General features: G+C 36.4%; 1 protein-coding gene and 1 pseudogene across 3 annotated transcripts; both read right to left on the bottom strand.

Annotated features, from left to right (window-relative positions):
• Positions 1–318144: 318144 nt before the first annotated feature.
• Positions 318145–921388, bottom strand: EDIL3 (EGF like repeats and discoidin domains 3). Of its 3 annotated transcripts, XM_072606206.1 has the most exons (11): positions 920632–921388; positions 770635–770763; positions 735749–735778; positions 645273–645401; positions 595705–595818; positions 528870–529051; positions 459525–459680; positions 451038–451182; positions 446099–446283; positions 363929–364084; positions 318145–318376 (listed from the first exon to the last, which is right to left on the bottom strand). In XM_072606206.1, exons 1-11 carry the CDS (start codon positions 920696–920698, stop codon positions 318227–318229), a joined length of 1443 nt encoding a protein of 480 aa, XP_072462307.1. In that variant the 5' UTR covers positions 920699–921388; the 3' UTR covers positions 318145–318226. The 3 variants fall into 3 exon arrangements, with proteins under 3 accessions (XP_072462307.1, XP_072462309.1, XP_072462308.1); XM_072606208.1 differs by lacking the exon at positions 595705–595818 and having other exon boundaries at positions 920632–921321; XM_072606207.1 differs by lacking the exon at positions 735749–735778 and having other exon boundaries at positions 920632–921010.
• LOC140498783 (52 kDa repressor of the inhibitor of the protein kinase pseudogene) lies at positions 339521–344900 on the bottom strand (annotated as a pseudogene).
• Positions 921389–1138410: the final 217022 nt, after the last annotated feature.

Below are 1138410 nucleotides of genomic sequence, written 5' to 3'. Positions count from 1 at the left end.
GCTCTTCTGGACTGGAGACCTATTCCTCCACTCTTTGTTTTCATCTACTCCCTGCCTGTGCCTATCTATACATATACATGTATAAATATAGATACTATATATGTTTATATCATACTATATACACACATATGCATGCCCCATCTATATATAAACATGTATAAACATGGACACTACATATGTTTATATCATACTACAAACACACACATATACACATGCCCCTATCTATACATATACACATACAAGCATGGATACTATATGTTTATATATCACATTTTATATATATATATGTATATATATATACCCATATTTATAACCTGTCATGAAGAATTATAGGGAAGGAATGATAATGAGGATGCAAGTATGGTTCATAGGTACATATATGCACAGATTATTTGTAATCATAATAAATAGGCCAGCACCGAATATAAAAGCTTCTTTTAGATCTCGACTCTGTAATCCATCATATTTATTCTTTGACGCTCGTACTAACTGCAGTTTGATAAGGATAATATACTAAAATCTAGGCACACTATGTCTACAGTATTCCCCTGATCTAATAATCTTGTCAAAAAAGACTTTGACTACTTTTTTGGGTCTATATGTTAAAAACAATTTTTAAAATGTATTCTAAAATTTTGTCACCTGTCAATATCAAGCTTAGTGGCCTAGAGTTTGCAGATTCCCTTCTTGATTTTTCTGAAATTGGAAAGGCCATTTGTCCTTCTCCAGCCTTATTGAACTTCTACTACTCTCCATGATCTTTCTAAAGAGCACTCAAAATGGCCCCGAAGTCATATCTGCCAGCTTTTTCAGTACCCTATCATGTAATGCATCTGAGTCGGGAGATTTGAGTTCCTAACACACATCTAGAGGTTCACTTTTATTCTCCTATTTATTTTGGGTTTCAGTTCTTTATTGATAACCATTTTGTCCTTTCTGGTCCAAAGATTATTCTCCATGGCAACATTAAGTGACAAATAGTTCTGCCTTTTTCCTATTGTTTGTCATCATAATCCCAAAAACTTCCAGTAGTAATATTTTCCCCAATAGAGTTTAAAAAGGAATTTTTTGTTATTCTTAATTTTCCTCACCAGCTTCACCTTAAACTGAGATTTAATGTTCTTGAAATTATTCTTACAGAGTCATATATAGAAGGTATACCTTGTAGTGGTATAATGTCTAGAACTGAGTTCAAATCCTGCCTCAAAACCCTTCATAGCTATATCACCCTGCATTTAACTATTCTATCCATCATATTCCAGTCTGTAAAATGAGAGGGTTGGAAGTGATGACACTAAGGTCTCTTCTTGCTCATAAATCTATAATTTTACGATCATCTTCTATCAGACCTTGCTTCCCCCTGTTTATAGGTCTTAGAAAAAAAATCTAAGTTCTCTGTGTCTTTTTCCTTTTTCCTTCTCATTTGAATTGCTTTTCATAATGGTAGACTTTCATTCTTCAGAGTTTTCCATTACTCCATGTCTCACTTTTCCAATAGAATTGTAGTATATGGAATCTTTTTTATCTCTTTGCTATAGATGTGAGAGTAGGAATATAATTTAGTAGTTTTTTATGTTTTCTTAATAATTTATTTTTGGGAAAATTAAATACAGATCTTTTCCATGCCTTTGGTACCTCATAATCCTTTAGATATGTTGTAAATTAATCCCTCAAATTAATGCCACGTTTCCTTTATCTCTACCATCACAGTTGCATTGCTTTGGGGGCACATCTATTCTATTTTTACTGGATCCAATCCACTGCTTTTCCTTCCTTGTCTATCATATATTTAGAGCAGACATTTTGAATATTCTCACACATTCTTATAGTGGATTGATCAAGACTTCAAACTGACTTGTTGAGGTAATAAGGAGATGAGACTTTACTTGGTACTTTGACTTTCTCTATCTATGGAGATATTCACATGCCCATTAACATGACATTGAGAGGACTGAGGACATCTCCTGGGCCTGTGCTCTCCTTGACCCATTTTATATATCACATCTTGCTGTGAAAATTGTCATGTTTTAAACCTAGTGGGTCATGTGATAGTGCCCAAAGTTCACTTGGTTCCCTCTTTTCCACTTTAGGAAGTTTATTTTAGATGCAGGAGTTGAGTTCAGTCATAATTGCTCTGATTTCCAGTTAGAAAAATTCCTAGCACCTGGACAGAGATTAGGCTCTCTAACATTACATTTATATCTGTCCCTAGGTAATACCCTTCATTGTTGAGGCAAAATTTAGCTTACAACAAAGATTTAGGTAATGAAATGGTAAAATACATTACAGTGTCTATGTATAGAAAGGCATTGAAAAGGGAAGATGGGGAAGGACTGGCCTTTTCTTGGGACTTCCCTCATTCTGGGTCTTCTATTCTGAGATGTCTGTAGAGTTAATGACTTTCCTTGATAATTCCTTTCCCTGATCCAACTCAGTCTGTCTTTTGTTACTCAAAGTTATGCTCAGAATCTCTTTCCCAGTTTGGAGAGAGTTTTTCTTTCTTAAACTATAACTGCTATTGATTTGAGGAGGACTAGAGGCTTTGTTCACAGTCAGTTCTGATTTTTTGATTGAATCAGGAAGTCTCGGCTAGTCAATGCACTAGAGCTAAAATAAGGTGGTTTTAACCCACTCTTACATATAATTCAGTAAGGATGAATGATTGACAATGTGGAGTTTTTTTTTAGTTCTCTCTATTAGGAATCACAGTCAGCCCTATGTGCTAGTCAAATATGAAGGTTGTCTTTCACAGATATTGAGCAAGAGTTTAATTCTGGAGAGAGAGAGAGAGAAAGAGAGAGAGAGAGAGAGAGAGAGAGAGAGAGAGAGAGAGAGAGAGAGAGAGAGAGAGAGAGAGAGAGAGAGAGAAGGAAGAGAGAGAGAGAAAGACAGAGACAGAGAGACAGAGACAGAGACAGAGAGAGTGACAGAGACAGAGACAGAGAGACAGAGACAGAGAGAGACAGAAAGACAGAGATGTGTTATGGGGGAAATAAACCTGTGTATATGAAAAGCTTCCCACCCTCCTTTCTGACCAAACCTCAAAGGAGTCCACCAATGTCAGTTTTGGAGAGGTAGAGTTAGCACACATGCTAATTGCATAAGCTTCCAATATTAAAGTATTCCTTTAGAGGTTTATATTTCTGCTTGGAAAACAGTTGTGTTGCTAGAGAGATACCCCTCACATTCCAGTGAGTCTATCTTTTAGTCTGTGGACCTTTAATATATAGGCTTTGAGACTTACTGTACTATCCTATGGGTTTGTTTTCCTTCTGGAATAAAAATGAATTTAGGGATTTTAGAGCGGCAACACTATTCCTATTGGATTTTCCCTGCTTGAATAACTCATAGTAGTAACAGAGAGGAAAGATCAGATTTTATCCCTCAAAATTGTGGATCCACCCTTTGCTACTTTTCTTGCTATAGGACCACAAGTTACTTTGAAGAGATTTGGTTTCTCCAGGTGTTCCCTGTTTACTTTCTAGAAGAAAGGATCCTGGAAGCCTCCAGGAACTTAGTATTGCCAAGAAAATCTGTCTTCTGGTCATGTCTCCATCCCTCCATTATTGGCTTTCTCTGTTGCTTCTTACCACATGGTTGAGAGCATTTGAAAGATTTGAAACTCCAATGTGCCTCGACTTCTTTCCAGGCCATCATTATCAGCTCCTGGGTTTCAGGAAGGAGGTCTGGAGGTTACTCTCTACTCCTCCTTTAGCTCTGTTGTGATAATTTCTCCATCTTTTGAAACAATTAGGCCATACAGTGTCTAGACCAGAGATGGGGAACCTGAAGTCTTGAAGTCACATGTGGCCCTCGAGGTCTTCAAGTGTGGCCGTTCATCTTGAATAGTCTGGAATGAACAGGTTGGAGTCAGGAAGACTCAAGTTCAGTCCTGCCTCAGACATCAATAAGTATCTATATGTAATAGTCATGTGACTAATGGAAATTACTAAACTTCTCTGGGCCTTGGTTTCCTCTTCTGTAAAGTAAGAGGTTGGGCTCAATAGTTTCTAGGTTCCTTTCCAGTTCTCAATATATTAAGGTAGTCATCTCTTCTCTCTGAAGTATCCTTAGTAAAGGCTTGGTTCCCTCTCTCAGCAGTAGGGGTCAATCAAATCAGATATGGGTGTTGAGGCTTAATCATTGGTCCTTAGTGAGTTGTGAATAGATAGACAGACACGTAGGCCCAGTACATAGTCACAAGCCTGTCAACAGTTATGTTGGGCAGTTATGTACTTCCCAAGAAGTTGAAATCAAGTTCCCAAATGAAGACTCACTTCTCTAAAACGTATTGAAATTCGTCTACCCTTTACATAACCAAAAAGCAATAAGGCACAGTGGAAACTAAAGCATTGAATCTGGATCTACAAGATCTGGATTTAAGTTCCAGTACCTTTATAAGATAACTGTTACCCTTTGACTGAAGTCACTTAATCTTTTCAAGCCCAGTTTCCTGGTATGCAAGATGAGAATAACACATGCTCTACCTACTTAACAGGGTTATTAAGAGGATCAAGTGAGATAATGTGACTAATGCTTTGTACCTATCAAGTGCTAAGCAAATATAGGTTATTATCTAGTGTCTTGTATGGAAAACTTGAATGAATGCAAAAATCCAGTATGCTTAAGTTCTGCCTCATTTCCTTCGGCTTTGACTCTTCCTGAAGTCCTTTTTAAACGAGTATTTCCTCTGGACTCTGCTAAAATCAATAGAACTATGGAACAAGCTAAAGCAAACTCTCTAGTTTTATGTATTAATACAGGCAAGTCACCTTTACATTTTTCATTGCCTAGAGGTCATCTGAAAGGCAGTTGATGACTTATTTAAGGTATGTGGAAGTTAAAAAGATTTCAGCAAGAGCCCTTGAAAAGGAGCATCTGGAAACAGCTAAATGCAAATTTGAATTTGCCTTTTATACTTTCTGCCAGTGATCAGCCCAGCTGTTGGGTACTGTTGCAAATAAGAAACTCAAGGGCAGCAGGCCTTCCCTACCTCCAATCTAGGTGTCAAAAAATGTGGCTAAATTGAGTCAGGAGAGGCGGTACTGGGAGGAGGAGGATGTCAAAGGACTCAGACTAAGAGTAAAGATTTCTGGATGAATAGCGTCTAATTGGCATTGGCCTAATTGCTGTATCTACACTTTGAAATGGGAGTAAAAGAAGCACTTGGGTAGCACCACTTTTGGTGGAAGGCTGGAGAATTTTTCTACTACAAGTGCTTATTATCAAACTACTTTTGGACCTTGAGGTAGGTCACTTGAGAGCATGAAAAGTTTTGGAATATTATAAAGTTGGTACATTTATCTGTCATCTCAAGGAAGGAATTATCAGTGTTTTAAATGAGATTTAAGAAATCTCTCTAGAGATTTGGCTGTATACTCAGGTCTGACTCCCCTCCCCACCATTATTCACCTTTTTTCTTTCATCAAATCTCAGGTAAAATTAAAATGAACTGTTAGAACCCCCCAAAAAACATTATAAAATATTCAATCAAACCCATCATTCTATGGTGCTCAACACTTTGAATCCTGGCTAGAAATCATCAGAAAATTAACTAGAAGTTAACGAAGCAGTCAAAAAGCATTAAAGCATTCACTGTGGGCTTGGGATAAAAATATCAGCAAAAATAAAAATAAAACATCTCCTCAAGGGGTTTATATTAGCGTGGGAGAAGAGAAAAAGGGATCTGAAAAGCAGGGGTGAAGCAAAGGTGGTGTAATTCTGGGAAAGTGAAGGAATGCTCTAGGGAAAGATGCCTCCTGGATCTCAGGGATGTCCCAGTGTGAGAGGGCAGATGAATTATGGTGGTAAAATCTGGAAGAATCGGAAACACAGCCATGAGGGGAGTGAAGCATGGGTCTATACTGAAAATGGAGTAACCCTGAAGGAATTCACTCATGGGAGAAGGGAGCCAATATGGTGGATGGATGTTCTAGGTGAGAAGGCCCCAGGTGCTGAGAGAAATTCTAGGGAAGGCTTTTGAGTCATGCGAGCAAGGTCTGGGACAGTCCAAAGTACAGCCAGGAGGGAAACAAGACATGGCAGGCTTGAGCCCAACACCAAAATGAAGCAACTCTACTCCCCAACCCACCCAATGGGAGAACAGGATCAGCATGGTAGAAAGATGTCTTGAATGATAAGATCCCAGCCAGCAAAGAAAATTCTAAGAAGTTCCTAGGGGAGAAGGAATTTGAGTCATGGTAAGAAAGTTCAGGAAAGTCAGAAAACAATTGGGAAGAGAATAAGTCACATAATATAAACTACAGAATCCTGGCCCTAGAAGAAGACCTGGGTTCAGATCTCACCTTTGTCATGTCAGTAGCTCTGATCATAGGCCAGTCACTTAACTTCCCTGAGCCTCTGTTTCCTCATCTATAAAACAAAGCTGTTAGACTGGATGATTTCTTATGTCCCTTCCTTGTAAAGTTTCTTCCTTGGGTCAGTCGCTTACTTTGTTTGGGTCCCACTTTTCTCATTTATATTATGCCTGTCCTACCTGATAAAGTTGTGAGCAGGGCCACAGTGAATAATATTTTCAGCTTCAACAAGTGAGGTTTCTATACTGCTGAAGACTATTGGACTAATCGTGTGTTGGCTAGAGGAGAATCACACCATGAGACTGGGAAGGTTTTGTGTTGCTGACAATGTGTCTTCTGTAGGGAAGAAATACATTGTTATTATCGTTATTATCATATGAGGTAATATTGCTAAATCTCTTTGCAAACCTGAAAATGCTATATAAATGCTAGCTCTTAAAATTATCATTATTTCTCCCATTCTTGCTAGGGTCACAGATGACCAGGAAAGGAAGGATACCTATGGAAGAGACCAGAAGTAGCTGTAGAGTAACACCAGCAGTAGAGTAATGTGGGGGTGGGAAAGGTACCTCAGGGAAGATGCTATACCTGCTTTCCAAATTCTCTGCCCTAGTGTAAAGCATTAACTGTGCCACCCTAGTTTTGCCTTGAGTTCCAAGACTCAAATGAGATACTGTATGAAAGTACTTGTTAACTTTAAAACACTGAATAAGTGAAAGCTATTATATATTCAAAGCTGAATGCTTTGCACAAAGTAGGTTCTTAATGACTGTTGGATTAATTAATATGATTATTACTCTTACGTGACATAGTGAAGTCAGAGTCCCAATTAAAACACTTCAATAATTGAAGCTAGCTATTAGCTCCCCCTCACTATCTCTGCCACCTGCAAAATCTTTATATGTTTATTTTGAGACTGTCTCCCTATACAACCCAGGCTGGAAGTTCAGTGGCCACTCATGGTCTGGATCCTACTGCTGACCAAAATGGAATATTTGACCTGCTGTGTTTTTGACGTGGGCTGGTTCATACCTCCTTAGGCAGCCTGGTAGCCTCCAAACCCTAGGGGCTGACCATACTGATGCTAAACTTAGTGCAGATACACAACCAGATTTCCCCTACTTCACCTCAAAACTCCCAACCTCAAGGGATCCAGCAGCCTTGGCCTCCCCCTGTAGGAACTATTACAGCCATTTACCACCATGGCCAGCACCAAATCATTTATGTCTTGTCTAAACATCCTACTTTCTCATATGACATGATTTAAGCACCCCCACTGTTAGGATTAACTTGTTCTCAATATATTCCAGTGATTCCTTTCCTCTCATCATTACATGATCATTGATTTCTTTAAAGGTCATGTAGTTCCAGGACATATCTTAGATTAAGCAACCACCTATATGGTGCTTAATTCAGGAAACAACCCAGATAAAAGCACTGGAATTTTAAACAGAAGATCAAGACCATAGTTCCACAATCACCTCTTTCTATTTTCTTTCTATGTGGCCTACTCCAGTACCTTATGTTGGTATGAAAATGATCCTAGATTTTTATTTTTTTATTTTTTTAAAATTTTTTAAAATTAATTAATTAATTAATTAATTAATTTAACTTTTAACTTTCATTTTCACAAAATTTTGGGTTCCAAATTTTCTCCCCTTTTGTCTCCTCCCCCCACCCCAAAACACCAAGCATTCTAATTGCCCCATATCACCAATCTGCTCTCTCTTCTATCATCCCTCTCTGCCCTTGTCTCCATCTTCTCTTTTGTCCTGTAGGGCCAAATAACTTTCTATACCCCTTTACCTGTATTATTTCCTAGTGGCAAGAACAGTAGTTGACAGTTGTTCCTAAAACTTTGAGTTCCAACTTCTTTTCCTCCCTCCCTCCCCACCCCTTCCCTTTGGAAGGCAAGCAATTCAGTATAGGCCAAATCTGTATAGTTTTGCAAATGACTTCCATAATAGTCATGTTGTATAAGACTGACTATATTTTCCTCCATCCTATCCTGGCCCCATTACTTCTATTCTCTCTTTTGATCCTGTCCCTCCCCATGAGTGTTGACCTCAAATTGCTCCCTCCTCCCTATGCCCTCCCTTCCATCATCTCCCCCACCCTGCTTATCCCCTTCTCCCCCACTTTCCTGTATCGTAAGATAGGTTTTCATACCAAAATGAGTGTGCATTTTATTCCTTCCTTTAGTGGAATGTGATGAGAGTAAACTTCATGTTTTTCTCTCACCTCCCCTCTTTATCCCTCCACTAATAAGTCTTTTGCTTCCCTCTTTTATGAGAGATAATTTGCCCCATTCCATTTCTCCCTTTCTCTTCCCAATATATTTCTCTCTCACTGCTTAATTTCATTTTTTTAAGATATGATATCATCCTCTTCAATTCACTCTGTGCACTCTGTCTCTATGTGTGTGTGTGTGCATGTGCATGTGTGTGTGTGTAATCCTACCCAGTACCCAGATACTGAATATTTTCAAGAGTTACAAATATTGTCTTTCCATGTAGGAATGTAAACAGTTCAACTTTTATAAGTCCCTTATGACTTCTCTTTGCTGTTTACATTTTCATGGTTCTCTTCATTCTTGTGTTTGAAAGTCAAATTTTCTTTTCAGCTCTGGTCTTTTCATCAAGAGTGCTTGAAAGTCCTCTATTTCATTGAAAGACTAATTTTTCCTCTGAAGTATTATACTCAGTTTTGCTGGGCAGGTGATTCTTGGTTTTAGTCCTAGTTCCTTTGAATTCTGGAATATCCTTTTCCATGCCCTTCCATCCCTTAATGTAGAAGCTGCTAGATCTTGTGTTATCCTGATTGTATTTCCACAATATTTGAATTGTTTCTTTCTAGCTGCTTGCAATATTTTCTCCTTGACCTGGGAACTCTGGAATTTGGCCACAGTGTTACTAGGAGTTTCTCTTTTTGGATCTCTTTCAGGCAGTGTTCTGTGGATTCCTTGAATACTTATTTTGCCCTCTGGTTCTAGAATCTCAGGGCAGTTTTCCTTGATAATTTCATGCAAGATGATGTCTAGGCTCTTTTTTTGATCATGGCTTTCAGGTAGTCCCATAATTTTAAAATTGTCTCTCCTGGATCTATTTTCCAGGTCAGTTGTTTTTCCAATGAGATATTTCACGTTATCTTCCATTTTTTCATTCTTTTGGTTGTGTTTTGTGATTTCTTGGTTTCTCATAAAGTCATTAGCCTGCATCTGTTCCATTCTAATTTTGAAAGAACTATTTTCTTCAGTGAGCTTTTGAACCTCCTTTTCCATTTGGCTAATTCTGCTTTTGAAAGCATTCTTCTCCTCATTGGCTTTTTGAACCTCTTTTGCCAATTGAGTTAGCCTATTTTTCAAGGTGTTATTTTCTTCAGCATTTTTTGGGGGTCTCCTTTTGCAGGGTGTTTACTTGTTTTTCATGCTTTGCTTGCATCTCCCTCATTTCTCTTCCCAGTTTTTCCTCCACCTCTCTAACTTGATTTTCAAAATCCTTTTTGAGCTCTTCCATGGCCTGAGCCCATTGAGTGGGCTGGGATACAGAAGCCTTGACTTCTGTGTATTTCCCTGATGGTAAGCATTGTTCTTCCTCATCAGAAAGGAAGGGAGGAAATACCTGTTCACCAAGAAAGTAACCTTTTATAGTCTTATTTTTTTTTCCTTTTTCTGGCCATTTTCCCAGCCAGTGCCTTGACTTCTGAATATTCTCTTCACACTCACTTGGCCTCCAGATCCTTCCAGCCTTTGCTTGGGGTCTGAGATTCAAATGCTGCTTCCCAGGCTCAGGGCTTTGGGTGGGGGCAGGGCTGCTATTCAGTGTGAGATTAAGTTCAGGTGCTCAGGTTGAGGCAGGGCCACCAGGAGGGGCTCAGTTCCCTCAGGGGGTTTATGCAGAGACCTTCTACAATAGATCTGGGCTCCTGCCTGCTTGGGGAGCCCCAGTCTGCTCCTGCCTCCACTGCTGCCTCCCGAGGGGGCTTGAGTTATGGGGGCACCCCACTCCCCTCTCAACCTGCCAAAGAGACCCTCTCACTGGCCCTTGTCACCTGTGGGTGGAGGGACCCACATGGCCGCTGGAGATTCTGTCCCTGAAGCCTGCTCTGATCCGCTCCTCTTGGTGCTGCGTGGCTAAGGCAGGGCTGGGTTCAGCTTCGTGTCCGCAGTGTGAAGGACCTTTTGCGAGAGGTTTCAGGGCTCTCTGGAACAGAAATCTCATCCACTCCGTTGTTGTGTGGCTTTTGCTGCTCCACAATTTGTTGAGAGTTCGTTTTTACAGATATTTTATGGGCTGTGGGTTGACAGCTAGTGTATGTGTGTCTTTCTACTCCTCCATCTTGGCTCCGCCTCCCAATCCTAGATTTTTAGAAGGTATCTAAGAAATGAACAAGCCCTTGCAGGTTCTACTGGAATCTGCTGGCAAATCCCTGAATATGGTCCTATAAGTAAACTGTATCTGCCATCCTAAGGATCATCCTAGCTCATTCCAGAGAGGTTCATCATCTTTAGGCTGTTGACTAAGGAATTGATTCTTTGATCACAGCATGAAATGAAAAATGCAAAATATTCCTCTGTCCTGCCCGGACTTTTCTGTTTCTGTGAAGTGGCTGATAAAAGAAACAAAGGGCATTAAGAATCACGTTGTTTAAAGATCATTGTATTAATATCAATTTAATTATTGACACTCTAAATGGGAGATCTTTGTCCAACAACCAGTGAATTGATAAACTACTGGGGGAAATGAGCCACATAAGTTATTGACATTCTCAAGATAAATGAAACTAGAAAACATCAAGAAGTTGCAGATGAATGGAAAAGGTAGCCTACAAATTCTCCTTGGAGAGGTAAATAAAGTGGAGCTCATTTCATTGTGAACAGAAAATAAAGTAGAGAAATTCAGTGAAAACTTGATAAGCTCCTGAAAAGCTAATTGCCACATACCCTGATACTTGGGGAATTTAATGTAAAAAGTGAACATAGAAGAAAATGGTCAAAAAGTATAGTGGGAAGTGAGATTTTGTATCAGGAAACGAGAGTGGCCAAAAGCTTGTGTGTATGTACACATATGCATACGTATTACATATATATATATATATATATATAATTATATATATATATGCATATATATTTACATATATACCCACATATATGCTTTTATAGCCTACAGGTCTTTGGCCACTCTCATTTATTGCACCCATACATGTGTTTATGTATACAATATAATGTGTGTGTGTGTGAAGAAATGGGAAATGGAGGGGATTAGGTTAATTGTGGGAATTGATTGAACCACTCTCTATTTCATGATGACATTCTGGAGTTAGTTTAGTTCCCTTTCTGTTCAATTATGGGTTTTGTCCAAATTCTATCTTTTTAGAAAGCTTTATTCAGTTGCTGCAATTGGGAGAAAATTTTATTGGATTGTTTGAACCTAGTCCTGGGAAGCTGGATCACTTTTATCTATTTCTTAAAGACTCTTAACTAAAGACCTAGATTATACTAGCCAGAAACTCAGTCAGATCCAAAGGTTGATATAAGGAGTTTTCTGACAATTGTACACCTCAAAAACCCTATACATCTTATCAGAAAACTTGCCGCATACTGATCCATCAGTTATTGTTTTCATGTTATTTTGACTGTTTGCAAACCCTTGGGGGAAGTGGGATTCCTCCTCTTTTTCTGATCTCAGGGGATTGCACCTGTTCACTCTCCCCCTACCAGTTTGCAAGGTCCCTAACTTTTTTCCACTTTGAAATCAGATCACCTAATATTGTATCCTGGTTAATTATTTCCTTTTAATTAATTGGCCTTGGTTAATTGTTTTTAATATATGAAAGTCTGTCTCTTCCTGCATTTGGCGTCCGAGCCTAAGCTGAGGAGGTCTGGCCCTGGTTTGTTAGGCATTGGTCTATATTACTTAATAAATCAAAATTCTCAGAAGCTCAAATCTTTGTTTTCTCAGTCATTTCATCTTTCATCCACCACAAAAGTGTATACATACATATATGTGTATAAATATTTTCTTCAAAAAGAGAATTGGAAGTTTCCAATCATAATGCACATTAAAACTCACTAGCCAGGAAAAATGTTATAGATAGTACAGATCGAAGGTTGATTTTCAGTGCCTAACACATAGTAAACATCTAATAAATTCTCACTTATTGACTGATCAGTTGTTTCCTTAATGACATTGAGATCTTTAATATACTCCTGTTTGTAGATAGTATTGTGCTCTTTCTATCAAGCTCCAGTCTTCATCACTGAAAACCACAGGCACTTGTAAGAAATCACCCTAAAAATCCATATGAGAGAACAACAACTGGATGCGGAATGTCCATTGCCAGGAGATTGAGAAGGACGCCAATTGAGTTAGCATGGGGAACTTGGACAGATACTACAGACAATTATTGAGGTAGGTCCAGAATTAAACGGGATGAAGAAAATGGTCTGGATTACGTTTTGCAAATTTTGCAGCACTTTTAACAATTCCAACCTGCTTTCTGCTACACACAAAATTTAACATTATTATCCTCCTAGTGATGCTATTTGGCTATGAATCATGGAAAACTATAATCTCCATAGAATGAAAACTGTGGATGGTCAAACAAAAGGTGAACATAACAGGCTATGTCATATTACTAACAATGATTTGCATTCAAAGAATGGCATAAATGAGGTCATCCAGGACCTGTGGGACTAAAAAAGTAGGTGTCTGTAATGGATAACCAATGGACTTCACCGGTATCCATAAAGAAGTTCTCCAGCATGGTGAGCAGATTGGGTGGAGGTTGGGATTTGGAGGACATAGATTAAGACCTGCATAACATAAGACAGTGTGAATGTCTTATGATTTGTACCACTGAAGGAGATACTCATGTGGATAAGATCACCAATCCATTGAAGGAACTCTAGAGTTTGGACAAATCTCTAAACATTCTTGAGCTTTAGTTATACGCACACACACACATACGTACACATATATACACATATACGTGTGTACGTATATATGTATTGTGTGTTATATGTATACGCATATATGAATATATGTGTATGTATATGTGTGTGTATGTATATGTAATGAGAATAATAACATATCCCCTTTCTATCGTGTAGGTTTATTGTGACACTTGAATGACAATCATATATGTAAACCAATTTTTCAGTTGTTAAATGCTATGTAAATGAAGGGAATTATAGTTCTGTATGTGAAATTTTGCCATGGCCATGATAACTTCTCTTTCAATCTTGATGTGGTCAGTTCAAGGTGTCCTCAATGACAGGATTACTATCTACCAGTATTCATCTTCTTAAGCATGAGTTAAGCTGGTTCATGCTCTCCCACCCCACCCCATCCCCTTATAATGAGTGTGTGTTACTCATATAGGTTATGTGTGTCCCCATGGGTCCATCTAGATGTGGCTTCCAGGGAGGCATAAATAAATATCTTTAGGGTCTCCTTTACCCACCTTTCTCCAAGGGAGACTGATGCCTGCCAGTAGGAGAGCAGGAGATTGAAGTTATGAACCCTAACCCCCTGCTTTCCTCAGTGAGGGAATACTGCACTAGATATCTATTCACCCCCATACACATTGTTAGTACAAGTGAAATAATGTTTAATTTCAAGCTGTGCTCCTAATCACTATCCCTTAATAGGGATGGAGGGTCCTAAATTATACATCTAAGGCTTGACTCTCTCCCGACCAAATGCCAATTATGAAAAGACTACATGCAGTGAATAGCAAAGCCCTTTATTCAAGCTGTTAGCAAGATAAGTTATACCGATGAGACTATACTAGACAATATATAGTGTGAATTATCTCTTCTACTGGGAGGAAGATATTTCAACTCAACTGAGAGAGACAATTCCAGATCTCACCCAAAGGGAAGTTCTCCAAACTCTCTGTTGTGTTAAGGTGGGAATAGGGACATGAACAACATGACATCTCCTGTACATTTTGCCTGCTTACCAGAGTCTTTCTCTAGAATCTAGAACCATGTCTTCTCCCTCAAACCTGAAAGCCAGAAGAAAAAGATCTTCCCTCTCCCAACTCTTGACAACTCTATCCCCATGGAGGAATTGTACATTGATTAGTTTTCCCCCCTAATAAGGAGAGACTTATGCAAAAACACTTCAGCCCTGTTTATATTTGGAAGGCAATAAAGCTGTCTCTAGGACTTCATTGGCCCAAGTGGTTAAAGTTCAAGTGGAACCTCCTATAAGGGTCAAACTCCTCAAAAAGGAGTTCATGGTTTCATGTATAGTTCTTTTTAACCCTCTTTGTTTCTTTGAATCATACTTGATGGTTTGCAAAATGCTTTGTACATATTAGATAATAAATATTCATTGAACCAAATTGTTGAATTATCATAAAAACAGAAGTTATAATAACCAAAATATGTCAACAGAAGATCATGGAACAAATGGTTGAGTCATGTGAATTTCTTTGCAGAACTAAAGAGGTTTACAATAATGTTAAAGGACCAGGTCACTGCCATCAGTGATTATAGAAAGTTAAGTCTTAAAAAAACAATAAAACAAACCATGAGGGAACAGAATGAAATACATATCATCCCTATCTGCTACTGTAGATAGATATTTTCAATATGCCTGCAGAAGATTTTATAATTTATATAAAATGTTATAATATAGTTTATAATTTAAAAAAAAGCAAGCACATTCACCACCCATGCAGTAGTCCACCAACCATTAAACAAAAGAGAACAAAAACAGGTCAGTTTGCCTTTGACTACTTGTATCTGAAGGTCACCTCATATAGGATGATCAGAATGAAAATAATGACAAAATGAGAATAAGAATTCCAGCAATAGTTATAATGAAAATTGGAAAAAGATGAATTGTACGTAAAATAAAAGCAGATGAAATCTGTGTGAATGCATGGGATGCTTTTATTGGAGTGAAATGCATTTGCTTTACTGAATGGACTTTGTGAAATCTATTTTGGGGTTCCTTTGTTTTTTTTGCTGGCTTTCTGTTTTGGGGCTATATTCCAGATGGATGAGGTAGTATAGTATAGAGGGAAGGCCACTGTACTTTGAGTCATGGGGTCTGAGTTCAAAACTTGACTTTACCAGGTTTTTTTGATCTTGAGAAAGTCACTTAATATCTCTGGACCTCAGTTTCCTTATCTGCAAAATAAGATGGTTGGGTTATATGACATCTAAAGTTCCTTTCAGTTCTAAATCTATGATCCTACAAATTGACAAATAGGTAAATAGGTTACATAAATATATTACTGTGTATGATTTTGTGGTTAAGATGTTTTATAGGGATTGCTTTCCTATATTTGGCTTTGTGTTGGCCATTTAAAAAAAAATTCTGATAATAAAATGGGATGGAGGCAGTTAAAATTACACCTGAAACTTAGGGAGTCATCAGCATGAATGCTGTTCGTCAGGACTTCCTCACCACTGACACAGACAGACATATCTATAGCTATCTATCTATGTATCTACCCCACCCCTCAGTCCCATCCTTCTGGAAACTAGAATTGCCATCCCTGAAATTCCTTCATTCCCTCAAGCAAATGAGTTTTTGCTCAATAGATTACTGCATTCTAATTTTATGTCCAACCATGATATTCCATTCCTGTATATCAGGTATCTTGAAATAATGAACAAATATTTAAAACGAAAAAAATGTGAAGATTTTAGACTGGTGTGGTCACTTTGTAGAGTTCACTTACAACTGTCAGACTATAATATTTTGGAGAATAACCTTTGGCAAAAAGCCTCTGCTAGAGAAATCTCCAGGCAGCCTTAGAATAGTCCTTCTCACCCGAAATACACTTGTGGTAAACCAAAGATACCTATAACCTTCTGCTGAATCAGCTAATGTGACTTCTTGTGTAGAAGGTTCAAAAAGACATTTGTGGGATCCCAGTCCTGTCTGTAATTAGCACTGTAGGTCCTTAGACTGTAGCACTAAGAAAAAATAGGCCTTTGGGAGATAGTTTTTACAAAATTATAAGGATACAACTTTTTTTTTTTAGTCCCTTAGAATATCCTTTTTTTCGATATCTAAAAATATCCTACACTGATGCAGATCTGGAGTACTCCACGTACTTGTCAACAGTCTCTTTGAGCTACTTATTGGTGAGAGTCAGTCTTCATTTGTTGAACAAACAATATGGCGATTAGCCTTTTGCAACTCACCTGGGTTGGTTTTCAGAAGACAGACGTACAGATTGTTGCAACTTTTAACCTGGCTTGGTAGCATCTGACAGAGTTTATCCTCTGCTGGAATGCCTTCAAGAACCCCAGGATCTCTTCCATACTGTGATGATGCACAGGGCAAGGGTTTTACTTTTCTGCAATTCATGTGTTTCCCCTTATTTTATCCCGTAATAGAATATCAGCTTCTTTAGGCCAGGCATTTTTTCCTTTTGGTCTTCATATCCTGAACTCTTAGTCCAGTGCCTGTTACATAGTAGAAGCTTAATAAATGTTTCTTGGTTGATTGATGGATTTTAGTGGACACTGACTCCAGGCAAGTCACTTAAATGCCTCAGTTTCCTCATTTGTAAAATGAGCTGGAGAAGGAAGTGGCAAACTCCTCCAGTATCTCTACCAAGAAAACCTCAAATGGGGTTATGAAGAGTAGGAAATGACTGAGAAACAACTGAGCAAACCATGTTATTTGGTATAAAACACTTCTTAGTCTCTGCAGCCAGGAATTATTGCAATTCTCCCGTGAATAGATTTGCTTATTTACATATAGCTAAGCAAAAACAGCAGAAGCTAAAAAATCTGGAGGGTCAAATAATTCCCTGTGTCTTGAACACAGTAGGGGCTTTATAAACATTTAGTGAGTCAAATCGAATTATTGGCAAAACTCTTATAGGCAAAGATATACACTAAGGGAAAAGCTTTAAAAAAATATTCTATGAGACACATTTGAATTGAATGCACTGAGGCGTCTCATTCCACTTGACATTTTGCTTTTCTGTTTCTTATGAAATCTTCTATTTTGGCAGTTTTGCTATTTTAAATAACTAACGCCCTTTTCTGTCTTTAAGTCAACCTTATACTTTGGGGGTACTTAACAAAATATGTAAATTATGGTCCTTTGAAGCAATGTAAGAGAAACATGTATACTTAATTGCGATCATCTTTTTAAAAATTCAGCTGTGATCATTGGTCACTGCTGCACTGTTTCTTGATTCTAATACAATGTAATACAATGCACTACAGAAAAATGTTATAAATGAATTTGAAGTTCATTTTGTCATACCTACTCTTCAAAGACCATGTTATACAAAGTTTTATCTTTTTTTTCTTCTGTAGAGTTTAAGGAAAAAAGACAACTCTTAAATAATAAAAATACTTGGTTTTCATGCGTCTGTAGTCATTTTGTATGCTAGCTTACTGAAAGGATGAGGCTCATTAGGTAGGAGAAAAAAGCTGACTATGTATGTGTTCCTTCTTCACTTTCCTTGTCTCACTGTGAGATGCGAAGTCAATCAGTTCATCAACAAATGTTTATTAAGTGCCTATTACATTCCAGGAAAGAGGTGATATTGTATAGCCAAGAGAGCTGGCCTTGGAGTAGAAAAAGACCTGAGTTTGAGTCCTGCCTCTAAAATAGCTTAACTCTATGATCACACAGATGTACCCTGTGCATGCTCTGGCACAATAGAAGGTGAAGGAGAGGAAAGAGCAGGGAGCTAGAACTGTGGACCTGGTTAAGCAACCAAAGTATAGACTATTGCCCCAAACTTGATTTGAAACCAGGGGTCATTGTGGAGGTGTTGTCCTTCCATCATGTGCAATTCCTCATGACCCCACTTGGGGTTTCTTCCATTTTTTTCTCTAGCTTATTTTCACAGATCAGGAACTGAGGCAAATAAAGTTAAGTGATTTGCCCAGGATAACACAGCTAGTAAGTGTCTGAGGCTAGATTTGAACTCAGGAAGATGAGCCTTCCTGACTCCAGGTCTGGCACTCTATCCACGGTGCCACCTAGCCTCCTCCCAGTTATCATAGAGCATTCCAAGCTGGGAGAGGAAGAATAATCAGAGATGTTAGGAAGCCCAGACCTAGAGGAAAAGGAATGATTAGGCATGCAGAAGGAATGAGACCCAGATAATATGATGAGCCAAGTGACCCTTGAGATAAAAATGCCAAAAGAATAATTTAGATGCAAAAGTTCTAGATAGAAAGAGTAGATATCTAGGTGGTACAGTGGGTAAGAGCTCTGGACTTGGAGTCAGGAAGACCTAACTCCAAAGAAGATACCAATTCAACTCCTACCTCAGATACTAGCTGTTTGAACTGTGAGTGAATTACTTAACCTTTCTCTACTCCAGTTTCCTCATCTGTAAAATGAATCTATCTCACAAAGTTAACAATCAAATGAGATAAGATAGGAATGGTGCTTTGTAAACCTTAAAGTGCTCTGTTAGTGCTAGTTATGCTTAAAATTGAATAGAATGTTAATCAGCAATGCATGTCATTGTAGGGTTTCCTATGAAATGAAAGTTTGGAGGAAGCAGCTTCAATTATTTGTTCATTCTGTCCTAGACCGAGTCACACTGATGCTCTACATCTGCCTTTAATTCTATCCCTTATCCCTTCCTATGTGGAGACTAGTGAGGATTCAGACTTACACTGTTCATAGATGGCTTTGAAAACTTAACAACCTCAAGCTACTGTCCTTTCCCAGAGAGAGGACAAGGATCAGGGTGTGCTCCATTCCACTGCCACCGTGCCTGGGCTAAGGGCTAAGACAATTACACGTTGTCTTAGTATTTACTTCCTCCATGCTCCTATTTCTCTAAGCTCAGTAGAGGTAGGAGGAGGGGAAAGGAGTGCTCCATAGTCCAAGGATCCCATTCAAAGTCCTTCACAAACTTCTGGAGACCTATACCTATCATTTCCTCTAGCTGTATGAAGAATTCACATCGCCAAACACACTCAGAAAATGATGTATTCTAGGGCATTTTCTGACTCACACCACTACTGGGAACCACTTCAATAACTCTGATCACAGAACTAATTTTGAACCACACTCCATTTTTTGCACAACATTTTCTATACCCCTAACCAGTTTATTATTTTTCAATGTACTTTTTTTTCATTTCCTTGGTATATTGGATTCCTGATTAGGAAACTGCTTCTACCAAAGTAGTCCAGCATTTGCACTGACAATATACTGTCTTAGTGACTTGTCTGGGACACTGAAGGGTTAAATGAGTGCCAAGTATTAAACAGCTTAGTTATGTATTAGAGGTAGGATTTGAACCTGGACCTTTCTGAGTCTAAGGAAAACTCTCTGTTTACTATGCCATACTACTTCTCAGTAAGTTTGTTAATATCATGGAAAAATCCGGAATGATTTTCTATAGCCTGGGGGAATGTGTGTGTGTGTGTGTGTTTGTGTGTGTGTGTGTTCACCTGTGTTACTAACAACAATTACTCAATTAAGCCCTCTTTGACAACAATAAGCCCTCTTTGACTGACTGAGACTCTTTTTACACTCAATAATTTCATTAATTAATTCAATGAACATTTTCTCAAATATTTGTTGTATATAGAGCAAGGAAATGAAGATGATATAAGTATTAGTGTTTGGCACATAGTAGATGGTCAGTAAATGTTTATTGAACGATTTATTGAAGTTATGAATAGGACTGAAAGTCCAGAGTCACACAGGAAGCACTGATGAGAAGTGGGACTTGAACGTTGGTCTTCCTGGTCTCTAAGGCTTGGCACGTCAAGGCAAAAAGTGTTAAATGCTTATTTTATGTCAAGCAAATAGAAACGGCACAAAACCAGATCATTACCATATGCTAAGGGTTGGAGATACAAATAAAAGCAAAAAAAAAAGACAATTCCTGCCCCAAAGGTGCTTCTGTTCTAAGAAGGGAAGACAGTATACAAAAGAGAGCTGAAAACTGGGGTAGTAGTGGTGATAAGGGAGGAAAGTTTCTGTGTGGGGGCCATGGTACCAAAGGCTAGAGAGTCAGAAGTGGAATTGGGTAGGAAAAGAAAGATGGTCATCCTGGGCCTCACTTTCAAATGGAGACCCCTCCCTCTCCCCCAGGAATTCACCAAAGGGAGAAGGTGGCTAGCATTGTGGTGGAATGTTCCAAGGTGAGAAGGCTGGTGAAACATGGTGATGAAGTCCTGAGAGTCTCTCTATGCATCTTACAACATTTTTAAATCCAAACAATATTTAAATAAGACACAGTCTTTGCCCTTAAGGAGTTTTCAGTCTGGTTGATAAAACACTAAAAACAAATAACTACAATTATTTCATGATAAGAGAATTAAGAAACTTGCAAAAGAAAGTGATATGTGAGGTCTCAGGTAAGTTTCCATTCAAGAAAAATCAGCGAGAACTTCCTGGGAGGAGTGCCATTTCAGAAGAGATTTAAAAGATATCAAGAGGCAACATTTTAATAAGATATGAGGGAACGGAAGGACATTCCCAACATAGGAATTAGCATGAGCAAAGATATTCTCTTTCATCTGTTACAGAGATCTGCTGGTCAGAGGGCAGGAGCCAGATGGTCTGTCTCTATTGAGCATTTCCTAAGATATATTATTTACTTCTCCATCCTGTTGGCTGTTTTTATTTTCCTCTAAAATGAAGGTATTGTTCGCCTTAAACTATTTCTTTGGGTGCTTATGATGGATGGATCCCTCAAAGGAAGATCATAACATTTCATCTGTTCTAATAAGTCATGTGGTTTATGTTTCTGTAGTCAAAATGTACAGGGTAATATAGCAATGACTAGGTGAGCTTTTCGCCTAATTAAATATCACTTGCCATGCTTTGAGGTCTGTGAAAATGATTGGTGCACTCTTGAAAGCAAATGGATTCTTTCATTTCCCCCAAAGAAGAGGAAGAAAATGGATTACAACACAGCCACATAATAAGACAGTTTTCTACTTTATCTACCCATTAAATCATTCTTTATGGGGATCTTTTGCCCCTGCTGCTCAATAGTAGAAAATTGTGCTTAGTGCATGAAAAGGCTTTTACCTGTGAATTTTTAATTGCTGGGAAAGTTACAATTAGGCATATAATCATTTCATTACTCTCAGAATCCTATTCATTTTACTGGAGAGTAATTTTTTTTGTTTTTTTCTTCAGTCACATAATAGGATTCTGTCAGTCTAGAAATGTTTGCCAGAACAGTGGTGAAAGGTGGCTGTAATCACCCACATATCTAGTTTTATTTGTCCTTTGGGAAATTGCTTTGGGGGAAAAAAACAATGCCTTGCCTTACTCTTCAACATTTTGAAGACTATTGCCTATGGTGTCATTTTGTTTAAATCTCTCTAATAAGCAGATCTCAATTTCTAACCTGCCACAAAATATAATATTGATATTGGCCACCTAATTTTCCCCAACATCATTGTGCAACAGCAGGGTTATGCCATATCTGTAGCACCTGCCTCTACCATGAACCTTAAGAAAAACTACTTTAGACTGAATGTACTCTGTAGATGAGCCCCACTCAAAACCATAGCTCATAAATCTTCACTAGTATGTTTCATTTTACCATCCAGAAAACAAATTAATTCAAAATTACAACAGCAAAAAATATTAAATCAGTTAGCAGAGTAAAGAAAATGATGAGATTTCCTCCTCTTCCCTCCCCCCTAACATGGGATATCCTCTTGCATAGGTTACCATACCACCAATGGGGGAGATGGAGAGCTATAGCTCTTCAGTGTAGGACTGAGAGCAAGAAGGCATCACACTCACGCAAACAATCAACAAAAGCCAAAATAATGCTGTAGACTAAAATTGTCTATTTTCTCCTTTCCCTCCCTTCCTTCTTTCCTTACCTTCCTCTCTTTTCTCCTTTCCTTCCTCCCTCTCCTCATCCCTCCTTTCCTTTTCCTTCCTTCCTTCCTTCCTTCCTTCCTTCCTTCCTTCCTTCCTTCCTTCCTTCCTTCCTTCCTTCCTTCCTTCCTTCCTTCCTTCTTTCCTCTGTTTACATGTTAAACCTTCACACTTGGCCTCCAGCTTACCTTGCCAGGCTCAATACACATTACTCTCTTTCTTCTATGTTATATTATAGCCATACTGGTCAACTGCAACTTCTCATGCACCAGGCTCCATCTTCCACGTCTGTACCTTTGCACAGGCTGTGCCCCCTACCCAGGATGCACTCCTTCCTCCAAGCTATGTTTTAGAATCCCTTGCTTCCATTAAAGTTCAGCTCAAGAGTCACCTTTGGTAAGAGACCATTTTTGATTCCCTCTAGCTAAATTCATATATTTATATATATATCATACACACACACACCACACATATATACACACATACAAACATTCATACATGCATTTATATATACATACATAATTATATGTATACATATATATATTTATACCTTTCATTTGCATTTACACAAATATTATACATATACATGTTATTACCCCATGAGCTCCTGAAGGGCAGGGACTCTTTTTATCCCCACTGCCAATCCTGATACTTTCCTCATGTTAGGCATTTTATAAGTAGTCATTGAATGATTAGGCAAATGATGGTAATTAGATAGTGTTGAGTTCTGAACTTGGTGTCAGGAAGATTTCTGAGTTCAAACATTGCCTTATGAACTTACTAGCATGTGACTGACCCTTTTAACATTCCTTACCCTCTCTGTGACTTAGTTTTCTCATCTATAACAAGAAGGGTTGGACCTGATATCCTCTAAGGTCTCTTCCAACTCCAGATCTATAATCCTATGAATGAAAATTTTAGTTGCTCTTTTTTTTTTGAAGTACAAATACATATTATTTTCAAGAATAGTTGGAACAGAGTCCACCAATACATTAGGATCAGAGACAGGATCTAAAGCTAGCTGCAAGAGACCTCAGAGGTCATTAGGTTCAACTCCCTTGCTTTATAGATGAGGAAACTGAGGTCTCAGGAGATTCAGTGACTGGTCCAAGGTCAGTCACACAGGTGGTAAATATCAGGGTTCTGTTTTTTTTTTCTGAAGGTCCTTTAGACTTGAGTGATTTTATCTTTTATAGTTTTTGCAGTCGTTGTTGTTGCCAGGATTGGAACCTACATTGGAGTGTGAGGTGAAACCTCAGAGATCATTTGCATTTCTCTTATTATTATGACTTTGAACAACCTCCCAAGTGAGTTTTGGTAGTTTGTAATTTTTCTTTTGAGAACTGTTTGTTCCTACCCTTTGAACATTTATACGTTGGGGAATGACTTAGAGATTCCCTCTTAACTCCTGTTAATTAAAGATTGTGAGGTTTTTTTCCCTCCTCCCCAAATCCTCCTTGATTGCCATGTAAATAGAGTTAGAGCAAGAGCAAAAGGACAAGTCCATCTTCCTTCCTTTCTTATGTCTGTCTGCCAAGCATGAGATCACTGGTCTTCTCAGCTGCATTCCAGTCAGCAGGGACATCCTTAGTCTTCCTACGCATAAATCTTGCTGTAACGTAGGAGACCTACCCAGCATAGCTTTCGTTCCCCTCCATCGTTTTCCCACTACTCTTCTATGTCTAATCCTCCCTTGAAGCTTTGTGGCTCTGATTCTACAACATCTTATAGCTCATCATGGAACTGACTCCTCCTTTCTTACTGAGAACCCTCTGACGTGACTGTTCCCTAGGATCACCTCAGCATATCTGTCCTAAGCAGCTCTGCGTCTTCCCTTTCTCACAACTGGTTTCCCATTGGAATGAACTATGCCCAATTATGCTTTTATAGAGTTAATGGACAGTTATTAGGTAATACATACCCATGTGCAAAGACCCAGCCATTTTTAATATTCAAAAGGATATTATTCATAACTAGAACAAGTACATAGCCTCAGTACATCCTCCCCCTCTCCTCCAAATCAGGTTGCCCATAGCATTTTTCATATGCAGAATAACTCATCAGGGAAACCTTAATCAAATTGGTGTGAAATTATGACTTAAGTTTACCTTTTAAGAAGAAATATTTTCAAGTGGAATATCAGGTTATTAACAAATTGTTGATTCAGCTTTTTAAAGGTAATCTACTATAACCTATAATTTGGGCAGCTTCAGTCAAAATAGGATTCTATTTCCAACAGATCCATATCCTTTGAAAAAAGAAATGGGTGAAAAGAAACAAGAAAACAAGCATTTTTTAATTTTGTCTTTTTTTAACATTCTAAGAATGTTTTTGTTTAATTTTTCTCAATTACATGTAAAAGCTTTTTGTAACATGTTTTTATAATTTTTGAGTTCCAAAGTCCCTTCTTGCATCCCCTTGTATCCCTCACCTGGCAAAAGCCCCCCAAAAATAGTTTAAAAAAGTGTGGTTCAGTCTGCATTTTGGCTGCATCATTTCCTTCTCTGGAGATGGATAGCATCTTTCATCATAAGTCCTTCAAAATTATCTTTGTGTCATTGTTTTGCTGAGAATAGTTAAGTTATTCATGATGGATCATTCGTTTTACAGTATTATTGTTACTGTGCTCAATGATCTTGCCCTGCTCAGCTCACTTTTTGTCAGTTTATATAAGTCTTTCCAGGTTTTTCCAGTTCATCATTTCCTATAGCACAGTAGTATTCCATCACAATAGTACACCACAACTAGTCCAGCTGTTTCTCAATTGATGGACATCCCTTTAATTTCCAGTTCTTTGCCACCACAAAAATTGCTGCTATAAATATTTTTGTACGTATAAGTCTTTTTTTTTCTTTTTTCTTTGATATCTTTGGGATAGAGACCTAGTAGTACTATTGCTGTGTCAAAGGGTGTGGGCAGTTTTAAAGCCCTTTGGGCATAGTTCCAAATTGTTCTTCAAAATGGTTGGATCAGTTCACAACTCCAGCAACAGGGCATTGGTGTCCCAATTTTTCCACATCCCCTCTAACATTTGTTGTTTGTTTTTTTCAGTTGTATTAAACAATCTGATAAGTGGGAGGTGATATCTCCAAGTTGTTTTAATATGTATTTCTTAACTAGTACCAGATTGTTTTGTTGATTACTGCTCTGAATTACAGTTTGAGATCTGGTACTGTTAGGCCACCTTCCTTCACATTTGTTTTTCATTAATTCCCTTGATATCCTAGACCTTTTGTCTTCCAGATGAATTTTGTTATTTTTTTCTGTGTCCATAAAATTATTTTTGGTAGTTTGATTTGTATGACACTAAATGAGTAAATTAATTTAGATATAATTTTCATTTTTATTATACTGGTTAAGTCTACCCATGAGCACTTAATATTTCTCCATTTGATTAGATCTACTTTATTTGAGTGAAAAGTGTTTTTTGATTGTGTTCATATAGGTCCTGAGTTTGTCTTGGCAGGTAAACTCCCAAGTATTTTCCATTATCTGCAGTTATTTGCAAAGGAATTCCTCTTTAAACCTTTTGCTATTGGACTTAATTTCTAATATATTGAAATGTTGATGATTTATGTGGGTTTATTTTATAACCTGCAACTTTGCTGAAGTTATTAATTATTTTCACTAGTTTCTTAGTTGATTCCCCAGGATTCTCTAAGTATACCACCTTATTGTTTGCAAAGAGTGATAGCTATTTTTTCTCATTGCCTGTTCTAATTTCTTCAATTTCTTATGCTATAGCTAGCATTCCTAGTACAATACTGAATAATGGTGGTGATAATGGGCATCCTTACTTCATGCCTGATATTATATGGAAGGCTTCTAACTTATTCCCATTGCGAATAATACTTGTTGATGGTTTTAGATAGACACTACTTATTGTTTTAAGGAAAGCTCCATTTATTTCTATGCTTTCTAGAGTTTTTAATAGGAATGAGTATTTTATTTTATCAAAACATTTTTCTCCCTCTGTGGAGGTAATCATATGATTTTTATTGTTTTTGTCATTGACATCAATTATGCTGATAGTTTGTTTTTTAATATTGAACCAGTCCTGCATTTTTGGTACAAATCCGACCTGCTCACAGTACATATTTTTTCGCGTGATACATTACTGTAATTTCTTTGTTAGTATTTTATTTAAAATTTTTGCATCAATGAAAATAAATATCAATAAATAATGTTGCAAAAATTTTAAATAAAATACTAGCAAGCATTTATCAAATACTTGCTATATGTCAGCCATTGCATTGGGCATACAAAATTACAAGCCAAAAGGACAATTTTGGTCTTCAAAGGAGCTTATATTCTAGTGTGAGAAAATAACACCCAAAAGGAAACTTTAAAAGAGTGCGCAGGAAATGAGCAGTTTGGGGACATGGGGACATGGTTTTAAAATCCAGAAGAATTCAAAACAGAGTCAGGAAGGTGAATGACAGGCTAGCCTCAGCCATTCCACAAAATCAAGGCTCTAAAAGAAACTCATCAATGGGACCCCTTCCCACCTCCACTCCCCAACACCCGACTTGCAGAAAGAGATTCCATGGTGAGCTGCCTCAGTGGTGGTAGGCTGTTCCAAGGTGAGAATGACCCAGTAACTAAGAAGTTCCAGCATGAGCCTATATTAGAGGGTGTATAATTGTGAACCCCAAGGAATTGAGTAATAGGACCAGGAGGTGATTGAGAGCTGGCCAGTTGCAACAAGTTTTATTATGTAAAAGAAAAAAATTCTAAGAATACAAAATATTTTTCACCCTGTTATACTTTCTGGACCCTCTATTTAATCATCTGAAAAATAATTAAATTAGCTAACAGTTATATAGTGCTTTATGTTTTGCAACACATTTTCCTTAGTTGATCCAATTTAATCCTCACCACAACTGTATGCTAAATAAGAAGCTATGCAGCCAATAAATCTACTTCTCGTTCTAACTTTTTATTGTTTATGTTAGTCTGAAAGCTTAAACTTTTCTTCGCTCTTCTTACTTCTTAGGTTCTGAGAAATTTTTGTCTTAAAATGAATATTTCTAAGACGACAACTTTATTAGAGAGTTATCTCTGGGTGATTGTGTGACATACCACCTGATTTACATATGTTAAATACTTTAAGTACTTTATCAATTTATTTAGAAAATTTAGAATAACGTGTTTCTTTAGTAAAGTTTGTTTTGTTCCATCAGTGCAGATCTCAACCCTTCCATGCATCTCACCTCCATATAATTCTTACCTCTATCTTACCATGCATCTTCCATGAAGAATCCTCTGAACATGTTGGAAGGCTTCCTCTTGGTCTTTCCAGGTCTTGAAAGCAATGCTACACTAACAGATTGTCCACCTACTTGTCCTCTCTCATTCCCACTACCTATACCACACCTCCTTTTCTAGTCCCATATGCCCACAATGATATCCAAGTTAGCACTGACAACTTGCTTATACCTCAATATGTCTCTCCATAGTCCTTTGAGCTATTTGTAATTTTAATTTTTTCAAGCTGTTACATTTTTGTGATTCACAGCCAGATCTTATTACCTGGAGAATATTATTGTTATAAGAGCTGGCTTTATAATTACAGATAGTTTCGAAGATTCAAGATACCACCACCATCAATGCAATACATGATTCTGTCTGTCATCCTTCTCCTCAGTCTTGGACCTACTTCATCCTCCATTTCTGGCACACCTCATGTAAATGTGAAATTTAAATATAAATAGATACATATATATACAAATACATATATATGTGTGTATACATGTACAAATATATATATATATGTATCTTTATAGCTCTGTCATTTATGCTGATGGACTGGTTTGATAAACTAGCCAATCAATTCACAGAATCATAGGATCATAGGTTTAGAGCTCAAAGGGTCCTTCGAAAACCTTCTAATTAACCTCCTCTTTTTACATATGAGGAAACTGAGGCTCACAGAGGTGAAATGACTTGCACATCTAGTATGTCACACATCTAGTAAATGGTAGATCTAGGATGCATCTCACTCTGGGTTCAAACTTCTTAATTTGACATTCTAAAGCCACAACCTCCCCACCCTCCTCTCCAGTTTGGTGCGGCGGTAACTTTCCAGACGTTTAAAATGATTTCTCTACATGTATTCTTGCCAAACTCTAGACTTTCCATCTCCACACAGGGATCTCATACTTGCCCATTTCTGTATCTTGGCTATCTCCATTCCCATACGCTCTCTTTACATGTTCTTTAAAACCCAGGTTATACACGACCAATTCCATTAAAACTTTTCTCATCCCCCTTAGCTCTTTGCCAAGAAAAACCCAAATGAGGTCACAAAGACATGACTGAAACAACTAAATAACAGCAAACAAACTGAGGTGTTGGCAAAGGGGTGATGGCAAAGGCATTTGTAAAACTATGCAGTGTTTTCAATCAATAAGCATTTATTAAGTGCCTTTTATGTGCCAGGTGCTGGGTTTAGTGCTGGGATACAAACAAGGGCAAAGACAGTCCCTCATCTCAGTATGCTCCTTATGCAAAAACCCAACATCTTTCTAGTGATGCTCTATGGCTTTAGTTTTGGAAAATTACCGTAGTGTGGGAGAGTTTGGATGAAGAACATCAGAGCCCCAGAGGGATGTCAGCAAACAAAGTTTTATTACTGCTCACAAGAGAAGGAGGAGGAGGAAGAAGAGGAAAAGGAGGAGAACAGATACCAACAGTGAACAGTCTCCCTGTGTCCCTGGTCCCTGGCTGAGGGTAGCACACAATCGGCTGGCTCCAAATGTGGAGCTCCACCATGGCTTTTGTACTCAGACACACACTTACATAGACTTTTAGAGGGAGAACCCCATCAGCTGACACCAAAGGAAGAATAATCTATCATCCCCATGGGAGTATAGTCACAACAACGGTTTTCCAAATGACTTAATAAACTGTGGAGAGTAAGGGGCAGGGACATAGGGGAGTTAACTCTAACTCTACTATCCATCAAGACACCAGGAAAGGATGTAGTGCCCAGTCTCTGGGTTAATTAGTTGTGGCATATATGTATCTTAGGGGTGGCCATACTAATAAAACTGATTTTTACCAGTTCATAGTCACACTTTGTGGATGATCAAAACTGAGTGTAACCCAAAAGGCGACAGAACAATGTATGATGGGCATTAATTAGTAGGTTATTACCAGCTATGACCTATAGGAAAGAAGTGGCTTAAATAGATGGTATACAGAAAATGTACAATTTGAAAAGGTGGGAGGTAGATCATGTAGTGAAAATGAGGGATAAGAAACAACTTGACAGCTTGAGTGCTGCACTGGTACCCATGAGTGGTTATTAAAAGACACAGAGGAAGGACTGGCTGGACAAGAATTAAAATGAATAAAAACCATGGCTGGACTGATATACTTCCTTGGGAGGAGTACTCACCATGAGAACATTCTTTGTGAGTAATAGTAGGAGCTGCCCCACTGGGGACCAAGTGGAACTATGATAATTAGGCAATACAGCTCTTCCTTCCTTCCTTCTTTCCTCCAATTCTCTCTGTCTCTTTCTGTCTCTCTCTCATTCCCTTCCTCTCTCTTTTCCTTTCTTTCTTACCTTCCCTCTGTCCACACAGGATATCATACCCTTACCTGTGGGTGTTCTACCCAAAAGAATGTAAATTTTGATCTGAAACCTTGCAAGATATCTTGGGGTTCATGGGCTAGTTTTATTTTTCTCTTAAAGACCATTCTGTGAACTAGGAGTGGGGAACCTGGGACCTCAAGGCCACATGTGGCCTTCTAGTTCCTTGAGTGTGGCCTTTTGACTGAATTCCAGTTTTACAGAACAAATTCTTTTATCAAGGGAATTTATTCTGTGAAATTTGGATTCAGTCAAAGGGTCACACTTGAGGGCCTAGAGGGCCACATGTGACCTTGAGGCCCCAGATTCCCCACCCCTGAGGAGACCTACCCAAATCACTCTGGATCTCATTGACTAACTAACAATAGGTCCCACACTAAGCCCAATTTGGTCATTGTTTGGACTCTAGTTCTGAGTGAATGTAAATAGCAGTTGTTTTTGTTGGTGGCCAAACCCCCTCCTAGGTCTTCCCTTCCCAGCTTGATTTTGTTTTAACTAGGTAAAAGAGGCCATTCTCTGTCTCATTTCTTAGTGAGAATAATCCTTAGTCACTGGATGGGTATTATTGCCTCAGTCAAACGGAGACCTGTTAAAGACCTTAGTTTAGAAAGGCCAAGTTCTTCCAAGGCATCCAAGGCCATCTCCAGTCCTCCTGATCTATTTCTTGCCATGGAACCCAGGTGACTCCAGAGGAGAAAGTGAGCCTGGTGACTTTGCATAACCCTCCCTCACTTAACTCCAATTCATTTGCATGTCCTGGCATCACTTCCCTGATGCCACGGTGGTCCTCTTCCAGAAAGACAAACCACAAGAGTGACAATCCCTTTAGCTAGCTATAGAAATTCCTCTTTAGATTTCTTTTTTTAAAATTTTATTTAGCAATAAAACAATCATTTCCATAACACAGTAGAATGGAAAAAAGTGATTGTACATCAAACTGCAAATCTATTATGTATAACTTGCTATTCCTTTAATACCGTTATCATGAAACATTCTTTTCTTTTTTTTCTTCTCTCTCCCCCTGCCCCCAACATGGCTACAATCAGACACAAATATATATATATATATAATGTATATGCGTGTGTATGTGTGTATATGTGTATATACACAAAATCATTCTATACATACTTTTATTTCTCAGTTCTTTTTCTGGATGCAGATAGCATCTTCCTTCATATGTCCTTTGTAGTTAATTTGGCTACTTATCATAGTCAAAATGACTTAGTCACTCAAAGGAACTGTGAAACAATCCTTGTATTTCTATGAGCAGTTTCTTTGAGCCTCTCTTATCATAGGGTCATAGATTTAGAGACAAGGCTTTTAAAGTTCAAAAAAACCTTCATTTTTACAGAGGATGAAACTGAGGTATGGGGAGTTTAAACAATTTGCCCAGGGTTACATAGTGTTTGAGGCTAGATTCAAACCCAGGACTTTCTAAGTTCAGTGCCTCATTATATTGTATACTCTTATATTATATATATACCACAATAGAACATTTTTTTTTTGTATTACATTCTTTACATATACACCATATCCCTCTACGATACAACTCTATAAGGACAGAGATCATACCTTTATTTCAATTTCATACCTTCCCCACTGAAATAAATTGAACAAAATGTGTTTTTATCTATATTGCTTTTTCCAATAGAGATAGTTGCTCGATTTCTCTAAAGATTTGGGGCTCGAAGCAATTAGTATAATATAATCTGAAAACCAAAGCATTTGGAGAGCCATATTTTCAGTAAGAAAACTGCTTTTATTTGCAACTTACTCAGAACGCCTACCAAGACACTGGCAAACACCTCTGACAAACATATGTCTCTGTTCGACTCTTCAGCTGATATCAATAGCTGAACAAAATAATTTCTAGGGTTGTGTGTGTCATGAAGTCCTGTAGAATTTTGATGTATTCCTGTAAGATATCTTGTCTGAGGAGAGACTTTAATTTTGACTTTTCCTCTATGGAATCACATGCTTTCTTAAAATCAATAAATGGTAAGCACAGGGGTATCATATTTTCTCTGAACCTCTCAATCATCAGACTATTCTCATAAAGATTTTATAGAAAACAGAAAGTAGGAATATGGATTACTTGTTGCTAATATCTTCCTGCTTGACTTTTAAAAAAATTTTTGTAAAGCACAGTTTGTGATCTTTTCCTTTTGGGTAAATGTTCTCCTCTGAGATATGTTAAAAAATCAATCTCTAAATGCTTTTAAAAATGAGATGTCTTTTGTGTGAATTTATTCTGTATGCATTTGATCAGGCCTAGACACTCTTTGCAACTTTGTCATACAAGTTCATGCTTCATTGAATACCTTTAATCTCATTATTCTTCATTTTCCGTAGACTTCCATCTTAATTTCTAAACAACCATATGCCAAACAAGGCCATATTTGCTATCTCATAATACTGTTCCAACTCTAAGATTTTGAATTTTTGGGGGGCTATCTCTCATCCTCTGCCATATGCAGAATACTAATTCTCTATGCTTACTAAAATCTCTAATGACTGAAACTCTCCTGATGTATTTAGCTCATAGTGCTCATCTTTGATTTCTTGTCCACACTAGTTATCATGGTCTACCTCACTAATCTCTTAAACTTACTGGGAATCCACCAGTCAGTAAGCATTTATTAACCACTTACTATGTGCTAGGCACTGTCCTAAGCCCTGAACATACAAAGAAAGAGAAAAGCAGAGTTCTCCATCCTCAAGGAACTCACATTTTACTGGGAGAGACAGCATACACTAGCTGTACAAAGAAGATGTCTGTCTGTCATCTACTATCTCTCTCTCTCTCTCTCTCTCTCTCTCTCTCTCTCTCTCTCTCTCTCTCTCTCCTTATAGACTTTACCTTTCTATCTATCATCTATCTGATTATCTTTCTATTGAGAGAGAGTAAATGTAAAAGGAGTTGGAAAGACCTGAGATAAGATAAGAACTCAGATAACTTACTGGATGTGTGACCCAGGTCAAATTATTTAACCTGTATCTGCCTCAGTTTCCTCAAGTAAAAAGTGCTTAGAATAATAGCCCCTACCTCCCAGGGTTATGAGTGTCAAATGATAATATTTGTAAAGCATTTAGCCTGGTGCCTGTCACAGAATGGTGCTTAATAATACTTATTTTTTCACCTCCCAACCGAGAGTACTTTTTGAGCTGAATCTTGAAGAGCCCCAGGGAAGCCAAGAGGTGGAGATGGGAAGGAAGATTATTCCAAGCCTGGGGCACAGTCAGTGAAAAAGCTAGGATATGGAAGTGGAATGACATGTTGAAAAATAGTAAGAAGACTTGTTGCTGGTTTGTAGAGTGAATGGAGAAGGGGAAAATGGAAGAACGCTGAAAAGATAGCAAGGATTCAGGTTTTGAAGGTTGTAGGAAGCCAATGGAGTTGATTGAGTTGCGGGTAGAGGAAGATAAGTGTGACATACTCAGATCTACACTTTGAGTGCTGAAGAGAGAATTTACAGGAATAGAGGAAGATGTGAGTCAGGGAGACCAAGCAGAAGAATATTGCCATAGTTGAGGCATAAACAAAGAAAAAAATTTCAAACAAGAAAAGGGGACATATACAAGAGAGTCCATGAAGGAAAAAAAATGACAGGATGACAATAGAGTGCCAAAAAAACCATTTGATGATGTTTGACTATAACTCAGGAGAGAGATGAGGGATGGGTACACAGAGAAGTCATCTGCAACCCATGAGAGTCAATGAGATCATGAAATGAGATGGTGGATGGGAAAAAGAGAAGTGAGTCCATGAGAGAGCCTTAGAAGACATCCACAATTAAAGGATGATATGTGAATAACTAACAAAGGGGATTGATAAGGGAAGGTCAGCTGGTAGGAGGAGAAACGAGGGGTAGCAGTGTCATGAAAACTTAGAGAGAACCCAGGAAGAAAAAACAAGAAAGATGAATGGGTAGATGTGTGAAAGCCCCTAGGAGAAAGAATAAAAGGGTGATAAAAAGTAACAAGAGGGGGGTATCTAGAGGAGGTGAGGCTAGGCATCTGAGGGCAGAGAAATGTTTACTGGAAAGAGAACCAGATCTGGATTCAGAAGAACAAATTTGGAACCTCAGCTTTGCTATTTGTGATCTGTGTGACTTTGAACAAGTGCCTTAATTTATCTGGGCCACCTCAAAATAAACTGAATGGTTAGATTATCCCAAAGGTCTTTTCTAGTTCTTGTTCCTATGATCCTATGAGGGACAATGCACAATGATATAATTACAGATGTTTTGAAGTGCTGTCACAAGTAAGGATGCCTCCTACTCTGTCTATATATAGGACCAGCCCAGCACCAAGAAATCATTCTTATTCCTTTTTAGAAGCAGATTGCTTGTGGGGTGTTAAACACTAGAGGACAGATTCTGTTTTCTAAGAAAAGCCATCTATACATGCCTACACATCTATACACAAATGTATGCACACCCAAAGAGCAGTCAAGTGAACAGAATTGAATTTAGTTAGCTGTGTGAATCATGGGACTACGTTTTGTTAGCAAGCCACATACAGGTAAATTAAGTTGATTTTAAAATAGGAATTAGAAAATATTAGAATTAGAATAGAGAGAATTCAAAGATATATGTCATGGTCCCTAATCTCTAAAAAGTTTAAAACAGTGGGAGAGAGAAAGTAAGTGTACACATCACTTAATGATGGGTGATGTATTGACTTGCACATTCTCTTCCCCAGAGTCATTGAAGTCCAGTGGCAGGAAAAAACTCAGAATGACTGGTGATGACCTGGTTTGCAGTGGATGACCTTGGCGTCTTCAATGTTTGATCAAGCTCCAAGTGCTCTACAATACCTGCTTCAGCCTTAATGGCTGTTGGAACAAGCTGTTCTCATCTACCCATTCCACCAGGGGAAGTCTTCACATGCTTGGGGTGGAGGCCTGTTGGGTTTGAGGCCTGTTGGTTACACTCAATTTAATTTGGGCTGTGTGCCTAGACAGTTTACTGGGGTATGGCTGCTACACATGCTAATCTCTCTCCATTGGGCCACAGGTAAGAGTTTGGTGACAGGTGGACATCAAAAGTGGATGAACAACCCTGGGCAAACCCTCACACTAGAAGTGCTAGTCCTCCCTGAGCACCCATATGCTCCGCAGGGAGAGGGATTCTTGGAGGATGTGGTTCCCTGTGGGGGTAGCTGTGCTTTAGGGGTAAGTGGTAGAAGGGCAGGAGCCTTAGGGTGGTGTCATCCAGTCCCAAGCCTGAGTTGGCCCATGTGTTTGCAGATCTCTCCTGGACAATATCTAATCAGTTGCCAGTCCTGTCATTTCCACCTTTGCAACATCTCTTGAATTCTCCCTCTTCTCACCTCTAACATTGCCACCACCCCGGTACAAGTCCTCATCACCTCTCACCTGGACTATTGCAATAGTTTGCTGATTGGTCTCCTTGCTTCAAATTTCTCTCCATTCCAATCCATCCTCCATTTTATTACCAAATTCATCTTCCTTAAGCACAAGTCTAAGTACCCCTTCCTTCTTTGATAACCTCCATTGGTACTCTATTACCTCCATTATCAAATAGAAAACCCTTGGTTGGGTTTTTGAAAACCCTTCATAAATTGACTCCTTCCTGACTTTCCAGTCTCTTTACATCTTATATCCCTGTACTCTGGGGTCCAAATAGCCTTTCTGTTCCTTGAAAAAGATCTGTCTTCTTGACTTTGCCCTTCCTATTTCACATGCTTGGAATAATGTCCTTCTTCATCTCCACCCACTGGATGCCCTGGCTTCCTTCAAGTTCCATCTAAAGTTTTGCCTTCTGCGTGATGCCCTTCTCAGTCCTCCTTAATCTCGTTGCCTTCCTTCTATTGACTCTATTTTATCATATCTATCTATCTATCAATCATCTGCATATGTATTTAATCTTGTTTGAACGTGTAGTTATTTTCCTGATGACTACTCCATTAAGTTGTGAGTTCCCTGTGCTAAGGCTTGTTTTTGTTTTTTGTATGCCCAGTGTTTAGCACAGTGCCTGGTACATAGTAAGTATTTAATAAATGCTTATTGACTGACTGCCACTAAAGATACAGGAGAGAGAAAGAGAACACAACTAAGGAAATAAGGTCACAGGGAAAATGGGAAAAAATGACTCATAACTGGGTTGTTTAGTCTTGTAGATAAGAAAAGATATTTTTTCCTCTAAAATACAAGAAAAGGATGAAAGGACCATTGGAGAGATAAGGAAATGCTAACAATGAAAGGAAAAAAATATGGAACTCACATCTGATGACCTCAATATTCTTGATAAATTAATAGATGAGGTCATTTGTTTAGAAAAGAATGTGAGAAAAGGGTTTGAGGCAGAGAAAATTTGAAATGCTCGTTGTGGGGGAAGTATTATTGGTCCAACAAGAGATGATTGATTCAATTTTTGAATAATCCAGTTGCTTAATGACCAGCTAGAGTTAAATAGATTGGATTAGAATTGCTCCATAATTTTTTCCCAAAAGGCTCTACAACCAGATAGCAGGAGTGGAGAGAGTGTAGCATAATAGAGGGCAGGACCTGGGGTTCCAATCTTACCTCTGATATTTACTAGCTATGTGAGTCACTTACCTCCTCAGTCTCTCTGGACCTCAGTTTCCTCATCTGTAAAATGAAGGGATTGGACTGTGTCAACTAAAAACTCTTCCCTGTTTTAAATCTGTGATCCTTTAATTGTCAAAAACTGGCCATAGATATAACAACGATAGCTCTTATCTCTAAAGCACTTTCAGATTGATACAGCTTTTTTTCTGCAAACAACCTTGTGAAAGTTCTATAAATATTATTAACATTCTTTTATATAAAAAGGGAAAATCAAGTCTTCTGGTTGGTCTCCATGCTTCAAGTCTTTCCCTCCCCTAACGTACCCTTTATTTAGTTTCTAGAGGGATTTTCCAATATCATAGGTGTCATGTCACCTCCTACTTGATGACGCTGCTTCCACAATCCAGTATGAAGTTCTTTTTTTGGGACATTTAAAACCCTTCACATCGTGGTACCTTCTTGCCTTCCCAGTCTTATACTTGACTCTCTTTCACACACTCTAGGATCCAGGTACTAACCTGTTTGTTATTCCTTGTGTACAACACTTCATCTCCCATCTCCTTGTCTTTTCAGTGGCCCCATGCTTAGAATCCTCTGACCCTTCACCCCTGCCTCTTAATTTTCTTGGAGTCCTTGGAGGCTCAGCTTACATTGTATAAGAAACATTTCCTGATCCCCCAGCTACTGCTGTTAGTTCCTCTGAGGCCATGATGGGGAACCTGAAGCCTCAAGACCATATGGAGCCCTCTAGGCCTTCAAGGGTGGTTGTTTGACTGAATCCAAACCTCATAAAACAAATTTCCTTAATAAAAGGATTTGTTGTGTAAAACTTGGACTCAGTCAAAAGGCTACACCCAAGGACCAAGAAGGCCACATGTGTCCTTGAGGCTATGGGTTCCCCACCCCTGTGAAGGTTACCATTCACCTTCTCTGTATATTTCCTGTATATACCAAGTTATTTACAAGTTATATCCTTCATTAGAATGTGACTTCCTTGAGGTCAGAGACTGGTTTTCTATTTCTCTTCATTCTCAGCACTTAGCGCAGTGCTTGGTACATCTTAGGTGTTTAATAGATGCTTGACTGACCTACTATCCTACCCTTAGTGCCCCTCATTTTGGAGGGCCAATTCTCCTGGTTCATTCCCTTGCACGGTCCTTTGTGTTTCATCCTCCTTTCCTCTCATTTTATCCTTTCCCTCAGAGACTCCTCGTCACACCCACCTCCTCTCCATCCCTCCTTCTGGCTGTCATGCCTTCCAGCCACCTGCTTTTCAACTTCCTTATAGGATTTAGAGCTGAAAAGGACACCTAGTATAATTCCCTACCACACAGATAAGGTAACTGAGGCTTGGGAGTGATTGAGGGGATAAACCATGAAAGCACCCTGGTTGAATAGATAGTTTAATGAATCATCAGCCTTTCATTTATGACCTACAGTAACTTAACTAGGTCAACTGGCCTACAGTCTGTCACTAGGCACACAGAATATGCTCGGTAATTTATTATAACAAACAAACCATGCTGTGCAGACTGATTAAATGATCAATGCACATATCACCTCTTGAACTTCTTTTTGACATGTTAAAGCAAAACAAGCCTCTGAATTTTATATTTGTCTCAACTATCCACTCAGATTGTTTAAAGTTTTACAAACAGTTTTACTTTGACGTTGATATAATGTTAAATGTTAAGTGATATAATGTTAAGTCATTGCAGGAAAAACTCACAGTGTTTTGAATGAGTTTTTTTACAGGGGATCAATGGAAGGACATGGAAAAGAGTTACACAATGAGCTGAGATCTTGGATGGCAGAGGAAGTGCCAGCTTGATTAGCCCATCAAGCCCTTGAAGTATAAAGCCCACATATATATTTTGTTTCTTTAAGTTATTATACAATTATCCAACTAAATAGAATTTTGAGATGCAATGTAATGTATAATGCTGCTTTCAATCATTACTTCAAACCACGAGAATCTATGCTTCATTCTTGATAAAATCACACGTGCTATAGAATGTCAATATTTTCATAACAAAAATTCATTAAAAATTTCATTATAAAACTGAGACAATAATATACATTAAGTGGTTTAATCAGTTGTAAATATAATTTAACTATGTTGACATGCAATTTATCTATAGGTTCTTCAAGGGAACATGAAATATGAAATAACACTAGAAGGTTAAGTGGGAACCAGATTATGGAACACCTCAATGCCTTGCTGGGAATTTTTCATTCTATCCCAGAGGCAATAAGGAATCATTAAATATTTTTGAGGAAGGAGAAGGCAAAACGTCAGATATAAGCCTTATGAAAGTTATTTGTCAGCAGGGTGGAGAATGGATAGGACAGAAGAATGGTGGGAAGAGGGGAACTCATTAGTGAATAAATATTTATGGCCCGGCATTGTGCTATGTACTAGAGATACAAAGTAAGGCAAAAGACAATCTGGGCTCTCAAGGAGCTCACATTCTAATGGACAAGATGATATGTAAACATCTATGAATAAAAAAGCCCTCCTCCCTCTTCCCTCTCTTTCCCTCTCTCTCAGTCTCTGTCTCTCTCTTCCCCTCCCCTCCCCTCCCTTCCCTCTCTCTATCTCTCATATATTCAAAATATTGAATGGAAAGGAAGCACTAAAATTAAGGGAAAATCAGCAAAAGCCTCCAGTGGAAGGTGGGGCTAATTAGGAAGTTTCTATAATAGTTAGCATAAGAGGTTATGAGGACCTGAATGGTGAAAGTTATGTGAACGGATAGTAAAGGACAGATACTTAAATGTGTTCCATTCAGTTCAGTTCAGGGAGCATGAAGAGAACAGCAGGGGGGAGATAAGAGTAACTGGCAACTAACTGGATATATGTGAGGGTGAAAGGGGAAAAATTCAGGATGACTGAGTGCTTAAGCTTGTGTGCCTGGAAGGCGAAACATCCACTGGAACTCTTTGAGCAGGAAATCGAATGGTCAGATGTATGCTTTAAGGGTATTAATTTGGCAGCTGTGCAGAAAGTAGATTAAAGAGAGGAGAAAGACAGGGAGGCCAATTAGGAGACTATTGGAATAACACAGAGGCAAAAGATGATGAGTCTTAATTAGAGTAGTGGTCATATGGACATAAGGGAAATGGTATGAAAGTTGTTAAGATGGTAGAATGAATTAGACTTGGAAATTGATTGAATATGAAGGTAGACAGGAGGATAGACAGAGTGAAGGGTACTCCAAGGTTTTGAACTTGAGTGACTACAAAAATGGTGGTGTTCTTGATGTAAATATGGAAAGGAAACAAGTTTTGAATAATAAAAAAAGATTCTGAATTCTATTTGGAATAGGAGGGTTTTATGACTATAGAAAATCTAATTAATTTCTAATTGGTAGATGACTAGAGCTCAGAAAGAGAATGGAGCTGGCTATATAGATCTGAAAGGCATCTTCACAGAGATGATAATTCAACTCCTGGAAGTGGACGAGGTCATTGAAACAGAGGATGAGGAGAGAGAAAAGGAGAGGGCTTGAGACAGAGCCGTAGAATACACTCACAGTTAGTGGCTGTGGCACAGATAACGATCTAACAAAGGAGATGTGTGACAGGTAGGAGGAGAACTGAGAGAGAGAGATATTACAAAAACCTAGGCTACAGAATATCCATGAGTGGTTGTGGCTGTTATTCAGTTGTGATGGACTCTATGTAACCCCATGGACTTTTTCTGTGGGATTTTCATGGCAAAATTACTAAAGGGGTTTGCTGTTTCCTTCTCTAGTGTGTCCCTATTTTACAGTTGAGGAGCTGAGACAAATAGGGATTAAGCGATTTCCCCAGTCACATAGTCAATTAGTGTCTAAGGTCAGATTTGAACTCAGATCTTCCTGACTCCAGCCTGGTACTCTATCCACTGAATAGAGACTGATAAATAGCAACAAATATTGCAGAGAAATGAAGAATTATGGTGTCTGAGAAAAGATGATCAACTTCAGCAAATAAAACGCCACTGGTAATTTTGGAAAGAGCGGTTTCATTTGAGTGATGTGTTTTGGAAGCTAAGTTGCAGAGGGTTGTCAGGGAAATGATTATTTTTCTCTTATATTAATAACCAATTATTAAATTAAGTTTTTCCCTTCTGATTTCCTCAGTCAGAAAACCAGCTCTGATAGGTTATTCTGCCAGCTTCTGAAGAACGTTGCTGCTAGATGAGATTGTTCAAATCCTCAGAGAACATGCTTTTCAATCTTATTGGGGGGGACCCCAGCCAACTAGAAAACTTTCCAAACAGAATCTAGTCTAGGTGAGAGCTTGCTTTCAGGAAATAAGCCCCTGTCCTTTGGACCTTCCATTAGAATTTACTGTGACCCAGTTTATGAAGGGGAAAATCAGCCAGAGTAGTCTGGATAGAGATGGAATCTTTTGTCTAGCTTGCTGGAGGCAGTTGAATATCACGATTGGGTTGTGCTTTCAGCAGGAGGAACAGAAGATTTTTTGCCCACCTCCTCATTAGTCCACCCCCTCATTGATTTTTAACCAACCAGAGTTGATTTCCACTGTCACAGATACCCCCTTTTCCAATGGCTATTTAAGCATTCAGTGTTCTCCAGGGCGTATCTTTGGTTTTTGAGAGTGCCACTGACTTCATTTTATTAATTATTTGTTAGCCATAATTAACATACTGATTATTAACCGCCCCAAAACTATGTTTCTCAGATGTTTTACTTGTCAAAGTTGAAAAATAAGAGACAGAGGAGTTTAATCAAGATGTCCCTCTCAACTGAGCTGCTTAGGAAGGCTTGGAAGCTGTTGTGACTCTTCTTGGAGCTCTGGGATCATTTCTGTGAACTAGTCAGAATTATTGTGTTAAAGCAAATATGTATGAGGCATTTTTAATCAATCTATCAAGTAAATAATTTTTGGATCAAATTATCAGAATATTGCCTCTTTTATTCACAGTCTTGATTTTGAACTCAAATTCGTGATGTCTGAAACTGAGCTTTCCCCCCTGTTCCCCAAAGGAGATCTCCCTCTCCTAATTTTTTTTTAAATTTCTTTCAATGGTACTACCACTATGCTTCTAGGCTTTCAGGATCAAAACTTCCAAGTCACCCTCAACTTCTCTTTGGAGAACTCATCTGTCACTAATTCCTACAGATTTTTTTTTTTTACAGTAGCACTCATTCTTTCTCTTTATTCTAAGTTCACTATCACCCTCTTTAGTCAGTTCCTTATAATCTCATGCCTGATCTTCTGCAAATAGTCTCCTAATTGCTCTTATTTCTTGCTTCTCTAATTAATCTATTATTACTCTAACCTAAACAGTCTTTTCCAAGTATCACTTTCATTATGTCATTCTTCATAAATCTTTCTGTTGCTTATATGGTTGTAACCCCAGTTCCAAAGCCCGTTGATATGAACCTATCTCTTTATTGGTGGAGATCAATGCCCTGTGCAATGCCTCAGGGGGCAGGGCAGAGTTGGTGAGAGGGAAAGAATGCCAGCTTCTATCATATTGGCTTCTCAGTCTTATTTTCTTAAATAAACTTGAAGCAACTTAAGTAAAATTGATGTCTTCCATTTTGTCTCTTGAATTTCGATGGCAAAAACTCCTGAAACAACAAGATTCCAAAGCAATTTGAAAAAAGACTGGAAGAAGACTAAAGAGACTGAGTTCTTCCACTGTGGCCAACTCTGCCCCAACTCTGACACAGGCATGGACTATTGATCTTTACCAAATAAGGAGAGAATCTCTACCAATGGCCACTGGGACTGGAGTTACAGGATAAACCTTAGCTTGTCTTTCAGATCCATCCCAATGTGGCTCCAGTCTCCAAACTACATCCTGACATGAACTTTACTCTCCCTCTACATTGGTTTATTCACTGTCCTACAAATGCATATTGCATTCTCCTATTTCTCTTCCTTTATCTATCTACCTAAAATGTCCTCCTGCCTCTACTATATGTGCCCTGAGCCTTCCCATCCTTCAAAATTCCCTTTAGAGTGCAGGAGTAGTACCAGATTCAGTCAAAGGGCTGCACTTGAGAACCCAGAGGCTGCACAGAGGACCCACATGTAACCTCAAGGCCACAGGTGAATAAGGTAAGTTTTAGAGTCAGGAAGACCTATGTTCAAATCCTGTCTCAGATATTTACTAGCTGTTTGTCCCTGGCAAGTCAGTTATTCTCCTGTGTCTTGGTTATTTCATCTGTAATTAAGTCATTGCACTTGATGTCCCCTTATATCTCTATATGTATAACCCCTTGATACAACAATAAGACAGCTTCAACTCAAGGTGTCCCACAAAGCCTTCTCCCAGTCTGAAATGGCTGAACTCTATGAACTCTAATTCTGTACCATTTATTTGCCCACTAACTACATACTCCCTTGTGACATTTCTTCTAATGTTGATTTGACTCGTATTTCCATTTTTAACTTTTGATAGGTTTCTGGCACCTCCCCTAAACCCCCATCTTTCCTAGTATTTCCAACAGTACCTCAGGTAAGGCTGCTCACAAAGTCAGTAACAACCCGTTAGTTTATAGATTTCTTCGCATACTATTCAGGTGTGTCAACATAGTTGTTTATGACGGGAATGAATGGTGTGCCATCTGTTATAAACAAAAATATCAATTGAGTGCTGAGCCTCCTTCGAGCTCATAAAAATTGGTTGGGCTGCCTACAAATTTCTGGGCTCATGAATGAGATGGTACAAAGTGTCTGTATTCACTTGCTGTCAACTCTCTATGGCTAAATCCTGTGCACGTAAAATAACTACATGATACAGAAAGTACAAATACAGAGTAATTGAGAAGACATAAATTGGAAGAATACGTGAAAGCCTTGAGCAAGGTGGTACTTGAGTTGACCCTCAAAAGAGGTCACAGGTTTCAAGAGGGAGAAATGACATAAAGGTTAGCCACCAGTGAAAAACTGGAATGGAGCAAATTCTAAGAATTGTATATATGCTGTATGAAATTACCAGAAAGCAAAGCAAAGCAGGGAATGTTTGAACTTTGTTCCTCCGGTGATTAGCATAATGCCTGGCACATAACAGGGATTTATTAAATGCTTAGTTGATTAATAGTTAGGCTACAGCCCACATTGGTTAGGTTGGCCTTTCTTTCAGGTGTTCCCCTGGCAGGGAAGAACTAGTCTAAATAATATGACTTGAATTATCTTTTAAACATCAAGGTTATGAACTAGATAAGTCATACATAATAACTGGCCATCCTGTTGAATTAACCCAAGTCTCACACAATTAATACATATTGAACTTACTGGGGTTCACCTATAAAATTAGAATGATCCATAATGTACTGTTTCCTTCTCTGGGGGAATTGGAGGTAGCATTTAGAGAACATTTCTTAAAGACATGATCTCAAACAGTGCAGTATATTACTAATTTTATCATGGTGGTGGCTTTATGAAACCACTGCCACTATAGCATAGCTTTTGTGCTTTATTATCTTGTGATGTAAATGACTACTTGCAAGAAAGAAAACTCAATGAAAATGTCAGAATAGTCTTAAGTTCTATGCATGCCTGACTTTATAGAGTGTTAGCAGATCTGATGGTATCTCAAAGTGTTATTATTAGGAATTCTTAATACACATGTTATTGGCACAATAAATGATAATGACTCTTTCAGAGATATTATCATCCTCTAACTTCTGTGTTTATAAATAGTACATTTGGAAATTTAACATGCAGATCATTGGTAGTGTATTCTCTAATGGTTCCCACCTATTGTGTCAATGACATTTTGTGTATTTAAGAAAAATATTAGTCATATAATCGGTGTGCTCATCGTAAATAGGCATGGTAAGATACTTATGAATAAATAATCTCCTTTAGCTATTTAGCTAGGCATTTTTCAAAGTGTTTCCAAAGAAACAATTGAAATGTCTGGCTTCACAATATGGATTAAACACTTGAAGGGTTTATTGAAATCTACCTGAGTATGTGCTAGAGGTAAAACAGATATAGTGGGCATTATGAATCTAAAATGGTGCCATTTATGCTTGCCTAATTAATTAAGGTGTTCCGCCCAATCTAGTAGGTGGAAAGGAGTGTCTCTGAGCTAATTTTTTTGCCCCATTAGCTTTTTCTTTCTTTTCAAAAGGGTTTAAAAAAACAGCGAATATATTTGTAAATGACTCACAATTCAGCTACCCCTTTAAATTTGGAAGTACTTTTGTACACTGCAGTTTTTAAAAAATCATTTATTATGAGGAATACCAAACACAAATCAATAAATTAAACTTGATATGAAATGTTTTATATTTCAAGGATGAAAATCAACCTAGGAAATGTCATAACTTAAATTACTCCCTTTGTCTCCATCAGAATTATTTATCCATTCATTCCCATTTAATTTTCTTCTCATATAGCTAGTTTACACTCAATTCTCCTTTTGCTCTTCTATCCCTGCATTCTTTCATAAAGATCTTTTTAGAATTAATTATAGAAAGTGCTATTTTAAAGGCTTGTTGCTGAGTTAAGCCTGCTCAGAATTCTAAGAGAACCTGGAACGTTGAGGGCTGAATTATTTAAGCAATTACTCTATGACTCAGAGTTCTGTGACAAATAGTTGTTCAGTTTTGAAGCTGATAAAAGGTTATATTCTGGAGAGATAGGGATACTATAATTGTTTTATGATTTTGGAACCAATGTAATTTCTGATTACAGAACTTATCTGATTATAATCATAAACTGAGATGCTTTGTAGGGAGTATACAAAGGCTGAAACCTGAAATATTAGAGATAAGAGATGATGAAAGGATTGATGTCAAAACTGCATCAACTAAGTTTGAAGTTTAAAGTGATAGGTACAATAGTTGCGATTGATGAGTAAGGCTAGCTGAGATAGACTGGAAGCAGAGAATGAGTTAAGTCACTCAGCAAATCAACTAATTTGACAGAAATGTCATTCCTAATTGCTGGGGATGGAAGCTCAATTCCATGTGGACAGTCTTGGGCGGGTAAAGGTGGGAACTTCTAAATCTTAGAGTTCTCACGAGACCCCCTAGGAAACGACTGGGAATGGAGGTGAACCGAGCTATCTCGTGTATTTCCGCCTCTTCCCGTGAGAAACGTGATGGGAGAGAGCTCTCCCTGCCCTCGAGATTGTCCTGGATCTGGGCACACTATTGTTATCTAACAGCACGGTATTCAGATGCAAACTATGTGGCTGGAGAGCTTAAGTAGGATCAGGAAAGCCTGAAAGCTCTCTTGGGTGGAGGGGCCACGTGCGAGGACAACAAGGCTCCGCTTTTCCTCTCTCCTCTCTCCCCTCCCCCTCTCTCCCCACTTATACTTCTACTTCCAATCTCTTATTGTAAGATCTTTGCCTCCTTGGGAGATTCTTCGCTCTCTCCTAAGGAAGAATTCCCCTGCACTTGTAACTAGACCCTGAAATAAAGCTCAACCCTTGTTCGACTCTGGAACGTCCTTTCTCTCATACGAGCATCTGGTTTGGCCAGCCGAAGACCTCCGATAGAGGTAAGGGAAGACTCGGGTAGCCCACAGGCCTCTAGGCCTGGCACCTAATGATATGTCAGTCATAGTTTGGGCAAATCTAGCTTAGCAGTAAAAGCAGCTATTTAGTATAGAAGGTGTATCATTAGAGAATTTTTATGGGTAGTTTCTGCAAAAGGAAGAAGACACTGAAGTTTGCATTTCCAAAGTTATAAGTTACCCTGAGTACATAGGTTTTCCTCATTCATGTATCTGTAAATGAGTGATTACTTTTCCTCACAGACTCATGGTACTGGTGGGAGAGTGTGACTCAGGGTAACGTGTGGATAGTGTTATAGTTATTATCTATACATTTACTTCAATATATTAATACTAGAATATTATTATTTATTTTGCCTTATTGCTAATTAATATCCCAGCCATATGGAGTCTAGGTCCCTTAGACCTGTTGGATTCTGAAGACCATGCAAGTTAACACATCTTTCATTACATATTCTTGTGTTGACCGATGTATTTTGATGCTTCCAGAGAATTTAAGAGCCTTCCTTTTTCCTTTTTTTTAGAGTAAAGTAAATCTCCTTTTTTAAAAACTATTCAAACACTTCAGAGTACCTCATTTTAGACCACTGGTGTTAGAACCACACTTCATACAAAGGTTCTCATCAATCTGGTTTCTTTTTTAATTCAATTTTAAAAAATCTTCTGACTTTTTTTCCCATCTCTTCCTCTCCCCCTTTTTTTGATCACAGAGAAAGAAAATTCAAAATTCATTACAAACTTATATAGTCAAGCAAAACAAATTCCACATTAGCTCTCTCTCTCTGTCTCTCTCTGTCTCTTTCTCACTCTCTCTCTGTCTGTCTCTCTCTTTCTCTCTCTGTCTCTCTCTTTCTCTCTCTCTGTCTCTCTTTCTCTCTCTCTTTCTCTCTCTGTCTCTCTTTCTCACTCTCTCTCTCTGTCTCTCTCTTTCTCTCTCTCTGTCTCTCTCTTTCTCCTTCCTCTCCTCTTCTTCCCTTTCCTCCCTATTCCTACTCTCTCTTCTCCCCTGAGGGTGCTCTTCCAAAGGAAGGGAGTTCCCCATATTGCCTTTTGATGGTTGACAGCTACCTAGCTCTTTTAGGGTTTACTAACTATATTTCTTTCTGAAAGATCAAGTCTCAAACACAGCTCAATCTATAATTTAGGTATTGAGGAACAATAGGTCCCTGCCCAAATACCTTTTAATGGTGAATTTTTGGGCCCTCCTGGCTCAGAGTGAATGTAAATACTGTTTCTCTTTTGGCCAGTAACCTTGAGGGTCTTCCCCCCTCAGTTTGATTTTTTTTTTTTTTTTTATCAAAGAGGCCATCCCTTGATTCACTTCCTAAAGAAGCCTATTTACTGAATGGGCATTGCCTCATTCAAGTTGAGCACTTGAAAAGACCTTAGCTTAAAAGGGCCAAGGTCTCTCACTGCATCTGCAGCCATCTCCAGTCATCCTGATGAGCATCTGGCCACCGAACCCAGATGTCTCTGGATAAGAAAGTGAGGACTTTGCCTTGCCCTCCCTCACTCAAATCAAAGTCAATTGCATATCATGTCATTACCTCCGCGATGTCATGGTTCTCTTAGAGAATGAAGGACAAACCACAGTCTCACAGCCGTCACTTCATACAAATCTTCCAGGTTTCTCTGAAACTATCTTCTTAATAATTTCTTATAGTAAAATAGTATTCATATATTGCAACTTATTCCAATTGATGTGTACTCCCCTAAGTTTTTTATTTTTTTCCACTACAAAAAGAGCTTTGATAAATGTTTTTGTTGTTCAGTCGTATCCAAGGGATTTTCTTGGCAAAGATATTGGGGTGACTTACATTTCCTTTTCCACTGCATCTCCATTTTACAGATGAGAAACTGAGGCAAATAGGGGTTAAGTGACATGCCCAGGATCATAATGTCTGAGGTTCGATTTGAAAGCAGATCTTCCTGACTCCAGGCATGGTGCTTTATCCACTGTACCACCTAGTTGCCTTAAAATGTTACTGTACGTGAATCCTATTTGGGGAGGAGGGAGAGGAATTTGATCTCTTTGGGGTATAGACCTAGTAAGAGTAAGGCTGAGTCAAAAGGTTTGTACATTTTCTGCAATTTTTAGTCATCATTACCAATTGCTTTCTAGAATAACTTCATGATTTGGCATCCTCTGTAAGCTCCATATGCCTTTAAACTTCTTCCTTCATCTGCATTATGTTTTAGTATAACATCAGTTTTGTTACCCTGGTAGTCTCAGAGATCAACCAGTTTAATGTCTGATATATTTATCTAAATCTTTTTTTCCTTAATTTCCCTCTGATTAAAACACACTGCTTCACTTCACAGTTTCACCAGTGGTGCATTACATCTTTTTCTTCAGTCTATCTAAGAGTTTTCCTTTGTTTTATTTTTCTTGGCAACTTTGTCAATCTGATAGATGTGAGGTGGAATGACAAAAATGTTTTAATTTGAATTTCCTTAATTATGATTGATTTAGAAAATTTTGTTTTCATATGGCCATTGATGGTTTGAATTTCTTCTTTTGAAAACTGCCTATTTATATTCTTTGACCATTTATCCATTTGTGAATTTATTCTTATAAATTTCAATCATTTCCCTATATCTTAGAAGTAAATTTTATTAGAGAAATTTGCTGCAAAGACTCTCCTCCAATTTCCTGCTTCTCTTTTAATTTTAACCGACTTGATTGTGCTTATACACAAACTATTAATTTTATGCAATCAAAATTGTCCATTTGACCCTCTGGGAAGATCTCTAACTCTTGATTGGTCGTGAACTCTTCCTATCCACAGATTACACAAGGTAATTTTACTCTATGCTCCTCGAATTTGTTTACAATGTCACTCTTTATCTAAATCCCATAATTCATTCGCAACCTTCTTGATTCACTGTATGAAATGGGGATCTATGCTAGTTTCTGCCACACTGGTGTTCCTGGTGTTCCAAGCAGTTTATCAAATGTCAATTTCATTCTCCAATAGCTGGGATTTCTGGGTTTGTCAATCACTAGACTTCTGTGCTTATTTGTTCTATATGTTATGTATATAATTTTTTCCACTGATCATTTTCCCTTTTCTTATCCAGTTCCAAATTATTTCAGTAATTATGGCTTTGTAAAATAGTATGAGATATGGCAGTATTCACCCATTCCTTCCTGCTTTTTTATTCCCTTTCTTGATCTTTTGCTTCAAGATGAATTTTGTTTTTGTTTCCTACCTGTTAAAAAATTCTTTGGTAATTTGATTGGTATGACACTGAATAAGTAAATTAATCTATGTAGGCTTGCCATTTTTGTTATGTTGACTCAGCATACACTTGGACAATTACTGTTTTTCCCATTATTTAGATCTGTGTTTATTTACATAAGGAATGTCTCATAATTGTATTCACATACTTCCTTTTTATGTCTTGGCAGGTAGACTCCCAAGTATTTTATGCCTCCTGGAGTTATTTTAAATAGATTTCTCTCTCTCATCCAGTTAGATTTTGTTGGTGATGTACAGAAATGTTGAACTATCTGGTGTGGATTCAATTCAACAAGCATTTAGTAAGCACCTACTGTTTGCCAGGCATTATAATATGCTCTAAGAATTTAAAGAGAAAAATGAAAATAGCTCTTGTGTTTAAGGAACTTACTTTCTTCTTGGAAAGAACATTGTCTAGTGGGGTTCTCTATCTCTTGATTGGTCATGAACTCTTCCTCCATCCACAGGTTAGGCAGGTAATTTTATTCCATGCTACTCTAATTTGTTTGCAGTCGCATGTATTTCCTAAATTTCTGCCCCACTATTAATGTAATCTTTGGCTATGCCCATTCTTCCCACTGCGTTTTTGTGGTATAGCGCACACCAGATTTATGAAAGAAATATTTTGTAGTTCTTAGGATGATATGTCAGTGAATGTTTTTGCTTGCCTACCTAATTGAGGTGACTGATTGGCTCGGTGGAGAGCACACTAGGCATGCAGTTGGGAAGATCTGAGTTTTAATACAGCTTCAGACACTTATTAAGTGAGTGACTCTAGGCAAATTATTTAACTTTTATTTGCCTTAATTTCTGTGACTGTATGATAGAGATAATAACACTTGTCTTCTAGGGTTGTTGTGAGGGTGAAATGAGATACCATTTGTTAAGTACTTAGCACGATGTCTGGTGATAGTAGGTGCTTAATAAATTCTTCCTTCTCTCCCTCTCTCCCTCCTTCCTGACTTCCTTTCCTCCTCTCTGCCTCCTTCCCTTCCTCCCTTCTTTCCTTCCTGTCTTCCTTCCTTGTGAAAGGGTCTTAAGTGAGGAACAGAGCTATTTGCATTTTATCCCAGAAGTAATAGGATTCCACGAAAGCTTTTTGAACAGTGGAATGATATACTTGGGCTGCAGTTGGGCTTTCTTGTTCAGTTGTTTTCAGTGACCCTGCTTTGTGACCCTATGATGGTTTTCTTGGCAGAGATACTGGAGTGGTTTGCCATTTCCATCTTCAGCTCTTTTTATAGATGAAGAAATTGAGGCAAACTGGGTTAAGTGACTTGCCCAGGGTCACACAGCTAGGAATTATCTGAGGCCAGATTTGAACTCATGAAGATAAGTCTTCCTGACTCTGTGCTTGGAATGCTCTCCCTCCTCTACTCTAGCTACTCATTTCCTTTCCTTCTTTTAAATGCCAACTAATATTTTACCTTCTACAGGAAGCCTTTCCCAATCCCACTTAATTCCAGTGTTTTTCCTCTGTTACTTATTTCCTATTTATCCTATATATAGCTTGTTTTGTATATATCTGTCTGTATGCCGTTTCCCCTGTTAGAACCTTAAGGGCAGGGATTTTCTTTCCCCTCTTTTTGTATCATAAGTACTTAACAAAATGCCCGGCATATAGTAGGTACTTAATAAATGCTTGCTGATTGAATTTATAATCTGAAAGAGTTAGCTCAAAGGTTAAGTCTACCATATCTAGAATGATATTGCCAATATTTGTCAGAGGTAGGATTGAGAACTGCAGGCATTTTGACATTGTTTTCCTCTTCTAAGTTAGTGTCTGGCTCTTCCCTGTCACCTTAGTAGTTTTCTGTGGTCAGGGTTCTCTTTTATTTCTTACTAATTTTTCAGCCTATTTTGTGACTTTTGAAGTTGAACTGTGTAACTGGGGTATTGGGGCCACACTATTTGAGGCTTTTTATGCTCTGGGCCACAGGCCTGGTCACTGGCTTTCCACACTGGGGCCTCAGGTGCTTGTGGCTTTCCCACTGTCCTGGGTGTGGCTTGGCTTAGTTGGGCCTGTTGGGCCTGGGTTCTGGGGCTAGTACTTTGCCTTCTGTACTGAGGCTGGAGGCCTCGAAGTTGGCCTGCTGTGTCAGGATCGAGGGGCCTCTGTTGCTAATCTGTGCTGTGGCTAAGAGCCTCCCGCTGGCTTGCCGGGACACTGCCCAGGATAAGTGTACTATGCTCTCCTTTTGCCCAAGTGAGACAGATCTTTCCTGAAGTCCTTTTAAATTATCTTAAGCTGGAAAATTGTTTCACTCCATTTTGTTTTTGTGGGTTCTGTCGCTCCAGATTCCATTTAGAGGTTTAATTTAACATGGTTTCCAAGGGAAATTGGGGAGAGCTCAGGCAATTTCTGCCTCCTCTCTGCCATTTTGGCTCTGGCCCTGGCAGGACTGAGAACTAGGGTCCTTCTGACTCAAGACCAGACCTCTAACTTCTATGCTACACCACCTCTCATTGCAACTTTGATTTATAATATATTTAAAAGAAACAGCAAGCTGTTTATAATAGATTTGCAGTTTCATGTGGAATCATCTTTTTATTGTGCTGTTATAAAAATGCTTGTTTTATTCCATAAATTAAAAAGAAAATGAATAAAAATCTTTTTAAAAAAACATAGAAAAAGAATATGATTCTCAAATTAATATACTTTCCATTAAACTAATTCCCATTCCTTTCATCAGAGAGAGATGTATTGAAGAGCCTAGAGGGAGGGAGAGGAGTTTGAGAGAAAAATACTGGTGTTCACGTAGAGGCATTGGTAATTAATATGATAAGTGTGCAGATGTAAATTACACTGTATATATACCTTGTATATATATGTATTCCTATTATCTCAGAATTAACTTTATAACTAACATACTATATTGGGTGGGACGGAGGCCCCCTCCATGCCCCACATCTTAATGTTCAGCTTTCCATGCATTTCCTTGCTGTGTTCTCTAGTATTCCTCTGTGGACCATTATAATTCTGAAATAGCAACATGGCCAGCACACTTTTCATCTGAATTGTCTCCCAGAATTATAAAACCTAAACAGTTCCTTCACAAATAGTTCACTAATGAGCTCCTTTGCTCTAATGTTTTCATGTTATATTTTATGATTTTCTTATTCTACAAACTGCAAAAACTCATAATTTATAGTAATTTTTAATGATGATTTTCCAAGTCATAAGGTATCAATATGTGACAGAAATCAATGATCTTACATCTCTTTCATTTCCCTAGGAGGAAAAACGAGATTGGGTGAGGATACTTACTCATAGAGTATCTGACATGTAGATGCTGGATGGAGTAGCCTCGCCTTCTAGAACGTACCCCTTTAGGGCCGTGCTGGAGTCGGTTCTAACCAGCTCTCCAGTCTGATGATTACATTTTCATTGTGACTATTGACATCTGAGAAATTGGCAAACTAGAAATCAGGGCTTGCTTGATTGGTTAATTTTGTTGATTTTCTAGACTAAAGAAATGGATGGAGAAAATATTACCAATTAAGAGTAATTTTAAAAGTGTGCCATGCCTACCTTTTTCTTAGGAGAGCTGGTTGTTCAACATTATTATCACACTCCAGCCCCATGTTGCTGCAGTAATACATGGAAATAGAAACACTTTGAGTACGTAGCAGGAGGATAAGTGTAGACGCAGTCTAATGTCAGGAAAATTAACCCTGGATACAATGCAAAGAATCAGAGTATGTTTACAAGAGGAATGAGCTAATAAAATAAGCAGTAAAGGTAGTGAGTCTGTTAGTAGGAGAGGCAGTGTGTGTTAAAGAATCTGGGAGTATCAAGAGTGGAGTTTTGGTCTCAGTTGCTGCTTTGGGATCTAGTGAAAGGTACTATCAGATTTTAAGTTCCTGGAGGGCAGGGACTGTCCTTTGCCTCTCTCTGTTTCTATCCTGAGCACTCAGTACAACATACATACAGTAGGTGCTTCATAAATGTTTATTGATTGGTGGAAGTATGTTTGTGATGAAGTGTAGATGGTGTTCTGGGTTTGGGAACACCACTAATGGGAACCCATGATAAGTAGGTCTGAAAGATCTTATATTACAAATAATTTTTTTTAAAATAGACCTACAGTTGTAGGGAGCTTCTGGTGGAAAACTTCTTCTACTAAAATAGATTAGCATCTGCTCTGCAATTGAATCATATGAGAATTGCTGGCAGCACCAAAGATTCAAGGGGCAGGCACATTGATGGCATGTGTCAAAGATGGGACCTGAACTCAGGACTTCTAGATTATGATACCAGTTCTCTTTGTATATCCTCTCATTGCATATCCTAATAAATTTAATTAGACAAGTATTTCTTAAGCACCTCCAGTATACCAGGCATGAGCTAGGTACTGGGGACACAAAGACAAAGCTAAATTTTTTTCTGCCTTCAAAGATCATACGTTCTATTTAGGGGAAACAACAAACACACACATGAGCAAATGTATATATACATCTGTATATCTATATAGACATATGTATATAATGTGTATCTAGAGCTATACTTGTATATGTAATATAAAATTTCCTGGAGAAGGGAATGAATCTGATGTCATAGGTGGCATGGTGGATAGAATACTGCATTTGAAGGATGGAAGACCTGAGTTTGATTCTCGTCTCTGATACTTATTAGCTGTGTGACCCTGGGCAAGTCACTTAACCTTGTTCCTCACTTTTCTCTTCTGTAAGATGAGGCCTTGAAGGTCCTTTCTAGGTTTTTATATATAATTCCATGTTCTTAGGAAAAATAGAACAAGGGTTCCAAAGGATGAAGTGGAAGGATGAGGAAATGTAGAATGGAGACACTGGAGGATTGGGACTGACTCGGATTAGTATGAGGCATCAGGGAGTGGTGGTCAGGGAAGGGAGCTTTGGCCTAGGGAGTTAACAACTTAGAACCACTGGTTTCCTGGACAGTATACTGATTGTCACTCACTTCAGAGTATTGAAATTAAAGTTGATTTGGTTGCCCATCCTTAAAAAAGATCCATGAAGGGGAAAGAATGTGAGTCAGCAGCAGGGAACATGACCAATCCCTGTTCAAAGTAGGGATCAGGGCAATTCTGGTGCCAAGCTGGATAAAGAAGGTTGAGGAACATTTGAATATTCACCCTGAGCCTCTATCATCTCTATCTCAGGACTCACTTTACTGTTGAGTAGATTGTCTCCCAGAGTGGGTAGGTAAGGGACCCTCAGAAAAGTTTTTGCTCCTGGAATGGGAGGCATCAGATTACACTGAAATATCTGACTAAAAATAAATTTGAATTCTCTATTGTGCTATCATGGGAAGAGAATGGGGCCCTAGGAATGAGGTGTATGCTACTGGGAGACATAGATTTGTAACAGTATGAGATTAATAAGTTCAACTGGTAGCAAGCTCTCTTTTAATGGCTGCCTTGGACTCTCATAGAGGAATGCACGTGGCCAGTCTAAAGGTCTTTGGGGGAATTCAACTAGCCAAAATAGCCCAAATCAAAAGATTTTGAGTTTGAGTCTCTGTTGTATGGCCAAGAGAATGCCATACAGAGAAACAGCACATTTAAGAAGAAAGAACGCTCAATTTGCCACCAGGAGACCTGAGTCAAATCCTGGCTGTACTATTGAATACCAGGGTGATATAGGAGAATTCATTTTACCTCGGAAGACTTCCATATCCTCATATGTTACCTGAAAATAATGAGCAAGATCAATCAATCAGTATGACCTCTAAAATCCCTTCCAGTGCCATATATATAGCCTACGACTCAATAAAATTAAATCTCATAATGGTAGAGGAAGAGATGGCATGGTGGGCTGTCAGACTGGTCACAACGTATACCATGACATGACATAACATAATATGCCAAGTCTAGATGAAGCAAGACAAGATAGGATGACATAAGATAAGATAAATGGGTATTTAATTGTTCCAAATGTATGTAAAGGGTATTACCACTTTCTAGTGAGTTTTCTTAGAAGAAATTGTTTTAATGAAGATATATTAAAATGGAAATTAGCCTGTGAGCTCTTTGTGGATGTCCAACCTCTCATTGATTTCCTCCCAAAAGTTCCCCACAGGAAATTCACTCAACATGCTGGGGGCTTTCCTAGCTTTCTCCAGACATCATAAGGATGATAGAGGAGTATATAGGGTATCCAACAATTATCCCTTGCTCTTATTATCTGACTAGCCCACTTCCTTTTCCCATGACTTTTCTTTGAAGGCATCTTCATAATGCCTTACTTGTTATGTGTTGTAGTCTGCTCACATCTGCTCTGCGTCTCCATTGCCCCTTGAGTGACACCGATTTTTTCTTTCTTTACATTCATTTTAGTGACATCTTTTGCTCTTTTTTATCACCTACATGTTCTTCTTCTTGACCTCTCAGCAGCATTCGATATTACTTTTAAGTACATTTGACTGCTGTTTTTTTACCATCTGCATTTCTCAATATATTTCTTTTATATTCCCTCCCAGAGAGATATACCTTATACTAAAGAATTTTGAAAGAAACAAAAATATATGTAGTTCAGAAAAGTTAAACAACATCTTGAAAAAGTCTGACTTATGTAATGTTCCATGCCCATTCTCACCCTTTTCTGCAAAGAAGATGGCCAGGCATTTTCTCACCTCTCTTCTTTGGAATCGTTTGGTCAATTAATTTGACAAGTCAGTTTGGATTGTTCATTGGTTGGACTATCTCCCATTTAACATTGCTATAATTATTGTGTACATTGTTTCTTCTAGTTCTGCTTATTTCATTTTATATCAACTTATGTTTGCTTCTCTGTCGTCATCTCCTCTTAGAGAGTATTTCAATTGTATTCATGCACCACCACTTGTTCACCAGTTCCCCAATGGAGGGTTGTCTATTTTCTTTCCAATTCCTTGTTACCACAAAAGTGCCGTAAATATGGTAGTGTATACGAGACCATTCGTTTTATCATTAACCCTCTTGGTGAATATGTCTGTCAATGGGATCTTTTAGTCAAAGGGCATGAACACTTTAGTCGCACTCAGCATACTTCCAAATTGTTTATCAGAATGACTGGACTAATTCTGAACTTTGAGTTAGGACTTGGTCTGGAATAAAGGTATCAAAGCTGAACCAAGTATAAGGAAGAAGAATGAGGTGTGTGTTGGGGGTGGGGAAATTGGGGAGAAGTGATGTTTGATGAAAGGGTTAACAGTTTGTCACAGTATTGCAGTTAAGAGCACTTACAATTGGTAGAAAACAGGGAGGCAGCTTGCCACTATGCTTAGGTAACTGGCCTCAGAGTTAGAATGATGTTTCATCCTGGCCATGTGACCCTAGACAAGTTGTTGAGATCTAGTGAGGTGGAAAGTGGATCTACAAAAGAACAGAACAATCTGACCTGGCCTGGGGAGGCAAAAGAGAAACCAGACCCTGATCCGGGAAACTTGTCTTTTCAGTGCAAGAAACAGGGAGCTTTTGGAGCATAATCTACCACATTGCCATGGTCTGGTAAAAGTGGTGGGCCCTTCAGATCAGGGAAGGAAAAGAAGGCTAAATCTTCCCAGAGCTGGGATGCCTGGAAGTAGGCAGGAAATCCAGGTTGAAAGGGTAGTGAGCTGCTCTGTGAGTTGAGAGGGGACATCGCTTGGCTCTGTAGTGTATGTCGGTAGAGATTCCTAAGGAAAGGGGAACTGCTTTCTCAGGCCCAGGAGGTCAAAGAATGGTCTTTCCTGGGGAGTAAGGGAGGAAATAAGCATTTTCATAGTGCCTTTGATGTTCCAGGAACAGTATGCTAAGTGATTTACAATGTCCAAGTCATTGAATCCTTGCAACAACCCTGGGAGGTGAGTGCTGTTATTATTCCTATTTTACAGTGGAGGAAACTGAGGCAAATAGAGATTTAGATGGCTTGCCCATTTAATCTTACTAGCAATTATCTGAGATTGCTTATAAACTCAGGAGTTTATGACTCCAGTGTTAGAACTTTATCCACTTTACCACCTAACTGCCCAGCGAGGTTTTTGTTTTATTATGTATTGTTTTGGGGTAAGGATTTGGAGAAGCAAACTTCAGATAAGATAGGCTAGCAGTGGGGAACCTGCAGCCTCGAGACCACATGTGGCATCCTAGGTCATCAAGTGCAGCCCTTTGACAGAATCCAAACTCTGGTCAAAGGGCTGCACTTGAGGACCTAGGATGCCACATGTGGTCTAAAGGCTGCAGGTTCCACACCCCTGGGAGAGGTCATAGAAGGGATCTGGAGACTCAGTCTCTCTTGGAGGGTCCTGCCTTTCTGTAGACACTTCTGATCTGGCCATTTCTCAGATGCTTACTTTCCTTCTGAATTTTGTCTTTTTAAACTCTTTAAGTTTCTTGTGGACCAGAAATGGAGGAGGTGAGGTGAGCTTGGGTCCAAAGTACAGCTAGAAGGAGTAAGGGCGCTCCTTCCTTGCTTCTAGGTTTGTCCTGAGCCATGTTGACAGGAACCATAGTGACTCTAGAAAGGCTGGCATAGAGAATCACAATTCAACACATTTACTAAAAAGTATTCTGGGCTTGGATTTGGAAAACCTGGGTTCCATTCTCTGCTATGATGCTAGATGAGAGACTATGTAGTGTGATCTTTAGTTGGGTTTGCCTGTTGCTTGCATTACAGCTGGTCCATTCCCCCAACAACCCAAAGAAGACTCTGGGTTCATATAGACCTAGGTTTTATTCTGGGAACTGATCCCTCAAGAGGGCAACATTCTGTCTTTGGCTTATAGCTCTCAACTCAGAAAATATGGGGAAGACTCATAAAGAAAGCTATAAGGGGGCGGAGCCAAGATGGCGGAGTGAAAGCAATGACTCACCTAAGCTCCTGGACAAACTCCTCTGGATATCTCTGAAAGGAGAATCTGACCAAACTTTGGAGGTGCGGAATCCAGTGGGTGACAGACTTTGACAGATTCGGAGCCCAGGTTAGACTGGAAGGTCCACGGGAAGGATCTGTTCCGCGGGGGTGAGCCCCCAGCACACAGCGCAGTGCGGTCAGCACAGCAGGGCGGAAGGGACCTGAGAAGCCTGAGAGTGGCAGGCGAAACCAGCGGAGCAGGAGACAAGCCAAACCGAGCCAGTGAGAGCTGCTGAGTGCCAGATATCAGCGCAGCAGCCCTTGAAACCTTCAGCCTGAAGACCAAACCGGTAAGTCACCTATTTGAACTTCCAGGAGCCAGGATGGCAGAGTGATCAGTAAATGCTCTCTCCTCCCCACTGATGACCGTGAAAGAACCATGAAATATTTCCCCAGAAAAATCCTGGATCAGCGGGAACAGCAAAAGGGGGCAAATAGTCTCATAACACCAGAGGCTAGGAAAATAGCAAAGGGGGATTCTTCCTACTGTGGTGGAGGCGACCCGGAAGGACAGAGGACCCAGGGCAGAGAAAATTCACACTGAGACCCAGGCAAGCCTCAGCGCCAGGAGACAAGCCCCAGGAGGGGCGGGAACACACATTAGTATCTAGGCGTGCCCCAGCCCTCCAGGGGAAAAGGGAAGACAATAGGGAAGCTGGGATCACCATCCCCTGACCTTGCCTTTGCCTCAGGTCAGCTGAGGAGATCTCCTGTGACCAGACCACCCCTCCCACACACCTAACAAGCTAACCCCAGGGTTGATCTGGGAAACAAAAAACAAAAACCTGCTTTTAGCTTCTACACACATCAGCTCAATACAAAGTTCTGTACCTTCTGACTGAAAGAACCAGAAGCTACAACACTCAGCCAACATCATGAATCGGAAAAAGCAGATGAAAAGTGAAAAAACCATAGAATCTTTCTATGGGGATAAGGACCAAAACACAAACACCAAAGAGGTCAGAGCTGAGACTGTACTTCCATCTGAAACTTCAGAAGGGACTATGAATTTCTCGCAAGCACAACTAGATTACCAGGAACAGCTGAAGAAGGAAATAGAAAAAAAACTGGCCAATGATTTTAAAATTATAAAAAAAAGAATTCACGGATGAGAACATCACTTTGAAAAGGAAAATTGAACAAATGGAAAAGGAAGTTCAAAAATTAACTGGAGAAAATAATTCCCTAAAAGGAAGAGTTAATCAAACGGAAAAGGAAACCCAAAACCTAATTGGGAAAATTGATGAAATGGAAAAGGAAACACAAAACCTAACTGGGAAAATTGGTTGAATGGAAAAAGAAGTACAAAAATTAAATGGAGAAAATAGCTCCTTAAAAGGAAAAATTGGTCAGATGGAAAAGAAGATGCAAAAGTTAACTGAAGAAAACAATACGATGAAGATTAGAATTGGGCAAGTAGAAACTAATGACTCAATGAGGCAACAAGAATCAGTCAAACAAAATCTAAAGAATGAAAAGATAGAAGAAAATGTAAAATATTTAATTGGAAAAACAACTGACCTGGAAAATAGGTCCAGGAGAGAAAATTTAAGAATTATTGGCCTGCCAGAAACCCATGATGAAGAAAAGAGTCTGGACAATATCTTCCAGGAAATCATCAAGGAAAACTGGCTAGAAGTACTAGACTCAGAGGGCAAAATAGTCATCGAAAGAATCCACCGTTCCCCTCCCAAAAGGGATCCCAAACTCAAAACCCCAAGAAATATCGTTGCCAAATTCCAGAGCTATCAAGTGAAGGAGAAAATACTACAAGCAGCCAGAAAGAAACAATTCAAATATCAAGGACATACAGTCAGGATCACACAGGACCTTGCAGCTTCTACATTAAAAGATCGAAAGAATTAGAACCCAATATTCCATAAGGCAAAGGAGTTGGGACTTCAACCAAGGATCAACTACCCAGCAAAGTTCAGCATAACATTTCAGGCAAGGAGAAAGTCATTCAACGAAATAAGGCATTTCCAGAGCTTCCTGACCAAAACACCAGAACTCAATAGACAATTTGATCTTCAAATGCAGGTCTTCAGAGAATCATAAAAAGGTAAACAGGGGGGAAAAAACAAAAACAAAAACTTGCTACTCAATTAGGGCAAACTGTTTACCTCCCTATAAGGGAAGATGATACCTGTTAATCTTGAGAACTGTGCAGTTATTATGATAAAAAGGATATATGTAGAGGGAACGGGTATAAAGTAAATGATGTCATGTCAAAAATATGATTTAAGTATGGGAAGGGAGTGTAATAGGAGGTGTGAAAAGGAGGAAGCAGAAAATGGCAAATTACATCACAGGAAGAAGTACAAAACTATAGTAGAGGGAAGGAGGGGAGGGAGATGAGCATTGTTTGAGAGGTACTCTCATCTGATTTGTTTAAAGGAGGGAACAATAATCTTAAGTAGATAATCCTAACTAGCTCTATAGGTAGTAGGAGGGGAAGGGGGAAGAAAGGGGAGGGTGGCTAAAAGGGAGGAAAGAAGCAAGAAGAGTAAAGGGGAGTAAAAGGGAGGGGGACTAAAAGAAGGAGGGGAAGGCTGCAGGAGTAGGGGGAGAAAAGTGAATACTATTGAGGAGGGGAAGGGAGATGGGAGAGCTAAAAGCACAAATGGTGGGAAAGAGGATAGAGGGAAATGCACAGATTGTAATCATAACTGTGAATGTGAATGGAATGAACTCTCCCATAAAATGGAGACGGATAGCAGAATGGATTAAAAGCCATAATCCAACAATATGCTGCTTACAAGAAACACATTTGAAACGGGGGGATACACATAGGATAAAGGTCAAAGGATGGAGCAGAATACATTGTGCTTCAGCTCATGTAAGAAAGGCAGGAGTAGCAATCCTAATCTCAGACAAAGCAAAAGCAGAAATAGATCTAATCAAAAGGGATAAGGATGGAAACTATATCCTGCTAAAAGGCACCATAGACAATGAAGCAATATCATTACTAAACATGTATGCTCCAAGTGGTATAGCATCCAGATTCTTAGAGGAGAGGTTAGGGGAGTTGAAGGAAGAAATTGATAGCAAAACTATACTAGTGGGGGACCTCAACCTGCCCCTCTCTGAACTCGATAAATCTAACCTCAAAATAAACAAGAAAGAGGTTAAGGAGGTAAATAAAACTCTGGATAAGGTAGATATGATAGATCTTTGGAGAAAATTAAATGGGAATAGAAAGGAATATATCTTTTTCTCAGCGGTACATGGAACATTTACAAAAATTGACCATGTACTAGGACATAAAAATCTCACAATCCAGTGCAGAAAGGTAGAGATAATCAATGCATCCTTTTCAGATCATAATGCATTAAAAATTACATGTAATAAAAGGCCATGGAAAGAGAAACCAAAAATCAATTGGAAACTAAATAATCTAATTCTAAAGAAGGGTTGGGTTAAAGAAGAAATCATAGGAACAATCAACAATTTCATTCAAGAGAATGACAATAGTGAGACAACATACCAAATCTTATGGGATACTGCAAAAGCAGTTATTAGGGGAAGTTTTATATCTTTGAATGCTTACATAAAGAAAATAGAGAAAGAGGAGATCAATGACTTAGGCTTGCAGTTGAAAAAGCTAGAAAAAGAACAAATTGAAAATCCCCAAGTAAATACCAAATTAGAAATACTGAAAACCAAAGGAGAGATTAATAAAATTGAAATTAAGAAAACTATTTAATTAATAAATAAAACCAATAGTTGGTTTTATGAAAAAACTAATAAAATTGATAAACCTTTGGTCAATCTGATTAAAAAAAAGAAAGAAGAAAATCAAATTACCAATATTAAAAATGAAAGGGGTAAACTCACCTCCAATGAGGAGGAAATTAAAACAATAATTAGAAACTACTTTGCCCAACTTTATGCCCACAAATTCGATAATCTAAATGAGATGGATGTATATTTTAAAAAATACAAATTGCCCAGATTAACAGAAGAGGAAGTTGAATACTTAAAAAACCCCATCTCAGAAAAAGAAATTGTACAAGCCATCAATGAACTCCTTAGGAAAAAATCTCCAGGGCCAGATGGATTCACAAGTGAATTCTATCAAACATTTAAAGAACAGTTAATTCCAATTCTACATACGCTATTTTTGAAAATTGGGGAAGAAGGAGTCCTCCCAAATTCTTTCTATGATACAAATATGGTTTTGATACCCAAACCAGGAAGAGACAAAACAGAGAAAGAAAATTATAGACCAATTTCCCTAATGAATATAGATGCAAAAATTTTAAATAAGATTTTAGCAAAACGAATACAGCATCTTATCACAAGATTAATACATTATGATCAGGTAGGATTCATACCAGGATTACAGGGCTGGTTCAATATTAGGAAAACTATTAACATTATCGATCACATCAACAACAAAGCTAACAAAAACCACATGATTATCTCAGTAGATGCAGAAAAAACTTTTGACAAAATACAACACCCATTCCTACTAAAAACACTGGAGAACGTAGGAATAAAGGGAACTTTCCATAAAATAATAAGCAGTACCTATCTAAAACCTTCAGCAAGCATTATATGCAATGGGGATAAGCTAGATGCATTCCCAATAAGATCAGGGGTGAAACAAGGATGTCCATTATCACCACTATTATTCAATATGGTACTAGAAATGTTAGCTGTAGCAATGAGACAAGATAAAGAAATTGAAGGTATAAGAATAGCCAAAGAAGAAACTAAGTTATCACTCTTTGCAGATGATATGATGATTTACCTAGAGAATCCCAGAGATTCACGGAAAAAATTACTTGAAATAATAAACAACTTTGGCAAAGTTGCAGGTTACAAAATAAACCCACACAAATCTGCGTTCCTATATATTAGCAACAAAGTCCAACAGCAAGAGGTAGAAAGAGAAATCCCATTTAAAGCTAGGGTAGACAGTATAAAATACTTAGGAGTTTACCTGCCAAAACAAACCCAGGGATTATATGAACACAATTACAAGACACTTTTTGCACAAAGTCAGATTTAAGTAAGTGGAAAAACATTAGTTGCTCATGGATAGGCCGTGCTAATATAATAAAAATGACAATTCTACCTAAATTAATATACTTATTTAGTGCCATACCAATTAAACTATCAGACAATTATTTTCTAGATCTGGATAAAATAATATCAAAATTCATTTGGAAAAACAAAAGGTCCAGAATATCAAAGGGACTAATGAAAAGAAATGCTTGGGAAGGTGGCCTAGCGCTACCAGACCTCAAATTGTACTATAAAGCAGCAATTATCAAAACCACTTGGTATTGGCTAAGAAACAGAGAGGTAGACAAGTGGAATAGACTTGGCACTCAAGATGCAGTAGGCAAGGAATATAGCAACCTTCTGTTTGATAAACCCAAGGACCCCAGCTTCTGAGATAAGAACTCATTGTTTGATAAAAATTGCTGGGAAAACTGGATAACAGTGTGGCAGAAATTAGGCATAGACCCATACCTGACACCGTATACAAGAATAAAGTCCAAATGGGTACATGATTTAGGTATAAAGATTGATACCATGAATAAACTGGAGAAGCAAGGAATAGTGTATTTATCAGATCTATGGAGAAGGGAAGAATTTTTTACTAAAGGAGAGATAGAATGCATTATGAAATGCAAAATGGATAACTTTGATTACCTTAAACTAAGTTTTTGCACAATCAAACCCAATGCAACCAAAATCCGGAGGGATGTAGTTAATTGGGAAAGAATTTTTACAGCTAAGCTCGGGGATAAAGGTCTCATTTCTAGAATATATAGAGAACTGACCCAAATGTATAATCATACAAGTCATTCCCCAATTGATAAATGGTCAAAGGATATGAACAGGCAATTTTCAGAGGAAGAAATTAAAGCTATCTATAATCATATGAAAAAATGCTCTAAATCACTATTGATTAGAGAGATGCAAATCAAAACAACTCTGAGGTACCACATCACACCTATAAGATTGGCAAACATGACAGAACAAGAAAATGATAAATGCTGGAGAGGATGTGGGAAAGTTGGAACACTAATTCATTGTTGGTGGAGCTGCGAGCGCATCCAACCATTCTGGAGAGCAATTTAGAACTACGCCCAAAGGGCTACAAAAATGTGCATACCCTTTGACCCAGCAATATCGCTACTAGGACTATATCCCCAAGAGATCATAAAAATGGGAAAGGGTCCCACATGTACAAAAATATTTATAGCAGCACTCTATGTAGTTGCCAAAAACTGGAAGTCAAGGGGATATCCATCAATTGGGGAATGGCTGAATAAATTATGGTATATGAATGTAATGGAGTACTATTGTGCCATAAGAAATGATGAAGAAGAAGACTTCAGAGAGGCCTGGAAGGACTTATATGACCTGATGCTGAGTGAAAGGAGCAGAACCAGGAGAACTTTGTGCACAGGAACGACCACAGTGTGCGAGAGTTTTTTCTGGTAGACTTGGAATTTTGTAATAATGCAAGAACTTCTTATAAAAAAAAAAAATCCCAATGGTGGTTCTCAAGGCAAAATGCCTTCCACACTCAGAGAAAGAAATATGGAAGTCATTCGCAAAATGTAGCAGATCATGTTTGTGTATGTGTATGTGTTTGTGTATCATGTTTTGATTTGTTATATGATTTCTTTCATTTATTTTAGTCTGACTACATAGCATGACTATAGTGAAAATATACTCAATAGGAAAGTATATGTAGAACTTACACAGAATTGTATGCAGTCATGGGGAGGGAGGGGGGTAGTGGGGGGTAGGTGGGGGGGATAAAATCTCAATTGTATGGCAGTGATTGTTAAACATTAAAAAATAATAAAAAAAAAAGAAAAAGAAAGCTATAGATTTCAGCTAGGTTATCACTAAAGTGGTTTGAGTCCCCAGTTTCTACAGAGGAATTCAGTGTATAATATAAGCATCAGCCATGGGATGCCCGTCCTTTCACTCTCCACAGAAATGCATAAGATGCAAAGGACTCACAGGAGTCCTCAAACAAATATATATATACATATATGTATGTATATAAAACACTCGTATAATCTCTCAGTCTCTCTACCTTGGGTGTGGACAATCTAAGCAATTAACCTTGAGAGCAATGATCAGATTTCTTGTTCCCCTACTCTCCTCAGTATGGCCTCAGTCCTTCAGCTATGGGGTGAATTCTTTGTTCAAGACCCTCTTTCGTCTTCACGCACATTGATGATGAAACAATATTATTTACACTAATGATTGGCTTAGCAAACTTCATCTTCGGAAGTGGTACAAATACAAGCTTCAGCCTGATCACTCACAGATTTTTAATTATTGAATTCCTCACGGGCAAGATTTTACTACAATCTTGTCTCATATATTTAGATCTGTTCTTTAGATCAGGAGCACCAGTCTACCATAATAATTTCAAAAAGACCTCTCTGATTACGGAACCCATCAATCAAACACTCATTTAATGTTCAGCATTGTCCTAGGTGCTATGAGATACAGAAATATGTCATGGTCCCTGCCCTCAAGCAGTTTACATTATAATTAGGAACACAGTAAATAATGTGAAAGCTTAATTAAGTGCAAGATTGATGAAGAGAATTTGAGATTGCATCTCTGCAGGTTGGGGCATTCAGGGCCAATAGACAGCAGCTCATTGATGGCTCTTAGTGGATGCCACCCACTCAAACACTGATTAGCATTCTGCTGTGCTTGGATCATGGATAAATGAATAGACAGAATCTCCAGCCTTAACTGGCATCAGATTCTGTCTTTCAGTAGCTGCCCCTGTCTGGTTAGGGCCACTTTAGTAAGCCTTTAGTAAGGTCCATTTATATCTGTAGTTCTTAGGTCAGTGTTATTCTTCGATTGTTTGCATACAAATGAGTAGTGAGGTGGTACAGAAGATAGAGCAGGGTCTGGAATCAGGAATATTCATTTTCCTGAGTTCAAATCTAGCTTCAGACACTTATTATGTATGGGACCCTGGGCAAATCACTTAACCCTGTTTGTCTCAGTTTCCTCATCTGTAAAATGAGCAGGAGAAGGAAATGGCAAATCTCAGTATCTTTGCCAAGAAAACCTCAGATGAAGTCACATAAGAGACAGTCATCACTGAAAATAATTGAACACCACCACCATCAATAGTATAAAAAGCCTCTTGACTGAGGCAAAAGAATTCTATCTAGTAAGTTATAAATGACAGTTTGATACATAACACTTACATACAACAAAGAAAAAGTTATTGATTGATTCGGTTGTACAGCCCTTTTGTTATAGGAACTTTTCTTCTGCTCACATATTTGCCTTTCTCTGTCCCTGAGCTAGCAGTGATTTCACTGCATGTAGGTACTCTAACGGATAGTGTTGGACTTGGAATCAGGAAGACGAGTTCAAATCTAGTCGTGTACATTTACTAGCTCTGTGACTGTGGATAAATCACTTAAAAACTGTGTCAGCTTCTTCATCTGTAAAATAGAAATAATAGCACCAACCTCCTAGGGTTGTTGTGAGGATCAAATGAGACGAAGCACCTTGCAAACCTCAAAGCAATATATAAGTGCTAATTATTATGCTAGCTACATCCTTTTTTCTCGCTTGGCTTCCTCAGTTTCCTGTTAGATTCAGGTATAGTACCACATCTACATGATCCCCTCCCCACTTGCTCCATGTTCAGTGTCATGGTCCTCCACCACAAAATCATCTTATCCCTGTTTTGTCTCTATTTTGCGTTTATTTCTGGTTGTGAATGTTTTCCCCCTCCTTCCCCCACCTCCCCAGAATGTATGGTCCTTAAGGGCAGAGGCATTTTTCATGTCCTCAGCAGCTAACGCATAGTAGGCGCTTAACAAATGCTCATTGATTAGTTGACTCTGTACTTCTAGGATTACTCTGATTTCCGGTATTTCAGCTTCTTGATTCTTGTCCACCTCGCTGGTGCTGGACTCAGTGTCTGTCTGATTCTAGATCTTGTGTTTCCTAATTCCAGACTACCTACTGGGTTCTCACTACCTCCTTAGTTTAGTTCCTAACACCTTTAAATTTGGCTTCAGTTTTTCTGGTCCTGGCTATGCCTTCAAATCCAAAGTCTGTTTCCTGTCCTCTGGTACAATATGGTAATACCCATGTGGTAGTAACACCATATATGGTAGTAATACAATATATTGTAATATCTTATAACTAAAGCCTTGTGTGTAGGCAAACAGATTTCCTTACAGGATGTTTATATAATGTGTTTACTGACTGGGAAATTAATGGTGGCAGGGTGGTGAGGACTTCTGTAATGCCTTTACTAATTGTGAAAATTATTACTTCAATACGTCCATGCTTCCTAGAAAATGTGACTTTAGAATGCTAAAAATGAGAAATGCTTCAGTATCCCAGACACATTTTAAAGAAGTTAAAGACACAGCTTAAACAGGTCAAGTGAAAATAGGAAAAATTTTGTAGTGAATTTAGACCCATTTCTCACAAGACTTTTCCCCATTGACCCATTATCTCCCTTTGCTTATGCTTTCCTTGTATAGAGACAATTTCATTTAAAAACAGAATCCATAGTTGTTTTGGAACCTATCAATAACCTAAAATGTTTGTGCCCCCACTTTGCACAGAATAGGCAAAGGGGGCTGCTAGCAAAACTGTTCTGGCATTCAGAAAGGAGCTGGTTTTTAATTCCGCCGCCCGAGGGAAGCCTCAGTTTGGCAGCTGTGCAGGGTTGGTCAGTTTGCCGTCTCCAGAGCAGATGCCATGTTTTGTCTGATGCCAAGTAATCTGGATTCCTGACAAGCAGCAGCACGGGGCCCTCTCAGGCTCCGACAAATATTAGATGAACCGATAGCATATTGGAACATTCACGCCAATTTGAATAATGACTCACATTGTTAGGACAGAAATACGGGACTTGATCTGAGAACTGTTTCATGTTTCAAGCTTCCTTACTAGAGTTGAAATGAGAAATGATCACCTACTGAGGTTCCAAAAAAGAGAGGGGGGCATAGGATGGTTTTAGTTAAAGAACTGAATTTTAAAAGTGTTTGGGGAGAATGAGAGAGAGAAAAGGAGAGAGAGACAGAGACAGATACAGAGAGACAAAGACAGAGACAGACACGGAGACAGAGAGAGAGACAGAGAGACACACAGAGACAGAGAGAGAAACAGAGAGACACACACAGAGACAGAGAGAAACAGAGACAGAGATAGGCAGAGAAAGAGAGATAGAAATGAAAATGGAGACAGAAGAAGACAGAGAATGACAGGGACAGGGAGACACACAGAGAGATAAATGTAGACTGGGAGACAGACAGAAAGATGAGAAGGAAAGGAGAGGTGATGGGAAAGTCATCATCAATCACACACAAGATTTCTTCTGGATGAATCGGCCACATTCAGAGTTAATTTTCTGATAAGCATTTTATTTAAATCACTCAGGTGATTATGTTAACCAAGATTGCAGTGGAATTGTTATCGAGAAAAGGAACACAGAGAAAAGAAAAGATCTGCCATGTGAAGCACCATATTGAGGTAGGGAAAAATCCCCACCAGTTGCTGAGAAGCTACAGACCCCAAAGACAGGCATATTGTAACTGGAAGTTCTAGGCAGGGCTAGATATTAACTGAAGGTCCCTTGGTGTTAGAAGGACTGCATTTCAGCCATAGAAGTTCAAAAGGGTAGGAGTAAAATCAACAACAGGGCCTTCAGATGAGAGTGATATCATGCCAAGTCACAGTTAAAATTCTGTGGCTTTGCATCCCAAGGCAAGTTTCAAATCATTTCTGAACTGAACCCAAAAGAGGCTGTTTATTTTTCATGAGGAAAAATGTTTTTTAAAGGTCACTTATCGATCAGCGATGGAAATGTTCTTGCATACATTTTCACATTTCCTGTGGGTTATAGAGGATCGTAATGTTTCATTCTTTCCAGCTGCCTTTGGGCACATTTCTTCACTGTAACCATAGTATAGCATATTCCATAATTCCGTAACTTCAAGGTCATTTGAAAAATAAGCTGGCTTTCTGGGATAGGAAAACCTTTCTTACCATAGTTAAGGGTTAAATCTGGGCTTTTTTTCAGAAAAGAAATGATTACTATCAACATCGTTACTATAGTATTTTAGTTTATAAATAATTTCATAGATTTTTAGAGCCAGAAAGGACTTAGAGGCCTTTAGTTTAGTTTTTTCATTTTACAGATAGGAAAACTGAGGTTCTGAAAAGCTTAAGTGACTTTCTCAGGGTCATAGAGTAAGCAAGTATCTGAGGTGGGATTTGGACTGAGGTCTTCTTGACTCTATGTCCAGAGCTCTAACCATTACATGTAAGATGAAGAGCTTGTGTTGGATAGCTTCTAACTTCCCTTCCAGATCTAAATCTATGCTGCAGTGCAAGCTGTGACTAGGGAGGGACCTGGTGATGGACTAATGTCTATTGACTAAGGGACAGTTTAGCTAATTCAGAAACGCTCATCCCTAGACTGGATGTGAGGGCACATAGCCCATTCTGAAGCCCCTCTACTGAAGTAGAGCTGGATTGCAAAATGAATTGGCAAAGAGAGGGAGTACCCACACTGGTCAAATCATAGGTCTTTGATGTATTGGAATGCTGTTGAATCACTGCTGAAAACTTAATTTTCTCTTTTCATTTTCTATGAAGTATAATCGATGTAGAGATTGTTTAGTAAACATCTTTTTCCCTCCTCTGATTTCAATTGTATTAAAAAAATCTCACAAATTGAAAAAAAAATCTGGCAGCCAACTGTGACAAATTAAGTAACAGAAAATGAACAAGCCAGGCATGAAAGTGATAATAGCATAGGTTCATTAACACAAATCCTATCTTATAAAACTACATACAATTGAAATAAATATACCTTATATTATTTTGAACTACCTCTAAAGAGAAACACTGAAAATATTAAAATGCTTAAATAAAGAAATGTTTAAATTGGCAGCCAGGTGGTACAGTGGATAGAACACTGGGCCTGGAGTTGGGAAAATTTGAGTTCAAATCTGACCTAGACAATTACTAGCTGCGTGACCTTGGGTGTGTCACTTAACTTTTCTGTGCCTCAGTTTTCTCATCTGTAAAATGGTGAAAAAAATAGCACCTACCTCCCAGGAGTGTTGTGAGGATTAAATAAGACTTCAAAGTACAGTGCCTGGTACACAATAGGCACTATATAAATGATAACTATTTTTATTTAAAAAGAAGTACATATTAACATTATGCCTTACACAGCTGGTGAATCTCAATGACCAGGACATTTGTTATTGTAGCCTACAGGAAAATAAACAAAAATAGACATAAAACTTATTAAGCAAATACCTACTATCGGTATTTTCACTAATGGAAATTGAAGTCCTAGAAGTGAAAGAATTTATCTATCAAATTGTGAATTCTGAGCCACCTTGAGCTGGAAGGGCCCTAAGAGGTCATGGATTTAATTCACTCCCTGCCCATGCTATAAATTTGCTGATATACAAAAAAGTTTATTAAAATAATAACTAAATTGAAACCTAGTACAACTCTCCCTCCAACATGCTATATGAGCCCACACTCCCTCTCCCAATAAAGTGATTTTCCTAAAGCATAGGTCCAACCATGTCACCTCTTAACCCACTCAATAAACTCCAGTGGCTCCCTATTGCCTTGAGGACCTAATACAAAATCACCTGTTTGTCATTTGAAGTTCTTCATAACATAGGTAAGATACCTTTCTAGTCTTTTTATACCTTACTTTCCACCACAGTCTAGTGTCACTGACCTCCTGGCTGTCCCATGAACAAGACACTCCACCTCTCGGTTCTGGGCATTTTCTCTGACTGTCTCCCATGACTGGAATATTCTCCCTGCTTATCTCTGCCTTCTGGTTTCCTTAGTTTCTTTAAATCCCCACTAAAATTCCTTCCTCTACTAGAAGCCTTACCAAACCCCACTTAATTTTAGTGCCTTTCCTTCACTAATTACTTCCTGTTTATTCTATATATAACTTGCTTTGTTATATGCATGTGTGTATGCATATATATACACACATACATTATATACATACACATATATACTTGTGTATATACATATGTATCCAATTTGTTTGCATGCATGTTATCTCTCTCATTAAATTTTAAGCTCCTTGAGGTCAGGGACTGTCTTCTACCTGGTTTTCTATTCTCGATACTTAGTATAGTGTCTGGCACATGGGTGCTTAATAAACCTTTCATTCATTAATTGATTGATAATGGGGGTTTCATATGTTAGTTATGGGTTGGATTGATTCCAACATGACAAAAGTAGGCACAAGGGTACAATAAGTGTTATGTTAAAAACAAACTAAACTGTGATGTCTCGGGTCTCCTCTCTACTTTCTCCCAAGTTCCTGCTTCCTGCTCCTCCTTCTCAGATATAGTCTGTATTTCTGTGGTTTTCTATATCAACAAGCTTCACATAAAGAAAACCTGCTTCTTCAAGGACTTATCTCAATGAGTCTCAAAGCCGGTGGCCTTTTTTTTGAGTTTCCATTCTTCCTTTCTACTCTTCGGGACTCAGTTATGTTGGATTTTTGCTCTTTAAAACAAAACAAAACAAAATCCAGCATTTATGCTTCCTTGGTTTCTATGACATTACAATAATGTTTCTTCTATCTCATTGACTTTTTCCTCTCTGTCTTCTTTCTGGCCTTATCTTCTCTCTTCCCCTTAATGACTCTCACTATCTTTGCTACCAGAAGTGAATAAAATGTAGGCATTTCCTTGAAATCAGCATTCTGACCCCTTTTAAATTCTCCCTCTAGATTTGCTCCCAAAGCATATCTATTCTGACATTTCCAATCTACTTCGATACAGATGATGGATAGATGAGAGGCAGTGTGGTATAATGGTTAGAGCCCTGAATTGAGAATGAGGAAAACCTGAGTAAAGATCCAAACTCTACATTACCAGCTACGTGGCATCGGGTGAATCACTTACCCTTTTAAAGCCTGTTTCTTCTCGATAAAATACAGATAAGTGTACCTATGGTACTCATCTCCCTTTTTTTATCAGGAGTTCCATATGATATGATATGTTATGATACATGTTATATCATGTTGTATCATATCATATATCACAGTATGTTATGTTAAAGTGTTTACAAAGTTTAAAGCAAATATATGCCAGCTATTATTGTTATGGTTATGAAAGCCATGTCTTTAACTGGGACTTGTTTTCTGAAGATTGAGATTTTCATTTATAACTGCTCTCTGGAGTTTCTACTTGGATATTCTACTTTCATCTTAAATTATGCATATACACATATAAGTATATATATATATAATGTGTGTATGTATATATACATATATATGTGTCTGCCTATATCTATATCTATATCTGTCTATCTATCTATCTATCTATCTATCTATCTATCTATCTATCTATCTATCTATCTATCTATCTATCTATCTACCTATCTATCTACCTGTCTATCTATGTGAAACTCATCCTCTTTTCCCACAAAACCAGCTTCCCTTTCTGATCTATTTCTGTTTAATTGTGCTACCATCTTCCTAGTTACTGAAGCTGTCATAAGATTCTAGGATATTAGATTTACATTTTCAAGGAATCTCAGAGACCATTTCATTCAAGCTCCTCATGTTATAGATGAGGACACTGAGATCCAATAAAGTTAAGTGAATTGCCCAAGATTATACAAATAATAGTCCCTGTTCCCCATCTGTTCAATAATTGACCAAGTTCTGGTGTTTCTTCCTCAGTAAAGTTTTTTGTAGTGTTCCCTTCCTTTCAGTTTCTATGGATCCTTGGTCCCCAAAAGAATGGTGATGCCCTTGACAGAAATAGGAAAGTTAGAAGAAGGGGTAGCTTTACAGATAAAGCTGAGCTCTTCTTTGCAAATTTTTTTTCTTTCTTTTTTTGAGGCATTTGGGGTTAAATGATTTGCACAGGGTCTCATAGCTATCTCATAGTACCTCAGGTCAGGTTTGATCTCAGGTCTTCCTGAGATAGGCTGGTGCTCTAGCCACTGAACCATCTAACTGCTCCCTTTCTTTGCAAATCTTAAGATTGAGATGAGTATGGAACATTCCAGGTACAGATATGCACCACACTGTTGGAGATATAGGACTGGAGCTCAAGACAGAGATAGGGGCTGGTTCTGGAGATTTGGGAGTCCTCTGCAAACGATAAGAATTGCTGACAATCACCGGATCACCATGAGATCATCAAAAGGGTGTTTAGTGCATACACACACACATACACACATACACACACACACACACACACACACACACACACACTAGATGTAGGACATGGATTATGAACTCTCATAAAAAAGGATCTATACAATGATCTGAAGTCATTTCAAGTTCTCTGGTATAGGAGAGGTCTTCATTTTTCCTTAGATTGCTACAGTTCATCTCTCTGCTCCTACTATCTAACCTTTTCAATACATTTTGAAGGACTGATTTTCCCCAAAACAAAATTTCCATTATGTTTTCAATCCCATTCTTAAAAAAACAAAAATAAACAAACAAAAAACACTTCTATGTCCCCATTCCTTTCAGGACAAAAGTCAATTCCTTATCTTGACATTCAGTGCTATTTACAATCCCTCCTTAGATTGCCTTTCCATCCATATTTCCTATTATTCCTCTGTATCTTGTCTGAGCTCTCTATACTAACAGGACTAGCTAAATCCTTGTCCCTCAAAGACCCTGGTCATTTCCAGTCTCCATGTTTTTTTTTTTTACTTCACCTAAACTATATTACTTTCCTCCATGTGCTAAACTACTGTGTCTTTCAAGGTCAAGCTCAAATGATATTCCTTACAGGAAGCCTTTGAACTCTAACATTCCTCTATGTCTGTATCACTCATTTGGCACTCATCAGCTACTTTGATGCAGGATTAGTTAATCTTTTCTGTGAATATGCCTTATCTCTTCAATGAGATTATCAACTCCTTCAGGCAGAGGGACTAATGCTTCTTTGTATCCCCTAGAGCACCTAGAGGACTGCCTACAGCAAGGGCTCAGTCAGAATCATACGCAGGAAATAAATATAAACAGAGTCCAAGAAGTTAGAGGACATGGAAAAAATGTGTAGTGGGAGGATACCATTCCATTTCCCTTTCCACCAATTTCACTGGTTGGCTGGAGGAGCTGTCAGTCAGAAAGCATATAATGAAAGATGGTTTGAATTGATTTTGTTACATTGTTGGAAGTCAGCCTGGGCAGAGTACACAGAATCCATGGAGAACATAGAAAGCATTGTATCTTATACTTCAGCACTTGAAGGTCTCAGACAGCGTGCTTGAGAAACGTTGGGACAACAGCAAAGTACCAAATCTTTATACTGATGCTTAAGGTCTCTCTCTCCTCTGTAAATAGCAGGAGGTGTGGGTAGATTGGGGTTGTATAAGTGGCAGAGGTGGCAATGAGTGGGGAAAATATATTTCTGAAACTGGAGATTTCACAAATGAGATGATGTCCCAATTTGGATTGTGACCTTGTACTACATAAATGTGTTTGATGGCTATACATTTGCATATATGATACACAATATTATATAGTTCCCAAATAGCACTTTATCTCATAAATATTGCCTTTCCTTGTCTTCCCATTGGGTGTGAAAGAGCAGTTCTAAAAGTTTGTTCTTCAAAAGAGCTGCCTAAATAATAGGTATTTAATTTTCCTTTCTCTTATTGGTACTTGTTTTTCCCATTGGGATGTTGGTATAAAATGAATTCTATTAATAGCTTTTTTTTCCTTGTAATGATATGGGGGTGAGAGGTGGGAGTGGGAATTATTTGAGCTCCAATACACTTTTCATCTTTAGTACAGGATAATATTATCAAATACAATAAGGAAGACTCAGAAACTCAGCAGAGCAAATTTTATCTTCAGCTAGCCAAAGGCAATGCTGCCAGACTTCAAGGTATGTCTGCGGACAGCGTCTGGCCCCAAGTGAGGGTTATTCTGAGTCTATAATCTATAAAGCCCTAGAAAAGCTTCAAATTCTAAGAGCACTATATAGTCACACCAGAGTTCAGAGGAAAGAGGGAAAGACATTTTATTCCTGATTGTTTCTTCCTAGAAAGATACTGAGGTCACCTTTGGCCTCACAAGCGATTCTTCTTTCTCCAAAATGATTCGTGTTGACATCTCAGCTTACAGCAGTTTCCTTTACAGTTTTTCAAGGCAAAGATAGGGAAAAAGGCAAAGAGAATCATGAGACCAAAAAAAAAAAAGACACTATTCACAGAAATTTCAGGGCTAAAATACATCCATGGGCATTCTCACTCCCACCCCTCTACCTCCCCATAAGTCCATGGAATCCATTTGGTTTTTTTAAAAAAAGTAGTGTCCATGATTTGCAGGCACTCGTGTTTTGGGTTTGTGTTTCTTCAAGGGTGCCAAAGAGTTCAACTAGGAAATGATGCCACTACTGACCAAGAAAGAACGTTTCTCTTGACTGCAAAGTAGTCTTGTCCAGCTTCCATGATTTGAGAGCAGTTTTGAGTTATGGACACTTGAGAGCTATCATAATCTAGGCAATCTTCCCTTTTTAAATTTTAATTTTTATTGATTTTTCTATAACCTGAAATGGTGTAATCAGATTTTCTACAGCTGCTTTTCATCATATGTTTATGAAAATATTCCCAGAACAGTGTTTGAATACTACCAAGATAACACTATTGGATAGAAATATCATGATGCTTGGATATTTTCAAGTAAATTAATATTTTTATAAGTATCACATTTTTTAACAGCATTCCAGCCTCTGTGCCACCCAGGGATTCCAAAACCAGCCTGGTATTCTCAGCATATGATATGAAGTTGTGTCACGATCTGTTATTGCTCAGTGTCATAAGTGGTGGTCAGCAGGCCAAGTAGTAATTCACATTTTTATGGCACTTTAAGACTCACAAAGAATTTTCCTCGTAACAACTGAGAGGCAGCATGGTATAGTGGGTGAAGGGATGGCCTTCAAGTCAGGAATATCTAGATTAAAATGCTTACATTGGATTTTGTGTTACTCTGAACAAGTCACTCAATTCCTCTAGACTTTAGTTTCCTCATCTGTAAAGTGACATAAAATAAGTGAGAGTGGGAAGAGCAGAGAGGGAGTTACCAGTGTCTATGATCTAGGACCAATATCAATTAAAATGCATTTGATAAATGCCTACATGTATATATATAGCTTAAAATCTAGTCTTAAAATAGTCTGTGCAAAAGCCATCAGTTCACAAGATGAAATCTCAAGTCATCATCATGTTTGTCCTTAAAGTATGAAGTCTAGCAAATAAGCCAGTTTGACCAGTCCAGGAAGTGCATGAAACTGATGCAGAATAAGGTTGAAAACCTATGTAGCTTGGAACAACGTTGTGAAAGGCTTCAAATGCCACATGGCAAAGTTTGCATTACCTGTGAGAAACAATTGCTTTTCTATTGTACTAATAACCAATTATTAAATTAGGAGTGAGATTTTTCCTTTCTATTTCCTCACTCAGGCACTAACTTTTGTAGATCATTCAATCAGTTTTTGAGGATATTGCTGATAGATGAGATTGCCCAAATCCTTGGGTTACATGCTCCTCAATTTTGGGCAAGATTCCACACAACTGGAAGACCTTAATTCTGTTTAAAGTGTAAATAGATTCCAATCAAGGTGAGTTTTTGCCCCAAGGAAATGAACCACTATCTTTCGAACCCACCATTAGAATTTAGGGTGACTCAACTTATGAAGGGAAAAGCCAACCAGAGAGGTCTGGGTAGAGATGGATTTCTTTGTCCAGACTGCTGGAAGCAGCTGAGTTTTATGATCAAATCATGTCCTCAGCAGGAGAAACTGAAGATTTTTAGTGCACCTCCTCATTAATACGTCCAACAATCTGGGTTGATTTTTATCTGTCAGGGGCACCTCCCTTTCCAAAGATATTTAAGTATTCAGGTGTCTCCATGGTTTTGTCTTTGGTGACTGAGAGAGACCAATGGCCATCAATTTCTTGTTTATTAGCTAGCCTAATCAATAAATTCTTTATTAATTACCTAGAAACTCTGTCTCTTGGGCTTTATGTTTAAAAGATTTTCCCCCATCATGTCTTCCCCCATTTTTAATGTTTATTTTTATTTTTTCTCAACCACATGTAAAAAATGTTTTTAACTTTTGTTTTTTAAAATTTTAGGTTCCAAATTCTCTTCTTCTCTCCCTTCCCTCTCCTTAAAGAAAGCAATTTGATATAGATTATACACATGCAGGCACACAAAACATATTTCTACATTAGCATATTGTGAAAGAAAACAGACCAAAAATAATAAACCCAAGTATAATAATGAAAGTAAAAGAGAAACAAAACATGCTTCAATCTACATTCAGTTCTTTCTCTGGAGGTAGATAGCATTTCCCTCATAAGTCCTTTGGAATTGTCTCAGATCACTGTATTTCTCAGAATAGGTAAGCAATTCACAGTTGATTACTGTATATTATTGATGTTAATTTTCTCCTAATTCTGCTCATTTCACTTCGCATCAGTTCATATAAGTTTTCCATGTTTTTTTTTTTCTGAAATATCCTTCTTGTCAATTCTTATAGCACAATAGTATTCCATCACAATTATATGCTACAACTTATTCAGCCATTTCCCAATTGTTGGGCATACTCTCAATTTCTAATTCTTTGCTACCACAAAAAAGCTACTGTAAATATTATATGACTTTTTCCTTTTTCTTTGATCTCTTTGAAATGTGAGCCTAGTAGTAAGTACTGGGTCAGAGGGTATACACAGTTTTATAGCCCTTTGCTCTCCAGAATGGTAGGATCAATTCACAACTCTATCAACAGTGTGTTATTGTCCTTATTTTTCTGCAACCCCTCCAACATATGTCCTGGTTTTTTTTTTTTTTTTGGTCATATTAGTCAATATGATAGGCATTAGGTAGTACCTCAGTTTTATTTCTCTCATCAGTAATGATTTGGAGCATTTTTTCACATGACTATAGATAGCTTTGATTTCTTCTTCTGAAAACTGCCTGTTCATATTCTTTGACAACTTATCAGTGGGGAATTGACATATTCTTATAAGTTTGACTCAGGTCTTTTTATATTTGAGAAACGTAGCCTTTAAAACAGAAACTTACTGTAAAAATTTTCTCTCCTTTCCTACTAATCTTGGCTATATTGATTTTGTTTCTGCAAAACCTTTTTAATTTGATGCAATCAAAATTATTCATTTCGCATCCCTTAATGCTCTCTGTCTCTTGTTTGGTCATAAATTCTTCCATTTTTCCCCTAAATCTGATAGGTGAAATATTCCATGCTCTTCTAATTTGCTCATATTATGTTTTATATTTAAACAATGCACTTATTTTGACCTTATCTTGGTATGGAGTATGAGATGATGATCTATACCTAGTTTCTGTCAAACTACTTTCCAATTTTCTTTTTTTTTTTTGTTAGAAACATATGCACTTTATTTTTTTTAATTTCTTTTATTATTAATTAATTTATTTAACTTTTAACTTTCATTTTCACAAAATTTTGGGTTCCAAATTTTCTCCCCTTTTGTCCCCTCCCCCCCCAAACACCAAGCATTCTAATTGCCCCTATGACCAATCTGCTCTCTCTTCTATCATCCCTCTCTGCCCTTGTCTCCATCTTCTCTTTTGTCCTGTAGGGCCAGATAACTTTCTGTACCCTTTTACCTGTATTTCTTATTTCCTAGTGGCAAGACCATTTCTAGACAGTTGTTCCTAACACTTTGAGTTCCAACTTCTTTACCTCCCTCCCTCCCCACCCCTTCCCTTTGGAAGGCAAGCAATTCAATATAGGCCAAATCTGTGTAGTTTTGCAAATGACTTCCATAATACTCGTGTTGTATAGGACTAACTATATTTCCCTCCATCCTATCCTGTCCCCCATTACTTCTGTTCTCTTTTGATCCTGTCCCTCCCCATGAGTGTTGACCTCAAATTGCTCCCTCCTCCCCATGTCCCCCCATCCATCATCCCCCCCACCCTGCTTATCTCCTTATCCCCCACTTTCCTGTATTGTAAGATAGGTTTTCATACCAAAATGAGTGTGCATTTTATTCCTTCCTTTAGTGGAATGTGATGAGAGTAAGCTTCATGTTTTTCTCTCACCTCCCCTCTTTATCTCTCCACTAATAAGTCTTTTGCTTGCCTCTTTTATGAGAGATAATTTGCCCCATTCCATTTCTCCCTTTTTCCTCCCAATATATTTCTCTTTCACTGCTTGATTTCATTTTTTTTTAAGATATGAGCCCATCCTCTTCAGTTCCCTCTGTGCACTCTGTCTCTATGTGTGTGTGCATGTGTGCATGTGTGTGTGTGTAATCTCACCCAGTACCTAGATACTGAAAAGTTTCAAGAGTTACAAATATTGTCTTTCCATGTAGGAATGTAAACAGTTCAACTTTAGTAAGTCCCTTATGACTTCTCTTTGCTATTCACTTTTTCATGCTTCTCTTCATTCTTGTGTTTGAAAGTCAAATTTTCTTTTCAGCTTTGGTCTTTTCATAAAGAATGCTTGAAAGTCCTCTATTTCATTGAAAGACCATTTTTTCCCCTGAAGTATTATACTCAGTTTTGCTGGGTAGGTGATTCTTGGTTTTAGTCCTAGTTCCTTTGACTTCTGGAATATCCTATTCCATGCCCTTCGATCCCTTAATGTAGAAGCTGCTAGATCTTGTGTTATCCTGATTGTATTTCGACAATACTTGAATTGTTTCTTTCTAGATGCTTGCAATATTTTCTCCTTGACCTGGGAACTCTGGAATTTGGCCACAATGTTCCTAGGAGTTTCTCTTTTTGGATCTCTTTCGGGCGGTGTTCTGTGGATTCCTTGAATATTTATTTTGCCCTCTGGTTCTAGAATCTCAGGGCAGTTTTCCTTGATAATTTCATGCAAGATGATGTCTAGGCTCTTTTTTTGATCATGGCTTTCAGGTAGTCCCATAATTTTAAAATTGTCTCTCCTGGATCTATTTTCCAGGTCAGTTGTTTTTCCAATGAGATATTTCACATTATCTTCCATTTTTTCATTCTTTTGGTCATGTTTTGTGATTTCTTGGTTTCTCATAAAGTCATTAGCCTGCATCTGTTCCATTCTAATTTTGAAAGAACTATTTTCTTCAGTGAGCTTTTGAATCTCCTTTTCCATGTGGCTAATTCTGCTTTTGAAAGCATTCTTCTCCTCATTGGTTTTTTGAACCTCTTTTGCCAATTGAGTTAGCCTATTTTTCAAGGTGTTATTTTCTTCAGCATTTTTTGGGGTCTCCTTTAGCAGGGTGCTGACCTACTGTTCATGCTTTGACTGCATATCTCTCATTTCTCTTCCCAGTTTTTCCTCCACCTCTCTAACTTGATTTTCAAAATCCTTTTTGAGCTCTTCCATGGCCTGAGCCCATTGAGTGGGCTGGGATATAGAAGCCTTGACTTGTGTGTCATTCCCTGATGGTAAGCATTGTTCTTCCTCATCAGAAAGGAAGGGAGGAAATGCCTGTTCACCAAGAAAGTAACCTTCTATAGTCTTATTTCTTTTCCCTTTTCTGGGCATTTTCCCAGCCAGTGACTTGACCTCTGAATATTCTCCTCACACCCACCTCGCCTCCTAATCTTCCCAGCCAGCCAGCACTTGGGGTCTGACATTCAAATGCTCTTTCCCAGCCTCAGTGCTTTTGGTGGGAGCAGGGCTGCTATTCAGTGTGAGATTAAGTTCAGGTGCTCAGGTCAGGGCAGGGCCTCCTCACAGGCTCCGTTCCCTCAGGGGGTTTATGCAGAGACCTTCAACAATGGATCCAGGCTCCTGCCTGCTTTGGGAGCCCCTGTCTGCTCCCACCTCCGCTTCTGCCTCCCGAGGGGGCCTGAGTTATGGGGGCACCCCACTCCCCTCTTGACCCGCCAAAGAGACCCTCTCACCGACCCCCATCACCTGTGGGTGGAGGGACCCGCGCGGCTGCTGGAGACTCCGTCCCTGTCCCTGAAGCCTGCTCGGATCCGCTCCTCTTGGTGCCGCGGCCGCGGCAGGGCTGTACTTGGCTCCCAGTTCGCGGTACAAAGGATCTTTTGCGAGAGGTTTGCAGGTCCCACTGGAACAGAAATCTCCTTTGCTCCAATGTTCTGTGGCCGCTGGTCCTGCAGAATTCGCAGTGAGTTGCTATTTACAGATGTTCTATGGGTTGTGGGTTTGGAGCTATGTGTATGTGCGTCTTTCTACTCCGCCATCTTCGCTCCACCTATCTACTTTCCAATTTTTTCAGAAATTTTGGTCAAATATATTTCCTATCCTGAAATCTTGATTCTTCGGATTTGTCAAATACTAGATTACTATGCTAAACTATTAATGTGTACTGGGTACCTGATTAATTCCACTGATCCGGTACTATACTTCTTGGTTAGTAACAGATTATTTTCTGTACTCAAAACTTAATATGCCCAAAGTGCTAATAATAGCTGTTGACTCAGCTTTCCAGTTGACTAGGGCATAATTAACAATAATTATTATTATCATTATCATTTATACAATGTTTTAAGGTTTGCAAAGTGCTTTCACATACATTTTCACATTTTATTCTCAAAACAACCTTGAGATAGGTTTTGTTATTATCCTTAATTTACAGATGAGTTAAGGATAAAATGACCTACCCATGGTAAAAAAGCTGATAAGTGTCTGAGTTTGTATTTGAACTCAGGTCTTTCTGACTTCAGGTCTAACGCTGTATCCATTTTGCCATTTAGCTGCATAAAACATTAATCTACAAAGTTTCACTGTCTTTCACACTTGGTAAGTATTCTGCTGACCTTTGAATCACCAGTCCCAACACACCCTGTGGACCAGATATGTTTTCATAAAAAGATGAGTGAGTTGGATAGGAAAACATCCATCTGAATCAGTGCTATATCCTTGCTCAATATCTTTTCCACACTGTGGATAAATAAAGCTCCTTCGTTTAACTGTTAGATGACCTATGGCTGTCTCATTCCCTTCCAAACCTGAACTTTAAGCAGTAGATCAGCCTGAATCAGGTCCAACCCACAACATCACTGGAATTAATTGCACAGAAGAGAGATTTGGTCAGATCTATGATTTAGGAGTATAATTGTGGCAGTTATGTGAGGCATTGATTGGACAGCAAGAGACTTGAGGGAGACTATTGCTTGTCTAGTAAAGATCTTGATGAGAGTTTAAACTAAGGTTGTGTGAATAAAGAGGAAATAGGTATAAGAGATACAGTAGTGGTAAAATGGACAAAACTTCATGCATATAGATGAATGTATGTTTATATGTAAATAAATATATTAGATACATAGATAAATAGAAAGATGGACAGACAGATAGACATTGAGAGTCCAGACAGACATGGAAGGTGGACAGAGAAAGTATTTATCCTCATAATCCTTGTGAGATATGAAGTATATAGGCAATATGATTGAGAAACTGAGGCATTGAAGGGTTTAGTAGAGGGATCTCCAGAAACTAAAGATCAATAAATGAGTTCTGATCTGAACTAGCATAGTGCTCCTAAATTATAGTCCGAGCTCTGATTAAACTCTTCAAAAATTTCATTTAACATTACAAAAATTATTTTGACTATTCTATTTATATTTGCTTTAGATTTAATCAAATGTAAACATGGCAATTAATGCAATAACTTTATGATGTAGTAATTGGTCTAATAACAGAATACACTGAGTATTAAAACCTTTAGCTGAATCTTACTTTCAAAGTCCTTATTTTCCGTAATTATGGTGGAAATTTCAATTGAAGGTCAGGGTGAATCATTTTGGAAAAATTGGATTAAACCAGTATCTGTTTATGATGGAAGAGGATATGACTAGAAAAAAACAGAAAACATTTCAGGGGAAATGTACTGTTTACCAGCTTAATGTAGCAATAAAGTTGGCCAGTGTCACTCACTGGTTTAGACCTAGTCACTGCACATGGTGAAGTCTGGCAAGCATTCTACGGCATTCTAAATAGACAAGTGACATTTTGTGAGGGAGGGTGCTCACCTCTCTTGTATAAGGGATTTACGGGCAGAATCAGTATTCAGATTTGTTGGTATTTGACTCCTCCCATTTTAGACTGTAAGAATATGGCCTTGTCTTTGTTTAGGCATATGCCTGCTTAATAGTGACAATTTAACTGTGAACAGGTAAAGAGTGTGGACAATAGCATAAGAAAAATAATTCCATTTTTGTCTGAAGGAATTGTCATTCATAATGAGCTATATTTCTGTGTTCAAATCCATTGCAATTAATTAATTAATCAATCCAGAAGCCACCATTTCCAGCATGTAAATGGTTATTCTGTTGCTTATGTATTCAGAGCAGTTATTTCTCATTTCAAGTACAGAACTGAGTCATGCCTTGGGAGCCTTTGCTCTCACATTTAACCATTCATCACTTGCCTGTAAAATTGCTGCAGGCAAGCAGAAAAGAATCTTTTTTTTCTTTTACATTTTCTTAGTGTATTTTCATAGAAAAGAAAATTAATAGCTGCATAAAAGAGTCTCTGGGAACTTCTGCAGCTACTACAATTTAGCAGCTTTATTGGATAGGGAGAAATTGAAAAAAAAAGAACTGAAAAGTCCCGAGGATTAGGTAAAAGAAGGCTAAATAAGGTTAGAGTTTTATTTTGAAGAAGGAAATTCTATTGTGACAAAAAGTAAAACCAAGAAAGTTTTTTTTTTGATGATCCTTCACTCCATCACTCAGGTAAGACCAGCCACTCTTTCAGGTCTGGCTACCAACCTGAAAGCTTTATAAAGACCTCCCCTCATGTCTCATTCAGCAATCAGAATACAGTAAATATTTAATAAGTGTTGAAATTAATTTAATTGAATCTCTGGAGTCCATGGATCTGTTATAGCAGAATGCTAAGGTGGGCTCCCCAAGTTGCTGTAGAGTGAACATACATAAGATCAAATCTGTAGTCATCAGCAAGTAGAAGCTCAACTTATCTTCCTTCATCTTACAATGAAGAAAGGGAGAAAACAGAGAAAAAAAGATGCAAGTGCAGAACCCTATTCAGGGGCTCAACGAATGTTCATCATGGATTAGGAGGAAAATCATAGGAAGAGGAAACAACAGTGATAGGGATGTTCCAACATTTTATCTGTCCCCAAGCTCACTACAGCAAGCCCATTTCCCCTCTCAACTGAGGACCTCAACCCTTCCTGGTGGTAGTGAGGCGGTGAAGTAGATGGAGTACTGCACTTAGAGTCATGAAGACTTGAGTTCAAATCCATCCTCAGACACTTATAATTGTGTGACCCTGGGGCAGGTTGCTTCACCTGTCTGCCTCAGTTTCCTCAAATGTAAAATAAATATAATAATAGCACTTACCTTCCAGGGTTGTTGTGAGGATCAAATGAGATACTTGTGCCTGGCACACAGTAAGTGCTATATAAGTACCTTTAGTAGCTTATGATACTTATATGCTGTATTATATATGTATCTATATATACTTATATATATATATCTGTGTGTATGTACATACTTGCATATACACAACATATATATACATAAACATATATATATGTGCATATTCACACACATACTTATATTTCACTGAAAATAATCAGGCCATTTGTTGAGAGCTTCCACTTCTCCCTTCTTTATCATCTCATATCTCACTTAGACATCTCCCCCCACTATCTCATCCTTCAGTCTACTCTCCACTGAAGAATGAAGACTTTCTCCTTGCTTAGGTAAATATCCCTCAACATGTTCCCTTGATTTCATTTCTTTCCTTCTTCAGCATATTGCTCCATTATCCTCACCCTCTGAAGTCTCATCTATCTACTTATTGATTTCTTATTGCTTATGAACACAACCATGACTTACCCAGTATTTTTTTAAACCCTTCATTTAGGCTAACCTACCCCTGTTAGCACTTGTCCTATATCCTCCCTCTCTGTGTGTGTTAAGAGAGGCCTAGAAAAAGGTCCACCGAGGCTTGAGAAAGGTCTAGTGCTTCCACATTCACTCCTCTCCCTTGCTTATACATCCTCTGTCATCTGCCTTCTGTCTTCATCATTTAATTGAGATAGTTCTCTCCAAAGTTACTAATGATGTTTTCATTGCCAAATCCATGGCCTTATATCAGTTCTTATGCTTCACTGCTGTATTTTCAGGATTTGAAACTATTACTTACTCTCCCTTTCTGAATATTCTTTCCCTTCTCGGTTTTCCTGACACTGCTTTCTCCTGGCTGTACTTATTAAAGCTATTTTTCTTTCTTAGCTTCCTTTGCTGGATCTTTATTCAGGTCACATGCACTAAATATGAGCATCTTCCCCACCCCCTCTCTGTCTTGAGCTTCTTTTCTCCCTCTTTATTATCTGGCTTGGTGATTTCATCAGTTCCCATGGTTTCAGCTATCAATTCTAATCAGATGATTCTCAGATATATGTATTCAGCCTGAACGCTTCTCCTGAGGCACAGTCCTGCATTGTCAGTTGCCTTTTGGACATTTCATAGTGACTGTCCCGTAGGAATATGTCTTAATAGAATCTGAGTGAGATTATAGATTACAGGGAATTGTATGAAGAAGGGCAGGGCACCCAAAGACAGAACATGGCACCCAATCAGAGTGTAGTCAGAGAAAGTAAAACAAACCTTTATGGAAAGGAAATATTCACAACCAGAGGGGTGGTCAGGGAGCATGGAACTAGATCTAGTCCACTGAGGCATCGAAACTTGTAAAATTTAGTGGGATTTTATGAGGTCCTTATCTTCGTCAAACAGGACTCAGCACTGGGAAAGAGAGCAGGGAGTCTAGATCTGGTCTACAGGCTCAAGGACTAGTGGGTATTCATGCAGAGGAATTGGCAGCTAGTTGATGATTCAAACTTCCCACCAACAGAAAAGGAACTCTGTGGGTTTACCACAAGCCTGACTCTGACTGTGGAAATTTGAGCCTCCTCAGTGTCCTGTCATTTAAACAGGAAGGGAGGCTGCATTTCAAACTCTGCATGTCCAAAACAAAACTCATTATCTCTCTCTACAAAACTCTTCCGTCCTCCCAACTTTCCTATCATTTTTGAAGGCACCGTCATTTCTCTCAATCACCTAGATTCCCAAGCTCTGAGTCACACTCATCCCATGCCTCCATTTTGATATGGAAGCAGAGGACATAGGTTTAAATCTCAGTTGTGATCATTGACTAGGGATCTTTGAATAAGTCATTTCATAGCTCTGGGCTTCAGTTTACTCATGTATAAAATGAAGGAGTTGGACTATGTCTTTAAAGCCCTTTGGCCTCTAGATCTCTAACCCATGATCCACAAGCTTTTTAAGCTTTAAAGTGCCATACAAATTATAGTGTTGGCAACTGATTTCTTTCTTAGGTCATTCCTTATCCATTCATAGGTCTCAATGTGTGCTCTGTTCATCTCTCTCTCTCTGTCTCTCTGTCTCTGTTTCTCTTTCACACATACATCCACATACCCCCACCCCATATTCCTCTCCCCCCGCTCCTGCCCCATCCCATAAAGAATAAAGTCAGGGGAAAGAAAAAAACCCCAGCAGCAGCAGTAGTGTTAATAAAAGTGATAGTGCCATCCCAGCTCTCCTTCTTGTACCTGGGTTATACCTCATTGTCTACCTTTCTGCTAAATCACAGAAGGTTTTTTCAGCCTCTATATTATTCCTTTTCCTCCCTTGGTGAAGAGGTACTTCCAGACTTAGACCATAGGGAGTTTGACTAGATCTGCACACAATGATTTAGTTTTACTTATCAACAGCTTCTGCTAGGTTGCCCTGGCAACTGACTCTGAAAACTTGATTTAACTACTGATTTTACAATGGAGTATCCCTTAAAAAAAGAAGAGAAAAATGAACAGAAATTTAATGCTTTTCACAAACTGCTCCTTCCTACCTTTGCAGTTTCCATACACTTTACTCCCTCGCTCTGTAGTCCAGTTACATCTGCCTCCCTGTTATCTCTTGAACATGACACTTGATGTTCCATCTCCTTCCTCAGGTCATTCTCTGGCTGTCCAGGCCTGGAATGCTCTCCCTGCTCCTGATTGTCCAGGCTCCTTAAAAGCTGCTGGTAAAATCCAGGAGGAGGTCTTTCCTGATTCTTTCCTATCCTCAAACTTTCCACATCACTACACTTTCCATCTGAGATAACCTTGTAGATAGCTTGTATGTACAGAGTTGTTTAGATGTTGTCTTCTCCATTAGAATGTAAGTTTTCAGAGGGTAGAGACTGGGTTTTCACGTTTTTTATGTTTTTTGTATCACCAGTCCTTACCACAACACCTGGCACAGAGCAAACATTTAATAAATGCTTGTTGATAAATGTAATGATCATTCTTAATTCCCAGGGGACCAAAGATAAATAATGCTAGTCATCACCTGACAGACAGGGTGATGGATCAATTTACAAAAGACACATTTTTCTTTTGAACATTGCAAATATGGGAGTTTATTGACCTTGACTTTGTATATTTATTACAAGGGTTTAATTTTTCTATTTTTTCCACTGTGGAAAAGTAGTTAGGAGAGAGGGAAAAAAGGCTTGATAACAAATATTCACTAATTTAAAATTAATAAATAGGAAAGATTAATAAGATCAGTATAAATTTTTTTTTTGATTGAGACGGTGGCAACATTCTGAATGCTAGAGAATATTAACATTTTATTTATTTAATAAAATTTTTAAGGGAAAAAACGCAAAAGAATTCTGAATTTGGTCAAGTCACGTTTGCTGTAGTTCTTTTCATTGAATGAACTTCTGGAACTCGATCTGAAGCTTCCTTTCTTCCACTGATTTGACTAGAAAGCTCAGGAAAGTTTCTCAGCCTCTTCAGGTAGCATTTTCCTCATCTATAACCTAGTTAATAAATCGTGGAGAACTAAAGGCAAATAACTCAGAAGAGGTGACACAGACCAGGAAAATCTACCAGTCAAAGAAGAAGGAATAGACATGATTAATAAAGAGCTTGCCTTGTTGGGTTCCTGTAGGTTTTTTTTCTTCCTCCTCTTCTTCTTCCTCTTCCTCCTCCATCACCATCACGCTACCACCTCCTATTTTAATTGGATAGTGGCTACATTTTCCCAATTAGCCGCACATTTGAGAGAAATTTTCTGGTCACTTAAATACTTGTTAGCTTTGATTTTATATGTATTTTCCATGCCATTCTAATTTAACAGAAAGATATAGCAGGAATCTTGTTTATTTCATTGAATTTTAAGACTGGAAGAAACATTATAGGATTAGAGCTGGAAAGAATCTTAGAGGTCATTTATTTCAATCTTTTAATTTGACAAAAGAGAAAATTGAGGTTTATAGAATGTAAATGGCTTGTCTATGGGTCTATAAATTGTAGAAGAGCTAAAATTTGAATTCAGATCTTCTGACTATAATTCTAGCAGCCCCAATCTGAGGAGAAATCATCTCTATAATACTCCAAGTGAAGTTTATCTAACATCTTGCTTGAAGACCTTCTGTAATGGAGAAGCCATTGCATCTCAATGAAGTTCAATGCACTTGAAAACAACTCTATTATCTAAGACGTCTCTTTTTTGTATATAGTAGAATCCAGTCTCTGAAATTTCCACCTGAGTTCTCCCCCTGGCACCCAGCAGAACAAATTAAAGCTGTCTTTTGAATGTCAGGTCTTTAAATTTTTGAAGGCAGTAATCATGCTCCTGACTCACTTCCCCTTCTCCCCTAATTCTTTGGCCCTTCTCAAACAATAGACTGGACATTATCAGTTCCTACAATTAATTCTTGAAGGACATAACTTGGAGTGTCTTCATAAGCCAGTAGCTCTCCTTCAGGCACATGTCATGGCCCTTGATGGCCCAAGAGGTTTTTGAAAAGTTCATGAACTCAGCCACGGAGGAGCAATATCTTAAACTTTCAGGCCAAAGGTTGGAAAATATGGAAACTCTGTGACTTGAAAGGTCGCAGTTTCTGAATCTAGATCTTGAGGTAATGGCAAGGGACTAAAGTCATGGTATGAACGACACAAGGGATCTAGACTTGAACTTCCTTATTAATATGAGTTTTTTAGGTGATGTGGCTACAACGGGAAGAAGGTTACCTGTCTAACAGCCCCAAATTTTCAACCCAAATCCAAATTACAGGTGATTGTTGTTTCGTTTCTTTCCCAGTTGTGTCCAACTCTCCATGGCCCCACTTTTTCTAGGGTTTTCTAGGCAAAAGATATTGAAGTGATTCTCCATTTCCTTTTCCAGATAGTTTTACAGATGATTAAACTGAGTCAAACATGGTTAAGTTACTTTCCCAGGGTCACATAGCTAGTAAGTGTCTGAGGCCAGATTTGAAATCAAGATGAGTCTTCTTGACTCCAGGCCCAGAACTCTATCCACACAGAGTTTTTATATAAATTTGAGGAATTACATGAATCGCTGTGGAAAATAGGACTCATCAGAATGTTGTGATGTTGCCTAGTTACCAATCCCAAGTTCAGTTCTAAGGGGAGTCTAATCCTCAGAGTAGTGCTATATATCTGAAGGATTTTAGGATGACAGAGTAAATGGAATTCATTAGAAAGGAAGAAGAAATATATTGATTGTGTTTGGGGAACTGTAAGTTCTTTGTCTATTTTGCTCATATGTTTATGGGCTCCTGTGAGAAAACTCCTTGAGTATTCTGTATTATCCCATCCCATATACTCTGTATGCATTTATTACCTTGAGTGCTTGCACAGAGTTTGTGACCTTGTTGCTTACCTCCATGGAAACTTCACCATGATACATATATTTCTAAGATATATACTTCCATTTTAATTCATAATTTTATTTTGTTATATTTTATAATTCTACCTAAAGGTACCCTGGGCTGAAGCTGGTAGTGAAAGTAGGAACTATTAATAAGCCCAAGAGTTTATGATTAGAGGGTGGTTGGAAGGAGTGTTGGTCCCAGGATCAAAGCTAAGCTAAGTGTGGTCCAAGACTTATGTTTTGGTGAATTTCTAGCCCAGGAGTGGGAAACCTGTGGCCTCAAGGCCACACATGGTCTTCTAGGTCCTTGAGTGTGACCTTTCGACTGAGTCCAAGTTTTACAGAAAAAATCATTTTATTAAAGGGATTTGTTCTGTGAAGTTTGGATTCAGTTAAAGGGCTGAGCTTGAGGACATAGAAGGTCACTTGCTACCTAGAAGCTGCAGGTTCCCCATGTCTGCTCTAACCAAATTCAGAGCTTAGAGGTATAGAGATGTAGGTTATATAAAGGGATGAGCTAGAACCAGCTCAACAGCTCCTGGGAGATTAGATTGTTAGATTTTCTTTTTTTAAAAAATTCTTTTATTTGTTCTCAGTGTTCTAAAATCACTTCCATATATCTTAGATTTTTTTCCTTTCCCTCCTCCTCTTTTCCCCCTCCCTCTCCACTCCCTCCCTGAGATGGCATACTACCTTATATAGATTCTACACATACATTCCTATTAAATACATTTTCACCTTAGTCGTGTGTTGGGGGTGTAAGCTCAGTTCCATGTTGACAGTCTCGGGAGGGTAAAAGTGAGGACTTCTAAACCTTAGAGTTCTCATGAGGCCCCCCAGGAAACAGTAGGGAATTGAGGAGTGTGATCTCGTGTATTTTCGCCTCTTCCCATGAGAACGTGATGGGAGAGAGCATCCCCGCCCTCGAGACTGGCCCGGATCTGGGCACACCTATTGTAATCTAACAGGCACGATATTCAGGTGCAAGCTATGCGGCAGGAGAGCTTAAGTAGGGTCAGGAAAGCCCGAAGGCGCTCTTAGCGCTGAGGGGTCCTTACAAGACAGAAGGACCCTTTTCCTCTCTTCTCTCTTCCCTCCCCCCTCTCTCCCCACTTCCACTTCCATTTCCAATCTCTTACTGTAAGATCTTTGCCTCCTTGGGAGATTTCTCTCTCTCTTCTAAGGAAGAATTCCCCCTGCACATGTAACCGAGACCCTGAATAAAGCCTAACCCTTGTTCGACTCCGGAAAGTCTCTTCTCTCATACGTTTATCCGGTTTGGCCAGCCAAAGACCTGCGATAGAGGTAAGGTAAGACTCGGGTAGCCCTCAGGCCTCTAGGCCTGGCAGTCGTGTTGCATAGAAGAATTAAAATGAGTGGGAGAAACCATAAAACAAAACAAAACATAATACAGGAGAAAATGGTCTGCTTCATTCTGCAATCCAATTCCATAGTTCTTTCTCTGGATATGGAAGGTATTTTGCCTCAAGGGTTCATTGAGAATTTTTAGGGTCCTTGCATTGCTATGAAACAGACAAAGTCTACTGGAAAAATTTCTCGCACACTGTGGTTGTTGCTGTGTACAAAGTTCTCCTGGTTCTGCTCCTTTCACTTAGCATCAGTTCATATAAGTTCTTCCAGGCATCTCTGAAGTCTTCCTGGTCATCATTTCTTATAGCACAGTAGTATTCCATTATATTCATATATCACAACTTGTTCAGCCATTCCCCAATTGATGGGTATCCCTTGATTTCCAGTTTGTGGCCACCACAAAGAGAGCTGCTATGAATATTTTTGTACATGTGGGACCTTTTCCCATTTTTATGATTTCTTTGAGAAACAGTCCAAAAGTGATATTGCTGGGGCAAAAGTTATGCACATTTTTAAAGCCCTTTGGGCATAGTTCCAAATTGCTCTCCAGAATGGTTGAATCAGCTCAGAGCTTTACCAACAAGGAATTAGTGTTCCAACTCTCCCACATCTTCTCCAACATTTATCATCTTCCTGTTTTGTCATGTTAGCCAGTCTGATAAGTGTGATGTGATGACTCAGAGTTGTTTTGATTTGTATCTCTCTAATCAATAGTGAATTAGAGCATTTTCTCATGTGACTATAGATAACTTTAATTTCTTCCTCTCAAAACTGCCTATTTATCTCCTTTGACCATTTATCAATTGGGGAATGACTTATATTCTTGTAAATTTGACTCAATTCTCTATATATTTTAGAAATGAAGCCTTTATCACAGACACTAGTTGCAAAAATTCCCAATTTTCTGCTTCCTTCATAATCTTGGTTGCATTGGGTTTGTTTGTGCAAAACCTTTTCAATTTAATGGAATCAAAATTATCCATTTTGCGCTTCACAATGCTCTCTATCTCTTGTTTGGTCAAAAATTTCTCCATTCTCCATAAATCTGACAAATACATTATTCTTTCCTCCTCTACTTTGTTTATAGTTTCAATCTTTATGCCTAGATCATGTATACATTTGGACTTTATTCTTGTGTGTGGTATCAGGCATTGGTCTATGCCCAGTTTCTGCCACACTGTTATCCAGTTTTCCCAGCAATTTTTGTCAAACAGTGAGTTCTTATCCCAGAAGCTGGGGTCCTTTCTTTTGTCAAACAGTGGGTTTCTATATTCATTGACTACTGTGTCTTGAGTACCTAACCTATTCCACTGGTCTACCTCTCTATTTCTTAGCCAGTACCAAGTAGTTTTGATGATTGCTGCTTTATAATACAATTTGAGATCTGGTCAAGCTAGGCCACCTTCCCTAGCATTTCTTTCCATTAGTTCCTTTGATATTCTGGACATTTTGTTCTTCCAGATGAATTTTGACATTCTTTTTTGTAGCTCTACAAAATAATTTTCTGGTAGTTTGATTGGTATGGCATTGAATAAGTAAATTAACTTAGACTGAATTGTCATTTTTATTATATTGGCTCAGCCCACCCACGAGTAACTGCTGTTTTTTCACTTACTTAGATCTGACATTATTTGTGGGAAAAGTGTTTTGTAATTGTGTTCATTATTCCATGGGTTTGTTTTGGCAGGTAAACTCCCAGATATTTTATGGTGTCTACTGTAGCTTTAAATGGGATTTCTCTTTCTATCTCTTGCTGTTGGGCTTTGCTAGTAATATATAGAAATGTAGATGATTTATGTGGGTTTATTTTGTAACCTACAACTTGGATTGTTAGATTTTCAGTGTGAGTTTTTACACATTGGAGACCTGCAATCTACCAATTAGGGACTGATTTGTTGTTTTGTTGATTGTCTAGGCTTAAGAATATGATGGAGTAAATATTAGTAATACAGAGTAAAAAATTAAGAGTGTTGTAAGTACTCTGAGATGTCAATTACTAAACATTTAGCAGCACATACATGACAACATTTAGATCATTGCATCAAAGGGTTTGAGAGCTGGAAATGATCTTAGAGACCATCTAGATCAATTTTTTTTCATTTTATTAATGAGACCCCAAAGGGGAATTAACTAGCCCAGGATTATATAGTTAATGAATGGTAGGATTAGAACTAGAACTCAGGTTTCCTCAGTCCCAGGCCAATGTATTGTCTACTATAACAAGCAGCTGCCTTCACTCTTGACCTTATTTAACTTTACATACAGGCCATAGATGTATGTGCTATCTGCTCAGTAGTTTTATTTCAAGTAATCTGCAAAAATGACACTACAAAATAGAGAGTGCAATGACATAGTGTTTTCTTTAAAGAAGACCATCTTCATTCATACTGTCATGTTAATGTAAATCTCCCATTACCTGGCAAGTTACACAACTTCTGGTAGAGGTTTCTTGCAAAATAAATCAGGTGAGGCTGTCAGCTGTCAGCTATATGTTTATTTTGCATCAAGCATACCATAGAAGGTAAAAAATGACACCATATACCACAATGTTTTATGCAGATAGTGCTTAAATTAACACATCAACAATTTTGTTCCATTTCTGAATCTTGACATCATGAGGAATTGTTTAGGCTAAACACTTTGGTAAAAACTCTTTCAGAGGGCAAGGAACCATATTTTATCTTAACTTCCTTTTTTCTACCCCAGTGCATAAAAGCACCTGGAATGTTTTCTTGTTATTCAGTTGCGTCTGACCTTCAGTGACACCATTAGGGATTTTCTTAGCAAAGATACTTGGAGTGGTTTGCTGTTTCCAAATGAGAAAAATGAAGTAAACAAGGTTAAATGACTTGTCTAGGGTCACACAGCTAACGAGTGTCTGAAGCCAAACTCAAACTCAGGGACAAGAGTCTTCCTGACTCTAAGGACAGCAGTCTATCCACTGTGTCACCTACTTCCCTGACCCTGAATCTATTAGGTGCTTAAAGAATAATTGCATTAACTTGCTCTTTTCTATCCCACTTAATCTTGTTTTTCAATTTTCCCCTTAGCTTTACAGTTTTACTTTACTTATTGATTCCTTTTTCTTTCTTTTATTTTCTTCTTTAATCTCTGCCCCTCTTCCTCTGTTTTGTTTACCTCTTAGTTAAGTGATTTGTCAAAGATCTTCCATCTCCTCTCTCCCAATTTCTCTTATTATCGGTTTTTTTCTGTGAACTTTTAGTATTTGATTCCTGGTTTATATCCTTTTTATCACTTCTTTTATCTCTTTATGTTTTTCATGGAATGAAAGCTCAAGTAGTGAGTTTAAGTTCCCTCTTCTAACCATTTTCTATATCATTACCTTGGTAGAACTTGCTCCCTCTTCCATTTTTAGTTATATTTTACTCTTAGTAGTAGCAATTCAGGAAAGAATGAGAATAAATATATTTCCCCATTGTCAAAATTTCCTTGTGTAGCAAATTGTTGAGTCCAATTTTATTCACTGTTTTTATCATGGTCGTTCTTTTACTCATTTCCTTCTTTTTGGGTGCATATCCTCCCACTCTTCTGGTGACCAGCGGCTGCTAATAACTCTGATTTCCTTCATTCTGAAGTAAGATGTTGTGGATCGAGCCACAATACTGTCTCCAAGAAACAGATTTCTCTGTGAATCAGCTCCCAACAGATGAGACCCATTGTTAGCTCCTTATCTCCCATTAGAAACATACAACTCTTCTGCCAAAGAAGTGTACTGCAATGGCACCTCCTTTCCCCATTGGGATGAGGTTTCAGTTGTTCATTCCCCTATTTCAATCCCTCTCTTTTTCCCTCTCCCAATCTCCTGTAGTCTCTCTTTTTGTTAAGAGATTCTAAGAGTTACCTGGCCTTCTCTGTTCACCTTTTGTTAAAGTTGTGTTCATCTTTCATTTTCAAGGAGGACCATGACGTCTGAGAAATGATGACATAACTGAAAAGGTTTGTTCACCTGAGGACTTGATTAGAGTATGGCACATATTCCTATTATCTGTTATCTACCTTCTCTTTCGCCATTTATGCATGCTCTCATTCTATATTTTAAAATATACTAATTCATCTCCAGAGGGATTATGAGGTTTCATCATGGTGTTTTAGGATTGGTCCTCTGCTATCACTTTTCCTATTTCATGAAATTCTGTTTTCATCTTTAGCCCTTTGTGTACTAAAAACAAAACAAAACAAAACAAAAACCTTTAATGATACAACTTTTAAAAGTAAAACCAGTAGGCTAGTTTTTTTTTTCTTTCTTTTCTCTTCCTTCCAATTTCTAGGTATAGGGGCAATTTATTTCATTACTCATCTTTTTTTTCCCCTTGTATATTTTTATGTATATTTTATTTCTATTGTTTTGGGAACATAAGTCAAACAATATCCTCATTTTTCTTTTCTTTTTTTCTTTTTCTTTCAAGAATGTTTCAAGTGTTTCTCCATTATTGAATGTTGAATTTTTCATCAACTATTAGAGTTGCAGGGGATGACATTTTGATTGCAACTTGAGCTCCTTTGCATTAAAAAAATATATTAGTCCACTCCCTTTTATGATTTTCAGTGGGTGAAGTATAGTCTTGTGTTTATTTGAATTTATTTTACTTTATAATTCCTTTCTCTTCATCTGTTACAAAGTTCATTGTTTCTCATTGAAATGGATGCATTTAATTACTCTTTGTCTTAAAGTTTCAGGAATTTTTTCCTTTTCTAGAGGAGATTTCTGGATTTTCTTTTGATTACTTTTTTATACTAAAAATTCTGAGAAGTTTTATTATATTTTCTGCATTATGATGTTTAGGTTTTTTTGATTTATCATGTTTTTTGAGGAAATTTATAATCTTTAGATTGAGCTGGATGGCTTTTGTTTATACGTGGATCACATCTTCTTTTAGGATTATTGCTTTTTGCTTCTCTTCCTCTAATTCAGTTTATTTATATTTCCAATCTGTTTCCCTCTCTTACTTCTTTGGAGAGGCTGTCGATTCAAGGTTTTCTACTCTTAATTATTTCTGTTGTGCAGGCCATAAATGCTGTATTTGTTCTCCTCTGCTTTTTATTTCTCTTTTCAACCATTCTTCAGCATTCTGTTCTGGATTCCAAGGGTTCTGTGATTATCAAGAATTGCTTCAGTTTTTTTTTTTTTGTCTTGCAAATGTTTTTTAAGGAAACGTGTCTGTTTTTCATGCTTCTCTTTCCTTTTAATTTAAATGTTTTCTCTATTGATTTTTCTGCTTGTGTTCTAGGGTTCAGTTTGAATTTTCTTCTTCTTTGGTGAGTTAAGCCTGTTTTAAATATATTATCTTGTTCCTCCTTTTTTGATTCCTCCCTCTTTGATAGTGGATATATCCTCAGTTCTGGACTATGAAGATACCTCAGTCTTCTTCAATATTTGGAAATATATTTTTCAAAGACCTAATCTCTTCCATCAGTAGCTTCCAAGGAGACAGGACTGGGCCCAGTGGGATTGGGTTACTTTCCTTCAGGGTTAGTGTAGCAGCTTCATGTCCTATGCTCAGGTTTTGACCCTACTTACCTTCATTCCCTTCTCTACTTGGGTTGAGTCAGTTTGTGCTGCTTGTTGAAGGGTTGGGGAAGGATGGGGTGAGTGTTCTTGGAATAGGTTCTGAAGCCTTAGAATTGCCTAATCTAATGGTTGCCCCAGGAAGAAAGAATCCTGATCCCTTCTACTCCAAATATTAGGTAACTGCTTGTTTCAGTTGTGTGGGGGCCTGGAAGAAGCACCTGTGGTGCTCCCAAGGAGTCTCTGTAACTTGAGGGGAATCTTCTGTTGTGTCTCAAACACATGTTTAGAGGTTGTTCCCTCCCACCTCTCCCCTCACTTTCCAGAACATTGAATCTGGTAGAAAAGAAATAAGGAGTGAAGACCTTAAAGACAAGCCTTCTCCCTTGTTGGTTCATAAGCCTATTATTTTGTAGGACTTCTTACTTTCTTGTCCTGTGGATTTAACTATAAATGCTCTCCCTCTAGTGTTAAATCCTCTGTCCCCCTCCATCCTCCTTACCCTGCAATCCTCCACAAGTGGTGACTGAGGAAAACATATAGTTATCTGTCTTGGTCATAGGGTAGAGAAGTCTACAAATAAGTGTTGAATGCATAATGCCACTTTTAAAAATTTATTTTCTTTTTTCTTATATTTAAGTGTTTTATTGACATTTTTACACCATATCTGCACTGTCCCTTCCTTCCCTCTCCCCCATTGAAATATTTTTTTGTAACAAGGAAACTCAGATAAGCAGACACTACTGATTTCAGTGATCATATCTGCCATCTAAAGCATCCCATCCTGCCCTGTGTAGATTCTTTCTTGTCTGTTAAAAGGTTGCTCTATTCTCTAAGACAATTAGAGGCAATTACAATGACTTCCTTTTAAGTGATCTTTTTGTTTGTACTTAGTAATTGTGTCTATATTGTTCTTCAGATTCTCCTTATTTCACTCTGAATTAGTTCATATGAATCTTCTCATGTTTCTTTGAAATCCTCATATTTATTATGCTATAATAATATTATATTATCTTCATATACCCCAATTTTTTGGCCATTATCCAACGGATGCATATCCAGTTTGTTTTCAGTTTTTTTGGTATCACAAAAAGTGTATGTATTGGATCTTCCTTTCTTTTTTTTTTTTTTTAAATCTTTTTTGCTCCAGAAGCAAGATTGCTGGGTCAGTGAAACAGCTAAGAAGTATTTATTAAGGGTCGACTCTATGTCAGATATTGTGCTAGGCTCTGGGGATACAACATTAAAGATGACTTTTGTTCTCAAAGATTATACATTCTATAATGAGGAGAACATGTATGTACACAAATGTAAAAATATTACTATATATGTAACTCATGCCTCAAAGGCCATTTACTTTAGACATTTTTGCATTAGGTCATGATTAATCACTGAATTACTCTATGTTCCATGCCTGTGGGAGAGGTAGAGTTGGTGATAGCTGAGGAGGAGAGATGCTGGTCTTCAGGGTTCTAGCTTTTAGACAGAAGATACCTCTCTTCATGTCCCAGAAGGGAAATAAAGACTTGGGGAAGAAACTGACATGTAGAGGAGCTAGGAATTTATATCATGTCCCTATCTCCAGCTTGTTCCATTAGAGACTAAGGAACTTTCTCTTTGGTGAGCTTCCTTATTTCTCTCTTAGTTGAGCTTAGCTATTTCACTCTCAGTGGCAGAGCTCATTTGCTCTGTATATACTCTCCTACGTATACCTTCTCTGATTTCTATTTTGCTATTGATTTGGAAAAATAAATTGTTTTTTGGGGCTATTTTTTACATGTATTTTTGATACGAACATGTGTTCACTGTGGAACTGGCATCTAGCCTTGGATATATAGCTTGGAGCATACCTTCATTAATGGACAGTTATTAGCAGTGAAGTTTGAACCTGAAAATTATTTCTACTAGACTAACAATATTTAGAGGAGCTGATTTCTAGCCTAATGCCCTATGTCTATGAAGAGAACAGAGTGGCCAGCATTGGACTCTAACCTCCTCTTTCCCTTCTTGACTGGAATTAGTCTTCCTTGGAGAAGGGTGTGGGGGTCCAAGGGGAGGGAATGAGACTCTAGAGATAGCTCTTCAAGCTACCTTTAGACAGATACAAAATCCTTTTCCTACATATAAAAAAATATAAAAGAAGAAAAAAAGTTGTTTAGGGAAACAGAATACTGGCAACATGGCAGGGGCAGGTCAGGAATGGTTTCATGTAGAAGAAGATATTTGAACATAGTATCAAAGGGAATAAAAGGTTATTCAAGGTGGATTCAAGGAGGAAGGAAGGAAGGAAAGAAAGAAGGAAAAAACAGGAAGGAAGGAAGGAAGGAAAACAAAGTAATTATTAAGTGCTTACTATGTGTCAGGTTATGAGCTAAGGGCTAAGGATACAAATACAAGCAAAAAAGAAAGATAGCCTTTGCCTTCAAGGAGCTTAAATTCTAATGGGAGAAGACATAAACACATAAAGAGAAGTGAAAAGGGGAGGATGGTGGGGGCAGGAGGAAAGTACCCAGTGCAAGAGTACAGGTTTGAAGTTCAGAGATCAGGAACAAGGCTGGGAGGAGATTGAAGGCAGACAGACCTGAGTGTCTCCATAAAGAATGGAGGCTTCAGGAGGATATCACCAACTGGAGAAGAGGGATACTCCATATGAGTAGACCATTCCAGAGGAAGGCCCAGGTGCTGAGGGAAGTTTAAGGATGATCCAGCAAGAACCAGGGCCTGGTTTTGAAGCCCAGAGAAAATCCAGAACAGGACTGAATGGGAAATAAATCCAAGTTGACCTATGCCCATCCATAAGTCTTTTCAGATTCATAACTATTGTAGGGCCACAGAGACAAAAGATAGGTTAGAATATTCAAGAAACAGAGAAAGAGAAAGCCAGTTTGACCAGACTGTAGACTGTAGGATGATAATTAATGTCTATATATAATGAAACTAGAGGAGTAGATGTGGGGCCAAGTTGTGAAGGACTTAAGCCAAACAGAGGAGACAACTGCCCAGAGGCAATCAGGAGCCATTGGACTTTATTGATTAGGGAAATGATTTAGTCAGATTTGTGCTTTGGGAATATTTCTTTGACAACTGTATAGAGGATAGATAGAAGGGGAGAGACTTGAGGCAAGAGGTTCAAGAAGGAGTTTCACTGAAGTCATTTGAGTGGTGATAAGGGACTAAACTAAGCTGGTGGCTATGTTAGCAGAGAGAAGAGGATGTACAGGGTGTTTCTAAAGCTCTAATAACTTCAGACTGCATTAAGACTTTTGGAGCACCCTGTATATCAGAGATGCTGTAGAGGTTGGAAATGTAAGATCTGGCAACTGACTCAATACGAGAGGTGAAAAGAGAGTGAGAAGGCAAAGAAAAGCAGTGAGCCCGGGATAGCACAGAGGTTGTAAGCCTGGGTGACTGGAAGCACAGTGGTAATCTTGATAGAAACGGAAGTTCAGGAGAGCATTGGGATTGGGGAAGGGATAGAAAATGTAGGGAGATTTGCACATTCTGAGTTTGAGAAGCCACAATGTTTGAGATGTTCAGTAGGCAATTGGTGATTTGGGAGAAGAGCTGAGAAGAAAGACTAAGGCTAGATATATAGAGCAGAGAGTAAACTACACAGAGATAATAAACTCACTGTAGTTGATGTGGTCACCACCCATAAGAGAATTTAGAAAGAGAAAGGCAGTGTCTTGTGGTAGACCCACAGTTAGGAAGCATGATATGAATAAAAATAAAACCCAGCAAAGGAGACAGAGAAGTGGCCAGAAATGTGGGAGGAAGATCTATCAGTCAATAAACACTAGTAAGTGTCTGCCATAGGCCAGACATTGTGCTAAGTGCTATGGAAACAGAGCGGCAATAGAAATTCTTTGCTCTCAAGGCGTTCAACATGAAAATAACTATAGGCAAACAAGATACAACAGTGATAATGATAGCTAGGATTTATACAGTACCTACTGTGTGCTAGGTACTATGTTAAGCACTTTATAAATATCATCTCATTTTATTCTCACAACAACCCTGGGAGGTAGGTGATGTTGCTATCCCCGTATTATAACTGAAGAAACTGAAGTAAACAGAGGTTAAGTGATTGCCTTGGGTAATACAGTCAGTAAGTGTCTAAAGCTGGATTGGAACTCAAGTCTTCCTCCTTCCAGCTGGTACTCCATCCATTGCACCATCTAGCTACTGGAAAAATCAGAGATAATCCATTAGATGGAAGGCATTAGTACAAGGAGAATCAAGAAAGGCTTCTTGCGGAAGATGGGAGACACTACTTTCATAAAAACCCTGTTCAATCGGGTAAAACCATTTTTTCTCACCAGATTCAACCATTTTTCTTCTTCCTGAAGTAGACAAAGTGATAATTGCTTTTAGCTGTAGAATATATAAAACACATATTTTTCTGCTTCAAACTGTAATTCATCCTGAGTGAGAAAGAAACGCTTTTTTTCACCTACTTCTTTAGGTAGAGAAACCTTCCCAGGAAAGGGCAAACATATAATGTGGTCTAACTCTTTCTTACAAGATCACAGGAAGAGAGCTGGAAGCAATCTTAGGGTCTAATACCCTCATTTTACAGAAAAGGGAAACTGAGGTAGATCTTCTGAGGCAAGCTTTGTACTGTTTTCTTCCTTACTTCAACTCCACAGCGCTATCCCCCGAGCTGATGAGTTGTCTTTTCTTGAAGACAGAGGCTGATAAAGACAAAGGAAGTTCTTGAGAACATACCTAGTAAGTAGCATGACCAGATTTAAACCCCATTCCTCTGACTGCAAAGTTACTGCTCTTTCTCTGATAACACACTGTCTCTTCAGATAACAGAATAAGCCTCTGGAGAAGAAGAGAATGAGTGGAGCTTTAGGGTTTTTTGCTTTTTCCTCTTTTTTCTTCCTCTTCCTATTTTTCAGGCAGACCAGCATAAATATGATTTATTTAAGACTTTTTTCCCCTTCTTCAGGGGATAGAGTCAAATCCAACATTATTAATCTTAGAGCATAATTAATTTTGTAGGTTGTAAGCTGCTCTGGGGCAGGGACTAACACCTTTTTCTTGGTATCCTTAGAATCAGTTACAGTGTTTTTCACATAGACAGTATTTAGTAAATGTTTACTGATCATGGTATGGTGGGAAAAGCACTGATCTTGGAATCAGAGGACCTGGGTTCCTACTTCTGGGACCTGATACCCTCTGTCATTTGTGGCAAGTTACCTAACCTCGCTGGACCTTGTTTTCCTCATTTATAAAATGAAAGGGCTGGGTGAGCAACCTCTGTGGTCTTATCCAGGTCTGATTTGGTGAATAATTTTTGACTTTAGCAGTGGTTTATAAAATAAATGAGCCCTGCATCTGAGGACATCACTAGGAAGACTGGTGGAAGCAGCTGCAGCAGGGCCTTCTGGCATGAACATAAACAAACAGCCGATTCACCAACCCCAGGAGCAGTCGGGAGCCCTGGACCGCTGAAACTGAAAGGATGTCTTCTTTGTTTCTAGCGGGCTCTGATGGATGCTGTCCTGGGTGAGGCAGCATTGTGACCAACCGCAGCGAGCACAGCAGTCTCCCTACACAATGAAAGAAATGCAAACCTTGATATTTTTCTTGATTTACATGACTTTTTTTCTCCCCCTGCTTTGTAATTCTCTTTATTATTTCTCTCCCAGCTCTACCTAACTTTCCAGATCCTACAGGCTCCTGATGTGAAAAGAGACCTTGCAAACACACATAGACACACATACATGCATGCACACACACATGCACGCGTGCACACACACACACATACACACACACACATGCACGCACACACACCCCTTCCTGAGTCCTAAGAAAATTAATTATTGTTAGGGCATTCTCTTTAAAATTAGGCCACAAAGTGGGGAATTTGGAGGGGAAAGGAGGAGCGGAGCAGAGCCCAAGGTTCAGAGGAGATCTGGGGGCAGATGCATTGCAGTCCTTCTTCCCTCCAGGCCTTTGTTGAAAGTTACTATCTGTATTTGATATGTGGCAGCTACACGTTCAAAAGTTACCAATGTTTGGCAATGACTTTTCGAAAACCAGGTAAGCCTGGACAAGTTCTCTGAATTTCTCCTTGTCTCCCCCAAGGGAGGTGGAACAGTGAGAGAACGGTCATTCAGCCCTCATTCCTGCACGTATGTATTTGCTCTCAGGAAGAGCAAAAAATAAAAAAAATAAAAAGCTGGGTGGTAGGAGGAATTCAAAATCGAGCTAGGTGAAAATGACCCCACCTCAAAATACAGGGGACTCATTCTGGTGCTTGACTCTGGGGACTGGATTTCAGCCACAGTTTGACTCATTGTCAGATCAGAGTGAGTCCTTTTATCCCATTTCTTCCAGGCAGGGCCATGCTAATGGTGCAGGAGCAGCAGAAGCAGCTTCATTAGGGCTGCTTAGATGTTGAAAATACTTCTAAACTGGCAGCACTCAAACGGGGAGGGGGCGAAGAGGAGAAAGGGGGTAGGGATGACATTGTCAACAAACACAACGAAACACCTCATGGACCACCCCCCCCCCCCAAAAAAAAAAAGAAAAAAAATTCTGCAAAAACACTTGTGACATTGGATTAATGCTTTGCATTACAAGGCAACCTCAGAGACACTAATTTTCTTATAAAATTACTGACAGGGAGGGAACGGTAAAGAAGACAGAGCTCTGAAACATGCACTGCTTTCCACAGCATTCTTTTGGCTTGCATGGCTAGCTGGGGAAGGTGCTAACATTCTTCAGCTTGGACTGAATGTGAACTCTTTGCCCAGTGGTTGGAGCAGTGACTGAAGGTACTGTTCCAGCCTGCCAGGCTATCCTGTCTCACAAAGGGGCCATTTTGGTGGCCCACGTCCGCTGCCGGGAGGGGGTGGGGGAACAGGCTGTAATCACAAACCTGGGCCTAGGAACGTCTGTGTGCGTGAATGATTCTTTCTGTGGGTTGATTTGCACCCAAGAACAAAGTCAGTCCTAAGCCTCAGAATACAGCCTCTGTGCTCTCCCTTAAAGGGCTTTATTCATCTGTAGGTGTGGGGAACTGAAAGTGGGGGAAGCTAGAATTTGCAGGCAAAAATCTCTGGGGTACGTGGTAGAGTTTCTATGTCATGACAAAATGTACAAAGGTGAAGCTTGTATCAGGCATGTTGTGCCTTGCATAGACAACATTTGGGAACCATATGCTTTTCCAAAAAATATTTTTAGTTTTTCCAGCTATAAACTATTCCACCCATAACCCCCCATGAATGTCACATATCTGAAAGTATTAATGTGTAAATTCACATCTAACATAGCTAACTTGGTAAAAAGACCAACAGAATTCCACCCTTTCCTCTATGTTCAAATCTCAGTGTGAACTGACATTTTAGAAGTAGATGTGACAAAAATGCCATTTCTTTACAGGGCCCTGCAGTTTCTATTTTACAGGGAAAGCTGGTATTAATGAATATCTCTGTCTTTTGATTCATGATGCAGTATCCACATTAGACTGTTGTATTCATTTTTTTTTGACCTATTCAATCTACATGTAGGTTGAAAAAACATAGCTATAGAAAGTCAGATCCACTACAAGACGCGGTCCATCAGGGTCACAATATTTGATTCTACTTGGGCAGGGAAAGGGTGACAAGGGAAGAAGGGGTCTAGCATAGTATTCTAAAAATCATTACCAAATATTAAATGCTTGGCATAGTTCAGTGGTTATTTTCCTGTTTCATCCTTTGTCATTCTGCTTCTCTTTCTTCACCTTGTCAGATTCTGTCCACCTATCCATCTGTGTCGTTCAAGTCCAGTCTTCTCCATGAAGCTTTTCCACTCCAAACAACTATAGTTACCACACGTTTCTCCCCTTTTCTCAGTTTCCATGGCTCTCCTATTCTGTGCTATTTCATTTGGAATTGATCATCTCTTTATTGGTAATAGTTTCACATGTGTTATTTATTATTCATTCAATAAATATTAGTGCTATGACTGTTGTAGATTCTATTGTGGGTAAAGTGCTATGTAGATAAGGCCAACTGCCCATCTTGTCTTTTGAACTGCATTATAAATGCCTTGAGAACTCAGCATGTGTCTTGTTTGTTATATCTCCCTCAGTGTCTTAGACGCTGTTTTACACAGCTAGCCCTACTTAGCCAGTGGGGGTGAGACAGTGGGACTTGTTGATTGGGTCCTGTGAGAACGGGGTCTTGTAGATTGTTTGTACCAGGGGTTCTTTAATGCGGGGAAAGGTTAGTATGAACAGTAAGCTTGGCTGCTCCTGTGCCAAAGGGGCCCTACAGTGAAAATTGCAGTGATCCAACACCTCTGGCTATCAGTTCTTTCCCTTATAAAATCCTTTTCTCTCCTTGCCTGAATTCAAAAGGAAATAAATCTAGAAGATGATCTATCAGTCTATCTCTCTATCTACCTACATACGCATATACATAAATACATAAATATGGATCATATAAAGATCAGTCCCCCATTTCATATAAATATATTTGTATGTTTGTAGATATGTTTATATCATGTTCAATATAAGCATATGAAATGGGGAACTTATCTGAATATGATCCATATACATGTGTATATTCCATATATGTGTATGTGTGTGTGTGTGTCTAGTGGGGCACATTCATTTGTTTATATATGAAATATGTGTGTATATGTGTATGTGTGTATATATACACGCATTTTAATACATATATACAGACACAATGAAATGAGGGACTGATCTAAATGTTAAGTATGTGTATGTAAAATGGAGAAGGATTGGCTAATAGGGGCCTGGAGTAAGTGGTGCAGGGAATTCTGCCTACTGCCAACCTGTAGGAGACATTTGTTGGACCCACTTCTGAAAGCATGTGATATCATAGAATGGAAGAGTTGCCCTGACTCACAACATTCACTGTCTGTTTACTTTGTGGTAAAGAGAAGCCTTTCAATGGGCTGTTGAGCTAGCACTGAGCATGCATATAAATACATAAACAGGTCAAAATGGCAAACAAGGTAAGACCTTCTGAAGCCTCTAGGTGAGGAGAGAAATACTTATGACCCATTCTCCCCAGTCAGACCATGTTCCTTTGGTTGCTCAGTAGTCCTCTGGTTTCTTGTGTTTATTCTCTCCCGAGCTTAGGCAAAGGAATATTAGAGATTGAATCACCTTCTGCAGTTTTGAAAACCACCAGAGGTCCAATGGTTGAAAACAGAAGGAGCCAGCCCTGGGAATCCACTCGATTGACCCATCCCAGAAAGGGATCAACCTGGTTTTTAAGATCTGGTGTTCTTCAGACAAAGGAGAATGTCATCCAGTGCTGTATCAAACACAAAAGTGGATCATGTGTTTAGTAGCAGCCACTTTATTTTTGAGTCCATTCTTTTGGAGAATCAAAGTATAGAGGGGAGGGAGCTCCTCTGGTTTTAAGGTGGTGTATCATGAAGGCAATATTCACAGCATTGATGGTGATTATGAACATGCCGGCGTAGTTCTGAATCACAAAGTATAACAGACTTTCCCTACAGAAGACAGAAGAAAAACATTTATTAGACACCAGAAAGCCAAATCCAGCATAGAAAGAAAAATCTATACACAATAACAATGCAGGGAACAACACCATCCCCAAGTCTTCCCCCTGCTAGGCTTCCCACCAACCAGGTCCTTTAAACAAAATCTCCCATCATGCAGGCTAGTTGCTGCCTTTCCCAGCTCTGATTGTTCTCTAACTTCCTCTCAGCTCTGCTCTAGCTTCACCTGCTCCACCCCTTCCTATTCCATGTGACTTGACTCATGAGTCAGGCTTCCATGAGACTTAAGCATATTACATGGGATTGTTAATGGATGGGAAAGATCTTCCCATTAAGAAGCAAAATTACATTAACAATAATAAAAAATGCATTCTCAATCCAGGTGGTTATATTTTGGTTGTTGTTATATATTTCAGTGAATATCCATTTGTAAAAACTAATTGATTTAAATTTGTTATTGATGTTATTGATTAAATATTAATGGATTTAGTATTGCTTATCACTGTTGAATGATACTGGGGAGAATATACCATATAGGAACTTGATCTGATAGTATTAAGAAAAACCCTACTGTCCTTGGAATCCTAAGTTACAAAGGTAGTCAAATGTTTGCTAGGGAACAAACTTGCTTAGTGTTTTTGCATGAATGAATAAGTTCAGCTGTACATAGAAGAAGGTAGGTATGGGGAGGCAACAAGATTTAGTAGACAGAAAGATAGGCTCAAAGTCATTTAACTTTACGTTACTCTTGGACAGTGTCAACCTGCACCTTTTCTGTTTTATTATCCTGTCAATGTTGTCCCCTCCTTTGTTTACTCTTCCCAACTGAAAAACAAAAACTTTAAAAATCGTCACATTCATGGATAGTCAAATAAAGCAAAGTCCCATGATGACTGTTCTCCATCACCTCTGTGTCAAGAGGTGGGTACCATGCTTTGTCATTAGTTCACTGCAGTTATGGTTGATTATTGAATTAGTTAGAACTGTTACGTCTTTCAAAAAAATTTTTTTAACCTAGTCGTTATTGTACAAAGTGCTCTATTGATTTTACTCACTTCACTTATCACAATTTCATACAAGTCTTACCTTTTGCAAAACTATTCTTTTCCAACTTTTTATGGTACAACAGTATTCCATTATATTTGTATTCTATAAACTGTTTAGCCATAATAACTCTTCACTCTAAATATTTTTGGTACATATTTTTCCGTATTCCTGTGATCTTTTGGGGGTATAGGACTAGCAATGCTTTTGTAGGGTCGTAGTTTAAGAACTTTTGAGGCGTAATTCCAAATCGCTTTTCAGAATGGCTGGGCCAATTAATTCGCAGCTCCATTAAACAGTGTGCTTGTTTTCCCATAGCCCTTCCAACAATTGCCATTTTTATTATCTTTGCCAATTTGTCTTAAATGAGGTGTATAGTACAATTCCTTTAATCTGTGTTTCTCTAATTATTAGTTATTTGTAGTATCTTTTTTCTTTTTCATTCATTCATTCATTTATTTTTGGAATATCTCTTTTATATGCTTTTTGATAGTTCAAAAATCTTCCTTTTAAAACTACTTGTCCATGTCCTTTAAACATTTATCTATTGAGGAATGAATTTTTAGCCATGTAAATTTTAATTTGTTCTTTATATGTCTTGGGTAGGAGACTTTTACCAGAGGAACTTTCTACAAAAATGTCCCTCCCTGTCCAAGGTAGTTCTTTCATTATTAAGTATAACTGGATTGGTTTTGTGTAAAAGGTTTTATTTTTTTCCAATTTATGTAATCAAAATTTTCCATTTTATTTTTTCTAACTCACAACTCCTTTCTGGGTAAAATTTTTCTATTTTCATTTCCTCAAAACTCTGGTTCTAATAGCTTTGGGCAGTTTTTGTTTTTTCTTTTTATTTGTGATTTCTTAAAATACGCTATCTAGACTTTTTTGAGGGAGGTCGTGAGTTTCAAGAAATCTGATGAGTCTGAGATTCTCTCCCCTTGATCTGTTTTCCAGGCGTATTGTTTTTGATGGTGATATACCTTGTATTTTCTTTTTTTAAGATTTTTTATTTTATTTAATATTTCTTATTGTCTCATGGAATTGTTGCTTTCTTTTTGTTTAGTCTATATTAATTTTCAAATTTCAGATAAAATTTACCACTTTCTATTTTACACCATGAAATCTCCATGCCCTTCTTTCTTCGCTATCTTTCTGTAGATCATGTTTCATTTCCTCCAGGTATTCTTGCAGTCTTTGTGACCAGGACATTCTTTTCCCCTGAGGCTCTATCAGGACTTGCAGAGTTACTCTCTTGGTGTTTATCTCCTTCGCTTTTCTCAGTATTTTCTAATTTTGTTCAGCATTTTTCTTCTGCTTTCATGAGTAAGCTTGCTTCAGTTTCTGGACTGAGGTTTTGTATTTGGGTTAGACTCTTCTCACTCTTGTACTTAAGGATAGTGTTGGCTGGTCCTACATTGTTCCAAATGAGGTGGCTAAGACTGAACCCATCTTCTGTAGGAATTCTTGGGTTTTCTGCTTTCCTCACTGTTCTGCTTTGGTTTGTGTCTTAGGATTTTTGTGTTGTTTTTTTTTTTTTTTTTCCATTTCTTTCCCCTTACATTATTCTGATCCAGAATTCACTCTCTTCCTTTCTGTGAACCTGACAGTCATCAAAAAGATGTGCTGGTAGCAGGCTACTTGCAAAGCAGCCGGTTCTTTGCTTCCTAGGTCCATCTTTGGTCCTTTCTTTTGCTAGGGCTTCTGTTAGATCTCAGTGGGTCTATCTGAGGCCTAAGTTGCCTGAGGGTTGTACTGTGTGAGCCCTGCTCTGATTCTATCTCCTATTTTGCTTGGGGCAGGATTGCTGCACCTCAGAACTGCCATGCTTCATGGGGTTTGGTATCCTTGGTTTCACTGTACTGCTTTTGGGGTCATATAATTTTAATAACAGCTTTATATAACTTTATAACCTGAGTAAATAATTAAAGTAATAATGTCTCTAAATAAATGGCAGCTGCTTTGGTCAAGAGGGGACAATTATCTTTTCTTTTCCTAGCCAGATGTCTTTTCTCTTCCTTAATTGATCAGAAAGGTAAGTAGAAGGTGGGCTCCTTGCTCCAGGGATAAAGTGGGGAAGAAAGATGCTTTGGATTGGTTTGGGGCATCTTGCCAGCCATAAAATCACATGCCTGTTCTTCTGGTCCAATTTATTTTCAGTTCCTTGGCTCTGGTCCCAATCTGTCCATGTCAGGTTCACTCTGATGACCATTTCCACTTCAGTATTCATCTCAATCTCAAACAACTTCCACTTGTGACAGGCTAGTGATGGCAGAAAGTCATTTCTCTGTTCCACATTTCACTGATCCAGAATGGAGTTCTGGAGGGGGCTCCATATTGACTCTCCATGCCATCAGTTCTGTGTGTCCAAATAGTTTCTATGTTATTGTCTTACAGAATTTGCCCCTCAGTTCTCTTTTTTTCTATTATGCTTCACTCTTAAAAATACCACATCCTTCAAGGTGCTGGTAGGATGGTAGGAATGTTCCTTTATCCTTTATTGTGTAGTTTGTTATTGACTTTTTCCCTCCTCATGGTCATTTTCCTCCCATTTGCCTTGAAGTACCCTCTCTGGGTCCATGGGTCTATGCCCACTTCCTCTTTTGAGTTTCATTTGCTTTGTTTCTCTTTCTTTTGAGGCAAGATGAATGGTCTCTCTTAACACTAACATTCTTACAGAGTATATCCATTATGAAGTTCTGATCTCCCAGTACAGAACACTTTCCTTCCTCTTGGTCTAGTTGTCAGTTGGACCCTCTCCCACTGCTGAAATATGATCTCCCCACTTCTTCATCTCTTACCCCTTTTTATTCTCTCTCCCTTTTCCTACTCATCCATTCTTTTGTAGGCTTTTGTCTTCCTGAGAGTCTACAGGAAATATTTTCCCTACATTTTTTTTGCCTTTAATTTGACAAGGGCACATCACATATTCTCCTCTAATTTCTTCCTCTTTCTGGTATGTCCTCTTGTTTTCTAATTTAGAGGCACAAAAAGCATTGATTCACCCTCAGTCATCTATAAGTAGTATAAGAGGTTTTATCCATGATGTTTCAGCTTGTTTCTGCACCATTACTTCTCTTTTACTTCTGCTTTTAACCTTGTCTCCTTGTGTACGTTTTGAAAGAAATCTCTTAATGATCTGTTGCTATTTTGTTGTCCTTGGTTGCTGTATTTGTATAATTTTTTTGTATTGTTTTCATGTCTGGTCTTTGAGAAGTAAATAATTTCTTCAGTTCTGGTTTTCTTTCTAGGAATGTTTTAAATACCTCTTTTTATTGAACATCCATCTTTTAAAATTGATAATTAGGCTTAGATTTATAAGGTAAGTGACCTTGGGTTTCATATTGAGCTCCTTTGGCCTTCAGAATACATTATTACTATTTCCTGGTAAAGTGTCTACTGCATATAGAATAATTTTGTGTTATTTGAATTTCTTTTGCTTTCTCCCGGATGCTTGTAGCAATTGTTTGTCATCAGAATTGTTAAATTTAACTACTATGTATCATGGATTTTGCAGTATAGGGTTTTTATTATTTTTTTCCCCTGGAAAATATGTGTGGATTATTTCCACTGGCACTTTGTTATCTAGGTTCAGAAGTTCTCTGCAGTTGTCTTGTAACATATTCTTTATTGGACTGGGATGTATTTCTTTTTACTTTGTCATAAAAATGATGCTAAATACTTCCCTTCTAGGAGAACTATAGTCTTTATCTATATGAACCAAAATATTTTGCTTATATGGAAATTAAGCTTTCTTTTATTAATTTTTTTCTTTTCTTCCATATTATCCTTCACCTCCAAGTATTTGCATTCCCAATCAATTTTTCACTTTTCTGTTTCTTTGATGAAACTTGACACTGTGGCTTCATGTTTTTCTATTCTGCCCAATATTTCTGCCATGTAACCCATAAATTCTGTTTTCACAATCCTCTCTTTTTTTAAACCATTCAGGAATGTCCTGCTGAGGTCCCAGGCTCTCTTGGAAATCCACAGAGTTTTCTGCCTCATCAGGTGTTGATTCATTTTCTTTTGTCTTGCAGTATTTATTCATAGATGTCTGGACTCTTTGATTTGGAGACCATATTCCCTTCTGTTAACAATATCTTCTCTTTTGCCTCATTTGTTTATGCTTCAGGTCTAAAAATGAATTTTCAATCTACTAAAATCTTTGGTCATTTCAGTCTTTCCCCTTATTTTACCCGACTGCTCACTTTCTGACTTTCTTTTGATGACCGTTTCCTTAGGGGTTGAATTTCAAAGCTATCTCAGCTTCCTTTCATGCTGAGTAGTTCATGGTTCATCAGCTTTGGTTTCCACTCTAAATGACTTCTGGGGGGACAAAACTGGCAGCAGCTGAATTCTCATTTTTTTTTTTTTGTCTCAGGCTTAGTAGATTGCCATACAACCACACACATGTTCTATCCCAGTTCCCTTTGATCCCCAGTTCTCTGACTGAGCTTAGTGGTGGCATAGGGTGCCAGTAGACTGTGCTACAGCCTGAAAAAGCTTCTGCCCTTTGGATTTCTAGGGCATTGGGAGAGGTGGGGGTAAAGCCGAGTCCTGTTACAAAATTGTAAGTCAGCTCCTGAAGTTCCCCAACAGAAGCATGGTGGTTCTGAGTGGAAGGGCTAGAGATTAGTGATTATTAGCCTTCTTTGTAGTTCACTCCTCAGATTGCTCTGTTTGCATTCTTGGTGTCCTATACCATAAGAATACCTGAAATTGCTTTATCTCTTACACGTAATTTCTACTTTGGAGAGAGGTCTGAGTGGTTATGAGTAGCAGAGAAAATATTTAGTCTTCCATCGAGGTCGTCATGTGCCCTGGAAGTCTAAGAAATCTTTCAGGAATTCATGCCCCTCATTGGTCAAATGTTTCAGCTCTACCAATAACTATATTGGAAGAGAGATTTGTTCTGCATCCTGAGCTAGACATATAGTAGACACTTCAATAATGTTCATTTAATCAAAGTCTTCCAGTGTTTAAATTTTAGCAAGTGTTCAATAATTGATGGCTGATTGATTGAAAGTGTTTTAAGAAAATAAAGAATATTGGACTAACTCTCTTCCCCCCAATCTAACAAGAAAGATGCCTAAATTTTGGTTGTTTTAAAGTTGATAATATTTTAGGTCCTTTTCTAAAACCCTTCCCTGATGCCTCATTGTGGTATGGTACTGAATCCAGGTACATGAAGATTATCACAGGAGAGCGTACAAATGCTGGGAGGTTGCACCGAGTTGGAACATCATTAAGAAAGGCCCAGCCATGGACTGAGGCCCAATCTAGCTGAATTTAGAGAGACTAATCATCACCTTGACCACAAGGTGAGGTGATGAATTTTGTGGCCAGAGTAACCAGTAAAAACTGTCTACTAATTTATACAAAGGGTGTGATCTACATCATTGGAGGGAGTGCCCACATCAAAGAAATCCCTGAAGAATTAAAGGAATATTTATTATATATTTCTTATGAATATTTTTAGTAAAAACTCTATATTTAGTCTCCTCCCAGAATAAAATATAGAACTGAATATAAAGTGAAAAATCACTGCAGTCAGTGATGTATTAGCAAAATGAAATGAAGGTTTAAGACAGTTTTCTTCAGATCAATCAATCAACCCACAAAAATGTCTTGAGGGTTGACTTTGTACAAAAGTACAGTGGAAGACACAAAGAAATTTAAAAGGTGACTCCTACCCTAAAGGATCCTATAATTAAGTTGATACTTCAGTTTTTCCAGTATTTCCTCAATTCATTCCTGAGAGTGTTTGCTGTAGTGATGCAGAGCACCAGAGCTTTACACCAGAGGGATCAAACACAAAGCCAGGTCCCCAAACCAGATAAAAATTAATTGGAGAATATTTAGCAAAATTAATAAAAATGCAATAGAACATAGATAACATTAATATGTGGTTTTCTAAGTCAATGTGTAGCCCATAGGAATCTCTATTTTGATTTGTATTTGATATCACTGTTGTATACTCTTATAGAATGAGATGCTATGTTCTGTATAGCTACAAGTGCCTGTGATTGGGAAAAATAATTAGAATTGGTGTGTGGGGGGGGGGTAAGAAAATCTCAACTTGAGGGAAAAGGGACAGGACATAAATAGGAATCCAAGCCCTAACAGAGCACATTTAGAATATTGTGCTCAATTCTGGCTACCACAGCTTAAGAAGGATATCAACAAACTAGAGATTATACAAGGATGGATAACTGTGATTAAGAAGGGTCATATGAGTTTTCAGCCTATTTATCCAAGGAAAAAAGAAGCTTCAGCAGGGACATGACATTTTTCTTCAAGATTTTGAAGGGTTGTCATGTAGAAGAGGTATTAGATTTCTTCTATTTAATCTCAAAAGGGCCAGAAGCAATAGGTAAGAGATGTTTAAAAAAAAACATAAAAAACTGTTAGGAAAATTATTAACAAAATCCCTCTAAACATTAGAACTAGACAAAATTGGAATGGGTCATATTGAGAAGTGATGGGTTCACCTTTGGAGGTTATAAGCAGAAGTCTAATACCATGATGAGGATTTCTTTTATGTATGGGTTGGATTAGACATCTGCTGAGTTCCTCTACAATGTCCTCCTCTTTTGAGTGCCTAGCCTCCTAATCATATTGTCCCATCACTCCTTGCCTTTACACACCTACACATTACACATGTGCTGCTGAATGAAAGTGAAGTAAATAAAGCCACTATCCTAATGGGGTCAACTACAAAATTATATCATTTTCAACTGGACCCTCACTGTTGTTGGGCAATCTTATTATACCTCCTTTATCAACTCACTATCCCACGCTCCACAGTGCCTATAATTTGTGAGTCATCTGCATCAAGTTGTCCTTTAGACATCTCAGACAATTCATTATCTTGCTAACGAACCTTGCCCCTCCTCTAAAATTTCCATTCCTATGGAGAGTACTATCATTTTTCTGGTCACCCAAATTTACAAACTCTGTCACCTTTGATTTTTCCCTCCTCCTCACCTCCAGTATCCAAACAATTGCCATATTTGTTGATTTTATTCTATAACGTCACATTCTCCCAGCTCTCTGCACACATGGTACTATCGCCTCTTCAGACCTTTCTTAGCTCTTGGCAGGGCTACTGCAAAGGTCTTTCTGTGGGTCTCCCTGCTTCCAGGCTCTTTTCTTTTGAAAGCACATTTCGCATGGCTCCCCAAATACTCTTCCCAAAGTACCGATCTGGACATGCAGCAATCTTCCTCAAAAAATCTTCTGTGATTCTCTGTTACCTCTAAGATGGACTATAACCCTATGAGTCTGTCACTTTAGGCCTCTCACTGTCTGTCTCCAGTTTGCCTAGTCAGATGTACTTGACATCACTCCTCTTCTTAATCCACTCTATATTCCGACCAACCTAGTCCACCAGCTAGTGCCCAAGCCCATCACCCTCTTCTGTTTACGTGTCTCTTCATCCAAAATGGCTCCTCATGCCTGAAAATGCCTCTGCCTTTGAGAAGCCTTAGTTTCTTTCAATGCTCAGCTCGGACAACACATGGTCTTGGAAGCACTTCCTCATCCCCCTGTTTATTGTTCTCTCCCTGCTTAATTATTGTTAAGTTAATTCATCTGTGAACTTGTGTTTCCCTATGAAAAATGTAAGCTTCTTAATGGAAAAAATGTTTTCTGTATTCATGTCACCACCACCTGGCACGGTGCCTTAAATATAGTAGGTACTCAATTAATGTCTGTTTGCACTGAATACATTGAGGGGAGAAAAATGCGAGAAAGAGAGAGGCAGGAAAGCAAAATGGGAAGGACAGTTGTGTTGAATTCAGAAGAGCTCAGTTTAGGTCCTGCTTCAAAAACTTACTTGTTTGGTTACTCTGGATAAGTCACTTGACATCTCTGAACCTCATTTTCCTGATCGATAAAACAGGAATAGAATTATTTTGCCTACCAGGCTCTCAGGGATGTTGTGAGAAAAAGGCTTTGTACATTGTTGAGCATTACATAAAGGTAAACGATTGTTCTTTTTCTTGGGTGCTATTTCTAGTCAGAGTGGGTGGAAAGTAGGTTAATTCTCCTTGCAGGAACACTCCTATCAATGTTAATGTTCACAAGCTTATGCTAGAAAACTGCTGACCTAGTATAGATGCTGGTGCCTTGGGCACTGCCATTGGGCACATACCCAGCTCAGCAGACTTGTGCCTATGCTCCTGGCACTGTTGGAGCTAGCTGTAGGGGATCTCATACAATAGGAAGATCAGTCAGTGAGTTTTACTTCTAGATGGTGAATGAGAAGGGATATTGGCTGGAAGACAAACCATAAGAAAAGGTAAAAGAAGTACCTAATTTTCTCTCCAAACTGGCATATAGTTCAGTCACCAGCAACCAGAGAAGCCTCAGCCCTCATTCCCATCCAGAGGCACTTGGGGAGCCCTGGAGGGAGGTAACCCACCAGTCATAGATAATGCTAACTGGTTCAGAAAGACTTGATTTTAAATCTGATCTCAGACATTTTCTAGCTGTGTGACCTGGACAAGTCACTTAACCCGGTTTGCCTCAGTTTTCTCAACTATAAAATGGGGATAATAATAACTTCTATCTCGCACATTGTTGTAAGCATCAAATAACGTAATATTAGTAAAGCACTCAGCACAATACCTGCCATATGGTAGGCCATCCACAAATGCTTGTTTTCTTCCTTTCCTATCCTTTCTCCTCTTCAGTTTCATGTGCTCCTGAAGAGGGGGAAAAATTCTCATTTTTTTCTTGTAACACCAAGTTAACACAGTGCTTGATGCATAGTAGCTGCTTGTGGTGGCATTGAAAAGCTGCACTGAGCTGAACTCCGTTGTAGGGTGTGTTTTGGTGCCATTTCAGTGCTCAATATAGCTCACTCGCCCATCCCTCCTGGGATGTTTGGCACATCTGACTCTCAATGGATAAGCCCATAGCTGTGGAGCTTTCAAAAGCAGCACAGACAAGAAGAAAAAAAAGCAAGGATAGAGGATGAACTGCCAATTAACTTGTGGAATTATTAATTGATCCATTGTGGCCTAGAGAAATGGGGAAAATCTCCTGGAAGGGAACATGAGTTTCACCTACTCACTCACAAGTTCCTTATGCCTCGCCTGTTCAGAAGTAGGGGCAATTATAAAAAAATCTAGTGCTGATGCTCCTAGTTTATAACCAAGGGAATGGAACCACCAGGTGGTCCCTCTAGATTGAGGGGGAGCCAAGCAAGCCCATTTTTTTGATACTTGGGAAATACCATGATGACAACAAGTGTGTACTAAAGCTTCAATCATGCTTTAATGAGTCACAGAGGCAAAGGGTGTGGAGGGGTGGGAGCTGTGTATGGGGGGAAGCAGTGGAGGAGGGTTAGAGGCCAGGGGATGGTGTGAAGAAGGCAACGGGGAGGAGTGGGGCACAGAGTTATTACAGAACTACAGATTGGAGTTGGCAGCACTAGGGCAGCAAGTGGAGGAGAGCCCTGGGCGGGGGCAGGAGTTTGAGGTTTTATTTTTATACATTGTTGGTGGTAGACTAACTCTTATACATGGTATCTTAGAGTTAGTTGGTTAACATATCCATATCCATGTCATCTCAAAGCTATCAGCAAAATCTTAGGGTTAGTTCATTAGCATAAAATTTTGCTGGTACTTTACTGGTCTCAGTGCATGTCTCCAGCTTATCAGAGCCTTACAGATAAAGAGGCAGTCAGCAGGACCTAGAGGCCATTATATTAAGGTTTAGCTGGTTTCTCCTTATTTAGCTGGTCTTAGGATATGACCTTAGCTGATTTATGAGACAGCTTGAAAGCAACTGTTATGTTCCTTTAATTTATTGGACAATCTGCAAGTGACTTCTAGGTTCCCTTTGTAATCTTATTTCCTATTGCTGTTACCTTATACTAGCACATTTTATATATGAATATATTATATGTTGATATAAATTTTATATAAACTTGCTTACTATACTAACTCTGAGGGTAGTGGTGGTGGTTAAGGGGACCAGAACAAGACACAGTTTTGACACAAAGGCATAACATGGATAAGAGTGCATGCACCTTATTCTGCTGGGGGTGGCGGTAGCAATGGAGACTTTGACATGTCTTCTGTCTAGTTAATTGTTGGGAGCAGGGGTGAGAAGGGAATAATCACTCAAAACAAACAAACGAACAAAAAAACCAAGTCTCATTCCTGGTGATGCCTGTCTTGAAGACCTGAAATCTAATTTTTTCCTTGTTTAATGCTGACTGCACCTTTCCTTGAAAATGGAATTCTGGGGTAGATCCAGCTTTCGGGGTTAAGTATTGACGGTCTCTCAGAACTGACAACAAAATGGTTCTGTAGCAATGGGCAGTTGCTTTTTTTCCCCAGCTTCTATTTAGGTTGATCTTGGAGGAAGGCCCAGGCTGTGGGGCTGAGTTGTGGCAAATAGGACTCATCATCTTCTGGCCTTGAGGAGCTGGGAAGGTAAGGTAGCTTGCTTAGGCCTTGGGTAATATACTTGCTACTGAGGTATTTTCTTAATCTGATAATATTTGTTATTTTAAGTAGATTTTTTTCTTTACTATGGATATAAACCTCCACCAAAGTGCTACTGCAAATATGTTGTGAAAAGCGATGCTGAGTTCTAGAAGTCTCTATCAGCAAACTCTGGCGGGTTCTTTGGTGTTGTAGAGGATTCAACAATGGCCCCAGGAGCAGACCACATCTGTTTACCAAAGACCGGCCTATCTAATAACACAGAAGTACGTCATCAGTAAACTGGAATGAAATAATTTTTAAGTATGCCATTGCAAGATATAGAGAAAAAAATCCCTCAGTCTCTAGAGTCTCACTTCTGAAATGATGACAGCAGCATAGTGGAAAAGGCAGAGGGGAAGCTAAGAATTATTAAGTAAAGTCAGCAAACATTCATTTAGCACCTACTATGTGCCAGGCGCTGTATTAATTGCAAAGTTTTTAGACCAGCAATGAAATTTTATTTAGGATTCTAAATGTGACATCCTAGTCCAAGGAGTAAGTGAATGTATTGCTGGAGCAGTTGAGTCATATTTAATTTTGACATTCTTGCTATAAACAAATCCAAAAGAAATAGTGAAGTTAAAGCTAAATAGAAGGATGGGTCACAGTTACTCTTTGGAGAAGTAAAGAAAACACATGGCAGAGTACATTTTGTCATATGTCAAAAAGCTTTATTCATTAGGCATTCTTATCAGATATTTCAGTACAATTTATAAGCATTTACAAAAAGACCACCATGAAAATAATTTCAGCTTACTCACCCACTTATTTCATCAGTTACTGATGATGAATAAGTGGAGAAGTTCTATGAAGAACACCATAAGACTCTTTGTTGTAGAAATGGTTCTAACGTCAGCACACCTTTAGTTCAGATTTCAGCGTTGGGACAAAATGAGGCAAATCACTCTACATTTAACAAAGGAGGCTTGCTTTGCCCTAACACAGTAAGAGTGTGCAACATGAATACAGTGACACTTAGCTTGTCTGGACAAGGCCCCCTTCAGCTTTATGTGGAAAGTCATGAAGGTACCTGGCAATTCCGGCAACCAATATGTCTAACAGGTCCAGACTACACATGGCTCTTGACCATGAAGTTGCAACAGGGATGCTGGGACCAATCAGGTAGCATGAGGGGAGGAAACTATATCAGGAAAGCAATGGTTTTCATACTCCTGTAAGCCAAATAAAAATATTTGATTTTGGACATGGACTTCAATGCAAGGTGGAAAACAGTGGTTTAACCCTAAAATATGTTGAAAATAAAAAAGAGTAAATGGGCATCAGAAATAACATCAAAATTGACTATTATTATTTCATCCTGAACTTAAACCAGAGTAAGTTAATTACTATAATAAGGTGATGAAAGAATAAAGTCAGTGAAAATAAGAATTCAGAAAACATTTTGGCTTACTTGTCAAATACAGAGATATGGCTGCTGAAGGCAGCACTGCATAGTATTAGCATACAAACTCATCTGTAAAATCTTATGAAGGAATGTGATAGAAGATTGCAGGCACTATCTTTTCATAAAGCAGAGAGAAGCATTAGAGGGTAAAGCCACAATTAAAAAAAGTTGGAAAAGATATATAACTGAGCAAAGTCATCCCAAGGGCATTCAAGGATGATCATGGAAAGGCAACTAAAAGCAGATTAAAAATAGAAAACCATTGTTAAAGATTATTACAGTAAACTTTTCTCTGTCCAGCACATTGGAACCACTTTATTTGGAGCCTAACATTATAGTCCCTGGGATATATCAAATAAGTAGAAGTGGCATTACAGAGACAAAGATAGAAAAAGCATCTATGATGGCTGAGGATCATATATGTATATGTGCATATATACACATACACATATAGATATACATATATGCATATATGTGATATAACTGTGAAATAACTCATTTACAAAGTTTCTAAAGGATGGGAAAATATAAAATGTATGGAGAAAACAATTGGACCTTTTTGACTAATGGAAACTGATGAAGAAAATGTCAATAATTATGAGTCCATATACCTATTCTTCCATCTATACAACATTTTAAAAGGATCATTGGTAAACATTGATAGGAAACATTAACGTCATCCTCAAAGAGCGTCTTAGTAGAGGACACTTAGATTCTCACTAAAAGATTCTTGACAATGGACTACATCTTCACATCTTTACATGTCTTTTCACAATTACATACAAGATGCCTAGAAAGGGATTTTTTGTACTTTTGTTTGTTGATTACAAAAAAATCAACTTCATGTAACACCATCTTACAGGTTTAATAGAACAATAAAATGTCTTCCATCACTCAAAAAAAAAGTCACGTGCAAGTCATGTCATTATTTCTCTGATGGCAACTAAGTACTGAGGACACAAAGGAAGGTAAAAATCCCTGATCTTGAAGAACTACACAAAAGGAGGAGACAATGTGCAAATAACTACTGGCTACAAGGAGGATCATTGCAAATAATCAATGAGGGAAGGACTAGAATGAAGAGGGATTAGGAAAGGCGTCTTATACAGGGTGGGATTTTAGCCAGGTCCTCAAGGAATCCAGGGAAGCCAAGAGGCAGAGGTGAAGATCATTGCATGCATGGGGGGGGGGGGGGCAGTCAGTAAAATGCCCAAGTAGAATGGTTTTGTGTGCAATTCCAAATATAGAACTATATATAGAACCAAATATAGAAAGAGTCAGAGCTAGAGATAAAATTTGGGAGCAATTTGAGGAGAGACAAAGAGAGAGGGAGAAAGAGAAAGAGAGTCAGAGAGAGAGAGAAGAGAGAGAGAGAGAGAGAGAGAGAGAGAGAGAGAGAGAGAGAGAGAGAGAGAGAGAGAGAGAGAGAGAGAGAGAGATGGACAGAGAGACAGAGGGACAGAGAGACACAGAGAAGGGAGAACACTGATGCTTGGAGAAGGGCAGGACAGAGCTGAGGATGGAGAGTTGGAGAATAACTACACTTGGAAATAAAATTGAAAAGGATTGAAGAAGGGAGAGAACAAAAAGGAGAAATAGCAGAGGAGACAGAGAAGGGACAATCATAGAGGTCGGAGAAGAAGTACAATAATATAGTGTCATGGAAACCAAAGAAAGCTTAAAATGCATGAAAAGGTGAAGTCAGGGAGAGGAGGAGCAGGCACAGGGAGAAAGGAATGGGGTTCAGTTTTGGACACCACCGGAGTTACCCAATTGTGTTAAAAAGTCAAATGAAGTCAGCTAGCTTGGACTTGGTCCCAAGAAGACCTGAGTTTAAGTCCTGTCATCATCGCTCATTCTCTGTATGACTGAGCAAGTCATTTCAGCTTCAGTTTCTTTATCTATAAAATGGGGATAAGAGTTTCTGTCTCACAGGGTTGTTGTGAGGTTGTGTTTTGCAAATCTTAAAGGGCTTTATAAATGCTAGCTATTATGAAAATGCAAATAATTTCACTGCACAGACTTCTTTCCAGTTAATAAGCAGAACTAATCTTATATAGATGAACTGAATCCTTGGAAGGCTGGACTCTGATGGACTGGGGCGCAGTCTAAGAAAGGCTAGAGGGGTTGAGAATGGGATAGGAAAGATTCTGAAACTTGAGGCACTGACTTTAGAGGACCAGCCCATGTTGGGAAGGGAATATGGGTTAGAGGAGGCTCCTTGGGCAGTTAGAAAGCAACCCCCAAACCTTGGACATCTAGGTGTGGGAGGAGCAAAAGAGATGGAGTGTACTGCTGAGGACGAACTTTGACAACTTAGAACTTTGCCTAGGATAGTATATATATAGAGCTAGACAAGACTTATCTAGTACAAATGTGTCTTAGCATGTCTCTTGCCTTTCTACATATTCTTTTCATGAATTTTATTTTTATTTCAACACTTGTCAAAGTGGATTATTCAAAATATTCCACATGCATAGAAATGAAGAGAGTAATTTTTTTCCCTATTGATCACTAGACACCCAGACATAGAAGAAAAGAAGAAAGGAAGGACAGAAAAGAAGAAAGAAAGGAAAAAAAGGAATAAGGGGAGGAAGGAAGTATGCATATATTAAGTGTATACTATGCATTATGTATGGTGCTAAGCACTTGACAAATATTATCTCATTTTCAACCCTATGAACAAGGGGTTATTGTTATCCCCACTTTATAGATGGAGAAATTGAGGCAAACAAAGAGAGGTGGAGTAACTTGTCCAAGACCACACAGCTAATGTCTGAGGCAGATTTGATTTCAGGTCTTCTAGGCTGCAGGTCCAAATTTTAGCAAACATTATGAAGAACTCAACACATATCAAGCATGTGCTTGCTTGGTGATACAATGACATAAAACTAAATATATTCTGCCTTCAGGGAGTTTCTGAGTACTGATTAAGAAAATATAAAATAAATACTAAGTAAATGATATAGACTTTTCCTTTTCTAGTTCTACTACTTTCATAAGACTCATCTATAAAATATATTGAAATTATTTTGAAGGAAGTTGCTGCATACTGTATATTCAACATTTGATTTAATTTTTGTTTAATACATAGAAATTATTTCAGGAAGATAAACCTACAGTATGACTCTGGCAAAATAGAGCCTTGATTCATATGAAAAATGTCTGTTTTTTTCTAGAGGCTTTCTAAAATCCTTGCTCCTTTTCAGGTTGTGACTTTATGGTTGTGATGAAGCCTGATATGTTGCACCTCATCAATTCTACCCATTTCCAGGTCCTTCCTAAAACAAAAGCATCACTTAGCTCAGATGAATTTTGGCATGCTGGCCTTTATTTTACTAAGATATCAGAAGGTCACTTAGTTGAAATGAACAAAAGGTGTTATTGATTTTCAAAATTCATTCCAAACTCCAGAAGGTTTCAGGGTATTTAAACCTCCAAGTAGTTCTTATGGTAACTTACTTGGTAGTTCTTGTGATAAGGTGAAATGACTGGATTTCTTGCAATGATATCTTAATGAATCGTTCATTTTTGGCTTACAAATGCCATTTTCAGAAATACCACATGAAGGCTAAGGGCTCACTAAATCTGAGAAACGTGGGGAAGATAGAAGGCTTGATTCTCTTTATCAAAACCACTTGAATCTCAAACTGAGTCATCAGATTGAGAATTCAAGTCACTGACATAGATTTGAAGTTTTAAAACCATTACAGTAATTTGGTTTTTTAGTATTGTGACTTTTAGCATTAGTCTTCAGCATTGCATTTACTTCTGAATTTTTAAATATGGACTTCATTAAATGGCTTTGCCTTTGATAATAATGTGTTGGGATTTAGGGAAGAGATATAACTCATATTCCTGGTGATGTTATATAGATATGTTACTGAGGATAAAACAACTTCTGCCAGGGCAGGAATATTACCCAAATAGGGATGGTATTGATGAGGAGACATTTCGTTGTAAATGTGGTAGGTTCATTTTATTTTGTTTTTACTTTGTGTGTATATGTGTGTGGAGGGCATAGCTATGTTTATGCCTATGTCTCTATCATTACAAAATCCCCCTGTTCCCTCCCCTCTCTTTTTTAATATACATGTAGATCTATCTATCTATCTGTCTATCTATCTATCCATCTATCTATCCATCCATCTATCTACCCACCCATCCATCCATCCATCCATCCATCCATCCATCCATCCATCCATCCATCCATCTATCCATCCATCTATCCTTCTATACATCTATCCATCTATCCATCTATCCATCTATCTATCTATCTATCTATCTATCTATCTATCTATCTATCTATCTATCTATCTATCTATCTATCTATCTATCTATCTATCTATCTATCTATCTAATCTATCTGTCTATCTATCTATCTATCTATCTATCTATCTATCTATCTATCTATCTATCTATCTATCTATCTATCTATCATCTATATCTATCATCTATTTATCTAGGCAGCTAAGTGATGCGGTGGATAGAGCACCAATGCAGGAGTCAGGAGGACGTAAGTTCAAATCTCACCTCAGACACTTGACACTCACTAGCTGTGTGACTTTGGGCAAGTCACAACCCCAGTTGCCTCATCCTGGGCCGTCTCCAGTCATCCTGATGAATATCAGATCACTGGGTTTAGATGGCTCTGGAGGAGAAGTGAGGCTGGTGACCTGCACAGCCCTCCCTCACTCAAAACAAAGTCAAGTGCAAATCATGTCATCATTTCTCTGATGGCATGGTCTTCTTGGAAAACTAAGGATGAACACACACACATCTATCTATCTTTTGTCTATCATCTATCTATCTATCCGTCTGTCTGTCTATCTATCTATCTATTTATCTACCTATCATCTATCTATCTATCCATGTGTCTCCAGATAGGAGCAGGGTCTGTTTTTATTTGTCTTTATATCTCCCTTACCTCACATAGTGCCTGACACATATCAGGCACTTAATAGATGCTTGTTTTGATGTTTGATAATAGTAGTGTCTGATAAACAATGAGAGAGTTGACTTTTTATATAATGAAGTGGGACTCCTCTTTTTCTAAATTCACTTCTTCGCTTTCAAAGCTTCTAATAGGAGGATCCATCATCTTTGGGAGGAGATACGTGGTCCAACACTGGGCTCTAGGAGAAATACTCTAGAAGTCAAATATCCTAGACTCTGGCTTACTTTTTTAGTCAAATCAGTCTTTTCTTCCTTCCTGAAGTTACCATTTTGCCTGGGGAAGGGAGAGCAACCTCTTGGTGCTGTTTTTACCTTTATCTCCCTTCTGCTTTTTTTTCTGGCAATAAAAACAATCTCCCTGAGGTTTTTGCAGTCTTTAGTATCTTCTAAAACTGGATTAATATTTCCCCTTGTAATCCATGAGCTTAGCAGCTCCCACTAAATTCCTCTCTTTCTGACAAAATTTTGTCTATGTTTTGTACAAGGCCTAAAGATATTCAGAACTGTTCCTTCTGACATATTTCAAGATGCAGCTGATCCAAAACCTTATGAGAGTTGAGATTACCTCTCTTCTAGGAGGTTGTTTAAAAATATTAACTCCATTGACTTATTAAGGTCAATCCTAGCTTTGTGTTCTGTGATTTTCCCTAGCTGAACATGTTCCAATAACTTAAAGCTTTATGAATGACAGGTAATGATAAATAATGGTATATAGGGATTTGCTTTGTAACATGCAGCTGGTCACAATCTTGGAGCTTTGTTTTTGCAGTTTAGTTGTTTCACTCATGTCTGATGCTTCATCACCCCACTTGGGGTTTTCTTGGCAAAGATACTAGAGTGGTTAGACATTTGCTTCTCCAGCTCATTTTGCAGATGAGGATCTGAGGCAAACAGGGGTAAGTGACTTGCCCAGGGTCAAACAGCCAGTAAGAATCTGAGGCTGGATTTGAACTCAGGAAGATGACTCTTAATCACTCCAGGCCCAGCATTCTAGCCACTGTGCCACCCTAATCTTGGGTATTGTATTATTAATTTAAAAATTTTCAAACCTATTAGTCACTTGGAAGGCAGAGTAAGGTGCGAGACTGAGAATTGTGTAAACATCAGGAAAAAAGAAAGAAATAATTGGCATCATTTCCCATGTACTCAATGTATTAATTGTCTCTTTGCCAAGAGAAGGTGAAGCACTTGCTAACTGATGCATCCCCTACATTCGTTAGTCTAGCAAGTATTTTCTTAATGAGCCAGATTCTCCCATTGTCTAAATTATCTTCTGAATTCTTTCAGACCACTAGAGTGCCATGCACTCAGTGTCACACCAGATGGTACTCTAGTGGACTAAATTTTGTATTTCTTATGGTGCCTAACAGCACAGAGTGCTGTTTAGACATCTAGAGGGTTTCGCTCAACATGTGGGTCATTTTTCCATTTCAGGGGATTTGCATAATGCTTTACTTCTCTCTGGTGAGTGGTATTAATTGTAATAGAAAGACTGTGTGGTCACCCTGTTGGCATTATTTATCTCCGCATTGAGTACACTAAGGACTTAGATAGCTGGTGGGAGCATTCTGACATATCATGTTTGATTCCAAAGAAATCAAGTCTCACACCTAACCTTTCACATTTCTTACCAAGCCACTGTGCAGTCTTAATGAGCTATTAACCTTCTCAAAGGAACACTCAGTATTAACAACAGAAATATTCATCTTGCCCAAAGGGACCCTTAGTTTGTTATTTTTTAGATTCGCTGACTATAGCAGAACAGTTGGCTACTGGTTCCTTTATTATCTGTTCCTGTTTTTTGTTGTTGTTTTCAGACACCAAGACAGTTCTTTCCATATAACCTTGACTTCAGTATTCTGCTGAGCCCTAGCTTTAGTATGTATTCCTGTGTTATGATAATCTTAGGTTTAAGGAAAATTATTTTATATATTTATGGAAGTACCATTGCAATATTATAAAAGGTTGCCTCTGCCCTGCTTTTATTTTCTCCTCTCTTTTAACATTGCTTTTATTTTGAACAAGGTGATGTTAGGTTATGCTACCAATGACCATACTTTCTGGTCCCTTGTAATTGCCTGAATTTTAAATATTATAGCTCTCTGATATCAGAAAAACAATCCATTAGATCATCATTTGCTATAAAGTAGGCAATAGGCTAGCATCGTTGGGAGGAGACAGCGGAATGCATTACAGAGCCTCAGGGATCTTGCAACCAACCAGTTTTTCTAATAGGCAGGCAGGCAGTGGGAATAACTATGCACATTACAGAAGAATAGTTCAGCCCTTATAAACAGGTCAGGAAAAAAAAGGAGAAAAAAATACTTGAAAGACAATGAAGGTTAATGAAGTAGCATTTCACTGACTTCAAAGGCAAGGAATGAAGGTTTGTATAACTAACCATGATGGACAAGTATTCATTTGAAATGGACAGAGATAATGGAAGTTATTGTGAAGTACATCTGCATACATGTGACTTTCAATAGATTTCATCACATACATGAAAAAAGGCACTGATCATGTGAATTATTCCGCTTATTTTACTGGTAGTTAGTCAAACAAAAGAAGTGTCATACTATGTTGGTACATGTTACATTCTCTACCTTTCTCTAGCAGGATGAATATGAAATATAGTAAGAATCGGTATACCCTAATTATATGGTAGTTGTAAGTAGACTGTAATAGGGCAGCTAGGTGGTACAGTGGATAGAGTGCCAAGCCTGAAAGTTAGGGAGAGTTAATTTGCTGAATCCAAATCCAGCCTCAGACACTCACTAACTGTGTGACCCTAGGCAGATCATTTAACTCTGTTTGCCTTAGTTCTTCATCTGTCAAATGTTCTGGAGAAGGAAATGGCAAATCATTCCAGTATCTTTGCCAAGAAAACACCAAATGGGAGACTTGGACATGACTGAAAAATGATTCAGCAACAACCACAAAGAAGTAGAATATAACATGCTGTGAGCATAGAGAAGCAGAAAGGGTTTTGCAAGGTTTAAATAAGGAAAACTCATTACTTCTTGAAGAACACGGGGAAGACTCAATGGAAGAGAAATACATGTACTTTATTTTTCTTTATCATTTTGAAGTGTGATTTTGCAAGGAAGGAACTGATGAAAACACAGAGGATGATTTCATATAATGTCCCAATTTCTGCCTGGGAGCATAGAATTGGGAAGATGCCTAAAGCATCCTGGATCTGTCAAGTCATGTGAAAGTTGCTGACACATGGCTTAAATGATTTTTAAATAATTTTTATTGATATTATTTTTCATATGACCTACACTTCCTCCTAGATGTTCTCCACTCCAAGAGAGTCCAACAAAGGAATTTTTAAAAGAAAAAAGATGAGAACAGGTAAAAAAAGTCAGCAAAACTGACACGAAAAACAAAAAGTCTTATAATAATACAGAATTCCAAAGCCTTGGACAGCTTTGCAAAGAAGGAGGTGGATGGGGTAAGGGAGAAAAGATTCTTATAACATCTACTTTCACTTGTTTTGAGGTTATTCTTTGCATGTACATTGTTGGAGTCATTGCATACATTGCGTTTTTAGCTCTGCATACTTTACATCAGTTCATGTGAGTCTTTCCATTGACTCTTGCAGCATAGTATTATTCCATTATATTCATGTCCCATAATTTATTTAGCTGTTCCCTAATTGATGGTTATCCATGTTCTTTCTAGTTCTTTGCTACCATGAAAAGTGATGCTATAAATATTTTGGTGTGTACGGAGTCTTTCTTTTCTTAATGTCCTCCTTGTGGTATGTACCTGGTGGTGGAGTCTCTAGACTCATGGGACATTTTAGTCAAATTACTGTAATAATTCCAAATTGCTTTCTAGACTGGTTGTATCAATTTACAACTCCATCAACAATGCATTAGTATGACTTTCAACACATTCCCTTCAACATCGATTATTCCCAACTTCTGGAAATTTTTGCCAATTTGCCAATTTGATGACGATCTTGTGGTTGATTTGCATTTCTCTTGAAGCTAATATTTCTTTAATGCCACATTTTGTGATTAAGTCATTCTTAGTAAGTTGCAGCAGGTAATGATGTCTGTTTCAATTGTCCTTTGGATTATTTATAATTTAGATTCTCTCAAGATTTCATTGTGCCACTCTTTTTAGTCATGTAGAAATGGCTTGGGAAAATCTTGTCAAAAGATGGACTTTTAAAGCACTGAACAATTTGAGAATTATTGAAAACTCTGTGTATTTTTCAAAATATAATATAGATTAGGGCTCACCAAACTGGCTAAATCCAGGAAACAGCTTGTTTTTATATTGACAATGAGATAAAAATATTTTTTACATTAAAAAAACAAAATAAAATATAAAACTTTTTTTAAAGGGGAAAAACATTCTTAACTGGGGAGCATACAAAAAAGAAATCCCACTTGGGATTTGACTGACTCTTGACCTAGAACAATTTTCTCTTGTCACTAAATTATGGTCCCAGATCACTGTACAGGCACATCACCTATTGTTGTGGTTCAGTCATTTTTCCGTCATGTCTAACTCTTTGTGAGCCCAGGTAATAGCAAGGACCCCAGCACACACAAGAGGGCCTGCTGCTAAGGTTCTTAGATCTACTTTTCTAGAAGAAAAGCAACTTTTGAGGGATCAACAATCACTTTAATCAAGTACATGTATCATTCACTTAGTTCAGGGGGAAAAGTCAGTACCCAGAACTTCAGAGAAAATACAAACAGAAATAAAGACCAACAGACAGATCCAACTGTCTGACCTTTATATACATACAAAGTTACCAAAGACAGAAGCACAACATGTGGGCTTTCAAAGCCTGGGGGCTTCTTAGCAGCTGCCCAGAGTCTCGTCTGGCCAAATAAAACACTTCCAATGAGAAAGCCCCAAACTAAAAACCTCACCTTTCAGTATACATATACTTTTCAGAGCTGACCCAGTGCCTCAATAGAAATTAACAAAAGGTATTGAGGCCTATTGTTGGCAGAGGAAGATCTTTAACCCTCCCCCCACTATTAACCTTAAATTACCATTACAAACCATTTGGGGTTTTCTTGACAGAGATACTATAGTGGTTTGTCATTTCCTTCCTCATCATGTTTTACAGATGAGGAAACTGAGGGAAACAGGGTGAAGTGAGTTGTCCAGGGTCACACAGCTAGGAGGTACCTGAATTCCGGAAGTGACTTTTAAGACTAGCATTCTATCTATTGTACTCCTAAGCTGCCCTCATGTCACCTATACCAGATATATTCATACACACATGTATATATGTGTGTGTATATATATATATATATATATATACACACACAGAGATATACATCTATATGCAAATATACATATAGATGTATATATCCTGTACAGGTGATAGGGATATAAAACTATATATATATATATATATATACATATATATATCCCATATATTTATACATATATAAATGTATTTATGAATTAACTCAGTAAGCTCCCTATCATAATCTAGAAAATATGTATTTTTTTGCCCATTTTTTCTAGAATAAATGCTTAGCACAGTCTCTTTTACTTTGCTGTGGAACAAACTGAAGAAATTTTATGGAACTTGAAGCAATGAATACTATGCCATCTCCAAATAGGGGCATTTCAAACCCCTCAAAGCTACAGGTATAGTTTATTTTCCTCGGAATCTGTGAAAGAAATATTCTATCATGCTGGTTAATGCCTTAGTTGAGCACAGCTCTTTCCTGCTTAACACTTCTTTAAAATTTCACAGTTTCCTATGTCCAAGAGTTTTGGATAATTTAGTATTTAGTCTAGGAGATAGTTTGTCTGAGGACAACATTTGAATGTTCATATCTTTTGTTATACTGAATCAGATTCTGTTTTAAAATGCACAAACAATAAAGAGTATAATTCTTTATTCTGTACAGTTTTTAGTTAATTGCATAACCACAGATTGGTAATATGCTATGGAAAATAACCCTAATTGCATGAGGAAAAAGAAATACTCACATCCTGTTTCTCTTTAATAACAGAATCTTGAAAGGTCTTTCTCAGTTCTTGAAGTCTCACATTTTGAGAGAAACAAACTTTCTATTTAATTTAATTTAAAGAAACATTCCTTGCCTTATTGAGTTATGATGAAATGAAGAGTTCAGGTTGGCCTAATCTAGTAAATCTACATGAAATAAATTCCTCTTGGCCTATCTTCCTTCTGAGCTGTAATATATTGGTTTAAGTATTTTGACCTGCTATCTCTCACTTTCAGTTCTGGATCTGAGTTATCTCCCCATTCACACATTTTCAAAATGTCACAGGCAAAATGGAAGATAATATTCTGTGGTGGTCTCACCAGGCAACTCAGTAACTTATTTAGACACTTTGAAATACTCCGATATAAAGGAGAACAGGAGGAGATCAATTGGAAGCCTGGAGCAGAACTGCCCAAGGGTAAGAAAAAGAAAGGGAAAACTGGGTATTTATTTGCAGAGTCTATGGAAAAACGATGAAAAGAAGGAATATTTATAAGTTCCTGCTTCAACATTCAATTAATGTAGTTCATTAATATTGTTTTTTTGTTGTTTAGCCATTTTTCAGTTCTGCCTCACTCTTTATGACCCCATTTGCAGTTGCTTGGCAAAGATACTGGAGTGGTTTACCATTTCCTCCTCCAGCTGATTTTTCAGATAAGAGAACTGGGGCAAACAAAGTTAAGTAACTTGCCTGGGATCACATATCTAGTAAGTATCTGAAGTCAGCCTTGAATTTAGGAAAAGGAGTATTCCTGACTCTAGGTCTGCCATTCCATCCATTGGGCTACCTTAATGTCTTAATTACTGCAGTGGATAAAGGGCTGGGTCTGAAATTAGGAAGACCTGAGTAAAAATCTGACCTCAGATACCTTCTAGCTGTGTGATCCTAGGCACACCCTTCAAGAAAAGCCACTGAACCCTGTTTGACTCAGTTACTACATCTGTAGAATGAACTGAAGAAGGAAATGCAAACCTCTCTAGTGTCTTTGCCAAGAAAATCCCAAATGGAGTCATGAAGAGTCAGACACTACTGAAACGACTCTACAATAACAAGGTGATTCTCTAGTTACTTAATTCATGTAAATCTTGTTTCTTGAACTAAATCCTAAACTTCTAAGGGAAAGGATGATCAGAGTGGTTGATTCTTACAGTCTGAAGGGATCACAGTGTTACCAGTATAACCCATAACTGACTAGAAATTTCCTATATCCATTAACAGCTTATATTTAACAATCTTTGGTGACAGTGAACCTCCTATTTCCCAGGTCACTTCATTCCACTTTAGACAGCTCTACTTGTTAAGAAGGTTTTTGTTTTTAATCAAGCCTGAATCTTTCTCCCTACAATTTCTACTCATTCCACATTGAAGGCCAAACAGATCAAGTCTAATCTCATTCCAATTGACAATCTTTTTAATATTTGAAGTCAATTTTTAAACTTTCCTTTCTCCAAACTAAGCATATCCATAATTCCTTCAAATGAGGCTCCTATGGCACATTCTCCAATCCTCTTACTATCCTACTTATCCCTATTTAAATGCAGAATCTTAAAACTCATGCCTTTTTTGGTATGTAGCATGCATTACGGTGCAGAACAGAATCTTGGCATACAAGAAATACTTAGCAAGTACTTCAATCTTGATTTGACTAGGCAGAGACAAAATTATAGCCACTGAAATAGAGATGTAAAATTTTCCTTATGTTTCTTAGGATTTTGAATTTAAAGAGGCTTTAGATATCATCTAGTTCAACTCCTTAGGTTTCAAATGAGGAAACTGAGGTCCAGAGAAATTAATAATAAGGTAAGAGAGAGGGAATGTTATTCACCCCACAACTCAGTTTATGTGCTCAAAGTTGATAATATAATCGCATTTGATAAGGTTTTGATATGTAAATAAATGAATCTATTCTCTGATTTTTTTATGAGATGAAAATGCTCTGATTAGGTCAAGAACAGAACAGGGTGATCAGCTGAGCAAAGAGGTTAGCTATTTCTAGGGTTATAAACAGAAGATAGGGTTGCTAGGGAAGGAGAAGTGACAGTCCCCTGAAGGGGGAAATCACCTTCAAGGAGTATTGTTTCTGGCAATCGATACCATGTGTGTTCATCCTTCGTTGTCAAAGAAGACCATGCCAGGAGAGAAATAATGACATGACTTGCACTTGACTTTTTTTTTGAGTGAGGGAGGGCTGTGCAAATCACCAGCCTCACTTCTCCTCCAGAGCCATCTGAATCCAGTGACCAGATATTCATCAGGATGACTGATAGAGATGACCCAGGATGAGGTAATTGGGGTTAGGTTACTTGCCCAAGGTCAGACATCTAGTGAATGTCAAGCGTCAAGCTATGGAGAAAAGCAGACCCTGGAAACCCAGGATGAGAACTCTAAACAAGAAAGGATTCCTAGGTTTTGCAATACCAATATTGGATTGTGAGTTGCCTTTGCTCCATGCAATTTTTACATGTGTGCCGCATTGCCAATTTACTCTAAGTTTGAACCTCTCTTCCGATGGACATTGTGTGTATTTGTGAGAGAGTGAGTTCCAGATTTATAGGAAAAATATTTTGTGCCTGGTATTTTTACTGTCTGATCTTACTAAATGCCTTTGCTAATTGAGCTTACTGCTTAATTGTTAATGGGAAGCACACCAGGAGGGGCTTGTAATCTAGGAAAATTATAATGTGATCTGGAAACTCTACTGTTAGGACTTGAGTACAAATCCTCCTTCTAACACATACTATTTCAAGACTTGGGTTCAGGTCTTTCCTCTAACATTAGTGATTGTGTGATCCTGGGGAAATTCCTTAACTTCTTTGTGATTTGGGTCACTCTCTAAGAAAACAAATTGCTGAGATGGTATCAAGATGTAGAAAAAGTTTCCTCAACTGGAAGTTCCCTGTTCTAATGAAATTCCAGGTTCTGTTCCTATCCCTAACAACCCTAAGAGGTAGGTAGCATTATTGTTTGCATTTTACATATATGGAAACTGGTTTCTCAAAGAGTTTGAGTCAGTTACTCATGATATAACCAGCATCTGAGGCAGGTAATATCTGAACTCGATGTCTTCTTGCTTCTTAAATCCAATAATTTATCCACTGTGCCATGTTGCCTAAAAGCAAAACAGGATGCCACCTACTCCAGGATCTCATAATTTTGAGAAGCAGCTAGGTGGTGTGGTGAATACTTTGCTAATCCTGGAGTCAGAAATACCTGAGCTCAACTCTGGCTCAGACACTTAAATAGCTGAACGGCCTTGGGCAAGTCATTTATTTACTTCAGTTTCCGCTGTAAGATTGGATTAATAACAGCAACTACCTTCCGAGGTTATTAAATGAGATAATATTTGTAAACTGCCTGGCACACTACCTTGCACATGGTTGGTGCCATATAAAAAATCAGTTTTCATTATTATTACGAATTTTCTGATTCCAGGTTCAATGTTCTTGCCACCATGCCAAAGCCTCCTTTTGGCAAAAACCGCGTATTAAAAAAGTGGCCTTTAATGAGTGTTGATTGATAAGTTATGCTACTAATAAAAGAGCTTAGATGTTCTTTTATTTATTACTTTAGCTTTCTAAAACTTTCTTTAAAGTGAATAGGGTTATTTTATGCAGGGTCATAATTGAAAGAGAAGGAAATGGTAAATGCCCAATTTTACCATAGATTTGTTCATTCAAATTCAGCTCAGACTTGCCTTTTTCCTTTTGCTTCATGACAATGAGCCACATGAAGGTAGCTTTTCTTTTTTTGCCTCAAAGTTCCTCATCTCTTTGTGTCCTTTTCTTCCATTCCTGCATAATTTAGGCCACCTAGATTTCTAGAATGGATAAAAAATAATTTTAAAAAGACAATTGACAAAAGAACAGTATTTACTTTAATCAAGTGTTGTAAGTCAACCAAGGCCTTGTTCCTGCATCAGAGAATATTTCCATAAAAGGAAAAGAAATGAAAAGATTCATTTTTGCTTGTCATTTACTTCTTTTGCTATGAGATGGTGGGTGGGAAGTAGGAACCATTACCTAGCATAGCATTTTGCAATTATTTGTAGAATTCATGTGTTCATGCAAGAATACATGGGCCTCTAAGAATACCCAGACCTCTGCGAGGGTTGCTTGGTCAGTATTTGAAAGAAAAATAAAGAAGCCTACTCATTTGTGCTCATTATGTTTTAGGTCACTAATTGCCCCCTGCTCTAGTTCTTCCCTCTTTACTTCTAGGAGTGACAGCTCTCTCTCCTCCCTCCTCTCCACTCCCGCCACGCATCATCTCCACTTGTTGAAATCTTTATTTTCCTTCAACATCTAGGCTGTTATTTCTTTCATGGTGCCTCTCCCTGATCTTCACTCATGTTCCACCTGTAGATTATCTTTCTCAGGGAAAAAGGAAAAGGACCCCTACACACCAAAATATTTATGGCAGCTCTTTTTGTGTTGGAAGAGAATTGGAAACGGAGGAGATGACCATCAGTTTGAGACTGTATGAAGAAGTTAAGGCACATGAATATGAAGAAATACTAATGTGCTTTAAGAAATGATGAAGGGAATGGTTTCATAAATACCTAGGAAGACTTAGATGAACTGATGCAAAGTGAAATGAGAACAAGGAGAACAGTCTACACAGTAACACCGATATTGTGATGATGATCAACTGTGAGAAACTTGGCACCTCTGATCAATATAGTAATTCATCACAACTCCAAAGGACTCATGATATAAAATACTATCTACCTTTGAACAGAGAACTGATAGTCTCAGAGTGCAGAAGCACATTTTTTTCCTTTATTTTCCTTGGGTTTTTTTTGGAACATATTTAAAGCAGAAATATGTTTTGTATTATTTCATATGTATGATAGCATCATATTTCTTGCCTTCTCAATGGGTAAGAGAGGAGTGGAGGAAGGAACAGAACTTGGAACTGAAAATTAAAATTAAGTAAAATTTAAGAAAAAGAAAATTATTTCTCCTTCCTCAAATTCTCCTAGAGTACCTTGTGCAGATTTCTCCTTTGCCCTTGTCATATCTTGTCTTTTATCACAATTATTTGCTTTCCTATCCTCTATCTGTTATTAGATGTTGAGTTCCTCAAGGGCTAAGACGGTGTCTTTGTATCTTTCCTTGGTTACCAAGGTGCTATCTACACAGTAGGCCCTTGATGCAAGTTTGCTGATTTAAATATGATCGTTTCTAGGCTGCTTTCTATTCATCTTTTCATGTCAATAATAAAGATCAGAGCTAAATCAAACTGTTAATTGCCCTCTAATTAATGGTTCCTTTTTGCCAACTTCAAAGATTTAGCTGAATATATGATGTATGATATAGAAAAGTAGTGTTATATTTAAACAAAAGACTGAATTGGTAGAATCTTTGGTGAAATAGTTGACATTAGGTATGTAAGTGTCATGACTCCATACCTATTATTGTGACATCAGGGTTGGTTATCCCTGAGACCTCCGAACTGATAATCTGCAGGATCTGGGGTGCTCCTACGTCTCTTTCCCGCTATCATGGATAATTTTCACTTCATTGTTTTGGTTATTAAGAACTCAAGGAAATCTGCTGCAAAGAAAACTATCACAAAAAGCTTCTTCCTCCATTATGGTGGCTGCTAACAAAATGCCTTGTACAAGTGATCTCCCAAGCACACTTAATTAGACCTGTTTGTCTTCATGGTAATCTTCACTGCTGACAGTGAATGCTGAGCTTGGATTGCAAAATCTAGTGCTAGTTTCCTCCCCAAATGACACACTTTCCTTCTTAAATTATATGACTATGGGTAGCACTCTTCTATTTATGAAATAATTTGCTTACCATTTACCAACAGCAATTCAAAACACTTTTCTTTCCATTTAGCTATTTTCTACCTTGTTGCATGAGAATACAAAAAGAATGGAAATTGATTAGACAGTGGGTGAAAAGTAGGTGAAAGCATTTCTTGGCATGCTATATGCCTCCTAATGAAATGATAACTTCTAGCACTCTGTTTCTTACCTTGGAGATGTTCCTTCCTTAGGTGGCCTGTTCCAGCTGAAAAGCCTATTTACCATATTCCTTTCAATTTCCAAAAAGGGAAAAAAACCAAAAAAAACCGAAATTAAAACCAAAAAACAACCCACATATCATCATATGCCTTGCTAAACTGAAGTGAGAGTACTCCTGGTCAAGGTTTCTTGGTTGCAAAGCACAACTTTGGAACTTATAAAAATCACAATTAATGACCTAATAATTATAGAGAGGCAGCATGACAAAGTATCTAGAGGGCTATCCTTTAGGTCAAGAAGACCTGGGTTTAAGTCCTACCTCTGACGCATACTAGCTGTGTGTCAGTGGTATGCTGGTCATTGTTTAACAACTGGCTTTCCCTCTATCCTACCTGCTCCCCAGGGTAGACATGACACATTTAAGTCTAATATGCATTATTAACATATTCTCCATCATATTCACAAGTCTAGACAATCAAAAAAACAGTAAATCAAGTCTTGATTTGTAGGGTTTGCTTCTCACACTGAAAATTTAACAATAGACTCTCTAATGTCAGTTAAAGCTGGCTTTAGCACATTCCTGTGTGTAACCATGGGCACAGCATGTAACTTTTCAGGAACTCAATTTCAGGAAAGTTGCTGATCTGCATCTGTGGAAGGAGTTTCTACACTCACCAGGTTCAGAGACTCCCTCACCCTGATGAAATTATACGTCCAAGTACTCTCATTACCCACCTTCACAAATAAACATCCTTATTAACCCTCTTTCTATGACAAAAATGGATACTCTAGTAACCTGACTGGGGGAAGACTTATTTCTGTTTGTCCATAACTCTATCATTCATGGTAAGATCCGTTTCACTCTCAGTGAGCAGCATGCCTTACAAATAGTAAATCCTCAACAAGTGCTCTTTGAGTCAGTTGATAGGTGGATGGAGTGAATGAACAAATGAATGGATAAGCAAATGAATGGTTTACTTGTTTTAACATATTTGTCCAGTTTTTTTTTTTTTGCTTTTCTTTTTATTAGGTAGGACACTTACTTGGAGATACAGTAAACAGAATTCCAAATAATGCATTTATCACCTTGATCTATGTCTAGGACAAGAGTAAGATTGATCAGTTTTAAGGCAGAATATGGGCAGAGGAGAATGAGCCAAGTATCTCTTCTCTACCTATTAGACACTTAGTCTCTTGGATAATTCTTCAAAGGTGCCAACTTTTAAGTACGTCAGAGTAGTCCATAAGTATTTTATATCTACACTGCATATATGCTGTGTTAGGTATCTGATGCCCATGATTTGAGCAGAAGGTTATTATTTCCCACAAGACCTTAGAAATTCAAAGCAAGTGGGCACTGATGGGCTAAAGGACAAAGTCTCAGATGTGTTATGAGTTATGTGAACAGATGTCTCCAATTCCCTAATAAGTGGACCAAAGTTACATATGTAGTTTATTCAGTAATTTCGCATTCTAATTGAAATTTATAGAACCTTATGCAATTTATCTTTCATATAGAAGAAAAGGATTTTATATGTATATATATTCATATATTTCTGTTATATATTCTGTATATGCTTATACACATATACATCTACCTATCTATCTATCTATCTATCTATCATCTATCTATCTATCTGTCTATCTGTATCTATAAAACTGTGTTCTAGATTCCTCATGTTCAACAGATGATCAGCCCATCTCTTCTTCCTATCCTATAGTTCCTTGATGACATCTTTTATTCTGGTTCTTCTAGGTTTCTCATTGTTTATATGTTGCATTACATGTTTATATGTTATTTATAGGGTGCACACTCCATGGGCTTCTCTATTGCTTCCAGGGTGATATTCATTTGAAATTCTTCAGAGACTGCTACATTTCATGTCTTAGTCTCATAACCATAAGCCCATACTCTAGTAGATACTCAGTGAATACATTCAGGATATGGGGAAGAAGTAAAGAAGGCCTCTAGAAAGTTGGGTAGACTTCCTGGGTCAAAAGTATGGGAGGATATGAATAGGACTTAGAGAAGACATGCAGATTTGGATAGATTGTTATTTGTATTATTGGAGGGAATTCCTAGATTAATTAGATCACAGACCCTTTTTTGTATTTTGCATGTATTTTTTTTAGGTATCTCTAAGTCTTATCATGATTTCCCTTTTTATATGATATGATGGCTAATCAGTGCCAGACGGTCAATTTAGATGACAGTTTGACTTATTTCTTATTGTAACTGAGTTATTGCATATTTCATGGAATTACTTTCCCTTACTTTGTCTTGTTATTTCTTCCCCCAAGACAGATTGCACTATTTGTACTATAAATCATAAGTTTGACAGTCTTAAAAATATAACGTTTCTTTTTGAGGTTGCAACTTTGTTCCATGAAAAGAAGTTGAATGTCCAGAAATGCTTTAGTACTATGGAAGATCTCTGACTTCATCTGTGTGGGTGCTCTCAGCACCCATGTAGAACACGAATATCCTCTTGTAAGTATTATTCTGCAGTAGGCTACATCTTTATCATCACCTAATTGACTAAGAGATGTGGGGAATACAAGATCCCACTGTGCATGTTTTTAGTTGTAGATCAAAATGCCACCTTCAAGGACTTCTTGTAAACAGAAGTCTTCCATACGTATATCACAATTAGGCAAGGATCCTTGAAAAACATGATGAGGGAGACTATCACTCAATGACGTTCTTATTATTGATATCAGGCAAGTCATAAAGCAAGGCGAAATATGCTCATTAGAGGTGAGTCATGGAAGAGAACCAATGACTATTAAAGGTTGAAGGAAGAGTCTTCACAGATGCTGATGTTCTGGTTTGCTGAGGACCGTGTGCTGGTTACATCAAGCCTGGGAATGTTGAAGAAAATCACATAAGAGCTAAATAACCAATCAAAAGATGTCGGTCTAATCATCCACACAGGGAAAGAAAGGGAAATAGAGAATGCCTGTTGTTCAGGCATGCAGGTAGCTGGGCAAGTTATAGAGCCTAACTAGCCATTACATGTACATTACATGTATATATATGTGTGTGTGTATGTGTATAAATGGATAAATGAATAGTTTACTTGCTTTTGTATACTCATCCAGATGTTCTTGCCTTTCCTTTGTTGGATGTTATATTTACCAGGGACTTTGAGAATTCAAATCTCAAATACTGTGCTTATGAGCTTAACCGATGGCTAAGACAAGAGTAAGATTGATTCTTTCAGGTGGAAGCTGGGCAGTGTAGACCAAGCCATATATCTGTGCAACATCCATTAGGTTTTTAGTCCCTTGAGTACTTCTTCATAGGGACCAACTAATAGATAGGTTGAACTAAAGCTATATCAAGAGTAGCCTATAAATATTTTATATCTACATTGCATATGTACTATGTCTGAACCCTGTGATTTTAACAGAATGTTATAAGCATATAGACATATGTCATATATTATGGACATGTGTATGTGAATTACATATATAACTATAAACAGAATATATGTGTTATAATTATACATATGTAGTTATAGCCATACGTATATGTACACATGTGTGTGTATATGTACTTACATATGTATAGGTATGTGTATATATACAGATATGTGTTTTTGTGTATACATGTATACACTTGTGTATATGTATGTATGTGTGTGTGTGTGTATGTGTGTGTATACACTGAGCAAACCCTGCAATTGACTAATGGGTTGGACTTGGTGTTAAGTAAGAAGAAAGTGTAGACTTGATTGCACATGGGAAATTGCAGATAATGATCTCAAACTTCTCATAAAATGAATGCCTGACCTTTTAATACTTTTAACAATCAGATCATGGTAGTAAGCAAGCAAATAAAACTGGACATAACTCCTCAGCCTATGATCCTATCTGAGTATTCCTAGGAAGTGCACCCTGCATCACTTAGGCAGATCTTCTCGAGTAACTCCTTCACCTTTTGGCGCTTTTTCTGGGAATTTTTCAGGAACCCTATTGAAACCCAAGTCTCTCACCAAAAACATCTGTTTACTTCCTATCTGTCAACTGCTTTTAGCTTCTTATCTTTGACCTTTTTCAAAGAAATAAAAAGTAAGGCTTCCAGGAATATATTGGAGTCACATATTTTGGATAGGTTTTGCTAGGCTTTGTGAAAGTTTAATATCGGTTACTCATTTTATGTATTAGGTCCAACCTCCATGTTCTCCTCTCTCCCATGTTTAAACCAAATGCTTTGAAAACTGAGGGTTTGAAGATGGTGTATTAGAGGCAACATAGCTGAACTCTTTCAACATTCCTCTCCAAAATAACTTTAAAGTGACACCTCAAATCAAATTCTGGAATGTCAGAGCCAATAAAAGGTCAGAGTGAGACATTTTTCTGACCTAAGAAATCTTAGGAGGTCAGCAGGATAAGTTTGTGACATCAAGGTGAAGTCTTACTTAAAATCTATGCATATGGTGGTAGCAACAGCTTTTGGATCACTTAGTCCAGGCATAATAAGGGAGTCAAACAATTGATCAGATGGAGATTCTAGTGAATCCTTTGCTGGCACTTGGTACAACTGGCACTGATTGGCAACTCTGTTGATCATACACAAACCTAGGTTGCAGTTTGAAGGTGGGGAAGAACACTGGAGATCACTCACAAAGAAGCTTGGTCATAGTTCCAAGGCAAAGAGAACACTTACATTTATAACTGCAGGGAACCAGCTTATACTTTCCTGGGTAAAGACCAGAGCACAGATCAGGAGATCAGTCAACATACCTCTACCACCTTGGAAGCACCAAAAACTTGTAGATCCCCAGAACTAGCTCTGAAAATAGTAGCAAGAAAAAGCCTGAAGCATGGGACAGTGCCTCCCCACCTCCAGATAAGCAGACCCCAACTTTAATATAAAGTTCAAAATCAGGAAATAGGACGGAAAAATGAGCAAACCACAACAAAGATTGTGATCATAAAAAGTTATTGCAATGGCAAAGAAGACCAAGACATATGAAAATAGCTGCTAAGAAACCTCAAGGAAAAATGTTAATTGGACCCAAGCCTAAAAGAATTCCTGGAGGAGTTGAGAGAGATAAAAGTGATAGAGGAAAAAGTTGGGAAATGAAATGAGAGTGATACAAGAAAATTATAAAAAAGAGAATTGGTAGTTTGGTAAAAGAGACACAAAATATATTCAGGAAAATAATACTTTAAAAACGCAATTGATCTAATGGTAAAAGAAGCATAGAAATTCACTGAAGAAAAGAAGTTAAAAAACAGAATTACCCAAATGGGAAAAAAGGTACAAAAACTCATTGAAGAAAATTGTTACTTTAAAATTAGAATTGGGCAATTAGAAGCTAAGAACTTTATGAGACATCAAGGAATAATAAAACAAAGTCAAAAGAATGAAAAAATAGAAGAAAATGTGAACTATCTCATCACAAAAACAACTGACCTGAAAAATAGATAGAGGAGAGATAATTGAAGAATTAATGGACTACCTGAAAGCCATAATCAAAGAAAGATAATATTTCAATAAATTATGAAGGAAAACTGTCCCAATATCTTAGATTCAGATGGTAAAATAGAAATTGAAAGAATCCACTGATCACCTTCTGAAAGAGATCCCGTAATCATAACTCCCAGAAATAATATATTCAAATTTCAGAGCTCCCAGGTCAAAGAGAAAATACTTCAAGAAGTCAAGAAAGAAACAATTCAAAAATTGAAGAACCACAGTCACATGGAAATTAGCAGTTTCCATGTTAAAGGAGTGGAGGTCTTGAAATACGATATTTCAGAAGGCAAAGGAGCTAAGATTACCACCAAGAATCACCTACTCAGCAAAAGTGAATATAATCTTCAGGGGAAAAATGGATGTTTAATGAAATAGAGGACTTTCAAGCATTCTTGATAGAAATGAATAGAAAAATTTGGCTTTCAAATACAAGACTCAAGAGAAGTATAAAAAGGTAAACATGAAAGAGAAATCATAACGGATTCAGTAGGGTTAAACCGTTGACATTTTTATATGGCAAGATGACACGTGTAAGTACTAAGAACTTTATCATTATTAGGGCAGTTAAAAGGAGTTTAATAGACAAAGGGGATGGAAGTGAGTACATCATGTTGCAATGAGCTCCAAAAAATGAAGGGGTAAGAAAGAGGAAAGAACTGAGAGAAAGAGGAAGGGAGAAGTAGAATGAAAAAAAAAATTCCCTCCCATGAAAGAGGTATGGAACAAAGAACTTTTACAGTTTAGGGAAAAATGGCAGGGAGTGGGGTGGAGGTGGGCAAAGCTCACCTCTCTCTCATAAGAATTGGTTAGAAGAGGGAAGAACACAGTTGTACATAAAAATGTAACTTACCCATTAGAGAAATAGGAGGGGAAGGAGATAAGGAAAAGGGTGGGGGGGGTGATAAAATGGAGGGCATATTAAAGGAGGCAGTGGTTAGAAGCAAAATAGACTTTGAGTAGGGACAGGATAAAAAGAGAGAGAAGAAGACGGAAATGGGATGGAGGGGAGAACATAGTAATCATAACTGTCAGTGTAAATGTGAATTTGATGAGCTCACCAATAAAACAGAAGCACATAACACAGTGGATGAGAAGCTAGAATCCAACAATATGTATGGCGATACACTTGAAACCAAAAGACATGCATGGAATTAAAGGGCTGGAACAGAATCTAATATGCTTCAGCAAAACTAAAAAAAAAATAAAGTCAGGAATAGCAATCTTATCTCAGACAAAGCAAAAACAAAATTAGACTTCATTAAAAGGGATAATCAGCTAAACTACATTTTGCTAAAAGGTACCACAGACAATGAAATATCAAAAAAATTTACAAGTTTCCCTGATAAAGGTCTGATTTCTCAAATGAATACTGAGTATGGAACTGAACTAAATTCATATAAATAAGAGTCATTACTTAATAAATGATCAAAGGATATAAACAGGTGATTTTTAGAAGAAGATATCAAAGCTACCTATAGTCATATGAAAAAATGCTCTAAAACATTATCGATTTTTACTGTGTACTACTACTGATATGAGTACCACTGTGATATGAGAAACAATGGCTTCCAAAAAACATGGCAAGACCTATGTGGACTGATGCAAAGGCAATGAAAAGGACAGGGAGATTATTGTGCGTAGTGACAGCAATGTTGTCATGATGATCAACTGTAACCATCTGGCTACCCTCAGCAACACAATGATCCAAGACAATTCCAAAGGATTAATGATGGAAAAATGCTATCCACCTCTGAAGAGAGGGGCTGATGAACTCTGAGTGCCAACTGAAGCATCATTTTCTCCTTTTCACCGTATCTCTTGCATTTTTTGGAATATGACTAATACACTTTGAATGATTTCACATGTATAAATGATGTTCTATTGCTTGTTTTCGCAGTGGGAGGGAGGAAGAGAATTTGGAAGTCAAAATTTTAAATCAAAAGAATCTTCAAAATAAATAAATAATAAATTCAAAAGAACAGAGGGTTCTTTCTGTCTCATATAGGAACATTTAAAGAAAAACACAATAGTTTGAGTTTATGTTCATCAACAGTTTTATCACATTTACTAGTATAGAGAAGAAATTGATCATTTGGGATAAAGACTAAAACTTCCTGAGACAGGTTTGAACTTAAAGGTCCCTTGAGATAAATCTTATCATTTCCTTTTGGTGGCTGATTTGGGCATAGGCCAACTCAGGTGTTTAGAGAAGTCTGTTTAGTCCAAAGCCAGATTAGAGTTCTGGCCCAGCCTCAGACAGTTCAAAAGACTCAGAGGAGATTCAAGGCAATTTAACTTGAAGGTGAACTTAAAAGTACCCTAGACCAAAGGGGATCCTCGACTTTCTTTAGAATAAACTTAAAGCTCCTAGTGCCAGAATTATCACAGACAGAGCCTTCTTGTGTGACCAGACCTCTTGGACACCTCTGGACAAGAGCAAATACCAAGTTTTATCTCTCCTCACCCTCAATCCCCCTCGAAAAGCTCCTTGGATTTGATTTAACCTGACTTGAGTAGGAAAACTGGGTGTGTGGCAAAATACTATTCATCTCAAAAAATTCTCTTTAACGTATAGCCTCAGAGCAAGGGTGGGGCTGGGGTTCGAGGGTGAGGCCAGAGGTTTTCCAGGAAAGTTTATTGCACAAAGAAGTCCCTTTTCTCAGATGGTCTACACTTTGGGACTATTGATTCACTTTTCCCTAAACGCCCAGTTACATTCCTCTATATTCTGGTCAAACAAGCTGAAAGTGATACTTATTTATTTTTTTTTAATGAGTTAATTTTATATTTGGTTGAGGATTAGAAACTGAGCTCTGCTTGTATACCAGATCTTAACTGTATGGCTTTACCTTGCTAATATATCTTGGTCATGCTTCACAAGCAAGGATTAAAGATGAGAGCAGAGGTCACTTTATAGGCTGAGCCCTCTCCATCTTCCTTCATTTCCTTAAATCTTATGATCTTGTGATAAATCAATGAATGGCCCTCCACCCCTACAGTCATTCTTTTCATTTGCTTTGGTGACATGGTCTTCAGGCGTCCATTAATTTACCTCATGGGCAGTATTTGAACCTATAAAATGACTGGGAAGGGTTTCACATTTCTTTGCAGTGTTTGGAGATACGCAGAAACTTCATGCTAAATTAGGTTAATTAGAGTGAAGCATTTAAGTTGAATATGGACTAGAAAACAGCTGCAATCAGAACATATAGAGGTTTTTTTTTTAATGAGTGACAATTTACTTATAAAATCTGAAGGTTCCCCCCCATATTTATTAAACTAGCATGAAGAGATCCTGATCAATTTTCTTAGTGACATTGTATTTTTTTAAATTATGCCTGGAGTAATTTTGCCTTGTGGCCAGACTGAAATGCAAATGAGTGAGGTTCCTTACTCCTTCCTTTTGTGTTTGATTATATTCAGCTTAACATATTATCATATCCTCTCTTGTGCTGTCCTCTAATTCATTCTTTACCTTATCTCCCCTCTGCACCACCCCCACCTCCTGTCAACACCTACATCTATCTACAGAATCACAGAAGCTCAGATTTGGGAGGGACCTCAGAGGTCCTCTGCTCCTACCCATAAAGAAACAAGAATTCCATCAATAACACATCAAACCAAACCAATCTTGGCTGAAGAACTCTAGTGACATGAAATCCCCTCACCCCTAAAGAGCCCTTCCCACTGTGGGTGAATCTTAATTGTTTGGAAGTTCTTCCTTAATCAAGACAAAATTTGATTGTCTCCATCTTCCCCCAATTGCTCCTACTTCTGCCCTCTTGAACATACCTGAAGTCATCCAGTCCTTCCTACTCTATCCAGACACTTGAAGACAATGAATCATGGCCTTATTTAATTTAACCTTCTTCAGAATAAATATACCCATTTACCTTAAAGGATTTTTATGTCATGATATTAAGGTACTTTGTCATCATGATCATTCTTCTCTTGATACAGACCCATACAATGTCAATGCAAGTTGGGCCATTGTGGCTAAATTTAGAAGGTAATGTATTGGCCTGGAAGACTTTGAGGAAGCAAGCTGTCTCTAGCAGGGAGAATGATGCAAGATAGGTAAGATTGTAAATACCTCATGCCCTGTTCCTTCACTAGGGTCTGAACAAGTCAGATCCAATATTTCTTCTTTTGAAAGCCAGAGCTACAAGATTTGGGACACTTCCCACTCAAAACCACAAGGGCAGGTTGGTGATAGGAATGGGAAATGGTATGGGGATAAAAGAGACCTCAGTCATTAAAATTCCCTAGTGGGAATAATCTGGATAAAGGAGAGGAAAATGTTGGATTTCCTCACCTCCAATCAGAGGCACTGGCTTTTTATCACTGTGTCCCATTCAGGCCCCCAACTTAACCTGGCCATCACCTCCTACTTCCCTGCCCCAAATCCCAAGTGGCTGGGAGACTCATTTAACTAGGCAAGAAAGTTCCAGGACCAGAGGGCCTAAGAAGCAGCAGTGGACCAGGGAAAGCATATCACAACTGTCCTGAGAACACTGCTGCCATAAATTCCTACCTCATCATAGAGTGGAGGGTACAAACTATTTCTCCCTGTTGCTAGACTTTTCTAAAACCAGAAGGAAGAAACAAGTACGCATCCTGGTATGAACACTGGGAGGATCCGGCAGGTGACCAGTTTTGAGGAGTTCCTTTTTGCCACTCCCTCTACACATGGAGCAGAGAATGAGAATTCTTGGGAATTTGTCTGATCAGCCAGGATTGGGTAAGAGGGTAAGCCCTCTGACCATCTTTGATCATTGGTGGATATCCTTCAGTGGAACACTGTGTTCCTAGGGTGGTAACTGAATTCAGAAAAGAATGGTGCTATTGCTACATTTAAGAGGAGATGGTTGGTGAAAGAAATTTGACCCTTCTTCTCTCATCCTCTCACAAATGTATCATCTTGTGTGCACTAGCACCTGGTTATTTGGAATAATCATTTAAAACAGGAAACTTTCTTTCCCCATAACCAAAATCCTAGAAATACCTTTGTTTCTATTTTTTCTCCTCCCAATCATTTCTCAGCTTCTTGCACTATGACTTCTAATCTTACCTCTCAAACTGTTGTCTCCAAAGTTATCATGGTTACCTTAAGTTTTAAATCAAAAACTATTTTTTACCCTCATTTTTTCTTCTCTCCAAGTTTTGTACTCTGACACAGTCAAATACCCACTCTGGCTGGATCTTCTCTGCTCCTTCACATTTCCTGATGTTATCCTTTCTTATTCTCCCCCTATCTGCCTGATTTTCTCCTCAATTTACTTTGCTGAATTATTATTCCACCTAAACTTGGGAGTTCCCCAACAAAGACTTTGTTCTGGGCTATCTTCTTGTTTTTCTCTATACCCCATTTTGGATAATCTCAACAGAACAAATTGCTTTCAATTAGATCTTTACAAATGACTTCAGGATGTATACATCTGTCCCTAATCTCTCCCCAAAATTTAATCTTGAATCACCAGCTGCTTGTGAAGTATTGCCCAATGGATGGCCTTTTTTTTTTTTTTCTGAATTGGTCATCCTTTGGGATTATCTTGGGTCATTGTATTTCTGAGAATAACTAAATCATTCACAGCTCTTCATCGAGCAATATTGCTATTACTGTGTACAAGGTTTTCGTGGCTCTGCTCGCTTCACTTTGCATCTGCTCGTATAAATCTTTCCAGGCTTTTCTGAAATCATCCTACTTGTCACTTCTTATAGCATAATAATATTTCATACAATTGTATTCTACAGCCTGTTTAACCATTCCGGCATTTCTATATTTTACCAGCCGAGTCCAGCAGCAATAGAGAAATTCCATGTAAAATAACCATAGAAAATATAAAATATTTGCTAGTTTACCTGCCAAGACAAACCCAGGAACTATATGAACATAACTGCAAAACATTTCACACAAAGTCACATCTAAACAATTGGGAAAATATTAATTGTTCATGGGTAGGCTGAGCTAATATACTAAAAATTCCTTGCCACTTTTACCCCAGCCCCAAGAAATAAGCCTGGCCATGTTTATTTATATTCTGTGTTGTTTTTCCTCAGTTCTGACCACCTGAGGTGATCCTCAGGGGATCAGGAGCTCAGGTCATGTGGTATTGGAGCCAGGCGTGAAGTCTGGCTCAGTCCTGAGAAAAGAAGGTGCCTGGGACTCCAGCCTGAGTTTGAGTTTGGACTTGGAACTGGGACTATGCTTTACAGTAACTGATCTAAGTTGTGAACCTAATCATATTCCCCTCCCCAGAGACTGAGGTGGTGGGGAGGTGGAGGAATAATGCCTCCCATGTGTTGGGGGAATGATTGTATCATTTTTAATTATCTTTGGAAGTAAGCATTTCTTTGTAAAATCTCCACTGTGCTACACTATCAACAAATACAAATATAAGTGAATAAATGAAAAAGCATCTGTTAAGCCTTTTCTATATGGCTGGCACTGTGCTAAGTACTGGGGATATAAATATAAACAGGGAAACCGTTATCTACCTGCACAGAGCTTAAACCCTAATGGGGAGAGGAAGCACTTAAAGGGAAGCAAGGAAGGGAGCTGTTGTAAGCTGTTGGGAAATGGTGTGGATGACTAGTTTTAGGTAAAATGAGGTGAAACTTCACTCTTCAGAGCTGTGTCCCAGGGACAGCGTCCAGGTTCTAGAGTGGGGGAAAGGAGAAGGATGGTCATGAGGTGGCATGGGTGGAAAAATGATCAGGTGGTGCTGGTGTGCAAGGCAGGAGCATCCCCTGAGCATGCTTATGCAACTTAGTCTTCTTCCCTTTCATATTATGGGGGCTTCTTTCAAGACTGCTCCCCTACAGAATTGTGCCCTTCCCTTTCAAGTACACAAGGGGCTTTCAGGGTTTAACCTGAGCCTCAAAACTCACTTGTATGGGACTCTCCTCATTGTTTACTCAATACATATATGATTGTACAAATGGGCTTTGAAGCTTGGGTTGCAGGGAAAAAAAACAACTACAGATTCCCTACTTACCCACTCTGGTGGCCACTCCCTCAGTGTCAAGCTCTGTGAACTCCCAGCCAAAAATGCTACTCTTACAACGTTAATTTGGATTAGATAGAAATAAATTCCAATACTTTAGATTGCCTTACTATCAAGTTTTCTCTCACAATATCCAATTTTCTTCACATATTTAGACAAATATAACTGATACACATAAGACAGCTATCTTTTTCTAAAATTCAATTCTCCAAAGAACAAGAAAACCCCAAAAGATAATAATAGTTCTAAGCTGTAGTTACCTGGGCTAGAGCCAGGAAGGAGGGGGAGGCAAAGAAGTGGCTGAGGCTGCCATCCATCATGCCCTCTCCATCTCACTTACTGAGGGCAGGGAAAGTCAGAAAGTAGTGGCTAAGTAACAGTAGGAATCCTCTGGTGTAGAAAGTGCAGAATAAAATCCCCAGTGTTTGTCTCACCAAAAGGCACCAGATGCTCTGAGGTCAGATAGTCCCGAGCAGCCTCTGAGATATCCTTCACCCTGTACTGCAGCTGTGTCTGCCACTCAACAGGGCTCTTAGGCCCAGCCAAGGAGACCTGAGACTCCTGGCATGAGATAAAACTCTGGCATGACCACTTATCTTTCAGCGGATGCCTGCCTCTCCAAGGTCCTGACTTCCTCTTCTCCTGATTCTTGTTCCCATATGACCTTTTAGGTCCAACAGGGTATAAATTCTGAGTCATCAAGGAGGAGCTTTCTGGGAACTCTCTGCCCAAACCTGTATCCTGATCTATTTTGTGACTCCTGAAGGTGATATAGTCCAAAAAAAAGCATTACACAAAAGAAGACCAAAAGGGAAAATAAAATAATTATCCTTTCATAATTTCTAAAGTCTAGCTGTACCAAACAGATAAAATAACTGGAAGTCTCACTCTAACTAACGTACATAGAATTATAGACAATGTTGGATGGGACCTCAGAAGTCATCTAGTCCAATTTCCTCATTTTAGAGAAATTTAGAAAAATTGAGGCACAGAAAAGTTAAATTCCTTGCTTAGGGTCACACATTTAGGAAGTGTCAGGGATTGGAATAGCACCCAGGTCTTTTGTTTCTGAATCAAGTATTCTTTCTATAACACCTCACTATTTTTTGTTACCTTATGATAGATAATAAAGTCTTTGGGACACTTAGGGATTAAACCCTCTGGGATGAGGTCTAAATGAACTTTAGCAAATGACAAATAGCAAGTTTTCAATGCATTTTATACTAACCCCAAGTGTACCAAGAAGATGGGGTATCTATTAATCAATCCAAGTATTTATTAAGTACCTACTAGGTACCAGATATGTGCTGGGTGTTGAGATCAAAATGCAAATGATGAAATAATACTTGTTTTCAAGGAATTTATATTTTTATGAGGGGAGATAACCCCACATATAAGTTTATGTAGAATATAGGGTTTAGAACTATGGTTTAAGGTATTGGTATAGGGAACTCCTAGATCAGGCAATTCCATCTACCTATGGAGGTAGCATTTTCTCAGAAACTTACACTCTTGATTGTGACCTAGAATTGGGAGAGGTCAAGTGCTGTGGCTGGGGTCACACAGACAGCATATATCAGAAATATGATTTGAATTTAGGGTTCTTGGCTCCAAGGCTGAATATCTAACCACTATGCTAGGTAGTTTGTTTACAGGAAAAAAAGATAAATTCAAATCAAAAGAAAGAAATCTCCTCTGAAGCAACTGAACATACATCTGAATCATACAGCTGGAAGCTGCCCAGAGAGGTTTTACATTTCTTTCTTTTTTTTGTTAAATTTATTTATTTAACTTTTAACATTCATTTTAACAAAATTTTGGGTTCCAAATTTTTTCCCATTTGTCCCCACCCCAAGCCCCAAAACACCGAGCACTCTAATTGCCCCTATCACCAATCTGCCCTTTCTTCTATCATCCCTCCCTTCCCTTGTCCCCATCTTCTCTTTTGTCCTGTAGGTCCAGATAACTTTCTATACCCCATTACCTGTATTTCTTATTTCCTAGTAGCAAGAACAATACTCGACAGTTGTTCCTAAAACTTTGAGTTCCAACTTCTCTTCATCCCTCCCTCCCCACCCATTCCCTTTGGGAAGCAAGCATTTTATTCCTTCCTTTAGTTGAATGTGATGAGAGTAAGCTTCATGTTTTTCTCTCACCTCCCCTCTTTTTCCCTCCACTGAAAAGTGTTTTGCTTGCCTCTTTTATGAGAGATAATTTGCCCCATTCCATTTCTCCCTTTCTCCTCCCAATATATTTCTCTCTCACCACCTAATTTCATTTTTTAAAGATATGATCCCATCCTATTCAAGTCATTCTGTGCTCTGTGTGTGTGTGTGTGTGTGTGTGTGTGTGTGTAATCCCACCAACTACCCAGACAGTGAATAGTTTCAAGAGTTACAAATATTGTCTTTCCATGTAGGAATGTAAACAGTTTAACTTTAGTAAGTCCCTTATGACTTCTCTTTGCTGTTTACCTTTTCATGCTTCACTTCATTCTTGTGTTTGAAAGTCAAATTTTCTTTTCAGCTCTGGTCTTTTCATCAAGAATGCTTGAAATTCCTCTCTTTCATTGAAAGACCATTTTTTCCCCTGAAGTTTTATACTCAGTTTTGCTGGGTAGGTGATTCTTGGTTTTAGTCCTAGTTCCTTTGACTTCTGGAATATCCTATTCCATGCCCTTCAATCCCTTAACATAGAAGCTGCTAGATCTTGTGTTATCCTGATTGTATTTCCACAATACTTGAATTGTTTCTTTCTAGCTGCTTGCAATATTTTCTCCTTGACCTGGGAACTCTGGAATTTGGCCACAGTATTCCTAGGAGTTTCTCTTTTTGGATCTCTTTTAGGCAGTGATTGGTGGAAGCCTTGAATACTTATTTTGCCCTCTGGTTCTAGAATCTCAGGGCAGTTTTCCTTGATAATTTCATGAAAGATGATGTCTAGGCTCTTTTTCTCATTATGGCTTTCAGGTAGTCCCATAATTTTTAAATTGTCTCTCCTGGATCTATTTTCCAGGTCAGTTGTTTTTCCAATGAGATATTTCACATTATCTTCCATTTTTTCATTCTTTTGGTTTTGTTTTGTGATTTCTTGGTTTCTCATAAAGTCATTAGTCTGCATCTGTTCCATTCTAATTTTGAAAGAACTATTTTCTTCAGTGAGCTTTTGAACCTCCTTTTCCATTTGGCTAATTCTGCTTTTGAAAGCATTTTTCTCCTCATTGGCTTTTTGACCCTCTTTTGCCAATTGAGTTAGCCTATTTTTCAAGGTGTTATTTTCTTCAGCATTTTTTTGGGTCTCCTTTAGCAGGGTGTTGACCTGCTTTTCATGCTTTACTTGCATCTCTCTCATTTCTCTTCCCAGTTTTTCCTTCACCTCTCTAACTTGATTTTCAAAATACTTTTTGAGCTCTTCCATGGTCTGAGCCCATTGAATATTTATTTTGGATGTTTGGGATGCAGAAGCCTTGACTTCTGTGTCTTTCCCTGATGGTAAGCCTTGTTCTTCCTCACACGAAAAGATGGGAGGAGGTATCTGTTCACCAAGAAAGTAACCTTTTATGGTCTTATTTTTTTTTCCCTTTTCTGGGCATTTTCCCAGCCAGTTCCTTGACTTTGGAGTTTCCTCTCCACACCCACTTTGCCTCCAGATCCACCCAGCTAGTGCTTGGGGTCTGAGATTCAAATTCTGCTTCCTAGTCTCAAGGCTTTCAGTGGGGGCGGGGCTGCTATTCAGCGTGAGATTAAGTTCAGGTGCTTGGGTGGGGGCAGGGCTGCCACACGGGGCTCAGTTCCCTCAGAGGGTTTATGTGGAGACCTTCAACAGTGGATCCCAGCTCCTGCCTGCTTTGGGAGCCCCTGCCTGCTGCTGCATCCCAAAGTGGCCTGAGTTATGGAGTCACCCTGCTCCCCTCTTGGCAAGCTGAAAAGACCCTCTCACTGACCTTTGGTGCCTGTGGGTGGAGGGAACTGCATGGCTGCTGGAGATTCTGCCCCTGAAGCCTGCTCAGATCTGCTCCCCTCGTTGCCATGTGGCCAAGGCAGGGCTGGGCTCTGCTCTGGGCCTGGTGCATGACAGACCTTTGGTCTTGGTTTTTCAGGTCTCTCTGGAACAGAAATCTCCTCCACTCTGTCCTTCTGTGGCTTCTGCTGCTCCAGAATTTGTTGGGAGTTCTTCTTTACAGGTATTTTATGGGCTGTGGGTTAGAAGCTAGCATATGCATATCTTTCTACCCCGCCATCTTGGCCCCTCCCCAGTTGTCCATTTCTTATGTCCACTTAATCAGGACTCAAAGACAGGGGAACACCTTATTGAAACAAAGTCTTCAGAAAAGTATACTTCACAAATTCCCTCTGGGATCACCCCCTCCCCACCCTCAGGATTTAGAACCCTTAGAAGCGGTTCTTAAAGTCAAACTCCATGACTTCCTTTGGGAATCATTTTTTTTTGATTTCATACATCACTCCCTTCATAGACTCAAATCTATTCAGCTCTGTGTCTTTCTTTTTCTTATGGGGTATTTTAGATAAAGATGTATGTATTGGTGTTTATATTGACTACCATATTACAATTGCTATGTGACAACACACTTGGATGTTTGAATAAGAGGCACAAAAGTGGTCTTTTGAAACCTATTTTTTTATGTGTTACATACCTGATGCTTGCTGGAGGCACAGAGCAAATTCATGTGGAAAATTTTGGGGTTTACAGCTTGTCTTAAGTCTTTGTTCCTCATTCAGTTTTCAAGATTACTTTGTGTCACAACATTGACTTCACTGTAGGGTGCCCTTATTAATAACCAACATGAAAAACATTCCTTATTTACAGTAAATGTGAATAACATATGGAGAAGGAAAGATAGAGACAAAAGATCTCATATATTTCTCCCTGTTTTATTTAAGGGTAATTTTCAAAAGGAAATACAATCTGTGTGACCCAAAGTCCCAGGCTGCCAAGACTTTGCTGAGTCTCATGTTATCTATGTTCCCACAGCCAAACTGGGGGCAATGAGAGCCACTAATCCCTGGCTTACTGCCTCTCTCTGGTTGGCAGTCCCTTCAACTAGCACATGTCAGAGTTCTTAGACAACACTGCCATCTTTCCCTGAACTCAGCCTAAGTGAGAAATCCAGGGGGATTTCCTGTGAGATTTTCTAGCACATCGTTGAGCATGCTCCCCAGACAGCTTGCTCCAAGTAATTGTGGATGCCACATTAATATGCTAACTCTTTTGATTGAATGTTCCAGTGGGACTCAAGAAACTGTTCCTTAATAGCCAGTTTCTTTAATAACAGGGCTATTTTTGTTTCATTTAGGTAGGGAAGGCATAACCCTCCACACTCTTCTCTCTTCTCTCACCCGCCTCTCCAAAACAGAGTCATTCAACTTCATTTCAATGGAATTCCTATTGGACTTTATTCACGTCTGTCTCGATGTTAGTATAATCCTACTGCAGATTCTTTGACCATCTATAAAATGATTCTTTAGCAATTAAATAGAGGGCTGTTGGAACCTTGTGTGGATGGTATAACCCTCATTTCGGTAATAGCTTTGACCTCAGAAGACTGATATCTAAGCCAGCAGTTGAGAGTTCTTGAATCATGAAGGAGAATAAATGCATGTTTGCTTATTATTGTACAAGGTGTAGTGGAGACTAGTTGAGAGTAGTTTGCTTTGATTTCTTTAATGGAAATTACCAAAAGAATAATGCAGATTGAAAAAAAGAATCTTGAGACCTGGAGAATGACTGATTGTATACGCCTACATTGATCAGATTGCTTCATTTTGTATTATATAAGCACACTCAGTATAAAAGAGGAGACTTCTGTATATGGTTGTGGCTATGACCAAATACTGACAGATTCTTAACAAAATGTAGCTATTATTCAACATGCTGTAGCAAATGTAAGCTTTCTGGTCTTGAATGGAATATTATGAGTGAACTCAAGTCTGTTATATTTGTAGTATAAGCACATCTAGCATTAAGAAATGACTTTCTGGGACCAAGAGGTTGGAGTACCTACCCACTCCCTCTTCTTAAGAGTCTCCTCTGTGCCAGATCCAGGCAATTGGACCTGATGGGAGTGTCCTCCAATGAGAAGAAGGTTAGGCCTCATGAGCCTCCTACCCTCCCTTAGGGAAGGTTTAGTAATGGCTTAGGAATCAAAGATTATGGGACAGATATTCATTTCCCAAGCACAAAAAAGACATTAAAACATGAAAAACACTCCCATGTGTTTATTAACAGTAAGACAAATTACTTTTGTACAGCAGTGCTAACTTCCATTACACCCATCTGGCAGATTGATACTTAAAACTCCTTAACTTGAAGCACTTTGTATGTCTATTGATAAAGCAGCTTACATTTCACCTCAGCTCTGCACTGTCTTCCTCAAAGTCCATGTTTTCTAGAAATCTAGGCCAGGCATGTATTCCTACTGGTGGTCGTCTCCCTTGAAGAAACTTTTCTTGCTGCCAGTCCAATTCACTGAATAAGCCCCAGGACCTTTTGATCTTCCTGACTACCAAACCTGTCTCTAAGCATAGACATGCCCTTCCTGAGGTTGGTGCTTGCTTAGCTACTCAAGAAAGAAAAAAATTTAAAAGCTGTTGTAGCATCCAGATACATACTCACCTACAGGAGGAAGTCCCCTTATTGTAGGGATGTCACTGTAGAGATACTGCCATGATTTCATGGTAGGAATGGGCCTGTCTGTTCTTTACCCCTTTTCCCCTTTAGATATCTCAGTTACATGATTCCACCTGGAGGGCTGAAGGAAAAAAGAGCCACCCAGAAGCACTCTCTCTCTCTTTCTCTCTCTCTTTAAACTGAGGAAGAGTCTTGCTTTTTTTTTCCTCTGCTGCTGTCACAAGGCATGAAAGAATCAAATTTTTCTGCATCATACAAAAGTGACAAACTTTTTCAGTTACAAGCCACCACAAGGAGGGAAGAGTCAAGACATTTATCGTCCCTAAAAGGTCCCACTGTTTAGTCACCATGTCCTTGGAATCCCCAGAAGTTTTTAGGAGAGTTTTGTATGAATGATTTCTGAGATATGCCTCATAGATCAATTAAGTACTGCCTCCCCATCCCAACCTCCATATGCCTCTATACTGCCAAAGTATCCACCGCATCATTGAGGAATTACTGAGAGAGACTCTTCTCTTTGCTAGAGATTTGTTCATTTATTAATATCACACATGTATGTATATACACATAAATACACACACACATATGCCTTTTCTAAAACCTTTCCAGGAAAGGGTGAGAATTAGTATGTGGACCTTTAGGAAGGTGATATTTTGTGGTACTATTCTGGACATCAAATTGAGGTCTAATTCTAGCTCTGCCACAAACTACCTATTTACCCTTGGACTATTTGCTTAACCAGGGGTGGGGAACCTATAGACTTGAGACCACATGTGGCCCTCAAGGTCCTCAAGTGCAGACATTTAACTGTTCTGTGAAGTTTGGATTCAGTCAAAAGAACACACTTGAGGATTTAGAAGGCCTCAGGTTCTCAACCCCTGGAAACTCTCAATTTATTCATCTGTAAAATAATCTGTTAGATTAGACAATTTCCAAAGTTTCTTTCAGCTATAAATTGCCATGATGTTTGCTGTATTTTTCTTTTTCTACAACAAGACAAGAGGAGAACATGGAACCTAAAATAGTTGGCCCTTTTACCTTCAGTCCTACTTAATGATAGGTATTTCCATTATCTACCCACCTAACTACTGTTTATGTTATGACCTCCAGAAGAGAGGCTTTAGCTGACAGAAAAACTGACCTAAAATCAATCTGCAATCTAGAAAGCAGAAAGTCCTTGATCACTTTGTGGTTGTTCAGTCGTTTCAAACTCTTCATGACCCCATTTGGGGTTTTGTTGGCAAAGATATTGGGCTGGTTTGCCATTTTCTTCTCCAGTTCATTTTACAGAAGAGGAACTAAGGCAACCAGGCTTAAATGACTTGCTCAGGGTCACACAGCTAGTAAGTGGCTGAGGCTGGATTTGAATTGAGGTCTCCTTGACTCCAGTCCTGGTGCTCTATCTACTGCACCACCTAGCTGCTCCTTGGCTACCCCTTCCCTCAAAACACTAAAATGGAAACTTGAAAACATATGCTGTATAGATTGTGTATTATATACACAGAAGCAGGATGGATAATTGAGATAATTTTCAGATATTTTAAGCCCCAAAACATACTACTGTTTATAGCAATCTGTTCCTAGAATTATAAAATCATAGATTTCAAACTGGAAAAGACCTTAGAGTTGTACCAATGGTCTCATTTTCCAGGTGAGGAAACTAAAGCCCAGAGAGCTCACTCAGGGCTACCCAGTTAGAAAATGTCAGAGGTAGAACTCAAACCCAAGGATTTGTGACTCCTTATCCACTTACCACATAGACCCAATTATTCTGCTTTTCAAGCTTTGGCTATGCTTTCCCAAAATGTGAGATTTGTAACTGTGGCATCTCCTGATAGAAGGGAAGAGCCAACTTGATTGTGATTGAGTCCTGGGTCCTGCATCCTATAGTCTAGGGCCTAGAACAGGTGTGGGGAACCTGCACCCTCGAGGTCACATGTGGCCTGCTAGGTCTTCAAGTGTGGCCCTGGGACAGAATCCAAATTTCACAGAACAAGTCCTCTTAAGAAAGGATTTATTCTGTAAAACTTAGACTCAGTTAAAAGGCTGCACCCAAGGACCTAGAAAGCCACATGTGGCCTCTGGGCTGCAGGTTCCTCATCCCTGGCCTAGACTCTAGGCCTTCAATTCCGCCCCACCCCCCCCCCCTTTACTTAGTAGGAGGCAACCAGTTATCTATAGGGGAAAATAGTCTGGGTTTCTCAGTTTACTGGCATATGCTATAAAAGGGAAATGTGCATTTATAGTACATTGTTAAAAAACAAACAAACAAAAACAAACTTGTCCAAGGACTGAGGGAAAAAGGTAGGGGTTGGGGAGAGACAATATCTTCAGCCTCAGGCACTCATGTATTACATCCATCCCCTTGCTCATCATTTTCTTTTTTTCAAACAAGGGGCAATTTCATAACTTCCTACTACAGCCCTTCATTACCATCCATATATGCTTTATGGATGCACATTAAAAAAAAAATCCCACTAAGGTTCCATACTGAACAAGGCCCACACTTAGAAAAAAATAAAAAAGTCGTTGTTGACATCTGCTTAAGTGTTGCTCTCTCTGCAAGCACACAACATATTAGCATAGACTTTGTCTTGCTGAGATGCTCAGATGGGAAAATTTGAAATGATGCCAGATTGTTGTCATATCCCTACAAAGGTCTAGCCATTATATTCCCATTTTTCAGATGGTCTTTCCTATATTTAAATTTGATTCTCTACCACTCATTTAAGAAGATTATTGATTTGAAGATGACTGGGTCTATCCCATCTCCTTGGTTACCCTCAAATATCATTCCCTTTCATTTCCAGAATGGTAAACTTTAGGGTTTGCAGGGAGGTATTAGAATCTGACTCACAAAACAAGTTAATGTGACTTAGTTGACAGAGAATTAACCCTGGAATCAAGAAGACTTGGGTTCAGTTCCTATCTTGAAAACATACAAGTTGTATGACCATGGGCTTAACCTTAACTTTTTCAGTGCTTGAAGGTAACTCTAGTACTGTTTTAACACTAAATATATGATGGAAAGAAGGAAGGAAGAAAAGAAGGAAGGAAGAAAAGAAGGAAGGGAGGAAGGAAGGAAGGAAGGAAGGGAGGAAGGAAGGAAGGAAGGAAGGAAGGAAGGAAGGAAGTAGGACTTATTAAGCATCTACTATGTACTAGGCACTGTGCTAAACTCTTTACAAATATCCCATCTGATTCTCACAATAACCCTGGGAGGAAGAAATGTTCAGAATCTTTTTTTTGTGTGTGTGAATTTAAGAAAGCCTTTTAGTCTCTGCCACATTCAGCTTCCTAACCTCTAAAATGGAAACAGTAGTAGCCTGTATATCCTAAGGTTGTAGGGAAGATGAAATGAGATAGCATTGCAAAGTATTTTGTAATCCTTAAAGTGCTATGTAAATATTGACTATCATTTTTCCCTCCATCCAACTCCTACTCTTCTTTCCAATGTCTTTAGTTGAAGAATCATGAGATTATTAAATATTCGATATTCAAGCAACTCCAGCATGTATAGTTGTCCATATGTTGACCATCTATCTACGGAGAGCCAGAGAGAATGAAGAAGAAAGACACGTTAGATGTCATATAACATTGGATCACTGAGGAGAAAAGAAGATGGAGAAAGAGGTGAGGAGTGGCTGGAACTTGGAATATGGATTTTTACACAAGACCTTGTAGACAACAGGGAAGGACAGCTACTATTTTGATTAGAATTTTGGAAAATTCTGCTAATAAATATTTAATAGTAACTTGAGTAAACAAGTAAGCTCATATGTTCAGGAAGCATAGAGAAAGACCCAGAAAATGCAGAAGATTCAATACGATCAAGGCCTGGCTCAGGAACATGCAGTATTACAACTCCCAGTACAGTAAACAGATATAGCAAAGAAGGCATTTGCTACGACAATTAGGCACAAGTCAGCTAGAGCTGTTGGAAGTTTAGGGACTGAAGAACACTGGATTCAGTCAAAGGTATAGTAAATCAAAGGAATTTCTCAATGACCTTCAGAGTGTGTACTATATCTACACTACTCCTAGCTCCAAACAAGAGCTACAGAGAAGGGTGTAACAGTCATGGTCAATAGGGAATTGAAATCCAAGTTGATTAATGGGATGATAAAGGGACATCTGGCATCCTCCTTAAATGAGTTTATCACTAGGTTCAGAGAAGCTACAATACTGGAATGATAGGAACAACATTTACTATCATTAAGAAAACTGAAAGGGCTCTGCCCCATGGACTAATTTTCCATTAATAAAGTGAAGTTTACTTGGAAACTTATTCCCCTTTAGAACAGGGGACTAAGGCTTAAGTGGTTCACAAAGATTCCTGGTCACCACCTTAGCAGTTAGTGTTCTTTAGGCTTGATGGATTTCACACTGATGCGTGATCAATATGCCCTTCTGATCAGGTCAATGCAAATGTGAGTCAAGGGGACCTAAGTTCAACTGAACTACTGCTTCATCTTCCATGAATGTACTTTGTACGTTTCTGTTGAGTAACTTCCTTTTGTTGTGTGTTACGTGGCTTACAATACAAATGTCACATTTCATTCTGGTGCCAAGCTTGAACCATCAGAATAACTTGACTTCACCCTGGCCTAGGATGTTAGTGTACTGAAAAAAATGTTGCATGTGATTGCATGGTCTCCTACTGGTCTTAAAAATATAAGAGGGGGAGGAACATGGAGATAGGCAAATGTTGCTCCAGTTTTCAAAAAAGAGCATAGATTCTCCAAACTATTGGATAGTGAACTTGATTTTTATTCCTGGCAAAATTACAGAATGCAATATTGAAGATATGGTCAAAATAAAACAATACTCAAGGTCATCACAGTTCTTAAAATGGAAATCTATTTCTAATAAAATTTCCTTCTTTTCTTGGAAAATCATGTTCAGTCGTCTGAGAATTGAGTTTATTCTAACTATTAACTCATTGTCCCAAACTTTCTGAGTACCATACACTCCTCTAATTTGGTGAAATCTCCCCTGTTAGAAATTATCTCAACTATTTTTCTGATTGAAACAGTAATCAACTAATTCAAGAAAGGTGGTTGGGAAGGTGAGGCTCTCAGATTGGGAACTCTTCAAGTTTCCATTGGGTAATAATATACTTACCATTTCTGCCCCACCTCTTCTCTTAGCTCCAATACTAGACAATTTAATGTTCAGAATATTGCACTAGGAGTCAATATACCAGAGTCACTTAAACCATGCTTTTGGAGAACTGAAGCATGCAAGACCCATCAGCATGGCTAACTATCTAATTCCGTTCCCTAGTCCTTACCAATGGACCCTTCTATGTTAATTACATACTGAATAGATGAGAACAATTAACCCTGGCATTTTTTGCAATGAAGTTAAACCTCTGGCATAGAAATAGATATGAAATCAGTGCAACCAATAAAATTACCCATCAGTAGAGACTGATATGTTTAACAGAGACATTCCTCTATAACTAAGACAATTTTGACTATTTAATTTTTTTGCTAAAAATTGTTCTGCAAAATAATGAATTTCCCAACCATATTTTTTATTAAGGATCAAGGACTGGCACAATGATTAATCAGTAAATTCTTCAGAAATGTAGATAGTTTCCTTGAATTAATATATTGTTGCAGAGATGGTACAAAGTAGATATTTCAGTATTGACAGTAGTATTTTACTAGAAATTAATTTGAGAAACTGTCATTTTAAAGAATATTTCCTTTAAATTTATAATGAATTTCCTGATAGGTAAGTGTTCAAAGGATACGAACAAATCATTTTCAAAAGAAGAGGTAGAAACTATAAATGACCATATGAAAACATGCTCTAAATCAAAAATGATTAGAGAAATGCAAATTTAAAATACTTTGATATATGATATATTCTACAAATTGACAAAGATGACAGACTTTCAATATTAAAGTGGTTGTGGGAAAACACACATACTAAGCCACTATTGATAGAGCTGTGAAGTTACACACAACAGGTTGAAATCATAAAAGAAAAATGGTCCATATGCTCCTATCCTTTGATTAAGCAACCCCATCACTGTAAATCTACTTCAGAAAAATCAGACAGAAAAAAAATCATTATCAATCAATCAATATTTACTAAGCACCTACCAAGTGCTGGAAACATAAAAAAGGCAATAGAAAGTCCCTGTCATCAAGAAAATTATAATCTAATGGGACAGACAACATGTAATAGGGAAAGCTTCCGGTGGAAAGTAGAATTTCAATTGGGACTTAAAGAAAACCAGGGAGGTCAGTAGTTGCAGTGAAGGAGAAAGCATTCCAGACACTGGGGACAGACAGAGAGAATGCCTGGAGCTGAGAAGTGGAGTATCTTGTTTAGCAGAATAGTCAGGAGACCAGAGGCACTGGAGTGAAGAGATTTTGGTGGGTAGTAAAGTGTGAGAAAACCAGAAAGGAAGGAGAGGGCTAGGATGCTTGGAATGCCAAGCAGAGCATTTTGTATTTGCTCCTAGAGGCAATAGGAGACCATCGAAATTTATTGAGTGAAGGGAGTGACATGGTCAGATCTACATTTTAGGCAAATCACTGTGTAGGCCTAATGGAGGGTGGATTAGAGTGGGGAGAGACTTGAGGCAAATAGTCATATCAGCAGCTGTTGTAATAGTCCAGGAGTGAGGTAATAAGGTCTTGCTCTGGAGGGCTGACAATGTGAGGGGACAAAAGGGGGATGTATTTGGAAAGATGTTAAAAGGGGAAATCAAAAAGGTGAAAGGCTTGGCAATAGCTTGGATATGGGAGGTGGATAACCCCAGGGTTATGAACCTGAGGGAGCTGAAGGATGGTTTTAAGGTAGGAGAGGAAAAGTTAAGGGAGAGAAAATCTATGCAGAAATGTTCTTATTTTTGTGGAGGCAAAGAACTGGAAACAAAGTGGTTTTCCTTCAAATGGAGAATGACTTGAAAAGCTATTATAGAGGAGAATAATGGATAGTATTAGCCAATAAGAAATAATAAATAAGAGAAAATCCTAGGATTGTAGGGTCAGTTCAGCTAGGTGAAGCAGTAGGTAAAGCCCTGGAGTGTTAGGCCTATAGTCAGGATAGACCTTAGTTCAAAGCCAGCCTCAGACATGTGCTAGCTGTGCGACCCTCATCAAGTCACTTAACCTTTATTTCCCTTAGTTTCTTCATCTGTAAAATGGGGATAATAATAGGTTCTATCTCCCATTGTTGGGATCAAAGGAGATAATAATTGTAAAGTACTTGGCAGAGTGCCTAGCACACAGTAAGTGCTATATAAATGTTAGCCATGTTATTATCACTTGTTATGTAAATTGTTGTATGTTATGTAAATAGTGGATGCAGAGGGATACATGCAGAGCCAGTAGAGCAATATTATCATGTAACAGAAAGATCAATAAAATGGAAATAAGCACTAAGTACTACAGGGGCAAAAATGGCCCCATAGAACAAATCTCAAAACATGCCTTCTACCTCTCAGCAGAGAGATGAGGAATTACTTCCGCAAAATGTCACATACATTTATGAATGTGGTCCCTGTATTGATTGCTTTTGTTTAATTATTTTTTCTCATAACAAGGGATGGGTTGAGTGGGACAGTATAATATCCAGGAATGGTTGTGGTTGAAAAACAAGCAGCATGAATAAAACTTATTTTGTAAAAATAAGTTTATACACACTCATTTTGTTCTAGCCAATGTTACTTTAGTAAACCATTAATACAAAATATTTACCAAATAATTTACATCTCAGAAATGGTAAAATTTCAATTAAATAAATTTTAACAGTGCTGAAGGTGATTTAATTGTAATCAAAGGGTAAAATGCTAATCATCTGATAAAGATAACAGTGGGACTCTTATCAGCTTGAACTTTAAATCTCTAAACATTTGTTTTTGTTTCATTTTTGTTTATTTTATATTATTTATTTATTTTTAGCTCTTTGCCAGGCTTGTGATAATATAATTCTTGGCTCCACCCCCACCCTGTGCCTGAGCAGCTACAAGTTCCCAGTCTAATTCAGCTAAGGAAGTTACCTCTCATTTATCAAGACACTGAGAATTCAATCTCTCCTCTTTCCACCCCCCACCTAACTCTCCCTTTCATTTTGGTGCTCAGGTACTAAGTGAAGTACCACAGTTCCGACAAATTGACTGTCATTTTTAATACAGTTTCTAGTAACATGTAGAGACTAAAGCAAACATTTCAGGGGAGATGGGGAGCAGACAAGAAGGAATTAACTAGTGTCGGGGAGATTTGCTTTCCCTATGGTGGATTAAAGGAAGGGAATAAAGGACCAGAGTTGACACCATCCTACTCCCTGCTTATTCTGGGGCAGCCATGCTTAGCTATTCTCAGCCGATGTCTCTGAATACAGTCTGCCCTGATTTCTTCTTCAGCATAGCATTTTCTTGACTTCCAAAAGTTTAAAGGATGGGGTGAATTTGTAAGTCTGAGCCCAGTCTGAGGAGTGGGTCATTTCCTTCCGTCTCCTTGTGGGTGTGATAGCTAAGCTGGTGCTACATGAAAATAAAGCGATGTGTTTTCAGCAACAAGTAGATGAGGAGGGGAAAAAAAAAACTTCTAGACAAAGGGTGAAGAGATAGTGTTTGCATAGTTTATTTCTATGTTTGTTTGTCTGTCTATCTAATCTATCTCTCTATATATCTGGGGTGTTGGGTGTGTTCAGGGAGGACCAGTACTAGTACCAGTACCTTTGGTGTGATGGCTGTCAAGTCCTTTTCAGGGCACTTTCCACCTTTAGAGTCCACCTTTTTCACCCAACTCTCACCTGTGGCTCCAAGAAGCTGCAGCATGTGCAGCAGCCACACCCCAGGAAACCACCAGACAGGGCAAACCAGGTTGAGGGTAACCAAGGGTTGTCAAACCCATCGGTGACTTAGGGGGTGTCTACCCCAAACATGTGTACACTTCCTCTGGTGGAATGGGCAGATGAGAACAATTTGTTCCAATGGCCATGAAAGCAGATAAAGCAGGTGATGTGGAGTGCTTAGAGCTTGGTTAGACACCGAAGACGCCAAAGTCATCCACTGCTTCCTGAGCTATCATCAGCCATCTTGACTCTGTCCTGCCACTGGACTGTAATGACTCTGGAGGAGAGAGTGAGGCTGATGACTTCATGCAACTCTGCCTCACTTAAATCCAATTCACACAGGAATAAAAAAAAATACCTGTCTAGAGTTGATCTTAGGAATTAGGAAGACTTGAGTTCTGGTTCTGCCTCATATGTTCTGCCAATGTTCTAGGAAATTCATCACAGTATAAGGTAAGGACAAGTTTACAAATCTTACCGTAAAGAGGGGGAATGGTACAGAAAAGAAAGGAAGAAAGAAAAAAAAATTAGGTGTTCACCATTTACCCCTATTAATTCTCAGCCCCTTCTATGGTATTTTAAGTGCCTGAAGCAAGAATAATAATTAATTCTATAGCATGTTTCTGAAACAGTTCTATAATGTCACAAAGATCACTAAATCAGGTTGATTCATCTTTTACCTTGCCTTTTATCCCTTATCACTTCCATCGTCCAATCCAAGTCTCCCCATTTCATGCCTGAATTACTGCCATAATGTTCTTAAAGGTCTATTTTCTTCCCACTTCTTCCTCAATTAGGTAGCACAGTGGATGGAGCATTGGACCCAGAGTCAGGAAGAACTAAGCTCAAGTCCAGCCTCATTTATTGGCTGTGCAACCCTAGACAAGTTACTTAAACTCTGTTTCAGTTTCCTCGGTTGTAGAATGGGGATCATAATAGCCCCCACCTTCCAGGACTATTGTGAGAATCGAATGAGACAATATCTGTTAAGCACCTAGCACAATATCTGGCGCATAGTAGGTGCTAAATAAATACTTGCCCTCACCCCCCCCCCCAACTTAACATACTTAAATTATTATTATGTGAAATGACCTGTCAAAGACCTTCATATTGTCCACTGGCTGAATTCCCAAAGCATGGGAGCATTCAAGGTCCTCAGATGGTCTTGCTATACCTATCCACCCTCTCATCATTTCCTCATATAGCACATTGTTTAGCTTAGGACAAGCTTTTTGCCCTTCATGTTTATGGTGCCTCCATGCCTTTTCTCTCTACGCTTCCTTTCAGGCAAAGTTCAAGTCCCAATTTCTTCATGAAAATTTCTATACCTGATTTCAGTCCACAATTTCCTTTCCCTACGTACTGCCTATAGAATTCATACTCTGCCATACATCATATAAATCTATTATATAAGAATCAATCAATTAATGAGCCCCTAATTTAAACTGTAGTTAAGCACTTATCATATACCAGGTGTTGAACTAGTTGCTAGTGATGCAAAGACATAGGTGATACGGTTCTTGCCCTCAAGTAGCTTACATTCTGTCTGGACAGATAAACATACAAATATAGGCATGTATAAGATCAATACAAAATAGACATAAGATTTTTTTTGGGGAGAGGGAAGGTAGGACTGGCAACAGGGGCTTCAAGAAAGGCCTCATGTGGAAGACAGTTGTCTATTTATTTTAAACAAAAATATCTTGTCTTCTCAACTATACAGTAGTACTTAATATAATTCTGGAAATTTAGCAGATGGTTAGTCACATTTTGATGACTTGATTCAATGATCATCAAAATCAATTTCTAATATTGCTATCATAATTCCATTTTTCTTGATTTTTTCCACTCATTGTTGAAAGGCACAGGAAAGGAAATGCCTTAATTGAATTTGTCTGGGTTTCTAGTTCTCTTAAGATCCCTTCCAGCTATGACCCTCTGAAAGGAATAATTTTTAAACCTTCTTCATGCCCAACTTTTTATTTCTGCCAGCCAGACGTTGAAAGTTCCCTCTAGAGAATGTTATGTCACTTCTAAAGCCCATCATCCATCATGCTCCATTTCTGCATTACCCAAAGCTAGATTGGTTTTGTTCTAATACTAGAGTGTCTACTCTTTGAAATTTATTGATATTATGAATAGTATGTTTGAAAAGAGATAGATTTCATTTGCAGCACTATTTAATTATAAAAGAAACTTTTTAAACAAAGTGCTTTCTTGTTAATTTCTGTCTTAAACTTAGTCTTTCTCTTTTGCTTAGCAGATGTGTTTTCATTACACACACATTTGGCAATTTTAAAACAAGTTCACAACAGAGCCCATTTTCTAAACAAATCTGCACAAATATGCAAACTGTGAACTTGACATTCAGCTTTACAGCTGCAGCAATTGAAGAATAAATGTTTTTTCAAGGATAGCCATTATGTGATTGAAGATTAAAATTCACTTCCAATATAGTCACATCAAAGACCATCAACTATCTTGACTTCTTGATAGACAATTGATATTATATTTATGCGTAGTATCAATGATTTCAGAGTACTTTACCTAGGAATCTACCTCTTCATCTCAGTGGTGATAAAAATATGTCAAGTTAAGTCAAAATGCATTTTAAAAATAGCTATCATGTAAAATACTTTCAAGTGTTAAGTGCGTCATTGCCAACCTATGCTGTAGAGTCCTTTTCCAATAAAATATGGTTTTCATTCCTTCTTCAGGTGAAATTGCCAATCTGAAGCTTGATAAATGATTGTTGATGGACTGACTGCTTAAGAATATTGTACATGAAAGCCTTATCCTCAGTCTGGGCTCCCAACTCTCTTTTACTGTATAACACGAAGAAGTAGTTTGCAGGGCTACTGATCTAAAACTGGAAGTGAACTAAGGGGCCATCTAATCCAATCTCCTCATTATACATAGAAGGAAAGGTGGCTGAGGGAGGTTATTATTTTTCTCAAGCTCACACAGGTAATAACTATCACAAACAGAATTCGAATCCTGGTCCTCTGATTCCAGAGTCTGGGGATAATTTCTTTGTTATCATGCTGATCGTGGTCCAATACTGCTTCCTCTTCTTGACCATCCACTCCACAAAACTTTGTAATCTTATATTCTTGTCCCACGCTCCTTTGAAGATATACAAAGTTAAGAATTGGTTTTGCTGAATTTATTTTTCTCTTCTTCCTTCGTATCTGTTTCTTTATAATAGAGGGTGAGTGGGAAGGAAGGAAGGAATTGAGCCCAAGTCAGAGATACGCCACTGGAGCAGGACACAGCTGAAAAAAGGAAGGAGGAAGGAGTCAAGAAGAAAGAAAACTTAGATGTACTCATAAGAGGGTATGAAAACAAACACAGAGGTAATAACTCTAAATGGATGGAATAGCCAAGGGAGAAACTAGGAACATATGATGATCCTGCAAATAGAGTTGGCAAAGGCATGGTGGCTATGAGTATTGACATTATTAAACAAAGAACCAAAACAAACCAAAAACCAGTGCTTTAAGAGCAGACAAATGATGTGCCAAACTTGGGGAGACTAGACTTAGGGAGGTGTTTTCATGTAATAGTACAAATGGTGTGTGAGCACGCATGAACATGCATGTGTAAGCATAAACATGTATGTGCACGAACAGGTGTGTATTTATTGTTGTTATTATTTAGTTGTTTCAGTCACATCTGACTCTTCATGACTCCATTTGAAGTTTTCTTGGCAAAAATGCTGGAGTGGTTTACCATTTCATTCTCCAGCTCTTTTTACAGATGAGGAAACTGAAATAAACAGGGTTATGAGACTTGCCCAAAGTTACACAACTAGTAAGTGTCTGAGGTCACATTTGAACTCAGGAAGATGAGTCTTCCTGGCACTATGTCCATTATGCCAATACATATGTGTACATGTACACATCTCTCTATATGTATACACATATCTGTGTATCTGTATATATAGTATATATAATGTATATAGCATACATCTGTCTCTCTCTCTCTCTTTCCTTTTACACCACATCTATATCTCCCCCTATATCCTTCCCTCTCACCCTCCATTACAAAGAAATAAAAAAAGAGACAAAAAAAAGTGAACCAATAAACACATGCAAAAAAAATTGTCATCCTATATAATGTTTCAGACTCATAGATGCCCACATCTGCAAGAGAGTAGTAGAAGATGTCTTCTCATAGTTTCTCTTTGGGGCCAAACTGAGTTGTTATAACTTTGCACCAGTCAGTTTTGATTTTCTTTTTTTGTGGCAGGTGTTCTTTCTGTAAGCTCTTTTATAGTAATTAGCTAATTTTAAAGACTAGGACAAAATTACGACCTTTATATCTATGTGATCCTCTCTGCTTTGGCCTTAGGGTGATTCTTTTATATGAATACTTATGATTTCAGTCATAATTACTTTAAGCTCCCAGCCAGAAAAAATTTCTAACAATTAGGCAAAGTTTAGATTCTTTGTTCAACTTTACACTTCTATCTCTCTGGTGTGTTTGTGGTTGGGGCAAAAGTCAGTTTATTAGAAATTTTTGGGTGATAAAACTGTCCGCTATTTCATACTGTCTTTGGATAGACAAGGAACAGGAAGGAAATTGGAGAAAGAACAGATTTTTTTTCCCATTATTTCCCTCAGCCTGAATTTTCTGATCTGAGATGCTTACCATTGCAGGTTTCATGACAGAATTTGGCTTAAAATTTTGAATTGGTATTTCTAAAGATATTTGCCTATGGTTCTGTTTTTTTTTTTAACTTCATTCTTGCCTGGTTTAGGAATTTGAAGTCTATCTCAAAAGCTTTTTAGCAGAGTTCTTTCTTAATTTTTGATAACCTGTGCAGTATTGGTTTTTATTAATTTTTCTTTGAAATTTCTTATAAATCTCTTTGGAATAGGACGTTTTATTTTATTTTATTTTATTTTATTCATTTTGTAATTCCTTTACAGATAATTCTATTTCTTTTTGGATGAATGAACTATTTACAATATCGATTGGATGTTGTTAAGCATTTGTTGTCATTAGTTTGGTTGTTATTGAGAGTGATGTTTTATTTCCTTCATAGTCTCCATTTTATTTATTCATAACTCTACATGTTAGTTTCTGATACTTATATTTGATTTCTTTTGGTTTTATTAAGATTTCATCTTGTTCTTTTTAAAAATGTTTTCTACCATTTTCTTCATAATCAAATTAAACATTTATCAATTTTGTTACTCTTCTTAAAATAGTTATCTTTTGGGGTTTTTAAAAAATTAACTCTATAGACTTTATGATCTCTGCACATTTTCAAGAACTATCACCAATGCTAGTTATCATAATTTCCCTGTTTTTATCTAATTTTTCAGGATTTCTTCATTTGTGCTTATTTTGAGTTTACTTGTTGGCTTTCTAATTTTCAAATGTATATTTTATTCAATAATTTTCTCTTATTTTATTTTGTTCCAGTGCTTTTAGGGATATAATTTTTCTTTTGCGTGCTTTCCTTGCCTCCCAGGAATTTTGGTATATTCCCTCAAAATTAACATCATTGTTACCTTATTATCAATTGTTTAAATTTATTCTTAATTTTAATTGTTTTAATTTATTCTTAAATTATATGTTATATAAATGATAAATATAAAACAAAACTAATTTAATTTATTCTTAAGTTTGTTACTTATGATTTTATTTATTTCATGATTTTATTCATTTATTTTATTATTTATTTATAATTTTATTTAAATTTCCACTTAGATGGATGTGTGTGTGTGTGTGTGTGTGTGTGTGTGTGTGTGAGTCCCTGGGTTGATTAGTATTTTATTTGAAAGAGGATGGAGACCTTTCATTGAACAACACAGGTAACATTGGAGTCACCAGGCAGGGGCTACCTCCTTGGCCCAGGGCTCTCCTCCTCTCCCTCTCTGTGGTCACCATCAGTCCCCAGGCCCAGGATGCACATTGGGCTCAGTCAGAGGTGCAGCAGGTCACCACAGTGCTTTTTCATTCTGTTTAGCTCTTCAACCTGTGTATCTGCAAGCATCACCTTCTGCTGAACATTGATAACTTTGGCTCCTAGTTCTGTGAAGGCCTTCTTCCAGTCCAGGCACATGGGGGCAGCCATCTTGGTTTGAGCTCTGACTAAACAGGATGTTTCTAGTGTATTTGCCTTTTTACATTTATCCACAATTTTTCTGTATATACATCCCTATTTTTTAAAAATCTTGTGCTACTGGATAATATTTATATTTTTTCATCATCCCTTCAGAAGGTGCTAAAAGTCTTTTAGCTTTAAATTCTCCATTTGTTCTATTCTATATTCCCCCCTTTTTCATTTTTTCCATTATATTGGTCCAATGATGAGAGGGTTATTAAAATTACCTACTAATAGTACGTTGCTTTCCCTTTCTTTGTCAATTCGGTTATTTGGTCCTTCATGAATTTAGATCCTCTATTTGGAGCATAACGTTTATTATTGGCATTGGTTTGTTTTCTGTGGATCGTTTAAATATAATATAAAAAATTTAAGTATAATATAATAATAAGTATAATATAAATATAATATAATAATATAATATAAGTTTATTTCCTCTTACGTTATGACTTTCTATTTTTTTTTTCATTTTTACTTTGTCAGATTGCAGTATTTCAACCCTTGATTTTTTGGATTCACCTGATGCTCAGTAAATTCCTCCCTCTGTGTCTCATTTTGATTTTATGTATGTCTATGCTTTTTATACATATTTATTCTAAGTAACAGATTGTAGGCTTTTGTTTCCTTATTCAATCTGTCTCTCTCTTGTTTTATGGGATTATTGAATACATTCACATCTGAAGTCATTAGAGTTAGATTTATCTTCCTTAATTTGTGTCTCTAATATCTTTTTTTTAAAATTAGTATTTTTTTAAATTGCCCTTTCTCTTTTAAGTTAATAACTTTGATCCTATTGACTGGTGAGTCCCTGACCAGAGTCACCATTTGCTGAGGAGCCGTGGCAAGGCTGCTTACTTGGTTCCCAGTTCAGCTCATTCTCTGGGCTGTACCACCTCCCCACCAGCTGCCTAGCCAACTAGGGATGACTCCATCCTTAGACCTGTTGGTTGAGTGGTGAGTCTCCAACTGAGATTACCATTTATTGAGGAAACTCAACTATGCTCACTCATTTCAATTCCAGATCAACTTATTCTCTAGACTTAATACCTTCTCTCTGACTGGCTTGCCCCATGCCTGTGCCCTTTCCCAATCCTCATACCCATTTTCCAGCTCTACTTTTTGCTTTGTCTTCCCTTATTAGAATGTAAGATCCTTGAGAGTAGGAAACATCTTATTTTCTTATATTTGTGTTCCCAGTGCTGGGCATATCGCAAATGCTTAATAAATTATTTATTTATCAGTCTACTATTAGTTTTGCTTCATCTACACTGATGCAGCTCTATTCCTAGAGACTTATTTCACCTGTCTAATTCCCTCCACCCCAATTTAGTATTCCTATCTTTCAGAGGTATCAATTCATGGTGGACATAAGGATAGATGTTACCCCCTGTCCCAAATCATATCTTCCCAATCTATTTCCTTCCCTCCTCATGCTCATGTTACTTCCCTTTACCATGTGATCTCATCTTTGGGTCATGTACTCCCATCCTTCTCTGTTCTGATTCTATTTAGGAGGTCTGATGTCCTTTCTCCTGAAGTTGGATATTGTCTAAGGAGGTTCAACACTGTCTCAGAGAAAATAGTTGGAAAGTTTATTTTTTGGTGGTGATTGAGCACATACCCACCATACCCACCCTTGACACTTTTGAAGAGTGACTTGTCAGGATTTGGGAACTAGATATCCATTTGCAATATGATTCTGGTAAGACTGCTCCTATAGATTCACCTAGTCTACTGTATTGCATAATCATTTAAGGCAGGAGACATTCTTCCTCTATCTTTTTGATCCACTTATATTTTTTAACAGTGTCTTTTATAAAACAGGCTTTTAATAAAGGCTTGCTGAATGCAATAATGAATATACTTATGGTAACTTTTGTCATTATGTATTTTGTCAATCAATGACTACTAATAGCATATTTAGTTTTATAAGAGGACCCATGAAATTTATTGTTGCTAAAAGGGGGATCATATTTGAAAAGCCTGGAAACCACTGATAATAGTGGAAAGTGTGGTGATCTTGGAGTCAGAGTAAATGAGTTCAAGTCCTGATTCCAACATATGCCTGTATACTTAGGAAAGTCTCTTTATTTCTCTGAGTCCATTTCTTCATCCATGAAATTCAGAGACCTCTACCAGATAACTTCTAAGGTCCTTTCCATCTCTGATATCCTTTGATCTCATGAACCCTTGGGCGCTATCTAATTGTAAATGATAGCTCTTCCTCTAGGAGTTATGTTGAGAAAATCAGTGTGGTTAGTCATTTGTAATTTGAAAAGGAAAACTGGGCTGCTTGGCATTCAACATGGGAAAACTATTATTCTTTGGTGCATGGGATACTTTTGCCCAAATGTGATGATTCTGTGTGCTGTCATTAAATACTAGAAGAACTGGGAATATGGTAGAAATTATTTGAGTAATTAATTACACTTTAACGTTTTAGGTCATTATACTTTTGGAAAACTCAGAGCAAGTAAAAATCAAGGATAAGGTCCCATTGTGGTCAGTGCTGCTCGCTGACTTAAAGGGACAGTAAGTTTAATTCTAGAACCTGTTTTATAAAGAATTCATCCTATGACTTTGGGACAGCTGTTTTACCTTCGTATCATTATTTTTTTTATTCTCATTTTGATCTGTCTCTTGAAGTTGTGAAATACAAGTAATTGATAACCCAGAAATGATTTGTAAAATCTAAAATTCCTACATTAGGTAGTTAGTATAAAATAATGGTGCTAATATCCCTTGTACATATTTTACTTTCTATTTAAAATCTCCATCAAAGTCATAAAGTGAGTTACTTAAGTACATACATAGACAAAAAAAGATGAGTATAAGTACATTTAAAAAAAAACCCCAAACAACCTTAAAATATTCCTGAGAATCAGGAAATTAGGAAATTCAGGGGAAAATGCATTTATTCCCCAGTTTAAAGGTGTCATCCATTATAATAAGATAATGTTATCATGTTATAGAGTTGGGGGGGAGAACATATTCCTGGTTGTCAGAAGATGTGGATTGTGGACCCAGTCCTACCACTCACTGGCTATGTAAATATAGACAAGTTACTTAATCTTTCTGGGTCTTGGTTCCCTTATCTACAAAATTAGGAAGTTGGATTCAGTCACCTTGAGAATTCTTTTAAGCTCCAAGATTCTCCAAATTATTTAAACAGAGAAAATATTAGGCTGCATCATCTTTTGTAATTCTTGTAGGACAAATTCCTACCCAAAGCCCAGAAGTGTCTTTTTGTCATTAGAAATCCAATTCAATTCAAACGTGTACTCTTCAAGGGACCCCCAAGTATAGGAAACTAGACAAGATCCTGCACATAATAGATCTCTAATCTGTATTTAGACTTGGTGTGCAGAGTTTTTGTGCACTGGAAGCTACAAGAAATCTTGTAGTCCAATTCCATATTTAAAAAAAAATGAAGACCATGGCTTGTAGGTTAGATTGAGTGATCACTAGGATTCTAAATCTTGTAAGTCTGTCTCTTTTCCATACTTTTATAAGATCTTGTGAGATTGATCTCCACTTTTTATACCCGCTGGATTGTTACCTGGCTACCTGGAAGGCTAGGTAAAAAGGTTTTACTTTTTCTCTTGTGCATTATTTCTGAATAGTGGAAGCAAAGAGAGTGGAGAGGGACTCTCTCCGACACATAGATTATAAGCAGAATCTGGAGTTGGATTTCATCAGTGCCTATCTCCTTTGAGATCTGACAAGCCCAGTATGCATCCCCAGTTTCATTCCTCTTCCCATTACAGACCAGAGGTTCTTCTCAGAGTGCTCTAGACAACTGCTATGCATAGACATGAGAAGCCTCAACCGGCCCCAGCCTGGCATAATGGAACACCGAGAAGACATACAAACTCACAAGCTGAGATAACAGTGGACAACATGATTTCAAGAGTTTTGCAGCCCTACTCAAGCTTTATGCCTGTAATTCACATATTTCACACTTTGGTCCCCACAAGAAATCCAAGACATGTGTCTAGGTCAACCACAGATCACCAGTGCCCCAGGCATCTCTGCTCTGGCCTTTTCAGTTGCTGTGCTAATTGCTCTCAGTGGAAGTATCGGTGAGTGAAAAGGGCCCTGGCTGCTGCTTGAGGGATCACTGCTGAGACTATTCTCTCCCTCTTCCACTCCAACCACCCCCATTACCTGGAATTGCATGATGGGAATATCTTTTGAATGCTGTTTGCTTCCTTTTTAGCTGCTGCCCATGTCTCCTTAACCCTATGGAACTGAAACCACTGACACTAGAGACTGTGTAGTGAAATCTACATCTTCAAATCATTTATAAAAATGTCAAGTAAAAAACCACTTTTGTATTTGGGCATAAAGATCATTTATTCTCACTCTACTTTTTGTTCTCTCTAAATGAATTTCTAATCTGTGACAAAACAGGGTCTCAATTCTGCGCTGTCTCAATTTAAGAACAAAGGAAAACAAAACACACTTTGTTGTAAAACCCTGACAAACTTAAAAAACAAACAAAACTACATTGGTCCTTCCTTATCTGCATGATTATTTTCTTACCCAAAGAAATGAGTAAAAATGCTAGTAGATGAGTCAGACATGATGTCCTTTTGTAGAAACTTATTTTATCTTTCAGATAGTAAACCTTTTGGGACAGGGGCTTGCTTTTATCACCATAGTCCCTCTTGAATGACATCATTGGTGCTACCATAGATAAATAAGATACAGCAAACAGAGGACTGCCTCATTTATTTTTACTCAGCCAAGAACTGATAACCTGAAGTCTCATTCTTTGGCCCTAGGAATTCATCCTTCCTCCTCAGATAATAAGGCCATTCACAGCTGGAAGTTAGACCTGACCATGTCTTGCTGTTCCTTGTGTTTGCTGATAAAGCGGCTCAGAGTGTTGTGAATCTGAGTGCCCAGGATACCAAAAGAGCAGTCGATGTCTGGAGGGGGGTGAGTTTCTCTCAGTTTCTCTCTCTCATCTGCCTGCTGAGTTCCTGCCCCAGGCATCACAGCTTTGTTTCCTTAAGCAACAGGCCAGAACGACTACATCATCAGAGTTCTAGTCCTAGAGATCAGCCCTGCCAGGTACCTCCATTACTTTTGTGCACAAAGAGGGGAGAGGAGCGTAGTATTTGCACCAAAGGGAAGGACCCATAAGCCAAACTTGTGTAGTGTTGTCAAGGTCAATTCTTGTCCTCCAAACCTCCCCCTCCCTTCTTAACTTTTTTAGCTCATAAATAAATAGTATTTGTGAAAAGGAGGCAGCATAGTACATACTTAGTAAGGACCCTGGTTCTGGAGGACCTGGGCACCTAGGTACCAATCCTACTTCTAGGAAATTTGGCAAGTCATTTGAACTCTCTGGGCCTCGATTTCTTCATCTGTAAAATCAAGGACATTAGAATAAATGGCTTCTGATCCTATAAGAACAGGCTCATCCTTTTGTGTGACTCCTTTTCCTTATCTCTCTTTGCCTTCCCATTTCTTTAGTCAATGAGTTAAAGGAATTTAATCAGTTTGGTAATTTTTAATAAAGAAGATTTGAGATGAAAAATTCATATTTCTTTTTTGTTAGTCTATGGGCTTTAAGTCTTCATAATAGAATTATTCACAAATACATTCCTTCTTTGTTTGATATTCTTTCCTGTAGCTTTGCTAAGAAATTAATAAGGGTATGAATAAAATTTCAGTTTATTGACACTTTATTTTGTCTATATCTGGAAGCCTGTCAGAAAGTAGAAATGCCCCCCTCCCTGCCTTGGAGAAATTCTTGTCCTCTCTTAATATGGCAAGAAGCATTTTTTCTTCAAGAGCTTCAGAGTTTTAGTGACTAGTTCTTACCATAAGAAGCAAATGTCTTATTTACACAGACCTAGAACTAACTAACCCAGAATATAACGTCTCATCAACAGCCAGCATCCACAGGGACTTTGATTTCTTGCCACTTTCTAGTGTTGCTATTTTCCAAATACATAATGAGTTTAGCCTTTACTGGCTACATCTCTGCCCACTTTCATATGCTCAATATTTTCTATATATGGTGGTGTGATGTAAAAAAATAAACAACGCTCCCTAATCATAATGTCAGCACTCCTTACCATTCATTTAAAACAAAAACAAAACAAAATTAAAAACAAAACCTGGGAAATTCATTCACTTTCTTTTTTGTATCAGTACAATTAAATATAATGAAAGACATTTATATTATCCTTTTTGTCCCATATTTGAGGTAAAAGAAATTAATCTAAAATTTTGTAAAAGGTGAACATGTATCATAATGCTTGAGGACAATAGAATATAATCTCCTAGAGGGCAGGAACTCTCTTCAGTTTTGTTTTTGTATTCCCCAGTCCCAAGAATGCAATAGTGCATGTATTAGGTATTGAAGAAGTGCTTGCGTTGCTTCATGATTTCCTGAGTCAATCTGTAAACGTTCATTAAGTGCCTGCTATGTTCCACATACTGTACCAAGCTATAGGAGTGCAGATAAGAAAATGGGAAACAAGTGACCTCAAGGGGACTTACAGAGAGAAGATAACACATACCCATAAGCTGAAAAGGGTGAGAGAAAAGATGCCCAGTGCTGGGCCATGGTGGAGTCCAATCCAAGGAGCGCAGCTGGTGGGAAATGAAAGGGGAAGAGTATAAGAGCTTTGAAGAAAAGGAGATGTCTTTCAATCTCCTTCGAGAGAAGATGTCTGAGGTTCCAAACTTCCCTTAAAATGGACTACATACACACACACCCACACACCTACAGAAAAGCACACCACACAGAGACATTGGACATTGTAGAAATGTAGAGGAAACTGGTTATTTAATCAATCCATGAGTTCCAGTTTGCCTCCCTAGAAACATCAGAAAATTTTCCTTTGGGTGAGACTGAAGCCTCTCTGTGAGTTGATCTGAGATCTCATCTTGCTCCTGTCAAATTAGCTCATGAACTCTTGCATATTTTCTGGTATGTTCTAATACTATCTAATAATATTCTAATCACATATGTACATATACATATGTGTGTGTATATATAAAGATCTATGCATACATATTTGTACACATATACATTATACATACACATATACATACAGATATACACATGTACACGCATACACATACATATATCATATATGCATGCACACATACATTTCCTTTTGATTTCTATTTGCTTGGATTTCCTCCCTGTTCATTATTTATAATTGTCTTCTGTGTAACTCGTCTTTGGTGGGAAGGAATCAACCTTTTAAGCATAAGCTTTGAGCAATCATCACTTTTTTAAAGATAAGGGCCAGGAAAGTAGCTTTATTCTGAACCTATGTACTCCTACACCAGCTGTATTTAAGCAAGGCAGATTCTAATGGAGTACCCCTCACTCAAAGACTGGAGAATATAGTGGTTAGCCTTGTGTGCCTCCTGCTCTCTTTGAGTCCAGAATTGAAATCTCTCTTGGAGAGGAAAGACCAACATTCAAGAGCTATGTATTGATGACTTCTGTGAGCTGCATTTAGACAGCCTAGTTGGGCATTTGTGTCTAACATTGGAAGCACAAACACATCATAGTCACAACATAACACTTTTATCAATGAGGTCGTCACATTCAATAACTATTAGACTAATACGAAATAATATCTTCTTAGATATTCACCTATTTTCACAAGAAATCAATTGAAATCATAGAGAAAACATAAGTAGAAAGAAATTCTAACTTTTGACTTATTTTTCCTAAGGGGCTTCAGTGGGGATTTCTGTTTCCACATGGGGTTTAACTTTTTTCTCAATTGGTATTATATCTTGGATCCAGCTGACATCATTGGACCCCACCAGTCTGTTTCTATTATCCCTCCATCCTGCCCTAGTCTCCCACCTACAGACTCACAAGAGTCTAAGGTCCAGGCACAGCAGCATAACTCTGTGCAGCTAGAAAATAGGAAATAGAATTTTCATGAAAAGAATAGCTATGATTGGAACCAAACGAACTGTATTGGGATCCCAAACCAACAATTAAGCTGTAAGACAATGAAGTGCCTGTCCTCTCCTGGGATTATCATCTGCAAAATAGAGGTAATGACACTTGCACCATGTACCTAAGTCAATCAGCCCATCAACGAGCATTTTTTAAACTCCTGCTGTGTGACAGGCTTTGCTCTAGGCACCGAGAATATGAAAAGACTGTAAAGGGGAAAACATGTGTTCATAGGTATGTATATAAAATTAAATATAAGTTTACTTGAGAAGATGAGCACTAGTAGGTGGGAGATAAGGGAAAGTCTTCATGTGGAAAGTGGAACTTGAGCTGAGCCTTGATGGAAACTATGGATTCTGAGAGACAGGGATAAGGAAGGAGAGTTTTTTATGCATAGAGGTAGAAGATGAAATGTTAGTTTTAAGGAACAGTGGGAAAGACATTTTGGCCAGACCATAGTGTTCATGAAGGGGTGAAAGGTGGAATATTGGTATGTTGTGTGGACAGCACATTGTAAACCTTTATGGACTACAGAAATGTGAGTTATTATTTTAGAGTTGTATGTCATTTTAGGATGGGTTTGCATTATTTGAAAAAAACACCCCAACCAAGTAGAAATGATTTTCTTTTGCTTTTTTTTATGTATTTTAAAGAATATGCAACCATAGGATTGCAGATTTAGAACTAGAAGGGACCTCCAAGGTCTCCTAGTCCAAACTTTTTTTGTTTAATGGATGAGGAAACAAGTTCAGAAAAGATGACTGACTTGCCCATGGTCATAAAGACAACAGTGGCAGAGCCAGAATTAAAACCGAAGTCATCTGATTTTAATTCCACTGTGCTTTCCTTTGTTCCAAACTGCCTTTAATACTTTCAGAGTAAACAGCAAGAATCTCTTGCCTGATAATAATCAACCAGTCTTTAAGCTGGGGAATGTTTATGAATCACAACATATGTTTGGGTAAAATAAATTTGTTTATATACTCAGGGATAGTGTCATAATGTGTCTTTGCTAAAGCTGTTTCACATGAAAATGTAACAGTGAATTACATGATTAAAAAAGTCAATTTTATATATTATATTTATATAATATATTTTATAAGTATTATTGTATTTATATAAGTATTATTCTATATTTTCATCTAAATTGAAGTTGTATATATAAACAAAAAAGGCAAGCAGAATTAAACATTTACCAGATGAATTTATTATGCTATCAAAAATATCTAAGTCCTTTCATTGAGGACATTAGATATCTTGAGTGTCCTGATAAAGTTTTGGTATCCAGTGCTCGTATTCTACATTTCACTTTGCATGCCTAAGCCCAGTTCTATGGACATATCCAAAAAAGCATCCTGATTCCATCATCTTGCTGTCAAGATGTGGATAGACATTGACCATGGCCAACATGGGACTTGATTTGCTTAACCATAAAGATTTATGAAGAAAGATTGATTTTTCTTCTTTGTTTGGCACAAAGCATGGAAGAAAAGGAAAATAAATTCTTACTGATTGATAAAATCACATCAAATCTTGAAGACTCAAAGAAAAGAAAAACACTTGGATTTTGAGTCATAGAACTTGATCCTGACTGAACTGTTACTCACCTTTTTTCTTATAGTAGCAACAATTTTATTCTCCCATAAATGTTTCTAATAAGAAAATAAAAATTATCTTTGCTATTCTTCTGCTTAATTCAACAAACACATAATTTATGGTTTTGGATTAAAAGGTGTATATAAAGCTGCCCTTTCTTCTTATCTTTGAGAGAATTCAAGCCCTTTGAGGGCAAAAGATATTTTATTTCTGTCTTTGTATTCCCAGAGCCCATCATAACTCTTTGTACATAGTAGACATCATATAAATATTTGTGGAAAGGAATGATCAGTGTGACATTGGAAAGTAAACACCTCTGTGCCTCAGTTTTCTCACTCTCATGGTAGAGAGGATGGGTCCTGGAACCAGGAAGATGTGTGTAAGACTTGCTTTGGACGCATTCTAAATTGTGACTTTGGGCTGGTAACTTAGCTTCTCAGTGCTCCAGACAACTAAGACGTAAAGCTTCAGACTAGTTGTTGATGTTTTGGGGTAAGGTTATTCCTACACTGAGTTCTCCACGTTTTAGAAGGAGGTAGAAGAAGGAACTTTGTCAATAAAGTGGAAGCCCTTTCAACATCAAAATCTATTATCCTATCAAAGCAGCAACTGTTTCTCTCCTAATACCTAAGATATTTATTTACTCAATGCTTGTGATTAATCATATCCCTATAGCTCAAAAGAACTCAGTAAGAGTTGTTTGGATGTCTATAGTAACAATTATTTTTGAAGAAGTTAATGACTAAAACATTATTGGCACTAATTTGATTACAGAAGGGAAAGTGCTCATAAAATTTTTTTTGTAAATGATACTGAACTGGAAGCTAAAGATACTTGCTCTAGTTAACTCCCTCAAATAAGCCAGTTTTCTGTATAATTTACTTCTTTTTCATCTATCAAATGAAGATATGAATACCTCTCTTATTCAGGGTTATCATAAATATAAGAGAACATAAAATATAAAAAACATAAAAGAGCTTTACCCAGGAATGAGGGACAAGGTCAATATGGTTACTGGAAGTTAAGAAGAGGAGCAAACAGGCCTAGGACATGGTATGGGCTCCAATCATGCAGCACGCAGCGGAGGAATGAAAACCAATAGAGCAGTGGTAGAAATAGAACTGAGATTATTCGGATATGTTGAAACTGTTTTCTTCTTTCTTTCTTTTCTGTGTGCGTGCGTGCATGCGTGCGTGCTGTGTGTGTGTGTGTGTGTGTGTGTGTGTGTGTGTGTGTCTGGGATGGATAGGTAATTCCTTGGTTCCAGCCAGTGGGCTGCTGTGTCAGCATTTATTTATAAAAGGAACATCTAAAAAAAGGAAGGAACACAGGGGGAAAAAACCCACTGAGGATTTAGGACAGGAAAGAAGGAACGCAAGAAAAACAAACCAGACAAAAGGAGGAAAGGGGAAAAAGAGGATATTGTTGAGTTTTCTTCTTTAAAGACTGGATGTGGGGGGTGCACAAAAGGAAAAATGAAAATAGATACCTTCTGATATGGGAGGAGGAAATCAGGAGATTTTCATTCTCCATTCAAGATACTATTTTGTTATGAGGATCTATTTCTATAACATTTCAAGGTTCACTGATTCACATTTCAGACAACAATCCTGCGATGTAGGTAGTATAAGTCTCTTATCCTCATTTTACAGATGAAGAGTTCCAGTGAGGTAATGTGATTTACCTATGGACACACAACTCACAGGTAACAGAGCTAGGACTTAAAATCCTGTTTTCTGGCTCCAAATCGAATTCTCTCTCTCTCTCACCATATCAAATCTGCCAAGGAAGAGATAGCTAATAATAATAGCTAGTATTTATAGAACAAGTTAGGGTAGCATTTTACATATTTCATTTCATTTGGTCTTCCAAACAATTCTGTGAAGTAAATGCTCTTATCATCCCCCTTTTATAGATGAGGAAATTGAGGATGAGAAAGGATAAGGGACTTGACCAGAGTCCCAAAGCTAGCATGTACCTGAGGCAAGATTTGAACTCAGGTCTTACTGTCCACTTTTCTATCTGTTGTGCCATTTAGTTTCCCTGTACCATTTAGTTGCCATTATTATTAATTCTATTACGATTAAGGCTAGATATATTCAAATAGTAGGGAAAAAGGAGTTTGATATGAATTTCATGTCATCATACCGGTTGGATTCAACAGGGACTTTGTATTAATTCCACCAATATTTACGTGCTCGCCCTGTCCAAGTACTAAGCTAAGTATTAGGAATACAAAGAGAAAAACTAGTCTAATATCTGTCTTCAAAAATTTATCCTGGTAAGAGGAGTATAGGGAGGGAAGGGAGATTCAATATACACACAAACAAGTTTAAGTCCAAGTAGACTCTGAAAAAGAGATTCAGATAAAGGGATTCAGGCCTTTTGAGGAAGGAAAGAACACTTCATGTGAGAAGATCAAAGGTCACCAGGGCAACAAGTGATGGGAGAACTTTATGTGTAACCCACAGGCAGGATCAAAGTCTTTGTTCATTCTCTTTAGGAATTAAATAGAAGACAAAGGAAATGCTGTATGTGACTTGGTGAAAAAGGTATTTTGATACAATTTGGGGTCTAGCCATAGGAATACAAGCAAGAAATAAAATTGTACTAAGGGAATGCTGGCTTAACTACATGCCAGATGTTTTTCATTTAAGCATGAAGAAAGGTTACAATGGGTATTGAGGCAGCATACAAGTCACAGAGGTGACTTGAAGAATCATCTGAACACAACGTGCAGTCATGAAAAGTGTTTGAGGAGTGGTGATCAAGGACACCGAAGTGTTTTCCATTAAAAATGAATTGTATGTGACCTCTGTGATGAGGGAGGGCATCCTGGATAAAATGTTCAAAAACCTAAAGAGAAAATAAATAGAGGTGGGTCAACTTGGGGGGCCTGGAATGAAAGTGGAAGACAAAATCTTGAGCTTGTAATGTGTGTCCAAATGAATGCAAGTGATTTACTTGGGGCTGCAAGGAAAGTAGGAATCAAGAGAGGTCTTTAGAAAGAGTTGGAGAAAATAAGGAGGATGAATTCATATTTTAGTGGGAGGAGGAAAAGAAAGAAAATACACGAAATAGCTAAGAATGAAGAAGAGGTACATCAGGAAAACAGCAGGGAGAAAAGAAAATGAGGAGCTCTTATTTAGGAGACAGTTTTGAGGTTCATGGGGGAGGGAAGAATGGAAAGAGGCAGCAAGAGCATTTGAGAAATTAATGATGCAAAAGACCAAAGAAAATAAGAACTGGCAGACTGTTGATGGAATGCAACTTCTCAAAGAAGGAAAAATCAAGGATAAAGACAAGAATTCAGAAACACAAAGGGGAAAAGAGAAGAGGGAGGTCAAAGGAAGCCTTGAGGGACTAAATAAAATCACACAACATGAATAAAGCATCACTTGAAGTGGGAAGATATAATAGAAGCAGCACATGAGTACAGAGGATAGAGGTCTAGTTTCTAGAGCTTCATATAATTTTATAACTATGAACAAGACGGAAGAGAGAAATGTGTGACAAATAAAGGGACTGAGCTGGAAGCTCTTTACCTCTGTCAGAACCTGAAGTGAGCTCTCTAGGGGTCAGCTATTTGTTTAATGAACTTTGCATTTGAAAGATATATTTGATCTGGGTTAGAAAATGCAGAATTGTAGAGGTGACTTTGAAAGGTGAAGAGATTTGTGAATATATGCCTATTTAAACAAATAAGAAAGGGAAAATCCTTTTGATACATGGCACTTCCCTTCATCCAGTAAGAAAGGTAATGAAAAAAGAATTTCAGTTGCAACTGGAACATATAGAACAGGCTTAGAGGTGACCCACAGTTATTTCAAACACGTAAGATCTGTTCTCCCTTTGATCTGGAAGTGCCTTCCAATGATGCAGATGATAATAGCCTATATACTTGCCTCTTCTGTGGGTGTCTTGTCCATGCCCTCCTTTAAATTTGTTATAAGTGGGGTGTATGGGGTTAGACCAATATCCTGCATCATATATTATGAAAAGTCCTAAATAGATACATGACCTGGATTTTAAAAAAATCATACCGTAAACAAATTAGAGGAGCATGGAAGGAGATAACTGCCACAGCTATGTACACTGAACACATTATTTAAACTAGCACCCTTTTCAGGCCTTCTTATCTACTTTTGGTGTTTACCTGTCACTCAACTCTCACCTATGGTTCCAAGAAGTTGTAGAACACGCAGTGGCCACACCCTGGTAAGCCATTTCAGCCAATGGGCTAAACCAGATTGAGGGTAACTGACAGGCCTCAAGCCCATTGTTGAGTTAAGGGGATGTTTACCCCAAACACATTAAAGCTTCTGGTAGCAACTTTTTTCCAGTTGCTGAGAAGGTGGCTGAAGCAGGTGCTGTGATACACTTAGGGCTTGGTCAGATATCAAAGGTACCAAAATCATCCACTGCATCCTGGGCTACTGCCAATCATCTTGACTTTTGCCTTACCACTGGACTTTGGATGACTCTGGAAGAGAGGTTGAGGCTGATGACTTTGTGCAACTTTGTGCAACTCTGCCTAACTTAAATCCAACTCACGCACAGTCACCTTGTGATATCATTGGTCCTCTTGGAAAACAGAAAACAAACAAACATCCTGTCCACTCGTTATTTTGGAGGTTTGCTTCCTTTTCTCCTGACATTGCTAAGGAAAAGTGAAACATTATGCCTATACAACTTGTTTCTCACAATTTCCCTTCAACCAACTCTTATTCTCTTCCCATCACATAGTTTCTCTATAGTAGCTTTTGTTCATTTTTTGGAGTTCCTCATTAACTATTGCAGCCTGCCTACACCTATCATGTTCTTCTTTGTTGCCCTTGGTGTAATGTTCCTTTTAAAAAAATTCTTCAGAGACTTTATATTCCATGCTTTGGTTCCATATAGTGATGCAAGTAGAATATTGTATTAATATTTAATTATGTTTTAAAACTACAGATCTTTGATTTCATGGGAAGCTTGGGATTATTAAAGGTGTACTGTCTATCCTAGATATACACATTGATGGGCAAACTTTATAAAGACTCCTATAAGTGATTTCTGAAGGAAAGGAAGACAGTAAAAGTGTAGAAAATAATCTTACAGCTTATTAATACACAAGAAAAGCAATAGTGTAGAGAGATGGGACCAAAATAGGGTCATGCTATTTGATCACAGTTTGTAGAATAATTTGGGTAAAAATACTCAAAAGGCCATTGAGAAGGAGCAGTTCAATGGGTGGGAGGAAACCCAAGAGAGCAGTAGTACAAAATCTTAGAGAGAAAAGAGTCTCCAGAAAGACGGGGTAGCCAACTGGGTCAGATACTGCAGAGAGGTCAAGAAGAATGAAGCTATGAAGTGCCAAATCTGATGGCCTTTTCTTAATTTTCATTCTTCTTAACCTCTCTGGCTCCGTTCTGGTCCTATCTCTCTCCAACTCCTGGCAGCCCCAACATCAATACACCTTACAAAATGCCCCAAACAAGTGCTCCTATTGTAGTCATTGCAGAAGTCAAGATAAATACAGCAGCTGGGCAATTCCGGCTTTGTCATAGGAGCTTTGTAACAGGCCTGAGACCTGCATAGTCTGTGACATCCAGTAAGGATCCATTAAGACCCGAGAATAAAATACTGATACTAGTTGGGGTCTGTGCAAGATGAAAGAGGTAGAGAAGAGACCCACAGTAAAGCAAAGTAATAAAGTATCATAGTATTTAATAAACCCATGGACATTAACTACAGAATTAAGAGCTTACTATCAGACCAAAATTGTTGGGAAAATTGGATAGCAGTGTGGTAGAAATTAGACTTAGACCAGTATCCCACATCATATATTATGAAAAGTCCTAAATAGATACATAACCTGGCTTTTAAAAACATCATACCATAAACAAATTAGAGGAGCATGGAAGGAGATAACTGTCACAGCTATGTACACTGAGCACATTATTTAAACTTTAAAACTTCGGATCCCACCAATGCGGATACTCCTTCCTGCAGTGCAGATAACAAGCCATTCAGGCCTTTCCCCCTGGGGTGAATCATGCCCATATTTTCCAATATTTTCTTCTCAGGTGTCCCCCCGAATACACTGGGTACCCTCTGTAAGGTCTCTTAATATTGCTTGCATACTGATCAAGTATGCAGACTGCCCATCCTTCCCTATATGTTTACCTCACTTCCTTACTTAGTTATATATTTCTTTGATGTATTTTTCACTGCTTCTTAAATGCAATTCATTATTGGTATTTTTCTGTGACTCTGTTATATTCATGCATATCTTTTCATTGTCCTTTGTATGACCTTCAATTAGAACTCTTTTTCACTGTGATATTTCATGGTTCGTAGCCACATGGGATCCCTAGAAAAAATGGCAGTATTAAAATGATGAATTCTTGACTCAGGGAGAAACTTGAACTTATTGAGAACATGGCACAATTTCCCTAATGCCATACATCTAGCTTTCTTCTTTGTATTCAGCTCAAGGCTGAGCTCGTGGTTCATCTGCAAGCATCTGTGCCACATACCATAGTCTGGACAGTAGGCATTATCTACTTGAGTTTTCCTGAGTGGATCCTCAGGTCAAACTTTTTGAGTGACTGTGGGATCACATTTGGGGGATTGTGCAGCGTTCTGGAGCTTGATACCTACCAACATCTGACATCCATCTTCAGTTTGGCCACTCTTAGACATCTTGCGTGATAGTACAGATGCCCATCTCTATCCCTAGTTTATATTTCACTTGATATTAACAATGAAGGGATTTCTACCCAAAGTTCTCTCTGTTATTTCATCTTTCACATGATCTTTAAACATGCATAGAAGTCATCTTTCTGGCAGGGTATCCTCAATACACCATTTTGTTCTACCAAGTAGCTATTTGTAATAATTCTATCAAATTATTATACACAGGCAAATATTCTACTAAATAATTTTTGTAATTAACAAACAATGGACACTTTGGTACTTAAATCAATTATGTGACCCTAAATATATCACCTACCTTAGGCATCATGTGTTAAAGCCCATTGGGCTCCATTTTCATCAAATGTGCATCAAATGTCACAGATATGTTTCTGTGTTACTCTCACAAGGAATTTGTAGAGATGAGAAAGCAGTATGGTAGGTAAACTCCTGAAATGTGAGATTATAGTAAATATGACTAACATTTATGTACTCACAGAGTAAATGAAGAGAGAAAATAAGGAGAAAAAATAGGTGAGAACAGGCTGCCCAAGTATTCCTTCATTGTATGTAGGGTTCATAGACCCTCTCATAAGCAGATAAAGACCTGATTTATGAGAAGCAACATGGTAAGGGCACTAACTCTGGAGACCCAGATACAAATTCTTCCTCCTAGGCTTACTAACTGTGTGATCTTGGACAAATAGCCCTAATTTCGGACCTCAGTTTTCTCATAAAATAAGAGGGTTGGACTTGATGATCTCTGAAATACCTTTCAGTTCTACAACCATGATCCTATGAAGACAGAAGCAAGTCTTAAAGATGAAAAAGAGTTAGCAATATACTTACTCACTAGTCTGAAAGAAATCCAGATGACAATCTGGCAATGATGGTATCGACACATAAACTGAAGATAAAAAAAAAAAAGAATATGCTAGAGAAACTGAAGCATAACTCAATAAATCCAAGTTTAATCCATATCAATGGAAGAAAAGAGGAAGGCAATGTGATAATATGATGATGTCAAAATAGAAGCTGAACCACTAGTCATTTTTGTTATTCAAATTGGAGGTGAAGATTTTTAGTTATTTAAATGGTGTCCAACTCTCCATGACCCTTTTTAGGGTTTTCTTGGTGAAGATACTGGAGTCATTTGTCGTTTCCTTCTCCAGTTAATTTTACAGATGAGGAAACTGAGGCAAACAGGGTTAAGTGACTTGCCCAGGGTCACACAGCCAGTACCAAGTGGTTTTGATGATTGCTGCTTTATAATACAATTTAACAACTTTTGGTATTTTTATGTGTAATCTAATCAGGTCCATACTTCTTACTGCAAGAATTGAAGTATTTCTGATTTTATTTCTACAGCTTCTCCACTCACTGATACATGCTGCAGTCCCTCCCCAAGGTTTATTGATGGTTTTTGACAGCAGCTGAGTTATTTTCTTATTTAATGGATCAGACATTGGACCTGGAGTCCCAAACATCTACATTCACATCCTTCTTAGAGCCATAGTAAACTTGGGGCCCTGGGGAATTCACTTAAATTTTCTATTCTTTGGTTTCTTCATCTGTAAAATGAGGGATTTGGATTCAGTGAACTCTAACATCCTTTCCAGTATGAACTCTACAATTCCCTGTACATTTCTGCCAAGAGGTAAGAAACACCTGAAGCCTTTCCCATTTCGTAGAAGGTTCTGGAGCATATGCTTCACTGCTGCAGCCTTTATGAGCTCAGGGTCACTTCCATGCTGTGATGAGGCATTGTAGGAGGATTTAGCTACCTCTCATCTTTATTTTAATGTCCACGTAGAACAGAGTAGTCCTTAATTTCAGTCAGAGATTTGGGTCATAAGACTGACTTTTATAACTCACTATCCAACTTATTTATTTATTGACAAGGCAATTGGGGTTAAGTGACTTGTGCAGGGTCACACAGCTAGTAAGTGTCAAGTGCCTGAGGCCTGATTTGAATTCAGATCCCCCTTACTCCAAGGCCAGTGCTCATTCATTGTGCTACCTAGGTGCCTCTACATAATTTAATTTTTACATCCTTAACAGTCCTTGGCTTGAGAACTTTTAACTCACAGGGTCATGACAAGTCCTCCATCACAAGGATGCATGCACACATAGACATCCACACAAATTTAATTATAAAATAAGTGTTCATTGATCATGGCTAGTCTTTGTTCTTCTTAAGCTTTCTTAGGAGTCATCTCTGTTGTTTGAGGCTCCCACTGGTAAGATCACATACCCATTTTAATGAGAAACATATATAATTAATGCAGAAAAAAACAGATTCCAGGAGTTGCTTGAATAGTTTTACGTTTTTTTAAATTACTCTCCATCCAATATGTTTATTTTCCCTCCCACATTCTTTATTTTAATTTCATGATTTCCTTGGGGCATGGAGGTATTATCTCTTTTTGCCTCCCAAATGAACACCAAGAATCCTCAATGGTCCAGACTTCATTTTGACATTTTGTTTTAATAATTTCTCCAGAACAGCTTCCATTTTATTCTTCCCTTCCAAGATATAGGGGGGATTCTCAGTCATGGATGCCATCTATGATCCTGTTCAAAAATTCCTGTGATTCTTTATTATATAGGAATAGCTACAGTTTGGAATTTTTAAAGCACATTATCCATTCAGACTGCATAATTGCCCCTGGGAATATTGAATATCTATTATATGGGAAGTAAGGGAAAGACTAGGTGAGAACTGCCCATATTGCTTTGTCACAAAAAGAGACAAATTAGTACATTAGCAAATATCTCACTTAATTTCTGCTGGTTAGTTTTTTTTTCACTTTAGCACTTAAAACAAAATTTTGTCAAATAGTACGTGATTTTTTTTCCTTTCGGTAGACACATTGTGATAAATACATCATCAGTCTGAATCTGTGAACTTCATTTTATTGTTCAGTAAAACTTGGGACCTTTGCTAAATGCAAAGGGATTATTTCTTTCCATTTTTCAACTTTATATATTTAGGAACATATTTATAATTCATAGGCTCCCAAAAGAACATGAATTGACTTGTTTGCTCAACTGGTTTCTTTCTTGTCACGTTCTTTCATCTCCCTCATAAATTTAATGACCTTAATAATTTATATTTTATTTAACAAAGGGACTTCTGTGGCATTTGATTTCTGACTGTAATTAATGGGCTGGGAACTTGGTCCAGGTTGAGTTTTAGTAGGTAGCCAAGGGCATAATAGCCATTTTGACTAATTAGGACGATTATTTTAACCAACTTGACACGCATACATATATATATATGTGCACATATGTATGTGCATGTGCACATGTACATGAGTTTGCACACATTCATAGAAACATGAATACATAGTTATATCCATAGATATATAGTCTCCCTTTTGAAAGGAAGTACAGTCTAAATAACAGTCACTCTCTGACAATACAGCATTTCAGATGTATTGGAAAGGGACATGCAAATATATACATACTTGTATTACATACATATGTATATATTTATATATAGACACATACATACAAGTATATATGTGTATGTGTGTATATCTATCTATCTATCATCTATCTATCTATCTATCTATCTATCTATCTATCTATCTATCTATCTATCTATCTACCCATATACACAACTGTAGTACATGTGTATGAGAAGCAGAGAGAGAGAGAGCGAGAGAGAGAGATACAATTTTGAGTTTATAAATTGTAGAGTAGGTAAAAACCTACATTGTCTGAAGGAGTTTCTTCTCTATGAAAATGATCAAACCAATGATCTAGAAATGTGTAGCAGTTGTCGATTTGCACTGAAGTAAGGTAACTGTTCTACAGCTTATAGTCTTGGTGCTCTCCCCCCTGCCCCATTCTCTCTTGTCTATCTTTCTCTCATCACACATATACTATAAGATGTAGAACAAGGATGTTTTTTGAAGAGAAAAAATAAAGCCTAAACTATTACAGGTGACTCAGTTTCAGCCCTGTAATGTTTTCTCGGATGCTACATTATATTTCTGGTTTCTATAGTTTACAAATTTTTGTCGTTGGGTGGCTTCTGTAGTTGCCCTTTCAGATTTCTCATATAAGACATTCATAATTGGAATGATTCATTCTTAAGCATTTCCCTATGAAGAGATTGAAGGAGTATTTATTCTGTTTACTTCTTTCTTTTGCAGAAACCTTTTACTTACAAGTTATTTTTTGACTGTGTCGTGATGTAGCATATAGGAGATACATGACATGAACTGTAATTATGTTTTCCAAAGCTACTTTATAGGCTATTTTGTTACAAAGGAATATTATTAAGAGTAAGGAGTCATCCATAATTCATAAGTGGCATTTAAACTTAACAATGGGTGGGAACATCTCATTTGAATGGGGTGATCTAGATATGTGTCACAGTGTTCTTTTGAAGAGGATTACAACAACCTTTGATTACAGGAATTCAATAGACATGATGCCTTTTGAAATGAGTAATCAATAGCTGACTACATAGTGCTGCCATCTGTGTTTCAAGGAAAAAGATCTATTCAGTGAAACCTAGCCAATATCTAGATTAGACCCTCATTAGCTTTTTTCTAGGTAGTTTACTAGTCTCTTAGTGACATCTTTTTGGAAAAAAAGGTGGGATTACGAACGTTGAGCAGGTGAAGCTTCACCTCTAATGATTTGTAGGTAGATCTGGAGTCAGAGGAACCAAACATAAAGTCTGCCCTGGCTCCTGCTGCCTGAATGACCTTGACTAAGTCTTTTCACTGTTCTGGGCCTCCGTTTCCTTATCTGGGAAAGGAGGATGTTGGTCTTGATAATCTTTACGGTCCCTTCTTTAGTCTTGCTGTGCTGTGTGTATGAACGTTACATGTGCATCATCTCATTCATCCCCTTGGGGAAGCACTCTTCTGTTTTGTTGTATACGTTTGAAAACCCTAATTTCAAAAATGGAGCAAATTATTTGATGTCTATCCTTTCCATTCTAACTCGAAGTTGGCATAATAAATAGAAGGAAGACTTCATCTTCCTGAGTTCAAATCTGGCTTCAGACCCTGGGCAAGTCTCTTAACCCTGTTTGCCTCCATTTCTTATCTGTAAAATTAAGCTGGAGAAGGAAATGGTAAACTACTTCAGTACTTTTTCCAAGAAAACCCCAAATGGTGTCAAGAAGAGTGGGACATAATTGAAATGACTGAACAATGGCAAAACTCAAAAGATATAGATCCTTTTACTTCATGAGTACTTCACTTGTCTTAGGGAAGGCATGTCTAAACTGAAGCATGGGAAAGAGGCTTTGGAAGGATATCCAAAAGAAATTCTCCTTTATTAAATAAATATGTAATTCAAGAAATGAGTTTTGCTTTTGAGAACTATACTTTTACAATGCTTCTGACTTGAACTTAGCTTTAAGAAGAACAGTTAAACTCATTTCTTTTTCCATCATTCCAAACCTTTTTGGAATGCAGGCCTTGTGCCACCATTTTCCGCCTGAGGTTGAGGAGCACCTGAGGGTGAATGATCTTATTCCAAGGCAAGATGCATCTGGGTGTTCTCTCCTAACAGCTGCATTCTGAAAAGGAACACACTCATTCATTCATTAATTTACCAATTGGGAGGACTCACTGGCCCTGTTAAGTTGCTCTCCTGCTATGGTCCCTAAACATAATCACTAATTTTCTGGAAGTGCGCCTGTAATACTTAGACTGAATTGGCCCAGGGCCTCTCTTGAAGTCAAGTCCAGCTAGGCAGCAAGAGCCAGTTCACAAATCCCCACCCACAGTTGTTCAGCTGTAGCCATAGATCCCAACACACTCAGCTGTTTCTCTTGAAACATGCTACAAAGAAAGAGGAAGCCAAAGTTTAGCTGGTGATAAAGACCTGTTGGCTCGGGAAGAAAAATATAAGAATGAGGAGTGGCTCCATTCCAACTCTTGGGAATTATACTGTTTTCCTCGATGTTCCATGATGAAAAACAAAATTCAGATTGTACTCCTCTGGGAAATTAAGCAAATTTTTGGGTATATCAAGCCCATTCAGAAAAGTGCTAATTATTTTCTTTGTGCTATCAAAGGCTTTCTCTCTCTCTCTCTCTCTTTCTCTTCTAATTTTGGAGGTGTACAATTTCTTTTGAAATTTTAACACTTAAACACTTTCTCTGGGAGAGCTTTGGGCTGTTTAGGCTGGTACATTCCATTATTCTTAGAAAAAATACTGCTTTCTTACAGGCCTAAAAGTAGCTGAAACATATAGAATGCCTTGTACATGATATCATTTGATCCACAGAGCAACCATATGGATGAGTAAACCTATGTGCCAAGAAATCAAATGACTTTCCCAAGGGCACATTTAATAATTCCCAGAATCAGTCCTTGCAAATCAATTAGACTTCCCACTATGCTATTTTGGATTTTTATAAATTTTGTAGAAAGAGTATCTATCTATCTATCTGCCTATCTATCTGCCTATCTATCTATCTATCTATCTATCTATCTATCTATCTATCTATCTATCTATCTATCTATCTATCTGTCCGTCCGTCTGTCTGTCTGTCTGTCACCTGTTCACATTCACAATTATGATTATTAACTGTATATTTCCCTTCATCCTACTTTCCCCTGTCCTTCTCTCTTTTTCATTTTATCACCCCTCCTCAAAAGTCTGGTTTTTTAATTTAATTTAATGTTTTCCCATTTATTTATGTAATTTTAGTTTTAAGCATTTATTTCCACAAAATTTTGAGTTCCAAATTTTCTCCCCATCTCTCCCCTCCTCCCACCCCAAAACACTGCGCATTCTGATTGCCCCTTCCCCCAATTTACCCTCCCTTCTGGCATCCCTCCATTCCATCATCCTCATCTTCTCTCTTTTCTTGTAGGGCAAGACAGATTTTTACACCCTATTACCTGTATTTCTTATTTCCCAGTTACATGCAAAAACAATTCTGAACATTTGTTCCTAAAATTTTGACTTCCAACTTCTTTCCCTTCCTCCTCTCCACCCATCCCCACTGAGAAGGCAAGCAATATAGGCTATATATGTGTAGTTTTGCTAGACTTCCATAATAGTCATGTTGTGAAAGATTACCTATATTTCTGTCCATCCTATCCTGCCACTCCATTTATTCTATTTTCTCTTTTCACCTTATCCCTCTCCTAAAGTGTTTACTTCTAATTACACCCCTCTTCTGATTTGCCCTCCTTTCTATCATCCCCCTATACCCGACTTATCCCCTTCTCCCCTACTTTCCTGTAGTGTAAGATAGATTTTCATACCAAATAGATTATGCATGTTATTCCCTCCCTAAACCAAATGTGATGAGATTAAGTTTCCCTTTTTCCCTCTCACCTTCCCCTTTTCTCCTCCATTGAAAAAAGCTTTCTCTTGCCTTTTTCATGAGAGGCAATTTAGCCTCTTCTATTTCTCCCTTTCTCTTCCCAATATATTCCTCTCTCACCGCTTAATTTTATTTATTTAGATATCATCCCTTCCTATTCAATTCAACCTGTGCCGTGTGTGTGTGTGTGTGTGTGTGTGTGTGTGTATAACTTCTCCAACTACCCAAATACTGAGTAAAAGTTTCAAGAGTTACAAATATTATCTTTCCATGTAGGAATGTAAACAGTTCAACTTTTGTAAGTCCCTTATAATTTCTCTTTCCTGTTTACCTTTTCATGCTTCTCTTAATTCTTGTGTTTGAAAGTCAGATTTTCTATTCAGCTCTGGTCTTTTCATCAAGAATACTTGAAAGTCCTCTATTTCATTGAATTACCATTTTTTCCCTTGAAGTATTATACTCAGTCTTGCTGGTTAGGAGATTCTTAGTTTTAATCCTAGTTCCTCTGACTTCTGGAATATCATATTCCAAGTCCTTTGATCCCTTAATGTAGAAGCTGCTGGATCCCATAATATCCTTACTGTATTTCCACAATAATTGAATTGTTTCTTTCTGACTACTCACAATATTTTCTCCTTGACCTGGGAACTCTGAAATTTGGCTACAATATTCCTAAGGAGTTTCTCTTTTTGGATCTCTTTCAGGAGGTGATTGGTGGATTCTTTCAATATTTATTTTACCCTCTGGTTCCAGAAAATCAGGGCAGTTTTTTTTTTTTGATAATTACATGAAAGATGATGTCTAGGTTCTTTTCTTGATCTCGGCTTTCAGATAGTCCCATAATTTTTGAATTGTCTCTCCTGGATCTATTTTCCAGGTCAGTTGTTTTTCCAATGAGATATTTCACATTATCCTCTATTTTTTCATTCTTTTGGTTTTGTTTTGTAATTTCTTGGTTTCTCACAAAGTCATTGGCTTCCATCTGCTCCATTCTAATTTTTAAAGAACTGTTTTCTTCAATGAGCTTTTGAACCTTCTTTTCCATTTGACTAATTCTGCTCTTTAAAGCATCCTTTTCCTCATTGTTTTTTTGGGCCTCTTTTGTCATTTGAGTTCGTATGTTTTTAAAGGTATTAATTCAGCATTTTTTGGGGTCTCTTTTAGCAAACTCTTGACTCACTTTTCATGATTTTCTTGCATCACTCTCATTTCTCTTCCCAGTTTTTCCTCCATCTCTCTTACTTGATTTTCAAAATCCTTTTTGAGCTCTTCCATGACTTGAGACCACTGTATATTTATTTTGGAGATTTTGCATGCAGAAGTCTTGACTTTTAGGTCTTCCTCAGAAGACCCAAATTGATCCTCCTCTTCTGAAAGGATGGAAGAAAATACCTCTCACCAAGAAAGTAACCTATTGTCTTACTCTTTTTTCTCTTTTTGGGGCATTTTCCCAGTCAGTTCCTTGACTTTTGAGTTTTTGTCAAAGGAAAGGCATTCTTTGGGGACCTGTAAATTCTCAGTTCCTCCAAGGTGGCACGATCAAGGGAGAGGATCTTATTTTATGGAATAAAATCCTCTCCTGGCCTGCACTCTGGTCTGTGAGCAGGATTCCCTCTCCAGAGCCTCCACTAGCTCTACCACAGCAGCCAGCACTCTTCCTTACCCCAGGGCCCCCACTCAGGGCTGAGATCCAGATCAGCTGCTCAATTCCCACAGGAGCTTTTGGCCAGGGCTCCATCAGTGGAAGTTGCTGCTGCTTGGGGCCCAGGCTAGACTGCTGCATTCCCTTCTCACCCAAGTGAAAGACTTTTCTCACTGACCTTTGAAGCTATCTTTGGCATTTGTGAGTTGACGAATATGGGACCCACACTTGTTGCCAGTGGCGTGGCACCTTGAAACCTGCTCCAGTCCTGTCCTTACCACAGCCTGGCCCATGTTGTGCTGTGCTTAGTTCTTCTCCTTTGTTTGCCTGCACTCCACTCCACATCTATGCTGGGCTGCGCTTCCAAAAATCTGTTTTGCTTCTGACTACTACTTCCCTCAATCTGCCCTCCATTCTATCACCCCTGTCCCTTTGCTTATCCTTCCTCTTGCTACTTCCCTGTAGGGTAAGATAGATTTCTCTACCCAGCTGAATGTGTATATTATTCCCTCCCTGAGCCAGTTGTGATAAGAGTAGGGTTCAAGTGTTGCCCACCATTCCTCATTGTTAAATCTTTTCCTTTCACACCTCTTTTATGTGAGGTAACCTTTTTCTGTTTTCCTGCTATTTATCCCCTTATCCCAGTGCATTCTTTTTTTCTTTATTTTTCTTTATTTGAAACCACCCCATCATAGTTAACTTACATTCACACCCTCTGTCTGTGTATACTCCTCCTAAGTGACCTAACTAAATGATAAAGTTCTTAGAAGTCACACTTGTCATCTTCCCTTATAGGACTGTAAACATTTGAGACTGGATAATTTACTATCATAGTGACTGGTCTCTGAATAACTTCACAATGACAGTAACCTGAATATGATTGAGGGAACTTTGCTGGTTATTTTTTCCTCTTTAAACTTTTCCTCTCTGAGGCAATCAAGAATCAGAATAAAAGACTGAGAAGGAAAATGTTTTGATCAATCCTGGTCCCAGATTAGGAATCGTATACACTTTAATAGCCAGAGTAAGACAGCTCTTGGAAAAAACTTTAGTAAATTCCAGAAATAGGGATTTTTATTCTTCCAACAAGAAACCTCCATAGCTTATGTGGGTGGCAAGACATATAAAGAGTGATTATTCTGAAACAGAAAGCTCAGAAGCAGTTTAGGGAGCTTTGATATGCTTGTCTTTTTTTAAGCTCTTTATTTCTAGTCTATGTGTTCTTGTGCTACTCTTTAAAAAAAAAAAAAGTTCTAATTTATTCATTGCAATGTACTTGTAGCCAGACAGAGCTTACCCAGCCTTCTAAATCTGCAGTCTTTGAAATAGAAAGAACTGTATCATAAGTAAGAGCTGGTCTGAGTAAGGCATGGAGAAGGGAGACTCCTTGAGCATCATGAAAGATCCAGCCTGGTTTTAGCAGTCAGGCTATAGACGCATCCAGTTTTTGAGAGGATTGCTAGAATTGAGCTAACATTCTAGAATGATAAGTTAGCAATTCATGCAGGAATTTCAAATTGAAAGCTTATTAGATTTAATTCTCTTTTGATAGAATTAAAAATGTTCTAGAACACACACATATGCATCCATACACATACGTGTATACAAATGTATGAATCACTCAGCAGTAGTATATGCCAATCACCTTGCTGACTGCTCCATTTACAAAGATACAGAAAGAACACAAGGAATTTATAGTTTAGTATGGGGGACATGTAGACACATAAATAACATACATATATATGTATACATATATAAATATACATATATGTAGGTATATAGGTATATATATATATCGATTGTGTATATATGTATACACAATTGATGCATGCCCATACATATATTTCTGTGTGTATATACAGAAGATATGTGTGCTTGCACAGACACACACACAGACACACACAGACACACACACACAGAAAGGCCACGGGCTGGGCAGAAGAATGAATGAAAGAGAGTCATGAATAATAATCCTGGAAAATGTGTTGGGACCAGATCAATAAATACTGAAATGGATTTAAACCCTAAGATCTTGTGATAATGTTTATATTGCACTTTAGCATTTGCAAAATGCTTCCACGTAAATTGTCTCGCTGGGTCCTCAACAACAGTCCCACCGGGTGACGCAGACCTATTTGACAGAATTTTTTTAAATGAGGCTCTGTGATGTTAAGTGATCTTCCCAAGGTCTGTAACTAGTATGCAGCAGAGGCAGCTCTGGGGACCAGGATTTTTTAGCATCTAGTCTTCTTTCCATTTTATCACTTAATCATTCTCTTGTTTACTTTTAAATGAACTCTTCAGGTCCATAGATAAATCCACTTGAAATGAGGATTTCACCTACAGTTTCTTGTTTACATGAATAAGCTGTGAGACTTCAGGGTAGTAGCCTGTTTTACCTCCTGGGTCTGTGTAAATGAGGACTTTGGAATGATGGTCTCTATTTTTTTTTTTTTAATCATTCCAACATTCTGTGATTCTTTGAGAATCCCATGTGGATGGATCCATATATCTGATTTGCCAAAGACTGGTTTCTGAATCAGATTGGGCGAGCTCATTTGGGCCCTAGGGGATCTGCTTTGCACTTAAACTCTCTGTGGTATCTCTTCTTGCTCTTTATTTATTATCTCTTATGTTGAAAGTTAGTAAATGTACACAAATTGCAAGATTTTGGATCTGATCTGTGCCCTGGGAGAATATATTTACAGTTACTGCTCACAGGGGGCTTTCTTGGGTTGTTATGGAAACCAATATGGCATATTGGTAGGGGGCAGACTATCCCCTCACTCCCTTGGTGAGGACAAAGTTCAATTAAGTGCTATGGAATTGATAGAGAAAAGGCCTTCTGGCTCCCAGTTTTGACGTGTGAATATTACTTTGAGCTCATCTCCACTGGGCCTCGGATAGGCTCAGTTGGCTTGAACTTCCTCAGGTACAATTAGTGGTTCTGAGGACTGCTCATGGATGCTAAAATGCACTTCAGAATTGCTTGTCCTTGATTGTTACAGTGCCCTAAAAGTACCTTATTTCTTAGGTGAAAAACAGTTCATTGGTTACCACGTTTGGTTGCCAAGTACAACTGGGAATTGAGAGATTGAACAAAAGATATCAGACCACCAAAAATGCTTTACCTAAGATCCCCATGAGGCAGAGAAGCATTGTTTCCTCAGCGTTACTTAGATAATTTCTTCCTGTTCTACATGAATTTGTTATTTTAGGTGGGGCCATTAAAAATTAGTTGTAAGAATGGTATCTAATGTACTGATTGGTTTTCCCACTTAAGCGATCAAGGGGATGCTCCAATTCCTTTGAAGTTCAAAGTAAAACCACCACGATGATAACAGCAACCAGGTTTTATTTTAGCTATTAGAAGGGAAAACATGCTAGGCATTGCATAGGAGACCCTACGGGAAGGCATACTGTTGCTAGACTGATGTGGGGAGAGTGTGAAGGCTACAGTGTGGCTGTAGGGCAGAGGTAACAAATTCACATGATCATCTATAAGGATCTTTTCTGTCTGCACAGACTCTTAGAGAAGAGCATATGAACATTATATTCATACATACAAATGTGTGTATATAAACATCTATGTTCTAATATATGCACACACAAATCTATTTATCTATATCTAATTTATTGTTGTTGAATATTTCCCAATTATATTTTAATCTGGCTTGCTGCACTTGGGAGGGATGCAGCTGTAAGCTGTTTGTTTCATACCTTTACTGTAGAGGAATGTCCCATGGAGTAGGAACCAGAAGACCTGGGGGGGAGGGAGTGTCATACTCTAACTCTGATATTTCTGAGAGCAGAGACTGGCTTATTTTTCTATTTGTATCCCTTCCACTTAGCACTTTGGAAAGGATATCGCAAGTATTTAAAAGCTTCATTTATCCATTCATTCATATAGCAATGGAGTCTTTGCTAAGATAATAGCCTCCTTGGTGTTCCTCACGCAAGACACTCCAATACCAGATTCCAGGCATTTTCACTGGCTGTCCCTCCCACAAGGAATGCTTTTCCTCCTCAGCTCCACCTGGTTTTCCTGACTTTCTTCAACTCTCACCTAAAATTCACCTGCTAAACAAAGTTTTTTCCTGCTCCATTGTGCCTTCCCTCCATTTTTATTTCCAGTTTATCCTGTGTGGCTTGTTTGCACATAGTTGTTTGCACGTTGAATCACCTTTAGACTAAGCTCTTCAAGGGCAGAGTACATACTCAACAAATGCTTGCTTTCTGATTGATAATCAGTGGCATTACCTTCAGTAGGAGAATTTACTGGAATAGAGGATTTCTAAAGTCATTTTCACATTCTGTGATTTAACAAATCTCTGAAATGGGTCATCCTACCCAGAAAGGGAGTTAGTGAGGTAGTAGATCAATGTAGAGTGACTTGGAAAACAGATAGCAGAGCTGCTGCATGTATCTAAATGTGCCACTGAGTTGCAAACTATGACCACTTCCAAACCAAAAAATCAGGTCTTCCAGGTCCTGGTGGTCACATATTTTTTGTCTCATGACCATTAATGTTGATCTGACTTGAGTGTTGACTTTGCACAGGCTAGGAGATGAAAGATGCAGTTACCAATTATTTGTGAACCAATGCATCCTACTACCCACAATTTATATTCCACATTATAAGTGCTGATAAAATGTGATTTCAGATTTAAAAAAAGCACACAATTGATTCTCTAAGTTGCAGATGATGGTTTTTTGCCTAGCTTTTAATTGATAGGGAAAGGGTATATAATAATATTTTAATTCAGTTTTGAATAATTGCATAAAAAGTTGACACATTCTGCAGAATTCCATAAATCATATTCTTTCCTATTTAGGGAATACTAGCAAAATTTCATGATGTAGTAGAAAAACAAAGGACTTAGAATCAAACAACCAGGTCGAAATTCCAGTTCTTACAGTTTCTGAATCCATGGTTATGGACAAATAACTTCTTTCTCTGCCTAAGTTTCTTCATCTGTAAAGTGTAGAGAAACAAGCATTCATAATGTGTCATGCACTGTGTTAAGTACTTTTACAAATATCTCATTTGATCCTCACAACAACCTTGGAAGGGATAAGCTATTATGATCCTTATTTTCTAGTTGAGGAAACTGAGGTAGACAGAAGCTAAGTAACTTGCCCAGGTCATATAGCTAATAAGCATCTGAGGTTGGATATAAATTCAGTTCTTTCTGACTCCAGGACAGCGTTCTATTCATTACAATACCTAGCTGTCCCTAATGGATGTGCCTACCTCTCAGTGTTTTCTGATTGAAGTGCTTTGTAAACTCTGCAGTGCTTTTATAAATGTGGGTTATTATGGTTAGGAACAGTAGTCAGTCAGTAAGCATTTATTAATCACCTCCCATGTAGCAGGCACGATTGTAAGTGCTGGGGATCCAGAAAGGCAAGAACCAGTCCCTTTTCTCAAGGAGCTCACAGTCTGAGACATTAAGCAAGTGAATAAGCAAGTGAAAATGCCTGGAATCTGGTATTGGAGTGTCTTGTGTGTGGAACAGCAAGGAGGCCATTATCTTAGCAAAGACTCCATTACTACATGAATGAATGGATAAATGAAGCTTTTAAATACTTGCGTTATCCTTTCCAAAGTTCTGAGTGGAAGGGATACATATATGCTATGTACAAACAAAATATATGCAGGAAAAATAGGAAATAATTGAAAGAAGAATGCACTAGAATTAAGAGAGTTAGGAAAAGGCTTGCTGTAAGAGATGGGACTTAAATTGGGAAACCAGTAGGTGGAGATGAGGAGAGAGAGCGTTGTAGGCATGGGGAACAAGAGGTAGAGGATGTCTTGTTCGTGGCAGCCAGGAGGCCAGTATCACAGGAGTGAAGAGTATGTGAGTGGTTGGGGGGGAGGAGGGGAGTGTGTAAGGTGTAAAAAGACTAGAAAAGTGTGGGGGGAGAGGCTAAGTGATGAAGAGTTTTTTATGCTAAAGAATTTTATGCTTGATACAATAATGCACTGAGGCTCATCTCAATTGGCAGACAGAGGTAACAAGTACTGAGAAATGACAGAAGTACAGGGGAGAAAGTGGTTCATTTTTTATTCCTCTGAAAAAACAGCAAAAACAACAGTTCTTTGTATTAGTTGTTGAATTTTCTCTTTTCTCCATTCATGCGTAATGAATATTGATTTAAGCAAAGGATTTTATAAACATGAACAATGTTCATAAAATTTGACTGTGCAGGTATAGCTTCAGAGACAATAGTTCTAACAGTGCTTGGTTTACATTAATTTTTGTTCGAGGAAAATATCTACAGAGCTAATTTAAAAAGAATTCACTTCATGTTTTGGCCTGTGTTGTTTTAGTGTGCTTTCAAAGGCCAAGTCAGAGAGAAAACCCTTTTTTCGCAAATGAGATAAACACTTCAGATCAGCCCAGTGCAGGGGGAAAAATTAAAATAAGTGCACTCTAAGAAATCTAGCATTAAATTATAAATAATTGGGCATTTTGCCCCTAAATTTAGACCATTTTAGAATAGATTGTGGAGAGCAGGTGATTATTCAACTCTTTCTGGGACAACACAGTTTACTCTTTCATTGCCAAATTAATTTTAAAGATGAATCTTTGCAGATATTTATAAAAATTCATGAAAGAAGCAACAAATAGAATGTTTGAAATTTTCCATCCATAACATAAATAGAAAATTATGTGCTTATGTGGGGGAGGAGGGGAAGAGGAGTCAATAGTTTTAGTAAATCTGCCTTAAGGTATCCTTCCTTCTGAACACAGATTCATTTTTCATCAAGGATTTAAATAGACTTTAAAATATATGTTCCTCAGTCATCATTTAAACATTTCTAGGAGGGCCCATTCTTCTTTGGGATTCCTGACATTGTTATTTTAGGGAGAATATGGTCACTGACATGAAGTTTATTCCTTCAAAAACTCATTTAATTCTCCTGAGAAGAAACCATATTTAGTGGATCCATTTCTTTCTGGAATCTCTGTTTCTTGATATATGTAGTTTTCCATGATGTAATTCAGGATTATTTGGGATGTTGTATGTTAATGAGGGAATGTAATATATTTGTGCCTTTAATTGAGCGTATTCCCTATGGAGAATATTAATTCACGCTGAGACATGACTTCTTTTCAGGTGTCCTTTCCTGAAAAGTATGCCCATTTGAGAGTCTTTTGGACAGTCTTGGCAATTAGATATATTATACAAATTGTTTCAGAATTGGAATCATATACTCCACTTTGGATTCACCTATCCCTTAGACTAGACATTTTAGGTGGAGAAGAATTCTGGTCTTGTTTTAGGCCAAACTTATCTGGAATACACCAGAACAGAACTCATATTAGATCCTTCTCTCAGCATGAGTCAACAACTCATACCATGAATGCCACGCTCCATTAAGAGCAGGGATCTTGTGTGTATCATGAAACTTTTGGTAGTCTGTGGAAGCCCATGGATCACTTCTCTGAATAATGTTCTTAAAGGCACAAAATAAAATACTGGGGATTACAAAGGAAACCAGATATGTTGAAATACAATCACCAAAAATATTAACCAAGTACGCAGACACCAGTTAAGAACCCTTGTTCTAGAATCTCTAACAATTGATTCCTACAGTGATTGTTCTTCATAAAATTCAAATAAAATCTCATGAATCCAGAATCAAGATTGAAGAACAGGGGAGAATCCTGCCCCACCAAGTGAAAAGTCTGAGTTGGAGACTATGTGCATGCTTATATTCAATTATCCTGTCATAAACTAAGATGTAAAAGCATACATAGTAGACAAATGAGTCTAGCTAATGAAAAATGTTAGTGTTCACGATAAGCCCACATTCATATCATCTCACACATTACATTGCATTATGTCACTTGCTTTGAACTTCTAAATATTATTAAACTACTAAATATGAACTACTAAATATTATTCATCATGAGTAAGCCCGAAAGGAACGGTACTTTGCTGTATGAGTTAGAGCCATAACCTCTAAAGATACCAATGAGGAGGCTGTTCTTTTGTACCTAGAAAGTGTAGGGTTGACAGAGAATTAGCTATTTGTTGTGCTTTGTTGTACTTATGAAAAGGTGAAGGCATGAACAGATGTCATCCTAGTTTAATTTCGTTTTGTTCCTTCCCTTCTCCACAGGCTTGAATTTAACCTTAAGCATGGCTATTCCTCTTCACTGTCAGATTACAGCACGGTAAATACTTTTGACAGATTAATAACTCTTTTATATTTAAGTGCTAATACAGCAAGTAGGATGAAATGCCCTTTTTATTTGGGATAGATGCTGAGTATTGAAATTACTTTTCCAATTCCACCAGGTTTCAACTGCTTAAGTCAAAATATGTCCTTTCATTCAGGTTCCTTGATCCCCTAACACATTGTTTTTTCCATAGTTTGGATTTTTTTTTTTTTTAGAAAATATGAATTATAGACACCATACACATTTTTCTCTATAAATTATGTTAAAGAATTTTTATGTTAGAATTGATTTTTTCCTCTCTCTTCTTATGTTTCTATAGTTGTCAAAGATACTTCCCAGAAAGAATTATCTTAGAAACGGGAGAGTTCATTTAAATGTTTCTAGGCTCAATTAGGATTGATCATATTGTACTTAAGAAGAAAGTATTGAATAGGGATCACTCACAGCAAAGTTGCCTTGAACTGCTATATCATTCTGCCATCTACTAAGCAGGTTGATGACCTCAAGGATTTTTAGGGTAGATGACATATAGTCTGCCCTAAGGAGGGAATTGAGCTTCTCTGTGAGAGAGACATGGTAAGTCTTTGCTCAGTGTTGTGTTCCTAGCAAGATTATAACTTTTGCTTCTCAAGGCACTGATGGCTGAGATAAAAGTTCAAAAGTATATTCATGCATATCCTATATTATTAATATATCTGTACCAGTTAATCAACAGAAGGTACCAATGTTTGAAAATTCAGTGTGCTAGCAAAATTGGGTATACGATCTCTTTAAATTACATTTCAATATCTTAAACCCTTTTGTGATATAATATTTTTGTTTGAAATTTGATTAAATATTGACATACTTTAAAATATCCTTTGTTAATAATTGGGGTAGGGAATTTGTGTGTCAGTGAACATCAATGATCAATTGGCATTATAACTTTGGTTTTTCATATGTTACTGGAAATATTTTAAGATCAATTTACCACCTAAATGAAAGGACATATTTTGACTTAAGTAATTGAAACCTGGTGGAATTGAAAAAGCAATTTCAATACTAAGCAACTATCCAAAATAAAAAAAAGGCATTTCATATATATCTATATGTGTGTGTGTGTGTGTGTGTGTGTGTGTGTATATTTAATCATGAACCTCAGGTCAAGAACCTCTGATTAAAAGGATCAATTAATTGAAATTCACTCACCCATTTTCTTTTGCTGGGAATATCTGGATAATTAGCTCCGTTTTCCATTTAACTGGGCTCATGTGAAGATGAAGTCAATTGGATTAGTAGAGTGCAGCTCCATCACAAGACACCTGCCTAGTATTTTCTTTTCCACCGTGCAGGGGTGTCAAAGTGTGACTGACTCATTGTGTCTGCTCTCAGCTCTCAAAGAGAAACCGTGAATGAATATTATGCTTCCCTAGAACCAGCAGTGTTGTAACAGGCGTCTAAACATTTCTTCTTACGACAAGCAACCTTTGACCCCGAGAAACTGTTTTTTAAATAATCGTCTGTATTCTAAGATGGGAATTATTTGTTCTACTCAGGAAAATAGAATCTTAATTTTCTCAATACACAGGAGCCTATATTTTTAGCTGCGTCACATCCCATCTCTTTTTCAGGAAATCCATGTCTTATGACATCAATCATCTATCTATCTATCTACCTATCTGTCTATCTATCTACCTGTCTACCTGTCTATCTATCTACCTGTCTATCTACCTGTGTATCTATCTATCTATCTATCTATCTATCTATCTATCTATCTATCTATCTATCTATCTATCTATCTATCTGTCTGTCTGTCTGTCTGTCTGTCTGTCTGTCTGTCTGTCTGTCTGTCTGTCTGTCTATCTATCTACCTATCTGTCTATCTGTCAATTCTGTCTATCTGTCTATCTGTCTGTCTGTCTGTCTGTCTGTTTAATCTGTCTGTCTGTCTGTCTGTCCGTCTGTCTGTCCTTTGGTCTGTCTGTAAAATCTCTAGATCAAAAGGACATTTCAGGTACTTTATTTGCAATATTACAAATTTTAGTTACTTTATTACAATAATTTCAAATATACACATGAAATGCGTATACACCTAAACACATATATGGGAAAATCAACAAAATCAATCTACACATTAAAAAAAAATTAAGGTTATGTGCAATGTTTCCCATTTGTAAACTACCTCCTATGCAAAGGAATAAAGGAAGATATCTTCTCATATCTCTTCTTTGGGTTCAAATTATGTCTTTATAATTTTGCAGCATTCATTTTCTATTGTTTTGTGGTTGTGCTTTCCTTTTAAATCATCCTAGTCACTGTGTGTGCTGTTTTTCTGGTTTTGCTAATTTTACTTTCCTTTAGGTCATAGAAGTCTTTTCTTCTCTGTGTTTATCTAGTTTGTTGTTTTTTAGAGGACAGTAATATTCTATTACATTCACAAACCTCAGTTTGTTTAAGAATTCTGTAAATGATGGGTGTCAACTTTGCTCTTGTTTCTTTACTATCACAAAAAAGGTATGTCGTATATATTTTGCTGTATAGAGAGACTTTTTTTTTGCTCTGACCTCCATGAACATATATACCTAACAGTGAAATCTAGGTTAAAGGGTTTAGACACTTTGGTCACTTTATTTGAATAATTCCAAATTGTTTTACAGAATGGTTATACTGATTCAAGTTCTATGCCTAATGCTTTAGTACACTTTTCTTTCCACAACCTTGCTAATATTGACTATTTCCATTTTTCATTTTTACCAATTTGCTGAGTGTGAGGGAAAGCCTCACATTTGTTTACAAACTACAAAATTCATTACCAGGAGCATTCTTTTATACAGTTATTAATAATATGCAATTCTTCTGAGAAACATTTGTATATTCATTGACTACCTATCAGGGAATGACTTTTGGTCTTAAATATTATTGTTAATTATTTGTATATTAAACCCTCACCAGAGGTATTTCATACGACAATTTTTCCCTAGTCAACCACTTCTCTTCTTATACTAAATGTGTTATTTATGTTTGTGTCTGCATCCACATGTATGCAAAAGTTTTCCAATTAAATGTAATCATAATCATCTATTTTGTCTTTTGTAATTCCCTATTTCTCTCTTTTGGCTAAGAATTCATCCTCTGTCTATAGCTGTGAAATGCATAGCATCTACCTCTCTCTAATTTTCCTATGGTATGATCTCAATTTAATTTACATATTCATTTTGAACTTATTGTTGAATATGAAATAAGAAATTTGAACAAGCCTAATTTGTGCCAGACTCCTTTGTAGTTTCCTCACTAACTCCTTTCAAGTAAGGCATTCTTTCGTAAGTCACTTAGGTTTTCAGGCTTATCAGACACTGAGTTCAATTGCTTCTGATTTTTGCCTTGTGTGTTCCATTGATCTACTTTTCAAAAATTTTTTAACCAGTATCAACTCATTTTCATGATTGCTTTAAAATACACTTTGACACCTAACAGTCCTCTCCTGCCCTTCATTCCTGCTTTTTCTCATTATTTTTTTTGATATTCTAGAATTTTTGTTCTACTGTATGATTTTTTATTATCTTCTATAGTTCTTTAAAGTGTCTTTTTGATAATTTAAGTTATTTAAGTTCGATATTAGGCAATCTATTAGTTTGAATATTCTACCTTTATAACAGATTCCTTAATTTCTCTTGTGATTTTGGTTTCATTGGCATATAATTATACACGCTAGGTTCTGGTAATTCTTCTGCTTTTGCTGTGATTTCACCTTGTTTCTTTGCTATTGGGTCGATTTATTTTCCTGCCCTCTTTTTAATCATATTAATTAAAGGTATATAAATTTGTTAGTCTTTTCAAAGAACTACATTTTAGTTTTACTTATCATTTCTGTATTTCTTTGGTTTCCAGTTTATTCCTCTAATTATTTTATATCTTCTCTGCTGTGTTATGTTGGGTCTATTTGTTGGCTTTCCAATTTTGTTGTTGTTGATGGGGTACAGCCTTGTGCACATTGTGGCACACAAGAATGAACCTAATTAGGTTAATTAAATTAGGTTAACAATGAGGTTCATAGTAAATCTAACCTGGGAACCCTCTTAAACTCTCCTTGAATCTTCCCGCTTGATCTGGTGTTCACCTGAGGCTATAATTCCCTCAACTAGCCTTTCATTATCACTTCCTCCAATTCTCTGTTACCTTTAACCTAGCCCAGGCCTTCACAGTCAGCTACCTCCGGACTACCTCCCACTACTTCCCACTCTTGATCCTATCAAAACCCTTTTCTCTTGGTTCCTGGCCTCAGACCTCTAGTCACCCCAGCCACTCCCATCAAGATCCTTGCTAGATCCCTTCTCCAATCACCTCAGACTACTTGGTCAACCCTAGATCCCTCCCACAGACTTTCTGTATATAAGGTTCATCTTGTTTCCAGGAAAGTGTTCAGATTTAACCTAGTCTGCTTATATTAGTGTTACAACTGCCCAGATTCCTTAAGAGTCTGGCCACTATGGCCAATTTTTTAATAAACTTTTTCTTTGGCTGAAAGAAGGCTTGAGTTGAATTCATTTGGGCAGGACCCACATGTTGTTGTTTTGGGGTCCCAGGACCCCTAACCCTCAACAGTTGTATAGTCAGTCCATTAATCCTCTCCTTTTCTATTTTGTTGACATAGTTTGTAGGGATATTGTTTTTCCCTGAAAACTATTTTTGTTACATCTCAGAAATTTTAGTATTTTGTTTTGCCTTTATCAATTTTTTAAAACAAAATTACGAATTATGTATATGATTTGTTCCTTGATCCACTCTTTATTTAAAATTTCATTAATTAGATTCCATTTGGGTCTGTGTCTTTTGCTTATACTCTCTTAGCTGATTATTATTTTTATTGTGTTGTAGTCTGTAAAGGATGTATTTACTATTTCTTCATTTTTATATTGATTTGAAATATCCCCGTGACATGGTCAATTTTTGTAAAAGTTTCATGTTCCATAGATAAATTTATGTATTTTTACCTGCCCAGTTTGGAAGGCATCTTAGGTCTTTTAGCTCTAGTTTCTCTAGAATTTTTCCTTAAAAAAATTTTTCTGTTTGATTTCTCCACTACTTAGAGGGAACCTTTGGTCATTTGAATGGCTTGGTACCAAATCTGTATATTAACTACAACAATATTTCCATTTTTGTTATATTGTCATAGTCCAGACACGAGCACTGGATATTCCTCCAACTCTTTAAATTATTCTTAATTAATTTAAAGATCATTCTCAATTTGAATATATACAGATACAGAGTATACTTTAGTAAAGTAATTTCCAAATATTTGATCTATGCTGTAGTTATTTTAAACGGTAATTTCATCCCTAGATTTTGTTGTTATCACATAGAAATGTTGATTTTTATGGATTTATTTTCTACCATGATGCTTTGCTTATGTGTTTAATTGTCTTAGTTTCCTTGCTTACCCCTAGGATTTTCAAACCATAGTGTCATCATCAAATAGTCTTATCTATCCCTTTCTTCTCTTTGTCTATCTTTATGTGTTTAGTTTCTTTTCCTTGTTGCTATTGCTAGCATTTCTAGAAATACATCTGATAGTAGTGAGGAAATGGGCATTATTATTTTACTCTAGCATTTATTAGAAAGGCTTTTAGTTTTTTCTCCATTTCATGTAATGCTTGTTTTTGGTTTTAGAGAGATGCTTTTTTTCATATTAATAAAAAGTTTCTGCAAGAGAAGAACCCTTTTTTGTACCAGTCACAGTCCTGTGAATGTCTTGCCTGAATGTGGGTCCTGGTTGAGCTAGTGTTATTTCGTAAGGCAATTGGGCTTCTCAGTTCCTTGTTCTGAGAATTCTGGTATAATTGATATATCTCAGATACAAAATATTTCTCTCTCTCTCTCTCTCTCTCTCTCTCTCTCTCTCTCTCTCTCTCTCTCTTTCCCTTCCCTCTTTCCCTCCCTCCCTCTCTATCTCTCTCTCCATCTCTCTCCCCCCCTCTCTTTCTGTCTTTTCCCTCTGAAATTAGTGGGGGGAATAGGAGAAAATTTCTACTTTGCCATATTGCTTTCTTTGCTCTTTGAAGTGATTTTTTTTCCTTGAGAAAAGGAGATTTTATATGAGGAAAGCATAGCACCAATTTTAAGATGTTTAAAGGGATATATCATTTACAGTGATTTGGAATGTGGTCTTCTTGGTGCTAGAAAACAAGGGATGGGAGTTGCACAGAGGCAGATGAAGACTTCCAGTGAGGATACAATTCCTTTGAGCTATCTAGTAATGACTGGATTCTTCAGAGGATGGAAGATCCTCCCTCACTTTTCATATTCAAGCAAAGGCTGGACATTCACTTGTCAAGTATGGTGAGGACGGAGTTCTTAGGTATAGGTTTAGTTAATTTCTAAGTTTATTTTTATCTCTTGATATACTAGACGTAAGGCAAAGATTCTAAAGGGCATCACTGTTGAAAACAATGTTGGAATTTCATTTAGGGGAAAAGAAAAGGATTTTTAAAAAAATTTATGCACAAATCTCCATAGTGAAAGTAGCAATGTGTTTTAATTATCAAAATATTCTAAGGCTCCAGTGAGAAAGGGCAAATTATTCATTGTTTTTGATTTTTAAATAATTCTTTAAATAAGTTTGGTTTTTAGAAGTTAAAAATAGCATTGCTTGAAGGGGAAATCTTTTCCTGAATAGTATGAGGAAGCTTCTATGAAGTAATGGCTTGAAAATGCAAGGTAGCTCTTTTAGTGGTAATTAGTACCACATGAGTGCAGAGCCATCTTTTAAGCTCATGGATGCTGAGCTTAGTGAATGGTACTCAACTTCATCAGTGTCTTCTGAGACTGTTATGAATAATAATGAAGGAAGAAGCATCTATTTACATATATAGCGAATGCTCTATGGTGTCATACTCTGCTGAATTCAACAAGGTATTGGGAGGCATCTCCATCATAGTTGGCATTACTTGATTGACATCCCAGTCTAACATCCCCAGGAAAGCAGAGTTGCAATCAGTGTGCTAGAGGAAGGACCATTACCTTTTTGACACCACTTTCATTTCTCCTTTCTTCTAATTTTCTCTTAGAGCAAGTTTTATTCATTCTTTAACTGTAATACATCTAGTTTTGACACTTGTTACCAATAATTACAAAAAAATCACTTGACTGGAATTGTGGGTAACATAGATATTGTTGAACTGAACTATGGCTCTTGACACATCTTCTTTCATCTTCCATGCCCAGTCTAAAAACTAATAGATAGCAATTATACTTTACAGTTTTGTTATAATATAATTCAGAGAAAAATATTTAAGGGCTCCTGTGGTAGTTTATAAGGCAAACTATTTCCAAGTAAAATGTGCTATTTTCTCTAAAATGCCCTTTCTCTCTCCATGTTGTTTATCTATCTTGGACCCAGTCACCTCACATTAAAGATTGTGGTGTCAAACATAACTCAGTCTCAACCTCTCTAGCTCTGAGTGTGTGGTCATGGGGCACATGTTTGGACTGACTCTCCATTTTCTCTTTAATATGTTACTCAAAATTATCTATGAAAATGTGAAGATATGAACTATTGCTACTTTATTCATAATTTACATATGACCCACTGAGCTAGTAAAACTTAGATAATTGACAATTAATTTCATGTCTATGACCTTCCTGACAGCTTCCTATCATCAAGGATTATTGCTCTAAACCTACCATTGATACTACAGGCCATTTATTTGACCTCTTTATTTTACAGAAGAGGCAACTGAATCCCACAGAGGCTGTGACTCACCTGTGAAGAGGTCAGTCACAAATGACAGCACTGAGACTTAATATCTGTGATTCCAAGTTCAGTTCACTTGCTACTGCAATCTCTCACAATGGTAGAATATATTTATTTGAAGTAAATCTTTGAACATAAAATAAAACAGATTTCTCAACATTTCTTTAGGCAGTGTTTTAAGAATCATGTAACCATCTTTCTACTCTTTACTAACAAGAAGAATTCCATGAGTATTATCGTATCCTTGCATTACCGGAGAGACTTGGAGCTACACTCTTAGGCAGGAACCCAGAATTTATCACATTGTGGTGGTCAGCATTCATTTCTGCTGATGTTGTCAGCACAGGACAGTTATCTAATTCCTTTCTTCTATTCATACAGTACATAGACCATAGGTGCCCCTTGGGTCCTAGGATCACAAAGACAGAACATAGGGGCAGAGCCAAGATGGTGGAGTAGAAAGACACACATACACTAGCTCCGAACCCACAGCCCATAAATTACCTGTAAAGAAGAACTCCCATCGAATTCTGGTGCAGCAGAAGTCACAGAACAATGGAGCAGAGGAGATTTCTGTTCCAGAGAGCCCTGAAAACCCAAAGCGAAAGGTCTGTCATGCACCGAACCCAGAGCAGAGCCCAGCCCTGCCTTGGCCGCACTGCACCAAGAGGAGCAGATCCCAGCAGGCTTCAGGGACAGAATCTCCAGCGGCCGTGAAGGTCCCTCCACCCATGGGCTCCAAAGGTTGGTGAGAGGGTCTTCTTGGCTTGCCGAGAGGGGAGTGGGGTCCCACCATAACTCAGGCCCCCTCGGGAGGCAGCAGCGGAGGTGGGAGCAGACAGGGGCTCCCCAAGCAGGCAGGAGCTGGGATGCATTGTTGAAGGTCTCTGCATAAACTCCCTGAGGGAACTGAGCCCATGAGGTGGCCCTGCCCCCACCTGAGCAGCTGAACTTAATCTCACACTGAACAGCAGCCCCACCCTCGCCAAAAGCCCTGAGGCTGGGAAGCAGCATTTGAATCTGAGACTCCAAGCACTGCCTGGGAGGATCTGGAGGCAAAGTGGGAGTGAAGAGAATACTCAGAAGGCAAGTCACTGGCTGAGAAAATGCCCAGAAAAGGGAAAAAAAATAAAGCTATAAAAGATTACTTTCTTGGTGAACATGTATTTCCTCCCTTCCTTTCTGATGAGGAAGAACAATGTTTACCATCAGGGAAAGACACAACAGTCAAGGCTTCTGTATCCCAGCCCACCCAATAGGCTCAGGCCATGGAAGAGCTCAAAAAGGATTTTGAAAATCAAGTTAGAGAGGTGCAGGAAAAACTGGGAAGAGAAATGAGAGAGATGCAAGTAAAGCATGAAAAGCAGGTCCACACCCTGCTAAAGGAGACCCAAAAAAATGTTGAAGAAAATAACACCTTGAAAAATAGGCTAACTCAACTGGCAAATGAGGTTCAAAAAGCCAATGAGGAGAAGAATGCTTTCAAAAGCAGAATTAGCCAAATGGAAAAAGAGTTTCAAAAGCTCACTGAAGAAAATAGTTCTTTCAAAATTAGAATGGAACAGATGGAGGCCAATGACTTTATGAGAAACCAAGAAATCCAAAACAAAATCAAAAGAATGAAAAAATGGAAGATAATGTGAAATATCTCATTGGAAAAGCAACTGACCTGGAAAATAGATCCAGGAGAGACAATTTAAAAATTATGGGACTACCTGAAAGCCATAATGAGAAAAAGAGCCTAGACATCATCTTTCATGAAATTATCAAGGAAAACTTCCCTGAGATTTTAGAACCAGAGGGCAAAATAAGTATTCAAGGAATCCACAGATCACCGCCTGAAAGAGACCCAAAAAGAGAAACTCCTAGGAACATTGTGACCAAATTCCAGAGTTCTCTGGTTAAGGAGAAAATATTGCAAGCATCTAGAAAGAAACAATTCAAGTATTGTGGAAATACAATCAGGATAACACAAGATCTAGCAGCTTCTACATTAAGGGATCGAAGGGTGTGGAATAGGATATTCCAGAAGTCAAAGGAACTAGGACTAAAACCAAGAATCACCTACCCAGCAAAACTGAGTATAATATTCCAGGGGAAAAATTGGTCTTTCAATGAAATTGGGGACTTTCAAGAATTCTTGATGAAAAGACCAGAGCTGAAAAGAAAATTTGACTTTCAAACACAAGAATGAAGAGAAGCATGAAAAGGTAAACAGCAAAGAGAAGTCATAAGGGACTTTACTAAAGTTGAACTGTTTACATTCCTACATGGAAAGACAATATTTGTAATTCTTGAAACTTTTCAGTATCTGGGTACTGTGTGGGATTACACACACACACACGCACACACATGCTGCAGATTCTGTCTCTGAAGCCTGCTGGGATCTGCTCCTCTTGGTGCAGCATGACCAAGGCAGGGCTGGGCTCTGCTCTGGGTCCAGTGTGCGATGGACCTTTCGCGTTGGGTTTTCAGGGCTCTCTGGAACAGAAATCTCTTCTGCTCCACTGTTCTGTGGCTTCTGCTGCTCCAGAATTTGTCGGGAGTTCTTCTTTACAGGTAATTTATGGGCTATGGGTTCGGAGGTAGTGTATGTGTATCTTTCTACTCTGCCATCTTGGCTCCTCCCCCTCAAGTGTTTCTTGTAAGCAACATATTGTTGGATTATGGTTTTTCATCCCCTCTGCTATTCACTTCTGTTTTATGGGAGAGTTCATCTCATTCATGTTCACAGTTATGATTGCTACTTGTGTATTTCCTCCATCCTCTTCTTCCTCTTGTTTGTCCTCTCTCCTTTCACTCTTTCTTTCCTCACCAATGTTTTACTTCTGTCTCCCACTTCCCTGATCTGCCCTTTCCTCATCCATCTCATGCTTTACTTAATCTCCTCTCCTCCTACTTCTCTGATAGATTTCTATTTTCAGCTAATTGTGTATATTATGCCCTCCTTGAGACAAAACTGACGAGAGTTAGGTTCACTTCATGTGAAATAATTTACCCCATTCCACTTCTCCCTTCCTTCCACACCCATTTTATGCTTCTCTCTCATACCCTAAATTATTTTGACTTTCCCTCATATTCACTTTATGCTCATAAACTCTATCCAGGTATATTCCCTCTAACTGTACTATTATTGATTTTCTTTCATTTTTTTCATTCTTTTGAATTTGTGTGCTTGATTTTTGATGTCTCATGGAGTCACTTACCCAGTTCTAACTTTTAAGGAGTTATTTTCCTCAATTAGCTTTTGCAACTTTCTTTTCCATTTGGCCAATTGAACTGTTTAAGGAATTGTTTTCTTCATTGGATTTTTGAATCCCCCAATTCTACTTTTTAAGTTTTTTTTCCAAGCTGTTGACTCTATTTTCATAATTCTCTGTGTCATTCTTATTTCTTTCCCCAATTTTTCTTCTACTTCTTTTACAAGATTTTCTTTTTGACATTTATTTTCACAAAATTTTGGGTTACAAATTTTCTCCCCTTTTATCCCCTCCCCCCCCCAAACCCAAGCATTCTAATTGCCCCTGTGACCAATCTACTTTCTCTTCTATCCTCCCTCTCTGCCCTTGTCTCCATCTTCTCTTTTGTTTTGTAGGGCCAGATAGCTTTCTTTACCCCTTAACCTGTATTTCTTATTTCCTAGTGGTAAGAACATTACAGTTGATCCTAACACTTTGACTTCCAACTTCTTTACCTCCCTCCCTCCCCACCCTTTCCCTTTGGAAGGCAAGCAATTCAATAAAGGCCAAATCTGTGTAGTTTTGCAAATGATTTCCGTAATAGTTGTCTTGTATAGAACTAACTATATGTCCCTCCATCCTATCCTGTCCCCCATTACCTCTATTCTCTTATGATCCTTTCCCTCCCCATGAGTGTCGACCTCGGATTGCATTCTCCTCCCCATGCCCTCCCCTCTATCCTCCCCCCCCCACCCTGCTTGTGCCCTTGACCCCCACTCTCCTGTATTGTGAGATAGGTTTTCCTATCAAAATGAGTGTGCATTTTATTCTTTCCTTTAGTGGAATGTGATGAGAGTAGACTTCATGTTTTTCTCTTGCCTCCCCTCTTTATCCCTCCACTAATAAGTCTTTTGCTTGCCTCTTTTATGAGAGATAATTTGCCCCATTCAATTTCTCCCTTTCTCCTCCCAATATTTCTCTCTCACTGCTTGATTTCATTTTTTTAAAGATATGATCCCATCCTCTTCAATTCACTCTGTGCACTCTGTCTCTATGTATGTGTGCGTGTGTGCATGTGTGTGTGTGTACTCCCACCCAGTGCCCAGATACTGAAATGTTTCAAGAGTTACAAATATTGTCTTTCCATGTAGGAATGTAAACAGTTCAACTTTAGTAGGTCCCTTATGACTTCTCTTTGCTGTTCACCTTTTCATGGTTCTCTTCATTCTTGTGTTTGAAAGTCAAATTTTCTTTTCAGCTCTGGTCTTTTCATCAAGAAAATTTGAAAATCCTCTATTTCATTGAAAGACCATTTTTTCTCCTGAAGTATTACACTCAGTTTTGCTGGGTAGGTGATTCTTGGTTTTACTCCTAGTTCCTTTGACTTCTGGAATATCCTATTCCATTCCCTTCGATCCCTTAATGTAGAGGGTGCTAGATCTTGTGTTATCCTGATTGTATGTCCACAATACTTGAATTGTTTCTTTCTAGCTGCTTGCAATATTTTCTCTTTCACCTGGGAATTCTGGAATTTGGTCACAATGTTCCTAGGAGTTTCTCTTTTTGGATCTCTTTCATGCGGTGTTCTGTGGATTCCTTGAATATTTATTTTGCCCTCTGGTTCTAGAATCTCAGGGCAGTTTTCCTTGATAATTTCATGGAAGATGATGTCTAGGCTCTTCTTTTGATCGTGGTTTTCAGGTAGTCCCAAAATTTTTACATTGTCTCTCCTGAATCTATTTTCCAGGTCAGTTGATTTTCCAGTAAGATATTTCACATTATCTTCCTTTTTTCCAATCTTCTTGCTATGTTCTGTGATATCTGTCTTTCTCACAAAGTCCTTAGCGTCCATCTGTACCATTCTAATTTTGAAAGAACTATTTTCTTCAGTGAGCTTTTGAATCTCCTTTTCCATTTGGCTAATTCTGCTTTTGAAAGCATTCTTCTCCTCATTGGCTTTTTGAACCTCTTTTGCCAATTGAGTTAGGCTAGTTTTCAAGGTGTTAATTTCTTCAACATTTTTTTGGTTCTCCTTTAGCAGGGAGCTGATCTGCTTTTCATGATTTTCTTTCATCTCTCTCATTTCTCTTCCCAGTTTTTCCTCCACCTCTCTAACTTGATTTTCAAAATTCTTTTTGAGCTCTTCCATGGCCTGAGCCCATTAGGTGGGCTGGGACACAGAATCCTTGATTTCTGTGTCTTTGCCTGATGGTAAGCATTGTTCTTCCTCATCAGAAAGGAAGGGAGGAAATGTCTGGTCTCCAAGGAAGTAGCCTTCAATAGTTTTATTTCTTTTCCCTTTTCTGGGCATTCTCCCCAGCCAGTGACTTGTCCTCTGAATATTCTCCTCACTCCTACCTCGCCTCCTGGTCCTCCCAGCCAGCGTTTGGGGACTGAGATTCAAATGCTGCTTCCCGCCTTAGGGCTTTTGGTGTGGGCAGGGCTGCTATTCAGTGTGAGAATTAAGTTCAGATGGTCAGGTCGGGGCAGGGCCGCCTCTCAGGCTCAGTTCCCTCAGGGGGTTTATGTACAGACCTTCCACGATGGATCCAGGCTCCCGCCCGCTTGGGGAGCCCCTGTCTGCAGCCGCCTCTCAGCTTCTACCTCCTGGGGGGGCCCGAGCCATGGGGGCACCCCACTCCCCTCTCGACCCGCCAAAGAGACTCTCTCACCGACCCCCATCACCTGTGGGTGGAGGGACTTGTGCGGCTGCTGGAGATCCCATCTCGAAGCCCGCTCGGATCTTTTCCTCTCGGTGTCGCGGCCGCTGCAGGGCTGCACTCAGCTCCCAGTCCCGGCGCCCAGTCCGCAGCGTGAAGGACCCCCCCGCGAGAGGTTTGCAGGTCTCTCCGGAACAGAAATCTCCCTCGCTCCAATATTCCGTGGCCTCTGGGTGCAGAATTCACCGTGAGTTGGTCCCCTCTTGCCGTTCTGTGGGTTGTGGGTTCGGAGCTATGTGTACGTGCGTCTTTCTACTCCGCCATCTTGGCTCCGCCCCCTCTTTTACAAGATTTTTAAGCTTTTTTAGAGTCCTTCCATGAGTTCTTTTTGGAATTGAGGCCTGTTTTCCTGTTTTTCTTTAGGCTTTGCCCATAGGTGTTTTGCGATTGTTGTCCTCTTCTGAGGTGTGTTTTGTGTCCTCTTCTGTCTTGTGTCCTCTTATTAGTGTTTTAATCTTCTCTGTCACCCTAATAATGTTCTGTGGTCAGATTCTTTTTTGTTGTTGTTTTTGCTTTTCTTTTTTGGCCTTTTCCCTTTCTTTTAAATTTTTGCTGTGCTCCCAGGGTGGAAGGGGCATTGTCTCAGGCTTGTTGTGCCAAAGGCTACAGGTGCTAGTTGTTTACCTGGTGCTGTTCTGATGCTGCCTTGAGGTCCATGGGGGACTCTTGTGTCTGATGAGGCACTGAGGGAATGACATGGGGGAGGGGTGGCTCGCATTGCTGGAGGTCACAGGGGTCTGGCAACTTACCTGGTACTGAGCTGGAGTCCTAGTGTTGGTGTCTGGCATGTGCTGAGGCCCAGCATTTCCCTGGGGCTACACTGAAACTCATGTTTGTCTGATAGCTGTATGGTGCTATGCTGAAACACATGCTAATTCTCAGAGATGGAGTATGCCCATTCCCCTGACAATGGTAAGGTACCTGGCGTAGGGTGTCCTGGTGTTGGCGTTTAGGTGTGAGTTGCACCTGGCTTTCTGGGATGCTTCCTATCCTGGACTTTGTTTCCCCTTTGCCTGAGACAGACCTTTCTTGCTGATCTTCCAGATTTCTTGGGCTCAAAGATTATTTTCACCCCATCTTTTTTTTTCTGGTTCTATTGTTCCAGGATTTGTTTTGAGGTGCCCTTTTATGGTTGTTTGGAGGTGAATATGGAAAGGTTATGGTAATTTACTGCTTTTTCCACCATCTTGGCTCCCAGAAGTCCATCTTTCCTATTTTAAAGAAGAAAAAACCGAGAAAGTGGAAGTGACTTGCTTAAGCTTTGGCATTAATAAGCAACAGAGGATGGAGGAATGTAAGGCCAGACCTTCTGATCCCTAATCTAGCATCTTGGCTTTCACTTTCATTTATCTGGTGGGTTCTAGGCTTTACTGTTTTGTAATTTCATTATGACCTAACTGAAACTTAAAGCATTACCCTTGTTCTCTTCCTTCCTTCTCCTCTCCTCTCCTGGCTCACCTTTGCATTTGAAGGCAAAACATCAGGCAAGAGAAAAATTCTCCTCAATTTCACATAGATGATGTCTTGTCTAATCTCAAGTCCAGATCCCTAATTACATTATGGATGATGGTACAGAGAAGTGGTCTTCCTGAGACTGGCCATGAGACCAGAACCATATGGATTACCACAGTGGATTCTGATCCAGTGCCTGAAAACTCAAGAAATACTTGTTTTTAGTTATATCACTACTTATTTAAGTTTTAAAAGATTGTTTCACTTGAACTTTTAGTGTTTCTAAATTAGTAAATTGAAAGTTATCTTTACAAGTTGATGCTAATCTTTATAAGGTTTTTTTTTTTTTTTGGTAATCTTAGTACTTTGACATTATTTTTTGAGTACAGCACCTGTATAGCAGAGGAATCAAACATGTTTGACATGAAAATGTCAAGTTGAAATTTTTTTTGCAAGGAAAGGAAGGTATTTTGGGGGATTAATTAGAGCAGCTTACATAGAAAAAAGGTAGATGCAAATGCCAAATGGAATGGTCAAATAGTGTAGTATAAGGAAATAAGGAAGGATGAAAAGAAAGAAGTAGTTATTAAGTAGTTACTTGTGAAGCATATGAATGAATACCAAACTGTGGCATAGGGAGCTGTCTTTACATCTCAGATGTATGTAGTTATGGTGAATGGAAAATACACAGATGCCCAGTAAAGAGCTAGATCACAAAAGGGCACTGGTTGCTTTAAGATTACTTGACTATGCATATTTGTTGGGAGGGTGTTGTTTTTACTTTCTCTTTTTTTCTGATGTGAGGAGTTTTTTAGAAAAGTATTTTATGAGTTAAAAAAAGATTGCACTAATAGCAAGAAGGAAAGAAAATACATGCTTGTTAATTGAAAAAAAATAAAGATCACAGAAGTTTGCAAAAAAGATATTCTATGAGTAGCAGAATTTGTGTCATGTTTTACTTATTCATAGGAGTCAGAAGATATCTTTAAAAATGATATTTAAAAGGTGAATAAGGCACCTGTGCCCTAAAATATCTCTCCCAATCATAAGAAATTACAACCATTAGAGTCAGATTGGGTTAAGAAAGTGATTTCTAAAATTTGTTTTATGACACAGTTTATTTTTAACAAAAAAATTACTACTCCCTCATTTTTCACAAAACAATCTACAGTAATTTTCTCAGCTTGAATTTTATTCAAATATAATTTTATTAACTCAAAATCTCAGCTTAAACATGAAAAGTAAAAGCATAGCATATCCAGAAATTTATTGAATTATTAACAATCTCAGGTGATTTATCTAGTCACTCAAGTTACTTTAATTATTAAAAGTTAGAATTTCTTAACCAGTTTATTTTTTACATTTTATCTAACAAAATGAAGAATGTTGCAAAATTTAACATGTGATACATTTAATTTCCACTCAAAAATTGTTGAAGTTCAAGTTTATGGACCTCATGCTCAAATGGAGTGGGCCACACAGTGGGCCAAATCATCCTTACTAACCTTAGACTAACTCATGGTTGTGGGAAGCAGTCTTATTTATGCATAGCCATTAAATAATCACCGTGATAACTGTAACAGTATAACAGTGTCTATTGGAACAAATCACTTCTGCTGACTTGGTTTTGAACTTTTTGTTTTCGTTGAATAAGTGGTTATATATATGTGGGAGATGTACTCAAAAATTTTTAAGCACTGTGGCCATTGCTTCATAAAATCCCTCCATATGCCAGAGTTTTCTCTTCATGTTTAAGTTGGGACTTTGAGTTAATAAAATTATATTTGAATAAAATTCAAGCTGAACCAATCCCTAAACCAATGAAACCCTGTCCATTCCCTATTACCATTGTGCTCTGACCGTCCCTTTCCTGAGAAAGGTTTGTCTTTGGATTTTTTCTCTTCTTATTTTATATTCTTTCCCTAGGCAATCTCGTTCACTCTCATCTGTAGAGGCTACTGCCTCTATGTAGATAAGTCAAGCTAAATCAACAAATGTTTACTAAGGTCACTGTGCTAAGTGCTGGAAATACAAACACAAGTAGGAAAAAATACAGTCATTGTCCTCAAAGAATTTACATTCTAGATGGGAGAAGACAATACATTAAAAAGGAACTGAAAAGTAGGGAATGGGGGGTGGGGTGAAGGTAGAATGAACCAGAGCACAGTAGAAAAAGTCCTGCAGAGATGAGTCAGCAGTACAGCCTAGAGAGACATGATGACATAGTTGGCCTGAGACCCTTTCTTAAAGTGCAGATTCTGGAGGAACTAGCCAATCAGAGGGAGAGGATGAAGGGGCAGAAGGCACTTCCAATACGGGGAGTAGTCCAGCAGTGAAGTGAGCTTCCAGTGTAAAGAGATTTCTGTGAAAATGTAGAAAAATTCTATAGAGATGAGTCAGCAGTGAAGCCAGGAAAGGAATGAAGATAACTCCCAAGTCCTTATCTCCAGCCTTGGCCTCTTTTCTGAGTGTGACGACCACGTTAGTTGTGCCCACAGGACATTTCCACTTGGCTATCTCATTTGCAATACCACAATGTGGCATGGAGGAGAAGATGCAGTCTCATAGTCTTTAAGGTCTGGGTTATAATCTCACTCATGTTTTTGGTTTTTTTTCCTAGCTGTGTGACCAAGGACAGATTGCTTGTTTCTTCTGATTTCAGTTTCATCATCCATAGAAAGCACCAACACTTACAGGAAGTGCCTCCTAGGATTGTTATGAGACTCAAACAAAATAATGAGTGTAAAACATTTCACAAACTTTAAAGATCTCAGTGCCATTCATTATTACAAAGATAGTAGTATGGTATGGTGCACAGAAAGCTGACTTTAAAGTCTTGCAGGCATTCAGTCTGGCCTCTGACAAACTGTTTGTGTGACCCTGGGCAAGTCACGTAACCTCAGCATCCCAAACATTTTCCAACACAAATTACAGATAATTTGCCATTATTACTTAAACTCGATGTCTTTAAAAAAATGAGTTTATTTCTATTCCCTCTAAATCTAATCTTCTACCTGACTTTCCCCTTCCTGCCAGTGTCTTATCACTTACCTATTCTCCTGTATTCATAACCTTTGTGATACTTTGCCTCTTCCTTCTTTATTACCTTGCTAATCTAAACTGTCACTTAGTCCTATGGATAACACTTCTGCAACATCTCTCAATATGTCCCCTTTTCGATTTTTTGCAACTAGTGTCTGTGACAAAGCCCCCATTTCTAAAACATTTAGAGAACTGAGTCAAATTTACAAGAATACAAGCAATTTCCCAATTGACAAATGGTCAAAGGATATGAACAGGGAGTTTTCAGAGGAAGAAACTGAAATTATCTATGGACATATAAAAATGTTCTAAGTCACTATTGATTAGAGAGATGCAAGTCAAAACAGCTCTGAGGTACCATATCACACCCATCAGATTGACTAAAATGACAAATGAGGAAGATGATAAATGTTGGAGAAGATGTAGGAGAGTTGAAACATCAATTCATTGTTGGTGGAGCTGTGAGCTGATCCAAAGATTCTGGAGAGCAATTTGGAACTATGCCCAAAGGGTTACAAAAATGTGCATACCCTTTGACCCAGACCCACATGTACAAAAATACATATAGCAGCTCTTTTTGTGGTGGCCAAGAACTAAAAATTGAGAGGATGTCCATCAGTTTGTAGTATATGAATGTGATGGAATATTGTACTATAAGAAATGATGAACAGGAGGACTTCAGAGAGGCCTGGATAGACTTATATAACTGATGCTGAGTGAAATCAGCAGAACCAGGAGAACATTATACACAGTAACAGCCACACCTTCATAGCAATGCAGGGATCTAAAATGTTTCCAAAGGACTCTAGATGCAAAATGCCATCCACATCCAGAGAAAGAACTATAAAATTGGAGTGCAGAATTAAGCAGAATATTTTTCCATTTTCTTTTGTGTTTTGTCATGATTTCTCCCATTCATTTTAATTCTTCTATGCAACATGACTAAAGTGAAAATGTGTTTAATAAGAATATGTGTGTAGAACCCTTATAAGATTGCATGACATCATGGAGAACGAGGTGGGAAAAAAGGGGAGAAAAATTTAAAACATATGGAAGTGATTGTGGAATACTGAAAACAAATAAGTTATTAAAAATATGTCCCCCTTTCTCTTCTCTGCATCCACTGTTACCACTATAGTGCAGGCACTCTCTACCACCCACTTGAACTGGAAAAATAGCTATCTATAGATTCTGACTGCTCCATCCTCTCCTTCCTTCTATGCATACCAATTCATACTACTGTCAAAATATCCTTCTTTATGTAGATATCTAGTGATTTCATTTTTCTATTAAAGTATATCCAGTGACTTCTTATTGCCTACAAAGTACAGTTTTCACTTCTTTGCCTGGCATTTAAAGAGCTTCACAATTTGGAGTTACCCTATTTTTATAGCCTTATCTCATATTATTCTCCTCAGTGGACAATGCCACAGCCAGATTATGTTCTCATCTCCCAATTGTGCCTATAAAATCCCTACTCAAGGTTTACAATTCAGCTCAAACATTACTGTCATGAAGTCTCTCTGGATGCCTTTCCTATGTTATTACTAATTTCCTCTATGGATGTCCACACAACATGGTTCTATATTTCTCTAGCTCACTTATTATTCAATATTGAATTACCTATTTACGTCTTTTCCTATCACTACGCCATGAGATTTGTGAAGGCAAAAGTAATTGTTTATTTAAATTCCTGCTCTCCCTTAGTGCTTAACACTCAGGAAATGCTAGCAGTGGAAAGCATGTCTTATTGTTGTCTTCAGAATTGTCTTAGATGACTGTATAACTGAAAATAGCTGAGTCGTTCACAATTTTTAATCATGCAATATTGATGTTACTGTGTACAGGGCTCTCCTGGTTATCTTCATTTCACTTTGCATCAGTCCATGTGTGTCTTTGGTTTTTTTTGAGAGCATCCTGCTTATCATTTCTGTAGCACAATAGTATTCCAAAACAGTCATATAACCATTCCCCAAATGACGGTGTGAAGTACCCCTTGATTTCCTATTCTTTGCCATCACAGAAAGCAATACTATAAATATTTTTGTACATATAGGTCCCTTTTAAAAAATATCTTTGGCATACAGATCTAGTAGTGGTATTGCTGGGTAAAAGGGTTTTATATCCCTTTGGGCATAGTTCCAAATACCTCTACCAACAGTACTTTAGTGTTTCAATTTTCCCACATCCCCTTAATCTCTTGTCATTTTCTTTTTCTATCATATTAGCCAATCTGATGGGTTTGGGGTGGTATCTCAGAATGATGTTAATTTTGTATTTCTTTAATCACTAGAGCATTTTTCCTTATGACTATAGGAAGCTTTGAATACTTCATCTAAAAACTGCCTGTTCAGATCTTTTGACCATTTATCAGTTGGGGACATGTCTGGTATTCTTATAAATTTACTCAGTCCTCTATGTACTTGAGAAATGAGGCTTTTATTAGAAAAACTTGCTGTATTCTTTTCACAATAATGATTACTGTATATTTCTCTCCATCCTATTCTACTAGTGTTTGTCCTTCCCTCTCTCTGTCTCTGTCTGTCTCTCTCTTTCTGTTTCTCTCTCTCTCTTTCTCTCCCCTATTTCTGTCCATCCTTCAAAATGTTTTGATTCTCTGTACCACTTCTCTCAATCTGTCCTCCTTCTCCTCTACTTTCCTATATGATAAGATAGATTTCTATACCCAAATGAGTATGGATATTGTTCCCTCTTTGAGCCAATTCTGATCAGATTATGGTTCAAGTACCTCTCTATACATCCCCCAAAGTCATTTGTTCATTTGCCCCTCTTTTACATGAGACAATCTATCCCTTTCCCCTCTCACAATTCATTTCTGATTTTCACTTCTTCATTTTAATTTTTTTAGATATCAAACCATCATAGTCAAATCACACCCCTGTCCTCTGTCTGTGTATACTCTAATTACCCTAAGAATGAGAAAGTTCTTATGACTTACAAGTATCACCTTGTGATGTAGGAATGTAAAAAGTTTAATCTTAGTGAATCCTTATGAATTCTCTTTCCTCTTTACCCTTTTAGGCTTCTGGTGAGTCTGATATTTGAAAGTTAATTTTTAATGGGTTTATGACTAAATGAGAAAAAGAAAGCAGAATGGGATATAAAATGGATAATTTTTATGGCATTAACATCAATGCAGCCAGGATTAGAAGGAAAGCAGGAAACTAGGAAACAATTTTTACAGTCAATATCTCTGGTCAAGACCTCATTTCTAAATTATATACAGAACTGAGTCAAATTTATAAGACTACAAGTCATTGAAAAGGGAATTAAAAGAGATGGGCCCTGAAAGAAGGGTGGGAAGACTGAAGGAGGCAGTAGTCAAAAATTAAAACTCGAGTGTGGAGGAGAAGGGAGAACTAAAAGCATAAATGGGGGAAAGGGGATGGAGGGAAAGACACAGAGAGTAATCATAACTGTAAATATGAATGGGATGAAATCTCCCCAAAAATGGAGGTGGATAGAAGAATGGATAAAAAACCATAGTCCAACAATGTGTTGTTTACTAGACATACATTTGAAATGGGGACATACACACAGGGTAAAGGTAAAAGTTTGGATAATATATTGTGCATCAGCTGATGTTAAAAAAGCAGGGGTAGCAATCCTAATTTCAGACAAAGCAAAAGCAGAAATAGATCTAAGGAAAAGAGATAAGGAAGGAAACTATATCCCGCTAAAAGGCACCATAGACAATGAAGCAATATCATTACTAAACATATACACTCCAAGTGGTATAGCATCCAAATTCTTAGAGAAGAAGTTAGGGGAGTTACAAGAAGAAGTAGATAGTAAAACTATACTAGTGGGAGACCTCAAACTTCCCCTCTCTGAGCTTGATAAATCTAACCTCAAAATAAACAAGAAAGAAGTTAAGGAGGTGAATAAAACTCTGGATAAGGTAGATATGACAGATCTCTGGAGAATATTGAATGGGAATAGAAAGGAATATACCTTTTTCTCAGTGGTAAATAGCACATATACAAAAATTGACCATGCACTAGGCCATAAAAACCTCATAATCCAGTGCAGAAATGCAGAGATAGTGAATGCATCCTTCTAACATCATAATGCAATAAAACTTAATCAAAGGCCATGGAAATATAAAGCAAAATTTAAGTAGAAACTAAACAATCTAATCCTAAGGAATGAGTGGGTTAAACAACAAATTATAGAAACATCAACAACTTCATTCGAGAGAATGATAATAATGAAACAACCTACCAAATCTTATGGGATACTGCAAAAGCAGTTCTTAAGGGAAGATCTTTGAATGCCTACATGAATAAAATAGAGAAAGAAGAGATCAATGAATTGGGCATACAGCTGAAAAAGCTCAAAAAAGAACAAATTGAAAATCTCCAAATAAATACCAAGTTAGAAATACTGAAAAACAAAGGAAAGATTAATAAAACTGAAATAAAGAAAACTATTGAACTAATAAATAAAAAAAGAGTTGATTTTATGAAAAAACCAATAAAATTGGTTTTAATTGGTCAATTTGATTAAAAAAAAGAAAGAAGAACACTGAATTACCAATGTCAAAAATGAAAAGGGTGAACTCACCTCCAGTGAAGAGGAAATTAAAACAATAATTAGAAATTACTTTGCCCAGCTGTATGCCCATAAATTCAACAATCTAAATGAGATGGATGATTATTTAAAAAAATAAATAAATCACCCAGATTAACAGAAGAGGATGTTAAATACTTAGTTAACCCCATCTCAGAAAAAGAAATTGAACAAACCATCAATGAACTCCCTAGGAAAAAAACCTCCAGCACCAGATGGATTTACAAGTGAATTCTATCAAACATTTAAAGAACAATTAATTCAGATTTCTGGGGAAATTGCAGAAGAAGGTGTCCTCCCAAATTCTTTTTATGATACAAATATTGTTCTGATATCTAAACTAGGAAAAGCCAAAACAGAGAAAGAAAATTATAGACCAATTTCTCTAATGAATATAGATGCAAAAATTTTTAAATAAGATATTAGCCAAAAGAATACTGCAATTTATCATGAGAATAATACATTATTATCAGATAGGATTTAAACCAGGAATGCAGGGCTGGTTCAATATTAGGAAAACCATTAGCATTATTGATCATATCAACCACAAAATTAACAGAAACAACATGATTATCTCAATAGATGCAGAAAAAGCTTTGGACAAAATACAACACCCATTCCTATTGAAAACACTGGAAAGCATAGGGATAACTAGAACTTTCCACAAAATAATAAGCAGTACCTACCTAAAATCATCAGCAAGCATTATAGCAATGGGAATAAGCTAAATGCATTTTCAATAAGATCAGGGGTGAAACAAGGATGTTCACTATCACCACGGTTATACAATATTGTATTAGAAATTCCAGCTGTAACAAGAAGAGAAAAAAATATGGAAGGAATTAGAATAGGCAAAGAAGAAAGTAAGTCATCACTCTTTGCAGATATGATGATATACTTAGAGAATCCTAGAGAGCGAAGTCACCAACTACTTGAAATAATACACAACTGTGACAAAGTTACAGGATACAAAATAAACCCAGATAAATCATCTGCATTTCTATATATTACTAACAAAGCCCAACAGCAAGAGATAGAAAGAGAAATACCCTTTAAAGCTATGGTAGACACTGTAAAATATCTGGGAGTCTACCGGCCAAAACAAATCCAGGGACTATATGAAAACAATTACGAAACACTTTTTGCACAAATAAAGTCAGATCTAAGTTAAGTGGAAAAACAGTTTCTCATGGGTAGGCTGAGCTAATTTAATAAAAATGACAATTCTAATTAAATTAATTTATTCAATGTCTTGCTAATCAAACTACCAGGTAATTATTTTCTAAAGCTAGAAAAAATAATATCAAAATTCATCTGGAAGAACAAAAGGTACAGAGTATCAAGGGAACTAATGAAAAGAAATGCTAGGGAAGGTAGTCTAGCTCTACCAGATCTCAAATTTTATTATAAAGCAGCAATCATCCAAACCACTTGGTATGGGCTAAGAAACAGAGGGGTAGACCAGTGAAATAGGTTATGTACTCAAGACACAGTAGTTAATGAATATAGCAAACCACTGTTTGAAAAACCAAAGGACCCCAGCTTCTGGGACAAGAACTCATTGTTTCCAAGCAATTTTTGCTTGGAAAACTTGATAACAGTGTGGCAGAAACTGGGCATAGACAATGCCTGACACCATACACAAGAATAAAGTTCAAATGGATACATGATCTAGGTATAAAGATTGATACTATAAACAAATTAGGGGAGCAAGGAATAGTGTATTTGTCAGATTTATGGAGAATGGATAAATTTATGACCAAACAAGAAATAGAGAACATTATGAAGTACAAAATGGATAATTTTGATTATATTAAATTGAAAAAGTTTTGCACAAACAAACCCATGCAACAAAGATTGGGAGGGAAGCAAAACTGGGAAAGATTTTTTGCAACTAGCGTCTGTGAAAAAGACCTCATTTCTGAAATATATAGAGAACTTAGTCAAGTGTACAAGAATACAAGTCATTCCCCAATTGATAAATGATCAAAGAATATGAACAGGGAGCTTTCAGAGGAAGAAATTAAAGCTATCTATAATCATATGAAAAAAATGCTCTAAATCACTATTGATTAGAGAGATGCAAATCAAAAGATCTCTGAGGTACCACATCACACCTATCAGATTGGCTAACATGACCAAATAGGAAGAAGATAAATGTTGAAGAAGATGTGGGAGAGTTGGAACACTAATTCCTTGTTGGTGGAGCTGTGAGCTGATTCAACCATTCTGGACATCAATTGGAACTATGCCCAAAGGGCTACCAAAATGTGCATACCCTTTGACTCAGCAATATCAGTTCTGGGATTCTATCCCAAAGAGATTACAGAAATGGACAAGGGTCCCATGTGTACAAAAATATTTATAGCAGCTCTCTTTGTGGTGGCCAAAAACTGGAAATCAAAGGGATGCCCAACAACTGGGGAGTGGCTAAACAAGTTATAGTATATGAATGTAATAGAATACCATTGTGCTATGAGAAATGTTGAACAGGAAGACTTCAGAGGTTCCTGGAAGTACTTACATGAACTGATGCTGAGTGAAAGGAGCAGAACCAGGAGAACTTTGTACTCAGCAGCAACCACAGTGTGCAAGGAATTTTTCTGGAAGACTTACTACTTTATTGAAATGCAAGAACTTAAACAATTTTCAATGGACTCTTGAGGCAAAAACACCTTCCACATCTGAGGAAAAAGCTGTGCAATTGAATCACAGATAGAAGCAAATCATTTTCTTTTTTAATATGTTTTGTTTTGTTTTATGGTTTCTCCCACTCATTTTAATTCTTTTATGCACCATGTATTTAATAGGAATGTACTGTACAATCTATATAAGTTTGTATACCATCTCAGGGATGAAGTGTGGAGGGAGGGAGGATTAAGGTGAGGGAGGGGAAAAAACCTAAGCTATATGGAAGTAATTGTCAAACCCTGAAAACAAATAAAATAATTTAATTAAAAAAAAGAATACAAGTCATTCCCCAAAAGTGATAAACAGTCAAAGGATATGAACAGGCAGTTTTCAGATAAAGAAATTAAACCTATTTAAAGTCATACGAAAAAATGCTCTAAATCACTATCAGAATGGCTAACATGCCAGAACAGGAAAATGATAAATGTTGGAGAAGATGTGGGAAAATTGGAAAACTAATATATTGTTGGTAGAGTTGTGAACTTATCCAATCATTCTGGAGAGTAATTTCGAATTATATCCAAAGGGCTATAAAACTGTGTATACTGGACATAGAGCCAAGATGACAGAGTAACAGCACAGACTTCATAGATCTTTCCTCTGAGGCCCACCCAAATACCTGTAAAAAATGACTCTAAACAAATTCTGGAGTTGCAGGATGCACAGAATGATGGAGTGAAGCAGATTTCCAGTCTAAGACAGGCTGGAAGGTCAACAGGAAGCATTTATTATGCAGGACTGGGAGCAGAGTGCAGTGCAATGTGGGCCACACTGACACAGACAAGGCCTGAATAGGTCTTGGGGGGACTGAATCCCTGGCATGTGTTGCAGTTTCCAGACTTCATGACCCCAAAACACCCAAGGGCAAATTGGAAGATCAGTGGAAAAAAATCTGTGGGACCTGTGTGACAGAGTAGAGTGGCCCAGCCCCAGACAACAGAGTGGGGAGAGGATGGGAGAACCCTCCGCAGTCACAGCAGCAGCAGAGGCAATGACAGTGACTGTTTCTGGAGCTGTAGACCCACAAATTGTGGGAGGATCAAGTGACTGATAGTACACTTTCCACCCCCACTGGAAACAGAGAACTACCTAGCCAGACAGCTCAAGAGTCAAGTAAATAGCTGGGGAAATGAGAAAAAATCAGAAAAAAATCTGACTATAGAATTTTTCTTTGGTGACAAGGAAGCCCAAAATATACAAATAGAAAAACAAAGTCAATGTTTCTACATCCAAAGCCTTCAAAAAATATGAATTGGTGTCAGGCCATGAGAGAACTCAAAAAGGATTTTGAAAATCAGGTAAGAGAAGGAGAGCAAAAATTGAGAAGAGAAATGGGAGAGATGCAAGAAAACCATGAAAAAGAGTCAACAGCTTACTAAAAGAAGCTAAAAAAAATGCTGAAGAAAATAACACCTTTAAAATTAGACTAACCCAAATGGCAAAAGAGGTCCAAAAAGCCAACGAGGACAAGAATGTCTTAACAAGCAGAATGAGTCAAAAGGAAAAAGAGGTCTAAAAACTCACAGAAGAAAATAATTCCTTCAAAATTAGAATGGAGCAGATGGAAGCAAATGGCTTTGTGAAAAATCAAGAAATTAAAACAAAACCAAAAGAATGAAAAAATAGAAGGCAATATGAAATATCTCACTGAAAAAACAACTAACCTGGAAAACAGATGCAGGAGAAACTATTTAAAATTAGTTGACTACCTGACAGCCATGATCAAAAAAAGACCCTAGACTTTGGCATCTTCTGCTTGTATATTTTGGTCTTCCTTATCACCAAAGTAAGATTCTATAGTCAGATTCAAGAAATTATCAAGGAAAACTGCCCCGATATTCTAGAACCAGAGGATACAATAGGGTAGGGGATAAGTGTGGGAGGGCTGAAGAGGGATGATAGAAGGTACAGCAAATAGGAGTAGGGAGTAATTAGAAGTAAACGCTTTTGAGTAGAGACAGGGTCAAAAGAGAGAATAGAATAAATGGGGGCAGAATAAGATGGAGGGAAATATAGTTAGTCTTTTACAATATGACTGTTATGGAAGTGTTTTGCATAACTACCCGTATATAACCTATATTGAACTTCTTGCCTTCCTATGGGGATGGGTGGGGAGGGAGAAAGGGAGAGAAGTCGGAACTCAATGTTTTAAAAATAAATGTTAAAAATTGTTTCTACATGCAACTGGGAAATAAGATATACAGGCAATAGGACATAGAAATCTATCTTTCTCTACAAGAAAATAGAGGGGATGGGGATAAGAGAAGGGAAGGGTGTGACAGAAGGGAGGGCATATTGGGGGAAGTGGTAATCAGAATGCATACTGTCTTCGGTTGGGCAGAGGAGAGAGATGGAGAGAAAATTTGAAACTTAAAATTTTGTGGAAGTGAATGTTAAAAACTAAAAATAAATAAATAAATTTTTAAAAAATGTCCAGAAAAGAACAGAAGGAAGACCAGAAGAACTATAACAGGGCATCATTTACTACACACTTAAAAAGAAAAGAAAGCTGTATGTAAAGTTTTGTAGTTTCATGTAAAATCCTCTTTTAAAAAATCTGCTCTGTGTATGGAAATGCTTGTTTTATTTGTTATTTAAGTTAACAATTTAAAAATAAAAGCAGTACTAAACCACTATTTAAAAGAGAACTGTGTATACCCTTTGATCCAGCAATACCACTTCTAGGTCTGCTGTATGTCAAAGAGATTATAAAAATGGGAAAAGGGCCCACATGTACAAAAATATTGATAGTAGCTCTTTTAGTGGTGGCCAAGAATTGGAAACTGAAGTGATGCCCATCACTTGGGGAATGACTGAAGAAATTATGTTATATGAATGCAATGGAATACTATTGTTCCAAAGGAAATGATGAGCAGGCAGATTTCAGAAAAATCTGAAAAGACTTACATGACCTGATGTTGAGTGAAGTGAGCAGAACCAGGAGAACATTGTACACAGTAACAGCAATATTATGCAGTGACCAAGTTTGATAAATGCTTTTCAGCAATGCAAAGTTGTAAGACAATTCCAAAAGACTCATGATGGAAAATGCTATCCATATCCAGAGAAAGATCTATGGAGTTGGAATGAAGATTGAAGCATACTATTTTCTGTTTCTCTTTTTTCTTCTGTTTTTCCTTTCTTGTGGTTTTTCTTTTTTTCTGATTCTTCTTCCACAGCATGATTAATATGGAAATATGTTTAATATGATTGCACACATATAGTCAATATCAAATTGCATGTCATCTTGGAAGGATGGGGAAGAATTTAGAACTCAAAATCTTATGGAAATGAAGGTTGAAAACTAAAAAGAAATTAATTAATTTTAAAAAATAAAGAAAAAACAGGAAAAAAAGGTGGTTTTGGGGAACCATATAGAAAAGTGAGTGTATGTCTAAGACAAACTTTAATTGTTTCATAATTCTGTTTTGAATTGACCCTTATTATTGCTTTTATGTTCCTGAAATCTAGCTTGGTCAGTCAGTCATCAGACAGATGTCTCTTTAGGGGGAGCTACATGGAATAGTAGACAGAATGCTGGCCCTGGAGTCACAAAGACCTGACTTCAAATCCATTTTCAAAAACTTACTAGCTGAATTATTTTGATCAATTCATTTATTTCACCTCTGTTTGTCTCAGTTTTCTCAACTATAAAATGGGGATAATACAAGCTACTTCTCAGGGTTTTTGTGAGGAGCAAATGAGATCTTTGTAGAATGCTTAGCACATACTAGATACTATATAAATCTTAACTATTATCACAATAATTATTATTATTTTGGTGAATTGGATCAGTGAAGTGCATCTGTGTAATGCAGTTTAGTTATGTCTATAAAATCTTGACCACACAATAATTAAAAAAACAACAACTTTTTTGCCACATTTTAATAATCAATGCAGAATTTTTAAGGAAAAGGAACAGAATAACTTGTCTTTGTTTGGTTCTTCAAGGTTTTCTCATTTCTCATTACTCTTTCTTTTTGCTTTTTTCAGTTTGCATACAACCATTTAGTCAGTGATTTCTAGGGCTGTACTTTACATTTTATTCTCAAAAGTTCTTCTGGGCATTTTGCCTCTTTTCTTTCTTCTGTGTGCCAAGGCTATTTCATATTCATCCTCTCAAATGAAGGAACGTGACCATGCTGTCTGTGACTTTTTTCATTTGCTCATGTTTCATTTTGAAAGATGCTCCTAAGAAGCTTCATTTCCGAAGGTTCAAATTTCACTTTGTGCCTTTAAATTAACATTCTACATTTCCTGAATGTAAATTAGAATAGGTATAAAAAAGATTTCCAGTCCATTTGTAATTTTTGACCTCCTGTTTGTGCATTAAAGAGTACCTGTGCATTGCTAAAAAACGGTTCTAAATAAGTGCACATTTCCTACTTTCCAAGTATATTCCCAGCCTCCTATTTACTCCTTCTCTAATCCATCCTCCATTCCGCTGTGTGAGAACTCCTTCAAATGAATCTTTACCATTAGGCCAGTCATCTGCTCAAAAATCTTCAGGGGTTTTCCATTTCCTACAATTAACATACACAACCTTGTGGTTTAAGGCCCTCTGCAATCTGCTTCCACATTATCTTTGGTTTTGCTTTAAATCATGTTATTCTCCTTGATTTATTCAATGTTTTAGCCAAACTGGACTACTCTCTCTTTGTTTCTATTCTTGTCTTGACTTGGCTTGTCCCCACGCCTCAATTCTCCATTGCCCCCCATCTCTCTTTTTTTTATTTTCTCCATCCTTTCAAGTCTAAATTCAGATATTCCCTCCTCCAGAAAGTCTTTTGTGCTTCTGTACTCCCCACAATTAAATTTATTTTTCCCTTGATTCATTTTTCATAATTCTTTGCTGGGGTCTTTCCTTTGTATTTACCTTACTGTCTCTAACATTTTATTTATGTACTCATCTTCTTTCTTCACATCTACTAATTCAAGAACTATTATGACTGTTCTTGGGCTCCCTCAGTTTTTTTTTCAATAGTGTAGAGGGCCTTAATATCTGTTTAGTGAAAGAATACTATCAACAGAGTAAAGAAAAGTACAATCAGAATCTATAGAACTGGTATAAGGTCTTGTTACTACAACTTACCCCCTATAAAGTTAGATGATTGGACCTAATAGACTCTAATGTCCTTTCTAGCTCAAAACCCATGTTCTATTATCCTGTGATAAATTGGCCATGAGTATTAAATACAGGGTGTTCAAAAAGTAGATTTGAAACTGCACTAAGTCTTTTTGGACACCCTGTCAGTGTAAACTTTTCCATTTTTTCTTGGATTCTTCTTTTAATTGTGTTTTATTGACATCGTTTTTGGACAAACTTTCAAAACATTTACATGTTAAGAAGATTCTGTCCACAGTGATTTAAACTAAGATTTTCTATTGGAAGTAACTACCTCCTAGAGAGTAGTATGGTATAGATTTTGGGGAATAGAGCCCTGGGTATGGAGCCAGGAAAACCTGGGATCAAATCTTACAAACTCTAGAAAATTGCAGGTCCTTGCCATGGCAAGTTCCTAGGGGATGGAATGCTTGGCCTGGAATCAGGAAGAGTTGAATTCAAATCTAACCTTAGACACTTTCTAGTTGTGTGAGCCTGAGCAAGTCACTCTAACTTCTGTTTATGTCAGCTTGCTGATCTGTAAAATGGAGATAATAATAGCACTTCCCAGAACTGTTGTAAAGATCAAAAGAGACGATAATTGTAAAGTGCTTAGCACAGTGTCTGGAATGTTTACTATGTGCTGTATAAATTTTGGCTATTATTTTGAAGGTGAGTTTCTTAAGGGTTTTATACATGGAAAAGAACACAGTGGATTCTGATTGATCAAATTGATATGGGTTGTAGACCTATACTTCAGAGAAGCTTTCTGTGAGCTTGGGAAAAACTGGTGCTGGGAAGCCTGTGCATGTTTGTCCCAACATAGATTCATTCGCTATTTGAGATATAATTGATCATCTAGCCCAGCGGTTCCCAAGTGGGTGATACTTCCCCCTTGGGGGTGCTGGAATTATTGGAAGGGGTGGTAGGAGCTTCACTTATAATTGGGGGCCATGGGATAAAAATAAGTGGGTGGTGGAAACATAAGGAAAGAAGAGAAGATGAAATTTTGAAAAACCATTCATACATGTTTCATCTGTTGTGTGGCAGATGAAATCCTAGTAATTATATTTTCCAAATAAACACACAAAATGCAAGTTATAACTGTTCAGTGGTTAAGTACACCAATAGATCTCAAGAAGCAAGTGTTGGCAGGCAAGCATGTTGCCCATTATCGGGAAGTTCAACATGCATCAGCAGGAATATATGCATGTAATGACTTGTTTGCAATAAGATACCATGAACACATGATGCAATATTACATCATCAAAATTTCAACGCAGGAAAAACCCCACAAATTTACGAAAAATTATTGAATTTAAGGTGCATCATTTAAAAAATACATTTTTAAATGACTCAAATTTCAAAAACAAATGTTAAAGGGTTAAAGAAAGCAGATTTCCAGGAGGATGCAGAGTAATTTTTTAAAAAGGGATAGTAAGTCAAATAAGTTTTGAATTCTTCTCTAGCCCAACTGATTCAATTTACAGAAGAGGAAACCATATCCCACAGAACTGAAATGACTTGGCTCAAGATCACACAGTAGAACCCTGGACTCCAGTCCTAGTCCAAATGTTCCTATTTCTAGACAAGGCTGCCTTTCCCTAGAGTCCTTTATCCACAATCTAAGTACATTTGGTATAGCTAATCCTTATCACCCACCCAATAAGCCATCCAAGAGGGAACCTAGCCAAATAGCTAATTTTGATAAATCTACATTTCAATTCTTACTCTTGTGCTGATGAATAAAGTTGGGGAAAAAAATCATAAAATCATGCTCACCGAGTCCACTACAAATTTATGTTACATAAACTCAACTACTGCCTTCATGGTGATGAGGTAATCCTTTTATGCCTCTTTACCTAATTCACTATCCCCCTTGCCACAGTAGTATTTCTAAATCTTTTCATTCCTCCCTAAGCCTCTCATGACTCCCCCTCCTCCACTCTCTCAGATAAGAACTTTGACTCATGTTTCACTGGAAAAATTAAGCCATTCTGTGAGTGCTCCCTCTTCTCCCCTCCTCTTCATGCATCACCCGTCTGCCTTCTGCCACCTTCTCTTCCATCACCTTCACCATTTCACATAAAATGCATGAAGACATAGCCCTTCTCCTTGCCAAGGCTAACTCTTCTACATGCAAAAGTGTCCCATCTTCTTCAACAGATTGTTCCCTCTGTCCTCCCCATTCTCACTTATTTTCAGTCTCTCCCTGCCTATTGCTTACTTTCCTCCTACTAACAAATACACTCATGTATCCCCAGCCTTAAAAAGGAAACTTCTCCCTTGATCTACTCATGCCTACTAGCTAAAGTAAGTTATCTACAGTGGATGCCTCCACTTCCTTTCTTCTCACTCCTTTCTTAAATCTCTACAAGTTGGCTTCTGACTTCATCATTCTACTGAAATTGTTCTCTCCAAGTAACAGTGATATGTGAAAAACCTAATGGCCTTTCTGTTTTCCTGTTCCTGATCCTTCTTGACCTCTCTGTAGCTTTTGACACCATCGATCAATCACATTTTTCTCCTTGATTCTCTCTTCTCTTTAGATTTCTCTGACTCTAGACTAACCTTGTAAGATGGTTGTCTTCTTTCTCAGTCTCTTTTGCTAGATCTTCATCCAGGTCACACAAACACACTCATGTTTTCCCCATCCTAAAACAGAAAAACAAAAACAATCCACTTACTTGAGTCCTACTGGCTATCATTTTTACAAGAGTGGGAAACTGTTGGCCTCAAGGTCATATGTGGCCCTCTAGGTCCTCAAGTATCATCTTTTGACTGAATCCAAACTCCTTGAGGTCACATGTGGCCTCAAGGTCACAAGTTCCCCAGTCCTGATAATGTCTCACCTCCCTTTGGTGGCTAAACTTGATAAGGCTATCTACAATCAGTGCTTTCAGTTTTTTCCTCACATTTTCTTCTTCTCTGTGATCTGGCTTCCAACTTCATAACTGCATTGAAACTACTCTTTCCAAAGTTAGCAATAATCTCTTAGTTGCCCAATCTAATGACCTTTTCTCAATCTGCATCTTTTTTGATCTTTCTGTAACCTTTGACGCTTTGCATACTTGTGTGATTAGTCCTTCTCAGTCTCATTTTCTGACTCTTCCTCTAGCTCACACATGGGTGTTCCCCTGGCTTCTGCCCTAGGATGACTGCTCTTTTCCATCTTTGCTCTCTTGTGACGTGATCTCTTCAGCTATGCAGATGATTCTAGGATCTATATATACAGTTTTAATTTCTCTCCTGAGCTGTAGTATAACATTATAACTGCTTATTTGTGATTTGACTGGATGTTCTTAAATTCAACATGTCTATAACTAAACTCATTATCTTTCCCCTGAGACTCTTCACTCCTCTCAATTCCTCTATTACTGTTTGCCATTTAAAGCCCTTCACAACCTGGTTCCGTCTAACCTTTTCAGTCTTCTTATACTTTACCCCAAAGAATCTTTGAACCAGGGACAATGGCCTACTTTTTGTTCCTTGTGCAAGGCACTCTATTTTCCCACTCTGAGCATTTTCACTGGCATTTCTCTTGCCCATTATACTCTCCTACAGCATCTTTGCCTCCTGGCTTTCTCCAAGTGCCAACTTCCTCCGAGTTTTCTACAAGAAAACTATGCTGCTCTGCCTTCCCTCTCTCAATTACCTTCAATTTGTCCTCTATATAGCTCATTTGTTTGTAGTGATTTGCATGTTGTTTCCCCCATCAGATTATAATCTCTATGAGAGCAAGGACTAATTTCCATTTTTCTTTGAATTCCTAGAGTTTAGCAGAATACTTTGCATATCATAGGCTCTTAATAAATGCCTTAATAAAGACTGAGAAAAATCTTATGTCCTCAACTACAACAGAATGCAACTTTTATTCCTTACTGAAGTTTCATATCATCACATATATCTCTCTGTGGGAAGCAAAGTGCATTCAAGTGGACTAGAACGTTCTCCAAGATATTTCCTTCCTCCATGATGATGGTTTATGATGCAGAGGAGTGACAGAGTGGAAAGCTTCGCAGTTGCTACAGGTGTACATCTTAGTGATCAAATGTCCTGGAGCAGGTGTTCCCCAGAAGCAAAATATTGAGGCTAATTGCTTTTCACAAAATGAATCATAAATAATAGACTAATTTTTATGTGTGAGAGAGAGAGAGAAGAATCAACAGGCTGTAAAGACAATGGAGTATGGCAGAAAGAACATTGACTGTGGCATTAGAGTTGTCACCACATTTGGGGGTCATGACACTGGAATGGTTTATCATTTTCTTCTCCAATTCATTTTATTGATGAGGAAACTGAGGCAAACAGGGTTAAGTGACTTGCCCAAGGTCACACAGCTAGTATCTGAGGCTCGATTTGAACGCAGGTCTTAGTAACTCCAAGTCCTGTGCTCTGCACCATCAATCTGCCCCCTAGTATTAAATACCTAAGTACAAATACTGTCTTCACTGTTGAAGGAACATTGGTGGGTGTAAGTGATTGAGTTGGTGCATACTTGCAGATTGGTTCAATTGAACCACTAAATCAGGCATACACTCATCAATGCATAAGGTCAATCTTTATTGTTCTTAAGAATGTAATTATCTTGCAATGATATAAATAGTAACTGCTCAAGGAACAAATTGCTGACTTTATTGCTAGAAGTCTTGACAAGCTTGTCTCATAGTAGTGCTCAGGACGCAGCTGTTGTTTGGCACAGCTGGAGGTTTGTGTTTTTCTTTGAGTTGGTGTTCATGCTGCCCTCAAGCAAACATGGGGGTGCTCATGTCTCAAAGTGGGGAAATACAGAGCATATTAGTGACTGAGATCTCTGGCTAGCTAAGGGTGTTAATTGCTACACTCAGATTCTAGTTAGTGGCCCATCACCTAATTTATATACCACAAAATTTGGTTGGTAGTTTATTACGTAGGCTAATGTGGTCTTCTTCAGCAACAAAGGATGAACACACATGTAGGCTAATGACAAAATTATTTGCAATAATTCTCATTGGTGGACTGTCATATGTAAGGGTATACATATGTTTGGCAGTTGTTTAGGAACATACAATATAAAGTGCTTATCTAATTATGTAAAAAACTCAAATAAATAACAACTTACAGAAAAACATCACACTAGGTATAACAGTTTGGTCACAACTCAGTCACAAAATAGAGGCTTAAGACAAAATGGTCACTTCCACTTAGGTAACAAATATTTCCTCTGTTGCTGGCTGATAGTAAATCTTTTTTTTCCTCTTGTAATGATCATTGGCATGGATGTCTCTGTGTAGGGTAATGTTGTTCAGCTGATTCTCTTTCCCTTCTGGGTGGGGACAGAATTAAATCTTTTCCAGGTCTTTCTTAACTCCTTCTTCTTTTTGTTTAGGGTGTGATCTTTTCTCTAAGGCATGGTCCTCTTCCTTCATCCCCTTTCTCTCTAGAAAATTAACTCCACCTGGTTACATTCTTTTATAACAATTAGTTTTTTTGTTTTTTTGGCCAAGGGCAATGAGGGTTCTAAGATCCCTATGATCTCCTAGTCTACTGTTTTATGGAGTTTATATTGGGAAAAAAAAATGGTAACATAACCAAAATGCTCATAGATCCCAATATATAGGCAAAGGTATGGCCCATTTCTTTAATTCAAGCTTATGTGTATCTCTAGCTAATCCCTGACCTCCACATTCAAGCACCAAATGAGAATACAGGAAACACAAAATCGAACAAGAGTGTAATATATTACAATGTTTGTTACTGGATGGTCACCAGCACCTTCAGTCTCAGTTCCCTGAGATAGCTCTCCCTGATCCCTACCTTGTTTGCCACAGGTAAGCCCCACTTTCAGTGACTGCTTTCAGGTTTCTTTGCTTAATGCCCCTCTGTCTCTAATTCTTTTGTGTTCAGGTTATTATATCCTGGAAAGGGCTAGGGATGCTATTTCCCCACACTAAAGTTCTGACTTCATAGCTGCTCCTTAGACCCTGAAGTCCTGTCTCTTTAAGAACTCTTGGGAGTGATTCAAGTTTGCCTTCTAGTCCCAGAAGTCTGCCTTCAGCTGGGAATGGGGAACAAGGGGCTCAGAGAGGAGTGATTACTATTTGGAATAATGAGTAGAACTGTGATTTGGAAGGGTGCTGAAAAAAGGACCAAAGCCAATCCCTTAAAACCTTTTCAAAGCATTATATGAGAATTAAAATATATATTAGGTATCATCTCAGGTGGTCCTTGATTTTACAAAGGAGAGAAGTGAGTCCCCATAGAACGGAAGTGATCTATTTAAAGTTACGAAGTAAGGTTCATTCAATTTTTGCTGAAATTATGGTTGACTGAAGCAAAATGGATTCCAAATATTGTGGAGTATTGTATTATAGAGTATTGTAAAGGCTTTTGACTTTACAGGTCACCTTGTCCAACTTCCCACTTTTAATGAGGAGTAACAAAAACCTCAATTTAATGTCAGATCAGAGACTGTATTCCAAGTCTAACTCCCGGGCCAGTCTTATTTCAGACAGATTGTTGAAATTTGACCTCCATTGGAGGTTTAGTTTTCTTATGGAAGCAGTAGTACTTGATCCTCTGACTTAGGAGAAGTGACTAAAAATGAAAGGGCATCTGTTGGCCCTTCTGTGCTTATTGTCTGGTCTTCCAGACTCGACCTTCCCTGTTTAACCTATGTAAGCACTTTTAAAGGTCAAATATTATTTTTATTTTTATTAATGGGGCATAACTGATATCTTTGGGTTTTCCCTTCCATTTTTCTTTTTCTTTCTTTTATTTTTTTTCCTTTGGTAAAGGTAAGGGAAAAGTCTAGTTAGCCAGAGATCAAATAGTATTACAGATGGAACACCAAAGCTTTGATAACAACTCCAAGACTTCCTAACTGTCTTATTGTGAGTCTCAATTTATAGATCAAAGAGGTTGATGAAGACCTTTCAGGCGTGAGAATCCCAAATTAACTTCAGCATATTGTGATATGAAAGATAACTCTTGTTAAGTCCAAGGGTCCAGAACAAGGGTTCTTATCCAAGAACAAGGGTCCACACAAGAGTATAGGCTTCAGGACTAAGGAAAATCAAAGAAGATCATGAAAACTTTAGTTAGACAATTTTAATAGTTTCCCTAGTGAGTTATTTCTCATCTATATGGCAGTGTTCAAATGGATCATCAAGCACTTTGGCTTAAAACTTCCCACACTGCCTATAAAAGGGGCTCAGCTGCAAAGAATGTTCTGATTTCACAAATGTGTATTAACCTCCTGCTTCCCAGTGGAGTGTTCTTCACTTTTAGAGAAAAGTTTCACATGCTTGGAAGCCAGTCTTCCCTTTACCCTTTATTCCCCCCCTTCTCCTCTTTCTTGCTCTTTCTCCTTTCTTTGCCTTCCCCCCTCAATTGCATTATATATTTGCTTCTTTGGGGACATGGTGCACTGGAAGCCGTATAAAATCTGGTGTCAAATCCTCATACTTTCATGTGCTGCCTCCGTGATCTTGAGCAAATTGTTTAATTTTTCTGGGCCTCAGCTTCTTTATCTGTTAAGGAAAGTTGGATTAGATAACCTTCAAAGTCCTTTCTGGATCTAAATATATGGTCCCATTCTAGACTTTTTCACTTTGGACGTTGGACATAAAGGCAGTGTGACCAGGTGAATGAAGAAGATGTATGTTGTATTTTACCAATTAGGGTAAGAAATTGCCCACCAAAATTGTTCTCCAACCTCCTCTTCTGGGCATCACATGTCTATGGCTCCATACAGCATAAGTCATTCTCTGTTAGTGTGGGTGGGATTGATGAAAACTGTGTGGGCAGGTGAACACTTGAGCAGAACTAGATTTGTTTTAGAACCTTCCTGCCAGGCTGTTTTAGTTCTAATTATCTTTAAGTAAGAGAAACTGAGGTGTTATTAGCAGAATTGAGCCAGCCACCATTTTATTCCTGCCAGGGCACAAAATTATTGTCAGCTACATATTTCAGCTCTTTGCAGCATTTGGAATTAAGAAGAAAAGCACACTAAAAGAGTTGCCTTGTTTCTTCTTAGTAGTTTATTTTAATGCTATGTTTTCCTTATTAAAAAGACACAGAAAACCTGTCCCTCATTTGTTCAGAAATTAAAAAGCTCCGACCGATTTTCTAAGATGCTGGTTCCTCTCAAAGGGTTACATAATAGGTTGTTTTTTTGGCCAACAAGCATGGCCTCTTGCTTTCATCAATTGACCCAAAGCACTCAGTGAAGTTGAATGGGTGAGCCAAGCCCATCAATGTTTCCTCTTCTCTGGAGCAACTAAATGGCCATTTGAGTGTAATAACAGGTGATGGTAATTGTCTGACAGGGCTGTTGTTAAATGCTGGCTATTGTGCCAGAGTGACTATTTTGAATGTCAATAAGGTACAGGGGCCCTTGGGAAAAGTGAAGGGGAAACTCTAGCAGTAAGAAATGGCTTCTCTTTCAAAAGGATAATCCTGAAGTTAATAAAAATTAAATTTCACATAAACATGTTTCCCCTTGGCTGTAATGCTGAAACTAATTGTCTAGCAGTTAGGTACCCTGCTACTATTAAGTCTAATGGCATTGGTATCAAATATGAGTTAATTAAAATGCTTTGCAACAATAATCTTATGTCTATTAGTGTTAATAGAGTTCATTCTAAAAGAGGCTGTGTGGGAGTGAATTATGGACTATTCTTTACTATGACAGGATGCAAACAGTTGCAGCAACTGGGAGTGAGATGAAGGGGTAGCAATTCTAGTTGCCAGTGATCAAAAAGGTAGATACAGTGATCGAACCAAAAAGTCCTGTCACTCATACTCTGCTAAAAAACATTAAACACATGTCACGCCCTGAGCTATGTATTCTTCAAATGATAGATTTTCAACATTGCATCACTATTAAACACATACATTCACACAAATACTTTTCTTACCACCATGGTATTTCTAATTCTAAGATACCCTACCATAAAAACAAATATATCAAAACCACAAAAATCACACTCCCAATTATTTTCTGTCAGTAACCATACAACCTCCCCTCATCCCTGCCTTTTTTTGTTTCATCTCTTTTCCAATAGGGATACTTCAGAGTTTGTTATTTTTCTCCTAGTCCCTCAATTATAGTAAAATTCTTTTACAAAACTCTTTGGTATACTACGGATTTATTCCTAGGATGTTCCCAAATTTACATAAAAAATAAAATACATGACTCTCAATGCAATAAAGAGTGTATATAAAACATGTTCATTCTCATCACCAGCATCAGTACATGATTTTAGTGCATTTTTTTCATTCAGATGGGACACTCCAGTATTGCTGATCTCCCCTACTAAATTGTATGCTCTCTGAGTTTGGGGGGCATTTTTGTTAATTTTTGTATACAAGATACAGTGTTTTCACATATTAGATTTTCAATATACATTAAATGATGTGTGTGTATTTTTTTAGTGAGTGTTGAGCAGGGGCAGGGACAGGTTCTTCTGCCTCGATTGACTGAGCCATTTTCCATTTCACACAATAAGTAGTGTTTTTGCTGATGAGTCAGGTTTTGTTCATTCATTCATTTGGTTGGTGTTGAATTTCTACTATGTAATGTATTGGGTACTTTGGGGGGGAGGTGGAAAGGTGGAAATATATGTAAAATATGGGCCCTGTCATCAAGAAACTGTAATCAAGTCCCATTTCCCGCAATAAAGATGTACTAAATTGTTATACCTATGTCTTTCTACTAACAATTTTCTTTCGACATTGAATAATGGTGTCAAAAAATTTTCTTCATATCTTCCTATATGGATAAGAAGATTCATATTTCTTTTCTCCTTAAAACAACAATAGCACATTATCAATGCAACCCATTTCTCCAAAATCCTGAAAGCATAACCTATTTTAAAGGTAGTTTTCATTCTCTTGATCCCAGTAAGCAGGTTCAAGAAACTTTCTCCCTCTGTTCAATATGGCTTTAGGAATCATCTGCGGATACTTTTGTCTCCTGGCAGGGAAAAAGGCGCAAATCTTTTGGTAATTGATGGCAACACACCCAATCAATCAATCTCTCTCTCTCTCTCTCTCTCTCTCTCTCTCTCTCTCTCTCTCTCTCTCTCTCCTTTTTCTCTGTCTCCCTCCATTTTTCTTTTCCCCATTTCTCCCCCTCATCTCATCTCTTACTGTCTTTCTCTGCTGTCATTCTTGTTTTCGATGTAATGATAACCATGCTGAGACCCTGTGAATGAGCTAGTGAAAAAGATGAGCTGACATCTTATTTCCACCAATCTCAAAACTTTTTATTCTGGAGAAGTAGTTCCCTATGAATGTGATGTTTGGAATTGAATAAATTAATTGATGTTTGATTAAATGAAAAAAAAGAATGAAGTTTTAGTAATAACTATGGCATATATTAGTGAATAAATATGAAATATAGATGGTGATGACCATATCATTAAAGCAATTAATGTTTACTCATTGGCCTGGAAAAAATTCATATTTATTCATAGATTCATTTAGAATATTAGAAGGTATCTTAGGAAAACAGAAATTATACTGCACTCTTTGGGCAAGATCATACCTAAAACTGTCCCTGCCAGATGAAATGCTCTCCAACTTTTTAATGACCCTTGAGGAGTTTAAACTCCTTCCCTTAAGGACTCATTTCCATGTTCAACAATAATCCAGTAGGTAGATTTGGAAAGCAGCTATGAATGGAGCTTATACACATCAAGTTAAGTCAATGAGAATTTCCTAAGTGCTTATTGTATTTCAGTGTGCAAAGTGTTGGACAAAACAAATTTAAGCAGAAAAGAATAAAATTTGTCCTTGCCCTTGAAATGCTTAGATCCTAAAGAGGGAAAAGTTGCACATAAAAGGAAGATGAAAAGCTGGGAATTGGAAGAGAGGGAGATTTCTGTAGAGTATGATGGGAAAAAAAATCAAGTCAGGTATGGAGCCTGAAGAGGAGTGAAGATAAAGCTGGACTGGGTACTTTCCTTAAAACGAGGTTTATCTCTCTCTTTTGTTCTAGGCTGCTCTCTCTTATCAGAATCTAGTATTCTGAAAAAATTCCATTCTCTCAGGAGGTAAGATGGAGGAGTGATAGGAAGCAATGCAGTGAATTCTTCTCCATAAACTCTTCCTAACAGATCTAGAAAATGTACCAGACCAAGATTTGAATAGGGAGATCTAGAAAAAGTCACAGTGAGTTGCTTTTATAGAGTAGAGGTAGAAGATAGCAGAACTGAACTCTTGTTCAGACTCCAGGGTAGGGAACTTGTAGATAGGAGGAGGGGGGTGGAGAGCAATTTGACTTTATACTGGAAATGGGCCAATTTGAGATCACTGGAAGCTTGCAGATCCCTAGCATGTCTCTGAGATCCTGGAATAACACAACACTAAATATCCCAGGAAAGTAGCAATAAATAAAGTCTAGAAATTTCCTCTAAAAGTGCCACAGAGCCTAGCCCTAACATAAAAGTCTGGAAGTAGGCTGAAAGAATGAACAAACAAAAACCCCTACCATAATAAACTAGTATGGTATCAGGGATGCTCAGGACACAAAGGCAAGAGAGAATAACTAACCATCTACAAACAATGCCTCAGGTGGGGGTATGGTGAAACATAGATTGGACATAAACTCTAGAATTCCTGGAATAAAGTTTAAAAAAAGTTTAAATGCTTTTATACATGAATGAGAGCATGTGAGGAAAAGAATGGAAAAGAAATGAGAGCAATGGGAGAAAGAGTTGGAAAAGGAATTAATAACTTGATACAAAAAGCACAAAACCTTGCCCAAGCAACAAACTTCCTGAAAATCCTAATTGACCAAATAAAAGCCAATGACTTCATGAAGCAGAAGAAATATTAAGATAAAGTCAAAAGGTTGGAAAAGAGCCAGAAAATAAATATAAGATATCTTGTAGCAAAAAATAAAAACAACCCTGGAATCTAGATCGAAAAGAAAAAAAATTTTTAATCATTGGAATATCGAAACACTATGTGTCCATATGTGTATGTATATATGTATGCATATATACAGGTGTGTCTGTATGTGTGTATATGTGTACATACATATATGTATATATGTGCACATATAGATATATACTAGATATATTTCATGAAATCTTGAAAGAAAACTACCTAGATCTTTTAGAACTAGAGGGCAAAGTGTAAATAGAAAGAATCTCTTAAGTTACTCTCTGAAAGAAACCCTAAAATGAAAACTCCCAGAAACATCATAGTAAAAATCCAGACCTTTTAGGTCAAAGAAAAAATAACTCTAAGCAGATAGAAAGAAAGAACACAACTCCTGAGCAGCAGCAATCAGGATACCATGATACAGCAGCTATCACTAACAATGAGTGGAGAAATTAGAATATGCAAGGGAGAAGAGATATAGAATGATAGAGGGGATGGAAAAATGATATGGGAGTTTTCTGAGTATAGGAGAAACATGGATATGTTTATGAGCAATAGGGAAGGTTGAAGATAAGGGACAGATTAAAAATTATAGAAGGGACAGTTTGTTAGAGGAGTTGGAATAAAATCATTTCTGCACGTAGAGGGTTGGCCTTGGTAAGGAGTAAGGACGCCTCTGTGTATGAGATGGGTGAAGGAGGAGATAGTGGCAGAAGACATCTGAGTGATATGAGATAAAGATGAAGGTGGATGTGACAAATGACATCATTTTTCATGGTGCAAAACATGAGGCAAGGTATCCTGAGCCATTACCAGTCATGACTCAGGAAGAGAGAGTGAGGAGGATAACTTTGAGCAACTTTGCCTCATTTTAATCCAATTCACATGCAAATTAAGACATGGTCACATTTTTCAAAAATAAAGAACAAGCCCCAACAAATGGAGTGAGTGCTGCACAGCTCCTCCTCACACGTGGTCTGCTGTCCAATACCCTGTCTCTGTTCCTCAGTTCTCTAGTCTAGCATCAGCAGTTCAGAGATTTGTGATGCTGGTGCTAAGGGGTTATAACCTCCAGTAGGCGTTTTGCTTCATAAGAGCTGCAGTCATACTGTAGCAGCCCAAGCAAACTTCCACAGCCTGTAGCTAGGATACCTACTGAAAAGAGGGAGGAAGGAGCAGGTGTGGCATGAGTTTTGTTGTAGTTCTGTGTCAAGTCCTGGAGTGCAGCTCTACTGAAGGTTGCATCACAACTGGGGGAAGGACGCTTAGTGAGCTCACGGTCAGCGAACATCAGTTCATTGGTTTTTTGTTTGTTTATTTGCTGTGGTTTTGCCGTTTTTTTGGATTGTGGGTTTCCCAGACTACAAAGACAGCTGAAGTTGCTTTATCTATGGCACATAATTTCTGTTTTGGAGAGGTTTAAGAAGTCATGGGGGTCAACAGAAATGTCTAGTCCATCTTTTTGTTTACATGACCCTGAAGTCTCAAATTATATTTTAATGTGTTCTCAAATTATTGTTTTCTAAGTCATATATTCATTTGTCACTGCCTGGTTCAGAATTATGTAAGGTCTACTTTGTCTATTCAGCCCCTCCTATCTGTGATCCTTAAATAGATCAATGAAGCTGTGATACCTTACAATTGCATCCCAAAGTTGTATTTTGTTTTTTTCTTTATAGTTTATTTATTTTTAGTTTTCAACATTCATTTCCACAAAATTTTGAGTTCCAAATTTTCTTCCCATCTCTCCCTGCCCCACACTCCATCACACCTTTATTCTGATTACCCCATCCCTCAATATACCCTCCCTTCTATCACACCACTCCCTTCCCTTATCCCCATCTTCTCTCTTTTCTTGTAGGGCAAGATAGATTTCTATACCCCATTACCTGTATTTCTTATTTCCCAGTTTTATGCAGAAACAGTTCTCTACATTTGTTCCTAAAACTTTGAGTTCCAACTTCTTTCCCTTCCTCCCTCCCCACCCATCTCCATTGAGAAGGCAAGCAATTTAGTATAGGCTATATATGTGTAGTTTTGAAAAAGACTTCCATAATAGTCATGTTGTGTAAGACTAACTATATTTCCCTACATCCTATCCTGACCCTCATTTATTTTATTTGCTCTTTTGACATTATCCTTTCCCAAAAGTGTTTATTTCTAGTTATTCCCTCCTCCCATTTGCCCTCCCTTCTATCATCCCCCTCAACCCACTTGTCCACTTCTCCCCTACTTTCCTGTAGTGTAAAATAGATTTTCATACCAAATTGAACGAGCATGTTATTCCCTCCTTAAGCCAATTGTGAAGAAAGCTTCACTTTTCCTTCTTACCTCTTCCATTTTCTCCTCCATTGAAAAAACTTTTTCTTGCCTCTTTTATGAGAGATAATTTGCCCAATTTCATTTCTCCCTTTCTTCTCTGGATATATTACTCTCTGACACTTCAATTTTGCTTTTTTAAATATCATCCCTTCTTATTCAACTCACCCTGTGCTCTCTGTATAGCTATCTATCTATCTATCTATCTATCTATCTATCTATCTATCTATCTATCTATCTGTCTGTCTGTCTGTCTGTCTGTCTGTCTGTCTGTCTGTCTGTCTATCTATATATCTATATCTATCTATCTATCCATCTATATATATACATATTTATATAGACATACATACATAAAAGTCTCAAGAGTTACAAATATGATCTTTCCATGTAGGAGTGTAAACAGTTCAGCTTTAGTGAGTCCCTTATGATTTCTCTTTCCTGTTTACCTTTTCATGCTTGTCTTAATTCTTGTGTTTGAAAGTCAAATTTTCTATTCAGTTCTGATCTTTTCAGCAAGAATGCTTGAAAGTCCTCTCTTTCTTTGAATGACCATTTTTTCCCCTGAAGTATTATACTCAGTTTTTCTGGGTAGGTGATTCTTGGCTTTAATCCTAGTTTCTTTGACTTCTGGAATATCATATTCCATGCCCTTCAAATACCTTAATGTAGAAGTTGCCAGATCCTGTGTTGTCCTGATTGTATTTCCACAATATTTGAATTATTTCTTTCTAGCTGCTTGCAATATTTTCTCCTGGACGTGGGAACTCTGGAATTTGACTACAATATTCCTAGGAGTTTCTATTTTTGGATCTCTTTCAGAAGGTGATCTGTGGATTTTTTCAATATTTATTTTGCCCTCTAGTTCTAGAATATCAGGGCAGTTTTCCTTGATAATTTCATGAAAGATGATCTCTAGGCTCTTTTTTTAATCATGGTTTTTCAGGTAATCCCATAATTTTTAAATTGTCTTTCCTGGATCTATTTTCTAGGTCAGTTTTTTTTTTCCAATGAGATATTTCACATTATCTTCGATTTTTTCATTCTTTTGGTTTTGCTTTGTAATTTCTTGGTTTCTCATTTAGTCATTAGTTTCCATCTGCTCCATTCTAATTTTGAAAGAACTATTTTCTTCAGTGAGCTTTTGAACCTCCTTTTCCATTTGGCTAATTCTGCTTTTGAAAGCATTCTCTCCTCATTGGCTTTCTGGACCTCTTTTGCCAATTGAGCTAGCCTATTTTTAAAGGCGTTATTTTCTTCAGCATTTTTTGTATCTCTTTTAGCAAACTATTGACTTGTTTTTCATGATTTTCTTGCATCTCTCTCATTTTTCTTCCCAGTTTTTCCTCCACCTCTCTTACCTGATTTTCAAAATCCTTTTTGAGCTCTTCCATGACCTGAGATCATTGCATATTTATTTTGAATGTTTTGGAAGCCTTGACTTCGTCTGATGGTTTGCATTGTTCTTCCTCATCTAAAAGGATGGAGTAAAATATCTGTTCACCAAGAAAGTAACCTTCTGTAGTCTTATTTTTCTCCTCTTTTGGGGGAATTTTCCTTTGGGCATTTTTACTTGACTTTTGAGTCCTTTGTCAAGAGGAGGGCACACTCTGGGGACCTGTAAGTTCACAGTTCCTCCAAGGTGGCACAATCAAGGGAGAGGAGTTTACTCCTTTCCTAGACTGTGTACTGGTCTAGGAGCAATCAAAAATTTTTCTGCCAAAATCTGTGAGTAGAATTCCCTCTCCACAACTGTCTCCAACTCAACCACCAGTGCTCCTCCTCACCCCAGGGCTGGACTCAGGGCTGAGATCCATATCAGCTGCTCAGTTCCCCCAGGGGCTTTAGGAGGAAGGCTTCAAAAATGGAGGCTGATGATGCATTGGCTGCTGCAGGTGGTCCAGACCATGTTCCCTTCTCCTGGGTGAAGGAGCTTTCTCACTGACATGAGAAGCTGTCTGTGATATTTGTGAGTTGAACAATCTGGGAACTGCTCTTGCTGGTGGTTCCTGAAGCCTGTTCTGGGTCCTGTCCCTGCCACTAGTGCCCCCGCTGGACTGCACTCTGCTCCATGCCCAGTGCAATAGAATTTTCCTGTCAACTCTCCGGGCTATTGTGGGCTGGAAATCTCCTTTACTCCATCATTTTGTGCCTTCTGCTGCTCTAAAATTAGTTTAGAGTGATTTTTTACATATATTTCATGGGCTATGTGGCGGAGCTTCTACAGGTTTGTCTTTCCACTCTGCCCTCTTGGTTCTGCCCTCCCCCCCAAAATTATTAAGATTTGATTCTGTCCAAGGATGAGATTTCACAGGAAGTTAAATATAACATGAAAGATAAATGGGTGTGTTGTGTTTCCCTCTCTACAATATTTCTATACTAATAATTTTCCTAACAAAAAAATAAAATGAGGAAAAGAGACACATGCACATTCTTAAGTAATTCTGTTTCCTATTTCTAAATTATCTGCTTTCTCCCAGAGCATCTTAACAATTTCCAGGATTGTAGTAAATCATTCATTGTAACCTCAAGCCATGGTTGATTTTTCTTTTTGTATGTTTTATGAGATGTTTGCTGGTACTTCTTACAAGATAACTTACCAATCTGCAGACCATACGGTGGTGTAGAAAAGCAATATAGTGACTTAAAGGTTTGTGAACTTCGTTTTAATGCTACCATTCTGGTTTAAAGCCTAGCAAAATTTAAGAAGTAATGATTCTTTTTTAAAGATTGCAACAATCATTGTGCAGTTTTTCTTAATTGCAGAGAAACATATTGTGATTGACTTTTTTAAGATTAGTCTTGAAAGATGACATGGATTCTTTACAGACCACAATGAAATAAAAACAGTAATTAATACAGAAAATACAAGCGAAAGATACGAAACTAATTGGAGACTAAATAATGACATTTGAATACATGGGTCAAAGAAGAAATTGCAGAAACGATTATTAGCAAATGAAAAGAGAATGTAAAGTATAAGATTGTTTAGCAAAATCTTTGAGCTACAGTTAAGCCATCCCAGACTAAGGAAAAAAATTCTCAAGCTGTACATTAAGAAATTTTAAAAAATACTGGTTTATTGAATGAAAATACTCTGTATTCTTTTATATGATGAAGATTGTCTTAGTACTTCAATTAGGAAAAGATGTGTAAAAACCAAACAAGCTGTATAGCTATTAGCGATGAATGTACCTGAAAATGTTGAACAAAATCTTAGCAAGAATTCCAGAGTAACATATGTAGAATATTATTTCACAGGCTTCAATCAAATTTATACAAGGGTGCAAGATGGTTCAACATGAGTAAAAATATTAACATAAGGAGGTATGTTAAGAACAAAAACAGTCCCTACCACATGATTGTATCTCTGGATGCAGAAGAAAACTTAGGATAAGATATAGTGCTCATTTCTACTTAAAAAATAATGAAGCATAGGAATTAATACAATAAAAAGTATAGAATAAGAAATTTGTCCTATAAACATGGGCAAAGAGAAGACAAAGTTTCTTCTATTTAATGATAACATAAGGGCTCACTTAGAAAATCCCAGTGAATCAGCAAAGTAATTAATTCAGACAGTTAATAACTTTATTAGATTAGCACAACACAAAATCAATGCACAAAAATCAATGGCAATTTTATAGCAGTAAGAAAATCTAATAGGAAATAATAGAAAGGAAAGTGCCATTCAAAATAGCTCTAAATTGAATTTAAAAATCTGGAAGTTAATCTGCCAAGGTTCACTTAAGACTTACATATACACAATTACAAAACAATTGTTAATATAAATAATTATATAGTTGGAGATACATTCAAAGGTCATGATTGACCTTTGCCTGCATAATACAAATCCATAGTACCTAAATCATTTTTACAAAATTAGAACTATACAAATCAAACTGCTAAGAGAATATTCTGGTAACACAGATAGAATCATAACAAAATTCACTTGGATGAGCAAAAATTCCAGTGTCTCAGGGGAAATAATGAGGGGAAAAGGAATGGAAATAAATTTTTAATGGATTAAGGGGAATAAAACCTCCATATTTCAAGTTTTACTATAAAGTGGTAATCATCTAAAACTTTTCAACTGGTTAAAAATAGAAAACTAGAGCAGTGGAACAGAGTGGAGAAGGAAGAAGGGGGAACAATTGAATTTAATGACCCAATGTTTGGTAAAACTGATAACATAAATTACCTGAGTAAATACTCATTGTTTAATCAAAATTGCCAGAATAGCTCAAAAAGATTTTGGCAGACATTTATTTGCTTCACAATTTGCCAGAAGAAGCTCAAAATGGGTATATTGCCTGGATATTAAAAGTAATACCATTATTAAAAATAGAAGAGAATTATATAGTGTAACTGTCACAGCTCTAACTAGGAGGAGAGTTCTTAACTTATCAAAATACTGAGTTGATTACAAAAGATAAAATAGGTGATTTCAATGCCACAAACTTGAAAAGCTATTTCATGATAAAAGTTAGTGGAACTAGAATAAGATGAGATGCCATTTGGGGAAAAAAAATGTTTGCATCAGGTATCTTTGATAAGGATCTGATATGCCAGATATATTGTTTATCAACAGAAAAGTATAAGAATGATGGATAAATGATAAAAAAGATATGTAAAAATTTTCAAAAGAATTGCAACCCAATAACAGCCATATGAAAGATTTCTCCAGATTACAAATAGTTACAGACGTAGGAATAAAAATAAATCCAAGGTTTTACCTTGGTGCTAATTGGAAAAGTTGAAAAAAAGATGGGAACAATCAGTGTTGGTGGGACTGGGATAAGAAATGAACATGAACACATTTTTTGGTGGAGTATGAATTAATAGTCCTGGGGGAGGTAATTTGGAAGTATGAAAATAAAATGACTGTGAGAGGATTTTGAGTGCATGCCAAGAAGGGGAACAAGGGCTCAAAGTCATCCATTTTATTACTTCCGGGCATGCAAATGTGATTTCTCAGCCCTACAGTCCCATAGATGCATGGATGAATGGTGGTTTAGGCTTATGGTAGAATATATTTCCCAAACAAGAGACCAGATCTATTTCTTTACATTTGAATGTTTTTGCTGGGAAAATTCACTGGGACTGAATGGGAGGGGGCATTTTAGGGACAGTCAATCAATGAGTGGTCTGGCCTGTACCCTTCTTCACCCATCTGTCCCCTCATTGACCTAAGAGCGTTGTGATTTTTAAAAAATCTGCAAACCTTGTATATATGGATTAGATGAAGTTTGCCAAACTGCTTATGATTAGTAGAGGCTCACATTCCTTGCTTAAAGTGTAGATGGCCAAGACAATATTCCCAGTACATGTGTGGATCAATCAATGGTCAGACATGGAATTACTTCTTTCAGCTAGACCTAACTAGTCCAGCAATAGGCCAATCCTTTCTGTGGATAAAATCACCATTAAGTTTTTGACCTAAAGAGGCCACTCCTTAAGAAAATAGAGTGGAGACAGAGTCCTCCTTTCCCAAGGAGGTAATCAGTCCTGTGAGTAGACATATTTGGCTGAATGGGGACCCAGCTAGCTGGTAACTCAGTTCCTCCTCTCTTGTCTGCCTCCCCCTCCCCTTCCTTCTCCTCTCCAAAGGAAGATAAATTTGGATGGCCAAAAGAAGCCCAGTTGATTGAGTTTTTCTGGCTAGTTACTCTCCTCCTCTCCCCTCCCTTCCCCTCCTCTCCCAAAACCTTAAATCTACTGCACTCTGAAGCTGGGATGCCAATGGGCCCCTGCCTAAGGGCTATTCTGGACCCTCCTAGCTTCTGAGTGATTATAAATAATAACTGTTGTTTCCCACCCACCCTGATGTCTTTCTTTTTCTTGGCCTCATTAAAGGGCCATGCCCTGGCTACTTCTTAAACAGGCCTATTCAATGAATGGGTGTTGCCTCACCCTAAGTGAGTACCTGCAAAGACCTTGACCTAAAGGGGCCCAGGTCTCCCAGTGCATCCTGGGTCATCTCCAGTCATCCTGATGAATATCTGGTCACTGGATCCAGATGGCTCTGGAGGAGAAGTGAGGCTGGTGACCTGCACAGCCTTCCCTCGTTCAAAACAAAGTCAACTGCAAGTCATGTCATCATTTCCCTGATGGCACGGTCTTCTTCAGCAACAAAGGACGAACACAATTGGTAAAAAGAAAATCTCCATATACACCAAAAAATATTTTTCTCAGTACTTTTTATGTTTGCAAAGAAATTAATTAGGCAATGACTAAACAAATTTTAGTACATCGCTGCAATGCAATATTGCCATATTACGAGAAATAATTGATATGAAGAATTCAGAGATCTATTGGAAGAGTTATATAAATTGATATAAAGTAAAGCAAGCAGGAACAGAAAAATACTGTGAAATGAATACAATAATATAAATTTAAAAAATGCCCAAACAAACTGAACTCTGAAATTATAAAGATCCAAATTTGGCCTCAAAGAAGAAAAAAAATAAGGAATATCTCCCTTTCTGCTTTGATGAGAAGGAAGAGTATGGGTGTGGAACCTTGCATATAATGTCAGATTTAGTTGATACCTCGGTTAGTTTTGCTGACTGCTTTCTTTTCCCTCTCTTTTTAATTCTTTGTTACAAGGGATGGTTCTTTGGGCTGGGGAGAGAGGAAGTTAGTTTTTGGAAATGAAAGTGATCTAAGAACAAAATAACGTATTTTTGCAAAGACTATGTAGAGCTTATAATACTAAAAGGACTGGTACTACTTTGTAGGCAAAAGGTGATTAATAAAAATCAAGAGGCAGAAAATATAGAGTCCAGAAGAGTATTCCTGAGTTGGGAATATTCCCTTATCCTCAAACCTGAAAACAATTCATCCTTCAGTTTCTGCTTATAGAAGACATTAGGTAATGCATGTCATCCCTAACATCACAGAATGACAGAGTTGGCCTTCTGTTAAGTTAAAAATAAATGATTTCCAAATAGACTTTGATGTCTTAAGCATTTCATTTTATCTAATTGTGTGTAATTGTACAAAGCCATCTGCATTAGGCCAATATATTACTTTCTTTTTAAAAGCTATCTTTTATCTTTTTAAAATATGATTTCCTTCTTTTTAATTTATTTCAATATGATCTCCTGTTCTTTTAGGCTTTTTGATATTTGAAATTCTATAACTAATTCAATGATAAAACGATGTTTTAGGTTGAAAACATTCTGTTCTTCCTCTTGCTAAACACATTTGCTTCTGGGGTTATAGTTTTAGAATAGATGCTATTTATTTGTAGCTAATTACAGTCACATCTTCACTTTTTTTCTTTTACAATAATGATCATCAATATTAAATAACATTGTCTCCTTGTAACCTTGTGCCCCTCTCCCAATGTCTATTTAGTCAGTGTAATTCGTCTTGAATCCAAAATGTCCTGTGTAGTTGCCTGGTCCTTGGAAACATCTTCCCTTGAACATTCCACAATAAGTCTCATCCTCTGGGCAGCTCTGTAAAGGGTTTCTCCTAGAACTGCATTTTTGGTTCAAAGTCACTTGCAGAGATTGCTAGTCAATTCTGCTAAAATCTGCCAGTAACAAAAAGCAGTACAACTTAGTACAGCCTTCTAACTTTGCTTTTTCTAAAATTAGTTTATGTGGTAAAATCTAACTTAACCTGTATGGATCTAACCCTATTAATAACAGAGCTAAAAACCCCAATATTTTAGGAACCCATAATTCACCTGAAACTTCAAAGAAGTTCAGTTTTTACATACTAGTAGCTCTTTCTGTCTTTGCCTAAAGCCTGTACCTGATTATGAATGGTACCATCAAGAGGCTGAAAGAAGAATCTTAAAAAAAAATCCACAAAGGCCTGACTTCTAAAATGAGCCCTTCCACTTCTTAATATTATTAGACAGGGACTTCAAAATAGGAAAAAAAGGACAAGATTTAAAGTTCTTTATAATTATTAGTGCATTTTCATGTGTAGAAACTGAAATCAAATTTTGAGAACATAGCATACTAAAATATACTTAAACCCTGTATGGAAGCCAATCAAATATGCATGCTAGTTCTTAGATTTCTAACAGTTTAATTTTATTTTCTTAAAGTTTTTTTGTCCATTAAAATTTTAAAAATATTAAAAATTAAAAAATATTTTTGCCTTACCCCCCTTTTTGAGGATATATTTATATTTAGTCCTCGTATCATCTTAAAGGAATGAGGTATGTTAAAGACATAATCTTATATATGAGGATTACTATTAGCAAGAGGATGGTGAGCCTAAGAACTCATTTATCTAGTTGCACAGGATATGAAGGTGACTAAAAATATAAATGTAAAATGGTAAGCTCTCTCATACTTGTGTTCTACTACTATAACTTAGATATTTTAGTATTTATTTATCAATAGATGTAGTATTAACATGATAAAACTTTTACTGTTCATCTGCCCTGATTATAGAAATTTGCTATGAAAGGATAAAAGGTATAACAGTAGCAAGACTGATCCCTCAAGGGCACAGACTGACCTTTCTTAAGACATATCAGGGGAAAGCTAGCTTAGCTTTGGTTTATTCCAGGAATGAGTCATGTATGATAGCCAATTATGTCACAGAGTTCCACATTGTTCATAGGGTATTAAAAGCCAGGCTCAAGATAAATCAGGTGGGAACATTTCCTGTTCAGAAAAGATATAGTACAATTTCAGAAATATATGTGTGTGCGAATGTGTGTATGTGTGTGTGTGTATGTGTGTGTGTATGTGCGTGCACGTATATAACATCAGAAAAGATATAGATGGTTGATTCAAGATGATCCTACCTCTGCTTACTCAAAGTTGTCCTCTCAACTTTTCTGAGGGACAGAAATCTACCTGTAGCAGTTCTCAGATTGCACTCCCTTTGGGCAGTACATGGCATTCCCTTTGAATGGTGGACTATTGGCTCTGTGACAATTCAGATAATCATACATGAAATCAAAACTTAGAGTGGTGTCAAATTACAGTTAGAAGAGATTTTACCTCAAATATTAAAATTTTCCTAATCACATTTTAGGTGTAGGTTTTTATTATTTTCTTTTTGTTGCAACAATATCTAACAATGAGTAAATATAATATTTATCTATGAATTAAGAATAACCATACTCTGGAGTTTCAAACACAGTTGACCCAAGACCCCAGAAAAATTCTAAACCTTCAATCTCTGTTGCCTCCTTATCTGTAAGGCAAAACTGAAATCATTGAATTTAAGGTCTATTTGGTGCTAAGTAGGCTCAAAGATGTAACTTCAAGGAATACTATTTATTAACGAATATAATTTCATAGTTTTCATAAGTTATGGTCAAATCTCAGATGAAACTCACTCTTTCCAATATTATTTACTTTAAAGCAAATTTACACCATTAAATATTTGAGTTTTCAAACATTCTTACCATGTTCTTTTAATAGTTCAATTCATTACCTAATAGAATGCAGATTAAAACAGAAGTTACTTTTCTAACAGTATTTCTGATATACTCATTTCGTGTCATAATACAGGAAACCGTTTTAGAAGTACAAGATAATGTCCACAGTGCATAATGTGAATTTAAAACATGAAACAAAACTCATTACTAGTCAGGTGACTTTAATTCAGTCTAATGTATCTCCATATTAGTTTACATAGAAAACAATATTTTTATCATTTAGCCTTGTATACCAGTTGCATTCAAGACTAATAAAATATTTACATCTACTAACATTTATGTAGCACTTTCTATGTGTACTAAGTGCTTTAGAGTCGTGTGATCCTCACAGCAACCTTGGGAGGCAGGTTATCCTCTTTACATATTAGGAAACTGAGGAAACGGAGGTAAAGTAATTTTCTTTAGACCATACAACTAATAAATTCCTGAAGTTGAATCAACTAATAAATTCCTGAGATCATATTTGAACTCAGGTTTTCTTTCCAGCATATCACCTTTAAGGCCAAGTAGCAAATACATTTTGCATTAAGTTCTGATTTATCACAATTATCCTATTATCCAGTTATTGGCACAATTATCCAGTTATCTTCACTGTAAACAATACCATATTATGATTTAGTTTCAGGACAAATTTTGATGAAATCAAATCTGAATTTATCATTGTTAATGGTAAATATTCAAAACCTCAATTTTATCAAGGGCCATTTGCTGCCAGCACCTCAAATTTCAGGATCCCCTGTTTTCAGTTAGCTCATTGTTTTAAAAGTTCACAATAGCACTCTCTGGTTCCTATAAAATCACCGAGTGAGCTAAATATCTCTATACATTCATATATGAATCAGAATGTGAGATAACCATGTATGTACTCCCATAGGTCCAGGGACCTATTCTGTCCCTTTTTTTCCTGCCTTCTCTCAGCGATCTCATCATTTTGTACATATTCAGTTATCATCTCTATGTAGATAACTCCCAAATCTATATGTTCAGCTCTGATTTCTTTCTTGAACTCCATTCTTGTGTCATTCATTGCCTGAGGGTTACCTTTTTTTGGATGTCTCATAGGAATCTCAAGTTCAACATATTCCTATTATCTTCTCTGTTCTGTCAAGTGCACTATCATTTTTCCTGTTATCTAGATTCATAGTCCTAGAATCATGCTTGACTCACTTTTACCCCCAATATAAAAGCATTTGCAGGTCCTATAATTTCTACCTTAATAACATCTGTTGTATTTCTTTCTCTTTCCCCTTATACACTAATCTCAGATCCTTATTATCTCTTACATGGACTATTACTACAACCTCCTATTGGTCTTCCTGCTTTTGGTCCTTACCCTCTTAACATCTTATACATAGCTGATATATTGATTATCCTATGGCATATTTCTGACTATATTACTCCCCCGATTAAAAGTTTTCAGTGGCTCCCTCTTGTCTCAAATGTAAAATACCAAGTCCTGTGGTCGTAATTTTGAAAGTCCTTTACAGTCTGACTTCATTCTATGTTTCCAGATTTATTTATAATATTCCTCTTTATGAACTATCTGTTCTCATCCAACTGGTTTACTTATAGTTTTCTACCCTAACTATTTCTTCTCCTTCCTCTGAGACTTTGCAAAGACTTTCCCTAATTCTGGGAACGTGATTTCTCACCTCTGCCTTTTCTTAACATTTTTGTGGGTCAGCATAGATACAGCTTTCTCTATGAATTCTAACCTTATCTCACTACTTAAGTGTACTCTCCCTTAAAATTTCTCTCATTTTTCTTTATCTGTTTACATGTTATACTCCAGTAGACTATAAAGCACCATTAGGGAAAGGATTTTGTTGTTGATGGGTTGTTTTTACTTTTTATTCCTGGGACATGATGCAGTGAATAACATAGTAAGTATCAAAGAAATGTTTTGTGAATGCAGCTAAATGTTTACTGAATTTTTCTCATAGCCCTGTCTTCAAGATATGTTGTTTTGTTTCATGGACTTTGAGTGTTCTACCAACTTCTCTTTTTTATACATGCTATCTTATTTTGTGACTTTATCACCTTGAATCACAGGTTCAATAATCATTTCTAATTGATATTTTTCCAGATTTGTATTCGGACCTTGTCTCTCTGTTGAACTCTAACCAGAGTTGTATCACAAGCTGTCTCTTATTAAATATTTTAAACTTGATGTAGGCATCTCAAGTAACCTGTCCAGAACAGAATTCATTTTCTTTCTCTTAATTCGTCTCTTATTCTCAAATTCCCTATTCCTACCAAGGGCAACAAGATCCTTCCCATCCCCTAGATTCTCAACTTCAGTTCCATCTTTTACTTGTCACTTTCACCGAATAACCCACGTATCTTAGTTAGCTGAAAAACCTCATTTCCACCTCGACAGCAACTCTCAAGTAAGTCCTCGTCTTCTGTCTCAAACTCACTCCCCTACTTGAGACCCTCATCACCTTTTCCCTGAATTATTACAATAGCTTTTGGATTGCTTTCCATGCTTCAAGTCTCTCCCTAGTCTAATCCTTTGTTCAACTGATAAAGTGATTGTCCTAAAATACAGATCTGAACATGTTATTTCTCTACTTAATATATTCCAGTAGTTCTCTGTTACCTCTAGGATCAAATATGAAGCTCATTGTTTGCAATTTAACTGTCATGACTTGGTTCTTTCTTAGCTTTCTGGTGTTTTTACATTTCATTCTGCACCACACATTCACTTGATTTACCCACAGAAGCTTGTTTGATGTGTTTTGCACCAGATACTTATCTCCACTTCATCTCCAGTCTCTCTGCCTTTAATCTACAGCCTTCTACTTTAAGGTTATCTTCTGTCTCCTGTGTATCTGTCTTGTCCCTATCTACTCCATTCTCCAGTAGAATATAAATACCTTTAGAATAGTGATAATTTTTGTGTTCAAATGTCTACCAGCTACCTCGGTTTCCTGAGTGTGTTGCCCTTAAATTTTAGATAACACCTTTTCACAATGTCACAATGTCACTTTTTGGAGCGCTGAATTTATGTTATATCTTCTGGTGCAGTAAGAGCTATGAACAAAAGAGGACTGGCTCATCTCTCTCTCCTTTCCACCTTCCACCATGTTCCAGGATCCAAAATTGAAGCCCATCAAGACCGTCCTCTTACTCTTCAGTGACTGAACGTTGCCAGTTTTGCACTGAGAATGCTAAGTCTAAGTGTTTCTAAAGCCCTAGGTGGGATATGTAATGGTAACTTGATTTGTCAGACAGATTTGATGCACACGGTTTTTTGTAGTTTATCAGCTTTCCTTCGGATCTTAGTTTCATTGAAACTTGCTCTTTATGAAATCATTTAATGACCCCAAGCTTCTTCCTGAAACAAAGGCTCGTCTTTTTCACATCAATAATGCTGACTCATGCTATCTGGTTAAAATTCATGGAATATTACAGTCTCCAAAGAATTAAAATTGCTGAACTGCAGCTTCTATCATGGGACTCTGCTTTCCTGATTGATGACTCCTGCTCTCAGAAGACTTGTTCCAGGGAAGCCAAAGCCCCCATACATCATTCCTTAATTTACAGCCATTTTTGCATGACTAATGTTTTTTTTTTTTTCCTTCTTTCTCTGACCCATTCAGTTCTAGAATCATGATCAAATCAACTGATACTGTTCCTGGATAGGATGTGTCAATTTACTTCCCTAAGGTCCTGCTTACTGTGCTTGTAGTTTTCCCTACCAGCCTTGTCAGCATTCTCCTTCCAGTGTTGTCTCTTCTTCTGTTGCCCCTATTAAGATCTAAGATCCTTGAGGTCAGGGACTGTTTGTCCTTTTTCGTTTGTTTCCCTGGTGCTTAACACAGTACTTGGCACATACTAAGCCCTGAATAAATACTTTTTCATTCACTAATTTGTAAGGAATTCATAAGGACTTGGTCACTTTCTGTTTATAAATTCATTACTCTTTTGAGCCACTATGATGACAGTCAGGATACTTCAACATGAAGTAGTTGTAAGGAAGTCAATGTGCATACTTCATAGCGTAGCAGAGGATAACATAGGCAATGGGGAAATTGACTCTAAATTATTGAAAAATTTTGTCTGATAAGAAAATTCTTTTTGATTGTAAGTTATAAATAATACTATACATGGCTTTGAATTATTTTTCAGTTATTGTCAAAATGATTCTTTCACCCTTTTAATAACTAATTAAGATCAATTTATACATCACACAATTTATAAGAAAATAGTGTATGGGAAAAGGAGTTGGATTCACATGTCACAAATAAAAGTGAACAAAGGAGAATGAGCTTGCACAGTCTTTTGTGAATTTAACAAAAGTGAATTTTGACTAGATCGTTACATTTTTTTGTGTTCAACAAATATGACAGAAACTGAGATCCATTTAACTTAATGCCAGTTTTGTTTGCGTGTGGTTGGTAGGTATTAAGAGAGAAACAGAAATCTATTTTTCATATGTAAGGAGGGTTAAAATTCACAGAGGAGTGAGTGAAAATAAAATCTCCCTCTCTTTAGGAAATAGTCACTTGCAATATGCTAAAGTCCAAGCAAGTTCTCAGGTATGTCAGGAAACCAACTGAAACACTGGCCTGTTGCATGCATATTTTCTCAAAGAATAGTTCTAGCTCATTTTTTAAGGTGAGGGCAGAATTGTTCTCTGGTAGACCTTTGAATCAATCCCAGTTTGAGGGAGTTGCTGTTAGTTTATGCTTTTGGTTTTGTAACAGTCATTCATATTGGGAGCTCTACAGAGAGCAAAAGAGGTAAACCAGTGTTTCTTAAGATGAAATCATTTGTGGGGAAACTTTAGGTCACTATAATTCCTATCATTCTAAGTTAAACATAATGGCAGGTTGCCTTTTGCTTCAAAGGATCTGACAGTGTAAAGTGATTTGAAAAATGAAATGAGCTTTTAGTTCTGTATATATGGAGAGTTGAATTGGCAGTCACCTGGGAGGGAGCTTTGAATAAAATTCACTGAAATAAACCATTTTAATTTCCATTCACCAATAATAATCACATGTGCCATGTAAATTAATCACTGAGCATGTTTGGAGCCTCTTAAGGATTGGGGCAGGTGAAACAAGGAGAGTTTACTTTGATCAAAATCACCAACAAGTCAGTGGAGTTGAACAGAACCCTTCTTAGCATGTCCCTTTTACACAGAAGAAATGTTTACCAGAAATTGTCACTGATTGCTCTCTTCTTGAGCTCTGTTACTTTGGAGGGTTTGTCTACCCCAGGATCTGACAGGAAAGATTTCTTCTGGGAGCTCCTCTCTCCCTACTCCCTTGCAAATTAATCAAAATGATTACCGACCTCTCTTAGGCCCTCTCTGACAAGGTAATATTCACTATGCTTCCTCCAGAGATGAAATTCAGCTGGTAACTCACGACAGGAAACCAGAAGAAATAAAAAAACAACATCAACAACCTAGACATCAGAAACTATAGTCTGAAGGAAAAAGAAACTGCCCTAAAATAAAACATTTACCTATTTGTATACTATCCCCAGTGCTATGGACAGTTTCAAAACATTGTGTCAGGGCTGTCATTAAGGGTAGTTGTGTATGGTCAGTAGCATTATATGTGTGTTCATCCTTCGTTGCCTAAGAAGACCATGCCAACAGAGAAATGATGACATGACTTGCACTTGACTTTGTTTTGAGTGAGGGAGGGCTGTGCAGGTCACCAGCCTCACTTCCCCTCCAGAGCCATCTGAATCCAGTGACCAGATATTCATCAGGATGACTGGAGATGACCCAGGATGAGGCGATTGAGGATAAGTGACTTGTCCAAGGTCACACAGCTAGTGAGTGTCAAGTGTCTGAGGTGAGATTTGAACTCAGGTCCTCCTGGCTCCTGCACTGGTACTCTTATCCACTTGACCACCTAGTTGCACCATTATAGATAGCAACATGAGGAGGTGGGGTGGTGGTAACAAAATGGCAAGTTGATTATTAGGGGTAGGGACTGCCAGACCTGTGATTTCATTGGCATAGGGATTTCATGGTTGAGGAAACTCCCTCTGGTAATGCAGGATGGGACATCTCTGCAATCTTTTGTTTCAGAGAATGGTGCTGGGGACTTGCAGTATGAGTCAGAGGGAGAATTTGAACCTAGGTCTTTTTTTGACAAGTCTCACTCTACACATTGTTTAAATGCACATAATATGAGGAAATTCTGTTAGCAGTGGTATTTATTTATTTTGTGATAAGTCAAATAGTGTGTGTTTAGTATAGCAAAGACTGAAAGGCATTGAAGAATACCCACTAATGGAAGAAAACAGGCTGTATTAGGAATTAAAATACAGTACATTCATTCAAGAGGTCAAAATCATACTGATATTTTCATTGAAGAAGGACCATTTTCAAACAAATGTGTCACCTTGTCTAGTGATATCTCCTTAATAAATATACCTTAAAAATTCAATTTGATTCAATCTAATGAGCATTGGTGGAGTGACTGTTGCGTATAGAAAACTATGCCAGGCAACTTAAAGGGATAATAAAGTTTAGGTAAGATGTCAACCATGTCTTCACAGACAGGACAATCTAATTATGCCGTGAGACACAGACAGTAACTGTAAGTCAAAATAATGCCAGATAAATTAATCAGAAATGTATTAAATAAGGTGCGTCATGAGGTCCCTGGGGAAAAAAGATCACTGAGGGAAGGGAGGAGTCAGGAGAGCTCCACAGAGAAGGTAGTATTTCAATAGAACTTAGTAGAATGTTTAATAATTTAACAGTTAAAGATGGTGAAGGGGTGGAGCATTCTAAGTGGAGAGAAAGAAAAGACTGAGTATGTTTGGATGACAAAAAGCAAGGAAGGAAGTTTGTTACTAGAGCGTTGAGTATATCCTACTTTGGGATGCAAAGGGACAGGGTAGTGTTAGTGGCAGCCCAGAAGGGAAGATAAAGGAGTTTGTACTGTTAATCCTAGTAGCCACAGCGGCCAAAGGGGATCCTCTTGTCCAAGACAGTTTCTTAGGTCATGGGAAACCCTGGGGGCAGGAGGAAGATCAATTCCATTCCATTTCCATAATTTTTCTTACTGCTATACCATAATTCCCATGGGGTATCTGGGTACACACAATACCTAGTAACTCCAGACCTTCCCTTAGTCACCTATAAACCAGAGTGCATATAAATACTAGGGACAATTGGAAATCTCTATCTGAACTGGATATGAGCACAAACAATAGAATGGGAGTGGGTAGGGGTCTTCTCCCCTCTAGTAGGAAGATTTGTAAAAGAGGTAGTAGGCTTGATTTCAATGTATTTTAAACTCCTTCTCTGCATCGACTAATGGTGATGAAAGCAACATTATTCTAGAAAAATTAAAGAGAACAAAACAAACCAAGGTTAAATTGTTCAGGTGGCATACAGATGAGAAAGCCAGCACTACTCTCCATTGCCTGTTATAATAGGTATTAGATATGTTAAGTACTTTAAGACAGTAGATTATCAATTGAAAATGTTTGGCCAACCTAACACAATTAGAGTTGATTAGACTGTCTGAAGGAGCCCCTAGGTGGCACAATGGATAGAATACCAGGCCTGGATTAAGAAGGATTTATCTGAGTTCAAATCCGGCCATAGACACTTAACAGCTACTATGACCTGGGCTAGTCACTTTATCTAACTGGTATTTGACTCACTTTTCTCATCTGTAAAATCAGATAATAATAGCACCTAGGATATAATAATAATAGTGCTAACTCTTAGGATTGTTGTAACATCAAGTGTGATAACGTTTGATAACGTGTGATAAAATACTTTGTAAGCGTTAAAATATATATCAGCAATTATACATACATATACAGATGTGCATGTGTGTATATGTATGGATGCGTATTTCTGATACATTCTTTTTCTTCTGATGGGAAGGTAGATCTACAGCAGTGAATTCATCACCTTAATGTGAAAACTCCCTCCATTCATGCAGGTTGGCAACCTCTCTGTAATTTATAGTTTCCGGGAGTTTTCTGAGACACTGAGAGTTTATCACTTGCCACAGCCATAGACACTACCAGAACCCAAGGATCTATGGCTGGAAGGATATTTCTTCATTCTTCCTTTCAAAATTCATCCTACCTTTTCCTTTCTTTAGATACATTATCGTGTATTTCTGCCACAATTTCTGCTGTCGTGGTCACAGAAATTAGACGTGCAACTAGCAGTCTTTCCAAAATTTCTTCTTTACTCTTGCTGTTTAATGATAGCCATGCTGCCCTGAATGCTCTCAGCCTCATGTGATCTCAGATGCTAAATTAGATTGGGCCTAATTAGTACTTGGATGGAAGACCGGCTGAGAATCTGAAGAGTTATATTCTTAAAATGAATAAGTGCTTGGAGTCACCAAGAGGTAGGTTCAAGTTTGTATTCTGACAGATGTTGAGTGTGACCCTCACAGGTCACTTAACATTGCAGTGCCCCAGAAGCACAGGGGCTACATTATTTTTCTCTTTGTTGACTCCTGGGAACTCTTTTAAGAATACAAACTAAAATGCAGATGCTAATCTATATTATTAGAAGGAGCTTCTTCTCTGAGAATACCTTCTGCCAATGAAATAATGTGTTCTAGCTAATCCAATTTAATTGTACTTTCACAAAAGTTCTACTCTAATGCATTATCGTTGCCTGGAATGGGTTCTGGACTCACAGTAATTCATTTATTCACTGATTCCTTCAACAGCCATACATTAAGCACCTAAATATGTTCAAATGTCAGAGGGCACAAAGGCAGAAATGAAACCATCCCTGTTCCCATTCTACTGAGGAACAGGGAGTCTAATATATGTGTATTAAATTCTATGTGTGTCTCAGATACCAGACTTTGATCGGAAATAATTGATGCAAAGATATTTTTTCCCAAATGAATATTTATTTACTGATTGTATTGATTTTTTTAAAACATAAAACCCTTTTTCATTTAATATAACTAAAACTGATCATCTCAGTCCCTTGTCTGTGTAAGAATTATTTCTCTAATCATGATGAGAGGTCTATTTTGGCTTGATTAAAGAGGGTAGCTTAAGGGGCAACTAGGCAGTGCCCTGGATGGAGTGCCAGGCCTGGCATCAGGAAGACTCATCTTCCTGAGATTTGTCCTCAGGTACTTACTAATTGTGTGACCCTGGGCAAGTCACTTGTCTTCCTCAATTGTCTCAAGTGTATAATGAGCTGGAGAAGGAAATGGCAGTGTCTTTGCCAAGAAAATGCCAAATGGAGTCAAAAAGAATTGGGACATGACTGAAACAACAGTACAACAACAAAACCTTAAAAATTAGAGTTGTACCAAAACAGAATCGATTACTTTCTTGGAGGTTCTTTTTTTTTTTTTGAAGTCTTGAGGGTAGGGCCATCATAGCTTCCTGTAAGTATTTAAAAAGATGTCAGAAGGAAAAAGGATTGCATTTATTTTACTTAGTAAGTTCTACAAAACTAGAAGCATTTTGTATATATATTCATCAGTGAACTCTCTCTCTCTGTCTCTCTCTCTCTTTCTGTCTCTCACCAACCATGAAACATTTGGCCACTGGTAGGGATTTTTTTATTAATGTTTTCAGTTTTCAATAATCATTTCCATATATTTTAGATTTTTCTCCCCTTCCCTCCCCAAGACAGCATGAAATCTTATGTGGCCTCTACACATACATTCTTATTAAACACATTTTCACATTACTCATGTTACTTAGAAGAACTAAAATGAATGGGAGAAACCAGGAGAAAAACCAAACCAAAACAAAGCATAACAAAAGAGAAAAGAGTCTGCCTTATTCTTTATTCTGATTCTACTTTTCTTTCTCTGAATGTGGAGTGCTCCATGACATGGAAGAGCTCTAGAACTCTTCCTCTAGAGTACAGAACATGTGCCAATGAATGGATGTATCAGGGAAGCACATTTCTGCCCCAGATAAGAAAGAACTCTCACAATGAGAGCGGCTTTGTGTTTTAACAAAAAGAATTTTTTTTATCCTATATGTCAGAAGACCTGAATCTCAAACCCATCTCTAATACCAACTTATCGTGTGTCCAGGGGCAAGTCATGACCTTTCTCTGTCTGTTTACTCACCTCTGAAGTGGAGAAACTCCTTGTATCAACTCATAGATCTGATGTGAGAAAGTGTTTTGTGAATTAACGTCAATATTACAATTAGATATGTCCATCAGTGGAATTGGCTGCCTTGGGAAATAAATGGGAAATTCACTGTCACTGAAAATGTTTTAACGGTGACTGGATCCCTGTCAATTAAGGATGCTATAGGAGGGGTAGCTCATTTGGTGAAAGGCCAGAATTGGCAAATTCTAAAGTCTCTTTCAACTCTGAGTCAGTGAAAAAGTGTTCCCAATTGAAAAAAAAAACTTTAATTATTTTACTCTGAACTTAAGGAATAAAACAAGCACTTCCGTAACATAGTAGAAAAAATATGATTGCACATGAAACTAAAAATCTATCATATATACTTGCTATTCCTTCTAAACATATAGTGAAGTTATCATGCAACTTTTTTCCTTTTCCTCCCTTTCAACCTTCCCTCGAGATGGCTACCATTAGACACAAATGTGTATGCACACAAACACACATAAATATATACACACATATACATATATGTGTAAAATCATTTTATACATACTTTTTTCTCTGGATGCAGTTAGCCTCTTCCTTCACAGATCCTTCGCAAGTTAATTTGGGTATTTATCATAGTCAAAGTGACTTACCGGCTCAAAGTTGTCCTTAAAGCAATACTGCTGTTACTGTATACAGTGTTTTCTTGGTTCTTCTCATCTTGTCCTTCATTATTTTGTGCAAGCCTATCTAAGATGAGTGAGCTCATCACTTCTTAGGGCACAGTATTCCATCACAATCACATACCACAACTTGTTCGGCCATTCCCCAATCTATGGACATCCCTGCGAGTGCTATCGCAAAGAGAGCTGCTATAAATATTTTAGAACACATAGGTTCTTTTCCTTTTCCCCTAATCATCTTTGGATACAGACCTAGTAGTAGTATTGCTGAGACAGTACACATGGGTAAATGCTAGTGTAAAGTAGGGGAACAAGAAACAAGACAGCTTGTTCTCATCACTTTGAGCATCCTTAACCAACGGGCTTTGCTTTCTGTACCCTGAGCTTTTACTAGGTACTGTTTGTGAATCCAGGCTGCATTTCTGCCCCGCAACCCTGCTCCCTGCTTTAGGGAACGCTCCTGTTCTAGAGCATTCTCTTTTTCCAGCATCCTTTACCAATTTTAAAGGCTGTTGAAATTTTAGGATAAGGAGAGCAAGAGATTTGCTACCATCTCAATGGTCATAAGTGCTTTCCAGCAATTGTTTTTAGAAGAAAGGCAAGTACTCCTGTGACTGGTAACTCATTCTTTCATGATGTGTTTTGTTCTTGGTGGAAGCCTTACTTTGAAAGAAAAACAGCAATCTGACATTTTTCATCTGTGTAAAAAAAGTACAGAATATAAAATGTGATACTATTTCTCCCATATCAGTTTTCTAGCTATACCTAACTTAACAGAAAAAAGGAGAATGGTATCTGTACTTCATATCTTTTTAAATACCAATATCAAGTATCTTAAGGCAAGAAGTAGATCCAATTACCCAATCCAATTCCATATAGGGCTTACTGGGGTGAACCTTGTCATCTAAATTCTCCATTCTTAATTTGGGGGAGTGGGTATCTCTTATCACAAATCACAAAAGAATTCGCATGAATGGAAAATACAGTGTCAGAAAACACTGTGAAACAAAATTCCTTCAAAACTATTTAGCATTTCCAAATTTTCAGGTCAGGTGCCTTAAGAGACTTTTGTGCTATTTGTGCCTCTTACTAAAACTAATCAACTGTTACACCCTATAATAGCATGTTCCTATTTAGCATAACATGAAAATTTAAGACACCAGGCTCAAGTATGACCCTTTCCTGGTGAAATTTATTTTTCTGAACAATTATCAGCTTTTGTCAGCTCTATATACGGTGGAATAGATTAAGTTCAGGGGAAAAAAAAACCAAAACATTTAACTATACAATTCAGATAAAGTCACCTACAATGCAAACTCAGGAAAGTTTTCTTATGCTACATTTATATTCCCAAAGTGCTACATTTAATTCCAAATTGTTATTAGTTAGTCTTCACTGGCTCCCCAATAATTAAGTCTAAATCCCTTAAACTGGTATTCAGTACTGCAATACTTCAAACCCTCTGTTCTAAAGAAATTCTACTGACCATTATTCCTGAACTTTTCCCAGCTTTCCCTTTGTTCTCTGTGTTGGCCTAGCTAGAATCACCTTCCTTACTACATCTTTCCAAAATCTTGCTGATTCTTTAAGGCCTATTTTAAATCCCACTTGTTCTATGAAACCTGTTCTGTCTGCTCCTGCCTGAAGTGATCTTTGCCACATCCGAAATAGCAGCTTGAATCATCTATGGGAAAGACCTAGCCATGAATTTGGTGCCTTGCTAGAGGGCAAGCAGGTTTTCAGGGATTCCAGGTCCTAATCACCCCTGGTTCAAGGGATCTTTGCCTTAAGCCTTAGCTCTTTTTCCTTTAGTGATATCAAAAGTTTACTGATCAGGGAACTCAAAACTTGAGGACCCAAACCTCCTCATTTTCTTGATCCTTGAGGCTGTTTTGGTGTCCTGGGTTTATAATGGCTATGAGATCATAGAATAAAATGGGAAAAGAATCTCACAGATGTTCTAACACAACTCCCTCATTTATTAGATTACAAAATTGAGACTTAGAAAAATGTAATGGCTTTCCTAAGGTAACCGAGATAGGAGTAGCAGAGGTATCTCTCATACCTCATGCTCTAACCCTTCCTTCCTCCTTTTCTCCCTCCCTCCCTCCCCTTTTTCCTTCCTTCCTTCCTTCCTTCCTTCCTTCCTTCCTTCCTTCCTTCCTTCCTTCCTTCCTTCCTTCGTTCCTTCCTTCCTTCCATCATACTGACCAATCATGGGCCCAAAGAAGAAATGCCGGTAGACAGTTCTCATCCATACCCAGTTCCTTTGCAGGGATCACAGTCCACTGGTGTGAAAAATGGCATATAACAATAGACTTTTTTCAGCATGTTTATTAGTTTTGACGAATTGTTTTCTTCCTCCTCTTAAAAAAAATGGAAAACCTTTTAAATTCTGGACTTAGCAAACACTTCCCTGCAATGAGCATTTCCATATGCAAAGTAGAATATTAAAAGAATATTGTATATGAAATTATAAGCCTCTATTCCATCCAGCTTGCTTTTATTAAAAAATACATAAAATAAATTTCACCCTTCACTTTCTGAGTTGTGATAGGTAGATTTGTTTTACTGTATGTTCATTTTGCCCTCTGGTTATAATTGATCTAGATAGTTTCTAATCATGATATCTCGAAATATGATGTTCAGGTTTTCTTTTTTGAAATCACAGTGTTTGGGAGGTTGGATTATTCTTAAATTCTCCTGACTTGTTTTCTACGTTACTTCTTTTTCATAACAGATATCTTATACTTTCTTCAATTTTTCCAGTCTTTCTATTTTGTCCTAATATGTTATTACCTCATTGAGTCATTTATGCATATATGATCTATTCTAATTTTCAAGGAGTCTATTTCTTGGCTACACCATTTCACTTCTGTTCCCAAGTAATTTACCCCAATTTCTATATTCTTGATAATTATTCAGTTAGGTATTATTTTTAGATTTTAGCTGTAGTAAATTGTGGGAGCTAGGTCAACTGGCTCTGTTCAAGCAGCCATGTTGACTGGATCCTCTCTAATGCCCTTTCTCATTGTAAGGATTCTGCCATTGAAGTAACCTAAATCCTCTGGTGTCAAAACGTTGCAGAACCTGTCCAATTAATGGTGAAGTCTGCTGGAGAATTCTGTTCTCCCTACACATTTTATTGCCTCTTCTATTATTTTTAAAATACTTTAAAGTTCAAAATCTTTTATTATTCCTCCCATTCACAGTTTGTTTTGGAAGAGGAGAAAGAGATGGAAGAAAGGGGAAGAATAGGAATTAAGACATATATAATTAAAATTTGTAAAGCATTTTACTCATATTATCACATCTGTTCCTTACAGCAATTCTTTAAGGCAGGTGCTATTACTATCACTATTTTACAGATGAGAAAATGTGACTGAGATAAGGTAAATGATTTTCTCAAGGCCATTGAACTGTTACGTGTCTGAGGTAAAATTCAAACTCAGGACTTGGTCAGCCCAAATATAGCAGCTTTTCCACTGTGTCTCCTTGCTGCTTTCAGAAACTGATCTTTACTTGTGAAATCAGAAACCCTTGGCTTATTGCCTTCTTGCCCAACTCTGAGCTTATGAAATGAAAGACGAACCAGGATTTGATTCCTAAGCCTTGCAGAAACCATTCATGATACTATGGAAGAATGAATTACTCTGTTGTAGAGGTGATGAGATGTTAGACAATCCACGAATCGACAAGAAAGAAAGGTGGGGAGTTCAATGGAATTAAGTCTACCAAATCTGAAAGCAATCACTGGTGGATCATTACTAACCCAACTTCCTCACACTATTCCTTTGAAGTCCAATTCAGCAGAGACCCTAGTGGCCCTAGTCACCCTTCTGGTGACTGAGACTATACTTTTACTTGACCTCTTTCTAACTCTTCTCCTTTAACTTTCTCCCAGATACCTCAGTTATGGTAGAATACATCATACAAAAAGCCTATTTATGTACAAGTGGCCTTAGATTTTATAAAAATCTCCCAAACTCTGAGAAAACCAAGATAGTTACCATAACTAGATTTCGGATTTTAGCATCCAGTATTTCCTTCCTTCGTACCCCAGTCTACAACATACTCTACAATACAGAGGCAGGTTTTCTAAAGTTTATTCATATGGGAAGCAAGAATACACACATTGAGGAAGGACAAGCCAACATAATATAAAGGGACGTGTGAATGAAAGAAAACCTAAGACTGGGGGGCACCTATTCAGTTATTAACTAAGTTCTTGTATAAATTGGTCTTTATTCTTTTTATTGATGGGATCTTATATAAAGTGATTTCTTATTACACAGAAAATAGAAGCTGGCCCCAAAATCCACCCACGATAATCCCTTGTCTTGTTTATGTCTCCCTCTACTTCTGTGTCTCCTCAGTGCAAGTCTTTGGAGATCAGGGAATTTTTTTCACGTTTTTATGGTCGTCATTCACCACTAGTGTTAAAACGTAATGGGGTTCAATAAATATGGGTTGAATATGCACTCAATACAGTTAAACCAAAAGAATTTTAATTGGGAATGTCTAGTATCCCAATCTGGTTTTATATGTTGATCACAGTGTGTAAAATCTTCTTTCACTGGCCTGGCATCTTCAGGAAAGCCAAGACTTTACTTGCAGACATCAATAAACCTGGCTCTGTCTTCTGTTGATCCAAGCACTCTCATAATGTCATGGGGTTAGTGTTATATCTATGTGTTCCCAGAGAAAACTATTCCTTTTTAGAGAGGAAATGATGATTTACTTAAGGAATTCTAGAGGTTCAACAACAAAAAATTGGTACCATTAAAAAAAGAAGAGCAAAATATAAAATAAGCCCACAATAATCAGCCTTTCTGTATTTTGCTAACAAAATTCAGTGAGAAAAAGGGGGAAAAGAGGGGAAAATCTATTTTAAATAACTGTAAAATGTCTAACTTAATAAGACTCATTCATGCCATGAATACAAGTATAAAGCACTCTGAAGAAATAAAGGAAGACTTAGATAATGGGGGAGATTGAAGGAGTATAGCTCACAATCTAGTCCCTCTCACTTTACAGATGAGGAAACTGAAGCCAAGGAAGGCAAAGTGATAGTAATTGTTCATGTTTGGGCCACACTGTTATGCCAAAAGTAATGACGCCATGTAAACTAATTTACATCTAGTAAAATGCCAAGCTCTTAGGCTATTACTTTATAAACATGGTAGGCACTTAACCAATACCCATTTAATTGAATTGTTGAGGTGAGTGGAAGGAAAAATTTCCCTGCCAATCATTGCACCCCATTGTTTTCATTGGTGTAGTGTGCTGCTGGTCCACCACCTGTCTCGTCTCCTTACCTCTTTCTAGAAGGATCTTGGGCATTTTATAAGAGACCTATACCCAGCATGTTCAATTTGCTTTGGATTGCATTTTTGGGGGGGTTATAAGAAATAAAGCTGTATTATTTTCTTAGCATAGCACATTCTCTGTGAGACAATAATATTTATATAATGCCTACTATTGTGTCACACACTGTGCTAAGTGATTTGCTAATATCTCGTTTGATCTTCATAACAACTCTGGGAGGCAGGTGTTACTATTATTCACATTTTATAGTTGAGGAAACTGAGGCAGACAGGTTAAATGACTTGCTCAGATAGTAAATGTCTAATGCTGGATTTGAACTCAGATCTTTCTGACTTCCTGAAAAGTTTGTTAACTACTGTATATAGGCAAATTCACTCTATAATCTTCTTAGTTACCTGGGCATCACCCATAGATGAAATGGCTCATCTAAAGTGACACAGTGAAGATGTGTAAGAAGTGGAACAGGAATCTAATTTCTCCTGACTCTCAGGCAAGTGCTGTAGCTGCTTCACTACACTACCTTTCTCAGTTGTGTTTAGGAGTCATTTTTTAGTAAATGTTTGGTTTTAGCTACAAAAAGGGAAAATTTCAGGTAAATAGGTTATTCATATAACAAGGTAACAAACGTTGAATGCAGTCTTTCATAATACAACAAATTAATGTTTTAGGCTTTATGCATAATGTTGTTAACAATAATTTACATTAAAAAAATTTAATACCAGCATCAGGAAAAATCCAACGGAGATTTCGTCTCATTTTCAGTTAAGCCTCAAGGTATAAAACATCAGTTGGCAACTGTAGATTGAGTATGATCAATTAGCACACCATGCACATTCCTCAAGGTTTAATGGAAATTGAAAAAACATTCTACTGGAGACTCCAACTTAAGTGTAACAGTATTTGGTAGCAAATGATAATCCACCCATAGTTATGTGTATTATTTTTCTTTATTACCTAAATTTGTTACACTACAGGTATGGAATAACTTTGGAACCTGAGGTTTCCTTTCTATAAAAACAGGCGCTTTAAGAGACAGAATGTCTTTTTGGATTAGCTGATATCAGAATGCAACCTTTCCAAAGTAGAAGTCATTATATTTTGCCCCCAAATCTATGCAGGCTTCAAACTTTATTACTTCCATTAAGAGTACCATCATTCTTTGACTTTTGCCTGAATAGTCTGAGAAGTGATAGGATATCCCCTCCCCTCCCCCCCTCCCATCCTCATTCTTCTAGGTGCTGAGGGTTGCCTGTTGGAATTATCACTGACTTTTCATTACCCTTCCTTGCCTCACATTCTCAAATGCCATCAACTTTTAAACAGTGTTGTTTTTAGTTCCATAACATTGTTGAAATTTGTGCTGAATCAATTGGAGTGATCCCATCTTTTCTAGTTTGGTTTGTCTTCTGGGTGTCTACTAGTATGTTGGGAGAGGTGGTATGTATTTGATCCTATCCACTTGTCCTTTGTATTACCTGCTAGTCTGCACATAGCCACACGCGATTTCATCCAATCCCTTTAATCTCTAATCTCAGGTCTCTATGATGTGACAAAGTAGGTGGGAGGGGTGGGGTGGTGAGACACAGCGGTCCATTCCTTTTTGGAAATGTGTACCTATCTTGCTCTTATCATGAAAAGTTGTATATTAAAGCAGTGAGGTGTTTTGAAATCATACCTGGCCATATTCAACAGCGTTAGGTACAATAACAAACTCCTTTACAATTTCTCTTCCTGGGTTTGCTTCATGATTGAGGGCAAAGCCTGAACAAAGATTTTCTTTTAACAACATCTCACAGATCTGTATCTTTTGTGCCACTCAACTCACTATCTCTTCTGTAAATCAGATCTTTATTATCTTTTTCTTGGATTAGAACTGGTCTTCCTACTTCTAGTGTCTTCCTTCTCCAAACCTCATCCTTCTCCACATAGCTGGCAAATGGATATTCCAAAACCCCAGATATGACCCTGTCACTCCTGTACTCAAAAAATCTTCAATGGCTCTTTAATGACACTAGGATCCAACAAAAAAATTTCTCATTCTGACAGCATGTTGAAAGAGAATTCTTCCTTTGGACTTTTCACCCTAATTAAGAAGGCAAAATTTAGGATCAAGAGAATTTAAAAGAGTTTATTAAAGAATGTCAAGGTAGCAGCATATTGACGGGCTGATCCCTGATCATCAGAGATGGCTTTGAGGTGGAGGTGGGAGGGAGAGGAGGGAAGCTTTTATTAGGAACTTTAAAGACAATTCAGATAGGTCCACCTCAGTGAAAGAGGTTGTGCCCTTCCATTTCAGTTTTTCAGTTTCTCTCCAAGGTAGCAAGAATGTGACAATTTATGGACATGGCTGCATACACACACATACACACATATACACACACATACATATATATATATACTCACACCTACCCACACATATATACACATACATACATATACATATATATGTCACCTATAGAGATGTATGACAAAGAGTAGGTAATGCAAAAAGCTGTAGACTTGGAGTTGCCTTCCCCAGCAGAGCCTCCCCCAACACTGATTGATTTGCTGGGAACAATGGGTCATTGAGTCAACATAACTTTCAACAGAGATACTTAATTGTATATAATAGATTTGTAATTCTAGGGGCAATCAATTTTTTTTTTTGGCAATAGTATTATATATTTTCAATTACATGTAAAGAGAGTTTCAAACATTCATTTTTAATAAGATTTTGAGTTCCAGTTTTTCAATTTTTTTCTCCCTCCCTTCTTTCTATCCTGCAATTTGCAAAATTTCTTATGTTGTGAAAGAAAAAAGAAAAAAGGGAAAAGCCACAAAAACAGCAGCAACAAAAAAAGTGAAAATAGTATGTTTTGATCTACATTCCGACTCCATAGTTCCTTCTCTGGACATGGATGGCATTTTCCATCATGAGTCTTCTGGAATCATGTTGAATCATTGCATTGCTGAGAAGACCTAAGTCAGTCATAGTTGATCGTTGCATAATGCTGCTCTTCCTGTGCACAGGATTCTCCTGGTTCTGCTCACTTCACTCAGCATCAGTTTATGTAAGTCTTCCTGGGTTTTTCTGAAATTCGCCTGCTCATCATTTCTTATAGCACAATATTATTCTATTACATTCATATATCACAACTTTTTCAGGCATTCTCCACTTGATGGGCATTCCCTTAATTTCCAATTCTTTGCCATTACAAAACGAGTTGCTATAAATATTTTTGGCCATCTGGATCCTTTTCTCTTTTTTATGTTCTCTTTGGGATTCAGACCTAGCAGTGGTATTGCAAGATCGACAGGTACACACAGTTTGACTGCCCTTCAGGCATAGTTCCAAATTGCTCTCCAGAATGGTTGGATCAATTCGCACTCCACCAACAACACATTATTGTCCCAATTTTCCCACATCTTCTCCAACATTTATCCTTTGCCTTTTCTGTCATATTAACCAATCTGATAGATGTGAGGTAAAACAACCTCAGAATTATTTTTTGCATTTCTCTAATCAGTAGTGGCAATTATATTTTTTAATTATACTGTTTTGGAAATGCTTGTTTTATTGCATGAATTTAAAAAATAAAATAAATTTTAAAAGAGAAAAAGAAAAAATAGAGTATCAAAAATAAAAACTTTTTAAAACAGAAAAAAATATGGCTCTCTATAGTTGGACTATTTACTATCTACCCTTTCAGTCTTACTTCACATCACTCTTTTTCATATATTCTCTGTTCTACTCAAAGTAACCGTTTACCATAAAACTGGAGCTTATTAAGCAGGAGACTGATAGGGTTAGATACGTCTTTCATGTTATACCCTACCTGTGGTTTACAAACACTTACCTAGACTATTGCAGACATTCTAGCACCTTTTATTTTCATCTTTTCATCCTATTGCAAACTATCATTGTGAGGATAATGTTTGTTACATATAGATTTGGTCATATAACCCTCAAAGCCCTTCATAACCTAACCTCCTCCTACCTCTCCAGTCTTCTTACACCTTATTCCCCAACATGTATTCTTTGATCCAGTGACACTGGCTTCTGGGCTGTCCCACAACAAGAGACTCCATCTTTTAACTGGAGGCATTTTCTTTGCTTGTCACCCATGCCTGGAATGCTTTCCTCTTCATCTCCACCTCCTGCCTTCCTTTAAGTTCCAACTAAAATCCCATCTTTTAATGGAAGCCTTTTCCAACTCTTCTTAATTCTATTGACTTTCTACTGGTAATTAGTTCATATATATTCTACATACCCCCCTGCCTACCCCTCACCACCCCCCTCCCTCCCCAAGACTCCATACAATTCTATACAGGATCTGCATATACTTTCTTATTCAATGTATTTTCACTATAGTCATATTGTGTAGACGAACTAAAATAAATGGAAGAAATCATATAACAAATCAAAACATAACACACACACACACATATACAAACATGATCTGCTACATTCTGCAAATGAATTCCATAGTTCTTTCTCTGAGTGTGGAAAGCATTTTGCCTTAGGAAACCACTGGGAATTATTTTTTTTAAAGTTTTTGCGTTATTATGAAGTTCTAAGTCTACCAGAAAAAACTCTCACACACTGTGGTTGTTGCTGTGCACAAAGTTCTCCTGGTTTTGCTCCTTTTGCTCAGCATGAGATCATATAAGTCCTTCCAGTCCTCTCTGAAGTCTTCTTGTTCCTCATTTCTTATGGCGCAACACTACTCCATTACATTCATATACAACAAGTTATGCAGCCATTCCCCAATTGCTGGGCATCCCCTTGATTTCTAGTTTTTGGCAACTGCAAAGAGTGCTGCTATAAATATTTTTGTACATGTGGAGTTAGCCTATTTTTAAAGGTGTTATTTACTTCAGCATTTTTTTGGATCTCCCATAGCAAGTTGTTGACTTGCTTTTCATGATTTTCTTGTATCTCTCTCATTTCTCTTCCCAATTTTTCCTCTACCTCTCTTACTTGATTTTCAAAATCCTTTTTGAGCTCTTCCATGGCCTGAGATCATTTAATATTTATTTTGGATGTTTGGGATACAGAAGCCTTGACTTTTATGTCTTTCTCTGATGGTAAGCTTTGTTCTTCCTCATCTGAAAGGATGAGAGAAGATGTCTCTTCACCAAGAAAATAACCTTCTATAGTCTTATTTTTTTCCCTTTTTTGGGCATTTGGGTATTTTCCCAACCAGTTACTTGACTTTTGGGTCCTTTGTCAAGAGTAGGGTATACTCTGGAGGTCTGTAAGATCTCAGTTCCTCCAAGGTGACACAATCAAGCATGTACACTGGTCTGGGAGCAACCAGAAACTTTTGTGCCTAGAATCTGTTAGTAGTAGAGTTTCCTTTCCACAACCACCTGGCCTCCAGTTCCACCAAGCCAGCACTGGAGGCTGAGATTCAGATAAAGTGCTCAATTCCCCAGGGGCTTTAGGTGGGGGCAGGGCTGCCATTTAGTGTGAGATGAAGATCATCTGCTCAATTCCTCTAGGAGCATTAGGTGGGGACAGGGCTGCCACCACACAGGGCTGAGGTAAGGATCAGCTGCTCAGTGCCCCCAGGGGTTTTACAATCCAACAATGGATGCAGGTTGCTGTGGGAGCTGCTGCCTCCTGAACGGGGCATCTGCTGCTGCTGCCTGAGTCTGGGGTTTTGCAAAGATCCTGCTCCCTTCTTGGCTAGCTGAAAAGACCCTCTCACTGACCTTTGGCACCTGTGGGTTGAGGGGTCTGCAAACCACCACTACTGATGCTAGGGATTCCACCCTGGAGGCCTGCTTGGTCCTCCTCCCAGTACTGTGCTGAGCCACCAAGGCTCTGTATCTTCTAAATAAACACCCATCTCTTGCAATTCTGTGCTTTTTTTAAAGCCTATGCCTACAACATCCTTAGTTCCTTGCTCCACTTCTACCTCATCTTTAGAACCCAGCTCCAAGACCACTTCTTCCTGTAAGCTTTCTTCGATCCTCTCAGGTGATAATTGCCTTCCCTATCAGATATCCCACTGGTCTTTGTTAGGCATATGATGCCGTTATATATAACAGCTAAATTTTCTCTGTCCTTTATTCCCTCTTCCAGAGTGTAAGCCCACTGAGAAAAGGAGGCCTCATCTTTCTATCTCTCAAAGTGGGTTGGCAGAGTCCTTTGCACATAGTAAATATTTATTGCATTGTATCCATTCTATGGTTTGTTTTTAGGGAACCTTTATCATGTCTAATTTCAGAATCTATAGTCTTATGTCCTAGAAATCAAATTGTGATAGTACAGAGATTTCAGTGCCAAGACCCATCCTAATGGAAAAGCTAAAATTGTTGATGAAATTTTCCAGTTTTGAAATTTTTAAAAAGTTCTTTCTGTACAAGGCAGAGCTGATAGAGCAATTGATAGAGCACTGGACCTAGAGTTCAACCTTAGATACTTGCTAGCTGTGTGACTCCAGGCAGGTCACTTAGGCTCTGTTTGCCTTAGTTTTCTCAACTATAAAATGGGGATAAGCATGGTAACTACTTTCCAAGATTGTTGTGAAGATCAAATTAAATACTATTTGTAAAATAGCCCTTAGCACAGTGCCTGAAACATAGTAGTACCTATATAAATGTTTGTCCCTTCTTCTTCCCTTCTGTGTGTGCAGGGAAAGGGTGGAGGGGATACATTTGCTCCTTAGAGAATTCTAATTTGCATTAATTGGAAACTCCAAAAAGAAAAGTAGTGGAAAGAATAGTGAATATTGTGTCAGATGACCTAGGATTTATTCCTAATCATGCAACTTAACTAGCTTTGATAAAACAAGTCATTTCAGTTTTCTGTGTCTTATAGCCTCATTGGTAAGTTCCCTGAGGGTGTAGTTGGGTTTTTTTCTTTTTCTTAGTGTAACAAGCGAGCTCAAACCCACTTGTATAAGACTGTCCTTTTTGGTGGAGAGGGATTGCTCAGTGAGCTATGGCCTGCATGTGAAGGATCAAGTTAACAAGAGCTTGGAAGAGGAAAGATTCTCGTTCTTCTTGCTCCCAAGTTTGAAAAGAGACACGCTTGGTTCCAGCTTCTTTTCTGTGAGAGGTACCTGAAGGGAGAGAAAGATTATTAGAAGGAACTGACTTGTAGAGAAGCTTATTGCTCAATCATGTGCTTCCCTACCCCCAACTTATCATTTAAGAGACTCAGGGAGTTTTCCTCTGGGTGAAATCTTTATGAAATCTTTGTCTGTCTCCTTCTGTCTCTCTCACACCCCCAGTGGGGTGGCTCATTCACTCTGTGCAGTATCTGGCATATTCCAATCTGTATTGGAAATCTCTGATTTTGGCTTGCTGTTGGCTTGGATAAGTTGGTTTATTTTCCGTTCATGATGTGGATGGCTTTTGTGAAACTGTCATTTGGTATGAAATAAAATGTTTGGAGCCTGGATCATGACAGTCAGACCTAATAAAAACAGCAAATATAGGTTGGATCTCTCTTCCTGGTTAAATGGATGGTTATCAGGAGCACAACCTGATTCTGAAAAGTATTTCCCCTTGACTAGCAATATTTAAGGGAGGGGGAGAAGGGTGAATTGGTATAATTTTAGTCTGTCACCATTTCTTAGAATATTAATAATCTCTTGCTCCTCTTCTGGCAGAAATCAAAGTATCCCTTGGAGAAAGGTGGGCAGAGAAGGTTCTAGTAGTATCTATTCACACCTTTTTTTTCCTATGGGCCATACTCTCTTTGTTGATATTAGATACCATACTCTGAGTGGGAGAGAGTCTCAGATCTTACTAGAAGAGGAATCTCCCCAAATCTCTAGTGTGGTCAATTGGAAATAGGAACATGATGAAGGTGCCAGCTCTTTTTCATGTTAGCTTTTTTCCAGAGGTTTTTCTTCCCTCTAACCTTTCCTAGAAAAAGATCTGGAACCACATGTGTCTTCTCTTAAAACTGGAAGACAGAAGAAAAACCAGGATCTCTCCTTTCCCAAGATCTGTCAAGCTCTAACTCTCACACAATCGGGGAACATCATTCTCTGCCAACAAAGATAGTTCCTTGCAAATAGACTTGAATTCTGGATCACATTTTCTAGTGTCTTGAAGAGAGTAGGAAAGAGTTCTCTGCTAATCAACCCACTCCCTTTTCTTCATTTAGACTGGTTTCCTAACCTCTGTCTGACCCCCAACAATGGTCATAGGCATTTTATGGAAGATTGGAGCCAATTTGTGCATATCACTTTCAGTTTACCATGATGTATTGGGGAAAGTATCAGATTTTAGAATCATTAGATCTAGGGTTAAATATTAGATCTCCTACTTATGTGACTTTTAGTAACTCAGCTACTTTAGGTATAAGTTTTCTCATCTATAAAATTGGAGAGTTGGAATAGATGATTTTAGCACCAATGCAGTATTCACAGTACCTATGGTGGTCATGAATATGCCAGCACAATTCTGAATCATGAAATACAACAGACTCTCCACATGGAAGATAGAACCAAAACATTTATTCAGACACCAGAAAGCCAAATCCATCACAGTACCAAAGAAATTCATACACCATAACAATGCAGAGGGCAACACCATCCCCAAGCCTTCCCCCCTGTTAGGATTCCCACAAACCCACTCCCTTAAACAAATCATAAACAGGCTCTCCCACTCATAGTAGCCAGCTGCCTGCTTTCTCTCTCTCTCAGTTCTGACTATTGTGACCAATTTCCTCTCAGTTCCATTCTAGCTGCACCCCTTCCTGTTCCACATGACTTAACTCATGTGACTCAGGCTTCCATGTGACTTAAGCAGGTCGCATGGGCCTATTAATGGATGAGAAAGATCTTCCCATTAAGAAGCAGAATCACATTAACAATAAGTAAAAATGCATTATCAACATCTCCAGTGTCTTAACTCTATGGGAGAGTCTAGTCAATTTCATAGATCCTTGTGTTGGGCAAAGGTATGATAACCTCCAAAGAAGAACTAATCACAGTAGGAAGTCAGCAAATTTGTCTCTTCTCATAGAAGAACTAGGGAAATACTTCCTTTCCTTCATACCTGGGAAGAGCATGGTCTATTACACTTTGTATCTAGAGGGGGAAGTAACTCTGAACCTCAATTTCTGAGGAAATAAAAATAGACTTCCTATGAATTGTAATACCTCCTCATTGTAATAATCTTGGAAGAGCAGCTGTGGACTTTAGTTGAGAGAGCTTGAAGATGGCATTGAAGGACTTAATCCTGACCCCAAGAGGTGATAAGATTCCTTATAAGGTTAGTTCTTGTGAATGTTGTATTAAAACCTGTGATGACAGTTGGGATGACAGATATCATGACCAATTTTACTAGTGGCTAAAAGTTTTTTATTTTCTCTTGTGAAAGGTAGTTTCCCAGATTTTCTCTCTCTCTTTAAAAAAAAAATCACTTTCTTTAGATGGTTTCTTCTCCTTTCCTAAGACAGAACTTTTAAAAAAGAAGATCCTGTCTGGCTTTGCATTTTTTGTGGCCAAGGAAAAACGTTTGTGGTCAAACCAGGCAAAAAAATGCCTGACTTGGGGATGAAGAATATCTAAAATGCTTTTGTGCCAGTTTTCATATAACTTCTACAGACACAGTGAGTTCATTTGACATTGCTTTCCAAACAGTTTATTTTCTCCAGTTGGTATTTTCAGGCATAAGTTACCCTCGACCCCCTGGTCAAATTAGAATTTTGGATTAATTTCCCTACATTACAGAGTCAATAGGCTTGGCTTAGCTCCTGAGTCTCCATTTAGTCTGCAGGAAATATTTAAGGAATGTGACCTTTAGAATTAAATATATTCTCAGTAAAAAGCAATATATCAGGAGATTACTCTCCTGTGTCCAAACTATAATTTTCAAATATTGAAAAGAAACTTGAAGGCATTTGTAGATTCTATAGATCCCTTTTGATGAGATGATGGTAGCTGTACAGTGTATCACAGTACTTTGCTTCTCAATGAATTTAGATTATATTTTATATGATATTTATGTACATATTGCCTATTCAGACAAAGGAACTCAATTTTGGAAGGAAGCATTATGTATTGGAAATGTCACAGGATCGTAGATTTAGAGTCAGATAGAACCATAAAGGCCATCCTGTCCTGTTTTACAGATAAAGGAACTAATGGTCAGGGAAGGGATTTAACTGATTTACTCAGTAATTTTAATAAGGCAAGATTTGAAACCAGGTCCTCTGACTCCAAATTCAGAGCTCTTTTCACCATACCACCATGCTGGATTTGAAGTCATTTGAGACTTTAATTTGAAACTGCTTCTGATACTAGCTAAGAGAAGCAAGTGATCTAACCTCAGTTCCTTATCTGTCAAATGGGGATAATTTACTAATTTGCTAACTATCACATGAGGTGGTTTTGAACATTGAATTAGATAAATAAAGTCTATATAGTACTTTGCAAACCTTAAAATTCTGTGTAAAGATGATTAATATTATTAGTTATATTATCATATATCTCCTCATGCAATTTATTAGACATTTGACAAATGTTTATCTCAAAATAATCCAAAAAATTATTGTGCTGAAGAACATATTGATGATCTTGGAAAATATTAGGGTGGAAATGTAGACTTTTTAGAGTTGGAAAAGATCTTGGAGATTTTATAAATGAGAAAACTGTGCTTGATCAAGGTCACACAGATAGCATGTTGTTGATTTCAGATTTGGTCTTCTGAGGCCAAATCCATTTTTTTTTAGGGTCTTGAATAGAACCCTATGAATTAGGGGAAAATTTTCAGAATACTTTTTTCAGTAGATGTTAAAAATGTAGACCACTTAACCTGCCCAAGTTTTCAGAATGTGTTCGAGGTGGAGTGGAGGTTAAAGACCATGTTATCTGACTCTGGTCAGACACTGTTTCCACTCAGAAGGGTTCTGTATGGTACACACCTAGAAGATTCTCTCTATAATTAAAAACACTTAGGCTTTCTCTGTTGAGAAACAGTTCTGTTTCAGATTTCACTTTCTGAGGCTTAGTATAGTTCAGTCAACATACTAAACTTTTGCTTACCATATGATGTTTCGATTGTAGGTGGAAAAACAACGAAATATTCATAGGAATATGAAAACTTCCTTTAAGGAGCCAGTACTGGGGCACCCTCCTTTGGACCATCTCAACCTAGCTGGAAGAAAATGGAGCTGTGATGATGAGCTGATAGGGGTGAGGTATAGTGATCATCATCCTCCAGTTGTGTGCTTTTTCCAACTTGCTCTCACCTACTGAGACAGCACAATTTAATGGAAAGTCCAGGAGATTTTGCAAGAGAGGGCCTGGGTCGAAATCCTAGATCCCTTATTTATTATTTATGTGACATTGGGCAAATCATTTAGCCACTGTAGATCTCAGTTTCCTCATCTGAAAAATCTCTAAGATCTCATCCAGCTCTAAAAATCCAATATTCTAATGCTAATATCTTTTAAGATCACCCAGTAAGTCATGAACAGAAATGCATTTGTTTATGAAGACTTGCACTATTTTTTCTTTTTGAGGCAATCAGGGGTAAGGAAGTTGAGGATCACACAACTAGTAAGTGTCTGAGGTCAGATTTGAATTCAGATTCTCTTGACTCCAGGACTGGTGCTCTGTCTATGCCATCTAGCTGCTCAATTTTTTTAAAATTACCAAAAAACACAGATCACTGGAACAATGGGTTCTTCCTTAATTCTCATAATTCATGAAAAGGAGACTTTTAGCCACATAATGTTTGCAGTGATGCATGGATGGGATGCTTAATGTAGAGTGTAGGAGTTTTCAGAAAGTTGGCTTAGCACTAAGTTTTCTCCTTTCTACAGTAGGGAACAGAAACAGGTGCTGATTCTGAGTGGCAAAATTCAGTGTCTACTGTGTCATGGTAAAAATGACTCTACAGAGTCACTGTAGAGAAAACAAGAAAAAAAGGAATCTCATTTGAACATTATCCTCATGTTAAGAAATGTAGAGCTCCCAAGCTTGACTCTACAGAAAAAAATAGAAGGATGCACCACACCCACTTTTTTGCAGATGTAAGGGTCTATGGGTATGGAAAGCTGAATATAATTGTTTTCTTCTATGTATGTCTCAGTTAATTTTATTGAAATGTTTTTCACTTTATAATTTTTTTTCTCTATTATAAGGAATGGCACACTGAGAGGGGGTAGTCATACAGATTGGACCTGTGATTTGATTGTTAGGGGGAAATTTCTAGAAAAGGAAACTCCATATAGGCAGGTTGGAACTCTTCACTTTACTGTTTTAGGGAGTTGCCTAGATCAGATGTGTTGCCCTGTATGTGGCCCACATCACTTCCTAATTCAGCCTGAACCAGATTAAAACGTAATTGGGAAATATTCAACAACGGAAATAAAAAGTGTAATGAAATATAGACAATATTACATTTTTAAACTAAGTCAAAATGTAGCCAGCAGGGATTCTTATGTACAGATTAGTGACTCCAGTTGCTATTTGAATTTGACTGCACTGATCTAGCACATTTAGAGATAATTGATTTGCCCCAGGACAGGTAGGCAGCTAGTGTCAGAGAATCACTTAAACTTCCTTGTTCCAAGGTCATCTCTCTATCCAAGGTATTGAACTGCTGGGAAATGTAGGTGATAACTTTTTTTTTTAATTAGGAAGACTAAAAAAAGTAGTTTATTAAATTTAACAAGGTTAACAAAAAAGAAGAAACAAAGAGTTCCATTCTCTCCTTTGGGTCCAGGAGGGCACTGCTACACTGAGCTCAGGGGAGATAAATGTCATGGTACCAGGATTACACGCTATTAAAAAGATGAATAGTAGTCAGTCATTCACTAATTTTCAATGTGCCTCTTAGGTAGAAGGCACCTTGTTGAGTGTGTTCGTCCTTCATTGCTGAAGAAGACCATACTATCAGAGAAATGATGACATGACTTGCACTTACTTGACTTTGTTTTGAGTGAGGGAGGACTGTACGGGTCACCAGCCGCACTTCTCCTCCAGAGCCATCTGAATCCAGTGACCAGATATTCATCAGGATGACTGAAGATGACCCAGGTTGAGGTCATTGGGGTTAAGTGACTTGCCCAAGGTTACATAGCTAGTGAGTGTCAAGTGTCTGAGATGAGATTTGAACTCAGGTCCTCCTGACTCCTGCACTGGTTCTCTATCCACTGCACCACCTAGCTGGGGATATAAAGAAAACCAAAAGACTGTTCCTGCTTTCAAGGAGCTCAAAATTTAGTGAAGGAGACAATATGCAAACAAGTATGTAGAAACAAACTATTTGCAGAATAAGTAGTAAATTGTAAATGATAACTAGTGAGAAGGCACTGGAATTGAGAGGAATTGGAACGCCCTTCTGTAGAAGGCGAGATTTTCCCTGGCACTTACAGGAAGCTAGGGAAACCAGGAGTCAAAAATAAGGGAGGGGAGCATTCCATGCAGGACAGACAACCAAAGAAAATGCCTGGAGTGGAGAGATGAAATCTTGTTTCAGCAACAACAGCAAGAATTCTATTGTCTCTGGACTGAATACGTGTGTGTGTGTGTGTGTGTGTGTGTGTGTGTGTGTGTGTGTGTGTGTGTGTGTTGGTGTAAGAAGACTGGAAAAGGTGGGGTAGGTTATAAAAAGGTTTTTATATTTGAGGATTTCATATTTGATCATGCAAGTGATAGGAAGCCATAGGGTTTTACTGAATGTATGTGTGGGTTGGGGCAGGGTGGAGTGTGAGGTTTTAGTGACATGGTCAGACCTGGGCTTTAGGCAAATCATTTTGGCAGCTGAGTGGAGGATGAACTAGAGTGGGCACAGAATTGTGGTGTGCAGATCAACATCTGCAGGTGACAGCCATAGTCCAGGTGTGGAGAGGTTTGTGGGTTGGTTGTTCTCCATTCTTGAAGAGGACCAAAATGACTTCATTATGCTACAATCAAGTTGCAGTGCATCCGACTATGACTGACCAGACCAATACGAGATCAGAATGTTCTAGTACAGGTCAGGCGCACATAGTCCATGTGAGCATTTGGGGTGGATTCTCTAAATTTGCACATCTCTCATTTCTTTTGAGCTACTTCATTTCTGCTTTGCTCATTCAACACAGCACCTTTTCTGATGAGGGTATACCATACTAGGTGGTCTTGTGCTAGTGTTTCCCAAAGCATATAATCAGTTCCAAAGTTCTTAAGAGAGACCGTGTGAGTGTCCTTGTATCACTTTTCTGACCACCATGTGATTGCTTGCTTGTGGGAGCTCTCCATACAATAATCTTTTAGGCAAGCATACATTTGGCATTTGAACAACATAGCCAGCCAACCAGAGTTGAGTTGCATTCTCTGGGTGATGATAGTATCAGAGAAAATAAGGGGGGGTAGTATTCAAGAGATATTATGAAGGTAAAAATCAAGTTGTTGCCTTGATAAGAGATTGGATTTAGAAGGGAGTAATGGTGAGGGGTCAAGGATGGCACCTAGATTGAAAGCCTGTGGGACTAGGAGATTAGTGGTGTCCTCCACAATAATAGGGAAATTTGAAAGGGTGGAAGGGATAAAGAAGAAACTAATGTTTCTATCTGCTCAGAACAAAGAATTTCTCAGAGTCTGCGGCTGGTAAGGGATCTTACTACAATTGGAATTATCTTCCTCACTGCAGGGTTTCCAGGAAAGGTAGTTATTGGGCAAACCAGTAATTGAAACCATAACAACTCTGCCCATGTTTTCCCTAAACCATCACCTGAGAATCTTCATGGTAGCCAAAGAACTGGAGTAAGAAGGACTTGGGTAAGAATTTACTCAGGCTGAAGAAAACAGAATCAGGCAAAATACTTGAAGACTTCCAGTGAAACTGTGATGGTTTCCCATCTGTTTCCTGCTTAACTCTTGCTTAGTAAGAGGAACAGCTACAGTTTAAAGAGTTGATGAATAGTCACTGTGGATGAACTAGAGAAGAAAGGAGGGAATGTGTGATAGTAAGGAGAAACCATGGCTTTAGCCAAAGCAAATGACATCCAGGCCTAAATACCAATTCAAGTTGTTTTTTTTTTCTTTTAAATAATATTTTATTTTTTTCCAATTACATGTAAATACAAGTTTTGACATTCTTTGAATTTCAAATTTTCTCCCCCTCTCCCTCCCCCACCCCAAGATGGCATGTATTCTGATTAACCCTTCACCCAGTCTGCCCTCCCTTCTATCACCCCCCCATCCTCTTCCCCCTTACTTTCTTGCAGAGAAAGATAGATTTCTATAACCTATTGCCTGTATATCTTATTTCCCAGTTGCATGTAAAAACAATTTTTAACATTTGTTTTTAAAACTTGAGTTCCAAATTCTCCCTCTTCTTCCCTCCCCACCCACTCTCACTGAGAAGGCAAGCAATTCAATATGGGTTATACATGTGTAATTATGCAAAACACTTCCATAATAGTCATATTGTGAAAGACTAACTATATTTCCCTCCACCCTATCCTGCTCCCCACTTATTCTATTTTCTCCTTTGATCCTGCCCCTTTTCAAAAGTGTTTGCTTCTGACTACCCCCTCCCCCAAGCCTTCCATCATCCCTGCCCCATTATCCCCTTCACCCTTACTTTCCTAATTGGGAAGATACCCAATTAAGTGTGCATGTTATTCACTCCTTAAGCCAAATCTAATGAGAGTAAGGTTCACTCATTCCCTCTCACTTCCCCACTCTTCTCCTCCATTATAAAACCTTTTTCTTGCCTCTTTTATGTGGGACAATTTACCTGATTCTATCCCTCCCTTTCTCTTTTTCCCAATATATTCCTCTTTCACCCCTTAATTTTATTTTTAGATATCATCCTTTCATATTCAACTCATCCTGTGCCATCTATCTATCTATCTATCTATCTATCTATCTATCTATCTATCTATCTATCTATCTATCTATCTATCTATCTATCTGTCTGTCTGTCTGTCTATCTATCTACATTTCCTCCAACTAGCCTAATACTGAGAAAAGTCTCATGAAATACAAACATCATCTTTCCATGTAGGAATGTAAACAGTTCAACTTTAATAAGATCTGTTTTATGCTTACCTTTTCATGCTTCTCTTGCTTCTTGTATTTAAAAGTCAAACTTTCTATTCAGCTCTGGTCTTTTCATCAAGAATGCTTAAAAACTCTCTGTTTCATTGAATGACCATTTTTTTTTCTCCTGAAGTATTATACTCAGTTTTGCTGGGTAGGTGATTTTTGGTTTTAATCCTAACTCCTCTGATCTATCATATTCCAAGCCCTTCAGTCCTTTAATGTAGAAGCTACTAGATCTTGTGTTATCTTGACTGTATTTCCTTGATACTCAAATTGTTTCTTTCTGGCTGCTTGCAATACTTTCTCCTTGACCAGAGAGCTCTGGAATCTGACTACAATATTCCTAGGAGTTTTCCTCTTGGGATCTCTTTCCAGAGGTGATCAGTGGATTCTTTCCATTTCTATTTTACCCTCTGTTTCTAGAATATCAGGGGAGGTTTTTTTTTTACTAATTTCTTGAAAGATGATGTCTAGGCTCTTTTTTTTGATCATGGCTTTCAGGTAGTTCAATAATTTCTAAATTCTATCTCCTGGATCTATTTTCCAGGTCAGTGGTTTTTCCAATGAGCTGTTTCACATTGTCTTCTATTTTTTTGGTCATTCTTTTGGTTTTGTTTTGTAATTTCTTGGTTTCTCATAAAGTCATTAGCTTCTGTTTGCTTCATTCTAATTTGGAGGAATTATTTTCTTCAATGAGCTTTTGGACTTCCTCTTCCATTTGGCCAGTTCTGCCTTCTCCTCATTGGCTTTTTGGACTTTTTTTGCCATTTGGTTAGTCTATTTTTAAGGTCTTATTTTCTTTAGTATTTTTTGGGTCTCCTTTAGCAAGCTGTTAACTCATTTTACATGATTTTCTTCCATCGCTGTCATTTCTCTTCCCAAGTTTTCCTCTACTTCTCTTACTTGATTTTCAAAATCCTTTTTGAAGTCTTCCATGGACTGTGACCAATTCATATGTTACTCGGAGACTTTTGATGTAGGAGTTTTGACTTTGTTGTCTTTTGGTTGTATGTTGTGATCTTCTTTGTCACCAAAGTGAGATTCTGTAGTCTGAGGTTTTTTTATGTTGTCTGCTCATATTCCCAGTCAAAAAATACTTGAATTTCTAACTCTTTGTCAAGGTAGGACTCTGCTTCTAGTAGGATGGGGATGGGAGGTTATAATGGTAAGTAAAATGGGATATTTTGCTGTTTTTATTTTTCCTAAAAGGGCCTCTGATTAAATAATGTGATTAAGGGTGATCTTTCCCACCCATGTGGGAAGCTTGATTAGGGGAGTTGTTTTGTAGGAGGGTCCCAAGTATCTTGTTTTTTTCTATTAAGGCACTGAGTCAGAGGGCTATGCCCTCTGACTCTAAAAAGTGTATAAATACTCTTAGGGTGAGGTTTGATTTTGGGGCTTACTGACTGAAAGTGTTTCTTTGGCCAGAGAGACTCTAGGAAGCCTCTAAGGAGCCCCCCAGGTAAAACCCAGAAGCTGATGCTTGCCTCTCTGGTAACTATGTTTGTATGTAATGGTCAGAAATTTTGGAAGTATCTTGGTTAACTTTTGATTTCTCTGTATTTTCTCTGAAATTTTGATTTTGATTTTCTCTGACACCTGTGCTTGATTAAAGTGATTGTTAAACCCTTGAAAGTTGCTTTCCTTTTATGAATGCAAATCTAAGAACCTGTGATAACAGATACTCCTTGTGTATGTTGGGGTACTTATTGATACAGGGGTATGTGTACTCTCCCAGGCTTCAGGTGTTTTGTATCAGCTGCTTGAGCTCCCACTGTCTCTGGACTCAGAGCTCTCAAAGCAGCTACTACTGCTGCTCCTGCAGCTACCATCACGCAGCCACCTCTCCTGACCTTGGGCTGGGGCCCGACCCCACCTGGACAGCTCTCCTCTTTCACCCAGGTCCCACAGAATTTTCATACTGACCTTCTATTCTGTCTTTGGCATTTGTGGATTGAGAAGTCTGTAAACTGCCACAACTGCCAGTGATTCAGGCCTCTGAGGCCTACCCCGGCTCTGTTTGTGCTGGTGTGTCCCACGTCAGATTGTGATCTACTCCCAGCCTGGTATGATATACTCTTTTTGTCAACCTGCCAGGTTGTCTTGGGCTGGAGATTTGTTTCACTCTGTCATTTTGTGTGTTCTGTAGCTCTAGAATTTGTTTAGAATCATTTTTATAGGTATTTGGAGGGGTTGTGGGGGAGAGCTTAAACAAGGCCCTGCTTTTACTATGCCATCTTCGAGTTCCAAATTTTTTCTTTCCATATCCCTAAGACAGTAAGCAATTTGATATAGGTCATATATGTGCAATTGTGCAAAACATATTTCCATATTAGTCATGTTGTGAAAGAAGAAACAGAGCAAAAGGAAAAAAAAATTAAAAGTAAGTGAAAACAATAATTTCCATTTCAATTCAGAGATCGGTCCAGGATGACGCATATAAGTCACTATAGAATGATGACAAACAACAATTAAGTCAAAGACCAGGAAGTTGAGACTGAGTGAAATTAATGGAAGAATATGATAATACAATATTATAATAGGGGCAGAACTAGACTGGAATGTGGCTTAGTGAATATAATGTCATGTGTCAGATTCTATGAATGCATAATTCATTTCCCTTTATCCCTCTGGTGCTTTGTCTTCTATGTGAATCAAAGCATGGGGGAAGGAAAAGTCAGTGATGACTTCTCAGGCCTCTTCCAACTCCAAACATATAATCCTTTGATCCCATCACCTCCCCCCCCAAGAGGTCATGTAGTCTAAATAAAGAATTTAGTTATATTTAGGTTATCCAGTTATTCTGAGGCCTTGGAAGGCAATGATCAAGGGAAGCAACAGTTTGATTTGGGGACTACATCAGTTTGCCACAGACACTTAATGGTATACAAAGAAGGATTGTCAAATCTTCTGAGTGTTTTTCTGGCCCATTATGCCAAGTTTGGATGTGAAGTCATCTCCCTGTAATTGCAATGTTCCTAGAGCCTAGAAGTCCTCAATTTCAGAAAAAGTTTCAAGTAACTGAAAATCCTTGAACCCAAAAGGAAGAAGCTCCACTCTACTCATAGTCATTTCACTCATACCACCAAAAGGTTCATTGATAAAATTTAAGGCTGGTGGAGACCTTAGGTATCATCTAGTCCTATGCTCTTATTTTACAGATGGAGAAACTGAATATGAGGTGTTAAATGACTTCACCATGGTCATACAGTAGTAAGCAAAATTTGAACTCTGGCCCTCAGTGGAGTGACAGCATCTTTTATACTACACATTCCGTGTGTCTTAAGATGTCACCAGAGAGTAGGTTTGTGCACACAAAAAAGTATCTGGTGTCTTCCAGTTTAACTCTTCATATCCTTCCTTGTTAAGATCATTGACTTAGAGCTGGAAGGGACATTGGGAGTCATTTAAGCCAATAGCCATATTTTACATACAAACTGTACTAGAGAGATCAGATAACTTGCCTTTGGTCAAATAAGCAATAACCAGAAAAGTCTGCATTAAAACTTAGTTCTTTTGACCCCCAAGTTTTTTTTCTACTCCAAACCCAGATAACTACATTTAAATAGACTGATTTCTATATAGGCTAATTATCTTTCCCCTTTTCTGGGAAATCAATGTCCTGAATACTCTCCAGCTATTTATTGAGGGGTTTAATATAAATTGACATCCCATAGCTTATATTTCCTTCATATTATTTGCTTCTTTCTATTAACCCCAGTAGATATAGTGGAGAGACTTATGATCAGACAGATATCATTCTGTCTACTTCAAATAAGGAAATTAGAAAAGAATCAGAAAGAGAATGCTCTTCTTTTTCTTAGACTATTTCTCAAATTCAACCACATTCTCCTGGCTCAGTCTGAACCCTTCTTTCCCCTTTCCATGTGCCATTCCTCTCAATTCCCTGGGAATGCAACACTCAGCAGCCAGCGTGCATTAGGAGATGAACTACTTTAACTCAAAGCTGCACTACATATTAACAACCAGCCTGCCAACACTGTTCTCTTTGAGGAAAATAAATACTTCTGGAAACTACATTCATCCCTAAATACCTCTGTAAGGAGATCATCTTTGTTAAGGTAGTCAGGAAAAGATATGAAATTAATGGATATGTACATGTTTGGTAGAAAATGATTGGGTGGTCAGAGTGGATAAAAAGAAGATCATTAGTTAGGTAACTGAATAAAGCTATGGAATCTGTTCTTGAAAACCATTAAAAATGACTTCTAGACATTTGAAAAAATATAATTAGATATCTATGACTTTGGGAAACTAGGCAGTCTCCTTCAGTTTCTGGTCTAGGAAGCTTGACATATCAGAACAAACGTTTATTTTTCCCTTCAAAAAGTTTACTGAGAAGATCTTGCTAATCCTGGTAGAAAGCCATCTTCTCCTGAAGAATGCTGCATGGGGTTTCTTTTCAGGTTTTTTGCCACCATGAGATGCCCCATTTCATGACTTTTGTGCTGAGCTACCCCTAATTTCCAACCCCATTGATTATAGGCTCACATGGAAATATTCACTGAAAGGAGAGTTGCCATCTACACATTCACGAGGGAGGAAAAAACAAGGGGTAACAATCCTCTGTCATGAGCTCATATCCCAAACTGTAATCAGTGAGTAGAATGTTTATTCTTGCCAAAGATGAGGGTTTTCTGTAGCTTAGATCTGTGAGGTCTGGTTATTGACACAGCCACTCATCAAATGAAACTGGGCTTTATCTGAGGGGAAAACATTGTATTTGGAATTTCAGGCTGATTTTGAATAGACCTTTGAAACTACTGATAAGTAATGGATTTTGTTTTTGTTCCTTTTCTGGGTTTTCAACTTTGTGGCAGGAATGAAATTGTAGATGTTTTTCACATCTATCAAAGTCTATCATAGAATTGATACTAGCCATTAGCCTTTATTTCTATCAATACTGATGATATATAATCTTTTTCTTGGGTACTATGAAACCCAACACATGGAAATGATACATTGACCACAGAAGATTAGAGCAGCATAAATTTCTATCTGGAAGGGACCTTAAGACTCTAACTCTCTCATTTTATAGATCACAGGATCATAGATCTAGAGCTTCTCAGTTTGTTTGCACAGAGTAGGCAGTTAATTAACCTTGGAGGGAAGGAGAAGGGGGAAAGAACATTTATTTAACCCCTGCTAGAACCCAGTAGTTGGGCAGCTAAGTGGAGTGCCAAGTTTGGAGTCAAGAAGATTCATCTTTCTGGGTTCAAATCTGGTCTCAGACGCTTACTAGTGTATGACCCTGGGCAAGTCATTTCACCCTCTTTACCTCAATTTCCTCATATGCTAAATGAGCTGGAGAAGGAAATGACAAACCAGTCCAGTATCTCTACCAAGAAAACCCCAAATGGGGTCACAAAGAGTTGGACACAACTGAAATGACTGGACAACAACAATATTCTATTCCAAATACTGTCTCATTGGTTCGAGGTATCCAGTTCAACTCTCTCATTTTGCAGATGAAGAAACTAAGGTTAAGAGATGTTAATGGCTTGCCTGAGGTAGCATAGGTGGTTAAGTGGGAGAACCAGAATTTGAACTCAAGTCACAGGATTCTCCCTGGAAAGGACTTTAGAGGCTGGTTTTGTTGACCCCCCTAATTTTATAGATATAGAAAATGAGATTCATAGAAGTTAAGGGACTGCAGTTTTGAACCTATATGCCCTGACTCCAAACTAGGAACTCTTCCTCCTGTACCACCATGCCTCAATAAGCAATAGTACCTGTTTCTCTTTCCCTCCCAACTTGATTTACTTACTTCTTTCTGTTTTGATCATTAAAAGGACCATTCTCCGATTACTTATTAAAGAGACCTATTCACTGAATGGGTGTTACCTCACTCTGAGCTAGGACTTCTATAGGCCAAGGTTTCCCATTGCATCCTGGGCCTTCTCCAGTCATCCTGATGAATATTTGGTTATTGAATACAGATGGCTCAGGAGGAGAAAGTGAGGCTGGTGACCTTGCACAGCCCTCCCTTCCTCAAAGCAAAGTCAAGTGCAAGTCATGTCATCATTGCTCTGATGGCATGGTCTTCTTCGGAAATGAAGGATGAACACAGACAGGCCTCAATAAGACAATGGTTGGCCACCATTCAAAAGTGGTATATTGAGGTTGTGTCCTCAGTTTTTCTTGTGTGCTGGGAGTGAAGTGTGTACCAAGTAAGGGTGGAAAGAGAAAGGGTATTGTCATGCTGAATTTTGTTGAAGGTAGAGACCCATTGTCTCACTTTCAAGTAAGAAATATTCCTGGAAATGATTATGCCATGTCTGACATGCTGTGAGTTGCAAGATCTTGAAATGTATTTGAAATGTATTTTTGGTCTATAACCTTCCTAGTATGATTTTGAAGGAAACTATGTGGTGCTCCTGATGAACCCACCTTGTTGCTCTAAGAACAGGATGTTTACAGTCATCGCTCCCTGTAATTGGAACAAACTGGTTCAAACCAGTTTCCTTCATGCAGTCCCAGAACGTTGCATTAAACCTGTCAATCCATTGTACATCCACTTGTATCAACAATTCACTATTGTAGGGAAATAGACAGGCCTGTGCAACTTTTGAAAGACCATGCACATCTCCCAATTCATTCTGGAGAGTGAGGGAATCTGATGGCAATGTCTTGATGATTTTCACCAGCTTGTCTTGTCTGTGTGGGTAGGAAGCAACAGTTCAATCTTAAAAGCACCAGCTTTTCCTCTGTCCCTGGAAGCCAATAGCCTAAAAAAAGTTCCCTTGCTCTGAGGAAGTCTAGATAAGGGTGTGATAAAGAGGGAGAGGGCTGTCTGTTGTGTCTGTCAGCATGGCACCTGAAGGAAGGCAGCTGGCTATCAGTGAATGATAAGGCTGAGGTTACTGAGGCAAAGATAAAAAAAAAATCTCAGTCTGACAAAATATATTACAAAGGCAGAAGAGGCACAGACAGCAATGTTAGAATTGTACCCCAAGCCTTTCCCTGAAAAGTGAAAAGACTACCCTGATTTATGAGCAGATGCAAGGGGCAAATTCACTAAGTGAAAAAAACAAGTTCCCAATACAGGAAGCAGACTCATACACAAATACTTGAGAAAACTGCAAAGGAATTGGTTTCATTAGGTGCTCAAAACCGGTCCTTCTCATACTAGAATCTTTGGGAGAAAAAACAAAATTAATGAATCCTGTTGAATATAAATGAATCAACATAATGTTTAATGCCCTCCACAACCTGCTTTATTTCTTATTCCCCTTCATGAAGCCTGTATTCCAACCAAATTGAACTACTAACTCTTTCTAACCTCAGCGCTTCACACCTGCATAGTTTCTTGTACGTAGCAGGTAGTAAATGATTTCCTGTGGAGTGGTGGGTGGCCCTGCACCTTGAATGTTTTCCATCTTTACTTCTGCCACACAGAATCTCTTATCCTCATCTGACAAATGAGGAAACTGAGGCTCAAAATCTCTTTGATGGTGAGCATCAGTGGCAGGATTTGAACCCAGCACCTCTTTCCACTACTTTAGCTTCTACCACCCTCTGGGACACTTTCATGATCCCAATATTGTGTGCATTCATTTCATCACTTTGCATCCTTGTTAAATGTTTATGTGTTCCATCACCCCATTAGAATCTTAGCTCCTTGTGGGGAGGGACCATTTCATCTTTGTTTTTCTGGTATATCACACACAGTAGGTACTTAGTAAACACTTATTGAACTTCATGGAGTTCTACCAAGGCAATGACCTACTGGGAACCTTAACCCTATAGAAACTACCTATGTAGTAGCATGTAAAATCCTTCTGAAAAAAACCCCTAAATTCTCATTCAAAGTAGGAATTTTTGATGGAACTGCCCTACTCTGCTTCATTCCATTATGACATTCAGTCAGTAAATGAACATTTAAGAGTCTGTTATGTGCTAGACATTGTACTAAGTACTGAGTATACAAAGACAGTTTAAGGAAAAAGTAGCTAAAATGCTAGGGAAAGTAGAGACACAACTCTTAAGTCATGCACGATATCCATGGATGACCACTGGTTGTTTGTCCAAAGTGTTTCCAAATTAAAAAGCTGTTTGATAAAAGGTTCAAGTGTAAAAATAATGGAAGGGCTGTATGTGTGGAGGACTTCAAAGGCATGATATAAAGGATTGAAATAACTTTAAAAGTCATCAGAAAGCAATGAAGGAAATTCACATTGAGGAAATTCATGTAAATTAAAGCACATTGAATTACAGTTCATGCAAGTACACCTCTTTTTGCTTATTTTTTGAAAGGGGGTTGTCATAGGAAATTATTGTTAATTTCAGTAGTTAAATTAGTCTAATTGCTTTTTGTAAATTATTCCAGGTCTTAGCTATTACAACATTTGTTCAACATGGAAAAAAACAAAGTTTACTTCCCTTCTACAGTTACAAAAATCAGTATGTTTGAAAGATCAGAGCTCTGATGTGGATTATTTAATCCACAGGTTGGCTCTCAGGGTACTGTAAAAGCCAGAGGGAACCCCTGTAGAGGTAGGAGAATTTGGCTTGCTTTTTACAAGAGGTTATTAAATGATATTTTAGGGTACACAGTTAGATCTCTTCGATATAAAGTGGGAGAATTAGGCTCATTATTTGGACTTAAAAAACAAGACCAAAAAACTCTACCTTAGTTAGGTATAGTAAATAAATTTGTGGACTTATATATTTCTGATAACTGTGTCAGAATACTTGAGCTATGTAAGGATAGCTCATTCTCTAGAATGCAAAGGTAGCAGAGGTAGGAATATTATTCTCAAATGTGTTACTGTTTTTATTAAAAGTTAACTCATAATACTAGAACCACTCTGGTGGAATGAATCTATTCTAGTAAACGTTTTGGGCACTAAAGCAAATTTCAGCTGAACTAAAATTATGATTTCAGGGCTCGATTTGGTGATGAGGGCCAATTACGTTTTTATTTGCGCAGTACTACATAAATTCTGAAAACACCAAAGAATACTCCAACAGAAAGAAATATGGCAAGTACAAAGGAAAGCCTTGCTTTCTCTGGCTTGGTTATAGAGAGGAAATGTGCTAAGCTAAATGCTAGCACAAGATACAAGTAGCTTTGAAACCTTCAGGATCCTGGCTAAAAATGGCATTTTTTAGAAACTCATTTGATGTCACTATTCTACTATCAATTTATGTTAACAGCTTCATTAATAGTAAAGAGAGCTGTGGCCTGTTCCTTGCTTTTATGGAAACAAGAATGCAAGCATGCATTGGAGCTCCTGTCAAACAGTCCTTTCTTTTTAGCAACATGCAGTTAGGTCATGTAAGATTACGCAACATATAGTATGTAAAAATATTCTGATTCATTTGCATTTTGGCTGGATTTTTCTTAGGCAAGAATCCAAAATATGTGTAACAAAAGAAAAAAGTAGTTCAAATGGCTAGCATATTGCAGACAAAAATATCTGGCAGTCATAGATGTTTCTGTGAAGCACTAAACAATTTCAGGAAAGAGTAAAAAATGGGAATCTGTGCTCTATTATAAAGCTAATTTAATTGAACTATTTTGGTCTGTCTGGTTTGCTCTAGCAAGTCTCTATGGTATCATGGTCAGAAATATCAGGTGCAACAGCAGCATGACATTTTGACGACTTGTTGAGGAGGGATTTTCAAAGGATGTGCTGCTTACACTGGGGTGTACAAATTTCGCTTAGGTGGGCCATGAAACTCCTCACCACACGCTAAGATGTCATCATTCTCCAACCTCTGTCCTAGTGGCAGTTGATTGTTAATTTTTCCTAGCTTAACACAGGGAAGCTCTAAAGCAAGTCTTTCCACAAAGGTGCAAAGCCACATCCTCCCTTGAGAGATTTGGGTCAATAAAAAAAAAGGAAATAAAGGAAAAAAGGAAGGAAAGAGGAAATCTTTATTAAGCACTTATTATGCACCAATGGTACTATGTGCTAAGTGCTGGGGATACAAATATAAGCCAAAGGAAAGATTCAGATAGAGAAAGATAATACATAGAAGGGAGCTGAAAAGTGGGGCAAGGCAGGGTAAGTAAAAGGCTTTTGAAGTAAAAAAAGAGTCAAGAAGAGGGCCAGAAGTGAAATAAAGACAGGCCAGTCTGGACCCCATTCACAAAATGGAACTTCAGGAGGAGCTCACACATGGGGTGGGCGCTTTCTGGATGAGCAGGTCTCAGAAGTGGTTATGATCCAGATGAGGAGGGCCCAGGTATGGAGGAAAGTTCCCGAATGAGACCACAGCAGAAGTATAATTTTCAAGTCCAGAAAATCAAGGACAAGTCTAGGAGAGGAAGAGGGTGAGGGGATGGGTGAAGTGAGAGGAGAGGGAGAGGGATCCCAAGGCCTGGTCAATGGCTTGGAAGTCCAAATACTCAGGAACTTGTCCTTGTTGATCTAAAAGTTCAGTGTGTTTCAGTTTCCTAAAACAAAGAATACTGCACCATGGCGAAAAGGAAAAACAAATCAAAAACTCTAAGAATCCCTGATCTGGATGGCAGATAGCATTTGTTCTAGTTTTATGGCTATGCTTTATGGCTGATGTGGTCTACACAGGCTGCTTTGGTCATGATGTTTTCAGGGCACTTTTTTGAAAATTCTAATCACTGGAGGGAAGGAAAAATCAAACAGCTTTCTTCTCCGTTACATAACTACAGACCCTAGGGTTTTGAGGGAAAAAAAAACAAAACTTGAAGAGGCCCAGCTCTTCTATTCATATCATTTCCTTCTCACTCACCAGTCTGCTACTTCTTCCCACCAGCTGTCTTTCCTTCCCTCCTCAGCTGCCCTTTTACATTTTGTCTCCTGTAAAGAATGAAAGGTCTTTGAGAGTAGGGACTCTCTTGTTTTTGTATTCTAATACTTAGCCTAAAATAGTGCTATATATTATTCCCTTTGATATCTGCAAAGATATAGAGGAAACTAAAAATTACATTTTTATAACTTATTTACGTGTAAGAATTTAACTGTTGGTCAATTAACCATCAATAGGTAAGTGTTTATTAACCTTCAACTATGTGCCAGGCGCTGTGTTAAACAGAGGGGATAAAATACAATGGATGGAACAAGTCTTACTTGCAAAGAAGATATGTGTAAGTTATATCCATTCGCTTACAAATTGACATATGACTGAAGGAAATTAAAAGTAAATTCATATTGACTTTCTCTCCATTAATAAACTAGAAGATATGAAGAAATTACAGACATCTGAAAGGATGGGCCAAGATTCTCTTTGTAAAGACAAATATAAAAGTTATGGGCATTATTTTTATTATGTGCCCAAAGGCAATGATGACTGTAATTACATTCCATGGGACATAGTCCATTTTGTCCAAACAGAGCCTGCAAATGACTACAATCAAATAATATCGAGAATTAAGAACGTATGTGCCAGGCACTGTACTCCACGCTAAGGATGTAAACAAAAGCAAAAACAAAAAGCCTCTGATATAGTCCCTGCTCTTCAGGAGCTTATATTCAAATGGAGGAAGACAGTACATAGTTGAAATGCAGGCGGCAGGCAGATGTTCATGGTAGGGAGGTCCAGTATGGTAACATATGCTCATTCTGAGCCCCTTTTCAAAATGGAGAAACAGGAATGCACCAATAAGAGAAGGGGCCTGAAGATCTAGAAAAAAAAAAGACAGTTGAAGCACAATGGCAAAATCCAGAGAATGAAATGAAAGAACATCTTTGTAATTTATTCATCAATATCTGTTGAAGAAAATGAAGAAGTAGAGAAAGTCTGGGAAAAGCTTGATAAAGTCATATATACAAAGTCAACATATAATGACTAGATGAATTCCAAGATTTTTTTTGTTTTTCCAAGAGGACATTGGAGACCTAAATCTATAACACTGTGACTTCATGGGGAGTGTGGTGAAAACTAACGAGGGAATATGATTTAGACTCAATAAAAGTAGAGGTAAAAAAAAAAAAACTTGTAGATTACTTTAAAGCATCATGCCTACATAACATAGATTTTTTTAAAAGGAGATTGTCAGAAAGTACTTGATATGACAAATGCCAAATTACATCACAAAATCTCAAACTGTCTGTGCTTTAACAGACAGAAAATGACAGGTTAGAGATGGAGCAGTATCAGTTGTCTGTATGTAATCAAATTGCCTGGTTAAGGCAAAGTTTGAAATAATTACCAAATTAGAGGACACTGTATATTTTTATAGCAACATTAACCCAATATGCTTAAAGAAGCAAAAAAAATGGGAAAGGAACAATCTTAAGCGACCCTTGACCATCATAACAATTGAGAGGCTTACTGCAAAACAGTCAGCAAAATGAAGAATTGTTCAGTTGTGTCTGGCTCTTCATGACCTTATTTGGGGTTTTCTTAGCTGAGATAATGGAATGCTTTAACTGTGTCCTTCTTCAACTCATTTTACAGATGAGGAAATTGAGGGAAACAGGGTTAAAGTGTCTTGATCACTAAAAGACACAGTTAGTGACAGGCCAGATGTTAACTCATGTCTTTCTGACTCCAGGCCCTGTACTCTACCCACTGCATCAATAGACATATGTGTGCATATATGCATACATGTGTACACACACACATACACACATATATATAATTTGTTATTATGGGATTTTAAATTAACATTTTCCCTATTTATTTAAAAATAAATTAATTTTTGTGTGTGTGTTCTGATTTCTTTCCCTCCCTGCTACCCCTCTCCCAACCATTGAAAAGAGAAATGGGACATTATGTAAAGTCACGCAAAACACATTTTGATACTCACCTCATTGCAAAAAGCAAATAAGGAAAAATTAAAAGTAAAAATAAGCTTCAGTCTGTACTCAGACCCTATTAATTCTCTCTCTGGAGGTGGATAGCATTTTTCATAAGTCCTTCAAAATTGTCTTGGATCATTACATTGACCAGAATAATCAAATTACTCACAGTTCATCATTGTGCAAAACTGCTGTTACTAAATACAATGTTCTCCTGGTTCTGCTTATCTTACTCTGCACCAGATCATATAAATCTTTCCAGATTTTTCTGAAACCATCCTGCTTCTCACTTTTTATAGTACAATTGTATTCTATCACAATCATATGCCACAACTTGTTCAACCTTTCCCCAAATGAACAGCATCCCCTCAATTTCCAATTCTTGCAACACACACAAAAAAGCTGTTATAAATATTTTGTACATACAGGGCATTTTCCTTTCTCTTGAACCTCTTTCAGATACAGAGCTAGCAATGGTATTACTGGGTTGAAGGGTACACATAGTTTATTGCCCTTTGAGCATAGTTCTAAATTTTTTTCCAGAATGGTTGGACCAGTTCACAATTCTGCCAGTTCCCAGTTTTCCACATTTCTTTCAATACTTGCTATATTCCTTTGCTGTCATGTTAGCCAATCTGACAGGTGTGAGGTGGTCGAAGAGCCTCGGAGTTGTTTTAATTTGCATTTCTCTAATCAATAGTAACAGAACGTTTTTATATGACTACAGATGACTGATTTCTTTTTCTCAAAACTTGCAGTTCATATTATTTGACCATTTATTAATTGGGAAATGACTCATATTTTTATAAATTTGATTCAGTTCCATATATATTTGAAAATGAGACCTTTATCAGAGAAACTTGCTGTAATTCTCCTCTGTTCCCACCCCGCCATCCAGTTTTTTTGTTTTCCTTCTAATTTTGACTGCATCAGTTTTGTTTGTCTAAAACCTTCATGTAATCAAAACTATGCATTTTACTTCCTGTGATTCTCTCTATTTCCTTTTTAATCATAAATTCTTTCTTTATCCATATACCTGACAGGTAAATTTTTCAATAATTCCTAATTTGCTTATGATAATTTCTCTTTATGTCTAAATCATGCACCCATTTTGACACTATCTTGCAGTGCAATGTGAGATGCTAATCTTTACCTAGTTTCTGCCAAACTGATTTCCAGTCGTTGCAGCTATTTTTGTCCAAGAGTGAATTCTTGTCCCAAAAGCTTGCATCTTTGCTTTTATCAAAAGCTAGATCACTATGGTGATTTGCTACTGTGTATTGTGTGCCTAATCTATTCTATTGACACACCATTCCATTTCTTATTACCAGACTGAGTTGATGGTTACTGCTTTGTAATATAGTTTGAGATCTGGTTCTACTACACCATCTTCTTTCACATTTTTGGTAGTTTGCTTGGTATGACACTGAAAAGGAAATTAATTTAGGTCTAATTATCACTTTTATTATGTTGGCTCAGCTTACCAGTCAGCAATTAATATTTCTTTACTTGTTTAGATCTGTCTTTATTTTAAAAAAATGTTGTCTAATTGTATTCATAAGTTTCCTTGGTTTATCTTAGCAGGTAGTCAACCTAAGTATTTTATAATGTCTGCAATTATTTTAAGGGAAATTTCTCTTTTTATGTTTTCTTGATGGACTTGGTTGGTAATATGTAGAAATGCTGATGAATTATATGTATTCATATAATCCTGCATATCCTGCAGCTGCACTGAAATTGTTCATTATTTTAAACTAGTGTTTTCATTAATTCTCTAAGTATACCATCATATCATTTACAAAGAATGATAATTTTGTTTCCTATTGCCCATTCTAATTCTTTCAATTTCTTTTTCTTGTTTTACTGTTATAGCTAACATTTCTAGTACAATATTCAATACAAGTGGTGATAATGGACATTCTTTCTTCACCACTGATCTTACTGGGGAGGCTTCTAGCTTATTCCCTTTACAAATAATTCTTGCTTTTGTTAGATAAATACTACTTATCATTTTAAGGAAAGCTCCATTTATTCCTATGCTTGCTAGCTTGTGTCATTCTAAATAGGAATGTGTTATCATTTGTCCAAAGTTTTTTCTGCATCTGTTGACATAATTATATGATTTTTGTTAGTTTCATTATTGATATATTCAATTATGCTGATAGTTTTCCTAATATTGAACCTGCCCTGCATTTCTGGTATAAGTCTCACTGGCTAAGATAATTGTGGTATGTTGCTCTCCTTTTCTTCCTAGTATTTAATTTAAAATTTGTGCATTAATATTCATTAGGAAAATTGATCTATCGTTTTCTTTCTCAGCTTTTGTTCTTCATGGTTTAGGTATCAGCAGAATACTTGTGCCACAAAAATCATTTGGAAGGATTTCTTCTTTGTTTATTTCCCCAAATTGTTTATATAGATTTGTTAATTAATTTTACTTTAAATTCTTGGTAGAATTCACTTGTGAATACATCTGATCATGGGGATTTTTTCTTAGGGAACACATTCTTCATTTCTTAAATTTTCTTTTTCTAAGATAGAATTATTGACTATAACTTTTTTCTTGGCTTTGCCACTCCAGGGTTTTATTTACGGTATTATTTTAAAGTTATTTGGAGGGTTAGAGGGTTAGAAAAATTCAACTGAGTTCTTGCCTTTAGTCTACCATCTTGGTTCTGCCTCTCCTATTTTACCTACTCTTAAAAACTTGTATATGTATCTATCTATCTATCCTGTTGATTCAGTTATTTTTTTTAAAGTACAAATAATTTTTTCTTTTTCATAAAATTATGCTTTTGAACTTTTAGATGTACTAGTGTTAATGTTGGACAGCATTTCTTGGGAAGATCATTAGGAAGTGTTATTTAGTGTGCATCACAATTTACAAAAATAATGAAATGGGAAGAATGGAGGAAGGGGCAGAGACAGAGATAGACAAAGTGACAGGGAAAGAGTGACAAGAGTTTTATTTTTATGTATACCTTTCTTTTTGATGGAGTGTACAGTGAAGTATTTTTACAAGAGTTATCTATTGTTTGTTACTTCAAAAGTCTGTAGTCATGTTTACAAAGTATAGAATTATGTGTTATGCAGGTTTGCTTTCAAGATAATCTGTTTCTCTAATAATGAACCAAATATCATCTTGTTGCCTCCCTTCCCTCCCCCTGCCAGAGGATGAAAGCTAAAACTGGAAAGATAACATCGCTGCATTAGAGCAACCTGGCATTGTAGATGGAGAGCTGTTCTTAGAGTAAACAAGACCTGGGTTCAGGTTCTGCCTCTGGTACAAATTGGATTTTATGACTTTGGGCGAATCCATTTAACTCTTAAGATCATAAAAGAGCAAGGAAAATGCTATTCTCTGTATGTAGAGGAAGTTCCTTACTGGAAGCCTCCAACACTGATGAAATCAGTCAGTCAAAGTAAAAAAACAAAACAAAACAAATTGTAAAGAGACATAAGGAGGCAGCGCGGTCTTGGAGTCAGAGAACCTGGATGCTAATCTTGGCTGGATCACATGCTAAATGTCTGACCTAACTTCTATAAAAATAACAGATATTTACCTAGTGCTTTGAAAACTTCATATATATTTTCTCAGTTGAGCCTCAGGACTACTCTGTGAGGTAGGTAGTCAAACTGTTATTATTTCAATCTGATAGAAGAGAGAACACTGGAGCTAAGGGGGACAAGAAGTCTTACTCATGCTCACACAGATGGGAAGAATTATCAATGTGACTGAAGATGATCTTGATTCCAAGACCAGAGCTCCATCCGTTACTCTAGCAGCTCTCAAACTTTTTGCTTGTAGGATCCCTTTATGCTCTGAAAATTATTGAGGACCTCTCCTCCAATAGATTTAGTTCATTTAAATTATATTTATTGATATTCATCATTTTAGAAATGAAAGCATCTAAGTATTATCATGGACATAGTTTTGACCTTGCAAATTAAAGGGGAGTCCCTTGACCATACTTTTAGAACCACTGCACTACACAGTGTTGTGTCTGAGCTTTAGTTTCCAAGTATGCAAAATAAGGGATAAAGTTTGCTTTATCCACCGCACAGGTTTGTTTTAAAAACAAAGTGAGATATTACATACTCATACATATAAACATATAACTTTGCAGCTCTATAAATTTAAGTTGTTATTGTTAAATAATCATGCAAAATTATCATAGGGAGGATAGGACCTGCTTGTTTTGTATTTTCAAAGAGAATAAACTGCTAATTAATGTACTTGTATTTTCTGCAACAGCTGTTTTCAGTTTGGGAGAGAGCCTCTTGACTATAACAGATATTAGTTACAGGCCTTAATTTTTGGCCTTTCAAACTCTAAAAATGGGGTAGACACTAGTTGTGGATAGATGGATAGCCTAAATTCAATCTTTCCTGAAAGCTAGGGAATGGTATCTCTTTATTAATTCAAAGTAGTCTAAGAACCTTGGAAATAAATTCTGTTTTGTAACATAAAATTGACATGAAATTGACTCCACATCAAGGTACAGAATTTCTATTGATCCAGTAATTAGAAATACTCTTCATTAATTAGGTGACTTGTTCTATCAATTAAAAGTCCACCAGACAATAAAGTAGGAAATACTGTCTGTTTGTTTTCCCTGCAGCCAGTTTATTGATTTTTTTTCAGAATCCATCTTTTATTTTCCAAAGCATCTCACAGTGCTTATGTTCCTCATCATGGCCAAATGTATGTGAACCTTGAAATACTGACCTCAAGAACTTAAAACATTGTGGAGCATTCTTTTGCTCAAGATTGGAAAAAAAAGAGTTTTGTAAAGGAAAAACAAATACGGTCTATAACTTGTCTCGCCCACAGGATCCATTATTTTCACCTCTCCTTTCTTATGTGTAATTAATTTTGATGGATGTTCTGAAGAGCCCATGCTCCATTTACTTGATTTCTATATAGAACAGTCCATTTGCTGTGTCCTCAAATATCACCATGTTGTGAAATCTTGAGCTTATGCCTCTCCTTCCACAGAATTAATGGCATCAGGTAATTGATGTATTTTGACCTTCACCAGCTGTTGACTCAGTTGTAGATTATGCCTATTCATTGAATCATGTGAAGATCATGTGAAAATAACTGTGCCCAATTACCATTTACCTAAAAGAATGTGGTGTCATTTAGTTCTGATGTGTTAATTTTGAGGATAGCAGAGGTTACATAGACCGAATAAAATGGGCAGCCAGTGTGAAGACCCATTCTTTGTGTTAGCAGTGGCCTCCTAGTATTTCTAGAGTGCTCTAACTGAAGATTTGTTTTCCCATGTCCTTTCAAGTCTGTACTGCTGGTGAGGAGTTTGCGGAAAGTGAATTTAAATAACATGGCTCTTAATCAAATTAATCACGCCTTGGGTTGGAAGGGGGTTTGGGGGATGTGGATTGGAAGTCAGAGATAACTATAAAAATCCAGTGTACCATATGTTATTACAGGTCAAAAGTCTTCTTTCAGCAAGAAGTCACAAACATTAAAGGAATTATAATGGCTATGATAGGTAAGGTAGAAGAACTGAAACCTCTATGGTAAGGATTTCATGTTAATTTTTCTAGTCCACACTCCATCTCTGACACATTGACTCTGTGATCTTGGCAGGGAACTTTATCTCTTTGTTCTCTAGTCAAACTTGTAAAACTATAATTTGCAGAGAAGGGGTCAATCTGCACTGGGATAGGGAGTTCTTCACTGGGAGCTCCCACTACTTATGACACCACAAGTCCAGTCCTTGTGTCTATGATATTTCTAGTATCTCATAATAAACAACTATTGAGAAATGGCCTGCAAATAACTATTTACCTACCTTAAAAATGGAGTATGATAGGATGAAATTTTTGAAAATAAGAGATGGATTAGGGTCTTTTAGGAGTCAAGCTGATTTTTGTAATTTCTAAATTGGGATTTTACTTCTCAGTGATAAAGCTGGTGACACTTGGGTTCCTGTTCTCTCTTATATTTGTTAAATCTGTATCCTCATCTACAATTTGAAAGTGGGTTGAAGGCATGATCCTGTCATAGACACTTGGTAAAGATGGCCTGTAGTTCATGCCCTTTAGAAGTTTATAGTGCAGGACAGAAAATAGGGGTAAGCTTCAAACTCAGTAAGGAATATATGACTAACGATAGCTCCTTAACTTTCTCAAGCCTTGGCTTTCAAATTTTGATGGACATCACCTATTTTGCTGAAGCGTTTTTCCTTCTTCTAGAAGCTAGTGCTTTCTTTTTTGTCTCTCTTATATTTGTTTGAATTACATGTAAAAAAATTTTTAGCATTTACTTTTTAAAATTTTCAGTTCAAATTCTCTCTCTTCCTCTCCTCCACTTTTATTGAGAAGGCAAGCAATTTGATATAGGTTCTATATGTACATATATACAGTCAGGTAAAACATAATTTTATATTAGTCATATTTCAAAAGAAAACCCAGAACAAAACAAAACAAAAAAAACCAGCCAAAAATAAAGAAAGTAGGAAGCCTTCTTGCTTTGATCTGCATTCAGACTCCACCAGTTCTTTATCTGGTGGTGGATGAAAAGAGTCCTTCAAAATCATGGTACTGCTGAAAATAGCTAAGTCATTTACAGATGATCATTCTACAATATTGCTGTTACTGTGCACACTCTTCTCCTAATTCTTCACTTTGCATCAGTTCATATAAATTCTTTCCAGGTTTTTTTTCCTGAAATCATCCCGCTTGTCATCTTTTTTTTTTTTTTAGCACAGTTTGTTCAGTCATTACTCAATAGATGAGCATCCCCTCAATTTCTAATTACTTACCATTACAAAAAGAGCTGCTATACATTATTTTTGTATGTATAGATTCTTTTCTTTTTATCTCTCAGGGATAAAGACCTAGAAGTGGTATTGCTGAGTCTAAGATAAGCCTAGTTTTATAGCCCTTGGGGCATAGTTCCAAATTGCTCTCCAGAATGGTTAGATCATTTTACAACTTCACCAACAGTGCATTAGTGTCCCAGTTTTTCCCATCCCCTCCAACATTCATGACAAACCAGACATTTGTATCTGTTTATATTTTTATATGCTTATTTTATACATCTTGTTTTCCTCTAGTAAAAAATATGTTTCTCGAATGCAGGAACTGTTCATTTTTTCTTTGCATCCTCAGTGACATAGTGGTTAGGAAGTTGGTCTCAGAACCAGGAAGATTTAGATTCAAGTCTTACTTCTGATATATACTGACTATGTGACACTAGGGAAGTTATTTCATTTCTTAGTGATCTGGGTACTCCTACAAGTAGTAGAGAAGATGTTCACCTGCCTTGGTAGAGGGAGTTTCCCTGTATCAGTGAAACAACCTACCCAGTCTTTTTCCTTATCTTCAGCGTTTCCTTCATATAAAGGACTCAAGTGCTCATGGAATTGAATCTTCTCTTATGTAAGCTTCTTGAGGCCATTTCTTCCATTTTCTGATATATTTGTATTACCAACCATAGCTTTGCATCTAGTTGGACCTAAAAATATTTGCTGAATTAAAAAAAGTTATCAGTGTACTTCTGGATGCTCTATTCTGCCACTTTAGGGTGATGGTTACAGAAAAAGTGTCTTATAAATTCTCAAATTTCTGGAACATTGGAAGCAATTTTAAAAAATGAGAATTTTCAGGGACAAGCTGGGACTGCTGTTAGAATATTCTTAAAGAGCAAGTCTGACCATGTCGTCTTGCCTCCCTCACTCCTACTCAATGAGCTACAATGGCTCCCAGTGACTTCCAGGATCAAATACAATATCCTCTGACTTTCAAAGCCCTGCAAAAGCTGGTCTCTTCATATGTTTCCAGTCTTCTTATACCTTCCTCCCGTCCACATACTCTGGGATCCTTTGAAAAAAAAGAATGAACACCAACAAGAATTTCGGTATCCTGGGGCCATGCCTTTTCAGTGTCTTTCTCCTAGGTTTTACCTCCTCACCAGCCTCTCCTTCTCTCACCTGATTGCTGCAAGAAGCAGCTCAAATCCCACCTTCTGTAAGAGGCCTTTCCATAACCCTCCTCCCTGACTGCTTAAATGCCTTTCAGTGTGAGATTGCCTTCCATTTACTCTACATAAATCTTGTATGCACAGAACTACTTACATGTGTCCTCTCTCAGAATATAAGCTACTTGAAAGCAGAGGTCATGTGTTTACCTTTTTTTGTATCTCTGGTGCTTAGCACAGCACAAGGAACATAAGTACTTAATAAATGCTTCTTGGTCTTGTAATTGATGATCATAAAAGTGAAATGGAGCCTAGGTATTAAATGATTTCATTCTACAAAGATGAAAAGGCCAAAGTACAGGTAGATTTCAACAGCTGTCACATCTGTTTTCTCTGCCCACCTTATCAGAAAACAGTAATCTGCTTTGCTGGTTTCTGAGATAATGCTGAATGTTCTCAAAAATAATCTTATGTTATATTGACTGGCCAGTTTCTTTTTCTTGAAAGGCAAGAATTTTTCTTCCCATTTTCCTAACAATACTTCTAGCCAATATAGCTCTATGATATTTTCAATTACTCAAAATGGATCTCTGATCTTACCCCTGCATCTGTTGCCTCCAGTGATAAGACTGCAATCTGTCCATGCCTATCCAACCTGTACAACTCAGTTTTCTGAATTGTCACATAAATTCATAACAGGAATTCTACCTGCAGTGCCAAAGGCCTGCTTTGTAATTGTTAGAAGGAAAAACAATTACAAAAATATCTATGAATCTCTTTTCTATTGGTTTTAAGGTTGAATGGATCCAGTCATTTATCACTAAAACTGTCACACTATTTTTGTCTTTTTATGCACATCACCTACTGTCGGCTGTCACAGCTTTAATTCTCTACAGTACTTTGGCCTCCAGTGTTTGGACCTGATGTTTATACAAAAAAGCTGTTTTAACTTTGGCCAGGTGGGATGCATTATTTCAAGCTGCCATCAATCTCCCTGCCATCAATCCCTTTACCAGTGGCAGCAGGTAGAAGGATAAGCAGTAATTAATCATCATTATTAACTTATATGTGCAAATACGTGCCTGGCACTATAAAGGTTTTGGGAGATTTTGACAATCTATGGAAAAGATGTGAACCATGTGCTTGAAGAGGGTATGGTCTGCATGAAAATAGTTCTTGATATCATGGACATTGCCTAACCCTGGAGTATCCTGGCAATTGCCTGATACAGTCACATTATATGCAACAATATGAGCAGATTCTGTGACTGCTGAGAGAGAACAAGGAAACAAAGCTGTAAAATCTCTCAGGAATTTATTTTTCAGTTGCCACCATAAATAATAAGAAAATGTTGGGGGACGGCCATGGCTCAATGAATGTAGTGTCTGGGCTCAGACACTTAACTAGCTGTCTGACCCTGAGCAAGTCACTTAACCTTGTTTGCCTCAGTTTCCTCATTTATAAAATGAGCTGGAGAGCAAAATGGCAAACCACTCTAGAATTTTTGCCAAGAAAACCCTAGAAGGGTCACAGAGATTAGGACACAATTGAAAAATGACTAAATAACAACAAACCTGGTGGGAATATTGAAACATCCAACATGAGGTACAAATATTTACTGCCATATAATCAAGGATTCCCATCTCTTCACCACCCAAATCCCCCATTCTGCAAAATCAATAATGAGTTGCTTCTAAAATTACCTTTCCTTCCTTTTGTTAAGCAAATAGCACCGTATTCAATTTCATGATAGTTTAACCACTGAAATTGTGAAAAAAGTAATAGCTCAAGGAAAGTCACCCAAATAAATGTTTTAATTCACCATTTTCACAGGATAGTCAGGCACTAGTTTGTTTCAAATCTCAAAGGTAAAGGGCAGCTCTTTTCATTGTGAAATGGAGCAAAAATGTGAATTTTAATATTTTAAATGATTAGCCTTTGTGAGCACAGACACAGAAAATGTTAATTTTGTGACAGGAGAGATTTGTGCCTTTTTACTGTCATCTTTACTTAAAGTCTCAGAAATCTTCATTCAGTGCTGTGGTTGTAAAGTTTTTTTACTTTTCAGTTCTGTACTGACCAATGTAATGGTAATTTAAATGGGAAGATCTTTCCCATTCATTAATAGGCCCATTTGACCTGGCTGGATGACACATGGAAGCCTGAGTCACATAAGTGAGTCACATCCAGTCTGTGGTGGGAGGAGTTTGCTGAATGGGTGGAAAAGGAAGAAGCAGAGCTAGAGAAGAGCTGAGAGGAAGTTAGTCATGAGAGCAGTCAGAGCTAGGAAGGATGCAGGCATCTGACTACCGTGAAAGAGATTGCTTGTGATTTGTTTAATGGAGCTGGTTTGTGGGAAGCCTAGCAGGGGGAAGGCTTGAGGATGGTGGTGTTCTCTGCATTGCTATTGTGTGTAGATTATGATGGATTTGACTTTCTGGTGTCTGAATAAATATTTTGGTTCTGCTTTCTATGTGGAAAGTCTGTGGTATTTCGGGATTGAGAATTGCACCGCAATAAGTAGGCTCTGTGAATATGGTGCTACAGTCTAATATACTGCAACTGAACTGGGGGGTCCCAGTTCTCTGATTTGTGGAAACAGCTTGAATTTCAACCAAGATCACAGTTCTCTCCTTGGCACTGCCCTCTAAGCTACGTACTTATTCTTCTTTCCTTCTGAAAGGCTAATGCAAAAAGGATTCAAAGGATCTGCCATAGGAGAACTCTGTTGAATAATCATGCTTCAGTCTCCATGCATCCCTGGCCTTGTGAATAATACTGAAAAAGTATTTATATGGTTACTAATATCTTGAAAAACCACATTTATTCAGGAAAGGAATGCAAATAGCATTGTAAAATAACAGTGAAATAAGGATAAGTAAGGATCGTGTGTTCTCTTGTGTGTACCATCACAACAGACAACCCAGAACACATTCTTAGGCTCACTAGAACTTACTGAAAAACATTGGGCATCACATTTTGCTTTTCTGATCCTCCTGAATCCAAAGACTGAATGAATTGTCACAAGTACTCTAAAAACATCTCCTTTAGAATCTTTCCAGTGATGTCCAGAAGACCAGAAATGCCATTCCTAAAGGTGTCAGGGTCTAAAAAGGTGACTTACTTTGATCACTTAATCCAGTTTGAAAGAAAATGTTACATCGAGAAATTTGTGTGTGTGTTCATCCTTCATTGCTGAAGAAGACCATGCCATCTGAGAAATGATGACATGACTTGCACTTGACTTTGTTTTGAGTGAGGGAGGGCTGTGCGGGTCACCAGCCTCACTTCTCCTCCAGAGCCATCAGAATCCAGTGACCAGATATTCATCAGGATGACTAGAAATGACCCAGGATGAGACATTTGGGGTTAAGTGACTTCATACAGCAAGTGAGTGTCCAGTACCTGAGATGAGATTTGAACTCAGGTCCTCCTGATTCCTGCACTGGTGCTCTATCCACCGCACCACCTAGCTGCCCTACATTGAGAAATACCATATTGTCAGAGGGCAATATTGGGTAACTAGAGGAGAGCCACAACTTTATTATACCACTGAAGCATTTCCTGATTGTGAAAGCTGCAAAAACAGCTGACAATCACATCAGATTAATAAAAGGCAAGACACACCATGGCCTAATGACTAGAGCAGTAGACCAGGGTGGGGTTGGAGTTAGGAAAACACAGATTCCAATCCCACTTGTGTTACTCATTAGATTTGAAAGTCAAGGGAAGACACATGACCTCCAGGTGCCCCCAAATAGCTCCTTTGGACTTGTCTAGTAGGCGATAGATAGGTTGTGATCGATATTGTTGGAATAATAGATAAAAAAGCATGGCACACTTATGCATTCTATTTGATCAGTATCACTGAAGTCAAGCATACTTAAAGCAGCTGGTGGCTCAGTGGGTTGAGTGCTGGTCTGACTTCAAATCCTGGTTCAGACACTTATTAGCTATGTGATCCTGGACAAGGCAAGTCTCAACCTCTGTTTGTTTCAGCTTCCTCAAATTTAAAGTAGAGTTAATGACAGTATCTTCATAGGGTTATTAAGATCATATGAGATAATATTTGAAACGTGTCCTTAATGTAGTACCTGGAACATAGAAGGTACTATATAAATACTCATTCTCCCTCACCCTTGAACTTTCCCTCTCAAACAACTCTTGTAGATGAACAATCTTTTAGTAAACTTTAATTTCTGTTGCCAAAAGAACATGATGTATTAATTTTATTATATTTCGAATGGACCTTTTATTGAGATTAATCAGTACTTGAAGGGCAGTATAACTGATCTTTACTTCTATGTCTATTCTTTATATGAAAAATAAATGACCAAAAAATAACGTGTAGTCAATAGTAAGTCATTCATGTTCAGACAACTTGTGCATTCTTATAAATGTATTTCATTACAACTGCTTCAAAAGTATCCTAGATTTTCAAAGGTTTTATTGTAAGTTTGAAGACTAGACAAGGTCGTACTGCTTTTACATCATTCTACATGATTTAAGTATATACAAAACATCTGAATATTACACAGCTTGAAAGGTTGCAAAAGTCATGTGTCTCAGATACCTCTGTACTTACTGACACATCAGAAGCCAGCACTGAATATTACAGTTTGTAAGTTGTTGTTTAGCAAAGATACACTTATTAGTACCCTTAGGTCTTCAGAATTCACACGAATCTGTATATAATCATTCCGAAAGAGAAAGTCAATGTGAAGATCTGAATCAGAGGCTGTAATAAAAGCTTTATTAGGACATAGATAAACCGTGTGTGTGTGTGTGTGTGTGTGTGTGTGTGTGTGTGTGTGTGTGTGTGTGTAAGAATTTTCAGGCCAGAGAATGAACATATATCAAACCCTGAAAAGCTGGAATCTAGATCTTCCTGTGTGATCTGCCTGCTCCGATTTAACTGGCTTAGTGTGAAGTTGAAATCCAACATTTTTTTGCTCCAGTTCGGGGCCACTATAGAATTGATGCAAAAGCTAAGGAATATTTCACAACATTTCTCAACCTTTCCATGTACAGAAACTCTACCATTGCCAGCAAATAAGAAAAAGGCAGGTGACATTTAAGTCACATTTACTTTGCGTTTCAGTGAATGGTGTGTGTACCAGTGAAGAAATACAAAAGCGAGATAATCCAATGCTTTCCAACATATTACTGAATTTACAGCTGTAGCTTTAACCAAGGTTTTCAGCCAACTGGTAACAGAAAAAAGAGTAGTATCACTAGAAAAATCCCCATATAGCATCTGATGGCATCATAAGTGATGTTTTTCCTTCTACAAATCACCACAAAGCATTAGTCCTAACATCTTGAGTTCTTTCTTCAGGCTCTTAAGGATGAAGCTATGGAATACAATCCACAAAAGAGACTGGCAATAAATGTAGGGGGAAAGGAGTAAGGTTATCAAATCTGATAGAAAAAGGACTTTAGTTTGGATGTTTCATTGTGTTTTTTATGAACCAAGAAATTTTATGTGTAAAAAAGGTAAAGGGAAGAAAAAAAAACTACTCCAACTGGAAAGTAACATAAATGGGTGAACTGATCATTGAGAAAATGGCAACCTAACTTTTGGAATCAAATGGGAAGAAATCATCAGTTGAGATATTTTAAAACAAAACTTTATTGTTAGAACCTAAAGTGATGCTTTTGAAGTGCTGGTCAATGACCAACTTCTATGATCTCCTTCTTGTACCAATAGCTTTTGCTCTTGAAAAAAATGCCGTTATGACTGACTTTCTCTTTTACATTGTTTATTATTATTGAAGACCACTTTGTATATACATCATTAAGGAATGCTGTTAACACACAGACAAGACAGTAACAGTCTAGTGACTTTTGTTATGTAGCACAAATGAAAAAAAAACTGAAAAGCTTAATGGTGTTGCACAGGACTGAAACATTTTGTACATATACCACACTTTTTTAACCTTTATAGGACCCTTAAATCAAGTCTTTGAAAATCCTATGTCTAAGCCTTACAAAATTAATACTTATATAAATACACTTTGAAGGATCAGTACGTTTATGGAGACATCTCTGCTTTATTCTTCTTTTCCTTTGTTTTTTTTAATTCAAGTAACTTGAGAGATCTTGGTGAGCAGAACCTCCACTCTCTGTACTTAATTGTTGGTAAAATTGCTTAGAATTGTCTTCAGGGTTCCTAAAATGCAATAATACATAGAACTGGACTTCCATTTTGAAAAATAAAAGACTTTTAACTTTGAGGATGTTTCTTTTCCCCCCTTCCCCAACTGAGATTTGTGAAATGTGTTTTCTCTTAGGAACATCAGTTTCCAGTCTCAGTGAAATTTTATTTTATTTATTTGGAAGTGCAGTAAACAACATACAGGTTGAGTACTCTGGGCAAAATTATGCAGCACTGTATTAAAACAAGCATACCGGAGAATAGGGTTATTAACTTGGGGTCCCTTAACATTTTTTAAAAAAATATTTTGAACAATTTGAACAAATTGTAGTATATGAATGTAATGCAATATCATTGTGCTGTAAGGAATGAAGAAAATGACTGTTTTAAAGAGACATGGAAAAACACGTACGGACTGGTGCAGAGTAAAGTATGTAGAACCAGGAGAATGATTTCTGCTATAACACCAATATTACAAAACTGACCTATTTCGAAATACTTGTGAACTCTGATCAACTAAATGATTTTGACTCCAGAGGATGGATAAAGGACACTGCCCACCTCAACACAGAGATATATTAGACTAATAAGCATAATAAGAAATTCATTTTGGGGCATGACCAATGTTGGACTATGTTTTGCTTGACTGATTATGATATAGGAGTTCCTTCCTTCTTTCTTTCCTTTCTTCCAAGTAGGTAGAAAGAGGTGGATAGGAAAAATGAATGCCTGATAACTGAAAAAAAAATTTAAAATTGGCAATGATTTCAATGTAATTGGCTTCTTTTTCAATCCTCTGTATTTTATTTTATACATTTTTTAAAATGTATTATTCTGAGAAAGGGGTTTCCAGGTTTCTTTTCCAATCTCCCAAAGGGAGCCATGACAAGGTTAAGAACCCTTGCTGTAGGATAACATCAGAGTGGGTTTGTAATTTTTAAAACCAAAAGTGGTAATTGGTGGTAAATATAGACTTTAAGGAGTACAATGCTACTTTTCCAACTGTCCTTTGGTAACTATATTGCCAAATGATAGTACGATTGGAGTAATTTATTTGTAGCATTTCTGTACTTAGGACTTCCGTTCAGAATAAAGCCATGGATATTCCTAGGTCAGAACCAGGAATTTTCGAAGGGCCTCATATTAAGTTGGGTACCTCATATAAACAAAGACTTTTTTTTTCAACTAGAATGAGGTTTCTCTGAAAAAGTTTAGATGTATTGAGGCCATACACTAATGAAAGCAACTGAATGGAATCACATGGGGTAGAAACTTCAAGAGCTTTATAAATAATTGAAGAGTAGGATTGGAAGGTAGTTTCTATAATATCAACAAGGAGTGCATACCACAGATTTTTTTCAAAAATGTGCAATAAATACTGACAATGTTTGGTTGGCACATGGAAACAATTAAGGTAATGCTGAGTTATTTCATAGGGGGAAAAAGAGAAGAAAACAAAACTTATTGCTAATTTGCAGTGTCTTTTTTTTAATAAGTAAGAGGCTAGTTTCAACTTTCTCTGCCTCCATACTGAGGCAATCAGAACATTCTGCCATCCCTGTTTTAAAAAAAGACACTCCTTTCCTAACATCTTTCAACTAGTGTGAACAACTGAGAAGAATATGAGAAAAGTAATTCCACAGTTAGAGGGAATATGTATATGAACAGATCTAAAGGACAAAAAATCAGGTTGGACCATTTAAAGGGCAGGCTTAGACCTCCTAAGAAAAGACAGTGGCCTACCGTAAATTGAGCACTTGTTCATGAAAAAGACAAAACAAAACATTCAGTTTCCTACAGGTTTGCACAGTTTATTCTATGGAGATACTTTTTCAGGATATAGTGAGCAGAGTTTCCAAGCACTGGGCCTTGTTAATCCTCCTCGGTGCAGCCCAACAGCTCTGACCGCAAGGTGATCCTACCATACCAGGACCAAGGAAGGATCCTTATGTGCCGTGCATAGATGGGAGGGTCAATGACGTTTTTTCGGTGTGTGTCATTGTCAAAATTGCCCTGGAAAACCTGGGAAGGAAGAATGAAGAACATTAACTTTGTATGTCTTTTTCATATTCGCTGAGAAGAGGGATGAAAAGGAAGGCAGTGGAAAGTTTTCTCAAAAAACAAAAACCTTCTAAGAAATATGTACCCTTCATAGAAGGTATTTTTATTTAAGAGATCTTTTATCTCATATACCTGTACCAAAGACGCATAATTTAGAAAAATGTAGTGACCTGAAAAGATGGGTGCTGCCTTGGGTAATCTTGATGTCTCTTAGCACTTGTGGGGTTTCAGGAGAAAAATCTTTGGATACTTTCCATTTCCATTGAAGGATAAAAAGTACGTGTTGAGTTTACAAGGAAACTCCATCTGATAGAGAGCTGAATGATCTTCCTGTTTAATACTGAGACAGAAACATATTACTACCAAATAGTCATTCAGTAGAATATATGAAAGCCATCCATTATTCATATTTGTGGTTTCTTATAAAGATAAGGACAGTCAGTAAATTCCCAGTTCAATTTGGAATCTTAGTCAAATTCCAAGTTATATATGTATCCACTTTCCCAGAAGTAGTTTTAGAGCGACAATTGCGTCCATGTTGACAGTATGGCCAAATATTGCATTCTTTCCCCTGGTGCAAACACACTGGCATAATGTTGTGTGGAAATTCTTAATCCTGTTCAGTTTGCTTTCAAACTTGTGGGAGAGAAAATTGAAATACAAGGAACCTTCTCTTCTTCAAATATCCTAAGTAGAAGAAGGGATAGAAATTTTGATTTTACAGGCATAGGGAATTCCCTGGTGGAAGAAAAAAACATAACACAACACAAAACCCCCTCTATCAATGCAGATTGGTACTTTCTCGCTAACTTTCAGTGTTAAGAGTTGCTTAGAGAACTGAAAGAAGGAAAGTGGCATGAAATAATTGTCAATGACTATGTCTTTGGTTTATTCTGTGCCTAAGACCTGAGGCAGCTTGCCATGCAATGTTTCTTCAGGGACATATAAAACACAAAGAAGTATAAACATGGACACAGAGAGATAGCCACCTAGGAAGCTCCACTGGGATATACTGTTCTGCAATGGCAGGTTCTTACCTGGATCTCTTGGTTTTCTTCCTATCAACGTATCAAGCTCTATAGAGCCAGTTGAAGAGCCAGTTTGGGAACATTAGTCCTAAATCCTAGCCCAGCAGTGGGGAACGTTGAGGCCAACATGGTCCCCTAGTCCTCAAGTGCAGCACCTTGACTCCAAACTTCACAGAACAAATTCCCTTAATAAAATGATTTCTTCTGTAAAACTTGGATTCATCAAAAGGCTGCACCCAAGGACCGTCACACATGACCTCAAGGCTGCACGTTCTCTACACCTGGCCCAGTGTTTCCTTACTTGTATATGCTGCCTAAGGACAGGCTTATAGTGAAAGAGAAGCTGAAACCTCACTGATACTGTTGGTGCTGACTGTTGCTTCCTTCCCCTCCAGTTCAGTTGTCCTGCCTCCTAATACTAAATGCTATTAAAGCAAAAACAGACAAATATCACACACAGCATATAGTAGAACAAGGAACAGATGAAAAAGAGTATTTCACTTTGTATTCTCAAATGCTGGAAGGGGAGAGGCATGTTTAACTCTGGTATCCTCAGTTTGTATTGTGGCACCTTGGCTCTATTTTTTAACTTAATTTGTCTCATGGTAAGGAAAATGTGATCTTTCTGCAATTGTTTTCGGTTGATCACTTGGTCCTTAGCTCCGACACATTTGAAGAACGGATCTTGAAAGCTTGTAACCTTCAATTTGTTAAGCACCTGATGGCTGCAATGAAATTTTAATTTTTCTCGTTTAGAATCAAAGTCGGCCAATAGGAGACCTGACAGTAAACATCTGGGGAAAAAAGGCAACCCAAAGACCACATAGCAGAAAATGCAATGCATTGCTTCAAAAGGACTAAAATGAAAGGTAAAAGATAAGAAATAATGCCCTTTAGAAGGAGATGGTTCAGTCACACATGGGCAATAAAGGTGCTCTGGAAGCGGTAAAAAAATATTAAAAGATACTCTGCTTCACAACATAAGGTGGTGGTGGCACAGATTAATATAAGGCACAGAAAAGAAAAGACAGGGTAGCTCTGCTGCTAGTCGGTAGGAAAATCTACCTTAGGTAGATGGTGAGAGTAAAATGTCACATCCATATCTGATAGGGAAACATATCTCTACTTGACATAAAAAAACCTATCCTCAAGGCCATTTTGTGAATTACTATTTTTTGGAGATGGTAATGTTGAATTCTGCCAAGTGGATAATCTTTCCTGTATCTAGATCAAAGTTTCACTTCTGGAACATTCAAAGTCCTACAATAATGCTTTCTAGGTAGAAGGTGGGGGCAAGTAGCAGAGGAGGAGGAACAGGGGAAGCAAGGGAGGAGAAAGAAGATAAGAATAGAGAAGAGGAGGGGAAGAAATGGAAGGAAAGGAAAAGGAAGATGAGAAGGAAAGACAAGCGGAGGAGGAAAGAGGGAAAAAGACGTTGAGAAAGAGGAGAACAACACAAAGAAGGAAAGTGTGGACAAAAAAATCTCATGAAGTCAAAATGGCTCTGACCTTATAAGCACACAATACAACATTCCCCCTAAGGAAACCCGAATATGAAACCTCCAAAGAGACTGTCTTTGCAACAGTGGAGAATAAACCATCTGGTTTCCTGATACACTCCCTGAATTTCAGTAAAGGCTCAGAGGGATTGTGATGCAACCATTTGATAATGAACTCTTAAAATCTCATTTTGCTACACTACTACAGAATGAAATGGATAACTCTGGAACTCATGGTTTAGATTCATTAACTTTCCTTGCAGGATTTGCAATGTACCCAAATAGAGTTCTGTGTACTTTGATCTTAGGAAGGGAAGAAAGGTGCTAAGAATTTCCTTTCTAGTTCACTAGTCCCTAGCTCAGATTTCAAGTAGGAATAATTAGTTCCTGAAACATTAGCTGAATTATTATTGACACAAAAATTTAAGCAATAGAGAATAAGCTTTGAGAATCAAATCTATGAACAAAACTGCAATGTGACGTAACCTTATTAAAATCTCACTTTAGTGTGTGAAGGTTGGAAGAGATAGTTGAATGTTCAATTTTTTTTCATAGATTTAAATAACTAAGAGTAAACACAACATAGAAGCTACAATTTATCTCTAGGAGAAACAGATAAAACCAAGATCATTTTAAAAATTTAAGTTATTCTCCAATGTCTCTGTGTAACCAGCATAAGGCAAGTATTAGAATACTGACTCAAAAACGCTACAATGGGTGTGCACGCAAATGTGCAGCACATGTGGTGCCTTCCTTGATATACCACTAGGGAAACTCTGCTGATAATGCCATCAATGTGCATTACTTGGAAGATGATTGCTAAGTAAGAATCTTTTGCAGTGACTTCAGAGAGAATTCTTTGAAAGCTGTGCAACCATATAGACTATAAAGCAATGAGCATTTACATTCAGTTCAATTTCTGAAAGACTGAGGGGGCATAAACACTCATCCACACGCAAAAATCTGTTGCATGTGAAAGTTTGTCTTTAACAAATAGGTGTGCAGATATTTCAGATTGGAGAGAAGGCTATTAGCTTATTATCTGCTGACAAGTTTGCTGATGTATTAAAGTATGATACTGCTTGTACTCTCAACATATGGAAACCGAGGCAAACACCTAGTGTTTTGGATTTGTACCATAATTGATACCTTAAACAGAAGAGAGATATAAGTTAAGGGTAAGAAATATTAGAATGCCTTGCAATATCCTTTTGCTAGAAAGATGATGGATTCAGTTCTCTTAGTACATCCGTTATATCATGCATGTCAAAAAACTAGTAAAGAGTTAATTCTCAACGTATGGTAGCAAAATATATTATTGGGAGCATATTAGACATAAGAAAAAAAGTAGTAGTTTGGGAATCATAGTATTTCCTTGGGGCATCAGTACAACATGATGCTACAACCCAAAAGACCCACACAGTATTAAGTATCATGAAAAAGGTTATTAAAAATAAGCTAGAAATTATTAGCATGCTTGTAGGTAAAGTTATGACATGTCTTCTGGGGCCATGGCAGTAGTAATAGATTTGGAGTCAAATATGGAATCAAATAAGTAGTAGAATTCCAGCTCAGCTACTGAGCAATTCATTTCACTGAGCCTCAGTTTGCTCCTATGTAATATTATCCAGGGCTATGTTTTCATTCAGACCTATATTCTGTTTGAAATGCTTGGCCATGGCCAATGTGAAAAATTTGTTTTACTGACCTATGCATATTTCTACAAGGGCTTTGTTTTTCTTTCTCATGTGTAGGTGGATAGGGTTGGAGAGGGAAAATAAATGCATGATAGTGGAAAAAAATTAACTGGAAAAAACAAACAAACAAGGGATATAATAGGGAAGGTCATATCTGTCCTAAGTTAACGACAACCTTAAAATTTAGTTATATTTTGTCTTCTTTTGTCAGATATTCCTGGCTTTCATTTAGAAACTGCTCAAAACATATTTGAATTTATTCATTTTTATAATTTTTTCCATAATATCTTCTTGGGTTAATAAGTATTTCAGATGTTTTATTTGTCCCAATATTATGCTTTTTAACTACCCCTTAATTTAAAGGTCTAGAATTTTATTGACAGTCATTGTTCAATTTTCCAACTTGACTTATTATTTTGTAGATTTTTATCTTGTTACCTCTTAGCTTTTACCTTTTAAAATATGGGATCTCAGATCTTCTGAGTCTGTTCTTAAAAGATAGCTTTACCATTCCTTTGATTTAGGAGAGTTTACCATTTATAGCTCCAGGACAAATTTACTGAGTCCTGGTGATCAGAACTGAACTTACTATCATTTAGAGATCTGGAACTTAGAGCTGAAAGAGATTGTAGATGTCATGTAGTCTAAACCTTTAATTTTTTATAGAAGGAAACCAAGGCTTTAAGAAATTAAATAACTTGTCTGGAGTCATGAAACAAATGAGACCATAAAACCTAGATCTTCTAATTGCCAATCCACTGTTCCCTCTATGACACAATAAGATGTATCATTAAAAAAAGTACAGATATTATCATATTTTCTATTTTCACTTAAGACCTTATTTACTGAATCTCAAATTGTTTATATGGATCTTTGGGGCTTATGTCCATGTAGAATACTCTATGTATTGAGGTCTTCAGATCCCTTTTACTGGCTATTCTCTCTGTATAAGTTATATAGCTCTGATTATTTATCCATGGCACACATTTGTAAATTTTCTGTCCATTCAGATACACTGAGTCTACCACCATTATCTTGTCATTACTATTTAGGACAGATTAGCGTCATTCTCAAATGCAGATTCTGCTTTTTATCTCAATCAATTATAAGGATTAGGCAAGACAGGTCTTTGCTAGTAGCAGCTTTTCACAAACTGTAGACTTTATATATCTTTATTCAGAGGATAGTTTGTTTAATGATCCTTATATAATAAAATTTTATTCTTCAAAAGGTGGAAGGAACAAGAGTTAGGTCTGATAGTAGCTAACAAGAACTCACTTTTGGGGTGGGAGAATAATTTCTATAATTTGTAATAAAGAAGTTCAAAAAAGTCAGGCATAGTCTACTATAGACATTAAATTTTGGAAGAGCAGATTTCAAAGGGTTTAGAAGAAGATTAGGTAGGATGCAATGAATTTGAATTCCTTATGGAAAGTCAGTGTGTATGAGAGATGGAAATGAAATAAAAACAATCAAAAGACCTAAGGTGAAAAACATTCCAAAAAAGAGGAAAAAAAATTGAGTGGTTTGAAGAGGTTTATGGAGAAACCCAATGAACTCACCCATGAACTTGGCTTTCACCAAGAAATGTATAGAAAAGTTAGCCTTGATTCCAAGAGGACCTGAGAGCAAGTCCTTATTCTGATACCAACTAAATGAGTGACCTTGGACAAATCACTTCAATTTTGAGTGATGTGACTATAGATTGCCGGGAAGGTGTTAGAGGGATCTCCCTTAGTAGAAAGATCCTATGTATGTGAAATTACAGTCCAGCACTAGTAAGAATATCACATGATCCTCAAAGAATGGTGCTGAATTCTAAAGCTCAGAGTGAACCGTGGCTGGTGAGAAAAGCTAATGCCTCAAATTCCCACAGTTTGTAAGACTTTAGTGGATAAACAGACCTAGTAGTGGTATTGCTGGGTCAAAAGATAAGAGAATAAAACGAAAGGTAGTACTAATACATGGGATGATGTGAAGGGAAAAGGCACAACTTGTCAATCCTTAGTTTGCTTACTAAGATATTATTAGAGCACTTCCCTGTCTTTGTTAAATTCAAGGGGCCAAGAACAGATAAACTATATCTATCACTTAGCGCAGTGCCTGGCACAGAGTAGAGGCTAGGTGATTACCTGACTATATCCTCAGATACTGAAAGAATGTGCAGATGTGAGTCATACGTGAAAGATCATGGAAAAGAAGAGAGAGACCCAAGGACTATAGCATTGTATACATTGCCCTGATTTTCAGAAAAGGGAAGAGAATGGGGTTTCCATTAGTCGGTGAGGTTAACATTGATTCCTGGGAAAATTCTTGAATGAATTATTTCCAAAGGTTAGCAAATGTTCAGAAAAGGGAGTAATGCTTGTAAAGAGCCAGCATAGCTTCCTCAAAAACTGGTCTTGGCTTGGTCCTGGATGGTTAAACTTTTTTTTAAATCAATAACTAGGATAAAGACATAGATGGCGGTTCATCAAGTGTGCTGATGGGAGAGAGATATAGCATATTTGATAGACTCAAGATGTGAAAACATGGAAAACTAGAATATTGGACTGAATCTAATAACATGTCCTTCAATAAACATAAATATAAAGGCTTACCCTTAAAAAATATCACCTCAAGTACAAGAGAGGTGAGGCAAGGTTAGACAGCCATTTACCTTAATCAATTTCAGGAGTTTAAAAGACTGCAAGTTTCATAGGAGTAGTGATCAGTGTGTGATTGTGCCAGTCAAAAAGTTAATGTTGTATGGGACAGCATTAAGGGAGGCATGATTTATAGGGAGAATCATGCTGTGGATAAAACACCACACTTGGAATTGGAGGACCTGGTCTCAGATCTTTGTTCTTGCTATCTGTGTGACCTCAGATAAGTCATCTAACTTTTCTGGTTTTGGATAATTCTGAAGGTCTCTTTTAAAGCTATGAGTCTATGACAACTACTTGATTTGGACCATAAACCTGACCATTTCAGGGAACAGGTATGAATGAGAATCTCCCTAATATCCTTCTTGGATACAAAGAAATAATTCATTTCTCTTTATATGTCCTCTATTGGCTCCTTATCAGTCACCAACGGGTCTTACTACATTGTGGTAAAGTGTAGAGAACACTGGCTGTTATGATCAAAAAAACTGGGTTTGAACCCTGTCTCTAGCACTTACTTTGCTATCTTGGGCATGTCACTTTACTTTCTTTGGCCTGATTAATTTTTTTTGTCTCTATACAATCTATCCCACTTCCTGGGTTTCTCTATTAACCCCACTTCAATTATATTTTCATTTTTATAAGATGCTATTTCCCTTGCAATAACCTCTATATCTCTGCTGAAATAAAGTCTCCATGTGCAGATGTTTTTGAGCAACTAACATTTTATAAATGTAAGCATACTGTTTTCTGGTTTGCAATAAGGTGGTCTTAAAGAGTTTGATTGTTTTAAATAAGGATCACATTTCACCACAGTTTCATTTTTGCAAAATGGAACACTATGATGGATTGTGGGAGTTTTCTACTTCACCCTATTAGGTCAAAATTTAATTGTGCAGAGACAACAGTTATTTAGTGTTTCACCCACAGTCACTTCTGAACCATCTTTTATCTATTAGCTAGGAACAAGTCCCATATAATTAACCTCCTCATAGACAAACCACCTGTTCTAAGAAACAACTGTTTGGCATATCCAGACTCTCCACCTATTCTCTCATTCCTCTGTTTTCTACATAAGATTTTCTTCTGCTGCTGTGTTAATATAGGTGATTCCTACAGTATGGTTTAGATTTTTTTTTCTCTGTATTCTCTTGCTAGAATATCAAATTAATGCCCACTGCTAAACAAATATTTCCATATTGACAACTGTCCAATCTATGCTGCCAGCTTTGACATCTCACAAGTTCCAATACTATATTTCCAACTATGTGATAGATATTTCCACCAGAACGTCCTGATAGGACCTCAGTTTCAAGATCTAAAACTGAATTAATTATGGTATATCACAGTAGCACCCTACTAAAATCAGTTTTCACTTACCACTAAACTACTTAGTAAAAGACTTTTTCCCAGTTGGAAAACAGACTGACAAATGTTAGGAGGCTGAAGTTGTGAACTTTGGAACTTCATGGAGAAGAGGGGATGTGAAGAACAAATCCTAGCAGGGAAATGGTCAGCCAGTTGCAAGTGAAGGTTTTTACCATGGTGAATTTAATCATGAGAAATTGAACTCTTTTTGGACTCACTGACCTACTGGTTGAGGAGTAATCTGCTTGTACAACATTTTGCTCTTTCGCCATTTTCAGAATCTGCTGAATTTGTCCCATCTCACTCCCCCTTCCCACCCAATTTATTAATCAGAGTGATATTCAAATTAAATTGCACTCTCAGACAAGGTCAGTGTCTCAGAGATGATATTGACAAAGACTTCTATTCATAGATGAAACCAAAGACGCTTACACTGATGGAACTCCACATTCTTATATGCCTATCTAAGCTTTCTGTTGTTCACTTATTACATCCTGAAGGCCAGTTTGACCACACATAACTCTGTCAACAATACTAGCATTAGGAGACCATTCTTACAGTGTCAAGGAGAGCATGGGAAGGGGAAGGCAATCATTCAAACTTTACTTACTTTGGCTACACTCCTGCTATCCTTTACTTCTGAATTAATAGATAGATGATAGTGTTTTTAAGAAAGTCTTTAAACAAATCGGTTAAATATATCTATATCTATCTATATGAAGATAAAGATATTTCATCCTAATTCATGAAATCTCTTATTTTATAATATGAAATTGAATTACAGCCATTATAATAAGACTCAAACAGAAATAGTTATTTTGTATACATGATTTTGCTTTATAAACAACTTTTCTGAAATGTATCTAATGCAGAAAATAAAGTAAATCTGCAATAGATGGACAAGTCACCTTGATAGGACCACGTTTTCTAGTTAATTTTTAGCCCATTGTGGCACTACAAACATCTCCATTGACTCCCTGAGTGACCTTTGACTGCTGACATTTCTGAAGCACACTGTTCTTTCCCATACAAAAAGGGAATAAAATTTGTTCAGACTGCCTCTTAGAATTATCATGAGATCAATCAAACGACATATTACATGTAAAGCTTCATCATTGTTGATGGCATCATTATCACTACCAATACGACTACTGGTACTCATACTCGTACTACTAGTATTAGTAGTAGTACTAGCAGTACTACTAGTAGTAGTAGTAGTACTAATATGAGTAGTAGTACTAATACAAGCACTGCTTCTACTAGTATTAGTGCTACTAGTACTACTAGTGCTACTAGTACTACTAATTCTACTAGTACTACTACTACTGCTACTACCACTACTACTACACTACTACTACTGGAGAACTAAGAGATGACCAGTGGATCACTTTTGGAGTGTCAAGTGATCTATGGGAAGAGCCCTAATATTCTATGTGAACTTTCTGTAATGATTTTACAGGAAAATATAGACAAGTTGCACCAGATGGGTGGCCATGGATAGGTTTTAATCCATAGCATTGAAAGAGAATCTAAACTGCTAAAACAGACGTATGAAAGTATACAATGGCTGCAACTCATTATTTGTGATATAATAGTGCAGAGTATAAATGGCCACTGTCTTTTATAAATAGCTCTGTTCATAGTAATATATTAGTTGTCCTCCTGGGAAGTTAAATACATATTCAAGGAAATGACCATTGATTTCCATTAAGAAGCTTCTTGGCTAGCAGTCTTTATACGATGTGACTGACATATTAAAACTGGTATGGATGTGTGACTTGTGAAATCATTCTTATTAGCTTACTGTCACATCTAATAAGTATTCATTTCTCTGAAGCATACTCTAATTCAGTAGTGTCTCTAAAAAATTTTAGATTCCAGAGAAAAAGGAATCTAGATATATAAATTCAATTCCATGCCAGTGATAAAATACAGACTTTTTAATCTATGGGAAAAGTTACATTGAACAAATATGCTGCAGTCAAGTTGTTTTTGCCCATTTAATATTACTAGCACAAGGAGGAACTGCTGGAAGAAGGAACCAAGAGTATGGGAGAGACTGTTATGCTGGAGACTGCTTTATATTAGGAAGAACATCCAGAAGAAATTGGTATTAAGTGTAAGATTAGCCAAACACACACACACACACACACACACACACACACACACATGCATGCACATGCAGCAGATGTAGGAAATGGGATGGGAATGATAATGGAGGTCAATCAGATGCATGGGGGAAATGTGAAAGATGAGTTATTGAGTACATTGTGATGATTTACTCTTACTAGGACTCTCTAACATGGATTATGCGTCCTTATACATGAAAGGATGAAGAAAGTGCTAGCCTTAAATAAAGGAACACTTGGATTTTAGTTGTACCTCTGGCACTGTGACTAAGGATGAAATTTCCGTTGCTTGAAGTAAATATTTAAGGTTGTAAATTACAGAGAAGTTATTGATCTACAAAAATGGAGGGAATTTTTACACTGGGCACTTTCTCCAAGAAGAAACCACAGATCTGGACAATGAAAGTCCCTCTCAAAATATGAAAATGCTTACTTAGCATGTTTTTTTGTTAATCTACACCTGGTCTGACGGGGGATCTAAACAAATGTTCTATTTGAATGAAAGACCTCTTATTACTTGTAAGGCATGGCCTTCAAATTTAGCATGCTACCACTGGACTTTCTTTGGAGAATCTCAAACTATAAAAGTCTATTTTCTACTAATCTTTTCTCATTTTGCTTATTATCATAGAGTTGTGATGATACAATTGCACCATGACAGTTACAAATAAGCACTTGGCTTTTGAATACAAAATCTTTGACCAAAGGAATTGTGATTTAAAAAACAAAACAAAACACGAATTTACCAATATGACCAAACCATACCATCATTGATATTTTACTTTTGAATATATCCTCTATAATCATTCTTCATAACTAATGGAACATTATCAGTATTATTATATGTTAAAGCTGGAAGGTATAATAAAATAGAATCTATTATCAAGCTAAATTTCTAAAATTTCAAGAGCACCTTTTACCTCTTGGGCTCTCAATTTTCCAGGAAGGAATTCATTTTGAGGAGAGTAGCATATTCATGCACAAAGCATCCATAATTACTAATAGATTATGGTAATCAGCATTCCCAATAGTGGACTTTTTTTTCTAAAAGTAGAATGCTGAATTATGGATAAAATTTCACAGATTCTTGGAGTTAGATGCCTCCAGGCCATATGCACCAATTCCTAAAAATATTGACAAAATGAAGAACTCTTCATTGGCCAAAGAAAAGTGAAAGCTGTTGTGGAATACTACTGCCACCTGGATAGCATCCTGATTAGAAATGAGAAAAATGATGAGTCCTTATTGCAGAGCAGTTGATACCGTAATGCAGCCAACAGAGGAGTTAGCAGCAAGCCGACATTAATGGGTATGTCAGAATTGATTCAGAAACAGACTCAATTAAAATACAGGTGTAGGGCTTCCTGTGAGAAAAGGCTGCAAACAGACAAGTCTTACAAGAATACACTACAATATTGAAGAATAATGTTTATAATTAGCACATAGTTCGCCAAATGAAATAACGTCTTGGTTTCAACTCCAGTATGAGTCATTGTGTGTGTTTCTGTTTTATTTTTATTTTTTTTTTTTGTTCCAGGATAATTTCAAAAGGAGTTGACTGAGCATACTAGTCCCACCTCTGATACATATTGGTTACGTGACCTTGGGCAAGTCATGTAACCTCTCAATTACATTTTCTAAGTGGCAGAAGTTTTAGTTTTACATTACTAGAGTGGGTTTCCTCATAGGAAGTTCTCTATTCTAATGAAGTCACAGATCACCACACCATTAAAAGCTATCAAGATATAGTTTGATTGATGAGTTAGTCTCCCAGCTTGAAGCCAAATGGTAGCTGATAAGCATATTATCTGGAATATATTCTCTCTCTCTCTCTCTCTCTCTCTCTCTCTCTCTCTCTCTCTCTCTCTCGATTTAGTCCATTGTTACAGATCAAATCGCATTCTATTTTTACTTATTCTCATATTATAGTTCTGTGTCCCTCTTGCCATTTCAGTTATATCTTTTCCAGTATGGATATTACTGGGAGAGAGAGAGAGAAAGAGAGAGAGAGAGAGAAGGTAGGAGAGAGAGGGAGGGATTTCAGCTTCTCAAAGTGTTACTCTAAAAAAAGAAACACAATCCTTCCGCATAGGCCAAGTACTGTCACTAGCCTTATGACTCCGAATAGTCTTAAAGAGAGGGTCCTATCAAATACCAGAAGATGACAACTCCAATAAGCAATCTACATGAAAAACAAATGGCAGACCTGGCTTTTCTTTGTAGTTGTCTTCCACTCTTCCTACACATTGTTATTACTATTATTACCATTTTTACAAAAGATTCTCATTCCTTTGTCAGAAATAATCTACTCCAGTCCAATCTGGAAAAGGAATCTCCTCTATAACATTTACTTCATGAACTTCGGTGATAGGGGAACTCACTGCTTCCACTTTGGGGCATCTCTATCAGAATGTTTTTCTGTATATTTAATTAAAATTTACTTCTCCGGAATTTTGATCCTTTGCTCCTAATTTTATCCTCCAATCAAAATCAACCCTCCCTTCTATTTGCCAGCCCTTCAAATACTTGAAGACAGGTCAGGTCCCCATGAAGTCTTTTCTTCTTCAAGTTAAACAATGCAGTTCTTTTAAGTGATCCTCATATGCCATGGTCACCAATATTTTACCATCCTTGACTTCTCTGTACACACTCAGATTTGAAAATGTCCTTAATTTTTAGCAGATCATTTGCCATGGAGAGAGCGGGGAAGGTCAGTTGATATTGGAAAATGTTTGCTCCATTATTTTCCAGAAAATTAATCTTCTCATGCAATCACATCTCCAAAAGCCTATCCTTGAAATCTTTATTCTGGTTAAATCTGCTATGGATGCCCAACCAGGTAGCTGTGATGGAACAAGGCATTAACTAGCTTATAGCTAAGTAAGCACCAAAGGGGCTTTAAAATTCAGAACCATTGTATTTGATCCATCTCAAATAGTGCTTCTTCTTAAAGCTGGACGGAATTTCAGGGGTTATGGAGTTCAATCCCTTTATTTTAAAGATATAGAAAGTTGGGACCAGAGATCTAAGGTTGCACAAGTAGTATGTAGAAGAGACAGGATTTTAACTCAGGGTCTCTGACTTGACAGTCCAGTCCTCTTTCCACTGCATCATGTTTCCTTCCATAGTACAAATACTGAAACTGGATTGGGATATTTCTAAAGACTAATAATGTTCTTGACCTCTCTTCTTGTGTGGACTGATTTTACTTTTGAGGAGTAGTAACATTTCTATCCAACGATTTCTGCAAATATGTCCCAAGTACTTCTTTTCAACGACCTTTATTTTGTTCTCTACATCCAATTTCTAATTATAACTGAGGAGGCACATGATATTTCCACACAAAAAATATATATTAATGTTCATATATATATCATTCCATATGTCATAAACACAATAATTTTATTTAATTATTTTTTTAATTTCTGAATTTCTCTATGTAAAGAAAAATCCTCCTCGATATCACTTATTAAAAATCTAATATTTTTCTTCTTGCTTTCTTTCTGTCTTTCTGGTTTCCCTTTATATGACATTACATTTTAAATCTCCTTAGAAACTAGAGTTAAGTAGGATGTAGTAGCTCATTTTCTGAAGGTTAAAGAGTTGTATGACATATATAAATAACTCTGTACCAACAACCATTCTGGATATCAATTTTTGCTAGGCTCATTTAAAAATGTTGATTTGTCCTATAAGCCCTTTTCAAAGTTTAGGTCCTTGTTGCTTCAAAGATTTCTTTCCTCTTTAAAATCCCTCATAGCCATTGAAGTTATATGAGACTTTCATGTTACTTCTCCAAAGACATAAACTCCAAAAGTCCCACAGAGAATGTGTTTGGTGTTTGGTTAAAATGTGAAGGAAAATGGGAACACAGTTCAGTGGACTTGAATAGACCTTATGGAGGTAACAGTGTTTGAATCACTTTAAACTATGAAAATGGTTTTATGACTTTTCAGATTGAGTAACATCCACTCCTGGCATTACTCTCAGCAGACAGCCTAGAGCACTAAAGCTTACTCCTTTGGTTTCCATTAGATAAAATGGGGATCTTTGACTTATGGGACTGCTCAATTTCATTGAACTATTTTAGATTGGCTTTGTATTCATTGGAAAACAAAGCTCTTAAGTTAAAAAATCATGTTTTGTATGTCCCCCTAGATCATGATTGCTAATTGAACTTTCCACTTCACCCCGTGGTGCTGATTGAACTGAGAAGCAGAGGAAATGGGAGGATTATAGTGAGGTTATAGCAAAGGTCTTCCTTCACAGGTTGGAGTTTTAAATCATGGTGAGAACAAATCATGGCCAAGAATTGGACAGATGAGCTAAGGAAGCTAAAGGGACAGAGGCACAAGGCAGTTTCAGAAAGAAAAGAAAATCAAGGTCAAAATCTAAGCCTTATGGATTTAATAATCCTTTTAACCAGCTCAAGTGATTCCATTTTCAATCCTATTGCCTAAAACATATTTCCCCCGCTCTGTCACCTTCATTCTATCACTTATTTTTTTTAATTTATTTTGACATTGTTTTGTTAAAGATTTGAGTTCTGAATTTTCTCACTCTATCCCATCCCTCCCCAACTCACTGAGACAGTTAAAAAAATGTGATATCATTTATACATGTGAAATCATGCAAAACATCTCAATATTAGCCACACTGCAAAAAACAATCCCAAGAAAAATAGAGTGGAATTGTTATACTTTAATTAGCAGTCAGACTCTATCAGTTTTTTTTCTTAAAGGGTTTAGCATTTTTCATCATAAATTCTTTGGGATTATCTTGGATTATTTTATTGATCAGAATAGCTCAGTCATTCACAGTTGACCATTCTTACAGTATTCTCGTTACTGTGTACAATGTTCTTCCAGTTCTAGTTACTTAACTTTTCATGAGTTCATAAAAGTCTTCCCAGGTTTTTCCAAAGCCATCCCACTTGTCATTTCTTATAGCACAATAATATTCCATCATAATTATATACCACAACTTGATGGGCATCCCCTTAATTTCCAATTCTTTACCACCAACAAAAGATCTGCTATAAATATTTTTGTACATTTCCCTTTCTAAAAAATCTCTTTGGGATGCAGGCTTGGTAGTGGTATCACTGACTCAAAGGGTATGCACAACCTTATAAGCCTTTGGGCATAGTTTCAAATTGCTCTCCAGAATGGCTGGGTCAGTTCACAATTCCACCAATAGTGTATGGTTGTTCAGTCTTTTCTGTCATGTCCAACTCTTCATGACCCCATTTTGGGGTGTCCTTGGCAAAGATACTGGAGTGGTTTGCCGTTTCTGTCTCCAGCTACTTTTATAGATGAGGAAAATGTGGCTAGCAGAGTTAAGTGACTTGCCTAGGATCACACCGCTAAAGTGTCTGAGGCCAGATTTAAAATTATGAAGATGAATCTTCCTGATTCCAAAGCTAGCGCTCTATCCACTGCACAACCTAGTCACCCAAGCAGTAAATTAGTGTCATAATTTTTCCACATTCTCTCCAACACTTTTAATTTCTCTTTTCTGTCATATTAGCTAACCTAATAGGTATGAGGTTGTACCTTAGTGTTGCTTTAATTTGCATTTCTCTAATCAATCGTGATTTAGAATATTTTTTCATATGACTATAGAATAGTTTTGATTTCTTCTTCTGAACACTGTTCATATAGTTCATGTATTTAGTATATAGTAGCATATATACGTATATACCTATATACTGTATATAGTATATAGAATAGTTCATATACTTTAAACATTTTTCAATTAGGGATTGACTCATAGTGCTATAAATTTTACTCAGTTCTCTGTATATTTGAGAAATGAGGCCTTTACCAGAGCAACTGGTATTCTATCCATTTTTATGTTCTGTAATCCTTTCTCTCTCTTGTGTAGTCATAAATTCTTGCCTTACTCATAGATCTAACATGTAAATATTTCCATGCTCCCCTAATTTGTTTGTGATATTACTGTTAATGTCCAAATCATATACCCCTTTATGACCTTATCCTGGCATACAGTGTGAAGTCTTAATTTATATTTAGTTTCTGCCTAACTGCTTTCTAGTTGTCCCAGCATTTTTTGTGTGAAATAGTGAGTTCTTGTCCCAAGAGCTTGGATTTCATTTTTCAGTGTTATTGGCTTTTAAAAAATTTTTGGTGTGTAATTGGGGATTTTTAATTTGTTCTTTCAATTTGTTCTTTTTCTGTTTTTTAATTGCATATGTAATTCATTAATCTATTTTTTTCTGTATTATTGACATAAGTACACACACACATACACACACGTGCAGAGTTTTCCCTAAGTACTGCTTTGGTATATTGTCTGATTTATGTCATTCAGTTTAATAAAATTATTGATTGTTTCTATGATTTGTTCTTTTACCCACGAATTCTTTAGGATTCTAGATTATTTAGCTTTCAATTAATTTTAGTCTGTATTTTGATGACCCTTTATTGAATGCAGTTTTTATTACATTGTAGTCTAAAAAGGATGCATTTAATGTTTCTACTTTTCTGTTTTTACTTGTGTGGTTTTTACATCCTGATACATAGTCAATTTTGTGAATGTGCCATGTAGAGCTAAGCAAACAGTCTACTCCTTTGTATTCCCATTCAATTTTTTCCAGAGGTCTATCATATCTAACTTTTCTAAAATCCTGTTTATCTTCATAACATTTCTTATGTATTTTATAATTACATTTATCTAGTTCTGAGAGGGGAAATTGAGGTCCCCCACTAATATAGTTTTTACTCTCTATTTCTTCCTGTAACTCATTTAGCTTTTTAAATTTTGTGTGCTATACCATTAGGTGCATATATATTTATTATTAATATTCCTTCATGTTCTATGGTACCTTTTAAAAAATGTAGTTTCTCTGCTTTAGTTTGGTCTAATACTCTTGGTTTGTCTGAGATCATGATTGTTATTTCTGACTATTTTACTTCAACTGAAGCAGAATAGATTCTTCTGTTGCCCCTTATTTTATACTCTATATTTCTTTATGTTTCAAGCATTTTTTTTTTACAAATAACATATTGTTGGATTCTAGTTTCTAATCCATTATGCTATATGCTTCTATTTTATGGGTGAGTTTATCCAATTCACATTTATGATTATTAACTGTGTATTTTCCTCCATCCTATTTTTCCCTGTTTATCATTCTTTCTTTCTTTTTACCCTATTCTTGCTCAAAAGTCTGGTTTGCTTTTGACCACTGTCTTCTTTTATCTCTCCCCTTTCTATCAAACTCTTCCTTCTCTTATCCCTTCCCCTCCTACTTCCCTGTCGAGTAAGATAGATTTCTATACTCAACTGAGTGTGTATACTATTCTGTCTTTGAACCAATTCTGATGAGAGGTTCAAGTTTTGTCTGCCACTCCTCTTGTTTTCTCCTCTGCTGTAAAGGCTCTCCCTGACACACCTTTTTCATGTTACATGTTCATGTTCCCCACTGTTCTTCTCTTACCCCCTTTCTCCAAGCACATCCCTCTTTCTTACCCCTTTTTTTTCCTTAGGTATCATCCCATCATATTCAAATCACACCCATGCCCTCTATGTATTCCTCCTAATAATGATAAAGTTCTTAAGAATAACAAGTATCATTCTTCCATTCAGCCATGTAAATATTTTATCCATATTAAGTCCCTTATGATTTCCGTTTCATGTTTTACCTTTTTATGTTTCTCTGGAGTCTTTTATTTCAAACCAAATTTTCTATTCAACTCTGGTTCTGCATGAGGAGCTCTTGAAAATTCTCTATTTCATTAAATATCCATTTCCCCCTGAAGGATTATACTCAGTTTCTCTGAGTAGGTTATTCTTGATTGCAATCTTAGCCCTTTTGCCTTCCACAATGTCATATTCTAAGCCCTTTTCTCCTTTAATGTGGAAGCTGCTAAGTTTTGTGTAATCCTGACTATGGCTCCATGATATCTAAATTGTTTCTTTCTGGTTCTTTGCAATATTTTCTCCTTAACCTGGTAGCTCTGGAATTTGACTATAATATTCCTAGTTTTCCATTTTGGGATCTGTTTTAGGAGGTAATCAATGGATTCTTTCAATGTCTATTTTATCCTTCAGTTCTAGGATATTGGGGCAGTTTCCCTCAATAAGTTCTTTTAACATGATGTTTAGACTCATTTTTTTTCTAGATTATGGCTTTCAGGTAGTACCATAATTCTTAAATTATCTCTCCTCAATATATTTTCCTGGTCAGTTGTTTTTCCAGTGAGATATTTCACATTGTCTTCTATTTTTTCATTCTTTTGGTTTTGTTTTGTAATTTCTTGGTTTCTCATGAAGTCATTAGCTTTTATCCCCTCCTTTCTAATTTTTAAAGAAATATTTTCTTCAGTGAGCTTTTGAGCCTTCTTTTCCATTTGGTTAATTCTGCTTTATAAAGCATTCTTCTCCTCATTGACTTTTTGAGCCTCTTTTGCCATTTGGGTTAGTCTATTTTTAAAAGTATTATTTTCTTCAGTATTTTTTGGGTCTCCTTTAGCAACCTATTGACTTGCTTTTCATGATTTTCTTGCATTGCTCTTATTTCTCTTCCCAATCTTTCCTCCACCACACTTACTTGATTTTCAAAATCCTTTTTTGAGCTCTTACATGACCTGAGACCATTGCATATTTGTTTTGGAGGTTTTAGATGCAGAAGCCTTGACTTTTATATCTTCCTCTGATAGTGTGTATTGTTCTTCCTCATCCAAAAGGATGGAAGAAAATACCTGTTCACCAAGAAAGTAACTTTCTATAGTTTTATTTTTTTCCCTTTTTGGGGGCATTTTCCAAGCCTGTTACTTGACTTTTGAGTCCTTTGTGAGGTGGAGGGTATACTTTAGGGACCTGTTAGTTCTTAGTTCCTCCAAGGTGGCACAATCAAGGGAGAGGAATTTACTCCTCTCCTAGCCTGCACTCTGGTCTAGAAGAAACCATAAACTTTTCTGCCCAGGATCTGTGAGTGGAGTTCCCTCTCCACAACTGCCTTCAGCTCCACCACATACTCTTTCTCACTCCAGGGCCTCAGCTCAGGGCTGAGATCCAGATTAGCTGAGCAATTCCCCCCCGCCCCCCAGGGCCTTTAGGCTGAGGGCTTCTAAAATGGACCCTGGGGCAACAGGCACCAGACCAGTTCCCTTCCCAGCAAGGTGAAAGTACTTTCTCACTGACCTTTGAGGCTTTCTTTGGCATTTGTGGCTTGAGCAACCTGGGAACTGCAGCTGTTGCCAGGGATTCTGTGCCCTGAGGACTGTTTTGGTTCTTTCCCTGCAGGTTCCTTTTGGTCAAGGCTGGTCTGCATTCTGTGGGCTGCACTCTGCCCCAAGCCTGGTGCAGTAGACCTTTCCTGGCAGCCTTTCAGGCTGGAATCTTTCACTTTGTTGTTTTGTGGCTTCTGATGTTCTAGAATTTGTTTTTTACATTTTTTACAGATATTTTACGGGTTATTGGAGGAGAGCTAGAATAGGTGCATCTTTCTACTTTGCTGTCTTGGTCTCACCCCAAGGATAATTTTTTCAGTGAGATTTTGTACCTCTTTTTCCATTTGGCCAATTATGATTTTTAAGGAGTTCTTCTCTTTAGTTAATTTTTGTATTTCTTTTACCATTTTCCAATAGTGTTTTTAAGTTATCATTTTCTTCAGTGTTTTTGTACCTCTTTTATCAAGCTGTTAATTATCTTTCAATAATTTTCTTCCTTTGCTTTTATTTCTTTACCTAATTTTCCTTTACCTGTCTTATTTGATCAAATTTTTCTGAGTTATTTCAAGAATTATTGGGTTTCTTTTCTTCTTGAGCATTAAAGAACATTCACATTTATTCAGAATGAAATAAGTTATACAAAAAATGTTTTTCCTCACCCAAAACAACAGTAATATTCTCCTCATTATTCACTCCTGGATAAACCACAAAATCCTAATTTGCAAGTTCTCTAGGCTAGGTTGGCAAGTCAAGATGAGGCATGAAAAAAGGCAGAATAAACACAAACAAGATCAGCATTTTTTTTAATGTTTGTGAGGCTGGCTTCCAGTTCACAAAATAGAATGTTTGATGTATACCCATGAAAAGTTCATGAAACAGTTACTGTGGAGTTCCAACAGAGGAATGTAAACCACAGCAATCATCCATTTATGAGGAATAACTGACTCTATCACTCAAATTTTAATTGAACTCATCCATTTACATTCACTTAGTGAAGTCAGACTTGATATGAAAATGTGTATGAGGTCATGGCTTGGGATAACCTCTTCTCCAATATATCTTTTTATTGTCAATAGTATAATGTACATACATACATGTATATATAGACATATACACACATACATACATGCAAGTCACTGGTCAGTAGTGAGCTTCATTTTAACTAAAATTTTTTCCCCATTTCTCCCAATACTTTTTTTTTTTTAACAATAACTAAGAAACCCAAAACCTGACACTTGGATTCCTGGTAGTCACAAATTATATGTCTAGAATTAAGTTAAGTGAATTATCTACAGAGTAGTAACTAGTAGCAGAAATCACAAAGAAACTAAATATAATATTTCTAATGTTTGGAAGATCAATTTTAGAAGAATTTCAGTTCATAGAATAGTAATCTAACATACATATTAACACATTGGCTAGTATATCCAAATGGAGACCTAAAGACAAACTTATCTTTAATGATTAAATGGCCTATTAATATCTTAGGAATTCTCCTCCAACCCTCTCTATGTAAATTAAGAGAGAAAACCTATTTTGGTCAATTTCTCTATTCATTTTCAGTTATCTCTGAATAACTTGTGGAAAGAATTTCTTTATAGAGGTCTAGTTTACTTGTGTAGAGTGTGATGTAAGTGCCCACAATTCAATCTAAGTCATGTTTTATATCAAAGTTTATGTTAAGCAAAACCAAGTTACTTGACCAGTTAGCTGTCAAAGTATCCCTCAGGTATTCCTTAAGACATTTTTGACCATTTTCATATCTCTCATTCTCAACTTTCATCACTGGGAGTATGCAGAGGACTTGAAGCATTGCATAAACATTAGAAAAATATTTGATGGCTAGTTGATGTAGGGCTTCATAAATTATTGCTGAAAATGTGATATTTTTCCCTCTGTGTTTCCATTTGATTCTCCAACAATGGAGTTCTCCAAAAAGAGTGTGTGGATTAGGAAGGCCACTTTTGTACACATCAGCAGCATGTTCCTCCAATGTATTAAATTTCAGCTGTCCCATGACTGAGGGCACTAAAAGATTTCAGTGCTTTGAGGTGCTGTTCAGAGAAGATATCTTTCACGTCCTGAATGATGTGCTCTACAGTTGGGACACTAAGAATCCCTTTGTAGTAGCTTTCAGGTGCCACTTCAGGTTTTAGGTTAGCTTGCTGAGATCTGTGAAATTTTCCAGGGAGTTTAATTTCTATATCTAGTTTCGTCATAAAATTTGGGGCTCCCTCAAACCAAAATTCATGATAAACTTCAATATTTTCCATCACTTCATTTAGAGAATGTAAGACTGCTGTCAATCTGCTAGCTGCAAAGAAGAAATCAGAAGTCTAACCCTGGAGATTCTTCCCAAAGAAAGTATGTTTTTAGAACCACAACAGTAAAAATGAAATCAAAATCTACCAATGCACTGCCAAGTACAAACACTTGACCAGCAATAAAGTTATCCCTTCTAAAAGCTGTGTCACTGTTTGTATCAGCTAAACATAAAACAAGTGCTTGTCACTAAAATCTCAAAGGCATCATGCCTAATATCCACCGAGAATGGCAAATCTCCTGTAGTTCATTACCCTTCTCCTCACTCTTCTGAAAGAAAATAGAGATAACACTGTCAAGTTCCACCAGCAACTGTGGGGACCCCTGAAAAAAGAACACACTCTTCAATTAATCTCAAAGCAACAGACTATCCCACCACCAGGAATAGATTTTGCCAACTATGGGTTTAAGGCAGAGGAGGAGCAAAGGGTGTAGAAGGCTTGGGGGTATTTCTCCAAAAGTCTCATGGCCACAACTTTCATCTTTGAAGAAAATGCACTGAAGACAAAATAGTCTGAATAATGGGTTTAAGAGATTTGGAAAGATAAATAAAGCTTTGTTCAAAAATATGGAAAGCAGATAAGAAGGTTGGGGACAAGTGGGAGTCATCCAAGCCCTTCCTGTCCCTGGATAGTTACTAAGTATGTTAAGAGGGTGTGAGGAAGTGTGACTATTCTCACACCCACCTCACTTCTAGTCATCTTCTTCCTACTCCTATTTGGTCCTCATTTGTTTAATCTCTGTTCCAGATTTGTGTCTTCCAGGTTTAGTGCCCTCCACTTGCAGAAGACCATTCTGGCTGTACATCACCCCCTGTCTGAGACCATTACACATCACTATCTGCACCTAGCATTGACCATGTTCCTGATACTGACTAAAGACCCAATGTTGGGACCCTGGGAGGCAGGGACAGCTCTATGTCCACTCTTGGCATGAAGCAGTTTTAGAATCTGAGACTTTCATCCCTTACCTCAAAAGATTTTGGGTTCCATCTTTTTAAGGGGGGAATGATGGGGTGCTTGAGTGCATGTACTTGGGTCCCAATTCTAAAATCACATTTCTCTTTAAAAATCACATTTTCCCCTAGCCTGAAAATACTGTTCCAGGCAGTTTCTCCCTCAAGGACACAGCCTGCCCCAGCAACAACTGCTATCTCCCTTTCTCCTATAGTAGCCAGCTGCACCTACAGAACTAGTTAGTTTGAACCAGCTATGTACTGAACTTACTGTGTTCTGAGTCATAATGACATTTATTACTCACTGACCAATCACAGGAATCCTAGACTTAGACATACCTATACTCTCTTACATTAATCTTGTCTAACAAGTTATTGACAAGAGAAGCCTGATTTTTTCTGGTAACCCCTGACCCAGCATGGAGATCAGCAAAAATAATCTATACTCTCAAGTTTTTGAATGTCACCTAGACACTAATTCTCTTAATGGTGCAAACAGAAAATAACCCCAATCTGAGATTGACCCAGAGCGGGTTGAAAAAATAATTATTGATACATTACGTGGATTTTATCCTTTTAATATTGTTTCGATGCTTTTATATTTTTTGCCACATGTTGTTATATTAGCCTGCTTATTTCTTTGTCTTTCTTGTTTCTTTAGACTTCTGATGGGGATGATTAAACCCTTATTGGTTGAGCTGCATGAGTTCTGATCAAGAAATAAAAAGGGAGGAGATGGGGAGAGTCAGAGATAACCTGAAGGGTTGACCTAAGCAGGGCGAGGTCATCCAGAGGGTGAGAAAGGGGGATTGGCAGGGCCTTCTCCACTCCCCCAGCTTCTTCATGTTTTCTTACTGCTTATTTCTTGAGGACAGCTGCAGCTTTATCTAGGAAAGGATATGTATATTCTGTGGCTTGGGATCATGGAACTTGGAAGAATGTTTTGTCTTTGGACTAACTTTCCTCTAGGAACTATTGAATTCACATGAGAAGTATTGATATGTTTGACTATATGGAGTCTTGATGAGCTACAATAAACTAGTCATGTACAAATTGTACAGTTCACCTAATCCCCCCTGCTATTGTCTCTTTCTTTTCAATCACCCCAGTGCCTCTGATCAACCAGTTGCTAGCAAAATGTCTCATTGGGAAAACCATTGAGCTGGAAAATAGATGGAGGAGAGATAATATGAAAATTATTGGACTACCTGAAAGCCATGATCAAAAAAATAGTCTAGACATCATCTTTCAAGAAATTAGTAAGAAAAACTGCCCTGATATTCTAGAAACTGAGGGTAAAATACAAATGGAAAGAATTCACTAATTGCCTCTTGAAAGAGATCCCAAAAAGAAAATTCCTAGGAATATTGTAGCTAAGTTCCAGAGTTGCCAGGTCAAGGAGAAAATACTGTAAGCAGCCAGAAAAAAATAATTTGAGTATTGTGGAAATGCAGTCAGGATAACACAAGATCTAGCAGCTTTAAGGGATCAAAGTGCTTGGAATATGATATTCTGGGGGGCAGAGGAGCTAGGATTTAAACCAAGAATCACCTACACAGCAAAGCTGAGTACAGTAGTTCAGGGGAAAAAATGGTTGTTCAACGAAATAGAGGCCTTTCAAACATTCTTGATGAAAAAACCAGAGCTAAATAGAAAATTTGACTTCCAAATACAAGAAGTATGAGAAGCATGAAAAGGTAAACAGGAAAGATAGATCATAAGGGACTTATTTAAATTGAACTATTTGCAATACTACATGGAAAGACGATATTTGTAACTCATGAGACCTTTCTCAGTATTAGGGCAGAAGATATCTATCTATGTCTATGTATATATGTATATCTACATATCTATATAAGTACAGGTATACATAGAGATAGATACATAGTTATATCTATTTCTATATAAAAATCTATCTAATATATATAGAGATATATAGATATAAATATATAGATAGCTATAGACAGATAGAGTGCACAGGGTGAGCTGAATATGAAGAGATGATATCTAAAAATAAAATTAAGGGTGAAAGAGGAATTTATTGGGAGGAGAAAGGGAGGGATAGAATCAGGTAAATTATCTCACATAAAAGAGGCAAGAAAAATATTTCATAATGAAGGGGAAAGAGTGGGGGAGGTGAATGGGAATGAGTAAACCTTACTCTCATCAGATTTGGTTTAACGAGGGAATAACATACCTAGTCAGTTGGGTATTTGACCCTACAGGAAAGTAGGGGGCAAGAGGATAAGGGGTGTATTATAGAATGGAGGGCATACTGGGGTACAGGGGAGTCAGAAGCAAACACTTTTGAAAAGAGACAGGGTTAAAGAAGAAAATAATATAAGTAGGGACAGGATAGGATGGAGAAAAATATAGCTAGTCTTTCCCAACACGACTATTATGGAAGTGTTTTACATGACCACATATGTGGAATCTATGTTGAATTGCTTGCCTTGTGGGTGGGGAGGGAAGAAGGGAGAGAATTTGGAACTCAAAGTTTTAAAAACAAATGTTAAAAATAGTTTTTACCTGCAACTAAGGAAATAAGATATACAGGCAATGGGGTATAGAAATCTGTCTTGCCCTACAAGAAAGTAAGAGGGAAAAGTTTAAGAGTGGGGCATGATAGAAGGGAGGGCAGACTAGGAGAAGGGGTAATCAGAATGCATGCCATCTGTGGTGGGGGGAGGGGAGAAGTGGGGAGAAAATTTGGAACTCAAAATGATGTAGAAATGAATGTTGAAAACTAAAAATAAACCAATTAAAAAACCCCACAAAATTTCAGCATTGGCTTCATAAGGAAGAAAATCTGTGAATTCTTCTCTCAAGTTATGAGAATAGTCCACAAACCCAACTAACACCAGTAAGTGCTCCTCTCCAGCTATGTCCTCTACACCATAAGTAACAATGTGAGAGTTCCAGACTTCCTTGAGTGTCTCTTCTGGGATGTGGTTCCATTTTTTTTTGCTAGGTTTTAGAGAACAACATGTTGACTGCTGTTGTTTCAAAGCAAAACACACACACACACACGCACACAAAACACAAAACCTCATTACCAGCATCAATTCTACACTCGAGCAGAGCTTGGAAGTTGTCTGGCATAAATATGCCTTCTGGAATTTCATCACTTTCATGACCCTCTAGGGGTATATTTTGTTTACCTCTGAGGATCAAAATTTCAAAGAAATAGATAAGGCAATCTTGGTTTGCCTTCTCTCCTTGCCTTCAAGGCAAGACTTCGTCTTTTTCTCCTTCTGCAACTGCATTTTGAACACTATTATTACTTGTTTCTTGATTGGTTTGTTTTTTGTCCAGAAGCTTCATCAATTTTTCTCTCTTTCAGTGACTTGATTTCATCTTCACTCAGCCCCTTTATTCATTTCCTATTCCTACGAGGTGGGTTGTAAGATGACTTGTAAGATCAAATATTGTTGGAACAACATCATCTCAAGGAACTGTTCTGTAAGGGCTACTTTTACAGATCATAGATGTTTCAGAGTATTTAGTACAAAACCAATAGTACTTATTCAGTTGATGAGTCATTTTTTCTTCTAAGTTAGCTCTTCTACAAGTCTCCACTCACTTTTGACATTGGGCCGGGTCCTACAGGAACCTGAAGAAGACCTGGTCCAATTGTGTGCTGTTCATTCCAGAGGTTTAGCATTATTTCTGGTCCAGCTAGAGCCTCCTCCACCTTCCCCCTATATTGGCTTCCCAGGCCCTGGCAAGGTCAGGCCTGGTGGATTTCTTTTCAATTTACATATTTTTCTTTGAGACTTTGCTTGTAGCTATTTTGACTCCTGAGTTTGTCTCTTCATCTTCCATGTCACTGTAGTAGCTTTAGATTTTTTTTTTTAATTTGAAATTTATTTAATTTTTAATTTATGGAACAAAACAAGCCATTCCATAACACATAATAAAAAAAAGTTTGTACATGAAACTGCAAATCTGTTACATACAACATGCAACATATAACATGCTTTTAAATATATAATTATCGTGTAATTTTCTTTTTTCTCTTCTGCCCTCCCCCCATAGATGTCTACCATTAGACACATGTGTTTTACACATAGAATAATTCTATGTATTCCTATTTATCCATTCTTTCTCTAGATGCAGATAGTGTCTTCCTTCAAATGTCCTTTGTAGTTAATTTGAGTATTGATAAAAATCAAAAAGACTTATTTGCTCAAAGTTGTTCTTAGTACAATATTGTTGTTACTGTATACAGTGTTCTCTTGGTCATAGTAGCTTTTTATGTTCAGCTTGTTTTTTACAGTTTATCACCCACTCCTTCTGGATACTCTCTTTTCTCTAGGTTTTCAGGATACTACTCTCTTTCAAAAAATTATTATTGCTTCATTTATCTGTATATGTTTTTAAATATTCTTTGTCTTTTAAATTGAGTTCTAAATTCTGTCCCTCATTCTACCTCCTCCCCTACTCCCTGAGAAGACAAGTAACATAATATTGATTTACATGTGAAGTCATACAAAATATTTCCATATTAGCAATTTTGTAAAACAACACCCCTTACATAAAAACAAGAAAAATAAAGAAAAAAAAAGAAGTATGTTTCACCCTGTTCCCACTCTAAAGTGACTTTTTATTGCCTTTAGGATCAAACACAAAATTATCTCTTTGGCATTCAAGGCCTTTCATAACCTAGCCCTTTCTTCCTTTTCCAGTCCTCTTATACCTAATTCTCTACTACATACTTTTCAGTCCAGAGATGGTGGCCTTCTTGCTTTCCCATGAACAAAACCAAATCTGTGTTCCAGGCATTTTTTCTGGATTTACTCCATATCTAAAATACCCTCCTTCCTTATCACTGCCTGTTACCTTCCCTGGCTTCATTTAAGTTTCAGCTAAAGTCTTACTTTCCCTCACAACTCCTCAATAATAATATTGAACAATAATTCTATTGCCTTTCCTCCATTTAGAATTTTCTATTGTGTTATCATTCAGTTGTGTCTGACTCTTCATAACCCCATTTGGAGTTTTCTTGGAAAATATAGTAGAATGTCTTGCCATTTTCTTTTCCATCTCATTTTACAGATGAGGAAACAGAGGCAAACAGGATTAAGTGTCTTGCCCAGAGCCACAAAGCCAGTAAGTGTCTGAGGCCAGATTTTAACTCAGATGTTCCTGACTATAGGCCCATCGACCTAGATGCCTATTTTCTATATATACATATATATTGCATATCTCTCTATTTAGAAGTGTGTGTACATTTATATACGTGTATGTACGCAAACATACATGTAACATATAAATATATGTTTAAATATAAACAAATATTAACAGACTGATTAAGATCTGCTACTAAATGGGGCACATCTATCAAGTTGAGCAAAAGTAAAAGAAAAATCACAATTTTTTTCTAATCATCTAAAGAGCTTGGAACCATATAAGGATATGTGTCATAATTTTTCATTTAAAAATGTAATCTTTATATTTTATAAAGTAAGAAAAATAGTAGAGCTAAGTCCCTTTGTGGACAGTGAGAAAAGGGGAGAATTTAAAGGCTTTGAAGAACCTACCATTTCTAACAACATGCTGCAGTTGGTGGTGCATATTAAATTGACAAGTAGCCCATAGAACAAATCCTGATTCAGAGAACAAACGCCAACTTGTCAAGGTGCCATTGGTTGCTAAATTACTTAGACATTAAGTGGGCTTATGTCATTTACTGCATCCTCTTGAAAGCTGAGACATTATTAATAGAGTTGCTTACTTCTGAGGGCCAATGACTAAATAGCATTTCCAAAACATTAAGGAACTTTCTGGTGACTGGCAGGCTTAAGAATGAGTGGGATTAGCAGGCTTAAGAATGAAATTTCTGCTAATGTCTGCAGCAGGTAAATTCAGTAATTGGGACCCTGCTTTCTTTTGTAGAGACAATGCTAATCATTTTGTTTGAAGCAAAGCTCCCCTGCTTTAATTAGTTTCATTAGAGCTGCTGAAACAAATGATAATGTGTTTGAATTTCCATAAATATGTTTAATCAAAGAGCCATAGCACACTCAGAAGAGAAACCTCATGAAGACCAGAATTCTCTATAATACCCTTCTCCATTCCCCCCCTTCCCTTCCCACATCCCCCGGCAGGAGACCAGGGACTTAAAACCCTGAGACCAGAGACTAGGACCTATTCACTCAATCCACGTTATCTGGGGAAGAAATCTTATGGAGAGGCTCATGCCCAACACCAAGTGTCTACATTATACATTGAGCTTTATGGAAGATTAACTGCCAATCCTTGGTGTGACTAGTTCTGTTGAGAGAGCATCTCACACCAACCTATCTCCTGCTGTACTAGTTACCCAATTCCAGTATTATATTCTCACCATTTGAGGTAAAAAGGAAGCTTTCTCTAAAACCTATGTCCCATGTTAACATCACCTTACTCTCCCTCAGTCCCACCTTAATCAGTTCTATTGACTGGACCATTATGTTGAGGCTTTTGAAATGTACACTGTATTGTCCAGAAATCCCCCTACATACCTACAATTTTCAGCCAATATTTTTCCATCTCCTCAGATTAAGAGGAGCTATAACTTCCTCTTCAGGATTCCACATCCATTATATAATAGCATTCCTTGATGGTCATTCTTTTTCCTGTTTCCATGACTTAGAAGGCCAGGAGAATGAGAAGATCTCGACGGTACCTCATTAACACCCCTCAGTAACTTTTCCTCTTTTGAATTCAATCCAATTTGGATTGAATCTCTCTCCATTATGCTAATGCCATCTCTTGAGCCACTAGGGAATACACTTTCCCCTCATCTTTTCAGTGAATTTAGAGACAAGATCATGGTCTCCTTAACTCCATACTTCATCATTATCCTTAGGGATTTCATTCTGTTTCAATTTCCCAACTTCTTCAACTCAGGTGAATTACTTCTTTATCCCACTTCACATATGTGCATGGCCACATCTTAGCCATCACAATCACACCTTATCCAGAATCTAGAATTTCAAGACTATTACCCCTTATCTTTCTCTTTAAAACAAAACAAAACAAAACAAAAATAAGTCTGCTGTAGACATCTACTCCCTAAATGACCCTCTTTCTTTTCCCAGCCCATCTCCCTTACTCTCTCCAACTTCCTTTGCTGTCATAAGTAGGACACTTTGACACTAGACCTACTAATCTAGAATTCCCTTCTCCTCTGAATCTTTTACCACTCCTGAACTGCAAATCTCTATGACTAGATAATCCTCATTGGATTTCTCTGTTCCTTGTTGAGCAATCCTGAGAATCAATGGGGAAATTAGGAAATTGACCACCAAAATTCATGATATAAGACTTCATGTAGATATTTGCTACTGCTCAGGAATCTCCGTACTATTTTTATTGGCCTCTGATAGAACTTAATGATTCAGTCACCAACCATTTATAAGTACTTACTAAATGATAAGAATTATGCTGGCACTAGGGATATAAAGATGAAAAAACAAATAAACAACATTCATAGGGTCATAGACTTAGAGCTTTGGAGATTTAAGAGGCCCTCTGACTCACCCCTTCATTTTACAGATGAGAAAACTAAGGCCCAGAGGGACTAAATTGCTTTCCCAGTGTCACATATGTAGTAAAAGTAGGAAAGGTAGGATTTGACAGTGCTCTTTCCATTGTACCACATTCCCTCTCTGTTACAAGTAGGTGAAAATTCAACTGTGCATCTCAGGTGTGCAAAGCATAAACCCTCCCACTCAGCTGCATCCACTCTCTGGAAGGAGGTAACAACAAATAATCCAATGTTTTCTTCTTCCCTCCATCCACTAATCTACTATCTATTAATCAACCTTGTCTCTTCCCTCCAATTTACAATGAATGATCCAGAACACTTCCCTGAGAAGACAAGAATTTTAGATAATTGAATCAAAGAAAATCTCAAATTACAAACATCAACTAATAGGTGCATCTTAATATTATAGAGAGTAATGGTGAGATCTAAAGGAAGAGCATGCTCATGTGGAAAGATAAAGAATTTAGAATTGCTTCTCCATTCCTTAAATGTCCTCAGGCATATTATCCCATTTTAATTCCTCCTGCCCCTCACTAATTCTTCTCCCTAAGTCTTTGATCCTATCCTATCTGCCTCCTCCAGGACCTTGCCTCAGCAGTTATATCTTCTTTCTCATTCTTTCAGTCTCTTCCTTGACACAGTATTTCTACCATCTGCATCCATGATCAGATTTTCCTAATTACAAGAATTTCTTCCATAGACTTACATAGTTCATTCAGTGCCTTCATTGCGGGATTGTGAGGATTAAATGATATAATATTTGTAAAGTGTGTATCACAGTTCTTGGCATGGAGGAGGCATGAAAATGATTACTTCTCCCCATCTACTTCTGTCTGCTATTATCTTTTGCCTCTTTATCAAGGTTAAACTTTGAAAAGTTAACTATATTTCCTTTCTATCCATTCTTTCCTTAATCCTTAGAAGTTGGGACCTCTGCCTTGATCATGAATCAAATCCCATACTTGAATTGCTCTCTTAAAAGTTATTCTTGATCTCCAATCAGCAAACACAATGACATTTTGCTGTGATCATTCTTCTTTACCTCTCTGTACCTTGTGACCAAATCCTCCTTCAAAAATATTGTGGCTTTCTGGTTCTCTTTCTATGTCGGTGATCACTCCTCTGTCTTTAGCTGATTCTTTGTTGTTTTCTTTGACTTTTTCTCTACGTTTTTTATGTTTTATTTCATAGTAATCTTGTTAACTCATAGAACTGGATTCACCAAACCTGTATCTTTTTTTATGATCCTCTTGAGCTGCAGTTTAAAATATATCCAACTGAATGTCCATGTTCCTGACTGAATTCATTCTTTCCACCTGACACACTTCTCCTTCAGATCTCACCATTACTCTGTGTGATATTAACATGCACCTATTGTTTGATGTTTGTAATTTGAGGTTAATCTTCAACTTTTTCCTCCTCACCTTCCACATCTTGTATTCATTCGGTTATCAGGACCAGTCAGTAACATAATTACAACATCTCTTGCCATATACTCTCCTCTCTGTTCCAGTCACCTCATTATCACCATTTGATTTTTGCATTAGTTTCCTTATTTGTCATCTCATCTCACTTTCATCTCTCTGTAATATACTTATTCCATAAGAATAAAACTTTAGTTGCATAAATCTGGGTTATGTCACTGTGATCAAACCATTTCTGTGACACACAATTGCATTTTGAATAAAGTTGAAACTTCTTTGTTTTGCAAATGAGGTCATCTGCCACAAGGTAATGTATTATTTTTTATTTATTTAATTTATTTATTCTTTGTTTCAGCCAGACTAGACAAGTGATCCACAACCTTTTATTTCTTATGAACTTTGGGCATATGATAAAAGAAATCCCTCTGATTTTATTTTTACTTCCTTCTCCAAGAATTTATGAGCTGTGTTTCATTTAGTCGTATTTTTTCATTTCATTTATAGTGAAGATATCACTATTAATATGGTTCAATTCCTCAAGTAATATATAAATTCATTGATCACTGGACAAGCATCTCACAGTAGTAGGACTACTCATTAAGTTATATCTCTAGCAGGTCTAAAAAACTAAGTGTATTTTTTTCCCAATCACTTTAAGCCACCATCACTATAGAAGCAGAAGCAAGGATAATGCATGAAACTGAGAATAATTTTCTATTTTTCTTTGTTTCATGGGTTGAGAAGGTGAAGGGATATGATAAGAATCTTTAATTATAAGATGTATCATGCAAAAAAAAAGGATTAAGCTCATTTTTCTTGGTTCTAAGAAAAACGTGTGGAATTTGCAGAGAGGAAAATTGTGGAAAACTATATACATAAATACATATGCATATGTAGTATGTGTGTGTGCATATATATATGCATGTATACAAACATATATGTATGTGGTAGATGTATGTGACAGAGACCCATGCAGAGATGAAAAGAATTTTCGGTTTCTTAACAGTTAGAGTTGTCCCAAAATAGAATGGCCTGATGTCAGAGGCACTGAATTTCATATCTGGGATGGAGGTTCAAGATCAATTTGTCAGGAATACTGCAGAGCTTATTCCTTTTTTACTCCAGGTAAGAGTACAAGAATTTTGAGATGTTTTCTTTCTCTGAGATTCTGATGTTGAGTTGGAAGGATCGGTCCTTTTGCACTACCACTAGGTGGTGCTCACACATCCTCACTGGCTAGTTCTGCTGTTGGTTTGTTCTCTGGCAAAAATGTTACTAGACCACAAAATGTTTACAACTAAAGCATCTTAACTTGTTCAACCATTTACATTTAACCAACTGCCTCCAACCCTCTTCCCTTCATCCTTACTCTCTCTTTTCTCTTTGCCTCCTGCTTGCTGTGCCCTTGGTTTCCTTTCTAGCTCCTAGTTTTCACATCTTAAATCCCTGAGCATCAGTTTGGTCATTGGAGAGCAGGGATTCTACTGTGGTGAATTTAGATATTTTATTAGTCTGCAACACTATTTGAATTGGGAAATAATGATTTAGGCTCTCGGTCTTTTCTTCAGATTCTAGGTTCTATCAACCTCAGTTTTAAATAAATTAAATGTCATAAAAATGACAACATGTAATTTTGCAGGTTTTATAACTAGTTCTTTGTACAGTAGATACCAAAAACTGAAACACTGCTCAGAATAATTTTCCCAGAAAAAATAAATTAGACAGTTTTAAACAAGAAAGAACTCTTAACAAGTATCATTGTTGACCTTGAATTTTAAAGCACTGGAAAAGTGATGCTGCTGGAGAAGATTGAAAGATTAGGTCACTTTGAAGAAAGAAATGTCACCTTTCCAATAACGTTGCAACCATCTCTCCAAACAAGTTATCTGATTTATTTTGGAGATATAATGGTAACAAAGCAATACTACACTCATCTTTTGAACAAAAATTTATAAAATGCCCCGTCTGAGGGTTTGTGTATCTCTTCCCATATTTTCTGTGGCAACATCACAACTTAAATAGCAGTCAGCTGTTAGGATTCACAGGATTGGCATAAATTAGTTAATAAATGTTTGTCCTGAGCTGCTCTCAATCCTATCCGGATTTTGATTGTCACAAACGTTTTCTCTATCTATGCCTGACATTCTCTTTAAACTAAACTCACGAGGTTCAACAGTGTTCTTACTTTTTTTATTTCGTGACCTTTCTATCCCATCCAAAAGAAGACCATTAATTTGTTCTATGATCACACTTCTCATTCCCCTGGTTATTGGAGACAGGGCTGTTGAAGTGGTCAGGCATGTCTTCAGAGTGTTTCTTATGAGCAAACTCCAGATAACCACATAATAGTTGGAACAGATAAACAATACAATTATCTCCACTTCTCCAAAACTTTTGCCAGACCTTAAAAATTAGAGTTATGTCATGGAAATAACTCCATCAGATTCTACAAACAAGCTAAATGGCACTACCTGGTTCTGTTCATGGTTCTCTACTTTTCTCTTAAAAAACAAGAAAATGATACTGCTTCCTCCTTCAAATAACTTTTTTTTGATAAGCTATCACTAACCAAGGACACAAAGAGCCAGAGTTATGTGAACCGCTCAAACACTACTTCAGATTCAAAATTTCTTTTTTTGTTTTTTTAATAGTAATTTATTTTTCCTCCAATTATATGTCAAGACATTTTTAGCATTCATTTTCTTCAAGATTTTGGGTTTCAAATTTTTCTCCTTCCTTACCTCCCCTCTTCCTAAAATGGCAGATAATTTTATATAGGTTATATATGTACAATTGTGTAAATCATATTTTCATATTAGACACTATTGTGAAAGAAGAAACAGATCAAAAGAAAAAACCATGAAAAAATAATGTTAAGTGGAAAAAAGTATGTTTTGATCTATATTCAGAGTCCATCAGTTCTTTATCTGGATGTGGATAGCATTTTTTGTTGTGAGTTTTTATACTTGTCTTGGATCATTGTGTTGCTGAGAAGAGCTAAGTCATCCACAGTTGATCATTACAAGATGCTGTGTACAGTGTTGTCCTGGTTCTGCTCATCTTGCTTTGCATCAGTTTCTACGAGTCTCTTCAGGTTTCTCTGAAATCTGCCTGCTCATTATTTCTAAATGAGCAATAGTATACGATTACATTCATATACCACTGCCTGTTCCACCACTCCTCAATTGATTGATATCCCTTCAACTTCCAATATTTTGTCCCCACAATAAAGGGCTGCTATAAATATTTTTGTACGTGTATGTCTTCCCTTTTGTATGTTTTTTTTTTTTTTGCATACAGAGCTAGTACTGGTATTGCTGGATCAAAGCGTATGCATAGTTTGATTGCCCTTTGGGTGTAGTTATAAATTGCTCTCCAGTCAATCAATACTATATTAGTTAGACTCAAAATTTCTGAACAAAGCTAGCAGATTCCTATCAATATCTTTCAAAGAATAGTTTCCATTTCTACTCAGTTTTCTTCTTGGGTAAAATAAGTCTTGAATTCAAAATGACCACTGGTTAATTCCATCTACCTCTCCACCCTTTGGCAGTGAGGGTTTTGAAACCCCATATACAATGGATATTTCATTTACTCATGTACCTGACTAATATCATCTGGGTTGTTGCTGTCATGGGAATGACATTCTCATCATTCGTGGTCATTTATTCTTCCCTTCTCTGGGCTTGTTAATAGAAAGTAAGCTCTTTAATAGCAAGGCTGTGCCTTCCTTTTTATCTTCAGGACTTATCACAATACCTGGCATAGAGTAAGAGCTAAATGTTTGTTACCTTGGCTGGCTGACTTACTCAGGTAAGATCAGTTCAACATCTAAGTCAGAAGCAGAAGGAATGACTAAGAATTAACTTTTGCCACTGTAGCATGCCTGACTTCTGTCTCAGGGAAATATTTCCCCTAGGAAGCTTTCAAAATTAAAATTAAATTTCTGAAAGTGCTTGTTTTTATAGTAATGAGAATGATTCTGTGTTGTTTCTGTTGTTACTGTTGGACCAGACTGAATGAAAACATGCAAGTGTTGGTGAAAAGAATTTGTGGTCTATCTCTTAAGAGAATCTTCTCCTCTTAATAACTCTGCATTGTTTACTGAGTGAGAGAATAAAATTGGAACCTAAGGTTGGTCCATATCATCCATCTCTTGCAAATCCACCCGGATCAGAGAATCTTGAGAATAGTTTTATAACTTGCACTTCTCAAGCCTAGGGTAGGCAATATAAAGGGTGAGAAGGAAGAAGGTGAATACGGGATACAGAGATGAGGACATCATGTAAAAAGCTACTGAGGTGGAGGATTCCACTGTGGGTATGGATAGTTGTGATGTGGGTGGATTGGGCTGTGGCATGAGTGCAGAAAAGGAAAGGAAACTGCAGGGATGAAGGGATGGGGGACTACAGAGAGGGGAATCATGCTTCCGAGTCAAAGACCTGATTGCCTCAGCCTAGTCACGAATCTACGTGTGAGACTGATATAATCAATGAATTGCAGTTGTTTTTCAGTTGTGTCCATTTCTTCATGACCCCATCTGGGGTTTTCCTGGCAATGCTACTGGAGGGCTTTGCCATTTCTTTCTCCAGGTTATGTTGTAGATGAGGAAAGTGAAGCCAACAGGGTTAAGGGATTTACCCAGGGTCACATAGCCAGTAACTGTCTGAGGCTAAATTTGAATTCAGGATGAGGAGTCTTCCTGACTCCAGGACTGGTACCCTATCCCCTATGCCATCAAGCTGCCCCAATCCATGTATTACTACCTTCATTTTGTCTTAACAAATTTACATCTGATGTATTAGTCTTATCAGAATCACTCAATTCAATCTGACCCAATTCATTTCTTTTTTTTTACAGATCTAATATTTTTTTCCAATTACATGTAACAACAATTTTTACATGCCTTTTTAAAGTTTTTTGAGCACCAATTTCTCTTCCCCTTTCCCTTCCCTCCCCCATTCTTGAGACAGTGGGCAATTTGGTACAGGTTGTGCATGTGTAATCAGGAGTAAATGGCAAGAATGCACTATTCCGAAGATGACTCAATTCATTCTTGATAACTACATTTTCACAGTCTTTCTACCTTGCCATTATCCTTTCATTTTGACTATTTTTCCACCTACTTAAATGTAATATTTTTACTTCATTGTATATGAAACTTAAAATGAATAACTATTAAAGGTATGATTTTCAATAATTAATGATCTTTTACAAACACAGAAACTTTTTTGAGGCAGAACCCAATGAATGCTATTTCTTATCATCTAGAAAGATCTGATGAATGATCTAAGCATCCATCCTATAATCCATTCATTTCCAACTCGAAAATTAAGAAATTCAACTCACTTTCAACTTTGCCTATTAAAATATTATCATTTCAGTGCTAAGAAAATGCTCAAGCTAAAATCTGACGTCACTGTCTATCCTTTCTTACAAATTCAAAGTAGCTTCATTCAGATAATACATGTGATTATAGAGTGGTTGCATTTCAAAGGGGAAAAGGAGCATAAAAAGCCAGCATTTTAAAATCACATATAGTCTTCAGTACAAATGTCCAGAATGTTTTTTAGACCAAAAGAATTTATACATTCTAGTTAAAGTTTGGGGGAGAAGAGCAAAAGAAGATATTCCTACATTTACCACTCTTCCCTCCTCAGTTGTTCCCCTGTATGTAAAGAAAAACTCTGACTTAGCCTCACAGGTTCCTTTGAAGTCTCTTACTCTCTAAGTTAATGCAACAAAAAATGATTTGGAATATTCCCTTCAAACTTATTGTTGATTTATTTTATCCTGCACCTTGAAACACATAAAAAATAAAGAAACATATGAGTTTCTACATTTTCTTAATCTTTGCTTCTAAGGACTGTAAAGAAACATCTTGAGAGCTAGCTTCACAGCTACTAAATAAACTTGTCTTCTCTTTTATAAGCACAAGAGACTTTTAGTACAGGGGGGGAAATATTTGAATGAACATTCCAGAGAAAAACAAATGTAAATGTTATGAAATAACAGTACATATTACAAAAAATAAATATGTATGGACTGCCCCTATGTTTGATTATGTTTTCCACCAAGGGACTCTGCTAATAAAAAAATAGAAAAAGCCACAGTAATAAAATATTTTAAGTTGGCTGTAGGAGGGATAGTGAGCTACTGACCTCTAGTTGAGGAGAATAAGATAGCTATTTTACTCCAGTTAGTTTCTGAAAATATATTTTCTTGCTGCATACAGGTTTCCTAAGTCTTAGTCAGTTCTGACTAATGGAGTACAGAGAGACCATTCATATATTCCTGGAATCTCATTTACACCACTTATGGCAAACAAGAAAAATGTTATTATTTTTAAATATTTTTTTCTCTTTATGGGAGCTCTGATTTTTTTTCAGTTGATGTTGGGTTTTTATGCTGTCCCCATATAAACCAATTGTTAGGTAAGCTGGGTGACACACAAAGGAATTTCGAAGACTTGCTGGCAAGTACTTCTATCTGATGTTTGCTACTGAAAAACATCTCAACAGAGATGCATGTCCTCTTTGAGACATCTTATTTATTTTTATAGCTCCATGGAAGAAAACATTTGGCTCATGTTCTACTTGTAAATAAAGCTATTTTTTCCCACTTTGGAAAGTAACCATGGAAAGTCAGCAGCGAACAATATTAAGAATCAGCTGGAGTTGCCTTATTCAACCTCTAAAGTAAAATTTGCTGACGTCAACTGGCAGTTCAGTAGCTCCACTCGTGTATCAATAGTGTATTTTACTATAGATTTAAGAGTTACCTGAATTCATAAAATAGAAGTCATCTTCAATTTTCTACTATCTCCTGCTCTTCTCATCACTATATCCATTCAGTTGCGGAGTCTTATTGGTCTTACTTCCTACATATTTTTTTCATCTGTCTCCTTTTCCGAACTCACACCATAACAACCTTGGTTCTCCACATCTCTCTAATGCACTACAATAACCTCATAAATGGTCTCATTTTCCTAGAACTAGGAAGATCAGTCATATCAGTTGACATGACATTTTTATTAAAATTTTAATTTAAAATTTAAATTTTCATCCAATATTTTGTTTCCCTTACACATGTACCTTAAGAAAAATGTACTTCAATTGTTGCCATTAGATTTTTTGAAATGTTTTGAAATTCCAGTCCTTCCAGTGCTATCTTATCCCGTTTCCAATCAATCTTCAACATGGCTGTCAAACTGATATTTCTAAAGCATAGTTCTAAGTATTTCATGACTCTTCTCAAGAAGATGCAGTGTCTCTATGGCCTTAAGAATAAAATCCATAATCTTTTGTCATTTAAAATTCTTAATCATCTTTTAAGATAACTACCCATGGGAACTTCCTTCCCCCTATTCCTCACATATTCTATATAATAGGGCAACTAGGTAGTGCAGTGGATAGAGTGCCAGATCTGAAGTCAAGAAGACCTCAGTTCAAATCCAGTTCAGATACTTCCTTAGATGTGTGACTCTGGGGAAGTCATTTAACACTGATTGCCTCAGTTTCCTCATCTGCAAAATAAGCCGGAGAAGGAAATGGCAAACCACTCCAGTATCTCTGCCAAGAAAACCCATGAAGGGTCAGACATAACTGAGCAACAGAAGCCTGTAAAACTGGACTGATTACTGTTTCCAATATAAACCACTAAATTTTCCAACTCCGTCTTTGAACAGGCTACTGGCCATGATGAGAATGCTCATTCTGATATTCTGCGCTATCATTGCCCCTGTGTATTAATTTTTTATTTACTTATCTAATAATATGTAAGCATGTATGCATGTAGAATGTAAACTCCTTAAAGACAGAAGCTATCCTCTCTATCCATTCTTTCATTCATTTATTCATTCATCTATTTATTTGTTTGTTTGTTTTAATTTGCATCCTAAGAATCTACTTTGGTGTCTGGCATATAGTAGAGGCTTAACATAGTTTTGTTAACTAATTACAATAAATAATAATTGTAAAGTTAATAAGAATGCTTTATATGTCTTTTTTTCCAAGGTCCTGAAAACCTTTTCATAGTCTATTGTGATTCTTTTTCAAAACAGCTTTCAAATTTTTATAGAGAGGTATGAGCCTGTTGCTAGCAGATGGATATCTGATCCTCATCAGGAGAGGGAGTTTTCACATGAGAATTCTGTACAGTAATGAAATCACAGATTTATTATCATGACCACCTTTGTTTTCTTCACATTAGGGTTTTTTTCATTTTTGTTTCAATATTTTATGTTCTTGCATATGTTCCTTGGATATGTTCCTTCTCCACAAAATCTGAAGGCAGAAAATGCTTTTAGGGCAGAGAGTCTGCTATAGAATTTTCTTATCGTCTTATCAGGATTTAAGCATGTAGGACTTATGCTCTATGTTCAATTAATTTCAGTCCTTCATAATGAGTCATTTATAATTTCGATATATCAAAAAGTCTTCAGAGTCTGGAACAAGATGGTTTTGGTTTTAGCCCATTTTTTTCTATTTTAATAATAACTTATGCATTGGGCAGCATTTGAAATATATATATGCATATGTGTCTCTCTGTGTGTATACATACATGTACACATGCATACACCCATACATATGTACACATATATACACTTCTGATTTTTAGCTTTGAGAATAACTTCATTCCTTACTAATTTTCATTTATAATTTCCTCTAAAAATTCAATTTTGGCTAAGTAATGAAGAGGAGAGGGAAAGCAATGACCCTGAAGAACTCTTGCTGCAAGGCTTTTACATTAGACATGATTTACCAGTTAATTATTTACAGTAGTTATTTTGATGACTTTCTCTAAAAGATAGACTTAGAAACATCTGCATAGCACTATGGGTCTTATCTGAAACCAAGTATGTGGATTTGTGAGTTAATTTTTCTATAAAAATATCCATTATAGAATTGGTGACTTCCTGATTGGTAGGGAATGATGTGACAATATTGGGAAATTTCTGTTCAGACAGGAATCAGACGTTAGGAAATGTTTTTAGTTCATAATTCTGAATATTGGTCCCTGCAGTGAAATGACATCACAGTGAGTTAGTTATTCTAGTTTCTTAGACTGAGAAGGTAAGTTTCCCATCCATTTCTAGTCTTCTGTCAGTCATTGGCTCATATAGCCATTTTTCTTGATAAATCTTAATCATTTTGAATGTGTGTGAGAGCACTTATACAACATATTTATTCTTGGAATAAGGTCTGAAAGATTTGAGAAGAAGATTGCAGATATTTCTATATCAGGGACCCATCTTCTCGAAAAGGACATCTGTTAGTCACTAAAAGCAAATATTTTATATTCAGCAAACTAGGATGATCTTGACAGCTGTGGGTATGGATGGGCATCAGATTAAATTGGCTGCAGATGAAGAGTCCCAATATCTCACTTATTCTAAGTCCATAAATAACGAAGCTCAACTACAGGAAATACACAACTGAGGAGACTTCATTCAGTCTCTCCTTATCTCTCTTGCTGCAGTGGAATCAGCTCCCAGCAAACAAGTGTGATAATTCTAATAATTAACTGGCATATTCATTTTAATGAAATAGGTGCTGCTATATTCACAAACTAATTTATAACACTGTCTATGTGATATCTATTTGTATATATGAACATATATACATTAAAAAACATGTGTAACTATCTATCTTTTTCTACCTAATTTTTTACTTGTTGTCTTAGACCCCATTAGACTATGATCCTCTTGAGGATAAGGATTGCTTTTGCCTTTCTTATCTCCCCAGGGTTTGGCTCATGGTATCATAGTATAGATTTACAAGTGGAAGAGATCTTAGAAGCTACTGAGTCCAATTTCCTAATTTTGAAGAGGGGGAAACTGAGTCCCAGAAAGTTTATTTGACTTTTCTAGGGTCATTTTGCTAGTAACAGTAAGTGTTTAATGTTGTTGCTTTTTGTTAGTTGACTGACTTAATTCAAAATAATTTATACAAATGGAAGAATTTCATCAAATATGCAATGTATAAATTTGATAGTAGGCCAAGTTCAACCAAGTGACTTTTGATTTATTATTTTTTTACAGTATTTAATAGAAATTATTTGAAAAGTGAGTGGTAAGCATCGACTTCAGGAATACTGTTAATTGATGAAGTTCATCTGTCTCCAAGTGTGTAGTATATTTTTTCTTGGAGGCTTTGGAGGGAGGAGCTTTGACTTTATTTTCTTCTGTTTGCAAGCTTTGTCCTTCCTTGTCACCAAAGTAAGATTCTATAGTCTGATTCTTTTTCTGGTTTTTGCTCATTTTCCCGGCCATTTACTGGACTTTTGAGCTCTTTGTCAAGGTAGATCTCTGCTTCCAGTGGGGGTGAGGTTGTACTGTCAGCCGCTCGATTCCCCCACAATCTGTGGGCCTCGATCTCCAGAAACAGTGGCTGTCTCTGCCCCTGCTGCTGCTGTGGCTGCCTCGGGTTCCTCTGCCCCCTCCTCCCTCTGCTGCCCTGGGGCTGGGGCCAGACCACTCCACTTTCCCGCACTGGTCCCACAGGCTTTTTCCATTGACCTTTTAATTTGTCCTTGGCATTATGGGGTCCCGAAGTCTGGAAAATACCACAGGTGCCAGAGCCAAGGCCTGCTCAGGTCCTGCCTGTGGGGCATGACCCGCACTGGACTGCCCCCTGCCCTCTGGGTGTTGTGATAGATACTTCCAGGGGATCTTCCAGTCTGTCTTGGGCTAGAGATTTGCTTCACTCTGTCATTCTGTTGGTTCTACAGCTCCAGAATTTGTTTAGAGCCATTTTTACAGGTATTTGGCTGGGCTTGGGGGCAGCGCTCTAAAAAGTCAGTGCTGTACCTCTGCCGTCTTGGCTGTGCTCCCCAAAGTGTATAGTATGCTCTTAAAATAGTAAAAATCTAATCCATGATAATTAAACTCTTGGTACATCAGACTGCTAATTTAAAAAGTCTGAGATGAACTAGAGTAATCTGTAACAAATCATTAAAAAATCATCCAGATCTCATGCGGTTGGTAATGCTATAAACACAATGAACTTTAAGACCAGTCCATGGAATGCACACATTTCTTATCCCAACCCTTATCCTCTTGATTAGACAGAATGGATACATGTTGGCCAATCTAATAAAATGCAGAAATGAAATTTAATCATTTTTCCTACTTCTTTCTTTTCTCCTCCTGGCCTGGGCACTATTCCGTCCCTAAAATATGAAGAAAATTCTAGAATCCCATCAACTTCACTGTCCTCTGCTTGACAGTAACATTAGCCTATCAATCACAGCGATCCCAGAACAGTCTATAATATGGCACAGAGAGAATTTGGAAAGTGATGATGGGACATCTTTCCTTGATCACTGTATTCCCGGACAGTCTTTGCTAGCTGGGGAATTTAACCTAGAAGCTGCGGCTATGGATTCAGTGACCCAGGTCCTCCCAGATAGCTGTTAGTGATCTTGTCTCGGGAGCTCCAGGGGTCAGTAAATGTGGAAAGTTATGGAACATGTCATTCCAATAAAAGAGAAAGGGAACAGACCTGCAATGGAGAAATTCCCTCTATCAATGTAGATTGACACTCTTCAATCTATCCCCTTAAAAATTTACTTAGAGAACTCAGAAATAAGTGACTCCTCCCGGTTCCCATGGCTGGTTGTATCAGTCAGGACTTGAATTCAGGTCTACCAGACTTCAAGGATACATTTACATTCAGTAGGCCATGCTGTTTCCACGTAAAAGATAGTGCCGATAAAAAAATAAATATTGAAAACACAAATTGTTACTTTTAGGAGAGTAGGTGCCAAGAGATATCATGATACAGTGGGAGAGGGCTGGTCTTGAAATCAGAAACATTGGATTCAAGTCTAACCTTTGACTATTCTGGCTGTGTGACTATGTGAGAGCTACTATACTTCTCAGTTGCTTAGGTCTCTCAGATTATAATTTGCCAATCTTCATTAATGGAGGGAATTTTCACACTGGGAATTATACCCAGAGAGGACATCATAGGTCCAGACTGACCCTCTCCCCCAACAGAGAGGAAAAGACATACACACACACACACACACACACACACACACACACACACACACACATACAGAGACAGAAAGAGACAGAGATACAGAGACAGAGATAGAGACAGAGAGAGAAGTGAAAAGAAAATTTAAAAAACAGAAAATAAAAATATTAAGGATAGTGTTCAACTCATGAAGGTCATATTTGTTAGAAATTTTCAAATCTTCTTACAACATATATAGGGTTTTTTTTTTTTTTTGCATGAGACCTACAATTTCCAACTAAGCCTACCATTTTAATTAGACTTACAATTGATATAGATAGGAAAGTCCTAGTGAGGAAACTCCCTCTACTAATATAGACCAGAATCTATTCTGCAAACACATTAACTGATATCCCTGGGATCACGTAGTGAGTATATGTCAGAGGCAGAATTAGAGTGAGGTCTTTCTGATTCTGTAGCTAGCTGTCTAAGCTCTACATTACCATGTTGCTTCACATTTGTGTATTTTATGTGTGTATATATGTGCATATATATATGTATATGGGAGACATATATATATATATATATAGATATGTGTATGTGATGCCCATGTATGTATATTTACATACACACAGAGGAAGAGAGAGAAAAAAAGAGAGAAAGAGAGAGAGAATTCTCTTTCTCATACATAAATAAGGGTCAACACAACAGAGCCATATGCAAATCTACTTTTAGGTCTATTTGTATGTACTTTTTCACCAAAAAGTCCATAAATGTATCTAGGTTTCCCTTAAACAAATTCAACCAATCATTTATATAAAACGACTGGCATTTCTATGTTTCCTTAAGCAGCTATATGTTTATTTTTCTGCCAGCACCATAGGTAAGAAAACATGATTAATGATCATACTATGTAACAAAAAATAATGAAATGTGCCGAGCAAGGTGGAGTCAATTTATATGCCCTTATTCACTGAGGAAAGGACAATTATATATTTTACCAAATGATAACATGATCACCAAAGAGCAAATGAAGCAAACACATCCTATTTTATCAAGGAAGAAAATGTGCAAAAACTTATAACAGTCTTTGATGGAGCGTGTTTACAAACTCACTGAGGATTCCTAAATTATGGTTGCCATATATGACTGCATAGAGTGGAAGGTAGAAGGGCCTGGTGTGCTATGCTCCACTCAAGAGTCGGACCTGACTAAACTACTGGACAATAACAAGTCAATACCCAAGCTCAGTTTCTTTTTACTGTCACAAATTTATACACATACACATATATACACATACGTATGTAAGCATGTATATAAAACACTTTTTTCCTCTTAATGAGGAACATACTAAAGAAAAATTTCAAATAGAAAAGTACATTGATAAAGCATTCACATATGTAATAGTGACAATGTAAGGAAGAAATTTTTGTGGCAAAAGGAACCAGCAGAATTCTATTTTATGCCATTAATTAGATTCAATCTGACACATTTGCTGAACATGTATAATTCTGTGTCATCAGTACATTTTAGTTAATTTTGATGGAGGGTATCCTAATTAGATAACACATGAATTTTCAGACTGTGGATTTACATGCCTCCTGTGTTAATTTGTTTCCACCTATATTCCTGGTTGGATTGTTTTAACAAATGAATTAAGAGGCTCATTCAGATTGCTTAACCAGTTTCACATGGGGGTCAACCACTTTCCTCTCTGATCTTGCATCTTATATACCAAGCAAACTGCTTTCTTACCTTATCTTTTCTTTGTTTTTCATCCTGGTATACACTCCAGTGTTCTCCATCATTACTATATGCCAGTTTATAGGAACCTACAAATTGTACGTGACCAAAATCTTTAGCTCCTTGGGTAATGATGCCAGTCACTTTGGTAGGGACTAGAAGGTCCACCTAGAAAAAAAGAAATATAATCTTACAATATATAATGTAGTAATACATTCTCCTTATTATGTCCCAAGAGTCACATATCTACCTACACAAGAAATTGCAGTTACTTATTGCCAGAAAATTCTAGTGGAAGTTAAATCTGCTGTAGATAAATGCTTTTTAAATTCACTTTAAAATGTAAATATTATCTTGGTTCATCCAAGCTAACTCTTCCCTAAAATCCCCAGTGTGACCATTCACTTCTTTTTAGCTAAGTTGCTCAGTAGGGTGATTTTTATGCCACTGAAATGTGGCATAGAAATGGGGCATAGAAATCTCTCTTCTATTAATTAAGCAATCAATAAGCTTTCATTAAGCCTCCACTATGTGCCCAAGACTATGTTAAAGTCTAGGGTCACAAAGACAAATGTGAAACAGCCACTTCCCTCAAGGATCTTACAAAACACTAGGAGGAAGTATGGATGTGAGTTTATAAAACAAAATCGTAACTTTTGGGAGAGATGTTAGCAGCTTGGAGGAACAAGAATGTTTTCAAGAACAAGGTGAAGACTCAGCTAAGTTCTGAAGGGAGTTTGGGAGTGCAATAGGAGGCACAAGTGCATTCCATGAAATGCGGTGTACGGAGGACAATGAGAAGGGCAGTGTGGTTGTCCTGCATGAAGTGGAATTTTGTGTAATAAAGGTGGAAAGGTAGCTTTGTTGGGGGTTATTAGCAACTAGCATTTAGGTAGTCTTTTAAATTTTACCAAGAAAACACTTTATTAATATTATTTCACTTCAGGAGGGTAAGTGCTATTATTATCCCCATTTTAGAGATGAGGAAACCAGAATATATAGATGTTAAATGACTTGCCCAGGGTCCCACAGATAAAAATAGTCTGAGATCTGATTTGTATGCAGATCTTGCCGACTCCAGGTCTAGTGTTTGAGCCATTGGACCACCTGGCTGCCAAACAGGTTTTTAAGTGTCAGACAGGATTTTTCTTTTTATTCTAGAGTAACATATATAGTCTCTGGAGTCTATTGAATAGGGGAGTAAATTAGGAAAACTTAGGAAAGATTACTTTGACAGCTGTGTGGAGGATGAAATGAATTGGGGAGAGACTTAAAACAGGGAGATCCAGTTTTCTTGTTGTCATCTCCAGGTACTTTTTACATGCATCACACTTTAACAGATTTAAATTGCCAGTTCAATCCAAAGGATTGACTCAGTTTTATGAGTAGATACAGATTAGGCTGCCTTTAATTTGGCTTGGAACAAACCTTTGGTGTTAAAAGCATCTTTTCCCATCAATTTAATCATGCATAACTGAATAATAAATGCATTAGCAAATGAAAACCCCATTTCAATAAGCCAGTGTTCTGAACAAGAGAGAGAAAAATTTAAGGTCAAACATCAAAAGAGAAAAAAGGTCTAAAAATCCACAGCCATAATATCTCACATCTGTGTTGGTAAGCCACACTGTAGCACTCTCTACATATATACAGACTCACAAACATAAATGTATACATATTCATGTCTATAAATGGAAAGAACTATTGAACTTATTATTAGACAATATTGCTGTTATTATTTTATGACAATACATTGTTTCCGTAAAATAAGATATATCTTACTTAACAGTTCAATTTATGATTTCCCTCTCTTTATACTCTGATTTGCAGTTGTTTATCTTTCTTCACTTACTTTTTTAATTGTTTTTTTTCCTTTTTTCTGGGAGACTTGCATTCCGCATGTGAGGATTCCTTGAACTATCTTTAGTTTTCCTGTCTTTTCCTTGATCTACATATTTTTCTCTTATCCTACAATAACAGCTCACTTCCTCTACCTATATCCTCTACCTTATCTTCACTATCACTGCTCCATATGTCGTCATTGAGTATCGCCAACAACCACGTGTTTACATTTCATATTCTCTGTCCTGTGAGAAGCAGGATGCTAGAAAATCAGCTGTAGGTTAGATAGCGGTCATGCATGGAGGACAGAGCAGGGTTTATAACAGGAACCTTATGACTGTAATCTACAGATTTTTAAAATCTTCATATAATGAAAGTGGAGAAGGTGTATGGTGTGGGTACCTAATGTGCTAACCACTGGAGTAGGAATATTGATAACTTCATATTTACTCTACTCCAGTTTTAAGATTTCAGTGTCAAAGCTACTTGGTTAAACTTTCCTTTTTAAAGCTGAGTACACACTTGTATGGCAACATCTCAATACAGAAGAATCATGAGAATGTATATGTATACACACACGTATGTATATGTATCTTGCCTTTCCCTGACCATTGGAAAACTATAGGACCTGTTTAACATTTTCAGGAGACAAAAAAAAAATTAAACATGATTCTAAAAGCCATTTTTCCATTATTAATTTCCTGCCTTGGTTCTCAAGTTGTCTCCTTTCTTATATATAATGTACAAATCTAACCTGATGTTATTCCCTGCATAAAAGAAGCTGAAGAGTTTTGGGAGTCCTAAGATGACTTCTAATTAAAGTACTGTGGTAGAGACTTTGGAAAATGGGTAGGCATTCTGAAACTATTTCAGGTTTCTAACTCTATAGAAGACAGCAGCTTCTTTTATTGCCTAAAGTTGGAGAACTGAGATGGAGGACAATGTCAAAAGAATTTAGTTGGTCTCAGTCACTTTCTAGTAAACTTTACTCTTGGTTTGATTCCTTTAATAATGGAATTTGATGAGAAACAATACTGTTAAGGACATATATATCAAGCCTTGTCTCTTCAAAGTCAATGTGACCTGTGAATGCAGTTTTTCTGTAAATGGTATTTTATTTTTTCCAATTTCATGTAAAAATAATTTTCAACATTCATTTTTATAAGATTTTGAATTTCAAATGTTTTCTCCCTCTATTCTTCCCATTCCCTCCTCCCCAAAATGGCAAGCAGACTGATATAGGTTATACATGTACAATTATGGAAAAATATTTCCACATTAGTCATGTTGTGAAAGAAGAATCAGAACAAAAGGGAAAAACTACAATCTCCCCCCAAGAAAAGTAAAAGTAGTATGCTTTCATCCACATTCAGATTCCATATTTCTTTGTGGATATAGATAGCATTTACCACCATGAGTCTTTTCAAATTGTCTTGGATCATTATATTGCTGAGAAGAGTTAAGTAAGTCATAGTTGACCTTCATACAGTATTGCTGTTATTGTGTACAATGTTCTGGTTCTGCTCAATTCACTCAGATTCAGTTCATGTTAGTCCAGGTTTTTCTGAAATCTGCCTGCCTGTCATTTTTTATAAGATAATAGTACTCCATTACATTCATATACTACAACTTGTTCTGTCATTCCCCAATTTTTCAATTTTTTTTCACCATAAAAAGAGCTACTAAAACTATTTTTGTAGATGTGGGTAGGTCCTTTCCCACTTTTTATGATCCCTTTGGTTTCAGCTGTCAGTTCTTTGCTGCCTTTGGAGTTTGTTCTTTTATTTTAGGTGAAGGAGATTAATTTGGAGACTACCGTCTTATGAGTTTTTAAAGGTCAGGAGAGTAAGATGAATGGGCACCCTGGTGTTTGGATATTGAGTCAATGATGAGTTTCATAGGCAGTCCAGCATCAATGCCTCAAGAAGCAACCTTGGGGTTCAGCCCCACAGTAGTTGAGAAGAGAACTCATTAGGCAGTGATGCCACATTTGGATATGAACTTGAAGGGACAAATGCTATGTAGAAACTGGGTTAAATTTGGGCCTGTTTTCCCCAGATACCATGATGAGATGAGGAGAGTGTGTCCCCAGCTTATTGAAGGGTAATGTTTGAACTTCTGTTCTTACTGTATCTTTGAAATAAGCATCTCTTTTTTTTAAAAAAAAAGATCATTGATGTTAATTGGTCAAATTGCTAATTAGTCATTAGTGGTCAACTGTGATGAAAACACACTTAGAATGGGAGTCTGAGCCAGTGACAATAGAGGTAGTCACTTCTAGCCATTAAAAAGTTCCCCTGATACTCTGAGAAACAGATGTGGTCAGGCTAACACTGGGATAGTGAGTCCAGGGCATACGTGATACACATGTACCATAATTTAAGCTTTGGGTTTAAAGGGACCAGTTTCAAAATTGAGGGGATTCTTAATAATCCTTGGTTTTTTTTTCTCTAATTCACAGTTTCATCTGAATAAGTTAAAAGACAACTTATGTCCAGATTTCACAGTAAAAAGGAAAGGGCTCATAGCCCTCATATGAGCACTCAGGCTAACAAAACACTGAAGATAATATAGGTCTTATTTAACTTCTGTCAAAAACTGCAATTGTCTCTCTTCGTTAAGCCCATAAACGTCCAATACAAACTCTTCTCTTTCTATTGGGCCTCCCTTGAGATACATACAGTCTTCTAGACTTCTAGTTCTGTCCTGGATGGAAACTCCTGATAAGCAGAAAGCATAGGATAGCTAGAAGTTTGATAACTTCCCCTGGACCTACAAAGTCCATACAACTCATAGCATCAGTAAAGGTTGTTACTGTTTGTTGTTCAGTTGCTTCAGTTGTGCCCAACTCTTTATGCCCCATCTGGGTTTTCTTGATAAAGATATGAGAGTGGTTTGTCATTTTCTTCTCTAGCTCATTTTACAAATGAGAAAACGGAGGCAAAATGAGTTGAGTGACTTGCCCGGGGTCACACAGCTAGTAAAAGTCTAAGGTCAGATTTGAAGTCAGGAAGATAGTGCTACCTAGCTGCCCTGACTATGTCAGTAAAGGCCATGGTGCAATTTTATTCTCCCACAGTTTGACCTTTCTTGTTGACCTTCAACTCTAACTCATTTGATCTAGGAATTTATCTGTTCCATTTGGGAACTCTACTTCTAGACTTAAGAGATTTGGGTCAAGAATGCCATTCATGTGCCACCACTGCTTTATATTTGTCTTGCCTAAGATGGTGCAGTGGATAGAGTCTTGAAATTTAGAAGCTCTGAGTTCAAATACAGCCCCTGACATTTCCTCGCTGTGCAAACATGGACAAATCACATAATTTCTCTGTGCCTCATTTTCTTTAACTGGAAAATGGGGATAACCATAGTACATAACTCTCAGGGTTGTTGTGAGTATAAAATGAGTTGATATTTATGAAGTACTTTGCAAACTTACTGAAGTGCTATATAAATGCTAGCTATTATTATATTATCACATTATTGTCATAATTCTCAGATCTTCCAGGTTGTTCCAAAAAGCCCTCAGAATATCTGCCTTGTTTGGATATATAAACAGATGTCAGCACTCTCCAAAGTTTCTACCGTAGTAAGCTGAAGAGAGGTACATGATCAAAGTTCCAGTTCCTCTACCTGTCAGATTCTTCCCAGAGTCTTTGTATCCCTTCAGGGACCTCTTCCTGGAGAGAATTTGGAACCATGTGTTGTTTCTCAAAGTTGGGAATGAGAAGACCTTTCTTCCAGCCCTCCCCAAATCTTCTCCTCTTGCCGGCACACAGTAAATCCTGAGTAATCAATTTCTACTAATGATTCATAGCTGTAATTCTTTCCCATTTCTTGGTTGCCTCCTGATTTCTCCTTGTCTTTCAAGTCCTTGCTAAAATCATACCTCAACAAGAAGCCTTTTCCCCATCCCCCTCAATGCCAGGACCTTCCCTGTATTGATTATCTCCAACCTACCCTCTGTGTATATATGTAAACATACACATACATATATGTATACAAATGTGTATATTTACATATGCACATGCTATGCATACACTTGTATATATGTGTATTATGTGTGTACACACACACACACACACACACACACACACACACACACACACACACTTTGTACTCTTTGTTTACATTCCATTAAATTCACCAGAATTTAGCTGCAAGCCTGACACATAATAGGCATTTACTAAACACTTCTTGACTAACTACATCTAAACTTAGACACCAGGGAGGAAATTATGTTTTGGTGACATTTAAAAGATGCTAAATATGAACAAAATCGGATTTCCAATATAGTCATTAAGGAGAGGATTTACACATGAAGCAATACAGTGTTGTACATTGATATTAGAATTTTCAATCTTGAATTCTTCTGGTTCTCAATTTCACATAGGCTCTAAGTGGTTTCCCTATGCTCATGATTAGTGATGCAATGAGGAGTTTTCCAGAGTCTGTCTTTTTGTGGCATTTCTTAACATCAGTTTGATTTCCTGTTGGGTGGAGATGTTTTCCCCCTTGCCTGTATATTTTGGCTGTTTAAGGCAGGTATGTTTTTTCTCCCACTTTAACTGTACTTCTTCCCTATCCTTGACGTAGAAAATTATTTTTTTAAGATTTTTGTTCCACTTTAGGCCAGCTCTCTACTTAAAGAGTAAGCAACTTATTTCAAAATAAATTTGATCTTGACAATTTTTGCATAACCTTAGCACACCATGTCTAAGTGAAACTTCCTCCAGTATAAAAATAATCAGTTACTCATAGTGGAAGGGGTGTTTCACAGGAACCCTGAGGTAGTCAAGGACAGAATGCTCTCTATTCTGGTACATGGAGTTCACTAGGGATTCAGACACACCCAGACATCCTCCAGAGGCAAGCCACTGAGGCTGGCACCACAGCTGGCCTGGGATTCAGGGATGTCTGTGAAGACGCTGAGTGGGCAAATAACCATCCTGGACTCTTGACAGCATTCAGACTCACAGACTCTAAACTCATTCTGCTTTAGACTCAAAACTCCCACAGCTTTGTTCAAACTGGATTCCCCGGGCATGTTTTTATATTTGGCTGTTACACATCACCTAGGAATAAATCTTCTCTAGAACTCTGAGGACCATTGTTGTGTGTGTGTGTGTGTGTGTGTGTGTGTGTGTGTGTTTCCTTTACCATTGGCTCAGAGCAGGGATTAAACTTCCCACAGGACTATGAGTGTGATGGAATGGCAGAAAATTTATAACATGTTAGTCCATGATTGACACTGTCTGTCATGGACCTTGAAGATTATAAGGGCATGTGGGTAGGTGGAAGGTTGAGTTATCATTTCCTTTCCTCTTCCGGCTTGTAATTTTAAATGAGTTAAGGAGCTGGTCTGAGTCCTTTTAATTGACTAAAAAACTTGTGAATTTGAACTTGCTTGTGAAGGTCAAGATAAACCACAATTTCAGACAGTTGCAGAAGGCCCTGACAGATGGCTGAACAGGCTAAGATAGGGCAGTCTGAGACTGTAAATTCATTTTCATGGAAAGGCATTCCTTAGGGGAGGGGAAAATGAAAAAAGGGACAGAAAAATTGGCATGCAAGAGAATTGAATACAGAGACCAAAGAGATCTATCATAAAAACATGTCACTTGTCTGCTTTTTTCTAATATACTCCTGCTTTTGCTTTATGCTATGTTAATTCCTTTTTTCCATTTAAATATTTTATAAAGTTCATTGTGTTTTAAAAAATGAACTCATTAAGCAGAAATGTCTCTCAGACTAACATGCTCCTCTGATATTTCAAATTTTAATATATGTAGGACTAAGTCAAAACTTTGGCTAACTTGATAAAAATTGAGAAATTCAACTTGATTTAAGTTGTTCCTGTTATAAAAATGGTCCTCAAAATGCCTAGGATTGTCTCCAAGAAACCATGACTAACCTCTCTCATAACCAGGGATGTGCTGGTAAATGTTTAACAATCACCTCTCTGATAAATATAGTGTATATGATGCATACTTTAAATTTAATCTGCATTATTAATATTTTCTCTTTCACTCTCGAGTCCAGACAATCAACCAAAAAAAAGCCACACCTCAAGCCTTGACTTATAGTCTTTTTTCCTTTCTGAGGTGCAAATGCTCACACTGAAAGTTTAACAGTTATCTTTTATGAGATGGCTCAAATTGAATACATCATACCCTTCCCTATACCCATTTATTTTAACCTTTTCTGATGAAGTCTTCCTAAAGAGATTGACTTTTTATTATTTTAAGTGTTAACTTAGTGTCATGGATTTAGAGCTAGAACACACCATAGAGGTTATCTGGTTCAATCTCTTCATTTTACGGATGCAAAAGTGATACTCTTGAGAGCTGCAGAGCTGAGATTCAAATCCTGATCCTCAGATTTCAAATTCAACACTTTCCCACTATACTATGCTGTTTCATTAAATGTGTCCAGTTTTTTTAAAACACCAAACATAAAAATTAAAAGTCACATTAGTAAGAACACATAGTATATTGTTGATCAGCCACAGGGTCCAGACCTTGTTTGCCAGAATTCAAAGATGTTTGAATATTGAATGATCATAATTGACAATCATAGCTAACATTTATTTAGCAGCTACTATGTGCCAGTCACTCTGCTAAGTGCTTAATAAATGTTGTATTATTTGATCTTTACAACAATCCTGGGAGGTAGGTTCTATTAATATCCCCATTTTATAGTTGAGGAAATTGAGGCAAACAGAGGTTAAGCGACTTGTTCAGGGTCACAGATACAGTAAGTGCCTGGAGCCCAATTTGAACTTAGGTCTTACTCATTCTAAGCCTGACACACTATCAACTGCCCCTACCATTGTCAAAATTCACAAAGCCACTTCCTACAAAAAGTATTTAAATACATATCTAAATTGGGTTTCCAAAAATAATTATTTAATTGACTATTGCTCTAAATGAATATGAGGGGATTTGAATTAATTAAAGCATTTTTGATATGCCATACAAAAATTCTTATTTAAGCAATTTTCTACTAGAACCATAACTATATCATGAGAATATTTAAAATTAAGTCTTTTATATCCATTTATGTGAAAATTTTTGAACACAGAGGTTATAAAATAACTTGAAAATAATCTGTATGTTTGCTGTGTCTATCAACTCATTGATATTCTAAGTAGTAAGAATTTCTCATTAAAATTCAGAGATTTTAAAGAAAAGATCATAATTAATCTTTACAATCAAATATACTCAGAGTTAGTAAGAGCTTTAAGCAATGGGGCAGTTTTTACTTAATGAATCCATCTGATGTCTTTCAGTCTGGACTAAAAGTTATAATGGAAATGTGAATATTTATGTTTTCTGACCTTTTCCTCTTTCAGGTCACACTTGGTTAGAGTTATATTTTTATAATATTGTGGTGAACAAAAAAAACCCCGATTCTCAAATAATAAAAACTGTGTGCAAGATTGGTGTCAACACCACAGCAAGCTAAGAAGTTAACTATCAAACATCTCTCTAACTTTTGCTACAGAGACTCTAATTATTAAAAGAAACTTGTAATCACTAGAAGCTATAGGGGAAAAATGCTTCCCTCTGACTTATTCTCCAAAAATGTGGTGATAGTCAAATCACCGTATCTTCTCTACATGCTTTCCAAGTACGATTCTGACTAGACTAGGAACTTTGACCAACTTCATGCACAAAAATTTGAGGGGTGTCTCACAAAATTAGATTATAACTGATGGGATCATTATTAGTTGATTAGTTAAAGGAAGACTAGAAGATGAGCATATGTCCTTGAGGATGGAGCATTATGATTGTCAGTAAAGCCCATCCTGAAGGTTAGATTCATAATGGAACTTGGGGAAAACACCCAAAGAAATAAACTCACCTTTAAATAATTTTAAACTCAAATGTAAGTTTCCCATGGAATAGTAACTAAGCCATTTTTTATCATTTGTAAGATGCTATTTCATTTCTAATCCCACTTCTGCTCCGTATAATCTGTGTGAAATTGGGAAAGTAATTTAATTATCCTGTGCCTCAGTTTCCTAATCTTTAAAATATAAGAGGATTGGACTAGATGAGTTTTATGGTCCCTCTCGGATCTATATCTATGATTCTATGACCCATTTGCTATATGTAGCAATCATCAAGTCAATATCCATTGGTTGAATGCCAGCATCTAGTTGCTTTAGAAGAAACAAGCTGAAACTATTGAGCAGATTGGTCATTCATGAGTAGGATGTAGTTTTAATGTGTCATAAACAATTTCTTCACAGAATCTTCATTTATATCTGTTATGTGTATACATATAAATATACAAATTCACTGAAAATATTTCACTTAACAATTGTATGTTACAAAATTCAGTACACATGGGTAAAACTCATTAGCTTAAGATGTTATATAATCAAAAGAGGAAGAAGTCTTTGAAAGTGGAGCAACATTTGTACATACACAAAATTATTTTGTGTATTATGTCAATTCTTCTACCATTTCTTGAGAATCTGTGATTTTTTTTTAATGCTAGTCCAAGATACTGTTATGTCTGTGGTATGAAAAATTATCCACAGGGTCTCCAGGTAGTGGGCAGCTAGGTGGTACAGTGGAAAGAGGGCAGAGCTTGGAGTCAGAAAAAACTGAGTTCAAATTCAGCTTCAAACTCTTACTAGCTTTGTGATCCTTGGCAAGTCACTTAACCCTGTTTAATTTCTTCATCACTAAAATGAGCTGGAGAAGGAAATGGCAAACCACTACAGTTTCTTTGGCAAGAAAATCCCAAATGAGGTCGCAGACATAACTAAACAACAAATCCAAGTAGTATAGTGGATAAAGGACTGTATTTGGAATCAGGAAGACCAGTGTTCAGCCACTGGCCTCAGACACAAGCTTACTGTGTGACCCTGGATAAGTCACTTACCTAAATAAGTCACTAACCTTGTTGTCTAAATTTTGCCAGTGGTATAACGGGGACCTATATCCCAGGAATGTTATGAAGATTAAATAAAATATATTTGTAAAATGCTAAGTCTACTACCTTGCACATAGTAGGTGCTTCACAACTTATTTTTATACCTTCTATTTGCACAGAGCTACCTAAGGCCCTCAGAGCTTAAGTGACTTTCCCAGAATAACTGCTTGCATATGTCAGTGGTAGAACTTGAAAATTCAAGTCTTGCTGACTGAGGCCAGCTCTCTATTCATTTTCCTCATGCTACAGCAAACCATGGCAAACATACTTTATGTGTATGCCCCAAATATACCAAAGAACTATAAAGCAATATCAGGGATGAGTGTTAACAAATAAGGAGATCAGAACAGCCTTCTCAACTAGTCAGAATTGGAGGTAAGCCTTAAAAGGTATTACAAGGGTATTATAAGAATTGGAGATAAAGAAAGAAAGCATAGGAGGCATGGAAATACAGCTTTGTATATATCCTGGCACAGATTGAAAAGTATGATGGGGAAACAATGTGAAATCAATCTAGAACCATATTTAAGCCCCATTGTAAAGATTATTAGATATGAAGGAGAGGAGTGTGCACCTTATCCTAGAGGCAGTAATGAACTAGGAAAACATCTTAAGCAGGGGAATGCCAAGGTCAGGTATATGTTATAGGACTTAGAGACAATAGACATTCATGTAGTTGAAATTCAGTGTTTCTGAGATTCACTTTTGGACCCTATTTCCAAGTTTCCCATGATACTCTTTTCTCCTCTGTACTTTGTTGGTGTTCTATATATCTCACTGAGTCATGGGCACAAATCTAGGGATTGTATACTGGACTGTTTTTAAAAGTCCCATAACTCAATATGACCTATGTGAAGTTGTAATGAGGCAAGAAATGTGCAAGAGTTTCAAGTGTTCTGATTTGAATATTTGGATTACATAGTGGTTAAAAGATTTTGTTCTTGGTTGAATATAAACAATAAGATTCTCATACTTTCATCATTTTGAGAAGTATATTTAAAGAATTTTTTGTGTCTGTGCTTATCTCAAAACTTACACAATGACTAATTTCTTTGTGTAATCAACTCAGAACAGCCTCATATTTTTTTTAATTCACTCTAACTGTAAAACTATTCATGCACTATATTCTCTATTACTGTAAAAGAGCTCATAAACCTCAGTCTTAAATTAGGCAGGGAATTAATAAATCACTTGAAATAAACTCATCATATCGAACTTTCTTAATTTTCTGGCATATGCATTCAAGGTAAAAAAGCACTAAGTTACAGCTCAATTCACTTGAGACAAAAAAAGTAATTGTTTTCTGTCCTCATTCAGAGATATATCACAGTACTTTCTATATACAACAGCTGGACAGCCTTTTCATCGTTAGGATTCAGAAAGTACTTATATAAGAATAAACATTTCTTCATGTTCTCATCTTCCCCGAATGTTTCAAAGCAGTTGTCATAGATTTACGTAAAAGAAAAACATGAGCATTCACTGGGAAACCTAAATATAGTTACTAGAAATTTTTCATAATTTTTAAAAAGAGGCTCATTACAGTACTTTTGTGGAGAGATAAAGTGGAAACTACAGTGCAGTGATTAAGATGAATTTGGAACTGATTCCAATTAAAGAGAAAGTTCAGAACTGGGAATTAAATCTGTCACTTACTACCTTAGACAAGTCAATTAACCTCTCTGTAACTCAGTTTTCTCAAATATATAATGCAGTTGGATTAAATGGTAGCTAGAGTTCCTTCCAATTCTAGATTTATGATATTTTTAGTTGACTGCATATTTGGACACTTGGAGATTGGTCAACAGTAGTTGGAAAATAAAACCAAAGTTATAAAAAGCTCATTTTATAGGTATAGTGCAGGTGATTGAAATTATGCCAACCTAATGAAACTAACAGAAACAATATGATTATCTCAATAGATGCTGAAAAAGCTTTTGACAAAATACAACACCCATTCCCTATTGAAAACACTAGAGAGCATAGGAATAAATGGAATCTTCTTTAAAATAATGAGTAGTATCTATCTAAAACCATCAACAAGCATTATATGTAATGGGGACAAGCTAGATGCATTTCCAATAAGATCTGGGGTAAAACAATTATGTCCATTATCATCACTGTTATTCAATATGGTACTAGAAATGTTAGCTTTAGCAATAAGAGAAGAAAAAGAAATTGAAGGAATTAGAATGGACAAAGAGGAAGCTAAGTTATCACTCTGCAGATAATATTATGATATACTTAGAGAATCCTGATATGATGGTATATTTAGAGAATACTAGAGAATCAAATAAAAAATTACTTGAAATAATATGCAAGTTTGGCAAAATTGCAGGATATAAAATAAACCCCATAAATCATGTGCATTTCTATATATTACTAATAAAGCCTAACAGCAAGAGACAGAAAGAGAAATCCCACTTAAAGTTACTGTAGAAACTATAAAATATTTGGGAGTCTACCTGCCAAAACAAACCCAGGGACTATAAAAACAGAATTACAAAACTCATTTTGCACCCAGAAAGTCATATCTAAGTAAATGAAAAAACATCAGTTGCTTGTGGATGAGCCAAGTTAATATAATAAAAATGACAAATCTACCTAAATTAATTTACTTATTCAATGCCATACCAGTCAAACTACCAGAAAATTATTTTCTAGAGCTAGAAAAAAATAACTATGAAAATTCATCTGGAAGAACAAAAGGTCCGGAATATCAAGGGAATTAATGAAAAGAAATGCTAGGGAAAGTAGCCTAGCCATACCAGATAAGAAATTGTATTATAAAGCAGCAGTCATCAAAACCACTTGGTACTTTGCTAAGAAATATAGGGTTCTATCTATGGAATAAGTTAGGTATACAAGTCATAGTAGTCAATGACTATAGCAGTCTACAGTTTGATAAACCCAAGGATTCCAGCTTGTGGGATAAGAACTCACTGTTTGTCAAAAACTGGGAAAACTAGATAATGATAAGGTAGAAACTGGGCATAGATCAATGCCTGACACCGTACACCAGAATAAAGTCCAAATGGGTACATGATCTAGGTAAACAGGCTGATACTATACACAAATTAGGGGAGCAAGGGATGGTTTGTCAGATTTATAGAGAATGGAAAAATTTATAACCAAAAAAGAGATGGAGAATATTACAAAATGCAAAATGGATAATTTTGATCACATTACATAGAAAAGTTTTTGCACAAACAAAGCCAGTGCAACCAAGATTTGGAGGGAAGCAGAAAATTGGGAAAGAATTTTTACAACTAGCGTCTGTTTTAAAGGCCTCATTTCTAAAGCATATAGAGAGCTGAGTCAAATTTAGAAGAAATTAGTCATTCTCCAATTTGTAAATGGTCAAAGGATATGAACAGACAGTTTTCAGAGGAAGAAATTAAAACTATCTATAGTCATATAAAAAAAATTCTCTAAATTACAACTGATTAGAGAGATGCAAATCAAAACAACTCTGAGGTACCACATTGTACTGATAAGACCGACTAACATGATAAAAGAGGGAAGTAATAAATGTTGGTGAAGATGTGGGAGAGTTGGAACACTAATTCATTGTTGGTGGAGCTGTGAGCTGAGCCAACCTTTCTGGAGAGCAATTTGGAACTATGCCCATAGGGTTATAAAAATGTGCATACCCTTTGACCCAGCAATATTGCTTCTAGGGCTGTATCCCAAAAAGATTATAAAATGGGTAAAGGTCTCCTACATGTACAAAAATATTTACAGCAACTCTTTTAGTGGTAACCAAGAACTGGAAATCAAGGGAATGCTCATCAATTGGGGAATGACTAAACAAGTTGTGGCATATGAATGTAATGGAATATTATTGTGCTATAAGAAATGATGAACAGGAAGATTTCAGAAAAACATGGAAAGACTTATATGAACTGATGCTGAATGAAAGGAGCAGAACCAGGAGAATGTTATACTCCATAGTATACAACCACAGTATGTGAGGACTGTTTCCGATAGACTTAGTCTCTCACAGCAAAGCAAACACCTAAAACATTCCCAAAGGACTCGATGCAAAATGCCATCCACATCCAGGAAAAACACTACAGAGCAAGAATAGTAGGAAACAGACTATTCTCTCTTGTGTTATGTTTTGTGTTGTTTTTTTCTCATGCTTTATTCCATTCATTTTAATTCTTCTATGCAACATGACTAATGTGAAAATGTATTTAATAGGAATGTATGTGTAGGACCCATGTAGGATTGCATGCTTTCTGGTAGGGAAGAGGGATGGTGGGGGAGAAAATTTAAAACTTAAGGAAGTGATTATTGAAAACTGAAAACAAATAAATTTTTTAAAAAAGAAAAAAGGAAACCAAAAAATTATCCCAATCTCATACAATCATTATGACTATGTTTTTCAAAATATAGGAAGTATAAAATGACATGAGCTGAACTTGAAGGAAGTTAGGAATTCTCTGAGGCAGTAGTGAGAAGGAAGTAAGTCTATTCTAGGCAAAGGAGACAGCTTGTGCAAAAATATTGATTTGGGAGATGGAATATGTACTGTGTATAGAAAATAGCAAGCTTTGATCAGATATGAAAACTTGTCATATTTCATCCTTACTTCTCCTCCCCCCTTGCTACTTTCCTGATAGGGACACTACAATTATTATTATGTTGGTGTATTAAGAAGATGCATTAAGAACTAATAGATTCTGAAACCTGATATGCTTCTATATGTGTGAGGTGGGGAAAAGGAAGGGTGGTTGACCCTGGGTATTCTCTCTCAGTTGATGTTGAGAGAAAGATTTGATTTTTCTTTCCTTTGTTTGCAATTCAAAATTTAATCACCATATGGATGATTCAAGAAAAGTACTCTACTACCATACATTCCATACAAATTCAATTTCTGGATTTGTCTTTTTTTTAGGTGCTATATTTAAGTGAATACTTTATATGAGAAGTAACATGAGTGGGAGTCCTCTAATGTAGTTTTAAGTGTTTTCCAAGTTCATTGTATTTCACAAATGGTTTTAGATCTATGTCCACTGGCAAAAATTAGTAGTATTTTTAAAATTATTGACCTGGTCTAATTTTTTCAATTAGTACTATGGCAATATATTTGTTCTTTTTAAATAGATTTTTATTAATGCATTGTATTTACATCATCTAGATTTCAACCTAGGTCTCACTCCCCTTTTCTTCTCCCAGAAACTTATCCAACATGATATTTATTCTTATAGGAAAACAAACCAAAACCAAACTAATTCAGTGAGATTGTGAAATGAACACCGTTCTATACCTATAAAACAATCTTCTCACCAGTGTAATACCTAAAAAGAAAAGGAAATCTATGTATATGTATTGTTAGAAACCAAGTCCTTATTTTCATTCTTTTTGCATTTTTATATTACTTTTTTGATAGTTGCTATAGCCAAGCCACCAAAATTCAGTCATTCTTTTAAAGAATGACTTTGCCCATCTGTCAGCTGGAATTATTATGCATAACCTGCCTTAGTAGCAGTGTAGCCAGAGTTATAAACTGCAAATGACAAAATCATGTTAACAGACCTTGAAAGCACCAACAAACTCTGATGTACAAGCTCAATCCTAAGTGATGGTATGAAATTTGAGTTTCAAAAGGATATTGCTAAAGATTAGCAGATGGGGGTGGGGAGGAGCTCTATAACCATAAAATTAAATTCCCTCCTTAGTGATACTAATGACTTATAAAGTGCTAGATTTCTACAGCAAATGTGCAGCTTGCAGGTGTTAAGGCATTCTTTCAAAGTACGCATTCACAGGAACCCTTCAAACACTATATGGAAAGAAATGTATTTGAGTCTTTCCATTGAACATGTGGTGGGTAGAAGTACTATCCTCCAGTATGCTGTCAATGGTGACATCACAATATTGTGATATAATTATATACTATAGTACAATAAACATTTAGTAAGTGTCTATTATGTGCCAGCCACTGTACCACATACTGGAATATACAAATAGGAAAGTGAGACAGTCTCCACTCTCAAGGAGCTTACAATCTAATGGGGAAGTTAAGACATAAAAGGGAGCTAAAAAGAGGGGTGAAGGAGAGAGTTGAAGAAGGTGGGGGGGATGATTCTATGATGATGTTGGAGTAGAATCCAAGGGGTACAGTTCATGAGAAATGGAGAGCTGGCCTGACTTCTGAGTGTTTTTAATATGGAGGCTTTGAGAGGAGTTTTTTACTTTGCCCTCCAGTTCTTCAATCGGAGGGCAGAGTACCAAAAGTGATGCAATCTCCATGATGGTGAGTTTCCTGGGGATGAGCATTTCTTGTGTAGTTGGAGGCATGCTGATGGTAGAGTTAAATCCAAGGTGCGTAGATGGTAAAAAAGATGCACAAGATTACTATGAAAGAAATATACTTAAGTGATTGTATTAAAAAAATAATGGGCCAGTTCCATGTCAAGAATGAACAGCATGTCTTGTATAGGAGTACCTCTAGGATAGTAAAAAAAAGACTTCCATCCTGATGCAAGGAGCCCTTTATGTGAAAACCTAAGCAAACAGTACATGAGACATATGTGTGTGTGTGTGTGTGTGTATGTGCGTCCTTTGCATTTCTCAGCCCCTAGAATACTTAGCACATAAATCAAGAAATTTTGGTAAATAAATTGCAACTCATAGATGTTATCACAATATATCTATTTGGTCACTAATTTAAAGAAAATAGCCATTAATATGGATAGGAATATGGCTACTCAATGTCTATACTGACTCTTCAACCATTTTTTTTTTAAATACAACCACTTCTCTTAGTGATCCTATCGTGTTCCCCTCTATTAATTTCTTTCATTGCTCATGGGCATACCCCTCCCAGATCGTTCTAGTGGCTTCTGGTTTTTTCCCTTCAGTCTTTCATCGAAAATCTTATCATTCATGACTTTGACATTTCTACATGGATGAATGAAGTATGTCCTGCTTCTTCCTCATCCATCTCTCTCTTCACTTTATAATATGCCACTGTCACCTCAAACTTCTTATCTCTTCTTTGGAGTTCTTTCTGTCTCATTCCCCTCTGTAGCATTGTTGGAAACACTACCAGTTTCTCTATATCACTGCCTGTGTACAACATAGGCATATAGCCTGTGCAAAAATATTACATAAGGCATCAAGCTTACTTTTTTTAAGCACAGTATATGGCACAAAGTAGTGCTTAATAAATATGTATGGATTAATTTCAGAGAAGATTTTCAATCTTCTGATATATTTATAATTTATTAAATGAATTGTAGAAAGGAAATTGCAGTAAGGTGTTTCTCAAAGATAATATATAAGGTAGGAGTACTCCAATGTCCTGGTCTCAAGCCAAGGAGAATGAGTAAAGAAGCAGCAAGTACTGGAAAGGATGGCTAGGGAGGTTGTGTCAGCAGAGTGAGGCAAGGTTTCAATGAGAGCTAGTGAACGGAAGTCATGGGAGAGGAAAAGATTTAAGATGAGGGGAAATTCCACAGTGGAAGGGCTGACTGCAGATAGGCTGACTGCCATCCTGAGAGTTCTTCCAGTTAATTCTTATGTTTTAGCCTCTGGTGCTGCTTATAATCAGAGTGACCATTTATAAGGTCAACAACCAATTAACATGACTACAGATGATTAAATTGATATAGTTCAGCTATTTTCATTATTGACAAAAGCAAATGATAGAACTGATTCACTGACCAAGGAATCATTGAATTTAATGACTGACAATTATAAGTCTTGGGAGTAAAGGGAATCTTCTATTTATATCTTCTTTTGTTATTTTTTTATTTGCCCATCATATTTAGGTCAAATCTAAGTGCTGTGGATGAACCAGGAGACAAGTGGCTCAACTGATTTGGAAATATTTAGGAGTAATATTCATTAATTCTATAAATGTTTATTGAGAACATAAAAGGTGCACAATATAGCATAGGTTCCTAATAGAGAAGGTGGAATAAAAGTACAATGAAAAATAAAACAAATTCCTGTGTTCAAGAAGCCGACCTACTTCTTCTTCACACATAACATTCTTTCATGTCTTTGCCTTTCCTCCATCTACAATGTCTGCCCTCTTCACCTCTACTCTTAAAACCTGTATTTTCATTCAAAACTCAGGTCCAGTGCCATGTCCTTCAAGAGGCCTTTAACGATCCTGCTTCTCACTCTAGTTTATAGTTCTCTGTCACTGCCCCTACCCAAAGGACTTAGTGGGAGGATACAGGGGTGATGCTTTAGTTTGGGGTTTTGGATGATTGAGAGAACAATGATATTATCAACAGATTTGTAGAAGACAAGAAGAAGAGGGTTTTTTGGGGGGGTGGTGAGTTCACTTTTAATTATGTTGAGTTGGAGGTGTTTCCAGGAAATCTGAGAGTTAGCAGTGGGGATACCCAGCATGGAATTGGAAATAGGGGACAAGTTCAGAGAAGCTAAAACTGGAAACGTAGTTTGGAAGTTAGGCAGCTGGTGGCTCAGTGGATAGAGTGCTGGAAGACCTGAGTTCAAATTTGGCCTCAGACATTTAATAGCTGTTTGACTCTTGGCAAGTCACTTCACTTCTCTTTGCCTTAATCCACTAAAGAAGGAAATGGCAAATCAGTCCAGTATCTTAGATAAGAAAACCCTGTGAACAGTATTGGCATGCCAAAGTCCACAGAGTCATGAAGAATCAGATGTGACTCAATAAAAACCAGATTGGAAGTTCCCACCATCACCAAAAATGATGATGGCATGGATGAAGGAAAGATCTCCTCAAAAAGAGAGTGTAGACTAAAGAAAGTAAAGTATTATAATCATTCCTGGTGACTTTTGGAGAAGGAGAGAAGGAAGAGGAACTTTCAAGCCAACAGTTGTATGGTCAGAGAAGAAGCCAAGAGAAGAGAGCTTCAATTAGGGGATAGTCAATGGTGTCAAACACTGCAGATTCCAAAGGCGATTGCAACTAAGAAAGTGCTAATGGACTTGATCCTCAGGCAGTCAACGTGAACTGTAGGCTACCAATTTTAGTAGTGGGGTAGGAGGCAGGAGCCAGATTACATATGTTTCAGTAGTACAATGAGAAAGTAGAAATATGGATTGTATGCTACCATTTTTATGTTTGTTTAATGAAAATATTTTTAAAAAGGAAGATGGCTTTAGGAAATAGTAGGATAGACAAATTTATTTTAATCTGAGGAGAGACCTGGATAAAGGGGAAGGAAGCAAGAGAGAGAATGATATGAAGGTAGATGGATAAAACTGCAGAATCCTGGGATATTAAGGTCCCTTTGAGGTCGTCATTCTAGTCTAACTTTCTTCTACAGGTGGGATTGGGATTAGCCTTGCAAATAAAGGCTCATACCTATTCTTCTAAATTGGGAGCTAAAAATAAAAAAAAAAATACTCTGACATAGAGAGAACAGTGCAGAGGTAAAATGGACCCTAGAATGGTAGTCAAAGGACTTGTGTTCAAAATCAAATTCAAGATGGCTTTGCCACCTATTACATATGAGACACTGAAAGACCATGTATAGTGGTGAATGAACAGCTAGTGGTGGACTTCTTAGGACCTGGATTCTAGTTACACCTCTGACAAAGTGACCCTGGGTAAATCACTCAGTCTCTTACTACCCCTAGATGTTTCTGCATAAGTCAGGGGAGTTTCTTCACAATAAATTTTGTATGTAAATTTGAAATCTATATCAAAATCTTTTTATCAATCTACATCAAAAATGAAATCCTAGATCTAGTACAAAAATTATTTTTGTCTAGAACTGACCACTATTGTAGAAAGAATGTTTTCCTGTTTCTGGATAACAATTTCTATAGGTTACCAAAGTCCTAATAAGGTATAACTTGTAAAGCTCAATGTTAGACATTTTTTTGCTGGGTAAATATTTCTCAATAGAGTCTTATTGTTTTTTTTTTTTCTTCCTTAATGGGAAATAGTAGTTTTTAGCCATAGGATTTAATTTAATTGTGGTCTGTATTTTGGTACAAAGCCTGGAAACCTTTGGAAAATGGATGTATTTTATACCAGTCTAATAAAAAAAGACCATATAGCCTTTGCTGTGAGTTTCCCTGCTTACCTAAGAAGGATTGTGTAGATTGGTCTCTGGAGTACACTGAGAAATTTAAAATTTTAAGCAAACTATCCATGATATTATGACAATTTGGCCCCCTGGTTTCCTGCTTATGCATTTACCCCAGCTGTTGGCATTGTATTGCACTCACATGTTACTCTAAGACACAATCTATAAAGTATGCAACATTCTCCACCTTGCATTATAGTGGTATGTACATACAGTTAGCATTGTTTTAGTCCTGAAGCTGAATTGCCACTAGGTCATCAGACACCTGGTTTTACTGTTAAAAGATATACGACGTTTACTCACTAACAAAATTATTTAATTTCACATGATGAGGACAAGGTAGTAATATTGAAATATGAAAATAAAGCCTAGGAAACAAGATTAATTCTAATTGAGTCAAATGAAGAAACTAAGCATATTGCTAAAATGAGCATAGAAAATGTTCACTAAAATTGAATTTCACCTAATGGGGTTGGATAGAAAAAATTGTAATTAACGTTCTGCAGAAATTATGAGAGCCATAACTTGATAACTAATAAAATTAGGCACCAAATTCTTCCTCAAACTGTAGTTGCAGATAGTTTTATCAATTTCACATAATGCTAAAAGCATTTCAAAGAAATGTTTGGCATAGCAAAATTATTTTCTTGAAAGAGAGTAGGGGAAGAAATAAAGTTTGGAATTTTGTTCTTACCTCACTATTAACTAGCTGGGGGATCTTTGACAACTCACTTAAATGTCCTGGGATTTGCTTTTTTTCTCATCCATAAAATGAAAGATCTGAACTAAATCTCTTTCAATGTTCTTTGCAGCTCTTAACATCTGAGTCTATAGAAGTCAACCGGTAGCTTCTAAGTTTCTTTGATTAGGTTGTAGCAAATTCTATAAAGCAAACAATCTATTACAATGTTTTATTACACATTTTATTACCTTGATTCAAATCAATTTAAAAAAGTTGAAAAAGTGATATAATTATTTTCTAAGTAGTTTATTCCTTTTTTCAGATTAGAAAAGGGCATCATCCTACCTCTAACCTCTTTGGTCCTTAGGTTCCTCATCTATGAAAAGAATGATACTTGTATAACCCATGTCACTTGGCATATGGGAGCAAAGTGCTTTTTAAAAGTCTAAAGCTCGATATAAATGTGTGTGCTTATTGATTTTTCATTGATTTGATTTAAAAGTTCACTGGCATTGGGAATTCCTTAGAAGGGTATTCTCTTTACCAATACAGATCCCACCAGCTCAGTAAGTTGTAGTCTACTTAGCGTTACCTGAGGGCACTCAGAAGTTAATTGATGTGCTCATAGTAATACAGCAAGAATGGAGGCAGAGAGCAGGATTTGAATTCAGGTTTTCCTCTGTTGTCTCTCATGTGTGACTGCTTTTCTATCAAAGGAGAATTTTTAAATGGTCATTGTATTTTTTTCTGTATCTGGGCAGTTCTTCTATGCCAAATTATAGATAGGCTGACACTTTGCAAATGGCTTTCTGGTTTCTGCGTATTATTCTTAATATGATTTTTTTAAACAAAATTTTACTACAATTGAAAACTGAATTAGAGATGGTTCAACTTGTGTATGTGTGTAGACAGACAGACAGACACACACACACACTCACACACTACAAACACCCACATTTCCCAGAAGTCAATGAAGTTTTAAGTTTTAACACGCTGTACGTTTTATTCTACCCACATAGCCTTGCGAGTGTGTGTCGTGTGTTCTAATTTATTGTACCACTTCTTCACAGAGCATGGGAATGGAGCCATCATCATTTAAATTAGATGAATCAGGGAAACATTTTTTTCCCAATAACTTTTGGTAAAGTTGGTGTCTTAGCACTCGAACTTTTATAGTTCCATGCATCTTAAGATACATACAAACTGTTTATCCAGCATTTCTGTAGCCTCAGAAAGCCTGGAAAGGGACTTCCTAAATCACCTTTTAGATGTTCTGGAAAATGGAGATGATAAAAATCAATTTTCCATTTCTAAAAAGTGCAGATCTTTTTTGTTTGTTTGTTTCCTGGCATATAATTGAAAAATGTTTGCCACCCATACTTTCATCTTTTAAATGGTTTATGCTGTTTCAGTTTTGTAATTCTCACAAAGGTCCAGTGTGCAAAGGTTCAATATCCTCCCTCTCCCTCACCCCTCCAGGAAGGCTGGATATCCTTTTATACTTTTTTGCAAAGAAAGTACTTCTCAATCAACATATAGTCCAAGAAGGATTTTGTAACAAATCCTTTGTTATACTTCAGTGGTTTAAAAAATCATTTTAAGGGTGGCTTTAGGGAATAAATGTGTATATCTAGTTTATTAGGGAAAAGTCCAAGTAAAATTTGTTCTAATATGAATCAATGTCTACTAGAAAGCAGAATGTCAAATAGGCTGGCATAGTAAATTGTAAACCTGACAAACTTCTGGAAAATTCCATTTTACACAAGCCTCTGCCCACATATAATGTACACTTGTTTGTAACCTGCTTCCCTCTCCCCCATTCGCTGAAATCTGCCACCTCTCTCATTTGGACATCACGATTTTTGATGGGGCCCAAAATTGACCATAAAAAGGATCATAAGCTCCTTAGCATAGGATAAGCAAGAAAGGGATTCACAGCATTAATACAGCCAAGATCAACATATTTATGTGCTGACATTTCAAATGATTTATATGCTTATCAGACTGCTCAATAAAATAACTCATAATTACCAAACCCACTGACACATGAAAAGGTACTAATCTTCCTATTTTTCTGACACAGGCAAATTCATTTTTAAAGGAACACATTAACCAGGAACTTTTAAAGGACTAAAAGCTAAAGGTCTTTTGCATCCTGGCATTTTTAGAAAATAATCAATTTAAACAGTGCTTCTACAAAGGGAAAAAAAATTTTAAAAAGACTTTTCTTAACTGCTTTCATGTAGTTCTTCTATCTCTCCTATATTTCGCAGAGATTATCTTACTTAACTATTCATCATTCCCGACATCTGCTCAAAATGTAGGCCTTTTTACTACCATGACCAACAATGGGAGTTAAATTCTTATTATTTCCTATGGTCTTTAGCACTTTATAAAGTACACCAAGGATTTGGTCTTTATCCCACCTGAGTCTTACTAATGCACATGTCACCTTACAGAAGCTGAGCCATGGTTTGTACTGTGAGTCATCAGGGTAAAACATTCCTTTAGTCTGAGAAGAAAATATCCTATTTCTTTATTAGTTAAACTGAGGTCCAATCAGGCCTGAGATAATGAAGATAATTAGCGGGCCACGTTGAGCCCAAGTATAAAAAAGTCAGGAGCACCAGTCATCCAAGAGCTATTGGTCAGGAGAAAAGCAGAGAGGCAGTTTATAGGAGAATAATCAGAAGTGGTTATCTGGGGCAACACCACCAAGTCAGGAAGCAAGCAGCAGATCCTGAGTTTAATGGAGAAACGTCGTAGAGGATGGCACACCAGATAAAGACTGGTCCATAGTGGAAGATCTGGAGGCATATCAGGATCAAAGAGAAAGATCTCAGAGATGGAGTATTGGAATCTCTTAGAGCTCTCCTTCACTCAGTTAGGGGACATTTGTCACACTTTCCTTGTTACTATCCTTAATACCTATAGCTCTTACAGAAGAACTATGATAAAAGTAGACATTTTACTTGTTGCTGATTCTAAATACTGAAAGACAAAACATAACACTGAACACTGCATACTTATCATGATCAATCCCAGCCCCAGACGAGAGTTGAAAAAATGCCCCTGTCTCTCTTTACCCCAAAGGTGGAGCACTACGGATGTGAATTATTGCATATACTGTCAGAAATGATTGATATATTGGCTAGATTTGCTGGACTGTTTTTTAGTTTTTCTTTTGAGGTCTAATGAAAGAGACAAGTCATTAGGTAGTGGAGGGAGGAGGGATATATTTGGGCACTGATGAAGTAAAAGTCAAATAAGAAGTAACTGTCTTCTTTAAGGAGGTTAAGGGTGGGGAGGGAATAAGATGTATGAACTAGATAAGAATACATCCTTATAAGACAAGTTAGGAAATGGTAAATTGAGGACAAAAGAAGGTAATCCATGAACCCAGGAAGAAGATATTGCTTATAGTCAAGTCAGTAAGTATTTATTAATCACTTGTTAAATATCAAGCACTATGCCAAATGCTAGAGGTATAAAAAATGAAGAAAAACACCCTTGTGTTCAAGGAGCTAACATTCTAATGGGGAAGACAACATTCACATAACTATGGAAATACAAGGCATATATAGAAAAAATTGGAGGCAGTCTCAGAGGGAAGCAGGGATGAGGATGAGTGAGGATGGGGAATTGGGTGGGGAGTGACCAAGAAAGGCATCTTGAAGAAGGAGGGCTTTGAGCTGAGACTTGAAGGAAGTTAGGAGGCAGAGGTGAAGAGAGAAAGTATTCCAGGAATGGGGGAATGTCAGTGAAAAGGTACAGAGTTGGCAGTTGGGGGGTTATGAAAGACAGCATGAAGGCTAGTATCACTGAGTTATAATTTTCTAATGGTGTACTCTTGGAATGCCATGGAAGTGGAAATTAGCTTAGATTCTAAAGTTCTGGTGATTTCCTCCCATAAAAATAGGACTTTTGCTTCCTCGCTTAGTTTTGCCTTTGGATTCTGAATGTGTCCTTCACAGCTTTGCCTACAATCCACCTGTCAACTGGTTTAGCTCCAACATTTACAAGGACATCTAGCCAGGCTTCTAAAGCTTCATATTTCCTACAAAAATAAAACTTGGTGGTCATATATAATGGTGAAGTCAAAAGTTGCAAAAGTTTTTCTTGTTTAAAGGCTAAAGTTTATTGAAGTAAACCTTTATTTTTAATTGGAAAAAGCTAGATGTCTATGCTAGTAACCAATTATTCTCTCATGCTGTATCTGCCTCATCGATTCTCCATCTGCTTCCAGATCTCATCCAAAAACATGTTTTTCTCCTTTGTTTATACCTCATACTTCCTCACTTTTCTTTATCCTCACTTGTGCATTAAATGAATTAACACTTTCATGCCTCCAGTTCTAAGTCATCACTGTCTACTGGATCTCTCACTGTCCTTTCTTTATCCATCCCTTAGAGCCCTGATCTTTATTCTGTATTATAGGTATTTGTGTACTGTCTTATGTCCTTTAATTATATTGCAAGCTGTTGAATCTTGCATGATGTGCTGCTCAACTATATATTCACTTTGTCCCAGGCCTTAACAAAGCTTCACACATAGTAGGTGTTTAGTAAATGCTGAATTTGCAAATTTGCAATGCATAATATTGTGTGTAAGGAAACACTTATCATGACATGTGTATGCCACCATTTCCTTGAAAACTCTAGACTAATTGTTCTCAGTTAATTCTAGTTACAGTGAGGTAGGAGGTTTGAAAGACATGGCATTAGAGTGTTGAGAAAGTGTTGCCATGGCATGGTTTCAACACAGAGACAGATAATTCTGTTGATTTTGAGAGAACGCCAACACAGGCTTTTTGTGTCAGTCTGGCTGGTCTCAACACTGAGAGTCCCTGGAGTTTCCTCGTTATTCATCTCCTCCTTCAAAGGACAGCTTGGTGGAGTAGGAGAGGTTCTGCTTTTGGAATCAGAGGGCCTGGATTCTAATCTTGGCTCTGCTACTTACTGCCTATGTGACCTTTGTTGAATCATTTCATGTCTCTAGGACTCATTTTTCTTATTGGCAGAATGAGCCAATTAGACTAGATGATATCTAAGGCAGACAGATAGCTAGAAAGACAGATAATTTATTAAGTACTTACTATATTTCTGGTCCCATAATGCTGCGGATTAAAAGAGAAGAAAGCAAGACAGTTGCTACCAGTAAGGAGCTTATGTGCTAATGGAGGAAGTCAACACATAAGGGAGAGCTGGAAAATAGGAGAGATGGGTGGAAAGTAATGATAAACCAATTGACTAATGATAAGGTGGCATTACCAACTCTAAATCTAGGGATCCTGTCATCCCCAGGGTAAGTTTGTTGCTCTGGGGAGGGATATGTAGCTTTCCTATCAGATTTATGAATACTTGGGTGATGTCTCTGGCCATCTTCACAGGTTGGGTCAGTTGATGCATATTCTATACTTTGAAATTGTACCCATATAGACAATTTGCCACACATCTGTAGCTTCTATGTTACAATCTACTTTCTTCAAAGATTTTTTTAAAGTTTCATGGAATGTAGTATGTAAGAGTTTGGTTACCCAAAATTCTTGGGGCCTTTACTGCTCCTCTGTATATCTAGAGCAAGTCCAGAAAGAAACTTTAATCTTAAAGAACCAGAATAATTGGACTCCATTTATTTTATGTGAAATTTAGCATTTCCAAGGAATATGCCAGTGAGGAAAGGGTAGTCACTGTGGTTTGAAGTTCACTTTAAAAAAAATTCTTAAACTGAAGATCAAGCCTCTGAATATAAAAATGAAATAGAAACTTTTTAATAATCGAACTGATTTGACCAATATATGTATATATATATATATATATATATAATATATATATGTATGTATGTATGTATGTCATCAAGGTGATCCCAATTCCAAAACATATTTTTGCAATACCAATTGATTAAATATTTCATACACATGGATCATCTTAACTGAGAAATTGTTTTTTTATTTCACTTTTCCATCCATATAGAGATAGATTCATAGGAATGCAATATATAAAATGAAAAAATAAAAACAGTATTGGAAAGGATTTTTTATAATCTCATAGATTAGGGCAATGATCTTTTTATATTATTTATAATTGCTTGAAATGATGATTCTAGTTCATAAAAATATTAACATTTTTACAGTCTGTGAGACACTATAGATTGAAAAACATTGAGGTCTGAATAAGATAGATATATTCTTGATTGGATTTCTTTCCTTTTGCTAGCAGATTAATCTCAGAAGAAAATGCAAGGTTTTCAGAGAACCTTGTTCATGTTCAACAAGTTACTGAAATATTCTTTTAATGCTTGTACTAGGATAGCGTAGCAGGCTACAATACATAATTAATGAGTGACTATAAAGGACACAAGTAAAAGATGCCATAAAGACAATATATGCTAGGGAAAAAAACATGGTAGATGCTTAATAAATGTTTACTGACTTACTGACTGAGCTGGTCATCCTGTGACGGTGAGGGATAACAGATGGACAGCCAGAGTAATCCATAGGCATTCTTTCAGTATCAAAAGAAGCTGGGAAAACATCTACAATATTGGAAAGCCCTTCCTCCGCTAGGATTGAACTTAGAGGAGGACCTGGACAAGAGTTGAATAGGTGTGGATAGTTTTGTGTGTGTATATCCATATATAGAAATATAGAACATGTTCCTTATTGAAGAGAATTTTCAAATTAATGAGATTGTGGATCAGTTTAAATATTAGAAATAGTCATCATTCAAGTGAATAGAGAAGAGTTAGACTGGTCATAAGGTAAGATCATAGGTTAACAGATATTTTCAGTTCATATAGATTGTTCAAAGGATTATGTTTGAAATTATAAGGAAACTTGGAGGCCATCTAGTCCAACTCTCTAATTTTACAGATGAGAGAATTGAGGCCCCAACTTCCCCAAGATCACACAGGGAGGAAATGGTATTGCCAGGATTTGACCTCAGGTTGTCTGCCTAATGTTAATGAAGGAATTTTGACATTAAGAAATCAGTCAGACTGGAGACTCTGTCTCATGGCTATTGAAGCATATTTGCAGCATAATATCAAATGTCTTAACAGATAATTCAGTCTTAGAAAATGAAGTTTTGTAGAGACCCACATACATCAATCAGCTAGCCTATCACCTTGCCTCCAGATAAGGTTCTTTTCATGAGAGAATCCTAGAATCTTAGCTCCTGGAATAGATCTTAGAGTTCAAGATATATTGACACAAAGCAACTAACGTTTCCAGCATCAGCAACCAATGTTCATTCCACCTAGACTGGAAGACCTCCAGCAACAGTCAACTCACTACCTCTAAAGAGTGCTAATTCTATAAGCTCTTCATTATGTTGATTTGAAATCTGTCTCTCTGTGACTACCCACTCTCTTAGCCTCTCTCTATCACCAGAGCTTTTAGTCTTACTTCCTAGATTCAAGGATAATAAGTTTCATTTCTTCATGGGAAACACTTATGGCAGCTCCTGTTCTTGTAGATGTCCAAGTTGAATACACTTCCTTTGGATTCTTCTTTGATGCTTGGTTATCTTTAATTCCTTCCAAACTAGTTTTAAGAAAGCTCATTTGCTATATTGAACTTGGGTATTTGGCCACAGTAATAGACAATTTTGATATTTACCAATTCGAAGTGGGGGTATTTAAGTACCCTTGACAGTTTTCTCCACACTGAAATCTCAGTTCCTTGAGGCACCCCTTTTAACTTGCCATTTATCACAAAATTTCATCTGTTTTTGCTCTGTCAACAGTCAAAAAGTTTACTATATGCCAGGCACTGTGCTAAGAGTTGCGGCTACACAGAAAAGCAAAAACATAATCAATCTCTGTTTTCCAGGAGCTTGCATTGTAATTGGTGAGAGAAAATAAAAACAAAAAACTACACGACCACATATGCAAGATAAACAATATTAATGGAAAGTAATATCAGATGGAACGCACTATGCAAATCCTCTCCATCTTCGCATTTTTCATCTTGATATCGTTTGACCATTTTGTATCTTTGGGTCTGCATTTTGATACCTTTCAATAGCCTTTGCTTTGTAATTCTCTAATAAACTCATGCATATTTGATGTTGCAGTTTAAGATTCATATGTCATATTTCCCACTTGATTGCAAGCTCCATAACCTCTCAGTTTTTTAATCCCTCCTTATGCTTAGTATACTCTTGTATATATAGTGAGTGTTTAATAAATGCTTTTCAAATTGAATTTAGAAATAAATTTTTATGTTGGACAGCTCCAGACCCTTTAGTGTGGAAACTTAGAGGATATTGAAGGTCACCTAGCCCAACAGTACCATTTTACATTGGAAAAAATGGAGGATCTGAGAAAGTAAATTACTTAGCCCAGGCCATATAGACAGTAAATAGCAGAACTAAGTTAAAACACACATATCTAACTCTAACAACCATGCCTTTTAAAAATATTATTATGCCATGACACATTGTCAAAGTTATTCAGATGTGTTCATCACTATTGACTTTGGCCAGGTAAAGTTACTAAAGGAACACACAGAGTATATCTTTTAAAAATAACCTGCAGTAAAAAAAATAAAGAATTTTTGGGAAAAGTCTATAAAAGTCAGTCTGTTTTATGATTTAATAAGCTGGCCCAACTTGGGAAAATATGAACAATCAATCATCTGTCTTCACAGTTCTCACTTTTGTTGGTTTAATCATTTGTTTCTTTTTGGATAGAAATGGTTCTTAGATGATGCTCTACATTTAAGTTAGGAATGTCAAACTTAGTTTATAAAATGGCTTCAGACAACTGAATTGTCTTTCAATTATTACACACTCCAGTGGCTGTTGCTACAATAAGTCCACAGCAGGATAAATGAAAAACAGACGGAAGGGTTCATGACTTCACCAGTCACTTCTCCAAAGCACATTTGAAACTAAAGTTACATAAACCCATTGGGAGAAATTCCACAAGTGCCTTTCCTTTCATTTGAGTTATGCTACAATTATATGAAATTTCTCATTTAACTAAAATAATCCATTCAAATAATTCCATTTTCCTCCTATTTGGACAACGAACATGAATAGTATTCAAAAAACTTCACCAGTGGAAAAACAGGCAAATTAGAACACTATTGATGAAGCTGTGAACCAGTCAAGTCATTTTCTAAAGCAATTTGGAACTATGTCTCCAAAGTCATCAAACTCTTCATAGCTTTTAATCCAGTAATACCACAAAGCTATACCCAAAAGTAATCAGATAAAGCGGAAAAGGGGAAAATAACCTATGTGTTTGTATATATGCATGTGTATATACGCATGTATATGTGTGTATATACATGTATATGTACATGTGTATATATGCATATGTACATGTATATGTATAAACAAACAGATCTTTTCTGGTCCAAACAAATGGAAGCTGAGGGGGTGCCCATTACTTGGGAATGGTTGAACATGTTATAACATATGACTAAGAGGGAATAGTATTGTCCCAAAGGAAATGATGAAAGTGATGAGTTTAGAGAAACCTGGGAAGTCTTGCATGAACTGATGTGGAGTGTGGTGAGCAACACCAGGAGCACTGTCTATAGATAACAATGCTCTTGTAAATGCAAAAGACTTTGAAATACTTAGGAACTCTGAATAGCCCCATGACCAGCTATATTTCCAGAGGACTCAGATTGAAAATTGTTGCTTATACCCATAATGTTAATAACAGCTAATAGCTAATGTTTACAGAGTGTTTACTATGTGCCAAGCACTATGTTAAGCACTTTACAATCATTATCTCATTTGATCTAATGGCTCTGGGGGGTAGCTGCTATTATTACTACCATTTTACAGATAAGGAAATTGAGGCAAGCAGGTTAAAATGATCTGCCCAAGGTCAAACAGCTAGTAAATGCCCAAGATCTGATTTGAATTCAGGTATTCTTGACTGCAGCCTCAGTGACATGCACAGCAACATCTAGCTGCCTATACATAAATACAGATCATATTTATCACATGTCATATGTATAAAACATACTCGAATATGTATGTCCACATACATAAACATAGCCCACCCCATATACATACAGATATGCTTATGTATAACATATGCATATAAATGCATAGATAAACTGTATACACACACATGTACATACATACATATGCGAGTTGGTATATGTATGTATACACACACGTGTGTATATACATATACACATTATATACACATGTATACACACACGTGTGTGTGTGGTGGCCAATTTAGGATCTTCTTTTGCTTGGCTATTCATGTTTGTTAGAGGAGTTTTTTCATATAAACTAAAATACACTAAAAACTAATGTCACTTAGTCACAGTAAGAATTACTCTAGGGATTTTTGAAAAAAAAATCATAATCTTTCCTGACACATATAATTTTAATGGCCATTGAAATTTGTATGGTATCTGCTATCTTTATTAGTGGATTATCTTGATTCATGCCTTATTACATTTTATGGCATTTTAAAATTCATCTTTCTGCTCAAGTTGTCATATAAGAACAGAAAAATTCTGTAGCTTTTATAAGGTTCTCTGCTTTATCCTTTCCTCCCTGTCACCACCAAATAGGGTAACAAATCTGTTAACTTTCCTGGCAGATGTCATTTTTACCCATAATGAATTAGGAAACATGCATCTTAAAATGTACTTTCATTACTACTATTGATCAATTAGGAGGTTGAGGTTAGATCCAGTTTGTTGATACGACTCCTTGACCTATTTGTGAGTAAACTGGAGCTCATCTTATGCTACCAGTCAAATGAAATCATCCTTGGCATATCTTAGAATGTTTTAAGATGGGCTGAGTTGACTAAAGGAGAAAAAAGTGTGGGTTCAAGGTGCTGCAAAACATGCCACCAACCTTCTAGTCAATGAGGTTTGAAACTTGAGTCATCTTTGACTCCTCTCTCCTCTCCCACATATAGGACTGCAAATTTGTACTATATACGTTATCACCATATTTCTCAGATAAAACCTCTCTCTTTCTACTCATAGCACATTTTATTTAGGTCATCATCATCAAGTCTCCTAATTAATCTCCTTGCCTCCAGTTTTTCACCTCTTTAAATCCCATGCCAACACAGCTGCCAAATAGATCTTTCTTAAATCCCTTCTTGACCAGTTCACTCTCTTGATGGATAAGTACAGAGACTTCTTCTTTGTCTAAGGATCAATTACAAACTGCTGTTGGGCATTCAAAATCCTTCTCAAGCTGTCTACAGACTGTTTCTAAATATATTATACATTCCATTCCAATACACACCATATGGTTGAACCAAATAGAACTTCTTTTGGTTGCTTGCATATAATATTCCATCTCCCATCTCTATGCCTTTGCTCAGGGTGTGCTCTTTGTCTAGGGTGTCCTTCCTCCTCATCTCTGCCTTTTGGAGGTACTCACCTAGCTTCTGTTAAGCTGATCCTCCAAGGTGCTAGAACCTAACCTCCTCTCACCAAAAAAAATTACTCTTACCCTTTATTTACTTTGGGTATTTAATGTGTATCTGTATACACATTATGTGTATATGTATATACACATGTACACACATACATGTATATACAAATATGAATACACATGCATACACACATATATACATGCACACACACTTATACCCATACATGTGTGTAGGTATATATAGATATATATTCCAAAGTGAATTTGAGGAAAGGAGCATATTTACTATTTCCCTTTCTTGGTGTACTAAAAGAAACACTAAAGTCAGAGGTCTGGGGTCCAGATTTGAAGCTGTATGACTACAGGAAGGTCACCTGTGTTGCTGAGTTTCAGCGTCCTAATGCTTCATCAGAGAATGAGGGTGTTCCCTGATTTACAGAGGTTATGCCCAGAGAGTGAAAGTTCTGGCAAACATAAACTGAAAGGCCCTATGACAAAGGCCATTCAGTTCATTGCAATATCTGTGGCCTGAGGATCAGTCTGGTTAATTCTGTGACAGTTCTTTCCTGAAATATGGTCATGAAGCAATTCATTTTCTGACCACAGCACCTCTCGAAACTTTCTTTTTTAAATTTTACTTTTAATTTATGGAATAAGATAAGCATCCCCATAACAGAGTACAATAAAAAGATGATTGTACATGAAGCTGCAAGTGTACTATACGTAACTTGTTGTTCTTTTTAAGTATGCCCAAAATTATCATGTGAATTTCTTTTTTTCTCGTTTTCTTCCCTCTTCCCTGCCTCCTAGAGATGACTGCCATTAGCCACAAGCAGTGTCTTTGATCTGCACTGATACAAATAGTACTGTAGATCTTTAGAAGGATTGAAGAATTATTCAGAAAGCCAAATGTGTGACTTTTAACACAATATTTGTTAAATGCTGTAACAGATCATGATATACTTGACTTTATGACAAGCCGGATGACATACTAGGCAGTGTCTTCATGTATTGGTTATTTTCCTTAAACATAGTTGTGAGCCTTCCAAATGAACCATACAAATAATACTCTAATACTTGGATGGATCCATGACTTCATTAATGCCAACACTCCCTTTACTGTTGCATGTAACAACAACTTATTCACACATTATGATCCTGGTTGATCTTAGCTCACACACTCATGAATTCTTCATATATTATCTACCATCAAACTAGAGTCTAGGACTTTTCTTTACATTTAACTGATAGAAGTACAGCTCAAGATCTAATTCTCTTTTATCCTGTACTCTTTGTACATGACCAACCTATCTTTTCTTGTCATAAGTTTCCTTTATAATACCACATGTCAGCCATTATTGTTAATATTCTGCTAATATTTGACACTCTCTATGCATCTCTCTGCTGCCTTTGAGTTATCAACAATTGTGCTTATTTGGAGATGATTGCATTCATCATTCCAGGGTACATGGCTTCACTTGGAAAAATAGCATAAAATGATTGATTTTTGTCTCAGAGGAGTTGTTTCAGAAAACTGAATGTCCTCTGCAATTTTCAAAAGCAATACACCCCTTTGTCCTTTTCCTATTCAACTGTGACCAGAACTTAATGGACAAATTCATTGCCTATTTGAGACAGTTAGACTAAGCCAGTGGGCTTCCAATCCAATTGTAGGTTGAAATCTATCTCTCCTCACTGACTTGTTATACCTCTTTTCCATGGTCACGAATCTCATTCACAGGGTTTTACAACATTTTTGTGCCTATGTAATTGGGAAGCAATAGCATCTGGTAGATCTTAACATTTAGAGGAAATATAAGCTCTGATTAGTCTTACCAATATGGAAAGACTTTGAATACTGGTCCAATGTTGGGTTGTGTATCTGCAAAGGACAGTTCTTATCTATTCTTTCTCATATTTTTATCGATATTTGTGTAGATCATTTCAAAAAGATTTTTTAAAGATCAAAACAGCAGTATGGCTCATCATTTACTGAAAATTTTGGTAGTGGTGGTGGTAGTAGTAGTAGTAGTAGTAGTAGTAGTAGTAGTAGTAGTAGCAGTAGCAGTAGCAGTAGCAGTAGCAGTAGCAGCAGCAGCAGTACCAGTAGCAGTAGCAGTAGCAGTAGCAGTAGCAGTAGCAGTAGCAGTAGTAGTAATAGTAGTAGTAGTAGTAGTAGTAGTAGTAGTAGTAGTAGTAGTAGTAGTACATTTGTGATTGAATTGGTATAGGGAACTACAGAAGGAGGAAACTAGCTTTACCCAAGCAAATTGGCATCTTCTCTCCAACTTGGAGTATCAGAGAGTTGGCTTTTGAGCTGAGGGGTAAAGGGGCTTACTCAGGGTTAAAAAAGCCAATATACATCAGAGGCAAGACATAAGTCAAGTTTGTCTGGGCTCCAAAGTTATTCCTACATCCACTAAATCATGCTGCTTTTATCAATTATGATAACAATAAAAATCATTCCTGGTAGTTGTATAATACTTCAAAGTTTAAAAAGCACTTTATATCCATTAGCTCACTTGTACCCCAGTGCTAAATTTTATAGATGGAGAAACTGAGGTTCAGAAAAAAAAATGAATTGTCCATGTTCACCTGGACACTAAATATCAGAAGAGTTATTTAAACCCATTTCATTCTGGCTTCAAGTTCAATGGTTGGCTGACTATATATTTCTATTCTTTTGCCATTTTTCCCTCTGTATTATCTTGAAAATTGATTCTTTAGTTCAAAATTGTACCATTTTCAATGTGGATATCTTCTGTATATGGTCCATCAGGTTCAGCCCTTTCCCAATTTCCTCTCCATAACTGCCATTTGCACAGGTACTAAGACACTGGAATTCAAATATGGTGATTCAACTATCTGTGATTATGGAAATAGATCAATATAGAAATTCTGACAAGTCCATTCCAGCTTTGACGCAGCTGTTGTGCTCCTTTATCTTTTCTATGTTATGTTTGTACACATAGAGTCCAGTGTCATATATTGGACAGAGAGATGGATTTGAAGCCAGTTGGATATAAACTTAAGTTCTGCCTTTGATACTGGATGTATGATCCTGGTCAAGTCATTTAAGTGCCCTTCTATCTCTCAAGGCACTTTTTAAAACTCATGAAGAAAAAGTATTGAACAGCATTGGTAGAGAGAGTCCCTGTATCTGGGAGCTCCCTATGCCAGTAAAAGCATAGGTAATCACCCGCACACACAAATATACCACCCCACCTCTACATACATATGTATATATTAAATATATTGTTCAAAGAATTGAATAAAATGCTGTAAATGCAATCATACACCCTTTACATAATAGATATACTACTAAAGAAGCACATGCAAACATAATTTTGTAATCCTAAACTGTCGGTGTGTATGAGCTCATGCTTACATTGTATTGATACAGCAGTAAAACACAGGACTACTTGTCAGTTCAGCCATAAATTTTGCCAATCCATTTGTTTTGCCTTATACAGAAAAGTCTACCAGGTGAATGATTTTTTCTGCTTTCCAGCTGGTTGCTTAGCATCATGGTAAAGAAGCTTTAGTGAATTTTGACTTGAAGGTCATGTTAAGAACACATAAAAGAATCTTCTTTGTGAAGTGACTTTTCTTTCTCTGGAACCACTCAGCAGAGCTTCCAGTGACTATGGAGGAAAATGTTTGAAGCACCCGTCTGAATGCACTCGTTTCCTGAATGTTTACTTTTATTGACGCATCATTTTTGTTAATATAAGATCATTGGGTCCAAATTTCTGTTCAGTGCTTTCAGTGTATTTTGTATTGAAAACAGACTAGGTCTCTAATTATGTAAATGGGAATGACTCGTTTGCCACTGGCTCCAATTGTTTGAGTGGTTTTAGCGACAAATTGAAACCAATAGGAAATGATATGTCTATCGTTAGTTCCATGACAATTCGAGTGATTTATTAAGTTCATCCCAATATTGTGTTACTCCAGGATTAGTTTTCTTGTGCCTTCAAGTCAATCTTCTATTGCTTTTGACCAAATTAGCACTTTTTTGATTTTAGTCACTTTTGAAACAAATAAGCTTATAGACTTGACAGCATGGTATAATGGAAAGAATGCTGGATTTGAAGTCATGGTTCAAGTCCCAGCTCTGCCTCCTTCAAATCTACATGGTGTTCAACAAGCCACTCAACCAATCTGGCTCTCAGTTTCCTCATCTGTAAAACAAGGAGCTCAAAGAAATGACTTTTAAGGTCTCTTCCAGCTTGAAATCTATGACATTCATTTGTGTCTACATACATACATAAAGCACTGGAGTGTGCATTTTGACAAAGATGCCACGAACAGAAATTTAAAATACCTTTAAAATGAAAAATAAAACACCACACACATTAATCTTTGCTTTAAGTTTCAAGGCATACTTGAATCAAGACACATTACTAAAAGACAGCAAAGGTTGATGATCCTAACATTTGGCTTAAATGCCTTACAATTCAGAGCTCTATAAAATGTGCAAGTCTGTTGGAGGAGGTAAGCCGACTTGCTATAAGGAACTGTTGGGCTGCTCTCCACCAAGGAGCAGTTCTCCTATTCAGCAGTGGACATGCTCCTCCTGGTGAAGAGGAGGTAAGCTGTTCTTTTTTATAGCTGAATAAACCCTTGCAAACCTTCTGGGTACTTTTCAGTGGAGCAGAGCAGTCGTTTCTAGTATAGCACATCTGAGGCCTAACTAGGTCTATAGAGTGATGAGTTTTATAAGCACTTCTCTTGATAAAGTGCAAAGTACTTCTTATGTAACTGAAGCAGCAACCATTTGTGGGCTCTGAAGCACATCTAAGTTATATTCAGCTAAAAGAAAGGGCAGAGGAATCTTGATACAAGGATTTGGTTTCTTTTAAACTTCCTTCTGTGTGTAGACTTCAAAGAATGCAAACAAGTATTAGATATCAAGATTAAAGTTCCATCATATTTCATATAAAATACATTTTCCCTGCAGAAATCCTCACATTACACAGAATATGAACGTTACTTTGTTAGGAATGATGCAAGCTCCGGTCATTTAATCATCTTTTCATGTAGAGAGATGCCAGCATAGAGCATGGTTGGGATGGGGTCTGGTCCTATTCCCTGAAAAGGATTTTGCTTGAATCTTCTGCTAAAGGACTTTTCATAAATACTTAATCTATTTAGAGCTTTTCCTTAGTAAAGAAAACAAACTGGGGAACCTTAAATAAATTATAAACACTGGAAGTATAGAAGTGCTCTTATAGAAAGCTAAGGTTAAAAAATTTGGACATTTAGCTTGAGAGTCATCATTTGTAATTCTTATTTTCCAGAAACACAATGCTTTCTACCCCCTTTTCTCTTCCCCAGCACAGTTTGTTATGTGCTGTCCATCTGGTAGAACACATTTGCCTTAAATAACATATGAACATATTTACCTTAAACAGTCTGTGAAAAGAGAATAGGATTTTTAAGCTGAGGTAAAAAGGACTATCGTTGTTCATCCTGAGGCATAGCAAAACGAACTTCACTAAATGAAATGCAGCTACTTTATCTCACTACTTCCTTTTTGTCCTTGAAAATCTTATTATGACCCCAAAAGACATGAAATATGCAAAAATTAATTCTCTCAATATATATTTCATTTGAAAGAGTTGTAAGATCTCCTTGGTATGCATGTGATTGCAGAGGCTATGACACGACCCTTGCTCTAGCAAAGGTGTTTGCTGGATTTGGAGATGTTTCAAGAGAAACTTTGGAGGAGGAGGAAAAGTTGGAGGGAGAGAGAGAGACAGAAGGGGAGGGAGGGGGGAAGGGAAAGAAAGAAAGAGAGAGAGACAGACAGACAGGTATCCTGATGGAAATAAACAACTGTCATTTATGTAAAGCTCTGAGGTTTATAGAGAGCTTCAAATATGTTATCTCATTTGATCCTCACAACAGTGCTATCCTATGAATCATGGTACAGATATAAATATTCTCCTTTTCTAGAGAAGGAAGCTTTTTGAATTTTAAACTTTAAAACTCAGATGTAGAAAGGGTAAAAGGGCGAGAGCCACAAGACTGAGATCAAAGTTCTATTTCTGTCACTAACTGATGGGCTGATGTTTTTAACCTGGGATTTACAAACTAACAAAAGTGAATTTTCAATAGAATAGATTGATTTTATATTCATATTAATTTTGTTTCATGTTTAATAATATGACAATAATAATGTATTTAAATATATCATTCTGAAAAGGAGATGATAACCTCCATGAGATTTTCAAAACCCACATAAAATGTTAAGAACTCATAGTCTATAAATTTTCTCATCTATAAAATGAGAGGAATGGCTTAGATGGGCCTCAGTTTCTTTTCTAGCCCTAATGATACATAAAACTTAAGTGAAGTTCAAAATATTTATCCTAAATTATTATGTTTCTGTGATACTTATAATGCTTCTGTAAGCACATTAAGAAGCATCCAATTCATTTTGAACAATCTACTCTCGATTGCTATATTTAATAACTGCTATCCATGAGGCATTTTTTGTAACAGTTTATCCATAGATGTTTGTAACAGAAACCCAGAATGATATGTATGTGTCACTTTGTGAACATTTTTGCATCTAATAGAGAAATAGGTGCCATACGATCATACATCTAGGAGTATTATCTTCAAGAGACAGGAGATGCACAGTGAAAAGTCACTTAATGGGTGGGTGGTATATGACACCACAATACATTCACTGGCTTGAATGTGCTATCCTGGTGTATGATACCAATACTATGAATGATTTAAAATCACCCTGCAGTTTTCTTTTCAGCAGCTGCTTTTTCTTTCATCGGTGGGTACTGATCACAAATTTTGTGTCTACCAGGAAAAGCAGTAGGTAAAAACAGATAAATAAATAATGTTTTTCACAAGCTGGCATATGTTTGATTCTAGTACATGGCATCATAGGCATCAGCTTTCATCAGTAGCTGGAAGATGAGACAATTCAAATGAGGAAATGAGCTTTTTAACTTGCCTCATTAATTCGACAGCATGGATTTGCAAGAGACCCTGGTAACCCTTATGGTTATTCTGGGCTGCTAAAGGAGGAAAGAATCATAGGATGTGCAGCTGTATTGTTATTGTTGTGGGTCAGTCACTTTTCCAGGCATGCCTGAGTCTGTGACCCCATCTGGGGTTTTCTTGACAATGATGCTGGAGTTGTCTGTCGTTTCCTTCTCCAGTTCATTTTTACACATGAGGAAACTGTGCCCAACAAGGTTAAGTGACTTGTCCAGGGTCACACAGCTAGGAAGCTATTGTCTGAGGCCAGATTTGAACATGGTCCTCCTGACTCCAGGATCAGCCCTCTGTACTGCGTCTATCAACTACTGTACTTGTCGCAGAAAAGCCACTAGAGTGGTAGCCAGGAGATCTGGGTTCTACTGTTATATTTTCCCCTAATTATCATGGGACTTTGAATTAAAAATGTAACACTATTATTATTTAATTTCCTAGTACTTCAATTTCTTCATATGAAAAATGAGGATGTTGGACTGAATAGTCTCCAAGAACTGGACCAGCTTAATAACTCCAAAGCAGACAAATCCTGAGAAGTCCAGTATTCATTTAGTGATATAAAACATTTAAAATTATAGAACTGAGATGTTTAGTGCTTTGTAAGCATTTCTAATGTGACCATCATAATTTATGTCATAATAAAATGATAAAATTCCTTTAGCTCCAGAATATGTTTAGCTACACTATGGTGCCTCTTAATAAAATTCGACCTTAAGATAAAAAAGGATCTTTGCACCTATTTACCTTTCACTCTGTACTCATATCAACTAAAGAAAGGGCTTAGCACTATCAATAGTCCACTTTTACTATGGGGATATTTAGGAATCCGTAAGCATATTTCCATATGAGACTGGATCAATAGTTTCATGTTTGTATGTAAAAGACAGTATTACTAATATTATTAAATTAAATACGATTAATAGTTTAGATTTTAGATGACAATTTTATAAGAATCAGAATTTTCACAAATTAGGGAGCTATGTTTTGTGTCTCTGATTTGAAATACTAAGATATATTATGAACTGAAAAAAAATATTATAAGGAATCTGTTATGATTTTATAAAGTATCAAGCCCCCAGTTTGTAGGATTACATAGTATGCAAGATGTTGGTTACGAATGTATTACTAGAAATAACTTTGGTTTTCTGTACTTCTTTCAGTTTAACAAATGACTCAATTGGTTAGCCACATGCAACAGTGGAGGCAGTTCTAGTTTCAGAAGAGATTATGTTCACTTATTTGCTCTTTCTTTCTATCTATCATAATCCTTAAAAATAGCTGCTTATACTTCTGTAAAATAGTCATTCTTATCTTTCTTTATACCATTCACTCTTTCTTCCTTTTCTCTCCCTCCTTCTTCCTTTCCTTATACTCTTTCAAGGACCAACTCAGTTTCTAATTGTTAACCATCCTTTCATTTTTGAAATCTTTTCCCTCTTTCTGAGAATCACGCATAATTCTTGTTTTCTTTCCATTTATTTTTATCTTTCATGGACTCTATTTCCTCTTCTCCTCCTAAGGATAGGTGCTTTCTAAGAACTGTGCTTAGTCTTATGGAACTATCTATTTTTCTTTAGAGATTTCATTCATAGTTATGTTTTCAACTGTCATCTTTACCTAGAGTCCCAAATTTACATCTCCCATCTTATCCTCTCTCCTGAACTTTAGTTTCAAATCTCTACCTGTGCAGTAATGTCTCCTATTGGATATATTATTGTCATCTCAAATTCAGTGTATTTATTTGTCCTCCAACCCTGCCCCCAACCACAAAACAAAACCCCTCTGGTTTCAGCATTCTCAAGTCCAACCTCCAACAATCCTGTGCTATATCTTCTCTCTCTCTCTCTCTCTCTCTCTCTCTCTCTCTCTCTCTCTCTCTCTCTCTCTCTCTCTCTCTCTCTCTCTTTGTCTCTCTCTCTCTCTTCCTGTCTCTTTCCTCCCTTCTTTGCCCCTTCTCTACCCTCTGTCTGTCTTTCTCTCCTACCCTTTATCCTCCTCCTCTCTTTCTCCCTCAGTCTCCTGGAGTATCCATTTATTATTCATGATAAATTGTATTCTGATCTATCTCTTTAGGTCTATGTCATCCCTCAATAACTATATTGCGAGCCTACCGAGGACAAGGCTCATGCCTTATATCTCTTTTTAGATTCAGACTGGTAACAGTAGTCTGAACAAGAATCACTGAATTTCGATGTTGAAAAGATTAAAGGGTATTCAGTAAATGTCTTTTGACTTCTTTGACTTCTCCCTTCTCTGAAATCTTAAAACGCTGTTATGTCCACAGTTGAACACTCGATTAATTGCTATTTTGTATCATTTTCTGATCCTTCTGTTTAAATTTTGTCTCCAGCCAAAGTTTGAGGGCAGAGACAGTAATTCACACTTCTCTAAAATCTTAAACCATTTCTACAATGGAGTAAACACCCAATATAAACTTGCTGATGGATTAATTAGAATTAGACACTTGGTACAATTTTGTGGGTACACTACACAGTGTACATTAATCAAAATGTTTTTGGCTCTGCAGCAAGGAACCTGGGCAGAACATAAAGTGTAAATACAGTTTTGTCCTCTGTGAAGGTAATTGATGGTACTTTGAAAGTATAGAGTGACAAAAATAAAAGCCTTCATAAGGAATCAACCCACATATATTTTCTGAACTTTTGTGAGTTAAGTGTCTTCGGTATTCATAAATGTCACTTTCTTTTATGTAGAAAAGAAAGCAAAATTATGTGAATTCAGGAAAAGAAGAAAACTTAAGTGTGGAAAAAATACCATGATAGTGATGGTTAATAGGTGCAAACTGCCTGTGTTAAGACTAGAAGTAAAAACAGTCAAATTAGGAAATGAAATCCATGGCAAGCTCTCTCTCCCCTGCTCCCCCCCCCCCCCAAATAAACAAACAGAAATGTCAAAAACTTCCTCTATCACACAAGACTTAGTGGATTGTGGGTATTATTTATGCTCTTCATTTCCAGCAAACGTACACTGAATGGCATGTTATACTCTTTGTAAATCAGCTGATTTCCTTTTCATCTTATATTGGATTTTAAGAAGGAAGGTCTTATTAAGAGCATGCATTTATTCTAATCAGCAATGATGAATCAGACTTAGCACATCCATTGTGAAGGCACAAAACCCATTTCATTTCAAGCTGTTATTTTACCTATTTGCATAACCAACCTATCCCCCGAATACTGCTAATATTAAATAATATTTTATCTAAAGCGTTTAAAATCATTTGGCAATTCCAAAACTGCAAAGAGAAAAATCTAATACTATTAACTTTTACTTAATAGGCTGTGCACATGTCGTAAAATGCTTAGTATCAACATGCCCCAAATGCATTCCAGTATTTTAAGCTGCAAAGATGTAGGCTTCCCCAGAAACAGCTGTAACGATTTGCTTGCCTCCTTAAGCTTTGCTTTCTTAATTTGTTGGGAATCATGGACTCAAGCATTCATTGACATAGCACAGAATGATGAATTATCATATTACCTTACCAAAGTCCACAAAGATGCCATTTCAGTTTTTAGATGACTTAAGATTATAGTTCAAGTGGTTGAATAGCAATGTGGACACAGAACCTTAATCTTTTTCTATGGCTGAGATGCAGATTAAATTTGAATAATTAATTTTAATGTTTTCATTTATAGCCTGGCGCATTAAAATTTTACTTTTTTAAAGCCATGAACATCAGACTTGAACTTAATTCACAGGATTTAGGGCTTTTTTTCCCCACAGTAAATGTGATCTGAAGGGAAAAACTTCTCAGGAAACTTTTAACTACTTCTTTACCCATTTTCAATCCTAAATAGTACAGCTCAGGTTTGGATGAAACTGGACCTTTGGACATGCTCTTCCCCTGGAAGTGGTCCTGGGTCTTTTCCTCAAAGCAATGTTTATCCTGTTAATTAATTTTCAGACTTTCTGTCAACACATTAGTTTCTTTGAAATTAACTCAGAACTTTGTTGTGTTTTGTTTTGCTTATGCAAATTTGCTTATGCCAAAAGCAAAGGACCCAAAATATCATAAAATTGAATGAAATTAAATAAAAACACTTTGTTTTAAAAATCAGAAACTTGTTTGACCCAGAACATCTCTTCATAGAACCTATAAGGGAAGATCATAAAGATGGATGTTGTCAAAAAGAGAAAAAATAATGCAGGGAGTCAATTTAAGGTATGTTGCAATTTAAGGTATGTTTGGCTTTTAAAGAACATTTAACTTGTTCTCACATTATTTTCCAGTCTTCTTAAACCTTTCTCCCGTCCATGTGATCTGAGATCTAGTGATACTGGCCTCTTTACTGTTCTTTGAACTCATGGCGCTCTATTTATGGACTCAACATTTTCCACAGCTTTCTCCCATGCCTGCAACTCTCTCACTCCTCATTACCATCCACTGTCTTCCCTGTATTCCTTCCAGTCTCAACTTAAGTTCTGACATCTTCCAAGTGTATTTTCCAGTTCTCCTTAATTTTAATTGCCTACTATTTAATATTATCCCCAGTCTAACATGTATATATATATATATATATATATATATATATATATATATATATATATATATATATATATATGTAGGTATGTATGCATTCCCTATCAGAATGTGAACTTCTTGAGAGCATGGAGTGTTTATTGTCTTTCTTTGCCAATTGTTGGTATGTTACCCAGTACGTTAAGTGGTTGCTGACTGACTTCAAAACCAAACATAGTAAAACACCATGAAGTTAAGACATAAGGGAAAAATAGATGAAAATTCAAAGTATACCCAGTCCCGTATTAGCTGCCTATTCTCAAAACTTTGAATTTGCATTACTATTTTAACTGGATTTTTTTTTTTTTGCTTTTTTTCCTTTCTCCTCAAGTGCTATTTATTTTCATAGTAATGCATTTGTGATTTCAAATAAAAATACCAACAAATATACCTCCTCATCTGACCTGAACTATGGATTTATTCATTTATCAAATATTTTGTAATCTCTTCATTTCCAGCCTGATCCAAAGCTAGGTGCTACATTCGTTATAGAGTATTTCTTGTTCTCAAAAACCAAACCGAAACAAAACAAACAAAAATATCCTTATATTCTAGTTGGCTAGATAAGACTTCTACATTAATAACCACAGAACCAGACAATATGCTCTAAACTACTCCATCACACCACTGTAAAAGGCCAGAGATGTCATTCCTAGCTGATTTTATAGATAATAGAAAATATGGTGTACAACTTCAATAATACAACCAACAAAATCGGAATTTCAACACGTCTTTGACTTCATTTCTAATGTGTTTACATTATACCCCAGGAAAGGGAAAGATGCACAGAGATGGGGTTGAGCTGGGCCTTGAAATATTGTGGCTAACATTCCAGCCAGAGGATGTGGCATAAAAAAACAAAACAAAAAAGAAGGGCATACATGAGATATGTGCAGAACATGGTGGGTAAAAGCAGTTTGACTAGAGGATAGAGTAACTTTAAAGAAGTGGTAGGAGGAAAAAAAGACTTGAAAGGGGAATTATAACCACATGTATCCTATGGAGTATAACACTGAGAAGTTTTAAGTTATGTGATGGGGCAGGTAATGCAAAGGTTTCTGAGCAGTGAAGTATGATTACTTTACAAAGATTAATCCAACAGTAGTTTGCCGGATGGTTTGCAGATGGAAGAAGCCAGGGGCAGGGAGGCCAGCTAGAAACCTATTGCAGTACTCCAGAAATGAAGCAATGAAGGTGTAAATTACAGTGACAGCTGTGGGAATGGGATGTAAGGGAATGAATGAAATAGCTTTTATTAAGATTTTAACTATATGCCAGGCACTATGATAAATGCTGGGGATTTGAAGACAAGCAAATATTACAAAAGAAGATAAAAGAGAAAAGAAAAGAGATCCAAATCTTAGACTATGTTTAAATAATATTTTAAGGTTTCCAAAGTATTTTCCCCTCTTAATACTGCAATGTCCAGCTATCTTCTCTATAGTCTCACCAGTTGGCAGCCTTTCCACCTGAAAGCCCTGCTCTCTTGGTTGGTTACTACCCTTCCCCAATTTTCTTCATTCCTGATGAGAATCAGGAGTGCAGAACAGGTATTCCTCCCCTGTTGCCCTCAGCTCTAGAACCATGAATGATGATCAAATAGGGCTCTGCCATTATTTCTAGACAGGGTCTGTCAATCTATTATTCCAAGATTCCACTTAGCATTCCAAGAACTTTTTGGACCATAATGCCCCTGAGTACCTGAGTACCACTCCCCTCAATACTTTTCTCCCTCATTAGAATGTAAGCTCCTTTGAGAAAAGGGATTATTTTTGGTTTTTGGTTTTTTATCCTCTGTACTTAGAATAATGCTTGGTACACTGTGAGAGCTTGTTTTTTTTATTTATTAATTCATAGTTCAGAAGAGCCATGGCTTCACTAAATAGGACACTTTCATTACTGCCGTATACTACAGCTCTTTTGTGTCTTCATGGACAGCTCTATGAGTTGGGACCCAGAATACTTCACAACCTGGGAGAGAAAATTCTTGGGAAGAGTTCTTAATATTTATCTGGTTCGACTTTCAAATGATAGACTTTTAATGTATTGACAGGATCCATCTTTGAAGTCTTCCTAATGAATCAATAAATTCCCAGCTTTATAGGATCTGCCAGAGACTGCAAACCGCTGGAGAAGCCTTAAGGAACCTAAGGTAACCCAACTGCCATAAGGAAAAAAGTGACATTAGTGGAGAGGTGGGTCAAATGGCCAGTCTTTTATCTCCATTTTAAAGTTAAGGAAATTAATTTCGTTCAACTAGTAAGTATCAGAGCTGAGAAATGAACCCAGGTCTAGTATTGGCTAAAAGTCTAATACTTTTCTCCACAGAGCATTTTGTGATAGTTGTTCAGTTGCTTCAGTCATGTCCAACTCTTCATGAGCCCACTTGGGATTTTCTTGGCAGAGATACTGGAGTGGCTCACCATTTCCTTCTCTAGCTCACTGAGAGATGAGGCACTGAGGCAAGTTGTATATCAAATAAGAGTTAGAATGTTATTTACTGGATATCTATAGAACAGAGATTCATCTTGGGTTTTTCTTTCTGGGAGCCAAGATGGAGGAGTAAGCAGCAAACCTGCTTACTGTCTCTTATTCGCTTCTAAACAACTATAAAATAGAACCCACACACAAATCCTGGAATAGCAGAACTAGGAAAAAAGATGAAATAAAAGTCTTTTAGCCCAAGAAACTTGGAAGATTGGCAAGAAAAGCCCATCTCACCCATCTAAGGGGAGTGCATTCCAGAACAGTAAGCATCCCAGTAAGCCCCACCTCAGCAAACCAGTGGGAGATCCTAAGCCTCAGTGTGGTAGAACTGGCCAGTGCCAACACCAGGACCTTCTGTGTGACTTATCATAGACAGTGGGAAATGGCAGATTCCAGCTCAGAGAAGCACCATGTGCACTTGCACAGCCCCTGGCAGGTACGCATCTTCTAGTGGCCAGACTTCCACATGCTTGAGTGTAGCCCCGAGAAAGTACAGAAACACCCCACCACATATAAAAATATATCAGATTCAAACTTTTTAATAATGAGACTTATTTCTCATAAAAGGCACTATAACTCCTTGCTTTTAGAAATTCTTAAGCACAGGCTTGTTGATTTTTGGGCAGGGCTTGTCTAGAAAACTTTTCTTCATCAGGTGGGGAGACTTTTCTGACTTCCAGTCTATGATTCTATATTAAAAATTATCCTAAAACCCTTCGAGTTCTCATAGAATGAGGCTAAAGCGCAAGAATGTTTGTTGTTGTTGGATCAGTGGAGTTTCAAAACTAGTGGCCTATAGAGTGTAAATTTATATGTATACTTGAATGTACAATTACAGTTTAATTAAGGCACCTATAATACGCTTTGTTTACTGCCTCTTTCTAAAGAGCTCAAACCATTTATCTACTTTTTTTCTTTTTTAAGATGAACATTTTTACTTTTAGACTAACTATAACTAAGGTTAAATAGTTTCCCTTGACGAATATATCCCTCAAGAAAGGATCTAAAAATAAAGATAACAGATAACACTAGACAAGGATATCATAAGCAGCATTAATAGTATTTATAATTTGCTCTACTCAGTATGTGTGCACAATCGAAGGCTTTATGCATATTGTCAGACCTTTCAGGGTTTGGAGAACATGACTATGTAAGTTAGGTTCAAGCCTCCAATGACCACTAGTTAAGCAAATCTCTCTGCCTCTGTGACCTTAGGTGAATCACTTATTCCTGGACTTCAGATTCTCAATTAAAGAAAAAAAAAACTGATAGATTATTTGACCTTTGAGGTGCCTTCCAACTCTAGATCTATGATCTTTGAATCCTCAAAGGATTTACCTAATCAGGACCAAGAAAAATCAAGCCCAGATTCCTATTTCAACAACAGGAATACAACAAGCTTCCTGTCAGTGGTGGACAGAGCTTAATGTCCCATATCTTGTCACTAGCATTTTATGTCCCTGTTGACTCTTCTTGCTGCTTACCTGTCTTTGAGTTCAGCCAAAGTGAACTAGTCACTTTTTCGTCAATCTCATCCCACCCCTTCTAGCTTCAGATATTTTACCCACATTGGGAAAAGATTCCTTTCTAGTCCTTCTTCTCATCCTATTGATATCATTCTCTCTTAAGGGCGAATTGCACTCATTCTGTGCAATAAATTACTAATGTAGTACATCAGACTTGCACAACCTATAAATTTCTTTGGGCTACAGAGAGGTTAGATTAGAGAGACTGACAATGGTTGGTTGCCGTAGGATACACGATAAACAGGAGAGTGTGCAGTGGCAACTCTCCATTTTTCGCAGGCCACCGGAAATCCTTTGGAGGGATCCAATCAGCCCATGGTCCATATGTTGTGCAGACCTGTAGCACATGATTATATTAACTTTTATGCCTTTATTTTTGGTCAGGCAAGGTACTTATTGAAAGACAAAGGTAATGGGTCTAATAAGATATCATTTATAGGGATAGACATAAAGCCCACAATTAGATAATATAATTACAACAGGAGTATGTTGTAGGAAAAGCATGGCCAGACAAGAATCTACATGGAAAAATACCCAGGATGGGGGGGAAGGAGGGAATAGAGTTTAAAGTGGAAGACAAATTCAATGTGACCCAATGTGATGAGAAAAATAAAAAAAAATAAAGTGTTTTATCTTGTGATACAGTGATATAAATGTAATGTCTGGAATAAGAAATGTTTTAACATTTGTATTATTTCTGGACACCTTCCTTAAATCCCTAAGCTAGAGATTCTTCATTAAATCTTTTCAGGGGTGATGACATGATTTTAACAACTATTCTTTAAAACTACTTACTAAATTGGAGAAGGACTGATATCTGCATTGCTGGAGGGAGAACCTATATAAGAAGATGAGGTATTTTTGAAGTAATATGATAGCTGGGTACTTGTTTAATCCTATTAATTGGTTCAAACTCATTTCATTAAAGGAATGGACTGGTCATTTTTCATTTTTGGATCTCTAGGGTCTTATAGAGTATTGCACATACAGTAGATATTTAACAAATATTTCTTAAATTTAATTTGAAAAAAATTTCTACTTTGAACTCAACATTTTTGATCTAATCATATGATCACAGATTGAGAGCTGAAAAGACCTCAGAACTCTAATGCAACCCCCCACATTTTAAAGATAAGTAAACCTGAGGCAAAGGGAGGTTTGCATCTCTTACCAATGATCACACAGCTATCAGATGTCTGTGGTAGGATTCAAATCCAAATCTTTTTGATCCCAACACCAATATCATATATCAAGCCTCACTGCTTCCCAACTCCTGATTGATTTGGGGGCTTTGATTCACTCTTTGCTCACCTCTGGTTTTCTATATACTTCATGGATCTATTTCATCTCAGGTTCAATTCTTGCCTGGGCTATATCAGGTCCAAACAAGAGTTCAACTGAATTTTTATTTTATAATAATAGCTAGTATTTATAGTTCCTTAAAGTTTCCAAAGTACTTTACAAATCCAAACTCATTTTATCCTCACAACAGTTCTGAGAGGTAAGGTGTCATTATCACCCCTGTTTTACAGATGAACTTAGCAGACAGAAGTTAAGAGACTTGCCCAGGACTAGATGGCTGTTATCCATCTGAGACTGGATTTGAACTAAGGTCTTCCTGACTCCAGGTCCAGTGCTCTTTATCCACTTCATCTTCTAGCTTTTTTATCTACCATTGTCCAATGGGATGTAAAAACCAGACTGAATATGACAGTAAAACAACTGGACATGACAATTTTCCAGGTTACTTTCTGAATATATGTTTGATTGGATTTTTTTTCACATTTCTGTTGGTGGTATTGGCAGTAGGTAGACCTAGCAAACAGGAAAAGAAATGAGGCAATCTCTCTGGTCAAATGTCATCTGTGTTTCAGCATTTCATTTTCAGGCAAAAATGATGTACAGTTATTATGATTTTTTTGCTGTAATAATTTGATAATTGTTCCAGTTCTCTAAATGACATCCATTGATCTATATAGAAAAGCACCTTTAAATGATTTCTTCTTCAATATACTAAAGAAAAAATTGTCCTTGAAATTTCATGCTTTTACAACAAAACTCATTAAAGTTAAATAAAATATCATGTGGACTGTAACGTAAAGACAGACAAAGAAGGCTATAAAAACTATAGTCTCATTAAAAAAAAACAGAATTATTTGTTTTTGTTTGGGGTTTGGTTTTGTAGATGTCTTTCTTATAAAAATAATTCACATATGATTACTAAATGCCTTTTCCTGTTTAATTATAAAGAAAAGTTCTGCCGGAAATGGATTAAAAACAACTACTGTTTAATTAAACTGAATACCTCTAAGAGGATCATTCTGAACAAAAATCAATTAGCATTCAGTTACACATTAAAACATAATTAGGAAAGCAATTCTAGTAATATACGGGCATAACCTTTAGAAAACTCACAGCTTTTGCATTGTTTCTGTAAGAATTTTATAAAAGAGAAACAAAAAGTAAAGAAGACTCTATACACTGAAACTGTGTCTACATATTGTTTCGAGCTCTCTCTACATTCCCTGTTTATAGAACAATGACGGGCACAGACGAAGTGCTCGCTAAATTGTTTTTGACCAACTGACTTGTAAAATGACAAGATTTGTTTAAAAATTAAAATAATTAAGAAAATCAAATTGCCTAACCACAGCTGGGAAAACTAAAGGTTTTAGCTGTAAGGAATTTTTTTTTTTAATGCAGTAGGGGAATGCACTGTTAGAGATGATAGGGAACCTAAGTTTATATCTGGTGACAGCAGATTGGACAGTTATCTAGAAGATTTAGATTTGGTTATATTTGTTCCGCCAGGCATCTACATAATTTTATGAGTAGAAATACTTTCAATTTATATTTATTTGAGATAATTACATAAATGTTTGTTGTCACTTGGGCCATAGAAACATAACAAAAATCAACTGATAAAAACAATCTGTAAAACAAGGAAGTGGTAATAATTGACTTTTAAGGTCTCTCTATGATCTTATCTTTATTTCTCTTGATGGGGTTTCAATTTCCTTATCCCAAAGTTTGTGGTAGGATGGAAATAATATTTATAGGGGCATGGTTCCAGGAAAATGTTAAATAATCAAAGAAAAATCTTTTAATACCTTTTGTATGGTATTGCTTTGTCATTAATACTTCTCTGGTATTTTGATGGATGCTTGGTGTCATCCATGTGAGTGTTTCCTTTAACAGTATCCAACCTATCCTCACATTTTCTTTTTGTATATTTCTCTAAATATTCCATAAGCTTTCCACTTATTTTTCTGGGTGCCTTCTTCTCGATCTCTTGGCATTATGTGAATAACCATTACGGCATAGGAGCTGTCCCTCTGCTATCCCTCCATCTTGCTTTGGCCATTCAACCTCTGTTTCTGTGGATATTTCTCTTTGATGATTATTTTGTACATGCATTTGATCATGGATAACCATACTGAAGTCTATTTACACCCACTACACACGTCTACATTACTTTCTGGGTGACTCATAATTTTGTTTCTTCCTCTTGTTTTTATAGAAATATGAAAACATACTCTGTGCCTTAAGGATTACAGTTCTTGATGGGACCCATCCAAGCCTTCCATATTGTTCCTCGTAAAAGTGCAATTTTACCCAATTCACTCTTTTCTGCATATCAGGACTTGTTGGAATTTTCCTTTCTTTCTTTCTATTTGGGTATATTAGTTACTGATAAATTTTAGAATGTTAATCATAGAGCTCACTCTCAGTACCACTGGTAAAGATATAATCTTAAAGAGCAGAGCTCTAGTATGTTATAGCAGAACACATCTTTAAAGAGTGAAATTTCATTTTTCACAAGAAAAAAAGTTCATTTTTCACAAGAGGATTATAGTATAGGGCAAAAAGCTAAATCTTTCACTTATGTATGTATGGAGCAAGAAAAAGTACTGTTTTTGTTTCATTTGGGAGATTTTTCTAAACTTCTCAAGTTAAATACACAGTTATTCAGTTAAGTGGTAAATCTGATCAATATAAAGAGCTTCCATCAAAGTCTTACTCTTGTGGTTTGGAGGTGGCCCTTTGTTTCCAAAGACTATGCAAGCAGAGCACAGGTACCCACAAAGACAATCAACCCTGAAAAAACTACTACTGCCATACCATACTGATTTACTAGGGTAAACAATTCGAGAAAGAATCAATACTAAAATGTTCCACCAGATGATGATTCCTTTTGGACCCAGAAGTTCATGAAACTTCTAGGCAAAATTTCTCTAGGCACTTATGTGTACCACACTTTGTAAGATATTGTGTCATATAGTCCTTGCAAGTAGGACACCTTCTGGATGGAGTGGGGGACATCGGCTGAAATATGAGGTGTCGTGTTATATTTCATGGCAGATCTATAGCAGAAAAATTAGTTAATGATTTCATTTTGAGTTTACGAAAGAATAGGTCACCTGGGTGTACAAATAGCTACTCTTGGAAATTGTGGTGGAGTAGAAAGAATCATTAGTTAGTGTCAAGCCTTAAAATCTCCAGTGACTTTCCCCTCTGTAAGTAAGTCACTTCTCCAGGATACACTTGTTCCAGGCTATGAATTCTCCACTTACCTGTTTTGACCTTTATGTGTCTGGATCTGTTTCCTATTCACTAATTTTTGTCTTTCTCAGATCCTTATCACTATTTCTCAGGATTGATGCCTCTTTGCTTTCCTTAATAGTTTGAATCTCAGATTCTGGACTTTATATTGTACCCTGCCTTGAATTAGTGGAGGGATATAGAAGATATATGGATGCTGAATCGAAAGCACTGGGTCATCTCACCTCTGTCAGGATCCTATCTCTGGTCAAGAGGGCTCCCAGCATATCCTCATAATTTCCCAACCTAATGCACTCTTCTGTCTTCATCATACCTCTGTAACACATACCCTGTCCTCTTCTTCACCCTACTTCTTTTTAAGCCCCATTGTATTGTCAGTGCCTTGAGAGTCGAGTCTGTCTTTCTTTAGATCCTAACTGTTTAGCACAGAAAGCTGGTATATACAATAAGCCTCTAAATAATTATTCACTAACTAACTGAATAAATGAAGGTACAACTTTGAGGAAGTCTCTAGGCCTATTTTCTCACCTGTAAAATGAGGAGGTTTGAACTAGATCACTGTTAAGCTCCACCTATCTCTAAACATATGATCCCCTAATCTCTCTCACGTTGCCTCAGACAGAAGGGTCCAGCCTTGATGATAATATTCTTCTGTAGTATCATAATTTGTAAAAACATAAGCAACAGGGCTATTTCCTACTTTTCATTATTTTGAGTGCAAGGGAGAATATTTAGGTTGGGTAGATATAGGAAAACATTTACTCTTCATGGCTAGGATGTTGAATAGCTAGTTTCTGAACACAAGTGGGAGAAATGACATGGGAAGTACTATTGGAAGTAATAATTGTGGAATTACCCAGTTTACTCTTGGAAGGGAACATCTAGACTTATCTGATGCAGTGCTCCTTCTGTACTCTATATATTCTTCCTGACAGTTTTATCAACTCCAAATTAAACACTAGAGAAAGCCTAGGACTGAGGGTCAAGAGATCTGTGTTTAATCTGAGCTTTACTCCTAGTTACTATACTCATCACTAATATAAAGCAGATGGGATTAAATGACCTTCAAGATACCTCCATGTTCTAACATCTCATGATTTATGACTTCCATAAGCAAACTTACTTATCAACTCACAAAGCAATCAGTTCTATTTTTGGTGAATCCTTAATGGTTTGAAAGTTCCCTGTATTAAGCTATAACTTGTTTCCCTGCAGCTTCTATAAATTGGTGCCAATTGTGACCCTTTGGAACACAGAGAATAAGCTTAGGTATCCCTTAAAATATTTGAAGATAGCTATTTTAACTTCCCCTTAAGTTTTCTTTTTATGCAGTTGCATCACATTATTTGGAAATTTTTTTTAAAGTGTTGTATGGTGATAGAGCTCCATCATTTGAACTTTCCTCTTTTAGAAGTGTAATTTATTATGTTTTTTTCAAAATAGTTTAATCAATTTTGCTAAAATTGAAATGTCACACATGTTGCAGGTGCATCATTATACTTCCATTAAACAAAAACACAGATGCATTCAACACAATTAGATGTAATCATTCCATTGAAAAAAGAAAGGTAGTTGTTGACGGTTAGAATTTTTTGACCAAAATGTTTTGGCAAGTTTTTTACATCTTTCGAAAATGCAATATGCTGTGCACTGAAATGTATTTATGTATCTTAGAATCATGCAGTCTTAGAGTCAGCAGAAACCTTAGGGTTTATATGGCCTTACCATCTAATAATAAAAACTAATATTTATTTATACAGTACTTCAAAGTTTAGAGTGTATGATCTCATTTGATTTGGTCTCAAAGAACCCTGTGAGGAAGGAAAGACAAGCATCATTATCTAAATTTTGCAGATGAAGAAAACGAGACTCAGAGAATCTGAATGACTTGCCCTTGGTCACGCATGTAGGGAACATCAGAAGAAGGTTTTTGACTCCTACCTAACTGTCTCTAAGGCCAGAACTTTATTAGAACACATCCATTCCCTGACAGATTTTCATCTAACCTCTGCTTGTTAAGGCAGAGAGGGAAGAAAACAAAAACAAAAAGCCAAAATAGTTTAATACAAAAGACAGATTGGTCCATTTCTGAAAAGCATCAACGTATCATTGGATCTAATCTAATCAAATCATTAGAAAATTCTTCCATCCTTCCATAAGTGTCCTCTTCAAGTATTCTCAGTTCCTCAAATTCTATCATACGATATGTATTCTTATGATATAGCTTCAAGATTCCTTACCATGATGATTGCTTCCTCTGGACAATTCCTGATTTGTCAGTGCCATTCTTAAAAGAGGGGAACCCAGAAATGGAAATTACACCCTAGATATAACAGGAACAAGGTAGAAGATGGTGATCCTTTATAAAATTCTAGAATCTATTCTTGGAGCATTTTAGTGTGTATTTAGGGGAAAAAGTGGTGATCACTGCTAGCTAGCATGGGTTCCTCAAGAAATGTCATATCACACTTTCTCTTTATGGACAATGTTACTATATTTGTAGATGAGTGGGATACAGGGATGGTATACTTAGCCAAATGGCATAGTGGAAAGAACGCTGGAACTGGGAGTCAGAAAGACCTAAATTCAGATCCAACCTCAGATACTTAATCACCCTGTGACCCTTAAGACACTGAACTACTGTTTGCTGTAGTTTCTCCATCTGTAGACTAGAGATAACCCTACTTCCCAGGGTTTTTATGAGGATAAAATGAGATAATATTTAATAACCTCAAGGCATTGTACAAGTGCTACTTATTATTTTAATATGGGACACTGAAAACGTTTTAATATAATCTTGTGAACAAGATGAGAAGATCTAGGTTGTTGTAAGTACAGTAATATGCATTCAAAGATACTACCTGAAGGAAATATTTGAATTAAAAAAGTGCAAGTAGTGTAATGATTTCAACCCAAAGAGAAGGCTCTCTTAGGTACCACCAGGATCTGTCCTTGCATCTTGCTAATCAACATTGTATTCAATAATTTGGTAAAGTTATAGAAGGTATCTTTGCACAATTTATGCACTACATGAATCTGGGATGTATAGAGAACATGATATGTAACAGAACTAGGAATGAAAATATAATGATGTGTACAAATGGGCCACATCTAACAATACAATTTACAGAGATTTATGAGAATCCCAACACTTGGGTTCCAAAACTAAACTGCATAGGTCCAGAATGGGGGGATACATGACTAGATAATAATTTGAATAAAATTGCCTAGGGGGTTTTAGTGGACCACAGATTCAATGATTAATTTTTTTTTTTTTAGTCTCCAAACACCTTACCTGGCAGATAGGCACATTGGATAATGTGGTACATCTTTATTCAGTGAGACCTGAGTTCCAATAGTTCCAATACAGTCTTATACTTACTAGCTCTGTGACTCTGGGTAGATTAATTAAACTCTGTTTGACTCAGTTCCTTATCTTTAAAGTCTCAAATGACAATTTTATACCAGGTACTGGCCTTAAGTCTCTAAAAATGGGAATAGTAAAGGTGCCTACCTCCCAGGGTTATTACAAGGCTCAAAGGAGATAATATTTGTAAAGCGCTTACCACTTTAAGCCTAAAACATAGTAGATGCTGTAGAAACACTTCTTCCCTTTCTCCTTTCCTCCCTTATTTCCCTCATCCCCCATATATTCTGCAGTGCAGTGTCATTCTTTGCTCTTCTTGGTCTTCCTCCCATAAAATGCTCCATCTACAGGTTCTGGACATTTTTACTGGTTTGCCCCCAAGCCTGGACCACTCTCTTTCCTTATCTCAGCCTCCTGGCCTCCTTGGCTTCTTTCAAGTCTCAACTGATATTCCATCTTCTACAAAAAGCCTGTCCTGACTCCTCTTCATTTTACTGCCTTTCTTCTAATGATTATTTCTAGTTTATCTTGTTCATACCTTGTCTGGTACGTAGTAAATTCTTAATAAATGCTTACTGACTGATACTGCTGCGTACTGTTGTAAAGCTAAAATGTGCTTAGGCTACATGACTAAAAACAACGTCTTGAATGATGGTTATAGAATAGTTTCCCCCCACCCCCTCAATGGTCAGAATATTTCTTAAGTAATAAGCTTAGTTCTGCTTATAAGATTTCGAGAATATTCTTGCTAAATTGGGTAATATTCAGAAGAGAGTAACCAAAATACTGGATCAGAGGACTGAATCCAAGACCACTATCATTTTGAGCAAGTAACTCCCTATCCCTGGAGCTTAGTTTCCTCCTCTATAAAATGAAAGTTTGTGGTTGACGTTCACTAAAGTTACTCTGAGCTATGATGATCTTGTGATTTCTGAAGGCCCTTTTAACTCTATGAATTTCCCAAGTTAGCTTGTCCCTGTGTTGGGGTGGGGCTCAGGTATGGAGCTGGGAGGGGTGGAAGGTGATTATTAATTTTCATCAGTTTGATTTCAGAGTAATTAGCATAGAACAATATGTGAGGGAGATTAAAAGAAGCTACTTTAGTGATGTAATAAGGAGGGATGCTGGTTCAAGGGCTGTGATGGTTCAAGGAACCTGGGTTTTCTCCTTTTGTGACTGTTACATTTGCATAGGCTCATGACTCTTTAGAGGAGGTGACCCACATATGGGGTGTGTCTGTTTCCTGGGTGTCTGTACAGGCTCATAGATATGTGCTTCTGCTGCTCTAGAGGTGGATTTACCATATCCCAGAGAGAAAGTGGGCTTCAGCTACCATCACAGCCTAAGCCTGAGAGCCATGTAACTGATATTTTCTGTCAAGATGACTCCCACATCCCTGGTGAAGGGAATCCAATAGCAGTCAGAATAGTTATTTTTGTCAAAACTGGGAATTGCTTTTTAGTATAAAATCTATTATAATCCTGACCTTTCCTGAGATGATAAGGAAAATAATATACTTTTTACAGCCAATATGATTTTTGAGTTATTAAAACTGAATTATATTTCAAAGCATTCATAATAAAGACTGAGTAATAACAATATATTTTGACACCAATTCTGAATAAAGATATCAACCTTAAAATAGGTGTAACTTAAGAAATGCAATGAGCAGAGGTCATACAGATTTTTACTCATTATGAATAAAATTTAGCAAAGGTGATGCCTCATTCTTAATGCTCGTGATCATATCGGAATCTCAATTTTTCTCACCAACTATTTTAGAGACAATATTTTCAGGCATTTTATTAACAGTAGGTTTTTTTTTTTAACTTTTTTTTCAGGCAAGGGATTAGTAAATATAGAGTAGTTACATTTTAAAAAAAATTAGGATGATGTCTTAATATTAGGGCCATTTAATTAATAACAATTTATACTAAATATTTGCATGAACACCATTTGGGGGTAATTGGCTCAATCATTCACTAGACAGCGATAGACTACATTTACCTACATTTCATTGTATTTATAAATGACATTCCGTAGAACTGTGAATTGAATCATGCACCAAAAACTTCTTTGAGATTAGGTAATACTGTTACCCATAGAAAAGTATGGAGAATTATGTAGGACATAATTTGCTGAATTAGGCTGATGAAAATCACTGAGATGAGGACCAGTCATAGACACTTGTTTTGATTTCCAAACTACTTACCTCATTCTGGGCTTGCAGGAAAGCAAGGGAAAAAAACTAAGAATTTCCCATTCTCAAAGAGTAGACTAACTCAGAGAAGGGGACACAAATAGTGATTCCAGTGGTTATATATATATATATGTATAATATGTGTGTGTATAGGTAATATGTACACACATACTGATATGAAATACATGAAGCAAACGTGTGAATATGTGTGTTTATCTATCAATATGGAACATGTGAAGCAAATATATGTGTATGCATGTACATACACACACATACAAATGGGCATACTTGTATCTATTGCTGTTTGTAACCCTCTGGCTTGTAATCTTGGGCAAGTCACTTATGTCAGTGTTCTGGGCAGCTCTCTAAGACCCTAAATTACAAATGAAGTGTAGATGTCATTGGTAGAAGGAATTTCCTCACCAGGAAGTCTATATATCAGTGAATTCCTAAGTCCAGTCTCTATCCTCTATCTATATCTAGCTATAATGTATTTGTCTCTATATCATCTCCTATCATCTATGTTTGTCTCTGTCATCTTTATCTGTCTGCCTGTCTATCTATTTCTCTGTGTCTGTCTATCTATCTGTCTAGGTCTATCCTTATGCCTGCAGATATAGATTGTTTTTATACAAATGGAGAGATAGTATATACATATATATTCACACACATCTGAGCTATGAGTATGTATTCATGATTTTATTATAATTATATGCCTCAGATTTTGACCACGATAAAAAATCTCAAATGACACTTTTATATTAGGTTCTGGCCTTAAGTCTGATAAAGTCTTGCTATGTAATGCTGGGAAAGTCATTTAAACTCCTTGTACTCCAGACTTTTCATCTACAAAAATGGGGATAATAATGTAGCTGGGGCAGATATTAAATTCATTTTATGGCTAAAGAAACTGGATTTCAGAAAAGCTTAAGTGACTTGACCAGAGTCATAAAACAAAGAAAGCCAGCATTAGAATCCAAAATAGTGGTAGCCTTCAAAGTTTTTACCAAGATTTTTCCAATAAAATGACAAATACCAGACAACCTTTTTTAAGGAAACACTTGAGGAACTTCACTACCCTAAGGGTCAAACTTCCCAGACAGTTTGCAGTTTTAAGGAGTCCAACATCAATGTGGGATGTCGCTAGAGGGTACATTAATACCCTAGGTGTTCGATCCTCTGGGGCAGTGGAAGTCCTGATGGCCAAGTAGGAAAAGTCTTGGGCATTTCGACAACTGTCCCACAGCCCTATTCATTTAGAGATACTGCTCTTAGGGAGCTATGAATTTCTTGTTTGTGCTACCACTACAAGAAGAATACTAGGGAAATCTGTTTTTTAAAAAAATACAATCATGTAAGGCAATAATAGAGCTTACTGCAAAACTAAGAAATATATTTATTCACACATATATATCATACATGTGTATGTATGAATGTATGTGTATGATATAAAAGAATATATGATATACACATATTATTGTGAGAAAGCATTGTAACAGTAATTTAAATGGAAAGATCTTTCTCATTAATTAATAGGCTCATATGATCTGCTTGGATTCCCCAGAAGCCTGGGTCACATGTGGTGGGAGAAACTTGCTGAAAAGGCAAAACAGGACGGGTGGAGCGGAACTGGGAGGAGGTGAGTGAGGGGGGATGGGAAAGAACACAGGCAACTGACCCAGGCCCAAGTGACACATTGTAACAGTTGATAGTTGAGAAGGCCCTGGCCAGGGGAGGGGAGGTTTGAGAATGGCTTTGCCCCCTGCTGTGATCATGGTTATTAACTTCTTGGTCACTACGACGGATTTTGTTTTCTGGTTCTGGGACTTGACAGTCTTCTACATGGAGAGTCTTTTATATTTTGCAATTGAGAACTACGCTGGCATATTCATAGTCACCACCAGTGCTGTGAATATTGTCTTGGTGAAACAAGCATTTGTATCTGTGTGTGTGTGTGTGTATACACAAAGAGAGAGAAAGATTGTGTGTGCGTGTATGTGTGTGTGTGTGTGAAATCATTCCACCCCATTTACATAAATGTATTCATACATGCACACATATGCAGGAGGCCTGGCTGCCTCTATTACTCCCAAAGTTAAGGAGGCAATCTTTGAACCTTCTCTCAGTTGGTAAAAAAAGAGAAAATATCTGATTTTTACAGCAGTATCTGCTAGTATACAAAAATAGAAGCTAAGAAAAAGTCACTGATTTAATTCTTCATTATATCAAACGTCTCTTAAGCAACTACTTTGTGCAAGGTACTGTGCTAAGCACTAGAGATACCTAAGCAGAATCAGCCCTGCTTTTGAGGGGTAATGTTTTACAAGATGTGAAAAGGACCTCGGTGCTTTCACACATAGCAAGCATTCACCTCAGAAATGTTCATCAGACCGTTGCTAATTTTCCTAGTGAATAATCCTTGTTAAAGTTCTCAAGAGATCTTTGGTCACATTTCAAAGGACACTGGAAACACCTTGTATTAGTGGGGACTCATTGTCACTATAACTTTCCACAGTTCAGGGAGTTCTTCAGGAGTGAAAATACATTTTATGAAAGATCAGTTTGATTACAATAAATGCACCTTGTCTCTTTCCCTACGTCTCTTGCTCTGTGTCTCTGGGAATCTCTTTTTCTATGTCTGTCCTTGCCCATCTCTCAGCTACTTTGTTTTAGTTTCTATATGTTTTGCATGTGCCTATCTGTATTTGTTGAATTTTCTACTCTACCCAGTAAAATACAAAATTCTTGAGGAGAGAGACAGTTTTCTTTTTGTCTTTGTATATCCTGGATTTACAATTTACTAAATATCTGTCAAACTCAATGAGTTCAAGTGTGCTTGGCAACAGGGTCTTCCACTAAATTCAGTCTAGGGCCACAATAGTTACTCAGTCATGGAACTAAATACAGATTTCTGGCCCTAGCTACAAATTGTTCCTTGAGCACTCTGAGATTCAAAAGAAGACAGAAAAAAATGTGTTGATAATAGTAATTTAAAACAATGGAATTAACATATCCAGGTAAAATGTAAAGTCTAAAATTTAATTTACTGAAATATGGATACCTTTTTATTCTTGTCTCAATAGCTTAGTGTCATAATGGCTCAAGGCCTTCTCTGACTGAACTTTGAAGGGGTGGAATGAATTCTCTCCTAATTAAGATTAATTGGGCATGTTTGACGTCATCACTCATTTCTTCCCTCACCATGCGTTTCTTGATTTTATTGGTTAACCAGTAGAAAAATAACAAGAATGTTTTATTTGCTGTTTGCTGAGAAGGAACTTATCTGCCAATGCTTGTTTTATTTTACTTTGGTAACAGAATCCAGGAATAGAAAAACATTGCAGATTTGAGGCCAGATATGTACACACACACACACACACACACACACACACACACACACACACAGATATATATGTTTGGTTTTGATATACTGATTTGAACATTATATAAATAGAGGTGGTAATTGAAAATATCAGAGTGGATGAGACTACCAAGAGTAATTGGGGAGGGGTGGGAGAGGGATAGAGAGACAGAGAGAGAAAAACAAAGAGGCAGACTAAGGAAGAAGAGAGAGTCTTGGGAATATTCACAATTAGGGCACTGGAAGAGGATGATGTAAAAAAAATCCATTAGACAGGTAGGAAAAAAAGAAAAGAAAAAACAGGAGAGAACAGTGTTACAGAAGCCAAGGGACAGGAGAATTCTACAAAGGAAGTTGTCCGTAGTGTGAAATTCTGCAAAAAGTTCAGGTAAGAGGAATACTGCACAACTAATATATTAGCAATGACCACATGGCCAGGGAGCTTGCTTTGTAAGTACTTTCTAAGTGAGTAAGGGAATGGTAAGGAAGTGGAAATAGTGAATATAAGTTGCTTTTTTTCTAGCGATTAAGCAGTGATGGAGGTCAGATGTATGGAATTATAGCTTAGGAAGGTAGCACAGCAAAGAAATAATTTGTTTTGTTTTCCTCAGGTTATGGGAGATCGGAGTATGTTCATTGTTAATATGGGGTGAGGAGGGAGGAGACAGAGAGAGAGAGACGGGGGGGGGAGGGAGGGAGAGGGAGAGGGAGAGAGAGGGAGAGAGGGAGGGAGGGAGATAAAAGTAATGAAGAGAAAGTACATGAAAGAAATAGGATAAAGGATCTACAATGGATAAGGGATGACCACCATCTCCTCTTTTGTTTTTAATACTTATTGAATTGAGAGGATGAATGAGATGAATAGGAGAGGAGGCACTGCTGCATGGAGATGTTCTGCAGTGTGCAGGAGGGAACATGAACAAGCTTATGTCTCATAACTTCAAATCTTCTCAGTGATGTAGGAAGTTAGATTTCAAGCTCTTTGAGGTCAGGGACTGTCTTTTTCCTCTTTTTATCCTTGGGCTTAGCCCAGTGCTGGGCACATACTAGGGACTTAGTAAGTGTTTCTTAACTGATTGATGTGAGAGCATACATGAGAGCAGGGAAGACACAGTGTAACTGGAGGGTAGGAGAAAGGATTTAGAGTTGCTACGGGGACTGTGATATGACTCAATCAGAAATGACCAAAAGGATGTCCGTGCAGTGGTTGGGGGTCCAGTTGAGAATTTAGATACCACTGATTTGCAATGGAACAAGTCAAAATAGTAGTGTGATTTCCACTATCGGTATTCAACAGCTACAGAGTTGGAGAAGAGAACAGATCAATAAGAATGGTTCAGGTCATATAACCTCATTTCCTTTCCTGACTGCTGGTAGGAATGGTAGATTTGGGGAATGACAAAGACCTAGCTTTCAGGAAGGCATTTAACACAGTCTTTTACAATACATATGTACGTACATACATATACACATACATACATATATATATATACATATACATATGGATATATATGTATAGGAGAAATGGAGATGTACAGTCTCAATAATAGTATAGTTAGGCTGATCTGGAGTTGGTTAGACACATATCCAAGACAGTGAATAAGGAGGATATGTTAAAATGATGAGAAACTCCCTGCTGGAGGCTCAAGGATCTGCATTTGGACTCCTCTGTTCTTATGATTGGGTGGGATGCTTACAAAATTTGTAGACAACAAAGCTGAAAGGCAAGGCGAAAGTGATATTTAATATGATCATAACAGGCTGGAATAATTAGGTACATCTAATATGAAAAATTCAATAAGACTCGAAGTGTAAAATGAGACATCCACTGCAGACATGGAAAAATGAAAACTGAATATGAATAAATGTAAAGTCCTATATTTAGAGTTTTAAGAATTAACTGCGCAGGCACGTATCAGAAGAGATAATTCCAAATGACAAATGACATATCTTCTACCTCCATCTTTACCCAAATTCGTAAGTCCTTCCCACCGATAAAGCTTATTGCATCCATTGGTTTTCTCCTGAGTTCTCTCTTTTCCTCTGTGGGTACTACTGAGGCTCAGAACTGTAATAATCAGATATCCTTATCTTCCAGAGATTTTACCTGTTTCTCAGCTAAGGTAGGAAATAGTCCTTAAGAAGAGGTAGCAGACCAAACTAATTTAATAAAGACTGAAATTCATGTAATTTGTATATTTGTATACACATATACAATTGTATAAATGCTCCTATTAATAATCAAGCAACCAAAGTGCCTCATTATTGACATGCAATTATACTTGTAAGCTAAGGATTATCAAGTCAACAACTGAAGGAATGCACAGTAAAAAATACTTGCCTTTGATCAGGGTAGGATTGTCAGAAGAGACAAAAAAGAACTGCTTTGAATTCAAATATAGAAGATGAATGCAGCTAAAGATATGTCCCACCGAGAGCTTTAAAGTTGCTATCATTTTTAGAATTATCCTATTTCTCATTACAGACGTTTGAGACAGATGTGGAAAATGCTCATAGACCTAATGGAACATTCTCAAGTACCCTTCCATCCCTTCCTACATCATCAGGCAGATGCCTCATTGAACAGATGGGGCCTGTGGTGCGCAGGAAAGGCCATCAAATCTTCCAGCATTGGGGATTCGAATTCTGTAATGATTCTGATGAAAGAAACAATGGAGGAAGTTCTCAGGGAGGTAGTAAGAATTGAGAGGGGCAGGAGAAGAAAAAACGATGTAAAGATTTAGGTAGAAAATAGTCATACTCTTTTCAACCATGCTTTTTATTAGCTTTTGTATAACTTTGGTAGTCATTTTTGGTTTTATTGGTGCATGTCATGTAGGCCATCACAACAGGACCTGGACCTCAGATTTAATTGACATATGGACCTCCAGCCAAGTAAGATACTTCTAACAACGTTGGACATTACCTTTTCTGAATCGCATCATTTTAGAGATTTGTCTAGAGTACAGAGCGATACAGTAACTTGCCTCAGATAATATGGTGATTACGTATCAGCTGCAGTAGCTGACCCAAGTCTTTGTGAATCTGAGGTCAGCTTTCATTCCAGTAGGCTACGCCGCCTATTTCTATCCCTGTCTTCTAGGTTAGATAGACAGTAGCAGTCATGATAAATCGTTTTAGTATGACAATAGACAATAGATTTTAAATAGTGTTATTCTAAATATCATTCTGTGTATTAGGATTTTTTGCATTAGAGAACAAGATATAAAATGCATAGATAATGTGTAGCATTCTACAACTTCCTCAAATCTCTGTAGGGAGAAATAGGATAATTCTAAAAATGACAGCAACTTTAAAGAGCTCAGTGAGATATAAGATATCTTTAGCTCTATCCATCTTCTATATTAGAATTCAAAATCACTATAGTCACACACACACACACACACACACACACACACACACATATATACGTACACACACAGGCAGCTAAGTGGCATAGTACATAGAGTGTTGGGCCTGGAGTCAGGAAGACTCCTCTTTCTAAGTTCAAATTCAATCTCAGACACTAACTAGCTGTGTGACCCTAGGCAAGTCACTTGACCTTGTTTGCCTCAATTTCCTATCTACAAAAGAAGAAGGAAATAGCAAACCATTCTAGTGTCATTGCCAAGAAAATCCTAAATGGTATCCCAGAAAGTCATACATGACTGAAACTACTGAAGAACAACAAAATATACACCCTCACATACACACACATATAGACACATACATACATACATAACATAACATATGTGTATGTATCTGTGTGTGTGCCTGTGTGTGTATTCCTGGTTTGGAACAGGTTTTTTTTATTCATTTTTTGTTGTATATATGCCAGATAAATACAATAGTACAATAGTAAATTATGAGATGTTTACATTAAAAGGGACTATAGACATCAAGTTCAGTCACTTCATTTCTAGATGAGGAAATGAGTTTTCCTCAGATGAGGAAAATGACTTGTCCAAAGTCACATAATGAATAAATGGCATTATCTGGTCCCCTTTTCCATGCTGTTGTTACTGAGTTGTTTCAGTTGTACATGACTCTCCATGACCTTATTTGGGGTTTTCTTGGCGCATATTGTAGTGGTTTGCCATTTCCTTCTTCAGCTCATTTTGCAGATGAGGAAACTGAGGCAAACAGGGTTAAGTGATTTGCACATACAGCTGGTAAGAGTTTGAGGACAGATTGGAACTCAGGTTCTCCTGACTCCAAGGCTGTACTCTTGTCTATTGTGCTACCTAGTTACCAATTGCCCTCCCCATACTTTTTTCCCCTTATATACTATAAAAGTTAAAGTTGTTAAAGAGTAGATGATGGATCCTTTTTGATCAGATCACACCTATATTTTCTTCCCTCTGTGACTAACTGAATCACATGACATTGGGAATGTAGAGGAGAAACTGAGTATATGTTGGGCATTAACATTCTGAGGGACAACAGCTCCAAGATTATTCAAAGAGGAAGAAGTTGTACTCAGAATTTTAAAATGGGAAAATGTGCAAGGAACATATTGGTAAAATAATGGTGCTTTCATAGCTCAGAGCATTATTGCTAAGCAGTGGAAAACACCGCAATTCGTCTCTTGCTTATGTTTAGTGTTCCATTTTGGTTTAAAGCAGTGAATATCCTAATATGGATTCTACATTAAACTTTAATGCATGTCAGTTGCAAAAACTGCTCTTATTGGCATGAAGAGGGAGATCTTTACAATAAACAGTCTGTCACCATGAATACCAAGGAGTCAAGACTAAAGTGCACCAACATTTGGAGCAAGGTAAAATATCTAAATGTGACATTATATTATTTTTAAGCCAAAAGAAAGTCAGTTTTAAAGGGAAATATCATATGTTCCTTTCATCCTAAAAATGAGAAGGATGCATCCTAAAACTCTGCTCTGACACCTGACTGTGTCACAGAATTGCTGAAAGCAATGGCAGCAGGGTTCAAGCAGGTACTGCCAAGCTAGATGCTCTTTGAGTGATAGACAGACAGCTCAGGGACAAACTGCCTTCATGTTCGTGTCCTTGATAAGTCTGAGGAGACTCATCACCATAGAATGGGCCAGCAGGTGGTGACATTTTTTGGCCACAGCAACTCATCAAACCATCTGCTATGGCTTGGCTGGGTGGCAATCTGTTCTACTGGAAGGCATGATCACATGGAAGAAATAATAGCTCCTTGATATGTTGAGATATCTACTGTCCATAGGAGAGCTCATAAATGTTTACCATCCCGGAAGAAACCAATATATATCAATTCTTATGTCATAGAAATCAATTTCTTCCTAGCTGAATCTGTATCTGCCTGACACCTACTTTTGGCTAGAAGCACTCTACCTACAGTGCAATTTGTGTACTGACGTGAATCTTCCTTTCACTCTTCTATCCCGTAGTCTAATATATTCAACATACTTCCTGGTTTCATGGTGTTAAATGAACTGAAAAAGGAAAGAATGTTTTAGACCAAATTACTGTTAGCAGTACAATTGGAAATGCTTCTTACATATAGATATGTTCACAGCAAATGAAGAAACTGACTAAATTATTTAGATCTTTACCCAAAACAAGTATAAAGTGAAGGAAACAGTTTTATAGTGATTTATATTAAGGTTAATGTACCATGCTTAAGAAGAAGGCTTTTTCTGAATACTTTTACTTGTACTTGTGTATTTACATATATGTATATACATTTGTATATATTGTACACACATACATATGTTTGCAATTACAAAGCATATAAAGGAGAAATAATCACAATGGAATCCTTCCTTCTATATAAAACAAAAGAGACCTGGGTTTTCACTCTTATTCTACCACATATTCAAATATTTCAATGGATCTCTAATTGCATTAAATTGAATGATCTCTCCTATGACGCAGATCCTAACCTTTTCACTTTTGTCTACCTTATGTGGCTCTTATCTATGTCCTCCCATAAGTTATCCACAGAAAGCTCCCTAACATGCTGAAGATTTTCCTTACTTATTTGGAAGCTACCAGCAGCACACTTAGGAAGTCTTCCTCACATTTGCCAAATGACCATCTCCTCTTCTCTTTCAATCATACATTGCCCTCATAAGATACGTTACTAGATTTATTTTTTAAAAGGTCCTTACTTTTTTTGTATTGTAGCTCATTCACACGTACCATTCACATTCCTTCTGGGTTACAGCCATTTTCAATTTTTTAAAGACAGTTACGTTCTATGAATCACAGACAGACAGATAAAAATAATTGTTTTCTGAGAGAAGTTTGGGGTCATTAAACAAACTTTGAAATTTCTGGAGGACAATCTAGCCTGTTCTACTCTTCCCATTGAATTCTGGTTCCATTCTTTTCCACATGCACTACTTTGCCAAGATTGTGTTGAAATTGTGCCTTGTTGTAGTCTCCCTTAAAAACCCCCACCCCATTCCCCAGTCAGTATAATAAGTTTATAAGTAGAAGTTAAGTGGCACAGAGGATAGAATGCCAGGCCTGGAGTAAAAATCTAGCTCCAGATGCTTACTGGTTGTGTGACCCTGGGCAAGTCACTTCACCTCATTTGCCTCAGTTTCCTCATCTGTAAAATGATCTGGAGAAGGAAATGATAAATAACTCCAGTATCTTTGCTAAGAAAATCCCAGATGAGGTCATGATGAATCAGACATGAGTGAAATGACTCAACAGTAGCAGCAAGTATAGTTTAACAATAATGAAATTAAGTTTGTAAAAGCAACATAGCTTTCACTTACATAACAGTACATAGCAATCACTCCCAAACTCATAAAGTAGGGGAGCATAGGAGTCATTGGCAACTGTCTCATAGATTAATAAGGCCACATTCTGAGACTATGTTCTAAATTAGGGGAAGCCATCTAGGCCTCAATATAATGGTCTCTAGGTCCAGCCAATTGTCCTCAGTCTCTAAACTGCAGATAAGTTCCAGACATGTACAGTAAAACCAGTAACATTATGCAAATGAACTGATCCTAAGGGGATATTGATAACTTTGAGCTGATATTGATAGGTTGATGAACTAAAATGAAGGTGACACAGATAAGAATCCATTTCCTACCACCAAAACCCTATAGAAACCTGCTCCTTGAGTATTTCACCTGCTCCGGGTCCATACTGCTCAAATGCTCCCAACTCTGATCCACAGTTATGTAAGTCACTTATTGTGCCCCATTCCCTCTCCAGTCTCTTCCCCAAGCTGGCTGCTTTCCTCCCCACACCATCTGCCTCTTTACACTTTGGATCTCTCTGGGCCATTTGCCTTTGAACTCTTTGCGTCTTATTAAAGAATGATTGAAGCATTACTCCTAGCTTGCTGCCATCATGGTCTTTCCCACAGAGTATGCAACAAAAACAAAACAAAACAAACTAGCATGTTTGCCTCAACTTAACAAGACCCCCTCGTGGTTCCTTTCCCTTAGTTTATAAACTGGCCAGGGCTTAGACTAAATTTTGTCACACAGCTACCCCCTCTGGTAGATGAGCATAGCACTATGAATCCATAGGCGGAAAGCAAGGGTGGGCAGATGATCACCCTTTTGAGGGAAATTTCCATATTTTGGGGCCTCAATAAATCACAATAAATTAACAATTCAATAAATCGATTACAATTCAAATACTATGTTTTCATCTCCATCTCTATCATTTCTATCCTGATGGACAGACTCTACAGGTTTTCCATCTGACTACACATCAAAATCTGGGTAGTTGAGATTCTTCATTTTTCCTACATGTATCTGGGTAGTTGAGATTCTTCATTTTTCCTACATGTATGGCCAGGCTAAACCCTTTTAGTGCTCATGGATGCATTCCAAAAGATCAGCAGTGTTCTGGGATTTGATATAACCAGCAGAATGTTACCAAAAGAGCAGCCATTAGAGGATCATTGAAAATCGTCCTGAGCTCAGTTTCTAAGCTGGAACTACTCCATCACAGAAGTGAGCACCCTTGGCAAAATGTGTCTGTTTCATGCCTAGCCACTGAATGAGATCAATTCGAGTTGTTCGAGCTTTATACACATAATAAAGGAACAAGAAAGGATCTTGTATCCTCTAAATCATTTGGTCATTTTGGGGATGGCCAAAATGGGTTGCACTTGGTGATATTTTGTTGCAGAAGTCTATCTGTTACCTAGTAACACTCTAAATGAGAATGACTTCAGTTATAGATGGGTATTCAGTTAGAGATGATTTTTCTAAGAAAAAGTTTATATAGATGTTGATAAGTAAGCCTATAGTAAACACTTTTCTTCATTCTTTCATTCATTCCTTCTTTCCTTCCTTCTTCTCTCTGCATGCTTTTTATCTTTTCAATTTGATAAGATGACTTGTGTATTGATTGTTTATTGTACTTAACAACATTCTTTTTCCAGTACAAATGTCCTCTTTGTAGACCTGCTTTCATCCAGCTTCCCTCATTTTTGTTCACTTTGGTGCCATTTTTATCTCCTCTTTAAGCATATCTAGGAACACGATGTTAGAATTCAAGTTTGGTTGTTCCATTAGATGGATGGTGAAAAAAATTTGGTATATTTTTGAAAATAATGTTTATTTTTCTATAGTTTGATATCCTATTTCCATTTCTTATCATAAAATGCCCTAGAATGACTTTGCTTAGTCTGTCACTAAACTTTCTATTACCTTGTTTTACTATTCACTAGTTTTTCCTTATGAGAAAATGCTGCTTAACATTTTCAATTACATTTCTTCATATGATTTTATAAATGAATTTATATTCTTTGTGTTGGGGAGTCAGTCAGATGATCTGATTCATGGTGTATCAATTCAACTCATCCATCTTGGCTTCTTCTGGGTCTTTAGGTCCTCCTGAAGTCTTTAACTTCTAAGATGCTTTTTATCTCTCATTGGTCCTGATTTGCTCTTTCTTTTATCCATTTGTCTCTGGCTTAAAGCTTGTTCCAGCATGAGAGAGGCATCTGACCAGTACAGATCTTATTTTTAGTGATTATAGCTTTTTATAGAGAATAGCTCAGTGGGGAAGTTGGAGGAGCAGCATGAGTGAACCTGAAAGCAGATGTGTTGAACAGGGGGTTTGGCTGTTTACCTGTCAGAGGCATAGAGGAGATGAAGGAGTATGAGTGGAGGGGCATTTTCTGGAGGACTTGAATATCTGCTTTATATGGAGTCAGGTGGTCTTTTGTGGTTGAAGTATTCCACAAGGTTCTAGGGAACTTCTCTTTTTTTGTTTAAATGAAATTAAATTTATTTTTAAACTTACAAATAAAATAAACCTTTCTATAACATCATAGAATAATAAAAAGATGATTGCACATGAAACTATAAATCTTATGTACAACTTAGTATTCCTTTAAATATATAATAAATTTATTATATAAATTTATTCTTTTTTTTTTCCCTTCCAACAAATTCTTTACCTAATTAAGGCTAGGATAGACTTGGGATAATAGTTAGGAGGGTGATGGAAGGAGGGCTTGCAACCTCTCTAAGAATTTCTCCTTTGTGTCTTAATGTACTATAGATCACTTTCTCTTTTAAAAATTTAAAAAAAAACATATACAGGAGATAATTTAATTAGCTTTTTTTGTAATTATACTTTTTTACCCTTCTTGTCCTTTTGTAGAGTGTTCACAAGTCCTTCTGCTCACCTCTGGGTTTTGGGATTTTCTGTAAGAGTGTGTGTGTGTGTGTGTGTGTGTGTGTGTGTGTGTGTGTGTGTGTGTGTGTGTGTGTGTGTAAATGGCTAAAATGATCTGCTGCTCCGTTTTCCTTTTATAAATGATTAACTTGAGGTTTGCAAGTTGATTTGCAATTTTGTTTCATACTTTGGGCTCCATTGCTTTGGGAAATATATTATTCCATTTCCTTTTCTGATGTCTTTAATTGTACTGTAATCATATGCAGCTTTTTATATTTCATTTCTTTCATATGAGAAAGTCTTTCTCTTGGCTACTTGCAATTTTTTGTCTTTAAAATTGTTAGATGTAACCACTGCACATCTTATGAGTTTTAAATACTGGGCTTTTTTCCATCTTGGCTATTTGTTGATTATCTCAGTTCAGGCTTTATTATATGTATAAAAATTCTGGACAATTTTCCCTGACCGCCCTATCTCCCATACCTTTACATTATGGTATTTAATATTTTTGACTTGCATTTTTTTTTTCCTGGTAGACCTATGATCTTTATGATATATCATTGGATCCATTCTTTAAGTTCAATCTCTTTAGTTTATAAAGAATTAATACGTTCTTTTAATGTTATCACCTTTTTCTTTCCTTCTGACAATTTTCCCTTCACTTCAGTGTTTGTATTATAAATCTGTTAATCCCCCTTTCAAAGCCTGTATTTCTTTAGAAAGATTCCTTGTCATAGATTTAATCACTTTTATTCTGCCAATTGACTTTTAAAATTCTTTAGCCTTCTAGTCTCTGCATGTAGAATCTGATTTGACTTAATTCTTTCCTAACTTTATAAAAATTCAATTTCATTTGAAGCTCCATATTCTCTTCCTCTCATCTTGCCCTCTCCTCCATTGATAAAACAACATAAGCAAAAGCTGCTACAAACATATATAATCAAACAAAACAAATTCCCACTATAGGTATGTAAAAAAAAGATCTGACTTAATCTGTACTAAGTTAATTGCCCCTCTGTCTGGAGACAGTCATCTGAAACTGTGGTTAGTCCTTGAGTTGATCATTATTCCTAAGTCTTTTAAAGTTGTGTGTCTTTACAGTATTGCTGCTAATGTGTACATCATTCTATGAGTTTTATTTTTATTTTGAATGTTCTGATTTCTTGTTTTTCCATGGTCTTTGTGGAGACAACAGGATTTTATCTTTCATTGACTACTGTACTTTATATGGTATTTTCCAATTGTATTTTTTTCTTTGTAGTGGTATAGATTCTTCCTTCCACTTTTTTTTTTTTTTTGAAGAATCCTCTCCAGTTGTTTCTATGATCGTTCCCTGCTCTTTTGTTGAGGCTATTATCTTGACATCTTTAGTGTTTCAGACTTCCTTAGATGCTCCATCTTCAGTCATGCCATACACCTTCCAATTTGGGTTTAAGGGCTTCGACTTGATTCCTTTCCTTGGGAAATATGCAATATGCTGGCCTGGGTCCCTGCTCTGAGTTACCTTTGGGCAAAGGTGTGATGATAATTGTTTAACAACCGGTTCTTCAGGGAAGAGAAATGTATGCACAATACACTTAAATTTAACCAGCATTGTTAAAATTTTCCCCAACACTTTCTTACATCTCAACATCAGCAAAACAGTAAGTCCGTCCCTGCTTTGTAGCACTTGCTATTTTCTGAGCTATAACTGTTCACACTAAAAATTTAACAATAGGCTCTCACAAGCCAGTATCATTGATTCCAGCACACCCCTGCCTCTTGGTGCTGGGACTGATTTAAGATACATCCAAGTTGCCTTTTTTCATAGCTGACCTAGTTTCTAGTACAGATATTTTTCAGCCCAGCAGATTCCTCTCTCCTCTTGCCTTCCTTCAGGTAGCCAAGCAGAATCAGTGTCTGCCACTTCTTTCAGAGAGTGGGTGGATAGAGTCCTTGACTGCTACTGGTGTCCTATCTTAAGGCCGGGGCCTCAGGCACAAGACTATGAATTTGCATATGCTAACAATAGTAGCACAGGTTTGGGGAGTAGGTGGGACTGGCAGGGTATAACAATTCTCTAGTGTCAGTTGAGAAGGTTTTTACCTTTCCTGGGGCTAATCTTTCTTCTGATCGTGCGCATTCAGCCATAATTATTCTACATCTGCTATGTAATTCCTTTGTTTGGTGATTGAAGGGTTACTGAGGTTTTCACAAATTCTACTCATTTATATCCTTGCTTATATTCATGTGATCATCATGTATATTCTAAACCAGTATTATCTTTGACTGTCATCTCTCTCCACTTTCCACGTACTTGGAACGCTTGCTATCTAATGCGATTTTTAAGGTTCTTTTGGTTTGTTACAGCAATTGATTTACAGCACTTCCATTTATTTGTGAAACTACTATATTTAATATTTATATCCTTTGTATTATTACTAATTTTAAAAATGATCAATAACTTATTTTAGCACATCAGGATTGAGTTTTTCAGTTGAATGTCATATATTTCTAATATTGTTATTTCTCCTAGATTATAGTCATTTTGATTTGGATCTTGACTGTGAAAAGTCAGTGTTCTAACTGTAACACTGATAGCTAATGCAGGAATGGTTTTGGGAATTAGTAATGTAAACAAGTAGCTCAGTAGCTCAGTGGAGAGAGCACTGATCTTGTAGTCACCTGGGGCAAGTCCTTAAACTCTCTGCCTTAGTTTTGTCATCTATAAAATGAGGATTATAATGGCACCCACGTCTCAGGCTTGTTGTAGGGATAAAATGAGATAATATTTGTAATGCACTTTGCAAAACTTTAAGTGCTATGTAAGTGCTAGCATTATTGTTATCAGTAATGCACCTTTCCTTTCTGTTAAAATATGATCAACTTCATTTGTGTGTGTGTATGTGTGAGTGCAGGTGTGTGTGTGTGTGTGTGTGTGTGTGTGTGATGCTAGATAGTATATGCCACATCTAGGGCCTTTTCAAGCTTTTTTCAAATGAGCATTCATGATGCAGGGATGTGCTTTGTACCTGTGCTTCTACCTCTTTGTAATCCAGAAGTCTTTGGTCTCTTTCATCCCTTGTTTCTGACCTATGCTTTCTACCATATTTCTCCCTGTCCTCCCCTCTTCTCATCTTTGCATTATTTACTATCAAAGGGCTTGTTCATTTTTTCAGAGGGTTCTTATTAAGGTCCCTTCCTCTTTATATTCTCCAAGTAATAGTGTATAATTTTTAAATTTTTGTTTTGTTTTTATAAATCCATATCGTGAGAATGGCTATAGAACGTGACCAGATATTTTAGAATATCCTGTTTTATGTTGTCTTTGGGTATATAATGAAACCAGCTGTGCTAATGGCTTTGATTTGCTTCTGAGAGCCATTCTCCCTTTGAGTGGCAATGTCTTCTTTTTTCTGGCATCTCCATAGTAAAAATATCAACAATGATGTATCTCCCCCGGTAATCTCTTTACTCATTGATCTTTTGAGAAAGATTGGCCATTTAGAATACCAGCAGTCAAGTTAAAACAAAAAGAGGTCAAAAAACTGCTTGATTCTTAGCACCCTGTCCCTCCTTTTCTGCCATTCCATCACTGTTGTGGCTGAGACAGAAAGAGGCACAAGCAGAGGAATGAGGACTGTTTTCTATTTTCTTTGTTTCTTAAGTGTCAGGGCCAGAAAATTATCATCAATAAGACACTTTCTAGCTCTGGGCAAATCACTTGACACCTTAAGCCTCAGTCTCTATGTTACTAAAATAAGGAAACCTTATTTCCTGCATGCTTCACAGTGTTGTTGTAAGAGTCAAATGAGAAGATGAATGTGAAAGTGCTTTGTAAACTGTAAGTCATTCACATGTAGATTATATAAGTGACTAAATGACTAAAATAAAAGCAAACTTAGTTTCTCCCCCTGATACCTAAAGTTGGGAAAGGTGGTGGAGAAGGTAGAAGAGGATATGGAATAGTTGGAATTTTTATGAGAGTAACATTGTAGAATGAGATTAAATAAAAAAAAATATTGTGTGGGCATCACTTTGAGATATGTTTTCATGTTTTGAAGGTGATTTGATGATGAAGAGGAATGTCTGGAATAAAGAAAGGTGTCTTTGTCAGTTCAATAATAATAGCAGGTTGAAGATGTAGGAGAAAGGAGGGTGATGCCAGGTCAGAAAAAGAGTAGGTATAGGAACAAGTTCAGACTCAGAAAAGACTCTGAGCTTCATGATAAAGGTGAAGTCAGGTGACGAATCTAAATTGCTAGACTAAGGCAATTAGGTGGTACAATGTGCCAGGAACACTTATCTGCCTAAGTCCAAATTTGGCCTCGGATGCTAACCAGCTCTGTGATCCTGAGCAAGTCACTCAAGCAAGTCACCCTTTTTGCCTCAATTTCCTCATCTGAAAAATGAACTGGAGAAGAAAATGGCAAATCACTTCCAATTTCTTCCCCAAGAAAACTCCAAACGGGGTCATAAAGAGTTGGATGTGACTGAAAATGACTGAACAACAACAAACACTAGAGTGAAGACATAGATTGATACTAAAAAGACATTCTTTTCTAATGCAAGGTACATTGAGTTTGCAGTTCAACACAAGGCAGGTAATCAAAATGGGCAATGAGTAATAGTGAGGCAACTTATGGAGAAGAAGTTAAGGTGATAAGTCAAAGGCCTGGCAGACGTGGTGCTGAGGAAGTTCATAAGATCTGCAGGACAGCCCAAGGTGGTACATTTTAACAAGTGGCCTGGGCACCTGAGGGTCAGAAATCCAATCAGAAAATCTGAGTAATAGGGAAATAAGTGGAGAATCAAGAATAACTTGTGTGATGAAGTTAGGTCATTGAATCTTAGATACAGAACTGGAGAATACTGGCCATTAATCATGCATGGTACTTTTCAAGAAAGGACCCCAAACTTATAGTACAGAAAAATGAATTAAAGGTAGAACCTGTACTTCCCAATTAGGAAGAACATTTTGATGAACTGCTTGACATACCATGGGAAGAACAGCAGCCATTAAAACCCCTTTAACATCATGTGGTTTCACTCATTTGACTGGACGACTTTGCCCATGGGGATACAGTTCTAATTTTATAATGAAAAAGAAAACAGGAAAGAAGGATTTACTTTATTAAAATATGCCTAATATACCTATTTATTGGTATCCTTACTTTTCACAAAGTAAAAAATAAAGTGAAATATCTGTCATTTTCATGAGAGAAATATGGCATGTGCATAATTCATGAGGTGAATGTGGAAAAATTATCTTCATTATGAGCAAATTAAATTATTTGAAAATGTCTCTTTAAGGTCCTGCTATACCTTGTTAGTAAGTGAAATCACTACTTTAGATACGAAGTTCTGAAAGGAGAATACCATTCCTCTTTTTTTCCAAATTGCCTAGAAATGTAATGTAATCCAATGGAATTAACAGTGACTCTTTGAGCTTAGATACTAGGATGTTAAGTCTTTATTTATAAAGCTGTGTGGCCTGAGATAAGTCACTTAACCTCCTGCCTCAGTTTCCCCATCTATAAAAAAGCAAAGAAAACTCTATAACCACATGTCATATTTGAACTGTAGCCAACACTAAAATTTAAGAAAAAACTCAGTTTGTGGTCCATTATCATTTCTAATGCCTTTTCTGATATGTTTAGTCTAAGCTAATAATTTCCCTTCCTGCAAGTATATGAACTGTTTTTCCTCAAGAACTATACTTTTTCAGTACCTTCCACTTTTTTGGCTATTAAGGACTATTTATGATGTAAAGTTTAATATCTGGAATTTATTCCTAACCTCTAAAATCAAAGAATATCTCTCAAGGTTAAAGGTGTAGGGACTGGACTTATTATTTAATTGGCACAGGGAATATTTGAATGCAGAAACTCTCTTTATTAATGCAGATTGGTACCTTAGAGAGTGGCCTCGTACACTGAGGCGGTAAGGGTCTTACCCTGTGTCATTTAGCAGCTGGCATGTCAGATGCGGTACTTAAACCCTGGTCTTCCTAGCTCTGAGGCAAGTTCCCTATTTACAATCCAGTGACACCTCATACCATTTGTGCCTTTCAAAAACTTTCTAATTTCAACTTTTATCCTTGTCAATTTGAAAAAAATAATAATAATTTACCTCATTTACTGGTGTCCATGCCAGATTATGTTAGAGATGAGATGATATTGATTCCAAACAAACAAAAAATTCCGCATGTTAGAATCAAACCTTATACCTTTGCACACCTCATCCACAAGTCAAAATCTCATTTAGGATTAATGTATTCTACATATCAAATACTGGAACACGACATGGGAATCCAAATATTTGTTAATGCTTCTTGGAGAACTGGAGTTCATTTATTTCTTGAAAGATTTTCTCTAGTTCTTCCCTGCATGATGGGTGAGTAGAAGTACAGCCTGAGAGAAATCAATGCCTTTAAAGCTGCTATGCATTTTATAGCTGAGATACTACATAAAAATATCAGATATAAGCCTGTTTTTTCTACTACCTTATTTAAATTGAAGACAAATTCAATTGTCACCATAAACATTCCCATAAAATAAATATTGAAATGAAGTTCTGCAGAGTCAAATGCAATTCTGAAAAGGTCAGTACTGCAATGTGCAGTTTAACAACACTATTAATATCACTAATAGATTTTGCCTGAAATATTATGGAGCTTTTCTTTACTTAGGGAGTGGTATTTCAAAAGGACCAAGAGATCATTCTCCAGGTAACAGTAGAATTTTTCCCCTTTTCATTAGGTTTAAGATTAAAATTATGTTGTTGCTTTAAAGAATCTATACTTATATCGGTAAGTTTCAGATTTAAGGAAGATAAACAGCATATAGCTTTTCCCTAGGACACAGAATTATGGACATGGATAAAGTTGCAATATGATCAATCAATCATTCAATCAAATATTAAACATCTGCTATGGGCCATGCATTGTGCTATGTTGCAGAGACACAAAGGCAAAAATTAAAGTCTTTGACCTGACTGAGCTTACGTTCTAACAAGAGACGTAACATGGATATATACACCAGAAACATACAAAACAGATAGAATGTTATATATCAGCGAATGAGAAATGATGATATTGTTAGGAAAGACTTCTGTCCCAGTATTAGCAAATGCTTAGACAATGACACCCTCCACTGTGGTCTCCTTCCTATTGACTAAAATGAAAATCAGAATAGCATAATTCTTTACATATATTAAGGCAATATACATTAAATCTGAATTTATTTTTTCCACTTTATTCACTTCATCCCACTCTCTCTATGTATTTGTGTCTATTTATGTATATGTGTGTGGGTTTAGTTACTTATTCTAAGCTCATGTCCAAAGGTAAAAGTCCTGTTACCCAAAATGGTTTTTTAAAAAAAAAGGAAAGGGGGAAAAACTGTTTGCAGAAGGGAATCAGCTTACAATCCTAGTAATAACAGTGCAATTTGGGTCCCAAAGGACATTGGAATGGGACTCTCTTCTTGTTGGTGGAGATCAATGCATTGTACCTGCACAAGGTGCAGCAAATAAGGGAGAAAACTTGTTGTATCCTGCTAGTACCAATGAGAAGAAAACAAAGTTGTGAATGTCATCGTGCATGTAAATTAGAGAAGTAATTCTTGTTCTGTATCACACATGAAACGTTGTCCTTTCATGTTTTGGAATTTAGTTTTTTTTTTTTTCTCTAGGCTCTGATTATATACTTAAAAAGCTACTTGAATCTGAAACAAAATCAAATCAAATCACTTATTCACCTATGTTAGAAGGTCATCTCATTAAGATTATAAAGGAAATTTCCTAAAGTGTTCAACCTCAAACAGACCGACAATGAGGCTAGAAATTTAAATGATAGGCATGACTTTCCCTCAGATGGACTACGACTGTATCTGGGGATTGAGGCATTTAGCTCAAAATACAAAAGTAATTTATGTCTTCAGAGGAATAAATTCAGGCTCTAAATTGACCTCTGTTACAATAATTCTCAAACTACATTCTTTTTGCTGGTATTATTTAAGTGTTTGGTAATCTAATTCTCAAAAGAAAATAGCAAGATAAAAGTATTGTAACTTGTAGTTGTATTGAGCATAATATTTTTTGAGGAAAGAATTTTAATATATTTAGAACTCCATAACATTTTTATACTGAGAAAAAAATGTCAATTTGCCCTGCCTTGAAGATTCCTTCTGTGTTTTGCTTGCCAACAAGAAAAAATAGACCTACTCTTGGGGAAACATAAGCTTACACGGAGAGAAAATCTGCCTTCATTCCCCTTCCCAAATCCTGTTTGCCCAGAATCCATCCCAGAATTATGGGAGATAAAATTTATTCTCATCCTCTTCCCCAGCTCCCAGGATCATCTAGAACTCATCCAGGTTCTTGACTACTCACATGGTTTGCATAAGATAAAAGTTACCAACACCAATCCTTTCTTCTGGAAAGACTGAGGGCCATCCATCCTTGCTTTGTCTCGTGTAAATGAATCTTAAAATCTTCTAGGCCTTACCTCCTTTCCTACCTTGATGCCCTCTAGGCACTTATAACTATCCCATGACTAATTAAAGTAATTTAAAAGACTCAGTCATCAATTTTCCCTTGCACCTGTCCATAGTGCTGAGTTCCTTAGAAGAGGGACTGTTTTGATTTTTCTATTTGTTTTCTCAAAGTTTATCAGAGTGCTTGGCATATAATGTTTTTAGTGATGCCTTTGAATTCATTAATTTAAGGAACATAATGGAGCAATGTGAGCATGGAAGTGATTATCTGAGGGTGGATAAAAAGATAATTTTGACAAAATGGTGGCTATAATTTTGTGCTAAATATGACTTTAGCAATTAGCACATAATTTAAGCAAATTAAGGGTACCCTCTTTAAGAGAAGTACCAGAAGGTAAAATGTCTTTAAGTCATTGAACTTTCTTGATTATTTATGGGATATAGAAGAGGTGGTTTTTTATTTCTAATACCCTTATAACTCAAAACAATATTCCATATGCAGAATTGTTGTGAGAAAATGGTTTAATATTTGAAAACTTAAATATATGCATGGATTTCACACACATACACACACACACACCTATCTAACAAGCAAACTAGAGATAAAAAATTAATTACAAAAGAGTCACTTTCATAGAAATCCCAAATAAATATTCCTGGAAACTTCATGTAGAAAGTGTCTCCCCTAAATTTGATTTCTCTTTTGAAAGATCTAATCCTTGAAATTAGAAATTTGGAATTGTTATTGGCTAGGCCATATAGAATGTATAAAAAAGGATTCTCATTTATTATTAGGAGACAGAAAATAAGAGTCTTAGGACAAAACACAATAAACGGCATGCTATATTAGATGGAAAATTTTGCCTTGTATTCAAGAATACCCAACCTTAGTGTAGTACTGGCTATATAGTGCTGGAAAAATTGCTTAACTTGTTCGTGCCTGAGGCAATTATGTAAATCTATAAGTCATACAGCAGTTGCTAATCTCCAGGATTTTCCTCACCAGGACTTCCCTATACTAATGAAATCACAAGTCTAGATCCTCCCCCAAAAGGCTACAATCTATACTTTGAATTCTGCTTGAACAACAATGAATCTCTTATGTGAACATCACCATCAAATATTAAGTTATGAGCATTGTTTGTTTTGCTTGTTTTTAATAATTAATAACATAGAAATTTTTCCTAACTACAGTCTCAAAACTCTCATGTATGTAGAATTGAGATCAATAAGCAATAAAAATAGAGCTGCTCTTCTCCAGATCCAATGACTGTACTCAAGGACAGGATATAATTCTTTATTACTGTTCTAGATCTTAACTAATTTATAATCTTAAAAAGCTTCTCCAATTAAGTGAACTGCAGCATTCTTTTAAAAAGTCACTGACTGCATATGTTGTCAATTTTTCAAACAATAAACAAATCAATAATGGCTATTTTCTTCTACATACAGGAGCTCAGAGATGGGAAAGCAATCACATTGTCACACTGCTAAGGTTCAACAATGTACATGCATGTAGCAGGATTAGTAATGTGTCTCTTTGTTCTGTAGTCATTTTTTCAGTCATGTCTGACTCTTCCTGATCCTATTTGGGGTTTTCTTGGCAAGGATACTGGAGCTGTTTGCCATTTCCTTCTCTAGCTCATTTTATAGATAAGGAAATCAAGGGCAAACAGGGTGAAGTGACTTGCTCAGTCACAGCGAGTGTCTGATTTAAACTCAGGAAGATGAGTCTTCCTAACTTCCTAATGCTCAGTGTGTCCAGTGGACTGTTTAGAATCATGCTAGAACTCCCATGGACAATCAAAAGATGACAAAATTCATGACAGTATACGAATGTTCAAAAATGCAAATTCACTTTGTGGACTGCTTAAATGTATCTCTGCAAGGTGCCTCTCTACATTGTACTAGTTAAGACCTTACAAACATCAGTGAAAACAACACATGGATGCTGCCGTGTAATTAACCTACACTTCAAAATTAATTTTAGTGGATTTAAGAGGAAAATAACATATTTTCAATTAGTTTAATGACTGTAAACTTGGACATTCAGTGAACTGATATGGCCTTTCTGGAAAGAGGGTGAACAGATGTCAAGAAATATCTTGAAAACACTACCTGCAGCCATTGTGACTGGTCATTGTGGCCTGAAGTCCAGGCGTTCACTTTCCCCTGTTTATCTAGCCGGGCTTTCCTGGGTTCCCAAGTGAACATATCCATGTTGAGTGTCCTGAAGATGCTGGAAGCAGTAATCTGATAGTCTTGTATGTGTCCTGATTTCATTCCCAGGGGCTCAGAACAACCTGAATGAAAATGAGAAGGCTCCATGAGAGAAATCATTTATAACTCTGAAAGTTTTCTGTGCTGCTTTTGGATAGGCAACAGAAGACATAATGATAATCATTTTGAAAATGGGGAGTATCAACATTCTTACAGAAAATCTTTAATCAAGAGAGCATCTGGAGTAAAACTGAAAAACAAAATAGCCAATTGAGGCTATTTTATTCTAACGTATTTTCATAAAATTGAAAGCAAGATTGATAATTCAAAGTATTTTACTGTTAATTTTTTTTTTTTTGCCAAATATTACAAAGTTGAAATTCTTTTTCAATTTTCATTAGTCTTAGCTTCATGACTGTTCCCTGGTTTTCAGCAGCCCCTATCGTTTCCTTAACAAAGAGATATTTTCTTAGAAAATAGTTTTTTATTTACATAGTACCAAACTTACTGGTTGTGTAAGTGGCTACAAGTTATTCTGCCACAATCTTTACTCTTGCACTGAAGACAGCCACAGTACTTAGTAGTGAGATACATTCCTACTCAATGAATATACTCTAATCCATTTCCTTAAGATTTTTCTTTGCCTTCTAATTTCATATTATCTCAAATGACTACTTATAGAACTCATCCAAGAAAAGTTGGATTTAATTGGAAGAGATAAGATAAAAGGCAGAGTAAAATGGCTACAAAAATGATTTTTAATTAAAACTGTTAAGAGACAAGCAATCTCTTTTCTGACATTTTCATGATTGGAAATTATTATTTTTCTTTCATGTTTTCTACAATGCTTCTTAAGAGACCCACACACATTTTTGAGATGGGAAGGGAGAAAAATGATGAAGAATTCTGCTCTTAAATTCCTGATGGTTCAGTGGAAGGATATAACAAGTTGCTAACACATGTTCAAATTAAGCACAACTAGGAAAGGAATTTATTATGGCAAATTTGTTATTATGATCTAATAATGAAATATATCTTAAAGTATATTCTAAATGTCTTAAATTACTCTAATAACATTTCTATGAATAAAAGATGTTTCAGAAAAGTCTCATGTGCTCACATACTACTCAGTGATTTTTTTTTTTCTATATTTAGGAAATATAGTCCTCCTGGCTAGGAAACCTCCAAGCAGATATTGAATAGCAAGGCAGGAGTGGGGAGAGTGGTCTTCCAATTTCGGTCAGTACAACCAAATTACATAGGAGATCTTCCCTGACTTTCAAACACACCTTAATTTTTTAGTCAAATTAATAATAAGATGTGGCAACATTTAGTAAATTTATGGCAGTATCTTTTTAAAGGGTCAGGTCAACAAGCATTTATTAAGTGTTTTATGTGCTAAATAATGTGCTAAGTTCTAAAGATAAAAAAACAATAATAATATAAAAAAAATCTAGTTCCTGCTCTCAGGGAGCCAAAAGTTTTATACATCCAAGATATATGTAGTGTATACAGGATGTAATCACAGAGGAAGGGGACCTGTAGCAGAGAAGGCTGGTAAAGGCCTCCTACAGAAGGGGGGATTTAAGCAGTCTTGAAGAAAGCCAGAGCAGCTAGGAAGAGAGATGAGGAGGGAGATCATGACAGGAATGGCGGCCAGCCAGTAAAAATGCATGGCATTATGATAGACTATTGTATGTGAGGGAGAGCAAACAGGCCATTGGAGTCAGATCATTGAGTGTGTGGTTGGCAGGATGCATAAGAAGACTTGAAATGTCAATCTGGGAATTTAATACTGGATCTTGGGATAATAGGGAACCACTGTAGTTTACTGAGGAAGGGGTTGATATGGTCAGATCTGTGCTTTAGGAAAATCACCTTGGCAATGGAATGCAAGATGAATAGGAGTCCAGAGGGATTCCATGCAGGGAGACCAATTAGAAAGTCCATGAATATATTCTCAGACACTAAAAACAAATGAGGTATCTACGTTATAGTCTCAGGTGACAAAGGATGAGCAAGAAGCTGAGTTGCAAGAGAAATCAGATAATTAGAAAAGTTGAGTTTCTTTTCCTCCCACTTAAGTAAACATACATTTCTAGGTTTTAGAAAATGAAAATAGTATATTTTGAAGGACTTTTCCTTTGTTATTTCAACCCAGTTATGAAATTCAGTTTTATACATTGCTCTCCTCCCTCTAACAATGGCAGTGATGGCAATTATTACTATTCTAACCAACTCAGCTATCTGAAACCACTCTTTCTACCTAAGAAGTAACACATCTCTTAATGACCAGGTAGAATACCTCCCCATTAGGAAGCCAAAAGCTGTTTGACTAGATAGAAAGCTTGGAGAGCAGAGTTGATTGCATATAATACTGTGGTCCATGGCATAGAGCACTGTTTCACATTGTGTATGAGGAGTTTGCTCCAAGACAAATTGTTACAGTGAATGTGGGAAGTAATCATTTATATATCACCTACCATAAGCTATGCACTGTACTAAATTCTTTACATATTAACTTGTTTGATCTTCGCTATAACCTTGCAAAGAATGTGCTGTTGGTCCCATTTTACAGTTGAGCAAACTGGGGCAAAGCAGAAGTTAAATAACTTACCCACAGTCACATAGCTAGTAAGTTTCCAAGACCAGGTTTGAACTCAGGTCTTCCTGACTACAGACATAGCCCCCTACCCATGCACCACCTAGTTGCCTCATCTATTAATTGAGTTTACTGGGCTTTCTCAGTTTATCAGTGTGACTCACCTTACTAATTAGCCATCTGAGTCACATTATTTTGTATTCAAAAACTAGTTAAACCTTTTACTCATGTAGGTAGAATCTGAATAAAATTGTATTTACCCCCCCAATATTATTTCTGTAGGAAGGACTTAATTTAAGTGCCTACTAAGAGTTATGTTCAATAACAACAAGTTCAAAAACAATTTCTGTATTTTGAGGATGTGACCTGGCTTCTTTTTTAATATAATAAAATTCTTAAAGTGTCTATGTGATTTATTGTCAAACTCATAAGTAAAATGTATTTCTATGTTCAGAGTATAACTGTGTATTATATGAGGCCCTGACCCTCATGAGTTAACATATTGCAGAACTAACCGAAGAAGAAAATGGAAAGTAGTAGTTTAAGCAAAAAATAATCTGGTTTGACAATCTTTGTGGGGCAAAGGTTTTCCTGATTGCCTTAAGGCAACAGTGGTTTGGTGATGCCACAGGCATATTAGCGATACCTTCTTATGTAATGCACAGGACAATAACTCTACCTTAGCTATACAATCCTATATCAAGAACTGGAAGGAACTTCAAAGGCTATCTAATTCCTTATTTCACAGATGAGGAGACTGAGTCTCAAAGAAATAAAATGATAAAATTGCTATAATCAAAATACACAGATATTATGCATGAGAAGTGAGATTTCAAGACAGGTCCTCTAATTCCAGAACTCTTTGTATTTTACAATATCACTTCCTCAATTCTATGCTGTAGCTCATCAAGAGTCAGTGATTTTAAATCTAAAAAGATGAGGAGAAATATTGCTGAAAGCTAATTAGTGGTTCAAAATATTATGCTAGTTGCTTTATTAAAAAAAAAAAACTATACCCTGAAAACAATGCTATTTAAGATGATTCATCTGGCTCAATTGTTTGAGTTTCTTGTATTGAAACATTTTCATTTTAAAAAGAAATGACTTTTAATAAGTTTTTCATTCAGAAAAGATCCTTTTCCTTACTTCAAAAACACATTCAAGAAAGGAAAGATGGGATGTGGAGGTGGCACTCAAAACCCAGAGACCATTTAAAAAGACTAAGAGTAGAAGTAGGACTTTTTAATGTCCAAGGCTATCTCTCTTTAGAACAAAAATGGTCTTTTTTTCCTGCTTATTTCAAAGTATCATTAAATTTTTGAGGTGACTCTGACCTAGCCCTATAGCTACAAGGATGAATTCACTTGGTGACTTCAATGACTTTCTCAGTCATTGAACAGAACAACCCCCAGTTACTTGAGGAAAAACTTTTCTGGTTCAAGAAATCCACAAGCACCCCAATACCCACACACTAAAATGCCTTGACAGAATTTCCTATTTGCTTTCCAATTTAGTGCTGTGTTGAGAAGAGACTACAGTGAGATTAATGCATTAACTTTTCATGTCTAAATCTAGTTTTGATGCCCCTAAGGGGGACAAGAATTATTTAACTTGGAGTACTTTGATGGATCATTCTTGAACTTGATAACCACTGCTTTTACAATAAGCAGGGAGGTAGCCAAGACAGATCCCAAAATGAATTTATGGTAGCAATCCTAGTGTTGAGGAATGACCCCCTTGGGAAGTGTGATGAATTTACATGTTGCACAGAATCTAAAGAAATGAGTTCTTGCAGTGAAACACAGAATTGAAACCTAAAATTTCCTTCTTTATATCCTAAACCTTACTTGACCTTGAGAAATACAGATTTCAGAATTTCAGTACTTACTTTACCTTTGTCACAAATCATCAATCATTGCTACATAAAAATAAAAAAAAAGATGAAAACAAGTCCAAATCCTGTTCATGGTAAACAGTGTGACTTTACTTCATTTGCTTTGTGAAGCCATAAATTTAATACTATGTTAACTCTGTTCTCCAGTGTCATTCTATTATTGTTTCTAGTACACAAACACATAGACAAAACTAAGGCATAGACTTAAATTTTATGTTTGAAATTTTGTACCAAAAATGCATCCCTATACATACTAAACTATTGTTGTTTTTTGTAGTTTAACATCAAAGCTTTGATATAATCACTTTTTTTAAAGTAAAGATAACTGATGGGAACCTCACCAGATAGTTCACAACCAAGAAGCTCCATCCTCAAAGTACAGTGTCTCCGACACACTTGGGGATACAGTCGGACATACTGAGATTTTATTGGAGGAGTGAAAGAGTTGGCATAGGGTGTATTGTTGTCCACATTTCCACGGAACACCTGTGGGAGATAAACCACAAAGATCAAAATGATGCATTACATCTATTTCTCTTTTAGTTTTATAGTGGGACTTCATAAACTACGCTAAATGCTTGGGTAGTCCCTTTATGTAACTGAATAATTCATTTGGGTGCTTGAAGCATTTAGGAATTGTGGATCTTCAAGTGTCCCCCTGTACTCCAGACTATTAGCAGTGAATGACAAATACACAGATGTAATCTTAATTAAAGGAATTTATCATTGTTCCCCCAGGATATAATCTACATTCGAATAAGAATCTTCCAATGTGTACATATTCCAATTTCTTCTTGGAGACAAGCCTTCAGTTTTTCCTCACTTTTCTCCACCTTGGGACATAGATTCATACATTATACCAATTAACTGGAGCCTATTTGTACATGGTGCTATCTAATGTGCTTACAATTATACTAAAGTCCACTGCTAATGCCTCACAGTCATGGAGAGGGATCATGAAGGCTATGTCAAAAGAATGCCAATTTTGATAGGTGCTACTAAGCTGTAAAGATCTATGTCTGGATTTGGTGATAGACTGTCACCCAGGAACATTCCAAGTTAACTTTGAGGAGAAACTTTACCAGGTTGTTGGTGATGCCTGTCTACTAACAAAAAAACACATGGTCACTGGAATCTCGCACACGTACACACACACACACACACGTACACACACACACACACACACACAAGTTTCTTGAGTGATATGGACTGTTTACAAGCCTTGATTTCTGACTGAGCATGGAATCTCTTCAGTTTTTGCTATATACATATAAAATATAAGTTTTCCAAGTGAGTTTTACCCAAATAGACTGAGAACTTTTATTAACAAAATCATAGACCTTTGAAATATGGAAGTATAAGCAATTTTATGAGTCAATTTAGTATTAGTCTTCCATTGAGCTTCCTGGTGTCTCATTTTTTGATAATAAGGCAAAGTGTATAACTGGGGCATGGTGGGGTGAGGGAGTTGGCATGCCTGAGTCATGCTGTCTTTGCTATCCAAGTTCACCTGATGCTAAATAATTTCTCTCAGATACAATCAAAAATCATGGAACTCTTCCTTTTCCTCTCCCTCTGTTGTTCTCAAACTTGCTGTTTTGTTTTTCTTCCATTCTTGATATTTTATACTCTTCAGTCATCATTTTAATCAATTATTAGATTCTTCGATCCTACTTTATATAGTGAGGATTTTTATTTTGTTTTTGTCATTATGTGAGTTTTTGATGAATCCAGGAACTTAAGTAGGATTGGTTATATATATATATATTTATATCTGGACATTTTTATGAAAAATATAATCTGAAATGACATACGGAAAAACAAAAATCTGGCACTTTTTCACTCTGATAGGCCAATGAGTTTTTACAAGTACTCCCTCATGCTTTCTCCTCCTATTTCCTTACTTTTAATTCATATCTTCCATAAATCCACCATAGAGAATCCACTTAATGCACCATAAGACTTTCTTGGCTTGTTTTTTAATTTAGTGAGACTGTACCAGGCTATGTGTCGATATTAGCCATCATTTTGCTTTCATAACTTGGGTATCACTTTTTCTGTCATAAAAAGGAAGTCATTGGTATATAGATATGGGAGTCATCTGCGTAGAGATAATAATTGAGTCCATGGAAGACAATGAGATCGTCAAGTGAAATAGTATTGAAAGGAAAAAGAAAAGGGCCCAATATCCAACACTGGGGTTTACGCATAGTTAGTGGATATAACATGGAATAAAGTTCCAAAAAGGAAACCAAAAAGAATCACTTAGAAAGGAGGAAAAGGAGGAAAATCAAGATAGAGAAGTGTCATTAAAACCCAGAGAGGGAAAGAAAGTAATCTGATAGAATAAATTGATCAAAAGTATCAAATATTATAAAGAGGTCAAGAAGAATAAAGATTTAAAAAGACCATTGGATTTGATGTTTGAGAGGTCATTTATAACTTTGGAAAGAGTAGTTTCAGTTGAATTATGAAGTTGGAATCCAGGTTGTACAGGGTTAAGCAGAATGAGAGGGCGGGGACTAGAATAATCAGTTATATACTGTCTTTTTTCAACAGTGATCAGAACCCTTTCTTTTCTTCCCTAAAGGATTGGGTAGCCAATTGCATGCTGATCCACGTTATTTACTCCACAAGAAAAGGTACTGAAAATTATCATGACAGTGGAAATGACAGGAGGGGCAAATTGTTGGAGTTTGTAGGAAGAGATGACATCAAAGATACTTGTAGGTGGGTTGGATTTGACAAGGAGAAGAGTTACTTCAAAGGCTGGAATCAAACAGAAGACAGCAGGAGATGCTTTCAGAGTTATGCGAGATGAGAAGGCAAGGAAAGGGAGCTCTTGGTGAAGGACCTCAATTTTTTTTAAATTAAAGTACGAAAGGAAATCCTCACCTAAAAGAATAAGAAATGGAGGCTTGAATAGAGAAAATCTGGAACAATTTCCATGGTGAATGGGACTGAGATCAATTAGAGAGGAGCAGGATTGTTATGCTGCAAGAATGATCTAATTGACATTATATGACATATATTTGTTATGAATCTGTGGTGAATTTAATCAGCATGATTTTATTACTTCCTCTAGTTCCATTCAGCAGAATATGAATGGAAGTGAAGGAGGCAGATATTGCCATAATCTAGAATAGGGTTTTTTTAATGTCGTGGATAAGTTCATTAGTCTTGGCAGTATACTTTCCAGGAATGTGCACGTTGATGAGGTTCACACACACACACACACACACACACACACACACACACACACACACACACACACACACACACACTGTAGGAGTTAGCTCAGTGTTTGGGAGGCTCCACAGGAACGTGTGGGAGACAAGAGGTATTAGGCTGCCTACCCAACCAAAGGTCTACAGAGCCATTGTTTTGACTTCATTGTTGTACATCTGTGAAACTGAGACAGTATATCAGGACCATTGCAGGAAATTGAATTTATTCCATTTGAATCATGTTAGGAATATTCTGAAGATCACCTGGCAAGATAAGGTTACACTGAGGTCCTTTCTTGAGCTGAACTACTGAGGAGAACTCAAGTCCAATGGACTGGCCATGCTGTTTGAGTGGCAAACATTTATTTGTCTAAAAGGAGATTAAATGAATTAATAGAAGGATATTTTCAAAATCTCTCCAAAGAACTTTGAAGTAAACTTTGAGACATGGGAGACACTGGCACAGGACCACCCAACATGGCATGCCCACATGAAAGAAGGTGCTATACTCTATGAGCACAGGAGAATTGCAACAGCTCAAAAGAATTTTAAATGCACACAATTCAACATCACCAGTTCAAATGTTCATTTGGACAATTTGTGTCTGACCAGTGGTAGAGGTTGTTGAGCTTGTATAGCTCAAGTGAAGAAAAGGGGAGAGGAGCCAGGCACTGAACACAGTGAGAAGGAAATGTCATGTCCAAGTTTCTGAAAACCATATAGAGCTAGTTTGGATGATATGTTTGGATGGCATTTCCTTCCTCAAAGAAGGAAATATTGCTGTATGATGGTGTCAAAGGGAGAACCTGGAAATGAAAATGGGGAGCAAGAAATGTTTCATCTCCCCCACAACTACCAGTCAGATATCCTATGAGAAAAGTAAAGTCGTATTAGAGAAAGAAGAGCTAGGGGGCCAGTGCTCAGTAAAATTTCAGAAGTTAGAAGAAGTATGAAAAAAAGTTTAAGATGAAAAGAAGTTTGTTCATCACAGAGCAGGTTTTCTAGAAGGTACAAGTGAAGAGTCAGGCAGATCTGGATGGGGAAATTGAGGAGAGGAGTGCTTTGAAATGGCCGAAGATATGGAATTGGGGATGGTCATTCATTCATAGTCATGTGTTCAATATCATTGAGATGGGGACAGTGCAAAAGGTTTGGTGCATATTTGTCCTGCATTCATACAACTTATCAGGAAATTGAGACAGAACCATTGAGGGAGAGCAGGTGATTTAAACTGGTCAAAGTCCTCCTCACAAATCAAAAGCTTGTCTGGGAGGAAAATCCAGCTGGGAGCAGTTCCCTTTTATTTGAGAGGCATAGGTGAGCAAAATCACCATTAGCTGCTAGAGTGCCTAGCAACTGATGGAAGGCTATCTTAGAGAACTAGGAAGATTGTTCTGAAATTATGATGTTCCATGACTGGCAGTCGTATATAGTCACAGAGGAAATTCAAGTGAGAATCAGGCTTCTGTGGTAGAGAGCATTCAGAATCAATGAAAGCACAGCAGTTTCCCAAATGCAATGCATCATCAGTTGCCTCCCATTAAATTCTGGGATCAGCTCATCCATCTGTGGTGCTTGTCCAAAATACATGTGTACCAGGCATTTCTGACGAGGGCTGTATATCACAGAATGACTAGTCTCATAGAGTAACCACTCATAGAAAAAATTCCCAAGGTTCTGTTATTCCTGAGACCAGGTGCCAAAGGTACAACTAGACACTGGGGTAAGGAAAAAGGATAGGGTTTATTTGCAGGTTTATTCATGATTAGCCACTAAAACAGAGACTGAAGAAGTGTCCGACAGGATGATGGTAGCATTCAGGAAAGTACAGCTCCCTTAAGTGTCCCGTAGTGACCTCATGAGACAAAGAGAGGACCCATGAATTATGACAGAACTGAGGGGATTCACTGATAATCTTAGATGAAGACTGAAGCTTCCAACAGAACGTTTCAGCCACAGAAAGAGGGACCTTACATTGGCTTTCACTTCTGGAACAGTGAGTTTGGCGGGCCTTCTTCAAATTGCTCAAAAAGATGGGATTATACCTGCTTGGGAATGCGTATGATAGTTTTTTGTTTGTTTTTCCCCTGTGACTATAATATTAATTTTGGTTTTACTATATCAATATCATTCTTCTCCAGGGCCTGTTAGCAGCTGAATAGCTAGACCTATGGTGACTTCAAAAGTTCCCAGTTTTGAATTTGGGGGAATGAACCATATGAGGTGAATGATCATTAGATATGAACTTTACACTGTAAGGACCCTCATATGCAGTGATATGTAAAAGGAGGACCATTCCCTTCTCATTTTTTCCTCAAGCAAATTACCAAAATTCATCTATAGAATTAAAAATTTTTTAGAGATTATAGGCATTTAGATCTGCAGTTGTTCATATCCTCCCAAGTATGTCCTTTTGTTCTCCTTATATCATTATCTTTCTGTGACATTTCTAGTACTTGATACTTGGGTGCCTTTAAAACTGTATCACCCCCTTGCATCAGCATGGATTTCTTTTGTATTTATTTTTCAGGCCCTTGTTGTTGCTCCCAACTTTATGTTCGCAAATATCATTGACACTTCCTCACATAGTATACCAGGAATTTATTTAACAGAATTCAAATGTAGGGATTCTATTATTGCCAATGAAAATAAATTATCACAAAAATGCTGGAGGCTTTGTTATATTTTACATCTCTTTGTTATCCTTCCTCTCATTTGCTAAAGATGTTATAAAGACAGACAGCTAGATGGTACAGTGGATAGAGTACTGGGTCTAGAGTCAAGAGGACCTGAGTTCAAATGTGGCCTCAAATACTTATTAGCTGTGTGACCCTAGGCAAGTCACTTAATCCCAACTGCCTCCCAAAAGGAAAAAAAAAAGAAAAAAAAAGAAAGATGTTATTAAGGCAAATCTACCCAAAGGGATATTTAGCTAACTATAGATGAAAGGGGGAAAATATTTTTATATGTATAAAACTTTCAAAGATCTTTGAATTCATTTTCATGTAATTATGTACCTTCTAGTCCCCTTGTTTCTGCATCTATAAATGAAGCTACTCCAGTTGGGGGTTTCTTCTAATTCCAATTCCTGTAAAAGCAATGAATCTCTTCCTAAAGCATTTAGTGATTTCTACATAAGGATTCTGGGTAGTTCACTAGTTTTTCTACCCCTTTCACTTCATGATTCTTAACCATGTTTTCAAAAGTACTTTTCCTTGAAATCACCCAGTACCAATGTGTAAATTCATTTGCTTTACTGAATTTTGTCAAGTTCTTCATAGGTTTTCTCTATTTCCTCATTTTATAATGTTATTATAAAATTTGATTTTTTAGCCTCATTATAATCTTATTTGCTTGGGATCAACATGAGCATTGAAAAACAAGATGAACAAACATCCCAAGAAATTGTTTCTTGTTTTCTTTTTGGTGAAAAAAGAATGTTGACTGTCAACTTATTAATGATATCTCATGAGCTATACTTCCATTAGCTGAATGTTCTCCATGTCTTTTCACATAATTCATATGGCTATTGTGCAACTTCTCCAGTAGGGTCAGTATATTGTTTGGTTACAAAGATCAGACGTTAAAAGTATCAAATGTTTGTAATTGACCTAAAGACTGATTCTCAGGACTCCAGGGTTCTCCTGCCTTTGGCAGCTACTAAGTGGATGATTCTAGCTTAGTCTTTCACCTTTCTTCCTTTTAGTATTTTCATCTGAAAAATGTTAATTATATCTCATATTTATATAGAAATTTATAACTTGCAAAGTGCTTTACATATATCATCTTATTTTATCCCCCAAAAGAGATAAATGGTACTAGTGTCATTATACTCACTTGATAGTTGGAAACCAAGGTTCAGAGAGGCTAAAGCACATTACCCAAAGCCATACAATTATTATCAAGTAGCTGAATCACAATTTTAACACATCTCCTCTTCTTCTAAATGAAGTACCTTTCCTCCAAAACAAAAACAAAACCAACTATGTTGCATTCTAATGAGGGGGTTGAAGTAGAAGAGAGAAGTTTTCTTTCAGTTTTGAAATTCTGTGATTCCATAACTCAGAGTCAACTTAAGGAAAAGATCTGTCCATTTCCTATCCATAACTGTGATTTTTAAAGTACTGAAGCACATAAAACACTTGAGATAATGGATGTTGAAGTACATAAAAATCAAAATTAAGGCTCTTAAATAAAAGTTAGGTGTTTGTACTATCAACCCCAAACGTGTCAGGTTCTTACAGTGAAAGTTATGTTTTTTCCAGTAGCAAGGTATGACTGTGAGAGTTGGACTGTAAGGAAAGCTGAGCACTGCAGAATCAGGGCTTTCAAATTGCAATTCTAGAGAAGACTTTTGAGATTCCTTTGGACAACAAGATCGTATCACGCAATATTTAAAGAAATTAATTCAGACTCCTTACTGGAAGGTAAAAACTGAAGCTAAAGCTTAAATATTTTGGACCACATAATGAGAAGACAGGGCTCATTGGAAAAGACTCTGATGCTGGTAAAGATTGAAGGCAAAAGAAAAGGGGGCAGTAGAGGATGAGATGGATAGAGATTGTCATGAAAACAGTGGACATTAATTTGGACAGACTTTGAGAGACCGTGGAGTATAGAAGTGGTCAATGAGGTCATAAAGAGTTGGACACGACTGAAAGAGATGAACTAACAACATAGTGCAGTAGAATTAAAGGTAGGATAACAAAGGGCTGCTGTTTCCCTACTATTGAAAATTATTAGACTTTAGATGATGAGATATTGATGATGATAACCATGATAATATTAATTCTTAGTACTTCTTGTTCCATTTTTATCATTTGTTCTATGATACAGTGAACCTGGAAAAGGGTTACACCAAAGGGAAAGCCATTTATTGTATTTATTGTATTTCATGGCTCACTTGGTCAGAAGAGATAATCCCTAATGTCTAATCTTCTGGTAATAATCCTTGTAATTTTTAGTCTGGTCCCAGGATAGTAGGCATGGTCAATCACTAAGCTTATAATCAAAGCCTTTCCAACTGGAAGAACCAACCAGAGCAGAGTTTATGTCATAAAAACTTCTTTCAGAAACCAGGGTCATCATGATATAATAATAATTATGACCCATATTGGGACTTTTTTCACATCAAAATCTTTATTTTTGAAAAGTTTCTATTTGATCTTATTGTTAATTAAGAAACAGTTTCATCTAACATTTTAAAATCTATGGCTGTAAAACATTAAATCTATATTCACTATTAATAGGTATTGTACAATTATTTTTTTTAATGTGTTGTGTTATTTTAGGAGTTAAAATTAGCTCTGTTAATGTAATAAAGCTAAATTGAAAATGAATGAGTAATTACTGGTAAAGCAATTAAAATAAAAATTGGTTAAGTATATTGAACAGGATCATGTTAACCTTGGGACAAAGTATTTATGGATCTATCAATTAAGTTATAAGGAAGTCATACATGAAACTAAGTACAAATTTATTACTCATACTTAGAGAAAAAGTGCACTACTGAATGTCAACAATTTTAAGCTTCTTTTAGTGACATTAAATTCATTTATTAATTGGTAACATCTAAATTTAATATTCTTAAATCAGTCTTACCATGTCTTCATTGGTTCCTTTTACTTTATACATTGTCCAAGTCTTTCCATCATTACTATATGCAATTTTGTACGATTTTATATATTCTGGGCTTCCAATCCTCTTAGCTCCTTGGGTGATAACTCCAGTGACTCTCATCTTCCTTTGCAAATTTATCTGAAGTGACAATATAATATCATTAATTATTTAATAATCATGTTAATTTCTTAGTTGTGAATATTCATTTTTAATTTCTTAGAAAAAAGGTAATAGTAGCATCTAAAAATGAATTTTCACTTCCATGCTTTCCATGGAAACAAGTTTTAGCCATTGAACAAATTATGCTTCACCATTTCCTAAGTCCTATAAAAATTCAGAAGATGCACTATAGAAAGGCAATATGTTATTTAGAATCCTAGCTATGACAAGATATAGACTTAAGGATTTGTTTAGCACCTCACAGTGAATAAGTAGAAGAAATGAAAATGCATTATAATAGAATTTCTTAATTATTATTTGTTCTATTTATTATAGTCTAAATGTAGTACTTCTATCAAGAAAATGGAATCATCCACTAAAACTTGAAATAGACCTCAAATATTATCCAGACTTTCCGTGTGAATCCTATCTATAACAGCTTCAACAAAAGGACATTTTACTTGTAATCAAAGGAAAATCACAACCATAGGCAGCCCATTTCATTTTTGGACAACTTTAATTTTTAAGACTGTTGCTTATATGAAAATGCAGTCTGCCCACCTGCCTATCCTAGGCTCAAGAAGAAAAACTGTACACATGATATTTCAAATATATTAAGTTTGAATACTTTTGGTAACCTTCCACAACCCTAGATGTTTTTAAACTAAAAGTTAAATTCCTTAAGCTAGATATAATCAGTTCTTCTATATGATCCTTAAATGACATGATTTTTGGTCCCTGTACCATCCCCTTCACCCACCATTGGATACCTTCCAAAGTATCAATTACCCTTCTATGACACACAAATTAGAACTGGCCACAGTATTCCAGATGTGAACTGAGTAGGACAGTGGGACTAGTTACTTCCATTTTTCTGGATACTATTCATTCATTTACCATTCTGCAAATATATTAACACACACTCAATAATTCCTGTCCTTAAGGGGCATCTCATATAGCTATGAGAGGTATACAATATGAATGCAGATAAGCATAATACATGGCAATTTAAGGAGAGAGAGAGAGAGTCAGAAAGGCAGCACATTAGCAAATGGGGATAGCAGAAAAGCTTCTATCTACTGATTTAGGACTGAGACCAGATTAACTTTTTGTCTTCCACATTATATGATGATTGATATCATTAGGCCTGGGATCCATTAGAATCAGAATCCTCAATCTCTTTTCATAAGAATAATTTTCTACTCAAATCTTCCACTTCTCTATGTTGCAGTTAATTTTTGCAAACTCAGCACATAACTTCTTCTTTTTCCTATATCTCATTTTAATAACACTTGGATCCTGCAATGAATTAACTATTGCCATCCCCATATTTGTGCTGTTAGTAAATTTAATCAGAAATCACATAAAAATCCCCAAAGCCCAAGGCCCACAATGTAATCTGAACCAATTTGCTTTGACATCTTTTCACATTTTCTGAAATGTTTATGCCTACAGAAGCCAGTATTTTTTTTCCTTAAAAATTTACAAACTTACAAATCCAGCAGAAATGATATTAATCACATGAAAACTATGAATCATCAATAAAGCAAAAAAACCCAAGCATTCTGAAAGTTTTAAAAAAGTATAATTAGAGAATTTTATATGAAATAATGTACTTCCACTACAGTTATTTTTTAGTGTGTATTCAGTGTAACAAAGTAGTAATACAATTTCTGTTTGTATCTCCTTAATTTTTTTTCTTCTGTGCATTTTTAATCTTTCATTGATTTTTTTCCCCCTTTTCCAACCTTTAGTATTACTCACTAACTCACCTCTCTCCCCAGGCAGAAATTCTCCCTTGTAACAAGTAAGTATATTTAACAAAAAATGCATCAATAGCAATATCAATTCTAGGACTGTATCCCAAAGAGATCATAAAAACAGGAAAAGGACCTACATGTACCCCCCCCCCAAAAAAAAATTACAGCTGCTCTTTTGGTGGTGGCCATGAATCGGAAATGAGGGGATGCCCATCAGTTGGAAATGGTTGAAAAAGTTGTACTACATGAATGTAATTGTTCCAGTAAGAATGCTCCATAAGAAATGATGAGCAGGTGGACTTCAGAAAAGCCTGGAAAGACTTACATGAACTGATGCTGAGTGAAGAGAGCAGAACCAGAAGAACATTTTACACAGTAACAGAAACATTGTACAATGATTAACTTTGATAGACTCATCTTTGCTTAGTAATGCAATTATCTAAGAAAACTCCAGATGATTCATGATGGAAAATGCTATCCACATCTAGAAAAAGAACTATGGGTTTTAAATGCAGATCAAAGCATACTATTCACACATACTCTCTTTTTCTCCCTCCCCCCTCCCTACTCTTCCTCAAACCTCCCTCCCTGTCCCAGTTTCTTCTTTCTCGTGGTTTCTCTCATTGCTTCTAACTCTTCTTTGCAACATGATTAATGTGAAAATCTATTTAATATAAATACACACGTAGAGCTGATTCAAATATTACCTTCTGCAGAAACTGCAGTTTAAGAGCAGATCTAGGGGGAGCAAGCGCTTAATAACCACCTGTTATGTATCAGGGAGGAAATAAGCAGTTACATAGTTTCTGTCATGTACTAGGCACTGCATTAAGAACTTTTTGGAAGTATTATCTCATTTGATTCTCAATAACTCTGCAAAGTAGGTGCTATTATTACCCCTATTTTAAAATGGAGGTGACTGAGATAAAGTTAAGTGACTTTCCCAGAATCACATAGCTAGTAAGTCTGAGGCTAAATTTGAATTCAGGTCTTCCTGATTCTAGACCCAGTGCTCTACACACTGTACGATCTAGCTGCTGTTACTTATCTTTGACAAAGAAAGTTCAAAGAGAGAAGATTTAGCTGTTTTTGACTGTGACACAGATTTATCATCACCCAAGCCTCTAAGAGTTTTCTTTCTCCAAAATCTAAGTTGATGTCACAGAGGTTATCTAATCCATTCCCTTTATTTAAAGATGAGAAAAGAGATGCAAGTCAGCTGAGTTCATGCCTACTCAGTCTCCAGCGTTTTACTGGTTGCCTCATTCTTGTGCCCCATCCACCTTCTGGCTACTTCACACAGCCATGTCCAAGAGTCCTTAAAAAAATCTCCTTCCTCACTCGTGATCTTCACTCTTGCAGCTTTTGACAGAGGAAAAAAATGCATTGGTATGTTAGTCGTGACAGTCATGTGATCTGAAATCATGCTGAATAGCTGGTATCAACTGAGTGGGTTCGGAGTCAGCTTTGCCATCAGAATTGTAGAGAATGCTTATGTTCTGGAAATAGCACTGGCTCTTCCTGGGATGATCTGGACTCTGATCTTTGCTGAAGGGCTTCGTCTATATGACTTGATTGGAGTATTCATTCTTTCTCTCAAGAAGGTTGCCTTTTCTCTCTTTCCCACAACTCTAACTCTTACCCCTGCAGCCACAGAGTAGTGTATAAAGACCTGTCTGGGGGGCAGGGGAGCCAAGATAAGGGAGTGAAAGCAGGGACTTACCTGAGCTCTCCCACAGATTCCTTCAGATACCTCTAAAAAGTGAATCTGAACAGATTTTAGAGTGGTAGAATTCCCTAGGAGACACAATGTGGCAAATTTTCAGCCCAGAACAACCTTAAAGGTCGAAGAGAAGAATTTGTTACATCAGATTGGGGCAGTGCAGAGTATGTGGCCTGAATCAGGGAAGACTTGGCCATAATGGAGCAGGAACAGCTTGGGTGCATCACCAACAGCAGTGCCAATTCCCAAACTTCTCAGCACAGCGTAGGACTCTGGTTGAGCTGGGTAAGAGAGAAGTGCAGGGCATGCAGCAGCAACAACAGCTGTTCCTAGTTCTATCAGTCCACAGAATAAATGTTTGAAAGTCTCCAGGAGTCAAGATGGAGAAGTATACTGTAAGTGCTCTCTTATCCTCTTAATGACCTTGAAAAACTCAGAGAATATCAGTAGTCTTTTAGCTCAGGAGGCTAGGGTGATTGACGGGAAGCATCCCTCTTGCTGTGGCTGAAGACGACCAGTGCAGGACCAGAGACATCCCAGTCAGCTTCACCTCAGTGGACCAGCAGGAGATCCTGAGCCCCAGGAGGTTGGAACTGGTAAACATGGACACCAGAAGCACAGGCATACCTTAGCACAGACAGGGGAATTGGGCAGACACCAGCACAGATGGGGTTCACCAGCTGCTGAGCCTGCCTGTGATCTAGTGAAGCCCTAAGGGAGGAGGAGACCTCCAGCGGCCAGACCACTCCTTTCCCACACCTCACTCTTTGAACTTAGGTGTAACCCCAGGAAACTCAGATAGAGTTCACCTGGCCTCGGCCTTAGCAAACACCAGCCAGCTCAGCACCAGGTAAGCTGCAGCATTATATAGCTTCTAACTGAAAGAATCAGAAGCCACAGCACACAAAGCCAGTAACTAGGCCCCTAGCTCCCAGCACAAGAAATGTGAGACCAGAGCCCCCCATGCACCAGAAGCAGAGATCCACTTTAAAAGCCAGGAAAAAGGCAATCACCATGAGCAAGAAGCAGATTAGAAAACCAAAGATCATAGAATCTTATTATGGGGACAGGAAAGAAAAATACGAATTCAGAAGGAAACGACAATGACACAATACCCACATCTGAAACCTCAAATGGGAACATGAAGTGGTCTCAAGACCAAAGAGCATTTTGGAAGATTTCAAGAAGGATTTAAAAGCCAAAATAGAAATGTAGGAGAAAAATTGACTAATGATTTTAAAAATACAACCAGCTCCTTAAAAAGTAAAATTGACCAAATAAATAAGGAGATACAAAACCTAATAACTCCTTAAAAAGGACAAAATAACATAAATGGAAAAAGAGGTACAAAAACTAACTGAAGAAAACAATTTGTTAAAGATTAAAATCGGGCAAGAAGAAGCTAACGGCTCCAGGAGGCATCAAAATCAGTCAAGAAAATCAAGAATCAGTCAAAAAAATCAAAAGAATGAAAAAAATAGAAGAATATATAAAATATATCATTTGAAAAAAACTGACCTGGAAAATAGATCCAGGAGATAAAAATCTAAGAATTATTGGTCTACTAGAAAGCCATGATGAAAAAAAAAGAGACTAGACAGTATTTTTCAAGAAATCATACAAGAAATTTGCCCTGAGATCCTCAATCCAGAGGGCAAAACAGTCATTAAAGAAATCCACCAATCACTTCCTGAAAGAGACCCCAAATTGAAAATGTCAAGGAATATTATTGCCAAATTCCAGAATTATCAGGTTAGGGAGGAAATACTGCAAGCAGCCAGAAAGAAAAAATTCAAATATCAAAGAAGTACGGTCAGGATCACACAGAATCTTGCAGCTTCTATATTAAATGACCAGAGGGACTGGCATATAATATTCTATAACACAAATGATTTTGGACTACAACCAAGGATAAATTACCCAGCAAAATTGAGCATAATCTTTCAGGCAAGAAGATGGACATTCAATGAAATAAGGGATTTCCAGACCTTCCTGATGAAAAAGCCAGAACTCAGTAGAATATTTGATCTTCAAATACAAGACACAAGAGAGGCATAAAAAAGGTAAAAAGAAAAACAGAAGAAAAAATAAACCTTGCTATTCCATATAGGCAAACTGTTTACATCTCAATTTGGGAAGATAATACTTGTTGACCTTGAGAATTGTATATTTATTATGACATTTAAAAGAGATATACATAGACAGAAGGTGTGGGTATAAATTAACTGATGTGATGGTAAAAAGCCTAATTAAATGGTGAAAAGGGGGAAGTGAAAGGAGGAGGCAGAAAAGGGTAAATTACATCATATGAAGAGGCACAAAACATATAGCAGAGGTAAAGAAAGGAGGGAGATGAGCATTATATGAGCTTTAATCTCATCATACTCAGTTAAGTATAAAAATCTAACTTGCCTTATAGGCAATAGGAGGAGAAAGGGGAAAGAAATGGGAGAGGGGGCTGATAGAAGTGAGTGAACATCTAGGGAGGTGGTGGTCAAACATAAAATTTTTAAGAAGGGGAAGAGAGAAAGGAGAAATAAAAGCATTAATGGGGGGATAGGTTGGAGAGAAAGACACAGATAGTAATCATAAATACTAATGTGAATGGGATGAACTCTTCCATACAGCAGAGGCAGATAGCAAAATGGATTAAAACCATAATACCACAATATGTCGTTTACAAGAAACACATTTGAAACAGGGGAATACACATAAGGTAAAGGTAAAAGGTTAGAGTAGAATGTATTATGCTTCAACTGAAGGAAAAAACAAAAATGTGTATCAATGCTAATCTCAGACAAAGTAAAAGCAAAAACAGATGTAGAGATAAGGAAGGAAACTATATGCTGCTACAAGGCACCACAGACAATGAAGTAATATCATTACTAAACATATACACATCAAGTGGTATAGCATCCACATTCTTAGAGGAAAAGTTAAGGGAATTACAGGATGAAATAGATGCAAAACTATACTAGCAGGGGACCTCAACCTCTCCCTCTCTAACTTGATAAATTTAACCTCAGAATAAACAAGAAAGAAGTTAAGGAGGTGAATAGAATTTTGAAAAAGGTAGATATGATAGAGCTCTGGAGAAAATTGAATGGGAATAGAAAAGAATATTTTTTTTTCTCGGTGGTACCTGGCACATGCACAAAATATGACCATATACTAGGGCATAAACATCTCACAATCCAGTGCAGAAAGGCAGACATAGTCAATGCATCCTTTTCAGATCGTGATATAATAAAAATTGTATGTAATAAAGGGTCATGGAAAGAAAGACCAAAAATTAATTAAGTATAATCCTAAAGAATGAGTGGGTCAAACAACAAATCATAGAAATAATCAATAACTTCATTGAAGAGAATGACAATAATGAGACAACCTACCAAAACTTATGGGATGCTGCAAAAGCAGTTCTTAGGGGAAGTTTTATATCTCTGAGTGCTTATGTGAATACAATAGAGAAAGAGGAGATCCATGAACTGGGCATGCAACTAGAAAAGCTAGAAAAAGAACAAATTTAAAATCCTCAATTAAATACCAAATTACAAATACTAAAAAACCAAAAAAGTGATTAATAAAAGTAAAAATTAAGAAAACTACTGAACAAGTAAATAAAACCAAGATCTGGTTTTATGAAAAAAAATAATGAAAGTGATAAATCTTTGGAGAATTTGATTAAAAAGAAGAAGAAAATCAAATTACCAGTATCAAAAATGAAAAGGGTGATTTCAGCTTCAAAGAAGAGGAAATTAAAACAAGAATTAGAAATTATTTTATGCAACTATATGCCCATAAAACTGACAATCTTAGTGAAATGGATGAAGACTTACAAAAATATAAATTGCCCAGATTAACAGAAGAGGAAGTAAAATACTTAAATAACCCCATCTCAGAAAAATGAATTGAATAAGTCATCAATGAACTCTCTAGGAAAAAAGTCTCCAGGGTCAAATGGATGTATAATTGAATTTTATCAAGTATTTAAAGAAAAGTTAAGTCTAATATTATATGAAGTATTTGGGAAAACTGGCAAAGGATTCCTACCAAATTATTTTTGTGATGAAAATATTGTGTTGATACCTAAACAGGGAAGAGCTAAAACAGAGAAAGAAAATTATAGACCAACTTCCCTAATGAATATAGATTTTAAATAAGACATTAGCAAAAAGATTACAGCTACTTATCATAAGAATAATATATTGTGATCAGGTAAGATTTATACCAGGAATGCAGAGCTGGCTCAATATTAGGAAAACTCTCAGCGTTATTGATCACATCAACAACAAAACTAGCAGAAACCATATGATTATCTCAATAGATGCAGAAAAGGTTTTTGACAAAATAACACCCATTCCTATTGAAAACACTGGAGAGCATAGGAATAAATGGAACCTTCCTTAAAATGATAAGTAGTATCTATCTAAAACCATCAGCAAGTGTTATATGTAATGGGGATACGCTAGATGCATTTCCATTAAGACCACAGATGAAACAAGGATGTCCATTATCTCCACTGTTATTCAATATGGTACTAGAAATATTAGCTTTAGCAACAAGAGAAAAAAAAGAAATAGAAGGAATTAGAATAGGCAAAGAAGAAACTAAGCTATCACTTTTTGCAGATGGTATGATGATATACTTAGAGAATGCTAGAGAATCAATTTAAAAACTTACTTGAAATAATAAACAATTTTAGCAAAGTTGCAAGATAGAAAATAAACTCACATAAATTATCTGTATTTGTATATATTACTAAAAAAACCAAATAGCAAGAGATAGAAATAAAAATCCCACTTAAAAATTCTAGTGTACTTGCCAAAACAAACCCAGAGTATATGAACACAGTTACAGAACACTTTTCACACAAGTAAAGTCAGTTATAAATAACTGGAAAAATGTCAGTTGCTTGTGGGTAGGCCAAGCTAATATAATAAAAATGGTAATTCTACCTAAATTAATTTACTTATTCAGTGTCATACCAATCAAACTACCAAAAATTACTTTACAGAGTTAGAGAAAATAATATCAAAATTTATCTGGACTAACTAAATGTCCAGAATATCAATGCAATTAATGAAAAGAAATGCTAGGGAAGGTGGCCTAGCCAGATCTTAAATTGTATTATAAGCAGCAATCATCAAAACCAGTTAGTACTGGCGAAGAAGTAGAGGGGGTAGATCAGTGGAATGGGTTGGGTACACAAAACACAGCAGTCAATGATTAAGGCATTATACTGTTTCATAAACCCACAGACCCCAACTTTTAGGATAAGAATTCACTGTTTGCCAAAATCTGTTGGGAAAACTGGAAAATAATATGGCAGAAACTGAGTACAGACCAACACCTAACATGGTATATTAGAATAAAGTTCAAATTGGTACATGATCTAGGCTGATATTATAAACAAATTGGGGAGGGGGAAGGAATATTTTATTTGGAAAATTTGTGAAGAATGGAGGAATTTATGACTAAATGAGACAGAAAACATTATGAAATGTAAAATGGATAATGGTGATTACATCAAATTGAAAAGGTTTTGCACTAACAAAGCCAATGCAGCCACGATTAGGAGGGAAGCAGAAAACTGGGAAAGAATTTTTGCAACTAGTGTTTGTGATAAAGGCCTCATTTCTAAAATATATAGAGACTTGAGTCAAACTTACAAGAATACAAATCATTTCCCAGTTGATAAATGGTCAAAAAATATGAGTAGCCAGTTTTCAGAGGAAGAAATTAAAACTATCTATAGTCATATGAAAACATGCTCTAAATTACTATTGATTAGAGAGATGCAAATCAAAACAACTCTGAGGTACCACATCACACTTGTCAGACTGGCAAACATGACAAAACAGGAAAATGACAAAGTTGGAGATGATGTGGGAGAGTTGGAACACTAATTCATTGTTGGCGTTGTGAGCTGATCCAATCATTCTAGAGAACAATTTGCAACTATGCCCAAAGGACTACAAAAATGTGCATACACTTTGACTCAGCAATATCACTTGTAGGACTGTATCCCAAAGAGCTCATACAAATGGGAAAAGGTTCCACATATACAAAAATATTTATAGCAGCTCTTTTTGTGGTGACCAAGAACTGGAAATTGACTGGATGCCCATCTATAGGGAATGGCTGAACAAGTTGTGGCACTAGCGAGCACCTTGTCTTCTTTATTCTCTTCTACAAAAACCATTCCCTTCTTTCTACTACAGTTGGTTTCATTCATACCTTTAAAAATTTAGCTACTTTCTTTCCTTGATCCTTCAGGTGCTATAATTAAGGAGACTTTGGTTTCCCAAAAGCCTCTGCTACATTTTTCTGGAACTGATTGAGATGATCAATCACCTTGCTATTTCTTTTCTAAAAGTATCAATGGTTGTTCTACTCAATGCCAGTATCATTTTGTGTCACAGTCAGGCCTTTAGGTTCACAAAGTCTAAAAATTAGTATACAGATAAATAAAATCAGTAAAATTACTTCAACATATACATCTCTTAAAGATTTGAAATACTTTCTCCCAAAAGAAGGGTGGACAAAATCATATTAATCTAAGCCATAATCTCCAAAAGCCACATGTAACAATGACACTTCCTGACTATCTACTTCACAACTTTTTGTTTACTTTGAGTAAACACAGTGGAAAATCTCATTTCAAATGGATTAATGTATTATGAGAATTTTTGGAGCAAAATTTCCAGAGCAAAAATTGCTATTGAGAAGAAAGGCACTCTTCAGGACCTGAGACATTATTTCTGTTGCTCTCTTTTTATGATAATAATGATGATGATGATGATGATGATGATGATGATGATGATGATGATGATGATGAAGAAGAAGAAGAAGAAGAAGAAGAAGAAGAAGAAGAAGAAGAAGAAGAAGGTTTTATTGGAGAAAAGGATATAACTACTATTAAGGCATGTAGGGGGAAAATGTACACAGATCAGTTTGAATTTTCAACTTTTCATATACATAGCCAAAATAACTCAGTTTGGAACTTAGTAAACATAAACCTATGTCAATAGATAGGAAGTGATTTTTGCTTATGACTAACATTTACACAGAGCCATAGGTTTTTTTAAACTCTGCACAAATATCTTATTTTCTTCTCACAACAGTCCTCAGAAATAAATGCCATTTACGATCCTGATTTTACAGATGAGAAAACTGAGGCAAACAGAGGTTGAGTGATTTGCCCAGAATAATACAGCTAGTGTCTGAGGAAATATTTAAACTCAGGCTTTCCTGACTCCAGGTCTAGATCTCTAACCATGGTGTCATCTTACTACCTATTCATTCATTCATTAAGTCATCATCAAGCAACTACTATGCACTGGAGAGTGGAATGTATTTCATAGTGAGTCAGCATTTGCATTAAGAAGACAGGTTCAAATTCTCATTTTAAGAGATACTGGCTTTATGATCCTCAGCAAATCAATTAACTTGTCTCCCATGCCTAAAACTTTCTGTTGTTATCCCAATGTCCACCATCATTCTCTGGCTTTCATCTAGTCTCAGCTACAATCTGACCTTACCTATGTTATTCTCTTCAGATTATCATATTTATATCAGGTTTACACAGAGTTTGTATTTTGTATTCTTCTTTAGACTATAAGGTCTTTGAGAGCATGGAAGGTCTTTTTTTTTGGTATACTCATTTTTTTTTTTTTAATGAATAAATCCTAGTAAGCCCTTAATCAATGCAAATTGACTTACTCTCTGAGTGCCCCGAGGCAACTTTATAAAACCATAAATTATCGAACTATATTATAGAGGAAGTCTTCTCCCTGATGAAATTACAAGTCCAATGCACTTCTCCTAAAAAATGACAATCACTACAATTGCTAGGGAGAGAGAAGAAAAAGGATGAAAGGAAGGAAGGAAAGAAGGAAGGAAGGCAAAAAAAAGGAAGAAAAGAAAGAAGGATGAAATAAAGACTCAGAAAGTAGAGAAAGAAAAAGAGTGAAAGGAAAGAAAGAAGAAGGGGAGAAAAAAACAATGAAAGAGAAAGGAAAACAAAGAGGGAAAAGAATGAATGAAAAAAAGAAGTAATATTTCCTTTCCGAAACGCTACTGTTTTAAAAACTTAAAGTGTTTCTGTAGAGGGATACAAAAAGACAATTTTATAAAGCATATTTTAGATATCATAAATTATTTATTTTCCTCAGATACAAAAATAGTGAATAACTTTTGCTGTACTGTTTTTTTTTTAAATGATCAAAACTGAAACTTTCTGAACATTTGAAAAGAAAGGAGAAAACTCAAACAATCTCATTGTTAACTCATATGAACAAAACCCACCACTGGTTCCAATGCAGAATGCAGTTTCTCTTGAGATTTTAAAACAAACACACAAAAAACCAACTTTAATACCATATTTTTAAAAATGTTTACAGGAGCAAAGAATACAGATTTTCCGTCACTGGCCATCCAAGAAAGGCTTTAAAGGAAATTCTGGTAATTAAGACTATAGTTCACTATCCTTCTTTATAGTAAATACAGAAAGGGTATCCCCCAAATTTTGATGTGCAGCACACCCTCTATTAAAACATGATCTTGAAATTCAATATCATCAAGTCATCCACAGAATCTTAAAATTAATGATAAAATGTCACTTTTCAACTTTTGAAAATTTTAAAGTCAAAGAAAGCTAGGCAGACAAAACCTATTTTAAATGAACATATGAAGAGCTTTAAGAATTCAATGACTTGTATTCAAAGAAAAGTAGACAACTATTGAGGTTAGACAAATTATTTCATTGCAAGTATGGTATATAATACCTTTTTAAAAAAAGAAGCTGAAGCTGAATAAGCTAATTGAGATAACCAATTTTTCATATGCTGTTTTATTGCTCATACATCAATATCATGATTCTCAGATTGATAGATCATTAATTTCTTTCTTGCTTTATAAGTAAAATGAAGAAATATTATACACAGCTAAATTTTATTCACTACTCAGTGTAAGCTTGCTTACCACAGGGTCCATTAAAGATCTGACTTAGAATGTTGGCTGTGGGATTTGAAATGCCCTAGAAACTTGTTAGATTGATAAATAATTTGTTACAGCTGCCACTAAGCATAGAGAATATGGAAGCTTGATAGTCATCTAGTGCTTTGAGCATGGAATCCATTTTCTCCTGGCACTCTTCATGCCTAAATCACTTTCTATTATGTACAGCATAAACAGTGGACAGTTTGAATCATGTTTACCCCCATTTTAGAAGCCAAGTTTCCTGTTTGATATAGCTGAATGTTCCCTTTTCAATTATCTTTTATCTTGTTTCAATTATCTTGTTTATACCTTTTTGCGGATGGTCAAATTATCTCTGCTAGAGGTTTTGGCTGATGAGCTGAAGACTCATTTTTGGAAGCTTAAATAGTCAAAACATAATAGAATCAAATGTAAACTCAAAGTTTCTAATTTTCACAAAACCAACAGAAAATATTATTTAAAGTTATTTCTTTAGCCATTATTTGGAAGCCTGGAAAATATTCTAGATAGAATGCTGCTTGGATGAGCAAACATCTACATCTCTTCCAATAGCGGGTATATCTAGAGTTAGTTCCTTTTTGGTCCAAGTAATATTTTTAATGTAATTGTGAAGAATTTATTTTTGAAGGTGCATATAAAGTTCTTAAAGATCTGGAATTTAATAGATATGTGCTTGCATCTTTTAAAGATAAATAAAAGTGATGTCTGAGTGAGACGGTGATGTCTCAGAAATGAAGATGGTGGATTTGATGACCTCTAATCTAACATAATTTGAGTTTAACTGCCCTGCATTTAACATGACAGAGGTAGAAGGATGCCAAGACCAGAAGTGGAAGAGTGTGGATGACAGTGAATGAAACAGAACAGGATTCAATCCTTGAGGAATGGCCAAAGGATCATAAGATCATACATGTAGAACTGGAAGGGACCTCAGAGGTCATCTAGTCCAAGGAAACTAAATGAGCACACAGATGACAGATACAGCAAAGTATCTGAGGTGAGACTTGAACTTGGCTTCTAAGGGACAAAAGTCATATCCTCCTTTGACAACAAAGAAGGGAGAGGGAAAATGGAAGTAGATGCACAAAAGGCAAACATTTTCCTGCGTAGGAACAGAATGAAAAGAACACAAACCTCCGACACAGGATACTCTAATAGTCAAAGTTAATAGGCCCCTTAATTATAAAAGACCATTGAGAATTTGGATGCCAGGGTATAGACATAGTAACAACAGACTGTATCTGGGGGTAACTGTTTCTAATTACTAACTAGTATTATTCACTACGAATTGGGCAATGAACCCAGATTGTCATAATAGGTCATCTAATTCTCGTGAAGCAATTGTATTATGCCACTAGATTGGACTGGGGTTTAGGAGAGTGAGGAATCCAGGGGAGTTTTTGCACTGGGATTAATCCTGGAATTCTATCCCTCTTTAACCTAGTGTGTGATTAATTGTAATTTCCTGGGGTTTTCTTATATAAAGTTTGGAGAGTGGGGTATCTGTCCCATACATTGGTGTTGAGAGTAACCAGGAATACAAAAGCAGTTACCTTTTGTGTTGTGGTTTTTCTTTGTTATCCCTGGATTTTAGAGAAAATGACATGGTGTAGCCTGGCCTCTTCAAATCAAAAGGGATTTACTCAGAGATGCAAATACCCAGGACCTTTACTAATTAGCCTCAGTGGAGTTTGATAATGAAGTTTCCTTTGCTATCACTACAGGGGGGTAGTACTGAACCAGGTAGACCATGAAAGCAAACATCAGTGGTACTGTACTCAGCAGTAGTATGACGGAAACAACAGAGTGCAATGAATGGATGAGGCGGTCAGCCTTGGAGTCAGAAAAACCTGGGGTTCAAGTACTACTTTTGTTACATATGAGATCTGTTAGCACAAGCAAGTCACTTCACCCCTCACTACTGCATTACTGATTGACTTTGTTGAAGGAATTTTTAAATGAAAAAGTTCTCTACACAAATTTCAGGCATAAATCTACATCAAAGTTAAAAAAATATAAAATTAAATTCATGTCTTGAGAATCAAAGTTCTCATCATCACATGGAGTATTTTTATAACCAGAAGGAACTTGAGAAACCACGTTCTTTAAGGTAAATTTAGCTTTTATACAGGAGTCGAATCCATGTGCTAAAGAAGTAAACATTCTTATGATATTCCAAAGATAGGAAAAGTGTCTCAAAACATCACTTTCATGTAGCAACACTGAGGTTTTCCTCTGCTCATTTGTTTGAGAGATCCATTTTTTTTCTTTTTTGGTCATGAAGGCATTTAGATTTAATTAAGAATTATGAGCCTCATTTATATGGTATATATTTACATGAAGATGGTCTTTCAGAGGAGTTTATCCTCTGTGACAGTGGGCTGCAAGTACAAGTCAGTTCTAATTAAGCACAGTATATAATCATTGAGTTAGTGTGATGTGATTGAGGTCACAGCTCTTCTACCTTGTAGCTTAAGAAGGGAATGAACTGACCCCTGTTGGAAACAGCAGATCACAGTTTCTGGGCCAATCAAAATGAGGTTAGGCCTATGAGTAGCTCATGTGATTCCAGCCTAGGTGAGGTAAGAGATCTAGTCTTAAAAATATAATGCAATATTATTTGAGCACATGGCCCATTCGTCTTCTTCTACTATTATACTAAACAGACTGAGTTAAAAAGTCAGCCTCTTCTTTAGTAAACCATGAGATATTTGTGAAGTCAAATTAAGAAGCATGGAAGTGCTTACTATACACCAGGTACTGTGCTAGACATGGGTGATACAAATTCAAGGAAAAAAACAGCCCTGCCCTCAAGACTCTTATTCTAACAGAGGAAGGCAACACAGAAAAGGTAAATAATTTCTTTTTATTTGTGACAAAATGTGGGGATCTGTTAGTGATGAATATAGAAGTGACAAGCAACAGGGTGGGAGCAGCATAAGGACCAAGGAGGGCAGGCCCAGGTGCATGGGGTACCTTGAATGGATACTTGAATAGATACTTCCCTTTAGGGAAAATAGATTAAGAGCCATTTTCTTCCAAAGGTGATTTCAGGGAACATACAACCATAGGGGAAGGGGAATAAACACTGAATGTCTTTTTGTGCCAGATACTATGCTAAACTCTTTACACAATAGTTCATTTGATCTTCGCAACATCTCTGGAAGGTGGATGCTATTATCCGCATTTAACAGTGGAGAAAATTGAGGCAGACAGAGCTTGAGTTACTTGCTAGGGTCAAACGGATAATAAGTATCTGAGGCAGTATTTGAACTTTAGTCCTCCTCATTCCAGGTGCAAAGCTCTATTTATCTGCCACCTAGCTGCCCCACCATACAACTAAAGAAAGTGTACAGATTCATTAGTAGAGATGGGAATTTTCCTGTCACTAAATGCTAGTAGAAATTTATCATCTAGATCTTTCTATAAAGGACTCTGGGAAACAAAATGAACTGTGTCTTCAGCTACAGTTTTGCAAGACAGAAACATTCTTCAAATAGACATTTCTTGCATTGATCCTCTATAAAAGTTGAAGGTATCACATTAAATCAGCTCAGTGAAAGCATTTATGGAGGGAGCTAGGAAAATATGGCTCAGGTAAGTAACTTTCTGATGGTATAACTTAATACTGGTATAAAGTTTTGAGAATCTGGCACAATGCGGAGTTTGCATATCTATTAGTCTGTCTCTCTCACATGCCACCTACCTCTACTGAGTTTTTGGCAAGGTATAGATCAAATGCCCAAACAGCCAATATTCTCTGTTGTTGATTAAAGACAGAGAAATCTGTATGCTTTAGATACTAAGAAAATTTTTGGATGAGTAGACATGTCATTGTGAAAATTTAGGGCCTAGTCAACTAGGCCAGTCCAGATGGAAGACTGTCCTACTTTGGCAGGAATGTGGGCCACAGATGTTGGAGAGAAGAATAGGGATGAAAGGGGATATATGAGACATACTTTTTCTGATTCACATATTTTCTGTGCTACAGCAGACCCACTCAGCACCCTCTCCCGCAGAGATGTCAAATTCTCAATCAGCAGGCTGACTGAACCAGATTAAAATGTCATTGGGAAATGTTTAAATAATAAACACAAATATAATACAACCTAGGAAATGTTTATTTGTGGTATTTGTGATTTGCTGAGTCTATGTGGAACCCACAGGGATCTTTTTTCTTTCTTTCTAAGTTTGACACCTCTGATCTGGGCAAAGGTTTCAGGTGAAGGTTTGTTAGGCGTGGGTGTTCAGTGTAGTATCCACAGAGCCTAATATTACTGAAGACACTTTGTTACTAGAAAGCCTCCAAATCAGAGTGATTTAGCCCATGATCTAAAATAGGATGTTTTATCTGTCCTAGGAAATTGATTGCTTCAGGCCAATCTTGGGCTTGAAGTTGAAATCCTTGGACTGTTCAGTGTTTATCGCCTTTTCTCAATTTGCAGGATAAAGATGCTTAGGCCTTCTTGCTTTGTATAACCACAAAAACGCTTTAACAGATCTCCACTGAATGAGCTTCCTCTCCCAAATCTCACAGGCCTCTGCCTTTTCCCCTTTCCTTCACCTTTCGCGTTCTCTAACTACCAGTAAATCAATTCTATCATAGTTCTTGCAAAAAGTTTGTCATACTACAGCTCCATGACTTCACTCGCCATCCAAGTAATTTTCCAAATGAAAATATTTCTCCACAGAAACCTATATGTTTTTCTACTCCCTTAGACTACAAGATTCCTGGAAGGTAGAGGCTGTCCTTGCTTTTGAATTTATATTACCGGTGTTTAGTATACTTCTTGGGCCACAGAACAAACTGGAAAAAAAAATTGCTTTTTTCAAATAATTCATTCATTCATTCATTCATTCATTCATTCATATCTTCCTTTCAGAATCTTTAGATTCCTTAAAGTTTTAGCCTAGTGGCTACTTCCTACGGAAAGCTTTCCTGAACCCCATAGTCTTTAGTTCCTTCTCCCTTCAACTCTGTTCTCCTCTGATCCCTCCCATTCTCTTCCTATATATCTCTCTGACTCTTTTCTTAAATCATTGTATATTTACCAATCTATTTACATGTTGCGAGTACCTAGCAGAATGCAATTCCATTGAGGGCAATTGTTGTTTTTGATTTTGTCTTTCTATTCAAATAATCTAGCACAGTGTCTAACACATAATCAGTGCTTAATAAATATTTGTTGAAATGGATTTAGATTGGATTAAGGAATCACTGAAGCGCTGTTAAACATTTGGAGGCTTACGATGATATGCCATTTAGGTAATATTTGTAAAAAGGAAAGAAATCTGAAACTGTGAATATAAAATGCAAGTTCTTTCAAATCCCTACTCTACTAGGTAAATATGAGAGCATATAGTTGGGAAAAAAATAATTCCTAATAATTGCTTTATTTTCATTTTCATAGGTGATACATTCACCTTTTTTATTTTTGGTACTAATAATTTTGTTTTCTTCTTTTTTAAAACCAAGTTAACCAATGGTTTATTTGTTTTCTTTTATTTCTCATAAAACTATTCCCGATTTTACCTTAGTTATTAGTTGAATGGTCTTATTTATTTATTCAATAATTATTTAGCTTGTTTTATTAGTTTAGTGTTTTTTTCAATTTTATTAATCTCTCGTTTGGTTTTCAGTATTTCTATTTTGGTGTTTAATTCAGAATTTTTAATTTATTCATTTTCTAGTTTTCTTTTCAAATTGTGCATGCACAATTCAATGGTCAACTCTTTCTCTCTTTTATTGACGCACACCATCAAGATATATAAAATTTCCCCTAAGAACTGCTTTGGCTGCATGCCACAAATTACTGGATGTTGTCTTGTTAATGTTATTCTCTTTAATGAAATTATTGATTATTTCTATGATGTTCTTTGACTCACTCATTTTTTAGGATGAGATTTTTACTTTTCAATTATCTTTAATCTATGCTTCCATGGCCCTTTATTAAATGTAATTGATATTGCAATATAGTCTGAAAATGTAAAATGCATTTTACATTTCTCTTTTTCCGCATGTGACTGTGAGGTTTTTATGCTCTACTACATGGTCATTTTTTGTGAAAGGGACAATTTACAGTTGAGAGAAAGGTCTGCTTTCAACTCCCATTCACTTTTATCCAGAGATCTATCACAGGTAATTTTTCTAAGACTCTCTTCATCTCTTTGATTTCTTTTTGATTTACTTTATGATTGGATTATTCTTGTTCTGACAGTGGAAAATTGAGGTTCCTCACTAGTATAGTTTTTTGTTTATATCCTCCCTTAAGTGATTTAATATTTTTTCTTTCAGAATTTAGATATGATAACATTTGGTGTAAGCCTGTTTAGGATCTATATTACTTCATTGTCTATGAGGCTTTTAGCAAAATGTAGTTTCCTGCTTATCCCTTTTAATTAAGTCAATTTTTTACTTTTGCTTTGACTGAGATCATGATTGCTCCCACTGTCTTTTTGTATCTGAGTCAGCGCATACTAGATTTTACTCTACCCCCTATTTTAACTCTGTGTGTGTCTCTCTTTCAGGTGTGTTTCTTGAAAATACCATTATTGGATTCTGCTTCCTGATCCCTTCTGCTACCTGCTTTTGTCTTATGGAATAGTTTATCCAGTTTACATTTACAGTTTTTATTAGTAACTGTATATTTCATATTTTGCTCTGTTTATCCTTCTCTCTTTTTTATCTGATCCCTCCTATAAAGTCTATTTTGCTTGTAATCACTGACTTCTTTTATCTGTCCTCCCTTTTCTCATACCCCCTTCCAGTAATTTTCTTCCTCTCTTACTTTCTTGTTGGTTAACAAAGCTCTCTAGTACCCACTGAGAATATAGATAAAATTTTACCTTTTTGATTCAAGTTATATGTGAGTGAGGTTCAAGCATTGCCATACCCCACCATTTTCTCCTTCACTGCTAAAGCTTTTTCTTGTCTTTTTTGAGATAATATTCTCCATCTGCTCTTTCTTTTCTCTCTCCTTTCAGTCATCCATCTTTCACTCTTATACATTTTTAAACATTGTTTCAACCTAATTAATTCAATTCTGCTCCTTTCCATGTAGGATATTTTTAACTGCCCCAATAATAATAGAATTCTTAGAAGATATTTGTACATAAGGAAAAGGGCCCAAGTGTACAAAAAATATTTCCAGCATATTTTTATGGTGGCAAAGAACTAGAAATTGAAGGGATGCCTATCAGTTGGGATATGGCTAAAGAAGTTGTGGCATATGAGTGTAATAAAATACTATTCTGCTATAAGAGATGAAAAGCAGGTGGATTTCAGAAAAACCTGGAAAGACTAGCATGAACTGATACTGAGTGAAGTGAGCAGAAGGAAAATGTTGTACATAGTAACAATAATGCCACAGTGGCCAACTATGATTAATTTAGTTCTTCTCGGCAATATAGTGATTCAAGACAATTCCAAAAGACTCATGATGAAAAATTTTATCCACATCTAGAGAAAGATTTTATGGAGTCTGAAACCAGATTGAAGCATATTATTTTCAATTTTGTAGTTTTTTCTTTGATCTGTTTCTTTTTTTGCAGATGAATGTGGAGATGTGTTTTACATAATTGCTTGTTTATAATCTATATCAGATTGCTTGCATTCTTGAGGAGGAGGAAGGATAATAAAGGGAGGGAGAAAAATTTGAAACTCAAAATCTTTCAAAAGATAAATGTTGAAAATTATTTAAAAAAAAAGAAAAAAGAAATATATGCTCCCGAGATTGAAAAAAGAAAGTAGAACATATGTGTAACATCTTTTCATATGGACTGGTAAACAGTTTAACATTATTGAGTTGCTTATGATACAAATATGGTTTTGATACCTAAACCAAAACAGAGCCAAAACAGAAAAATAAAATTTTAGACCAATTTCTCTAATGAATATAGATGTAAAAATTTTAAATAAGATTTTAGCAATGAGAATACAACAACTTATCATGAGAATTATATATTATGATCAGGCAGGATTTATACCAGGAATGCAGGGCTGGTTCAGAATTAGGAAAACTACTAGCATTATTGATAATATCAACAACAAAACTAACAGAAACCACATGATTATCTCAACAGATGCAGAAAAAGCTTTTGACAAAATATAACACCCATTCCTATTGAAAACACTAGAGACCATAGGAATAAATGGAACTTTCCATAAAATAATAAGCAGTATCTATTTGAAACCTTCTGCAAGCATTATATGCAATGGGGACAAGCTAGATGCATTTCCAACAAGATCAGGGGTGAAACAAGGATGTCCATTATCACCACTATCATTCAATATTGTATGAGAAATGTTAGCTATAGCAATAAGCAAAGACAAAGAAATTGAAGTAATTAGAACAGGCAAAGAAGAAAGTCACTCTTTGCAGATGAAATGATAATATACGTAGAGAATCCCAGAGATTCAAGTAAAAAAACTATGGGAAATAATAAATAACTTTGGTAAAGTTGCAGGCTACAAAATAAATCCACACAAATCTTCTCCATTTCTATATATTACTAACAAAGCCCAACAGCAAGAGATAGAAAGAGAAATCCCATTTAAAGCTAGGGTAGACACTATAAAATATCTGAGAGTCTACTTGCCAAAAAAAATCCAGGGACTATATGAACACAATTACAAAACACTTTTCACACAAAGTCAGATCTAAGTAAGTGGAAAAACATCAGTTGCTCGTGTCCAGGCCAAGCTAATATAATGAAAATGACAATTCTACTTGACTTAATTTACTTCTTCAGTGTCATACCAATCAAACTATCAGATAATTATTTTCTAGAGCTAGAAAAAATAATATCAAAATTCATCTGGAAAAACAAAAGATCTAGAATATCAAGGGAACTAATGAAAAGAAATGCTAGGGAAGGTGGCCCAGCTCTGCTAGATTTCTAATTGTATCATAAAGCAACAATTACCAAAACCACTTGCTAGTGGCTAAGAAACAGAAGGGTAGACCAGTAGAATAGGTTAGGTACTTAAGACACAGTAGTGAATGAATAAAGCAATCTACTATGTGATAAACCCACGGACCCCAGCTTCTGGGATAAGAACTCATTGTTTGACAAAAATTTCTGGGAAAACAGGATAACAGTGTGGTGGAATCTAGACATAGACCAATGCCTGACACCGTCCACAAGAATAAAGTCCAAATGGGTACATAATCTAGGTATAAAGATTGATACTATAAACATATTAGTGGAACAAGCAATAATAGTGTATTTATCAGATTTACGGAGAAGGGAAGAATTTTTGACTAAACAAAAGATTGAAAGTATCATGAAGTACAAAATGGATAATTCTGATTACATTAAACTGAAAAAAAGTTTTGCACAGCCAAACCCAATGCATCCAAAATTAGAATGGAATCAGAAAACTGGGAAAGAATTTTTGTAACTAGTGTTTGTAATAAAGGCCTCATTTCTAAGATATATAGAGAACTGAGTCAAAGGTACAGGAATACAAGTCATTACCCAATTGATAAATGGTCAAAGGATATGAATAGGCAGTTTTCAGAGGAGGAAATTAAAGCTATCTATAGTCATATAAAAATGCTCTAAATCACTATTTATTAGAGAGATGCAAATCAAAACAACTCTGAGATACCACATCACACCTTTCATATTGGCTAACATGACAAAACAGGAAGATGATAAATGTTGGAGAAGACGTGGGAGAGATGGAACACTAATTCATTGTTGGTGGAGCTGTGAGCTTATCCAACCATTCTGGAGAGCAATTGGAACTATGCCCAAAGGGCTACAAAAATGTGCATACCCTTTGACCCAGCAATATCATTTCTAGGACTGTATTCTCAAGAGATCATAAAAATGGGAAAAGGCCTCACATGAACAAAAATATTTATAGCAGCACTCTTTGTGATGGCCCAAAACCGAAAATCAAGGGAATGCGCCCATCAACTGGTGAATGGCTGAATAAATTGTGGTATTTGAATGTAATGGATTACCATTTTGCTGTAAGAAATGATGAACAGGAAGACTTCAGAGAGGCCTGGAAAGACTTATATGGACTGATACTGAGTGAAAGGAGCATTACCAAGAGAACTTTATACACAGCAACAACCACAGTGTGCAAGGATTTTTTCTGGTAGAGTTTGAACTTTATTGCAACACAAGGACTTAAAAAATTCCCAATGGTCTCTTAAGGCAAAATGCCTTCCACATCCAGAGAAAGAACTATGGAACTCAATTGCAGAATGTGGCAGATCATTTTCTTCTGTATTACATTGTGCTTTGTTTTATGATTTCTCCCATTCATTTTAATTCCTCTATGCAACATGACTAAGGTGAAAATGTATTTAATAGGAATGTATGAGTAGAACTTATATAAAATTGTATTCTGTCTCAGGGAGTGAGGGGGGAGGGAGGGAAAAAGAATCTAAGTTATATGGAAGTGATTGGAGAACACTGAAAACAAAATAATAATAATAACAATAAAAAGAGAAAAACAACATTGAGTTGCTTATGATTTCTTCCCGTTTAACTTTGTATTCTGAAGCCTTGTAACTGAGAGTAAATTTTTCTATTCAGCATTGGTCTTTATTTTAAAATTAGAAATGCATAAAAGTTCTCTATTTCATTAAATATCTATTTTTTTCTTCTAAAGGATGGAGTACAGGGAGTGTTCAGGGAGGACCAATATCTTTGGTGTGATGGGTGTTGCACGCTTTTCAGGGTTGCTTTCCCACCATTGGTGTCTACCTGTTCCACTCAAATCTCACTTGTGACTCAAAGAAGCTGCAGCATGTGCAGTGACCACACCCCAGTAAACTGTTTCAGCAGATGGGCCAAACCAGATTGAGGGTAACCAAAGTCCTATTGGTGAGTTAGGGGGGTGTCCCACCCAAGCATGTGAAGACTTCCACTGATGGAATGGGCAAATGAGAACAATGTTTTCCAATGGCCATGAAGGCAGCTGAAGCAGGTGATGTGGAGCACTTAGAGCTTGGGTAGACACCAAAAACTCCAAGGTTATCCTCTGCATCCTGAGCCCTCTCCAGTCATCTTGATTCTGTCCTGCCACTGGATTATGATAACTCTAGAGAGAGAGTGAGGCTGATGACTTCATGCAACTCTGCCTCACTTAAATCCCATTTACACATGAATCAAAAGACATCAACCCATACCATTTTACCATAATAACTCAAAGTCCTGTGGAGACATGCAAGTGATGAAGCAGCAGGTGTGGATATACTAGGAGCTGTAGTCACAACCCTGCACACAGGTAACCCAGGCCATAGTGTCGTTTCTCACTGGAAGCAGCAATGAGATGCAGCAGCAACCCTTGGTGTCTGAGCAGCCTTTTAAGGACTGCACTGCTCACCTCCTGGTGTGAAAAAGGGTATTAGAAAAGGTGCCCTAAAAGTTGTCTGCTTACACAATCCTGGCCTGATTATCTGGCAGGCAGGAAACCCCACTCTGTGTCTGAAACACAAAAAAATAAATGCGTGAAAATATCTGCAAAGATGATTCCACTCACCGTCGGCACATGAAATGTGCACACCCTTATAGAAAACACAAAATCTAGTAGACCTGAACTGGTCTTGTGTAGTATCCAAATAACAGCCTTGAGTGAAACAAGGCTGGCAAATAAAGGCCACCTTACTGAAGTCAGAGGTGAATATACACTTTTCTGGAGTGACCACAGTGAAGGGGAGTGCCATGAAGCTGGGTACAGGTTTTGCAGTCAAAAAAAATTTAGCCAGCAAGCTGGTATGCCTGACAAAAGGAGTAAATGACAGGCTCATGACAATGCAATTGCCACTTGCAGGAATGCTATGTCACCATCATTAGTACCTATATTCCCAATATGAGAAACCCTGATGAGGTCAAAGAAAAATTATATGAAGACCTGGAGACCCTTATCATCAGCATGCCAAAAGATGGCAAGCTTTTAATTCTGGGTGACTTTAATGCTAGAGTAGGCTCAGACTATCAGACTTGGCAGGGAGTCCTAGGGAGGAATGGAGTTGGAAACAACAACAGCAATGGCTATTTACTGCTAAAGATTTGTGCATCACATGAGCTTCTCATCACCAACACTGTCTTCCGTTTACCTAAATGAAATAAAACTTCATGGATGCACCCTCACAGCAAACACTGGCATCTAATAGATTATAGGATTTTAAGGAGAAGAGACAGACAAGATGTGAGAGTGACAAAGGCAATGTGTGGTGCAGAGTGCTGGACTGATCATAGACTTATCCTTTCCAAGCTAAATATTCAGATTCATCAAAAGTGCCAGGCCCAAGGCAAAATGACTATCAGAAGAATTAATGTCAACAAACTAGTGCTCTCCTCTGAAAGTGACTAGTTTGTTTCTAACTTTGAGGGAAAGTTGAGCCAACATACAGTTAGCAACTGTGGAGCAGAAAAAGAGTAGGCAGCTTTCAGAGATTTGGTGTAAAACACTGCATTTCCTCATCTGGGTTAGAGCACTCACAACACTAAGACTGACAATGACAACAATGGGGAAATCCAAAAGCTGCTAAATGCAAAATGAGAATTCCACAGGATTTACCAACAGGACAGTTCATCCATCTAAAAGGTGGCAGCATTTAATTCAATCACAAGTAAAGTACAAGCAAAGCTTAGAGAGATGCAGGATTCCTGGCTCAGTAAAAAGGCAGAGAAATTCAGTTTTATGCTGATAGTAACAATTCAAAGCACTTTTATTCCCTGAAAGCTATTTATAGACCAAAAATCTATGGTGAATCCCAAATACTCAGTGCTGATAGAGCCACATTGATTAGTGATAAGGACATGATCCTAGGGAGTTGGACTGAACACTTCCATGGTCCTCTCAACAGACCATCATCAATCAATGCTGAGGTCATTGACTGTTTACCCCAGGTTGAAGTCAATCTCTTCTTAGCTGAACTTCCAACTGAAGAAGAGGGTCTTGAGTGCCATGAAGCTCCCTTCCCATGGCAAAGCACCTGGTGCTATGCCAGCTGAGATTTGCAAGGTAGGGGGATCATTGCTCATACAAAAGCTGACTGAAATTTTCCAGGTTTTATGGTAAGAGGAGGTTATCTCCCAGGAGTTCAAGGATGCCTCCATTTTCCATCTCTATAAAGGCAAAGGAAATTGATTGTCCTGCAACAATTACAGGGGGTCTCTCTCAGTCTTTGCTGGCAAGATTCTTGCTAAAGTTCTCCTTAATATGCCAATCCTTTACTTGGAAGATGGTCATCGACCTGAAAGCCAGTGTGGCTTCATAAAGGACTGAGGAACAGTCGATGTGGTGTTTGCTGCCAGACAACTCCAGGAGAAATGCCAGGAGAAGAAGAGAGGTCTGTACACAATGTTTCTAAGTCTGACTAAGGTCTTCAACACAGTTAGTTGTGAGGGCTTATGGAAAATTACGCCCAAATTTGGTCGCCCAGAGAAGTTCATCAATATTGTATGTCAATTTCATGATGACATGTTTGCCCAGGTTCTGGACAATGCTCTTGTGCCTTCCCAGTCACCAATGGAGTGAAACAGGCTGTGTGCTTGCTCCCATGCTTTTTAGCATGATGTTTCCAGTCATGTTTTCAAATGTTTTCAGTGAGGATGAACACTGGATCAAGGTCACCTCCCATACTGTTTGTAAATTCTTTAATTTGAGAAGGCTACAGGATAAGAACAAAAGTGGAGGGAATGATGGTGCATAATTTTCTGTTTGCACATGATTGTTCACTCAGTGCAGCCTCTGAAGCTGAGATGCAACAAAGTATGGATCAATTCTCTGCTGTTTGTGCTAATTTTGACCTAATAATTAACAAGAAGAAAACCCAGGTGGTCCATCAGCTATCACTACACCATCCATAGGTGGAACCATCGTTATAATAAATGGAGAAGTTTTGAATGCTGTGCATAAGTTCACTTATCTTGCTAGTGTACTTTCCAGGGATATATATCTATATTTATATCTATATCCATATATACATTATATCTTGACAATGAGGTTGATGCATTGGCAGAGCTAGCTCAGTGTTTGGGAGGCTCTGATGAAAAAGTATGGGAGAGAAGAGATATTAGACTGACTACCAAACTGAAGGTCTACAGAGCCATTGTGCTGACCTCATTGTTGCATGCCTGTGAAACATGGACAGTATACTACATCCATGCCAGGAAACTGAATCTCCTCCTTTTGAACCTTGTTAGGAAGATTCTGAAGATTACCTGGCAGGATAAAGTACTAGACTGTGAAGTCTTTGCTTGAAGTAAACTTCCAAGCATTCAAACTGTGCTTCAGAGAGCACAACTCTGATGGGCTGGCCACATTGTTTGAATGCAAAATGTACACTTGCCCAAAAGACCGTTTTATGGAGAACTCATATGGGGCAGGTGATCGCATGGTGGTCAGAAGAAGCCACACAAGGATACTCTTAAGGTCTCTCTCAAAAACTTTGGATTTGATTGTGTGTGAGACAGAGGCACAGGACCGCTCAGCATGGCATGCCCACATCAGAGAGGGTGCTGTGCTCTATGAACAAAGCAGAATTTAAACAGCACAAAGGAAAGATAGGATGCACAAATTGGGAGTATCCTCCTCAAACGTTCACACAGACTGTCTGTGCCTGATCTGTGGTAGAACATTCCTAGCTTGTATTCCCCTCATCAACCACAGTTGAACACATTGAAACCTATCATGGTGATGTCATTTTGGTCCTCTTTGAGGACAATGACAAAACCAAATCAAACTAAATTTTTTAAGTAATGTGTTTTTGCATAATGGGTTAATGTAATTTTGCTTAAGGGAAGATCTTTCACATCCATTAATAGGACCATGTGACCTCTTTAATTCACATGGAAGCCTGAGTCACATGGAGCCTCTAGTAGAGTGAGTTTGCAGAATGGGTAGAAGAGACAGGAAGAGGTGGAGCTAGAGCACAGCTGAGATGAAATTGGTCAGAGTCTAGTCAGAGCTAGGAAGGATGCAGACAAGCAGGCTGCTGGCTAGTGTGAGTGAAAGGGATTGTTTGGGATTTTGTTTAAGAGAGCCTGCTTGTGATTTGTTTGATATTCATGGCTGCCGTATGCACTGCAAATATTAGATTGGCACTAAATCTGAGTACATTATTATTAGTTGTAATCCCAATTCTTTTACCTTTCAATATATCATATTCTAAGCCCTCTGCTGTTTTTGCATGATACATAGTAAATCATGTTATTCTGACTGGGGTTCCACTATATATTAGAATAATTTCTTTCTGGGTGCTTAAATTATTTTTCCTTTGACCTTGAAGCAATGGAAATAATTTATAATAATCCTGGGAGTTTTTATTCTGAGATCTCTTTCAAGTGAAGATTGGTGGAGTCTTTTTTCAATTTCTATTTTACCCTCTGAGTCTAGTATGTTGGAACAATTTTTCTTGATAAGTTTTTGAAATATGAGTTATAGACTCTTTATTAGACAATGACTTTCAAATAATCTAATAATTCATAAATTATCTCTCCTTTATCAATTTTCCAAGTCTATTGTTTTTCCAATGAGATATTTCACATTTTTCTATTTTTTCTTTTTACTTTGTTTTATCACTTCTTAATATCACGAGGAGTGATTAGTTTCTACTTGCCCAATTCTAATTTTAATGAAGTATTTTCTATAGTGAGCTTTTGTATTTTTTTAATGCTTACCCAAATCTAATTGTAAGGAATTAATTTCTAAAATGAGTTTATTACATTTTCCCCCATTTGGTCAACTGTGTTTTATAAAATATTATTTTCTTAAGTATTTGTGCCCTTTTATGCCAAGCTATTTCTTGTCCTTTCATAAGTTTTCTTTGTTTTCTTTTTATTTACCTATTATTTTCCTTAATCACTCTCATTTGATGTTAAAAAATAATTTTTTTAGCTCTGTCAGGAATTCTTGTGTTGGGCTTGTATCCAATTCACATTTGTCTTTGTGACTTTACTTGTAGCTGTTTTGGTTTCATTGTCCTATGCTGAATGTGTCACCTTCCCTGTCACCATAGTAGACTTTTTTTTTTTTGAGGAGGGGTGTCAAGTTGTCTTTTATTGTTGTCTCATTTTCCCACCCTATTTCCTGATTTGGAACTTAATGTTAGGCTCTGCTCTGGGGCATGGGAAGGAAGAGGGGTGGCCTCTGTGTCTAGCTTCAGGCTTTTTTGCATTGCTGCTTTCAAAGGTTTTTTCTTTTGTTTTGGAAATTTTTTATGCTTCCAAGGTGGTGTGATCTGCTCTCTTGGTCTCCACTCTGGTATTTATCTAGGAAGGTCCCTGATCCCATGGGATTGCAATCTATAATGCTTTCAAGGCCCCTCTTACTTTAGGACTGGAGATAATATGTTTCTCAGGGCTGCTGATGTTTGGGGCCAGAAGTCATACTGCTCCTCATGGTCCCCACTACCTGTTGCCCCAAAGTATTCCTCTCTGAACTTAAATTAAGACCTCGAAGTGAATAACAGCAATGGAGTTGCCCAATGGCACCTGGTTCCAAGTCCAGTGCTAGCACAGGAGCACCCTGCAATCTTTTGTCTTTCAGGGTAGGGATTGTTTCATGATTATCTTCGTATCTCCAGTACATACCACAATGCTGGACACATATTTGTTTCATAAATACATTTTGATTCACTGGTTCTTTAGTCATTGTGTATGCCAAAGAACTAGAAAGGACTTGAATGATTTAGCCCTACCCTTCTTTTTTCGTGCAAAGAGAGTAAAGACCAGAAAAGTGAAGTGATTTGCCCAAAGTTGGGATGCAAATCAGGTTTTCTTAGTGGACCCAAATAAAGAAAGCAATATTTCTACTCTACTTTAGGGTCCCTGCCCCATGGAGCAATGATATCTCATAACTGTCTCACAACTCTCTTGTCTCTTCTGTTTTTAAATAAAACACACATCTCTTTCAAAAAATTTATTGATATTGGTACCTGTGGATACTAGGTTGACCACTGCGTAGGAAGCTCACCATGGCAGGAAAGCTTCAGTATAGAGAGTGGACATGTAACCAACTGAGCTAAACTTTGAGAAAGACATGAACAAAAGCTATATAGGATGGGTAGGCATGAAGGGAATGTGGTCCCCATCTTTGGCAAGTACTTCCAAATGTATGAGATCACAGATCCTTTAAAGAGAATACTAGTGGGGTAAAAGGATACTTCCCATGCTATCCCTCTTTACTTAGATTTTGTGAGGGTACTTCAAATTCATCTGTATTTCAGATAAACATAATAATTAGATTAATAATTAGTTAATCATTCAGCATTTATTACTAGAACTGAAGTGGGGTGGAGCTTTCAGGTAAAGAGCAAGTCAGGAGCAGAAGGAAATGGGAAAAAGAATTAGAAGATATTGCCAAGGAAACCAGTGATATGGCTATTTGAATGGAAGTGATTGGGAGTGGATCAGAAAAAATGGTGGAGATGTTAGCCTTTCTTTTTGTTTTTCCCTTTCTCTAGCCACTAGATCTCCCCTCCCAACTCTAGAGTGATCATAGAAGCAGTAGGAACCCAAGTGCCACAGGCTGAAGCAAACAGTAGTATAAGTGATAGGGCTGGATATTCTAAGAAGAGGTATCAGGCAAGAGAGGTAAATGTCTATGTCCCCTTTTCAAGTTGAGTGGTTCTTTTCCCAGGAGACAGTTTGTATATAAGGTAGGCTTATACATGAGTCAAAAAGATCTAAATCAGGGACTATTATATCAGGATGTGAAAGAGTACTCTGGCTAGCTTGCAGTCTCCTGGAAGGTATGGTGGGGTTGAGTAGCTCTCAAAGTGATTGTGACAAGTCAATTCCTGGTCAATCAGAACCTACTCTAGGGGATCCACAGTAATTCTTTCATCACAGAGGTATTCACTGAATTGCAGTCATGAAATTGTCATGCAGACCCTTTGCAAATAGCAGCCTACAATTTGGTAGTCTTGAAACTATGCCTTATATGTTTAGTCAAATGCAATTCTAACCAAAAAGAAGACCTCTCTCTTTTAATCCAGGGTGAAAGAGGGGAGAATAGTTAGTAAAAAGGAGAATGAACCCCAGGGTTACGCCTGTGTTATCTAATTTACTGTTCTCTGGCTTTGAGTGGCCTCCCTACATTCATATTTGACAACCTTGTCAGTGGAACAAGTTTACAAAGTTTTCTATGAGAATACTCTATCCTGTTCCATTTATGAGGCTTTTATTGGTAGTAGTAGAGAGTGTCCTGAAATTTTAACAGCCTGCTTGGGATCAATTAAACATCAAGACAGAAAATTCTTATACAATAAAAAGTTAAAAGAGACTTCTGGGGAAAAGAATCTTGTGATACTATTCATTCTCATGGCTTGTGGAACAAAGGAGGGCAGGAAGAGGCTTTACTATTTTTTTAAGAGACCCACATTGGCAGCAAATAGACCAAGAAGCATTAGAAGTAGAAAGTTTTTGAACACTTCCTTTCTGAGCAATATGTAACTTAAATTAAATGCCAAAGAAATAGATAAATAAGAGGGCTAAGTACCAGAGTAGGCACCTTGGTGGAAAGAATGCAGTAACTCCATTTTGAAGAAGTAGTCTATTGTTCCATATTCTCTGTACATTTCTGGATTTACCATGGCTTGAATAATGCATATTTACATCTGTGCTTTGGTTCCAAATTGCATTTCAATGACAGAGCTAGAATTAAATAAATAAATTTTAGGGGTTTTTGAAATTACAGTGCAATATTGAAACAGATTAGCATATGCTTCAAACAGTAACAGAAAGGAATAATCTCATATGGATTTTGTCAAGAAATTTCTTTTATGCTTCATAGGGTTTACATAGTTAGACATACTAAATATTCCTTAGTTTGCTGGTGAATATGAAGTCATTACTTCTGTCCTGAAGTACATGTTACAAATGTCATTCACTGGGCAATTTTGTTGTTATCGTTATTCAGTTGTGTTTGACTCTTGAAATCATTTAACCACAAATGTGTTCAAGACAGAGTTTGGATCTAAAGTCCATGAACAGGCTACTCAGGTGGTTATCCTTAGCCCTGTACAATTTCTCTTTAGCTGTACAACAGCTCTGTACTTTTCATAAAAAAGAATTTTTCATAAAGAGGATACAATAGTTTATTTCCACTGCATCCCCTTGGCAGTGTAGAGCATTTTAGTTAAAGAATAAACATTTAAGTTTTTCACTAATATCTCATCAGCAGCAGCATTGCCATCATCATTGCTGCTGTCATCATCATCATGAGAAGTAACATAATGGAGATTTGACTGACTTCAGATTCAGAAAGCCAAGAATTTAAATCTTATTTCTCTCATACACTTTCTATGTAACTCGGTACAAATTACTCAGATCCTCAGTGCCTCAGGCTACTCTAAAAATTGTTAATTACAGAGAAGTTTCTGCATTGGTAGAGGGAGTTTCCTCACTAGGAGTTCCCTACACCAATGAAATCATAAGTTCTTACCATAAAAATACTTTTACTGCTGCTAACGCCACCATTGCCACTGCCATCACCTCTGCTATTGCTACTTTTAATAACAATAATGATAAAGTTAGAAGGACAGAGACAGGAAAAGTAACCAAGTGAAGAAATGCTCAGAATGCTAAGTGGCTTAGTAAAGAAATCTGTCTTAATCATAGTTAAGCCTTAGGAATCAGGTATTTCAACCTAAATTTTTGTCTATTTAAAACGTATTCTTAATTTTTTCAGATCCTAGTTGGTGAAGAGAACTGCAGAGGATGGGAAGGTGACCAAAATGGAAATTTCCTGACCCAATAGAATGAAGGGGAAAGAGTGGTTGGAATCTCGAATAGAATTCTGATTCTGTCACTTATGACCTACATGACAATGGACAGGTCAGTTAATTTCTCTGACACTTATTTTCTTGATCCATTAAAGGAGTTAGATTAGATGGCTTGTAAGATCCTCTCATCTAAAAGTTCATGATTCTATACTAAATCTAAAACCTAAATTTATATGAATATTTTCATGACAACTAGAATATTATTTTTAGTGATCACCCCAACCCCAAATCCTATGATATTAGATACCTAATAGAAACCCAAGTATTTAAACTGACAGATTTCAGCAAAGGTAATTTATTTTATGTCTTAAATTTCAAACAATATAATTAACTTCATACTTATAATATGAAACAAAGAATTATAACATATTTGCAGATTTAAAAAGAGATTTATTGTTAAAGAGTATTAAACCACAATTTTATTAGCATCATTAACCTCTGTTTCATAGACTTTCATTGACCCACAACTACTGAGATTCATAAGATTGATGTCCTATAACACAGGGTGAACAAAAGGACAGTGTTACTGTCTAAAATTATCAGGAAAAAAAGTGGGAAAAGAAGCAACCAGTGTGAATGCCATTGCCCTATTGGTGATTCTAAAAGGGATGAGAATTGCCTTCTTCATGTAAAGTGTGAATCGGGAGGAATACCTTAAAGTTTATGGAAGGAATGTTCCTTTCTTGAAGCTTAAGTGGTAAAGCATCAATGTCAGTAGCCTAAAAATTCTACAATCCCTAGTCTATCTACAATCATCTGCTTGCTTGGCCCAGGTACTAGAGAAGAAGCCATGATAGAGAGCGTCAGAGCCAAAGCTAGCAATTTTGGCACCCAAGGCACATATCACCAAATTGGCCCACAATTAAACTTTGTTTCATGGCATTAAAATAATACAAGAAGAAATTAAAATAAACCCAGTTAAATGGAACTGGGGAATTAACCAACATAGTGGTCATTGGCTTCTTATTTTCACTAATTATTGTTGCTATTAGACTTACCCCTTCTATACTGCAATTTTCTCTATCATAGGTCAGCATAAGAAATTAAATGGAGAGTGCTGTGGAAGCAGTCTAGAAATTCAGGAATCCATAAAATATACGTATAATATTGCATCATATCAACCCGAATTTTACAATTTTTACTTTAATTACAATTTTTAAAATGATAATTAACAATTTTTACTGTAAACACCCCGCAAAAGAAAAAGAAAAAAATCAGACTTATTCTCTGGTAGGAAGGGAGGGCTAAAAAATATTTACAAGAATTTTCCATATTGTGGCCATACTTTTAACCCCCTCTCCTCACCTCACCCCATGATGTGAAAGGGATAACTGTATATTGAACTCAGTATGTGGTGCTGCTGGTGAAGTGCATATGTACAAATGTATACCAGCTAAACTTTGGTACTCTGGGACAAAGACCCCTCTTAATTATTGATCTATAGTTATAGATATTGAACATTAAGCCCAATATTTGAAAAGCACAGGGGGTAAGATGAAGGAAGATGGGGATTTTAATAAACAAATTTCTACTCTCCACATATTATTAAAATGTTCTCCAAACTATCTATAAGTATGCTTTCATAATTGTTATTATATTTGATTCTCACAACAGTTATGAGAGAAGCAAGAGTTAAGAAAACAAAATAGTTAGCATAAAGAAAAGAAAGATGAACACTGAAAAAGATATAGGGGAAGGTTATGAAAGAGTACATTGAAGAAGTCATTAACCTGTGGAGCTACAAAGTTAAAACTCATTTTAAAAATCCTACCTCTCTCACAGTCCTCCCTTTCACACTCAGATAAGGAATGGGATATATTTTTGGTTCAAGTATAAAGAAATGCTATGGTTCACTATCAACATATCATTCCTGATTATGGAAGAAATAAAATTTATTGAATTGATGTTAGCACTAAAAATCCATAACAAAATCTATTATATACCATTATTGTTTTGATTTTTTTTGTTGTTGACAACTTTTATTTGACCTGTCATAGCTATGCAACCTTTGGATATGTAAACTAGTATTTAATGAAAACAACTCTCCTTTTTTCTAACCTCTACTGTCATCAAACCTAAAATGGAGACAGAAGATAGTGAATTGCATTAACAAATATAATTGTGCTGTTTTTTAAAATTTCTTTTACTATCACTCCTACCTAAATATTTAATCCTATAAAAATTTAATTCTTTCATTTTTTGAAAAGGAAAAAAAGAATCTGTTTATAGGAACTGTGTATCATATACAATCTTTGCAATGTGACATATTGGTTAGATGGACAGTCTTGGAGGTCATAAAGGTCTAGGTTCAATCTTACCTATGACACATATTAGTTGTGATTATAGGCAAGTAACAAAGTCTTACTATCTCAGACAATTCTAAGTCTATAAGTTACTGAGAGACCATATTGAAGTATTATGCAAGCTTCAGTTTTTCATCTGCAGAGGAAGTGAGAGTTTTTATGCCAGAGATTTTCAAACTCCTCCATTTCCCTCCTTACAAATGGCAACATGAATCAAATTCACTGTTTCATTTGCTTTGAATGTAAAACTTCTCCTATTAAAACTGCTATTTTCTGGGATACCCTAGAACTGATTATGCTTCATTTAAAACTTCCAAGTGTATGCTTTACCTTCTTACTCACACGTCATCTACTCAGATATATTTTCCAGCCAAGTCTACGTTATTCTAGAACTGGTCATTAAGTTTTTCTTCTTTTCTTTCTTCTTGCTATCACAATCTCTCTCAACATTAAGATATTTAGGAGATATGACTCCTTTTCTAATGTTGTTTCAGCCATAACTAAGTCTCCTAAAGGTTAGCTACAAGTTAGGCTAGATTATGGGGATGGAAAGATTTCTGGTGCAAATTTCTTTTTCTGAAACCAAAGAGCATTGTATCTGGAGTCAGGAAGACACGATTTCAAATTCAGCTTCAGACCCTTACTGGCTGAGTAAGTAGGCAAAACTGCCTCAGTTTTTCCATTTGTAAAATGGAAATTAAAACACTTACTGCTCAGTTCTGTTGTGAGAACAAGACAAGATTATATTTGTAGAGTTATTTGCTAATTTTAAAGCATCATGAAATTTATACTTATTGCCTTTATTATTAAATACTGCATTATGATTGGTGTAATAAAGGACCACAGTCATCACAGAAATATAATTATTGAAGCAAAATCAAGAAGGATTTTGTTGATATTTTCTTTTCATTTCACTAGCTTCCCCTCTCTCCTACCTCAGTATCACCTAGTATAAAGTGGGGTATATGCTCAAGAAAATATTTACTGACTTTCTGTGATTGATTATTGTAAGCTTAAATTAAATAGGCAGAGTGGTGAAATATGAAGAGTGCTAGAAGTGGAGACAGAGGATCAGGATTATAAGGATAGGTCTGTTATTTTATTTTATCCCACTTAATAGTATTTTTCACAATTACATGTAAACATAGACTTCAACGCTCACTTTTATAAAATTTTGAATTCCAAATTTTTTCTCTGGTCCTCCCTCCATCCCAAGACAACATACAATCTCATATAGGTCATACATGTACAATCACTGAAAAATATTTTCACATTAGTCGTGTTGTGAAAGAAGAATCAGAACGAAAAGGAAAAACCATGAAAAAGAGAAAAGCAACAACAACAAAAAGAGAAAATAGTATGTTTTGATCTGCATCCAGATTTCATCGTTCTTTCTCTAGATATGAATAGCATTTCCCATCATCAGTCTTTTGGTCTTGTCTTAGGTCATTAATTGCTCAGAGCTAAGTATATCAAAGTTGCTCATTGCACAATGTTGCTGGTACTGTGTCCAGTGTTTTCTGGGTTCTTCTCACTTCACTCAGCATCTATTCACATAGTTTTTCTGAAGTCTGCCTGGTCATCATTTCTTATGGAACAATAATATTCCATTACATTCACAAATGACAACTTGTTCAACTATTCTCCAATTGATGGGCATTCCCTCAATTTTCAATTCTTGGCCACCTCAAAAAGAGCTCCTATAAATATTTTTATACTTGTGGGTCCTTTCCCCCTTTTTATGTTCTTTTTGGGATACAGACCTAGTAGTGGTATTGCTGGATCAAAGTTTTGTAGACCTTTGGGCATAGTTACAAATTGCTCTCTAGAATAATTGGATCAGGTCACAACACCACTAGTTTCAGTTTTCCCATATCTCCTCCAACATGTATTGTTTTCCTATTTTGTCACATTACCTAATCTGATAATGTGATATAGTACTTTCAAGTTAGTTTAATTTGCATTTCACTATAGTAATTTAAAGTATTTTTCATATGACTACAGATTCCTTTAATTTCTTCCTCTGAAACCTGTCTGTTCATAACCTTTGACCATTTATCAATTGGGGAATGACTTGTATTCTTATAAATTTGACTCAGTTTCCTATTTTAGAAATAAGATCTTTATCACAGTCACTGGCAATAAAAATATTTCCCAGCTTTCTGCTTCCCTTCTAATCTTGGGTGCATTGGATTTTTTGTGCAAAACCTTTTTAATTTACTGTAATCAAAATTATACATTTTGCCTTTCATGATGTTTACTATCTCTTGTTTGGTCATAAATTCTTCCCTTTTCCATAGATCTGACAGGCAAACTATTCCTTGCTCTCCTAATTTGCTTATGGTTTCAGCCTTTATGTCAAAATCATGTACCCATCTTGACCTTACCTTGGTATATGGTATGAAATATTGGTCTATACCTAGTTTCTGCCATACAATTTTCCAGTTTTTCCAACAGTTTTTGTTAAGTAATGAGTTCTTATCCCAGAAGCTGGAGTATCTGGGTTTATCAAACAGTAGATTACTATAGTCATTAACTACTGTTCCTTATGTACCTGACCTATTCCACTGATCTATCACCCTATTTGTTAGGCAGTAACAAATAGTTTTGATGATTGCTGCTTTATTATGCCATTTAAGATCTGGTACAGCTAGACCACCTTTTTTTTTTCATTTCTTTTCATTAATTCCCTTGATATTCTGGACCTATTTCTTCCAGATGAATTTTGTTATTTTTTTTAGGTCTATAAAATAATTTTTGATTTGATTGGATGGCACTGAATAAGTAAATTAATTTAGGTAGAATTGTCATTTTTATTATATCAGCTCTGCCTACCCATGAGCAACTCATCTTTTTCCAATTATTTAGATCCAACTTTATTCGTGTGGAGTGTTTTGTAATTGTGCTCATATAGTTCCTGGGTTTGCTGTGGCCAGTAGTCTCCCAAATATTTTATATTTCCCATGCTTATTTTAAATTGAATTTATCTTTCTATTTCTTGCTCCTGGGCTTTGTTAGTAATATGAAGAAATGCTGATCATTTATGTGGGATTATATTATATCCTCCTATTTTGCTAACATTGTTAATTATTTCAAGTAGTTTTTTTACTTGATGCTCAAGAATTCTCTAAGTATACTATCATATTATCTGTAAAGAGTGATAGCTATGTTTCTTCATTGCCTGTTCTTCTTCTTTCAGTTTCTTTTTTTTTCTTATTGTTAAAGCTACCATTTCTAGTACAATGTTGAATAACAGTGGTGATAATAGGCATTCTTATTTCATCCCTGATCCTATTGGACATTCTTCTAGCTTATTCCCAACATATATAATGCTTTCTGATGGTTTTCTGATGCTACCTATCATTGTAAAGAAGATTTCATTTATTCCTGTGCTCTCTAGTGTTTTTAATAGGAATAAGTGCTGTATTTTGTCAAAAACTTTTTCTCCCTCTCTTGAGATAAGCATATGATTTCTGTTCATTTTGTTATTGATATGGTCAATTATACTGATAGTTTTCCTAATATTGAACCAGCCCTTCATTCCTGGTATAAATTCTACCTGGTCAAAATATAATATCCTCATGATAAGCTGCTGTAATACTTTTACTAATGTTTTATTTAAAATTTTTAAATCAGTTGGTCTATAATTTTATTTCTCTTTGGACTCTTCCTGCTTTAGCTATCAGCACCATATTTGTATCATAAAAATAATTTTGTAGGATTCCTTTTTTTTTTGCGCACTTTTGCAAATGGTTTATATAGTATTGGAATTGTTCTTTAAACGTTTGGAAAGACTTACATGAAATGATATGAAGATAAATGATCAGAACCAGAATGTTGTACACAATAACAGCAACATTGTATGATGATGTGTAAAATAACTTAGCTATTTTCAGTAATGCAATGATTTAAAATAATTCTATATGACTTATCAAGAAGAGCTGTTGTTAATATCCAGAGAAAGAACTGGTGGAGCCTGAATGCATTACAAAGATACTTTTTCTTTACTTTATTTTTCTTGTATTTTTTTGTTTGTGTTTTCTTTCACAGAATGATTTACATGGAAATGTGCTTTGCGTGACTGCATATGTAAAACCTGTGTCAAATTGCTTGTCTTCTTGGGAACTCAAAATTTCCAAAAAAGAGAATGTCAAAATTGTTTTTACATGTAATTGGGAAAATGAAATATTAAATAAAATTTAAAAAGAAAGTCATCAATAAGGATGCCATTATATCACCACAGTCAAACCCAAAATTCTTGTTCTCCTTCATGAAATAAAGAAGGTAGTTATATAAAAAGATTATTATTAATTGTTTGGAAGTTTTAAACGTTGTCTGCTTTATTATTTGTGACGATCATAATGCAAGTTTTGGGTAGAATGTTTCCACAAAAGTGAATTAAAAAGTTTTTTTTTTTTTCTGTTCAAGCATATCTTATGCTCTCCAAAGGCAAAAGGTATACCTGTAGTTCACTTTATATCTCATTATTTCTAGAATAGATTTTTTGGAAATATTGGGCAATGCTGTTCATTCATTCATTCATTCATTCATTCATTCATTCATTCATTTGTTCCTTCCTTCCTTCCTTCCTCCCTCTCTTCCCTCTTCCATTCCCTCCTTCTCCTTTTCTCGCGTCCTCCTCTCCCTCTGTCTACATAGGGTGCCATATCCTTACCGTAGATATTCTGCTTAAAGCAATGTAAATTTTGATCCCTAAAACTTCACAAAATATATTGAGGTTAGATTTCTTTCTTAGGGAGCATGCCTTAAACCCAAATCACTCTGGATTCATTGGCCAACAAAAGATCCCAATCCAAGTCTCACTTGGTCCTTGTTTGGGATTTGATGAGTTCCAGTGAGTGTAAGTAACAATCGTTTCTGTTTTGACCAGAAACCCTAAGGTTTTTCTTCTCCCAGACAGATTTTTCTTTTGAGTAGTTAAAAGAGGCCATTCTTTGCCTCATTTTTTACCTAACTCTAATAGCTAAATGGGTCTTGCCTCAGTCAAGGTGAGAAATATCTTAACTTAAAAAGGCCAAGGCCTCCCTTTGCATCAGGGCCATCTCCAGTTATCTTGATCTATATCTTGCCACCAATCACAGATGACTCTGGAGGACAGAGTGAGGCTGATGACTTTTCACACCACTCATTTGAATCTAATTCACTTGCAAGTAATGGCATTTGCCTAACTGATGTCATGGTTTTCAAGAATAAAGGACAAATAACAACAACTCTACCATCACTTGAATTATCTTTGAAGTTCTTTCAATTCTCAATCAAATGGGAACATTCAATATCCACACCCCCCTTGGCACACATTACCCCTATTATTTCTCCTTGGGAAGAAGAGAAGGGGATAATGCTATCTGTTTGAGACTACATCTCCCAGAAACTCTTTTCAGATGGGTATTGAAAACTTTTCTCTGGCTATAGAAATTTAATGCCCAATGGCTTCTACTGAACTATCTGGGGAAAAATGAAAGCACATCTGAATTTTAAATTCCTTATTTGCATTATGGGACAATCTTTATGTTCAGTAGGCTTTAATCTTGTTTTCTTTCATGAAATAAAGAAGGTAGCTATATAAAAAGATAGCTTTGAGTTAACTGTTTAGGTGTTTTGAAAGTCATCTGCTTTATTACTTGTGACAATCATAATGAAAGCTTTGGGCACAATATTTCCACATAAAGTAATTAAAAAGTTTTGTTTGTTCAAATAAGTCTTAAGCTCCCCAAAGGCAAGAAGTATTCCTCTAGTTCACTTTGTATCTTCCTATTATTTCTAGAAAAGTGTTCTGGAAACATTGGAAACTCTACAAATACATTTCTATATTTTCCCCCTTATGTTTTAGAAGAAAATCAAGTTCAAATTTATAAAATGATCTTTTTAACATAAGGATGTTTTCAATTTTACCCTTTACTAATAAGACAAATACACTCACTTATTTTCTGCCCATGCTCAATAAATAATTTGATGATTGAATTTGCTTCATTTGGGTCAGGGAAGAAGCCTACCACTCAAAAAGGTTTAAGAGATATTTTAAAATAGTTACACCTCTTTCAAAGTGACATGTATATGTCATATATTTTTCTACTAGGGGAAAATATCTCTGAGCAGGGAATAACCATTAAAACCATTAGCAGTCTCATTAAAAGTCTACTCAATCACCTTCCCAAGAAGGATAATTACTTATCAGTTTAAGACCTTCTGGAGAATTTTGATTATGCAAAAGTCCTGTATGAATGTCTGCAGGTGGGCCTAAGGAAAATATGAGCATTGATATATATGTGTGAAGTACAGTTGTAATAACAATAACCAACTGAGGAGGCCTCAGTTTTGACCATCAGAAGTCTATTGGTGAGCAGTTTTCTTGTTTAACAATCAGAGGACAAATTCAGAAATTAAGCATTGCAGGCAGAGATAATACATTTTGTAGATACTGGAAAGGGAGCAAATTTTTTGTATCATAGAAAATGCTAAGGATAATTTTGCAAAACTAGAAGGTTTTCTACCATTGTATAATATTAAAGTAAAGTGAATAAGGAAAAGGAGATCAACTTCTGGTATCAAATGAAATATCTTGAAAGAAGTCTTAAGTTCCTAAATTCTATTTATGTCTTTTTGCATACTCAGTTCTTGTTACTGAGATTAGAGAAGCTTAAGTCTTTAAAAACTCTCACATGCTGGGTTTAACTTTAAGACATTTTTATGACTTTTAAAAACTTTTTTAAAAAGAAACTTAAAATGAAATTTTTAGGATAACAAATACAAACAGAGAGATTTTATTCAGAAATAAGCATGAAAATTTCTCACTACAGATATATGAAGACATGAAACTGACAACCAGATAGCATTCTAAAGAAAAGGTCAGAGCTGAAAAGCAACAACAAAAACTGCCACAAATGTACAATATTCATCATGACTATTTAGATATCTCCTTAATTATTGTCCGCAATGGAGACCTTCATCCTTTCATGATATTTTTAATTTCTTAAACTCCTGAGGGGGCAGAGCCAAGATGGCAGTGTAGAAAGATACACAGACTCCAACTCTTCCACCACAGTCCATAAAATACAGCTCTTCCACCACAGTCCATAAAATATCCATAAAGAAAGATTATCAATAAATCCTGGAGCAGCAGAAGCCACAGAACAATGGAGTGGAAGAGATTTCCAGCCCAGGGTGACCTGGAAGGGCAATGGGAAAGGTCTGTCACACTGGACATGGAACAGAGCACAGCCCAGTCTGGGCCATGCAGCAGGGAGGAGCAGGGCCAGAGAAGACCTCAGGGGTGGAATCCCCACCAGCATCAGAGGTTCTCAGCTCCCTCAACCCACAGACAACAAAGGTCAGTGAAATGGCTTTTTCCCCTCTGTGACAAGGGAGCAGGGTCCTCCCCTAGGCCCAGCCCCAAGTGACAGTGGCAGCAGCAGTGGGTGGTGGCCATGGAAGGAAGCAGCCAGCATCCATTGTTCCTTTGTGGGAGTGCTCAAATTAAAGCCCCTGGGGGAACTGAGCAGCTGATCCGTACCTCAGGCCTGAGTGGTGGCCCTGCCCTTGCCTAAAACCCTTGGGGATCTTGAGCAGCTGATCTGCACCTCAGCAAGCCAGGTGAGGGAATAAACCCCTCTCCCTTGATTGTGCCACTTTGGAGGAACTGAGAACTCACAGGTGTCCAGAGTCTACCCTACTCTTGACAAAGGATCCAAAAGTCAAGTAACTCATTGGGAAAATGTCCCAAAAAGGGGAAAAAATAAGACTGTAGAAGTTTACTTTCCTGGTAAACAAGTACTGTCTCTCATCCTTTCAGATGAGGAAGAAGAATGTTTACCATCAGGGGAAGACATAAAAGTCAAGGCTTCTGCATCCAAAACCTCCAAAATAAATATGCAATGGTCCCAGGTCATGGAAGAGCTCGAAAAGGACTTTGAAAATCAAGTAAGAGAGGTGGAGGAAAAATTGAAAAGAGAAATGAGAGTAATGCAAGAAACTCATGAAAAGTGATTCAACTGCTTGCTAAAGAACCAAAAAAAAATGCTAAAGAAAATAAAACCTTTAAAAATAGGCTAACTCAACTGGCAAAAGAGGTCCAAAAAGCCAATGAGGAGAAGAATGTTTTAAAAAGCAGTATTATTCAAATGGAAAAGAAGGTTCAAAAGCTCTCTGAAGAAAAGAGTTCTTTAAAAATTAGAATGTAAGTGATGGAAGCTAATGACTTTATGAGAAATCAAGAAATTACAAAACAAAACCAAAAGAATGAAAAAATGGAAGATAATGTGAAATATCTCATTGGAAAAACAACTGACATAGAAAATAGATCCAGGAGAGAAAATTTAAAAATTATGGGACTACCTGAAAACCATGATCAAAAAAAGAGCCTAGACATCATCTTTTATGAGATGATTAAGGAAAACTGCTCTGATGTTCTAGAACCAGAGGGCAAAATTACTATTGAAAGAATCCACTGATCACCTTCTGAAAGAGAATGAAAAAGAGAAACTCCTAGGAATATTGTAGCCAAATTCCAGAGTTCCCAGGTCAAGGAGAAAATATTACAAGTAGTTAGAATGAAACAATTAAAGTATTGTGGAAATAAAATCAGTATAATATAAGATCTCACAGCTTCTACAAAAAAGGATCAAAGGGCTTGGAATATGATATTCCAGAAGTCAAAGGAACTAGGATTAAAACCAAGAATAACTTACCCAGCAAAACTGAGTGTAATATTTCAGGGAAAAAAATGGTCATTCAATGAAATAGAGGACTTTCAAGCATTCTTGATGAAAAGACCAGAGATAAAAAGAAGATTTGACTTTCAAACACAAGAATCAAGAAAAGCATGAAAAAGTAAACAGGAAAGAGAAATCACAAGGGACTTACTACAGTTGAACTGTTTACATTCCTACAAGGAAAAATAATATTTGTAACTCTTGAAACTTTTCTCAGCATCTGGGTACTTGGAGGGATTATTCATGCTCACACACACACACACACACACACACACACATATATATATGTATATACAGAGAGAGAGAGAGAGAGAGAGAGAGAGAGAGGAAGAGAGAGAGAGGGATAGAGAGAGAGAGAGAGCACAGGATGAGTTGAATAGGAAGGGATCATATCTAAAAAAATAAAATTAAGGGGTGAGAGAGGAATATATTGGGAGGAGAAAGGGAGAAATAGAATGGGGCAAATTATCTCTCATAGAAGAGGCAAGAAAAAGCTTTTCCAATGGAAAGGAAAAGGGTGGAGATCAAAGGGAAAAAGTGAATCTTATTCTCATTACATTTGGCTCAATGAAGGAATAACATGCACACTCAATTTGGTATGGAAATCTATCTTACACCACAGGAAAATAGGGGAGAAGGGGATAAGCAGGGTGGGGGGGATGATGGAAGGGAGGGCAAATGGGAGGAGGGAGAAATTAGAAGTAAACACTCTTGGGAAGGGACAAGGTCAAAAAAGAGATTAGAAGAAATGAGGGGCAGGATAGGAAGCAAGGAAATATAGTTAGTCTTATACAACATGACTATTATGAAAGTCATTTGCAAAACTACATATATATAGCCTATTTTGAATTGCTTGCCTTCTCAGGGCAGATGGTTGGGGAGGGAGGAAGGAAGAGAAGCTGGAACTCAAAGTTTTAGGAACAAATGTTGAGAATTGTTTTTGTGTACAACTGGGAAATAAGAAATACAGGTAATGGGGTATAAAAATTTATCTTGCCCTACAGGACAAGAGAGAAGATGGGGATAAGGGAAGGAAGAGGTGTTAGTAGGGAGGACACATTTGTGGAAGGGGCAATCAGAATGCAGGGTGTTTTGGGGTGGGGGGAGGGGAGAGATGGGGAGAAAATGTGGAACTCAAAATTTTGTGGAATTGAATGTTGAAAACTTAGAATAAATAAATTAAAAAAATAAACTCCTGATAACTCTGTTTTGTCTTAGAGACACTGCATCTATGACCACATTTTTCATTACTGGCAATGTCTTCTCTCATGACTCCTGACAAAATGACACTTTCAGACTGTCCTTTTGCCACAATCCATCCCACATCTCCTCTTTGGAGAAGTTAGTTACTTTTTTCACTTATACAACCTAGTCTAGAACTTTATATATTCTAATACACACACACACACACACACACACACACACACACACACACACACTCTCAGGTCTCTCACAATTAATCCTTCTGTTCTTTTAATCTTTTCTCTTATATCTTGCCCCTCTTTCTCTATCAAATTCCTTGGATATGCCATGTCCCCTCAAGTACTTCATTTTCTTGGTGTTGGTACTTGGAAACTGTTACCAAAGCTAAACCCAAGCATGGTGCCTTCTTCTTTTCCTGCTTCCACCCCCATTCACCTAGACAAAATTCTCCACCTTACTGCCTATGACCCTTTATTTACACTTTTCCTTCCTAGTTAGATAATCTTACTCCTGCCCAGTTTCCTAGCTTTGATAGAAAGAACTGCAAATTATATTCTATTATTAACCCACTTCCTGATAAAGAAATGATGAAAAAGGGACCCACATGTACAAAAAAAATATTAAAGTAACTCTTTTTGTGTTGCTCAAGAACTGGAAATCGAGGGAATACCCATCAATTGGGGAATGGCTGAATAAGTTTTAGTATAGGCAGACATCTGAAAAACCTGGAAAGACTTAAAGAAGTAAGCAGAACAAAGAGAAAACTGTATGTAGTAATAGCAACATTGTACAATGACTAACTTTGATAGACTTGGCTCTTCTGAGCAATGCAAGGATCTAAGACAACTGCAAGAGACTCATGGTGGAAAATGGTATCCACATCCAGAAAAAGAACTATGGAGACTGAGTGCAGATAGAAGCATACTATGTGCTCTCTCTTTTTTGTTGTTTTTTTCTTTCTTGTGGTTCCTCCCATTCATTCTAATTTTTCTTTAAAACATGACTAATGTGAACATATGTTTAATAAGAAAGTATATGTAGAGCCTATTTCAGATTGCACATCATCTTGGGGAGGGAGAAGGGAAGGAGGTGGAGAAAATTTAAAACTCAAAAGTTTATGGAAGTGAATCATGAAAACTAAAAGTAAATTAATAAATTTTTAAAAAATAAATGATAAATTTGGGAAATAGATCGATACTTAATTACACATATTTGTTATGACTTTTTTCTTTATTCTTTTTTCCAATAGGAAAAAGAGACATGCGAAGGAGCAAAAAGTAGATTTTTGTTAAATGAAAAAAAAAAACACCTCATTTTTCTTAAAGGTAATAGGTTCTTGATACTAGTAGAGATTGTTTTATTCTTTGTATTTTTATACCCAGTTCTATATCACAGTACATGCTGTATAGTAGGTATTTAATAAATATTTTCTAGTTGACTGATTGACTTCTGATTATGTTAAATTAGGTTGTGATAAAAACATATATCAAGATGATTTTTGGATCAGCTTCTACCTTGAGAATTAAATTTTTAAAAACAGGTCAGGACCACTAAGTCATACTTTAGAATTTATCAGCACAAGACTGTTTCTAGACAGGCTTTGAATGGAATAGATTTGTCCAATATCTAGTGGGAACATAAGAGATTCCTTCATCCCATTCTGAATGGCAGCAGCAGTAGGCTCTCAGATGTTAAACATTAACAAGCAAGCAAGCATTTGGTCCAGACTCTCTTGTCCCTAAGCCCTCCCTTCTTTATATTTCCGACCTCTAGAGACTCCCTAAAAGTCATCAATAAAATCCTCTCTGTTTTCTCATGAGGTACTTCTGTTATCTAATTAGGCATATTTGCTGAAATAATGGCAGTAATTGATGTTAGTTTATGATTTTCATTTCACAGATTTTGTTCTGTCTCATCTACTGGTAAAACAACTTTGTACAGAAGACAGGTCTAAGATTAAGGCCTGATCATTGGTGAGTGGTCATGGGACTGACCATGTAAAGGAGAAAATATGCTGCAGGGTATAATTATATCTTCAAAGAACATATGAGTCTCTTAAATTTCAAAATTAATTGTAGGGAGCACTGACATAAAACCCTGCTCTACAGTCAGTGTGAAATAGAGAGCAAGTGCTAATGAATTTGGTTTAAAAAAATAGTCAGATAAGAGATTGTAAATGGTGCAGTAAAGGGTAATATAGTACTACAGCCATTTGAAAAAAAATATGAGTAATCTTCACTTTGCTGATCCATTCTAGTCTACAAGGATAATGGAGAAGTAATGGGGTACCATGGAAAAGAGTAATGGGAACAAGGTCAGAGAACCTAGGTACAAAACCCTGTTGGCCACTTACTACCTGTACAAAACTAGGGAAGTCACTTAACTCCTCTTGGTCTCAATTTGCTCACCTATATATACTATAGCTACTATGAGTTCCTTTCTAATTTTAACTCTGTGATTAAAGTTGCTTTGAAGCTAAAAGATGAGAAGGTAAAATTTTCTGAAGGTGTAGCCTTTAGGTGTATATTACAAAGAAGCATAGAAAGTGAATAAATACTGACCTTAGATGCCAACTGGCCAGATTTAGAATCCTGACTCTGACACTGATTAGTTGTGTGACTCTGATGAAGTCACTTTATCTGTCTAAGAGACCCAGAGAACCTTTCTTCAACTGTAAAAGAAGGATTAAAAAGTAGGATTATATAGAGGATACAGCATTGCCTTAGGAGTCAGGAAGACTAGGGGATCATATCTCACCTTTTATGTTAATTTTTAAGCCATGTAACCTTGGAAAAGTCTGACCATGAGGCAACTAAAATTGTAAGATATAGGTAGGGTTGCAGTTTGTTTGGTGAGGGAACTCCCATACTAATAATATCAGAGTATCTTGGCATCTTGACATAAAACGTGGATAATAATAGTCAGATGACTAATTAGATCCTTGTGAGGAAAGTACTTTGCAAACCCTAGCACAGTGCCAAAATACATCATTATTATTATAATCAGAGATAACCGCTTATAATATTTACACATGGAACTATGACTACAACCAAGAATCACATGCCCAGCAAAATTAAGCAAAATACATCAATGGTCATTCAACGAAATAGAAGGATTCCAAGCTTTCATAAGAAGAGCAATAGCAAACCACAACTTTTGTCTCCAACGTCAAGACCTAAGAGAAACATAAACAGGTAAAAAAGGCAAAGAACACCTAAGAGATTCAGTGAAGTTAAACTGCTCACATCCCTACATGGGAAGATGATACTTTTAATTCTTAAAAATTATATCACTAGTAGTACAGTTAGAAAGAAAATATGTAGACAGAGGGTACAGGTGTAAAGGTGTAAAGTGAATTTGAAGGAATGACAAAAATAAGTGATGAGAAAGAGGAGTTTCACTGAGTTCAGAAGGAAAGGAGAGATAGAATGGGAAAAATTATTTCACTTGAAGGGGTGCGAAAGGTCTATTATACTGGAGGGGAAGATGGGAAGGTGGGCAATTGGCATCACTTGAGACTTACTCTCACCAGTACTGGCTCAAAGAGGGAAAAATATACACACTCAGAGGAATATAGAAATCTATCTTACCCAATAGAGCAACAGGAAGGGAAGAGATTAAATAAAGTGTTGTGGAATTGACAGAAGGGATGGCAGATTGGGGATGGTGGCAGACAGAAACAGAACACTGGTTAGGAAGGAAAGGAGGAAAGGAAAAAGAGGATGAACAGGAGGAAAAATTGGATGCAAGGAAATACACAGTAATCATTACTGTAAATGTGAATGGAATGAACTCTCCCACAAAAGGGAAGCAGATAGTGGAATGAGATGAAACCCAGAATCCTACAAGATGTTGTTTACAAGAAACACACTTGAAAGAGAGAGACACACAGAACAAAAGTAAGGTGCTGTAACAGAATATATTATGCTTCAATTGAAGCAGGCAAAAAGGAGGGGTAGCAATCCTAATCTCAGACAAAGTAAAAGAAAAATTAAAATTAAATGAAAAAAAAGATAATCTGGCTAAAAAGTACCATACACAATGAAGTAATATCAATACTAAACATATATACACCAAGTGGTATAGCATCCAAATTCTTAAAGGAGAAGTTAAAGGAGTTATAGACATTATAAAATAGATAATTTTGATTATATTAAAATAAAAAAGTTTTTCTATAAAAAGAACCAAGGCAACAAAGGTTAGAAGGAAAGCAGAAAGGAGGGAAATAATCTTTACAGCAAGTATCTGTGATAGAGGTCTCATTTCTCAAATATATAGAGAACTGAGTGAAATTTATAAAAATGTAAGCCATTATCCAATTGATAAATGATAAAAGGATACGAACAGGCAGTTTTCAGATGAAGAAATCAAAGCTATCTATAGATATGAAGAACTGCTCTAAATCACTTTTGATTGGAGAAATTCAAATTAAAACAACTCTGAGGTACCACCTTACACTGTCATCTGGTGATTGACTAATGACAAAAAAGAAAAATAACAAATGTTTTAGAGGGTATGGGAAAACTGGAGCACTAATGCACTGTTGTTGGAGTTGTGAAATGATCCAACTATTCTAGAGAGCAATTTGGAACTACACCCAAAGGGAGACCAATTATGCATACCCTTTGATGTAGCAATACCACTCTTATGTCTGCATCCCAAAGAGATCATAGAAAAAAGGGAAAGGACCTACATGTACAAAATTATTTATACCAGTCTTTTACATGATGGCAAAATATTGGAAATTGAGGTCATGCCCATAAATTGGATAATGGCTAAACAATCCGAGGTATGGTGATTTTTGTCCTTCATTCTCGAAAAGGACCAAAATGACATCACCACAAAAAAGTTAAATTTCATTGTGTATGTACTGTGGCTGATCAGACCAATATGAGCTAGTAATGCTCTACCACAGATTGGGCACAGATAGTCCATGTGAACACTGGGGATGGTTACTCAAAATTTGTGCATCCTACATTTTCTCTATGTTGTTCCAATTCTGCTTTGCTCAAAGAGCACAGCACCTTTTCTTATGTGGGCACACCATGCTGAGCTGTCCTATCCCAGTTTCTCCCATGTCACACAATCAAATCCAAAGTTCTTGAGAGAGACGTTGAGAGTGTCCTTGTATTGCTTCTTCTGACTGTCATGTGATCGCCTATCCCACGTGAGTTCTCCATAAAATAGTCTTTTTGACAAGCATACATTTTGCATTCCAATAATGTGGCCAGCCCATCAGAGTTGTGCTCTCTGAAGCATAGTTTGAATGCTTGGCAGTTTAATTCAAGCAAGGACCTCAGTGTCTTATACCTTATCCTGCCAGATGAATTTCAGAATCAATCTTCCTAAGACAGTTCAAATGGAAGTGATATAGTTTCCTAGCATAGTGCTGGTAGGCAGCCCATGTTTCACAGGCATATAACAATGAGGTCAGCACAATGGCCCTGTAGACTTTATTTGGTAGTCAGTCTACTATCTCTTCTCTCCCAAACCTTTGTTTGGAATCTCCCCAATACTGAGCTAACTCTGACAAAGCATGTGTCAATGTGTACATCCCTGGAAAGTACACTATCAAGGTAAGTGAACATATCCACAGCATTCAAAACTTCTCCATGTGTTGTAACAGATGGTTCCACCTATGGATTGTGTGGTGGTGGCTGATGGAGCAGCTGTGTTTTCTTGGTGTTAATTATTAGGCCAAAGCAGAAAATTGATCCATACTTTGTTGCATCTCAGCTTCAGAAGCTACACAGAGTGCACAGTCATCTGCAAACAGAAAATCATGCACTAGCACTTCCTCCACTTTGGTCTTGACTTGTAGCCTTTTCAAATTGAAGAACTTGCCATCAGTACAGTAGTTGACCTTGATGCTGTGCTTATCCTCATCGAAAGCATTTGACAACATGGCTGAAAACATCATGCTAAAAAACACGGGAGTAAGCATACAGCCCTGTTTCACTCTATTGGTGACTAGGACAAGAGCATTGTCCACTGTCCAGAACCCGGGCAAACATACCATCATGAAATTGATGTACAATGCTGAGGAACTTCTCTGGGCAACCAAATTTAACATAATCTCCCATAAGCCCTCATGACTAACAGTGTTAAAGACCTTGGTCACATCTACAAACTTTGTATACAGACCTCTGTTCTGCTTCTGGCATTTCCTCTGGAGTTGATGGTCTGTTAAGAACACTATGAAAGTGTCCAGCCCATCTCTCTAGGATCATGTCCTTATCACTAATCAATGTGGTTCCATCAGCACTGAGAATTTGTGATGCACTATAGATTTTTGGTCCATAAATAGCTTTCAGTGAATAAAAGTGCTTTGGATTATTACTATCAGCAGAAAACTAAATTTCTTCTGCCTTCTTACTGAGCCAGGAATCCTGCGTCTCTCTAAGCTTGCTTGTACTTTACTTTTGATGGAATTAAATGTTGCCACCTTGGAGATGGATCAACTACACTGCTTGTAAATCCTATGGAAGTCTTGTTTTTCATTTATCAGCTTTTGGATTTCCCCATCATTTTCATCAAACCAGTTTTGGTGTTTGTGAGTGTTCTGACTCAGATGAGGAAATGCAGTGCTGTGCACCAAATCTCTGAAAGCTGCCCACTCCTTTTCTGCCCACTGTTGCCAACTGTGTGTTGGCTCCACTTTCCCTCCAAATTAACAACAAACTGCTGAAGCTCAGGGAAGAGCTCTAATTTTTTGACATTAATTCTTCAGGCACTTTTGTCTTGGGGGCGGCACTTTTGATGAATGTGGATATTTAGCTTGGAAAGGATGAGGCTATGATCAGTGCAGCATTCTACATCACATATTGCCTTTTTTTGTCATTCTCACATCTTGTCTGTCTCTTCTCCTTAATCTATTAGATGCCAATGTTTGCTGTGAGAGTGCATCCATGAAGTTCTATTGTGTTTAGGTAAACAGAAAACAGTGTTGGTAATGAGAAGGTCATGCGATGCACAAGTCTTCAGAAGTAAATGACCATTGCTGTTGCTCTTTCCAACTCCATTCATCACTAGGACTCCCTGCCAAGTCTGTTAGTCTGAGCCTACTCTGGTATTAAAGTTACCTAGAATTATAAGTTTGTCCTCTTTTGGCACATTGATGATAAGGCATCTCTAGGTCTTCATAAAATTTTTCTTTGATCTCATCAGGGTTCATCATAGTGGGAGCATAGGCACTGACGATGGTGGCATGATGTTTTCTAACAAGTAGCAACTGCATTGTCATGAGCCTGTCATTCACTCCTTTTGGCAGCATACCAGCTTGCTGACTAGATTAGTCTTGATTGCAAAACTCATGCCAGCTTCACAGCACTTCCCTTCACTGCAACCTCTCTAGAAAAATGTGTATCGAGATCCGGCTCTAGTAAGCTGGCCTTTATTTGCCAGCTTTGTTTTACTCAGGGCTTCTATTTGGATGTGATACCTGTTGAGTTCTCTTGCAACAAGAGCAGTGTCAGGTCTACTGGATTTTGTGTTTTCTATAAGTGTGCACACATTCCATGTGCTGATGGTGATTGGAATCATCTTTGCAGATGTTTTTGTACATTTTGTATATATTTTTTTGTGTTTTACCCACTGAGTGGGATTCCATGCCTGTGGTGGTAATCAGACCAGGTTTAGGTAAGTAGATAAATTTTAGGGCACCTTTTTTAGCCCCCTTCTTCACACCAGGAGGTGAGCAGTGGGATCCTTAAAAGGATGCTCAGATGCCCAGGGTGCTACCGAGTTCCACTGCTGCTTCCAGTAAGAAACAACCCTATGGCCTGGGCTGCCTATATGCAGGGCTATGACTATAGCTCCCAGTGTATCTTCACCTGTTGCTTCATCACTTGCCTGTTGCATCAGGACTTTGAGGTATAATAGTAAAATGGTATGGGTGATTTCTTTTGATTCATGTGTAAATTGGATTTAAGTGAGGCTGAGTTGCATGAAGTGGTCAGCCTCACTTTCTCCTCCAGAGTCATCATAGTCCAGTGGCAGGACAGAGTCAAGATGGCTGGTTATGGCTCAGGATGCAGTGGATGAGCTTGGTATCTTCAGTGTCTAACCGAGCTCTAAGCTCTCCACATGGCTTGCTTCAGCTGCCTTCATGGCCATTGGAAAAGTTGTTCTCATCTGCCCGTTTCACCAGAGGAAGTCTTCATATGGTTGGGGTAGACAACCCCCTAACTGACCAATGGGTCTGATAACCCTTGGTTACCCTCAACCTGGTTTGGTCCGTCTGCCAAAATGATTAACCAGTTTGTGGTCGCTGCACATGCTGCAACTTCTTGGAGCCACAGGTGAGAGTTGGGTGGAACAGGTGGACACCAAAGGTGGAAAGAGCCCTGAAAATTATTTTATACAGTCCTTTTCATGATGGAGAAATATTGGAAATTGAGGGGATGCCCATCAATTGGTCAATGGCTAAACAGTCTATGTTATATGAATGAATTGGAATACTATTGTGCAATAAGAAGTGATGAACAGGCAGGTTTTAGGAATAAAAAAAAAAACCTGGAAAGACTCATACAAACTGATACAAAGTGAAATTAGTTGAACCAAGAAAACATTATACCCAGTATCAGCAACTTGTGTGATGATCAACTATGAATGACTCAGCTCTTCTCAGCACACAATGGCCCGAAAAATGTACAAAGGACTCATGAAGGAAAATGCTATCCACATCCAGATACGGAATGGAATGACTCTGCATGCTGATTGTAGCACTTTTTCACTTTATTTTTTTCATGGTTATATTTTTAGTCTTTTTCTTCTTTTACAACTGTGACTAATATGGAAATATGTTTTACATGATAGCATGTGTACAACCTATATCAAATTGCCTACCATTTTCAGAAGGAGGAAAGGAGGGAGAGAGAAAAATATGGAAATAAAAATCTTGTAAAAATGAATGCTAAAGAATGTTTTGACATGTGTTTGCAAAAAAATACTATTAAAATGAAAATAAAATGTTTAGACATACAAGTTCTGTTACTTAAAACATATCAACCATAAATGGAATATTTTAAAAAATTCTTTTAATAAAACCTAGTTCAAATAATTTTCTGAATTTCAACAGATACTAATTTTGAGAGGAATTTTGTAGTTCTTAAGTTAATCTAGCTTTAGAAATGATATATTTTTGCCTGTAACACAAAATTCTCAATTTTTCTAGTTCCTTTACATGTTACTTCCTTCTACATACTCTCTGTTCCAGTCAAATTGGTAATGTTATTTTGTTCTCTGTACATGCAATTCCATTTCTTACTTGTGTGACTTTGATTAAATATCTCTCATGTCCAGAATGTTTAAATTCCTCTTCTCCAATTGATAAAATCATTATTTTTTAAAGCATTGCTTAGGTGCCAACTCCTTCTTGAGACCTTTAGGACTCTGCTTTTTAACACATTCTCACTCTTAACATTGTATATTACTATATCTACATGTATGTTTATATGTATGCATACTATATATGTATATACATATAAACATGCACACATACCTATATTTTTTATTTGCTTACTTATATAAATTTATCTCATTCCTACAAATGTAGAAAACTACTATCCATCACATATTTATTAAGCACCACTATGTACCAAGCTCTGTGTTATGACTGGGGAATGTTGGGGAAAAAGTGAGTAAACAAAAAATTGGTCAACATGTTGGATTAGAAAAAAGCAGATTCTAATTGTGTTTGAGTTCCAGTTGTATTTCTGTCACATTCTATGTTCTTTTAAGCCTCTTGGAGCCTCAATTTACTTTTTAAAATTGATATAATTTTTATTGATTCTTTTTATTTTCATATCATCTTTATTCCCACAAACATTTCTTTCCAATTCCCCTCCATAGCAAGTCATCCTTCATACCATGTATATGACCTTGGACAAATCACTTACTCTCTCAAACTTTGCCTTATTTTCCCCATTGAAGAATGAGGAGTTTGATTAAAAATTCTAAAGTAATATTCAAGGGTAAGTCCTATTACCCTTTGTAAAGAAAGACCCTTTAATAATAGCAGTGACCAGGGCTTTTCCCTAGGTAGCTGAAAATTAGAGGGTTAAACTAAACTTGAAATCTGTGAGAGGAATGAAAACAACTGAACTTAATGCCTAGTTGAACAAAAAGAATTAGTTAAAATAGAAATCTAGCAGGTGGCTCATTAAGCTCCACCTTGCATCAGCACAGGCATTTTATTCAGTCAGTCTTAGGGTTACCCCGCTCCAAAATGAGGTGAAACCCCACTGACCCTTAGCTGAAAGCCTGTTTCATACTGTTCATTCAGAGAGTAAATTGTATTATTTGTCCAGGATGGACAAAGTCCTAATTATACCTCTGGTAAAAGAAGAGATAGTTGGCTAAAGTAATGAGTGCTCTCAACATAATTATGTTGGACATAATGACCATATTTTGTATGTTACTTAATGAAAACACTCCCTTTCACTCTCTACAGAGGAGGGAATATACTTATAGAAAACATGGAATACCTGAATTTGAATCTTGCTCCAAATGCTTGCTGGGTAAGCCTCTTAAATTTACCACAGCCTTAGTTTACTTATCTTTAAAATGGCCCTAACAACAGCAACTTCTTCTCAAGGTTATTGTGAGGATGATACAAGATAATGGAAAAAGCGTTATAAAATTTAAAGTGCTATATAATTTCATTGTCTCCTCTTCCTTTTTTTCCTCCTTTCTCTTATTGGGACAATAATTTGACTAGATTTGGTGAAAGAAATCAGGTCTTTTTCTCCCTTTCAAGTCCAAGTAATCAATATGCTCTAGAACTTAAAGGGGTTGTTATTAAAAATGTGTTTTAAAATAGGATTCACATGCCATTTTAAAATATCTGTACTATTACAGATGAAGTAAAAGAATTGTCACCAAGCAAATTGGACAACAGTGGTTGAAAACTAAGTACTGCAACTCACATTCTCTTTGTGAATTTTCTCAAATAAGGTAATAGGAATTTGCAAGATGATGGATGTTTGACATATTGGACCTTCCTTACTAACTACATTAGCCATATTTGGCAATATGGACTGAGGAACACAAATATTGACCCTTCCAGATGCCAACAAATAAGGGTTTCATTGCAGAGAGATTTTCCTCGTATTATCCACATATTCTGTATCTGACAAGATCTGGAGTTAAGAGCTAAGTCATATCCTTTTAAGTTAATAAACAAGTAAATACACGCCGACATTAGAGTAATTAGGGAGAATGGCCAAATAATTATAGACCATGCATGTTTTACTCTTGCAAATGACTGAGTCAATGCAATTCAATGCTAAGTCTGCTTTTATACATAATGAAGTCAGCACTTATTTGAAGATATATTAATCTAGATAGAAAATATTATCTTTAAAAACCAATTTGCATGAAAATTTAATCAGGGATTGCTTACAAGAAAAATTGACTACTAGATGAAGCCATGTGCTACTATCTAGATTTTATAAATGTGCTTAGAGAAAGAAGGGTTAACAACTTTAAACATTTGGTGAAATATTTTCTTCTTATGCAAAGGAACAGTTAAAGATAAATTAGGATATATGGGATCGAGGTTATACACGCAGCAAATTTTCAGGTATAGAAGAGATAGAAGAAGCATGAAAGAGACCTAAGCATAAACAAATACAGATACCCTTCTAGAATCCTGGCTCATTCAACCAGTCGTTTGATTCTCAAGAAGCTCTAGGTTTGTTTGTTTTTTTCTTGTGAAATTGACCTAATTTCTCAATTGAGGACCCCTCATTTCTCTATGCCACAGCAGAGGTATAGCTAGATGAGCTGCCCTTTGCAAGTCATTAAAATTATAGACCACTGTTGAGTCACACACTTGAGTTTCCCAAAGCCAGTAGTCACATGTCCTATCTCTGAAATGTTCTCTGCCCCTAACATTGAAACAAAGTAAAGGAATTAAGCAAATAAGAGGAAAAGACTTTGACATCAAAATATGTAAGCCAATTTACTTTCCATAACCTTCTCTATTACTTACACATAGAACTTGAGAATAAGATGGGAATATTAAAGCATCCTACTTAAAAATTTTATTTTTTCTAATCAAGAAAATGTTAAAGCAGTTTGCTTAAGCTAATGTAAATATTAGAAAAATATGGCCTAATTTATATCTCCAAAGTGTCTAGGACTTAACAATACTAAACTTAAATTACTTTACTTCTCTCATTGGAATTTCAGCTCCTTTAGAACAGGGATTATTTCATGTTGGGGATGGAAGCTCAATTCCAGGTGGACAGTCTCGGGCGGGTAAAGGTGGGAACTTCTAAATCTTAGAGTTCTCACGAGACCCCCCCAGGAAACGACTGGGAATCGAGGTGAACAGAGCTATCTCGTGTATTTCCGCCTCTTCCCGTGAGAAACGTGATGGCAGAGAGCTCTCCCCGCCCTCGAGATTGTCCCGGATCTGGGCACACTATTGTTATCTAACAGCACGGTATTCAGATGCAAACTATGCTGCTGGAGGGTTTAAGTAGGATCAGGAAAGCCTGAAAGTTCTCTTGGCAGGAGGGGCGTGGAGCGGACAGGACAACAAGGCTCCGCTTTTCCTCTCTCCTCTCTCCCCTCCCCCTCTCTCCCCACTTATACTTCTACTTCCAATCTCTTATTGTAAGATCTTTGCCTCCTTGGGAGATTCTTCGCTCCCTCCTAAGGAAGAATTCCCCTGCACTTGTAACTAGACCCTGAAATAAAGCTCAACCCTTGTTCGACTCTGGAACGTCCTTTCTCTCATACGAGCATCCGGTTTGGCCAACCGAAGACCTCGGGATAGAGGTAAGAAGACTCGGGTAGCCCTCAGGCCTCTAGGCCTGGCAATTTCATGTATAGTATTGGTATCCCAAGTGCCTAGTACTAAAGATAATAGATGCCTAACAAATACTTGTTGATTGATTACAGATGAATATGCAGCTAAGCACTCATAGCCCCAGTGATATGGCCAAAGATTCTTTCTTTCCATATCATTACTGCCTTGGAAATCCATATCTTACTAATAATTGTTGCCATTCAGTCATCTTTTTTTCATCTGATGCATTTTTTCTTCCTTTCTCTTTTCCCACTCCTGGCAGCAAAGAACTCTGCCTCCAGACACCATCTACAAAGAGCCAGCTTTCAGACACATTTCTGATGTCCCCTTTCTAACTACTACTATTTCAGTCAGTTGAAGACCTTGGCATTATTTTCCATTACTGAAAGATATATAGTTCTCTTGTTATTGTCAACATATATGTCAGCTTGCTAATTCAACCAGAATGGTGCCAAGGAAACCTATACTTTTAGTTTAATAATTACCACCCACAAAACTGATAGTCTCACAACACTCCTCTAAGGATACAGCTTCTGTGGAGAAGGGGTCAAACATCCTTAGCAGTTTCAAACCAATTAACATTCACAGGAAAAACAAAGCCATCTAGCTAAAGCAGCAAAAGTACCTTAAGGGATATATGGGAGGCAGCATGAGCCAGGTAAGTCAAATCGTGACCACCAACTTGATTACTATCTCCTTTAGATCCAAATGGGGACAGTTCATTGATGTTTAACCCCAAAACCTTGGGAATAGCAGGACTTCCAGCCTAATGCTTTTAGCCTTCATCCTGGGAAGTCAAAACTACAAAAGATCCTCAAAAGAATGTTCTTGCTATTGAAGTCCTTGGCCCTGTCAAATACTTCAACATATGATATGCTGATGTTCATCATATCATTCGATAGAATTGATATTTAAAGAAGAAACAATCTTTTTGCCACTGCACCCTAAGAAACTTAGGATTTTTCCAGGTGATATGCAGTTGAAACCTTCCATATACATATTGCCTTCCTAATTACAACATGAGCTTCTTGAGAGCAGAATCTGTCTTATTTTTCTATTTTTATCTCCAGCATTTGGTACATAGCAAGTATTAAATAAATGTTGCATTCACTAATTTATTTATTTATATTCTTTCTGCTACTTATAAAATACTTAAATCCTGATACTGCTGTCTATCCTGATCCCATAAAACTAAGACTTGCACCACTTCTTCCCATTAATAATCAGGACCCCTAATGCTACCTTCCATTGAATTACCATTGTTGTAAACAACAACAGAATGGACCTGACCGTAAAAAAGCTTTTAAGTTGATCAGGAAGTTCAAGATAAATACTCAGAAGACAATGACTTGAAAATGTCTATAAGCAAAGCATAAGAGAAAATACAAGTTGGACCTAAGTCTAACAAGAATTGCTAGAAGCGGTGGCAGAGGCAAGATGGGTGAGTAAAAGCAGGTACTTCCTTGAGCTCTCCCTCCAAACCTCTTCAAATACCTATAACATGACTCTAAATAAACTCTAGAGCTGCAGAACCCACAAAATGATGGAGTAAAACAAATCTCTAGCCCAAGACAGCCTGGCAGGTCAACAGGAAGCATCTACAGCACCAGGGAGCAGAGTGCAGTCTGGCATGCAGCACTGACAGGGTAGGAACAGGTCTCAGGGGACGGAATCACTGGTAGTTATGGAAGTTTCCAGACTTCTCAACCCACAAATGCCAAAGAGAGCATAGAAGGTCAATAGGAAAACTCTGTGGTATTTGGTCTGGCTGGCCTCAGCCTAAGGGTGGAGGAGGAAGTGTTGGCAAGTGGCCACAACAATAATGGTAGCCACTGTTTCCAGAGTTATGAGCCCATAGATGATGGGGGATCCAACAGTTGATACAAAAGCTCTGAAACCTGGGACAGTACACTCACCCCCATCCCTACCCCCAGTGGAAGCAAAGTCCTACCTTGATAAAGACATGTGTATCAGGCTGAGAACATGAGCAAACAGTGGGAAGAAACTCAGACTATAGAATCTTACTCTGGTGACAAAGAACATCACAACATATAACCAAAGAAGGCAACAAAGTCAAAGCACCTACATCAAAAGCCTCCAAGAAAAATATGAATTGGCCACAGGCCATGGAAGAGCTCAAAAAGAATTTTGAAGATCAAGTAAGAGAAGTAGAGGAAAAATTGGGAAGAGAAAGGAGAGCAATGCAAGAAAATCATGAGAAAGAGTCAACAGCTTGCTAAAGAATACCTAAAAAAAACTGAAGAAAATAACACCTTAAAAAACAGACTAACCCAAATGGCAAAAGAAGTCAAAAAAGCTAACAAGGAGAAGAATGCCTTAAAAAGAAGGATTGTCCAAATGGAAAAGGAGTTCCAAAAGTTCAACGAAGAAAATAATCCTTCAAAATTAAAATGGAGCAAATGGAAGCTAATGGCTTTATGAGAAATCAAGAAATTATGAAATGCAACCAAAAGAACGTAAAAATAGAAGACTATGTGAAGTATCTCACTGAAAAAACTACTGACCTAGGAAACAGATCCAGTAGAGGTAATTTAAAAATTATTGGACAATCTGAAAACAATGATCAAAAAATGATCCTAGACATCATCTTTCAAGAAATTATGAAGGAAAATGATATTCCAGATCCAGAGGGTATTATAGAAATTAAAAGAATCCATCAATTGCCTCTTGAAAGAGATCTCAAAAGGAAAACTCCTAGGAATATTTTAACCAAATTCCAAGGTTTCCAGGTCAAGTAGAAAATATTGCAAGCAGCCAGAAAAAAAAATGAGTGTTGTGGAAATACAATCAGTATAATACAAGATCTAGTGGCTTCTACATGAAGAGATGATATTCCAGAGGTCAAAGGAGCTAGGATTAAAACCAAGAATCACCTATCCAGGAAAACTGAGTATAATACTTCAGGGGAAAATGGATTTTCAATGAAATAGGGGACTTTCAAGCATTTTTGCTGAAAAGACCAGAATTGAATAGAAAATCTGAATTTCTGATATAAGAAATAAGAGAAGCGTGAAAAGGTAAACAGGAAAGAGAAATCACAGGAGACTTATTAAAACAGAACTGTTTACATTCTTACATGGAAAGATAACATTTGTAACCCATGATACCTTGCTTAGTATTAGGGTAGTTTGAGGAAAGAGGAAAGATGGTGGGGGGAGAGAGAGAGATGGATGGATGGACAGATGGTTGGATAGAGGGCACAGGGTGAATTGAATATGAAGGGATGATATTTAAAAGGTAAAATTAAGGGGTGACAGGAATATATTGGAAGAAGGAGGAAGGATGAAATAGAATAGGGTATATTATCACAGATAAAAGAGGAAAGAAAAAGGTTTCACAATGGAGGGGAAGAGGAGGGAGGTGAGAGGAAATGAGTGAACCTTATTTTCATTAGATTAGGCTTAAGGAGGGAATAAGAAGTAGAGAGGGAGTGGGAAGATAGAACAGAGGGTAGTTTGCGGAAGGGGGTAGGCAAAAGGAAACACTTATCATACATACATACACAGAGTTAAATGTAGAAATTCATCTTATCCAATAGGAAACAAGGAAGGGAAGGGGCTAGGAGAAATAGAATGTGATAAGACAGAGAGTAGAGTAAGAGAGGCAGTAGTAAGAAGCAAAATAGACTTTTGAGGAGGAGAAAGGGTTAAAACAAGAAAAGAATCAATAGAAGATAATAGGATAGAATGTTGTATTCACCACAACTTTAGCTCTGTTACACAACAGATGAAACAAATACAGTTTTTCAAAATTTTCTTGTCTTGTCTTCTTTCCGTGTGCTTCTACCATCTCCTTATTTTTATTTCACATCATCTGATTATACCCAAGGATACTACCACCACCACCCCATTGTTCCAGCACCCCCCAGAGGCAGCATTGCTTACTTTGGGAACCTCTGCCTAAAGTCAACTCTGATCCTCCTAGATATGACACCTCACTCTTATGTTCATCATATATTTTATATCAACAATTATTGTGAATATGTCTAATCGATTCACTTATATGGAATGATCTTTTATTTTTCACATTTGGACTATATCAGGTTTTGTATTTTCATTGCTTTACACAACACTCTGAAAAACCATATCTAAAGTATCTTCGAGTTTATTTCTTTTCTGACTTCCTTGCCAAGTGGATCAGATACCATACCCCAGAGGACTTAGCCCTTTTTATCTCTGGAAGCCCTGGTCTTGGGCCCTATTGGGTGTCATTCACTAGCGAGTGACTCCTATGACTACCTATATCATGCTAGAATGTACTTCACTCTACTTTCCAGAAAAGTCCTTGTCAGATGTCTTGTTGTTTGACCCATGACCTCTGTGTTGTCTCTCCCCTTCCCCTCAACCTCTGTCCCCACCATTTTCAATTCTATAAAAATAATTAAATCAACACTGCCATGCATAGAGGAGGAGGTTTGGCACTCTGCTCTCCTATGGGTCCACTAATCATCCTTATAAATTTTTAAGCCAAAATACCTCTCTTCTTAAAAGTTTTCCTATTATTTGTTGTATATTACAATTATAATTTAAGCTTTTTGAAGGCAGGAATTTGTTTTCTTTTTTTCTCCTTTCCTCTTTCCTTCCTTCCTTCCTTCCTTCCTTCCTTCCTTCCTTCCTTCCTTCCTTCCTTCCTTCCTTCCTTCCTTCCTTCCTTCCTTTCTTTCACATTTATATCCCTAGAGCTTAGCCTAGCAGTTAGTACATTATAGGCACTTAAAAATGTGTATTTTTTAAATCATTCACCCATGTATGATATTACAGAAACATAGGATCATAGATATGGGAAACCTCCAGGTAATCTAGCTCAACCCTCCCATTTTGTAGATGAGGAAAATGAGCTACAGATAGATTAAATGACTTGTCAAATATGGCATATCAAGTCAAAGTGCCAGGATCCAACTCTACCTCCTCCAACCCCAAATCTATCACTGTCTGCTCTGCCACACTATATAGATTCTAAAGTTATGTGATAATTAAAATGTTATGATTTTGTGAGGTTACAGCTTTACAGTTAACTCAGCAGTTCCTCCAATAGTGTTTAAATTATGGTGCTAAGTAAGACCTGCTGTTATGAAGACACTTATAAATCATCACTTCCAGACTAACTCTAGCATAATTAGATCTGATTAAGACAAATTGCAAGTATTATGTCAGTGAGGCACCTTCCAACATCAGGGGAAGAAATGCAATGCACAGAGGTTAAAAAAATACCAGAAAAAGGCACCAGTTATATATTTTAAAAAGCAATGGACAGAAATAGAAAACTAAAAATCTCTTACAAAGACTGAGCTAAATTCTCCCAAGAGGAGGGAAATAGTGCAGCTGAAAGATGTTTATGAAAGAAAAAAATTAAGAAATACTTATTTTTTTCTCATTTTACGCAAAAAGATACATTTAAAAAAATAAATAATGTATTCTAGTAGAATTTGTAGAGAGTAGCCATAGTCTGAACAAAATGGCACTTGTGAGTTGAAAATAATTATCAAAACTATAAGGTAATATATTTTTAGAGTAAATTTTCTTCTTTTTATAAAGTGTACATATTGTCTCAAAAATAAACTTTCAGAAACAACAAGAAAAATGAAATCTTTTTGCAAACCTAGCTTTGCTCTGTTCAACAAGTTATCTGCTCCCCAGTTGTTATGCAGTCCATACCTGAATCTTCTCCTTGATGTCCTGCCTCTTCCATGGAATTATCTTCCTATCCCTATTTTCTCCTATTTTACATTAGAAACTTCTAGTCTCTCTCTAACTGAAAGGTACATCCATAGGCAAACTAGTAAATGTTTAACAACTAACTTGTTTAATGGCTCAACACACGTAAAAGTTTAATCTGCATTGAACATACCCCATCACTTTTTTAAATGTAGACAGTCAAAAAAACCAAAACTGAACATATCAGGGCCTGAACTGTAGCATTTTCCAGTTTCTGAGGTATAAATGCTTATATTGAAATTTTAACTATTAATTCTTGAGAGTCAATTTGAATTAGCTCAAGCACAGCCTTAGATACATCCCTACCTATGACCTTAAGAGTGGGCGATTGATCAGACCTGCCAAACTGGGTTGCTTTCTTCTCTATTCTGAGCTTCCAGGATCTGGACTTTCCTGAGTTGCTTTTCAACAGAAACTCAGGAGTGCAAGACCATTATGTCTAGACAATCCTCATGCCATCACTGTAAAATTTCTATGCCTAAATTTGTACAATTTTTTTCTCTTCCCAAGTGCTGATTTAAAGGAAACCTCCCTGTCCCAGTATGAAGGGGTTGTTGGGTTATACTACTTTTCAGGAGTCAGTTCTGGCTTCAATGTGAGGGGCTTTTGTTGTTCTTCTAGATCTATGACTTCATTGATGAAGGGATCTCCTCAGGAGATCTACCATTTAAAATGCTTCCCTTCTGTGTCTTCCACTTCACTCCTGGGTCCACTCTGAATCTCTGGACTTCTCTATCTCCCCACTAGCAGCATTTTTACACTAAATATGCTTTTTTTCTTGTGGCCCTCTCTTCTGACTGGTCATCTGATCATTTCACGAAGCACCGAGGCCAAGCTCACTTCATCAGTGGCTGTATTCCTGACTCTCTGGACTTTTCTGCTACCTTGCCCCCCCCCCCCCCCCACAATACTTTCACACCCACATTCCTTTCATTTGTTGCCCCTCTTTGAATGTCATCTCCTTGAAAATAGAGACTGCTTTGCTGTTCTTTTGCTTGCATTGTATCCCCAGCACTTTACAAGATACTTGGCACATAGTAAGCATTGCTTGTCTGTCTGTCTGTCTGTCTATTCATTTATCTATCTGCCCATGCAATTGTGAAATTAACTAATTTGCCTGTGATTACACCAATAGTGTCAGAGATGATATTTGAACTCAGGTCTGTATGATACAGAAATCTAGTTCTTTACCCAGCACCCCATGCTGCCTCTTACTATAATTCTCATATTTTCTTCCTGATATTTTTGCTTCTGATATCTTTGGATACCACCAGTTATTTACTGTGGCCTTTTCTTTTGTATCTTCCTTGAAGCACTTTAAGTTAAATGACCTATTGCTTGTAGCATTGAGGGGTCAACCGATTCATTGACAGATCCTGACAATATGGGGTCAACATAAAAATTTTAGCCTTTAGTATTTGATGTGCCATAAGAAATTTATATTTAAGGAAAAAACAAAATAGATACTATAAAATAACTGATTTTAAGCCCACAAACAAATGAAAAGAATAGTAGAAGAGAGAGACAAGATCTGTGATTTCATCCAATTATCTTTGTAATTTATTGTCATAAAGGGTTGCTGAGAACACTGAGAGGTTAAAGGACTTTCCCAGGCTTACATAGCCATCATATATCGATGGCTCCACTTCTTGTACTTGAACAAAGAACTACCTAGTTTCAAGGCCAGATCTCTCTTCAGTACACCAAAAAAATGAAATAGTCATTACAAACAAAAAATGTCATCCCAATTCATCTTTGAAACACAACAATCAGCAAATAACACTATATAATTTTGATAGGATTTCACATTTTTATATCAGGTAACTAAAGCTACACTTTTTATATGTGGAAAGTCCAGCACTTTAGTTAGAAATACTACCTGATAGTCTCGATCATTATTGTGTTTTCTAGAAATTGAAAAACTATATGATGGGAGGAAAATCAAAGGTCAGACAAACTTTAAAGAGAAAGATTGTTTTTTCTCTTTAAATTGTTTCTAAAAAAATAGTCACTGACCCCTTAAATCTCAAACCAATTACAGATGTTGTAGTACCATCACTAATTACATGCTGAGAGCATTAATTTAAAATGGCAGTTTCAATTTTCATTTCATCAAGACAAGGCAGAAATTGAAGGTGCATACTAATTAGTTCATGTGTGTCATACACCTGAAAGATTAGGGGAAAACTGTGCTCATTATAAGTGAGTTATAAGCAAAGTGCTCAAACCTTTCATTTGAAGGACTGCATATAAATAAAAGAATTAAATGACAAAGGAAATTAATAATGAGTGCCCAAACACAGAAAAGTTGGGACATGATTAGAATATGAAGCACCTCCTAGTACAAAAATTTTCTTTTTGAAAAATGGGTAGTATTTTCTTTAAGTTTTCATTTTAAAATTTTCAAATGAAAGTTTTTATTAGTAATCTGTGCCTCCCCACAACCCTTCAATGAAGAAATTTTAAGCATTGAAGACGAAAGGTTGATTATGCTTAACAAAATGAATGTAAGACTATTCAAAAGATATAAAACTAACACTCTCCAGCATTTATTAATTATATACAGTTATTCCTTCCACATCATGACTTTCCCCATCATGGTTTCAATATATCATGGGTTGGTATAAGAAATTAAATGAGAATTCTGGGGGAGTTTTATGGAAGCAGTACATAATATGCACAGGCCAACAGATGACACAGAGCCTATGACCAAATACTTAATCTCAAATTTACAATAAGTACTCTAAGCATCCCATAAAAGAAAAAAGAAAAAAAATTCAGACTTCTTCAATATGTAGGTAGGAACAAAAAATTTCACCTGAATTTCCCAGATCACAAGGGCACCATTCTCCCAGCCTCTGTGATGTGGAAGGGATAACTGTACTATGCATTTTCCATTGTTTTCCTTCCACAAACATGGAACCTCTTCTAATAAGTCCAACAGTCTTTATCACTTTCTCTTTCTTGCAGAATAAACCATCATCTTCTTTAGCTAACAAAACAAACAAATCATTCCCACCATCTTATAAAAGAGAGGAATTGGTTCATGATTCTAAATCATGAAAGGAAGGATTTCATTTAGACTTTTTATGGACCTCAGGCAGTAGTCAACCAATTAGTCCTGAAGCATTGTGGCTGTTTCAGCCAGCGTTTTGTTTCTCATTAGCTTGGAACTATTCATGGGAAATGCATAAATGTAAAGGTTTAAAGTACACAGATTCCCTAAAGTAGATATTTGAGCTGAGAAAAGAATTGGGGATGGAAAGGGAGGAAAAGGAGGAAACGTTGGGCTATATTTCAGTTGCTGTGAATGTGGCTGGAACAAATTTGGGTCTTCCAATTAGGCCTACGGTTCTAATTGGTACAAGGTGTTCCAAATGCAAATCTATGCAGGAACCAACCTGCCACCTGTGTTCTGCAATCTATATTTATGTGTTAGCTGCCACAGCAGATAGAACACTGGGCTTTGAGTCAAATTTGGAGAATAATGTTCAAATGCTACCTTCTACATTGATTAGCTATGGAAATCTGGGCAAATCATGACTCTTTCAGCCTTAGTTACTCATCTATAAAATTAGGGGTTGGTCCTTTCCAGACCTAAATTTGTGATCCTGTGATTTTGTCTTTTACTTTTGAAAGAAGAAATTCTCAGTGAGATGAAAAGCTGTGCGAGTAATTTGACTAAATCTTAAAGCTATAATTTTTAATAAAATTTGTAGCATAAAGACAATGATGAAGGGGCTCTATCTTGGGACTTCTCTTTTAATTAGTGAAACATACTACTTTTCGTTTTCATAGTTACTAATTGGTTCCCTCTTCCCCCCAAGATATAGTTTCCCTAGGAATGCATCTAGGCTATTCCTGCCATTAGCTTACACTTTCATATTACATATTCTCCGAGATGTAAATGACCAAGACCTATTTAATTTTTTTAAAGAAATGAATAATTCACTAAATTTAGTTCATTAAATTAAATTTTAAATATTATGTAAAAAAAACAGAAACAAACACGTGTACACAAATCAAATACATGAATGAACACGCAAGGGGTGAGTCCCACGTTCTGTGATTTTACTGGTATAGGTATTACCCAACAAGGAAAATCCCTCCATCAAAAATACAGCTTGCCCTCTCTTCTGCATCTTAAAAGGTTTCCTGAGCACACTGAACAATTAAGGTACTTGCTAAGGTTCACACAGCCAGTGGGTCAGAGCAAGGAATTGGAAGCCAACCCCTAGCCAACTGCCCATACTGCCTGTCATGTATAATAGCATGTGATAAACATTCACAGATTATAGAATGCTTAAGTGTACTTTTCAGTGTCCTATTATGTAATAGACAGAAGGGCAGTCTGGAAGAGGTCCTAGTTTCACATCCTGACCAGAAGACAGTTGATGGTACTTATCTTGATTATATTTTTTTCATATTTACACAATAAAAGCATTTCCTCCACTTATCTTGCAAGGACAACTCAATAATATCTTTAAGATGTTTAAAAGCCTGTGGAGAAAAATTAACTTGAGGGTCAAAGGATATCGGGAGGAGACAATGTAATCTATAACATCGATGATAGTTCACACTTGTATACCACAGCTCTGTGGAAAAGTTCTTTCTTGTATATTACTATTTCATTAGATTTCCACAAAGCTCTGTGGGGGAGGAGACAGCATGACAGTGGCAAGAGAAATGGGTTTGAAATCAAAGGACGTCGGTTTCATTCCTGGTCTTGTCAGTTGCTAGTTATATAACATTGGGAATGTTACTTTGTCTCTCAGGGTCTATGCGTCTTAATTTGTAAAATAAAGCAATTAGACTAAATGATCCTCAAGCTCCCTTGCAGCTCTAAATTCTATATGATAGAAATACTCTCATTGCCATTTTAAAGAGGAAAGCTGTCTTGCTCAGTGAGGTTAAATAACTTCACACAGCTAGGAAGTAGGAAACTTGGACTTAAAAGCCAGATTTTCCCTGAGTCAGGAAGTTTGGAGTTCAAATTTGGTTTCAGACTCTTACTAGCTGTATGATCCTCGGAAAGTCACTTACCCTCTCTTTGCCTCAGTTTCCTCATCTGTAAAATGGGGATAATAATAGTCTACCTCTTGGGATTATTGTGAGGATCAATTTAGGCAGTATTTGTAGAGCACTTAGCATAGCACCTGACACACAGGAAGCATTCTATAAATGGTAGCCATGATTATTAATTATCATTATTTTGTGGTTGTTGAGTTGTTTCAGTCATGTCTGACTCTTTGTGACCCCTTGTGAGGTTTTCTTGGCAGAGATACTAGAGTGGTTTGCCATTTTCTTCTCTAGTTCATTTTATAGATGAGACTCTGAGATAAGCAGGGTTAAATGAATTGTCCAGGGTTACACAGTTAGCTTCTGAGGCTAGATTGGAACTCAGAAAGATGAGTCTTCCTGACTCCAGGTCCAGCACTCTATTCATGGCACCACATAGCTGCCATTATTATTATTAGTTCTAATTATTTTAATGCCAAGTCTAGTGGTTAGTCCTTTACACCACATTACTAAAGAAATATAGAGTTGGAATGATGACTAACCATGTCACTTTTAGCAAATCGCCCCCATTTCTACATACCATAGTTGTTTGCACATGAGGATAAAAGGGATATCGTAACTGAAATACCAGCTATTGAAAGAGAATTTCTGCATGAATTCAGGTTATAGACTTGATAACATATCACATAGTTTCTTTTTACATGCTATACTGCTTCACAGAGAAATACAGATAATTCGTATCCTTTTCAACTGTCAGAAGTTGTCCATCCACAAATATCAGTGTTAAATGTTAATACAGCACTAATAAACACTAATGAATGGTTTGAATAAAAAGGCAATCTTTTCGATAATGTGTCTTCAAAAACCTGATTTTAAGCCCTAAAGGCTCTAATGTCTTTAAATGCCCTTACTCCAGAAGGAAATTTCACACTTTCAAAAATATCTCTGTGTTACAATAGTTAAAGTCAACATCACCTCCAAACTAAATACTCCCCTTTTGCTTATGACAGTGAAAAAAAAGTCATTCTATCAGTTTATCACTTATCTTCATCATTCCAAATTACTTTGGCAATTGGTTTTGCAATTTTTTCCTTCCACAATTCCATCTGTTACCTGAATCCATGGCCACCTGTCATTTTCCGCTGCAGTCCAAGCATTTACAAGCCCCTTCTTGTTGAGTCGTGCATAGTAAGGGTACCATTTTTGCAGCCCAAAAAGTGCCCGGTGGGTAGATGAAGCTGTGATTTGCTGGTTGGATATGATTCCTCCTTCAATTCCCAAGGGGCCAGAGCATTCTAGAAAGAAAAGCCAAGGGAAAAATGTGAGCTCATCTCAGATAATTCTTTATTCTCTAATAATCAATCAATAAACATTTATTAAGCACCCACTGCTGTCCACCCACTGTACTGAGTACCACAGAGTAAAAAAAAGAGGCCAAAGACAGTCTCTCAAGGAGCTTGAAATCTAATGGTGGGGAGGAGATATGTAAAAAAATATGTGCAAAGCAAACTATATACAGCATAAATAGGAAGTAATTAATACAGCAAAGCACAAGAATCAAGAGAGACTGGAGAGGGATTTCTGCAGAAGGTGGAGTTTTAGCTGGAATTTAGCAAGCTAAGGAAGTCAGTGGTCAAAGCAGAGAAGGAAAAGTATCCAGGGATGGAGGGCAGAGAGAAAATGCTGTAGCTAAAAGATAGAGTGCCTTATCTGTGGAATAGTCAAGAGGCCAGTGTCACTAGAGTGAAAGTATGTGTTAGGGCAGCACGGTATAAGAAGATAAGTTAGGGTGGGGTTAGGTCATGAAAAACTTTCAGCGCCAAACAGAAACCTTTGTATTTGCTGTTGGAGGATATAGGAAATCACTGGAGTTTATTGAGCAGGATATATGTGTATGACATGTGACACTATCCTACATTTTAGGAGTAGACGGGAGCCATTAGATATCTCATTCTAACCAGAAGGTTTCTTAAATCCTTGAAGACTTCCCTAACTTAGTACCCCACACTATGACAATTTCCCTCTCCCACACCTGTCTGATATGTCATAGGTTCAGAGATCTAAAATTAGAAGGGGTCTCAGAGACCATGTGCTCCAAAGCCCCTCCCCAAATCCCCTGTTTTATCGAGGAGGAAACAGGCCCAGGGCAGTAAAGAGATTTGTTTAAGGTTCATACATGGTAATAAGTATCAGAGTTGGGAGACTATTTCTTTGATTCTAGAATTAATGTTCTAGGCATATTTCCATTCATAGTTATTTTTTACCATGGTTTGTCTATTCAATCAGACTGTAAACTCTTAAGGGCACAGACTTGTCTTTCTATTATGCCTGACTAAAGAACTGCTATATTCACATTTTTTTTCAGGCATTTGATCACAGATTTATATAAGGAAGGGCCATTAAAGACCAAAAAGCCTTTTGTTTTGTCCAAAGCCTTTATTTTATATGTGAAGAAACAGAGACTTAGAGAGTCTCTATAGACTACCAAGGTTTGGTAAACATCACACAGCTAGTATGTGGCAGAACTTAGTCAGGTCTTCTGACCCCAAACCTGGTACTATTTTAACTGCACCACTTTGGCTTCCTAATGGCATGCCTTATACACAGAAAGGAGCCAAGAAATTTATATTGATTGTTTATTGACATGGTACTTTAGAGATTTTCATCAGCAGATATTTTTACCATGTCAGAATAAACATTCTCCATTTCTAAAGTTACTTGCAACTGAAAATTTTACAGGGTGGAAAAAACGCCAATTCTTTCCAAGCGAAAAAGCAAATATAGTCTTTAAGCCACTTATACTCATTCTTATTTTTCATAAGTTTTAATGTGTGGCATGTATGACAAGTAAAATGTACATCAATAAAGGAAATTTGATTCCTGTCCCAAAATTAGATGCCATCTTGAATATGTGTAGCTCTTTCTGCGCCCAGATTTCTATGATCTTTGAGAGAAAAAAAGGATTGTTCCTTCATCTTTCTTTGATTAGTGTACAATTCATAACAATCTTCCTCAATTTCTTAATTTATTTTGCTTTAAGTTTATGGTTTATAAATTCAGTCAAGATAAGTAACCTGAAAATTTACCATAAACACTTAGAATACTAAGTGATTGTTCCTACTGGCAAAAAAACAACACATTCTCAGCTTACTGAAAGCAAACAATTTTAACTCGGATAGTTAACTTTCTAAAACAGGTATAAAGGGTAAAATACTAGTTTAAACAGTCAAGGTGTTATATCAGAAGATACACTTGAAATTCTTAATTTTCATATGGAATTTCAGAACAGTCATCAGGTTTTCTTTTTCAAGCCACATAAATGGAAGAAAATAAGCTTAGTCAAATGACAGAGTCTAAAGATATCTGAAATAAAGAGAACTGACTTGAAGAAAAGTGCTGCTCATTTTTCCTCTTCCAAGAAGAAACAGGTACAGAATAAATTAATTTTTTCTATGACTATTTCCATAGTCAACTAAAATAATTTGCTAAGTTGAACCTCAAATTTAATAACAGAAATTGGAGTTCCTAAGAGGGTATTTCATTATCCCAGTTATAAGGTATTTTTGCAATTTAAGATGATTAGTGACTATTATTGAGTAACTTTCAGTTAATACCAGTGACAGACATTTTTCAGGTTATAAAGACTAATGACAGACATGAAGTCAAAATAATGGTATTCAAAAGTGGCAGAATGGGCCCACCACATAAGCCATTATCATTAAGGAAATTTTTCTCATTGAAAAAAACTTGTTTTCATTCATGGAAGAAACAAAATAAGGTTGAGTATATGCCTCTTTCCTTATTCTCACTTGTTTTGTAGTCTTTCAACTTCATAAACTCAAAAAAAGAATGACAATGACAATAATAATATTTTTAATCAATATTTTAATGGTTTTGTGAGCTCATTGAAGTCCCTCCAACAATGCAGAACTCAAGATATTCATTTATGTTCATCTTCTGTCACTCATGATCCAACACACACAGACACAGACACAAAGATATGCACATGCACACATACTCTTAATCATCCATGGGGGCCAACACAATGAACTAGTGCTCCTGGCAGTTCATAGGTGTCATGAAAACATGCAGGCTGAAAAATGGCTATTCTAAGCTCTCATTTCATGATCAGCCACCTTGTTTCCTGGTTATACTCTCCAGTGATATCGTTTATGCCACTTCTTCTTCTTCACAGTTCTCCACTGGTTATGGCTTAAGACCTACTCTTGCCCATAATGTATCTTTTTATTATTCTTTCGGTTATACACAACTTTAATTCTTCAAACAATCTGGAATTCTATGACTTATAGCCACAGATCATCATCAGATGAATCTTGATATTCAAAAGATAGGTTGTCATTTCAGGAAGAAAGCTTGGGTTAACTAAAAGCACTGCAAAATTTTCCAAAGATATGCCAACCTCTAGTCATCTTTCCGTTTAAGAAAGTAGCTCATTATCCAACTGTAATATCTACTCAAGATATACATGGTAAAATATGAAAATGCCTATGCATTATCTTATGGATCAGTGCTATGACTTGTCCATTGAAATGCATTTCATAGTCTGAATAATTGCCAATCTTCATCCACTTGGTTTTTCCTGTATTAATAGTTAGAAGAAACTCTTTTGTGTGATTAAAGATCTGATTTAGGAGGTCGTGGGATACCTTGGAGCTTAATTTAATCAGTACAATGTCATTGACCAACAGGAACATCTGGAAGGGATCTGTATATCTATATCAATACCTATCTACCTATTGACACATACTCTGATAGTGACAAACACTGGAGCAAGCCTGCCTTTCCATCTTTTATGACTCATATGGTTTTAATATTGACAGTGTTTGAAAGTTATCTCCTTCAAAGGATCTTTTTCATGATTTAACATAAACACATGTTACTGGAAGAGAACTTTTAAGAGAACATTTTCTTCTGCTGAGTCCAGTGCTTTTTATAGTAGATAAATCATAGAGGGAGATTTTGTGTTCTTCAAAATTTTTAGCAAACTGTGTGACTTTAAAGACATGGTCAGATATTGAATATTGTTTGTGAAAAAGCTTTCTTTTCTTTTCTCATACGTTCATTGAGGACGGACCTATCCTTCCATAAGAAATAAAAAAAAAGTGAGATAGAGCTATCTCATACAATTAATCTCACTCTAACCCAACTTATTTAAACAAGCTTTTGATAATGAAAAATGGATTCATGAAGAGACATCAATACCGACTATTAGCATTTTCTAAGGAAATTTAGCCAATATAAGTCAGTTTCACAATGAGAAGACTAAACTACCTGAGAAACTGCCTCAATTAGCAAAAACTTATCTCCTTAGGAAATATGTAGATATAATATTGAAGTGCCATACTAGTTTGTAATAGAAATTCATTTAAAAATATTGCCTAGGAACATGGCATTATGAATATCTCATAAACGATCAAGAATCAATGGAGGGAACATCAAGTTCCTAGAAAGCCTAGAGAGACTCCTCATTAAACCTGTTTAACCTGAAGGTATTTAAGATAGAAATAAGGACTGAAACAAAAAGATAAAAAAATGGAAAAGATCTGCTAAGATTTCTATAACAAACACTCTTATTTGCAGTACTAGTGGAATCCCTTATAACATCACCGACCTTGGTGTAGGGCATGTGATGCATGAGGAAGGAGGAATGACATTAAAGAACTCAAAAAAGAGAAGAACATTTGAATTAAAACAATTAGCCATAGAATAACTCAATGCTGTTGGCAAAGCACTTTGTGAGGGGCGAGGCTGGGGGGTGGGGTGGGGCATTAAGGGATTGAGTCTAAAGATCTCTAAACAACCAGAGCTCACTAAATGAAAAAAATCACCAATCTTTCTATTACCATAAAAAAGTGGTCAAGAAGTGTCAAACATATGTATTAATAACTAATAAATATGTCAAAATTAATTCAGTTTAAACAACAACAAAAAAGGTTCTCATTACATTCAAGGTACTGTGATCAGCACACAAAATACAAAGATGAACAGTAATTTAGTTTCCACATTTAGAAAACTTATAATCTAATGTAGTGATATGAAATGTTTTGTTGTTATTCAGTTGTGTCTGACTCTTCGTGACCCTATTTGATATTTTCTTGGCAAGATATGAGGGTGGTTTTCCATATCCTTCTCTAGCTCATTTTACAGATGAGGCAAACAGGGTTAAGAAACTGCCTATGGCTCTGAGCACAATTTTGAACTCAGATTTTCCTGACCCCAGGTCTGGTGCTCTATCCATTGTACTACCTAGCTGCCTATGAAATATAACTATAGTCAAATGCTTCTTATAAAATTGTGAACTGGTTAATCATCAATTTGATCAAGGTGCAGCACCAAAAGATATAAGGAGCAATAGATGTTGCAACATTTCATTGGATATTAAACCCTTTGACAATATCACTTTTGAAGTTCTTGAATCAGGAAGTCACTTGGTTTTCCTCACTAGACTTTTGTCAAAAAGTAACATAAACATATATTTCCAAATTCAAGAAAAGTTAAACTCAAGAAATTCTAATGCCAAAACTTTCCTAAAATTAGAAATTCTTTACAAATCATGTATAAGAAGCTTGTGCATAATGCCATGTCCCTGATGCTCATGAGTCATCTTAATGGGTCCTCTGGGTATGCTCAGAGTACTTAGTAAGGTAAAAGTTCATTTATTTCAACTTTCCAGATATCTAGGGAAGTTAGCTGTCTATACTCAAGTGCAAAACTACAAATTCTTCAAGGAGGAGTAATGACAGTAGCCTCTAGCAGCAGTTTGATTGACCAAATTTTCTGCCTTAGCACAATATGCACCACAGAATCACAGAATACAAAGGTTAGAAGGGACCTCAGATGTCATCTAATCTAATCTTTTCCTTCTCCAATATACCTAACAACCTAAGACCCACCCTTTGTGAGAATATACCTCATGATAGCAAAATCCCTACCTCTGAGTGAAGACATCATATGGGGAGAGAGTTCTAGTTTTGGGGAAGTTTCTTCTCACATCAAGCTAAAATCTGCTTTTCCTAATGCCCACCCATAACTGATAGTTCTACCCTCTGATGCCAAGTGGAAGAAAGTCTATTGTGTTACTACTAAGACTTTCCTTCTCCAAGACTGTAGTAGCAAGCATCCTGACACATCCAGGATGACCGGCTAGCACAGGTTCTTAGATATACTTTTATAAAATGAAAGCAACTTTTCAGGGGTCAATAACCTTCTTTAATCACATATACCAACAGAGAAAATACACACAGAGAAATAAAGACCAATAGACAGTGTTTCTAACTGTCTAACAATAAACAATACAAACATTACAGATCAACAGAGAGATCCAACTGTCTGACCTATATATATATATATAGTTACCAGAGAGAGAAGCACCAACACCTGGGTTTTCAAAGCCAGGGGGAGGGGTGAGGCTCCTTAACTGCTACCCAGAATCTCATCTGGCAAAAGAACCTTCCTCCAAAGATCAAACTCCCAAAGGCATCATAACCCTTGGTGACCCAGTGCCTCATTAATTAACAAAAGATGTGGCTCTTCCTACAAAACAAGCCTCCCCCAGTCAAGCTTCCTTTAATGGGCTTCACCTGAGGTCTATTAATGGTTGGGGAAGAACTTTACATTACAAGGACAAACAATCCAACCCCCTTTTTTTCCAGGCAGTCTTTATATGCCACAATCTCCAGGCTCTTCTCTTAGTTTCCCTCTTCTGGATGTCATCTAGTTTATCAACCCCCTTCTGGAAATGTGGTGCCTAGAATGGAACAACATATTCCAGATACAATTTCATCCCTATATCTCCTCTGTAGTCCTGGACAATATGACATTTCTAATGTAACCTCGTATTGTATTAGCATTCTGACTGTCATATCACACCGTTGCTGTGCATTAACTTGTTTTCCACATTTATTTTTCCTTTTTAAAATATACGAATAAAAGAGTATAGCAGACAGGTGTCTCATGTAATAACATATACAGAAGTAGTTTGTCTCTTGGTAGCCTGTAAAACTATGAGAAGGTCTCCATCACTTTGGGTTGATCCACTATAGTGATTTTGTAGGATGATGTAAATAAGAGTTACACAGGCTGGACAGGTATTAACGGGTCACGAATTGCATTATTGGAAGAAACAAACAAATGAATGCAATCATAGATTTATTTGAATACTTTAATATGGATATTCTTGGAATGCAGTTCAATTCAAATTCTCACTCTGAATTACACATCTCCCCAGTCAGAGTGAATTCAAAAGAACTCTAGACTATGGCATGAGATTTTTAATAATGTTTGTAAAGTGATCATCCTTTGAGTTGGCCAAAAAATTAGCATTACTTCTAAATATTATTTTGACTCCAATCTCTGTGTACCTTATTAGTCACCTTTTTATGTGTGTGGTTGTGGTTGTGAGAAGTGATTCACTGATGCAAATGATTATTCTTATTTTCATTTCTTAGTTTTATATAAGTCCAGTTCATTCTACCATGAGATACACTATTTGTGTATTATCACACATAAAAAGAAAAAAAAATCTTAGCATTTTTCCAAATATAGGGATGCAGACCCTATTTCCTTTATCCAGTCCTGGATTACCCATGTTTAATAAAAAATTACTTTACAAGATTTATTTATTGTTTTGTGAAGTGTCATTAATGTAAGGCAATAAATAGCAAGTTAAATGAATAAGGGGCTATATTAGCATAATGATCATTTTGTTCAACTATTGTCCTTAATAATTTCTCAATTGTTCTTATTTTAACTGAAGTAAGTCCTCTCTGTCCACAGGCTACAACTAGTTTTTGCCTTAGGAAGTAGTCACCTTTATGAGTTGCTTTAGTTGAAAAAAAAAATCAGTTCTCAATTCCCTGTATTTTGCAGATGAGTTTCTGAATTCAGTGAGGCTGATCTATGGGTAGCATTCATACTGTTCACCACCCAATTCATACTTGATACCTTTGAAACTTAGTAGGATCTGCTAGATTTTGTGTTTCATTGGCACAATATTCAAGAACTCATTGTGGTTCCCTTAGGAGAGTGAGACACTGGAGTACAGCATCAGTGAGGGACCCTCAAAAGTACTCAGGTTAAATCTTTATGTCATATGATATAAAACTGGAATAGACCCTAGAGATTATCTAATTCACCCCCCTTGTGACTTTTTTTGTTTCTATTTTATTTTTTTCAGTTTCAAATTCTTATTCTCCGTCCATTCAAGTGGTACGTTCTCTCTTCTCATTCAGATTGCTTCAGAGGTCTATCACACCGAGCTTGACTAAAATGTTGTTCATCTCTTTACTTTCTTGTTAATTTTATGATTATAATTATCTGGTTCTGAGAGGGGGTAAAACGAGTCCCCCACTAGTATACTTTTATTTTTCTGTTTTCTCATCTAACTCATGTCCCTGTTCCTTCAAGAATCTTGATGCTATGCCATTTGGTGTATATTATTGTCAGAGTTGATATTAATTCATATTAACTATGGTACATTGAAGCAAAATGCGGTTTCTCTGATGATCTATTTTAATTAGGTCAATTTTTGCCTTTACTATCTGGGATAACCGCTATCCTGGTCTTTTGTTTTTCTCCAACTGAAGCATAATAGATTCTGCTCCAGCTCCTTATTTGAATCTTCTCCATCTTTCTGTTTCAAGTATATATCTTGTAAACAGCATATTCTTGGATTCTGGTCTCTAACCCATTCTACTATTCTTTTTTGTTCTTGTGTCCCCCTCACCTCCACACCTCCTGACCCCCTTTGATTTGTTTTGGCAGAGTTTATTTCATTCACAGTTAGGATTGCTATGTATTTCCCTCCATTCTGTTCTCTTCTACTTATCCTTTTTTCAACCCTGTCCCCTTCTTCAAAGTCTGTTTTTCTTCCAACAGCTGCCTTCTTTAATCTCCCTCCCATCTCATCACAACCCTTGCTCTCTCTTTCTCTAAACTCATTCCTCTCCTACTTACCTGGTAGGTAAGATGAATTTTTGTAACCATACACATATGTATGCATGCATGCATGCATGCACAAATGTATGGATATTCTAGTGTCTTTGAACCAGTTAAAATGACTGTGATGTTCAAGCATTTCCATTTCCATTGCAAAAAATTTCTTTGTTTTGAGTCCCTTTGTTGTGAGATAATTTTCCTCACTCTTCCCTAGCATCTTCCCAGTACATCCCTTCTTTCTTAATTTCCCATTTTTTGTATAAGATCATGCAAGCTCCTGCCCATGAGACAAGTGGGCACTCTGGGGAGAATGGCACTGACACCTTTGTCAGCTCTTAGCACAGCAGTCAAAGTCTCTCTCACCACAGTCTAAATCTAGCTCATGTCCCTCATAAATGGGTGAACCATCCAACACTTGGTGAATTCTGCTTCCTAATAATGATGAGTCAACACCAAATGACCAAAAAGTGTAGTCCCTATGAATGATCGAGAACCACCAGTCATTTATCCCTTTTAGAACTTTTCTGACACCTCCTGCTTAAAGTCTCAAAGGTCAGGATTGTAAGGTCTCATTTTAACAGTCTATATTCATACTGAAAGTCAAGATCAAGTGAGCTTTTGCTTTTGTGCTCCATGGGAGGTTTCCACCCTCCCTGAGTTCATCTTAGGACATCTGCATTATGGTTTAATAGGTGTACCATTCTCTTCCCCCTTGTAACTGGTGAGGAAGCAAAGGACTTGAGAGAACAAGTTATATAGTTACATCGGAATCATCAGAAAAAGGGATAAAATACAAGATCTCTGATTCCTTTTCCAGGCATATTAACATTATACCATCTCATTTCTTGTCTGTTCTTTGAAAGTGACAAATGGCAAAGGTGAAAACTGGTGGCCATGCTATAGGAAATCAGGAAACTGATCTGAGTCCTATCTTTCATTTCATTTGGGAAAGCTGTCACTGCAGCAATTTTATTCACTAACCATTTGGACCATAATCAAATGAGTGACCTCACAGTAAAAAGGTTCAAAATTCAATTTTCCCTTTGCCTGTGTCATCCACTTTACAAAAGCCCATTAAGTCCAGTAATTATAAAACCAATGAAAGAGTTGCAATACTGAAGGAAAACTGATGATGTGCCCAGATTTATGTAACTTTAACCAACGAAAAAGTAAAAAAGGAAATATATGTAAGTGTGAATGTATATTAAATATAATCTTTATGTGTATATACAAAGATAAAATTTGCAAGTATATGTTTACCAATTTGATCAATGAAGAGATAATAAGGAATTAAGTCAATAAGACTCATAGATAATTATTAAATCCGGACTCTCCAGTCTATGCTGTTTGGTCATGTAGGTATGGGTGACAGCAAAAGGGAATAAAGCAGAAAGTGGAGGATGAGCACAAAATCTCATCAGTGACTTAAGAGAGTGCTGGGGATAAGGGTCGAGTAGTGGCCAACAGCTTGCATACTAATGAAATCTGGCTCTCGTGCCATCTTGGCATTTATGATGAAGTTTGTGAAGAATTTGCCATCATGATCCTATTTCTATTTTAATTCTTATTGAATTAAGGTAATGTGATTTAAAACTGACAAAACAACCTGATATTGTCAGCTGTGGTATATTCATGATATCCAGGGATTGAAATTGACAACACGAGCCCCTGGAGGTCAGGAGTTGTTTGACTTTGTTTTTATAATCACAGCACCTAGTATAGCGCTTGGCATGGAGTTGGAAATTAGCAAATGCTTGTGGACTGACAGGCTTTTTGTAAAGGTTTATTGAATTTAATTTCATGTGAAGATATAGGTCTAGGAAACTTATTTAATAAATTTCAAAAAACATATCTTCAGATCTACCTTCAATGCCCTGTGCGATATACAAGGAGGATAAAATATTGATCCTATATACAAAGAGCTTACAATCTAGTGTAGGAGATAAGACCTATAAAAATCAGTGCAATCCAAATTAGAATATAGTGAGTCCATGATTGAGATTCCAATGAAGTGTTATGAGTGAACCAGGGAGTGAAAGGTTATTTATGACCCAGAATGATAGGTCATAAAAGTCTCCTCAATGTTATTTGCAATTTCCTTTTTAGTTTCATTCTATATGTATATGTTGCAAGCATATTATTATGAGGGAAAAGATGTTAACTCATAACCTTATCTAAACCACTCATTTACTGATTAGATGAAGAACAGTGGTGACATAGTAATGAAGACTGATCAAGAAAAGATTCTGGCTAAAGTACTCCCAGATTTCTACGTAAAGTTGGTGGTACCACACAGGCTTGTTCCTTTGTTATCCTTGTATCTAGAATTCACTTGATATAATGATCCCATGTACAATATGAACCGTAATTATTATGGGATGACCAGAACATCCAAATTGATATGTCTTGGGCTTGTAGTTCTTAGGGTGAGCAAAAGAACAGATGAAATATGGAAATAAGTAGAAAAGGTCTTTTATGACCTCTGAGAAGTTGAGTTAGATTGTGAAACTACAATTAACCAATCAGTCACATGTTACATTTATTAGGTGTTCACTAAGTGGAGGGGGCTTATCTCTAGTATTTCTTGCTTGCTTCTATGACTAATAATTATTAATAATGTTAATAAAATATTAATAATGATAGAATTGATATAGGTGATTTAAGACTAGCAAAGTACTTTATAAATATTCCATTTTATCCTTATATAATGGTGGGAGGCAGGAGCTATCATTATCCTCGTTTTACAGATGATGATGATAGGCAGATAAAAATTAAATGCATTGCCCAAGGTCACACAGCTAGAAAGAATCTGAGGGTAGATTTGAATTTATGTCTTCTTGACTCCAGGTCCAATGGTCTACCCATTGCAGCACTTAAACAAGTCACATGGGATGTTGAACATCTTTAGATGTATCTTTTAAAATACATTACCCTGTTATCTGTATCTTCTACCATAGCAACAGAGATAGGTTATATCTCGGACAGGGGTTTGAGGGTTAAACTTCTGACTGGGGATAAGAGAAAGAAAACAGTTAATAAAGAATAGGTAGAATTTTGAAAGGAAGAAATGTGGTTTTGGGGTAGTGTTGGAAGGAGTAATTCAATTTCCATAGAACAGGGGTGGGGGGGCCTGTGGTCTCAAGACCACATGTGGGCCCCTATGTCTTCAAGTACAGCCCTTTGACTGAATTCAACCTTCACAGAACAAATCCCTTTAATAAAAGGATTTGTTATGTAAAACTTGACTTAGTTAAAAGGCAGAACCCTCAAGACCACGGGTTCCCCACCCCTGTCCTAGAACATGGTGCATGTGAAAGAGTACAGTGTGAAATCAGCTTGAAGATAGTCATTTTGAAGAAAGCCTTAAATGGCAAGCTAAGAAGTCTTCCTCTCTTAAACATCTGAAAAACAATAAGAAATGAAAAAAAGCATTTGATTTGGAGCCAAACTACATGGGTTAAAATTGTTTCTCTCCTACTTATTAGCCATGTGACCTTGGTCAAGTGAAACAATATTAATGAGCCTCAGTTTATTTTTTGGCAAAATGAAGATGATCATATTTATGCTATTTCCCTCGTGTGATTGTTGTAAGGAAAGAACTTTGTAAACTGTAAAATCTTTTCTTCAGTAAAATGAGAATGTTGGAATGGATTACCTCTAAATTCACTTCCAGTAATAAATCTATCATTCTGTGATGATATATTTAGTTTGGAACATAATTGATTTTGAGGTGTCATGGAGACGTTCAGGTAGATGTGATTAGCAAAAAGTTGGGAATGTGAGTCTAATGAAGAAATCAGGCCTGGAAATAACAAAAATCATCCAGGCGATGATCCCAAAGGGAGTGGATGAGATTGCCAGGGGAAAAAGTGTGTGTGTGTGTGTGTGTGTGTGTGTGTGTGTGTGTGTGTGTGTGTGTGTGCTTAAATAGGGCAGGAGAGAGAAGAAAAAATAGTGAATTTGAATGATGGCAACCTTAACAAGCAATGGAATTGCTACAGTAAGGGAAAGTAACATAGACTGATTTCCTAATGATAAAAAGAACTGACTAGAAAGCTGGAACTGTGTTTTCTAACTCAAGAGGTCACAGTCATATCAAAACTTTGTTATCCAGTCCTCCTCTGGGTGCAGTCACAGTTTTAATTGTGCTAAATATGGCAGGAGGAACATTTTATAGCTTCTACGTATTAAGTTCTTGCGTAAGCATCTCAGTATCATGCTTCTCATTTCCTTCTTTTAAGTGATTGAGTTCAGCAATTACCATCACCAGTGGAAAGTTACAGTGGTGGATGGTGGTAGGGAATCATTCTGTTCTTGAAATCATGTGATATTCAGGGAGTCATGGAACTTGTCAGGAAGCACTTGCTGGATGTCAATGGAAAAATAACATTTTTCTGAATCCTTTGAATGAAACAGAAACAACTCCAGGCCACATGGCTATGTCTAACTTCCCTGGAGTGACTTCTGTCCCCAACTCAGCTGAGCTGAGCATTTGAGGTAGGTCAGGGTAAAGAGACAAGGGGCCAGGAAGGTGCAAACTTGTTTTCCCTCTGCAAAGACTCATATGAATTAAACATTTCTAAAGTGAAAGGTCACTCCTTCTCCACACTCACCTAGAGTATGGGGAACATGGGCTTCTATTTTTTATTGATCCTGTGGCTGACAAGTGAGCAGTGCTTCAGAATGTTTCACATCTTGTTCTAAATGGTGCTGATTAAGCCTTTCAAATAAAGAAGGGGGTGAGGTTGATTCTGCATCAGGGATGCTCTGCTTTCATCTCTTCTCCAGCTCTATAATCCAAGCATCTTCAGAATGAAAGGACTGCAAATTACAGCCATGTAAAGGGCAAATCTGTTTCCACCATCTCCAGTTCTCTCTTCCCCTGAGTCACTTGTTTTATGGAGTGAAACTGCTCTCCTGTGCTTAGCATGTTAATTGTGCTGAACATAAATCATGTCAAGAGGATTATCCATGATCTCCAAGGCTTCACAAATTAATGCTCATTCATGCACATACTCTTCCCCTATCCCACCCTCATATTCAACTCAAACTACCCCCAAGCTATTTATGCTACCGTAGTGAATTTTGTTGTTATTCAGGCTTTTCAGCCATAGCTGATTCTTTGTGAGCCCACTTGGGGTTTTCTTAGCAAAGATACTGAAGTGTTTGTGATTTCCTTCTCAACCTTTTACAGATGAGGAAACTGGAGGCAAACAGAGTTAAGTGACTTGTCCAGGGTCACACAGCTAGTAAGTGTCTGATGCCAGTTTTGAACTCACAAAGAGGGGTCTTCCTGACTGCAGACCTATCTACTGTGCCACCTAATTGCCTCCTTTAATGGATAATTTGTTTTATTGTCTTGAAACAATGCTCTCAAAGATGGCAATGGAGACATATAGATCAATATTCATCCAGACATAAAGTAGGAAGGGTTTGAAAAAAGTGCTGGTAACTTTTGTCACCTGTCTCTCCTCCTTTCTTTGATTCTGCCTCCTGCCATTAAACAAACCTGTCTGAACTAGGGCATGTAGGACAACCATGATGGGTGAATGAGGAAAAAATTAGGCAGCAGCAATACTGCTCTCAAGGAGACAGCTTCATATACTTATTGGATCTTAATGTTTGGTGTTATCAGCAGATGGGAAAGAACTGATAAATAGAAGAATGTATAGAATGATTTTACATGTGTGTGTACATACATACATACAAATCTGCCTCTAATGGTAGCCATCTCTAGGGCAGAGGAGGGAGGAAGGGAAGAAAAAAGAAATTTACATGATAACTTTATTGTACATTTAAGGGGAATAGTAAGTTGTATATAATAGAATTGCAGTTTCATGTGTTATCATCTTTTTTATTATACTGTGTTATAGAAATGTTTGCTTTATTCTATAAGTTGAAGACTTTTTTAAAAAGAAAGTGGATGGGAGAACAAAGCACACCTCTTAGAAACAGGAGTCAACATTGGAGAAATGCAATATGGCAGGCTAGAAAGAGCACCAGAGATGTAGGTGGGGGAGGGGGGCTCTAGGCTTCAGTTTAACCTTTTATAAAGCCTCTGACTTGACTTCCAGGACTGAAAGTACCTGTGGATTGCATCATAGAAGGTATTCCAACAGAGTGAGTGTTTCCCTGTCTGATTTTGAGAAAATGGACGTGTGTTGGAAAGGGAAAACACATGGCTGGGGAGCGGGATAGAGTCGTTTCTGTCTCCTCCCTTATTGGATCTTCTGCTCTAGACCAGGGCATATTTTTCAAATATGTCTCAATTTTCCTTGTGAGGGATAAGATTATAAATGCTATTTTGAAAAAAATTGTAAATATATATATATATACACATATATATATATATACGTACACAGATGCAAAATAAGTGAATGGTTTAAAGCAAGGAGAATCCATGTGACACTTCAAATCATGTCCTGTTACTAGAGGGAACTGTTTCAACAATTCTGAGAAAGGTGATCCAAATGCAGCTCACAAAGTTTTCAACTGTTTTGTAAACTAGTTCCCATTCAAGTTTGATAGATTACAAATGTTTTTTTTTTCAAGGACAATGCATCTACTTTTTGTAGTATGTCTGTTTCTTTTTGGAATTTAAATTGGCTAATTCTCCCAATAACAATATTATCGCCTGAAAGGTAGAAAACCTTGCTGATAGAGCTCAGAATGCTAGAATTTGAAATGTACTTTCTGGAAGGTATATATTCTGAAAATATGTTAAGATGAACTCCAGGGGGAAAATTCCCTCTTAGGTTGTTTTCTTGAAGTTCCAATTGGATTTTTCAAGTCAATATTTAGAAACTATGGGCTTAAATTCATGATTTCCATTTCAGAAAAAAAATAAAATAAGAGCCTGCACTTACATAGGGTTTCACAAACATAATTTCTTTTATCCCCACAACAACTCTGAAATATGTAGGACAAGATTTATTGCTTCCTTGGAACTCTCTACTAACGTTTCTAACTGTTTAGCTATCACTGGGTAGACTCAGGATTGTTATGTTGATGCTTATTCATCAGGTACCAAGGTATTAAAAGTTCAGAAGCATTCCTAAGGAAACACACGAGAGTCAACTACAATTAGAGGAACTATCCAATCACTTCAATCTTTCTTGCCATAAGAAACTGGCAAAGGATTTGGGATTCCTCTATATGGTTTCTTCTAATAGATAAGTTTGAGGGTTCAGTTCAGTGCAACAGTTTTGAAGATTTTGATGAACTTTAAAATGATTTCACCTAAACTTCATCCACCAAAAAAGACAATAACCTTCCTGACAGAGCCATAAATAAAATGGGACAAGGGGAAACTAGGTGGCACAGTGGATAGAGCACTGTCCCTGGAGTCAGGAAAACCTGAGTTCAAATTTGGCCTCAGACACTTGACACTTACTAGTTGTGTGACCTTGTGATGAGATTCAGACTCTGGGAGCCTCCTTGAATCTTCCCACTTAATCTGGCCTTTCTTACTCAAATCTAATCTTCCCATTTGTTCCAGGCGGGTTTTTCATTATCATTTCAGGTCTCTTGCACTCCCCACCCTTGATCCCATCAAAACCCCATTCCCCAGGCTGCCGACCACTCCCATCAAGATCTGTATCCATCCACATACTGCCCCTATCTAGGTCTCTGGATTGCCCCACCTGCTTCCCACTCAAATGCTCCATGGTCTGATATCTCCTGATAGCCTCCAGCTGTTTCCAGCCTTTGACCCTCCTTGGACTTCTCCTCAAGACCCTTCCTAAACCGCTCCTCCCATCACCCTGGACTACTAGACCCCCTTCCCCCCCCCCCCCCACCCCGATCCCTCGTATACTCTTTTCTGTATTTAAGTTCCATCTTGCCTCCATGAAGGCGCTCAGATGCAATCCAGCTCAGACTCTGTCTAGCTGGGATTGTGTCTGGCCCGCTTGTGAATACAAGCGTTACAAATGCTTAGGCTCCTTAAGGGGCAACCCAATTTGGCGAATCCTTAATAAACTTTGTTTTCTTTGGCTTTAAGAAGGCTTGAGTCGAATTCATTCGAACATGACCCAGACCGTCGGTATTTTGGGGTCCCCCATCACCCCTCAACCTCATCACTTGGTCAAGTCACTTAACCCCAATTTCCTTGCTTTGCCTTTCCCCCTCCAAAAAAAAAAGAACAGCTGGAACTGTCCCCCAGTTGCTAGTATGTAGGTGCTGGTATGTAGGGGAGAGGCACATTTTCTCCCCTTGTAAAATGGAAAAGCCAAATTAATGTTGGAGTTAGGGGACTGCATAAGATCAGGAGTAAGAAGTCAGTATTATATACTAGTAGATGACAAGGAAGGAGAGCAGAGTACTGTCTGGAGACAAATTGTTCAATAGGGTGGACATATGGTGCCTTGAAGACCTTTGTCTGCCAGAATATTACCTAGTTAGTGGAGGCTACATCCCTACTCTGGACCAATTAGTGCCTTATCCCCCAAATACCTGAAGGATTAGCATTGTTTCCTCAAACAACACCCACTCGAGAGAGAAGCAAGGAGAAGAAGTTTCTGGAGTAGAGGGCTGTCCTTTATTTCCTATCCTCCTAGGTGAAAAATGAGATCTAGTTTCCCTTCTCTTGAAGAGCCTAGCCATATTATACAGAGTCCTAAACCCTGAAAATCACCTTAATTCCCTCTTCCTCTGGTGCCATGCTCCCCACCTTCCACCTCTAGAGAATGTGCTCTCATCTACAGATGGTGGTGGTGAGGACTGGTACAGTGCTCTTCTGATTTTGCCCCAGGGAAAAATTCTAGCTATGGTTCCAGTCTATGGTTAGAGGAAATACTCATCATCATATAAGTCTGAAGTTGTAAACCTACTTGTATCGCAAAGGTGACATAGAGAAGAGTTAGGATGTAGAAAAGAGCACTGGAGACACAGGAGACGGTTCCCATCAATCAATTAATCAACATGGCAGGTACTGTACTCAGCTAGCCCCACTAAGAGCCTGTGTGACCAAGGGAAAGTTGCATAATCTCCATGAGCACTGAGGTCCCTCTTAGCTCTAAATATATGATCCAAACTATGGATAATATCTAACATACAATAGTGGAGGTAGTTTCCACACTGGGAGTAAACAAACCCATGCAGATGAAAGCACAGATTAAAACAAACAAAAAAAATAGTCTTTGTGAAACTCTTTTGAGGGCTCTAAACATCCTTTTATAAATAATTCACAATTCCAGGGCATTTTCTTATTCTGTAAGAGCTTTCTGGAAATAGAATTATCTATGGAGTTGAGAGACAGGTGGGTAGTTTGTGGATAATAATTTTACATGTCCACAGTGCAGGATTATTTAAAACATTTCAGATTTATTTCTGGTGAATATTGTACTACTGAAAAGATAAATTCCCTACTACATTTTTCAAAATTAAGAAACACTGAAACAATTTATTTTTACTTTAAAGGGAAAATCTTTGGGAAGAATTTGTTGAAGTCTTTATTTTGTGATAAATAAAAATAAACTAAATCAATTTTGTACACTTTATTTCTCCTTCTCCAGGGAAGACATAACTAGCTTTATGTTCTGGAGGTTCACTTCTTTCTCTAATGGGTATAAAATAAACCCACCCATTAACATTCACAATGTTACTTTCCATTTTTTTTATTACAAGTTTGATGAATAATAAGACATAATGTAGCCTGGTATGATGCTTGACAGTGGTGGAGGAAACCCAAACAAGTTTATGCAGAGTTCAGTTTACATACTCATTGCCGCATAATAAGTAGAAAACAACATCTTTAAAAATTTGCATCCATGACAACTAAGGAGAATACATGATTTCTTAGATAAATAAAATACTTTTAAAATGTTAGGTCTAGAGTCAAGGCTGTAGCTGCTGACTTGAAAATGAAATGATTAGCTATGTTTCAAGTGACTGAAAATAGCTTTCCAGACTTAGTGGGATGAATTGCTCCCTATTTGCTGATACGTACAAACAAATAAAATATTTATTTATTTTTCGTGCTGAAGCATGAGATCATTCAGTATCTTTTTTTTTTTATCACACTGGTTACTTCCTAGCTTTGCCATATATTAAGCCATGTGACCATATAGGCTATAAAATAAATAGGACAATGCTTACATTACATATACCACAGGGTTGTTAACAATGTTTTGTAAAGCTTATGTCACTACATAAGGTGTCATTAGGATTATTGCTTTTTTTAACTGTTGTTTCAGGGTATCCTTGGTAACATAGATACTCTGAAGACATGTCACCTTTGTCTTATTCCTACTGTTAATCAGTACCTGGGCACTTCAAGATCTGGCACTCTTCCAAGAGTATCTATAAGCTCCCTTTAAAAGCACTGTAGTTCATAAGACTTTAAAACATAGGATCATTTTTATTTTACTTATAGTAGAGCATGTAGAAAAGACCTGTGTCAGTCCATAATCTTTTTCCATGGCCCACCTTCCCTCATATACCTTTACTGTCCTCATGACTTACATAATTGTCCTGTTGGGGCAGTATTTTATATTCCAGGATTATATATAATATACATATATATATATATACATATATATATATACATATATATATCTCAAAACCAAGGAACTATACCATATAATTGTAAAATTTAGTCAAAAATATTTATTAAGCATCTATTATTTCCCACATAAAACGTTAGTAATTGTGGATACAAATGTAGTAGCAAGATAATCCCTGCTTTCAAAGAGCTGACATTCTACTGAGGACTGATGTCAAGCACAAATAAAGGATATTTTAATAAATACAATACAATTTCTGGAGGGGTGGTTCAACAGTAGGTAAAATCAGTTTCTGGTTATTGTTCCCCACATGGAACTCCATCCCTGCAGGTGTAATTTGGCCATTTTGCCACTGTTGCGATATTTTGCTCTTGAAAGCCATTGTGGACACTATTGGTCTGTCTATTATCCTCAGCTCTGATTTACTGTCTTCTCTCCTCTCCTCTCTCTCCCAATTTTTTGACTCTAGCAGATGGTACTAATTACCTCCTTTCTCAGTACCATATCTCAAGCAGTCTCAGTTGAGAGTGTCAGAGCTTTTCAATGCCTCTGATACATAGAGCACATGCAGACTATTTAATCCATATGCAATTTTACAACTGAATCTCACAGGTCAACATTCCGTATAAAATATCCCTTTAGATGAAAAATCTCTTTAGATTCAGATCTCAACTCCAGATTGAATTAGGGTGAGTCTATAAGTTTTTCTTTCCCCAGTCCCTCAGCATCTGGACAACATGCCTCCTAGAAGTCCTGCTCACTGAATCTTTTTACATCTGGAAATGATTCTTTTTCTGTCCTGTTTTTATCTTCATCTGGAGCAATGGGGATAGCATATGCAAACTTCTCCAGATCCTTCTTTGAAGATCTCCATAAGGGTGGGGAGTTGATGGACAAGTGGCTCCTGATGGATGCTTCTAATGAGGTTGCATGTGATCCAGAGGGATAAATGTAGTCTCTTGATATACATTTTTATTCCATACATCAAGAATCCAATATTCATAATCAATGAATATTCTCTCCATTAGAAGAGATGGCAATTTTTCCAAGATTTGGGAGATGGTTTTGTTGTTTTTTCCTGTATCATTTAGTGACCAGCACTCTAATGACATTCCTCTGAAATTAGTTAGTCTGGTCACCAAAAGGACCAAAGCATATAATCAGTCTCTGGGACTATATTTATAACTTTTCCAGCTTGCTCATGACTTGTAGACTAGTCCTGTGCTGACAAAGTCTGAGAAATCATGGTCACCTCTGTTCTATTATGAAGTATTAGAATAAGCCTTGAAGTATGGCTAATGCACATCACTCTTCATACACAAATAAATTAGATGCTCTGATCTACTACTCAGCTATATTCTTAAACTAATGGTATATGTAAAGAAAATAATAAAAATAAAAATGTTTATATCATGCTTCAAACTTTTATTAATATCATCCCATAACTCTACAACAACCCTGGGAAATAGGTATTATTATTATCCTTATTTTACAAATGAGGAAACTAAGGCAGACAGGGTTACACAACTAGTAAGTCTAAGGCCAGACTGGAGTTTAGGTCTTCTTGATTCTAGGTCCAGTGTTCTCTGTATCTAATGTATCCTATTCTAAAACTCTGTTAAAGGGTTTTAAAAGCATGCTTGTAGATTTCAAACTTGGTACATAAGGTTTTAATACAGAAAGTATTGGAATAATCTTAAATTGTGTATTCTGGAGAAATAAAAATATTTAAAAAAAGAAAACTCAGGAGAAAGAGAGAAGAAGAACTTAATAAAATATTATTTTCCTTTGTTATTCTAAATTGTGGAAGGGAGAGTTTCATTGCTGGCTCTCTAACAGATTTATTATTCTATAGAGTTTATCAGCTAGAATTAAGTATTCCTAAGACTATCCAATCATAATTCTGAATTACTAGATTGATGCCTAGAATTAAGATGGTGGCATTTATTTCACTTCAAATACTTTCTTCAAAATGAACCAGAGCAAAAGCAAATCACCGAACAGTACATGATACGGTTCCTTTCATAGAGAGCCCTGATTTAAGCTGATTGTGTCATTGTCATTAAATTTTTTAAAATTCCATAAAAACCTAACACGATATAAGTATCAGTTTTGTTGTACAAAAGCTTTTTAATTTCATGTAATCAAATTATCTATTTTATTTCCTGTGATCCTCCTTTTCACTTTGTTTATAAACTGTATGCAGGTTTTTTAGGAGAGAAAATAATTTAACATTTTCATCTATTTGAGGACTTGCCACATTTTATTGTGATCTTCACAGTCAAAGGCTTTAGTGTAGTTAATGAAGCAGAAATAGATTTTTTTTTCTGGAATTACCTTAATTTCTCCACAATCCAGAGAATCTTGGCAATTTGGTCTCTAGCTCCTCTGCTTCTTAGAAAACTAGCCTACACTTCTAGTATTTCTTGGTTCACATATTGCAGAATCTTAAGCATAAACTTTCTGGCACTTGAAAGGAAGATAATTGGTTTATCTGGGCTCTGGTCTCCAGCAGGAATCCTTTAATGTCCTCTATTTTATTAAATATCTATTTTTTTCCCCCATTGAAGCACTATGATCAGTTTTTTTTTTTCTGGTTAGGTTGTTCTTGTTTGTAATCTCAACTCTTTTGCCTTCCTGAAATATAGTCCAAGGACTCCACTCCTTATATTATCTCTTGATCTATTTTCCAGGTCAACTATTTTTTCAGTGTGATATTTCAAAATTTCTTCCATTTTTTCTTCTTTTGACTTTGCTTTATTGTTTCTTATAATCTCATGGAATCATTAGTTTCCACTTGCCCAATTCTAATTTTCAAGAAAATATTTTCTTCAATCAGCTTTTGTCTTTTTTTCCCCCATTTGCACGTTTTTAAATCTTCTGAGAATTCTTGTTTGACTTGTGTCCAGTTCATATTGGGTTTTTTTTTTTTTGAGGCTTTGTTTGTAACTGTTTTGATTTCTTTGTCTGATCTGCTCTGTTACCATAGTAAGCTTTTTCTGTTGAGTTTATTTTTTTGTTTCCTTGTTTGTTTTCTCATTTTCCACCTTATTATATTGATTTAGAACTTTATATTAATATTGGGCTGTGTTCCTGGCATGGGGGAAAGGGAGGTGCTCTGTCTCAAGCCTCAGGTTTTTTTTTTTGCATTACTGTTTTCAGAACTAGTTCTTTGGATGTAGGAAGTTTTAGTGCTGCCAAGGTGGTGTGATTTGTGGAGAGGTTTGGTCACTGCTTTCCTGGTGTGCACTTTACTCCTTACCCAGAAGGGACCCCTGATCCCTCGATATTACAATCAGTACGGCTCTCAGGGCCCCTCCTCCTTTGGGACTGAAAATGATATTGTCTCCCTAAGGGTTTCTACTCCCTATTGCCCAAAAGTACTCCTCTTTGCCTTTGAACTACGAACCAGAAGTGGGTATAGGTAATAGAGTTGCCAAATAGCATCTGGTCCTCAATTTAGTGCTAGCCCATGGGGTACCCTCTAATGTTTTTCTAACTAGTTGCCCAGCCCTCTTACAATCTCGATCTTGAGAGGATCTAAAGCTGCTTCTGCTTCTGTCACTACAGCCCAGTTCCCCCATGAGTGTTTCATTCACATGGGCTCTGGGTGAACCTCCTACCTCTTGTTCCAGATCTCCCTTTTCTGACTTTAAATGTGTTGGGCTGGAAGAATGTCTCATTCTGACTTTTATTGGCTATGACATGCCAGAATTCAATTTGAGGCATTATTTTAATGTTGTTTAGATAAGAATGTTGTGAGAACTCAGTTGAGTATTTTCTCTACTCTGTCATCCTGGCTCCACCTGGAAAGTCCAAGACAAAAATTTTCAAAGTAATTTAATGTATTATTTGAATTACTTGGTTTAGTGGATAGAGGATAGGTCTTGGGATCAGGTACTTCCTGGATTCAATGTTGCCAATAAAACATAATAGTTTTAAACCTTGGGCAAATTACCCTACCTGGGGCTCAATTTCCAAATTTTTAAGAGAAAATTGGATTACATGTCCTTTGAGGTCCATTCAATCTCTCACTCTATGATGGCAAAAAACTTTGATATTTAATCCATGGAACTTTCTCCAGGCAATTAGCAACCATATAATTTTGGGTTGCTGATCTGAATAAACAGAAGGAAAAATTTACATACTGAAATTTCCCTATACCAAAGAAATCACAGGTATACACCAAAATATAAGAAACCTCATTTTAAAATATTAAAGCTTACATCTGCACTAAGACTTTTGAAACACCATCCTGGGTAGCAATGCAGCAACATACTGTGTTGCCTCTTGAATTAATATTTTAGTACATCACTACTAATCTTGATTATCTTTGTTTGAGGACAAAGGAATAAGTGCTTTCCAGATAGCCCCTGTGATACAAGATCAACCAAGAAATGGAGTAGTTTGTCTCCTGGAGATCCTTGTGTATGTTTTATGTTTTTATGCTAAGAAAAGATAAGAAGGCCCCTTTACAAAATGGTTGCTTAATAGCCCAATACTTAAATACACATAACTCATATACCACTTCTACAGGTATGCATCTCTCATTATAGGGCATGCCCATTTACTCCCACTTAGAAAGCTATTGAAGGAAAGGAGTTGGAAAAATACAAGTGAGTACATTTATTAAACCTAAGCAGTCCCTAAACTATTGAGATCCTGCTACTAGCCAGTTTTCTTAAACTGTTATTCCTCATTAGATGCTTCTGTAACAAAAGACTCCAAATTGTCAGATAAGATTTTGCCTAGGGGAAATACAGGGTGTCCCAAAAGTCTTACTCCAGGTTTAAGTTTTAATAGCTTAAGCTTCAATAGCTTAAAACTGTACTATGTCTTTTGGGACACTGTACAAGCAATAGCTTCTTTTAATGAATGGAAATGAAACAATTCCCTAAAGATTGGTACTGGATTCACTGAACATAAGAATAGCTAACAGAAAGTGTCTGATTAAGATAGGCCTGAATCAGACAGCCTTTTTCTTTATTGTAGCAAAGACAGAGATGTGTTGTAGAATGCACACTTATTATCACAAGTATAAATTAGATTATCTCTATGAAGAGGGCTTTTTCAATCAAGTTTTCTTTTCTCTTGAATGTATAAGGAATCCTTTCTTCAGAATGGAATTGCAATGACCTTCTAGATTTCAAAGAAATTTAATTTCTTGAGTTCATTTGTAAAAGCAAAGTTGCAGAGCAGATCAAAAATCTTTCATTCCCTTCTTTGGGGTTTACAGCATATTCAATGTTTCATTGTAATGTATTTTGATCAATGATAACAGAGCCTCAATATTGATTAAGATGATTAAGTGACAATCTCTCCATCTCTATTTCAATGACCCTTGGTCAGGTCTTCTCTTTTTGCTTAGATGGTTATAATGAGTTACTAAGTTATGCTATCTGCAGTACATCATTCCTAATACTGCCCATACTATTTTTTTAATGCACTGTTCTCCTGGTGTGCTCCTCCATGTTGCTCCTATGTCTCTTCCCTACCCCCCACCCCCCAATTCTAAGACTCTCCATGATCTAACAAAAAACTGTTAACCGTAGATCTTAGTCAACACTCTCCACAATCTGGCTCCAACTTTGCTTTCCAGGTTTCTCTCATTATCATTCCTCTTCATATTTTTGATGTTCCAGCCTAACTGTACTACTCTGAGGCACTGGCTTAGCCCCTCTCGTGTGTGATTTTCATTCAAGGCCCAACTCAGGTGACAATTTCTCCATACAACTATTCTTGTCTTTGGCCCCCCACCTAGATGAAGGTAATCTCTCTCTCCAAGAGTCTCACAGAAATTTTCTATCACTGTGTATCTTTTCTTTTATTGGATTGTAATCTCAGTGAGAGGAGGCTCTTTGCCTTAGTTATCTTTGCTTTCCTACTGCTTAAATAGTGCTTTAATGGAGTTTGCTCAGTTCAGTGAAGCAAACAGAAAATCTTCATGAAGTGTGTGCCTGAGCTGTAACCACCTTCTTGCTCATTCAAGGCAATAAGAAAAATAATCAATCAGTGACAAATCCCTCTTAAATATGTTATAAGAATTTAATGTTTTATAGTACTTAATATGAATAGGACAATTAGAAAATGAGGAAAAAGAAAGATAGATGTAAAATAACATTACATGTATGCATAAGGGTTTTCCAAGAGCACACATATGGACAAAATTATTTATGAGGCTGAGATAGTCTGGTGTTTTTTTTTTTTGGTTGTCTTTTTTTAATGAAAAATAGTTTAGTTGTTTAATATATTAGTCCTGGGAATAATAAAGTCAAATTTTCTGAACCTTCAATAATTTAATTTAGGTTTTTTTTTGCATTATTGTGATTTGCCTCTCTCTACATAACTGTCTCTAGAGAGAAATTTTACATATGCAAATATATACAAATAAATGTGTTGGGGCATGCAAGCATATACACACATAAATATATATGTATGTATACTCATTTACATATATGCTATATTATTTATATGTATAGATAACATTTCATGACAAAATTGCATTAGGATATTAAATAAAAGTCTATTAAATGAATAAAAGCTATTCCTTATAAAAATGTGTCAAGGTTTATGTGCAAGGTAATATATATAATTATGACCAAGTAAAATAATGTATGTGGAGTGTTTCAAAAAGCTTAACATGCAATATAAACGTAAGTTGTTATTACTACTATTAATAACACTATTCTGAGTCATATGCATTTCATGTTTAAGCTCTTCCATGCTTATTAAGCACAAATCAGAAACATTTTGTTACCCCTAAATTTATATGTATACATATATATATATATATATGCAAGCAAATATATGTAAGTCTATATGTATGCATGGATATACACACACATACTTCCAATGTCAATTTACTGAAAGATAAAAGGAAACTTGGCTCTCATATCATTTTAGAAAATACTTGTAATCTGTTGGGAAAGATAGTTTTAAAGACTAAACATTTCAAACTAGAATTTAATTTTTCTATATGTTGGTGGTTATTTGTCATACAGAAATGTTTTAAGAGATTTTTTTGAGATTTACATTAAAAATTAATTGCAAGTTAAATCTTTGGGAAACCATTAAAACTTGATAGCAAATGTAAAATATTAAAATCTATGAGACACTGAATAAAAAGCCAGGTATTTTCCCCAAGCACAATCTATGAAAATATTTTAGCTATTTTTGGCAGCAAAAATTTCCTTTGAAGCATGAATTATCTGATCCTCACTTCCAGTACTAGGCTAAGTACATCACACTTCATTGTTGGAGAGGGGCAATCTGAGGAGTTGGAAACGGTAATTTTTCTCCATTGCCATCAACCTGATCCTCCCCCAGCTTTGTTGCCTCTCCTCAATGTCAAGAAAAAATAACAAGCATACTAGTTCTATTTAAGATTGAATGTCAGTTACAAAAAGGTTTTTTTTTCAAATATATAAGAACAAACATAAAGACATCTTTTTCCAATTTCTCTGGCACACACCCTTCCTTATATTACAACAGTCTGTGAGGGAGACTCCAAGCTTTGCTCAGTTATGACATAGCCTTAGTCCCACCAAGTTCATGTTTGGGTGAGTCATGATTGCTGGTTGAGTCTTTCCATCGGGCTGGGGTTCTGAAAGAAACTTCTGAAGATTGCTTCTTGTTACTGCTACACTGTCTGAAATGACCAGTATGACTTCCAGCTCTCCATTCCTATGGTTCACTCTATCTAGGAAAATATATTCTTTTCACTGGACTTTCAATGAAGGAATCACTAAATTTGCCTGATATTGACAGGTCTTTTTGATTGCCATGAAAACCAATCAGATACACCCCAACCTCATCTCCTCAGTATGGTGAGGTGACCAGAACTAGAGAGGTTAAGTGTTCAGGATTACAGGATAAAACAGCTAGTAAATCTCAGAAGTAGCTTCATAGGTCTGGTTGAAGGACATGGGCAAGTTTAACCTGGGGAAGTAAATATGTGAGGGGAACATAATTGCCTTCAAACATGTGAAAAATTTTGGCAGAGAAGTAGAATATGTTTTTCTTGACTCCAGAAATTAGAACTAAGAGCAACGGGTGACAATCTTCTGAAAGGAAGATTTAGGCTTGAAATGGGAGGGGAGAAAAAGAAGAAAAATTTCTTAACAATTAAAGTTATCCAAAAGAAGAGTGGGCTGCCATGAGAGGTAACCACCTTTTCCTCATTAGACGTCTTCATGCAAATACTAGAAGACCATGCGTGCACTGTTTGGATGGTGGAGAGATATTCTTGATCAGATATTGACTGGAATAGATGATAAATAAGGTTTCTCCCCTAAGAGTTGGGTACATGAAGGGTGAGATAGCTAGATTGCCTCTGTCTATCCATAATCAGTGTCCCAATTTACTTTATGTATCTTCCTCACCTATATAAATAGACACAAGTCTTCTCTCATATGGGTTGTCCTATAGCTCAGGCATGATGAAAGATAGTTATGTCAGATACTTTTAAACTTCCTGGAAATGCTCAGTATTCTGAAATCAGGCAACTAGAACAGATAAATGCTCCTGATTAGGTAAAAGTTATATCAACCAGATAGCATCTCTAAGCATCTTTCCTATAATTTTCCTTCTTCTTTATTAGTAAATCTCCTTTGTTGAAGAGGTAATTTGGGCCAATCATACAAATTTATGAATCCTGAAGTGACCCAATAATCAAGTGTATTGTTTAGAAGAGTGTAATGAGCACTGTTAGGTAATCAATGAGAGTTTGCTAGTAATACCATTGTCTAATTTTCTCAGTGATCTTAATTGGAGAAACTTTGTGACAATTTGCCCAGTCATAAAATTTGTTAACATTCTTTGAATTTTAACATATGAGGATCAAATATTTTTATACTACCTTGATTTAATTGAATTTATATCTACTTCTTATATTAAGATATATGAAGATATAGCAGCTGTTATGAAACATAAAATGATATCATGCCTAAAGTCAACTTTATAGTCGTGTTTAGATTATATGTGAAAGCAGTAGCAGGTTGTACATAGTAGATTTGCAGTTTCATGTGCAATCATTTTTTTTTTATTCTACTATGCTATGGAAATGCTGGTTTTATTTTATACATTAAAAATAAAATTTAAAAATGAATAGAAAAGAAAGAAAAAGGAGAGAGGAGGGAAGAGAGGATGGTAAGAGAAAGTGGATTTTTGTTAATTGAAAAAATTAAATTAGAAAAACAAAGTTTCTGATTTGTTTAAAAATTAGTAGCCAAATTAATCACATAAAGTGTCTCATAACAAAACATATCACTTGGAAGAAGTGACCAAGTTGTTGTTGTATGTGCAGTCAACATTTGTTTATGATAAGTTCAGCTCAAGATGTGATAAACAGAGACACTGAATTTTGTACACTATTTAATAAATAAAAAATTAATTAAGCACTTACTATATATCATAAACTAAGCTAAAGGTTAGGGATATAAACAGAAGCAAGATAGCCCCTCCTTTCAGGGAACTTCATTCTAATTGGGGAAGTCAACCCTTAATGGGGAATTAGAGAAAGGGGGTGGAGGAAGTTATCTAGCAGGATGGGATAGAGATGGTCAGGATCCGATGCTTGAGGTCTTGGGACAAGAGGAGCTAAAAGGCCAAAGCTAGATTTCCAGGGGCAGAGTCCAAGGCTCTGGGAAAAGACAGATATTGATTATGGCTGATGTACAGGAGATGTAGTGTGAAGTTGGCTAGGAAATTTGGTGGATATACGTCTCATAGAATGTGAAAGCTATGGATAGCAGTGCATTTGGCTGTAACACAGAAGCATGTAATAATGAATGATTCACTAAGGAAAGGTATGTTATGTAGACCATGTTTTGTTTTGTTTTGTTTTTTCCCCTACTGAATACAGAGCTAACAATTGGCAAGGAAGGATTAATGATCTGTTAGAAAGCTATATTAACTTTTTTTAGGATATTAGAAATCTACTAAGTAAACTGGTTCTTGATTTAAATCCTTAAAGTTTTCAGAGTTACTTATAATTTTTTTTCACATGTATTTTATTTTTAATTTATAGAATGAAACAAGCATTTCCATGAGATGATATAATAAAAATATACAATTGCCCACGAAACTGCAAATCTATTATGTGCAACTTGTTATTCTTTTTTAAATATATAATAAAATTATCACGTAAGTTTCTTTTTTCCTCTCCTGCTCTCCCCTCCCCCACCCTAGAGATGGCTACCATTAGACAAATAAATTATTTTATACTGACTTCTATTTATCAATTCTTTATAGAGCTAATTATAATTTTTAAAGTTTTTTTTAGAATTTGCTCCTCCTACCTTTTCTGTGTCTCTGGATAGCATTACTGTATTAACATTTATATAGTTTAAAATCTTTGCAGTCACCATGAACAGCTCTCATTTATTCAGGCAGTTCTAGCTCTCCAACATCTACTCAAATTTCCGCCATACTGCTCTAATCACTCCCTTCTCACTCACATTCCTGTTAAGAGTCTCCTTACTGGTCTCCCTGCCTCCAGTCTCATTCAGCTACAATTCAGCTTCACATAAGTGGTCAAAATCATTTTTATGAGGCTCATGCATAATTATAACATTTCTAGGCCAAAAAGACCTCAATGGTCCTCTAAAGCCTCTCAAATAAAATATAAACTGCTTAGATCAGAATTTATGACCCTTCACTATATGATTCTGACCTCCTCCTTTTTTGAGCTGTATTTCATGTTATTCTCCTTTAAGCACTTTATATTCAAGTCAAATTGTACAGACCAGCTGATTTCCTAAACTGATACTAAATCTCCTCCCTCTGTGCATTTCTCAGATTTTCTTCCATGTTTTGAGTGCATTATCTTTTTATCTATGCCTTTCAGAATTCATAACTACTTTCAAAGCTTGGCTCAGACACCACCTTCTTCATTTTTCTTATTTCCCCAGCTCCAAGTGCTCACTCTTTCATCAAATGCCCTAGAATACTGTCTTCTCTTTGTCACCAATAATACCTCCACTTTGTATATTTAAATGCATATATCTTCTTCCTGACCCCCACAGAACATATATTTCTTAAATGAAAAAAGTGTATCATTTTCATAGTTCCATCCTTAGCCTTACCACAGTATCTTGCACATAATAGGTACTTGATAAATATTTCACAAATAATTAGATATTAATGTATATTTGTCAATGCTTTTAGGGCTGCTAGCATGAGCAGCTAACCTTACAAGACACTGACGTGCATAATTTGTTCACAAATTGGCTCCTCTCTCTTTCTGCTTCTCTAACTCTTTAGCATTATAATTTGCTTTCAAGATTTTGCTCATGAGAGAGGCTCATGTCATGTGTCTTAGGACAGATTATAGAAGCTTTAACTACAGCTCAAAAACAAGATTAAAATTTGACCGTGTAAAAAAAAAATCTTATCCTAATGGCAAAAGGGTAAAAAAAAAGATGGAAACTAATTTCTAAAAGCTTCAAAATCTGTATCCCTTTCCCAATAGGTAAATGATCAAACGATATGAACTGGAAATTTTCAAACCTCTAAATCTAATCCATTAACATTCATATAAAAAAGTGCTCCAAATTCCTAAAAACTAAAGAAAGGCAAATTAACTCAGTCTTGACATTCTACTTCATATATGTCAGAATCACAAAGATTACAGAAGAAGAAAATGACAAATGTTTGAGGGGATGTGGTAAAAGTGGTATATCCCTCTAAAAGTGATTTGGAATTCTGTCTGCAAATTCACTAATTTGTGCATAGACGAACTATACAACTACCAGGAGTGTGCCACACAGAAGTCAAAGGAGGCAATTAAGGACCTATATGTACCAAAATATTTATAGTACCTCTTTTCAATGTATTGGAGAGTAAAGGGGAAACCTCTTATTGGGGAATGCCTGAAAAATTTGGAGTATATAAATATAATCTAATGTTATTATACCACAGTAAATGACAAAATGGAAAAATTTAGAGGACAGTGGAAGGCTATGAAATGCTGTTGAGAAAAGTGAACAGTTGTAGAAAAACAAACTATTAAATGATAACATCATTATAGAGAAAAAATAGCTTTGAAGACTTTAGAATCGGTCACTGTAATTATGAGCTAATCTTCCAAAAGAACAAAGATGAAACATGCCACTCACTTCATGTTCAAGTAGTGATGAACTTAAGAATGAAGGGAGATGCTCATTTTCAAAGAGGGAAATTTGGGAGTGTTTTACTGGAGTACATATTTTGAGGGATTTATTTCTTTTTCCTCAATTTTATTCATCATGATTATTATATCAGTGGGGGATATACTGAGAAATAAATAGAATATAGAAGATAGAAATAAGGCTTTCAAACAAAAAATATCAGAAATATGTTCTGAAGTAGTCTCATCTCCGTTATTCATTTCTTTTATTGACAGTGCTAAAATACTCCTCATAAAACATTTAAAAACTCACTCTCTGTCTCTGTCTGTCTGTCTGTCTCTCTCTTTCTCCACACACACACACACACACACACACACACACACACACACACACACACACAGTTTAAAAATGTCCCATTACGTATTAGTTATGCACTGCTTCCCTGCCTGTTAAGCTTGCCCAAATGCAGAGGGGGACAGTAAAAGCATTTGTCCTTTGTTCGCTCTGCCTTTGAGTCACCTTGCCTGGCAACCCTCCTGGAAAATAGGCTCATTTGCACACGTTGGCTCTAACATATATAATGGCAAGATACAACTGGAGACCTAGTATTGTATCATCAATAAATCAACTATTTTCTTTGCAGACATCTCTATTTCTGATTTATGGCTTTAGTTTCTTTCCTGGAATAGATTCAAATATTGACAAGTTCAATTTAAGCAAAAAAAAACCTTTGTCCTTAGCGCATAGATTTGGTCATCATGGTCTTGTTTTCTTTATTTAGTGTCAACTTTACATGCATGTTTTATCCCTCATTTTTATCTTACAAATAAATGATTTTCCATTGAAACACACAAATATGAATGGTCTGATTCTTGAAATTCCTGCTTCTTTCGTACACTGCTCATCTAGTATTTCTGTTGTAGTGGGAAAAATGTTTGATTTGGAATCTGAAAATTTAGTTTTAAATTCTGGTTCTGCAATTTAGTCTGTGAATTTTGCTCATTGTCAAAACGTTATAGACCTCAGTTCCCTTTTATATTATATGGGGTGTGTGTGTGTGTATGTATGTATGTGTGTGTGTATGTATATGTGTGTGTGTGTATGTATGTGCATGTGTGTATGTGTGTGTGTGTGTGTGTGTAAGGGTAGGGGTGAGGACTCTGACTTTTAGACTCCCTTCAGCGTTCTGCTCATCTACTTTTGGGAAATTGCCCTAATATGTAATAACAATAAGCCTAACTTTTAACTCTTGGACTTCAGAAAGGTTTGACTCAGTTGTTAGATTCAGTTAAATACTCTTTACCTTACTATAAGGCAACATCTTAGCTTCTGCTTTATGTTTTTTTTTTTTAAGGTACATAATAGCATTTAACATGCTAGCTAAAATGTGCTGAAGACATTCCTTATTCATTATTATTAAAAACAGATGCTGAAACAGCATTAACTTTAGGACAGTGACCCTTTTGGGATGGTTTGAATAATGAATGAACCCATTTCAAAGAGTAACTCAATTCAACAGTTTATAATTTATTTAATAAAAAGTAAATAATAAAAATAATTGGCATTTTTCTGTTGCTTCAAAGATTGCAAACAGCTTCAATAACCTCATTTGATCTTCACAACACGTCTGTGAAATAATTATATATGTATAGTGTACATGTATATATATGTATGTATATATCTGTATATACATACATATATAATTTTTCTTATTCTACAAAGAAGGAAACTAAAGGTAAGACAAATTTAATGACTTGCTTAAGGTCACAGCTAATACTGGGAACTCTATGACCTTTAGATTTTCTTCAAGAGCCTATGACTTTCACCTGTTTTTCAGAAATGATCTAGAGCTAACTATCAGAAGGAGAAAGACTTGGTTCAGCTACTCCATTCAACTAGGTGTTTTACTTAATTATTAGGTAACATCTTAATAGACAGGATTAAATCAAATCCAGGTCCCCTGTGGCTCTAAACCTGATCTACTCTAGACTATTCTGCTCCTAATGTGTAAGGCACAGTATTAAGTACCAAGATATGTGAAAGAAGCAACTAGGTGACACAGTCAAGAGAGCATCTTGGAAAGACCTGAATTCAAATCTGGCCTCAGACACTTCCGAGTTATGTCCATGGGCAAGTCACTTAATTTCTGTTTGCCTCAGTTTCCTCATCAGTAAAATGGGCATAATAATAGCATTTACCTCCCAGAGTTCTAAGAATCAAGTGAATTAATAATTTTAAAGGGCTTAACACATAGTAAACACTGTAAAAATGTAAGCTCTCATTATTAAATCATCATCATCATTCTACTTTTCAACTTCTGCTCTGCCTGGCTTCAGTTTTATGGAACAAGATGCTTCGCCCAGGGTAAGGTCGTCATTTCTAAACTCACCTTCATGCTGCTGACACAAGCCTTGATTGATACCAATTCTCTCAGCCTCCTCTCCCTTCTGGTTGCAGGTTGGGATGGGGTTGGTAGAGTACCAAACACCTCCCAGTGCCTCCCTTTACGAAGGCTAGAAACTGGACTCTCAACTCATTCTACGTTGCATTTCTTTCACTGACCACCTTTCACTTCCACAGAACAAGGTACTCCTAGTGTTTCCACTTCCTGCCTTCTTTTGTGCATTGTCCCCTTTAGATTGGTTTTTTTCTCATTAAAGTGGCTATCCCTTGACTCACCTCTTACAGAGGTGAGGCCTATTCACTGAATGGGTGTTACCTCACTCAAAGTGGGCCTTAGCCTAAAAATGTCATGGTCTCTCTTTGCATCCTGGGCCACCTCCAGTTGTCCTGATAAATATCTGGTCACTGAACCCAGATGACTTAGGAGGAGAAAGTGAGGCTGATGACTTTGCACAGCTCTCCCTCATTCAAATCAAAGTCAACTGCAAGTCATGTCATTATTTCCCTGATGTCATGGTCCTCTTCAAAAATGAAGGAGAAACACAACAATCTCCCTTTAGATTATTAGTTTCTTGAGGTCATAGATTGTCTTTCTTTTAATTCTTTCCCCAGTACTTAGCGCAGTGTCTAGCACACAGTAGGTGCTTAATAAATAGTGGATGGATTACATCATCATTATTGTTATTCAAGATGAACCCTGACATAGTTTCTGTTTTCAAGGAGATTATGATTCTTGAATATTGTAATGAATTAGTACATGTTGTCATGGCAAAGGTTAAGTATGCATAAAATGTTGATATTTTCTTTGCTAAAGAAAATGTTAAAGACTTTTTTTTACCTTTTTAAACTCAGTTGGACTGACTGGCTAAGAGTTTATTTTGCTGTCATAAGCAAACTTTTCTCTTTTTTTAATCTTTCAAACTACTTAACATTCATTAAAATAAGCTGCCACAAATATCAATATTTATGTGACAGTGGGATCCTATTAGATAAATTTATCTTCACCATTTGAAGCTTACATTGAAAATAGGTACAAAAAAAGATACAGCTTCCGTTGAACTCTCTCAAAAAATCTCTTGGATTTCTTTAGACTAAAAATAATGAAAACCTTATTAAAATCCAACTCAAATTCCATATCCTGTATATATGCCTTCACGATGACCTTCCAGTTAAAAATGACCTTTTTGTTTTATCTTCTTCATACAACATATATTATTATATTATGAACTATATTATAAATAATTATGTATATGCACTATCTACATTGAAACCAGACTCATTTCTTTTGTTAATTACAAAATTAATAATCAACAAACATTTTAACATACAACAAATAACAATAGCTCACATTTGTGTAATGCTTTAAGAGATGCAGAGACATCCTGTGTGTGTGTGTGTGTGTGTGTGTGTGTGCGTATGTGATCTCACATTATTCTAAAAGTAGTCCTTTAAAGTAGACGCTTTGTTATCCACATCTTACAAATAAGGAAACAGGCTCACAGGGGATAAATGGCTTGGCCAAGAACACACAGTGAACATATATCTGAGAGGCAAGATTTGAACTCAGGTCTTCCTAAATCCACCACTCTCTGTGCACCGTCTGATCAAGTTGAACCAAAGAGAGAGTATATGAAACTATGACTTTTTGCTATTTGAAGTTTTTCTAAGTATATATTAAAGTTAAATACCTGGTGACATAACTCCCTTGTTTACACCCCCTTCTGGATTATTGTTATTTCTTCTGTAGTCTGGATTTAGATTCCTTTTCCTAAAACTTTGCTTTTAGCTTCTCATTTCCTTGGTCCAAAATCTCCCACGATTACCTATTATTCCTAGGAAAAAGTCTCAACTTTTTTTTGTCCTTCTTTTAAATCCTTCCATAACTTGGTTCACTTTTCATTCTTACTTGAATTTTATGATCACAGATTTAGAACTTAAGGTCTAACTGCTTCACTTTATAGGTTTTGAAATAAGCTCTTTGAAAAATCTAGTACAGCCAATTACTTCACTGTTGGTTATTATTTCCTATGTCAATACCACAAGTGCTATATTGGACTTCAAGCCTCTTTAGGGTAGAGGAAGAGAAGCAAACAAGTATTTATTGAACACCTAGTATTTGCCAGGCATGTGCTAAGTGCTTTATAAATATTATTTCATTTTATCATGCCCACAGCCCTGGAAGGCAGAAGATGTTCTCTCTGTTTTCTAGTTGAGGAAAATGAGGCAGACAGATGTTAAGTGACTTGCCCAAGGTCACACAACTAATAAGTATCTGGGGCTGCCTTAGAACTCACCTCTCCCTGATTTCAAGCCCAGGGATCTATTCACTGTTCCATGTAGGTGCTACAACCTCTTTGTACCCCTCTGTTACCAGTGGAGTGATATTGGTATGTAGCAATAAGCTTCCTAAACCTAAATGCTCTTTACTCCAGGCATGCAGGTGTCCACGAATGATTCATTCTCCTTAAAGCAGGGGTAACAAGGGAGAGGACAGCATTTTAGGGTATGGCTGAATGGCACTACTCTGTAGTTCATCAGATAAACAGCATACTCTGACATTAGAAAATAACTGACAGCAAAAATTAAACAAATTATAGAGAAACCTGGATCCCCCTGCAACCCTGAACGCTATGTTCTTATATACCGAAAACAATATCATGGGAGATGACGCATCTATGGTAACCGTGTGGAAGAAGAAAACTTCATTTGTTTCCATTTTAGAGGAGCAAAAATTCTTATTTTATACATAATTCTGAATAAAGGACAATAGTTTCTTTATGCTTTTTGTTTCTTGCTGTATAACCATTGCATTCCATTAATGCTACAATTACTATGTCAAAGGTGATCAGAAGAAATATAAAGCATTCTGCTAAGTGCTAGAGATAGAAATAGAAACAGTTCCTGCTCTCATGGAGCTTATATTTTAACTGGGGAGGTAATATATATGGAAGTTTTCAACTAAAAAGTCAGGTAGAACGCCCCTGTGGTTCTTAGGGTACAGCAAAGCATATGGTAATGCCTTTTCTTTTGGGTCATTCTCACCAATAAAATCATTAAACTTCTGAAATTGAACCATTGGACAGTCTCCATGACTTTGGTGAAAATAACTTCAGTAGATGTGACGATCACATGTGCAGCAATTGCCAGTCGCCTCTCCACAAGGCTTGCTTCCAAGCATGAAGGCTGCAGGCATGGGGATAGAAGCACTGCCATCCCCTTTGGGTGCAGCATCCTGGGGAAATGGTGGCCAAGGAGGTGAGTGCCTAACATGCAGCCTCCTATCTCTCCCCTGGGGTGCCTTGGTACTTTAGTTAGACTGGCAGTTGGTGGGCAGTCGGTGGGAATAGTTGGCCTCTTCCCCATAGAAGATACCTCCCCAAATGACGGCTGTAAGGACTTGTCAGGAAGCAGGACCAGGGATGTTGGAGTGCTACCACTCCTATAGCTTCTGAGATCGTTTGCCTGTGGTGATACTTGATCAGCTTTCGTTGCAGGTGGTGCAATGGAATTGAGATACGCTAACCATAGCAATCACTGCATATTGTCTCCCTGAATAAAGTTTCACAATAAAATAACAAATAAAACAAAAACATGGATAAAAGTTTATTTTTTAAATACAAAGGAATTACAATTAAATCCTGCCTTAAACCATTTGTGCACATTAAGGTATCTTCGAAAAATGTGAGTTATCACTGCTATGAAATTTTGCTCTGACAGGCTGTGACTGATCACTCATTTCCTCACTTTGGTCTAGTGGAACATCTGCCCATAACACGATTCTAATGGTGCGACTGTATATACTGATGACAGGACCTAAAAGAAACCAGGACGGCCAGAACATATAATGACTGTGTGATAGAACAGTAGGCAGCAGACTATAATGAAGAATGGTGTCTTTTACCTTCCAATGTAGTCAAATGATTGCAGGATCATTCTCCATATAGGATGTCACTTTGCTTAGGAGGGTAGCAAGGTGGTACAGTGGATAGAGCATCAGTGCAGGAGTCAGAAGGACCTAAGTTTAAATCTCACCTCAGACACTTGACACTCATTAGCTGTGTGACCTTGGGCAAGTCATTTAACCCCACTTAACCCCAATTGCCTTATCCTGGGTCATCTCCAGTCATCCTGATGAATATCTGGTCACTGGATTCAGATGACTCTGGAGGAGAAGTGAGGCTGGTGACCTGCCCAGCCCTTCCTCACTCAAAACAAAGTCAAATGCGAGTCATGTCATCATTTCTCTGATGGCATGGTCTTCTTCAGCAATGAAGGATTGAACACACACACACACACACACGCACACCCACTTTGCCTAGAGGATAACTCATGTCTACTATCATAGGATGAACCTTTACATGGCTAGTCATATGACAAATACATACTGCCTTTCTCAAGCAGAACTGAGTTTAGTAAAATCCCTTCACTGCTATTAAAAAAATTAACTCAAAGTACAATGACTTGGTATATCAGCAAGGACTCTCGAATACACAAGAAGGCCTGCTGCACAGGTTTTTCGAGCTGCTTTTCTAAAAAGAAAGGCAACGTCTGAGGGGTCAACAATCACTTTAATCAGGCACATATGTCACTCACTTAGTTTAGGGGGAAAAGTCAGCCTCCTAAACTTCAGAGAAAATACAGAGAAATAAGAAAGAGACAGGGCTTCCAACTGTCTGACTGTAAGCAATGCATATGTCACAGATCAGCAGACAGGTCCACCTTTTTGACCATACACACATAGTTACCAGAGGCAGAAGACCCAACATCCAGGTTTTCAAAACCAGAGGACTCCTTAGTGCCCAGGGTCTCCTCTGGCCAAATAAACCCTTCTAATGAGTAAGCCCCAAAGTCAAACCTCACCCCAGAGTATTTATACAGTTTTCAAAGTTAGAAGGCATCACAACCCTTCAGAACCAGTGCATTAAAAATTAACATAAGATGTGGGCCTCCCCTACTCAAGCTTCCCTTAATGGGCAGGTCCATCAATGAGTAGGGAAGATCTTTCATTCTTTAATCATCATTACACTTGATCATTTACACTTTTCTCTCCGTCCAAATTATTTCATAGATTTATAGGAATGATTTTTAAAATACCTGAGAGCAACACAAGAATCCAGAGTGAGACCTCAACTAAGATAGCTGATTGACAGTCAGATAAAAGGTTTTGCTTTCTAATTTCTTATCAATGTTCTATAGAAACATCAGCTTTGAAATTGGAAGTTTTTGTTTGTTTTAAAGCTTTTGCAGGATAAAACTGATGCCCCTGTAAGAAGTAACTATATGTCTTTGTGAATGCTTTCAGGGAAGTGCTTCTGCTGTCTGAACTTGGTAATACAAGTTAATACAAGAAAGAGCTAGGGACAATCATGCAAAAATGTTATTCCAAAATTAATGTCAGCATATTCAGTGCTAATTTCATCACTCAAAATGGATTCGTATAGATTACCCCTGTCTGGTGATGCCATATGGCTACAATCATGGATCATCACATTCTTAAAAGAATCAGAATTGTAGGTGATGTAAGAGTGAAGTAGAAGAACTTAGAGTGGACTGCAGAGGGTTGATTCAGGGGTGTTGGAGAGCTTACACGAGGTAATTAATGTGAAACACTTTGTACTATATAAACGCTATTAATAATAATAATTTTATTATCATTAATCTCCAATCACCCCTATTCTGGTGATGGTTTTGTTTCCTATGCCTTCTACAGCATTCCGGATAATCTCCACTAATACATATGTATGTATTTATACACATGTATAGATACATATGTGTGAATATATGAATACACACATATGTACACAGAGAGAGAAAGAGCACAAAACAGGGTCTTCCTGGTAAAGGTTAAACAAAAGCTTGCTCAAAAAGAAAAGCTATCAATATGTGTACAGACACTTTTAATTGTAATCTTCACTGTGAACACTTTCCTACTCCAGACAATAAAAAATTAATTTAGCCCCGATTTGTAGCAATTGTTGGTGTCTAAGTCATAAATGCTCACATTAAAAATTTGACATAAGCATGTATCCCAAGTGTCCCAACTTTAATCATAAGCACTGTTGGAGCTGGTTCTAGAACTCCTGGCTGTATTACACTGTGAATAACTTGTAACAAGAAATAGCATAAAATACAGTGAAGACATGGATATTTATGACAAGAAAAGAAACTGAGGTGATTCTGGAGACAGAACAAAGAGCAAAAGTTGGTCCCTCCAAGTTGTTGGTAAGTCTTTGAAGACTTAGTGAAATACATAGAAAAAAATCAACAGTTGTAGGGTTACCAAATGATTGATGAAATATTTCCTTTTAGAGGAGATCACAAATCCACCAAGCTACTCATTGGTTTGTTCATTCCATCATTCATTCAACAAACACTTCAGTGTCTACTCTCACTCACCATGAAGCTAGGGCAGACTCTGGAAATACACAGGCAAAAATGGAAAGAATCCTAACTTCAAGAAATTTCCACTCTTTTGAAGGTAATTAATGTGAACACCAATGAGAAAATATCACCACCTATCCATCTAGTAGAGTAAGTAGAGCCCTGGACCTGGGATCAAGAAGACCTGAGTTCAAATTTGACCCAGATATTAGCTATGTGACCTTGGGCAAGTCACTTACTCCTGTTTGCCTCAGTTTCCTCATCTATAAAATGAGCTTGAGAAGGAAATGGAAAATCATTGGCATCTTTGCCAAGAAAACCCCAAATGGGGTGATGAAGAGTTGGCCACAACTGAAACAACTGAACAATTACAAAGCAAAGATGATCATAGCAACTACTTCATGGTGTTGTGAGAATCACAGGATGTAGTATTTGTAAAAAAGCTTTCAGCACGGTGCATGACACATAGTAGGCACTATAATCCCCTTCCTTTTTCCTATCAGGGGTTCATAGGATTTGTAATTAGATTCCAATCTTTGAGGCGATAGGATCTGAAATGCAGTGCTAGAAGGGACCAGGTTGAGATCAGATTTGGCTGTATCATTTTACATGTGAGGAAACTGTAGTCTAAAAGTTAAATGATATATCCACTGTCATTCAACATGTGAGAAGGATTTGAAGTCAGGTCCTGCTTCTCAGTCCATTACACCCTGCCACTTCCATGTTCAGTTGTACAAATGCCAGAAACAAACCACAGTGAGTGTTTGGAACAAACTGCAATGAGTTTTTCTCACTTTCTCTGAGCTTCAATTTCTTGGAGTTTTGTAGACAGATAACAGCATTTGGTATTTATAGGGTTTCTTCTATAACTACAGTACTGTCCATCTTTCTTGTCAGAACAGTTTGTTTTCTGTCTCTGCTTCTGTTTCCCTTGAATTTAAGTGTTGAAGGTACTGACTTTGCTCTGGCTTTATTTCCTTTTATAGAACCATATTCCTCAACTTCAATTTATTTTTAGTTTAGATATTTTATGTGTCCATTCTTTTTAGAGGTTTAAAAGAAATGTGTATTATTGACCAGATAAAGCTATTAAGGTAACCATTTTGAAATTTCTTTTTAAAAACTATGCCCACCTATAATGGTTCTTGGGAATTTAGAAAATGGTTGACTTATAGAGTACTATAGCTAGGAAATGTTCGCATGCCAACTTATCTCTCAGCATGTGAGAGACCACGATATGGAACACATATCATCCTATACAAACTGTGACTTTGAAAAAGTCACCTTCCCTTTTTCTCCCTCACAAATGATCCATGAGACAGGTCTTGTTTTGTCTGGTTTTACCACTGAGTAATCTGCAGATGTTTGGAACCTTTTAGCATTGACTTCTCACCCTGACCCTCTCCTCCGGGAGGGGATGGGAAGAACATAAGAAATATTATATGCAGGGAGGCAGTTGAGTAGACAAAACGGTCAGCAAGACCTGAGTTTGAATCCAGCCTCAGACCCTCACTAGCGTTGTGACCCTGGGCAGGTTATTTATTCTTTCTTTGCCTCAGTTTTTTCATCTGTAGAGTGGGAGATAGCATCTCTTTTACATGGTTGATATGAAGAGCAAATGAGATAACACATGTAAAGCAGTGTGTAAACCTGAGACTTCTATACAAATGTCATGTTGTCGTAGGAAACAACTGGGCAATACAATAAATAGAGTACTGGACTTGAAGTAGGGAAGGCTTGAGTTCAAATCCTGCCTCAGACATTAGCCCTGTGATCCTAGGCAAATCATTTAATATCTTTTCATTTCTGTTTCTTAATTTGAAAAATGAGGGTTAGTGCTATTAGAACCTATAATACAGGGCTACAAGCTAGCATGATGTCTTACAGAAGACGGGTACTCAATAAATACTTATTTTGTTTTTGTGTGTAAGGATCAAATGAAATAATATACGTAAGTGCTTTATAAACCTTGAAATGCTGCATAAGTGCTAGCTAAAATAATTATCATGACGACTCATCCTGAAGACTTACATCCCAACGAGTGTACTCAAATGTGCCTAGCAAGGAGTCAGAAAGATTCTGCAATTGGTAATGCATCTCCTTGTGCATAGTTTTCTCTGTTAGGGTTTACACTGATTTAAGCAGTAATGTGAAGAGAAAAAAAAAAACCCTCTTAAAATGGATTTTATTCATATCTCTTGTTTTTATATTTCCTATATTTCTTCCTGTATTTCTAGCTATTCTCAGAGAAACATTTTAGACCAGAAGGAAAAAAGCCAGCACAACCAACAAACACATTAAAAAATAGGCTATATTATGTTCCACACACAAAAACCTTCATAAATGCAAAGAAAGAGGGGAAAGTGGGTCCTGTCTCTTCTTTGAAGTCAAGCTTGTTCTTTTTTTAAATTTTTTAAATTTATTTTAAATTTTCAATGTTCATTTCCACAAAATTTTGAGTTCCAAATTTTCTCTCCATCTCTCCCCTCCCCCATCCCAAAACATCTTGCATTCTGATTGCCCCTTCCACAAATATGTCCCCTCTACTAATACCTCTCACTGCCCTTATCCCCATCTTCTCTCTTGTCCTGTAGGGCAAGACAAATTTCTATACCCCATTACCTATATTTCTTATTTCCCAGTTGTACACAAAAACAATTCTCAACATTTGTTCCTAAAACTTTGAGTTTCAATGGCTCTTCCTTCCTTTCTTGCCATCCATCCCTACTAGGAAGGTAAGCAATTCAATATAGGCTATACATGTGTAGTTTTGCAAATGACTTCCATAAGTCATGTTGTGTAGGACTAACTACATTTCTTTCCATCCTGTCCTGCCCCTCATTTCTTCTATTCTCTCTTTTGACTTTGTCTTCCCTCAAGAGTGTTTATTTCTAATTGCTCCCTCTTCTCATTTGCCCTCCCTTCCATTATCCCCCCCCACTCTGCTTATACCCTCTCCCCTACTTCCCTGTAGTGTAAGATAGATTTTCATACCAAATCAAGTGTGCATGTTATTCCTTTCTTGAGCCAAATGTGATGAGAGTAAGCTTCATTTTTCCCCTCTCACCTCCCTGCTTTTCCCCTCCATTGGAAAAGTTTTTTCTTGCTTCTTCTATGAGACATTGTTTACTCCATTCCATTTCTCCCTTTCTCCTTCCAATGTATTCCTCTCTCATGCCTTAATCATATTTTTTTACGTATGATCCCTTCCTATTCAACTCACCCTGTGCTCTCTGTCTCTTTGTCTGTGTGTGTATGTGTGTGTGTGTGTGTGTGTGTGTCTGTGTGTGTCTGTGTGTAATCTCTCCAACTACCCAGATACTAAGAAAAGTTTCAAGAGTTACAAATATTATCTTTCCATGCAGGAATGTAAACAGCTCAACTTTAGAAAGTCCTTTATGATTTCTCTTTCCTGTTTACTTTTTCATGTTTTTCTTCATGCTTATGTTTGAAAATGAAAGTTTCTATTCAGTTTTGGTCTTTCATCAAGAATACTTGAAAGTCCTCTATTTCATTGAATGATCATTTTTTTCCCCTGAAGGCTTGCTTTTAATCTTAGTTCCTTTGACTTCTGGAATATCATATTCCAAGCCTTTTGATCCCTTAAAGTAGAAGCTACTAGATATTATGTTATCCTGATGGTATTTCCATAATAGTATAATTGTATTTCTCATTGCTTGCAATATTTTCTCCTTGACATGGGAACTCTGGAATTTGGCTACAATATTCCTGGGAATTTCTCTTGTTGGATCTCTTTCAGGAGGTGATCTGGGGATTCTTTCAGTATTTATTTTGCCCTCTGGTTCTAGAATATCAGGGCAGTTATCCTTGATAATTTCATGAAAGATGATTTCTAGGCTCTTTTTTGATCATGGCTTTCAGATAGTCCCATAATTTTTAAATTGTTTCTCCTGGATCTATTTTCCAGGTCAGTTGTTTTTCCAATGAGATATTTCACAGTATCTTCTATTTTTTAATTCTTTTGGTTTGTTTTGTAATTTCTTGGTTTCTTATAAAGTCATTAGCTTCCATCTGTCCAATTCTAATTTTGAAAGAACTATTTTCTTCGTTGAGCTTTTGAACCTCCTTTGCGATTTGGCTACTTCTGATTTTTAAAGCATCCTTCTCCTCATTGGCTTTTTGGACCTCTTTTGCCAATTTAGTTAACCTATTTTTAAAGCTGTTATTTTCTTCAGCATTTTTTTGGGTCTCCTTTAGCAAAGTGTTGACCCACTTTCCATGCTTTTCTTGTGTCTCTCATTTCTCTTCCCAATTTTTCCTCTACCTCTCTTACTTGATTTTCAAAATCCTTTTTGAGCTCTTCTATGGCCTGAGATTATTGTATATTTATTGTGGATATTTGGGATACAGAAACCTTGACTTTTATGTCTTTCCCTGATGGTAAGCATTGTTTTTCCTCACCCGAAAGATGATATCTGTTCACCAAGAAAGTAACTTCCTATAGTTTTATTTTTTTCCTTTTTTGGGGCATTTTCCCAACCAGTTGACTTTTGGGTCCTTTGTCAACAGTAGGGTATACCCTGGGGACCTGTAATTTCTCAGTTCCTCCAAGGTGGCTCAATCAAGGGAGAGAAGTTTACTCTCTGACCAGGCTCCTGGCTGAGATTCTGATCAGCTGCTCAGTTCTCCCAGGGGCTTTAGGGGGGCTGGGCTGCCACTCAGGGCTGAGATTAAGATCAGCTGCTCAATGCCCCCAGAGGGTTTATGCTGAGGGCTCCAACAATGGAACAATGGATGCTGGTTGCTGCCTTCCGAGGCCACAAGCAACCACCACAGCCACAGCCTTCTGTTGCCTGGGATCAGGGCTAGAGGAGGACCCTCTCCCTTGTCATGGAGGTGAAAAAGCTCTCCCACTGACCTTTAAAGCTGCCCTTGGTGCCTGTGTGTTGAGGGATCTGCGAATCTCTGCTGCTGCTGGGGATTCTGCCCATGAGGCCTGCTCCTCCAAGAGCTGTGTGTCCAAGGCTAGGCTGTGCTCCACTCCATATCTGGCTGACAGACCTCTCCTGCCAGCCCTCCAGGTCATGCTGTGCTGGAAATCTCCACTCTGTCATTCTGCAGCCTCTGCTGCTCCAGAATTCATTGAGAATCTTTCTTCACAGGTATTTTATGGGTTGTGGGGGAAGAGCTAGGCTATGTGCATCTTTCTACTCTGCCATCTTGGCTTCACCCACAGTCAAGCTTGTTCATTCTTTTGCACAATTCAGTTTCATTTGATCTTTGTTTTTTGTCTTAGTCATTGTGTCTGTTTTTTTTCTTAGCTTTCTTATTTTATTTTACTTTTATTCAGCTCATGTAAGTACTCCTCTGGTTTGCTGTATTCACTGTGTTTATTATAAATCTTGCCCAAATGGCTTATGTGCTAGACCCTTGGGATACAAAGATGAGGCTCTGTCTGCAAAAAGAGTATGCGCTAATAGAGGATACCATATTGACATTAGAAATTAGGCAGCAAAAGAAATCAGAAAAAAAGATAGTTTAATCATATAATAGAATGTCAGGGAAAGGGGTTTTTGTTTGTTTTTCTTTCCTTTCCTCAGACAGAAGTGTTGAATATATTTATGAATAGAAAAGTCAGTGAAAATGAAATGATTTTTGATAATGTATAATCCCCCTTCCTCTTTTGCTATCCAAATCTTACTCATGACTCAAGATCAAACTCAAATATGCCATGCACTGAAGTTTCTTCAGATCATCCTTATACCATAGCCATCTTCACTGACCCTCTAGGGAGGACCTGCATCAGTCATTTTTAATGAATCCTTTGACATCTTTTATTGTCTTGAATTATAATGTGTGTTGTATGCAGTTATTTAAGCTTTTACTTTTATTACTTTATTTTCAATTCAATTGTAATCTTATTTCATCATGCATCTTAATAGTTTTCCTTTTTGCCTCCCAAATACCACCTTGTGCTGCACCTAGCATTGCATCTTGCATAAGACAGGAGCTCAATAAATATTTATTTTGTTTATGTGTTTTGTTTCCAACTATAAGGGTTTTTTAATTTACTATTTACTGATTTCTAACACTCATTTTTTAAACTAATTCTTTTCCTCCTTCCCCACTTCCTCCACCCATTGAGAAAGCAAAAAATGTGATAACAATTGAAATCAAGTAAAACATATTTCTATATTAGTCATATTGTGAAAACAAAGCAAGAAAAATAAAATTATGCTTCAATCTCTACTCAGATTCTATTAATTCTCTTTCAGGAGGTAGGTGGGATTTGTCATCACAAGGACTTCAAAATTTTATAGGATCATTGTGTTAATCAGCTAAGTTACTCACAATTACTCATCATACAAAACTGAAGTTAATATGTACAATGTTTTCCTACTTCTGCTCACCTCACTGTATATCAGTTCATATAAGTATTCCTACCTTCTGAAACCATCCTGCTCACCATTTCTTAAACCACAATAGTATTCCATCACAATCATTTACCACAAGTTGTCCAGCCATTCTCCAAATGACAGGCATCCCATCAATTTCCAATTCCTTGTCACTACAAAAAGAGATGGCATAAATATTTTGTACAAGTAGGACCATTTTCTTTTTCTTTGCTCTTTTTAGAGTATAGATATAGTAATGGTATTGTTCAAAGAGTGTACAAAGTTTTATATTCCCTTGGATGTAGTTCCAAATCATTTTTAAGAATGGTAGATCAGTTCACAGCTCCATGAACAGTGCATCAGTGTCCTAATTTCCTCCCAAACCCTCCAACATTCATAGTTTTCCTTTTCTGTTATGTTAGTCTGATGATTATGAGGTGGTACCTCAGAATTTTAATCTGCATTTCTCTAAAAGCATTAATTTAGACCATTTCTAATATAACTATAGGTAGCTTTGATTTCTTCATTGAAAAACTGCCTGCTCATATCCTTTGACCATTTAGTAATTAAGGAAAGTATTATATTCTTATAAATTTGACTCAGTTCCCTATATATTTGAGTAACCAGGCCTTTAAGGAGAAATTTACTGTAAATTCCCCAACACCCCTGTTTCATGTTTTTCTTTTAATATTGGATGCACTGAATTTGTGCAAATTCCTTTTAATCACATACAATCAAAATTATCCATTCTAATTCCTGTGATCTTCCCCTTATTCATAGATCTGATAGTAAAAATTTCCATATTCCCCTAATTTTACTTATGATATCAACCCTTTAAAAATTTATTTATTTTCAGTTTTCAACATTCTCACATAATTTTGAATTTCAAATTTTCTCCCCATCTCCCTCCACCCTCCAACCCAGGACATGATTACCCTTTCCTCAAATCTGCCCTTCCTTCTATAACTTCTTCCCTACCTTATCATCTTTCCTTCTAGTTTCCTGTAGGGCAAGATAGATTTCTATATCCCATTGCCTATATATGTTATTGCCTAGTTGTAAATGAAAATAATTTTTAACATTCATTTTTTAAAGCTTTGAGTTCCACATTCTTTCCCTTCCCACTCATCATCTACCATCATTGAGAAAGCAAACAGTTTGCTATAGGTTATACATGTGTAGTCATGCAAAACACTTCCATTATAGTCATGTTGTAAAAGACTGTATTTCCCTGTATTTATTGTATTCTCTCCTTTGACCTGTCCCTCTACCAAAGCGTTTGCTTCTGATTACCTGTTCTCCCAACGGACCGTCTCTTCTATTGTCCCCCCTCTTTTATTCCCTTCCTCCCTGCTTTCCTGTAGGGAAAGATAAATTTCCAAACCTAATTGAATGTGTATGTTATTCCTTATTGATGCCAAGACCAATGAAAGGAAAGCTCACTTATTCCCTCTCACTTTCTCTTCTTCTCATCCATTGTAAAAGTTCTTTTTTGTCTCTTTTATGTGAGGTGATTTACTACATTCTACCTCTTTCTCCTAGTACGTTCTTCCCAACACTTAATTTTCTTTTTTAGACATCATTCATTCATATTCAGCTCACTCTCTGCCCTCTGTGTGTATGTGTATACACACACATACCTGTATGTACACATATAATATACACACATGTATATATACATATACACACATACATATATATATATACACATACATATGTGTGTGTGTATTCCATCCAACTATCCTAATATTCAGAAAAGTATCATGAGTTACAAATATTATTTTTTTCCATGTAGGAATGTAAACAGTCCAACTTTAATAAGTCCCTTATGGTTTCTCCTTCCTGTTTACCTTTTCATGCTTCATTGATTCTTGTATTTGAAAATCAAATTTTGTATTCAACTCTGGTCTTTTTAACAAAAATGCCTGTAAGTCCTCTATTTCATTAAAGTTCCATTTTTTCCCCTGAAACATTATACTCAATTTGCTGGGCAGGTGATTCTTGGTTTTAATCCTAGCTCCTTTGATCTCTGGAATAGCATATTCCAAGCCCTTCATTCCCTAAGTATAGAAGCTGCTAAATCTTGTAATACGCTGATTGTTTTTCCACAATACTTGAATTGTTTCTTTCTGACTGGTTATAATATTTTCTCCTTGACCTAGGTACTCTGGAATTTGGCTGCAGTATTCCCAGTTTTCCTTTTGAGATCTCTTTCAGGAGGTAATCAGTAGATTCTTTCCATTTCCATTTTCCCTCTGGTTCTAGAATATCAGGACAGTTTTCCTTGATAATTTCTTGAAAGATGATTCTAGGATCTTCTTTTGATCATAGCTTTCAGGTAGTCCCATAATTTTTAAATTACCTCTCCTGGATTCATTTTCTAGGTCAGTTGTTTTTTTCACTGAGATACTTCACATTGTATTCTATTTTTTCCTTCTTTTGGTTTTGTTTTGTAGTTTCTTGAGTTCCTGTAAAGTCACTGTCTTTCATTTGTTCCATTCTAATTTTGAAGGAATTATTTTCTTCAATGAGTTTCGGACCTCCTTTTCCATTTGGTCCATTCTGCTTTTTAAGGCATTCTTCTCTTCATTAGTTTTTGGGTTAATCTAATTTTAAAGGTGTTATTTTCTTCAGCATTTTGGGGGGGTTCCTTTAGCAAGCAGTTGACTTATTTTCCATGATTTTCTTGCATCATTCTCATTTCTCAATTTTTCTTCTATTTCTCTTACTTGATTTTCAAAATTCTTTTTGTGTTCTTCCATGATCTGAGACCAATTTGTACTTTTCTTGGAGGCTTTGCATGCAGATGCCTCAACTTTGTTGTCTTTTTCTTCTGGTTGTATGTTTTGATCTTTCTTGTTACCAATGATGTAAGAAAATACCTATTCACTGAGAAAATAAGAATCTATAGTCTTCCTGTTTGCTTATTTTCCCAGTCAGTTGCTTGACTTTTGAGCTACTTGTTAAGTAAACAGCTCCAGAAGAAGCCTTAATTTTAGCAGTGGCTGCTGCAACCCTAGGACTAGGGTGAGGAGTGGGGACCTAGGGCCAGATTATGCTCCCTTCTCAGTCAGGTGAGAGACCCTTCCCACTGACCTCAGAAACTGTCTGGTATTGGTGGGTTGAGAAGTCTGCAAACTACAGCTGCCACCAGTGATTCAGTCACCTAAGGCCTGGTCCAGCTGTGTCTATACTATCATGGCCCACACTGAACTGCACTCTGCTACCAGCCCGGGTGCAACAAGCCCTTCCTTTCGACATTGCAGATTGTTTTGGACTGGGAATTTGTTTCAGTCATTCATTTTGTGGCTTCTGCTGCTCTAGAATTTGTTTAGAGTCCTTTTTTACAGGTTCTTAGAGGGATTTCTGGGAGAGCTCTAGCAGGTTCCTGCTTCTACTCCACCACCTTGGCTCTGCAACCCTGATATCAAACTTTACATCTAAATCATATACCCATTTTTTACCTTATATTGGTATGTGGTATGGGACGTTGGTCTATATCTTATTTCTGGCAAGCTGCTTTTCTGTTTTCCCAGCAATTTTTTTTCCAAATAATGATTTCTTATCCAAAAGCTTGGATCTTTGTGTTTAATCAAACACTAGATTACTATGGTCATTTATTAATATGTATTGTTTTCTTGTTCTATTCAGTGAGGGTTTTTAATATGCAAGGCTCACAAGTGAAGTTTTAGAATTTGTTCTTGGGATACAATGAAAGGCAAAACAAAACAAACAAACAAATGAAACATAGTCCCTTCTCTCAAGGAGTTTTCAGTCTATCAATGCTGAATGGCCAGAGAAACTGGATCAGGGAATGACATGGATAATCTTCTGGAAACTAAAGGGAACTATAGGAGTTAGATGCCGAGGAAGAGTTAGAGGAACTAGGAGGAAACCCCCACCTAGCCCCTGCCTAGTGCATGCCTCTAAAGGACTAAGGATGGACTTGCAAGAAAAATTGGTGATAGCCCATTAGGTGATGTGACATAGTTTCCTTGATTGTACAAATTAGGGTAAACTAAACAGGAGAGAAATTGCCCAAAATTTAGCCAATCTATTTTTGATACCTGAGAAACTCTGGTTCCTGGATTACATTGGGTTCAATACTTTGCATCTATCTGTGTGTGTGTGTGTGTGTGTGTGTGTGTGTGTGTGTGTGTGTGTGTGTGTGTTTAACATAGTAGTAGTATGAAAATCATAGTGGAAAAGGACCTTAGAGATCAATTAATACAGTCCCATCATGTGTTATAAAAGGAAATAGATGCTCAGGGGAGGTTAATATATTCATCTAAATATCCTTAGAAAAGTAGTGCTGCTCCATACTACAGTGTGGATATTTGTATTCTCTGAACTGGAAATGCTGCTAGATAAAATTTTATGTTTTAATTTTGGTTGCTTGAACATATTCCTTGAGTAAAGATGGGCTTAGGGGAATTTTCTTGCTGTTAAGTATGGTCCTGAAGATATAGGATTGAGTAGAATTAATAAAAACAAGCCACTTTGGATCTGAAGGAATTTAGACAAAATGTGTTTGGCAAATTACTGCATATAGGGATTTGTTTTCAATGTAATCTGTTTGAGTAGCATTACAAATGATAACAGAACATACTTGTACTCCCTTTAGTATGACTTTGAGTCTTATGTGGCTGCAATAGCTACTTAGTGGGTTGCTACTTCTCCTGATATATGTATAGTGCCTTACCATGTTTTCTGGGTTGAACATGTATATCCAATATTCTCTTCTAGTAACATTATCTAAACAACAAGATAAACTCAGCAATAGTACTTTTAGCCCTATAACCCAAAGAGTTCAAATAAATAGAAATACATCTCAAATGTACCAAAAAACTATATTATCTCTTTTTTTTGATATGGCAAAGAACTAGAACGTAAAAGAGAATTATCAGTTGTAGAATAATTGAACAAATTATGTTATATTAATTTAATAGAATAGTATTGTCCTGAAGTGAAATGGCAAAGGGGATGCTTTCAGAGAAAAAAACTTGTATGAACTGGTGCAAAGTGAAATTAGCAAAAACCAGGAGAATGATTTATGACACGACAACATTTTCAAAGCGATTTTGAAAGATTGAGGAACTCTCATCAATGCAATGATTAAGCAATATTCTAGGGAACTGGTGATGAAGAATGTTACCCTGCTTCTGACAGAGACATGAAGGATATGTAGAACAAGGTACACATTTTTGGACATGGCCAATATAGGTATTTGTTTTGATTTGCTATGCATAATTACTATAAGGTTTTTGTTTGGGTTTATTTTTTTCCTTTTTTATATACCAGGGGTGAATGAAGGAGAGAAGAGAGAGAAAATGAATGCTTATTAACTGGAAAAAAACTTAAAAATAAAATACTGAATAACTACATTGTTGAAATTCCAGACCTAGAAACAGAAGATAGTTAATTGATTGTGGTATGTGGTTAATTGTAAATGTGGCCTACATGAACAAAGGTTAAGGCATATTAATAGTATAATACACAACAGATAATAAAAGCCTTAGAGCATGAGAGAAAAGAACAATGCTATCGAGCCTGCAACAGGTTTAGAAAAGCAATGTTGGATCAAGGTCTTATATGACAGGAAGGACTTAGATGAGGGAAGGGAATCAGTTATCCCTTCTTGCGTCTTTACTCATTTTCCTTTTGCTGACTCCCTCTTCTTAAATTTTCTTGAGCATGCATTTAGTTAATATTCTTTGTCATTATATGTCCCTCTTCATAAACATGAGAAATTTAGAAATAAACTTAAAGTGGGAAATAATTCTGGGTAAAATTATAAATACTATGCAATACTGATGCAAATTAAAAATCAAGACAGTTCTACTAGTTATTTAGGAATTATTTCCATCAAACTTAAAAACATCAAGCAATGAGAATCTGATTCAATTTGTTAAAGGAGTTTAACAGGTCCTATGGGCCTATTTTAATATTTTGCATTTTTTCTTTCTCCTTTAGTGTATTATCATTTTAAGGTACAAAAGATGATTTTCAAAGTATAAAGCTCTCAGGGAATATTTGGAAATATATACCCAGAAGCATGTGATTGAAGATGTTCCTTTGGTGTCAGATATGAAGAATTCAATGAAGTTCTGTCATGGAATCTAAATGTATTTATGTTTGTAAAGACAAGAAAGTACATAATAAGATTTGAACTATTTTTTTCTATAGAGAAACTGATATGCTTTTTACAGTATCCTTTTTCAAGCATGTATTGCTACAACTTGAAGAAAGTTTAAGGAGATTAAACTAAGGTAAATGGTTACCTGAAAAATAACTACAATGAGTGAATCTATTTATATAATCATCTTTTCCAAGTATATAGATTAAAGCAAAAGTGAAAGGCTATGTTAGTCATGGAAAAAAGGAGTTTAGAGATATGTGATTTCCCTAAATCCAAATCTGGGTTAATTTCCTAATTCTTTTTGAGACATAAAAGAAGCACCAGATATAAGATACATTTTCCTCCCCACAGACAAATTAAATAGAGCACCATGGTCATTCCTTTTTTACTTCATATTCCTAGAAAACAATTCAATAGACATATAAAACAGCATTTATGACAGGAAGAAATAACATTGAGTTACCCAGAATTCAAATTCCAAAATAAAGATAAAATTTCCCTATTTTTCCTTTGGTTTTCATTTGAGTTCTTATGATATTTTCCCATATGTATATTTTATGATTTTATATTCCATAATATTATTAAAATGCATATAATTGAGTCCTACCAAAATCCTTTTACAATATAAATATGGTGCTTATGTCTAAACCAGAAAAAGAGAAAACAGAAAATTATAGATGGATTTGCCTAATGGATATTGATGAAAAATTTAAATAAAACATTATATAATTTTATATATATGAAATATAATTATATATATAACATATATAGAACATATGTGTGTGTGCGTGTGTGTGTGTGTGTGCAAAACAAAGATTATACACTATGACAAGGTAGGATTATACCGGGAATGCAGGGCTGATTCAGCATTAAGAAAATTATCAGCATACTTGACTATATCAATAACAAAATCACCAAAAATCATGATTATCTCAATAGATGTAGAAAATGCTTTTGACAAAATACAAAACCCATTTCTATTAAAAACACCAAAGAAAATAGGAATAAATGGAACTTTCCCTAATAATAATAAGTAATATCTATAGAAAATCTTGAGCAGGCATTATCTCTAATGGGGATAAGCCAGAAGCCTTCCCAGTAAGATCAGGGGTGAATCAAGGATGCCCATTATCATCACTATTACTAAATATTGTACTAGAAATGCTATCGATAGGAATAAGAGAGGAGAAAGGGAAGGAATAGTCAATAAGGAAACAAAGGTATCATTGAGCAAATGATATGATGGTATATTTAGAGAATCCTAGAAAATCAATTAAAATTACTTGAAATAATGAACAACTTTATTAAAGTTATAGGAGATAAAATAAACTTGTATAAATCATCAACATATCTTTATATTATCAACACAGCCCAGCAGCAAGAGACGGAAAGAGAAATTCCATTTAAAATAACTGTAGACAATATAAAATACTTGTGAGTCTGCTTGCCAAGACAAACCCAGGAACTATATGAACAGAATTACAAAACACTTTTCACACAAATAATGTCAGACCTAAATAGTTGGAGAAATAGTAATTATTTATTCATAGGTCAAGACAATACAATAAAAATGATAATTAACTTACCTATTCCATTTCATAGGAATGAAATTAAAAATATGAATGTTGATAACTCTTTACATTTAATTGTGGAAAATGAAATATTATTAAAATATATAAATATATATATAAATATATGTATATTTTATATAAATATATATATAAGAAATTGCCTGTGAAGTCACCTCCTCATACTATTTACCCTAAAACATGTAAGTTAAATATAGATAAAATTAATAGAAAAAAGGGTTTTTTTGGTCTGGGGTAGTTATTCATTTTCTACTGATAGGTAAAGCCTATACATTTCTGTTAATCCCATGCCTGTATTTTGAACCTTTGTAAATTTTAAGTTTCCTGAAGACAAGAAATATGTTACTTCTTAATGTCTGTTCCCAAGTCTATTGGGTTTTATGCTGTGAAGAGTAAATATACCTTTTAGTGATTAACCAATTTTGACCAAGGTATTTTTGAAACATTACTTACTCATCTGCTTAAGTTCTAATTAGGATAGATATAATATACAAATACATTATATTTATCCTATTGAAATGCTCAAGCATGTTGTGAAAGTAAAGGTTATGCCAACAAATTCAAGTCTTTAATGGGTTTGTCGATGTTAGAATGATGGACATGTCAATGAAACATTCTAGCTACATTAAGAAAAATACAGAACTACCTCAACTGCAGCATATTGATTTTCAAAGGGCACAGAAAGTCTTACTCCATTTACTTATGGTGAAGTTACTATCTGCATTTTTAGAAAGAATATATGAAATTCTAAAGTTAGAAATCCTTGACATGTTGCCATATTTGTGTATAATATATGTAGATATGTATGTATATTTCTGGCTATTGAAATACTATGTTATATATATATATACATACACATACATATATACATATATATTCATACATATATTTAATATCCTCTTATTTTATATGTACTTTTATTACTTTTTCTTCTGTTAGTGACAAATTTTAAGAAAAAATAAAGTGATTTTTTTCCTTTACATCAGTCCCCACCCCTGCAACATGGCTATCGACATGCATTTCAATTATTGTATAATAGAAGCCAACAACTATGCTACTGGACAGCACATATTTGATGATATTACCTACTGGGATTGGGAGAAATAGCTGGAATCTTGCAACATGGCAGTGTGGAAATAACGGATAAAGTCGGAATCATGGGACTAGGCTCCAAATACCTTCTCTGATCCTCACTACCTGTGTGACTGTAGACAAGCACGTTAACCTCTTTGAGCCCCAATTGCCTCATCTGTAAAATTAGGAGATTGGACTAGCTAACTTCTAAGGCCACTTTCAGCTCTGAATCTTTGATCAATAGGACCTATCAACATTAGTAATAAACTCCATTCCTTATTCACTGAAGCACTTCATGTAATAAGTAACTGGCCACAGCCTTTAGTGGTATAGGCCATTGACATAATAGCAAACAAAACTTAACAAGGAGGTTTGCTTTTGGAAGTCAGAATCGCAAGTTCTTCCACAGTGCTTATCTCTCCAAGTGCTTTTTAGTTGCATTTGTGACTCCTTTGAGGCTTTTATGAGAGTATCACATGAATTTTCTAAATAAAATCCCCTCTCTTATATTCGCATATCAATAAGATTTATTCCACAGGAGAGTTGCACTGTAGATAAACACATTACTGTAACCAAGATTTTTATAAAATGTATTCATTCATGGATGCATTTAAAATTCATTAAATTTAAGCAGAAAAGAAACACACGTGTGTGTGTGTATGCTTCTTTGGATCTTAAAAACACAGAAAATGAATCATTTGGTCCTAAACTTTCACTTTGAATTTTTCTGTTTTTAATACTTCTATTTATTATCCATCAAGTAAGCAAATATACACAGAGTAATAAAAGTTACATGATGATACAGGAATAAATCAAAATCACAAGTTTATCATTTCACTAATAGCTGGAATAGGGAAATTCATGCATAATTTAATGCAAAACAGGTGTTCTTAACAAGTACTTTTTGGAGAGGCTTAGAGGATTTTCATTATAAATGAAACAGGAAAATAATAAGAACATTAGAGCTAGAAGACAGCTTAGAGATTTTCTAGTCTAGTGCCTTTATTTCGCAGATCAAACATTGAGATCTAGAGAGTTAAGGTGACTTGTTCAACATCAAATAGCTATTTGAAGAGAAACTAGGGTTGAAGTCTAGGTCTTCAATAATACTAAAGTATCTTCCTGAAGGAAAAGTGAAAAATTCTAGAAGTGGAGATAAAGGAAGCAGAGAAGAGGGTAGGGATACTGGTCAATCTGTTAGTTGATTTATCCCAGGGATGGGGAACCTGCACCTGAAGACCACACGCGGCCCTCTAAGTCCACCCTCTAAATCCTCAAATGTGGACATCTAAGTCCTCAAGTGTGACCCTTTGATGGACTTAGAGGGCCACACTTGAGGATGTAAAGGGCCACATGTGGCCTCCAGTCTGCGGGTTCCCCACGCCTGATTTATTCCATTCTGACAATATTATATTGTTGTCTCAGAACAAAGCTCAAAACGGAAATCATTTATAAAGAAGTTTACTAAGTTGCCCAGCAGAGTTGGGAAAGCCAAAGAACAGCTGGTCCAATATCCAGGGAATCTGTAAGTTACATTTGCATAGGACTCCAACAGAGGGACAAGGAAACAGTAGATGATTGGCCAGCACAGAATCCGATTTTCAGATAAGTCGCACAGGTTGCTTGAGACGCATAATGGGAGAAAATTCCTCACATTCCTTGCATCAATCTTCTAATCTAACTGGGTTTCTGGTCAGTATAACTAGGTCCTGAGTTAAGTATTAAGAAAATATGGTTTCCAAGAAACATGTCTGATTTCTCAGTCATGCAGGGCTAGATTCAAATAGTGCAATAAAGTTTTCCCATGTAGTCAATTAACTCTTATTAAGTGTCTTCTATGTACCATGCTCTGTGCTATGAAAAGAAGGTCAAAGACAGTTCCTGCCCTGATGAAGTTCATAGTCTAATGGGGGGATGACAAATATGACAAGCCAAAGAAATGTTAAAAAAAAAAAGTGCAAACAAGTGACAAGATAAAAAGGAAATAACTGAAAGGGCTGGATTAGGATTAATAGAAAGACTTCCTGAAAAGATAGGATTTTAACCAGGATATAAAAAAAAATGTCAGCGAAACCATTAGGTAGAGATGAGGAGGGAAAGCATTCCAGGCATGCGGGATAGCCAGAGAAAATACTTGGAGCCACAAGATGCAATGTATTGTTGGTGGAACACCAAATAGGTCAGTGTCATTGGTTTGAAGAGTATGTGACATGTTGTAAGGTGTAAGAAGACTGGAAAAGTTGGAGGGACTAGGTTATGAAGGGCTTTGAATGCCAAATAGAGGATTTTGCATTTGATCCTTGAGGACATCGGGACCCACTGGAATTTATTGATTGGGGGCAGAGGGAGGATGACATGTTGGACTTGCACTTGAAGAAAATCCCTTTGATACTTGGAAAAGGGAGAGATTTCCATTAGGCATACTCATCACCAGGTTATTGCAATTGTACAAAGATGACGTGATGTAGCCTGCACTAAAGTAGCAGCAGTGTCAGAGGAAAGAGACATATTCAACATTAGAAGAGAGCTTAGGATAGGGAGGAAGTTGTGAAAATCATCAGCATAGAGATCTTAGTTAAATGTCATTAGATGAAGTGACATAGTATAGAAGGAAAAGAGAAGAAAGTCCAGGACAGAAGCCTGAGAGATACCTGTGGTTAGAATGGGTGATATGGACAAGGATTCAGCAAAAGAGATTGCAAAGGAGTGATCTGACAGGTGAGAGAAGCAGGAAAGAGAGATGTCCTGAAAACCTAGAGAGAAGAAAGTATCAAGGAGAACAGGGTGATCGTCACTGTCATAGGCTGTGGAGAGGTCAAGAACAATGAGCATCAGAAAAAGCTATTGGATTATGCATTTTAGAGATCCTTGGTATCCTTGGAGAGAATTATTTCAGTACAATAATGAGGTTGGAAACTGAATTATAAAGAGTTAAAAAGAGAGCGAGAGGAGAGAACATGGAGATATTTATTGTAGCTGACCTTTTTCCAGAAGTTTAGCCACAAAGGGCAAAAGTTAGAGGGATGGAAAGATCAGGTGAGTGGTTTTTGCTTTTGTTTTTTGCAGATGAGGGAAACATGGACATGTTTGTAGGCAGTAGGGAAGGAGTCAGTTTTGAGGGAGAAATGGAGAATAAGTGATAGAATGGGGATGACAGAGGAACAATTTGTTGAAGGAAATGGGATGGAATGGGTTTGCTTAACAAGTAGAGGAATTAGCCTCACTAAAGAGTAGGGTCACCTCTTTGTGTGTAACATGGATGAAGGAACAGAAAGTGACAGTAGGCATTTGAGTGATATGAAATGAGGAAGAGGGGAGAAAATGGAGTTGACAAAAAATGGCCTCTTTTTTTCTACAAATTATGAGGCAAAGATTTCAACTGAGAGGGGTCAAGAGGATGAGACAATAGCTTTGAGGAGGGAGAAATGGTTTGTTAGAGCCATGGTGGAGAATATGCAATGTTAATGTAAGGTTAATGGTGAATGGGGGGAAGAGTTAAAGATCTTCCCCACCCATTAATAGGCCTCAGACACCTTTGGTTAATTTCTAACTTTTCTAATTTCTAATTCTAATTTCACTTGGTCCTGAGAGTTGTGCCCTCCAGCTCTAAGAAGTGCTTATACACGCTGAGGTGAGGTTTTACTTTCATGTTTGGAAGAAGGATTGTGTGCCAGATGAGACTGTAGGTAGCCATTAAGAGCCCCCCGCCCCTATTCAGCTTTGAAAATCCAAATATTGCTGTTTCTCTCTCTGGTAAGGATATATGTATTATCTGTGGTCAGAGAGTTGGAAGCCCCATCTGCTGGCCTTTCTGTTCGTAATTTCTGTTTGTATTTTCTCTGAAGTTCAAGGTGCTGATTTTTCCCTTGAACTAAGCGAATGATATATATATACCTGATAAAGCAGATTGTTAACCCTTCAAAAGTTGCTTTCCTATTAGAAAAGCAGATCTAAGAACCTGTACAGCAGGCCCTCCTACATATTCTGGGGTCCTCACTGTTACAGAGTAAAATAGAGAGCTGATAAGGAAGGAGTAGTCAGATTTCCTAGCAGTAGTAAGGGCCTAATTGAGGTTGTGTAGCATAGATTGCTAGTGGACCCAGTCAGAATTTTGTCCATCTTTATACCCCCTTTAATTATCTTTCCCCATCTTTGATTAGCAGCTTGTGTGTAGGACTGAAGACCAATGGTGAGAGTGATACAAGGCTGATGCTTGCAGGGTGCAATGGGTGATATGATAAAGGGTTTAGGGACTCAAGAGAAGAGGGCAGTATAGAATTGAACTGGCTTGCTAAGGGGTCAAGATGTGGAAAAGAAAAGACATTAGTAAACGTAAAGGTCATGATGGCCTGGGAGAGAACTGAGGGGAAGCTCTAGAAAGAGTACTGGAGGGCGGTTTTAATTGCCTTTCATCATTTTATGATAATATGGTATATTGATGGTCATAGGAATACAGATCTAAAACAACAAGAACACACGTAGGCCATCTAGTGCAAAGCTCTCATTTTCAGATAGGAAACTGAGACCCAAGGAGATTGAAGACAGCAACTGTTTGAGATGGGATTTGAAAATCTGACTCCAGATACTTTGATCACTTACGAATACTCAGGATGGACACCACATGAGACTTTATTTGTCTCTGCTGATTTTCATGTACTCATGTGTCTTTAAGCACAAGAACTGTGACCAGAGTGGCTTCTGGGAAGGTGTAGCATCTGCCTTGAGTTTGCGTTAGGACAACACAACAGATAGAGGTGAAATTGTCAGTTGGGTTAACATTTTTGTCCACCATTCTCACTTCTGCCATTTTTTTCTTTTCTCTAAGGAATGAGATTTTTAAATTCCGATGTGAGAAAAGTATTATTAAATCTCCTTTGAAGTTTGCCATGTCTCTAAACTGTGATACATTTTGAGTTATCCCTATTTTCATTGTAGGTTCATGTTAATCTATTAAAAATATATATGCACACACACATGTATGCATGTATGTATATGTGTGTATATATACATATATGTATATGTGTGTATATATGCATGTATACATTCACACATAGATATATAAGTGATAATAGATTTTAACTAATAATTTGTTTGTCTTTCTGAAGATCATGGGTTTATAGCTGCTAAACTTTTTATTTTACAGATGAGGAAGTTTAAACCTAGAGAAATGAAATGACTTGCCCAATAACACATGGGCAGTAAGTGACAAGAGCCAGGATTTTAATTCAGAGCCTCACACTTTAAATTCAGCACTCTTTTCACTCCACTGTGCTGCCTTCTCCTTTTCAAGAGGGTTATGACAGCGTTGGACCATTTGGAGGCATTGCACCATTTGGAGATACCTGATGGCCTATTAAAATCTGCAAAGTTTCCTTCCCCATCATCTTATAATGTAGAAATGTGATTATAATGAATACTGTCCATTCATGCCTCAGCGTTTCTGGAATAGCTATACATTAACCTTACACTAACATTTCATACTGTCCACAGTAGCTCTAACAAACCTTCTCTCCCTCCTCCCTTTATACAAAGTCAACTGCAAGTCATGTCATCATCTTGATGTCATGGTCTTCTTCAAGAACAAAGATAGGATTTATCTCCCAACCCCATTTCTCTCAAAGGTGTTACCATCCTTCCAGTCTCCCAGTTTTGTAACCTCAGCATTATCCTGACCCTCCTCACTCTCCCTCATCCTAGACATGCAATCACTTGCCAAATCTTGCCCTTTCTGCCTTCATAACATCTTTAGCAGCCATGTCTTCTCTCTACTCAAATCCAATTGATTTCAATCTCTTATTCGATTTTGCCCAGATTAGTACAACAGCATTTTAACTGGTCAGGTTAACAAGCACATATAAGTACCTTTTATGTTCCAGGCATGATACTAAGTGCTGGACATACAAAAAATGTCAACACACACACAAACATTCACATACACACAGAGCTCACAGTCTACTGGAGGAGACTGAAAAATGCCTACATACAAAATAGATATCAGGTAAACTGAAGAAAATTTCAGAGGGAAGGCACTAGAATAACAGGGAATCAGAAGAGCTTTCTGCCTAGAGTTTCTTCCCTTTCTAGTACATCTTACACACCTGCAAAGGAAATTTCTTTAAGCTCAGATGTGATCATGTTGCTTCATCCCTTCTAGCAGTTTCCTATTACTTCTAGGGGAAAATATAAACTCAATTCGCATCCCTTCACAACATGGCCTCAACTAACTTTCCAGCCTCCCTGGACATTACCCCAGACTCCTACAGAGTGACTTACACTGCACTTCAGCCAAACTAGCCTTCTATCTGTTCCAAGTACTATTTTGGTGCTTTGCCCTCACCATCACCCCTACCTAGAATGGATCTCCTCTCTGTGGTTTCATAAAATCCCTCTTTTCTTTTAAGAAGCATCTAAAGCATCATTTTCTGCATGAAACTTTTTCTGATCCTCCCAGCTGCTAGTTCCCCCTTCCCGCCACAAGCTGTCTGGTATTTAATTACTTTGTATATATTTGAATTTATTCACTTCATATTTATGCTTTAGGTTTTTTAAGATCTATTTGTTGTCTTACTCATTAGAATGTAAAGGCTTCCTGAATAAGGATTGCTTTATTCTTTGAACTCTCATCCCCTGGGGCCTAGCATACTTCCCTGTCACATAGCAGTCACTTTATAAATACCTGTTTTTCAATTCTTTGTATGTTGAATTTTTGGGGTATCGGAGTGGAAGTGGGAAGGAAGAAGCAGAAGGTATGTGTGGCACATTCCGGAGTGCTTGAGCAGCCCATGCCCCACATGGTGCCTGAGGAATTAATCACTAATGTGGCCAACAATCAAGGAAAAACTGACCCTACTTGGTCTTAGGCTGATGTGCAATCTAATCTGTTGGAGAAGTCAGGAGAGAAGCAAGGAATTATCTCTTCCTTCTATATTTCAATGTGAACTTTAATAACTGATGGGTCCCGTTAGCATAACATTTGTGAAAAGACCAATCTCTTTCTGCACATAGGCACATGCATAGCTAAGGTGCAAACTATACAAAAGAATAAAGCCGTTTATCCTTAGATTAACATTGCAACTCTTTGGAAACACCTCTATCATAGAAAGGCATCTCTATATGATTACCTAGTTTGTCAGGAGCTAAAATGGAAACTATAATTATTTTTCCATAAGTAAACAGAGAGAGAGAGAGAGAGAGAGAGAGAGAGAGAGAGAGAGAGACAGAGACAGAGACAGAGAGACAGAGAGAGAGAGAGAGAGAGAGAGAGAGAGAGAGACAGAGACAGAGAGACAGAGAGAGAGAGACAGAGAGAGAGACAGAGAGAGAGAGAGAGAGAATGGAGAAGGGAAATAGTTACATGACAAAAGTAGATGGGCAGGATGGACAGTTTGGTTTTTGGTTTTTTAATTTACTTTTTTTCATTAGAGTTTTCTCTTAGTTGTTAATAAAACCCTTCTCAACTGCAAAAGCCCCATCCTTTGCTATAATTCCGAGATTCCACACACCTTCCCTGTGAGAACTGCCCTTAGATATGATGGACCATCTTCATTTCTAAAAACAATTTTAGGAATAAGAATGATCTTAGTCTCATTCCTGGAAAGTTAATCATGTCACATTTAAATACCCAGGAGGAAAATGCAGGTTTCCAGTACATAGGTACTGTGGGACACATAGACCAATATATTAAAGCAGTGACAAGTTCTTTTAGATTAGCAAACTAAAGGCCAATCAATTTCTATTGCCATTACTTTTCATTATCACATCATGTTCTGTTAAATATACACGGCAAGGAGCCTTCTATTCCAGTGAGGCTAGACATGCTCATTCCAGTTAATAATCATTTTTTTCTTTCATGGTCTTTATGAAAATGTCTGGTTTAATACTTGGGCTTATATCATTTAAGAGTATCAAGAGGCTCTAAATACGGACCTAAATTAAACGGGTGGGTTGGGCTCATCATGCAAAAGTTGTTTTTATTTCTACTAAAATCACAAAACTTATTAGAACAAAGCTTCAAAGTCATTAAGTTCAATATGGCCTTCCTAACATTTTATCTATAGAAGAGGATGGTGTATGTCAACCAGTTTGTCATTACTTCCTAACTGAATGAACAACCTTCTCAGTACATTTTAGTAAACAATTACCACCATATTCCACATAAATTTTAGGTAATCAATGAAGTTACAAAATTTATGCTTAACCTAATTTAATTATTACTGATAAATATTTGATTAGGTGATTGAATTTTATAATGACTATTATTTTCACATAATTAACTATAATGATGTAATTATGACACAAATTCCAAATAACACTAGGGTTCTCTATAATGTACACTGATGGAGTGAATGAATTAGAGTAACAGGTCCACATTATCATTATCGAAATGCATTTGATAGGATTATCTAGATTGCTTAAATATAAAGGGGTTATCCTTAATTAGCATTTTAACTCAAAAACTAATTAATGGATTTAATAAAATGGAGCCAACAGGCAAATTTGATAGCAGTATAATTCATAGAACACAAAACAAAAAATAGGCATTCACATAATTTCTCTTACAAGTACAGGTGATGCCTGGACTGCAGGATTGTGTAAACTGTGAAGGCAAAGGTGCAAGAAAGAATAGCAAAGATAGAGATGGGGAAGGAGTAAAAGAGAACAAACCTCTTCTCTGATTGATGGAGAGCTAGAAAGGACAGAATATAAAATGATAAATCATGATACAAAAGCTATGTCAGTCCAACATTTCCAAATGCCTTAAGAGCCAATAGGGATAATGAGTTGGAAAATTTATGTGGTTGGATAGTCTACCAATCATTAAGTTAGTTAAACAAAGAAGTAAGTGACTCGTGAAATAAATAACTTGGTAGCATAGATATAACCTAGGAACAAAAAAAGGGATTTTATTTTTTTCACCAAGTTTATAACCATTGATGAATCTTTAATCCTTTTGAATCTAAAGCTATATCCATCACTGGTCATCAAAACTACTAAACAGTCATTTCAGAGTTTGGTTCCTAAGCATTTCCAAATAGTAGTTGTATTTGTAAAAATGTGGAAAAAATTTGTCCTTCACATATTCTTTTCACCTACTGCTTTAGCTATGCAAAGTCAGAATGGTGTGATCTGTTAGATTTGCAGGAATTAAGCCCACATTCTGGCTTTATCCTCCAAGTAATGGTGGCTAAGATATTTAACCTCCTGGCTTTGGTTTCCTCATCTGGAAAATGAGAGGTCCTTTCCAGTTTTAAACATATGATGCTATGCAACTTCACTCTCCTCTTCCTTATCCTTATTTTGAAGCAAAATCCATATAAAAGAAAAAAAAAAACTTGTTTTCAGCAACACAAGGATCCAAGACAACTCTGAAGGACTTCTGATGAAAAATGCTGTCTGTTCTCAGAGAGAGAAGTGATGGAGTCTGAGTACAGACTGAAGCATACTTTTTAACTTTATTTTTCTTGGGTTTTTATTTTGGTCTATGTTTGCTTCTACAGCATGGCTAATATGGAAACCTGTTTTACATGACTACACATGTATACTGTATATCAAATGGCTAACCTCAATGAGAGGAGTGGGTGGTCAGAGAGTAAATTTGGAATTCAATTTTAAGAACATATGTTAAAAATTGCTTTTCCATGTAATCAAAGAAAAATAAAACACTAAATTAAAAAAGAAAAAATAAATATGTGAATATGCTGTGTATATTACTTTAATTAATTACTTTATTAATATTAATTAATATTACTTTATTAGTAAATTACTTTAATACTAAATTTATACTATATATTTCCATGTGCATATATGTGTATAGATATTTGCATGTGTGTGTGTTATAAAATCTAACAGCACAGACATAACAGCAAAGACAAAAGCCCTCAAATCTGCTTTCTTTGAATTCTGTATTCTTTTCATTTCTTTCTCCTTCACATTCTCCTTTCCTGCTTCCCTATCCCTGTGTCCCACAGATTTCTTTCATCTGCTCCAGACACTGGCCTTATATTCATTTCACTTTCTTCTTCTTCCTCAATGGTGAGTAAGAAAGAAGGAGGGAGGGAGGGAGGGAGGGAGGCAGGGAGAGAGGGAGAGGGAGAGGGAGAGGGAGAGGGAGAGGGAGAGAGAGAGGGAGAGGGAGAGAGAGAGAGAGAGAGAGAGAGAGAGAGAGAGAGAGAGAGAGAGAGAGAGACAGAGACAGAGACAGAGACAGAGACAGAGACAGAGAAAGAGAGACTGAGAGACAGAGAGAAAGAGAGACAGAGAGACAGCGAGAGAGACAGAGAGAGACAGAAACAGAGAGAGACAGAAACAGAGAGATGCAGACAGAGATAAAGAGACAGAGAGGGACAGTGACAGAGAGAGACAGACAGAGAGACAGAGACAGAGAGTCAGAGACAGAGAGAGATAGAGACAGAAAGAGAGACATACAGACATACAGAATCTGTTTATTTTCTAGTAGTATCTCATTGGGTATTTCCCATTTCTCTCCTACCACCCTTCCACCTCATATTTTTAAAATTTCATTGTTTTAATAAATGTCTCCACTACTAGGAGGAATAATTGTATTTTAGAATTCAATAATAACAATACCTTGTCTAGAGTTAGTCTTTTACAATTTATGGAGTGGGATAGACAGACAAAATTCTAGATTTGAAGTTGGAAAAGACCTCAGAAGTCAGTTAATCCCACGTCTTCATTTTGCTGAAGAGAACTGAGGCGCTAAAAAGTGATTTGTTCAGTTTGCAAGGTCTCTATACCAGGTCTTCTGCTCAAAATCCCATACACTTTAGATTAAACTCTATTGGCTTCATAACTTGTTGTGCACTTTTGGACAAATGAGTAAACTAATCTTCAACAAGTTTATGGCACGTATTCAAGGTCTTGTAGCTAAACAGAGAAAGACATAGGGAACACAAATCTTATGAGTTCTTGACAGTAGTACTTTTACTATAGCATAAGCTCATAGATCTATATATGGAAAAAACCGTAGAAGTCATTAAGATCAATCTGCGCATTTCTTGGATTAGGAAACCTCAGTTTCAGTAGAGTCAATTTTCATTCTACACTTATGCCTCTTCATATTATCTCTTGCTAAGTGTCATACATACTGGGCTATCATTCTTTGAAGTAATGCTTCTGGGACTTTTCCTCGTTTTTTCTAATTGCAAACTGGGGAAGGAGAAGGGTAGAAGAAAGGGTGAGAAAGATAGCATGAACTCATTAATGGAAATATAGCTGGAAAATATGTTTATTAGTAAGGTAAACACTAATTTGAAATCAGTCATCACAGCACTGAATACTCTCTAGAAGCGAATATAAACACACACTTCAGTAAGCTTTTTTTTTCCTTTTCTGATGTCAGTAATCTAGATGGCAAATGTCACTGTTGCTTTAATACATTGAGTAGACATAACTAAAATACTATATTTGTGATACTTACTGTACTGGCAGTTTCTTCCCATAAATTCACCAGGGCACTCACAGGAATAGTTGGCAACAAGATCTGTACAAATTCCACCATTCTTACAGGGTTCTGATTCACATTCATTTATATCTAACCAAAAAGAGAGAAAGTGAGAGAGAGAGTAGAAGAATTGAATGCTCAGTGGGAAAAAGTGGATTATAGAAAAAAAAAATTTCTCTTTTAATGACTATAAATTATGCATCATCTAAATGCCCACGTCATTGCTTATTAGTCTAAATGTGTGTATATGTATACATACATATACATATATATACACATATACATATGTGTACATATATATACACATACTATATATGTATTGCATATTTTCTTTAAGGAAAAAAAAAGATACAAAAGGCAGTCAAAGAAACATGATATTATCAATCAACTTGAACTGAAGTCCAATGAAATCAACTATTTCCTAGGAGAGAGAGGGTCACACATACGCAATGGTTGGATTCCTAAAATAAGCATGAATATTTTGGAAATGTTTAATGTATCCAAAAAATAAGTAGAACACATTAATCCTCATCATGAGATGAATTAATATTACTTGCAACATCTAGAAACTTACCCTGCAGCATCAGCTGCCAACTAAGACTGTATCATTTTATCTTAATTCATTAAAATTCTAACTGACAGAGTTGTTTGTTTCTTAATAGTTCTCCTTTGATGAATGAACTGAGAAGCAAATTGGAGGCAAAAACTACAACTAGTAATTTCCTAAGCATAATAAATATAGAAAGAAAGTAGGTTCCTCATTCTGTTACAATGCTTCTAAAGATTCGTAGACATTTATTGGAGGAATCTTATTCTTTCTTACATAAATATCACAACAACACAAAAATTAAGAGAAAGTAGCATCCCTCATCAACTTCAGACAGCATTTAAAACATATGTAACTTATCTTTTTAAAAGTCAGCCAGTTGACATAGTGGATAGAGTGCCAGGCCTGGAGTCAGAGGACTCATTTTCCTAGGTTCAAGCCTGGCCTCAGACACTTACTTTCTGTGTGACCCTGGACAAGTCACTTAACCCAGTTTGCCTAAGTTTCCTAATCTGTAAAATGAGCTGAAGAAGGAAATGGCAAACCACTCCAGTACCTCTGCCAAGAAAATCTCAAATGGGGTCATGAAGAGTCAGACATAACTGGATATGACTAAACAACAAAAACTTATCTTTCACTGACCAAATAAGCATAGTATCCTCAAATATCCATTGAGAATTCTACAAATGTCTGATGCCTAAAAAATTGGGGGAGAGTGGAGAAGACTATAAACTTATAGTTTGGTGAAGGTATATTGTGGTAGCAGAGCTAATGAAGGAATCAAATACTCTTAATCTTGGTTTTATAATTACAAAAAATATTTGAAAATGCCCTTTATATATATTAGAAAAAAGTTAGTTCACAAATGACTTCAATAATATGGAAACTTCCCCCACTGATCTAATATTTATATTGAAAAAATGACTTTTCACTCTTAAAGCTTGAGTAAGGAAAAAGTAAACAATGGTCTAATTCCCTACGCTTCCCCCTCTCTCCCTCCCCACCCTGCCGCTTCCAATCAGATATCTCTCAAGCTAAGTTGCACTGGTATTTTCTCTCTTTCTAAGGCTAATATGTTAATAATGGCTTCAATTTCTTTGTGGCAAGTGACGTGATTATGCTATTTAATCTAAAAGAATGGCCCTTCCAGCACTTCCTTTATGTTCATGAAACATTAAGGAGTAAAATGAGAGATTGATAATAACCACAAAAGATTGAGGTAATAAAACTAGGTGATAATATTAAAATGAATGCACACACACACACACACACACACACACATACACACACATCACCTGACATTCTAGAGTCACTCTAATATGTCGTTTGCTACATCATAGTTCTTCTCTCTCTCCTCCTCTTTCTTCTTTAAACAGGGCCATGTAAATAGCTGACACAGGAAATATGTAGCCACGCTTTGTAAACTAAGTTCCTTGCTTTCTAAAGTTAGAGGTGCATAAATAAGAAGTGTTGCATGCCTCTCCCAGTATCTCTCTTTTTAAAATTTATTTATTTATTTTTATCTTTTTGTTTAAGTTTTCAACACTCATTTTCATAAAATTTTGAGTTCCAAATTTTCTCCCCATCTCTCCCCTCTCCATCCCAAAACGTCTTGCATTATGGTTGCCCCTTCCACCAATGTGCTCTCCCTTCTAACACCCCTCCTTTCCCTTATCCCTATCTTCTCTCTTGTCCTGTAGGGCAAGATACATTTCTATACCCCATTACCTGTATTTCTTATTTCCCAGTTGTATACAAAAACAATACTCAACATTTGTTCCTAAAACTTTGAGTTCCAACTTCTCTTCTTTCCTCCCTCCCCAACCATCTGCCCTGAGAAGGCAAGCAATTCAAAATAGGCTATATATATGGCTAGTTTTGCAAATGACTTCCATAATAGTCATGTTGTATAAGACTAACTGTATTTCCTTCCATCCTATCCTGCCCCCCATTTCTTCTAATCTCTTTTTTGACCTTGTCCCTTCCCAAGAGTGTTTACTTCTAATTGTTCCCTCCTCCCATTTGCCCTCCCTTCCATCATCCCCCTACTCTGCTTATCCCCTTCTCCCCTATTTTCCTGTAGTGTAAGATAGATTTTCATACCAAATTGAGTGTGCATGTTATTCCTTCCTTGAGCCAAATGTAATGAGAGTAAGATTCACTTTTTCCCTCTTACCTCCACCCTTTTCTTTTCCATTGGAAAAGCTTTTTCTTGCCTCTTCAATGAGAGATAATTTGCCCCATTCCATTTCTCCCTTTCTCCTCCCAATATATTCCTCTCTCACCCCTTAATTTTATTTTTTTAGATATGATACTTTCCTATTCAACTCACTCTGTGCTCTCTGTCTCTCTCTGTCTCTTTCTGTCTGTCTGTCTCTCTCTCTCTCTCACTCTATTTCTATATATATGTATGTGTTTGTGTTTGTGTGTGTGTATGTGTGTGTGCATGTATAATCCCTCCAATTACCCCAGATACTGAGAAAACTTTCAAGAGTTACAAATACTGTCTTTCCTTGTAGGAATGTAAACAGTTCAACTTTAGTAAGTCCCTTGTGATTTCTCTTTCCTGTTTATCTTTTCATGCTTCTCTTGATTCTTGTCTTTGAAAGTCAAATTTTCTTTTCAGCTCTAGTCTTTTCATCAAGAATGCTTGAAAGTGCTCTATTTCATTGAATGAACATTTTTTCCACCTGAAGTATTATACTCAGTTTTGCTGGGTAGGTGAATCTTGGTTTTAATCCAACTTCCTTTGACTTCTGGAATATCCTATTCCAAGCCTTTGATCCCTTAATGTAAAAGTTGCTAGATCTTGTGTTTTCCTGATTGTACTTTCACAACACTCGAATTGTTTCTTTCTAGTTGCTTGCAATATTTTCTCTTTGACCTGGGAACTCTGGAATTTGGCTACAATATTCCTAGGAATTTCTCTTTTTGGATCTCTTTCAGGAGGTGATTGGTGGATTCTTTCAATATTTATTTTACCCTCTGATTCCAGAATATAAGGGCAGGTTTTTTTGATAATTTCGTGAAAGATGATGTCTAGGCTCGTTTTTTGATCGTGGCTTTCAGGTAGTCTCATAATTTTTAAATTGTCTCTCCTGGATCTACTTTCCAGATAGTTGTTTTTCCAATGAGATATTTCACATTATCTTCCATTTTTTTCATTCTTTTGGTTTTGTTTTATAATTTCTTGATTTCTCATAAAGTCATTAGCTTCCATCTCTTCCATTCTAATTTTTAAAAAACTATTTTTTTCATTGAGCTTTTGAACCTCCTTTTCCATTTGGCTAATTCTGCTTTTTAAAGCATTCTTTTCCTCTTTGGCTTTTTGGACCTCTTTTGTCAATTGAGTTAGTCTATTTTTAATGCTATTTTTAAAGTTATTTTCTTTAGCATTTTTTGGGTCTCCTTTAGCAAGCTATTGACTCATTTTTCATGATTTTCTTTCCTTGCTCTCATTTCACTTCTCATTTTTTCCTCCACCTCCCATACTTGATTTTCAAAGTTCTTTTTGAGCTCTTCCATGGCCTGGGATCATTGCATATTTATTTTGCAGCTTTTGGATGCAGAAGCTTTGACTTTTATGTCTTCTCCTGATGGTAAACATTGTTCTTCCTCACCTGAAAGGATGGGATAATAGCTGTTCACCAAGAAAATAACCTTCTATAGTTTTTTTTTCCTCTTTTGGGCATTTTCCCAACCAACTACTTGACTTTTGGGTCCTTTGTCAGGAGGAGGGTATACTCTGGGGACCTGAAATTTCTCAATTCCTCCAAGGTGGCACAATCAAGGGAGAGGAATTTAACTCCTCAGAGGCCTCCACCTCCTCCACTCCCCAGGACCATGCTCAGGGCTGAGATTCAGATCAGATGTTCAATTCCCCTGGGGCTTTGGAGGGTGGCTGAGCAGCTTCAACAATGGATCTTGGCTGCTGCTGCTGGTGCTGCTGCTGCTGCAGCCTGGGGCCAAAGCTAGAGGAGGACACTGCTCCCTTCTTGCTCTGGTTGCAATAGCTCTTTCACTGACCCTTGGCATCTGTGGGTTAAGGGATCTTCAAACCAGTGCTGCTACTGGGGATTCTGTCCTTGAAGCCTGTGGCCAAAGCTGGGCTAGGTTCTGCTCTGTGTCTGGTGTGACAGACCTTTCCTGTCAGCCTTCCAGGTCACCTGGGGTTGGAAATGTCCTTCACTCTGTTGTTCTGTGCTTTCTGCTGCTCTAGAATTTATTGAGAGTCTTTCTTTACAGGTATTTTATGGGCTGTGGGGGAAGAGCTAGAGTATGTGTGTCTTTCTACTCCACCACCTTGGCTCTACCCAACCCGTCTCTCTTAATATAATGACGTCCTTCTGATCTTCTCTGTGTCCTGTGTATTTCTTGTTTGTTCGTGATTAAAAGCATATTCTATCCCTCATTATAATGGGAGGTTCTTGAGGTCCGAGATTCTTTTTGCCTTTCTCAGTGCTGAGTTCAGTGCCTAGTATGCAGTTTGCACAAACTCAGTAACTTGATTTTTCAGATTATTTGATCACAAATTCCAATTTAGAATGAAGACCGTAACATTTAGATGATGCAGGTTCCAAGTTTCCAAAGAGCTTTGCTGTTGAGCAGATACATTGAATGTGTTTGTGTCATTTCCTTCCTTCATTCTGTCTTTTCCAGTCAATGACAGCAACCCTAAACCACCATATCCCTCTTCCCCACACTTGCCTGTATATAGTTCATAGTTCACATAGTTCACAGAACTCTAGAATTTGAGCTAGAAAGAACTTTAGCAATCATCTAGTCCAATTTCTTCATTTTCCAGATGAGGCTTAGAGAGGTAAAATGATGACCAAAATTAGATGGATAGAAAGCAGCAAAGAAATTTCATTCAACAATTTCATTAAATACCTCATAAATAAAACATTTGTAAATCATGGTCCATGTATCTCTGTGCTAGGCACATTTTGATCATGAAAAACTCACTCTTAAAGTGACAAGACTGCCACATAGGAAATACATTAATACATGAGGCAAATTCTTCCACTTCTTGAGAATCCTGATAATTAGCAAGTTTTTCTTATCTTGAGATGAAATTTATCTTCTCACCAAATGCTCCCAGTTCTTCCTCTCTGGACCCAAATAGGACAAAGTCAGAGAAGCCCTGTAGTCCCGTGGATAGAAGATTGGACCCAGTCATTAAAAGAGGGGTTTAAGTGTTGTCTCAGACCTTTCTTTGCTAGGTGCCTCATGAACTGTTGGGACTGGAAGCTCAATTCCGTGTGGACGGTCTCGTGCGGGTAAAAGTGGGACTTCTAAATCTTAGAGTCTTACGAGGCCCTCCATGAACAGCGGGGGTTCGAGAAGGTCAGACTGAGCTAGCTCGGCTAGCTCGGGTATTTCCACCTCTCCCCCGGAGATACCTGATGGGTGGAGTCTCCCTGCCCTCGAGGTCGTCCCGGATTGGAGCACACCTAGTTACCTAACAGCATGGTATTGAGATGCAAACTGTGTGGCTGAAGATTAAGTAGGATTGAGGAAGCCTAAAAGCTCTCTCTTAGCACGTGTGGAGCCAAAGAGAAAAGTAGGGCTCCGCTTCTTTTCTTTCCTCTCTCCCCTCTCCCTCTCTCCCCGCTTGTACTTCTACTTCCAATCCCTTAAGCTTAGCCTCCTTAGGAAATCTCCCCCTCTTCCTCTTAAGGAAGACCCCCCCTGCATTTGTAACCCGGACCCTGTAATAAAGCTCAACCCCTGTTCGACTCTGGAACGTCCTTTCTCTCATACGTGCATCCGGCGTGGCCAGCCGAAGACCTCGGAGGTGAGGTAGGAAAGACTCGGGTAGCCCAATACAGGCCTCTAGGCTTGGCAGTTGGCGCCCCAACAGGGATTGGGAGCGTAGATAATCCTGGGTGCTTTTGGGGTACACCCGGAAGGGGCTGTGAAAGAAGCGAGTCCCGAATCCTAGATTCGGAAGGAGAGAAAGTGGAGAGAAGCTTCCCAAACCCCTGGGAAAAGGGCAGGGATGAGGAATCAATTGCCAGTAATAAAGCCAGAGGAACAGGAGGTCTGGGCTGAGACACTTCACAGGGAAGGCAGGGAGGCGGGGGTCACAATAGAGTTAAACGACCTCCGAGAATTTTGTAAGGAAGGGCCGAAGAGGCCAGGGCGGGATTGGAATAAGAGTGGAAGCGGAGAGAGGGGAGGGGAGGACCCAGGCAAGCAGAAAGTTAAGCGGAAAGTTAAGGAGCGTAAAGAAAAAATAGGTTCGGAGCTCCATCTAGCGGATGGGAAAGGCGAGGCAGGGGAGAATGTACCGTGTCTTCCCTCTGCGCCTCCTTATAGCACGCTCCATACTGGAGCGGATAGGACCTGCCTTAGCGGTTGCTCAGTACCCCGGCACTGGAAGCTTAAAGAAAGCCAGAGACCAGTGTGGGGAATAGGAGGGTGCCAAAATACCTTAGAGACAATGCACCCAGTAAAGTGGGAGGCAGAGGATCGTCAAGGGACCGTATGGCCGTTGGTGATTCCAGGACTTAGTTTTAACATCTGGGGCAGGGACATTATGAGCCGCCTCGGGATGAGGTTATCAAATTTTTAGTAAGGGCCATTGCTGTTGCTCTGGAGTCCCCACCCTTGAATTGGAAGTCAGACACCCCGATTTGGGTGGAGCAATGGCCCCTGACTCCAGAAAAACTCCAGGCATTAAAAATACTGGTTAAGGAGCAATCAGCACCCTGGAATGCTCCTGTGTTTGTTATAAAGAAAAAATCCGGGAAATTCAGGTTCCTTACAGATGTTAATCAAGCATTTGTAAGCACCTGGCAGCAGCTATACCTAAGTAAAGAGCCACTATGCATTCTTATCAATTTTACCTTAAAGGCGATCCTCGCTAAACAAAGAAGGAGATGGAGATCGCCTAATACAATCAGAGCCAAGATTAAGAGGCCTAATACAATCAGAGCTAAGATCAAGAGGCCTAACACAATCATCAGAGCTTGATACAGCTGTCTCAAAAAAGCGCACATACTACTCCAGCTATGAGACATTTTAAGATACTAATATGGGGTCGAGGGTATGTTTGTGTCTCCACAGGAAAAGGGAATGCGTGGATTCCCATTAGAAGGATCCGTAAGTGGGAACCGAGGTCGGAGACGGCGGAGACGCAGGAGGCGGAGACCCTGGAGAGCCCAGAGACCCCAGAGAAGGATCATACACCACCTGACACTGCTGCTGACAGCTTCAATCTAGGCATCCCTTTTTCGCCAGCTGAATGAGGACTTTGATATCACAAACCCAGGACACTTGGGTGGGGAGGAGGTGACCAATTTTCCATCTGTATAGATCCATTTGCAAGATTAAGGGAGTGGTGATGTAAGGCGCCTACACCACCTGCTCCTCTTAAAATATGCTTTGGGATTAGTTGATTGCACTTCCCCTGTTGTAACTCAGCCATTTAGTTTCATCTTTGTTTTATTTGATGCCTCCCTTTGTCAGTTGTGCTAGCTGCAGATTTCTGTGTGAATGAAGTCTTGTTGTAGGGTACTCATATGCTAAAGGCCTTCCTAGTCCACTCAGCCTCCAGCCACTGTTTGCTCTAGAGCCAGGTGCGCTCCGCGCATAACAAAGAAGGGGATATGTTGGGACTGGAAGCTCAATTCCATGTGGACGGTCTCGTGCGGGTAAAAGTGGGACTTCTAAATCTTAGAGTCTTACGAGGCCCTCCATGAACAGCGGGGGTTCGAGAAGGTCAGACTGAGCTAGCTCGGCTAGCTCGGGTATTTCCACCTCTCCCCCGGAGATACCTGATGGGTGGAGTCTCCCTGCCCTCGAGGTCGTCCCGGATTGGAGCACACCTAGTTACCTAACAGCATGGTATTGAGATGCAAACTGTGTGGCTGAAGATTAAGTAGGATTGAGGAAGCCTAAAAGCTCTCTCTTAGCACGTGTGGAGCCAAAGAGAAAAGTAGGGCTCTGCTTCTTTTCTTTCCTCTCTCCCCTCCCCCTCTCTCCCCGCTTGTACTTCTACTTCCAATCCCTTAAGCTTAGCCTCCTTAGGAAGTCTCCCCCTCTTCCTCCTAAGGAAGACCGCCCTGCACTTGTAACCGATTCCCTGAAACAAAGCTCAACCCCTGTTCGACTCTGGAACGACCTTTCTCTCATACGTGCATCCGGCGTGGCCAGCCGAAGACCTCGGAGGTGAGGTAGGAAAGACTCGGGTAGCCCAATACAGGCCTCTAGGCTTGGCAATGAACAAGTCAATTCATCTCTTCCTTAGTTTCTTCAAAAGTTCAACTCATGCTAGAAATCCAAATATTTGAAGGTAGTAATTCTGTGCTTTCTCCTTTTCAACAAGCTAGATACCATTACTTCTCTTAGTAGATGCTTACATATCTGCATTTCAGTCTCTTCAATCCTAATTTAAAGTCAGATAAAGAGAGACAACTTTTGGAGGTCTGTAGATTCGCAGGATACATTATCGTAACCAACAAATACTTAAGAGCTTGTATGTAAACTACTATGACAAGTGTCTGGGCTATAAAGAGGTATGAAACTTATAAAGAAGTATAAAATGTAGCACAATATCCAGGGGTTTACAATTTAGTTTAGGAAGAGATGAGACATGAATTGATCCTTATAAAAAATAATAGACCTTGTACTGGTGAAAAAGAAGGTGGGAAATTCCAGGCAAAAAACAAAGCTATTTGAGTAAAGTTTTGAAGATGGAAATGTGAATTGCATACTGAAGGAACAGAAATAGTGGGATGTCTAAAGTATAGAGGCAGCAAGGTGGCACAATGGATAATATACTGAAATACAGAGTCAAGGAGGCCTGAGTTCGAATTCTGCCTCAGTAATTTACCAGCTATATAACTCTAGAAAAGTCATCTATTCTCTCTGGGCCTCAGTGTCCTCATCTATAAAATGGGATATAATGACAACATATAGTTCAAAAGGATGATAAGGTTCAAACAAAATAAAGTGTGTAAACCTCAATGAATTATGCAAACATCAGTTATGATTCTATATGTTAATGTTCTCTGTAATAGAGATAGGTTGTGGTTTCAAAATTAAATATTCTTTCAAGTTTCATGTTAGAAGTTGGGATAGTTACAGAACAGAGAAGAAGGAAGAGGGATAATTATTAGATTGAACAAGAAATCCTTTCTTTCTCTCTTTCCAACTCAAAGGTAAACATTGTTCAGCTTCTATGATTTAGCTCCTGTTCCATCCTGAAATGGTAAAGAATGTTTCATTTTATCCAAAATATTCTGCAAGTACTAAGCCCAGCCTTTAAGATATGAAACTGATTAGAGCTCTTAAGGATTCAGATGATCTTTTTCTGGTAGTCATAACCGATATTTTAAATAAAAAAAGAGGAAAGGGAGGGTAGGAGGGCAATATTAGATGGAAATATCATTTAGTCATTTCCCCCTTAAAATGATGAAGGTAATATAATGACAAGAAAATACACCAGCCAATATGGTATACAGTTAATTTTATTCCATTAGCATGGTCATTAATCAACCACTTAACCTCCCTTTTATTCCCATCTGTAAAACAATAATTGTATCCTATCCTGTTGTTTAATGTGCCCAGTCTGATGAATTCACAATCTCCACCACAGTCACACAGAGTTAGACAGCCATACATGAGGAAAATTGAGTCAAAGACATATCAAATGCATTGAGGTTTTCAGATAGAAAGAAATACCTATTGTTTCAAATTCAATATGAAATTTATAGTGAACCAAAACAAAGCCTGGTTTAAATGCTTTTCTATGTTTACAGCCCAAAGTAGCTTTCACAATCAAGGGACATTTTATGGCGTATTAATGATTTGTAGGGACTGTTGTTCTTTACTTCATTAAATCCTTAAATTCTTTACACGATAAACACTATTAAAAGAACATTTGAAATGACTGTAATCATTGAGATAAATCAACCTTTAAACTTCACAGTTATTTGTTCAGCAGGTCGGAGCTACTACCAACACCAGAGCAAATTATAATTAAGGGTATCAGACTCTAAAGAGTAATTCTCACCTTAGTCAGTGGATAAACTAGAATCTGGTTTGCTAAGATGAAGAAAGTTTACTGCCATTCTCAGTTCAGATGTTAATACTTTCTTTTGTACTCCTTTACATTTGCATTTTTCAGTAACTCTTTTTTAAGTAGAGTACTGTCTTTCTAATTTCAAGGAAATATCACCATTTTATTGTTTAGCTTTGTGGTTATTGTATTAAAAACCATACCATTTTGTTCAATATTTGAACCATGCTTGAGCGCATACATCATTTTCCAAAACCTTGCTATTATTTTGAATTAGGTACATCAGCAAACCATTTCAATATGTGGTACTTCTGAAAAAATGCAAAGTTGGAGAAAGATATGAAAATTAGAAAGATTTGTACAGTGGTCCTAAAGCAACAAAATTTTATATGTTGGGAGGCTATTTCTCCTATGATTAACACTGCTAGCAATCTAAATGGAACCTGACTTCAGTTTTTACAATCATATTTAATTAAGACCTGGATGTTAATACTCATGGGAAAAATGATATATAATAAAAAGAAAGTAAAGTATCTTTGTGTTACATCACATATTCTTTTTAGAAATTTATTTGTTTATTTTTAGTTTTCAACATTCTCTTCCATAAGTATATAACATATTCTTATATTTGATATAGATTCATATATGAATATTTCTATAGAAAGCTCTACATATCTCCAAAACATGCTGTAATTAATTGGATTTCCCCCCAGTTTTAAAGGAAAAAGTGATGCTGTATCAGATTACTGTTTATCCATCCTAGGATTTTTGCCTCTTCCCTGATACTTGGAAGGTCCTGTTGATGGCATGGCCATAATTTCTCTCATATCTGTTTGCAGTTTTCCTTATTCTTTGCAGCTCAGTTCAGGTTCTCATCACTGTCAACTTGTACTCGTGGAGCAGGCTTTCCCTGTCTCCTTCACAGAGCTGCCAAAGTAATCTTTCTGAACTACTGCTCTGATCTCGTCACTTCTCTCCTAAGAATTTTTCATTATCTACTGAATGAAGGATAAATTAATAATTTATTTTGCATTCCTTATTTCACACTACTATAGTTCATAAACTGTATAGCTCAACTAATTTGGAATGTTCATATACAGTAATCCTATGCAATGATTCTCCATTGTTATGTCTTTGCTCATACTAGCTTGAATTCCTTGACCTTGCCACACATATCTTTGCCCACTGAAATTTCCCCTTCCTCTTGGATATACCGTGACTTGAAATATTGGATCCAGACATAGGTTTGAATCTCATCACAGTAAGATACTATTTGTGCAACCATGGGCCCATCACTTCACCTCTCATAGATTCAGTTTTATTATTTAGAGGCAACTAGTAAAACACTGGCCTAGAGACAGGAAGATCTGTGTTTAAATCTAGCCTCAAATACTTACTAGCTATGTGACCCTGGACAGGGCACTTAACCCGGTTTACCTCAGTTTCCTCAATTGTAAAAGGAAGATAAATAATATCACCTACCTGACAGAGCTGTTTTGAGAATCGGATCGGATTATATTTGCACAAAGTACTTAGTATGACTGTCTGACACATAGCAGGAACTATATGATTTTTCCCCTTCTTCCAAGATATAAAGTAGGAATGATAATATTTTCACCATCTACCTCACATAGTCATTATAATGAATGGGCTTTATAAATCCTGAAGAGTTAAAGGTTCATAAATGATTATTATCCCAATTCCACTACCTAAAAATCACCATTTCCTTCTCGATTTCCATATAGCATCTTATTTGGATCTCTCACTTGCGATTCTTAAGCTGTTCCATGAGTTACAGTCATCTGGTGTATGTGTTCAAACTTCTATCCTTTAGTGCAGCAGCTCTGTCTTAGTTCATTATCAACCTTCTAGACTTTCACATTATCCCTCTAGCTACTTTCCCATCTCCTCTATTTAATGAATCTTTCCCACTGGTGCCAGACAGTTACTTATTTTGGACAAATATTTCTCAATTTAATTCTCCAATTCCTTCAAAACTGCTCAGGTAGGTGCTACCTACTCCCAGGGTTTTTACTATATATATTTTTACCAATTTGATGAAAACATCTCACTAACTATTTGATAGAATAATAGGAAATTAGAGTTTGAGCTGGAATTTTACAGGTCATACAGTCCAGCATCTTTGTTTTGCAGATGAGGAAACTGAGGTCCAGAGAAATTAATCAACTGGCACAATGTTTAATACAACATGGAGGTTACAAATAAACAGTATTTCATCTTATAACTCTATCCTGTCTATTCCAGGAGATAATTTGTGAATGTGATTCTTCCCAATATCCACCTTGATAAAGACCAAGGGAAAAAATTCTTTTGATTCATGAACAGTACATATCCTTTCTATCTCCAATCCTACACGTGGCCCCTGAATCATCAAGGTCTAATTCTCTAGTTGGTTTCTTCCCTTTTATGTATTTCAAGTGATTTTCAAAGTCTTTGTCTCTACAGAGTTATATTTTGTGAATTTCCCTTTTCTCACCTGAACTCCCCATTTTTTACAGATTTTTTTCCCTACAGAAACTTTTTGACTCTAAAAATTAGCCACAAAGGTGGTTTTTAATCACTTGATGTTTCTGATCTTGAGTACCCGTTTGGCTTGAACTTTGAAGATATTAAAACATCTCCAGAGGCTTTGTGGAATATTCTCTTTTAAAACTCTACCTTTGAATTTTTCCTACTTCCTACATTTTCTCACTTTCTTTTTCTAAAACTAAGTAGACATGAAGTCTTTCTTTTTTTTTTCATTTTATATCTCCAACTGGGATGTTGAATTTATGTTGTATCCATGCCTCAACTACACTTGGTTCATGAATAAACTTTAAACTCCAAGTCAAATGACTTTTCCTTGAGGAATCTTTCCCCTGGATCCTCATCTCTTCCATTAATATTGACCTTTCCCCACCTCAGAGGTTATGCAGTTCCCTTCATATGAATTTTATACTTATGTATGATTACTTATTGTAACTACCTATACATGTATCACATCCCCATGCCAGAATGTAACTTCCACTGTTGAAATTCATGTCTTTGAACCCATATATCTTCCCTCCCCACCACACTTTGGTTCTGGGTCACATTAGATGCTTAACAAATATTTGTTAATAATTATGTAAATAAGTTGTTTTTAAGTAATAACCAAATTCTATTATACCAAAATAAGTATTTCTATTACCACCTAGGGCATGTAAACTTTGTGGGAGTAGTATAAATATTAATAGTTCATTTAAATCATCCAGTCCAATAATAGGAACTCTTAGAACTGAGTATCCAAGACAGGAGCAAGATCTGTACTGGCCACCGGACCCAGAAAGTGAGGCTGGTGACGTTGCACAGTCCTTCTGCACCCAAATCTAATTCGGTTGCAGGTCATATCAGCATCTTCCTGATATCATTGTCCTCTTCAAGAATGAAGGACAAACCACAAACTGTCACAACATCTACAAGCTGCCTTGACAGCTCGATTACCAATCACTCTCTGCTTCCTATGGTTCCTACAGTTATAAATGTGACCATTCAGAAGGGAACCACTACGCAAGAATGCTTCCATGTTATTAGTGAATAATTAATTTTCCATCCTCTAGATTTAGTCCATTGTGTTCTGTTTACAATTAGACTGTACTCTGGGCTGACTGTCACACTTAGAGCACAGTGACAATAACCTAAGGGTTGGCAATATCTATTCCCTCCCTAAATTATTTACCAAGGAAGGTCCTTGTAGACCACTGTATATGATCAGGGATATTGGGACCCAAATGAGACTGCATATAAAGTACACCACAAATCTTAAAATGCTACATAAGTGCCAATTACTATAATTAGCCTACAGTCAACAGATCTACAGTTTAGTGATTTTATTCCATGAACTCCTATTGAATTTGAGCTAAATTTATAGAGCAAAGTAGGGTTGTGCTAGTAGATATTTAACAATTGGGCTCTGCAGAAAAAAAAAAAAAAGATGTATGCACATATACTTTTAAGCTTAATCTACATTATTAACATTTTCTTAAATCTAGAAATCAACAAGAAAATAAATCAGCTCTAATTTGTAGTAATAACTGTTTTCTGAGGCATAAATTCTCCTTCTGTAAATTTAGCAATTGTTTCTTGCAAGCTGGTTAAAGCTGGTTCCAGCAAATCTCTGTATGATTAAAAATGAAAGATTAATCGCAGAGGAGACATAGAGATGTGAATTTCTTGTTGAAATCTCTCACTAGTATTAAAAAAAAATCAACACAAACTGCATTTCCCACTATATTTGTAGCCTGCTTATTCTAAAAGATCTGGTGTCCTACCTACAGTATCTAGCACATTGTTTTGCATCAACAGGGAACTCAATAAATGCATAATTACTTAATAAATGTAGTCAGGGACATTTGGGTGCAAACCCTGTTTCCTACTTACTGACTTATCCTGGGGATGACCTTTAACCTCTATGGATTTGTGTTCAGAGGAACTGGGTTTAAATCCTCACCTTACCACTTATTACTTGTGTTACCCTGGGAAGGTCATTTTACTTCTTTAGACCTCACTTTCTTCATTTGTTAAATGAGTTAGACTAAATGACCTCTGAGGGTCGTTCCACCTCTATTTCTATGAGCTTCTGAACCTATATGATTGTTCTAGATAGACACTGAAGTACTTCCCTACTCTTAATTTATAACACTCCAATCCTCTTTCAGTCTAATTCAATTAAACAAGGATATTCAGCACCTACTCAGCACTAAACAATATCTGGGACCTAGGGATTCAGACAAAAAAAAAAAACAAACCCTAAGATTTCCTGCCCTCAAGCACCTTTTTATTCCACTGAGGAGAATTTTCTTGATGAAGAATTTAGGACTAGTAGGAAACTAGGCTTTTTTTAACCAAGTAATTAGTACTGAGGAAAGAGCTGAAACATGTAGCTTCATGGTCAGTCAGATTCAGTTATGTGGAATGGAGGTATGACCCTTGCCTAATTTGGAAGAAACTCTTGGGACAGGTATGGAAAACGGTTTCTCAAATCTACTAGAATATTTTATGGTTTTAGAAGTCATTCACAAGAAGAATTCACTATTAATTTCTCTCAATTTATATTTAGTTATGTGTGTATATACCTTCATCTCTCCCATTAGATTATAAATTAGTACAGAGACCATTTTTATTATCTACTTTGCATTGTGCCTAAGGCCTATAAAATGTCTAAAGAAATAATAACTAAGTGTGTGCACGCTTGTGTGTGCATTCCTGAACAAACATGGGTATGTGTATATGTGAACATACATGCATAGAAGACAGTAGGTAGAGAACTGGCATTGGAATGAGAAAAGCAGAATGGCTTTGGTTCAAGTTGTGCCTTTAGATTTCTCAGATCAACACTCTAAGTTTATTAAACTGCAATTTTAATGAATAATAATTAATATATTAATTGTAATATATTCAATATAATAATATATCTTCATTAATAATAATAATTAAATAAGAATTAGCACCTATGTTGGTTGAGGGCATTTCCACACTTGAAAATTTGACATGTATGCATGTATGTGTGTACACATGTACACATATTTACACATGTATGTATATACTACACAGTATATATGCACATATTCATTATACTATAGGCATAATATACAAAAAGTAGCAAGATTATATCAATATCAATTTTATTTACAGAAAACAATTTACAACTTGACAAACAAGGTCCTTTTTTATAAAACTGGCTTTAATAGTGGTATAGGTCTCTATCTTTCCTGTAGTGCTTCTATCTCATAATTACCTATTACTCTGTTAGCTCTCTTTACTTTATCTTCAGGAATCTCATTAGCTACTGTGGTTTCCATTTTTATTTCTATTTAATGTTCCACAGATCTATAAATCCAGACTTTACCTCTTTCTTTAGCTCGAGTTCCTCCATCCAAGGGACTGCTAAACAATTTAATCCGCGTGTCTCATAGGCATCTCAAACTCAACATCTCTAAAACAGAAATATTTTCCCCCAAAGAAATCTACCACTCTCACTGAATTTAACTATTACTCTCAAGAGTGAATCATCCATTTTTTATTTTTTTCATTCCTTTAAATAAACCAAGGTTTTATTAGTATTTTTGTTGTGTTTTTTTTTTACATCACCATAGCATACCATGCATCTTCCTACCCCTAGCCCCGTTCCCTAGCATCATCTCATATGATATATGGTGTTTTTTTTAGACAGAGTAAGAAAAGTCAGAACTACGGATTGTTGCAATGAAAGAGTCTGAGAACATGTGCAATGTGTAACACCTATGTACCTCCCACCTCCACAAAGGGGTCGGTTGTGGTATCTTCTCAGATCTCTTCATCTGAGTCCCACTTTATCCTTTTAATTTTGTTACATTTACTTTTTAGTTTTTTGGTGTGTCATCTTCATTTTTTTTGTAGTTATTGTACATATTGTTTTCTTGATTCTGGTTAATTCACACTACATTAATTAATATAATTTTTTCCCATGATTTTCTGAATTACTCATACACATTTCTTATACCACAATACTACTCCTTTACATTTATGTATCCCTGTGTTGTATAATCATGCTCCAGCTGATGAACATCTACTTTGTTTCCAATTTTTAGCTGTCACTGAAAGTGCTGCTGTAAATATTTTGGAATATATGGGGAACTTTTCTTATCAATGACTTCCTTGGCATATAAGCCTAGTAATAGAGTCTCTGGTTCAAAGTATATGAACATTTTAGTCAGTTTATTTACATAATTCCAAATTGCTTTCCAAAATAATCGTACCATTTCACAGCTCCACAATGTATTCAATTGTGTGCCCATCTTTCTGTAAACCTCCAAAATAGACTTTTTCCACGTTTTTGTAATTTTTGCCAATTTTCGGGTGGTAGGGTAAAAACTTAGGCTTGTTTTGATTTACATTCCTCTTTTTAGTGATTTAGAGAATTGTTGTTGTTTTTTTCCCAGGGGTGGTAAATATTTTGTAGTTCTTCTTTTGAAAATTCTTTCTTAATATCCTCTGGTCATTAAACTATTAAGATTTCATAAAAAGAATTTTTTTCACATAAGATCATTTTCTTTCTCCTGGATACCTTAATGTTGTCTTTGTAGAAGCTTTTCAGTTACAAGATGATCTATTTCATCTTTTTTCATTGTCTTTATCTTGCTTGGTTAAAAATACACCTCTCACCCATAATTCTGAGACGTACATGATTTGTTTCTCTAGTTTTTAAAATAGTGTGATCTTTAATATTAAGGTTACATATCCATGTAGAACATATTATAGTCTGTGTTATCAGGCATTGACCTAAGCCTAATTTCTGTCAAACTTCCAGTTCCCCAGAAGCCTATCACATAGGGAGACGACCTAGGTAACTTTTGTCTTTCACTTTGTGAAACACCAGCTTCTTGAGTTCCGTTGTTTCTGAATCTGTCTTATCTAGTCAGATCAAATAGCCTATCTCAATTATTTAACCAATACCAGATAGCTTTCATGACTGCTGCTCTATAATAGAGTTTGAGATCTGAAAGGAGGATTTCCCCTTCATCCTTTCTTCTTTTCATCATTTCCTTTGATATTCTAGATCTTTTGCTTTATCAAATGAATTTTATTATTATTTTATAAAGCTCTGTATGGTCTCTTCTTGGTAATTTGATTTGTGTAACATCAAAAGTGTAAATTAATTTTGGTAGCATTATCATTTTTATTATATTGGCACAGCCTACCCATGAGCACAAAATGGTCCTCTAGCTATATAAGTTGTTCTTTAATTCTTTAAGTGCTCTGTAATTGAATCTATACAATTTTTTGCATGCTTTGCAAGGTTGATCCCCAGGTATTTTGTTTAATTTGTACTTACATGGAAGGGGATTTGCCTATTATGCTTCATGTGTTCTATTATTGTTATACAGACATGCTTTTGATTTTTAAGGATTTATTTTTGTAGCCCACAATTTTCTCAAAAGTATTCATTGCTTCAATTAGTGTCTTTGATGAATCTCTTAGGTTTTCCAAGTAAACCATCATATTAACAGGAAATGGATCATTTTAACTCCTCTTTGCCTACCATTTTCCATTGAGTTCCTTTTTTTGTTTTCTTTTTATTGCTATCATTCTCAGAACTATGTTAAATCATGGCAGGGACAGTGGGTATATTTGTTTCACTCTCATATTTACTGGAAAAGTGCTCGTATTTCCCCATTGCATAGGATGCTTGGTTTTAGACAGATACTTTCTATGATATTAAAAAAAGGTTCTTCTATGTATATACTTTGTAAGCTTTTTTAGAACAAAGGAATATTGAACTTTGTCAAAGTCTTTCTGCATCTACTAAGAAGATCATATGGTTTTAGATGTTTTGGTTTTTAATATAATTGTATTGATAACCATCCTTCTATCCCTTTCATAAATCTCATTTGATCATAATGAATGATTTCTTGAATAAATTGGCGTAGTCTGATAGAAGTTAATACTTTTAGTCAATGTTTATTAATTATTTTAGACTATCATTTTCTTTATGTGTATTAACTTTACTTGGTTTAGGTACTGTGTCTCTATTTGTCTCATAACACGATTCAGGTAGGATTCTTTCTCCACTTTTGAGGACAATTCATGAAGTATGGTTACTAATTGTGCTTTAAAAGCTTGATAGAATTCTCCATTGAGTACGCTGGGTCCAGGAGTATTTTTTGATAGCTCCTTTACAGCTAGATCTACTTCCTTTTCTTAGATTGGTTTACTTAAGATGTCTATATGGTCTTCTGATAGTTTGAATATTTTAATATGTTATGATTATTCTTTTTATTCCTTCCAGTTTTGCTGCGATTTCCCCTTACTCATTTCCTATAATAAGATTTTGACTTTCTTCCTTTTAATCAGATTCACTAAGGGTTTATAAATTTTATTACTTCAGAGAATGCTTATTCCAGCCTGTTTTCCCAGCACAAGCAGTTGAGAGCTTTGCAGTGCTGGTGCTTCTGGGCTGTAGCACAGGTAAGTTTTCTCCTGAAGGACTATTGCTAACCTGGTTGTTTGACCTGAGCAAACTTTCTCAGAACTAGGGTCTTTATGGCACGGGAAAGAGAAAAGGGGAAATGAGGTACAAGGGTGGGTTTTGATGTAAACTTATTTTACAACCTTGGGTCTGTTAGTGTGACCTCACTATTAGTAGTTCAAGAAAGTGGGAGAGGGGTGCTGAGTGAGCTCAGGGTCAGTGAACATCACTTCCTGTTTCTTATTTTAATTTTCTCTTGGATTCTAGGTGTCCTAAACCACAGAAGCACCTTAACTCGCTTTATCTCTTGTGCATAATTTCTGTTTTGAAGAGGTCTGAGAGATTGTGGGATGAGGGAAAAAGTGTCATCTGTCACCTTGCTGCTCACAAAACTTAGAAGTCCATCTGGGTTTTCTGCCTCAGTCATAATCTTTCCTTTCCTGTATCAAATCAATTAACATGCCTTATCAATCCCAACTTTTAACATTTCTCCCTTCCATCCACTTCTCTCTGTGTAGATGGTAGCCATCCTAGTTTAGACCTTATCACCTCCCTCACTGGCAACATTCCAATTAGCCTCTTCTTGACAATCATATCATCATAGATCTAAAGTATATGAGGGGGATTAATATGAGATCAGTCAAGAATGCTCAATTGGTTCTAGATTCTGTATGGCTTTCAGTGACAAGTAGAGAACTCTGCATTTTGTTGTGGAGAGAAAGAAATAGGACATCAAGTCTAATACCCTCATCATACAGTTGATGAAAATGTAGCACAGGTTGGTTAAATAATTTGCCCAAAAGCAACCAGACAATAAGAGTTAGAGGTAAAATGTGAACCCACGTCCTTTGACTCTAGAGCCAGTTCTTTCACTCTGTCTTTCTTATTCTTTTTCTTTCTCTTTTCCAATGCTCTTTCTGCTGCATAAGACACCTTCCAATTGATTTCCCTGCTTTGGGTTTTTCTCCTCTCTCCAACATATCCTCCATGTAGCTCCCAAACCTGATATTCCTAAAGGATAGATCAAGCCATGTTACCCCCTGCCCAAGAAGTTGCTGACTCCACAATAAAATACAGAATTGTCTACTTGCCATTTTAAGCCTTACATAATCTGGGGCCAACCTTGTTTTCTAGATTGATATCATATTAATTCCCCTGGTGTACTATATATTCCATCTATGCTGGCTTCCTTGCTGGTCTTCATATACATCAATTTATCTCATACCTCGTATATGGAAAACGTTCTCTTCTCATATCCATTACGGTAGTTCAGCTCAACAGCCATGTCCTCAAGACTGCATTTTCTGATCTTCTCAATTGTTAGCATTTCCTATCCCCTCTCTCTTCCCCCAACAAAAATACCTTGTATTTGCTTTCACGTGTTTTATTTTTTCCTCTCTACATGCTTGTTTCTCCTCAAAAGAACGTAAACTTCTTAGAAAAGGGTCTATTTTCATTTTTTTCTTTTTATTCCTAGCACAGTGCTTTGATTAAGCTCTTAATAAATGGCTATTAAATTTAAATCAATTCAATTAGGGCTCTCCTTAAGCCTTTCCTTTTTGCCTAATAATGGCATGACTCCTGTGTTCAAAATGACCCCCCCTATTTTGGAGAGTTAAACGCTAGATTAATTCATCTCCTGTTATTGTTACCTTTGAGTCAATTTAAGAAAATTAGAAAATGCCTTGCTTTATGAATTGTTTCAGTTATTCTTCAGTATGTCATAACAATATTTATAATATTTATTGATGTTTTTCGCACTAATTTTTCATACACAAGGTGTTCAGGTACGTTGCTGTTATCCAAATGAATGTCAGTTCAGTGAGATGAGATTTACTTAACTTCGATGATATTTCCTTGTCTGAGTATGTGCCACGATTTCGTTAGCTTCACTGGAAGCAGATTTTGTTGTAATTCATTGGGGAGAATATTTGTAGCTTTGTAGGTCTCATCAAGGTTTGGTAATCAAGATATCCAGGGAGCTGCTAGAAATTTGAAAAGACAGCATAAAGCAGAGAGCTGCCATCGCAGTCTGCAGATCTGGGGTCAATGTGTATACATTGTCTGTCTCTGTTTCTATTTCTGTCTCTCTCTGTCTCTGTCTGTCTGTCTGTCTGTCTCTGTCTTGGTCTCTCTCTTGACTATGTGGCCTTGGGTAAATCACATAAACTCTTAGTGCTCTAAGTAATTCTCTGCTATAAGGGATTCTTAATCTTTTGTATGCATGTCCACTTTGGCATTATGTAAAGCCTATGGACAGCTATTCAATGTAATGTTTTAAAATGTAAATAAAATACATATGACTAAAAGAAGAAAAGCAATTATATTGAACTATAGTTTTACATATATATGTATATATGCGTGTATGTATCTATAAACAGATATATATATGTGTATGTGTATGTGTGTATAACTATGAGCACATGCATGGTATCTACATACACACATTTTCCTAGACCCCAGCTTAAGAACTTCTGCTCTAACACTATAAGTTGCTTTGAAGATGCCTAGAAATAAAATGAATTGTACTAAAAAAGCCACTAACTGGACATACCCTTTGACCAGCAATATAGCTACCATATGGCCGTTAGGTGGTCCCATGGAACAGGCTTGAAATCATGGATACCTCATTTCAAATCTGGCCTCAGATGTTTATCAGCTGTGTGAGCCTGGACAAGTCACTTAATCTTGTTTGCCTCAGTTTCATTATTTGTAAGGTGAGCTGAAGAAGGAAATGTCAGACCACTCTAGTATCTTTGCCAAGAAAAGTCCAAATGGGGTCATGAAGAGTCAGCCCTGACTGAAATGATTGAACAAGAGCTATGCCCAAATAATGTCAAACATAGAAAGAAAGACCCATATAGGTAACTTTATTTAAAGCATCACATTTTCAGTAGCAAGGAATTGGGTAGGAGAGGCCACATTTATGGGAATGACTGAAAAAAGATATGACTTCTGGATGTAAGAGAGTACTGCTGTGCTATAAAAATTATTAACAAAAAATTCAGACTTAGGGCAACTTTACACTTCTGATACTGAGTAAAGTGAGCAGAAGCAAAAAGAGAAATATATACAATAATGACAATAAAATAAAGGAAAGCAAAGAACTCCAGAACTCTGATTAACGAAACGTTTAATTGTGGTTTTAGAGGCCTGATGAAAGTCATGTCTCTCACCTCTGAGCAGAGAGGTGATGAACCACAGGGCAGAATGAAACAAAGATTTTCAGATATGGCCACTGTGCTGGTGTGTTTTATTTGAGAAGAACTACTAGAAAAGTGAGAATTCTATTGTGGAATAGAGGAAGTCATGTGAGTATGGCAGTGGTGTTAGAAATGAGGGCATGCATACAATACAGTTTTAAATAGATTCTGTAGATCTTGCTTTGTCACCTCAAGATAAGTAGAAGACATATAGGATCTTCTATTTATTTTTTTCCTTCTCTTAGGAAACCACTCATTGTACTTGAAAGGAAGAAAAAATTGTTGATGTCTTTCAACTCTGTAATTTGAGTAGGAACCAGGAAAAAATTATGCAAAGTAAAAAAAAAATGGCAGTACATCTTTACAGAAGTTGATTCCAAGGTGAAATGTTTGGCATTTGGGTGTATTTTACATGACTATTACCAGGAACTTTGATGACATTCAGAGTACTGATTCACATGAAAAATTGTTCTAGGGGATCAAAAGGTGATCCTCCTTTCAGCAGAATTTAAATCTTCAGCAACTTACTTAGTAATTGTAAATCCAAACCCATAGATGATGGTTTATTCAGATGAGCCAGTATTTAACAGAGCCATGCATAAATAGGCACTAAATAATAGTCATTTGAATTGAAATGAACAGACTTTTTCTAAGTGACCGTGACTTAGAGAGGTAATATGCTAGACACCAGTAAAAAAGGAAGGCCTCTACTATGGAATCTTTCATCTAAAAGCACTAGCTATCTCTTTTGCCTCTGAAACTTACTAGCTGCGTGTGGGTAAAACATTTAACTTCACGGAGCCTCAATTTCCTTATCTACAAAATTGTTTTGAAACTAAAATGAGGGTGGGGATCAAGATTTTACTTTTTCATATTCAAAATACTTAACAAGCACCAAGAACATGGTAAGTGTTTTAAAAATGTTGTTGTTAGTTTGTTGGTTGTGGTTGGTAATCAGCTGTTGTGATTGTTGGTTCTGCTGCATGGGACACCTCAGTCAACTTAGCACATGGTTCAAGTGGTAATCTAAATAGAGGTAGTAGGTAGGTGGTGCATATCTGTGATTTTACTGGAACTGGAGAACTCCCAGTAAAGGACTTCCTTTCCCCATGTCAGACAGTCAGTCCTCAACATTTATTAAGTGTCTACTTTAGGGCATCTAGGTGGTGCAATGGATAGAGCAACATGCCTAGAGTCAAAAAGACTCATCTTCCTGAGTTCAAATCTGGCCTCAGATACTTACTAGCTGTGTGACCTTAGGTTGGTCACTTAACCCTGTTTACTTTAGCTCCCTCATCTGTAAAATGAGCTGGAGAAGGAAACAGATCACTCCAGCATTATTGACAAGAAAATCCCCAGTGGTGTCACAAAGTGTCAGACATGACTGAACACCACCATCGCCACTTTGGATCAGGCATCGTGCTAAGTGTTTAGGGTAAAGGTTTAGGGTAAAACGTGCTTAGGGTAAAAAGAGGCAAAGGACAGTTTCTTCCCTCAAGGAACTGACAGGCTACTGGGAGAGAAAACAGGCAACCCATATGTACAATATGTGCATCAGACATGAAAGAAACTATGAACAGCATAATTAGGAAAAAATTAAATGAAGTGAGGTATTAACAGAGATTAAGAAAGGCTTTCTGTAGAAGTTGGGATTTTAGTTAGGACTTAAAGGAAGTCAGGGAATCCAGGAAGTGGAGATGAGGAGACAGCACATTCTAGGCATAGGGTACAGCCAGAAAAAATGCCCAGAGTCCAGAGTATCTTATTTGTGGAATAGCAGAGGCTAATATCTTTGCAATAAGAGAGTGTCCATGGTAAGATGTAAGAAGATTGGGAAAGTAGGAGGAAGCTAGGACTTTAAAAATCAAATGAAGGATTTAGATCCTGGAGGCAATAGGAGGTTACTAGAGTTTATGGAGTGTTCGAGATGTGGGTGTGACATAATCAGACCTGTGCTTTAGGAAAATCACTCTGGCAGTTGAATTGCGGATGGTCGGGATAAGTCAGACACCATTATAGTATTGCAATAGAACAGGCATGAGTTGATGAGGATAGGTACCAGAGTGATGACAGCATCTGAGGAGAGAAGGAGGCATGTTTAAGAGATGCTGCAAAGATGGAATTGACAGGCCTTGGCAATAGATTGGATAGCGTGTGTGTGTGTGTGTGTGTGTGTGTGTGTGTGTGTGTGTGTGTGTGTGTGTGTGTGTGTGTAAGCGAGAGAAAGAGAGAGAGAGAGAGCGAGAGAGCAAGCAAGAAAGAGAATTATCAAGCATGATACTGTGATACTACGGTTTTGTATCTGAGGGACAGAGAAGATGATGGTACCCATTATATCTATAGGAAGGTAGGAGGTGAGGAGAGTGTAGGGGAAACATAAGGAATGAGTGCAGTTTTGGACACAATAAGTTTAAGATGTCTACTGGACATCAAGTATGAGAAAGGCAGTTGAATACACAAGACTGGGAGTTGGCAGAGAGGTTAGGACAGCATAGGTAGTTTTTAGAGTCATCAGTCTAGAGAGAGACATCTTCCCATTATGAAATATACTTTTTCTTCAAAAACCTTGCTAATGCTGAATCTATATATCATTTTGATGTCAATCTTTTCTGTACTTGTGCTCTTAGTAATTTATCAAATTTACTATAATTTACATGATGGGATTATGAAATAACATTTCCTGGACATTTTTGCTACCATGTAAGAAGTATAACATTAAAAATAAAACCCTGAATATTTAGAAATAGACTTTTCATTTTAATTGCTTTTAAGTGAAGTAGTAAAGAGGGAGAAGAAAACAGGGCCCACACAGAATTATGTGGAACATCTACAGTTAGAGGGTGTGAGCTAGAAGAGAATCTTGCACAGGAGACTGTGGCCTTAGGGAGTTGTCTGGGATCACTAAGGCATCAAGTACCTGGGTTGGGGTCACACAATTAGTGTGTGATAGGATCAGGATTTGAACTAAGGTCTTCCTGATTCTGAAGCCAACTCAATCTCCTGTGCCACACTGCAATTAGAAATACTTTTGTTTACATGGACAATGTGAAAATATTAAAACAAACATTTCCTTTACATATGTGAGAATGTACTTGAAATGTACTTGAAATGAACACATCGATAATGTTTAAGGCATATTTTGCAAAAGAAGGCTTTTAAGAGAATAAGTTATCAACTCTAATTCACCAAGTAGAATTATTCAATAGGTGTATTTAGTATATTTTTCTCTAAGATGACCTTGATTTCTATATAGAGGCCTTAATGTATGTTAAAATGATGAATAACATACAAGCAATGTATGGATTTTGTTTTCTATCCAAGATGAGACTATAAGTACCTAAATTTGAAAAATACAGATGAAGAATTTCACTTAGCATTAAATTTTAGTTCTAAGGCGGCCATAACTCAACTCTCACTTATAGTTAGGCTTGAACTCAGATAAACTGTGAATGGCTTTCTCACTCTCTCTCCACACAAACACACATCTATGTATGTATGTAAATATACATACACACATATATACATATATATACATATATACATATATGTATATATGTGTGTGTTTAAAAAAAAAAGATCCAAGGTAGAGATTTTATAGGACATTCAGATTTAGTGCTGTATCATTGTATATTATACACATACATATGTAATATGTATATATACATACATGTGTACATATATAATGTATACATACATATACAATATAAATTGTATAATATTCCATTAGTACTGTTTGCTTGGGATAAAATTAGATAAACTTTCTTACAATATTGCATCTTCATTATTCGGTCTTTTGAGGATTTGTTACTAGAGCAAGTAAATGAGCTGCACAAGTCTCAGAAAATCCTAAGGAGGCAATGTGGTAGGAAGTAGAATCCTGCACCATGAGCTATGGTACAAAGGTATAAGTCCAGGGCTAGTCTCATAGAAGTTCTTATCTCCAAAGGCAGAGGATGACAAGAAGGTCTTAATGACAGCTGAGCTGATAGAAGAGGCAGTGGTGTAGTACTAAAAAAAAGTAGTGGAATCCGGCAGATAAAGTATCTGAGTTCAAACTCTTTCTCTGGACATATGCTACATACGTGCCATTGGGGAAGGTACTTTTTTATTTTGCTAATTTGTAAAACAGAGATAATAACATTTGCATTGTCTACCTCATGGGGTTATTGTTAGGATAAAATGAGAAAACGGATGTAAAGCACTATGCAACTAAAATGGGTTGTAAGATTAATAGATGGCATAGAATCATGGAATCACAGATCTAAAGAGTTAGAAGGGAGAGCAAAGCAGTTTGATGACAGAGGTTTCCTTTTTAAATCGATGTCAAAGTAATTTCTCATATCTACATGCCAGAGTTTGAGGATAATATAGCCAATGTGGGATGAGGCAAACCTCCCTTGGAAAGACTGAGTAGTTTAATAAAATCTGCTAATGGGAGGAGCTGTATTCATAAAAGTGACAAAACGTACTGCTTTTTCCTAGGTAGCTTACCTACTGCTTTATAGATTATTTCAGTCGCTCCAGGAAAGTTTCAAAGGAAACTTTGAATGAAGATGAATGAAAAGTATGAAATGACAGTATGCCTTTCTGTTGCTTCTACATTTTGGTTTCATGCTGCATTTATTTCTGACATGGCTCTGCATAAGCTATCTAAAGCACATGAAGATGTAATTAGGGTTATAGACATCTTCCCATTATGAAATATACCTTTTCTCCAAAAAGCTTGCTAATGCTGAATCTATATATCATTTGGATGTCAATCTTTTCTGTCCTTGTGCTCTTAGCAATTTATTAAATTTACTATAATTTACATGATGGAATTATGAAATAACATTCCCTGGACATTTTTGCTTCCATGTACGAAGCATAACATTAAAAACAAAACCCTGAATATTGAGAAATAGACTTTTCATTTTAATTGCTTTTCATATATAATAAGATGGAAATCTCAGTTCCATTAAGTTACTTACCATGTAATTTCCTACTGTAAAAGTAAGCCTTTGGGGCAATAATTCCCATCATCACCATTGAATCTGATTAAAATAATTGCCTATTTCTATAACAAGTGCTTTAACAAATGATTCTGTTCTATCAGAGGGAAACAGATCTTATTAGAACATACAATACTAGGTACTGTTATTATTTATTAGGTTTTTAATTATAAAATAAGGTAGAATCATAGTTCCCTTGAGTAACTACTATAACCTGAGAATGGCAGTAAAGAGAAATGATGGTTGAATATTATTAACTCTTTCATTTAAGTTCTTATAAAATGTTGATGCTAATTTGTCTTATATTCATATTCTTTGTGATTTCTGTAAATTACGTGTTGTAATTATAAAATTACATACCCTACAAATTTTTGTTGCCATTAAATATGCTAATTTGTTTCACTATGTTGGTTGTTCAGTCCTCAAATAAGATTAGATGGCCTCACTGTCGCGCTTCACTCCCTGCCTAGAGGGGGTATAACGAGAATCTTCTGAGTTTCTAGGTGTCTTAGAGAAAGGAAATGTAGGTCTATATGACCTGAAAAGGAAATGCATCTGGAGTCGGCCCGTGAGATTTCACTGGAAAGGGCTCTGATCAAAGCTATTTTGTCCTTTGTAAGACAAAGTTGCAGAATGTAGTGATGTGTTTAACATCAGTCACAGAAAAGAAGCATTTTTCTATGGTATATATTTCTATGGGATTTTCGAGGATAGGAAATAATTTAGAAACTCCTTCACTATAATATTTCTGTTGACCAGTATATAGACATGTATCTGTTTATGAGAGAGAGAGAAAGAGAGAGAAAGAGAGAGAGAGAGACAGAGAGAGACAGAGAGAGAGAGAGAGACAGACAGACAGACAGAGACAGAGAGTGAGAGAGAGAGAGAGAGAGACAGAGAGAGAGAGACAGAGAGAGACAGAGAGAGACAGAGAGACAGAGAGACAGAGAGACAAAGAGAGAGAGAGAGGTAAGCTGTACCTGAGCTTGGAATTTTTTCATGTTCATATACTTTAGTCCCTAAGCAGCTTAAAAAATAAAGTTCTATATTGCTCTGATTCATTTTTGTCTGGGTGTGACACTACTAGGCATGATGTGCTACCCACATCCTATTTCTCTCCTTCCAAGCTTGTTCACTAAAAGGTAATCTCTGCTCACACTGGCAGGTCAGAGGGCAGTAGGGTGGGGGGATTCAGAGGGGAGGGCCATCAACACTGCTTCAACTTACTTTCAGGGACCTAGAACCCTGATGTTTGATTGAGGGGAGTAAACTTCTACTACTTGCCACTGTATGTCTAGAACTCCCACAAGCATGCTTCCTATTTGTGCAGATCCATCATAATGGCACCATTAATTCTTAAAAATGACATTTTACTAAGGAGGTTAAAGCAAAAATGAGCATAATGTGATATTTATTCAACAGAAAGCAAAACCAGGATTTAGGATAAAACATATCCACCTATAAACTCGGATCACATGCTCCAACTTGTGCCCACTCTGTCCATATGGGAGAGAGTGGACAAAAACCTTGAGAAACTTAGAATAGGAAAATCAATATACCTGCAGTAACTCACAAATCTAGACTACGAGCTTGGAAGTCTGAAGTATCTTTGGGAAGCCATTTACAGTATAATACAAATCACCTATCCCTGAAGCTCATAGTTCCCTTGCTGGGCAAATCCACTTCTCTGTTATTCCCAGGATTTAGCATTAAGCTCTTTTAGTACACAGCATCATTACCCTTATTCAGTGAAACAGCATCCCTAAGCCTGAGTGAGGTCTGCAGCTTTCCAGGTCTGCTTTCTTGTCTGGATGCTGAAGCAATATTACGCTATTATTAAACCATAAAAATGCAAAACTCCTTAGATCCATTCTCTAGACTCAAGTTTCCCTCTCTCAAACTACAGATGGCATCAAAGAGGAATACAGATATACCCAGACAATTTTTCTCATAGCAAAATGATTCTGCATTTTCCAGTCAGCTCCCAGAAGCTACAAAGCTTTCTTACAATCAAAACAGGTCCCATCTATAGAGCTTCTCTGTTCTTAGTTTTCAAGGCCTACCTAACAATAAAAAGTGATATGGATAGATATACTCAGCTATATGCAGAATTTTATTTAATCAGTTTCCAGTAGTTATAGAGCTTTGCTCCAATAATCTCAGAAATGACAGATTATGTCTCATTTCTATCAGCTGTGCCAAATGGCTTCTTCCAAAGCGGTGAGTCAACATTTATTTTATTAAATGCCATATTAAGTAATAGGGACATAAATAAAAGGCAAAGCCATGATCTTTGCTCTCAAGGGAGATTCCAGTAGGGGATGCAATATGCAACTGATTGTCCATATACGATATACATGTAAATGGAAGGTAATCTCAGAGAGAAGGATCTAGTTGTAGAGAGGGTTATGGGAAAGACCTCCTCTGGAAAGGGAGATATGACTGGAGTTTTAAAGGAAACAAGAAATCCTGGGGGTGGGGTGAGGTGGAGAGAGAGAACATATTTCATTTTTGTCTTTGTATCCTCAGTTCCTAGTCCCGATCCATATCTGGCCACTGGACCCAGATGGCTCTGGAGGAGAAAGTGAGGTTGGTGACTTTACACAATCCTCCCTTACTTAAATCCAGTTCAAGACTGAAGGACAAACAGCAGAGCCTAGTTTGTAGTCAACAAGCATTTATAAAGCACTTGCTATACACCAGGCAATGTTTTAAGTACAAAGAATACAAAGACAAAGGATTTTCCATTCTAATGGGAAAGACAATATAATAGAAGCTATGTACATATAAGATATATTTTCCTTCTTTTAAATGGGAGGTAGTCTTCTGCAATGAGGAGACTTTCAGGTAAGTGAGCATTGAACCACAATAGGATTTTATATGTGACCCTGGAAATAGTTAAGAGTTGCTGAAATTGAGTAGAGAAGTGACATGGTTAGACCTAAGTCTTAGGAAATTCAATGTACTAGTTGGCAGATTGATTAGAGTGGTCAAAGATTTGAGAAAAAGAAGCTGATCTCACTTCGGATTGGCTTCTGCTCTACTCATTTCAAGTAACAGGGATCAGTCTCTTTTTTTGCTTCTCTCATTTTATCAATTAGTATCCTCAGGTAGATGTTTCATTCCTCTAATCTCTTTGCTATCTTGGTTCTCATCTACCTTGTGCCTCAATTCAGAAACTCTCTAATTTAGGATGAAAAACCCCAAATCCATGGGCACAAGTGCTGCACTTCTTAGATTATGATCACAGAGTAGTTCTTTGGATTAAACCCAAACCTTCAAACCACCGAAAACAGTTATATATAAATGGAATGACAATGAAAAGCCACTATCAATTGATACTTATATTTTTCAAAGTCATTCTTTTTTATGTTCAGTTCTTCTCAAACTAATATTTTTCAAGTACTCGTATCTGAAAGACTGTGTTTCTCTTTAAGCTACAACACCCACATGGTGCTCATAAATATTCTCTTTATACCCCTTTCACCAAATTATATGTGACACAGAAGAGGGGTCATACTGTATATCTGTATCTAGCAAAGATTTTAGAGACAGAGGTGAGGCTATTTTCTGAATTGTAACCATTTTTCCCCATTGTCCTACTTCCAAGTATGATCAAGTCATCCATTTATTGTTTTGGTGAAGCTCTTAGTGGTCAGCATTTATACAGCTCTTTTTGGTTTGCAAAGCACTTAACATGAATTATCTCTTGACCCTTGAAAAATCCTATGAAGTAGATACTATTCTTATCCCCATTTTGTAGGTAAGGACATTGAGGCTGAGTGAAGGTAAGTGATTTGCTCAAGGTCACAGAGCTGAGAAAGGATTTGAACTGTTTCACTGACTCAGTCCAGCATACTATCTATCATGACAGATAGCTGAATCTGTCAAAGTAATTCCAAGAATATCCATGGGCCTTTGTTTCTTTCTTTAAAATGAAGCAGAAAATTCATTGGATGTATTGCTTTTAATATAAATTTTGAGGGAACTGGGAATTGAGATCTTGATTTTAGTCTACGTTTTGCCCATCACTTGATATGTGGTCTTAGATAAGTCACCGGATGTCAGTTCAATCTGCAATGAAATGAGAAGGATGCACTGTGTGATCACTAATGTTCTCTCCAGCTCTCAATTTCAATATGCAAATTTATTCTGAAAGTGAAATGATTAAAAATAAATGTTAAATAATGATTGAAACACGTGCTTTTGCTCATTTCTCTGAGAAAGTCTTACAATTCAAATCTTCTATTTGCCCAGACTTATTTTCCTGATCATTGGCTCTATGCTAACGACAGCAACCCAAAGTTTTAGCCTGTGAGGCATCGCTCAATGGAACCTTACTGGCTGGACTATTATATCCTTGTGGGAGTAATCTGAGCAACGAAGCATGAAAATGGATGCATAGAAAAGATGACATGTCATAAAGCCTTTTGAATTCCTGAAGTTTGATAATTTGCTTTTTCCTGTAATTACTTCTTATGGAAATCCTGTCTAAATTCAAAATGATAGAATATGGGAGGCTGTATTTACCATATTGTAAGTTAAATTTTTTTCTAAGTTACTAAATGCATAAATATTCAGAAGGAATAATTAAAATAAAATAATATCTCAGACTTGGAATATTGTATATTTTCTGCTCAAACAAGATGATATGTTGGAAAAATTTCCAGTGGAAGATAGCTACACTATATTACCAAATACAGAAATGTAGATAAATTGCACATTGCTTTTAATTAAAAAATTACCAAAAAAGTATAGCATTGAAATAATTTTTAGAAAAAGCCATCTTCATTGGAAATGGATAAAGATCAAAAGGAATATGCTTGTGCAAAGGGATATTTTAGTTATTGGTACAAAAAATAAACTGAACACTAGCATACTTATGAATCTATTAAATTTATATGAATACAAAATATTTTAAATACTCTTTGGGATACTGACTATTGGTATTTTGATTCAGCTTTACAATTAATAGGTAGCTATAATGTGATAACCAGAAAATCCAGATAGTTAAAAATAGTCACTGATCAGAGATTTTTGAGAAACCTTCCATCTATATTTAAGGAAATTCAAGAATGAACTGAGTAAAAAACTAACAAATATTGGGGTACTGTTGGATGAAAAAGTAAACAAGAATTCAACTGTATCAGATACATGTGTAGAAACTTTAATAAATTCCCTGGGTTTGATCAAAATGGCGTGTGTATACACACACACACACACACAGACATACACACACAGACACAGACACAGACACACCTCAAATAATAATCTAGCTACAAACATGGAAATGAATACTACAAAATAATTTTAAGTACTTGACTTGTAGAAAAGGGAAATAATGTTTTCATTCATATTTGTGTATATGTATATATATGCACACACATATATATATACATATATACGCATTTATACGTGTGGTTATGTGTGAGTTGGTGCATTTATACATATATAATTCTATTTTTATTATTCCAGAGTGTAATTTCTATGCAAAACATTTCTTTAAAAATCAGTATATTGAATGGATAAATGAAAAAACAAAACAAAACATTTAAGCATTTATGAAAGATACTATCACAACAATTTTCCTTGATAATTTCTTGAAAGGTGATGTGTAGGCTCTTTTTTTGACCATGGTTTTCAGGTAATACATTAATTTTTTCATGATCTCTTCTGGATCCATTTTCCAAGTCAGTTCTTTTCCAATGAGATACTTCACATTGTCTTTTATTTTTTCATTTTTTTGTTTTGTTTCATAATTTCTTGATTTCTCATAAAGTCATTAACTGTCATTTGCTCCATTCTAATTTTGAAGGAATTATTTTCTTCAATGAGCTTTTGAACCTCTTTTTCCATTCGGCCCAATCTGCTTTTAAAAGCACTGGATTTTTGGACCTTTTTTGCCATTTGGGTTAGTTTAATTTTACAGTTGTTATTTTCTTCAGCATTTGGTGGGGGGGGGGGGGTTTGTTTAGCAAGTTGTTGAATCATTTTTCATGATTTTCTTGTATCACTTTCATTTGTCTTCCCAATTTTTCCTCTATTTCTCTTATTTGATTTTCAAAGTCCTTTTTGAGCTCTTCCATGGCCTGAAACCAATTCATATTTTTCTTTGAGGTTTAGGATGCAGGAGCTTTGGCTTTGTTGTTTTCTTCTGGTTGTATGTTTTGATCTTCCTCATTACCAATGACATAAGAAAATACCTCTTCACTGAGAAAGTAAGAATCTATTCTCTGTTTCTTTTTCCCTTGTCTGCTCATTTTCCAGCCAATTACTTGACTCTTGAGCTCTTTGTTTAGTTGGCTTTTGAGCTCTGTGTTAAGTGATGAGCTCCAGACAGCCTCCATTTCAGCAGTGGTTGCCCCTGTCCTGGGGCTGAATCCATGGCTGGCTCAGGGGTTAAGTCTGGGTTCGGAACATGCTCCCCTCTCAGGTTGGTGAGGACCCTTCCCACTGACATTTGAGGCTGTCTTTGGTGTTTATAGCTTGAGAATTCTGGAAACTTAGCAGTCACCAGTGATTCAGTCCCTTAAGGCCTGCTCCAGCTCCATCCACACTGGTGAGGCTCATGCTGAATTGAGCTCCACTCCCAACCCAGCACAAAAGACCCTTTCCGTTGACCTTTCAGTCTTGGGTTGGAAATCTGCTTCAGTCCATCAATCTGTGTCTTCTGCTGCTCCAAAATTTGTTCTTTCATTTTTAACAGGCTTTTGAGGGGTGTTCAGGGAGAGCTCTATAAGGTCCCTGTTTCTACTCTGCTATCTTGGGTATGCCCCCCTATTTTAACTCCTGAGGGCCTTGTGAGGCAAATGCCAATCAAGGTGATGAGGTCCTAGTGTAAGAGTATTGGATCTGAAATTAAGACTTCTAGATCATGGTGTCTGATCTGGTTAGCAAGGTGCCTGACAAAAAGTTGGCTAGAAAAGTTTTTTGTTTGTTTGTTTTAATTGTGACTATAAGAATCAATAGGCATGCAGTGTTGTTCTGAAAATGCCTTTAGTTTATTTTATTGAAAGTTTCTTACTCTCATACTTTGAGCAGTTTCCCTGCACAAAAATAATTTGAGCCCCTCTCAGTTTTGCTTACAGATTTCTCCTTCTTGATTTCAAAACCCTCCACATTTAAGAAAATCAGTTGTGTTCTTGAATACTGCCTTCTTTCAATTCCACTCCCAATATCTGAGATGTTGGATTAATAAGTGACACACCTTCCCCAACACATTCTGTATATCCTGTTCTGTTAAATTCATTTACCAAAGAACCCATAAAAAGGTCCTGTTTGATACCTACAACAAAGGAACAAACAAAACAATAAAAAGGAAATAATGTGCAAATCTATTATATTTTAATACTATATCTGTTGCATGTATATGTACAATCAAGTGGAAACATTTTAAGCACAGGCATCTCCAGAGACCCACTCACTTTTACCCTACTATACAAATTAATGAGCAGATACTTGCATTAACATAAAGTTAAAAGATGACTAGCTATCTATTCTAAGTAAATATGTACTTATGTGTTAGTTCCCGTTAAATATAAATAATCATGATGGACACTTGTTGCAAATGAGAGTCAGTCTCTCTCTCTCTCTCTCTTTCTCTCTCTCTCTCTCTCTCTCGCTAAGCTGCCTCACTATTAATAGGAGAATTCATTTTCTCTGTATTATCAAGATTATATTCTCCTTCATATTCTTTCTCTGATTTCTATTTTGCTACTGACTCAGATAAATGGGTTTCTTCACTATTTGTTTTGTGCGTTCAATGTGGAACTGGTATTTGGTGGGAAGACAGTCAAGCCTTGGATATAGAGCTTGAGGCCTTCCTTCCTCATTAAGGTACAGTGATTAGGATTTTAAGCCTAAAAGTTATATCCCCTAGATTAACAATATTTAAGGGAGCAGATATAATTTTAACCTAGTAACACTGCTCTCTCAGGAGAGCAGAGTGCCCAAGCCCCTGCTTCCTCTTCAGATATGAATTAAAGCTTTCCTTGAAGGAGATTAAGGGGAAGAAATGTTGGAAACGTCTGTCTGCCCTTGCCTCCCTACAAGCTATACCATGTCAACCCTTACTACATATGCAAAGTGCTATGTAAATAATAGCCAGCTACTGCAGTAATATAAGTAACTCATATTCTATTATACACATATAGTTCACACTAAGTGTCAGAGAGATGGAGTTAATTATTCACAATTACACAGCAAGTAGGCATCAAAAGAAAGATTTTAACCTACTGGCTCCAAATTTGCAAAGATGGAATGAGTGAGGTTTGTGATTTTCACAAGCAACATTCATCAGCCTTAGAGTAGAGAAAGCAGAAGGAAGATTAATTAAGCATGAGTATTATATATCTGAAATGGTGAGAGGTTAATCAAGTGAGGATTCCAAGCTTGTGGTGGCAAGCACATTATTAAAGCAGCAAGCTATTCATGTAAAACTGGGTTAAAAGATAAAAGATCAGAGTTGTTGTGAGGCTTAAATGAGATAATGGATAGAAAACACATTGCAAACCTTAAAGAACGATACAAATGTAGTTATTATAATTATTAGTGCTAGCCTCTAGACAACAGGCCTGCAATATAGTGATGACTTTATTCCCTTAGGCTTCGTTATTGTAGAGAGTAATAGTATCTTCCCTGACTAAATTGGATGACCAGTAGGCATCTTAAATACAATATGTCCAAAACAGATTTTATCTTTCCCTCTAAGTCTTCCTCCTGTGTTCTCTATTACTCCATTGGGCAACACCATCTTTCCAGTCCCTTGGTTTCACAACTTAGGAGTCATTCTGCATTCTTCACTGTCTGTTATCTTCTGTATCTAATGTGTTGTTAAGTCTTTTCAACTTCACCATAGCAACATCTCTTCAATATCCCCCCCACATACACACACAGCCATGTAGTACAGGCCCTTATTACTTTACACTTGGATTATTGCAACACTGCTGATGAGTTTGCCTTCCTCAAGTTTCTCTCCCTTTCAATCTATTGACCAATAAAATAACTTCCCTAAAGTTCAGATCCAATCATATTACCCTATCTACTCAATAAATTAGTGACTTCCTATTGCTATCAGGAACAAATACAACATGTTCTGTTTGGCATTCAAAGCCCTTCTTAACGTAGTCCCCTTCTACTTTTCTAATATCTTACTCCCCAACATGCACTCTTTAATTTAGTGACATTGGCCTTCTTGGTGTTCCAATAACAAGAAAGTCCATCTCTCAGCTCCAGGAACTCTCTCAAGTTGTCCCCAAGATCTAGTTTGCTCTCCCTCCTCTGCTTCAGCTACTCCATTCCCTGGCTTCCTTTAATATGAAGCTAAAATCTCACCTTCTCCAGGAAGCTTTTCCTAATTCCTCTTAATTCTGTTCCCTCTTTTATTTATTTTCTAATTATTCTCACGATAGCATGCTTTATATTTATTTATTTGCATTTTACGAGCTTCTTGAGGACAGGGACCATGTTTTGCCTGATACATAGTCTGTATGTGATAAATATTTACCAGTTGAATGAAAGAATGTTTATAGAGCAATAGAGGGGCATACTGGTAAATGTTTGGCAACTAGTCCTCAACAACAAGTATGCATATCTAATTTTAAGTTAATCTGCATTATTAGCTTTCCTAAATCTAGACATAGGTTCCCATGCTTTTTTGGCCTACTGTCCCCTTTTCAAAAAAAAGTTATTCACTACCCCCCTGGAAATCTACTTTAACCCTTTAATTTTTTTAAAATTTGTGTCATTTCTAATTTCTACTATTCCCCCGCATTGCCCTAGCACCCAACATGGAGTGATATCACTCACTTTTGGAACCTATGGAGACAATCAACAAAATCGTAAATTAAGTTTTCACTTGTAGTTATTGTAAACGTCACAGGTGTAATTTTCATACTGAATATTTAACAATTGGTTTGAAGATTATATCTGAATCCAGCACAACCTTTAATAAGGTGGATAAAAGTAAAAAGTGAAGAGATAATTCCTGTCCTTGAAGAGCTTGTGGCATAGTTGGGAAAAAACAACATAGGAAACAATTAGAAAAATATTCACTGCAACCTTATAAGTGATCTGCCCAATATATTTTTTAAAAATACTGCCAGTCCTTGGTCTGCATCCAAAAAGGATTTATATTCAGAAGGTCAGCAGAAGGCATTTTAAGTAAAGAGGCACTTTCTGCTATGTTTTCTTATTGTCCAGCTCTACCATAGAGGGATCTTTTTATTTATGTGATAACTATCTTTTCTTGGGACCTCCTCTTTTTAAGATGTCCTCCTCTACTCACTCCAATAACTCCAAATGCTTCAGCTGGAAGCTAAAGGAAGTTATCCTTCTCCACATAATATTCTTAAAGGAACTATTGGCCAGAAAAGCATGCAAGAAGCCTGACCTATTGTTTGAAGTAACCAAGGTCATGATTTACAGGAAGAAACCTAAAGAGATGTATTAACACAGATTACAAAGGAAGGATAGGAAGAGATAAACTGCCTACAACAGTGGTACAAGAAGAACCAGGCATCTCCAGTCTATAAGAATAAGACAGAAACCTACCATGAGGCAAGTGACTTAGAGAGTTGCATTTTGCCAAAAGACAATTTCTGTGTATAAAGTCTTATTTATAAAGACTTGGGCTGAAAGGAATGACTTCAACAACGTAAATGGAAAGGAAAGCAACAGCAAAATAAATGGAAATGCAAAGACAAAATGTGCCGAAGAGGAGATATGGGAAGGCATTTTTTCTCTATCTCTTTGTGGTGGGGAAAGAGGAAAAGGGCATAGATAGATGCAGAACACTTAATATAACATGAAACTTTTCAGTGTTTTGGTTAAATTTGCTGAAACATTTTTCTACCTCTTTTTAAAAAAATTATTGTTATAAGGAATAGTTTTCCAGGGTAGGTAGGGGAAATATTATGCCAGGAATCTGAGTGATGTAAAATAATTAATGGAATTTATTTTTAAAAAATCTACATAAAGAACAAAGCTCTTCCCATCACTGTTGGCAGACATTGTGCTGGAAACTGAACAAGAACTCAATAAACACTTGTTTATTGATCAGTTGTTATAGGTGGATGAGTGCTCATATGTTTATATGTCAATACATATGTGCAAAAAGATATGTGTAAAAGATTACGGAAATGCATTTCCCACGCAGTTACTCTCCTGTTCAAGAATCTTTAGTGGGTGGGATAAAATAGATTTCTTCTATCTGGTATTGAAAGCCTTCAGTTTGGCAGAAATCTAGCTTTCCAGACAGCTCATGTTATTTCATCCCTCATATGTTCTTTGTCCCAACCAAAATGGCCTCCTAATTATTGCATAAAATATATATGTACATTCACACATATATTCATAAATATATTCATAGACATATAAATGCATATATACATATACACATTTGTATATATGCACATATATACATATACACATGTACATATACACACACACAATCTTCTAAGCACTCTACCTTTGCATAGGCTGCTCCCAATGTCTGTTGTACTGATCCAGGATACTGGTGGAATTGGGAAGGCATGAGTGAACCCTAACAACAACTGGGGCTATTCCAAGCAAAGAAGATGTGATGTAGACCTGGGGAGGCACCCAGGTAGATCGATCTGATACCTAGCTTTGGACCATTGGCCAAAAGGAATGTAAAAGTAGTTTCTGGAACTTTGGTAAAGAACCTGAAAGACCAGGAAAACTCTTTGTCTATTAATTTTAATCTTGCCAGCAGTTTTGATAGCATCCGTCTTCTTGAACTACATACATTTTAAGCAGCTTGAGAAATGTTTCTACTTGAAGGTATTGGAATAGGATTTTAGTTAAAAGGAATGTTCTGCTTGAATCCTTGGGCTTTAAGTGATGCATTTTACCAGATACATTGTGTTTTTGTTCTTAATTTTCAAAGAGGACCATGACATCAGGAAAATGATGACTGGACTAACGGTTGACTTTGGTTTGAGTGAGGGAGGACTGTGTAAGGTCACCAGCCTCACTTTCTCCTTCAGAGACATCTGGGACCAGTGGCCATATATTCATCAGGATGATTGGGGATGGCCCAAGATGCAATGGGAGAACCTGGTCCTTTTGGGCTGAGACCTTTTTAGGTTCTCACTTTGAGTGAGGTTAACAGCCATTAAATGAAAAGGGTATTTTTTTTTTTTTTTAAATTAGTGGGACCATACCTTGCCTCATCAGATGCATAGGAGCAAATTGGACACGTGGACTGATCATTCTCTTCATCTCTGCCTCAGAGTCCTGGCCTTGGTAATTTAAATGGGAAGATCTTTCCCACTTATTAATAGGCCCATGTGACCTGCCTGGGTTACATGGAAATCTGAGTCACATGGATTCTGGGCAGGGAGGAGTCAGCTGAAGGGATGGAGCAGGAAAGGTAGAACAGGAAGAGGCTGAGCTGGAGCAGAGCAGGGAGGAAGTTAGACATGAGACCAGTCAGAGCTAGGAAGGATGCAGGCAAGCAGGCAGCTGGCTAGAGTGAGTGATGATTTTGTATAAGGGAGTTAGTTTGTGGGGAGCCTGGCAGGGGGAAGGCTTGGGGATGATGTTGTTCCCTGCAGTGTTATTGTCTACAGATTTTTTGTTACTATGATAGATTTGGCTTTCTGGTGTCTGAATACATGTTTTCATCTTGCTTTCCATGTGGAGAGTGTTATATTTCATCATTCAGAATTGTTCCAGGATATTCATGGCCTCTGTAGGTGTTGTGGATATCACATTGGCACTACACACTTCCTACATAAGGCTTCTCCTGATTTAACCAATTCAACAGTTCTTAACTTTTTTGCATGCGTCATGAACATCTCTGGCAGAGAAAATATGAGCTACTCTAAGCAGAGGTCATGGATCATTTTTTGTATTCCCTATAGTGCCCATCATAGTGCTAAGCACATAGTTGGTAATTTATCGATTGATTATTTGCTAGGTCTCCGGTCTTGTGGGATCATATTTCTTTCCTCCAGTTCTTTGACCTCTATCAACTGATAAACTCAGAGATGGCATAGCAACTATAAATGTGCAACATTAATTCTGCAAAATGAGACTAACATCCCATTCAGGGTGATATGTGGTTCACTCAGAGAACATTTGGTATCTGTTTTAGTGGCAATCCTTTGTAACATGGTTTTATGAACTCTTGAAAAATGAGAACACCTAAGCCAAACTCATCATCTTCAGAGGGAATTCACAGCAAATCAATTATATCACACAGAAAGACTCTGTCTAGCCTGGAACAGGTTGAAATAAAAGCTCATTTTAAAATGTCCTAATTCAAGGCTAGGGCATCTTATAAAATGATTAAACTATTCAAAAAATCTCGGCTAATTTAATTTCAAAAGATATTTTATCTTAAATTCCTCTAATCTTACACATTGTGGCATGATTGCAAAATCTATCAGTCTCCATGAATGAAAAATCAATTGGGAAACATGATAGCAAAATCAATCAACTTATGTTATGGAAGCTGACATGCTATCACTTCTACGACTAAAGAGCTGCTTGAAGCTACTGTGAACTCATCTTATTCCTAGTTAAAATGAAAATAATGGGAAAATGTTAAAGACCATTATTTTATCACTCTAAATAATTATATTACCTTTGACTTAAATGTATGCATATATACTATAGTACACTATTTGAAATATTTTGCATTCTCTCACCATGCCCTTACTGAAGTGACAAGACAGTGGTCTGAGAAAAGCATGAATCTGTAGCAGCCAATTAGTTTGCTTATTTACGAGCCTGTTTTAAATATTATAAATGAAATAATCAATCACTTAAATATTATCTGTTCCGGAAGGATTAAATGATTTAATATCAATTAAGAAGGAAAACATCCTCATTGTCTAGCCAGAATGATTTCCTGTTATACCTTCCTTTTCCCACATAGACTCCTCAGTCATTAAGATTGTAACTAAGTAGTCATAATCCTTACAAGTACTGAGGGTCTATTATGCACATGGGGACTCTATTAAGTATTGAAAATGGAAATGTATGAAATAAGTTAAGCAGTCAATTTATGTTCTCTAGAAACTATATCATGTGCATAGAGAGACTTGTTTCCTTTGGTGTTGATGGTTATGGGGCTGGCTAATGATCATGGGCCAGAGGTGTTAGTGCATAAGGGAGTCATTCCTCTGTTGGTTGAGAGATGATTTCTCATGTTCTGATCAGCTCTATCATCAGCTAGATGGCATAATGAAGAGACCACTGGACCTGGAGTCATGAAAACCTTAGTTCAAATCCTATCTTGGCCACTTACTATTGCTGTGTGATCTTAAACAAGCCATTTTAACTCTCGTAAGCTGTAAAACAGAGATAGCATTGTAGCTACTCACAGGTTTGTTGGAATGATCAAATAAGATAATACATATAAAGAACTTTTCCAATCGTCGTTTACTACACTGCACCCAGTGTAAAATTTTTGGTTATTTTTGCTTTTTAAAAATTGCATTTTCTTTCTGAATTCAAATGTGTTTCATTCAAATTAGTGCTTGGGTATCAGCCACCACAGCGTTAGTGGATAATGTACTCTCATGATCAACTCTCAGTTCAGTCTCCTTGACAATGAACTTTTAAATAGAAGTACAGATACCTCCTTTACAAGGAAGAAAGTAAAAACTACAATATTATTTTAACACACAATGTAATATACAATAATTTATTCTTAAGGAATCGTACAAAATAATAAAAAAATTTTAGGAACTGATATTACAGTTAGTAACAGTTATGTACTAATTCATACTCATTCCCTGAAGTTCTAAATAAAATATTCTTGGCTGAACTTTTTTAAAAAAGTGTTTTCTCATAACTTATAGTTTTTATTTTTTCTTTCATGGCACAAGATGATGTCTAATGAGCAATGGAATGCATCTATGTGTCTTCATCTACCTGTACACTGAGGGAGCTAGGTGGCTCATTGGATAGAGCATTGGCTTGGAGTTAGAGAGACCTGAGCTCAAATGTGACCTCAGGCACTCACTAGCTTTTTGACTGTAGGCAAGTCACTTAAACTCTTGTTTGCCTTAAAGCACTGGAGAAGGAATTGGTGAACCACTCTAATATTTTTGCAAGAAAACCCCTTGTATAGAACGGTCCAAGGAGCCACAAAGAATTGAACACCCACATGAAAATATACACTCACATACATGTTGTTTGTCATTCATTTCAAAGAGTAACAATGATATCATGGGATGATTTCTTGACTCACTTGAGAATTGGATTTAAGTGAAGTAGAGTTGCAAAGAGTGGTTAGCCTCACTTTCTCTTCCAGAATCATCAAAGTCCAGCAGCAAAACATAAGTCAGGATGACTACAGTGGCTTGGAATGCATCAGATCACCTTGGTATTTTTAATGTATGAACAAGGTCTAAAAACTCCACAGTGCCTGCTTCAGCTGCCTTAATGACTGTTGGAACAAATTGTTCTCATCTACCCGTTTCAGCATGGGAAGTCTTCACTTGTTTGGGGGCACACATCCCTCTGACTCACAACCAGGTTTGAGAGCTGTCAGCTACTGTCAAGCTGGTTAGCCAAGACAGTTTTTTGGAGCCATAGATAAGAGTAGGATGAAGGTGGACACCAAAGGTAGATGAGCAGCGTTGAAACTGGCTCAGCAAGCCTTTCCACCAGAGTTACTTGTCCTCCCCGAATAGCTCATACACTACACACATATACAGACACACACACACACACACATATACAAAGAGAATTATACACATATATATGCCTATAATTCTCTTTCTATACATAATTTTCAAAAATTCAAAAGCAGCGGAAATCTTGTATTGTTTTACATGAAAACTTTTGACCAACCATATATTGGATCGTAAATTTAGAGCTAGAAAAGATGTTAGTTATCACCCTCTCATTTTCCAAATGAGGAAAATGAAGTCCAGCCTAAGTAAGGAATTGCCTATGATCACACGGGAAGTAAGAGGAAGAGTCAGGATTAAAAACTTGCTTGCCCTGACCCCAAATCCTGTTTTCTATTATTGCGGCACTGTTATTAGGGGCAGAGTTTACAAGCTGTTGAACAAATGCCAATTATGCCAATCTCCATGCTCTACCTCTTTCTATAAGATGTCTCATGGAACTCTAGGGTTTGATCAAGTTCTAGACTCTAAATGTCATTCAGAATGAGTAAGGAAGGAAATAAGCATTTATTAAGCACCTACCATATGCTGGGCACTGTGCTAAGTGCTTTATGAATATTATCTCATTTGATCCTCAAAAAATGCTGGAATGTAGGTGCTGTTATTATCACCATGTTAGAGCTGAGAAAAATGAGGTAGAAAAAGGTTAAATGGCTTCCTAACTCCAGATCTAGCTCTTTATGCACTGTGCCACCTTGCTGCCTCTATGTGGGTATCTTACTGTAACATTCATTAAATATACCAAAAATCGCAGTCTTGCTATACACAAAGTCATCCTCTAATGCCCAGTTGTGGCAAGTAGATCCCCTTGAGTTCTTGAGGCTCTGCCTGTGGAGTAAAAGCTATAAATGGACTTGGATGATGAACCCAGTGATGCGGACCAGACTACAAAGTATGGAGAGGCTTGTATCAAGACAGCTGATCACAAGATAGTCATTTTTTTTTTTTTTTGACCACAGCAACTCACTTGCCAGTAATATCTCCAGGACGCATAGAAGACTTAGAACATGCATTGGCAGAAAGAATATTCACGGTAGCGCTAATGACCTCGTGTCTTTTAATCACTGAAGTTAATGACAGACTGGCTTATCTTATTGGCCTACTTTCTTATATGATGCTTTCTTCCTCATTTGAAATACGTTATGATACTGGAGTAATCTATGTATGAATACTTAAAAAAAAGATACAAATACTGAGTGAACTGTAGCAACTTGGGACAAGTTTTGAAAAAAATATGGAGATTAGGTCACTGAGATGTCAAATAATTATTTGCTATTAAATTATTCTTGGAAAATTTCTTTACTTCTTTACTTGAATGCAGGAAAGCAGTTCTTCCATTTAGTCTCCAATCACAGTCTAGACTCAAGCAGGGGTGGAGAACCTGCAGACTCGAGACCACTTGTGACCCCCTAGGTCCTTAAGTGTGGCCCTTTGAATCAAAACTTCACAGAACAAATCTCCTCAGTAAAAGAAAATGCCACACCCAAGGACCTAGAAGATCACATGTGTCCTTGAGGCCATAGGTTCTTCACTCCCGGTTCTAGAACATACAGATACAAAAGCTCTACTCTGAACTTAGCAACCTTTCTTTATCACCATCCTCCAGGTGAAATAGATCTTTTCTTTGCATGTGGGGAGGTTAAAAATATTTGTGGGATCTTCTTTCAAGTATGTTTTACATGACACTTCACATAATATTTATTTTCCAAGGTACTCAGTCTTCTTTACACTACCATGAGTCTTCCATTCCAGCAAATTCCTGCTAATTGTACCCAGACATCATAGTTGCAAAGCATGATGATTATCTAGTGAGTCTGGAGAGCAAGCTAAGTTCCATTACCAAGGTGAAACTTAGATAGGATTTGGTTTCAGATCCTCACTCCAGAACTAGTACCCTTTCCATTGTATAATAATGACTACTTTAGCATGGCAAATTTCATACAGCAAAACTAGTTACAGTTCCAAGTAAAATTACTGAACATCTAGTTGAAGAGAAACTAAATGAATACAGAAGTAAGTTCATACAAATTTGCACCAGTTATCTGCTAATATAAAGCTAGACTCTTTTTTCATCATTTCAGTTTGACTAACTCAGGGATAAAACAATTATAGAAATTAGCTCTTGAATGATGTGATACCATCAATTGCTCTATTAAAAGGCCTCATTTTCTGGGCTCCAATTGGTTAAATCTTCAGCCAAGACCCATTGCCTGGCAGGGCAGAAGCCTGGATTTAGCCTAAAATAGATTCTGCAGGCGTAGTACACCTAGCAGATCTTCAGGGAGCTGCCAAGGAAAGATTTCTAGGCATGGGAAGCTTTTCTTTTCCCAAGGCATCGATTTGTTCCTAAGCAAAACATAAAAAGATGATAACCCCCATCCAACCAAAAATATGCGGCCCAAGAAAGTAACTACTTGCTTAAAATGGCCCTGTCAAATTTCCAGGCAGTTTAAGACCGCAGTCCATGATATAATTGCCTTTATAATGAAGAAAACACTCCCTCCTCTATAACTACAAGGACATTTGCGGATGCAGTTTTCATTACTAATATGGATAACGAGGACTTTCTGAATACACTGATTATAATTGCCTTGAAGTTAGGATTTTTAATCCCAATGAAAAGTCAGTGTAGCTAATGACACAGAACTGCCATAGCTAACCTCGGAGACATTTCCTCTGTTCTGTAACTTGAGATTTATTGGCCTGTGATTATAAGCTTGTCACTTTATTATCTTGACACTTTAAATTCTTCTGATGTCCAGTTAATGCATGATCCAAGAAGATATCCAATTAGCAACCTGTCATATGAAACTGAATTAATAACAGTTCCTTTAATTTGATTTTTCTGAAGTGTTTCTTCAAAAATAATCTCATATAAAAAAAGTCAAATTAGGGTTGTTGATATTAAAATAAATTAGAAAAATATCATTTTTCCTTTCATTTTCCTGCAATCCTCTGTTGAGCTATGCCCACCCAACCCTCCCGGTTTATGCCTATGCCGTTAAGAAAAGAAAACTGAAGACATATCTCCAGACCTTGGAGTATTAAACAATCAATTTCCACTAGAGGGAAGTTTTTGAATAATGAATGGCTAGGGAAATAGTTTGAATGTGGTCAAAGTTAAAAGCTAAATTTGGAGAGAGTGATATTTCAAGTCTAAAATATCATTAGGGTCAGTACTCTCTCAAATCATAACCTATTCCTGTCTCTGCTTCCTGTGGAATGGTTATCCATTTCATTCCCTGATTCACAATAAAGGATCTATACAGTTTACTAGAGACCTTTCTCTGGATCTTTTAGTAATTTTCGGAACATTACTGGTACACTTTAGTTGTCTATTCTCGTTTGCTCTTCTTGGTATATGTTACTCACTTCTTTTTCTGGTCACAAATGTACTTTAACATATATTTTCTATCATATCTTGAAAGTAATTGGTAAATTGAATTTACTAACATACACATTGTACATTGTTTCCTTTACCCTTGAGTCACTTGTAGGTTTGATTCATCCAAAATTGGGCTATTATGTTCTTTCAGTCATACAGCATTTTCAAAGGAATATTAATGTTAACAAGATGGAATTTAGCAGCTGAGAGGGGATTGAAAACATTGCAAAAGTTCCCAAATATGGTCCAACCTCCTGTTTATTCCTTGGGCCAGCTCAGCTCATTGTCTGTCTGCAGTACTTCCATGACAGATTTGTTGATGGACTAACTCAATGGGCAGCCCACCCAACTGCATCCAGTCATTTGAACAAAAATATATTACTACTGATATCCAGTATGACCAGAGCAAAATGCGAGTTTGTAAATGCTATTGTTTTAAACACTAGACTTCTATTAATGCAGCCTAAGATGTTATTAGACATATTTTATAGTTTCCATTCAATCCTGTTGACTCACAATGAACTTGTAGTCTTGTGGTGTCAAACTCAAATGGAAACTACATCCTTGTGGCTGCACACTGATTTAGATAATCACAAATTAACAATTTATGTTGTATTATATTTTTATTTCTATGTTGTATTATATTATTATTTACTTTTGTTCAACATTGGTGATCTGGCTTCCACCCAATAAGCCAAAATTCATCTATAAATAGGGTCATCTAGAGAATGTCTCCATCTATAGGGAATTTCTCTTCCACTTGAACTCACAAAATATATTCATGACAGTGTAAAAGAACATATATAAGTATCTGCCTCACTATTTGGAGTATAACTCCTTTAATAATGAGAGTAGAAAGATGGTTGAATAAAGTTATCTGCATCAGTGAACAATAAGTCTTGTATTTTTTTTTACATTGACCTAGGACACAACTTGGCTTAGAAAGCCATTTGAAATGAATTTCCTTCTATTTTTTAAAATAAACTTACATTCATGGGCAAAAACAAAACAAAACAAAACCAAAAAACCTATGTACTCATCAAGCAGTGTGAACTGGAATTTTTTATATCTCAAAGTTAATTGGGTGAATGTAACGTTGTGGTTTGCTGCATAAAATAGTTTGTGAAAGTCTACCAGCATACACCACTCCACAGTCAAGTTGTTTTTTCTAAAGCAAAGATTTGACCATATCACTCCTTCCCTTCCTTCCACAATTTCAATGAACTCTAGTGTCTCTCTGTCACCTCCAGGATCAAGTATAAAATTTTCTAGTATTCAAACCCTTCACAACATTCTCCCCATCTTGCCTTTCCCCTCTTCCACTCTACTCTCTTGTCTCTTCATGCACTCTGAGATCTAGTGACAATGGTTTCCTTGCTGTTTCTTACACAAGACTTTCCTTCTCCCAAATGTATTTTTTACTGACATTTTCCAAGCTTGCAGTCTTCTCTTGTTATCTCTACTTCTGAGAGTCCCAAAAGTCCCAGCTAAAATTAGATTTTCTATATTTTCCCTGCTCCTGTCCTTTAATGGTAGTGCCACCCTCAACAAATTATCTTCAGCTCTTCTGTATATAACTTGTTTGTACAGAGTTATTTACATGTATTCTTACCCATTAGACTGTGAACTCCTTGAAGCATCAACTATTTTCTTTTGCCTTTCTTTATATCTCTTTGTAGAGTGCTGGTAAATGCTTAACAAATGCTTGTTGCCTGACTGACTTAGCATGTGTCCGCAGCTGGGCCCATTTTTAGATAGGGATAGGGCCCCCGTATGAGTTATCATTAAATTAGGAAACTCCAAGATCTGAGATCTCCCTCTACCAATGAAAATCTACACTTTATTGGTAACTTACAATCTTAGAGAGATGTCTCAGCATAGGAAGGTTAAGTATCACAGAGTCATGTGTAGATGAATGACTTGAATCCATCTTTCTGGCCCTATGGTGTTTTATTCTTCCCCCAAATTCCAATACCTAAATTGCGCAATCTCTGGAAATCCTGGTAGAGCTTCAGATATAGATTCTATCACTGATGGATCTTAGCAGCTAGGTGGTGGAGTGGATAAAGCACCAATCCTGGAGATAGGAAGACCCTGTTTGCCTCAGTTTCCTCATCTGAAAAATGAGCTAGGGAAGGAAATGACAAACCACTCCAATATCTCTGCCAGGAAAACCCTGAATGGTTTCACAGAGTCAAACATGACTGAAATTAGTGAACACCCATGGTATTGATGGTTCTGTGATTTGATGACTATCCTAGCTAAGTTCAGAAAGCTGCATTAATGTAAAAGTAATTATTAGATATTATTTTTTGCTTTGAAATTATTTATTATGGACAGTTAGTATTGAAGCAGAGTCCACACTGATGGAATCACAGATGTTTTGAAGTAATGAGACATGATCTCATTATTACAGATCCCAAATTTAGAACCAGAAGAATTTTGTAGGTTATTTAGTCTAATTCCCTCATTTTACAGATGAGGAAAAGTTCTAGAGAGGTTAAATGACATGGCCGGAATTACTCGACATGGATCTTAAGCAGGATTTCAACTCATGTCTTTTTGACTAGCAAATCTAGTACTCCAGTCACTAAATGACATTGACTTAGCATATGAAAAAATTACCAGGTATTCAAGTATCCAGTATATGTCTGCATATTCACCATGTAAGACATAAATCCTACAAATGAGTTTATACACCACACATTTAGTGACATCATGAAAGAAAACTTACTGTGCTGACAGTGGATCCCATTAAATTCTCTAGGGCATTTACACACATATCCTATGAATGTATCCCCTCTGTAAGCTTCACTGATTTCACATGTTCCCCCATTATGACATGGGTTAGGAAGGCAGGGACCTAAAAGGAAGATAGAACACAATGATCAACTTGGTGTTGTTTTTTTCTTTTTCGTTTCTACCATAGAATGCCATGGTGCATTCTAAAATGTGATTTTACTAATTGGTTTTATTAAAACACTCAAAGGGACATCATCTGATCATCATAAACCACGTCAGTGTGCCCTATTGAAAGCAGAAGTTCTGGGTTATATCCATGGTTATCTTCTTTTTCCACATCTAACTTTTTCTGTATGAATAAAAATATTCTTGATTCATAGCATCTCCTTCAAGAAGTTCTGCACACCCTTTGCCTCATGACACCCACTAGTTTATATAAACAGAATGATGTGTTTCCATGCTTGGGGAAAACTGTTAAATACTCAAAGTGGAAAGCTGAGTTCATAATAAAGATAGTCAGATAAAAAGAAATTTCTTTGATAGTGAAGTTGTTTTATGAAATTTTATACACACGTACAAATACACACACATATGTTATGTATATATTTATGTGTGTATATATGTTTGTACATGTGTATATATGTATGTATCTATATGAATGTGTGCATAATTGTGAGATGAAAGTATCCAATGTCACAGAAAAGGTCTGGAGAATGAGTTATATCAATGTAACTATGTTATTGTATTATATGACTGCTATTACTAGCAAATATACATATCAACAGAGTTTTTGGATCCATAATAATAGGAACTAGCATTTACATAACGCCACTAGATTTGCAAAGTACATTACAAATATTGTCTCATTTTATGTTCATCATACCTAGGGGCATCATCCAAATTTTACAAAAATTAAGAAAGAGGTTAAGTGATTTGCCCAGGGACAAACATCTAGTAAATGCCTGAGGCTGGACTTGAACTCAGGTTTTCCTGAATCCATTTTTTGTTTTTATTTTCTGTAATACTGTCCTGTGTAAGGGATGAAGCTGGGAAAGAGACAGAAGAGAAGAGAGAGGTAGGGAGAGAGAGGTGGAGAGAGAGAGGTAGAAGGAGAAGGAGAGGGAGATGAAGACAAAGAGATTGAAAATCAAGAAGGCAGACAAGAAGAGAAGTCACTATTTTAATAAGATATCAGATTGGGCACGCAGATATGTAGTCCACACCATAGGTCTTTATTCTTAAGCTTTTATCTACTAGCAATGGGAAGACTAAAAATAATACAATATGGTGGAATTAGTCCTGATTTCTTTCATTTCTCCCCTGGTTGCACTACTTGGAGGTTTTTCTGCTTTCTTCACTATGACCCTGGAAGCTCATTCCTGGGAAAACCTCATCAGACTGCAAGGTCCTTAGTACTCCTATCATCATTATCCTCTGCCACATTTCATTCCTCTCCATCGTAACTACTTGGGAGATTCTCTGACTTCTCCATCATTCCCTCTGAGGAACAGACCTTACTCATATCCCCTTTTACTCTGCCTTTTTGCATTTGCTTCCCCCATTAGATTGTGCATTCCTTGTGGGTAGGAATTCTCTTTCTTTTTCTGTATTTGTATTTTTCATTCTTAGCACAGTGCCTGGCATGAAATAGGAATTTATTAAATGTTTGTTGACAATTGTCTATTTGGAATTGTAGGTCTTGGGTTAGTAAAGTAAACTAGAGTAAGTAAATCGCCCTATTTAGCTCTGTTTTCTCACCTATAAAATAAAGAGTTGGGATATACAATCAATAAGGTTTCTTGGTGCTCTAAATTATATATCTGATCCATGATCTGAAGTCAGTTTTGTGCCAAGGTGAAGGCAGGGGAATATAAAAGAATTCATTTCAGTTGGCCTCAATTTTCTTTGAAAAATAATAGAAGAAGAGACATAAGGTTATTTATTGAGAATTGGGGTGGGAATTCATGTAGAAGGGTCAGTGGAAGGGAACTGAGCCTATCTGAGAGAACAGAATATCTGAGCAGAGGACAAAAGGCTCAGTGAACAGAAGAGGTCAGGCGGAAGCTGGACAACAGAATTTCTAATGATCCAGGCCCTGCCAGCTTCAGCTTCTTTCTCCAGGAGCACAAATGATTGATGATGGATATATTGCAAAAGGCTAATCCAAAATGGAAGGAGTTTTAGGTTTGGGGGAGAACAGTGCTGCTCTAATTTATCATAGATTCTAGTACTGTGTAAAAGCAAGCACCTCGATATACACAGGGGGGTCTGCTAACACAAGTTCTTCAATCTGCATTTCTGAAAGGAAAGGTAACTTTTAAGGGGGAAAAAGTCAGCACCCTGAGCTTCAGAGAAAGTACAGAGAAATATAGATCAACAGACAGTGCTTCCAGCTCTCGCATAAGCAATACATACATCACAAATTAAAAGACAGAAAACTGTCTGACCATACATATGTAGGTACCAGAGAAGCATCAACATCTGGGTTTTCAAAGCCAGAGGATTCCTTAGTGGCTGCCCATAGTCTCATCTGGCCTAACAAAATACTTCTAATCATAAGCCCCAAAATAAAACCTCACCTCAGAGTACTTACACATTTTTCAGAGTCAGAGGACATCACAACCTTGAGAACTAGCGCCTCATCAGAAATTAACAAAACGTGTGGACCTCCACCAATCAAGCTTCCCTTAATGGGCAGGCCCATTAATGGGTAGGGAAGATCTTCTTTAATCACATTAAAATAATTAACAGTACAAATAGATATACTATTTCTAGTTGAAGACTCGATTAATTCAATCAAAGGCAAGATTCAATCAGAGGCACCTGATTATACTAAAACAAAAACAGCAAAAGCTTCTACTTTGCTTGCCATTACACTCCGCCCTTTTAGGATCCTTGATCTTACAATCTAAATGTTCATGGATCCTGGAACAAATAGAGGCATTTTACTATGTGATCCCAAATCCAGGTGATTTAGGCAGGTCACATGGGCCTGTTAATGGATGGGAAAGATCTTCCCATTAAGAAGCAAAATTATATTAGCAATAAGCAAAAATGCATTATCAATATATTTGGCCCCAAGATCTTTCACAGCCATTACATGGGCAACTTGAATCTGAAGAGGCATTAACATTTCTTAAGCGAATACAACATAATTCACATATGCAGAATATATAACAGCAACTCATTACCAGGGTGGTCACATGTCTTTAAACAAACACAAAGACGTATGCATAACATAACATCATTCTTTGAGGAGTGAGCAACCAGCTCCTTCTTCCTCAATCCGAAACAAAAATGTCCAAGCAAAGTCCTTTTGAAGGGTGTATCCTTCTCCCCACACTGCCCTTGCAGGCACTCTCATGTACAACCTCTAGCAAGCCAAGTCTCAGTCTCAACAATGCTCTAGCCCCTGCTTCCAAATTCTGAGGGGCAGCTGGACAACAAAGCCATCCGGGTGTGGTCCTTGGGGGTACAGGGCACTTTCCCCCCATACCACAGACAACTCCACCTCCTGGGTCCCAAGCTGTCCAAGGAGAATGCTGCAAAAAAAAGCACATTCGATGTCCTCATCTTGCCCCAGGGCTGAGCTCTGAGCTCCTGGGTTCCTCCTCCTCAAGCAGGAGCCAGCTGATACCAACTCCCACCTGGGTCTGCACACAGGTAGCTCTCTGTTCCAACTTCCACTCCCATTCCACAGCTCACCTCTCCAAGGTTGGGACACTGGCAGTTTTCCACTCCTGATCCAAGACTTCATTCCAAACTTTAGCCTCTCTTGTCTGGATTCTGAATACAACACATTTTCAGGGCATTCACTCCTCCAGTACAGTCAGGAACTAGGCTAATCCACTTGAGCTCTGGCTCTGGCCATCCCCACCTCCCAGGACTCCACAGAACTATAGCCACCACAATTGAGAAACAAAAGACAATTATCCCAGTCCCACAAAATCCCATAATTTCTTTTACTTTGCAGATCCTGCTGTGACTATGCCAAAATGTAAAAGCAAGCACCCTGATATAAACAGGAGGGCCTGCTATCATGGGTTTTTATATCTGTATTTCTAAAAGGAAACTCAACTTTTGAGGGGGTCAACAATCACTTTAATTAAGCACATATATATGAATCGCTTAGTTCAGGGGAAAAAGTCAGCACCCTGAACTTCAGAGAAAATACAGAGAAATACAGATCAACAGACAGTGCTTGTAGCTGTCTGACATAAGCAATACATACATCGTAGATCAACAGACAGATCCATCTGTCTGACCATTACATATATACGTAGTTGCCAGAGAGAGATACCAACATCTGGGTTTTCAAAGCCAGGGGTCTCCTTACTGGCTGCCCAAAGTCTTATCGGCCAAACAAACACTTCCAATCAGTAAGCCCCAAAGTGAAAGCTCATCTCACAGTATTTATACATTTTTAAGAGCCAGAGGGCATCACAACCCTTGAGAACCAGTGCCTCATTAGAAAATTAACAAAAGGTGTGGACCTCCCCTAATCAAGCTTTCCTTAATGGGCAGGTCCATTAATGGGTGGAGAAGATCTTTAAACTTTCATAGTAACTAGGAGAAGATAAAAGACTTTATTAAATAAGAGATTGAATACTTCCACAGAATCTATTATTATCTCTATACTTATGATTCTCAAATCTACTAATCTGGTCATAATCTCACTCTAACTTCCATGCTCTCATTGCCAACTGTGTGTGGGACATCTGAAATTTGACGACCCATAGATATCTTAAACCCAACATGTCCCAAACTTAACACATTTTCTTTCCACATTCCTACCCCTGCAATTCCTAACTTCTTAGTAATTTCCCTTTTGTTGGTGAGGGTAAAATCAAACTTCTGGTCATCCAGGCTCAGAACCTAGGTGTAATTCTCAGCTTTCTAGGGCAGCTAGGTGGTACAGTGGATAGAACACCAATGCAGGAGTCAGGAGGACCTGAGCTCAAATCTCACCTCAGACACTTGACACCCACTAACTGTGTGACCTTGGGCAAGTCACTTAACCCCAATTGCCTCATCCTGGGTCATCTCCAGTTTCCTGATGAATATCTGGTCACTGGATTCAGATGGCTCGGGAGGAGAAGTGAGGCTGGTGACCTGCACAGCCCACCCTCACTCAAAACAAAGTCAAGTGTGAGTCATGACATCATTTCTCTGATGGCGTGGTCTTCTTTGGCAACGAAGGATGAACACATGCATAAAGACACACATTCTCAACTTTCCACTATCACCCCTTCATATCCAATCTGTTGCTAAGACCTGTCAATTTTATCTTCATAACAATTGTTACATATGTCTTCTCATCTCTGACACTGCCAACACCCTGGTACAGGCCTTAATCCTTGGTCATTATAATGTTTTACTGTTTGGTCTCCACCTCAAACATCTCCCTTACTCCAGTCCACTGTCTATTCAACTACCAAAATGGTTTTCCTAAAGTATAGGTTTGACTGCATCACCCCCACTATTCAATAAACTCCAGTGACTCCCTACCACCTGCACTATAAAATGAATAGTCATCTGTGTCCTCTGTTTGGTTCAAAGTCCTTCAAAACCTGACCTCCTTACTTTTCCAGTCTTCTCATACTTTATGCTACCAACTCTTCCCCATTCACCACCAGGTACTCAGTGATCCAGTGACATTACTATTTCTTGCACAAGGTATAACTACCAATTCTGAGTATTTTCATTGTCCATCTCTCAGGTCTGGAATTCCCTCCCTCCCCATATCTACCACCTGGCTTCCCTGGATTCCTTCAAGTCTCAGCTAAAAAATCTTACTTTCTAGAGGAATATTTTCCTATTCTCTCAATGCCTTCACTCTGCCAAATATTTCCAATTATTTTGTGCATATCTTATTTGTATATTGTAGTTTGGATGTTGTCTCTCATTAGACTGTGCGCTCCTTAAGAACAGGAACCATCTTTTGCCCTTTTTTGTTTCCTGAGAGATTAGCACAGTACCTGGCAAGTAGAAGGCTCTTAATAAATGCTTACTGACTGACTGACTGAATGAATGAATGATGGTAGTCTTACTGAGGTCATATTGGAGATTTGAAAAAGTGGCAAAGGCAAGGATATATTATTTAAAGGGTAACACCAAATTAGAGATGCCAGAAGTCATATAGTTGAATAGTTGCTGTCAGAGAAGGGGCTGGACACCAGGTCATCTTATTTCAGGTCCTGTTCAATGATCAGGTCTTTTTGAAAAGTCATGATAAATGATTTCACATGTATAATCAATATTAAATTGCTTGCCTTTTCAAGGAGGTCTAAGTTGTGGAAGGAAGGGAAAGAATTTGGAGCTCAAAATAAAAAAATGATTATTTTTACATGTGATTGAGAAATATTTAATGAAATTATATATACATACATATACAGTACATGTATATATCTGCATGTATATATATATATATATATTTATATACATATATGTGTGTGTGTGAATGACAGAGACAGATAGTTCTGGGCTCTCAATGTGTTAAATTTTGATTTACTCTCAGTAATGTGGTGTCATCTTAACACAGAAAACCAAATCCCATTTTACCATCCATCCATCTACAAATCCTTCCTTCCAACAAACATGTTAGAAATGAAGGGTAAGAAGATATGAAAAGAGAGAAAGAGAAAAAAATAAATGGAAGTCATATCCCTTGCCCTCCAAGAGCATACAACATAACAGGTTGGAAAAGTTCAGCATGCACATATGAAAATCCCAAGTAACAATGCTATGTTTCTATTCATCATTTTCAAGGTTGTCCCTGTTCCTTCTTGTAGATCTCTATAAATCTCTTTTCATCCCCCATGATGAGACTGACCCTCCATAGGCCACCAGATTAACCATCTAATTTCCTTTTAAAGGTAACATAACTCTCCTCTCTAGAGACATACAAGCATAAATATAGAATGAAGGAAAACTAGCTTAAAAATCCTTAAACACCAAACATTATGAACATAATGAACCAGATTTGCATTTACAGATACATCATCAATTAGGTTGAGTTTATTTCACCATTTGAATTTTCTGTCATTTTCAATATTTTTACTTGTCATTCTGTATTTCTAGTGTATTTATTGTAGTGAAAAATAATACATTTCAGTAAAATGTTTTCCTAATGTGACTTTAGATGTCTATATTAAAATGTAGTGATATATCTGAAAAGATAGAAAAAAAAAAAGAAGACAATGTGATGTAGTTAAAAATAATAATGAAAAAGAAATACACTGGAAGTCCAAAAGGAATTTGGATATGAATTCTGTTTTCCATTAACTAGCAATGTAATGATGCAGGAAAGTTATTTAACCTAGCAGTGCCTCTGGTTTCTTAATGAAGATTGAGGGGGTGGGTTTAAACCAAATGGAATGTAAGGTCTCTTCCAGCTATAATTCTATGATCCTGCCATCACAGGATTTCTCCAGCTTTAAAATTTAAATAGGATTAAAAGCAATGGAAGTTATAATAGCAACGGTTGATAGTAATTTATATCTAGATGCCAGACAATTTTTATAATTAAAAGCTGCTGGGTAGATTTTGTGCTCACTGAGCTACTCATTCTACCAAGTGCTTTGGACTCATTATATTGCCACAGTATTTTCACTCTAATTGACATTGTTTACTCCAAAGTAAAGAGTTAGTTACAACAGCAAACTAGAAGTGATACGCTATTAGCATGTGTAATCTTTCGTAACAAATGCAGGTATCTTAGTTCCTTGGCAAATATGTACTCAAGTATATCCTGTTTCATCTGCTATGGAGTCACTTTATATTATATTCACCTGATCTGACCATTACTCTGGGAATGAAGATAGAGTATTGACTTATCACACAAAGAAGTCTATGCTAGAGTGGTCTACATGGATTCTTCCAATTAAGGACATACCGTAATATTTGTCTTAGAACAACACAGGCCTCTGAGCTCTGAGTTTGTAGTCAGAATGACACTGTTATTGGTCTAAAAGTTCCCTGGGTAGATCCTGGTGTGGGTTTCCTTTGCATGATTCAGCAGACCTGGTTCCTGAGCTAGGAGACGTCTATGGGCTACATTCCTCAGCAAGGAGTTTGTTTTGCTTTGCTTTGCTTTTTGTCATCCTCTACCTCCTTCTGCTGGTCTCCTTTTTACATGTTGTAGGAAGGAATTATGAAATTATGGTAGTTTTGTCTTTCCGTTTTTCTTTCTTTCTCTCCTTCAAGATTCTTCTCAACACCTACCTTCTGCAAGGTACCTTTCTCACCATCCCCTAGTTCCCTCCCTTTCAGATTACTTTCTTTTGAGATTACTATACAGATAGACTGTTGTTGTGTTTGACAGTGAATGGAAAGTAGTGATTGTATGTGAGTATATGTATGTGTGAATAGAGCATATATAGTTATTGCATATTCTTTCCCATTTAAATCCAAGCCCTTGAGAACAGGAGCCGAGTTTTTGCCTTTCTTTGTATTTCCAACACTTAGCACAGTGCCTGACACAGAGTAACAGACTAAAAATGCTTGATGATGATGATAGTAATGGATGATGATGATAATGAGGATGTTATGAAGACTCATTAGCTTTGGTTTCAGTAATATAAGATTTAGCCCAACATGCCTTTTGTACAGTTTGTCCATTTCTCCATGGATTTGGGATCTTATGTCTACTACTGTACATTGCTAGGTGTCTGTGCCCCACAGCTTCCTTTCTTTCTAAAAATTCAAAGGGTTTGGAGTTCTAACATAGCATTTTCATATTTCAAAGTTTATGTTATAATTAAATGAAGAACTGTTGAGTCATTGAGTATTTAACAAAATGTCTTAATGAAGCAAAGACATGCAACAAGGATATAGTGGTACATAATTTCTCAACACAGAGCTTTTCATTTCCTTATAGAGACAAATCTGGACAGCAGGACAGGAAATGGTGAAGGACATGTGTGCTCCCAGGCACCCACAAAGTCAGAGAGGCCTAGAGTAAAAGTGTGTGCGACTTATGCCTTTTGCTGACCAGGAAGCTACATAAGGGAAGTCAAGTCAATCAAGTCTGAAATACATCTTTGTCTCCTTTTTGCATCATTCTTAATGCCGCCTCCCTTGAATTTTGTGAAAAGAAGTTATGTCAGGCAAATGCTGGTAAACAGGTGAGTTTATCATCAAATTCAGGCTTTATATTAATCCCAAGGTCAGGGGAAAACTCCCCGGGAATAGGATTTATTCCTAAACCAGTGGGCATTTATTTCTTTACCTCCTTGACAATGTCTATAATAAGTGAGGCTAAGATTGCTTCAAATCACCTTAGCTGTCATAATAAGCTATTGGTAGCTTTGGAGACATCTTAATATCAGGATAATATTTAGGAGAAAAGATGTATACATCTAGCATGCATTCATTCACTGAGAAGCATTTATTAAGGACCTGTTCTGTGACAGGTCCTGCGACTGGTGTCGGGGATACAAGTATAGAAAAGGAAAAGAAAAGAAAAGAAAATCTTTGACATGAAGGAGATGACATTATATTAGGAGAAAATAATTTAAAGACAGATAAACATCAATATATAAAGTAAAGACAAGTAATTTCTGAGGGGAAGGTCCTGGAAACTGAGGCCTGGAGAAAAGACAGAAGAGGTTTGATTTACTCTTTGAAGGAAACTAGGGGTTATATGATGTAGAAATGGGGAGGGAACACATTCCAAGGATACAAGAACATTCATCATAAAGGCATGCAGATGGGAAGGAGTTGGAAAGTCATATGTCCAATAAGTAGGCAGTTTGTCTGGAATACAGAGTACAAGAAACAGGAAAATACGCAGTAAGCCTGGGAAGATAGGTGGTTGCTGAATTGTGAAAAAAAAATGCTAATATCAGAAACATTTGCCCTTGACACAATAAGGAAGCACTGAACTGTCTTGATCAAGGACGTATCATGATGAAATCCATACTTTGCCCCCTTTTATGCCCTCTTCCATCCAGCCAAACACGCCTTTTCTGTCTTCTCTCACTTTCTCTAGTCTACATCCAGTTTCTGTACCTATGCACCTGTCCCCTGGCTTCCCTCCCCTAGCCCTGTTATGGAAGGCACTCCCTTGAGCGCTGCTCTAGAATCAGTTTCTTTAAAACCTCAATTCAAGTGTCTGCTTCTAAGTACAGGCTTTCCTGATTCACCCCTCTCCATCTTCTAGTATCATTTCCCCCTAAATGTATACTGTATCTATTACCTGCATATACGTGTGAATATACACATTGATTCCCCAGGCTAAGTTGTAAGCTGCTTGAGCTGAGCTCATGTTCTATTTCATTTTTGCATTTGTTTCTACAGTGTCTAGAACTTAGGAATTCCTTAATAAAATGCTTTTGGATTCATTATAGCTTTAGTGATAGCAATTGGATAGTTGTGTAGAGGTTGAATTGGTGGAGACTGGGGGGTGGGGAGAGACTGGGAATGGCAGGCTAATGAGGATGCTATTGAAATAGCCTAGGTAAGAGTATTTGGAAGGCCAGAACTAGGATGGAGTTTGTGTGAATGGAGAAGAGGGGATATATTTGTGAGATCTTGTCAAAGTAAAATCAACATGACTGTACATGATTAGAAATGGGGGAGGAGGGAGAAAGAAATGTCAAGGATAACTGCCCTATTTCATATCTTGTGATTAGATGGATGGTAGTGCCCTCAGCAGGAATAGGAAAGTTAGGAAGCAGGAAGAATTTGGGGGAAAATAGCATTTTTCTTTAGGACTTGTTGAGTTAAGATGCATCAGGACATTGATTTGGGAATATTCAATGGACAATTACTGTAGGTAATCTCTCCACTGATGCAGGTACAACACCTCTGTACTTGATCAGGTTATGATTATCACTTGTTTTAGGGGGAAAATCATCACTTGGTGTCCAAATTTCTAGTGATGGGTTTGTCAGAATTTAGCCATGTACTTCTAAGTAGGAACCTCCAGAGCTTATGCTCTCTTGAGACAGCTTTCCAGAACCCAAGGTCATACATATATCGATGTCCCAAGGAGACATGGGGGTAGAAATTTATTGGAGGAAAAGGAAAAAAGTGATTTGAAAAATGAATAGGAAATCTGCTCATCATTTAAAATTTGTAACACTTAAACAAACATGAGGTGCCATTTCAGTTCTCTTCCCCATCAACAATGTTCTCCAAGAAATTCTCATTATATTTGATTCTTAGAAGAGAAATCTGTAGGAAACTTGTAATGTTCAGTACAGTCAGGATAATCAAAGTGAAAGATGTTACTTTTTTGGGTTCACAGTCTTCAAGGTTCACAGCAGTTGAGCAGACATAAAACTTTGTAAACATCACTCTTAAAAGCAAAAGCTTGTAAACTCACTTTTAAAACACAATAGGCTTCAGGGAGTTTTAAAATCAATAGAGGCTGTAATACTTTCGTAGGTAATCTTTAAGTAGCTCCCAACAAAATGGGAACAGACTTTGATCGATATTAATGAACAGCTGAATTCAACACCGTGCTTTGCAGGCATTTTTTATGCATTTTCATATAAGTAATGTCAACAAGATTAATTGCTCATGAAAAATAATAGATCTATTCAGTTTGCTTTCTTTTTAACTTTTCCTCTACATAGAGGACAGTGGAAAGGTGCATGGCTGATGTGAGCAGCTTTCAACATAACCAGCAAGTAACTTGAAAAAGAACAGGAGCAATGGATGCCATTAAAGAACTGTATGAAAGGAGATGGGCTAGTCCTAAGGAAACTATGGAAGGTCAATGGGAAGAATGCTGCACTGGCACCCTTACTATATTAATAGAAAGTGATTGAGGTCTCCAGAACATTGAGTGGATCTTAAACGGCAAATATTTGGGATGGACACAGATAAAGGTGGCACAGTATAGACAAGGCACTCAGATATGACCTTCATCATTGGAAGGGACTCGTGAGTCTGTAAGCTCATAGATCCATTTCAGTAATTGAGATTAGTGCTACAGGATTCATCCTTCATTCTGGAGGAGGACCAGTTACATCACTAGCATGATGTCCTGACTAGCAAGTGAATTGGGTTTAAGTGAGGTAGGGATACACAAAGTTATCAGCCTCTCTCTCTTCTCCAGAGTCATTCAAGATAGAGATGACATGGCCCAGGACGCACTGGGTGACCTTGGCCTTTCAAAATTAAAGTCTTTCCCCATTACAGAATTCAATGTGTGTTACATGCGTGTTACAAAGAATGCAGTGTTATATTCATAAGATATTCTAAGATATCTTCTTCCTCTTCTCTCTGCAATAGGTCAAGTCAAGTCAACAAAGATTTATTATTGTTTGAGTGACAGCAAGTCCGTGTGTTTGTGTGTGTGTATGTGTGTGTGGGTGCATCCTCTAAACATGGCACTTAATAGACATTTCTAAATGTTCATTTAACTGCACTGAAATGAACTTGGGAATGGTAATTTTCTTTCTTTTAGATAATATGTCTAAAATCTTGAGCTGTAGATTGTAAGGAAGCAGAGAAACATGCACTGTGGGGACAAGTGCATCAATTCAATTAGTTCCCCAAGACATTTGAAGGTTATGTGTTTGGAAAGAAGACTGGGATTTCATATTTCCAAAATGTAAAGTAGGCCATTGAATTAATGTAATTGAATACTTTCTATAAGTAAAATTAGTTTTTCACTAGTTTTCTCATTATAAATGAGAAAATTAATCAGATGAAACCTTTACCAATCTTACTTCTTTTTTAAAAAAAATCCAAATTAAAACTTTGTTTTCATAGTAATACCAATGACAGCTTACAATTCTGTACTGGTTTACACTTTATACTGGTGCTGCCATCCAAACAAGCTTGGAAGGGAGGTTATGTAAGTATTAGAAGCATGTGGCAGTTAGCTCCCTTCTAGCTTCCCTTTTATAGTATCTACAAAATGATTGAGCTGCTGGCAATTTCACTTTGAACTTCTGCCATATTTCTGACCTAACTAGAACAAAGTAGTATTCTGGGAAGTTTCTCCTGATTAATGCTTTTAAAAGTTTTCCAGACTAATCTTTTTTTTTAACTACATTTGTGCAGAAGTCAGCTATTTGGATTGGTTTTTCTTTAAGCACAAAGTTTTACTATGAAATCTTAACCATTTTAAAATTTCACACAAAAGAAGGATCCACAAAATTTAATAATTATATCATTGAATTGAAAAAGATATTTGCGGATATTCTGAAAAACAAAGGAAACTGGTATAATTTTATTTAGATAAAATTTCATTACAAATGTGGATCTTGACTCTACTGGGTGATCTTATGTAAAGGCAGAATGAGCAGCTATTAATGGGATATAACTTGACAAGTCCATGAAAATTCAACTGGAATGAAAAAACTAAACCAACAACTTTCCCAGGCTCCAATTCAATCTCTCTTCCCAATGGTTTTACACCTTCATATAATACTAATTCCTCTAAGGTTAAAACAAAATATAAAAGTAGTGAAGAATAAATCTAAATAATAAGTAATTATTACACGAAAACATGGTTTCAAATTCTAGATGTGCCATTTACCACCTCTGTGACATTGAACAAATCACTTAACTTTCCTGGGATTAGATTTCCTTATCTCTAAAATGAAAGCATTGCATTGGGTCATTTCTGAGACCCCTTCCAGTTCTATGTGAAGGCTCAACTACCTGAGAAGGGAAGGTCCTTTATCAGTCATTAGTAACCATGTTAAGACCAATATTTCCCTGGAAAACTTTTTTCCCTTTACTCACAAAATGGATATTTATCTGTAGGAGACAAAGCTGCCCTTGGGACAGCTCCTTTGATATGGTTTTCTGGTCTTTGAGATGGATCCATCTGGATAAAAAGGTCCCATCTGCATGTGATCTGGGCCTCTCAGATGCTGTGGATATCAAGACCACATGGGTTGTCATACTCTGATGATCTAATGACCAGAGATGATTTCAAATGGAGATGGGGTAGTATAGTAGCAAGCACCCTGACACATACAGGATGGCTTGCTAGCACAGGTTCTTAGATCTGCTCTTCTAAAAGGAAAGTAATTTTTGAGGGATCAATAATCTTCTTTAATCACATATACCAACAGAGGAAATACAAGCAGAGAAATAAAAACCAACAGGCTTCCAACTGTCTGACCATAAGCAATACATACATCACAGGTCAACAGATAGATACAATTGTCTAACCATTACATGCATACATACATAGGTACCAGAGAGAGAAGCACCAACACCTGAGTTTTCAAAGGCAGGGTGTGTGTGTGTTTGGGGTGGGGGTGGGGGTGGGGGTGGGGGGTGTTGTGTATTACTTAACTGCTACCCAGAGTCTCATCTGACATATGAACCTTCTTCCAAAAAGTAAGCCCCAAAGTAAAAACCTTATCCCAGACAGTGAGTGTGTGTGTGTGCACATGTGCGTGTGCATGTGCGTGTGTGTGTGTGTGTGTGTGTGTGTGTGTGTGTGTGTGTATGTCCTGACATAATATCTCATTCGCAATTAACAAAAGGTGTGGGCCTTCTTAGGAAACAAACATCCCCTAATCAAGCCTCCCTTAATGGGTTCCACATGAGGCCTATTAATGGGTGGGGAAGATCTTTAACTCTCATTAATGGTAGAGGCAGTGGGTGTGTGCAGCATTCAGAGAAACTACATACCACTGTGAGAAAAGAGAATCTGCTTTAGTAAATGTTCAATTACTTGTCATTGCCTTGTTTAATTCTCAAAAGAAACCTAAAGAAAGAGGGGTGCTGGTATTAGAGTCGTTTTTTTTCCTGTCATTAAAGTTTTCAGTTGTATCTGACTCTTTGTGACCCCATTTGGGGTTTTCTCAGCAAAGACAGTAGACGGATTTGCCATTCCCTTCTCCATCATATTTTTGTAGATGAGAAAACTGATGAAAATAGGGTTAAGTGACTTGCCCAGAGCCACAAAGCTAGTGAGTGTTTGAGGTCAGATTTGAACTCGGGACGACAACTCTTCCTGACTCCAGGTCCGGCACTCTATCTACTCTACCATCTCACTGCTGTTGTTGTTGTGTTCATCCTTTATTTTTGAAGAAGACCATGACATCAAGATGATGACATGACTTGTACTTGACTTTGTTTTGAATGAGGGAGGGCTGTACAAGGTCACCACTTTACTTTCTCTTCCTGAGCCATCTGGATCCAGTGACCAGATATTTATCAGGATGACTGGAGATGACCCAGGATGCAATGGGAGACTTTGGCCTTTTAGGCTAAGGCCATTTTAGGTACTCACTTAAATTCAGGTAATTTCCATTCAGTGAATAGGTCTCTTTAAGAAGTAGTAGAAATGAAGAGATCAAAAAATCAATTAATCAAGCTTGAAGGGGTCTCAGGAACCTGAGAGTTGTTGTTTGAAAGTGAAACAGTTACTATAGACTTTCACTCTAAGCCAGGGGTGTCCATAAAACAGTCACTGAGTGGAGCTTGGGCAGGGACCCGTTGATGTTGAATGTATGGATTTCAGAGTGCAGTGGGTATAAGGTTTTAGGAAAGACAAGAAGGGGGGGGGGAGAGAGAGAGAGAGAGAGAGAGAGAGAGAGAGAGAGAGAGAGAGAGAGAGAGAGAGAGAGAGAGAGAGAGAGACAGAGACAGAGACAGAGACAGAGACAGAGACAGAGAGAAAGGAAGAAAGAAATCTAGCGAGTAAACCTCAAGTTAACTGGGCAGCTTCCGGCCATCAAAACTTACCTTCTTTTGGAGAGGAGAAGGAAGGGGAGAGGAAGAGGTTGAGAGAGAGGATGAATTGAGTTTCCCAGCTAGCTGGGTCCCTATTCAGGCAGCTCAGTCTACTCACAGGTTGTGTTTGTTCTTCCTTTCTGAAGAGAGCCATGACATCAAAGAGATGATGACATGATTTGCCCTTGACTTTGTTTTGAGTGAGGGAAGTCTGTGCAAGGTCACCAGCCTCCCTTTCTCCTCCTGAGCCATCTGAATCCAGTGACTGGATTCTCACTTCTGTACTTATTTTAGAATCATACCTACAACAAAACCCTAAGTCAAAGTCAAAGATTACTAGATCATCTTTGGAACACTGCAAAGCCCAGAGAGAAGAGATTAATTTTGTTCAGATAACTGATATTAAGTAAGGTGTTCAATTTGAAAATGTATCAAGAAACGTAAGCAGTGGGAATCCCAGAAAGGGGATAATGAGGGGTATCATGAAGAGATGGTCTAGACAGCAACACACTAAAGTAAGGGTACTCAATGAGAGAAGTTGTTTAAAGAAGAATAACGAGTTCACAAAGACAATGCATCTACTTTATAGATCTCACTGATTATTGGCCTTGTGTTTGACTCACTGTCAAGGTGATTTTTAGGTAGTAAGGTACCAAGCAAAGATTGTCCCTGTGCCTATCCTCACAATAATCTAATATTTTACATCCTGGGTGGTAGCAGGACACTGTGACTTCACAGTCAGATGGCCATCTGTTATGCCGCACACTATTCTAATTTGATCTTCTACACACACAAGTGTATCCATGCATATTTTACACATGTATGTGTATTCTAAAGGGGTTCCTTTGTTTCCTATATTATATGTACATATATGTTAATCTTCCTGTACCTCAGTTCCCCCATTTGGAATTCTTTTGAAATTTCCTACATAGCTCCAATACATTCTGTTGAATACTGAACCTTCAGTCTTACAGGATTGACTTGAATGTAAGTCATGGTGTACCTACAATGAATCAATAAGCATTTATTAAGCACTTACTATGTGCCAAGTATTGTACTATATATTAGGGATACAAAAAGAGACAGTTTCTACCTTCAAGGAGTCCACAATCTAATAGAAGAGTTCACTAATTTAATCATACTGAAGAGTAAGACCTTCACTAGGCTAGAAGGCAAGAGGAGGAGCAAAGGAAATGCAGAAGTTAGATAACTTGGCAGGACTTGCTTTTTCTTGAAGAAGCAAGTTTTGAGGTCAGGGTGATGCCACTTCTCATAATCCAAAGGGCTCAGAGCCAGGGGAGAGGGGAGAAAGTGGAGAGAGGGAAAGAGAAAAAGATAGAGAGAGAAAAAGAGGGGGAAGCAGAGAGAAGAGAGTGTGAGAAAGTGAGAGAGCTCACAATTTGAATACACTACTGGAATTTAGGAAAGGATTTTAGAGAACTTGGGGATATTTTTAATGAATGGTTTTAGTAGAGACTTGGGAAGTCCCTGGAAGAGCATGAATGTTCTTGGATACAATCTTACCTACTGCAATTGATACTTTGTTGCCATGAGAAATTGAATGCCATTACTTTCAGTTATATTCCATGACACATCTGCACCTTCCATACTGCTGTTACAACAGAACCTAGAATATGTGCTTAGTAAATATTTTCTTAGTGGTTAATTGTTTTACAGTATTTTCAGCTGAATAATGCAGCAAATTCAGGAAGAAGAAAAATAATTTTGACACTTTTTTCTTTCTTTTTTTTCTTTCCTTATAGAGAAGCTAACCTAACAAAACATGTCTATCACTAATGTGTCCAATGTTACCTGCAACTGTGGGTCTTTATTTTCTACATTTTCTCACAAGGTCCATAAGCTTATCAGAATTGTATGATAATAGAAAAAAACCACTCCAAACTCATAAAACACAATTGTGATATGTATCACCATGAAGATGATTTATCACTATGATCTGATCTTTCAGAAGGAAAATGGAGCCAAAGGAGTTAGGGTATGCTATGTGGAGGTTACAGAAATCCTCAGGTTTCTTGACATCAAAAACACATTTCACCATGTGGGCAAAACGGGTGAAGAACAAATTCTTTTCATTACCCATGTAATAAACAACCTCTCTTCTCCTTGAAACTGTCATAGGAAATGGACTCTTCTCACCTTTCTTGTTTCTATAGGAAGTCAATTCAATTCAATAAACATTTATTAATGTTCCATGACAGCACCTCCTCTGTTCTCTGAGACATAGCTTTTCTAATCCCTGAGCTTCTTCCAAACAGAATGTTATAGAATAGGAAACAAATGCACCTGCCATTTTTCATAAAATCCATCTAAAAAGAGATCATTCTTGGAATTAGGGGGAGGGAGAAATAGTAATATGTAAAACATAAATTAAAACTGGCTTCTTTTCATATTTTTTCTTACAGAGCATAATACTCTATCAACCAGAGACAGGGCACAATAATGTTTTCTGTTTATATTATGACAAGCATAGCATGCAATAGTGAGACAGAATGTTAAAATTAGATATAGGAAAAATTAGGTTCAAATCTCACCTCTGACACGAATTGTGAGACCATGGTCAAGTCACTTACCTTTTAGGTTCCTCAGACAACTTCTTAGCACTTATTTATGAAGCCTCACATTAATGTGAGGAGTTAGAGAGATAAGGAGTTCTACAGTCTCTCCCCCTGCCCCCGTCCCCAAAACTGCAGATCCTTTTGCATTCCCTATTATCATAAGCATTAAGCACTATCATCTATCTTGTTTTAAATAGTACTGTTCACATCACCAATATATATATATGTATACATATGTATATATGTACACACATATGTGTGTATATATACATGATGTGTGTATACATATATACATATATATCATATACATGTTTTCTAATTGTTTTATCTCACCAACTAGACAGCTGATTCATGAATGGAAATGATACCTTAGTTCTTCTACTTATCATACTATTTATCAAGGTGAAGGATTTATAGTAGCTAATCAATGAGCAAATTATAATGGTCAGGAATTATGCTTTACTTTATGGAGACTAAAACATAATTTTCAAAATCACCCAAATCAACTGATAGCCCTCTAGGAAAAAAACCAAAAAAACCAAAAAAACATGTGTGACAACTATGATCGTTGTTTATTCGTAGCTCTTTCCTACTCACTATGTGGTAATTTTTAATGCCATTTAAAAGCTGTCATAAATAGAAGGCCTGGGGCCAAGACCAATTTTTTCTTGCCATATGCTGTGCGTAGCTTCTGCTCTAAATCAGACTTAGCATAACTGTATTTTTTTTCTCTTACAAGTGGATGAGTTCCATGCAATGACCTGTATGTCTTCTTCAAAACTAGAGCAACTAATTTTGAACCTGAGAGCAGGAACTGAGAAATGACTTCTAGTTGTGCTTTTGGAATCTGATCTCTGACATTTATGTCTTCATTATAAAGCAGAGAGAGCACTGACTGGCTGACATATTCCAGCCAGACTCAGAGAGGACTAGTTCCTACCCAGGCCAGGTGTCACAGCTGAGCTCATTCAAAGTCACAGCTGGAAAGGAGAGGTATTGTTTGTTTTGGCTCCTTAACTCCCACACACTCGTCTTTGTTGCTGACTCAAGAAAGCAGAGAGTAAAGTCACGCATGGATTCTGGCCAGATGGCCATCTGTTATGTCTCCCACTGTTGTAATTTGATCTTGTAAAATTTTGTTAAGTGAGGATTAAGTAATGACCATGTCAAATGGATGACACTTTAATCACAGATTGAAAGCTTAGGGTTCACTTGCCTGTACTTAAGAGGAAAAAGGAAATCACAAAAGATGAAACAAGATAAAATTTCTAACATAAATTTCCCCTAGCTCTCCTCCTTATTTTCCTTTAGCTACATTACATTTTATTTCAACAGAAAGACATTTAAGGTAATTTGCTACTATCAAAAACATCTATTATCAAATTAGCTGTTATCAAAAATGGCTCTTAACATGCTAATGTGCCAATATCAATCATATGAGGAAAATTGAGGACAATTTCAAAAATCAAAAAGAGAACAAATCCTAAACTGAGAGTTCATAGGGATCATAGAAGCCTTGAATTCCACATCATAGATTTCACAGATGAGGGAAGTAGCATTCAACGTATTTAAGTGCACTTGCACAAAGTCACAAAAGTAGCAAATGTCAACATTTGAACTTAGTTCTACTAATTAGAAACTCACCTTGCTTTCCACCATACAACCCTGACTCCTTTTTATTTTTTCCTGGACGCAAAGCATTTATACATTTATAGTGATATCATGCAAAGGAAAATATATCTTTCCAATTATAAAAATTTCTTGTTTATGGATCACTCCCAAAGGGAAAAAATGGGCAAGAAATTCTACCTATTTTACTTCCAGAAAGATCAGGAACAGTATCTTTTATTGAAGAAATATTTTGGCTCTTATAAACAATTCATCACGGGTCAAAAAGCTTTAAAAAATTTTTTCCTTGGAAATTAATAATCTATGATTGATGACTACTTAGAGAAACTAAGTAGGAGACAAAAACGATGCATTCATTATGTTAATGAAGTATCCTCCCCATCACCATCATCATCATACAAGCTCACATTTAAAAGATGCTTTCACATATATAATCATATTTAATCCACAAGCTAATCTTGTGATTAGCATTCAGATTCTAACTTTATGATCTCATACCACTAATAAAAAATTTAAAACTGGGCTTTCAATCTGATTTCAAGTTCAGAGTTCTTTTCAATATATTGTGCATGTGAAAAGCAAGGCCATAGCAAGAAAGCCATGTACTAAAGAGAGAGGTATCATTTTCGATTTTTATCCACGTCAGTTGTCAGAATCTGAACCCAGGATTTCATCATTTTATACCTGGACTCACTTTTCAGTCTCTAACCAGGGATAGCATGGTATAATATATGGAATGACCCTTGAAGTTGCCTTGGAATCAAGAGTATATGATTTCATATCCTTCCTCTGTTTTTACAAGCTTTGTGACTATAAATAAGCCCCTTAACCTTTCTAAGATTCAGATCCCTCATCTATAAAATGTTCATGGTAGAGAGTTTAGGATTATTAAACTCTAAGGTCTGTTTTAACTCTAAAACTCTGATCCTCTCCTAAATACTCCTTCCAGACTAATTATCCTAAATGACTGATTTATTCATGTTATTGTTGTGTATAAAAACCTCCACTGAAACTCTCCATTGCAATTACCATTGAATAAAACTCAGCTTTGTACCTTAGATCTTTACAGCATGGCTCCTCTTCTCTATCCACACTTTTTCCCACTGTTCTCCAGCTTAACTCCTCTGCTTTCATGATCCTAGGTTTTTCACAGTTCCCTTGGCAATATTCATCCCTCACTCTACAAGTTTGCTCCTATTGTTTCTCCTTCCATGTATCATTGAATTTGTAAGTAGCTCAGTAGATAGAGGGCAGGAGCTGGAGTCAAGAAAACCTGGGTTTAAATTCAACTTCAGATACTGACCATCTATGTGACTCTGGGCAAGTCACTTTAACTCAGTCTCAGTTTCTTCAAGTTTAAGGTGAGGATATAATAGCATCCACCTTTTAGGACTGAGGATTAAATAAGATAAAATTTGCAAAGAATCTGCCTGGCACTTAATAGGTACTTAACAAATGCTTGTTTCCTTCCTTCCTTCCTTCCTTCCTTCCTTCCTTCCTTCCTTCCTTCCTTCCTATCTCTTTATATAAGTCCTTCCATAATTACTCCATTCCATATTCACCATCTCCTCCTCTGGATTTCTTCATGTCTATATCTCCAACTAGTAGATTATAAACTGTGGAAGACAGACATCACTACTTCCATTTCTGTTGTAGCCCACTCCAGTGAAATCAATGCAAAAATATGTGCTAAGCACTTACTATGTCCCAAATTCGTTATAAGCACTGGGGATAAGAATAAAGGCAAATACACACACACACACACACACACACACACACACACACAAACACACACACACACACACACACACACAAACAAACCATAGTCTGCCATCAAGGGGTTTACAATCCAAGGGGAGTGACAACAGGTAAATAATTGCACATACAAAATTTTGTACAGAGTGTATGGAAGAAAATCTCAGAGAGGAAAGTCCTAGTAATATGAGAGTGAGGACAAAAATCTCCTAAAAAAGGTGGAGTTTGAGCTGAGTTTTGAAGACAGTTTCTGGAGGCAGCCATGGAAAAGGAGAGCCTTTCAGACCCACACATAAAGTTCCATGGGGAGAGCAGCAAATGTTTCTAGCATGTCATGGAAAGAAGAGTAAAATGTAGGAAAACTAGGAAAGTGGGAAGGGCCTATGTCATGAAAGACTTTAAATAACAAACAGAAGACTTTTCATTTGATCCTGGAGGTAAGGGGCGCCACTGAATCAAACACAAACATTTCTTAAACACCTACTATATACCAGGCACCAGGGATATAAAAAGAGGCAAACACAGGTAATTCCCTCAAGGAGCTCACAACGTAATAGAGGAGATACTCTCCAAATAAACATATCCAAAGCAAGCTATATCCAGAATAAATAGGAAATAATTAAAAGAAAGAAGACGTTGAAATGAATAGGGGTCTCCACTTCTTGATGTGTGTGATTTTAGTTGTGACTTTAAGAAAGCTAGGGAAGTTAGTAGCTGGAGATAAGAGGGAGAGTGTTTCAGGCATAGGGGACAGCCAGAGAAAATGACTGCAGTAAATTGTTCATGAAACAGTCAAGTGGCCAGTGTCACTGGATCAAAGAAAATGTATTAGAGAGTAAGATGTAAAAAGGCTGGAAAGGTAGGAGACAGCTAGGCTATAAAGATCTTTGAATAACAGAGCACTCTGTATTTGATTCATCAGGGAATGGGAAATCACTGTGGCTTATTGAGTGAGGAGAGGTATCATCTGAACTTGGCTTTAGGAAAATTACTTTAGATCATGAACAGAATGGAGAATGTACTGGAGTAGGGAGAGGCCAGTATATTGTTGTATATTGCAATAGTCCAGGGATGAGACGATGAGAGCCCTGTACTAGATGGTGCCAGTATCAGAGGAGAAAATGGGAACTATTTCAGAAATATTCTAATGGCAAAATTGACAGGTCTTGGCAACAGACCAAATATGGGGGTAGAGTGAGAGATAGTAAAGTATCTAGGGTAACTTCTAGTTGGTGAGCCTTAGGCACTAGAAGGAAGTTGTTACCTTCTATATGGAAGGAAGGAGGTAGAGAGGGCCTTAGGCAGAAAGACTATATTCTGTTCTAAACACAATGAGTTTAAGATGTCAACTGGACATCCAGTTTGAGATGTTTAAAAGGTAGTTGGGTATGGAAGATTGGAGGTTATTAGGGTTTGAGGCAGGATGTGATATGTATATTTGAGAATGATTAGCATAGAGGTCATAATTAAATCTATGGCGGCTGATAAGATCACCAAATGAAGTAGTATAGAGGGAAAAGATTTTTTTCCCCATTCATTAATAGACCTCATGTGATCTCTCTGGATCACATGGAAGTCTGAGGCACAAGGAGTCTGTGGTGGAAGGGGTTTGCTGAATGAGTGGAAGAGGAAGAGGTGGAGCCAGAGCAGGGTTGAGAGGAAGTTTGATCAGAGTCTAGTCAGAGCTAGGAAGGATGCAGGCAAGCTGGCAGCTGACTAGTATGAGTGGGAGAGCTTGTTTGTGATCTGTTTAATGTAGCTGGTTTGTGGGCAGCCTAGCAGGGGGAAGGCTTGGGGATGGTGTTGTTCTCTGCATTGTTATTGTGTATATATTTTTGTTGGTATGATAGATTTGGCTTTCTGGTTTCTGAATAAATGTTTTGGTTCTATCTTCCATGTAGAGAGTCTGCGGTATTTCGTCATTCAGAATTGTGCCAGGATATGCATGACCATTGTAGCTGCTGTGAATATTGCATGGGCACTATTGACACCTAACTTTAGCTTATGAGTTATGAAAGAGAATTCAGCAAAGGAGACAGAGAAAGAGTCTAGATAAGTAAGAGGAAAACCAGGAGAAAGTAGTAATCTGAAAACCTAGAGAGAAGAGTCTCAAGGAGGACAGAGTGATCAATACAGTCAAAGGCTGCAGATAGGTTAAAGAGAATGAAGACTGACAAAAGGCCATTGGATTTGACCACTAAGATCTCATTAGTAATGTAAGAGGGAAGAGTTTTTATGGAAAGGTAAAGTTAAAAGTCAGATTGTAAAGGGTTAAAAAGACAGAGTGAGGGGAGAGAAAGTGGAGACATCTATTGTAGATAGATGTTGAAACTCTTCAAGGAATTTAGCTACAAAAGGCAGAAGAGAAATTGGATGAAAGCAGGGATGGAAGAATCAACTAAGTCTTTTATTCATGATAAGGGAGACATGGGTATGTTTGCAGGCAATAAAAATGAGCCATTAAGGAAGGAGAAATTGAAAATAAGTGAAAGAGTGAGGATGCCAGAGGGAACAACCTCTTGTGGGAGATCTGATGGAATGGGATCACTTGAAAAAGTAGAGGGGGTTCATTTTGGTAAGGAATCATGTGAGATGGGTGAAGGAGGAGAAAGTGGCAGAAAGTAAATGAAGAGGGGAACAGAGGGACTTCCTAATGAATGGCCTCAAGTTTTCTACAAAATATAAGGCAAGGTTCTCCACCTAAAGACTAGAAATATGTAGGATACATGGAAGGTCTGAGAAGGAATGAAACGTTTTGAAAGGTTACTGTGGAGAATGTGATAGTGAGTCGAGAACAGAGACACAGCAGGATTGCCTAGTGTCAGTGAGGGCCCAGTTGAGGTTATATAACATGAGTCTGCAGTGGTCCCACTCTGAACAGTTATGTGTTTTTCTCCATCTTTGTTTAGTAGCATATATATATAGGAACATAAATGGTCAATATCTGGAATGATCCAAGGATAAGACTTGACTGAATGTAGTAGTGATATGCTAAGGGAGCGAGGTATTCAAGAGAGCAAGACAATGTAGAGTTGAATTGGTTCACCAAGGAATCAGGAGAAGAGGGGAGAGTGGCTAGTGTAGGGAAGATGGCCTGGGAGAGAAATGAGGGTCAAGGTAATGGAGGTCACAAGGTAGATGAAAAGTAAGCTTATATAAGAAAAGGCAAAAGGGGAGGTTAAAAGTCAAAAGATAAGGAGATTTAAGAATTCCTGTACAGGAAGGTGGTCTATTTATGTGTGATGGGATGATCAAGAACGTGACCATCGTGGAGGAAGGTGATGGAAGTTGATGAGGTTGAGGAACTAAATGATTAGGGTATTTGAGGAAGAACCAATGCATATGCTAAAGTTCCCTAGCATGAAAGCAGGAGTTGAACAGGAGAGAAAAATTATAAAGTAAGTATCAAATTCATTGAGGAAGGAAGGAGAGTAACCTGGAGGTCTATAGACAACATCTACCAAGAATTTGATTGGGTAGCAGAACTGAATAGCATGAACTTCAAAAGAAGAAAGGTTACTCTGCATGAAGGAAGAGGGAGAACCTGGAAGTGACAATTATGAGTAAGGAGGAGTTCGACCAGGGAGCTGAGAAGAATGACTGAAGGTGTGGGGGCCAGCAATGAAAAAAGTATCTCAAAAGGCTGTGTCATGGAGGCACCAGTCTTCAGTAAGAGCTGAATAAGTGGGAGAGGCATAGATTTAAAATGAAGGGAAGTTTGTTGCTTGTGGAACAAGCATCCCAGAGGGCACAGTGGAAGGGTTGTATTGACTTAGGTTGAAACTTTGAATTTGTTATGGGATGGGCACTAGTATTGGTTGATAAGGAGTATAGAAAAGGGTTTGGATGATGATCTACAGGAGTGCAGAGTCACCAGAATGTGAAGAGTATGATCAAGTGTGAGAATGTTCATTATTGAGTAGAAGGTATCCTCAAAATCATGCGCAGCAACAGATGAGAGGTCTGGAGTTGAAGGGAGGTTTGTTCCTCTTTGCACATGCCAGCTGGGAAATTGAACTGGCAGTAGGAGGTGGAAGATTATCTTTACTAATACAGATGGATGTGGCTGTTTTGGGGCAGATGAGAAATTCCCAATGTGACCCCTAGAGGCCTCTCCTCCTGAACTTTATTGTACCCAGCAAGAGAAGGAAAGCTACTAAGTGGAGAAGGAATGTTTTATTTAGAATGAATCTTTGGAACATTAGATTTGTTGAGAGAATGAATAATAGCAATTTTAGATTTCTAAAATACTCTCTTCACCAGATCTTATTAATATTATTTCAGTGTTATGACCCCATTTTAGAAATGAGGAAACTAATTTCAAGAGAGGTCAAGTGACTTCCCTATAGTAATATAGCTGCTAAGGGGCAGGGAGGGAGAAAACTCAAAATAAGGCTCTCTGAGTGAGACCTGGTAAATGGCTGAGTGTGTGTGTGTGTGTGTGTGTGTGTGTGTGTGTGTGTGTGTGCATGTGCGTGTGCATGTGTGTGTGTTTCAGGGGTGGCCATATAGAAGAGGAGCTAATAACAATGAAGAATGCTTCCTTGTGGGAGGGAGTGTAGGAGATAGGGAAAACATGATGGATTTAGTCACAGTGGAATTTGTAAATTGGGAATCCACTTTCTCTAGAAGAATAGGGTGCTTCTGTGGAAAACATTTAGGAGTCCTGATACGTAAAGCTGCATAGGGGCAGTTTGTACCTAGAACGATAAGGGTGGTGGCAGAAACAAGGTAAGATTTTATGGCTTTTAGGAAAGAGATTAAGCATGGTGAGAATAGGGGTAAGCACAGGCCACAATGTTTGGTACACAGGGTATTTCAAGCATACAGGCATATCGCTTATATACAACATTATATCTCTCATTAATTGGTGTATCCAGAGCAAGGTACATGAGGAAAAAGGGAAGACAGAGCAAGATCTATAAATCAGTAGCATATAAATGGATCAGAAAAGGATGAAACTTAATACTTCAGAAATTTCAATTCCATGAGGGACACAGAAATAAAAAAAGAAATAAGTAAGGATATAGGGCAAAAAACAAAACAAAATCAAAAGCTTTTAAGGAATGAGAAATAATGAAGAAAGCAAATCAAAGAAAAAACTAAGAAAAAGGAATTAGTTAAAATAAAAACTTGGAGAAGTAGGGAAGCTTATGAACTAACTACTTTAACTAGAGAAAGAGAAAAAAAGGAGAAATTAGATAACTAAACAGAAAGAAAAAGGGATAAAAAATGTGTAAAATCTAATAGCTAGGGAAATACTAGGCAAATACAAACAGGGAAAAGAGACCATGGAAATAGGCTAGAATCAAAGTTGTTTAAACAAAACTAATTTGAGGAACAATGTATTATTTTTTTTTAAACACGGAGATTTAAAAAAAAGAACCACATTGAGGAAAACATAAGCCATGATTTCGTATGTGAATGGATTAACAATAAAATAAAATGAGCGACATAATAAACAACAAAATCCAACCATCTTTTGTATGCAAGAAATACATTTAAAAATAAAGGCATTAACATCAAGCCATCTGAGTCTATATTCCATAAAGTCATCCACTATACCATACTACCTCCCTGTAAGTGAATTAATGAGCGATTGGTCATTGACATCCTCCTAGAAGTGCTAGGATACATACCTTGATCATGCCTTTCATAAAAATGTTTTCCTTGAAGAAGGACTTTTAGTCATTTTAAACAGGGGAAGGGAGGTTTCTAGCTGATTTTTTACCTAATCTGGCAGATTAATTTCATTTAAAAAAAGTTTACAATAAACAACATTGCAATGGAACACAATAGCTTTTGATTCACAAGGAGATTCTGACCAAGACTCCTGGCACAGCTAAATTCAACAGTGATTTCCAATAAGAGAAAAAGGGAAGAAATGAGCTATGGAAAGATTTATGATAAGAAAACTTCTAATTCAAATATATGGCCTTCAGGGAAAGAACCAATTATGCTTCAGATTTATCAAAGTTGTTTTGCTTCTTTTTCAGATTCCATTCCAACCGAGTAGTCTCTAATTTCTCTTCCTTGTTTCATAGAGGCTTTCTATTTCTCTTTCAACTTGAGAAAATTCTTGGTTGAGTTATATCTAACACCTGACCTAGCCAGAGCACTCTTGCTAAAAGCCTCAATTCAAAACATATGATCACTGAGGTGAATATACCTATACTAATGATATATTTCCCCTTGCTTTGTCTTATGCCTTTTCATAAGGACAGTTTGTATGAAGCTGGGAAAAAAAGACATCCCAAGGCCCTAACACAGGGTCTCATGTTCATCCAATTTTATTAGCTTAACCATCATACACTCTAAAGAACAGCTCTGAAATGCTTCCAAGTATATTTGAAAAGTCTGGAAAGATATATTTTAAAAATTTTATAACATTAATTTACTGCCACTGCAAGCTCTGTTAAGGATGTTGAACTATTCAGACATTTCCAATTAAGGATACTTCACTTTCTAACTCAGCAAAGTATTAAAAATGTGCAGTGCAGATTGGCTGTGTTGTAAGAGTCTTTATTTTGACTTTCCCAGCATTATGGGTTCAAATTGGTAAATGTTATTTTACATTAATCACATATATACAGATGGGTGATTTTAGATGGGGAGGTTGTAATTACAACATTACCAGCATAAAAGCAGACTAAAATAACATTTCCAATGACAATTTAGTACAGCAAATTGTTAAAAATTGACTACAGTTCATAAAAAGGCAAAGTTTCCTTCACAGAAGCAATCACTAGCATCTTAAGTCCTTTGCCTAAGCAAAGTAAAAATAAGGACTGACTGGTACCCTCTCATTTCAGTGACTCTGGAGCAGGAGAGTGCATTAGTACTCCATACAGTATGGCTATCTATTCATTACAAAACAATGGCATCAATCCAGGTTTGACTGCACTGTGATTAAATATTTATAATGTTTTCATGCAGCAAATGAAGCATGCTGATTAAAGAGATCAGGGTGTCTCCATTTGGAGACACTAAAAAGCTGAGGTTCACACCTTGGAAAGAAATGATTCAGGTCATTTCTACACCTTAGCCTTTCCAATTTCCAGGGCCATTTCCATTAGATGAAATATCATTATATTACAGTGAGATGGTAAGCAGGAGACAAACATTTAGCCAAATACAGAAATTCTTAACAAAATAGCTAGAAACATAATTACTGCTGACAGGTCATTGGAAGACAGCAGCTCTTAGCTGTCATTCTTTAAGATAAACATATGAAGTTGGCAAAGATTTTCAGGTTCTTCTATCATTTAATAAAAGTGATGGACTACGTGTCCCATCTTTTATCCCACAAAGTACAGATTTAAATGGAGATTTTTATACCCTGCAAAAGAAGCAGCAGAAGTGAGACTAAAATTTTGGAAATTAAAAAAAAAAACAACAGCAAAAACCAAAGGTTCACAGAGCTCAAATGACAGTTAAGATGACAGAATGAAGGGTCAGAACTGACAAACTTCATCCAAACCCTGTCTTACAAAACAAGTACAGAAAACACCAGATCAAATTCTGAGTAAAGTCAACAAAAAGAGCAGGTCATTTTTTCAGGCAAAGATAACTTAGGGAGACAGAAAGAAGCATTTGTGGGTGCTGGGATAGTGGAATTTGGAGGAGACAATGGCAACAGTGCCCTAATATACAGGGGCAATAAACAGACCAAATATCTAGTCAGAAAGGAATTCCAGAGAAGGACTGGGTGAAATTTGACAGTTTCTTCACCCATTACCTAGCACTAGGTTCTCTAGAGAGGAGAGATTGTGGTCATGGAACAGAGAGGCCCTATGTAAGGACTACTGCTCAGACCAGAAGGAGAGTTATCAGACCTCTCCCTGAACCAAAACACTAGTAAGCACCAAAACCCTATAGAACAACAAATTTAGTTGTGAAAGCAGAAGGACATAAAAGACTCAGGACAGTTAGTCCCTTCCATCCTCCTACCACCCCCCTCCCCCAGAGGTATGCTGAACCCAACTCTAACAAAAGTCCATAATAAAAAAAAAATAGATTGGAAAAATAAGCAAACAAAGACAACAATATGACTATAAAAATCTTCTATGGTGATGGGGAAGTTCAAGGGATAAACTCAGAAGACAATATCTTGAAAACATCTACAAGTAAATCCTCAAAGAAATAAGCAGATTGAATACAAGTAAAATAAGAATTCCTAAAAGAGCTAAAAAAAAGAGATAAGAGCAAAAGAAATAAATTAAATAAGAATAGTAGAAGAAAAACAGAAAAGAAATGAAATCTGTGCAAAGAAATTAGGAAATGAGAATTAACAGTTTAACGAAAGAGGCACAAAAATACTGAATACATGAAATGGTAAAAGATATACAAAATCTTGTTGAAAAAAATTCCCTAAAAATCAGAATTGGCTAAATGGTAAAAGAAGTACAAAACCACACTGGAGAAAATAATTTCTTTAAATTGAGAATTGGGCAAGTGAAAGCTAATGACTATATGAGACACTGAGAAACTTTAAAACAAAGTCAAAAAATGTAATAAGGGAAGAAACTATGAAATATCTCATAAAAAAAAAAAACTAACCTGGAAAATAAATCAGAGACAGATGATTTAAGAAGTATTGTACTACCTAAAGAACATGATCATAAAGAAAAGCTAGATATTGTGTTTCAAGAAATTATAAAATAACAATTCCTTGATATCTTAAAACCGGAAAGTAAAATAGAAATTGAAAGAATTCACCTATTACTTCCTGAAAGAGATCTCCAAATGAAAGCTACCAGGAAAAATATAGAGAAATTCCAGAGTTCCCAAGTCAAGGAGAGAATACTGTAAGCAGTCAGAAATCATTTAAATATCATGAAGCCAAAGTTAAGATCACACAAAATTTAGCAGGTACCACCTTAAAGGAATAGCACACTTGGAACATGTTTTTTGGTAAGGCAAAAGAGCTAGGACTATGACCAAGAATATCTTAACCAGCAGAACTAAATACAATCTACAGTGAAGAAAATTGTCATTTAATGACAGTATGCTTTCAAGCATTTCTGATGAAAAGACCAGAGCAGAAAAGAAAATTAACATTCACGCAGGAGACTCAAGAGAAGCATGGAAAGGTGAACATGAGTGAAAAATCATAGGAGAATTTAGCAAGATTAAACTGTTTAAATTATCATATGGGAAGACAATTCATGCAACCCCTAAAAACATTATCATTAGGGCACTTAGAAGAAGTCTACTTAGGAGAGGATTCTGGGAAGATGATGGAGTAGGTCACAAAATCCCAAGTTCTCCAGATTTCCTCCACAAACAAAACAAAATAGCACCTCAAGGTGAACTTAGACTGGCAAAAATAAACAGGAGTTGGGACAGAATAGTGGTTCTCCCAGGACAACTAGAGAAAATCTGAAGATGCCAGCACAGAAGTTCTGCCAGAGTGAAGTGTGAACCTCCAGGCTAGCTCCACTGGCAACTGGGTTGGGAGGTAACCTTGATGTAAGCCACTTGAATTTTTACCTCCCTTATTGTGTGAGGAGTTGGGCATCTGAAGAAGGAGGGATTTAGGGAGTCTCTTTTGACTAGGGATGCCAGGCCCATCTGTGCTGCCTAGACATGAACCTGGGCAAGAAGAAATAAGCACATTCCTGGTGAGTACAGAAGCAGTGGGGTGGGGATGCTAATGGCTATGCACACTTACAGGAGAGCTGAGTTCTTGGTCTCAGTTGCAGGCCAGAGGGGAGAACTGAAGGTCACAGTCGATGGAGAGTTCTTAGGAAGAAAGCACATTTCCAGTATAATTGTACTGGGGGTGGGGGAGTGGTGGTGATGGTGGTATTGTAGCTATGTCTTGGAGGGGGAATTTAGTGCAGAGGTTGGGCCTAGGGCAAAGCTCAAAAAATGACAGTAAGGAGGACCTGAGGCCAGAGGCATCATCCCTTCACACTCCAGGATTAGAGATGATTATAATAACATAAACAGGCAAAGGTGAAAGAACCCAACCACAGATAGTTACTATGATAGAGATGAGGATTCCTCTTCAGAGGACAATACTGAAGCAAAAAAAGGCCTTTATTATTGAGGTATGATATTGCCCCAAAGAGTAATATCAAAAGGCAAACTGTCCAAAAATAATTCATAGAAGAACTCAAAAAAGACCAAAAAACAGAGTGATTGAGGAAAAATTTTTAAAAAGTAAAAGCCTATCCAAGAGAAGCAAGATGATTGCACAAAGAAAGACAACCAACTGGAAAAGGAGATCCAGAATCTTAAGGGGAAAAAATGACTGCCTGAAGATTAGAACTGGGCAAGGCAGAAGCCAGTGAAGTTATAAGAGACTAAGAAATAATAAAACACAATATGAAGAATGAAAAAATAGAAGAGAATGTAAAACACCTTATGAAAAACAACTAATCTGGAGAACAGGTCAAGAAGAGAAAACATAAGAGTGATCAGACTACCTGAAAGCCACAATAAAAAATAATACTTTTGATACAATAATACAAGAAATAATTAAAGAAAATTTTCCTGAAGTGTTAGAACAAGAGGGGAAAGTAGAAATGGAAAAAATCCACCAATCCCCACTTGAAAGAGATCTTTGGAGGAAAACTTAGAGGAATATCATAGTCAAACTCCAACTCCAAAACTCCCAGGTTAAGGAGAACATACTGTGAGCAACAACAAAAAACAAAACAAAACAAAAAACTAATTCAAATAAGATGGAGCCACAATTAGAACTACAGAAGAACTACCAGCAGCTACCCTAAATGACTGCAGATCTTTGAACACTACAGATTTAAAAAAAAAGAAAAAAAGAAAAAACACGGCCCCGGTGAAAATATCATACCCATAAAAGGTAAGTATTATCCTGAATGAAAAAAAAAAGACATTTAATGAACTGACAGACTTTCAGGATTTTGTTGCAAAAAGACTAGAACTTAACAGAAAATTCAACATACAAAATCCAGGAGAAACATAAGGTAAACATTGAAGACTAACTACAAGGGACTCCATAAGGACAAATCGGTTACTTTTTGTATTTATAAATGTAAACATTTTTTCTAAGATTATCTTTAGTAAATGGGTAATCTGAAAGAAAGATTGGGGTAGACCTGAGTATGATGTGATTCTAAAAAGTCAAATGATATAGGAAAAGGTAAAAAGACTAATTATCTCATACAAAGGAGGTGTGAGAGGAAGAACTGATACAGAGGAATGAGATGGAGAGGAGGGCTGGTAGTTCTAGAGCTCTGCTCTCAGCAGGAATGGGTTAAAGAGGGAACAAAGCATATATATCAGAAGGGTATAAATGTCTTAGGAATGAAGGTGAGGGGAGAGGGAGGGGAAGAGCATAAAGGGAGAATGGGATAAGGATAGGATATGTATATACATACACACATATATATGTATATAAGAGAGAGAGAGAGAGAGAGAGAGAGAGAGAGAGAGAGAGAGAGAGAGAGAGAGAGAGAGAGAGAGAGAGAGAGAAAGGGTGTAAAAATCTAAATTCAGAAAGAAATAAGAGAACAAGGGGATAGGGTGGAAGGAGAGGACTAAGGAGGGAGGGAGGGATTCTTGGAGGGGAGATAGGTTAAGAAATAGGAGTCAAGGTAGTAGGTAGAAGTAAAGTAGGAGAGTGAGGAGGTTCACAAATAAGGTGAGGAGGCTACGGAGGAAACTAGGAAGGAAGAAAAAATATAAGTAATTATAGTTTAAAATGTGAATGGGATAAATTAATCCATAAAATAGAAACTAACAGTATAATAAAAATTTGAATTCAACATTGTTACTTTCAGGAAATGCTATTAAAGTGAGAGATAGACATAAATATAAAATAAATATCAGGAGTAGAAATTAATATATAAATATCAGAGGTAGTAATTATGATCTCAGACAAAGTTAAAGCTAAAATAGATTCAATCAAAGAGAAAAATAAGGAAGCTATACTACGTGTCAGCCATGTTAATCAGCAATTTTAGACTATATAAAATACCTACACAGTATTACAAAAAAGATATGAAAATATACCTGCTAAAACTGACACAGGAACTATACAAATATAAATGCAAATACCTTTTACACAAAGTTAGATCTAAATATGCTTCAGAGAGTACAACTCCGATGGGCTGGCCATGTTGTTTGAATACAAAATGTATGCTTGCTCAAAAAGATTATTTTATGAAGAACTCACATAGGACAGGCGATCACATGGTGGCCAGAAGAAGTGACACAAGGACACTCTCAAGAACTTTGGATTTGATTGTGTGACATGGGAGACACTGGCACAGGACCGCTCAGCACGGCATGCCCACATCAGAAAAGGTACTGTGCTCTTGCAGCAAAGCAGAATTGAAACAGCATAAAAGAAACATAGGATGAGAAAATTTACAGTAACCACCCCAAATGTTCACATGTACTATCTGTGCCCAATCTGTGGTAGAGCATTCCAAGTTTTTTTTCAACAGATACTTCCCCAAGATTTTGAGTTCCAGATTTTCTCTTCATCTCTCCCCTCTGCCCACTCCAAGACAGCATGCATTCTGATTACCACTTCCCCCAATCTGTTCTCCTATCACACTCCTCCTTTCTCTTATCCTCATCCCCTCTATTTTCTTGTAGGGCAAGATAGAACTACACATTATCAACTGATCGACCACACTTGTACATATTGAAACTTGACTTTATCATGGTGATGTCACTGGGACAACCACCACCACCACCACCATCAGATCTAAATAATTGAAGTAATATTTATTATGCATGGGTATGTAAAGTTAATATAAAAAATGACAGTTTCACCTAATTAACCTATTTATATAAAACCTTCTCAATTAAACTACTAAAAATTATCTTATTGAGTCAGGAAAAAATGATGAGAGTTCATTTGGAAGAGAGGAGGGTCAGGAACTTCAAGGAAACCAGGGAGAGAAGATGTGCAACAACTAGATTCAGTAGTATCAGACTTAAACCATATTACAAGAGGAGAGTGTTGTTGAAGTATGAAATGGATAATATTGATTATTTTAAATTAAAATTTTTGTGTATAAATAAAACATACATAGTCAGGGACAGAAGGAATACAGAATATTTGAAAAAACTCACATGGAAAATCTCTCAGATGTGATTGGGTCAGAACATTGTTGTGGTGTAGGAAATGATGAGTTGATGGATTTAGAAAAAATATGGAAAGACTTGGACTTATGAAGGAAGATGCTATCTACCTTCAGAGAAACAGATGACAAGTGGAAATAAACCTAATGGTTATATACATACACACACACATATATATACACATTTTAATATATAATATGTTTATGTGTATGTGTATTTATGGATTTCTATGTACATGTATGTATATCTATATCAATATATATGTGTGCATGCACATGTACATACATGCATACACATACATACACATATATGTACACAATGTCTACCTATACACATACACACATAGTTAACTGTAGCCTTCTTTACACGGGGAGGGAAGAAAGGGGGGAAAATTAAAAAAATGCACAGCAGAGGGCAAAAGAAAACCTACAAGGAAGCAAAGAAAAGATGGACAGCTTTAAAAATAATGTGTAGTTCTATCTTGCCCTACAAGAAAATAGAGGGGATGAGGGGAAGAAGAAGAAGGGGTTTGATAGAAGGGAGGGCAAACTGGGGGAAGTGGTAACCAGAATGTATGCTGTCTTGAGGTGGGCAGAGGGGAGAGATGAGGAGAAAATTTGGACCTCAAAATCTTGTGAAAGTGTCTGTTGAAAACTAGAAATAAATAAATAAATTTAAAAAAATGTGGAGTGCTTAATTTATTGATTTTCTTGAAATGGAAATGTCTTGCCTTATATTAAATCCTCTCATGTTCTTCTGTGTGCATGGCAATGTTTTCCTTTTTTATTTTGTACTTAATTAATATACACACATATATATGTATATATACACACATATAAATGATTTTTAAAAAGACAAAACGGCTATTTAGACAGAAAGCATGAGTATTAGTTTATTATGGTAATATATCTCAACAGAAGAATGGAAGATATTTAACTGAAATATGCAATGAGAGAAGGGGTAAGGGAAAAGATGAAAGGGTAAAATTATCTCATATAAAAGAACCTAAGAAAAAAGATTTTTTTTTTTTTTACAATTGAGGGGATAATTGTAGGGGGTGAACAATGCTTTCAAGTCAACCTCATCTGTATTGATTCAAGGAGGGAAGAATTTCTAATACACATAGAGTCTTGATTAGAAATTCATCTTACCCAATAGGGAGGTATGAAAGGAAAGGAAAAAGAAAAGGAAGGAGTGACCTTGATAAGGGGGAGAACAGATTAAGCAAGAAAATTATCTGAAACAAAACAGACTTCAGGAGGGAACAAAGTGGAAAAAAATGAGAAGGCTAAATAGAAGAGAATAGGACAGACACAAATAACCAGAAATCATAACTGTGAATGTGAATGGCATAAGCTTACTCACCAAATGGAAGAGAATAGCAGAATGGATTATAAATTAGAATCCAAAAATATGTTGCTTAGAAAACACATGCTTGAAACAAAAAGACACACAGAATTACTCAAGGAAACTACAATTATCAGGACTTAGTTTGTCCAAATTTGTATGAATAAAGCTAACAATATAAATAAAATGAATGAATATCTACAAAAATAAAAATTGCCTAGATTAACAAAAGTGACAAGAGAAAACTTAAATAAACCTAATTTAGAAAAATAAAATAAACATACTATAAATGAGTGCCCTAGGAGAAAAAAAAAAAAGTTGAATTTGAAAGTCTATTTTTTTGAAGAGAGTAGGATTTTATTTCAATTAATTAATTAATTAATAAGTTTTTAGTTCTCAGCATTCACTTCTACTAGATTTTGAGTTCCAAATTTTCTTGCCATCTCTCCCTTCTGTCCACCCCAAGACAGTGTGCATTCTGATTACCACTTTCACCAATCTACCCTCCCTTCTATCATACCCCTCCCTTCTCTTATCCCCTTCCCCTCTATTTTCCTGTAGGGGAAGATAGATTTCTATACCCATTACCTGTATGTCTTATTTCCCAGTTGCCTGTAAAATTAAATTTTAGCATACATTTTTAAAAGTTTAAGCTCCAACTTCTCTCTTTTTCTCCCTCCCTCCCCACCCCCATTGAAAAGGCAAGCAATTCGATATAGGTTACACATGAGTAGTCATGCAAAACATTTTCATAAAGTCATATTGTGAAAGACTATATTTCCCTCCATCCTATCCTGCCCCCTATTTTTCCTATTCTCTTTTTTGACCCTGCCCCTCCTCAAAAGTGTTTGTTTCTAATTGCCCTCTCCTCCCATTTGCCCTCACTTCTATTATACCCCTTACCCCTGCTTAACCCCTTCCCCCCTACTTTACTGTAGTATAAGATAGATTTTTCAGACCAAATTGAATGTGCATGTTATTCCTTCCTTAAACCAAATCTGATGAGAGTAAGATTTACTCTTTCCCTCTCACCTCCCCCCTCTTTCCCTCCATTGAAAAAGCTTTTTCTTGCCTCTTTTATGTGAGAGATTATTTACCCCATTCTGTTTCTCCCTTTCTCCTCCTTCCAATATATTCCCCTCTCACCCCAATTTTATTTTTTTAGAAATCATTCCTTCATATGGAACTCACCCTGTGCCCTCTGTCTCTCTGTCTATCTATCTATACCTATATCTATCTATATACATGTGTGTATATAGATAGATAGATATAGATAGATAGATAGATAGATAGATAGATAGATAGATAGATAGATAGATAGATATGTAATCCCTCAGACTACCCTAATACTGAAAAAAATCTTGAGTTACAAATATCTTTCCAGGTAGGAATGTAAACAGTTCAACTTTAGTATGTCCTTACAATTTTTATTTCCTGTGTACTTTTTCATGCTTCTCTTGATCCTTGTGTTTGAAAGTCAAATTTCCTATTCAGCTCTGGTGTTTTCCTCAAGAATGCTTGAAAGTCCTCTATTTCTTTGAATGACAAATTTTTATCCTGAAGTATTATACTCAGTTTTGCCAGGTAAGTAATTCTTGGTTTTAATCCTAGCTCTTTTGATCTCTGAAATATCATATTCCAAGCCCTGCCATCCCTTACTGAAGAAGTTGCTCTATCTTGTGTTATCCTGATTGTCTTTTCATAATACTCGAATTGTTTCTGACTACTTGCAAGATTTTCTCCTTGATCTGGGAGCTCAGGAATTTGGCTACAATATTCCCAGGAGTTTTCATTTTGGGATCTCTTTCAGGAGGGAATTGGTGGATTCTTTCAATATCTATTTAACCTCTGGTTTTAGATTATCAGGGCAGTTTTCCTTTATAATTTCTTAAAAGTCCAGGCTCTTTTTGAGATAATGGCTTTCAGGGAGTCCAAGAATTTTTAAAATGTGTCTTGTGAATCTATTTTCCAGGTCAGTGGTTTTTTAAAGAGATATTTCACATTATCTTCTCTTTTTTCATTCTTTGGTTTTGCTTTTTCATTTTTTTGATTTTTCTTAAACTCATCGGCTTCCATCTGCTTCATTCCAATCTTTGAGGAATCATTTTCTTCAGTGAGCTTCTGGACTTCCTTTTCCATCTGGCCAACTCTGCTTTGTAAATCATTCTTCTCCTAACTGACTTTCTGGATCTGTTTTGCCATTTAGGTTAGTTTATTTTTCAAAGTATTATTTTCTGTAGCATTTTTGAGTCCCTGTTAGTAAGCAGTTGACTCATTTTCATGGTTTTCTTCATCACTCTCATTTCTCTTCCCAATTTTTCCTCTACTTCTCTTATTTCATTTTCAAAATTCTTTTTGAGATCTTCCATGACCTGAAACAAATTCATATATTTTTGAAGGCTTTGTATGTAGGAGCTTTGACTTTGCTGTCTTCTGTTTGTATGTTTTGGTCTTCCTATTAACCAAAGTAAGATTCTATAGTCTGATTCTCTATCCAGGTTTTGCTCATTTCTCTGGCCATTTACTTGACTTTTGAGCTCTTTGTCAAGGTAGTTCTGTTTCCAGTAGAGTACCGTCAGCTGCTTGATCTCCCCACAATCTGTGTGTCTAGAGTTCTGGAAAGAGCAGCCTCTGTTGCTGGCTTCTCTGCCCCCTCTGCTGCCCTGAGGCTGGGGTCAGACTACTCTAGTCTCTCACAAAGGTTTTTTCCACTGACCTTCCAATTTATCCTTGGTGGTTTGGAGTTGTGAAGTCTGTAAACTACCACAGATGCCAGAGATTCAGTTCCTCAAGGCCTCCTGTGGTCCTGTCTGTACCAGTATGACCCACATTGGATGGTACTCTGTTCACAATGTGGTGTGATAGACACTTTTTGTTGAATTTCCAGGATGTCTTGGGCTGGAGATTCACTTCACTCCATCATCCTGTGGGTTCTGCAGCTCCAGAATTTGCCCAGAGTCATTTTTAAATGTATTTGGCTGGGTTTGGGGGGAGAGCTCTAACAAGCCCATATTTTTACTCCACCATTTTGACTCTGCCCCCTCAATTCTGCCAAACTTTTAAGGAACAATCAATTCTAATACTACATAAAATGAAAAAATACATAAAGAAGGAGCTATACCACATTCCTTCTATGATATAAAAATGGTTTTTGATACATAAATCTGGGTGAGAGTAGAAAACAAGAAATCAATTATCCTAATGAATATTGATGAAAAATTTAAAATTAAATATTAGCAAGATGACTACACACAATATATCCCCACAATCATATAATTTTATGAAATTGAATTTATACCAGAAATGCAGTAGAAATGCTGATACAATATTAGGAAAGCTATGAGCATAAGTGAGCACATCCATAAAAATAGAATTTTATGATTTTATCAATGGATGTAGAAAAAATAAAAAACAACTCTTGGTCAAACACACAGCCCTTTGCCATTGAAAACATTACAAAAATAAAAATAACTGTAGCTTTTTTTAAAATGATTTGTAGTGTCTAAGATCAAATGCAATTATTACCTATACTAGGGATAAGATGGAAGCTTTCTCAAAAAGATCAAGGGTGAAGAAAGGATGTTATTATTATTCAATATTTCTAGACATGCTAGATATAGCAATAAGCCAAGAAAAATAAATTGAAATAATAAGCATAGATAATGAAGGGCCAAACTATCACTTTTTTGTCAATGATGTGATGGGATACTTGTGCAGCTGTGATGGGATACTTGTGCAGCTAGGTGGCACAGTGCATAGAGCAGGGTCTTCTTCCTGAATTCAAATACAGCTTACCCACATACTAACTACATTATCTTGGGCAAGTCACTTAACCCAGTTTGCCTCAATTTTTTTTATCTGTAAATGAACTGGAGAAATAAATGACAAATTACTCCAGTATCTTCCTAAGAAACCTCTAATGGGGTCACAAGGAGGTGGACATGACTGAAATGACTAAACAATAACATACCAGGAGAATCTGAGATAGTCAACTAAAAATCTTTCTAAAACAATGAACAATTTTAGCACAGTTGCAGGATATAAAATAAATCCTCTCACATCATCAGTATTTCTACATATTACCAACACAACCCGGTAGGAAAAGATAAAAAGAGAAATTCCATTTGATATAACTATAGATAGTATAAAATATTTTGAAGTCTACTTGCTAAGAGAGACCCAAGAACTATTTGAACACAATTACAAAACACTTTTCACATAAATAAAGACAAATCTAAACAATTGGATAAATATTAATTGTTAATAGGTAGGCTGAGCCAATATAATAAAAATGATAATACTACCCAAATTAATTTACGTATTCTCTACCATTTCCATCAAATTACCAAATAATTACTTTCAAAGTTAGGAGAAAATAACAGCAAAACTCATGTAGAGGAACACAAGTTTACAAGATTGTCAAAAGAATATCATGGTGGAAAAAAAAAAAACCTACAAAGGCAGGCAACCTAGAACTACCTAGCAGAACCTAGCAGATATCAAACTGTATTACAGATTGGTAATTTTAAAAGCAATTTGCTACTATATAAGAAATATAGTGGTTGATCAATGTAATAAATTAATGACAAATTACCAAAGGAAATGAGTACAGTCACATAGTTTTTAATAAACCCAAATATTCTAGCCAGTAGGGCAAGAACTTACTATCTGACAAAAACTCCCGGGGAAACTGGAAAGTAGTCTGCAGAAACTAAGCACAGACCAACATATCACACCATGTACCAACATAAGTTAAGAAATGGGTATATAATTTAAACACAAAAGGGAGATATTATAAGTAAATTAAGAGGGAAAATGGAAAAAAAATACCTGTCAGATCTAGGGATAGAGGAAGAATTCATGACCATATAAGAGAGAGAAGATTACAGGAGGTAAAAATACAAATATTTTTACATTGAATCTATTATTTTCTGTACAAATATAACTAATGCAGTCAAAATTAAAAGGAAAGGAGGGAACTGCGGAAAACATTACAGTTTTACATATATATGTGTATGTATATATACATATATATAATCTCATTTATCAACTATGCAAAAAACTGAACCAAATTTATAAAAATAAGAGCCATTTTCTAATTGATAAATGGATATTAATGGGCAATTTCCAAAGAAAATAAAGCTATCAATAGTCATATGTAAAAGTGCTTTAAATCACTAAGACATAGAGAAAAGCAAAAGAGAACAATTTTAATGTACTACTTCACACTATCAGACTGGTTGAGACAATAGAAAAGGAAAATAGTGAATGCTGGAGGGTATGTGGGAAAATAGGTAATGAACTGTTGGTAGAGCTTTGAACTTGTCCAACCATTCTTTAGCACAATTTGAGACCATGCCCAAAGGGCAATAAAACTGCCTATAACCTCTGATCTGCCCTATACCCCAAAGAGACCAAATAAGAATGAAAATGGTCCATAAGTAATGTATCCATATATATATGTATATGTGCATATGTAAAATACATGTATTTAGCAGCTCTTTTGGGGGCAGAAAGAATTGGAAACTGTGGTGATGGCCATCAATTGGGGAAAGACTAAGCAAGTCATGTTATATGCTTGAGATGGAGTGCTGTGAGAAATTATGAAGGGGAGAGTTTCAGAAAAACCTGGGAAAACATGAACTGATCCGAAGTACAGAGAGCAGTACTAGGAGAACCATGTACACAGCAATGGTGATATTGTAATGACAATCAACTGTGAAAGTCATCAACACTGATCAATATAATAATCCATGACAATTCCTAGGGATCATGATGAAAAATGCTATTCACCTCCATATAGAGAACTTTTGGATTCTGAGTACAGATGGTTAAGTATATATTTTTCTCTTTATTTATTTATTTTTTTGGCTTTCGCCCCCATAACATGGCTAATGGGGAAATATGTTCTGCATGACTTCATATGTATAGTGGATATCACACTTTTTTGCCTTCTCAATTGGTCATGGAAGGGGTGGAAAGGGGAAATTTGAAACTGAATATAAGAATTTAAAAATAAAAGGGATGCTCCCTCATAGTTCCTTTGCATTACATTTAGCACTTAATGTTTTATACATCTCTATAATAGATACCAGTTGAAAGAATGAATGAATGGTAACATTTCAAAATACCTTAAATGTTATTTAACTCTTTCCTCTCAACAACTCTGTAAGTTAGGTAGTAAAAGTATGATTACCTCCATTTTGGAAATGAGCAAACTAAGTCTCAGAAAGAAATTCAGATTGTCTCTCTGGTGCACATAAACTGAATTTTAGATATTTCAGAAATAGGTGTTATTTTTTTAAAAGTGGCTGAATGCTATATCTTCCTGTTGGGTTTCTTATGATATCAATGGGAGGCATGATATAAGTTTTATAGCAAGAATGAATCCAAAAATAAAAAGACCTTTCTAATGAATTTGGGTTTTCTCAAGGTTTACTCATATCACTGTGTAAGCGTTTGATGGGCTTAATGCATGCATGCTTTCAGTAAGTTAGAGAGGACATACCACATAGCTTTCTCCAATGCCTAAATGATGCTCCCAAGAGCCAAATTTAGAGCTATGCATACTCATTAAGAAGAGTGAATATGTTTCTTTGAAATGAATATTCATCAAAATTCACAACATTAAAATTTAAGTAAATCTATTCTTGTATCAAAAGTTCCAACGTGTTTTGAGATGTATGTCATTTACTTAATATAGCACTAGCAATTAATCACATAATTGCCTCAAACTGAATGAAATATGTGTGATAAGAAAAGTTAAATATGGATATCTGAAGACAGAATTGGAATAACTGTGAGTAGAAATTGTAGATTTGAAAATTTTTAGTAAAGAAAACCAGTGTTTTCTCCAGTAAAATTGGCTTGAAGAAAAATAAAGGGGGGGAAGGAGGGAGGGAGGGAGGGAGAGAGAGAGAGAGAGAGAGAGAGAGAGAGAGAGAGAGAGAGAGAGAGAGAGAGAGAGAGAGATCTATTTTTTCACAAGGAACATGTTCTAGAATTTAACTCCACCCTATTTCTCTAGGTTGTTTTCATACTACTGATCTCCATGTATCCATAATTCATAAAGGGTATGCCTTTTCTAACTCATGCTGTACTATCTTTCTCCCTCCTATCATATCTTCTCCTGTTCTTCCTTTGGCTACTATAGATGAGCTTTGGCCTTGGTTTTCAGGGACCCTGGCTTCCATGTGAAGTCTAAGCCTTCTCTATATCACTTCTCCACATGTGCTGAGTGTTACCCTCCTGTTTGTCTTCCAGGTCACCTCCATGCATTGTCTTCCCCCGTTAGAATGTAAAGTCCTTAAACCCTGGAATTATCTTGGTTACTTATATTTCCAGTTTATATTTCCAACCCTTTGTACAGTGATTGGCACATGTTAAGTGCTTAACACTATTTTATATATCTATTTGTCCATTTCCTTGATGGTCCCTCATCGCCCAACCCCCACATACTTTTCTGACTCTGTGCCTTTATTTCCACTGTTCCTTAAGTCTTGAAGGGCTTCCAGCTTTTTTATTCCTAATAATCTTCTAAATTCAATTTAAATGCCATTTTATTCAAGAAATCTTCTCTGATTCCTGCCTGAGTTTATGTTCATCATATCCTTTTATTTCACTGACATCCTCAAAAGGGCAGGGACATTTTCTTAGGTAAATTTTTATCTTCCATAGAACCTGGCAGCATGCTGTCTGCCCATAATAAATGCTTGAAAATAGTTGTTGAAATGTTCAGTTCATTTTTATAATAGTAATTTTATTTAATCATGCAAAGCTCAAAGATATGATAAATTATAACATTTAATTATATAGTGTTATAGACAATATTTCCATTAACCATCAATAAAAGTTATTTTTTTAAAATTTTAAGTAAGATACATGGGCAATCCATAAACTCCTAATCCTTTTATTGCTAATATTTTGAGACCCTGATATCAGGTTCACACTCCAGTTGCTCAAGACCAGTCAACGATGACATTCTAACTATGATACAGTTCAAGGTTAATAGTGAAACATTCAGTGTGGCAAGAAGATATTTGAAATAACATCACAGAAGTAAACATTAGCCACAGAGTAAGAGTAGCCACAGAGCAAGAATAGCAATCCAGCTTTAATCAACAAATGTTACTTCTGCAAGGGTTTTCTTAACATGGACTTTAAAATTTAAAATCAAGAAATTCTTTAAGGACTGAAAAATAAATCAGAAGGGCTTGCCTTTTTTTCTGTCTATGAATAGATTAGAAGATGAACATTCAAAGTTAGCTTCACAGTATATTTTAAGTTTTCACTTTCTTCTTGGTTTAGATAGATTTTTCTTTTTCAAAGAAACATATTTTACATACTTAGCAGAGCTAAAATTCACATATATTTTTGAAAAATAATGATACAACCCTTTTCTTGAAGAAATATGTCATGAATAAATAACTGTTTTTTTTGAGAGAAATAAAACTGTATACAAGTCTGGTTTTATTATCATTTCTTACCCTCCAATTCAGTATGGCATAACATTGTTCTAACAGCATTTAACCTGTTCAACTGGAAATAGTTCAACTTATATATTAATTTTATGAGCATTTTCTTGAATTTATTTTGGTAAACGAAATAAAAAAGTTATCTAATTTTCTGCAAAATTAATCATGAAGGGCACAGCTTTAACATGTATAGCAGTGTTCACTTCAAAAATAATACTTTCACTTCTATGAATCAGGAATTGTTTTGTGTTCAGATTCACAGAACAAAAATGTATTTTTCTAGGAAAAAACATGTGAAATTGAACCTTCCTCACTACTCATTTGAATCATCTTTCAATTAAATCAAATAAATAACCAATTAATAAATGTCTCCTAAGGACCTATTAAGCATGATTTTGAGAGGCAGTGTATAAAAATAAAGAATCAGGAATTAGAAAGACCTAAGCTCAACTCTGATCTCTAGCACATATTAGGCCTGGAAAGGAAACTACTCAACTTCTCTAAAATTAACTCTAAAGGATTGTCTTCTGTATGGAATAACCACAGATGTAAAACTTGTCCTCTTACAGGGTGCTGTATGGTTCAGATAAGTTAATATGTGGGTAAAGGAATGTGAAACTCAAACAGAAATGGATAATTGAAAGCACATATTGATATAGAAAACCACAAATTAACATTATCTATGTTGCATTTTATTTCTATTATTTTATTTAACATTTCCCAATTACCTTTTTATCTGACCCACTTGGGAGGGGTACTGTGTTTGGCATCTCTAGCACTCTGTAAACTGTGAAGTACTAAATCAGTGCTAGTTACTATTTTAAGGTAGCACTTTGGGAGCTGAGAGGAGGAGATCAAATACTTGTTTTAGATGCATTTTATTAGTGGATTCATGATTTTGAGCCTTATTGAACACTGGTCTGATTTATTTTTATCACTGAAAATCAAAAGTTGTTTTTTGAAGTATTTTTTTTAGTTATAATCTCATCTATTTTGGAGTGAGGGGTTGGGACAGCATGTTACAGCAAAAGGAGGCTTGAACTTGGATACAGAGGCCATCAATTCAAATCCTTTTTTTTTTTTATTTAACTTTTAACATTCATTTTAACAAAATTTTGGGTTCCAAATTTTCTCCGCTTTTGTCCCCTACCCCTACCCCAAAACACCGAGCATTCTAATTGCCCCTATCACCAATCTGCTCTCTCTTCTATCATCCCTCTCTGCCCTTGTCTCCACAGGTATCATTATCTCCAACTTACAGAAGTGAAAATTGAGGCTTAGAAGGGTGCTGATTTGGCAACGATCACACAGGTAGAAAGTGTCAGAGGCAGTATTGGAACTCAGGTTTTCTTGACTCCCAAGTCTTGTCTTATATCCTTTTTACTGCTCTAGCCATTGTGCAAATCAAACTAGAATCCCCTGTCCAGGAAAACAGGAGGGATGGAGTGATATACAATACACATATACACATATGTATACATACATACACACATATGCCTATGTACATACAAATACATATACATACGCACATAGGCCTTTGTACACACACACACACACACACACACACACACACACACACATACACACATCTAGTCCAAGTGGTACAAAAATATCTTATGAATGGAAGAAGCAAGCCTCGAAGGCTTTGTACTTTATATGCAGAGGGAAAGAAAAAACCTCCCTCTTCTCTATCCTCCACCCCTCCATAAGAAAAAAAAAGTGATCTGGATATGGAGCAGCAGAGGACAGTTTGCTCAAAGTTTATTGCCATGGCACCTGAAAGAAAAATAAGGTCAAAGCAGGCAGATGACAAAAGCTCCCTTACCTGGGATCTCCAAACCTTTCATCCAAGAGGTGAGAGAAGCATTCTCAGTTATTCATTGAAGCCACAAATCAGAATCCCCATGACAATGATTATTTCCATACTGCTGACTCCTCAGTCTACCTCAAACCCTTCACTTGAGACATAGCATTGTCTGTCTAAGATATTCACGTACTCCTGGGTTCAAATGTGCTTCAAATTGACTAGTTGTGAAATCTCTTTATTTCTCTGAGTTTCAGTGATCTCTTCTGCAAAATGAAGATAAACCCAGTCATAATACCTATGTTATTATGAGGTTGGGATAGGGGCAAAAGCTGCACTTGTATTTCATACAGAAATCCTAGATGAAAAAAACATTCTCTCAAGGTAGATCAGCACTGTCTCTCCAACTTCTAGTCTTAGAGCAATGCTTGGGGCACTGGGAAGTTAATTGACTGACCCAGGATCACATAGTCAGTGGCAAAAGTAAGATTTGAGTTCAGAACTGCTTTATTCAAAGGCCACTTCCTATTAACTGTGTTAAACAGCTCCTCACGATGTTGTGATGAGGCAACTCAGTGGCCCAGCAAATAGAGTGCTGAATGTGGAGTCAGGAAGACCTGAGTGCCAATACTGCCTCTGACATTTTATTAGCTATGTGACCCAGGGTCAGGGATTTTGTATCTCTCGACTTCAGTTCCTTCATCTATAAAATGGTAATAATAACACTTACCTCCCAGTGATACTGGGAGGAAAAAAATGATATAATATATGTAACGAATTTTACAAACCTTAAAGTGCTATACAAAGGCTGGCTATTATAAGACTCAAATTAAATAATGCATGTAGAAGTATTGTGGAAATTTTTAAGCTATGTAATTGTCATTTATTGCTCTTATCCCTTACTTGAACTCCCGCCTTCTATTTTCAGTTGTTTTAGGGATATATACCCTTGGATATTCCATCAGAATATCACACTAAAGATATTGAAAATTGAATTTACATCTGTCTTCCTAGAGCAGACTCTTTTTCCAGCCTCTCTAATTCTTTTAATGACACTGCCATCCTTTCCATCATCCAGGCTTAAAACTTAGCAGTCATCTACTGCTACATTATACTGCATATTTAATAGTTTGCTAAGTCTTTTGCATCTGTCTCTATAATATCTCTCTCATTCATGTGTGAGTATTATATTGAACTCCCACTGAAGTCCCTTATTACCTTCTATCTTTGCAGTAGCCTGCTAAATTGTCTCTCTGCCTCCATCTTTTCCTCTCCTCTCTCAACTCAGTCATGGTTATTAAATAATCTCACTGAACCCATCTGCCTATGTCACTCTCCTGCTCAAAAAAAAAAATCACCTGTTCCCTTCTTTCTATAGGATAAAACACAATCTCCTTAGTCTGGCACAAATAGCTCTCCACAGGCTAACTCTTACCTATCACTATCTGTGCTATAACAAATAGGGAGCATTGTCAGGGCCATGGAGAACATGATTTGATGCAGTGACCCAAGACATTTTAAAAAAGAGTAAAACTTTCTTCTGAGGTTTTACAATATTAGACACTATTTTTGAACTTTCAGTCACAAGTTCTTAGAACTGCCTTGTGTTTTTTAAAAACTATTTCTTCATAACACATTTATCACTAGTACTTAATGCTGAGAAGAAAATACTGAATCTCTCCTCCTCCCCTTCAAATAATAAAATTAAAAAAATAAGATTTGAATTAATAGATGCCAAAGAATTTGCTAATCAAAGTGCTCCAGGCAAAATGGCAAAGTAGGAAAATGCTTCAAGCCTCCTTCACCTCAATACATGTGTGCTCTTTCTGCCACCTTACATTTCATCCCAAAATAACTTTCAGCACATGCTTCCTTTATCCTACTGGTTGCCTCATGGTATGATGTCTAACATTCCAAGTCAAACTTTCCCTGAGGAAAAAAATCTGGAAAAAAATAATTCATTCTACACTGAAAATTTTTAAGGCATGATGTACTATTTTTTCAAGGGTATATTTGCATTTAGCCCAGGACAAAGTGGCTAAAATTAGAGAATTTTTTACTTAACCTAGTAGGGATGGCATCTTTAATTTCTTCAGTCAGAAAAGCTTCTCAGTGGTCCATAAACTACACCCTGTGAGTAATGACTGTGAAGAATTCATAACAAAGAATAGCTTTAGATATCGACTAATCTAACCTATTTATTTTATAAAAGATGAAAAAGAAATGCATAAAGGTGGAATGACTTGCCCAGTGTCATAAAAGGAATAAAAGAAAATCTGGGATTCAAACCCACACCATCAGAGTCTAAATTCACTAATCCTTCCACTGTAGAACATCTGTGCTATTCATAACTTCATCAGTACAAAATCTCTTTGACACAGCTATACCACTATAAAACATATACGAAGGTGTCCAAACACATAAGCAAAGGTCCCATGTGTGAAAAAATATTTATAGCAGCACTTTTTGTAATAGTGAATGTCTAGAAAGAATCTACATACGTTCCACAGTTGACTTATCCTCTTCACCTCAACTACATAGGGATATTTTTGCCCATGATCTTTCCATCACCCACAATGTTCAACTTCCATGTTCATCAACTGTGAAATTCCTTTATGTCATCATATTTCATCATTCCACCTCTACAGCTGAGGTTAGACTACTAAGTATACTCTTGACCTAAGCATATACCATGACTGCTAGTCCCTTCTAGCCCTCAGCATATTCCCAGGCCATCACCCCATCTCTGGGCACATTCACCTCCTTCTCCTCTTCCTTGACCACTTGATGAACCAGTTCAACTGCTTATCTCTATACTGTTTTCTGTATTCAAATCTCGTGTTCCTTTGGCCTTTCTGTTATGCCTGGCCAAAAACACAACCCCAGAATAATCCCATAATCTGAGTCCTTCACTCCTCCCCATAGGCTATTTGCCAGAGTTAGAGAAAGTTACAAAGCCACATTTATCTTATCCGATCTCAGCTCTGTTATTACAATAGCAAAATATTCTGTATAGTATTCCCAAATGGATTGTCTATTCCATTCACAACAGCAATTTCAAACCTTCCTATTTCTCCCCAAGCCTCCTACCATTAACCCAGCATCTGAGTTGAACTTTGATACAATAAAATAAAAGGAAAATAACAATGAAAATCTTTCAAAGATGGATCAAAGTATTGAACAATATTGTCCTCATCTGGAGGACCTATTTTCCGCTTGGACCCCATGGTTAACTTCTTCTACCACAGTGGCCAACATCTTCAACAAGTATTTGATTCCATCTTTAATTCCTCATTTAATATTAATAATCTGAGCAACATCAAAGTTCTCTCTTATAAAATTTTTTTGTTCAGAAATTATTTTTAAATTTATTTTCATTGTTCCACAATCACTACCATACAACCTAGATTTTTTTTCCTTTCCTCCCCCGAACTTCCCCCCCCCTCCCCAAGACTACATACAATTTTACATAGGTTTTACACATACTGTAACATTTTTAAAATTGTTAAATTTGGACATGTGCATTGGAGGGAACTTCTCAGAAGAAACTGTAACCTGGCATTTCTCTGTAACAATTTTTTAAAGAGATAACAAACAATAAGTGCACTGAGATATTGTAATCTCTTCAGCTTTTAGCCAATTGAGTAATTGTGAAATAATGGTCTGCTTTCAAATGTTATTGTCAAATGACTGCCCATTCCTTTCTCAAACCTTCAGGGATGCCAAACATACCTGATTAGGTTGGTCTCATTAATATTGATAGAGATGAAAACATGGCTATATGAGATACATAGTAATTTATATTTTTCTTTTTCAATAAAAAAATAACATTCCATGGGATAAAGTCCTCAACAGACTGAAGTCATGCAGATAAGACATTTCCTTACATTACTGTAAGAAGAGATTTCAATCCCCTTGCTAACCTTGGTATACTATATTTCTTGGTGTAATCTATATTTGTTACTACTTGATGGCAATATATGTATCGATGAGTAGTCTTAAGGATGAATAGTCTAAGGGATTGTCAGGGAAATTCTCAATGACAATGTATTCAAAACTCTTATTCAAAGATCACAAAGGTAAGATGAATTGTGGTTAAAATATGTGTGTGTGTGTGTATGTCATATTCTCCCATTTTTTATAAGTGGAAATTTAAAACTTTTCACTAGAGAAGATGCTTGAGGATTCAAGAGCCATTACAACACTGGAAGCATACCCACACCACATGCCTTACTTATAAAAGATGCTAACATCTTTAAACACTTCTGTTCTTGATTCCCTGGGTAGCAAATTTTGCTTTTGCGCAATTAAGAGTCCCAGGATGAAACCAGAAACGTGAATGTTAACACATTTTATGGTTTGAAGTACCTTTAGCAAACTTTTAATGTGCAGTTACATATTCCTTTGCCAATATTATCGAAATTATTCACAATTTTCTCACATAACAGAATTCTACAGTTAGAAAATACTTTCAATTCATCTGTTCTGTCCATAGGGAGAAAAATTTTTATTACTTTGTCATATGCCAATAGCTAGTAAAAGCAAAACATCAGACACCTTCTGCATTTGTGAATAATATTTAAGGCTCTTATAGGGCACTGGTGAATAAACCTAATAACCAATTCCATGAAAATTCTTGAATACTTCATTAGAAGATTAACATTACTTTCCAAAGTGATAACTCCAAATTTATAGAACCTTGACAACCTAATTCACTTGTATATATTACAAGGAGTCATGTCCATAGCATAACCCTTGGAACTGACAATACAAAACTAAAGATGAAAATTTAGAATGGGGAGAAAATGCACATATTGGCTGCCCCTTTCATTTATTATCCTTTCAATATGGAAATTCTTTGCTATATTCTTAGAAGTGTACATGAATACTATTCTTTCCCCTAAAGATAATCAAAATGTTTTCTCTGTGCTCTTGAACCTAAATAAAATTTTGTCTCAGATTATTTTCTACCCTACAATTTCATCATTACCTTTACTTATGGCTGCTTGTCCTTCCTTCTTGAAGGAGACCAGAACATCAGAAAGAAGTCATGGCTTGCATGGATGTACCTAAGGGAGGGCTGTGTGAAGTCACCAGCCTCACTCTTTCCTCCAGAGCCATCTGGGTCCAGTGGCAAGATATAGATCAATATAAATCAGGACTGCTAGAGATCTCCCTTGATGCAGTGGGAGGCTTTGACTTTTTTAAGCTAAAGTCTTTTCCAGGTCAGTTTGTCTAAGGCAACACTCATTCAGTGATTAAGGCTAGGTAAAATCCACAAAGAAAGGCCTCTAATACCTCCTTAAAACAAACAAATCAACAAACAAACAATCTGGGAGAAGACCAGGAAGGTTTCTGGCCAAAAGAGAAACCATTGCTATTTACATTCACTCTGAGCCAATTGAGACCAAACGATGCCCAACTGGGGCTTGGCCTGAGACCTAAGGTGGGCTAATCAATGAGAGTGAGAGTGATTGGGCTTAAGGCAAGGTCCATAAAGAAAAAAAACAAACCTAGCCTGAAAACCACAAGATATCTTTCTAGGTTTCAATGATCAAAATTCATATTCCTTTGGGCAGAGCACCTGTAGGGATAATAATTATTTACTGAGTACCCTGTACATGGTAAATACCTATCATACAAGCACCTTGTTGGTGGGCAAACTGGAAAACATTTTCTTTAAATGCATTCATGACATTTTTTACTGATTTCATGATATTTTTTGGCTATTCCCCCAAGTCACTCAACATAATGATTTCCCAGGAGTCTTCTTCAGTCTGTAATGAGACATTTACTTCTTGTTACCTGAACCTAGAAAGGAGGGAGATCAGTAAAACTGCATTGTGTAATACTCCCTTTATCCTCTGTCACTTTACAATGAAATTTTCAAAGAACACAGCCCTGTTGGCTTGACAACAATATTGATTTATACTTGACTTCAAACCCACCTGTTGAAAGTGAGTAGAGAAATGCGATTTCCTTTACCAGGGTTATAGGACCCACGATCTGTCATTAAATTGTTTAAGCATTCTGGGTTCCATTATAATATGGTGGAGCTTTGCCTCCCAAATTGCTGAGACATTTTGGACGATGATTACTCTAATTTACTAGAGTAAATGTTTACTCACAGTGGCTCAAAACAAGTACAGAGCATTGAATTGATTTTCTTTGCCAATATATGATAGTGCTGCCATGGCACAGAGATGGAGTTTATTTCACGCTTTGTAATTATGTGTTAAATCTCTTCCTGTAACTCTCCTGAACTGGATAATACATGAGTGTATGTTCAATGTCTGCAATCTGAAACAGGCTTTCCCTTATCTTGCTTGTGCAGATTAATGAAACTCCCATTAAATTTGAGTATGTGAATAACAGGAACATTAAGTAACTTCTGAATTTTGTGAAGTTATTTTCTGTACTGATGCATTTAAGAGGATGCTGTTGGATATTGACTTGGCTTTCTAAAAATAAGAGCAAATGTCTCCATGATGCTCCTTTCATTTTTTCCTACGTTTTTCTTTATGTATTGGCCTCTTCTTTCCCAAGTATCCACTCATTGGTACATTTAGAATTCTCTCCGAAATGAAAGACCGTTCCACCTATATTCTGTCAAAACATCTGAAGGGCAAAAACAATTGTACTCATCACCCAATCCCATCCTTATTAATCATTCTACTGTTTAGCACAGGAAATTTTTAAATGCAGGATTATATATTGTCTTGGTTTACAAGGAAATTCTTTCCATGTTCATATTTAGGGGAAATAAAGTTTTGAGAAATTAGCATTTCAGTTACAGAAAATGAAAACTCAACATGATTTTGCAGCAGATACATCACTCTCTGCTTTAACAAACCTCAGTTATATCCACGCTGTGTGTTCCCTGTGCTAGCATTTGTAGATAGTGAAGGACCATACAGATCTGTATAGAGGGATCTTTCTATATTACCTTGATTGACAGCAATATCAGAGGATTTACTATTGCTGATGGAAAGAACCAAAAAAAAAATCAAAGCTTTCTGAGTGCTGTGAGAAGCACAGTTTCTTTCCTGATTTTAACACATATATATTAGTCTCAGGAGATAATGTTACTATTACTTGTTTTGTAATCAATCAATCATTAGGCATTATTGTTTATCTAGAGGTAAATGATAGGCCAATGGATGGTACACTTGGACCTGCAGTTAGAACTTGAGTTCAAACCTGGCCTCAAACATTCACTAGTTATGTGGTACTGGGCAAGTCAATTAACCTCTGCCTCAGCTTCCTCATCTATAAAAGAGAGATAACAATACTTATGTAATTCCACACATAATAGCAACCTGAGATAACTGTGAGGATTAAATGAGATAATATTTGTAAAATACTTAGCAAGGTTTATGGCACATGTTGTTCTTTAGTCAATTTTCAGTCATGTCCTACTCTTTATGACTTCATTTGAGATTTTCTACCAAAGATACTGAAGAGGTTTGTTATTTCCTATGTGCCATGATGGCCCATAGCAGGTGGCATACAAATGCTTTTTCCACTCTCTTATTGAGTAATATCTATTCAACAGCATTGTGGGCATTGACAGGTATATAGAATAAAAAGTGTTATGCTCAAGTTGCGTATAATCCACATGCAGAGGGAACACTAGCATACATGCAACATACTCAGAAAAAATAGAGGTCAGTATCAAATTGTGTTATGCTCTATTGAAGGAGGAGTGAGATCAGAGATAGGAGAAATCACTGAGGGATAGTTTAGTCATGGAGGAAGAAGGACTTGGGTTTTGAAGAGTGAATAGGTGTGACATATAGGAGAGGCAACTTCAGGTAAAGAAAGTACAATGAGCAAAAACACTGGCCATGGAATGTTTAGGGACAATGAGGTTTCAGCAGATGAGGTGGTCTTTCTCCTTACCAAAGCCAACCTCTCTATAGGTACACTAAAGCCTATGTGTTAGTCTCCTCCAAAGATTGGCCCCACAATGCCTCCTCCCTCCCCCTTTCTAGCATGCCTTTATCTGTCTTCCCCAAAAATGGGGAAAAAAAAGGGAAGTAAATGGTACTTAGCAGGACCCCATTTAAATGACACTATAAAGAAGTAACTGTCATAATTATTTGGTACTAGTTAAGAGAGGCTGAACAGTAGAACAGAATAGAAACGCAACACATAGAAGGAAATGTACACAGCTGTGAAGTATTTGATAAATTCAAAGACCACAGCTACTACAGTAAGAACTCATAGTTGACAAACGCTTCAGGGAAAACTACAAAATAGTCTGGTAGGAGTCAGGTATAGACCAATATCTTGCTCTATATGCTAAGAAAAAATCCAGATTGGTACATGATTCATGTATATCGTAATACCATAAATAAATTAGTGGAACCAGGAAGAAATTACTCTTCAGATTCACAGATAAGGGAAGAGTTCACAACCAAAAAAAAAAAAGGAAAAGAAAAGAAAAAAGAGAAAAAGATAAGATAAAGAGGATCACAGAGATTAAAATGGAAAAATCTGATAATATAATATTTTCAAAAAATGTTTTCCACAAACAAAACAAATGTACATAAAATTAATAGGGAAGCAACTGAGAAAGTGTAGCACATTTCACAGATAAAAATATCATTTCCATGATATGTATGGAAAATATAAAAATCTATAACAAAACCATTCCCCAAATTGATAAAAATGTTCAGAATCATTAATAATTAGAGCAATGCAAATGAACTCTAAGACTGTAACTCATGCCAATCAGATAGACACATTTAATAATGGTTAATGACAATTGCTGGGGAGACTGGGAAAAAAAGTTTCATTAATACAGTCTTGATGGAGATGTCGTAGGGATGCAGCTTTTAGAGAAAGCAATTTGGGACTATACCAGAAAAATTGCATATACTTTGACTCAGTGGTACCACTAATACGTACCTGTACTTAAAGAGATCAAGGAGATACATATACACACACACACACACATACACACACACACATATATAGACACATACGTATGCACACATATGTATACCTATACATATTTATACATACATATGTGTGTGTGTGTGTGTGTATACAGAGAGAGACAGAACATTCAAGGAAGAACTGGAAACTAAGAGATTGATCACAAATTGGTGAATGGTAAGAAAAAATGCTATATGAATATTATTGTATTCATATAGAATACATATTATTGTATTCATATAGAATTATATAGTAAGAAATGACAAAGGAGATGGTTTGAGAGAATCCGTATGTAGTGATGTAAAGTGAATTGAGCAGAACAAGGAGAACAATATATAAAATAAAAAGAAAACTGTAAGATAAACCAGTTTGAAAGACTTAAGAATTCTGATAACACAATGGCCAAACCCAATTCTGGAGGCCCCATGATGAGACATGGTTTCAAACTCCCTACAGAGAGGTGAAAAACTCAGGTGTGGATTACGACAGATAATTTTGGACATTGCAATACATGAATTAGACTTGACTGGCTCAATATTTGCTACAAGAGTTTTACTTTTCTTTATTTTTGATAAGAGAAAATAGGAGGTTTAGTGAATTGAAAAATTTTTTTAAAAGTCTGATTAAAAAGTCATTCTTTCTTCCCTCATTAGAATGTAAGTTCTTTGATAAAAAGGCCTGTTTTGTTTGCTTCCAATTTTGTACCAACTGATTGACATTGTTTGCAAAATATAGAAAATGATTAATAGTCTATCCAAAAATCAATCTAATAGTCAATGAACATTTATTAAGTCCATAATATATGCCCGGCACTCTGATAAGTAGTGGGGATACCAAAAAGAAAAAAAAAAGTCTTTACCCTCAGGGATATTAAAATCTAATAAGGGAAATCAATATATAAAAGAAACCTGAAAAACTGAAAAGGCAGTGTCATCATGAGAGCATAATGTTCTTGGACACCAAACCAAGCAGAACAGCTAATGGTAGATGAAATCCCATGGGAAAATCTGAACCTTCATAAAAGGAGAGCTTGGGCAGAGGTATTTGATTTATCTGTCATTTATCTTCAGTTTCCTTCACTGAATTATCATCCCTATCCCCTCTGCTAATTGTACATGTGCTTTGATTCAATGTCCTGGGCCTCCTTTTATTCTCTTTTCTCTTCTGTCTTGACCGTATTTCTCTTTTGAGCACCAGTTCTATGTCCTTGAATATATTTTCAACATTTCAAAGTAGATGTCACAGTGGATGTCAAATTCCACATGTCCCTTCCCCCCCAAACAGCCTTGTTCCACATTTCCTTATTTTGATCATGGAAACAGTCATCATTCCAGTAGCCCAGCTTTTATGGAGTCAACCTCAATTCCTCACTCTCCCTCATCCTACATGTACAATATATAAGCTATGCAGTACTGTTTATTCAACCTCTAAAATGTTTCTTCTATCCATCCTTTTGCCTTCACTCACATGGTTGCAAAAACTACTTCAGGCCCTCATCAATTAAGGTATAGACTATTAAACCTCCTAACTGGTTTCACTGCTTCTAGTCTCTTCCTGATCCAAAAAATTTTCCACATACATGTCAAAAGGATATTCCTAAAACATTAATTTGACTCTTATCATTTCTCTGATCAAGGAGCTCCCACGGCAGCTTATTTCCTCTGGAATAAATCAATGACATTTATTAAGTACCTACTATATATCAGGTATTATGCTAGACTTCTGGGATACAAAGACCAAATTTTCTTTGCTCTTAAGAATATTATCTCCTGTCAAGGTAAATAAGCACATCCATATTATATACTGAATATGTAGAAAAGAAACAAGTAGAGGAGGGGGTGGAGCCAAGATGACAGAGTAACAGCAGGAACTTCCTTGAGCTCTTCCCCCAAAGATCTGTAGAAAGAGACTCTAAACAAATTCTAGAGCTATAGAACCCACAAAATGACAGTGCGATAAAAATCCCCAGCCCAAGAAAACCTGAAAAGTCAACAGGAAGGGTCTTTTGCACCAAACAGGGAGCAGAGCACAGTGTGATGTAGGCTACACCAGCACAGACTAGCCAGAGCAGGCCTCAGGGGACTGAATCACTGGCAGCTGTGGCAGTTTCCAGTCTTCTCAACCCACAAAAGGCAAAAGGCTCAATGGGAAAACTGAGCCACCTGGGTGAAAGAGGAGCAAGTCATCTGGCTGAGTCTGGCCACAGCCCCAGAGAGATGGGGGGGGGGGGGGCTGGCAGAGGCAGTGGTAGCAGCAGCAGCAGCAGTGGTGGGTAACAGCAGGGGCTGCTTCCTGTAGCTCTGGGCCCACAACCAGTGGGGGATTGAGCTTCTGATGTAAAATCCCTAAGCCTGGGACAGCACACCCACCCCCAGCTGCATCCCCACATGGAAACAGATTTTAACCTTGACAAAGAGATAGAAAGTCAAGTGTTTGACTGAGAAGATAAGTGAATATCGTAAAAGAACTCAGACTATAGAATCTTACTTTGGTGACAAAGAAGACCAAAACATACAACCAGAAGAAGAGAAAAAAAAAAATCAAAGCTCCTACATCCAAAGCCTCCAAGAAAAATATGAATTGGTCTCAGGCCATGAAAGACTTCAAAAAGGATTTTGAAAATCAAGTAAGAGAAGTAGAGGAAAAATTGGGAAAAAATATACTTAGAAAAATAACACCTTATTATAGCAGTTCTCTTTGTGGGGGCCAAAACTGGAAATCAAGGGGATGCTCATCAACTGGGGAATGAATGGCTGAACAAGTCATGACATATGAATGCAATGAAATACTATTGTACTATAAGAAATGATAAACAGGAAGACTTCAGAGAGGGGGGTGTAGAAATCTATCTTGCCCTTCAAGAAAGTAAAGGGGAAGGGGATAAGAGCAGGGAGAGCAGACAGGGGAAGGGGTTCTCAGAAGGCATGCTATCTCGGGTTGGGGAGGAAGGGAAAGATGGGGAAAATTTTGGAACTCAAAATCTTGGAGAAATGAATGTGGAAAACGAAAAATAAATAATTTTTTAAAATAAAATTTAAAAACTGAAACAAGCAAACCATGGTAATAAGGGACAATGGACTTTGGTATATTTGGGGAGAAAGAAAGGCATTATGAGTAAGTTAACACATGAAATCCAGGATCAAATGTAAACTTTTCTCTTTGTCATCGAAACATAATCTGGCCTCAATTTACCTTGCACTCCATGTTCCAATCACACTGGCCTTCTTACAATTCTTCACATCTATCACTTCATCCTCCATCTTCATGTCTTTGCATGGTTTGCCTTTCATACCTGGAATGTGTTCTTTCCTCATGATTTAAAAATCACTTCACAATTATCTCAAATGCTTCCTCCAACACATGGTCTTTACTGACTTTCTTCCTTCTCCTAGCTCCTAAACCCTCTTCCATCATGAAATTATCTTGTAATCACTTTGTATTTAGCACATATACATATATAACCCCAATGGAATGTAAAATCCAAATTTGCATTTGAGTCCCCATTGTTTTGCACAGTAGCTAAGTATATAATAGTAGGTAAATAAATACTCATTTACTCATTAAAGGCAAGAAGCATCTAATTTTGTTCTTGTACTACAAGGGACGAGTGCATAGTTATTCACGTTTTTCCCATAGTCAATAGCTAGTGAACTTTTGAATTGGATTTGATGAATTCCCTTGAGTAGAGGAAATAGTCATAAAGTTTCTGGTGATGCACCTTTTTGAATTTCACTAGTTTGGTCCTCTGAGAGTTGACATATAATCTTTAACTAAAGACCCTAGGCAAGTAGCCTATAAAAGCACATCATCATCTCCACACCATAAGATGCCAGAGAAGAGCTTTAATGGAACAAAACCACAGATCTTTGAAGTACAAAGTGGTTAAATTAAGTGGAGGTTGTATGCAAATGAGTGATGAAAAAATGTTTTGCAGATAAAAATGTGGGACTAGGGAGAGATGGGAGAGATAGGCAATAAACCAAAGCAGAGGAATTTAGGTAGATCAGAAACCATGAGAGTTTTACTACAGGGTTATGACGGCATGGAAGCAGAGTCTGAAGAAAATTTATTTGGGTAACAAAATTAGGGGCAGATCATAGATGTCTATATAATTGAAGATCCTCTTGACTGAAAAGGAAAAAAAATCAAATGATAAATTGCATTTGCTTTAAGAAAAAGAAAAGAATAATAACATTTAGCATTGGTGGTAAACTATAAAACTGTCTTCTGGACTTATATGGTCATAAATGATTTATGAACTTTACCCAAGATGTTGGTTAATGCTTCACTTAAGATCAGAGGATTTAAAGCCTGATAGAACCTTAGAGATCCTCTAGCTAAACCCCCTAGCTTGAACAATGAAAAAAATGAAGTCTGATCAGGGGAAATGAATTGATTTGGGGCAGCTAGCTGGCACAGTGGATATAGCTAAAGCCCTGAAATCTAGAAGATGCATCTTCCTAAGTTCAAATCTGGCCTCAGATACTTACCAGCTGTGTGACCTTCAGCAAGTCACTTAACCCCGTTTGCCTCAGTTCCCCGTCTGTAAAACAAACTGGAGAAGGAAATTGAAAACCATTGTACTATCTTTGCCAAGAAAACCCCAAAAAGGGTTCACAGGGAGTCAGACAGGACTGAAACAACTGACCAACATATAGGTTATACAGTAGCAGGCCCAGAATTCATTCCCAGGTCTTTTAACCTCTAACCTAAGTCTCTTTCCACATCAAAGCTCATTTAACACTTGACTTCTTCCCCTGTTGCTTTCCTTCCCAATATGCCAAACTGCTTCTTTGTACTCAAGAAAATGATTCAATTTAACAAATAAACGTTCATTAAACACCACTGCTTGTAAGGTAACAGATAGTGTGGAAAGAGAACAACTCTCTAGAAAACCCAGGTCAGCCTCTATCTAGCTGTGTGACATTGGACCAACCATGCAAACCTGGAGGGTGCTCTAGGACAATGGTGTCAAACTCAAACAGAAATGGAGAAAATAGTTTGTCCATAAGGATCCCGCACAGGCACACATTGACTTAGGAAACCTCATATTAATATTATCCATGTTTTAGTGTATTTTTACTTATTTTGTTCAAACATTTCCCAATTCCATTTTAATCTGATTTAATTGTGGGCCACATGATCACAATGGTCAGTGTGTTTGATACTTCTTTTCCTGGCAACTCCGTAAGAATATAAATTGTAAAGAAGATGCTGACTGCACCGGGAAATGGAATTTCCTCATTCTCTACAACAATGAAATCACAGGTCTAGTATAAGAATACCTCCATCTATGTATGTAAAGTGCTGTGCTAGGCTTCCAAAGGAGACAGTCTCAGCCCTCAACAAACTCCTATTCTACTGGGGGGTAGTATATACAACCTCCACAGAGATTTAATTTAAATAGGAAGTTGTTTTGACAGAAAGAGAGCACAAGTTGAGATCCTGTGGAAATTCACTCTGATTTGTCACAATTCCCTGTTCCAGTTTACCCTTATCTCTCTAAAGTAGGATTTTTAAGACCTTGCAAAGATTCAGCCAGAAAACAAACAGAGGATTTCCCAGTCAAAGGTTAATTACCCTAAGCAATTCATTAAGTAGAAATGGGGGGAAAATAATTAAAAACAGAGTGGGAAAGAGAAGTGAAGTCTTTTCCAAACCCCTGAGGCAAGAAAATGGACAAAAAGAAGGATAGACAGGAAAACACATACCCACTACCATCTTCACAAACAGTTTGATATCTGTTCATATGGAAAGCTCCTTACATTAACCTTGATTTCACATTTGAACCTTTCACTTTTATTCCCCCAAAGTCTGACTGGGAGATGATCTGTCTTTCTACCTTAACCCATTTTACAAACAAGATTTTAATACTGTTTTGTTGTCATTTAATAAAGGCACTGGGTGGCTTCCTCAGACTCCAGCTGTGAACCCATTCTCTTGTCAGTTACTAGGTTTGGAAGTGGGAAAATAACGGGAATAGAAGAATAAACATAGGCACTGGGGCTTTCTTCACATAAAATCATGCCCCCTGTCTGACTTTAAAGCTTCTATTCTCTTTTCCCTTCATCTGGCTATGATAAGAAGCAAAATAATGAATTAACCAAGTCTTTGCATCTGAAGTCCAGGCGAAGCTAATAAAGCATGAACCTCAAAAGTCCAGATGAATAGCCAGGAGTTACTCACAACGAACATTCCCTACATACACTTCCAGACACAGCCATTTGTACACTAAGGGGTATCTTTATCCCAGTAAAATACTACACATAAGAGCCCAGGTGATCCCCATTGGGCTCCAGCCTCCTGACCTAATCTCTCCATTAAATGAACATGTGACATTTGTTGCTGGAACTTCATTTGTTTTGCCGCAACTTTCGATATCAGGCAGAATCAACTATCCAAGAAAATCTAATTATTTACTCTTTAATTTAGCACAGAACAATTCTCCTGACTAAATCATAGCAGTAGATTTCTAGGGACAGCAGATTCTATACGAGTTCATATTTGTTTTTTTGGGGGGGAGGGAGAGGGAACTGGTGAGTGACAAATATGGGACATAATGTGTTTACAGCAATCATCACACCAGAACAGTCTCATTTGAATAGACCATAAAATTAGACTGTGCAAACACTAAGTCCCCAGAACAGGTTGCTGCTCCTTAGGCTTATCCTTAACCAGGCTCATGCTGTGCAAAGTGGTAATCTTGAGAACAGGAGCATCAAACTTCAAATTCCCCAAGAACCATTTATTCAGTACCTATTTTGTAAAAAATACAACATTACACAATTAGCAAAAGTGAAATCTAGAAGGGAACTTAGATCTAATTTTGTCCACTGACTTTATTTTACAGAATAGGAAAATAAATTTAGTCAACCAAGCAAGAAGCAGTAATAAAGAGCTTACCATATGCCAAGTATCATACTAAGTTGTTGCTATTGTGTTTGTTCTTTGTTCTTGAAGAAGACCGTGACATCAGGGAGATGATGACATGACTTGCTGTTGACTTGGATTTGAGTGAGGGAGGGCTGTGCAGAATCATCAGCCTCACTTTCTCCTTCAGGGCCATCTGGGTCCAATGGCCAGATATTCATCAGGATGACTGGAGATGACTCAGGATGCCATGGGAGACCCTGGCCCTTTGAGGCTAAGGTCTTTTCAAGTACTCATTTAGAGTGAGGTAACAACCCATTCAGTGAATAGACCTCTTTAAGAAGTGACTAAGTGTTGGGAATACAAACACAGGTAACAAAAAAGCTAGTTCCAACTCTCAAGAGCTTACACATCTTAATGGGGGAAGTTAAGGAATAGCCAGAAACTGAAGTGGGTGGGTGGGTATGGCTGGAGACAAAGGTACTTGGGAAGGGCAGAATAAAAACAGTCAAGAGTGTAGCCAGGAGAATAATGAAACCTTGAAAGAAGAACTTATATCCCGTAGACCACAAAAGTAATTACAGGAGTATCCATGAGTAGAATCTTAGTCTTTTGTATCTCTTTTCAAAACCTTTTACACTCTACCATGTTACTTCAAGCCTTCCTTACTCTCAAGGAATTTATTATTAATATAAAACAAAAACATAGAAAAATAATTTTCTATGAATAGTGCTTTGCAGTTTAAAAATTGTTTTTGTATACATTCTTTTGATATTTGGATGTGTCCATGTGAGAATTCTTCCTCTGCAAATTCAGGGGCCCCATCCTTGTCTTGTGAAATTTTTGAGACTGTCCTTTCAAAAATTCTTCATGAAGGATGTACCCAAAGTAGATGAGTCTTTCTATTATGTCTTCACAAAGACCAGTTCAGCCTTAGGCTACTGACTTATTTTCTGTCATTCTTGTTATATGCCTGGTTCATTTTCTCCTCTCTCTCTCTCTCTTCCCCACCCCCCATATACACACACATATAACACATGCACATATATATACATATAAACGCATATAATACATATTCACATATTTGTATATAAGTATGAGATGTATCTATATATGTAGGTATATGTATCTTTTATATACTTAACATCAAAATTTGAATGAAAATCATTAAATTATGTTGTATCCTACAAATAATTTAGTTTTATCAAATAAACATTTCATAAGTGTCTGCTGTGTGTCAGGAATTGTGCGGGGTCCTGAAGATAGAAAGGAAAAAACAAACTTGCTAAACTTAAGGAACTTATCTTCTCTTGAACTAAAGGTAAACAGACTTCTCATCAGGGGTATGGCATCCCCTGAACACTATGCATTCTTTATATCCTTTGGATCATCTGCATTGAAGTTCTGAGAACACGGAATTTCATTCATAGTCAGATAGAATCACAAGGCTTTAACTGAGGGACTTTGATGACAGGATTACAGTGTCTTTTACTCTGTTTTCCCTTGTAATATCTTGGTTGCAGCCTATTCATACCTATTCTGTGTCTTTGCAGTGTCCAGTGCATATTCCCTTTTAATCAGTAACTGCAGGCCACCACGTCTCCTAGCAATGCAATGAAGATATTTGAAATACAGGCTTTCATTTCATAGAGAAGCATAGGGTCACTAAAATAACTTTGCCATTTCCTAAAGACAATGAAGCTTTATTTATTATCTTCTTGTTAAATTCTGCATATGTCGCTATGATTTAGGCACAAGTGCACACATGCACAACACACACACACTCGTAATTTTTATAGGTTGTTCATCTATCTGCATTTCTTAATATAGACAACTGGATCAATATTGCTTATTGATTTGTTATTCCTCTGTATGGAAAGGGAGGCCAAACTCCTTTGATCATATGGTGACCATGTAGGAGGCTCTATAGCCGTCAAGGATTTGATTGAATCAACACAATGCCAACTACAAGCAAGAATATGTGGGAGAACCAATCATATTTGACTTCTGCTCTCTGCTGGACTGCTTCCGTGATGGTGGTAAACATATTTGTCCCTGTTTTACACTTTGTATGATATCAGTAACCAGATGGGTATGAAGTAAAGTTATTTCTGTTATTTCAACTCTCAAGGTTTCTTTTAAGATTTTGGAATAATTATGAAAGACATCCTCCTGGCTGAGAGACAGTAAGGTGGTGCTTTGCTTAAGTGGTGCCAATGATGAGCCATTGTCTTCATTTTTATCTCTTTTTCATTTTGTAGGGTCAGCAGCTTGAGTTTTTAATGTAAAGTGTTAAAGGTGTAAATACATAGAACAGATTTTCTTTCTATTTCTTTATAATGGTATAATGGCATTTATTAGGTGTTTTCCCCTTCGACCAAATTATAAAACAACTTCACACAGAAAAATTGGTTATATCAGTAACCAATAATTTCCTGTCTGTTACTATGTAGCTAATTTCATTTTCTTTTGTGATATTATTTGGTGTTCATTATGTCTAGTGACTTTCTATTTTCTTCCTGAAGAAGATATACTTGTAATATATAAGCTAGTAAGTAAGAAGACCAGCTTGCCTGGACCATACAATGCTTGAAGGGGAGTAATATTTAATAAAAGTGAAAAAGTAGATTGGGAGTAGGTTATGACGATCTTTAAAAACTAAATGGAGACAGTCATGTGTAATATGGGTGGTGACAGGGAGTCATTGGAGTACATTTGGTAGCAGAGGAACGTGCTCAAAACTGATCTAGAAAAATCACTTGGGCATCAGTGTGGAAGATAGATTATAGAGGGCAGAGACATGAGGCAGTGAGATTAATTAGGGGGCTCTTGCAATCATAAAGATAAGAAGTGATGAGAGCTTGAACAAGGATGAAGATTGTATGAGTAGAGGGAAGGAGATGGATTTGAGAGGTGTTGTGAAGTTAGGAACAACACACTGTGCTTACTGATTGATTGGATATGTGGAATGAATGAGAGTGAGGAATCAAGGCTCAAGATGAGAATCTACAATTATCTATGATTTCCAGCTCGATTATTCTATGACTTATTATGGCATGAATGGAATTTTATTTGTACTGCTAGGCACTTACCCCTTTCATAAATCCTATATTCATAGTCTTGCCCCTTGATGAGAAAATCATTTGGTGTTATAACACAGGAATAATGCAAAGCAATGATTGATGAGATAGGAATTTGGGGGCTAAGCTGTCCTTGTTCAGCTGCAGATAGAGCATTATTAGAAGGCTGTGATAAACTTAAACTGCAGATGTCATTAAATCCAAGGCTCTACAAAGTTTCACTGTCTCATTAGTGCAAAAAAGCAGCAGAATGTATTCCAGAGAGTAACCATCTAACTATTTTTAAATGTAAGTCTTATTGGCTGGGGTCACTGAATAAGAGTTCAGTTTTCACTTCTGTGAGATACTGATGGGAAGGAAGGTAAGGATATGTAAATGATGCCTTTGGAAGAACTGTACGTTGAAACCTATAGGAATACTTGAGTTTTTATTTTTTAAAGAAATCAGAATTATTGCTTCAATACCTGAATACTGTTCCCTTACTATTAGGTATTGTAGAAGGGAAGACATGCCATGAACTAACTGCAGTCTCCAAATATCTGAAGCGTTGAAATAAGAAAGGATTCCATGTATTATACTTGGATGCTAAATGCAATAATATAATTAGTAGATATTACAAGGTGATAGATTTCTATTCTGTAGAAGGTCAGATGGTACAGTTTAGTGGAAAATATTACTACTATTAATAACTATTTTTACTAGTATTATATGGCTTGAAAAGCACTTCACATACATGATCACATTTGATCCTCACCCCAACCTTTTGAGGTAGGTGCTATTAGTATTATTTATATCTTACAGATGAAGAAAACTGAGTCTGAGAGATGTTAAGTGACTTGTCTAGGGTCACACAGCTAAAAAGCATCTGAAGGCAGATTCTACTTTGGGTCTTCCTGTTGTGAAGACCAACAGACTATTAGGAATGACTAGAAAATTTACATGCCTAAAAAATTTCCCGTAGTATGTAATTTTAATGATTTATTTTGGGCCTGAAGAAGAAATAAGGAAATATATTTATCCACTTTCACACACACACTTTTAGATGCAATTTAGATGTCAGACAGTTATGTTTAACCCTACTCCCCTCCCCCTACCTTTGTTATAAGGAAAGATTTATGGGTATAAGGAATGGGGTGGGAAGTAGTATGATAAGAAATTACTATAATATGAAAACAAAAGGCATTAATTAAATTTAATGAACACAGTAAGTGCTTGTCACAATTTTTAAAATGTATTTACCTTCAATTTCATCTCAAATTATTAAGATTAATTTTTCCTTCTCTAAAGAAATCGATGCAATGCATTAATTTAAAGTTCTTCTAATTTTTATGAAAAATAATTTAACACCTTTATTTTCAATGTCCTTTTATGTCATGAATATTATACACATTTCAAAACTTTCTGAAAATTATCTTTTTAATGTTGTATCTTTAAATTGCCGCATTAACTTGGCAACCATAGCCGTCCTCTGAACATGTTTACTTATTAGTTAATTATCACATGAAAAAGGCTTATTTACTCAACAAATATGATAGAAACAAGAAAACACCCAAATTCAGAAACTTTTTTAGGACAGAGATTCCAGAAAACTTATTCAATAGAAAGAAAAGGAAAATACCAGGTGCTTAGTGCAAATAGATAGCATCTCCATGCTCTTTAAAGAAGAGGGATGAAAGGAATGAATTATGATTGAGGATGTCATGGGGGCTGCATTCCACAGAACCTTGATTCTAGTTCCAGAATGGGTGAACCTATCTCTCTGAGCTGATGAACTGCATTTCTTTGATGCCGGACCCCTTCTAGGGCTGAAATGTCAGGGAGGCACAGTTTTTAGAGGTAGGAAGGGCTTCTGTTCATTAGAAATTGCTTGAAGACTGCCCGTAGGAGACACATTGGAAAAGGAATAAGAGGCTAAATTTAGGATCCAGTCGCCACTGTTGCCCTAGTCCCCAACACAACACAAGCAAGGGCACAGTTAGCTGATCTATAGCAATGGAATTATCGATGACATTCTAACCCTCCCTCTAAATATACCTTTCTTTTGTTTTTCCCTTTTTTACCTATGTCCTGTTTTATTTCTTCCTTTCTTTTTTGTTGCCATTCTGTTCTTCTCTCTTAATCCCTTCTTGTCTGTGTTTCTGCCCTGCCAGATGCTCATAAATACCCAAAGATGTGTGCTTATTATCCTTTTCCAGGGCATCTAGGCAAGGCTAGTTTTATTCTATGATAGAATAAGTGGCTACTTGAGGGTAGCTAGGTGGCTCAGTGGATGGAGTGCAGGGCCTAGAATCAGGAAGACTCTTCTTTGTGAGTTCAAATCCAGCCTCAGCCACTTACTAGCTGCGTGACCCTGGGCAAGTCGTCTGACTTTACTTCCCTCAGTTCCCTATCTGCAAGGTAAGCTGGAGAAGGAAATGGCAAGCACTCTAGTGTCTTGATTGAGAAAACCCCAAATGGGGTAATGAAGAGTTGGACAGAACTGAAAATGGACTCAACTGAAAATTCAAATGGTTGCTTACAGAACATCACTTGAGGGATTCCAGGAGAGTCATCCCATCCCCAGCACCCCCCACATCCCTTTAACCCTTTTGCACTACTGGAAGGCTTGTTTTCCTTTGGTCATACTGCCACATTGCTGAATATTTCACAGTTACGTATTTAATTATTCCATTGATTTAAAAATGATTCTTTCTCAAAAACAATAGCCTCCCAAGGAAGATTTACTTACTCACCTTAATCTGAGTTAGTTTAGTTCAGATATTTTCCTCCTAACAAACAAGTGAGTTAGAGTTTTGATCGCGAGCTGGGGCTCATGAGGGAAGGCGTGGAGAAAGGGGTTAATTACAAGAAACCTCAGGCAAGCAATTACCCATAAGAGTATAACACCAGGGAAGGGTGGAAGGGTGGAAGGGTACATGAAGGAATGGTGGAGGGATTCCAAAGTCAATCTACTTCAGAGCTTTGCCTCAGGACAAACCTAGGACTAAAAGATTGAAGGGTCCCAGCCCAAAAGGCATTCACTCATTTTCCCCTCCTTAACTATTCTAACACCACTTTGCCTATAATTACTTTTGTTCTATCAATGGAACAAAATGGTTGGCTCCTGAAATGTAATAAGGTCTTCTGTATTTTCCACACAAACCTATCATCTTAAATATTTTCTCCTTATTTGGGTTCTAATATACCAACAACTACTATACAACACACTATATAACAATCTTCTCATTTGATTCTCACTATGGCACAGTGAAGCAGATGCTATATAATATAGGATCCTACCTGTTTACAGGTGAGAAACTTGAGACTAAGTGGTTGAATGACTTGCTTATGGTCACAAGGTTAGTAAGCAGTAGAGTCTTAAGGACTTCAAGTCCAGTGCTTTCTCTACTGCCTCACCTTTCCCCTCCATACTATACAAATAACATGCAGCTCTATTCTCAAGACAAATTTTATTCAGTAGGGAATGCTCTTTTTCTCATTATGTCTGCAGATACTGTCTTCTACTGCTCTATCCCCTTGGGAAAACACTGCACCTGCAGAAGGCTTATTATAAGCATAAATACCCTGCACAGAGCCCCTGGGGGCATGAAAAACAGGTGCTCCCTTTCTTTGGGGAAGCATTTAGTTTGTAAATAATAGAGCATACTGAGGGCACTAGCTCAAGCACTAGCACTACCTACCATGCCGCTGTTGTCCATCTAACATCCTGTACATCAGAGGTGAATAAAGCAGGCAGTCGATAGAAAGCTAGAGATCAAACAGAAAAACTCACTCCCCCCCCGCCCCAATTGTTCATTGTAGCTCTAACTTCAAGATAAAAATATTGCAGAGGAATAAATAGTGAGGATACTCTCTGGAAAAATAGAAGGGGAAATTAAGCCATATTGTTTAAGTACATTAAATTTGTCTGGATAGACCTATTGAACTCTGTGTGTGTGTGTGTGTGTGTGTTTTCATCTATTTTCTAATTCTCAGAGAAAGACAGAGATTGAGATTTAATCCTCTGTCACTTTTTCTTCTTCTTTTTCTCTCTCCTGGCTGTGTTACAAGAGACTTGAGGGTAGTGAAGGGTTTGGGCGGCCAAAATACAAAGAGACAGAAAGACAAGGCTTGAAAACACAAGTTACCCGAATAGCATTTCAATTTTCTTGCCTTATAAAGTTTCAGAAGTCATGAGAGCCATGCTTGAGAAGACTTCATAACAGACTAATACCAGACTTGGGATACAATATTGCTACAAGTTCTTTTCTCTTTCCATTCAGTGTCACAGACAACTAGGACATTCCCTCTTGCTTAAACTGAGCCCTAGGTCTCCATGTTCCATCCTGGTCCCTCTTGTTGCCTTGCTCCAAGAGTCATCTCCTCTCTTACATCCTCCTTTCCCCCCTCTTCACTATTCCCAATTTCTCTTCATGCTACTGGAGAAAAAATAAGAACCACCAAAAAACCCTAAAGACTCTTTCTTTGTGGCTGCTATCTTATTAAAGTTATCATCCTGTCTTATCTTTATGTCCAAACTTGTAGATGAGAGATTCTTAACCTTTTCTGTGACATGGATCACTCTCACTGATCACTCAATTTGATCATTGCGTTTTTATTTTCTCATACTTTCTAACCTTACTGTAGAATTTGTTTTGAGAATGTAAAATATCTCAATGTTCTATCTTCCCTATATTTTAATCTCCCTTTCTATTTCTCTAGCCATTCTTTTCTCCTTCATCCTTCTCACCCCTAAAACATGTGTCACCCGAGATTATACCCTCTAACTTCCTCCTTTCTATTCACTCGCCCTGGGTTATCTCACTCCCATGTCATCAACTTTCATTTTTATACACACTATTTCTTATTTATATCTCCTTTACTAATCTCTCTCCAGAGCTATAATGCTATTAATTCCAATTCCCTACCTCTATTGGAATGTTTGGCTAAATTATCTTTCTCCCTCAAAATTGTACTTCTCCCTTATTTCTACTGTGACATCCCAGTCATCCAGGTTCATAATCTGTGAAGCAACTCTGATACTTCTCTCTCCCTCAGCTAACTCATGAAAAGTGCCCCAAATCCTGTCTTAATCCCAACTGCTATTAGAGTAGATTAAATTCTCTTGAATTTTCCATCTTTGTTTAATCTCCTCTTCAATCTGTTCTTTACACATCTGCCTGACTAATATCCCTAGTCCTAATTCATTGATCCGTTGATCAGATTATCTCTCTCTAAACAAAAATCTTCCCAAAGCTAACCAAATAAAATGCAAAAAATTAAAAATATGCATTCCCTATGTGTCAGTTACTGAGCAAGTATTAGAGATTCAAATACAAAGGAGAAACTGCCCCATCCTCAAAGATGTTATATGTTAATAGGGGGAAACAATAGACACAGGGCCTGGATAGGAAATGTAATGGGAAGAGGAGTTGAATCACAGGGCAAATGAATGCTATGCCCTTTCCAGAAATGATAATGTGATTACTGCTCATAGAATAAGAGGTAGAAAGCAAAACCTGGGACAGGGGAAAGAGAGCTACTCATGAAGTGTGGGACCCATGCCATCAAGAAAATGGCTGGGTGAATGCCACAGCCACCCAAATGAAGTGTGCTGTCATCAATCTCTCAGTACTGAAGCTAGAGATCTTACTGGGATGGGGCATGGAAGGAGTGGTAACAGTTGGAAAGACAGCAAGGTAGCATAATTAGGTAGCTAGGCATACCTAGATGAGAGCTGGAGATCTATTTGGGAAGACACATTGCAGGACTTTGTTCTTTGGATGCTGAGTGGCAGTATTGTACTGGAAAATCAAATACAAAGGCCCCCGCTACCTCTACATTCGTATGTCATGATACCACCCAAGTAAGATTCCTCTTTGTCAGCTTTTCTCATCCTGCCCTCTTCTGTCTCTATCACTTTGTTTACATTATGCCTCAAACTTGGAAGGGCCTTCCTTCAAGGTTCTGTCCGGATGTGATATGCTACATGACACCTTGGATCCTCCCATGAGAAAGTCATTTTGCCTCAGGTTTTTTAGCGTCTTATCCCACCTTTTATCAAAGTTAACATATGCCTTACCCTCATTAAATTATAAGGTGCACACTAAAATGCTGAATGGAGCAAGCAGGAAATGCACCCTCATTTTCTACTACAACTCCCCCCCTACAGTTTTATGGGCAGAGTTTAAGTACTTTCTAATGTCCAGAATGTTCAATACATATTTATTGAATTGAATTTTTGAATTGATGACACACCTGTTTACTTTCAGAAAACCTGTCTTTTTGATCATTCTTACAAGCTTCCACAGTAGTTCCCACTTCTACCAAACTAAGGAGGACAAAATCACATATTCTCTCTTCAGAAAATAATCATGGGGAAAATTTATTAAATACAGATCCCTTCTCTGTTCTAAAGTTGGAAAAAAATCTACTGTCTGAAGTATCTGCTTCTAACAGCAAACTCACTAGCTAAGTAACAGGAAGGATATGGGGAAAATTAAAAGGGAAAAAGCATATAATTTGAAATTCAATTAATACTCTTATGAGGAATAACTGACGATGGATAGAAGGAAAAGTAGCTCAACTTCACTTTTTTATGTCAGAAAAAATGATCCTTAGACTGGAAAACAGAATAAAATGACTAAAGGGTTTATTGATAACTACCTAGCTATCCTTGATTAGTTCAGGTCATCTGGTCAAGATGAGCTATATCCTCAAGCACTGAAAGCATTCCCAGATGAGATAACAGGGATGTTGTTAATCAAATATCATTTAGAGAAATCATGTGAGTGAAAATATCATTTTTTATTTTCAAAAAAGAAAGTGAATGAGACCTAGAAACTACAGACCCATTAGATTGTATTTGTTTTGGCAAAATTATAAGCTGTTTAATGGCTAGTGAACATCCAGGAAAAAAAAAAAAAAAGGTGGTGAATACCAATAGCATGGCTTCAGCAAGGCTGGGTCTTGTCACAGTAACATAGCATCCATCCTAATTTGATTGGTACATTGGAAGATCAGAGGAATGTTATGGCTATATTCTTTCTATATTATAGAGGAACACTGGATAAAGTATCTTTTTCTATTTTTTTTTAATGTTGGGCTTTAAAAAAAAAGAGGAGTCGTATTCTTAACTAAGAGACCTGAGAGAAGTATTGATCTATTTCTAATGGACAAAGGAGAAGGGCAAATTGGTATAATTCCTTCTTTAAACATTGTAATGTAAAACTACTCTTAGGTGGAGTCAAAACCGGTTAATATCCAAAGAGTACCTATGATTAGTTTGATATTCACTTGAAAAGAGATTTGCTCTGGGGATCTGGTTGGCTCTGTGCTGTTTAACATTTTTATCAAAGATCTAGAGTCATAGATGGCAAGCATATCAGATTCACATATTATGAACAAAATCCCTAGAAGGTCAAGCTGGATTATTGGATTCCAGAGTCAGGATTCCAAAAGATCTGAACAGGCTAAAAGAGTAGGGATGATCTTATAAGATGAAATATAGGAGGGATAAACATTACTTCTTACATCTGGATTAATAACAATAGTTGTGATATGTCTAAAATAGGGGAGGCATAGGAAGGAAGGAAACCAGAATTTATTAAGAATCTAATGAATTTACTAAGAATCGCACTGTGCTAAGTGTTTTACAAATATTTTGATTGATTTTTACAACAATCCTAAGAGGCAGATGCTATGATTATTCCCACTTTATAGTTGAGGAAACTAGGCAAGGAAGGTTAAATGACTTGCCCAGGGTCACACAGCTAGTGTGTTGCGCCCAAGATCTGAACTCAGGTCTTTTTTGGTGCTCTATCCACAGAGCCACCTAATCTGCCTCTGCTTATCTATACAGGAATTTACATTAAAAAAGAAAAGATTTCAGGATTTTAATGGATTGTAAGCTTTACCAAGTCAACAGTGTTTTATAGCAGATCAGTCATACTTAGGCTTCTTGAGAAAAGGAATAGTGTTCAATCCTGCTGCACTAAGGACTCCTCAAATCACATACTGAGGTAAGTTATAGGTGCCACATTTTGGGAAAGATATTGATAAGATGGAAAATAGTAAAACAAAAATAACAGAGTAAGTAAGTGCCACAGGAGAGATGCAGTTGAAAGAAAGGGATTCATTTAGTATTGGATAAGAAAAAGCTGTAGAGTGATATTAAAATACATGAAGAGTTGTGATTTTCGACTGCACTATGAGGAACTTTTGTTGAAAACTGAAAATCAATAATTATATACTAAGAGAGACAATTCTGGAGTTATATCATTTTTTTTTCCCCTGGGGGTGGTTAAATTGTAGGCTTAATGAAAAAGAAAAGACAAAATAACCAGATTCCCAAGTTCCCTCCCAGTTCCACGATTCTGTAAAACATTTCCCCCAGAAAAATAGAAGAAAGGAATCATCATATTTATCTAACTGGATTTTGCTAATTTCCTCCATTTTCTCCCTCTCACAGTCTCTGCTTTTCATAAGAAGCTCCTTAACCCCATCAAAGATGACTTTGTCTTTGCATGGATATCATTAGGATATTTACAGAATCAAAACTGAAATCTTTACAATGAATTCTGTCTTAATATGTAGGGTATCTATTAACTATGAACTAAACCTTTAAAAATTTATATTATTCCAGAACTTTATTATTTGTGCTTCCATGTGAGCTTCATAGATATCTTAATTTTCCACTTTTGTAGCCTCTTTAGCATATACTTATAAACAAGAATATCCTTGATAAAATAATTAATCAAGTGGCCTTAGGCAACAAAAAGCAAAATATGCAGTTTCTTGTAAAAAAAAAAAAGGGGGGGGGAAATATGAATAGTAAGCCAAGTCAAATGAGGAAGCAAAGCTCTATTTCAGAGCCCATGGGAATAAGGTAATATGATCAGAATGCAAAAGCAGCTCCTGTCCATTAGAGGATAATATGGAAAGATCCATCACCTCTTGCAAATGCATGAGCTACAGAATTATTTTGCATATTTCACCCCATAGAAGTATTTAAGTTTCAAAAACCACTGGAAAAAGGACCGACAAATTTAAGACCTAGTTATCCAATCAGAAAATGTAGCACAGAAGGCAGTAATATTATCGGAAGTAAATTCCTCATTTAGAAGGTTAAGACATAGCCCATAGTTACTATGTGCCTTGTGGTGTATAGCTGTGATTCTTTAATGCCTATTTTAATTACCATAGTGACTGTGGCTTCTACTTCCTAATCCTGCCACCCAGAATTATACTGCAACAGGACCCATTCTTTCCTTTCCTTATGGGTTATCAATGTCCTCAAGAGTACTTGTTATACAAATGAAAATGCTTATTTTTCACCTAGATTTCTGAATATTAGAGGAGTTACATCCTCTAGTACTGAACAAATAGTCAGATGTGATAGTGAAGTTATTTTTAGCGATCTCTCAAAGATTATGGAGAAAAAAATTGTATCAGAGCATTAGGTGATTTATTAGGAAGTGGTAAAAAGCATTGATAAAATATTGAATGCATACATGCAATCACGGTTTTTTCCCGCAGCTCTGTTGATCACTACAGCATTCAAAGTAGGTTTTACTAAATTTGTATTTATCAAAAAATAACATACTTAGTTTGAAGGGTAAATGTATTCAACAGTTGCTTTGTCTTGGCTGTGAAACCCATCATCACTGCCAAACGCAATCAAATGTTAATAAAAGAAACATATAATACTACATTTGAGTGAGTTTTGAGAAATTTTATCTCTCTGGCTACATGAAATGCAACATGGAAATGGGATCTGAGTGGATTTAGGTAGAGTTAGTAATATTTCATGTCTCTGTGTTTGCATTTTATTAGCGAATTCTCCTTTGATTTTATTTAAATTTTCAGCACATATAGTTCCTATAGATAACAAAACTTTTGGCTTATTCAGGAACAAAAAAAAAAACAAAAAAAACCATTTTGTTTGGAAAAAAAGATTGACCAGATCACCCTTTTGGTCTCCTATGACAAAACAACTAACTGATTATTTTGGTTTTTGTTTGTTTCTTAAATTGTTCTTAAGTTGTATAGGTAGAACTGAAATTTATTTTAAATTAAATTTGATTCCACTAAGAATTCTTTCCCACTTCTAACAATTTATTGATTTTTAAAACATATCATTTCATTGTTAGGAAAAGTACACATGTGTATCTTTGTATGTGTGCATGTGTGCAGACGAAATGATAACAAAAGAATAGAAAAGATACAAGAAGGTACTTCATAAATATACACATATGAAACAAATAAATTTAGCATGCTTACCAAAAATATATACCTTATTCTTGCATTTTCTTGCATTTATTCCACATGGAATTATAATGTATTTAATCCCACTATGAAAAACAAAATGACCTGTATTTTGCTGTGGCTGGTAGGAGAATGATGATTGAAGAATGGTTGTTAGCATAATCTGAATCATGAAATAAACATATTGATGCTCACGATGCTTTTGGAGAATGATGAGCATGGGATATGGTCCCCCAGTATAAAATATTAAAATGATCCAAATGTATTCATATAAGGATGTGGGGAGTTCCCTGGAGAATGAAGCTTCCTACCCTGAAGCAAATATGGAGGTTATACAAAGAAACAATCCTTGAAGAGCTAATCATGCAACAGTTAATTAAAGATTATGATTTATTAAAGGTTCTGATAGAAAAAGAATGGAGTTTGGAATTAGCGCAGTTGGCAAGGAAGGACATCTGGGCCTAAGAGGTTGGCCAGACAATGAAGTTTTTAAGCTACCTAGAGATCATACTCAATCAAGGTATAATCAACCTGCAAATGCTTCAATGCAGAATTTATATTCAAAAGGGGAAATGAAAGACTTAGCAGAGAAAGAGAAATCTGAACTGCTAAAGCCTGTGGATCTCTTGTTGCATACATATTATGTAGGTGTGGAGGTATATATAATGTATTTCATATTTGAAGTGAGTGCTGACTTCAAATTAGGAACGTTGCTTTTATTTGATCAGACTTAATTCTCCTATATTTCTATGTTTTTAAAAATGATAGTCCTACCTGTTTAAAAAATTAAATGGGCAAGGGATGGTAACAGATCAATGAGAATAGGCAGCAACATATTTCTGATGAAAAATTGTATAGGCATTTTGAATAAAAGAACTGGAAAAGGAGGTAGGTTAGTCATTTAATAAGCACAAGAATTAATGGATTGGTCAGCAGTCATTCAACAAGCAATTTATATCCTTATGAGGTTCTGAGAAACTCCATAAGAGATCATATCCCCACCTCCCTCCATGCCCCAATCTCTAGATTGTATGAAGTTTATGCAAATAGGCAATATTTGAAGAAAAAAGTGCCACAAGATTCAGGTTCTAGGCCAGAATGATACGGGGAAAGTTGGGGTTTGGGATTAGGGATTCTGGTAAGAAAAGGCATCTAGGTCTGAGGAATTGGTCAGCAGACTGTGCCAATCCCTGCTTCAGATATAAAGACAAAAATCCAATAAACCCTACCCTCAAGGGACTTACATTTTATCAGAGGTGAGAACATGCACATAAATAAGCATATACAGATTAAATACAAAAAAAGCACTCACAACTGAGAAAATCAAGAGAGGCTTTGTGACATGAGCAGAATGTTGGAGAAAATAATGCATTCTAAGAAAAGGAGGTGAGAGTGCACTCTGGGTATGGAAATTAGCCAGAAGGCTCAGAAATTGAACCTGAAGAACTACGTATCAAAAACATCCTGACAGTCAATTTGTCTGGATCACATAAGTCAGGAAGGGGAGTAATAAATACTAAAATTTGAAAGGTAGGTCGGAGTCAGGTTGGGAAGAACCTCAAAAACTAATCAATGGAGTTTACAGTTGATGCTAAAGTCAATAGCAAGCTATTGGAATTTATTGAGTAAACAGTAACATGGCCATATGTATACTTTAGGAGTACAGACAATATATATTAAAAATGGGAGAGACCTGAGGTGCAGAGACTAAGTAGGAAGCAATTGCAATAGTTTAAGGGAAAGATAAAAGCCTGAAGAAAAATGGTCACGATATGAGTAAAGAGAAAGTGACAAATACCAAGATGTTTTGGAGGTAAAAACAAAGTTTGCCACTTAATTGAATATATGGACTTGGGAAGGGTGAGGAGTCAAGATAATTCCAAAGTCATTGACCTGTATGTCTGGAAGGATGATGGGTCCTTGACCCAACTAAAGAAGTTTGAAATTGGGGTTGGTTTGGGGTGAGGAAAGAGGGAGCAGACATAACAAGTTCAGTTTTTATATATTTTGAGTTTTATATTCTTCCCACATATCCAGATGAACAACTCTTATAACATCTTCATTCTACACATCAAGAGATTTAAGGAAACTGCCAGAAATTTGGGTGGGAATATTGTGGAAAACATTATGAAGTCACACAACAGTCTATAGTATGATGAGGACCACTGAATGGAGTGCTTACATCAATCAAATCAATGAATCATGAAAACACTGAAAATGGACCACCTGGGAAAGGGGGGAGGATAAGAGAGGGATCTTTGGAGGGGGAAGTAGGTTAAGTAATATGAGGACAAGGTAGTGTGTAGAAATAAAGTAGAGGAGTCAAGAGAGATAGGAAATAGGATACACACAAACATAAAGATCAGGAGTAGAATTTATTAAAAAAAAAGAAGCAGGGGTAGAAATTATGATCTCAGGCAAAGTCAATGCTAAAACAGATTTACTGAAAAGAAAAAAATAGGGTAACTACACTATATTTCAACCCTGTTAATCAATGCTGCTTTAGACTATTTAAAATAACTAGACAGTTTAAGGTTGGAATGTTTCTGTGGTGTAAGAAATCATTATTTGGTGGGGATTCAGAAAAATATGAGAAGACTTAGACTTACGAACTAAGATGTAATTCACCTTCGGAGAAACAGCACAAGCAAATATAGTAAGGTCTTACATAGATGCATATGAATGTATATGTGTATATATGACATCTATGTACATGTTCATGTGTGTAAGTGTATGTATGTCTCTATATAATACATTTGTGTATATGTTAATGTGTATACATGTGTGTATGCATATACATATGTATCTATGTCTGTGTGTATACACAGACATACATATACATACACACGCATACATATACTTGATTTCAGCCTTATTGGAGGGGGGAGGGGGAAAAGGAACAAAGCAAAAAGTGCACAACAGAGAACAAAATAAAACTTACAATGAAGTAAAGAAAAGATGGAACAGCTTTGAACACAATGTGGAACATTTATTATATAGGTTGTCTTGAAATGGAAATTTATTGTTTTATATTTTGAATCCTCATGTTGTGCTATGCATGTGGCAATGCTTCTTTTCTTTCTTTTTATTTAGGTTTTGGTATTTAAGTTTCTTTTTTGTTGTCTATTTAAGTTTCTTTAAATTTTTTTAAATTTACAAAATTAAAAAGAAAATGTACTGCCTAATTTAAAATAATTCACATTTTTATATCATGCTTTGTTTTCAAAATACTCAATGTATGTGATGGGATTTGATCCTCACAATAATGTTTTGAGGCAAGAACTATTATCTTCCCCACTTTTTAGTTGGGGAACTGAGGTTTTTAGAATTTAAATGACTTTGCCAGGCTCATGTATGTGTCAGTAAGTGTCAGTAAGTGTCAGATTTGACACTTGGTCTGACTCTGAATGGTACTTTGTCAATTATTCCATACTGCTTCTCAAATATTGAGGGTCAGTGGACCATTATGTGAGTATCTTGTTTTCTGCAAACACACTAGGGACACTGTTTTTGATTGTTTGAACTGTAACAAGGCAATATTGCTGGATTATTAAAAAAAAAAAACACTCCTGAATTTTCTTTAGAATGTGTGGCATTTGCTTTGAATCTGTATTAATTTTGCCTTTGGTCAAAAAGTAGACGAGGTTACAAGTATGGTCATGTATCCCGACTGTTGGTTGTTTCTGAAGCAGTTCTACAAAATGAGTCCAACAAAGGTTGAGCCATGGCAGTTTTTTGTAATAAGTATGTCATTTCTTGAGGCAATGGCTCTGAAGGACAATACTATTTTTGAGGTCAAACTTCTGGTAAGTGTGTTAGAAAACAGTTCACATATAATCTAGGCAGAAAAAAAATTCTTGTGGAAACTATGGACAGGTTTTCATATTCAAGAAAACAAGATGCTTAAATATCTGATAATAAGATTCCAGAAGAATACATGTTTCAAATAAGAATCTTCCCATTTCCTACAAGAGCAGGTGTTAGGAGGAAGTGCCATCATAACTCAGATGCTACAAAGCTTCTTCCTTTAGGCTAAAGCATCCAGTCAGAACATTTTGAGCTGAGAATGATTATCGAGGTGAATCTGCCAGATTCAACAAGGAATCATGCACTTATGGTTCAAAATGGAAATGGAGAAATGGTCAACAGTACATTGCTCTAATGCAAGTATTTCAAAATATCAAAAACACAGGACAGGATAAAAACATTCATGACCAAGATCAAGGTAATTATTTGTGATCTTATCCTTTAAGGTCATTTTGAATCTGTACCTGATCCAACATATAGGGCTTGCATAGCATGTTCTTGGAGTGGATGGCAGAACTAAGAAGTTAATTAAAATAAACAGTCACTATGATGACTGATCAATAGTCATTACTCAAATATATGAATTAATAATAGAAGACCATATCATCTGCTATTGTTCCTCAAACTAAATTGATTTTTCTACCCATTTTAGATTTCAAGTTCCTTAAAACCAAAGGTGGTGCATTCTACATTTGTGATTTTTCTTGGTAAACTGAATTACCAATGCTGCCTTGTATAGTGCACTACTCTAAGCGTGGACTTAATAAATATTGTCATTTACTTCATTAGGCAACATGGATGACCTGTTTCCCTTGGAAAGCTATACATTGGTAGATTTTTGGATATTTTGGAATAATCTGGATATGTTGGAAAGAATGTTGGACTTGGAATTAGAAGACCTGAATTTCATCCTTAGCTGTATCACTTACGTGCTTACTCATCTTGGTCAAATCACTTGAATTTTCAGAATTTCAGTTTTTTTTTTAATATTTATAAAATAAAGATAGAGTTACCTAAATGGCATGCTTGTGAGGAAAGTATATTATAAACATTTCATGACTGAAAAGCAATAATGCTATTAATTTTATTTTATGATATGGTAAACAAAGTTTGGGGCTTAGAATGAAGAAATCCTGGGTTCAAAGACTTTCCTTAAAGTTTTTTGGCCCTGGGACCTTAGAGAAGTCATTTCAAGTCTGTTCCGTGGGCAGGTTGAAAGCTTATCATTGGACTGACATGTGGAAATGTAAACCAAATGAGAGAAACCTTGGTCAGGAAAGAAGTGGAATAGAAAAAGGTAAGAGCAGTTAATTAACGATTTGGAAAGTAAACAGAAAACTGACTTTTATTGCTACTTTAAATAAAAGGGAGTCCTGCCAATACAGAATCTAGTCAAAGTAGGGAGACAGAGACAAAGACACAAAAGAAAGCTAATTAATAATTATTCTGAGATGAAGAAAGGAAGGGATTTGTTGGACAAGGAAGTAATTAGGGGGCAGAAAGGGCCCAAGAACAGCTTCACATTTGCTAAGTTAGAGGATAGGACAATGTTTTCTAAATGTGTTAGAATGTAAATCCAGATTTCCAAGTCTAGAGCACTTTGCACGTTGCAGAGTAGGCAGAAGGGGATGCCTAACTGCCAGAAAGAATGCTGACAGGACCTGTGTACTTGTTTGAAGGGCAGGGCTGCTGCCAGACCTAGATAGAAAGAGAAGAAGAGAGCAAGCGAGAGAGTGAGAGAGCAGCAGAGCGACAGACAGACAGAAACAGACAGACAGACAGACAGACAGACACACACACACACACACACACACACACACACACACACACACACACAGAACATGAAAATGTGTGCTTCTGAACTTTTTTCAGGACCTACTCCATGGGTAAGAGAGAGAAAGATTTTTGAAGTTGTAGATGTTTAAGGAAAGCCTGTTAGTTCCTCACAATCTTCCTGAATTCCAACTTGCTTCCCTAGACATGTCTGATGGAGAAATAAAGAATTCCCTTTTTGGTGAGACAGGGGTATCTCTTTCTTGGTTCGAGCTGAGATCTTATCTCACTTCCATCAGTAAAACTCATTCACTTTTGTGTATTTTCTGATATGTTCTAATCTGTATAACTTCTCCAATTTCTGTTTGCTGTTTTGCTTGGATGAATGGATTTTCTCACTATTTGCCATATGTAATTGTCTTTTGTATAACTAGTGTTTGGTGGGAAGAGATCAATCTAGCAGCTGTAAGCTTATGCCCACCTTTCTACCTTGAGGACTTGTTACTAGAAAGGTGGATTTTGTTTTTAACTTTGTGTGTTTGTCCTTCATTGCCAAAGAAGATGCCATCAGAGAAATAATGACATGACTTGCACTTGACTTTGTTTTGAGTGAGGGAGGGCTGTGAAGGTCATTAGTCTCACTTCTCCTTCAGAGAATGCAGTGGCCAGATATCCATCAGGATGACTGGAGATGACAGGATGAGGCAATTGAGGTTAAGTGACTTGCCCAAGGTCACACAGCTAGTGAGTGTTAAGTATCTGAGGTGAGATTTGAACTCAGGTCTTCCTGCCTCCTGCACTGGTGCTCTATCCACTGCACCACCTAGCTGCCTTGTTTTTAACTTATTGAATTACTAGACTAGCAATAGGTTTCATTGCGGGGGAGGCACATATAGAATATTGTAGAATTATCCCTTAGAAGAAATTAAAGAAAAGAATGACTGACTTTGTAGCCATTCCCTTATCCCCTTTCAAGGCAGGAATCAGAGCTTCCTTTAGAGAGGAGTAGATAATATTCCAGTGATTGCTACTCATGCCTCTCATGAACCACATTTAGACAAGCCATGTGGAGAGAATATTTTACAGGGGCACAATCTTGCATCAAATATAGGAAAAAAGAGGAAAGTTATTTTTTTTACTTTATATTTATTTTATTTTGGTCTGTGTTTTCTTTTGAAACATGGCTGATAAGGGAACATGTTTTACATAATTTCACATGTATAATTGCTATAATATTATCTGCCCTCTAAAGGAGTGGGAAAGAGTGGGAGGAAAAGAGAGGATTTGCAACTGAATTTCTTTTTAGATGAATGTTAAAAAAATTACATGTATTGGGGAAATATTTAATTAAATTAATAAAATATGTTGGGAAAAGAGATATGTGTTTATAATTGTTTTAGATAAAAAAGCTAAAAATACAGATAAAAGAAGCAATAAAACCAAGCAGAAACTTTCAGATATCTTGAGTTGAATGTCCAGTAGACATCTTAAACTCAATGTGCCCTAAATGAAACTCATTTTCCCTTACAGTCTCTTCTCCTACATTCCCTATTATTATAGAGGGCAACATCATTTTCCCTACCCCTCAGGCTCCCGCCTCCATGTCATCCTGTATTCCTTACTATCTCTAATCTCCAATATACAAATAGTTGCCAACGTCCGTGGACTTCACCTTACCAACATTTCTCCAATAAACCCACTTATCCTCCTCTAACAGTCATCACTCTAGAATAAAGCCTTCATCATTTCACACCTGTGCTATTGCAAGAACCTGTTGGTGTGATGACCTGCCTTAAGTCTCTCTGCATTTCAATCCATCCTTCATTCAGTCCTTAAGATTATTTTCCTGACACTAAACTCCAATCATGTCACCTGCCTACTCAATAAACTCCAGTGGCTTCCTATTGACTCCAGGACCAAATACAAAATGTTCTGCTTAACATTCAAAGTCCTTCATAAGCTAGTCCCTTCCTACTTCCTCAGTCGTAGACCTTATTCCTTGACATGTACTTACTCCTTGACATCAACCTCCTAGCTACTGACTGAAGAAGACACACTGTCTCTCAGCTCTGGACATTTTCTTTGGCTGTTTCAAAAAGGCTAAAAGTTAGAACAATACTTCCCCACCACCAGGGGAGTAAAACCTAACGAATATAAAGTTCAAAGTCAAGAAATAGTCTGGGAAAATGAGTAAACAACAAAAAATAGAACTTGACTATAAAAAAAAAAACTACAAAACTACTATGGTAACAGGGAAGATTAAGACACAAACTCAGAAGACACTAATGTGAAAACAGCTATTAGCAAAGCATAACAGAAAAATGCAAACTGAACATAAGCCCAATAAGTATTCCTGAAAAAGGTAAAGAAAAATGTAAGAGTGGTAGAGGAAAAATTTGAAAAGAAATGAGAATGATGCAAGAAAATCATATAAATAAGTGTATATATATAATCATATATATAAATGAAAATAAATAATAAATTGTTTAAAAATAAAATATTTTGAGTAGGAAGACAGAAGAAAAATGGCAAATATGAATTTTTACCTTCCTCTCAAGTCTGATTTTAAAAATAATAACTGGTAGCACTTATAGATCGCTTCACAAATATTATTTTCTTTTATCCTTACAAAAACCCTGGGATGTAGGTGTCATTATTAATTTAATTTTACAAATGAACAAACTCAGGCAGGTCCAAACTAAAGGACTTGCCTAGGTTCTCACACTTATGAAAGTCTGAGGCAGAATTTGAACTCAGATCTTAGCTCCAGGCTCTGTTTACTGCCCTACTTAGATGTCTCTTCATTGGGTGAGTCTCTTAACCTCCCCAGACCTCACTTTTCTCATCTGTAAAGTAAGCAGATTTTCCTAGATGATCTCAGAGGTTTCTTCCTTGTTCCAAATTGCTGATTTAATGCTTTAAAACAAGTGTTAAAAATTTTGACCTGAGATAAAGACAAAATATACAGACTTCTGTAACTTTTTGCCTTTCCTTTTTTTCTATGTTTAATTTCATAACAAATAAAATGTTCCCCAAAAGATTTAGGCCTGTTATATGACTATCTATATGATCTTAGTTAGGTCACTTATCCTTCTGGGGGTTGTTTCATCTGTTAAATTACAAGATTGCACTTGATGACTTCTAAGATTAGCTAACAGCCCCCTAGATGGTGCAATGGATAGTGCATTGGGCTTCAAATAGGGAAAGACTCATCATCATGCATTCAAATCCTACCTTAAACACTTAATATCTGTGTGACCCTGGGCAAGTCACTTAACCCTGTTTGCCTCAGTTTCCTCATCTGTAAAATGAGCTGGATAAGGAAACAGCCAACCATTGCAGTATCTTTACCAAGAAAACTCCAAATGAAGTCACAAAGAAGGAAATTATTGAAACAACTGAACAATAAGGTCCAGCTAATGCTTTACATTAGTTGAAAGGGGGAAATATTTGCTTCCTCTTAGTAGTCTTTATAGAGAAAAAACATCTGCTCTCTGCAAATTACAAAACACTCTAATGTTAATAAAATCCGTAAATGTAATTGTTAAAATTAACATTTCCTTGAATACTTTTGCTCCATTGCTCTCAAAGAGCTTTGGTAAAACCTCAAACACAAACATCTGCTCATATCTTCAAGCAAAATTATTAAAAAAAAAACATTAAAATCGAATACGTTTACAGCATTTTAGAATTAAGATCAACATTTAGTTTAAAATAATAATCCAAAGAATTATCATGGCAATTTGTATTTAAGGGTAATTATTCAGTTTTTAAAGCATTTTGAAATTATGAAGAAATTAAGAAATTATGAAGTAATTAAGAAATTATGAAGTAGTTTATTGGTTTGACCATCACTAGATTTTCTAGTAAACATTTTACTTATGGAGCCATCATAGTGATTATTTCCTTAAAATGAGCTTATTGAAGGCAAGACTGGTTTTTCTTTGAATCACTAACGCTTGGCACAGTGCCAACAAAGACAATATTTAGTAAAGCTTGCAGACAGACTGATACACGTTGCATTCTCTCCTGCTCAGCCCCACCCTGGTCCTAGGAAGACTGTGTCCTGTGGAAGCATGTACAGCATTCTCTGTCCCTTCCATTTTAGAAGGAGCAGGTAATGGGAGGATGTCAAATAGCTCAGGAGAAATGAAATGAAGCAGGGTGAAATTGAGAAAAAGAGAAGAAAAAAGGAGTTAGGAGATAATTTTATTCTTAAATTGCATTGAGATGGTATTAAAACAGAGAAGAGAATTGAAAATTGGCAGGCTGAAGAAAAACAGACATTTGGTATCCTGGCTATGAAATAAAGAGTTATGGGGTGGGGGGGGGGGAGTAAGAAGAAGAAGGAGAGGGTGAAGAGAAGAGGGATAACCTACATTTCTCTCCTTCTTTTCAAGCAGAGTACAAGATGAAGCTTATTGGGAGAGAAGAGTTGCCACAGAAGCTCCTTATTCAAAACTGAGAAACTGTTTGTATCACCTTAAAACATAGGATCTGATGCGTGCTCATTATATAATTTCTATTTTAGATGCAGAGTTGTCCACAAGTCATAAAGCTTTAGGGAACTCAGGGATCAATTCCAGAAAAAACTAAAAATGACAAGACAGGACAAGCATGTGCATAATAGGTTAAAAAACCAAAAAATATAGGGTCTCAAAAGAACAGGAATCTGGGATCAAAAATTCAGGTTTTGAAACTAAGGAAGAAGCTCAGGGATTCAAACAAAGGTTCTAGATAACTCAAGATAAATGACCTAGATCAAAAGGAGACCAAGATCTGATCAAGGCTTCTAAGACATGGAGTGGGAAACTGCCAATAACAATAAAACTTGATACTGAGTCAAGACCTCAGGAAAAGGAATATTATTCTGCCCTGGGTCCTCAGATAGTCTAAGAAAATAACTCATTCATGATAGCCAGGAACCTTTGAGGTAGGGACTGCTGAAGAAACCACACCTCTAGCCCCCGGACATCTTCTTCCCTTTTCCTTCACATTTAACATGTAAAAGACTTAGCCCAGATCATTTTCAGGATAAGATTTCCTACTCCCAGAATCCACTTCTGCCTATGGAGAGAATATATACTCTAATGTGCTTCATAAAGATATCTAAGAAAATCACTTAAGCCTATGACCTCAATATTATCAAGCATTTAAACAACAGGCACTTAGAAAAAAAATCCCAACCTGAGGTATAGCTGTCCAAGCTCATACTGGTTTGATCAGTCACAGTTTGACACAGTGTACCTTGACTTCAGTGTAGTGAGGTTATTTTGGTCCTCTTTGATAATGAAGGACAACTAAGAACAGTCTCAAAAAATGGGATAATTCAGGTTGATTCTTTATCCAGGACTAGTGTTTCCCTAGATATGTCAATTAATCTATCTTTCACAAAGATACTTAACACTTAATACTTAAAACACTTAATCTTACCAACATCCAAAAATGTACCACCTCTATATTATAGAATAATAATCCTGTTATCCAATCATAATTTAGGGGCTTCTACCTCCATCTTCCTCTCCTTGTCTCCCTCCCTTCTTCTCTCCCTTGCTTAGAAAATCCTAATCTTCATCCACACTACAACCTCCAATCTCTTGCCCCTCAATTGTCTCCCCAGCCATCTTCCCTACACTAACCAAATTCTCCTCTTCTCCTGATCTTGACTTCTTAGTGAACCAGTTCAATTCTATACTATCCTCCCCTCTTGAATCCCTAGCCCTTTTATCATATAATTAATTAAATTCAATCAAGTCTCAGCCTTGGATCATTCCCAATATTGGCTGCCTTTGATTCTACACACATACTACTTTATAAAGATGGGGAAAATCAAACAACTGTTCTGAGTAGGTCTACTATCAAATTATGTTATACAACCTCAGCAGGACCCTCACTGCTACTAGGCAAACCTCTTATACCTCCAGATTTAGTCACTATTCCTCTCTCCACAGGAACTCATCCAAACCTTTTCATTACTCCTCAAAGCTCCCATGGCTCCCCTTCCCCATTCTCTCAGCTGAAAATTTTACCTAGTATTTTAAAATGTTTCGTTTATTTTGTTAAATATTTCCCAATTATATGCAAGAGCATAATTTAACATTCATTTTTTATAATTTGATTTCTAAATTCTCCCTTCTTCTGGCCTCTCCCCTTGAGAAGGCAATCAAAATTATATGACTTATACATGTATAGTCACGTAAATCATACTTTGTATTAACCATGTTAAAATATACCACACATGAAAATTTTAAAAAGTAAAAAAAAAAATTAGTCTGTAATGTACATTCAGAGTTTATCAATTTTCTCTAGAAATATATAACATTTTTTTTTTCCACAGGTGCTTCAGAGTAGTCTTAGATCATTGTTTCAATCAAAGTGGCTAACTATTTCACAGCTGATCCTTCTTACAAGATTACTGTTGTTGCTTGCAATATTCTCCCGGTTCTGCTGACTTTACTTTCCCTTATTCCACAAAATCCTTCCCAGACTTTTCTAAAACCATTCTCCTTGTTATAGCACAATGAAATGCCATCAAAATCTCATACTGTAGCTTATTCAGTCATTCTCCAATTAATGGGCATTCCCAAATACCCAATTCTTTGCCACCACAAAAAGAGCTGTTATAAATATTTTTGTACAAATATAAGAACTTTTCCCTTTTATTAGTTCTCTTTTGGATACAGATCTAGTAGTCATATTGCTGGGTCAAAGGATAGGCACAGTTTTTTGGCCCTATGGGTACAGTTCCAAATTGTTCTCCAGAATAGCTGGATCAGTTCACAACTCCACTAACTGTGTACTAGTGTTTCAGTTTTTTCATATCCCTTTCACCATTTGTCATTTTCCTGTTCTGTCATTAGCAAATCTAATAGATATGAGGGAAATTCTAAGAGTTGATTTAAACTGAATTTCTCTAATCAATAATGATTTAGAGAATTTTTATTTGTGTGTATTGATAGTTTTTATTTCATCTGAAATCAATCTGTTCATATCCTTGGGCAGTGACTTGTATTTTTTTAAAATAAATTTGGCTCACTTCCCAGAACTGAGACTTGAGTCAGAGAAACTTGCTGTAAAATGTTTCCCAGTTTCCTGTTTTCTTTCTAATTTTGTCTGCATTAAGATTTTTCTGCAAAATCTTTTAAATTTGATGTAATCGAATTATCTATTTTACTTCCTGTGATGCTCTCTTTCTCTTTTTTGATCATAACCTCTTCCCTTATTCATAGATCTGACAGTACATTTTCCCATGTTATTCTAATTTTATTATGATCTCACCATTTATGTCTAAATTATTTATCCCATTTTGTCCTTATCTTGGTATTTGATGTGAGATGTTGGTCTATGCCTGCTTTCTTCCAAACTTCTCTCCAGTTTTACCAGCAACTTTTGTCAAATGGTCCTTACCTCATATTTTATAGAAAAAATAGTCCATTAATCATAGGATCCCTTTTCTTCCTTCTTCCTCACCTCCTATCACTTAGGTATTTTCTGCTGTTATTGTCTCTTTTACCCCTATCTCACATGGTTATTGAACTATCCTACCCCTACAAATCTATTTATCCTACTCCAAGCTCTCTTTTGACCTCCAACCTTTTATCTCTGCCTTTCAGATATCTCAAATTTGATGTCCAGTAGACATGTCAAACTCAATATGCCTAAATCCATTCCCATATCCATTCTCTCCAAAAGTCACCTCAGCAATATGAACAATGAGGCCACAGAGAGAATGAAATGAGAACAAAGCATCAGAAAAAAATCTGCATTGTAAAGCAAAGACCATAGAGAAAAATTTTATCTATATTATGCTCAATATGTGTCCAGTCAGTCATGGTATAAAGATCATTTGTGAGAAGGAATATTCTGAAGTACCCCTCTCCACTTTGGGACAATTTTATTCATTAGAAAGTATTTACCCAACAAATGGTTGATTTTCCTTCGCAAGTTTCACACAGTATTTCTAACTCTTCCCTCTGGTGCCACAACAAAAAAAGAAATGGTAACTGTTTAAATGCACATTGAATTCCTCGGTCCCAAAATAGGTTTGTGAGAGTGAGGAAGTACCTGATTTTCATTTCAAAAAGAGATTTATTTTTAGTATGTCAGAAAAACTAATGTTGATTTTTTAGTTTACCAATTTTGATCCCATGTATTGCAAAAAACAATGTTATCAGAGGACATGCGTTTGAATCTCAGGTCTGCCATTCACCAACTCTGTGACTTTGGATAAGTTACTTAACCTTTTTGAACTTCACTTTCCTCATCCCTTAAAGGAAACAACCAGAGTAGGTGGTCTATAATATATCTTCTAGCTCTCAGTCTTTGATACTTTTATTTACATATAACTCCTTGCACCTAAGCTCTTGTGTGATCTTACATTGTTTTGTAGTCAATTCTCAACTATACTATAATCATGTTGAGGACAGTTACTTAGCTCCCTGCCCTTGTAATCTCTTAATTTTAAAGCTGGAGTCACTTCTACCTACAAGCTTAGATTCAAAATGTACTGCGGGACCAACTTGTCCCTAGGCAGTAGGAAAAAGTGACTACTACTTGATACTAGACTTCTCCGAAGGTCCCTACCTGGACCAGTTTTGATAAGGCCATATATTTTTGACGTTAACTATTTTTCTGCCTGCATCATAGGATTACAGATATAGAACAAGAAGTAGCCTCACAGGCCACTTTATCTGAGCCTTTTTTTTTTTTTTTTCAAATGAGGATACTGAAGCCTAAAGAGAGTCAATGACTCATTCAAGGATATTCATCAGTTGGGATACAGTTAAACAAGTGGTGGTAGATGAACACAATGACCTTTTACTTTAGAATAAGAAACAATTGTGAGGAATACAGATAAGCATGGAAAAACATAAATTAATATAGAATGAAATAAACAGAGCCATGGAAATAATATACATAATGACTACAAAAATAAAATTGGAAAGAACAGCCATCACAAAAATGGAGAATGAATATTATAAAATTAAAAAGAACAAACATATTGCCAAATGAGATACATGAAAAGACACCTTTCTGAATATACTACTTTACAGAAGTGATAGATATATTGATTCTGAAAACTGCATACATTTTCAGACTTTTTCCATATATTTGTTGATTTTACTCATTTTTCCCTTCTTTTGTTTTAATTTTTTTCTTTAAAAATATTATTTGCTACATAGGATGGCTGAGAGAAGGGATGGAAATAAGGAATAAATTTAGGTGATGAAAAACAAAGAATGTATATTAATAAATTTTATTTTTCAAAAGAAAGAAAAAAGGAAATGGTTACCCATAAATGCATACCACAGCAAATCCACTTCGATGACGCCAGCTGTGTTTACATTTCAGGAAAATCATTCAGACATGCTATAAGTTACTAAATATGGGTGCCATGAAGAAAAAATGGAATCAAGGTCATTTACCTGCTGAAGTTGGCTCTTCTTCATCTGATGCTGTATAGAAATAGGGGCAGAAGGAAGAAAGAAAAGAAAAAGAGAAGATAGGAGAGGGGGGGAAAGGAAAAAGAAAGAAGTTAAAAATATGTCATATACTCCTAAACAAAATTTAATATCCATGCAATTATAATTTGATGCATCTACTGTGAATCTGTAATTATATAAATCATGCAGAAGCAGGAGTTAATTAAGTGCATTTCTTCCACATTGTCTGATTTTATGTTTATCAGAAAATATCACACTTGTCACTTGGATTGACTTTACTTCCCATTTGCCAGTAAAATTGGCTATAGTTAGTTTCATAAAAAACATGACTTTTTTTACATACACCTCCTACTGAAACATTCAGTTTCAAGAATATTGACATCTTAATTGATTTTTAATTTATGAATATCCATAAATATTATAGTCATGGCAGTATGAGCAAATATATTGATAAAAACATATTCATACTGAAGTATCGGTCAACCAATCAGTAACTGTAAGTGGCAGATGCTATATCCTTTTTAAAAAACTTTTTTTAATTTGATTTTGTTACAAACTTATTAAATACCCAAATAAATAGTATCTGTTTATATCATCTACAGAGTTTAAGTTCGTGTCCTGTTATGGGCTAGGTTTAAACAATTAGTTCTTCTTACCCCAAGGAATTTGACATGAGAGAAGAGGTATCTTTGCTATCTCCCATTACCAAACTTCCAACCAATCATGTTGTCCCCTGCTCTTCAGATCTGTAACCAATTATGTTGCCCCAATTCCATGATGTCATCTACCCTGTTCTGTACTCCCCCAAAACCTATGTAGTTGTAACTATCATTTTGCTCAGGGTCTTAAGTATAAATGGAGGCAAGCCATTGAGTCTTTGTTGAGAGGCAGCATGTCCGTGTTAATAAATGTACTTGTGTGGTGACTTTCTTCAGTTAATCCTTTTCTTAAATGTCATTTGAGATGCTTTTAATACATAAAATATCACAACAGCTTTTTGAGTCTGTCTCCTCTTTGGTCCCCATTAGGTTTCTATATTTACTCTTTCTGATTCATTTTTCCTCACGTGTCCTTAGCCAGCTAGCATGTATACTCCAATCTACTTTGCCTTCCTCTTTGGAAGGAAGTGGTTAGAGAGGTTGAGGACACAAGGGTGTTTAGAATATAGGAAAGGGGATCCTAAAAGAAAAAGGGGGATCACTAAAGATCAGGAAGGAGAATTTCTATGCTTTTCAAACTTTACCTAAGATTTGACCTGAACTCTTCATCTGAATATGGGCAAACTGTGTAGAGTGATCTCTTTATCATTTTTGTGGGATATAGCTCATTTTCATAAACAATATGTACACAAGCAGAAAGTACTCAGAGATAACTTCACACAACTAAAGTTTAGTAAGAAGATTGTCACTGAATTTGGTGTCATAGCCCATCACTATTTGACACTATTTAGGAAGATTTGTTGTTGTTTTTAAAGAAGAGCTGACTTTGTTAGCTCAAAAGCTTTGTTCTCAGATGACTCAATAACTGAGGCATCATTGAAGAACTGGGGAATGTTGTCAGGGATGGTTAGTAGTTGGAGATGGAGCACTGACAATAAAATGAAGGTGATTTATATAAAGCTTTAAGTTTTGCAAAGTACTTTAAATACAATTTAATTAAAGGTATATGAGTTTAAGGCATCATAACTCCTCAATAATAAAAACCAAAAGTGTCTGATTTCTTTTCAAGTTTTTCTTGTTTAAGAAAAGTGTCCAGCCTATGGCGAGTACTTAAATGCTTATTAATTTATGGAGATATAAATAGCAATAACAATTATGGGCAATTCAAAGACACATGAAAAGACATAGTATTACTCATCTGATGCAGTTTGAAGACAACAGAATGAAGTAAAAATATACAGAAGAGCTACAATAAAATAGGTAATAGCAAGGGAGTTATGATTATAATGAACAGGCTTAGTTCTGGAGAACTTCATAGGAAATATATTTTCCTCTTATCAGTAGAGGAATGTGTACAAGAGATATGGAAAGCAAGCTTTGGATATGGTTCCTGTATCAATTGATTCCACAGATCTGCATAAACGATTACCCCGTGTTTAGAATGCTAGCCCTCATAATATCTACTGTTTTGGAACTCCTGGCTCCTTTCAGTGATCTTCTTAAGGGTCCCTTCTTTGAATAGTTCTTTTTAAAATTCCCACAATTGTTATTGTCCTTCTTAATTAACTTTGGGTGTATCTTATATTTACTTATCTGTGAACCTGCTGTCTTCCATACCTATAGATGTTCAGAGGTGTTGAGTGTTTTGAGATTTTTCTGACTTCAAGCCAAGAAAACTATTCACTATACCATTGTGTCATTTGTAAGGTTATTCTATTGTATTCATATAATACAACTTGTTTGGAAATTCCCCAGTCAGTGGGTATTCATATATCAACATATCAAGAAAAGAAAATAATTATGTTTACTAATCAGTCAGTAAGTCAACAATCATTTCAGCATTTACTATGTAACAGGTACTCTGTTAAATATTGGATTTAAAATTCAAGAAAAAGAACTAATTGACTAGCCCTGACATGATTTATAAAATTCCTCTAAAGTGGCAATTCTTAGTAAAAGAAGAGTTAATACAAATTGAACAAGTAGCATTTAATACTAAGGAGAGATGAGTCAAGAAAAGGAGAAAGGCATAAATTGGAGTTTTCATAATTCTTAGTTTGGAGTTTCAACAAGATAATTGGCTAAAAAGTTTCTATGTTTTGTTAAGACTGAGGTTATTTGCAGACAATTTTTACAGAAAGACAGATTGTCAGTGAATAAAAACTATATAAAAAGTTATTTTTCTTCTTCAGACTTGTGAGAGGTACTTCTACAGATTGGACAAACGTGAATGGATGGATGTAATGTGTCCTCTCCAAAGTCTTAGGATAGTTGAAGGTTTAACGTCTGAAGGGAAGGAGGAGATCCTGAAACCTTCTATTTTCAATTTTTCTGATGCTGGCATAGACAGAATGAAGGGTCTCAGCAGAGACTTAAAAAGTCCAAAAGAAAGATTCTCCCAAGGCTTTAAGACTGAAAGCAGTTTTTCGCTTTCAAAAGGCCAAGTGTAGCCAATTGTATTTAACTGGAACTGAATCATTTCACCTTATAAATTCCTAATTAGTTAATAAGCTAAACAAGCTTAAATAAAAATACAAATACTGGTTCTAGGAAGCAGACGATGAAGCAGATTTAATTCTTTTCAGTAGACTGCTGGCAGGATATTTGTACCTCCTGGTGCCCACATACAAAATGAGGCAGTCACTTATCAGCTGTCTTTACAGTCTTAACCAGTCTTTGTTAGAAAAGATGGTTCTAAATTCCAAAATGACTATGACAGATAACATAAAAAGTGTCAATATTGTTTTTAATAAAAATTAAAGATGATATTAGGATATAAACAATTCGTATGTAATCGACATTTACATACTATATTACCTTTTTTTTTTAAACAGGACAACTAACAATGTTGGCTTTATTTGCTGAGTAAGCAACCTTAAAGTCTATCTATATAAAACCATGAGGTATTTTGTATATATTCATTTGCAAGTTGTCTTCCCTATTAGATTGTAAGCACCTTGAGAGCTAAGACTTGTCTTTTGCCTGTTTTTGTATCCTTAGTGCTTAGCACAGTGCCTGACGCACAATAAACAATCAATAAATGTTTATGAACTGAATACTTGAAATGTATACAACCATTCCAGAAGTGGAAAAACAATCTAGAAAGCCAATTCAATGTTGTATCTGATATAAACACCACAAGTAGTTTATTTTAATTCTTTGCTGATTCACTTCTATTCTTATTGCAGTGTTTGAACTGGAGATAATTTTTGGAGATGCACACAATAGACAAAACTTTTATGGAATTAGTTTGTATTTTGTTGACCCACTTACAGCAAAAAATTAATGAAATACCACTTCTCTAAATTCTGAGTAAGTTCCAGTGTCTTGGGAGAACAGTGTGGGTTGCGGGTTACATAGATACTGTTTATAATACATGTAGAAATATAATATGGCAGAGCAGAAAGAGCACTAGTTTTTGACTCAGAGGACCAGGGTACGTCTTAATTCTACGCTTATTAAAATGTGTGACCCTGGGCTGGTCACCTCAAGCTTCCTGTTCCTTGGATTCCTCAACTACAAAAGGAGGGATTTGGTAAAGCTGACCTCAGAAGAGATACCTTCCTTTCTAAATCTATGCTCCAATAATAATAACTATGTAAAATCTAGCTTTAATGTAGATTTTATTTAATAGAGATAACCCCTTAAAAACACAGTTGTGTTAGCTAACAGACTTAAGAATTTAAGCATAGATAAATGAAGGGGCTAGAAAATGGTGGAATTAGTGAATCCATTCAAATCTGAAACTTGTGAGCTCAATTAATAACCACCAGCTTGTTGGCTTCAAAATGTTCTTATTGGCAGAATATTTGGATCCTGTCAACAGACGTAGATGTAGAAATAATCATTTGGTTCCTGAGTCAAACAGCACAAATACGCCCGCCAATCAGCTTCTTAGTTCGCAGTGTGAAACTGCAGCAATCAAAGCAATTGTCTTGAGCTGAAGGGAAGTTAACTTTGTGAGCAACTACTATCTGTACCCTCTAAATTTCAGTCTTTGCCCTATTGACAGCTCATGTCAACGCAGCCTTAATTGGCCACCTGTTAAATGTTTTGTCTAGAAACCTCTCTGCTATAGATGAAAAGGCCAATTTAAAGTCAACATTTATTTCAGTGATATGCTTTGTTGACATCTAATTGTGAAACTATTTCTGCAGCATGTATATGCTGGCACGTAGAAAGGGTTTTACAATTTTAAAATATGTTAACAAGTTTGTGTATTTGTATTAAACACAGGGAAAAGGGGATGAGCATATTCTCAGTCATAGCTTTAAAGTCACAGCACCTAAACACCCCATTTTTCATTTTCCCTTCATTTCTTTCTTCTTTCTTTTCTTTCTGTTATTAATTATATCCTCCAACACTGGACTGCATTCAACGCTAAAATACATAATTCCTGTTTTCATAAGTTTTGTCACTTGATGATGTCTGCGTTCTACTACTTCTATTTTTGGAAACCTCAATCACCTTTTCCATAATTTGGAAAATATAAACCTGGATAACTATGCTTTGTATTATACCCCACAGAGAAAGCCCTTAATAAGTACCAATTGTCTGCTTCTATCATAAATGATTTTGTGCCTCAGGTCCTTCAGTGTACTCGATTACTTAGTTCTCGTTTTCTTACAATTTTATTGTCTATAGTCTCTCAGGAGTGTAGATTTAGAGTAGAAGGCATATCGGAGGTGATCTCAACCAACTCCCTCATTTCATACATGGGAAAATAGAGGCCCAGAGAAGTGAAATAACTTATCCAAGATCATAGAGGGAGCAAGACATAGAGTTGGAGCTCAAACTCAGTTTTATAATTCCAAATACGTATGTTTTTGAAGGTCTGCTCCCCAAACTCATGACATTTCTGTAGCATATTGGCTATTTTCTTGTTCACTTTTGGTCCCTTCTGCTGCTTCCATGCCTAGCTTTTAATGCACCACTATGATTCTCAAGCTACATACTCACTCCCACTTCTCCCAGTATCGACTATCTGATATCTTGTGGGTGAACATAGCCTTACCTAGTCATGGATCCTCCATACTTCCAGGTTTGGTCTTCCTGGATCAATGTTCTAAACCATCAATTAGTATGTACCAATCTTGAGACTACTTCTTGAGTGTGATAAGCTTAAATTAGGCCACCAACAAACAAGGAGCAGCTGGTATGTATCTTTCCCTGAGGGGCTGCCATGGAGTACAGGCATGGTTGCCTCCTTGGAGAAGTGAAGCCTGTTTGAGGAGCACTTAGGGACTGCCCAGCAGGTGTCTCAAACCCATTTAAACACCAGGGTTGGTTATTTACACCTGGAGCTAATGAGCTGTCTCCAGAAAGCTGTGAGGAGCTATACTCAATAATAAAGGAAACTCCAGTCTGCTTTGATTGTAAGTGCCCCACCCTTCCCCTCACCCTTCAATGCTTTTCTGTGCCAGACCATAAAGAACCACCTCTACATATGCCAAAGAGGGTCACAAACATTTGTGCTCTTCTGACAGACACCTCAATGGTAGCAAACTGGGAGGAATTCTCCTGTGAGTGGACTAACCATTTATTTCTTTTCCCCTTCTAGATTTCATAGTCCTTTGCTTGGGGGCAATATTCCTGCAAAGTTCTAAACCAGCATCTGACCTCTTTTTGTCTTCCTACTACAATCTGATCCACACATGACTCTATTTCTTTGAACTAGTCATTGTTTCATAAACCTGCTCCATACCCCATCAAGGTCTAGAATTGGTCCAGTTTTACATCTATTGACATCCTACATATCGTTCAAAGTCCAATTCAAATATAACCTCCTTTTCTAAATAGCCTTTCTTTGTTACCACCTTCCTATTTCAGAAGTGATCTCTCCCTCAATAAATATCCATTGTACTGAGAGAAATTCAGGGACATCCAGAGTTCTCCCCTTTCCTAAAATCCTGATTTTAAAAGTATAACCTTTAGATGAACATTGTTGTTAACGAGATTAGACCCATCCTGGGGCTGCCATTATCTTTGGCTCAAGCTTATGTGTGTCGTGTGTGTGTGTGTGTGTGTGTGTGTGTGTGTGTGTGTGTCCTTCATTGCTGAAGAAGACCATGCCATCAGAGAAATAATGACATGACTCGCACTTGACTTTGTTTTGAGTGAGGGAGGGCTGTGCAGGTCACCAGCCTCACTTCTCCTCCAGAGCCATCTGAATCCAGTGACCAGATATTCATCAGGATGACTGGAGATGACCCAGGATGAGGCAATTGGGGTTAAGTGACTTGATAGCCCAAAGCTGGGGGTAGTCTGGGTACAGAGATAGTTTCTCTGTCCAAGGGTGACATGATGTCACTCTCATCTATTTATTTTAATATAACCCACCTCCCATTGAGTTAACCAATCAGAGTTGATTTTCATTCCTTTCCCAAAAGAACAGGCCCTGACCCTGCTGCCAGTATTGTCTTTGGTCTAACAGAGATGTCCAAAATGACTGTCCTTTAATTCATAAAGCATTGGCCTTATTAATAAAATAATTAAATCACCCAGAAACTAGGATTCAAACCTTTTTAATCACCACAGTACCTTCAATAATCATGTCTTCTATTCACTTTTCATTGTCTGCTTTGTATTTTAATCATTTTTAGATTATATGAAATATTGTGTTTTAAAATATTGCCATATTGACAATCCCATATCCAATACTTATTTATGGATTAGAAACTGTTTCTATTTGAGTTTGAAACCACTGTGTATTACTGAAACTTAGTACTATTACTGTATAAACGTCTGAGACCATGAGTCTTGTTGCAGACTCCTTTCCTGAATATTATGTTTTGTGAATTTCAGGGTGTCTCTACTTTTAATTGTATACTGTAGCTAGCTACTTTCTTTGGTAGCAAATTTGCTGGAGCAGTTTTTTTTTCCCTCTTACCCCTTTCTTTTCAGTTTAATGCTCTATATACAAGACTCCAGACAAATACAATAGCACTTGCTGAAGCTCCTTCTTCCCTTTCCAATTCTGCTTTTCTCTTTTCAACTCCTAGACCTGAATCAGCAGCAGGGATTGGAATACTATACAGGTTGCCACACTCAGACAAGTAGAATATAAATTCATTGAGCATAAGTATAGTTTTATTTCTTTGTTTCCTTCATTATCAAGATTCCTGTAAAGATGCTTTGAATTTTGTATGCTTTACATAACTGACTGTTGATTCAGCGTAGGCCTTGAGCAGTGTTCTCAGGGGTTTATAATGTAGATAGGAAAATTTTCTCTGCAGATGTGAAACAGGAAAGAAACAAGTGTTGAACTACCTATAAATTCAATTGTACAGGCATGGCCCTGAGAAGAGAAAGGTGAGTGTGAAACAGGAAGTGTGGTTCTACACACTGGGATGTAGATTCAGAAGGGCATCGGAAGTAGGGGGAAAAGAGCACTGCTGTTGAAAAAAAAAACTAGAGAGGCTTGGACGGATATGGACTGAATTATGATTTAGGTCCCTTGTTGCTGTCAAATTTACTACCTTTAAGATCCTTACTGTCTGCTTTAAGACAGATAATGTGTTTCACTTTATGTCTATAAAAGAATTTAGAATGCCAGCTGGGAATATGAACATGGAATATTAGATATCTTGTTCTTAAGAGCTTTCTGAGATCATACCGAAGTTTCCCAACATTAGGCATGCTGAACCAGGTTGTATCAAGTCAGCAAAGCCAAAGTACCTCTATTTCTTCCTTGTTATTTCTCCTTATTTTTACTTTTTTTCTAAAATTATAAAATCATGAAATTTATAGCTAATTGCTATGAATACAATTTTCTGGTTAAACGGCTCTTAAAATAACTTTAGCTAAATTTACCTGCTATACATAGAAAGAGGGTTGTATCTCTTTAATTAATTTAACTATATGGAATCAAGATAAAAACATGAGGGTATATACACACATATGTATATAAATGTGATTGCTCTTTTTATAATCCACAAACACACATGTATACACATGTATGTATGTATAGTGTTCCTATACCCATGCATATAAAAATATATACATGTGTATATGCACATATCTATGTATATGTGTGTAAATGGATATGGATATATGTATATATTTTCAGAAAAGGGGTAGCTAGAAAGCACAGTAGATAGATTCCCAGCCTGGAATCAGAAAGGTCTGAGTTCCAATCTGCCCTCAGACACTAGCTGTGTTACCCTGGGGAAGATACTTTACCCTGTTTGCCTCCATTTCCTTGTCTGTAGAATGAGTTGGGCAAGGAAATGGCACACCACTCCAGTATCTTTGCCTAGAAAAACCCAGATGAGGTCATAAAGAGACAGATTTGGCTGACATACCACTGAACAACAACAAAATTTACAGAGAAATCACCATTTCTTTCCTATCCATCTCAAATTTTTCCCATAGAATTAAAATGGTTAACTCAGTGGGAAGAAAGTAGAGCATTCATTCATCTTCACTTGATCAAAAGCAGTATTATGGAGGGTCAGGTAATAGACCATTTTCTAATGTAAATGATTTGGTCTTGGGGTTTTGAGTTATCTTGGAGTTATTAAATGTGGGTCAGATTCTAAATCTACCCCTGGTTTTAAAACAAAAATGTTTTTAGGAGGTCAACGATACATTAGAAAATTCTTGGTGCTGCTCTGTGTTCTTTTCCTCTATTTACTATGTTGTCCGTCTGCTCTTAAAGCCATGCGACAGCTCTGGAAGGACAGGCAGAATTGCCTATGTTACCTCAAGTCTGAGATTCTGATCAGAAGCTTGTCTGCATCAGGACACCAAGATACTAAAATAGTTTGAGAGGTCCCCCTTCATGAACTTCTTCTGGCACGGGCAAGAGCGCCTGCACAATCATGGGACCTTTTGTCCCTACCCTTTGTACTGAGGAAAACGTTTTTGTTTTTGGACTTTCAGCTTAGATTCTAGAGTTTACCTAAATTCAAGAATTATTGAATGCTAGTTTATTCCTCCAGTGATTACATACGTTATATACATATGTACATAGGTATGTCATTTCAGTTGTGTCCAACTCTCCATGACCTTATTTGGGGTTTTCTTGGCAAAGGTACTGGAGTGGTTTGTCATTTCTTTCTCCAGCTCATTTTACAGATGAGGAAACTGAGGTAAACAGGGTTAAGTGACTTGCCCAGAGTCACACAGCTGGTCATTCTATCTGACTCCAGGCATGGCACTCTATGTACTGTGCCACTGAGCTGCCCCATGGACATAGATAGATGATAGATAGATAGATAGATAGATAGATAGATAGATAGATGATAGATAGATGTAAATGTCTATATATCTATATGTACATATAGATATTAATATCTATATATACACAAGTGTCTATGTATTGATATGTATATATGCATAGATACAGATATGCAGATATTGATATACAGACATCTATATATGCATGTACAGATCTATCTATATGTAGAGAAAGAGAGAGAGATCCTATGATAGATGATAAAATAATGAAATTTTTGATGGTTGCTCTTGTTTTCCCATATGTTTAAGTCTATGTATGTGTATATATATGTATGTGTTTATGTGTGTGTGACACACAAACACTTGGGAAAACTTTGTCATGATATAATTTGTCATAGGATATATATTCATCTTTCTATAAACACACATACAAACATTTGAAAAGACAAAAGTAATAATCCAAAATTTTTATCATTTTGGTGTCATTAAAGAGAAATGAAAGGTATTGCAATATAAACTTTATGTCAGAAAATACAGATAACATTTAAATTCTGTAGTTCACATGTTAATGGAATAACATACTGCCTAAGTCTTTATATACTAGGAGAATATAACTTGACCTATAGGATTATGCACTAGGTATGACTTGGACCTGAGAAGATAAAAAAGAGAAAAGGATGCTAGACCCATTAAGGAAGAATTCCTCCACTTTCTTGACAGTGAAGAGTTAATCTGCTCAGTTTTGGAGCTCCATCAGAGCTGCCCTGAGTTCTTCACTGTCCCCTGATCTATAACAGAATACTCATATGTTCTCAAAATGTCTATAAATGGTTGAGTAGATTTGGCTAGAAAACCAGCCCATAGTATATATTTAAAATCAAGGAGCGTGAGGAGAATAAGGATTAAATTGCTTATTTACCTTATTATAAGGGTTTCTTTATTCTGCTAGTTAGCTGGTATGTGCATGTGTGATGTCTTAGTATCCTCCATGAAGCAATGCCAGTATTTGGAAGTCAGTTATGAAAAAAAAAATCCAATATGCTCTATCTGAAGAGCATGGTCCTAAAAACCCAGGTGTTTCAAAATTGGAGAGGGCATTGGAGGGGAAAAAGTGAAAGTGGACCCAGGGCTTGTAGATTGATTGAGAACAATGAACGTGTGTGAATGGATCTGTCACAGCTCTGGGATGTGAGTAGCAATCTAAAAAACTAATATCTGAAAAAATGCAGAATATTAACATAACACTGAAATGCTTTTGTGACTACCTTCTTTCATGATGACTTTATTATCTGTACTTTTTGAATAAATATAAATATATTTTATTTGATCCTTCTGCAGGAGTAAGTTACTGTCCTTGAATAAAATTTACATTAATAGAGACTTACTGATTTTTCAAACTTCTGAAACATGAGTCATCATTTACTCAGCACTGATTATTTAGCCACTAGTATGAATATATTTATCACAACAGAATCTAAACTGATAATTATATGAACATTCAAATTAATGTGGATGTCCTTTTTAAAAATCAAATTGTGAAATTCAATAATCCAAACCAATAAACTTCTTGTATAGATTAAAAATAGATAAAAACTACTAAATGAAGCCAGTCACCTAAAAGAAATTTTTGAGAAGTACAACACTTCAGAGTGACTGAGGTCATTTGATTCTTAATAAAATCTAAGATTTTATCCTTCTCCTTCTTTTGGGGGATATGTAATCAGAAGCAATTGCTTTGAATCTAACATATGATTTAAAAATATGTAGCTCATTGCCACTTAGCTACATAGACTGATGAAAATTCTGTAGAAAATAAAACTGAAACTATTTATCTTCAGTCTTTTCCATGATAAAGGTTAAAAATAGTCACTGATCAAAGCAAATTTAACCTTAAAAACATCACATTCACTTCAGAGTTAGAGGTTCATAACCTTAGATTCACAAGCTTGTGTTTTTTTTAATATTTTGTTAACTATGCAATCTTATGTTTTATAAATTCTCATAATTCTGATAAAAGATTCATAATCTTCACCTTATTGCCCAAAAGGTCCATGACACAAAAATAAGTAAGAATTCATACCTTGCACTCTTTGGTAAGACATTCTCCATTATGGTAATGTATTTATACAACAGATCTATTCTTTGAAAACTATCTATATGGAAATTTAGGAAGCCTAAATGAATTTTAAATGCCCTATGGTGCTCATTTTTATAGGAATCTGATGTTGAGTTATATTATAATGAGAAAAAACATTACATAATTGATCCACTTTAGAAGGATGGCTGCTCATAGATCCTATTTTCTTCAAATAGGGCACAGATGTACTTTGTGAGCAGAAGTTGAGTGGATGATAGTTTTGTTTTCTTAAGAGAAGGATCTTTAGGTATAAGGTATAATTTCACTAGGGAACAGAAAGAAACATAATAGGGTTATTGTAATGAATCTACAATTTTAGGCTTTTGTTCTTCCAATTCAGTAGGTTATACCTTAGAGAAACTGTGGTAACACTGGTAATTTTTGAAATTTCCTCATGAATTTTATTTGCATAAAAGAAATCAATTAAAAATAATCTGCCTTCTAATCAGGAAAGGTGAATTTATTTATTTGCATTTGATCTTAGAAGACATTGGATAAAAATGCTTTATGTTGTGAAAGTTGATGAAAATTAAAATTGTCTATTTTTTTTTCCTTTTCTTTTCCTTCCATTTCTAGACTTTGTAGAATAGAACATTTGGGGGAAAACATTTTCTCAAAGGTATTTATCTGATAGGAGATACCATCTTAAATTAAATTCTGTATTTTAAGAGTTTCTGCTGATCTCTATGTGTACAGTATTAAGAGAAATCTCTCCAAATCAAAGCCTTTTTTTTCAACTGAACAAGATCTATGCTCAAGAAAATAAATTCTAAAAAAAAAAACCACATAAGAGCATAAAAAATTCATCGGTTCAATTTTCTCCATAAATATTTCATTTTTTTTGAAGAAGCTTTTATTTGTAATTTTCTATATATGCATGATGAATGCTATTCTCTCACTTTAATGGAATATTATGAGTAAAAATTGACTCTGATGGACAACAAAGCTTGTGGATTTTTGATATAGTTTTCCTATATACTAGGAGATTAAAAAAACCTCAAAAATGTTTATTGGCTCATAGTCGTGTATTGAAAAGCATTTGGGAGATTTTGTTTCCTTAGATTGTTGGCATTTACTATTGATTTTCTCCAGTACTCTGGAGATTTTAGAGGGGGAAAGATTGCTTTCTAAAAGTAAAATTGTCTAACTGAATTGAAAGTGAGTTTATGGTAACTTCTAACAAGTCATTAAACTCTACCTTTCTGTTTTGTTATTCAGGATACCTTTCACCTTTGGGGAAAATGAAACCTTTTAGATCGCTTCTATTCAGTAGAATACGAACTCTCCTTGGACCCTGGGTTAATACTTTCACAGAGATTCTTTAAGTGATAAGGTAGAAAGTTACTACAAACTTAAACGTAAGAGATCTTGTGGGAGCATGGGTGGAGAGAAAGGCTTCTGAACCGGTCTAATTCTTCAGCATTATCCCTAGATCTCACCCACTACATTAATCACACACACACACACACACACACACACACACACACACACACACACAGAAAATAAGAGAGAATAACCTTATGAACATTTACTTTTCAATCTTTCCCATGGCCTATGGAAGAAGACATAACCCTGGAGCCAATATGGTGTGTGGGAAGGAACGCAGTATCAGGCACCATGAGGATTTGTGGCTGAAACCTGCCTCTAATACTATCTGTGTGACCTTGGACAACACACTGACAAGTGAACTTTCTGGGCCTCAGTTTCCTCATTTGATAAATGAGGGGTAGACAAGATGTTCAGCTCTTAACCTACAAACATTGCTTGGAGTCTGACTACTCGGGCTTACACGCCATTACCACGCACATTAGCTGTACAATCAGAAACAGGTCATAACCTCTACAGGCCTTGTTGTCTTCAACTGTAAAATATAAATGTTGATACTTATATTATCTACTTCATTAGAATCATAGTCAGAAAAAATCTTTTTTTGTAAATCTAAAGCACTAAATACCTGTAAATTATTAATATCATAACTGTAATCTTTGTCTTCCCCCTAAACTATTTTTCATAAGGGCTGCATGGCATCGGAGCTCAGCAGCGATCACAGAGGTAAGGCTTATGGCTGTAACTATTGCGGTCACATTAGGGTGACAGTGAACTTCAATAATCCAGTCCAGTAGATTTGACCAGCAGGAAAAAAAAAAAACAAACCCATTCAAGTAACGATGTAGAACACAAAGATCGAATGATTTATAGTCTGAGAATTTGTCAAATGAATTCAAGGAAAGACACTTCTCTCTGACTTAGCTTTCTCTACCACTAAGATAAAGAAATTGAAATCAATTATCCATATAGTGTTTTCCCAATATAAATACTATGATTAATCAGTATTAAATAATCAAAGATATTTATTGTCAAGGTTTCTGGCCAGAATAGAAATAGTTGCTATTTAAACTCACTCTGAGCCATCAAATCTAAACAATGACCAACAGAGGCTTGGACTGTGACTTATTATTGGCCAATCAGTGAGAGCCAGGGTGATTTGGGTTTAAGGATTAATCAAGTAGCTCCATAAGAATCCCAATGGGCCTTACCAAAGCTGGATTTTCCAGAGTTCTACTTCAAGAAACTCATTTTCCTTTGGGTAGATCACCCACATGAAAATGCAGGATTCTCCATGTGGATAGAGAGAGGGAGGGAGGAAGGCAAGGAAGAAAGGAAAGAAGGAAGAATAAATAAGAAATAACAGAAGGCAAGTTCTAAAATTAAAAGAGGTTGGGAAAGGCTTCGCGTAGAATGTGGGACTTTATTTGGAATTTAAAGGAAATAATAGAAGTTAGCAGGTAGAGCGGAGGAAGGAGAACATTCTGGGCATGGAAGACAGCCAGAGAAAATGCCTAGAGTTGAGAGTTGGAGTGTCTTGTTCCTAGACCAGCCAGGAGACCAGTGTCACTGGATTGATTATCAGGGAGTAAGATATAGTATGGTAGGTATAAGATATAAGAAGACTGGAAATGCAGGAGGGGGCTAGGTTATGAAGGGCTTTGAATATCAAACAGAACGGTTTGTATTTGATCCTGGAAGCAATAGGCAGCTACTGGAGTATATTGAGTAGGGGAAGGGCAGTGGCATGATCAGAACTGCCCTTTAGCAAAATCATTTTACTTGCTTAGTGGAGGATGGATTGGAGTAGGGAGAGACATGAGGAAAGCAAACCCACCAGCAGACTATTACAATAGTTCAGGAAAGAGATGGTAAAAATCCGCACTAGTGTGGTGGCAATGTGAAAGGACAGAAAGTGACATATGTAAGAGATATTGCAAAAGTGAAATTGACAGGCCCTAGAAAGAGTTTGCTTATGAGGAGAGAGATATAGTGAAGAATTCAGGATGACTTCCAGTCTGAGGGAATAGGAGGGTGGTATTGTATTCTACTGTAATATGGAAGCTGTGTGTGTGTTGGGGGGTGGTTAGGGAAAAAAAAGATAATGAATTCCATTTTAGATGTATTAAACAACTTGGATGGTATGATAAAGTTGGAACAGCTTGTAAGGGGTTAAGAAAAGAGAAGAAAGTGACAGGACCTATCTTAGATGGCCTTTACAAGTAGTTTTGCTGAAAAGGGTAGAAAGTATATAGGATAATAGAATGGCTACTAGACATCCAGATTAAGAGGTTTGAGAGGTCTGAGAGGCAAGATTGGAGATCTACAAGAAAGTTTGGGGCAGGATAAGCAGATCTGAGGATCATCAACATATACGGTAATTAAATCCACTGGGGCTGATGCAAGATCACCAAATGAAGTTGTATAGAGGGAGAAGAGATCCCAAGACACATTTCTGAGGGGCAATTACGGTTAGAGCATGTGATCTGGAAGAAGATGCAGCAAAGGAAACAGAGAAGTGTTCAGGTAAGTAGGAGGAGAACCAGGAGATAACGGTGTCCTGATCTCTAGAGAAAAAAGAGTACCAAAGTGAAAGACTGCAGAGAGGTCAAAGAACATGAGGACTGAGAAAAGGCCATTGATTTGGCTACTAAGAGATCATTAGTAACTTTGGAGAATGATTTTGGTGGAACGATAAGGTCAGAAACCAGATTGTAAGGGTTAAGAAGAGAGAGAGGAGAGAAAAAATGGAATCATCTGTTGTAGATGACCTTTTCAAAGAGTTTAGCTACAAAGACTAGAAAATATATAGGATAATTATTAGTGGGAATGTAAGGATAAAGTGAGGTATATTTTTTTTTCAGAATAGGGCAGACATGGGCATGTTTTCAGGCAGGAAAGAATGAGCAAATAAACAGGGAGAGAGATAAGTGAAAAAAGTAAAAGAGTGGATATGATGGAAGGAACAATCCGTTGGAGGAGACAGAAATAGGATGGAATCACTTCAACAAGTAAAGGGGTTAGCCTGGGTAAAGAGTGAGAATATTTCACCATGTCAGACAGGAGTGAAGGAGGAAATAATGGCATAAAACCTCCAAATAATCAGAAAAATACCCTAAAACAATCAATCAGTGTTACATCAATTGCTTGGTCCTTCTTCCCTGACCAGAGTATGGAAAACTGAAATAATACATTCCCCCAAATGACATAAAGATGCACAGAACATCACAAGGAAATGTCAGGAGGTAAAGTTCTTATTAGTTATTATACCAAATTATATTATTATATTACATTATACTTATTCGTTATTATACCAAGCTGAATATGTACTGTTATATGAGAAAATTAATCCTACAAAACTTAAAATAGGACCATGAAATTTGGAGGTAGAAAGATAATTAGATATAAAAAGTATCAACTTCTCTGATTTTGTGATAAATAAAATAGTTATGCAGGTAGTATGCAGCAGAACTGGATTTGGACACAGGTACTCTGATTTCAAGATTTCCCGATTGACCTCTGCATTTTCAGTGTTATGTCACCACTTCTGCCCAGGTTCCTATTAAATTAGGTTGTTCTATGTTCCCTGAACATGTTTCATGTTTTCTTATCTCTGTGCCTTTGTTCACCCTATTTGTTACATCTGGGACCCCGAAACCACTTGTTGAAATATCACTTGGAAATGAAGATCCAGATCAAAAAACACATGTTCCATACCCTGGTCCACCATCTAGAAGGAATATTTGCTTAATCAGCACTCCAAAACCACTTTGTGCCTATCTGTTCTCTTACCATGTATTCCATTGGGAGAGGTAGTATGTCATAACAGGTAGGGAGTTGGTTTCTGAGCTATTGAGTCTTAGATTCTAATCCTGCCTCTGCTACATACTTGGTGTGTGACCTTGATAAAGTTATTTAAGCTCTGAGTGCTCTAGGTACCTCTTTAAGGCTACAAATTGCAGAGAAGGTGCCAAATTGAATTGTAGAGAAGTTTTTCATAAGGTGCCTCCTATGCGAAGTTAATCACAGGTTCAGTCCTTATTCCTTGTTCAGTTCTGTATTCTCATCATTTGTGTTCATGTCTTATTTCCTTTACTAGACTGTAAACTCACTGAAGCAAGAGAGTGGTTTTGTTTTGTTTGTGTTTTGGGTTTTTGACTTTGTATCTCCACTAGTGACTGTCATAATGATTTGCCCAAAGTAGGTGCTTAAAAATTTATGTTGAAAATAAAAACCTGCCGTTTCTACCCCAAACAAGCAGCATATCAGATTAGACTGGATGGTTTCTGATCTGATGAAAGCCAAAATGCTATTATCAAAGGGCCGTGTGCCTTCTAGTGATCTTTCTGTGGCTTTTCAATGAAGTCTGTAAATAGAATTGTATTTCTCTGAAACAGTTTCAAAATTATGTTCAGTGATTCAAGTTAAGGGGAGTAACTAGTTTCATTTTGTTTATTTGAGCATAAAGTGGAGCACGGAATTTCATGCACTTTCCTGATTCAAACAGTAAATGATGTCATGCATTAATAAGATAAAAATAAGATAACCACTGGGGATCATGAAAATTCAACATCTTCTGGAAAATAAACTCAATGTCACTTATGCTGACCAGCCTAGCTGTGTATGGAAAAGCTTAGACCTAGAAAACTGACCACTTGGTGATGAATTCTGTGCCCATGACAAACCATATTAAATAAACAAGTAACCATTCAGCTATTCTTTGGATGAATACTGGTAAGCAACATATGTATATAGTTAATGCTCTGGATACTTTAGGAGATTTAAACTAAGATGAAGCACGGTTCTTGTTTTCATGGTACTTTTAGACTCCTCCATATTCACATATGTCCATCTGCACATAAGAGTAATCAAGTTAGTTTATTGAACCAGCAGGGCACCCTGAGGAAAGGACTAGAGTTAACATGTGCTGGGGAAGTCAAACTACCATCACCACCTTGACTACCACTTCGAGACCATCAGACCCTGAGAAAGACAGCCCAGGACTATAAGTGCAAAACCACTGGACATAATAGTGTCCCCCAAACTAACTGATCTGCTTGTAACCCAGCCATTGAAGCCACATTGAGGGAGGAAACTATTGTGACGAAGAGGTTCACCTTCCCAATAGTCACTAGCAAAAACTGTTGACCAACCACCATCAACAGATAAGCACAAGGGCCCAGACCTTACCCATATGTTCTACTTCCCCCCCTATCTTTTACTGCCATCATCTGGGGAAGTAACTTCTATGGATAAGAGGCAACCATCCCTACCAACTTTCAGTCACAGGGCAGACAAGTTAGACTATCTGATATAACAAGACACCCCAAGGAAGAGAGAAGAAACAGCATGTGTTACCCAAGTCAAATCACCACCACTACCTTGAACACTAACAACCTTCATACTTCCTTGACAACAGTCCAGGACCCTGAATTCAAGAGCCTTGAGAGCAGCAATACTTCCAACCAACTGCCTGTACCTATCATCTTGGGAGATAGTATCTATGGAGATGCAGCCTGGCAGCTGCTCCTGCAGGTACCACAGTCATAGCTATTGGAGACAGAAAAGAAAGTCCTTGCCACTGAAGTTGTTGGCACTGTTGCATCATTCAACATCACATACTCATGTGATTTTATCTGTAGATATGAAATTTATTTTTCTGCTCTATCCTAAGGTACCATGGGACCTTTTCATCTGACTTGCAGCAAAAATCTGTTAGCTGCTCCAATGAAATATGATCTCCCTGAGAGAAGAAACTGTTTTCTTCTTCTATTTGTATCCCCAGCACTTTGCACATACTAAACACTTAATAAATGGTTCAGTTATTCAGTCATTCACAAGCAAAGAGAAACTTCAACATATTGACAATTTTCAAAGCATAGAATTGTTAAAATTTATTTTATAAATGGATCATTTGACTACAAAACATGCAATTTCATATATTGATATACTTTATATTAGCTACTATTCTAGAATATATACATTAATTAGTCAGAAGTTTACATTAGATGACCTCTAAGGTCTCACTTCTGTGAGCCGATGGAACATGATGAATCAGTGCTGGAGTTTCTGAATTCCTAAATAGACCATATGATGACTCTAAAACTAGGAATCTTCAAAATAAAATGGTTGACCTGTAACATATAAGCCATTTGCTTTTTCCTTGGTAAGGGTACATTTTCTCTATACAATTTAAATTGACCCCAAATCCATGAACAAGATGGAGATGATCTTTGCCTGTGAAGAGCTAAGCTAAGCTAAGCCAATGTGCCCTTGACTTGGTTCTGTAGTGAGTTAATGATTGCTGCAGATGTTTCTTTTTTTTTCCTGCCAGCAAAAGTAGAGATTGAAATTAAGTGCCTTCTTTTCAGAGTCATTAGGCCCTCCTTTAAAAAAATAGTCAATTTAGCCACATTCTGGTGTAAATCAAATCACGTTGACAGTGTAATTTCCCTATCTGCAAAACTAGTCTCCCTGGGCTACATTTTTCCTTAATTGAAATGTCTTTAGAGAACTCACCAGATACAAAAACGTGGACAAGCTTAATTTTAAGATAATGCATGGGAACAAAGAACAAAATCTTTTCAAAGAGAGCTTCATCTTTACTCTTGCTCATTTTGGGGACCTTTGCTTAGTGGTTGCTAATTTCTACCCTGGGCCTCCATTCCTCTTCCATGCTCAGGAATAATCCAGGTAAGCCTTCCATTCAGAAAACATTATGTGAAGAATTTAGGATAATAGAAAAGAAAGCTGATGCCTTCATGGATGCAGGAATTCTTTCTTACCACATCCTTCAGAGACTAACAGGTTATGATTGATCATTTAAAATCATAGGGAATTTTCTACTTAAACAGCAAGGTGTTATAATAGAGAACATAATGAATTTGAAGTTCTTCCAACCCCAATTCTCTTCCTACTCGGTCCATCCTCCACTCTGCTAACAAAGTGATATTCCTAAAGAAGAGTGATCATGTCAACTGCACTCTTATACACTCTTTCCTTATCCTTGACATTTAATAAAACAAAACAAAACCTGAGGCTTCCCATTACCTAAAGGATCAAATACAAAATCCTCTATTTGGTCTTTATGGGCCTTTTGAACCAAGGTCATTCTACCTTTCCAGTCCTGTTACACTTTACTCACCTCTATGTATCCTATTTTTTCAATTTTTTTAAACTTATATCATTTTTAATTTATGGAATAAAACAATCATTTTCATAGCACAATCTAAGAAAAAATTGTTTGTGCATCTATTGGTTTGACACTTGTTGCCAGTATAGCCAGAGGATAAATCCTGCCTCAGACACCATTGTATAATTCTGGGAAAGTCATTAAGCTCACTGAATCTTAGTGTCCTCATTTGTAAAATAGGAGTAATAATATAAGACCTACTTCTCAAACGAGATAACACACATAAATTGTTGTCCAGTTGTTTCAGTCCCAACCAACTCCTCATGAACCCATTTGCCATTTTCTTGGCAAAGATAATGGATTGGCTTACCATTTCCTTCTCTAGGTCATTTTACAAATGAGGAAACTGGGTCAAACAGGGTTAAGTGATTTGCTTAGGGTCACACAGGAAGAAACTGAGGCCAGATTCAAACCCAGGTTTTCCTGACTCCACACCTGCTACTCTAGCCACCATACCACAGTCTCTCAGTCGGCCAGCCATATCTGACTCTTTGTGAACCCCTGGAGGAGATTGTCCAAGGTTTTTCTTGGCGAGGATAATACAGTGGTTGGCCACTTACTTCATCAGTGTATTAAGGCAAATGGAGGTTAAGTGACTTGCCTACAGTCACCCAACTAGTAAGTGGCTGAAAGTGGATTTGAACTCAGGCCTTCCTGATTCTGGGCTCCATGGGCTGTCCATTGAGCTGAGTATAAAGTCCTTTGTAAACCTTAGTATTATATAAATGTTAGCTCACAAGGAAATCCATCTTCTTATTTGATTAACCGTGCCCTTTAGAATTCTAGTCTTAAAAAACAATTGCATTTCAGTCCTACCTTTGACACTTAGGATCTGTGAGACCATTGGCTAGTGATTCAGCTTCTCATAGCCTCAGTGTTCCTTTCTGTTTTTATATATATATAATTGGATTTTGGGGAGAAAATAAAATATTATATGTGAGATAGCTACGCATAAAGTATTATAACTAAAAAGTTATTATACTCAGCTAAATATCTGCTGTACTAGATGCTTTCTGTCCTCTAGAGTAACATGGAATAAATGTATGCACTCCTTCACATGAACCCAGGTCAGTATTTGATGACAGCTATCACTTCTTCTCTGTGTTTCTTAAAGAACACAATTTGGAATTCCTTCAACATGATAGAAATCTTACTCTGGAAACATCCCTGTTCACCAGTATTCCTTTTTAAATAAAGTTCTCAGAATGAAAAGGAATTATCTAGGTGGAAAGGAAAGGAAAGCTGTTGGGAATATTTCCTTTATGTCAATCTGGTCACTCCTTCACCTTGCAACCTTTGCTAAATCCACTGAGTTAGTAATTAGCACTCATTTGCACTGAAGTCTCAAATTCAAGTCCTTTCAGTTCATCCTTCAAACTCTTCCCCCTGGGGTTAAGGCTTTCTTGGAGGAATTCCTGCTGAGAGCCACCAAGATAATTAAATTTTTGAAAAAATAATTGATTTTTTTTTCTCCTGAAGTATTATAAACACATAAGGAAACCCAGTATGAATTATTTATTCAAGAAAAGAGAAGACTGAAACAGAACTCAGTAACATCCTAGACATATATTTAACACAGATGATGGTAACTTGATGTGGTTAAATTTAGCAGATGAAAATATAGAGGAGAATTAGGTAAGTATAAGGCCTTAGAATGTAATAGCAATCCAATAGTAGCTATGAAGAGTCAGCTCATTGTCCTAGATGTTAGGACTACAGATAGAAGCAATCCTTATTCAAAAGAAAGGCAAAGTCTAGTGTGTCTGATGGAGAAAATAACAAGCACATATTTTCAGCATAATTATAAAGAAAAAACACAAACATGTACAATGAGTAATTGCAATGTAGTTTCAGAGGAAGAACTGTTTCAGAGGGAGGATGGAGAACAGGAAATATTTCTTTCCAAAGTTGGTTTGAATCCTAAATGAAGACAGAGCCTCTATAAGGCTGAGGTAAGGAAGAAATTCCAGGCCTGGCAGATAGTCAGTGCAAAGGAGATGCAAAATCAGGTATGAGGATCTCAGAGATCAATTTGATTGGATTACGGTTGGAAGCCAAAGAAGTTTATTGAGTAAGGGAGTCACATGATAAAAGCCAGTGCTTAAAGAAAATTAGATCTGTAGTAGCGTGTAGAATAGACTGAAGTAGTAAGACATCTGAGGCAGGGAAACAATTAGGAAGCTGTTGGAACAATCTAGATGAAAGGCAATTAGGGCCTGAATTAAAGGTATATTTTTTATGGATGGAAAGAAGGTGTAAAAGTCTTGAGATCCTAGAGAGGTAGGAAGATCAAGATTTAACAAATGATTGGATATGTAGATGAGGGAGAGGGAGAACTTGGGGTAATATGAAAAGTGGAAGTGACCAGGAGATAGAAAGGATTGTGCTAGCTTCACTTAGAATCAGAAAGTTTAGAAGAGAGGGACTTTGTGGGAAAATTCAATGAGTTTAGTTTTGGACACGTTACTTTTTAGATATCCCCAACACACAGTTCAAAAATGCGCTAGGCAATTGTTCTTTTCGAATGGAAACCCAGGGATGAGAAGGGGAATAGAAAACTATCTACTCTCTATGTAATCATTTATTCTCATATGTATAGATAGATATTCATAGGTAGACAGATAATTAGACAAAGATAATAGATAGACAGACAGATTTTTTGTTGTTATTTTCCAGTTGTGTACAACTCTTTGTGACCCAGTTTGGGGTTTTTTGGTAAAGATACTGGAGTGGTTTATCATTTCCTTTTTCAGGCCGTTTTACAGATGAGGAACTGAGGCAAACAGGTTAGGTGACTTGCTCAGGGGTCACACAGCTAGGAAGTGTCTGAAGGAGAATATGAACTCATTAAGATGACTCTTTCTTACTCCAGTTCCTACACTCTATCCACTGCAATGCTGAGAGAGAGAGAGAGAGAGAGAGAGAGAGAGAGAGAGAGAGAGAGAGAGAGAGAAGAAAGGAAAGAAAGAAAGAAAGAAAGAAAGAAAGAAAGAAAGAAAGAAAGAAAGAAAGAAAGAAAGAAAGAAGGAAAGAAGGAAAGAAGGAAAAGAAAGAAAGAAAGGAAGGAAGGAAGAAAGGAAGAAAGGAAGAAAGGAAGGAAGGAAGGAAGGAAGGAAGGAAGGAAGGAAGGAAGGAAGGAAGGAAAGAAGGAAGGAAGAAAGAGAGGAAGAAAGAGAGGAAGAAAGAGAGGAAGAAAGAAAGAAAGAAAGGTCCTCTGCACACAAACAACAGCTAAATCCCTGGATTGGGAGCTGCTGCGGTTACTGAAGCAGTGAAGAAAAGAAGGCCTAAGGCAGAACTTTGGAGAAAACCCCAGTAATGGAGGACAACACAAATAATGAGTCAGCAAAGAAGATGAGAGGCATGGTCAGACTAAGGAGCAAATTAGGAGGCAGGAGTGTCATGAATGTGGTCAACAGTATAAATGTAGCATAGGTGGAAAAGTATGTGGTCCAAGAATATATCATGAGATGAGGTAATTAAGAGATCATAAAAATGGATATCATTTGCTTCTTTTGAAAAGTTGGACAATTAGGTTGACAACAACTGTAGGAATGATTTTGATTTAGGGAGATGACTAGATAGAAACTCATTTTATTTATTTATTTATTTTTGTTACACAAGTTAAAAGGGCCAGCTAGCATACTACATAAGAGTTAGGGTCCCAATAAGATGAAGCTTACTGGATACAAATGTAAAATTCTACACTTCAAAAGATCAACATCACTAGTACAACATGGGGGAGGCATGGTTAGGTAGAAATTTGTCCCAAAAATATCTGGAGGGCTTGGCTAGTGGATAGAAAGCTGGACTCAAACCCAGGAAAATCGTACTTCAAGTGACTTGGCTGATGAAAACTGAGCTTTAACCTGGGGAAATTACTGATCCTTGCAGTTCTGTAGGTAGCTCTCAAAGACTGTATATAAGTTATAGAGAAGATGCTGACTTGAATTGGTAGAGGTAGCTTCCTCCAACCATTTTTTAATGTTGAATGATCTACAAGCAAACCTTCACCAAGAAAGAACCATGCTCACTAATCTCCTTCATGGTAGACATTATGTCATTAAATTCTTTTCCATTCCTCACTGTCTCACTGAGCTCTGCAAAGGAGTACACAGAAACGTCTTCTCAAATTTCTAGGTAGCATTGACTGAGACAAAGCTAAAGCCTATTTATCATTATTCCATCCCCAGGGAAACTGGAGGGCAGATGCTCCATATCATTCATGCATTATCCTTTCATACACTACAACACAAATTCCCAATCTGTGGGTCCTGACTTTCTGCAGGGCCATGGACTTTATCTGAAGAAGTTCATATTAAACATTTTTTTTCTTAATCCGTCACACTATTAAGTGTGGTGCATGGTACTTCTTGACATGAAGAAAGGGTCTTCATGTTTCAAAAAGTTGGAAACTGGTGCATTAGAAAATTACTATAAATTTTTTTTACCACCCCTTCTTTTGATTAGACCTCTAAGCTTTCCCTGAATATCACCTTTCCAGTTAGCCTAAGCCTGTCCAACAGTGATCCAAAGTAGATATTTAGAACCAGAGGTATATGTTTACCTCTATGGAATATTTTCCCTTAGAGGCCAACCCTTTACACAGTTTAGATTGTGACTGATGGCCCACCAGAATCTATTAGATTATGTTGTCCCAGACAAGCCCAAAGAAGGTATATGTTCACCATATATTCTTACATAAAGTCTTTGAATATTATAGCAATCAATCTCTTACCCCCTAAAACAAACACCTCATTTTCAAGTAAGCTTTTCCATGGCTAAGGAGAATATGAGTCAACGTTCTTTGCTGTTGTACTTTCAAACACCGCTGTGGGTGAGAGTTACTCAATCTCAAACAACTCTCATAATTCTTGTCATTCTCAGGGGATGCTGACTAATGCATCCCCTATCCAAATGGGGCTTAATGATCTTACCGGCAGAACATGACATAAAGGCACCTTTGAAACTGAGCTATTTATAGCAATAACAGTTGGTAATGCTTCAGTCATTCTCTATACCAGTCAATTTGATTAATATTTATCATATCAGGTGCTGAGAGGCACTATGCTAGTTGCTAAGAATATTATAGTATATATAGTATGTACATACGTATATACATAAATATATGCATACTCACATATGTACATACAAACATATATGTACATATAATATATACACATGTATGTGTGTGTTATATACACACATGCACACACGCATAGTCCCTGATTTCAAGGAGCTTATATTCTAGTGGGAAGGCATAACAGCAAGCACCCTAACATATCCAGGACAGGTTCTTAGGTCTGCTTTTCTAAAAGGGAAACAACTTTTGAGGGGTCAACAATCTTCTTTAATCACATGTATCAACAGAGGAAATACAAGCAAAGAAATAAAAACTGACAGACAGGGCTTCTAACTGTCTGAACACAAGCAATACGTACATCACAGATCAACAAGCAGGTCCAGCTGTCTGACCATTACATATGTACATAGTTACCAGAGAGAGAAGCATTAGCATCTGAGTTTCCAAAGCTGAGGGGCTCCTTAACAGCTACCCAAAGTCTCATCTGGCATATGAATCTTCTTCCAAAGAGTATGTCCCCGAAGCAAAACCTCACCTCAGAGTATATATACCCTTTTCAGAGCCAGTGCCTCATTAGCAATTCACAAAAGGTGTGGGCCTTCCTACAAAACAAGCCTCCCCTAATCAAGCTTTTCTTAATGGACTTCACCTAAGGCCTATTAATGGGTAGGGGAAGATCTTTAACTCATATTACAGAAGGGACAATATACACATATACAAGTTAGAATATAATTAAATTCATTGAAGAGTTCAAACAAGGTGGTTTGGAGAATTAATATAAATTCAAGTAAAGCCTCATGAAAGAGATAGCAGCTGAGGTGGATCTGTGGCCCACTATCTGTTGGTCTCCAGTGGTAGGATTCCTAGGCTTGATTGTACCATCACTTAGTAATCAATTACTAATGCTTTATTGTGTCATGGGCACTTTAGCTTTGGTGGTTAATGAATCTCAATGTAGAAGGAGATGAAGAGTAGCCATTATCTCTTAGTATCTTCAAGAACCACGTTACTATTGATAATCAAGAAGAAAGAATAGGTAGTAATCACACAGGATTTTACAAACTGAAGAACATGGTTTGTACATCACTTTAAAAGACTGGCCTGCAGTTTTTGCTTGGCTGGCAGGGAAAGAAACTGCTTATTTGAATCTTTTATCTAATGAAAAGCAGGTATTGCAAGAATAGCTGTTAGACATGGCACTTGAAATGTTCATTGTTTATGTTTACTGATCAGAATATGTGAGCACTCCCAAGACCCTTCTTGGAGTATTTCGATTGACCGGTATCCATAGGAACCAGTCTCTGTCCTATCGCAAGATCTCTGGCTTTCTCCCCGCCCTCCATCCAGGGAGATCTGGCCAAGGAGGGCATGCAGCATGGTGAAGGAGAGAATGGGAGCTTGACTTCAGGTCTTCCACTGAAATGACCTAGAAGTTTGGAGGGAGCTGGTGTCTAGGAACAAGCTTAAAAAAAATTCCTTTTAATGATTTCACCAAATCACAAAATATGATCAATCAGACGATAAAAGACTAGAGAAACGGGTCTGTGAAGGCCCACATGCAGACGATCAGTTTTTCCTCTGATCTCCATCCACTGCTAAGAGCTTCTTTCACATTACAAATTTTGTTCTCTCTGTTACAGCTAAAACTGTCCCCTGAACTTAGCCTTACATTTCCCAACAGTCTTTTCAGAGACTGTTTCCTAATGACTTACACGCAATCCCTGCTCACATCTGTTTCTTACAGTCCTTTGTTTCCTTCTGGACTCAGCCCATATGCCAACTCCTAAGGAAAGGTGTTCTTCACCCCACTAGTCTTTCCTTCCTTCAAATATCTGGTATTCACTTATCTGCTTCCATGCTGGATTTCTCATTGCAGTGTAAAGTTCTAGAAGGCAGAGAATCCTTGATAGTTTTGCTACATATCCCTCGGACCTGTGTCCAGTGCTTTGTACGTGGTAGCTGGGAAATTCATGTTTATTGAGTTGAATTAAATTGAACAAAATAAGAAATATCGTCATTCTACTTTATGGTGAATCCAGTTCCACAGACAATAATATAAAGTAATTATATATGCATATTTTTTATTTTAGGTATTTTATATCTCTTTAGTATTTAGAAAAAAATACAACTATCCTTTTATTACAAGTAGTTTGTTCTAAAGGATCATTTGTTGAACCAGTTTCCCGTTGCTCTTCACTTATAATAAAGAACAACTATTACTCAATTATTCAATTAAATCGAAGATTAAAATATTAGGAGGCACATATGATTACTCACTAAAAGGAGAAAGGAAAAAAGCCCCTCTCATTCTTTCTGTCTCTATCTCTCTTTGTGCCTCCCTCTCTCTCCCTCTCTTCCATGTCTCTCTGTCTCTTACACAATGCACACAAACACACACACACTCGTACTCAGTCCCTGTTTCATACATATATATGTATAGACATATTTTTCACATATATAACACATGTAAAATATATTTTAAATCATTTCATCAATAGAGTTGTTATATTGTTGGGTTCATCCAAATAAATTTAGAAAGGTAACATAAAACAAACAAATAAAAAATTTTAAAACATTCAGAAAACAAATATATATCTATATATACATAAAATCCCCTTTACTTATTCAAATGTCATTGCATCATCCACTTCATTTTTTCTGAATAAACACCAGCTGAGTCTTCCTTGAGTACAGTAAAAATAAAGACGGCAAGAACAAAGAAAAGAAAGAAAAGAAGGAAGGAAGGAAGGAAGGAAGGAAGGAAGGAAGGAAGGAAGGAAGGAAGGAAGGAAGGAAGGAAGGAAGGAAGGAAGAAAAGGTTTGCTTAGTGTTCCTAATATTAGTTCAACCCTGTATCTGTAGGCAGCTTGGAAATTTCTCTGTAATCACCCCTGGCTAAACAGCTTTGCATCAACTACTTTGCCCACTAAAGACTAGATCTCATTAACATAAAGTCAGGGAAGACTTGACTCAATCAGGAACTCTTCTCTTTTCATCCAAGAGTCAGTCTTAAAGAGACCTGACACCTCCTTCTTATAATTTCCTTCACTATGCTGACAACCCAAGTGAAATTTGCAGAATCTTCTCATTTAACATCCAAAGTTCACTCATCCAAAAATAGCTTTACCTAGCCCAAGAGATCTACTCAAATATCTTACCATTCTGACACTACATAAACACTAGCCAATGGGCCTTTAAGAAACATAGTCAAGCTATGCTGCACTATTTGCAATACCGACACTGACCATCTTCAAAAAGTCAAAGACACTGTGAGAATGACCTGTGAGAAAGTCAATGGAACTTAATATAAGAAAATATTTACCTAGATCTAGAATAATTGACAGGACCACCTTTATTTTTCCCAGTTAAAATAAAATGAGGAAAATTCCAATAAATTAAAAACATTGTACTACATTAGGTAAATGACATTTTAAGTTGGCGTAAGAAAGGGAGCACAAAATTGACTTTATATTACTGGAAAGCAGTCTGGCATAGGGGATAGAGAGCAGAGTTCAGAAGAGGAGGAACTGGCTTTAAGTTCTGCTTATGAAACATATTGTGAGCTTAACCCAGGACAAGCTATTGACTCTTATTTCCCGAGGCAAATATTTAAGATGATGATGACGATGATTGCAGCTTCCATTTACATGGCACTTTAATGTTTTCAAAGTTATTTAAATATGTTAACTCATTTGATAATCATAACAACAGTGTGAGGTAGGGTCTATTATTATCTGCATATTAGAGAAAAGAAAACTGAAGTTCAGAAAACTTAAAGTGACTTTACCCGGTGTCATATAATTAGCAATAATCTGAGACAGTATTTGAATTCAGGTCTTCTTGACTCCATGTCTTACACTTTATCATATCATACTAAAAAGCTGTAGAAGAATTGTCTATCTATATTACTCAAAAGAAATTCCTTACCAAGAAGTGTCCATATCAACGAAATAAAAGGTCCAGCCCAACACTATTGTATATACCTAAGTTCTTGGGAACTTTTTGGAAAGATAGAAAAATACAGAGGCAGTGAAATATAGAGCATAATGTTCTAGACTTGATATAAAGAATGCCTGGACTGGAATTCTACTCTAGATGCTAATTTTGCATCACTGGGAAAGTGATTTAGGTTCTCTGTCTCGTTTTTTTCTTGGTCAAATGCAAATAATAATAATACATATCTCATGGAATAATTGTGAGGATGAAATAATGTAAAAGTCAATGGCAAACCTCAAAGTATTATATTAATGTGAAGTTTTTTGTGATATTACTAATGTTGCTGTCATGAGAATAGGATTTCAATCCTTCATGTTACATTCTCTTTGATCCTATGAATCAATTAATTTCTCTGAAACTTTGATCTTTTATCTGTAAAATGGTATTCAAATTAGTGACATTAAATGCCTGTTGTATGCTGGGGAGAAGGGGAGAAGCATAGGCAAACCTGTTTGCGTTGTTCTAACATGAGCTGTAGAAAAGAAATAAAAGGAAATAAAGTTACCAAAAATGCACTAATGTGTTCTTTGTATACAAAGATATCACCGATCTTCCATTAGTAATATACACTTTGGTTCATATTTCCAGTGGTGCTGATCTATTGATAGTTTTTCACCTATACCTCCTAATATCCAATGGCCTATATGGGGAGAACAAGTCAAATATTTTGAAATATTTCTCCCTGGCTATTCAGCTTTGGGTCTGCTTCTTAGAAACGTAATGAATACGTAATTTTTATTTTTTGACCTTGTATTCCCTTTACTAAAATGAAGTTAAATTGTATGTAATATCAGGGATAAAATATTTTCTCATACTTCAGTTTCATTTTTAGAAGTATGCAACCTCTTATTCAATAAGTATTTTTTAAGCATCTCCCATGTTCCGGGCTATGTTGTGGGTTCTGGGGATATAAAGACAAGAAAGAAATTCTATTTTCAAGGAATTTACATTTCAGCAGTAGAGACAGCATATGTATGCGTATATAAAATATATGAATATATAAAAATGCATACATATAGGATGATGTGGAAAGAGGGAGACACTATTAACTGAAAGGATTAGAAAAGGTCACATGTAGAATGTAAGGTTTGAAAGAAACTATTCTAAATGGCAAAGGTGAGGAGCGAAGTCATTCCTTGTATTAGGCAGAGCCAATTCAGAGGGATAGCCTATTTCACTAGCTCTCTGTCTCTGTCTGCCTCTGTCTCTGTCTCTCTCTCCCTCTGTCTCTTTCTCTCTCCCTCCCTCTCCTTTTTCCTCTCTCTCCCCACACACATAGACACATGTATATGTATATACACATAGTGTGTGTATATATGCACACATGTATATACACACATGTACACACATTTATATCAGTCTAGTAAGGTGTTCCATACATATACTCACACATGTATACATATACACATATATACACACATGCATACATAGGAATATATGCATATACACATATACTTACATATATTGCATATATGTGTGTATATATATGTATACACACATAATATATGCATACACACATATGTCTTACTAGGCTAATGCTGACCTGGAATTCCATTTACACTCACTTACCTATCTAGTGGGAATACTAGCTACTAACATTATTATCAGGAGTTTTGATTGAAACCCACAAAAAGAGGTCTTGGTGATGAGTGACTCATTGGTCAGCCATTCGGTATTCTGGAGACCAGCTGTTGTAATCAATAAGCATCTAAATAAAGATGAACAAATTTAAAGATGACAGATTTCAGGGGATAGAATTAGAAAATTTTCTCTTTCCTCAGGGAAAAAATTGCTAATATCTTTGAGGCAGTAGTTGGAAAATGAAAAGTCCTTCTAGGGTTATTAGAAACAAGCTTTGATAAATTAACAAAAAAAAACCCTCATTCACAGGGGAATGGGGAAAGGGAAGATGATGCAAAGACTTTTTACAGAAGTAGACAGAAGTAAAAGAAAGATGAGAGGGTGCTATGGGAGGGGGACAAGAATGCTTCTTTGATAGTGGACGCAAATTCAGTTAAGTGAGTTTTTCCAAGGCACAGAGGGACATTACATGACAGAAGCATTGTCTACCAGAGGGGCCAAGAGCTTTAGATTTAGCTGCAACTTGATACGTTGTAAGCAAAGAATAAAATGGCAAAATTGGATAAGGATCTCTTTGAAAGTAGCCTTCCAATATGGTAGTGCTATTGCAAAGTAATAAGGTTTAGGTTAATGCATGACGAAGCTTTATCACTAAGAATAACCTGTGTTTGAAATGTTCTGCCTCCAGATGTGCTGCACTAAGGAGATTAGATGTCTGATCATATTTTCCTTCCCACGCACAAGAAAGGAATAATTTTCAAAATTAGGATCAAAAATATTTTTTCCCTCCAGTACATCCAGGAAGAGGTTTTTTCATTCCTTTGGAATTTGAGAATGAACTAACCTGGGAGAAAGGGACCTTAGAACATCACAGAATCAGAATTTTAATGCTGAGCTAAATCAGACCTTAAAGACATCTCCGTCATCTTTGGAATTCTGTATTACTAAAAACACAGCCATCACTGGGATTACAGGAGAGTTCAAGTGTTCTTTTACTTTTTGAAGACTTTATCTTCAAAACACCAAATGTTGCTTGTTTATGTAAAATACCAGTCTGCTTCTGTGTACTCTGTAATGGGACCTACCTAATGGCATGGAAATAATTATCTGACTAGAGCAAGTTCAAGCAAAGTAGCTGATCATAGATCTGAAAAAACATTTTGTATTTTAATGAATTAATAATTCAAATAATTTGTCCCATAATCATATTCAATGTTTGATACACTTTAGAAGTCATTGTTGGTGGTGGTCATTTTTTGTCTTTGTTTTATAATGGAATTTAAGGCATTTTCTAATATCAATGTCCTCACTGATGGATTCACTTATTCATTTACTCATCATACAATGGATGAACACTTACTGACTATGCTCCGGCACTGGGTTGTGTGGTACGACAGAGGGATGAAACACAGGCTCATTATTTATTACTTTCTAAAACCTCAAACCAAAGTCATTGGATAAAACCAGTTTTAAATTTGGCCTACCCTCAAGAAATTTTTAATTGAAAAAAATTGCTTATTTGTACCATGTATGTATGTGCACTTGTGTGCATGTGTGTATGTATACACAGTTCTACAACAATGAATACATACACACACGATAATGCATACATACATACATACTTAGTTATTTTTAATGCAGGAGAAAAATATTTAATAAAAAAACTACTATTTTAGATATGTTAAAATTATTGAATATAATTCCACTATTTTCCACAGAACCTAATCTCTAGACAGCATGGGGTATAATGATTCAAACACAGATGAAGTACATTTTTTTCAAGAATCCTATAGATAATTCCTATGCATTCAATGATTACACGGAATACATGAAAATCATTGTCCTTGATAAGAATTTAATTTTTCAATTGCTATATATCTAAAAGACCTATAATTTAAAATAATAAACTAAGATGCATTTTGAATTTTCCAAAAATAATAATGCAACATATTATACTAATAAAATATGATGTGCTTAGTACTTGAAAAATTTCTAGTATATGATATCCTTTCTCATAAAATGAATAAGATTTATTGTTGCTCCTTTGAACATGACACACAGTAGTGAAATAATCCCCTATCAATGCCTCTTGTAAAGTACGACAGTGTAATGAAAACCATTGCTCAACATTTAAAACAAGTTATTTGGCTTTGGCTCTTGCACAAAGATGTAAACCAAAACGAGCAGCAACCTCCATCCTACCAGGAGCCAGAGGTGTTTCCAATCTGGCAAAAATGGGTCGTAAGAATTCATTTGGATTCTGTTCAATTTATCACAGTGTTTGACACCTTTAAGTGTCAAGACATTTCTTTTACTTTGTTTTGTTAAACTGTTTTTTTTCTATTCATTGTCTTATTCATTCATTTCATGCTAAAAATGTACATTGCCCTCATTTGCTTCAGAAATATTCATTCTTGCCCCCTCCTGAAAATGTGGTTCTCCCATGAAACTCTGATCTTTAATTGTGCCACCTTCTCTCTGTTAAAGATTGGTGCACAGGAATATAGCATTCCTCCCTTTATAGCAAATAATGAGAAGATCTGAAGGTCTAGTTGTATTAGTTCTAGCCAAAAATCTTAGAATGAGCTATTTTAGAATTGAATTGAAAGAAAGTGTTATTATTCAACTCTAACTTAGTGATCTTCTAAGAAATAATGGATGACCACCAAGGCAATGGTTAAACATATTGGTCAAATCTGTTCAAGATTCAAATAGCATGAAGTCCAACAATCGGTGGCAAAATACAGAGAATAAATATTTTTATTTTTGATAAGATGGCAACTGTAACCACAGGTTTCTACCCTTCCCAAATGATACAAATCCCTCCTTTTTTGTTTCAAAACATGTCTCCCACTAACCTTAACTTATTAAAAGCATGCTCAAAAACCTTATGGTAACTGATAACTTTAACCCATTAAGGTGAAACATTTCTGTCTTCCGAAGATGAGAAGTTTTCCTCCTCAGAGTTGAGATGAGGACTAGAGAGATTTTAGGAAGATGGATCAAATATGTGCCTATAATCTGAGGAGAAGTTTTTGCTCAAGTTTACATTATGCCATTTTAAAAGGATGAATACTGGCTAGAGAGTAATTCGTTTGTCCAAATAAGGATCACTTATTCACAAACAATTGAATTATTTCATAAGAAGAAAAATAGTTTCAAATTTTGTTGAATTGGAATGGAATCTTTAATAACATGTACATTTATTACAAAGTAAAATTTTGAAAAATACTTTTTTTTCAACTTCTTATGATGGAAACCCTGTACCTGATCATTTCATTTGAAAAGAGATAGGTAGAATCACTCACAAAACACTTGGGCATTGTAAATAGGCTCTCTCAAATCTATTTGGATAAAATGTGTATTTCTTCCAAACAAATTGGTTTTGGAATTATGTGTCATTGAGGCCAACATCTTCTTTTTATAAAAGTATTTGGAATGTATGCAACTGTGAATGTTTGAAATAATAATGCATTTTATTTAACTTTTCAAATGCCTACCAAAGCAATTGTATTTATCAACTTATACAATGTTAAGAAGGAAAAATATAAAAAAGATAAAAATATAACAATCAAACACAGAAGGACAGCCAAATGTTAGAATACAGTGACACTTACGCAAAATGTACACACTACATCATAGCCAAACTCATGGCATATATCAAATAAAGTAAGCATTCAGATAACCATTAAAGTGTTCAAATCTTGCACTTACCAACCTCCACAACACTAGAGCAATTGGGATCTGTGAAGCCATCTGGGCACTCACAGGAAAAAGAATCATCAGCCAGTCCAGGCAAGCAGATTCCTCCATTTTCACATGGGTTAGGGTCACAAATATCACCTGGGGATTGAAGAAACAGGTACTGAGTTTTTCATCCATCCCATCCATTCCATCCAAATGAATTATCCTTCAATAGGCAGAGATTCTGTTGTATTCTGCTTTATGTAAGCAACTTTCTGAAGATTTATTTAATTCTACCTACTTCTAGAATAAAGATTCCATGAAATGAAATTCATGTAGACTTTTGATTCAAACATTGGATAAAGATGTTTTATTGTCTTGTAGTTTTGTTTTGAGATGTTGTAGTAGAATTAAAAAAATGTTTTAAGATAAGAAGCAATTCTACTAACCCTTTTATATCAGAGTATATGTTTATTGCTGTTTATTAAGTTGAAATAAAAAAGAAAAAATTTTAAAAAGAACAAATATTTTGAATACAGAGAAGCATGAGAGGACCTAAGTGAATGAATTCAAAAGAAAAAAGAACTAAGAAAACAATATACACAATGACTACAGTTATATAAATGAAAAGAATCATATGCCATTAAAACAAGCCAACTTGTCTTGAAAGAAGACATGAAAATATTCCTTCCCTATATTCTTTTCAGAGGTAGAGAACTATAGGGGTAACACATTGTATCCTGTATACCACAGCCATAGTTCCCCACCTCTAAAAATAAGACTATTTTGATGTCCTTTCTTTTTTAAATTTAATTTATTTTTGGTTAAATTTTAATTTCCAAGATGTCACCCTCCTTCTCTCTGCAACCTTCATTAGATAAGGTCATCATTTGGCATATATACATACAAACAAAAATATTATGTATATATGTATGTGTGAATGAATGAATGTAAAGTCATACTATGCATACTTCTATTTGTAAGTTCTTCCTCTGGAGGTGTATAGCATCTTCATAATTTCTTTGTAGTTTATTTGAATATTTATAATACTCAGAATAGCATAGTTATTCAGTTATTCTTTGAAAAATATTGTTGTTGACTGCATTAATTGTTCACTTGGTTCTACTTATTTCACTCTTTAGTCTTCCATGAATGTCTTTCCATGTTTTTTCCCTAAAATCAACTTGCTTATCATTTTTTTTACAGGACAGTAGGATTGTATCACAATTATGTACCATCATGTGTTTAGTCATTCCTCATTTGATGTTCATCCCTTCAATTTCTAGTTCTTTGCCACCACAAAGAGAGTTACTATAAATATATTAGAACAAATACCTTAAATTCTTTTCCTTTTTCCCAGATCACCTTGAGAAACAGAGATTGGTTTTGCTGGGTCAAAGATTATGTACAGTTTTATAACTATCTTTGAGCATAATTCCACATTGCTCTAAAAAATGATTGGATTAGTTCACCATTCCACCAATAGTCTATCAGTGTCATATTAATTTTTTTGAGCATATATATATATATGTACACACCCGTCATTTACCAAATTTTATATACATACATGTATGCATATGTATGTATATAAAATTTAGTAAACAATTTGTTTCAGAGTACTCTTAAATGTGTATACTAGTTTCTGATTTCTTAGAAAAAATAGACCTGTGATTACATTGATATAAATACTTCCTGTTGAGAAAATTCTTCTTTCCTTGCAGATTGGCTTCCTACTCTACACTCTAAGAGTGTCTGTGGCATTAGGAAATGGACTGACTTGCCTGCCATTCCATATGCTGTGTATATCAGAGACAGGCCTCAAATCCAGGTTCTTGACTCCAGCAAATCTTAGTTCCACTATTCCACAGCCTTTCAAAAAATATTTGCTTCATTTGTTTATATCCGAATTTAATTGGAAACTAATTTAAATATTCTTATTTTAGTGGAAGATGAGTACAAAATAACCATAGATAAAAATCCTACAATTATTTTGCATTAAAATCCAACAAATTCCATTGTAACAGTAGTTCACAATGCATCTGATTTTGCTTGTTTTTATATTTATAAGATGATTATTTGAAAATACTATGTTCAATCTTACACTGCTATTATTTTGATCTTTGATAATAGCATTCAGAAAATATTACTAATTTAGCAATCATATAATGGAATTCAATAAATAAATTTTTCATGAAAAGCATTTCTTATGTCCCTACTATATTCCAGAAATGTGCTAGGCATTGTAATACAAAGACAAGAGGAAACAGTACTTGACTTCAATGACTTCTGTTATGGAGATAAGTATGTGTGTATACATATACATGCATCCACACACCTATACATACACATACAGAACAATAAAAAAATAGGAGTTGTACTAGCAAATAGGAGGTAGAGATGAGGACTGGGGAAGGCACTGATAAAAGGTGATACTTGAGGTACATTTTGAAGGAAATGAGGAATTCTTTGAGGTGGAGGTGAAGATAAAATATATTACTGGCATAAAAGATGACCAATGCAAAGACAGAAATGAGGGATGGAGTGTTTTGTGTGACAAAGAAGGAGAAAGCCAGTACTGATAGTATTAGTGTTGTCTAAAAAGAGTGGAAATAAGACTAGAAATAAAGGTTGAGAACAGACTATGAAGACTTTTAGAAGACCAACAGAGAAGTTTCTATTTGATCTTATGGAGAATATAGATGAGTACAGAAAATACATGGTCCACTTTGCACTTGAAGAAAATCACCGCAGCACCTACATTAAAAAATGGATCGGAGTGGAAAGCTACTGGAAGCAGCAAAATCAATTAACAGACCATTGTGATGGTCCAGGCAAGAGGTGATGATGGCCTGAACAAAGGGGATAACTTTAAGAACAGAAAAACAGGATGGATGTGAGACGTTGAAGATGAAATTACAAGATTTGGCTATTTATTGAATATTGTGTTATGAGGACGGGTGACAGAAGTCAGGCTTTTTAAAGAACTGAGGAGTGAATAAGAGAAAATGAAGAGGAGACGGTGAGTATAAATACTAGTATGATATAAATGAAAAGTAAAATAAATAATACTATCAACCTGGGTTCATAAAGCAGTAAGTTCTTACATGACTGACTTGATTATGGATAGTAAATGATCACCTGTGATTATGTGAGACAAATGATTTTGGTGACCACAAGTATGTTTTTATTTATTTTTGTGGTTATTGTTTAATAGTTTTGGTCATATCCTACTCTTCATGATCACGTTGGGAATATTCTTGACAAAGACACTGGAGTGATTGGGTATTTTCTTTTCCAGTTCATTTTACAAATGAAGGACTGTGGCCAATAGAAGTTAAGTTGCTTGCCTAGGACACAGCTCATAAATGCCAGAGACTGAATTTGAACTCAGATCCTCCTCATTCTAAGACCAGTGTTCTATCTGGCACCTAGATTTTTGTTTAATTTTTATTGAATCACTTCTGTGATACGGTTTTTTTCTGTGATATATTATGAATTTTATATTTCATATTAACAAGTTAAAATTACTTAACAATTTACATTTGAATTAATTTATTTAAATACATAAAATATCAAAGACTTTAGTCTCTGTCTCCATGTTTATTTTTGTAGTCATTTTTATTCACTTTTTTTTAAATGATCCTAATTAGTATGTATTCAATTCTCCTAGTTCTGATTTTTGGCATTTTTCATTATACCATAAGGGTCTTTCTAGATTTTTTTATATTCCTTATGCTTATTATTTCAATTACATTACATTAGTATATCACTGTTATTTTAGCCTTTATTGTACTGTTAGAGAATTACATTGCTTTCAGGTTGTTGTTTTTGTTCCAAAGTGGAATCAGGATTTTAAACCTCTTATTTTCTTGCCTCTTTAGAGAACTATATCGCTACTCTGAAAGACTGTGGAAACATCATCTTTCCTAAGAAAAAAAACAACATGATTTTAATGTATCTTGTTGATATGATACTTGTTCTTGAAATGTCCCGAGGATATTTAATCAACTTGGTACTCCCTTCATTTGTCTTCCAACTCTATAGTACATCATTTATCTAATTGTCTTGTCAATCTGGTAGATAGAAGATAAAGCTTCTGTTCCCTAATTTTGGTGAAACGCTTGGCTTTGGTGTCTTTCAGTAAGTCAGTTGTCCAACCATTTCCTTACAAAGGATTGTTTTTGAATAAAAAGAACATGCAGATATTTGAATTAATTCCTCAACAGAAATTACAAAGAAAGTTTTTATGAAAATCTTCAAACAGATAGTTTTCTCACTTTTTCCCTCTCTTCATCCTTTTAAGGTATATTCCTACCAATGAAAGTATTGGATCAGAAGATATAATTATTTTTGTAACTTTCATTCCATAATGCTAGACTGTTGTCTATACACTTGCCATTCTACATAGTGAGAGGTAGCATGGTATAACGGAGAAGACAGTGGGCTTGAAGTCAGGAAAATAGATTTAAACCATACGTTAGATATTTACTAACTGAATGACTCTGGGAAAGTTACTTAATTATAGGTGCATTTTTCTAATTTTTAAAATTAATAGTTGAACTTAATGGTCTCTAAGGTCCCTTTGATCTGTGTTAATCTATAATCTTGAACTATGGGGGTGTGTACCCATATCTTTGCAGGATGGCAAGCACTAAATTTCACTTAATTTTTTTTCATGCTTCTGATTTAATGGCAAATTAATTTGCATAGACTAGGAGTGCTATATGGCTATCACACATCTATAACAACTTGGGGAACAAGATGATGTCAGAATTATTATATTCAGTGGCATTTTGCCCAAAACTATATTGTACTTCAACAATATAATTGTGTCCTTTCTGTCCATCCATATTTAAATTCTTTTCCATCAAAAAAGCTGATGCATCAGGAATATGTCGATCAAAATAAATTGAGAAATACATTTAAAAACTGTCTGGAATCACTTCTTAGAGGAGTTTAACTGATATAAAACTGTTCTCACAAGAAAAATTCCCCTGCCAAAGCCCAGAAATTGCCTTAAAGAAAATTATCAGTTTACCAGAGTGAGGAGCATGAGTGAGATGGAGAGAAAATAAATTTATTTATCAAAAAATAATAAAACAAAGCATAATTTCATTCACAAAACAAAACAAAACAAGAACTCAAATGATAGGATTGGATTGAGAATGATGAAAGATTCTAAAGTATATCACCTCAAAAAACAAAGAAAACTTGCGGGTAACAGAAAATTTAGCTTAGATCTATCAAAACTTAAATATTTACAATTACTTCCAGATGAGATTCAAAAAAAGTAAAAAAAAAATCTATGGACAATCTAAAATAGTTGATAGCATTTCTCTAATGATGTATTCCCATCATTAATGATAATGAAGAATGGCATTTGAATCTCAACAATTCAATTCGATTTAATTCAATAAATATTTCTTAAGAATCAACTAGGTGCCAGTGGCTGTGCTAATATCTCAGTATTGAATGCATTATAGACAGTTGTTTGAGATAGAATTTAAGAAGATGAAGTCAGAAAGAGCTACCAGAGGGATGTTGCTAAATAGAGAAGAAATCTATTACAGAGGTAACACAATTTCAAGACATTCAGTGATCAATTTTCTAGATATTTCAAGTAGAGTGAAACTCCAAAAGAATTGAAAAGATTATTGATGATTTCAATGACTTCCTCTTCATCCAGTTCCTCCTTCACCCTCCCCAGGTGATCGATAGGGCATTAGCAAATTTTGGCTCATAGGTCTTCTTTCTCATTTCTAGGAAATCTTTATGAGAATGACCTACATATTTTCTGAGGATCCTCTTTCGTGAAGGATGCCCTTCTTGAATGTATGAGAAGGGAATAGGCAAGATTTAGAAGATGATTTTTTTTTAACTTCATATCTCATCTTCAGGTAAATACTTGATGGAGAGTAGTAATGAACATGAGACCTCACTGTACTTGCTGGCTATTGAATGTAAAAAGAACATATGACTTCATGCAGCAAAGTGTTGCCTTATAGGCTCTCCTCCAAGAAGGATTCACCCAAAATTCTTTGATTAATACAACCAGAAAGATACACTTGTTTAACTGATGATCAATATCAATGCTAAATGAAGGTAGAAATTTGCTCAATAAAGATGATTGTCAAATCATGGGTGATTCTGCTCTAAATCCAAATATAAGAAAGATTCCCTTTGATAGATGAGTTTTAGATTTTCTTTCCTGCAATTGATATTGTTCTGGCTGTATCAAGCCATGAAACACTACAGGTCCTCCTCAGTGGGACCCAAGGTACTCTAAAGAGATCAAACTAGAGAGAAGAAACCATCCAACAACAATTACAACAACCACTGTAAAATGAGAATAACTCATGTGCAGCCCATTGAAGTAGTCTATTTTCACAGTTATACTGAACAGACCCTGCAGATAATCAAAGATCCAAACCCAGAACTTTTAAAAGGAGAAGAAAAAGCTTGATTGCATTTGGTTAATTTCACAAAATTTTAAATAAAACTTCTTACACAAAAGTCTCATCTTTTTACTACCAATCAATATATTCTCAGTCATATTTTCATTTCTCATATTGTCAAGGGAAACAGTCAGAGTTGAAATTTAATTACCTTTGGTTTTCATACCAGTTATTTCTAAATAAATCCCTCCTCCTTCACCCAGTGAGCTTTTCTCTTTGAAGTGTTCTTTATTTTTAATCATTCTTTTTTAAAAATTTCAGCTCTAAATTCTCTTCCTCCTTCCTGCTTCCCACCCCCATTCCCATAAAAGGTAGGCAATAGGATGTCAATATCAATAGGACCAATTATCAAATATCAATATAAATTGATATCAACATTATATTAATTATATATGTGAAATCATGCAAAACATTTCCGTATTAGCCATATCACAAAGAAGTAAGAAAAATGAAGTAAAAAAAATTACTTCAATTTGCACTGAGTTCATTAATTCCTTGTCTGAAGGTGGATGATATTTTTCATCATGACTCCTTCAGAACTGTTGGAACACTGTATTGATCAGAGTAGCTAAGTCTTTCACAGTTGATCCTCATTACAATACTTCTATTACTATGTGTGATGATCTCCTGGCTCTGCTCACTTCATTTTTAATCACTTCATATAGATCTTCCCAAATTTTCCTGAAATCATCCAGCATGTCATTTTGTGTAGTACACTAGAATTCCATTGCAACCATATGCAATAGCTTGTTCGAGCATTCCTAATTTATGGTCATCACCTTAATTTCCAAATCTTTGCCATGACAAGGAGTTGCCATAAATTTTTTTGTACATGTAGTTGCTTTAACTTTTTCTTTGATCTCTTTGGGATACAAATGGAGTAGCTGAATTGGTCAAAGTGTATGCAGGTTTACAGCCCTTCAAGCCGAGTTCCAAATTGTTCCCAAGAAGGTTTGGACCTTTCACAACTCAACCAATAGTTTATTAGTATACCTACTTTCCCTCATCCCTTCTATCATTTGTCATTTTGGATAGGTGTGAGGTGATACCCTAGAGCTATTTTAATTTGCATTTCTCTAACTAATGGTGATTTAGAACATTTTTTCCCTGCAACTATACACAGCTTTGATTTCATCTGAAAACTGCCTGCTTCTATTCCTTGACAACTCATTGTTTAGGGAATGGCTCTTATTTTTTTATTAATTTGACTCAGTTCCCTATATATTTGAGAGAGGAGGCATTTATCAGATAAATCTCTAAATTTTTTGATATTATATCATTTTCTATGGTGACTCTTTTAACAAAGAAGAAAAAATGCTTTAAGCAAAATTGGGTGATAAAATCATCTCATTTTATGGAGAATGCAATACACACACACACACACACACACACACACAATCTTCCTTATCTATGAGAAAAGGAGTCAACAGCAACATTTTCTTAATGATGCTACCTCAGATGCAAATTTTGGAATATAATTATTTCCAAAGAATCAGAACTGTGTTAGACCCTCAGTACAATGGATAGACATATAATGAGTAAGAAATAAGATGTAGTATATTATCAGTAATCTGTAAGAAGTATCACAAAATACATTAGGACACATACTTGGACAAAGGATTGGTTAAGAGGAGGGACAACTGATAGGTAGCTTGGGTGTTATTGTTATCTGTAAAATATTAACACACACAAACACATGAATAAAAGCTCTCCATTTTTCTCTTACAAATCTGAAAGGTGCTTGACACGAGTCTCAAGATGAGAAGGTGTGAATGCTTCCAATCAGAATGGCTGGTGGGGAGGGAGTGCTTAATCTACAAAACCATACCCTCATCAGAATATCAAAGCATGAGAATAAAGCACTACCCAATACAGTCACTGTACTGTATAATTTAAGACAGAGGTATGTAAGGCATATTGCTGCATGTAGCCCACAACACTCTTGAAGGCAGCCCAAATCAGATTAAAATGTAATTTAGAAATGTTTTACAAATAAATAAATGAACAATAGAAAACATAATAGTAGTATGTGGTTTTCTAAGGCAATATGCCGTCCATGGAGATTCATATATATGGTTTAGTGGCCTCTATTTCTCTTTGAATTTAACATCTATGCTTTAAGAAATGCTTCATTGCCAGGCCTAGAGGCCTGTGTGGGCTACCCGAGTCTTCTTACCTCACCTCCGAGGTCTTCGGTTGGCCAAAACCAGATACTCATATGAGAAAAAGGACGTTCCAGAGTCGAACAAAGGTTGAGCTTTATTTCAGGGTCTAGGTTACAAGTGCAGGAGGGGTCTTCCTTAGGAGGAAGAGGGGGAGATTTCCTAAGGAGGCTAAGATCTTAAGGGATTGGAAGTAGAAGTACAAGCGGGGAGAGAGGGGGAGGGGAGAGAGGAAAGAAGAGAAGCAGAGCCTACTGTCCTCTTGGCTCCTCACGTGCTAAGAGCTCTTTCAGGTTTCCCTGATCCTACTTAACTCTCCAGCAGCATAGTTTGCATCTAAATACCGTGCTGTTAGATAACAATAGTGTGCCCAGATCCGGGACGACCTCGAGGGCAGGGAGACTCCACCCATCACTTATCTCCCAGGGAGAGGCGGAAATACCCCAGCTAGCCGAGCTAGCTCAGTCTGACCTTCTCGAATCCCCGCTGTTCATGGAGGGCCTCGTAAGACTCTAAGATTTAGAAGTCCCACTTTTACCCGCCCGAGACCGTCCACACGGATTTGAACTTCCAATCCCAACACTTCATTATGTTTTTTGATGCTTATAGGCACCCATTTGTCAATTTAGGAAACTGCGGCATATGTGTTGTTTTTACAGTGTACATGGTGATGCAATTTAAGGCCCTTAAGAACAGAAATAATTTCATTTTTCCCCTCTGTTTCCACAGTATTTAGCATAGTACTGGTACATAGAAGATATTTATTAAAAGTTTGTTGACCAATTAATTAGTTGACTGATTGATTTATGGTTTCACAGTAAATAAGTGGCAGATCTGAGATGAGAATCCATTATCACAGAATTCTGGAGTCATGAAATTTTGGATGTAAAACTTACTTTAGTGATCATCCAAATCAGCTGCTTCATTCAAAAGATAAATGCAAACCACTAATACCTGGAGAAAGGAAAATTCAAGCAACTTGACATTTCCACCTCACAACCATAAGATCAGAAAAGATGACAAAGGAGGAAAATGGCAAATGCTGGAGAGTTGATAAGAAAAGAGGCACATTAATGTCCTATTGGTGGAGTTGTGAATTTTTCTAACTATTATAGGAAGGAATTTGATATTACACCAAAAATGATACCAAACTGTACATACCCTTTGACACTTAAACACTATTGCTAGGCCTTAACCTCAATAAAGTAAAAAGGAAAGAAAGGGATGCATACATACAAAAATGCTTATAGGTACTCTTTCCATAACTGGGGAAAATAAAGTGGATATCTACCTACTGTGGAATGACTAAACAAATTATGGAATATAAAAACAATGGAATTTTATTGTGCCATAAGAAATGGCAAAATAGAGAGTTTCATAGATACAGTGATGAAGAACACAATGAGGAGTGCCAGAAAAACAATATATGCAATCATTACAAGGCAACTTTGAAAGATTCTAAAATTATGATTGATTCAATAACAAATCATGATTTTAGATGAAGAGAAAAGGCATTTTATGTACTTCCTGACAAAGTAGTAAAAGACTTAAAGTGAAGAATAAAACATATATATGTGTATGTATATAATACCTATATATATATATATATATATATATATATATATATATATATATATATATATATAAATAGTCAAGCAAAACAAATTTCTACATTGGCTATGTAAAATTATCTATCTATATTATATATATATATATATGCACACACACACACCTGCATACACATATATGTACGTAATATATTGTAGATTTGTGGATATTTTACATAACTATTATAGAAATTTGTTTTGTTTAGTGATGCATATTTATTATGAGGATTTCTTTCTTTTTATTGTTCAATGGAAAGAAATGAGGAGAGAAACAAATGTTAATTGGGAAATAATAAAATTAAATTTGGGGAAAAGAGAAAGACAAGAAAACAGAATCAGAGAAGTGGCGATGTTTTAAAGCCACCCAGAGTGACAATAACAGAACTGGGTCAAGAGGCAGGTAGCCTAACTTCTCGTCCGAGCTTTCTCTTTATCCTCTGGATCACCTTTTCTAGCCCCCGTAATCTTTTTCAGTCTCACAGTTGTTAGGCAAAGCAAGAAGCCCCACGGCTGTAGCAATTCCATTCAAATACTGTAAGAAGATAGGTCGATATCATCCCAGGACCAGAATGAGGAGAGGACTCCCCGTTATGATCCCAGACTTCGTTCTTAACCCAGCAGATTCTTTTTTTTGTATTAACTAGCATTGCTCCATTTACTCGTGTAGATTACAGCATAATAGAAGGTCATTTTCGGTCATCCTGATGAATATTGGGTCACTGGATTCAGATGGCTCTGGAGGAGAAGTGAGACTGGTGACCTGCACAGCCCTTCCTCACTCAAAACAAAGTCAAGTGCAAGTCATGTCATTATTTCTCTGATGGCATGGTCTTCTTCAGCAACAAAGGACAAACACACACACACACACGCACACACAAACACACAAACACACACACACACACAAGATGTAGAGCTAGAAGGGCACCTTCAATACAATTCTTTTAGTCTAAAAATAGAGCCCAAACAGGGTGAAACAACTAGTCCATTGTCTTATTGACAGAGTTGGGATTCAAACTCAAGTACTCTGACTTGTTACATCATGTCACCTTCAACTCTCTGGACCTCAGGTGCCTCATCTGTAAAATTCAAGAACTAGACTAGTGGGAGACACTCTTCCAACCCTAGATATATGGCACTATAACCTCCTATCTTATGACTCCACATCCATCATTCTTTCTATTACACTCCAATGTTGACAGTCTTAAAAGGGAAAGCAACCTTTCTTAGATGGACATTAATTCTTTTATGAGAAAGAAAATGGTTATCTGTGTCTGTGTTATTATCCTTGGAGAGATAGCAACACTATGAAAGACTAAGGATTTTGGTGATCTATTAAGTATTCTTTTGGTTAAAACACAGATGAGATGATTCAATCCTAAAACCAATTAAAATACACTTCAGAGACTTCTGATGCCCTGTAGTGTCAATTAATTTAGGGAAGTGTCAGCTCAGGTAAGAACTTCTGATTGAAATACAATAAAATCTTACACTTCAAGCAATGCAGTGTTTTTTTTTTCTCCCCCCCCCCCCCCGAAGTGATTATGTTGGCATAGTCTATTAAAACCATCAATGTAACTAGTCTAAGGAGGCTGGACTGATCAGGGAAAACAGGAAAGTTCAAGATTCTGTGACTCTGCAGTCTTTACGTGCACAGCATAATCCACCAGCAATATTATACCTGCCTGTTTCCTGGCTGGTATTCTTCTGTTTTACATTAGGGCAGATATGTTTAATTTGAATCTAACTATGTTTTATGATTCTGCCTCCCGTTTATGGCAGATGCAGGCAAATTAAGCTGATCCTGATTTGCCTTTTGGCAGTAGAACGAAGCAATTACATTCCCCAGGGGCAAGAAATCATTGCCTGTTATATTTAACTTACTGTTCACCTGCTCACTCCACCTCCAATCCAGGCTTTGGAGGTGACTGAGCCTACCTAGATTCAGTGTCTCCTTCAGACATATCACTAACCCTCTCTCCATTTTCAATAGACTATTGCATTCATAGTGTGTATTATAACTTGATTTATATTTTTTTTTTGTAAATTAACAATCATTGACCTTTAGATCTCGGCATTGCTACATGACTGACTCTATAGGATGATTTAAAGCATCCCAAAGGAAAACTCCAAAGATTTGGTTGTTGGACTTGAGCCCAAATCCAGTGTTCAAATTCTACAGATTATGCACACATACACTCCAAATGGAAGGCATGATAACCACACATTTAGTTATGCTTTAGCAAAATGCTTCTTTTCAAAGTATGTAGTGAAAGTATAATTTTCCCTATTTACAACTCAGGACATGAAATCTTAAGGTTCTTTAGAAACTGATCTCAGAGTTGCCCAAGGACACACAAGTAATATCTGAATCAGGCTTCTAATTTCGGTCTCCTGACTTCCAGTTCAGTGCTTTTTTCACTGTGCTACAGATTGCTTTTCTCTCACATGAGAGCAAATTGTTTCCTCCTCACTTTTCTTGGCTGTAAAAATTGACAGCTAAATTCTCCCAATTGAATAAATGAATGGAAAAAATTATTAAATATTTACTATGTGTAAAACACTGTGTTAAATGCCATGGATAAAATAAGACAAGTCAGTCCCTATTCTCAAGGAACTCACATTCTAATAGAGACAACACATATAGGTCTCATCTCTTAAGTCAAATGGAAAGGTCTAGTCATCTTTATGATGAAGTAGGCAAGGCATATGAAAATACATCTTCTTTTACATCATTTCCTTGGATAAAACTATATTTCTGTTGTTTGACAAATTAAAAATGCTGAACATTTTGATGACAAGGACTTGTTCTCCCCTTCTTACTTCCTGCCCCCTATCTCTATGTGTCTTCAGTTGCTGTGGCTGCCAAAGAGATAGTTTGCAGTCTCTTCAGAGACAGTTGACATCTCCAAAAGGACTTTTTTGTTGGATCATTGTTGTCAGCCTTTCAGTCTCATATCAACCTTTAGAGGACTTTCCTACTTAGCTTAATGTTACTGGAGTTGTGATATTGTTTCACTAGATTTTTGGAAAGCTTCATATACATACATACACATAAATATACACATATATATGTGTATATGTACATATGTATATGCACATATATATATATATATACACACAGAGAGAGAGAGAGAGAGAGAGAGAGAGAGAGAGAGAGAGAGAGAGAGAGAGAGAGAGAGAACTATGGTAAGCATTGAGGGCAAAAAAAGGCAAAAAGAAGACCATCCCTGTCCTCAAGGAGTTTACGTTACACTGAAATGTAGATCTATAAGACATTAGTATCGCCATCCATATACCTTTAATGGGAGGGGTGATAGAGGATTTCTGGCCCTTATATACATTGACCATATCTATCTATGTGTGTCTAGTATATACTGAATTCAAAATACTCTCTAAAGTAAATTCTCTCACTACATGTAATATAATTGAACCCTTTGGTATCTTTCCTCTAAGATTCTGTAACTATTTAACACGCATAAATTAATTTACTTTTTAATCAAATAGTACAGTGATCTGGCATTATACATAGAGCAGACATTTAATATTGTGTCTTAAACTGAATGAAGTAGAACTCAAAAAGATATAAAAATATTGATATGGGGAGACAAATGGAACATTAAAATAATTTTTCCATAATAATGGAATTAGGATATGTCAGTTAAATCACTCATTAGTGTCTTAAGATCATAGGATTATAGATTAAAACATTTAAAGGAACTTCAGAGGTCACCAGGTACAAACTCCACACTTTATAGGTGAGGGGACCAGGGCCCAGAGAAGTTAAGCAACTTGCCAAAATTCCTATAGGTAGTTAGGTCATTGAGAGGCGGGGCTCAAATTTGAATCTAAGAACTTTGTTTCCAAATCCAGTATTCTTTCCCTTCCACTACAGATGCAAGAACAACCAAATAAAAAAACCCTTAGGTGCCAAATACCAGTTCTACTGATTACTCCCTGTGTGTTCCTGGGCACTCCCCCAACTTCTCTGAGTCTTACTTCCTTTAGCTATGGAATGAAGGTCTTGGATTAGATAACCAGATCATAGATTTCGATTTGGAAGCAGATTTCAAGATCATCTAATTCAAACCTGTAACTTTTCAAATGAGGAATCTGAATCACTTTTAACTGACTTGCATGGCTTCACAAAGATAATAAGTACTCAACTACAATTTGAACCCCCATTTTCCAGATTCCAAATCCACTTATCTATATCCACTCCATTACACTTTTAAGATTCTCTTTAGCTTCAAATCCTGTGACGATCCTAGACATCATATCACATGTCTGCATTAGACTAAGCTGTACATTAGAACATTAGTCTAAAATTTTAAAAAAAGGGAAAAAATGTGCCTTCATTGGTTAAAACTAAAATTTGAACTACCCTGTAAACAATGCACTTCACTAAACAAGAAAACTCTAACATACAAGTGAGCATTAACTCTACTTAAGATGAGATAAAGTTCATGGAAATTTACATATTCAAATTAGTAAAACTCAGTGAAAATGTTAGCACCCTTATGACTTATTGTCTATGTATGCAAAACAAAATAAATGTCACTTTTTGAATCAACAATATGCCTCTCAATTTACCTTTTTTCCTCTTGAGAGACCATTTACATTGAAATAATGAAATCTGATTCACTACATGGTCTACTCAGTTTTGATGCATAGACTGATTTAAAGGCATAATTCCAAATAGTAAAACCTACGGATGTGTGGTTGGTTCCGATTTATTTAAATATAATTTATTATTATAAGTAATATTAAAAATATTTCATTTTGTCTATATTTTTAAAAATGCATTCCAGCTGAAAGACCCTATTTATAAGCAGAAGGATAAAAGGATACATAAAAAGTTCCATATTTCAATAGATATAACTTTATTCTAAAATAGATATTGATATTAAATAATTGGATATCTTTTCTAGAATATTCTGTCCAAATATCCCATTTTGGATATAGAGGGATCCACATTATGCATCCAGGATAGAAAAACAAAAACAAAAACAAAAACAAACCAACCAGATCTTCAAATTCTCAATCCAAATCTTGATCATGGTGATTTAATCAGGGATTCATTTGTTAGTCTGTTTTCTTTCTTACTATTGCCTAATGTATTCTTATAAGAAATTCTCAAAAAGATCTTAGAAAACTATTAGCACGGGGAACAATGCAGCAGTGGCAGTTTCCCCCCAGAGAATAGCAGAAACCAGCAGGACTTATTACTAAACATGCACTCCTATGTAAAATTCATGTCCTGGGACACAAAGGCTCAAAATGGTGTATGACGAGACTGGAGTCAAATTATTCAGAGCCATTGGGCACAGGAGGTTGATAAGTTGACATGTTAATATGGGTTCTGGTATTAGTGGGCATAAAACAAATGACACACTCCAAATCCGCCCAGTCAATTAATCAATCAATTATAAAGCATTGATTAAGTATGCTTTATGTGCTAGGTATTGTACTAGATGATGAGGGTACAAATACAACAATTGAAAAAAAACTCCTAAGGAGCCTACGTCATGTCAAGGAATACAATGCGGCCATAGAAATGAATAGATGCAGGATAAATACAAGGTAAGTAAAGTTATACCAATCATTTGCAATATCTTTCAAGTACTAAGAGCCTATATTTTTCTGAATTGTTGAAGTTAGGACTCAACTCAATCCAACTCTTCCAGGAAATATTCCATCATGTCTAATAAAGCAAAAATTACTATCAAAGTAATTTGCCCATTGTAATTTCTTAATATTTGTAGAATTGAATTAAAGTCTCCTATTATTATGACCTTCATCCTTCCACCTTACATTTCTTTTGTAATGTTCTAATGCACTTAAATAATTTATACTGTAGTAATCTGGGTTGGTTAATATCATCCTTTTACACTGCAAACTCCAAGAAGTCAAGAATCATATTTCATTTAAACTTTACAAGGATAAATGGCAGTGCTCTGCACATGATAGGTGCTTTGTAAATATTAGAACTGTAACAGTGGTTGCTAAGTAACATAACCGTGGATGGAAAGTATACAGGACTTTGAATAAGAAATCTTAGGTTCAGAATTGCCTCTGCTATATGTTTTCTGAGTAACCATTGAAAATTCATTTAATCTCTCTGGAGTTCAGTTTTTCTCATCTGCAAAATGAAGGGGGTGGAATATTATATGGCTTCTAAAGTCTTTTCAATTCTTAGTTTCATGATCTACAGGATATCACACTCCAGATCTATGCTTCTTTCATGCTTTGTGCTAAAATCTAAACATTCTTTTTTCTTTTTCATTGTTTTGTTCCTCCCAGAAACAGGTTTGGATGAGGAAAATTGCGTGTGGGTGGATTTTTTTTTTCAAGAATCAATGCCTGGATTGTTCTCAGTAATCATCACCTTTACTGAATTCCAAATTAAAGGGGGGTTCCTGGAGGTGGAATATTTAGCTTTTCTCCCCCAAAATGTCATTATCTTCCTTTCCATGACTCAAGATGAAATCAAAATAGTCATGAAACAACTGCTAAAGGAAAACAATAAGAACACCTGATCAAGATACATTTATAGGTAAAATACTTCAAATTTTTAATGAGCATCTAATACTAAGAAAAACTATTTCCCAAAATTGTAAAATATACATATTAACCAAATTATTTTTCATGAACAGTATTATAGTCCTTATAACCAAAAGAAAAAGAGATAAAACAGAGAAAAAAATTTTAACCCAATATCTCTAATCAATACTATGTGCAATTAAATAATTGTAATTACTTAATAATTACAATTAACAATTCAAACAATTAAATAAACCCTAGAGACACTACTATTTTAGTATTTAAATGCATCTGTTTTCCTGTTGGTTCAAGAGTTCTCACCAATACTGCAGAGAAAAAAATGAAGAATGCAGGGAACAGCATTTCCATAACACAAATTTTATTATAAATTAATAATCATTCATGTTATTTAGTACTAGTTGAAAAAACATAGAAAAGGATCAATGAAACAAACAAATCAAACGCATTAACTCTGCATTTAATGAACATGAGAACATGAACCACTTGGCAAAGGATTCTATTTGACAGGAACTATTGGGAAAACTAGAAAGAGGAATGTCAAAAATAAATTTAAGCAGTGTTTTACACAATGTACCACCACGGTCCCAAGTGAGTATCAGACTTAAACATAAAAATGGCATATTTATAAAAAGAGAAAAAAATCGAAGGTGGTGTTTTTCACAACTATGACTCCATGTCTATTGGTAGAATTCTTGAACAAAGAATAGAAGAGGTAACATATTCATTTTCAAATTCATGAAATACAAAAGAATTTACACAAATAAAATGAATCTAAAATCAGGTGGCAACTCTCAATTGAAGAATATTTGCACTGGACACCTTTCAAAATTGTCTAATATCCAAGTTATACTCAAATAGATTTCATCTCCTCAATTTGAGAATTCTCTCCAGTAGTACAGATGATAATCTCACTTATGTCCATCCATCCTCTGTGACTTTTGTCAATGCCCCCCTAAAAGTTCATCACTGGTGCTCCATTCAATATGCCAGAGGCCTTCTTTGATTTTTACTGACATTTGAAGTGAGCCAATGGAGTGTTCAATTCATATACCTGTCATCCCTTACTCTTGCTAAGTGATCTATCCACCTTCTCTTTCTGTCATACAAAGGATTTTTATAATGAATTCTTGATCCTTTTTGTGCTGAGGTTCTCATTGCTTATTTGTTACAGTCTGCTGATAACCAGCATGTGAATTTTCATTACCGTGGAGAAGAACATCTAAGATATACAGAGAATTAAAAGAATAAAACCTAGAACTCTTCCATGATGCATAAGTGGCCAAATGATACAAGCCACTTTCAAAAGACATAATAAAGAATTATCTGACTACAAATTTCAGCAGCACTATTTCATGATTTGCTATGTCTGGTTGCCACATACTTAGACCTTGCGTATAAACAAAGTCCAAATTAGCCTTATTATAGCCTCGTGTTCCCACAAATATGAAGACTTTTTTCTTGAGATTTTAGCTAACCAGAAATATGTATTTTCTTCACAATTTCATTGTTAAGAACTTCTTGCTCCCTATAAAGTTTCATGTGAAGTTATGTTTTTGAGATACAAGTTAGTGAAGAGTATAATTATATTAAAATATGTTTTAAACATCTATATAAAATAAAAATTTACTTATTAAGTTAATGATCGTGTTTTTCATCTGATTTATGCCATAGAAGATATAAAAGTCCCCTTGCACCTGAAAACACTGCAATGATTACTTTTAATTGTCTATGAAAACAGTAATTGGATTGGCTAATGATCTAGAATATTGACTCATACCTGTGTGCCTAGAACTCCTGAAGATTGAGGAGTTCCTTCAAAAGGGTGTATCAATGATTTTCAAGCATTTGCTATTTGGATCTTTATTTAGCATATACATACATACATACATACACACACACATACACACATATGTGTGTATGTATATATACATATATATATATATGAAGTGTAGCTCAGTATGATAAATGAGCAAACATACCTCCTGTGCAAGGAATAAATAAAATATTGAACAGGTATATGCATGACTTATTACATAGTTGTTCTGGTGATTAGTAAAACACAAGTTCATGTTAAAAATGCTGAATGAATGGCAGCGGTTTGCTGTCATATATTTTTCTAATTCAATTGAAACTAATAAGTAATAATATTTGAATGTTAAGAATATTTTTTTATTTAGAATGAAGTTTTAATTTTTTTAAGCTAGGAATCTTTGAGAGAAAAAAAAAGCAAGGAAGCTAGTGCATTATGGTTCCTTTGGTAGCTACAATTAACTTTAAGTAGGAAAATAAATTGAGGATTGGTACACTGAGACCTTGTCTCTCTTCTGAAATCCTCTTATACATCAATAACAGTCAATTTGACATTTCAAACTGGATGTTTCATAAGCACCACAAATTCAACATCCAAAACAGAATACTTAATCTTTCCTCAAACCTGCTTCTAAAATTCCCTATTCCATTTGAGGTCACAACTATCCTTCTGTTTATCCATGATCTCAATCTTGCAAAGCCTCAATCTGTCTTAGCATTCTTTCCTCAAAGCATTATTATTCTGCCTCTACAATATCTTTCAGATCCACCTCCTCTAAATACATCATCAGAAAAAATATAGATGTACCTATATCCTCCTTTTAATCTGATTTAAAATCCTTCACAAAATGGGGCCAACCTATATTTCCATATTGGTTTCACAATATTTCTATGCCACATACTCTTAAATCTTATTCTCTGTACCATACATTCCATCTACTACTTGAGCCTCCACGACATTGTCCAGACTCTCTCTCTCTCTCCTCATGTCTGCCACATGGAATCCCTAACTCCATTCAAGGTTCTGCTCATGTACCACATTCTACAGGAAATCTTGTCTTATGTGTTCACTTTAGCACTTCTTTCTGAAATAATTTGGTGTAGACTGTTGTAGCTGCTTAATAAGAGCTTTTTGCTTCATACACTATTTACTTTGTCTATATGGTGATGATGGAGTGTAGTGAATAGAGAGGTAACCTTGGAACACAAGCACTTGGGGTCAAGAAGGACCTTTCAAACATGTTTGATGTGGGATGGGAAGCGTGTCACTTAACTTTTTTGTTCTTCAGTCTAACTCTAGGTATACATGAATTGCAGAATTTCATTGTTACCTGGGGTTTTCTTAACTGGCAGTTCCCTCACAGGTTCCTTCCCTCTCCCATACAACTTCTGAAATATTTCCTAATCTATATTATTGTTTCTATCACAATCCCATCATTTCTTCATCTCCGAGGTCACCATCTGCCAGGCCTAGAGGCCTGTGGGCTACCCGAGTCTTCTTACCTCACCTCTATCGGAGGTCTTCGGTTGGCCAAACCGGATGCTCATATGAGAGAAAGGACCTTCCAGAGTCGAACAAGGGTTGAGCTTTATTTCAGGGTCTAGTTACAAGTGAAGGGGAATTCTTCCTTAGGAGGGAGCGAAGAATCTCCCAAGGAGGCAAAGATCTTACAATAAGAGATTGGAAGTAGAAGTATAAGTGGGGAGAGAGGGGGAGGGGAGAGAGGAGAGAGGAAAAGCAGAGCCTTGTTGTCCTCACACGTGGCCCCTCTGCCCAAGAGAACTTTCAGGCTTTCCTGATCCTACTTAAGCTCTCCAGCCGCATAGTTTGCATCTGAATACCGTGCTGTTAGATAACAATAGTGTGCTCAGATCCGGGACAATCTCGAGGGTGGGGAGAGCTCTCTCCCATCACGATTCTCACGGGAAGAGGCGGAAATACACGAGATAGCTCGGTTCACCTCGATTCCCAGTCGTTTCCTGGGGGGGCCTCGTGAGAACTCTAAGATTTAGAAGTTCCCACCTTTACCCGCCCAAGACTGTCCACATGGAATTGAGCTTCCATCCCCAGCATCCATCATAACAATTTCTTTGATAATTTTAAAGAGTTTGGCTTAATGTCACAAATAATACAAACTAAATGTTTGAAGAATGTTTGTTATCGGATGAACAACCCATAGAGCTTGTCCATAAGTATGTGTCCCCAGGGCAGAACCTCCAAATGACCAATGAGCCACTGTCCAGCAGTAGGAAGAGAGCAACCAGGACTGTGTTGGTAAAGTTGTATGATATTTTAATGATACCAAATTTCTCTCTGAAACAAAGTTTTAATTTTTCTCTCTCCTATTTCCTATTTGAATCTCAGTGTCAATCCTAAAACAAAAAATACAAAGCAATAAAAATCTCTTTCTGCCTACTTAGTCTTTTCAGATGCCTCAAACTTCAGAAACAAGGAAAGACTTTAATTTTAACTGTTGCACCACCTATTTGATAAAATCATGGATTAAACACAAATTTTAAATAAATATTTTGTCTTTAAGAATCAATTATTTTTATCTAAGAATCCATCATTTTATTCACAAAGCATAAGCACGCTCATGTCATTTAGTCTTGTTATAGTAGGAAAACAAACAATCCCTCCCCCTGACAAAACAAAGATTATAAACAGGTTAATCAACTTCAGGCCCAACTTCTGATTTCTGTTAATTTGATATTCAGCTTCTCCAATCCTCAGCTTCTTCATCTAAAATATGGGGGGAATAATACTTGGACTACATACATCACAGAGTTAATGTGAGAAAAATGCTTTGAAAGCTACAATAATGCATTATCAATATTAGCTCTTTTGGCATCAGTCAAAATAAATCAGGTTAAAAAGCAGCACCATGTTTCCCACCTTAACATTTTAATAATTAGAAGAAAATCTATGTAACATGAAAACTGGCAACCCTCACAGACTCTGAAGAAAGATAATGTAATAATTGTCCAAATGAGTACATATATGTGTGTGTGTGTGTGTGTGTGCATAAATAAATATTTGTGAATGTATATATACACACATAATCTAAAACAAAATGATTAACTTACTAAAACACAATTTTACATACAAATGCATACATATAAATTTTCATACATATGTGTATGTTTGTATGTGCATATGTGTGTGTATATGCCACACATTCCTGTCCAATTTGGCCTGAGGTTGGTAATGATGTGGTACAACTTTTATGACCACATAAGGCTACAACACATACTTGCCACAATACAAATTTTTCTAAGCCTTTTTCACACTCTAGGAGTAACCTAACTAAATCCAACCACTGGGGCATTCTCCCATGTGGTCATTGTTATGTAGGCAGTAAAGTACTGAGAAATTTTCTCCTTTATAATTCACACCTCCCCTCAGTTAGAAAGGGGTAGAATCAAAATTTTTGTCCTCAGGAATCATTTCCTAATCTCAACTTAATTATTTTAGTTGACTTGCTACTATGACAAGTAATTAGTTGTAGTATTATCATAACAGCATTAATATAATACTTTAAGTAACGTTTACGTTTGTGAAGTATCCTACAAAATTCATCTCATTTTTCCTCAAAACATCCTTTTGAAGTTGGAGCTATTATAACCCAATTTTATAGATGAGGAAAATAAGGCAGATGGAAGTTCAATGAATGGATTAAGTTCACATTGCTAATAAACATCTTAGGTCAGATATGAACTTATGACTTCCTTATTCAAGATTCTGTGTTCTATCCACTGGACCATCTAGCTACTCTATAGCAAGGTTTCAGAGTGCTTTGCCTATCCTATCTTACTCGTCCTTACAACAACCCTGGTGGGCATTATTACTACCCATGAGTAGCCTGGAAGGCACCTTAGATGTCATCCCTTCTTATCACTTTACTGAATAGTTCATTGAAGCACAGAAAGGATAAGTCACTTGCTCACACTCAGGCAGAGAGCAAGCAGCAGACTGAAAATTTGGAGCCAAGTTTGCTTCCATGCTGAGTTTTTTCTACTGTGCATTTTCTTTCAGCTCTGAGATGCTGAGAAAATCATTCAATAATAAAGCATTTCAGTGCAGCTAATGAAATATATCATATTGTAGTAGGAAAAGTGTTAGGAGTAAGGGATTGGTCTAGGAGACCATTGAGGTCCTTTTCTTTTCTAAGTCTATGACCAAATGCTGTAAATTAAGAAATGGTAATATGGACATATACACATACGCACACACATGTGTGTATACACACACATATATATCAATTTGTGTTTATACATCCACACATGCATACATTTACACATGCATGCCTACTTCTTTGTCACTCCTTAAATCAATCATTTTACATCTCAGTCATGCTCTTGGAAGTCAATTCTATATTATAAGGTATTCTCATGATTTCTGAATTTATTGAAAGAGCATTACTGCTCCAACAGTAGGGAAAAATCCAACATATGGTTTTGATTCTTCTAAAAATCATATTTATATACCATATATTTTGTAATCATATAAGACTCTTTTCCAGAAACTTGCAGGGATTTGGATAACAGCAAAGGACACCCTGAAAGACAGAATTCAGCGGCTGTACGTAAATAATGCAGCATATCATGATGGCAGCACTTAGTCCATCAATCCCTGTCATGGGACGGAGGAATACAAACTCACTCTGGCTGTAGAAGAACAATCAGGTGACACAAAGAATTTTGAATTCATTGTAATGTGTGACTAAAGCCTATTGATAACCTCTTCAAGTATATCACTCTTTTATAGATCATTTAGTTCACCATTTCAAATGTGACATTCATCAACTATGAAAGAGAAACTCTTACCTTTGCTCTTATCAAGGAAGGCCAGCTCAGTAAGGAAGTACTGAATATACCACTTTATTATTTCTAGGTGTTACTTTTTTATTATTAATTACTGAAGCCATGAAAATTCCTAATGCTGTTTGCCTGGACTTCTGTTTAAATTGAGGATTCTGTCTAATATTCATTATTCAAAATCAGCGCTAGGATAAAGCTGTCTCAATTTGTATTATATAAAAAGCAAGAAAAAGTTTGCTCTCTGTTTTAAGCATAGCCACAACTAAAATTATAAGCAGGATGGTTAAATAAGCCAGTCACCAAAAGATATAACAAGCTCATTCATGCCATTTATACTAGGGAACTATGCCCCCTGAGTCTAACTATACAAGTCTACCCATCTGTCTTCTCCATGCCCAAAATATCCACCTCCACTTAGCAACAGTGACAGTGCAATCATATGTGAAAGTCAGATGTTCCACTTGATTTTCTTTTTCTTTTTAAGAGAAATGTTTTCATCCTCAACTTCTACAGGCAGTATTTTGACAAGAAAATCCCACTTTCTGATTCAGCTTGTGGATTGTCTAATGCCAGATAATCTTCCAACTTTGAGAATTCAAATATCTTTTTTTTTCCTGCAGTCAAAACAATGGCAAGACCCAGAAACATAAATCATAGAGAGAGGGCACACCTCTGTAGAGATGTTAACTGATAAACATGAAAACAAATGAGCTCTTTAATTCTTTTAACAAACACTGTAAACTGTTGTTCAGACTTAATAGCTAGATGGCTGATTTGTTTTCCTAATGCGAAGGAGTTCCTGACAAGGAAAGACAGCTGAGCAATTATCTCGGTAGTATTCATAAATGATGAGAGTTTTAGGCATCTTCTTGGTTTTCAGCAGGGTTCACAGTGTTGCTGTGTTAATATTACCATTTGCATCTTTATGGGCAAGAACCTGATGGGAAAGGGGGAGGTGCAGATATGGGACAAATCTCTTCATGACTCTTGGTTACTCCAATGGAACTTGGATGCACAACATTAGCAGCTTAAAAAGTAAATAAGCCCACCATGACTGTTATGGAAGTGTTTTGCATGACTACGCATGTATAACCTATATCCAATTCCTTGTTTTTGCAATGAGGGTGGGTAGGGAGGGGGGAAGGGAGAGAATGTGGAACTCAAAATGAATGTTAAAAATTGTTTTTATATACAACTAAGAAATAAGGTATATAGGCAATGGGTACAGAAATCTATCTTGCCCTACAGGAAATAGAAGGGAAGGGGATAAGGAGGGGGTGATAGAAGGGAGGGAAGACTGAAAGAAAGATTAATCAGAATACATGCTGTCCTGGGGCAGAGAGAAGGGAGTGATGGGGAGAAAATTTGAAATTCAAAATTTTATGGAAGTGAATATTGAAAACTGAAAATAAGTAAATTTTTAAAAATTAAGAGAAAGCCAGGGAAGACATAAGAAATATTGGCTACTGACAGAGGGATATTTAACTTGGAGAAAAAGAGTGATTAAATACAAAAGCTCTTGTAGAAAGAGAAGTGAACAGCTCCTTGCAAGGGAATGAGCTTGCTTCCATGAGTTCAGTGCCCCCATCATATCACTATTCCCAAGTTTTGTCTTATCACTTGTTCTCTCCTTAAACCAGATCACCCACAGGTGTGACAGTAAATGTTTGAGAAGTGACAAGAATAAAGCTCCAGGCCAGATAAACAATATACTATGTGGGTGGAAATAATAAAGTCTGTGAATATTGCAGAGGAATCCATCTTTATGGGGCCAGTTTCCAGGGGGATAAACTAACTGTGCACTAGAGTAATTCAGATAGTCTTGGACAAGAATCAGTTTAAGTGTAAGAATATAAAGCCTCACAATGCACCTGGTAGCTTATGGGAAGTTGGGAGGTCTGTGATGGTAGCATCTTTTCAATTTCTATCTGATAAAAGAATATTCCTTACAGGTGATCTGGGTCTGAAATAGAAAGTAATCTAAGGAAATGATAAGAGAGAAAATAGCAGTGCTTACTGGGAAACTTTAACCGCTACTGGACTTGATACCTAATGTGTAAAATCTAAGTGTTACACCAGATGGTCCATATGAGTTTTTCTAGCTCTAAATCTATGAACTGATGACCCTGTGTTTAGGAGTCAGCAACCCCACCTTTAAATCTAGGCTTGAGAATTTACTACCTGGATGGCCACTGGCAAAGCACTTAAATTTTTTAGGCCTCCTCATTTCCTTCATCTTTAAAATTGTCTTTTCATTGACAGAGAAGAGATTTTCAAGCTCTAATTTCTAAGACCTAATAATTATTTTTGTGGGAGGTTGCAGGTGTACATGTCATATACATAGCAAGATGCAGTCACTATTAGTTGGTTTTATTTAATTTGTTTTTCCTTTCTTAGAATAGAGAATTATGGGGGAGGGATTCATTATATGCAGCAACGACTACAATGGAAAACTATAATACATCAAGGAAACATTAAAAAAAGTTTAAAACTACTGATCCTTCCTTTAAGAGTTAGAGAAGGGTGGAGCCAAGATGGTGGACTAGAAAGACACACTTACTCAGGGTCCTCCCCACAGCCCATAAAATACCTGTAGAGAGGGACTCTCAACAAATTTTGGAGCAGCAGAAGTGGAGAACAACAGAGTAGAGGAGATTTTCAGCACACGGTGACCTGAAAGGCCCATGGAAACATCGGTTGCACTGGACATGGAGCTGAGGGTGGAGCCCAGCCCAGCCTTGGCTGAGCAGTGCGGCGCAATGAGACTCTGGGAGGAGGACACCTTGGGGGTGGAATCTCCAGTCACAGTAGCGAGGCCTCAGATCCCTCAATCTACAGGCACCAAAGGTCAGTGATGGGGTTTAATCAGCAGGCCAGGAAGGGAGAAGGGCCATCCCATAGCTCCAGCAGCAGGCAGCAGCCATAGAGACTGCACAGCAGCCCATAAAGCTACATTGTTGGAGTGTAAAAACCCCTAGGGGCATTGAAGAGCTGAGTCTTGCCTCTGACCTGGGTGGAGGCCCTGGCCAAGCTGGTCTTTGTCTCACACTGAATGGTGGCCCTGCCCATCCAGCTTATCTGATAATCAGCCCCCAGTGCTGACTTAGGCACTGGAGGCCAAGTGGCTGTGGAGAGGTATCTGCTAAGATTCTGGGCACAAATATCCCTCTCTGCATCCAGACCAATACAGGCTTGATTGTGCCACCTTGGAGGAACTGAGATCTCACAGATTCCCGGAGTATACCCTTCTCTTGACAAAGGACCCAAAAGTCAAGTAACTGGTTGGGAAAATGTCTAGAAAAGGGAAAAAAAATAAGACCATAGAAGGTCCCATCCTTTCAGATGAGGAAGAGCAATGCTTACCATCAGGGAAAGATATAAAAGTCAAGGCTTCTGTATCCCAAACATCCAAAATAAATATTCAATGGGCTCAGGCCATGGAAGAGCTCAAAAAAGGATTTTGAAAATCTAGTTAGAGAGGTGGAGGAAAAACTGGGAAGAGAAATGAGAGAGATGCAGTCAAAGCATGAACAGCAGGTCAAAACCTTGCTAAAGGAGACCCCAAAAATGCTGAAGAAAATAACACCTTGAAAAATAGGCTAACTCAATTGGCAAAAGAGGTTCAAAAAGCCAATGAAGAGAAGAATGCTTTAAAAAGCAGAATCAGCAAAATGGAAAAGAAGGTCCAAAAGCTCACTGAAGAAAATAATTCTTTAAAAATTAGAATGAAACAGATGGAGACTAATGACTTTATGAGAAACCAAGAAATCACAAAACAAAACCAAATGAATGAAAAAATGGAAGATAATGTGAAATATCTCATTGGAAAAACAACTGACCTGGAAAATAGATCCAGGAGAGACAATTTAAAAATTATGGGACTACCTGAAAGCCATGATCAAAAAAAGAGCCTAGACATCATCTTTCATGAAATTATCAAGGAAAACTGCCCTGAGATTCTAGAACCAGAAGACAAAATAAATATTGAAAGAATCCACTGATCACTTCCTGAAAAAGATCCAAAAAGAGAAACTCCTAGGAACATTGTGACCAAATTCCAGAGTTCCCAGGTCAAGGAGAAAATATTGCAAGCAGCTAGAAAGAAACAATTCAAGTATTGTGGAAATACAATCAGGATAACACAAGATCTAGCAGCTTCTACATTAAGGGATCGAAGGGCATGGAATAGGATATTCCAGAAGTTAAAGGAACTAGGACTAAAACCAAAAATTACCTACCCAGAAAAACTGAGTATAATATTTCAGGGGAATAAATGGTCTTTCAATGAAATAGAGGACTTTCAAGCATTCTTGATGAAAAGAGTAGAGCTGAAAAGAAAATTTGACTTTCAAACACAAGAATGAAGAGAAGCATGAAAAGGTAAACAGCAAAGAGAAGTCATAAGGGACTTACTAAAGTTGAACCGTTTACATTCCTACATGGAAAGACAATATTTGTAACTCTTGAAACTTTTCAGTATCTGGGTAGTTGGTGGGATCACACACACACACACACACACACACACACACACATAGCACAGAGTGAATTGAATAGGATGGGATCATATCCCAAAAAAATGAAATTAAGCAGTGAGAGAGAAATATATTGGGAAGAGAAAGGGAGAAATGGAATGAGGCAAATTATTTCTCATAAAAGAGGCAAGCAAAAGACTTTTCAGTGGAAGGAAAAAAGAGGGGAGGTGAGAGAAAAACATGAAGCTTACTCTCATCAATTCAACTAAAGGAAGGAATAAAATTCACACTCATTTTGGTACAAAAACCTATCTTACAATACAGGAAAGTGGGGGAGAAGGGGATAAACAGGGTGGGGGGAATGATGGAAGGGATGGCAATGGGAAGAGGGAGCAATTTGAAGTCAACACTATTGGGGAGGGACAGGATCCAAAGAGAGAACAGAAGCAATGAGGGGCAGGATAGGATGGAACGAAATATAGTTAGTCTTATACAACACGACTATTATGGAAGTCATTTGCAAAACTACACAGATATGGCCTATATTGAATTGCTTGCTTCCCCAAGGGAATGGGTGGGGAGGGAGGGAGGAAGGCAAGTTGGAAGTCAACGTTTTAGGAACAACTGTTGAGTACTGTTCTTACTACTAGGAAGTAAGAAATACAGGTAATGGGGTATAGAAAGTTATCTGGCCCTACAGGACAAAAGAGAAGATGGAGATAAGGGAAGGGAGGGATGTTAGAAGAGCAGGCAGAACAGTGATAGGGGCAATTAGAATGCTCGGCGTTTTGGAGTGGAGGGAGGGGAGAAATGGGGAGAAAATTTGGAACCCAAAATTTTATAAATATGAATGTTAAAAGTTAAATAAATAAATTTTTAAAAAAAGAGTTAGAGAAGTGGAAATCTAGGCAGATTTGTGGTTTGGGGAGAACTGGCCACAAAATATAGGCCAGTAAAGATAGCAGTCCTTAAGGATTAAGAGCATATGTTATGATGCGAGGAGGGGGTCCTGCCACCCATTTTGGTAAGGGCTTGAAACAAGGGGTCTTTTGAAGGTAGCAGGGAAGGATATATTATAAGATAATACCGTTAGAGCTAGAAGAGCTCTTAAAACCATGTAGTCCAACCCCATCATTTGATAAAAAACAGTGAGAGGTTAAGGAACTTGTCCAGGCAGACATCATAACCATAAGAGGGAGGATTTGAATTCAGGTCTTCCTAACTCCAAGGCCAGCACTTTAGGTGTTAGATAGGATGATAAATATTTGAATTACAGAAAATAAAGAGTTAAAGGGGAATTCTAAGATTTTTTCCTCTCTCCCTTTTGACTTGGGTATCTCTTTCTTCCTCAGATGTTATTCATGGTTAGTAGAATAAACCTCAGTACCACAGCTGTGCCAAGCAAGCACTAAACTTGGTACCTGAATCTGACTGTTAATTTTTGTCTACATGGCTCTTGGCAGTTCACCTGTAAAACCTGGTAACTGTAGCGTATGGGCCATCACAATTGCCCATGGCTTGTCCTTAAAACTCTAGATAAGGGATTCTTAACTATTTTTCCTTTTGTGTTATGGATCCTGTCTGGTGAAGCCTATGAACCCTTTCTCAGAACACTATTTTTAAGTACAAGAAGTAAAATACCTGGGATTGCAAAGAAAACTAAATATATGGGAAGTTATTTTTTTTAAGTTCGTAGGTCCCAGGTGCATTGGTAGTGTAACCTTATTTTAGAGAATTATAGCCATCTGAGGCTAGTAAGGCCTGACTAAGAAGAATTGGACAATCAGCCTCAAAGAGGCTAAGTTATTAAGGAAGAAAGATGAAGCTCCTATATTTGAACTCAGGAAGGCACAAAGTGTACATTTCAATAGGAAAGTGGTCTGGAAAAACTAAAGATAGGCCCTTCATAAAGGGAACTTGCTGGAATGCAATATTCTGGAGGCACTAAAATAGAAACAGGGTGGGAAATAGAGTGACATCTCTTTGTGGGCTCTGCTCAGTTAGGAGGGATTTCACAAGAAAAACATCCAATAATTTGTTTACTCAGCATGAAATTTCATATTTTCTAGTGTGGAAATGTATGGCTTTCTGATCTATGTAATGCCTCCCTCTAAAGCTCTAAAACAATATATACTTTGAGAGACATATGTGAACACTTCAGAAACTGGAAGCAAGTCATATAATTTTCTAGTTAAGGTTGCCATTCACAGCATTTAAGTTGCTGAATGCTGTTCTCAAATCGTATTCTGCATATTTTTCATATGCTGATTCAAAGAACTGTTTCATAACTGTATTCCTCCCATGACCTTCTCCTAGGCTTTTTTCTTTTTGATTTATTATTTCACTTGATGATCTCATCAACTCCTCTGGATTCAATTATTATCTCTGTACAGAGGATTCTCAGATCTAGCCATAATCTCTCTCCCAGTTGCACTTCACCAACTGCCTCTTTGACACTTCAAACTGGAAGTCATATAGGCATCTCACACTCCACATGTGTAAAATAGAACTCATTATCTCCCACCTCCAAACTTCTCTCATCCCAAACTTCCTTATTACTGTCAAGGATACCACCGTCCTCCCAGTTACCTAGGATCATAACTCTGGTGTCATCCTTGACTCCTCACTTTCTTTCACACCCCTCCGTATTCAATTCATGGGCAAATTTTATTGTTTCTACCTTCACAACATCTCTCCTATATATCCTCTTCTCTCTACCCATGAACCAGAATCCTAGTATAAATAATCAATGCCTCTCAGCTAGACTACCGCAACAGCTTTGGTCTTTGGTCTTACTACTATAACTCTTCTCACTCCAAACCAGTCTCGACTTAGTTGCCAAAGTGATTTTTCTAAATCAGAGACATGACTATGCCAACCTTTGCTTAATACACTCTAATATCTCCGTTACCTGGATTAGCAAATGCAAACTCCTATGACTGATATCTAAAGCTCTCCATAATCTCTGCCCCTTGTAATTTTCTAATGTACTTTATTCTCCACATGCACTCTATGACCTAGTAAAGCCCACCTACTTGTGGTTCTAACATACCTCTCCATATCACACTTCTCATCTCCCCTATTAAAATGTACGTTAAACTTTTTAAAGGCAGGAAATATTATTGTTATCATTATTAAATGGTTAGTATGTTTCTCTTTGTATCCTAGTGCTTGGATACAGTGCTTGGCTCAGAGTAATTGCTTCATAAATGCTTATTGACTACCTTGTTGACATATATCTGGATCGTCTAATTTGATACATAGTCAGTCTACATTGCCTACGATGAAATAAGCCATTATGTGGATCTTGTAATTCTGAATTCAAAGTTGTCCTCATCTCCCCTCCCCTTAAGCCTAAATTGCAAGTCATTTCATTGAAATGGAAAAAAGCAAGAAAAAAAAAAATATGACGAGGGTCCAGCATTATAATCCAAAACAAGACATACTGTTGCAATGAATTTTATGGAATTAAGCAACCAGAATCTTTTGTTATTCTTTCATCCCCAGTCTGTACTATGCCCAAGCCATCTGTGGCAGATAGTGTCAATACTATTTGTAAAGGTAGGTGGCATTAGGCTTGGACATCAATCTTGTTTATGGTTTCCAACTGAATTGACAGTCTTATAAGGTGACTGCTCTCCTATAATAGGGGACAGCTTACAATGTCATCTGTTCTTCACCAACTAAATTAGAAGTCCGTGCTGCCTGGCAGGCATACATCTAGGAGCACATGTTCAGTTGGTCTGAAGGAAGCAAGGCATAGAGACAGTTAAAACTCTATGTGCATCCTAAGGGTGACCCCAAAGTAATAAATAGGGCATCCGTTCTTAAAATGTGTGGTTCGTTGATCTAGTCCAGAAATAAGGAATCTCAGAGGCAGCTCAGTTAGAAGAGAAGAATACTAAACCGTTTGTAGTAGCCTTATCTTTATTTCTCCCTGACCATGAACTTGGGAAAAGCATTTACTAGGATGTCATCTACCAACCAGGTAAATATTAGTGTCTAAAGACTGTTCTTGGGTGTCAGGGGGAGATCTACTATGTGAGAGGCACTATGCCAATTATTATCTCATTTGATCCTCCAAACAACCCTGGGAGGTGAATGCCACTATGATTCTTATTTTACAGATGGGAAAATTGAAGCAGGCAGAGATTATGTGACTTGCTCAGGCTTATGCAGCTAGTGTCTGAGGTCACATTTGGACTTTAGGTCCAGCACCTTATCCATTGAGCTGCCTGCAGAGCTGTCAAGCACCAATGAATACACAGAGACAGATATGCAAACCACCAGGGGAAGAGGTATTGAAAGGAAAGAAGGAAAAGCTAATACATGTCTAATGCTCCTTTATGTCATAGAGAAGCTATGGAAAACATACTCTCAGAGCTTCTAATGATGAAACACAATTCATACTGATATAGATTCGGTATTCCAATCATAAGGCTGTCATGAAAAAAATCACCAAATAATCCCAAATTAGCTGATATTATTTTAGAATACTCTTTCTCTATGATCAAATATGAGAATTTTGGCCTAAACTCTGCCATTAATCTGGTAACAAAAAGAAACTTTCAGATTTCTGGTGGTTTTTTGTTTTGTTTTGTTTTGCTTTTTTTTGATCCATCAACACTGCCATAACCTTGATCTTATTATTTTCTCTTATTTTGAAATCTGGACCTTTCCACATTGGGTCTCAGGATTAATATTAATATAGGAGAAAGTAAAGGCAGTGAAGCATATATCTTGCCAATAACAATGCAAAAAAAAAAGAAAGACACATTCAAGGTCACCAGCCTAGACCACCGTTATTGAATACTGTTTGCTCATTCATTCATTCATTCTCCAAATATTTATTTATGCACAAAGAATTCTGCTAATTAATCACTATGCCTGATACAAAGAGGAAACACAGTTCCTAGGTTCCACTGATTTACTAACTAGCCAGTTCCTTATATGTTTATAGAATGAGAGAAAGAAGAAACTAATTATATCTGGACCACCATCTCAGTTATGAGGATGAGTTTGTTTCTTCAAGATATGGACTCAGAATGATTTCATGGCTGTCACTATAGATAAAGCAATGACTTAACTGATTTGTAGTACTGACATTCAGGACTTCCAGTTGACACATCTTATTGTTTCTTCCACCACATCCTTCAATTTCTCTCCATTCCTGTGGCCACCACTATGTTTAAAGCACTCATTGTCTCATACAGAAGATTGCAACAGCCTTATCTACCTCAAAGTTCTTCTTCTCTCCTATCCATCCTCCATAGAGTTGCATAAGTGAGTTTCATTAAGTACTAGTCTTATCCTGTTATGATCTTAATAACTTCCAGAAGTTCCCCATTATTTGTAGGATCAAATATCAACTCCTTTCTTTGGCATGTAATACTCAGTACGACTCAGTGCTATCTTACTGTTTTAGCCCTTTTACCTATTACTCTCTACTATTCCATGGATAGTCCATTCATTTGGGACTTAACTGTCCTTCATACATGTCATTCTATCTTTTGTCACCATGCCTTTGCATGGAGGAACACATTCTCTCCTCACTTCTGCTTTTCAGAATCCCTGTTTCTCAACACAAGTGCCACGGTCGATGTGAAAATCTTTTTCATTCCCTCCAGAAAGACAATAGTATCTGTTAGCTAATATTAACCTAATGCTTTCTATGTGACAATTACTATGCCAAATATTTTATAATCATTACCTCCTTTGCTTCTCACAATAACCCTATATGGTCGGTGCAATTATTATCTTAATTTTACAAATGAGGAAACAGAAACAGATAGAGGAGAAGTTCGTTGCCCAGGGTCACACTGCTAGCAAGTATCTGAGGCCACATTTGAACTCAGGACTTCCTGACTACAGGCTCAATGTTCTACGTACTGTGCCATCTAGCAGATAGTGTCTTTCTTGCCAATGTTACTGTTTAGCTGATTTGTGTGTATTTTCATATCTGCTTATAAATACACACAATGTATCTCCTTTCTAATTCAAGCTCCTCAAAGAAGGGGACTTTTTGTCTTTATTTCCTCAATGCTTAGCAGAGCGCCTGGCATATAGAAAATGCTTAATAAATATGTCCTTGGTTTCTTTATTGACAAAAAGGCGCAGAGACATAAAGTTACTTCTCCCATTCCATCTAGCTAACTAAATGGGATAATCCATGCTACTTCTATTATTTCGTATAGCGAAGAAGTCACAAGACCTGTGATACAATGAGATTCAATAGGACTTTCGTTTAGTCTAATGCAGATGGTAACTTGCTGTTATCAAAAGTATGGATTTGTCAACTGCAATTTCTGATCCTTTTCATCAATGACCCTTTGGACTTCTGAAAAAGAGATCAGAGAAGTGTGTGTAAACAAACTCTTAACAAGCATAGGATCAATGATACAAAACTGGAAACTGAAAACCAGGGAAAATAAAGTTAATTGGAAATACAAGGTCAAGCAAATAGTTGATAAAACTGTCATGTTAAATGAAAGCTCCTCTTTTAAAAACTTGTATGTTACACTTGTATTTCATGCAGTGCTTCAGGAAAATTTTCACACTTAAATATAATACCTCATCTTTAAGCTTAGGATGCATCAACGATTACAATAATGAACTCCACAGATGTTTTAATTTCACTTAGAAACAGAATAGACCATAAAGAAACATTATATTTCTATTCCCAGTGAATTGATTTCATGGTTAGTATCCATGAAAGATTTGCATTCTACAGAGGCTTTCAGTTTTAATCCTGTCTTTTCCAAACTTGTTAGGGGAGGCAATTTACAAGAATAATTCAAGTAAATGATTAAACCTGTATCATTATTCATTGGTAACGAATATGAGAGTTATTTCAACTATGCAAATAGATTAGTTTGATCCTTGGAGACTGGTAGTGAATGATTTTGACAATTTCAGGCCCCAAAACAAAGATCTGATAGATGAAATACAATAAGTAGATATTGAGTATCAATATTTTTCTCATCAAATAAAGCTATTAATATTAGCATGAGGGTTCATTTCAGTGACTGAATTCTTTTTGTATTTATTATTTCCTGTGGAAAGATGTACAATTATGTTTCTTTTTTCCTATTTATACTAGTATACTTACTATTTTTGCACAATCTTTTGGCATAGTCCTATTTTTGACAATTATAAATATCCAAAACATCCTTTGATTTTTAAACAATATTTCCACCTAATTTATGACTACTGTACTTTTTAGAATGGTCTTGTTTGGGTCACACAATAGAGACTCTGAAGACGTGTGTCTTCTGCTTTTTTATTCCCTCTCAAGTCATTTAATTTAAGTACTACCTTTTATCATTAGTTCAAAACACTGGCATTTTGGGGTTGTTATGGTGTTGCACAAATTCACTCAGAAGAAAATCTTCATTTCCAATCCAGTCCTAGATACTCTAAGGTGCTGTTTTACATCAACGCATAATGAATACTTTTGTAAAGAAACAATTCCCTCCTGACTCCAGCTTCACATTTCCAATTGCCTACTGGACATTTCTGACTGAATCACCAAGAGATAGCTAAGACTCAAAATATCCAAACTGAACTCATATTTCATATATACTTTGACACACAACCATACTGGTACAGGGCTTCATCCCCTCACCTCTGGACTAATGAAGCTGCGTCTTAGTCGGTTTCCTTGCTGCAGATTTCTCTCTATTCCAGAATATTCTGTACTCATTAGTCAAACTGATCTTCCTAAAACACCAATCTGACCATATCCTGCCCTCATGCTCCCACCCTCTACCAGCATTCAGCATAACTCTAGTAACTTCTTTATACGTCTAAACTCAAATATAAAGCTCTTTTTTTTTGGCTTTTAAAGCCTTTTATACTCTTGTTCTTTCCTATTAATTATCCTACACTTCACTCTTCTCTACATGACACTGGTCTCCTTGTTACGTCTCACATGAGACACTCTCTCCTTGATGATCCCCCATGCCTACAATTCTTTTGCTTGGTATCTCTGCCTCTTGACTTCTCTGACTTTTTTTCCTCCCAAATTTCAGTTAAATGAAGCATTTCCCAGTTCTCCTTAATGCTATTGCCTTCCCTCTGAGACTCTCTTCATTTTTTCCTGTTTATATCTGGTTTATACATTGTTTTTTGCATTTTATCTTTTCCATTATTAGACTAGCTCCTTGAGAGCAGAGAATGCTTGTGCCTTTCTGTGCATCCTTAGTGTTTAGAATGGTGCCTAAGAAATAGAAACTTAACAAACACTTTTTGATTTGACTTGAAACTAAATTTTCTTTTTGGTAATACTAGTAAATATTCACATACCTGTATGCTTTGTGTTCTGGTTTCTTCATCTGCATGAAATAACTGTATAAGCAGAGTGATGGGGAAAAAGCAAAGCACCTCAAGAAAACAAATCAAACAAAACACTGGATTCTGGACTTTTTCCTACCATGTATAGAAATTTGGGAAAGTCACTTACTGTCTCAGACCCTCAGTTCCCTCATCTCTAAAATAAGAATAACATTTGCCACCTGCACTTCATAGAATTGTTGTTAAGGATCAAATAAATCAATGAATACATGTTGCTGAAGAAGAATATATAAATAAATATAACTTGCAATTACTAATTACTTGCTCTTGGTACTCCAATTGGTTTTCTATAACCTTATGATCTTTTGTTTCATCGTCCCTCTCTGACAATTTAATTACTTTCTGGTCTTTATTACCAGGGCCTTTTTTTCACAGTCTTGATTTTTTATGACCTTATACATTCTAAGAAAGTATTTTTAGATTTGCAAAGCAATTCTTACGGAAAAAAATAAACAATGAAATAATTTGACTAGTTAAATTTTAAGCAGTCTTGTCTCAATATTCCTAGACTCCTGGCTTGTAAACATCAGGTGACTCTACAATGATAAGTACTTCATTAAACTGAATTTAATATTATTACGAAATTAAACCATTTAAATCTTCTATTTTTAACTTCACCATTTGAAGAATCAATTTTTTGTCATTTATTATCATTTTGTATGTGCACAGCACTGAATTTTTAATATTTCATTAAAAACCATTTTCCTCTGTGTTCAAAGAATTTACTACTGAAATTGTTATTCCCTGTGCAGACATTTAGTTGGAATGGTTATGTTATGATTGGCAGTCTTTTGTATACTGTCTACAATGGATAGTTCTTAATTCAGAAACAATTAATTATTACTGTAACCACATGACTATTCAGAATGCAAGAGCTTGGATTTAGTCCCCTACTTTTGGGTCTCATGAAATTAAATGGCATCTTCTCTCCTGAAAAATCTAATGAAGAATATAAAATCTTTAATTCTTTTAGTGTATAAATTATAGCTATTATGCACTGAATGGGACCCCAGTAGTCTGAGAGTTAGTATACCTCATAAAATAATTAGGGATTGATGAATGTACTAGGAGAAGTGGAATTCCATCTATAGTACTATAATCTCAATAACAGAGCTGCAGCAATCAATTTTTTATGCATCAGTGAGATTAGAATTATAACAATATCTGGGGATATATGACATACAGTTAAAAACCCAAAATATTTCCAAAATCACATTTTTATCATCATACCATCCCATTTATGTATGTAAGCTCACCTGCTTCTTTAATTTTACTGACTGAGAAATTGAGTCAAGGTCCAAAGTCATACAACTAAGTAATATTGCTAGTCTAGAACCTTGATCTTTTGAGTTATAGTACAATTCTATAAATATATATATATGTGTGTGTGTGTATATATATATATATATATATAAAGGTATTAATTCGAAGAAACAAAAAAAAAATCAAAGACAGCGATTATCAGTAACATGGCAAACTAAGAAATAAACTTGAAATATACGCCATCTTTGTCCTGATTAGCAGAGAATCTACCCAGCATTAAGATTATGGCTGAGAGTGGTTATAAGCACATATATGGATACACATATATACATATATATACACACACACACAGGCATACATAGATATGTATATTGCATATGTGTATACGTGTGTGTGTGTATGTTAGTATAATGTGAATTCTATCTATGTTAATTTGCTTTGGTTTCCTTTCTCCGCAGGGATCTTGATGGGATGGTTTTCCACTGAATAAGGTCAAGCTCACATACACTAATAATGCATGTTCATTGTTTCACGCTCAAGTGTCCCGCTATGATGACTTGCAAGAAAGAAATTCAAATTCTAATGGAAAAATAAACTTAGAAAATACCAATCTAGAAAGGAACTAAAGGCATTATGTCTGGACATATGTTGTTGTGAAGTGTCTGAACTTTTATTTCTTAAATGACCAAGCCCCCTATTAGTAAAACCTCTGAATTACCCATGTCCTCCTGACATGCTAAAAAAATTTCCAGATTTCCTCCCAAAATCTTTGTCCTTCCGGCTTAAATTCTGTAAATGTAAGTGTTCCCTCTTTGAAAATGAAGATACTAATTGCATTACTAGCTGCTGACCTTTCCCCTAGTAGGTGTGAAGAAAGCATTTTGTCAACACTAAAGCATCATTAAAACGTAAGCTATTCTTATGTTTAAAAATAGTTGGTTTTATTACTGTAAGGATGTTCCTTAAAAGATCAGTGTAAAGTGAACATTATAATGAAGAATCTGACACAGAATTTGCCACCATTAGCTGGGTACTTTACTATCTATGGCTGCCTTTTAGATTCCCAAATGATCTAAAGTTTTGGGGAGTGGTCTGGGGGAGAGTTATTTTCTTTCTGATCATGAAGTCACACTGAGTGCTCTGAGGTGGTCTAAATGTCCACATCTATACTATGTTGTTAATGTATACTGAAAGTATTGTTTCTGCGTCCTTTATTGGTAATTGCCCCATCTCAGCTCCTGACACAAAACATATTGGCACACCCTGCTGCCATTCACTTTTCCCTCTTACTCAGCCTAACCATTTGGGACTGTCATGATCATTGCACTTAGAAATGGCAGGTAAGCTTATGCCAACACATAGTTTCTGGTGATCCTATCAAGGAGCATAGAGCCAGAATGGGCTAAAAATTCTATGCCAAAATAATTATTGTTTATAGAACTACAAAATTCTTAAGGAATTGTTTGAGATATATTAGGTCAATTTTAGCAAAGCATCTTGACAGATGACATATGCAACTATACATGTTTAAATCTATGCATACCATCATGTATATGTGTTTTGTTAATTCTTTTTTCCTATGGAAAAAATATATTCTGTTATAAAAAATGGTTCGCTGGAACAAAGGAGAAAGAGTGTTATAGGCAAAATTTAGGATATGAATAAACAAAAGAAAACAAAATGTATTTTAAAACATGAATTTAGAAGAGATAGCTAGTATGCTAGATGGTAGACTCGTATCTCAAAAGGTTTCAATTTCATGGAGTTCAATATGAAGTCCTACACCTCAATTATGAAATATGAACTAAGTAAATATCTGATAAAAGGAATATCATTTGATAGTAGTTTACATGAAAAATATTTAAGAGTTTGAGTTGAATGAAATATACACATGAATAAAAAATGTGGCAAGAATTCTAGCCATGCTAATTTGACCTTAGGGTACATTAGTGAAATTCAGTATTTAAAATGAGATAATTATTAACTTTATTTAATCTTTTATGGACAGAGCACAGTAATGGAGGGTGGGGTACTGAGATCAGTTCTAGTTTCCATATTTTAGAAGGAATATTGGAAAACTAAATTATAGCTGTGATAGGGTGGTCAAAATGCTGACGGTCTCAAAACGATTTCATATTAAAAACAAAGAAACTCATGGTATTTAGTGTATAGAAGAGAAGGCTTAGAGGAGATAGGATTACTGTTTTTACATAAATGAAGGGCCTTCATTTAGTAACCATGTTACATTTTCTAATAATTCTTGAAGTCATAAAATGGAATGACCTGATTTTTCACATAATGAATTCCTGCTACTGTGAAAATCTCAACAGATAATTTACTAGAGGACATGATTGGTAAATTGAAAAAAAATGTTTTTGTTTAAACAAGAAACATTTACTTGGTGTTCTCTAATCTGCAAGTCCATCAAGTCACTGCATAGTTCTGTGTTACCTTGAGAGCTTTGTCCCTGAGAAGACTAGAAGGATAGGCATAGAAATAGGAGCTTAGGAAGACAGGATATGAACAAGGTCTTTAGGTTATTGAAAGAATATTGGAAAAGAGAAATTTCCCTGTCCAGTACTTACAAAGTCAAGCAGGTAAGGAAGAGGGCCAAAGGAGGAGATGATCTCATTATTTCTATGGGATGGTCTGACTCTGAAGTGGAGGTCATGTAAGGATTCTGGTACTGTTTGTATTAGTAAAAGAAACTTCAGTAGTGAAGAGTCTCTGCTTAAGTGATTTAAAGTCCTGAAAATTCTAATCTTCAATTGAGATAGAGACAGCACATAAACAGAGGCTCTGAAACAATTTAAAATTCTCAGCTCAAACCCAAGAACACTGACCCGAGTGGTCTGTTTTCAGGGTGACCTGGCTGCCATTCCTATGTCAGTTCCTAGTTTGAAGGGGTTGGTTTTCCTGAGAATGAGGTTGCAGGATTATTTGGGATGTTCATTGTTGGTAAGAAAACTGTCATCTATGAGGCCACAAATCCATCAAATTATGGATGACATTGCATCTTCTTGGAGCCTGGGATTGTTTTTCAAAAACCAATGCTATTCAGAAGAACTTCTATGGTCTTTTTGCTCCTGGCATTACCATTAATTATGTGTGTGACCTTAGATAAGATACTTATTCTCAGTTTCCTCATTTGTAAAACTAGATGAATGACCAAAGTCATCTTTAAAGTCTCTTCCATTGTTGGTACTCTACAGTTTGTCTAAATTCTAGGTATTTTTTTAAATTAACAAACATTTATTTTCTCTTTCTCTTTTCTTTCTCCTATTGAAAAAGGAAAAACCACACCTTGTAACATATATGCATAGACGAGGGGAGGAAATTATTATATTGTCTATGCCCCACCCCCACCATTCATATTTAGTCTCTGTTAGGAGACATCACTCTCTCCCAGAAGGTAGATAACATGCCTCATTATTGATATTCTGGAGCTGGCTGATCATTGTATTGGTTAAACTTCTTAAGGTTTGGAAAGCTGTTCAATTTTACAATTATTTTTGTCATAGAATAAATTTATTCCAGACTGTTTCATATACATATCAGCTGCAATTTATATGTAGATCAAAATCTATCATGGCCTTTGGCCTTGGAATGAACAACTCCTTCATGGAAATATCAATAGTGCAAAAATCTTGATTACAAGATCCCATCATAGTAATGTATTGGTTGAGTTAAGAGCAAATTAATAAATTGTATATAGACAAACAGTTTCTGTATTAATTTATGTAACTGCCTTGTGCTATAGGAGAGAAATATTGGAGAATGGGCTCTAAAGAAGTCTCTTAACTGAGCTGCAGTTTCACTTCTATTGTATAGTTTCAAGTAGCACTTAATAAATGGTTCATGCAAACAATCACATTAATGACTACAGGTTAGCTAAATATTCATATACATATTCTAAGGATACTGACTACTTGGACTCGCCCCAGTTGTTGGCATTGGTCTTGGGGCTAGTTGCTCTTTGAATAAACCTAATTAAATTGTACTCAGCTTGTCTCCATGCTTATTACACAATCATAAAATGAGTTATCATTAGTTTTGTTTGATAACCATTTTGGATTACAAATGGTCATTTTAAAGATAATTTTCATCTTAAAAGGTCAGAGAGAGCATGATCTTTTTTAAAGTTCCATATTAAACATACCCATTTTAGGAATACATACTTAAAGATAACTAACTAACTAACTAAATGAATAAAAATATATATATGTGTATATATATATACACATATATATACACACATATATATACATACATATATGTACATACATACATATATATATATATATATATATATATATATATATATATATATATATATATATATATATATATATATATACATTTTGTTCTTTTTCTTTTTTGCTATGGCCACTTTATTTATGTGCAAGTTTCTGGACCAGTTAACATTTGGAAAGAAGGTGATAACTGATTAATTTATGTGTTTTGTTTTTGCTTCTCCCCCACCCCCACCCCTTCTACTTCCCCTGCATAACAGACTAATTCCCATTTCAGACATACTGGAGCAATAGTTTTACTCTGCTGTATTTTAAGAAATAAGCCTTAATACCTTAATTTAAAAAAAAAAAAGGTTCTCAAAAGACAATGAAAAATGTCTTAAGAACTACAAAGATTAAAAGATGAAATTGGAAATACCTACAGCAACTTTTTGTGAATGTTAACTTTGTTGTGAAAATAAATCTTTTCTTCTCAAACAGCCCCACCCACATATTTGTATATGAATACGTAAACACACACACAAACATATACACATACATATATATGTATATATATATATATACACACACACACACACACACACACACACACACACACATGTTTCAAAGTGGCAGGCTAGTAACAATGAAAAACTTATAAGTATTATCTTGAAAAGACCTGGACATTCAAAGAAGTTTTGGTGATGAGCTGAAAGTCTTTCATTTAAAAAACAAAACCAGGTAATAGCTTGATAGTTTTCAGACTGTATTCTAAAATAAAACTATTTAAACTCAAGTCAAACATCATTAAGGACATACTCAAATGATAGAACTTTTTTTTTAAATAATAAAACAATCAGCTTATTAATGACTTGGACTTTTGTTTCTAATAATAAATATGAGATGTCATTATTAAGATTGCTCAAACCACTGGGTAAGCATTATTCCTCTGCTAGCAGCAAGACTTGAAATTAGTAATTGTAATACAGGTAGAATAGATATCCTGGGAAAGCATCAAAATGCCTGTTGAGTAAATGATATTAAGGATCTCCTGGCCCTGATTAATTTCAGTTCTAGTACTTTATCTGGCAATGGGGAAAATAGAAAACCCAGATTTGGAAATATTTCATTATATTTGCTTCTTTTTGACTATATGAATGTAATTGCTATAGGCCAGAATCTCAACCTATATAGCTCCATGGGAATTTTTCCATGGATTTACCTCATTGAAACTCTTGTCCTGTATTTTTAAATGAAGGATTTAGCTGTAGGCTAACCATGAACTGTGTAGTCAGACTGCGTAAATATTCTGGAGCTTTGCTTTGTGCTCTAAGCTCTCCTGAGAATAGCACAGACAGTAGGCTGCCCTGAGATTGTTTTAAATGTTTGAATCTCTGTGATATAGAATAACTTTAAATTAAAATATTAATAAACCTCAGAAGTACGCTTGGCTTTTCTTTGGTTTCCTCAATATGTAGTGTGTGTGTGTGTGTGTGTGTGTGTGTGTGTGTGTGTGTGTGTGTGTGTGTGTGTATTGTGAGGAGGAGGGGAAGATAACTGAGAAAATAAGCTGAGATGCATGACATCCCAAATGAAGGAACAGAAAAGCCTGATTAACGGAGAAGAGAGCAACTAAAATAAATTGTCTATTTAAAAGCCAGAGAAACAAGGATATTCAGAGATAAATCAGAATACAGGCTGAAATTAAATCTGAATGTCTTCATAGCAATGCATTTTTTTTTAAAACAGCACTGCACAAATGGCTATCCTATGAATCAAGAATAATACTTACTACATGCCCTGAATTTCCTTGCTTTTTGAACCTTGAATCAGAAAGACAGGGCTTCTCAAACACGACTTATGTAGTTAGACTCATTACACAAAGGAACACTGATGATTCTTCTTGGAAATTTTATAGTTTCCTAAGTAAAGCAGGTTAAAAGAATTGACTACAAAGAAAACTGTTCTTTTCAATTTTTGGAAGGTCCTCTTATCTAGAATTTCTTCATGGCGAAATTATACTTGATTCTCCATTTATCTTTATGATAATTTCCCTACCCTCTGATGGCTCCCCCATTTCATAATCTAGGTGTTCCACCTCCTGCTTAGCTGCACTCATGCTGCCCCCTCTTTCCTCAATACTCAGGGATGGAGATTTGACTGAAACAATCTATCCAGTCTTGACCTCCCTTATTTGTTGCCCATGCTGAGTCTTATCTACTTACATCTTCTCACCATTAAGATTTTCCTATGTTTTTGGTATCTTCTCTCTCCCAGTCCCAAAATAAGAGTTGTGGTGAGAACAGTATTCACTATTTATATATTTGGGTCCTATGGTAAAAGGACCCATCACACAATGAATGAATGAACAGCCTAAGGCTGGAAGGTCACTGACATATAGACTAGTTATGGTAGCTGTTCTTTCCCACTACAAAGGAAACTGTTCTTGAGACTTATTTGGTCCAGGGGACTAAGGTTTAAAGTCTCTTGTAGCTTTCTAGTCACCCAAAAACAAAGCAAAAATGTACAAATAATGGAACAGCTGAGGCTATGTGAGTGAACATATTATTCCTATAGAGAAGGCCAGCATTGAGAATTTGGGGAGGGGGGGAGGAAGGAAACAAAAGAAAAGGATGTACAAGGGAAACATTTACTGATCATCTTTACCTTTCTGTTGTTAATGACCCCTCTTTTTGTTAAAGATCCTACTGTCTGTGAGCTTCTCAGTTCACTCTCAATTCTGAATCACTGGACCCATGGGAACCACGCCTGACCTAAAACAGGTGGGTATCACTAGGGAATAACACTGTGAGATATTTCAGAGAAAATTGTCTGTCCTCATCAGTGTACTTGCTCCATCTGCTCAGGGGACATCAAGAAACAGTAGATTTCATGCTTTGAATTTCTGTTTATTTTTTAGTGCATTTATTCTAGTCTAGCTTTAGGTGCTTACCTCAGGATTCTGACCTTAGAATCTCTTCACACCCTTGCGCCTTTATTTTCTCAACTATCACATGCTGTCAATTCCCACATCTCCTTCAGTTCGACAGTACAGTGGGTATGAATGATAGAATCAGGGTCAGGAAGATCTGAGTTCAAATTCTGCCTCCAATGCTTGCTAGCTGTGTGAACCCGGTTCAGTCACTTAGTTTCTTGAACTCTCAATTTCCTCAGCTATGAAATGAAGATAGTAACAGCTCCAGGGATTGTTGTTAGAATTTAGCATGATAGCATATGTAAAATGCTTCACAAAATTAATTAATGGTAAATATTATTATCATTTTTACTCCTATCATCTGCCTTTTCCATTCCTACTCCAGCATTTCTGGATGGTACTGGGAAACGTCACCCAAGCACTCCCATTGGGCACACAGCATCATGCTATGTAACCTCAGTTGATCATATACTGCTCTAGTGCCATAGTTTTTTTTTTCCCCACTTCTGATGCAATTGATCAATTGATGAAGACTCATTAATAAAGTGCCCTCTATGTACCTGTCAGTGAGAATATAAAGAAAAAATGAAGCAATTCCTGTTTTCGGGAAATTGACATTCTGATTGATGTGGTGGGGCACATATTTTAATATATACAAAATAGAGGTGATTAGGAGCAGGGCAACACTAGAAGCTAGTGAGTGTTAGAAAAAAAGGCTCCATTTAGGAAGTGATGTGTGAGCTGGACTTTGAAAGAAACTATGGATTCAAAGAAGCGAAGTTAGAAAATGAATTCCAGGCTTGAGGAAAGTGTACACTTGGGCACTGAAATAAGACATGGAGTATTGTGAATGAGACACAGAAAGATGAGTTTGACAGGGAGTAATAAACATAAAGGGTGCAAGGGTAGGTTTGAGCCAGTTGGTGAAGGACTCTGCATTTCAGAGGACTTTTTATTTAAACTAAAAGTAATGAGTCATTTCAGTTTCCTATCTATAGGCCGGTACCATGGTCAGACCCGTGCTTTAGAATTATCACTTTGTCAGGCTGTGTGGATCACAGAATGAACTCTGAATGAGTCTCAAGGACTGAAATGGTTGTTCCAAAAGTTTTCTCCTCTCAAGTCAATGCTGTTCCTATACTGTTATTTCTCTACAGGAACCTTGGCATGTATTTAATGACCTAATTGAGGTCATCTCTCACCAACTCCCTCATCTCTGCTTCTTCATACCTTAAAACCTTTCTATATCTTCAGCTGTCCTCTCTCCCTTTGCTCTGGTCTCACAGAATGGACTGGTCCTTCTTTCACCAAGGCCCACTCTTCTAATGTCCTTGATCTAATCCTCTCTCCTATCTCTTTTGGGAGTTCAATTCAAGGACCATTGAAAAACAACAATAAAATGCTTAAGTACAACTATGTGCAAGGAATTGTGGGAGTGGCCATTGAAACAAAGGCAAAATTCTTGCTTTTACACAGAAAGTAAGCATATGGTAATTTGAGGAGGGAGAGAGTATTCTGTGACTCTTTTTTTCCTTCTCCATCCCTACAGGTTACACACATTTCTGACTGTCATCCACTCAAGTTATCATGCTGTATCTACCATTCCATTGCCAAATTGCTAGAAAAGGTAAACTATATTTATTACCACCGTTCTTCAACTCTTGCAATCCAGATTCTAAATCCATAATTCTAATGAAGCTATGTTCAGCAGCACAGTGGATAGATCACTGGCCTTGGAGTTAGGAGGACCTGAATTCAAATCTGGTCTCAGATACTGATTAACATTATGAGCCCTGGGCAAGTCACTTAACTCCAATTGCAGAAAACAAGAAAGAAAACCAGAAAAGAAGGAAGGAAGGAAGGAAGGAAGGAAGGAAGGAAGGAAGGAAGGAAGGAAGGAAGGAAGGAAGGAAGAAACAGAAAGAAAGAAAAGAAACTACTTTCAAATCCTACAAACTATATCTTGGAATTAATTAGGAATTAGGAAATAAGGTTTTATTTCCTGACTTTATCATCCTCTTTCAAGTGCCCTTAGTTTTTGAAATTATTAACTATCCTCTGCTACTGCACATTTTCTTACTTGCTTTCTATGACACTGTTCTCTCCTGTTTTTCTCCTACCAGTTTGAGTCTAATTGTTCAGTCTCCTTTGCTGGATCATCATCCCTATCTCTTTTGTAAGCATCTGTGTCTTTCAACGTTTTGTCCCTGGGCTATAAAATTCTGTTTTTATGCTCACACAGTAATCTCTTCCAATCCCAAGGATTCAATTATCATGTCTCAAAGAAACAAAAAACAACCACTTGAGCCCTTATCACCTCAAGGCACCATCTTTTCTTCCTCTCTCAGACAAACTCTTAGAAAAATAAGATCAATACTCATTGTCTCCACTTTTTCATCTCCCACTTACTACACAATTCCTTACATTTTAGTTACTAAAATGACCACTCTACTGAAAATGTTCTTTCAAAGAAAGAGTTACAAATAATCCATTTAGTGATTGTTTATACTCAATGTGCGTTTCTTAATCCCCATTGTATTTTATCTACCTTCTGCATTCAACAGTGTCAAATAGCCCATCCTTAATAAGACTGTGGATTCTCTGACACTTTCCTACTGTTTCCTCCTACTTACTTGAACAGTTCTACTTTTCTGTCTTATCTTCTATCACTAATTTACTAAGAATGGGGTTACTTCAAAGACTCCATGGTTTTCCCTCTTCTCTTTCTCAAACTCCCAGAGATATTTCCTTAGCATGATAAACATTACCTATTTGAAACCATTGTCTATAATAAAGAAATGCTACAGTCTTTTCCAATTGGAAGTAAGAGAAGGTGGGTTTTGACCTCCATTTATAGTTTCTTTATCTACGAGCTCCCTATGTCAATAATTCACAGGTTCAGATTCTATTTGTATTTTCAGATTAAAATTAATTTTTTGAGATGTCTGGTTCTATCTTAGAAATCAAGCCTTGTGCACTAGAGGTCAAGGATTCAAGGCTGTACATGCCACTACTTCTTATATTCTCAAATAGTTTTTGGAAAGTTGCTAAACTATTTTCCAGTTTCTGATCATCTGAGATAGAAGGGACTTCTTTTCTTCCTTATTTATTCTACTTTAGCTGAAATGTTAGCCTGTGACTGTGCATGCATCAAGATTTTAAGAATATAAACCCATATTTTAGAGGAGACTGGTACCTATCAGACTGGCCTAATCTGGAATAATTTGAATACTCCACTTCCAGGGTTTAGGAAAACAAATCTGAGGAGCAATCGTTTGCTTTATTGGTTCTTGAACAGGTAGGGAAAGTTCCCTTTAATAGAGGATGCTCATTATGTTGTGAAAGGGGAAAATGATTTTAGGATGATATTATTGGAGCTAGAAGGGATCTTAGAAATAACACTCCCAACCTCCTAGTTTTACAGATGAGGATACTGTCTCTCAGAGAGGGTAATTGTGCAATCCAAAGTCACACAAATTTGGTAGACCTGAGTCTTGTCCCATTTGATTGAGTTCATCCAGACTTTTGCTCACCATATCTAAACATAAGAGTTGAAGATGTGATTGCTTAAGAAGCTAGAGTCCTAAAGGATGCCCTGCTCTGTAGAAAGCTGTTTGCAGGTGCCGCAGCAAGAGTCCAGAACTTCAGTAAGAGAACATTCTGATTCTTGACTTGTACTCAACTCATGTCAGAATTGCAAACAGTTGAGATTTCTCTTTGCTCACAAAGAATCATCTCAGTGATATGAACTTTTGTTCTTCTCAGTTTGCCAAAAGACAATGAAGGGCCAGAAAGCAATGCCAAGAATTATGAGATATACGAAACCATGAATTTCAGAGATGCAATCCTGGAGGCAAAGGTGGAAAGTATTACTGAGAAATACCAAAAATCATCCACAGATGGCTCCAAGGAACTATAATTAGGGAAAACCATCATATTTGTGTATATGACTCCTAGAGAATTTTACAAGAGATCCATGGGACATAACTGGTTATTTCTTAGTTTTTGATTTCTCTCCTAATTTCAATAAAACTTTCTTGTGTACTATTATGAAGTATGTATTTGAAAGTTGAGAGTTGATCTAGGTGGTGTCATCCATATAGGACAAGCTATAGGAAATGTTCAAACATCCTAGGGTGAAAAAATGTTGTAGATTTCTGATTTTAGGAGAAGAGATGCAAGATTGAAATAGGAGAGGACAACAAAAGTTTAAGTAAATGGCAATTTTGAAATGGTGAAGAGGATTCATCAATTTTGTGGCCCATTTTATAAACTTTTTGTCATATGGCATTGTCTTAAAATTATAATCAAATTAAGTTACCAAGTGTTTTATGTCTTTAATATTGCTTGAACATTTTTTTCTTTTTTTAATTAATTAATTTTTATTTTTCAACACTCACTTCCACAAGATTTTGAGCTTTAAATTTTCTCCCCATCTCTCCTTTCCACCCAAACCCAGGACATCCTGCATTCAGACTACCCTATCCTCCAATCCGCCTTCCCTTCTATCACACGTTTCCCTTCTCTCATCCCCTTCCCCTCTATTTTCTTGTAGGGCAAGATAGATTTCTATACCCAATTGCTTGTATGGCTTACTTGCCAGTTGCATGGAAAAACAATTTTTAATATTCATTTTTTAAAACTTTGAGCTCCAACTATTCCCCCTTCCTCTCTCCCCACCCATCCCCACTAAAAGGACAAACAATTTGATATAGGTAATACATATGTAGTCATGCAAAACACTTCCATAACAGTCAGGTTGTGAAAGACTAACTAAGTTTCCCTCTATCCTACCCCACCCCCCATTCTATTTTTTTTCTTTTGACACTGTCCTTCCTCAAAAAGTGTTTACTTCTAATTACCCACTCCTTCCATTTGGCCTCCCTTCTACCATATCCTTCAAAATCCTTGCTTATCTCTTGTTGCCTACTTTCTTGTAGTGTAGGTTAGATTTTCATACCAAATTGAGTCTGAATTTTATTCCCTCCTTAAGCCAAATCTGATTAGAGCAAGGCTCACTCTTTCTCTCTCATCTATCCCCTCATCCCCTCCATTGAGAAAGCTTTTTTCTTTCCTCTTTTATGTGACAGATAATTTACCCTATTCTATTTCTCCCTTTCTCCTTCTCCCAATACATTTCTCTTTCATCCCTTACTTTTACTTTTCTAGATATCATCTCTTCATATTCAATTCATCCTGTGCCCTCCTAACATTGAGAGAAGTCTCAAGAGTTACAAATATTATCTTTGCATGTATGAATGTAAATAGTTCAATTTTATTAAGTCTCTCTTTCATCTTTACTTTTCATGCTTCTCTTGATTCGCGTATTTGAAAGTCAAATTTTCTACTCAGCTCTGGTCTTTTCATCAAGAATGCTTAAGAATCCTCTGTTTCATTGAATGATCATTTTTTCCCCAGTTTTGCTGGGTAGGTGATTCTTGGTTTTAATCCTAGTTCTTTTAACCTCTGGAATATCATATTTCAAGCCCTGTGAACCCTTAGTATAGAAGCTGCTAGATCTGGTGTTATCCTGATTGTGTTTCTACAATACCTGAATTGTTTTTTTCTGGCTGCTTGCAATGTTTTCTCCTTGACCTGGGAGTCCTGGAATTTGGCTACAATATTCCTAGGAGTTTTCTTTTGGGATCCATTTCAGGAGGCAATTGATGGATCTTTCAATATCTATTTTATCCTCTGGTTCTAGAATATCAGGGCTGTTTCCCTTGATAATTTCTTGAAAGATGATTTCTGGCTCTTTTTTTTTTTTTTTAAATCATGGCTTTCAGGTAGTCCAATAATTTTTAAATTATCTTGTCTGGATCTAATTTCCAGGTCAGTTGTTTTTCCAATGAGATATTTCACACTTTCTGCTATTTTTTCATTTCTTTGGTTTTGTTTTATAATTTCTTATTTTTCATGAAGTCAGTAGTTTCCATCTGCTCCATTCTGATCTTTAAGAAATTATTTTCTTCAGGGAGCTTTCGAATATCCTTTTCCATCTGTCCAATTCTACTTTTTAAGGCATTCTTCTTCTCGTTGATTTTTTTGGATCACTTTTGCTACTTGAATTAGTCTATTTTTTAAAGGTGTTATTTTCTTCTTCATTTTTTGCATCCCTTTTGGCAAGCAGTTGACTTGTTTTTGATCACTCTCATTTCTCTTCCCAATTTTTTTCTTACTTGATTTTCAAAATTCTTTTTGAGCTCTTCCATGGCCTGAAACCAATTCATATTTTCCTTGGAGACTTTGGATGTAGGACCTTTGACTTTGTCTTCTTTTGTTTGTATATTTTGGTCTTCCTTATCCCCAAAGTAAGATTCTATAATCTTTTTCTTTTTCCAAATTTTGCTCTTTTCCTCAACTATTTTCCTGACTTTTGAGCTCTTTGTCAAGGTAGTTCTCTGCTTCCTGTGGGATTTGGGATGGTGTACTCTCAGCTGCTCAATCCCCCCACAATCTGTTGGCCTAGCTCTCCAGAAACAGCAGCTGCAGCTGCCCCTGATGCAGCTTCCACAGGCTCCTCCACCCCCTCTGCCACCCTGAGGCTGAGGCTGAACCATTCTACTCTTTCACAAAGGTCCAACAGGTTTTTTTCATTGACCTCCAATTTGTCCTTGGCATTTTGGGGTTGTGAAGTCTGAAAACCATTACAGGTGCCAGAGTCTCCATAGAGACCTGCTCAGATCCCATCTGTTTTGGTGCTTTCCATTCTGGACTGTGTTCTGCTCCCAGCATGATATAAGCTTCTCATCAATCTTCCAGGCTGTCTTGGGTTGGAGGTTTGCTTCACTGTGTCATTCTGTGAGTTCTGCAGCTACCGAATTGTTTAGAGTCACTTTTCATAGGCATTTGGCTAGGCTTGGGGGGAGAGTTCTAGTTAGTCTCTGCTTCTACTCTGCCATCTTGGTTCTGCCCCCTATGTGAGGCCAAGAAAAGTAGAATCTTTTGCTGTTTTTGTCTTAGTATAATCAAGAAGCAAAATGCCTCTATTTGAATGTTATTCAAGAAGATCTTCCCCACCCATTAATGGGCATGCCCATTGAGGGAAGCTTGATTAGAGGAGTTATTTTGTAGTAAGGTTCCGAGCACCTTTTGTTTTTTCTATTGAGGCACTGGGTCAGAGGGTCATGCCCTCTGGCTCTGAAAAGTATATAAATACTCTGAGCGTGAGGTTTTACTTTAGGGGCTTAGTTTTTTGAAAGAAGGTTTGCGTGCCAGATGAGACTCTGGGAAGCTGCTAAGCAGCACCCTACAGCTTTGAAAATGCAAATGTTGGTGCTCCCCTCTCAGGTAACAAAGGTCATACAGTTGGATCTGTCTGTTGAATTATGATGTATGTATTGCTTACTGTTAGACAGTTTGGAAGCGCTGTCTTCTGATTTAGATTTCTCTGTATTTTCTCTGAAGTCCAAGGTGCTGATATTTTTCCCTGAACAAACTGAATGACATATATGCTTGATTAAAGTGATTGTTAACCCTTCAAAGGTTGCCTTTCCTTCTGTAAATGCAGACCTAAGAACCCATGATAACAGGTTCCCCTGTGTATGTTGGGTGCTTACTGTGACACCCTACTTGAATATTTTTTAGAGGCAAGATGCAATATACTTATAGACAAGGACCAATGCATTAATGATGGAAATAATCATTTTTATATGCAACTGTAAATATTTTTTATATTGAGAACGTTGAAAGCAGGTAGCTATTTGTGAAAGGATCAGAAAAATCTTCCTGCAGGCCTCATATTCTAGAAAACCAATTGTGGCTACACAGAGAAGTAAGTTTGAGGGTAGGCAGTTTTGAAACAATTTGAACTCAGACAAATACTCCTTTTGGCCTCCACCTCTAAATATGTGACCCTTTGATACGTTAGTGGAACCATGTTATCATCAATATGAATACTTCTTCTACTGATGCAATTGACAATCTCTCAAAATATATTGAAATACTTCTTGATTATTGAGTCTTTACTTATATTCTCTCAGGAGGAGATATCAAACTCACTGGAGTATTTTCAGTCTACCAGAGTGATTCCAGGAAACTGAATCACTTCCATTTGAACTGTCTTAGGAAGATTCTGAAGTTCACCTGGCAGGATAAGGTACTAGACACTAAAGTCCTTGCTTGAACTGAACTGCCAAGCATTCAAACTGCTTCAGAGAGTGCAACTCTGATGGGTTGGCCACACTGTTCAAAGGCAAATGTACACTTGCCAAAAACACTACATATGGAGAACTTGTATGGGGCAGGTGATCACATGGTGGTCAGAAGAAGTGATACAAGGACACTCTCAAAATCTCTCTGAAGAATTTTGGATTTGATTGTAGTACATGGGAGACACTGGCACAGGACCGCTCAGCATGGCATGCCCACATCGGAAAAGGTGCTGTGCTCTATGAGCAAAGCAGAATTGAAACAATACAAAGGAAACCTAAGATGCACAAATTTAGAGTAACCACCCCAAATGCTCACACAGCCTGTCTGTGCCCAATCTGTGGTAGAGCATCCCGAGCTTATATTGGTCTGATCAGTCACAGTCATACACACTGAAACTTCACTTGATCATGGTGATGACATTTTGGTCCTCTTTGAGAAAGCAGGGCAACAACCAACCAACAAATCCTCCAACTTCATTGGTATAAGGAGCTACTGGAAGAGGAATTTCTTTATACCAATGCAGGTGAGCATCTTACTACAAATTAAAATCTTAAGACCCATAGCACTGAAATCTCAAGTGACTTGCCCAAGGACACAGCAATTGTGGGACAAAGGTGGTATTTGAACCAAGGTTTTGCTAGTTTTGAGGTCAGCTTTTTTATCTCCCTTTTGTTTTATACACTCGTGCACACGCATATATATGTGAGTATCCAGTTCCAAGCAATTTATTAAATCTATGATTAGATAAAATGCTTCATCTCTTCAACCCTCAGTTTCCTCTTCTGTAAAATGAAAGAGTTGAAAAGAATGAATGACTTCTAAAGTTCCCTTCTTGCTAGAATTTCATCTTTTTTAAAAACTGTACTGGGCTTGTGATTACAATGGCTTAGAAAACTTCCACTGAGGGCACTCCTGTTACCAAATCAGATCAGGATCTCCTCTGCAATTTATATTCTTCTGTTGCTTGACTGAACAATGTTGTGGAATATGAGCATGATAGAATACTACTGTGCTATAAGAAACGATGACTTTTTGATTTTAGAAAAACATGGATAGACTTGCATGAAATAACGAAGAGTGAAATGAGTAGAACCAGGAATATATGGTATACAATAAAAGCAATACAATTTGAGAACAACTTTAAATAACTAAGTCATTTTGACTAATATAAATAAACAAATTAACTGCAAAGGACCTATGAAGGCAGATACTATTTGCATGCAGAGAAAGAACTGATAAATAGAAGTATGTAAAGAATTTTATACAGATAGATATAGATATAAATGTTTGTGTTTAATAGTGGTCATCTCTAGATCTCTATGGGGAGGGAAAAAAAGGAAAAAAAGAAATTTTCATAATAAATTTATTATATCTTTAAAGGAAGAGTAGGTTGTTCACAATAGTTTTACAGTTTCATATGCAATCATCTTTTTAAAAATTCTATTATGAAATTATTTCATAAATTAAAAATAAGTTAAAAAAACTACTTGGGGCACTAAGATGTCAAATAATTTGCCCAGAGTCACAAAGTTTGTATTTGTGAGGAGAATCTAAAATGTTTCTGACTCTCCCTCTACTGAAATTTTTGGGGAAAAGTTTTTCTTTTAATTTTAGGAAGACCCTATTTCTTTAATATATATGTCCTGATTGAGATCACCTATGTTCCTCTTAGGAACTATAGCTGTGTGTTAATTGACCCACAACTGCAAAATATAAGCACATTATCTCCTTTGGATAGAAAATAGTGGTGAGAATAAAAAGTAAAAGAATTTCAATTCAAAGAATGAAACTGTTAGAAACATGAGACTAATAATTGTCCTAAATAATATTTTTGCTAATAATGCTTGTTCTCTTTTCCAAATGTGTCATAATTAGAGTTTCACCATGGTGAAGAGTCAAATGAATTTAAAGAGATGCATCCAATCAAAAGCATCTTCAGTTGAAGATTTTGGTAAAGTGACATACTATGAGCATATAGTTAAAAACATTACAATAGAGATTCCATGCACCATATGTTTACTAATAAGCAGTTCCTGTGTTTCAAATGGTAATGTGTGAGAGAAGGAGGTAATCACAGCAGTGTGGTTCAGATTCTCTTTCTTACTGCACTTAAATATTTCAATTGTATATTTGATGGCTCACGTTATGCCCTTGCCTATTGGAGTAATAGAAGTGCTTCAGAAAACTCTTATAGGTTTTCTACGCTCTAGAAATAATCTAATCTTGTAAGAGCTTTAAAAACCACTTTGTTATTAATTGACCAATGATAAAGATTCATAAACACTTGCTTAAGTACAATACAATTCCACTTAAAGAGCCAGCAATAAATTTGTATTTAACTCTGAATTGGGTAATATCTACAGTGCTCAAAAGATATGACAAAGTATTGTCTTCTTCCTCTTCTAGTAATGACATTTTATTCAATTACATGAATTTGTGGCACAGCGAAGGTGGCTACTCAAACATTTCAAGTTTATTAACTCAGTGGGAATATGTTTTAAAGTGTGTGTATTTTCAGTTAATGCAAGTTATTCTATTTACTCAAATCAGATGTGCTATAGTTCAATTTCAAAGTCTCTAGGGTGCCATTCTCTGGCAGAAATATGGACAAGATTTAGAGGGCTATGAGAGGATAGGATGATTCTTAACATGAAAACAAAAACAACAACAAAAAAGCAATAACAAACTTTGACTTTTGGAACTAATCCAGAAACTTAGTTCAGCCATAATAATGGAAGTCTAAAACAAAGAGCTCACAAACAAGTCAAGAGTTAACACAAAAGAAGTCTGCTAGCTGATCAGGAATACCAGGAAGAACAACTAAAGCTATTCCGATCATGGGTTTTAAGAAGAATGGTTTGAGAGTATGAATAATTGGGGATTTTAAACCATACTCAAAAAACAAGATGATCAGACTTCTGGGAATTCAGGAAGAGCAGACTCATGCCTCTCCATACAAATTAACCCTTGCATATAGATAGATTGATAGAAGATAGATAGACAGACAGACAGATATATAAAGAGATATACAGATGTATATTTATTCATTGAATAGAATAGTTGATAAAATCACCTATCCATTTAGCTCTCTCTCTCTCTCTTTCTCTCTCTCTCTCTCTCTCTGTGTGTGTGTGTGTGTCTCTCTCTCTCTGTATCTCTATCTCTGAGTCTCCTCTAAATCACTTAATTATCATGACTGTGGACCCATGGTATTTGAATGGTTTCTTTCCAACTTCTTAAAATATTTCCTCTTTGACTGGGAGGACTGGAATTTGGATTTAATATTGCTGTGAACTTTCTTTTGGAATCTCTTTTAGGTAATGATTCTTTCAATATCTATTTTACCCACTGATTCTATGATATCTGAGCAATTTTCATTGATAATTTCTTGAACTCTGAAGTCTATGCCCTTTGTTTGATCATGGCTTTCAGGTAGTTCAATAATTTTCAAATTGTCATTCCCTGACATATTTTCCTAGGTCAGCTACTTTTTCATTTTCTTCTATTTTTCATTCTGCTTACTTTGTTTTATTGCTTCTTGATGTTTCATAGAGTCATTAATTTCTACTTGCCAAATTCTAAATTCAAGGAATAGTTTTTTCAATGAGTTTTTATGCTTCTTTTTCCATTTGGCCAATTCTGTATTGTTTTTAAGGTATTTTCTTCAGTATTTATGTAACTCTTTTACTAAGTTTTTGTCTTTTCATAATTTTCATCCTTTGCTTTTATTTAATTACTGAATTTTTTCCTCTACTATTCTCATTTGATTTTGAAAATTAAGTTTTTAGTTGTTCCAGGAATTTTTATTGGGCTTCTTCCACTACACATTTTTCTTTGAGGCTTTTCCTCTATCTATTTTGACTTCATTGTCTTCTAAGTTTGTGTCTTGATCTTTCCCATCACTGTAGTACCTTTTAATGGTCAAGTTTCTTTTTTGTTGTTGTTATTGACTCCTTTTTTCCATTCTGTTTTTTTAAAAAAAATTGAACTTTATGTGAAAATTGGGCTGTATTTGCATCATGAGAGGTGGGGTGGTGACTTCAGGTTTTTTCATACTGCTATTTTCAGATATAGTTGGTGGAGTTTGGAAGTTTTCAGTGCTTCCAAGGTGGTATTTTGTGGGGAGAGGTGTGGTCCACACTCTGGCTCTTAACCAGGAAGAGCTCCTCAGGACCCCTACTCCTTTGAGATTGGAAACAACGCTATTCCTCAGATACTCTCATCCCTTGTGAACAAAAGCAGTTCTGCTGTTCAGGGACCCTGCTCCCTTGTGATCAAAAATGCTCTTGGCTGCCCTCGAACCATGTCTCAGAAGCATATGTAGGCAAAAAAAGTTGCCAAATACTATAAAAAATTATTGATATAGATATGGATATAGACATAGCATATTTACATGTATATAGAGACATATACACACATATTGTATTTATGTATGTAAATATGCAATGGGAGACCTTGGCACTTTTAGGCTAAGGCCTGTTTAGGTTATCACTTTGAGTGAAGTCATGCCCATTCAATGAATAGACCTCTTTAAGAAATGAGTCAAGGAATGGCCTAATTTAAAGAAAAAATCAAACTGGGAGGGGAAGACCCTCAAAGTTTCTGGTCAAAAGAGAAACAATTACTATTGACATTCACTCTGAGTCAGGAGGGCCCAAAATATAGTCATTAAGTGAAACTTGGGCAGGGACCTATTGTGGTACAATCTCTGAGCTCCAGAGTGAAAGGGGTTTAAGGTTTGATATTTGAGAAGAGAAAGAGAAAGAGGGAGGGACAGAGAGAGAAAGAGAAAGAGAGAGAGAGAGAGAGAGAGAGAGAGAGAGAGAGAGAGAGAGAGAGAGAGAGAGAGAGAGAGAGAGAGAGAGAGAAGAGAGAGAGAAAAGAAGGAATCCAACCAGTAAACCCCAAGTTAAGTGGGCAACTTCCAGCCTTTAAATTTAAAATTCACCTTCCTTTGGAGAGGGAGAGGATGAGCTGAGTTACCCAGTTGGCTGGGTCTCCATTCAGACAGCTCAGACTGCTCACATATTGTGTTTGTCCTTTGTTTTCAAAGAGAGCCATGGCATCAGGGAAATAATGACATGACTTCCAGATATTCCTGATGAATATCTGGCCAATGGACCCAGAGCCCTTCAAATTCTGAAGGAGAAAGTAAGACTGGTGACTTTGCATAGCCCTCTTTCACTCAAATTAAAGTCAATTTCAAGTCATGTCATTTTTCTGATGTCATGGTTATCTTCCAAAATGAAAGACAAACACCATATATATACACACAAACAAAAATCTATGTTTGTTACATATGCACACAAACTACTGGATGTACATTTGTAAATATACAAATATACATTATATATAATATTTACCAATAAATTTTTCAATCTAAAAATAACTAATATTAAATATAATTTTATGGGATGCATTTTTGTATATAAAATTTTGTCTTTCAATTTACATTGACCTATTTCTGTACATATCCTAATTTGACTCAAATATATGAATAGGGAGACAAACAGACAGACAAAGGTAGAGATAGAGATACAAGGACAGAGAGAGAGACATGCACACAGCTCAGAGGGTCACAGAGGCAAAGAAAAAGAGAGGTGGCAACAGACAGAGGGAAGATCTTCACCCATGGATATGAACATCCATATAAAAATATCTGTGGAGACTTAGAGATTAGTATAAGCTGTAGGAAACATAGAGTCACACCATTGTCTCTGAAATAAAGAGTCATTAATACTATGAACTAAGACCTCAGGGAACATAGTAGGACAAATTTTAGCACTGACAGCCTTGAAAGTATCTTTTTTTCACCACATATTCAAAGAATTATATAACTAAAAATTCCTGGTTAAAGCAGGACAAACCTGGAAATGAATTGCTTAGAACTTTCAGTGCCATAAAGTGTATGCGCAGAGCTTTGCATACTGATCAGCATCTAGTTTTGTAAATCACTATTATTGTTATTTTAAAATAAATTTTAAAAATGCTTGTAGTAAAGGAGAAAACAACTGCAGCTCACTCATGACCTTGCGAGCCACTCCAAGGTTGACTTGAAAAAACTGTGAAAAATGTAATAAGGACAAAAATGATGCATTTTAAAAATACTTTTTGAAAGTTATTTCCTTTTTTGGAATGATTTTAACACTGAGAAATCCAAAGGAAATAGAAGTGTAAGAACTAACAGTATCAAAGAATAAAGAGAAACTTCATTGACTTTTGGCCATTGAAGTTGCTGGAACAAGGAAAGGGGGAACTAAAAGCCCAGAACAAGGAGAGAGGAATGAGGGGGGCAGAGGACAAGAAGAGGAAGGAGGAGGCAAACAGGGAGAGGAGAGAGCAAAGTGGAAGAAAGACAGAGAGACAGATAGACAGAGATAGAGACAGACAGACAGAGAGAGACACAGAAACAGAGATAGAGATAAAATGTACTAGAATGTATTATACTTTCTTCTCTCCAAAAATCAAACAAACCAAACTGCTTCAGCATTCAGGAAAAGAACAGATAGTAAAGAGATCCCCTGCACATATCTAACTTAATTAACACAATCAGGGACTACAATTTGAAGTGGAATAAATCACTCATTTATCAAACACTACCTAGGAGGACAAACTTTACTTTTAAAATTTGATGGACACCTCAACTAGCAGGCACTAAATAGGCAGAATCCTAAGTGCTAAATCTTAGTTTCCTCCCAAGTTTACACTTTTGCACCTTTTTATCTCAGAAGAGGTTTGTCTTCTAAGATGAACCCTTCTCTGTGCATGGAGCACATCCTTTCATAGGCTCTGACATCTAATTCTCACATAAGCCCACACTATTTGGGCTTGTATTTCTCTTATTTAAACATTCTCAGGTGTATTTTAGACTATTTTTTAAAAGAAAAAAAAACTTGATTTGATTCTGATTTCTATCAAATTTCTTTCTTCCCTTTGACTGCCATATTCTTTAAATTTTGTCTTTAACTATTATGTCTACATTCTATACACCCATTCTGTTCTTAAATCTCTGTTGTGTGATGTCCCCACCTCCATATTGAAACTGACTACTTAAATGTTGTTAGTAACTTCTCTTTGGCCAAATCCTTTTAAGTCATCTTTTTTGTCGTTGCTTCTTTTATTGTGAAATGTTTCACTATTAAGTCAAAAGACTATTTCCTTGGTAATTACTAAATCTTTAATAAAATATTGGATTTTCATATGAAAACATATGTCCTGTAAGTGAAAAAATGTTAAATCTTTCAATCTGATGTTTCTGAGAATACCCCCAAATTTTGGAAATGGGCTAGGAAACTTTCTGAATGAACAACAATGCATTTATAACATGCCTGTCATTGAAGTGACATGCTTGACAGACCACAAGATGCTTATACTCACCTTGCATTTCACACTAGGCATTACTAGTCTCTATTTCTCTTGACATGTTGACAAGATATTACAATAAATTCTGTTTATGGTTGGCAAATTCTAATGTAGGATTTAAAATACGACACCAGGAAATATTTTAACAAATAGCATTACAATTCAGGGTTATAAGGGTGATAGTGATGGAATAACTTTGAAATGTCTCAGTGCTGATTGAGGAAATGGTCCATTTTATCTTTGGACAGAACTCCCCACAATCATCACAATTAGTTCATTTATCTACTACTACATTAAAAAATACTTCTTGGAATAGGCAGCCTAAAGTCCTAACTTAAGGATAAAAGGCAGGTGCATTCATTAGGTATGAGTTAACATTCTTAGCTCTGAAACTCCGGTTGGGACCCCATCCTATTGGTGAGTATGCTATATTGCCCATAACATCTGGCCAGACACAACCATGCTTCACATTCTACCCTGGCCATTTTGGGAGGCCATTTTTCTGTCCAACCCCCTGCCTCCATCAGGTCACTGGATCTTGCTATTTCATTCTATTTTCACTGGTGCATACTTTCCCCTTCCTGCTCACCCCATTCCTTCCAGTTGTGGTTCCATAATCCAATCCATAATTCCACCAGTAGTAGAAAGGCACAGAAGTCAAGCACCCTATGACTCCACTCATCATCCCTGTTACTTGCCAGACTAAAATATTCTTCCATGGCCACCACTCCCATATATGTCTTATCACCCTATTAGAATTGAGGATGACTTCAGGCAGGAATTTGTGCTTTTTTGTGTGTATCCTCAGCTCTTGGCACAGTGTTTGGAATAGAGTAAGAACTTTATGAATTTTTATTCCTTCCTTCAAAATAACTGCTATTAGTCTTTGATAAACATAAAAAATCAACTCTTGGCTTGTCACATTTTAGTCAGTCACTGTGAATATAAAGTTTTCATGTTTCTAACCATTCAAATGAAGACATCAAGAAAAACAACAACAATGAAAAACCTCTAGAAATGACCGGTGGTTCAACGGTAGACGGTATTTTTTTGTTTGTTTAAGTTACATATTTTCTAAAGTATTTTAATTCTCGAGCAGCCAAATAGATGTATACCTGCCCATGAAGTTCCTGAAGTATATATAGCTTAAGACATATCAAAAAATTTTGAAAAAGATCTTGAAAGTCTAAGTGGTTAAATAAAATTAAGTAAGCATTGAAGCTAAAGCAATTAATCTCAAAATGATCAAAGCCCAAACTAAAATTCAGTTATCTAGACTTTATGAGTCTTCTAATATATTAAGGTAGCATTTCTATGTCTTTTAAAGAATTATATATTGCAACAATAGAAACATAAATTACTAGTGGAAGAAATCTCAAAGTACATCTAGTCCAATTCTTCCATTTTACAAAATAGAAAACTATGAAACAGGTAGGCTAAATGGCTTGTCCAAGGTCATATGGGTAGTATTAGAGGTGAACCCAGACCCCCTGACTCCAGGACAATGCTCTTTCTACTGTATCATTTTTATTTCAGAGATACTCCAATGGCCACACTATGAATATTGATACAAGCTACCTCCCATGTTTGAAGATGAAATATCTCTTTAGCCCCTACCTTATGCCTAACTTCTGGGTTTTTTCTGCTAATTTCAGCTCTTACCACTTTATTTTTGGTTAATCAGTCCCAGAAGCTCAAATTACTGCTGTTTCTCAGAGTCCCAGGAGCCTTTTTAGATATAGACTGCAATCTACTAGCTAAGTGAAGCAATATCTCTCTGTGGATCTCAAGAGGAGTTTGATTTGGTGATTCTCTACAATGAACTACTTTCTTGGGTATAAATACTTGAACATATTGGTCATATATTAGCTATGAGATAATTTTTTCCTTTTAAATTTAGACTCACTTTTGCAGCTTATTTGATTTATAGATGAAAGTGTGGCACTTGAAATTTACTGAACATTGTGTTGATTAGAACACTGAATCTGGAGTCAGAAGATATGAATTAGAATTACTAATCTGGAATTTAATAAATATGTGACCTTGGCAAAATCAGTCCATTACTAGACCCTCAGTTTCTTCATCAGTAATTTGAACAGGTTTGACTATGTGATCTCAGCTGTATCTTTGTTTTGGCTTTGACAATTTTCACTCTTCTTGATCACCTTTCAATATTACACAGAGAACAGAGAATTCTCTTTTCTACATATGTTGTGAGAGAGGAGTAACTTCTACATAACTACTTTACTTTCACTGATCCGTGATTACTCAAAGAAATCTCAAAGAGGAAATACAAAAGGCTCAAATGACTCAGAGTAGATAAAATGATGGACTTAGATCCCAAAAGTCCTGAGTTCAAAATTCACCTCATAAACTTTTCTCAACTTCAATTTCTTAAGCTGAAAAATGTGAGTAATAAAAAAAATGTTCATCCCAATTGAGATAAGATGTAAAACATGTTCATATATTAAAGGCACTACACAAATAAATGTGTTCATTACATTTTGATTTGGACTTGTAGATTTTTATTTCTATTTGCTTTCTTCCTGGCCCAATGCATAGAGTAAACTTGGAGTCATAAAGACCCAAGTTCAACTTCAGCCTCAGGTCCTTGTTAACTGTGTAATCCTGGAAATGTCATTTAATATCTATTTACCTCACCTACTTTACCTCTAAAATGGAGATGATAAAACCATCTAACTCTTAGGATTGTTGTGAGGATCAAATTGTTATTGTATGTAGAGATAATACTAGATAGATATAGATACATATATCTATATCTATCTATCTATCTATGTATATATGTATATACATATATAAAATGTTTTACAAAACTTAAATCACTATACAAAGACTGCAGATTATCATTATTATTCCAATTCTCTCAAAAAAGTACAAAGAAGTTTTGTCACTAGAGTAACACATATATCACTAAAACAGGTTAAACAGATGATAAAAAATACAAATCAGAGCTCTAAAAACATTGATAGCTAGACCACTACAAGTTTAGGACTTACTTTATTCCTTTTATATAAAAAGGAATTTAAGGTGATATTAATTTTGGAAGATCATTGAAACTGATTTATTTCTTATTCCAACATTAGAGTGTTTTTGAAATTAGAACTCAATGAAATCTTACAGTTTAATCCTCTTGCAGCTAACACTATAGACTTTTCTTCATTTGTCTGCCATTTAATAACTTTATATAGACTTACTTTAGATTTATGATTATGGCAAATTAAACTAATACTTGATACACTTCAAACTCAAAGTGCCTCTACAGCCTTTCTGCCTAATGCTTTCATCACCAAGTAAGTGTTCAATTATCAAGACGTGTATCAGACTTATAGGACAATGAGTTTTCCTGATTTGAAAAGTAAATTGTGGGGGGTGGAGTCAAGATGGTAGAACAGAAGCAGAAACTTTCAAGAGCTCTCACCCTAAACTCAGCCAAATACCATAAAAATGTAAAAATGTAAAATGGCTCTGTAAAAATGGCTCTAATAAAATTCTGGAGGTGCAGAACCTACAGAATGATGGAGTGAAGGAAATCTCCAGCCCAGGACAGCCTGGAAGGTCTATAAGAAATGTCTATCATCCTCCTGTTGCACTGGGAGCAGAGCGCAGTCCAGCTTGGGCCGTACCAGCACAAATAGGACTTGAACACGCCTCTGGGGGGACTGAATTTCTGGTATGTGTGGCAGTTTCCAGAATTCACAACCCCAAAATGCCAAGGACAAATTGGAAGGTCAATGGAAAAAACCATTGGAACTACATGAGAGAGTAGAGTGGTCTGACCCCAACTCCAGACAGCAGAGGGGATAGAGGAGCCTGTGGCAGCAAGGGAAGAGGCAGTAGCTCTCTCTGGAACTCTGGGCACATAGCTTTTGGGGGGGATTGAGTAGCTGACAGTACACCCTCCCACCACCACTGAAAGCAGAACTACCTTGACAAAGAGCTCAAAAATCAAGAAAATGGCTGGAGAAATGAGCAAAACCTTGAAAAAGAATCAGACTACAGAATTTTCTTATTTTCAGGACAAGGAAGACCAAAATATACAGGAAGAAGAGGACAACAAAGTCAAAGCTCCTACATCCAAAATCTCTAAGAAAAATATGAATTTGTCTCAGGGGATGGAAGAGCTCACAAAAGATTTTGAAAATCAAGTAAGAGAAGTGGATGAAAAAGTGGGAAAAGAAATGTGAGTGATGCCAGAAAATCATGAAAAACAAGTCAACTGCTTTCTAAAGGGGACCCAAAAATGCTGAATAAAATAACACTTGAAAAAACAGACTATCCCAAAGGCAAAAGAGAACCAAAAAGCCAATGGGGAGAAGGATGCCTTAAAAAACATAATTGGCCAGATGGAAAAGGAGGTCCAAAAGCTCACCGAAGAAAGTAATTCCTTAAAGATAAGACTGGAGCAGATGGAAGCTAATGACTTTATGAAAAATTGAGAAATTATAAAACAAAGCCAAAGGAATGAAAAGATAGCAGACAATGTGAAATACATCCTTGGAAAAACAACTGACCTGAAAAAGAGATCCAGCAGAGACAATTTAAAAATTATGGGATGACCTGAAAGCCATGATCAGAAAAAGAGCCCAGACATCATCTTTCAAGAAATCATCAAGGAAAATGGCCCTGATATTCTAGAACCAGAGGGTAAAATAGATATTGAAAATATCTGTCTATTGCCTCTTGAAAGAGATCCCCAAACGAAAACTCCTAGGAATAGTGTAGTCAAGTTCCAGAACTCCCAGGTCAAGGAGAAAATATTGTAAGTAGCCAGAAAGAAACAATTCAAGTACTGTGGAATCATAATCAGGATAACACAAGATCTAGTAGCTTCTATATTCAGGGATCAAAGGACTTGAAAGATGTTATTCCAGAGATCAAAGGAACTAGTACTAGAACCAAGAATAAAGTACCCAGAAAAACTAAATGTAATACTTCAGAGGGAAAAATGGTCATTCAATGAAATAGAGGACTTTCAAGCATTCTTGATGAAAAAACCAGAGCTGAACAGAAAATTAGACTTTCAAGCACAAGAATCAAGAGAAGTATAAAAATGTAAATTGGAAAGAGAAATCATAAGGGACTTACTACAGTTGTGCTATTTACATTCATATGTGGAAAAATAATATTTATAAATTTTGATACTTTTCTCAATATGGAGAAATTATGGAGGCATTATTTACATATAGACAGAGGGAACAGGGTGAGTTTAATATGAAGGAATGGTATCTAAAAAACAATATTAGAGAAGGAGAAAGGGAGAAACACAATGGGGTAAATTATCTCACATAAAAGAGACAAGAGAAAGATATTTTTCAATGGAGAAGAAGATGGGGGAGGTAAGAGGAAAAGAGTGAACCTTACTCTCATCAGATTTGGCTTAAGGAGAGAATAACATCCACATTCAGTTTGGTATGAAAATCAATTACACTACAGGAAAGTTGGACAAAGGGGATAAGGGAGAGTGGAGCCATGAGAGAAGGGAGGGCAAATGGGAGGAGGGAATAATTATAAGTAAATACTTTTGAGAAGGGACAGGGTCAAAAGGGAGAATAAATGGGCCCAGGAGCCATGAGAGAAGGGAGGGCAAATGGGAGGAGGGAATAATTATAAGTAAATACTTTTGAGAAGGGACAGGGTCAAAAGGGAGAATAAATGGGCCCAGGATAGGATGGAGGGAAATGTACTTAATCTTTTCACATCATGACTGTTATGGAAGTATTTTGCATGACTACACACATATAACCTATATTGAATTGTTTGCCTTCTCAGTGGGGATTGGTGGGGAGGGAGAAAGGGAAAGGATTTGGAACTCAAAGTTTTCAAAATGAATGTTAGAAATTGTTTCTACATACAACTGGAAAATAAGATATATACACAAAGAGGTATAAAAATCTATCTGGCCCTATGAGATAATAGACAGGAATGGGACAAGGGAAAGGAGGCAGATAGAAGGGAGATTGGGAGAAGGAATAATTATAATGCATTATCTCTTGTATTGGGTGGAGGGAAGAGATGGGAAAAATATTTAGAACTCAAAATCTTGTGGAAGTGAATGTTTAAAACTAAAAATAAATAAATTTTAAAAAAGTAACTTCCAATTGTTTTAATCTTTTGATCCTTAGACTCTATAACAGGACAGTTAATGAAATTACTTAAGGTCAACATTCATTATAAATGAATTTTCTGAAAGTGAATTAATTCAACTGAGATTTTTTAAAAAGTCATATTTATTCCATCATATTAACATTCATTCATCCATTCATTCAATCATTCATTTATTCTGTCAGTCATTCACCAAATATTTATTGTTCATCTGATATAGAACAAATCATATAAAAGTTACAGCTATATAATGATACAAAAAGTCAAAGACTGGATAATGTAATGTCAATTGTAAATGAATTACCAAATTAACTCAAGGATAGGGTATACTTAGCTTAATAATGTAGGCTTCTTGGAGAAAATGAATTTGATAATATTTTGAGTTTCGAAGAAGTATTTCATAAAACATATTATTTAATCATCAGAACAACTTAGGTAGATCATTTTATCCATTTTAGAGAAGAGAAAATTGAGACTCATAAAGCTTAGGTGTCTTTACCATGATAGCATAGCTAAGAAAGAGAGAAAATTCAAGCTCATGCTCCATGACTCCCTGGCCAGTATTCCTTCCATTATTGATGGGTTTCAATCAATACAAATGGAGTTGGAAGAATTTGAAGTAAACAACAGTCTGAACAGTCCCTATGGAACTGAGGAATGTATAAGAATCAGGGAAAATATGTGGCACAGACGATCTAGGTTCCAATCCCACTTTTATGCTTACTGCCTGAGTGACATTGACTAAACACCATCGTGCTTATTGTCTGTTGATTTTTTAAAAATTACTCATTAGAATAAGTACTGCCTAAATACTCTTCTATAGCAAGATGCCTCTAACCCATTTGCAAAGATTATTACAGATTCCTTTAAATATGTAACATAAATTTATTTAATTCATTTCTGATAAGAAAAATCATGAGAAGCATGAAAGAATAAAATATATGTTTTTCAGAAGTATTCAATGCTATAATGGAAGAGAGCCAGCAAAAAATCTGGATCAAGGATGAACTCTCTGTGGATTTTGAGGACTTTCAGATTTTCTTTGCATATAACATTTTGTTGTTAAGCATGAAGATATTGTGGGGCTTCCTGAAAGGGATATGTAATCACTTAAAAGTGTTCAGCTTTTTCATGCAAACAGGAAATATCAAGTGGATGGACAATATCCATTGACCAGATTTCAACATTCATCTAAAAGGACAACAGATTGATTTTTTCACCAGGGACAGATGAAAAATATGCTTTCAGAAAGCTACAAAGGAGAACAAATGGGGACCTGGACTGTTTTGAGAAATTTCAAAGCACTTGTACTGACCCAAAGCTTTTTATAACAGCAAATGCCATTTTTAATATAAAAATATTATCTGTGACTATATGACAGTGAAACTGACTCTGAAGAGCTAAGAATGAACATCACACACAGAGCAATGGAAATGTGAGCAGATTACCACTTATAAGTAAGGATGGTTATTAAAGAAAAGCAAGAATAAAGGATGGTAATAAAGAATTGTATGAAAGAAAAAGATGGAGTGGTCACATGAGAGAAAGGGATTGAGGGAGAGTTTTCCACTGGTACCATTCCAATGTTAGGAGAAAGCAGAAATCTCTTCAACAAGTTAGATGGTCCCCTTTGACAAACTTTGGGGCAACATGGAGCAGAGTCAAACTTGTTGGGCAGAAATTGATGTATTTGGCATCTGAATCACTGTAAGGATTCCACAATGAAAAAGATAATGGATCCATTTAAGTATTGAAAGACTGTAGTCACAGAAAAGTCATTAGAGAAATTTAGGTAAAATAGATAAGAAATCAATTGTCCTTTACATCAGAGTCTAATGAATAATTCTTTTTAAGGTAGAATACTTATGTATATTAAAAATCAAAATAGAAACTTTGACTTGAGAGCCTGAAGATGATAGAGATTCATCTTCAAGGAGAGGGAAGAGAAAGAATTAAAAGACTGTGGAAGGAGTTAAAAGGAGAAATATCTCTCTATAGGTAAAGATGAGAGGATGGGTACAGAGTCAAGATGAACTGATGTTTCCAGAGGAGAAATCAAGACCAGTCACATTTATGTTAAAAATCATTTAAATTATGAACTAGAAAGTCAACAATTAATATTAAAATTTACATTTACAACAAGAATAGAAAGTTGGATTTATTTATGAAACCATGAATTAATTATACTGCTTATTTTTCTAAAGTATATATATATATATATATATACATATATATATATATATTCACTGAAGTAGCAACATTTTTCTGTCTCTCTGTGTCCCTTTCTGAGTTTATATCTACTCAATTCTGTAGATTTTAAAATACCGTATTGACAACTTTTCTTTCTTTTTACTTTGTTGTTGCTGTTAGCATCACTACCACTAATTCACGTAACATATATAGTTAAATATCATCTATTTGTGTTGTAATGGCCCTATCTAAAAATGAATGTCTCATCCTGTTATCTACAGTCTATTACCTTTCCAGCACTAGATAGGAATTGACATTCATTACCAGTCTCCTGAAGTTGTGATTGCTGTATTGATCAAAGTACTTACATCTTTTTTTTAACTGTTTGATCTCTCTGTCTCTGTCTCTCTCTCTCTCAACCTTATTGGGAAAGGAATAAAAAAAAGGAAAAAATAAATTCTCTGTAACAAATACATAGACTTACAAAAGACAAATTTCTTCATTCATGTTGTTCTGAAAAATGTTTCCTTCTTTACCTGAAATCAATTACCTGCAAGATAAGTTATAACTGTTTCATATTAGATCCTCTTGAATCACGAATTGACCATAGTTCTTACAGTTTTCAAAATCATTTGTCTTTCCAATTTTCCTGTTTTTGTGTACATTGTTATCCTTATTCTGCTCAATTCATTTTCATCAGTTTATACATGTCTTCCAAATTATTCATTTTTCAGGTCTAGACAATTAGAAAAATATCAGTTGCTCATGGGTAGGTAAAGCTAGTAAATTAACAATGACAGTTGTACCTAAATTAATTTACTTATACAGTGCCATAACAATCAAACTACTAAGAATTATGTTATAGAGCTAGAAAAAAATAATAAAATTCATCTAGAAGAACAAAAGATCAAGAATATCAAAAGAATTAGTGAAAAAAATGCAAAGGAAGGAGGTTGGCCATACTAGATCTAAAACTATATTATAAAACTGGAATCATCAAAATTATGGTAGTGGCTAAGAAACAGAGTGGTAGACCAGTGGAATTTGTTAGATACATGAGACACAGATTCAGTGACTATAATAATCTATTATTTGATAAACACAGACTCCCGCTGGTGGAATAAGAACTATTGACAAAAATTGCTGAGATAATTAGAAAATATATGACTGAAAGTAGTCAATGACCAACACCTCACACTGTATATGAGATAAAGTCAAAATGGGTAAGCAATTTATATATAAAGGCTGATACTATAAGCAAATTAGGAGAGCAAGAGATAGTTTACCTGTCAGATTTATGAAGAACAGAAGAATTTATGACCAAACAAGAGAGAGAAAACATTATGAAATTCAAAATGGATAATTTTGATAACATTGTTTTTACACAAATAAAACTTATGCAACCAAAATTACAAGGAAAGTAGAAAGCTTGGGAAAGATTTTTATAGTCAGTGTTTCTGATGAAGGCCTCATTTCTCAAATATATAGAGAACTGAGTCAAATTTATAAGAATACAAGTCATTCCACAGTTAATAAATCATCAGAGGACATGAACAGGCAGTTTCAGATGAAGAAACTAAACTTTATAGTTATATGGAAAAAGGTAAATCACTATTATTAGAAAAATGTAAATTAAAATAACTTTGAGTTACCTACCTCATATCTATCAGATTAGCTAATATGATTGAAAAGGAAAATGATAATGTTGGGGAAATTGTGGGAAAATTGAGACATTAATGCATTCTTGGTTGAGGGGTAAAATGATTCAACTATTCTGAAGAGCAATTTGAAACTATGCCCAAAGGGTTATGAAATTGCACATGCCTTCTGATCCAATAATACCACAGCTAGGTGTTTATCCAAAAGAGTTAGTAGAAAAAAGGAAACAAATCCATCATGTATAAAGAGTAGATACATACAGATGTGTATATATATATATATATATATATACATATATATAATATATACACACATACATATGTGTGTGTATGTGTGTGTGTATTTAAGGGGGTAGCAAGAAATTGGAAATTGAAGGGATGCCCATCAATTAAGGAAGAGCTGAACAAGTGATATATGATATAATGGAATACTATTGAGCTATAAAAAATTGTGAGCAGGCAGATTTCAGAAAAAAAAAAAAAAACACCTGGAAAGACTTACACGAACTGGTGCTGAGTGAAGTAAGTGGAACCAGGAGAATATTGTACACAGTAACAGAAGCACTGTGTCATGATAAGCTCTGATAATCTTAGCTCTTCTCAGCAATAAAATAATTCAAGACAATTCCAAAAGACTCATGATGGAAAATGCTATCCATATCCAGAGAAAGAATCTGAATACAGATTGAAGCATACTATTTTCACTTTTTGGTTTTTTCTTTCTCTCTCTTTGTTTCTTTCTCATGGCTTTTCCCTTTTGTTCTAATTCTTCTTTCATAATATGACTAATATAGAAATAGGTTTAACATGATTGTATATGTTTAATCTATATCAGATTGTTTGCTGTCTTGGGGAGGAGGGAGGAGATAGGGAGGGAGAAATATTTGGAACTTATAATCTTATAAAATGAATGTTGAATACCATCTTTACGTATAATTAGAAAAACAATATTTAGTGGAAAATACTTATTGTCTGAAGAATGAATAAATTAATGGTCAGAGATTTTCATCTTTAAAAATTTCCATTGTTATAATATTAATGGGATAGTATAAATTGTTCTGGTTCTCACTTTACTATGTATCAGTTCATTCAAGTCTTTTTGTGCCTCTTTCTAATAATCCATTCCCTCACTTTTACAGCTAAATTTGATCAGTTACTTCCCAATTGATGAGTACCTTCTTTGTTTCCAGTTCTTGGCTCTAACAGTAAAAAACAACAAAAATGTTATTATAAATATTTTTGTACAGGTAGGTCCTTTTCCTTTCTTCTTTAATACATTTGGGCTGTAGGCCTTTAGTGATTTTTTGAACATAATTTCTTTCCTCAATGCCGGGAACAATTTACAGCTCTTCCAACAATACATTGATGTTTCTTCCAATTGTCATTTTCTTATGTTATCATTTTTGCCAATTTGATTTGTGAGAGGTAGAACTTCGCAACTCCACTCCTTGGTAATGGTTCATTAAGAAGAGTATTTTCACTTCCCTCTTTCTCCTCTCTCCTTTCCCCTTCCTCTTCTCACCTCTCCCCTGTCATCATCTTCTCCCTCCCCTTTCCTCCGCACTCTTCCCCATCACCATTCTTCCTTCTATCATTTATCCTTCCTCCCTTCCCCAGCCTACATGATTCCATGGTGGAAACAACTGAGGAGGCCATGGAGTCAGCCAGGGTGACATCTGTTCCCTAAAATGGTCATGTACCTGACAAGTGAGCTGAAAGCCACCAGTGAAAACTATAAACTTCTGGAAAATATGAACAAACTGCCTACCTTGAAGTATCCATAAATTAAAGATAATGTGGTAAGAAATAAATAGAAACCTAAAGGACTTAAACCAGAATTACACAGCCTTTCAGCCTTATCTGGATCATATCACTTTAACTGAGGGGCAAGTAGCATCTGTTCAGCAGATAGGTTGCAAGTTAGATATATATTGAAAGAAACTAGAAACAAAGTACAAGAAGTGAGAAATGTAATGAAGAATTCTTTAGCACAAAGACTTTAACTACAAGAATGTTTCAGAAGAGCTGAAATAAGTGGGATGGAACTTACCACTATAATTCAGTTCCTAAAAGGAAGCAGTGCTGCTGGTCCAAAGAAAATCCCAGCCCCAACACATGCTTTGATGTGTAACGTTGGCCACCCCTTGATGTTTTCCTAAACCTGTACCCTGTGCGTGAAACCTCATCTTATCATATACTTCCTTGTGTGTCCTGGACCAAGGCTCAGAAATGAGGATCAACCTTGCTTAGAACAGACACAGATGAGAGGCTCTTGTCTCTCTGCCTACTTCCTTCTCTTCCTCTGCTAGGACTCTACTCCAGACTCTCTGTTCTGAATGTGCTCCCCACTCCCTTCATAATGTGCTATTGAAGTTAAATAGGAAATGTCAACTTATAAGAGAAGAGTACATTCATAATTTATTAGATAATAATAGTATCTCAGATCTGAAGAGACTAGAGATTTTATTTAAAAAAGTATCAGAATCCTCTACAACATCTCCTAGATATTGTCAAACTTCCGCTACTGGATGACCTCTGTAATAGGAGATTCACTGTCTCACAAAACAACACACTGCAGTTTGGGACAGGTTTCACTTTTAGGAATTTGTTTTTCCCCTTATATTGAGCTAAAAGCTGTCTCTCACCCGTTGCTCCTAGTTTTATATAAAAATAAAAATGTGCATTCTGTTTCTTCAACAGATCAGTTCTCCAGAGACTTAAAGACAGTTTTCTTAACATTCCCTTTTTGTCCCCTCCCACAATCTATCTGTTGCTGAGTTTTAATGATTCTAACTTAATGATAACACTTCCTCCTGTGTTCTCCAACTCATTTACCCTACCAAGTTTAGTTCAGGCTTTCATTTTGTCTCACCAGGACAAATGTCACAGTCCCCTACTCACCAAATTAACCTTCCTAATGAACAGGTTTGATTCTGTCATAATATTCCTAAATACCATCCATCCCTCCTCCCTCCACATCTATACACATACATACATACACATACATACATGGCATGGCCTTTCAGGTGCTCCTGATACCATATAAACACCTTACTTTCCTGTTTGAGTGCCTCTGCAACATATCTTCTGCCTTCCTTCGATGCTTTATTTCATACTATTCTTGATGATAAAAAATACATTTTAGTTAAACCAAATTACTATCTAGTGTACAGTCTCATTGTACCCTTCATTTATTACACAGACCATCCCTCATGCCTAGATTGCATTGCACCCGTGTGTTTTAGCCTCATCTTTCTCTGAAGCTCAATTTAAATGCTGTCTCTTCTAGGAAATCTTCCTTGATCTTTCTTAATGAATGTCATCTTCTCCTCTTCAAGTGTGCTTGCATGAATGTATCAGTACTCCCACCCCTTTAAATTTTACCTGCTCATTTGTGGATAGGTCTCACCACCTATTTCATATAGTAAATTCTTTGTGGGCAGGGACTGTAATGCTTTCTTTCTCTTTGTATATTCTCGGTGTCTTACACATAGAAAATATATTTGCTTAATTTTGGAATTGTTAAGTTAATCATTCTAAAGGCCAAATACAGCCAGTTTCAAAGAAAATGATTCAGTACATTCTTTAACAGCATGGTTTTATTCTCTTGACCATCTTTGTTTGTCTTTCTCTAGGTATATTCTAACTCAAAACAATCCAGCTCCTGGAATTGAATGCTGAACTTGAGATGTGATCAGAGCACAGAAGAGCATGACGAAACTATCACACTGGACACTAGGTTTGTATTACCAGGGTTGTATTAACTTTTTTGCTTATTACATTGCAGCGTTCTTATACATAGTCTACTCAAATCTTTCATGTATTTTTTCATAGGACGGCTGCTATTTAATTTTTGACATAAATAAAAGTTCTTGTATTTATCTACCATCTTATTTGATTGAATTTATCAATATAATCTTTAAATGGTTTAGATCCCAATTCCACCATTCAATGCATTAAATATGCCTCAGATTTTCTATGAATTATTTAGTGGGTCATATAAGTCTTCATCCAAGTCACTGAGAAAAACATTGAACAGAATGAGAATAGAGCCCTGTGACACCCATTGAAGACCTTCATACTGCTGAAATTATATGCAATAAATAATTACTCTTTGAGCACATAAATGTAATCAGCTCTGTGTCGACAAATGAATATAAGAATATTGTGAGAATTTTGCTAAAGCATTGTTATTTTTACTGCCTTCCTAAAATCCAGGTACACTTAGGCTATAGCAATTCACCTTCCATGCCTATCAAAAAAACAAATGAGTTTGGCACAGCACAGCTGGGTTTTTTATCCATCCATGCTAACTCTCAGTTGTTACTGCTTCCCTAAGTAGTGATATTTTTAATGATGCATTCTAGAATTTTATCAGAATGAAAATTCAAGATTACCAAACACTTAACAGCCCATACTTCCACCTCATTCTCTCTCTCTCTCTCTCTCTCTCTTTCTTTCTTTCACACACACACACACACACACACACACACACACACACAAACACAAATCCTGGTCCAATACTTTTTCATCTCTCTCTCTTTTTTTACTATTGATCTTGTCATCTAATATCTTGCAGACAATGCTACTAACATTACATTTACAGATTCTTTCAGAACACTATAACATACTTTAGCTGACTCTGATGACTTGGTATAACAGATGGTTTCAACAGTTGTTTTCATTTCTTAGTATACTACATAATTTTATTTACTAATTTATAATTAATAATAATAATAAGTACTAATTATTGTTACTATTTCAGTTCAAGGCATTGATTCTCCATTGATGATATAGTTGATATAGATCAACAAGTTAGCCCAACTCACAAAAACAGAGGTGACAACAGAAATTTTATCTTTTACCCTATTTTGTCATTTCATGTGACTATATTTCTCTATTGCCCAGACATTCAATCTGGGCATAACTTTAGTCGTATCAGTCTTTTTCTTCTAATCAATGCCATATTGTCCTCAAATCTTGTCATTTCCTCTGATGAATTTTAAGAGCAACTTTTACTTCCATAATTTAAGGATCTATATGGATACTTTGTCCACCACCATATATCATGAATCCTCTATGCTTTAATAAGAAATCCTCAGTAGTTCTTTGACCAAAAATTTCATCATGCTGTGGCAAACTTATTGATGAAGTTTGCTGAACAGAGGGAGTCCAGTCCTTAAATCACCACTATATTGCCCATCTCCAAGCCAGTATGGAATTGCTCTATTACCATGTACTTCATAAAAATCTGCCAAATTTAAACTGGTCTGTGGAGGCAGTATGATACTAGACAGAGATAGTAAATGTAAGGCAAATTGAAATTCTGTTCAAGTACGATTCATAGAAATCCTCAGTCCAGACCAACCTCCCTATTTGATTTTCTTCATGCACAACATTTCATCTCCCTTTTCTGGGTCTCTGTGCAGGAGATTTTCCATGGTTGATAAATACTCCTTCTCTCTTGTCATGTAGAATCTTTAGCTTGATTCAAAGCTCAGATAAAGTTGATAGATAAAGTTCATTCAAAGCTCAACTAAAGCTCCTCAATGAGACCATTCTTGATCTTTCAGGTATACATGACTTCCCATTATCTCAGAAATTACTTTTTATGTATTTTCTTACTAGAGAAGCAACATGACATGGAGAGCAAGAAGATAAAGTTTTACTCTCAACTTTGAAGAAATAATGACTATATGACCCTAGGCAAGTGACGTCTTCTCAGAGTTCAAATTTATTATTTATTTATTTTGAACTCTTTTTTTCAACTTTGAGCTCCAAATTCTTTTCCTCCCTGCCATTCATTTCCTACCTATTGTAAAGCAACAAATGTGCTATCAAACAAGCATGTGAAATCATGAAGAAAAAATTCCACATTAGTCATTTTGCCAAGAAGGCAAGAAAAATATAGTGAAAAGAAATTATGCTTCAATATGCATTCATATTTTTTCTCTTTATTTTATTTTATCCTCTTCTAGATGGCATCTTTCATTACAAGTTGTTCCAGAATTGTCTTGGATCATTGTATTGATTAGAATAGCTAAGTTATTCATAGCTGATCACTGTACAATATTGCTAATACAGTGTACAATGTTCTCCTGGCTCTATTCACTTAATTTTCCAATAGATAGAAAGCAAACAGAACTAGAAAATGATATACACAATGATGTCAGCAATATTAATAGAAGCAATAATAAAAACAACAGCCTGAATGATCAAGTTTGACCCCAAAGAAAATGAAAGAAAGTTTGCTTCCCCCTCATCCTTGCTGAAGTTATGACTATTGTACATATACTTTCTGGAAAAAAAAGTATGAGCTGATTGCTTTTTTTCTCCTCTTTAAAATCTTTGTTACAAGAGGTGGTTACTTTGACATGGAACAGGGGAGATATATATTCCAAAATAAGTTGATGCAAAAGAAAATTATTAATATATACTTAAATGAACACCTTTATAATCTAAATGAAAAAGAAAACACAAGTATGAAACCAAGTAATTGAATTATAATTATTTCAATCCACAAACTCAAGTTTAAAAATTTTTAAATAAGTTTTTAAAAACTAGCATCAATATTTTTAAATCCTTCCTAGAGCTATTCTTTTCAGTCCTCATTTCATAGCTAACTCATAACAGATGCCATCCAGAATGTTATTTTTAAAAAATCTGAACAATTCAGAATCTGATGATTGAAAAGAAATAAATCTTTTGTATTTCATACTGGTAGAAAAGTGCATATTGTGCCAAGCAGGAAGTTGGGGATGAATATTACCATAGTCCTTCTCTTAAACCTGCCACTTACCATGTTATAAGTATAGATATATTCTGGACATTCTTAAAGCAGAATCAAAACCTATTTTCTCACCACTTACAAGTTTTTAAACATTTTTACATTTGATGCTCAGAATTCTTGGCAGTGGATTTCCTTTTCCTTTTTAGGACTCATTTTATGGTCATCTATATGGCCTTATTCATCATTGAGTATATTCTCCTTCAACTTAAAGTCTGTCAAGTCCTCAACAAATGACTAAAATAGAAATACAAATATTATTATAAGTCAATGAAAAAATGTTTAAGAATCTGAATGACTTTTGTCAAAAAGTAGAAATCTACATAGAAACAGCAGAATCAATGATTATATATCACTGAAAATATTGGAATAGGTTTCATTCTTCATGAAATTATATGGAAAAATAATAAGAAAAAAATTTTTTGAAAATATACAGAGGAATTTTTAAAATTCATATAATAGATGTTCAAATGTGATAAAAGAGAATAACAAAATTCCAACACCAAATTGCATCTTGTCATATATTTGAAAAATGACTGCAGTGTAACCACAGATGCAGTTCTAAAATATCAAGAGAAAACTTTGAATCTTCTATTTCATGATGAGAGTGAATTCTTTTCACATTTTAAAGGAGGAAATGAAAAACATTTTAATTCCTGAGTAGTCAGGAACAACATCTTGAAAATCAAGAGTCCATTTTTAGTTACTTTGAAAGGAAATGAACCAAACTTGCTCTGCATCTGCATGCTATATTATCATTCTCTCTCCACTTGGACCATCCCCACTTGAGTCAAAGAAAGGGGCATCATTGTTGTCTTAATGTTTTTTACAAGGAAAAGAAAATAAATCTAAAGACTAATTTAAAAACCAATATGTTTAATTAAACATTTCTCATTTTAAGATGACTAAATAAGAGGTAAGAAAAATATGCTAAAATACTCTCATATACTAAATCTTAAAATGACCCCAGTGAATGGGCAAGAAGAATTTGAGGAATAATGAAAACACTTGGGTTAAAAGGAAATAGAAGAAAAAGAATATGACAGTTTCTCACCTTGTATGACATTCAATTTGTTTTCCATATATGGAAGTAGATGAAGCAGGAAGTAATCATTTGAATATCCTGTAATTTTAATATCCCACCTCTTCTCCCTTCATCTGGAAAATCCATGTAAAATTATTTTTGGGCCCTCCCTTTGTATCAGAGGAAAAAGTTGAATTATTATGGTATTAAAAAGTAAAATATGTTGATACTACACATACATTTTATGTATTTCTTAGTTTTTCTGTGCCATCTGTTAGCTTTCACATTTTCTCTGCAACTTCCACAAAACTCCCCAAATTTCCCATTTAATTTCTTATGCTGACTCGTGACATATCAAAATCAAGATGCAGAAAGCTGCAATGTGGAAGGGATAACTGTAATTCTAAGTATGGGTGTAATCACACAGAGGAAGGAGATGGAATATGAATTCAAGAAACAGCAAGAGGAGCAGTTTAGTTGGGAAATAGGATGTTTAAGAGGAAACAATGTAAAACAAGCCTGGAAAATTAGAATGGAATGCCTTTGTCAATGGCCATAAATGAAACACCAATTCCAGAAATTGGTATTTTATCTTAAAATGACAAGAAAAATCTGAACGTTTGTTTTTTGTTTGTTTGTTTTAGCAGAGGGGTTACATGGTCAGATTTAAACCCTAGGAATATTATTTTGCAAGAAATGGGAAATATAAATTGAAAAAGATAGAAAACCAAAGCAGGGTGAGGTATTGATTGGTTAGAAACAGTTAGTAAAGTAGCTGTGCTATGAGAGTAAAAATAGAAGGAAAACTAATCAAACTTGGCAATTGATTGGTTATTGGGAGGAGGAAGAAGGGGAAGCAAATGAAAAAGTTAAAGATGAATCTGAGATTATGATCCTTGGTGACTGGGGGGATAGTTGTGTCCTCAACAAAAAGAAGAAAGCTTTGAGGAAATAGTCTGAGAGCAAGCAGAAGATAGTATAATAGGTTCTGTATTAGAAATATTGAGTTTGAACTCCCTATAAAATATCCAGTGGCAGTGTCAAGTTGACATTTGATGATGTGGAGGTCAGGAGGGGAGTTAATGGTTTTGATAATTTTAAAGTAATCTACATAAAGTTGATAGCTGAATTCATGAGATCTAGTGAGATTTTTAAGAAAAAGCAGAAAGAAATTGAGCTTGAAAGAACGAACAGAGAGAAAGGGAGGAAAAAGGAGAGAAAGAGCAAAAGGTGAGAGAAAAAGAAACAGTTTCTTAGTGAGCATTCTTAGTGGAGGAGAGAGAATGGAAGATGGTCAATAATCTAGCCAATGTGACTGAGAAGAAAAATAAAGCAATATCATGATAACTGAGATACAGTGAGAAAATTTCATCAAATTGTGTAATAAAGATTATTTGTAATTTTTGAGAGAGTAGATTAAGTCAAGGGATACAGTCACATAGCAGATTGTAGTGAATCAAGAAGTGAGTGAGGAGGAAGCAATTATGGGGTGACTTTGAGTTTGTTCCAATAATTACCTTTTGATTTGTGTGGAACCAATCAAGCTATGTTCAGAATTTTCTGAACTAGTTGGGTGATGAGGTGATGATAATAATGATGATGAGAAGGAGGAAGTGAAGGAAGAGGATTTTTGCCCATAGCAAGTCTTAGATATTATCTTCTAAATTTTAGAGATCAGATCATGTCACTCTAATGCTCAAGGAATTTCAAGGCCTCCCTATTGCCTATAGAAAAATAAAATACACTTCTGTTTGTCATTTAAAAACCATCACAGTTTGCTTGCAATTTTTTTTCCAGAATAATTCCACATTATTCGTGGAATTGTTGTATACTCTACGTTCTAGCCCAAACTTTTGTGTTTTTTTTTCTATTCTCTTTACACAATATTCAGTTTCCCATTGTACAGGCTATCTCCCATGTCTAGAATGCTTCCTAATAGCAATTATTTCTCTTTTGGCCATTAACCCTGAGGGTCTTCTCATCTCAGTTTGATTTTTTTTTTTTTTTACTAAATGGGCCATTTCTTGACTCACTTCTTAAACAGTGAGGCCTAATCACTGAATGGGTGCTGCCTCACTCAAAGTGAGAATTCAGAAAGACCTTAGCTTAAAAAGGTCAAGGGTTCTCATTGCATCTTGGGTAACTCCACTTGTCTTGATCTACATCTGATCATTGAGCCCAGATGACTCTGAACGAGAAAGTGAAGCTGGTGATTTTTCACAGCCCTCCATCACTTAAATCCAATTCAATTTCAGTTCATGGCATCATCTTCCTGATGTCATGGTCTTCTTCAGTAAAGAAGGACAAGTAACAATTTCTCATTTTTGCTTCCAACTCCTAAAATGCCTACCTCCCTCCAAGACTTAACTCAACTGCCACCTGATGCACAGCTTTTACACATAATAAGTTCTCTCCCACATCCCCTGGCCCCAAATATAGCAACTCCACAATCACTTTATTTTTACTTTGCTTATACAAAGTAAATGTAATACAAAAGTATTTGTTGTATGCATGTTTTTTCACTGCAGAGCTTTTTTAACCACCATCCCCAATAATAGTGTCTGATGTACACTAAGGGCTCAATAAATATTATCAAGTTGTTCCTTTCTTATGAATTAGGCAAATTTTTGATCCTGAAGAAAGAAGTCTTTTGGACTTTAACATCTCATTGTCAAGATGGATTCTATTACTATAATTACTGAAAAGATGTTAATCTTTTTAATCATGAGGAAATTATGGAATGGGAAATTCAGAGATTTGATAACTGGATTTGGAAATCTTATAGATCTTTATCAATAGGAGATCCTTGTCTGGTGGTGTGATTTGAGAACTACTAAATACCTAACTATCATAGCATATAGAAATGGAGTTACTCTTTGGTTTAAGATGTTATTTTAAACAGACACCTATTATTATTCAGCTATTCATTACCTGGGAACAATAGTAGAACAGCCCATTAACTTCTATTTCAATACTTGAAGGATAAATGTTTTTGTTTTTATGGATGCTTCTGATATAGATCACCACTTTGATTAGTAGGAACTGAAGATGGTCCTCAAGAGTTGCTGTGACCAAATAAAAAAAAAATAGCACCTTGTAATGATCCAGGGGACCTCTCTAGACTTAATTAACCTGCTCAAATAACAGGTCTGCATTTCATTACTGAACTAGACTAAAATTTCCATCATGGTGGGGTCTGTATTCTACAGAGAAACCAAGGTAATCTCCAAAATTCATAAGTAGGAATTAGTGGTCTTTTAGCATGAAGCATGATTTGGGGGCTATCTTTTGCAAGGGATCAACGTTCTGAAGATATGGAAATTCAGTTTTGGTGGAAGTAGGAGATAAAGTAGAAAAAACACATAATACTGGGTACTTCCTACAGATGGGCACTCAGGTAGTTGACAAAAAGCAATTATTTTTCACAGAAAAATAAGATAGGTAGCTGAGGATGTAAATTCTTCCCTTATAATATTGATTTTTTTCCATGTCAAGAACTACATGATTTTTAATGTTACTCATTAATTTCCTGTATTTGAACTTATCTGTTAGTGGAGCTCTTTCCTTCCACATAAATACATGCATGCAGAGAGCTGAATATTCTAAGTGACAGAGGATATTTTTAAAATAAAAATGCTAACATCAAGAGATAGAAAGAGAAATCCCATTTAAAGATACAATACACACTATAAAATATTTGGGAGTCTACCTGTCAAAACAAATCCAGGGACTATATGAACAAAATTACAACACACTTTTTGCACAAATAAAGTCAGATCTAAGTAAATGAAAAAACATCAGTTGTTCATGGGTAGACCAAGCCAATATAATAAAAATGACAATTCTACCCAAATTAATTTACTTATTTAGTACCATACCAATCAAACTCTCTGATAATTGTTTTCTAGAGTTGGAAAAAATAATATCACAATTCATCTGGAAGAATGAAAGGTCCAGAATAGCAAGGGAACTAATGAAAAGAAATGCTAGGGAAGGTAGCCTAGCTCTACCAAGATATCAAATTGTATTATAAAGCAGCAATCATCAAAACTACTTGGTACTGGCTAAGAAACAGAAGTGTAGACAAGTGGAATAAGCTAGGTACTCAAGACACAGTAGGCAATGAATGTACCAACCTACTGTTTGATAAACCCAAGGACCCCAGCTTCTGGGATAAGAACTCACTGTTTGGAAATGAGGCATAGACCAATGCCTGACACCATACACAAGAATAAAGTTCAAATGGGTACATGATCTATGTATAAAGATGGATACCATAAACAAATTAGTGGATCAAGGAATAGTGTATTTATCAGATTTAGGGAGAAGGGAAGAATTTTTGACTAAAGAAGAGACAGAAAGCATTATGAAGTGCAAAATGGATAATTTTGATGACATTAAACTCAAAAGCTTTTGCACAACCAAACCCAATGCAACCAAGATTAGGAGGGAAGCAGAAAATTGGGAAAAAAATTTTGCAACTAGTGTCTGTGATAAAGACCTCATTTCAAAAATATGTAGAGAACTGAGTCAAATGTACAAGAATACAAGTCATTTCCCAATTGAAAAATGGTCAAAGGATATGAACAGGCAGTTTTTAGAGGAAGAAATTAAAGATATCTATATCACATGAAAAAATGCTCTAAATCACTATTGATTAGAGTGATGCAAATCAAAATAACTTTGAGGTACCACATCACACCTCTCAGATTGGCTAACATGACAGAACAGGAAGATGATAAATGTTGGAGAAGATGCGGGATAATTGGAACACTAATTCATTGTTGGTGGAGCTGTGAGATGAACCAACCATTCTGGAGAGCTATTTGGAACTATGCCCAAAGGGATACAAAAAGTGCATAACCTTTGACCCAACAATACCCCTTCTAAGATTGTATCCCCAAGAGATCATGAAAGTGGGAAAGGGTCCCACATGTACAAAAATATCTATAGCAACACTCTTTGTGGTGGCCAAAATCCTGAAAGCAAGGGGATCTCCATCAATTGGGGAATGACTGATTAAATTCTGGTATATGAATGTAATGGAATATTATTGCTCTTTAAGAAATGATGAGCAGGAAGACCTCAGAGAGACCTGGAAAGACTTATATGAACTGATGCTGAGTGAAAGGATCAGAACCAGGAGAACTTCATACACAGAAACAACTTCAGTGTATGAGAGTTTTTTCTGGTAGATGTGGAATTTCATTGCAATGGAAGGACTTAAAAAATTCCTAATGGTCTTTATTTTTAGTGTACCTATTTTTTATTAATTAATTTTATTTATTTTCAGTGTTCTACAATAACTACCACATAACTTAGGTTATTATTCTCCCCTCCCTCTTCCTTCCTTCCCTGAGACAGTATGCAATTTTGTATAGGTCCTACACATACACTTCTATTAAATACATTTTCACTATAGTCATGCTGTGTTGAAGAGCTAAAATGAGCAGGAGAAATCATCTAGCAAACCAAAATGCAATACACACTCACACACACACCAATAGTCTTTTAAGGCAAAATGCCTTCTACATCCAGAGAAAGAACTATGGAATTCAATTGCAGATTGTAGCAGATCATTGTCTTTTGTATTACGTTTTGGTTTGTTTCATGATTTCTCCCATTCATTTTAATTTTCTTATGCAACATGACCGTGGTGAAAATGTAAAAAAAATACTGGAGTATTTAAGCTAGAAATTTTCTAATAATTCACAGATTTGACTAAGTCAATTTACATTTGCAGAAAAGGACATCACTCTCCATTTACCAAAGCACCATGAAGCTAATATATTGTCATTTAATCCTTTGCGATGTTGCTTTCCAATTTTAAAGTGTCTCATGATTTGATACCTATGTTTTCATTCAATATGGTCACAAATATCTAACTATAAACTATGAACTTTACTTGCATCATATTTACAATGTGCAAAATTGTTTTCAAATAATTTATAATTAGGCATATATTTAATACAGCAATTAAATCAGATGTTCAGAGTATTTTGAGGAAACTTAAGAGATTATCTAGAACAATCCCATGATTTGGGGTAGCTGAAGTAATGAATAACTTTATTTCAAGTGGGTCTATGCCAGTGACAGCTTTGTTTGAATGAGAGATTTTAGTTGAGTTCAATTCAAGATATATTTATTAAGTATCTACTATTTGCCCGATGATGAAAAACACATCATTCCTGCCTTCAAAGAGTTTTTATTCTTTGGTAGAGGGAAACAACATATAGAAAGAAAAGTACATTCTATCTTTATCTGTCTATCCATCTATCTATTTAATTTCAGTGATTTTATTGGAATAGGGAATGCTCAATGAAGAAATGCCTTCTAATAATGAAAAGAAGAAAGTCATCTGTATCAGTCTTAGAGAATTCTCTGGGGGAACTGAGACTTCAGTGACTTGCCCACACAGGAAGCATGCCTCCAAAAATGAAAACATAGGTTTTCTTGACTCATAATCTTTGCCCACAATGCCTCTATAGTTCTTAAATATATAAAACACAAATTTGTGGGAAGGGCACTAAACTAGAGAATCAGAAACTGTCTTGTAGCAGGTGGCACTTGAATTGGTGGTGGTGGTGGTGGTGGTGGTGGCGGTTTGTGTGTGTGTGTGTGTGTGTGTGTGTGTGTGTGAAAGATCAGGAGAACAGTAGGTTAGAAATAATGGTAAGGAATATTAAATTTAGTTCAGTAATAGATTTTCATAAACTAAATTCATAATTTAATCTAGTATTCAACTGAATAGCTATTGTGACTATGTTTAAAATACTAGGTGACAAACTAAGGAGTTTTCCAGTGAGTATGACCAAACTGGGTGACCTGTTTGGATAATTCACATTTGCAGTGAAATAATTTTTCCCCTATAGTATTCTGATATTTGCATAAACTCTACAATGACAGTTAAAGAAAGTTGCTCTGCCTGTATGACATTGCTTTTCAGCAAGGAACAGCTTTCAGTGAAGACAGTGGAGAGGATGGAATGAAAAGAAGAGCTTTCTGCAGTCAATTCCCCAAGGAAGGAGAGGGAAGTTGCTAAAATTAAAATCTTTTTCTTTACTGTTTTTACGTTCAATATATGAATGACCTCAAAACTCTGTTTATTAATAAATCATGAAGTGATACTATTTCAGAGGTAGAAATGGCCTTAGAGATTATCTATCCAAGTCTTCCTACTTTACATATTAAGAGCCTGAGGTCCAGGGAGTTAAAGTGATTAACTTATGTACCTCCCTGGTAGCAGAACTAAGACTAGTGACCAAGTCTTCTTGATCTCCAGAAAAGTGTTGTTTCCAGATTCTGTAAATATCCAAATTTGCACAAATCAGTGTGGTATATCAAATCTGATGGCACTATGCATACTTTCTAGGAATGAATATGCATATTCATGTATATTATATATATATATATGCATGTATATCTATATCTATCTCTCTCCATGTACACACACACACATATATATATATACATATACATATATTACATGAAAAAAAGACTCAATAAAAGTAAAGATTATCTGCCTTATGCTAATATTTTCATGAACTGACATCTAAAATTATAAACAACAGAGTTTTCAGGTAGGAATTACTCTGAAAATGTAAATGACTCAAAATACCAATTGATTGCATAATTAAGCAGGAAAACAAAGGTTGATGTTTATATACACTGTCACTACTGATAATTTAGAAAATGCTAAATGCTGCAATGGAAGTTTCAAGTAAATATGACAGTCAGAAAACAAATGTATCAATTACTAAGCAGTTCATCACTATTATATTATACAGTTTTCCTGTGAAATAGAAAGCATAGTTTACTCACCTAAACTATCAAAATATTATTTTCAATCCTATTTCTTAAAACATTTTTTCTTATAGCTAGCTCTGTATCCTGAAAAAAATAACTTCTATGAAAATAATAAGAAGGCAAAGTGCTTGCTACACTGAATATCATCATCCATACTTAATATACTGAGAAGGGCCTACCATTCTTTATGGTTAAAACTGAAAAAACACATTCTTTCTAAGCACAAGCTATTCTTCAATATGAAAGATTGTCCAGAAAAAGAAACTCATTAACATAATAGGTATGTTTTTTTAAAGAACTTTTCCCCCTTTCACCAAAATTATAGATTATTTTCACTAGAAGAAGTAGTAAACAATGACCCACAGGAACAGAAAAAGCATAGAAACCCCATGACACCTCTTCATGGACGCAGATCATGTTTAATTTAAAGCTTGGAACTTTCCTTAATAGCCTCTCCTCCAGCTTATAGAAGGCTTTTCAAAAATCTCCTGAAGAGGAAATCAATTCAAGCATAGTGTGCCTTGTAAAGGAACATTCTATTTACTTCATTGTGTACCACACAGACCATTTTTTGCTTACTAATTCCTCTACTTTCTCTGAGATAATGTAGATATTTCCTTAATAGAATGTGTTTTAAATATCCTTAAGGGAAAAAAATCTTTTCCTGGTTCTACAATGCATGATCTAATTCATCTGACAATGAATGATTTAGGGATCTTTTTCTTCTTGAATTAGACAAGCCCAAAATAGGGAAGTATTTCCAATAAGCTGAAAATCTCTCTCCCGTATATTTTAAATGATTCTACAATTATCTAAAGGTTACCCTAGAGTTTCCTTGTCTTGCCTCTACTTTGGTTTTCATACCAGTAAGGTATGCACAAAATAGAAAAGTTCCTCTAAGGAATGAAACCAGAGTTTTCTCAGGGCAAATGTATCCTTTAGGACAATATCACTTAGTACAGTGATACTCTGAATACTCCAATGGGCAAATACCTTAGCACCAATGAAACCCACTCTTAGTCAGTTCTTATTATCTTTCAATCTACCTAAAACTATTTTAAAAATTTAAAAAACTATTTTAAAAAATTATTTATATATAAAATTTATATAAAAATATATACTATATTTTAAAAATCTATTTTAAAAAGTATTAAAAAAAAGAGGAAAAGTCGGGTGTTAAAGTTTCTATAATGGCTTAAATTTTCCTCAGAACTTTTGACTGTGCTTTGTGGCCCTAGAGGAGGAAGGCATCTTCTAAAGAAAAAGCAATTCCCTGGCACCAAGTCTGATGCAGACCAAACTGTAGGAATCCATCAGCACTAAATCATTCCTTTCCACACTGAAAACTTCATAATCTGCCCATTAAGATGCCTCCAAGCTGACTGCGGTCATGTGGAATATTTCTTTCTGATGATAAATGCGAAAGAAATATCTTCTTGGAGGGTGGGAAAATGGACACGCATTTTTGACTCTATTTTATTATTAACAACCACAACAACAACCAAAAAAAACCTAAACTAAACTAAACTAAACAAAACAAGGCTCTGTGTCTAGATCCCTTCTTTCTTGATCTAATAGCTTCTCTCCTCCATCCCCAGCCCCAGGTAACTTGCATGATTTAGAGGAGTAGAAAAATTGCTTTTTTTTTTCTGCAATGCAAAGGGAGACATTATAGTACAGTAGAAGGATAAATGAACTTACAGGAAAAGGCCCTGGGTTAAAATTGCAGCTCTCTTACTTAATGTCAGTATGGCCTCAGGAAAATACTTCAGTTCTCTGGGCCTCAGTTTCCTCATTTGTAAAATGAAAAGTTTAGATTATATGATTTCCATGGAATGTCTTGTGATCCTTTTCTACTCATTTATTATCATCAGATTTTCATAGATTCAAAGACTGAAAGCAACACGTACTAAAATAAATGATCATCCATTAAATTTGGACTGAAAACCTTTGGGACAATGTTGAAGAAAAAACATTTTATTTTTCCTTAGATGGTAACATTTTTTCCCTTTGAACATTCCCACTTGTTCTCTTCATTTTTATTAAGATAGAATACATTCTCTTCATGAATATACCTGTTGCACTGTGACAACCTTCATATCCTACCCCCAAAAAGAGTAATTTGTGCTTACAGAGTTTTAGTACATCTAATAGTAGCCTCACATCTCATGCAATTGGTTTCTAAGTCCCATTAATTCTATATATGAAATGTCACTTGTACCTATCTAATTCATTTATTTATGAATTCATTCAATGATTATGTTTAAGTGCCTTCTATGAGCATGGGACTTAATTCTCCTATTGTACTGTCATTTCTTTCCCACAGGAATCTCTGTCTTCCTCTAAGCATATAGCAAAGTTTGGTCTATGCAAAAGATAATGAAGAATCTTTTAAATGATCTTTTCCTTTTAGCTTCAAATCATGTGGACAGTTCTCGGAACTAAAACCATTAGTACATATACTGACTAGGTAATCATATACCAAGCATGGAACTTGTTTTGTTACATAGTTTGTTCTAGAGTACTATGAAAACTCAAAATGCCTTCAAGTCTAGTCAAAATGGTAGCCTCTCTCATTGGCAAGGTGGTACCAGTGGAATCCAGTTATGTGGAAGAGATTGACCACATAGGGAAATGCTTACGTTTGACAATTTGACAGAAGAGAGTACCTAAGCACTAGTAGGAGTGGGTTTCTGCCAGTTTTGAAGAGTAGACATTAGAAAGATAGTACCAGAAAAAATATCCAGACTGGCATTTGATCAGACTGTGCCCAGTAAAAATGAAATGTGAAATGAATAATTAGCAGTTTTGCAAAGAATGTTTCATGTCCCAAGAATCCTTGAAAAGAATTCTTAAAACTGATTCTGCTAGCAGTGATGTTACTGAAGGCTGTTCTAATCATTCTGTAACATACACTATGAACCTTTTTTACTTATCATGCACTTTTCTATGCAGAAATAAAGGATCTGTTTCATATCTGGGAAAGAAAGAAAAAAAGTATATCACTGAATGAATTACTGCTAGGTTGGAATTTCCTTGTATTTCCATAGTTATATTACCCATTAGACATTCTTATAAGACATCACGCATAATCATTTATTCATAAGATAGTTTTCCTGGGATTATACAACTTACTATTCCAGTCCCTGTTTCTGTGCTAGATACTCTATGGCTGGCTTGGGATGAATTTGAGATTTTAAAAAGTATATATTTTAAATCATTAACACTGAGAAGGTATATTATCTCTGCAATGGATACCTTCTAATCACTAGTGTAAGATGATTAGCTAGCTGATGCAGTGCATAGAGCACGAGTGCAGGAGTCAGGAGGAGCTGAGTTCAAATATCACCTTAGACACTTGACCCTCACTAGCTGTGTGACCTTGGGCCAGTCACTTAACCCAATTTCCTCATCCTGGGCCATCTCCAGTCATCCTGATGAATATCTGGTCACTGAATTCAGATGGCTCTGGAGGAGAAGTGAGGCTGCTGACCTGCACAGATCCCCGACCCCCCCCCCACTCAAAACAAAGTCAAGTGCAAGTGGTAAGATGATTAACATATAAAAATCACATGCATATTCCAATCCAGGCATTTTCCAGTGCACAAAGGGTGGTGTTCCAAATACACCCATGTAATCAGATTGCTTTTTCATAAGAATCCATTTTGCCCAAGAAGCAACTTAACAAGCAGTGGTTGGGTTTCCAGGCTAAGCTGCAAGTGCCCACCTAAATGTGTTTGTGTCTGAAATGTAATGAGAAAGGGGATTAAAATCAGAGTTCTGCTTTCATGTAATTGGACGAACACCAAGCTAAAAATTATAGGAGGAAATAAGGAAAATGATGCATAAGCCCTGGATTTAGTCCATTACAATGTTTCATTTTGCATTACTGCTGATTTTATCCTCAAAGACATTTAATGGCCAAGAAAAAATTCATTTTTTAAATGTGTACTATGTGTATTATTTTCCCTTTAAACAGTAAGCTTTACCTGAACACAGTGATCTTGTCTTTAATATTCTTTTTCACTCCTACAACACATATATAGTATAATGCTGAGCATCCAGAGCACCACACACACACACACACACACACACACATACACACACACACATGCACGCACACACATATAACAGTGCATAAATATGCTGAGTTCCATTATATTATTCTCTTCTAGAATTATAGGTAAATTGTACATTCTGTAAATCAGGGAAGCTTTCAGAACACTAGAAAATTCACTGAAATTTGTCTACTTAACATAAAGGAGTAGATTGTTTGATGAATAAATGATAGAAATTCAATAATGGCCACAATTCACAAAAATACAATGAAATCAAGGTGGTAATGATTGGTTTTCTATGATGGAAATTCCAACCAATTAAAAATATTATTCTAGTAATGAAATCTCAGTGTTGCCACACATCACTGAGAAACAGCTGATGGTGTGACGAAGTCCACCTAAAGGATTAAGGAATATAATAGTTATAAAAAATATAGTACAAATAATCTCCTTTTGGAGGCTGGTGGGTGGAGGAGTTAAGAAGATAGAGACACATAGCTTTTCAGATGAATATCAAGGTGTACACAAACCTTTACATAAAAATGAATTCTAACAATCCCTAAACAGGTATTGTTTCCCATATTCAAAAGTGGTAGTGGTCTAGTTACACTAGATTGTGTAACTTATAAAAAGACTCTAGTTTCCTTTATCTATCTAAGTAAAAAAATACATAGGTCTCCAAAGCTTCAGGGCATTTAGAATATGTCTGGATAGGGTTGATTGCCTGGGTTGCAGTTACATATGCAGTTTCATTTCCCAGAATCAAGTCAAAGTCATGCCCTAGGATGATATTTATGTGGAAACACATATATTCGTATTTTTTTTTTGTATGAAGGAATGCCCCAACAGTAGTTTTTATGTTATCAACAAACTCTGGAGTTAGTTGAAGTTGGGGTTCTTATTGAGAAACTTGGAGAAATTTCAGAGAATCTGTGAACTTGAATGAAAAAATAATTTCATCTTTATTTTTACTTGTCTCAAAATTAATTTAGAATTTCTTTCAATTAGGAATTTAAAAAAAAGCATTCTGAGAAAGGGTCCACAAGTTTCATCAACATGCCAAAGGGACCCTTGACACAAAAAGGTGTAATGGTAATTTAAATGGGAAGATCATTCCCATTCATTAATAGACCCAAGTGACCTGCGTAGGTCACATGGAAGTCTGAGTCATATGGATCTTATGGTGGGAGGAGTTTGTTGAACAAGTGGAACAGGAAATGTGGAACAGGAAGAAGTGTATTGAGAGCCGAATTGAGAAGAAATTTTGTCAGACAGTTTTTAGAGTTAGGAAGGATGCAGGCAAACAGGCAGTTGGCTAGCGTGAGTGAAAGAGCTTGTATGTGATTTTGTTTAAGGGAGTCTGCTTTTGATTTGTTTAAGGGAGCTGGTTTGTGGGAAGCCTAGCAAAGAGAAGGCTTGAGGATGGTGTTGCCCTATGCACTCTTATTTTGAAAAGATTTTTATTAGTATGATGGATATGACTTTCTCATGTCTAAACAAATGTTTTGGTTCTGTCTTCCATATATAAAGCCTGTTGTATTTTGCAATTCAGAATTGCACTGGCCCCCATAGGGGCTATGAATATCACATTAGTGCTACAGAAGGTTGTGAAACTCTGACTTAGAGTTAGCTTCTGAACAACACAAACAAATAAGTATAAGTAATAGTCTGGGGTGATGCCAGATTATAGACAAATTTATTTAATCCTCAAAGTCCAGGAACTTCTCTTTAATCAACTGATCTGTAAACATTTATTAAGTACTTATTACGTGCTATACAGTACTAGTACCTCTCCTTTAAGGTGCTTACATTTTAGCCCCTTAATTCATTAAAATGTGCAATTGAAAGTAGTCTCCAGGTGCTGCAGAGGTAACCTTGGTCTTTCAATTACTATACCACATAAGGGATTATGAAATCCTCTGCTGAAGACTGATAGATAACATAAATTATCTTGACCTACTCAAATCTCACTGTCTAAAAGTAATCATTGTTTAACTGCTAAATTTGAACTAATGTGAGCTGTGTATAGTAGTACACTGTCAAATCGTTATACGAAGCCTATGTTGGAGTCATACATACAAATATGCATGAATTTGATGAGAAGGGGGGGGTAAGGCAGAGTAGAGACAGAGGAGGATGGCATGAATTATTTAGATTTTAAGATTTATAGGAGAGGGATGGTGGTAGCCACCTCAGAGAGAAAATGAGAAAAGCCATTAACGTCATTTAGTCATATATGCCACTAAGAAGCAGCATGATATAATGAATTAAGAGCAGATCTCAGTGTCAGGAATAACTAAATTTAAATAATGCTTCTGACCTTGGCTGTGTGGCCTTAGGCATGTCACTTAAATGCCAACAAGCCTTTCATAAGAAATTCCTGTAATACACACACACACACACACACACACACACACACACACACACACACGCACAAATTAGGAAAAGAAGAAAAAAAATATTCTCTCAAGGGTATAGGAAGACCAGTCATCCACCAATCTTTGTGCTTGTGGTGTTTAAAGGAAATATGTATAATTTTTATTGTTTCAAAAACTTAGGATTTTGAAAAAAAATAATTTGAGGGACATTGAGTGTTGGTATAGAAGGCCATCCTTGAAGTCTGGAAGTCCAGTTTCAAAATGTATTTCTGATACATACTAGTTACATGATAAGGGGGAAGTCGATTATCCTTATAGCACTCTGGCAAATTCACACAGCTGCAAATGAGTTCTTGATATAGCATATTATGAGTGTTTAAAGAAGGCCCATTGTATTATTGGCTGATCTACATTAGTGGAACTGTTCTCTATACTATCAGTTCCCCTCACTTCTATATCACAGAGCCAAACATGCCCAAACCAACCAATGAGCTCGATTTATTGTTATCTACTAAATACTATTAATACTGGAACATGTAAGAAAAAGGATCCAAATTTTGATGAAATAAAAAATTGAATAGTAAAATAACTATAGATATTGAGATATTACTTGACTATGCAAATGGAAAGTTTATGTAAATGAGACAAAGCTAAGATATCATTGCTCTTTCAGAACTGTGTAGTCATTTAAGTCATATCTGATTCTTGGTGACCCCATTTGGGGTTTTCTTGGCAAAGATGCTGGAGAGGTTTGCTGATTCCTTCTCCAGCTTATTATCCAGATGAGGAAACTAAGGAAAGCAAGATTACATGACTTGCTTAGAGTCATACAGCTAGTAAGTGTCTGAAGCCAGATCTTCTGAGTCACCTTCTCCTGATTCCAGGACTGGTGCTCTATCCACTCTACCATCATTACTGTAAGCGAATAGAAAAATCATTCCTCAGAGTCAAAATTACCTGATTCAAGTCCTGCCTTTCACACATACTGACTGTGTGTCTCTGAGAAACTCATCTAATCTCTTAGTGCTTCAGCAACTCTTTAAGACTATAACAGAGAAGAATTGTCTATTTTTTATATTGGAAGAACTTTCCTCCCTGGGAGTTGCCAATCTTCATTAGAAATTTCCTCACCCAGAACAGGGAGAACATTGTACACAGTAACAGCAACATTTTACAATGATCAACTGTGAATGACTTAGCTATTCTCAGCACTACAATGATCCTAGACAATTCCAAAGGACTTGTAATGAGAAATGCTCTCCATCTCCAGAGAAAGAACTGGTACAGTCTGAATGCACCTTGAAGCATACTGTTTTTCATTTTATTTTAAATACTTTTTGGTCTGTGTTTTCTTTCACAACATGACTAAAATTGAAACGTTTTGTATGACTGCACATGTATATAACCTATATCAAATTTCTCACTGCTCAGGGAATCAAGAGAGGAAAGAGGGAGGGAGAGAATTTGGAACTCAAAATTAAAAAAAATTAAAAATTATTTTTGCATGCCATTTAGAAAAATGGAATATGATTTAATTTTTTGAAGAAGTTTATTCACCAGGGAGCTTCCTTTTTTCATAATACCACGCTTCTGAAATCCCTCCTTTTCTTTTTTCTCTCTTCTCCAAAGAAATAAAAAGAATGTATGATCCCTTGGGAAAGTGATCAGAAAGTTCATAGGAGTGCCACATTAGCAATCTCTTGATGAGGAAAAAAAATGGAGAATAATAGGGACAAAGACTGGATCTAAGATTTCATTAGAATTCTGGGATGAGGAAACTAGTTTTACCCATGCAAGTCAGCACTTTCTGCAACTTATAGTCATGAAGAGTTACCTAGGACACTGTGAGTTCATGTGACTTGGTCAGGATCACAGACACTGAATGTGAGAGATGGGACTTGAAATCAGTTTTTCCTGGTTTCAAGAATAGTACTCCATCCAGTATTCCATGTGTCCTTGTTTTTCAAGCATAATAATATTACAAAAAGCAAATATGCCCCCTCCATTTTTTTTTAAGTATTTTGGATCAAAATGTAGAATGTGATGCCTGGGGAGGTTGCTTGTATCACATGAAAGCAGCTGAAGTTACTGTAGACATTCTAGGAGAATTTCAATGACAATCAATATGTATCTGTGTGTTTATATACATATACATTTTATATGGATATAAATTATAGAAGTTATTGTAAATTACTGATGAAATATATTACACATTTGTGTTTCTAAATCCTGCAGAAAAAATTTTATTTTGGTACTGTTTAAAAATCCCTTCCTACTACATTTTTTGTGATTTGTATTTTTCCTTACCAACACATTCAATCAGAAAGAAATTTGGAAATTAGCCCCTCTTATTATTTCACTTGATATAGGTTTGGGTTCAAGAGGGCTTTTTGAAATCTGCTATATGCTAGAGTATCTTATAGCTGCAGGTATTCTGGGTACAACTTCTCTGTGCTTGGAGAAGCCAACTGAGAGCCATGACTTCTGAAAGTACAATAATTCCTTCCTGCCCAGAAGAACACAGGTAGGTGTCAGGAGACATTTGGTTTCTTTTATCTTGAATCATTTCATGTAAGAGTGATGCCCTTGCTTGAGAGCCATGTGGGAGAAATGGAATATTTTACTCTTCAAAGAACACCAGTAAAAAATAGTAAAGGTTTTTCTTGCAAGTTCAAGGAATCGTCTTTGTGTGTGTGTGTGTGTGTGTGTGTGTGTGTGTGTGTGTGTGTGTGTATACATCTCTCTCTCTCTCTCTCTCTCTCTCTCTCTCTCTCTCTCTATATATATATATATATATATACACTCACATATATAGCATATATATATATGTAGAAAGAGAGTTGAGGCTATAGATATATATTGATACACACATATACACACGTGCATACATATGTACATGCCTACATAGACATATATGTAAATGCATATGTATATGTGTATTTCTATATGAATTTTAAAAATTAAACTAAGGTAGTATCAGATAGGTTTTGTTTGCATTCATATTCCTCTTCATTATACTATTTCTTTCTTTTGTCAGCAGGTTTGCTGTGTTCTTTTATAATCATGTATTTAAAGCATTCAGGAATTGTAAAACATTATACAGTTATTATTCTTGACTTTGAACAGCATGGTATTTTTGTTTGTCTAGTGTCACTTTCAAATGCATAACGAGCAATTATATTTCCCTAATGCACACATTTATTAAAATAAACAAAATTCCTATTTATATAATTCTTTTCTTACAAGTGAGCAAATTAGTATTTTATCTCCATTTCACAAGTAAGAAAATTCTGCCTCAGGTTAAGTTACTTACCCAAGGTCACACAATTAACAAATGATAGTGTAGGGATTAGAAACCATTTTGTCTAATTCTGATATCCCTTTTATAATGAATGAATCAACCAATCTACAAGCATTTACTAAGTCAGTGCTATGTTCCAGGCATTGAGAATACAAATACAAAAATTAAATAGTCCCTGCTCCCAGGGAGATTACATATTATTAGAATAGAGAAGACCAGAGTCTTTTACAGTCTCCATGTTCTGACTCCCTAAAATTATGGATTCTTTATATTCTTTTCCTAAATGTTTCTAAACCCACTGAAAAAAGTAATAGAAACATAGATTTAAGACTGGAAGAGATCTTAAAAATCTTTTACTTCAAATCTTTAATTTTACATATGAGAAACCAAGAATACTCTTATTCCCAATTTTGCTATCTTTCCACTGAATCATCTCTGTAAAAGAAAATTTCTGGGTTAGAAAGCTAACATCCTTTCTGATTCTAACAATATTTATAAATTAAAGAAAATAGAATGAAGTATAAGAAAAAAACCTAAGGATTTTTTTTAACCATGATTGAATACTTTATCCTAGAAATTTTTCTTGAACTATTTTACTTTTTAAATGAGGAGTAACATTTACACAGAGGTTTAGGGCTTACATGGTACTTTTTTCATAGCAACTGACCAAAGTAGATAGTACAAATGTTATTACTATTCTCATTTTACAGAAAAAGAAACCAAGGCTTGGATAGAAACATTGATTTTTCCAAATTTCAGGAATGGAATAAGATTTTAGACTGGAGCAGTGGAAAGAGAGATGAGTTTAGAATTAGAGGATTTGGGATTTAAACATTATTGAGTTAGTCACTTCACTTCCATGTGATCTCAGAATTTTTAATCTGTTCTTGTTTTTCTAATTTTCACATTAGACAATCTATAATATTAAATGATTTTCTGATTATGGAAACAATGCTTTACATACAGTTATTCAACCTTTTCTGGCAAAGCTATGGTAAAATGCATTTAAAGACTGCTGCAGTTGGGAATGAACCCCAGGACTAGATCACCTCAAAGATCACTTTTCACCTTTAACCCTCTGACCTTCTGATTCCACATGCAATAGTTTCTCTGTGATATAACTCTGCCTTTCAACCCCATACCCCAGATAGTTGTTCAGCTAAAATGACAGTACCAGGAGTCTCTGACTTATAAACAAGTCTATTCCAAATGTGCATTTTAAATTTGTTGTTTAGAACTTGGAAACCATTTTTCAAAGGAAAAATTTTTATAGATGGTAGTTAGGTTTCTGGGTTAGTTCACACCATTATCTTTACTCCACATATGGCTGAAGCATTATACAAATGTTACAAAAGAATCTAGGCAATAATAGAATATTATTTTCAATGGGAAAATATCTTTAACTTTTTTCTTGAGATTTCAGACATGCATTTTCATCACTAGAGCCCTGGCAGCTGTAATTGGGACTCTTCATATCTTTCCCTGCCCACTGGAGAAGAGAGGCTATGTTTATCTCTAAACTAGTCATGTCCTTCCCTCTGCATAGAGCAAGAACTTCCACCCAAAAGAAGGGAAGTTATACAACTTAAAATCAACGGGAAAAGAGGGCAGGAACATCCTGATGTTGCATCTGGGGATACACAGTATTACCAACAATTTAAGAGCTCATAGGGACCTTGGTGATCATTGAGTTCAATACAGCTATTTTAAAGATGAAAACAAAATCCATATATTTGAAATAACTTGCACAAGTCAAGTCAGCAACAGTAACTTACCTCTATCCTTATCTTGAACTTATATTAAAGATTTCACTGCTTAACAGCAGTGAGGAAAAAGATGGGCTACATATAATCAAGGAGGATACATTTTTAACATGGTATAGAACACGAAAGGCTCCCGATTAAAGTTACCATAGTTATTAATCAAGACCCTGGTCTTTACTGTTCTACAACTAGACCTTTCCCAATCTTTCTTCCCTCCCCAAACCTCATCTTCTTTTAATACTCAGCAAATGCTTCTGAGTTACCTTCACTTTTATAAAGGCTATTTTTTTCTTTCTTCTCATTCAACTTTTCTATCCCAGCCTCCATCCAGACATGAGAAGCAATGATGTGCTGATAAATGTTTGACAACTGGCTCTCCAAAAAAACTAAAACAGGGGGGCGGAGCCAAGATGGCGTAGTAGAAAGACGCACATACACATAGCTCCGAACCCACAACCCATAGAACAACTACAAAGAAGTAACTCACGGCGAATTCTGCACCCAGAGGCCACAGAACATTGGAGCGAGGGAGATTTCTGTTCCGGAGAGACCTGCAAACCTCTCGTAAAAGGTCCTTCGTGCTGCGGACTGGGCGCCGGGACTGGGAGCTGAGTACAGCCCTGCCGTGGCAGCGGCACCCAGAGGAACAGATCCGAGCGGGCTTCAGGGACGGGATCTCCAGCGGCCGCACAAGTACCTCCACCCACAGGTGACGGGGGTCGGTGAGAGAGTCCCTTTGGCGGGTCGAGGGGGGAGTGGGGTGCCCCCATGGCTCGGGCCCCCTCGGGAGACAGAAGCTGAGGGGCAGCGGCAGACCAGAGCTCCCCAAGCAGGCAGGAGCCTGGATCCATTGTTGAAGGTCTGTGCATAAACTCCCTGAGGGAACTGAGCCTGAGAGGCAGCCCTGCCCTCACCTGAGCATCTGAATTTAATCTCACACTGAATAGCAGCCCTGCCCCCGCCCAAAGCCCTGAGGCTGGAAGCAGCATTTGAATCTCAGACCCCAAACACTGGCTGGGAGGATCAGGAGGTGAGGTGGGTGTGAGGAAAATATTCAGAGGTCAAGTCACTGGCTGGGAAAATGCCCAGAAAAGGGAAAAGAAATAAGACTATAGAAGGTTACTTTCTTGGTGAACAGGCATTTCCTCCCTTCCTTTCTGATGAGGAAGAACAATGCTTACCATCAGGCAAAGACACAGAAATCAAGGCTTCTGTGTCTCAGCCCACTCAATGGGCTCAGGCCATCGAAGAGCTCAAAAAGAATTTTGAAAATCAAGTTAGAGAGGTGGAGGAAAAGCTGGGAAGAGAAATGAGAGACATGAAGTCAAAGCATGAACAGCAAATCAGCTCCCTGCTAAAGGAGACCCAAAAAAATGTTGAAGAAAATAACACCTTGAAAACTAGCCTAACTCAATTGGCAAAAGAGGTGCAAAAAGCCAATGAGGAGAAGAATGCTTTCAAAAGCAGAATTAGCCAAATGGAAAAGGAGATTCAAAAGCTCACTGAAGAAAATAGTTCTTTCAAAATTAGAATGGAACAGATGGAGGCTAATGACTTTATGAGAAACCAAGAAATCACAAAACAAAACCAAAAGAATGAAAAAATGGAAGATAATGTGAAATATCTCATTGGAAAAACAACTGACCTGGAAAATAGAGCCAGGAGAGACAATTTAAAAATTATGGGAATACCTGAAAGCCATGATCAGAAAAAGAGCCTAGACATCATCTTTCATGAAATTATCAAGGAAAACTGCCCTGAGATTCTAGAACCAGAGGGCAAAATAAATATTCAAGGAATCCACAGAACATCGCCTGAAAGAGATCCAAAAAGAGAAACTCCTAGGAACATTGTGGCCAAATTCCAGAACTCCCAGGTGAAAGAGAAAATATTGCAAGCAGCTAGAAAGAAACAATTCAAGTATTGTGGAAATACAATCAGGATAACACAAGATCTAGCAGCTTCTACATTAAGGGATCGAAGGGCATGGAATAGGATATTCCAGAAGTCAAAGGAACTAGGACTAAAACCAAGAATCACCTACCCAGCAAAACTGAGTATAATACTTCAGGGGAAAAATTGGTCTTTCAATGAAATAGAGGATTTTCAAGCATTCTTGATGAAAAGACCAGAGCTGAAAAGAAAATTTGACTTCCAAACACAAGAATGAAGAGAACCATGAAAAGGTGAACAGCAAAGAGAAGTCATAAGGGACTTACTAAAGTTGAACTGTTTACATTCCTACATGGAAAGACAATATTTGTAACTCTTGAAACATTTCAGTATCTGGGGACTGGGTGGGATTACACACACACACATGCACACACGCACACACACATAGAGACAGAGTGCACAGAGTGAATTGAAGAGGATGGGATCATATCTTAAAAAAAAAAATGAAATCAAGCAGTGAGAGAGAAAGATATTGGGAGGAGAAAGGGAGAATTGAATGGGGCAAATTATCTCTCATAAAAGAGGCAAGCAAAAGACTCATTAGTGGAGGGATAAAGAGGGGAGGTGAGAGAAAAACATGAAGTCTACTCTCATCACATTCCACTAAAGGAAAGAATAAAATGCCTACTCATTTTGGTATGAAAACCTATCTTACAATACAGGAAAGTGGAGGATAAGGGGATAAGCAGAGTGGGGGGGGGATGATAGAAGGGAGGGCATGGGGAGGAGAGTGCAATTTGAGCTCAACACTCATGGGGAGGGATAGGATCAAAAGAGAATAGAAGTAATGGGGGACAGGATAGGATGGAGGGAAATATAGTTAGTCCTATACAACACAACTATTATGGAAGTCATTTGCAAAACTACACAGATTTGGCCTATATTGAATTGCTTGCCTTCCAAAGGGAAGGGGTGGAGAGGGAGGGAGGTAAAGAAGTTGGAACTCAAAGTGTTAGGATCAACTGTAATGTTCTTACCACTAGGAAATAAGAAATACAGGTAAAGGGGTATAGAAAGCTATCTGGCCCTACAGGACAAAAGAGAAGACAGAGACAAGGGCAGAGAGGGATGATAGAAGAGAGAGCAGATTGGTCATAGGGGCAATTAGAATGCTTGGCGTTTGGGGGGGGAGGGGAGAAAAGGGGAAAAATTTGTAACCCAAAATTTTGTGAAAACGAATGTTAAAAGCTAAATAAAAAAAAAAAAAAAAAAACTAAAACAAAACAAAACAAAAATACCTTGTGCTCAGGACACATTTTTTAAAGATAAATCCATATCACTTACAATCTCTCCCTTCCTTTCTTAAGTATAGACAATCAAATAATAAATCCAATCTTGATTTGTAGGGTTTCCAAATTTTCATACTGAATTGATTCAGAGCTGATATGAGCTGGCTCCAACATACCCCTGACAAATGTTATCAAATGGTAATTATGGAGCTTAAAATACAAAATGAAAGGTAATGGGATTAATGTGCAATTGAGATGAAAAACTCAGACTCTTTCCCTTCCTTAAGAAAATTTAGACACTATCGCACAAGAATTGGGTAGAGTTTGGGTAGAAGAACAAAAGTTGGGGTGGGCAAGGGAAATGTATGTATATGAGAAAATGTAAAAGGCCTGTGGAGGGTGGAAATGAGACATACAGATAGGTAGTATGTTACCTTCCCTGCCCCATCCCACCCCTCATGGAACTGGCATTCCTACTCTGCATTATCCAGTGATAGAAAAAAATCTCTGGCATAATCAATTAAGTCATTCTTGTCTTAAAAGCGCTCAGCTGACTGATTCTACTTCCTCTCGATACCTCCTAGCTGCTTCTCCCTTACTCTCTCCACCGTTTTCCCTATCAAAACCTGCTCTCAGGAAACAATTTGGAGTCCTGAGAGTAGATGCCTATACTAGTGAACAAATCTCCTGACTCCAAGTTTAATCCAAGCAGATAACACTAAAGAAGACAGCGTCCATGTAATATCTCCTTGCTTGAACTTCTTTCTTGAGCCAAAGTTGTGAGACAAGAAGAGATTTTACTTTGTCATGGGCTATACCAGTAGTGAAACCTTAGAGGAACACTCCTGAGACAGTTGTCCATATCCTACATGATGTTAAAATGGTCAACCTGTATAATGAATGAATGCTTTATCATGAATTTGCCCCAGGAAATCAGTTCAATGTTTAATTTTATGTGGACTCATACTATTTGATAGACAATGATCTGAAATACTGAGGATAACTCTTGTTCTTGTTTTTTTAATTTTCTCTTTAGACAGTCTATAGTATTAAACAATTTTCTGATTATGTAAACAATGCTTTACAAACAGTTATTCAGCCTTTTCTGGCAAAGCTATGGTAAGATGCATTTAAAGACTGCTGCAGTTGGGAATGAACCCTAATGAAATCCTAATCTCTGCTGATGCCAGGAAAGAAAACTAAGAATTAAGAAAGATGAAAAAATGCATGAAAAGCTTAGAAAGAATCTGCTTTAAAGGCATTTTAATCAGTTGAAATATTGCTTTTTTTTGCCTGTCACATTTCCTCTTGACTTAATGAGTGTTCATCCATTTCTTGATCATTTCAAGTGTTGAAAAAAAGATCAAAGGAAAAAGAAACAATTTGATAAAAGGACTTTAATACATGCAGAAACAAAACAATCATTCTTACATTAATTATAAGAAAAAAATAATTTCTTCACCTAAAGTGTGTAGCAATTCAATTTTGTCATTAATTAGATGATGATAGGATTTCAGACATAGAAGGAAAAAAATGAATCATCTAAGTCCTTGGGGGAAATGAAGGAAGGGGAGGGAAAGTAAACAAACATTTATTAAGTACCTACTATATGAACTGTGCCAAGTGCATAATAAATATTATCCCATGTAATCATTACAACAACTCTGTGAGATAGAATTGACTATGATTTGCACTTTTTTAGGTAAGGAAAATGAAGCAGATCAGTCCAAAGTCAAATAGCAAGTAAGTTTCTAAGGCCAGACTTGAATTCGTATATTCTGGGATGATGGAATAGTTATCATCACCAGAGCTATCAGTCAAGACCCTGGTCTTCACTATTCTACAACTAGAATAGTTGTAGAAGATTCTACACCACTGTGTACCATATAAACACCTTCATTGTGCAGATAAGACGCTAAAGCTCAGGGAGATTCAGTGTGTTGTTCAAGACTAATCAATCAACAAATTCATTAAGCGATCACTAAATTATCCATGTCAGGTGTCAAAACAAAGATAAACTCCAAACAGGCCATGCTCCAATGTACTTTTACATTTGCTAAGACAGGAGACATCATACACATATATGGGCATATAAAGGTAATCTTGAAGTCATTACCTGCAGGGAAAGCCAGGAGAAGTCTTATATAGAAGAAAGCCCTAGGGATTAGTCTGGAAAGGAGCCAACAATTCCAAGAGGTGAAAGTGAATGAGGATACTTTGACATACATGAAGGATGGCTAGTACATAGTCATGGAGAGGAGGAATGCAACGTGAAGTGTAATGAGCAATAAGAAAGCAATATGGCTAAACGCTAGAGTTTGTGGAGAGGAGTAATGTGTAATAAAGCTAGAAAACTAAGATGGCTCTAGGCTGTGAGGAACATTAGATTACAAACAGAGGAGTTTATATTTGATTTTAGAGGCCATAGAGAGCCATTGTAAGAAAACCACTTTGGCACTTGTAAAGAGTTCGATTTGTGGTAGGGTAAGATTACAGGTAGGGATACCAACTAGAAAGCTATCCTAACAGTCCAGGTAAGAGGTGGTAAGTGCCAGACCTAGGCTGGCAACAGTCAGAGTGGAGGGAAGAGGACATATTTAAGTGATATTATAGAGAAAGAAATGACAAGGTTGTATGTTGGCTATATAATTGAAAATTAGTGGTCAAGCCGGATTTTGAATCTAGGTCTTCTAACCACAAAATCAGTGCCTTCTTTATGGTTTCCGATCTCAGTCAGAAATGATCAGAGACATTTGAGTTCTCTGCATATGTTGGTACTATTAATACCATGGAAACAGAAATTGTGCTATGAGTTCACAAGTTGATAATGGAGGGCATTTTCTTAATGAGATACATACTTAAATATATCTTTATGCAACTAAATAAATGATTCACATTATTTTAAAATTAAAACCATGCTACATATGTGCACATATAGTATTATTATTTGCATTTAATTAGTTTACTAATCATTCATAAGGCTACATGAACATATCTTACTTTCAAGTTCATTGAAAGCTTTTGCTCGGTTCAATTTAATTTTTCTTGTGCTATGAACACTGATAAACTTTGCAGTTCTTTTAAAATACCTACCACATCACATGATGTCCTTTTCCTTTCCTCTGCTCCCATAATAGTTCAAATCTTTTTGTGTGATGTCTGAACTATTACACTAATAGTTTTTCTAGTGTGTTCATTCTATCCAAATTTTCCTTCCCTATAATCTACCCCTTAAACTGGGGCCAAATGAATTTAATTTCCTGAAATGTCACTTTTATCATGTCATTCTCAACTCAAATATGTTTATTAGCTCCCATTTTCCTACTAAATAAATACCAAATTCATTGTTTTGGAACTTGACTAGCAGAAACCTGGATCCATTTATCATTTCCAGTTTCTTTCCTTATTAATCACTTCTATGAGTAATGTATTTCATTCAAATTAGCCTACTCACCGCCACCAAGTGTCTCTTAATTTCTCAACTCTGTTTACATAAATTCTCCTGCAAAACCTTTACAACAATATTCACACATGCATATTCATGCTTCAGGTCTCAGATGAAATCCTTGCTTTTCCATGAAGCCTCCCTAACTCAACCAAACATGCTTTTAGTTTCTGTAGTACTGTACAACTCATTTGGAACTTGTCATACATTATCTGCCTCACTTTTCCATGGTACTTTATAGACCGCCTTTGGCCTCAAACTACTTCAAAAGGGAAAAAAAGGAATCGATCAGTGTTCCAAAATTTCAGATCAGGAAACTGAAGAGAAGGTAAATGAGCTGCTTGTTATCCCATAGCTAGTAAGTGGTAGATCTATGAAACAGAGACTTTCTGAATCCCACCATTACTAATTCTCTTTTTATCCAAATAAATAGCTGTATTATTAATTAAATTTAAAATTCTTAAGGGCAAAAATACATAAATAGGACATATATATGTAGAAATGTAACACTTTTAATGCACCAAGAGTTCAATAAATATTTGTTGATGAGCCATTAGAGGATTTTGAATAAAAGTAGTATAATGCAGGGCTCTTTTTGGATATTTCTAGTGATGTTTGACAGTCAGCTAGTAAATATTCATGAAGTTCCTACTTTGTGCCAGACACTGTACTGAATTCCAGGGATACAAAGGAAGTCAGAAGGAATTTCCCACACTCAAGTTGCTCAGTCTAATGAGAGAGGCAAAATTAAAACAGTTATGTCAAAATAGATATATTCAGAATAAACTGGAGATAAGGTACTAAGATTGAGGGGGTTTAAGAAAGGCTTCTTGTAGAAGGTGGGATTTTAGCTGAGATTTTATGGAGGTCAGAAAATTGGAATGCAAAAATGGAGAGAAAGAGAAGCATGAGGGTGAGTCGGGGAAAACTGATGAAGCTGAGAGATGGAATATTTTATGAGAGGGACGGAAAAGAGACCAGTGTCATGTAGAGTAGCATATGGTATGAGCAGGATGAAGATGATGTAGAGTACAACTCTGAAAGGTCCTGAAGGCCAAATATTTTATATTTTATCCTCGGAATTACAGGGAGCCCACAGAATTTTTTGAAGGGAGGGAGGAGAAGGTAAGACTAGTACTTAGGAAGATCAGTTTGACAGATGAGTGGAGGATGGACTGGAATGGAGAGAGATCTAAGACAGGGAGATCAACTAGTAGAGTATTGTAAGAGTCCAGGTATGAGATAATGAGGGCCTGCACCAGGGTGACTGTAGTTTTAGGGAACAGAAAAGTAAAATTCAAGGGATTTGGCAACATATAGCGTAGGGAAGAATAAGGATCTGAGTACAGGTGAATGGAGGATGGTGGTGCTGTTGAAAGTAAGTGAAATATTCAGAGGGTAGGGAATGATTAAGGGAGATAATGAGTAAAGTTTGGAAATGTTTAATTTAAAAAGTCTATGTTACACATTTCTAATGGGCAATTAGAGATGTGTGACTTTATGATAGGTGAATAATTCGAACTGAATAAGTAGATTTGAGAATTATAATTGAATCCACAGGAGCTGATGAGTTTACCAAGTAAAAGATCACAAAATGAAAAGAGAAGAGGGTCCAGGACAGAAATCTGGGAAGATACCCATATTTAACAGGTGCAATCTAGATGAAGATGAAGCAAAGGCTATTTAAAAAGAACAGTCAGAAATATAGGAGAAGTAGGATAGTCTCACGAGAATCTGGTGAGAAAAAGTTTCAAGAAATGGGTGACTGACAATGTCAAAGGTCATAGAGATGTCAAATGATAAAAAGGCCATTAAATCTGTTAATTAAGAGGTCATTGGTAGCTTTAGAGAAGTTGTTTAATAAATTATTCAATAAATTAAATGTTATTTAATAAATTAAACAAATTTAGAGAAATAATTTTATTTGAAGTCCACCTTGGTCAGAAGCCAAACTGGAGAGAGTTAGCATGAGGAGAAGGAAAGAAGTAATGGTATTGATTGCAATCAACCTTCCTAAAGAGTTTAGTCACAAAAAAGAGGAGAAATGTGTACTAGATGTAGCAAATGATTTTGTTTGTTTGCTTGGTTTTGTAGGTGGGGAAAACATGACTATGTTTGTAGTTACTAGGGAAGCAGAGGAGAGTATGCAAGAAGAGATTGAGAGAAATGAGAGAATCGGATTGATAGAGGGGACAATATTCTGGCAAGAAGGGATGGAATTGGAGGACTTGTATATGGGTTTGCCTTGGCAAGAAGAGGGGCTACCACTTGATAGGAGTTAGGGGTGAAGGCAGAGAGAGTGGGAGAAGACATCTAGGTGATCTGATATGATAAGGAGAAAAGAGTGAGCTCTTGGTAAAAGCTTTCAAATGTTTCAGTGAAATATGACATAAAGATCTTAGTTGAGAAGGTGGAGAGACAGAAAGCTATGGGAAGCCAGAGGAAGAATAAAAAGATTTGGAAAAGACATTGTTAAGAATAGGATAGTTAGTTAATTAGAGAGATTTAAAGGATTGTCAGGCCACGGTAAGTCCCAGCAATTACATAACATAAATTGAAGTGGACTTAGTACGTTTTCATGATTTTCTCCATCTTCATTTAGTAGTATGTGAAGATGAGCGAAGTCATCACAAGATAGAGAAAATCTAGGTTTGATACTTGGCAGGGCAAAGGAAGCAGGAGGATAAGGAGGCAAGGAGCTCAGGAGAAAGGGCATTGAAGAATTGAAGTGTTTCACATAGGGGTCAAGACAAGAAAGAGAGGAGAGTATATAACTAATGCAGAGGTGATTCTATGAGAAAGACCTAAAGTGTCAAGGAATTAGAAGTCATAGTGAGGTAAAGAAGAGTGAGATTTGAAAAGAGAGGGAGAGGGAGAATCACAACCCACTGTGAAGAGATAAGGAAATTTCAGAATTCGTGAATATTGAAGTGGTACATTTGAGAGTAATGGCAAGATCAAACACAAAACCAAGTTTGTGTATGAATGAGATGAGAAGGAGTAGGTTATGTGAAATGGATAAGTTAAAAATTGTGAGGTTCGAGTGCTTGAGGGAGTATCAATATGAATGCTGCTGTCCCCTACTACAAGGCAGGACATGTAGTAGAGTTATAGACTAGGAGCCAGTCACTGAAACCATTGAGAAAAAATGGAGATTATCCTGGAAGCTGTTAGATAAAAGCCACCAGAATTTTGAATGGGTGGGAGAAACAGATTGAGCGGACCACAAAGAAGTTACTGCATGGTAGTAGTAGAGTGTGAGTATGGTAGTAGCAATGGAGAACAAGAAGTATTCCAACTTCTCTACCTCAACTAGAATTTCAGTGGGAATGAGTGAAAGTGAAACCCGTGGTGGAAGGGGTGGCCAAGGGGGTTGTTTCCTCAGGAGAGAGCCAAGTGTTAGCCAGGCCAAGAAGTTGGAAAGAGAGGAAGAGGAAAAGATTTAAGGTGAAAGAAAAAAAAATTTGTTGCCTAAGAGCAAGCATTTCAGAGACACAATGGAAGGGAGGGATAGCTTTATAGTAGGATATTGAGGAGTTTGGGAATAAAGGTAAAGACTAAAAGGAGGAGAGAATAGGGTTTGAATATTGAAAGCCAGATATTCAGAGCCACTGAAATGGGGAGGTTATGACCAAGTGAAAGTTTGTCAAAATCATTATTAGAATTTTAGCCTCAGGATGGAGTTCTTTTAGTGGGTTAAGTAGTTCAGGGAAGTGGATCAGTATATGGATCCAATAGAATGTTTTTTTTTCTTTTCACATAAGAGTTGTCAAACAGAAAAGTCTAGATGTCCCTCACCTGCTGCCTGAAGGTATTGAACCTCAAAGTAGAGAACTCAAGAGGGGAAAAAAAAGAAAGGTTGGTTTTTTTTTTTTTTTGACAACCCAAAGGTGAGGATCTCTGTTTTTACAGAGACAGCACAATAAAACTAAGAGAAAAGAATACCGCTAAAAAGAGCACAGTAATACCCAACTGAATCAGAGGCTAAAGGTCATTAAATTCAGGCATTTGAGAAGATCGTTCACAACCAGCAGAGACATCATTCCCTGTGAAGAACCCCACCATAGGCAGCCACAGATGACTGACCCACAGTCTCTTCCCACACAGTCCAACAACATTGTGTAGGAGGAGAGCAACCCGACCCACTCATTTTTTCTTTTGCATCAGTCCTGTGGCCAAACAACATCCTTGGCTATAGCCATGTCCAGTGTGGAGTCAGCTCATGCTTCTGCTTGAACCAACCTAGCAGCAAGATTGAATCATCCAAACGAGATGTTATGCCTTACAAAAATCTAGCCCAGATGAGGAATGAAAAAATGTCCATTATGATTCCCACAACTCCATTGGGATTTGTAAGGTAAACTTTAAAACTTTGAAAAATAACTTTAGAAAGTCATTTAACCTGTCTGACTCAATATTCTTTCTGCAAAATGAGAGAACTGAGCTTGAATACTTCTTGTTCTTATAATTCCATGATTAATGTTTCCCCATCAACTAACACAAAGACATATAAAATAGATGTGATGTTTCTATGGGTTTTTCCCCCTCCTCTCACTATACTACTTGACAGAGTAAAAGGCACAAAGCAGTGTTTAATGGGAAGGGTCTACGCTTGTTAGTCTGAAAGAAAATCACTAATATTCTTCATTGTTAATTTTATTAATCAATGCAGAACAATCTTCACTAGCAATCACTTCTATGTGATTGGACTGACAGTGGGAGACGGTGACAATTCTTTTCTTATTGCCACTGACAACCAAACTCACATCAGTTTATTCACTGGATAGATATTTATTTGGCACAGAAATTTAAATGCTTTACTTTGTGCAAGTTAACGCCTTTATTCTGAATCTGTAAAAATGAACCACGTATTCTTCCTGCCCACAAGAAATTTACAATCTCTATAATAGAAAGAATATTGGGTATGGAGTCAAGGGACTGACTCTAAAACTTACCTATGCTATTACTGCCTTTGTATCCTTAGGCAAGTCATCCAAACTCTTAGGACCTCAGTTTCTCTATTTGCAAAATAAAGGGATTTGACTAGATTCCTTTCAGGTGTAAAGCCTTGAATAGATCCCTTGGTATAATCTTAGTGCTAGTAGGAAAGAAAAGCTAATAATTATAAAAGAAATTAGGATGTCACTTAATAAATGTTTGTTGAATTAAATGACAGGTTCAAATGAAAAGATCGCTTCTCTGCGGAATGATCAAATAAATCTTAATATCCTTTTTTAATTAGCCACAACAGTTTTCATTTCTAACCAAGCAAGTAAAATAAAACTGTGGACATCATAATCATGGCATCTTTCTTCCTAGAATCTGAAAAAACTAGAAACATTATCATTGCTTTCCTTCCAGATATCCTTAGGAGCTGCTGCTAATCTTTTCACTTTCAAATGAAGGAAATTAAGATAAAAACTTTCTTTGGAGAAAATTTTTTTTTTTGAGAATTTTCTTCATTAACTGCATTGTAAAAGCAACATTACCACTATACACAATAGAGTATTCTGGACTTACTTCTTTCTAAGTTTTATCATTATTTGCCAATGCAGTCAGAATAGCACAGCAATCTTCTTATATTTGATTTTCCATCCCTCTTGATAATTTGGTGCATCTCAGTTCTTGGCTCAGGTATTGCCTTGGGAGCATTTTGCCAGGATTCTTTTCCAGTTATTTAAGACAAATTTATGCTTAACCTAACATTATACCTTTCTCCAATAATCCTGAATCAGAATTACTGCCAGACAGCCAAAGAGGGAGAATATTGAAGCTGCAAAGTTTTTAAACATCACCTATGTTCAAATATTTTAATACAATTTTCTTTTAAAATAAGATAGTTTGTTTTGTGGCAAAGTTGACAAAAGGACATTAACATTTAGCCTCATTACTCTGATATCTAGACTTGAAAGAATTTTTTCCTTCCCTCTTTCTACAAAATGAGGCTTGAAACTTGAGATTTTGGCTGTTAGCACCAGAACCTAAGTTAGGACCATGTGCCTTGAATTATGTCAATCAATCAATCAGTCATCATTTATCAAGTATCTCCTGTGTGTCATGCACAAAGGTATAAAGTTTTAAAAATAAATCTCTTCTGTCCAGGAGTTCATATTTATTGAGCTGGGTTAAACGCATGCAGAAAATAATAAAATATCGATACAAAGTAATTTCAAAGAGTAAGAAAAATTAACAATTATGCAGATCAGGACTGATCCCTTAAATTGGCACTGGAGGTGAGTTCCGAAGGAAGCTGGAGTTTCTTTGAGGTAGTTTTCTTTGAAGAGGGATGATATTCAAGGAATGGGTAATAGAACGTACATAGCTATGGAGGTGGAAGATATATTGTCTTGTCAACCAGTCAGTCACTCACTCACTATCTGCCAGGGACTGTGCTAAACTCTGAGATTACAGAGAAAGGCAAAAAAATGCCTGATTACAAGGAGTTCACAAAATGGGGTGCAGCAAAGAGACACAGTTGAATGGAAGGTAGAATTTGAGGAGTATGGTCTGTAATAAAACTTGTCTAACTTCAAAAAACATAATGTCAAAGTGAGAATTTAAGTCTAAAAACTGTGATTCCAAAGAACTTTAAGAGCCAAAGAGTTTGTACTTGAACATATCTCTTTCAGCAAGATTGATGTGGTCAAATGTGTGCATTAGGAATATCAGTCTGTAAATATGAAGGACGATTTGGGGAAGACAGAGAGGGGCAAATCAGAAAGAGTAATTGCATGGCTATTGTGGTAGTCCAATTAAAAGCTGAGGAATATCTGAACTAGGGATATGACAAAGTACATGGACAGAAGGGAGTAGTCCTGAGAGATCTTGAAGTAGAATCAAGAAGATCTGGCAAGTATTCAGTTATGAGGCTCAAAGGGAAGGGAAGAATTAAGGATGGCTCTATAATTGCAAGCATAAATGAATGAATGGATAAATGAATGAATGGATGGATGGATGGATGGATGGATGGATGGATGCAAACAGTGGTAGCCTCAACATTTTAAATATTTATTGAACTTACAATTCAAGATACTTGACAGAGAGTTTGTGATATAGAATTGGCACGTACGAGTAGAGGGCACTGTATTGTCCTGAGATTTATCTACACAGAGATAACAGATGACCCCGTGCAAGCAGATAACACCTTGCTACCACTTGATGTCTCATATCTGCAGAATTATTTGAATCCAAGTTTCATTCTTTTCTACATGCTCAAGGAAAGTACTCATAATAAATGTTTGCAATTATTTTGTTGTTCTGAGAGTTACAAAGTAAAAAATAAGAACATGTCAATGGCTTCTGCCTTCTTTACTGGCATTATTAAAGAAAAGATGTTAAGTCAATTTTAAATTGTGTTTGTATTTTTAATCGTAATTGGTCAACTAAAAATTCTAGCAAGAAAGCTTTTAATAAGTCAAATTTTGATATGATAAATCTCAATTTGTTAATATTTAGTCTCTTTTCTTTCATTTAAACACATGCACAATTTTTTTTTCCCATAACACGTAAAACTCAAAAAGTTGAAATTCTTGAATACTACACTTGCCTCTGCTACTGGCTTGCTGTGATTTCTAGGCAAAATTTATAGACTTTGCAAACTGAATTAAAAGTTACAACGTAGTGGCAACTTCTATTTAGTTTAATTAACTGCAAGAGAAAAAGATCATTTCGCATGAATCATCTAATTTATTTACATCATGGAATGTCATCAACTCAACAAAATATTCTCATATTCTCAAAAAGTTGAGAAAAACAATAGGAAAATCTCTGCAGTAATAAGCTGAAGAAGAGAGAAGGGCATATGGGATATATGTCTTATATTGTCTTAATACATTTCTTTTTTAAATATAATTTATTTTATTCTGATATTAAGAAATACTACAAACATTTCTGTACCATAGTAGAATAGAAAAAAAAAGACCATTGTCCAAGAAACTACAATTCTATTATGTACAAGGTGCCACTCCTTTTAAATATATAACAAAGTTATCATGTCATTGTTTCCTTTCTTTTTCTTCCCTTTCTTTCTGCCTAGAGATGTAGAAATGGCAATCCTTAAAGACAAATATGAATGTGTGTATGTATGTATGTGTGTATGCATGTGTATGTATGTGTGTATGCATATACACACATATACATATGTATATATAACCATGACCAATTTGATACATACTTCTATTTATCAGTTCTTTCTCTGGATGCAGATACTCTTCCTGTACATGTCCTTTATAGTCAATCTGGGTATTTACAATATTAAAAATGACTTAGTCACTCAAAGTTGTTCTTAAAACAATGTTATGATTGTACATAATGTTCTCTTTGTCCTGCACATTTCATTCTTCATTATTTCATGAAAGACTATCCATATTTTTCTAAGACTATTGTGCTCATCTTTTCTTATACTGCCGTGGTATTCTGTCACAACCATACACTACAACTTGTTCAGTCATTCTCCACTTGATGGGCATCCTGCAATTTCCAGTTCTTTGTCACCACAAAGAAAGTTGCTATAAATATTTTAGAACATGTATGTTCTTTTTCTTTTTCCCTAATCATCTTAGGAAATAGACCTAGTAGTGGTATCATTGGGTCAAGGATATAGGCAGTTAAATATCTCTTTGGTCATAATTCCAGATAGCTCTTTAAAATGGTTGGATCAGTTCATAGTTACCCCAACAGTGAGAGTACAAATTTTTCTATATCCCATCCATCATTTGTCATTTTCTCCTTGAATCATTTTAGCCAATTTGATGGGTGTAAAAGATATTGCAACATTGTTTTAGTCTGCATGCCTCTGATCAATAATGATTTAGAGCACTTTTTCATATGACTCTAAATTGTTTTGATTTCTTCAACAGAAATCTACCTATTCATATCTTCTGACCATTAATCAATTAGAGAATAAGTTGTATTCCTATGGATTTGACAAAATTCATTATATATTTGAGACATGAGACATTTTTATCTGAGATTCTGTCTATATTTTTTAAACCAATTTTCTACTTTCCTTCTGACCTTGGCCATATTTATTATATTATATAAAAAAAACTTGTTTGATTTAATGTGATCAAGATTATCCTTTTTATAACTCACACCGTCTCATTAATTATTAAATTGTTATCTATTCATAAGTCTGATAGTCAAGGTAGTTCACAATCTTTACATTTTCTTGCAATATATTTCTTTATATCTAGGTCAGGTATCCATTTTGACATTGTCTTGGTAAATGGTGTAAGACATTGGTCTATGCCCAATTTCTGCCAGACTACTTCCCAGTTTTCCCCACAAATTATTTATGTTTTGCGTTTTTGAATTTGTGATGCATTTATTCTTCACGGGGCTTGCCAGATGTACCAGTCAGGTAATATAACTGGAATTTTGAGAGTTCCTATCACAAATAGTGCTCCTATAAATATGTTTGTGTATGTAGAGACATTCTTCTGATCAATTACCCTCTTGGGATATATGTTTAGTTGTAGAATCTCTGGAACAAAATTTTGGTCACTATTTGTATAAAATTAACTTTTGTCAAAATGTTTATATTAAATCACAGTTCAACCAACATTGCATTAGTGAGCCTATCTTTTGACATCCCCTTCAACACAAACTATACCCTTCTTCTGTCTTTTTTGTCAAATTAGTAAATGTGAAGTAAAACCACAGATTATTTTGATTTGCATTTCCCTTATTCTTAGAGATTTGGAGCATTATTTCATCTGTTTGTCAATATTTTGGAATTCCTTTGAGAACTGGGTGCTCACATTATTTTACCACTTTTCTACCGAAGGATATACTTGGGTCTTACAAATTTCAATTGGCTGTCTATATATCTAGGATACTAAGTCTTTAACAGAGAAATTTGATACAAAATTTACTCTCCTACATTTGACTGTTTCACGTCATATGTTAGATACCTTAGTCTTACGTGTGTATGTTTTAAATTTCATGTGACCTAAATTATCAATTTTCTCTTCTGTAATCACCTCTAGAAACTTTTCTTTATTTATTAAAAATACAAATCCATAATCTTGAAAGGTATATGATCTAATTCTCTTTTAATTGTTTAAATAAATTAATAATGTTATTGGAAACAACGTTGGTAAAGGCAAGATAATGTGAATAGGCCTGCATCCATTTTATATTAATATAGAGCACTTTTTCCTACATTTATAAGGCTGGGACTGCTGTTGAGGAACAAGAAGGGAGCTGAGTAGGATACACTCTGGGCTACTAAAATTATATACAAAATTTAATATTTAGAGAAAAGGGGAGAGAAAATCCTGAGGAAACTTCTCTGTCAAAAAAATTCCCAGTGTTTTAAGACAAGAGCACTATTTATATAGTGCTAAAGTCTTGCCAAAAGGGAAACTAGAGGCAAATTTGCTAGAGGTAGCTAGAATGGGGGTAGGTAAAATGTATAAGAAAGTTAAAGGAAGGCAAACAAAGGGAAATGGGAGCAGCTAGATGAAACAGTGGCTAGGCCTGGAGTGAGGAAGACCTGAGTTTAAATCCACCTCAGACTGCTTGCTAGCTGTGTGACCCTAGGCAAGTCACGTAACTTCATTTTACCTCAGTTTCCTCAGCGGTAAAATGAACTGGAGAAGGAAATAACAAACCACTTTACTATCTTCACCAAGAAAATCCGAAATGGGGTCATGAAGTTAGACATGACTGAAAGCACTGGACCACAAATGTAAAGCAATTAGGTGTAACTGACCTGAGTGTACTACTTACATGGAAGATTTGGTATGCATCAAAAAGGTGACTCAAAGGGAGAGGTAATTGGGGCAGAGGGAACTTCCATAGGGTGAATTCCTGGTCTGGAGTGAGACTTCATGAGGAAGAGCTGGGGTGTGGTATCAGATTTAAGAAGCTGAGCAAAGAGATATCTCTGAGACAGAAGAATTAAGTCTTTTATTGGAGAAAAATTATCCTAGCACTGCTGACACTTTAAGAGAATTCCCAAACTTTAAAAGATACTATTAAATTTTGATAGATCATATCCCAGAACATTCAAATACATGTACTCTTCTGTCAATTCTTTCTATTTTTAGTTTCAATGGACTAATGAATGTTACGTGTTCAAGAACTATACAATTGATTTCATGGGTTTATCAGTTCTAAGAACAATAAATGACATAAATCTCAGTTCTAGAGTTTTAGGGTTTTTTAAAATCCTTTCTTTCATTGCACACGTTACGAAACTTTCTCATCACCACTCCTGTGATCTTATATGTAGGACAAATTATCCATGGCTTTTTAGGTAACTAATGTTAATCAATCAAAAATTATTTAAGTGACTTTTTTTAAAAGAGCCAGAAAGCCAGTGCAGTGTCTGTATAAGAAAATATATAAAAGATTCCTCACCAACCAACGACAGTACTCTATTTATCTTTATGGAATTAGTTCATATTTATTCACTGGATTCTTTATTTGGGATTTACATCAGCATAATTCTACAATGTCTACAATTCCAGCTAACTTCATTTTACCAGAAGCTTTGCTTGGTTTTAGCTCCAGAGAACACCCTGTACCCATTCCAGCTACAGTTTCTTCTCCTCTATACACTTTCAGCTTGTTTATATGTGTTAGCTTCTCCCATTAATTTCTAAGCTCCATGAGGACAAGGATTGTCCTTCCTTTTCTTACTTGTATACTTAGTGCTTACTACAGTGTCTGGCAAATAGTGGGCACTTAGTAAATTTTTTTTATTTCTTGAATTGAGAATTTTTAAAGTATTTTCCAGGTTACCCTCCTCCTCCCAATCAAAATTCCATACCAGTTAGTTCCTACTGTAGACATCCTTCAGATTTTCTGTCCAATTCACAAAGCAGAGGGAAAATATTTTGTCTTAACTTCAGTTTTGAAACTTATTGCATAGGGAAACACATGAATGGCATGGTCTCTTTCCTCATTAAGGAGTTTATGTTACTAATTGTAGCAACTTAAAAATAAATGGTAAAGTACTGCCCTCAATGACCTTCCATCTTCCCCCACCGACATACAGTTAATACACAAGGAAATCCCGGCTTAACTAATCTTTTCTAAATCAATTTTACTTGCTCTAGCATTTTATAGTAGAGTAAAAATAAATATGCTTACTGATGAAGAAGCATACTGCACATGAAACAAGCAGCATTTCGTATGCTTGGCTTTGCAACCTTTTGTGTTTTTTGTGCCTCTTACGAGACACAATTAATTATATTAATTGAAGAAAAATATTAAACCTGTAAAACCAGAGAGCTGTGGTCTTTATGCAAAATTCCAATTTTATTGCTGCTTTTACTGGAAAGTTACACATCTTGGTTTCACACTATTCTAAATAATTTATAGACTTTCTACCATGGGATAGAGAATAGTGACTGAATAGATATGAGAAAAGGAATATTAGTTTCCCTTTGGGAACAGTTTCTTGACATTTTCCATAATATATGTACTTAATTTTATTGTAGTGCATGACATCACCAGCATTAATTACAGTAACTATATTCAGTCAAGATTTCTAATGATTTTCCTTAAATAAACAGCATTCACTCATAAAATCGATCATTTATTCAGTGCCTACGATGTGCAATTCACTGTTTAAGATACTGTGGAAAAGATGAAGAGAAGGAAAATCAGTTAGTGTCTTTCCTCTCAACTCATTGATCACATTATGACTCAGAAGTGAAACAAAGACAATATGGTTTTTGAAAGGATTCAGGAAAAATTCTTTTGGGAGTCCATAAAAATGAGGGCTGACTGAACAGGTAACATGGGTAGATGTTTATTTTGACTACATAATTTTGACTGCTTTTACTATAGTTCTACATTGCTTTCTCCTCACCATGTGGCTGGAGATGATCTGAATCCATATAGACCTTACCAGAATAGTGTAAGCTTGGCAGATCCTACCAAGCTAGCAAAGTTTTGATTTTTGACCCAATGACAGATTGTATCTCTGTCATATAAGAAATAGACTTTCTTAAGTTATAATTGCTGACTCATCAAAATACTGTTGCAAGGGTGATGAATTTATGAATTCCGAGCTTTTGAGAAGACTATCTTCTTTGATGTAGATGAGTTATAATCTCCAGGAAGAATAATTCAACTCTGGGGAAATTAAAGCTTTTGGAAGTATATTATACTAAGCTCCCTGTTCTTCTTCAGAGCAGATAACCTTGTTTTGGCTCAAGTTTAGACTGTAAGTTATTTGAGAGCAAAGACTGTCATACAATTTTTTTCTGTATATCCTACATTCCAAAGTACAGAAGGAGAACTAGGCTCTCATCACTCCATTAGTGTATTACTATGGAAGTTTCTTTGCCAGCATTGTTAGATAGAATTTGTGCAACTCTCTTCCCCTTCTTACTGTCCGAGCCATCTTGTATATAATGGAAAAAAATCTTCTTAAAATACTATTGATATTACATTGCTTCAAAAACTGTTATGAATGGCTTCTTATTTCTTAACAAACATTATCGTTAAACCTTAGTATCTATTTTCCATTTTCTCACTCCATTTTTACAAGAATTAATTCTCCATTACTACTCCAAATAGAAACTCTATTTTGCCCAGTCTTTTCAAAGTCGTACCAACACTCAACGTTCACTTCCATTTTCTCTAACTTTGCTGACTTATTTTAACTTGACTTGAGCATTTATTGATACTAAGAATATCAGGTGAGGACTCAACAATATGGAAATGCACCTGCTGTGAAACTGCTCATCTTAGAATTGTCTAGGGCTCTAATATATGGCATAGGCCCAAGAAAGCAGCAATAGAAAACCTCAGCAAAATTTATTATGAATCTCAGCATCAGATAGTAGGTATTCTAGTCCTGCCTCAGATACTTACTATGTGACCTGGGCAAGTCAGTAAATCCTTGTTTGTCTCAGTTTTCTCATCTGTAAAATGAGGATCATAATAGCACCTTGTTTTCAGGGTTATTTTAAAGATAAAATGAGTAATATTTGTGAAATGCTTTGCAAACTTCAAAATGCCATATACAGGGTGCTAGAAATAAAATAACTATTATTGTTTTTGTTGTTTATGCTTATTGTTTTTCTCCAGATGAAGAAAAATACATTGAATTTTACTTATGTTACTGTTCTCTGACAATGTTGTCTGCAGTGAAATTATTGCTTAGAAATAAGGGCCAAGAGATGTGACACCTTTTACATACCATGGGTGTAAGGAGATAGTAACTGGCTAATCAATCAGTATTTTTATTGTACATCTTAAACTGTTTTTTAAATAGAAATATTAAATGCAAAATGTCCAAGAACTCAGTATCTTTACCCATAAACTTTCCCCTCCTGTTGATTTCCCTATTACTGTCAAGACTAACTCCAACAATAGATTTTTAATTATTAAGTGTATACTATATGCCAGGCACTAGGCTAAGCCCTGGGGATACAAAAAGAGACAAAAAATACGAAAAAAGGCAAAAACAAAACAGTCCCTGATCTCAAGAAGATAATAATCTAATGAGGGAGACAGTATATAAACAAATATATACAGATTGAGTATAATCAGAATAAACAAGAAATAATTAAAAAAGGAAAGGCACTGTAACTTGAAGGGTTTAGGGGAGGTTCCCTGTAGAACAGACCTGCACAACTTGGTAGTAGGTAGGGGCAAAAATTAAACTAAGCTAAGTTCTTCTGGTCTAAGTTAGAGTACAGACAGACTGACGATTGTTGGTTGCTGGGGGTCATGGGATAACCCAGAGAGTGCACCGTGGAAGCCCTACATTTTTCATGTCTGCCCAAAATCTTTTAGTAATTCCCCAAGGAGCCTGTGGGGTTATGTGTTATGCAGGCCTACTGCAGAAGGTGTATTTTAGTTGGAACTTACAAGAGGGCAGGGATGTCAATAGTTAGACATGAGGAGGGAGAGTGTTCCAGTTATGAGAGATAGCCAGATAAAAAGCCTGGAGTCAAGACATGAGGGCCTTGTTCACAGAAAAGCCAGGAGGTTATTGTCATTGGATCAAAGAGTACCTCTTGGGAAATATGGTGTAAGAAGACTGGTTAGGTAGGAAGGGGAGGAGTTATAAAGGGTTTTGAATGCCAAATTTCTCTTTGCATTTGCTCCTAGAAGCAATAGGAATCCACTGAGGAAAGGGATGATATAATCAGACATCATTTTGGGAAATCACAATAATGAGAATGGAGGATGGAATTGAGAAACTTAAGACAGGTAGACCTGCCAGATGTAGTAATCAAGGCCTGAAGTTATGAGCGTCTACAGTAGAGTGGTGGTAGTATCAGAAGAAAAAAAGAAAAGAGATTTTTCAAAAGTGAAATATCAGGCCTAGGCAAGAGGTGGATATAGGGTTGACAAATAGTGAGGGATTCAGATTGAATCCTAGGTTGTGAGCCTGGGGAATAATTAGGAGATGATGTTTGCCCTCGACAGTAATAGGGAAGGGGGAAGGTTTGTGAATTCTCTTTTGTATATATAGGCATGTGATGTTTTATTGCCCTTCACTTTACTGAGCGTCTCAGATACTGTGTGTTTTACAAGTTAAAGTTGTAGGGCAACCCTATGTTCAGCATTTCTATTGACACCATTTTTCCAATAGCATGTGCTCATACTGTGTCTCTGCGTTACATTTTGGTAATTCAACATTTATAACTTTTCTTTATTATTATATCTGTTGTAGTGATCTTTGATCAGTGGTCTTTGCTGTTACTATTATAACTATTTTGGGGCACTAGAAAAGTGGCCATGTAATATAATGAACTTAATTAATAAAATAAAACTGTTCCCCAGTCCTCTCCCTCTCCTTGGATCTCCCCATTCTGAGGCACAATAATATTATAATTAGGCCAGTTAGTAAACTGACAATGGCCTCTAAGTATTCAATAAAAGGGCATGTCAATCAATGTGGCAAGCTTCAATGTTGCATTGTGTAACAGCACACACAGAAGGGCCTACTGTACAAGTTCTTAGATCTGCTTTTCTAAAAGGAAAGTAACTTTTGAGGGTCAACAATCACTTTACTCAAGCGCATATATATATATATATAATTCACTTAGTTGAGGGGAAAAAATCAGCACCCTGAACTTCAGAGAATATACAAACAAAGAAATAAAGACCAACAGAAAGGGCTTCCAACTATCTGACCGTAAGCAATACATACATCACAGATCAAAAAACAGATCCAACTGTCTGACCATTACATACGTACATACATAGGTACCAGAGAGGAAAGCACCAACATCTGGGTTTTCAAAGCCAGGGGGGCTTCTTAGCAGCTTCCCAGAGTCTCATCTGGCACACAAACCTTTTCCAAAAACTAAGCCCCAAAGTGAAACCTCACTTCAAAGTAAATATATATATATGTATATACATACATACATACATACAAACATACATACATACCTACACACACGACCTTGAGAACCAGTGCCTCATTAGAAATCAACAAAAAGTTTGAGCTTTCTTGCAAAACAAATCTCCCCTAATCAAGCTTCCCTTAACGGACAGACCCATTAATTGGTTCAGAATATCTTTAACTCTCTTTAATATGATTATCATTACACCTTATTTTAAGATATTGCCAAGTTACCCCAACCTTCACCAACCACCACCCTGATCAGTCAATAACCATGAGCATCAAGGTAAGCCCCTCCACCATTACGAAGATTATAAATCACTGAAAGCCCAGATGACAGCAACTTTTTTTTTTTTTAGCAGTAAGCTATTTTTAATTAAGAAATATACGTTTTTCCCTTGCTTGGTTATTTTAGACACAATACTGTTGCACAGCTTAGGTCTGCTAGAGTATCAGGCCTGGATTCAGGAAAACTCATCTTTCTGAGTTTAAATCTGGCCTCAGACACTTATTACAAGAGTGACCCTGAGCAAGTCACTTTTTGTTTGCCTCAGTTTACTTATCTGTAAAATGAGACACAGAAGGAAATTGCAAATTACTCCAATATCTTTGCCAACACAATGTGGCCACAATGAGTCAGAAATGACTGAAAACAACTGAACCTCAATATTGTACACTTAATAAACTACTGCATAGTGTAAACAAAAAAAGTTATGTGATCTTGGAGACCAAAAAATAATTCATGTGATTAGTTTTATTGAGATGCTTGCTTTATTGTGCTGCTCTGGAACTGAACACAATATCTCTGAGGTATGCCTATATTGAGCTTGAGATGTACTAGTCGTCTAGGCTGAGGTGTCTAAAAGGCAACTGTAGACGCAATATTGGAAGTCAACAGACTTGCCATCTAGGTGTCATCCTTAACTCTTCACTTTATTTCTCCTCTCACATCCAGTCATTTGTCAAGTCTTATCCTTTCTACCTTCACAAAAGTTTTCACAATTCATCACCCTGATGAAGATCCTTATCATCCTGGGCTGTTGAAAAATCCCACTGGTTGGTCTCCCTGCATCAACTCTCTCCCTATTCCAATTCCTCCTTTACTCAATTGTCAAATTGATTTTCCTAAAGCATATATCTGACCATGTCAACTCTCAATTCAATAAACACCACTCACTCCCTATTGCTTCCAGGATCAGATATAAAATGCTCTGTTTGTCCTTTAAAGTCCTCAATAACATGGCTCCTTAATAGCTTCTCCATCCTCTTACAGCTTACTTCTCCTCCATGTACTCTGTGAGACAGAGACACTGGCTATCTATCTGTTCTTCATAGAAGACACCCCATCTTCCAATTTGGTGCATTTGCTCACCTCTGCCTCCTGACTTCTCTGGTTTCCTCTGTGTCTCTACTAAAGGCCCATTCTCTGAATGAAGCTTTCTCCAGTTCTCCTTGATTTTAGTGATTTCCTTCTGAGATTACATTCAATTTGTCCTGTATCCTTGTTGATACATAGTTGATTGCATGTTGTGTCTCTTATTCACACCCTAGTCATGGAAACGGTGAGTTCTTTGAAAATAGGAAGCTTCCAGTGTCTTTCTTTGCAACCTCAGCACATAGTACAATTCCTGGCATAGAATAGACACTTGAATACTTGTTGCCTGACTAAATGATTTGAGTTTGAGAGGGCTGTGATGCCAAGATTTGCTGCTAAATTCAAGAATTAGAGATGTAAAGAAATGAGGTATCTTAGAAACCTGTGAATTTAGACTGAGAAAAGCAGTCAAGAAAGAGCTGATTAAAAGTGACAAAGCTAGAATCATTTGATGCTCTGAAAGTAGCTTGAAAGCACTGCAAACAAAATGCGAAAGAAAAGAAGAAATTGAGAAGCTAGTTGGAACTCAGTAGGTTCTGATTGAAGATAGAGATTCAGCTCACATTAGTTCATATGAGTGTTGTGTGTCAGAAATAAGTTTGTCCAGTAATTTTTGTTAACAGAGCTTAATGAACACTTGCTGAGCTGAGAAGAATTAAAATGTCTACGAGTAGATGAGTTTTGACTGAATTTGCAACCAAAAAGTCTATGACCCAGTAGGCAGCACCCTCTTCCAATGTAGAAACTATTTCCATTTGGATTGACTAATGAAAAGTAATTCATAATAGTCTGAAATTGTTATAGAACAAAAGATATTGGAAAAGACGAAGACAGCAAATCCACATAGAGTAATTTAACAGACAAATGGGTAACTGGTGATTTAGAACACCTAAGGACGTTTCTGGGACTCCCAGAATTACCACACAAATCTCCCAAAGAACTGAAGAGATTGGCCATCATTAATCAATTTGACCTGTCTAGGTTTTGTGTCTAACTACTCATTTCCTCTTTTGACAGACTGACTACAAAGATATATCAGGTAAATGTCAGAAATTCTTTAGCTCAGTTTGAGCAAGGCATATAACAAATTCTGTCATGACATTCTGGTGCACAAGATGAAGAGATTAGGACTGAAAGATGGTGTAGATACGTAAAGTCATACCTGATTGAACCAATTTTTTTAAAGGGATATTAATAGTTTTTGTCTCAATGTCTTTCTGTCAATGAGCTGTGAATCTGCTGAAATTAGATTAGCTTCTGGATCTCTCTGTACTAATTATTTACTGAATGGCTATTATTCTTTATGGTTTATTCCTTGTCAACTACAGTACTGACACAATAACTAATGTGGGCTCTAGGACACAAGGAGATCAAAAGCAAACCAAAACCCATTTTACCAAAGAGGAAAATGAGGCACAGAGAAACTTTGACTTATCCATGATGTTACAGTAATAAGGATATGAATTTGAGGCTTCCTGTAATAGAAAATAAGCTGATAAACATCTGTTGGTTGATCTTTCAAAATTTAAAAAGATGAGAAGGAATTATTTGTAGCATTTAAAAAGTAGATCTTTTATTAAAATTCATATGGGATATAGAAATACTATTTGCATTCATGTAAATCAGGATTTATGTAATTTCTATATATGTACACAACCATAATACATATATTTACTCATATATCATGATATGATATGATAGAGTTATTATAGCCTAATTAAGTAATTATTTTAGATAATATATTTTTTTCTTGTTTACTCATCTCTTCTGTTGTGCTAAAGTTCATTGAAAATATGTACAAAGTATTACATATTATCTCATTTGACACAATGGATTTTCATTAGATTAGGGAACTAGACATTCTTGTTACACAAAAAAATAAATTATTTTACAAATATATTTTATTTAATTAATAACTCAGTTTTCCTCAAATGCTTTTTATTTTACATCATTACAGAAATGTTCAATTTACAAATGATGTGATTTGAATATTTTTGAAATACATTTTTCTGCTTAATTTCAAATGCTTTTATTCTAAAAATGTAATATGAATGGTTTGCTTTATATTCCATTCTTAAAATATGAAAATAAAAGATTGTTTCAATTCTTAAAAATTTTATGCATATGTACACATAGATGGGGTGTGACTTTGAACCATAGTGTACGTGTGTTCGTGTACATGTCATGATACCGCAATTTCTTCTCTGCTTCCCAGTCATTACAAATGCTGAGAAAAATTGTTCAAAATCTTGGTGAGAAGGGGCACCAGATGTTTTTAATTCAATACTATGTGAGGAAACTACAATAGGAGTTATTTGCTTAGATGTCGGTCACTACAGGCCTAACACCCCTTGTGTGTGGCAGTTTAAAAGCCTTGTACCTCCTGACACAAAAAGGGAGCTAACAAAATCTTTGACTGGAAGGTACATACAGGCTGAACTAAAAAAAGATAGTATCCCCAAAAATTAGAAGTAGAGAAGGAAAAATCCAGATTGAATGGGTATCCAATAAGGAAAGTCTAACAGAGACATTCACTAAACCTCTACAAGGCTAATTATGGATGGTCAGTGCCAGGGAAGCAGGGGTGGTGCCATATACATCATCTGTACTTTTGCACATCATCAAGCATAGGATCTTGCTTATATGCTTGACAAAAGTTTGATGAATAAATTGAATGCATGTATGCACACACATATGTACACATTTATTCAATATATGTGTATGTATATGTATGTGTTTCAATGTCTCAAGGATTTTATCTTCTACATTTATTCATATCATAACTCCTTTATGCCTTATTAGCCAGTCTTTGAAGAACTGAAGTTCCAAAATATAAGGAGCCTTGTGTAAATGCCCTGTGTCTTGAAATATAGCTAGGCTGTGACACCTGTCCCACAGCTGTGCCCATCCTTAAAATCTTTTCAACTTGGTAGAATGTGCCAAATCTCGCATTCTATAGACATAGCTTTGGAGAACTCATTGCTGCCTTTCTACCATGATCAGTGATGGAAGTCTGGTAATTAAAAATAAGTGAGCTTGACTTCTTCTTTGGTTTGGAACTTTGTTCTAACCAGATGATTTGACTACAAAAGTTCATTTTCTCCCTGAAATGATTCCCATACTATCACCCAGTCAATTCCTTTTGTTTAAGATATGAACAATTTGACTTTTGGTCCAGATGATCATTGTTTCCTGTTGCCTGATGTCTTCCTAAAGAGTTTTCATAACTTACAGGAATGAAGTTTTTTTTTTTTTAAGGAATTGGCAAGTGTTTGGTTTCTCTTTATTTAATACATATTCACATATTTCCCCAACATATCTTCTGCCATTCTCCTCTTTACCGTACATTGCCACAATGGATTTAAGGCAAACATTGGCTTGGTTTGCAGGGTCTTAATTCTTTATAGAATTTCTCTCCTTCTTTCATATATTCATTATTCATTCATAAACAAAATATTGGAAAGATAAAGAAGACCATGTTTGATTTTAGAGAATAAGCAGGTTGCCTAATAGGGGATAAAACAATAACTCAGTGAATGAGGCTTTAATGAAACACTTTAATATTCATTGCAGTCATGAATTAGAGCTTATAAATGGTCTGTGCCAGCCAGATGCATGCAGAGTGCACAATGATAATGTCCTTTCCTTATTTACACTGTTAAATTTAATTCTTTATTACCAAATCAAGTCAAGCATTTATTAACCATCTACTATATGTCAAGCATTGTGTGAAACTTTTGGGATAAAAAGGTTTTTTTAAAAAGTGTCTGCTGTAAAAGAGCTCATGGTCTAAGTAGAACGTAAATTTTCAGGGGCTACATGTTGCATTACAGTATTCATTTTTATTGTATTTGGTGTCATAGTAGTGTCATATATGTATACTATAATACCTACACCAACTCAGGTAGTCCTCTTTGTAACTAATAATCCATAATTATTAAACATCTGGAAAATGCCAAATTCTGAGAAAAGTGGGGCTCTCAACAGACAAAATATGAAACTAATTGAGTGATGTAATTTAAGGTAACTAAATTTTAATGTTAAAATTAGATGCTGCTGGATCTATAAAACATATGCTCATAGGTAGACAATGCATCTACCAATACATTATAAAATTTTATCCTTAACTTGATCACATGTTCTGCCTCTCACCTAGCAAGCCCCTATGGAATAATGTAGAGGATAGTTGAATTTTCATAAAGGAATTAGAAAGGTCTGGAGCATGGACCTCTGATAACATTTTAGTTTGTAGGTATCTGGGTTGGGGTGAGGAGGTAGGGATAGAAAAAAAGGCTCTGAGTGCCTGAGGAAAAAAAAAGGAGGGATAGAAACTAAAAAGGGAAGTGAAAGAACAAGAGAGAAAATTCGCCTCTCTTTTTCATTTTTGCCTTGGTTTAGGATATCTAAATCCTATTCCAGCTAATCATACTAGATGCTATCTGAAATCAAGGAAAAATTGTTTGGTCAGTTTTCCCTAGGTTCAATTAATTCAGTCAAATTTGCATTAATTTATTTAGATATCTGAAATTAACAAAACAACAGTAAAGTAATTCAAAACCTAGAAAAAATATATTGTCCAAGGAAAGGCCTCTTTGTGGAGGATTAGAAGGCAAATTAAATGTCACTTGTCAGATAGTACCTGTGAAATGTGAAAGTAGTGAAGAAAGAGTTAATATATTATTTAAACAGGTTACATCTTCTAGAATGACAGTTATCTATATTTTGTGGTGGTAAATAACAACCTTTGAATACATAAACTAAAAGTAAATTCCAAAACCACAGTTAGCTATACACAAAATGGGGTACGTGATCATTGGATGACAAGAATGATAGGGATTTTAAGAGGTTCTAATTATTCATAATTATGCCAATTCACATAACTGAGATAGTGTATGAGTATAGTTTTTAAAAAAATGCCTCTATACTAGATTTTAAAATAAATCTTAGAATCCATTTAAACGTGTGACCTTCCTAAAAATAGTATTGTGTAATTATTTTTCCATAGAGAAATATGACCTTTTAATAGAACTTGTCTTTTAAGGATATTAACATTTTAAAGGTAATATGTTCTACTCAATACAAAACATGATTACATCCATTAGAATGGTTCTAGTGAGAACTCCTCAAAGGCATGTGCTTTGTCTGCAAATATGCCTCTTGTCCATGATAGCCTAACCCAACTTCAAATAGGAAACTGACAGAGCTGAACAGCTTCATCTCAACATTACTATAACTTGTCATTTTGGGTTCATGAAAGAGTAAATGGTGCATAGGTATGTATGATAACACTACTTTATCTCACTCTATTAAGAGAAGCCTCTTGTTTTGACTGGACTTGATAGAGACACACGCAAGAGGGAGCAAATGCTACCAAAAAGCATAATAAAATGAAAAAGAGACTTTAAAACAGAGTGAACCTTCTATATTAAGACTTTTGACCCTGTAATATAGTTTTGCTTTGAGAAAGAATGAATAACTGTAACTATCAATCTTATAAACCAGCAGAGAGAGATAGCAATTTATCCAAGGTAGATAGATGCAATCTTATCCTTGAAAAGGATAAACAAAGTGATCAGAGATATTCTACAGCCCCTAGATCAGATCATACCATTTGTTATAAAGCTATAGTCACTGCTAATGCCAAAAGACAAGATTATTTTTAATGTGGATTATTTTTATTTATCCTTTCTCATTATTGTATATGTTTATAAATGGATGGCCCTTAGGAAAAATCTAGTACTTAAAATTTTGGTTTTTACAACACTGATGTATAGGGCCAATATATATGATTATTTAAAATGACTTGGTTTTCATTCAACCAGTCAACTCTTACATATGGTCTTAAATAAATTACAGAGAAATAATGAGACAGAGACAGAGAGACACAAAAAGAAACAGAAATTTATCCTTGGAATGATAAACAGTTTCCTGGTTGTTTTGATAGATTACTTTTAGGTCAATAATTATAAACCGAACATGGAAGCTGTTCTGTCAGACTAAGTAGGATTATTTTATATCCGACTGCTTATTTGTGTATACCATCCTATTCCATTGCAGCTAAATCCTAGAAATTGTACTCCTATAAATTGTAGTGTTCTGTGAAGAAGATCAGGCACTAACATACAGTAGTAACAGGGAAGGGAGAGGCGGGACAAGTAATATGAAGCTGAGTTAGCAGATCTTCAAATTCAAGGAAGCATGTAAGATCAAGGACAATGAAATGCCACTGCATTGAATTCAGGTTTTGAGAATGGAAAAGTTTAAAAATCAATAGAAGAGAAAAATCTGAGGCAAAAAGATAAGGGTCCCCTTAGCAATGGGCTCCCCAAGAAGGACCTGCTGCCCTTGGAAATATATAATCCCTGGACTAGATCTTTTATAAATCTAAAAGTATCATCATGGTCTGTTTCCAGATGAGTCCACTCTCTATTTTGATCAATGTTTCCTGAAGGGGTTTCTATCTCACACTCTAAAATGAAAAAAATAATTCTGATAGTCCATTGAAGTAGGTCATACCAACTATTGCTTTGCCCTACTTGTATCCAAGTTATTATTTCACTAAAGGAAGAATTAGACTTTAAATTAGATAATTAATTACAAGAAAGTGCCTGGCCACCTCCCAGAGTGCAAACATTATTCATCAATTCACTTTATTTTAATTTCCTCTTATTAGTCATACCAGCCATGCTATTAACATTGCTTGCTTGATCACAAAGTCCTAAATTTATAAATCTCATCTTTTATCCTAGAAGCTACTAATGCAGAATTTTTATGACAAAGAACATAGTTCATATATTCTATAATGCACGGGCACAGTTTCCTGACAATTTTTAAGCTTGATGGATCTATTCTGTATTATTGCCATAATTTATAAATTTGATACTAATATTAAACAACTAAAGATGTGTGTATCATCAAATAAATATGGAAAATTAAAAAAAAAAACTATAACAATTGAGGAACAGACAGATTTTGGAAAACCCTGAAAAGACATGTGAACTGATGCTGGCTGAAGTGAGCAGAACCAGGAGAACATTGTTCACAGAAGTAGCCACAATGTGTGATGACTGATTTTGATAGACTTAGCTCTCAGCAATGTGAGAACCTAAAACAATTTGAAAGGATTTGTGATGAAAAATGCCATCCACATCCAGAGAATGAACCATGGAGCTGGAATGAAGAACAAAGGAGACTATTTTCCTTTTTGTTTTATTTTGTTTTGTTTAGTTTTTTCTCACGGATTCTGCACTTCATTGTGATTCTTCTGTGCAACATGACCGATGTGAAGGGGTGTTTGATAGGAATGTATGTGTAGAGCCCATAGTGGATTGCATGTCATCTTGTGGAGGGAGGGAGGAGAAGAAAATTTAAAACTTATGGAAGTCAATGTTGAAAACGAAAAATAAATAAATTTGAAGAAAAATAACACTAGAAAAAAAGAAAATTAAAAAAGTAAATGATTAGGATTTCCAGGAGCTAAGATGGTAGAATAAAAAAATCACTCCCGCTCTCCTTTACTGACCTCTGAAAACCCAGAAATTATCACACCAGAAAAACCTTGGAACAGCTGAGGCAGCAAAAAGACAAGCTACAGGCATCTTTTAGTCTGGGAAGCTTGGGGAATTAATGGGAAAGGTTCCTCTCACTCTCATGGAAGGGAAACAGAACAGGATGGGGGGTATCCCAGTAAGCCAGCAGCAAGCTCCACCTCAGCACATCAGGGGGAGATTCTGAGCCTCAGTGTGGTAGTACAGGCAAACACAAAAACCAGGACCATCTAAATGCCTTGGCACAAGGAGGGGAACCAGTAGACTCCAGCTTGGAAAACCACAATGTGTGCTGGCAGGCAGGCATTCTCCAGCATCCAAACCTCCTAGTGCTTCAGCACAACTCCAGGAAGCACAACTCCAGGAGGCATAACTCCAGGGGACAAAACTCCAGGAGACAAAACTCCAGGCAAGCAGGCATCCTCCAGCAGCCAAACCTCCCAGTACTTCAAAGCAGTCCAGGTGAGCAAGCACTCTCCAGAGGTCAGATCCCACCCCCACCACTACCCCAAGAGTTTCAATGTTGCTGATCCCAGCTCAGTACCAGGTAAGCTTCCAGACCTCTTACAGCCTCTAGCTGCCAGAACCTGAGGACTCAGCTCACAAAGTCAATGACCAGGTCTCTGTCACCCAGAATAAGAAGCTCCTGTGCTCCAAGAGGAGAGTTCAACTTTAAAAATCAAAAAATAAGCAAACACCATGAGCAAAAGTGGAAACAGACAATGACCATAGATGTTTTTCCTATGGGAAAATTCAAAAAGAATATCAAAACACAAATTCAGAAGAGGACAACATTGTCAGTATACACATATTCAAAACCTTAAAGGGGATATGAACTGCTCTTCAGCCCAGATAGTCTTCTTGGAAGAGCTCAGAAAGGATTTTAAAAGTCAAATAAGGGAGGTTGAAGAAAGATTGAGAAAAGAAATGAGAGGCATGAAAGAAAGTCAATAGATTAGAAAAGGAAGGACAAAAAATGACTATAGAAAATACTTCTTAAAAAATAGAATTGGCCAAATGGAAAGGGAGGCACAAAAACTCATTGAAGAGAACTCCTTAAAAATAAAATGGTACAAATGGAAAAGGAGATACAAAATCTAATTGAAGAATACAATTTGTTAAAAATTAGAACTGGACAATTGGAAGGTAATGACTCTATGAGACAACAAGAATAATTCAAATAAAATAAAAAGAATGAAAAAAGAAGAAAATATAAAACAATTAAAAATCATATTCCCTGACAATTGGGTATGGGTAGGAGAGGCATGCTCTATATAAGCAAAATCATGGAAGACAGAACACAAATTCCCTTGGGAAATGTTTCATCTTCTTCCTATTCTAACAGAAAGATGCAAGTCAACATAAAAGATTTAGTATTTCATTCAAAATTTCAAGAATCTTCAAGGATCTGTTATTTCCTCAGTGTAATAATCTCTCCCTTTATAGACATTGTAATAATTGAATATATGTTCTTTAAGAGAAACTATGATTAATAGGGTCAGCTCCAAACTGAGCCAGCTAGGTCCTTGGTTGAGAGGTATGAAATTCATCATCAGTTCATTTACGAAGCATTTACAATTTGTAGAATCAGCCAATACTTGTGCTCCATCAGAATGTATTATGAAAATCCTGAGTCACCTGCATGTCACCATGATGTAAAAGACTAAGACTTTATGGGATGAAGACCAAGGAGATATAGTTGCACAGAAAGTATTGTATGATCATATACTGTATCTGATCATATTTCATCAATATGTCCAGCACATTATAATTAATATAAAATGTCTTCTTTGGAAAATTCAGTATCAGCTAATACTCTAGTATTATTTTTTATAGTATAAAATCAAACTACACAATTCTCTTTATAAGCAGACAAGCCTTGTATGACCTTGAATGTTTTTACTACCAGACAGAGCCTTGGATGTTGATAATCAAATGTATCTAAGAAAGAATAACATTATGTAATCTAAAGAAATAGTAGGAAACACTTGAGAAAACTTCATGAATATAGATATAACTCTCCTTATTTCCAAAATGACAAGTTTCCTTCATAAAGCCACCCATCCACCTAGAAATCATGAAATAGACATATGCTTTACTCTCATTGCTTTGTTACTACCAATGTGTCTCCTATTCTGTGTGATACTTTCAAATAAATAATCTTTAAGGTTACCTTAATAAATGTCAGTAATTGCTAACATATATACAGTGCTTCATTGTTCATAGGACATTTTACTCACAACTACACTCTGAGTAGATTGTGAAAAATTATTAACAATTTACAAGTGAAGGAAACAACGTTAAAATAAGGTATGTATCTTTCCCATGGACACAAAACTCTTAAGAATCAGAGATAGAATTTGGCCTAGTTGTCTCCTAACTTCATGTTCTGTGTTCTTTCCACAGACTAAACGGCATCATGATTAATGAAGAAAATGGACAAAGTCTGTTCATATTGGAGATTCTTTTCCTATATTTGTGTATATCAGATGTGTGCACCTGGAACTTTTGGAGTAAGTGCATTGTAACGGGCTGAAACAGCTATGAAAAAAATCAAAGTTGATTGATTTTCTTTTAGAAAACATCGACAGCATATTTTACGGAAGTGGTTTCCAAAAACAAATATTTAATTAATGCATTAACACAGTAAGATATTCTTTCCCATGCCACATACAGAGCTTTGTAGACTTAATTAAGATAAGGAATCACCTTGGTAAGCAGGGCTAATTTGATTCATAAATGGTGATGGTTTAGAGATAGATAGAAATGGGTCAACTTGTTGAAAAACTTCTTTATTTACTCATAAGAATTCAAAACTATATAAACTCACAAAACACTAAAAGGTGTATAGCAAAAGAATTATCATCTCTGTTTTATGAATGAGGAACGGAGAATCAGATATGCCAAGATAAGTAATTTAGGAAGTGGCATATCTGCTCCTCACACATGCTCTTGATTTAAAGTCCAGTTCCATTTCTATACACTGTTCTAATAACATATTTGATGTTGAACTATATGCCTTATACCCTGCATTCCACGACACTATACTAATATCTGTTATTGCCTCTTATAGCCTCTTTTGGTAGTGAGGTAGACTGTTCTATCACTCATTTTCATGAATTAGAGTAATCCCAGTGATTGGATGGAAGAGAATAAGCAACCTTTGTCTGAAGAGGGGCCCTGAAGTACTGGGCTCACTATAGTATGATCTGGAACAGAAGAGAAGAGGCATACTGAAAGAAGAGTGAGAGATTGCTTGGATAGCCTATCCCCCACTCAGTATATAAAAATTCACCAAATGAATCAAAGGACAACACCAGAATAGAAAGGAGGAGGACTTTCCCTAAAATAATTGGGTAACAGATCTTAGATAAACTCAGGCTACTACATCATCTTAAAATAGAAAAAATGTAATATGTCAAATAGAGTTAGATATTTAAAACAAGTAACTAAGAACTCAAAAAAAAAAAAAACCTTGTCAGAGGCTTAAAAAGAGGATACAATAAAATGAATGCTTTGGCATTAAAGAAATCAATTTGATAACTTCTTATAAAAAAGCAAAAATAAAATAGGTAAAAAACCTCATAAAAATGAAAAGAGAACAAGAGCAGAATCTCCAGAAGACCAAAGGAAGAATTAAAACCAACAGAAAGAATGGGTTATAGAGTTCTAAAAAAAGAAGCCAAAATATAAAGAAAAGAAAAAGCATATTTTTTAAAATGAAAATTAATGTATCTTTGAAAAGAAAATGGCACTTTTGGAATTTAAAAAAACAGAAAGGTGGAATAAAAATGGACAAAAATAAAATGTAAAATGATGTTGTAAATTGTAATATTTAAGTTCCATATAAGCAAAGTGGGAAAAACCCACTATGAATCTACAATCATCAAAGATAATCTAAAGATAGACCTCTAAGAAATACATGGTAAATAGATTTCTGAATACTATATTTTAATAACGTTTGAACAATACTGTCTAGAAATATAGAAATAAGGACAAAGCAATTCACTGAACTCTAGCACAGAGAAATCCCCAGTTTAACTTAGGAAGAAACATCGTGGTAAAACATCAGACTATCAAGAGTGAGCAATATATTTTACCATTAAAGAAGCAAAGAAGACCTTTATATTACAAGTGAAAATTGTACATCACAAAGATTATTCTTTATTTATGGGAAATCAAAGTATACCTGAAACATGATGTTTTAAAAATGTATATCAGTTTGCTTCCAAAACAACATGTTATGCATAATAGTTTAACATTTAATGAAAATATGTGGACTTTTGAGGGGGGGAACAAATGAGTCACTTTCAGAAGTCGTAGGTGAGAGCAATTTGATATGAACTCATCAGACTAAAAGAAACATCAGAAAGATAAATAAAACTATATAAAAAGAAAATACCAAGATGTCACATGAATTATCACATGCTCCTAGGTATAGACAAAGCTACTTTATTTTAAAAATGTCACATTGTTCAAGAACCATTAAAAGAACAAAGAAAAAAAAAAACCTATGCATGAACTTCAAAAATGGTATCCAAAAAAGAATGAATTGGGTCAGCACTCAAGTTCCTTCTGGAGAGATCTAATTACATATTTCCATTATTTCTAAAGTATTTCTCTTTATATTTCAAACAATTGCAAAGTACACAATGGGAGGGAGAAGCATACATGCGATAAAAGAATTTTAGAGGTGAAGTAACTTTTTCCTCCATATTAAGGGCAATATGTATAACTGGGAAGAATTAAAAAAAGGAAAAAAAAAAAGACTTGCCATAAGAGTGTTTAAAGAAATCTAGAAATGGGTTTGATAGGAAAAACAATCTATTTGACTTCCAGATTCTAGTATGTTTCACTATCTGTCTTACTCTATTAAAAGTGTGGGATAATTTCCTAAATGTGATTGCAAAATTTAATTCTTACTTTAGAATATGCCTTCAGCAGAAGCATCTTGCTGCATTGGAAAGGTAATATATGATTTAAAAAAAAATGTCCAATGTGGGGATGTGTTTTGCATGATCATGGATTTGGCACAAGCTTTTTTTCCCCTTCTTTATTTCCATGGAAGAGGCATTAATTTTTTTTTTTTCCTCATGGAGCACACATACACTTTTATAGCTGGAAAAAATGTGAATTTTAAAAAGTTAAAAGAAAAAATGGATACAAAGAGGAAAGTACTGCCTGTAAATTCCTATTCAACTTATAAATGGGAACTTTATTAATCTGGTCACTGGTCAAACATCAAAAGTCTACCTCAGGACCACTTTTGGTCAATGCAACTTTCTTTGGGAATGTGCTGCTTATGAAGTTTCTTGCTTTCTCAAGGAATATTTTTCTCCCTTTAAAAAGAAAAGAAAAGAAAAAATCGTAGAATCTTAGTAGTTTTCCTGTTGAAATTCATATGATTCTGATGCCAAATTCCAAACATAACACTGAAAAAAAATAGAACTTCAGGTAATAAGGGATTCCTTTCTCAGAAGAAGGGAGTATAAAAGAAAGAAAACAGGACAATTATCAGGGACTGCCTTTAAATGACCCTTTTCCAACATAAACTTCTCCTTGGAAAGAGAGCTTCTGATTTCAGGGCTTTCACAGACTGTAAGTAGAAATCACACAATTTACTGAGAACAAATCCGTACATACTGTTTTAAAGCCAGTGAGATGTTTAAGAAAGAGAGAAATAGTGGCCCAAAGGAAAATCAGCAGCATCTTGGCACAAGGAACTCTAAATAGGGCTTTTAGCTCCTGGGGCAGACAAAACTCCCAGGTGCTCCTCTTTCCCTCTGCCAAACACTTATGTGATCATCCAGGTGTGTGGGCATGAAGGGAGGTAGAAAAGCCCTTATAGTTACAGGAAAATTACCTATGGTGGAGCCTATGGGGGTACTAGATGAGGTGCCGGGGCAATCAGAAGATCAAAAAGGCACCTGCAGCCATTTCATCTGACAACTTGCAGCTGTGAATAGCTCTTTGGTTTCCAAACCTTTCCCATGTGCACCCTGGGCCCCCCATTTGGGGAACACCACTCTCTTTCCATACGTAAGTACTGTGCTGTTCTAAAGCTCCTTGCTTATCTTTTACATACAGTAATTACTACTTTATTGTTTTTTGATGCAATGAGATAAAAATAAGTCACATTCTCCTTATGCTCTGTAGGTACACTACCTACTTTGGGAAGATTAATTCAGTACTCCGTCCACCTGGGTATTTATTTCTTGAGTTCCGTTGTAGGTTGCCAGTACAATACTCACTTCTCTGGGAAAATGGTTCAATTATTTCCATTTCCCTGGATCACAAGTACTAAAAAATAGAGTACCCCAATGTTCTGAAAGAGTTAATGCACTTCTTAAAGTTATTTATTTTCCATCCAGGAAAAGGTTTACACAATTGGAGGTCTAATTTGACATTTTCCTGTTTCTTTATTGTAACACTAATTTAGACGAGCTTTTCTTCTTGTTTTGCCAAGGGACCAGAAGATAATTTAAAGACCAACAAAAATTTGCAAAGTTGGGGAAAGTTCTCTAGGGATATACTGAAGGAAATTGGATATAGTATTCTATTACCTTACAGATATTAAGAAAGTAAAAATAGAAGTAAATAGCACATTAATGTAATCTGCAGGCAATGATAAGTTAGGTTATCCCAAGAAGTGTAGGCAGAGCAAACTCCACCTAATAATAGTAACAGTAATGATAGTAAAGACAGATGGAAGTGAGTAAAATAATGCAAGTCACTGGAAAAATGGGAACCAAATAATTATGAAATTAAGAACTAAGATGCAATTGATATTCAGTTTTTAGAGGAAAGAAAACCAATAGGCAAAGATATCTAACAGAGATGGTAGACAGAAAATTATAGATGTGACTGCAAAATCCATAACCAAAAATGCCTCCTGTAGTCTGAGTGACAATTCTGAGTAGTGCATCCCTGAAATTTGCTGCTCAGTTTTCAGTAATTTTGTAGTATGATTATGTAAAGAAGTTAGAAGGGTTCAAAAGAAAACACCCCAAAAGATGTAGAGAAAGACTTACAGTAAAAGTCTAAAAGGAAAACAAAGTATATAACTTAGACACACAAGGAACTAAAGAACATCTAGTTTACAAATACAGCAGAACTTTAGTTTACAAGTAACATGATTTACATATGTTTTGCTGGACGAGAAAAATTTTTGAAAAATTTTCTTGCAGGACTAACAAAAATTCGCTGTACAAACATCAAAATTTTGTTGAAAAAATCACCCAAATAATGCTGTAGCAATGAGAGCCACGAGTATTTTTTTTAATAATAAGGCAATGTCACATTTCTGTGACATTCAGAAAAAAACACCAAAAACAAATGTATTAGATAGATTCCTAGTCAGAAGCCAATGTAAAGAAAAAAAATCATTGAGTCAAAACAGGAAAATGATTCTAAAAATACTAAAAACAAGTGAAGGCAGTAGTGTTAGTCTTACTTTTAGTGCAAGTAGCATAAGAGAGAACATTCCCTGTGTTGCAATCCCCAATGTTCTCATAGAAGGAGATTCTCCTTCCAAGCAATATCTATTCCTCCTCCACCTCCTCCCTCTCATCTCCCTCATGCCAGCCATTTATTTTGGCTTTATATTGTGTACTAATCATTGCTATTGCATTTCAGATGCATTAGGGATAAAAACTTCCTTAAAATTATAAACAATTATTTTTATATAACTATTTTTGGGGATGTGGTACCAATCATCTGACTTCTCATTATTTCCTATATGAAAATTCACTTTGCCATATGAACAAATCACATGATAAACGGAATCTTGGAATGAATTAAATTTGTAAACCAAGGTTCTATTGTATTTGAAAAATACAAATTTGAAGGGAAAAATTCATTAACATGTGCAAAGTTGCATTTTCTACAGAAAGCAAAGGATTCCCCACCTTTGATAATCATCCTAAGCTTTTTGACACTGGGGAAAAGGGTCCAGTTTTCTCTACATGTAAAATTTTGCTACCTATCAAAAGCCTATCTATCCAGGATGGTCCAATTTCCTCCCCTGTATAGGTCTTGCATACCACCATGTGGTATCATTACTCCCTATCCCTGTTGGAGCCATGCAAAACAGAAGAAACAGGCTGGAACATATCCAGTGTAGAGTAGGGTAGAGCATATATTCTCCCATTCAACTTTTCAAAAGCTTCCTTATAAGCAGGCATCCAGGTGCCATGTATATAAAAATGGTAATATCTCACAAATGATAATAAAATGCTAGCTGACAGCTATATAGTTCTATAAATACATTATTTCGTTTGTTCCTTTCAACCATTTTGTGAGACAGGAGCTATTATTATCCCACCCAATTTTATAAATGAAAAATGAGGAAACTGAGGCTTAAGGAGGTTAAGTGACTTGCTTAGGGTCCCATAAGTAAAGAACTTTGCAAATCACAAAGTGTGATATGAACACAACAACTACTGCTACTATTACCACTACTCCTACTCCTCCTACTACACTTGAGACAGGCAATCCTGACTCTAAAGATAGCATAGAAGCCATTACAATAATATTTTGCATTACATTAAAATTGAGTCCTAAAGGGGAGAATAGTAGGAGAAAAAAATAAAAGAAGTCTCACCATCCCTCTACACCAAGCAAACACATAGCTAGGACACAAACATGCACACACAAACACACATGATCACTGAAGACAGGAGAGATCTGAGATATGGAATTAAAAGGTTAATCTAGGTAAGAAGTGATGGGGTCCTGAACTAGGAAGGTGTCTGGGTCAAGAAGTTGATAAGAGTAATATTTGAATATGTCAGAACATTTTATAATTTTCATGTTTCACAATATGATATTTAAGGGACTAAAACTCAAAATGCATGTTGTAAAAAAGTTTTAGTTCAAAAGAAATCTGAACATTTATTCCCCCAGATGACAGTTCAAGGACTGAGTTCATTTGGTCTGTATATTTCATGTTTATATGTAATGCTTTATCCAGAATCATTAAAAATGGCATTGAATATAGAATGAATCAAATATTACCTTAAAAACTTTCCTACAATCTAGATACACTGTTGAGAAAAGGTAGATATTTATACTATTTGAAAATTTAAGATTAAATTAAGCTACTTAAGCCTTGATAATATGAACTCATGTCAGATGTCAAAGGAAATAGAAGATATCCAAGCTAATGGTACAAAACTAAAACAAAACAGGAGAAATAATTGACTCAGCAACATGAAAGACAAAATTCCCAAGTAAAATAAAGGATGTAAAGAACCACCAGAGAAGCCCCCTTTTCTGCCCTTGCTATTCCCATTAGCCAGTTATTTTAATCTCCAGAACACCTTTTTGTATTTCACTGGAGAGTGAAATAGTTGGTTATTGCAAAGCATCACATTTTTTCTTTAAATTTTAAAAATGATTTTGCACAAAAGTATGATAACTCTTCATAACTTAAGAAAGGTAAGATATTGTTTGCCAATTTGAGATGAAGAGATGGGATCACATTTCAGTCAACACACAGAGCTAGCTTTACTTAAGGCTACCTGCACAGTCCCTTTCCTAGATTAACTACTTTAACCAATTTAACTGCCCTGATCTGTGAACTTTTGGAACAGGTACTAAGGAAGAAAATGGAGAAGATGGAGAACGAAGCCTGAATAGATGTCATTTTTGGTTCAGAATTAAAGTTAATAAGGACATTATAAATTCAGACTCTAACAAAGGAAGGTATTGTTTGCAGACTTTTTTTATTTTTCAATAATCCATATTAAATATAGAAATAACTTAATATATTACCTTTATCAGAGTCACAGATTTAGTGCTAAAAGGGACTTCAGAGGCTGAAGTATACTTACATTTATTTTCTATTTTGATGGTATTTTTTTCACCCGTTGATTCAGTAAATCTATATTCAAAATAGGTTCATATTATGACAGAGACTGCAAGAAACTTATACAATAATTGAGAAAGAAATTTATAAAGTTCATGGAACTACTCTGTGACCTACTTTTTATGTTAAAGTAATACTGCAGCTAAAACTATGAAGGGATTTCCAATCTAAGTAACTCTATCTGTAGTGAAAAATACTGTACCGCAGTTTGGCACACTGTATCAGTGGGAGTTGGAGGAAGAGTCACATTTAATGGCCAGTTAAGAAATATGAAAATATTCTTTATTATGGGAATTAAGGAGTTCAAAGTATAAGGAAATATCTAAAAGATCTTTTATTTTTATTCTTTCCTTCAGAAATCATCCATATTACTACATGGAATGTATAGTCTCATATATGCATTCCAAATGGCTATCTCAAAAGAAATGTATATGAATTTGTTGATTACCAATTTTTATTTCCTTTTCTCTTTCCTCTGCCTTCCATTTGGTCATTTGTACAACACCTTAGGAATATGTCAAGGTGCATAAAGGGGGAAATAAGAGGAGATTAATTTCAGAAGAAGTTGTTTTTCTTTTTGTGAACAACTTTTAAAAAGGCTTAGCAAGAAATGGAGTTTGAGCTATGGGCTGAAATAGAGTTTGGGTAGTTATCTGTGGATTTACATTTATCCATGCTATTGCTATCTCCCATTAGCAAAAATTGTTGAGAGCTGAATATTTCCTTCAATCTGCTTTGCAATATGGGGAAAAGAACATATGATCTTAATAAAGGCAATTTAAAAAAGCCCACTTTTATTTGGAGTGAAGCTATTCTACGTTGAGAAAGTAATGGAAAATAGTCTAGAAATGAACCAGTCTGGCAGGAAATTGTGGTTTCAAGATAGAGTTGAGTCAGAGAAAGGAGAAAAAAATTGTGCCTTCATTGAAGTGAATATTAGGAGAAAAGACTACAGGAGGACGTGAGTCTTATAAATTTGTATAGAGAGGTTAAGAGGATGATAAAAAATCTTTGTCTCCTGTTATCTTTGTCATTGACTGTGGGTAGTCTATTTTCACTAAAGCCATTTTGACTCTACTTCACACTTGTTTTTCTTTCATGCTTACCATCACCAATCATCTTCAATGTTATTGATCTGGATGTTGATTTACTATCTTGAGTGATAATCCACTTAGCTCTGGAACCATGTGCTGTCCTGACTGGCTAGTCAGCTATTATAAAAACACAAGGCCCATCAAATCTATCTGACACTGAACTCCAAATCATGTTTATAACCCAAAGAACAGTTCACTCTTTTCTGTGTAACCTCCCAACTACTCCCTCCCTGTTTTATATTTCTTGCTTGTAAACATTAATAAAATCAATATTAGTATTTTCTTCTGTTAAGGAGCAGAGCCCTTATGGTGAACTAAAAGCAGGGGCCTGCTTGAGTGCTTCCCCCAAATCCCTGCAAATACCTGTAAATTATGACTCTAAATAAATTGTAGAACTCAGAACCCGCAAAGTGATGGAGTGAGGCAAATTTCTGGCCCAGGACAGACTGGAATGTTGACAGAAAGTGTCTGCTGCACTGGACTGGGAGCAGAACAGAGCAAATTATGGGCACAGATGGGGCTGGAGCAGGCTTCAAGGCACTGAATCACTGGCAGCTGTGGCAGTTTCCAGATTTCCCAACCAACAAATGCCAAACACAGCATAGGTCAGTGGGAAAACTCTGTTGAACCTGAGTGGGAGAGAGGCACAGTCCTGCTGGGATCTGACCCTAGCCTCAGGGTGGAGGAAAAAGCAGCAGTGGCAGCAGCAACAGCAGCTTCCAGAGCACTGGGCTCACGGACAGTGGGAGATCAAGCAGTTGACACAAAACTCCTGAAGCCTGGGACAGTACACCCACCCCCACCCTCACCCCCACTACCACTGGAAGCAGAGCACTACCTTGACAAAGAGTTAGAAAGTCAAGTATTTGGCTGTGAATATGAACAAACAGGGAAAAAACGTCAGACTACAGAATCTCACTTTGGTGACAAAGAAGAGCAAAACATACAACCAGAAGACAACAAAGTCAAAGCTCCTCCATCCAAAGACTCAAAGAAAAATATGAATTTGTCCCAGGAAATGGAAGAGCTCAAAAAGGACTTTGAAAATCAGGTAAAAGGAGTAGAGGAAAAATGGGGAAGAGAAATGAGAGTGATGCAGGAAAATCATGAAAAAAACAGCCTGCTAAAGGAGACCCCCCAAATATTGAAGAAAATAACACTTTAAAAATAATGTAACCCAAATGGCAAAAGAGGTCCAAAAAGCCAATGAGGAGAAGAATGCCTTAAAAAGCAGGATTGGCCATATGGAAAAGGAGGTCCAAAAGCTCACTGAAGAAAATATTTCCTTTAAAATTAAAATGGAGCAAATTAGAGTTGATGACTTCATGAGAAACCAAGAAATTATAAAACAGAACCAAAAGAATGAAAAAATAGAAGATAATGTGAAATATCTCATTGGAAAAACCACTGACCTGGAAAATAGATTCAGGAGAGATAATTTAAAATTATTAGACTACCTGAAAGCCATGATGAAAAGAGCCTAGACACCATCTTTAAAGAAATCCTCAGAGAAAACTGTCCTGATATTCTAGGAACAGAGGGTAAAATAGAAATGGAAAGAATCTACTGATCACCTCCTGAAACAGACACCAAGAGAAAAACTCCTAGGAATATTGTAGCCAAATTCCACAGTTCCCAGGTCAAGGAGAAAATATTGCAAGTGTCCAGAAAGGCTATATTGGTTGATACCCACATGGCTCCACTCATCATCTCTATCACTTCCCAAACAAAGCACTCTTCCATGGCCACACTGCCTTGTATTTGCTATCTTCTGAGAATGTGAGCTTCTCAAGGGTAAGGAATTTCTTGATTTTGTGCACAGTGCTTGGTTGATAGCCCTTTCACAAATTCCTCCCATCCTCCAGTGCTTTCATCCCCCTTAATCTTTGAATGGATAATTGCTGTCAGAAAAAGCTGGCTGGTGAAATGAAACCAATGGTTAAGTGGCTTGTCAATTGTCACACAATAAGTATAAAATATATCCAAAGCTATGCATGAATCTTGTCCATGAGTCCAAGCCCAATTTCCATACTTTCTGCTACATTGATACCTTTCAATAAATATTGCTTTAACCTAATATGCCCCAAATTTAAAAAACATTACCAGTTACAGGCATTTTGGAATATTTAGTGATATGTGAATATGGAAAATGCAACTAAGTCCAAACTACAAGGATCTATTCCTAATGTTTTGTGGGGAATGCAATATATTTGGCTCTACATACCAGAAAGACATAAGCAAAACACCCATGCTGCCCTCAAGAAGTTTACAATTGAACAGATGTAAAATACATTCACAGTTCAATAGAATTCTGAGTAGAATTGAATGTGTTATTGGAGAAGTGCAGGCAAAGTTCTATGAAAGCAAGAAGAGGGAGAGTTCTCACTGAAATAAAACTGTTGAACTTTTAATTTCTGAAATTCAATTATTCTTAAGACAGATCAATGGGTTTGACAATGTCTTTCTTAGAAAATTAGAAAACCCCAAAATAACAAACTTCCTCACGGTTTGAAACCTGGACACTAAACTTGGAATTTGACACCGTGTTAGGATGAAAATCTTGAATTCTTACCTAGGTTCAAACCTTTCCCCTCAACTTCACACATTAAATGAACTATTTGCAATTACAAGGATGATCATTATCATCATAAATAACCAATAATAGGGGAAGAAAAGAATACTGTCCATATGTGTCTTCAAGAAATTAAAATTGAACCTGACAAATAAAGTATTTCAAGTCTCTTTTGATATCTTCTTTTTAACTATAATACATTTGATATATATGAATGTCTCAAGCATCAGAGATTTAGTAGAATTAAGTCCTTTAAAACAATTACTGTATTAATTTTAAAATTTCATGTCATTTTCCCTATCATTGGAGGTGTTCCACAGAAGGAAAAGTTTTCAGACCACTGAAGCTGAAAAAAAGTAATTGCAGTTAGTTGAGGATGGAGAGAGTCAGATTTCATGTAAGAAAGACGAATCCAAATATCACCTTAGATATTTACTAGCTGTATGACCCTGGGAAAGACCATGGACCTGTCCAGGACTTAATTTCTTGATATGGAAAATGGGACTAATAATAATACCTGTCTCATAAACGCTGACACAACATCATAAGGATCAAATGAGATAACATGGGTAAGTTCCTTGAAAACCTTTAAGTACCAATGGGCATAGGTACATATAACTACTTATATTTTAAATATTTTGGACGGAAATCCTCCTAAAATTAGTTTCTTGCCTCCTCAATATTGATTAATGTCTTGTTTGTGGGTTTTTTTTGGTGATGCAGGAGTTTCTATATGAATAACATTTAATAAGCAAAATAGTAAAATCTTTGGAAACTGATGTTTGTAGGGCTATTTGAGATAGCACTTCATGGCTCTGGACTACTATTTTTCCTGCTTCTGTTTATGTATTATTTCTATCTCTTCCTTTAATGGCAAGCCTTTCTTTTTTTTTTTTCTGTCAGCATTCTTGCCTTTAGCTGTACTTCACCTGCTATAATCTACTACTTCTGCTATAAACTGGAAAGACAGATTTTTGGGGGGAGGGGGTTTATATTAAAAGAAGAATAAATACCTTCTAAGTAAAGAACCAAGTGAAGCAAAAGTTCTTCAGTATATGAAGACAGTGAGGACCACTTAGATCCCTTTTTGGTACACTTCCAAGTTTATGGTTGTATGCAGAATAGTTAAGATTGCTGGATAATTAGTTTTTGATAAGTAGGGTGTTACTATATGTAATTTATTTTATATTAGACAAATGTATTTCTAATTAGCCAGTACAGACAAATCAGACCCCAAATGGTCTGTATTGCTCCATGTTTCAAGTCTCAATCAACATTTGCAAAAACAGATGGGGGTGGGTCATCATGGCATCAGTTTTTTCAGGAATGATAATTAATTTACAATGTTTGGGACACTGAAATTATTTTATCATTTTAATTTTTGTAAATTAAAATTTCATAAATTTTATCTCAAATTTAAGAAACAAAACAAGCATTTTCATAACATATTACTAAAAAAAAGATGAATTGTACATGAAACTGCAAATCTATTATTTTAACTGTGATAGAATTACATATCTACTTACTGTCTTACTTGCCATTCTGAAATAGGGGTGATGATCTACTTCATTTTAAGAGCTCTTTGACCCAGAAAACGTGTCAATTAGGATAGAATGCTTGGCAAAATATCCAAAAGCATATACAAATTAACAAAACTTGCAAAAAATTCTTAAGAGCAACATAAGCAAATGTCAGAAACAAATTTGAAACTAAGGTCATTTGTGGAAAACTGGTAAAAACAAGAAAAAGAAATCAGGTCACTGACAGTTATCGATGCAAAGATAGGTACTTGATCAAGCATTAGTGACTCACTGAGATAGAAGATGACACAATTTTAAGTCTCCGTCTTTCACAGTTGAATTCTGAGGTTCCCTGTTTTATATTTTGCATCATTTAATGCATCTATAACACATAACTAATTTTTTTTTCAGATCTTATAGAAACTTGTTACCATCAGGCTTCATAAACTTTACCAGTCAGTAAGGAAGAAGAATGATGTTATCTCTGCAAAATAATTTTATATGTGTGGTTAGGCCAGTCTACTTATTTCTATTTTCCAAGTTGGGGGAATATCCACATCAATTGTATAGTTTGTAAAAAGAAGAGAAAAAAACCTGAAAAAATAATTGGTGACTATGTTAATACAAAGTCCTGTACTGATTTTTTCATATTTCCATTTCCATATCTATAAGATATGAAGCTAAGTGGAAGGTTTCTTGCACAAAATAACTATTCAATATGCATATGCAATATGCTAGATAGTGGCAGTTAAAATACATGGTTTCCAGGAAGTAGATTTACCATGCAGTACTACATACAAGACACAGGTCAGGTAACAAGGATGATGGGCAGTAGGAAAAAATGACCAAGTAAAATATCAGATCTTAAAAGAGTATTAGTGGCTGATCAAGACACAACAGGACAAACCAATGACCTGACTCTTTGGATGAGCATAAGAAAACCCAATATGAGATCATTTTAGATGTTCAACGGAATCAGTGCTCACATTGTGACAAACAAGACTGACTATAATATAGAACAGAATATCCAGTAATAAAAGGAAACCCTATCCGTTATAACCAATATTCATTTTTCCCCTCAGGAACACAAGTTTAGTAGATCACAATGTTATCCTTGTCCATTTGAAAGGATTTGTTCACTTTACCTCTGTTGCCATAGCATGTCTTTCTAAATTATCTCCATTGATTATCCTGACACCTACTGGTGATGGTAAATCTGATTTCTGTTTGGGTTCTCTTTAGGCTGAATTCTCTCAAAGAAACTTGATGAGGGGGTGAGGGGAAGGGAGACCTTTTCTGAGTTCTGTTAAGTTATAAGAAACTTAATGTCCAATATCTTCTCCTTTCAAAAGGAATTTGATAATATTAATACTTTAGCCATTTCTGTGTTGCTTCAAATGATGTATATGCACATATGTTTATATGTGTAGGCTAACTCTATAAAGAGCAACACTGATTGTCAAAATTAGAATCTTAAGAATTGAATTAAGTATATTTCACTAATAATATTTGCTTACAAGATTTTTAACATTTTTTTTTCTAATTTGCTTATAATGAAAATTGAACTCTGAGATCTGCAATTGTGTTCTGGCTAGTTTTGAATGAGATCTCTGCACCATAAAGCATTCTTACAATAATTATACCTATATGTATATTCTGTAAACAAAAAGCATCAGAATTGCTTTTCTTCAACTTTAACATTTAATTCTGATAATTTTTGTTGTTGTTTATAAGTATATACAATATAAAGTTTGTCCTATATGCACAGTTTTTAAAAAGCTGGAAATAACTGACCAATTACCAAGAGACATTTTATAAAGACACACAGGTTGATACAAGAGATTTTTGGTGTAAGAAGTCAATAATAGATCCCCCAGATTTTTGAAAATGAAGCTAAGCAAGAGAAAATTCTTTTTTTTTTTTTGAAAGAATATCCTGAAGTTCTCAACCAGGGAAAGATTTAAAAATGAACTGTGACATTAGGATACTTAGAAGTCTAGCCATCTGTTTTAGTTCAACCATAATTGATCAGCAAAATAAGTTAGCTTCCACTAGGGAATTATTTTGACATTGAAGCACAAGATGCAATGATTGGCCATTTTAATAAAACACCACTATTCTTTTTATAAAACAAAGTTTGGTGATTTTTCTAACAACTATCCTTTTAAATTGGAATGCATTTGAATTAAAGGGAAATGTTAGAACTAATTAGAAAGTGAGGTTTCAGAGAGCAGTGAGAAATGTGTGGTATATTATGACAGTGCTTGCTAGGATATGACAAAGTTGATGCAGCAGCACCAAATTAACATAGTAGCCTGCTCTTACTTTAAAATTAATGATTGCCTTCAATTTTATTATTTGAAAGTGATTGAAAAAGAATGTTTTACTCAAGGGAATTGAAGCTTTTACTGACTTTTAAAGGTATATGATTAATGTGCTTGGAAATTTGATGATCTAAGAAGGAATAGGAAATACTGAAAATTCACGTTTGAGAAGGATTTTGCTGTAGTAACTTCTAGAAGACAATGCACTGGGAGAAATGTAGTACTTAGTTTTGAATTTATTGTGCATCCTCACTCAGAAGTGGCTGAAAGTAGCTGAAAAAGACTTTAATTTTGAAGAGGCAAATGATAAATTCCAATGATACGTAGTATTTCTGACATGTCTAGACTTCAGATACAGTGCCTTTTACTTAAAGACTCCAGGCACAAACTGCAGGCACAGGGACAGATTGCATAAGGCATCACGTGCTTGCTGCAACTGTATGGATGTTATTGGATTTTTTAGAGCAACTCATAATAATGAATAATTTAAGAGCTAATAAAATATTCAATCTGACTGATCCATTGGTTTAATTTTAAAATAAAAAAAAAAACCGTACTAATAAAGAGAGTTACCGAATCTCACAGAATACAGGCTTTGATTAACTTAAATGAGATGAACGCACAGAGGGAAACACCACCTTTAAAAAAAGGGAAGCACCAGGGCAATGGCATCTTTCTGGGCTACTCCGCAAGATCTCACTGCCATTGGTTGCCACGGTGTTTATTCGAAGTTTAAATGGTCTGTGCTGAACCCTTTAGAAGTGTGGGTGAATAACGTGCAGGTGATGCAAGTTTAAACGGACCTATTGAAAAATGGAATTATTTTATCCTTCTTTCTCCCTTTCCTTTTCACCACCGGCTACCAGGGAAGGAGGAGGGCACTAAAGAATATGGAGTATAGCTGTCAGACCTTCCTTTAGGAGGAGTTAGAAAGACAAACCTTGCGGGGATTCCTGATCAAGGGTTTTCACCCCATCTCAGAGGTTCAGACTGTGTCTACAGGACCCCGCGCCCCCTCGGACCCTTTGCCTGTTGTGTAGTAGGAATAGAAGAAAACTAGGCAGTAAACCAATCTAGTGACGGCTGCACTCTCCTCTTACATTGGGACTCAGCAGAGAGGAGGCGGAGGCTGCAGATCTAGCAAATAGCTTCTCCTTTCTCTTCTTCCTGGGCGCTGTCCTCCACCCCAGTACAAACTAGAGGGACAGATGGTGGTGGTAGGGTGTAGGTGTGTAGGTGTGTATGAGTCTCTATGCTTTCTGTGTTTACCGATATGTGTTGGAGAAGAAGGGGTGTGGGGAGGAGGGGAACTGATCAGGAAAGAGAAGTACTATTCATTCCTTTCCCTTGCCTTTCTTCCAAGGGATCAAAGTGCAGGGGGCAGTTTGTACAGGAAAGAAAAGAAGGAAAATTCCGTAGAAAGAAACGAGGATCTCTCTCTCTCTCTCTCTCTCTCTCTCTCTCTCTCTCTCTCTCTCTCTCTCTCTCTCTCTCTCTCTCTTTCTCCTACAACACTATGACCTTTTGGTCATCTCAAATGGTGTTGTGGACCCCTCTTGATAACTGGCACACTTTGTTAAATGTAGTGCACAGACAGAGACACAGACATGCCTAAAGAAGAAGGGGGCAGTCATCAGTAGGTAGGCAACCCTGCTCATCTGGAAAGCCCATAACAGGCTGGTCAGCAAAAATAAACGGGGGTGGGGGGATGTAGTTTGGGGAAGAGGTAGAAGAATCAATAATCAAAATAATGATAAAACAATTTTTCTTAAACTACAGGGAATTTAAATATTTGATCTCACATTGATTCACCCCTTAGAGTAATTATTAACTAAACACTTTAAAAATTCAAGCAGAACATATTAATTCAGTTTTGTGTTGCAATAAACTCTATACTTTCACCACCTCCCCTGGAGATGTATTACCCATTAAATCACACAAGAGATGCTGCTTCTAATTCTCAAGGGCCCAAAGAGCAGAGACCTCCCACCTCCCACCTCTATTTACAATTCTATATTCATCTAGACACCAGGTACCCCTTCTGTTCCCGGTCTTCCTGCAGCACTAACTTAAGGATCAGCCAGCCTGGAAAGCCACTCACACTTTTATTTTACACCTCAATACTTGCTCTGTAAAGAATTCCCAGAAAGATAAGCAAAAACGGGAGCTAGCCTCCAAGGTTTCAAAACCCTGTATTTCAAGGGGGAAAAAAAAGCTTCATGTTTTTCTTATCTTAAATCAAGAGAACATGACAGAGGCAAGCTCTTGCAACTTTTACAAATGTTAAATAAGATTAGGGAGGTGAATTGCAGTATAATTATCTATCTATCTATCTATCTATCTATCTATCTATCTATCTATCCATCTATCATCTATCTATCTAATTAAACCTGCATAGTTTATGAATATAAATGTATCATTATGTCTATAGCAATGATGCATAAATAAAACTATCAGGACATACTTGGGATTTATTCGGGCAGGGGATCATTCAAATGAAGAAGCTTTATTTTTGTTCTGTATATCGGATAAAGCATGTCCTAGTTAAGATAAGACTATGGAAGAAACTGACAAGACCCATTCATTTTAGCAATGATACACAAACCTCCAAGTGTCTTGAAATGTGTTTGCAAACTGTTCAGCATAGAGTGTAAATTTAAGAACAGAGTATCCATTCTTCACACACACACAGACACACAGACACACACACACAGACACACAGACACAGACACAGACACACACACACAGACACACACAGACACACAGACTCACAGACACACAGACACACAGACACACACACACACACACACACACACACACACACACACACACACACACCCCAAAACCGGGTTGGTGGACAGCTCTGCGGATCTGAAACCCTCGCATCCACTCACTGGGTTGACGTCTAAACTCTTACACATTCTCCTCGCCCCACCCCCACTCCCCAACTCCGCTGGAGCTGGACTAATTACGCCCAATGAGCACATTTGCAGCGATTGCCCTCCCCTTCACTTTGGAAAACACCTCCAGAGACTCTCGGTGAAGTGAACTGCAGAATCCCCTTCTCCTGTGAGTTCCCTTCTCTTCCCATCGCCCCCTCCTTTCCTCGATTTACAGCCCGCTGCATCACTGTGTTCTGGCCGCCCTGCACACTTCACTCCAGACTTTGGGATCACTTTAAATGGTCTGCCCCGGCGCGCAATTTACCCCTCCATCACCCCCTCCCCAGCTAACGGCACACAAACACACACGCACATATACACACAGAGAACCTCAGGCAGTGGCAACCTTGGCATCACAAGGAATCAGGTTCTCCCCCTTCTCTCCCCCCACCCCCCACCTGGCAGCCGCCCCCACCTCAGCCTACCCCAGTCTCACGGGACTGCCTCACTCCCACTAGTACACAGGCATTGCCTTTTCTCCCAGCTCCACAGAAGGAAGTGCTTCGGCCCCTATCTTCATCCTTTCCCTAGTGGACTCCCCACCCCACCCCATCATCTCACCTTTGGTGAATTGAGGGACGCAGAGGCTCAGACCGAACAAGAGCCAGGCGGCCACCAAACGGTTCATGATCGTTTCTCCACTCGAGCGACTCCGGGTGGGAAAGGGGTCGGGGAACGAGAGAGGGAGAGAGGCTAGTGGGCTTCTCAGAGATAGGGCTCTGGGTGCCAGGCGATCCCTTACACTGAAATGTCTTCTTCTCTCAACCCTTCTCTTAAAGACAGAAAAGAAAGAAAAATCTTTAAAAGACAGAGGAAGAGGAGAAAGAGGATGGAGAAGGAAAGAACGCTTCCCTCCTCTTCTTTTGCCTGATCTTTGGCAAAGGGTGGCGGGTAGGATCCCGGAATGACCCGGCGCGGCTCAGTCAAAGTGCTGCAACTCAGTCATAGCTGGGAAGGAGAGAGGAGACGAGTCCTGGGAGGCGGGGATGTGTGTGGGAGCGCGGCTCCGCGCTGCGTGGGTCCCGGTGGCTTTCCCTGGGTAAACCTGGGGCTGGGAAGAAGCCCGCAGCCGGCGCGCAGCTTCGCTTAGGCTGTTTTCTCTGCCACTGCTGCGGGGCTGACTTGGAGAACAATGAAGCGGGAGGACCAGAGGAGAGAGCGATGCCGATGCCGGCTGGAGAGCGCACTGTATACAAACAGAGGCGGCGTGCGTATGAGCTGAGAGCTTCACAGGCTCTCTCCCCAATCTGCGGGCTCTCTCTCACCCCCTCCCCTCTCTACCCTCCCTTCAGCCCTCTCCCCCTCTTCATTCTCTGTCTCCCTCTCTCTCTTTCTCTCACTCTTCCCTCTTCACAGAAGTGGCTCCTTCTGCTGGAAGAGAGAAGGGAGACAACTGCAGCCACACCCTGGCACCTGCTACCAACCTCCAATCTCAGGCTACCTCTGTACCCTCCCTCACACATCTTGGAGGCGTTGAGGTTAATGTGGGACCGCCAGTAGACACATTCTCATCTGTCTTTAGGAGTGGTTCAAATTTACCACAAGCAAACTTCCTTTGGAGCTTTTCCTAGGTTTTGTCAAGAAAGAGGAGTTAAAGAGATTTCTTAAAGTTGGTTCTGTGCTGGAGAAAGATTCTGCTAGAGTGAAGCAGCATTTTAAAATGGAAATGCCCTAGCTTTCCAATAAATACGACCTAGTTAACCTCCGGGGTTAAAGAACTAAAAACTCTACCAGTGAGTTCCAATCTCTCCTGCATTTATTCAAGCAACAAGAATTTGATTAAAGTCCCACTATGTGCCAAGAGCTCTGCTAGGAGCTCTGCGGCAGGAGACTGGATTAATTGCTGCATTACCTATACGCTCTACCTAGTCCCAGGGCTAGGGCAGAAAGGAATAAGGGTTATAAGCCTGCTGTCTGAGTTAAATGTAAGGGGGAAAAAAGAGAACACTGAAGTAGACAGAACATTTAGTTAGATATTGTATTCTATTTTGAATAGGGATAAAAGAGAAATATAGTGCAAACCAGAGCAGATAGACCAGAGCAGAGATGGAAGTAGCCTTAAGAAATAACGCCAAAGTGGATCAAATTCCCCATCACAGGGTTGTCTTTGAAGAGTAAGATGCGACAAACGAGTTTCTATTGCTGAGGAAATTGTTATCCAGAATGTGCTATCCGGAGTTGAACCAACTACTGGTTGATAGAAACCTATGATTTCTCTATCCACCAGACAGAAGAATTCAGTACTGTATTGTTTTTTAGCTGCTTGGTACCAAAGAGAAATAGCATTCAATTCCTCCTTGTGTCAGTAGAGGTAGCCTGTGTATGTAAAGAAAGGAGGAAGAGGAGAGGGAGAAGATGAAAGACCTTGTAATAAGTGAAAGAAATGAAAGCAAATATTTCTTCTTAAGACAACAATTAATATCCATATAGTAAGTAGAAGTTTAAATGTCCATGTCTTCACTTTCCTTTTTTTTTAATTCCAATTTCTAATTTTCATTTGAATACTGAATTCAAAGTAAGGAATGGGAAAATGGGAAGAATTCAATATGGGACAACACTGGAAACATTAAAGATATACTTCAGGTCAATAACTAACAAGATCTAGGCTCTCATATATAATTGGGGGGCATAGGACAATCTGGGGAACAAATCATTGGTAAGTGAAAAGGAGGAATCCTTGTAGATTATTTTTGTAAGGATAATCATTAAAGACTAGGTTTTTAGCATGAGCAAGTAAATTATTACAACCATTGCTGTTCTAAATCAGATAGCACAGAACAGTAGATAATCTTCTGCAGCTGGAATCAGAGACCTTTGCATTAGAATCCAATATATATTATGAAACAACTCTATGATTATGGGCAAATTATTCAACCTCTATGAGTCTCAATTTCCTTCTTTGTAAAGTAAGGGTAGAAAGATATGCAGGACATCTCCCAGGGTTATTAGAGAGGCTTAAAAGTGTTAATGTATGTAAAGTGCTTTATAAAATTTAAAGCACTATAAAACTGTCAGTTATTATTAAAATAGGGCTCCTGAAATTGTGATGTCCCAACTCCCTTGCTTCCAAATGTTAGGTGATTTAGAAAATGTGTTTTAGTATTATATTGAAGTGCATTCATCATAAAGCATCATAATATTACAAGATTAGATGGCTTAATTTGTATCAAAGGACATTTTTCTAACAGATTCGTATGGAAAGATAACATAATGGTTTCCATTTTCTTATAATTAATGATTTTAGAAGATGTTATAGAAAATGTATATATGCAGATTAAGGGTAATAATGTTTTGCCTGGCATGTCATTTAAGTAATTATTGTTTAACCACACCAAATAACTAGTATGATGACATAAAACCACTCAGCATTAACTGATAATCCTTTTCTGAAAGTCCATTTCTAAACTGATAGCCCAGAAGCCTCCAATACTCCACTTACAATTTAGCTTGACATATTCTCTTGGAGTCTGAATCCTCAGTACTTGACATTAATGCTTTTTTTTTTTTCAAATAAATGAAACACTCTCTTGTTAATGACCACCTAGTCCTTTCATTCCAGTGACTCTAGGCATTTTACCAAACTTGCATTTATAGGAGTCATTTCACCCTAAAATGAATTGTGACCTCCTTAGAAATGGAGAGCAGTAACTGTTTAACAGACCAAAACAGCAGGACAGCAGGAGAGACAGTGAAAAGGAGAGAGAGAGACAGAGAGAGACAGAGACAGAGAGACAGAGACAGAGACAGACAGAGAGAGAGACAGAGAAAGACAGAGACAGAGAGAGACAGAGAGAGAGACAGAGACATAGAGAGAGACAGAGAGAGAGAGACAGAGACAGAGAGACAGATTCTCTGTCTACCTACCACCTCTGCATCAGAAAAAAGTGCCAAGGGACCTGTAATGATCACACATGACTTGGTGCACAGTTTTGCAACTTCTCCAAATTGTGTCCTAAAAAAAAGACCAGTGGAATCCATATAGCTTACTAAGGCATTATTTAGAGAAACAGAGAGAAAAGACAAACTTTGGAGAGTTATACAATTAACAGTGTGATTTGATTAATGAAGATATTCAATCTAGATAACGTAAGTACTGAATCTTCATTTTTTTCTGCTCTGTGGATGTTTTTCACCTTATACTCACCCAAATTAATTGGATATTTCTTTAGTTCCCCATTTCATGTTACCAAGCAAACAGTAAAAACTTCAATCATTACCCACTTGATTTTCTCTTGAACCATTGCATTCCATTTAGAGCTTTGCTTAACTGTCATTATTCATGTGAATTATAATATCCTGAGGAAACTTAAAACCAATGTTTCTAGGTCTATTCCTCTGGAGCCAATAAAAAACAAGTCTTTCCTCATGATGACTATTCAAAAATTGAAAATGCCACTCCCCCCTAAAACACAAACACATTTTATTTCTCCTGCTAAATATCCCCTGTTCCTTTGACTGATCTTTGTATGTCAGGTTCATTTTTCTTCTTACCCTATTCTGGCCATGCTCCAGTTTCTCTATACCCTTACTAAAATTTGATCTGAAGTACACAGAGCAGAGTTCAATGCAACTATCACCTCTTTCACTGTGAACACTATGCCCCATTTAATGCAGCTGAAGAATGAGTAAGCTTTGTTGGCTGCCATTCCACACTTTGTATGTAACATTCACTTTACTGAAACTCAGATAATAGAATCATAGAATCACATATTTAGATCCAGAATGAACCTTAATAGGCCATCGAGTACAATTTCTTCAATTTGTGGATAAGGAAAGAAATGCCTAGAAAAATGACCTGACTGATGCAGAACATTTTTCCCCACAAAATCCCAGCGATTTTGATGCCAAATCCAATGATCTTTCCACTATACCACAAAACATGAGATAATATGGCTAGCTAAAGTCTGTATATAACTTCACAGTTAAGACTTGAAATTATGTTTTAAAATTTTAGCATCTGTCTCTTTTTATTAAATTTCTGAATTTCACCAGACCTAAAAATTAAGGTTAGCTGTATTATACATCTATATTTTTGTAGTCACTTGATATAATGGTAATTTAATATGTAAAGGTCTTTCTTATTCATTAATAGACCCATGTGACCCACCTGGGACACATGGAAGCCTGAGGCACATGAGTTTGAATCACATGGAGCCTGTGGTGGGAGGAGTTCCCTGAATAGGTGGAACAGAAAGGATGGAAGAGGAAAAGGCGAGCTAGAGCAGAGTTGACAGGAAGCTAGTCAGACAGCAATCAGAGCTGAAGGATGCAGCAAGCCTGCAGCTGGCTGTGAGTGTGAGAAGGGTATTTTGTTTAAGGTAAGACTGCTTGTAATTTGTTTAAGGGACTGGTTTGTGGGAAGCCTAGCAGGGGGAAGTCTTGGAGATGGTGCTGTCTTCTGCATTGTTATTATGTATAAGTTTTTGTTACTATGATGGATTTAGTTTTCTGATATCTGAATAAATGTTTTGGTTCTGTCTTGCATGTGAAAAGTTCATCGTATTTCAGGATTCAGAATTGTGATGGGATATTCATGGACACTGTGAGTGCTGTGAATATCGCATTGGTGCAATAGTTGATCCCCATAAAGTTATGTAACACTATAGCTATACATGTACACTTAATCCTTGAAAAATATGCATGGTGACTTGATAAACATTAATTAGCCTTTTGTAATCTTTAATATGGAATTTCCCTTGTCTCAGATAAGTGTTCCCTAAAATTTGAATTGCTTTAAAAAATTTACCCCTTTTATTTTCATTATGAGAGTACAGGATTGCTTATCTCTTTTCCATTTTGATTTTATACTAAACATAAACAATGTAAGGGCAAAGATCACAACTTTCCTAGACCTGGCAAAGTTCCAAGAGTTAAACAAATATTTCTAATTTAAAATAAATAGGAAAAGCAGGCTAAATGTCAATTGACTTGAAGGTATTCTCCTATTTATATATACATTTGTCTGTATAGTACATAGTAATTCTCATTTCCACACTTTTGCTAAAGTTTTTATGCCCAGTAAAAAATGCCTTTCCTCTTTTCCCCTACCTATCCAAATCCTTTCTGTTCTCAAGTCCCAATCCAATTCCTGCCATTTCCATGAAAACATTTCTAGTTATACTCATTCCAAATACATTGACATGTCTGTACATATCCTTTAGCACAGTGACTGGCATATAGCACTAGGAAAGGTTTATTGATTGATTGATTGATTAATACTCTTTGGTGTTTGCTATAATTAAAATTGCTATGCATATCATCAACAATGTTAAAATTCCATCTTAGATGATGTCATGATTATAAAAGTAAAAACGTTAATTCTTCTAAATTCAGTGGAGTTGCTACAAAATTTTCTGGTCACAGAAAATGGACTAATGCATTCTAAATAAATCCCAAGAGCAGCTAGGGAACTTTTCAAAGGGAGCTGTCTCAAAAAAATTGTTCTCTGTATAAGTTGTTAAACACACAATTTAGAAGAACATTTTATTTGGTCACCATCTACATGTTTTCACTTTTTTCTAAAGTCACAGTGGAAGTGGGATGCATTAAGGAAAGTCATGCAACAAATGTCTAGTCTAGCACCTCTTCTGAGAATACTATGCTAAGAACTGGGAAGAAACAAAATGTAGAGAAGCCATTGTCTCTAACTTTATAATGTATATAGTGTAATAAAGAGATGTTGTAATAATGCATGTTCTCCACCAAAACTTTATCATTCTCAAATCATGATATGGAGTTGATTATATGTTTCTGAATAGTTGGGTCATGTTAAACTTATTTAAAAAGGCTTCAAATATGGACTCAGTTGTCACCTAGGTGGTGCATTAGAGTATTGCTTGAGAGTATTAGTTGGGCCTGGAGTCAGGAAAACCTGAGGTCAAATCTAGTATCAGTCACTTAATATCTGCATGACCATGGAGAAGTTACTCAAACTCTCCGTGCCTCAGTTTCCTTATGTGTAAAATGGGAATATAATAGCATCCACCACTACCCCTAGGGTTGTTGTGAGGATGAAATAAGATAATGCATGTAAGGTTCTTAACACAGTGACTGGCACATAGTAAGTGCCATATAAATGTTAGCTATTTAATTATGTTAGTTATTTACTCAGTGATGGGGCCTTCTGAGGGTCAAATGAGGTCAGAAATGAACACTAGTAGGTCAACCACAGAGTAATACAACTCTAAAAGGTCATTTACTGAATTTTGCTAATTTCAATGTGCTTTCCCTAACAAAATCCAGAATCCTTGATGTAATCTCATGATTCATATTCATCTAGTTTCTTAATATTTATCAAGTGATTTGCTCATATAAATTTGGGAGGAAATGGTATTCATATTACTCACATCCCAATTTCACAAAACCTCAGAAAACTGAAGCTTAGAGAGATTAAATGGTTTACCCACAGCCATAAAGCCATTAAGTCTTGGAGACAGGGGGAAAAGCAATAATAACTCCTTACTCTAAAACCAATGTCCTTTTCATAACACAACATTTCCTCACCCCACAAAAATAATTTTAATAAACAATATTAAATGATATATGAAATACAGAGTTGCAGATCAAACTGTATATGAAGTTTGAAGGAGGTGGTTATTAGAGAAATCTGGAATGTTTCAAGAAATATTTGTAATCCGTGAGCAGGGGCATTCCAAATTTTTCTCTATAATGTCATTTTTAGTATGTTCAGAGTCAGAATCAATAAACATTTTACTTAGTAACTATTATGTGCCAGAGATTATACTGAGTTCTGGGAATTCAAAGAAAGGCATTAAACAGTACTCACCTTAAAAGAGCTCACCATCTAATAGACGAAGACAATATATAAAAGAAAAGAATTGTGGGTGGACAACATTCTTGGCAATCACAAAGTCTAAGGGGACATGGCATAGTCTTAGTTGGAAATGATCTAAGGAGGTGTGAATTACAGAGTCAATTTTATCTTGGTAAATGATGAGAGATCATGAACTCCAGGAGAGCATCCAAGTGGGAAGGGATGAGGTGAATGACCTCATAATCTTTCATACGTGGTAGAGGATCTGGGAAGATCTTGCTGATGTCCACCTTCCACCTACTGCAAACAGAAGAAGGAAGAAGAGGTGTGAGTTCCAGAGTTCATATCATCTTATAGAAGGATGAACTTCTGAGGACCATGGAATTCAGGAGATTAGCCAGGTGGAAAATAATGACAGTAAACATCTTTAAGGTAAATATGTGTTCTATGGAGATTTCAGTGGACAGATAACATAAATAAAGGTACTAATGTGAACTGCTTATACTGATTTTTATGCTCATTCATCAGTCAACAAGCTTTTGTACAAATGCTGGAGATAAAGAAGGAAGGAAAAAGAAAAGAAAGAGAAACAACCTCTGCCTTCAAGGAGCTTGCATTCTAATAGGGTAGGGAACATGTAAATAAAATCACACATACAAGTCCCATAGAGTAGATGGAAGGGAACCTTAGAAGGGAAACCTCTAGTAAAAAGTGATTGAATTGTCTTAAAATAACCAAGAATTCAGTTGTGTACTGAATGCAGCTGGTATAGATTTAGACAAGTCAATGGTTGAACTTTCAGTGTTACTATTTACACCTGAAAATTTTGCAAATACTACAAATCAGGGCTTTGTTGTTTTGTTGACTGTTTAGACTTAAGAAAGTGATGGAGCAAAATGTAACAACAGAGATAACACCCATTTTTGAGTGTGAGCTGATGTTAAACATTTATCAATATAAAGCTGCAAGAAGAATGAGAATCAGAGGTTAGAATAGAGAATATTTTAGGAATGGGATGGTTGTTGGTTGGTTGGTTTTTGTTCATTTTTGAAGAGGACCAAAATGACATTGCCATTGTAAAGTGAAATTTCAGTGTGTCTGACTGTGACTGATCAGACCAATAGGAGCTTGGAATGCTCTACCATAGGTTGGATACAGATAGTCCATGTGAATATTTGGGGTGAATATCTCAAATTTGCACATCCTGCATTTACTTTGTGCTGTCTCAGTTCTGCTTTGCTCAAAGAGCACAGCACCCTTTCTTATGTGGGCACATCATGCTGAGCCCTAATGTGCCAGTTCATCAATATTGTAGGAATGGGATATAATTAGTACAAAGGCAGAGATGTAGGATCAGGGATATCCTAAGAAATAACAAGTAAACCATTGTGACTGGATTGTGGAGTATTCACAGACTGGGAGAGAAGTGTAAAATGACAGGAAAGTTTGGATTTGGTCAAATTTTAAAGGACCTAGATGTAAAGAGTTTTAAAAGCTAGTGGAAAGACTTAGTGCTTGATCCTGGAAGTAACAGGTAACCACTAGTGTTAATGGAATGTGTTGGGGTGGAACAGTCAGATTTTGGGACAGGCTTAACTACTATAATATTAACATATGTGGCATTAGTGAAATCCTGGTTGTATAATGATAAAGATGTACTAAAAATTTGTCTGCTCACACATACACACACACATTACTGGTCTATCCCCCTTCCAGATGGCTTATAGTAACCAAAGTGAAATCAATATTTTTCACTAATTCCTTGACCATAATCATCTCAAACTTCCCCTAATCCAAGTGAATAGTTATCAACAAATCCAATATGATGACTATCATTATCACCAAAGTGTTTGTAAATTTCATTTTGGAAAAATGGTAGCTATTTATTATTGATTTTCATTTATGCTTTCACTTTTATCCTTTGTTGGGGGTGGGGAAGTTGGTTTATCCTTAACATGTATGGAATTCTGTTACTTTATTTTAAAATTTTGTTGACATATTTTGTTTTGACATTGAAGTCTTTTTCCAACCCCAAAAGGCTCCCAAATACCTGTTCTCTGCCTTCCTTTAAGAAAAGTTGAGAAAAACAATCTCATAGGTGATCCACATCACTTCCCATTTTTTGTAGTTTATTGATTGTTAACAGACAGGAATGATGTATGAATTCATTTAATACCTTGGAGCCAACATTGCCCATTGTTGTTCCTTTTGCTCAGCTTTCCTCCCTCTGGGTTACTTCACTTTAGTTATTGACATCTGTTAAGTTCTGTCACAGAAGTCACAGGAATAGATTAAATGTGATGAAGATGGGACCATTTATGTCGTGCCTCCTTTCTTCAGTAGTGTGGCATGCCAAGTTTGGTTTGCTAACAAGTACATTAAAAAGTTCACAAACCACTAGACAAATAGCATCAGACACTTTATTAGGACATTCAGCCACAGTAATAAAAGACCTGTGCTTTCCTATGTTCTTAGTGAGGGATTTTGTTAGCAGTAGAGAACGAAGACTAGATAAAGGTTTGGATATAAAGTTGTGGTAGACACCTTGACCTTTATAATCATGATAAAATAACCTTACTAATAACTTTGGGAATAATGAGAATGGTAACATCAATTTTCCTCATCTCTTTCCATCTAAAAATAAACAATAAATGCCTTTTCTTAAGAAATCCCAAATGATTTGGATTCTGTGTAGTTCAGAAAGCATGTTGATACACAGGTTATGGTTTGTGGTACCAAAGACATAAAGACAGTGGAGCCAAGGTGGCAGAGTAGAAAGACACACATACACAGGGTCTCCCCCCACAGCCCATAAAATACCTGTAGAGAGGAAATCTCACCAAATTTTGGAGCAGCAGAAGTGGAGAAGAACAGAGTGGAGGAGATTTCCAGCCCAGGGTGGCATGAAAGGCTCATGGTAAACGTCGATCGCCCTGGACACAGAGCAGAGCGTGGAGCCCAGCCCAGCCTTGGCCACGAGGTGTGGCTTGCGAACAGCCCTTGGGGGCAGAATCTCCAGTTGCAGAATCCCCAGTCCCAGCAGAAGCAGATTGGAAGATCCCTCAACCCACAGGTGCCAAAGGTCAGTGACAGGGTTTTTCCAGCTGGCCAGGAAGGGAGAAGGGCTTTCCCACAGCTCTGGGAGCAGGCAGTGGCAACAGAGGCTACACAGCAGCCCATAGGGACCCACTCCATTGTAGGAGCATAAAAACCCCTGGGGGCACAGAAAAGCTGATTCTTGCCTCTGCCCTCTGTGGAGGCCATGGGCAAGCTGGTCTTTGTCTCACACTGAATGGCAGCCCTGCCTATCCAGGTTATCTGAAAATCAGCCCCCAGTGCTGACACCCACAGGTGGCTGTGGAGAGGTAATTGCTAAGATTCTGGGCACAAAAATCCCTCTTTGCATCCAAACCAGTACACGCTTGATCGTGCCACATTGGAGGAACTGAGATCTCAGAGATTCCCAGAATATACCCTACTCTTGACAAAGGACCCAAAAGTCCTTTTCGGTTGGGAAAAATGCCCAAAAAGGGGGAAAAAAAAATAAGACTATACAAGGTTACTTTCTTGGTGAACACATATCTTCTCCCATCCTTTCAGATGAGGAAGAACAATGCTTACCATCAGGGAAAGACATAAAAGTCAAGGCTTCTATATCCCAAGCATCCAAAATAAATATCCAGTGGGCTCAGGCCATGGAAGAGTTCAAAAAGGATTTTGAAAATCAAGTAAGAGAGGGGGAGGAAAAATTGGGAAGAGAAATGAGAGAGATGCAAGAAAAGCATGAAAAGCTGGTCAGCACCTTGCTAAAGGAGAGCCAAAAAATGGTGAAGAAAATAACACCTTTACAAATAGGCTAACTCAATTTTCAAAAGAGGTTCAAAAAGCCAATGAGGAGAAAAATGCTTTAAAAAGCATAATTAGCCAAATGGAGAAGGAGGTTCAAAAGCTCACTGAAGAAAGCAGTTCTTTAAAAATTAGAATGGAACAGATGGAGGCTAATGACTTTATGACAAACCAAGAAATCACAAAACAAAACCAAAAGAATGAAAAAATGGAAGATAATGTGAAATATCTCATTGGACAAACAACAGATGCAAGAGAGGCAATTTAAAAATTATGAGACTACCTGAGAGCCTTGATCAAAAAAAGAGCCTAGACATCTTCTTTCATGAAATTATCAAGGAAAACTGCCCTGATATTCCAGAAGCAGGGGTCAAAATAAATATTGAAAGAATCCCCAGATCACCTCCTGGAAAAGATCCATAAAAGAGAAACTCCTAGGAACATTGTGGCCAAATTCCAGAGTTCCCTAGTCAAGGAGAAAATATTGCAAGCAGCTAGAAAGAAACAATTCAAGTATTGTGGAAATACAATCAGGATAACACAAGATCTAGCAGGTTCTACATTAAGGGATCAAAGGGCATGACATATGATATTCCAGGAGTCGAAGGAACTAGAACTGAAACCAAGAATCATCTAGCCAGGAAAACTGAGTATAATACTTCAGGGGAAAAAATGGTGTTTCAATGAAATAGAGGACTTTCAAGCATTCTTGTTGAAAAGTCCAGAGCTGAAAAGGAAATTTTACTTTCAAACACAGGAATGAAGAGAAACATGAAAAGTTAAACTGGAAAGAGAAGTCATAAGGGACTCACTAAAGTTGAACTGTTTACATTCCTACATGGAAAGACAATATTTGTAACTCTTGAAACTTTTTTCAGTATCTGGGTAGTTGGTGGAATTACACACACACATACACACACAGACACACACACACAGACAGAGAGCACAGGGTGAATTGAATAGGATGGGATCATATCTTAAAATAATGAAATTAAGCAGTGAGAGAAAAATGTATTTGGAGGAGGAAGGGAGAAATGGAATGGGGCAAATTATCTCTCATAAAAGAGGCAAGTAAAATACTTTCAGTGGAGGGAAAAAGAGGGGAGGTAAGAGAAAAACATGAAGTTTGCTCTCATCACATTGGACAAAAGGAAGGAATAAAATGCACACTCATTTTGGTATGAAAACCTATCTTACAATATAGGATAGTGTGGGAGAAGGGGATAAGCAAGGTGGGGGGGATAATGGAAGGGAGGGCAGTGGGAGGAGGGAACAATTTGAAGTCAACACTCTTGGGGAGGGATAGGATCAAAAGAGAGAATAGAAGAAATGGAGGGCAGGATAGGAAGGAGAGAAATATAGTTAGTCTTACACAAAACGACTATCATGGAAGTCATTTGCAAAACTACACAGATATGGCTTATATTGAATTGCTTGCCTTCCCAAAGGGAATGGGTGGGGAGGGAGGGATGAAGAGAAGTTGGAACTCAAAGTTTTAGCAACAACTGTTGAGTATTGTTCTTGCAACTAGGAAATAAGAAATACAGGTAATGGGGTATAGAAATTTATCTGGCCCTACAGGACAAAAGAGAAGATAGGGATAAGGGAAGGGAAGAATGTTAGAAAGGAGGGCAGATTGGTCATAGGGGTAATTAGAATGCTTGGCGTTTTGGGGTGGGGGGAGGGGAGAAATAGGGAGAAAATTTGGAACCCAAAATTTTGTGAAAATGAATGTTGAAAACTTAAACAAATAAATTGAAAAAAAAAGATACAAAGACAAAATGAAATCATCACTCAAAGAACTTACATTTTGCTATGGGGAAATACTGTATACAAACACAGGGAAGTAGAAGGTAATTTGAAAAGAGAGAATGACATAATAGCTAGAAGTGTTGGGGGTGTAAGCTCAGTTCCATGTGGACAGTCTCGGGCGGGTAAAGGTGAGGACTTCTAAACCTTAGAGTTCTCATGAGGCCCCCCAGGGAACAGCAGGGAATTGAGGTGTGAGACCAGGCTATCTCGTGCATTTCTGCCTCTTCCCGTGGGAAAAGTGCTGGGAGAGAGCATCCCCGCCCTCGAGATTGGCCCGGATCTGAGCACACCTATTGTTGTCTAACAGGCATGGTATTCAGGTGCAAACTATGCGGCAGGAGAGCTTAAGTAGGGTCAGGAAAGCCTGAAGGCGCTCTTAGCGCTGAGGGGCCCTTAGAGGACAGAAGGCCCCTCTTCCTTCTCCCCTCTCTTCTTTCTTCCCTCTCCCCTCTCTCCCCACTTCCACTTCTGCTTTCATTCTCTTACTGCAAGATCTTTGCCTCCTTGGGAGATTTCTCTCTCTCCTAAGGAAGAGTTCCCCCTGCACATGTAACCAAGACCCTGAATAAAGCCTAACCCTTGTTCGACTCTGGAAAGTCTCTTCTCTCATACGTTTATCCGGTTTGGCCAGCCGAAGACCTACGATAGGTAAGGTAAGACTCGGGTAGCCCTCAGGCCTCTAGGCCTGGCATAGAAGTAGAGTGGAAATAATCAGAGAGGGCTACATAATGAATACATCACCTGAATTGAGCCTTGTTGGATGATAAAGATTATGAAAATTGTAAATAAGTAGAGGGACTAGGCAGTGTTCAAAACATGAGGCACAACTTACATAAATGAAAAAGGAGAGTGATGTGAAGTCAAAATGCAGTTATTAGTGCAGTTTGTCTGGAACAGGGGTGGGGAACCTACAGCCTTGAGGCCACATATAACTGTATAGACCCTAAACTTCAGTCCTTCCACTGAATCCAAACTTCACAGAACAAATCCCTTTAATAAAAGGATATATTCTGTAAAACTTGGACTCAGTCAGAAGGTTTCACCCAAGGACCTAGAAGGCTTCATGTGACCTTGAGACTGCAGATTCCCCATCCCTGGTCTGGAATATATCATGCATGAAAAGCAGGAACTTTTCACTCATCTAATCTTCAATTAAATTTATGTTTTTCTCTTTTAATTCCACTTTCAGTGCTATTGAAAATAAGGAAGCATTTTATTTATCTCGAGTTGCTATAGGTTTTCAAGCCCTGTATTTGAAACATGGAATAATTTAAGCAAGCAGTAATCTTAAGGAAAATCTTAGAACTATCCATTAAGAAAGATGGAAACAAAGAGATAATGAGTTCTTACATATTTGGGGCACCAAATGCTAGAAAATTTAATCTTAAAACCCATGGTCATTGACAATCTTTCATTTTCTTCATGGTTTACCATTGGTTTGTAAGAGATGGAAAGTCCAAAGGGACTAGTTGAAAAGACCAATTTGCCATTAGGTTCCTGGAACTGTGAAGCTGTGTCAGTTTATCTGCCTTGATCACGACATTAAAAAAAAAAAAGCTAGACATTGCCAGTTTGATATTTTATTGTGGGGCAACATTATCCTCATCTCCAGGTCATTTGTTCACAAAACACTGCATTGCACTCAGTTTTGTCATTTCATTAAAAATCTCTTGAAAATTAAATATTTGTGGTGCCCTATATCAACAGTATTAATCTGTGCTGAAATAACATTTAATTAACACAATATGAAACATTTCATTCTCAGAAATCATAAAATTTCTTTGTAAACATGCTCATTTGTATAGTAATACCTAAATATAAGTGGCAATAGTAATGTATCATAGCTTCTTCTCATAAGACCTGATCCTGTATTTCTTACAATACACTAAAATTTAATATACAACCTTCTTAATCAATCTTGTTGACATTTTGCTAAGAAAGGGAAAAAAATCTTTGTTGTAGAGACATGAGGATTTTAAGTATTTGTGTCTGCTGCAAAAAGAAAAGGAAATGAATGACATTTTCTATAAATAAGCATATGCTAGAGCATGGACCCATAAACTTTATTTTTATAATTTTATTTGAATAAGATTAGGGTTCTTTTTCATCCTACATATTTTATTTTATTCATTTTAAAAACATTGTTCTGAGACAAAGTCCATAGGCTTTACCGAATTGCTGAAGATGTTCAGACACCAAAAAAGAATCAAGAACTCCTGGAATAGAGAATCTAGGGCGTACATTTCTTGTTCATTCTTTTCTGGTCACTTTTTAAAAATTTTTTAAGTTTTCAACATTCATTTCCACAAAATTTTGGGTTCCAAATTTTCTCCCCATTTCTCCCCTCCCCCCACCCCAAAACTCCGAGCATTCTAATTATCCCTATCACCAATCTGCCCTCCCTTCTAACATCCCTCCATTCCCTTATCCCTATCTTCTCTTTTGTCCTGTAGGGCAGTATAACTTTCTATACCCCATTACCTGTATTTCTCGTTTCCTAAATGTATGCAAGAAAAATACTCAACAGTTGTTGCTAAAACTTTGAGTTCCAACTTCTCTTCCTCCCTCCCTCCCCTTCCCTTTGAGAAGGTAAGCAATTCAATATAGGCCATATCTGTGTAGTTATGCAAATGATTTCCATAATAGTTATTTTGTGTAAGACTAACTATATTTCCCTCCTTCCTATCCTGCCCCCCCGATTACTTCTGCTCTCTCTTTGACCCCATCCTTCCCCAAGAGTATTGACTTCTAACTGCTCCCTCCTCCCATTGCCCTCCCTTTGATCATCCCCCCCACCCCACTTATCCCCTTCTCCTCCACTTTCCTGTATTGTAGGATTGGTTTTCATACCAAAATGAGTGTGCATTTTATTCCTTGGGTTAGTCAAATGTGATGAGAGTGAGCTTCATGTTTTTTCTCTCACCTCTAGGCTTTTTCCCTCTACTGAAAAGTCTTTTACTTGCCTCTTTTATGAGAGATAATTTGCCCCATTCCATTTCTCCCTTTATTCTCCCAATATATTTCTCTCTCACTTATTAATTTCATTTTTTTTTAAGATATGATCCCATCCTATTCAACTCACCCTGTGTTCTCTGTCTCTTTCTCTTTCTCTCTCTCTGTGTGTGTGTGTGTGTGTGTGTGTATGTGTGTAATCTCACCAACTACCAGATACTTAAAAAAGTTTCAAGAGTTACAAATATTGTCTTTCCATGTAGGAATGTAAACAGTTCAACTTTAGTGAGTCCCTTATGACTTCTCTTTGCTGTTTAACTTTTCATACTTCTCTTGATTTTTGTGTTTGAAACTCAAATTTTCTTTTTAGCTCTGGTCTTTTCATCAAGAATGCTTGAAAATCATCTATTTCATTGAAACACCATTTTTTTTCCCCCTGAAGTCTTATACTCAGTTTTGCTGGATAGGTGATTCTTGGTTTCAGTTTTAATTGCTTTGACTTCTGGAATATCATATTCCATGCCCTTCGATCCCTTAATGTAGAACCTGCTAGATCTTGTGTTATGCTGATTGTATTTCCACAATACTTGAATTGTTTCTTTCTAGCTTCTTACAATATTTTCTCCTTGACCAGGGAACTCTGGAATTTGGCCACAATGTTCCCAGGAGTTTCTCTTTTAGGGATCTTTTTCAGGAGGTGATCTGGGGATTCTTTCAATATTTATTTTGTCCCCTGCTTCTGGAATATCAGGGCAGTTTTCCTTGATAATTTCATGAAAGAAGATGTCTAGGCTCTTTTTTTTGATTAAGGCTTTCAGGTAGTCTCATAATTTTTAAATTGTCTCTCTTGCATCTGTTGTTTTTCCAATGAGATATTTCACATTATCTTCCATTTTTTCATTCTTTTGGTTTTGTTTTGTGATTTCTTGGTTTCTCATAAAGTCATTAGCCTCTATCTGCTTCATTCTAATTTTAAAAGAACTATCTTCTTTAATGAGCTTTTGAACCTCCTTTTCCATTTGGCTAATTCTGCTTTTTAAGCATTCTTCTCCTCATTGGCTTTTTGGACCTCTTTTGCCAATTGAGTTAGCCTATTTTTAAAGGTGTTAGTTTCTTCAGCATTTTTGGGGGTTCTCCTTTAGCAAGGTGTTGACCCGCTCTTCCTGCTTTTCTTGCATCTCTCTCATTTCTCTTCCCAATTATTCCTCCACTTCTCTTACTTGATTTTCAAAATCCTTTTTGAACTCCTTCATGGCCTGAGCCCACTGAATATTTGTTTTGAATGTTTGGGATATAGAAGCCTTGACTTTTATGTCTTTCCCTGATGGCAAGCATTGTTCTTCCTCATTTGAAAGGATGGGAGAAGATATCTGTTCACAAAGAAAGTACCCTTCTATAGTCTTATTTTTTTCCGTTTTTTTTTTTTTTTTGGTATTTTTTCAACTCGTTATTTGAGTTTTGGGTCCTTTGTCAAGAGTAGGGTATACTCTGGGAATCTCTGTTGCTTCAAGGTGGCACAATCAAGTGTATACTCTGTTCTGGGAACAGGAGAGGTTTTTGTGGCCAGAAACTTAGTAGTTTCCTCTCCACAGCCTCCTGGCCTCCAGTTCCCCCAAGCCAGCACCAGGGGTCTGAGATTCAGTTAAACTTTGGTGCCTGTCTGTTGAGGGATCTGTGAACCCGCTACTGCTGGGACTGGGGATTCCCTGACTGGAGATTCTGCCCCCAGGGCTGTTCCTGAGTCACACTATTCTGTGTGCCCAAGGTTGGGCTGGGTTCCGCTCTACATCTAGTGCAACAGACATTTCCCATGGGTCTTTCAGGTCACCCTGGGCTAGAAATCTCCTCAACTCTGTTGTTCTATGCTTCTACTGCTCCAGAATTTGTTGAGAGTCCCTCTCTACAGGTATTTTATGGGCTGTGTGGGGAGAGCCTGCATATATGTCTTTCTGCTTCATCATCTTGGCTCTCCCCCCCCCCGCCTCCCCCAGTCACTTTTTCTAAAGAGCAAAATATAGTTAGGAATATAGCTTGATTTTTTAAATGTGAGATTTATAATACAAAGTGATATCGTTCTTAACATTTCTTGTCTTGGTTTTTAACATAAAAGGTTATCCTCATTTTCTTCAATCTTCAACAGTATAAAAGTAAAGATGAAAACATTCAGTTTTGAATTCAATTGGATTTTTGTTCATTCTTTCATATGCAGAGTGTTTTCTACTTATAATGATACCAATATGTGGGCAGCATGATAAAATAATAAAAAAAATCATGAATTTGTAAATAGAAATTGAAAGTCTTTCGAAAATAAAGATAAAAATTTGATCCTTTAAGAGAGTGCTATATAGTTTAAATTGGGAGAAAGAATCAATATATAATCATATGGAAAATTCTAATTTTTACTTAAGTTTAAAATTAATTTATATAAGAAGTTAAAATAAAAATTATTTTAGTCATATGATACAGTGACTTCTCTTTGGTTCCACTGTGAATTAGAAGTTGATCATTGAATCATAAAATATTTAAACTGGAGAACATTCTAGAATTATGTTAGCACCCTCATTTCACAGATGATGACTCAGAAGCCCAGAAATGTTCAATGATATGTCCAAATTCATACTAATCATAGTTTTGGCACATCCAAGAATGAAACCCAGGTCTCTTGAATGCTAAATTGGTAACTGGTAGTCCCTCTCTTACGCAAATTAGTAAAAGCAATGAGAACTGGATGACTTTTTGAGACAGTTCAGAGAGATAATCAGTCCTTCTTTGCCCTGAGAACAATTTGAAGTGTACCCATCTCTTTCTGAGCCAGAAGGAAGAATTGAGTCTCGTTGAGAATTTTTAAAGTGGAATATACAGCCAGAGAAAGGGCAGACCAAGATGAGCTGAGAAACAGCAACATCGGGCAGATAATCTCCACTGACTCACTCAAGATTTAAGCTGGGCCAGGAAGAGTTAATGACATAGTATGAATGAATAAAAGGAGGAAATGAAGAGATACCTGCCTGTGGCAAAAGAGAAAGGGGTCAAAGTAGGCCATCTGACCTCTGCAGATGTCTTGAACCAGAGTATGTGGCTGACCTCATCATAGTCTGAAGGAAGTTCCAAAAGGTCTACTTTGTTTGTACTCTCATTTTCTTTGAGTCTGTGCAGCAACATGCAGAAAGAGGAGGGGAAGGAGGAGAAGAAGATCAAGAAGAAGATCAAGAATGAGAACAAGAAGAACAAGACCAAGAACAAGAAGAAGATCAAGGACAAGTAGAACAAGAATATCAAGATCAGAAGAACAAGAACCAGACGAACAAGATCAAGAACAAGAAGAATAAGAATATCAAGATGAGAAGAACAAGAACCAGAAGAACAAGATCAAGAACAAGAGGACTAAGAATATCAAGACTAGAACAAGAACAAGGTGAAGAACAAGAAGAACAAGAACATCAAGACTAGAAGAACAAGAACCAGAAGAACAAGATCAAGAACAAGAAGAACAAGAATATCAAGACTAGAAGAACAAGAACAAGAACAAAAATATCAAGACAAGAATAAGAACAAGAATATCAAGACAAGAAGAGCAAGAAGATTAAGAACAAGAAGAATAAGAACAAGAAGAAGAAAAGGAAGAAAAATAAGAAACAACAACAAAAATTTCTTGTTACTTTTATTTGAATTTCTTTAAATATAAAAATGGCAGGATTTATATGGAAATACACAAAATGCAAATTATGGCAAGGAACCAAATCTCTCTCCAAATAAGAATACTCCCATCCATGGGGTGAGAGTTATTGTGGTTGGGTTAATCACTTTTCTTCTAATATAAACTCCAAAATTGCTAAGAGAAGGACAACATGAACTTCATGTCCATATGTGGCATGTATTGATAACTATCATAACAAGCTATGGATGACTAAACCTTCATAGAGGTGGGGGGCAGGGCAGGGCAGAAAAGATGGTGAAGAAAATGAAATTTTAAATCACTCTCAGGATTCACTTGAACTCCTTCCAATTTAGTTAGTTTGGTTAGACAGAGTGCTAAATATATTTGAAATCACAAAAATTTGAGTTCAAATCCTACCTCAGTTCATTTATTTTTTGCATTTAGTGTGCAAGTCTCTTTATCTCTTTCAGCCTATTTCTACACACAGAGAGCTATGTATGTGTATCTGTGTGTATACACACATGCATATATATGTATATGTATAGTATTGTATATATGTGTGTATATATACACATATAAAAGATATTTAGAACATCTTATATTATCACCTGACTCATAAGATTGGTTTGAAGATGAAATCAAAAGGGACTTTTATGTCTACATTTGTGTGTCTATATATGTATATACACACATATGTGCATAGATACACAGATATATAGATATATAATGTGCGCACACACACATATAGATAGGTATGTATACATATTATTTTTGCCTGTCCTTCATTTTCAAGAAAGAACCAATGATATCAGAGTGTGATATTTCCATTTCCTTGTGAATTACATTTAAGTGAAGCACAGTTGTGCAAAGTCATCAGTCTCACTCTTCTAGTGTCATTGAATTCCAATGACAAGATAAAAGACAAGATGACGTGCTGGAATGCAATGAGGTGGATGACATTAGTCTCTTTGATGTCTGACCAAGTTTAAATGCTACATAGTGCCTGCTTCACCTGCTTTGGTGGGACAAATTATTCTCATCCACCCATGGATGTCTTCACATGCTTTAAATAGATAACCCCTTAAATCACACACATACACACATATCTATGTATATGATATATAAAGATATATCACTTTGCAAACTTTAAATCTCTATTTAAATGTTAAAAGTTATTTTCATTTTGTTTTTGGTAGGAGAATTCAGCAATAACTTTAAATTCTATAGATTTATAACATGGTGGGACAAGAGAGAACTTAGCGATCAACTAGCCACATTCACTGGAAAATTGAGACCTAGGTAACTTTCCCAAAGTGATTGTGGAGAGCAGGATCAGGTCTCCTGGTTCTCTCTAAGTTACTTTCTACTGTTTTACACAACCTATCATAGAAGACTGCAGACTCATGGCACTTGCTGAGATTACTGGCATTTGATTTATTCTGTGTGTTTGCAGCTACCATGACCTATTTTTTTTCCTAGATAGTATGTTAAATAGTAAGATACCATACTAATCTCAATGCAAGGCTATCCACATTTAAATGACCTATAAGACTAAATCTGTCAAGATCAATTGTGAACAAAAACCAATGTACCTAACCAAGGTAATTACTTGCTCACTTGCATATGTCAGACTATTCATGAAAGAAATGTATTATAATGATATAAGGATTAAACCCAGAGTTGAAGACATAGGTATGAGTCCTAACTCCATAATTATTAATTGTTTAATTTTAAACAGGTCACTTATTCTGTTAACTAACCATTTTTGTCATCTGTAATGCAGAGTTAATAATGCAAACCTCACAACAATGTTGTAAGGATAAAATAGTCTTGAAAGTATAGGCTATAATATTCTATAGACATAGTATATACCGTAACCATAACCTAGTTTCAATCTAAATCCCTCATCTTATAGCCATTATTAGCAGTTTATTTGCTTTTCATTTAAAATAAGAATGGAGTGAAGAAAGCTGGAAGAGTGAACTACTTTTTTTCTCTTATGATATAAATTCTTTCTTCTTGGATGAATTCTTAGTAATGCATTTTGAGTTGTCTTTGAAAGAAACCTGGGCTATTCCAGTGAAAAGCTGGGCATTTGACCTCTAAGGTAACATGTATTTTTGGTAGTTTTTCTGATAGAAAGAGTAAAGTCAGCAAACTTTTTTTAAATATACCTGCACTTGTAAATACTCTGTGCTAGGTACTGGGAATTAAAAAATGTTAAACAACAAAGCCTTGGTTCTCTAGAAGCTTACAGTTCATCTAGACAATAAGACATACAAATAATTATAATGCAAGTTAGAGTGGAAAATGTACATAAAAGAAAACAAAGAGAGAAGGATGAACAATCAGGGAGAGTGAGATTATATCAATTTTAAGGAAGTAGGGAGAAGAATCAGGAAAGACATATCTGGAAAAGAAAACATTCCTATTGGATGAGATGTGGAGAAAGTTCTTAGAAACTCAAGACTCTTTATCATGAAAATAGATCCACCTGTCCCAATACTTTGTGTACTTGGATCACTGTGATACTTGTCTGAATCCTGGCATGCAGAGTTGATCATCTAAGCTTCATACATGGGGAAGTACCTTGCGATGAATGATTGATATTCCTTTGTTTTACTGGGCAAAGAATAGAGGATTCTGGGGATGAAGTTAGTTAACATAACTTAAGACACAACTACCGTAATAAATCTTTTAAAAGGCACAAATAGTAGTAAAATTCTGAACTCACTCTCTGGTAGCTTGAGTTCATTTAGGCTAACAGAAATCATGCAGTTCTTTCTTTATTTGATTCTATACTCAAGTCCTCTTATATTCATGCCATTCATTCATAAAGAAATCAGTAACATGTTTCAGTTTAGAATTCCACCTAGGGAATGAAGAAATTAGCAGCATCTTGTCTTTGAAATTTGATGACTATATGACCTTGAATAATCATTTATGATCTGTGAATTTCCTCATGTATAATATCAATCTTCAAATCATGGGATAGTTAAGGTATCTTTTAGCCCTAATATTCTATGATTTACAATGTGGAAAATTTTGATTTTTCCTACTTGATATATTTATCTTATATGAGCTGTTCACTTTTGCAATAACCTTTTCAATTAATTATGGGTTCTGTTTTTTAAACTTCTTCAGGGATTGAACTATGAACTATTTCTTTGTATTCTGCTTAGCATAGAAACAGAGCAATTGAACACTTTAAGAAATTCTTTGAGACCATGACAGTGTATTTATAACACCTAATAACATTCATAGTGAGATTGCTTTGCTGATGCTTTGCATTTCCTTCTCTGTGTGAGTCAGAGCATTGCCCTTGTAGGATATAATCTTCTTAAGGTTAGGTACTGTTTCATTTTTTTTCTTTGTATTCCTGGTACCTAGTATAGTGTTTTGTACATAGAAGGGACTTAACATTTGAATTGTTGTGGAATTGAGCTGAAATTGTCAACATCCAGTTATAATAGTTGCTATTTATAAAAGACTTTGAAGTTTGCAAAGGACTTTTCATTGTCTAAATCTTCTAATCTTTTCATTTTAATATTATTGGTGTTATTATGTCAAATTTACAGTTGAGAATTCCGAGTCTCAGAAGATTTGTGACTTGTTTGTAGTCACAAAGTAATAATGGTTGAAGGTAGGAATAAAATTTAGATTTCTTTTGAAACTCAGTCCAAGACCCCCAGGATATCTCAACTATCATATAGAAGGTTGGAAGAAAGGACGTTCTAATGGAAGGGGTAGGTCTCTGTCTTTTAATCTACATGTACTAACCAATTTAATCTTCTTTAAGCATGATTTGCATTTTGCAGGTTAGATATTCTGTAGTTCCCAACACTAACTCTTGATTACAAATTTTATTATATAAAGCCTTTTACTAGCTTTTCTCTCAATCACAAACATTCCAACCATATTTCATCCTACTACAAAAAAGTCCTCTCTGCCCTGATGAAGCTAACTTCCTGACTCTTTCACTCCATCCTTATGACTATTGTCACTGCTTCCGAATTCTCTGGGTGTTGTCCTCCTATCCAATAAATTACATGCATTGCTTCCTTTAAGATCTAACTGGAAAATATATTCTCAAAAAACTCTTCTCCAAAGAATCACACCACTCTGGATGCTTTTAGCTTTTAAAAATTCATTTTTATTCTATATTCCTCACCAGGAAAGAACATTGTACATGAAAATACAAAACTTCTACTATAAACTTTTTTTTCGTTTTAAATAAACAAGCTCTACTTATAGTTTCCAAAGCTGACCTGCTTGTTTGGATTTCTTTCTATCTTTCCTTCTGTTCCCTTCATTTTCAAATAATGAATCAATGATGCTCTTTTGTCTATTCTATCTCTATCCTGCCTTTACCTTCCAATTCTTTCCCCATTAGGCAGAAAAAAAATAGTTGAAAATAAATTCCTTTAACAAATTGTATAAAAAAGCAATGGTAATACCCATAGAGATTGTGTCAGAAAATGTGGCCTTATTTTTCCTCTTGAATCCATCATCTCTCTGTCAGTATGTGTGGTAATATGTAGTATCATTCTTCTGGAACTCCATTACTGATTGCATTGATAAGATTATTGTTGATCTGCCTTATTTTAAAAATAACAGAAAGTGATACATTTTTTACACTCAAAGCAAAAATAATAAATAGAATATGTAACTCAAAATAAAATTAATGTTTTATTTGGCTTTCTATGTATTTTGTCCCACAAACATTAAATATCTATTGCATGCAGAACAGTATGAGAAGAACTAATGATTAAGATACAAAATTAAGCCTGAAGCATGATATCAAAGCTTGATATTATGAAGCTGAAAGACAAGGGAGAGGGTTTCTGTTGTTGTGGTTTTGGTGTAGACTTCAGAAACAGCACAGCACAAGATATGAAGGATGCATGGAAAGAGCTTACACTTAAATGGGGAAACATTTTTCCTCCCCCAAGAAAAGGAGAGTGACTGAGATGTCTGAATGTAGTGTGGTCAGAGGTAGAGAGTGTAATTTGACAAATCAGTGGGCAAATAGATGAATGTTCTAAGAGTATGAGGAGAAATGAAGAGAATCCCTCTTTCCAGAAATTCAAAGGAAACTGGAAAAAAAGAGTTGGGAATCACTTATATATTCAACTATAGGAGATGTATAATGAAATAAAATCTCTGTGACTATGAACCACATATATTGTAGAGCTGGGGGATGTAAAACTTTCAGGATTTTTGCATTTGTCTATTTAATACTCGGAGAAAGAAATGGCAAACATTTCACAAAACTTTGCCAAAAAATTTCTATAAACAGTATGGTCCATAGGGTCACAGAGTTGGATGCAACTGAATTGACTGAAAAAATAATAAAATTTACATTTATGAATAAGACTTTGAATAGCTAGATTTTAAAAGTAGATCTCTATATGCTAAAAATCATCCTATAAAAGACAGATGAAAAGTGCTATTATAGCTTTTTGGACAGAAAAAAATGATGGATGCATTTTAAATGGTATAACCACACAAAGTAATTTGTTACTAGAATCAATTTTAGATACACAATAAGTTTGAGTTACTTTGCTTGAAATACTGGATTCTTCCTGTGAGCTTTCAAAAAGAAAAGCCAATGATGACTGTATATTCCAGCAAAAATGAAAAGGAGATTCAGTTTAGATTATGCCTTCTTGACTTGAACCGATTTTAGTATTTTCTAGAGCCTACAGAAGAAACTACCAAATTACAAACAAACAAAAACCTAGGACAAAACTCTCCCACACATGCCTAGCATTACACCTTTAGACTGAACCAAACAGAGGACCTTGCGATTTCAAATAAGAAAGTGATCACTAGCATCAGAAGACCTTTGCCTACCACCTCTCATTTTGAAATACATTATTTGATATCAGAATATGAAGACTTTGAAAAGTTTATTGCAGCGTAGTGCCAGTATCTGGTAGACTAAAGGACACCAAGATTTCCAAAAATTTTCTGTGTGGTTATAGGGAATAAATGCAACTACAAAAATCTAGATATCTCTTGAATTAAATGGCAACTGATAGTTCCAGATAATGAACTTGAACATTATTCATAAATGAAGAACTGAGAACCACAGGTTAGATATTTTAAAAATCATCTGTTTCTTTTTAAATTATGAAAATAAAACCCAGATAAGTTATTATTTATCTATAGCCACATAGTCAATAGAAATATCGGGTGCAGAAACTGAATTCCTTGGCTCTCTACTTAGTCCGTTGATTTCCCATGCTATCCCAGGAGAGTTAGTCTTAAACTTCTCTGACATAATTAGTCCCAGATGATTCTTCCCAAGAGACTTCCTAGTGATAATTGTTTAATTTAAAGATATCACTGCAGAGGTGTGTCAGTTAGTTAGAATTATCATTAGATTGGTCTTTGGGATTTTTTGTAATCATACATATATATGGCAGGTATGATAGTATGATTATAGAATGGGACTGGCTCAGGGCTCACTTAAAAATATGCATTCCAAATATTAGTTGTCCTTTCCATGGCATTGACGATTGTATAACTAAAAAATAAAATCTAAACCTCAAATCCTAATTTTATATGAGTTAGATAGAGGAAAATATATTTATTCACTTAATTTTTCAAGTTTACAGTTCATTCCTTAACAGAAGAGATCTTTTCTGTCTTGATGTTTGCAGGTAAAGCAAGTTAAATTTTCCAAAGGACTTTGAGGAAATCCTTTGCTTTTCCTTGAATCTCTAGATCATATACCTATTTTCATTTCAGAAAGCTTACTTACATGCACATTCCATTTTTTCATTTATCAACCTTTCATTAAAAGATATAGAATGATTTATCTTAAAAGTCACATTTCAAGGGTTCAATTAAAACTAAAACTAGAAAACTGACATACTGTTAGAGGTCCTGTTTTGTGATTACTATTGAATATTTCAGATTCAGTCTTACAGAAGCTACTTGGCAGGTAGTTAGACACTTTCTAAAGCTATGTTAAATTTCCAGTCATTTTATTGGTGTAATACTAATTAAATATCTAAATGAGTTAGTATGACTTACCAAGCTAACTAACTAGCTCCTAGTATAGCTTGTCTAATACATCAAATGCCCATTGTCAGATGTTTGGAAGTACTGGCTAAGTATCAAACTGGTGAAATTTCTTTATCATTTACCTGGGTTGGAAATGATTAATATATCTAAGCATGCTCCATCACATTCCCCAAAATATGAATGAAATGAATCCATTTCCATATTTTTTTCTCTCAATGTACTGAGTCAAACATGACAGAGTCATTTTCTTTTTAAAGGATGATACTTTTTTCCTGGAAAAAAAAAACTCTACGTGCTTGACATAAGATTAAAAATAACTTCCCTGGTTAAAATATATTATTGTTTAATGTCTCTTTAAAATCAACTCTTCATTTCAGATATCAAACTGATTAAATAGTTTCATTTTTTATGCAAGTGCCTTTAAAAGCATGATCCCTCAAACACTGACCTTTTCCTGACTTCCATGTTAGAAAAAATAAATCAATTGCCTTAAATTGAATCAGTTGAAGGAACTGGATATTTTAAATAAATGTAATACATCTTTCTTCTGCATTTCAAACTAATTACTAATTTACAATTTAATTTTAGGATTTTTTTCTTTTTTTTTTTGTTTGTTTGAATGACAGAATACAGGTGACAGATGGCTGGTTGCTATGGTCTTTTGGTCCAGGGATGAATTGTACTCAATTTAAATTGTTTCATTTGGGTAGGCTTTCAATTTTTCTGCCATCAGAATAGGACTGGCTGGTTGAAAACAGACAGAAACTTATTTCACTTATTTTTTCTTTGTTTCTTATTTTCGTCAATTTCATGGAAGACGTAGAGTTAGGTAGAAGCGAGAAAACCACAGATGTAAAGAAGACAGTTCAAGCTCACATGGTAATTTGCAGTTTACAGAGTGCTTTGCTCATGAAAACCTTGTGAGGGTGGCGATACCAATGCCCACATCCATATGTACAAGATTAGAGAACTAAATGTTGGAGAGGCCCATGGTGGCATGACTAATGAGAAGCAGAGACAGGGCTAAAACCCAAACTCAGGTCAGTGAACATTCCACTATACTCAGCATTACTTGCCTTTTATAGATGACAAATATTAAGCAATAACATAGTCATTATGGGGTATAGAAGTTTCACATTTTTTCTGGAGAAATTATCACCCCAGCTTTACTTTAAGGGACTAAATGTGAGTGATTCATCTAACTACTAAGAGTCCCAGTTTCCTTACCTAAAAATGAGAAGACTGGACTAGATAGCCTCTCAGATTATTCCAAATTTCAAGGATTTATTCTATTGAAATGTCAAGAATAAGAGAAAAATAACTGAATTTTGATCGCTAGTAGGACTTGGTGCAGAAACATCTGAAGTCGAAATTTTTTTTAAATTTAATTTTATTATTCTTATTTTTAATGTTGTACAATCACTACCATAAAATTAAGATTTTGTCCCCCTCTACACCTACCATCCACTACCCCCCTCCCTCCCCATGGCAGCACACAATTCTGTATAGGTTCTACATATACTTTCCTATTGAATATGTTTTCACTATAGTCATGCTATGTAGTCGAGATAAAATAAATGAAAGAAATCATATAACAAATCAAAACATAATACACAAAAACACACACACACACAAACATGATCTGCTACATTCTGCAAATGACTTCCATATTTCTTTCTCTGAGTGTAGAAGGCATTTTGCCTTAGAAAACCACCATTGGGATTTTTAAAATAAGTTCTTGAGTTATTACAAAGTTCCAAGTCTACCAGAAAAAGCTCTCGCACACTGTGGTCGTTGCTGTGCACAAAGTTCTCCTGGTTCTGCTCCTTTTGCTCAGCATCAGATCATATAAGTCCTTCCAGGCCTCTCTAAAATCTTCTTGTTCATCATTTCTTACTGCACAATAGTACTCCATTACATTCATATACCATAATTTATTCAGCCATTCCCCAATTGATGGGCATCCTCTTGACTTCCAGTTTTTGGCAACTACAAAGAGTACTGCTATGAATATTTTTGTACATGTGGGACCTTTTCCCATTTTTGTGATCTCTTGGGGATTCAGTCCTAGAAGCAATATTGCTGGGTCAAAGGGTATGCACATTTTTGTAGCCCTTTGGGCATAGTTCCAAACCACTCTCCGGAATGGTTGGATGAGCTCACAGCTCCACCAACAACGGATTAGTGTTCCAACTCTCCCACATCCTCTCCAACATTTATCATTTTCTTGTTCTGTCATGTTTGCCAATCTTATAGGTGTGATGTGGTACCTCAGATTTGTTTTGATTTGCACCTCTCTAATCAATAGTGATTTAGAGCATTTTTTCATATGATTATAGATATCTTTAATTTCTTCCTCTGAAAATTACCTGTTCATATCCTTTGACCATTTATCAATTGAGGAATGACTTGTATAGTTATACATTTGAGTCAGTTCTCTATATATTCTAGAAATGAGGCCTGAAGTTGAAATTTTATTAGAATTAGATTGTGTGTAAGTATCTATGTGTGTACACACAGACATACATATAATGTATATAATATGTATTCTACATCATACACAGATACACACCTTGGGATATTTATTTTTCTCCTACTTGTAAAAATTACATAAATCTGATGTTTTTCTATTTTTATAAACACTTTTGTACCTGAAATTGTACGAATAAAGATTTGATCTTTACCATGTTACATACAGTATCGGGAAAAATAAAGTTATATCAGTTGAAAAAATTTCCAGAATTTATTGATATTTAAAATCATACCATAAACATTTAAGTGCTGAAATGAACAAGTGTGAAGAGACTGGGAGAGGCTATCCATCAACCGAATGGATTATAAACTTTTTAATTATTTGTTAGGGTTATATATTTAGTTGTCACTTTTGAATGAGTAAAACATATAATGAATTACATCATTATTACAGAGATATCAGGCATTGTCTACCAAGGCTAAGCTAAATGAAGACTGGGAAACTGAAGGTTTCCATTTAAATCCTTTAATTAAAAAAAAATGAATTTGAATTCAAAATTATCCACATTCTTTATCACATAATTGACTTGCAAATTCCTTGATATAAACAGAATTTTTCTATTGTAATTTACTGCAAATAATGAACAGAATTCTTCAAAATTCTTTGAAACTTCAATTTCTATTTATTTTTATTTGGTCAAAGATTGGTTTGTACAATAACGTTTTTAGCTAAAATGATTGTTACAGATTATCCCCTCTTCTCACACGAAATATTTCTTCTCAGTTACATTTAAAAATAATGGAATGACTTTTGCTTTCAATTTTACTGTCACCATGAGGGTAATTTTATTGTGGGTAACATAAAAGCATTTGTATTTCACTTTTATAGAAAGTGTTCTGGCAAGGGCGGTGAACTTAGAATCAGAACAACTGAGCTTTAGTTACTTCTATCACTTATGAACTACGGGCATGTGCACATTTTCCTTAAACTCTTTGAGCTTCCATTTCTCATCTCTAAAATGGGAATACTAATCCTTATACTACATAACAGAGGATTGTTGCTATACAAAGGTGAGCTATTTTGAATAATTATTCTTGACAATAGTGAAACTACAAAATCCTACTATAAACTCTCTAAAATGCAATGGAAAGATGGAAATTATTTAATCAATCTGACCCGTGAGACTGGATTACTGAAAACCAACATATCCACTTTGAGTTCCGAGTGGTCCAAAAGTGGTTTTTCTCCACATACCCAACTCAGTATGTAGTTACTCAAAATGTTGCTTCCACTTGACTGTGATTCACACAAAATAGTTTGAATTTAGACTTGTTTGGAAGAAAATAATATAAACTTAAACAAGCCTTCATAATAGGATTTATTCTCTAATTGAAATAATTAGATATTTCAACAAAGAGTATATGTGAATCAGGCAGAATCACCTTTGGTGTCTTAAGTATGATTTTCTTAGAATCACAATTTATGGAACTTTTGACTTTATGAATTATGGCATTATGAATTAGACTGGAGTCCAATTGCCTCATTTTCCAGGTGAACTATGAAGAATCAGCATGGTGTGAGAAAAGAAAACAGAAAGAATTTACTAAGTACCTACAAAGTGCCAGACACTGTGCTAAGAGTTTTACAAATATTATCTTGTGTGATCATTTCAGCAACCCTGGGAGGTGTTAGTACTATCCATAGTTTATGTATAGTTTTCATTCATAGGATATATATGCACATAGTTTACAGGTGAGGAAATTGACGCAGACAGAGGTTAAGCAACTAACTCAGGATCACAAAATTAGTACCTGTCTAAAGCCAGATTTGAATTCTGGACAATCTGTATCTAGGCCTGCACTCTATCTGCAATGCGATCTGAGGGAAAGATTGTTTGAGTCTTGATCTGAGTCAGAAAAGCAGGATTTCACTCCTGGGTCTCCCACTTACTGCATTTGTTACTTCGGACAAGGTACTTCATCTGTTGGGGCTTCATTTTCCTTATGTGGAAAACAAAGAAGTTGGATTCAGTGAATTCTAAAATTATTTCCAGGTCTACATACATAAAATTATTTCAGAATCTGCATCCCAGAGAATTTACTAGTGACACTGAGTCACAATCTGAATTGTTGACAATGCTTTCCAGTTGTTTTCCCACTTTCTCTCTCTCTCTGCATTATTTAAATTCATCAAATAATTGCCTATTTATTTTGCTGATTTTTAGAGCTAGCTAAAAAAAAAAAAAAGAAACTATTGATTGGAAAGGAAGATTATTTTTGTTCTCTTGTATTTCTAATTAGCTGCTTATATATTTTAATATATGCTATGTAAAGCATTAGATGATAGAAATATTAATGACATTATTACTTTCCCATTTTTTATTGAAATGCATTTTCAGAAAATTCTAAATATTCAAAATGTGAAAAAAATGAAATATGAGTTCTTTTTGCTTTTGAAAATGATTTTGAAATGACTGTTGTTAGTAAGATCGTTTTCTTGGTATGCTTTTGATAATTTTCAGGATTTCTATTTTACATTGTTTAAAATACAACCAATTTCGTTTTCTTAATCTAAACATCCAGTAAAACTTATTAATCCACCTTCCATTCATGTCTTATTTTATATGCACATTTATTTGAATAATCAATATGAAAAGACATAATTTTGAAAGCACATAATAGAAACTATATCTGTAAATTTCTTCCTTAAAAACAATAGACAAAACATAAAAACAAAAAAAAAATGCTCTCCAGTTCAGTTTTACTTCTGTGTGTGTGTGTGAGATGCACGTGCACACACACACACAAACACAAACACACAGGCAATGAAGTTGAGTGTAGCCATGAAATAAGGATCAGAATAACGCAAAAGGCAATTCTTTTGTGCTCTTGATATCTAGGAAGGGACACTACAAATAATTTGTTGTATGCAAAGTGGTAGAAACTTACAGGGACCCTTAATTTTCAAGTAGTTATTTAACAGAGGAATACTTTCCCTTTCTGATCAATTTCTCAGCACTCTATAAGAACACTGATTCTCAAATATATGTTAATTTTCAAATATTCACACGTGTATGTATATATATGCACACTTGCATATATGTGTATCAGGTGTGTATACACACATACCCACTTTCCTCCTCTGTTCATGGAAAACATGCATAATGCTAAGAGTTCCTGATACTCCCTTCCTAAATAAGGAAGATTTTTTATGCACATATGAAGGCATTAACATATATTATTTTGTGAAGAAACAAGCTCCAAATTCTTTTTTTCTTGATGATTACAACTAAATTTTTTTTAAGTTAAAAAATGTGGGTTTAAGGATTACTCAACAGAGAAAATAAGTCACCTGAAGTAAATTTCCTTAAAAAGAAAAACAAGTCAGCGAATAAGTGACATATTTAATAAGATGGATATAAATATAAATTCAGATTCTTGCTTAAGGACTTACTGAAAAAAAAAACAAGATATTTTAAACTGTTGTTCAAACTCACATATTTTAGACTATTGTCAATATATTTGTAAATCTCTTTATATTTCTGTCCATCTATTTATCTCATTTAGCAAAAGAACTCTGTTCTGGTCAACACACAGGCAGACATTTGTCCCTGAAGAGGATTTCTTTACTTGACAAATTTCTTTGATTTCCAGGTAAGTTCAAAAAAATTTTTTTCCTTACAATGGCCTTTAGCAATCCAGGTTCTAACACTTCACCTCAATTTTCCCCTTTGAAAATTTCTAATCTAATGTGTGTGTGTGTGTGTGTGTGTGTGTGTGTACGTGCTTTAAGGATATCATGACAATTTTCTCAAAACTTTTCAACCATTTGACTGTATTTCATATGAATAGATGAAAATCAATTCAAAGAGACAAACTCATGTATTAAAGAATATTCAATATTTGGTTTTAAGCCTAAGTATTTAAATGTTTAAATACTATTGGAAGATTCCCTTTTTAATAAATATAATAATAATAAAAACTTCATAATAACTGCAATGCCTTTGTGAACTCAGTGGTTAATCCTTATGAATAGTCTTGGCCAAAGGATCATGTAATTTTGAAAGACATTAAGGTAACTTTTAATAGTAAATAATTACTTCTACCTGGGGCAGTTGATATCATAAAAATATAGGAGAAATTTTATGAAAATCATTTCAAAGGAAAGGGTTTGAGCCTGAATAATTCATTTAGAAAGGAACTTCTGTCTTGAATATATACATATGTATATATAATATATATTATATATACATATGTATATATGTATATATACATATATGTGTGTATAAATGTATGTGGATATGTGGATATGTATGTACATATATGAATATATGCTATTTATAAAAATAATTGGAGAGCAAAGCCAACATGGCAGAGTAGAAGGACAGACATGCTCTTAGTTCTACCCCCAAAGCCCATAAAATACACGTAAAAAATGACTCTAAACAAATTCTAGAGTCACAGAGGCCACAAAATGACAGAGTGAAAGAGATTTCCAGCCCAAGACTGTCTGGAAGACCAACAGGAAAAGTCTTGAAGTGGCATGCATTCCACAGAGCTCAGGCCAGCATTGGTTGCACAGCATGACTCTATAGGGCCCGGACTGGAGTAGGCTTCAGGGCATGGAATCATGGAAGCAGCTGCAGTTCCCAGATCTCTCAAACCACAAATGCCAAAGACAACTTTGAAAGTCAGTAAAAAACCTCATTCACCTAAGTGAGAAGGGATGAAGCTCCTGACCCAGAACAGTTGAAGTCACTGTGTCACAGCATCTACTTTTGAAGCACTTAGTCTAAAGACCCTGGAGAAATTGAGCTACTGATCTGGATCTCAGCCCTGAGTGGCAGTCCTGAGGTGAGGACAAGCACAGGTCGGTTGGAGCTGGAGGTGATTGTGGAGAGGGAAACTTACTCTCAGATCCTGAGCAGAAAAGCTTGTGGTTGCTCCTGGAACAGAGCATAGGATAGGAGAGGAGTCAACTCCTCTCCCTTGGTGGTTCCACCTTGGAGGAACTGAAAACTTACAGGTCACTAGAATACTCCCTCCTCTTGACAAAGGACTCAAAAGCCAAGTAACTGGCTAGGAAAATGCCCAAAAAAGGGAGAAAAATAAGATTGTAGAAGGTTACTTTCTTGGTGAACAGGTATTTTCTTCCATCCTTTCAGATGAGGAAGAATAATGCATACCATCAGAGGAAGACATAAAAATCAAGGTTTCTACATCCCAAACCTCCAAAATAAAGATGCAATGGTCTCAGGTCATGGAAGAGCTCAAAAATGATTCTGAAAATCAAGTAAGAGAGGTGGAGGAAAAATTGGGAAAAGAAATGAGAACAACACAAGAAAACCAGGAAAAGCGAGTCAACAGCTTGCTAAAGGAGACCCATAAAATGCTGAAGAAAATAACACTTTAAAAATAGACTAACTCAAATGGCAAAAGAGGTCCAAAAAGCCAATGAGGAGAAGAATGCTTTAAAAAGCAGAATTACCCAAAGGGAAAAGGAGGTTCAAAAGCTCATGGAATAAAATAGTTCTTTAAAAATTAGAATGGAGCAGATGGAAGCTAATGACTTTATGAGAAAGCAAGAAATTACAAAACAAAGCCAAAAGAATGAAAAAGTAGAAAACAATGTGAAATATTTTGCTGGAGAAACTACTGATCTGGAAAACAGATCCAGGAGAGACAATTTTAAAATCATGGGACTATCTGAAAGTCATGATCAAAAAAAGAGCCTAGACATTATCTTTCATGAAATTATCAAGGAAAACTGCTCTGATATTCTAGAACGAGAGCATAAAATAAATATAGAAAGAATCCACTGATCACCTCCTGAACAAGATCCAGAAAGAAAAACTCCTAGGAATAGTGTAGCCAAATTCCAGAGTTCCCAGGTCAAGAAGAAATTATTGCAAGCAGTTAGAAAGAAACAATTCTAGTATTGTGGAAATACAGTCAGGATAACAGAAAATCTAGCAGCTTCTACATTAAGAGATCGAAGAGCTCAGAATATAATATTCTAGAAGTCAAGAATCACCTACCCAGCAAAAGTGAGTATAATACTTCAGGGGAAAAAATGGTAATAAATGGCCATTCAATGAAATAGAGGACTTTCAAGCATTCTTGATGAAAAGACCAGAGCTGAGTAGAAAATCTGATTTTCAAACACAAGAATCTAGAGGGGCATGAAAAGGTAAACAGTAAACAGAAATCATAAGGGTCTTATTAAATTTGAACTGTTTACATTCCTATATAGAAACATAATATTTGTAACTCTTGAGATTTTTCTCCGTATTTGGGTAGTTGGAGGGATTATATACATATAGACAGAGGGCACAGGATGAGTTGAATAGGAAGGGATGATATATAAAAAATAAAATTAAAGGGTAAGAGAGGAATGTATTGAGAGGCAAAAGGGAGAAATGGAATGGGGCAAATTATGTCTCATAAACGAGGCAAGAAAAAGCTTTTTAAACACAGGAGAAAAGAGGGGGAGTTGAGATGGGAAAGTGAAGATTACTCTCAGCACATTTGGCTCAAGGAGGGATTAACATTCATACTCAATTTGGTGTAAAAATATCCATCTTTCACTACAGGAAAATAGGGGAGAAAGGGGTAAGTGGGTTGTAGGGGGAATGATAGAATTAAGGGCAAATGGAGAGAGGGAGTAATTAGAAGTAAACACTTTTGGGGAGGGACAAGGTCAAAAGACAGAATAGAATAAATGAGGGACAGGATAGGATGAAGGAAATGTAGTTAGTTTTTCACAATGTGACTTTAATAGAAGTCTTTTGCATAACTCCACATGTATAGCCTATATTGAATTGCTGCCTTCACAGGGGGTGGGTGGGGTGGGAGGAAGGGAGAGAAGTTGGAACTCAAAGTTTTAGGAATGAATGTTGAGGATTATTTTTTCATGAAACTAGGAAATAAGAAATACACGTAATAGGGTGTAGAAATCTATCTCACCCTACAAGAAAAGAGAGAAAATGGGAATAAGGGAAGGGAGGGGTGTGATAGAAGGGAGGGCAGATTGGGAGAAGGGGTATTCAGAATGCATGGTGTCTTGGAATGGGGGGAGGGAAGAGATGGGGAGAAAATTTGGAACTCAAAATCTGGCAGGAAATGAATGTTGAAAACTAAAATAAATAAATTTAAAAAATAAAAATGTAAAAAAATGTAAAATATTAAATGTAATTATAAATATATACTAAACTGAATAATGGAAGAAATTAATATGGAACTTCATGCCTATTGACCTAAAAAGAAATGATGGGGTATTGTGGTATCCTTTTGAAATTCATCGCAAAATCTGAATTGTGTTTTAGAATTACTCCATGACTAGTTCAGAGTTTAAAAAAATGCAGCACCCCAGAGGCTTATTTTAAAATAACAATTATGTACAGTTTCCTGTTCTAGGAAACAAAATAAATATTGATACATCTGTATACTAAATGCCAGACTGGGGAAGAAATCGTCCAGCTACGTAAATAAAGGCATAGCAAACATATCTTATAAAGAACACTGCTTATGTGTGAATGAGAGTTGCAGGTCATTTTGAGTACTGAATTGCTGCTGTTTGTCCTTCATTCTCCAAGAAGACCAGTGGCATCATGGGGTGATGCTTTGACTTGTGTGTGGATTGGATTGAACTGAGGCAGAGGTGCATCATATTGTCAACCTCTCTCTATTCCAGAGTCATGGAAGTCCAGTGGCAAGAAAAAAGTCAAGATGATTGGAGCTGGATGAAAGTCTTGAATGAAAATAGAATTAAACATATTAACTCTATTTTAATGGCAAATATTTTTCCAGAAATTGAAATTTTTTGAAGCTTACTAGTTCTAGGTGGCACTTCTTCTATACTTAAACTGATTTATCCAATGTTTCCTTTTATGATTTTTTTTATTCTAGAGAAATACTGATATATGTGTATACACACACACACATATATACATATATACACACATACATACATACATACATACATACATACATACATATATATATATATATATACTCCTATTAAAGTCAATAACATATGTATTTTTATCTGTATCAGCCCATCTACACTGGTCTCCAGGAAAAAAATGCTCCACCATTTGAGGAAATTAATACAGTTCAGCTTTAGATTCCAGGTCAGTCTGCCTTGATTGCTGAACAATCGAGTGCAAACTTAAGTAGTTGTCTTTCCACTGATCAGCAGATGAGATGATCCTTCAGATCCATTCATTCACCTACATCATTTTGCTATTTCTATGTGTTCATTCTTTGCAAATACAATACACTATCTCCCTGGGGTCAGGAATCTAGTCAATGATATCATACTATCTACCACTGTTCCTGGAAAAATGAAAAGCTCATAGATTTAGAATTCAAAGATACCTCAGATGCCATTACATTCAGCTCCTCTCATTTTATTGTTATGGAATTTGAGACCTGGAATCATAAATGACTTACCCAGTATCATACAGCTAGGTGACTGAGGAAAGATTTGAACTCAGGTCTTCCAATCTAGGTGGTACAGTGGATAGATCACTAAGCTTGGAATCTTGAAAACTCATCTTCCTGAATTCAAATCTGGCTTCAGATACTTATTAGCTTTGTGACCCTGCGTATATCACTTAACCCTATTTACCTCAGTTCCTCTTCTGTAAAATGGATTGGAGAAGGAAATAGTAAACCACTCCAATCTTTGTCAAGAAAATCCCTAATAGAGTCACAAAGAGTTGGGCACTATTGAAACAACTGAACAACTTCCTATCTCCAAGTCCAGTTCTCTAACCACTATTCCTCTTAACTCGGAAAAACAAACAAACCAACCAAAAGCACGATAATTGATAACTGGACAACTAATCATTCCTGTGACTCCTCACTTACTCCATGACTGTTGCCCACCTCTATATATCTAATATCTCTTCCTAATACAATGTAAGTTCTTTGAAAACAGATACTATCTCACATATATAAATAAATATATATGTATCCTTATTGTTTAGCACAATGTCTGGCACACAGCAAGCACTTAATATGGTTGCTTGTTGATTCATTGAAATCACAACTTTACCAGAAATTATGTGGAAAAAAAAGATTAGCAAAAATTATTCACTAGTTGGAGACCAAACTGTTCTGTAATACAAGATTAGTAACACAGTTTTCCATCATACTATGTGATTTGACCCCTTGCCTACTAATTTCTCTTTTTCAATGTTTATCTGCTTTTAAAAAGTCTTAGATACTCAATAATATGTTAAGTGCAGCTGATAAATTACTTCGCTAGTACAAGAAACTTTATCTCAGCCCATAAATTCTTGGTTCATGATTAAGAAAAGGGAAAACATCCAATGGAAAAACATGGTCTCCCAATTTTATTCAAATTCCCAACTGAGTTAATTAGAGGTAGTGTTTCTCCATTTTTTGTAATCTCTGTGAATATTCCAGAGCACACCCCCCGATCGCTTCCGTTTTCAGAGCTAGAGGGTGTAAGGAGATAAAGTCCATAGTGGAGAAGCTGGTTTTGGCTTGGTTGTGTCTGTTGTGGGCACCAGAGTCATCTCATTCCTTGTACAACATCCACACCCACAATTCACGACATCTGCACTCTACAAGAACGATAAAGGAAAATAGTTCTTTTGTCTCTTTAGTCTTCATAAAAAATAACCTAGATAACTGCAGAATGCTTATTTAATCACTGGGGAAATAGGAGAAGAAAGAATCAAAGATTCTTTGATTACCGCCTAACATGTTATGTAAAAGAGATCCCAGATGTCCATGTGTTTTGTTCTATATTCCTTTTAGAAGAATAAGTCCCTTATAAATGAAAGACACAAAATTTTCAAAATGCATTTTACCAAGTTGATATGAGTATATGTATATTTGTGTGATTTTGTGATATTCACATTTATTTAAGTAATTTTCTTGAAATCCAAGCTATTGAAGAATCATTTTTTTTTTCAATTGGTGATAAGTACCACCATTAATCAGAACCCCTTTTGAAATTATATAAGATATAGAGTACTTTAGCTTTAGGTAGGTACACAAGCTTAGAAAGTGCAAAATTCTGTAGGTTACTGTTGTCAGGGACAGCACGTATCATTCCCTGCTACATGTGATCCTCTGCAGATAATTGTGGTTTTCCTTTAGAATTGAGTATCATGTCATTTCTGCCAGTTAATTTAATGGACAATATATTTGGTACCGGGAATTCACCATAAATAAATCTATGTCTTCTATAGTTGCAAACTTCCTGTTTATTGGGTTGCTATAATGCATATTTTTAAATTTTTCAGATTTAATGAAAATGGGATTTAAAAAAAAGTATCTTGTTGACTGCTTATCAGTTAAAGTCCTCAAAATTGTCTTAGGAGAATGAATAGTATGAAGAATGCTAAGAAAATTTAATCATTCTATCTATCATCTATCTATCTATCTGTCTATCTATCTATCTATCTCTCTGTCTCTCTGTCTATCTGTCTGTCTATCGTTCTATCTAGTCTAAGCGCTAAGAAGGTAAAGTGAAATTTATATCTTTTTAATCATATATATTTTTGATTTTAGCAACTTAATTGCATCTTGCAATGATGCATATCACAACTTTAGTGAAAAAATACTCTCCTGTCAATGCTCTCCTGTCAATCTCCTACAGAAATTCTACCTCTTAGCTGATGGTCTCCCTTAAATTCTCTTCACATTCCATGGATATTAATGGAAAACAAAGTCTCTCTCTACTTTTACTACATGACTGGTCCATCTTGAAAAAAAAAATCCTTTTATATAAGATCAGCATGGCAGAGGAGGTATAGAGATGACCCGGAAGCCAGGAAGACCTGCTTTATATATAGTTCTGCCTCTAACACATAGTGGTTACATAAACATGGACAAGTCATTCAATCTTTCATTGCTCTAGGCAACTCTCCAAGAGTATAAGTAACAAAAAATGTTGCAGGCTGTATTGAGGAAGTCTACCTCACCCAGATGTTCTGTATACTAGTGAAATAACATGCTCAGTTCCGATTCTTGTCGTTAGCTACATTTTTCTCACAGCAGCTTTTACACAGGTTCTCATCTGCAATGTATTGCAGTTTACTTAAACCATCAGCCGCACACACACACACCCCATGTACCATGCCATGACCCTTCTTTAGGGTGGTCTTTAACTTCAATTATTTGTAGATTGGGATAGTCCATGAATCATAGGCATAGGAAAAATACTCCTTTGCTTTAGGGAGAAAACTTAGGGTCACTGGAAAAAAAATTCACCATTGACCAAAAGGAATAAAGCTCACACTCTTTTTTTCCCACTCAATTATTATCCCAGTTCATTATCTATTTGTATTAACTGCATGATCTACAATTGCATAAAATCCAACTCTTTTCATGTTAGTATTATTTTTTTATCAAAATGAGGAAGATTTAGGTCAAGTCTAGATTAGCAGAGAACAGTTGAGAACTGAAGTATCTGGCTAATCTAGGCCAAACAACTCTCCCATAAATATTCATTTAAATACAGATAATCTTGACTAAGGTGAGTATGTTTCAGCCTATATTATCCAAATCTTCCATACTACATTGTAATTATAGAGCTGACATAAGTAATTATGTACTTTCTTTAGAATTTATATGTTTCAATTATGAATAGTCAGTGTTAATATTCTAAAACTTAATAACATTCTACTTTTTCCCAAAAGAAGTTCTCTTGAACAGTCACATATTTTCATTTATCTTATGTGGAATTAAATTGCCAAGTGAATTTATGCTCATCCCATTATTAAAATATTACCAACATGAGGTCAGAATGACTTTAATAATGTGAGACAAATTTCTTGCTTGTGTTCTTTCATTTTAAATGTGTTGAAATGATGTAATTCAATAAAGGAAGCCAATCTGAACAACATGTGCCAACCCTTTGCTAACTTACTTCTATTTCTTTGATAGCAGGGTGTTGATAGAATAACTACATTATTCTCTCAGGGATCCATTTTACATTGAAAAAAAACAAAAACTAGAGTTAGAGTCACAAGGATTTGATTTTCTATCTGCTGAAGATGAATATGTAATAAGAAATTTGTTTCTGTCTCCTAGAAATGAATTAAAATTACAAAACAAAGTGGTGGGTATTTTCTTGCTGACTGTTTTCTACTTGTGAATATATTATATTGCTTCAAATTTGATGATTTTCAGTTCTATCAAAAATGACAGCCAAAAGCATAAATACGCTTTACCTTCTGCTTAATTAGGTGGCAAACTGACAGAGAACCCAAAATTAGTGTATATGTAAATTGTAACATTCTCATAATATAGAGTACATGATCAGCATCCAACATAAGGATTTTAAAATTAAGAAACAGACAACTTTACCAGTCTCATTCTGATTTTTAAAAACATAATCTTATCCTGAAATTTTAAAATATTTTAATATATACTTTCCCCAAGGGGTTAGAAAGGTAAAATTATTTCCTTCCTAATTAGATTATTGCTTTTGTATTGATTTCTGGAATTCAACTTTGTGCAATTAAAATGAATTTTATTGCTGAAATATGACATTTATATGTTTTTAAACTTATTTTCACTTCTTTTAGAAAGTTGCCCAAATCTAACACTTTGATCCTCTTAATTAAAATGCAATTTTATGTGTCCCTTTTAACGTATTTCTTTTACTTGATTTATGTCAGCCATTTTCTTCTTATCTGAACTATTTTTTATTAATTTTTTTGTGCAAAGATAGCTAAAATAAAGTTGTTTCATAAAGTACAGTGACAAAAAGTAAGTTCTTGCATATCTACTGGTATGGTAGAAATGAACTACTCCATCCAACATCTCATCACTTCGCAATCAATATACATTCCTCAATTTTTCACAGGGTACAAACTTCCAAAAATTTGCTGAACACCCATGCTGTTTTCTGTGAGGCCTTTCCTTCTTTTAATTGGTCATCAGCATAAGCACCAAGCAAACATGGTTCAATTATATATTCTGATCCTGAGGATGTCATTTTTTTTTAATTCAGCTCTTATCTTTTACTAAAATGCATCACTACAAAGTAATATAAAATGATTTTATCAATAATTAAATGGTACTTAGTTCTTTATAAAGGATACTACTGTCCAGTATTTAGTGCCACGTGAGAACTGTTAAACATCCAAGATAGTTCTAAAGTAAATCTATTGATTGCTTTATCTGCAACAAGAAGAAAGAATTAACAGAAAAATATTTGCTTTGTGCATTGGTCAGAATAAATTGCATTATTTATTTATTTATTTATTTATTTATTTATTTTTACATGACAATTACATGTTTCTCTAGACTGGGCTCAGAGGAGGTACAGGACAATTAAAGCAGATCTGAGTACTTATTTTCATTGTGTCACTGATTGTATAGAAATGTCATAAAATATTAGATTAAGTCACATACACACACACACACACACACACACACACACTCACACAGAAGCCCAAAGCTATTTTTGCAGTTCAGATTTATGTCAGAACAGAGGCTGGGGATTCCCTTTAGGTCCAGGTTGACAGTAGATCATTTCTAAAAGCCAGGAGATGTTTTTACACAAAGAGACAGTATGAACTGAAAGTACTCCTAGAAAGGTCTCAAGAGGGATAATAAGGAAGAAAGTAGAACAGATTGAGTGCTGTGTTTTGAATACCATCCCATTACTTCTCATTATTTCTCCAATATATATATTGGGATTCATTTATTTAAAACTTCTCTGGTGGACATTTATGTCTGTCACCATTTGTCTCCAGAATTCCATTCACGTATTCCATAGTCAATTCAAACCTCTCCCATAATATTCCATTTTCTGTTTCCATATTTTTTTTTTGTATCATACAAACTACCCCCACCATGCCTTGATTAAGCTACCTTCTGACTTCTCTTAGAAATAGGAATTTCCTTTAAAACTCAGCTCAAATACCACCTCCTATATAAAAGCCAATCCTAATTTGTATCTCTTCATGTTAGTGTTCTCTCTCAGCTAAAACTACCTTACATTTGTGTGTGTATGTGTGTGTGTGTATGAGAGAGAGAGAGAGAGAGAGAGAGAGAGAGAGAGAGAGAGAGAGAGGGAGAGAGAAAGTTTTACTTTATGAATTGTAAACTCCTCGAGGGTGAGAATTGTTTCATGTTTTTCTTTGTATTTCCAACACATAGTACAGCATCTGACACTATATATACACATATGTGTATGCACACACATATGTACATGCATACATATGTACACATATATAAAATTTATTTATTTTTATTTATTTATATGTTGCTTGTCTATTGATGGATTAAAACACTCCATGAAGACTCTCCGCTAAAATCCTATTCTAGTGTCCTATGTAACCTTGTTGATGATGCTGGATTATTAAGAAATATGCTAATAGGAGCCAAGATGGAGGAGTAGAAACACGCACATACACATAGCTCCAAACCCACAACCCATAGAACGGCTACAGGGAAGTAACTCATGGCAAATTCTGCACCCAGAGGCCACAGAATATTGGAGCGAGGGAGATTTCTGTTCCGGAGAGACCTGCAAACCTCTCGCAAAAGGTCCATCGCGCTGCAGACGTGGAGCCCAGCCCAGCCCAGCCCTGCTGCGGCCACGGCACCAAGAGAAACAGACCCGAGCAGGCTTCAGGGATGGGATCTCCAGCGGCCGCACCAGTCCCTCCACCCACAGGTGACAGGGGTCAGTGAGAGAGTCTCTTTGGCCGGTCCAGAGGGGAGTGGGGTGCCCCCATGGTTCGGCCCCCCCCCCCCCCCCCCGGGAGATAGAAGCTGAGAGGCGGCTGCAGCCTGGGGCTTCCCAAGCGGGCAGGAGCCTGAATCCATTGTGGAAGGTCTGTGCATAAACCCCCTGAGGGAACTGAGGCTGAAAGGCGGCCCTGCCCTGACCTCAGCACCTGAACATAATCACATACTGAATAACAGCCCTGCCCCCGCCAAAAGCCCTAAGGCTGGAAGCAGCATTTGAATCTCAGTCCCCAAACGCTGGCTGGGAGGATCAGGAGGGGAGGTGGGTGTGAGGAGAATATTCAGAGGTCAAGTCACTGGCTGGGAAAATGCCCAGAAAAGGGAAAAGAAATAAGACTATAGAAGGTTACTTTCTTGGTGAACAGGCATTTCCTCCCTTCCTTTCTGATGAGGAAGAACAATGCTTACCATCAGGCAAAGACATAGAAATCAAGGCTTCTGTGTCCCAGCCCACCCTATGGGCTCAGGCCATGGAAGAGGTCAAAAAGAATTTTGAAAATCAAGTTAGAGAGGTAGAGGAAAAGCTGGGAAGAGAAATGAGAGACATGAAGTCAAAGCATGAACAGCAGGTCAGCACCCTGCTTAAGGAGATCCAAAAAAATGTTGAAGAAAATAACACCTTGAAAACTAGCCTAACTCAATTGGCAAAAGAGGTTCAAAAAGCCAATGAGGAGAAGAATGCTTTCAAAAGCAGAATTAGCCAAATGGAAAAAGAGATTCAAAAGCTCACTGAAGAAAATAGTTCTTTCAAAATTAGAATGGCACAGATGGAGGCTAAGGACTTTGTGAGAAAGCAAGATATCACAATACAAAACCAAAAGAATGGAAAAATGGAAGATAATGTGAAATATATCATTGGAAAAACAACTGACCTGGAAAATAGATCCAGGAGAGACAATTTAAAAATTTTGGGACTACCTGAAAGCCATGATCAAAACAACAGCCTAGACATCATCTTTCATGAAATTATCAAGGAAAACTGCCCTGAGATTCTAGAACCAGAGGGCAAAATAAATATTCAAGGAATCCACAGAACATCGCCTGAAAGAGATCCAAAAAGAGAAACTCCTAGGAACATTGTGGCCAAATTCCAGAACTCCCAGGTGAAAGAGAAAATATTGCAAGCAGCTAGAAAGAAACAATTCAAGTATTGTGGAAATACAATCAGGATAACACAAGATCTAGCAGCTTCTACATTAAGGGATCGAAGGGCATGGAATAGGATATTCCAGAAGTCAAAGGAACTAGGACTAAAACCAAGAATCACCCACCCAGCAAAACTGAGTATAATACTTCAGGGGAAAAAATGGTCTTTCAATGAAATAGAGGATTTTCAAGCATTCTTGATGAAAAGACCAGAGCTGAAAAGAAAATTTGCCTTTCAAACATAAGAGTGAAGAGAACCATGAAAAGGTGAACAGCAAAGAGAAGTCATAAGGGACTTACTAAAGTTGAACTGTTTACATTCCTACATGGAAAGACAATATTTGTAACTCTTGTAACATTTCAGTATCTGGGTACTGGGTGGGAGTACACACACACACACACACACATGCACACACGCACACATACATAGAGACAGAGTGCACAGAGTGAATTGAAGAGGATGGGATCATATCTTAAAAAAAATGAAATCAAGCAGTGAGAGAGAAATATATTGGGAGGAGAAAGGGAGAAATTGAATGGCGCAAATTATCTCTCATAAAAGAGGCAAGCAAAAGACTCATTAGTGGAGGGATAAAGAGGGGAGGTGAGAGAAAAATATGAAGTCTACTCTCATCACATTCCACTAAAGTAAAGAATAAAATGCACACTCATTTTGGTAGGAAAACCTATCTCACAATACAGGAAAGTGGGGGATAAGCGGACAAGCAGGGTGGGGGGGATGATAGAAGGGAGGGCATGGGGAGGAGAGTGCAATTCGAGGTCGAAACTCATGGGGAGGGATAGGATCAAAAGAGAATAGAAGTAATGGGGGACAGGATAGGATGGAGGGAAATATAGTTAGCCCTATACAACACAACTATTATGGAAGTCATTTGCAAAACTACACAGATTTGGCCTGTATTGAATTGCTTGCCTTCCAAAGGGAAGGGGTGGAGAGGGAGGGAGGTAAAGAAGTTGGAACTCAAAGTGTTAGGATCAACTGTAATGTTCTTGCCACTAGGAAATAAGAAATACAGGTAAAGGGGTATAGAAAGCTATGTGGCCCTACAGGACAAAAGAGAAGACGAAGACAAGGGCAGAGAGAGATGATAGAAGAGAGAGCAGATTGGTCATAGGGGCAATTAGAATGCTTGGTGTTTGGGGGGGGGAATAAAAGGGGAGAAAATTTGTAACCCAAAATTTTGTGAAAATGAATGCCAAAAGTTAAATAAATAAATTTAATTATAAAAAAAAAGAAAAGAAATATGCTAAGAGACATCAAACCCTGGCAAATCTTACCAAGGTGGAAGGTTTATGAACTCAGCAACTAGTCTGTCTTCTCTGGACCAACCTAGCTAAGGATCAAAAGATTCATCACCAGAGGGGTGGCCAAAAAGTCAAATAGTTTAACCAATACAACCTCTTAAATTGTTGGCCAAGGCATCTCAAAAGAAAGGAATACCTATGTAAATGACAGAGTGGGTTCTTGAAGCACAAGATTATACATAAGAAAGGATATCTCAAGAAGAACAGTAAAACTCAAGAGTCTGGAGGGTCTAAAAGGTAGCCAAGAATAGGTGCAGAGAAAATCTCATAGATCCAAAATAGACATTCCCCATAGTTGGGAGGGCTCAGAGGACTGAATGCCTCAATGACTTGTGAATGAATTTCCTTCCACTATGCAGAATATATTCTGAACTTTTGGCCTAAGCTACCTCTCCTAAAGGGCTATGGGAGGTAGAACTGACTAAATTTAAACTAATCAGCCTCAAACAAGGTGGTGTAACTTATTGAAGGAAGCATGTTTTTGAGCAAGGAAGGGTTATTGAATAGGAGAGTCAAGATCTTTCCTTTCTGCTTTGGAGATGACAAACAACTTCCAGAAGCAACAACTTCCCCATGATGATAAGAGGTTTCTGCTGATCCTATGCTAAGGTGAATTTTCCTAGAGGAAAGAGAAGTCTTAAGGTCACTGTCTGGGATAAAAGGACAATATCACTCCAGCTGAAGAGAAAACAGTGTTACCCACCTAAGCAAGTTACTGAAGGTTGAAAAGACCACAGCTGCCAACCAGAGAATGAGCCTTGGATACTGGCCCTATGGGAAGCAAGGCCAGGGGAGCCAGTTATACAGCTGAGATGCCTGTGCAGTGACTCCTTCATCCCTTAGGCTGTGTCTCACACTGAAAATCATGAAAAAACTACCAAAGGCCAAGAGTTCCATAGCACCTTTCTACAATTTACTTAAGCTTATGTCCACTCTTCCTTCCAACAATCTCTGTATGGTTGTGGGAGAGTTTGTTTTCCTTTTTTGGAAATGATGTGTAACTATGGTTCCTGCTTTCACACCTCGATAAAGGTCTTTACCAAAGAATTAACTTATACAATAAATTTCTCCCACAACGGGCTATTTAAAATGTATAAGGAGATGACTTAGTCATTTTTCAATAAACAAAATAGTAAAACAATATGACAGGCAGTTTCAAAGGCATGAAAGCAAGCCATCAACAAGTATATGAAATGCTCTAAATCAATAATAGTTAAAGAAATTAAAAGTAACTAACTCTGAGGTTCCACCTCATGCCAATTAGTCTTGCATAGTTGAAAAAAACAGTAAATCAAAAATTTTGCAGGAGATATGGAAAAACATGGACATTAGCATACTGTTAGTGAAGCTGAATAGCCTAGCTATTCTGAAAACAAAATAATCAAATAATACTAGAAAGCTATCAGTAGATACTAGATCCAGCTATAAGAAATGGTAATGGCAACTAATGCTTCTATAGCAATAAGGCATCATCATCATCATCATGACTAACATTTCCATAGCATGTACTGTATGCCAGGCACTATGAGAAGCACTTCACAATTATTATCTCATTTAATTTTCACAGCTACTCTGTGATGTGGATCTTATTATTATCCCCATTTCACAGAAGTGAAAATTGATGCTAAGAAAAGTCAAGTGATTTGTCCATGTTCACATAGTTATTTAGTGCCTAAGGCAATATTTGAGTTCTGGTTTTCCTGACTCAAAGTGCAGCATTTTACCCACTGTCCCACTTAGCTGTCTCAAAAATAATAAAGAAGAATATATACACATATATGAGTATGTGTATAGATGTCTATATCTGTATCTATTTGTCTGTCTATCTATCATCTATCTATCTATCTATCTATCTATCTATCTATCATTTATTTATCATCTATCTATCTATCTATCTATCTATCTATCTATCTATCTATCTATCTATCTATCTATGTTCATGGTAGCTCTCCTCTCAGTAGCCCAAATTTGAAAATTATAGTGGTGTTCTGAAGTATGCCTAAAAAATCATGGTATATAAGTTTAACATAATATTATGCCTCAAGAAATGAAGAAATGGATAATTTTCAAATAAATTAAGAAGACCTTTATGATTAGAAGCCAAGTAAGGTGGGCAGAACCACAAGACCAATTTGGACAAGGATAATAACTTCAAGAAAATAATTTTGAAAGATGTTAAAAATCTGATGATTTCAATGATATATCACAATCCAGAAGAATAAAGATGAAATGTTATACTCATTTCCTGTCAGAGAGGTAATGAACTTTAAATGCAGAGAAATACATTTTTGTTTGATTTTTCCCAAAATTTATTATTTTAAGCATTCTTTTCTTTTTAAATTTTGAGTTCCAAAGTGCCTCCCTTCCTTCCATGCCTTCTATCTCCTACTGAGAAGACAAGTATTAAGGTATGGATTATATATGTGAAATAATGCAAAATATATTTTCATAATAGTCATACTGCAAAAATGTGAGAAAATTGTATTTTAATTTGTACTCAGAGTTCATCAAATCTCTCTCTGGAGGTGAATAGCACTTTTTTCATCATGAGTCTTTTAGATTGTCTTAGATAATTGATCATCCTGGGCCACCATCAGTCTTTTTTACCTTTGTCTCATCACTGGTCTTTGATGACTGGAGGAGAGAGTAAGGCTGATATTTTGCACAGCTCTGCCTCAGTCATATCCAATTCACATGCAAGTCAAGACATCAGCCCCATGGCGTCATTGGTTCTCTTTGAGAATGAAGGACAAAGAACAGTGGACCACTGTATATAGATCAGAGTAACCAAGTCTTTCATAATTGGTCATCATTACAACATTTCTCCACAATTATTTCTCCATTTCCTCTCACTTCATTTTGCATCAGGTCATAAAACTCTTGCCATTTTTTTCTGAAACCAATCCCCTTCATCATCTTTTTTATAGCACAATAGCACTCCTTCACAATCATATGCCACAGCTTGTTCAATCATTCCCCAATTGATGAGCATCCCCTTAATGGCCAATTCTTTGTCACCACAAAAAGAGCTGCTAAAAACATTTTTACATAAATAGACTCTTTCCCTTTTTCTTTGATTTCTTTGGGATACAGACCTAGTAGAGGTATTGCTGGGTAAATGAATACGTACAGATTTATAGCCCTTTGGGTGTAGTTCTCCCAGATTGGTTGGACCAGTTCACTTCTCCATAAAGAGTTTATTATGGTACCAATTTTTTCTTTCATCCACTCCAACATCCATCATTTCATATAGGTGTGAAGCGGTACCTCAGATTGCTTTTATTTACATTTTTCCTAATTAATAGTGATTTAGAGCATTTTTGAGATAACTAAAGATAGCTTTGATGTCTTTTGAAAACTGTTCATGTTCCTTGACCATTTTATCAACTGGGGAATAGTTGTTTTTTTTTTAATTTACTCAATTCTTTATGTGCTTGAGAAATGAGGCCTTTATAAGAAATATTTTATGTTACTTCATAACCTATGATACCTTTTATGAAAATATAGTTTCCCTGATTATCCCTTTTAATTTTCCAAAAGATTTATTTTTGTTTTTGCTTTGTCTAAGATCACGATCATTTTCCCTGTCTTTTTTACTTCAGCTGAAGCATATTTAATTCTGCTCTAGCCCTTTATTTTAACTCAGTGAATCTTTCTGTTTTTGAATGTCTGTTATAAACATATTATTGGATTCTGATTTCTAATACATTCTACTGTCTGCTTCCATTGTATGGCTGTGCTCATCCCATTCATATTCACAGTTATAATTACTAATTGTATATTTCCCTCCAGCCCATTTTCTTTTGTTTTTTCTTCTCTCTCTTTTCATCCTTCTCCTCCTCAAAATTTTACTTTGCTTCTAACCACTGCATCCCTTAAATCACCCTTGATTTTTTTAAACATTCCAACCCTTTTCTTTTATCTCCTTTCCCTTCTATTTTTCTTTTTAGCAAGAAAGATTTCCACATACAAGTGTGTGTATCAAGCATTCACCTCCCTCCCTCAACAAATTTTTGCCTCCAGTGTGAAAGTTCTTCCTTGAGTCTCTTTTATGTGATTAAAATTTCCCCATTTGACCTCTCCCTTCTTCTATTTCCCCAGTGCATTCCTCTCTCTCACCTCTTCATTTTTTTTGGAAGTCATTCCAATATAACAAGTTCATGACCATACACTCTTTCTATGCAAACTCATTTTAATTTTCCTAATTATTACCATGTTTTAGAAGTCACACAAATCATCTCCCCATATAGTAATTTAAACAGTTTAATCTTACTGAGTTACTTATGATTTCTTTTTCTTGCATACCTTTCTATACTTCTCTTGATTCTCATGTTTGAAAATAAAATTTTCTATTCAGCTCTGCCCTTTTCATAAGGAATGTTTCAAAGGTCTCTTATCTCATTAAATATCTCCCCCCCCTAAAATATACCCTGTTTGGTTGCTTATTATTTTTAGTGGTAATCTTAGCTCCTTTGACTCCTAGAATATTATATGTCAAGTCCTCTGCTCCTTTAATTTATATGAGAATTTAACTGAGACTTGAAAGATAGCAAGGAATCCATGAGGTAGCTATGAGAAGGTACAGAATCCTTGATATTGGACATCATAAGTGAAAACGGATAGACTACGGTGTTACGGGTGTGTCATTTTTTGAGGAGTAAGTAGCAAATATAATTGTAAGGGACTGGCTGGGTTGTGAAAGGTTTTAAAAGTCAAACATAAGATTTTATATTTGATACATTGGTGAGAGGAAACTTCCATTTATGGAACTGGGGGAATCACATATGAAGCTGCAGAAATGATCTTAATACGGACACACCTGTGGTCAGAATTGGACTTAGGTGCCCTTGAATTTTGTACATTTGGAACTGTCCCCATCAACATTCTTTTTATTGTTATTCCTCTTTGATAAACTTTTGCTTCAGTAAGGAAGACCTCAGCACCCTGTTCCTCCTCTTTATCAAGCCTCCAGCCTTTGTTACTTATGACCCACTTAGCCTTGAAAGCTATTTCTTCTTAATCACCAAGCAATTCATCTTTCTTTCCTTAATATCTTACGCTCCAACTACTTTTAGAAAATGTATCATAATCAGGAGGGGTATAATTTTAGGATTCTATCCTTTATTTGTTATTCATAAAATTATTTGTCAATTCTTTTAAAAAACAACAAATTAATCACTATGGGTATCCCTCCATTATTACAGATCTCTTCAAAGCAGCTTACATAATCTGCTGTGGCAAAAAAAAAAAATGATAACAACCATTAGCTGCTGCTCAACCTTCTAGAGATGAGCCCCTCTTGGAATCATCTAGGCATGATCAGAAATGACTGATTTTGTTTTACTGAATTCATCCTCAAAGTTCTTCCTTCTAGGCAGAATTGCTAGAGCTTAACTCTTACCTGGCATGGATGGATGAATTTGGAAAGCCAAATATAAACTCCATAATAGGAAAAGGCATGAGTGAAGCCTTAGTTTCACTAAAATTTGTACCTGCAACCTCTTCTCACTGAATATATATTTCTTCTTATCAAAAGAGTCAATGTGTAATTTTGAAAATAAATGTCATAGGATCATATATTTACAGCTGGTAGGCACTTTACAGATCAACTCAAAGATACAGAAACTAAAGCTAGAAAAGTTGAATGATTTCCTTAGGGACACAGGGCTAATAAGAGACTGAGACAGAATTGGAACCCAAGTCTTCATGATTCCAAGTACTGGGCTTTATGCCTTCCACTACTATGCCTAAACAACTCCAAAGTCTACCTGATTGTTCCATGAACAACACAACATCTAACACACGGTTGGTGCTTAATAGATTTCTGTTTGATAAATCAATATGTATGTTCAGTATTCATGTTTCTAAGTCAACATTCAATTTTTTTCCACAAGAGTTATCTAGATACTTTTTTAAAAAATTGTCATAGAGTGAATAATTTCACATTCTTTTTTGTTTACAGGCAGCCTCTGATTTCTTTTCTATTTGAGCTCCCCTTCCAGGGTAGCACAGTCTTGATGCTCTTTTCAGATTTCTGGAGGGAATTGACATCTCCATCAATTTCCCCATTAATGGCCTTAGCTGCTTGTTTTATAATGTCAAACATGAACTCTCTGTTTGCACACAACCGAAAAATTATCCTTCAATCAGCTGCATTTCTTCATTTGGTAATTTTCAATTTTAAGCTCCCTTATAATTTACTTTTTTTCTTTTTTTCTCCTGACAACAAAGTATAATGGACTGAGTTCTTACATAAATAGTTTCTTCTGGGCCAACCCATTTAAGATATTTGAAAATCAAGGAATGCAAAAAAAAAATCATTGTATCATGTGATAGAGCTGAAAGAGTACTGGCTCTACTGTAAGAGGCCTGTGGTTCAAATCCTTCCTGATGCTCACACTTGTGGGACCTTAGACAAGCCCACTCCTCCAGGCCTCAGTTTTCCCCATAATAAAAGATGGAGTGGACTAGATTCTTCTGAATTCCTTCCAGCTCTAGTTTCTTGTTCCTTATTGTTCTTGTTTAGTCATTTTTCAGTCATGTCCAATTCTTTGTGACCCCATTTGGATATTTCTTGGCAAAAATATTGGATTATTTTGCCATTTGCTTCTCCAGGTCATTTTAGGGATGAGAAAATTGAGGTAATTAGGGTTAAGTGACTGGCCCAGGATGACACAGCTAGTAATTGTCTGAGGTTAGATTTGAACTCACGAAGATGAGTCTTCCTGACTCCAGATCCCATGCTCTATACATTCTGCCACCAAGTTGCCCTATCATGACCTTGTGGTACATCAATGTGGTGGACACCATCTTAATGCAAAAAAGGACAATAATTTAATATATAGCTTATAAAAATTTTTACCTCCTGGAAAACACACAGATTCTGAAAGTCCAAAGTTTCTTCTCATTATATCACAAAATCAAAGAATCTTTCCATCCAGAGTGATACTCTTCTTTCCTTCTCCAACCTGAAGCATGAATTTCTCCTATAACATCCCCAGCAAGTAGTTTTTCAGCTTTGCTTAAATACCACAAATGATGGCAAACTCATCTCCTCAAGGGGTAGTCCACTTCTTTTTGCACCAGATCTTCTGACAGTAAAATTCCTTCTAATATGGAGCTTAAACCCGTGCCTGCAACCTTCTCTCACTGCTGTTGTCTTACCTTCTATAGTGAAACAAAATGATCCTGATTCATATTTTATATTGCAGCCTTTCAGATATTTAAAGACTATATTTTTGTAATTTCATATTTGATTGAAAATTATAGAGAAATGCAAGATACCATAGTAATTGCTTTTAATGATAAAAATGCATTTTTTCTAGGCAGAGCAAAATATGCTTTTAAAAACTTTCATCCAACAAGGAGATTTTCATGAATTTGTTAAAAATTTTATGATTACTTGATAAATTCAACCATAGTGACTCCATTAAACAAATCTATAATTATTCATTTCAAGTGATAAACAAAATAAAGAAATGTATGCTTAATATAGGAATTTGTCACTGTCGTAGAAGATGTCCTTACCAGATTCCATATGGAAGAGGAATTTCTCTAGATACTGTTGTTTGCTGTTCTTTCAAATGTGGTAGGACTATAATAAACTTCCTCCATAAGAATGGTAATTGTTCCAAAGTGATCAGTCTAAAAACCTAAAATAAAATGTAATGTAGATAATAAAAAGTTACCTATCATCCAAATTCTGACATGTGAAAATTTCATTGAGTTTGCATAGCAATATATGTATCTGAGACAGGAAATGCACAGAGATAATTGGGTCTACCAATTAAGAGGGAAGTTTGAATGGGCTTGCATCTGGGGAATGTGTGGTGCTTTTAATGCTCTTGAACACCAGAGTTCATGTTTTCAATCTAACAGTTTTCCAATGATACTAGATATAAAGGTGGAAATCTTAGAATTCCACGAGCTCTAAAGATTCAAAATTGCTGGTTAAACCAAAGTCAATAGAGAAATGTTTGGTTGAGCAAAAGCAGACAATAGTACATTTCCAATGAAGACCAATGTAACAGAATATGGCACATGATTCAGAAATTGCATTATTGAAAATGGAAGTGGACCAGTTATTTACTGAGTGATCAATAAAAAAAAAATGGACAGCCTAAGTCACACACAGGTATTTGCAAAACATGTAAAAATAATAGAGTTAGGCAATGACCATGTTGGGTAGATCTTTTATATAAGTTTCGGCAAGAGGAAATAGAAATGAAGAGTATAGGTTGGGAAGGTTGTTAATTGCACTGTAGGATGAAACACTAAAATTTGTGGGATCACAGATTCACTGAAAGTATACTCCCAGTCCCTTCAAGAATATATGATCTGACCAACAGACTATCACAAGCCTTACTGAGGTATTAAATTTTGGGGGGGGGATGGTGGGGGTCTAAACTATTCTATGTAATTTAGCTTACTAAAATGTACAAGTCAATTTCCCCCAAAAGTGTTCTCCATTTTATACTATTGACTTTAATTTTTTATCCTAAATTTTTGTCTTAAGAAAACTTAATAAGCATACCATATGTCCTCTATTTGCCTTTTCCCCTCCACCCCAATCCCACTTGACCTCACAGCAGTATTTGATATTTTTGACTACTTCCTTGTCTGGAAGCTGCATATTTTTTTCCTCTAGAAGTGTTACACTTTGTTGGCTCTTGCCTCTTTATCTACTATGTTTTTATTCCTTTCACTGGTAGTTTTTGTCTTCTTAATCCCTTGTGAAATGTGTTATCCAAAGTTCTGTCCTTGGCCCTTTTATATCCTCTTATTAGCCTTTCTCCTCTATCAATTTTTTTTGGATAATTTTTTTTTATTTAACTTTTAACATTTATTTTCACACAATTTTGGGTTACAAATTTTCTCCCCTTTTATCCCCTCCCCCCCCCAGACCCAAGCTTTCTAATTGCCCCTGTGACCTATCTGATCTCTCCTCTATCTTCCCTCCCTGCCCTTGTCTCCATCTTCTCTTTTGTCCTGTAGGGCCAGATAGCTTTCTTGACCCCTTAACCTGTATTTCTTGTTACCCAGTGGTAAGAACATTACATTTGGTCCTAACACTTTGAGTTCCAACTTCTTTAGCTCCCTCCCTCTCCACCCCTTCCCCTTGGAAGACAGGCAATTCAATATAGGCCATATCTGTTTAGTTTTGCAAATGATTTCCATACTAGTTGTGTTGTATAGGACTAACTATATTTCCCTCCATCCTATCCTGTCCCCCATTACTTCTATTTTCTTATGGTCCTTTCCTTCCCCATGAGTGTCGACCTCGTATTACATTCTCCTCCCCCACCCTCCCCTCTATCCTCCCCCCCACCCTGCTTGTGCCCCTGTCCCCCACTCTCCTGTATTATGAGATAGGTTTTCCTATCAAAATGAGTGTGCATTATATTCTTTCCTTTAGTGGAATGTGATGAGAGTAGACCTCATGTTTTTCTCTTGCCTCCCCTCTTTATCCCACCACTAATAAGTCTTTTGTTTGCCTCTTTTATGAGAGATAATTTGCCCCATATAACTTCTCCCTTTCTCCTCCCAATATTTCTCTCTCACTGCTTGATTTCATTTTTTTTTTTAAGATATGATCCCATCCTCTTCAATTCACTCTGTGCACTCTGTCTCTATGTATGTGTGCGTGTGTGCATGTGTGTGTGTGTGTACTCCCACCCAGTACCCAGATACTGAAATGTTTCAAGAGTTACAAATATTGTCTTTCCATGTAGGAATGTAAACAGTTCAACTTTAGTAAATCCCTTATGACTTCTCTTTGCTGTTCACCTTTTCATGGTTCTCTTCATTCTTGTGTTAGAAAGTCAAATTTTCTTTCCAGCTCTGGTCTTTTCATCAGGAAAATTTGAAAGTCCTCTATTTCATTGAAAGACCATTTTTTCTCCTGAAGTATTATACTCAGTTTTGCTGGGTAAGTGATTCTTGGCTTCAGTCCTAGTTCCTTTGACTTTTGGAATATCCTATTCCATTCCCTTCTATCCCTCAATGTAGAGGGTGCCAGATCTTGTGCTATCCTGATTGTATTTCCACAATACTTGAATTGTTTCTTTCTAGCTGCTTGCAATATTTTCTCTTTCACCTGGGAATTCTGGAATTTGGCCACAATGCTCCTAGGAGTTTCTCTTTTTGGATCTCTTTCATGCGGTGTTCTGCGGATTCCTTGAATATTTATTTTGCCTTCTGGTTCTAGAATCTCAGGGCAGTTTTCCTTGATAATTTCATGGAAGTTGATGTCTAGGCTCTTCTTTTGATCATGGTTTTCAGGTAGTCCCAGAATTTTTACATTGTCTCTCCTGATTCCATTTTCCAGGTCAGTTGTTTTTCCAACAAGATATTTCACATTATCTTCCATTTTTCGAATCTGTGCGGTATGTTCTGAGATATCTGTCTTTCTCATAAAGTCCTTAGCTTCCATCTGTACCATTCCAGTTTTGAAAGATCTATTTTCTTCAGTGAGCTTTTGAATCTCCTTTTCCATTTGGTTAATTCTGCTTTTGAAAGCATTCTTCTCCTCATTGGCCCCTTGCACCTCCCTTGCCAACTGAGTTAGGCTAGTTCTCAAGGTGCCAGTTTCTTCAAGATTTTTTTGGTTCTCCTTTAGCAGGGAGCTGATCTGCTTTTCATGCTTCTCCCTCATCCCTCTCATTTCCCTTCCCAGTCTTTCCTCCACCTCTCTAACTTGATTTTTAAAATTCCTCTTGAGCTCTTCCATGGCCCGAGCCCATTGGGTGGGCTGGGACACAGAATCCTCGATTTCTGTGCCTTTGCCTGATGGCAAGCATTGTTCCTCCTCATCAGAAAGGAAGGGAGGAAGTGTCTTTTCTGCGAGAAAATACCCTTCAATAGTTTTATTTCTTTTGCCTTTTCTGGGCATTCTCCCCAATCAGTGACTTGACCTTTGAATGTTCTCCTCACACCCACCTCGCCCCCTGGTCCTCCCAGCCAGCGTTTGGGGACTGAGATTCAAATGCTGCTTCCCACCTTAGGGTTTTTGGTGGGGGCAGGGCTGCTAATAAGTGTGAGAATTAAGTTCAGGTGGTCAGGGGCAGGCCCGCCTCTCTGGCTCAGTTCCCTCAGGGGGTTTATGCACAGACCTTCCACAATGGATCCAGGCTCCCGCCCGTTTGGGGAGCCCCTGTCTGTAGCCGCCTCTCAGCTTCTATCTCCTGGGGGGGGCTGAGCCATGGGGGCACCCCACTCCCCTCTCAACCCGCCAAAGAGACTCTCTCACCTACCCCTGTCAGTCACCTGTTAGTGGGGGGGCTTGTGCCGCCGCTGGAGATCCCGTTTCTGGAGCCTTCTCAGATCTGTGCCTCTCGGAGCCACGGGCTCCGCAGGTCCGGGCTGGGCTCCGCGTCTGCAGCATGACGGACTTTTAGCGAGAGGTTTGCAGGTCCCTCTGTGGGTGGGGGGACCAGCGTGGCCACTGGAGATCCCGTCCCTGTAGCCCTCTCGGATCTTTTCCTCACGGTGCCGTGGCCGCGGCAGGGCTGCCCTCTACTCCCTGCCCCGGCGCCCAGTCCACGGCGTGAAGGACCCCCCGCGAGAGGTTTGCAGGTCTCTCCGGAGCAGAAATCTCCCTCGCTCCAATATTCCGTGGTCTCTGGGTGCAGAATTCACCTTGGATTGGTCCCCTCTAGCCGTTCTGTGGTTTGTGGGTTCGGAGCTATGTGTATGTGCATCTTTCTACTTTGCCATCTTGGCTCCGCCCTGGGTAATTTTTTTAAAAATTTAATCAATTTAATTGTTTTCAGTTTTCAACAATCACTTCCATAAGTTTTATATTTTCTCCTCCTCCCTTTCTCTTCCTTCCCTCCCTCCCCAAGATGGCATGCAATCTTATATGTGTTCTACTACATATACATTCTTATTAAACACATTTTCATATTAGTCATGTTGCACAGAAGAATTAAAATGAGTGGGAGACACCATGAGAAAAACAAAACAAATAAAACAACACAAGAGAAAATAGTCTGCTTCATTCTACATTTGATTCCATAGTTCTTTCTCTGGATGTAGATGGCATTTTGCGTCGAGTACTTCAGGAATGTTTTAGGTCCTTGCATTGCTGTGAAGGACTAAGACTATCAAAAACAGTTCTCTGGGTTTTTCAAAGTCAACAAGGGGAGGGTAAGAGCACTTACAGTTTACTGCACCATCTTGCCTCCTGGAAGTTCAGTAGGTGACTTTCAAACATTTAATCTGTGGGCTGATAGCCTCAGGAACGGCTGCTGCTGTTACCAAGGGTCCTGTGCTTCTCCCTCTCCCTCTGTTCTACTGGACTCCCACCCTGGGCTGATATGTTTGAGAATCTGCACTGCTGATGATGATTAAGTCTGCCCCAGCGGTTCCTGCTCTGCTTCACTGTGGAGGAGTCTGTGCTGGCACAACCTGTGCCTGAAGTTTTCCCAGTTCCCTAGCGCTGAGAGAATTGAGACAGTTGGGCATAACATTCTCAACGGGATGTCCGCCCAGCTCCATGGCCTTGAACGTAGCCACTGAACCGAAAACCAGAGAGTGTCTTCTCTATCAATTTTGTTCGGTCCATATGACTTCAATTTGTTCTCTGTGAAGATGATTATATGTCCAGCTGTTTCTTCAATCTGGAATTCTGGACCAATTTCTCCATATACCTATATCTATTTGTTTTATCAGCCCCTCACATCTAACTTGTTCAAAATAATTCATATACTTCTCCAAAAACCTGCTCTTCCTTCTGAACTTACTTATTTCTGTCTCTGATACTACCATTTCTTCACATGGTTCAATTCCTATATAATCTTGGTGTTATCTTTAATTATTTCTTCCTCATCTCTCATGTCTTCTAAGTTCCAAAGGTCTATTAATGTGAATAGCCATGTCTCTATTTCTACCCTCTCACATTTGCCCTGACACTTAAAGGTAATAGTTTCAACTAAAGGAGGAACCTAGAAGTAAAATTACAAGTTTGAGAAATGAGTAGAAGAGGAAGGAGTAGAGGTGACAAGTATTGATGGCTTTCCTAGAAGTTTGGCTTTGAAGGGTAAGTATGACATAGGATAATGGCTTCAAAGGACAGTGAATGTGTAATGGTTTCAGGGAAAACAGTTTGGCTTTCTTGTGAATGAAGGCAATCCAAGAATGTTTGAAGAGAGAAAACCACTAGATTAAAAGAGATTGAAGATTGAGGGGGGTTGAGATGGAAGTGCAAGCTCCTGCAGGATATGGGAGAGAATGTGATCAAGGACACAGATCCTTGGATTGGCTTTGACAAGGAAAAGGGTTATCCCTTTTTCAAAAGCTATAGATAGTGAGGAAATATAGGGAATGATTCTGAGACTATCAAAATGAAGGGGAGAGGAAACATACATAATATGTTACTGTGTTACCTTAGCTAATTCTCTCCACATTGAGCTCTAATTCATGCCCTTTAATACGAGGATTTTTCAAAAATTTCAGCATCTAAAGAAAATAATTTTTTAAAGATTAGAATTGCACAAGTGGAACCTAATGATTCCATGAGACATTAAGAAGCAATAAAACAAAATAAAAAGATCAAAAAAGAAGAAGATATGACATATGTCCTTGGAAAAACAACTGACCTAGAAGAGTTAGTATTACAACCAAGAATCATCTGCTCAGCAAAACTGAGTATAATCTTTGAGGAAGAAAATGGATATTTAATGAAACAGAGGAATTTCAAGCATTGAGGATGAAAAGACTAGGACTAAATTAGCAAATTTTGTTTTCAAATACAAGACTCAGGGAAGATATCAGCAGATAAACTGGAAAGAGAATTCAAAAAGAATTCGATAATTTAACCTGGCTACATTCCTACAGGTGACAATAATATTTGTAATTCGTAAGAGCTTTATCTTTGTTACGTCAGTTACAAGGAGTATACACAGACAGAGGGCACAGACGTGAGTTGAATATGATGGGATGGTATCTAAAAATAAAATGAAAGGGTGATAAAAAGGAATACTGGGAGAAAGGGGAAGGCAAAGGTAGAATATCTCATATAAAAGATGCTTGAAAGCATTTTTTTAGTGTACTAGAAAATGGGAGAGGGAGGCAGGAATATGGGAGCATTATTCTCATTTAAACTGTGTGTGTTCGTCCTCCATGGCTGAAGAAGACCATGCCATCAGAGATAATGACATGACTTGCACTTGACTTTATTTTGAATGAGGAAGGGCTGTACAGGTTAAAAGCCTCACTTCTCCTCCAGAGCAATCTGAATCCAGTGACTAGATATTAATCAGGATGACTGGAGATGACCCAGGATGAGGCAGTTGGGGTTAAGTGACTTGCCCAAGGTCACACAGCTAGTGAGTGTCAAGTGTCTAAGGTGAGATTTGAACTCAGGTCCTCATGACTCCTGCACTGGTGCTCTATCCACTTCACCACCTAGCTGCCCCTTCTCATTGAAACTGGCTCAAAGAGAAATAACATACACCCTCAGTTGGGCATGGAAATTTATTTCACCCTATAGGAAAGTAGAAGAATAAGGGGATAAAAGAGAGAGAAGATAGTAGAAGGGAAGGCACATTGGTGGAGGTGGTAGTCAGAAGTAAAACATTTTTGAGGATAGACAGGGTGAAAAGGAGAGACAGAGTAGGATAAACAAGGAAAACAGGATGGGGGGGATACATAGTAACCATAAATGTAAAAAACTACAGCAAGTATCAATGATAAAGACCACATTTCTCAAATGTGTAGAGAACAGAGTCAAATTTGTAAAAATAAGAACCATTCTCCAATTGATAAATGGTCAAAGTATATGAACAGACAGTTTTCAAAGTAATCAAACCTATCTTTACTCATATAAAAAAATTCTCTAAATCACTCTCTATTAGAGAAATGCAGATTAAAAGATTTCTGAGGTACTACTTCAGAGAGGTTAACATGACAGAAAAGGAAAATGACAAATGATGGAAGGATGTGGTGAAAGTTGGTGGAGTTGTTCCTAAGGACTTACGGCAGAAAATGCCATCCATCTCCAGATAAAGAACTAAGGTAGTCAATGCAGATCTAAGCATATGTTTAAAAACTTTTTTGAGAGTCTCTTATCTTGCACAATATGATAATAGGGAAATACGTTTTGCATGACTGAATATATGTAATATATTTCAAACTGATTGCCTTCTTAATGATGGAGGAGGCAAGGGAGAGAGGGAGAGAATTTGGAACCCAAAGCTTTAAGAAATTAATGTTAAAATTGTTTTTGCATGTAATTGGAGAAAAAAATAAAGCACTGGAGAAAATTCAGCAGTTGGACCAGTGAGGTGGTATAGTAGGTAGAGCACCACAACTGAAGTCAGGAAGACTAACCTTCCTGAGTGCAAAAAACCAGCTGTGTGACCTTGGGCAAATCATTTAATCCTGTTTGCCTCAGTTTCCTTATCTGTAAAATGAACTGGAGAAAGAAATGGAAAGTCATTCCAATATCCTTTCTGAGAAGATCCTCAAATGTAGTCACAAAGGGTCAGGCACAAACTGAAAAATAACAACCACCACAACAACAAAATGTTTGGTCCCCAGAACTTTGCTCTTCGTACTGACCTTCACTCTTTGGAATCTTCATTATTCCCATACATCAAATGTCTTAAGTTATCATTTCTATGACCTTGGCTCTCAAAATGCATCTAAAGTTCTGCTCTTTTTCATTGTCCATTCCCAAATTTCCTATTCTTGTCAAACATTTCCATTTAAAGAACTGGTTATTATGAATACAACATATCTAAGGATATCTCCATCTTCCCTCCCAAACAATTTTTCCTTCATTAGTAACCTATTTTGGTTAATAATTCCTCCATTATTTTTATCTTCCAGATCTGAGTAGCCTGAAGTATCCTCAGCTCCAACATCTCCCTGAAATCGTATATCCAATTATTTTCCTAGCCCTGTCATTCTTGTTTCATATTTCTCATATAACTGTCTCTTCTTTTTCAATCCTGTTGAATATAAGGTTATTCGAGTTTTGGCTACCCCATGTCTAATCTACCCAAAATTTTCTTCCTTCCAATTGATCCTCTACACTTTTGCCAGATTAATCCTTCTAAAATGCTGCCTCCATTGCATTATTCTCTTAATGAAATTCTAGAATTTCTTCCCATTGCTTACTGGATAAAATCTAAGTGGTTCTGCTTTCTGGCAAGATCGTCTGCAAGGCAGTCCTGATCTATCTGTTTAATCTTCTCTCCAACTATTCACCGACATGAAGACTCCATACCATCCAAACTCATTTCTTATTGTGATACAAATGCACTATTTTCTTTCCTGCTTCTTGATTCCACAAATGCTATACTTCCCCTCTCTCTGCCGATTCCAACCCTACTTGTAATTTAAGACCAGAATCCTAAAGCTGGTGATACTGTAACTGATGCCATTCAATTAGTGTACATCAGCATATGACTTTTTAAATCTTTTAGAGAGAGAACAAATCTCTCATCAAATGCCAAGTTAGTGGCTATTGAATGATATTTCATAATACTTAACTCTAGTCTCCCCAAACCCCTATCATCTTGTCCCCAAGTTTAACACCCTAAACCCACTTTATCCTTAAATAATACAAAAATATATTATTTTGTTGCAAGTATAACTATTTAGGCCTTATAGAACTTTAATACAAAAATATTGCATTTGTATTATCTAAAGAGAGGGTAGGTCTAGGGTGACTTGGAGAAAGGAATGCCCTGATACTTCTTACCTGGATGGCACTGAGAAATTCATTTAAGCTATATTTGCCACAGGCAGGTCTCTAGTATTGATTCAGAGTCACAGATAAATCTATCCAATTTAAGTGAAAGGGGTTTCCCATGCTAGAGTTTCAAGTATTGTATAATTAGGTAATTACTACATTGAGTATGAATATCAACAAACCTTTTTAAAAAACTTGGATGCATTTGGATGTTTTGGCCCTTACAAGGACAATTTTAGATATATTTTGATTAAAAGCTATATTATGATTACTATTATATATATATATGTATGTAGTACACTATAGGATTGACTGGAAAAAAACAAACATAGGAAACACACACTTCAGAATACCTGACTTTGTCATGGAATTAGAAATATTTATACCTATATCTATCTATCAATAAATGTATATATGTTCATATCTATCAATCTATCTATCCATATATGGAGAGAAAGAGAGCGAGAGAGAGAGAGAGAGAGAGAGAGAGAGAGAGAGAGAGAGAGAGAGAGAGAGAGGTGAACCACTTGATTTATAATTTGCTAGGTCTCCTTATATAAACAATGCAACATTTTAATTTGAGCACAAATTATGCCAAATATCAAACTGAACATTTTTGTAGATACTTCTTCTGTAATAGATAATATGAGCCGACCAGCCACATGTATTTTGGAGTTGCATTTTTCAACTAAAATCATCTCAGAGACTTAAGGAATATCTGTGCTGAAAACTTCCAAAATTAGCACTTAAAGCAGTAAGTTACTTAAGCATACAAGGAAAAACATTGCATTTTGAAATATACTTTGACATGGCATATGCAATATGTATATGTATGTGTGTGTATTATACACACATACATGCATACATTCATATAGGTATGCAAGTAGGAATATGTGCCTGTGATGTACTCATGAATATAGCTTAAACTTATCTACTAAAACCAAAAACAAAGAACATAACAGAACCTTGGTATTTCATGGGCATTCAGATCTCCTTTGATGCAAAAGTCAAAATTTTTTGAATAGAAGAGTTTAAAGACGTTCTTTAAACTTTTGGTATACCTAGAGTCAAGTACAATCTAATATAATGAAAAATAAGAGACACAAAGAAGAGGGTTATGTTAATTATCCAGATAAATTAGAATCAGCTAGACTTAATTCCCCTTCACCCAGTTTATATGTGTTGTAAAGTTATTTGGCTGCTTCAGGGTAGGCTTTTGTAGGATGTGTAAAGTGATCATCATTTCTTTTATTTTCCCAATGAGACACAGATATGGAAAATAACTAGTTTCTTTGAAATCACCAATCTCTGAAGAATCTCTCCATAGGCAAATACTCACATTGGTAGAATTTAATTGGAACTAGATCTTTTCTTACATTTTTATTATTGCAATATTCAACCTATTTATCCTGTGGACCCCAACTTTTATTCAATTTTCTTTAAGGAAATCAGTGGGGGAGAGATTTTTTTAAAATATGCCTATATACACTGGAATTGCTATATTATTATTGCATTGTTAACATATTATTATTATGTAATCCCAGTAAGAAAGATCTCAGGGAAGAAATAATACCTGGCCTCAAAGTATTGCACAGTTATATGAAAAAAGAGATTTAAAATACTTTTCCATGCCGGATCAATTGGTGGAAAGTATAAGTCAAATTAAGTGGCTACAGTCATTCATTCACTCATTTACTCATTCAAACACTTTCTTATCTCGTTAGTGTGTCCAATAATATAATTTACAAGGCTTTGTACCCAGGCAAAAGCAAAAATTCACAGAACATGATCCTTTTCTTCAAGTAGTAGAAGTGGTCACGTATCAAAATAATTATGGTAGGTAGGGAGTTCATTGGATAGATCACTGGGCTTGGGATCAGGAAAATTCATTTTCACTAGTTAGTTCAAATCTGTCCTCAGAAACTTACTAGCTGTGTTCCCCTGGGCATGTCACTTAACCCTATTTGCCTCAGTTTCTTATCTGTAAAATAAGTTGGAGAAAGAAATAATAAACCACACCACTATCTTTGCCAAGAAAGTCCCCAAAAGGGGTCATAAAGTTAGTTGAAAATTAGTGAAAATGACTGAAAAACAACAAAATTAATTAAATCAATTCAGTAAAGATTTAGAACACAACATTTGAATATAATTATTACAAAGTAGGAACACAAAGTACTTCTTCAACAATGAAAAAGATTACTTCAAAAAGTAGTAGGATTCCTATCACTAAACAATAAGCTTCTTATCACAATTCAAACAAAAGCCTGAATATATTAAGAGCAACAGGGGAATCCCGGAAAGAGGAAGGCCTTCACTAGCTTATGCCCAGAGTTCAGCCATTATGCAACTAGGTATTGAATGCCAAGATGTAAAAAAGGCACTGTCCTAAGATCTGGGTGGACTACAAAGTTAGACAAACATTTTAGTGTCCTCAAAGGAAATTTAGATTAAAATATATTGAGTACAACATTATAATGAAACTGGTTTAGTGCTATCCATGTAAAAGGTGTGTCAGGGGGTGAGGTTGGGGTCTCTCTTGAAAATAGATGGACACAAGATGTATTTATTTTATGAGGGAAAGAAAAAAATCAGAATATTCTAATTTAAAGTAAAAAAATTCCTCTTACCCCGTTCCATTTCCATATAAAAAATGTTTAGCAAAACAAGTAATTCACTACAATGATTTGTTAGAAATGGAGGATGTGAAACTCATGGCTAAACAAGGACAAACCTATTTGAAAACTTCTGATGTAAGCGATGTTTTATCTGAATTTCTAATAATGTATACACAATACCAATACACTCCCAATGCATATTTTGTGTATTTATAGTTAGAATTACGTGCATATAAAGCATCATGTCATGTACACAGGCCTTCAGGAAATTAAAAACCAAGTCTGCTCCAGATTCATCATATTCTGTGGATCAGAAGTCACCCAGAATTCCTTTCCAAGAGCCCTTCCAGGTATATTTACTTTTACCAGCCAGCCAGAAAGGTAAAAAGGAGTTCAAACAAAAGACGTTTAGTCAAGCAATATGTGCTACACACATTGATTTGACTGCTGGAGTTAACTTTTAATTTTACGTGGGCAGCAAGTGAGCATGTTACATGGATTGTTGGATTTGAATCAGGAAGACTTGAGTTTAAATCTGGCCTTAGACACTTATGGCCTTAGACTATATCACCTTATTTAAGTCACATCGACTGTTTGTCTCAGTTTGAGGGATGATGATAATAACATCTAACTCCTAGGACTGTGAAGATCACGTGAGATAACACATATGAAGTGCTTTCAGAATGTTGGAGTACTATATCAGTTCTATCACCATCATTACTGTTAATATCTCTAAATTTTTTGACTGAATACCTCAACATTTGAAAAGATCTGTGATTTCATCCACTTGAGCATTCCCTCAAGGTAGGCTCCAAATCATCCTATGCCTCCAACGACAGTTTATTGAGTTGTTGTTAACAAAAATATTATTTACTTGGTGACTAGTCTTCTGTTAGGAAGGCTTTTGAAGATTTCCTGGCTTGTTGTTTGCGCACATCTATTACTAGGTCTGTATAGAAAGCTCTTTCAACTTGATCGCACCAGCATAAAGGTGAATGGCACTGGCATAACCTTTGAGACTGTTACAACTCTAAGACGCTAAAGAAAATGTCAGTGGAAGGATGGCAAAAAGTTACATTTTTTATATGATGGAGGCACACTGCACAGTACATTAAGGGCTCTGCTAAAAATCAATAGGTATAATACACAAAGGCACATTTTATGGGGATGCAAGCGTAATTTTAGTGCTTTGAATGATTCACAGGTGTTTATAGTTGTATCTTTGCTTTTATGACACCTTGAACACTGAGTTCCTAGTCAAGAACATAACCTCCACTTATAGCCTTGTCGTAAAGCAGATCAATTTTTCTCTTAGGAACCCTTTTTAAGATAGTTTTCTAGAATGTAATTTCTACAACTTGGAGCTAAATGCAATACATTTATCATGCACGTATGCATGCTGTATATATTTACACATGTAACATATTCATGAATATACTACTATGTATATAATTTCCTTAGTTTACTTTAGACAATTTTCTGAGAAAATTCTTTGAATTTTAGTTTTATATGGAGAGCGGCATGTTGCTGATTATTCTATAAGATTACAGATTGATATGGGGAAGGGAAGCTAAGAAATTAGAAATTACCATTTAGTAATATCTACTGAATAATTTTTGTCAATGATACAGAAAGACAAAGAAAATGTTCTTTTGCTTCCATTTTCACCATCGAACTTAAAAAACAATGAAATTGAACTCAGAAACTGTCAAGTGTAGAATAAAAAGTATAATACACTTTGAAATCAACTTATGATGTACACAACCAGATCTACTCATTTAAAGATCATGAAATTTATGTACTTAAGATATACTATTATTCAGTATTAAGATTAATATGTACATATGTATATTCATATACATGCATGTGTATGTACATATACATACACACATACACATGCACACACATACCTAAATACATATGTATGCATGCTTGCATGTGCATGTGTTTGCACACACATATATGTATATGTGCCTACATGTATACACACATGCACACATATATACATGTATGTATGCATATGTGTATGTGTGTATTCAGCTAGATGGTCTGGTGCATAGAGTTTCCCTGGAGTCAGGAAAGCTCAACTTCATGAGTTCAAATCCAGTCTCAGACACTTAATAGCTATGTGACCCTGAAAAAGTCATCTAACCCTGTTTGCCTCAGTTCCTCATCTGTAAAATGAACTGGAGAAAGAAATAATAAATCATTCTAGTATCTTTGGCAAGAAAACTCCAAAGGGGCTAATGAAGAACTGGACATTTTTTTTTAATCCTAGCTCTCTATAACATGTAGTTGCTTGTTGACAGTTTAAAGATATATAGAGAAAAAACATCAGGCAGTTTGATATAGTGGATGGAGACAACTTCAAGGTCACTGGTTCAAGTCCCACCTGTGACATGTAGTAACCATATGACTGGATTTTGGTCGTTGAACCTCCAAGTTGTCCAGACAATTCTCTAAGACTGCAAGTTGCAGAGAAACTGTCAACCTGCAACGATGTTGGAAGCTTCCTTTTCTGGAAGTTCCTGACAGAAATTTTATTGTATATCCAGGCTATGTCTTCTATAGAACTATATATATATATATATATATGTATATGTATATGTATATATATATATGTATATGTATATATATATATGTGTATATATACATATATATGTATATGTGTATGAATGTGCATACACCCATATACATGTGCACATGCATATATGCATACATATGTTTACCAGTGTATATACACACACACACACACATATATATGTGTATATATATATATATATATATATACATATATATATATGTCTTCCTGTCTGTATTATAATTATGGAACAAGGCTCAGTTGCAATACCTACAATTTAGAGTGATCCAATTGATTTCATTTTCTCTAGTCTCATAATTAGCAATCTTTTAAAGGATTAAGCTACTTTATTTTTTCATCCAAGCACCACATAGCAAGCATATTTACTTTTCTTCTTGTGATCTTATATGTCTTCAGAGTCATATTTTGATGTCAGATATTATTACTGACATGGTAATTGCAGAAGATAAAGAAGATTTAGTTTGTGTTCTGACCATGAGTGGTTAAAATAAATCCCCCAAATCTATTTATTTTCTTACCTTCTTACCTCAGAACTTAACTGGATACCATGATTATCATCTGTTCTAAAAAACACTGATGGGAGAAGCTCAAACTTTTACTAAATGATTGTTCTTGACTGTTTGCATATGCAGGTATCTTTGGGATCAGAACTGTAAACAAATGAACAGGGAATAATGTTTGACATTGGCATGATGAAATATGAAACCAATTTCCAATAATTTGAGTGATCCCCCTAAACAACTTTCCAAAATGTTAGCTGACCTAAATTTCTCTTTGCCTAATGACTTTGCATAGCATATCACTAGAGCTGTCACTGCCATAAGTATAGTAATACATCAATAATATCTCCTTTCTTTTATAACTTTACTTAAAACAATGGAAGGAGAAAGGAACTGCTAGGTGGAATAGAGGTTTTCAGAATGTCTCTTGCAGAGGCCAGAAAGAATATTAATTTTTTTGAAAAAAATATTCTCATTCATTTGAATAAAATGCTTAAGGATGGGAATTGTACTTCATTTAACAAGGAATATTGAAGTTTGTTCTGTGTCTCCAATCCGATTTGTCATTTTTGTCTGTACACAAAGTAAATTTATAGAGTCTATGACAATTTTTTTAAAAAATACAAAACCAACAGTATTTTAATTGAAAAAAGAGTGAAAGAAACTGCAGACCTTTATCTAACTAGTGGCAAAGCACATTAGTGCTTTACTCCATTGGCAGGACTTTCTTGTCCCTGTATAGATTTCATAATAGGAATGGTGAGTCAGAATGAGAAAGGACAGAAAGGGGGATACAGCAGTGTACTTTTCTCATCTTAACCTGTGGGGATTTTTTGGTGTCATATAGGATTCAAGAGAGACCACCTTTCTCATGTAGAAATTAGAATATTGAGTGGGGGGTGGTGAGTGCCTAGATAAGAGCAGAGGCCTGCTGTTCAATGGGGACTAAAAGGAAATAAGGATATTGGGGTTGGGGGCTGGTTTATTAGGATCCCATCAGCAGGGATAATCTTATATAAATAAATAAGAAAAACCGGCATAGAAAAGCTTAACATTAACAAAAAACTTTACATATTTTATTTGATCATCACAATTCTGTAAAAACCTATATCACTATTCTCATTTTGTAGTTAAGGAAACAGGTTTCAAGAGTTAAGTGTCTTGTTTAGGGAGCTATAGCGAGTGGGTATGACAGGATTCAAACCCAGGTCTTTCTGATTTCCAGTCTAGAGCTTTATCTACTGCAATACCTTCTCTATGGTTTTAATTTGCTACTTATGCAGTGTGATTTAAATGGATCAAAACAGGCACAGCTATCCAAATTTACCATCTCTCTAGGTGACAAAGTGTTACCTTTCAATCTGTTGAATTTTCTGCAATTTCAGTTTATTAATTGTTCTTATTGATTCATAAGTATATTTTATTGACTGCAAATATCTCTTTGAATATTAAGTACAGATGTCAATAATATGATAAACTTAGTAGTAACTAATTTAAGAAAAGTGATTTCTTTCGATAATCTAGCTTTTTTCATTAAATTCAGGGAAATAAAGTTGGGTAGGCTGGAAGTAGAAAAGGTTATGTTAAAAGGCTGAATAACAATGTTGTAGTAAGTGGTTCTGGTTAGCATGATACTAGAATCTGTCACGAGGCACTGGGCAATGAAAATTAGTTGATTTGTGAAATATAAGAAGTTTACAAGACATAGGTTTTGGGAAATTAATCATACTAGCAGATAATTGATGAAAAGGGTCATAGGTACTCTCAAATGAAAAAGACCGCTCATGGAACCTACTCAATGATTATATCCCCTTGAAAAAGTAGGTGTCCCTGAGGTTGGCAGTCAACTCTTATTGGTGAACGATTCATGAGAAGAATGAATATTCTAATGAGGGGCTGGAGAAGTGACTGATCACTGTGGCTCCCAGACCACTCTCAGCCGCAGACAATCTAGACAAAGATCTAACCACCTGCCTAATCATGCCTCAATCGAGCAAAATGGACCACAATTCACATTAGATTAAATTATTTGTAAGATTTTCTAGCTGACCAGGCAGCAACTCCATATAGATAAGATGGTCTAGGTGGGTGGAATTTTGGAGGAAGATCAGGAAACTCATGGGTAATGAGTTATTTAATAATTATTTCTCTCAGATCAATCATAAGCAGACATTTTTTTGCCTTGTTCAAAGCCAATACATGGAATGTGAAGGAACCAATTTTCAGGAACAAAGACTCAGATTTCGTATTATAAGATGATGAATTTTTTTTTTTTTTTGCCTTTGAAGCTAGAAGGACTAAAGATGAACAAGTTGCCACGGCAGAAGTGAGTGTGTGTTCAGAAGATGCAAGGAGATTATTTCTTGTTCTCTTCTCTGGCAACTTTTAAGTGATAAATATCAGGACTATTGTGAGGCACTGTGGGGTAGAAGACAAGCTGTCTTTATCTCCCATTAAGCTACCATGTGCTCATGAACATAACACCTCTGTTCGTTTCTTATCTTTTCTATTCTTTACTGATTTTAGATGGATGAGAGTCTGGAAATAGAATTGAGCAAGTCTACACTTTGTGATATTTAAATGTTGAGAGAGTCATCAGAAGTTACCTTAGCAATGAAAGTCAGTTACAGAGACCAGTGGTGCAGGCAGCAGCAGCAGTGCAGTTCAATAGCAAGCCAGCCCAGCAAAGCAAAGAGAGCGTCTAGCCCATTTCTAATGTCTCACTGCAAAGGGAAGTTTTGCAATGAGAGAAAATGATTCCTAGGGGCAGGACTCATGAGATACCCTTCACCCCATGTACTCTTTACATATTTACTAGTGTGATAAAGAATTTTGGTCCCATTCTCCCCAGGGACTCTCTGTGTGCCTGTGTGTGTGTGTGTGTGTGTGTGTGTGTGTGTGTGTTTGTGTAAGAGGAGAGTTCCCCCATGTTTGGAGGGGCTTACTTTCTAAACTATTATCTTTGTTACACCTTCTCAGTAAATTTCTTTTTGTTGCTGTTCATTTGTTTCAGTCATGTTCAACTCTTCATGATAACGTTTGAAGTTTTCTTGGCAAAGATACTGGTATGGTTTGCCATTTCCTTCTGTTCATTTTACAGAGAAGGAAAATTAAGCAAGCAGGTTTAAGTGACTTGCCCAGGGTCACATATCCAATAAATGTCTGAATGCAGATTTGAAATCAGGAAGATCAGTCTTCCTGATTCTGAGCCTGTGCTCTGTCCTCTACACCACTTAGCTCCCCAAAATTATTTTAGTAAAAGCTGGTTGATGTCCACTGGTTTGTCAGTATCGGTAAACACACCAATGGGGGTTCATGAGAGACAGAACTGTAATATTACTATCTCCCAATATTGCCTAATGATAAATTCCTGATGGTACAAGTAATTGCCTTCCCTCTAGAATTTAGCCTGTTTGTCAGATAAGGGATTGAGAAAGTAGCCAACAGAGTGCTTTATGTTTATTCCACTTTAGTCACCTAACAATTTGATCATACTCAAATCCTTATTATCTCATAGTAGTGTGTAAAAAAAAAAAATCTCAAATATGAGTCACTTCTCTAGTCATAATCTCTTTACCAAAGCTGAGATTTCCCTCTTTTCAGTTCTATCTCCAATCTCAATTTCACAAGAAACATTTAGTTCTACAAAATGTGAACAACATTCCCTTCAGTAACAAGTGCAGTTTCCTCAAGCTACCATCCCATATCTTATCTTTTGTCCATAGCTTTCTCATGTACAAAACCTTTAACTATTGTTTATATTTCTTCATCAACCATCCATCCTTTCCTGTCATGCTTCTGCCTAGACATCATTGGATGAGAAATACAATTATAATTAATTATACCGAGCCAAGAAGAGGATACTATACAGGATAATGAGACAGGAAAAAGGCCATACAACAAATAGCCTATGGAGCTTCAGAAAATAATTTGTAAATGTATTTGATGACAAATCTAAAGGAGTAAATTATTTTTAATTACATGATTTCAAGAGCATTCAAACCCCTATTAAGCAACTACCTAGGCATATTTTTGGAAAATGCGTAAAATCAGTCTAAGGGGAGCCGTTTTTCACCCTGAAATATTAATTTACAAAATGATCTTAGTACTGCCATTTGATGTGACAATAAATATATAATGAGCAACTATAATGTATAAAAACCCTGAGGGATTTTGTAAAGATGAATAAGACACAGTTCTTGTGCTTAAGAAAAGGATAATCTCAACAGTCCGATAATGGGTATGATGGGTTCACAATATTCGAAATCACGTATTATAAATGTTATCTATGGAGGAAGAACAGAAGGAAAGAACAGAGAAGGCAAGAGGGGAGGTGAGGATCAGCATTCAGTTACTGACTATGACATAATGATGACTGTAACACTGGGCAAACTACTTTACCTCTTGCCCCAGGGAATTTCCCAAGGGCTTAAATTGTAACTCAAGGATTTAATAGCATTGGAAATGGGACTTTCTGACCATACCAATCAAATCACAAGTGTATTATCTCTCTCTCTCTCTCTCTCTCTCTCTCTCTCTCTCTCTCTCTCTCTCTCTCTCAATGTCTCTCTTCCATCAATCCATACACATGTGTATCAGGTTTAAAAAGGACTTTCAATATTCACAGTTGATTATACAAATGTTTATGCATTGTAAGAATATGAACAAAGTGTCAGAGGGAAGGATAAAGGAAAGAGAGAGATTGACACAATGTTCCTGCTAAATATGTGGAAAATTCCACCATCTCTATTTCTATATATGAGAATACTGAATCATAATAAAAGTGACTTCCCTGAAAGTCATATGGTAAGGCTATGGAATAGCTCAGAATAGAACCTAGGTCTTATGATTTTCAATCCATGTTTTTTGACAATGTGATTCATCAGTGAAGAAAAATAAATTCAAGGAAAATTATGTTGACTTTGAGTCAAAATCATTTTTACTCCTTAAAGTAACCACATCAAGGTAAGACATTTTATCAATGGAAAAAAGAAGGTTCTAAGCTAACAGTGTGACTTGCTAACACTTCAATACCTACATGAAGCTTTTGCTGAGGAGTTACTTAAGCTCAAAAAGGAAGCTAAAAGTAGAAAGTACTATAGGTCGGATGTATTTAACCTCAGCTTTCTTTTTGTATTTTCACATTTCAATGCATTTATCCATTTTACTTTTTTAACATTCACTCGAGCAGCATTTAGAGTTCAAAATTTTCTCCCCATTCCTCCTTTTCTCCCACTCCATTATGATATGTATTGTCTTTACTTCTTCCCCCTATTTGTCCTCTGTTCTATCATCACCCCCTTCTCTTTTCTCCTTTCCTTTTTATTTTTATATAGGGTAAGCTAGATTTCTGTACCCCATTGCCTATATATCTCGTTTTGCATTTGCACGAAAAACAACTTTAACACTCTTTTTTTTAAACTTCGAGTTCTAAATTCTTTACCTTCTTCCCTCCCCACCCACCCTCATTGAGAGGGCAAGCAATTTAATATAGGTTGTACATGTGTAGTTATGCAAAACACTTCCATAATAGCCATGCTGTGAAAGACCAACTATATTTCTCTCCCACACCCCCATTATTCTATTCTTTCCTTTGACCCTGTCTTTTCTCAAAGGTGTTTGCTTCTGATTACGTTCTCCTCAAATCTGTGCTCCCTTCTATTACCCACCCCATTCTCTATCCCTTTCTCCCTACTTTCCTGTAGAATAAGACAGATTTCCATACCCAATTGAGTGTGTATGTTATTCCTTCCTTAAGCCAAATGCAAAGAGAGTAAGGCTCATTCATTCCCTCTCACAACCCCCCTATCCTCCTCCACTGAAAAAGTTTTTTCTTGCCTCTTTTATGTAAGATAATTTACCCCCATTCTAACTCTCCCTTTATCCTTCACCAAGTACATTTCTCTCTCACCCTTTAAATTTATTGTCTTGGTGTTATCCTTTCATATTTAACTCAGACTGTGTCCTCTGTCTATGTGCGTGTGTGCGTGTGTGTATGTGTGTGCATATGTGTGTGTACATACACACACATACACACACATATACATATATAAATTCCCTCCAACTATGCTAATACTGAGAAAGGTCTCAAGAGTTACAAATATCATCTTTCCATGTAGGAATATAAACATTTCAACTTTAAAAAGTCCCTTATGATTTCTCTTTCCTGGTTACCTTTTCATGCTTCTCTTCAGTCTTGTATTTGAAAGTCAATTTTTCTCTTTAGCTCTAACTTCTCAAGAATGCATTAAATTGGGAGCCAAGATTTTGGAGGAGAGAGACCCACATGCTCTAGTTCTTCCCCCATAGCCAATAAAAAACCTGTGAAGAAAGACTCTCAACAAATTCTAGAGCAGCATAAGCCACAGAACAATAGAGTGGAGGAGATTCCAAGTCCAGGGTGACCTGGAAGGCCGATGGGAAAGGTCTGTCTCTGGATGTGGATCAGAGCATGACTCAGCCTTGAATGCGCAGCCCTCAGGAGGTGCAGGACTGGAGCAGGACTCAAAGGCAGAATCCCCAGCAGCAACAGCAGAGGTTCACAGATCCCTTAACCCACAGGAGACAGAGGCACTTCAAAGGTCAGTGAGAGGGCTTTTTCACCTCTGTGACAAGGGAGCAGGGTCCTCCCCTAACCCTGGTCCCAGGTGGGGCAGCAACAGCAGGCAGTAGCAGCTGCAGTGGAGGTTGCCCCTGAAGGCAACAACCAGCATTCATGGTTAGAGCCTCAGCTTAAAACCCCTGGAGAAGTTGAGCAGCTGATCTGAATCTCAGGCCCATGTTGGGCCAAGAAGTAAATTCCTCTCCCTTGATTGTGCCACCATGGAGGAACTGAGATTTAACAAGTCCCCAGAGAATAATCTACTCTTGACAAAGTCCCCAAAAGGTAAGTAACTGGTTGGAAAAATGCCCCCAAAAGGGAAAAAGAATAAGACTATAGAAGATTACTTTCTTGGTGAACATGGATTCTCTCCCATCCTTTCTGATGAGGAAGAACAAGATTTACCATCAGGGGAAGACATAAAAGTCAAAACTTCTGCATCAAAAACCTTCAAAATAAATATGCAATAGTCTCAGGCCACGGAAGAGCTCAAAAAAATTTTGAAAATCTAGAAAGAGAGGTGGAGGAAAAATTGGGAAGAGAAATGAGAGCAATGCAAGAAAATCATGAAAAGCGAGTCAACAGCTTGCTAAAGGAGACCCAAAAATGGTGAAGAAAATAACACCTTTAAAAATAGGCTAACTCAACTGGAAAGAAAGGTCCAAAAAGTCAATGAGGAGAAGAATTATTTAAAAAGCAGAATTAGTCAAATGGAAAAGGAAGTTCAAAAGCTCACTGAAGAAAATAGTTCTTTAAAAATTAGAATGGAACAGAAGGAAGCTAATGACTTTATGAGAACCCAAGAAATTACTAAATAAAACCAAAAGAATGAAAAAATGGAAGATAATGTGAAACATATCACTGGAAAAACAACTTACCTGGAAAATAGATCCAGGAGAGACAACTTAAAAATTATGGGACTACCTGAAAGCCATGATAAAAAAAAAAAGAGTCTAAACATCATCTTTCATGAAATTATCAAGGAAACCTGCTCTGATATTCTAGAATCAGAGGGCAAAATAAATGTTGAAAGAATCCATTGATCATCTCCTGAAAGCGATCCAAAAAGAGAAACTCCTAGGAATATTGTAGCCAAATTCCAGAGTTCCCAGGTCAAGGAGAAAATACTACAAGGAGCTAGAAAGAAACAATTCTAGTATTGTGGAAATACAATCAGGATAACACAAGATCTAGCAGCTTCTACATTAAGGGATCAAAGGCATGGAATATGATATTCCAGAAGTCAAAGGAGATGGGATTAAAACCAAAAGTTACCTACCCAGCAAAATTAAGTATAATATCTCAGGGGAAGAATGGTCATTCATGGAAATAGAAGACTTTCAAGCATTCTTGGTGAAAAGACCAGAGCTGAAAAGAAAATTTGACTTTCAAACACGAGAATCAAGAGAAGAATGAAAAGGTAAACAAGGAAGAGAAATGACAAGGGACTTACTAAATTTGAACTATTTACATTCCTACGTGAAAAGAAAATATTTGTAACTCTTGAAACTTTTTCCCAGTATCTGGATAGTTGGAGGGATTATACACACTCACCCACCCCACCCCCATATACATATATATATATATATATATATATATATATATATGTATATATATATATATATACATATATATATGTGTGTGTGTGTGTGTGTATATATATAAAGAGAGAGAGAGAGAGAGAGAGAGAGACAGAGACAGAGACAGAGAGACAGAGACAGAGACAGAGAGACAGAGGGAGACAGACAGAGACAGACAGACAGACAAGCATAGACAGAGAGACAGAGACAGACAGTACAGGATGAGTTGAATAGGAAGGAATCGTATAAAAAAATTAAATTAAGGGGTGAGAGAGGAATATATTGAAAGGAGAAAGAGAGAAATGGAATAGAGAAAATTATCTCCCACAGAAGAAACAAGAAAAACTTTTCCAAAGGAGGGGAAAAGGGGGGAGGTGAGAGGGAAAAAGTGAAACTTACTCACATCACATTTGGCTCAATGAAGGAATAAAATGCACACTCAATTTGGTATGAAAAACCATCTTACACTAAAGGCAAGTAGGGAACAAGGGGATAAGCAGGGTAGGAGGATGATGGAAGGGAAGGCAAATGGGAAAACAATTAAAAGTAAACACCCTTGTGGAGGGACAAGGTCAAAAGAGAGAATAGAAGAAATGGGAGGACAGGATAGGATGGAGGGAAATGTAGTTAGTCTTACATAATAAGACTATTATGGAAGTCATTTTCAAAACTGCACACACATAGCCTATATTGAATTCCTTTCCTTCTCAGTGGGGATGGTTTGGGAGGGAGGAAGGAAGAGAAGTTGGAACTCAAAGTTTTAGGAAAAAATGTTGATAATTGTTTCTGTGTACAACTAGCTAATAAGAAATACAGGTAATGGGGTACAGAAATTTATCTTGCCCTACAGGACAAGAGAGAAGATGGGGATGAGGGAAGGGAGGGATATTAGAAGAGAGGGCACATTGGTGTAAGGGGCAATCAGAATACATGGCATTTTGTAGGGGCAGGGGAGAGATGGGAAGAAAAGTTGGAATTCAACATTTTGTGGAAATGAATGTTGAAAGCTTAAAATAAATATATATTTTTTAAAAAAGGGTACTAAAGATAACGAATGCATTGAATTCCTCTTCGTCATTAAATGTCCGTTCTCTGCCACATTCCTCAATTAATCACAATAAATTTTGCTTGGTAGGTTTTTTCCTAGCTCCTTTGATCTCTGTAATATCATATTCCAAGCCCTTCAATCCCTTAATACAGAAGCTACTAAATCTTGTGTTATCCTGATTGTGTTTCCACAGTACTTGAATTGTTTCTTTGTGACTGCTTGCAATATTTTCTCCTTGACCTGGAAACTCTTGAATTTGACTACAATATTGCCAGAAGTTTTCATTTTGGGATCTCTTTTAGGAGAAAATCAGTGGATTCTTTCAATTTCTGTTTTCTCCTTTGGTTCCAGAACATCAGGGCAGTTTTCTTTGACAGTTTCTTGAAAGATGATGTCTAGGCTCTTTTTTTGTCATGACTTTCAGGTAGTCCATTAGTTTTTAAATCATCTCTTTGGATTGATTTTCCAGGTCAGTGGTTTTCTCCATGAGATATTTTACATTGTTTACTATTTCTTTTATTCTTTTGATTTTGTTTCATAATTTCTTGATTTCTCATGGAGTCATTAGCTTCCATTTGCTCCATTCCAATTTTTAAGGAATTATTTTCTTCAGTGAGCTTTTGGACCTACTTTTCTTTTTGGCCAACTCTGCTTTTTTAAGGCATTCTTCTCCCCATTGGCTTTTTTTTTTTACCTCTTTGGCCATTTTGTCTAGTATGTTTTAAGGTGTCATTTTCTTTAATATTTTTGAGGATGTCTGCTTTACCAAGCTGTTGATTCATTTTTCATGATTTTCATGCATCACTCTAATTTCTCTTCCTATTTTTTTCAGCTTCTCTTTCTGGATTTTCAAAATCCTTTTTGATCTCTTCATGACCTGAGACCAATTCATATTTTTTTTGGAGGCTTTGGATATAGAACCTTTGACTTTGTTGTTTTCTTCTGAGGATCTGTTTTGATCTTTCTTGTCACTGAAGTAAGATTCTATTGTTGAGTTCCATCTTGCCCCCCCCCCCCCCAATGTTTGCTCATTTTCAAAGTCAATTACTTAAATTTTTAACTCTTTGTTAAGGTAGGGCTCTGCTTCTAGGGTGGAGGGCATACTATCCCAGGCTTAAGAGGTTTTGTGCAGCTGTTTTCAGAGATACTTCTAGGGATCTGTAAGTTTTCAGCTCTTCTAAGATGGTATGAGCTAAGGAGATATGTTTACTGTTCTCCTGGTCAGTGCTCTGGTCTGGGTCCGTGAGTGACCACAAACAATCTTTTCTGCCTCCCTCTCCATTGCTGCTCACAAGTTTCACTGTGTCAGTATTTCTTACCCTAGGAATGTTATTCAGGACTGTGACTCAGATCCAAGTATGGGAAAACAAAGAGAATACTGCCTCAGTGGCAGGAACTAATTCCTGCAATCTCCTTCTAATAAGTTGCTTGATCCCTATAACACCTGCTGACTAAGATCTCTGGAAGCAGCCACAGTCACAATCACTGCCCCAGGATTGTGCTGGAGCCAGGCCTGGTCTGTGATCCTCTCTTACCCAGGTCTGACAGACCTTTCACACTGGCCTTCTAACTTGTCTTTGGTGTTTGTGGATTGAGACATCTGCCTCAGCTGCCAGTGATTCAGTCCCGTGAGGCCTGCTCTGGGTTTGCTGGGGACTGTTCTGTGTCAATGCAGTCCACACTGAACTGTATTTTTCACCCAGTTCAGCACGATACACCTTTCCCATTTACCACTCAGGTTGTCTTGGGCTGGAAATTTGTTTCATTCAGAATTTTTGTGGATCCAGCTGCTCTAGAATTTTTTAAAGTCATGTTTTTACAGGCATTTGGAGGAGTTTGGGGGAAAACTCAAACAAGTCCCTGCTTTTACTCCACCATCTTTAACCTTTCTTTTCTAATAGTGTAAGCTAGGCAAACTTAAAAAGTGAAGACCTATGTCACTAAAAATAAGATGATAACTATGTGACAAAAAATTAAGAGACATAAGAAACTTCTTTTTTATATTTTCTATGCCATTGAAAAATTAAAATAGATGAAAAAAAGATATTGATTGGGAAAGAAAAACACATTGACTATGATATAAATGTATGACTAGAACAAAAAAAAAGATTAAATAAACTATATTTTTTTATTTATTGAGTTTGAGCTGAGCACAAGTCCAAGATTCAGTAAATAATATGAAAGTAAAAGCAGATGGTTGTTTTTAAAGCTGAATTTCAATTATTTTTCCAATAAGCACTTTTAATTTTGTGAGGCTATTCTTAGCGTGATGAAAATAATTTGCTAAAATAGCTTTTGGTATATGAGGATTCTGTGTTTAAGCTTTTCATTTGTAGGGAGGGTGATCATAGTCTCTCAACTCTAGTATTGCTGTGCCCCCCGAGATCCACTCCCAAATTTCTTTGCCCTGCTGCAGACTTGCTCATTCTATATCATTGCACCAAGATAGTTTCTATGCATGAGAAGATTGAGATAAACTCTTTTTTAGCGTATATATATATATATATATATATATATATATACACTCATGTACATATATAGTATATATATATATATATATATATATACTCATGTACATATATAGTATATTATACATATACATGCACACACATATACACATATATAAACATATATACATTCATATATACACACAAATACATATATACATATATACATCTGTATGTATATATATATAATATCATATATATACATCTGTATGTATATATATATCTGTATGTATATATATCTGTGAATCTGGGTCACCTAGGTGGCATAATGGATAGCAAGTTCGGCTTAGAGTCAGAATGACTCCTCTTCCTGAATTCAAATTTGAACTCAAACATTTGCTAGCTGTGTGACCCTGGGCAAGTCAGTTAATTCTGTTTGCCCCAGTTCCTCATCTGCAAAAGGAACTGGGGAAGGAAATGGCAAACCACTCCAATATCTTTGCCAAGAAGATCCCAAATGGGGTCAAGAAGACACAACTGGAACAACTAACAATATCTGTGTACCCATATTCTCCCTGTCTCCCCCCGCCCCTCTATCCAGCTATCTATCCAGCTATCTGTCTATCTCTAAATGTTCCCTGTGAGTTTATATATAGGTTTTTCTGGAGGTTCACACATTCCGGTCTTTAAAAGATGATGACAAAGAAAATCATTTCTGGTTGTCGCATTCTGATTAGTGGAGATGTTTCGCCTGAGGCCCTAAATGTAGTTAGAAGAGAAAATGTCTTCCCCTTTTATTACTAGAGCATGTCAAATGTTTTGAACAACAATTCACCCAATTTTAGACTCTCTAATCGTCTTGTGAATGATATTGTGAAATAAGCAGTATCACTTTTTAAATTTCTCACATTGTATCTGGACCTTGCTTTTGAACTTATTTCAATTCTTTGTATCCTGATGTATTTTTTTGCATATTTGCCCTCCTCTACTCCCCATTGGATGACAAGTTTGTTGAGGACAGGGCCTATGAAATGTTTACCTTCCTACCTCCACCTGCTAGCATACAACTATGTGCAATAGACACAAATAATTCTAGACTGAATTCCATCATTCATGGGAGCTACATTTGCAGAAAAGTTTTAAAGATCTAAGTACTAGAATTAACAAAGCTATACAGAGGTGCTCAGTGATAGCCTTTGAATTAATACGATACTAGATACAGATATTTAGTTCAACACAATAAGCTTCCTACACTGAGCTTTATTGTTCAAATAAAAACTACTGAATTTTAAAATATATTATTTCTAAAAAAACGTTATTCTGAAACTTTGCTTGTGAAAAAAATGATCATGCTACATTATATTCTGAAAAGTTTGTTTTCCCAGATAACAAATTTTTGTATTATTTCTATATCTTGAAGCCTCTCAGTAATGAATTCAGTATGAACTTTATTACATTAGGGGAAAAAAAGTATGTCTGACAAATGATGATGTGGTGGAGGTGTTGCTAGTGATGATGATGATGACGATGATGGTGGTGGTGGTGATGATGATGATGGTGGTAGTTGTGGTGGTGGTCGTGATATTTTGTTCTTATTTAACACTTTATTATTTCTGGCGATTTTCATATCCCATTTCTTTGGGATACCATTTCAGTTAAAGAAGACAAGCTTATGATTAGATATAGCGCTTATCTAAACACCTGAAAATTCTTCCATTATATGCTAATTAGACTTTTTAAAATGCCAAAATCAGTCAGGTCAATCCATCATTATTTGTTTTTCTCTCATAGTTACATGAAAGAACTTTTGCTGGAAAACTATCATTGTCCTCAATGATGTCGACCACAAAATATTAGCTAAGTATTATTGTAAACTGAAGGAAAAAGCATTAGTTTTGGCATTAGATAGTTCAAATTATAGTTATTTAATATATTTATGGTGGGCAACCCTTTTTCCCTTCTGACTAGCTCATCTGTGAAATGAGAAGAGCTGGCCTAGATGAACCTGTAGGCTCCTATCAGATATAGGTTTTCTGCCAGTACAGCTTCAAGTCTCTCTAAGCCTCTTTAAAACATATTACAGATCATGTATCCATTAATACCAAAGCCTGAAGCCTTATTCCAAAATATGGAAGGAATGGGTACTGCTCAATTTCTTTTTCTATTTAGGATGTATCTGAGACTCATGTCCAAAAGTTTTTTTTTTTTTTTTTAGTTACATTGTCAGGATCTAATTTAAAAAAAAAATAATTCAGTAATAAAAGTTCTTTAAATCATAACCATGTTTTTACAAAACCCACCAGACCATCACCAAATGGCAGCAGCAAAAATCTGTGATAAAATGAAAATATTTCAAATTCTTCATGATGTACAAAAATGACTTGGGATGAATACAAATCACTAGAGAGTTATAATTTCATTTAGTTAGAGCAAATGATAAAAATATGTAAAGATCAAGGATTTTTGTAACATGGAATGATTCAAAGATTAAGAGACTACAGAAAAAATAATATTGACGCATGGTTTTTTGTAGAGTACTGTATTTAAAAATGACTAGGTCCTCCATTAAAGTTTCACTCTGATGACTCATTGTGACAAACAGGTGACCCTAGATTCTGAAAGGTTATGCCATAGAGTAAAAGATTCCTTTCCTCTTTCCTTTCTCCCTCCCTTCTTCCTGCTGGTATGGTTTACTCACACTAAGGAAACTGCAGATTCTCAAAGACTAAGTAAAGTGTCCAAAATTCTTTCAATCTATATTTACATTGACCAATGTATTTACCGAAGAGAATTGTAAATGCAGAGGATATCTTTCTACCAAGATTTGATATGCATTTGATATCAATAATTTGTCTGTAATATAATTTGGTTTAATTTTAGAGAATTACATATGCGGCTGACCCAAAAGATGACCCAGAGGAATAAGGTGTTCTTTTTTTCATTTTCAGGTTATAGTTTTAATTCTTTCTGAATAATTCCTACTACTAAATAGCACTAAACAGTACTTCAATAACTTTAGTGAGTTGATTGGCACAGGGAGAATCAGATTTCTGTATTTAATTAGGTAGAACTAAGTGTGTTTTATTTTCTAGTTTCCTATTTTTCTAAATATTGCAAATGATATTCAAATACCAATGGGTTAAATGTCAATAAATTAAAAAACATAAATCTTAACATGAAACCATAATTAAAACTAGTTTCTCTGAAATGTCAAGGCTTTTAGTGACTTCACCACGAATTTAGATACTGCTTCCCAAAAGGAAGAGAAATTATTAGAGTTGCCAATGCTAAATAAATATAAATAAAAATAGCTTCCATAAATAATTATAATATGAGGTATATATGTACATTATATACAATATACATATATAGGAATTATGAATTACAGATAAACACAAGTAGTTTATGAAAAACTTGAAACGCCCATCTTTATGATGAGATTACATTATAATTACCATCTCAAAAGTAGCATCAGTATTTGCAGTGCCATCTAGATCACCTGGTTGTAGAATCTACTTCCCTTGCTCAGTTTCCATCTGCAGATGTATCACCAAGGCAATATTCAGAGCACTGATGGTGACTATGAATATGCTGGCATAGTTCTGAATTGCAAAGTATAACAAACCTTCCATATAGAAGACTGAAGAAAAACATTTATTCAGATACCAGAAAGCCAAATCACAACACCATAAAGTCAAATCCAGCATATTACCAAAGAAAGCCATCATAGTAACCAAGAAGTCTATGCACATTTTCAGGCCTTCCCACAAACTAACTCCCTTAAACAAATCACAAACAAGCTCTCTCTTCTGCTAGCCAACTGCCTTTTCCAGCTCTGATTGCTCTCTAACTTCCTCTCAGCTCTGCTCCAACTCTGCCTCCTTCTGTTCCACCCTTCCTGTTCCACCCTTCCTGCTCCACCCCTTCCTGTTTCATGTGACTTGACTCACGTGACTCAGGGTTCCATGTGACTTAAGCAGATCACATAGATCTATTCATGAATGGGAAAGGTCTTCCCATTTCAATTACCATTACAGCAGTCCTCTATACAACTTCCTCATAAGGAGTCACCAAACGTCTAATAAAAATACAAAAACAAAAACACATCTAATGGTATTAAGCAAGAGGAATAAGTTTGATTATTCTGATTGTGGTCATATACATACCTTATACTTAAAGAATTTATATGGCGCTGAATCATTTGTACCCATCTTTTAAACCAAAGGATTGTCTTTGTCAGTCCTTTGCTACCTGTGACCATTTTCATCATTCTATTGCTAGATTAATTCTTAATATAGCTTCCTCACATCTGTTCCATATAAACGGAGAAAGAAAATATCCTGGGGAAAAAATAAAATATTTTGTGACAATTGAACAATCTCATCATGATAATGGAGAGGAATATTTTTTCTGTCAAGGCACCAAATATTGTTCTAATGCCATGATAGGAATAATTCAGCTTCCAAAGGAGTTATATTTATTTCAGAGTAAAACCTGGTGACATTTCTTTGAAGTACTTTTAGCTGTCCAAATAAAAAAAATGACATTTGTTAATTTCTTAGTTACTAAACCACTGCATTAAAATATTGCAGCTTTCAGGGGATTGCTCAGGGTCTTAAGTACCCTGATTCAACATTGAGATAAGAGCATGATACTAAAGACTATGAAACTTTCTCGCACTTTCATTTCAATATTCAGTCATGGGTCCCTGGGAATGGAATGTCCTTGAAGTTAGGAAGCCTCAAGTAACTGCTGCTGTAGGCATTTTGTTCCTGAGTGTATTTACACTTGTGGGCATGTCCTCATATTAAAATTACAGGGACTGGGATGTAGCAATATTCATTTATTTTATCTGTTAGTAAGGATTTCCAAAATGTTGTTGGGAGCTCTCATGATTAAAGACATTCTTTGAAGAGCTGATTCATTCTCCTGCTTCTGAGTGTTCAGATACACCCAGAAACGAACACTGAAAATTAAATGGAATGCATTTGGAATCAAGAATCCCAAATATATCTGGTTTCATTTTTCCATCTTTGACAAACATTTGGTCTTACTTATAGCTAAAAAAAAGAAATGCAAGGAAACAATGATAAAAGGAGATAGACTGCTCAGTTTGGTATAGAAGAGGTGATTGATTTCCTGTTAATAACTTTGTTACAGTTTAAACTTTACATTTTAATGAGAAAATCAATTTAACAGTTTTAGATTTTTTTAATTTAACAATGAAAGAAAAGTATACTTTACAGTTTTAATAACTCAAGTTTCTATGTCAAAATTTCCTGTGGCAATGTAGGAACCACAAATATGCAGGCCAAGGATTTTGGAAGTAGGGAAACTATGATTCATTATTAAGAGAGTCTCTAAGATTAAGAAATAATGCCTTATCAAGTTGAATATGGATATCCATTAAGAGATGGAAAAAATAAAATCTAGGACATGGCAAACTATAATACATGTCAAAGGCCAAGACCCTAGTATGAAACAATGTCCATAGCTTGGTATTAAGATAAACTAGTAATTAATTTAGGGTATTCAGAAGTTATGTGACCAACAATTAATTGAGTAGATGCTTGCCAATGCAGAATCAACAATTCACAAAATTAGCTTCCCTAACTCCATTAATTGTGCAAAGTTCTCTTAAAAAAATGATACAATCTAAATTTTATGTGATATTAGGTTCTTGAGAACAGTCATAAAATGATTTTCATCATTCAATTTGAATCAAAATTTGAATCACAATTTAGATAATATTTTCAGTTGAGTGTTAGCACAATAACTTAGAGGATATGGAGATTACTTTGACTAACTTAACCAATTTTTTTTTTTTTTTTGCAGATGCTAAATAGCGGAGTAGGAATTTAAAGCCATGTCTTCTATTTCCATATTCAGAGATCTTGCCATTCTGCCTCCAAAATCTTTTCCCACTTGTGACCCTTTTTCACATTTTGGCAGTGTTTGTTGGTGTTGTGTGGGTGCGATGGCATGTGCAGCACCAAGTGCACGTGTTGTATGTTCAGAACCAATAACTATTGCCAAATTTTTCATGAAACCCCCCCCCCCCGGCCATGGAGTCATGACCCACATTTCAGGAGGATTGTTAAAGGACAACTTGTTAGACCACTAGTTCTTCTCTGACAGAAATGACTAATTAAGCCACATACACACACACAGATAACTATAATGGAACAGAAGAGGGAAACTCCTAAACAGGTAAATTTAAGTTTTAACTACTTCATTAGAATTTATAGCTACTCAGTAAAAATAGTAAACAATAATAACAAAAAAGAGATATTTAAGACAACAACCAAAGTTTTACCTTTACTGATGCTTCTGTACTATTCGTATGATTTTAATAAATGAACATTACAACACGAGTATCTATGACAAGCTGTGATTCTACTATTCCCATACTATTCCAACCTGGCTCTTTGACTAAACAGTGTCACTTTTAGCAAATATGGTGATGCAAAAAGCTCTAGCCAAATCGAATTTCATTTAGAAACATCTACCAAGGCTGAAAATAAAGTATTTATTAGGCATGTAATTCAGGTGGACCTGGAGATTCAAAGATGGTCATATAAGACAGTTTCTGAGCTCAAAGAATTTAGTTTGTAATATAGGAGATAACACATAAAGGGAAGCTAGAAAGATGTAGAGATGAAAATTTTTCCGGAAGTGGTGTGGAGACCTTCTTCTGGGAAAACAAAAAGTAAAAAGTCACTTGTCACAGCTCAGCATCTCAGGGTCAAAGCTCAAGCTTATGGTAGGTTGAGGATGAGGAAGGTAAAGAGAATGACTGGAGTGAAGTTGTTTTGAAGAAGTATACCATTTGGAAGAAAGATTCAACCAAAGGAAGGGAATATACATTTATATATATATATATATATATATATATATATATATATATATATATACATATATATATATATATATATATATATATATATATATATATATATATATATATACATATATATATATATATATATATATATATAGGCAGGGGCCCTAAAACCAGCATGATATTTTCTGTGACACAAATATCAATTAAATATAACAATGTAGAAAGAAAAAAATGTAATCTACAAAACCTTTCAATAGGAAAATAATGTTTTAATGCTAAAAAGAGAGAGAATAGAGAAAGAAAAATAAAGTTAAACACTTTAAATTATATGGATGTTAAAATATTGTCTAAATATCAGTACAAGCCAGAGCAATATCTTCACAAAAATGTTCACAATAATCAGGTGAGAATATACCAGGAATTTTGGGTTGGTTCAATTTTAGAACTTTGAACATAACAGACTGCATAAAGCAACAACAATAAAATTTATGATCCTAACAATGCAAAAAAGGGTGTACTTTTTTGAAAAGACAGTGCACTCATTATTAAAACACTCATTATTTAAAAATTTATAATTAACCAAAATATTTAAAAAGCATGAAAATAAATGAACTTTATCTTGACATGTTAGACATCATCTACCTTAAACCAAGAGCTAGCATGATATGTAATGGAGAAATACTTGAGACCTTTCCAACAAGATCAGGGGCAAAACAAAGATATCTTGTCTTGGTTATTATTTTTGCATAGTTCTAGAAATGCTATAAATATCAATAAAATGGGAAAAATTAATTGAATGAACAAACCTAGGCAAAGAAAACATTACTTTCAGATAACGTGATGGTTTATAGAACTTTAAAAGTTCAATTAAAATTTGATTAAAATAATAATATTGGTAAAGTATAGTAGCATGGTAAAAACAAGAACAATCACACAATTATCAGATTTTCATTAGTTTAGCGAAACCCAGCAGGAGGAGATAGAAAAAGAAATTCTATTCAAAATAACTATAAAATATCTAAGAGTTAATCTATCATGATATACTCAGGATTTATACAAGTTCAATTACAGAATACTCCTTAGAGAAATGTTTCAAATAATTGAAGAAATATTAACTGTATTTTTTAGCTCAAAACAAGATAACTAAAATAAATTAATCTAATTAATTAATCCACAGATTTAGTACAACATACATTGTTCCCTGGGAATTATATGACAAAAAATCAAATGAATGATAAAAATATCAATTGAAAGGGGGAAATAATTTGAAGGAAAACATGAAGAAAGTAGTAATAAAAGAAACTTAGATGTAACAACTCTCAAATCATACTATCAATAAATCATTATCAAAACATTATTAAAAACAAATAATTTGGATTAACTTAACACATTAGTTTAGCAAGTCTTACAAGCAATTGAACTTCATAGAATTTTATCATAAAAAAATTAAAAGCATCGAGTAAGGATTCATTATTTGTTAAAAACTGATAAGAAAAGCAATTTTAGCCAAAATTAGGTTTCAACTAATATTTTATACCCTTTGCCACAATTAATTGTAAGTGGATGTATAACCTTAACCTTCATGGTCATATCTTCAAAAACTGTATAAAAGCAGAGAAAGATAATTTTTCCAGTTGTATATGTGGCAAAAATAATATCTAAATAATAAATTAATATAAATATATGCTGGGGATGGAAGCTCAATTCCATGTGGACAGTCTCGGGCGGGTAAAGGTGGGAACTTCTAAATCTTAGAGTTCTCACGAGGCCCCCCATAAACACCAGGGAATCGAGGAGTGAGACCGAGCAATGTCGTGTATTTCCGCCTCTTCCTGTGAGAAACGTGATGGGAGAGAGCTCTCCCCGCCCTCGAGATTGTCCCGGATCTGGGCACACCTATTGTTATCTAACAGGCACGGTATTCAGGTGCAAACTATGCGGCTGGAGAGCTTAATTAGGATCAGGAAAGCCTGAAAGTGCTCTTAGCTCGGGAGGGGCCCTGACCAACAGAAGGCCTCTCCTCCCTTTCCCTCTCTTCGCTCTTCCCTCCCCCTCTCTCCCCACTTACACTTCTGCTTCCAATCTCTTATTGTAAGATCTTTGCCTCCTTGGGAGATTTCTCTCTCCCTCCTAAGGAAGAATTCCCCTACACTTGTAACCAGAACCCTGAATAAAAGCTTAACCCTTGTTCGACTCTGGGAGGTCTCTTCTCTCATATGACTATCCGGTTTGGCCAGCCTAAGACCTGCGAGAGGTAAGGTAAGAAGACTCGGGTAGCCCTCAGGCCTCTAGGCCTGGCAAATATAAAAATAAAAAGAACAATTGAAATTATGTAAAGTTTTCAGTTTTTCTGTATTAAAATGAAGGTCACCTAAATTATATGAAAACTCTTAACTGAGAAAAATCCTTTGTACTAACTTCTCTGAACACTTTTGATTTACAAAATATATGAGAAATCAATGCATATATATTACCAAAAAGTCCTTATCACACAGATAAGTCATCAAAGCACATGAAAGGCAATTTTTAAAAGAAGAAATTCAAAGTATCAAACACTGTATGAAAAAGCACTTATAATCAATAATAATAAATCAAATATTAATAAATACAACTCAGATACTCATCTAATTGGCAAATAAAATGGCAATTGTTGAATGAATTGTGATCATACAAACACGATGATGAATTTTTGGTGAAACTATAATTTGGTTTGCCTGTTCTGTGATATAATTTGTCAATAACCCATGAACATTTGTTGACACTTAGGCGTCAACTCCAAATACCAAAAACAGAAGGAAAGATCACCAAACTTATAAGAATATTTGTAGCAGCACTATTTTGTAATAGGAAAGAGCTGGAATCAAAGTAGATAACCAAATTATGGCACATGAATTTATTCAAATTGCATTATTGGAAGTGGTAAAGGTAGCAAATTAAGAGAAAACTAAGACATGACAAATCATTGAACAATGAAATGAAAAGAATCAGAGTAAACATTTAATAAAACCAATACTGTGAAGGAAAAACAACTTTGAAGTACAACAAAAATGTAAGAAATATAGCTACTAATTTTTATTTAAGAAGACTAATAATGAAGCATCCTGTCTATGACATCATAGAAAAATGATGGTCTAGAGATGAAGAATGAAACACATAAGACATGACTAAGGCATTAAATTGATTTGCTTTACTATATTAATTTGTGTAAAAGGGGGAACTTCTATGTGGAATGATTCATCTAGTGAGTAGATCAAATTTAACATTGTGATAAAGTTTGAAAAATAAAGGAAAAAGGCATCAATAAAACTTTAAAGATACCTTAATGAATAAAACAAGATCAAATTATCAGAAAGGAGCCCTAGCAAACAGAGAAAGTTTATCATTTAAAAGAATTCTAATCTATAAGTGGGTATTAAATATTTGCTATGTGTCATGCACTGTGCTAAACAATAGTAGAGAAAATTTAAAACAAAATGCCCTAAAGGAAGTAACATTTTAATGAAGAATATAACATACATACATATATGCAACACATGTGTAAGTATAAAATTAAGGTATATATGGTATGAACAGATTAGGTAGAAAATAAGCTTAGGAACAAAGACACTAACCACTGATGGGGGTGAGGTGGGGTAATCCTACATGAGCGACACCTGAACTAAATTTTTAAAGGAAAAAAAGAGTTTCTGAAGAGTTGGACTTAAGGAGAACATTTCAGGTATAGGGGAGAGGTAACTCAAAGTCATGGATATGGGAGATGGCATACCACATACATAGAAGAGAAAGTGGACCTCTATGACCAGAGTATATGTAGAGTGCATACATGGCATGGAGTAATGTGTTAAAATACTGAAAAGAAATAATAGGTTATAAAGAATTGTAAATGCCCAAAAGAGGATTTTATTTTTCATCCTTGAAATAACAGGCAGTTGCTTCATGTTACTGAATGGAGGATGAGTGATGTGATCAGATGTAGCTTTCAGATAAATTACTTTGGGAGCCTGTGGAAGATGGCATGCAAGAGTCAAGTTTATAGATGATGAGAGACCAAGCCAATGTGGTAGCTGTAAATGAGGGAAAGGAGATGCATGTGAGAGAAATTGTAGACAAAGAAATGATACAGTTTTATAGATTATTGGACATATGGGGTGAGAGAGAAGAAGGACTGGGGGATAAAACTGAGTTTGCAGAACCAGAAAACTGAAAGGATGCTTGTACCTCCAAGACTAACACAGAAATTTGGAATGTGAGGTGTTTTTTCTTAATAATATTCGATTGACAGATATATAGATATCAGGAAGATAATGAAATAGTGCGTTCAATTCTAGAGATCCTTGTTGTATGTGGCTTTGTGAAATGTTCAATAAACAGTCTGTGATATATATCTAGTGATTGTGAGTCAAGGATTAGACAAATAGATTTGGGTACCATCTGTACAGCTATGATAACTGCAATTATGAAAGCTGAGGACATCATCAAAGTGGAAAAATATAGTGAAAAAAAAAGACAAGATGGCCACATATAGAGGCTTGATGGACAGACACAGTTTATTGGTCTAAGCTGAGTCAGCCTCAAGAAAAAGAAGACTGTGTGTATGTGCATGTGTTTGTGTATGTGTATATGTACACATCTACGTATATGTAAATATTTCGTGACATTTTAGACATATTTTGTTCATATATATGCAAATATATACACATACAGATATTTATGCATACATACACATATATGTACACACATATATTATTTTCTCAATTACATGTAAACATTTTTAAAATTCTTCTTTTTTTTGAGTTCCTAATTCTCTTCCCTTTTCATCCTTCCCACTCTTGGGGAAATCAAACAATTTGATATAGATTATAAATGTGCAGTGTAAACCTTCCCATATTAGTCTTGTTGAAAAAGAAAATGCAGAGCAAAAGGAAAAATAAAGTTTAAAAATATGCTTCAATTTGGAATTAGATTCCATCAATTCTTTCTCTGGAACTGGATTGCATTTTTTGTCATAAGTCTTTCTGGATCATCTTGGATTATTATATTGCTGAAAATAGCAAAGTAATTCACAATTGATCAGTGTACAATATTGCTGTTACTATGTACAATAGTCTTCTGATTTCTGTTCATTTCACTTTGCATTAGTTCATGTAATACTTCTCAGGTTTTCTGAACCTACCTTCCTTGTCACTCCTTGTACCACAATAATATTCCATCACAATCATATACAACTTGTCCAGCTATCCCCCAATTGATGGATATTCTTTTAATTTCAAAACCTTTGCCACTACAAAAATAAAAGCTTGTATAAATATTTTTGCACATGACAATTCTTTTCCTTTTTCTTTAATATCTTTGAGATACAGACCTAGCTATGGTATTTCTGGGTCAAAAGATATGCACAGTTTGATAACCCTTTGAACATAGTTCCAAATTGCTCTCCAGAACACTAGAGTCAGCTCACAGCTCCACCAATAATGCCTTGGTGTCCCAATTTTTCTATGTATCCTTCAAAGTTTGTCTTTTTCTGTTTCTAGCATATCAGACAATCTTTTTAGTTATGAGGTGGTACTTCAGAGTTGACTTAATTTGCATTTCTCTTATCAGTAATGATTCAGGACATTTTTTCATTCAACCATTGATAGCTTGGATTTCATTTGAAAATTGCTTGCTCTTATCTTATAAATTTGGAATAATTTGTATTATTATAAATTTGGTTCTATTCACCATATATATTCATATACTTTTCTATATTTATATTTTTGTGTACATGTACATATAGATGTGCCATATATATACATGTGCCTACTTTATGTATGCAGCATATACGCATACAAGTGGATGGTGTCAAATTCATGCATGTATGTGTGTCCATATAAGTAAATGTGTATTGCATGTGTCTGTGTGTCTGTGGGTATAAAAAATGAGGCCTTTATTAGAAAAATTCACTGTAATCTTCCTCTCTCCCCCACCGGTTTCCTGCTTTTCTTCTAATTTTGGATGCATTGGTTTAGTTTGTGGAAAAACTTTTGCTTTTAGTGTAATAAAAATTATCCTGTGATTCTCTGTCTCTTTTTCTGTCATTAATTCTTCTCTTATTTATAAATCTGACAGGTAAAATATTTCATGCTTCCTTAATTTGCTTAGGATATTACCCTTTCTGTCTAAATCATGTACTCATCTTGATATTATTTTGATATGTGTTATGTAATGATGTTCTATACCTAGCTTCTGATGAACTGTTTCCTGGTTTTTCAAGCAATTTTTGTCAAATACTAATTTCTTTTCCCAAAATCTTGAATCTTTCATCAGACACTAGATGACTACAGACATTAAACTACTAGGTATTGTGTACCTAATCTAGTCTATGGATCTACCACTCTTTCTTAGCCAATACTGGATTGATTTGAAGATTATTTCTTGGCAATCCAGTTTGAGAACTGATACTGCCAAGCTACCTTCCTTCACAATTTTTTCATGAATTCTTTTGATATTCTTGACCATATATTCTTCCAGATGAATTTTCCTAGCTCCATAAAATAATTCTTTGGTAGTTTAATTATTATGGCACTGAAAAGTATATTAACTTAGGTAGAAATTTCTCTTTTTTATATTGTCTTTTGTCTACCCATGAGCAGTTAATATTTTTTTCAATTGTTTAGATTTTACTTTATTTGTGTGAAAAGTGTTTTGTAATTCTGTTCATATACTTCCTGGATTTGTCTTGGCAAAAGGAATCCCAAGTATTTTATGTTATCTGCAATTATTTTAATGGGGATTTCTCTTTAGAGTTCTTCCTGTTAGACTATTGGTAGGATGCTGATGATTTACGTGGCTTTGTTTTCTATTCTGCAAATATGCTAAAGTTGGAAATTATTCTACTACATTTTTTGAAATTGATTCTCTAGGATTCCCTACATATGCCATCATATCATCTGCAAGAACTGATAGTTTTGTTTTCTCATTGCCTATACCAATTCCTTCATTTTTTTCCTTTTATCATTTTCCCATTTATCATTTGAATCCTTAGTATTTTTAGAGCAATATTGAATAACAGTGGTAATAATGGGCATCCATGCTTCACCTCTGATCTTGTTGGAAAGGCTTCTACAGATAGTGCTTTCTGATGATTTTAAATACATACTATTTATCATTTTATGGAACTGCATTTATTCCTGCTTTGTAGATTTTTTTAAAGTAATAAGTAGTACATCTTCTCAAATGCTTTTTCTACATCTATTGAGATAATTACATGATTAATCTTGCTTTTGTTATTGAAATGTACAATTACGCTGATAGTTTTCTTAATATTGCACCAGCACTGCATTTCTGGTATGAATCCCACCTTTTCACAGTGTATGATCTTTGTGATATATTGCTGTAATCTCCTTGGTAGTAATTTCTTTAAAATTTTTGCATTAATATTCATTGGAGAAATTGGTTCAAAGGTTTTTTCCCCTGTTTTTGCTCTTTTTGGTTTAGGTTTCAGTAACATATTTGAGTCTTAAAGGAATTTGGTAGTACTTTTTTTTCTATTTTTCCAAATAGTTTATGTGGTATTGAAATTTATTCTTTATATGTTTGATGATATTCACCTGGCATACTCTCTTTGTCCTAGGACATTATCTTAGAGAGTTCAATTATGGCTTGATCAATTTACTTTTTTAAAGATAAGGCTATTTTAGTATGCTATTTCCTGTTTATTAGGCTAGACAAGCTATATTTTTATAAATATTCATCCATTTCATTTAAATTATCAGATTTTTGACATTATTGAGCAAAATTGCTTCTGACAATTGCTTTAATTTACTCTCCAATATTTGTGAATTCACCCTTTTCATTTTTGATACTGGTAATTTGAGTTTCTTCTTTCAATTTTTTTTAAAAATAAAATTAGACAGTGGGTAATCTATTTCATAGCTTTTTCTGGTTACTATTGTAAACTCAGGTCCTAGTTTTATTTTTTTAGTTTATTGGCCTTCTTTCTTTCAATTTTATTAATCTCTACTTTGATTTTTTACTATTTCCAATTTGTTCTTAAACTGAGAATTTTTAATTTGTTTTTCTTCTGTTTTTTTTTTTTTAGTTTCATGACCAATTCATTAATTTTCCCTTTTTGTATTTTTTTTTTGATGTAAACATTCAGAGATATAAAATTTTCCCTAAATAATGGTTTGGCTGCGTCCTATAAATTTTGGTATATTGTCATATTGAGTCATTCTTTTTAATGAAATTATTGATTTCTTCTATGATTTGCTCTTTCATCTGCTCAATCTTTAGAATTAGATTATTTACTTTCCAATTAATTTTTAATTGGTTTTTCTATGGCTCTTCATTATGAATATAGTTTTTATGTAATTATGTTCTGAAAAATTTGCATTTAAAATTCATTCTTTTCTTCATTGACTGTGAGGTTGTTTTTTTAACCCTAACACATGGTAAATTTTTGGGAATGTAACATATACAGCTGAAAAAAAAAAAAAAAGATGTGTTACTATCTATCCCAATTCAGTTTTTTCCAGAGGTCTTTCCTCTTCATCTTTTTCAAAATTCTATTCATCTTCTTAGCTTCTTTCTTGTTTGCTGTTCAATTAGATTCATCAAATTCTGAGGAAGGAAAGGTCATATCCTTACTAATACAGTTTTCTCTCTATTTCCTTCTGTAACTCATTTGACTTTTCCTTTAAAAATGTGAACACTATCCCATTTGCTATGTATTTATTTAGTGTTGATATTACTTCATTATCTATGATAACTTTTAGCCAAATGTAGTTTTCATGCTTATCTATTTTAATTTGGGGTATTTTTGTTTTTACTTCATCTGAGATCATGATTGTTACCCCTGCATGATAGATTTTGCTCCAGCACCTTATTTTCACTATTGGTGTGTCTCTGCTTCAAATGTGTTTCTTGTAAACAGCATGTTGTTAGATTTTGTTTCTTAATCTAGTGTGCTAATCAACAGCATTTTATGAGTGAGTTCCTTGCATTCATATTCATGTAATGACTGTCAACTCTGCATTTCCATGTATTATATTTTCCCTGTTTAGTCTACACTGTATTTTTACCCTGTCTTTCCTTGAAAACCTATTTTGCTTCTGACCACTATCTCCCTTAGTTAGTTGATTTTTTCTTCTTCCCCTGTTACACCTATATCTCTTAGGGTAAGATCAACTTCTATAGTTTATTGAGTGTGTATATTATACTTTCTTTGAGCCATTTCTAATGAGAGTAAGGTTCAAGCATTGCCTACTACCACCACTCATCTTCCTTTGCATTGAAGTGGCTCTTCCTTTTGAGTCTCTTTTTATGTAAAATCATTTTCCACATTCTTGCTCTCCTTTATCCCAGTGCATACCTCTTTCTCACCTCATGTTTTGCAGTCATGAGATTATACCTCCTTACACTCTCAAAAGGCAATATCTTCCTTCTAAATAGCAATTTATCTTCAGAAAAATTACATAAATTCCAAATTTCATGAATACAATTAAGCTTATATAACATTTTAAGGTCACAAAAAGTGGTTATTCAAAAGCACAGAATTTCAACTCATTGAAAAATGACCCACTCTTGGCATCTATAATTTCCCTATCCCAAGTGCTGAGTGTTTTCCATTCTCAAAATTTTATTATTTCAAACTTTCCTTAATTAAAAAAAATGGTTTCTTTTAAATTCCATTAAAATTAAGCATTGCCTGACAATGAAAGTCCACACAGGAATGCCAATTGTAACACAATTTTCCTCAAAGATAAAAATGTTTTATTACTTGCAGTAATTCTAATCATTAACTGAATTCTTGGCAGTGAGGGGTGGGGAACAAACTGCTAACTGACCTGCACTACTGTTCATTTTTCTTTATCAGCTATTCAATATTCTATATAGAAATGATGCTTCAGTGTTAGAAAAATTAGGGCATTTATGCTTCAGAATTTCATTTTAGGAAATTTTGTCACTTTATGTGGCTTTCAAAAGTGATAGTTCTGTGAATTTACTGTTCACTGAAGGAAGTAAGAGAAGTTTCTAAGGAAGAAAAGAAATACACTTTAGCCTGCATGTTTTACATACTGAAATCTAACTGAGGAAAGAACTAGAGTCATGCAGAAAAAGAGTGACAGTTTTAGAGTCAAAATAACAGTTTTGTGTCTCATCTTTACAACCTACCATCTGTGTTACCTCAAGTAAGATGCAATAAGTAACTGGACCTTAGTTTCCTTACCTGTAAAATGAGGTGGTTGGACTAGATGTCAGCTAAGGTCTGATAACTCTGTATCAATGAGCTTTTAAATCATTTCATTCAAACACTTAGTGCAGTGCCTTGAAGGGGCATACCAATATATTTGTTGAATATACGAATTAATATTTTCAGATTCTCTTGAAATGATTTTTCTGAAGCCTGAAACATTGGGCTTAATATGATTTTCCTTCAGCCCCTCGTTTGTGACTATGCACTCATTTGCAGGTATAGAACATGACCTGGTCCTTCCCCTAATTGACCAGTCTGGTAAGTATGGAGCTTTTCTCAGCAAGAAATTTTAATTTGCATAACATTTTTTTCTTTCCATATTAGGGGCTATAATTTAATCCCTTTCTCATTTGAATATTTTCTGTCAGAGCATGGATAGGTACTAGACCTCATTAATTAGTCACCTCCCTTTCTCTGGATGAGAGACAAGTTTTCTCATTTGGACACAATTCACAACCTGAGATTTTAAGATTCTGCATAGTACAAGTGTACAAATGATTTAAGAGAAAAAACATTTTGTTTTTCATACACAGAAATTCCAAGTTGTGTTTTCATTATAGGATACTGGAACTAGCTCTGGAAAATAGAGACTATCCAATCCAGTGCTTCATGTCACAGGTAAGGAAATGGAGGCTTAGAAAGATAAAATCACTTATCCAAAATTCCACCAGCATTAAGCAAAAAGAGAAGATTTGAACCCATGTCTTTTGGCTCCAGAGTTAGAACTTTTCCCCTTATGCCATACTGCCTCTCTATTGATTAACTGTTTCTGATCCAATCAAAAAAATATCCAAACCAATATCTGAGGTTGTAGACTTTGGAGAAACAACCTATGTCTTAATTTTCCCACAGTGAAAACTGAAGACTGTTACCTGCCAAAAATGAAACTATTTTTATTTACCATGAGGGTACACTTAGAGACAAGTAATCTCTAGAATTACCAATACCCCTTCCTAAGTCTGTGAAAACTTAAATTTTACCTTTTAAGGTACAATAAGAAGTGAATTTTGAGGTTGGGCATCTGATTCTGCATGACCTCATTTGGGGTTCTCTTGGCAAAGACACTGGAGTGATTTGCCATTTCCTTCTCCAGCTCATTTCACAGGTAAGGAAGCTGAGGTAAGCAGGGTTAAGTGAATTTCTCAAAGTCACATAGGTAGTTAAGTGTCAGAGGCTAAATTTGAACTTAGCAAAATGAGTCTTTCTTACTCCAGCCCTAGCAATCTATTCACTGTGCCACCAATGTGGGCTGTCGTTCCTTTTCATTATCACGAGTTGAAAAATTAAAATGTAACCAGAAGAGTTTCTAAAGGTTTCAATTACCACAAACTCCATCATTCACTGGAAAATTTGGTAGTGATGAGCATTTCCATACTTATTTCTTCTGATTCTTGGAGAGCAGATATAAATAGGACATATTTTATTTTAAAAGAAAACTCACTTTTTAAAAAGAAAAGTAGCACATCTCTTATATAAAGGCACATAATTTTCTTAAATGTAGCTGACAGCTATGCACACATACATATGTATTTGTATATTTGTGTGAATGGATTTCATACTAAGGAACATCCAACAAATATTATTATGCTCTATCAAACCAACAGAATCCATAGAAAAATTCCATAATAATCCTGAGGGCAGCAAAGCATGTTCTAGAATCTAGACATTTGTATTCAACTCTGGAAAAAGATGCAAATTATTTCCCACAAATGGCAGCTCTTGAATAGATTTTGAATTTTAGTAGATTTTTGCAGTTCTTAGGATTCCTATGATATAAGAATTTTTTTTCACAAATGTTGCCCATGAAAAAGCAAAACTTGATTATCTTTACCTTTTAAATTCTAATGACATTGTTTTAAAAAAAATATTCAATGAAAATGGTGCTTAAAGACTAAAAGTTTTTCAAGGTATTGAACAGTAATGACTCATCAACTCCACAATGTACTGTGCCCAATCTCAAAATTCACTTCTTATTGTACCTCAAAAGGTTAAATTTAAGTTTTCACAGACTTAGGAAGGGGTATTGGTAATTCTAGAGATTACTTGTCTCTAAGTGTACTCTCATGGTAACTAAAAATAGTTTCATTTTTGGCAGGTAACAGTCTTCAGTTTTCACTGTGGGAAAATTAAGACATAGGTTGTTTTTGTCCAGGACCTGAGGTTCCATTTTACATTCACATATTGGGGAATTGATTATTAACATTCAGTAAGTGATGCCAAACCTACTCCATGGCAAACGTTGCACTAGGGAGTAAGAATTGGACTCATAAAATTCTTTGAAAACATTTAGTATTCAGACATCTTTTATGGAAATATATTTCTATCTACTTTTCTGGGTTGGTCTATGGATTAGTGAAATTCTGAATTCATTCCAGGTTCTTGAAGGGTGGTGTCATATAAGTGCACAACACTTTTTTATTATCTGCATCTGAAGATAAACTAGGACACTAGTTCCATTTTCAAGGTTTTCAAATATTTCATGAACACTTAAAAAGGAATTCAGTACAGAAGATCATAAAAGAGTTATGGTCATAGATACTCATGTTTTAGGAAAATATTTGGCGAACTGGGAGTGCAGATTATAGCCAAGGACAGATGAGCTCCTTGGAGGAGGATGGGATGGATAATTTTTGCTTTTAAATTGATGGATGGGGATTTGAAACTATTGGTTGGGAAATAATGAAAAAACATTTCAAAATGAACTTTCTCAGGAAGAATTTTAAATCTCCATTAAAGTCAAAGAAACTTAACCATGCAGGGAGTACTGAGTAAAGAGAAGGCCTTAATATTTTCTTATAAAAGTTTCAATTTTCAAAGTGAGCCTGGTAATGACATTAAGAGATTATAGCAAGAAGGAGATAACTTGTAATAAAACTCAACCAATTATATTAGAGTAGAAAGAAAGAACTTTGAACTGACTATCATAAAATCACAGATAACATAAGCTTTCAAAATGACATCTATCTAGGAAAAATAACTGCCCCTGACCAGGGACTCTCCTACGAAACTCTTGGCAAGTGGTCATTTAACCTTTAACTTGTGTACCCCTAGTGACACAGATCCTAAATGACCGTGAAGTTGCCTCATTTCATTTTTGCTTCATTGTCTATGGTGCCTTTTAGTAGGATATAGTTTCCATCCTTATCCCTTTTGATTAGATCTATTTCTGCTTTTGCTTTGTCTGAGATTAGGATTGCTACTCCTGCCTTTCTTACATGAGCTGAAGCACAATATATTCTGCTCCATCCTTTGACCTTTATCCTATGTGTATCCCCCCGTTTCAAATGTGTTTCTTGTAAGCAGCATATTGTTGGATTATGGCTTTTAATCCATTCTGCTATCCGTCTCCGTTTTATGGGAGAGTTCATCCCATTCACATTCACAGTTATGATTACAATCTGTGTATTTCCCTCCACCCTCTTTCCCACCATTTGTGCTTTTAACTCTCCCGTCTCCCTTCCCCTCCTCAATAGTATTCACTTTTCTCCCCCTCCTCCTGCAGCCTTCCCCTCCTTCTTTTAGCCCCCCTCCCTTTTAGTCCCCTTTACTCTTATTGCTTCTTTCCTCCCTTTTAGCCACCCTCCCCTTTCTTCCCCCTTCCCCTCCTACTACCTATAGAGCTAGTTAGGATTATCTGCTTAAGGTTATTGTTCCCTCCTTTGAACAAATCAGATGAGAGTACCTCTCAAACAATGCTCATCTCCCTCCCCTCCTTCCCTCTACTATGGTTTTGTACTTCTTCCTGTGATATAATTTGCCATTTTCTGCTTCCCCCTTTCCACACCTCCTATTACATTCCCTTCTCATACTTAAATTATATTTTTGCCATGACATCATTTACTTTATGCCCGTTCCCTCTACATATATCCCTTTTATCATAATAGCTGCACAGTTCTCAAGATTAACAGGTAGCATCTTCCCTTACAGGGAGGTAAACAGATTGCCCTAATTGAGTTGCAAGTTTTTGTTTTTGTTTTTTCCCCTCTGTTTACCTTTTTATGATTCTCTGGAGACCTGCATTTGAAGATCAAATTGTCTATTGAGTTCTGGTGTTTTGGTCAGGAAGCTCTGGAAATCCCTTATTTCGTTGAATGACTTTCTCCTTGCCTGAAATGTTATGCTGAACTTTGCTGGGTAGTTGATCCTCGGTTGGAGTCCCAACTCCTTTGCCTTACGGAATATTGGGTTCCAATTCTTTCGATCTTTTAATGTAGAAGCTGCAAGGTCCTGTGTGATCCTGACTGTGTGACCTTGATATTTAAATTGTTTCTTTCTGGCTGCTTGTAGTATTTTCTCCTTCACTTGATAGCTCTGGAATTTGGCAACTATATTTCTTGGGGTTTTGAGTTTGGGATCCCTTTCCGGTGGGGAACGGTGGATTCTTTCGATGACTATTTTGCCCTCTGAGTCTAGTACTTCTGGGCAGTTTTCCTTGATGATTTCCTGGAAGATATTGTCCAGACTCTTTTCTTCATCATGGGTTTCTGGCAGGCCAATAATTCTTAGATTTTCTCTCCTGGATCTATTTTCCAGGTCAGTTGTTTTTCCAATTAAATATTTTAGATTTTCTTCCATCTTTTCATTCTTTAGATTTTGTTTGACTGACTCTTGTTGCCTCATTGAGTCATTAGTTTCTACTTGCCCAATTCTAATCTTGATCGTATTGTTTTCTTCAGTTAGCTTTCGCATCTCCTTTTCCATCTGGCCAATTTTTCCCTTTAAGGAGCTATTTTCTCCATTTAATTTTTGTACTTCTTTTTCCATTCGACCAATTTTCCCAGTTAGGTTTTGGGTTTCCTTTTCCATCTGATCAATTTTCCCTATTAGGTTTTGAGTTTCCTTTTCCGTTTGATTAACTCTTCCTTTTAGGGAATTATTCTCTCCAGTTAATTTTTGAACTTCCTTTTCCATTTCTTCAATTTTCTTTTTCAGATTGATGTTCTCATCAGTGAATTCTTTTTTTATGGTTTTAAAATCATTGGCCAGTTTTTCTTTTATATCCTTCTTCAGACGTTCCAGGTAATCTAGTTGTGCTTGCGAGAAATTCATAGTCCCATCTGAGGTTTCAGATGGAAGTACAGTCTCAGCTCTGACCTCTTTGGTGTTTGTGTTTTGGTCCTTATCCCCATAGAAAGATTCTATGGTTTTTTCACTTTTCGTCTGCTTTTTCCGATTCATGATGTTGGCTGAGTGTTGTAGCTTTTGGTTCTTTCAGTCAGAAGATACAGATCTTTTAAGTTGAGTTGATGTTTGTCTAGGCTAAAAGCAGGCTTTTTTTGTTGTTGTTGTTGTTGTTTCCCAGATCAACCCTGGGTTTAGCTTGATAGGTGTGTGGGAGGTGTGGTCTGGTCTCAGGCTATCTCCTCAGCTGGCCTGAGGCAAAGGCAAGGTCCAGGGGGATGGTGATCCCAGCTTCCCTATTGTCTTCCCTTTTCCCCTGGAGGGCTGGGGCACGCCTAGAGGCTAATGCGTGTTCCCGCCCCTCCTGGGGCTCGTCTCCCGGGCTGAGGCTTGCTTGGGTCTCAGTGCGAATTTTTCTCTGCCCTGGGTCGTCTGTCCCTCCAGACAGCCTCCACCACGGTAGGAAGAATCCCCCTTTGCCACCTCTCCAGCCTCTGGTGTTACGAGACCACTCACCCCTTTCTGCTGCTCCCACTGATCCAGGATCAATCTGGGGAAGAATTTTATGGTTCCCTCACGGTCATGGGGGGGAGGGGAGAGCACTTACTGATCACTCTGGCATCCCAGCTTCTGGATGTTCAAGTAGTGAGCCACTGAAGTCCCGTCTTTAGGCTGAAGATTTCAAAGGCTGTTGCGCTGATATCGTTGGCTCGGCCTGGCTTATCTCCTGCTCCGCTGGTCTCGCCCGCCACTCTCGGGCCCCTTGGGTCGCCTCCGCCCTGCCGTGCCGACCGCGCTGCGCTGTGCGCCGGGGTCTTACCCCCGCGGAACAGATCCCTCCCGTGGACCTTCCAGTCCAGCCTGGGCTCCGAATCTGTCAAAGTCCGTCTCCCACTGGATTCTACACCTCCAAAGTCTGGTCAGACTCTCCCCCCAGAAATATCCAAAGGAGTTTTTCCAGGAGCTTAGGTGAGTCGTTGCTTTCACTCCGCCATCTTGGCTCCGCCCCCTCTCATTTCATTTTTAATAACTTTAATTGTTAGGAATTTTTTCCCTATAATAATCCAATATCTAATTTATTTTACACTTACAAACAGCATCATTAGTTTGCCTTCTGGGGCCAAATACTATTAACAGAACCTCTGTGTTTATTTCAGTTCTTTGAAAACAATGATCAACCCTATCTATCAATCACCATTCGTGTCACTTATATCTTAATATGGTCTTTTGTTTATTTCTTTCCTCCGATTTTGCCACCACCCTGATATAAGTCCTTATTATCTAATACCTTCTATTGTATTGGCTTGCTGTTTGGTTTTTCTTGCCTCAAGTATCTTTCCATTGCAGCCCAGCTTTCACCCGACTATCAAATTGACCTTTTTAAAGTGCAAGTTTCACCATGTCACCCTTTTATTTTTTAAACCTCTATGGATCTCCATTGTTATATGAAAATCAAATTCATCAGGATCAAATAAAAATTCTCAAGCTAATAAGCTTGACATTTCTTACTTTTCCAGTCTTCTTAAAACTTGCTTCCCCTCCACATCCTCTGCAATACAGTGACATTGACCCTCTTGGTGTTCCAACACTCCAACAGCCATACTGTGACCTCTTTGAAAGCAGGGATTATATTTTTAAATTCTTCGTGTCCCCAGGGCTTACCACAGTGTCTGACACATATTAGGTTCTTAATAAATGTTTACTGACTGACTGATCTCTGGGTCTTGAGCATTTTCACTGGCTGTCCCTCAACCCTGGAACTCTCTCCCTTCTTGTATCTTTCTCCTGGCTTCCCTGGCTTTTTTCAAGTCTCTGATAAATTTTCACTTATTATAAGAAGCCTTGCCAAGTCCCCTTTAATCTCAGAGAATTCTCTCTGAATTTATTTCCCATTTTTCCAATATAGATCTCTTTTTGTGTATCTAGTTATTCATCTCATTTCCCCATTAGACTGTGAGTTCATTGATATAAAAATATTTTTTGTCTTTCTATACCCAATACTTAAGACTTAATTACTGATTGTTGACTGATTATTTCCTATGGGATGCTACCTTCCTTTATATTTATTCCCACTGCATTTCATCTTATTGGATTTCCCTTCTTTTTCCAGATTGTTCCAGAATAATTTTGGAGTTCTAAGTCCATCATACTATGTGTCAACAACCTCTAAAGATTTATTTCTCCAAAAATTTGATCTTATCCCTTCATCAGGGCAGCTAGGCAGCAGTGGATAGAGAGCTGGGCTTGGATTCAGGAAGGCTCATCTTCATGCTTTCAAGACCAGCCCAAGACACTTAGATCCTGTGTGCTCCCTGGTCACTTAATTTTTCCTACATTATTTCTGCTTTTCCTAAATACAATAGTTTTCAATCATCATTTATGATTTTTAACATCTTTGTGGTATTCAACATATATCATCCTTTCCTTTTTTAAACTATTTTCTCTTGATTCCCTTGCCACCATTGTATATTGTAAAGCTACCTCTTTGACCTCTAATATTTTTTCATTTTCCTTAGTATCTCTTCCTCTATTAATTTCCTTCCCCTAAAGCACACACACACACACATACACACACACACACACACACACAGACACACACACACACACCCTGATACAGATAATCCCCGAGGCTATGTTCTTGTCAATAAACACTTTAGGGAGATCATACATGCCCCTGAATTCAACTAGAACCTATATTACTCCTTATTGATATCTATAAAATTAGAGCGTTGACTGATTTCTCTCCCATACTTATCACATATGTAGGGTTTTTATTCTGAATAGATAATCTTATGAATATTCTGAATGTTATCAAATAGAACCTTCGTCACACTAATTGTATGTAATACGGTTTCTTCACTTGATAACTTCTTAAATCTACATCTTTAGACTTGACTTCTTAACTATGATACACTTATCATAATTCCATCAGCCTATAGGTCTTGAAAGCCTTATCATCTCTTAACATGTTGAAACAGAATATATTACCTTCACTTCTATATTTTTAAATTTAAATTTAATTTATTTTTGTTACATTTTAAATTCTAAACTCTCTCCCTCCCTTCCTTCTTAACCCAAACTACAGAAGGCCACCATTTCACACACACACACAAACACAGACACACACACACATATGACTGTGAGTGTATAAAACCATACTATGGCACTACCATTTATACGTCATTTCCCTAAATGCAGACAGCATCACCTTTATATTGTTAAAAACCATTTTTAATTCAGTTTATTTATTCAATTCACTACACGTTATTAAGTGTCTAGTCTGTGCTAGGCATTGGAGGATAAATAAAAATGAATGACATCTTTTCTGTCCTCAAAGAAGATGAAATTTAGTAGAGTAAAAAAAAAGATACATAAAAAGAAATATAGTACAGAATTGGATACAATCAGCATCCCAAGAAAGTCCAAAAGGGAAAGATTATTTTTGCCTAGAAAAAACACTTCCTATTAAGAAAGTAATATCTCCACTTTTCTTCTGCTGAACTGCCTGATTTCAATTCTATGGAACAGGATGCCCCTCCCAGGATAAGCTCATCCCTTCTAAACTCACCAGGGTGTTGCAAATTAAGTCAAGCTTTGGTTGACACTACCTCCCTCAGCCACTCTGACTGTCCATTTGCAATAGTGTCTCACATATGAGTTTAATAATTCTTAAATATAGTTTTGATTGGGTCACTCCTGTTTTAAAGAACAGAGAATATAATGAATTTTTCTTTCTGTTTCTGTATGTGTACATGCTCCACACTCCTAAGCACATTGGCGGGGAGGCAGATCTGGGAGAATATTATTTTTTTATTGCTTCAAGTCTACATTCATCTGTCTAGCATTTCAGATTGTCTATAACCTGGACCTATACCACTCGTCCAATTTTATTTCATCCAGATACCTAATGAAAATACTTGCCCTTAGTGAAAACAATCCTTCCTAATTTCTTTGTCTTCCACCTCCATTGTGAAATCCATACTCTTACTGGTTAGCAATTTAAAATAACACTTTTTTGCTTAGACAAAATTTTCCCATCTTCCAACCCTTGCATCCATGGTGCCATCTCCAACTCACCTACATTTTGATTTTGTTCCATATCTATCTTTAGCTGTATCTTTTGAAGACTTACATTTAAAAAAAAACTTAAAAAAGCTGAGTTGGTATTATTTTGTGTACATATTGTCCACTCATCTTGCCAACTGAATTGCAGCATTCTTAATGGCAAAGAACTTGTCTTAGACTCCTCTCATATCATAAAAATCAAATAAATGCACAGAACTGAGGACATAGTATGCATTTAATATGTATTTACTGAGAGCAGTGAGTTGGTGAAGAGGAATCTTGAGATTTATCATTGGCAAAGGTATGCTCGTTAGAAGTTGGGAATTTATTATAATTTGAATCTGCTGTTGAAAAAATTGGGTTGGATGGAAGGCTCCATCATGAAAGCAAAATGGTGAAAAATAAATTATTATGTGATTATAACAATAATATTAAATGTTATTTAAGATACTTATAAAATATTCTATTTCAAAAAAATTATTATTAAAAAAGAAAACTAAAAAATAAAATAAGAGCCCTACACTTATTTTAATAATGTTGAAAGGTAAAAATTCTTTTTACTTTTAGTTTGAAACCTACTCTTTAATCAAAGCCAGTACAGTAAATTGAATTTAAATTGATATGTCAGGGGTCCAAGCAAGAATCAATTTACATTTATCTTATTCAAAATTATTTTTCAGGAAGTCCAGGAGAAATCAATTGTTTTATGACTGTACTCTAAATGTCAACAAATAAGAAATGAATTTTAATGATAAAGGAAGTCAACATTCAAACATCAGTATTTCTGAAACAGTACCCACTAAAATAATCATAATCTGTCAGCATTTCCGTTAGATCCCAGTTTTAATACTCAAGATGTTAACACAAATGAACTTGTTAGCATTTGGAATTTTATGAGAATATTTTTCCACCTTTCAAAATATCCAAGAATTAATTGGACTGTGTTTGTACTTATGAAGATGAAAATGGTAAAGCTGTGAAAATCATGTATTTTCTGGGTTATTTTTTTCATTCTGCATTGAAGGAAGTTCTCCACATTAATTTTGTTTGAACCCCCACATGGGGGTTAGGTATCTGTTGAAACTTTTTCTACAGTTCCTGAACATTACCAAGTATCTGTAAGTTGAGACAGGTTCCATCCTGTCACTTCCTGGCCCCTTCTAAAAAAATTATGATAGGAATGTCTCTATTAGCTTTTGGATATCAGCTTTCATAGTGTTCGGAGGATGGACAGATAGGATCAGATGTCTTAAAGTTCTAGAAGGAGGGTCAGCCATAGAAGAATTTATATCTTTGAAGAAGAAAAAGTTTCATCTGTATCAATGGAAATCTTTGCTTAACATCTTTGGTTGCTTTTAGGAAATAATTGTTTCTTTTTTCCTCCAATTTCTTCCAGTATTTTGCCTGGAATTGTCATTAGTATTTAACACATTCTACTTATATCATACTTATGACTGCACAAATTAGCCTTTATTAAGTTATAAGCTCTTTGAGGTCAGCAACTGTGCTGCTTTTCATCTCTGTATCCCTAGTTTATAGCATGAAACTTTGCACATACTAGGGAATTTATAAATTCTTGCTTAATTGGAAGATATCTTCTCATGTCCTGTTGCACCTTTTATCTAGTCAGACCCCAAGTTCTGTTTATTTCACCTCATGTGGCATTTCTATTGACTTCCTTTTTCTTGGCACTTACCTTGCTACCACTCTAGTCTGGGCTCTCTTTGCTTCTAATCTGGACTGCTACAAATAATATCCTGAACTTAATTATTTCCCCATCTCTGCACTCCCTTCTAATCCATCTCACACACAACTGCCAGGATAATCATTTCAAAGCTTGTCTTGGACTATGTTCTCAAATAAATATTCTATGGCTTCTCTTCATCTTTAAGACATATTCCAAAGTCTCCAAACAGAACTGTTGGTATCCTAATTTTCTTTGCCAAAAAAAATTTGGCTCTAACCGTTGCCAAAAAAATTCCTGAGTACATTTTTTGGTTTGTCCTACATTCCATCCAAACCGGAATATTTAGCTTTCATCAAATATGTCCAATATTTCACTGCCTCCATACTTTTGATTATGCTAGTCTTTCTGATAGGGTGCCTCTCCCCATTTTGATCTGTTAAAATATTGTCCAACCTTTGATACCCAGGTGATATGTGGTGACTGCCTTGAAATCTCTACTCATTTCCAGCCTGAACCCCAGATTGCTGTTACCATAGAAAGTGAAATAAGGAAGTTGCAGGAAAGGACTTAGAAGCAGATACAAATGGTTCCTCCAACTACATAAGAGCTGTCTTTGGATTCCCTGCATAAATGAAGGTCATAGGAGACAGATGAAATAAGTGATAAATGACTGCACCAACAATATCTCCAAGTTGCTTAAAGGAAGAAGATAAAAAGGAGACTACTAGTATCTCACATTGAACTGGTCAGTAGTTATGAGAGAATACTGGGTGAAAATCAAAGGACATTGTCGTGGAAAAGACAACTGTAGTAAAACAATAGAACCTCGTGATGAATTAAAATTGGAAATCAAGATGTGGCTATGAAAATGCAATGTTTGGCATTGGTTACTTTGTGTCATTATTGTTGTATAGAGAGTGATTCACCAGTGTCTGTGGTCATTTGGAGTCAGAGTTAAAACTTTCTTACAAAATATGAGCCAAATTAGAGAAGCATATGCTGAATAGAGCTGGAAAGTTTCAAACTTTACAGAAAGACTTTTTGCCCTTACCTTCTTCCTTCAAACCAGGATTTTAGACAAAATACTTGGAGAAAGATGGAAATCTAAGAAAAAAATCTAATGCATCCAAAGTCCTAGTGACTCATGGGGCTTTAGGAACCAGCCTCTATACCCAAGGGACCAGGGACTTTTTTCACTAATGTCTAACATATTTTAGTGTTTATTAAGTGAAATTAACAAGACAGATTTAACTAGCATCTAGTTAAACTTAATCTCTCCTGCTGCCAATATGTGGAGCTCTTTCAGAACTGGTAGGATGGCAGACAGCATTCTGATGCCTCTGCAGGAGCTACAAAGACTGGGAAGAATCCCTGAACTACTGGTGAATTTGTGTACTAGAAATGGAAACAATTATGAAGCATCAAGGTTGGTGTGACTCTTTGTTCCTAAAAGTCAAAGAAATGGGTGGGGAAGTCTTCACTGCTGGGAGCCATAATGGCATAGTAAGCAGTAAATTTTCATAACCCTCCCATATTCACCTTCAAACAAACTTAAAATATCACCACAAAACAAAATCTGGTACAGTGGAACCAACAAAAACAGGGAAATAAGAAACTTCCAAGAAACTTGGAAGATTACTACAAAAAGTCTGCCACACATCACACAGTCCTTTTGTACAATACCAGATATAAAGATTACCTGTGAAGCTCAGGCAAAACTCAGTGGAGCATCACATAAGCATACAGGGACTACAGCCCCTGGTATGAGAAACCTGAGACAGTTCCCCTTCAACTACAGGATCAGAGGTCAAATTAATAGAAGGGAAAGAGAATAAAAAATGAGCTAAAAGCAACAAAAACAATTTGAACATAAAAAGTTATTATGGTGACGGAAGGTCAAGACATAAACTCAGAAGAGGACAATAATGTCAAAATATTTATGGGCAAATAACCCTCCCAAAAATACAAGAAGTGGTCTCAGTCCCAGAAAGAACTCATGGAACAGCTTAAAAAATAGCTTAAAAACCATATAAGAAAAGCAGAAGGAAAATTGGGAAAAGAAATGAGAGTGGTGCAAAAGAATTATGAGAATAGTTAAATGCTTTGAAAAACAAAACAACTACTTAAAAAGGAAAATTGGAAAAATGGAAAGGGAGATATAAAAATTCAGTGAAGAAAACAAATCCCTAGAAAGTATAAATGGGAAATCAAGGAGATGCCCATCAATTGGGGAATGGCTGAATAAATTGTGGTATATGAGTATGATAGAATACTATTGTAGTATAAAAAATTATGAACAAGAAGACTTCAGAGAGGCCTGGAAAGACTTATATGATCTGATGCTGAGTGAAAAGAGCAGAAACAGGAGAACTTTGTACAAAACAATGACAGTGTGCGAGGATTTTTTAATGGTAGACTTAGAGCTTTATTGCTAAGCAAGAACTTAAAAAAAATCCCCAGTGGTCTCCTAAGGCAAAACGTCTTTCACATCCAGAGAAAGGACTATGGAATTTGATCACAGAATGTAGCAGATCATTTTCTTTTGCATTACGTTTTGGTCTGTTTTAGGATTTCTCCTATTCATTTTAATTCCTCTATGCAACATGACTAAGGTGAAAATGTATTTAATAGGAATGTATGTGTAGAACCTATATAAAATTGTATGCTGTCTCAGGCAGGGAGGGGAGAGGGAGAGGAAAAATTCTAAGTTATATGGAAGTGATTGTAAAACACTGAAAACAGATGAAATGATTTTTTAAAAAGAAAGTAGAATTGGCCAAATAGAAAAGAAAACCCAAAAGTTAATTGAGGAAAATAACTCCTTAAAACTGGGAATTAGGCAAGGAGAAGTTAATGATTCTCTGAGATATCAAGAAACAAATTCAAAAGAATGAAAAAAAATGGAGGAAAATGCAAAATACCTGATGGGAAAAACAACTAATATGGAAAATTGAGCCAGAAGAGACAATATCAGAAGCATTGGACTACCTGAAAACCATAGTAAAAAAAATGACCTGGACAGCATTTTCTATGAAATTACCAAGGAAAACTTCTCTGATGTCCTGAAACTACAAAGTAAAATAAAAATTCAAAAAAATCCACCTATCACTTCAGGAAAGAGATTCAAGAATGAAAACTCCAAGGAGCACTGTAGTCAAATTTCAGAAATATTACATTAAGGGAAAATCTACAAGTGGTCAGAAAGAAACACTTCAGATATTGAGAGCCATAATCAAGATTACACAAACTTGGCAGCTACAATACTAAACAATCAGAGATCATGGAATTTTCCAGAAGAAAAAGGAGTGAGAACTATTAAGCATCACTTACTTGACAAAATTAAGCATAAACAAAATGGGAAAACAAAATGATCATTCAATGAAGGCCAGAATTAAACCAAAATTTCACTTTGAAATACAGACCCGCGAGGAGTATAAAAAAGTAAAAAGGGAAAAGAAAACATAAGGGATTCACAAGAGATAAACTGTTTACATCTCTACATGAGAAGATGATACTTGTAATTCTTTTTCTCCCCTTTTTTTCTGTTTTAACATTTATTTATTTATTTTTAGTTTTCAACATTCATTTCCACAAAATTTTGAGATCCAAATTTTCTCCTCATCTCTCCCCTCCTCCATTCCATAAGGCCTTGCATTCTGATTTCCTCTTTCCTCAATATGCTCTCCCTTCTATCACATCCTTCCCTTCCCTTATCCCCATCTTCTCTATTTTTTGTAGGGCAAGATACATTTCTGTATACCATTACCTGTATTTCTTATTTCTCAGTTGTATGCAAAACAATTCTCAACATTCGTTCCTAAAACCCTGAGTTCCAACTTCTCTCCCTTCCTCCTTCCCCACCCATCCCCAATGAGAAGGCAAACAATTCAACATAGGCCATACATGTGTAGTTTTGCAAAAGATTTCCATTATAGTCATGTTGTATAAGACTAACTATATTTCCCTCCATCCTATCCTGCCTCTCATTTATTCTGATCTCTCTTTTGACCTTATCCCTCCCCAAAAATGTTTACTTCTAATTACTCCCTCCTCTCATTTGCCCTCCCTTCTATCGTCCCCTCCACCCCACTCGTCCCCTTTTCCCCTATTTTCCTGTACTGTAAGATAGATTTTCATACCAAATTGAGTGAGCATGTTATTCTCTCCTTAAGAGAAACGTGAGAGAGCAAATTTTCACTTTTTCCCTCTCACCCTCCTCCCTTTTCTCCTCCATTGAAAAAACTTTTTCTTGCCTCTTTTATGAGAGATAATTTGTCCCATTTCGTTTCTCCCTTTATGTTCCCAATATATTCCTCTCTCACCCCTTGATTTTATTTTTTTAGATATCCCTTCTTTTTCCACTCACTCTATGCTATCTGTGTGTATATACGTGTGTGTGTGTGTGCGTGTGTGTATAAGCCAAACTACCCAAATACTGAGAAGTGTCTCAAGAGTTACAAATACTATCTTTCCATGTAGGAATGTAAACAGTTCAACTTTAGAAAGTCCCTTATGACTTCCCTTTGCTGTTTACCTTTTCATGCTTCTCTTGATCTTATGTTTGAAAGTCAAATTTTTTGTTCAGTTCTGATTTTTTCATCAAGAATGCTAGAAAGTCCTCTATTTCATTGAATGACCGTATTTTCCCCTGAAGCATTATACTCAGTTATGCTGGGTAGGTGATTATTGATTTTAATTCTAGTTCCTGTGACTTCTGAAATATATTCAAAGTCCTTTGATACCTTAATGTAGAAGCTACTAGATCATGTGTTATCCTGATTCTATTTCCACAGTACTCACATTCTTTCTTTCTAGTTGCTTGTAATATTTTTTCCTTGACCTGGGAACTCTGGAATTTGACTACAATATTCCTAGGATTTTCTCTTTTTCAATCTCTTTCAGGAGGTGATCAATGGATTCTTTCAATATTTATTTTGCACTCTGGTTCTAGAATGTCAGGACACTTTTCCTTGATAATTTGATGAAAAATGATGTCTAAGCTCTTTATCTGATCATGCCTTTCAGGCAGTCCCATAATTTTTAAATTGTCTCTCCTGGATCTCTTTTCCAGGTCGGTTGTTTTTCCAATGAGATATTTCACATTATCTTCTATTTTTTCATTCTTTTGGTTTTTTTTTTAATATCTTCGTCTCTGAATAAATCATTAGCCTCCATCTGCTTCATTCTAATTTTCAAAAAAACTATTTTTTCAGTGAGTTTTGAACTTCCTTTCCATTCTGCTTTTTAAAGTCTTCTTCTCCCCATTGACTTTTTGGACCTCTTTCTCCAATTGAACTACCATACTTTTAAAGGTGTTATTTTCTTCAGCATTTTTTTGGGTCTCTGTTAACAAGCTGTTGACTCACTTTTCATACTTTTCTTGCATCACTCTCATTTTTCTTCCTAATATTTTCTCCACCTCTCTTACTTGCTTTTCAAGATCCTTTTTCAGTTCTTCCATGGCCTGAGACCACTGCATATTCATTTTGGAGGTTTTGGATGCAGAACCCTCTGGGGGTATGCATTTTTCTTCCTCATCTGAAAGGATGGAAGAAAATATCTGTTCACCAAGAAAGTAACCTGTAATAGTCTTGTTTTTTTCCCTTTTTGGGGCATTTTCCCAGTAACTTGACTTTTGAGTCCTTTGTCAAGAGGAGGGTATACTCTGGGGACCTGCAAATTCTCAGTTCCTCCAAGGTGGCACAATCAAGGGAGATGAGTTCACCCCTCTCCTGGCCCTCACACTGGTCTGGGAGTAACCAAAAACTTTTGTGTCCAGACTCTGTGTGTAGTAGAATTCCCTCTCCACAACCACTTCCAGCTCCACCAAGCCAGTGCTCCTCCTCCTCACCCTAGGACTGTGCTTCAGGCTGAGATTCAGATCATCTGCTCAATTTCCCCAGGGGCTTTAGATGGAGGGCTCCAACAATGGACACTGCACTGCTGCTCCAGTCACTGCTGTCTCCAGACTGTGCTTCTGTCTTCTGGGTGAAGGAGCCCTCCCACTGATATTTGATACTCTCTGTGTTATTTGTGGGTTGAGTGATCTGGACACTGCTGCTTCTGGTGGTTCCCTGAAGCCTGTTTGAGATTCTGTCCCTGCTGTGCCCCACAGCCCATGCTGGGCTGTGTTCCACTCCACGCCTGGTGTGATAGACCCTTCCTGTCAGCCTTCCAGGCTGTCCTGGGCTGGATATTTCCTTCACTGGGTCGTGTTGTGGCTTCTACTGCTCTAGAATTTATTTAGAGTCATTTTTGCAGGTATTTTATGGGCTATGTGGGGGAAGTATGTACTCCTGATATTTGTAATTCTTAAAAATGTATCACTGATAGTACAGCTAGAAGGAATATAAGTAGGTAAAGGATACAGATATAAAGTGAACTTGAGGAAATGATATAAAATAATTAAGGAATGAGAAAGAGGAGTATAATAGGTGCAGAAGGAAGGGAGAGGTAGAATGAGGTAAGTTATTTCACATGAAGAGGCATGAAAGACTTATTTCTCTGGAGGGGAAGGTGTTTAATGGGCATTGTTTGAACTTTACTGTCATTAGTATTGGCTAAAAGAAAAAATAATTTGTGCAATAAGATGAATATCAACATTTATCTTACCTGATAAGGAAGTAGATGGGGTGGAGATTAAATAAAAGGAGGTGGGGGGAGGCAGACAGAAGGGAGCATAGATTGGGGATGTTGATAGATAGAAGATAAACACTCATGAGGAGGTAGTGAAAAGAGAAAAAAAAAATTGAACAAGCCATTAAGGAACTCCCTAAGAAAACATCTCCAAGGCCAGGTGAGGTTCATAACTGAATTATACCAATCACTTACAGAACAATTAATTATTGGAAAAATTGGTGGAGTCCTACCATACTCCTTTTATGACAGAAATATGGTGCTGATACCTAAACCAGGACAACCCAGAACAGAGAAAGACAATTATAAATCAATTTCCCTAATAGGTAATTGGTAAAAAAATTTAAAATAATATATTAGCAAAGAGATTAAAGCAATTTATCACCAGAATAATACGCTATGCTTGAATGTGATTTATATCAGGAATATAGGATTGGTTCAACATTAGAAAAATATCAGCATAATTGATCATATCACTAACAAAACTGACAGAAATCATATATTATATCTAACTAGATACAGAAAAAGTTTTTAACAAAATACAGCACCCATTTCTGTTAAAAAAACAAACAAACACTAGATAACATAGGAATAAATGGAGTTTTCCTCAAAATTTAGGTAGCATATATCTAAAACCAGCAGCAAATATAGGTAATGGAGAGCAAGCTAGAACCTTTAGCAGTAAGTTTAGGGGTGAAACAAGGATGCTTACTGTCACCTCTATTAATTAATATTGTACTAGAAATGTTAGCTTTAGCAACAAGAAAATGTAAAATCAGAAATACCAATAGCTCACCTGTTAAAAATGTTTCACTACAGATGGCATTAACTACCAAAGTGTGCAAAATAAGTATGAATGAAATGGATGGAAGATAAGAATTCTTTCACTGTGTGTCACTACTCTGCTATAACAAAACTGGGGAAGAATCTCACCAGTTAGAGTAGGTAAGACTTCACTCTACTCTTCATCCATGATACCCTCCACTTCAAGACATAGAACAGTGCAGAGTAGCCCAGTGAAGATCAATCATAAGATATCATTTCATTCCTAAGCTTAGACTACATGATACACCTGAAGTCATGGAATGTAAAAGTCAAAAGAGAAAAAAAATAACTTAAAGAATTTGAAGCTTTGAAAATGATCAGTGAATGAAATTTCCTGAAATTATTTTGTAAAAACCAAGTGGAAGGGAAAAGAGCGATGATGCCTGAACATATTTTGAATGTGAGATAGTGATAGACTAGAATTTGAGAGAGTTAAATTAAGTCTGAAGTCATGACCAACTAGCATACTAAATACATCAAAAGAATGGATTTTTACAAGCCAGCAGGACTGAATGAATTATCCCACAGTATTTTATAGAAAGTGTAAAAACAAAATTTGGAGCAGTCATGGTGATAAGACACCTATAATAAAAAGCTGAGCTATCAATGAATATACTTAGGGTCAAGTATCAAAGACCAAAAGGATAGAAATCATTAACTATTGAAGATCTCTAGGAAAAGGCACCATAATATTACTTTAATATTTAGCCAGCACATGTTGGTGAAAACTCAAATGCTTTTTGCCCAATTAAAGGCAATGTACAGGAAATACATGGAAATGAATCCAGAAAAAAATAGAGAACAGAAATTCTCGATTCCTTTATCAGGCAATTGAACACCAAACTTAGAAGGTTAAGGTAGTACAAAAAGCTGATGCAGTTCAAAGAACAAAAGATAGCCTAAAGTCAATTTAAAAGTATTTTTGAAAAATAAGTTCTAAAAATAGAAAACAGAAAATTCTTAAAGAAGAAGGAAGTTTGTAATTATTTATGTAGACATAGATATCCAGAAAATTTCTGATCATCTATACAGTATCAGAAAAACTAACACTACTAAATCATAACTTGGTTCAAATGAAAATATAAAACTTTTGCATCATTACTGTAATGAATGATGCAATATTTATGTAGAGGGGTTGAAAAACTCTAACTTCTTTACAAAGCAGTAAAGGGTCAAGGAAGAACAAGGTCCATAATTGATTACCATACATTGCTGCATAAATTACTAGCAAAACACTTTATCAGCTACCACTCAGATGCAAGGTACTCCCAGCTTTCTTAACAGAGACACCTCAACTGCCTAACGATAAGCATACCAGTGTCTCCTCCGAATGGAGATCAATCATGTGACTATGCACTTTATACAAAGTATTCACAGATTGTTTGGCTTTAAAAAAAAGCTTTAAACATTTATGATCTTCCAAATTCATGTTCCCTCCCACTCCAACAAAAAAGTACAATGCTTAAGGAGCAAAAATGGTGTGCCAAACAATTCCCAGGGTGTTAAAGACAACTAATTATTAATTGCTAATATTTTTAAAATAATGAGTGTAGTTTATTATAATTTTTTTAAAAAAGAAATTAGAAAAAATGGAGATACATAGTTCCATATAAAATCCCCTTTCTTTATGTATATATATATGTACACACACACACACATGTATATATACATATATACACACATATATAATAAACATAATGTATGTATGTATTATATATGTATGTATGTATGTATATATGTATGTATATTTGGAAATGTTATTTTGGGAGGGAATTGATTCAGAATATAATAAGTAAAAAAACCTCCACCCAGGGACATGTATACTTATCATTGTTGTATACTTATTAGTATTAAACAGTTAATAACATGATCAGTGATGATGATAGTGTCATCATACATGTGCCTTACTCCTATATAACTTTTTTAATTTGTTAATTTTTAGTTTTCAACTTTCACTTAATTGCTAATAATTACACAAAGTACTTGAAACCATCAAAATCTTTCTATTAATTTTTTATATTATTGAAAAGCTTTTGAGTCCTTTCTACAGTTATGGCTTATTCATGTGTTGGAAATACATGATACATCAAAATATAAAGAGAACAGCAGAGTATTGAATTCCCACATGGAAACTTGTTTCTATTTGAGACATATCACAGACTCAATAGTATCAAAACTAAGTCATATAAATATGAAATTTTCTAGGAAAATAATTTAAAATTATTATAGTTCTGAGGGAAAGTGTGGCATGCTGAATACAGGAACTGGGTTCAAGTCTTGCCTCTGACATTGAAGAGCTATGTGATCTGAACCATGTGACACCCTCAGAGCATTTCAGGCAATTCTTTAAAACCCTAAGTTTTGGAGATTGTCTTGCCATGAATTTGGCTGAAGGAGTTTCCTCAGTGTGTTTCAGGGAAGGGTTCTCTATATCAATAAATTTACAAGTTCAGTTCCTATCCCTGATCTGCATGGTACTGACTGGCCCTAAATCAATGGATGATAATCTCTGCTAAAGATTATTAAATATGATTTACAAATTAAAGAATAAGTAAAGTCAAAATGTCTTATCAATCACATTGATGACATAAAGATAATTTGCTTTCTTGAAAATAGAATACACAAACATCTTATCTTTTATCTCTAAAGAAGTCATTTAAATAAAATGACGTAAAAGTTTTAATTCACACAAAAGAAAGTTATATAGAAAATCCTAAGATAGACTCTGAAATTCACAATAAACCAGTGGTTGATGTCTAAAAATATCTTGGTCTCCTTCAAGCAAGTCACATTGGTCATAAACTACGAAAGAAAACCTTGTTGCTGAATATTTTAAAAGACTTTCTGACACGCTGAAATCAATGAAGAATGGAAATAATATACATTTAATATCAGTTTTGATGTATATTTTCTCAATGGTAAATCAGAACGTAACAGATTCAGAAAATTTTCTAAAAAAAAAAGTAACATATTATTAAATACATATCAGATACCTCCATGCCAAATATTCATGATTTCTAAACTTCATGGAATGCAGGAATTTAACAAAAAAGATTAAAATAGTATAGAAACAGCCTGGGTTCTATTATCATTGTAGTTGACATGCTTATTACCAGAGATTTATTGAAGATTCTTTTCATGAGACCACAGAGAATTAGTTCACTTTGTCCTCCTACGTCATAATCTGGCTGCCATTTAATGTACTAGTTCTGTCCAACTCTTCATGAAATCATTTGGAGCCATCATCGAAAAGACACTGGAATGGTTTTGCCATTTCCTTCTCTAGTTCATTTTACAGATGAGGAAACTGAGGCAAAAAGACTTGCTCAGAATCATATAGCTAGTAAGTAGATGAAGCCAAATTTGAACTCAGGTCCTTCTCACTCTAAATACAGCACAGTTTCCACTCTGCCACCTACCTGCCACTGTCTATAGGTTATTAAATGTAGGGAATATGGAAAGATAGGTACTTGTCCCAGGACCTTTTCAATCTCAATCCCATTGTAAAATATTAAAAGTATGATGATTGGGTGATTGATGATAATGATGATGACAAGTGATGATGATAATGCCTGAAAAGACTTACTTCCTGATGGAAACTCTAAAAAGACAGAGAGCTATGAATGGAATCCAAAGGCTCGCCAAGAGCAACATTCACATGAATTCAGCCAACAAAGAAGCATCAAAAATATGGCTGAACTGTGGGCCTTTGTTTATAAAATGAAGGGTTTCATGAATTTAGCATCAGATCATGGTCATCTGAAACAATCAAAGGGTTATAAATATATGGACCCTGGGCCCCATGAAAGAAAATGAAGACCGTGGAATATTTCATTGCTCTTTCTAAAAATGTATCACTTAGTGAATCATTAGGAAGAAATGACTTATTGTCTAGAATTATGAGACAGAAGCTCACCATTTTTCATAAACCGTTATAATTCTCATATTATAAATACAGACCTTAAAATATTCCAAAGAAGTGAACCAAGCATCTCAATTGCAACTGGACCCTTTATACACACACACACACACACACACACACACACACGCACACAAACCTGTTGCCCATAATTGTTCAGATATAACATTTCTTAACAAAAAATCTTTAGAATATTTAAGTACATATAACAATTTTGAATACTCACAATCTTCAAGATACATGAAATTAAAAACTTTCTAAGTATAGTGTTATAAGATTAGGACTGATGGTTTTGAGACTATTATGACAGTCTCCCCCTAAGAAAGGTTTACTTCATACAATCTATGCATGGAAACCTTTGTGATAGAATTAGGTGGTGAAAAATACTAACAAAAATATTTTTAAGTTTAATATAGCTATGTATTAGCTATAATAAGTAACATAATATATAAAAAATAATACCTTGCCGACTACCAGTTTATTTTTCTTTTTGGGACCTGTGTACCTCAAAAATCCCAAGGGTGCCCTGAACCTTGATATGCAAATTAACCACCTTCAGGTAGTCACAAAAATAAGGATTTGAGTTCCATTTTCCGGAGGTCACTTTGGAGTACATATCTCCCTTCCCTGGGAGTACTCATTTCTGCAGGAGCAGATTTCCCCTCCCTAGGAGCACACACTCCCTCAGCAAATGCATCTCCCCTTCCAAAGAGCATGACACCCCCAGGAGACCAAGCCATCCCAAGTGAATGAACTTTTATCTCTATGCGCCCAATGTAGTGCCTTTAAATTGTGTATGTTTGAGTTGTATTTCAGATCCCCTTTCTCTCTTCCTCTATCTTCTTTCCCTTTCCCACTCTTCCCTATCACTCATCAATAAAACTTAGCATTGAACATCCCCATTGTTATGTCATATTATTCCATAGAATATTGATTATAAGGAATTAATAACAGGCTAGTGATTAACCCCAGGTTTGTTTTTATCTCCCTTGAAAAAGAAGAGAAAAATATTAAAAAAAAAATCAGTATGTAGCAAGACAAGACATGCTGGCAAGGAGTTTACTTTCATGAACTGACACTTGAAAAATCCCCGTAAACAATTAATGACCTCATTAAGAATTCAACAAATAAAATAAGCTAGAACCAAACTAGTATTACCTACAAAGGAATGATCCCAAAATAACATAAGTAAAAAAAAACCCCTGAAAACATTAAGAACCATATTTTTAATCTGTGGTGTCATAGTAAATGCTTAAAATGGCTAGGGAAAATCAAGCAAGGTCGATACCTTGTGCGTATGATTCTCCTTCAAATACATGAAAACTTGCCATCTCCTTCTCCAGTCACTCCTTGCATATTTTCACTGGCATCTCTCTTTTAAGCAAACCTATCCCCAAGGTTGTAATTTCTCCCTACATTCTCTTAGCCCACTCCAATGATATAAACTGTACCATCATGACCAAGTAGATTAATTCTAAAACACATGGGAATGGCTCTCAAATAAGTATACTTGCTCCTCAAAATATTCCTGTACTCTGGCTCCATTGTGCCTATTAGACTTCTCCAATGGCTTCTGTATTTTAGATATCCCTTAAATTTAGAATATGTGAAATTATATTTTTTGTAATACATCTCGTCTTTCCTATAAATTTATGATCTACTTAAAATAGAGCAGTCTATCTTAGTTCAGCTCCATATTCCTAAAAGAATACAGTCTCTAAAACACAGTATAATATATTATAGGTGCTCAGTAAAAAAAAACAAAAAAAAACAAAAAACGAAAAAACAAAAAAAAAACATTTAAATGAACAAAAGTATTTTAAAATTATCATACATTTTGTTTTGGTATTTTTATAAAAATCTCAAGAAATTTTAGTGGAAATACCAAAATCACAGTCACTGTTGAAAGTAGGCAGGTGTATGGCTTGCATGAAATAGGGTATATAAGGGGATAACCTAAAGCCAAAAATGATAAGGGGAAGCACTCTAAAGAGACAGTCCTGGAGATATGTGCTTATATTGGAAGACTGGATGTCATCACTGGCAGGCCATATTCTCTGAGAGAGTATTAAGTCCCTATGGGCATCATGGATATAGATGGAAAGAAAACTGGAGGTGAGATGGGATGAGCTTTGGAAAAGGAACTCATCATGAGTATTGGAAAGTTGGAACATGGGGTAGCTTCTGGTGTTCTGTGCAGCTTCTGTCCTGCATTGCTTCCAATAGAGATTTATATATTTAAAATAAAATATTAGTAATATCTTTTATTTTAAAATGTGTTAATCTTCTACATTCTATTGTCTCCTCTTTTGAAATAGCTGTTCCTAATAATAAAGATTTTAAAGGTGTGGTAATGATGTAATAGAAAAAAAGACCAATATATTTCTAAAAATCTTAGAACATGTACAAGGTTTTATGCTTATTCTCTCTCCTTCCCCAAAGAAAGGGGATAAGGCATTATCTTATTTGCCTTCTTTCCAGTCAAACTTCCTTTATATTTTTGAAGTATTCATTTTTAATTGTTTTGTTGTTACTGTTCTTTCTACTTACATTATTTTAGTCATCGTGTAACTTCCTCTTCCACCTCAGCCCCCAGCTTTGCTTCCTTTACTTTACATTAGTTCATATACGTCATTCCACCCTTCTCTGAATTATCATATTTGTTGCTTCTTGCTGTATAGTATTATTTCAGGAAATTCATACAGTACAATTTTTTTTCTTAGTCCTCTTAAATTATAGAGATCTGCTGTTTTCAATTCTTTGCTACCAGAAGAAAAAAAATAGTGCCACAAGAAATATTTTTGTACATAGAGAACTTTTTATTTAAACCAGTACCTTCTTTGGAGTATATGCTTAGCAGTGTAATCTCTGGAAGTATGTGGACATTTTAGGTACTTTATTTGCATAATTCCAATTTGTTTTCTAACATGGTTGTACTAATTCACAGACTACTAAAAATGTATTAATGTTCCTCTTTTTCCATAACACCACTAACATTGACTAGTGCCTTCTTTTGTTGCTTTTGCAAATTTTTCTGAGCATGATGGGAAACCTCAGGAGCTTTTTGGATGTGCATTTCTCTTACTATTAATTATTTGAAACATTCTTTCATATGCTTGTTAATTGTTTTCAATTTTTTGTGACCTGTTTGATCATATGTTTGATCACTAATCTAGAGATTAGTTTTTCATCATATATAAAGCAAATGATATTTCTAGGCATGGTAAAAAAAGAAAGAAAAAAATAGGATTAGACTTATGAAGATATTAACATAGACATCGGCAGGAAGAGGGAATTCAAATCTGATATTTCAGGAACTTTCATCCTCTGGGTGTCTGAGAAAATAACAAAAAAATCAAATAAAGGTGAAGGCAATTAGTCTGAAAATTAAGAGTGTGACCAAGAAATAGAGAGAGAGAAGTAGAGATAGAGCTACCTAGGCACAGAGAAATACAGAGACACACAGACAGAGAAAAACAGAGGCAGAGAAAGGAGACAGAAGAAGACAGAGGGAGACTGTGTTTGAATTATATCTTGTTCGGGTCCGCCTGATGACCCTTCTCCCTTTCTAGTCAGTTTAATAAGCAAGTTTTTAAGTAGCCAGTATGAAGTAACAATAGCAGGAAGTAAGACTGTAAAGGGAAACTTAGAAGCCACGTGCCTACTTTCCTGAAGAGCAAAGGAGTAAAATTTATAAACCATATTATATTTGATAAACAAAAATCACCTTCTGAGATTTTGTGCTAAATCAAGGGAAGTCATGTAGGTCTTTTGGCCCTATGATCTCAGATTAATTTCAAACATTTACAGTAAGATCAACAAGAATACCAAATGATACTGTTAACTTTGAGGTAATGTGGATATGTTCACGAACTAACACCAGGGTGGAGTAAGGGTCAGTCTGTCTTCCACCAAACCCTTGTAACATGAGACCCCAAACTCCTGTCTCCAGAGCACTCCTTCATTTCCATCAAGGTCCTTGCTGCCCAAATGCTCTCAACTAATCCACAGTTACACGAGTTACTCTCTATGACTTCCCCACGCTGCTTGCTTTCCTCCATCATCCCATCCCCACGCCAAAAAGAGTGGGCACACCTCCCACTATTTTACAATCTCAAGAATTAATTACCAGTTCAGAGAAAAAGAGAAATAAAAACACATAGACCGAGATAGAGATGGAAAAAGCGATAGAATAAGAAAAAAAGGAAGAATACAGAAGGAGAGGGAGAGACAGAGAGACAAAGACAGAGATTGTTGGAGATATACGTGAGGCTTGTTTAGGAGAAAAATAAGAGCTCGTATTCCAGCTTATGCTTTGACATAATTTGCTTTTTGTAGGACTGGAGACGCATGTGCTCATTTGAATATCTCTATATCAGCTGCATTCTACCAATGCACTGTGTTATCTCAGTGTTTCAGAAAGGCTGGGTATAATTTTAATACCTCATCTTAATAGCTGGCACAGGAATTGTACCATATCACTGTGCCACCATGTGCCCCTCCAATTTTGTGATCTTTTCCTTTTGTTCTGGTTGCACTTACGTATTTCTATTGAAGTGATAGAATGGGAATGAGAGAGAGAGAGAGAGAGAGAGAGAGAGAGAGAGAGAGAGAGAGAGAGAGAGAGAGAGAGAGAGAACATATTCCTAAGATTTTTGAGGCAATTTGCTTCAAATTGTGAGAAACAGATTTCTGTACCTAAGGCAGACACAATCTGTAATTTACTAACTGTTTAACCCAAGGGAATGTTGTTGACCTTATCTATCTGCCACAGTTCATCAGACCATCTCTCCATATATCTCCAGTCAAGGCAGATGTTGAGTTGACTTTTTGTCATGGGGAGAGGTTAGCCACTTAGCTAGTCATTTGCCAGACATTTTATGTTCCCATCAAGAGACAGTAGTGTCACCATCAAGGAAGTGGACAAAAAAATTCAGCTCTGTAAAAACAGAAGAAATGTATTGTTTTGTTTTACTTTCAGAATATGTGATGGTAGATCCAGAAGGAACCATGTAGTGTAACCTCTTGATTTTACAAATGGGGGAAAGGAAGCTCTGAGACCTAAAGTGATTTGCCTAAAGTGATAGAACTAGTTAAGTTGCAGCATGGGAATTTGAGGTCAGATCTTCTAATTCTAAATCTATAACACTCCTAGTTGACCCTGCAACCATCCCTTTTCTTTCCTTCCTAACTGTTAAACATCTGAACAATGTGTTTCCATCTACTGCATCTGCTTCCTCTCGACTCATTTTCTTTTCAGCTACTTGCATTAAAGTTTGAGCCCCAACCTCTGTAATGGAACTCTATTTTTTAATATCCTCTCTTTATGGTTGAATGCCCTTGTTGAATTCCTATTCAGATTATACTTTCCAGTTCAAATATCACCGCGTCTGGAAAGACTTCTCAAATTTTCTCATTCGTACTATACCCTTTCCCCCCCTCAGATTTCATGTAGCAATTTGTTTTGTAACTGTCTAATGAATTTGTATTACCTGATATTGCATATGAGGATATAGCAACCTGTGTTCATGTCTTATCATCATCATACTGTAATCTCTTCAGGGCAGGAATTGTTTCATATCTGAAATTTGTATTCCTTCCAGTGCCAAGCATACTGCTTTGCACAAAATAGGCATTAATTAAAACAGATGATTTATTGATTTCCAATACCCCACACTATGCTACATTGTGGTGAACAAAGCCCCCTCCCCTTAAAAACATGTCTCTGAGTAGATGCCCTAGATAATAAGTGACATTTGAAACAAGCGCAGCAGTCATTGTGTTGTATCCTTTTTCATAGAACTTTGAAGTTTACATAATGCTTTCTTTATAATAATCCTGTGAAGTAGGAGGTACTTCTTTATTTTCCTCATTCCAAAGATGAAAAAACTCAGGCTCAAGGAAGTCAAGCAATTTTCCAAAGGATTTTGTAAGCCCTGAACTTAACAGCATTAATAAATACAATTTTACTTTTATCTCCAATCAATTAATAAACTATGCGCCAGGCTCTATACTAAGCACGGGGATACAAAAAGAAGCAAAAAAAAAAAAAATCTAGTCTGTAACTTCAAGGAGCTTACAATCCAATGTGATACAACACATTTCTTGCCAAGAAAGTGGTGGAGAATATTAAGCTGAGTCTACGACTTTCAAACTTAAGCCAGTGTGTATTCTATTTAGCAATATTTGGTACTTCAAGTCTCAGTTAATTCATGAGTGTAAGTGTGATAGAACCAGAATTTTTCTGATATCAGTTCTTTCTTCTCATCCATAACATAGGGACATTTTACCTAAAATCAGACAGTGCTGGATCAGAACCCTGAAGCAAGGCCCTAGTTTCCTTGATTCAGCTTTCTGGTTATCTAAAAATCATAAAGAGTCCCAAGCACATACGATCTCAACCCCTAGGCTTTGGGGAAGTTTTGAAGGATACATGTCTCGCTGCTGCTTATCACATCCTGCCCTGATGATGAGATGCATTTTCATATGGAAATAAGAAGTCATAACCAGAGAAATTAAGTGATACTGTACCTTTAACAATAATAATAATAAAAATTATTTCACAATAATAATAGTAATAATAAATGATTTTTATGCTTTCTACTATGTGGCAGGACCTGTGCTATGTGCTTTACAAATTCTGTATCATGTGATAACTACAACAACCCTAACAGGTAGATGTTATGATTATCACTATTTTGCAAATGAGGAAAATGAAACAAGTAGAGATTAAGTGACTTGATATGAGTCATAAAGCTAGTAATTATCCGAAGCTGGATTTGAACTCATCTTCCTGACTTATGGTCCATCCATACAGTATAATGGTCCAATCATCTATCCATTAGCAAATCCTTCCTGTATCAGGGAAAAATAAACCTCTTTTTATTAGCTATTCAAACATGAGTTTTTCATTTTGTCCCAATATCAAACCTGAAACAAGAGAGTGATGATATCACAGCTACATCTCCAACAACTGGCATCAGCTATTAACACCTCTATGGTTCAGTGGATGGTTTGCCAAAGATGGTACAGCTGAAAAATCCATCTGCCTATAGTCAGCCTATTGATGAACCAACCTCTCTCACTTTACCTGTATATATATATATATATATATATATATATATATATATATATATATATATATATATATAGTCCATGATCAGACTTCTGCCTCAAGACTTTCCAATTTGGAAGACTATACTACACTTATCTTTCCAGTTTTCTCACACTATAATTCTCTGTACATAAATTATAATGCAGTAACATTGTCCTTCTTTTGTTCCTCACATATGCCACTGCCTCTCCTGACTTTAGATCTTTGCATTGAGTGTGCCTGATACTCGTAATGATCTCTCTCCTTCCTTCCACCTCTTAGGGAAGACAGATTCCCTGGCTTTTTTCAAGACTTACCTCTAATCCCACCTTTTGTAGTAGGTTTTTCTTACCCTTTTCCCCACTCTACCTCCATCCTCCAAACATCACACACAAATACTGCTAATCCCATTATTGTAGGATTGCCTTCACTTTACCCTGTAAATATCTAATATATACATAGAGGTGTACATATTATCTTTTCTGGAGCATCATAAGAACTTAAAAAATGTTTGCTGATGATTGATTGGTTTAGCCTTTTAGAACCCAGAATATTTCTTTGCCAAGATAAATATATGAGAAGACTTCAGTAGAGACTGCTTAGTGAGATAGTACTTTAAATGGCCTGAAAATTACTAGAATGTTTTAATGTGTTTGAAATTCTATTATTGCTTGGAGCTTTGATATCATTATTTACAAAAGAAAGGGAAAACTTTCAAATTTATTTTGCTGTTTCATTGCAGCATAGATGCAACTTTTGTTTGCTGTAGACTCATCCAAGTGTATACAGCTCCTGGCAAATTGCTACCAATCTAAAAAAGCCTTCAAGAACAGGTTTAGCAACTGAGGGATTTTCCAGGAACTAGCCTAGCAAAGTTTGGAGCAGCACATGAGAAGACAGTATTTTTTAAGTTTAAATATGCATTTGGTGAATATTTTCAGCGTTTGGAAGGCATATGTACCATCTGCTAAGATTTTGAGAGGCTTTGATCTTTATCAGTGGATGAAGTAGCCATATTGATACATTTTATTATCATATATTCTTTTTTGAATATGAAAGAAATGGATGGTGTTGAACAGAAGAATGATGATATTGAAAACAACAACCTGTGATAAAGTCAAATGACCATCAGCATCTTGACCGTCATCTTCCCTCAGATAGTGGTGGAACCATTCCAGTACCATGAAATCAAATGCTATTGGACTAGTATTATTTCCAGCCCAATGCCCTATTCAAACATCCTGGGATGCATCCCCACAGAGATACAGCTTGGAAGTTACTCCTACATATGCTACAGTCACAGCTACTGAAGACCCAGAAAAAGAAAGCTTTGTTACCAAAGTCTTTGGCACTGTCTTATGGTTCAACATAAGAAAACTGTATCAACAAGAATGGCATTAATTAAAAGTAATTACAATCTGCTTTGATACTATATTCTAAAGACTATGGACCTTTTCATCTAAGTTGTAGCTGAAATATTCTATGTTTGTTGTCTTCCTCGTAGAACCAAAACTAAGCAGGGACTGCCTTCCTTTGCTCTTTGTATGCCTGGTGGTTAGCATGGCACTTTGCAAATAGTAAGAGTTTAGTTAATTCTTTTTCATTCTTTTTTTAAAAAAAAAGAAATAGGAACAGAATATAAATCTGAAAGGAACCTTACAGGTGATTCAGTCGAGCTCCCTTATATTATATGTGTAAGGATCATAGAATTTATATTTGAAAGGGGACTAAAAGGTTAATGTGTTATAGAGGAAAGGGTAAAAGGCTTGGGATAGGAGGAGACATGGCTTAAATCTTGCCTGTAATTCTTGCTAGCTGTATGACTCTAGAAATATGTACATATTAGTTTCTTCATTTGTAAAATGGGAATTATAAAACCATAGTGTTTCTCTCCTAGAGCTCTTGTGAGGAAAGAACTTATAAACATGAATGATCTATAATATTACATAATATTTCATCTATTTCATCTACTTCACATTATGAATCAAGGAAATCAGGCCCATAAAGGTGGAATGACTGGCCCCAAGTCACCCAGATATAAGAAAGCAGATCTAAGAATAAAATCTAAACTTCCTGATTCCTAGCCCCACGTTCAGGGATCTGTGAGGGAAGATAAAGAACTCAAAAGGTTTTTAGCCTGGGGAAGAGGCATTTCATCTCTTCAAGCAAAAATTAACTTTTTGAGGACTCCATTTTCATCCTGAATAGTTTGAAAGGGGGATGAAGAGAGGAAGAGAAGGAATCATTATATATCACTTACTATGTACTAAGCTCTTCTAAGCACTTTTTTAAAACAAATATCTCATTTGATTCTCACAAAACTCTGCAAAGTTGTTGTTATTATTAACCCATTTTACAGCTGCAGAAAATGAGACAGAAAGAAGTTAAGTGATATATATATCTTGGGTCCATACAATTAATAAGGTTCTGGGGTCATATTTTAATTGAGGTTTTTGTGATTAAAAATAAGTATGAACCATTTTATCAAGTGTACAGTCTCTTAAGCAAACACAATTTATGCTCATGAATTGATAAAAGCAAAGACTACCTATGGAGGGAGCTGCAATTTCATCTCTTTTCAAGCTTTAAGAGATACAGCATCTTGCTTTGGTAAACATTCAACTGCTTAGACTAAGTGGACCACTCTCAACAAGGTATTCCTGATTTGGGGGCTGGTGCTTACTTTCATTAGTCTTTATTTTTTCCCCTGCAGCATTACAAATTCTTTTCCTCCTATAGTACTGGAGGGCACATTTTCCAAAACTTTCTTTACTCACATAAAACCTATAATGTTCATAATAACACATTGTTCTAATATTACCTTCAGTCCACATCCACTCAACAGATTTTAATTTGGACAACACTTCTAATTTGCCCATTTATTTGCTTCTTTGTAAGGGAGGAGGCAGTCGTTGTAAAGGAAAGTGCCATTGGCTTTGAAGTCAGATTACCGGGATTAGAATCCTAACTCTGTCACATACTGAAATTCTGTGAGATTTGGGAATATTGCTTCTTCCCTTAGTGCCAGTTGTTCATCAATTGTTTGAGCAGAAAATTAGACTTAATAACATCTAAGGTCCCCTTGCTCCATATAAATACTTCACAATGTTTGATCCCTGATTCCATATGGGTAATTTGCATGTTCTAAATCAGATTTTAGAATACAAAGCAAAAAACAAATCAAAACAAAACAACAAAAAGAAACACTGACTGTTCACTTTGTTTGGGATCCTGCCGACTCACTTGCTGCAATTCTGTAGAAAATGAACACTTTAACAAAGTCTTTGTATGGTCCACACAATGTCAACTTGATGACTGATTCTAATGTTCTTGGGTGATAGCCCTTCTTCTCTGTCTATTGAAGCAATTGCTAACCTTTGCTTTAAATTATTTGATTCCATAAAAAGGCCTATAAAAGTCAAAATGCCTGAGGTTCAATTATGTTCTTTTTCCCCCCTTCCATAATGGCAAGTCTCAGTGAACATTTCATTTGTAGAGGATAACAGGGTTTTGTGACCCTTGACCTGACATTTGATAATGAAGATCAAATGAATGGCCTGGAGAGTCTCACTACTTTATTAAAGCAGAGTCAATAAAATGTCTTTTCTCTTAAGTAAGGTCAATTTACTTTAAGCAGTGCTTTAACCTAACTGATTCTGAGGAATGGCCAGCAAGTGTAAGAAATCAAGACTTGCCCACATTTCTGATTGGCCTTTTATACCTGAGACATCTATAGTGATAACTTTAAGTAAAATTCTACTTCACTATTTTAAAATAGATTTGATACATTAATACATATTTTATTAAAGACAATAATGATAATAACTCACTGAAAGTCCAATTAACCATCCGTGTTATATTGTTGGAGGGTAAAGGATAGAAAAGTAAAGGAATTCTTGGCAGTAGATTCTCAGTAGGGACTGTGTGTTCCCTAAGAATACAACAGTAACTACTGAGGCCTGGAAGAACCCATTAAATTATGACCAATGGTCTTCTGTCAATTCTTTTAATTGGCTTAACAACCTGGTCATTGTGATGAAGTTATTCTTATGAATTTAAGAAATAAATACGGTGGCATAATGTTAGAGGTCATCATTCCTTTGTTTTTAAATTCATTGTGATAAATAACTTGGTACAGAGTGCGGGACTCCCTTTCTTGTTCTATTAGGAAGAAAAATACATTGAAAGTAATTAGAAATAATAAAACCTCCACTTATTGAAATTCCTTGGTGCGGATGTCACTGAGAACTTAAACAGAGGACAATGAATATTCTTGAAATGAATTGAAGACACACTTACTTTTGTTTTGTGCTAGTACTACATTATAAAAAATTTGAAACAAATTGCACCTGTTATAAGCAAGGACTTTATAGTTGTGTCTGTTCATTTTGGTTTTACTGACTACAAGTCATTAAAAAACACGTTCACACCAAATGCAGGGCAATCTAAAGAAATAATTTCACTAATCAAACCTTATGTAAGATGAGAGATAAATTGAGGAGCAACTAAAATCTAAGATTAACATTGAAGAACTTGAGGTCTTCTGCAAATTTGAAAATATTTACTTAATACAAAATCCAAAAATGATACCTTATAGCAAAAAAAAAATACCAAAAAGAAGCAGGTCCAACATCTCAACTGATTCGGAAAAGAGGTCACACTTAAGCTCAAATTCTCAAAAGTTCTTTCTGCATTTGAAATCATTAATTCAAGTAACAAAATGATTAAGGTAAGCACAAGTAACTAAAAAAAAAAAAAAACAACCTGATACCTCCTATCATCACTGAAAACAAATTTATTCTCCCAAAATATCTAATAGCAAGACTAAAGCACTTCAAAATCTGTGTACACCAATATACACGTGTATTATTAATGTAGTTTTGCTTAATTCAAAGATCTTCTCCATCCACTAATAGGTCCATGTGACCTGCTTAAATCACTTGGACTCTTAAGTCACATGTAATGGGAGGAGCTTGTTGAAAAAGTTGAACAGGAAGGGTGGAGCAGAGCTGGGAGGAAATGAGTGAGGAGCAGTTAGAACAGAGGGAGAGAGAGGACACAGGCAGGCAGACAGCTAGGATTGTGAGTATTTGTTTGTGGGAAGGACTCACTGGTGGTCAGGGGGAGGCTTGGGAATGGAGGTGTCCCCTTCAGTGATAATATGTATTAACTTCTTTGTTGCTATGATGCAGTTGGTTTTCTGGTGTTGGGATTTGGCTTTCTGGTGTCTGAATAGATGTTTTCTTCTGCCTTCTATGTGGAGAGTCTGTTATACTTTTCAATTCGGAACTACACTGGCATATTCATAGTCACCATTAGTGCTGTGAATATTGCCTTGGTGATACAAAAAGGCAACTATTTCCAAAGTAATAGCCATAATAAGAATGGTAGAACTGTCAAAGAATATCACCAAGGATAAATGTCAAAGAAAAATATATTGTACTTGTGGAAACTCTTGCTAACTTGTGGAGGGGTGATGAAAGATTAATTCTATCAATATCTAGCTAGCAGGCAAAGTAGAAAACTTTAATTCCACATTGTCCAATTAAAGACACTGAAAAAAGAAACAATTAGAAAGGAATCTAGAAAACAAGAAAATATTTTTAAAAACATTTCATTTAATAATTAATTTAATAATTTAGAGCAAAATTCAAAAAAGATCATAAGATTATCAATCCAGATCCAGAAGGCATTTGAAAAGCCATGGAGTCCAATCGCCCTGTTTTTCAGCACTTATCACAATGCCTGACCACACAGTAGGCAGTTAATAAATGTTTTTTGACTGAGTGATTGAATACGTGAAAACCAATGTCCAAGGCAGTTTAATGATGTTCTCAAGGTCATGAGTTTAGTAATTCTTTAGGAGACAAGTTTTGAAAACCTCTCTTCTGCCTTTAGAATCATTATGTTTTCTACTGTATAACACTTCTTCTGAAGGTTAAAGTCATATAAAAAATCAAATTAGTATAAAGATCAAAATGTGTGATTCAACATTTATAAAAAGAGGGGCTTGAGAAATAAAGAAATCAGATGTGAAAAACATTTCCATCCCTCAAATATAGGGATTCACAGATCAGATAGTTGAAAATATAGGTGGATACATACACACATGCATACACACACATTTAGACCAGAAGACTTTGGAAATAGATACATAAATCCTTGTGCTGTTCTTTGGATCAGCCACAGCTTCCATACTTTGTAGAATGCAATATCCTCAAAATCAATCATTTATTAAATCCCTTACATTTTCTAGACATAGTGTGATAAAGAATGACATCCAATAGCATCTGTAATTGTAAGAAGCTTATGTTATAATGAGAAACAAGTACATATAAACACAATACTGAATAAATATGCTAGCATGTATGTTTGTGTATGTGTATAAATGCATATATGTGTATATAACCATATACTTATATCTAGATAGATGGATACTTATCTATATGTGTATGCAAATATATATGTGTATACACATATACATATGTATGAGAGAGATGTTTATACACTTCATATGTTTAGTTACATGTGCAAAGGATTTAAATGCTAAATAGTTGGAAGAGAGGTCATACTAAACATGGTGCTACATCTTAAGATAACAGAGGGACTTTATGGAACAGAATTAAGAAAGAAGTAAATTCTGGGCACATGGAATAGCTAGTTCAAAGTCATGGATACTGAAATGAGAGAAAAGTAGTTTGTCTGGAATGCAAAATGTGAGATGGAGGATAATGTCTGGTACAACTTGAAAGACCTGGAAGCAGGTTGTGTAAACAAGAATTTATATTTAATCCTAGAAGCAATAGAAAACCACAGGAATTGGTTGTGTTGAGGAATCACACAGTTCTACACATAATGAAAATTATTGCATAGAATAGACTGGAATAGCTAGGGAAAGGGTAGTTTTAACGATCCATCATCTGTCTGTCTGTATGTCTGTCTATCTATCTATCTATCCATCTAATCAGATATAGTAGAATATAATTAAAAATATTATGTTACTGATTACAATTTGATAATCTGCTTGTCTGCTTAAGGGGAAGAGCTTCATTAGTTTTCAATGAGACTGTGATAGAATATGACAGAACAAGGCAAATGTCAGTTACTATCTCACCTGATGTGAAGTTATTGAGGAAAAAATACAACCCTCAATCATCTACTTTAAAAAAAAGTCATTTAAATGAATGTTACTAATTCAACATGAGGAAAAAACTTTTGAAACTAGGGAACACGACTTCCATAGATCACTTAGATACTGGTTAAATGTGAAACTTCTGGTATTTAAACACAGAAGCATCAATGAATTACAAATCAAATCATAATTTTCTACCTGTTGAAGGATATATGTGTGATGCAAAATATTATTTCCAAGAATGCTTAATTTTTACAAAAATACAATTGAAAAGAAAAATTATTTCAGTAATTTAAAAAATGATGATCCTGGAGAATAGGTAATCATTTGACCTTCCTCATGACAGAGATGTAAAAGCTACTAGGGAAGAATATGTAGTCAGTATGGAGCATTTCAACTTAGTTGTTCATCTTTGTTACAATGAATAATTTATTCTGTGAGGGGAGGGATTTTTTTCAGAATTGATTATACTTTAATGACACTGTGTCAAAATTACAAAAAGAAATGAAGAATATCTAATTTTCTAACGTAAAAAATTTCACATAAGCTCACAAATACATAATTAGAACTTCCTTAATTTCCAAAAGTAATTATATATACATATGTATATATATTTACATTTATATATACATAGAACCTTAATATGCAAATCAACTGATATTGCACTTAAAACGTTTTCTTCCTATTCTTAAATGTCTTTTGTTTTGTACATTGTGTTATTTTCAAATCTGCCTCTTGTCCCTTAAAACAGATACAAGGGCTTTGTCTGGTGCTTTATATCATATTCTACTAATACACATACACACACACACATCCCACTATTAAGTGAGAGAAAATGTGATTTATGATTTGTCTTCAAGGACATTAATTTGAGTTTAATTAATTTTTAGTTTTATTTTCATTTATATTATTGTAGCAATTACATTTTTCCTCCTGATCCTACTGTCTTCCAGTCTGCATTAGTTTATACATATCTTCCTGTGTTTCTCTGGATTCTTCATATTCACTTTTTGTTTTGGTAAAATAACTCTCTACTACATTTAAGTTTTTTTAGTTTGAAGAACCATTTGCTACATGATAAATCATGAAAAAAATGAATAGGCAGTTTCTTAAGTGAAGACAGACATCAAACCTATCTTTATCTATATGAGAAAATGTTTCAAATTACTAGTCATAGAGAAATACAAATTAAAGCAATTCTCGTGTTCTACCTCATACTCATCAAATTAAAATGTTGACAATGAAAAGAACAAAAATAGGAGACGCTACAGGAAAACATTCCTATTACAAAATGTTAGAACTGTGAATTGATGTACTCGTTCTGGAAACAAGTTTGGAATTATGTATCCAAAGTTACTAAATCACGCATCTTCTTTGACCCAGTGATCCTACTGTTAGTCATATCCTCAAAGAGACAAAATAAAACATTAAAAAAAAACTTTATGTAATATATATAAATTGTATAAATTGATCTTTGTCCCTTTTCTTTTATCACATTGGGATATATACCTACTATTGCTGGGTCAACAGGGTATGTAGTTTTATAAGCCTCTCAGCATAGTGCCAGACTGTTCTTCAAAATGGTTGGACCAGTTCAGAATTCCACCAAAAGTGCTTCAGTATTCCAATTGTTCCACATTCCCTCCAATATTTGTCAGTTTCCTTTTCTGTCATGTTAGCCAATCTGATAGTGTGAAGTAGTATCTCAAAGTTTTTTAATTTGCATTTCTCTAATTAGTAGTAATTTAGAATATTTTTCATGTGACTATTGAAAGCTTTGATTTCTTTTTCTGAAAACAACTTCTTTGAATTCTTTGTTCATTTACCAGCTGAAGTATGGATATTGACTTTTGTAAATTTTGCTCAGTTCCCTATATATTTGAGAAATGAGAAAGTTGCTGAAAAAAATCCCCCAGTTTCCTCTTTTCCTTCAAATTTAGGTACTTAAGGATTGTTGGTGCAAAATTTTAAAGTTAATGTAATCATGTACTTCCCATGTTCCACTCTATGTCTTGTTCCATTATAAACTCTTCCTTTATCCATAGTTATGGCAGGTACATTACTCTATGTTCCCCTAATTTATTTACAGTCACCCTTCATGTTTAAATGATTTCTCTATCTTGGTCTTACATTAGAATGTAGGTGACATATTGGTCTATGCCTAATTTCTCCCAAACTGCTTTCCAGTTTTCCTAGCAATTTTTGCCTACTGGTGACTTCCTGTCATAACGGCTTGATTCTTTGAATTTATCTAACACAAGATTACTATAGTCATTTAATACTATGTGTGCATTGTGTACCTAATCTATTCCATTTACCTACCACTATATGTCTTAGCCAGTGCCAGACTGTTTTGATGATTTCTACTTTGTAGAATAGTTTGAAATCTGGTACTGTTTGGACACCTTGCTTCACACTTTTAAAAAAGTGATTCATTCCTTTGATATCATTCATTTTTGTTCTTCCAGGTGAATTTCGTTATTACTTTTTTCTAGTTCTATCAACTAATTCTTGGTAGTTTGTTTGATATGAGACTTAATAAGTGAAATAACTTAGGTAGATTTTCATTTCTATCATATTGGCTTGGTGTACCCATGAGCAAATAATATTTCTCCGATTGTTTATATCGATCTTTATTTGTTCGAGTAATGTTTTGTATTGTGTTCGTACAGTCCCTGGGTTTGTCGTAGAAAGAAGACTTGCAAGTATTTTGTATTATTTATGGCTATTTTAAATAAAATTTCTCAATCTCTTGCTTCCAGGTTTTATTGATAACATATAGAAATGATGATTATTTATATGGGTTTATTTTATGTCCTGCAACTTTGCAAAAATTGTTAATTTTTCAACTAGTTTTTAGTTTATTCCTCAGAGTTCTTTATGTATATCATCATATCATATCTTGGTAGATTCATTGCCAAATATTTTATATAATTTGTAACTATTTTTTCATGGAAATTCACTAGCATTTCCTTCTTTTTTTTGTTAGTGGGACATGAAAGTATTAATGACTTTATGAATTAATTTCACATCCTGCTGTTTTTACTGAAGCTATTAGTTATCTAATTATTAGTTATCACACATTCTCTTAGTTTTTCTGTAGATATCAGCATGTTATCTACAAATAGAGATAATTTAATTTCCCTTTGCTAATTTGAATACTTTTAGTATATCTTCTGTGTTCTCTTTTCTGGTAGTAAACAATTGGGAATTGAGGGTATGCCCATTACTTGGGGAATAGCTGAATAAATTGTGGCATATGCTTGCGATGGAATACCATTATGCTTTGAGAAAGGATGAGTTAGAGAATCTCAGAAAAACATGGAAAGACAAACATGAACTGATGCAAAAGTAAAATGAGTAGAATAAGGAGAAAATTGTTCAGAGTAACAGTTATATTGTAAGATAATCATCTGTGAGTGATTTAGTGATTCTTGGCAATACAATGATCCAAGACAATTTTGAAGGATATCTGATTTAAAAAAATGCTATACATCTCCAGAGAAAGAATTGATGCATTCTGAATACATATTGAAGCATACAATTTAAAAAATATACATATTTTATTGTATTTTTAAAAAATTTTTCCTATGTTTCTTTTTACAACATGACTAATATGGAAATATGTTTTGCATGACTACACATGTATAATCTTTATAAAACTTCTTGTCTTCTCAAGGAGAGAAAGAGTTTAGAACTCAAAATTTTAAAAATGAATCTTAAAATTGTTTCTACATGTAACTGAGGAAAAAGTTAAACATAAACATGTATGTACACACATATATGTCTCCCTTATGTGGCCGTAGTTTGAATTTCAGCTAATATGTTAAATGACATTATTTAAAAGGTTTTTTAAAAGCTATTCTTTTTTTATACTTGCAGCAGTTGTGAAATATGTGGATAATTCTTTCTTTCTGAACATGATTGTATTTATTTAAAACAGTGAAGAAATAATTAGATTATGAGCTCTTCAAAGGCATTGTCTTTTGCCATTTTTTGTATCCTCAGTACTTAGCACATGGTGTGACACATAGTAGATACTTAGGAAGGTTTTTGTCTTATTTAATGCTGTGTATTGTGGATTTCTAAATGGATAAGAAACACTTTATATTTTGTTGATTTGTAATTATCATGAGCATTGGCGTTTTATATATATATATATACACATACAAACTCACACATATGTATATGTATATATACATATATGTGTGTATATGTGTGTGTGTGTGTATATATATATATATATATATATATGGATCTATCAACTCAAAAGTCTGTAGTGATTACAGACAACATAAGACATGTGGAATTAGGGTAGTCAGTATTGTACAATTACACTATTCAAGGTCAAATTTAGAACAATGAGATTTTATCTGGTAGTAAGAACTTTGAAGAACATTTGTAACAATCAATAATTAAGGTAAAGCTATCCCCAAATGAAAGAAAAAATAATATTCTAAGGATAAATCCCAAGAGTAGATAATAAATGAATAATTCCTATAAAAACAATATTTTACTGAACTCCCAAAGTTCTATATCTCATTACTATGCTCATTAAGATTAATTACATCTACACTACTTATTAAAGTTCCAATTCTATTTAGATATTCAACCCTGGCTGTGATTAAAATGAGGAGGATATGCTTCTATACATCTTGATGCAATGTAGAATGAATAAAGATGATTACATTTAATATACATACTTACTGAGCATCATCTTTGTGATATGTTCTGGACTGATCCACAGTCTAAAATCCCATCTGAATGCCAAATAAAAGTCTAATTATTTCTAAAGATCATCACTGCTATTGAAACAAAGTAGCTTAGGATGTAGGAGGATATATATTTTTTTAAAACAATGCAAAATAATTTGGAGCTTATCTCTACACACTTGAGAATCATCCAGCAGAGGTTAGCAGGAATACAAAGCAACATCAAGAAATTAAAAATCCATGAATAGCTGTTTAAAATTTACAACAGTTAACATTCTCCTTTTATTCAACACATTCACACACAAGAGGGTTCTTCAGAATGCATCAAGTCATTGTAAAGATGTATTGGGAACATAGAACTTTGCAAGTAGTATAAAGAATCTCTTTAGAAATCTATACAATATGGGAATTTGCTTTTAAGTTTCAAATTACCAGCATTTGGGGCATATTTTAAGTTTTATTGAAATTGTTATTTGTTAGTCTTGATTTAAAAGAAATTTTCATGGACTCAGATTTAGAACAAATATCAAAGATCATCTATCTAATACCTTAATTAACATTTTGTACCTAACTAGCCATGGGATATTTATTTGGCAATTACCATTGGGGGGAAATTCAACCTTATAAAATAATTCCATTTTGGAATTTTGGTTGCTAAGGAAATTTTCTCAATTAAGCTCATATTAATCCCACATTTTGATGAAAGATACCATAGATAATGAATCAATGTCAATACATAAAACGTTTTCAATTAATAGCCTTTTATCTAAAAGTAAAATTAAAAGAAAACCTAAAACTAGTTACAGGAAAAAATAGCAAAAATATAATAGTAATCTATCTCAATCTGTGCCTTCCAGATAATGGTACACATGTCTATTTAAGTCACTAATTTAATAAAAATAAGTAACCAAACAAAAATAATTCAAACTGTCAGAGAGAATTTAAAAAAAAATAGATTTCTGGTGATCATTGAATGGAAATAGAAGGAAGTATGAATATTTTTCACCTTTTAAGCCACAGTTGCAAAAAAAATTCCTTGTGCTATTCGTAAAACCCTCAAAAATGAATCAGAAATATAGGAATAATAAATATAACTTTGTGGACCATAATGCAATAAAATTACACTTAATAAATATCCATGAAAAGAATGACAATTAATTTAACTCAATATCCTAACCTTAATGAACTTATGAGTCAAAGTAAAAATCATAGAAATATTAAACAATATCATTGAAGATAATGCAGATAGTGAAAAAGATAAACATGCCAATTAGACAAAATATCAAAATTTGGGAGATATAGCCAAAGCAGTATTTAGAAGAAAATTTATATCTCTAAAGATTTTATCAGAAAAATTAAAGAAAAATAGATCAACAAATTATGAGTGCAACTTTAAAAAGATATTAAACGCATAAAAATTCCACAATTAAATGTCAAAGTACAAATTCCAAAATTATCTATTTTACATTTTGTAATGTTCTCTATCTCTTGTTTGGTCATGAATTCTTCCCCTCCCCATAAATTTAACAGCTAGGCCATTCCTTTATCTTCTAATTTTCTTATGGTATCTTCCTTTATATCTAAACCATGCAATCATATTGACCTTATCTTGGTATACAGTGTAAAATGTTAATCTGTACCTAATTTGTGTACTATTATTTTCCAATCTTCCCAAAAGTTTTTGTCAAATAGTGAGTTATTATCACCAAAACTGGGATGTTGTGGTTTATAAACACTAAGTTATCCACTCTGCTATCTGCTTCCATTTAATAGGAGAGTTCATTCCATTCACATTCCCAGTTACTATTACTATGTATTACTAATACTATGTATTTCCCACTATCCCATTCTTACTCCTGTTTGCCCTCTCTGTCCTTTTAGTCTTTCCCTCCTCACCAGTGTTTTGCTTCTTTTAACCCCCTCCTTTGATCTTCCCTCCCTTCCGTCAGTCCTTAACTGACCTTTTACTTAATCTCCTCCCCTCCTTCTTTCCTGACTGGCAAGATAGATTTCTATAGTCAACTAACTGTCTATATTTTTCTCTCTGAGTCAACTACTGATGAAAGTAAGATTCAAACTATGCTCATCCTTTCTCCCTCACCTTTCTCTCCAGTGTAATAGGTCTTCAGTGCCTCTTCACAAGAAACAATTTGCCCCATTCTGCCCCTCTGATTCTTCTCCACCCATTGTACTCCTTTTGTCTTACGTTTTTCATTCCCTCACTCACCTTATATCTGCATGCTCTGTACATATATATATATATATATATATATATATATATACACATTCCTTCTAGCTATACTATCAATGATATGATTTATAAAAATTAGAAGCAGCATCAACCCATAAACAGGTTAGCTCAATTCAATCCCTGTGTTTGTATGTGTTTATGCTTCTCTTGGGTCTTGATGTTGGAGGGCATATTTTTGGTATAATTCTGATCTTCTCCTTAGGAAAGCTTGAAATTCTTCTATGTCATTGAATGACTATTTTCTCTCATGATGTATTATGCTTATTTTTGGCAGGAAGTGATTCTTACTTGTAGTCCAAGCTCCTTTGTCTTCCAGAATATCATGTTCTGTGACCTTTGATCCCTTAATGTTGCAGCTGCCAGGTCCTGTGTAATCCTGGTTGTGAGTTCTCAATATTTAAAATGTCTTCTTCTGGCCACTTTTAGAACTTTTTCCTTAACTTTAGAGTTGTGAAATTAGACTATAATGTTCCTTGGAGTTTTTGTTCTGTTATCTCTTTCCTGAAGTGATTAGTAGATTCTTTCAATGCCTATTTTGCCCTCAAGGAAGTTTTCCTTGATAATTTGTTGAAAGATGCTTCCTAGGTCCTCTTGATTTTGTCTTTCAGATAGTCCAGTGATTCTGATATCATTTCTCCTGGTTCTATTTTTCAGGTACTTTTTCCCCCATGAACTGTTTTATATTTTCTTCTATTTTTTTCTTCTTTTGAATTTGTTTGATCAAATGTTTTCATTAGCTTCTACTTACCCAGTTTTAACTTTTAAGTTGTTTTTTCCCCTTCAATTAGCATGTGTACTTTCTTTTCCATTTGGTTGATTGTACCCTTTAAGCATTAGTTTTCTTCAGTGGATTTTTGTATCTTCTCCTCCAGTTGACCAATTCTACCTTTTAAGCTGTTTTCCAAGCTGTTGACTCTTTCATAATTCTCTTCTATTACACTCATTTCTTATTCAAATTTTTCTTCCACAGATCTTATATTATTTTAAAGTTTCTTTTGGAGCTCTTCCATGTTTTCTTTCTCAGCTTGACACCACTTCCCAATTTTTTCTTTGGGGTTTTGCCCATAGGTGTTTTAATACTTTGTCCTCTTCTGAATGTGTGTCTTGGTCTTTATGTCAAAACAATGACTTTCTATGGTCATATCACTATTCTTTTGTTATTTTTTCCTCTTTTTTTTCTTTTTCCTTTCTTTTAAATTTGAGGTCTTCTCTTGGGGTGGAAGGAGTACTGCTTCTGGCTTCTTATGACAGTGGCTACAGCCCTGACTTGTTTACCTGGTATTGCACTGATGAAGCCCTGATGCCCTTGGAGGACCTTCATGTGCGATGCTCTCTTGAGGGAGTGGGAGAGGGGTGTAAGTAGAGGGGGTTGGCTAGTACTACTAGAGGCTGTAGAGGTATAGCAGATTACCTGGTCTTGAGCTGGGGTCTTACTGGTGGTGTCTGGCATGTGCTGAGGCTCAGTGTTGTGCTTCTGAATTTCCCTAGGGGTACACTGTAGCATATGGTGGTCTGGCCTTTGGAGGCAGCCTGTGTGCCTGGGGCTATGCAGAAGCCTGTTGGAGCCAGTGACAGTGGCTCTCTGTTTGCTTATACACATGTAGGGTTAGCATTTACCTGTTTTCACAGATCTGTTCATTGGAGGATGCCTGTTCACTTGAATCTACACTAAAACTTGTGCTCATTCTTAGGGATGGAGTTTGCTGGCTTCCCTGGCTATGCTAAGGCACAGAGGGGGTCCTGGTGTTGTTGTTTGCCTGCTCCACCACTCTAGGGCTCAGGATATTCCCCTGGTTTGCAGAGATGGGGCTTGTTGCTGATTTTTTGAGATGCTTCCTTTTCTGGATTGCACTCCCTTTTTTACTCAAGTGAGATGAACCTTTTTTGTCAGTTCCTGAGTTTCTTGTGCTGAAATTTGTTTCACTTCATCTTTTTTGATAGTTCTGCTATTCCAGAATTTGTTTGCAAGCACTTTTTATGGTTGACTGAAAGTGAATATGGAGGAGGTACAGTGATTTACTACTTACTCCACCATCTTTTCCTTGAACTTTCTTGATTTCGTCTATTGACTTTCCTGATGATTATTTATGTTTTTTCATCAATGTGGTTGTTGTGTTTGTCCTTCATTCTTGAAGAGGACCATGATATCAGGGAGATGATGGCATGACTTGCAGTTGACTTTGATTGTAGTGAGGGAGGGCTATGCAAGGTCACCAGCTTAACTTTCTGCTCTAGAGCCATCTGGATCCTGTGACCAGATATTCTTCAGAATGCAGGAACATGGCACAGGATACAATGGGAGACTTTGGCCCTTTTAGGCTAAGGTCTTTTCAAGTTCTCACTTTGAGTGAGGAAACACCCATTCAGAATAGTCCTGTTTAAGAAGTGAGTCAAGGGAAGATCCCTCTAATAACACAAACAGAAAAAAAGACCAAACAAGCTGGGAGGGTCGTATAATGCTTGCTGATGGTTCTAGGTAGATACTGCTTATTATTTTATGGAAAGTTCCATTTATTCCTATGCTTTCCAGCATGTTCAATAGGAAGTGGGGTTGTATTTTGTCAAAGGCTTTTTCTGCATCTGTTGAGATAATCATGTGGTTTCTGTTAGTTTTGTTGTTGATATGATAAATAATGCTAATAGTTTCTCTAATACTGAACCAGCCCTGCATTCCTGGTATAAATCCTACTTGGTCATAATGCATTATTCTCATGACAAGCTGCTGTATTCTTTTTGCTAATATCCTATTTAAAAGTTTTGCACCTATACTCATTAGGGAAATTTGTCTATAATTTTCTTTCTGTTTTGACTCTTCTTGGTTTAGGTACCATAACCATATTTATATCATAAAAAGAATTTGGTAGGACTCCTTCCTCAGTTTTCCCACATAATCTATATAACATTGGAATTAACTGTTCTTTAAATGTGTGACAGAATTCACTTGAAAATCCATCTGACAAAAAAAAAAAAAAAAAAAAAAGAAAATCCATGTGACTCTGAGGTTTTTCCTAGGGAGTTCATTGATGACTTGTTCAATTTCGTTTTCTGAGATGGAGTTATTTAAGTATTCAACTTCTTCTTCTGTTAATCAGGGCAATTTGAATTTTTTAAAATAACCATCCAAATAATTTAGATTGCTGAATTTCTGGGCATACAGTTGGGCAAAGTAATTTCTAATTATTTTTTAATTTCCTTCTCATTGAAAGTTAGTTCACCCTTTCCATTTTTGATATTGGTAATTTGGTTTGCTTCTTTCTTTTTTTTTTAGTCAGATTGACCAAGGTTTTATACATTTTATTGATTTTTTTCATAAAACCAAATTTTAGTATTATGTATTAGTTCAATAGTTTTCTTAATTTAAATTTTATTAACCTCTCCTTTAGTTTTCAGTATTTCCAATTTGGTATTTGCTTGGGGATTTTCAATTTGTTCTTCTTCTAGCTATTTCAGCTGCATGCCTAACTCATTGATCTCTTCTTTCTCTATCGTATTCATGTAGGCTTTCAAAGATATAAAACTTCCCCTAAGAACTGCTTTTACACTATCCCATAAGATTTAGTAGGTTGTCTCATTATTGTCATTCTCTTGAGTTAAACTGTTGATTGTTTCTATAATTTTTTGCTTAACCCACTCGTTTCAGTTTAATTTAGTCAGATTGTTTAGTTTCCAATTAATTTTTGGTTTATATTTCCATGGCCTTTTATTACATATAATTTTTATTGCATTATCATCTGAGAAAGATGCATTGGCTCTCTCTCATTTTCTGCACTAGATTGTAAGGTTTTTCTGGCCTAGTACATGGTCAATTTTTGCATATGTGTCTTGTACCACTGAGAAAAAGGTATATTCCTTTTTATCCCCATTCAATTTTCACCAGAGACCTATCATATCTATATTATCCAGAGATTTATTCACCTGTTTAACTTCTTTCTTGATTATTTTGAGGTTAGATTTGTCAAGTTCAGGGTGGAGAAGTTTGAGATCCTCCATGAGTATCGTTTTGCTCTCTTTTTCTTCCTGTAACTCCCGTAACTTCTCCTCTAAGAATTTTTATGCTATACCACTTGGATGGTTTTATGCCAATTTTTATGCTATACCACTTATGCTATACCATATTTTAGCAGGATATAGTTTCCTTCCTTAACTCTTTTGATTAGATCTTTTTCTGCTTTTGCTTTGTCTGAGAATAGAATTGCTACTCCTGCTTTTTTTATGTCAGCTGAAGCACAATATTCTACTCCAACTTTTGACCTTTATCCTATGTGTATGTCCCCATTTCAAATCTGTTTCTTGTGAACAACACATTGTTTTTATGGTTTTTAATCCCTTTTGCTATCCCTCTCCATTTTATGGTAGACTTCATCCCATTCACATTCACAGTTATGATTACTATCTGTGTCATTCCCTCCATCCCCTTTCCCCTTGTTTATGCTTTTAGTTCTCCTTTCTCCTTTCCCCTCCACAAAAGACTTTTAATTTTTGATCACTGTTTCCCTTAGTCTTCCCTCCATACTTTTAGCTCCCCTCACTTTTAATCCCCTTTTCCCTTACTACTTCTTCTTCCCTCCCTTTTAGCCTCTCTTCCCCTTTCTTTCCCCCTCTACTGCTTATAGAACTGGCTGTATTTCTATACTTAACTGAGTATTGTTTCCTCCTTCAACCCAATCGGATGAGATTACATCTAAAAGAACGGTTATCTCCCTCCCCTCTTTCCTGATATTATAATATATTTTCGTGCCTCTCCCTGTGATATACTTTATTTTTTTCTCCCTCCTCCTTTTTACATCTCCCCTGATAATCCCTTCCCATCCTTAAATCTCATTTGTTTTCATCACATCATTTAAGTTACACCCACTCCTTGTATCTCTGTATATATCTTTTATATATCTTAATAAATATATAATTGTCAAGATTAGCAAGTATCATATTACATTATAGGGATGTAAAAAGTTTGCTCATATTGACTAACAAGATTTTTTTTTTATTTTTCCCTATTTACCTTTTTATGTCTCTCTTGAGACCTGCATTTGAAGATTGAATTTTCTATTGAGTTCTGGCCTTTTCATCGAGAAGGTCTCTAAATCTCTTATTTCACTGAATGTCCATCTCCTTGCTTGAAATACTATGCTCAAATTTTCTGGGCAATTAATCCTTGGTTGTATTCCCTGCTCCTTTGTTTTACATGATATCATATTCCAATTCCTTTGATCTTTTAATGTAGAAGTTGCAAGGTCCCGTGTGATCCTGGCTGTAGCTTTTCGATATTTGAATTGTTTCTTTCTTGTTGCTTGCAATATTTTCTCCTTCCCTTGATAGTTCCGAATTTGGCAATGATATTCCTTGGTGTTTTTAGTTTGGTATCCTTTTCAGGAGGTGAACATGGGATTCTTTTGATGACTATTTTGCCCTCTGGACCTAGGACTTCTGAGCAATTTTCCTTGATGATTTCTTGGATGCTATTGTCCAGGTTCTTTTTTTCATCATTGCTTTCTGGTAGACCAATAGTCCTTAGATCTTTTTCCCTCCTGGATCTATTTTCCAGGTCAATTGTTTTTCCAATTAGATTTTACATTTTCTCCTTTCCTTTCATTCTTCAGGTTCTGTTTGACTGATTCTTGATATCTCATAGATTCATTAGTTTTTACTTGCCCTATTCTTATTTTTATCAAATTGTTTTCTTCAGTAACTTTCACATTTCCTTTTCTATCTGTCCAATTGTTCTTTTTAAGGAGTTATTTTCTCCAGTTAGGTTTTGTACTTCCTTTTCCATATGTCCAATTTTCCTTTTAAATTCTTCTATGATTTCTTTTTTCATATTTTTAAAATCATTGGTTAATTTTTCTTCTATGTCTCTAATTTGGCTTTTAAAAATCCTTCCTTAGCTCTTCTAAGAATGCTCTTTGTGCTTCAGACCAGTTTCAGATGGGATTACAGTCTCAATGCTAACCTCTTTGGTATTCGTGTTTTGGTCCTTCTCCCTGTAAAAAGATTCTATGGTCTTTTCTTTTTTTCTTTGCTTGTTACTCATGATAAGTACCTTTTTCCTGACTTTTAAAGTAGATCTCTGCATCTGAGGCACAGGGGACTCTGTCCCACAGTTCTTGTGCTTAAAACTTGAGACTGTGTGTGTTGTGGCCTCTGGTTCTTTCAGCTAGAAACTAAAATGCTGCAGCTTACCTGGTGCTGAGCTGGCTGATGTTGGAAAGCAGAGGTCAGGTGAGGTCTTTTTGGGCTTCCCTGAAGTTACCCTGGAGCTACCTTGTTAAGTGTGAGGAAGGGGTGTTATGGCCATAGGAGGTCTCCTCTGCTGAGCTAGAGCATAGGCAAGCTCACCAGTTGGTGATCCCATCTACCCTAGCATCTTCTAGATTCCCCTAGGATACTGAATCATGCCTGGGGTCCTGTTGTTGTCAATTCTTGGCTTTACCATCCTGGGGCTCAGGATCTTCTCCAGGTTTGCTGAGGTGGGGCTGTCTGGGACAGTTCTGGTCCTGCACTGATACCCCTCTGCCACAGCAAGGGGGACCTTCCTTAGCAAACTTCCTAGTCTCATGGGCTAAGAGATTCTGATCCCACTTCTGATCCCTTCTTCTGATCCCACTGTTCCAGGCTTTTTTCCTGGGGGGATATTCTCTGGGTTCAACAAAGTCAACAAGGTGAAGGTGATAGCAATTTCTGATCACTCTACCATCTTGGCTCCCAGAACTGGAAATCCCTTCAAAGATTTTTTAATTCTCTGCTCAAAGGACATAATTTTGATCTCTTGTCCTTCTACTCCAAATATTTTTACTATGTTCCTCCTTATCACAATGACATTTGTTACACAAATTTCTGCATTTATTAAGCAATTCTATGTGCTATTCCTTGTGTAATGAATTGGGTTATTAGCAATGCAAAAAGTTAAACAGGTCCTGATGTTAGGAAACTTACATTGTATTACTGACAAAGTTTTGATTGCATTTCCTGACCTACTCAGTATTATCCCATGATCAACTACTTTGATATTTTTAAATACATTTTACTGTGTTTATCCCACCTTTGATCTTATCCCACTTATCTTTTACTTATTCCACTAACTTTTAAAATCTTTTGCCATTGTCCTGCTAAGGATGAAGTCTTAATACTTCCTGTTATCTACCTCCTCTGCTCTTGCTCTGAAGTATCTTTATGCTGGTAATAAAAATCATGAAACTGTAATGATCTTGTCCACTACAAATTTCCAAGTGTCATACAACTGGTAAGTATCTGAAATTGAATTTGAACCCAGGTCTTTTTGCTATCAAGTGTACTCACAAAACAGACTTCTTCTCTTGTATGTAATTTCTTTTCCTCCCAATGTGTGTGTGTGTGTGTGTGTGTGTGTGTGTGTGTGTGTGTGTGTATAGGAGGTAAAATATTTATTTACACATCAAAATTCATGTACAGATACAAGTGTCCATAACAGAGTGGACACCCAAGGTCAGAAGTGCCCCCTCCTTTTACCATTCAGTCTTCTATTGCTTCTATTATTAGGAAAGGACACAGCGTGGCAACCCTTTCATCTCTGGTACTTTGGGCAGATCAGATAGCCTCTTCTAAAATAAAGCAGTCAGGGGTCAGAGGGCCCCTTAGAGTGATAACAGCAGCTACAAAGTGCTTCCTTTCTGAGCCAAATCAATGGCTTTATTCTTTGTCATCATTTGAAAGGCAGTCACAATAACCTAATCCTCTGCCACCTTATGGAAGAGATCATACTCTAGCTCTTATTGACCTATCTCAATAAGCTCAGGTTGTCATTTACATATTCTGAGGATTCATGGAAGTCAACTCCACACAGTTTTCAATCTTTCTGCATGTTCTTGGTACCAAATAAGTATCAATAAGGACTATCCTCTAAGTTCTGTAGTCTTCTGAAACCAGAACTTACATCATTCAAAACTGCAACTCTCAGAGAGCTCATATCAGACAATAGCTGCCTTTGATTAATTTTAGTAGATTCTATTCATTGCCTCCTAATGCTTACAGCTAGTTGTGGTTCAAATGCCTTGTGTCACATGTCATGCATTGACATTACCTTGTCTGTAAATATTATCTTAATGGTATTCTGGAGGTGTCTCAAAGACAGAAAAATAATCGTATCTTTTCATAAGGCTGGTCTTGCCCACTAACTCCTAGCCCATCATGAAGGCCTTCAAGTTCACACATTGCGAACATGCTCCTGGAAGCTGAGCAGGGGCAGGCCAGGCAGAACAGATGAAGCAGAGAAAAACATTGTATTGCACTACTGGCTTGGCAAATGCAGTACTTCTCCAGTAACAGATGCTCTCCTTGCTGCAACAGATACTATCCAGTGGAGTCAAGATGAATGTAAATTTAAGTATAACTTTCTCACTTTATTTTTCTTGTTGCTTCTGAAATATCCCTAATAGGGAAATATATTTTGCATAATTCCAAATACGTAATTTCTAAAATGCTACTTATATATTCAATGGCCGGCATAGAGGTTGTGGGATCAAGGGAGAGAATTTGGAAGTCAAAATATTAAAAGAATATAATCTTCTAAATAAGTAAATATGTTTTAAAAAACATCCTTAACCCCAGTAGTTCCATAATTGATACTAAAACTCTTTCCGAACAAGATATTTATGGGCCCTGAAATATAGTAATGAGTCACATTGATAAAGAATGAACAAGAAAACAGTCAACTTAATCCTAACAATATGAAATATCAAAGGAAAATATAGTCCAACAAATGAATCAATAGGAAAAAATTATTATTTTGATTGGAGACAAAAAGGCCAAAGTGGCAAAGAAAAGACAAAATGCTCCTTCCCTATTCAACACAACTGATAAGTACTTGATAACCTGCCAAATAAGGGTGATAAAATTAGCCAACTGAGGTCAGAGAGAAAACATGAAATAATGGAATTCACACAAAATGTGAAGAATATTTGACCATGACAACTTAAGAAACTATTTTGGAAAATTTCTAGAAAATTATTTAAAGCAATAGGGAGATTGCAAAAAAAACCCCCAAAAGACAAATAATCCACAACATGCCACATCCACAGGATAAACTCTAGACTCAAATCATTCAGACACTTTGTCATCAAGTTTCAACACTTGATTAAAACAATTATATTTTAGAGCATTCAAAAAGAAAATAATTTATGCTTAAAGTTCACCAATCTAATCATATGGATTTTAAATAGAAGCTAAAAAAAGCTAGAACTCAGTATACTAAAAATCATAAGGAATCAGGATTCATCCTCAGATCATTTCCAAATATTCAAATGTTCATATGTCTTGATGACAAAAGAGTTTAACAGAGGTCAATATGAGAATGTTAGGAATTCATGGTTGCAAGATCAAGCCTTTTTATGTACAACTCCACCAGGAGATGCCCAATGTAAATCCAAGGAAATGTTTAGATATCAATGACTTGTTGCTGACTATATAAATTCTACGGAAGCATAACAAAACATACAAAATAGTGTCTTTTAATGTACACTTAATGTAGGCTGTCTAGGGAGAAGCACATTATTATTGATCCTTGGATTACAAGCTACTGAATACACATGTAGCTAAAGATTTGGGAAAAGCAATCAAAATATTTTTAGAAGATAAAATGAGTGGAAGAAAGAGAGGATTAATTTGAATATGCATGCATGAAGAAGAATCAAGAAAAAGAAAGAAGAATTTGTGGAGGATTAAGTATAGTTTATGAGTGTCATATAGAGTAGAGAAAGAAAGAGGAGTGTGCAATACTAAAAATAAATCACTAGTAAATTATACTTGTAGAATTAGGACTTTGACACTGAAAACTGTCATTTTAAAGGAAAACCTAATTTTGATATTGCACTTGCTTCTTAGATAAACTGAGGCAAACATTTCTTCAGCCTCCTTACAGCCAGTAAATATTTTATATTTCATCCTTAAATTCTCATGCAATTCATTGACAGTATTCTACAACAGAAAATAAAACACAGTGTTAAAAATGTATAGTAGTTAGAAGTGGATGGTCAGCATGTACTTTAATAATCTAGTAAAATTAAGTTTATTGAAGTCCAATAAATTCAGAAATGATTGTGATTCCACCAAAGTTTGCTTTCAAACATACTTTATCTATAAGAAAGAGTTATTAAAATGTTCAGAGGATATATATGTACACACAAATACATATATGTATATATGTACATATACGTATATGTTGGAGAAAGTGAGACAGAGAGATAGAGATAGAGAGACAAAGACAGAGAGAGGGAGAGAGAGAGACAGACACAGAGAGAGAGAGAAAGAAAGAAGGAAAGAGAATGTATTTAGATTTGCAGAAGTGTGGAAATTTGTTTAAAATATTCTGTCATATTTTTCAATAATATAGATGAATTTTCCCTTGATTACTCATGAGTCGAAAGGTATCTCTGTAATAATGCTTCAATATGATTTCTTTTTATTTTTAAAAGCTATTTTATACGTAAAACTGCAACAAATTATTCATTTTCTTTTTATTAGACAAGTATTCTCCCGTCTTTTGCAATGAAGTACTACTTTTATTTTCCTCTAAATTCTGCTAGACAGGCAATAGTTTGGAAGTTTAGGCATACTAACAATTAAATTTCTTGAATGGATGAATGAAAGGAGAGTCTGATGTAGTTATTAAGTACAGGATGGAATGCAAAATTCTGTGTTTGGCCTTCAAAGTTCTTCATACTCTAGCTCCCTCGTACTTTTCCAGTGTTTTTATACCTTAAACTTTATCAAATGAGATCTGATCCAGTAACACTAATGTCCTTGTTATTCCTTGATCAAGATCCTTTTCTCTGGCAGTCCCCAATATCTTTAATGCTCTCCCTTCTCTTTTCTTTCAGTTGCCTTCCCTGGTTTCTTGAAAGTTTCAGTGAAAATCCCATCTTCTACAAGAATCGTTTCCTATCCCTCTTTTGTCATAGTGTCTTCCCTCATTTACTTATTTTATTTTGTCCTGTATGTAGCTGTTTTATAAATATTTGATTGCTTGCTATTTCTTCCATAAGATTGTGAGGTTCCACAAGCAAATGCAGAAACGCAGAAATAGTACATGTACCCTTTTCAGATCATAATGCAGTAAAGTTACTTTCAGTAATGAAAAACATAAAGAAAGAATAAACATTTACTGGAAATTAAACAATCTAATGATAAAAGATAAGTATGTCATAGAAAAAATAACAGAAACCATTAACAATTTCTTTAAAGAAAATGATGATGAGACAAAAATCTCAAAATTTATGGCATAAAGCCAAAGAAGTACTTAGGCAAAAATTTATATATCTAATTGCTTACATCAACAAAATAGAGAAAAAGTAGGTCAAGGAATTGGGCATGCAGTTAAAAAAAACTATGAAAAGGGCAAACTAAAAATTCCCAAATAAGCACCAAATTGGATTTAAAAAAATTGAAAGTAAGAAAACCATTGAACTTATAAATAAAGCTAGCAGATTTTTAAGAGAAAAAAGTAGAAAAACCATTAGTTGAGGGCGGAGCCAAGATGGCGATGTAGAAAGACGCACATACACATAGCTCCGAACCCACAAACCACAGAATGGCAGAGGGTATTAACCCAGGGCGAATTCTGCACCCAGAAACCACGGAATATTGGAGCTAGGGAGGTTTCTGTTCTGGAGAGACCTGCAAACCTCTCGCGGGGGGTCCTTCGCGCCAGGGACTGGGTGCCGGGGCGGGAAGAGGAGAGCAGCCCTGCCGCGGCAGCGACACCATGGGAAAGAGATCCAAGAGGGCTGCGGGACGGAGTCCCCAGCGGCCATGCGGGTCCCCCCACCCACAGAGGGACCTGCAAACCTCCCTCAAAAGGTCCATAGCGCTGCAGACACAGTGCCCAGCCCGGACCTGCTGCGGCGACGGTGGCCGCGGCTCCGAGAGACAGAGTTCTGAGAGGGATCTGGAGGCAGGATCTTCAGCAGCTGCACGGGCCCCCCACCAACAGGTGACTGACGGGGGTAGGTGAGAGAGTCTCTTTGGCGGGTTGAGAGGGGAGTGAGGTGCCCCCATGGCTCGGGCCCCCCGGGAGGAGAGGGCTGAGAGGCGGCTGCGGACGGGGGCTCCCCAAACGGACGGGAGCCTGGATCCGTTGTGGAAGGTCTATGCATAAACCTCCTGAGGGAATTGAGCCAGAGAGGCGGCCCTGCCCCTGACCTCAGCACCTGAACTTAATTCTCACACTGAATAGCAGCCCTGCCCCCGTCAAAAATCCTAAGGCGGGAAGCAGCATTTGAATCTCAGTCCCCAAACGCTGGCTGGGAGGACCAGGAGGCGAGGTGGGTGTGAGGAGAACATTCAGAGGTCAGGCCACTAGGTGGAGACAATGCCAAGAAAAGAGAAAAGAAATAAAACTATTGAAGGGTACTTTATCGGAGAAAAAAAAACTTCCTCCCTTCCTTTCTGATGGGGAGGAACAATGCTTGCCATCAGGCAAAGACACAGAAATTGAGGATTCTGTGTCCCAGCCCACCCAATGAGCTCGGGCCATGGAAGAGCTCAAGAGGAATTTTGAAAATCAAGTTAGAGAGATGGAGGAAAGACTGGGAAGGGAAATGAGAGGGATAAGGGAGAAGCATGAAAAACAGATCAGCTCCCTGCTAAAGGAGAACCAAAAACATCTTGAAGAAATTGGCACCTTGAGAACTAGCCTAACTCAGCTGGCAAGGGAGGTGCAAGGGGCCAATGAGGAGAAGAATGCTTTCAAAAGCAGAATTAACCAAATGGAAAAGGAGATTCAAAAGCTTACTGAAGAAAATAGATCTCTCAAATCTGGAATGGTACAGATGGAAGCTTTGGACTTTTCGAGAAAGACAGATATCTCAGAACATACCACGCAGATTCGAAAAATGGAAGATAATGTGAAATGTCTTATTGGAAAAACAACTGACCTGGAAAATAGAATCAGGAGAGACAATATAAAAATTCTGGGACTACCTGAAAACCATGATCAAAAGAAGAGCCTAGACATCATCTTCCATGAAATTATCAAGGAAAACTGCCCTGAGATTCTAGAACCAGAAGGCAAAATAAATATTCAAGGAATCCGCAGAACACCGCATGAAAGAGATCCAAAAAGAGAAACTCCTAGGAGCATTGTGGCCAAATTCCAGAATTCCCAGGTGAAGGAGAAAATATTGCAAGCATCTAGAAAGAAACAATTCAAGTATTGTGGAAATACAATCAGAATAGTACAAGATCTGGCACCTTCTACGTTGAGGGATAGAAGGGAATGGAATAGGATATTCCAGAAGTCAAAGGAACTAGGACTGAAGCCAAGAATCACCTACCCAGCAAAACTGAGTATAATACTTCAGGAGAAAAAATGGTCTTTCAATGAAATAGAAGACTTTCAAATTTTCCTGATGAAAAGACCAGAGCTGGAAAGAAAATTTGACTTTCTAACACAAGAATGAAGAGAACCATGAAAAGGTGAACAGCAAAGAGAAGTCATAAGGGATTTACTAAAGTTGAACTGTTTACATTCCTACATGGAAAGACAATATTTGTAACTCTTGAAACATTTCAGTATCTGGGTACTGGGTGGGAGTACACACACACACATGCACACACGCACACATACATAGAGACAGAGTGCACAGAGTGAATTGAAGAGGATGAGATCATATACTAAAAAAAAAAATGAAATCAAACAGTGAGAGAGAAATATTGGGAGGAGAAAAGGAGAAGTTATATGGGGCAAATTATCTCTCATAAAAGAGGCAAACAAAAGACTTATTAGTGGTGGGATAAAGAGGGGAGGCAAGAGAAAAACATGAGATCTACTCTCATCACACTCATGGGGAGGGAAAGGACTATAAGAAAATAGAAGTAATGGGGGACAGGACAGGATGGAGGGAAATATAGTTAGTCTTATACAACACAATTAGTATGGAAATCATTTGCAAAACTAAACAGATATGGCCTATATTGAACTGCCTGTCTTCCAAGGGGAAGGGGTAAAGAGGGAGGGAGCTAAAGAAGTTGGAACTCAAAGTATTAGGACCTAATGTAATGTTCTTACCACTGGGTAACAAGAAATACAGGTTAAGGGGTCAAGAAAGCTATCCGGCCCTACAGGACAAAAGAGAAGACGGAGACAAGGGCAGGGAGGGAGGATAGAGGAGAGAGCAGATAGGTCACAGGGGCAATTAGAAAACTTGGGTATGGGGGGGAGGGGGGAAAAAGGGAAGAAAATTTGTAACCTAAAATTGTGTGAAAATAAATGTTAAAAGTTTAATAAAAAAAAAAATAAAATCACACAACCCAAGAAAAAAAATAAAAAAAAAGAACTATTCCAATTTTTGCTCTAAATCACTATTGATTAGAGAAATGCAAATCAAAACAATTCTTAGGTACCACATCACACCTGTCAGATTGGCTAACATGACAAAATAAGAAAATTTTAAATGCCGGAAAAGATGTGGGAAAATTGGAACACTAATGTACTGTTAGTGGAGTTGTGAACTGATCCAACCATTCTGGAGAACAATTTAGAACTATGTCCCAAGGACTATAAAAATGTGCATACCCTTTAACCTAGCAATACCACTTCTAGGGTGGCATCTGCAAAGAGATCATAAAAATGGGAAAAGGACCAACATGTACAAAAATATTTATAGCAGCTCTTTTTGTGGTGGCCAAGAACTGGAAATTGAGAGAACACCCATCAATTGGGGAATGGCTGAACAAGTTGTGGAATATGAATGTAATGGAATACTATTATTCTATAAGAAATGATAAGTAGGTAGGCTTCAGAAAAACCTGGAAAGACTTATAATGGAAAAGACTCATTCATGATAGAAAATGCTATCCACATCCAGAGAAAGAACTACAGGGTCTGGACACAGATTGAAGCATACATACTATTTTCTCTCCCTGTGTTTTGTTTTCTTTCTTCTTTCTTGAGCTTCATTTTATTGGCTCTAATTCTTCTTTACAACATGACCAATATAAAAGTATATTTAACATGAATGTATATGTAAGGCTGACATCAGATTGCAAACTGTCTTGGGGAGGGGGGGAGGGAATAAAATTCTGAAGTCAAAATAAATTTTCTTTAAAAAAAAACATTAGTTAATTTGACTTAAAAAGGAAAAGAAGAAAATAAAATTATTAGTATCAAAAATGGAAGAGGAAAGTAAGAAAATTTTAGGAGATATTTGGCTCAATCATATGCAAATAAAATAGGTGAATATCTACAAAAATATGAATTATCCAGATTAACAAGAGAAGAAATAAAATACTTAAATAACCCCAATCTTAGAAATTAAAAAAACTTCCTAAGAAAAAAATCCCCAGGGATAGATGGTTTCAAAAGCAAATTCTAACAATCATTTAAAGAAAAATTAATTTCAATGATATATAAGCTATTTGGAAAAACAGGCAAAGAAATCCTACCAAATTCCTTTCTATAACACCAACATGGTACTGATATCCAAATCAGGAAGAGCCAAAACAGAGAAAGAAAATTATACACCAATTTCCCTAATGAATATAGATGCAAAAATTTTAAATAAAATACTAATAACGAGATTATAGCAACTTATTTTATACACTATGGCCAGGTAGGATTTATGTCAGGAACACAGGGTGGGTACAATATTAGGAAAACTATCAGCATAATGGACCATATCAATAGCAAAATTAACAGAAATTATATGATTATCTCAACATATGTAGAAAAATGTTTTATAAAAATGGCTTCCATTCTCATGTTTTACAAAAACACTAGAGAGCATAGGAATAAATGGAGCTTTTCATTAAAATAATAAGCAATATTTATTTAAAACCATCAGGAAACATCAATTCTAATGGGGATAAATTAAAAAGCTTTCTGATACAATAAGGGGTGAATCAAAGATGCAAATTATCACCTCTACTCTTTAATGTTGTACTAGAAATTTTAGCAATAAGAGAAGAAAAAGGAATTAAAGGAATTAGAATAGCAATGAAGAAACAAAACTATAATCCTTTGCAGATGACATGTTGTTATACTTATCAAATCCTAGATAAACCAACTCAAAAAGTACTTGAAATTATTAACTTTAGTGAAGTTTTAGGATATAAAATAAACTCACTTAAATCATCAGCATTTCTATATATCACCAACAAAATCCAGCAGCAAGAGACAGAAAGAGAAAATGCATTTAAAATAATTATTGACCATATAAAATACTTAGGAGTCTATCTGCCTAGATATGAGGACCTTGATGATAATGACTATCTTTTCTTTGCCTCTTTTTGTATCTCCAGTGCTTAGCAGGATATCTGGAATGCGGTAGGTGCACAAAACATGAATCTAAGTCTTCTAAACTCACTAAAAGAAAACTCCATTCTTGATTTCATAAGAATTTTTGTTGTTTAAAATGTATGAAAATTCATTTTGTGGATTTGTTAAGTCTTTGGGCTATAAGATTATTATATTTCCTATTTAATTGTATAGTACATATTAATGCAAAATTAGTAGCTAGAGAGCTTCCTCTGGAGTGGAGACAGTGAGACCTTTATTAAAATATGGTTTTAGACATTTACTAGAAATCACTTATAATCTGAATGCTTTAGATTTCTCATCTAAATGGGGGTGACAATAAAAACACTTACATTCCAATGATCTGGGAAAATAGATAAAATTTGCAAATGACTTTGCAAACCTTGAGCACTCTATAAGTATTAGTTATTATCATTCTTTACAAAGAGCTTGGCAAATACATTCTTTCATTTTATTCTCACAACAACACTATAATCTAACCAGAAGAGCTTTTTACCATTAATTATCAAACATAATTTTACAGGGCACTGAAGCCAAGATGGCTGAGTAGAAGGACAGATCTGTGGAAGCTCTCCCCCCCACGGCCCACAAAATAACTTTAAAAAATGACTCTAAACAAATTTTAGAGCAACAGAAGCCACAAAATAACAGAGTGAAAGAGATTTCCAGGCCAAGGCAGCCTGGAAGGCCAACAGGAAAGGTCTATCACACTGGACACAGAGCACAGCACAGCCTGCAGAGTGCAGCCCAGCCTTGGCCACACAACACAGCAGGGCCAGAATTACAGCAGGCCTCAGGGGATGGAATCCCCCACAGCAGTTGCAGTTCCCAGATTCCTCAAGCCACAAATGCCAAAGACAGCTTCAAAAGTCAATGAGAAAACTCTTTCACCTAGATAAGAAGGAAACGCCACCTGACCATAGGCAGTGGCAGAGTTCATTTTTGGAGCCCTCGGCCTAAAGATCCTGGGAGAGTCAAGCTGCTGATCTGAATCTCAGCCCTTAGTGGCAGCCCTGGGCTGAGGAGGAGCACTGGCATGGTGGAGCTAGTGGAAGTTTTTGAGAAGGAATCCTACTCACAGATCCTGAGCAGAAAAGCTTGTGGTTGCTACCAGACCAGAGTGCAGGACAGGAGAGGAGTAAACCACTCTCCCCTGATTGTACTATCTTGGAGGAAGTGAGAACTTACAGGTCCCTAGAATATACCCCCTTCTTAACAAAGGACTCAAAAGTCAAGTAACTGGCTGGGAAAATGACAAGAAAAGGAAAAAAAAATGAGACAATAGAAGGTTACTACATTGGTGAACAGGTATTTTCTTCCGTCCTTTTATATGAAGAAGAACAATGCATATCATCAGAGGAAGATATAAAAGTCAAGGTTTCTGCACCCAAAATGTCCAAATTAAATATGCAATTATCTCAGGCCATAGAAAAGCTCAAAAAGGATTTTGGAAATCAAGTAAGAGAGGTGGAGGAAAAATTGGGAAGAGAAATGAGTGTGATACAAGAAAATCATGAAAAGTGAGTCAATAGCTTGCTAAAGGAAACCCAAAAAAAGTTGAAGAAAATAACAGCTTTAAAAATAGATTAACTCAAATGGCAAAAAAGGTCAAAAAAGCCAAAGAAGAGAAGAATTCTTTAAAAAGTAAAATTAGCCAAATGGAAAAGGAGGTTCAAAAGGAGGTTTCACTGAATAAAATAGCTTTTTGAGAATTAGAATGAAGCAGATGGAACTTAATAACTTTATGAAAAGCTAAGAAATTACAAAACAAAATGAAAAGAATGAAAAAAATAGAAGACAATGTAAAACATCTCATTGGATAAACAACTGACCTGGAAAATAGATCCAGGAGAGATAATTTTAAAATTATGGGACTACCTGAAAGCCACAATGAAAAAAAGAGCCTAGACATAACCTTTAATGAAATTATCAAGGAAAACTTCCCTGATATTCTTGAACCACACAGGGTAAAATAAATATTGAAAGAATCCACCAAACATCTCTGGAAAGATATCCAAAAAGAAAAACTCCTAGGAATATTGTAGCCAAATTCCAGAGTTCCCAAGTCAAGGAGAAAATATTTCAAGCAGCCAGAAAGAAACAATTCAAATATTGTAGAAATACAATCAGGATAACACAAGATCTAGCATCTTCTACGTTAAGGGAATGAAGGGCTTGGAATATAATACTGCAGAAGTCAAAGGAACTGGGATTAAAACCAATAATTACCTACCCAGCAAAATTGAGTATAATACTTGAGGGAAACAAATGATTATTCAATGAAATAGAGGACTTTCAAGTACTCTTGATGAAAAGGCCAGAACTGAAGAGAAAATTTGACTTTCAAACCCAAGAATTAACAGAAGCATGAAAAGGTAAACAGGAAAGAGAAATCATAAGGGACTTACTAAAGTTGAACTGTTTACATTCCTACATGGAAAGGTAATATTTGTAACTCTTGAAACTTTTCTCAATATCTGGGTAGTTGGAGGGATTACACACAGAGACACATCACATGCACACACACACACACACACACACACACACACACACACACACACACACACACACACATATATATATATATATATATATATATATATATATAGGCAGAGGACACAGGGTGAGTTGAATAGGAAGGGATGATATCTAAAAAAATAAAATTAAAGAGTGAGAGAGAAATATATTGGGAGGAGAAAGAGAGAAATGGAATGGGGTTAATTATCTCTCATAAAAGAGGCAAGAAAAGAAAAAAGCTTTTTCCAGTGGAGGGGAAAAGGGAGGAAGTGAGAGGGAAAAAATGAATCTTACTCTCATCAGATTTGGCTTAAGGAAGGAAAAACATACACACTCAATTTGGTATGAAAATCTATCTTACACTACAAGAAAGTAGGGGAGAAGGGTATATGTAGGGTGAGGGTATGATAGAAGGGAGGGCAAATGGGAAGAGGTAGTAGTTAGAAGTAAACACTTAAGGGGAAGGACAAGGTCAAAAGAGAGAATAGAATAATTTGGGGGCAGGATAGTATGGAGGGAAACATAGTCTTTCACAACATGACTATTATGGAAGTCTTTTGCAAAAGTACACATATATATTCTATATTGAATTGCTTGGCTTCTCGGTAGGAATGGGTGAGGAGAGAAAAAGGGAGAGAAGTTGGAACTCAAAGTTTTAGGAACAAATGTTGAGACTTGTTTGTGCATGCAACTAGGAAAAAGAAATACAGGTAATGGGGCATAGAAATCTATCTTGCCCTAAGAAAAGAGAGAAGACAGGGAAAAGGGAAGGGAGGGGTGTGATGGAAGGGGGCGTAGATTAGGGGAAGTGGTAATTAGAATGCAAGGCATTCTGAGGTGGAGGGACAGGAGTGATGGGGAGAAAATTTGGAACTCAAAATCTTGTGGAAATGAATGTTGAAAACTAAAAAGAAATAAATACATTTTTAAAAAGATAATTTTACAGTCAGTCAGCAAAGAATATATTCATCCTAATGTATTAATGTATCATTTCAGGTTGAACAGTTTTTTGTAATATTGTAGGAATCTCTCTCTCACTTTAGATTATGGCAGGAAGTATTCAGACTTGCACTGTCCAAATATTTGTGATACATTTTGCACATGATATTTTATACATGTTATTAGGTGTGTTTGTCCTTCATTGTCACAGAAGACCATGCCATCAGAGAATTGATGACATGACTTGCACTTGACTTTGTTTTGAGTGAGAGAGAGCTGTGCCTCTCTTCTTCTCCAGAGCCATATGAATCCAGAGACCTGATGTTCCTCAGGATGACTGTAGATGACCCAGGATGCACTGGGAGACCTTGGACCCTCTAGGCCAAGACCTTTGCAGGCACTCACTTAGGGTGAGGCAATGCCAATTCATTGAATAAGCCTGTTTAAGAGGTAGCCAGGGCATGGCTCCTTTAATGAGGTCAAGAAAAAAGAAAGACATCAGGCTAGGTGGGAAACAGCAGCAGTTACTGTTGATAATTACTCTGAAGCTAGGAGGGTATTAGGTAAAAATTATTTAGAAGTAAGTAGATATTTAAGTCATGTTAATATTGATAGAACCCCTTTAAGCTATATACTTTAGAAGTGATTAATAAATTTTATTATAGAGTCTATCCCCAATTCTGTTAAAAATAGAATATCTAATAATATTGGCCATTTGAAAGAACTATTAATATTTACTTATTGCTCTCATATTTTTTTGCTCTTGTCACATTCTCTTGTATGACCAACTGCCTTTTGGACATCACCACTTGAATTTCATGTAGGTATCTTAAACTCAATATGTCAAAAACAATGTTCATTATATTTTATTTTCCTCATAGGCTCTCCCTCCTTCCTCATTATACTGTCACATTTGAAATTTGCATAACTGTCCTACTCATCATGACTCTTCCTACTCCCCCATCCCTTGTATCTAATTAGTTGATAATTCTTATACTGTCTCTGCAATATTGTTTCATATCTGTCCCCTTCTCTCTGCTACTGAAGTCATCCACGCACTGATGTCTCTCACCAATTCTCACTTGGATTACCACAAAAATAAAAAATCCTGGTTGTCCTCCCAGTATGCAGTTTCTCAGGTTTCTGGCTTATGAAGTTCTTCACAATCCAGCTTCAGTCTGTCTTTCCAGGTTCATTCCACATACCTTCCAGTAAAACTGGTCTAATTGATCTTGCATGACACATGTATGCTTGATATAGTCTGCTTTCTAACCTTCACATAATGCAAACCCTACACAATGTACTTTCTTTCAAGGATCAGCTCTATTGCCACTTCCCATTGGAAACATATACACATCCCCAAATTCAATTCGCTAGTACCCTTTCCTAAGAGATTATGCTGCATATTCTTTGAATATAATACAAAATTCTGTTTTATATTTTGTAATGCAATGCTAATTTTACGCAATAAAATGCAGCTTTTTTCCGAGAAAAATCTTTTTTTTAATTTTCAATTTTAATTTTTCATTTTTAACACAGTTCATATCACATAAAATAATTCCAACTTTTGGTCAGATGATACTTCTTTTAAAACATTTACAATATAGACCACAAACAATTTTTTTTTTTTACCATTAGCCAACTGAGACACAAATATTAACTACGTATGCTAACTTCACAAGCCCTTGACCTAATTGTCTCCACACTATTACTAAGAATTAAAGGACCCTAACTTATTTTTGTTGACCTAAAGGCTTAAGCCTAATAGCTTAATTTTACACTTAACCTCAGATGTTCCCCTACTAACAATCTTCAATTCAATAAATCTGGTATTAAGCTTACAAACTTTTTGATTATAGGAAATTGCCACGAAGAGTATGGACATTGCAGGGAAACAATATCATCCCAATTTCACGTCAGTTCCAGGCAGGAGTAGATTGTCAACTTTCATTCAATCAGGCTTAAATTCTGCCAGGTGTCAGTGGGGAAATTGAGTCAAGAGAATCCTACCTCAGCCCAGGCTGAATAGTTGCTCTCCCACCCTTCCCATGAGATCACCTTTTGCAGTTCATACCAGCATCTCACAGGCTTGCTGGCATCATGGATTGGAGGCTCAGACAGCTTTTCTTGCTATCCATACCTGGAGTTAGACTCAGAAGAACAGTCAGTTAATAGTAAGAAGTAGCAAGTTCCAATAACCAAGTTTCAAATATGACTATAATTTCACATTAGCTAAGGAACATCTTTCGAGGCAAGACTTATGTGGCTTACATGCCTTTTCATATGTGTTCTAGTTCGTGATTAAATAACAATCATAAAATCAAATTTACCATTAAAACCTTAACTTTTCCATTGATGTCAAAGTTTACCCAAGATTACTTGCTTCTATGAAACTTACACTAAAATTCTTTTCCTGAAACAAAAGATTTCGATGATTTAGTCTCAGTAATTAATTCAGTCAATTGTTTTAATACTAACTGCTTTTACATCACTTTACAACATGTTCAATTTTTCTCCCTATCTCTCCCCACCTCCTAATACCTTGCATTCTGATTATTTCCTCCCTCATTGTACCCTCCCTTCTATCATGCTTCTCACCTTCACTTATCCCCATATTTTCTCTTTTTTTTTGTAGGGAAAGATAAAATTTTTATACCCCATTACCTGTGTTTCTTATTTCCCAGTTATATGCAATAATAATTCTCAACATTCATTTCTAATATCTTGAATTCCAACTTCTCTCCCTCCTTCACTCCCTACCCATTCCCACCGAGAAGGGAAGCAATTCAATACAGACTAAATATGTGTCTTTTTGCAAAAGACTTCTGTAATAATCATGTTGTTTAATATTATCTCTCTGGCTCTCTAATCCTACCTTATGCTCCCTTGTTTTTTATTCCCCCATTTGACCTTGTCCTCTCCCAAAAGTGTTTATTTCTAATTACTCCCTTCTCCCATTTGCCCTCCCTACTATCGTCCCCCTCACCTCACTTGTTGCCTCCTCCCCTACTTTCCTATAGTGTAAGATAGATTTTCATACCAAATTTAGTGAGCATGTTATTCCCTCCTTAAGCCATATGTGAAGAGAGTAAACTTCACTTTTTCCCTCTCTCCTTCTCCCTTTTCTCCTCCATTGAACAAGGTTTTTCTTATCTTTTTATGAGTTATAACCTGCCCCATTCCATTTTTCCCTTTCTCCTCCCAGTATTTTCCTCCCTCACCACTTAAATTTTTGTTTTATATTTTTATGGATATCATCTCTTCTGATTCAAGTCAACCTGTACTCTCTGCCTGTGTGTGTGTGTGTGTGTGTGTGTGTGTGCGTGTGAGTGTGCGTGTGCATGTGTATGTGTGTGTGTACAATCCCTCCACCTACCCAAATACTGGGAAAAGTCTCAAGAGTTACAAATATTATCTTTCCATGTAGGATTGTAAAGAGTTCAACTTTAGAAAGAATTTTATGAATTCTCTTTCCTGTTTACCTTTTCACGCTTCTCTTGATTCTTGTGTTTGAAAGTCAAATTTTCTCTTCAGTTCTGGTCTTTTCATCATGAATGCTTGAAAGTCCTCTATATCATTGAATGACCACTTATTCTCTTGAAATGTTATACTCAGTCCTTCTGGGTAGGTGATTCTTGGTTTTAATCCCAGTTCCTTTGACTTCTGGAATATTGTATTTCAAGTCCTTCGATCCCTTAATGGAGAAGCTGCCAGATCCTGTGTTATCCTGATTGTATTTCCACAATACTCAAATTTTTCTTTGTAGCTGCTTGCAGTATTTTCTCCTTGACCTGTGAACTCTGAAATTTGGCCACAATATTCCTAGGAGTTTCTCTTTGGATCTCTTTCAGGAGGTGATTGGTGGATTCTTTCAATATTTATTTTGCCCTCTGGTTCTAGAATATCAGGACAGTTTTCCTTCATAATTTCATGGGAGATAATATCTAGGCTCTTTTTTTCATCATGGTTTTCAGGTAGTCCCAAAATTTTTAAATTTTCTTTCCTGGATCTATTTTCCAGGTCAGTTGTTTTTCCAATGAGTTGTTTCACATTATCTTCTACTTTTTCAAACTTTGTGTTTTGTTTTTTAACTGCTTGGTTTATGTTATAATCATTAGCTTCCCTGAACTGAATTATCTCTTTTAAAGAACTATTTTGTTCAGCAAGCTTTTGGACTTTCTCTTTCATTTGGCTAATTCTGCTTTTTAAAGCCTCCTTCTCCTCATTGGCTTTTTGGACCTCTTTTTACAATTGAGTTAGCTTCTTTTTAAAGGTGCTATTTTCCTCAGCATTTTTTTGGTTCTCCTTTAGCAAGCTGGCAATTCACTTTTCAAGCTCTTCTATTGCCTGCATGCAATTTAAATTCACTTTGAAGGCCCTGGAGGCAGGGGCCTTGACTTCCTCTGACAGTATGCCATGTTCTTCCTAATCTTAAAGGACTAAAAAGGATTATTATTATTAAATATATTATTAATATTATTAAAAGAATTATTCCTGTTCACCAAGAAAGTAAACTTCTATAGTCTCATTTTTTTTTCCCTTTTTTGAGCCTTTTCCCAGCCAGTTACTTGACTTCTGAATCCTTTGTCAAGAGGAGGGTCTTTTTGCCCCTCCTCTCCTTAGTACCCTGGTCAAGGCTGAGATTCGACTCAGCTGCTCAATTCCCCTCCCCCCCATCTGAGCTTTGGACAGGGGTGGGGCCATCACTGAGGGCTGAGCTTTATATCAGCTGCTCCCTACCATCAGAGACTTTAAGCTGAGCTACCTGGACAATGGACTCAGATTGTTTCCTAGCCCCTGTAGCTGCCTGTAATCTGCTGCTGCTGCCTCTGCTTGAGGCTATTTTTGGAGGAACCCTGTTCCCCTCTTGCCAAGCTGGGAAAATCCTCACATATTGACCTTTGCAGCTTTCTTTGTTGCTTGAGGGATCTGGGACCCTCCCTGCTGGGAACTCTGCCTCAGACATCTGTTCAGGTCCTGTTCCTCCCACTGCCATGCAGCCAGGGCTGGACTCTGCTCATCTCAGCATCCTGTGAGATAGACCTTTCCTGTTGGGCTTCTGGGTTACTTTTGGCTGGAAACCTCTTTCACTCTGTTGTTCTGTGGCTTTTGCTGCTCTAGAATGTGTTGAGAGTAATTTTTTACAGGTATTTTGTGGGCTATGGGGGAAGTGCTAGAGTATATGTATCTTTCTCCTCCTCCATCTTGTCTCTGCCCCCAAAATGCAGCTTCTTAAAAGTCTTGGTTTTTGTTTGCTTGTTTTATTTTGCTACCTGTGGCTTCCATAGTGATTTAAAGTAGGCACTGGTAAATATTTGATGCATTAGTAATTTAAGGGTTTTTTAAAATTTGACCAGGCCCCCATAAGATTCTGGTGAAATCTATAACAATGCATAGTTTTCTTTTTCTTCCCTTTAAGAACCATTTATTCAGCAGATACTAACTTCAGAACTTCTATCTTATCTCTGGAGAAAACTTTGTATATACTAAGTTAAAGTACAAAGATAACACTTTGTTTCATACCAGGATGGTCATTTAAATAAAAACACTTTTTTTACACTTATGCCTTGAAAACCGCAAGTTTGGAGGCTTCCGTGAGGTTTTGAAGAATGAATGCTTCTAAATGTTGCCATACCTGGTATCCCCCAGTAATTGGGAGGCAACATTTGTTCATTTTTCTGTAATTTCTTTGGTTGATTCATGGCTCATGAAGTCATTAGCTTTCATTTGCTCAATTCTAACCGTTAAAGGTGTTGTTTTCCTCAATTAGCTTCTGTACTTTTTAATAAAAAATTGGCCAATTGTATTCTTTAAGGAATTGTTTACTTCATTGTATTTTTGTATCTCCCTTTCCATTTGGCCAAATTTACTTTTTAAGCAGTTTTCCAAGCTGCTGACTTTTCTCAAAATTCTCTTTCATCACACTCATTTCTTTTCCCAATTTTTTTTCTCCCTCTCATATGATTTTTAATCTACTTTTGAGCTCTTCAATGAGTTCCTTCTGGGCTTGAGAGCCCTTCACATTTTATATTGGCTAGAAGGTTGAACTTGGAGTCAATAAGACCTGGATTCAGATCTGACATCATGCACATAGTACGTCTTGCCTATCTGTGTTTTGGCATTGTTGTCCTCTTCTGAGTTTGATCTTGGTCTTTCTGTTCACCCTAATAACTTAGTATGTTTAGATTCTTTTTTTGTTGTAATTTTTTGCTCATTCTTTTTTTTTCTTTTAATTTTCTTTTAAATTTGAGTTTTGCTCCCAGAATGGCAGGGGCACTGACTCTGGTTTCTTGGCCAGGGACTGAAGACCCTTGTTGTTTACCTGGTCCTGCACTGATGTTTCCCTGAGGCCCATGAGGAAATTTCATGTGTGGTGCTTTGATAAGAGTGTGTTGTGGGGGTTGCCTGGCAGTGCTGGAGTTTGTAGTGTTCTGACAGTTTACCTGGTACAGAGCTGGGCTCTTAGTCATGGTTTCTGTCATATGCTGATGTCTAGTGCGGTGTTTCTGCATTACCTCATGGCCTGAAACATGGCAGTCAGGCCTCCAGGAGTTTCCTGTTTGGCTGGAGCTATGCTGAAACATCTTGGGCTGGTGGCTGCCTGTTTGTTTACGCACCCTTAGAGCAGGTGTCTACTTTTTTGTCCAGGGCTATGCTGAATCACAAGGTGGTTCTCAGAGCTGGAGTCTGCCAGTCCCCTTTGCTATGCTAAAGTATGTGGAGGATACTGGTGTTGGCATTTGCCTGCTCACCACAATGGGGCTCAAGATTTCCCATTGGTTTGCTGAGATGGGGCTTACTACTGACTTTCTGGGATGCTTCCCATTCTGATTTTCACTCCCCTTGCACCTGAGTGGAATGGGATCCTTCTTGCTAATCCTAAAAGATTCTTTAATTCCATCTCTTTGCTGATTCTGCTCTTCCAGGGTGTGTTTTGAGGCTCATGATTGCACAGGAGAGTTGCAGTGGTTTATGGTTTATTGTCTTCTAGTAAGTAAAGTTCCTTAAAGATAACTATTTTATAGTTTCTGGTAGTGGTGACACTATCCTGAATTGTTACCATAAATCTATCCATTTCTATAAACACTGTGTTTGGTGCATCTTGGTCAACATATTGTTAGTTGAATTCAAATGAAACTCACTGACACTGTGCCTTATGATTCTTGTTTTGGATCTTCATTGTTTCACTGGTTCTATCCTGAGGGGAGTGGGGATCACTTATACTTGTCAAGTCTCATGTATATATGTTCTGACAGCTTGCCCTATTGCTATTTCACTAGTGAAATCATGTGAATAGTTGCTCTTATTTTGTTGCAAGCTATGGGATTTAGCAAGCTCATGATTCCTTGACCTTCAGATAATGTATTCTGCAGAAGTGATTTCATGTGTAATTACATTCTGACTAGGAACTATCTCTTACTACACTTTCCCAAACACCTGATTTGTCAGAGCCATGGATGATCAAGTACTCTATATGCTCCTTGTGTATAAATTATAGTGACTGATAAAAATTATGCTTAGAGAATCATATCACAAGCTAATTCTATTATTTCATACTAACACAGAAGATAGATCTCAATCTTTGGTGTGTGTGGAAATGTTTAAGTATGTGTGTGTGTGTATATATATATGTGTATATATATATACATATATATAAAACAAATTATGAAATTCCAATTGATGGTCATATATTCTTTTTTGAGGCATTGTTTCAGAAAGATCTTTTTTTCTTTGCCAGTCTTAGCAAAATACATGTAAAGATAACTGAGGCCAAAAAGCAAATCCTATCAAACTATAGTCATTATGATCAAGTGGGATTTATACCAGGGATGCAAAAAGATAATTCAATATTAAGAAACAGTCAACATAGTTAACTATTTCAAAAACTCAAATATCTGATATAAAATATGATATGTCAATTAATACAGAAAAGTTCTTTGACAAAATACAGCACATTTTTATGCTAAAAACCCTATAATGTATATCCAGAGAGGAACCTTTGTAACATTTTACACACACACATACACACATATGCAAAAATACACAAACATATAAACATATATATGCATACACATATAGATATACATGTACATATATACAATATACATGTGTGTGTGAGTGTGTGTATGTGTGTGTGTATCAATAAGTACTCCAGAATGCACAAGGGGGCCTGGTATCACTGGTTCTTATGTCTGTACTCATGAAAGGAAAGGTAACTTTTGGGGGTTAACAATCACTTTAATCAAGCACAGACATCATTCCTTTAACCCTGGCCATTTTCATTCACTTAGTTCAGAGGAGTCAGCACCCTGAACTTCAAAGAAAATACAGAAAAATCAAAGATCAACAGACATGGCTTCTTCTACCTGACCATCAACAAACATGTCCAGCTGTCTGACCAGAAAGGGAAGCACCAACAACTGGGTTCTCCAAGACAGGGATTCCTTTGCAGATTCCCACAGTCCTTGTCTGGTCAACCTTCTAGTCATTAAACACCCAAGTAAAATTTCACCCTCAGAGTATTTATACCTTTTGTAGAGCCATAGGGCATCCCAACACTTGAGAACCAGTGCCTCATTATCAAAAGGTATGACACTGACTACAAATCCTCCCTATTCAAACTGCCCTTATTGGGCAGCCCCATTAATGGATGGAGAAGATCTGTAATCACATTGACAATAGAAATACATATGCTGTTTCTAGTTAAAGAAACCCTTGTTCCTCTACTTTACTCCTAGTAAAGACTCTTGACTGATAAAGGCAAGATTCAATCAGAGGCATTTTATTATACTAAAAAACAGCAAAAGATCCCATTTTGCATGTATGTATGTACATGTATATGTGTGAGTTGTGTGTACATGTACATATGTGTGTACAAAATCAAAAACAAGAATTATATACATTGGGAATATACAAGAACCAAGAAAGAAGTGAAACAAGAATGCTCACTGTCCCTATGACTATTTAATATAGTTGTGGAAATGCTAGTAATTGCAATGAAAATAGAAAACAATTAAAGGAATAAATAATAGGTAATGAGAAGGTAAAACTTTCCATTATTATTGAGTATATACATATATATATATATATATATATATATATATATATATATATATGGAAAAGTTATGGGAACCAGCAAAGATTACAATTGATATGATTATTATCTTCAGCAACGTCATGGTTTACAAAATAAATTATCAACATTTGACATTTATGATAATAGTAATAATAAAACACAAGAAGCAATAATAAGCCAGTGAAATCCTATGACATGTAACTAAAAATACATAAAATATCTGGGAATCGACCTTGCAAAGCACATAACAAAATTCAATTAAATAAAAAAGATTTGGGATATCAAAGGAAATGATGAAAAGAAAGGCCGAAAGGGAAACAGCACTTTCAAGTTTGAAACTATAATGTAAAGTAGCAGTCATCAAAACCATCTGGTATTGGGTAAATAAATCAATAGAACAGAACAGATAAAGGAGATTCTTTAACAATGAACCTCAATAGTCCAGTGTTTGATAAAGTAGAAAGCATAATACCTAACGACAAACTCCCTGGAAGTATAGTCTATCTCATTAAAAAAAATACTACTGGAAAAACTGGAAATATGTCCAGGAGAAATTAGATTATAAGCATTCTAAATGGATACATGAACTTAATAACAAATATCATATTATTTGAAAAAAAATAAAAGCAAAACATCATATACTTCTCACAATTTTGAGGATCTTTTTAACTAAACAAGAGATAGAGTCAACTATAAAAGATAAAATAGAAAACTTAGATTACTTCAAATGGAAAAACTTGCGCACAGACAATATTAAGGAATTTGCAGTAAGAAAGGAAGCAGTTGAATGGAAAAAACTGTATCAAATTTCTATAAATGTTTAGAAACCAAGATATAAGAAAATGACCAAATAAGTATGAGCCAAAATAAATGGTCAAGGGCTATGAATAAACAGTTCACAAAAGAAGATCAAAATTTTTGCAACCACATGAATAAATGTGTAAAATCATTAAGAGAAATGAAAATCACAGCCACACCATACTCCAAAGATTTGAAAAATAGCAAAAATGGCAACAATCATGTTGGAATGGTTGTTGGAAGAGAAACTTACTAATCTATTGTTGATGGAGCTTTGAAGTTGTGCCACCATTTTGGAAAACAATTTAGAATTATGAAAAAAATTGACTAAAATATCCATTAACTTTGAACAAGAGATTATATGGCTAGACTTATATGTGAAGAAAGCCATTATCTAAAAGAAAATAAAGTCCTCATTTACTCTAAAATATTTATGGCAACAATTTTAGTGAGAAATAAAAATTGGAAACTAAGTAAATGGCTATTAATCAAAACTGATTGTGGTACATGAATGTGATAGAATAATAATGTAATATATAAAATGATGTGCATGGTGAATAAAAATATTTACATGAACTGATTCAGAAGTGAGCAGAACCAGGAAAATAATATACACAGTAAATAAGATAATGTAAATCGAAAGAACCATGACAACAACAACAACAAAATAAAAAGCAAACATAACAAAATGCAGAGATTAAGTGAGATTCAAATCAAGATATATGAGAAGACACCTCTGATCTGTCCCCTTATGGAGGTGAGTGGTGCATAGATGTGACAAATTGTACATATTTTTGGATTTTTTTCAATGCATCGATCGTTTGTGGGTACTTCATTTTTTTTGTTCTTTAAAAATAGTGTTTGTGATGTGGGATAATTTGGGGGGAGTGGGAGGACATATAAAAATGATATCATAGTGATGTAAAAACAAAAATATCAATAAAAATTTATACAATATAAAAAGATTTGAGGGTCTCATCACAGTCTTTTAATTGATTAGTTCCTAGGAGAGGAGAGGCTCTTCATGGTGTTAGGTGAATCCTTTCAGATGGAAATCATCCTCAGTAGAAGAACAATTATAAGAGGATGTTGGAGTTAAAGGGGAATCCATCCTGCAACCAAGTATCTTAAAGACCACTGTCTTGTAAATGCTAAATTGAAAAGCCCAGAACTCAATAGAAAATTCGATCTTCAAACGCAGGTCTCAAGAGAGGCATTAAAAGGTAAGCAGGAAAACAAAAACAAAACAAAACAAAACAAAACCTTGGTTACTCAGTATGGGCAAACTGTTTGCATCCCTATGAGGGAGGACAATACTTGTTAATCTTGAGAATTGTATATTTATTATGAAATATGAAAAGGATACACATAGATAGAATGAGTGGGTATAAATTAAATATGATAATAACAAATGTGATTTAAGGGTCCAAAGGGATTGTAATGGGAGATATGAAAAGGAGAAGACAGAAAAAGCTAAATTCCATCACAGGAAGAGTCAAAAAATATATCTTAAAGTAGAGGAAAAGAAGGGAGGGAGATGTGCATTGTTTGAGAGGTATTCTCATCTGATTGGATTCAAGGAGGTTACAACAAACTCAGTTAAGTATAGAAATACAATAAGCTCTGTTGGCAGAGGAGGAGAAGAGGGGAAAAGATGGGGAGGCTAAAAGGGAGAAAAGAAGTAGCAAGGGATAATGGGATTAAAAGGGAGGGAGGTTGAAAGAAGGGAGGGAAGACTGAGGGAGGTAGTGGTCAAAAATTAAAACTATTGTGAAGAGGAAGGGAGAAGGGAGAACTAAAAGCATAAACAAGGGGAAAGGAGATGGGGGGAAAAACACAGAAAGTACTCATAACTGTGAATGTGAATGGGATGAACTCTGATAAAGCAGAGATGGATAGCAGAATGGATTACAAAAACAAAATCCAACAATATGTTGTGTACAAGAAATACATTTCAGGGTCATACACACAGGGTGCAAGTCAAAGGTTGGAGCAGAATATTTTGCGTTTCAACTGAAGTAAAAAAAAAAAAAACAGGGTTGCAATCCTAATCTCAGACAAAGTAAAAGCAGAAATAGATTTAAATGAAAGAGATAAGGAAGGAAACTATATCCTGCTAAAAGGGACCATAGACAACAAAGCAATTTCATTACTAACTCTTCACAGATGATATGATGCTATACTTGGAGAATTCCAGAGACTCCAGTAAAAACAAAACAAAACAAAACAAAACTACTTGAAATAATAACCAACTTTGGCAAAGTTGCAGGTTAAAAAATAAATCCACACAAATCTTCTGCATTTCTATATGTTGCTAACAAAAACCAACAGCAAGTGATAGAAAAAGAAATCCCATTTAATGCTATGGTAGACACTATAAAATATCTGTCAATCTACCTGCCAAAACAAACCCAGGGACTATAGGAAAACAATTATAAAACACTTTTTGCACAAAGTTAGATCTAAGTAAGTGGAAAAATATCAGTTGGTTGTGGGTGGGCCCAGCCAATATAATAAAAATGACAATTTTGCCTGATTTAATTTAAGTATTCAGCGCCATGCCAATCAAACAATCAGAAAACTACTTTGTAGAGTTTGAAAAAATAATATCAATATTCATCTGGAAGAACAAATGGTCCAGAATATCAATGGAACTAATGAAAAGAAATGCTAGGGAAGGTGGCCTAGATCTACCAGATCTCAAATTGTATTATAAAGCAACAATCATCAAAACCACTTAGTACTGGCTAAGAAACAGAAGGGTAGACCAGTGGAATCAGTAAGTACCTAAGACACAGTATTCAATGAATATACCAGCCTACTGTTTGAAACACTCAAGGATCCCAGCTTCTGGGATGAGAACTCACTATTTGACAAACATTGCTACAAAAACTGGATAACAATGTGACAGAAATTAGGCATAGACCAATTCCTGACATCTTACACAATAATAAAGTCCAAATGGATACATGATCTAGGTATAAAGATTGATACTACAAACAAATTGGTAGACTAAGTAATAGTATATTTGTCAGATTTATGGAGAATGGAGAAATTTTTGAGTAAACGTTAGGCAGAAAACATTATGAAATGTGACATGGATAATTTTGATTTCATCATATTGAAAAATTTTTGCACAAACAAACCCAATGCAAACAAGATTAGGAGGGAAGTAGAAAAGTGGGAAAGAATTTTTGCAACAAGTGTCTGTGATAAAGGCCTCATTTCTAAAAATATAGAGAAGTGAGTCAAATGTACAATAATATAAGTCATTCCCCAATTGATAAATGGTCTAAGGATATGAACAGAGAATTTTCAGAGGAAGAAATTAAAGCCTTCCATAATCATATGAAAAAATGCTCTAAAACACTATTGCTTAGAGAGATGCAAATCAAAACAATCCTGACAGATCACATCACACCTATCAGATTGGCTTACATGACAAAACAGGAAGATGACAAATGTTGGAGAAAATATGAATGAACTGGAACACCAATTCTTTGTTGGTGGAGTTGTGAGCTGATCCAACCATTCCGGATAGCAATTTATAACTATGACCAAAGGGCTACAAAAATGTGCGTATCCTTTGACCCAGCAATATTGCTTCTGTATCTCTAACCTAAAGAGATCATAGAAATGGGAAAGGGTCCCATATGTACAAAAAGATTTATAGCAGCTCTCTGTGGTGACCAAAATCTGGAAATCAAGGGGATACCCATCAGTTGAGGAGTGGCTGAACAAGTTGTGGTATTTGAATATTATAGAATACAATTGTGCTGTGAGAAACAATGAACAGCAAGACTTCAGGGAAACTTAGAAAGACTTATATGAAATGATACTGAGTGAAAGGAGCAGAACCAGGGGAACTTTGTACACAGCAACAACCACAGTGTGCTTACAATTTTTTCTGGTAGACTTAGCACTTCATTAAAATGCATGAACTTAAAAAATTTCCAATGGATTCTTGAGCCAAAATGCCTTCCATATCCAGACAAAAAACTATGGAATTGGACAGCAGATAAAAACAAATCATTTCCTTTTGTATTATGTTTTGTTTTGTTTTGTAGCTTCTCCCATTCATTCTAATTCTTCTATGCAACATGAATTTAATAGGAATGTACCTGTAGGACCTATATGAGATTGTATGCCATCTCAGAGAGGGAGGGGGAATGAGAGGGAAGGAGTGGGAAAAAATCTAAGATACATGTGATTGTCAAACACTGAAAACAAATAAAATAATTCAATTAAAAATACTACTACCTTGTAAATGTTAAATTGACCCTCTGGGGCAAAATACATTCAAGATGCTTTTAAAGATTAATCTCTACTATCAACATTTTCCCTTTCATTTTTTTAAAGTCTAGACAATTAAAAATCAAATTAAAAAGTCCCAATTTGTAGCATTTGTCAGTTTCCAAGGCATAAGTGCTCGCACTGAAAATTTGACAATTGAGTCTCTTGAGTCATTTTAAATCTGACTCCAAAATACCTCTGGAAAGACTACCATGGAGATAAGAGACTAGAAACAACCTTTGCAAAGATTATCCCTGGGGACAAGTCACTTCTTTCTGTCCTAGATCTTCAGAGAGCATTTAAAAATTATATGAATTATTTCTTCCTATTTTATAAATACTAAGGAGGTAGAAAAACATCTGGAACATCTTCATCTTTTATTCTGAATATTTGCGCATATATATATGTAAGTACATACATCCACATATGTGTATATTTACATATATGTACATACACATGTGTATAAATGAATATTTTGTAACTATTAAAAGTGAGTCATTATGCATGTAGTATTTTCACACTTAGTAAAATTCTTTAGATATAAAGAAAAAGACATGAGGTTCTTACTAAATCTGAATTCATTTTCATTGTAGATGTCAGGTAATGTTTAAGGAAAGTCTGGTTATATCTGATCACTAAAATTTGCTCTCTATTGTTTTTATTTGTCTTTTTATAACATAATACATAACTTCTCTGTAACTCTATAAAATTTATATTTGGGAAATAGAATTACCACATATATTTTGGTAAGTATATAATTTTATTTCAGGAAAAGAGTGGGAAGCAATTGTGAAAAAAAGCTTTTGAATGTTAGACAGGGATGTCAGTAATTCACTTACTTATAAAGAATTTTTTTTTATCTATCATCTATCTATCTACTTATCTTTCTGTCTGTTTATAGACAGAAGGAAATAGACAGTATTAGATGAGACACATGTAGAATCATTGATGTAGATATTTAAACATATATATATATATACACACACACACACACACACACACATACATTTAAGAATCAAATATGAGAGCAATAGAGAATGGAAAGTGGAAGGGGATATAGCATAATCATATTCTTGATTAAAGAAAATTTATAAGCATGCTTTCCTTGTAATGGTTGAGGGAGAGAAACGGCAGAGATAAAAAAGAAACAGATAAAAAGAAAGAGACAGAGACGGGATATGTTTCTGGAGCTGCCAACATGTAGGGAGTTGACCCATAGGATTATGTTTCGAAAATTGCCATAGACTTGTGAAAAAGTGGGATTATGTTTCAGCAACATATTATCTCATATCATCACCCACCTTTTTTCCTTTATTATGGATTATGAGAGCAATATCATCTGAAGAGAACCTCATTGAGAGGACTCCACTGTGATTCTTACATTGATTCATTTAGTACAATGTCTTTCACAAGCATGACCATCTGAGTAGCCTCAGTATGTTAAGGAAATCTCTCTTATATGTGGGCTTTCTCAAGGCATATTTCATGAGAATAGGAGACATATGGGTGATGATGTGCTTCCCTGTTTTATACTTCATTTCATATTAAAACTCAGGTGACAATTGAACAGTTTTCTTTCCATTTAAAAGAATCCTGTGTGATGTTAGGGGTAACATATGAGACACTTTGTTGGAGGAAAAATTTTAAGACTGTTTTGCGCTTTTGAATCAAATGCTTTTATAAATACATACATATACATATGTACACTATATAAACACACATACTATATATGTATGTACATATGTGTATATATACACATGTGTACATATATGTATATGTATGTATACTACATGCAAATACATAAAGAAACAAAGATTCTTTACACCATTTTTGTCATTTCTGTCATTACGATGTAGAAAATTATCTATGAAAGCCCATCATCAAAAATCCCTACAGTCAGAGATTCTGTATCTTCTCTGTGTATTATGGGCCCACTTTGACCATCCAGTGAAGTTTTCTCAGAAAAATGTTTTATTATGCATTAAATATTTATATTTATACCAGGTTTTATATACCAGATTTATACCAGGAATGTAGGGCTGGTTCAATATTAGGAAAACTATCAGCATACTTCATAATATCAACAATAAAACCACAGAAAACATACAATTATCTCAAAAGATGCAGGAAAAAAAAAGCTTTTGACAACACAACACCCATTCCTATTGAAAACACTGGAGAGTTTAGGAATAAATGGAGCTTTCCTTCAAATCAACAGTAGCATCTACCGAAAACCATCAGTAAGCATTATACGTAATGGGGATGAGCTAGATGCATTTCCAATAAATCAGGGTTAATCAAGAATATCCATTATCACCACCATTATTCATTATAGTCCTAGAAATGTTAGTTTTAGCAATAAGAAGAGAAAGAAAAAATTGAAGGAATTAGAATAGGCAAAGAAGAAACTTAGTTATCACTTTTTGCATATGATAAGATGATATACTTAGAGAAATCCAGAGAATCAAGTGAAAAATTATTTGAAATAGTACACCATTTTAGTAAAGTTGCAGGATATAAAATAAACTCATAAAAACTATCTACATTTCTGTATGTTACCAACAAAGATCAACAGCAAGAGACAGAAAGAGAAATTCTAGTTAAAATTACTGTAGACATTACAAAATATTTGGGGGTCTACCTGCCAAAGCAAACACAGGGACTATATGAACACAATTACAAAACACTTTTCACACAAATAAAATCAGATCTAGGCTTGGAGTCAATAGGATGTGAGATAAAGTTCTGCTCTGGAAATATACTGCCCACATTTAACCTTTCAGTAGTCTAGGCAATTCTCCAATACTAAGAATTGCAGAGCAAGGATTTATCTGCAGAGTCAGTTCTTTCCTCACTAGATATTCCCTCTAACATTGAGATGACAACTTTGGTCCTTCAAAAAGAATGAAAGTATTGAAATACCCCAGTAGTTACTGTTGTCTCTTCAGTCACTTTAAAAAATATTACTGTATTTGTGTGTACATGATGGTATACAGGCAAATATACATATGTATATTTTGTATGTATGCATATATGTGCGTGTATCATGTATGCATCTTGTAGCTAGGTGGTGGAGTAAATGCAGGACCAGGTCTAGAGTCAGGAAGACCTGAGTTCAAATTTAGCCTCAGACACTTACTACTAATGTTACCCTGAGCAAATCACCGAAACCTGTTTTTCTCAGTTTCCTCATCTGTAAAATGACCTGGATGAGGAAATATCAGATCACTCCAGCATCTTTGGCAAGAAAACTGAAGAGTGGGGTCACTAAGAAACAGACGTAATTCAAAAAACTGAACAACAGCATCTATCTGTCTATCATCTCTTTCTGTCTGTCGATGTATCTCTCTATATATCTATGTATCTATTTGTCTATCAATACCACCTTTTGTTTTAAGTAGATGCTTTTGATGACAGTAAGGGAAAGTGATTTGATCCCTAAACTTTTCAGTGTCTTTAACCAAAGAGTGCAATAACTTCTAAAATGCATTTTCTTCATTCATTTTCTTTACTGTCAGTCTCACATGCTTTATGTAATTTTTATTTTTCACATGCTCCATTGTATTTGATATCCAGAGTGCTGAAAAACACTCAACTTCATCATGGTGAATAGTTTTAATACACTGTCATAGCTCTTCAACGTTTTATACGATGATTTAATATCACCTTTTACTAGTGATAGCAGTCTGTATTTTTCTTTGCGTGTTTTATCTTTTCTTCTCTTGAACAATCTGAAGTTTTTCATTTCAGGGAAGGAGTGTAGTATGGCATCTTCTTTATATTTTGTGAACCATTTTGTAGCATAAGTATCAGCATTTCTCTTTATTTTCACGACTTTTTATTAGTTGTATTTACACAAGATTACATGTATCTTGGTACATATCACTCAGATAATCAGTACATTTCATCTGTTTCAAATGTAATTTTTCTTTCTTAAAGTCCCTCATTTGCCTAGCAACAAACAAAAATGCTGATGATTTCAATGGATTTTTCTTATATCCTACTATTTACTAAAACCATTAAATTTTCACAGAGATGTTTTATTTCTTCTGCTTATGCTTAACTCTTTTCTCTTCGTTCCTTCATTCCTTCGTTCTTTCGTTCCTTCATTCCTTCGTTCCTTCGTTCCTTTCTTCCTTCCTTTCTTTCTTTCTTTTTCTCTTTCTTTCTTTCTTTCTTTCTTTCTTTCTTTCTTTCTTTCTTTCTTTCTTTCTTTCTTTCTTTCTTTCTTCCTTCCTTCCTTCCTTCCTTCCTTCCTTCCTTTCTTTCTTTCTTTCTTTCTTTCTTTCTTTCTTTCTTTCTTTCTTTCTTTCTTTCTTTCTTTCTTTCTTTCTTTCTTTCTTTCTTTCTTTCTTTCTTTCTCTCTCTCTTTCTTTCTTTCTTTCTTTCCCCTGCTACTGCTTGTAGGGCAACTTAGATTTCTGTACCTGACTGAGTATGTCATTTCCACCTTGAACCAAATTTGATGAGCATAAAGTTCAAACAATGGTCATCTCCCTTGTTCTTTCCCTCTACTATAATATGTTTTTTGTGTCTTTTCATGTGATATAATTTACCCTTTTCTGACTTCTTCTTTGCTTTTCTCCCATTGCAATCTCGTTTTACCCCTTAATTAGGTTCTTTATCATCACCTCAGTTAATTTATGTCCACACCCTCTGTCTATGTGTATCACTTTAAAGATCATAATAAAGATACAGCTCTTAAGGTTTATAAGTATCATCTTCACATGTAGAGATGTAGACAGTACATCCTTATTGAATAACATGGTTTTTTTCTGTCCTGTTTACCTTTTCATGCCTCTCTTGAGTCTTATATTTGAAGATTACATTTTCCAAAGAGCTCTGGTCTTTTCATCAGGAAGATTTAGAAGACCATTATTTCATTGAATATCCATCTTCTCCCTTGAAAGATTATGCTCAATTTTTTTGTGTGGCTGATCATTGCTTGCAATCCAAGTGTTTTTTTTTTTTTTTTGCTTTAATGAATATCATATTCCAAGCCTTTCAAGCTTTTAATGTAGAAGGTATAAGATCATGCATGATCCTGACTGCAGTTTAGTGATACTTTTTTTTCTTTCTGACTGCTTGCTGTATTTTCTCCTTAACCTGATAATTATGGAATTTGATTACAATATTCCTTGGCACTTTCAATTTGGGGTCTTTTTCAGGAGGTGATCAGTAGATTGTTTCAATAACTGCTTTGCCCTCTGGTTCAATAACCTCAGGGCAGTTTTCCTTGATGATTTCTTGGAAAATACTGTCCAGGTGCTTTTGTTTTTCATCATGGCTTTCCAGTAGACCAATCATTCTTAAGTTCTCTCTCCTGCATCTATTTTACATGTCAGTTGTTCCAATGAGGTATTTTATATTTTCTTCTTTTTTTCATTCTTTTGATTTTTGTTTGACTGATTTCTGATGCGTCATAGAGTCATCAGTTTCTACTTACCCCATTCTAATTTTTAACACATTGTTTTCTTCAGTTAGCTTTTGTGCCTTCTTTTCCATTTGACCAATTTTACTTTTTAAGGAGTTATTTTATTTAGTGAATTATTTTTCCATTTTGTCAATTGTATTTTTAAAGAAATTGTTCAATTTTTCTTCTACCTCTCTAATTTGACTTTTAAAATCCTGCCTGAGATCTTCCAAAAAGGCTTTTTGAGTTTGAGACCAATTCATTTTCACCTTTGAGGTTCCAAATGTGGATACAATTACAATGTTGTCCTTTTCTGAATTTGTTCCCATAGGAAGAATCTATGGTCTTTGTTTTTTAAGTTGCTTTTTGCTCATTGCATTTGCCTTTTTCCTGACTTTTAAAGTGGATCTCTGCTTCTGGGGCACAAGAGCTCTGTCCCACACTTCTTTTTCCTGGTGGCTAAGGGACTGGCTACTAGCTTTGTGTGCTGAAGGCTCAGTTTCTGCCAGCTAAAAACTGTATAATGTTGTACCTTACCTGGTTCTTAGCTGGAGCTGAATTGTGTTTGCTGAGGCCAGGTGAGGTCTTTCTGACTTTCCCCAAGATTACATGGAAGCTCACAGCTTCAGTTATGTGGGATGCATGGGAGGGGTGATTTCACTGCTGGAGTTCTCCTCCTCCCAGAGGGTTGTGCTAGAGCACTGGTAGGTATACAGCTGCTGGTCAACACCTGTCCACAGTACAAGTGGTGGGTCTCTGCACTGGTGTCTGTCCATTCCACTGATTGTGTGAAGACTCCTCATGGGGGGTCCTGGTGTTTCTCCTTACTGGCTCTACCAACCTGGGGCTTAGGGTCTCCTGTTGATTTGCTGAGATGGGGCTTGCTATTGGCTTGCCTGGTTTCCTCTCATCCTGTGCTGGTTCTCTTCAGTCAAAGCAAGAGAGACCTTTCATCTTAATTCCAGTAGCTTTCTAACTGCTGCACCCTGTCTTTCGGTTGACTCTACTGTTCCATAATTTTTCCTGGGGCAATATTTTCTGGGTTTTTTTTTCAAGGTCAGTAAAGGAGAATGAGAGAAAATTACTGATTACTGTATCACCTTGGCTCCTGAAACTTTGATACCAAATTTCTTAAGAAAGGCCTTGTGAACATCTTTGCATTGCTTCTTTTGTTCAATATATGAATTTCTGCCCTATGTGAATTCTCCATAAAATAATATTTTAGGCAAATACATATTTGCATTCAAGCAATGTGGTGAGTCCATCACAGTTATGCTCTCTGCAGTAGAATTTGAATGTTTGGCAGTTCAGCATGAGAAAGGATCTCAGTGTCCAGGACCTTATCTTGTCATCAGATCTTCCTAAGACAGTTCAAGTGCAATTAGTTCAATTTTCTGCCATGGAGCTGGCAGACTGTCCACATTTCCTGGGAATAACATAGTAAGGTCAGCACAACAGCTCTGAAAATCTTCAGTTTGGTAGGCAGCATAATATATCTTTTCTGGAATGCTTTCTTTCAGACCTTCCCAAACTCTGGGCTAGCTGTGGCAATGCATGCATCAACCTTAATATCTACATATCCATCTCCAGAAATTATATTGCCAAGTTAAGTGAACTTATCCATAACATTCAAAATTAAATGGAACCATTACAGCAAATGAAGAAATTTTGAAGGTTGTGGAAAGTTCACTTACCTTGACTGGTGGAGAACCTCTGTTTTCTTGGTGTTGATTGTCAGGACACAATTATCACAAGTTGAAGAGATTTGATCCATACTTTGTTGTATTCAGTCTCAGAGACTTCACTGTGAGAACTTTTGTGAACATAGCAATTATCCCTCCACTTTAGTCTTGGCTTGTAGCCTTCTTGGGTTAAATTATTTTGTTATCATTGTTGCAGTAGTTTGACTATGATGCTGTTTTCATCCTTATTGATGATGCCTATTATATCACTGAAAATATCATTTTAAAACACATGGAAACAAGCACACAACCCATCTTCAATCCACTGAGTGAAAAAGTGCATGAGCATAATTCATTATCCAGAATCCATGCAAGCATGCCATTGTGAAAGTGGCATAAAATGATAATGAACTTCTCTGAGCAACTTAATTTTCCCATAATCTTCCACAAGCCCTTGTGATTGATTGATAGTATCAAAGGTCTTGAAAATTAACACTGTGTGCACACCTCTGTTCTGTTCCTGGAATTTCTTCTGGAGATGTTAGGCAGCAAAAAATCTCTTTGGTTCTTAGCTATATGATCATCATCTTCTAGGAGAAGGATCAGTCAATTAAAAAAGTCTCTTGCAAGAATATTACCAACAATAATTAAGACACAAACTCATCTCCTCCCCTCCATGATTGTCACAGGACAACTTTTTCCTTTCCCTTTCTAAAGATGGACAATGAAGACATCCTTGATATACTGGGACTTAACATCCTTTTGTCATATAACCTAGATTTCTATAGGATTTTGTATGAGCCATGAACCCCTGCCTTGTATATATCTTCTGGATGGAATTAGGGCCAGGAGCAACACATAAGAGGAGCCTAATGGCATTCAAAACTTCTTCCACAATTGGAAGTGCAACTAGAGATGGATTGATTTTAGTCTGAGATGAATTGTCAATGGCTTCAACATTGTTTGATGTTGGATTGTAGGGAATCTTAAGTTACGTAGTGTCAATGCCATATTCACAGCACATACAGTGGCCATGAATATGCCCTCATAGGTTTGGATGGCAAAACACAAGAGACTCTTCACATGGAAGACAGAACATTTAACCAAACACCAGAAAGCTGAATCCCAACAGCAGAAAACCAAATTCATCATAGCAACAAAGAAATCCACACACAATAACACTGCAGAGGGCACTACCATCCCCAAGCCTTCCCTTTGTTAGGATTCTCACAAATCTGCTGCCTTAAATAAATCACAAAGAAGTTCCCTTAAACAAAATCACAAACAAGGTCTCTCACTCACCCTAACTGCTGGCCAAACTGCCTGCTTTCTCTGTCCTTCCCAGCTCTGAGTAGTCTGAACAATTTCCTCTCAGCTCTGCTCCATCCTTCCTGTTCCACCTATTCAATAAACTCCTCCCACCAAAGATCTATATGACTCAGACTTGCATGTGACCCAGGTAGGTTACATGGGCCTATTAATGAATGAGAAAGGTCTCTTCCATCTAAATTACCATTACATTTGGTCCCAAGATCTTTCATAGTCATTGCATAGGTAGGTGGGGCAGCTAGTATCAACAGAACTTTAGGGATAACAGATAATAAGCATATAGAACAATTTCTCAGAGTGGGATTTTAGCACAAGCACCCCATCATTCTCCTCTTGAATGAATAGGGCTCTAAATTCCTTGCAGTAGGGGGTGAAGGTTTCTTCTTCCTTAGCTACTTTTTGCTGAAATTAGACATGGAACTGTTCCTGCCCCAAGAGGTCTCATTCAAGGGTCTAACTCCTTAGCTGGCATCTAGAGTTTGGTTGATGCCAGGTATGGTGTGACAACACATTGGACAGGAGATGATATCCAGTTTAAGCAATCAGGCATCTGCAGGTGGAGGGCATTAAGCCTACATAAAACAAATCTGACAAAGTGAACAGACAAAGAAATGAAAAGGAGCAAGGAGACAATAACCAGAAGCAGGTAGACTTAGGGTCAGCTATGCTTCTGGAGTCCATGAATCCACCATAATAGCCTCATTCACAGTTGTTTTCTGTTTTGTAACTTGCAGTTTGGGGGTCATAATTGTGGCTAGATATATACTTTCTTTAATCTGAACTGGGGCCTGGCCAATTTCTTATTCTCCCTGGAGGTATGACAAATTTGGATATGATATTTCAGGAGCATCTGTAGGGGCAGATCTTATTTCCCTGCTCAGTCTAATAGCAAGGACCTTTTCTTGATACATTTTTTATGGTTCATTAATTCAAATGCCATCTGTTCTACCAAAATATACCCCTGCTCTCCATAGAGCAGTAAACAATTCTTTTCAATCTAATCTGACTTTGAATCAGCTGGCTATTTACTCTTCTCTCTCAAGGAAATTTATCCTTTTCACTGATTCTCACCATCCAAGATACCAATGATTCTCCCATCCTTTGGATGAATCAGCTGAAAATATCTGTGACCTCCTGTTGAGTAAAGTCCTCAATTACCTTTCCAAACACTGTGTGATTACCCTGATTCTCCAGTTTTCACCTAATTGTTGGGTGGGCTGCTGCATGAATAGCCTCTCATGCATCCTTCCTCTTGTTACTTTTTTTCTTCTTTTTGTGAGCTAAACTAACAGTAGCTTTTTCTTCTACCACCTGAATCTTTCTAACTTGTTTTTCTAAAGGAGTGTTTGAAAGCTGCAGGACCAAAAGCTTCTCATGCAAACTACCCAACTCCCTTTTACTCACAAGACAATAACTTGCTGGGAAAGCCCAGACTATCCTAAATACCCCTGCAGTTTCTTTTCCTGATTCTGTTGGTATTCCTTGCAAACATCTTTCTAAATCTCTGCATCCTCCCTGCTGGAGAACCAAAACACTTATTCAAACACCAGAAAACTGAATTCCAATACCAGAAAACCAAATCTATCATAGGAACAGAGCAATCCATGCACAATAACAATGCATAGGTCACTACCATCCCCAAGTCTTCCCTCTGTTAGGCTGTCAACAAACCAGCTTCTTTAAACAAATCAAATAAATCATAAACAGTTTCCCTTAAATGAAATAACAAACAAGCTCTCTCACTCATCCTAGTTACTGCCCCAGCTGCTTGCTTTCTCTGTCCTTCCCAGTTCTGACTAGTCTGATCAATTTCCTCTCAGCTCTGCTTTACCTTTCCTGTCCACTTGTTAAGCAAACTCCTCCTATGATAGACTCCATGTGACTCAGACTCATGTGATTCAGGTTTTAACGTTACCCAGACAGATCACAAGGGCCTATTAATGAATAGGAAAGATCTTCTCATTTAAATTACCATTGCATTCTTTAAATTACCATTTCAAGTGTCCAGCCCAGTTATTCAGGATTATGTCCTTATTATCCTGAAGACTCCTCAGTATTTGAGATGTACCAAAGATTTTTGCCCATAAATAGCCTTCAAGGCAACATAGAACTGCTTTGGATTGTAACTATTATCTTAATACTGAATTTCATCTGCCTTCTTACTCACCCAAGAATCCTGTATCTCTCTATACTTCACTTACACTTACTTTTGATGGAATTAAAATTGCCTTCTTAGACACCCACAAACTATCCTTCTGGCAAACCCTGTGGAATTCTCATTTTTCAGATAGTAACTTCTAAATTTCCCCATCCTCTTCATCAAATCGATAATGATATCTGTGAGTGTTCTGACCCAGATAGGTAAATACGGTGCTGTGCACTACATATGTGAAATCTGTGCATTCCTTTTCTACTCCACTGCTGTCAACTGTGCTTTGGATTAGCTTTCCTTCCAAGTGTAAAAGAAAGCACCCTGACACATTCAGAGAAAATACAAAGAAATAACAATCAACAGACAAGGCTTCCAAGTGCCTGACTGTAAGCAATATATACATCACAGATCAACAGATAGCTCCCACTGTCTGACCATAAAAACATAGTTATAAGAGAGAGAACATCAGCATCTGGATTTTCAAAGTAGGGGGCTACTTAGTGGCTGTCCAGAGTCTCTTCTGGTCAAATAAACACTTCCAATGAATAAGCCACAAAGTAAAATCTCACCTCAGAGTATTTACACACTTTGCAGAGATAGAGGGCATCACAACCTTTGAGAACCAGTGCCTTATTAACAAAAGGTGTAGGCCTTCCTACAAATCTCCCCTAATCAAACTCCCCTTAATGGGCAAGTTCATTGATGGATGGAGAAGATCTTTAATTTCATTAGCATTACACCAAGTTGGCAACAAACTGTTAATGAAGGGAGAAGCAATCTAGTCTGTTTACATTACAGCTTCTAGTGGTCTTCTTGCTTTGGGGTTGCCACTTTTGTTGTATACAAACATTTAGCTTAGAAAGGATAATTTTGTGATTTGTCTAGAATTCTACACCACACTTTACCTTCCTTACTTTCATATCCCGTGTATCTCTTCTCCTAGCAATGTCTTTTAAATATCAACTTAATGATTTTTTTTAATGTCAATGTTTGTTGCAATGATATAGTTTTCTAAATGTCAGTGTTTGTTGTGTGGTAAATGGATGTTGCATTAGGTAAATGGAGAACAATATTAGCATTGAGAAGGTCATTAGATGCAGAAGTCTTTAATATTAAATGACTGTTAATGTTGTTTCTGACTTCATTCCTTCCTAGGACTCCCTGCCATGCATGATAGTCTGTATATATTGTTAATTTTACCCAGAATTAGAAGTTTGTCTTCTTTTGGCACATTGATTATAATGTTTCCATACCATTGTAATGGGTCTCCAAAAAATTGTCTTTGACCTCATTAGTGTACATCGTGGTGGGAGCACACATACTGATGTTGGGGGTGTTTCACTTTCCTACAAGTGGTAATTGCATTGTCATGAGTCGTCATTCACTGAGTTTGGGAGACATAAAACCTGTTGACTAGGTTAGTTTTGATTACAAATCCACTTCAGCTTCTCATGACTCCTCCTTATGACTACAGTCACTCCAGAAAAAATGAATATCCAGATGTGACTTTTTTAAGCCAATTTTTATTTTCCAACCTTGTTTCACTAAAGGCCACTATTTGGATGTGATAACCCTTGAGTTCTCTAGTGACAAGAGCTGTTTGTCTTTCAGGTCTACTGAATTTCTTGTTGTCCATAAGCATGGGCATATTCCATGTACAAATTTTTTGTATTTATTTTTGTTTTTCAATTGCTGAGTGGAATTCCCATCTAATAACATAAGCAGGCCAAGATTAGATGAAACAGACAATTTTTTTTTTAATTTTGTAATGTTTAACAATCACTGCCATACAATTGCGATTTTATCCCTCCCCACCTACTCCCCACTACCCCCCTCCCTCCCCACGACTGCATACAATTCTGTATAGATTCTACATATACTTTCCTATTGAGTATATTTTCACTATAGTCATGCTATGTAGTCAGACTAAGATAAATGAAAGAAATCGTATAACAAATCAGAACATGATACACAAACACATACACATACACAAACATGATCTGCTACAATATGTGAGTGACTTCCATATTTCTCTCTCTGAGTGTGGCAGGCATTTTGCCTTGAGATCCTCCATTGGGATTTTTTTTTTTTTTTTGGTAAGAAGTTCTTGTGTTATTACAAAAATCTAAGTCTACCAGAAAAAACTCTCACACACTGTGGTTGTTGCTGTGCATAAAGTTCTCCTGGTTCTGCTCCTTTCACTCAGCATCAGGTCATATAAGTCCTTCCAGGCCTCTCTGAAGTCTTCTTGTTCATCATTTCTTATGGCACAATAGTACTCCATTACATTCATATACCATAATTTATTCAGCCATTCTCCAATTGATGGACATCCCCTTGACTTCCAGTTTTTGGCAACTACATAGAGCGCTGCTATAAATATTTTTGTACATGTGGGACCCTTTCCCATTTTTATGATCTCTTGGGGATATAGTCCTAGTAGCAATATTGCTGGGTCAAAGGGTATGCACATTTTTGTAGCCCTTTGGGCATAGTTCCAAATTGCTCTCCAGAATGGTTGGATGCGCTCGCAGCTCCACCAACAATGAATTAGTGTTCCAACTTTCTCACATCCTCTCCAGCATTTATCATTTTCTTGTTCTGTCATGTTTGCCAATCTTATAGGTGTGATGTGGTACCTCAGAGTTGTTTTGATTTGCATCTCTCTAACCAATAGTGATTTAGAGCATTTTTTCATATGATTATAGATAGCTTTAATTTCTTCCTCTGAAAATTGCCTGAAACAGACAATTTTTAAGGAATCTTTTCTAAATACTTCTTCACACCATGATGTCCTTTGAAATGCTGCTCAAATACCTAGGGAACTGTCAAATCCCACTGCTGCTTCAGTCAAGTGATAGGATAACCCTAAGGTCTAGGCCACCTGTGTGTGCAGGACTGTGACTACAGTTCCCAGTTTATTCTTATCTGATGCTTCTTTGCAAAGCTGTTGCCACAAGAGTTTTAGGTAAGCAAAATAGTAAGATGGTAGAATAATTAAATAGCTTAATGATAAAAGTAAAATTATAAAAACTTGAAATCGTTGAATAGAAAAATAATAAAATATTAAAATAGCATGGGCAATACCTTTAGACTTACTTATAAATTGGATTTAAGTGAGACAGAGTTGTATGAAGTCATCAGCCTCACTCTCTCTTTCAGAGTCATCAGAACTCAATAGCATGACAGAAGTCCTGATGACTGATGATGACTCTGTATGCAGTGGATGATGTTGTGTCTTCAGTGTCTGACCAAACTCTAAGTACTCCATTGTACCTGCTTCAATTGCCTCCATCCCCACTGAAACAACATGCTAATATCTACCTATCTTGCTGGGCAAATCTTCACAAGCTTTGTGTAAACATCACTCTAACTCAATGGTGCATTTGAGCTACATTCATTAATTCTAACCTGGTTTAGCACATCTGTTGAGACAGTTTACTGTGGTATGACTGCTGTGTATACAAAAGTTTCTTGGAGTCCCAAGTGAGAGCTAGCAGGTGGAGGTAGCAGGTAGACCCAAAGGTAGATAAGCAGCTCTGAAAAGGTCTCAGCAGCTTTCAATCAAGAGGTAATAATTCTCTTGAGCACTCTACACAACCCAACATATTATTTGCAGCATCATCTTAACAGTGAAGACAGCGACTACTCACAGATGTATTGGGAAAGTTGCTATTTTTTCTTTAGAAATAAAACTAGCTCTTGATTTTAAATATCTGCTTTTGATTAAATTAATCACCTTTTCACTTTTTCAGTTTTTTTTATTTATGTGCTGTATTTTTGAAGACTTGTTTGTACTTACTGAGGTAAAACTGTGATTTGAATTTTTTTTTTTTTTTTGCTAATTACAAGGTGAAATGTGCTCCTAATTTTTAAACACTACATTTATGGTACAAATCCACTTGAACTTTTTTCAAAACTGTAGTTATCTTTAAAATTACTTTACAAAATATTTTTTGTCAGTGTTCATTAGTGACTTTGATCTACAAATATTACTTCTCAGCTTTATGCTTCTCTTGTTTCCAGCAAAGTAATATCAAAATTAAATAGAATGCTTTATTTATTTCTCTATTTTTGTGAAAATATTATTCATTGAGAGCGTAACCTCATCTCTGAGTGCATGTAGATAAGAGAGATACTTTTTCTTCAATATTGCTGCCTTGATTTCTCTGCTTTTGCCTTTTGCTCTGGCTCTGAAAAGTGTATAAATACTCTGAGTTGAGGTTTTACTTTGGAGCCTATTCATTGGAAGTGTTTGTTTGCAAGAAGAGACACTGGTCAGCATCTAAGGACACCCCCAGGTTGAAAACCTAGATGTTAATGCTTCTCTCTTTGGTAGCTACGTACGTATGCTCAGACAGATGGATCTGTCTGTTAATCTGTGATGTGTGTGTTGTTTATAGTCAGGCATTTGGAAGGCTGTCTGTTGGTTATTATTTCTTTGTATTTTCTCTGAAGTTCAGGGTTTTTTTCCCCTGAACGAAGTGAATGCTATATTTTGTTTTATAACTAAATTGTAATTTATTTGAAAATGATGTACTCCATTTAAATCCTTTGATTAAATCTTTCATTTTGTCTTTTTTTAATTGCTTATTTGCCTCAAAATGTTTGCTTTAGTTTTAAAATTTAAGTCTCTAAATCTTTCCCATATTGTGGGTGAATTTGTCTTGCTTGCAAAGTTATAATTGTTAAGGTGATTTTACATTTAACTACTTTTTTAAAAATTCATTTTAATGGGGCTAAAACTTGTTTAGTTTAAAGTAGTCAGGTCACAATCCTTCCACTTGTACTATTTTCTTTTCTTTCCCTATCCAAATTTTGCTCAGACTTCTTAATTGTATATTTTACAGATGTATTTGTTTTTGTTTTCTACTTTACTCCCCTTGAATATGAATATAGCTTTAATCTATTGTTCCCCTTCTGTTGGTATTCTCTCTATGGAAAATAGGAAAAAATATGATGCATCATTTTGGTTTGGGGGCTTCAGTCAACTACCTAATATATTTTAATATATTCTTTGGAGTTATTTTGATTCTTTCACAATTTTCTTTTTTGGTATTTTTGGGGAAATAGAAAAAAAATTTTATTTTCCCCAAAATATAGTGTTATGCTGAATCTTTGCACTCAATCTTGGCACCTTGTTACATCTATGGAAACCTAGATATGACATAACCTTTTCATTCCTCGAGTACCTTTTGGTAAAAAATATAATAAGTCAAAGATAGGTGACCTTTATTTTATCTTATTTTTATTAAACACCTATGATTGAATCATTTCCACAGAAACCCAAAGTTTTTTTCCAGTTGAAAATTTGTATGCAGATCCATTATTGCTTCATAGGAATTGGTAAATATAGTCTCCTAGCATAGTTTCTGTAAATGTGATCTCGGGTTTAAAAACCCAGGATTTCTTCCCTCCTTATTAATTGATTATTATCTGAAGAAGAAATTCAGATAATGACCAATTAATAAGGATTCTTAGTTTTTTGTATAGTGAATGTTTACGCCCCATGATCCATTTTTTACATGTCAATTACCCTATAATTCAGTCAAAAAGGGAATAGCATGATTAATCATATAAGCTAACCATGCCCTTGAAAGTTCTAAATAGCTAGAGAAATTACAGTTTTTCAGTTGTTCAGTCATAGACCAGTCAAATAATTGAGGATTCCAGACTTGGTAGACCTTTCAGATGGTAGCTCCTTGTACCTGTACAATAAGACAGCAAAAAGGAGATGAGTAGAATCAGCCCAGAGAGAGTGTCACATCCATAGTTGTCCTACATTGACCATGTATTTAGGGGGACTGAATCTGTTGGGGACAATACATAAAAATGGAAGTACAAAGAGGTACAAGGAAGAAACATAAGCGTATATATTGTATAACCATCAGTGTTGTAAATCAATTTTAGATGGCGATCCTTGTTAGAGTAAATGCCAGCTACGTACTCTAGAAAGGCACCAACACTTGGTGACCACCATGCAGCTTAACTCAAAGGGAAATTTATAAGGAGTACACAAAAATAGAATGGAACTCACAATGATAAAGCATTAGTTTAACCGTTGGAAACAAGCGTTCTCTGCCAATGTGTCTTCCATCAACAATCAAGTTCATGCCTACTTCATGTACTTGTAAGAGAATGAACTCTAGACAGTTGAGGATGTTTTATTGTAAGTTTTTTATTTTTTTGTTTTTGTACTATGTTGTTTTAATTTCCTGACGTTCTTGGTAATTACAGCTTATAAAAGGTTAACATAATGATTTAGAATGGTGGATTTTTTTAAATGTTGTTTGTATTTATAACTGCTATATCAGGGTACCTGGAAAGCTAAATTAGGAATTAGACTAGTTGAGCATAGACAATGAGCTATTAAATTGAATTAATCTTATAGTTTATTTGACTGAGGTTATGATGATATCTGGCAATTTATCTTTATTCCACAAGAGAATGTACATTTCTAATACATATAATATTTTTACCTTTCAAATGAAATTTCTCTTCCTTTCTTGAATATGGCTAGAAATTTACTAACAATGTTTTTTTTATTCATATTTCCCTCACAACAACTCTGGGAAATAGAGGTTGGATATATTATGATATCCATATCATAGATTAGGGAAGTGAAGTTCTGAGTGGACAAATAACTTCTCTCTTTTCAAATAGGGAAAATCATTATTTATATCTGTATCTTCAGAACCTACCACAGACACTGCTATATAGTAGGAGCTTAACAAATACTTGTTGGTCCCTTTATTGATTGACATCCCTGGTCACACAACTAAGTATTAAGAAGAATTCAAAAGCAAATCACCTGAGCCAATGCCAAGTGCACTTTTCCTGCTCCAAGGTGCTTTTTATACCACATTTTGCTGCCTCTGATAAATTGCTTATTAAATACTTTTAAAAAATATTCCTTGTTAGTCTCCTCAAATGTCATTATTATGAAAGTAACAACAAATTCAAGATTTTCCGAGATTATAACATAATTTCCCTTAATTGCATTTTAAATAGATGTCTTTCTTTTTAGGAAAGCACCCAAGAGTATGCTTAATGAATTATCTGAACAGTAATAGATTATCAATCATCTCTAAAGTGGAATTCTGTTCCCTGGGAATAATTCACAGATAGCCTGAATAGATTAATTAGAAATAATGAGTGGGCAAAATGATAATACATGTTCATGTAGCTAATGCAAAATCCAAATGTAATATATTCCACATATTAAGAGATAGAGTTAAAAAAGCTATTTCCAAAAAAAAGGAGTGAGAAATAAAACAACAGGATAGGATCAGTTATTTCTGAATAAAAAATATGTGTTACATTATTTTAAAAAAAGAAACCTATGATAGAATCAATATGAAACAATCAAAAAAGAATTAACACAGAGAAAATACAAATGAATAGCACTTGAATTCTTGCTAGAGAGACATTGCAAAAAAGGTGACATGTGTATGAAAGATCTAACAAGACCAGCACCAATTCCTAGAAAACACCAGCATTGCAATGAGACAACCTTTGTCACAGTAGTTAAGCCAATCATTTCTTTTTAATTTTGCATTTTCTAAAAATATGCAAAAACAATTGTTTTTCTAAATGTCAAGTTTCAAATTCTCTCCCTCTCTTCTCTTCCCCCTCTTTGAAAAGATAATCAATTTGAATTATGTTATCCATGTGCAGTCATGAAAAATATTTTTCCATGTTAGACATGTAGTAAAAGAAAGCACAGAAAAAAAAAGAAAATTAAAAAGCATGCTTCAATCTATATTGACTCCATCAGTTCTCTCTTTGAATGGAGATAGCATATTTCATTGTAATAAGTTCTTCAGAATTTTCTTTAGTCATCATATTGCTAAAAATACTTAAGTCATTCACAGTATGTCATCATAACATATTGCTCTTACTATGTACAATGTTCTCCTGGGTGTACTCATTTTACTTTACATGAGTACATGTAAGCCTTTTCAAGTTTTTTGGAGACCATACTGCTCCTCATTTCTCACAAAAAAATTGTATTGCATCACAATCAGATACCACAACTTGTGCAGTCATTTTTCAAAGGATGGGCATCCCCTCAATGTTTATTATTTGACACCACACAAAGAGATATTCTACGTATTTTTGTACATTTAGCTGTTTTGTTTTTCCCTTTTTGAGATACAGATCTTGTATGGCAGGGTCAAAAAGTGTGTACAGTTTTATAACCCTTCTGTCACAGTTCCAAATTGCCTTCCAGACTGGTTGCACTATTCCCCCACTATATCAGTGCATTAGTGTTTCATTATTTCCACATCCTCTGTAACATTTTTAATTTCCTTTTTCTATCATATAAATTAATTTGATAGGTATTATGTTATACCTTAGACTTATTTTAATTTGAACTATCTAATCAATGGTAATTTAGAACATTTTTCATATGACTATAGATAGCACGGATTTCTTCTAAAAACTGCCTGCTCATATCTTTTGAGCAGTTGTCAATTGTGAAATGTCATATATTCTTATAAGTTTGACTCAGCTCTCTATGCATCTGAGAAATACGGCCTCTATCAGAGAAACTTACTGTAAATTTCCTCTCCAATTTTCTACTTTTCTTCCAATTTTAGCTGCATTGGTTTTGTTTGTACAAAAAAATTTTAATTAAATGTAATCAAAACTATCTATTTTATACTTTGTAATGCTCTCTATCTCTTACTTGATTATAAATTATTCCCTTAGGAGTGGATATAAAAGATAAACTATTACATACTTTCAAATTTCCTGATCATACCACCCTTTTCAAAGATTCTATTCATCTTATTCATTTCTTTCTTGTTTTGGTAGAGCCAAGACTGTGGAGAAAAGGCAGGGACTTGTCTAAGCTCTCTCCAATTCCCCTTCACAGAATTTTAAAATAATGTCTCAAAATGAAGTCTGGAGTGGCAAAACCTACAAAACTACAGGGTAAAATATTTTTACAGACCACAATAACATATCAGTTCAGCAGGAAAAGTATGTCCCATCATCTTCAGAATGGAGTACAGTCCAGTGTAGATAATACCCTGACAAGATGGTAGCAGTCAACAGCTAAGAAATGCAAGAAGAGTCCTTAGAGGCAACTCAATCAGCAGCAGCAGCTTTAGGAGCTCTCAGACTACAGACAATAACAAGGTTAAACAACTCACCATAAGGACATTAAAGGGGTCCTTTTTCTGGCACTGGGTGTAGGACTTTGTTGCATGGTCCATACTCAGATCCAGGTCACAATCCTGGGCTACAGTTCCAGAGTGAAGAGGAGCTGTAGCACACCAAACTTTACAGATGCAAGAGAATGGGGCATCCTGGTTACAGTTCCAAGGTAGAAAAGAACATTTGTTGTTACTCACAGACCAGAGCACATACAAGCAGACTAAGAAGCATAATTATATTTAGATTTTATGATGTTAGAAGTGCTGAAAATGTGCAGACCACCAAGAATTGGCTCTGAAAACTGTTGTGCAAAAAACCTAAAGCTTGGAAGAGTGTCATCTCCTCTTCAGAGTACAAGCCAAATATGTCACAAAGTTAAAAGTCAAGAGATAGATGGGAGAAATGAGCAAACAATCAAAACACAACCTTCCCATAGAAAGTCACTATAATGATAAGGGGAATCCAAACATAAACTCAGAAGAAGATATCAAAATCAGAAATGATGCATCCAAAGCCTGACAGAAATATGTGAATTGGTCTTGTTCCGAAAAAGAATTCCTGGAGGATCTCAAAAAGGATTTCAAAATTCAAGTAAGAGAAGTAGGGGAAGAGAAGAAATGAGAATGATGCAAGAAAAACATGAAAAAGAAGACTCAACCACTTAGTAAAGAAAACACACAAAATAACAAAAAAAAAATTGCACCTTATAAATAAGAATAGATAAAATTCAAAAAAAAAAAAACAAAAACAAAAACAAAAAAAAAAGGTGCCACAATCCAACAAAGAGAAAAATCTCATTAAAAGTAGAATTGGCCAGAAGGTGGGAAAAAAAAGGTAGACAAAACTCACTGAAGAAAATAATTACTTAAAAATGTGAATTTCCAAGTTGAAGCAAATGACTCCACGAGGCTTCAAGAAAAAAATAAAACAAAATTAAAACACAGGAGAAAAACAATTGAAGCAAATGTGAAACATTTCTTTGGAAAAAAAAAACTGACCTGAAAAATAGATTTAGGAGAGATAATGTACTGCCTGAAAGCCATGATTAAAGAAATAAAAAAAAAAGTCGAGATGTCATCTTTCAAGAAATTGTCAAGGAAAACTCTCCAGACATCATAGAACCAGAGGTTTAAATAGAAACTTAATGAATTTACTTATCTTTCTGAAACAGATTCCAAAATGAACATTTTCAGGTATATTATTGTCAAATTCTGGAGTTCCAAAGTTAAAGAGAAAATATTAGAAGCAGCCAGAAATAAGTAATTAAAAGATCATGGATTTACAGTCAGGGTAGAATAAAACTGAACAACCTCTACATTAAAGGATCAGAGGACTTGAAATATGATGTTCTGGAGGGCAAATGAGCTAGAATTATAACCAAGAATCACCAGTTAACAAAATTATATAAAATCCTGTAGGGGGAAAATGGATATTTAATGAAACAGGGGACTTTTAAGCATTCTTGAAATGACCAGAGTTGGATAGAAAATTTGATTTTAAAGTGTTAAACTCAAGAGAAGCATAAAGAGGAAAAAGATAAGGGACTCAGTAAGGTTAAATTATTTACATTCCTATATGAGAAGATGATATCTGTAAATCCTAAGAGCTTCATCATTACTAGGGCATTAGAAGTAATATACATAGACAGAGGGCATAGGTGTGAGTTGAATACAATGGGATAATGTCTAAAAAAAATGAAATTAGGTGGCAACAATAGAGGAGTTCACTGGGAGAAAGGGAAAAGGAGAAGTAATGGGATAAAGTATCTCACAAGTGACATGAAAGAATTTTTATAGTAGAGCAGAATAAGGGGAAATGAGGGTCCGTGTATGTCCACACTCAGGTTTGTATAGAAAACTACCTTACTCTACAGGAAAGTAGGAGGGGAAGGAGATAGAAAAATAGGTGCTCCTAAAAAAGAAGATAGCTTGTGGGAGGTGGTAGTCAGAAACAAACCACTTTGAAGATGAAAAGTATGAAAAAAAGAGATTGCAGGACAGATGGGGAAATATGATGGATGAAAATATATAGTAACTACAACTATGATAAAAAGTACACCATCTTTTTCCTAATAAAGGCTTCATTTCTCACATAGAGGACAGAGTCAAGTTCATAAGAATACATGTCATTCCCCAATTGATAAATGATCAAAGGATATGGCAAAGTGGTTTGCAGATGAAGTAATCAAAGATATCTATAGTCACATAAAAAAGTTCTAAATCACTATTTATTAGAGAAATACAAATAAAAACTCAGAGGTTCTACCTCACACTTATCAGATTGGTTGATAAGACATAAATAGAAAATTACAAATGTTGGACAGAATGTGGAAAAATTGAAAAACTAATGCACTGTTGGTGGAGTTGTGAACTATTTCAACCATTCTGGAGAGTAATTAGGAACTATGTCCAAAAAACTATGAACCATGCATACCCTTTGACCCAGAAATGGTACCCAAAGAGATAAAAAGAAAAAAGGGGTCCTATATTCTGAGAAATGTTTGCAGCAACACTTTTTGTAGTGGTAAATAAAAGGAAATTGAGGGAATGTCTATCAATTGGAAAATGACTGAACAAATTGTAGTATATGATCGTGGTGAATACTATTGTGCTATAAGAATAAATGAACAGGATGCTCCCAGAAAAAACCTGGAAAGACTCACATGTTCTAACATAAAGTGAAATGAGCACATCCAGGAGAACACAGTAGACCATAACAGCAATATGGTATGGTGACACACTATGAATGATTTAGCAATACAATGATCCAAGACAATTCCAAAGCACTTTCTATGATGAAAAATGTTACCCACCCCCAGAGAAAGAACTGATGGAGTAGGAATGCAGATTGAAACAAACTTTTTAAAAACTTTATTTTTTTCTTGTTTATTTTGTCTGTTTTCATTCATAAATGACTAATACGGAACTAAGTTTTATGTGAATGCACATGTATAACATATATCAAATTGTTTACTATTATAAGAAGGGATAAAGTGAGGGAGAGAGAATTTGGAATTCAAAATTTTTTAAAAAAAGTATGTTAAAAAATTTTCATGTATTTTTGGAAAAATATATTAATATATCAAAAAAACCTTTCTTTTTAAAATTAGTTTAACTTGGTTTGAGACGGGAAAATTGAGGTCTCCCACTAACATAATTTTACTGTTTCTTTCCTTGTGTAACTCAGTTTATTTTTCATGTAAGAATTTGGATGCTAAACCATTTGGTGCATATATGTTTAGTATTGATATAACTCCATTGTTTATGGTAACTTTTAGCTAAATGCAGTTTTTGCTTTTGTTTTGTCTGAGATGATTATTGCTACCCCTGATTTATTTTCTTCATCTTAAGCATAATAAATTCCCGTTCAGACATTTTACTCTGTATGTCTCTTTGTTTCAAGTGCTTTTCCTGTAAACAATTAATTAGAAAATTCTAGTTTTTAATCCACTCTGGTATGTATCTTTGTTTTTGGGTGAGTCCATCCCATTCAAATTCAGTTATGGTAACCTCCTGTGTTTTTCTGCTCATTCTTCTTTTTCTACCTCCTCCATCACTCTCTCTCTCTCTCTCTCTCTCTCTCTCTCTCTCTCTCTCTCTCTCTCTCTCTCTCTCTCTCTCTCTCTCTGTGTCTCTGTCTCTCTCTCTGTCTCTCTCTCCCTCTCCCTCTTTGTCTCTCTCTCTTACTTTCTCTCTCTTTCTCTCTCTTTGTCCTTTCCTCCATTCACTTTATCCTTCCTCGAAAATATTTTCTGTCTGACCATCTTTCTCCCTACCTTCTGTCATTCCACCATCCTTCTTTTATCTTCTTTCCCTCTCATTTTCCTGTACAGCAAGGTAGATTTCTATACCCAGAATAAAATTCCCTCTTTAAGCCAATTGTAATGAAAGTAAGGTTGTTGCCACCTCCCATCATTGCCTCTACTATAAAAGTTCTTTCATGGTTCTGTTACGGGAAATAATTTATGTCATTCTACCTCCTTTTCCTCATTCTTCCAATGCACACTATCATTGTCAACTAATACCTGTTTTCTCCATGTATACTGCTTTTACTAAGTATAAAGTTCTTAGGGGTTACATATATCATCTTTACCCTTACTGAATCCCTTAGGATTTCACTTTTCTGATTACCTTTTTAAAACTTCTCTTGAGATTTATATTTACAAGTCATATTTTGTATTCAGCTCTGATCTTTTCATCAGGAATTCTTGAAAGCTCTCAGTTTCATTAAATATTAATTTTTCCCTGAACCATTATAATCAGTTTTGCTGGGTAGATCCTATGCCCTCCAAAATATCATTTTAAGACCTCTATTCCTTTAATGTAGAAGTGTCTAAATCTTGTGTGATCATGAATGTAGCCCCATACTATTTGAATTGTTTCTTTTTGGCTGCTTGAAATGTTGTCTATATGACCAGGGAGTTCTGGAATTTGACTATAATATTCCTGTGAGTTTTCATTTGGGGATCTCATTCAGGAGATTCAGGATTGGGGAATTCTTTCCATTTCTATATTATCCTCTTTATCAGAGCAATTTTCCTTGAATATTTCTTGAAATATCATGTGGATCCTCTTTGTTTTTATCATGGCTTACAGGCAGTTCAATAGTTCTTACATTATTTCTCCCCAGTCTATTTTCTAGGTCAGTCATTTTCCCAAAGAAATATGTCTCATTTTTCCACTTTTTTATTCTTTTGATTTTGTTGTATTAGTCCTTGATTTCTCATGGAATCGTTAGCTTCTATTCATCCAATTATAATTTTTAAGGATTTGCTTTCTTCAGTAAATTTTTGTACCTCTCTTTTCATTTGGTTAATTCTTCTTTTTAAGGAGTCCTCATCAATATTTTGCTGCACTTCTTTTTTTTGTTTGTTTTTTGTTTTAGCATTTGACCTCTTCTATTTTTCATGATTTTCTTGGATAATTTAAATAATTCTTTTTTTTTTTTTTGCAATTTTTCCTCCATCTCTCATATTTGATTTTTAAAATTATTTTTGAACTTTTCCAGGAATTATTTTTGGGACTAAGGCCAATTAATTTTTTTTTTGTGCCTTTTTCATGTAACTGCTATGATTTTATTTACTTCTTCTAGGTTTGTGTTTTATCTTCACTATCATCATAGTAACTATGTCAAGTTGTTTTTTTTTCTGTGTCACTTGTTCTTATTTCTTGACTTTTAACTGTATAGTAACATTGTTGTTTATTTCCAATGGGAGATGCCACTTTCCTAAATTTCAGCTTTTTCTTGCTGCTTTTTTTCAGTTCTGTGGGTTTTCAGTTCTTCTAACCCAGTGCAATTTAAGTAGAGGTGTGGTCACTGCTCTCCTGAAAATTGCTTTACTTTGTGCGTGACCACAAGCACTGTCTTCTACCCTAGAATTGTAATCAGGTTCTCAGCTCCATTGAAGCTACACATTCTAGTGTTTAAGGGCTCTGCCTCAGTCTAGGACTGTGAACTTAAACCACATATGGGCATTACAACAGACTCCTGCTCCCAGTGCCTGCAGACAGTACCCTATAATCTTCTTCTGACCAGTTGACCCAATTTCTTAAAATTTGTAGGTTGAGTAATACAGAATCTACTTCTACTGATTCAAGCACCCCCAAAACCTGAGACTGGCTTGCTTGGGCAGGCCTGTGCTAGATTGTATTATATTCTCATGCCAGTGAGAACAGACATTTCCTGACAAACTTTTAAGTTGTCTTTCCCTGGAAAATTGTTTTACTCCATCCTTTTGTTGGTTATACACCACCAGTATTTGTTTCAAGATGTGATTATGAGGCTGTTTGAAGTGAAATTTTGGAGAGCTCGAGGGGTCACTGCCTTACTCCACCATCTTGATGGCATTCCTTCAATTAGTTCTTAAGGGGTCTCATTACTCACATTGGTGAACATTAATAAAAAATGAATGTATGTAACAATATTAGTTTTCCATGGATTTTTTAATATTTCATGTCAATTTGATAATTCAATTAAAAATAATTGAGTCTGTATGAATATAAGGTATTATGAGAATGAATGAAAATATCTTCCCAGAGGTTTGTAATCTCTTTGAGGAAATACAAGACCTACATACCTCATGTTAAATAGGTGGTATATAGTTAAGAGCCAAAACTGCCAGGCCTAGAGGCCTGAGGGCTACCCGAGTCTTCCCTTACCTCTATCGGAGGTCTTCGGCTGGCCAAACCGGATGCTCGTATGAGAGAAAGGACGTTCCAGAGTCGAACAAGGGTTGAGCTTTATTTCAGGGTCTAGTTACAAGTGCAGGGGAATTCTTCCTTAGGAGGGAGCGAAGAATCTCCCAAGGAGGCAAAGATCTTACAATAAGAGATTGGAAGTAGAAGTGTAAGTGGGGAGAGAGGGGGAGGGGAGAGAGGAGAGAGGAAAAGCGGAGCCTTGTGTCCTCACACGTGGCCCCTCCACCCAAGAGAACTTTCAGGCTTTCCTGATCCTACTTAAGCTCTCCAGCCGCATAGTTTGCATCTGAATACCGTGCTGTTAAGTGTGCCCAGATCCGGGACAATCTCGAGGGCGGGGAGAGCTCTCTCCCATCACGTCTCTCACGGGAAGAGGCAGAAATACACGAGATAGCTCGGTTCACCTCGATTCCCAGTCGTTTCCTGGGGGGGCCTCGTGAGAACTCTAAGATTTAGAAGTTCCCACCTTTACCCGCCCGAGACTGTCCACATGGAATTGAGCTTCCATCCCCAGCACAAAACATTTTTAGAGACAAGAATTTTTGAGGCCATTTATTTTCTCAATTCTCTTTACATCTATTCCTTTACCAGTCCAGTGCTCTTTTAAAGTAACTTCTATTGCTTAAGTTAAAAAGTACAAATACTATTTGATTTCCATTTCTTGCCTCTGGCTTAGCTCAAAATACACCTCAATATTTTCATCACTGAAACAGGTTGAGGTATACATGTATGGATGTGGAAGAAGAATAATCCCTTTAAACACCATGCCTATACTTCATGTCAAATCCTAATGCCCTTGGCAGGATATGTCTCTCCCAGTGCTAGTAGGAATGACCTCATTTTGTATAATCCAGTTATAGCTTTTGACTGAATCTAAGCCACAGCTACATGGGCAAGCACATGCAAGTTTTTACCATATGCTTTTTTCCTCTAGGCAGCCATTAACAGCATTTGAAGGATGGGAGAATGGAGAGGAAGGGATGCTTATCTGAACAAGACAGGGAATAAAGTGCACATTGACTCTTATATGTTTCATTAATATAACCTTATATTAAATCATTAATAAATTTAGGGCTTTTCAAACTAGACTGTTGACTCCTTCTACTAAAGCTCACTAATTTTACAAATAAGGTAATAGGTTAAGCAATTTGTAGAAATCCAATTGAAAAAAATTGTTTCGGACTGTTTCCTTTCTATACTAATAGATACTATGAAATAATGTTATAAAAAGAAGTGAATTAGGTGATTCAAATGCAGTTTTTCCAAGAATAAAAGAAGGGGGCAGGGCAGCACAAATAAGAACCCTATTAACTGACTTCTTTTAAGTAAGTAAATCAAGGCTGCTCACTGTCAAATGATAAACAGCATGTCCTTACAGGGCCTCATAAAATGAAGAGATGTGAATGTGAAGTATAAAGTCTGAGTATTTCTTAGGAAGAAATGAGATGCTTTCATATTAAAGCCTGGGTAGATTTTCCTGAAAATAGATGTTTGGAGGACTGAGTTCTGTTCTGCAGACCTTTTCTTAGGTCGTAGCTAATGCTAGTAACATTTTTTTCTTTCTCTAATTTCTCACTTTATTTTCTTCTGTTTTCTTTTTTCCTTTCTTATCCTCAAAGGCTTGCCTCATGTTAGAAAATAAAGTTTAAGCAATATTAAGCAGAAGCACCTTTGTAATAACTTCCACACCTTGGGAATGATCTGCTATGGGGACCCTAGATTGTGCTGCCAACTTCAATTATGTTCCTGATCCCCTTGGGTTACATCTTCTTATAGCGAATCATCAGTGTTGACCTTTCTTCTATTATGTCCATTTTGAATACAGCAATGAATTGCTTCAAGCATAATTGCATGAAAGAGCTGTTTGGCAAGGACACAAAGGAAGAAGAGGAAATACTGAAAGGTAATTCCACTGCATGTTCTAGAATGAATGCATGTACTGCTCACAAATTTTTAAAAAATTGTGTTTCCAACTCATAATATCTGTGACTTGCTGACTAGTAATAAACCTCTTCTAATAAAATGAGCTTTACTGAGAGTATTTAAGGATCCATGGCTAATGAGTGGAGACGAATACACATTTATTTAATATCTATTATAAGTCAAGCTCTTTTCAAACATTATCTTATTTTACTTTCAACACAGGCCTATGAGGGAGATGCTATTATTATCCTTGTGAGAAAATTAGGTCACCTAAAGGTTAAGTGGGTTGTACAGGGTCATAAATCTAATGAGTGTGTAAGACTGGACTTGAATTCAGGTCTTCCTGATTCCAAAACCAGCGCTCTATGCACTCTTCCACCTACTTTCTTCTAGTTCAAGGTTGCTTTAGTGTTTCCTCTATCTATATCATAGCAATTCTGAGCAAATACACAAGTAGAAGTCCATCCCTTAACCTTGGGAATTCTAGCATTGTCATCCTGTTTCTCCACTGTGTATATAACTATGATAGAAAGTTCAAGAAGCAGCACCATGATTCAACTATTAATGGCCTTTCTGACTCGTTAAAGAAGAAGATTCTGTGGGATAATGTTTATTTTTTTCTTTTCTTTTTTATAGTTTCACTGTAGCTTCTTTGATTCAATTAAAATACTTATTTCATGTTGATTATTTACAACATGGTAGATAATTTTACTGAAAAGTTTCTAACCTTCTGTGACCTTCCTTTAGAATTATGGAGTTTTTGAGTCAGAAGGGACTCATATATCATGCATAATGTTGTTTACTATGGTCTGTTATATTTCCATCTTGTTAGATCACCTATAGTGGAGTCCAGCTAATCTACTGAGTAGAGCACTGACCTTTGCTCTGACCTCGATTTATATAGTTAGTGTTTGAAATAATAATTTTCTCATTTATGTCCTTTGATGTTTTAACTGAAACCTCGTTTGGATCTTTCTTTGTTCTCATAGACATTTTATTGTATATTTGAAAGAAATAGCAAGTTGTACATAGAACAAGTGTGGTTTCATGTACAATCACATTTTATTTTACTATGTTATGAAAATGCCTAATTTCATAAATTAAAAATGAAATTAAAAAGTAATTATACTTTATTTTTAACAATTATTTCTCTTTTTCAGTGGAAAGACTTATTATTTAATCCACTCTTTCAACAGTGTCTCATCATTAACTGTTGCTTTATAGCTCCATTGCTCAGAACATTACCTGTTTTAGAACAGGTGCTTAATAAATGTTTATTTATGGACTTTACCAAGATTTATTTCCCTTAAGTGGTTCAAACTCAACATGGCCAAAACAGAATTCATCTTTCCATCAAAATTCATACTTAATCCTAATTTTCCTTTTTTTTTGAGGGTTTGAAGTCTTTCGAGATCTTTTCTTTTTAAAAAATTATTGTTATTTTCTTTGTTTTCAGTGTTCTACAGTTACTTCCACATAACTTAGATTTTTTTCCTCTCCCTTGCCCTTTCCCCCCTCTTTCCCCTGCTCCCTCCTGGAGATAGCATTCAATTTTATGTAAGTTCTACACATATATTCCTATTAAATACATTTTCATCTTAGTCATGTTGCATAGAAGAATTAAAATAAATGGGAGAAATCATAAAACGAACCACAATGTAATACAAAAGAAAATGATCTGGTACATTCTGTGATTGAATTCCATAGTTCTTTCTATGGATATGGAAGGCATTTTGCATTAAGAGATCACTGGAAATATTTTAAGTCCTTGCATTACAATGAAGATCTAAGTCTACTAGAAAAAAATCCTTGCACACTATGGTTGTTACTGTGTATAAAGTTCTCCTGGTTCTTCTCCTTTTGATCAGCATCAGTTCATATAAGTCTTTTCAGGCCTCTCTGAAGTCTTCCTATTCATCAATTCTTGTAGTAAAATAGTATTCCATTAAATTCATATACCACAATCTATTCAGTCATTCCCCAGTTGATGGGCATCCCCTTGATTTCCAGTTTTTGAACACCACAAAGAGTGCTGCTATTAATATTTTTGTATTTTGACCCATTCCCATTTTTATGATCTCTTGGGGAATACAGTGCTAGAAGCGATATTGCTGGATAAAAGAGTATGCATATTTTTTTTTTGTCCTTTGTTCTTTTTTTTTAAAATTTATTTATTTAACTTTTAACATTCATTTTCACAAAATTTTGGGTTCCAAATTTTCTCCCCATTTCTCCCCTCCCCCCACCACCAAACACAGAGCATTCTAATTGTCCCTATCACCAATCTGCCCTCTCTTCTATCATCCCTCCCTTCCCTTGTCCCTATCTTCTCTTTTGTCCTGTAGGGCCAGATAACTTTCTATACCCCATTACATGTATTTCTTATTTCCTAGTAGCAAGAACAGTACTCGACAGTTGTTCCTAAAACTTTGAGTTGCAACTTCTCCTCATCCCTCCCTCCCCACCCATTTCCTTTGGGAAGGCAAGCAATTCAATATAGGCCATATCTGTGTAGTTTTGCAAATAACTCCCATAATAGTTGTATGGTGTAAAACTAACTATATTTCCCTCCATCCTATCCTGCCCCCATTGCTTCTATTCTTTCTTTTGATGCTGTCCCTCCCTAAGGGTGTTGACTTCAAATTACTCCCTCCTCCCATTGCCCTCCCTTCCATCATCCACCCCACCCTGTTTATCCCCTTCACTCCCACTTTCCTGTACTGTAAGATAGGTTTTCATACCAAAATGAGTGTGCATTTTATTCCTTCCTTTAGTGGAATGTGATGAGAGTAAACTTCACGTTTTTTTCTCACCTCCCCTCTTTTTCCCTCCACTAAAAAATCTTTTGCTTGTCCCTTTTATGAGAGATAATTTGCCCCATTCCATTTCTCCCTTTCTCCTCCCAATATATTCTCTCTCTCACCCCTTGATTTCATTTTTTTAAGATATGATCCCATCCTATTCAATTCACTCTGTGCTCTTTGTCTCTGTGTGTGCATGTGTGTGCGTGTGTGTGTATGTGTGTGTGTGTGTGTGTGTGTGTGTGTGTGTGTGTGTGTGTAATCCCACCAACTACTCAGATACTGAAAAGTTTCAAGAGCTACAAATATTATCTTTCCATGTAGGAATGTAAACAGTTCAACTTTAGTAAGTCCCTTATGACTTCTCTTTGCTGTTTACCTTTTCATGGTTCTCTTCACTCTTATGTTTGAAAGTCAAATTTTCTTTTTAGCTCTGGTCTTTTCATCAAGAATGCTTGAAAGTCCTCTATTTCATTGAAAGACCAATTTTTCCCCTGATGTATTATATTCAGTTTTGCTGGGTAGGTGATTCTTGGTTTTAGTCCTAGTTCCTTTGACTTCTGGAATATCCTATTCCATGCCCTTTGATCCCTTAATGTAGAAGCTGCTAGATCTTGTGTTATCCTGATTGTATTTCCACAATACTTGAATTGTTTCTTTCTAGCTGCTTGCAATATTTTCTCCTTGACCAGGGAACTCTGGAATTTGGCCACAGTGTTCCTAGGAGTTTCCCTTTTTGGATGTCTTTCTGGTGGTGATCTGTGGATTCCTTGAATACTTATTTTTCCCTCTGGTTCTAGAATCTCAGAGCAGTTTTCCTTGATAATTTCATGAAAGATGATGTCTAGGCTCTTTTTTTGATCATGGCTTTCAGGTAGTCCCATAATTTTTAAATTGTCTGTCCTGGATCTATTTTCCAGGTCAGTTGTTTTTCCAATGAGATATTTCACATTATCTTCCATTTTTTCATTCTTTTGGTTTTGTTTTGTGATTTCTTGGTTTCTCATAAAGTTATTAGCCTCCATCTGTTCCATTCTAATTTTGAAAGAACCTTTTTCTTCAGTGAGCTTTTGAACCTCCTTTTCCATTTGGCTAATTCTGCTTTTGAAAGCATTCTTCTCCTCATTGGCTTTTGGAACCTCTTTTTCCAATTGAGTTAGCCTATGTTTCAAGTTGTTATTTTCTTCAGCATTTTTTTGGGTCTCCTTTAGCAATATGTTGACGTGCTTTTCATGCTTTTCTTTCATCTCTCTCAGTTCTCTTCCCAGTTTTTCCTGCACCTCTGTAACTTGATTTTCAAAATCCTTTTTGAGCTCTTCCATGGCCTGAGCCCATTGAGTATTTATTCTGGTTGTTTGGGTATTTCTCTCTGGTGATAAACCTTGATCTTCCTCATCTGAAAGGACTGGAGGGGATATCTGTTCACCAAGAAAGTATCCTTCTATGGTCTTATTTTTTCCCCCCATTTTCTGCGCATTTTCCCAGTCAGTGACTTGACTTCTGAGTGTCCTCTCCACACCCAACTTGTCTCCAGATCTGCTCAGCTAGTGCTTGGGGTCTGATAATCAAATGCTGCTTCCCAGCCTCAGGGCTTTTGGTGGGGATGGGGCTGCTATTCAGTGTGAGATTAAGTTCAAGTGCTTGGGTAGGTGGGTGGGGGGCAGGGCTGCCACAAGGGGCTCAGTTCCTTCAGGGGGTTTATGTGGAGACCTTCAACAATGAATCCAAGCTCCTGCCTGCTTTGGGAGCCCCTGTCTGCCGCCGCCTCCACTGCTGCCTCCTGAGGGGGTCCGAGCTATGAGGCACCCCACTCCCCTCCCTGTGAGCTAATAAGACTCTCTCACTGACCCCCAGCCCCCGTGGGTGGAGGGACCTGTGTGCCTGCTGAAGATTCTGTCCCTGAAGCCTGCTAGGATCTGCTCCTCTTGGTGCTGGGCAGCCAAGGCAGGGCTGGGCTCTGCTCTGGGTCCAGTGCACGACTGACCCTTTGTGTTGGTTTTACAGGTCTCCCTGGAGCAGAAATCTCCTCCACTCCATTGTTCTGTGGCCTCCACTGCTCCCGAATTTGCTGGGAGTTCTTCTTTACAGATATTTCATGGGCTGTGGGTTCGGAGCTAACATATATGTGTCTTTCTACTCTGCCATCTTGGCTCTTCCCCCCAAGTAGGCTTATTTTTGTAGCCCTTTGGGCATAGTTCCAAATTGCTCTCCAGAATAGGTGGATCAACTCAGAGTTCCACCAACAATGAATTAGTGTTCCAACTCTCCCATATCCTCTCCAACATTTATTATCTTCCTCTTCTTTCATATTTGCCAATCTGAGAGGTGTGATGTGGTACCTCAGAGCTGTTTTGATCTGCATCTCTCTAATCAATAGTGATTTAGAGCATTTTTTTCATATGACTGTAGGTATCTTTAATTTCTTCTTCTGAAAACTGCCTGTTCATCTCCTTTGACCACTTATCAATTGGGGAATGATTTGTATGTATTAAACTTCCTTTTCTGTTAGTCTGGGCAATTTATATCTTTTAAAATAATCATCTATGCCATTTAGATTGTAAAATTTATCAGCATAGAGTTGAGCAAAGTAATTTCTTATTATTGTTTTAATTTCCTCCTTACTGAAGGTGAGTTCACCTTTTTCATTTTTGATGTTGTAATTTGGTTTTCTTCTTTCTTTTTTTTAATCAAATTGACCAAATGTTTATCAATTTTATTTTTTTCATAAAGCCTATTCTTAGTTTTATTTACTAGTTTAATAATTTTCTTAAATTCAATTTTCTTCATCTCTTCTTTAATTTTCAGTATTTCCAATTTGTTATTTACTTGGGGATTTTCAATTCGTTCTTTTTTTGAGCTTTTTCAGCTGCATGCCCAATTCACTAATCTCCTCTTTCTCTATTTTATTCATGTTGGTACTCAAAGATGTAAAACTTCCCTTAAGAACTACTTTTGCAGTATCCCATAAAATTTGTTAGATTGTCTCATTATTGTCATTCTTTTGAATGAAGTTGTTTGTTTGTACAACTTGTTGTTTAACCCACTCATTCTTTAGGATTAGATTGTTTACTTTCCAATTAATTTTTGATTTATTTTTCCATAGCCTTTGATTGCTATAAGTTTTATTGCATTATGATCTGAGGGTGAATTGGCTATCTCTGCCTTTCTGTAATGGATTGTGAGGTTTGTTGTGGTTTTTTTTTTTTTTTGATCTAGTACACTGTCAATTTTTGTATATTTACCATGTACCACTGAGAAAAATGTATATTCCTTTCCATCTCCATTCATCTTTCTCCAGAGCTCAATCATATCTCCCTTACCCAGAGTTCTATTCACCTCCTCCACTTCTTTCTTGTTTATTTTGAATTTAGGTTTATCAAGTTTAGAGAGGGGTAGATTAAGGTCCGCCACTGTTATAGTTTTGCTGTCTATTTCTTCCTGTAACTCCCATAACTTTTTCTCTAAGAATCTGGATGCTATACCACTTGGAGCACATATGTGTAGTAATGAAATTACTTTTTTGTCTATGGTACCTTTTAGTATGATATAATTCTCTTCCTTATCTCTTTTGATTAGATCTATTTCTGCTTTTGCTTTGTCTGACATTAGAATTGCTACCCATGGTTTTTTACCTCAACTGAAGCACAATACATTTTGCTCCAATCTTTTACCTTTATTCTATGTGTATCTCCCTGTTTCAAATGTGTTTCTTGTAAACAACATATTGTTGAATTATGGTTTTTAATCCATTCTGCTATCTGTCTCCATTTTGTGAAGGAGTTCATCCCATTCATATTCACAGTTATGATTGCTATCTGTGTCTTTCCCTCCATCCCCTTTCCCCATGTTTATGCTTTTACTTCTCCCTTCTCCCTTCCCCTCCATAATAGTTTTTGTTTTTGACCACTGCCTCCCTCAGTCTTCCCTCCTTTCTTTCAATTTCCCTCTCTTGCAATCCTCTTTTCCCTTACTACTTCTTCCCCTCCCCTTTTATACTTCCTTCCCTTTTCTTTCCACCTTCCCCTCCTACTGCCTATAGAGCTAATTGTATTTCTATATTTAACTGAGGTTGTTGTAAACTCCTTGAATCTTATCAAATAAGAGTGTCTCTCAAACAATGCTCTTCTCCCTCCCCTCTTTCCCTCTACTGTAATATATTTTTGTGCCTCTTCCTGTGATGTAATTTATTTTTTCCTGCCTCCTCCTTTTCACATCTCCCATTACAATCCTTCACATTCTTAAATCGCATTTGTTATCATCACATCATTTAATTTATACCAACTCCCTCTATCTATGTATATCCCTTTTACATTTCATAATAAATATACAATTCTCAAGATTAACAAGTATCATCTTCCCTTATAAGGATACATATACTGTGTATTTTTCCCATTTTTGCCTTTTTATGCCTGTCTTGGAAACTACGTCTGAAGATCAAATTTTCTATTGAGTTCTGACCTTTTCATCAAGAATGTCTGGAAATTCTTTATTTCATTGAAGGTACATCTCCTTGCCTGAAATATTATGCTCAGTTTTGCTGGGTAATTAATCCTTTTTATACTCCCAGCTCCTTTGCCTTCTGGAATATCATATTCTAATTCATTCGATATTTTAATGTAGAAGCTGCAAGATCCTGTGTGAACCTGACAGTAGATCCTTGATATTTTAATTATTTCTTTCTAGCTGCCTGCAGTATTTTCTCCTTCACTTGATGGTTCTGGAGTTTGGCAATGACATTCCTTGGTGTTTTTAGTTTGGGGTCCTTTTCAGGAGGTGATATGTGGATTCTTTCAATGACTTTTCTGTCCTCTGGTTCTAGGACTTCCAGGAAATTTTTCCTTGATGATTTCTTGGATGATATTTTCCAGGCTTTTTTTTTCATCATGGCTTTTTGGTAGATCAATAATGCTTAGATTTCCTCTCCTAGTTCCATTTTCCAGGTCAGTTGTTTTTCTGATTAGATATTTTACATTTTCTTTTATCTTTTCATTCTTTGATTCTGTTTGACTGAATCTTGATATTCCATAGATTCATTAGCTTCTACGTGTCCAATTCTATTTTTTATCACATTATTTTCTTCAGTTAACCTTTGCATCTCTTTTTCCATCTGTCCAATTTTCCTTTTAAAGAGCTATTTTCACCAGTTAGGTTTTGTATTTCCTTTTCCATTTGTCCAGTTTTCCTTTGTAAGGAGCTGTTCTCTTCAGTGAATGCTTATTTCATATTTTTGATATCATTGGCCAATTTTTCTTCTATTTCTCTAATTCGATTCTTAAAATCCTTCCAGAGCTCTTCCAACAAGTCTCTTTGTACTTCAGACTAGTTCATATTCCCTTCTGCGTTTTCAGATGGGAGTACAGTTTCAATACTGACCTCTTTCGTTATTTGTGTTTTGGTCCTTGTCCCCATAGAAAGATTCTATGGTCTTTTCTTTTCTGCTTTGCTTCTTACTCATGATACTAACAATTTTCCTGGTTTTTAAAGTAGATTTCTGCATCCGTCCCACAGGGAGCTCTGTGCCACAGTTCTTGCCCCTAATACTTGAGGCTTTTGTGTTGTGGTCTCTGGTTCTTTCAGCTAGAAACTAAAATGCTGCAGCTTATCTGGTGCTGAGCTGGAAGGTGTTTTAAAACAAAGGTCAGGAGAGGTCTTTGGGGGTTTTTCCCAGCAGTTACCCTAGAGTTAGCTCATTAAGTGTGAAGGAGGCATGTTATGGACACTGGCGGCTCCACTGCTGAGCTAGAGCATAGCAAGCTCAGCTATCTGCGCTAGTGTCTTCCCAATTCAACTGGGCTGCTGAGGTATGCCTGGGGTGCTGGTGTTGGCAGCTTCTGGCTTCACCCCCCTGTGGTTTAGCATCTTCTCCTGGTTTGCTGAGGTGGGGCTGTCTGGGACAGCTCTGATTCTGCACTGGTCACTTTCATTCACAGCAAGAGGCACCCTCCTTAACGATCTTTCTAGCCTTACAGGCTAAGAGTCTGTTTACTCCTTCTGTTGCTAACACTGTGTCAAGGTTTTTCCTGGAGAGATATTCTCTGGGCTTGTCAAGGTCAACAATTGGAAGGAGATAGCAACTACTGATGGCTGTACCATCTTGGCTCCCAGAACAGGAAATCCCATTTCTTAAAATTTTGCATTGAAGATATTTTTTCCTCATTTAATGATTCTGATGATTATTACAAATACCCAGATTAACTACAAAGGATACAAAAAGGAAGATGCTATCTACATAGAGAGAAAGAATTGATAAATAGAAATGTGTATGAAATAATTATATACACGTATATGTTTCTGTCTAATGGTAGTTGTCTTGTGGGGAAAAGGAAATTTAAATTTACATGATAACCTTATTATATACTTAAACGTAATAGCAAGGTATGCATAAAATATTTTCAGCATCATGGGCAATCATCTTTTTAAATTATGCTATGCTGTGGAAATGCTTCTTTTATTCCTTAAATTTAAAATAAAATAAATAAATATTAAAACTTATACATGTTAAATTATGTAAAACGTCTTTCCATATTAATCATGTTGCAAAGAAATGAGCAAGAAAAATAAAGTGAAAGACATTAGGAAGCAGGGGGAGGGGAGTGATGGGGAGAAAAACTGAACATGTTACAAAGTGATGCGAAAGCAATTATTATTAAAACTATTGACTGAATTGATTACTGAGAATAAGTCAAAGGCATCTTTAGTTTGGGGAAAAGAATTTTAGTCTAAATTTCCCAGAGGCAGGGAACCTTGGGTAAAATTTGTCATTGATGCAAAAGTTAAGGTTTTAATGGTAAATTTCATTTTATGATTGCTATTTAATCAGGAACTAGAACATATATAGAAAGGCATGTAGGTCACTTAAGACTTACCTCAAAAGATGTTCCTTAGCCAAAGAGAAATTATAGTCATATATGAAACCTGGTTATTGGAACTTGCTACTTTAAGATGCTATGGGACTATTAACTGACTGTTCTTCTGAATCTAACTCCAGGTATGGATAGCAAGAAAGGTGATCTGAGCCTCCAATCCATGATGCCAGCAAGCCTGTGAGATGCTGGTATGAACTGAAAATGGTGATCTCATGGGAAGGGTGGGAGAGTGGCTATTCAGCCTGGGCTGAGGTAGGATTCTCTAGACTCAATTTCCCCACTGACACCTGGCAGACGTTAAGTCTGACTGAATGCAAGTTGACAATCTATTCCTACCTGGAACTGACGTGAAGTTGGGGAGATATTGGTTCCCTGCAATGTCCCTACTCTTTGTGGCAATTTCCTGTAATCAAAAGGTTTGTAAGCTTAATACCAGATCTATCAAATTATAGATTGTTGGTAGGGGAACATCTGAGGTAAAGTATAAAATTAAGCTTTTGGGCTTAGAACTTTACACCAACAACAAGAAGTTAGGGTGCTTTAATTCTTAGTAATACTATGGAGACAATTAGGTCAAGGGTTTGTGAAGTTAGCATACATAGTTAATATTTGTGTCTCAGTCAATGTTTAAAAAAATTCTTTTGTGGTCTATATTGTATATGCTTTAAAAGGAAGTATCACCTGACCAAAAGTTGAAATTGTTTTATGTGATATGAACTGTGTTAAAAATGAAAAATAAAAGAAAAAAAAAAAAAAAAAAGAAAAGACCAGAGCTGATAAGAAAATTTGACTTAACTACCAGAATCAAGAGAAACATGAAAAGCTGAACAGAAAAGAGAAGTGGAAGTATTTACCTTCCTACATGAAAAGGTGTTATTTGTAACTCATGAGACCTTTTTCAGTTTTAGAGTCTTTAGAGGGAATACATACATACATATATACAAATATATGTATTTATATATATATATATATGTGTGTGTGTGTGTGTTTGTGTGTGTGTGTATTGTTGCCCAGCTGTTAACTTTGCCAAGGTTAGCTAGTCTTGTCTTTATACAACATGAAACATCCTGTCAGTCACAGTGACCCTACTCTTAGACTTTCTAGCAGGTAAAATATCCTCATGTTTATGTTCTACAACTTAGAGTATGCACCCACGTATACACACCTATACATAAAGAATGCACATATACATACATATCCATGCACATATATATGTATGTTTCTGGCTACTATTTCCCAGTTTTCCCAGCAGTTTTTATCAAATAATGAGTTCCTATCCCAGAAACTAGAGTCTGCGTTTATTAAACATTAGATTATTATAATAATTAACTACTATGTATTATATACCTATATGATTCCATTGATGCACCACTCTCTTTCTTAGCCAGTACCAACTGGTTTAGATAATTGCTGCTTTATAATATAATTTAAGATCTCCTTTTGCATTTCTTTTCATTAATTCTCTTGATATTCTGGACCTTATGTTCTTCCAGATGAGCCTTGTCATTGTTTTCTTCTAGCTCTATAAAATAATGTTGGTAGTTTGATTGGTATGACACTGAATAAAAAAATTAATTTAGGTAGAAGTGTCATTTTTATTATATAAGAACAACCTAGTGATGAAAAACTAATGTTTATTTTTCAATTATTTAAATATGATTTTATTTGTGTGAAAAGTGTTTTGTGATTGTATTCATATAGTTCTTGGGTTTGTTTTGGCAGGTAGAATCCCAAATATTTTATAATGTCTACAGCTACTTTAAATGGGATTTCTATTTCTTGCTGTTGGGTTTTGTTAGTAATATGTTGAAATGTCAATGATTTCTGTAGGTTTATTTTCTATCCTGCAGCTTTGCTTAAGGTAAGGTAATGCCTATTCTGTGCATAGACCTCTTTAAGAAACAGCCAGGGGCTAGCCCTTTTAGTGAGGATGGAAAAACACCACATCAGGCTGAGAAGGAAACAATAGTTACTATTGATTTTCACTACGAGGGTCCAGAAATCAAGCCTTATACAGAGCCTAGTGTCCTCCAATGTATGAGCTTCAGAGTGCAGTAGGTTTAAGGTTTTGAGAAAGGAAGGGAAAGGGAAGGGAACGGAAGGGAAGGGAAGGGAAGGGAAGGGAAGGGAAGGGAAGGGAAGGGAAGGGAAGGGAAGGGAAGGGTAAGAGAAGGGAAGGGAAGGAAAGGAAAGGAAAGGAAAGGAAAGGGAAGGGAAGGAAAGGAAAGGAAAGGAAAGGAAAGGAAAGGAAAGGAAAGGAAAGGAAAGGAAAGGAAAGGAAAGGAAAGGAAAGGAAAGGAAAGGAAAGGAAAGGAATATAGCCAGTAAATTCCAAGTTAACGGGGCATCTTGTGGCCATCCAAATTTAGCTTCCTTGAGAGAGGAGAAGGAAGAGGAGGGGAAGACAGACAGGAGAGGAGGTGCAAGTCATGTCATCATTTCTCTGATGGCATAGTCTTCTTTAGCAACAAAGGACAAATACAAAAACAATTTTGTTAAAGTTGTTTGTTTTTTCAAGCAGTTTTTTTTAATTGATTCTCTAGGATTATCTAAGTATAACATCATATCATATGCAAAGGACGATAGTTGTATTTTTTCTTTGCCTATTCTAATTCCTTCAATTTCATTTTCTTCTCTTCTTGCTAAAGCTAACATTTCTAATGGCATGTTGAGTAACAGTAATGAAATGGACATCCTTATTTCACCCTTGATCTTAACGGAAATGCTTCTAGATTATTCTCATTATATGTAATGCTTGCTGATGGTTTTAGGTAGATGCTACATATAATTTTACATCAGAATCCATTTATTGTTATGTTCTCTAATGCTTTTAATAGGAATGGGTGCTATATTTTGTCAAAAGTTTTTTTCTACATCTATTGAAATAATTCTATGGTTTCTGTGAGTTTTGCCACAGATATGATCAATTATGCTCATACTTTTCCTTATATTGAAACAGTGCTGCATGCCTGGTGTAAATTTTGCCTGGTTATACTGTAATATTCTCATGACAAGTAACTGTAATCTTTTTGCTAATATTTTATCTAACATTTTTGCATCTATATTCACTGGGGAAATTGGTATATTAATCTTTCTTCTCCATATTAACTCTTCTTGGTTTAGGTATCAGTACTATTTTCATATCATAAAACAAATTTGGTAGGACTCCACTTATTTTACCAAATAGCTCAATATAGTTAAAATAGTAATATTAGTTTTAAGTGTTTCATAGAATTCACTTGCATATTCCTCTGGCCCTGGAGATTTTTTCCTAGGAATTTCATTGGTGGCTTGTTCAATTTCTTTTTTTTCTGAAATAGGATTACTTAAGTGTTTTATTTCTTCTGCTAATTTGGGAAATTTATTTTTTTGTCAATATTCTTACATTTCACTAAGATTGTTGAATTTGGGCAAAATACCTCATAATTAGTCTTTTAATTTCCTCCTCATTGATAGTGAATTCACCATTTTCATTTTTGATGTTTGCAATTTGATTTTCCTTTTCTTTTGTTAATCAAATTAACCAAAGGTTTAACTGTTTTATTGTTCTTTTCAGAAAACTACATCTTAGTTTTATTTATTATTTCAATAGTCTTTTTTCTACTTTATTAGTCTCTCCTTTTGTTTTCAGTATTTCCAATTTGGTATTTAATTGGGGATTTTAAAATTTGTTCTTTTTCTAGCTTTTACAGTTGCATGTTCAATTCATTGATTTCCTCCTTCTTTAGCTTATTTATGTAAGCATTTACAGATATAAAACTTCCCCTAATAATGGCATTTATTGCATCCTATAAGTTTTGGTATGTTGTCTCATTATTTTCATTCACTTGGGTGAAGTTATTGATTGTTTCTATGGTATGTTATTTTATTTACTCATTTTTTTAGGATTAGATAATTTAGTTTCCAATTAATTTTAGTCTCTTTCCATGACCTTTATTACATTTGATGTTTATTGCATCATGATCTGAAAAGGATGCATTTAATATTTTTACCTCTCTGTATTTGACCCTGAGGCTTTTATAACCTAGTTTATGGTCAATTTTTGTGTATGTGCCATGTATCACTGAGAAAACATATATTCTTTTCTATCCCCACTCAATTTTCCAAAGAGATCTACTGCATCTAATTTTTCTAAAATACTGCTTACCTCCTTAACTTCTTTCTTGTTTATTTTGTGGTTAGGTTTATCTAGTTCAGAGAGGTAAAGGTTGAGATCCCTCAGTGGTATAGTTTTATTATCTGTTCCTTCTTGTAACTCCATTAATTCCTCCTCTAAGAATTTGGGTGCTATACCACTTGAGGCATATATGTTCAGTAATGATATTACTTGATTGTCTATGGTACCTTTTAGTAGGATGTAGTTCTCTGCCTCATCTCTTTTAATTAGATCTGTTTTTGCTTTTGCTTTGTCTGAGATCAGGATTGCTATCTCTGCTTTTTTTTTCCTTCTGCTGAGGCATAATATATTCTACTCCTGCCTTTGACCTTTACCCTGTGTGTATCCCTATGTTTCAAATGTGCTTCTTGTCAACAACATATTGTAGGGTTATGTTTTTTTTTGATCCATTCTGCTCTCCATTTCTGTTTTATGGGAGAGTTCATCCCTTTCACTTTCACAGTTATGATTACTATCTGTGTTTTTCTCTCTATCTTATTCCCATTCCTTCCCATTGGTACTTTTCTTTTTCCTTTCTACTTTCTCCTTCTTATAAGAGTTTTCCTTTTAACCACTGCCCCCCCCTACCTCTACTCTCCCTTCGGTGTCCCCTCTTTTTTCTTTCCCCTTTTTACCTCCCACTCCTTATAGGGCAAGTTAGTTTTCTCTACCTAACTGGATGTGTTATTGTCTCCTTGAGCCAAACATGAAGAGAATAAAGTTCAAACAATGCTAATCTCCCTCCCTTCTTTCCCTGTACTGTAACATGTCTTTGTTTCTCTTCATGTGATGTAATTTGCACTTTTTAGCCTCCTCTTTTCTTCTTCTCCCGCTACAATAACTGTTCACAGCTTAATTTTTTTTATCATCACATCAATGTCACCTTGCATCTACCTCTTCTGTCTATGTATATCCCTTCTAAATGTCATAATAAAGATATCGTTCTCAGGAGTTATCATCTTCCCATGTTGGGATGTAAACAGTTTGCCCTTAGTGATATATTGTCATTGTTGTTGTTCTTCTTCTTTCCTGTTTACCTTTTTATGCCTCTCTTGATTCTTGTATTTAATGATCAAACTTTCTGTTGAACTCTGGTCTTTTCATCAGGAAGATGTATAAATCTTCTATTTTATTGAATTTTCTTCTCCTCCCCATAAAAATTATGTTGAATTTTTCTGTGTAGTTGATTCTTGATTGTAATACAAGCTCCTTTGCCTTATGAAATATCATATTCCAAGTCCTCCAATATTTTAGTGTAAAAACTGCAAGTTCCTAAAAAATCCTGAAAGTGGTTCCATCATACTTGCCTTCTTTCTTTCTGGATGTTTGTAATATTTTCTCATTGTCTTGATAATTCAGGAATTGGGC

Source organism: Notamacropus eugenii, chromosome 4 (genome assembly GCF_028372415.1).
Source record: "Notamacropus eugenii isolate mMacEug1 chromosome 4, mMacEug1.pri_v2, whole genome shotgun sequence".
In the NCBI taxonomy this organism is placed as follows: domain Eukaryota; kingdom Metazoa; phylum Chordata; class Mammalia; order Diprotodontia; family Macropodidae; genus Notamacropus; species Notamacropus eugenii.
This window is presented reverse-complemented; position numbering and strand designations above follow the sequence as displayed.

Coding starts and splice junctions, on each gene's coding strand:
- EDIL3 (XM_072606206.1), bottom strand. CDS start 920,698: ATGAACCGTTTGGTGGCCGCCTGGCTCTTGTTCGGTCTGAGCCTCTGC. Junction 529,052..595,704: donor GGGAAGAAACTGCCAGTACA/GTAAGTATCACA, acceptor TTTTCTTTCTAG/AATGCTCTGGCCCCTTGGGA. Junction 459,681..528,869: donor ACAGGTGGCCATGGATTCAG/GTAACAGATGGA, acceptor TTGTCACTTCAG/ATAAATTTGCAAAGGAAGAT.